Source organism: Macaca fascicularis, chromosome 7, assembly GCF_037993035.2.
Source record: "Macaca fascicularis isolate 582-1 chromosome 7, T2T-MFA8v1.1".
NCBI classification, from domain to species: domain Eukaryota; kingdom Metazoa; phylum Chordata; class Mammalia; order Primates; family Cercopithecidae; genus Macaca; species Macaca fascicularis.
Window position 1 is genome coordinate 19883129 of NC_088381.1, and position 982467 is coordinate 20865595.

Sequence of the window (982467 nt, forward strand, 5' to 3'; positions counted from 1 at the left end):
TTATCAAGCTCCATCATGTAGCAGGACAGGCCTGTGTAAGGTATTCTGGCCTTGCAAGGGTGAGACAAGTACTCTCCATCTTTCTCTCATCTTCGCAGATGATCTGCTCAACGACTTTGCACTGAATTGTAAATAACTGATACTGCAGAAAACACTGATGTTCTTTAAGGGTAGTCAGCAAAGCGGTAAGTCTACAATGATAACTGCTCAAGGATCTCTCAGTGAAGCATTTGGGAGCTGCTAGCTCTGCCTATGGGTGAGGTCAGCTACCTCACACCATCTACTTCCACTTGCCCCTCCGTGCCAGGCTCATCTCGAGCTGAGATGCCTGAGCTGGTGGCAGAAAGAAGCCATTGGGTTTCTGTTTCGGGACCACAAGCTGTCTATCCAGACGACAGTTATAATAGTCTGACCCATCAAGGATACTGTGACGTGATTGCCACAGGTCAACCCCCCTCTCACATAAATGCACAGGATCCCTTGGGACTGTATGGTGTGCTGGCTCAGGGCCTGGGTGCCCACCACCCCCAGCTGTGGGGCCATGGGCAAGCTACGGAACCTTTATGAGTCACAGTTAACTTCTCTGAAAATGAAGTTAATCACACCCCTAAGTGACTGATCTTTCGCTCACCGGTGCACATAACAGATGCGAAGACCCAGCACTGTCCGTACTTCACAGGCTGCCCGCCCCTGGCTGACCACTGCCGTAGGATGGCCACACTGCCGTTCCACTCCAGAGGACTGACCCCTTCGGAGTAGTCCTCGCTCCAGTTCCCCTGCAGCACGCCGTTGTCATCGTTGCTGTTGATCTGCAGAGGACAGATGGGTAAATTTCCACAGCTCCTGGGGAAGCTCAGACTGTCCTCAGATGGCGGGAAGCATCCATCCTTACCATGGCACTCATCACCCTGCACACGTACACCACGTCGTTCCGCTGGGAACAGTCTTTGGCCGGGTTCTTTAAGTAATGCAGGCTCTTGTTCAGGATCTCAAAGCAGATGTCTATGATGTCCTCTTCAAACTTCCCAGTGATTTTAAGGGAGAAAAAAGAGGAGCAAATGTCTAGACTTCTGAAACTTTAAGTCACTAACAGACTTTTGGGGATGGCAGGTGTATGGGGATGTGGGGACGGGGGAGGGCGCTAAATATAAGACAAGGTCCTACCTTTGAATAACTTATAAATCAAATTGGGAATGTATGAGGTTTGAAATTCTGAAAAACTAAACTGTGTGGCTCTGATGAAAAACGGAAACAGAATTCAGAGAGTGAGAGATCCCCGTTGGCTGAATAGATGAGAGAAGGCTTTGGTGCCAATGGGCTTTGACAGATTGGGTGGACAGGAAGAGGAGAGTGGGCACATTTACCTGAGGTCTTTGAGCATGGTGGGTACCAAGGATTTACACAGACTCCTGTCTGGAGGACTTGAAGGAGCAGGGAAGGGATCAGAGCAGAAAAAGTCTAGAGATCAATGTAGGGCCAGGCATGGCAGTCTTGAAATCAGGTAGAGGAGCTCAGAGCAGACATTGCGGCCCTGGAGGAGCCAGAGTGGGCTCATGGTAGACGCGCACAATGTTTGCCACAACCCTTTGGCTGCCAAATGCACAGGTATTTGTCTCAGTTTCAAAGAGGGTCACAGGTCGCCACGGTTGGAGAATGGGAAAAACGTGCTCTCCCTCAGCAAGGCTTCCCCCACCTCTTCCCTTTTGGAGTTTGTGGGCAGGACTGAGGTGGCAGTGGGAGGGAGAGAGAAACCACGCCTGCAGGGGTTGAGAGTGGAGACGTTGCCCAGAGCCAAGGTCCACCTCTGTACACTGACTGGATATTGGATGTTATTAAAGAATTACTGTCCTTTTTTTTTTTTTTTCAGTTACAATCATGTATTCTGATTAAGTTTTGCAGAAAGCTTTTACACGACTATATTCTGAAGTATTATTGGATTAAATATGCTGAAGTGTTACTGGATTAAGTGATATGGTATCTGTAATTTGCTTTAAAAAAAAGAAAAAATTGGCCGGGAGCTGTGGCTGTAATCCCAGTACTTTGGGAGGCTGAGGCGGGTGGATCACCCGAGGTCAGAAGGTCGAGACCAGCCTGGCCAACATGGTGAACCCCGTCCCTACTAAAAATGCAAAAATTAGCTGGGCATTATGGCTCACACCTGTAGTCCTAGCTACTCAGGAGGCTGAGGCGGGAGAATCGCTTGAACCCAGATAGTGGAGGTTGTAGTGAGCCAAGATCATGCCACTGCACTCCAGCCTGGGCAACAGAGCGAGACTCCACCTCAAAAAAAAAAAAAAATCTAGTGGTAGAGTGGGGAGCGAGGGTGGAGGCAGAGGAGTACAGACCAAAGAAGGACAAGCTTTTTCTGTAAAAAAACAAATAGTAAATATTTTAGCCTTTGCAGGCCATAAGGTCTCTGTTTTAATAACTCAGATCTGCCAATGCAGCATGCAAGCAGCCACAGACTACATCTAAATGAATAAACATGGCTATGTTGCAATAAAATGCTATTTGTGAACACTGAAATTTGAACTTCATATAATGTTCACATCACAAAAGATTATTCTTTTAAAATTCCTTTTCAACAATTAAAAAATATGAAAACTATTCTCAGCTCGTGGGTTAAACAGGCAGTAGGCCACATTTGGTCTATGGGCTGTAGTTTACAAACCCCCAGTGTTGATCAAACAGACTCATGATACATCGATCACTACTGAAGCCGAGAGGTGGGTGCAGGCAGATTCATTGTAGTAGCCTGTCTACTTTGATTATGTTTCAAGGTTTTCATAATAAAATGTTAAAAGCTAAAAAGGAAAGACATCCACCCCTTCCTTGCCCCTCTCACTGGATGTGAAGTTGGCCCAGCCCCTCACACCCTCACCTGTATTAGTGGCCCTCCATGAGGGCGGTGTAATGTAACAGCCTTACATAATAGGGCTGTGTAAGGACCAGCCTTAAGGAGCCCACCCCAGGCCCACATTGGGTGACAGTGTTACCTGCCCATAGTTCCAGGGCCAGGAGGTGATGAATCTTTCATGACCCTTGTAAACAAAGCCATAATCCTGCATGACATACTCCTGCAGCAGTATTTCACTTGGCAGGTAGACGTCGTCCTCTGGGCAGTTAAGAGTAGTGGAGGGGGCAAAACCCCAAACCCCAAACCGAAAAACAGAATAATAAAATTTAAAAACAGTAATGACAACGTGTTTCTGGAAAACAGGAGGAGCAGTTGATGGGTTGATAGCAACAGAAATTAAGACTGGACCCCCTTAAAGGTCTACTATATGCTTTTCTAGAAGCCAGAAATACAATGTGTACTTTAAAAAACAACGATCTTTTCTTGATTGTAAAAGTGACGGATTGTAGGGTTGGTTTCTTGTAGAGATTCAGAAAATCCAGACGGATGGAAAGAAGACAATGGAAACTGCTCATTCCCACTACTCAGAGACACCCACCATTATGTTCCCACTACTCAGAGACACCCGCCATTATGTTTTGGTGTGCTCTAGCCACTCTCTCTTTCTGTGCCTGCATACTTAATACAATTAGGACCGTATTAGGAAATGTTCCAGTGTTTTCACTTAACATCACACCATGAATACTTTCCTCATGCCATTAGAAATTCTTTGTAAGGATGATTTTTGTGAGAGCACATGGTACTACATTGCATAGCTATGTGGCGATTTATTTTCTGGGCTTTTTCCAAAGAACCTCGCGGGGCCTTCCCAATGGATCAGGTTAGCATTACAAGCTGTGAGCACATCCTACCTGGACTCCAAGGGTTAAAAAGTAGGATGAAAGTTCCCAGCGGGTAAGTCACACTGTGACCTTGGCCCTGAGAGATCTCTATCTTCAGAATGTAATGGCCAATAACTGCATTGGCTGGTGTGAAAAGGGAAACGTGGAGAGAGTTGGAGTCAATGGTGAAATCGGAAGCGCTCCAGACATTCCCGGGCCGGACCCGGGTGAGGAAGAATGTGGCTCGGGTCCCCAGCAGCTCTGAGGGCTTGGGTCCTGTGTGGGAGAGAATGACCCCAAAGTGAGGCTCCAAAAACCTGTGTGGTATGTGATTCCGGGGGGGTTGGAAGGACCCTCACCTTCTCCTACCACTTGCTAATGCTTTTGGCTTTTACTGCCCCTGAGTGTCCTCAGGCAAACCATTTAAGATCCCCAGGCCTCCGTTTTTTGTTTTGTTTTGTTTTGTTTTGTTTTTTGAGACGGAGTCTTGCTCTGTCGCCCAGGCTGCAGTGCAGTGGCGCTATCTCAGCTCGCTGCAAGCTCCACCTCCCGGGTTCACGCCATTCTCCTGCCTCAGCCTCCCGAGTAGCTGGGACTACAGGCGCCCGCCACCTCGCCCGGCTAGTTTTTTGTATTTTTAGTAGAGACGGGGTTTCACCGTGTTAGCCAGGATGGTCTCGATCTCCTGACCTCGTGATCCGCCCGTCTCGGCCTCCCAAAGTGCTGGGATTACAGGCTTGAGCCACCGCGCCCGGCCAGGCCTCCGTTTTAAAAATAATAGTACCACCTGAAAGTCTTGTCCTGGGGATTACATGAGCTGATGTGTGTAAAGTTTTAGCACAATGCTTGTTGTGTATCTACAGGTTGGTTGTGCACTGCCACAACCTCAGTTTGCGGAGTTGACTAAATCTCTTCTCAACGGCACTAACAGGATCCTGAGCGTGAGGGGCCTGGGGCTCCCAGGACAAGAGAGTGGCGGGCGGCTCAGGTGGGAAAGGCAGGGGCCCTGCAGGCAGACTCTGTTAATGCCCTCATTTTGAGGGAACCTGCGGGGCCCTGGGGCAGGGCAAACTCACCAGTCTCAGCCACAAAGGTGATGTGGTCGCTCTGGGACTGGAAGGGTCGGCTGAAGCTCAGCCGGAGGTAGAAGAGCTGGCCGCGGCGCACAGTGAGCCGCTTGACGCCCATCTCCTGCGTGTGGTGCTCCCGGTTGTTCCTGGAGCTCTGCAGGTCGACAGACTCAAGCTGCAAGGTTGCCACTAGGGGAGAGGAGGGGACAGGTCACGCCCACCTGCAACCGCCTGGGCTCAGGCGTCCCTTGTGGCTTCTCAGTCATTTCTGGGAGGTGCGGGGAGTGCGGGGGTGGGGGTTGGGTGGGGCGGGGCGGGGGGAAGTGTTGATCCTGGTGAGTTCCACGTCTGGACCTGGAGCCACAATGATCAAGGATTGGGGTCCCCAAACAGAAACCATTCCAGATAACCGAAACTTAACCCCTGAAGTGCTGCTGCATGCTCTTAACTATTTGTTAACAATCTTTCTAAAAGTCCCTCTATTATCCTACTGATACAAGAATAAACATACTAGGATTTTGTATGAACTAAGTCAGTGAGCTGACTGGAGGCTGGGACTTCAGTTGTAGGGCAAGTCCCTGCTTTGGGATTCTGGAGACTCTCTGGGTCATTTGTAACTTACGTCTGACTTCTCAGCCATTTTTAGGTCTATGAGGAGGGCACTGCCTGCTTCCTGTGTGTGCGCACCTGGTATATGGTTGTGAAACTCTCATTGCATAGTGGGCAGTGGGCAGGCTCTGGACTGACACAGCTTCAGGTCTATCACCTGGGCTGTGAGACCTCAAGCAAGTCACTTAATGTCCCTAGACATCAGTGTCCTCATCTGAAAAATGGAGACAACTATATTCCTACCTTATAGGTCATGTGGGCGTCAAGTGAGGATGCCTATGGAAGGACCTTGGCATTGTGCCAGGTACAGCGTGAGCAGTCATTATTAGTTACTCTTACTGGTAGGAATCATGCGTTCTTGGATTGCATTTCTTTTGCGACCTTTGCTGGCAATGTTTAGATTGCATTTACTGTCGACAAAAGTTCATTAGGTCTTTCCTCTAGTAGTACATCAGTTTACCTCAGTGGTTCTCAACAGGGGAAATTCTGTGCCCTGGAGGACATTTGGCAATGTCTGAAGACATTTTTTACTGGGAAAAGAGGCTGCTAAGCAGCATCCTAAAGGAAAAACTCATGTTTGTTCCCAGCCAGTTTTCGTGCATTTTGAACTTCCGCAGAGGTTCTTAATGTTTTTGCATCTTTCCTACCCATCTGGATCCCCCCCCTTTTTTTTTTTTTTTTTTTTTTGAGACAGGGTCTCACTCTGCATCCCAGGCTGGAGTGCAATGGCATGCTTCTGGCTCACTGCAGCCTCAGCCTTCATTCTGGGCTCAAGTGATCCTCCCATCTCAGCTTCCCAAGTAGGTTGGACCACACTTGTGCGCTACCATGCGTCACAATATATTTTTTTTATATTTTGTAGAGACGGCATCTCCCTATGTTGCCCAGGTGGATAGATTCTGATTTTTTGACCCAAATATTTTACTTTTCCATCTCTAGACTGGCTAAACTATCTTCCAGTCTTCATCTAAGTAATCAGTAATAAGATGTTTCTAAGTATTAGAGCCTAAGTTCGAGGCCAGTGGTGTATCATCAGCTCTTTCCTCCATGTTAACACTGAGCCATTAAGAAATACTCTTTGGGGCCAGGCACTGTGGCTCACTGTAATCCCAGCACTTTGGGAGGCCGAGGTGGGTGAATCACTTGAGATCAGGAGTTCGAGACCAGCCTGGCCAACATGGTGAAACCCTGCGTCTACTAAAATACAAAAATTAGCCAGGCCTGGTGGTGAGCGCCTGTAATCCCAGCTTCTTGGGAGGCTGAGACGGGAGAATTGCTTGAGCCCAGGAGGTAGAGGTTGCAGTGAGCCAAGATTGCGCCATTGCACTCCAGCCTGGGTGACAGAGCGAGACTCTGTCTCAAAAAAATAATAATAATAATTTTTGGGCATAGTTATTCAACTGCTTTAACCAAATCTAATCTTTGAATAAAGATGAAGTCAATGTTTTTAAATTTCCTTCACAATCTAAAATCAAATCCAGTTTTCATCTTTTCCATAAATGTGCCAAATGTCTGGCTACAAACAAAATATGCACAATGATCCCTTGATCCGTCTCTTAACAACAATCTTTGTAAGGTAGATTCAACAAAGGTGAATTACTGGATGAATTGGTACAAAGTTGTTAAGCCTTTTGATGTTTTGGGGCACTTAAATAGATATGTTATTGGAACCAGAAAATTCAGAGAAAGATCTAAGACAGATCCCTTTTGGTCATTCAACAGCAGTTTTTAAACTTCAGGTCCAACTCATTTAGTAGTTTGTGAAATCAATTTAGAGAGAGGAGCCGGTAATAAGAAAAATGGAATGGAATAGAAAACATACAATGCGTCACACATAGGAAGAACAAGGACAATTTTATGTGTAGCTGGGTCATGATATAAATCATGGATCATAGTTAAAAGTCAGAAAGCAGCCGGGCGCGGTGGCTCACGCTTGTAATCCCAGCACTTTGGGAGGCAGAGGCAGGCGGACCACGAGGTCAGGAGATCGAGACCATCTTGGCTAACACGGTGAAACCCCGTCTCTACTAAAAATATAAAAAATTAGCCAGGCGAGGTGGCGGCGCCTGTAATCCCAGCTACTCGGGAAGCTGAGGCAGGAGAATGGCGTGAACCCAGGAGGCAGTGGTTGTAGTGAGCCGAGATCGCGCCACTGCACCCCAGCCTGGGCGACAGAGCGAGACTCTGTCACACACACACACACACACACACACACACACACAAAGTCAGAAAGCAGCTGGCCTCAATCTGGTTGGAAACTGGTTGCCTCTTATTTGCTCCTAAGGGGCCTAAAGTTTTCATAGCAGGACCACTGAGCCTTCACAGAAAGCCTCTCCTTCCCATACACAGCTCCCACCCTGAATGATCGTAGATCCAAAAGAGACAGGAACACACAGGAGGAAACAGGACTCAGGGTAGCCTTTTCCTGGCTGCTGTTTGTAGCTCAAAGCATAGTTCCTAGGGACAGCCAACTCAATTTTCCCCTGAGCCAGGTTTATCTTAGTTTGGGAAAGAAAGGAGAGGAGGAGGAAGGAAGATGTCTTCTCCAGAGGCCCAAGGTTGCAGTGGCATGGAGAAAGCTCATTCTCCATTGGACACTCAGGTTTTCTTTTTTGTTGCACTCCACTGAAGTGCTTCTCATGTCAAAGAGACAATGACTTAAGAAAACAAAAGGAAGGCTTTCAAAAGCAGGAAAAGAAAGCCAAGAGGATCAGGAAGAGTCTCAACAAAGCAGGAAATCAAGCAGAAGCAGTTAGTCAGCACCCACAAGGCCTTCTTGACTTGGCCACAATCCCACTGGAGTTAATGACATGTGGAGTAAGAGGAGAGTTAAGCCCCAGCCACAAGACTCCTGGTACTTATTTGACTAATACAAAGACAAGGGTATAAAAGGATCAAAATTTATCCTAATGTATTATCAGCCTTTTAAGAAAAAGGAGACAGGCCGGGCGCAGTGGCTCACAGCTGTAATCCCAGCACTTTGGGAGGCCGAGGCGGGTGGATCACAACGTCAAGAGATCAAGACCAGGCCGGGCGCGGTGGCTCAAGCCTGTAATCCCAGCACTTTGGGAGGCCGAGACGGGCGGATCACGAGGTCAGGAGATCGAGACCATCCTGGCTGACACGGTGAAACCCCGTCTCTACTAAAAAATACAAGAAACTAGCCGGGCGAGGTGGCGGGCGCCTGTAGTCCCAGCTACTCGGGAGGCTGAGGCAGGAGAATGGCGTAAACCCTGGAGGCGGAGCTTGCAGTGAGCCGAGATCTGGCCACTGCACTCCAGCCTGGGCGGCAGAGCGAGACTCCGTCTCAAAAAAAAAAAAAAAAAAAAAAAAAAAAAAGAGATCAAGACCATCCTGGCCAACATGGTGAAACCTCATCTCTACTGAAAATACAAAAATTAGCTGGGCATGGTGGCAGGTGCCTGTAGTCCCAGCTACTTGGGAGGCTGAGGCAGAAAAATTGCTTGAACCTGGGAGGCAGAGGTTGCAGTAAGCCAAGATGGGGCCACTGCACTCCAGCCTGATGACAAAGCAAGATTCCATCATAAATAAATAAATAAATATAAAAGAAAGCCTTAAAACATAAATGCCTTTGACCCATGAACTTCTCGTCTAGGATTTTTTAAATTAAAAAATAATAATTTGTGTAGAAAAATTAAGCATAAAAATGTTCAGTGCAACCCACATATCTTACAGTAGGAGCTGGCTACATACACTTGATTCCTCTCATTTGATGATTCCAACTGGATTCCAACAAAGAGGGCACCAACAGCAGCCAAAAAAAGGAGCAAAGATTAGAGAGAGGTAATTCACAAGACATTAGAAAGGAAGATTTCTTTAAAAGACTAAAAATTAGTATGTACAGATTATGTTTAGGTGGTGAAATGATGGAAATTTTCTTTCCTTTAGGTTTTTTGGCGTTTCCCAAGCTTTTACTTTGAACAGGTATTCCTTTTGTGTTGAGGGGAAAGTGCTACTTTGATTAAAGGCAGGCTTTCGAGCAGGAGTGGCAGGATCAAAGCTGTACTTTAGGATTAATTCAACTGTGGCATTTAGCCCAGACCAAAGGGGAAGAAGACAAGGGTGGGAAGGGCAGCGAGAACCCTATCACAACGATCTAAGCCAAAGGCTCATGAGGACCTAAACACAAGTGTCGGTAAGAGGAAAAGAAGGACCACCGTATGTGTGCAAAGGGCTGGCATCCCTGGGCATATGGCAGGCTAATAAATACTTATTGAAATATTTTGAATTGCAGGGCTTCCTAAGGCCCCAGCTAGGGTGGATGAAGAACGGGGTCAGTTAAAGGAATCAACTGCCAACAAAGTCCCAGGTAGTCAGGTTAGTGGTGAGGCTGGAACGCTCTAGGTGGAGACAACAAAGGACAAATTCTATCCTGTGCAGCTGGCACAGAGCTGGCACCTGCCACAAAGCGCCAGGCGGACTCAGCTCCTTCCGTTCTTCTGTCTCTGTTTCTGCATTTATTCTAGCTTCTTTTCTCTTTCCACTTCGCATTATTATTGTCCATTTTTAGGACTTTTACATATACTTTATTCTTTTTATTTCTTCCCTTCTTACAAAATGTGAAAGAGTATAATCTGTGTGAGAGCATATGAAGAGATTCCTATAGGAGATTACTGCCATGTTCTGTGCCTCTTTTAGTGTGCAAGAATAAAAATGTCTTACTTAAAAGTTCCAGTCCAAACTCCTTAGCCAAGCATTCCAAGCCCTTCACAATGTGGTCCCAACATATCTCTCCAATCTTATCTCCCACTAGCCCATAAATAAACTGCTTCACTTGTACTATGGCCTCCAAATAGACCATACTCACATCTACCTCTGACAGCCCCTGCCCCTTCCCTAATGTCTTTGTGTCTCCATTGTACCCATTCTTCAAACAAAACCCAGCAGCCACTCCTCCACAAAATTCTTCCCAAGCATCTCAGAACATACGGGATGTTCTCACTTGCAACACCAGTTGAATATCTAGTTAATACTAAGTGTTATGGAACTTCAGTCTTTATATGCATCATCTCCTGCTATCCCTGTAAGTACCCAATTTGATATTATCAGCCCCATGTTACAGGTAAGTAGGAAGATGATCGGCAAAGTTAATTAACTTGCCCAGTGTCACCTACTTAATTAAGTGGCACAATTGGCATTTAAACCTAGACAGTTTGACTCCAGAACCTAGTTCTTAACTTCTGGCTTGTGGTATTGGTCTGAAGGTTTTCAAACTTTTTTTTTCCAAGTAAGTGAATATTGTGCTTTCTTCAAATGAAAACATAATAAAAGACTTAAGAGGAACTTCTCTAGTAGGAGAACCGGGCAGGGGTTCTCCCCACCCCCAGGCTTCTCTGCAGAGCCCTAAGGATCCAAAGAACACAACAAAAAGCACAGCTCCCTCTCAGCCTCCTCAGTCTAAGATGTCAAGGAGGGCACAAGCCCTCAGGCAGCTCAACAGGTCGGGACAGAACCAGCTCCAGGACCCACTCGATCTGTCGCCCTGTTCTGCAATTTCCCGGACTCTGAACCCCTTATTATTCAGTTAATCACTTACTACTACGGTATTTCCTTGAAACATTATTTTCATTTAGTGGTGTCTACATGATTAACTATATTGTTCGATTATTTACACCCAGTACCCAGCAATTCAAATAGCTGCTGGCCGGAGAAAGTGTTCTACAGCTGGCTGCACAAGTTAAAGTCTTAGGTCTTTTGCCTCTTAGGCAACAGAGCATTGCTACTCATAATATAGAAAAATGGCTATAAATGTTAAGAAGACAGTCTTGCTATAATAATAGCAAGAAATGCAAGCTAAAACAATCATGAGATTCGTCTTTGATCCATTCAAAAATATTTAAATGAATAACGATAACCTACTTTGCTGAGGGCCTATGGAAATGGACTGTCTCATATACTGATGGTGGGAGTGTAAATTCATATGGACATTTTAGAGACAATCAGTTGACATCCATCAAAACTTCAGGTGGATATTGCGTCACTCCAACAGTTGTTCTTTTAGAAATCTTACTTATAAAAAATATTTACACACATATACAAAGTTATATCAACAGGGAGATCATTGCAGCATTGTTTGTAAGAGTAAAATATTAGAAACAATCTAAATTGCCACCAATAGGAGATAGTAACAAACTAAGCAAATTAATAAATTCATTAAAGAAATTGTGCTTATATGCCCGGAATGGAAAATTACAATAATTACAAATTTTTGATAGACCGATATGCACTGACATGGAAAGATTTTTAAGATATGTGATTGTTTTTAAAAAGCAGGTCATCAAATAATATATATAATCTGTTTGTGCAAAACAAACCATTTTAGGTAATCTAGTGTTATTTGGAGGCAGTTGATCAAATTGCTAATGGGGCTTTCCTATGGGAAGGGAGCAGGAGTGAAAGTATATAGGTATGTAAAAGGAAACTCGAGCTTTTTAAAATACTGTGTGAACTTTCAGCTTTTTATAATAAGTATATATTTTGTGTATTCGTTGTTTAATTAAAGTATGCAGTTTTAAAAGATAATATAACTGTTTTAAACTTATTCTAGTTGAGGATAGCCAAGGAGAAAAGGTATGCTAAACTCTAGCACTAAAGTACCCTGGAATCTAGCACATGACGAGCTTCTTGAGCCTTCTCTATCAAACTCTGGCTTGCATTTAAAAACCATTTATCTCTCTGTTTTTATTTTTTGTTTGTTTGAGACAGAATCTCACCTTTTTCTCCCAGGCTGGAGTGCAGTGGTGCGATCTCAGATCACTGTAGCTTTGACCTCCCAGGCTCATGCAATCCTCCCGCCTCAGCCCTCCGAGTAGCTGGAACTACAGACGTGTGCCACCACACCCGGCTAAGTTTTGCATTTTTAGTAGAGACAGGTTCTCACCATGTTGGACAGGCTGGTCTAGAACTCCTGAGCTCAGGAGATCCACTTGCCTTGGCCTCCCAAAGTGCTGGGTAAGCCACCGTGCCCAGTGTGAGACACAGTGCCTGGCCATTAGAACATGATACATGCTTCAGAACATTATTTTAAGACATACATGGCCGGGTGCGGTGGCTCACGCCTGTAATCCCAGCACTTTGGGATGTCGAGGTGGGTGGGTCACCTGAGGTCAAGAGTTCAAGACCAGCCTGACCAACATGGCGAAACCCTGTCTCTACTAAAAATACAAAAATTAGCCATGTGTGGTGGCTGGCACCTATAATACCAGCTACTCAGGAGGCTGAGGCAGGAGAATCCCTTGAACCCAGGAGGCGGTGGATGCAGTGAACCAAGATCACGCCATTGCACACCAGCCTGGGCAACAAAGGGAGACTTCATCTCAAAAAAAAAGAAGAAAAGAAATACATGACCCATGTTTAGTGCCCTCCATGGCAGGCCCCGTGTGTCGGGCAGGGCAGGCCAGCCCAGCCTGCGGGGGCCTGTTCTTCTCACTCCCAGCAGAGGAGTGGGCAGGGTTCTGAAGGGATGGAAAAAGGGGCCTGAGCTCAGGGGTCGGGGCAGCAGCTCTCAGTGAGGCCCTGAGAGTCAGGGAGAAGCTGGACAAGGGAGAGGTCTAGGGTCTGAGCGGGGTCCTCCCACAGCTTCAGAGTTGGCCATAGAAATAGCCTCACAAGCACGCAAGGACACCTGGTGGCAGGGGCCAAGCTCTTTTTGAGGCTCCTCAGACTTCCCAAGGCCATTTCAACCCCTAAGGTTTTAAATAACAGGCTGTTCACAGCTTCAGAAAAGAAAATGAATGGCAGTAGGATTTGTGCCCCAAGGTCCAAATGCAGATGGAGAAGTGAGAAGGAGCCAAACTGCACAATGAGCCACCAAGCATCAATTCAGGCTCTCCTGCTGCTTCCCTACATCCTCTACCCTCTCCAAACTTTTCCCCTCTCTTGGCTTAGTGCCTCCAAAAAGGTAACTCGATTCCCAGTACTCACCCTGATCCATCTCCCTCCTTCTCCTGTCGGTCAAAGCCCTTCAACTAGTCAACAGTACGATTCGAGATCTAATTGCCTCTTGAGCATTTACAGTCACCCTACTAGAACCTTCCCTTCCATCCCTGAGTCAGGTGGGGCTGCCACTTCCTCCTCCTCCCACTCCTCTTAAATTTCCCGTTGTTCCAGGTGCATCTTAGTATAAGGAAAGGAGCTTCTGACTTAAGCCTTGTAAAAATGTGCTGAGGGATTTGTTTCTGTGGCCTCCTTTTTGAGCTGAGAAGACTCCCAGGTGATGTGGATGGCAAAGCTTGGCTTGAAGCTGTTCCCTTGTGCTTCTGTCACCTAAAGTCCTGGGATCCAATTCAATCTAAGCCAGCTCGGTCTGGCTTCCCCTGACCATTTGGGTGTTGGGTAAGAAAGAGCTATGAGGAAGGTCATAGAAAAAGAGTCATGAAGAAAGGTTTGCACAGCCCATCAGGACCCAGAGAGCTTTGCATCTTGAAGAAAAACAAGGCACACTGAAATGGTGAATTATTAATGCTGCTGATTAAAAATGAAGTTGACAAAGTTTCCAGTGACAAGAAAAACGCCCATAATGTGATATTAACTGGAGGGAAAAAGTAGGATAGGAAAACAGTGCAGTTGTTCTCACTCATATGTGGGACCTGAAGAAGTTGAGATCAGAGAAGCAGAGAGCAGAATTGTGGTGCTTAGAGGCTGGGAAGTGTGGGTGGGAGTGGGGATAAAGAGAGGTTGGTTAAGGGATACAAAATTACAACTAGATAGGAAAACTAGGTTCTACTGCTCTTTAACACTGCAGGGTGATTATATTTAATAAGAATTTATTGCATATTTTCAAATAGCTAGAAGAGAGGTTTTTGAGTATTCCCAACACAAAGAAATGATCAATATTTGAGATGATGGATATGCTGATTACCCTGATTTGATCATTATACATTGTATACATGTATCAATATACATCAGAATGTCACTCTGTACCTCATAAATATGTACAATATTACATGTCAATTAAAAATAAAATAATTTCTTAAAAAACAGTGTAGTTTTAACAGTGTAAAAAATGTTATTTATGCAGATAGATCCATTTTTAAAAGATGGAAGAAAATGTAACAAACTGGCTAAGAGCAGTGAGATTGTAAATGTGTGGTTTTTTAAAATATATTTTACTGAATTTTTTAAAAATTCCACAGTGGGAGTGTAAGATGTTTTTAATTAGGGAGAAAAAAACCCATTTTTTTTTTAAAGAGAAAGAAAGAAAAGGAATAGGAAGATCGTGGCAGGATATTTAGACATGTGTCTATGTGTTTCCCAGATTCAAAGTTTAAAGAGAGAAGTGCCCATTCAGCACTCCTGGAGGAGGAACTTAGTTTGGTCAAAGAAAAAGTGCTGCAGACAGAAAAAAATTAAAGCTACTTACACATTTACTAATTATTGTCAAACGTATGTAAGAGCTTCCTAATTCCCTGAGTTAATCTGTGTGATTCATTCATCACAAATTCCTACATCTATTGTAACCAAAGCTTTCGGTCACATCCTCTGCCTCTTTTAATATGTCGAGTGTTTTCACGAAATGATGGTCAGGTGAACACATTAAACTCACTAATTACCCGGTGTTCACTGGGCACCCTGTGGACTTTATTTTGTTAAAATTGCTGTGCCTTGGCTCAGAAAAATACCTGATTACTGGTGCCAAGAATCTTTTATAGTAGAAATATATGCTCTTTTGAGGAAGGCAGATGTTTTTAAAACAACTTTTTTTCATAGTAAGAGTTCTAATTCATAAATTAAAGATATTTTGAACATAGAATTGGTTTCGTTTTTGTTTTTGTTTTTGAGACAGAGTCTTGCTCTGTCACCCAGGCTGGAGTGTAGTGGTGCAATCTCTGCTCACTGTACCTCCGCCTCCCAGGTTCAACTGATTCTCCTGCCTCAGCCTCTCAAGTAGCTGGGACCACAGGCCTGCACCACCACACCCAGCTAATTTTTGTATTTTTAGTAGAGACGGGGTTTCACCATGTTGACCAGGCTGGTTTTGAACTCCTGACCTCAAGTGATCCATCCACCTCAGCCTCCCAAAGTGCTGGGGTTACAGGCGTGAGCCACCACACCTGGCCCCTGAACACAGAATTTTTTTTAATGATAGAGAAGGGTATACATTTTGATACATTTCATTCCTGTTTTCTGTCTGTGCACAGGTGGGTTTTTTCCCTAGCTACGGTCATACTATAACTCAAAGACAGGATTTTTTTTAAGTGAGAATTTCCATATAAAACAATTTGCCATTCTACTTAAAAATAGAGCTTTATTGATGTAATGAATTTTGCCTTATGAAAATAAGCTTTCACATCTCATGTATTATTTATTTATTTCAACCCTTCAGTTTTTATTTGAGGGCTTAGATGGGAAGATACTTCTCTATGTCAAAAATAAAAGTAACCACAATATTATTATCCAGGTTAACTGGAGAAATTCCATTTGGTCAATCCTAAGGACCTCACCATGGGACTGAGTATCTGAATTTCCACTTCTACTTTCATTCCTTCCTTTCTTCATTCAGTTTACAAGCCTTGAATGACTGTAATGTTGGAGGCACCATATTAGAAGTTTTAAGGCACACAAAGTATGAGCTGATCTTTAACCCCAAGGAGCTTAGACTCTATTGGTGGAGATAAGAAACACACAGAGACAGCCAGGTGCAGTGGCTCATGCCTGCAATCCCAGCACTTTGGGAGGCTGAGGCGGGCACATCACTTGAGGCCAGGAGTTTGAGACCAGCCTGGTCAATCTGGCGAAACTCCATCTCTACTAAAAATACAAAAATTAGCCAGGTGTGATGGTGGACGCTTGTAGTCCCAGCTACTTGGGAGACTGAGGCACGAGAATCACTTAAACCCGGGAGCCGTAGGTTGCTGTGAGCCGACATTGTGCCAGTGTACTCCAGCCTGGGTGACAGAGCGAGACTCCATCTCATAAAACACACACACACACACACACACACACACACACTCTCTCTCTCTCACACACACACACACACACTCTTGCTGTCTCTCACACACACACTCTCACACATACACTCACACACACTCTCTCTCTCACACACACGTACACACACACTCTACAAAGGAAACTGCCCTGAGTGGCTTGCTCAAAATGACAGAGGAGTTCTAGGGAGGAGCTCCAGAAAGGCATTGTGATCTGTGACGTTCCACTGGAGGATGAAGAGGATTTTAGAGAAGAGAGATGGAGTGAGAAAGGCATTCTCACTGCCAGGTCAAAGGCACACAGGAGCAACGTGGGGAAAACGGAGACGGCTAGGACTTCATCTGAAATTGGAACAGGACTGCCTGCAGCAACTCACTTTATAAAGCAAAAACTCACTTTATAAAGCAATTGTTTTCAATAGGGAGAAAAAGCATCAGAGGCTTGAGAGATTCAGACATGCAATATCAATGCTGTTTTTCCTACACTGCTTTCAGATATTAGAGTTTTATGGCTATGGGTAATTTGCTTGAAAACCTAAACATCACTGATCAAATTGATTTTTATTACCCCTAGCATTTTCATACCACCACCCTCCTTTGGCGTCTTATACATTACTGTCATTCCTATGTGGTATTCTAGTAATCAGCTCTGTTGGGCCACTCATTTTTAAATTAAGTAATGATCAATTGATTAATTTTTAATCAGTACCCCTCATGACATTATAAATCACGTTTTTAGTTGATCACATATATGCCATTTGCTCTAAATTTTCCCTATAAGAAAAATGCCTGATATAGACAAGTTTTAAATTTAGTTTCCAGAACAAAAAGGGTCTTGTACTAGAGAATCATCTCTGTGTTGATAACAGACCAAGCTCTGCTGGGTTCATGAATCCCCCAGATTTGTTCAGCAACAGGACAGTGTGCTCTGAGGACCTTTAACTCCAAAGTAAATATAGACATACTATAATCCTTTCCTGGTTCCACGCCCTCGTGTGTGTCTACTGGCTTCTCCACTTGAAGATCCAGCAGTCACTTTAAATTCAATACATTCACTCCACCCTTCCATTCCCAGTTGATTTTATGTTTTACTCATCCTTGTAAATATTACAAAACTGCCTTAGTTGTTTAGAACCTCTATTTGAAGGTTGTGTGGCCAAATGGACAGAGCACAGGTTTCTGAGTTAGAGAGCCTGGTTGAAGATTTCTCTGACTCTCTGAGTTTTAGTACTTTGATTTGACTTTAAGCAAGTTATTCTCACTGAGTCTCAATTTCCTCTCATGTAAAATGGGGCTAATAGCAAAGCTTACTTCACAGGCTTGCTTTTGAGAATCAAATAGATGTTTATGAGAGCATGTAGAAGCCTGAAAGTGGTAAAAAAAGCCACTTGCGGCCGGGTGCAGTAGCTCACGCCTGTAATCCCAGCACTTTGGGAGGCCGAGGTAGGCAGATCACGAGGTCAGGAGATCGAGACCATCCTGGCTAACATGGTGAAACCCCGTCTCTATTGAAAATACAAAAATTAGCAGGGCGTGGTGGTGGGCGCCTGTAGTCTCAGCTACTCGGGAGGCTGAGGCAGGAGAATGGCATGAACCCAGGAGGCGGAGCTTGCAGTGAGCTGAGATCGCACCACTGCACTCCAGCTTGAGCGACAGAGCGAGACTCCATCTCAAAAAAAAAAAAAAAAAAAAAAAAGAACTTATGTCAAGACTTGCTGCTAAGCTACCCAAAGAGGCATTCATAGCCAGGGAGAATTTGTCATAGTCCAGAGTCCAGCCTCATTCTCATCCATTCTTTTCAGTGCTCTTGGCTTGATTATTGTTAAGGCAGTGAAAACATATTTGGCCTAAACTGATTGGGTCACACCCCTGCCTAAAACTTACCAATAGCTTGCATTGCTCCAGAGTCCAAAATGTTAGCAGAGTCCACAGGTTGTGCCACCTTATTTTACCCTAACCATTTCCCCCAGCCACATCGCCTGCAACTCTCCCTCTCGTTAGCTTGCTGATCTTTTTTTTTTCCAGTTGCCAAATTCCCAAATTAACATCTTTCCCCACGCCATCCCCCTTCCTGGTCATTCTTTCTGCCCTCTCTTCAAACTCAACTGAAATGCCACTTCCTCACAGACACTTTCCCTAGCTAGCCAAAGTCCCCATATTTCCTCTCTTGGAGCACTGCAATTCTCCTTCACAAAACTCATCAGACTCCAAATAGTCATTTATATCATTTGTCTTCCCCACTAGATTCCCTGTCTTCTGTCTGTCACTCAGATGATCCCACCTGAACAGGCGGGGCCATCTACAAAATAAAGCTGACTTTCTAGGCTACCTGAATTACACCACCAACAATTCTTCCCCTATGAAATTAGCTGGAAGTTGAGTATTTCCCAGGGTCCCCTCCCCAGAAGTCCTAGAGAATCCCCATGGTAGCTTATTTTCCTCCACAAATCAGTTCTGCTTTCACACCAGCTGGTGCCTGCTTGGAGAATGAAAACTCACGAGCACTCTTCAAGGATAGGTGGACTGGCTCTACCAGGCTAGATGTCCTTGACTACAATCCTGGGAGGATTACAAAGGCCTTCAGCTATATAGCCAGGAGGGTGGTGCAGGAGGGGATAATGAGATCAGCCACAACCTCCACCTAGGATCAGCTCCTGAGCCCCTGCTGCTGAGCCTTAGGTTCCCATTCAGAAGACCCCTTCCTCGTGGTGAGCCATGCCCATCTTGCCCTCACCTGCCTGTCTGACCTCAGTCTGGACCATCCCAGGTCATCAAACTTCTTTTAATAACTAAATATCAAAGTGTATCAAAGAAGAGTAATCATGATTGATCCCCCAATCCCTTTTTTTCTAGGACACTTCTGCCCCTTGAATATGATGGAGGAAGAGTAATGGAAGAGTTCTGCCCAGCTTCTATACCCAAAACCTGGGGTAGAGGTTAATGCCTAATTCTGCTACCATGAATTTTGTCTGGCCAAACATGATTTCCTTCTTTCTTTAGATGTGTTAAACCTACCAATTATGCTATAATCAAACTCTGTTCATTCTTCAGGCTGCACATAATCTGATTCCCTCTCCTTTTTTCCATCTCCTTCCCACCCTCCAGCTGGCCAGGCCGCCATCGCCTCACCTGGTCTATGCCTCACAGTGCTGCATTTTGGTCCTATATGATTCATATACCACACAACAGCCAGAATGATCTTTTAAAAAAGCAAAGATTGTCAGATAAGTCACCTGCTTAAACTCTTCCATGTCTTCTTATTCTCCTTAAAATAAGATCCAAAAGGTACAGTATGACCCCCAAAGCTCTGCATGATCTGGCCTCTGCTTTCCTTTTCCTTATTCTCTCCCTGCCACAGCCATTCATTCATTCAATGTTTATCTGCTAAGCCTCTGTGCCAGGTGCTGAGGAAACAGTGGTAAACAAAACTAGTGGGGTCTCTGCCCTCGTGGAACTCACATTTTAGTCATGGGAGATAATCAATGGACAAGAAAATGGATAAATAGACAAGATATGCTCAGATGGAGATAACTGCTCTAAAAAAGAAAGAAGCCAGCAAGGGCATGAAAGAGAGAATACTTGGGGTGGCAAGATGCTACTTTAGATTGGGTGGTCGAGAAAGGTCTCCCTAGGGTGGTGATATTGATCTGAGGCTAAGTGACAAGAAAAAATAGTCTTTTGAAAATGGGGGAAAGGAAAGAGTAAGTTCAAAGGCCCTGAGGCAGGAAGTGGGGGTTGATCTGAAGGAGGAAAACGGCAGCAGTGTAAGTGGAATGAGGTTGTTGTGGGAGGAGAGAGGAGAGAGAAGCAGAGGAGAAGGAAAGGACCAGATGCCACCAGCTTTGTGGGGTTTCCTCTGAGTTCTTCTGGTTCCCTGGGCACCCCTGTTTTCTCCCGGTCTAAATCCTTCTCATGTGCCTCTCCTTAAGATGTTCTCCGCTGCTTTGTTCTCCTAGCTAACTACTCCTCTTTCTTCAGGGCTCTGGCTGACACGTCCCTCTCTCCTGGAAGATGTCCTTGATAAATACTCCCATAGTCTGCATACATTTCATTTATTCATTGCACCAAGATTTAAAGAGTACCTGTCATGTGTCACGCATTGTTCCAGGCTCTGCAGATAGAATTAAACAGATTTTTATCAAATTAGAAAGGTATGTTTAGGATGATAGTATGGTAGTATAAGAAATGTGGTTTTTGTGGGATACCCTATCCTAGCCTGTGGAATACTTTCTTGGAGAATTCCTTTGGAGAATATCTCAAAGACATAGCCATCCTCTGGAGCAGCAGAGGCACAGGTACAATGAGGAGCTGTGGGGCTTTGAGCTAAAAGAGATGCATCTTGTGAGATGCAGTGGGCCTAGAAAGCAGCAACTTCAAATTGGTCCTCATGCTAATGACAGGGCTGATGCGGGACCTCGCTGCTTATCACATGGTCAGCACTGTGCATTCTAAAGTTTATTTAGTGACAGAAGTGAGTTCCCTTAACAGCCCCAGAGAAGTACCCTCTCTGATCTCTTACAAGACAGAAAGCTGGGAAGTGTCCTTCCCTGGTTCACATTCCATGGTTCCGTGGCTTCCAAATTCCTAACACAGGCCCTAGGACTCCACCTGTGCCTGTTGTTTCGGGAAGGTTCAGCTCACATATGGAATGAGCCCGAGCAACTCCCTGAACAAGTTTTAAACCAAAGGAAGACTAATCAGGATGGGTGATGGAAAGTTTATTCAGAATCTGACAGGACACCAGGTTGAGATCATTCTGCGTCAGACTGTGGTATTGTTAATGATTATTCCGGCATGCACTCTCATTGGTTGGAATACACTTTGGGGAAAAATCATTAAAGCGGGGTGTGGTTGATGAAACCCTGCACCTAGGCAAGGGGCCAGACTGGGATTTAAGGATGGCTACATGGCTAAGCCATTGTTTCAACACTTTCACCAGAAGTCCTGAATGAGAGATGGTTTCGGCTCCTGACGGGTGTTGGCTTGGGGTCAGGGAAGAGCTTCACTACTTTTACATCTTGGTCTCCTTCTCTTGAGCCTCCATCTTTTCCCCTGACCCACCATTTATGACCCCATAAATAACTACAAACGAATCAGTAAAATAAAGTTCCTGTGAAGGCAGAAAGTTGGGATGTTCATCAGAGGGAGGGGAATGGGAAGCTCCATTTCCTTGCAAACACAATATCCTGAGAGAAAACATCTGGACAGTGTTTAAGAATGAGACGAGGGGTCCCAGAGTATTCTGTGGTTTCAGCAACATTTCAAGGCTGAGGTAGGTAAGGTGCTGAGTGTAACCATTAAGCAAGTTTCCAAGGTTCAAAACAGCAGCTATTTCCACTCAGCTGTAAGCCAGAGATTCATTCAGTCCCCCTGAAAATGACAAGTTCCTGTGGTCTCGAGAAGGGGTAAAGAAGATGCCTCCCATGCCAGGCATGGTGGCATGTGCCTGTAGTTCCAGCTACTTCGGAGGCTGGGTGGGAGGATCCCTTGAGCCCAGGAGTTGGAGGCTGCAGTGAGCAATGACCGCATCACTGCACTCCAACCTGGGCAACACGGTGAGACCCTGTCTCAAAAAAAAAAAAAAAAAAAAAAAAATGCCTCCCAGAAGAGTCTGATATCAGGACAGATGTCACTTCTTCCATGGGGGTGGTTATCCCAGGATCTAAAAGTTAGTGCTCACTCTTAACTTTTGACCTACAGCAAAAGAGATTATAAATATGAAATGAAATGCGAAAGGGAGTCTGGTTTGTAAGTCAGTTGGCAGAACAGTAGCAAAGTTTCTAGGTGACAGAATGACTTCCAGATTAATTTAATCTCTAGCAGTTTGTCCCCAGACTTCTCTTAAGTCACCCCATGGTGCATCCAGGCTCTAAAATGTGTTCTCTAGCTAGGCATGGTGGTTCGCATCTATAATCCCAGCACTTTGGGAGGCAGAGGCAGGAGGACCACTTGACCCCAGGAGTTCAAGACCAGCCTGGGCAACAAAATGAGATCCCATCTCTACAGAAAATCATCCCAGTTAGTTTTCCAGTTGAGCTGTGGACTGGGCACCTGGGGCGGCTGCCTGTACTACACCAGTCCCAGGAAAGAGCACACATTTCTTTCATAGTCTCATGCTTGGCTGGTTGTTCTGGACAAAAGGACAATGGTTCCCCTTAATGATTTGTGTTTAACTGCTGTGACAGAAACCAATGCCTTGATTATTTGATTTCAGTGTGGCGTGAAATCATGGGCCTGTAAAAGAAGTAGAGGCAGCAAAGGGTTATGTAAGGCTTCGTTCTCAAAGTCAACAGAAATTGGTCTCAGGTTGCAGGGTTGGCGATGTGGAGAAAGGAGTTTTGCCATTTCAGGGGCAGAGTCAACGCTGCCGGTATGGCCAGTCTGACCAGCAGCACATTCTCAGAGCTACTTCCTTCAAGCGCCATCTTGACTCTTCCAGTTAGGTCTATAAGATGTGATGGTGGCCGGGCACGGTGGCTCACCCCTGTAATCCCAGCACTTTGGGAGGCTGAGGCGGGTGGATCACCGGAGGTCAGGAGTTTGAGACCAGCCTGGCCAACATGATGAAACCCTGTCTCTACTAAAAATACAAAAATTAGCCAGGCGTGGTGTTGGGCGCCTATAATCCCAGCTACTCAGGAGGCCGAGGCAGGAGAATCACTTGAATCCGGTAGGCGGAGGTTGTAGTGTGCTGAGATGGCGCCACTGCACTCCAGCCTGGGCAACAAGAGTGAAACTCCAGTGGGAAAAAAAAAAAAAAAAAAAAAAAGATGTGGTGGTGTTTCTTACCAGGAAGATTAGTTTAGTGTGTCCTCTGGATTTGGTCCAAGCCTCCAAGCTGTCTTCACACTTGAATTACTACAGGATTCTCAATCCCGAGTTTGAATCCTGTCTTGCTTTGTCTGTGTCCAGGAACAAGTTATATCCCTCCTCTAAGCCTCGGTTTCCTCATCTTCAAAGAGGACATGATCATAGGACTTACACAATAAATAGCAACAAGTGTTTTTAACTGAACTGTAGGCTAACACATAGCAGGATGCAGAAACCCTGAGCTGCTATGTGTTCTAGCTGAATCCGTAGAGTTAAATTAACACTGGTGTGAGTCTAGGTGGTCAGCTGAAACCAAAATGGCCACAGGCATGTCTTACCAAAACTGAAAAAGTCTAGGCTAGAAAGTAGGATGCTGGTTGAAGTCATAATGGAGTAGATCTTAGTAGTTAAAATGCAATTTCTATACCAGTCTTCTACTAAAATGATAAAAACTTGCTGTCTATGTGGTTACTTGCCCCCACCACCCAGATGTCTCAGTGGGAGATGAAGGAAGCAGCAGGGCTGAGAATGGGGTTCCAGAAAGCAGTTGTGTACAATCACAGCTCTGTTCTAAAGGTGCTGGCTGATTCTCTGAGTTTATGACCAAGGGCACAGGTTTGCATGACAAAAGCTTGTGAGTTTTTTGGATGTCACTGTATTATTGCTCTCTGGTGCTACCTTATCTTTCCCTATCCTTCCCCAGGAAGCCAGTGGTACAGAATTGGTTACAGTGAAAGGGCATGAGAAAGGCCTGGCTTTAAGAAGGTAAACACCCATAAGGAGAGACTCTTGTTCAGTTAAAGTGTTTATAGAGTGCTGGGTACTAGGAATACAAAGATGAATTCCAAAGATACTATTCCTGCTACGAAGGAACTTTGGTCTGAAGTGAGAAGACAGACTAAAACACAGACGAAACAAAAATATGACAAACGCAGTCTGGATGATATTTATAAGGTGTTACAGCAATACAAAAGAAGGGCAACCTATCCCAGCCTGAAAGTGGGGAGGGTTCGAATCAGGAAATCCTTTCCAAAGGGAAACTTTGCTTTTTATTTTTGAGACAGGGTCTCGCTCTGTTGCCCAGGCTGGAGTGCAGTGGTGCCATCACAGCTCACTGTAGCCTTGACCTCCAGGGCTCAAGGGATCCTCCCAAGTAGCTGGGACTACAGTCAGGCACCACAGCTCTTGGCTAATTTTTTTATTCTTTGTAGAGACGGGGGTCTCCCTATGTTGCCCAGGCTGGTCTCAAACTTCTGAGCTCAAGGGAACCTACCTCATTGTGCTCCCAAAGTGCTAGAATTATAAGCACAAGCCACTGTTTCCAGGCCCCAAAAATAAGCTTTGAAAATCAAATAAGAATTGCATGAACAAGGTTGGGATGGCTTGGAAGTGGGATAGGAGAAGCAATATTAAGAATCCAGACAGTCCAGACAGGAAGAACACTGTGAGTAAAAGAATGGAGGCATGAAACAGCATCATGTACTTTGGGAACTGGGTATAGTACCAGCAACTAGGATGCCAAGTAAGGGGAGGTGGCATGAGGAGGCGTTTCAGGGGATAGGCTTATGAGATGAGGATTATCCGATTCTAGCTTTCTGAAAACACTGCTAATAAAGAATTACACAGTGTAATAAATATTAACATAGAAAGAAAGAAAAGTCATGAAAAAGAGAAAAGGGACAGTGGGTCTGAATGAAAGCAGCTTTGGAAGCCAGGACCAGCCAGGCTTGGGCCATCTCACGGGGGATTTGCTCCTATTCCTCAGCTACAATTTGTGTTTCCAATTTAACCATTTTTATTTGCTAGTCCCATTCCTGTGTTGGGTCTGGATATTCACAGAAGAAGAAAAAGAAAAAAGTGGGTGAATGTAGAGGATGAGGAAGAAGGTTATAAAATAAATATTTGAGTCAGTAGATCTTCATTTCGATATCTAACCAACATCCCAACGTCAACATATCCAACCTGAACTCCTAAACTCCCCCTAAAACTCTGTGCCACAGGGAGCCTCCTCCATCTCAGGTGATGGCAACTCCAACCTTCCAGTTACTGAGGTCTCAGGTCTTGGATCCCATCCTTCACTCATCTCTATCACACTCCATATCCAGTCCATTAGGATATTCTGTTGGATCTACCTTCAGAAGAGCCTCCAAATCTTCTCATTTCTCACAATCTCCAGCTGAATTCACATCATCTCTCATTTTGATTACTGCAAACCTTCCAGCAAGTCTCCCTGCTTTGACTCTTGAACTCCTACAACCAAATCTCCTCACTAGAGGGACCCTTTAGAAATGTAAGTCAAAGTGTGTTCCGGGCACAGTGGCTCACGCCTGTAATCCCGGCACTTTAGGAGGCCGAGGTGGGCAGACCACAAGGTCAGGAATTCAAGATCAGCCTGGCCAATATGGTGAAATCCCATCTCTACTAAAAATACAGGCCAGGTGCCGTGGCTCACGCCTGTAATCCCAGAACTTTAGGAGGCCAAGGTGGGTGGATCATGAGATCAGGAGATCAAGACCATCCTGGCCAATATGGAGAAACCCCGTCTCTACTAAAAAATACAAAAAAATTAGCTGGGTGTGGTGGTGGGCGCCTGTAATCCCGGCTACTAGGGAGGCTGAAGCAGGAGAATCGCTTGAACCCGGGAGGCAGAGGATACAGTGAGCCGAGATTGTGCCATTGCACTCTGGCCTGGGCAACAAGAGGAAAACTCCATCTCAAAAAAAAAAAAAAAAAAAAAAAAAGTAAGTCAAAGTGAAAGAAGCCAATCTGAAAAGGCTGTATGATTTCAACCATATCACATTCTGGAAAAGTCAAAATTATGAAGACAGTAAAAAAAAAAAAAAAAAAAAAAAGGCCGGGCGCGGTGGCTCAAACCTGTAATCCCAGCACTTTGGGAGGCCGAGACGGGCGGAACACGAGGTCAGGAGATCGAGACCATCCTGGCTAACACAGTGAAACCCCATCTCTACTAAAAAAAAAAAATACAAAAAACTAGCTGGGCGAGGTGGTGGGCGCCTGTAGTCCCAGCTACTCAGGAGGCTGAGGCAGGAGAATGGTGTAAACCCGGGAGGCGGAGCTTGCAGTGAGCTGAGATGGGGCCACTGCACTCCAGCCCAGGCGACAGAGCGAGACTCCGTCTCAAAAAAAAAAAAAAAAATGTAGTGAATGCCAGGCATCTGGTGGGGGGAGATGAATAAGCGGAGCACAGAGGATTTTTAGGACAGCAAAACTATTCTGTGTGATACTATAATACATGCGGATGCATACCATTATACACTTGTCCAAACCCATTGAACGTACCACTCCAAGAGCAAACCCTAATGTAAACTGTGGTGGTAATGATGTGTTGGCGTAAGTTCATCAGGTAGATAGGGGTGTTGATATAGGGGAAGCTATCCATAGGTGGGGGCAGGCTTTATATGGGAGATCTCTGTGCCTTTCTCTCAGTTTTGCTGTGAACCTTAAACTGCTTTAAAAGATAAGGTCTATTAAAAAAAAAAAAAAAAAAAAAAAAAGTAAGCCAAACGATATAATCCAGAGCCCTGTACAACTCCCTTTTTCACTAGATGAAAAGCCAAAGTTCTTAATGAGTAGCATTAGGAGCTTTGCTCTGGCTATTTCCTCTGTCTGAAACATTTTTTCCCCAGTAATCTACTTAGCTAATTCTTTTGCATCCTCAAGTCTTTGCTAAAGTTTCACCTCTCGGTGAGAGAGACCCTATCTGCCCTAGTTAGTACTGTAAACCACTACCTGCACCCCCATGCACTCCTGATCCTCCTGATCCTACTTAACTTTTTTCCAAGTCCTTCTTACTTACATAGTGTATTTATTATGTACTGTATTTATTATCCTGATAGTTTAATCTCTTGTCTCCTGCTAGGTTGTAAATTCCACAGTGGATTATTTGGTTTGCTGATGTATCTGCTTAGAACCATTAAATGCTGAATGGATGAAGGAATGAGTATCTGATTGAAAGCTCCATCTTCCATTCCTCAGATTTCCCATTCTTAATGTATCTCAGAAGCTAATATTGAGAAATTGAGGGATGAGTTCCGTGCATCTTAATTCAGGTACTGATTGAAAAAGAAAAACCAAAATCTCTCTAGGGCATGATGACTCTGGAGAAGGGAGGGACACCTTGTGAGCTATTTGTCTAAGGAAGAGAGGAATTACAAACTAAAATATTAGTTGACCACTAATATTTTAACATTTTAATGCATTTTCTTGCTGTCCAGAAGTTTTAAATGCCTATGTAGTTAAATTTATTGGCTTTTTCCCTCTATTCATTTTGTGTTTCTGCGTTCTTTAAGGACACTTTCCTACCAAGGTTGTAATCATATTCTTTTATACTTGTTCTAATGCTCATCCAATTTAGGTTGTGTGTGTGCTATTTAAAAATTTGTGTCTCGTCTTTAATCCCTTTGGAATTTAAGCTTGTGATTTGTGAGAACTAGGGTGCTAACATCATTTTCACAAATACAGGTCACCCCAAACCATATACTAAATAGTCCACCTTTCCTCATTGATTTGAAATGTCACCTTATCATACAGTCTGTTTTTAATTCTTTATTCCTTTGATTCATTTATTTATTGTGACATCAATATCAAACTATTTTTAATTATGACATTAAGCTATATTTTGATTTTCTGGTGGTAATCTCTGATTTCAGCATTACAATTTACTACTCATTTATTACTGATTTCAGCTTAAATCAGTCATCCATACATTCATGTGATAAATATTTTTGAGTATTTATATGTTATGCACTGAACATAAAACTATTGTTGACTAGGCCAGGCGCGGTGGCTCACGCCTGTAATCCCAGCACTTTGGGACGCTGAGGCAGGCAGATCACGAGGTCAAGAGATCGAGACCATCCTGGCCAACATGGTGAAACCCCGTCTTTACTAAAAATACAAAAATTAGCTGGGCGTGGTGGCACGTGCCTGTAATCCCAGCTACTCAGGAGGCTGAGGCAGGAGAATCGCTTGAACCCAGGAGGCTGAGACTGCAGTAAGCTGAGATTGCACCACTACACTCCAGCCTGGTGACAAAGTGAGACTCCATCTCAAAAAAAAAAAAAAAAAAAAAAAAAAAAAAAAAAAAAATTCTTGCTGACTGGACTGAACTGTCCAAATGTAAATTCAGTGAATTGGGGCCTAGACTCTACTTTTTAAACTAAGGTCTTTTTGGAGGGAGGAAAGGGAATGGCAACATTTATTTTCCTTAAATATTGCTGATGAATCCATAAAAAAGAAAGATCAGCCTTGCTAACTTTTTCTGAAGCAATACATATAAATATGAATCAGAGGCTGGGGCTCTAATGGAAAGCCTAAAAATGTGGACAAGGGCTGGGGAATGAGAAAAGCAGAATGCTATATAATATCCTAAAAGCCATTATTATTTCAATTTATTTCCTATCTTAGTCTGACAATTAGGTGGCAAATGACTTTTCACATAAAAATTAGGGCAAGGTCTTTCCTCTTCCTCTATTAAACTTCCTTTGAGAGTTACACACAAAGTCATGCCCAGTGAACCATCACAACATCCTAGGAAGATCCTGTGTATATGTGCTCACAAGTACATTTAATTGCATGTTCCTACTCCTTCCGATTAGCCTTCTGCAAAGTTAACTCATTTAATCTCCAAAGAATACGGTCATTATTGAGCAAAAGAGGATGAGGATCAGCTGAAAATTGCAATCAGGGAGAAGCTTCAGGTTTATTCCATAAAGATAGAAATGACACCAGAAACTCTACCACCTTTGCCCGGGTCAGAAAAGTTTAATTTATTTCCAAAGACTCTTAAACTGTGGGTTCTTTAAAATTTTAATGCTTACCACCCCCACCCCACACACATATACAATAATTACAGGAGTTATTGACATCTGTTTGTGCATGATAAGAACTATAGTAATATTCAAATATAATTTATTTGAGTACATGAGTGGACCTCTATCCAACAAGTATTTGTTAAGCATCTACTATATTGGGGATAGAACAGTGAACCAGACACAATTCCTTCCCTCAGTCAAGGAACTGCCCCTTCCCAATCGAGTGCCTTCTATCAATGTCCAAGACAGGTAAGTAAGCAGTCTTGGAACTAAACTGTGGGATGACAGACTCTTGTTTACTTGTAATTATTGACATCCAAGGAAATCTCAGCCTACTCTAAAGCTGATTATAAATTTCATAATTCCTGCTCTACACAGTCTCCTTCTCTCTTTAAACATCAAGTCTAATGTGATTAGCCAAGTTACACGACCTAACTCACCGGTTTAATGCTATTTTACACCCCCTTATTCATTACTGAAGTTAAAAGGCTTAGTCTTAAAGTCAAACTAGACATTACTGGATGGTCCTTACGATTAAAAACCCACCTAGGCCGGGCATGGTGGCTCATGCCTATAATCTCAGCACTATGGGAGGCCGAGGTGGGCGGATCACTTGAGGTCAGGAGTTGGATACCAGCCTGACCAACATGGTGAAACCCCATCTCTACTACAAATACAAAAAAATTAGCTGGGTGTGGTAGTGCGCACCTGTAATTCCAGCTACTCCGGAAGCTGAGGCAGGAGAATCACTTGAACCCAGGAGGTGGAGGTTGCAGTGAGCCAAGATTGAGCCACTGCACTCCAGACTGGGTGACAGAGCAAGACTCTGTCTCAAAAAAAACCAAACCAAACCAAAACAAACAAAAAAATACCCCACCTTATTAACTAGTTCTTTAATTCACCAAAACTCTTCAAAGAGCACAGGCTTCTCTTGCACAGGAAGAAAGCGGTTGGTTCCATTTGGGGCTGTCATACAAGGCTGTTTTCCAGGAGATGTCATGTGGGACAAGTCCCAGGGTAAGCATGGGCTGCTTGGGATTTGGGATCACAAAATACATATGGAATAAGCTAGGACTTCAAGGTCTGAGATCACTGAAAAAGACCAAGAAAATACCTGGGTCCTGGAACATACTGGATACATACCATCTCCCAAAGATCATTAAGAAGACTTAAAGCTCTAGAAAGACAAAAAATGGGTATTCAGTTTTAAAACTCAGAAAGTACAAAAAGAAGCAACAGCACTGGCCTTTGAAGAACATATCCTCCAACAGTTGTTCTTAACCTGTTTTCATGTTCACTATTATGATAAACTATTTTTGAAACCCTGACCCAGAGTGGAGATTCAAACTAAGAAATTATTTTCCTTCCTTAAGTAGTTTATCTGGTCTAGAAGTAACCCCTAAAAGAGGAAGAGACCTGTTTATTAACTCTCATAACTACTCCAGAGCTCCATATCAGAATTTTAGAACAAAAACTTCAAAAGTGAAATGGAGAAGCAAAAATTATTACCCAGCTTTAGTTCTCAATCTGGCTCACATCTCCAACTGTGCAGATTACTGTTAATGAAACTGTGATTCAGCACTAGTTTATACTGAGTGCTGCTCCAAAGACACAGGGTAAATATTGCTGACAATACTTCTAAGTGCTCTAATGAGTAGAGGTCAAGAGATGAATAATTCCTTAACTGAGCATGATGCTCAGTTAGAGGTGGAGGGCATGCTTAATCTGGTAATCACTTGTAGGAAATGTGGGTAATTTCTCTCCGGAGAATAAGCCCTGTTACTCATAAGGCGCCCTACTGGGCAGTCCTCAAGAGAACAGGCACTACAGAACTCCTCATTTAGGTCTGGCACACGTCCACATTCTCTAGATGACCTCCCTCCTCCCGTCTTTTCCCCACAAAAGCAATGAAATAATGGCTGATGGCATGATGTAAGCAGCATCATAGTGGAAGGTGTAACCTGGGCTTTGGAGTTAGATCTAGGTTTGAATTCTGGTATACTCTACTACATAGCTGAGAACACTCCTTTCATTACAGTGTTGTTATTATCAGAGACAGGGTCTCACTCTGCCACCCAAGCTGGAGTGCAGTGGCATGATCTCGGCTCAACCTCCCAGGCTCAAGTAATCCTTCCCCCTCAGCACCCCTGAGTAGCTGGGACTACAGGCATGCGCCACCATCCCTGGCTAATCTTTGTGTATATGTATATATGTGTGTGTATATACACGCATATATATGTATATATGTGCATGTATACACACACACACACACACACACACACACACACACATATATATATATATTTTTTTGGTAGAGACAGTTTCACCATATTGGCCAGGCTGGTCGCCAACTCCTGAGCTCAAGCGGTTTGCCAGCCTTGGCCTCTCAAAGTGCTGGGATTAACGTGTGTGCCACTGCACCTGGCCTCATCACAGTGTTCTGCTTTTATCCGCTCCTGAAAGCTGGGGTGTGCTGTAGTAAACTTAGAAACAGGAAATACAGAACAGCCATTTTCTCCTGCTGATCATATTCCCTGCCAATTTTCTACTACCTGGCCCACTGATCGCCTTGCCAGATGCCTTCCCAGCTGTAATAAGCCCTCTTTCCCAGGACTCAGTCATAGCCATAACCAATGTTTTCCCTAGAAATGGCTCTTACAAAGTCTCAGGAAAGCTCAAGTTAGACAACAACTTTTTTTTTCAAGAGACAGGGTCTCACTCTTGTCATCCAGGCGGGAGTGCAGTGGCACAATCACAGCTCATTACCGCCTCAGCCTCCAGAGTACCCGAGACTACAAGCACACACCACCGTGCCCACTTATTTTTTTTGTAGAGATGGGGATCTGACTTTGTTGCCCAGACTGGTCTTAAACTCCTGGCTTCAAGTGATCCTTCTGCCTTGGCCTCCCAAAGTGCTGGAATTACAGGCGTGAGCCACCATGCCCAGCCTAGACCACAACCCTTATTCAGCTGGTCTGCCCCGGGGAGCCTTCATCTAACAGAGCCAACATTGTCCTCTCCATACACTTAGGTTTGTGTTTGCTCCTTGGTTTTTATATTAATCACCTTTCACATCCATTTACATGCAAAGCTAATACAAATAAAGGATGCAATTTGTTATCAATGATGGTTCATAATAATCATTTAGGCACTTGTAGAATGAAAACTACTAAGGTTTCTAGGACTAAGAGAAGAAATACTAAAGTGATACACTTAGTACCACCAAAGCCACTACATTTTTTGAGGTGTAAATTTCACAAGGTCTGCATAATTTAGATGACAAATTAAGGCTCAAATTTTAAGGACGAATAGCTATTTCATTGATCTCACATGGCTCACTAGGCAACAGATTCCCATTTAAAAGGGGTAATTGAGTTTAATGGGATGCTAACTATAAGGGGCTGAGTAGGATTAAGGGAAACCAAGTCAAGATATCCAGTCAGCAGTGTCCAGTAGAAATTTCTGTAACGATGAATTGTATGAATCTACATTGTCTAATACAGTAGCCAAAGCCACACGTAGTTATTAAGCACTTAAAATGTGGCTAATGTGACTAGGCCACTGAATTTATTAATTTGTTTAAATAGTCACATGTTGCTAATAGCTACATTGGACAGTACAGTTCAGGTCTAGCAAAGAGCCATCACAACTCCTAGGCCTGAAGAGGTGAAGTAAACGAACATTTACTGAAACCTGGGGTGATGCAGAATTAGAACTCTATCTTACAGGAAAGGATTACATGACAGAAGCCGTAGCCTTTGACAGAAGAATGCTGCCACTGCCAACTTGCAAACCAGCAGGGGAGGAATTGTGAATAAATACCAACCCACTCTTCTTCTTGCCCCCGTTCCCCTCTGGTGCCTCTGACTGGTGGAATTCAATCAAAAAGTAAAGAGAGCTCCTTGATATAGTCCATAAAGGTCAGCCTCTTGGAGCACAGAACAGTGAAAGGTGGAGAGTATACCTGGAACAAAACATTATGGCCCGTGCAAAATGAATTGAGGCATCAAACATTTGCTTTATTGGCACTTATAAATCTAAATAAATATGGAACCAATAGCAAAACATTTAAAAAGTATGTTGTTAAAGAAAGTCCTACAAGTGTTTCCTGTTGTTAAAACTATTCAAGTTTTCTGTTGCAATAAACAGGACAATGTTTTAATCAAACTGTGACTGTGTTCATTTCAGGTTTCCTACATGAAGAATTAGGTCAATACTATGCTCCTTTAACTATATTCAACCAAGGATCTGAATGAAACTTTTCCTAAGGTACCATCTCAAATCACAAGGCCTGGGATTGGGACTTTTTTTTATTTTACTAAAGACCACTGTAACTCAATAAATAAACTTATATTAGAAAATTAGAGGAAGACCAATACTACTCTCGGACTGCATGGCCACTGTCTTCAGCTGTTTTCTGTAATGACTGTTTGTAGGTATTTTACCAACCTTTTTCACTTTTAGCACTGAATAGTGCTAAGGGGAAAAAAAGATGGGGAAGGGAGGAGTGGCAATATCTGTAGCTACAGGGTCCTATAGCTACAGGGTTGTCCTATTTGTGGAAAACTTTATTGTCTACTTTCGTGGGTCCTGAATATGAGTCCAGTCCTTCCTGCCCAGCACTTAAGGAAGAAAGGTCTAATGTGACTGTATGGGGGTTGAAGTAGGTACCAAAGGAAAAGCAGTTCCCCCCACCTCCAAGGAGCAGAAGCTGTTGCTCTTCAGGAAGGAGGATACTCGTATGGTTGTGTAACATTAATGGCCATGGCACATAGGTTGTGTCAATCTCATACTCAGAGCTCAATCCTGTAGTCAAATTGATAACAGTCACTCCAGGAAATGAGGAGGAATGAATCCAGACCCCTCCAACCAGTAACAGCTTTCCATTGAGCACATGAGCTGTGTGGGAGTACCTTGGGGTAATGGGAGGCTGGATATCTATTGACTCCCAGAGGAATCCCCAAGAGGTTGGTCTCAGAAAGAGCACAGAGTTCAATGGCTCCTCAGAAGCCCCGAGACCTCCAGCAATAAGGGCTCCCCCTTGCCAAGTGCAGGCACTGTGAGAATGCCGGGCTTCAGGCACTTCTCCCTCCACTGGGATCCTGACCCAAGCCATTGTCTCTACATGTAGGAAATGCCAGTCACTTAGTACAGGTTCCACCACACTTCGACCCCCATACACAAACAAATATTCCTGATTCTGATAGGACACTTCTGTTGTTGAATGCCGCCAACAAGACAAAGTGGAATCGTTCTTTGGGCCGGCCTTTGTTATTGTCACTTTCAGGTCCTGAGTGTTATTATCCTCACTATTACAAAAATGAAGCTGGAGAACCCCTAAGGCTGGACTTACTGGGGACAGTCTCCCTCCCAGAACCAGAACCCGACTCTCTGAGAGTCTTGTCATGGTGTGATAAAGGCGTCCATCCCACTGAACTCCAGTCCCACAATCGCCTATTTGGCTGCCTTTCCATTCCGAGTCACCATCTCTTGAGAGCAAGTGAAACTGGCTCACTCGGCAGTGCCGCCCCTCCTGCTCTCCAAATCCTCCTGCACTGAGAATTACGTCCGGGCTCAAGAGGACAGAGGCGTGGCCGTATCTCTTCAGATTTGGGACCTGGCCCTCGCTACTGACTACACTGGCAGGGAATACCCCCGAAGGCGAAGCAGGATTTAGGCGAGGAAATGCCTCTGAAGATGGAAACACTAGGGTGTGGGAGAGGATGTCTCCCCTAGAAGCTGCCAGAATGAAATAATGGGCGCACTTCAGATGCCACTCCTCAAATTCGTCAAAGGGTTCAATATTTTCCACCCGCCGGCGCTCTTCTGCGGGGAGAAAGCAGCGATAGAATTCATTCATGTCCACGGCACCACAGGCAGTCCAGCCAGCTTGAAGGAAGCGGCGCCGCTGCGCCTCCACGTCAGGAAAGCGCTCCAGGCCATGCAGGGGGGAGTTTAGCTGCCGAAAATGTTGCAGCATGAACTGGCCAAAGGCGTCTTGAGGCCTCATCTGCTCATAGACCACGAAAAGGGCATTAGGAAAACGCTGCGCTGCCCAGGCGATGAGGGCCGCGGCACTCTCCGTCTCGAGGTAGGTCAGCACCGCCTCGGCCAGGAGCAGAGTGGGTGAGGCTGCGTCGAGCCCCGCGGCGCCCAGGGCCTCGTCCACTCGCTGGAGCTGCCGCAGGTCCAGGCCCAGGATGCAGTAGTCTGCGCTCTCAAAGCACAGCGCTGACGCGGGCTCCCCACGCTGGAAAGGCCCGGTTAACGCGCACAGCTCTGGCGTCTCTCCAATCCTCTCTGCTTTGCGCCGCGCCACATTCGGAAAATCCACCTCCCAGACTGCAGCCCGGGCCAGGCGGCCCGCAGTTTTCAAGCGAAAATAGAGTGAGTCGAAGCCGGCGCCTAGAGACAAGATCTGCGCGCGACGCGCGGCGTGGAGCGCGCCAGTCTGCTCCAAGAAGGCGCGCACGCAGTGCCTCACGGCGCGTGCGCGGATGTAGTAGCCTCGGTGAATGAGCGGTGCGCGGCGCGCCGCGCCCGGAACCAGCAACGCGGCAAAGGGGTCCTGCACGTACCCGCGCGCGGCCAGGGAACGCTTGCTGAGGGCGCTGCTGTCGTTGGTGCTCTGTACCGCGCCTGCCCGACGTTCGCGGTTCCGGGGGCCCATAGCCAGAAAAGATCAGGAATGGCAGTCTGTCACTGTTGTGAGCCTCCCCTTGGTTAGCATAGTACACCCCTCATGCACCTCGGTAGGGAGAAAAATCACCCATGCTCCTGGACTTCCCCTTCCGCCGGCACTTGTGCGTCACTTCCGGGAAGAGTGCATCTCGCCAACCAGAATTGAGGAGGGTGTAGCCAGAGCTAAGTTCGCTTGCGGCTGACCTTTCTTTGATTGTCCTGCGTTCCGTTTGCCTCAGAAATGTGTGTTAGAGAAGGCGGGTTGTCACGTTTCTACAAGCCTTTCAGTCAGAAGGGAAACCTTGCCTAAGTCCTCGTAGTTGAGAAATCTCTAAGAGGTGAGTCTGTGGGGACTGACGACCTGGCTTCCTTGGACCGCTAAGGAAGGATCTGGTAGGAGCTAAGAAGGGTCGGCACCACGGACCTTCTGTGGGCAAGGATTAGTTAGCTTCCTTGGGTGCTAATAGTTGCTGATTTATTTAATGCTCTCACAGTTGCAAAAGAGAACCCATTTAAATCTGAAGTCACTAAGGCCAGGGTGCAAACTGAAGAAACCGACCTTTACAAATAATCTATAGACACTTAAAAAGAAAACGTCTCCCCACAGATATTAGACTGTTGATTCCCCGTCCTGTGTTAGACTGACAGTGAATAAGCCACTCAGCCTCTCTTTCTCATCACACCCCCTTCTACTTGAAGAATTCTGTGGATTTTAAAGTAGTGTTGAATATGTCCCCAGAAAGGGGAGTCACTGAAGAGAGGGGTAATTGTTCCCTGTGATATGTTCTGAGCTTTGTTTATAAGGAGTAAATCCAGATTGGACTTCAAAATAATCATAAAGTTTCTAAATTGGGTGTCTGGGAGTCATCCATAGGAAACCACTTCCAGAGACATTTAGGAAATTTATCATTTGTTCACTGGGATTTGGTGACTGGCTGAAATAGAAAAGGAAATCAGATAACTTTATGGTTAACTACAGATGGTACTGCATAATGGTTAAGAGCATGAGTTTTGGAGTCCAGCAGATTTGGATACTGGAGTCAAGAAAAAGTTTCATATTTTCCAATGTTTTCTTGTGGAATAAAATGAAGTAAGAAAGAAAAGGTTTGGATCAGGATAAAGATTTGGTAATTGAAAAGTGGCATTTAGATTTGGTGTTGAAAGACTCATTAATGACCTTAGGGAGAGCAGTTTCTGTGAGGCAATGAGGGCAGAATCCATGTTTCAGTGACTAGGAGTTAAGTTAAAGGAGGTATCCAGTCTAAATTATTATACTTTCGAGGAGCTTAACTCAGAAGGAAGAAAGGGTCAGGGCAGTGGCTACAGAAGAATGTGGGATAAGAGAGTCTTTTGTTCTGTTTTCAGGTGGAAGCAAGTACTGCACATGCATGTTGGTCCTGTGAGGGACATCAGCCAGTGGAGAGGGAGAGGTTGAAGGAACAGAAAAAGGAGAAGATTACTCACTGGTAGAGTAACTTGGAATAGATAGAAATGGGATCCTGGGCATGTATTAGTTGTGGGGATAGAAGAATGAATCCTTTGTCTGTGACTCCTGACGGGGTAAAAAAAAAAAAAAAAAAAAAAAAAAAAAGATTATGGATAATCATAAGCTCAGGTGTGAGGTAGGGCAGAGAGAAAAAGAAGGAATTTACACCTGATGCCTTCTGTTTTCTCTGTAAAGTTGGTGGCAGAGTTGTCAGTTTAGTGTAAGGTGGTTAGATCGGATGAAACATTTGAGGAGTTTGAGAATTGCTTCTGCAGGGATTAGAAGAAGGGGTCACTTATGCCTGCTGGATTATTGGATCCTCACCCCTAAAATGAGATTAAGTACTGCTTTGTGAGGTATCTCAGGGTTGATTGAGGGGCAAATAGAAAAAAAAAAGTTGAAGGACTTTGAAAAATACATAGCACTATAGAAACAAATTTATTTAATGACAAGTTCCTAAAATTTAGATGTTATGTCAAAAATACTGCTTGTTTTGCAAAGACCAGATCAAAAAAGTAATTCAAGAAGAAACAGAATGGAGCAAAATTTGTGATTTGGATGCCTTATGATTTATGGCTGGTGGGGGAGTGTTTAAATCTCAATTTATTCTTATATAAAATGGGGATAATAATACCTCATGGGTTGTTGTGAGGATTTAAACAAAATAACTAAGATACCACAGTGCCTGGCTCATGGTAAGTGCATAATAAACAGTAACAAATGTTTTTATTATTCTGAGTTCCCTTTTGGGGGAGTAGGTGGGAGCGTGAAAAAAGTTCCCTGGGAGACAGGATACTTGCTTCTGGCCCTGCTCTAATATTGATGAAGCATTACTAATGTGGATCTTATCCCAGTGTTTGTTGCCTTCTGTCCCAGACCAAAACCAGTCCAGAAAGGTTGGATTTGACATGGCATGCTATTGTTGGTAGTAGTGTTTTAGGCAAGGAACAAAAAATTTTTTAAATGTGTGAAGATTATGATTGCTTAGTTGCTTTTTAATTTCCGTCGGTTAACTTTGTAGCCAGTGGGTCAGTAATTTTACTCACAGCTAGTTAAAGGTCAGTCTGGAGGATGGTTTGAATGGGGCCCAAATTAAGGTCAGGATCCTGGAGTAAAACTGAAAATCTGGCCCAGCAGAGTGGCTCACTCCTGTAATCCCAGCTCAGGCTGGTGGATCACTTGAGCCCAGGAGTTTGAGACCAGCCTGGGCAACATGGTGAGACCTCATCTCTACAAAAAATTTTTTATATAAAATTAGCCGGGCATTGTGTACCTGCCTGTGGTCCCTGCTACAGAGGAGGCGGAAGTGGGAGGATCGCATGAGTCTGGAAGCTTGAGACTGCAGCAAGCTGTGATCATGACATTGCACTGCAGCCTGGGCAACAAAGTAAGATCCTGTCTCAAAAAAAAAACTATGTTTTTCTATTTTAATTAGGTCATTTATATTTTTCAGTGGAGATATTAAGTGCCATTGATTAAATAGTCCATCTTTTTCATTTTTTACTATTTATTAAATACTTTCTATGGCATTACTTTGAAATGCCATGTTTATCTCATAGTAAGTAGGCCTTTCTGTGGATTTCTATGGCTATGTTTAGTCCTGTACGGACTACTTTCTTTATTGTACATTTTAATATATTGGTAACTTATTTAACCCCACTCAGTATCAATTTATTGATTTTCAATACAGTAATATTTTGCAAAGTTGTTTCAAGGATTAAGATAATATTATTAAAAGTGCTTGTCACATACCTGGTAGGTTCTGAATACATGGAAACTGTTACTCTTAAATGTCATCATCATTAGTATGCGACAACTCAGAGAGTCAAGGTGGCTACTTTGAAAATCACTGAATTTCGTTTGGAATTTTATCTTCACTTATAAACCACTTTTGGGGGTGAAGGGAAATTATGATTGATTTATCACCTACAGTGTGCTAGGCACTGTGCTAGGTGCTAGAGTGGTAGAATAATTCATAGGACCTGTCCTCAAAGAACTTACAGTCTAGAGAGAGAGAAAGTATATCAGTGATTGAGAGATCAGTGTGATTAAAAGCTGAGTTAAAGGCAGTGACTGGCTCATATAGGAGCATAGATGAGGGGAATTTAAATTACTTACATTAATCATCACTGCCACTTTGCATTTTTAATCCCATTGTTGTAAATAAAGAAACTGAAGCCATGAAGGTAAGTGAGTAAGGCCACATAGCTTCTGACCTATAGAGCTGGCAAAAGGACAAACCTAGGTCCATCTGATGCCAGCACCTCTGTTCTTCCTTTATGTATTTCGAACAATTCAAAATTTAAAATTTTATTTTTGGCCGGGCATGTTGGCTCATGCAGGTAATCCTAGCACTTTGGGAGGCCGAGGCGGGGGATTCACTTGAGGTCAGGAGTTGGAGACCAGCCTGTCTCTACTAAAAATACAAAAATTAGTTAGGTGCGGTGGTGTGCACCTGTAATCCCAGCTACTTGGGAGGCTGAGGCAGGAGAATCGCTTGAACCCAGGAGGCACAGGCTGCAGTGAGCTGAGACCATACCAGTGTACTCCAGCCTGGGTGACAGAGGGAGACTCTGTCTAAAAAAAAAAAAAAAATATATATATATATATATATATATCTCTCTCTCCAAAGTAGGCCTTATAAAATTTCAAATTTTGAAGTCATTGTGTAGAAGGTGCCAATAGTTAAGGAATACACTCTACTAAATGTCAGGTTTTAGTACACCTCTTACAGGCTTGAGGTCTTTTCCTGTTTCTAGTTTATGTTGTTTACTAATTTTTTTCCCACCTTAGACACACTTAAGTTAGTTTTAGAGGGGCTTTTGCCTTTTAAAGAGAAAATTAGCAAAATCCTGTTCCTTTCCTTTTATGTTAACATCTGAAAATATTAACATTTGTTAAAATAGGTGAAGCTGAACCCAGATCTACACATACATCTAATCTTATCAAAATGTGTGAAAGTAAAGCAATCTGAAGGAAATTCAGTACCATGCAGTGTACTGACTGAAATACATCACATTGCTCATACCAAGAATAAGAGTGGAGAACGACCATTTTTTTCCTGCTAAAATGGTGGAGGCAGAAGAGCAACAGCCATGGAAGACGGACTTCTATTCTGAATTGCCAAAAGTGGTGAGAATTCAACTACAGAAATCTTGAGTGGTTGCTAATTGTAATGACTTTTATATTGCTTCTTTTCATCAAAGTAAATTTTGGCTGGGTACAGTGGCTCATGCCTGAAATTCCAGCACTTTGGGAGGCCAAGGCAGGTGGATCACCCGAGATCAGGAGTTTGAGACCAGCCTGGCCAACGTGGCAAAACCCCATCTCTACTAAAAATACAGAAATTCGCTGGGCTTGGTGGCATGCCTGAAGTCCCAGCTACTCAGGAGGCTGAGGCAGGAGAAACGCTTGAACCTGAGAGGCGGAGGTTGCAGTGAGCTGAGATCACACCAATGTACTCCAGCCTGGGTGACAGAGTGAGACTCCATCTCAAAAATAGAAAAAGTAAATTTTGTAGCAAAATTTGTAAACTTTGTTATGTAGCTAAATCTGGTAAGCAATTTGCCTAGTGCAAACTACAAAGATCAAGTATCTGGTATGATGCTATGAATCTATTGGATATTTGGTAAGTTTTACTGGTTGTATCTCTTGTCTTAGGAACTTCATGCCCACTTGAATGGATCCATTAGTTCTCATACCATGAAGAAATTAATAGCCCAGAAGCCAGATCTTAAAATCCACGATCAGATGACTGTGATTGACAAAGGAAAGAAAAGAACTTTAGAAGAGTAAGTGTGGGGAGGTTGTGGACATACTCCTTTTTTTCTCTATCAGTATTTTGAGATTGTAAGTAGTATGTAAGAATTCAGATTTTAGTAGTTAACAGAAATGGGGTTGGCATCTGGCATGGAGCAAATATCTTAACATACAACATTTTTTTTCCAGCTGTTAGACTGTTGACAGTATTTCTAGTGATTTCTGTTTGTGAAGTTATAATGTATTGGAATATGCTTGCCTTTTTTTTTTTTTTTGGAGACAGGATCTCACTTTGTTGCCTAGACTGGAGTGCAGTGGCATAACTGCAGATCACTGCAGCCTCGACCTCTGGGGCTCAAGCAGTCCTCCCACCTTGGCGTCCCAAGTAACTGGGACCACAGGTGCACGCCACCATGACTGGCTAATGTTTTTTGAATTTTTTTAGAGATGGGGGTCTCCCTATGTTGCCCAGGCTGGTCTCAGTCCACTTGCCTTGGCCTCCTAAAGTTCTGGGATTACAGGCATGAGCCATCATACCCAGCCTGGGGTAGTCTTTAGATTTGAAAATATAGGCATATTGAATTTCCCCGTGTCAGGGGTGGGTTGGAGAAGGGGTACTATTATTTCCCACTTAAAAATATCAGTAATGTTTTATTTTCAGTCATTTGATATCTTTCCAGATCAATATAATTTTTGAAAAATCTATTCTGTTGTTTGTAAATATAAATATATATTTACTATTAGCCTAAAATTTAATTCATTCAGTTAGTGAGTTTCTTTGATGATTAGAATATGTTAAAACTTTTCATTCACGTTGCAGATGTTTCCAGATGTTTCAAACTATTCATCAACTTACTAGTAGCCCTGAAGATATTCTAATGGTAAGACATGAACGAATTTTTAGAATGGTTTAAAAATTATGAAGTAATTTCCTTCCATGACTGCACATGACCTTTCATTTGTGCTCTCATTAAGAGTGATGAAAAATGTCTTCTCTATTAAGGCAACTCTTTTCAAAACCGATGTAAGACATTTGCCTAAGAGCTAGCACAGAAAGACTGTGTTTCTTGTAAAAGATATGAGGAAAGAACCAGGAAGAGCATCTTCTATAGGCTAGAGGACAATATGGAAGAGAAAATTTGGTCCTGTTTTTCATATATAACATACATATATGAAATACTAGACCACAGGTGGAGATATCCTTAATAAAGCATTGTCTGTGTTACATAGGAGACTTACTTCATGGGTGGACATTACAGAGAAGGAAGAAGTTCATGAAGAGCTTAGAGATTAAGTGATTAATCCCTAGGGAAATTGTGCCTTCCCTCTGAGGGCACAAAGGATACCACTGTGTTCTCTTATCTGAAGCTCCATTATACTAGAGTCTGACATGGAAGATTGTCTTCTGTATCGTTGATCTGATTAGGATGACATTTTAAAATGTTCTCTTTCTAAATGAAGAGAAGCAAAATTGTGTCAGTGATCCTAACCAGTAGAAAAAAAATGCAAAGAAAGTATAACCTGTGTTTCTGGACTGGTAACTTTTGACTGATCAAGCAAAAATTTTCCTCATTGGTAAAGACTGATCTTCATGATAAGTGGTAAGTAAATTAATCACCTTTTAGTTTCATTCAACAAAAGTTGACTGAGTGTCCACAGTGTTCCAGGCACTGTGGTAAAGTCTTAGAGAGATTGACACAGTTTCTGCCCCTGAGGAATTTATAATTATGTTGGAGAAACAGACAAATAAGCAGATATTGCAACATAGTGTAGTAAGCTCTGTGTTAGAGACACACGTAAGGATTTATAGGGAACCAAAAGGGCATTCTCTAAGCAGCGTCTCAAAAGATACCATTGAACATTGCTAAGAACGTCCACCACAGGGGCTCTGATCTCACTTTGTTGATGAGTGTTGTAGAGCAAAATGATGAAATTTAAATTTTGACAGTTTAATACTCTATGGGTATAATAATGGCATGCTCGTTGCTACATTCATTTCACAATGAAAGTTGAAAATCTTTATTAAATTAGGTGAGAAATAAGATTCTGTGCATTTGACCTAGTGCTATTAGGTGGTTCAGAGGGTGACAGTGGGGTGCCCTATATGATAAATGAAACGTCAATGAGAGTAAACTAAGAGATTGATTGTAAATGTAGAACTGAGTGTGAGGGAGATCACTGAAAACTCCAGTCAAGGTGACCTGGGTATAATCTCAAAGAGAGGATTGGAGTATGGCTGAAAAATGATACTCGTTATTACATGTACCAGACATTATTATTAGCACTACTTTCAGAAGTAGGTATTTTTATTGTTCCCTTTTTGTAGATGAAAAAATAGACTTAAAGAGGTTAAGTGTAACTTGCTTAAGATCACACACACAGAGTAAGTGGCGCACTATCTGGTCGCAGAGCTCGTGCTCTTTCCCATTTAAGCTTATACAGTCTTAGAGAGGTTTGAGTAAGTAGGAACTTAACTAATTGTGATGTACTTTGCCCGGAAAAAGAATTTGAATAGATACTGTCAGTCCAGCGCATAGGAGAGGAAAGCCCAAAGAGGTGTCCTCAGTACCTACTGCGCTACCTGCCACACATCACAGAAAGGGCTAAATCTGGCAAACGCAGATATGGACCCCAGGGAAATGTTCTTGGATGTGGGTTAGGGATGGTTCTGTAGGCTTCACTGTGGCCTAGATAAATCTTCCTCCCTTTGCTCTTGCTCTATACTTGTTAGTTTTTCATTGTTCATTTGGTTTTACAGGTACCTAGCCACTCAGAAAGAGGGAGCCTTGGATAGTAGTCACTTTAAAGGACTACTATTTCAAACCCTCACTTCTACCCTATTCCTCATTGTCAAACAGGTTTCTGCATTAGTCTCATGTGAGCCGGGGTAGGTGAGTGTGGGTCTGTTCTATTCTGGGGCAATGACAAGATCCAGGTTCCTCAACCTATTAATACAAAGGTGAGGCCACAATTTCGTAGTGTCAGTGACAGCAAGAGGGAGTTCCTGGAGTAGCAGTGCCATGGGGCCAGTGCCATGAATGATGGCATGGAGGTTGCAGTATCATGCTCTTTGGTGGAATAGCAGTAGTGTCTTGCTTGGTCCAGGAGTTCTATGGATTTAGAATGCTGATGTATTATCTTTGGCTGTATTCTCAGAATCTGGGTCTTTAGACCTCTTGATGAAACTGAGATACCCATTCCGCTTACATTATAATAAGTTCGTTTTTGTCTTTAGTGGAAAAAGAAAAAAGAAGAGGCCTACAACTTGGATTGCTATCAATTCACCAAGGTAGTGCCATACTGTTAGGCACTGTCTGTACAAACAGCCAGCCCCTCTTGCTTTGCCAGGATGCTGCACTCACATGCCTGTGTGCGTGTAGTCAAAGCAGATTAAGATTAGGATACCAACTGTGAGGACTAATTAGGGCAGTTTGTCACAGCTTCACCAACCTAGCCTTTTTTTCTTGTAGATTTTTTAGGATTGAAGGCGGAAAGGAAAAACATGACTTTAGGAACTTTTGGATTATTGAGATTTGCACTAAATTGGATACAGTTTTACTCATATTTATCACCTACTTTCTTTGCCCTAAGTAATTCTTGAGAAAATTTAACACTTCCAGAATTTATTGAAAAATGTAACTTATTCCTAAATAACTTGAATAAAAACCTTAAGCCATGACTTCAAATAGCACATCAGTAATACCTAATCATTTTAGCTGTTTATTTCCGTATGTGCATTTCCTAGCAGTCTACACATATAGATGGTTCCAGCTGGTTTTAGTTTCATGCCATTTCTCTATTTTATCATTCTGCTATTGTAAATACTAGGAAATAAATGTTTAAAAGGGGGGAAAGAAACAAAAGGTGTAGCTGATGTGCAGATTGGGATTGAACGTGGGAATGAGGGGTGATGGGAGTGATTGTAAATATTGCAGCCCTGCATAGTCTCCATCAGGGATGTGACAAAGTGGATAATCTCTACCACGTGAGAAACTTCCAACATTTCTTGCAAATCAAATTTAATGAATAAAATAAAGCTGTAGCACTTGGCACATTCATTGGGACCCTTACACAAACATTATCAATATTGTGTACGTTATCTTTATTATCAGGTCACAAAAGATGTCATAAAAGAATTTGCAGATGATGGTGTCAAGTACCTGGAACTAAGGAGCACACCCAGAAGAGAAAATGCTACCGGTAGAATTTATACTTCTCAGCAAATGTACTGTCCTTTTCCTATGTGCTTTGATCACTCACACGTTTGTGAGTGGGAATATGAAGCACTAACTTTTACACTATTGTGTTGTTCTGTATTTCATTGAACCTTTAGTCAACAGTCCAAGTCCTCTCTCTGATGTACGTTAATGATGTTCATTTTGTTTGTTTTAGAGACAGGGTCTTGCTGTCTTGCCCAGGCTGGAGTGCAGTGATGCAAACATAGCTCACTGTAACCACAAACTGCTTGGCCCAACGATCACCTCAGCCCCTATAAGTGCTGGGATTGCAGGTGTGAGCCACTGCACCCATCCTGATGTACATTATTAATGAGTGAGTTGTTCTTAAGTAAAAAGTAGTAAAATTCCAGTCAGGCATTATCTGTTTAAGGAAGGAAACAAAGGCCTGCAAGTTTCTTTTGTTCTTCCTTGTTTAGTTGTTTTCACTCTGAGAAAAGGATACCTGCTCCGTATGTTTGCCTTGGCACAAGCAGAGGCTGATTCTTGCTCCCTGCATCACAGGCACTTGTGAGACAATGCCGTTGAGTGGATGCAGAATCATGTTTTATGGTAGTTACTAAAATTATTCATTCATTTCTCAGGGAATAGTTTCTTTTTTTTTTTTTTTTGAGACGGAGTCTTGTGCTGTCACCCAGGCTGGAGTGCAGTGGCCGGATCTCAGCTTACTGCAAGCTCCGCCTCCCGGGTTTACACCATTCTCCTGCCTCAGCCTCCCGAGTAGGTGGGACTACAGGCGCCCGCCACCTCGCCCGGCTATTTTTTTGTATTTTTTTAGTAGAGACGGGGTTTCACTGTGTTAGCCAGGATGGTCTCGATCTCCTGACCTCGTGATCCGCCCGTCTCGGCCTCCCAAAGTGCTGGGATTACAGGCTTGAGCCACCGCGCCCGGCCTCAGGGAATAGTTTCTTAGGCCAGGAGCAAGCTGTGATGTGGTAAAACCTCTTTGGATAGAGATGAGATCTGGCTATGGTCTGGAGGAATTTCCTGAGATCCTCCTTCTGTAATCAGCATCAGGAGACATTGGGGCCCTCTTAGCACCTTGTTTATGACCCAAAGAGATGTAGGTCATCTTGTTTCCTGATATGTGTAGCTTAGTAATCATTTGGGGGTAAAATTTTTGAAACTATTATTGTAAAGTATAAGTGTTTACGTAAGATAAGGAGAAGGCTCTCATCTTGCATTTTTGAACCGTAGAATCGGTTCCACGTTGTACTGGTGAGAGTAGTGAAAGGGAAGGAGAGAAGAGCCAACTCGTAGGGCTCTTTCGATGGAGTTCCAAAAGAAGGATATTAACCTAAATATGCAACAGTAGAGGAATGGTTAAATAAAGGCTAATGGAATATTAGACAACTATTAAAAATACTGGTGAAGACACTTTAATGACATGGGGAAATACTCAGAATCATGTTAAATGACTGAACTGGGTACATATATACCTAGTAGTATCTCCTCTATTTACAGATGTGTATGTGGGCAGAGTGCAATGACTTATGCCTGTAATTCCACCGCTTTGGGAGGCTGAGGCAAGAGAATCACTTGACGCCAGAAGTTCGAGACCAGCCTGGGCAACATCGTGAGACCCTACCTCTGTGGGCTCCAAGGGCTGCAGTGAACCGTGATCATGCCACTGCCCTCCAGCCTGAGCAGCAGAGAGACCTTAAAAAAGGTCTCTTGAAATAAGACATAGAAATAAATGTGTATATGTGTATTTAACAAACAGTAGTTACCTCTCAGTGGTGAGGTTATTTTTATTTATTTATTTATTTATTTTGAGACAGAGTCTTGCTCTGTCACCCAGACTGGAGTGCAGTGGTAGGATCTTGGCTCACTGCAACCTCCGCCTCCCAGGTTCAAGTGATTCTCCTGCATCAGCCTCCCGAGTAGCTGGGATTATAGGCACGTGCCACCACACCTGCTCATTTTCATATTTTTAGTAGAGACAGGATTTCACCATGTTGGCCAGAGTGGTCTCGAACTCCTGACTTCAAGTGATCGGCCTCCCAAGTAAAGACGGGGTTTTGCCATGTTGCCCAAGCTGGTCTCAAACTCCTGGGCTGAAAGTGATACGCCCGCCTTGGCCTCCCAAAGTGCTGGGATTACAGGCATGCTACCACACCCTATTTTTATTTTTATTTATAACTTTATGTATTTTACCAGAGACTTTCCACCAAACATAAGCATTTTATAATCTGGGTAAAAGGGTATTTTATTTTTCCCAATGTAGCCTAAAGAAAAAGAAAAAAAGGTATTTGACAGGAGGTTGCTCTGGAGAGTGCCCTTGCAGATCGCCCCAGAGAGCAGAGTGTTCATACTTGGAAGAACATCCTGGTTCCCTGGATGAGAAACACTAAGCCCAAGCAGGATTGAGGGGAAAGGAATCCAAGTTAGGACTTTTTTTCTGGACCAGGAGAGAAAATGTCCCTTTAAAAAATAAAAAAAGCAGGACGGGTGTGGTGGCTCATGCCTGTAATCCCAGCACTTTGGGAGGCCAAGGCGGGCGTATCACTTTCAGCCCAGGAGTTTGAGACCAGCTTGGGCAACATGGCAAAACCCCGTCTTTACTAAAAATCCAAAAACTAGCTGGACGTGGTGGTACACGTCTGTAGTCTCAGCTACTCAGGAGGCTGAGGTCGCAGGATGGCTTGAGCTTGAGAGACAAAGGTTGCAGTGAGCCAAGATTGTACCACTGCACTCCAGCCTGGGTGACAGCCAGACCCTGTCTCGAAAAAAAAAAAAAAAAAAGTCTTTATTTTTTTCATTTCATTTCTGTAACACTTCATTTTCCCCCAGTTTTATTAAAATATAATTTACTTTTACTCAAATGTACCCATAAGGGCCATATTTTCACTCATCTTTAACCATGCCCTTGTCATAGCATAAAGTGAAAATGTACTTGTTCATATAGGATTGCTGAAGGTGAAGGATGAAATAGTTGATGATCTCTTTACATGTATTTTCTGTGTGTCCTTTCCAGGAATGACTAAAAAGACTTATGTGGAATCTATACTTGAAGGTATAAAACAATCCAAACAAGAAAACTTAGACATTGATGTTAGGTAAGAAGATTGTACCTTAGTAGTTAACATTTACAAAACCAGAATGTTAATTTTTACTGTTTTGATCGTGGGTGTAATGGATTTTTTAGAATTAATCATTCATTGATTTATACAATAGAAAAATAAAATCAAGAACCCTGTTGTTTAAAGTGAGAACACAATTCTGAATTTATTCATAAGGCAATATAATTCTGAGTATTTTTACATGGGTAAAGTATGGTGTTCCTTTGCCGTTAAGCTAAAATGAACTTCTTACTGTGGCCTACAAGGTCCCACATGATCTGGCTGCCTCTGTTAATTCAGCAGCTCATCTAGACCACTCCTCTTCCCTTACCGGGGGCGTGCTGTCTCTTCCTAAAATAAACAAGAAAACTGTCCCCCTTCAGCACCTTTGTTTAGTATTCCCCAGAACACATTTCTACGAGATTCCTGCCCAACTGGCTGGCTGCTTCTCATTATTCAGATCTCAATTTGGCTGTTACTTCCTCAGAGGGGCCTTCCTTTACGACTCTGTCTAAAGTGCCCCACTAATCCTCTAGTCACCCATCTATTTCCTTTATGGCATTATTTGTAACAAGATAAGGAATTATCTTGTGTTAGTTTGTATGTATGCCCACCCGCTAGAGTGTAAGTGTAGTGAAGCCAAGGACCTTGTTTTATGATTCACCACTTTGTTGAGCCCATACTATGTACCGACTTTATGGTAAGTACTAAAGATGTACTTGTGAATCTACATGTACATGATTCACAAGTACATCTTTAGTACTTACCATAAAGTCGGTACATAGTATGGGCTCAACAAAGCCCTAAATGAAGAAAGAAAAAAAGCTAGCTGTATAGTTTCAGGTTATAAGACTCTAAAAATTAAGCTTAACTAAACTAATAACCCCAATAAAAAACCAAGCAGAAGAATAGAATGCAGAGAAGAAGACATACAAAGAGCTGGTAAATGTATAGAAATACATAGAAAACTACTAAACTCATTAATCATATATTACAATGCTGTTTCCGTAGGCTAAAAAAAAGTAATAGCAAGGGTTTGTAAAGTTACACACTGCTGGTAAGCATATGTAATTAATAAAACCTCTTTAAATCCTGCACTGGTACACAAGTAAGGGGAGGAAAAAGCCTCTCTAAAGAGCAATGTATGTCAAAATTTATAAAAAAGTTTTTCCCTCTGACCCAGCAATTCTGTGCCAGAAATGCATCCTAGGAAATAGATTGATTTATGCATAAGATTCCTTATTATAATGTTATAACAAAAATTAGAAAATAGCCTAGAATGTCCAGCATTCAGAGGATAATTACATTGTGGTATGTTCACATGATTCATACTATTTTCTAACATTATTTTAATGGCATGGGAAGTTGCTAAGTGAAAAAAAAGATACAGCATTTTATATATTGTTGATCTAAATTTTGTAAATGAATAAATGAACAAATGCTGAAGGAATTTGTGAATAAATAGTAAGCTAATAACTGCTTTAGAAAAATTACAGGGGTTCTCTGGGTATTCAAGAAATATTAACAGGCCAAGCACGGTGACTCATGCCTGTAATCCCAGAACTTTGGGAAGCCAGTGCGGGCAGATCACCTGAGGTCAGGAGTTCAAGACCAGCCTGGGCAACATGGTGAAACCCTATCTCTACTAAAAATACAAAAATTAGCCAGGTGTGGTGGCAGGCACCTGTAATCCCAGCTACTTGGGAGGCTGAGGCAGAATCGCTTGAACCCGGGAGGTGGAGGTTGCAGTGAGCTAAGATCGTGCCATTTCATTCCAGCCTGGGTGAGAAGAATGAAACTCTGTCTCAAAAAAAAATAAAAAAAGAAATATTAGCTGGGTGCGGTGGGTCACGCCTATAATCCCAGCACTTTGGGAGGCCGAGGTGGTGGATCATGAGATCAAAGAGATCAAGACCATCCTGGCCAACATGGTGAAACCCCGTCTCTACTAAAAATACAAAAAAGCCAGGCGTGGTGGCAGACGCCTGTAGTCCCAGCTACTTAGGAGGTTGAGGCAGAGGTTGCAGTGAGCCAGTATCAAGCCACTGCACTCCAGCCTGGGCACAGAGCAAGACTCCGTCTCAAAAAAAAAAAAAAAAAAAAAAAAGGATTAACAGAGATTCTCTGGGTATTCAAGTCCTATAGAATTCCAGCTAATATTTGAAGAATGAACTTTTATCAGATATTTGATACATTTTCGAATGAGAATATTTCTAATTTTGTAACCCCTAATGAAATAATGGATCTCAGCCTCATAAGAGCACACCACCACCAGTTTACTCTTACCAAAAAATGGAACCTGATCTGCCTCTAGACTAGATAGGAAATATAAGAAATAGGACAACATGTTAACAACACAGGGATACAATCAACAAAATCCAGACCATGGAAAACTTTGTAGGACAAACAACTTGGTTTCTTCAACAAAGAAGTTACAAGAAAAGCAGGGTGGGAGGTGGGAGGAGAGGAAGGAATGGTTGTAGATTAAGACAGCCTTAAAAGACACATTGACTTACACAAAGTATGGACTTGTTTGGATCCTGAATCAAACAAACTGAAGAAACAAATACAGGAACAAAAAAACCTCAAAAGATAACTGTAGATCTGAACACTGACTAGATGCTTGATGCTATTCAGGAATTCATGTGTCAGTCCATATGGCAAAGTAAAATGTCAGGTTGTCTACATTCAGTCAGGCTATACTTTTCCTAGTGAGATGTATTACAGAGGCTGCCGTCTCTGTCTGTACTCAGAATTGTCTTTTTCATCTGTGTCATATTAGTTTTCAACTCTGTCTTTCTTATGTTAAAGGTATTTGATAACAGTTGACAGAAGAGGTGGCCCTTTAGTAGCCAAGGAGACTGTAAAACTTGCCGAGGAGTTCTTCCTTTCTACTGAGGGTATAGTTCTTGGCCTTGACCTCAGTGGAGACCCAACTGTAAGTTATTTTTCCTACATATATTTTAATTCTAAAAGGTAGAATCAGTTAGTGGGATAAGGACTAGCTTCGGGCATCTTGTGTTGCATTCTGCAGAGTGTCCAGCAGACACTCCATTGTGTGGATGAAGGCCTGTTCTGCCCTGGATGACCAGAATGCCTAGAGCAGCTCTCATCCAAGGTTCTGTGAAACAATTAAGTACACTAAAAAAAAAAAAAAAAAAAAAAAAAAAACAGTTGCCTGACTATATGACTGTTTTCTCCATTCTTCTAAAGATGGTGCACAGCTAGTACCAGACTATCTGCACTATAATGTAATTCATTACATACAATGGATAGATGTCTTAGGGTGTTGGGGCTTAACTATTTCATGGATAGTTGAGAAATGTTGACCTGAGCTTCTTGAATGTCAGATTCAAGCAGAAATCTTGATATTTGGGGCTGGATAATTTGTTGTGGGGCTGCCCCATGCATTGTAGGATGTTTAGCAGTATCCTTGGCCTCTACCCACTAGATGCCAGTAGCACTCTCCCAGATGTGACAACCAAAAATGTCTCCAGACATTGCCAAATAGCCCCTGGGGGGGCAGAATTGCTCCTGGTTGAAAACAACTGAATAAGAGAGTCCCATGAAACTGATTCTTACGGCTTTGTCCAAACCTAGAGTATTCTGCCCTTCTTTTTATCCACCTGTTTAACAGAAGTGTTTTGAGTAATCATGAGAGTTCCTGAGTCAAGTGAGTGAGTTCCCCTTAGCTCTGGATATCTAGGTGTCCTTCCAGGCATAAAGTTTGGTGACTACTATATCCAGCTTAGCTGACTGACCTCAGTTTACTGTTACTAGACAAGATTCTCAAGGTCAGGGACTGTGCCTTTGCCAGCTTTGTGTTCAGCAAAGTGGCTAGCACACTGTAGGTGCTTTATAAACAAGATGTGCAAATGAATTAATCTACCATAATTTTTTCTGCCATTATATTTATTGGAATGGAGTACTCAGTTCCTCGGTTTTCCCAGAATTCTCACGCATCCTCATTTTAACTTTTATCTTTAAGGTAGGACAAGCAAAAGACTTCATGGAACCTCTTTTAGAAGCTAAGAAAGCAGGTCTGAAGTTGGCATTGCATCTTTCAGAGGTAAATAATATTGTCTTAGGCTAAAAGGGACAGATTGTAATAGAAAATAATAGGGTCATTTGTAAGTGACTAGGAATAAACCTAGATTGGGAAAACATTTTTAAAAAAGGGGAAGTAGAAATATTTTTAAATACATGACTTGCTTTAGTCTCTAGTATTACTGTTTTTATCCTTTTGTGGTTCCTGGGAGTGGCTGTTGACTCAAATGCCAGCTGTGTCATTAAAAGCAGCTTAATGACATCTTGCTAGAGAAAATGCATGCATTTCCAACATCTGTCTTGTCATTGGCAAGCTGACTCTAAGAAAAGCACCAATTTATCTCACCTGTCCTCATAGTAGAAGGGACCTGATTTTTATCACATCCAATGGCAATAAAGGAAGCAGCTCATCATTTTACAAAGCCCAGCAAAGAGGTCCAGTTCCCTCATCAGCCCCAAGCTCACTGGTAGCATGAACGTAGTGACAGATAATTGCTGGGAAGTAGTCACTTTCATAAGCACATCCTTGTGAGGCAAACGCCTTGTGAGGGACTCTGCTGCAATTTTCCCCATTTTATAGATGGATTTACTTTTTACCTCAATACTTCTATCTATTTATTTCTTAAATGCAGAAAATAATACTTAGTCTACTTACCTCACAGAGTTATTGTATTAAAGGGGTAATGTATAAAGTTTAAGTAGCATCATGATTTAAAGATTAAGGAAAAAAATCAGAACCCCTTGCCAGTACTTGTATCTTTCATGTCTATAAGTAGAACATCAGTAATCTAGTGGCAGGACTTAAAATATAGAATCCATGTTTCCATACTCTAATTCGAAAGACCTTTCATCCACAGGACATCCTATGGCTGACCTACCTGATGCGTGATAGAAACCATTGGTCATTATAAGGGAATAGCACATGTGACAGTGACCAGTTATCTCTGGCCTTGTGTGCAACATCACAACTTGTTCTTTACCTTCGTTTCTGTTGCTTTTATCATCCAGTCCATTGGATATAAAACCTTTCATTAAAAATGTTCTAAGAATTTGTGTTTTGGGCAATCCAGGAGATAAAGAGCACAGCCAGACATTTTCATGGTGATTGTGGTATGTACATAGCCAGCCTTGTCAGAATCAAACATGATGAGCACACTATGTGAGGGAAGTAACTGGGCCCTGGAGTCAGACTGAGTTAGGTTTCACCCTTATCTCTGCCGTTCACTAGCTCTGTGACCTTGGACAACTTTTTAAAAAAAAATGCTTTACATTTTTAACTGTCAGAGTTATGTGTACCTGAAAAAAATCCAAGTGTCAAGAAGGAAAGTATTAAAAATTAAAAGCCCAATTTCTATTTGTTTTGCTCCCTAGAGTTAATATGTTAACAGTTTTGTGTTTATATTTTTTGAGAACTTTTTATAATATATATGAACACATGTATATTACAGAACACACATATAGGTATAGAGTTACGAAGTTTTATTTTTCGAAAATTACTTAATTTTTCTCAGCTTTAATTTCTTCATCTTAATACTTTTTAAGATTCTTGTGAGGCCTTAAATAATTTCTGTGAAAAAGCACAAAGTAGGTTCTTAATAAGTATTTATTATTATCATTGAAATGAATCTAGAAGAATATTGAGGAAAGAATGATAAAAGTCAAAGAGAGCTAGGAAGGCAGTAGTAGTTCAGTTTTCCAAAAGGTCTGCATTAAGTACTACTCAGAGGTGCAGAGTACCTAGCTATAGAAAAAAAATTCTCTTTAAGAACCACTGAAAGAGGCCATTGATCCCCTTTCCTCCCCTTTCTTTAGATTCCAAACCAAAAAAAAGAAACACAAATACTCCTGGATCTGCTTCCTGACAGAATCGGGCATGGGACATTTCTCAACTCCGGTGAGAGAGGATCCCTGGATCTGGTGGACTTTGTGAGGCAACATCGGATACCACTGGGTAAGGCTTGGAGTTTCAGGTCTTCCAGATGACTCTCTGTCCCTCCCCCAATCCCCAGGTTTTCTGGGGATTGTAGAGAAGTAGTGTTCTCAAAGTACGAATGTCATCTCGCTATTAAAAGATGCATGGAGTGTGTGCTTTCTGAGCCTTATTTAAGTAACAGAAAGCTTCAGCTTCCATTAGAATATAAGCTCTATAAGAGCAGGGCCCCTGCTTGTCTTATTCATTGCTACATTCTCCAGTGCTTGGAACTCAATAAGAATTTTTTAAAGGAATAAAGGGTCATCTAGAATTTTGAAATGACTTTAACAAAATTGACATGTGTTTTGAAAATATGTAACATTATTTAAAACTTAAACATGGAAAATCCCAAGTATATTTTCACATGTCTGTTGATCATTACACACTTGATTGTCTGTGTTTATGAAGTGCCTACTTTGTTGTCATTGCTGTCAATATAGCAGTACACAAAACAGGCAAGATTTCTTTCCCAAGAAACTCATTCTAGCAGAGGGAAGACGGTAAACAAATATACAAGAAAGTATCAGTGTTCTATGAAGAAAATTAAACAGGCTGATATAGTAGTGATTGTATAACCACTTTCGATTGGATGGTTAGGAAAGGCCTTTCTAAAGAAGGAAGAAGTGGTTGGCTGCAAACCATTTTACAGAATGATCAATTTGCTAAATTTACCAATTTATAAAAATGCTTGTGTGAGTATGTTTTAACTAGAGTTTTCAGCAATTCATAATGGGTGAGATTTGCTTTTTTTTTTTTTTTTTAAACAAAGGAAAATTTTAAATATCCACCAAAGTGGAGAGAATGGGAACCACTGGCATAGTGATCTTACTTGGTGTGGTGGCCCGGCTCTGCTCCCAACAGAGTGAGGGGGGGAGTTTGGGTTTGTCATCCCTTAAACTGAGGGAGCCTGTGTTGAGGCTGCCTTACTCAAGTGAGCAGATGCCATCGATCAAGTCAGTCAGGTATTTACTCTGGCTGAGGAAACTGGTAATATTTCCAGGAAGGAATTTGTTAGTAGTAGGAGTCAATTCTCTTTTTTTTTTTTTTTTTTTTTGGGAGATGGAGTCTCGCTCTGTTGCCCAGGCTGGAGTGCAGTGGCGCAATCTTGGCTCACTGCAAACTCTGCCTCCTGGGTTGACGCCATTCTCCTGCCTCAGCCTCCCTGGTAGCTGGGACTTACAGGCACCCGCCACCACACCTGGCTCATTTTGTTTTTTTGTGGTTTTTTTTTAGTAGAGATGGGGTTTCACTGTGTTAGCCAGGATGGTCTTGATCCCCTGACCTTATGATCCACCCACCTTGGCCTCCCAGATTGCTGGGATTATAGGCGTGAGCCACCGCACCCGGTCAATAGTAGGAGTCATTCTTAAGATGGGCTTAACTTACCTAGAAGCAGAAGGAGGTGAATGGATGATTGTCTGGGTGAAAGTGTTTAGGGGTTCTTAGAAGCCATGGCAAAGTCCCTGCTCATTCTTAGCTCTTCATAATGCTCTCACACGCAGTGCTACAGTTTTCTTACCTTTGTTTTGGCTTCCACTGTTAGACCAGGAGGGATTGCAGTAGCTTTTCAAAAAACCCTTCTGCTCCTATCATTGATAATTCTCTGCTTTTTTCATCATGACATTCCTCTGTCCTCTCTATTTTGGTCAAAGAAAGAGAAGTGCATGGCTGTGAAAGGGATATTAATTCTTTGCCTGGTACCGCTGTTGCCATAAGTTGCAGCACATATTTCCTATACAACTACACTAATTGAACTACAAATTTTCACACATAAGGAAAGGTCAGCTTTGTAAACTAATAAACTAAATTAGCAAATTTTGGAAAGATTTCTTATGTATCTACTTGGTGAACACAGTGAGTTCACTTATTTGCTTTTAATAAGAGATTTTTTTCCCCTCTTCATCTAGAACTCTGTTTGACCTCAAACGTCAAAAGTCAGACAGTTCCATCTTATGACCAGCACCATTTCGGATTCTGGTACAGCATTGCCCATCCTTCTGTGATCTGTGTAAGGTGTTCCGTGTGAAGTATTTTGCTCCTTTTTGCTCCCTGAGTTGCATTAAGTCAGATGTTCACTACCTAGCTGACTGCCTTGCATGTCTGAGGATAATGCCCAAGTAGAGGAGTTAGAAGGGACTGGGGTATGGCTGGGTATAGTGGCGCACAACTGTAATCCCAGCTACTTGGGAGACTAAGGCAGGAGAATCACCTGAACCCGGGAGGAGGGGGTTGCAGTGAGTGGAGATCATGTCATTGCGCTCCAGCTTGGGCAACAAGAGTGAAACTCCATCTCAAAAGAAAAAAAAAGAAAAGGGACTGGGACATGAGAGACTGCAGAGGGCCAGGGTGACTCTGGTTTGGCTCTATAGCAAAAGGTACTTGAGAGGACTTAAAAACAAAAACAAACAAACTGATGCTCCACACCCATCCCATGAGATTCTGTTTTATTTGATCTGGGGTGAGTCCTGGGCATAGATAGGCTTTAAAAACTCCTTAGATAATTTTAATATACAGCCAGAGTTGAAACACTGCTCTGGTATCTTAAGGTATAAATAAGTCTGTTTAGTTACAGCTATGTACAGATAAATTTGTAGGCCCTTGTTTAGACTCTTGAAAGAAGTATAGTAAATAGGAAAATAGACTCTAAACAAAAAGATGGTCGTTTTTGAAAAATCCTTCCTTTTTCATTTTGAAACATTCTTGTTTACATTGGCAGACTGATGATAAGGGTGTTTTTGCAACACACCTGTCTCAGGAGTACCAGCTGGCAGCTGAAACATTTAATTTGACCCAGTCTCAGGTGTGGGATCTGTCTTATGAATCCATCAACTACATCTTTGCTTCTGACAGCACCAGATCTGAACTGAGGAAGAAATGGAATCACCTGAAGCCCAGAGTGTTACATTTTTAAGCTGTAATGAGGTGAACTACTTCTGAGTATGTGTTGCAATCAAGGTCCTGCCATATCCCACTTAGTGACACAGTCCACCACTCCTTGGAAGCATAGCAGCCAAGTTCCTTGGGCTCTATCACCAGCACCTTACATGTGGCAGGTACTCAGTAAATATGTGTCTTCAACTGACTCACAAGCTCTCAGGTGCTTACTGGGTGGGATTTGACTGTTGTTGCTAATTAAATCCCCATTCCACCAGTGATTATTGTGACTCAGTAGTCCTTCCCCATTAGTGATCATAAAACTTCAGGGAAATCAAAGTTTCTCATCAGGAAATGTTTTGGAATTACTAGTATAAAGTTAGGAAAGTGGGGAAATTAGGTTACTGCCAAGACCTTTAAGCCTTCTAAACAGCTTTATATTTTATTGTGTTTACCTTCATCAGACTCCCTTCACTTGCTTTAAGTTTTTAAAAGTATTCCCCAGCCAGATGTGGTGGCTTATGCCTGTAATCCCAGCACTTTGGGAGGCCAAAGTGGGCAGATTGCTTGACCCCAGGAGTTCAGTACCAGCCTAGGCAACATGGAGAAACCCTGTCTCTACAAAAACAAACAAACAGAAATTAGCCAGGCACCTGTAGTCCTAGCCACCAGGGAGGCTGAGGTGGGAGGAGACCTGAGCCCAGGGATGTTCGAGGGTGCAGTGAGCTGTGATGCCACAGCACTCCAGCCTGGGTGACAGAGTAAGACCCTGTCTCGGAAAAAAAAAAAAAAAAAGTATTCTCCAAGATCCCAAGACCATTGACACCAGGTCACATTCTATACCAGGGATTGTGTGAATGCCTGGGGATGACCCTAGTGACAGACAAAGCTAGTTGCTGAGATCTGGTTTTGCCCTCTTTATGATTGTCCCATCAGTACTAGAAAGAGATTGAAGTCATTGCTCCAATTTTGGAAGAGGAGAGAATAACTGGCTGAGGGGTGAGAAAGACAGAAATAGCTGCAGCTTTCTTTCTTTTTTTTTTTTCCTTTTTCAGCAAAGGCTCTCACTCTGTTGCCCAGGCTGGAGTGCAGTGACTTGATCACAGATCACTGCAGCTTTCAGTTTTAAAACAGCTTCTATTACATTTTCTTTGTGGAAGCTGTATTTCCACCTTAGTACTCACTTTCTGGTGGGTCTAAAAGATACCTCTAGTAGTGACAACATTGTGTTAAGTAGAGTTCATTGGGCCTCTTGTAACCCTACCACTACAGGATGGACCACTGGTGCAGGCTTACATAAACACACATACTGTGACCATTTCAGCTGAAGACAAGGGACAAACGAAGACAGTTCTGAAAGGTAAAAAAAAAAACAAAAAAAAAAAACAAAAAACAAAAAACGAGCGTATTAGATACCAAGTTATGCTTGAATTGCTTTGCTCTTTAGAATGTGTGTTTTTCCCTGGTATCAGAAGAAGTTAAGGCTGATGACAACCCTAATAAAATTACTAAGGGTTTCTGATAGGTTTTCTGTGATATCGTAAAGTATTTATTTGGTCTTTGACCCTGTTTCCTGGCATACTGCTGCTAAAATCCTTAATGTCTCCAGAGTGATGCCTTTTTGTATCTGATGAGTTGACTGCTGGCTGGCAGCCCCTACTGGAAAGACCAAGGCATGATTAGAGTTGGGACTTTCAGTCCTCCCCCAAACTCTTGGGAGAAGGGCTGAAGGTTAAGTTGATCACCAGTGACCAGTGGTAATCATACCTTCATAATGAAACCTCCATAAAACTCCAAAAGAACAGATTTTGGAGCACTTCCAGGTAACTGAGCATGTGGCGGTCCCTAGAGGGTGCTATACCTGAAGAGGGTATAGAAGCTCCCTGTCCCTTCCCACATGCCTTGCTCTATCCATTTCTTCATCTCTATCCTTTGTACTGTCCTTTAGAATAAACCAGTGAACCTAAGTGTTTCCCTGAGTTCTGTGAGCTTTACTAGCAAATTAAACTCGAGGGGTCATGGGAACCCTGATTTGAAAACCACCTAGGGTTTGAACTTGGCATTGGAAGTGGGCAGCAGTCTTGTGGGACTGGGCCCTCAGTCTGTGGGATCAAATGCCATCTCTAGGGGATAGCATGGGAAATTGGAGGACACCTAGATGGTATCTGCTGCAAAATTGATTGCTTGCTTGGTGATGGGGAAAAAAGCACACATTTGGTCAGAGAAGTTTTCTGTCTTTATTGTGGTGTGAGAGCAGAGGGAAAAAGTTTGTTTTTTCCACTCAGACTTTGTTTTAAGGAACAGGGTAGAGGGAAGTTCTGTGGTTTTCGAAGTTCTTAGATATGTGTTTGTAACTTTGTGTGGCATTATATATAGCATTATATTATTTTCTACCCTCAATCTACTCATAGAGAAATTGTATAGTAAAAACATCAAAGTTTATTCATAAAATGTGGATCTATTGCAGTCACTAAAAATGATGTAGAATAGATTTTAATGACTGAAAGTGTTCATGATAATATATTCAATGAAAATATGGTTATAAAGTTTTATAGTCCTTTTTTTGTTTAGTATGTATACAAAAGCTATTGAAGTGTATAATTTTAATTTATTAGCCTTATGAAATTCTTTTCACACTATAAAAGTCATGCTACTCTTAAGGGAGGGAAGGGATGGCATAAGTTTTTTTGTTTGAGGTTCTAGAATTTATGTGGATTGGCTGATAAAGAGCATTTATGAAAAACTACAGCCAACATCAAATTTAACGGTGAAATATTGAATGTTTTTTAAAAAAATAAACATGTGGGCCAGGCACCATGGCTCACACTTGTAATCCTAGCACTTTGGGAGGCTGAGGCAAGAGGATCCTGGAGTTCGAGACCAGTCTGGGCAACATAGGGAAACCCCGTCTGCAAAAAAACATTTTTTAAAAAATTAGGCATGGTGGCCCATGCCTGTAGTCCCAGCTATTCAGGAGACTGAAGTGGAAGGATCACTTGAGCCTGGGAGTTCGAGGCTGCAGTGAGCTGAGATCACACCACTATATTCCAGTCTGAGCAACAGAGTGAGACCATCTCAAAAAAACAACAAAACAGACTGGAGAACATAGGGAGACCCCATCGCTACAAATAAAATAAAATAAAATAAAAAATCTTAGCCAGGCATGGTGGCACATGCCGGTATTCCTAGCTACTAAACAAGCTGAGGTAGGAGGATGGCTTGGGCCCAGGAAGTCAAGGCTGTAGTGAGCCATGATCAGATCACTGCATTCCAGTCTGGGTGACAGAGTGAGACCCTGTTTCAAAAAAAAAAAAAAAAAAGTGTATATACACACACATTCACAAACATGGAGAATGAAAAGCAAATAGGCAAAATATAAATAGTTGGTGAATCCAGGTATACAGGAGTTTCTTGTACTCTTGGAACTTTTTCTGTAAGTTTGAAATTATATCAAGATTAAAAGTTACAAAAACTGTATACAGTGTATGTAGATTGGAATAGACTCTCTGAAACCTTATTTCCTGGATTCCTTCAGTGATCTAGCATTTTGGAAAGTACGCCTGCCCCCTACTGTTAATACCAGGTAACCCTGTACATGCATACCATTTGCATCTTCAAAGCCCCATCCCAGACTTACCTGGTCACCACCATAGCTGCTATTTTCACTCTCTCTGTTGCTAAGACCATATATAGCTTGTGTCTTATCTGTACATAAATGAACCCAGAGGTGAAGTATTATGGGACTGACCTGGAATGCAGCTTCATTTTGCCTACACTAGTTCCACATCAAGAGCACTAAGTTCATTAGAATTTGGCCTAGCCTCTGTAAATGTTGCTCCTGCATTTATCTGTTAAAAATTCTTAAATGCCAACTTTGGGCAACCAGAAATATGTGAGGCATAAGAAATATTCAGGTGCTTGGTGACTCACAGCATAAGTTATTGGAATATAGACCTCACTGTGTACAATGATGTGAGTATCTTTGGTTTAAGTAAATATACTTAAATGTGAGTATATTTAAGAAAGATGTCAATAAAATATTTGTAAATTAAATTCTACTTAAATAATTTGAGGAACTCATTAATTATAGAGGACTTTAAAATTACTTCCCTGATTTATCTATTGGGTTATACAGGTTGAACTGAGTCAACTGGGAATCAATGTATTTTCTTTTTAATATTTTTACTTTACTCTTTGACCACAGTGAAGTTCTGCTCTCCAGAGCCTTTTTGAGCTCTGAGGTACATTGGACTTCTGTTTCTAGTGTTGAACCTGACTTCTAGTTGTTCCAAAGTTTTGTTTCTAAAAGAGCACCATGTTGGGTGTGGTAGGAAAGGAAGAATTTAAGCTCTTAAAAAATACACACACACACACCTGGTACTTTAAGCACCATGGTTTCAAAGAATTCTACATAACATTTTATATGTCAAAACTTTTGAGACATGCATGTCATTACATAGTTATTTGAGTGTATAGGAGTAAAGTCTTCGTTTTGGATTTTGAATTGAATAATGGGGAAAGAACTGATATATCTTTACAATCTTACCTCATCTTCCCGTTCTTACCTGGTCACCGTAAAAATAGTGCTATACTACGTTGACAAGACTCAAGAGTCTACATTCAGATTACAATAAATGAGAATGGCAAAAACATGTTACATTCTATGGCATTGGCCATAGAGAACAAACAATAAAAGGAAAAATGATAGTATGGGGGAAAAGAAAAGTAATGGCGCTAAGGAAACAACTGATGTGAACAGGATTGTCCAGCTTCTGCTAATACACATTTTTTGCGTCCTTTGCTGCACATGCCACCCCATCTCTCCCACAAAGGCTTTACTGATGTTAAAAAGTTAGAGGTGCAGAGATGCCCAACAGTGGGCTTGGTTTCTTTCTCAGAAAGTTTGAAGATATGTTTTGCTGCTTCCATCCAGAGGAATGGCAGGTTGGGCAGCATGTAATGGTTTGTGAGGTAGTTTGAGATGAACTGGGTTTTCACCTGGTAAGCAAGTTGGCCCTTGCCCTATTCCTTCTGCACATTCTTTTCATCTGGAGTTTGGAGTGTTGGTTCTGGGTCTTTTTTTTTTTTTTTTTTGAGACGGAGTCTTGCTCTGTCACCCAGGCTAGAGTGCTGTGGCATGATCTTGGCTCACTGTAGACTCTGTCTCCCGGGTTCAAGTGATTCTCCTGTCTCAGCCTCCTGAGTAGCAGGGATTACAGGCGCCCGCCACCACACCCAGCTAATTTTTGTATTTTTTAGTAGAGATGGGGTTTCACCATTTTGGCCAGGCTGGTCTCAAACTCCTGACCTCATGATCCACCTGCCTCGGCCTCCCAAAGTGCTGGGATTACAGGCATAAGCCACTGCGCCCAGCTGGTTCTGGGTCTTTTAAAGTAAGACTCAGCTGAGTTGGTTACTGTGGCTCGTGCCTGTAATCCCAGCACTTTGGGGGGCTGAGGCAGGAGGATCACTTGAAGCCAGGAGTTCAAGACCAGCCTGGACAACATAGAGAGACCCCTCATCAATACAAAACTTTAAAAAATGAGCTGAGTGTGGTGGCTCATGCAAGTAGTCCCATCTATTGGGGAGGCTGGGGATCGCTTGAGCCCAGGAATTTGAAGCTGCAGTAACCTATGATGGCACCACGGCACTCCAGCCTGGGCAACAGAGTGAGATCCTGTCTCTAAAAAATAAAATAAATAAAAATTTAAAAAATAAGTCTCTGCATGCCCAGTTATCTTGGGTCCTAATTTATTGTGGATATGGCTAGAGGTACAAAGGAAGGATTTGCATTCTAATTCCCCTTTTACCACAATCTGACTTACTCCTCTTTCTAGAATATAAAGATTCAGATAAGCATACTTCTAGTAAACCCACACAGGGAGCTAAAAAAAAGAAAGACTGATCTTTTCCTACCATCCACAACTTGATTGTAATTTGTGTGTGTGTGTGTGTATATATATACACATATATACACATATATACACACATATATACGTATATACACATATATATACACATATATACACACACATATATACATATATACACACACACACTTGAAGAAACACCAGGCACTTTATAGACATAATTTTTATTAATATGGTATCCCTGAGAGACAGATTAGGTGTAAACATTATTTTGCTTTACAGAAAGGGAAATGGAGGCAGGTTAACTTACACACAAGACATCTGGAACCAGAATATCTGTTGACACCCCAACCAGTGCTTTTCCCACAAGACTATACATAGATACACTAAAGACTATATATATATATATATATATATATATATTTTTTTTTTTTTTTTGACATTACAGCACACTTCCTAAATCATCTCAGATCCTGAGGCACTGCTTCAGACTGGTTTCTTATAGCTTCCTGTCTGCTTAGGCAACATAACAGAAATACCATCTTCCCTTAATTCCTAATAAATATTAGATTTTTTTTGTACTAAGATTCAACACTAGAATCCTAATTAATCTCTAATACAACAAGCTATTACAGAATACTGTATCTTCCTGCTGCTCTCCCCGATCTTATTCCAGCCACAGAATTCTAATTCAATGTGAAACGGCTATTTATCCCAGGCCTTGGCCATGTGGCCATGTTTATCTTTCTTCTCACCTGCTCATCAAAATATCTTCATCAGATACTACAATTTCTGACCTTTGTCTCCCATCGGAGCTAGTCCCCTTAAACTGCTTATTCTTCCAGTGTCAGTCAGCTGTTTCCTTATCAATAGTTATAGCATAGTACCTGGTTTACTATAGATGATGGGTCTGCCACCTCATGGTCTGCTCCTAACACCCATGTTTCAGCTAAGGTGATTCTCTCTGCCTGCTGCACACCCCATATCATACTATTCCTCAAGTTCTCATGCTACTCCAAGCTTTATCTGGCCTTCCTTACAGTATATCCTTTGCCTTTTGTTCCATCTACACAAAACACCTTGCTCCCCCATTTTCCCATTCCTCAACCCACCCAGCACTCACTTTTGCAACTAGTTACGGAAGGTTCTTCCTATCCTAATTTAACCAGTAACCTTCCCTCCTTTAAACACTTCCTGCTTCATGAAGCCTTCCTGAATAAAGAGAAAATACCTCCTGGATTTTTGTTAAAGCAAACTAATGCATTGGAACACAACATTTATGCATAGTGTTGCTACCTAGCTTTCTAGGTTTCTCTAAAACTGCTGCAACTATGCATGTGCACTTGTTTGTCCATGTCAGTGTCATCTGCTTTAGACTGTAAGGACAAGGAGAGGACCTGCTGACCTTGTGCTATACAGGGCTCATCATACTATGAATATATGGGCAGTTAATTCAATACTATTGTATCATAAAGATGAGTAATTACATTTGCATTTAAAGAACTGCTTTTAATTGTATTCAGCTGAATGTGTATGTCTAGATTGGCAGCTCCACTGGCCAAAGATAATCCATCTTCCCTGCTATTAGGGTGAAGGGCCTGTTCGCACACAGTAGTCCATTTTCCCAATACGTGGGAATGTGGCAGTGGCTTCTACTTATTGCAAGGAAGTGCCTGTGGACGGCATAACACTATACTAGGTGTGTGGAATATGGATGAGTTCCTGTTGGCAGCTTTAACTGCTTTACCTGTCACCACTTCCAGCTGCCTTGCTCTGTGGAACTTCTAGACCACAAGGGACAGATGAAATTCAGATGAGACTGGACAGAAAGAAAACCAAACTAAATCCTGTAAATGTAGTATTCTATTCCAACCCTTCTTCTAGGACTTGGAAGAAACTAAGAAATCCAGGGTTCACACTTCAGTATAAGGTTTTCATTGTTTCTGCATAAGAACACCTGTTCTTGACAATTCATAGGGCAGAATCAAAGATGGACATTAAACTCTCCTTCTTTAAGGTAAATGAAGAGGGTGCCTGACAAATGTCATTTTGAGCACAGGTTTAAGTGAGCAGGAAGAGTCATTCATGTTAGCATTTCAATTATTGTATAAACAAGAGCTGGGCCGGGCGCGGTGGCTCACGCCTGTAATCCCAGCACTTTGGGAGGCCTAGGCAGGCAGATCACAAGGTCAGTTCAAAACCAGCCTGGCCAACATGATGAAACCCCATCTCTACTGAAAATACAAACATTAGCCAGGTGTGGTGGCAGGCGGCTGTAATCCCAGCTACTCGGGAGGCTGAGGCAGAATTGTTTGAACCTAGAACGTAGAGGTTGCAGTGGGCTGAGATCACGCCACTGCACTCCAGCCTAGGTGACAGAGCAGGACTCCATCTCGAAAAAAAAAAGCCCTGTGCAGTGGCTCATGCCTGTAATCCCAGCACTTTGGGAGGCAGAGGCAGGCGGATCACCCGAGGTCGGGAGTTTGAGACCAGCCTGACCAACATGGAGAAACCCCGTCTCTACTAAAAATACAAAATGAGCCGGGCATGGTGGCGCATGCTTGTAATTCCAGCCACTTGGGAGGCTGAGGCAGGAGAATCACTTGAACTTGGGAGGCGGAGGTTGAGGTTGCAGTGAGCTGAGATCGTGCCATTGCAATCCAGCCTGGGCAACAAGCAAAACTCCGTCTCAAAAAAAAAAAAAACAACTAGATCCACCTAATGAGCAGTCTCACAGCTTCTTGAAATGTAATGGGTTTTTCCTGTCAAAATGCAGCTGAATGACAGAATAAGTAAAGAAGGATGCTTATCAAATTCATAGGATCTGCTACCATGTCCTCCCTGCTTATATTAAGGGAACACCATAGGCACTGAGAGGGAAAAGATGTTATCCATCAATTCAGATGCAGGCAAGGAGAGGGACTAAAATCTTCCTTTCGTTCTTTAGACTGTCCTGGGGATTCGACTCTAGATCAGGAAAAACAAGGAACGGTGGCATAAATCCTAGAGAATTTCCTAAGCTAGCTGGACACAGAACAGGAGATGGATCTCACTACTGGAAGACTTTCTAAACAATACATTTATTGAGCCTCTTTCCTTTATATATCCTTAGGGGCTTACTTAGGTGCTGACTGTGACAGAAGCTTTTCCCGTGCATGGATTTCTCGGTGCTTATTAAGGGCAGAGCTTTTACTGAAGCACTTGCCACAGTCATGACACCCATAGGGTTTCTCTCCTGTGTGGGTTCTATGATGTGCACGTAAGTCAGAACTCTTACTGAAACTCTTTCCACAGTCAGTACACACATGAGGTCTCTCTCCTGTGTGTATCCTCCGATGTGCACTAAAATGAGAACTGTTATTGAAGCTTTTTCCACACTCTTCACATTGATAGGGCTTTTCTCCTGTGTGGGTTCTCTGGTGAATGATAAGGCTTGAGCTCTGATTGAAGCGTTTCCCACACTCACCACATTGATAAGGTTTCTCTCCTGTGTGGATTCTCCTATGGGTGATGAAATTTGAACTGTCACGGAAACTTTTTCCACAGTCAAGACATTTATAAGGTTTCTCTCCAGTGTGGATTCTCCGGTGTCTAATGAGTCGTGCACTCCGACTGAAGCTTTTCCCACAATCAGCACATTTATATGGATTTTCCACCTGGTGGGATCCCTGATGCATGAGAAGGGAATTCGGACCAAAGCCTTTGCTGTATTTGAGATGTTTATATGGTCTCTCTCCCAAGCAAGGTCTCTGTTGACTTAAGACATCACTTAAGCTCTTCTCTGGGAGTGTCAGTTTTCCTCTTTTCTCCCCTGAGGTCTTTGCCCACTGTCTTCCTGATCTACAGTCACTCTCGTTGCCTTTACCTTGATTAAGATACCGGGGAATTTTCCTTTCAGACCTTGCAAGTAATGTCCTATGCAATTGTACTTCCTCAGAAATATCCCGTTTTGAATTATCTTCATTCTCAAATCCAGCTTCAAAACCTGATATAAAATAGAATTTTAGAAGTCATCTATTTTCTTAATCATATGTGCCACAGGAATGTAAAACTTGGGAAAAACAAGCATTACACCAGATGATTAAAGATAAAATTTAGGGAGCCCTAGATCCCAAATAACTACCATTATCTTATTAAAATCCCAATGTTTTACTTCTCTCCTTGTTAACCTATCATGTGGTTCTCATCTACATAGGGTCTGATTAATATATACTCTTAACTCCTCTTGGTCACCTAGGATCTTTGGAAAATCCTCTCAGTATAGCGCAGAAAATTCACCAGGTTTTAGATAAAATAATTTCCATGTTTCTACAGGAAAGACACTTTCTAATATGTATTTTTGCCACATCTCGGGTCTGTCATAGTATTCTTATTCATGTTCTTCACCAGTAACTAAAAGGTTTAGAAGAACATGCTCAGGAAAACATTTTTGGAAACTTTTATATCCAGAGAAGCTTCATGAGTCCCCTTCCCCTCACATTCCAATATACATTGGAAGTAAAAACAGGATATAAAAATATGTAGTGTCTTTCAAAGAACCAAAAGGTCTTAAGAACCAAATGCCTGGCTTATTTGGGCCTAGGCTATGCAAATTTGCATTTATTCAGATATTTCAGGTAAACTCTGAATCCCATATTCCCTATTCTAAATCTAGGAGTAAAAGCATGTTGAGTATCAACCCATGTTTGTACCTCCTGAGACAGTATTTCCACCCAGAAGCCTACTCTTATATTTCATGAAATATTCACTAGATTAAATAAATCTTAGACACTTAAATATGTGAATATGTATTGTGAGCCTCCAAGAGGGGTATTTACCATCTTCCCAAACCTAGAAGTTATTTTTTAGTAGAATATATTAGTACCCCATGGAATTGATATTCCAGGGAACACCATTAAAGACTGCTGATCTTAAAGGCTTATGAAAATGAAAACTATTATTTATTAAATGGCTACTATGTGCCAGGCACTGTGCACAGTACCTCATTTACATCAACCCTGTGAGGTACATCTTAATATATAAGCAAACTTGGGGGTTAAGTAACTTTTTTTTTTCCCACTGTTATTGCCCAGGCTGGAGTGCAATGGCGCAATCTCAGCTCACTGCAACCTCTGCCTCCCAGGTTCAAGCGATTCTCCTGCCTCAGCCTCCTGAGTAGCTGGGATTACAGGCGCGCACTACCACACCTGGTTAATTTTTTGTATTTTTAGTAGAGATGGGGTTTCGCCATGTTGGCCAGGCCGGCCTCCAACTCCTGACCTCAGGTGATCCGCCAGCCTTGGCCTCCCAAAATGCTGGGATTACAGGCGTGAGCCACTGTGCCCAGACTTAAGTAACTTTCTCTAAGTCACTTAGCTAATAAACAACAGAGCCCAGATTCACATACATACACATATATGACTCTGAAATCAGAATTCTTCTCACAAGGAGGGAAGCCCTTGTGAAGTATTTTTTTCTTATCTAGCAACTAAGATTCAAAGGGTCAGTTCTCTCAGGAACCTCAGATTCGTAAAAGTGAAGAAGAGTTACCAGGTTTTCATAAACGTGAATAAAGCAGACATACAGCTGATATATGAGCTGGAACTAGAAGAAAACATTACATAAAAGAGAATGAACTTTTAAAATCAACTTCATCCTACTATGGGGTACATGACATGCTACTTGAGAAATGTGAGCTTTCAGAATCCCTGCTTGGTAAACTGGCTGGAAACCTAGCGGTTCGTGAATAAATCACAGCAGATTTACAATGTGCAGCTATCTCAGATTGATGCTCTAGTAAGAGGCGGCAAGTCACATAAATAATTTATATCCCCTCAGTGAGCTGCTTTAATAGACAAATATGGGTGATCACAAGAAGAATCCTGAAAGCTGGGTGTAGAGACCAGTTCTCCTCAATCTGATATTTTTCCTAAGTCCCATTGTCTTCCCTTTGTTATTTATACAGTAACAGTGAAAGAATCTTACCACGGGGGCTCTGGAATAACACTGGAGCACGGGTTATGACAGCCCCTGGGAGTATCTCGGTATCTTCTTCATCATCAGAATCGTCCTCTGTGGTCTCGTCTGCCTCCTCGGCTTGCTTCTGAGCTTTGGCCTCACTGGTCCCCTGGATGGGGCAAGAAGCTGTTTCTTCCTGGCCATCATTGGATGGGACAGCAACCCGGACACTCACCAAAGCATCCATCTCTTCAAAGAAGGGACAGGTCTCTGGTGCCTGGCCATTCTTAACTTTACGATAGCTGGTTTGCAGGCTTTTAAACTTGGTCCGACACTGCTCCGGGGTCCTAAGAAAGCCATATTCCCGCAACCTCTTAGCCACTGCTCCATACAGCTGGCTGTTGCGGTGACAGTTCCGGAGGGTTTCATAAAACTGAGTCTCACTAAGAATTGCAAGGTAAGTCTTGGTCTCTTCATAGCCCCAGTGTACACCTGCCACCAGAAGAGAAATTTCAGCACCACTTAATCAAGAGCTTTACAGCCTGAATTCCTCAGTCCTATCATCTGCATCGAGAATTCACCTAAGCGGCCGGGCGCGATGGCTCACGCCTATAATCCCAGCATTTTGGGAGGCCGAGGCGGGCGGATCATGAGGTCAGGAGATCGAGACCATGTTGGCTAACACGGTGAAACCCCATCTCTACTAAAAATACAAAAAAACTAGCTGGGCATGGTGGCGGGCGCCTGTAGTCCCAGCTACTCGGGAGGCTGAGGCAGGAGAATGGCGTGAACCCGGGAGGCGGAGCTTGCAGTGAGCCGAGATCGTGCCACTGCAATCCAGCCTGGGCAACAGAGCAAGACTCCGTCTCAAAAAAAAAAAAAAAAAAAAAAAGAATTCACCTAAGCTCAGGCTCCTAGATGAAAAAGTAAAAATACTTCATGTTGCCAAAACCCACAAACTCAGTATAAAATGTTTTGCTTCTTTATCTCCTTTAGCAATTTCACAGAGACCTTTATTTATAAATTCTGTTTAGCCATATAAAAAAGAAGCTGGCCAGGCACAGTGGCTCATGTCTGTAATCCCTGTGGATCGCTTGGGGCCAGGAGTTTGAGACCAGCCTGGACAACATGGTGAAAGCCCGTCTCTACCAAAAACATAGAAAAATTAGCCAGGCATGGTGGTGTGCACCTATAGTCCCAGCTACTTGGGAGGCTGAGGCATGAGAATCAAGAATCACTTGAACTGGGGAGGCGGAGGTTGCAGTGAGATGAGATCACACCACTGCACTCCAGCCTGGACAACAGAGCAACTCTGTCTCAAAAAAAGAAAAAAAAGAAGTGAGAGAACAAAGATAATGAAAATAACATTTAGCACATGTGCCACGTTTAATTAACCTACATATATTTGTGTCCACAACAAAAAAGGAAAAAGAGAATGAAGAAGACAAGAAGAAAAATAGAAATGAAAAAGCAGAAGACACAAAGATCAGAAAGCTAGAACAGAACTAAAGTAAGATCATGCATGTCATAAAAAACAAGGAAAAGACCACTGCTTACAAAGGAACTGCAACTTTAGCGATGTAGTCCTCCTGCTTTGTCCCATTTTATGCTTGAGGAAATGGAAGCTTAGAATGGTTAGATAACTGTTCAAGGTCACCCAGTTGATTAGTGGTCATCAGGATAGAATCTAAGCCTCCTGAGTCATACTTTGGTGCTCTTTCCATAACAGCATAGTTGTACCAATTACATTAATGGTAGTAAGTGACACTTTTAAAAGGATTCCATAGGCAAGAATATTTACATAGAGTGTTAAACAAGCTTTCTCACTGTAGGACTTCTCAATCCTGTTAAAATGCCAATGTATACTATGAATCTCAGAGGAAACTTAGATGTTCCCAGCTGAGTGTGGTGGCTCACACCTGTAGTCCTAACTACTCAGAAGGCTGAGGTGGGAGGACTGCTTGAATCCAGTGAGACCAGCCTGAGCAACACAGCAAGACCCTGTCTCTGTTTTGAATATATTTTAAAATTTTTAAATTAAAAAATGTTTCCCCAACTTTGGACAATTCTTCACTGTGCTATTCTAAGTAAAAATGAATATAATAAACTGACTTTGAGCTCTGGGGAAGATAAAATATGTAAACTATCCAGTTCATATGACGTACTCAATAAATACTGGTTCTACTTAAAGATAGTATCGTGCCACATTTTTCTCAGTGAGCCTGCAATGATTTTAAAATCAGGGAAAAAATAGTTTAGTAAAGAAATGGAAGGAATGATACTCCTTCTCAGGACTGTGAATTTTCTGAGTGTATTTCTTTTAAAAATCTAAATTTATTCCCAATTATTTCACTGATTTTCCCATAAAATAGAATGAAATACACACAAAGAATTGAGAAGCACTTCTTTGTTCCCTAAGTGGCAAAGCTGGCATGTAACATTAAGCCTTCTGACCCTACATCCAGTCTCTTTGTTCCCCAAGTCGAATTCCAAAACTCCAAGAAGAAAAGCTTCTTACCACCTGGGTTTCTGAACACGACAGCTGCAGTTGAGTTGGGGTCCTGGGGGGTCGCCTCTAGATCCATGTCATCACTGTCAGACTCCTGAGCCACAGCCTCTTCTGCTCCCTCCTCATGCTGCCAGCCCCTCCGCCCTGGCTCCTCAGTCTTAGCATCATTGCTTACCAGGCAAGAGTGAGAGGCTGCTTCTTCCAGGCCATTACTGGGCAGGGCAATGACCTGTGCACTCATCAGGGCTTTCATTTCTTCAAAGAAGGGGCAGGTCTCAGGTGGGTGGCCGCTCTTGACTTTCCGATAGCTCTTCTGGAGACCTTTGAACTTGGTCCGACACTGTTCCAGGGTCCGGAGGAAGCCATATTCCCTGAGCCGCTCAGCCACAGCCCCATACACTTGGCTGTTCTTATGACAGCTTTTGAGAGCCTCATAAAACTCAGTCTGGCTGAGAATTGCGAGGAGCGTTCTGGTCTCTTCATAGCCCCAGTGCACACCTGCCACCTTCTCATCTTCAAAGCTCCAGTGATCCTGTTCCACCCAGCTTCTTCTATCTTTCTTGGATGGTAACAGATCAGCATGCACTCGTCTGTCTCCTGTGTGGCTGCCACTTGGAAGTTCTTTCTCCTTGGAGCCCAGCAGATCTGGGATCCATGGCTCTCCTTGCTCCAACCTGGAGACCACACTGGACTGAGGAAATGGAAATCCTGCTTGCAGGGAAGCAAACAAAAGGTGTCATAGTTTGGACTGATTATCACAAAAATCTTGAAATTCAGTCCTGCCTTTTTCATCCAAGAGGATTATAAACAAAGTCTCTAGGGCAATGTTTTCAGAAAGTTCAGTGGGTTGAAACAAGTGGGGAAAATACAGGAAACCTCAAAAGATGAGAAATGTTTTATTTTCCAGAGCAGGGTGACAAGAGAGGAAAGGATTCTGTTGTGTGTTCAGAGCAGGTAATTCTATTCCAAGTTGCTCCCTAGCTTCCTATTTGTAGGCAGGTCCTAGTACTGCTGGGAATAATTGTTCTTCACTTGGGGCTACAGAATTAAACTCGGAGTGATTTCAAGGGGGAGGCAAGAGAAGATTGTCTTTAACTTATCTGTTTCCTTCACAGTCAGTCACCAAGTTCTAAAGGTGGTTACCTTAGTAGTCGTTCCTCTCTATTCCTACTGCCACCATCCAAGTCCAGACTACTTATCCTCTCACACCCAGATAATTGCAGCAGTCACTGTTCTACCTAACTGCAGGCTCTTGCTTCCTCAGTGCACATGCTACCCTGGTGAACCTTAACCTTAATGCCTACCATACCCATTCCTGTCAGACTCTTCCCTCCAGAACACAGCACACTATTATTCACCACTCTGTGCCTTTAATTCCCTCCTATCCAATTTCAGCCCATCCTTCAAGAGGCTGTATTTCCCAGTGCCCTCAAGAAGGCTTACCTATAGCTCTCCCTCATCTTCCACTCTGCCAAACCCATACGGTACTCACACAATTGAGCAAGTCATTGTCTGGCACTGTTTCAGTACAGTTCAGTTCGGCCCATACTTAAAGAGTTAGCTGTTGTGTTTTCAATCATGTTTTTAAGTTGAGGATAGGCACATTTTCTTATTGCAGAGTACCCTGCAAGGTGTTGAGCACCTTGATAGGTGTTCAAAAACTGATGAACTCTGCAAGTCTGTGTGCAAGATTCAGGGATTTCATCTGGGTGACTAAACAGACCATTACCAAACTGGCTGGGAAGGCTGTTGTCTTGGATGATAAGATCAGAATTCAAAACAACCTCAACAAATTTTAAGTGAAATGGTAACAGAAAAAAAGCATAGAACATGGAGATCAATAGACTACAAAGAAGAAAAACAAGTTCTACAAAAATCAAGTACAAGAATAATCAACTAGGTATAAAGGCATTGGGGAAAGTTATCAGAGTCCTGGAAGTTACCCGGTGAACAAAAAAAATACCACAGGTTGGGCTATACTGATACAAGACATTGCAAGATTCTGAAGTAAAATTCTTACTTAGCTTCTAACAGACTTTCAGGAAAATAATACACATAATTTAGTTCCCCACAATTAACATGATATTTGGAGAACTTAAAGGTTCCAATAGAGAGCAACAAAAAGTTAGGTTTAAAGAATGGATCTTCTGGGGGGAAAGTTTAAGGTAACAAATATAGTTTAATTTGAAGATGGAAAACAGCCAAAAGGAAGATGTGCCTTCAAGTAAATAATTTTTATCTAGAAAATAATGACCTACTGTCATCATTACCAAGAGGAAATAAAATAATTCCAAGTTCTTTCTGATAAAAACTAGGCAGCCATTCTCTTGTGGACTTATCAGGAGGTGATATAAGAATACCACAGGGCTAAACTACATGTCAACAACCACATATTCTGCAATTTCCACTTACTCCTGAAATCCCTTACCCACTCACTATCCCCAACCCTACTTCCCAACTTGGAATGGCAGTCTATCTTCCCATGTGAATCTACTCCTCACCGCTCCTTTGAAAAGGTTTGAGCTTCTCCTTTGGGTTCATCTGCTCCTGTGGTCCCAGGTCTGGGCTTCTTGCCCTCTCTTTCTTGGGTACACCCCTGGGCTGGGGTTCCACTGACTCCTGCCGAACACTTAATAACTCTTGTGATGATTTCGGGGGTGTCATCTTCTCCAAGCGCACTTCCTGCCCCTTCACAGAGACTGTGACCTAGAAACAACCCCCATTAATTGTCACTGCAAGATCATAATGAGGGGCATTCCCAGAGGAGATTATTTAATACCCGTGGCCAGGGTTGTAGGGGTGGGGGAGGTTAAAGCGAACAAGGATCTTATTCCATTGCCATTAGCTTAAAGCAGCTGAAACTCCAGAAGGAAATGATCAAAAGAGTAAACCCACCTACAGGCTGAAAAAAACAAAACAAAATCCCCTTTCTTCTCTATTAAGAAACTATGAAACTAGGAAAAACTCATTATGACAGGGTAGGTGAAGGTACACCCAGGCAGCATCTCCAGACAAGCACTATCTGAAAAAGTTACCTATACCAGACCAGAAGTATAAGCATCACCAAGGGAGACTGTGTCCCTCTTAAAGCCTGTCTATATCTTAATTTAGCCCTCCACCCTTGCCCCTTCCCAGTATCACACTTTTGAATTCCCCCTCCCTTCTCACCAAAGATCCAGGTCTTCCAGGCTCTCTTTCTAAATCTTCCACGAGAGTCACTGCCTCCTCTCCATTTTCTGGACATTGTTCCTGTACCCAATTCTGGATCTCCCCAGGTAAGACGGTCAGGAACTGCTCTAGCACCAACAGTTCTACAATCTGCTCCTTGGTGCGCACCTCCGGCCTTAGCCACCGACAGCAAAGTTCCCAGAGTTGGCTGAAAGCCTCCCGCGGCCCAGCCACCTCCTGGTAATGGAATCTCCTGAAACGCTGTCGGAAGCTCTCAGAGTTAGTGCCATTCTCTCTCAGAGCGGATTTGGCCATCATTAACAGCAGAAAGCAGCTTCCCTCCACTTAAGAGTCTGGGTTCCAGGGCTTACATCTATCTTCCCATGTCCTTGGAGAGTCCCCTGCAGATGACTCTCTGTAAGAGGAGTTTCTTCCTAGGGCAGAGAAAGATGGCACTATCAGCAGAAGGAATACATTCATACGTCTAAAGTCTTGCCAGAGCTAGCCTGCCTTCCCATGTGCTCCGAGTGGCCTTCTGAGGTAGCACAATCTTCAGTAAATAGACTTTGCAAAAGCTGCTTTTCTGGTTGACTTCCAGGGCAGCCCCAGGAAGCAGCAGAGAATAAAACTACTTACTGTCTGCCCCCTCCCACCTCCTCCAAATCCAATCCCATTTAATTTCCTTGCCCAATGTTGCACGGTGAGTCCGAACCATATAGGAGAGCTGGTGCTCGAGAGGATCTAAAGACAAGTCGCCATCCTGCTCGAAGGCAACAAAAAGCCTCTGTCCAGCTGGTCGCAGCTCATCTCCCCCAGTACCTCCGCAGTCCTTCCGGAGGCCTTCAGTGTCCGCCCCGCCCCCTCGGGCTGCACAACTCCCAAAGCCCACTCCAGGCAAAAATCACGTCCAGAATCTCGGGTCTTTGTTTTCCCCGCGTAAAAGTAGAAGTTGCTCAGCAAGGATTAAGGAGCTACCTGTCGGAAAACCTCGCGCAAGGAGAGAAGCTGGTTTTGGCTCCAAAGCGCGGACCGAGTGTGCTTGGGGAGAGTCACACTGCGTTGGAGAGAGTCCGAGGGGCAGTAGTAACGGGCTTCCTGAGGACGAGCTCGGGAGTCGGCCAGAGGCTCCAGGTGCTGCCGGTTCGCGGACGCCGAGCTCTCAGCTCAAGGAGCGGCGGCTGCGGGATTCTGGCCTCTTTTGTCTCCGCTCCCTCAGGCCGGGTCACCCAGAGCCGTCGTGCGGTCCCTCCAGAGGCCTCTGACCCGGCTAAGGCGCCCTGAGGGCGCCCTCCAGCCCACCCCTGGGAGTGTCTCCCTCTCGAGCTGCCCCTCAGCCCCCTCGCATCCTTGCCTCCGGGCCAGTCTCATCCACTCGAGGTCCAACCCCGACCCCGGCCCGGGCTCTCCAGCCTCCCAAGTACAGCTCCCAAACCGGAAGTCCGAGCGGGCGGCTCGGGGCACCGAGGGCGCATGCGCGAGGGCTGCGACCGCGACTCAGTCTCCGCGGAGCCTGGGCGGGAGTAGCGGGTGGGCCCCGTGGAGCCGCCGAACTTCCGGAACTCAGCCGCGACCCCTTCCCAGCTTCCCGTCCGGTCCGCCGCAGCGATTGTCTCGGTGGGTTGATTCGGCACAAACCGCCCGACGCAGGGGCTGGTGCGCGTGTGGAAGGGGAAGCACTCCCCTCGTGGTCGCCTGGAGGTGCGCTGGAGGAGGGGGTGAAGTATCCAGGGACTCGAGGTCTGCTGTGGGAATGATCCACGAACTGCTCTTGGCTCTGAGCGGGTACCCTGGGTCTATTTTCACCTGGAACAAGCGGAGTGGCCTGCAGGTACTGTGCGGCGCAGAGCGCGGGAACCAGGGAGTGCAGAGCGGCGGACCTGAGTCAGCACCTGGGGGACTAGGCTGAGAGACCTAGCGGGCGGGGCTTCCAGGGCTGGGGACATGTGCCTGGACAGGTGACTGGAGGTCAGCCCCTTAGGGTCAAGGCTGATGTGACACCTAGAGAGGCTGGGCCTACGCTAGAAAACGGAGGGCAGACCTCGAAGAGCCCCGCCTGTGGCGGGGCGACGAAGGGCCTGAGGTCCAGGTGCCAGTTGCTGGGGAATGATTTAGAAGTGTGGGAGGTACTTTCTCCTGTTTATTTTCACACGTGCATTGTTTGAGTTTTCAAGGACTGGGCCAAATACACAGCTCCCAAACACTTGGTAAGCGCTCGGTAAAGTTTGTTGAATGAAAAAATGAAATCGAGAGCCTGCGGTGTTTCCCTCATTACTCCTTTACCAGGAAATTTCTGCACTAGGTAAAGCACTTAGTAGGGGGCCTTTGTGTAACCAGGAATGTATGATGTTCCGTATGCATTATCTTATTTAATCCTCACAGCCATCTGTATCCATTTTACAGATTAACCTAGGTTTAGAATGTTAAATAACTATCGGGGTCACATAGCTAGTAATTAACAGAGCTTAGTTTTGAACCCAGGTCTGTCTGGCTTCAGTATTTGAAGTACTCTTACCTGCTTCTGCTTCCAGTAATGTTATCTAATTTCTCAATAATTTAGTCATTTAGGTATTGTTTCTACCGGTTACCAAATGAGCAAACTGAAGCTCAGAGAACTTTATGCTGGCCAGTCCTGGTAGTGGCAAGATTGAAATCTAGGTCCGTCTGATCACCAAGACACGCCTATTCTTAGAAGAATTGGCAAATAGACTGTGGAAGAGCAGAAAAGGTACATTCTTAGTCTATAAAACCTATCAAACAGATTCATTTCGTTATTATTTATGAATGTGTATTTGGAGTTTGAGAGTTTAGGTGAATTTTTGAAAAAAATAGGTGAAGATTTGTGTGGTGGAGTTTCAATTATCTTTCACCTGTAGGTCTTTGAAGACTAATTCAATATTTCACTTTTCTCCATAGAGCTTAGTACAATGTCAGGCATATAGAAGGACAGTATTCAGGAAGTATGTGGGTGCCTGATGGTTCAAAATAAAAAGAGATAACACAGTACAGGAAAGATAGCTAGGGAGGGGGTGGGGGAGACAGCAACAAGTAATTCATCTTTTCCCTTCCTTTGTTTCTTATGAAAAATTCTCGATCAGGTATTTTCTACCTTTTCATCCTTAAGGTCTCAGCTTTAAAGTCACTTTATCAGAAAAACTTTCTCTGAGCACATCTTTAAATTAAGCATCCTCCCGATGCCATTATTCTCCATCAACTTGTTTATTTCTCTAATAGGATTTGTCACAATTCATAATGTATCGTTGTTACCTGTTTTTAGACTTTCTCCCACATAGATTGCCCCTGGGAGCGAAGACCACAGTGGTCTTCTTCATTCGTCTACCTGGAGCACCTAGCACAGTTTCTGCCACATAGCAGGTGTTTAGGTATTGATGGAAGAAAAGAAGACAAAGACAGCAAGAATTACATACTTTCTGCAGAGCAGTGTCTTTTACACTTGAATGAAGGGAAAAGTTGTCATGAGTGCCAAGTGTTGATGAAAATTATTTTATTATATTGAATATGTATATACGTAAGCTAGTTATAAACTCAAGCATAATGCTCTTAAACAACTATAAAATCAAATATTTTTATAAATTAAAAGTAAACAAAATGACTAAATCAATAAATTCAAATGACCATTATTTTAATACAGGATTTCTCAGCCTGTTCATATAACTATGTTGTATAGAATGGTATCAGTAACTTCAAGATGTTGTGTGCTGTTTCAGAATAATTAGATATTGAACTTTTCGAAAACTCTGCCGAAAAGAAACACTCAAATGCCAATTTTAATAGTAGTATCACTTGATAACTGGTAGAGCTGTCTTGTTAATAATATAAAATTGCTTATGTGTGTTGAGCACTGGCTGTGTGCTTGGGACATGTGCTTTACACATGTATTAACTTATTTAATCCTCACAGTTATTTTCTTTTTTTTTTTTTTTTTTTTTTTTGAGACGGAGTCTTGCTCTGTCGCCCCCAGTGGCGCGATCTCGGCTCACTGCAAGCTCCGCTTCCCAGGTTCACGCCATTTTCCCGCCTCAGCCTCCGGAGTAGCTGGGACTACAGGAGACCGCCACCACGCCTGGCTAATTTCTTTTTTTTGTATTTTTAGTAGAGACGGGGTTTCACCGTGTTAGCCAGGATGGTCTCGATCTCCTCACTTCGTGATCCGCCCGCCTCGGCCTCCCAAAGTGCTGGGATTACAGGCTTGAGCCACCACGCCCGGCCATTTAATCCTCACAGTTATTTTCTTCAGTTTATAGGTATGAAAACTGAGGTACCGACAGGTATAGTAACTTGCCTAAGCTTTCAAGCAAGTAAAGGCAACTCGGATTCAAACCCAGGCAGTCAGGCTCCAGAGACCAGGTTCTTAAGCACCGTGTTGTGCAACCTCTTAAGTTACTAACTTGAAGAAGTGATTAGCATTGTGTCATTAAAATCTACATTAATTGGATTCCTAATCAATTTTCTATGGACTCGGTAACAGAAAAATTTTTCTTTGCTTATTTGTTACCACATTTACTGTCATGTAAAAATGGCATCCACGTATAATCCATATTATATATCCATCCATTTATAATATGCTAAGTTCCTTTGGAGCAGTAATTGCATCTGATTTTGTTCACTCTTTTGTCTGAAAGTATTAGCATAGTACCTGGGATATAGTAATGGAAATGTAAAATGTTACAGCCATTGTGGAACATGGTATGGCAGTTCTTCAAAAAATTAAATAAAGGCCAGGCACAGTGGCTCACACTTGTGATCTCAGCACTTTGGGAGGGTGAGGCTAGAGGATCAGTTAATGCCAGGAGTTTGAGGCTAGCCTGCACAGCAGAGCAAGACTACATCTCTACAAAAAAAAGTTTTTTAATTAGCCGGGCATGGTGACACATGCCTGCAGTCGTAGCTATTCTGGAGGCTGAGGCGGGAGAATTGGTTGAACCTAGGGGTTTGAGGTTACAGTGAACTATGAACCCACCACTGTATTCCAGTCTGCGTGACAGAATGAAACTGTCTCTAAAAAAAAAAATATATATATATATAAAATTCCCATATAATCTAGCAGTTCCACTTCAGGGTATATCCCAAAACAAGTAAAAGCAGGGACCCAACAGATACTTGTACACCCATGTTCACCGAGCATTATTCACAATAGCTGAAAAGTGGAAGCAAGTGTCAGTGCAGGGACGAATAGGTAACTGAGATGCGGTATATACATACAAGGGAATATTGTTCAGCCTTAAAAAGGAAGGAAATTCTGGCACATGCTACAACATGGATGAACTGAAATAAGCCAGTCTCAAAAGGAGAAATAATGATTCCACTTTTTTTGAGACAGAGTCTCGCTTTGTTGCCCAGGCTGGAGTGCAGTGGTGCAATCTCGGCTCACTGCAATCTCTGCCTCCTGGGTTTAAGCAATTCTCGTGCCTCAGCCTCCCAAGTAGCTGGCATTACAGGCGCCCACCACTATGCCTGGCTAATTTTCGTATTTTTAGTAGAGGTGGGGTTTCATCATCTTGAACTCCTGACCTCAGGTGATCCACCCGCCTCGGCCTCCCAAAATGCTGGGATTACAGGCGTGAGCAACTGCTCCCGGCCTGAATGATTCCACTTGTATGAGGTAACTAGAGTAGTCAGAGTCTCAGGCAGCAGAGTGGTGTTTGGCAGGGGCTGGATATGGAGTTTCATTTGGGGCAAACAGAAAAGTTCTGGAGATGGATGGTGGTGATGGTTGTACAACAGTGTGAATGTTCTTCATACCACTGAACTATATACTTAAAATAACTAAAATGGTAGATTTTGTTATATGCATTTTACCACAGTGTTTTTAAAAAGTTGGTTGAAGGAATATATTTTCCTACTACTTTTTTCTACCTGAACTGCTGTGAAACCTTTATATATATAGCATATTAGGCTATCATTTGGGTTTCATTTAAATTAAAAATACAAATGCAAATATGGACACTAAATTTATATGGCCAGTTATAAGGTACATTTACAGATAATAGTATGTTTAATTTTAGATTTTTACTGGAATGAAAACTTTAATAGAGAATTTGTAAATCCTAAGAATATGTCTGAGAAACCCATAGAGTCTGCAGACCCCCGTTTGAGCAATATTGCTGAGACTTAGTGGCAACCAGGTCAAAACCCCCATATCCTTATAGACCATCCCTAGAAGATTGCTTAAGAAGTAGGTAATAGCGGCTGCTTCTGGGGTGGTTGACTTATTTTTAATGTACACTATTTGGTATTGTTTAAATTATTTAGCGTGTGTTACCTAATTTAAGAAGCAAATAATTGGGTCAGGGATAGGGAACCCCTTTGAAGTGGTTTGGAAATACATTGTTATCCAGAACTTAACACCTTTAAGTGGACATCTTGAGAAAGAAACGGTAAGTGTGCAGTATGAAGCATTTGAAGCGCCTGAGAGTTGAGGCAGTGTTCCTCTTCCCACAGGTATCGCAGGACTTCCCTTTCCTCCACCCCAGTGAGACCAGTGTCCTGAATCGACTCTGCCGGCTCGGCACAGACTATATTCGCTTCACTGAGTTCATTGAACAGTACACGGGCCATGTGCAACAACAGGTGGGTCCTGTTCTCAGTGGGTGTACACCTCTAGAGGGCAGGAGCTGTGTCCAGCTTTCAGTGAATTTATCGGTAATTCATGTGAAATAAGTAATGGATTTCTCATCACTGGAAATATTCAAGTGAAGGCAAGGCCTCTAATTGGTTTGTTTATAGAACTCTGAAAAGGAACAAGCCAGATAATGTCTTTCTCAAGTTTCAGGGCCTGAGCTGAGAAGTTGGCTTCTGTTTGTTTGATTTCAGGATCACCATCCATCTCAGCAGGGCCAAGGTGGGTTACATGGAATCTACCTGAGGGCCTTCTGCACAGGGCTGGATTCTGTTTTGCAGCCTTATCGCCAAGCACTGCTTGATTTGGAACAAGAGGTAAGAAGGAGGAGATACAGGAAACACCTCTGGGATAGTGGATTAGGGCATGTTCTTGAATCTGAAATGCCCTTTGATAAGGTCAGGTAGTTAAGAGTGAGCAATTTCCTGCATGGCTGGAAGGGACAGTGTTCTCTCAGTGATTGCCCAGCCTGTGATCAGAGTGGCTTACAGATCATGGCACAGACTCTTTGGTGAGTTTTAAGAGCCCTGGCTTGGTTTCTTTATGGCCTGAAAATCAGGATTAATAACCTGATTAAATTATCGGTTCTCAATAGCCTAAAATTAACACTAAGCCCATCATGAGATTCTCTTCTCATTTTTGTAGATCAAATAGATTTGAGATATTTTGTGTGGAGCCCTAATCACAGTGTGTTTTGTTGCAGTTCCTGGGTGATCCCCATCTCTCCATATCACATGTCAACTACTCCCTAGACCAGGTATGCTGACCAAATAACCAAATGCCTTGCAATCTGTTGATAGTGTTAGAATAATCTAATTTATGATACTATTTTTGAGAACTTTTTTCTTCTGGATTCAGCACCTAACATTTTATATTTTGTGCATTTTGTATGCTTTACTAGATCAAAACTGTTTAAAGATTTCCAAATATAGTTAAAACTTAATGTCTGATATTAATGCTAATATTACTGCTCTATATTGACATCAGTATTAACAAGTATGCCAGCCTCAGAAATAGAAACTGCTTCCCTACTGGGCATGGTGATACATGCCTGTAATCCCAGCACTTTGGGAGGCTGAGGCAGTTGGATCACTTGAGGTCAGGAGCTGGAGACCAGCCTGGCCAAAATGGTGAAACCCCATCTCTACTAAACATACAAAAATTAGTCGGTTGTGGTGGCGTGCACCTGTAGTCCCAGCTAGTCGGGAGGCTGACGCATGAGGATCTCCTGAATCCAGGGGCGGAGGTTGCAGTGAGCTGGGATCCCACCACTATACTCCAGCCTGGGTGACAGAGTGAGACCCTGTCTCAAAAAAAAAAAAAAAAAGAAAGAAAGAAAGAAACTGCTTCTCTCTGCCGTCCTCTTCCTATCTGCAGTGAACCTCCACATCCAGTTGCCTTAGGATACTGGATCTTGACTGTTCTTTGGTATTGCCATTTTATCTTAAGTTGAACTGTTCAGAAACAAAAGCATTTCCTGAGTTGATTTTTTTTCCCTTACATTTGATTACATACCCTTCTAATTATTCTCTACTTTGCAGTTTCAGCTTCTTTTTCCCTCTGTGATGGTTGTAGTGGAACAAATTAAAAGTCAAAAGGTGAGAACTTTCCTTATTCCTTTTGCTTTGCTAAGCACTGAGGAAATATTACTAATTAATCTTGCTGTACATTCTTTTTCGAAGACCCTAGTTTTTAGTAGTTTTTATTTATTCATTCATTCATTCATTCAATATCTACCTGGTTATCATGTTAAGTGTCAGGAATGCAAAAATATGACTCTGTCTTTAAACACCTCCTGGTCCAGAAGATAGAGGAAATGTTAGTAGATGTGCCCGAGAATGTTGTTGGGGTAAGAAAAAAAAATGCTGTGGATGTTTGCAGGTGAGAGGAACCTGCAGTAAGAGTTTAGAACTGTTGGGTGTGAAGCAGAAAGTTAATTCTTAGGAAGAAGGTAATAGGTTTACGGTTAGTGTGCTGGCAGCTTCCTGAGAATTTTGAGATCAGTGAGTGAAGGCCAGGTGTTTATTAAATAAGCCTATTCTTATCACAAGTTTTTATCAGGTGTATTGAGAAGTCAGGAGACTGCCTTTCTGGGCAGAGTTAATAATTCTGAGGAATAAATGCTTTGAGATTTCATATTAGAAGAATCTGCTGTCCTATTGAATTGGTCCACAACTGAATCAAGTGGACAAATGGATTAAACATCTTTAGTTCAAGTCTTCATTTTTTTAAGATTTTTATTTGTGCCTTAGCTTATTAGGCGTGTTCATTTTCATTAATATAACTAGTAAACCAATTAATCTGCCACATTGCTGCTTCGTTTTTAACTGTGTAAGTGTAGAAACAAGTGCTCTGCTACATTCATGCTGTGCCAGCAAAGCCAGTAGTGGGTGCTCATTGGCCCTTCAAAACTAATTGCCCTCATCAAATAACAACATCCAGCTTTTACTGTCACTTGTTGTGTACTAGACACTGTGCTAAGTGCTTTAAATACAATATCACACACAATCCACTAAAGGGCTAAGTAGGTTAAGGGATGTGCCCAGCGTCACACAGATAGTAGTAAATGGGTTTATATCCCAGCTCTATCTAGCTCCAAAGAGTGTGCTCTTAACCACTAGATTAAACTATCTCCCAGAATAAAAGGGGACCTTCTAGGCAAGTAGAGCTAAAGAGGACAGCATAAGGAAGCCAGGCCTAGCTGCACGTCTTGGTTGGCCTTCAGCTTCTGCTGGCTATGGGAAGGAGAGTGGAAAAGAGGGGGATTGCAGATGGGTGAATCTTCCTTCCTGCCAGGATGGTGGTAGAGAAACTAGTGTACCAAGGCTCTTCAGAGTTTTTACAAATCAGGCGGTCAAGATTCTAGGCTGGGGGTGAGAATGGAGATTGATTGCAAACAGGCACAAAGGGGCTTTTTGGAGCAATGGAAATGTTATAAACTGGATTGTGGTAATGGTTGCCCAGTGTTTGAAATTTATTAAAAATTGTTGATCAGCATGCTTAAAACGAGTGAATTTCATGGTAAATTATACCTCAAAGTGGTAAAATTAAAAGTCTGAAGAACATAGAGGCAGAGGATTTTTGAAAAAGTATATACTTCAGAAGTAGACTGAATTGGACCTTAATTTGAAATAAAGAGCTTTCCTTGGCTTTGGTGTTCCAACTCTAAATGATTCTGGTTGCTTTAAGTGCAGTGGTTCTCATACTTTACTGTGCATTAGAATCACCTGGAGGGCTTGTGGAACCACTGAGTGCTGGGTTTTAACCAAGAGTTTGCGTGTCTAATGAGCCCCCAGGTGATGCCGCTGATGGGAGAGTGGTCCCTCTTTGAGAACCACTATATGTAAATCTTAGAAGAAAGTTTATCCCCAATCTCTCCTAGATTGTGCCCTCTTGGTTGAATATGGAATAAGAATTTGTCTTGCATGGACTGTTAGAATGGAATCCAGTTTGACAAGGCCGTATTTTCCAGATTCATGGTTGTCAAATCCTGGAAACAGTCTACAAACACAGCTGTGGGGGGTTGCCTCCTGTTCGAAGTGCACTGGAAAAGTAAGTCATGGCTTAACTGGGAGTCGGTGGTGGAGGTGGGTGGTCAAATTATTTGAGTTCTCACATGTTTTATTTTCAGGTCATTTCAGGTTTCCCTCTTGGGAAGGTTATGACCAGGATAGAAAAAGCTCCATGAGCAGAAGAGCCCATGTAGCCTTTATTATGGCTCAGGCATTGCAAAGGGCTATAGAGTGTTGAGTGTCAAAACCAGGATTTAGCTGCCTGGATGACCTTGAGGCAATGTTTTTAAATGTTTAGATCTTGTTATCCTTGCAGGAATTCCATTACATGTGCCAGATGTTGCTTGCTATGTCTAAACATGTGTATTTGAGTAGCTGGTATTTTCAAATTGAAGGTCCTTAAAAATGTTTATGCTTTATAATCCCATGATGCCACTCTTAGGAATTTTATCCTAACAAAATTATTTAATAGAAGAAAATAACTATATACACAAACATGTTCATTGCAATGTTGTGTACTATATCAGGAAATTAGAAAATTACAGTAGAAGAAAATTTAAATAATGATATGTTCACTTGATAGACTATAAAGCCACTAAAAGTATATAGGTACTATCACATGCAAAATATTTTGTATAAATATATACTGACAAGTGATACAAAATTGTATTTATCTTGTGATTACAACTGCATAAAAATATGTGTAGAGTGTGATCAAAGACTGCCTGTTTGATCTTTCCATTTCTCCATTTTCCTTGTTTTAAAAAAATTGTGACATTCATTGAAAAATTGTAATAGATGGTTTCCTGAGGCCACTCACAGCTCTCTTTGTTTTTTCCTTTTTTCTTATTTTATTTTAATTTTTTATACAGATGAGGTTTTGCTGTGTTGCCCAGGCTGGTCTTGAACTCCTGGGCTCAACCGATCCTCCCATGTTGGCTCCCCAAAGTGTTGGGATTACAGGTGTGAGCCACCGCACCCGGCCAGGCCACTCACAGCTCTTAATCTCCGCTCTTACCACTGCATGAGTAAACCCTCATTACAGCGGGAAACTTTCCAGAACATGCCTTAGGGACTTAATTATTCTCTATTATACTTTTGTGTATAGAATATGAAATCTTATGTAGATGATATTGTATATACATGTTTGTTCTGTGTTTGTAGGGACCAAACTTTACAGATCACATACTCAGAAATGCATAAATGTAAATAGCTTCACATGTGATGTTTTTAAAGCGAGATTCCATTCAGTTAGCATACTACAAATAACATGCTCAAGCTCTTGTAATTTCTTTTTCTCCCAACCTTTTATTTTAAAAAATGTTAAACCTACAAAAAAGTTGAAAGAAACGTATAACAAAACACTTGTAGGCCGGGCGCGGTGGCTCACACTTACAATCCCAGCACTTTGGAAGGCTGAGGCAGAGGGATCACTTGAGCCCAGGAGTTCGAGACCAGCCTGGGCAACATAGCGAGACCCTGTCTGTACTAAAAATGAAAAAATTAGCCAGGTGTGGTGCCTGCCCGTAGTCCCAGCTATGGGAAGCTGAGGCAGAAGGATTGCTTTAGCCCAGGAGGTTGAGCTGAGATCTCGCCACTGTAATCCAGCCTGGATGATAGAACGAGACCCTGTCTCAAAACAAAAAACAAACCCAAACAAACGCTAGTATATCCTTTAGTTTCACCATTTGTTAACATTTCCCACATTTGATTTCTCTTTTTCTCCTTCTATACATATATGTGAAATACACAAACTTTTTTTGCAGAATCATTTGAAAGTAGTCACAGATATCCCAACACTTAACCCCTAAATATTTCATCTTATATCACTTTAGAAAAAAGGCATTCTTGGCTGGGCATGGTGGCACACACCTGTGTTCCTAGCACTTTGAGAGGCCAAGTTGGGTGGATAGCTTGAGCCTAGGAGACCAGCTCAGGCAACATAGTGAGACCCCATCTCTACAAATACAAAAAAAAAAAAAAAATAAGCATGGTATATGCCCCTGTGGGCCCAGCTACTTAGGAGGCTGAGGTGGGAGGATGGCTTGAGTCTAGGAGGTCGAAACTGCAGTGAGCCATGATCGTGCTACTGCACTCCAGCCTGGGCAACAGAGTGAGACCCTGTCTCAAAAAAAAAAAGAAAAAGAAAATAAAAAGGGATTTTCTTATAGAACGTCAATTCCATATTACACCCAAGAAAGCTAACATTAATTCAATAATACTATATCCAAATTTTTCTAGTTGTCCCCCAGAATTCCTTCATAGCTATTCTTCTTCTTTTTTTTTTTTTTTGCTGTCCAGGATCCAATCAGTGTTCACATACTACATTTTGTTCTCATGTCTTTTTAGTCTATTTTAATTTAGAACCATCCCCCTTGCCTTTTGTTGTTCTTGGTGTTGTGGATGACGTCAACATTTTAAGAGTCCTGACCAGCTGTCCTGTATAATGTTCCACAATCTGGATTTATTGTTTCCCTATGATTAGATCTGGATTAAACTTTTTTGGCAAGAATACTATGTAGGTGGTATTATTTCCCATTACATCATATTAGAAGGCACAGAAAGTAAGTTTACCCCATGACTGGTGTTGTGCCGTTGGATTGCTTGGCTTAGGTGTTTTCATCACATACTGCTCCATTGTAGAGGTACATGTTCCCCTTTTAATTAATACGCTATCTGGTGGATGATCCGTTGAGACCATCTGAATAGCCTGTTCCCCAAAAACCATTCTGCATTTTGTTTTAGTTTCTGAATTTTGCTAGATAATAGTTTCTCGTGTATACCTGGCCCTCACGCATGGATGCTCTCTCCCTATGTGATTCCAACAAAAATAAAACACATTTAATACTGTGGTAGCCAAAAAGAGACTCCATTAAGTCCATTTTTAAAATTTTTTATTATTTTTATTTTTTATTGCTATCAAACAGTTGTACATATTTAGGATCCATCAGTTTTGAAAATTACATAAAAGAAGGGAAGAAAATGTCTTCCCTAAAATAATATCAGCACATATACTGAACATTTTAGATTTCATTATGTAGGCTGCAAATATGGAAATTCAGTGAGTTAGTTCACCCACATTTAAATTAAAATAGCACAATTATTTTTAACTTAATTGGTTATTTCCCTTATGACTCATCAAACTCTCAGACCTCTGTTTATCGTGTAACAGTTTAAAGCATGACTTCTAAGCCTCTTACTTTCCGCTCTGCCCAGAATCCTGGCCGTTTGTCATGGGGTCATGTATAAACAACTGTCAGCCTGGATGCTCCACGGACTCCTCTTGGACCAGCATGAAGAATTCTTTATCAAACAGGGTCCATCTTCTGGTAATGTCAGTGCTCAGCCAGAAGAGGACGAGGAGGATCTGGGCATTGGGGGACTGACAGGAAAACAACTGAGAGAACTCCAGGACTTGGTGAGAGCCCAAAAAGCAGTACTCCTGGTACTCCCTCCTACCAGGAGTCAGAAAAGCGTGCAGCCAAATGATCTTCTGGTGATCCCTTCTTAGCTCATAGCTGAGCACCTTCCATCAATTCTTTGGATGTAAACATTTGGCTTTATCTTAACTGGTGTGAGACTATAAAATAGAAAATATGTTTGTGAGATTCTTTTTGTTTCCGCTTTCCCAATATATGCATTTAAGAGATTATAAGTCTTACTTATATAGATATAGCTACTCTAATGGAATAGCTAGCTACGTTTTAGATTTTAAATACAGTTTGGAGTTTTTTTCTTTTTTTTTTTTTTTTTGAGACAGATTCTCACCTGTCGCCCAGGCTGGAGTGTGATGGCGCAATCTTGGCTCACTGCAGCCGCTGCCTCCCAGGTTCAAGCAATTCTCCTGCCTCAGCCTCCCAAGTACCTGGGACCAGGTGTGTGCCACCACGCCTGGCTAATTTTCATATTTTTTATTTTTAGATTTTTAGTAGAGACGGAGTTTTGTCATGTTGGCCAGGCTGGTCTCAAACGCCTGACCTCAGGTGATCCACCCGCCTCGGACTCCCAAAGTGCTGGGATGACAGGCGTGAGCCACTGCACCTGGCCATTTGGTGTTTTGATTAGACTCCTCAAAGTTCTACAGTGTCCATATTCATCCATCCATCCATCCATTCATTCATTTATCCTGTGGCAGTATTTCATTGAATGCCTGTTATGTGCCAGGCATTGTTCTAGGTGATACAAATAAAAAGCAGTAGTCTCTGTCCCTAAGGAGCTCGTAGCTTAGGGGAAGATATGTAGAAAAGTAAACATTACAGAAAATGTAATGTTTAGAATATGTAGAAAAGTTACATTACAGTGTACTAAGTGCTCTGAAAAGACTAAATATGGGTATTCTTGGAACATGGTCATGGGATAGGGTCTTGGAGTGACTAGAGAAGGCTTCTCAGTGGAAGGTATGTCTACATGGCAAAGAGTTTGGGAGGAGTGATCAAGAGATATCCAGGCAGAAGGAATGATCTGTGTAAAGGTACAGGGGCCATTAAGGACATGGTTCATTTAGGGAAACAGTAGTAATTCAATTGAAATGGTCAAGTAAAGACTGAAGTAAAATATTATAAGAGATGGTGTGAGGGAGAGGTGGTACTTGAAACTTTTAAGTTGGTACTTGATGAAACTTGAGTTAAGCAGAGGCAAGATCACAAAGGTGCATGTAAACAGTAGAAATGAATTTGTACTTGAACCTGAACAGAGTTGGGGGCTATTGAATTTTAAGCAAGTGGGTACCACAGCCAGACTTCATGATAAATCACTCTGGATGCTGTATGGGGAATCATTTTTTTAAAAATCAAGATTAGAGGCCAGTCGACCAGTTAAGAGAGTGTTGGGGAGACTTAGGTGAAAATAATAGTCCCCTAAACCAAAGATACTAACATTGAATATGAAAAAAGAGTAAAGAGGTGTGAGAGATGTTTAGAAGGTGGAATCGATAGGCCTAGTGAGTGCTTGGAAATGAGTCAAGAGGGAAGAGTCATTGATGATACCCAGGTTTCTGCCTTCAGCAACTGGGCAAGTAGTCATGATAGGGGTGTATACTGCTGGTATGCGGGGAAGAAGATGGGTCTAATGGCGGGCATGTTGAGTTTGAGGAACTTGTGGGAAATGTTCAGTGGGCTGAACCTGGGGCTCATGAGAGCACTCCAGCTTGCTCCAAATCTACCTATGGAATCATCAGCATGGAGCTTGGAGATTTTTAATCTGGGGCCCTTGGGTGGCTTCAGAAGGTTCATGAAATGTGATATTTCTGTACATTTGTCTGGAAGGTCCATAGCTTTTATGATTGCAGAGAAGTCTGTGACCTAAAAATTAGAACTATCTGTTCCACTGATCAGTCACAGAAGATGATGTGATTGTATAAGAAGTGTAGGCTGAGAGGAAAAGACAGTCTGGGACAGTGCCCTGAGGAGGACCAGCAGAGCAGACAGAGAGAGAAGACCTGGAAAACAAAAAAGACCACCTCTTTCATTATATAAGTAAGGAAGCTGGTCAACTGTGCAAGTGTTTACTCAGTAGTAAAGGCAGAGTGAAGGCCCAAGTCGCAGTATTTAAAAAGCCACTCTTACTTCCACCATGCCACTCTGCTGCCTGAAGATGAAATACGTCTCTCCAAAACGGGTGGTTCGAGAACTGTGCAACACCAGATTTGAAGTCCCTGCATCTTTACTTTAAATCATGGGTTGGGAGAGTTACTAGATATTTTCTTGTTTTCCTTTTCTTGCTTCGTACTTCATCTTGATGTGTACTCTTTCCTTGACTAGCGCCTGATTGAGGAAGAGAACATGCTGGCACCATCTCTGAAGCAGTTTTCCCTACGAGTGGAGATTTTGCCATCCTACATTCCAGTGAGGGTTGCTGAAAAAATCCTATTTGTTGGAGAATCTGTCCAGATGTTTGAGAATCAAAATGTGAACCTGACTAGAAAAGGTAGAAATCTCCTTGTCCAATGTACCGCACCCTCAAAAGCTCTTCTTCCTTAACACTGTGTGGCCCCCCAGCATGCCTGGTCAGAGCTGAGTGGTCGATAATATTCCTATCCTGAGATTGTAGCAGAATCATGACATTTGTCTGAGAAGCAGGTGAAGTTGCTGCCCCACCGAGATCAGCCCTCCCTAGAAAACCCTGACTGTCCTGGGTATTCTCTGTCCTCCTTTGATGGTGCCTTCCTATTTTGCAGGATCCATTTTGAAAAACCAGGAAGACACTTTTGCTGCAGAGCTGCACCGTCTCAAGCAGCAGCCGCTCTTCAGCTTGGTGGACTTTGAACAGGTGGTGGATCGCATTCGCAGCACTGTGGCTGAGGTTTGTGTTTCGTCATATATGTGTGTGTATATATATAATATATATATATATTTTTCTTTTTTTAGAAAAAAATTAGACTAGTTCCCTAGAAATTGAGTTACTTGGTCAGGCACGGTGGCTCATGCCTGTAGTCTCAACACTTTGGGAGGCCAAGGCAAGTGGATCACCTGAGGTCAGGAGTTCAAGACCAGCCTGGCCAACATGGTGAAACCCCGTCTCTACTAAAAATACAAAAATTAGTCGGGTGTGGTGGCAGGCGCCTGTAATCCCAGCTACTTAGGAGGCTGAGGCAGGAGAATCGCTTGAACCTGGGAGGCAGAGGTTGCTGTCAGCTGAGATCACGCCATTGCACTCCAGCCTGTGCAACAGAGCAAGACTCTGTCTCAAAAAAAAAAAAAAAAAAAAAGAAAGAAAGAAATTGAGTTACTTGACTTTTGTTTTTTTCTTGATGTGGTAAGAACTGAGCTTGGAAAGAGCTGTTGCAGAGAGTTGAAGGCAGGAAGCAGAAAAAGAAAAGCCTCAGTTTTCATTAACAGAGGCAGAACTGCCTTCCCATTTTCCTATCTAACTAAAAAACAGGTGGTTTTTAGTTGGTTAGTTAGTTGAATAAAGGGGAGGTCTTGGTTTAAATTTTGAAAATCGCATTTTGGATCTGTCTCTATCGTTTGCAATAACTCCTAGGAATCAACTAATTCTGACTAAATTTAGTGTCTTTCTTGTAGTTTAGTATGGCTTATAACTTGTACTTTCATTTAAATACACAATCATGAGGAAAGCAGAACAAATATCATTTTCTCATTCTTATAAATGGAGCAAACACTCAGCACACTGACTTGTCTGGCTTGTCTGGTGTGGCACAGTGAGTTGCCATAGTGAAGTCAGTGCCAGGCCTCCAACTCCTGGAGCGCAGTCTTCCTCATTTTGAATTGTGCTGCTGCCACCGACTTAAATTGTGACCAGTAAGTTTTCAAAGGAGCATATATGTTCTGTGGCTTATATTAACATTTGTCTCATGGATGTGTGATAACATGAAATGAGACATTTAGTCAACTGCGTTGTTAACTATATTCATGGGTTTCAACATTGGCTAAGCATAGGATCGCATGAGAAAATTTTAGTTTTTATTTTTATTTTTTTTATGGAGTCTTGTTCTGTTGCCCAGGCTGGAGTGCAATGGCGTGATCTCGGCTCACTGAAACCTCCACCTCCCAGGTTCAAGCAATTCTCCTGCCTTAGCCCCCCAAGTAGCTGAGATTACAGGCACATATCACCACGCCCTACTAATTTTTGTATTTTTAGTAGAGATGGGGTTTCACCATGTTGGCCAGGCTGGTCTGAAACTTGTGAGCTCAAGTGATCCTCCCACCTCAGCCTCCCAAAGTTCTGGGATTACAGGCATGAGCCACCACGCCTGGCCCGCGTGAGGAAATTTTAAAACCTGCACTTGCACCAAGTCCTTACTTCCAGACCTTCTGATTCGTAGGTCAGTAGAGGGTCAGTACTTTTGTTTTGTTTTGTTTTCGAGACAGGGTCTTGCTTTGTCGCCCAGGCTGGAGTGCAGTGGAGTGATCATGGCTCACTACAACCTCCGCCTCCCAGGTTGAAGCAATTCATGTGCCTCAGCCTCCTGAGTAGCTGGGACTGCAGGCCTGCACCAGCATGCTTGGCAAACTTTTTTGTATTTTAATAGAGATGGGGGTTTCGCCATGTTGGCCAGGCTAGTCTTGAACTTTTGGGCTCGAGCGATCCTTCTGCCTTGGCCTCCTAAAGTGCTGAGACTACAGGTGTGAGCTACCACGCCCAGTAGGAACTTCTATTTAAGCAAGCCAGTCCATCCACCAAAGACAAACCTCTACAGGGGATTCTGAAAATAGAACTAAAAAGCAGTGCACTTCGCTCAGTGTCTGGAACTGCTAAGAGCATCAACTCTCCATGGGTTGGAAGCATAATAATCTATTATAAATATGGTTTCCCTTTCTAGTCACTGTCTCAAAAACTCCTGGTCATCACAGATAGAACTGTGTTGTAGACACAGAATGTTCAGTCTTAAAATGGCTGTGAAGTATTGTTTGATTTGATTCTTTCTGGGCAAGTAAATATCTAAATGACCCATGTTCCTGTCCTTTCAAAATTTTAAGACGTTGCCTCACCCCCGTCTATAGGCCAAGGCAGGTTCTAGTCTAGAGGGGTTGATATCAGTTCCTTTCATTTTTGAAAATTGTATATTTCTGTTGTCTTATCATTTTTATTACAAATCTTTGGAAAATATAATTAATGGAGAAAAGTAAAATTGTACTGAGTGAATTATAAACAATAGGAAAAATTGTTTTTTTCTTGTGAAAGTTTGCTAGAAATTATGTTCCAATTTGTAAAAATGATAAGCAAACTGAAGCACAGGCTCTTTGGAGTTTCTTAGAATTGTAGCTAATAGACTTTGGAAAGCATCATTGCAACAATAACAGCCTACAGCAATGAAAAGAAATGGTGTGCCCTGAAGGAAAAGGGGGGAGTGTTTTGTAAATATGTGTTATATTTATCCCTTTTGGAATTCTTTCTCTCCTGTAAAAAATTTTTCCTTTAAAGTGTGTGTACTATGTGAATCTATTTCTGTCAAGTTCAAACACAGGCGAAGTGAACCTGGCGCTAGAAGTCAGGACTGTATTTGCCTTTGAGTCAGTGGGAGGGGCATGAGCGGGGCCTCTAGGATGCTGGAACACTCAGTTGGTTCCATTTCTTGATCTGGGTGCTGGTAATACAGGTGTTCAATTTGTAAAAATCTTCAAGCTGTGAACTTATGACTTGTACTTTTCTGTATGTATTTTAGTACTTAAACAAAAAGGTTTTAAAAATTCTGAAGTACTTAATAGTTTTTATTTTAATTATGTCTTTTGTTAGCTTTTACTGCTTACATAGAGAAATGGTGGTATTACTTTTTGTAGGTTAATCTTATACCTTGCAACTCGTTGAACTCTTTTTGGTTCTAATAGTCTGATTATATCAGTTGTTCTAAGCAGATGACCATACCATCTGCAAATGAGAGAACTTTCCTTCTATTTTTATGATTACTTTTTGAGATGGGGTCTTGCTGTGTTGCCCAGGCTGGTCTTGAACTCCTCGGCTCAGGTGGTCCTTCTGTGAGCCACCATACCCAGTCCAGAGGTTTTTATCATAAGTAGATGTTGAATTTTATCAAGTGCTCTTTCTGTATCAATTAAGGTTCAGTTTCTTGCTCTGGGCTATTTTTCTCTTTTAGTCTATTTATATGATAAATTTCTGGTTAGATTTGGAGATGCTGGTTCTTCCTGAGATAAACACTACTTGATTGTGATGTTTTACATCTGTAATCACTAGTTGTATTAGTCTGTTCTCGTGCTGCTAATAAAGACATACCCAAGATTGGGGAATTTGTAAAGGAAAGTGGTTTAATGAACTCACAGTTCCACATAGATGGGGAGGCCTCACAGTCATGGCTGAAGATGAATGAGGAGCATAGTCAGGTCTTACATGGCAGCAGGCAAGAGAGCTTGTGTAGGGGGACTCCCCTTTATAAAATACTATAAAAAATATAAAAAATGTAATTTATTATAAAATAAATCACCCCTTTATAAGAGTGATTTATTCCCTCTCAGAAGAACAGCATGAGAAACACCACCCCCGTGATTCAATCACCTCCCACCGGGTTCCTCCCACGACACGTGGGAATTATGGAACCTACAATTCAAGATGAGGTTTGGGTGGGGACACAGCCACACCGTGTCACCAATGAAATAAGACTATACCCTTCTTTCCCTGTATTTTGCTTATGTGGATTTGGAATAAAGACTCTACGGTCCTCATAAAATGGGCTAGTTGGGTTTTGTTCTTTTTCTATTTTTTAAGAACAGTTTATATAAGATAGGAATTCTTACTGAAAGTTTGAATTTACCTGAAAAATAATCTAAGCTAGATATTTTTAGGAGGGAAAACTTAACTAGTTCAGTGTATTTAAAACCTGTTGACATAAACCAGTTATTTCTTGTATTAATTTTGGTATTTTCTAGGAATTTACCTATTTCATATAGATTTAATTTGTAAAAATCTGTAGTCATTTATGTTTTATTTATTTAGAATTTCTTTTTATTGTTTAGTCTTATTAGTCTTTTCAAAGAACAAGCTTTTGTTTTTATCCTTTTTTCTTTTTTTTTTTTTCTTTTTTTTTTTTTTTTGGAGACAGAGTCTCACTGTGGCCCAGGCTGGAGTGCATTGACGCAATCTTAGCTCACCTCAGCCTCCACCTCCCAGGTTCAAGGGATTCTCCCACCTCAGCTCCTGAGTAGCTGGGATTACAAGCGTGTGCCACAACATCCAGCTAATTTTTGTATTTTTAGTACAGATGGGGTTTCACCATGTTGGCCAGGCTGGTCTCGAACTCCTGACCTCAAGTGATCCACCCACCTCGGCGTCTCAAAGTGCTGGGATTACAGGCGTGAGCCACTGGGCCTGGCTTTTTCTTTAATTAAAAAAAAATTTTTAGAGACAGCTTCTCGCTGTGTCACCCAAGCTGGAGAGCAGTGGTGCAATCATGAGTCACTGCAGCTCAACCTCCAGGCTCAGTGGATTTCCCCTCTCAGCCTCCCAAGTAGCTGGGACTAGAGGAGCGTGCCACCATGCCTGGTTAATTTTTTTTTTTTTTTTTTTTTTTTTTGGCGATACAGTCTTACTCTTCTTACTCTGTTGCCCAGGCTAGAGTGCAGTGGTGTAATCCTAGCTCACTGCAGCCTCCAATTCCTGGGCTCAGGCGATCCTCCCTTCTGCCTCAGCCTTCCAAAGTGCAGGGATTAGACGCATGAGCCACAGCACCTGGCCTTTCATTCTCTTTTTTTTCCCAGAGACAGGGTCTTGTTCTGTCTCCCAGGCTGGAGTGCAGTGTTGTGATCATAGCTCACTGTAATCTTGAACTCTTATGGTAAAGCAATCCTCCTGCCTCAGCCTCCTGAGTAGCTAGGACTACAGGTGCAAATCACCATGCCCTGCTAACTTTTAAACTTTTTGTAGAGACGGAGTCTCAGTGTGTTGCCCAGGCTGGTCTAGAAGTCTTGGCTTCAAGCACTCATCCCACCTCAGTCTCCCAAAGTGCTGGGATTACAGGTCTGAGCCACCACGCCCCAGCACTACAGTTTTGACCTGTTTCATTTCTGACCTGGGCCAGTTCACCCATCCTTAGGCAACCTGGTGGTCCCCCACTCCCAAGTGGTCACGGTATTGATGCCGAATTTATTGTGGACACCTAATAGGTGTAGCACACTACGCCTAGAATTCCTAGACTCAAGTGAAGCTTCTGCCCCAGCCCCCCGAGTAACTGGGCCTATAGGCATGTGCCACTGTGCCCGCCAGGCTTTTTCTTTTTTTAATTTTATTTTTTAAATGTATATTTTGGGGTCAGGTGCAGTGGCTAACGCCTGTAATTCCAGCACTTTGGGAGGCCGAAGCAGGCAGATCACTTGAGGTCAGGAGTTTGAGACCAGCCTGGCCAATGTGGCAAAACCCTGTCCCTACTAAAATAAACTACAAAAATTAGCCGGGTGCGGTGGTGCGCGCCTCTAGTCCCAGCTACTCGGGAGGCTGAAGCAGGAGAATTGCTTGAACCTGAGAGGCAGAGGTTGCAGCGAGCTGAGATGGCGCCACTGCATTCCAGCCTGGGCAGTAGAGTGAGACTCCATCTCAAAATAAAATAAAATAAAAATAAAATAAAATAAGAGATATATACACACACATATATATGTATATTTTGTTTGAATTCTCTGTTTCATTGATATCTGCCTTTTTCTTTATTATTTTCTTCCTTCGTGTTTTTTTTTTTAGTTACTCTTAACCAGTTTGAAAGCTTGACTCCTTTATTTTTAACCTGTGTTTTCTGAGAAATATATATAAAACTTTGCATATTGTTTTTACTGTGTCTCACAAGTTTTTGGCATGTAGTGTTTTCATTATAGTCTATATAATTCTAATTAATTTTGTTTATGATTTTTTAACCAAGGAATTTATTGTTTTAATTTTATTGCATTATAGTTTGAGAGCATGGTCTGTATGATATTGTTTCTTTGGAATCTATTGCAGGTTTCTTTATGGACTAATACAGGGTCTGGTTTTTGTTTTTAGCTGTCCTACATGTGCCTGGAGAATGTATATTCTGTGTCGAGTGTAGACTTCTATGTATGTTCTAATTGTACATTTTGAGGATACCTGTGAAGCATGCGCATATTTATAATAAATGTTGTGCTTTTCCTTTTATTATACATATGTCCTCTGTATCACCTATGATATATATATATAAAATACTCTTTTTTTTTTTGAGACAAAGTCTCACTCTGTTGCCCAGGCTGGAGTGCAGTGGCGCAATCTCGTCTCACTGCAACCTCTGCCTCCCGGGTTCAGGCAATTCTCCTGCCTCAGCCTCCCGAGCAGCTGGGACTACAGGCGCCCGCCACCACATCTAGCCAATTTTTTGTGTTTTTAGTAGAGACGGGGTTTCACCATGTTAGCCAGGCTGGTCTCGATCTCCTGACCTCGTGATCCGCCCGCCTCGGCCTCCCAAAGTGCTGAGATTTCCCGTTGTCTTTTTCATTTGCATGCCTGTAATGACTAGTGAGGTTGAACATTTTTTCATGTGCCTCTTTGCCCATTTTGTATTGGGTTTTTGTTTTCTTGTTGTTGAATTTTGAGAGTCCTTCATGTATTCTGAATTTAAGTTCTTTAAGAGATATGTGACCTACAAATATTTTCTCACAATTTTTTTTTTTGAGATGGAGTCTTACCCTGTTGCCCAGGCTGGAGTGCAGTGGCATGGTCTCAGCTCACTGCAAGCTCTGCCTCCCATGTTCAAGTGATTCTTCTGCTTCTGCTTCCCAAGTAGCTGGGACTACAGGTGCCTGCCACCTCGCCTGGCTAATTTTTGTACTTTTAGTAGAGATGGGGTTTCACCGTGTTAGCCAGGATGGTCTCAGACTCCTAACCTTGTGATCCACCCGCCTCGGCCTCCCTAAGTGCTGGGATTACAGGCATGAGCCACCGTGCCCGGCCTATTTTCTCACAGTTTATGACTTGTCCCAGAAGTTGTTAATTTTGATGAAATCCAGTTTACCTTTTTTTTTTCTTTTATGGATCATGTTTTTGGTATTATATCTAAGAACTCTGCCTAACTCAAGGATATAAAGATTTTCTCTTCTGTTTTCTTCCAGAAATTTTATAGTTTTCATTTTTATACCCAGGTCTATGATTGATATGCTTGGATCTGTGTCCCCACCAAAATTTCTTGAGTTGTAATCCCCAGTGTTGGAGGCAGGGCGGGGTGGGGCATGGTGGGAGATGATTGGATCATGAGGCTGTTTCTCATGAATGGTTTAGCACCATTCCCCTTGGTACTGTCCTCACGATAGTAAGTTCTCGTGAGATCTGGTTGTTTAAATGTGTGCAGCACCTCCCCCTTGCTCTCTCTTGCTCCCACTCCTGCCATGTGAGATGCCTTTGCCTTCTGCCATGACTGTAAGTTTCCTGAGGCCTCCCTAGAAGCCAAGCAGAAGCCACTATGTTTCCTGTACAGCCTGCAGAGCTGTGAGCAACTAAACCTCTTTTCTTTATAATGACCCAGTCTAAGGTATTCTTTACAGCAGTGGGAGAACGGAATAATACATTGATCCTTTTGAGTGAATTTTTCTGTGTGGGGCAAGGTATAGTCTTCTTTTAATACATTGCTGGATTTGTATGGAACCATTCTTTGCAGGACTTCTCACTGTAATGAAATTTGTACCTGTTTTGTTGGTTGTTTTCATAGCATCTCTGGAAGTTGATGGTAGAAGAATCCGATTTACTGGGTCAGCTGAAGGTAATGGCTTAACTGTCGTTGTGATTCTTACAGTGATGCTGGTAGGCAGTGACTTGCATTCTCTGACATTTCCTGAGAGCACTGGTTGCCTATACCCAGACTTCCAGAGTCGACTCACTTGTTCTTATCCAAGTGAGCAAACTATACCTAATGCCAAAAATCTACTATAATACAAAGATTTGGGAGTATACTTTTTTCTGGTACATATATATATATAATTATGTTGCTATTGAATAAATAATGCCAAATACACACCAGTCATCCTGCTATGTGGAACTAAGAATGCCTCTTTGAAATGCCAAATGCCTGTATCTTTTGTAGCTTGGGCTCAAATTGATGAAATTTGAAATTACTGTATACGTGTAATTCCTCAGGACAGTGAAGAGCTCCTGCCTTGCTTTACTGAATTGTAAATTGAAATTCTTTCCTCAGATCATTAAAGACTTTTACCTTCTGGGACGTGGAGAACTGTTTCAGGCCTTCATTGACACAGCTCAACACATGTTAAAAACACCGCCCACTGCAGTAACTGAGCATGGTAATTGTCTGTGACCCTGAGAATGATCAACTGATTGACATCGTAGGGTATTTCTTGGCTGCTGCTGACCCTTTTAAGGCCTCCTCCACATAAGAGCAGCCTGGTCAGTTACAGAGCAGTGGCTTCCAGAGATGGAAGGCCCTTGCAGGTAGGCTTCACGCTGGGGTCATTGGGAACAGTGTCTTGGCCTATGACCCTTCCTGGAAGAGCTGGAGCAGGCCTTCACACCAGGTGTTTTTTCTCATTGGATTACAGCCATATATCCTTTATGGGTCATATTGGGACTTAGTGCTGCTTGTAGTGTTATAGTAGAATTCTTTTGGTGTGAATGACGGAAACTCACCCAAACTAGCCTAGTTGGGAAAGGGAAATGGATTTGTTATTGTATCTAAAACCCCAGTGGGACAACTTGGATTCATTCTCTCTCTCGCGCGCTCATTTGCTCATTCACCATATCTTGTCTGTGTCTCTTGTGAGCTCTTTGATGACCTTCTGGAAACATGATCACGAGCAGCTCCCAGGAATATGCCTCACAGTGTCCTCTACTGAAGGAAGTGAGCCTCGTCCCTCTTGTTGCAAGTTAGAGAATTCTAGGGAATTCTCTAGGTTTTGATTGGCCCAGCCCACATCACATGTATCAAAGAGGTCAGACATTAGGCTATGCCTAGTTCAGTGAAGTGTCCACCCCTTGACCAACTGATGGCCATTTCCATTCATACTGCATGAATAGAGTTGAGTAAAGATCCAAAAAAAGAAATGTGAGAAAATACATACACACAGGCTGATCATTTTTCTAACTCAGTAAAACCATAGATGTCCACTGTACTTACATAGTACAAATATAAGTACTTGTGGTTGCAAATATCAGAAAATCCAATTCAAACTCACTTAAGCAAAGCAAAAGGAAAGAAATAATGTATCGATTCTCATAACTGAAAAGCTCAGACGTATGATGGTTTTCGGCAAAGTTTGATCCAGTGACGCGGGTGGCACCTTTAGGACTTGGTCTCTTTCCATCTTTCACCTCTTTCTTCTCAGACAGGCCTGCTCTGTATGGTAGCAGATAGTCTCTAGCCAAGTTTACATCCTACTAAGGCCCTGTTTATCTTGAAAAAAGAGCTGGATTCTTTTAGAGTCTGAATAGAGCCTCTGGATTGGCCTGGCTTGGTCATGTTAATATCCCTAAACAATATAGCATAACAGAGTAGAGTATTATGTTCCATTTGATCATGCCTACATCACCCAGCTACCCCTAGAATCGGGTGTTGTCTAGCACTAACCCACTGGAAATATGTGAACTGTACTGAATAGGGATGATTCTCCAAGGAAAATCAGGAGGCAGTTTGTCAGCAAGAAGAGAAGAATGGATGGATGTTAGACAAATGCAACAGATGTCCACTGTGCCCTGCTGTTAGCACTGGGCATGTTGGGGGAGAAGTGGAAAGCTGGAGGAGTCTGGGTTTGTTACGGAGCCAAGCATCCTTGTCAGCCCCCGTGTTCTTTCTTGCAGATGTGAATGTGGCCTTTCAACAGTCAGCACACAAGGTTTTGCTAGATGATGACAACCTTCTCCCTCTGTTGCACTTGACAATTGAGTATCACGGAAAGGAGCACAAAGGTTTGCTGTTCCTCCCTGTCACCTTAGAGTTCCTGCTGGTCATCCATTTTCCCATCTCTGCTTCCATCCCCCACCATAGAAACCATATGATTTTGGATCTTAGAAATCAGGTAATGCAGTACTATAATTCTATAGAGAAGAAAAGGAAAGTCCAGAAGTCCGTAGAGGCTAAGTGCGATGCCCAGGCCATGTTTTTGGGGGGTTGGGTTTTTTTTTGTCATGCTGCTGGAATGGTCCCTGTTTATTTCCAGCCCCCAGATTTTAAGGCTGAGGAAAGAATCTCTAGAAGACCTCCCAAGAGAACCTCACGTAAAAGTGTCCTTGCCCTCTTCTTTGTGTCCGCTGTAAGCTTCTAACATCGCAGACTCCAGTGAGCTCTGTTTCTTTTCTTTTGGAGACAGAGTCTCATTCTGTTGCCCAGGCTGGAGTTCTGTGGCACAATCTTGGCTCACTACAACCTCTGCCTTCCAGGTTCAAATAATTCTCATGCCTCAGCCCCCTGAGTAGCTGGGACTACAGCCACCACGCCCAGCTAATTTTTGTATTTTTAGTAGAGACAGGGTTTCACTGTATTGCCCAGGCTGGTCTTGAACTCCTGTGAGCTCTAGTTTCATTAATGTTATTCACTTATTGAATCTCTGGTTCTAGATTAACCAAGTTGTTATCTTTTCTTTTTTTCTTTTCTTTTCTTTATCACAGCAGATGCTACTCAGGCAAGAGAAGGGCCTTCTCGGGAAACTTCTCCCCGGGAAGCCCCTGCATCTGGCTGGGCAGCCCTAGGTCTTTCCTACAAAGTACAGTGGCCACTACATATTCTCTTCACCCCAGCTGTCCTGGAAAAGTGAGTATTTCTGAGTTTCTCACAGGTAAATAATGACCCACCTTACTTGTAAGGGAAGAAACTAGCAGGACAGAATTAGCAAGGTGTGGTGGCACGTGCCTGAAATCCCAGCTACTCCAGAGCCTGAGGCAGGAGGATCCCTTAAACCGAGGATTTCAAATCCATCCTAGGCAGCGTAGTGAGACTCCATCTCGTAAAAAAAAAAAAAAACAAGAATTAATGGGAGCAAGATAGCCACCCAAGTAGTTTTTAACAATATGTAAATCAAAAGTTGTCAACCCCTCCAGGGACTAGACTGATCACATTCATAAGTGGAGCTGCAGATACGAGACACGGAGTGGCGGGTGTTAGAATCAATGGAGAGCATATCTACTTCAAACCATCGTTTTTTTAAATTGCCAAATCAGCAGCAGTTTGTAGGCCGCCAGTTTGTGAGCTCTGGAAAATAAGGTCTCAGGCACCATGTCGAGATAATGGCCCTTGATAATTCCATCACACCTGACAAGGTCTCTCCCTCACTTTTGTAATATTTTTTGTTGATTGACTTGGGAAAGTCCTCCAGCCTGCATGTTTGCTGTGGATGTTAGCCCCTGGGGAGAAGACTGCCTCTGTAAGGGAGAGCCGACAGGGGCAGCCAAGCTTGGGGGTGGAACAAAGGAGCTGACCAAGCTGGAGTCTCCTGCTGTCAGGTCAGCCTCGCTCTTTATCATGAGAGCCTGCCAAGTGCTGTTGCTTGCCTTGGTCAGGACCTAATGTCCCCAAACCAGAGATCTACAGAAAAGAGGTAAGAAGCAAATGTGGCTGGTGGTGGCTTTTGAAATCTATCCTCACACCGTATCTAGGAACTTCCCAAACCCAACTACTGGTCAGAGAACTGGCCCCTGGCCTGGATGGAGGATTGAAGCTGTCATACTCTGTGAAGCCAGAGGAATGAAGAAAAGGGAAACAAAAAGGCCATCTCTTCTTCTAGCCGCCACTCTTGATCCTTCCTATTCTTCTTCCTAGCCCTCTCTACTTGTTTCAGGTAGAGAAGCTTAGGGTAAAATAGACTGGGCATAAACTGGAAAAGATGAGGCTGGTTCAGGAAGAAGATTCTATGGCAAATTCAGAGCCCACGGCCCAGCTAAGCAAGTGGCATGGACCCTGTGCAAAGAACTTCCAAAGATCCTTAGCTCCCAGAATCCTACAGGCCCACAGTCCGCTTACCTCCTAACTTGATATGCTCTCAACACCCTTGAAGAAATCAAGTTTAGATGTATTTTTTCATTTTCATTATAAAAATTTCTAAATATAAACAAAAGTATAGACCATAACAAAATCGTGTGTCCTCATTATTCACCTTCAGTAACCATCAACATTATACTACTATTATCTGTCCCTCCCCCACTTTTTTGTTAGAGCTGTATAAAGCAAATCACAGTCATTTCATTCCGCCAATAAACAATTGATAAAGGCATATTTCAGCAGAACTACAATGCCATTATCACATCCAGTAAAATTAACAGTAATCCCTTATAATCTAGTATCCAGTCTACATTACAATTTCTCCAGTTATCTAAAAATTGTCTTTATGTTTGGGTTTGTTCAAATCAGTATCCAAACAAGGTCTATTATTTCATTATGTTTGTTCCTTTAGAAATAGATAATTTTAAAAACCAAACAGAATGGGACTGTCTTCTGCAAGCCTGCCTACAGACAGGTAAATCAATCCTGTTGTACCAAGAATCAGCTGTTCTTCCCATGTGTCTTTTCAGTACGGAGTCTCAGCATTAAGCAGTTAGCTCCTGAGTTTGCAGGGAGGCAGGAGTCTTATCTTAGAGGGAAGCTATTTTACTTCCTTTGGGCTCAGGGACAGAGAATCAGATTCCTCATAATCCTTGATTCATGATACACTATTTTTTTTGAGACAGGGTCTTGCTGTGTTGCCCAGGCAGCACATTGCAGCCTTGACCCCTGGGTTTGAGCGATCTTCCTGCCTCAGCTTCCCGAGTAGCTGGGACTATAGGTGGGCACCACCACACCTGGCTGATGTTTTAAATTGTTAGTAGAGATGGCATCTCACTATGTTGCTCAGGCTGGTCTTGAACTCCTGGGCTTAAGCAATTCTCCTGCCTTGGCCTCCCAAAGTGCCAGGATTACAGGTATGAGCCAACATCCCTGGCCTGCTTTAAGAATTATAAAAAAGGCTATCTGTAATCTTTTGTGATTTACGTTTTTCATTCAAAAATCGTATTTTTGAATATGAGAAGCAACATGAGTCAGCCATTCAAAAAGGCATATTTCAATAGAACTACAATGCCATTATCACAGCCAGTAAAATTAACAGTAGTCCCTTATAATCTAATATCCAGTCCACATTGAAATTTCCCAAGTTATCTAAAAAATGCAGAGATGGGGTCTCATCTTGTTGTGTAGCTGGAGTTCATTCATTTGACTGCTATATAATATTCCATTGTATAAATAAATTATAATTTATTTGTCTACATCTCTAGCCATTCTTTCCTTACTGCCTTTTTGTGAGAGGAGTGGGTGGCACAAAGTCCTAGAGCCTGTCACAGGGTGAAATTTTTATCTTGAATATCCTGTTGTTTCTGTCCTAGGTACAATGTTGTTTTCAAGTACTTACTGAGCGTACGCCGGGTGCAAGCTGAGCTGCAGCACTGCTGGGCCCTACAAATGCAGCGCAAGCACCTCAAGTCCAACCAGACTGATGCGATCAAGTGGCGCCTAAGAAATCACATGGCATTTTTGGTGGATAATCTTCAGTACTATCTCCAGGTCTGTGCTGAGAGATGAGTAGAAGGAAGGGGTATGGAAAAATGTCTAGCAGGTTGGCAGGGAGTATTGAATAGGGACTGTAAGTTTGTATTTGATAAAATGGTGGGGTTTGAGAAAATTCAGGAGTTATATCATTAAGCATGTTTCTTAAAATAAAAAAGCATTTTATTATTTTTTAGAGACAGGGTCTTTCTTTGTTTCCCAGGCTGGAGTGCAGTGGTACAGTGATAGCTCACTGAAGCCTCAAGCTCCTGGACTCAAGTGATCCCCCTGCCTCAGCCTCTCAAGTAGCTGTGACTACAGGTACATGCCACTGCACCCAGCTGGTTTTTAAAATTTTTTGTAGAGGTGGAGTCTCACTTTGTTGCCCAGGCTGGTGTCAAACTCCTGGCTTCAGCCAGGTGTGGTGGCTCACGTCTGTAATCTCAGCACTTTGGGAGGCTGAGGTGGGCGGATCACTTGAGGTCAGGAGTTTGAGACCAGCCTGGCTAGCATGGTGAAACGCCATCTCTACTAAAAATACAAAAAAATGAGCCGACCGTGGTGGCGCATGCCTGTAGTCCCAGCTACCTGGGAGGCTGAGGTAGAAGAATTGCTTGAACCTGGGAGGTGGAGGTTGCAGTGAGCCGAGATCACACCATTGCACTCCAGCCTAGGCGACAGAGCAAGACTCCATCTCAAAAAAAAAAAAAAGGAAGGAAAAGAGAAAAGGATGGGGCAGGGGAGAGTGGTCAGCCAGGACATTGGAGGGAGGGGTTTTAGAATTATGCAAATAACTTCCTACAAGGCTGGGCAATATAAGGGTGTCTTTGGTCAGCCTTAATGTGACTTAGAAGGAAGATGAGTGGGGGCAAAGCATTTTCATTTCAATCTGTCAGGCATCTTAATGTCTTTGAGTGCTTAGAATATTCAAGGTGCTAAACTTTTTGTGTAATGTCTATCAGGTAGATGTGTTGGAGTCTCAGTTCTCCCAGCTGCTTCATCAAATCAATTCTACCCGAGACTTTGAAAGCATCCGATTGGCTCATGACCACTTCCTGAGCAATTTGCTGGCTCAATCCTTTATCCTATTGAAACCTGTAAGTAAGGCGCATTGGTTTCCTCGCACTGCTTCTAGCACTGACCATTCCCTTAGGCGCTTTGAGTTGACAGGATATGAAACCATCATTAAGCAATTATTCAAGTCCATTTTAAAACATTTTTTAAGAATGTATAAAGCGGCCAGGCATGGTGGCTTATGCCTGTAATCCCAGCACTTTGGGAGGCCGAGGTGGGCGGATCACAAGGTCAGGAGTTCAAGACCAGCCTGGCCAACATGGTGGAACCCTGTCTCTACTAAAAATACAAAAAGAAAAAAATAGCCGGGTGTCGTGGCAGTCACCTGTAATCCCAACTACTTGGGAGGCTGAGGCAGGAGAATTGCTTGGACCCGGGAGGCGGAGGTTGCAGTGAGCCGAGATCATTCCACTGCACTCCAGCCTGGGCAACAGAGCAAGATTCTGTCTTTGGGGATGGGGTGGGGGGGGAAAGAATGTGTAAAGCAAAACTAAAAAGGCATGTTAAAACAGGACCTAAGATGTCTTTGAATTTTGGAAATATGGGGTGTGGTGAGCAGCTACAGATGAAAGAATTATGTGCTTAAACCCTCAGGAGTTAAAGAAACTCAAAATCCTTGCTGACAATACAGAAAAATCAATGAAAAGCATATAGAGTTCACCTTCTTAGAAATCTTTTGGACCAGGATGGATCAGTCATTTCAAAGTTTTCATAGACAGCTAGACTAGTGTTTCTCTCTCGATGTGTGTGTTTCTGTAAATACATGTATGTCTCCTTCGTGGCAGTCATTCTCAACTTTGGCTGCACATTGGAATCATCGGGACCCTTTAAAAAAATCCAGATGACAGAGCACTTAAATTAGAATCCCTAAAACAGTGGGACCCAGCTACCAATTTTTTTTAAAGCTCACAAGCTAGTTTCAATTCCAGGATAAAGAACAGGAAGATTGAAATGATCTCTGGTAGTTTCTAATGGAACGGTCATGCCTCCTCTCTGACATGAGCTGGTTGTTATTCCTCAGTGTGCTACAGCACAGCCGTTACAGACTTTTAAAAATGTTCTGGTGTTTAGGGCTATTTCTGCTGCCCAGGAAGAGGAAGATATATATTAATAAATGCCATTTCAGAGGGCTGGTTGAAAACAACCAAGAACTACTGTGATGGGTCGATGCTGTCCTTATGTGGCATAGATGTATCCATAGGGAAAAGCCGAGTATCAGAGCAGGTCATCATCATTAAATATTTATTGAGTGCTTACTGTATGCAAGGCACTGGGGATACAAAGAGGTATAATTCATGGCTCTGCCCTTAAGGAGCTCACAATCTAGTTGGAAAAACAAGACATATATATACATACAGAAATCATTAACAACACAGAGGCCTGAACAATTGCCAAGTGGACAACAGTACAGATAATAAAGAAGCAAGAAACGGGGTTCACTAAAGGCTACAGTGGGGAAGGGAGTGCTTCACTGAGAGAGTGGGACTTGAACTGGTATTAAAAAGAAGAGCATCCCAGGCAAAGAGAACAACACTCACAGCTCAGAGGCAGGAACACACTCTGCGGGTCTAAGAAATGAAGAGTTAAATGTGGCTAGAATGGAGGTTTGGTGCGGAGCTGAGAGAGTAATACTCGCGTACGCAGGAAAGGATGCGTTTGTTTTACACATATTGTATGTCTGAGGGGCTGGCAGGCCTTGCAAGTGACAGTGTCTATCCTCTCAGATTTGGGAGGTCAGCTATTAATCAGACTGTTCTCCCAAATCTTTAATTTCATGGACGTACCTTCCTTCTTTTCCTAATGCCAACTCTGTTTCCTGGGTAGGTGTTTCACTGCCTGAATGAAATCCTAGATCTCTGTCACAGTTTTTGTTCGCTGGTCAGTCAGAACCTAGGCCCACTGGATGAGCGTGGAGCCGCCCAGCTGAGCATTCTCGTGAAGGTGCGTCTGCCTGGAAGTATGCAGCCTTGCCGAAAGGACAGAGGTGGTTTTGTCAATGGAGAATTCATGATCTTTCCTCTGAGTCAGTAAAGCATTTCCTCAATACACACACGTACAGAAATAAGATATAAAGATAAAAATGTTGGTATCAGTTGATTTTGAATCAGGTAATTACTGTGCCACCTCAGAGTGCTCAAAAATAGTTCAGTCCTGAATAGTTTATTCAGCCCATCAAATAAGCATTGGCTTTGTTCTAACTTCCTCACATCCTACCCCTCCTTACTTCCTTGAACTAACCCCTATCTCACTGAGATAATTATCTGCTTGTAATCAAAACGGGTTCTCCCCAACCCCAGTACTTGACAAAATACATTAACTGGAAACCAGCTATTAAATTCCTACTGGTGAAAGAGTACTTTCATAGGAAGTCATGCATGTATGGATTTGGTACAAGTCATTTTAAGAACTAATAGAAATAGGAATGTGGGAAGGCCAGGTGGTTCTGTAGAATTTTGAGCAAGGCTTTTCCAAGAAACTCCTCCCTCCGCCCCCATCCTCCATATGGAGAGTTGGTGAGCTGAAGTGGAATGACAGCTGAGTCCTTCTCTCTGCAGGGCTTTAGCCGCCAGTCTTCACTCCTATTCAAGATTCTCTCCAGTGTTCGGAATCATCAGATCAACTCAGATTTGGCTCAACTACTGTTACGACTAGATTATAACAAATACTATACCCAGGCTGGTGGAACTCTGGGCAGGTAGGAGCAACCCTTGGGTAACTCAGTAGACTTTTGTGGGTGACTTTTTAATGAGTTGCAGAATTCTAGAGCTGGAAGAAGACTTTAGCCATCATATAGTCCAAATATGCTCATTTTATATAAATAAGGTTTAGAGATAGAGGTGTGACCATCTTTAATAATTTTAATGAAGATTATTTTCTAGTAGAAGTCATCATCATCATCATAAAATACTAAAAAACCTGACAGTGAGATAGGTGTTAAGTCCTTTGCTAGGTTATGTATTGCTATGCTGGGAGGCAGTGTGCCTTCCATTCCCAATTCTGATATGAACTAGCTGTGCAGCCGTGGGCACCCCGCCTTGCTGGTCCCTAGCTTCCACATTGGTGGAAGGAGGGGACCACCCCTTCTAACTCTAAACTTTAAGTGAGATTCAGTGGTAGCTGGCTTCCCAGAGCTCTGTCATTCCCATTCAGAAAATCACTTTATTGTCCTTTCTCTCTCTAAAATGTCTGCAAGTAGACTTTTTTCTAAGCTATTTTAGCAGAAGAGTCAAAAGAAACTCTTGTTTTAAGACGACATTATTTAGACCACAGGTTGTCCTGATTCATATTTCTTTGAAGGCAGTCTTGGGAAAGCATGATACTTAATAAGGCTCTTTTTCTCTTTTGTAGTTTCGGGATGTGAAAAGTTATGGCTCATAAACTGAAATAACAGCCACGTTCCCAAGTTTGTACCAGAAGATTCAAAACAAACATCCCATTCTAGCCAAACACAAATAAGTATCTGTGGCCTAGTGATAGGACTCTACCTTTTCTCCTGGAAGCAGTTACTGAACATCCAGGAGTACAAATCCTTCCCATCATTCCCATGTGGAAAGGCCTGTCCCATCAAGGAGAACATGTGGCATCTCTGATCCTTTACATTGAGAACATTTGTTGGATATGTTCGTTTATTCAGTAGTCATTTATTGAGCACCTACTGTACATGCCTTGGTACTGTTCAAGCTGTGGGAGATATAGCAGTAAACAAACAATATAGAGCAGAAAGTTAAATATTTTATGGTTCATATGTGAAAAAGTAATTATGTTTATAAATAGGCTAACTGCTGGATGTTACCATCAAGTAAGAAAGCAACAGGTAAGATAGGCTTTCTCTCTCCCTATACCAAGTAGTTTATACCTACACAGATTGGGCAATTCTAGCTAAAGAAAATATATTTAAAGTATTTCTTAGGCCAGGCACGGTGACTCACGCCTGTAATCCCAGCACTTTGGGAGGCCAAGGCGGGTGGATCACCTGAAGTCAGGAGTTCGAGACCAGCCTGACCAATATGATGAAACCCCGACCCTACTAGAAATACAAAAATTAGCCAGGTGTGGCGGCATGTGGCTATAATCTCAGCTACTCAGGGGGCTGAAACAGGAGAATCGCTTGAACCTGGGAGGTTGCAGTGAGCTGAGATTGTGCAGTTGCACTCCAACCTGGGCAACAAGAGCGAAATTCCGTCTTAAAAAAAAAAAAAAAAGTATTCTCCAATAAAAAGGTCTTTAAGAAAAAACTGAGATCAAGTTGTTAGATTTTTAAATAGTGAAGACTGCAGGCCCAATTACCCATCTTACACAAGCCATAGGGGTTGAAGTTATCTTAATATGGCCCAGCCATCACTGGTAATCAATATTCCTATCAGTGTGAGTAAAAATAAATATTCATTGAACAACGCCCTCCAAACTGAAAAAGAATGCAGTGTTCTGGCATCAGTTTATAGTCACTGAATCTGGTCTTCATCACTACATCTACACACACAGGGAAGCTCTGACAACCTTATTCCCTTCTATTATCAAGTAAAGATCACCCTTTCCACTGCTATCTCTAGAGCAGGAGTTGGCAAACGATGGCCTGCTGCCTGTTTTTGTAAATACAGTTTTACTGAAACACAGCCATGCCCATTTGTTTACCCATTGTCTATGGTTTTCATGCCCTCACAGCAAAGGTGAGTAGTTGTGATGGATCAAATGGCCCACAAAGCCTGAAATATTTACTCTTTGGCCCTTTACAGAAAAAAACTTGATCCCTGCTTTAGAGAATGAGAAGCCATGAACGGGGATCAGTGATGCCAGAGGAAGGGAAGGAACAGCTTCCAGCCATTGTGACAATAATAATAATATTGGGTCTTTGACTAGAACTTGTAACATTTCCAAGTGTTCTCCCTTGTGCTTCTCATGTGTATCTTCCGGAAGGTCATTCCATCAAGCTTATGGTCACTGTCCCTTCATGGCAGTTGGTCCTTTCGTTCTCCCTTTAGCTCTTAAGTGGGGGAATACCCACAGGTCAGCTGTTAGTGATCTCAGCTCTAAAGAGAGACAGCATGAGGTCTTTCTTAAACTGTCAGGAAACAGAGCTGTGCCCAATTCTGCTCAACTTTTGGCACAACTGTTAATCTGGGCCTTCACCTACTTTAAACTTTTTGCAAGCACAGCATTTTAGACACCCTGGAATAACCTTTTGGGAATGATGCCACAGAATAAAGTTCACTCTTAACTTTGCAATTTCCTTGACTAGCTGTCCTCCTAAAGTGAATAAGCCTATTGAAAACCTCGAGAAAGTACTATGTTTGTCTTGTCATTTGTTCTGAGATTAAGCTCAAAGAAACAGATGAAGAAATCCCAGTTACTACAACCAAAGAGATTCAACATTTATTTTATCATAAAAGTTCAGCAAATAAAACTATATACAAGATCCATGCAAGGAATCCAGTTACACACAAGACACATTTAAAACCTGGTTAAAACACAATCTCCACGATAGCAGGGAATAAAACCAGTAAGACCAAGTATCTTTAGTGAGAAACATAATCGTGTTTATATTTTGGATGCTGCTTGAATCCAATTCTCTCCCCAACAATGAGGCACTGGATCACCCACTCTTGTGACACGACAGGCAGCTGCAATGCTTCAGCACACTTCAGCACCGAGGCTGGGCAAGAGGGGTCTGTCACCACCACATCAAATACCCCTAAAGCAATATCTGCAAGGAGCAAGTGAAAGTGAAGAAGGAAAGTACACTCAATTTAGCCCTCCATTACAAAGAGAGATTTGATTCTAACCAATACATCCCACTCTGCACAAATCAAAGCCCTATGTCAAACACACTGCTGATCATGACCAAAAGTAGAGGTATAATCACTATGTGCTGACCTTGTAGAAATATTTAACAAATATATGCCCAGTGCTTCATTTATGTTGACTCACCTCTTGAAGGTGGTACTTTTCTTCTCTAAGAAACATGGATACGGTCAACCTATTAGGCCTGAGCCTTGGACCACAAGGCCTGACACCTAGAGGTCTAAGGCGATCTCTCGAACAAAGATACACACACACACACACACTCAGGTACCTTTGTTATGGGCACTTGAATGGTCTAAGGAGATCTCTCGAACAAAGATACACACACACACACACACACACACACACACTCAGGTACCTTTGTTATGGGCACTTGAATGGTGCTGCTTCACAGAGGCTGCCCCTCCAGTCATGAGGATCTCAGACCAGAGCTCCAGGAAGTTCTGCTGTTGGTCTGATACCAAGAGTACCTTCAGATTCTGGAAAGGATTTTCACGGGGTTGCCTAGGAAGGAGACAGAGAGAGAGCCCTATGTAACTGGAAAGGACCTTAGCATGACAAGTAATATCCAACAAACCGCCTTTCTGCAAAGGGACTCATGTATATCTGAATGCTTTCAAAACTAAGTGCCCCATCAGGCATAGTGTTTCAAGCCTGTAATCCCAGCACTTTGGGAAGCTGTGGTGGTTGGATCTCTTGGGCCCAGGAGTTCGAGACCAGCCTAGGCAATATGGCGACACCCCATCTCTACAAAAAATAACAAATTAGCTGGGTATGGTGGTGAGTGCCTGTAGTCCCAGCAGCTTGGGAGGCTGAGGTAGGAGGATCACTTCAGCCTGGGAGGTTGAGCCTGCAGTAAGTCATCATTGTGCCACTGTACCCCAGCCTAGGTGACAGAGCAAGACTTCATCTCAAAAAGCTAAGCCCTATATTAGGGTCCCCCTTCTCTTCCTTCTTTCTGTGAATGACCTGTATTCCTTGCAATCCTGGCTTTCTGATTTCCATGTTTGTTCTGGGGCTGAGAATAATCTGAATCATGCTCCTGAGCCTATATATTTTTAATGTTCGCTTAAAACTTAGTTCTCTAACTTTACAGGTTGAGAATATTGACCCTATATACAAATCTTCACACATTTTCAAAAGGTTCCTAGCCAATGTAACCTATGGAAATAAACTAAACTCCTGAAGGCATTTCAAACCCACTCAAATTTATCCTACAGACATTCCAATTTCTAGAAAGCTTTACTCTCTCACCTAGATTCTCTTCCCTCCAAAGCTTGCTGTCTTCCTGTCTATACAATTCTGGATGGGCTTTCAAATACTTACCAGTCCAGAATTCTTTGCTCCTCAAGGCTGTACCCAGCTGGCAACAGATAATTACGGTAGTTCTGGAGCTGGTTGGCATGGCAACTATCATGGACCCAGACATGAGACACACAAGGAATCCCACTGGCAAGGCACAGGAAGTACTTCCGGGTTCGACAATGCTGATCCGCAATTAGAAGACACTGGTAAGCTGTGTTACACTGGAAGACAAGAAGCAGAGCCAATGGGTTTGGTGACTTCTGTGGAAAGCTCCTAAGCAGCAGCCATAGTGAGCCATGAAGAGCAGATCTGAAGACTCCCAACTACTACCCAACGTGTGATTTAGTCTATCCTTCTGCCCAAGGCCACTCTTCTCACTGAAAGGCCCAAACGATTTCCACAGATGTTCTCTCTGCCTCACCTGCAGCATTCTAAGGACCTAAATCCTCAAGGGACAAACAAGACCTATGAACTCAGCCTTTCAGGCTAAGAATCAGCAACCCTAATAGGGGTTTCTACTACTAAACATAAATATCAATCTTCTTTTGTCCCAGCAACAGAACCAGAGCCATTAACTAACCCAAGGTCCTAACTTCTCTTCCCTATACACAACAAAAATTATATTTCATGCAACGACATTTTGGCAGTTTCTCAGTTCCTGAAATCTCTGGCTACTTTATCCAGGTTCCCCAACCCCTCTCAGGCCTCTTCTCACACAGCAAGTTGGCTCTTCTCATTGCCACTATATTAGGTTACACAAAGAAACTCCTCACCTGGGCTTCATTGAAATCTTCAAGGATATAGCCAGCCCCTGCTCGAAGCTGGGATTCTGTATACTGCTTGTTGAAAGGAGGAATTTCTAAAAATTCTACATTAAAAAAAATAAGAGAATAATTACTGAGTGGTTTTCTTACTTGCTACCTTATACCTGCTTCTTACTGCCCCCTTTTCACTCCCCAGCTATCTATCCACAGCAGTGTGTCCCCAAAGACAGGCCAAGGGCTTCCCCATGGGTCAGAAAGAGATCTGTCTTGAGGCCTTTAAAATGCTGCCAAAAGAAGGGACAAGAGCAGGAGGAATTGGGAAGATGAGGACTGGAGGTAGGTCCTAGACCTAAAAACATCCAAGGTTCCTGCACCGGACTGTTCACAGGGATGGGCGCACAACCATTTCCCACAGTGACATATTCCAACTTGAATAACCCTTACCATCAGGAAGTTCCCTTTGTGTCTATCCTAAATCTTTCCTGTTGAAAACTAAACCCCATTTCCTCTAGTTCTACCTTCTGTGGAGATGAATAGCTAATGAACACTTTATAATAAACCCTTCATATTCCCACTGCATCAGCCTTTTTACCCCGTTGTACACTAAAACTTTGATAAACCAGAATGGTCAATGAAATACGGGTTTAAAATTTTAACGGATTAAGTGAAGGTTAGAAAATCCTGTTTCAACCTTTTTATTGAAAACTATCTACCTTTGATGATCTTGAAGTACCTCAGGACACTGAACACCAATGACTGCTCTATAGTCTTGAGGGTGAAGTAGAAGATATGAGAGATGAGGCTGAAGCTGTAATGACCCTAGGCAATTAGAAATTGCTTCTTTTGACCAAATATCTAATTTGAGCTTGTTTTCTTGTCATCTGCTCCTCTCATATATAAATAACACATTAAAAAAAAAAGAAAAGAAAAGCAAGACATTAGAGATTTTAGTTAATTAGGAGTTTTGGGAAATTAAGTTCTAATTAACTGAAATTTTTATCACAAATTTTAAAACCCAACCCAATCCAATGCGTAAGGTTCAATGCCAGTACCACTCCCCTTCCCCTTCACACCCAGTGGTAAAACCTACAGCAGATCCCTTGTGGAGACGGCTCCCCCTTCAGTGCCCTCGCTGCCTGCTGGAGCAGCCCAGGCAGTGCTGAGGCCCCATGTCAGGGGTCTCCATCTCCACTTAGTTCTGACTAGCCAACCTATTCACTTTTATTCTCTTTTCTTGATTCAGCATTCTCCACATTCTTCTCAAACAGAAATCCCAAAACAGAAACTCTACATGGTTTTAAGAAACTCAGAATATAGCAGAGCTGTTTCTCAGCTTTGTCTCGATATAGCACGTCACAATCTTCGCACCAAGATTCTACTGCTGAGTCACTGCCGGCACCCCGCACAGTCCTGCATTTTTCTCAAGACTTCTACTTTATGTCTGCTTAATCCAGGACGGGTCTATTTAGATGTTAATCCTTAATTATATTTCCTTGCATTTGTCTAATGAAGTATTACCCTGTCTAGGCAGTGTGTTTCTCTAATTTTTCTCGAGTAGTCTGGGTTCCAATTTCTTCATTTTTGAGGTATGAGTGCCCTGCCCAGCCAGATGCTAAAATGAATAGATTGTTAATCCTGCCATCTAAATCAAGTATGAAGGTACTAAATAAACCCAACTCCAGGGTCAATCCCTGTGTCTGAAGGATCTCTGATGGTGTGCCACCCAACGAGATTAGGTACCAAACTCATTAATAAATACATCTCCTAAGATGGATTTAAATATTTTACTGAGCTTCGGTTATAAGCTGGTGTCTAAGAATTCCCATTTATCTCTAACACCTACCAAACAGTTTCTTAAAAACTATAATTCTGCAGAGGATTGTTTTAGTATTAGATGTCTTCCTCCTTCTTGAGATTGAGAAACCCCTAAGCATTCTCATACACTGAAAATATCAAGGATTCTGGTACTGTTGGGCGCCAACGTAAAGATACATTCACCGTAACCACACTTTCTATCAGAAACCTGGAGATCCCTTCAAAAACACTGTCCAAATGCTTCATTTTATTTTTATGAGTGGAGTTTATTACATCTCACATAGGCACACACATTTTAATGAAACTGGACAGCCTGCATCTCATACCAGTCAGCTTTCTTGACTATGCTGAACCAAGCAACAGACAAAACATCTATAGAGCTGCCTTGTGAAGTCCTGGTTTTGAGTCCAGCAATATTGTATAAGGTGGAAAAAAAAAAACAAAACCATGACCATGACCACTGTTTTAATGCCATGACATGCCTCTATGCAGAATCCTCAGAAGACTCCTAATTAGTCCTGTCCAGGAAACTCTTCAAATACCTTATTCCCACTGTGCCTATCTGACAGTTTGACAAGCTAGGTGTTGCACACACTTAACCTTGAAATCCCACCACACCACATCTACTCACTCCCACAGCCCAACTCTCCCACACCAGAGCCTGTCTACTCAACAACTCTCTGTGCACCTTCCTAATAGCATACACCTGAATTGCAACTCCCTGATCATCCTTTCCATGTCCTTGTACATATCTACACATGGCTGCAGGCAGTGAGATACAGTTTTGGTTAATTAGGAAAGAGTCATCCACGTACCTGAAATGCCAACCCTCACAGATCTCCAGCGGTGCTATTTTATGATAACCATGTTGCCTAATTCAATTCCCTCTTGCAAGACAACATTAGTCAGAACTCTAACTTGTATAACATCATTCCATCTGGACCTTTAGCCTTGACAGACACATTTAGATACTACTGTCAGTCACTTATTTATAGTGTATACATTTATATCTGCTCATTCCCTCTCCTAGATCACACATTTTTCAGACTTCTCCCCACTGCAGCCTTCACTCAAAAACAGACAACACAGAAATAAATGCAATGTACAGATTTAATTTAAGGTTAAAGAGAGGTACAAGAGTTGAAAAGGCCTGGAAGCTGTTTCTTTGCAATCACCCTGAGGAACCGGGCACCCCAAAGTCCCAGTCTCAGACCTCAGGAGAATGAACCTTACCCTCCACGTGGGTTTGCTCTAGCAGATGCCCAAAGAACACAAATGGGGAAAATGGCAGGGCATTCAGACCCGATTGACTTGGATGGCTGCAGTAGGCTAAAATGACAGAGCTCTAGTCCCAAATTTGTCACTATTGTGGACAAAAAAAAAAAAAAAAAAAAAAGTTATTTAACCTTTAACCTCTCCAAACTTGTTTCCTCATCCATAAAACAGATAAGATCTATCTCCCATCTGCCTCACAGGATTGTTTTCAGGAACCACTCACTGAGAGGAATTTTGTGAAAACAGTCTATAAACTGTTAAAAAGCAGGATACAGAGTAATTTCTATGACCAAGATCCCAGCTGCTACTTGCCTTGCCTCCTCTACATACAGCAGGGGGACCACCAGCTCATAAGTGACTGGAAAAGAAAGAAGTGCCTATATGTCAGAGCTCCCAGGGATTCCTAAGGCCTTACCCTCTTCTTCCTCACTGCTTCCTGTAGGACCATCTGACAGTTTGGAGCGGCTGGCCAACTTGTCACTGGTTGTGGCCATGGTAAGGAGGAATGCATAGCCCAGAAACAAGGTCTTGTTCAGAGGCAAAGGTCCTCTCTGCTCTTCCAGGGCAGAGGGTTCACCGGTGTTGTCGCCACTCTCACAGGGGCTCACAAACTCTCCTGCCCCCACTGCACCTGGGAAGGACAGGGGGCACAGTTACTAGGGGGATATACACCATTGCCTCGGCAAAAGCCTTAGCACCAAAAGGCCCCAGCACCAAGCATGACCTGATGGGTAGGCAATGTCCTGATGAACTTATCTGAGCCAGAAACCAAAGACCATTCCAATGGCCAACCATTCTAAATGACCAACAGCCTAGGATGAAATTTACAACAAACAAATTTACATATTTAAATTTTACAGAGTCATAATGTATACAGTGTTTTCATAAATGAAAATTAACCAAGTATTGTTTTCATATAGCCACACCAAATACTTCTGAGGTCATCTGAAGGAAGAGGTGGTTCTAATACAAAGAAATAGTAGTTGAGAGTGAAAAATGTTTGGAAATCTTCAGCCCACTTTCTCTGTCCCGTGCTCTGATTTCCCCCAGGGTATGAGATATTTTGAAGCAGCCTTTGGAAAAAAAAAAAAACCCAACACTTTTTTATTACCAAGAAATGCCCCTTGTAGATAGACCGTCCCACCCCATCGCTGACCTTCACCAGAATGGTGCAGAGAATACTTGGTAATAAAGTGTTTTTACACATAGATGGTGCCACATCAAAATAGCCTGCCTCAACTGAATTAGTTTTCAACACCTGGGTAAGTAAGTGAACCAGCCAGCCAGAACACCCATGCCAAGAGTGCCCCAATAAGTCCTTGAGAAAAAAAACAGATACCTGACCTGGAGAAGCTGAATCGTAGGTTCATTAGGAGGCTAAGATGACAGACAGGTCATGCATGCCTCCCTAAAATAAAACCAGGAGCAAGAAAACAGTCTCAGAGGCAATATGATGTTATATAAACGAGGCTGGAATTAGAAGTGAAGACCAACAAAGTTTGAATCCTGACTTACTACTTTGTCATCTTGGGAAAGTTAGCCAACTTTTCTGTGCCTCAGAGTCTTCAACTGGAAAACTCATTCTAGCACCTACACTTCATAGGGATTATATGTGAAGTAGTATGTGTGAAGCACTGAGCGCTATGCCTCATACAGTAAATATTCAGTAAAGATTATTGTTATTGTTTTTAAATACCTGAAACACAGCAGCAGTTGGGTAGATAAGGAGATGACACAATTCAAATACTTAGGAAATAAAAGAGCTCTGGTGCCAGGACAATGTAACAATCAATGGAGTTTCATCAGTTTGCTAACCTGAGAAAGTTCCAAGGGAATGGACTGATTTTACCTCTGTAATCTCCTGAACCCATAGCAGCTGGGCCTGGGTCACAGTAGGGACTCAATGAACAACAGATGAAATGAACTCCTTTCTTAATTATTGAATGCTAGGGACTGGAAAGTGGTTGTTTCGGGGATAATGGGAAGAAGGAAGAGCACATTGAGATATCATCTTTTTTCTTGTTGAGATGGAGTCTCACTCTGTCACCTAGGATGGAGTGCCGTGGCGTGATCTCGGCCCACTGCAACCTCCGCCTCCCAGGTTCAAGTGATTCTACTGCCTTAGCCTCCTGAGTAGCTGGGATTACAGGCATGTGCCACTACGCCCAGCTAATTTTTTTTGTATTTTTAGCAGAGACAGGGTTTTGCCATGTTAGCCAGGCTGGTCTTGAACTCCCGACCTCGTGATCCCCCAACCTTGGCCTCCCAAAGTGCTGGGACTACAGGCGGGAGCCACCGCGCCCAGCCATGACCTTTCAATAGGAAGTCTGAGAAAGCTAGAGGGCCCAAGCACAAGAGAGAGGAGAGCAGAATTTCCAGGAAGATGGTGGTGCAGGCAAAGAGAAATTACACCTATTTTGAATCTGCTTACATTTCAATACTTCTCCTTTCCCTCCTAGAACCCATATAGTAGTCAAAGAATGGTGTGATCAAGTCCTCGTTTTTTTTTTTTTTTCTGGAGACAGAGTTTCACCCCTGTTGCCCAGGCTGGAGTGCAATGGTGCAATTTCGGCTCACTGCAACCTCCACCTTCCTGAGTTCAAGCGATTCTCCTACCTCAGCCTCCCCAGTAGCTGGGATTACAGGCACCCACCACCACACTCGGCTAATTCTGGCCTTCCTATCTATCCGCACTAGAGTCTGCAGAGGATGGGGGAGGAGGGATACAGTGAGCTATCCCTGAATATCACCTGTGGGCTTGGGCAGGACCCCAACTTTATAACAGGACAGAAGGGCCACTGCCACATATTAAGCTCCATTTTTCCAGAAGCTGGCCCTGCATTCTGCCATGGTATGAAGGAAGAATGAGGCAAAAAGGAGCACTTACCAGGTTTTACGGTGGCAGACTTGCGACCTCGCTTGGCAGGGGACCGTTCCTCTTCAGAAGTGATAAGTTTTCTTTTGCCTGAGAGAACTCCCATGGAGGCACGAGGACTTTCTGTGATCTTTCGGGTAGGGGTTGTGCTGCTGCTACTGGAGGCAGTAGGGGTGGCTGGGGAGCTGACGTTACTGCGCCGTTTCCGCTTCCCTTCCACCAAATTGTCTATGGCAGGATAAGCCAAAGGTTGGTCAAATTCTATGGTATGAGGTCCTGAACTCCAAGAAGCTGGGCAGACCCTGATTCAGCTACCACAGTGTTCCTTCCCCCACTTCCCACGAGGCCAAGCAGCTTCTTTTTAAGGCCATAATATTTTTTGATCTAGTCTTTGCCATGACTGAAATGTGTTTAGTCCCCTATAGAACTGAGGAGGCCAGAAAAACCCTAAGGACTTTCTGTTCGGTACTAAGAAGGAAACAGATAAGGCAGTAGCTCTAGAAAATGACAGCTCATCACCATCTGATAAGCCACATACAGGAATAATAAAAGTTAGGGAAACATTACTGACAGGTTCAGAAACTCCCCCTCCCACTGTAAGCAGAACAGAAGCCCAAAAGCAGCTGTTCAGGAAGCAAAGGTCTTACCTAAGCTGATATCTGCTGCCTTTGTGAGAGGTGTTACTGCCTCATAGGGGCCAAGCCCATACTGCTCTCTCAGTCTGTTTCCTTGCTCCAAGGACAGGATGACAGCCATTCGCTTATACCACTTTCTTTGGCCTTCTTTTTCAATGCTGTAGTACAGTTCCCCAGACTCCTTCCTATGTCCTTTCACCACTCCTGGGGGGCAGAAAGCATAAAAGCAGCTTGCTGTTTTCTTAGGCTCCTCAGCACCCTCTCACAAGGGCTCTGCAAAGCAGGTCTGAGTCAGGGAATTGAGAGATCCAACAGTGGACTGAAGTTAGGACTTAACAAAATTCCACTTGTCAATCCCAATCAGTAACACTTAGGATATATGTAGCTACTACACTGGGATTAGGACAAGGAAAGTTTCTTGACAGAAGGTATCCTTTAGTTATAAAATAAAACTTCCCAAAGACAGCCATTATGGATTGCTGGTGGTTCAAATGATTTCCACGAAGTGAAATGGCATGCAATTCCATTACAACTTCTAAACCTTTCCTTCTTGGTTCCCTGGGAGGCTGAGTGGTAAGTCTTGAGTGAAGCTGTAGGTGAAAAATGACATCATTCTAAGAGAGACAGCATGTGTGTGTGTTTTGTCTGTGTGTGTAGCAAAATTAGAGATAGAGAGCAAAGAAAGGAAGAAACAGATCCTGCCTCTCCTACCTAATCTTCCTCTCTATTATCTACTTTCCTGCTCTGATTCAAAACCTGACGATAAGGCCTTTATGTTAGAAGGAACAAAATGTGGGATGTAAAAGGAAACTAAGCTAGAATTCAGGAGACCTGAGCTTAGGCCTAATTCTGCTGCCACCAAGCTGTGTGATCTTGGATAGGACCCATTACTAATCCTGTGAAAAAGAACACTTCTTCCTATTAATGAATAAACAATTTACAACACACACACATACTACAGCTATAGATACACACACACACACACACACACACACATAAACAAAAACAAGGCAGTACTATGAATAGTTTTTCATTCCTATACGGAAAGGTCCAATTTCTTCTCACCCATTAGCCTATGCTTGAATGACGAGCTAAAAGAAACCCAGAGCCTACCCCACCCAAGGAAAATAATACAGAGAAAGCAAGCCTTGGTTCTCTATCTATCCTGTGGAATCACTCCCTTTTCCCTTACTTGTTCATCTCCTCGCTTAAATCTCTATCCCCAAACTAAGTCACAAAGTCTCCCTCAAAAACACAAAGAAGCCCAAGGCCAACAATATACTTCACACTAATGAAGTTACTAGAACTAGAAGCAGTCTAGTGTTGACATTAGTAAACAGCCTCAAGAAATGGGACACAGAATCCCCACACCTTGACGCCACAGTTCACTCTTGTTACAGAACTTTGTCTTTAAAAGGCCAAATATGAACCCCTCAGAGTAGCTCTACACCTAAAAGAAGAAGGAATGCATTTGATACAATGAGTCACAGTGAAAGACCCCAATCCATGTGCTACTCCCAACTGATCCCATATATAGCTAACAGTGTTATCCAGAACTAGAAGGTGAAGTGGCCCATTTAATAATGAACAAAGGGGCAAACAACAATTACTCAGAGGATTCCAAATACAAGAGAAGCCTGGATGGACTCCATAGAAAGCCATTTTTCCGGCCGGGATCAGTGGCTCACTACTATAATCCCAGCACTTTGGGAGGCTGAGGCGGGTGGATCGCTTGAGGTCAGGAGTTCAAGACCAGCCTGACCAACATGATGAAACCCCTTCTCTACTAAAAATACAAAAATTAACCAGGTATTGTGTCAAGCACCTGTAATCGCAGCTACTTGGGAGGCTGAATCACTTGTACCCCAGAGGCGGAGGTTGCAGTGAGCCGAGATCGTGCCATTGCACTCCAGCCTGGGGGATAAGAGCAAGGCTCTGTTTAAAAAAAAAAAAAAAAGCCATTTTTTGGCCGGGCATGGTGGCTTATATCTGTAATCCCAGCACTTTGGGAGGCTGAGGCAGGCAGTTAAGTTGAGGTTGGGAGTTCAAGACCAGCCTGGCCAGTGTGGCAAAACCCCATCTCTACTAAAAACACACAAAAAAGTAGCCAGGTGGTGCTACTTTTACGTACCACCAGGTGGTGGTGCGTGCCTGTAATCCCAGCTACTCGGGAGGCTGAGGCACAAGAATCACTTGAACCCGGGAGGCAGAGGTTGCGGTGAGCCGAGATCACGCCACTGCACTCCAGCCTAGGAGGCGGGGTGAAACTGTGTCTCAAAAAAAAAAAAAAAGAAAGAAAGCCATTTTTCCCCATTATATCCCAATCCGTGTTCAAAAAGTCCTCAGAAAGATGTTTTTAAATGACAAATTCAACACAAATAGGTATCTTCAAATTATTTTAGAAAGCAGACAATATATTCAAAGAACTAGCACATGAAGCAATAACAACAAGCATAAACCTCTCACTATCACCAATATTACCCACTTCAAAAATAAAAAGGCGCCGTTCTTCAAACCAGAGAATAAGTGGTAGATGTGCAGGCATACAGACACAGCACTAAAAACTTCTCCCTAAGCAAAAATATCTCAATATATCAGCCATACTCACCTGCTGGGCTCCAATCAAAGCAGGTAGTTAAGCTTTAAAAAAGAAGAGAGTATGGAAAGGGAAAAACACTAACTTTAAAGTGGAGAAGACCAGGTGCAGTGGCTCACGCCTGCAAGCCCAGCACTTTGGGAGGCCAAGGCAGGTAGATCACCTGAGCTCAGGAGTTCGAGACCAGCCTGGCCAATATGGCAAAACCCTGTCTCTACTAAAAATACAAAAATTAGCCAGGTGTGGTGGGGCACACCTGTAATCCTAGCTACTCGGGAGACTGAGGCAGGAGAATCACTTGTACCCAGAAGTTAGAGGTCGCAGTGAGCCAAGATTGCGCTACTGCACTCTAGCCTGGGCAACAGAGTGAGAGAGACTGTCTCAAAAAAAGTGGAGAAATCTGGCAAATACAACTTTAACCAGTGATGAAGATTAACATCATCAGTGATGTCTGTCATGTGGATACATCATCATTATCACAAACCTTCCCAGTTCCTGATAACATGAGAAGGGCATTTCACCTCTATGGCATCTTTTTTTTAAGAGACAGGGTCTCACTCTGTTTCCCAGGCTGGAGTGCAGTGTCATGATCATAGCTCACTGTGGACTCAAACTCCTGAGCTTAAGCAATCCGCCTGCCTCATCCTGCTGAGTAGCTAGGACTACAAGCATGTGCCACCATGCCCAGCTAATTTATGTTCCTTTTTTTTTTTTTTTTTTTTTTTTTAGAGACAGGGTCTCACTATGTTTCAGGCTGGTCTCAAACTCCTGGCCTCAAGTGATCCCCCTGCTTTGGCCTCCCAAAGTGCTGGAATTACAGGCACGAGCTACCAGACCCAACCATCTATGTGGCATTCTTTTAAAAATATCCCATAACTCCAGTCTAATGAGAAAATATGAGACAAACCCAAATTGAAGGACATTCCACAAAATACCTGACCAGGACTCCCCAAAACTGTCATGAAAAACAAAGAAGTCATGAAAAACAAAAGACTGAGAAATTGCCACAAATCAGAGCAGACCAAAGGATATATAATGACTAAATGCAATGTTGGATGCTGAAGAGAAAAAGAACATTATGGAAAAGCTAGTGAAATCCAAATAAAGTCTAAAGTTTTGTTAACAGTAATAAACCAAGGTTGGATTTTTAGTTTTGACAAATGTCCCATGCTAACACCAGATGTCAACAATAGGGAAAGCTGGATGAGGGTTATACGGGAACTCCACTAGCAGTACTCTGTACTTCGCAAATTTTCTGTAAATCATCTAAAATATTCCAAAATAAGTTTATTCAAAAACAAATGAACAAACAGAAAAGTCAGTGGCAAGAGTAACCAATTTTGTAGGAATGAAATTTATGACTTTAGAGACCTCAGAAAAGAACCAAGTAATGTCTTGGTAATTACTAACATAACAGAGTATTGCCCCAAGGCACACAAAAATCTCTGCAAACTCTGCTTCTGTCATTACCTGCACTGAAATACTCATCCTCCGAGAGGGCCGTCACTTCAGTGTCCAGCGGAATAGGGTCACACAATAGAATGTCTTTGCCCAACACATCACATTCGTACCCATCATCAAAGAGCAATTTGTACTTCCCAGCTCCGACATCTCGCGTGATTTTCCCAGAGTAAAAGTAGCCATTGGATGACCACTTGGCTACAACACGGAGCCCTACAAAGCTGTTCCCTGGAGAGGAGGCATCTAAGCCATCAGAAGGGCCAGCAGCAGCCTGGAAAGGAATTTCTGGAGAGTCGCTACGACGCAAAGCACCAGCACCCACATCTGTTCGTCTGGTGGAGTCTGGCACTCGGGGCACGACACGGCTGAAGGATTTATCATCTGGTGACAAGTTAGGTGAAATGTCCTCTATGCCCAAGGGGCCAGGCACAGCTGTTTCTCTACAGAGAGATAAGGGATAGGAGAAGCCAGTGAGAACAAGAACACAGAAGTACATATCTACCAATTTTCCCACTCCTTTGTCCATGGGTCTCCTCAGCCCATTCTTTGAAAACCCCATCACAGGCACGAGCCTGGTCTCTCTGTGGCCTCGCTCTGATCCCTACCCACTCCCCAGTCACTATGGGCCCCTCTTCTCCCTCCTGATACCCCACAAACTCTCTACTCCCCTCTCTTCTCTCTATTCCCTTTTTTTCTGAACAAGTAATAGACTAAGTATATCTCACACTACCCAGGTACCTGGTTCCAGTGGTCCGAGAAGGTGGGCGGCCCCTTCGCCCGCGCCCACGAGGCGTGACTGGAGCCTTCCCTCCCTGTCTGATGCCAAGGCCTGCATCACCATCCTCCTCACACACTGGCGTCCCTGTCTGACTGACCCCTTTTCTAGGACTAGAGAATGAAGACAAGTTAGTCTGATAGCACCTGCTACTGAATCTTTTCTTCGCAAAGTCTCCCAGTGGCCCTCAGACTACATGACAGGCCTACATGTGCTGAGCCTTCGGGGCAGCAGGAAGCTGGTTCACACACCCACCACCAAATCTCATCCAGGGAGTGGGGCGCGTGGGATAACAAGTAAAGGACATTCTCCTTCATGTAAGTCTATTCCCTCTGACAAAGCTTCCTACTGCTGCTGCAAAAACAGCACACCCCATTTCTGCTATGCCTTCTCCTCTACTTTAGGCTCTGGACACCTGCAAAGAATAACAAAAAGCTAGGGGATATATTAAGTTGGGGCTATTATCCCAAACTTCCTGTACTCCCAGCTAAATCATAAAAAGGCTGTGGTAGGAGCATGTGCCCACCAGATGATAAATTCCCGAAAGTCCCCTCCCCTGTTACCTACATTTTCTCAGGGGCTGCTTTGCCACTGAAATCTACCTGCCACAAGGCTCCACCCTACTTCCCATGCAAACCCAAAACAGGAAGAGGGCCAACAGTGAGGAGGGGAAGTTGATTTATCTTTAATGGAGGATGGGGGATTTCCCATTACTCCCCTTTTCCTGTGATATTAAAATGTCAGCAACCCTGCCCCTGCTGTGGTTCTCTCTCTCTGGAGACCCTGTCTGCACCTCAGTTTTCCTGGGCCTCCTCGGGAGCTGGGTAAGGCAAAATCTGCGGGTTCTGTCCCGCTGGTTTTCCCTTTGAGTGGTCCGGCTCCTTTCCCTGAGCTGCCACTGCTGTGCATAGCTGAGAGACTTGTCCCACTTGATGTGCGGTGTAAGCTGGATGCCTTGGAGGAGAAGGAGCTGATATCCCCCAGGTCACCTGAGGAGCCCCCAGTCTGTGAAGGGGAAACTTCAGTTTCACACTCCTGACACTCTACAATTGGCTCTTCAGTCTCCTGCAAGGAAAAAATAGATACAGAAGATAAAAGATGCCATAATAACACAATGCTAGTATGATGGTTGGAAAATCTTACAGATGGCACAAAGTAATTCAAAAAGGTGAGAATCAGGAGGAGACTTTCTGGAATAATGGGAATGTTCTGTATCTGTTTTGAGCAGTGGTTACATAAAATTTTCAAAAGCCACTGAACGTTTAGAATCTGTTCTTTTTTTTTCTTTTTTTTTCTCCCCCAGGTGATTCTGAGAAGAATTGTTCATTCTAATGGAACTATATTGTATCTCAATAAAATATAAAGATGGTACTATATTGGTAAGAAAGAGTTTATCTTTTTATTGGATAAGTTCACAACCTCTGGCTACCAGCAAGCATTCTAACCGAGAAGACGGAGGTAAATTCTTATCTTAGAGAAGACAGGCAAGGAGGCAGGCAGGTGAGAAGAGAACACAAGTGGTCAGGAGCCCTTCTAGGTACTTCATTAACAGTGGACAGCATTACATGTTTTGACATTAGTTATTTCCCATTACCTTTCAATAACTGATCAAGGCAATAGAAAAGTATATGCAAAAATAGGCTAAAAGGGGTCAGGTGTGGTGGCTCACACCTGTAATCCCAGCACTTTGGGAGGCCACGGCGGAAGGATTGCTTGAGTCCAGGTGTTTGAGACCACCCTAGGCAACATAGTGAGAACCAGTCTCCATATGAAAATAAAACTATTAGCCAGGCGTGGGAGTGCACACCTGTAGTCCCAGCTACTCGGAAGTCTGAGGTGGGAGGATCGTTTAAGCTTGGAAGTCAAGGCTGCAGTGAGCCGGGATCATGCCACTGCACTCCAGCCTAGGCGATAGCATGAGACCCTGTCTCAAAAAAAAAAAAAAAAGGAAAAAAAAAGGCTTAAATAGTATTACCATTTGGAAAAATGAAGGACAAAAAGGTTGTAAGTATCTACAGATTACAAGAAAGTCAAACTGGCTTTATCTCAGATGCCTACTTTGATGAATTGGTAGTAGTTGCCTGGTGCTCAGTTTTAAGAAGTCTTCTGGAGGCTAAATCCCAGACTTAGTGGGAAAAGATTCTAAGACCAATCACCAGTGACCACCATGGGCACAGCACAGAGAAATTATAGCATGAGTATGACACATCTGCCTTCCTAGTCTAGAGTGTTTACACAATATTATGTTAATTGCCAGAGGGGATATGGAAACGGATAAGATAGATCCTTCCCTCATAGAGTTTAGAATTCCTTTTGGGAGGCCAGACACGGTGGCTCACGCCTGTAATCCAGGCATTTTGGGAGGCAGAAGCAGGTGGATCACCTGAGGTCAGGAGTTCAAGACCAGTCTGGCCATCATGGTGAAACCCCATCTCTACTAAAACAACACAAAAAAAATAGCCAGGCATGTTGGTACACTCCTGTAGTCCCCAGGTACTCAAAAGGCTGAGGCAGGAGAATCACTTGTGAACCTGGGAGGCAGAGCTTGCAGTGAGCAAAGATTGTGCCACTACACTCCAGCCTGGACAACAGAGTGAGACTCTACCCAAAAAAAAACAATCTCCATGGGGAGACAGTATATAATGACACACATACATATATATTTACATAATACTATAAAATGATTAAATAATTATCTCTGATCCCTCCTTCTTAGAAATCTCTCCTCCTCTAAAATCCACAGAAGCACTTTTCTCTTTCTTCTGGTCTACTTCTTTGGCTACTTCTATTTATGCTTCTCTGGGTTCCTCTTTCTCTGTGTGTTCCTTTAAAATCAGTATTTCCCAGGACTCTGTTTTTATTCCTTTCCTCACTCTCATATGCTTTCCCTCATCAGTCTCACCACACTCACCCTTCCTTATCTACCAAGAACACAATGACTCAGCTTATACAAATTTCTACTAAAGGCTTCCCCTTGGATTTACCACACACCTGAAATTCAACAGATACAAAACAATCTATGATCCTCCCTTCATTTCTCTGCCTTCAGTGAATGAATCCTAGATATCCCCAGTGCATCTCACATCTCCTACAGCTCTTTCTAGCAGAGGCTGGTTTCTTTCAGGCAAACCTCCATTCAAGAATTTTGAGATGAGATACCTCCTTGCTCCCCATTGCCATTTACAGACCATGTCTATTTCCCCACCTCCTCTCCTTCAAAACCACTATTTGCCATTTTCTTAAAACTATCTTCACCCCCTCCCTAGTTGTTATCCACTAACATTCTCCAAATCACCCTCTCTCATGCATGAAGACCTTAGCTTCATAGCCTATCTTCCCCATTTCTACTTCTGTCATCATTCTCAGTGGCCTATTTTAATTTGATATACTTCTGTTTCCACATCTGCAAAATGAGAATAATAACTGGATCTATCATAGAATAGTTGTTTAAGGATTAAATAAGTTAATTCACTAACGTGCTTAGAATAATGCTTGGCACATAGTATGTGCTCAATAAATGCTAGTCACTATCATTATTTAAGTATGGTAGTGCTTCCCAAACTATCTTCCATAGGGAAAAAACAGGTATTGCTTTAAAAAATAAGTTTGGGAAGTGCTGGGTTAACCAGAATAAAATAGGTATCCTTACTAGAGGACTTCTTAGAACTTTTAATATGGTAATACGTGATTTTTCATGTTAGTGGGGACAGGGATTAATGGCATGCTATGGTTTGAACGTTTGCCCCTACAAAACACATGCTGAAATTTAATACCCAATGTAACAGTATCAAGAAGTAGGACCTTTAAGAGATGATTGAGTCATAAGGGCTCTGCCCTCATGAATGGATTAGTCCATTCATGGATTAACGGAATTATGAGCTAATGGACTAATGAGTTATCACAGGAGTGGATTAGTTATCACGAGAGTGAGTCTGTTACAAAAACTAATTTGGTTCTCTTTTGTAAGGCCCCTGGCAATGTGATACCCTGTGATGCCTCGGGACTCTTCAGAGTCCCCTCCAACAAGAAGGCCCTCGCCAGATGTAACCCCTTGACCTTGGACTTCCCAGCCTCCTAGACCATAAGAAATATATTTCTTTTATTTATCAATTACCCAGTCTCAGGTGTTTAATAGCAACAGAAGACAGACTAAGAGAGTGTTTTGTGTTTCTCCAACTTATTTATGACCATGGAATCTTTTCCTTCCATCAAACTGTCTAAGAGGCCTGCTGTTTCCAGAAATATACTTTAGAAAGCACCATATAAAATATTAAATGGGCCTAGCACCGTAGCTCATGCCTGTAATCCCATTGCTTTGGGAGGCCAAGGCAGGAAGATTGCTTGAGAATAGTGTTCAAGACCAGTCTGGGCAACACAGTAAAACCTCATCTCTACAAAAGATACAAAAATTAGCAGGTGTGGTGGTGTGTGCCTATGGTCCCAGCTACTCAGGAGGCCGAGGGGGAGGCTCCCTTGAGCCAGGAGGTCAAGGCTGCAGTAAGCCGTGATTGCACCACTGCACTCCAGCCTGGGCAATCCAAACATAAAAATAAAAAATGTATTTTAAGAAATGAAATAATGTGTTTAACACTTAATGTAGTGTACTAGGCAGAGAGTTTAATATGGACTACAACAGTTACAAAAATTTTCATGAAGGCAAACTGCTTTTCATAATTTCTCCAGAATAGTAATAACATGAAAAAAGTTCCATGAACAAAAATCTTTTTAAAACATTTTTTAAATGGAGATAAAGCAGTATTTTAAAAGAATTATTTCTGGGATTTGGTATACACAAAGAATAAAAAACAGGCCAGGCGCAGTGGCTCACGCCTATAATCCCAGCACTTTGGGAGGCCAAGGCAGATCACTTGAGATCAGGAGTTTGAGACCAGCCTGGCCAACATGGTGAAATCCCCTCTCTACTACAAATACAAAAATTAGCTGTGCATGGTGGCACACACCTATAATCCTAGCTACTCAGCAGGCTGAGGCAGGAGAATCGCTTGAACCCAGGAGACAGGGGTTCCAGAAGGCTAAGATGGGGCCACTGCACTCCAACCTGGGCAACAGAATAAGACTCTGTGACAAAAAAAAAAAAAGGAATAAAAAACAATTTCTCAATGAGTGCCTGTAAAACCGATGAAATCTGAATAATCTCTGGATAGTAAAACAAACAAACAAACAATTCCTCAAACTAACATCAAATGTTATCCGACATGAAGGCCACAATAGCCCACTGAACAACAGCAATAATATATTCTATTTAATAAAACTATATACTAGAGTTTAACTCTCCCTGAGTTCAACCTCCTACATGGCCAGCAGATAGAATTAAAAGAAAGTATCTGGGTAAAGGAAGAAAACAGTTGTGCCTTACTGGGCGCGGTGGCTCACGCCTGTGATCCCAGCACTTTGGGAGGCCGAGGTGGATAAGAGCACAAGGTCAGGAGTTCAAGACCAGCCTGTTCAAGACCAGTTCAAGACCAGATGATGAAACTCTGTCTCTACTAAAAATACAAAAATTAGCCAGGCACAGTGGCTAGTACCTGTCATCCCAGCGACTCGGAAGGCTGAGCCAGGAGAATCGCTTGAACCCGGGAGGCAGAAGTTGCAGTGAGCTGAGATTGCGCCACTGCATTCTAGCCTGGGTGACAGAGCAAGACTCTGTCTCAAAAAAAGAAAAAAGAAAAGAAAAGAAAAAAAGAAAATAGCTGTGCCTCTTACCAACTAATAAAATGGTTCCCAGATCTTAACATATACCAACAAAGGTCCCAGATCTTTAATTCTAGAAAATTTGTCTAACCTCTCTCATTATTAGATGTAAACAAAGTCAGCATATTTTGCCATTCAATATAACAAATAGTCACTAAATGCCAATACTGAGTTGACATTTGTAACTAGTCTGTAATGAATCCCACTAAAAAACAAAGGTGCATTTCTTACCAACACGTCTATGACCACACACAGATAGTGACAAAGAACAGAATGAGTAGACATGAAAATATGTGAGAAAACACAGGTAGTTAAACACAGTGTGCTAAACTTCATTTGAGTTTCTAAGGATTTAAAATAATACATACAATCTTTATACATGAGAGAGATTTATCAATCTCTTCTTTACAGAAAAGGAAAGCATGATGGGACTCATTAACTAACCAATGGTCAAACAGCAAACCTACGGTTGGGGAAAGCTTTAGAAAGCAGGAAGTCTAATTTCTAACCCTGTTCTTCTATCTCTGGTAATAAAAAGATGAAGAAAAACAAAGTGTTGCACAGGAAAGGGGGTGGGGGTAGAGAGTCAAGAGGCCGGCGGATCACAAGGTCAGGAGATCGAGACCACGGTGAAACCCCGTCTCTACTAAAAATACAAAAAATTAGCCGGGCGCGGTGGCGGGCACCTGTAGTCCCAGCTACGTGGGAGGCTGAGGCAGGAGAATGGCAGGAACCCGGGAGGCGGAGCTTGCAGTGAGCAGAGATCGCGCCACTGCACTCCAGCCAGGGGGACAGAGCGAGACTCCGTCGCAAAAAAAAAAAAAAAAGAAATGTGGGGTCGGGGACAATGGCTCATACCTCTAATCCCAGCACTTTGGGAGGCCAAAGAAGGAGGATCACTTAAGCCTAGGAGTTCAAGACGAGTCTGGGAAACACAGTGGGACCTTCTCCCTCCAAAAAATAAAATTAGCCAGGCTTGGTGGTTCATGCCTGTAGAACCAACTACACGGGAGGCTGAGGCAGGAGGATCACTTGAGCCTGGGAGGCAGAGGCTGCAGTGAAACAAAATCATGCCACTGCATTCCAGCATAGGTGACAAAGTGAGACCCTGTCTCAAAAAAAAAAAAAAAAAAAAAATTTGCCACACAGACTCAAGAGTATATATTACCTCAGTTACTTTTCTTTCTACTTCTGTTCCATCCACATAATACACATCTGTAATGACACGAGTGACAAGTGTGCGTACTTCCCGGATTGTTCTCATGTGACGATGTAAGACATGGCCATGTGGAGGCTGAGGCATATCAAACTCTTCTTCTCCCTATGACAGAAGATAGAGAACATGAGCACAGGTCTCACTGCAAGCTGTCAAAATCACAAATCTTATGCTTCATGATGAGAACTGTTTAGAGGTTCCATGAATCTAGTGTGACAGAATCTTCCAACTGTTTTGTTTTATCCACCTATAGATAAGACCAGGGATGGATCAGTTGTATAGCCAGAGGCTAAGAGAAGTTTGTATGAGCATGACCTAAAATGACCTCTTTTTGTCGAAATCAAAATCATTACACCTAGTACTTATATCTATGGACATTCAGGTGAACCTTTGACCCCTAAAAGTTCATTATTTTTAAACCATATTTCTTCTAATTCTGATGCTACCTTGCAAATGAGTAAACAAGCTAACATTTAAATCAACAGCTCTCTTTTTTTTTTTTTTTTTTGAGACGGAGTCTCACTCTGTCACCCAGGCTGGAGTGCAGTGGCCGGATCTCAGCTCACTGCAAGCTCCGCCTCCTGGGTTCACGCCATTCTCCTGCCTCAGCCTCCCGAGTAGCTGGGACTACAGGCGCCTGCCACCTCGCCCGGCTAAGTTTTTGTATTTTTAGTAGAGACGGGGTTTCACTGTGTTAGCCAGGATGGTCTCAATCTCCTGACCTCGTGATCCGCCCATCTCGGCCTCCCAAAGTGCTGGGATTACAGGCTTGAGCCACCGTGCCCGGCAATCAACAGCTCTTTAGATAAAAGGAATGCACTCTTTAATCTTTTACATAAAACCAGAATGATGTATCTGTTAATCTCAGTTTATGTGTTTTCCCTGTATTAAAGTGAAAACCACAGTTCATTACCTAAAACAATGTACACTGATCTCTCCTAGAATTAAATATAAAATATTTCATCTATTCCAAAGAACAGATTATGACTAAAGAGTTGAGCTAGTGTCCAGAAATGGAAAAATTAGCAAATTAAGATTTTATATCGGCCGGGCGCGGTGGCTCAAGCCTGTAATCCCAGCACTTTGGGAGGCCGAGACGGGCGGATCACAAGGTCAGGAGATCGAGACCTCCTGGCTAACACGGTGAAACCCCGTCTCTACTAAAAAATACAAAAAAACTAGCCGGGCGAAGTGGCGGGCGCCTGTGGTCCCAGCTACTCGGGAGGCTGAGGCAGGAGAATGGTGTAAACCCGGGAGGCGGAGCTTGCAGTGAGCTGAGATCCGGCCACTGTACTCCAGCCTGGGCGACAGAGCCAGACTCAGTCTCAAAAAAAAAAAAAAAAAAGATTTTATATCTAGTTCTACTACAAGAATAATGTAGGGCTAAATAAGACCCTACATTTTTATGACAACTATATTAAATAATAATACTTAGGCGGACTGAGCTTCTTTCATTCAAAAAACATTAGGCAAATATTTATCAAACAACTTAAGGGTGCCAGGTACTATACTAGACAAATAACTGCGGAAAATTCAGGACAGGTAAAATTCATTCAACACTTCTGAAAAAATTCAAAGGCATTATTTCTTATTTACAAAAACAAAAAACTAATAACTACTGCTATTCAAAAGAATAACTGAGTTAACTTATATAGTATCCAGCTTCATTATTTCTTGTTCATAATTTTCTATTTACAGACAGCCCGAGTTCATACTTTACTCAGATCTGGATAATTTTTAGAGGATAACTTCTTAGCAAATTAGATCTTAAAGCCCTATTTACCACCTCTAATCATTAGTTAGTTTGAGACTTTCGGCCTTTATTATCTGGGACCTGCCTGTGGCTAATAAAAAGTGCTAGAATTTCAGTCCTGTATTTCTGAAAAAATACATGTTTTCTAATAACAACTGTATCACATTTTTTCACATCTTTATCCTCCCTCCTACACCCCACTGGCTCTGTAATTCTGAAGAGAAATTGCACACTTTTGCCTCTCACCTTATCTCCCCTCAGGTAGGCTGATTTTACTTTCAGCATTCACTATCAAAGTAGTCAAGTCTTTAAAAAGAATTATACATACAAATGCAATAATGGTAATTCTGCATGTTTTTCCTGACATGTGGTAGTAATTTACCAAAAGCTTTCAGTAATTTATTGGAATAATCCCCACTCCAGTTTCAACCTGGAAACTGGCAGAGGTGAAATATTTGCTAAAATGGAAATATGTAAATTATGTGAATAGTTATAAGTAATATCAAAGGCATGGAATGCTACTCATCAAATTATTCAAAATAGTTCTACATACACAACTCTGTCTAATGAATGGTTAAAGCACAGGTCAGTCCCACCTCAATCATCAGGGTACCCACGCATGGGAACTGTGACAGCCTGAACTTCCTGCCTGCACACACAATCAGACTATTCCCCACTACAGAGAAAGTCTAAAAGGTTTTAGGGCTTTACATATTCCTGAAACGCAGCCAAGAAGCTTCCCTGTATTCTTCCAATTACAACAGCCATACGAATGATCACTGCAAGACAGACATTTAAGCGTGTCTGAGAGAATAAGGAGAAAAGGTAAAGGGGGCAGGTAAAAAGAAAGCTATGCTTATTCTCTTCAAATACTTTTCTGAAAAGAGGTGTCTGTAAAATAAAAAAAATTGATGATCTTACCACCATTAAGGGAAGGAAACAAAATGAAAATAAAACCACACTTTCCCTTCCACCTGGTTCCATGTTCTTTTTGACATATAAATGAAAATTTCAGGAGTATCAAAGTAGGCTGCCTATGCTTTTCCACTAGCACTAGCCTATGTCCTATCTACAATGAAGAGGATTTTTAAAAAGCACTGACACTTGGAAAACTTGCATACAGCCTTTCTCATTTGCTAACCTCTCTTCAAAAGATGGCACACCAATTTCAATTTCTGTTATTCTATACACCATCTATATATTTTTAGTATGGTAAAATCTGCATAACATAAAATTTAGCACTGTCTTGAACACAATGCTCATATGCCATATGTACCATAGGTGTTCAATAAATAAGAACTGTATATTATGTTTACAAAACAAACAACTTGGACAATTGGAATGAGAGGCACATCAATAACGAAGATTTCCTAAGTAGATCCCAAATGAAGATAATCTACCATAGCAACTGAAAAGACAGTTTGACCACTACAATATCTCTGATTATCTGAGGGAGATATGTGCCAAGACCCCCAGTGGATGCCTGAAACTGCAGATAATATCAAACCCTATACACTACGTTTCTTCCTATACATACAGACCCATAATATTTATAAAACAGGCACAGAAAGAGATTAATAACTAATAATAAGATAAACTATAACAATATACTGTTCATAATTTCATGGACAGATTTGTTCTTACCATAGATTTTAGTAACTTCAGCATATGATTTTTTTTTCTTTCCTTATTAAGACCTTTTACCTTTTCACTTAGAGGAAGCACTTTATGACTTCTCTGGCATATTCAGATTGTCGGCATCACTACTCTCAAACTTTGGGGTGAGAGTAAAACAAGGGTTACTTGAGCACAAGCAATGCAATACCATGACAGCTGATCTGATAACCACGACAGCTACTAAGTCATTAACAGGCAGGGAGCATATATAGCACATGGATACGCTAGAAAAAGGGAGGATTCATATCCTAGCCAGGACTAAGAGGGGCAGCACTTGATTTTATCACGTTGCTCAGAACAGCACACAATTTGAACCTTATTATTTCTAGAATTTTCCATTTAATATTTTTGGACTGCAGCTGACCATGGACAACTAAAACCACCAAGAAAAAGAAACCACTGATGAGCGGAGACTACTGTTTACTAGTAAATTCCGAATTTTCTCTGCCATGGATCCCACTCTGCCACTCAATGAAATGTTGTGAACTTCTATGTATTTGTTAACACATACATTTCTACAACTTCTTTTTATCTACTCAATTTTTTTTTTTTTTTTTTTTTTTTTGAGACAGAGTCTTGCTCTGTCACCCAGGCTGGAGTACAGTGGCCAAATCTCAGCTCACTACAAGCTCTGCCTCCCAGGTTTACGCCATTCTCCTGCCTCAGCCTCCCAAATAGCTGGGACTATAGGCACCCGCCACCTCGCCCGGCTAGTTTTTTGTATTTTTAGTAGAGACGGGGTTTCACCGTGTTAGCCAGGCTGGTCTCGATCTCCTGACCTCGTGATCCGCCCGTCTCGGCCTCCCAAAGTGCTGGGATTACAGGCTTGAGCCACCGTGCCCGGCCTACTCAATTTTTTTTTTAAGAGACAAGGTCTCACTATGTTGCCCAGTCTAGTCTCAAACTCCTGGGCTCAAGTAATCATCCCACCTGGGCCTCCAAAAGTGCTGGGATTTCAGGCATGTGCCACCATGCACAGCCACCTACTTAATTTTTACTAGTACCAATACTTCCCCACTCTATTCCCTGGAACCTGGTATTCCTCCAGCCTCACTTTCATCAGCCCCAATCCTTTTCCTCACATTAGCTTCTAGTTTAGCTTCTCTTCTGCAGTTCCCAGTCACCTGGGGACTTTTCCCCATCTCTCTCTATTCCTGTTACCATTCTTTCTGTTTCATATACTGAAATACACTATTCTTCATGCTGCCTCTTTCCCCTTTACCTTCTACTCTCTGAATTCCTGAGAACCATGATGAAATAGACTTAACGGAGAAAAAATTAGATCTGATGGTTAGAAGGGAAGATAAAAAATTATGGAGAAGGAAATGAGTGAATGTAGAAGAGTATTACAGGAATAAACCCAGGCTAAATCTCTGGCTTTTTCCTCCAGTAAAGACCTACCTAAAAAACTGTAGCAATACTACATTTTCCCTAAAAGACTATCTAATGACTATAGCTACCCACAATTTCACTACCATATCTATATCTTGGAAAAGTTGTTTTTGTCTTTTAATCACTGTTCTGTCCAAAACGTTCAAGAATTGTCATTAAGTAGACATGCCACAACTTAAATTCTCTGAGAATCCTGAAAGTCAAAAACAGGGCCTCTGATGTACCCTAGTATGTTCTCTCACCTGGCTATGGAGCGACTCTGTATCATCCCCAGAAGCACTGACTGGTTTCTCACCACTCCCCCTCTCAGTCTGAACTGTGGCATCTTGCTTTCCACAGCTCTGGTCCACTGTACTGGTCCCCTGCTCACACACATTCTTTATAGTCTGGGTTGCTGCTGAAACAGTTTCTGGGACCCTCAGGGAACACTCCATGGTTTGGACTCCTATGTTATTTTGGCTGGGCCTTTCAATCAAGGCCTTACTAGGATTTTCCTGATTAGTATTCCGTCCTTCTTTCTGGTCTTCTAGCACATCTGTCACCATTGCCTCTCCTTGAGGACTGGATGGCCCTTGTATGACCATCTTCTGGGAAGCAGGAGAAACAGGGTCCTTGACAGGACTAATGGGCTTCATAGGCTGTTGACTCTGCCTGATTGTATGGTCACCCTCCAATTTTTCTTTCTCCTCTTCTTCTTGAGAACTTGGAAAGTGGAGCAAGTTCCCCCTGAAAATGCAACATATAAAGAAGCCATGTCAATTAAGCAAGTGTATGTGTGAAAGTGTGTGTGTGTGCGCGTGTGTGTGTAGTGGCAAGGGGGGAGCCATATTTTGACAATTTGAGAAATATAAGGAAGGGAGAAATTCAGGTAGTCAAGCATTATCACCTTTGGAGGCCTCTCATTATAATTTCACTCCTGTAAAAAACATAACGGTAGATTGGAATAATTCCACCATGATGATAAAAGAGTCATAAAATTTCTTCCCATCACTAGCTATGAACTCTGAAACTTGATGCAGGAAAATGAAGTAAACAAAAAGATGTAAACCCATTACTGAAGTCATAGACAATGAAGGGCAACTTAGAGATCTATTTTGAAAAAAGATCAATTAGGTCAAGATGTCTTATCTGGCCTTATGAATGGTTCTAACATTCCTTAACTGACTCCTAACATTCTAGATACTGTTTATCCCCCCGACCAATATTTTTAGGACAGAAAATCTGATTTATAAAGGATAAAGCTGTAGGTAGATTCTAGTTTTGTCAGCTATACTGATATATCTACAACTAAACATTTCAGAATGAATTGTTTCTCAAAGACAGTTCTCAAGATATAGCCAATTACTTTCCATAAGTCATCCCATTTGGGTATCAGTGATTTGTTCCTTTATTCCACAAGCATTTGCTGAATGTGTCCTACAAACCACATACCATGATTTCTGAAGTGACTACGAGCTTTCTTAAATATCCCTAACAGGCCAGGCGTGGTGGCTTACACCTGTAATCCCAGCACTTTGGGAGGCCAAGGTGGGTGGATCATGAGGTCAGGAGATCAAGATCATCCTGGCTAACACAGTGAAACCAAGTCTCTACCGAAAATACAAAAAATTAGCCGGGCGTGGTGGTGGGCGCCTGTGGTCCCAGCTACTCGGGAGGCTGAGGCAGAAGAATGGCATGAACCCACGAGGCGGAGCTTGCAGTGAGCCGAGATCGCGCCACTGCACTCCAGTCTGGGCGACAGACCGAGACTCCGTTTCAAAAAAAAAAAAAAAATCCCTAACAATTCTCCAGCACAAAAACATCCAGGCTAACTCCAAGTCAACAGAAATTTGATGTTCATGTCTTATTCATTTTTATATTTAAAACACCTAACTCACAGCTTAATATAAAATAGATGCTTAATACATGTACTTTGAACAGAAGACTAAATGTTCTCTGAATCAATTAATTGTAAAATCTACTCAGATTAAATCAACATAATGCAGTTTTAGGCTCCATTACATGTACAACAGCCAGAATAAAGATAAAAGGAATCCATTCTGAACTGACCAAGCTAAGACCACATCTGGAATATCTGTTTCAGTTCTGGGCATGACAGTTTACAAAGCATAAACTGTAGACAAACCCAGAAGGTAACACGAAGGATGATAAGGGGCCTAGAAACCATGTCATATGTTGATTTAAGTATGTGGCCAGAAAAAGAGTTGGGGCTGTCTCCTATTTGACAGAAGCTCTTATCCTTAGGATCTCAGCTTTCCTAGGTAGATACAGTAAAGGAAGCAGGAAGTGCTCTTCAGGGATTGCTCTGCTCTAGATCTTGAAGGAAAAGGAAAAAAGTTTCTGAGGTTTCTATATTGTTTATCTCAGCCTACCAGAACAGGAGCTCAAAGAGGGATTTGGAATAGAGTTCTAGCCAAGAAGAGCTTAGTATATATACATTTGGTCGTTATAGTTTGTGTCCTATCCCTCAGGAACCTCAACTGAATGAAAATATATGGTCCAATGAAGAAGAAGTAAGAACATGACCACCAGGAGACACCTACCATGAGTAGCACTTACCTTTTATGAGGTTTATAAATGTTCATATATGTAAGATATTGAGCACAGCAGATAATCAATATTAGATGTTTAAGACAATGCAATTAAAGAGACTTAGTTCACCTTCAGTATCAACTAAATATTCATATTTAAATCTTTAAGACATCTAACATACCAACAGCTGAGCAAGGAGGAAAGGATTCAAAAGCCAGAAGAGCCAGGACTCGATTTTAGGAATTCAATTATTGTTGTTTCCTATCCTAAACAAGCTTATAAATTTTATCTCATGCTACAGACTAAATGTCTATGGCCTCTTCACCCCAAGACTCATATATTAAATCCTAGCCCCCAAGGTGATGGTATTAAGAGGAAGAGCCCTCATGAAGTGTCAGTGCCCTTATAAAAGAGACCTCAGAGAGCTCTCTTGCCCCCAGCTGCCATGTGAGAACAGCTGTCTACGAACCAGGAAGCAGGCCCTCACCAGACACCAAATCTGCCACTGATTTGATCTAGAACTTCTCAGCCTCCAGAAATGAGAGAAATAAATTCTTTTGTTTATAAGCTACCTGGCCTGTGGCAGCTTGTTGTAGCAGCCCAAAGAGACTAAGATACCTCAGAAGCTATTTATTCAGGTTAGAATATCTGAATGGAATTTTACTTCTACAGCAATTCAATAAATTATAAGAAGTGCCATACCTCTGTCCCTCTCCATTAGTTCCAGCTATGCAATTCTACTCTGGTCACTATATACCAGACTTAGAAACTGATGCTAAGAAAGTAAATTTTAGGCTGGGCACAGTAGCTCACGCTAGTAATCCCAGCACTTTGGGAAGCCAAGACAGGTGGATCACCTGAGGTGAGGAGTTCGAGACCTGCCTGGCCAACATGGCAAAACCCCATCTCTACTAAAAATACAAAAAAATTAGCCAGGCATGGTGGCGTACACCTGTGGTCCCAGCTACTTGGGAGGCTGAGGCAGGAGAATCCCTTGAACCTGGGAGGTGGAGGTCGCAGTGAGCCAAGATCACTCAACTACACTTCCAGCCTGGATGACAGACCAAGACTCCATCTCAAAAAAAAAAAAAAAAAAAAAAAAAAATTAATCCAAATTGAAATAGGAAAGAATACATCTCCATATTTAACAAATGTCTAACTATTCTACTCTGAGTGTAGCTATGTTTATGAGGCATCTGGAATCAAATACAGCTAGATCCCCAGGTCTCTGCTCCACCAAGGTTAAACAGTATCACCAACATCTTGGCACCTCTATTTTAAAATGCTTTAATAAAAAAGCAAGGCAATTCAATGACATCAATAAATTCAGTAATAGATGGGTCATTACTACACCACTTTTAAAATCACATGATTTCAGATCATCTGATTCCCAAGAATATCAACAAGCTCACACTTATTCAGAATGCCCATTTAAAGCATTGACATATTTATTTTAAATATTTCTTTCAATAATGAACATAGAAATTTAGAAATTATGCTACCTATTACTTTTTTTTTTTTTTTGAGACAGAGTCTTGCTCTGTCACCCAGGCTGTAGTGCAGTGGCACCATCTTGGCTCACTGCAACCCCCACCTCCAGGGTTCAAGTGATTCTCATGCCTCAGACTCCAGAGTAGCTGGGACTACAAGTATGGACCACCCCACCTAGCTAATTTTTGTATTTTCAGGAGAGACGGGTTTTTACCATGTTGGCCAGGCTGGTCACTAACTCCTGGCCTCAAGTGATCACCCCTCCTCATCCTCCCAAAGTGCTGGGATTACAGGCGTGAGCCACCCCATCGAGTCTTTTTTTTTTTTTTTTTTTTTTTTTTTTTTTTTTTTTTTTTTTAAAGACAGAGTCTGGCTTTGTCACCCAGGCTGGAGTGCAGTAGCACACTCTTGGCTCACTATAACCTCCACCTCCTGGGCTCAAGCCATCCTCCCACCTCAGCATCCCAAGTAGCTGGGACTACAGGGATGCACCACCAAACCTGGCTAATTTTGTACTTTTGTAGAGACGAAGTTTCACCATGATGCCCAGGCTGGTCTCCAACTCTGGAGCTCAGGACATCCACCCATCTTGGTCTATCAAAGTGCCACCTGGCTAAATCATGCTACTTATATCACTATTAGTGATATACCTACTGACAAAATATTATCACATTGTCTAATTAGAAAATCACTGAATTTTAGAGGTGAAAGATACTCATTTCATAATGAAAATACAGGTTCTTTTCCATTGCCATTACTTATTTCTCTACACTAAATATAAAAATCATATATTCCATACAAGATACTTTTTTTTTTTTTTTTTAAAGACACGGTCTCACTCTGTTCCCCAGGCTAACGTGCAGTGGTGAGACCACAGCTCACTGCAGCCTTGACCTCCCAGGTTCAACTGATCATCCCACTTCAGTCTTCCAAGTAGCTGGGACCACAAGCGCATGCCACCACATCCAGCTTTTTTTTTTTTCTTTTTTTTCTTGGTACAAACAGGGTCTCACTATGTCACCCAGGCTCATCTCGAACTCCTGGCCTCAAGTAATCCTCATGCTTTGACCTCCAAGTGCTGGGATTACAGGGGTGAGCCATCGTGGCTGGCCGCCTCCTTAATTATTTATATAGAGAAAAAGGGCCTGTAACTCAAAACTTTTTTCCTGCCTCAGAACTGTTCTAAGAGATTATGGAGTAAATAAATTTTGGGGCTAAGCACAGTGGCTCGTATCTGTAATTCTAGCACATTGGGAAGACGAGGCAGGAGGATCACTTGAGCCCAGGAGTTTGAGACCAGCCTGGGCAACATACTGAGACCTTGTCTCTACAAAAAGTTTAAATAAAAAAAAAATTAGCCAGACACAGCAGCATATGCCTGCAGTCCTAGCTACTCAGGGGGTTGAGGCAGGAGGATTGCTTGAGCAAAATCGCTTGCACAAAAATTAGTTTGAGGCTGCTGTGAGCTACTACTGCACCACTGCACTTCAGTCTGGGTGACACAGTGAGATCCTGTCTCTAAAAAGAAAAAGAAATTACGGAAAAATTAATTCCATCAAGTCTGAAAAACTTTAAATTTGGGATGTTAAACATCTCATATTTTGCTCTGTGGGAGACTAAGGAGAAATAAAAAGTCTGTTAAAAGTAAACATGATTTCCAAAATAAGAAAAACTAATCTAAGAAATGCAGAATTACATAAATTATTTTCATAGGTAGGGCACGGTGGTTTACACTTGTATTCCTAACACTTTTGGATGCCAAGGTGGGAGGACTGCTTGATCCCAGGAGTTTGAAACCAGACTGGACAACACAGTGAGAAGCCATCTCTACAAAGAATAGAAAAATTAGCCTGTATGGTGGCATATGCTTGTGGTCCTAGCTAGTTGGGAGGCTGAAGCCCAGGAGGTAAAGGCTTCAGTGAGCCATGTTCACGCCACTTCACTCCAGCCTGGTGACAGAATGAGACCCTATCTCAAAATAAATAAATACATTTATGAAGACAGTAATTTCAAATTGATACAACTGGCAGATAAAGACAAAAATGTGTATCTATAAAATATTTAACAAAATTTCTCATGATAGCTCATGAATCCATCCAGAATACATCATAGTCCCACAAGGTATAAAAAAAAAAAAAGGTAAGCTAAGCTCACAAAATAGTAGCAGTACATCTTAGTCTGTTTTCTGCTGCTATAACAGAATTCCCACTAGACTGGGAAATTTATAAAGAAAAGAGATTTACAGGATTTGGCTCATGGTTCTGAATGCTGAAAAGTCCAAGGACATGGCACCAGCATCTAGATGGCCAGCTGGTGAGGGCCTTCTAGCTGCATCATAATACGATGGAAGGCATCACATGGTAAGGGTGCATGCAAGAAGGTGGAAAGAGGGCCAAACAGACCCTTCAGTCTTTTATAATTAACCCATGCTCACCGTAACGGCCTTGATGCATTCATATGGGCAGTGCCCCCATGGCCTAACCTCTTTTTAGTGTGCGTGTGGTCAACTTCTGTAGCTTTATACCACTAATTACCTCTCAACACTGTTGCACTGGGGGTTAAGCTTCCAACACATGCCACATTCAAACCATAGCACAGTACATATTAGGATTTGGGCACCAACCATTTTGTGAACCAACGGAGCCCAAAAGATTCTATAAAAATAATGCTTACCTGATGGGTGCAGTGGGGGGATCCTCACTTCCAGCCTCATTCTCTTGCCTGACTTCACAGATACAGCTAAACACAGACATGGTCTTCTGGGGACTAAGACAATATATTAAAGCAATATATTGTTAGTTTTGAAAAGAAAAGTACTTTTGGAGAGTATCCTTTTATGCACAGAGGAAATAAAATGCTTTCTCTGCATATCAAACTCCAAATCACCTTACACCAAAATGCAAATTCTCCATATTTGTTTTGAATTAGCATAATTTAAAATTCTCAAGGAAGATTTACTGGAAATAAGGCGGACAGAGAACTGTATTAAATACCATAAAGATGCAATCAGCAAAATCCAGAATGTAGAAAACTATACAACAATCTGTACCTTCAACAAATAATTTGCAAGCAAGAGGCAAAAAAAAAAAAGAAAAAAAAAAGACTGGAGGGGTACTCTATATTTTAAAAGACTTAAAGAGACACAATCAAATGCAATATGTGGACCTTATTTAGATCTTGAGTCAAACTGTAAAACACCATTTATGAGACAATCAGAGAAATCTGAACATTGAATATTTTATTATATTAAGGAACCACTGTCAATTTTTTAAAGTATGATAATAGTAATACGGTTAAGTTTAAAATAAGAATCCTTATCTTTTGGAGACAGCACTGAAGTATTTCAGATAAAATTATATAATGCTGAAATTATCTTCAAAATAATTCAGTAGGGAGGGGGGTGCTGGAAATATAAATGAATCAAGACTGGCCATAAGAAATTTTTGCAACTGGATGATGAATACACAGCAGTCCATTATACTACTCTCTCTACTTTCGTATATGCTTGAAACCTTCTATAGTAAAATAGAGAAAAAGAAATAAAATGAGAAATAAGGTGACAGCAAGTAATCTGAACAGAGTACAGTTACTAACAACACTTAAAAGCTTCACGTAGGCTGGGCACGGGGGCTTATACCTGTAATCCTACCACTTGGGGAGGCTGAGCCAGGCGGATCACTTGAGCTTCAGGACTTAAGAGACTAGCCTGGGCAACATGACGAAACCCCATCTCTATTAAAAATACAAAAATTAGCCAGGCTTGGTGGCAGATGCCTGTAGTCCCAGCTCCTTGTGGGGTTGAGGCAGGAGACTGCTCGAGCCTGGGGGGTCAAGGCTGCAGTGAACTGTGATCGCACCACTGCACTGCAGCCTGGTTGACAAAGTGAGACCCTGTCTCAAACAAACAAACAAAAAAGCTCCACCTAAATGCAGATGAACCAAGGACCACTTCCAATATTGTGACAGAGCTTACTTTAGATTATCTGTTAGAGTGAACCCAATGGCAAACAAGTCAAAATCTTTTTTTTTTTTTTTTTTTTTTTTGAGACGGAGTCTCGCTCTGTCGCCCAGGCTGGAGTACAGTGGCCGGATCTCAGCTCACTGCAAGCTCCGCCTCCCGGGTTCACGCCATTCTCCGGCCTCAGCCTCCCGAGTAGCTGGGACTACAGGCGCCCGCCACCTCGCCCGGCTAGTTTTTTGTATTTCTTAATAGAGACGGGGTTTCACCGTGTTAGCCAGGATGGTCTCGATCTCCTGACCTCGTGATCCGCCCGTCTCGGCCTCCCAAAGTGCTGGGATTACAGGCTTGAGCCACCGCGCCCGGCCGAAGTCAAAATCTTTTTAAATTCAGATTCTTACCTAGAAAATTTTCTTCACAACAATATCAAAAAATTCATCTCGTTCTAAGATCCACCATTCCAACCCTCTGCTCAAAGTTTTTCCTTATTTTCTCCTCTCTACTTTCTACCCTGAGGGTTCTAGAAGCTTTAGGAACATACTCTGTTCCCTCTGAATATGCATATGTACAGACTAATAACAACTTATTCCTGGCCAAAAATTCTGTTAAAGCCAAATGGACCAGATACACACTCCACTTTCTTCAGCTTCTAAGACTGCATATCATTAAAGGATTTTCAAATGAAAAAGGACTCTAAGGTACTTATCTTTCAGATTAAATATACAATAGCCTAGAGAGGAACTAATCTCCCTAAGACATAGCTAAGAACAGATCAAAAGACTTTGAAAAAGGTCAGAAACTCACAAGTGAGGAGTCACATTTAGTCCACAGGCCTCTTTTATTTGATATTTTATTTTTTAAAAATCCAGATTTCTTTTTAAAAACAAAGATGTGGCAACAATAAGTTTGCAGTCTCTCATGACGACTACTGGCTGGAGTTCAGTGGGGCACACCCCTTCACATGGACCATACATTCAGTTTGCCATTGTCCTCAACACTCTGTCTTGTACCTAGCCACTTTAGTCATTTACAGTACCCGCCTAGCCTCTAATTGAAGAATTCTTGGTGGGGCATGGTGGCTCACATCTGTAATCCTAGCACTTCGGGAAGTCAAGGCAGGCAGATCACTTGAGCCCAGGAGTTCAACACCAGCCTGGGCAACATAGTGAAATCCCCATCTCTACAAAAAATACAAAAATTAGCCAGATGAGGTGGTGCATGCCTGTAGCCCCAGCTACTCAGGTGGCTGAGGCAGGAGGATCGCTGGAGCTCAGGATGTTGAGGTCGCAGTGAGCCATGACCACACCACTGTCCTCTAGCCTTGGCAACACAGCAAGATTCTGTCTCAAAAAAGAAAATAAAAAAAGAATTCTTGCCTATATTTCACCAACTGCTGTTAGTGTTCTCGTGCTTGATGACATGCCAGACACAAATGAAACAATTGTACCCTCACAGCCACCAGATGGCAAAGCTTACCAACCAAAACCTCAGTATGGGGTCATACTCGTCCTCAAAGCATTACAACATTCATGACAAAGCAAAAATAACCACTCAACATAGTAGTTAATTTGGCAGGCAGAAGAGAAAATGACCTGAGGCTGCAGCTGAGTATGCGATTACAGAAGGAACAAGATCTGTAGCTATCTCGTTAATCCTTCTTTTTCTCATCAATTGGAACAACAATCCTGAGATTGTGGAGACTATTGTCTCAGCAACAGAAAAAAGTGGGGAGAGGAACTCTCACATCAACAAAAGAAAAGACATTTCAATTATCTTAGTTCTAGGTGTAGAAAAAAGCTTCACTGTACTTAAAAAAGTATTAATTAAAAAGTCTATGATCCCTTCAAAACACTGCTAAATCCTTTATGGAAGAGGCTCATTTTAACTTTCTTATTTTAACTTTTTCCCTTTGTTGATAAACCATCTACCCTCATTACCAGTAGCTGTGTATTAAACTCTAAATAGCATCCAGCTTTGGTTACCTGGCAACAGACTCAGCAACAGCAGTAGATCCATTTTTTCTTTCACCAGTTGCAGGCTCTGAATAAAGAAAAAAAACAAGGAGAGAAAGGAAAGAGAAACAGAATTTAGTTAGTATCACACCTAAAACCTTCACTCTGCTCTACTAGTATTTGCAACAAATAACAAAAATAAAAATAAGTAAAACTAGTAAGTGTAAACAAACAAACATTTCTTGTAATTTTGTTTATTTATTTTTTTGAGACAGTCTCGCTCTATCGCCCAAGCTGGAGTGCAGTGGCATGATCTCAGTTCACTGCAACCTCCGCCTCCCAGGTTCAAGCAGTTCTCGTGCCTCAGCCTCCCGAGTAGCTGGGACTACAGGCATGTGTCACCACGTCCAGCTAATTTTTTGTATTTTTTAGCAAAGACAGGGTTTTGCCATGTTTCCCAGGCTGGTCTCGAATTCCTGAAATCAAGTGATCTGCCAGATTCCTTGTTTTTTGCTTGTTTTAAGACGGAGTCTCACTCTGTCACCCAGGCTGCAGTGCAGGCCAGATTTCTTGTAATTTAATGGTATAAGTTTTTCTCACTTCCACCAATCACTTTTCTTTCAAACTTCCTATAAAAGAGTAATAAGTTTGGCAAGAAATACAATATAATGAATAACTTTTTTTTTTCTTTTTTTTTTTTTGGAGACAGGGTCTTACTCTGTTGCCCAAGCTAGAGTGCAGTGGTATAATCTTGACTTGCTGCAACCTGTGTCTCCTGGGTTCAAGCGATTCTCGTGCCTCACCCTCCCGAGTAACTGGGATCACAGGCATGCACCACCACACCCAGTTAATTTTTGTATTTTTAGTAGAGATAGGGTTTCACCATGTTGACCAGGCTGGTCTCAAACTTCCAACCTCAGGTGATCCACCTGCCTCAGGTTCCCAAAGTGCTGGGATTACACATATGAGCTACCACACCCAGCCCTTAGCAGTAACATTCTTTTTTTTTTTTTTGAGACACAGTCTCACTCTGTCTCTCAGGCTGGAGTGCAGTGGCATGATCTTGGCTCACTGCAACCTCCGCCTCTCAGGTTCAAGAGATTCTGCTGCCTTAGCCTCCCGAGTAGCTGGGATTACAGGTGCCCACCACCATGCCCGGCTAATTTTTATATTTTTGGTAGAGATGGGGTTTCACCATCTTGACCAGGCTGGTCTCAAACTCCTGACCTCATGTGATCCACCTGCCTTGGCCTCCCAAAGTGCTGGGATTACAGCCATGAGCCACTGCGCCTGGCCAGCAGTAACATTCTTAAATGAAAATTAAACTTATGAATCCCAATTCATCTCTGCCCATATAAGAAGTTAAAAAATTATGTAATAATATAAAATTAAAAACCAAAAAAATTTTTTTAAATTTATATATTAAAAACAAATTAAAAATGAAAGAACTTAATAAACTATGTAGAAAATATTTTAGGTTGATGAACTAATTTTAAATCGTTTTTAGAGCACCCACAAATAGAAGGTACCCAAGTTCTTCCCAAAGTGCTTTAGGACAGAAACTTGAAAAATAAAGGGTGGCCAGGCACCGTGGCTCATGTATGTAATCCCAATACTTTGAGAGGCCAAGGCAGAAGGATTGCTTGAGCCCAGGAGTTCAACACCAGGCTGGCTAACATGGCAAAATTCCACCTCTATAATAAACACAAAAATTAACCAGACATGGGTGGTGGCGTGCTTGTAGTCCCAGCTACTCAGGGGGCTAAGGTGGGAGGGTCGCTTGAGCCTGGGAGATGGAGGTTGCAGCGAGCCGAGGTCACCCCACTGCACTCCAGCCTGGGTGACAAAGAGAAGCCCTGTCTCAAAAAAAAAAAAAAAAAAAAAAAAAAAGAAACAAAAAGGACATTTTCAAGAATATATAGCAACAAATTAAAGGTTATACTGAAAAGAATCCCATATTCTTACAACAATGTCACTAATTTCAAGGGATTAAAATATGTTCATTTAAAATTTATACCAGCCTTAGAGAAAACAACCCTTAAATGTTTTTAACATATTTACAAAATATTCATGACCCAACATAATCTAAACAGTCATCGGGGAGGCAGCTGAAGTTCAGTTGGAGCCCTGGCTCTAAAACAGAAATCTGGCTCACACCCTGGCTACTGCACTTAATAGTCCAACCTAGGAGTAAACTACTTTGTCATTTTCAGTCTCAGTTTCCTCCTCTATAAGATAAAAACACAACAAATCTCAAAAGTTTGTTGTGAGGATGAAATGATGTAAGTAACACTGAATATAGTCCTTGATACTATGCTCCTGGTATTAGGAAAGGTAGTAAAATTTACTGATAATAATCATCCTTAACACTTAGCTAGTTATAATTTCAGATCCAAAGGTAAAGTAAGATTTAAGGCTATCAATACTCTCTCTTGACAAACCTTTTAAAAATTTTTATTTTTTGAGATGAGATCTCACTATGTTGCCCAGGCTGGTCTTGTACTTCTGGGTTTAAGCACACCTCCCACCTCAGCCTCTGGCATTGCTGGGATTATAGGAGCGCACCAACCACCATGCCTGGCAACAAGCTCTTATTTATTCCAGAGATGATGACAGTAAGAATGGAACCATGTAATACTTTAACTCAGTCTACTGAGTTGCTAAGATTCAAATCAGTAAGTACCACAACATTTAAGATTTGGAATCAGACTTCCTGGATTTGTGTCCAGGATACTCCATCTACTAGCTATGTCTAGCGAAGGTGCTCAACCGTCCTGTACCTCAGTTTCCTCATCTGTAAAAGGAGGATAATAATAGGATCTAGTTCATAGGCTTGTTATAAGATTTAATGAGCTATACATGTGAAGTGCCTGGCATACAGTAAGAGCTAAAAATGTATTAGCTAAAATTACCTTTCTCTGGTCTCAGGGAAGGAGAAGTCCTGCTTATCCAACCTATTCTGTGTAGTCTTCAATAGCCTCCCTTCCCAACTTCTTCAGGGCCTTAATTAATCAACTGTTTCTCCCAATTCCCTCGTCTTTAATCTATGCCTCCCTTTTTTGGGTCCTTCCTCAACCCATTTATGCTGGAGGTTGCAAATTTTTTTTGGTGAAAAATCAGACTTTGGTGATGACATTGAGCAGTAGGATATAAATAACTCCCACAAGCTTAACGTTCCAATAGTGGAACATTAGGCATAAGTGGGTTAAAATCTATAAACCTGCTCAGGCCTCTCCTAGCCTAAAAATAACAAATCTTCTCTCAACCCTGCATTTACCTCTAACTCACCATATTTTCTCTTCTTCTCTCACATAAACTTCTCAAAAGTAGAGAGTACATGTGCAGCCTCATCTCCTCTTCCTCATCCTTCCTCAATTACTTTCAGTATAGCTCCCACCCCAACTGCTACACTGAAATGGCTCTTGCTAGAGTCACCAAATGGATCCTAATTCCCAAAGTCAAAGTATATTTTCAGACACATCTTACTAAACTTGCTCCCGTGCCTGACATTATCTTCTTGTAATTCTCCTCTCCATAGGCTTCCATGGCTTCATACACCCTCCTAGTTCTCCTTCTCTCTGAACGTTCCTTTATAATCTCATTTATGAGATTTCTTCCTCTTCTAATCCTCCTTAAACAGCTTTTACAAACTACCTGAAATGAAAAAATTATAAGCCTCAGAGTTAGGTCTGACTCAAATTCCAACTAGCACCAATTATTGTGACCTTAGACATGGAACTTAAAAACCTCTCTTACTCTGTTTTCTCATCAATAAAATGAAAATGCAGATACCTACTTGGGAGTACTATTACGGAAATGAGATGATACAGTATATGTGAAGAGTCATTCTCTATTTTTTTCTCCCCCTTGCTTCCATATTCATCTGGAGCCATGGTTCTGCCTACTCACCCCTCAAATTCATCCCTCATCTCCAGTCCCACTACCAATGACCTCACTTGCTGGTTAAAGACTGGGTAGAATTTACCAGGTAGGAGAACAGAATATGGAAAATGCAAGGAAAGGAACCATCATGCACAAAGGCACAAGGTTTTGAAAGACTCAGCTGACGCTTCTTTTAAAGGCAAATCTGATCATATTACTCCCTTGCCTAAAATTCTTCGGCTTCTCAGCATGAAGTAAAAAGCCTTTCAGCATCTGGTCCCTACTTTGCATCCCTCCCTTGTATCTTCTCTTTATTCTAGCCCTACCAAACAACTTCTAATTCATGTGAGAAAGCATCAACATTAATCTGCAATGTGAATCCACAGTCCTAAAGTTTTCTACCCTATTCTGAAGTCTTTCTGAATAGGGAAACCAATTACATAGAAACAGACTTAATAGAAACAAGCTATAACATGGAGATTATAAAAGAGTATCTTTAGCAACATGACAGGCTGGCCAAAAGCAAAGAATTAAATCTATGGGTGTAATACTTTACGAATACATTTATAAATATAAAAGTATCAATTATTGTAACTAGATTATAATCAATATTCCCCATATGATCTGCAGGTACTAATTAACCAAGATTAACATAAAACTTACTTTCCAGGTTGAACTGCAAAGACTCTTCACTCGCCTCAGTCTCAGGACTAACCAGTTTCATTCTTAGACATAATTTATCATCCATGTCTGGGGCAGCCCCAGAATCCCCTTTATCACTCCCAAGTATGGGATCATGGGTCTCCACCATGCTTTCAGACATGACATCACTGGCTGCTATGGTGCTTTCTGGATAGTTGCTAATACCTGAAAGAAGGGAGGCAGGGAGGAAGAAAAAAAGAACACTAAAATACAAAAACAAAAAACAGCAATTCAAGGTCATCAATTTGCCTGTTTGGCTCCACAGCTCTGCAGGATTGAAGGAGGTTCCTAGGATAGATCCCTGTCATAAGTATCAACAACTACGAACTAGTATTGACACCTGGTCTTAAGAGGAGCAACAGGATTCAGTTCCACTTCTGCATCTGGACAAAGGATGCTGCATGAGCCCTCAGCCAACCCACATCTGCCAGCATCAGGCATAGGTAGCAGGAGACTCCAGACGGCATGATTGTTACCTCCCAGCACTGACTAGAGAAAACAAATAGGTTAATGTAGAAGACTACTGGCTGCTTCAGGGAAGGAGGATCTAAGTTTTCTTGCCCTGTCAAGCAGCAGACTGATTAATTAGCCAAGGTATTGAATAAATAGTACTTCTACCCTACTTCCTGTTCCTTCCTTGTAAAACAGCTTTATCACTACTTAGCAGTCAGATTCTACTGCTTTGCAAGTAATAAGAGAAAATCCTTTTAAGTATTCTCTTTCTTTCTTACTTCCCTCCACCCTTTCTTTCCTTCCTCTCTTTACCCCTCATCTCCTAATAGTAAAATCACAGAACCAGACTTCATAACCCTATTCTCCCTAAAACAAAAATCAACCTTACCAGCCAGGCCCAACTCCTCAGATCTAAAGTATCACTTGTGTAAAGAATGATATCTCAGAAATTCTGCCTTAAACATCGTTACTTTTTATTCACTCACCAATAGGAGTACTGTGTCTCTTGGGCTCCAATTTTAGGTGCCCAATAAGAGGTGGGGTTGCACCAGTCAATGGTGGGATGATATCACCTTCTTTAGGCAAAGTGAAATGAAATGGGGTTTCTGAAAGAAAAAAAAAAAAAGAAAAGAAAAAAGAAAGAAAAAATGATTTAAAAAAAAAAAACCAGAGGTATAAAATAAGCAAAAATAATGAGACCTGCAAGAAATATTTCAATTACTTTTTTCCTTTGCTCTCAAATTCTGTCTCATTCCCACCACCCTCACCAGGCCTCCTGACTAGCTCCCTTCTATTGTCTCTGCTCTCTTCACAGTCAACAACTATAGTACTGACACAAAGTAGACAACTAGAGGACAGGCAAATAAGGAAAGCCCAAAGTCTGCAGGACCTGAGGAACCTGGAGTCAAAAGGAACCCAAACATTTGAGCTCCAAGACAGTACATCAGGGGATATTTAGCAATACAAATTTGGACAGTTTCAAATCAGAACAACATAATTTTGTGCAATGCTAACCTAAGGAGTTTGTTTATATGCCTTAATGGTCTGTAGGATTCTCCAAAGCAAAGTCAGAAATTAATACTTACAATGTACAATCTAATCAAAGAGATGACAGAGGATCTCACAGGTTAAAGGACTTCAAGATACTGACTGGTTCTAGCATAGAAATCTAAGGGTTTCATGGTTCAGCAGTACTGACCAGCATTTGCTCTAGGCCAAAGTGTAATGTTCATACCTAAATCTCTGCACAACAGTAAATCCCTCATATATAAGCATCACCAGTGTACACATTTTAGTTATTAAATTATTATAAATAGAAAATATTTGTCAAGACATAAAGCTACTTTCTACCTACATCTCAGTTCCAAATTTTTGCTAATCAGAACTAGAAAACTGTCAAAAAATCACATTTTCTAAATTCCTAATTTATCTCTTTTAATAAAATGATACATTTGGGAGAAAGTAAGAACTGTGCCAGACTGCCCTCTTAAAACTAATGAAAATTTCTTCTTACTTTCCTGGGATGGCTCAAATTAACTATAATCTGGCATACTCAGACACTACTACTTATGAAAGTAGTTTGTTTCTTTCATCTTTTTCCACTCCTATCTTTAATAGCAAGCACCGTGATAATTTTTTCCTTTAAAACAAAACAAAACAAAAATCTCTTACATCTACATGTAAGAGAAAATGAATTAGTAATCTGAGGAGATAAACAGAGAAAAAGAAATGGTCTTTAGAAATAAAGGATTAAAGTACATATGCTCAGCTAAAGAAACTGTAAAGAGGGGCCAGGTACCATGGCTCACACCTGTAATCCCAGCACTTTGGGAGGCCAAGGCGGATGGATCACTTGAGGTCAGGAGTTCGAGACCAGCCTGGCCAAAATAAGGAAACCCCGTCTCCACTAAAAATACAAAAATTAGGCCGGGTGCGGTGGCTCAAGCCTGTAATCCCAGCACTTTGGGAGGCCGAGACGGGTGGATCACGAGGTCAGGAGATCGAGACCATCCTGGCGAACACAGTGAAACCCCGTCTCTACTAAAACTACAAAAAAAACTAGCCAGGCGAGGTGGTGGGCGCCTGTAGTCCCAGCTACTTGGGAGGCTGAGGCAGGAGAATGGCGGGAACCCGGGAGGCGGAGCTTGCAGTGAGCTGAGATCCGGCCACTGCACTCCAGCCTGGGCGACAGAGCGAGACTCCGTCTCAAAAAAAAAAAAAAAAAAAAAAAAAAAAAAAATTAGTTGGGCGTAGTGGCAGGTGCCTGTAATCCCAATTACTCGGGAGGCTGAGGCAGGAGAATTGCTTGAACCTGGGAGGCGAAGGTTGCAGTAAGCCAAGGTGGTGCCACTGCACTACAGCCTGGATGACAGAGTGAGACCCTGCCTCAAAACAAAAACAAAAACAAAAAACCTGTAAACAGTATGAATGAAGAATCTCAACATTACATCTAACTGGCAAAGACATCCACCATAGTTACAGAAAAAAGAGAAATGGGTCAGGTAGATAAGCATTCATTCTGCGGTAGCCCCTTATAAAGCAAGTTGTTCTAATAAAGAACTTAGAAGAGATACAGAAACTTAAAAAACACCTTGCAAAGCCTCATACATTCCAGACTTCTGAAAATGTGCGTGAAATCTTTAAGCAGACCTTTCTATGTGACATATATTATGCAAATACTATATGCAAGCATTAATTGCTGAAAATATATCCCTGTAACGAGGTTTCCTTTGCACAGTATTACATAAAACTTATGAAAAGTAATTGTAGCACCATTTATCTAACTGCATTACTATAACCTAATGGAAAACTGAGACTTTTACAGGCCCTAGGGACAGCACTGCCACTACTCTCCTCAGGTCTCCAATGCCTCATTCCTGGGTTATTACCATAGCCTATCAATCACTTCCTCTGCCTAAAGTCTCCCACTCTCCCTAACCCCCATTCTCTCTGCACACTGTAACCAAAGCAGCCTTCCTAGAAAACATGGCTTTGTTAGCTCCTGGTCAAAAACCTCCAAGGTTTTCACTAGAAGACAAATTCCTAACTCTACAGTCAGCATTCAACTAACTAGTAGCAGCCTATATCTCCAGTTTTTCTTTAATTATTCACGTTCATAAAGCTTCTATTCAATGTCCTCCAAACGTTTCCCATTTCTATGCTTTTGTTCCTTCATCTGGAAAACACCACCAATCTACTCAAATTATTGCCAAATCCTTAAAATTACATTTGCTGGCATAGTTTATCCTTTTAGATTTATGGAATTTTCCACATATTCCATTATTTCTCTAACATTTAGCACTCCTACATTATTTAAATTATCAAACCCTTCTTGTTTTTCCAGATAATCATGGGCTATCATGTTGTATGTCAGCATACCAAACAATGAAGAAGGATACAAAGGAGGAAAAAGGAAACTCAATACTAATTTTGAAACCACCTGAGTGGGAGTATGTCCTTTAAGGACTTTAGAGAATAACTCCAAAGCAGTATTTAAAACTCTAAATGTTAAGAAGGTCTCTCTTAATTTTCTGTTACAGTTTTAAACCCATTTTTCTTCTTTGTTCTTAAAAGAACTGGTTACATCTAAGAATTGATTAAAAGCCATCTAGTTAAAAATGTAAGAATTTATATATCAGGCGATATCATGCATGAACAGTCTACCCTAAAAGTCTGCCTCTGACATTAATAGCCAATTAAGATGGCATTTTATCAAGTAAGCCAATAAAGGTTATAACTAGAGCCTAAAACACATCTAGCTGCCCTGATCATTATTAACTATTACAGACTATTACTTATGGATTTAATTAAAGACTTACTGAACTCATTACAGTTTTTCACATCATCAACCCAGCAAATATTTGTTCTGTGTTGAATAAGATTGGGTTTCCAAGCACCATCTTGCTTTTTTTCGAGTTTAAGAGGAACTCTCCATAGACAGATACTTGAAGAAGTCTCCAAACTGCTAACAGTGATAAGTTATCTATAAATGGAGACATTTAAAGTAATTCTCTCTCTCCCTCTCTGTACTCACTCTCTCTTTTCCTTCCAACTCCCTCTCCCCACACCCTCCCCATTCACAATCTCTACTTTGTATTGTTTGAATGTTTTTCAAAATTAAGCATGCATTATTTATGTATTTATTTATTTACTTATTTATTTGAGACAGGGTCTCACTCTGTCGCGCAGGCTAAAGTGCAGGGGTGCAATCTCAGCTCACTGCAACCTCCGCCTCCCGGGTTCAAGTGATTCTCATGCCTCAGCCTCCTGAGTAGCTGGAATTACGCGTGCACACCACCATGCCTGGCCAAGCATCTATCTTTTTTAAAAATCAATAAATCTATTAACAAAAAAGTGCTCTTCTTAGTAGATGAACAAATGCAAAACTCTCCCAATTCATAGTTTTCATTCTGTCTTTTCAGACTGAAGAACCGTTACTTTTTAGATTACTATCATTTAAATTTGGCCAGGCCCAGTAGCTCATACCTGTAATCCCAGCACTTTGGGAGGCCAAGGCAGGTGGATTACTTGAGGCCAGGAGTTCGAGACCAGCCTGGCCAACATGGCAAAATCCTGTCTCTACTAAAAATACAAAAATTAGCCAGGCATGGTGGCACATGCCTGTAATTCCAGCTACTCAGGAGGCTGAGGCACAAGAATCATTTGAACCCGGGAGGTGGAGGTTGCAGTGAGCCGAGATCATGTCACTGCACTCCAGTCTGGGCAACAGAGCAAGACTCTGTTCCAAAAAAATAAAAATAAAAATAAAAATAAAAATAAAATTAGTCTCTCAACATTTAGCAACTAAACAACTATATTTTTAAGTATAAAATAATATTTTTCTGTTCTTTTTGCAATGCTCTTCTGAATGATTTATACAATTCTCTAAGTTAAAAACTATTATTCTCGGTTGAGCACGGTGGCTCATACCTGTAATCCTGGCACTCTGGGAGGCCAAGGTGGGTGGATTGCCTGAATCCAAGAATTTGAGATCAGCCTGGGCAACATGGCAAAACCCTGTCTCTACAAAAAATTAGCCAAGCATGCTGGTATACGCCTGTAGTCCCAGCTTCTTGGGGTGGGGGGCTGAGGTGAGAGGATCACTTGAGCCCGGGAGGTCAAGGCTGTAGTGAGCACTGATGGTGCCACTGCACTCCACCCTGGGCAACAGAGTAAGATAATGGCTCAAAAAAAAAAAAAAGACAAAAAGCTATTATTCTCCCTTCATGTTCTAATTTATAGTTAAAATTATTTTTATTTAACTTCTCCTCATAAATACTATTTTCCAGCCACTGTCTTCATTGCTTTTTGTTTGCCCAAGAACTAAAATCATGAAATAAACACAAAAGCACTAGCATTTTCAATAATCTGGATAGTAATAATATTAATAAAATAGTAAGTTTTACTATGGCAAAAAAAGCTGACTCTGCCAATTAACAATGTAAACAAGAATTCATGAAGGATAATATTAAAATAATAGAATATCTCAATGCTTTAGAAGCTTCTTTTGCATATAACTTAAAAGTACTCCAAAATAACTACATTAAAACAATCAACAAGACCTGATATTTTGTTGGCACAGGTCATTAGCAGCATTTAAATGTAATACAATTACCAAAATACTCTATTACAGAATTTTAGATTATTCACTTTATTCTTCACTACAGCTCTTCAAAATCAAATAAACTGTATTAAGTCTTAGTTTTTCAGGAAGAAAAAGCACAGCCAGGATCAGGAGACCTAGGTTCTAGTCCCACCTCTATCATTAACTAGCCAAAAGACGTTAAAAAGACACTAAATCCAATAACCCCTCATTTCCTTTTCAGCTCTAACATTTCTTATTCTCAAGATTTTAAAAAGTGCTAAATATAAAAGCTAATAAATAGGGACAACTTTTTTTTTGAGGCAGAGTCTCGCCCTGTCACCTAGGCTGGAATGCAGCGGTGCAATCTCGGCTTCTCGTGCCTCAGCCTCCAGAGTAGCTGGGATTACAGGCGCCCGTCATCATTCCAGGCTAATTTTTGTATTTTTAGTAGAGATGGGGTTTCACCATGTTAGCAAGAGAAGTACTAACCCCGTCTCTACTAAAAATACAAAAATTAGCTGGGCGTGGTAGCATGCACCTGCATGTTACTCAGGAGGCTGAGGCAGGAGAATCGCTTGAACCTGGCAGGCAGACGTTTCAGTGAGCCGAGATTGTGCCACTGCACTCTGGTCTGGCAACAGAGCAAGACTCCATCTCAAAAAAGAAAAAAGAAAAAAGGGACTGTTCTAGGCAAACCAAAAAATATGGTCACTATCATATATAAACTTGCCAAATACTGTTTTTTCATTTCATCCTAGAAACTTGTTTTCTTAAGTTTGTGTCTTGTTCTTACTTTGTTTTTGGAGCTTGTTTTGATTTTACATTATATTAACTCTTTTTTTTTTTTTTTGAGACAGAGTTTCACTCTGTTGCCCAGGCTGGAATGCAGTGGCTCAATCTCAGCTCACTGCAAGCTCCACCTCCCAGGTTCACGCCACTCTCCTGCCTCAGCCTCCGGAGTAGCTAGGACTACAGGTACCCGCCACAACACCCGGCTAATTTTTTGTATTTTTAGTAGAGACAGGGTTTCACCGTGTTAGCCAGGATGGTATCGATCTCCTGACCTCGTGATCCGCCCACCTGGGCTTCCCAACGTACTGGGATTATAGGCGTGAGCCACCGTGCCTGGCCCTTTTTTTTTTTTTTTTTTTGAGACAGAGTTTGCTCTTGTTGCCCAGGCTGGATGGAGTGCAATGGCGCGATCTCGGCTCATTGCAACCTCCACCTCTCGGGTTCAAGTGATTCTCCTGTCTCAGCCTCCCGAGTAGCTGGGATTACAGGTGCCTGCCAACACATCTGGCTAATTTTGTGTTTTTAGTAAAGACAGGGTTTATCCAAGTTGGTCAGGCTAGTCTCAAACTTCTGACCTTATGTGATCTGCCAGCCTCCGCCTCCCAAAGTGCTGGGATTACAGGTGTGAGCCACCACGCCTGGCCTACATTATACTAACTCTAAGGATTCACAAAGATTGAATTATTTTCAGCTAATGTCATACTCTACAAATTATTTTATTTTTGGGAAACAGAGTCTCACTCTGCCGCCCAGGTTCCAGCACAGTGGCATGATCTCGGCTCACTGCAACCTCTGCCTCTCAGGTTCAAGCGATTCTCGTGCCTCAGCCTCCCAAGTAGCTGGAACTACCGGTACACATGACACCACACCTGGCTAATTTTTTGTATTTTAGTAGAGATGGGTTTCACCATGTTACCCAAGATGGTCTCAAACTCCTGAGCTTAGGTAATCTGCCCACCTTGGCCTCCCAAAGTGTTAGGATTACAGGCGTGAGCCACTGCACCCAGCCTACAAATACTTAGAAAGTAATCTATGTTTTCATGCTAAATTTCATAAAATAAAGAACAAGAACTAATACATTTTCCAGTTTCAGGTTTAAGAGACTTGTATTTTTTGAACCAAGTTTAGAAACTTTACTTAATGCCCATAAAATGGAAATAACTAATTAACAGGATACTCATCAACAGTTCTTAATGTGATTTGACCACATACAGTTAATCAAAAAAGATCCTTCTATTTCAAGGCAACTGTCAAAATCTATACACACAGAGCAAGGATACAATCTAAGTCGAAAAAAACAGATTGGCACAATTTCTAAATATTTTTTACCAAGTAGTCCTAAGTTATAAAGCTGATAAACCTCAAATATCTCTAATTGCACAAATACTTACAGCTATTAAAAAAATACAATCCAGGCTGGGTGTGGTGGCTCATCCCTGTAATCCCAGCACTTTGAAAGGCCAAGGCAGGTGGATCACTTGAGTCAGGAGTTCGAGACTCGCCTGGCTAACATGGTGAAACCCCACCTCTACTAAAAATACACAAAAATTAGCCAGACAGTGGCATGCATCTATAGTCCCAGGTACTTGGGAGACTGAGGCACGAGAAATCACTTGAACCCGGGAGGTGGAGGTTGCAGGGAGCTGAGACCGCACCACTAGCGGTACTCTAGCCTGGGCAACAGAGCAGGACTCCATCTCAAAAAAAAAAAAAGCAATCCAAAAAATTTAATTTCCCAATTATTATTGGTTGTTCATAAACATAAAGATAATGTTCACTCCTGACATAAGCATGCAGTTCTCGCCAACTTTCCATTCCAAATTATAATGTAGGTGGAGACAGAATAATCTACAATCACACTCACCACTAGAACTTTCACAGAAGCTTTGTGAGGCATGGGCAGAGGGCTTCCCCAGCTTCTGGGCCTCTGCACCTGAGCTTAGCTGCTTTGCATTAGCCATTTTTAAGTCTTCTGTTAACAAATTATTTGTTTTCTCCTGAGTTTGGGGCTGCCGCAACTCCTGGTCAAGTCTCAGAGGATCATCTGCTCTAACTAAAGGTAAGGGAGGCTGTGAAGAGTCTTCCTCTACAGGTTCTGCTTCTGCAGTCCCTGATTTCAGAACTCCTTCATATTCTACACTCTTTTCTTCCTTGGTATCTAATCTATTCTCAGCACATGGTTCTATTTCTGGAGCAACATCCTCCCATGACTGGGAATCTGAGCACTTCTCCACTCCCTCCAAAGGTTCACAAGAAACATCAACTCTAGGAGATGGCTCTTTCACATCTACAATGACAACACTGGAGTCCTCTGAAGTAGCTTCTTCCCAAGCTTCCTGATCCTTATGTTCCAATTCTTGGTCAAGTATCGCCAACTTTTGAGGGGAATCAATACTAATCACACTGGTTTCAACTTCCATAGCTTCTGAGCATTCTTTTTTGGGGCTTTCCTTTTGAAGACACAACCCTTGGGACTGAGTTTCAGTCAGAGAAAGGTGCAATGGGACACTCTCCATATTTTCTTCTTTAAGTTCCTCTCCTTGACTTTCACAAGGTGTCTCAGGGATTTCTTCCACCTCAGACCCTGAAGACCCCTCCTCTGGATGGTGTTCTTTAATTTCCATAGCTTCCTCCTGATCTAACACACTGGAGAGTGCCTCAGATCGAGTAGCTGGTGAAGGAACTGCCTGACTCCCCGAATCACAAGTGAGATCAATACAAACATCTTCCGCTACCGTTTCTTCTCTGCCCTTGCAACCAGTGGCTAAAATACTAATGTCATCCCTGGTGTCTGTGTCATCTCCCTTTGTTTTGTCATCATTCTGACTCAGTTGTACTTCACCATCCTGTGCTGGATTCATCAAGATACTATCATTTTCAGCAGGAATAAATTTAGAATTGAGAACTGGAGACATGGGTTCCGTATCCTCAATCTGTGTGTTTTCTCCATCTTCATCGATCCTGTGAGAACTCAAGCTCTCCATCTTTGGGGACTGACTATATTCACTTGTAGAAAGCATCAATTTGCAAGAATCCCCTGTCAAAGATAGCCCAAGATCCTCAGGGGAATTCTTTGGTTCAATCTCCGAAGTTTTAGAACATTCAACTGTCAAAGATGAACTATGCAAATCTCCATCTTTCTTCCCATCGTTTGATTGTTCTTCCAGACTTGGGGAGGGAATAAAAATGTCCTAAGGAAGAATAAAAAGACACAAATCGTAATTTATACATGATCATACATCTTTTATATCTAATCCCTGGATTCATATAAAATTTCTAAATCAAGTCAAATTTCTAAAACAAATTTTTAAATTCATATAAAATTTCTACATCAAATTTAAGAATTAAAGAACTCTAGGATAGCCAAGAGCAGTGGCACATGCTCCAGCCCATTTCAATTCTCACAAAGTGGGAATACATACTCATTTTACTTCACGATTTCAAAATATGCTAGCATTCAACACAGTGAAACCCCATCTCTACTAAAAATACAAAAAATCAGCTAGGCGTGGCAGCGGGCACCTGTAATCCCAGCTACTTGGGAGGTTGAGGCAGGAGAATCACTTGAACCTGGGAGGCTGAGGTTGCAGTAAGCCGAGATTGCACCACTGCACTCCAGCCTGGGTGAGAGAGTAAGACTCCATCTCAAAAAAAAAAAAAAAAAAAAGCTAGCGTTCATAAAGCAGATATTAAAATCCAGTGGCCAGGTGCAGTAGCTCACGCCTATTATCCCAGCATTTTGGGAGGCCAAGGCAGGTAGATCCTGAGGTCAGGAGTTCGAGACCAGCCTGGCCAACATGGTGAAACCGTGTCTCTACCAAAAATACAAGAATTAGCTGGGTGGGGTGGTGCATGGCTGTAATCCCAGCTACTCAAGAAACTGAGGCAGAAGAATGGCTTGAACCAGGGAGGCAGAGGTTGCAGTGAGCCAAGATCATGTCATTGCACTCCAATCTGGACGACAGAGCAAGACTCCATCTCAAAAAATAATAATAATAATAATAATTAATAAATAAAATAAAATCCAAAGGTTACAATATCAATAGTCAACAGAGAAATACAAATTAAAATCACAATGAAATGCCACTACACGCAACAAAAGCAACTAACATAGGCCAGGCGTGGTGGCTCACGCCTGTAATCCCAGCAATTTGGAAGGCCAAGGCAGGCAGATCACCTGACGTCAGGAGTTCGAGACCAGCCTGGCCAACATGGTGAAACCCCATCTCTACTAAAAATACAAAAATTAGCCAGGCGTGGTGGCGAGCACCTGTAGTCCCAGCTACTCGCAAGGCTGAGGCAGGAGAATCACTTGAACCCAGGAGGCAGAAGTTGCAGTGAGCTGAGATCGTGACATTGCACTCCAGCCTGGGCGACAGAGCAAAACTCTGTCTCAAAAAAAAAAAAAGCAAACTAACGTTAAAATAGTTCACAAAACAGCCAGGCATCGTGGCTCAGCCAGGTGTGGTGGCTCACGCCTGTAATCCCAGCACTTTGGGAGGTTGAGGTGGGAAAACTGCTTGAGTCCAGGAGTTCAAGACCAGCCTGGGCAACGTGGCTTAGACCCCATGTCTACAGAAACTTTAAAAATTAGCCAGGCATGGTATTGTGCCCCTACAGTCCCAGCTACTTGGGAGGCTGAGGCAGAAGGATCACTTGAGCCACAGAAGTCCAGGCTGCAGTGAGCTATGATTGTGCCACTGCACACTAGCCTGGGAGACAGAGAAAGGCTCTGTCTCAAAAAAAGAGGAAAAAAAGGGCTCACAAAACCAAGGATTAGCAACGATGGCGAACAACTGCAACTCTCGTACATTGCTGCTGGGAATGCAAAATGTTACACTCACTTTGGAAAAACAGTACGGCAGTATCTTAGAAACATTCATTACTATATAACCTAGGCATTCTACTTGTAGGCATTTACCTAAGAAAAATAAAAATATGTGCCCACAGAAAAGATGGGCATCCAAATGATCATAGAACTATTATTCATAAGATGTGCATGCTGGCCAGGCACGGTGGCTCACATTTGTATTCTCAACACTTTGGGAGGTCAAGGCAGGCAGATCTCTTGAGGCCAGGAGTTTGAGGCCAGCCTGGCCAACATGGTGAAACCCCGTCCCTACTAAAAATATAAAAATTAGCTGGGCATAGTGGTGCACACCTATGATCCCAGCTACCCAGAGGCTGAGGCACGAGAATTGCTTGAACTCAGGAGGCAGAGGTTGCAGTGAGGCAAAATCACGCCACTACACTCCAGCCTAGGCAACAGAGCAAGATTCTGTCTCCAAAAAAAAGATGTGCAAAAGATCATAGGATTATTATTCATAAATTCATGGGGAATTATTCATATATTCACTCATATAATGGTCATATATTAATTATAATTGACTAGATTATTCAAAATAACCAAAAACTAGAACCAAATGTCCTATCAATTGGTGAATGAACAAACAAATTGTGGATACACATATTATGGAACACTATCCAACAATATAAATGCAATAAAATATGAATACGTATAATACAAGCAAATCTCAAAAATATGCTAAGTAAAAGAGCTCAAAAATAAAAGACCATACACACTTCCTGATTCCAATTACATGAAATTCTTTTCTTTTTTTTTTTTTTTAAAGACAAGGCTTCACTCTGTCGCCCAGGCTCTGGAGTGCAGTGGTGAGATCATAGCTCACTGCAGCCTCAATTTCCTAGGCTCAAGCAATCTCCCACCTCAGCCTCCCAAGTAGCTGGAAATACAGGTGGGCGCCACAACACCCAGATTATTTTAAAAACGTCTTTTAGAAATGGGATCTTGCTATATTGCCCAGACTTGAAACTACTGAAATACCAAAACTATACTGACAGAAAACTGATGTGTGATTGCCTAGGGCAGGAGAAGGGAGTATGTTGGGCAGCAGGGAGATCAACCACAAAAGGTTATAAGGAAACTTTTTAGGGTGAGGGAACTGTTCTCTACTTTGATGGTGGTGATGGTTACACAGCTGTACACATTTGCCAAAATTCATCAAAACATACATGTAAAATGACAATTTTATGTAACTAATACTTCAATATTTTTAAAGAGACATTAACATAAAACTTAGCTGCTTTTACATAAGAATTTACATTTAGTGTGTAATTTTGCCTAATGTAAATGATGTAAAACTCCAGACACAGATGGGTAGGCATTCATTTCCTACGTTTTGTTTTGTTTTGAGACAAGGTCTTGCTCTGTCACCCAGGCTGGAGTGCAGTGGCTTAATAATTGCTCATTGCAGCCTTGACGTCTTGGACTCAATTGATCCTCCCACCTCAGCCTCCCAAGTAGCTGGAACTACAAGTGTGCACCACCAAAGCAAGGTAATTTTTATATTTTTTGTGGAGAGGGTCTCGTTTTGTTGCCCAGGCTTGTTTCAAAATCCTGGGCTTGAGCAATCTGCCCACCTTAGCCTCCCAAACTGCTAGGATTACAGGTATGAGCCACCATGCCCAAGCTTTTTTTCCTATGATTTTTTAAGGGAATGAGGAATCAAATGGGTAGTCAAGCATTCTGTATATTCCATAACTTCTGGTATTTCAATGTCTGGTATTTTTGTTTATCCTATCAGATTGTAACAATGATCATAAGTTTGAATCTATTCATATACTCTCAGATATGACTGAGTATAAACCGGTTCAAGCCAGATGCAGTGGCTCTAACTTATAATCCTAACACTTTGGAAGGCCAAGGCAGAAGGATTACTTGAGCCCAGGAGTTTGAGATAAGCCTGCACAACAAAGTGAGACCCTGTCTCTACCAAAAAAAAGAAACATTAGCTGAGTGTGGTGGCACACGTCTGTGGTCACAGCTACTTGGGAGCCTGGATGGTCAAGGCTGCAGTGAGTAGTGATTGTGCCACTGCACTCCAGCCTGCACAACAGAATGAGACCCTGTCTCAAAAGGGGAAAAAAAAATGGTTCAACATTTCTGAATGGAAATTTAGGAAAACACAACAGCCCTGAAATCCTATATGCCATAATGCAATAATTCCATTTCTGGGAAATTAATCAATGAAAGCACACTAATATTTACCTACAAAATGGTTCACTGCTATATTATTATTTAGAATAGGTAACAATATGAAATACCTTAAATGGTTACAAATAGGAATTTTATTTATTTATTTTTTTTTTTTTGAGGCAGGGTCTTGTTCTGCTGCCCAGGCTGGAGTGCAGTAGTGCGATCATGGCTCACTGTAGTCTTGACCTCCTAGACTCAAGTGATTCTCTTACCTTAGCCTCCCGAGTAGCTAGGAATACAGGCACACACCACCACACCTTATTTTTTAGATCTTTTTGTAGAGATGAGATTTTGCCATGTTGCCCAGGCTGATCCTGAACTCCTAGGTTCAAGCAATCTGCCTGCCTCGAACTCCCAGAGTGCTGGAATTACGGGCATGAGCTACCTCGTCCGGCCAAGATAATAATTTTTAAACTGTGATCTATCACATGATAGAATGTTTTATGGTCTACATAAAAGTATACAGAAGAACACTAAAAGATCAAAAAACATTTGGGCTCTAGCAAGAAGTTTGTATTTTAGTAAAAAATTATGTAGATATACATTGTAGTCTTTTTTTTTTTTTTTTTTTTTTGAGACAGAGTCTTATTCCGTCACCCAGGCTGAAGTGCAGTGGCGCCATCTCCACTCACTGCAACCTCCACCTCCCAGGTTCAAGTAATTTTCCTGCCTCAGCCTCCAGAGTAACTGGGATTACAGGCACCCGCCACCACGCCCAGCTAATTTTTGTACTTTTTAGTAGAGATGGGGTTTCACCATGTTGGCCAGGCTGGTTTCAAACTCCTGACTTCAAGTGATCAGTCTGCCTCAGCCTGCCAAAGTGCTGGGATTACAAGCGTGAGCCACAGCACCTGGCCATTATACTCTTTTTACACATTTTATCATATATAATCTTCACGTAATTCTAGTTAATAAACATATAACAAAAAAAGCTAAGAGTTGGCCAGGTGTGACGGCTTATGCCTGTAATCCCAGCACTTTGGGAGGCTGAGACAGGTAGATCATTTGAAGTCAGGAGTTCGAGACCAGCCTGACCAACAAGGTGAAACCCCATCTCTACTAAAAACACAAAAATTTGTAGTCCCAGCTACTCGGGAGGCTGAGGCAGGAGAATGGCGTAAATCCACGAGGCGGAGCTTGCAGTGAGCTAAGATCCAGCCACTGCACTCCAGCCTGGGCGACAGGGCGAGACTCCGTCTCAAAAAAAAAAACACACAAAAATTTGCCAGGCGCATGGAGAGACTTCATTTCAAAAAAAAAAAAAAAAAAAGAGTTGTATTTCTTAGGTAGAATAACTAATGATCTTATTTTCTCTTTTTTCTTTTCTTCAAGATGGGGTCTTGCTTTGTCACCCAGGCCAGAGGGCCGTGGCACAATCATAGTTCACTGCAGCTTCAGACACCTGAACTCAAGCAATCTTCCCGCCCATACTCCTCCCCTGCGCCCGGAGCTGGGACTACAGGCACACGTTGCCACACCTGGCTAATCTTTTTTTTGGGGTGGGGGGTAGAGACGGGGGTCTCATTACGTTGCCCAGGCTGCTGTCGCACTCCTGACTCAAGCTATCCTCCCACCTTGGCCTCCCAAAGCACTGGGATTACAGGTGTAAGCCACCATGCATTACCACATCTTCTGCAAGAAATATGTATTTTTTCCCTTGTTGCAAAAAATAAGTCATTTTACAAAGGCTCATAGATAAAACATCACTAATGTAAAGCTATAAATACCTTTTTTTAAATGAAACTCACAACATAAAATTAAGCCATTTTAAACTAAACAATTGAGGCCAGGCGCAGTGGTTCACGCCTGTAATTCCAGCACTTTGGGAGGCCAAGGCAGGCAGATCACTTGAGGTCAGAAGTTTGAGACCAGCCTGGCCAACATGGTGAAACCCCATCTCTACTAAAAATACAAAAATGAGCTGGGCAAGGTGGTGTGCACTCGTTGTCCCAGCTACTTGGGGTGCTGAGGCACGAGAATCACTTGAACTCAGGAGGTACAGGCTGCAGCGAGCTGAGATTGTGCCACTGCACTCCAGCCTGGGCGACAGAGCAAGACTCCATCTCAAAAAAAAAAAAAAAATCACACACACACACACAAAAACAAAAATAAAATAATTGAGTGGCATTTGGTGCATTTACAATGTTGTGCCACCACCACCACTATTCTAGTTTGAAAACATTTAATTGTCTAATTTGTCCTCACCAAAATTAATACATATATCAAGAATGAGAAAATGTTAACTATCAAACCATGTTCTACTAATCCTCTCCCCATCCCTCATATCCTGGTAAAGGGTCAAAGAGGCTATGCGATTGACAAGTTTATTAGGAAAGAAAGAAAAAAAATTGACAAAATTACCTTTATCCCAATTTTCTCTTGAATAGTAATAATCTCTTTACACATATTTAAATCTTCTAACATCAAAATTAGGTTGCCTTGGACTCCAGTAACCAAGGTACAAAAGAAATAATAGATGTACAAGGGTTACCCATTAAGAATAACACGTACAAGTTTGACATATAATGAAAAAAGTAGGGAACTTAACAAAAATGGAGGACTGAACATACACATATTCAGAGTTTTCTGAAAATCCATTAAGTAATGGTAAAGTGATTTTCCTTAAGCACAAAATTTCAAGAAAAAGAGAACAAAAGCCGGGCGTGGTGGCTCATGCCTGTAATCCCAGCACTTTGGGAGGCCGAGGCGGGCGGATCACCTGAGGTCGGGAGTTCGAGACCAGCCTGACCAACATGGAGAAACCCTGTCTCTACTAAAAAAATACAAAATTAGCCGGGCATGGTGGTGCATGCCTGTAATCCTAGCTACTTGGGAGGCTGAGGCAGGAGAATCGCTTGAGCTGAGGAAGCGGAGGTTGCTGTGAGCTGAGATCGCGCCATTGCACTCCAGCCTGGGCAACAAAAGTGAAACTCCGTCTCAAAAAAAAAAGAGAAGAAAAGATAACTGCAAAAAAAAAAATCTGGAAAAGGTAATCTATTTAACAGAAGAGTGAAAGCTGAATTCCTAAGCCAGCAGTGGAGAAAGCCAAGAAACACCCAGAGTTATATCACAGTTCCAACTCCCATAATCTCACCCTGCCCCTCCTCTGCCCTGGAGAGCGTAAAATAGAGTGTCCCAGGACTGGCAGACAAGAGGCACAGTTATCAGGAAGTACAATGCTGAAAATAGGGAGATTAAATGAAAATCTACATATTGAATGAAACCTGCACCTGTCTCCCAACCCCTTCCCACCCAAAGCCCTCTTCCATTAATAGACTTCTAGTACAATGGCAGCCAAGCCTATACCCCACAAATAGGAGATGACAGATTTTCCTAAGGGATCTGACCAGGCCAAGATAAATCAAGATACTGACATTATGGGACTTCCAATAAAATGTCCCTGCGGATCACATTACAGCAAATCCCAAAAACAAGAAGACCCAACCACCAACTCAGAACTATTAATCATCTGTCTGATATTTCACTCTTGAACATCACCAAATAAACAAAGATTACCAGACATCTGAGGAAAGCCTCTAATTTGAAAGAGATCAAAACAAACAAAACTAAAGTCCATCTGGAAGAAACAGTGACTACTCCAGAGAGGAGAAAACTGTTATTAATACTGTTACAGAGATAAGACAGTATATCCATAAAATAAGAGAAATTGTATTTAAAAAATATATTCTGAAAAAAAATTTAGAAGTTAAAAACCCAAGAGTAGAAATTAATAACTAAGAGAAGAATTAAAAGATGGTTGAACTGGGCAATTGCACCTGTAAGTATACATAAGAGAAATAAAACCATGTTCACACACAAACCTGTCCGTAAATGTACACAGCAGCCTTATTCACAATAGCCAAAAGGGGAAACAACCCAAATGTCCATCAAATGATGAATCGATGAGTAACTGTGGCATATCCACACAATGGTATTATTCAGCAATAAAAAGGAATGAAGGCCAGGCACGGTGACACACACCTGTAATCCCAGCACTCTGGGAGGCCGAGATGGGTGGATCACCTGAGGTCGGGAGTTCAAGACCAGCCTGACCAACATAGAGAAACCCTATCTCTACTTAAAAAAAAAAAAAAAATACAAAATTTGCCAGGTGTGGTGGCGCATGCCTGTAATCCCAGCTACTCAGGAGGCTAAGGCAGGAGAATCGCTTGATCCTGGGAGGCAAAAGTTGCGGTGAGCCAAGATCACGCCATTGCACTCCAGCAAGGGCAACAAGTACAAAACTCCATCTCAAAAAGAAAAATAAACAAACAAACAAATAAAATAAATAAAGGAATGAAATTCTTTTTTCCTTTATATTTTTTATAGACAAGGATAGATCAACAGAAAAAAAAGGAATGAAAATCTGACACATGCTACAACATAGGTGAACCCTGAAAACATTATGCTAAAAAATGAAAGAAGCCATTCACAAAGGTTATGTAGTTTATAATTCCATTTATATGAAACGTCCAGAATGGGCAAATCTATAGAGACAGAAAGTAGACTGGTGGTCTCTAAGAGCCAGGGGTAGAAGAAAGGTTGAGTGAGTGCTAATGGGCATGGGTTTGGGGGAGGTGATGAAACTAATCTGAAATTAGAACATGGTGATGGTTGCACAACTCTATTAATATACTAAAAACCATTGGATTGTGTACTTTAAATGGGTAAACTGAATGGTATGTGAATTACATCTCAATATAGCCACTGTTTTTTTAATGACTGAAGAAATCACCCAGAAAGTTGAACAAAACGAGACAGAGATGATCAAAAGTAGGAGACAAAATAAAATTAGAAGACTTCTAGGAGTTTCAACATCCAAACAACAGATAGTCCATTAAAAAAAGAAAAGGAACAGAGAAAACAAAGGGAAAGAAATTAAAGAAATAAATTTCTGGCCCGGCGCGGTGGCTCAAGCCTGTAATCCCAGCACTTTGGGAGGCCGAGACGGGCGGATCACGAAGTCAGGAGATCGAGACCATCCTGGCTAACACGGTGAAACCCTGTCTCTACTAAAAATATACAAAAAAAAACTAGCCGGGCGAGGTGGCGGGCGCCTGTAGTCCCAGCTACTCGGGAGGCTGAGGCAGGAGAATGGCGTAAACCCGGGAGGCGGAGCTTGCAGTGAGCTGAGATCCGGCCACTGCGCTCCAGCCTGGGCGACAGAGCGAGACTCCGTCTCAAAAAAAAAAAAAAAAAAAAAAAAGAAATAAATTTCTTTGAACTGAAGGACCTGAGTTTCTAAACTTGAGAGGGCCTACCAAGTACCTAATACAATGAATGAAAATAGACCTATCCCAAAGGTCTGGAAATTTCAGAACACTGGGAACAAAGAGAAAATTCTACAGGATTCCAGTAAAGAAAAAACAGATCACCTACTAAAAGTCAAGATCAGATTGCCTTCACACTTTGTTTTTTGCTGCTGCTGCTGTTGTTTTGTTTTTTTGGTAGAGACAGGGTCTGGCCATGTTGCCCAGGCTGGTCTCAAACTCCTGGCCTCAAGTGGTCCCCCCACCTTAGACTCCCAAAGTGCTAAGATTACAGGCATGAGCCACCACGGCTGGCCTGGCCCTCATACCTAACAGCAGCACTGGAAGTTGGAAGACAAAAGAGCAATGCCTTCAAAATCTTTAAAGGAAAATTATTTCCCATCTAGAATTCTATACTCCTGCAAACTACAAATCAAGTGTGATAGCAGAATAAAAGCTACTAAACAATGTCCCCCACCAAAATGAGGGAGTAAACCAAGCAAGAAGATATGAAACCCAAGAGGTATCCAACACAAAGACAGGTAAGGAGAATCTCCAAGGATGACAGTGAAGGGAGGTAACAGTTATGCACCAGGAATAGAGGGCAACAGTACAGATTAGAAATCAGGAGGGTCCAAAAGAGGTTTCTCCAAAAAGATGAAACAGAAAGTCTAAGGCTCTTCAACATCCTGAAAGGAGTTTCTGACAATTGGTGGAGAGTCTAGGGTTGATTTAATGAGAGTCACAGAAAACTAAATAAAAAAGCCCAAGTACAATTTCAGAGAAAACAAATTACAGAAACATGAAAAAATAATCATAATATGTCATAGGCTCTGCAGTGAACTGTTTACATAGCGATAATGTAAACTCAGTAATAATCTAAACAAAATTATGATTTAACTATACTTGGAAAATGGCTAAAATTTTTTTACGAAAATAGGCTGGTCATGGTAGCTCACACCTGTAATCCCAGCATTTTGGGAGGCCAAGGCAGGAGGTCTGCTTGAGCCCAGGAGTTCAAGACCAGCCTGGGCAACATAGTGAGGTCCCACCTCTATAAAAAAAATTTTTTTTTTTTTTTTGAGATGGAGTCTCGCTCTGTCGCCCGGGCTGGAGTGCAGTGGCCGGATCTCAGTTCACTGCAAGCTCTGCCTCCCGCGTTCACGCCATTCTCCTGCCTCACCTCCTGAGTAGCTGGGGCTACAGGCGCCCGCCACCTAGCCTGGCTAGTTTTTTGTACTTTTTAGTAGAGACGAGGTTTCACCGTGTAAGCCAGGATGGTCTCGATCTCCTGACCTCGTGATCCGCCTGTCTCGGCCTCCCAAAGTGCTGGGATTACAGGCTTGAGCCACCGTGCCCGGCCCTATAAAAAAATTTTTAATTAGCCAGGTGTGGTAGTGTGTGCCAGTAGTCCCAGCTACTCAGGAGGCTGAGGTGGGAGGATGGCCTAAGCACAGAAGTTCGAGGTTACAGTGAGCTAGGACTGCTCCACTGCACTACAGCCTGAGCAATAGGTCAAGACCTTGTGCCTAAGAAAAAGAAAATATAATCATGCTATGTAGAATTACGGAGGTAAATACCAAAAGAAAAAGCATAAAGAATGAAAAGTGGTTATCTTTGGGTAGGAAGAGGAAGAGGTCTTGTTTTAACTATCTGACTTATTTTTGGGGTTTTACAAATGCTTATTAAGTAAAATCAAATCTTTAACTTAAAAGCTATGTTGTAAAGGTTTTTTGTTTTTTTTTTTTTGAGACAAGGTCTCACCCTGTTGCTCAAGCTGAGTGCTATGGCATGATCATGGCTCACTGCAGCCTCAACTTCCCGGACTCAAGCAATTCTCCTGTCTCAGTCTCCTGAGCAGCTGGGACTACAAGCGGGCACCACCACTCCTGGCTAGTTTTTGACCATTTGTAGAGATGGGGTCTCACTATGTTGCCCAGGCTGTTCTCAAACTCCTGGGCTCACGTGACCCTCCCGCCTCGGCCTCCCAAAGTGCTGGGATTATAGGTGTGGGCCACTGTGCCTGGCCTACTAAAGGTATTCTTGAGAGACTTTTTCGGAGGCAGGGACTGCACTGGCTGAGGCATTTGATAAAACATGAGGCTGGGCGTGGTGGCTCACGCCTGTAATCCCAGCACTTTGGGAGGCCGAGGCGGGCAGATCACAAGGTCAGGAGATCGAGACCATCCTGGCTGACATGGTGAACCCCGTTTCTACTTAAAATACAAAAAATTAGCCGGGCGTAGTGGCAGGCACCTGTAGTCCCAGCTGCTCGGGAGGCTGAGGCAGGAGAATGGTGTGAACCCGGAAGGCGGAGCTTGCAGTGAGATCACGCCACCGCACTCCAGTCTGGGCGACAAAACGAGACTCTGTCTCAAAAAAAAAACAAAAAACAAAACAAAACAAAAAACATGAGTTCAAAGAAACCTGATTAGAGTCATCTTAGGTTCCAAGAATCTCTGAACTATGTTCAGAATCACTCATTTGTCTGAAATTTTCATTGCTGATTTTTTGGCTAATTCTGAAGGTCTTTGGTAAATGTTGAAAACAGAGCAATTCCTTCAATAATGCCTTGTTTTTCAAAATGTCCGTTCTCCCTTTGTAGCCAGGAATTATCTCTGCCCCCACCAACTGGTATGAATACCTTTCCAAAGACCATAAATGTCTTGTTTGGTCACTGATAAACATCTATAACCATTTTCTTTAAATCAGTGTTGGAAAAATCTTAGTGCTCTCTGTCAGTGCTTATAGCTCATTCTTAAACTCTTTATTTTATTTCTTTTTAAGACAGGGTCTCACTCTGTCACCCAGGCTGCAGTGCAGTGGTGAGATCTTGGCTCACTGTAACCTCCACCTCCTGGGTTCAAGCGATTCTCCTGCCTCAGCCTTCCAAATAGTTGGGACTGTAGGTGCTTGCCACCATGCCAGGCTAATTTTTGTACTTTTTGGTAGAGACTGGGTTTCACTGTGCTGGCAATGCTGGTCTTGAACTCCTGGTCTCAAGTAATCCACCTGCCTTGGCCTCCCAAAGTGCTGGGATTACAGGTATGAGCCACTGCACCCGGTCAGATTTATAACTTTTTTTTTTTTTTTTGAGACGGGGTCTTGCTATTTTGCCCAAGCTGTTCTCAAATCCCTAGGTTCAAATGTTCCTCCCATCTCAATCTCCTGAGCAGCTGAGATTACAGGCATGCCCCACCACGCCCAGCTACCTTTACATATAACTTAGAAAAATAAAAGCTAAAGAAGGCCAGGCACAGTGGCCCACACCTGTAATCTCAACACATTGGGAGGCTGAGACAGGAGGATTACTTGAGCCTAAGAGTAAGAACAGCCCTGGCAACATAGTGATACCCTATCTCTATAAGAAAAATTAAGAAATTAGTTGGGCATGGTGCCACGTGCTTGTAGTTCCAGCTACTTGGGAGGCTGAGGTGGGACGATCGCTTGAGACTAGGAAGTCAAGGCTGCAGTGAGCCATTGTCGCACTACTGCACTCCAGCCTGGGCAACAGACCAAAATCCTGTCTCAAAAAAAAAAAAGCTAAAGAAAATGATGTACAGTTTGAACATCCATTTCACCTCCAGGTAACCTTGTTTTCAACCCTTTTACTGCCAGCAACAGCTATCCGTATATGCAGTATTTACCAAGTGTAAGGCACTAGTCTAGGCATTTTATATATATTAACTCAACCTTCATAAACATCCTATGAGGTAGACAGTATCAGTATCCCCACCATTTGACTGATGAGCAAACTAAGATTCAATTTCAATTGGTCACAAAGGTAGTAATGACAGAGCCAGGAGTGAGTCCAGGAAGTTCTGACTCTAGAGTCCTCATTTTTAATAATGCCACCAAATTGCTTCTAATGAACTGCGTAAAACGGAATCCTTTAACAATACAAGTTTTAAAACTCCAGAAAACAAACCAGTTTCTTTCTTCCTACTGTCCCCTCCTCACTAAATTTACAGTTCATTACTATTCATTTTCAAATTTTACTTTTAAATACAAACTCTTGTTATAACACCTGCAAACTGAAAGGTATAAAATAAGTTCTCCCAATAAAACTACAATAATTCCCCCACTTAAGGTCTTATAAGAATACGTATTTAGATTGAATATATAATATAGTCATTTAGATTTAAGGATTTTCAACTCACTATGAAACCTGAATTTCATTTCTTTAAATATTTAAATTTAAAATTATACAAATTAATCGTTTTCCCTTGCTTTTAGAAGAAAATACACATAGGAAAACTAAAAACCATATTGATACCCTAAGTATAGGAATGATCCTGTACTGAGATCACATCTACTTAAATAATACACAACTTTTGAAAGGATAAGTGAAGACAATATAACATTGAGAATTATTACGACACAATGTTAACTGGAAAAAGAAAATTTAAAAGTTGTGGTATATAAACAACTTTTTAAAAAAACATCAGCATGTGGGGGCACATATCGTCAGGACCTCCTGAGGCTGTGTCATGGGCAAAAAAATTTAGTTATTGAAAAAAACCATAAGCATGTGGAAAGACAAAAATTACAGTAACAGTTGTGTTAAGGTAGAATAATGATTTATATCCCTTTGCAATTTTGCAGTAACATTTTCAAAAAGTTTAAAGACACTGTAAAAAGTTTAAACATAAAAAAAAAAAAATCAAGATGTTAGGTGACTTTGAAACTGTTCTAAAACTACTTTGTGATGACAGCTTCACAACCCTGTAAATTTTCTTTTTTTTTTTTTGAGATGGAGTCTCCCTCTGTCGCCCAGGCTGGAATGCAGTGGCGCGATCTCAGCTCAGCTCACTGCACGCTCCGCCTCCCGGGTTCACGCCATTCTCCTGCCTCAGCCTCCTGAGTAGCTGGGACTACAGGCGCACACCACCACGCCCAGCTAATTTTTTGTATTTTTAGCAGAGACGAGGTTTCACTGTGTTAGCCAGGAGCAACTCTGTAAATGTACTAAAATATCACAAAATTGTACATTTAAAACGTGTGCGTTATGTGGTCTGTAAATTATACCCCAATAATGCTGCTTTAAAAAAAACAATTCTTTTTACAATACTCACATGAGAAAACTGAGGCTGGGATGGGATAGGAAGTGACCCAGAAGTGAAGACTGGTGTGCTCTGAGATATTGGTGTTGAGGCTTGTGGTGACACAGTGGGCTCAGGTGGGAGAGGGTGGTTTTCTAACTCTACTGGTTCATCACTTTGAAGTTTCTTCTGAAAAGGCTCTCCTCCTTCTTCAGATAACATTGACATGTCCATTGGCTTATCTGGTTTAAAACAGGAAAAACAAATTGAGAAATATCACTCATCAATATTACTCATGTTCCAACACCACTAAGAACAATTACATTACAGATATTTTCACTCTAAAAAAATAATGATGCAATTTTTCAGAAAAGCTGATGGAACAATAGTAGATTGGGTCCTAGCAATCTAGCAATACTTCCTTTGGTTGGTAGAGCTGCCCAAGCTTCTATTTTTAGGTATAGATCAAAACTGGATGCATCTGGGGCTACCCACCCATTCATAAGAAATATTAAATTAACTTGGCTCCTTTCCTGATTTTATAGCTCAGTTTTTCACTTCCCTGTAGAAAAGCCCAAGAAAAGCCCAAACTACTGTTACCTAATTTAACCATCATATATTCTACCACAGGCCTTGAAAGACAATGAACTTGTCACCACTTTAAGTAAATACAGCATCTATAATTCATATTTATGAACTCATTATATTTGCATTAACAATTGCTAAATGCAGAGAGATGGATGCCTGTACAAATATAGATGAAGAAAAAAAAATCTATCAATGCCAATCAGCACTGATCTATCAAAGAACTAGGAAAGAGAAGACACTAATCCTGACACAAATTAGGAGGGAACACACACACAAAACACGAAACACTGCTTTCCCATAGTATACTACCCACCTAGGATCTTGCTTGGAGTCAGTCTGGCTAGCTAAGTATTTGATTCATCATTTTTATCCCCTATCTTACAACTTGACCCTAAACAGGCCTCCTCTAGACCACTCACAAACTACTTGACAACATTTACCTTTTTCCCATAATCCACACTCATGCTACCAGTTACCCAAACTGCAACCTCAATACCCAGCCTTGCTGCTTAGCTTAGTCTTAACCTTACCTGTCTACACCTAATCTGGGATCCGGTGCTACCGGCCTTTAATATACTGCCATAGCTGTGCTAAGTATTTTTGTTGCACGTTTTGAACTTTCTTGCCATGACAAAGCACATTAAAAATCTGATGTTATAGGCACTACATATAAAAAAGGCTTTAGGTTAATAATCTAAGAGAAAAGCAAAAAAACAAATAAATACAAAAAGCACATATAGTTTCACAAACACTGATGCACATATTAAGCAAATGCATTAAATCTAAAATATAACTGACAAGTGAAAATATACTTACATAAAAAAAGAAAACTGAGTCATATACACGACATGATACCAATTATGTAAAAGTACTTTATGTACTGAAAACTGAAATATATCCAAATATACTAGTTGTAAATGTATCTGGCGTGTACTATCACAGGTGATTTTTATTTTCATTAATTTCCTATATACTTAACAAACTTTCTACAATAAATACTAACTGTTTACAATCAGGGAGAAAGCATTTTTTTTTTTTTTTTTGGAGACAGGGTCTCGCTCTGTTGTCCAGGCTGGGGTGCAGTGGTACAACCCTGGCTCACTGCAACCTCTGCCTCCCGGGTTCAAGTGATTCTCCTGCCCCAGCCTCCTGAGTAGCTGGGATTACAGGCACCTGCCACCACACCCAGCTAATTTTTTATATTTTTAGTAGAGATGGAGTTTCACCATGGTGGCCAGGCTGGTCTCAAACTCCTGACCTCAGGTGATCTGCCCGCCTTGGCCTCCCAAAGTGTTGGGATTACAGGCGTGAGCCACCGTGCCCAGCCTGAGAAAGCATATTTAATATAATTATTTTTATATTTTTTCAATGTTCACAGTACAGATAAAAGAAACTGTTCTAAGAATTAACCAGTCTTAACTTGTATTACCAGGGTTTTTGTAGAATTCATTCACCTAATCATGTTATGCTTAGATTGATATTAGTCACTAATCATGTTATGCTTAGACTGCTATTAGTCCATTTGGATACCTACAACTGATTTTAAGAGAAACAGCCAGAGACAAATTTTGTAGCAGAAGAAAGCCTAAGATCAAATTCTATCACTGATAAATTACATTTGAAAAACTGTTAAATGTCTACGTTTTATATTACTCAAGAGCAGAGAAAGGATATAATAGGAGGCATATATATGACAGATAAGGGCACAGGCTCTGGAGGCAGCTTCCTGAGTTCAAATTCTGCCTCTACATCTCATTAGTTGCAAAATCTCTCTATGCCTCCATTTTCTCATCTGTAAAATGGGGATAAAAGTAACATCTCCTTCTTAGGATGTTTGTGAGGATTCAGTGAGAAAAACCACAGAAATGCCTCTAGAATAATGCCTTGCCTATACTAGGTGCTCAATAAATAAAACCATTACTTGTATACGAAAGAGTAAAAAGATGAAAATCATAGAATTTATTAGAAAAAGCTTTGTAGAAATCATAGGAATTCAGAAACATCTTGAATGACTGGATAGGAGACTAGATCAGAGCAAAAGAAGCTTAAATAATGAGATAAATTAGGTAAGTGAAAAGGAAAGCTTTCTTATGAATAAAGTAATATAAAATCTCTAAGTCTTCAAAGGAGTAAATGAATGAAGTTAAAATGTTTACCACCTACTTTCAACCACTCTTATGCTAAAACTATTTTAATAATAGCAAAAATAACCTATAAGGACCACAAGAAACAAGCTGGTTCCTTCTCACCAGAAATGTGTTCACATGTTGCTAGAAACAACTAGGCCATTAGTAGTAAGCCCAGTTCTTCCCCATACTAATTCATTTACGTTCAACTTTAAAAACAAAAATTTTGGCCAGGCGCAGTGGCTCACGCCTGTAATCCCAGCACTTTGGGAGGCCGAGGTGGATGGATCAGGAGGTCAGGAGATCAAGACCATCCTGGCTAACACGGTGAAACCCCATCTCTACTAAAAAATACAAAAAATTAGCCGGGTGTGGTGGCGGGCACCTTAGTACCAGCTACTCAGGAGGCTAAGGCAGGAGAATGGCGTGAACCCGGAAGGCGGAGCTTGCAGTGAGCTGAGATCATGCCACTGCACTCCAGCCTGGGTGACAGAGCAAGACTCCATCTCAAAAAAAAATTTCCTTCAGAGTCTTTTTAAAAATTGAGCCAACAATACAGAAATCTCAATAGAATTAGCGCTAGAAAAGCAAAGAATGGGGGATGGGGTTAGATTAAAAAAAAAAAAAAAAGAACTGAGGACAGCACTTTACAGTAGGTCTTATCCCTAAAGGTTACACAAACATGAATCCTACAGAATTGTGTAGGTCACAAGCATTCTGAAGTACAAAGAAGCAGTACATTTTGCAAGGCAGAAGAAGTGTTGCTCCTCTTCTAATCTGAGATCAACAGAGAGATCAAGAGAGCTCACCTTGTCTCCCTTCTTGCTCTGTGGGACTGCTAGGAACGATAAAAGGAGTAGATCGGAAAGCATCAGGAGAAGGAGCAACAAGATCTGAGGAATTCCTTTATATAAAGAGAGAATCACAGGTTATTTTACCATAGCCACAGTTTTGCATTTCTGTATTTGTTTTTACTTTTTAACAGGAAAAAATATCTAAGGCATTCAGATAAATACTTATCAGCACTTCTCCCAAATAGCAACCTCAGGCTGGTGGAAGAACCAAAAATACTTCAATAACTATTTCCCATACCAGACATTTGTATTGTAAAATAAGAACTTTTTCTACAAGAGAGTAAGGGCAAAGTGAATGATCAGACACAAGGACATCATGATTGAAAAGCAAGATGAGGCCGGGCGCGGTGGCTCAAGCCTGTAATCCCAGCACTTTGGGAGGCCGAGATGGGCGGATCACGAGGTCAGGAGATCGAGACCATGCTGGCTAACACGGTGAAACCCCGTCTCTACTAAAAAATACAAAAAATTAGCCGGGCGAGGTGGCGGGCGCCTGTAGTCCCAGCTACTTGGGAGGCTGAGGCAGGAGAATGGCGTGAACCCAGGAGGCGGAGCTTGCAGTGAGCTGAGATCCGGCCACTGCACTCCAGCCTGGGCGACAGAGCGAGACTCCGTCTCAAAAAAAAAAAAAAAAAAAAGAAAAGCAAGATGAGCAGTGCTAGGAAATAAATTCATTTGCAGAATTGAGACATAAAACAAAATTATTCCATTCTTTTGCCTAACAATAGACAGACCATGCACATTTTCATTAGAAAACAAACCTAAAACTAAACAAAAAAAACCAACAAGCAAACCTCTTTGCCCTAACACAGAGATAAAGAAATCCAACTACTGCTAACAACGATTTGCCACCCTCTGCTATTGAACGAGAAGAATTGCAAGTAAAACAGAGGAGCAGAACGCGTGTTTTGGACGTGTAACATTTTCTAAATAACTGCGCATTTTCTTTTTTAGTGAAACCTTTGGGCCACTATTATAAAATTTTCAAATGGGAAAATAGATTTATCTGCCTTCAACACTTCTTCATCCCCAAAGCTCTAATGCATCCGTTCTACCATTTGGTTTCAAAAAGAATTCTAGACTCACAGGCAAGTTTAGCCTCTTTCAGTCTTAGCCTAAGACTCTCAGGCACATACTGCCTTGGTATAAGCTATTTTAGGCTTACTTACGTGGAAAGACTCTCCTGAACAAGGGACCTCTGACCAGAGAGCTGCAGGAGATGCAGAGTGGTGGCAGGTGTGGAAGCCAAAGAACATCCACCTTCTTCCCTTGAAGGAGTAGAGCAACCATCAGAAGATACTGAAAAAAAGAAATTCCAGTTGCACTTACTTCTCAGATTGACACTACTGAGTTGCCAAAAACCATTCAGTACTGCAAAGAGTAATATCCATATTTCCAACATATTTCCATATTTCCAAAAGGGCAGAAATTCCAAAAGGGCAGAAATTGTTTTCTATTTATAGTACAACGAATGGAATACCACAATAGCACAAATCTTGAGTAAACATTAACCACCCCTACAATGGGCTTCTTGAATAAAGAATAGATGAAGAGTTCCTTAGTCCCTTCTGTCATGACCTAAGCTTGGAGATTACAAGCCAGAATCCTAGATGGGGACGGTGGCTCACACCTGTAATCCCAGCACTTTGGGAGGCTGAGGTGGGCAGATCACCTGAGGTCAGGAGTTAAAGACTAGCCGGACCAACATGGTGAAATCCCATCTCTACTAAAAATACAAACATTAGCTGGGCATGGTGGTGGGCACGTGTAATCCTAGCTACTTGGGAAGCTAAGGCAGGAGAATCACTTGAACCTGGTAGGTGGAGGTTGCAGTGAGCTGAGATCGCGCCACTGCACTCCAGCCTAGAAGACAGAGCGAGACTCCATCTCAAAAAAATAAATAAATAAATAAAATAAAAGCCAGAATCCTTATACTTCTGCTTAGCTGCTCTTCTTTCTTGTGATGCTTCTATTAAAAAACAGCAAATAAGCCTTTTATTCCAATGTCTACCTTAGGTGAAGTCAAGCTTAGGCCATGATACAGATGGGAGAAGTCAAAACAATGCACATGATACCCAATGTTATAAATGCAGCAGTTTTCATGATTTGGGTCTGCTCAAAGGTGACAGAAAAGACTAATGCATTAGTAAAAGGATTTATGAGCAGCCATTACTGATTTATACTATCAAGAGTCTCCTGTTGGTCCCTTCCCCTTAGCAACAGATGGAGTATCAACTATATTAATCCCAGCGTAAAAGAATTTCTTAAATAAAACCTTACAACTTTAGTAAGAGGCCAACAAAGGTTCCTTGGTGACCCTCTGAATGTCTTGCACAGCAACCTGTATCACAGCATAGCAAAGGAATATACCCTTCTTCCCTTCCCTCCTTACAACCAACATAATATGTTTTGCTGGTAATTAACTCAAGTTTTCTAGCTCTCTGAGGCTGTGGAATAAGATTGGTGGAGGTTAAAGGGGTGTGAAACAAATTATATTCTTTTAAGTTTTATGTCCTTTCTGCTAGATTTCAAATTCCTATCTGTGTCAGATTAACTAATAAACAGATTAAGTTAGTAAACTGTTACCCAGATGAATATGAAAAACCTAAGCTTAATATCATATTTAAGATCTGAAGACATAATAGCCATGTAACAGAAAATGGCGGCCACGTGCAGTGGCTCACACCTGTAATCCCAGCACTTTGGGAGGCCAAGGCGGGCGGATCACGAGGTCAGGAGATCGAGAACATCCTGGCTAACACAGTGAAACCCCGTCTCTACTAAAAATAGAAACAATTAGCCAGGCATGATGGCGGGTGCCGGTAGTCCCAGCTACTAGGGAGGCTGAGGCAGGAGAATGGCATGATCCCGGGAGGCGGAGCTTGCAGTGAGCCAAGATTGCACCACTGCACTCCAGCCTGGGCAAGAGAGCAAGACTCTGTCTCAAAAAAAAAAAAACTAAAAGAAAATGGCTAGTATCCATAATACTAAATTTACTGTATTAGCTATTCTTCACTATCTCATTTCCAAAAGAGAGAAAATTATGTCAAAATATTAAATGGAAATTATTCCCAAAAAGCCCTTCTCACTAATTAACTAGAAACGTATTTTCCTTCCATATCACAAACAAGTCTGCAAACCTATAAAATGCTTTGTAACTTAACCAGTAGCCTCAGAACTAAAATAAAAGTTTGGATCTTTGGAGAAGAGCTGTAACAGCAAATCACTCTTGGTACCTGTTTTATTGCTCTGGTCAAACAAGTCTTCCTGAGTTGACAAAACCTCAGGCTCTGGTGACTTCTGAATCTGCAGTCCACATTCCGTAAGTTCTTGTGCAGACAACTGTTCTTTTACTTCCATAGCAGCAAGACACACTTTGGGGCTAAAACGCATGTCCTCTGACCTAGGAAATTCATATCACCAGGAGAAAAAGTTCCTAAGTTCACATGCTTTTACTAAAAAGCTTTTCCTGTTTTGTGTGTTTTTCTTTAATAATTTCAAAAATTCCAGTGGCTCTAATTTACATAATTATCTATTAAAAAGCAAATAAACTGTTCTTTATAGTGATAAAAGTCCTCAGCCCATTTTAAAACCTGTCTCACTCTCTCACACAGCCAATACCTGTATTCAACTCTGCTCAATACTGTGCTTCATGCTTTCTAAGATTTCTGATGAGTGACTTGGGGGATTTTTGTTACATATAATGTTATCTAGACCTGTATGAAGAATTCTGATCCAGACCCCAATAATGCCAGTAAGGAGAACAGTCCAAACTATGATATTCCATGGAATTTCGTATTTGATGAGAATTATCCTCTGTACTAGTGCCACACATATCTTCTGCTGACCTTTTCCATTTGATGTACCCAAACCCCAAACCAATTCTCCTTCAGACCAATACTAACACGTGGAAGACATTCATCCCTGGCCCCTTTCCAGAGACTTATGCGGTTCACCTGTTCTACCACTCCCCAGGGTAAACAGAATAGCATAACTAGATGGAAGGCAGCATCTAAAAGAAAAGCCTAAAAAGTCACTGTTATGCTGAGTGTTTTACATCAGAAAGACAATTTCTTTTGATATTCAACTTTGCTTAGGATACTCCCTCCCCACTCTTTCTATTGAAGGAAATAACAAAACAATACTGAATGTTTATCCCCTTCCCCAAACTGGAAGCATCCCGGTTTTCTTCTGCCGTATTCAAACTTCACCTGCTGGCCAGAGGCAATGAAGCTTTGGTTATAAAAATCACTAGAGACGAAGCAGAGGCACATTTCCCAATTCCTACCAAGTTAAGAGCCTAAAGAACCTGAGAATCCCTACATCTATTGATACCATAAAATACCAGATGCAAGATATCTGAGAACCCAAAGCAATCTGGGTGCTCCTCAAGTATAGAAACAGTAGGCTTTCAAATATAATATTCACGTTACTCTTCATAACACCAGAGAGGCTAAGTACACCTCCCCCAGACAGGCAGTGTCTCTGTAGACAAAGATCCCAAAGGAGGAGTGGCAACCAAAGATTACAGAGTCATGCTTATAGTTAGAGAAGCCTTAAAACATCATTGTAGGCTAGGCAGGGTGGCTCATGCCTATAATCCCAGCACTCCGGGAAGCTGAAGCAGCAGGATTACTTGAGCCCAGGAGTTCAAGATCAGTTTAAGCAACACAGCAAGACTCCATTTCTACAACAAAAATTTTTTTTAATCAACAAAAAAGTCTTTGTAGAATGCCTAAAGATAAGATTAGTAGTCAAGTGTGGCCCAAGTACTTGCGAGGCTAGGGCAGAGAATCACATGAGCCCAGGGCAACAGAGTGAGACTTTGTCTCAAACAGACAGACAAAAAACGATTCTTGAGACTTCATAAATAATCAGTGTTTCTAACAGACCACAAGTATGACCAGTACAAGTGGAAAATAATTTAAAAATCAACAATTTCTACAAATGTTTTCATCTGGTAAAATGAAATAAGTATAACCCTACAGCAAAACCCATAAATCCTTTTTAGAAAGAACACGGCTTACCTTGCAGGTGGTGGATTTTGCTCTTTTACAACATGTACATCCTTACTGGGCTGTGCCGTCACAGGGATGTCCTTGCTGGACCGTTCTGCTATGGGGATATCTTCATTGGACTGTTCTTCGTGCTTAATTGCTGAGAGTTTTATAAAATGACAGGAAGGGGATAATTAATTTTTCAAAATACTAGATATAGTCCCAGATGTTTTTTAAAAAGCAAAGATTTTAACAGAAGTCCAATTTACAAATATATACAAGCATCATTCTATAAAGTAACCAATAACTTAAAGAAAACCTCAGCCCACAAACCAACAATTGACAAGTATTTACCAGAAAACTCTTCAACCTTACTAAATGACTTAGATTATATTAATTTGGATAGCTACAAAACTTATCAAGGAAAAAACAACTACCTCTAGTATGGGAGAAAACACAACAACTCCAAATGCCAGAAAACATGTTTCATACCAGCATTAGCATCCACATCAGATGGCCTGGTATAACCAGAGTTGGTGGTTACTGACTGTAGATGCTCTTTGTCCACTTCATATGGCACAGTATTTTCCTCAACATCCTGGCTCTGGGAGAGTTCCAGAACCCCAAAGCCCAACTGTGATGAGGCAGTATCTAGGAACAAAACGCCAAGAAATTAGGCATCATCCCACAACATTATGCAATGTACAAGCTGTTTTCCTCAGCAAAGAAGGGTCCTGTTAAGTCCTTCACCTCAAAGCCCTGTGCACCCCCCAAATTTTTCAAAAATAAAAAATAAATGTGGCCGAGCATGGTGGCTCACACCTGTAATCCCAGCATTTGGAAGGCCGAGGTGGGCGAATCACTTAAGGTCAGGGGGTCAAGACCAGCCTGGCCAACAAGGTGAAACCTCATCTCTACTAAAAATACAAAGATTAGCCAGGTGTGGTGGCGCACACCTGTAATCCTGGCTACTTGGGAGACTGAAGCACAAGAATGGCTTGAACCTAGGAGACAGAGGTTGCAGTGAGCCAAGATCACACCACTGAACTCTAACCTGGGCAACTGAGCAAGACTCCGTCTCAAAATAATAAATAAACAACGAAAAAATAAATAAGTGTATTAAAGATGAAGGGGGAAAATGTGTAATAAAGTAAAAATACTTCATACTATAAAACCTTATAAGCACTTAATACGGTAGACTATGTCTGCTTTCTAAAGGTACATCATAAACTACACCCACAGTCACAGCAATTCAGATTGTACTTCCACCCCACAAAGTACACATTCCAAAAATATTTGAAAAATAAATGAATACAAAAGGAAGAAAACTCAATATGCAGAAAGGGGCTAACCAATGAACTTCAAATTCCTGAACACCAAATCAGGTGGAATATTTTACATTACTAGCAAATTTCTTAATGACTCTCAATTTCATTATGAGAAATCTGTAACCTAATAAAGAGGAGAAATTTAGACATCTGAACCATCATGTTAAAGGAAGTTAGAACAGTCTATTATTCTGCAAAAGGCACAAGGCTACCTTCAGCACCAAGGGAATGTGTAGTATTGCCCGAAGTATCTTCTTCCTTCTCTTTCTCCTTCTGTTTCAACTCTTCTCCCTTCTCTTCCTCCACAGCAGGAGCAGATTCCACTGACATTCCCAGAACACTACACAGCAGAAGGATATAATCATGTGTTCCCAGATAGTTTGGAACACTTTAATCAAAGCACTCTGACCCCCGACACATACCAACCACCTCTTAGCCAAACCTGAAAAAGTAAAATAACTCACCTTTATAGTGTTTCTTTGTACAAAAAGCACTTAAAAGATTAACAATTCAACATCCTATACAGAATTAAGTGAAGAAAAAATAAGGCATCAACACACTTGAATTTTATATTTTTAAGTAGAGGTAGAAAAATCTTGCCTTCAGAAGAATTACTGACAAGTGACGAGAAAAGATATGCATCGAATGAGCAGAGAAAGGGCTCAGAAAACTTTTTAAAAGTTCACAGAAATATTTTAGTAAAAAAATCTTAGAATACATATATAGAACCAGAGAGTCCAAACAAAATTCAGGTAAGGAGCTTATATATGTATATAAATACAAACACACACTTTTTATTTTTTACTTTTTTTTTTAAGAGACAGAGTCTGGGCCAGGTGCAGTGACTCACATCTGTAATCCCAGCACTTTGGGAGGCAAAGGCAGGCAGATCACGAGGTCAAGAGATCGAGACCAACCTGGTCAACATGGTGAAACCCCGTCTCTACTAAAAATACAAAAATTAGCTGGGTGTGGTGGCACGCACCTGTAGTCCCATCTACTCAGGGGGCTGAGGCAGGAAAATTGCTTGAACCCAGGAGGTGGGGGCTGCAGTGAGCCGAGATCGCGCCACTGCACTCCAGCCTGGCGACAGAGAAAGACTCCATCTCAAGATAAAAAAAAAGAGACAGAGTCTGTCTCCCAGGCTAAAGTGCAGTGGCACGATCACAGCTTACTGCAGGCTTGAACTACTGGGCACAAGCAAACCCCATATATTTTTAAAATAAGTTAACACCGGCTGGGCACAGTGGCTCACACCTGTAATTCCAGCACTTTGGGAGGCCAAGGCGGGCAGATCACGAGGTCAGGAGATCGAGACCATCCTGGCTAACATGGTGAAACCCCGTCTTTACTTAAAATACAAAAAATTAGCCAGGCGTGGTGGCGGGCGCCTATAGTCCCAGCTACTCGGGAGGCTGAGGCAGGACAATGGCGTGAACCCAGGAGGTGGAGCTTGCAGTGAGCCGAGATCGCGCCACGGCACTCCAGCCTGGGAGACAGAGCAAGACTCCATCTCAAAAAAAAAAAAAAAGTTAACGCCACAGGTCAAAATATATAATAAAATTAAAAGACAACTGGCTGGGCATGTTGGTTCACACCTGTAATCCCAGGACTTTGAAGACTGAGGCGGGTGGACCACGAGGCTCAGGAGTTCAAGGTTCTGGAGTTCGAGACCACCCTGGCCAACATGGCAAAATCCCGTCTCTACTAAAAATACAAAAATTAGCCAGGTGTGGTGGCACACACCTGTAATCAACGCTACTAGGGAGACTGAGGCACAAGAGTCCGCTTGAACGTGGGAGGGGGAGGTTGCAGTGAGCTGAGAGAGCACCACTGCACTCCAGCCTGGGTGACAGACTGAGAGCCTGTCTCAAAAAAATAAAAATGAAACAAATGTTTAGGCCAGGCGTAGCAGCCCGCACCTGTAATCCCAGCACTTTGGGAAGCCGAAGCGGCTGGATCACCTGAGGTCAGGAATTCAAGACCAGCCTGGCCAATATGGTAAAACACTGTCTCTACTAAAAATTCTAAAATTACCCAAGCAAGGTGGCACACGCCTATAGTCCCAGCTACTCGGGAGGCTGAGCCAGGAGAGTCGCTTCAACCTGGGAGGCACAGGTTGCCGTAAGCAGAGATCATACCACTGTACTCAAGCCCAGGCAACAAAGCAAAACTCTGCCTCAAAAAATTTACAATACAATACAATACAATGAATTTTTAAAAATCTAAAAGACAACTGATTAGGAAAAAATAACTGCAAGGAATACAACAAAAGATTAGTCTCCATTAAATATAAAGGATTCACACATACAAAGAACCTCAACATATAGACAAATGACATAATAGACAACTGATAAAAAAAGAAATACAAGGCCGGGCACGGTGGCTCAAGCCTGTAATCCCAGCACTTTGGGAGGCCGAGACGGGCGGATCACGAGGTCAGGAGATCGAGACCATCCTGGCTAACACGGTGAAACCTCGTCTCTACTAAAAAATAAAAAAAACTAGCTGGGCGAGGTGGCGGGCACCTGTAGTCCCAGCTACTCGGGAGGCTGAGGCAGGAAGATGGCGTGAACCCGGGAGGCGGAGCTTGCAGTGAGCTGAGATCCGGCCACTGCACTCCAGCCTGGGTGACAGAGCGAGACTCTGTCTCAAAAAAAAAAAAGAAATACAAGTATCTTTTTTCTTTCTTTTTTTTTTGAGATAGAGTCTCGCTCTGTCACCCAGGCTGAAGAGCAATGGTACAATCTTGGCTCACTGCAACCTCCACCTACCAGGTTCAAGCAATTCTCCTGCCTCAGCCTCCCGAGTAGCTGGGATTACAGGCGTGTACCACCACGCCCGGCTGATTTTGTATTTTTAGTAGAGACAGGGTTTCACCACGTTGGTCAGGCTGGTCTTGAACTCCTGACCTCAGGTGATCCGCCTGCCTCGGCCTCCCAAAGTGCTGTGATTATAGATGTGAGCCACTGCACCTGGCCAAGTATCTTTAAACATGTAAAGAAATCAGAGAAACCATCTGTTGCTAATTAAATTAGAAAAAACAGATTTTTAATACTGTATTACTATTCAGTGTTACTCAAACTAAGATGAAATAAGCATCACCATACACTTCTAATGAGTATAGATAAACACTTTCTGGAGAATCATTTGGAAATATGCATCAAACCTTTAAAAATACACATACCTAGTAATTCTAATAATTTCTATTGTAAGAAATAATTTGAAATATGGAACAATCCTTTGAAAGCTTATTTCTAAAAGTCTACTGTTATTGAGAAACAACCTATTAAGTTCAGCATTAAGGAAATGATTAAATTTATAATCTATTAATAAAATATTATATCACCATTAAAAATGTTTGAAACAGGGCCAGACGCAGTGGCTCATCCCTGTAATCCCAGCACTTCGGAAGGCCAAAGTGCATGGACCACTCAAGGTTAGGAGTTCAAAACCAGCATGGCCAACATGGTGCAACCCTGTCTCTACTAAAAATACGAAAATTAGGCTGGGCACGGTGGCTCACGCCTGTAATCCCAGCACTTTGGGAGACCAAGGCAGGTGGATCACAAGGTCAGGAGATCAAGACCATCCTGGCTAACATGGTGAAACCCCGTCTCTACAAAAATACAAAAAATTAGCTGGCCGTGGTGGCACGCCCCTGTAGTCTCAGCTACTGGGGAGGCTGACGCAGGAGAATCACTTGAACCCAGGAATCGGAGGTTGCAGTGAGCTGAGATCATACCACTGCACTCCAGCCTGGGCGATACAGCAAGACTCCGTCTCAAAAAAAAAAAAAATTAACCAGTGTGGTGGCACGTGCCTGCAGTCTCAGCTACCTGGGAGGCTGAAGCAGGAGAATCGCTTGAACCCAGGAGGTGGAGGTTGCAGTAAGCCGAGACTGCCCCACCTCACTCTAGCCTCGGCAACAGAGAAAGAGTCTATCTCCAAAAAAAGAAAAGCGTGAAACAATCAAATACAAAATGTGAACCTGAATTTGGATCTTAGATCCAATCAACCAACCAAACAATAAAACAAAATAAAAGACATCTTTGAGAGAACTGGGAAAATCTGAACCATATAATTAGATATTACGGAATTATTTAAGTGTGATAATGGTACTACGATTATACAGAATAATGTACTTATTCTCAGGGAATGAATGCTGAAGTATTTAAGGGGACATCATATTAAGGAGAAATCTGATGTCTGCAACACAGTTTTAAACAATTCATCCCCAACCAAAAAAGTACAACACACAGAACAAATGTATACTCTTTCATTTCTTCTGTGGGCTTAAACTTTTAAAATAAAAAATCTGTAGGCCGGGCGCGGTGGCTCAAGCCTGTAATCTCAGCACTTTGGGAGGCCGAGATGGGCGGATCACGAGGGCAGGAGATCGAGACCATCCTGGCTAACACGGTGAAACCCTGTCTCTACTAAAAAGTACAAAAACACTAGCCGGGTGAGGTGGCAGGCGCCTGTAGTCCCGGCTACTCGGGAGGCTGAGGCAGGAGAATGGCGTAAACCCGGGAGGCGGAGCTTGCAGTGAGCTGAGATCCGGCCACTGCACTCCTGCCTGGGCAACAGAGTGAGATTCGGTCTCAAAAAAATAAAAATAAAAATAAAAAATCTGTGGAATATGTTAAGTTTTAATTGTCATGGGAAAAATGTTCATGTTTTTAAGCAAAACATCAGCAAACATACACTTTTACTTTCCACATGATGTCAACCATATAAATCAAATGAACAAAAAAAGAGAGAAAAGATGCCAAAATGTTTACAGCAATTAGCCTCTGGGTGGCAGGATTACAGATGCCATCTTTGCTTCCCTGCAACCTTCTATGCAATTAATATTTCATAAAAAGAGCGTTAAGCATAACTTTAATAAACATAAAAGAGGTGAAAATATAAATTTGCAAAGTTGGGAACCGTGACCCAAGCAAGTGAAAGAAGACTAAGTAAAGATTTTTACAAGAACTAAATAGAACATTATCTATATAACTGGAAGGACCAAATAAACGACCTTGGGAAACACAGGGAAAGAAAGTTCAAGAGCAAATATTGCAAATGGTAGAAAAGCAGCAATGAAGGACGACAGCACAAAACAACACACACACTTTGAGCTCTTCTTAGTTTCTTTTGGTGTTTTTACCTCATGTCCCTGATCTCTAAATGCTGGTAGGCTCCATGAGACCTGGGACCTCTTTTCTAGCTGCATTCACCCACTTAATGACCTCATCCAGACTCATGGTTTAGAATACTATCTACCTGCTTATGAGTCTGCAACTTAAATCTCCGGCCTAGACTTTTCCCTCTGAGCTCCAGGCCTCCTTGTCCAATAACTTCTTCAACACATCCAACTGGCTGTTGAAAAGATAGCACAATGTTTCACATGTTTAAAACTGAACTTCCCCTCCTGCAGTCTTCTCCATCTTCATTGTCATTCCATTACTCTAGTTGCTCAAATCAAAAACTTGGAATCTGCCAGGCACAGTGGCATGTATCTGTAGTCCCAGCTACCCAAAGCAAAACAAACCTGGAATAATTATTACTTCCTTCTTGTCTCTCACACTCCACATCTGATCTATCTTTGAATCCTCTTTTCAAATACTCAGAATCTCACCATTCTTCATCTGCTTCAACCCTGGTCCAGCCACTATCACATTTTGCTAAATTATGTCAATAGTTTCCTGGTTGGTTTTCCTGCCTCCAGCCTTGTCCTCCTTTCAGTTTATTCTTAATTAAGCAGCCAGAGTGATTCTGTTAAAAATCTAAATCAGATCATGTCATTCCCTCGCTCAAAACCCTTAAATGTCCTTCTATCTCACTAAAAATGAGAGCCAAATTCCTCACAATGCCTTACATAATCTGGTTCCCTTTTGACTTCTCTGACCTCTTCTCTCACTTCTCTTCGTCACTCCACTACAACCACACTAACTTCCTTGCTATTTCTCACATATTCCAGGGACACTCATGCCTCAGGGTCTTTGCACTTGCCATTCTCCATGCACGGATCACACTTATCCCAGATAACAATAAATACACTTACTCACTTTAGACTTTTTTTTTTTTTTAAGATATGGTCTCACTCTGTCATCCAGGCTAAAGTGCAGTGAAGCAATCATGGCTCAACCTCCCAGGCTCAAGCGATCCTCCCACTTCAGCCTCCCATGTAGCTGGGATCACAGGCGCACACTACCATGCCTGGCTTACTCTGTATTTTTTGTAGAGACAGTGTCTCACTATGTTGTCCAGGCTGCTCTCAAACTCCTGGGCTCAAGAGATCCTCCTGCCTTGGCCTCACTTAGATTTTTAATCAAATGTCCTATCAATGAAGCACTCCCTAGACACCCTATATAAACTTGCAACTCTTTTGTTGCTTCCTCTCTCCTTCCCTGCTATATTAATCTCTTCAGCCCTTATCAGCATCTAACATACTACATATTTTACTTATTTATCATATATTGCTATACCCTACATAAGAATGTAAGCTACATTACGGTCTTGGATTTTTATTTCTTCTAATCACTTTGTATCCCCAAAATCCAAGAACACCTGGCACACACAAAATACTCAATAGAAAGCACTTTGGGAGGCCGAGATGGGCAGATCAATTGAGGTCAGGAGTTCAAGATCAGCCTGGCCAACATGGTGAAACCCCATCTCTACTAAAAATACAAAAATCAGCCAGGCCTGGTGGCACTCGCCTGTAATCCCAGCTACTAGGGAGGCTAAGGGACAAGAATCGCTTAAACCCAGGAGGTGGAGGTTGCAGTGAGCCGAGATGGTGCCACTACACTCCAGCCTGGGCAACAAAGCAAGACTCCATCTCAAAAAACAAAACAGAAAATACTCAAAAAAATTTTGTAGAACCATTAGATGAATCAGAAAAAGATGAAATAATCCAGATTAAGATAAAAAACAGTATTGAAGTTAAACTTTTCTCCACCGTCTAAAGTTGATGGAAAGAGAAAACAAAGGTTTAAATATATTATTTAGAGGTATAAACGGAGCCAGTAGAAGAATTAAAATAATTATCATCAAAAATTCAGAGGGTGAAAACAACAAAAAAAAAAATTGGGAGGGCGGGTGCGGTTGCTCACGCCTGTAATCCCAGCACTTTGGGAGGCCGAGCGGGGTGGATCACCTGAGGTCAGGAGTTCAAGACCCGCCTGACCAACATGGAGAAACCCCAGCTTTACTAAAAATACAAAATTAGCCGGACATGGTGGTGCACGCCTGTAATCCCAGCTACTTGGGAGGCTGAGGCAGAAGAATCGCTTGAACCTGGGAGGCGGAGGTTGCAGTGAGCCGAGATCATGCCATTGCACTCCTGCCTGGGCAACAAGAGCGAAACTCGGTCTTAAAACAAAACAAACCAAAACAAAAAAATTGGGAGGGTGTTGCTGAGTTATCCCATCTTTCATTATCAGAACTCAACTGTCTTAATCTGATAAAGCAAGAAACGACAATACAAAAGTATTACTTTACATATAAAACACATTTATAGTTTTATAATAGTATTAGAGGTAGGAAGATAACCTCCCAAAGAAGTAAAACCATAAACAGTTAAAGAGAGTTGCCTTTGTGAAAAGGGAGCAAGGGTGAGGAAGGACTCTCTGCTTTTCATTATAAGCCCTTTTTATTATACTTATTTATTCATTTATTTTTGAGGCAGGGTCTCACTATGCCACCCAGGCTAGAGTGCAGTGGTGCGATCACGGCTCACTGCAACCTCTGCTTCCCAAGCTTAAGCGATCCTCCCACCTCAGCCTCCTGAGTAGCTGGAACCACAGATGTGTGCCACCCTGCCCCAGCTAATTTTTTGTATTTTTGGTAAAGACAGGATTTCACCATATTGCCCAAGCTGGTCTCAAACTCCCGAGCTCAAGTGATCTACCTGCCTTGGCCTCCCAAAGTGCTGAAATTATAGGCCTGAGCCACTGCGCCCAGACTATAAGCCCTTTTTAAAGTAAATGACTTATATTATTCTGTTAAAAATATTTAACAGCTCTCACCAAAATTAAAAATTGCTCCATGAAAAACCCTATGAAAAGAAAGGATAGAGTGGGAGAAAATATTTGCAAAATACATATTCTACAAAAGAGTAGTATCTAGAATATATAAAGAACTCTCAAAACACAACAGTAAAAAAAAAATCCAATTTGCCCAAAATGGGCAAAAAATATGAACAGACATTTCCCTGAAGAAAATGACAGGCAGCAAGTAAGCACGTGAAAAGATCCTCACCATCATTAGCCATTAGGGAAATGCAAATTGAAACAACAATGAGGTATCACCACAGGCTTGTAATGGCTAAAATAAAAAATAGTGAAAACACCAAATGCCAGTGAGGATGAAAAAAAATTAGATCACTCATACATTGCTGGTGGGACTATAAAACAGTACGGCCACTCTAGAAAAGTTTGGCAGCTTCTTAAAAAAACAAACATGCAACTACCATGACCCAGCAATTGAAAATCTGGGCATTTATCCTAGTGAAATGAAGACTTACGTTCACAGAAAAACCTGTACATATGGCCAGGCGCAGTGACTCACACCTATAATCCCAGCACTTTGGGAGGCCGAGGCAGGCAGATCACCTGAGGTCAGGAGTTCAAGACCAGTCTGGTCAATATGGTAAAATCCCGTCTCTACTAAAAATACAAAAATTAGCCAGGCGTGGTAATGTGCAGCTGTAGTCCCAGCTACTCGGGATGCTGAGGCTGAAGAATCACTTAAACCCGGGAGTAGACGTTGCAGTGAGCTGAGATTGCATTCCAGCCTGGGTGACAGAGCAAGACTCCACCTCAAAAAAAAAAAAAAAAAAAAAAAGAAAGAAAAAAGAAAAGAAAAACCTGTTCATAAATGTTTATAACAGCTTCTTCATAGTAGTCAAAAACAAGAAAAAAAAAACCCAGATGTCCTTCAATTGACGAATGGTTAAACAAACTGTGGTACATCCATGGCATGGAAGACTACTCAGCAATAAAAATGAACTATTGATACATGCAAACACATGGATGGATCTCCAAAAGTTATGCTGATTGAAAAGCCAATCCCAGGGATGGGCATGGTGGCTCATGCCTGTAATCCCTGCACTCCGGGAGGATGAGACAGGAGGATCGTTTGAGCCCAGGCGTTGGAGACCAGCCTGGGCAATACAGCAAAACCCCATCTCTACAAAAAGTTAAAAAATTAGCTGGGTGTGGTGGCATGTGCCTGTCATCTCAGCTACTTGCGAGGCTGAGACGGGAGGATTGCTTGAGTCCAGGAGGTGGAGGCTGCACTAACCATGACCTTGCCACTGCACTCCAACCTGGGCAACAGAGTGAGGCTCTGCCTCAAAAAAAAAAAAAAAAAGCCCATCACTGAAGGTTACAGACTGTATGATCCCATTTTACATAATATTTTGAAATGACATTTATACATGAAGAATGGATTAATGGTTGCCAGGGGTTTGGGTGCAAAAGAGGGAGGTAGGTGTGGCTATAAAAGGGCAACAATAAGCATCCTTGCGGTGTTAGAACTGTATCTTGACTGTAGTGGTGCACACACAAACCTACACGGGTGATAAAACTATGTACAACTTAATACACACATGCGCGCGTGCGCACGCGCACACACACACACACACACACACACACACACACACAAGTAAAACAGGAAATGTGAATAAATTTGGTGGATTTGGCCAGGCAAGGTGGCTCACACCTGTAATCCCAGCACTTTGGAAGACTGAGGCAAGTGGATCACTTGAGGTCAAGAGTTCAAGACCAGCCTGGCCAACATGGGGAAACCCCATCTCTACTAAAAACACAAACATTAGCTGGCAGTGGTGGTGGGCACCTGTAATCCCAGCTACTCAGAAGACTGAGGCAAGAGAGTCACTTGAACCTGGGAGGCAGAGGTTGCAGTGACCCAAGGTCACACCATTGCACTCCAGCCTGGGGAACAAGAGTGGGACTCCGTCTCAAAAAAAAAAAGAGTTTTGAAGGGATTTTATTCTTTCGGAATCAACTCCAAATTCTTTCCAGCTTCATGGCCTATGCACACACAGTTCTTTCTGTCTGGAAAGCTCCTCCTTGCATACTGCACATAGAAATCTGCAGCCCTTCAACTATGCCCTCCCAAGCCCTTCAACTATGCCTATCAAATTCATATTTATTGTGTAGATTGTATTCCACAAAGAGGTGCTCCCTTATCCTTCAGATTAGGTTATATATATATTTTCTCCTCTTTGCAATGATCACAGTGGTAATGGAATAGCTATTGATGTAATGACTCATTTAACATGTCTCTCCTATTAAATTATAACCTCCTCAATGGCAAAAGCCCCTTTAAAGCACATGCTACAGTGCCTGCACATTTATTTAACATGAGAAGAAGTAGCATGAAACTTCTCAAATAGCACTGCTTCATTCACAATGAGGGATGTGCATACTTCCTGTCCCCACTGGCTCAAACCAGGATGCTGAGCCACAAAAACATAGATAAGCCTGGCACGTGTTCCTAAAGAGGTACCATAACCTTAAATGCCCACAGAAATCAAAGCAAGGTAACATAGATGAGTGAAGCAGCTGGGTGTAAGAACAAAAGCACAAGCACTATGATAAACAACAAAAGAACACCTGGCCTCAGTGTCCAAGTACAATAGTGAATTTAGTGACTATGGCAAATCATAGCACTAATGCTCCATATAAGCAGAGGTTGACTGCTACTCATAACTCCAGCCAACTGTTGCCAATAGAGACGAGAAATGCCAAAAGCTAGAACTCTAAGCTTTATGAGAAATTTCCCCATTTTAAAATTCTATCAATTAATTCAAATATATTAACATTTTACCACCTATGTAGCCCAAATAAAACACTTCTGCAGGCCACAATGAGCCCATCGGTTTGCAGGTTGTTCTACAGCATTTATTTTACTTGATTTGCAAGGAAAAAAAAATACGTACAAACAAACATAGACTGTAAAATAAAACACACCTCCAAAAAAGCTTTTCTTTTTGAGACAGGGTCTCATTCTGTCAACCAGGCTGGAGTGCAGTGGCACAATCATGGCTCACTGCAGCCTCAATCCTCCAGGCTCAAATGATCCTTCTATCTCAGCCTCCTGAATAGGTGGAGCTACAGGCATGCACCATCATGCCCTGCTAATTTTTTTTTTAGTATTTTATTTTATTTTATTTTGAGACAGAGTCTCGCTCTGTCGCCCAGGCTGGAGTGCAAAGGCGCGATCTTGGCTCACTGCAACCTCTGCTTCCCAGGTTCAAGTGATTCTCCTGCCTCAGCCTCCTGAGTGGCTGGTATTACAGGTACCCACCACCACACCTAGCTAATTTTTGTATTTTTAATAGAGACTGGGTTTCACCATGTTGTCCAGACTGGTATCAAACTCCTAACCTCAGGTGATCTGCCCACCTCAGCCTCCTGAAGTGCTGGGATTACAGGTGTGAGCTACCGCACCCAGCCCCTTTTTTTTTCCTTCTGTAGAGACAACGTCTCACTAGGCTGCCCAGGCTGATCTCAAACTCCTGGGCTCAAGTGATCCTCTTGCCTGAGCCTCCTAAAGTGCTGGGATTACAGGCATGAGCCACTGTGCCCAGCCAAAAACCATTTCGTTTTAAGAAACGACGATAGTCTTTAACCATCTCGAGCTAACATTCTCCTCTCTAACCACCTCCCCTTTCTACCACCCCAAAACTCCTGATGTTCTCTACTTTCTCCTTGGACCTTAGAAGTATTGGGACAGAAGACTGAGAAGCACTGACTAGTTAGAAAGAAAGAGGAAACATTAGAGTCATAAGGACCAGGTTCAAAGCCCAGCTCTGTCATTTACTAGCAATGTACTCTAGAGCAAGTTATCTAATTTCTATGCCCATCAATTTTCCCCTGTATAAGACGGAAGTAATAACAATGTCTTCATTGTACAGCTGCTTTAAGAATAGGATTAAATAACATCATACTATATGCCAAATGTCCAATATAGGACCTAACACAGAGGATAAACTCAAAAAATGGATACTATAAAGATATGCATAAGACACGGTAAAAATTGAATCCTGTTTAGGGTATGAATTAAACATTCTAGATCTAAAACTGGTGGGTTACTTCGGTTGATAGATGGAAAACGTGCCTGATAGTTCTGAAAATACTCCTAAATTTTTTTTTTTTTTTCTGAGACAGTCTCGCTCTGTCACTCAGGCTGAAGTACAGTGGCACAATCCCAGCTCACTGCAACCTCCACCTCCCAAGTTCAAGCGATTCTCCTGCCTCAGCCTCCTGAATAGCTGGGATTACAGGCATGCGCCACCAGGCCCAGCTAATTTTTGTGTTTTTAGTAGAGATGGGGTTTCACCATGTTGGCCAGGCTGGTCTCAAACTCCTGACCTCAAGTGATCCATTGGCCTTGGCCTCTCGAAGGGCTGGGATTATAGGCATGAGCCATAATCTTAAATACTTTTCAATAATTTTTTTTCTGGCCCCTAAATACTTTTCAGTAATTTTTTTCTACTAGAAGGAAAGTTTATTTTGTTTCACATGCACAAGACAGATCATGATTTGAATAATGTAAGTATAAAAATTGTTATTACCATCACAAAAGAGTTTCCAGCTATCAGTACTAATACAATACTGTCTAATACAACCCTCAAGTCCCACTTCCTAATCCACAAGAAAAAGATTAATCCTTTTATCCTTGGGATCAGGCAACAGGTACAGATAAAAGAATAAATTCGATAATACACTTAAATAAACCCCTTCAAACACTGTATACCTGCTTGTCCTGTTTGGCTGAGGTAACTGCTCAATGACCTGACTGATGGAACCACATGTGTCCAAGTTAGAAGAATCCACAGGGTCTGAAAAAAATTACTGGATATTAGCACAAAGACATTTACCACCAAACTTTAATACAAAATCAGGAATATAGACAATACCAATCTAATCAGTGACACCAGCACATCAACTTTTGAGTGACTACTATGCAGATACCCCAGTAGGCTTCCTTACATACATTCAACACAACCACATAAAGTTTAAATTCACCCAGCTCCAAAAAGAGCATCCAAAAAATGCAAAGGGGACCAATAGCTTTAAACATCTCACCTGCAACCTTGTTTTCTTTCAAATGTTCATTGAACCCACTATTACTGTCTCCTCGTTCTTCTCCAGCTGTTTGTTCAGGATTGGACACAACATCCTAGAAAATACACATACAAAATATCCCCATTATATATTAAATAGTTCAAAATGAAACCTACTGTGAACAATTTTTCCAATCAACTTTATTGAGAAGATAATGATCTTCTAAATACTTACGTTTGCTGGTTGTTTTTGGTTTTTTAAAAAAATCGGCTCAATCATTTTCAAACAAGGTATCACTCACCAATACAGGATTTTCTTTGTGCGTCTGAAGATTAGGAAGGTGTCGAGATAGCATACTGAAGTGAGAACCAGAATCATCTTCTAGAACCTGGCTTTCAGGCTGAGAATCTTCAATTATCAGGCAAGGAGTATCTTGCTGAGAGAAATCTGAATCCAACTGACTTCCAGTAGGGTCCATCTGCTCCCCTGGAATGGAATAACAAAAGATCAGTTCCGTGTAACCTACTAGCCTTGCTCACGCAGTCTAAACCTAAATAATGGGGCGGAAGTACAAGAGCTGGGAAACGGGACCAGTTCAGGACTCCTCCAATTAGAATATTATATTTATAATTGCTGCAAGCACTTTCCTATTATGCTTACCAAGTCCCCGTTCCTCGTTACTTACAGTAAGCCTTCCTATTCCTCCCTCTCTCTTTTTCATCACCTTCTCGTAGACACCCTTTCCCCTCCTTCCTAACCTCTTCTCTCCCCGCCCCTTTTTCCATCCCCCCCGCCGCGACGTCCTTCTGGCGCCTCTACCGCCCCCCAAAAGCCTGTTTTCTAAAATCTGTTCGCCAGAGGCCCCACAGCCTTTCAGCTTTCCTCACGACCACCAAGCCTTCTTAGCTACCATTTCCCCACCCCCTCCTTAAGGCCCTCCAACCCCTTCCCCGTCACCGCCGCCATGCTTGCCACCCCGCCCCCTCCGGTCAGCCATCCTTTCAGACCCGAAATCCAGGCCTTCAGAGCCCACTGCACTCCCATTTCTCTCCAAACAGTACCAGGCATCCCAGCGGGAGGTCCCTCGCGCTCGAGCTAGAGGTCTCTGCACGCTCCCCAAGTCCCTCCAGATCGATCCCCAGGTCGCCGCTGTCGCCACCGCCGCCACCGGCCGCGAACTCCCCCTTTCCCGTCACGTCATACAATATCGGATCGTCCATTCGCTGCCGCTGCCCGCCACTCAAGAACTCCCGTGGATGATAGGTAGCTGAGGCAGAGTGCCCCGCCCCACGTAAGAAAAAGGAACACGGCGGCGCGTTTCCATGGCAGCATGGACGTTGCAGGCCCTCCCCTTTAGTAGAGCCGGAGAATGACGGTATCCTTGAACCGAAGGGACCTTGAGAGGGCGTGAAATACCTTCCCCTGCTTCCAGGACGATTGCATTTACCACTACTCAGACATTTCAGAACCTCTACCTGCTTTTTCTCGTCCCATGCCCCTTAATCCGGTCCGTCACCCTCTTTCCTGCAAAAGGAGAGAGTTTCCCAGCTTTCTCATAACAGGGCAAAGAAGAAGCGGCTTGAGGATGGCCAGTATTTCAGAGCTGCTGAAACGAAGCGAAGAGACTCTTCTTTGACACGGGGTTAACCTGTGTCAATGAGGATCCCTTTTGTGGGCCTCTACCCTGAATCCAGGGGCCTGACATTACGTCTCTGCCAGGGCGTTTTTAGTTTTTGTTTGTTTTTACATTGTATGAGGGCTCCAGTAAGCCGTATTTCTTCCCATTGCCCTTTTCAGCCTAGGACGTATTTCAAGCTTCACATTTGTTTATCGTTGCCTTATCTTTTATGGGACTGCCTACAGAGACTACAGCCCCAGACATATTTTGCACCTCCCATTGAGAGAATTGAGCAGTGTCATTCTCAAACTCCATGGTAAAGAGAACAGCTGCCACTCCTTCTAACTAGATGCCCTCAAAGATAGCTCCAAGCCCAGAGATTCTATTATCGTAATTATGGTGCCAGGGTCTTAAAGAGGGTGTGGCAGCTGTGACGAGTCTTAATGAACTAAGCCCCATGAGGCATATGTGTTTGTTTTTTTGTTGTTGTTGTTGATGGGTGGGGGTATGTTATTTAAGTGGCAGTTGGACCCAGGATATAAGTCTAGCCAGAGCAGCTGTCAATAGGGAGAGCACCTAGCACAGTGCCAAACATATACACAGTAGGCATTCAATGGGAGGCAGTTTTCTCTTTCTACCCCAGGCTCAGATTTATTTCAGCACAGCCCAACCATGATTCTCCATTTCCATAAATGCCCTATTCAGTACTTGATATAGGCATAGCTGAAGTAGAGCTTCCTACCAATCTTCTCACTGCTGCTATAAATTACAGTGATCATATTCTCCAAACCAAAATCAAGGCATGTTGTCTGAATACATGTTACTTACGGGAACAAAAGACTGACTCCTTGAAACTGTCCTGAAAAATCTAGAATCTATTACTGCTATAACTGGAATATAATTATGGTCCCCAGAATGTTTTATTAGTGGAGCTAAAATGAAATGGACCACACAGAGACGCATCTCACTTCTTAATCTTAAAATCATTTATAATTGACTGTTTTCATACTCCACTCCTAAAGCTGCAGAAGACCAGTGACTAAACAAATCTAATACTTAAAGACCAGGTTAGATCAATACTAACTACACTAGATGGACAAAGTGAGTTCATCTGCTCTATTTGAGAAGGCACAACCAACCAGGTCCTGTTATGAGTAAATCATGACCTTGAGTCCCATAAAAATCCCCCAAAGTCACCATTTTTTTTGCTTTTTTTCTCTAGCCTGCTTCTGCTTCCTCCCCAAGTGAGACACAAACAGATCTCTTTGATTACTTGACAAGTTGGTTTGTCAGAACTCAAAATGGCTGGTGCAGTGGCTTACACCTGTAATCCCAGCCCTTTGGGAGGCAGAGGCAGGTGGATTGCTTGAGCCCAGGAATTTGAGACCAGCCTGGGCAACATGGCAAAACCCCATCTCTACAAAATATGCGGAAAAAAAAAATTAGCTGGGTGTGGTGGCATGTGCCTGTAGTCCCAGCTACTCAGGAGGCTGAGGTGAGAGCATCCCCTGAACTAGGAGGCAGAGGTAGCAATGAGCCAAGACTGGAACACTGTGCTCCAGCCTGAACAAGAGAGTGAGATCCTGTCTGAAACAAACAACAATAATAAAAACCTAAAAACCGCCAGGCACAGTGGCTCCCACCTGTAATCCCAGCACTTTGGGAGGACGAGGCGGGCAGATCACAAGGTCAGGAGATCCAGACCATCCTGGCTAACACGGTGAAACCCCGCCTCTACTAAAAATACAAAAAATCAGCTGGGCGTGGTGGTGGGCTCCTGTAGTCCCAGCTACTCAGGAGGCTGAGGCAGGAGAATTGCTTGAACCCTGGAGATGGAGGTTACAGTGAGCCAAGATCGCGCCACTGCACTCCAGCTGGGGCAACAGAGCGAGACTCCATCTCAAAAAAAAAAAAAAAAAGGCCAGGCGTGGTGGTTCACGCCTGTAATCCCAGCACTTTGGGAGGCCGAGGCGGGCAGATCACAAGGTCAGGAGTTCAAGACCACCCTGGCTAACAGGGTGAAACCCCATCTCTACTAAAAATACAAAAAATTAGTCATGCGTGGTGGTGGGTGCCTGTAGTCCCAGCTACTCAGGAGGCTGAAGCAGGAGAATGGCGTGAACCCAGGAGGCGGAGCTTGCAGTGAGCCAAGATCACGCCACTGCACTCCAGCCTGGGCAACACAGCAAGACCCCGTCTCAAAAAAATAATAATAATAAAATAAAGATAAAAACCTAAAAACCTCAACCTCACTAAAAATAAATAGATAAATACATGAGTGAGCCATTCGCATTACTAAACAAGAGCCTTAAAAAAAAACTGTTAAGAAAAACTATTAATTCCTTGTTAGGCAGTGTGGCAATTAACTTAATCATTAAATTATCCAGAAAAAACAGAAACTACAGGCAGAATGGTTGCCCATGGAAGCTGTGACTGAATGCAGCTAGATGAGTCAAAGGCCTTTATTGACTCCTAGACTGCAAAGGACCAACAGCACATTTACCTATCTACAGGTAACATCTTTTTCTAAACCACCTTAGACAGAGAAATCTAACCTACCTCTAAAACCCTCCCAGAGAAGAAGACTCAACAGATCTTATGTTAACTTGCTTTAAAGTTTAACAAACCTCATTGTCAGAAATTTTTCTTCTAATCCTAATCTTCTAACCTAAATCCTTTATTATATAATTTAAAGTCATTTCCTCTCATATTGTCTTTAACTGCTATCTTTAAAACCCAAATAGATGTCATTAAGTTGGGATCATCTCATTTGGTCCTATAATTCTGTAATAAATGTCAAACAATCAAACAACAAATCTAAATGCTATTTGACTTAGTTTGTATTTTTCTGAAGCCTCCTCAAAGACTTCTAGCAAAAGAACCCTAGCCACCTTATTCTTCCCTCACAGGTATTCCACCAACCTTTAAAGTTGCTTCATGATCTTATGGAAACTCATAGTTTTGGAGGTCAGTGACAGAGTACTCTACTGAGGAGACTTGACAAGTGCCAAATTTAATGATAGGAAAACAATCATATATTCCTTTTTTTTTTTTTTTTTTGAGACGGAGTTTCACTCTTCTTGCCCAGGCTGCAGTGCAATGGTGCAATCTCTGCTCACCGCAACCCCGCCTCCTGGGTTCAAGTGATTCTCCTGCCTCAGCCTCCTGAGTAGCTGGGATTACAGGCATGCACCACCACACCCAGCTAATTTTGTATTTTTAGTAGAGACAGGGTGTCTCCATGTTGGTCAAGCTGGTCTCAAACTCCTGGCCTCAGGTGATCTGCCCGCCACGGCCTCCCAAAGTGCTGGGATTACAGGCATGAGCCATGGCGCCCAGCCTCTCCCCTCTTTGTATAGGATAATCAAATCTTCACATCCAAGTAGCATCTCCTGTCCACTCTACTTCTCTCTGTTTGCAGTCTGGCTTCAACCTCCCTAAATCTAATGCCAGACACAAAGTAGTTACTCAAAACATGCTAATAACTGGTTCTAAAATTTTCTTGTCAAATTACCTCATTATCAGCCAGGCGCGGTAGCTCAAGTAATCCCAGTACTTTGGGAAGCCAAGGGAGGCTGATTGCTTGAGCTCAGGAGTTCAAGACTAGCCTGGCCAGCATGATGAACACCCCTGTCTCTACTAACAATACAACGGTGGTGTGCACCTGTATTCCCAGCTACTCAGGAGGCTGAAGTGGAAGAATCACTTGAACCTGGGAGGCGGAGGCTGCAGTGAGCCGAGATCGCGCCACTGCACTCCAGCCTGGGCTACAGAGCAAGACTGTGTCTCAAAAAACAACAACAACAAATTACCTCATTATCTTTGACGTCTGTAGTGTCTGATGCTGTTGCCATTCCCTCCTCAAAATTCATCCTGTGACTTGATAAATCCTGGCTCTCCTCCACCATCTCAGCTTTCTTTCCAATTCCTAACTTCCTGGAAGCCAGTACTATAGAATAAAAATTGAGAGTGATACAAACATGCTCAACACAGATGAACCTTGAAAACGTTATGCTAAGTGAAATAAGCCAGACACAAAAGAACAAATATTGTGCGATTCTATTTATATGAGGTACCTAGAGTAAGCAAATTCAGAAAGAGAGAAAGTAGAATGGTGGCTGCCAGGAGCTAGGAGGAGAGAGGAAAGGGAATTTATTGTTTAATGATTTACAGAGCTTTAGTTTGGGAAGATGAAAAAGTTCTGGAGATGGATGGTGGTAATTGTTGCACAACAATGTAAATGTACTTAATGCCATTGAACCATACACTTAAAAATGATTATAATGGTACATTTATGTGTATTTTACTACAGTAAACAAGTTTTTCAATGAGACTAAACTTTAATATTTAAAGACGCATACTTAGATCATAAAAAATTGTAATAACAGGATTGCAATAAAAGTCAGAATGTATGGTTAATTTTATAGGGAACAGTCGGGTTGTAATTCATTAAAAGGCATGTGAGGTGCTTGGAAATGTTCTATTTTTTATTACCAGAGGCATTACACAGGTATACCATTTATAATTCATAAATTTGTACATTTATATTTTATTTTATTCACTTTATATGTGCTATATTTCACAATAAAGATGATTCAAAATAAATATCATTAATCCTAAAACTCATAATATGGTGAAAGAGGGTATATACACGATCTCAAAGTATCTCCCTAAAATGTACTGAATTATTACAAAGAGAAAAGTGGTAAATTTGCAGTGAAGAACCCTGATATTCACCAACTCAACCAACTAATCTCAGTTAATATACCAGTAAGGGGACAAAAAGCTATCTGTGTCACTTGATATGATGCTGTGAGGATATATCACACTTTAATTGTATTCCTGCCAAAAACGTATAACCTGAATCTGATCATGAGAAAATATCAGATAAACCCACATTAATGTGTGCTCTACAGATAAACGGCCCCTATTCTCCAAAGAGAGAGAAAGAGAGAGAGAGAGAGAAGTGCTGCCAAGGTCAAGAATGACAATGAAAGTCTCAAGAAATGTTCTAGATTTGAGAAGACTACAAAGACAAAACCATTATATGCAACAGATGATGCAGAACTGAATCCTGGACAAGAACTTGGTTTCCCTTCTTCTATAAATAATTCTAATGGGAGCACTGTTGATATCTGAATAAAGTCTGTAGATTAGTAACAAATCAATGTTATTTTCCTGATCTTGATAATTATACTGTGGTTATTAAATAAAAAATAAAGAAAGAGAGTGGTACTAAATTATCCAAGATTGGAGCTGGGCAGTTTGGTACTAAGCAAAACTAAAGAAAAGTTAACCTGTACCTAACATAGGAACAGCATGAGGACAAGAGAAGGAATATATTTAGAGACTATGGAAACTGCCAGAAATCAGACCCAGGGTGGTAGGTGAGAAAAGTTCATTTTGCAAATTAAAAAACAACAACAAAAACAAACAAACAAACAAAAAGCAGTTATTCCTAAACTCTTAAGTTTCAATAGGAAGAAAGGAGTTTTTATGTTCTGGGGCTGAGAAATATAAAAAGAATATAAGAGAAGACTTCAGTGGTCAAGGACACCACTGTGTCCTAGTGGCTGAGCTATGAAATGGTTACTCATATTCTGAGGTAGTGTGTGTACATAAAGTAATGTCTACGTACAAAGAAGGGAACAACAGACTCTGGGGCCTACTTAAGGGGGGAGGGGGGAGGAGGGTGAGAATCAAAAACTATCTATCAGTTACTATGCTTGTTACCTGGGTGGCAAAATAATCTGTACACCAAACACCGTGATAACGCAACTTACCTATTTAACAAACCTGCACATGTACCCCTGAACCTAAAATAAAATTTAAAACAATAAATAAATAATAAAGTAAAAGTAGGCCGGGCGCGGTGGCTCAAGCCTGTAATCCCAGCACTTTGGGAGGCCGAGGCGGGCGGATCACAAGGTCAGGAGATCGAGACCACAGTGAAACCCCGTCTCTACTAAAAATACAAAAAATTAGCCGGGCGCGGTGGCGGGCGCCTGTAGTCCCGGCTACTCAGGAGGCTGAGGCAGGAGAATGGCGGGAACCCGGGAGGCGGAGCTTGCAGTGAGCCGAGATTGCGCCACTGCACTCCAGCCTGGGCAACAGCGTGAGACTCCGTCTCAAAAAAAAAATAAAAAAAAATAAAAAAAAAATAAAGTAAAAGTAACATTGCATGAACACAGTGCCTACTCTTGGATCCTACTTCCTGTGTCATGATTGCCCTTTCCCACTCTACTCTGAGCATATCCCTTCTGTAGTGTCTTCAGTAGAGCTAGGTCTCAAAGGCTGATCTGGGCTGTACAGAGCTAGTGTGCTAACTAACTAGTGGCAAGAATAACAGTAATGCATCTTGACTCTACTCACATATAAGCACATCACACAGAGTCTCAAGAACCCAAAGTCAGAGCAAGTCAGAAAACCCATAAAACTGACCAAAAGTGTCTTCACAAACTCAAGTGCATTTATTAATTTCAATTCACTTAAATGCAAGGTACCATTTTGGCTCCATGGTGGTGGTGGAGAGAGAGCAGTGTATAAGGATGAATAATATCTAGTTTCTAGCTTCAAAGAATTTACAATCTAGGAAGGAGATAAGACATACAAATAATGATAGTACAAGATACAATAAAAGTTCTGTAGGCATTGTGAGACAGAAATTGAAAGAATTTTAGTCGTGGTTATAATGAATACTTCTTGAGCACTTACTATGTTCTAAGTTCTATTTACTCTCACGCCTTTCTTGATTTTATCCAGTCACATTGCTATAAATACAATCTATATGCCAATGACTCCTAACTATATCTTTGACCCACACCTCTCTCTCAAATTACAAATTCATGTATCTAGCTGCCTATTCAATATCTTCATTTTGATGTCCAATTGACATCTCAAATTCAACATGCTTAAAATTGAACTCATCTCTTCCACCAAGCCTACTCCACCTGCAGCCTTCCCCATCTCAGTTGATGGCAACTTCGCCCTTCTGGTTGCTTATAACAAAAAGCTTGAAGAGACTATTTTTTTATTAATAGAGAAAAATTTAAAAGCTATGTACTTATATAATCCACCTTCAACAATTATCAACAAATGCTCAATCTTCTTTTGTTGTTTTTCTTTTATTTTTTCCAACAAATGCTCAATCTTATTTCATCTATATCCACCCACTTCCTCCAAACTGATTTCTAAACAAATCCCAGACATCATATAATTTTATTCATAAATACTTCTGTGTCTAAAATGTAGAGAATATTTTAGGCCAGGCTTGGTGGGTCACACTTATAATCCCAGCACTTTGGGAGGCTGAGGTGGGTGGACCACCTGAGGTCAGGAGTTTAAGACCAGCCTGGCCAACATCGTGAAACCTCATCTCTACTAAAAATACAAAAATTAGGCCCGGCGTGGTGGCTCACGCCTGTAATCCCAGCACTTTGGGAGGCCGAGGCAGGCATATCACGAGGTCAGGAGATCGAGACCATCCTGGCTAACATGGTGAGACCCAGTCTCTACTAAAAATACAAAAAAATTAGCCAGGCATGGTGGTGGGCTGAGGCAGGAGAATGGCGTGAACCCAGGGGGCGGAGCTTGCAGTGAGCTGAGATCGCGCCACTGCACTCCAGCCTGGGCGACAGAGCGAGACTCCGTCTCAAAAAAAAAAAAAACGCAAAAATTAGCCAGGCATGGTGGTGGGCACCAGTAGTCCCAGTTACTTGGGAGGCTGAGGCAAGAGAATCGCTTGAACCTGGGAGGCAGAGGTTGCAGTGAGCAGAGATCACGCCACTGCACTCCAGCCTGGGCAACAGAGTGAGACTCTTGTCTCAAAGAAATAAAATAAAATAAAATAAAATAAAAGAGAATATTGTAAACATAAGAACATCATCAACACACCCAACGAAAATGAACAGGCCAGGCATGGTGGCTCACATCCCAGAACTTTGGGAGGCCAATGCAGGAGGATCACTTGAGCTCAGGAGGTCAGGTCTGCAGTGAGCAGTAATCATGCCCCTGCACACCAGCCTGGGTGACAGTGACAGTCTGTCTAAAAAACATACATATGTATAAAGTTAAATTACTGTATTGTAAAATCATTTAAAACTATACTACCAATTCAATAGTTAGGCTTGTGTCTTTCATTTTGTTTTTTATTTTTAGTGACTGATTTTTTTGAGGAAAAATTTAAATACAGTGAAATCCATAGCTCTTAATTGTGTAATTTTTTTTTTTTTTTTAAGAGACAGGGTCTTGCTCTGTGGCCCAGGCTAGAGTGCAATGGCTCGATCACAGCTCACCACAGCCTTGAACTCCTGGGCTCAGCTCCTGGGCTGAAGTGATCTCCCAGCTGTCTCCCTGGGGCTGGAACTACAGGCATGCACCACCACACCTGGCTAATTTTTCTTTCTTTTGTAGAGATGGGGTTTCACTATGTTGCCCAGGCAGGTCTTGAACTTTTGGGCTCAAGCAATCCTCCCACCTTGACCTCCCAAAATGCTGGGATCACAGGCATAGGCCACTGTCCTTGGCCAGTAATTTGATGAGCTCTGACCAATGTATGCAGCCATGAAACCTACATATCAATCAATATATAGAACACTTTCATCACTCCAGAGAGTCACTCATGGTCCCTTCCAGTCAATCCCCATTCCACAAGGCATTCATATTGTAACTTCTATGACGATAGATTAATTTTGCCTGTGATACTATTTTATATAAATGGAATCACACAGTATGTGGTCTTTTGTGTCCAGCTTCCTTTGCTCAACATTTTGCATGTTGCTGCATGCATCAGTACTTCATTCTTTTTCACTGCTCAGCAACATTCAATTGTATGTACCACAATTTGTTTTATTAATTCTCCTATTACTGCATATTTGGGTTGTTTTAGACTATTATAAATAAAGCTGCTATGAACATTTATAAACAATTCATTTTGTGAATGTTTGTTTTCATTTATCTTGGGTAGATAACTAGCAGTGGAACTGCGGGTCATAGGATGTGTGCTCCTTTCACTTTATAAGAAACCGCCAAAAATAGTTCTCGAAAATGACTGTAGGCCATGTGCGGTAGCTCATGCCTGTAATCCCAACATTTTGGGAGGCTGAGGTGGGAGGCTCGCTTGACCCAGAAGTTCAAGACCAGCCTGGGCAATATAGGGAGGCCTTATCTCTCCAAAAAAATGTTTTAAAAATTAGTCAAGCATGGTGGCGCCAGCCTGTAGTACCAGCTACTAGGGAGGCTGAGGTGGGAAGATCACTTGAGCCCAGGAGTTCAAGGTTGCAGTGAGCTATGATCGCACCACTGCACTCCAGCCTGGGCAACAGAGCGAGACTCTGTCTCTAAAAAAATTAAAAATAAATAAATAAAATTATTGTATAATTTTATACTTCCACTAACAACATATTAGAGTTTCAGGTGCTCCACATTCTCACTAACATTTGGTTTGTCAGTGTGAAGTGATATCTCATGCTTGTTTTTTTCTTTTTTTTTTTTTTGAGACGGAGTCTCGCTCTGTCGCCCAGGCTGGAGTGCAGTGGTACGATCTTGGTTTACTGCAAGCTCCGCCTCCTGGGTTCACACCATTCTCCTGCCTCAGCCTCCCAAGTAGCTGGGACTACAGGTGCCCGCCACCACGCCCAGCTGTATTTTTGTGCGTGTAATTTTTAGTAGAGACGGGGTTTTACCATATTAGCCAGAATGGTCTTGATCTTCTGTCTTCCCAAAGTGTTGGGATTACAGGCGTGAGCCACCATGCCCAGCCGTTTGTTTTTTTCTTGAGGCAGAATCTCACTTTGTCACCCCAGTTGGAGTGCGATGGCACGATCTCAGCTAACTGCAACCTCTGTCTCCTGGGTTCAAGCGATTCTTGTACCTCAGCCTCCCGAGTAGCTGGGATTACAGGCACACACCACCACCCCCAGCTAGTTTTTGTGTTTTTAGTAGAGACGGGGTTTTGTCATGTTGGCCAGGCTGGTCTTGAACTCCTGGCCTCAAGCGATCTGCCCACCTTGGCCTCTAAAAGTGCTGGGATTACATGCATGAGCCACCATGCCCAGCCTATCTTGTGGTTTTTAGTCAACTTTATACATCATTTACGTACAATTAAAATTGGGCCCTTTTTTTTTTTTTTTTTTTTTTTTTTGGAGACGGAGTCTTGCTCTGTCGCCTAGGCTGGAGTGCAATGGCGCAATCTTGGCTCACTGCAACCTCTGCCTCCCAGGCTCAAGTGATTCTCCTGCCTCAGCCCCACGAGTAGCTGGGATTACAGGCATGTGCCACCGTACCCAGCTAATTTTTTTTGTATTTTTAGTAGAGATGGGGTTTCACCATGTTGGCCAGGATGGTCTTGAACTCCTGACTGCAGGTGATCCACCCGCCTTGGCCTCCCAAAGTGCTGAGATTACAGGCATAAGCAACACGCCCAGTCATAATTGGGCCCATTTTAAGTGTAGAGTTTGATGAGTTCAATAAATGGATGCATACACATGCATCCATTTGTGCACATGCATGTGCAGGTGTGTGTAGCTATGACCCCAATCAAATACAGAACATTTCAATCACCCGAAAAGTTCCCTTGTGCCCTTTGCAATCAATTACCAGCCCTAGGCAATCATCTATCTGCTTTCTGTCACTGTAGATTAGTCTTGCCCATTCTAGAATTTCAGATAAACTTATCCATGCAGTATATACTGTGGCAACCATAAAAATGCACCACTGGGCTGGGCACAGTGGCTCACGCCTGTAATCCCAACACTTCAGGAGCCCGAGGCAGGTGCATTACCTGAGGTCAGGATTTCAAGACCAGCCTGGCCAACATGGCAAAACCCTGTTTCTACTAAAAATACAAAAAAATTAGCCGGGCGTGGTGGCCAGCGCCTGTAATTCCAGCTACTTGGGAGGCTGAGGCAGGAGAATTGCTTGAACCCGGGAGGCAGAGGTTGCAGTGAGCCGAGATCACACCATTGCACTCCAGCCTGGGCAACAAGAGCAAAACTCCATTTCAAAAAAAAAAAAAAAGAAAGAAGGAAAGAAAGGGAAGAAAGGGAAGAAAGGGAAGAAAGGGAGAAAGGGAGGAAGGAAGGAAGGAAGGAAGAAAGGAAGAAAGGAAGAAAGGAAGAAAGGAAGGAAGAAAGGAAGAAAGGAAGAAAGGAGGAAAGAAAGAAAGAAAGAAAGAAAGAAAGAAAGAAAGAAAGAAAGAAAGAAAGGAAGGAAGGAAGGAAGGAAGGAAGGAAGGAAGGAAGGAAGGAAGGAAGGAAGGAAGGAAGGAAGGAAGGAAGAAAAGAAAGAGAAAGAAAGAAAATGCACCACTGATATGTGCTTACAGAGAGCATAATTAAATGATGGCTCCACCTGCTGCCCTTCTGGATCTACCATCACATTTGCATTAAGGGCATGTTTCCCACAGGCTGATCCTAGCCAATGGTTAAGCACAGCAGGAATACAATGGCAGGCCCGTTCCTGTTAAGATGCAAGATTTCTTTAACAGGTGCCTCTGGTTTAAGGTCTCTTCCTTGGCATAGCCAAAACTTTCTTAGATAATTTTCTTAGATAAGTAGGATAAGGTTCTTCCTTTCCAATCCTCCTTTCTTCCCTCTCTCCTTCCACAGATGTCAGGCTTACATCTTAGTCTGAAGTCTCGCCCTGCCTTCTCCTGATTCTTCTTTGTAGTGTTTTAAAATATAGTCAGCCTTCCCTATATGGGGATTCTGCATCTGTGGATTCAACCAACCATGAATTGAAAATATTCAGGAAAAAAAGGATGGTTGCATCTGTACCGAACATTCACAGACTTTTTTTTTCTTGTCATTATTTCCCAAACAATACAACAATTTACATAGCATTTACATTGTATTAGTTATTATAGGTAATCAAGAAACAATTTAATGTATACGGGAGGGCCAGGAATGGTGGCTAAAGCCTGTAATCTCATCGCTTTGGGAGACCAAGATGGGAGGATTGCTTGAGGCCAGGAGTTCAAGACCAGCCTGTGCAAAATAGCAAGACCTCCATCTCTACAAATCAATCAATAAATTAAAACAAATTTTTTTTGACGCGGAGTCTTGCTCTGCTGCCCAAGCTGGAGTGCAGTGGCATGATCACAGCTCACTGCAACCTCAAGTGATCCTTTTGACTCAAGTGATCCTCCTGCTTTGGCCTCCCAAAGTGCTGGGATTATAAGTGTGACCTACCGTGCCTGGCCATAAATATTATTGAATGAATGAATGAATGAATGAATGAATTCCAGGCATTGTGCTAAGCATATTTAAAATGTTGTTCCACTTAATTCTTAAAATAATCCCTATAAGGTGGGGTGCTGTTATTATTTTAATTTTATAGATGAAGAAACTAAAGCACAGAGAAGATAAGCAAGTTGCCAAAGTTCACATAGTTGGTAAATAAGAAAGTCAGTTTTGCAGAAGCAGTTGTGTTTGAGTTCGGTCATATCCCTTAAATCCTTTGTGGAATGAGATGAACCTTTATTCCACAAATAAGGTAAAGGTAAATAAATAAACCCTTAGATAAGAATTCAGGAAAACAGAGTATTCAAGGAAAAATGAAGAGCCTAAACAAAAAATACAAGAATGAGAAAAAGGCAAGTGGTTCAGACTGACTGAAAAAAGGGTTACTACAGGATATTTGCAGCCAGGAGCAGTGTCTCACTCCCGTAATCCCAGTACTTTGGGAGGCCAAGGCGGGCAGATCACCTGAGGTGAGGAGTTCAAGACCAGCCTGGCCAAATAGTGAAACCCTGTCTCTACTAAAAATACAAAAAATTAGCCAGGTATGTTGGTGCACTCCTGCAATTCCAGCTACTCGGGAAGGTGAGGCAAGGGAATTGCTTGAACCTGGAAGGCGGAGGTTGCAGTGAGCTGAGATCATGCCACTGCACTCCAGTCTGGGTGACAAAGCAAGACTCTGTTTCAAAAAATAAATAAATAAAATTGGAAAAATAAAAACAGGATATTTGCAGGAGGTAATGTTGGAAAGGGAAGTTAGGGCATATTATGAAGGATCTTCAAGAAGGAACTGATAAGAAAGACACAAAGTATTTGTGATTTTGTGATACTGTAAAGGGAATAACATTTCTTCAACCCAAGCATTCCTTGAAAGAAAATAACTCCATTCTATGAATACTTTGGGGAAAAAAATGCAAAATATAATTCACATGAAGGTATGGACTAAAAACTAAGTTATATAGTTGGGTTTCAATCCTCTTTACCACTATCATCTCTACCACCACAGAGAAAATCCTTAGAGATCCCCGCAGTAAGAGGTAGCTTTGCTCAGATTAAAAGAAAAGATGGTATCAGAGGTCACAGCCAAACACTACCTTCCATCTCACAGGCTAATGGAATGGATAAGGAAAGATGGTATTGATAGATTAATTTTTTCACTTTTGGGAATCACTTTCTTAAACAAAAGAACGTGGGAAGTGAGGGAAGAAAAAGGGGAAATTTCTTCATTGTCCTTTGCAATGCTCTGCAGGTGGAAGATAAACCCAGTCCCATTGCTCTGCCCATTTACTTAATGTTAACAAATAATAATTAGAAAAATATTTATTGTGGGCCTCCTCTGTGGCCCAGACATAGTAATAAATGCAGACTTCTTCCCCATCTCAACCTTTTTAGATATTATTTTACTCAGTGCCTTTTTAAAGGTTATTTTACTCCATGCCTTTGCAGACAAACCAGCTGTTCAGGCTGAGGTGACCCTATGGCTGCTGGTATGCATTATGATCATAGTATTTCCCCCAAAAGCCAAGGATAAGCCTCTGACACAGCACTTCTGTAATCCAACACGCCTCTCTCTGTGTAAGAATGCTTTATAGGCAGAACTGAGTGCAGGGAGGGAATCTGAGCTGTATGCAGCTCCCTTTGGATATTTTGGTGGATAAAACCATGCAATCCAAAGAGCAGGGCTGGAGTTCTGCCAAATGAGCTCAGACCCCCAGAAAAACTAATGACATTCATCAGGCTAGAAGGGCCAGCATCTTTTCTTTATGAATTGCCAGAGCTGTCTTAAATCTTACAGAGACTTTAAGCATTGAAAGAATTATGATGTTTAGGCCTGGCGCGGTGGCTCAAGCCTGTAATCCCAGCACTTTGGGAGGCCGAGATGGGCGGATCACGAGGTCAGGAGATCGAGACCATCCTGGCTAACACGGTGAAACCCCGTCTCTACTAAGAAATACAAAAAATAGGCCGGGCGCGGTGGCTCAAGCCTGTAATCCCAGCACTTTGGGAGGCCGAGGCGGGCGGATCACGAGGTCAGGAGATCGAGACCATCCTGGCTAACACGGTGAAACCCCGTCTCTACTAAAAATACAAAAAAACTAGCCGGGCGCGGTGGCGGGCGCCTGTAGTCCCAGCTACTCGGGAGGCTGAGGCAGGAGAATGGCGTAAACCCGGGAGGCGGAGCTTGCAGTGAGCTGAGATCCGGCCACTGCACTCCAGCCTGGGTGACAGAGCAAGACTCCGTCTCAAAAAAAAAAAAAAAAAAAAAAGAAATACAAAAAATAGCCGGGCGAGGTGGCAGCGCCTGTAGTCCCAGCTACTCGGGAGGCTGAGGCAGGAGAATGGCGTAAACCCGGGAGGCGGAGCTTGCAGTGAGCTGAGATCTGGCCACTGCACTCCAGCCTGGGCGACAGCGCGAGACTCCGTCTCAAAAAAAAAAAAAAAAAAGAAAGAATTATGATGTTCTTCTCTCCCATGAACACATAATTCAATACGAGTGTAACTGGTTGCAAGTAAAGCTCTGATTTTTCATGAGGACAACTTTAATACTTTATTTTAAATGCCAGATATGAAATTATTTCCAGAAAAACTTAAGAGATGCCCTTCCCACTTTGTTAAAAGTGTGCTTAATTTACCTATTGGATAATTTATCACTATACATTATGAAGGCCTGGGGGTTGAGAATTCCCTAACTGGTTTAAACTTAGCCAATACTTTTCAAACCATTTCAGATTTATATGATCTTTTGCCTTGTGCCCACTCCAGTGCATAACCAAGGAAAGAGCCTATAATACTGCCTTCCTCTTGCATCTCTTCTAACTTCCTCTTTCAGTGGTGGATCCTTAGACACCTTTGACAATTCAAGGGTGCTTCATCACAAATAGTTCAAAAGTATTGGTCTGCCACTATATCTGCCAATTTTGCTTGACAAGACTGTGGAAGAAGCTACAGAATTGGAGAGCTCCCAAAAGATCATACTTGGTCATTCCACGGGGTCAACAGTTAAATGAAACAAAACAGGAAGCTCCATAGCCATCAAACACTATTACCTGTGTCTGACAATCATGCATATCACAGGTCCCTAATAATCCCCTTGAGGCAGGAGAATAGGGTCTGGAGACAGGGAGCCTTCACTTCAGCCTCTGACTGGTGGGAGCCAAGTCTTCATTTGCATAGGGTGTAACTTCACTTCAGCCTCTGACTGGTCACGGGCCAAGCCACCACTTCAGCCTCCAATAGGTGGCAGGCCAAGTCTTCACTTACATAGGATGTAATTAATAGGAAACCTCTAAAGGGTACTTAAGCCCCAGAAGATTTTTGCAACTGGGGCTCTTGAGCCACTTACTAGAGCCCACTCCCACTCTGTAGAGTGTACTTTCACTTCAATAAATCTACGCTTTTGTCTTCCATTGGTTAGTTTGTGCATTTTGTCCAATTCTTCTTTTTTGAGACGAAGTCTCACTCTGTCACCCAGGCTGGAGCAGAGTGGCACGATCTCCACTCACTGCAACCTCCACCTCCTGGGTTCAAGCAATTCTCCCGCCTCAGCCTCCCGAGTAGCTGGGATTACAGGTGCCCACCACCATGCCCAGCTAATTTCTGTATTTTTAATAGAGGTGGGGTTTCACCATGTTGGCCAGGCTGGTCTCAAACTCCTGACCTCAGGTGATCCACCCACCTCAGCCTCCCAAAGTGTTGGGATTACAGGTGTGAGCCACTGCACCCGGCTAGTCCAATTCTTTGTTCAATATGCCAAGAACCTGGACAACTCATAGTCAAGACCCTCCACTGGTAACACCCTTGGAAGAGCCTTTGAATAGCATCGTTTTACTACCAGGCTTCTGCCATAGCGCACTTCCTAAATTCAAAATAGGTTTTTAAATTCTTCATAATTCATATATGTATTTAATTTTTTAATCAGCCTTCTATGTCTTATGCATATGTATCAGAGCATTTTCTGTCTTTGTTATAAAATTCTGGGACACAGATGCTAATGCTCCACAGTTTTCTCTTTTTTTTTTTTTTTCTGTTTGAGATAGAGGCTTGCCCTGTTGACCAGGCTAGAGTGCAGTGGCGAGATCTCGGCCCACTGCAGCCTCTGCCTCCTGGGCTCAATTGATCCTCCCATCTCAGCCTCCTGAGTAGCTGGGACTACAGGCACGCACCACCACACCTGGCTAATTTTTGTATTTTTTGTAAAGATGGGGTTCCATTATGTGCCCCAGGTTGGTCTTGAACTTCTGGGCTCAAGTGATCCACCCGCCTCAGTTTCCCAAACAGCTGGGATTACAGATGCGAGCCATCACTCCTGGCCACAGTTTTCTTTATAGAGCACTTTGGACAGTGCTATGTGCAATTTAACATTTAAAAATATTTTCTGGACAAGGCGCAGTGGCTCATGCCTGTAATTTCAGCACTTTGGGAGGCTGAGGTGGGTGGATCATGAGGTCAGGACTTCAAGACCAGCCTGGCCAACATGGTGAAACCCCATCTCTACTAAAACTACAAAAATTAGCTGGGCGTAGTGGCGCAGGCCTGTAGTCCCAGCTACTCAGGAGGCTGAGGCAGAAGAATCGCTTGAACCTGGGAGGCAGAGGTTGCAGTGAACTGAGATCATGCCACTGCACTCCAACCTAGGCAAGAGAGCAAGACTCCATCTTAAAAAAAAAAAAAATTCTGGGCTGGGCACAGTGGCTCACACTTGTAATCCCAGTCCTTTGGGAGGCCAAGGCAAGAGGATTGCTTGAGGCCAGGAGTTTGGGACCAACCTGTGCAACACACAAAGACCCTGTCTCTACAAAAAATTTTTACAAACTAGTCCAGTGTGATAGCATGCATCTATAGTCCTAGCTACTCCAGAGGCTGAGGTGCAAGGATCACTTGAGTGCAGGAGTTTGAGGTTACAGTGAGCTACAATCATGCCACCGTACACCAGCCTTGCTGACAGAGCAAGACTCTCTCTAAATATATATACATATTCTGACAACATAATCATACTGGAATCATCACCCAGTAGAATGGCTGGAATACTGTTAACCAAGGAAAGAGAAGGATAATTGACAGACACCTATAGCCAATCTTTCAGTGACATTGTCAGCCTTTGGCAATGAGCCTGCAAAATACTCATCCAGCACACATAAGCAGTTTTAGTACTACCATAATCTACATTTGCACTATAATTAATAAAACCCAATTTTAGCAGGGCCTGAGATCACAAGGCTGAGTTTCTGCCCCTACCATCTAATCAGTGTGTGATCCTTCCCTATACCATTCAGATCTATTGTCTACTCTCTTTGTCAGACTTGATGAAAGCAGAATCTTTGGTTAACTACTGCTGACCTTTATACTGAGACCCTGTGCTAGTTAGAGGCCTCATCTCTACAGTTGCTATGGAAACTGTCCCTTTCTCCCCACAACCTATTCTGGCTCTCTGCCTCCACATGGTACTCTTTTTCTGATTGCAGAAGAGGAGGCCTGCACATCTCTCCAAGCTCTTTTCCAGATTCAGATCCACAAATAGTGGGGGGTGGGGTGGGGCAGAGGTACAGCGGAACACTGTCTCATGTGTCATAGTCATGAGACTAGAGGGTGAGGCATCCCCACCACCTGACATTCTACCAGTACTCTTATTTTCGCCTTTCTGCTGCAAAAAGGATTTTCAGGGCCATGTCCAAATTGGTTGCAGAGTGGACTGGCTGTTTTCCTGTAACACATGCTCCCTGGTAGGGACCAGGATTGCTGTAAAGTTTTTGTTTTGTTTTGTTTTGTTTCGAGACAGAGTCTCACTCTGTCACCCAGGCTGGAGTGCAGTGGTGCAATCTTGGCTTACTGCAACCTCCGCCTCTGGGGCTCAAGTGATTCTCCTGCCTCAGCCTCCCGAGTAGCTGGGATTACAGGCGTCCAACACCACGCCCAGCTTATTTTTGTATTTTTAATAGAGGTGGGGTTTCCCCATGTTGGCCAGGCTGGTCTTGAACTCCTGACCTCAAGTGAACCGCCCACTTTGGCCTCCCAAAGTGCTGGGATTACAGGCGTGGGCCACTGAGCCCGGCCACTGTGAAGTATTTAACATGCAGACACTGCCCAATTAGAATGTGGCTCACAGGAAGCCTTGCTGAATCTGGTACTGTGCTCCTTTCTTCCCTGTACTACCTCCAAAGCGAAGGCAAACGACAAAAAAAAAAAGTACTGCTGGAGCCCTAGGGTGAAATATAGGCGGTCCCACACATACATGCACAGAATGATTAGCTATCCTGGGTAAAAGAAGACTGGCGTGTGGAGGAGGTAGAGGTACACTGAGGAATGGGGGAGGCTAGACTAACAGCACATTTTTACAAAGATGTTCCAGTCAGTCATAAAACAGTGCAAGGCCTCCTCAGTCCTTTCCCAACCTCTCTGGTTTTGATCTTAGAACTGTCCACCTCTTCTTTGGGGCAAACATTGCCCCTTCTGTTTTAAGAACTCCCGGGAGCGGGGAGGGGGGAGTAATACAACAGTCTCCTGAGGGAGACCCGTCTCACTGTCACATCACTTGGAGATGGGAAGGTCTTTCCTAGGTTTTACTCAAATCCCCCTTGCTGCAGTCTGAGCTCATTGCACTCGAGTCCTGCACTCAGCAGAGATGGAGACTAGCCAGCCAACTGCTATCTTCAGAATAACAACTCACCAGGGACTCAAGGCCGGAAGGTCATTCTGTCCCCTCCAAAACTGCGCAGCCTTCCAGAGCACTCCCAGGGCCTGGGGCAAGGACAGGGAAGCCGAGGATTGAGACCTCGGGCAGGACCCAGGCAGGAAGTGACAAAAAACAAAAACGCCAAACAACGATAATACAGACACACAGACACAGATGGAGGCAACGATACAAACTCTAAGACAGACAGGGACAAGATGGCTCCCCTCAGTTCGGGCGAGGCTGCGGAATTGCCAGACAATACTTATCAGGGACACATCTTAACTAGAAGCTTCTTCCGGCGCCGAGGCAACCGCCTCGCCCCTCCAGTGGGTCCCCCAGAGACCCCACCCCCGCTCAAGTCTAAGTGGAAGCTCCCGGGGGTACTGGGGAGGGCGTGGTGGGAGGGAGGAGGCGGCCACCACCCTCCGGCCTGGCGAGACCGCAGAGCAGGAGCTTCCATCTCCGGCCCTGGCCCGCCCCTGCGGCGCCTGTGCCCCGCCCCCTGACAGGCAGCAGCCAATGAACGGCACCTGCCGCCAGCCTTTAAGAACAGCGCGCACTCTCCCTGCAGCGGACGCTGCCGGCCTAACACTCCTCCGGCGTTTCCATGGAGACCGAGGCCGGGCCTGCGCGGCCTCACGGCGTTGCCATGGAGACGACTCCGGGGCTGGGGCTCCGAAGTCCCGGAGCACCGCTGGCTCAGAACCCCGCGGAGCCGCTGTTCGAGGCCGGAGCCGCGGTGGCGACTGCACGCTGGGACCTGCAGAAGCACTCTTTGCTAATTGTGATCGGCGATATCGGTACAGAGAGTCAGCTGAGGGCCGTGCGGGCCCACCTTGAACAAGGTGAGCCACTGTTCTGGCTGTGCTTCAGGCATCTCCACCCTGTGCTTCTCCGCCTTCTGCATTCAACTCCCAATGCATACGTCTGCATCTTCATCCCTAGTGTGCACTTCCTAAGATCTGCGCCCTTGTCACCTACATCTTCCATGCCATGTGTCCGTATCCTCTCTCTCTACTAACATCTCGCTTGCCCATCCTTCCCGCACACTCCGTGGCGTTCCGCAGTCTCCCTGAGGCAGCGAAGCTCTGTGCAGCCCCTGGGGCCCCTCTGGTCACACCTTCCTCCGCAGTGTTTTGGACCAGGTGTCCTGAAAGGCCTCACCATCCCCTGGAGAATCCACGTCCCTATCTTGCTGTATCTTCTTTATGGTCCCTGAGCCAGCACGGGGAGCTTTCTGAACGCCCCGTACAAATCTCAAATCTCTGAATGCCAGCAGCCAACAACGAAGTGACCTTCGTGGCTACCAGCTCCTAAGTCCTCACCTCCCTCCCCAGTGCTGTGCCTGTGGCTGTGGTGCAGTGCTGCGGAGCCACCTGCGGGTGGAAGCAAGCTGTGGAGGGCTGGAGACCAGGAAGGGAGCATAGAAGGCGAACCTAGAATCCTACTTAGCTGTAAATGTGGGGAAGGTAGCCCTCAGTATCTGGGAATAGGCCCTTAGGTGTCACTTCCACCACAACTGGGGAACCTTACAAGAAAATTCCTACCTGTAAACTCATTAATGACTGAGTTTAGTCTAAACTCTGTCCTTCTCCCTCTGGCTCAGGCAAAGCCTAGAAAAGGCGTAAACTGGGAGAAAGATACCACTACTAGCCACCTTTCTTTGAGACATCACTGAGGCTGATCATGGCAACTGTCCATATACCCTCCGTCTCCTTACCTATTCTATGAACTTGAAAGTGTTCGTGCAGTCTCACCACCCCACAACCCGCAGCCTTATCCAGAACCCTCTTTGTTTTTCTCCCACAGGGATTCTCTCCTGGAACATTGACCTGTCATCCTTTGACTTGAACCAACAATTGAGACTCTTCATTACCCGGCATCTAGCTCACTTCTCCTCAGAGGTCAAAGGTTAGGACTAATGTTTTATTTCAGTCGTTTGGGTAAGAGCTGGTCACAGAAGAGCAGTGGTCCAGTCTCCCTGGGAGAAGTTGCCTTGCGGGATGTTTGGGTGGAGGAGAAGGGAGGAACTTTATAGAGGAGGAAAGTCACGGAATTCCATAGCTGTCCCCACATACCAAATATACTTTGCAGACATGGTTTGATAGTGGAAGGAGCCTGGAGGACATAACTTCTCCCTGAGAAGAGGATTGTTTGTGGATAGCTGTTGACACGCACTAAAGAAACGAGGGATTCCTCTTAGTGATCAATCATCTCTCATGCAAAAATTCACTCTCTTCATTTGTGTTCCCCTTTCTGCATACCCCAGTCTCCCTGCTTCCCTTTACAGACACCCCAGAATCCCCCATTCATCTTCCTAGACCCTTGCTTAGCATTTTGCTTTAGGCTGTACAGGTTTCAGGGTTTCTGGTTCCTGCTTTGGCTTAGCCAACAGATCTCCAGGGCACAGCGGAATCCTGGTACTTACATGATGATGAGCACCATCAAATCCAGAGTGGAGGAAGGGGCTCCTGAACTTACTGCTACAAGATCAAGTTGTACTCTGAGATTTGGCCCAAATCAAAACTCACGTAATGCAGTTTCCCATTCTGCTGGGTGGGAAGACTGGGTGGGTTAGAGATTTGAGAAAATAAGATTTTAGGAACTACCATTCCATGACAGATATCTGTGAGGTGACTACGGAAAGCTCTACATGCTATTATAAAAGAGCTAAGGCCGGGCGCAGTGGCTCACGCCTGTAATCCCAATGCTTTGGGAGGCCAAGGCGGGGGGGGGGGATCACCTGAGGTCGGGAGTTCGAGGCCAGCCTGACCAATAGAGAAACCCCGTCTCTACTAAAAAATACAAAATTAGCTGAGCGTGGTGGTACATGCCTGTAATCCCAGCTACTCGGAAGGCTGAGGCAGGAGAATTGCTTGAATCTGGGAGGCGGAGGTTGCAGTGAGCCAAGATCATGCCATTGCACTCCAGCCTAGGCAACAAGAGAAAAACTCCACATCAGAAAAAAAAAAAAAAAAAAAGAGCTATGTATCTTGTTATGTTATTGGAAAATGTTGACACACCAATCCATGCAGCTTAATGGAATATAAAATCCATCCAGGTCAACAGTCACTGCAACTGAATGATTGAATTCATATCTTTTTTTTTTTTTTTTTTTTTTTTTTTTGAGACGGAGTCTTGCTCTGTCGCCCAGGCTGGAGTGCAGTGGCTGGATCTCAGCTCACTGCAAGCTCCGCCTCCCGGGTTTACGCCATTCTCCTGCCTCAGCCTCCCGAGTAGCTGGGACTACAGGCGCCCGCCACCTCGCCCGGCTAGTTTTTTGTATTTTTTCTTAGTAGAGACGGGGTTTCACCGTGTTAGCCAGGATGGTCTCGATCTCCTGACCTCGTGATCCACCCGTCTCGGCCTCCCAAAGTGCTGGAATTACAGGCTTGAGCCACCGCGCCCGGCCTGAATTCGTATCTTATACAGATAATTCTCAATTACCCAGTATAGTAGTCACCTTTCCTTAGTTACCTCTCCTCCTTTTCCACTGCTCCTAACTGCCAAATCTTTGATCATTTCCTGATCACTGATGCTTATAGATGCTGCTAGGAAGTTGGAGAAAATAAGGCTAATATGACTAAAGCTCCATTAGCCTAGGAATATATACAGCAATTTTATATTAGTATATGTGAGGCTGACATCTTCCTGATGTGACTGGCTTCCTGTAAAGAAGGCTATTCACTCTTTTGAGAATGCTTCTGTTTAGAATTACTCATGTCATGGCTTCCTCCATTATCGCTGATGATGAAAATCGGCAGTTTTACCACTTAGTACTCCTAGGAGCTTTAGTGCAAGGCCAGATACAGGGATGACAGAGGATGAAATTAATGACTGAACAGAAGTTTGGGGATGATCTGCTGATGTTAATAATTCACACTGAATTCTCTAACCTTGTCCTTTTGGCTACAGAGACTTGAGAGTAGGCTGCTTTCTGGAATAATGTAAGAAATGAAAATAATTGAAACCAAAGTACTTAGCCATTCTTCAGATTAAGATGCGGGGATACTTGGGAAGACACTTACAGGGAAATACATAGTTATTCTCAGGCACTTCTTAGAAACAAGCACTGATATATAAACACCTACTAGGCCCTTTCCATCAGAGAGTTTGGCTGTGGTGTCCTCCAGGGGCTTAGGGCCATGTACTCTAGATTAGAGCTTACTTTGGCATACTGAATATTTTTAGGTTTGGACATTTTTATCATGGTCTGTCTATGTCACAGGAGAATAGTAGAGAATTTCCTGGAAAAACCCACACAGCTCAAGACAGCCACAGCCCCACCCCTGCTGGCTCCTCTTTCAGCTGTCCCCACAAACAACAGTCAGCCCAGAGCAGCTGCAGACACTGCCCCTCCCTTCAGCCTTCTGTTAGTAAGGACGCAAAGGGGACCAGGCAGCTGGGATGAGATCAAGGGGATATGCTAGTGCGTTATGGCTTGACTACCCCACGGGCTGGGCCACCATTCCTATCACCTATCCTCAAGCCCTGGGCCAAAATGCTGAGAAAGCAGACAAAAATGTACCCTACAGTGACAAGGAGAGTGCAATTATTCCTAGGCACTGCACCCTCCACAATGACATACCCACACACAGAAGAGAAGGGACCCTCTGATAAAGAGTCAGTGGCCCAGCTCCTTCTAGTGGTCAAGTCTGGTAAAAGTTTTCAAAGGTGATTTTTGCACCAGGTAGTCTCTCCAGTGGTGACTTTCTAACCCCTACAAAAAATCTGGATCTTCCGAGCATTCTAATACAAATTCAGAAACAATTAGGACAATTAATCAGAGTTTCAATAACTCTCTGATTCTTTTACTATTGGATACCTATAGGAAATAGAAGGGGGTTCATAATTCATAACTAATATTCTAAGACTAAAAAACACAGGGCCAGGCATGGTGGCTTATGCCTGTATCCCAGCACTTTGGGAGGCCGAGGTGGGTGGATCACTTGAGGTTAGGAGTTTGAGACCAGCCTGGACAACATGGTGAAACGCTCTTTCTACTAAAAATACAAAAATTAGCCAAGGGTGGTAGCACACACCTGTAATCCCAGCTACTCGGGAGGCTGAGGCAGGAGAATTGCTTGAACCCAGGAGACAGAGGTTGCAGTGAGCCGAGATCGTGACATTGCACTCCAGCCTGGGCGACGAGCTAGACTCCGTCTCAAGAAATAAATTAAAAAAAAAATACAGGCTGAGGGACCAGTCTGGAGGCCTTGGTCTGACTCTCCATTTCCACTGATGGACTTAGGAAGTGATAGCTCTATTACTTCTACCAATACAAAAGTTATCCTGAATTAATACAGCAGCTCATTAACCCCTAGAACCGGGGTCTGCATTGCTCTCTGAAATGGGAAAGCAAGGACATGAATAGGATTTCAAGTCTCATACTGCTGGCATCTTTAGTTCTAGGTTTACCCGGGAGCTAAGAATTCTCCAGAGTTGATCTGGTCTGAGATCCTGATTTATGATTTCCTTGATCACCTAGATGACCTCTCAGAAATCTTCCACAAAAGGGAGAAAGACTTCCAGTGGCATTTGTACATTGCAGATTTGGAAGTCTAGGAATGAAGCAGCATTTTTTTTTTCATCTTTTATACAATTCAAACCTCACAACATTATTGGAGGATGGTACTAATATTATACTCATTTCATAGTTTATGAAGCAGGCTTTCAGAGAGGTTAAGTCGCTTGTTTAGCAGCATGATTAGTAAAATGGTGGATCAGGCCTCAAATCCGGGCTTTCGTATCTTACTTTGTATCTCAGCTCAAGCCTCTCTTTCTTCTTTGGCATCTCACCATTTCATTGCAGCAGAGCCTAGGAATACAGCAGGTGGAGAGTTGGTTGTGGTGGGTAGCTGTTCAGAGGGTGAAGGCTGAAGGAAAACTCCCCTGTGAGTTGGCACCATGCCCAGGGTGTGGCCCTTGGGGGTGGCAGCTGAGAATATGGGTGGGCTGTCTATTGGTCTGGGAAATGTTATTTTGTTCGTAAACTAAATGTCTACTCAAGTTTCCCTCCTAACACACTCAAGAAAGCCCTAGAAAGCAGAGAGGAGATAGAAGGCTTGAGGTGGGAGGAAATAAGAACGATGAAGTTGCAGAAGAGGGATATTTCCCTTTTGTGATGCTCGGAACTCAGCCTGTTCCCTGTGTATCTCTGCAGATGGCCGCCCAAATGGGGTTGTTGCCATTGTTGCAGATTTGCATCCCCGGATCTGAGCAAGGATTGCTCCTCTTTTGTCCCCTCAACCCCCAAGAGTACTATGACTCAGCTCCTCCTCTCCTGTGGCTGCAATTAAGGGGGATGCTGAGAGCACAGACTATTTTGGCTTCTCTGACCTTCAAAAGTAGCTCTTGGCAGCCTGGGGCAAGGGTGGGGCTAGTGTTGGGGTGTGAGTGTGCGGCTGTGATTGTGAGGAAGGCCTTTGGAGCTGGCCAGGACTGGGGAGGGTGGATGGGAAGAGGGCAGGGAAGGACTATGTAAGAGCATGGCATCCTCAGGTTGGAAGGAAGTGCCGTCGCTCTCCAGATCCTTCCTTTGAGTCCTAGAGCACTTTACTAAATCTGAATCGGAGGTAGAGACTAAGGGAAACAGGATCAACATTAGAAGGATCAAAATAATATAATACAGAGATGGCAAAGAGACAAGGAGAGAGCAGGAACCCAACTACCCTGCAAAGTCATTATAGGGTTTTGTTTGTTTTTTTTTTAATATAAAGAGTACTTCTGTTACACTTAATAATTGGCCTACAACCTTGATTGGTCCAGAGGCCCTGGTGATCCATTTTGGTGCTTGTTAACTCCTTCACTCTAAGGCAGAAAGCTCCCTGTCCCTTCAGGGACTTGTCTCTTCATATCCAATGACTCAAGAATCCCAGGAATCAGTGCCTGTGTGGTTACTGTGTTATGCTGCATTCCCACAGAACTTCTTGTAGCTCTCAGGGTCCCTGTGCCCCACCCCAGCAGGCTAGCGACCATGTGTCCACTCCAGAATTTCAAACTACCCTCTAACCCTAAAATAAGACTTATTTCTGCCCTCCTTGGTTTCTGTAGGGCTGAGGTTCAGAAGAAGGCAGCACATCTCCCCATCCCCAACCTTTCTCTTAAGCAGTTCCCCACTCCTACCTCATGCTTTTGGGCCCATAGCCTTTGTCTCCTGCTCCTCCAGGGACTGAAGGTCACTCCCTGGGTCCATCTGAGGAAGAGAGGCAGCAGATGGTTTCTAAGAGAAGGGGGAGAGCCCACGCAGCTCATGCCTCCTGTAGCCTCGCTCTGTGCCCTAGCATGGGGCTTTGGTCTTTTGGCTGATGCTAAAAGAGTATTTCCTAACCAAGCAGGGTTTGGAGAGAAAGGTCCTGTGGGCCATAGGACATTGTAGAAGCTCTTTGAGCTGCTAAACAATCCCTCAGCCCCACAGAGCCAAGCAAAAGCACTGGAGCACGGATGTCGTGAAGGCAAAGAAACAGTTAAGTCTCCAGTGCCTCGTCACGGACCAGCCCCTCTTCCCCGCCCTGGCACCGCCCTCCTCATCAAGCACCCCCCCCCCACTCCCACCCCAAGTGCTGCAGACTCTTCCCTGAAGCTGCCGGCTGAGGCCGGAGCTGCCGCCTCCATGAGAGGCTTCCTCCTACACCCCAGGGTAAGAACCGAACCAAAGGGCTTGGCATCTGGGGATACACTGTGATGGGGAGGTGGGATGGGGGTCATGGAAAGGGTGCTGGTTGGTACCTAATCTGATGCATCTGGAACTAGCCCAGTGGCAGAAGGCAGGCTGGAGAAATGGAGAGAGAAGATGAACATGACTGGCTGTGGGCCCAGCCTGGACCCAGAACCAGAGGCCACCAGGGGCTGTGACAGTCCACCTCTCCAGCTGGGCGGGGGTGGGAGACATCAGCCTGGGACAGCAGCAGAGGATGGTGCCACTGGCTCTGCCTGGCAGCCCAGGGTGCTGGAGGAATTTGGGGGCTATGTTTCTGGTCAGAGGCAGAAGAATCTGAGAGAAAGGGGGATGTTATGGGAATGTGCCTAATGGGAGGGCCCCTGGGTGTCAGCTGCTGGATTGCTCAGCTCCTCCTGTGCTGGGGGTGAGCAGGGCAGTGAGTTTTTGCCAAGTAAGGGAAGGTGGGGGACACTACGGAAAAGAAGGGAGGAAAGGGTCACTAAAACGTGGCGCGCGCCTCCTCACAGATCAACCGGTTTGCACTGGGCTCCCCCTACCCTATTCCCGGTGGCTAGCTTTAGACTGGGGCTCTAAACCCCCGCTTTCTGGCCCCGCTGAGGCCACTCTGGAGATGGAGAACTCCCTCCCCAGTGGCTGCCCTGCATTTCCCGTCGTGTCAACCTCACAGGTTCCCAGTCTCAGCCCTACCCCCACCCCATCTCTGCTTCTCTTCCCAAGATGGGGGCTCTTGAACAGAGGAGCCAGTTTCTTCTCTCTCTCTGCATCCCCCCAATCCCCACCCCCCATGCAGAAGCAGCCAAGAAAATGACTTGTCATGCTGGGGTGGGGGGTGGGGGCGGAGCTGGAGCCAGAGCTCAGCGCGCACACTCACACACTGCGGCAAACTGCAGCTGCCCAAACGGCCCCCCTCCCCTTCTGCCTCACTGCGGAGACACCTGCCCTCCTGCCTGCTCAGCCTCCGCACCGCTGCCCACCCCCCACTCCAGCACTGGCCTAGCACTGTGTGCCCCTGCCTCACAAGATCGTCCTCTCCAAAGAAAAACGAAAAAACGAGTCAGTCCCCTTCAGTGAGAGAGCCAGGGGAGCAGAAGAAACGGCTTTCTCCCAGGCCTGAAAAAGAGAGGCACAGGAAGGATATAAACCATGTAATTTCAAGTCAGTACCACTCCCAGGGATAGGGTGAGGAATAGGACCTTATGTCAAGACAGGAATTGGGATCATAGAAGTTTTGTGGTGATAAATGGGAACTGTGAGAAATGGTTGGGGGTGGGGAGTGGTAGATAGAAAGCAAATCAGTGTGTGCTATAGATATTTGTCTTTCTGACCCTCCTACCTCAAATCTGTGACCTTATTTGTGTGGAGGGAGCTCTTGCCCTTCTAAATCTGAACTACTTAAGGCTGGCAGCTTCCCGAACCTTGATATCCCTCACTTGCCCCAAGCCCTGCCCTTGCCTACATCTGAGGTGACTCTTGTCCTCTGAATTTATCTCAAATGTTCCCTCAATTCTCAAGTGTATAGAAGGGAACCCTTGAATTCCCCTTTGGCCCAACCCACCCTGTATGGGGTTTGGTCTTCTGACACCATCCATCGTTCATTTCCCCCACAGCTGCATCTGCAGCCCTGTGCTGCCAGATCTGCCTGATCCTGGCACCATGGCTCTTCCTCTTAACAAAGGCCCTGGCCCCAGGCTTCTCTTGTCCAAGCCCCAGAAAGAAGAGACAGCTGGGTCACAGAAGAGGGTCTAAGGGACAAATTATGAACCCTCCCACTAGTATCCTTCAGACAGCCCACTGCCATCTGTTGGATGCTCTGTTAGGTTAATGCCACCATGTACTGCAATTGCACAGGAGGTTGGGAGAGGAAGGGCAGGTGCAGGGGATGGCAGCATTTTTCTTCAGCATCTTCTGTCTGATTTGCCACTTTCTTTCTTTGCTGAATTGCTTGGTGTTTCATGTGAGGCTGGAGAAGGGAAATAGGGGATTTGGGGATGCCTTATCTACTCCATGGCCTGGGGAACACCCTGAATCGCTCCTTCCTTATTAATATGTTTCTTGTTCAAGAACCTTTCACTCCCCACGTCCGTGGCAGAGGCCCCTAGGAAAGGGGCAAAGATGAGAGAAGAAACTGTTCACAAGGAATAGGTTGTGGGGTAGTGAATCTGGCCTCTCTGAAACTTGGGACATGAAGATGAGGTAGAAGAGGGTGCTGTGAAAACTTTTGAGTGGGAACAATATGATTGTATGCATGTGTATTAGTGCAGGCTTGGCCTCTGAGGAACCAGAGGACAGAACAGGAAGTTATAGTCCTATGTTCATTCTTTGAATCATAAAACCCCAAAAGTTTACATAGCACAGGCTTCTCTGGGTCTTCTGGAACAGGAATTCTGGACTTGGATGGCAAGAAGGGTAGGGAGTCTATAGATACCATACAGAAGCTCCTATTTCCTTATTTCTAGACACTCTGCTGGCAGGAAACCCCAGGGCAGAGGCAAGCCAGGAAGGAGAAAGGGAAGTGAGGATCATCATCCCAGGGGCCCTCTTCTCCAGCTGAGCCCCCCATCCCCAGGCAGCACCAGGAGCTTAGTGCTCGAGAAGGACAAAAGCTTCTTGTCAACAGGACAGTCTGAGACCATAGTTCCAGGCAGAGGGGTGGGGGCACAGGCAGCAGAGGGTGTGGTAGATGAAGGGAAGGAGAGGACAGCCAATGTGGGAGAGGGGAGGTGGAAGCCCTCTACGGGAAGGGCTGGAGGAGCCAGTTCCTAGACCTTACTCAGCAGTATCCAAGGTGACAGAGCCTAAGGATACCCAAGTTTCTCTTTCCTCTAAGCCCCATTTCCTGATAGCATATTCTTTCCTCTCCTGCACCACAATTTCTATACCTATTCTCAATATAAATTCCTACATCTCTCCCTCAGGCCAGAGGACCCTTTGCCACCAGAGTGAGATCCTAGAGACCATCATCCTGGTAAATCCCAGTGCAGACAGCATCAGCTCTGAGGTAAGGCCAGGGCCTGTGCCTTGCCAAGCAGGCCTCGTGCAAGTGCTATACCCACCCTTGCCAGTGCTACCACTATTAGGCCAAGAATTCCTCTCTCTGCCATCTACGCTGACTTATTGTCCTCAGCCGACTCTGGAGGTGTTGTGACGGACACCAGTTGGGAGCATGTTCTTGAGGTACTGAGGAGCCATTCATTGCCTTCCCCTGGATTTCCTAGATCTGTGACCACTCCCCTTCTTCTATTCCAGGTTCACCGTCTTCTTAGCAGCTCATCAGCTCATAAACTACTAATCTTGAGTGGGCAAAGTTTGGAGCCCGGGGGAGACCTCGTCCTACAGAGTGGCACCTACTCGTATGAAAACTTTGCCCAGGTCCTTCACAACCCCGAGGTAAGTTCCATGCCAGAGTGTCCGGGAGAAAGGGCAGCACTAGAGCTGTGGGAGGGATCTAAGGGAAAGTCTCATGTTGCTTGACCATGGGGGTTCCTGGCAGAAAGGTAAGAGTTCACCTTGGAGAGAGGTGAAGGTTAGGGTACTGAATCTGAGTCAGACCAAAACAACTCTAGTGACCTGATCAGGTTTCTATCTCCTATCCTTCTAGATCTCCCAATTGCTCAGCAATAGAGACCCTGGGATCCAGGCCTTCCTCACCGTGTCGTGCTTAGGGGAAGGTGATTGGAGCCACCTGGGATTATCCAGTTCCCAAGAGACCCTGCACCTCCGGCTAAACCCTGAGCCCACGCTGCCCACCATGGATGGCGTGGCTGAGTTCTCCGAGTATGTCTCTGAGACTGTGGACGTGCCATCCCCATTTGACCTGCTAGAGCCCCCCACCTCAGGGGGCTTTCTCAAGCTCTCCAAGCCTTGTTGCTACATCTTCCCAGGTGGTCGTGGGGACTCTGCCCTCTTTGCTGTCAATGGTTTCAACATCCTGGTGGATGGTGGCTCTGATCGCAAGTCCTGCTTTTGGAAGCTGGTGCGGCATCTGGACCGCATTGACTCGGTGCTACTCACACACATTGGGGCAGACAACCTGCCAGGCATCAATGGACTACTGCAGCGCAAAGTGGCAGAGCTAGAGGAGGAGCAGTCCCAGGGCTCTAGCAGCTACAGCGACTGGGTGAAGAACCTTATCTCCCCTGAGCTTGGAGTTGTCTTTTTCAACGTGCCTGAAAAGCTGCGGCTTCCTGATGCCTCCCGGAAAGCCAAGCGCAGCATTGAGGAGGCCTGCCTCACTCTGCAGCACTTAAACCGCCTGGGCATCCAGGCTGAGCCTCTGTATCGTGTGGTCAGCAACACCATTGAGCCACTGACCCTCTTCCACAAAATGGGTGTGGGCCGGCTGGATATGTATGTCCTCAACCCTGTCAAGGACAGCAAGGAGATGCAGTTCCTCATGCAAAAGTGGGCAGGAAATAGTAAAGCCAAGACAGGCATTGTGCTGGCCAATGGGAAGGAGGCTGAGATCTCCGTGCCCTACCTTACCTCTATCACTGCTCTGGTGGTCTGGCTACCAGCCAACCCCACTGAGAAGATTGTGCGTGTGCTTTTTCCAGGAAATGCTCCCCAAAACAAGATCTTGGAGGGCCTGGAAAAGCTTCGGCATCTGGACTTCCTGCGTTACCCTGTGGCCACACAGAAGGACCTGGCTTCTGGGGCTGTGCCTACCAACCTCAAGCCCAGCAAAATCAAACAGCGGGCTGATAGCAAGGAGAGCCTCAAAGCCACTACCAAGACAGCCGTGAGCAAGTTGGCCAAACGGGAGGAGGTGGTGGAAGAGGGAGCCAAGGAGGCCCGCTCAGAGCTGGCCAAGGAGTTAGCCAAAACAGAGAAGAAGGCAAAAGAGTCATCTGAGAAGCCCCCAGAGAAGCCTGCCAAGCCTGAGAGGGTGAGGACAGAGTCAAGTGAGGCACTGAAGGCAGAGAAGCGAAAGCTGATCAAAGACAAGGTAGGGAAAAAGCACCTTAAAGAAAAGATATCAAAGCTGGAAGAAAAAAAAGACAAGGAGAAAAAAGAGATCAAAAAAGAGAGGAAAGAACTCAAGAAGGATGAAGGAAGGAAGGAGGAGAAGAAGGATGCCAAGAAGGAGGAGAAGAGGAAAGATACCAAACCTGAGGTCAAGAAGATTTCCAAGCCAGACCTAAAGCCCTTTACTCCTGAGGTACGTAAGACCCTCTACAAAGCCAAGGCCCCTGGAAGAGTCAAAGTAGACAGGAGCCGTGCTGTCCGTGGGGAGAAGGAGCTGTCTTCCGAGCCCCGGACACCCCCAGCCCAGAAGGGGGCTGTACCACTCCCAACCATCAGTGGGCACAGGGAGCTGGTCCTGTCCTCACCAGAGGACCTCACACAGGACTTTGAGGAGATGAAGCGTGAGGAGAGGGCTTTGCTGGCTGAACAAAGGGACATGGGACTAGGAGATAAGCCATTCCCTCTAGACACTGCAGAGGAGGGACCCCCAAGTACAGCTATCCAGGCAACACCACCCTGTGTTCCAGGGCTGGGACAAGAAGAACATGTGATGAAGGAGAAAGAGGTTGTCCCAGAGGTCCCTGAGGAACAAGGCAGCAAGGACAGAGGCCTAGACTCTGGGGCTGAAACAGAGGAAGAGAAAGATACCTGGGAGGAAAAGAAACAGAGGGAATCAGAGAGGCTCCCAGACAGAACAGAAGCCAGAGAGGAAAGTGAACCTGAAGTAAAGGAGGATGTGATAGAAAAGGCTGAGTTAGAAGAAATGGAGGAGGTACACCCTTCAGATGAGGAGGAAGAGGATGCGACAAAAGCTGAGGGTTTTTACCAAAAACATATGCAGGAAGCCTTGAAGGTAACTCCAAGGAGCAGGGAGGCTTTTGGGGGTCGGGAATTGGGACTCCAGGGCAAGGCCCCTGAGAAGGAGACCTCGTCATTCCTAAGCAGCCTGACCACACCTGCAGGAGCCACTGAGCATGTCTCTTACATCCAGGATGAGACAATCCCTGGCTACTCAGAGACTGAGCAGACCATCTCAGATGAGGAGATTCATGATGAGCCGGAGGAGCGCCCAGCTCCACCCAGATTTCACACAAGTACGTATGACCTCCCCGGGCCTGAAGGTGCTGGCCCATTCGAAGCCAGCCAACCTGCCGATAGTGCTGTTCCTGCTACCTCTGGCAAAGTCTATGGAGCGCCAGAGACTGAACTCACCTACCCCACTAACATAGTGGCTGCCCCTTTGGCTGAAGAGGAACATGTGTCCTCAGCCACTTCAATAACTGAGTGTGACAAACTTTCTTCCTTTGCCACATCAGTGGCTGAGGACCAATCTGTGGCCTCACTTACAGCTCCCCAGACAGAGGAGACAGGCAAGAGCTCCCTGCTGCTTGACACAGTCACAAGCATCCCTTCCTCCCGTACTGAAGCTACGCAGGGCTTGGACTATGTGCCATCAGCTGGTACCATCTCACCCACCTCCTCACTGGAAGAAGACAAGGGCTTCAAATCACCACCCTGTGAGGACTTCTCTGTGACTGGGGAGTCAGAGAAGAGAGGAGAGATCATAGGGAAAGGCTTGTCTGGAGAAAGAGCTGTGGAAGAGGAAGAGGAGGAGACAGCACATGTAGGGATGTCTGAGAAACTTTGCAGTCAATATGGAACTCCAGTGTTTAGTGCCCCTGGGCATGCCCTACATCCAGGGGAACCAGCCCTTGGAGAAGCGGAGGAGCGGTGCCTTAGCCCAGATGACAGCACAGTGAAGATGGCTTCTCCTCCACCATCTGGCCCACCCAGTGCCACCCACACACCCTTTCATCAGTCCCCAGTGGAAGAAAAGTCTGAGCCCCAAGACTTTCAGGAAGCAGACTCCTGGGGAGACACTAAGCGCACACCAGGTGTGGGCAAGGAAGATGCTGTGGAGGAGACAGTCAAGCCAGGGCCTGAAGAGGGCACACTAGAGAAGGAAGAGAAGCTTCCTCCTCCCAGGAGCCCCCAGGCCCAGGAAGCACCTGTCAGCATTGATGAGAGACTTACAGGCTGTACCATTCAACTGCTGCCAGAGCAGGATAAAGCAATAGTCTTTGAGACTATGGAGGCAGGAGAGCCCACAGGCCCCATTCTGGGAGCAGAAGCCCTTCCCGGAGGTTTGAGGACATTACCCCAAGAACCTGTCAAACCTCAGAAAGATGAGGTGCTCAGATATCCTGACAGAAGCCTCTCTCCTGACGATGCAGAATCCCTCTCTGTCCTCAGCGTGGCCTCCCCAGACACTGCCAACCAAGAGCCCACCCCCAAGTCTCCCTGTGGCCTGACAGAGCAGTACCTACACACAGACCGTTGGCCAGAGGTATCTCCAGAAGACACCCAGTCACTTTCTCTGTCAGAAGAGAGTCCCAGCAAGGAGACCTCCCTGGATGTCTCTTCTAAGCAACTCTCTCCAGAAAGCCTTGGCACCCTCCAGTTTGGGGAACTAAACCTTGGGAAGGAAGAAACGGGGCATCTGATGCAGGCCGAGGATACCTCTCACCACGCAGCTCCCATGTCTGTTCCAGAGCCCCATGCAGCCACAGTGTCACCTCCCACAGACGGGACGACTCGATACTCTGCACAGACAAACATCACAGATGAGAGCCTTGACAGGAAATCACCTGCCAGCTCATTCTCTCACTCTACACCTTCAGGAAATGGGAAGTACTTACCTGGGGCGATCACAAGCCCTGGTGAACACATTCTGACACCTGAGAGCTCCTTCTCCAAGAGTCCTGAGTCTTTGCCAAGCCCTGCCTTGGAGGACATTGCCATAGAGTGGGAAGATAAAGTTCCAGGGTTGAAGGACAGAACCTCAGAACAGAAGAAAAAGGAACCTGAGCCAAAGGATGAAGTTTTACAGCAGAAAGACAAAACTCTGGAGCACAAGGAGGTGGTAGAGCCGAAGGACACAGCCATCTATCAGAAAGATGAGGCTCTGGATATAAAGAATGAGGCTGTGAAACAGCAGGATAAGGCTTTAGAACAAAAAGGCAGAGACTTAGAACAAAAGGACACAGCCCTGGAACAGAAGGACAAGGCCCTGGAACCAAAAGACAAAGACTTAGAAGAAAAAGACAAGGCCCTGGAACAGAAGGGTAAGATCCCAGAAGAGAAAGACAAAGCCTTAGAACAAAAGGACACAGCCCTGGAACAGAAGGACAAGGCTCTGGAACCAAAAGATAAAGACTTAGAACAAAAGGACCGGGTCCTGGAAAAGAAGGATAAGATCCCAGAAGAGATAGACAAAGCCTTAGATCAAAAAGTCAGACGTGTTGAACATAAGGCTCCAGAGGACACGGTCACTGAAATGAAGGGCAGAGACCTAGAACAGACAGACAAAGCCCCTGAACAGAAACACCAGGCCCAGGAACAAAAGGATAAAATCTCAGAAAAGAAGGATCAGGCCTTAGAACAAAAGTACTGGGCTTTGGGACAGAAGGATGAAGCCCTGGAACAAAACATTAAGGCTCTGGAAGAGAAGGACCAAACTCAGGAGCAGGAGAGCCTACTGCAGGAGGATAAAACCAGGAAACCAAAGATGCTAGAGGAAAAATCCCCAGAAAAGGTCAAGGCCATGGAAGAGAAGTTAGAAGCTCTTCTGGAGAAGACCAAAGCTCTGGGCCTGGAAGAGAGCCTAGTGCAGGAGGGCAAGGCCAGAAAGCAGGAAGAGAAGTACTGGAGGGGGCAGGATGTGGTCCAGGAGTGGCGAGAAACATCTCCTACCAGAGAAGAGCCGGTTGGAGAACAGAAAGAGCTTGCCCCGGCATGGGAGGACACATCTCCTGAGCAGGACAATAGGTATTGGAGAGGCAGAGAGGATGTGGCCTTGGAACAGGACACATACTGGAGGGAGCTAAGCTGTGAGCGGAAAGTCTGGTTCCCTCACGAGCTGGATGGTCAGGGGGCCCGCCCACGCTACACTGAGGAACGGGAAAGTACTTTCCTAGATGAGGGCCCAGACGATGAGCAAGAAGTGCCCCCGCGGGAACACACAACCCGGAGCCCCTGGGCCTCAGACTTCAAGGATTTCCAGGAATCCTCCCCACAGAAGGGGCTGGAGGTGGAGCGCTGGCTTGCTGAATCCCCAGTTGGGTTGCCACCAGAGGAAGAGGACAAACTGACCCGCTCTCCCTTTGAGATCATCTCCCCTCCGGCTTCCCCACCTGAGATGGTTGGACAAAGGGTTCCTTCAGCCCCAGGACAAGAGAGTCCTATCCCAGACCCTAAGCTCATGCCACCCATGAAAAATGAACCCACTACCCCCTCATGGCTGGCTGACATCCCACCCTGGGTGCCCAAGGACAGACCCCTCCCCCCTCCACCCCTTTCCCCAGCTCCAGGTCCCCCCACCCCTGCCCCAGAGCCCCACACTCCTGCACCCTTCTCTTGGGGCACAGCTGAGTATGACAGTGTGGTGGCTGCAGTGCAGGAGGGGGCAGCTGAGTTGGAAGGTGGGCCATACTCCCCGCTGGGGAAGGACTACCGCAAGGCTGAAGGGGAAAGGGAAGAAGAAGGTAGGGCTGAGGCTCCTGACAAAAGCTCACACAGCTCAAAGGTACCAGAGGCCAGCAAAAGCCATGCCACCATGGAGCCTGAGCAGACTGAGCCGGAGCAGAGAGAGCCCACACCCTATCCTGATGAGAGAAGCTTTCAGTATGCAGACATCTATGAGCAGATGATGCTTACTGGGCTTGGCCCTGCATGCCCCACTAGAGAGCCTCCACTTGGAGCAGCTGGGGATTGGCCCCCACGCCTCTCAACCAAGGAGGAGGCTGCCGGCCGAAACACATCTGCAGAGAAGGAGCTTTCATCTCCTGTCTCACCCAAGAGCCTCCAATCTGACACTCCAACCTTCAGCTATGCAGCCCTGGCAGGACCCACTGTACCCCCAAGGCCAGAGCCAGGGCCAAGTGTGGAGCCCAGCCTCACCCCACCTGCAGTTCCCCCCCGTGCTCCTATCCTGAGCAAAGGCCCAAGCCCCCCTCTTAATGGTAACATCCTGAGCTGCAGCCCAGATAGGAGGTCCCCATCCCCCAAGGAATCAGGCCGGAGTCATTGGGATGACAGCACTAGTGACTCAGAACTGGAGAAGGGGGCTCGGGAACGGTCAGAAAAAGAGGCCCAATCCCCAAGTCCTCCTCACCCCGTTTCTATGGGGCCCCCCACATTATGGCCAGAAACTGAGGCACGAATTAGCCCTCCCTTGGACTCACACCTGGGGCCTGCCCGACCCAGTCTGGACTTCCCTGCTTCAGCCTTTGGCTTCTCCTCATTGCAGCCAGCTCCCCCACAGCTACCCTCTCCAGCTGAACCCCGCTCAGCACCCTGTGGCTCCCTTGCCTTCTCTGGGGACCGAGCTCTGGCTCTGGCTCCAGGACCCCCCACCAGAACCCGGCATGATGAATACCTGGAAGTGACCAAGGCCCCCAGCCTGGATTCCTCGCTGCCCCAGCTCCCATCACCCAGCTCTCCTGGGGCCCCTCTCCTCTCCAATCTGCCACGACCTGCTTCACCAGCCCTGTCTGATGGCTCCTCCTCTGAAGCTACCACACCTGTGATTTCGAGTGTGGCTGAGCGCTTCTCTCCAGGCCTTGAGGCTGCAGAACAGGAGTCTGGAGAGCTGGACCCAGGAACGGAACCAGCTGCCCACAGCCTCTGGGACCTCACTCCTCTGAGCCCAGCACCCCCAGCTTCACTGGACTTGGCCCTAGCTCCGGCTCCAAGCCTGCCTGGAGACATGGGTGATGGCGCCCTGCCGTGCCACCTGGAGTGCTCAGGGGCAGCCATGGAGAAGCCAAGCCCCTTCCAGGGTCCCTCTGAGGACTGTGCAGCCAATGGCCCAACTGAAAGCAGCCCTAACCCCCCAGGCCCTGCCCCAGCCAAGGCTGAAAACGAAGAGGCTGCGGCTTGTCCTGCCTGGGAACGTGGAGCCTGGCCTGAAGGAGCTGAGAGGAGCTCCCGGCCTGACACACTGCTCTCCCCTGAGCAGCCACTGTGTCCTACAGGGGGCTCCGGAGGTCCATCCAGCAGTGCCTCTCCCGAGGTCGAAGCTGGGCCCCAGGGATGTGCCACTGAGCCCCGGCCCCATCGTGGGGAGCTCTCCCCATCCTTCCTGAACCCACCTCTGCCCCCATCCACAGATGATAGCGACCTCTCAACTGAGGAAGCTCGACTAGTAGGAAGAGGGGGGCGGCGTCGGGCAGGAGGGCCAGGGACCACGGGGGGCCCATGCCCTGTGACTGATGAGACACCCCCCACATCAGCCAGTGACTCAGGCTCCTCACAGTCAGATTCTGATGTCCCGCCAGAAACTGAGGAGTGCCCATCCATCACAGCTGAGGCAGCCCTCGACTCAGATGAAGACGGGGACTTCCTGCCTGTGGACAAAGCTGGGGGTGTCAGTGGTACTCACCACCCCAGGCCTGGCCACGACCCACCCCCTCTCCCACAGCCAGACCCCCGCCCATCCCCTCCCCGCCCTGATGTGTGCATGGCTGACCCCGAGGGGCTCAGCTCAGAGTCTGGGAGAGTAGATAGGCTACGGGAGAAGGAGAAGGTTCAGGGGCGAGTAGGGCGCAGGGCCCCAGGCAAGGCCAAGCCAGCGTCCCCTGCACGGCGTCTGGATCTTCGGGGAAAACGCTCACCCACCCCTGGTAAAGGGCCTGCAGATCGAGCATCCCGGGCCCCACCCCGACCACGCAGCACTACAAGCCAGGTCACCCCAGCAGAGGAAAAGGATGGACACAGCCCCATGTCCAAAGGCCTAGTCAATGGACTCAAGGCAGGACCGAGTACGTATATCATGAAACGTGGCAGAGAGTGTGGGTTAGGGCTGGGTGTGGCTGGTCAGACTCCAGGAGTGGGAAAGAGGGGAAGGTTGCCAAAAGGGTTCCACTTTTCCTCTACAATGAATCCTGGCTTGTCTCTACAGTGGCCTTGAGTTCCAAGGGCGGCTCTGGTGCCCCTGTATATGTGGATCTCGCCTACATCCCGAATCATTGCAGTGGCAAGACTGCTGACCTTGACTTCTTCCGTCGAGTGCGTGCATCCTACTATGTGGTCAGTGGGAATGACCCTGCCAATGGAGAGCCAAGCCGGGCTGTGCTGGATGCCCTGCTGGAGGGCAAGGCCCAGTGGGGGGAGAATCTTCAGGTGAGTAGCAAAGGACACCAAGGAAGTAGTCTGGTCAAAGCTCACTCAAGAGGCAATAGTGGAACACAGTCCCTATTTATTAAAGGATGGGCCTTTTCTAAGGGCAGCAGGGCTGCTTCTGAGACAATCGGATGCCCCTTCCCCCTCACCTACCTTCCCTTCATGTTCTCACATCAGGCATGTCTTATCTCCCTCCTAGGTGACTCTGATCCCTACTCATGACACGGAGGTGACTCGTGAGTGGTACCAACAAACTCACGAGCAGCAGCAGCAACTGAACGTCCTGGTCCTGGCTAGCAGCAGCACCGTGGTCATGCAGGATGAGTCCTTCCCTGCCTGCAAGATTGAGTTCTGAAAGAGCCGCCCTCCCTTCCCCAAGGATCCACTCCCCCAGCTCCTTTAGAGAATAGCTACTGCTGAGTCCTCTGGGGTTGAGGGACATGGGAGCTAGGGGGAGGGGAGGGAGATGTCTTGTTGTGGGGACTTGGGCTGGGCTAAGTGGGAGGGGTTGTCCCTCCCCGTCATCCATTCCTGAGAGGGGTCTCAAACCAAAGTTAACAGGGAGAGGATGGGGGAGGGGAAAAATTAGAATAAGATAGCATCTGATGCCTGAGAACCCTCTCCTAGCACTGTCAAATGCTGGTATTGAATGGGGACTGAGGATGGGTCTCAGAGAGCAACCTCCTCCCTCGTAGAGGGAGATTATATCCCCAACTCCAGGGACCTCTTTATCTCAATCTATTTATTTGGCATCCCGGGAAGGATTTCCAATAGTAATTTATGTGACCTGGGGGCAGGATACTGTCAGTGAGGTGCCCAGAGCTGCATCCTTTTCTCCATTTCCCATCCCCCATCTCCTCACCCACCAGGGTCTGAATTCTAGCAGGGGCCTGGGGGTATCCCACTGCTACACTGTTCTGTTGCTTCCCTCAGTATCTGAATGTCTCAATTTAAAACTTGAAGCTCTTTAGACCAACAGACTGGTGAGAGGAGAAAGGAGCTTATCCCCCAGCCCCTGCTTTATACCATTCACATCCCAGGGCTGTGTCCAGACAGCACAAAAGGGCAAGGAGAGCCCAAGCCCCAATGCCAGAATTCTTTCAAACTCCCTGACTCTTTGAAGTTTTTACTCACCCCGTTTCAATTATCCTGATCCCTTCTCATCCCCTGCTTGGCTTCTGTGCATGTGGTCATCTGCTGTGGCCTGGTGTGTAATGGGTTAAAAATAAGCCACTGCCTGACATCCCAACATTTGACACCCCAGCAATGTGTGACTCCCCCAACATTCCACTATGCCATCCTGCAGCTGAAATGGGAACACTGGCTGCCTCTCCAAACCTGCTCTTGGACAGAGGATCTGGGAGGTGGAGGCCAGGCCAGAGGACTTAGGGAAAATGAGAGGGAGGAAGGAAAAAGGGAGAAGAAGCTGAGCCATAGCTTAACTCCTACAGAGTGAAATGAAAACGGGCTGAAAATACCACCCCAGGAGAGGACCTCACCCCAAGCAAGCCAGTGAGCAGTCCTGCCAGACTACTGCCAGACTGAGAAACCCAGAAGCTGGTAGTCATGTGGGCTTACCTTCTCTGCCAAGCGACTGGGAAACCAAAATGAGTCCACCTTGTGTTCTTAGCTCCACCCTCCCCGCGCTGCTGTGCTCTGCTCCTCCCCACACTTCCCTGCTATAGTTCCCAGCTGCTGTAACGGAGCCACCTCCAACTCTAACAATAAACCCAGTTCATTGCAGATGATGTAGTGCCGCTTAGGCTTTTTCTGACTCCATACATGCTTAGTTACTGGGCCCCGGTTTCCACCTCTCTGCTTCAACCAGTCTTGAATTTATCTTGGAAGACTCCAATGCTTTGGATTACTGGAAACACGTGTGCCTGAGTATGGAGAACAGGAGCCTAGGGTGGGTATATACGTCTGGTTTGGGGGAAGGGAAGAGGGGCAGGGGGCCTCCTGGGGAGGGGATATGCATTCCATGGGGTCAAGAGTTAAGGACCAAACAACCAGGATCAGATACCCTGGACAGCCTCTTGGGCTAAAGAGGTAAGAAGCTGAAGGACCCTAAGAGATCCAGAGCCTAATGAGGTTGGAAACGACTCTCCTTGTGCAGTCAGGATTTCCGTGGAGTAAAATGGTCGACTTTTCTCCTCCATGGAAACCCTTTATAGTCCTAAGTATGTCAGAAGTGGCCAGGCTGAATGTGTATATTTGGGGAGGGGCATATTCTAGCCCTCCCACTGTTCTGGGCTCTCTCATGGTAAAGATGTCAAGGGAGCAGAGAAAGGGCATAACCCCTTTATATAAACTCCTCCTGACACTCCAGAGTGAAAAATTAACAGGATGATTCCAAGAACGTGGTGAGAAGGCATGTACCCTCTGGCACTTCACAGAGAGGGAAACTCTTTCTGGTCCCCCATCCAACACTCTACTTACTCAATAAAGACCTTTTGGGGACCAGACATGGTGGCTCACACCTGTAATCCCAGCACTTTGGGAGGCCAAGGCAGGCAGATCATCTGAGGTCAGGAGTTCGAGACCAGCCTGGCCAACATGGCGAAACCCTGTCTCTACTAAAAATACAAAAAAATTAACTGGGTGTGGTGATGGGCACCTGTAATCCTAGCTACTCAAGAGGCTAAGGCAGGAGAATCACTTGAATCCAGAAGGCGGCAGTTGCAGTGAGCTGAGATTGCGCCACTGCACTCCAGCCTGGCGACAGAGCGAGACTCTGTCTCAAAAAAGAAAAAAAACAAACAAACCTTTTGAGATAGTGGGTTAACTGCTATAGGCACCTCTTGGGATGCCTGATCTCTGTTTTTTTTGTTTTTTGGGGGGTTTTTTTTTGTTGTTGTTGTTTTTTTTTTGAGACAGAGTCTCACTCTGTCGCCAGGCTGGAGTGCAGTGGTGCGATCTCAGCTCATTGCAACCTCTACCTCCTGGATTCAAGCAATTCCCCTGCCTCAGCCTCCTGAGTAGCTGGGATTACAGGCATGCGCCACCATGCCCGGCTAATTTTTATATGTTTAGTAGAGATGGAGTTTCACCACGTTGGCCAGGAAGGTCTCAATCTCTTGACCTCGTGATGCACCCACCTTGGCCTCCCAAAGTGCTGGAATTACAGGTGTGAGCCACCGTGCCCAGCTGACCTCTATGTTTTTATAGTCTATTTTTGGATGCTTGATCTCTGTATTTTTACAGCCCATTCCTGCTCAATTATAATGGCTTTTGACTGATTCAGATCAGTTATAGACACAATTGACTCACAGTCACACATATATATATATATATATACACACACACACACACACATATATATATATTTTTTTTTTTTTTTTTGAGACAGAGTCTTGCTTTGTTGCCCAGGTTGGAGTGCATTGGTGTGATTTCAGCTTACTGCAACCTCTGCCTCCAGGGTTCAAGTGATTCTCCTGCCTCAGCCTCCCAAATAGCTGGGATTACCGGTGTCCACCATCATGCCTGGCTAATTTTTGTGTTTTTAGTAGAGACAAGGTTTCACCATGTTGGCCAGGTTGGTCTCCAACTCCTGACCTCACATGATTTGCCCGCCTTGGTCTCCCAAAGTGCTGGGATTACAGATATAAGCCACTGTGCCCAGCCCATATTCATTCTTGAATTCACAAGGACATCACCATCATCCATCACCATCATTCTCATTATTTCATATTTATTGAGCACTCATAATGTTCCGGCCCCTGACTCCAATGACCGTATTACCCCTCCTACCCACTCCCATTCCCATCCCTGGATCTTTGGAAAAAGCTTCATAATCATATCTGGCCCTCAGATACAATGATATAAGGACAAATTTCTTGGGGACCCTGGAGTGTTTGGTCTTTGGCCAGTCTGTCCCTGGCACAACTACAGAAATATATATATATATATACACACACACACACACATCTATATGTGTATATATATATTTATTTATTAAACCTTTGCTTGTATCTGTACAATACTGATCTCTGCTCATTGCTTAAAATAGAACCTGATTATCTCTACTACTACAGCATCTCCTGAGCCAAACAGCCCACCACAGAGGGAGGCCCAGTTTCACAGACTGGCTAAGAATCCTCTAGAGCATTTTAAGTAGTTGCTTTGAATTTTGTACAGCAGTTTAATACCTACTTTTCCCTAGAGCTATTGCCCAGAGGAACAGGACTGAGGCAGAAGGGGCACTTGGGGATGATATGGAAAGATCTATAAGGCAAGTCTAAAGATTTAGTGGCCATGACAGATGTTTGGGGAGGGGACTGTATTTTCCATACATTTCAGATAGCCATCCCGGGCTCACCTGAGGAGTGCTGGCAAAGACAAGAGTCCCCCGAATGCACATATGGTCTAAGCATACCTTGAGAAGTCGTGACTATTTCCCCAGAAAAGTGAAGACCCTAGAGTCCCCTCTTTTGCATTTGCTGTCCCCAGATGAAGCAGCATTTCCTTTAACAATCTATGATTTCCTAGGATGCTCAGAGAAGGCTGGGTAATGAGAGACCAACCCACCCCAAGGAAATCCTATTCAAGTCTAATGGTTAGGTGAAGAGCCAATGGCTTCTTTGAACCTAAAACTGGCTCCTCCTTAAGCACAGCTCTGGCACAGGTATGCTTCATACCAAGAGAACTACTTCCCCAGACACTGCTGGTGAGAGCTGGCCAGTGAGTTAGCCAACAGAAAAGGTTGCTGGCTCAAATGGCTGGTATAGTGTGACACCACTAATGAGAAAATTAATCACATGTTGCTGGTGGAAGGGGTGAGTGCTGGTCATGGGCTAGAGACTGGCTCTGAGGGTTTGGATCACTAGATAGATGCTGGGCTTGAGGAATACCCTCTCCAGGCAGCTGATGGATCACCTCAGGGACCACCCAGGACTTCTAATTTATCTCCTCAGGGACCTCCTGGGCCTGCAGATCAATCTCCTCAGGGAACTCTTGGGATGGTTTATCAATCTCAGGGATGCCCTGAGATAACAGACTGATCGCAGAAGGCTCCTGGGCCAGCCTGCCAACCTCCACAGAGAACTCCTGGTATGGCTGGCTGACCTCCTCAGGGATCTCTTCAGCTGGGCTGCCAACTTCTACAGGGGTTTCCTGGACCAAGCCACCAACCCCTACGTGGGACCTATGGACCAGCTTGCCAGCCTCCACAGAGACCCCCTGGCATGGCTGGCTGACCTCCTCGGGGTTCTCCAGACATAGCTGGCAAACTTCCTCAGAGACTTTCTGGCACAGTTGGCTGGCCTTCTGGCACGGCTGGCTGATCTGAGGGACCTCCTGGCATGTGTGGTTACCATTGTCATGGTTCTCCTGGCATTGCTGGCTGATGTCAGGGACCTCCTGACATGGCTGGCTGAGCGCCTCAGAAATGTCCTGGCATGACTGGCTGATGTCAGGGACCTCCTGACATGGCTGGCTGACCTCCTCAGCCACCTCCTCGTATGGCTGGCTGGTTTCCACAGGTGGCACCTGTGGGGACTGATTTGGTTCAAAAATCTCTTGTTTCCCTTCTATGGAGAGCTCTTGTGCTCCATTCCCAGGGGTCTCCCGGAGCAGCCCAAGGCATTGATGTTCTTCAGTCACGTGTGAATTTAGGGAGGGTTGATCGCTGAAGCCAAATTGGGAGTTACCATCTACTGTAGTAGGGGAAGAAGGACCAGCACTGGACACAGTGCTAGAAGGGCCACTGCTGTCTGTAAAGCAAAGTCAAGAGATCAAGTCAGAGAAGCTGGAAGAGTAGGCTGTACCCTGTGCAGATAGTTCAAATGCTAGAATGGTTGGCCTATGCTACTTACGTCTTGAGGGAAGAGTGTCTGAATTCTTCCTAAGTTAAGCAGAGACTCCTAAGTTTGCTTAGCTCAAGAACTGTCACCCTGGCCTAATGTATACTTTGAGAGTAACAATAAGGTACGTATAAGACTTCAGGAAAGAGTGCTAAGACCCACTTCATCTGGTTCTTTCACAAATACACTCCCATCAGAATTCCAAGTTCCCAAGGCCTCTCATTCCTACTTTGGAAGAATATGAATACTTTAGCCCAGTGGTTCATAATCAAAATCATGAAAAATTTTTTTAAATGCTAATTTCCAGTTTTCAACTCCAGAGATTCTAATTCTATAGGTTTAGTGTAAAGGTGTAGCTTGGAGGAGGGAGGAGGATGAAGGCAATATAATTTTGTTGGAACACTCCCAGTTGATTCTGATGTATACCTTCTGTTAAGAATCATTCTTTAAAGCAATCAATGTATTTCTAGGGCAGAGGTAATCATTATTTATAGCCCAAATGATAAGTTGGCAGGAGAATGTAGAAAAACCATGTAAATCAGAACAACAGGAAAGAAAATGGTTTACCTGGCTGGGTGCGGTGGCTCACGCCTGTAATCCCAGCACTTTGGGAGGCTGAGGCAGGCAGATCACTTGAGGTCAGGAGTTCAAAACCAGCCTGGCCAACATGACGAAACCTTGTCTCTACTAAAAATACAAAAATTAGCCAGGCATAGTGGCGGCTGCCTGTAATCCCAACTACTCAGGAGGCTGAGGCAGGTGAATCACTTGAACCCCAGAGGTGGAGGTTGCAGTGAGCTGAAATCATGCCACTGTGCTCCAGCCTGGGTGATAAAGCAAGACTCCATCTCAGAAAAAAAAAAAAAAAGAAAATGGTTTACCCAAAAATGGAAGACGGCCATGGAATTTCTACATGGCAGTTCTTAACCTTTCTAGGGGTCAGTGGCCCCTTTGAGGTGCTAATGAAAGTCCAGGAAAAATGTATATAAGAATATTCACACTAATCTTTACGTGTGATTCCTGAAGCTCATAGACTCTACCCTGAAACCACATCTATGGATCCAGGGTTAAGACTCTTGTAAGTCTTGGGACATACAATGAATGTTACAGGCTTGTGCAAATTATATACACAGAAAACATTAAAAAACTGATTTCCTAGATCCTGACAGTAGTGTAATAAAGACCTCAGAGTCTTCAATTACACTGTGGGATGATTCCTACTCCATCTGCTACTGCTTCATTGACCTCTAGTATGGGACTAACCTACTTCTCCCTTGGTAAAAATCATTTTTATTGATAATATTATAACGATATATTAAAGCACTATGGTATCAATAATGACAGATTCTGGGAAAAGGGGACATCGGACCATATTGCCATTGAAGGAAACCTCGAAAAGTTGGTAAACCTGAGCCTACAAAGGCTCAATCCATCATTGAGTTGAAGGTGTGCTAGTTATCTCACTTCTGTAAAGAATCAAAGGAGGGGCCGGGGGCAGTGACTCACGCCTGTAATCCCAGCACTTTGAGAGGCCGAGGCAGGCAGATCACAAGGTCAGGAGTTCGAGACCAGCCTGACCAATATAGTAAAACTCTGTCTCTACTAAAACTACAAAAAAAAAAAAAAAAAAAAAATTAGCTGGGCGTGGTGGCACATGCCTGTAATCCCAGCTACTCAGGAGGCTGAGGCAGGAGAATCACTTGAACCCGGGAGGCAGAGGTTGTAGTGAGCTGAGATCACACCATTGCACTCCAGCCTGGATGACAGAGCAAGACTCCACCTCAAAAAAAAAAAAAAAAATAATCAAAGGAGGCATGCTTCAAGCAGAATAAGAGGCCAGGTGCGGTGGCTCACGCCTGTAATCCCAGCACTTTGAGCCGGTGGATCACTTGAGATCAGGAGTTCGAGACCATCCTGACCAACATGGCGAAACCCCGTCACTACTAAAAATATAAAAATTAACCAGGTGTGGTGTCATGTGCCTATAATCCCAGTTACTCGGGAGGCTGAGGCAAGAGAATCACTTGAGCCCGGGATGTGGAGGTTGCTGTGAGTCGAGATCACGCCACTGTACTCCAGCCTGGACCAAGACTCCGTCTCAAAAAAAAAAAAAAGAGAAGATCATGGTTTTGAACCAACAAGCCTTTAAGAGATGTGGAGCCTATTTCTGGTGCAGATATACAGACCCGAAAGAAGATGTTTACCAGTGAGGCTACACACCTGATACTGAGTCAAAAATCTGATACTAGATGGAAAAAAAGAAAAAGAAAAGATGTAAGCTGAGCTTTACCCAAGTAAAGAAGTAGCCTTAATATCCTGCTAGTGGTCTGATTCAGGCAAATCAAAAAGGTCAAACAGAAACAGAAGAGGGAGAAGGGTAAGATTTCCAGGGGCACAGAACTCATAAACCCTCCAGGAAACAGGTAAAAAGAGCAATGGCAAGGTGAGTGTAGGATAATGTGAAATTCAGGGGAGGAATTCTTGGTGTCAGAGAGGAAAGTTTCTTCTTCAAACAGGGTGCCAGAAAAAGGGCAAAATTCTACAACTGTTAAGTCCAATGCTGAATGAAGTAAGAATCTTTACTTTAGTCCTATCCAAGTAAAATAATGAAAGGCATGTTTGATTTCAGTTATTCCCCAGAGGCAGGATGATACTTCACCAGTGCCTCTGGCCCACATCCCCACCTCCAATTACCACCAGTAGCGCCTCCTCTCTATGGTCACTCTAACAATTCTGTGTGGCTCCACTGTTCACATTGTTACCAAAAACAACTAGTGATAGATTATAGATAATAAACAAGAGATGGGAAAAAGCAGCACCTCAACTTAAACTAAAAACTGAAAACAGACAACAGAGAGAAGGGTCATGTAAAAATAAGTAGCAGATTTTAGTCTCTCCTGCTCCCAGCTTTTTCTGTTTGTTTGTTTGTTTGTTTGTTGTTTTTGAAACAGAGTCTCACTCTGTCCCCCAGGCTGGAGTGCAGTGGCACCATCTCGGCTCACTGCAAGCTCTGCCTCCCGGGTTCACGCCATTCTCCTGTCTCAGCCTCCTGAGTAGCTGGGACTACAGGTGCCCACCACCACGCCCGGCTAATTTTTTGTATTTTTAGTAGAGATGGGGTTTCACCGTGTTAGCCAGGATGGTCTTGATCTCCTGACCTCGTGATCCACCTGCCTTGGCCTCCCAAAGTACTGGGATTACAGGCGTGAGCCACTGGGCCCGGCCTCCTGCTCCCAGCTTTTCTAAATATCTAAGTTGTCTGCTAGTCATCTTTACCAGAGAAAGCTGTAGAGATCAAATAGGGATCAAAGGAGAATGAAGTCTCCATTCTTTCTTCCCCAAAGGGCCCTTTGAGTAATCCCAGCTACTCAGGAGGCTGAGGCAGGAGACTCGCTTGAACCCGGGAAGCAGAGGTTGCGGAGAGCCAAGATCGTGCCTGGGCAACAAGAGCGAAATTCCATCTCTCAAAAAAAAAAAAAATTATTCCTAATACTGCAGAAAAGCTTCCCTCCAATGAAATAGAAGGAACATGGAGAACAGAGGTAAAGAGAGAATAAACAGATTCTCCTTTCATCTTAGAAATGGCAGATGAGACTGCTTCCCAGAATGGATACTCCTGGTCGTTCAACCCTCACCTTCTATTACCTCATGCAACAGGCCCCTCATTCACCAATCACTCCATTCTTCTTGACTTTTGTCTAGGCAGTTCCAAAAGGATTACTTACACCAAGGGGGCTTCTCAGAGCGCTGCTGGAGTTGCAGGGGAGGTGAATGAAGAGTACGTGGTGGAGAAAATGGGTTATCTGAGGCCTGGCTGCTGTGCATGGAATCAAAGAGGGCTGGAAAGGAGGTAGGGTGAAGGGAGAGGGAAGAAAAAAAGACATTTGAGGAAGAATCCAGGAGCCATAGGTTCTTAACATAAGTCAAAGCCAACTTACCCTTCCTTGGCTGAGAAATAGCATTTCCTGGGGACCCTTCAACCAAACCATTTTCAATTTTTTAAACTTTCTTTTTTTCTTTTTTTCTTTTTTTTTTTTTGAGACGGAGTCTAGCTCTGTTGCCCAGGCTGGAGTGCAGTGGCCGGATCTCAGCTCACTGCAAGCCCCGCCTCCCGGGTTCACGCCATTCTCCTGCCTCAGCCTCCCGAGTAGCTGGGAGTACAGGCGCCCGCCACCTCGCCCGGCTAATTTTTTTTTGTATTTTAGTAGAGACGGGGTTTCACCGTGTTAGCCAGGATGGTCTCGATCTCCTGAACTCGTGATCCGCCCGTCTCGGCCTCCCAAAGTGCTGGGATTACAGGCTTGAGCCACCGCGCCCGGCCTCAATTTTTTAAACTTTATATTATGAACATTTCAAACATATATTTTTAAAAAGTAGTTGAAAGACTGGTGCAGCCAATGCCCATATACCCGTCTCCTAGATTTAACACATTGACATTTTTGCCATACTTGTTTCATCTATTTCTGCATGCTAAAGTGTTTTAAAATAAATGATAGACATTATGAAACATGTCACCTCTAAATACTTCAAAATGCATCTCTAAAATATAAGAAATGGCTGGATGCAGTGGCTCATGCCTGTAATCCCAGCACTTTAGGAGGCTGAGGCAGGTGGATCACTTGAGGCCAGGAGTTCGAGACCAGCCTGGCCAACATGGCAAAACCCCATCTCTACTAAAAATACAAAAATGAGCCGGCATGGTGGCACATGCCTGTAATCCCAGCTATTCAGGAGGCTGAGGCTTAAGAATGGCTTGAACCTGGGAGGCAGAAGTTGCAGTGAGCTGAGATCTCACCACTGCACTCCAGCCTGGGGCACAGAATGAAACTCTGTCTCAAGAATAATAATAATAATAAAATATAAGAATTTTTTCCAGCTGGGTGTGGTGGCTCATGCCTGTAAACCAGCACTTTGGGAGGCCAAGGTGGATGGATCACTTGAAGCCAGGAGTTCAAGACCAGTCTGGTCAACATGGAGAAACCATGTTTAGGTCTCTACTAAAAATATAAAAATTAAGGCCAGGCGCAGTGGCTCACACCTGTAATCCCAGCACTTTAGGCAGCCGAGGCAGGCAGATCACGAGGTCAGGAGTTCAAAGACCAGCCTGACCAACATGGTGAAACCCTGTTTCTACTAAAAATAAAAAATTAGCTGGGTATAGTGGTGCATGCCTGTAATCCCAGCTATTTAGGAGGCTGAGGCAGGAGAATCGCTTGAACCCGGGAAGCAGAGATTGCAGTAAGCCAAGATCACATCATTGCACTCCAGCCTAGGCGATAGAGCAAGACTCTGTCTCAAAAAAAAAAAAAAAGAAAAAGAAAAAAAATTAGCTGGGTGTGGTGGTACATGACTGTAACCCCAGCTACTTGGGAGGCTGAGGCACAAGGATCACTTGAACCCAGGAGGCAGAAGTTGTACATGAGCAGAGATTGTGCCACTGCACTCCACCAAGGGCAACACAGAGAGACTCTGTCTCAAAAAAAAAAAAACAACAAGGAAAGATATACATAAAGAATTTTTTCCAACATAGCCAAACATCATTAACAAGCTAAACAAAATTAAAAATTATTCCCTAGTATTATTCAATATCCAGTCCATATTCAAAATTTCCCAATTATTCCCCCAAATGTCATTTATAAAAGCATCCAAACATGAACCATGCACTGCATCTTATGTCTTTGAAGCCTCTTTTAATCTAGAATAGTGCAGCCTCTCCTTTTTTTCTTTTTTTTTCTTTTTTCTTATGATTATTATTATTTTTTTGAGACGGAGTCTCACTCTGTCGCCCAGGCTGGAGTGCAGTGGCCGGATCTCAGCTCACTGCAAGCTCCGCCTCCCGGGTTCATTCCATTCTCCTGCCTCAGCCTCCCGAGTAGCTGAGACTACAGGCGCCCGCCACCTCGCCCGGCTAGCTTTTTGTATTTTTTAGTAGAGACAGGGTTTCACCCTGTTAGCCAGGATGGTCTCAATCTCCTGACCTCGTGATCTGCCCGTCTCGGCCTCCCAAAGTGCTGGGATTACAGGCTTGAGCCACCGCGCCCGGCCTCCTTTTCTTCATAGTAACTTTTTTGAGACAGGGTCTCACTGTCACCCAGGCTGGAGTGCAGTGGCGCGATCTCGGCTCACTGCAAGCTCCGCATCCCGGGTTCATGCCATTCTCCTGTCTCAGCCTCCTGAGTAGCTCGGACTACAGGCGCCCGCCACCACGCCTGGTTATTTTTTTTTTTGTATTTTTAGTAGAGACAGGGTTTCACCGTGTTAGCCAGGATGGTCTCGATCTCCTGACCTTGTGATCTGCACCGCGCCTGGCCAGCTCACTGCAGTCTTTACCTCTTGGCTCAAGCGATCATCACACCGCAGCCCCTTGAGTAGCTGGGACTCAGGCACATACCACCACTCCTGGCTAATTTTTTGTATTTTAGTAGAGATGAGATGGGTTTTACCATGTTGCCTAGGCTTATCTTGAACTCCTGGGCTCAAGCAATCTGCCCGCCTCAGCCTTCCAAAGTGTTAGGATTACAGGTGTGAGCCACCATCCCCAGCCCATAGTAACTTTTTGAAAAGAAGGCCAGGCATGGTGGCTCATGCCTGTAATCCCAGCACTTTGGGAGGCCGAGGTGGGTAGATTGCTTGAGGTCAGGAATTTGAGACCAGCCTGGCCAATATGGAGAAACCCCATTTCTATTAAAAATACAAAAATTAGCTGGGCGTGGTGGTGGGCACCTGTAATCCCAGCTACTCGGGAGGCTGACGCAGGAGAATCACTTGAACCTTGAACCTAGGAGGTGGAGGTTGCAGTGAGCCAAGATCATGCCACTGCACTCCAGCCTGGGCAACAAAGCAAGACTCCATCTCAAAAAAAAAAAAAAAAAAAAGAGAGAGAGAGAAAAGAGAAAAGAAGAAAGAACAGGCCAGTTGTCTTTGCAGAAGGTCATGTCCCACATTCTGGACTTGTCTGATTGTTTCCACATAAAATCATTTAACTTATTTTACTATCCCTTGTATTTCCTATTAACTGGAAATTAGATCTAACTTAGCTGATTTATTTTAAATAATTTTGTTAAGAATACTTTAAGAGGTGATCCCATGTACTGTATATTGCATCACAGTGGAGGCATATTGTCTCATTGTTCCATTATAAGTAAGGCTAAGTTTACTAACTAGGTTAAGGTGGCACCAACAAGATCTCACTGTGAAGTTTTCCCCTTCTGATCAGGAGTGATCCTTTGAGGAACGTCTAGTTCTCCACCATCAACTGGCATATTTTCCGTAAAGAACTTTCCTTCTGCAAATGGGACTATTTGATTATACTGAACTACAGTTCTCACTGAAAAGGCAGAATATTTATTTCCCTTTAATTGGTTTTCAGAGTAGAGAGTGTGAAAAATATTCTCCAATAGTGACGGATGAGTATTAATTTGTTTTATTTATTTAATTTTTTGGGGGGAGACAGAGTCTTCCTCTGTCACCCATGCTAGAGTGCAGTGGTACAATCACAGCTCACTGCAGCCTCAAACTCCCAGGTTCAAGTGATCCTCCAACCTCAGCTTCCTGTAGCTGGGACTACAGGTGCATAGCACAATGCCTAGCTCATCTTTGTATTTTTGTAGAGATGGGGTTTCACCATGTTGCCCAGGCTGGTCTTGAACTCCTGAACTCACTTAAGTGATTCCCCTGCCTCGGCCTCCCAAAGTGCTAGGATTACAGGTGCGTGAGCCACCTCACCCAGCACCCAGCTCTTGTTTTCATTCTTTATGAGCTTGTGGATTTTTATTATATATATTCAGTGTGTGTGTGTGTGTTTCTTTTTTCTTAGAGACAGGGTCTTACTCTGTCACTCAGGCTAGAATGCAGTGATGCAAGCATAGTTCACTGCAGCCACAAACTCCTGCGCTCAAGCAATCCTCCAACATCAGTCTACTGAGTAGCTAGGACTATAGGTGTGTGCCACCATGCCTGGCTACTTTTCTTAATTTTCTTGGAGATAAGATCTAGCTATGTTGCCCAGGCTGGTCTCAAACTCCTAGGCTCAAGCGATACTCCCACTTCAGCCTCCTGAGTAGCTACATTCAGCATACTTTAATCAACTATAGTAATTATTCTCTCAAATGCTCAAATTGTCCCAATTTTGGTCACTGGGAGCCTCTTTGGGGTTGACTGCTTCCTTACTTTCCTTTACAACATGCTGCAAGATCATCCTGGGCTTTCTTTGCCCTCAACCATGCATTCTAAACAAAACTGGTTTTTGGTGGGGGTAAAAAAATCTTAGCTATTCCAATGGTTTATGGTCCACCAAATGGTCACAATACATAAACAGATATATATCTGTGGTGTTAAATTTTCATGTGGTAGGAGGTAACCAGGGAAAAAAATTCTTAAAAAAACTCCTGGGATGGAGAGTAATTTTTAAAAAGTTTTAAAAAACCCTGCTCTAGACCAAAAATCAAGTTATTTCCCCATGGAATCCTGGTTACTTTTAGTGGAGAATGGTACATAGAGACCAAAATCTAGTTGCTAAAGGAGCTCATGTTACATTTGCCAATGCATAGTACTAGAAAAAGCACTTAAAAACCAGAAATCATATTGATATTTCCAATTCATATTTATCATTACAGTATTTTTAAATCTTTTGAATTTATACTTCTATCTAATTTATCTTACTTTGAAAATCCTGGTTCCTAACAACAGGAACATAATTCCTTATTTGCATTACTCTATAATGTGTATATATATAATATATGTATTCATACACTATATACATAGTATCAATATCACTGTAGTATCAATGTCACTATTAACAATTAAACTACTGAATAAGGATTACAATTATAGTTCTTTTTGTCCCACCAAAGAACTGATAAAATATTCTAAAGTTATCTGAAAAATTATTTTACCTGTGTGGTTATGTTACTGTTTTGATATACAGTTAGGGTCATTTCTTTCTCTTTTTTTTTTGCAATTTTAGGTTTTGCTTCTTTTATTTTTTGATTTAACTTTGTATTTCAAAAAACATTTACAGGCTCACAAGTCAAAGCTATATAAAAAGGCATATTCAGAGAAACTGTTTCCTTCATGCCCTTTAGCCCCATTCCCTGTTGTTAACTCTAGAGGTAATAAATTTTGTTTCTGGTTTATACTTTTAGCAAGTTTTTAAAATTTATTTTTATCTTTATTTTCATTTTTTTGTTTTTGAGACAGAGTCTTGCTCTGTCACCCAGGCTGGAGGGCAGTGGCGCCATCTTGGCTCACTGCCTCAGCTTCCTGAGTAGCTGGGACTACAGGTGCCCGCCACCACGCTAGGCTAATTTTTTGTATTTTTAGTAGAGACGGTGTTTCACTGTGTTAGCCAGGATGGTCTCAATCTCCTGACCTTGTGATCTGCCTGCCTCGGCCTCCCACAGTGCTGGGATTACAGGTGTGAGCTACCATGCCTGGCCTCTAGCAAGTATTTTTTTGTAAATACATATGTTTTTTTTCTTTATTTCCCCTCTCTACTTACAATATAGATAACATACTATTAACAGTCTTCTACATCTTGTTTTTTTCACTTAATAATATATCCTGGTGATTACTTCATATCAGATCATACAGAGCTTCCTCATTAGTTTTAACAGATGCATAGTATTCAATTGAGTGGACATACCACAGTTTTTCAACCACTCTTGCACTAAAGAACTTCTGAGTCATTTCCAATATTTTGCCACTTTAAATAATGTCACAATGAATAACTGTATATAAATGTTATTTCAGGCTGGGAGCAGTGGCCTACATCTATAATCCCAGCACTCTGGGAGGCTTAGGCGGGAGAGTCATTGAGGCCAGGGGTTCAAAACCAGCCTGGGCAATAAAGTGAGACTCTGTCTCTACAAAAATTTTTAAAAATTAGCTGGGTGGATCACGAGGTCAGGAGATCGAGGCCATCCTGGCTAACACAGTGAAACCCCGTCTCTACTAAAAAAAATACAAAAAACTAGCTGGGCGAGGTGGCGGGTGCCTGTAGTCCCAGCTACTCGGGAGGCTGAGGCAGGAGAATGGCGTAAACCCGGGAGGCGGAGCTTGCAGTGAGCTGAGATCCGGCCACTGTGTTCCAGCCTCGGTGACAGAGCGAGACTCTGTCTCAAAAAAAAAAAAAAAAAAAAAATTAGCTGGGTGTGGTGGCACATGTCTGTAGTTCCAGCTATTTGGGAGGCTGAGGCAGGAGGATTGCTTGAACACAGGATTTCCAGGCTTCAGTGATCATGCCACTGTTCTCCAAGCATGATCATACCACTGTAATCCAGCCTAGGTGACAGAGCAAGACCCTGTCTCTAAAAAAATACATAAATAATGTTATTTCAACGTTGCATAGAAATGGCTTCAGAATAGATTCTTAAAAGTGGATTATTGGGGCCAGGCGCGGTGGCTCACGCCTGTAATCCCAGCATTTTGGGAGGCCGAGGCAGGCAGATCACGAGGTCAGGAGATCAAGACCATCCTGGTTAACACGTTGAAACCCCGTCTGTACTAAAAATACAAAAAATTAGCCTAGTGTGGTGGTGGGCACCTGTAGTCCCAGCTACTCATGAGGCTGAGGCAGGAGAATGGCATGAACCCAGGAGGTGGAGCTTGCAGTGAGCCAAGATGGTGCTACTGCACTCCAGCCTGGGTGACAGAGCAAGACTCTGTCTCGAAAAAAAAAAAAGTGGATTATTGGATCAGAGGTTAACTATAATTCTGTGAGATACTACAAAATTTACCTCCATAGAGACTGTACCCTTGTTGCACACCCATCAACAATGTACAGGATTTCTAGTTTCACCAGACTTGCCAAAAGAGTGTATTATCAAACTTTTGGATTTTTTCCAATCTAACAGGTGAGAAATAATATCTCAGTGTAGTTTTAATTTGCATACCTCTTATAGAAGGTTAAGCATAATTTCGTATGTACAATGGCTATCTGCATTTCTTTCTCTGTACACTTTTTTTTTTTTTTTTTAATTGAGTGATGGGGTTGTTCAGGCTGGAATGTAGTAGCACAATTATAGCTCACTCCATCCTGGAACTCCTGGGCTCCAGTGATCCTTCTGCCTCGGCCTCCCAAAGTGCTGCTGTTATAGGCATGAGTCACCACATTTGGCCTAATTTATCAATCTTTTTTATTGATTCACAAATTTGACTTTGAGTCAGAGTTAGGCTTTCCTTACTTTCAGATGATAAAGGAATTTACCACTAACACCCTGCTTACTTTTAGCACTTGCATGGTTTAATTTTTTTTTATTGAGGTGAAATCCACATAACATAAAAGTTAACCATCTTAAAGTGTATAATTCTGTGGCATTTAGTACATCCCCAGTGTTGTGCAACCACCACCTCTATCTAGTTCCAAAACATTTTTGTCACCCCAAAAGAAACTCCACATCCATTAAGAAGTCAATCCCGGCTGCTCTGCCTATGGAGTAGCCATTCTTTTATTCCTTTACTTTCTTAATAAACTTGCTTTCACTTTATGGGGGGGGAAAAAAAAAGTCAATCCCATTCCATCCTACTCCCAAACCCTGGAAACCACCAATCTGCTTTCCGTCTCTATGGATTTACTTATTCTGGATATTTCATATAAATGAAATCATACAATATGTGACTTTTTGTGTTTGGTTTCCTTCATTTGGCATAATGTTTTTAAGGTTCATCCACATTTTAATACATATCAGTACTTTATTCCCTTTTATAGCTCAGTAATATTCCATTGTGTGTACATACTATATTTTATCTATTCATTGACATTTCAGTTGTTTCATTTCAGTTGTTTCTGCCTTTTGACTTTTTGAGAAAGGGTCTTGCTCTGTCATCAAGGCTGAAGTGCAGTGGTGTGATCATAGCTCACTGTGACCTTGAATTCCTGGGTTCAGGTGATCCTCCTGCCTCAGCCTCCAGAGTAGCTAAGACTACAGGTGCACACCACCGTGCCTGGCTAATTTTTTTATTTCCTATTTTGTAGAGATATGTTGTCCAGGTTGGTCTCAAGCAATCCTCCTTCCTTGGCCTAACAAAGAGCTGGGATTACAGGTGTGAGCCATCACCCTCAGCCTTGATTATTGTAAACAGTGTTGCCATGAACATCTGTGTGTATTTGTTTGCGTACCTGTTTTCAGGTTTTTTTTGTTTTGTTTTGTTTTTGAGATAGGATCTCATTCCGACACCCAGGCTGGAGTGCAGTGGCATGAACTTGGCTCATTACAGTCTCAACCTCTGGGGCTCAGGTGATTCTCCCACCTCAGTCTCCTGAGTAGCTGGGACTACAGGTGTGCACCACTATGCCTGGGTAATTTTCTGTATTTTTTTGTGGAGACAAGGTTTTACCATGTTGCCCAGGCTGTTCTTGAACTCCTGGGTTCAAGTGATCTGCCCACCTTGGCCTCCCAAAGAGCTGGGATTACAGGTGTGAGCCACCATGCCCAGCTCTGTTTTTTATTCTTTTGGGTATATATCTAGAAGTAGAAGTGCTGGGTCATGTGGTAATTCTATGTTTAATTTTTTTTTTTTTTTTTTTTGAGACAGACTCTAGCTGTTGTCACCCAGGCTGGAGTGCAATGGCACAATCTCAGCTCACTGAAACTTCCGTTTCCCGGGTTCCAGCAATTCTCCTGCCTCAGCCTCCCGAGTAGCTGAGATTACATGTGCCTGCCACCACAGCTGGCTAATTTTTGTATTTTTAGTAGACACAGGGTTTCACTATGTTGGCCAGGCTGGTCTCGAACTCCTGACCTCAAGTGATCCAACCACCTTGGTTTCCCAAAGTGCTGGGATTACAGGCGTGAGCCAGCCACTGTGCCTGGCCTATGTTTAATTTTTTGAGGAACAAACTGTTTCCACAGTAGCTGTACTATTTTATACTTCCATTAGCACTGTATGAGAGTTCCAGTTTGTCCACATTCTAACACTTTCTCTCTCTTTTTTTTTTTTGGAGACGGAGTCTCGCTCTGTCGCCCAGGCTGGAGTGCAGTGGCCGGATCTCAGCTCACTGCAAGCTCCGCCTCCCGGGTTTATGCCATTCTCCTGCCTCAGCCTCCTGAGTAGCTGGGACTACAGGCGCCCGCCACCTCGCCCGGCTAGTTTTTTTGTATTTTTTAGTAGAGACGGGGTTTCACTGTGTTAGCCAGGATGGTCTCGATCTCCTGACCTCGTGATCCGCCCGTCTCGGCCTCCCAAAGTGCTGGGATTACAGGCTTGAGCCACCGCGCCCAGCCCTCTCTCTTTTTTTTTTTAATGGCTATCCTGGTGGGTGTGAAGTGGTATCTCACTATGGTTTAGATTTGTATATCCCTAAACTAATGAGAGTTAGCATCTTTTCATGTGCTTCTCAGCTACTTACATGTCTTCTTTGGAGAATGTCAATTCAAGTCCTTTGCTCCTTTTTAAACTGTGTTGTCTTTTTGCTGTTATCTTCTGTACTCATCAGATATATCATTTGTAAATACTTTCCCTCTTTCTGTAGTTGTTATTTCACTTTTTGATAATATCCTTTGATGCACAAATATTTTAATTTTGGCGAAGTCTAATTATTTTTTCTTTTGTTGCGTATGCTTTTGTTCTACAAATCCATTGCCAAATTTAAGGTCATTAAGATTTACTCTATGATTTCTTCTAAGAGATTGATAGTTTTAACTCTTATATTTAGGTCATTGATCCATTTTGAGTTAATATTTTCATATGGTATGAGGTAGGGGCGAATGAGTTCTTTTGCAATGTGAATAGCCAGTGGTTTCAGTACCACTTATTGAAGAGACTATTCTTTCTCCATTGAATAGTTTTGACATCCTTGTTGAAAATCAACTGGCCATAGATGTTTAATTCTGGATTCTTGATTCTGTTCTACTGGTCTATATGTTTATACTTATGGCAATACCACAGTTTTGATTACTCTAACTTTGCAATACATTTGGAAATTAGGAAGTTTGAGTCCCCCAGTTTTGTTTTGCTTTTTCAAGATTCTTTTGGCTATTCAGGCCCTCTTACAGTTCCCTATGAATTAGAGGGGTCAGCTTTTCCATTTCTGAAGAAAGGCCATTAAAATTCTGATAGGGATTGCATTAAATCCATAGATCACTTTGGGGAATATTGCCGTCTTAACAATATCATGTCTTCAACATGAACATGAAATGCCTTTCTATTTATATAGGTCCTCTTTAATTTTTTTCTTCTTTTTTGAGACAGGGTCTCACCTTGTCACCCAGGCTAGAGTGCTGGTAGCTAGGCTACAAGCACGCATCACCACATCCAGCTTGTTTTTTTCAAGACAGAGTCTTGCTCTGTCACCCAGGCTGGAGTGTAGTGGTGTGATCTCAGCTCACTGCAACCTCCGCCTCCCGAGTTCAAGCAATTCTCTTGCCTCAGCCTCCTGAGTAGCTGGGATTACAGGCACCTGCCACTGTGCCTGGCTATTTTATTATTATTATTATTATTTAGTAGAGACAGGGTTTTACCATGTTGGCGAGGCTGGTCTCGAACTCCTGACCTTGTGATCTGACTGCCTCAGCTTCCCAAAGTGTTGGGATTACAGGCGTGAGCCACCACGCCGGCCCAGCTTTTTTTTGTTGTTGTTGTTCTTTTTTTAAAATTTTTTGTAGAGACAGGGTTTCTCCATGCTGATCAGGCTGGTCTTGAACTTGTGAGCTTAAGCAGTCTGCCTGCCTCAGCCTCCCAAAGTGTTGGGATGACAGGTGTGAGCCACCGCATCCGGCGCCGGCATTGTTTTATTTTTATTTTATTTTTTATTTTTTAACAAGACAGGATTTCACTCTGTCGCCCAGGCTGGAGTACAGTGGTGCAATCATGGCTCACTGCAGTCTTGGCCTTCCAGGTTCAGGTGATCCTCCTGCCTCAGCCTCCCAAGTAACTAGGAATAAGAGGCGCATGCGACCACACCCGGCTAAGTTTTCTCAAAAATTATTTGTAGACCCCGGGTGCAGCGGCTCATGCCTATAATCCCAACACTTTGGGGTGCCAAGGCGGGTGGATCACCTGAGGTCAGGAGTTCGAGAGTAGCCTGGCCAACATGGTGAAACCCCGTCTCCACTAAAATTACAAAAAAATTAGCTGGGCATGATGGCGAGCACCTGTATTCCCAGCTACTTGGGAGGCTGAGGCAGGAGAATCGCTTGAACCTGGGAGGCGGAGGTTCCGGTGAGCTGAGATTGCGCCACTGCACCCCAGCCTGGGTGACGGAGTGATAATCCATCTCAAAATATATATATTATTTGTAGAGACAGGGCCCTATGTTGCCTAGGCTGGTCTTGAACTTCTTGGTTTAAGCAATCCTTCTGCCTCAGCCTCCCAAAGTGCTGGAATTACAGGCATGAACTACCGCACCTGGCCTTCCTTAATTTCTTTCAGCAATGTTTTGTAGTTTTTGGTGTACAAATCTTTTAACTTCTTGGTTAAATTTGTTCCCAAGCATTTTATTCTTTTGAATGCTATGGAAAATAGAACTGTTTTTATGATTTCCTTTTTCAGTTGTTCATTGCTGGTGTATACAAACACAATCAGGCCAGACACCGTGGCTCATGCCTATAATCCCAGCACTTTGGAAGGCCGAGGTGACAGGATCACTTGAAGCCAGGAGTTCGAGAACAGCCTAGTCAATATGGCAATACCCTGTCTCTACAAAAAATTAGTCAGTTGTGGTGGCACATGCCTGTGGTCCTACCTACTTCGGAGGCTCAGGTGGGAGGATCACTCGAGCCTGGGAGGCAGAAGTTTCAATGAGCTGAGATCATGCCAGTGCACTCCAGCCTGGGCAACACAGCAAGACCTTGTCTTAAAAAAATCTTTAAACAAATTTTTTAAAAATTAATTTTAAAAGCCTGGGCAGTGGCTTATGCCTATAACCCCAGAACTTTGGGAGGCTGAGGTAGGAGGATCACTTGAGCCCAGGAATTCAAGACCAGCCTGGGCAACATGGCAAAACCCCATCTCTACAAAAAGTACAAAAAGTAGCTGGATGTGGTGGTATATGCCTATAGTCCCAGCTACTTGGGAGGATGAGGTGGAAGGATTGCTGCAGCACAGGAGGTCAAGGCTGCAGTGAGCCATGATGGCACAACTGCACTCAAGCCTGGGTGACAGAATAAGACCCTATCTCAGCAAAAAATTATTTTATAGAAATGAGGTCTTGCTATGTTGACCACACTGGTCTTGAACTCCTGGCCTCAAATCATCCTCCCGCCTCAGCCTCTCAAAGTGCCAGGATTATAGGTACAAGACACTGAGCCCGGCCCACAAGGTTTTTGTGAGTTGATCTTTCTTTTTTCTTTTTTTTTTTTTTTTGAGACAGGGTCTTGCTCTATAACCCAGGCTAAAGTACAGTGATGTGATCACCAGTCACTGCAACCTTGACCTCCTATACTCAAGCTATCATCCTCCCTCAGCCTCCCAATTAGCTGGGACTACAGGTGCGTGCCAACATGCCTGGCTACTTTAAAAATTTTTTTTTTGTAGAGACAGTATCTCCCTATGTTGTCCAGGCTTGTCTCAAACTCCAGGGCTCAAGTGATCCTGCCATCTCAGCTTCCCAAAATGCTGAGATTGGCCGGGCGCGGTGGCTCAAGCCTGTAATCCCAGCACTTTGGGAGGCCGAGACGGGCGGATCACGAGGTCAGGAGATCGAGACCATCCTGGCTAACATGGTGAAACCCCGTCTCTACTAAAAATACAAAAAACTAGCCGGGCGTGGTGGCGGGCGCCTGTAGTCCCAGCTACTCGGAGGCTGAGGCAGGAGAATGGCGTGAACCTGGGAGGCGGAGCTTGCAGTGAGCCGAGATCGCGCCACTGCACTCCAGCCTGGGTGACACAGCGCGAGACTCCGTCTCAAAAAAAAAAAAAAAAAAAAAAAAAATGCTGAGATTACAGGCATGAGCCACAGCGCCCAGTCTGAGTTCATCTTGTACCCTGCAACTCTGCTAAATTTGTTCATTAGTTTTAATAGCCGTTTCTTTTTTATTTTTTTATTTTTATTTTTTTTTTGAGACTTCTTTGTGATTTTATATATGGGACCATGTCCTCTGTGAACAGAGATACTTTTAATTCTTCCTTTTCGATATTTTTTTTTTTCTTGCCTAAAACTCCTGGTACGATATTGAATAGCAGTGGTTGAAGCCGGCATCTTTGTCTTGTTCCAAATCTTGGAGGGAAAGCCTTTAGTGTTTCACTACTGAGTATGATGTGTGCTTTGGCTTTCATAAATGCCCTTTATCATGTTCATGAAGTTCCCTTCCATTCCTAGTTTGCTGAGTGTTTTTATCATGAAAGGGTGTTGGATTTTGTCAAATGTTTTTCTGTGTCAACTTAGATGATCGTGGTTTTTTTTCTCTTTCTAATAATGTAGCGTATTACAATGACCAGTTTTCTTGTATTGAATCACTCTCGCATTCCTGAGATAAATCTCACTAGCCTTAGTGTATAATTCTTTTATTGTGCTGTCGGATTTGGTTTGCTAGCATTTTGTTCAAGACTTTTGCCTCTATAATTAAGGGATATTGGTTTCTTCTCCTACAGTGTCATTGTCTGAAATGTGGTATCTGGCCTCAAGAAAATGTTTCCTTCTCTTCAGTTTTTTTGGAAGAGCGTGAGTAGACTGGGTTACTTCTTTAAATATGTGGTAGAATTCACCAGTGAAGTCATCTGGTTTTAGACTTTTTGTTGTTTGAAGGTTTTTGTTACTAATCTTTTTTGGCTGGGCGCACTGGCTCACACCTATAACCCTAGCACTTTGGGAGGCCAAGGCAGGTGAATTACTTGAGGCCAGAAGTTCAAGACTAGCCTAGCCAACATGGTGAAACCCTGTCTCTACCAAAAATACAAAAATTAGCTGGGTGTGGTGGCGGGCGCCTGTAATCCCAGCTACTTGGAAGGCTGAGACAGGAGAATCGTTAGAATGTGGGAGGCAGAGGTTGCAGTGAGCTGAGATGATGCCACTGCACTCCACTCCAGCCTAGGCAACAGAGCAAGACTGTCTCAAAAAAAAAAAAAAAAAAAAAAAACCCACACTAATAACACTAATAATAATAATTTAATTTTTTCCTTGTTAAAGGTATGTTCAGACTTTCTACTTTTGATTCAGTTTTTGTAGATTTGTGTGTTTCTAGGAATTCATCCATTTCAACTAGCTTATCTAATTTGTTGGCATACAATTGTTCATAGTACTCTCTTATAATCCTTTTTATATCTTTAAAATCAATAGCAACGTCCCTGCTTTTATCCCTGATCTGAGTTATTTGCGTTTTCTCTCTCTTCTTCTCAGTCTAGCTAAAGGTTTGCCAATTTTGTTAATCTTTTCAAAGAACCAACTTTTAGTTTCATTGATTCTTCTATTGTTTTTCCTTTTTCTTTATCTCCACTCTAATTTTTATTTCCTTTTTTTTTTTTTTTTTTTTTTTTTGAGATGGTCTCTCTCTGTCACCCAGGCTGCAGTGCAATGGGTTGACATCGGCTCACTGCAACCTCCGCCTCCCAGGTTCAAGTGATTCTCCTGCCTCAGCCTCCTGAGTAGCTGGGACTATAGGCGCATGCCACCACGCCAGGCTAATTTTTTTTTTTTTTTTGTATCTTTAGTAGACATGGAGTTTCACCATGTTGGCCAGGCTGGTCTCGAACTCCTGACCTCATGATCCACCCGTCTCGACCTCCCAAAGTGCTGGGATTACAGGCATGAGCCACCACGCCTGGCTCCTTTTGCTTTTTGAGTTTAGTTTACTCTTCTTTTTCTAGTTCCATAAGGTATAAATTAGATTCTTGATTTCAGATTATTTTTTCTTTCTTTTCTTTTCTTTTTCTTTTTTTTCTTTTTTTTTGAGACAGGGGTCTCTCTCTACCACCCAGGCTAGAGTGCAATGGTACAATCTCAGCTCAATGCAACCTCTCCCTTCCAGGCATAAGCTCTCCTCCCACCTCAGCCTCCCAAGCACCCGGGATTACGGGTATGCACCACCACACTTGCCTAATTCTAACGTTTTTCTGTAGAGATGAAGTCTCACTATATTGCCCAGACTGGTCTTGAACTATTGGGCTCAAGCGATCCTCCCACTTTGGCCTCCCAAAGTGTTGGGATTACAAATGTGAGCCACTACACCTGGCCTTTTTTAAAAATTTAAATATTGGCCGGGCGCGGTGGCTCAAGCCTGTAATCCCAGCACTTTGGGAGGCCGAGACGGGCGGATCACGAGGTCAGGAGATCGAGACCATCCTGGCTAACACGGTGAAACCCCGTCTCTACTAAAAAATACAAAAAACTAGCCAGGCGCGGTGGTGGGCGCCTGTAGTCCCAGCTACTCGGGAGGCTGAGGCAGGAGAATGGCGTGAACCCGGGAGGCGGAGCTTGCAGTGAGCTGAGATCCGGCCACTGCACTCCAGCCTGGGCGGCAGAGCGAGACTCCATCTCAAAAAAAAAAAAAAAAAAAAAAAAAATTTAAATATTTATAGCTATAAAGTTCTCTCTGAGCACTAATTTTGCTGCATCCCATACCATCTGGTATGTTTTCATTTTCATTCATCTCAAAGTATAATCTAATTTCCCTTGTGATTTCTTCTTTGACTCATTCGTCATTTAAGAGTATGTTGTTGGCTGGGCACAGTGGCTCATGCCTGTAATCCTAGCACTTTGGGAGACCGAGGCCAGCAGATCTCTTGAGCTCAGCCTGGGCAACATGGTGAAACTCTGTCTCTACAAAAAAAAAAAAAAAAAGCAAAAAAAAAGCAAAAATTAGCTGGTTGTGGTGGTGTATGCCTGTAGTCCAGCTACTCAGGGGGTGAGTAGCTGGAGGTCGAGGTTGCAGTGAGCCATGACCGTACCACTGCACTCCAGCCTGGGTGACAGAGTGAGACGCTGTCTCAAAAAAAAGAACAACAACAAAAAAACTATGTTGTTTCACCCACAAAAATTAAAAATAAAAATGGAGGCCAGGCGTGGTAGCTCACACCTGTAATCCCAGAACTTTGGAAGGCCGAGGCAGGTGGATCACCTGAGGTCAGGAGTTTGAGACCAGCCTGGCCAACATGGTGAAACCTCGTCGCTATTAAAAATACAAAAATTACTTGGGCATGGTGGCACGCACCTGTAGTCCCAGCTACTCGGGAGGTTGAGGTGGGAGAATCACTTAAATGCAGGAGGTTGCAGTGAGCCGAGATCATGCCACTGCACTCCAGCCTGGACGACAGAGTGAGAATCTGTCTCAAAAAAATAAAAAGGAAAAAGAATATGTTGTTTAATTTCTATATTTGTGAATTTTCCAGTTTTCTGTTATTAATTCTAGCATCACTCCATTGTGGTTGGAGAAGATCTTTTGTATGATTTCAACTTTTTTAAATTTATGGAGACTTGTTTTGTGGCCTAACATATGGTCTATCCTGGAGGATATTTCATGTACCTGTGAGAAGCATCTGCATTCTGCAGTTGTTGGATGGAATGGTCTATATATGTCTGTTAGGTCTAGTTGTTTTGTAGTGTTCTAGTTCCTTACTAATTTTCTTCTTCTTCTTTTTTTTTTTTTTTAATAGAGACGGGATGTCACTCTGTCACCCAGGCTGGAGTACAGTGGCACAATCACAGCACACTACAACAGCCTTGACTTCCTGGGCTCAAGGAATCCTCTCACCCTAGCTCCATGGGTAGCTGGGACTACAGGCATGTGCCACCATGCCCAATTAATTTTTTAATTTTTTGTAGAAACAGGGTCTCACTATGTTACCCAGGCTGGTCTCAGATTCCTAGACTTAAGCGATATGCCTATTTGTCCTGTCTTGTCCTCCCAAAGTGCTGGGATTTCCTTACTAATTTCCTCTTTTTTTTTTCTTTTGAGATGGAGTCTCACTCTGTCGCCCAGGCTGGAGTGCAGTGGCACGATCTCGGCTCACTGCAAGCTTCACCTCCCAGATTCACGCCATTCTCCTGCCTTAGCCTCCTGAGTAGCTGGGACTACAGGAGCCTGCCACCACGTCTGGCTAATTTTTTTGTATTTTTAGTAGAGATAGGGTTTTACCATGTTAGCCAGGGTGGTCTCGATCTCCTGACCTCGTGATCCACCTGCCTCTGCCTTCCAAAGTGCTGGGATTACAGGTGTGAGCTACCACGCCCGGCCATTTTCTTACTAATTTTCTGATGAGTTGTTCTGTCCATTGTTAAAAGTGAGTATTGGCTGGGCACAGTGGCTCATGCCTGTAATAATAGCATTTTGGCTGAGGCAGGAGGATCACTTAAACCCAGGAGGTCAAGGCTGCAGTGAACTGTGATCACACCACTCCAGCCTGAGCAACAGAGTAAGACTCTGTCTCTAAAAATAAAATAAATAAAAGTAGGTATTGAAGTCTCCAATTACTATTGCAGAATTCTTCCTTCAATTCTGTCAGTGTTCGCGTCATGTATTTTGGGGCTCCGTTATTTGGTATGTATGTGTTTATAATTGTTTTATCTTCCAACAAATTCACCTCATTATCAATATATGACTTTCTCTTACCTGTAACAACTCTTTTTTAAAGAGACAGGGTCTTGCTATGTTCCCCAGTTGGAGTACTCCTGGGCTCAAGCAATCCTCCCACTTCAGCCTCCCAAGTAACTAAGACTGCAGGTAAGCACCTGTGCACCCAGCTTCCCTTGTAACAATTTTTTTACTTAAAGACTATTTTGTCTAATATTGGTATAGCTACTTCAACTCTCTTTTCGTTACTATTTGCATAAAATAGCTTTTTCTATCCTTTTACTTTCAACCTATTTGTGTCTTTGGACCTAATGTGAGACTCTTGTCAAATATAAGACACCTGGTATACACACACACGCGCAAGGAAAGGTGGAAATCTGTTAGAAAACAAAACAACATGAGAGAATATTACTAAAATTAGTTAAAGGTATAAGTTGGAAGTCTGTCTTATTAGACTTTTGTTTATAATTATAATTGATATTATAATTAAATATTGACATTGTTAGAGTAAATAATATATATATTTTTTTGAGACAGAGTTTCGCTCTTGTCACCTATGCTGGAGTGCAGTAGCACGATCTCAGCTCACTGCATCCTCCGCCTCCCAAGTTCAAGGGATTCTACTGCCTCAGCCTCCCGAGTAGCTGGGATTACAGGTGCCTGCCACCATGCCTGGCTAATTTTTGTATTTTTTAGTAGAGACAAGGTTTCACCATGTTGGCCAGGCTGGTCTTGAACTCCTGACCTCAAGTGATCCACCCTCCTCGGCCTCCCAAAGTACTGGGATTATAGGCGTGAGCCACCATGCCCAGGCGTTAAGAGTATAAACTATAAATTAATAAGTTAAAAACATAAAACACTACTATATTTTCCTAAATGTTGATTGCTTTTCTTCTGCTCACCTTATTACAATAGTCTTGCAATGAGAAAACTGTTGGAGTTTTCTATTTTTATTTTTTTATTTTTAAGACAAGGTATCAGTCTGTCACCCAGGCTGGAGTGCAGTGGCACAGTCTCGGTTCACTGCAACCTCCACCTCCCAGGCTCAGGTGATCCTCCCACTGCAGCCTTCCAAATAGCTGGCACCCCAGGTGCATGCCACCATACCTGGCTAATTTTTTTTTTTTTTTTTTTTTTTTTTTTTTTGAGACGGAGTCTCGCTCTGCCGCCCAGGCTGGAGTGCAGTGGCCCGATCTCAGCTCACTGCAAGCTCCGCCTCCCGGGTTCACGCCATTCTCCTGCCTCAGCCTCCCGAGTAGCTGGGACTACAGACGCCCGCCACCGCACCCGGCTAGTTTTTTGTATTTTTTAGTAGAGACGGGGTTTCACCGTGTTAGCCAGGATGGTCTCGATCTCCTGACCTCGTGATCCGCCCGTCTCGGCCTCCCAAAGTGCTGGGATTACAGGCTTGAGCCACCGCGCCTGGCCCTTTTTTTTTTTTTTGGTAGAGATGGGGTTCTGCCATGTTGCCCAGACTGATCCTGAACTCTTGAACTCAAGTGATCTGCCAGCCTCAGCCTCCCAAAGTGCTGGGATTACAGGTGTGAGCCACCAAGACTGGCTGAATTTTTGTTTGTTTAATTTTTATTTTTTTAGAGATAGAGTCTCACTGTGTCACCCAGGCTGGAGTGTAGTGGCACGATCTTGGCTCACTGCAACTTCCACCTCCCCAGTTCTAGCAATTCTCCTGCCTCAGCCTCCTGAGTAGCTGGGATTACAGATGTGCACCACCACACCCAGCTAACTTTTTTCTATTTTTAGTAGAGACGGATTTCACCATATTGGCCAGGCTGGTCTCGAACTCCTGAGCTCGGGCAATCCACCCGCCTTGGCTTCTCAAAGTGCTAGGATTGCAGGCGTTAGCCACCGCGCCTGGCCTTAAAATTTTGACTGTAAGTAATATTGCATTTTCTATAAAAACATTTAAGAATTGCAAATTAGAAAATAAACCAATTCAACTTTAAATAAATAAATAGAGTCTCTTGTAGACACTTTAAAAAGTGCATTGTGGGCCGGGCGCGGTGGCTCATGCCTGTAATCCCAGCACTTTGGGAGGCCGAGGCAGGCAGATCACAAGGTCAAGAGATTAAGACCATCCTGGCCAACATGGTGAAACCCCGTCTCTACTAAAAAATACAAAAATTGACTGGGTATGGTGGCACGCACCTGTAGTCCCAGCTATTCGGGAGGCTGAGGCAGGAGAACTGCCTGAAGCTGGGAAGTGGAGGTTGCAGTAAGCCAAGATTGTGCCATTGCACTCCAGCCTGGCAACAGAGCGAAACTCCATCTCAAAAAAAAGAAAAAAAGAAAAAAAAAAGTGCATTCTGGCCGGGTGTGGTGGCCCACACCTGTAACCCTAGCACCTCTGGGAGGCCAAGGTGGGTGGATCACCTGAGGTCAGGAGTTCGAGACCAGCCTGGCCAACATGGCGAAATCCCATCTCTACTAAAAATACAAAACTTAGCTGGACATGGTGGCACTCCAGCCTGGGTGACAGAGTGAAACTCCATCTCAAAAAAAAAAAAAAAAAAAAGTGCATTCTGAGACCAGGCACAGGTTGTTCATTTGCCTTACAATGTTTTTAAGGAATGCTCTCTGCACAGCCACTTTTCTGCCCTGAGTTAGAGTTAGACAAAACAAAGGTAGGCACTTTGTGTCAATCCTTCAAGTAGCCCACCAACAAATTAGAACAGACAAAATTCTTTGAGAATAAGGTCTTCTCTGCTCCCTCTGGAACCAGGAACCAGGGTCCTACATTGAGAACATGGGCTGCCATCTTCAAGAGTACAACCAAGCCAGGGAGGCGGGGTGGGGCAAGAGTGAGTAAAAATGCTGCAAAGCTTTTCTGCCATTTTTAGGTTGCCTCTTCCTGGATTCAGCATTCTCCTGGTTACTGCAAATCTTTTACTATTCTCCAGAGTTCTCAAAATGTTGGTTCTGACAGTTTCTTCTTACTTTTTGGTGTTTCTGTGGATGAACAAGCCCTTAGAGTTACCTACCACATGATTTAATTTTTACATTTAGATTTCTGATCCATATGGAGTTTATCCTAGTATACAGTGTGGGTTCAATTTTAATTGTTGTCAAATGGCTATTCAATTACCCCCAGTCTATTTACTAAAAAGTCTTTCTGGATGGGTGTGGTGGCTCACACCAGTAATCCCAGCACTTTGGGAGGCTGAGGCGGGTGGATCACCTGAGGTCAGGAGTTCAAGACCAGCCTGGGCAACATGGCAAAACCCCATCTTTACTAAAAATACAAAAATTAGCCAGGCGTGGTGGCTGGTGCCTGTAATCCCAGCTACTCAGGAGGCTGAGGCAGGGAGAACTGCTTGAACCCGAGAGACAGAGGTTGCAGTGAACTGAGATCCTGCCACTGCACTCCAGCTTGGGTGAGAGAGTGAGACTCTGTCTCAAAAAAAGTCTTTCTGTCATACTTGTAACGCCAGTGCTTTGAGAAGCCAAGGCAAGAGGATGGTTTGAGCCCAGGAGTTCCCGACTGCAGTGAACTATGATCACAAAAATCAAAACTAAAATGACGTTTTATAGAATGATTTAAAATGTGGTAGGGCTAGTATTTGCTTGTATTTGCTTGCTCTTCTTTTCAGGGTTTTCTTCACTTCTCTCTCTCTCTCTTTTTTCTGTGGTAGAATCTTACTCTGTCCACCCAGGATGGAGCACAGTGGTGTGATCATAGCTCACCGCAGCCTTGAACTCCTGGGTTCAAGTGATCCTCCCGCTTCAACATCCCAAGTAGATGAGACTACAGGCACACACCACCATGCATAGCTTTTTTTTTTTCCCGGAGAGATGGGGATCTCACTATGTTGCAGAGGCTAGTCCTTTTTTTTTTTTTTGAGATGGAGGCTCACTCTGTCACCCAGGCTGAAGTGCAGTGGCGAGATCTTGGCTCACTGTAAGCTCCGCCTCCCAGGTTCATGCCATTCTCCTGCCTCAGCCACCCAAGTAGCTGGGACTACAGGCACCCACCACCACGCCCGGCTAATTTTTTGTATTTTTAGTAGAGATGGGGTTTCAGCATGTTAGCCAGGATGGTCTCGATCTCCTGACCTTGTGATCTGCCCCTCTCGGCCTCCCAAAGTTCTGGGATTACAGGTGTGAGCCACTGCACCTGGCCTGCACAGGCTAGTCTTGAACTCCTGGCCTCAGCAATCCTCCTGCCTCAGCCTCAAGAGTTGCTGGGATTACAAACGTGAGCCACTGCACCCAACTCACTCTTCACTGTTCTTGCTTATTTTTCAATGAAAACTTCAGAAGTGATTTGATTTTAGAAAAACCGTATTTTTATTGGGATTATGTTGAATTAATTACCTTAGGAAGGAGTGATATTTCTATGATGTTTAGTTGGCCTACGCAATTATCCTTTTTTTTTTTCCTTTTTTTTTTTTGAGATGGAGTCTCACTCTGTCACCCAGGCTGGAGTGCAGTGGCGTGATCTTGGCTCACAGCAACCTCTGCCTCCCGGGCTCAAGTAATTCTCCTGCCTTAGACTCCCAAGTAGCTGGGACTACAGGCACATACCACCATGCTCGGCTAACGTTTGTTTTTTTTGTTTGTTTGTTTTTTGTTTTTTTGTTTTTTGTTTTTTGTTTTTTGAGATGGAGTCTCACTCTGTTGCCAGGCCGGAGTGTAGTGGCATGATCTTGGCTCACTGCAACGTCTGCCTCCCAGGTTCAAGCGATTCTCCTGCCTCTGCCTCCTAGGTAGCTGGGACTACAGGTGCACATCACCATGCCCATCTAATTTTGGTATTTTTAGTACAGACAGGGTTTCACCATGTTGGTCAGGATGGTCTCTATCTCTTGACCTTGTGATCCGCCCACCTAGCCCTGCCAAAGTGCTGGGATTACAGGCGTGAGCCACTGCACCCGGTCGTATTTTTTTTTTTTCAGTAGCGACAGGGTTTCGCCATGTTGGCCAGGCTTGTCTCAAACTCCTAACCTCAGGTGATCCACCTGCCACGGCCTCCCAAAGTGCTGGAATAACAGACACGACCCACCACGCCCAGCCACTAATTATACATTTTTAAGGGTACTTCTGTGTCTTTGTGGATTGCCTAACTAGCTTTTTAATTTACTACTTTCTTATATTCTAGGAAGCATGGGCATGGGGGCAGATAGAAGGGTAAAAAATAAGAGTATCCATACCTGCAGATGCCTGTGCCTGGGCATCAGTGTGGCGCTGGCAGACTCTACTCAAGAATTCACTCACTTGACGTAGGGAAAGGGCATTATGCAGTGTTTCCAGAGGGTAGATGGTGGGCACCATGGAACACCCTTCAAATCCTGTTTGAAAAGAGATGGGCAAAGTCAATGTTATTCCTGCCAGATATACCCCAACTGGCCAAGGAAGCATGGAGAGTCCCTGAGAAGCATCAGGAGAGTCCGTGGCTTTTGGAGTGTGGGGTATCCAAGACTCTTAGGAGAGGGAACTCTTTAGAGCCCCTAGGGGAGTCTCTTTTTCTCACTTTCAGATTTCCTAAAACATCTACCTGCTAAGGCCTCCAGGTAAATCAAATCACCTCTCATGCTACCTATGGAGAGCTTGCAATGTCCCATGGAAAAATAAACAGAATCCCAGTAGGGTAAGCACCAACATTGTCCTCACACTTTCTGGGGGAATAAAACAAGGATCCAGAGGTAAGGGGTGAAACTGCAGATCTAACATGAGATAGGGAGGTCAGGGAACTGGGAAGAAACAGCAGATTTCGGGTATCATGAATAAGAGAACCAGATTAAGGAGAAGGACATGGAATCTGAGAAGGGGTTCATGCAAATTTAGGATGTCGGTAGAAAGGCTAGAATACTTGGATGCAAACTGGAGGGCATGCAATACACATGAAGCTCAGCCCAGGAAAACCACATGCATGAACAGGATGGGGATGGAAGTTCTTTCTTGATAGTTTCCATCACATCAAAGCTTCACCCTTCTGATCTACTGGAAAACCCCAGACTTGCTAGGATCTTTGTACTTCATCAGAAAAATGAGGCAAATGCCCTAGAAAAAAGAAAAAGCACTGATTTTCTGCTCGAAACTCAAGAATTCCAATGCAGGTCTATCAGTATGGGTAGGGCCAAGGGTAAACATAAATATGTAACCCTAATACTAGGCACTGGTGATGGAAAAAATGTCCCCAATGGAGGATCAAGAAAAACACATCCCAACCACTTTCTCAGTCCCCAATCTTTCCTATGCCTCCTCAACATCTCCTTAAAGGGACTAAGGATATGCGGGACAATAATGTCTATACAAGACAGCTTCCCATTCACCAGTGACTAAAGCCCGTAACTCAAAAGGGTTATAACCTGACCACCTTCTAAGCTCTGTCCTTTGTTTGCCCCAAGGATACAATTGCGGCTTCTGTGCCTCAATTTCCCCCATGATCTTGTGGCAGGAGGGCAGGAAAGTTACTGTCTCTAGCTCCTCAGAGTGGCTAGAAAAACATTTGGATTTGAAGATGGTGGCAGTAGAGTGTTAGAGTGATAAGAACAGATTCCAAGGCAAGAGATTACTCCTGTATTGAACAGAACTGGGGAATGAGTAACATTAGGAGGTGGTGAGAAAGGAGAATAGGAAGGAATGAGCAGCCAATGCTACAGCTACCAGGCAGTCCGGCCCCAATCCCATCCAAGCCACTAAATGCAAGTTACATAACCTCAGGGCAAACAGGAGAAAGAAACAGGTGGGCTCTCCTGCCAGAAGTGCAATAAGCAAAGCAGTCAGTCCCAGCCAGGGTAGTGGCAGCAGCCAGCTTGGTGGCAGGGGGTACCGTAGAGGCACTCGGGATCATCCTGGCCTGAGCGCAGCCAGTTCCGGAAGAGGCGCAGGTGGTAGGAGCACTGGTGCAGGTGATGCGCCAGCGTGGCATCCAAGGAGACTGGCCGGCCCCCTGTACAGTCAGAGGAAAAACTGCGCAGCAACCGGACCACAGGGTGCTGGTCATCCAGCAGCTCTGGAGGGGGTGAGGGGACCACGGCAGGAAGCACAAAGATAGAGAAAGAGAAGAGGGAGAGACAATGAGGGGGGCACTGACTAGCACAAGCATTACTGGGAGGTGGGGACACTCAGATCCAAGGTGAGCTAAGAGAGAAGCAGAGATGGTCAGAGCCACTGGGCATCTCTTGCAGGGAAGAAGAGTGGTGTCATCACACAACGAGTCTGAAAGAAGGGATAAGTGAGACCTCATCATACAGCAATGTCCTCCCCTTCCTCCTTGAGCATAATTGAGTCGGTGCTTGTAGACAGCAGTCACATCGTTGTGAACAGGGGTGAGCTGGCAGTTTTGTGGCTGGGAGTCTTGACTACAGCTTCAAGATCCCTCATCATTGGATGAACCCTACTTAGGGCCTGCATTCTCAGGTGAATGGATTTATGAAGTAGGGATAAAAATGAAAAGCTCAAAGTCACTCAGAGTGTCAAGGATAGCATTGAGTATCAAGATAGTCAAGCTAAAAAGGCTGTTTTTTAGGGCAGGTCTTCTGGACCACACTCTAAGATAGCCAAAGACAGGGATGGTATTAGGCAGCTGGCACAGGAGACTGACAGGAAACCAGAATGTAGAACTCCTTTAAAATGATTTGTGTGGAAAATGGAATCAATATGTGAAAATACCAATATTGACTAACCATCCTTGACCTTACTGTTGTTTAAACAATCACTTAAAAAAAAAAAAGTACACATAAAACTCAGGACTCAGAGATACTGTATCCATTACGAAGCTGAAAGTTAGATAAAATTTTACATTTTCTTCCCACTGCTGGTGAGTCTAACTGCACGTTTTTCAGCTGGTGAGTAGAAAAGCTTTGATTCTGAACCCCTCATTTTAGCTACTTGGCAAACTTTGTGGATGCATGTAATTGAGCTACAAAAGGTTGAAGGCAGTCAAAGGCATGCGGAGCCGGGTGTAAGAGGAACAACAGGGAAAGATCTTAGAGAAAAGGTATGGGATCTTAAGACATGATGTGAGGATGGACAAGAACTTGAGTACAGGATGTTGGTATAGAGAAGGTAGAATCAAGGCAGCTGAGGATGACTGCTCAAAACTCCCAGACCAGAACTGACTCCACAAGGTGATCCCATGAGACTGTGGTCTTCAGAGACCTTAGCTTGGATGTCAGGACAGATTTCAGCTCTACCTAGGCTAGTCTTGTGAGCACTAACTGTATGTACCAACGGTCACATAGTTACATGGGTCCCTAGAAGATAATGGGCTTGACAAATCCAGTGGTCACACGCCGACATTAGGGATGAGCGTGAGCCACAGTCTTTCCCACTTTATTAATTTACTTTGGTGAGTTCAGTGTACAGTTTAGTAACAGGCTATACTTGTGTGCTGGATATAGTTACAGGATATAACAGCAGCTTATCACGGACAGAGGCAGGGATAGGCTGAGGGCTGCCCTCCCATCAAAGTGTGAAGACACACTGCCTTGCCTCTTTTCCAAAGCCAGGTCCAGTATGTCTAGCTGCTGTTTCAAAGCCAGATATCATGGCAAGGAGATGGTGATGACAGAGCTGCTGTGACTTATCTGCAACTACAGACAAAACATCCACTTTGTAATTGCTGGTCAGTCAAGCAAGATCTTGGCCATGGAGGAGAGCCTTCATATTTCTTGAGGGTCAAATTGAATCTACATAATCTTCCTCAGCAAGTGACATACAGTTCCAAATTTCTGCTGTTGTCAACAGGTAGAACCCAGATTCTGGCTTCTTAAGCATATTAGCCTCCAAGCTCCAGCACAAGAAAAACAAAGGAGGCCACAAGACCCCTGAGGAAGTGTGCAGGGTATTGGAGATCTTAAATTTGTTTTCCTGCACAATACCTGCATTATCCAGCTCTTTTTTCCTCACCTCCTTTTGGCAGAATTAAATCTTCTTCAATGGGTGAGGCTGCTAAACAGGGCTTCGGGGAGCTGGAGGTACATAGGTCTGAGGGTCTGTTTTATGGACTTGGTTCTTTTCTTATGGCACCTAAGAACTAGGAGATATGTGATTTAGTTCTGATTTGAGTAGCCCACGTTCCTCGTACTATACTGTGGACCCTAAGTCCAAGTCCCAGGCTGTGCTATTGATGCATCAGGTTCTATTCTGGAGATGGCTGTGGCACATGAAGGACAGAAGAGCTTGAAGCTCAATGAGCGGGCACACCCATGAGGCTCTGAATGGGAACTCCTGCCACAGGCACAATTGGGAGCCTGGGGGCAGGGATAAACTGAGCCAGCATAGGCTAGTCAACCTAGGGAGAGATTTCAGCAGTGCCTTGTGAAGATGTACAACCTGACTGGGCTAAAATCTAGCAGCTGTCACTTGCTAGGCAATAGGAGATTAGCACATAGAGGTTTTCTAGTCTAATTTTACTTCCCTCAGAGAGTCTTAGCTCTTGAATAGAAGAAAACCATACCTAAAAAACTAGATTTACCTTGAAGACAAAATATAATACAGAGAGAAAAATAAGGATACCAAGGATAAAACTTTGAAAGAGAGTGAGCCTCGGTTCTCCTGCTATACCCTACAAAGACACCATACCCCTCAATTTATGGTTTACAGAGATCTCCAAGCCCTCCCACCGCAGTGTGGGCAGACCCGGTTCTTCAATGTTCTTAAAATATTATTCATTCCTAAGCTCCCCCAGAATCCCCAGCAGACATCTCAACTCTTCAAACTTCTCTGCGATAGCTTTACCATAGGTAGGCTGGTGCCACATGGAAACTACACTTAAAAACTCAAGGTACGGTCCTTTTTCTTTTACCTACTACCTCCTACTCCTTTCTTTTTATTTTTTATCCCAAAGCAACCTGGGCTGTTGTTTTCTAGGCCCAAGCACTAGGTTAGTAGTAACATAAAGCAAATGTCAGGAGCACAAGAGCCACACAAAATACACATAATGGCAGGAGAAAGAAATATGGAGATGGGAAACTATATACTCAAGACTAACATCCATATAAGTAGGCTTAGGAGCTGGGAACTGCAGTGTTGCTCCAAAAGAGGAACAAACTAGTCATCCACATCCACCCCAACAAAAGAGTTGGAGAAAAAACAGAAAGATCAAAGTTATATAAGCTGAGGAATTGGGGGTATTGGGGAAGAGAAGAAATGGAATCAATCTAGGAAACACTATTCCCATTCTAAGAAGGGGAACCATCATATCTGTACACAGCCTGGCAGTCATGTGATAGGAAAGGGAGAGGTTTAATCAGTGTTTTGGTGGTGATGCTGACAGAAGTGACATAATGGTGATGACGGTGATTATGGAAGTAAGACCCTGAGTTGCCACAGGGATGGGGCAGTCAGGCTGCAACCAAGACTAAGGCTGTCACAAGGAAACCATCCCAGGAGGGACACTTAGTGAGTAGCTCATTCAGAGACAGCAGGGTGTCAACACAGTGGAAGGAGAGGCAAAGTCAGTGTCAAAACTCAGAGTCAAGTGTCTAGAGGTGACATGGTGAGGAGGAATGACATTGAGTCAGAAGCAAACGTACCGTTAGTCGGATGCTTTGCAAACGACACAGAAAATCGTTTTACGGCCGGGACAAACAAGAGCTCTGGGGAGAAAAGACATCATGGGGATTATACCCACCCTTGTCCCCACCCTCTGTTCTGGAGTTTGCCCACAAGATAGTCTGTTCTTTAAAGTTAGTTATCTTTCCTGCTCCCCTCCCCTTCCCTGGGATTTCTAACTAACACATGTCAATCTCTTTTCCTTTGGTAAATCTCTTAGGAATCTATGTGTCATCTCTACTACAATACACTCCTACAAACAACCCTAATTTTACCACTGTGTCCTCTTTCTGGTCATTTGGAAATAAAATCTTCACAGAAATTTTCATCCCTTACCCCAGTCTCTTTCCATATTATCTTTTCTGCCTTAGCTGAGCAACATTGCCTTCCCTAAACCCAATTTGCTGGATTTTATTTGAGGTTTCACTACATTCTTCCCAACCATGCATCATCCTCCTTGGTCCTTACCCCTACAGGCCAGAATCCAGGAAAGAGTACAGACTGATGCAGCAGGACTGTTATGTGGGAGATTATGAAGGGATAAGCATAAATAAGTAGTATTTTTATGGCAAGAGGGAATGCAAATGGAGGGGTGGAAGGGGTCCTGGTGCCTTCTCCTATCTATTACTGATGAAGAAAACTTGTTATAAGGCCAGTGTCATCTTAAGCATGAATAGTTCTTGAGCTATGTCCTTGCTGAGAGACAAGTGAAAAAAGGAGTTATCCCCCAAAACCCACCCACATACCATCTCGGTGCTTCAGACTGGCAGGTGGTAGCTTTTTGCCATGGCTGCGGGCGTAGTCCTGAAGATTCGGGGCGCTGGAGGAGCCACCCAGCACTGTGGTGCTGAACAGCCCTGTGCACTGTGAGCCTGCAAGGCCGGGAGTGTGTTAGTAGCCACGTAAAGCCACAACTATCACACAGAACTATACACAACTTCACATGATAACATCAAGACACACACAGCCATTCACAGCCACCACCATGTGGCCATTCCACATAACCACAAATGGCTTTACACTTCTGCATAGTCACAGTGGGCAAGCAAAAGGGGGATTCTTCTGAAGAGCTACATGGCAGAGACAAGAGGCCACTACAAATGCAGGGTTAGTCATATTAGGGGATTCAACACACTGAAAGGGATAGACTGTGCTCTCCAGGTGGCTCTCAGAAATGCTCAAATTATAGGTAGGTCCCTCTAGATTCCCCCTAGATTTAATTGGGCACCCCTTACCCTGGATATATAGCTTAAGAAACTCAGAAATCTAGTCCTTGTAGGTTTGAAAGGAAAAGCCTTTGACTGAAGCTAGAGACTGATTCTGAACACTCAGCTGGCACCCTTCCGATCCTTCCTAAGCTTTTCATCCAACATCCCCTCCCTTCAGGCCTTTTTACCTTTCCCAAGAATGAAAGTATGAGGCTCACAATTTTTTTTTAAGACAGGATCTAATTCTGTTGCCCAGGCTGGAGTGCAGTGGCACAATCATAGCTCACTGCAGCCTTGGTCTCCCAGGCTCAAGTGATCCTCCCATCTCAGCTTCCCAAGTAGATGGGATTGCAAGCATACACCATCATGCCTGGACAATTTTTTTTGTTTTCAGTAGGAACGAGGTCTCACTATGTTGCCCAGTTGGTCTCCCGAGCTCAAGTGACCCTCCCACCTTGGCCTCCCATAATGCTGGGATTATAGGTGTGAGCCACAGCCCCCTGTCTCATTGAATGTTTTAAGCTAGAAGGGACTCAGAGATCATCCAGTTCAACTTTCATATTTTAGAGATGAGGAAACCGAGATCCAAAAGGGACCTCCTTTGCTCAAGGTCACATAGTTTTTTAGAAGTTAAGCTGGACTAGAATACAGGTCTCCTGACTCTGAGGACCAACTGTATTGTTAGAAAATAAATAACTATTTTTCAGGTACCAGCACAGTTTCTGAGGTCAAGATGGACACAAATTGAAGGGCATGTGAAGAATCAATTGATTGTATGTAAAGCATGCCCATTATGTGATGAGCACCCTACTAAGAAGGAATACAGGAAATAACAACAAAAAGGTATGTTTTTTCTGCTCTCAAAAGTGTATTATCTCATAAGCCTATGCTCAAAGCCAGTTGCCCACACATATAAATTCAAAGAAAGCAAAGAGAACTCCATTGCCAATGAGAGGATTAAATAAAATTTGAATAATCTCTGAAGTATGGAATAAATCAGACCAGTCACTGTCTCCAACATTTGATCTAGAGGAGGGTTAGGACTCCACGGTCCCTTCTCCTACTACAGCCTATAAGGACAGAGTGGTCAAGAGGAAACAAGACTGACACCCAAGTTCTCAGGATTTGCCTCCCTATTTCCAAATCCATCTTAGCCAAGACCCTGGATTTGGCTTGTGACTTAACATTCATAGGGTTTCCCTATGGATGGAGTGGAAAGGAGTTCAATTCCCTTGAGGCCACCAAGAAGGGACCATGGTTTCAGAGGTCCCAGGATTTCGGGGTCACCAGAGCAATCAGGAAGTTCAGATGGCTGATGATTCCGACCCAGGAATTCAGGACCTCTCCTCTATACAGCAACTTCCTCCACCTTTCATGTTCAAACAGGCTCTGGAATGAGATTCCAGAGAGTAATAACAGTTGCTAAATGAGACTGCTTTTCTTCAGCAAAGCTAAAACTAGCTGGCTCTATCCCAGACCACCCCAAGCTTTGTCCTACATACACTTCCTCCACTGAATACTTTTCTAGTGCAGTCATGCCAACTCTGTTCTGCCCAGTCCTCAGATCATCTCAGAGGGTGGTCTCTACCTTACCACCACCATCTGCCAACCAGTTTCATGTCCATATTTCTGCCTTGTTCTTTAAAGCATTCCCATGGCCCACTTAACTGGGCTAGACACACCTATCCTCTTTTATAGTCTGTCTGGAACCTATTCTTTACTGGGACTTCTGGGAAGAGAGGCCCATGTCATAGATCTACACTATTGTTCTTTCGGTTTTTGTTTTGTTTTGTTTTTCTTTTTCTTTTTGTGTTTTTGAGATGGCGTGTCACTCTGTCACCCAGGCTGGAGTATAGTGGGCACAATCACAGCTCACTGCAACCTCCATCTTCTGGATTCAAGCAATTCTTGTGTCTCAACCTCCCAGTAGCTGGGATTACAGGCATGCGTCACCATGCTCAGCTAATTTTTGTATTTTAAGTAGAGATGGGGTTTCACTATGTTGGCCAGGCTAGTCTCAGAACTCCTGACCTCAAGTGATCTGCTTTCCTCGGCCTCCCAAAGTGCTGGAATTATAGGCATGAGCCACTGCGCCTGGCCAGATCTACATACTTGTCATTTATTTCTCCTGCCCCAAACCATCTTTCTCATTTCAGGAATGTAGAAGGCAACTTATTCTCATAAAATTAGCCTGGAAAGTTACCAAAACCTTTCTCCCTCTTGCTAGTCCAAAAGCTGACCATTTTGGGGTCAAGAAAATGGGTGCCAAGGACAAAAGCAACAGAAAAATTAGAGGCGCTAAAGAGAATGATAGGACAAGATAGAAAGAGCAAGGGGACCAAGTCCAGACCCCACACAATCATGTCTGACCTCCAGTTCTAGTTACTGGCTCACAAGGCACTGTGCTCAGAGATAGTTCCTCCCAAGGACCGCCCCCCACCCAAAGAATACAATACCCTCTGAGGCTTGGTCCTTCCTGCCGTCTGTGCTCTCACAAAAAGTTGAATGATGTTCTCTACCCCTTTCCAGGGATCCAAAAATCAAGAGACATTTCCTCAAAGTCCTGAGAGATGCCTCTGCCACTACACCAGTCTCAGACTTGTCAATTTTCCAGAAGGAAGGGGAAAAAGTTACAGGATTAGGAGATGATGGAGGAAAGGGCAAGGTGGTAGGAAGGGCAAGAGTGGGGATGTAAAAAACACTGGTTTCAGAGGAAGACATGGCACAATTCTTCAAATGAGGAATACGACATTTATGAGGGTTGCAAGTACCTCTATTTATAGCTCTGTCTCTGATAACTCTGAAGGTTCAGAGTCTCCATGGCCCCTTAAGGTCTGGGCTAGACTGGAGGGACAGATAAGGAATGAGAGGGAAAGCCAGAAAAATGCCCTTTGGCCAGGGAAATGTGATTGGTATAGAAAACCAAGAGATAAACACCTTTCTGGGATGGAACAATCATCTGAGATCCAAGTTCATATCTAACTATGGCTTCTCCCACTTCATCCTCCCTACCCCCACCTGATGATATTCCACTGACTGGATGGTTCCAAACCCCATGACAAAGGTTTCCCACAATACAACTCTGGAGAACAGACAGACAACTTTTCCAACAATAGGTGAGAAATGCTGGCGAAGCCATACCTAAGCCACTCTGCTTCATTTCTGTGGGTGGCCGTGAAGATGAAAAGAGCCGGTAGCCACCAGGCCTTGAGGATGAAGTCTCAGAAAGTACCTGCAGAAAAAGGACTCTATAATTAATCATTTTGCCACCTCAACCCAAAAGCATAAAACCCAGGTCCTGAATTCCTGTCCCTACAAAGCCAAGCAATGTTAGAAAGTTTGGAAGAACCAAAGGATTTATAGGAGAAGAGGGATGAAAAGGGAACAGAAAATGCACTTTATGGAGGGAACTGTCTGGGGCATCTTTCTATACTAGAAGCCACTTCTATTTTCAACATCCCTTTCCCCAGAGCCCTCCCATTCCCAATCTGAGTGGGAAATCATTATTCAACCCATTCCTAGTTCTCAGCAGAGCGGTTTCCTAATTGTATCCATCCCCCCACAAGACTCAGAAAGCCAATCACAATGGCTCAGCCACAAATAAGAAAGTCTGGCCACCCTCTCTTCTTTCCATGGAACAGCTGTGGCTACTGCAACCGTACTACATTTCTTGTTCGAACCAAGCAGCCCTCCCCTCCAACTATCTCACCCCTAGAAACATGAAACAGAATTCTTACAATGCCCACAAGGGCCCAATCACACAACCCCCAATACACACACATCCCAACTAGATAGTGTCTGAGTCCCTAGATCCCAAAAGGCAAAGACAGAAGGTAAAACAGGAAGGTGAGGTAGGGAGGGACACCTGTGTGCAGGATGCCAGGTGAGTGGTGGACACAGCCCGGGGCTGTAGGCCGATGGCTGGGGAAGGCCGGGGGAGGTCTCCCGACCTCCTGCGGCGCCGTCCCCGCAAGGGGATGAGGTCCAGGTTCCCCGTGCACTGCATGTTCATGACCTGCAATCAGACCGGGTGGAAAGCCGGTCACGGCTCCTTTAAACCCCAGGATCCCAAAAGTCCCAGTGCCCACAGGGCAGAGCCAGTTACAGGGCTAGAGAGGATGACCAGCTAGGGCATAGCTGCTATGAAGGTCATAAGTTTTATAATCTAAAATAGTTAAAAAGTATGAGATGACAAGAGGAGAAGAAGGGATGGAGGGAAGGACAAGTTGTATGCCTATATGTAAAGAGCAAGGAAGATAAACATTAATATTAGTATTATAAGGCTCTGTGACCAAGGAGCAGAGAGATGATTTCCTTGCAAAGCTGAGGAAAATATCCTGGACAACCATCACCCTGGATAAGCCAGGGTCTAAGCAGCACTAGTAATTGAAAAGAAGGAATGTGATTACAATAGGAAGCTTCCTATAGGCCTGAAAGAAAGAAGTCAATCTTATCAAGTCTGAGAGATGATACACAGAGAGCTTTCCTTTGCCTGTGTCTTTTTTTTTTAAATTTTTTAATTAAAATTTTTTTTTTGTAGAGACAGGATCTTGCCCTGCTGCCCAGGCTGCTTTTGAGCTCCTGGCCTCAAATGATTCTCCCACTTAGGCCTCCCAAAGTGTTTGGATTACAGGTGTGATTCACCACACCCAGCTGCCTATGTCTTATGACTGCATAAACCAGAAGAAAATGGTGGCGGGGGGCGGGGGGCGTGGTTCAAGCACAACAGCACCAGGAGAGGCTAGCAGACCATGTGAATAGGAAAGACATTTGGAGGAGCAGTTTATTGATGGAAGATTATGTGTCATTCTATCCATGTGATCTACTGCATGTGAGTATAAAGGGTAATAGAGTTCTACGGATACCAACTTACACTCAAAGAGAAAATAATGTATATCCTACCTAAAGAAACTCTGCATATTACCAATGTCAATTTCACCTTAAAATAATCAGGAAGCAAAGGATGAATCAAAAGAAGAGACTGCAGTTCGTCTTCTCAGCTTTCTCCAAAATCTGAATTGCAAACCTTTTGCTGAACCTAGGTCAGCTCATTATGGATTCTTCTGATAGATCCCTAAAATGGAAAAACCAATTCCTCTAAGATAGAGACCTGGCACTGAGCCAGGTGAACAGAGTCATCAGGACAGAGCAGAATCTAAATCAGACAGTCAAAGTCTCTGGGACAGGGATAAATTGTGGTGTCAAAATGAATGTAAGTGATACAGAAGGAGCTAGATAGGAAAAAAAAAAGTGGGGGGGATATAATTGGGCCAAAGACAGAAACAGTTTTTCCAGGAAAAAGACCAAAACAAAAAGCTCAGATGGTTAGCTGGGCATAATGTGAGATTAATAACACTTACTTCCTTTAGGCTAAAGAGCTAGAACCAGAACTAAGACAAACTTCAAGAATAGCAGAATACAGGCCCATGCTGATAAAGATCTTCATCAGAACAAGAGGAAGACAGACAAAGCTCTTGGCTGACCCACTTTCTGGAACGACAGTACAGAAAAAGTGCCAGGTATTTGTTCCTATCTGAGCTATAATTTTTACCCAAGGTGACCAAGAGCTGGAGAGGGCCGGACCTTAAATATCAATTGTATTGTTACTATATTACTGTCTGTTGAGCATCTATAAGGTGGATACTACTCACATTTTAGAGGTAAAAAAAAATTGAGGCTTAGAGAAGTTAAGGCCAGAGAAGTGTAGAGAAGTTACCCAGCGAGTCACACAGCTTCCAAGTATCAGACTGGGATTTTAGCCCAGAGTTCAAGATGTTTCTACTAGATTTCCTTTTAAAGAACACCTTTTCAAATTCATCCAGAGCCCTCCTCCTTAATCTTTTCTCTTTAAACCCTTATCTCTCAGGCACCCCTCAGTGGCAACTCTTTAATCTGAGAAGTAGCAACCAGGTTAAAGAAGCTCTATTGAGAGACCAGCTTGAAAGAGAGATTAAGTAAAACATCAATCAGAGCGGAAGACTCCGCTTCAAGTCCCAAGAGTACCCCCAAGGGGACCTAGAGGATCTGTGGATATAGTCCTATGAGTACTGCTACCCCTTCATTTTTTTCCCAAGGACCTCTCATTACCTCCATGGAACCAGCTTTTCGGTTACGAATGAGGGGTGATCTCCTTGGGAGGCCAGGGCCCTCAGGAGGCTGGGGTGAAGTCTGCAATGCCCGGTCTGGCTCATCTGATGCCTTTCCTGGACACAGGTTCTCCATACTGCCTTGGTTGGTTTTCATTTCCTCATTCTATACAAAACAAGGCAGATAAGAGAGGTGTTAATGGCCTCCAAGCTCCTAATCCCAGACTACCCAACCCTTTTACTTCTCCCTGTACCGTTTCCCACCACTTGGTTCCTTCAGTCCCAAATCCCAGCACTCTGACCCACCTCAGAAGAGGCTGGACGGAATCCACAGCCAGTTGGGGCACTGCCTTCTTCCTCACCACCTTTCACTCCAGGGCTGAAGTGTAGCTCCACATGGAACCGTTCCTCTGATAAGGGATCCTATGGGGCATCACCACAAGAGGGGGAAGTTGGGAGAAGCTGGATATTGTGGTGGAAGTAGAGAGGAACTCAAGAGGATTCATCCTCCTAGGAATTCAGGGTCTTGTCCCACTCCGGGGCTGACCTGTTATAGCTTCAACTATATATTGTCTCTTACAGGATCCTCATTCCCTCATCTCTACCATTTGTGATTTCGCCATTGCACGTGACTTTTGAATTTCCAGCTTTACAACCCTTCCCATCACCTTCCACAATAACTCAGTTTGGCTATGGTGCATATAGCACATTTAAAGGTATCTTCTGGGCCGGGAGCAGTGGCTCACACCTGTAATCCTAGCACTTGGGAGACTGGAGCAGGCAGATTACTTGAGTCCATGAGTTCGAGACCAGCCTGGGTGACATGTTGAGACCCTATCTCCACAAAAAATACAAAAAATTAGCCAGGCATGGTGGCACATGTCTGTCATCCCAGCTACTCGGGAGGTTGATGTGAGAGGATCACTTGAGCCCAGGAGGCAGAGGTTGCAAGGCTGCAGTGAGCTCAGATTGCAGCCCCGCACTCCAGCCTGGGTGACAGAGTGAGACCTTGTCTCAAAAAAAAAAAAAAAAAAGAAAAAAAAGTATCATTGTGGAGCCATATGCAGAAGGTATATGTATAACCATGTTTAAGGAAATAAGACTTATAACATTGTCCCAAATTCCATACTCTTCCTAATGCCAGAGCTGTGTTCTAGGTGATCTCTCTGGCTCAGCAACATCCCAGAACATATTTTCTGTTCCAGTAAGAACCTCCTGGATGCTCTGTGTCATGCTGTGCCTAAGTGCCACACCTAGCTGGATTCTCCAAATCGTAAGGATAAGCGAGTTTTTTTTTTAATAGAAGTCAAAAGAAGGGGCCTTCCTCTCATCCCCCACCTGCTAGCTCCTCACCTGTGTGTTGTCCTCATAAAGCATGATGACAATCTGGGTCATATAGTTAAGCTCTGAGATGGCACTAAGATAATCCAAAGCTCGCTGCCATTGTGCATCCTGGGTCTCCTACCAAATGCAAAAAGAGGTAAGCCATTGCTTAAGGAAAAGGGAGTCAGGGAATGAGCAGGGAGCTAATGAGAAGGGAGAAAGCTTTCATTTACAAAGCATGAGGAGAAGAGTGAAAGAATGCTGGGAAAAAATCTGTTCACAGGCTAAAGAAGAAGGAGGATTCTTACATCAAGAAGTCCTCCATAACGGAAGACACTGAGTAGGGAGTGGACGTGGCTCTCACTGGTGAAATAGAGACGTGTTCGAACGTGGCGACCTGGGGAGAGCACGCCTCGGGAGTACCTGAGATAACAGCTAAATCACTCACACAGTCAATTAATCCTCCTCCCACCCTTCTGCAAATTCTCTTCTCCCACCTCAAAGACTTCTCTCCTTTCCATCCCAAAATCTTGTCTATTCTTGCTTCCCCAGGCTGTCCCAGCCTTGATTCCCCCAAGACTCCCTGACATGCCCCTCCCTCCATCCAACACCCCTCCCAGCCCTCCCTCACAGGGGATGCAGCTTGTTGACAGACTCATCCTCGTGGGTTCTCTGCAGGTCAAGCAGTATCTTCCGCAACAGTGGAAGACAGAAGCCCACAGCAATTTCCAGTTTCTCCTCCCGGCTGATCCCGTACTCCTAGGGGCCACAGGCCAGGAATAAATACCTCAATAAATCTTGTTTTCTCATGCCTCATATTCCCAGGACAAAGATCATGCCTGTCTTCACCTCACGTCTAGCGCTTCTTTCATATCCACTACACTCCCCCTCTTCCAGGTGTCTCCTGAATTAGCCTCCTGTACTTACCAAGAGCCAGACTGGACCCTGAGAAATGCAGAAACTCAACTTATTCCTTCTCTAAGTGGCTTTCCTCTAGTCCCAAATCACCCTTCCTTTCCACCTTTTCTCTCTTTCCTTCCCAACACCCTCATCCCCAGGCTAGGTCCCTTATACAAGACACACCTGGGGAATGACCACATCAGCCAATGCCTTAGAGAGACGGAGCAACTCGGCTGTGCCTTGAAGTCCCAGACTCCCATTGTGCTGCACATCATACTTGACACAGTCATAGATGTCAGGGATCTTACTGATATCATAGCGCCCACTCTTCTGTCGAAAGTCACGCTCCAGCTTGCTCCAACGCTGTAGCATTAGCTCTAGTGTCTCACTGTGGTAGAGCTGCAGGTCTGGAAGAAAGGCAGAAATCAGACAAGAATCAAAGATTTTACCTCCAACCAAAGACCCTGATGACTCTGAAGTAGAACCAGAGGGAGGAGGCGGCCTGGTCTGTGACATTTAGCAGATGACACAAGAATGCCTGAGAAACCCATCCATACCTGAGACCTTGAAGGGAAGATAGTAGTATTCATACCCACCTACAGACCTGGGGTCCTGCATTCGTTCCCGGATCTGGTGGGTGAGGTTTTCGATCAGGGCAAATACCTGATCACAGACCTTCACAGGATTCTGGATGATAGTCATGGAGTTGAGCAGGGAAATACTTCTGGTGGGAGCCAGCTATGAAGAATTGAGAGAAGAAAAGCAAGATAAGCTCAGCACTAATTGCCCAGATTCCTGTGAGCTTATTACACAGAGACTACCCACAATACAGATCTGTATGCTGGTTCACTCCAGTGAGCATTCTTAGGTTACTGGGCATAGTAGCAGCTCTAGGCCTTCAGGTAAGGGCACTGCTCTACCATATAGTCATCTAAGAGGGATTGATTTTAAGAGTCTTAGAGTCCAGAGAAAATAAAACAGACCTAAGTTATTTTCTTGAAGGCTCTAGAATACACATGGAAAATACTGGAGAATAAGGATTAAACCAAAATCCCTCAAAATCTCCACAGAATGTTTTCATGAGTAGAGATCAGAGATAACATCATCTTCTTCCTCTAAACAAGATGCCAGCCTGAGCCTAGAGTAGAAATGCTGCCTCAGAACTGGGTTCCGACTCACGCTTTTAGGACAGTAACAGTCAATGAGAAATGGAGAGGGAGAATCAAGATTGTGGCTGAAAATGCACAATTCTATTCAGATCCTCACAAGTTTCATTCTTTTTTTTTTTTTTTTTTTTTTTTGAGACAGAGTCTCGCTCTGTCACCCAGGCTGGAGTGCAGTGGCCGGATCTCAGCTCACTGCAAGCTCCGCCTCCCGGGTTCACGCCATTCTCCTGCCTCCGCCTCCAGAGTAACTGGGACTACAGGCGCCCGCCACCTCGCCCGGCTGGTTTTTTGTATTTTTTTTGGTAGAGACGGGGTTTCACCGTGTTAGTCAGGCTGGTCTCGATCTCCTGACCTTGCGATCCGCCCGTCTCGGCCTTCCTAAGTGCTGGAATTACAGGCGTGAGCCACCGCGCCCGGCCACAAGTTTCATTCTTGCTTGCAAAAGAAGGCAAGGCAGAAAAGGAAAGCTGCCTTAGCTTTTTTGAGTTTGACAGTGAGCAATGGATTGGGAAATAAAGGAAAGGTCCTGTTCCTTATCAAGTCCTACTCAGAGAACACAGAAAATGCCATGGAATCATAGCAATGTGCTTACTTAGCTCATTTAAGAACCAATTAGAAATGTTACACAACAATGTAAATACATGTAATGCTACTGAACTGTACACTTAAAAATGGTTAAAGTAGCACCACAATTTTAAATTTTTAAACTTTTTTTAAAAGAACCTATCAGAAACGAGGAGTGGGAAGAGTAGAAAACCACTGCCTGGTAAATTGTGGCCTAGATATGCAGGAAAAAGAATAACCATATTGGGTAATGGCATATACTAGAATTAATACTATAAAGCAATGTAACAGCCTGGATTTTGGAGTTAGACTCCTTGGGTTTGTATTAGGTGGATGACATGAGGAAAATTGCTTAGATTCTTCTGAGCCTAGGTTTCCTCATCTGTAAAATGGGAAGAAAGTCCTTGTGATCTGCAGTCCTCGTAGTGCTTTAAAGATCACCATCAATTCTTTGTCTTCCTTCCCTTCCCTTAAATCTGGCTGGCCCGGTGACTGCTTAACCAATAAAAAATAACAAAGTTATGTTGTGCTAATTCTGAGCCTACACTTTAAGAAAGTTTCTAAGCTTCTGCTTTTGAATATCCCTACTGCTACCATTTAATACATCCAGCTATCATGCTACAGAAACCATATGAAGAACCATGTGGAGAAAAGAGGCACTGAGATTGCAGGGAGAGCATGCAGAGGGAGAGAGCCAGCCATCCCACAATCCCAGCTGAATTCCAGATGGTTCCAGCTCCAGTCAATATCTGACTGCAATTTCAAGACAGACTCCAAGCAAGATCAGATGAGCCCAGAACTGTGAGAGATAATAAAATGGTTGTTGTTTTAGGTTACTACATTTTGGGGTAGTTTATTATGCAACAATGGATAACTGAAACATTCTTTAGTTCAGGGTCCTTGGGATCTGAGCTGTGCTTTGGAAGGACAATGTGTGGGACTTTAGAAGTGAATACAGTATATATGCCATATGTATATAATACCTCCAACAGGGCCTATGGCGTAACCAAACACATTAATATTTCTGCCACAAAATGCATGACTATTTACACTAAGTGGGAAAACCAAGGATTATACAAATCTCATGACAGTTCATGTCAGGTTTAGCTGCCAAATGAATCTTAATGTCAAGAAAAAAATCTTTTTAACTTTCAAAATTACGCATAACATACTGTGGACCTGTACGTATCTCAAAGGGTTGCTGTAAGGATTAAATAATATGTGTAAAACAACTAAAACAGTGCCTAGCATGCAGTAAATACCGTTATTATTGATCCCTACTATTGAGAATTCTAGGAATTGGGGATCCAGGTTATTTTAGTGCCTGACCTGGTCGTAGTCCTCAGGGCCAAAGGGCGCATCCTGCTGTAAAATATGGTGCAGCCGAGCCTTCACCCGGTGCTGGCAGCTGCTCAAAGAATCCCCATCGCTGTCCAGTAGCCCATTCATGTTGGCACTCTTCACCATTTGCACCAAAATAGGTGTCAGCTCCCCTTCTAGAGCCAGAAGGCCCTAAAGAGAAAGCACAAGGTCTATTTGTTTCCCTTGCAGGTTAGTATCCCTAGGCCTAGATGGTCCCAGGGATCGAATGGGACCTGGTTGAAGAGATGGGGCCTACAATCACTGATTATTCTCAGCTCATTCTCAGTAGTACAAGATGGGTCCAATACATGCAGAAACTTCTGAGTTGGCCTACAAGCACCCTGAAATGCTCCAACTGGTTCTCCAAACTCTGCTTCTCTACCTAATGGAAACTGGGACTATAGAACTGTAGTATGCACCTTGGCGAAGGCAGCAGCAGTCATCTGAACACGACCCTCATCAGAGGCATAGATCTTGAGGTCGTGGCGGAAAGTGCTATGGAGACGAAGCAGCCCACAACCAGGGAAGCCAGCATAGTCACCTGGGGACAAAGCAGGGGACCAGGAATGGACTGCTATAAATACTCGTGGAAGAAAAAATATTCATTTCCCCACTGTCTCTGTCACTTCATTTTCCCCAACTTACTCTCTAATCATTTTTATCCCGGCCCTGTTGTGTTTACTCCCCAAAACACTCACCCTGTCCTCCAGGGTACATGCAGCGAAAAGCTCGCCCCAGCTCCTCAGCCTGAACACGGCCAGCAGGAGTGAGTTCTCCACCCCACTTCAGTACCAGCAACAGAGATGGGGCCAGAGCCTCCCTCTGTAGATCTGAGGGAATAAGGGGCAATGAATGCTCTAGATCTAAGAAAAGTAGTGGGAACGTCTAAATGCTAGGTCTTCTGAGGAGGCCAGAGAGGTAATTTGGGGTATAGGTCATCTACAGGCTCAAGTAAAAGACATCTGGTGGGGAGAGAAGATAGACAAAAATAAAAAGAACACAAGATCTGAGAGGTAATGGTAAGGGGGACTACATCTTACCTTGCCCCTCATTAGACGCTTTTACTCCATGAGGGTAGTAAGTCAATTGTACCTTCCGGTTTATACCTGAGAAGTGACCATACCTGCAGGATAAAGTCACAGTTTATTTTCTGTTCCAGCACCCCAACTCTGTTATTGACTCCCTTTTGCTATCCCCTTTCTCACATCTCCAATACAGACTTCAGCTGCTCTAGTTTTCCAGTCTTCTCCTCGATCTCACCACCTGGTTCTTTCTCCAGTTCAGCCAACAACAGCCTTGTGATATCCAGCACCTCCTAGAGGAAATAAGGTATCCATGCAGAAGGCCAAGTCCTAGACAGTTACCTTTTGATCCCAGTCTTTTATCGAGACTCCCAATGCCATATCCTCTCTCTCTCTCTCATAGCACTGCTCCTCCTGGCCAGATTCACTACCTTACCTGGAGCTGCTCAGGTCGCTTGAGTTTTAATTTCCCTGTCTTGTAGCCACCATGTTTTTCAAACAGAGCAAAAAACCTGAAGAAATAATGAGAAGCTTCAGTGTGGGATGAGACAGTCAAAGCCTCTAGGAGTTGCGCCCCATGCAGTCTTCCTCACGAAAACCTATTTGTGTAAATTAGGACACTCTTCCTACCTTGGGTGTTTCACTTCCATCTTCATCTTCTGCTTAGGAGTACGATCCCCATGACGAATAATTGCAATGACACAACGAAGTTCCATCCTAAGATCATAAATGTTATCAGAGCCTCTCCCACACCCCCATCCCACCTCCTGTCATCACATTACTTGACATGTCAAAAAATAGAGGGGCTGAGCAGGGCTCATGCCTGTGATCTCAGCACTTTGGGAGGCTGAGGTGGGAGGATCACTTAGGCCCAGGAGAAACATAGGGTGAACATAAGCAACATAGGGTCAGCCTGTCTATAAAAAAGTTAAAAGAAAAAAAATTATCCAGGCATGGTGGCATACGCCTGTGGTCCCAGCTATTTGGGAGGCTGAGATGGGAGGATCACTTGAGCCCAGGAGGTAGAGGCTGCAGCGAAACATTAGTGCACCACTGCACTCCAGCCTGGGAAACAGAGCCAGACCCTGTCACTAAAAAAAAAAAAAAGATAATGAAAAGGAAACTGTGATTAGGAATATAAATGGAGGCTGGGCATAGAGGCTCATGCCTATAATCCCAGCACACTGGAAGGCTGAGGTGGATGGATCACTTGAGCTCAGGAGTTCAGGATCAGCCTGGTCACATGGTGAAACCCTGTCTCTACTAAAAACACAAAAATGGCCGGGCGCAGTGGCTCAAGCCTGTAGTCCCAGCACTTTGGGAGGCCGAGACGGGCGCATCACGAGGTTAGGAGATCAAGACCATCCTGACTAACACGGTGAAACCCCATCTCTACTAAAAATACAAAAAACTAGCCAGGCGAGGTGGCGGGCGCCTGTAGTCCCAGCTACTTGGGAGGCTGAGGCAGGAGAATGGCATAAATCCGGGAGGTGGAGCTTGCAGTGAGCTGAGATCCGGCCACTGCACTCCAGCCTGGGCGACAGAGCCAGACTCCGTCTCAAAAAAAAAAAAAAACAAAAAAACCCAAAAAACACAAAAATTAGCCAGATGTGCTCACCTGAACCCAGGAGGTGGAGGTTGCTGTGGGCCAAGATCATGCCACTGCACTCCAGCCTGGGCAACACAGCAAGACTCTGTCTCAAAAAAAAAAAGGCAGAGAATATAAGTGGAGTTAAGAAGACTGTGTATAAGAGGCCCAGGCTCCGTTAGTCAGATAGTGTGGGGTCAGGAAGTAACCAGTAGCCTGGCTGAAGGAGTCCCATGGGTCTTAAGTAGGTTACTCCAGACCTTTTACTTTTGCTTACATAGTGCCAGATGTGGTAGGAACAATGGGAATGTCCTCAGCCTCTGTGGGGATGGACCATGGAATCTGGAACTGTGGGGCAAGCTCCCGCATTATGGTATTCCTAGAAAGAGAAACAAAGAAGCCATGTAAAAACGAATAAACCAGAACTACTCATATGAATGAAGCTCACAAAAACAAGCAGGCTGCAGGCAGAAGAATATGTTGATATGAAGTCTAAAAACATACAAACAAATACCCATACACAGACAGTAAAAATATAAATAAATATATGGGAATGACAAACACCAAATTATGGATTGTGGTTCCCTCTGGGGATGAGGAGGGGATGTTACCAGGGAGGAGTATATAGGGGCTTCAATTACATATATATATAAACATATATATACACATACACATACATGTATACATACACACATGTGTGTGTCTACACATATCTATACATGTATGTGTATATATACATATATATGTACATATATACATATATACACATATGTGTACCTATATATGTATGTGTGTGTGTATGTGTATATATCTGTATATATATATATTTTTTTTGAGACAGAGTTTCGCTGTTGTTGCCCAGGCTGGAGTGCAACGGCATGATCTCAGCTCACTGCAATCTCCACCTCCTGGGATCAAGCAATTCTACTGCCTCAGCCTCCTGAGCAGCTGAGATGACAGGGGCCCACCTGACCATGGCTAATTCTTTGTTTTTGTTTTGTTTTGTTTTGAGATGGAGTCTCACTCCTGTCACTCAGGCTGGAGTGCAGTGGCATGATCTCACCTCGCTGCAATCTCCGCCTCCCGGGTTCAAGTGATTCTCCTGTCTCAGCCTCCCAAGTAGCTGGGATTACCGGTACCCGCCATTATGCCAGCCAGTTTTTTTGTGTGTGTATTTTTAGTAGAGATGGGGTTTCACCATGCTGGCCAGGCTGGTCTCACCAGTCCTGACCTCAAGTGATCCATGCACCTCGGCCTCCCAAAGTGCTGGGATTACAGGCGGAAGCCACCGAGCCTGCCCAATTTTTGTATTTTTAGTAGAAATGAGGTTTCACCATGTTGGTCAGGCTGGTCTCAAACTCCTGACGGCAGATGATCCACCTGCCTCGGCCTCCCAAAGTGCTGGGATTACAGGCGTGAGCCACCATGCCCGGCCTATATTCCTAACATTTTATTTCATAAGCTAGGTGGTGAATACATAGATGCTCACTATAGTCATCATTCCTTATATATTTTCGAATGGTTTATACATTATGTGACAAATTTCTTGGAAAGTCAAGTTGCAGAGCAGTATTATAGTATGACCACATTTAGTAAAATAAATACAGCTTAGATATGGCAGAAAAAGATAAATTGTTATGTCTAAAACTTGTAACAACAATGGTCTCTGGAGGGGCAGTGATAGAAAGGCAAGGAGCCTGAGGAGCCCCTTCTTTCTTTCTTATTTTTATTTATTTAATTAATTTATTTATTTATTGAGACAGAGTTTCGCTCTTGTCGCCCAGGCTGGAGTACTATGGCACGATCTCAGCTCACTGCAACCTTCACCTCCTGCGTTCAAGTGATTCTCCTGCCACAGCCTCCCTGGTAGCTGGGATTACAGGCCTGCACCACCATGCCTGGCTAATTTTGTATCTTTAGTAGAAACAGGGTTTCACCATGTTGGCCAGGCTGGTCTCTAACTCCTGACCTCAGGTGACCCACCTGTCTCAGCCTCTCAAAATGCTGAATTTATAGGCATGAGCCACCGCACCTGGCCTGCTTTTTCACTTTTAAATCATCTTTATGATATTTAAAATAAAGCAAAAACTTTCAAATATTCTTCTGTAAGCCCATTTTCCCCAGCACAGACCACTGTGTCTCTTACCCCAGAATCTTGGCACAGTCATCATAGTATTTCATCGAGTTCTTGACAAAACTAAAACCATTGACATCACACACAAAGGAATGACCATTGGCACGAAGAAGGTCAAACCCACAAACTGTTTGCTGCAAGGAAAAGAAGAAAGATGAGAACAAGACAGTTACTCTTCCTGGACCCCTGTTCCTTCCTTTCTCCCTCATTTCGCAACCTCCCTGGGCCCTCCTCTACCTTGAAAGCTACGCAGACTTTCCTGGCCACCAGCTTTTCCATGGCAGTCAGCATGACTGGATATCGAATCTCTTTCCCCTCACTGTCTCGTTCAACCTTCCCATCCAAAGCTGGAGACTTTCTAGCTTCAGCATGGGCATAATCTGGCCCCACTGTATACACCTGCAGGTACATAGCATCACTGAGTATGCCCACAGCTCACCCTGTATATGAGAAGACAATATGAGCACTAGGTCTGTAGACTAGTTTCAGAGTAAAACAACAACAAAAACAAAACCAACAAATCCTGAGCATTAAGGGGACTGACCAACATTTTTCCTACTGAGCCCTACTCAAGTATCATTACGAATTTCTCCTCGGGACTCCACTACTGTCAGACAGTCCTTATTAAACAATAATTTACCAACATTATACCATTTTTCTAAGTCAGCCTTGCCCTTGCTCTGATAGTGAAAATGTGAATGTCTGAATCCTCCACTCATTAACTTCACCTGAATATGAAAGCCAATCACATTCACATCATGTTATTTTCTAGGACCTCCTCCCCATATACTTCCACCTGCTTCCCAAGTACCCCATCCCCACCCAGACATCTGTAACCTCTTAAATCCCTGTATCCACCATAACCTTGACATCTGTGCCATCTGTTGGCATAAATTCCTCATAGATGTACGACCCCGTCTTTCGGACGCTGCTCTCAGGAGAGTAAACACTGCTTCGGCTGCCAATCTTCAAGAGAAAAAAAAAGAAGAAAAAACAATGTTGCCTCAACTCTCTCTTCTGTCCCCAAATTCTCCATCTTCCTTCCCCACGACCTCATCCTTGCCCTTTTACCTCTCTGACTCTCCAGATGCTCAAATGTCTCCCCTACCTTACGAAAGAGACGCTGGCTTCCTCCTCCAGCTGAGCTGGGGTAGTAGATGTAAACATTGTGGTCTTCTGCACTCACTGGCTTCTCCACAAAGGGCTTGGGAAAGACAGCTCCATTGACCTCTACTTGGTCTTCACCTTCTATCAGGTTGCATTCTGAAAGGTGGGTGTGTGGTCATTCCTATGGCCTATGGTTATGGAATATTACTAATTCTCATTTCCCCAGGTTTTCATCTCTATAACCCTCAAATTTTTATGACCATATCTTTGTAATAGATGAGGTAAAATCTCTATATAACAGGTCCAAGACTCTGTCCGAAGACTTATGGCTCTAACCCCACCCATAATCCAATAACCAAAACCCCACATAGATAGGTGGTATATAGGAGATGTCTAGAAGATGGAAACGTGGCTAAGTCATAGAAAGCAAGGAAAGGCAGGACTAACCCTCCCTCAGGCCAGGTACTCACCATCAGGCTGGGCAGGATCACGGTTGAGCACAGCATATCGAGGCAGATCAATACCCTCTTCCTGCAGGATCCGGTACACCTCCCTCCTGTCACCCCCAAATAAAATAGCTGGGAGAGGTGGGAGTAACTAAGGGGAGAGCCTGGGGATTTCATTTGCACAGGATTAAAAGACACCAGGGCACAAAATTATGGTACAAAAATTAGGCATGTTTGTTTGACTCTGCCCTTCTCAGAGTGGGTTCCCTGAACATGCATGATCCCAAAGCCACCCATCTCACTGGTCAACAGGAATTTATACCTATCTTGGATGTAATACTGCATGGCCAGATCATTGATAAGAAAGGGGTTTCGAAGCTTGGAGTAAGCAACAGCTTTGTCCAGAGGGAAGCCTGGAATGGAGACACAAAATAAAGAGACAAAAGAAAGGGAGAGAAAGAGAATGAGAAAAGAGCAAGAGAGACAGAAAGACATATTAAAGCGACTAGCTGCCACTGAGCTCCTCTACCCACTCAATCCATCACTTATTCTTCTGCCCACCTCCCCAAGTCTAGGATATTTATCAAGAAAAAGTAAAACAGAAATTATTTTTACAGTCCTTCCAGAGACCCAACTCTGTCCAGAGATCCTAAGAGACTTAGAGTTGTCCTGAGGTTAGACTATAGGCTTTAAATCCCCAGCAACTCCTCCAAGATGCAGGGAAAGCAAACTCCTTGGCACCATTCTCTAGTGTGTCACAAGTAGCTGATGGCTCTTTACTAAGGAAATAAGACAATAAGAACCTCATGTCCCAAACCAGTATTCCCACCACCATTCCCTCCCATTTTCCTTCCCAGACCCCAACCTTTGGAGTGGAAAGAGATGAGACAGTGGCAGGATGGCCAGTTTTCCACAGGTTCATTAAGGATTACATCTTCTCCCAGAATGATAACAGTCAGGTAGTCAAATCTGCAGAGTCGCTCTAGGATTTGAGTCATTGGCTTGGACTTGGATTTCTTGGTCATGGCACAGATGCCAACAATGATCTGAGGTTCAGGAGGCTACAGAGAGGAAGTGCTATCAGAAACTCAAGAACTTTCCACCAATATCACCCCCTTCTGGGAACACTGTCTTATCTTCTTAGGGCACAGAGTTTCTTGCCAGGACTCTGGACCTATGGGATAAAGGGTGCCTCCTAACTTTGATCTAGGTTGGGGCACAGCTAGGGATTCCAACTGCCTACAGAATAGGAGCCTTTCCACAATAGGAAATACGTGCTCAAGCAGGAGAGCTAGAGAACCAACAACCATGAGACAACAGGAAGATCCTAAGGGCAGGGGTTTCTTTTTTTCTTTTTTTTGAGACGGAGTCTCACTCTGTCGCCCAGGCTGGAGTGCAGTGGCATGATTTCTGCTCACTGCAACCCCCAACTCTTGGGCTCAAGTGATTCTCCTGCCTCAGCCTCCCCAGTAGCTGGGATTACAGGCACTCACCACCATGCCCAGCTAATTTTTGTATTTTTAGTAGAGACAGGGTTTCACCATGTTGGACAGGCTGGTTTCGAACTCCTGACCTCAAATGATCCAGCTGCCTTGGCCTCCCAAAGTGTTGGGATTACCCACACCCGGCCAAGGCAGGGGTTTCTAAGAGAGGCAACCTAACCAATCTCTACTGCCCCTCCCCTAAACCAGGATAGGGCCTGTTTATGACAGGGAGTCTATGCATTTGGAAAGAACAGAGAGGTATCTCCAACCAATAGAATCTTAATTCTCGAGGACAGAGGCTCCAACACCAAGTTATATCATTTTCCCCATTCTTACCACTTCATCCTCCTCGTCCTCAAGGAGCTCGCTGTCACTCTCTTCTGGCCTCATGCCTATTCCACGGGTGCCCAGCCCCTCATCTCCAGCTCCAAGGAAGAAGTGGGCAGTGGTACTCTCGCCCTCACTGGCCGTCAATGACCACATCCCTGCCGGAACACCCACTCATCCCGCTCTGCAGAGGGGGGTACCCCATCAGCTCAGAACCCAAGCCCCCTGGCAGTGGGTGGGGATGGGGATGGAGATGAAAAGCATAAGAGGGAACTATAAGGGGAAACAAAACAAAGCTATAGGAAGAAGGATCAACAAGAAAGGAGGCATATGGGCTATGACTTGAGATGCTAAAAGAGCCATAAAAGAAAAACCAAGGTATCCCTTTTCCTCCCTGCTCACCCCACCCCAAGCAGTAAATTAGTAAGAGGATCAGATAATCAGCCCTTACAATGCCTGCATGTCCCTGATTTGGCCAGCAAGAAACATTAACTTCAGGCAGCAAATGGGAAAGGCAGGTCCTCAAGGAAGGCTACTGTTGAGTCCTACCAGAAGAGAAGGTTAGAGTGACATTTCAAACTTTGACTCATTCCACAATGTTCCTAGTCCTTTTCCACCTCCTCACAGTAGTGTTGAATTCAGTGATTTAATTCAAAGGCAGAGGAATGAGAGAGCTCAGCTGCCTTTCCCCTTAAACCTCATCTTCATTCTTCCCAAAGATTCACTCAAAAATATTTATTGAGGGTATCCTACATTCTAAGTATTATATCAGAACATTAAGGCCAGGCACACTGGCTTACACCTATAATTCCAGTGTTTTGGGAGGCTGAGGAGGATGGATCACTTGAGTCCAGGAGTTCGAGACCAGCCTGGGCAACATGTCGAAACCCAGTTTCTACAAAAAAATACAAAAATTAGGCAGGCATGGTGGTGCATGCCTGTAGTCCCAGCTACTTGGGAGGCTGAGGCAAGAGGATCATTTGAGCCCAGGATATGGACATTGCAGTGAGCCGAGATCACGCCATTGCACTCCAGCCTGGGTGACAGAGTGAGACCCTCTCTCAAACCAAAAATTAAAAAAATAATAAAACCCCCATGCTCTCTCTCTTTCATCTACTCCACCTTAAAAGACAGTTGCCCAGCCAGATGCCATGCTTCATCCCTATAATTCCAGTATTTTAGGAAACTGAGGCAGGAGGATTGCTTGGGCTCAGGAGTTTGAGACCAGCCAGGGCAACATAGCAAGACCCCATCTCTACAAAAAAAAATTAAGGCTGCACGCAGGGGCTCATGCCTGTAATCCCAGCACTTTGGGAGGCTGAAACAGGATGACTGCTTGAGCCTAAGAGTTCGAGACCAGCCTGGGCAATATAGGGAGACAGGACCTATACAAAAGCTTCTTAAATTAGCCGGGCATGGTGGCACGTGCCTGTGGTCCCAGCTACTTGGGAGGCTAAGCTGGGAGGATTGTTTAAGCCTAAAAGGTCGGGACTGCAGTGAGCGGTGATTGTACTACTGCACTCCAGCCTGGGTAACGGAAAAAGACCCTGCTTCAAAAGAAAAAAAATTTTTTTTCTTTTTTTCTTGAGACAGAGTCTCACTCTGTCACCCAGGCTGGAGTGCAGTGGTGTGACCTCAGCTCACTGCAACCTCTGCCTTCCGAGTTTAAGCAATTCTCCTGCCTCAGCCTCCCAAGTAGCTGAGACCACAGGCACACCACACCATGCCCGGCCAATTTTTTTGTATTTTACTTTATAGTAGAGATAGAGTTTCACCATGCTGACCAGGCTGGTCTTAAACTCCTGACCTCGTGATCCCCCCACCTCAGATTCCCAAAGTGCTGGGATTACAGGCGTGAACTACCATACCCAGGCAAAAAGTTTTTTAAAATTAGCCAGGCATAGTGAGTTGTACACACCAGTGGCCCCGGCTACTCAATAGGCTGAGGTGGAAGGATTGTTTAAGCACAAGAGGTCAAGTCTGCAGTGAGCCATGATCGTGCCACTGCACTCCAGTCTGGGTGACACAGCAAGACTCTGCCTCAAATAATGATGATAATAATAATAATAGTAATAATAATAATAATAATAAAAGACAGACGCCCAAACTCAGAAAATCTATTCAGGGAAAGAGGTCTAGTGTGGTTGGGAGGTTGAGGATACAGACATCCATACAGCAGTCTCCAACCCATTCTCAAACTGAAATCTCAATGTTCTCTCTAGTGTCTCCTGGTACTATAGAACCAGTGTTAGTCTAGGCCAAGGTCATTCACACCAGGAGCTACAGTTTAAAAAAAAAAAAAAAAAAAACCTGTCTAAAACTGTACAAGTAAGAATATCTTTTTTTTTTTTTTTGAGACGGAGTCTCGCTCTGCCGCCCAGGCTGGAGTGCAGTGGCCGGATCTCAGCTCACTGCAAGCTCCGCCTCCCGGGTTCACGCCATTTTCCTGCCTCAGCCTCCCGAGTAGCTGGGACTACAGGCGCCTGCCACCTCGCCCGGCTAGTTTTCTGTATTTTTTAGTAGAGACAGGGTTTCACCGTGTCAGCCAGGATGGTCTCAATCTCCTGACCTCGTGATCCGGCCGTCTCGGCCTCCCAAAGTGCTGGGATTACAGGCGTGAGCCACCGCGCCCAGCAAGTAAGAATATCTTAAGACTTTAACTTGAGGGCCGGGTGCGGTGGCCCATGCCTGTAATCCCAGCACTTTGGGAGGCCAAGGCGGGTGGATCACGAGGTCAGGAGATCAAGATCATCCTGGCTAACACGGCAAAACCCCGTCTCTACTAAAAATACAAAAAAAAAAAAAAAAAATCGGCCGGGCGTGGTGATGGGCACCCATAGTCCCAGCTACTCGGGAGGCTGAGGCAGGAGAATGGCATGAACCTGGGAGGCAGAGAAAGCAGTGAGCCGAGATCCACCACTGCACTCCAGCCTGGTCAACAGAGCAAGACTCTGTCTCAAAAAAAAAAAAAAAAAAAAAGAGACTTTAACTTTAACTTGAACCAGCAGTTCCACTTCTGTGTACACACAAGTAATGTAGTGGTTCTCAACCAGCTGTGATTTTGCTGCACAGAGGACGTTTGGCAGGAGACATTTTTGGTTGTCACAATTGGAAAGGTACTATTGGTGTCTAGTGAGTAGATGCCAGGGATACCGCTGAACATTCTAAAATGCATAAGATATCTCCTCACAACCAAGAATTATCCAGCCTTAAATCTCAGTAGTGCTGAGGTGGAGAAACCCTGCTGTAGAGAAATTCTCCTACATAAGAAGACTTTTGTGAGGAAGTTCTTAACCTTCTTCATCTCTCTGTTGGTAATGAGGAAAACAAAACAGTTCAGAGGTTACAAGTAGAATCGATAAATATAACGTTGTATACAGAAATGACAGACTAATAGCAATGCAAAAATAAAAGTTGTATGTAACAAATGGACAGTTTCCAAATACAAACTGCAGAGACATACCTGCAGCACAATTCTATTTGTATAAATAAAAATATTACATATGGTTTATGACTGTATATATAATTAGTAGAAGTAAAAAAACAGGGACTGGAAAGAAAGACATCAAATTCATGATAGGGGTTACTTTTGAGAAGGGAAAATGGAACTAAGGATTCAAATGGTACTTCATAACCTTATCTACAATGTTTATTTCAATTGTAAAAAAGATCTGAAGCAAATATACAAAAGGTTAACATTTGTTCATATGAATTGTAAGGATATGAATATCTGTTATTATTTTCCAAAAATAAAAATTGAGTCATACATCAGCAATTTTCCATGGTCTCCAAAAGCTCTCAGAAACACTGACCAGTGACTCTAGTAAAAGCCACTAACTCCTTAAGTAAATGAACTTGTCTTACAGAAGTGATATCTTATATATGTAATTAGTCTCATAGATTTTGAAAATAGCCTTGAATAATTATTTCCTCTATCCTTATTTTAAACTCTTTCACTACGACTGGGGTTTGCAATTTTGACTAGAAAGTTCTAGCTGACTGCCGGGCACGATGGCTCACGCCTGTAATCTCAGCACTTTGGGAGGCCAAGGCAGGCAGATCACTTGAAGTCAGGAGTTCAAGAACAGCCTGGCCAACATGGCGAAACCGCGTCCTCACTAAACATACAAAAAATTAGCCAGGTGGGGTGGCGCGCACCTGTAATCCCAGCTACTCAGAAGACTGAGGCTGGAGAATCGCTTCAACCCAGGAGGCGGAAGTTGCAGTGAGCTGAAATCGCGACACTGCACTCCAGCCTGGGCGACAAGAGTGAAAATCCTGAGGAAAGAAAGGAAAGAAAGGGAGGGAGGGAGGGAAGGAAGGAGGGAAGGAAGGGAGGGAGGGAGGGAGGGAGGGAAAGAAAAGAAAGAAAAAGAAGAAAGAAAGAAAAAAGAAAGAAAGAAAGAAAGAAAGAAAGAAAGAAAGAAAGAAAGAAAGAAAGAAAGAAGAGAGAGAGAGAGAAAGAAAGAAAGAGAGAGAAAGAAAGAAAGAAATCTAGCGGACCTTTATATAGACCTCGAACTCTCAACCTTTCCAGTCTTCATCATCTGCTGTCTTTACTTCTCAGCTGCCACGGGGGTGCGACATTCTCCTTAGACTTAATATTTCTAGTTGTGCACTGCAGGTCTTATACACACTCTTCCCCCTGATAAAAAGGCTATTTTTTGAATTCCTTTTCAGTGACCTGACCCAATTTCTCTGACTTGGGACATTCTCAAGGTCCCTGTATAGTTTGAGCAATTAGAATTTTGTTGCATTCTTCATCCTCGCTCTGAAGCAGGGACTTTCTCTCAAGCCTAAGATTCCTAACCCTTTGCCCTTTCTTCCATTGAGTCCTTTCCTCGTTTTCTACTGACTGTACAGTCTTGGTCTTGAAATTCTATTGCAACTACATAACGAGGCATGGTAAGTAATAGAACAGGGAAGAGACTGTTTACAAATAAGTGGCTGAAGAGAGACGAAAGGTCTAAATTCCCAGTTAACAAAGCAAAAATAGAAGCCTGACAGAAATAGCTATGAAATAAGCCAGGATTTATTTAGATGCACCTCTGGACTTTAATGTGGTGTTCCCAGAGCCGCTTCCCTGTTTTCCATGCTCTTCTCCCCATCCGCCTCTCTCCCAAACTGTGTTGGGAAATAAAAGAAAACTTCACACTCCACACTGGGATAAAGGGCAGTCTTAGACTGACAGGAATCAACGTGAATATAAGGAAAGAAGCAAGGAGATAGGCGAGTAAGGTAAGGAGGGAGGGGCAGGCAGGCAATCTTCTCAGGAACATCTATGTTAAATCAGATCTGGAGAAGGGGTAGAAGGGAGGGCACACGGTGTAACTTCTTTATACCTTTGACTTTAGGGCTGCTTGCATATATTTAATTTCCTAAATCACTATGCACTTGATGGTGGACTCCATTGGTAGTGAAGAGGAAATATCAATACAAATTCCAGGCAGGAATACTTCCAACACAGAAAAACTCCTCAGGCCACCAACACTATTTTCTGCCCACCTTGAACAGTGGACACCTCACTTCCTTCTTAATGCAATTTTTAATTCTTCAGACACACTCCTCCTTCCGACTCTGATCAACTGTGCTCCTCTCCCTGTTCTCAGTATCAGCTGCTTCGTTCCATCTTCTTTTCCCAACTTGCTACGACTCTTGCCCCAATACTGACTGCAGCCTCCCCATCCCGTCCCGCATCATTGGTCAACTAATTCCATTAATCCAACTAATCCTCTCACTCACTGATTCCCCAGTATTAAACTCCTTCACCCCCTCGCACGAGTCACCATACTGGGTAACATCTTTATATTGACCCCCAGTGACCCCCCACAAAGACGGCCTGCCATCCATTCTTTCCTCACACCACCCCTCTCTCAAGGCTGTCTTCTCTCCGTCGCAACCCATTCCTCAAGCTACCCCCTTCCCCCTGGACTCCAGCCCCACCCCTCCTGGCGCAGATCCCTTCCACCTTGATCCTCTCCCTTGTACGACTCCGCTCCTCCATCCTCCCGCAGGACCCCCTCTTCCTCACGCAGACCCCCACATACCCATCCACCTCCTCTCCCGCCGAGCCTCTCCTCGGTACTCTCCCCGCACAGCTCCGGGTCACGAATACCGCCCTCCCATCTCGACTCCACTAGCCTTTGCCCGCCCCCGCCTTGGCCGCCCCACTCTCCCTACGCTGACACTAAGGCCCCTCCGCTGGGCCTCCTCCCAAAGCGGAGCCCACTCAGAACGAACCGCTGCTCCGGGAATCCACCAAGCCCACCCTACCGCGCCCACCCCCTCCGATACCGCCCCCAGCCCCAGCCACTCCCCCACCGCCCCCGGCCCTCACTCACCCGCCTCCCTCAGCTCGCGCAGCCGAACCTGCCGGCAGCGACACCTGACAGCGGCCCAATCAAAGCGCGACTTCTTTGCCGTGCCACCAATCAGAGAAGGGCGCGCACCGGCAACAGAGTCAGGCTGCGTTGGCCGGCGCTTCTGCGCGGAGGAGCGTGACCCCTGGTGGCTCCGGGAGGGAATGCAACTTGATGCTCCCTTCCTTTGATTTCTTACTGCGTCGCCAAAGTCCAGATGCGTGGTCTAGACAGGGACGTTCCATGAGACGACGGTGGGGGTGGGAAGCCTGATGCTGAGAAAGTGGAAGAGGCAGAGTTTGTGCCATTGCTACTCCTTCAGAGCAAAACCAGGTCTTCCATTTGTCTTATGAGACAAAACAGGGTTTCATATATGTACAGATCCAATAAATAAAGGTTGAAAATATTAACAGATATAAAGAGGAGTGACAGGGAGACTGGAGACAAAAAAAAACACAAGGAGAGAAGCAGATAAGAAAGTTAAGGGAAGGAACAGAGAGACATTTACAGAGGAGGCAAGAAAATGGATGGACCTGGAACTCTAGACAAATTGATTCCTATCTTCACAGCCTGTTTTTCTCTACGCTCCAGACAAAGCTGGATTTGAATCCTGGCCTTACCTTTAATAGCTGTGCAGCCTTGAGCGACTCACATAACTTCTCTGAGCCTTTATTTTTCTCATCCATAACACTGGGATTAAAAACCTATGGCCGGGCTCTGCGGCTCACGCCTGTAATCGCAGCACTTTGGGAGGCCACATCACGCGGATCACGAGGTCAGGCGGTGGAGACTATTCTGGACAACATGGTGAAACCCCGTCTCTACTGAATATACAGAAATTAGCCGGATGTGGTGGTGCGCACCTGTAATCCCAGCTACTCGGGAGGCTGAGGTAGGAGAATTATTTAAACTCAAGAGGTGGAGATTGCAGTCAGCCGAAATGGAGCCACTGCACCCCAGCCTGGCAAGAAAGCCAGACTCCGTCTCAGAAAAAAAAAAAAAAAAACCTAATTAAGGCCGGTTGTGGTGGCTCAAGCCTACAATCCCAGCACCTTGGGAGGCCCAGGCGGCAGATTGCTGGAGTGCAATGGAGTGCAAGGAGTTCAAGATCAGCCTGGGCAACATGATGAAACCCTGTCTCTACAAGAAATACAAAAGCTAGCCAGGCGTTGTGGCCTATGCCTGTGGTCACAGCTACTTATGAGGCTGAGGCAGGAGGATCACTTGAGCCTGGGAGATGGAGTTTGCAGTGAGCAAAGATCACCTCACTACATTCCAACCTGGGTGACAGAGCGAGACCCTGTCTCAATAAACAACAACAACAAAACACCTCACTTAAAGGGTACTGATAATATGGAAGCATTTTGTATTGTATATGATATTGTTATTATTATCTTTGCATCTTCACTTGGGTTTCCCTGGTCAAGACAGTTGTTCCCTCTTTCTTCTCTGCAACATTAGAGGTCTTGCCACTTTTCCAGTCGTGCCACATTGTACTGACCCCACAAGGCCTCCTGAATGGACATAGAAATGATTCTAAGGGCTGCAATAGATTATTCTAAGAGGAATAGATGCCTTGCTAGTTCATGCTCAGGCTCATACCCCCTCCACCACTCTAGCCCTTCAAACTAGCTATTACAGCATCTTTCAGGTAGTTAACTTCCGTTACTGTCCCCCTGAAAATGTAGACTCTGTCCCTAGTAATCATTGGAACAATCCAATTCAACTCAATGAAATAATACATATAAAAGTTCCTTATAATTGTAAAGTGCTTTAAAAATATTAAATACCATTGACAAAAATAATTATTATTAAATAAAATACCATATATCAATACCATATATTGATTACTTCCATATGCTGTAAAATAACTTTTTAAATGAGCATATAATTTACTATATTAAATGACAGGCATATAATATATTACGTGCCTGTCAAAGGCACATGAGGGATAGGAAAAGTGCACAAGTGGCTGGGCGAGGTGGCTCACACCTGTAATCCCTGCACTTTGGGAGGCTGACGCAGGCGGATCACAAGGTCAGGAGATCGAGACCATCCTGGCTAACACAGTGAAACCCCGTCTCTACTAAAAATACAAAAAAAAAAAAAAAATAGCCGGATATGGTGGCAGGTGCCTGTAGTCCCAGCTACTTGGGAGGCTGAGGCAGGAGAATGGTGTGAACCTGGGAGGCACCTATTGCAGTGAGCCGAGATCGCGCCACCGTACTCCATCCGGGCGACAGAGCAGGACACCGTCTCAAAAAAAAAAAAAAAAAAAAGAAAGAAAGAAAACAAAACAAAAGTGCACAAGTACATGTGTTTTCTCAGTGGAATTATTGTTCACATTTGGGAAGCTACTCTCTAAACTTGGGTAATTTCTCTACTCCTCTGGCTGTCTTATTTCTCCTTCTGTAATTATCTCTTCCCATTCCCTATTCCTTAATCTTAGTAACCACCCTCTCAATCAAATAGCTATCCTACGGCTCTAGAAGATCATCTCCCTATTTATCTGGATAAATACACACTATTCTAAGAAGTTATATTTATTTACTCATGGCTACTTTTTAACCTAGGTAAAGAGACCCCACAACACAGGTAACATCTTCCACACTACAGCTGCATAACTCTGTTCTCTAACAATTGATGTCTTACCAGGAGAAGAAGGAATGGACCCAAAGGAGAGGTGGATACTTCTAAGAATACCCACAAATGAAGAAGGTGGAAAAAAAGAACACAAGGAAGGCCTAAGGGGAATGAAGGGAATGAGAGTAGTATGGGGGAGTTCTTGATGTAAAGGGAATTCTCTTTCCCAAATAGTCTCTCTTAAGATTTCTGAGTATCTTACTGTCTTGCGGGTACAACAGGATAGCAGAGGTAAGGGACTAATGCCACAGTGCTACTCCACCTTAACTGACCGTCTACGCTGAAGCCCCTCATCTCTATTTCAACTCTAGCATTCATTCTCCTTGCTACCAGGACAAAGGTCAAGTCATACCTGGAGCTAGGAAACAAAGCCCTCTCAAGTCTGAGTATGAGTTTTATGAGGAGAGAGGGCAGAAGAGGGGATCACAAGGAAGGCAGAGATGCCCTGACGACCTCATGCCCTGATACACCACTTGCCTCTGGATTAAACAGCATTAGGGAGCCAAGAAAGGAAACACATGTGGTGTCTGGAGACCTGTGCCTGCCTGTCCCAGTCCCACACCCAGTCATCTCACCACACCCTTCACCACCTCACTTTACTTTCACCTCCAGTCCAGGAACTAGGAACTACGGAGAGAGAAGCCAAGGGAGAGGAGGAAGAGGAAACTAACGATTCCCTGCCCAACCCCAGCCCCACACCCAGCACCACCAACAGGTGAGCAAGCTTGCCGAGGAAACGCAGAGGGCATCCTGTGAGCAGGAAACACGTCTGAGTCTGGAAAAGACGCAGAGAAGTAAAAGATCAAAGGCGAGGTAGGGGGCGGGGAGGAAAGTGGGAGAGACAAAAGGAAAACAAAAAGTGGGGGATCATGAGAAGTAGAGGCAGGAAATAACAGGGCTTCAGACATGGGTGCAGAGTGGAGGTGGAGGACACAGCACAGATGGCATAAGAATTAATATTTCCCTGGCTCCTCCCAGGGACTCCTTTCTCAGCCTTGTAAGGAGTGCACAGAGGTGGCAAGGAAGCACCTTGCTCCTCTTCCTGGTTCTAAGGAAAAGGTGACCTTGAGCCAATGGGTGTCTTTCCCAGTGCCTGCCTCTAACCCTGTGCTTTCTCCATATCCTCCTCTGGTATCTGTGTTTATTCCGCGGTTTCCCCGCGGCTGCCCCCGGGAGAAGGGAGAGGTGGCTGGGGCAGGCCAAAAGCAGAGAATAGGTTGGGCAATGTCACCCTTCCACACCTACAGGGTAGATGGATCGGGTTTCGGTTTAAACCGAGGGGTTTGGGGGAAGGGTGTTGGGGTTTAGCTAGTCCACGCGGGTGCTGTCCTCCACTTGGTGCTGAAATCTGGGCCGCCACATCCCGGGGGCGGGTGGGGGCTACATCCCCGGCTTTAGACGCGCGAGTCTCAGGTCCCGCTAATTACCTGGCGGGTGCTGCCCACCTCTGCCCCCGCGCACCTAGCGCGGTGGCAGGGGGGAAGGCGGGGCCTCGGGGAGCCCCACCCCTGGAGACTGCGGCTGGGGCCTCCCCCTCCTCCGCCAGCCTGCCACTAGCTCATTGCGCCTCTCCTGCAGTCTGGTTGGCACCGGCTCCCATTCCGGCTTCAGCCTCCAATCCGACCCCCATTTCGGCTGCAGCCTCGGACCTAGCTCCGGCCCTCAGTCATCCTCCCTCCCTGTTCCGGATCCTATCTTGCGCCAGCGCCTACTCCAGGATCCCGTAGCCAGACCTCAAGCCATGGCTGGTTCCTTCTCCCGTCTGCTGTCCGCCCGCCCGGGAATCAGGCTCCTGGCTTTGGCCGGAGCGGGGTCTCTAACCGCTGGGTTTCTGCTGCGACCGGAACCTGTACGAGCGGCCAGTGAACGACGGAGGCTGTATCCCCCGAGGTAACAGTGCCTGAGGCGCGGGAGGAGGCGGGGGCAGGTGGTGATTGAAGGTGCGGGTAGAAATGAGAATCCGAGCAACAGAAAAGGGCTATAATCACGAAGGGCCTGGAGCTGGAGGGCTGTACAGTCTGCAGACCTCAGCGGGGTGGGGGTGGGGGCCAAAACCATAAAGCAAGAACATTTCTGGGGACCTGCCAAGACCCCACCTCTGGCCCTGCGAGTTCCAGCTGCACTCGCTGCCCAAATCCCTAATTGTAAAGCCGGGAACTATCCTTTTCGCTTCCCTCCATCTCCTTCTCTCATTTCCTTAATTCCTGTCCTTAAGGCTTTTCCCCTCCTCCATCCCTAGTGTTGTGTCATAGGAGGAAAGAACTGAGCAGATCTGGAGGAACTGAGTTGGCCAGCCAGAGGCAACTAGAACTACTAGAAAAGCATAGACTCTGAAAGTCCCTAAAGAGATTACCAAGGTTTAGCCTCTTTCTAATTCCCCCTCCTCCCACGGAGCAAAGCCAGACATGGCCAACTGGACAGCTCCCAGGTAACTGCATTAGGTCTAGGGTCTGTGCCCTCCCTCCATGGTCACTGGGTACCCCCTCCCCAGCGCTGAGTACCCAGACCTCCGAAAGCACAACAACTGCATGGCCAGTCACCTGACCCCAGCAGTCTATGCACGGCTCTGCGACAAGACCACACCCACTGGTTGGACATTAGATCAGTGTATCCAGACTGGCGTGGACAACCCTGGCCACCCCTTCATCAAGACTGTGGGCATGGTGGCTGGAGATGAGGAGACCTATGAGGTAGGGGGTCCCCAGAGTCTCCCTGATGATCCAACTCATCTTCCCAGTCATTCCAGCTCCTTCCCCCTAAAGACCTCTCACTTTCCCCCAAGACTCTGAGCTCCCCCAAACTTAAGTTTTCTGATCCAGTGAAATCAATGCACAGTTGAAGTCTGGGGAAGGATTCCCTCTCCTTAACTATCTCTCCCTCTTAACTCCCCTTAGGTATTTGCTGACCTGTTTGACCCTGTGATCCAAGAGCGACACAATGGATATGACCCCCGGACAATGAAGCACACCACGGATCTGGATGCCAGTAAAGTGAGTTCAAATATCCCACTTCTGATTTGCATTGCTTGTGTACAACACTGTATCTCCCATCCCTTCACCTTATTTCCTGACTCATGGTCATTACACTGCTGAGCTTTTAATCTTAATGTAAGGAAAGAATCATATCTTAAGGGGCAGCATATATGGAGATGAAAGGATAGATAAGAATGACTATGGCCCGAGGTGGGCGGTTTGGGGAAGGGTCTGCAATGCCCCCTTCAATTGGAGTGCTTTCCCAACGGGCCTCTTCTTCCAATGCACGCAAGTAGAATGCACAAAGAGTCCTCTAATGCCTAAGGAAGATCTCTCCTTTCCCAGGGGCCCTCAGTTCCCACCGTGTTTCTGTGACTTATATTCATTTCCCTTATCTCCCAGATCCGTTCTGGCTACTTTGATGAGAGGTATGTATTGTCCTCTAGAGTCAGAACTGGCCGAAGCATCCGAGGACTCAGTCTGCCTCCAGCTTGCACTCGAGCAGAGCGACGGGAGGTGGAACGTGTTGTGGTGGATGCACTGAGTGGCCTGAAGGGTGACCTGGCTGGACGTTACTATAGGCTCAGTGAGATGACAGAGGCTGAACAGCAGCAGCTGATTGATGTGAGGGTCTTAAGAGGGTGCTGGTTGGTGGGAGCAGATGGAAAAAAGAGCCAGAGGGAAGGCTGGGCCAGATGAGACATGGGCTCTGAGAGGCCCAGGGGCCACCATGAAGATTCTTAACCCAAATCCCGTTACTTTTCCCAGGACCACTTTCTGTTTGATAAGCCTGTGTCCCCATTGCTGACTGCAGCAGGAATGGCTCGAGACTGGCCAGATGCTCGTGGAATTTGGTATGAGGCTGCTCCTTACCTCTTTTGTCTTCATGCCCTCATAAATGCTTTTTTTCCCCCTCTATCTCTTTTTTTTTTTTTTTTTTTTTTTTTTTTTTTTTGAGACGGAGTCTCGCTATGTCGCCCAGGGTGGAGTGCAGTGGCCGGATCTCAGCTCACTGCAAGCTCCGCCTCCCGGGTTTTTACGCCATTCTCCTGCCTCAGCCTCCCGAGTAGCCGGGACTACAGGCGCCCGCCACCTCGCCCGGCTAGTTTTTTGTATTTTTTAGTAGAGACGGGGTTTCACCGTGTTAGCCAGGATGGTCTCGATCTCCCGACCTCGTGATCCGCCCGTCTCGGCCTCCCAAAGTGCTGGGATTACAGGCTTGAGCCACCGCGCCCGGCCTTCCCCCTCTATCTCTACCAATTCTTGCCTTGCCTCTTGAACACTGTCCCTCTCCTGCCCTCAGGCACAACAATGAGAAGAGCTTCCTGATCTGGGTGAATGAGGAGGATCATACACGGGTCATCTCCATGGAGAAGGGTGGCAACATGAAGAGAGTGTTTGAAAGATTCTGCCGAGGCCTCAAAGAGGTTGGAAAAGATTGTGTAGGGGAACTAAGTGGGAGGACATAAAGAAAACCAAAGAGTAGCATAAATAGATTATGTAATTTATCAACCCACCCAGGACATGTCTGATAGTAAAAAGGACTATCTAGGACTCACTCTAGGAATAAAGGTATAAACCAGCTGGGACCATACCGGGAAAACCAGGACATGTGGTCACCCTAAGATTAGGAAAAGAAAGAGTGTCAGGAACCTTAGGAAGTGAATAGGGCAGTTGCCGGATAATGCAAAAAAGGAATAACTGAGATGTCAGGTCAGTGCCTGGAATGTGTGCAGTGGAATGGTGTGGTGTGCAGATAAGGAAAACATTTGAGCTTAGACTGATGTTGGCGGGGAGAGGTTGCTGTGTTCATGACTCCAATATAACCACCCAGTTCTGAGCCAAGGTACGCCTTGACTCTGGGTTCTATCATTCTTGTTAGAGTATCAGGTCGAGGCTTTAAGTTGAGAGTTGGGAGGGAGACTGGGGAAGGAGGAGGATCAAATGTTTCGAGTTCTAGAATATGTGGCTCTATATGAGAGGTTGAACTGAATCATCAATCCTACATAGATTGGGTCTCCATATTCAAGTCTACATTAGAAATCCCCATAAACTCAATTCAATCTTACTGTATGTTCTCAAACATACAGTTCTATTTTAGGTTTGCAAAGAAAAAGGGCTCCTCTTTTAGATTCTGAGAAGTTTCTACTATTTTAGGCAAGTAATAGATAACATATTCTGACTATGAGTGGGTCGGGAAGTACCTTTAAATTATATGCCTCAGTTTCCTCGTCTGTAAAATTGGGATAATGAGATTTTCTACATTTTAGGTTGTTGTGGGGATTAAATGAAATACAGGTAAAGTACTTGGTCCAACGTAAGTGCTTAATAAGTGTTAAAGTGTTAGCTGCATTATTATTCTAGATGGAAGGGTTTCCCCCATGTTCAGCATGTAAGATATGCCCTATGCCATGGTTCTTTCTGAACTATAAACAGGATCCTTTTACGCACGTTGGGTAGTGGTCTTTGTGACCGTCACTCTGGTAGATCCCTTGTCTCTTCAACTCCAATAGTCATCTTCATGACTACGTGGTTAATTGAAGCAAAACACCTTCCCCTGCCCCTATTCCTATGAATCTGGCTTTTCTGCTCTGTTTTCATCTTTCTCTGCATTGACACAGGTGCTCCGTTCACAGCTAACAGAACGTTATCTTACCTCTTCCTGGCAAAGCTTACACCTTCATCTTCTGTCTGAAAGGACCCTTCCAAGCTCTAGGCTCATTAGCAAAGCAAAGATAATTGATGCATGCAGAACTCATTGAATAATCAGTCCTCTCTCAGTTCAGTTTACCACCTCTGTTCATTTCCCTAGATCATCCCTAATACACCACTCCTTCGAGTTTTCTTCTTCCACATATTTTTTCACAATCTCATTATTATGCACATCATAATTTTGCATCATGCATGCATGAAAACAATAACAAGCCATTTTCATTAAAAAAGACCAGTGTCATCCATTCACAGCCAAGTTTCTGTTCTAGACATATTTCTAGTGTTCTTGTGTGTCTAGCTAAGGGAGGGTCCAGGGTTAATGAAATATCCCTGATTTTTCATTAACAAAACCTTTGTGGACTCAGGTGGAGCAACTTATCCAAGAACGTGGCTGGGAGTTCATGTGGAATGAGCGTTTGGGATACATCTTGACCTGTCCATCTAACCTGGGCACTGGACTTCGGGCAGGAGTGCACATCAAACTGCCCCTGCTAAGCAAAGTAAAGGAGTTGTGGGGTTACAGAGGGGTGTGAGTAAGGAAGGGTGAGTTGTGGATGGGGAGGGAGTGGACCCTTTGGAAAGGAGCCAAACATGTTGTGGCTAAAGGGTCAGGGGACAGGCCAGGCACAGCGGCTCATGCCTGTAATCCCAGCACTCGGGAGGCCAAGGCGGGCCGATTACCTGAGCCCAGGAGTTCAAGACCAACCTGGGCAACCTGTGGAAACCCCATCTCTACTATAAATGCAAAAGTTAGCTGGGTGTAATGGAGGCTGAGGTGAGAGGATCACTTAAGCCTGGAAAGTTGAGGCTTCAGTGACCTGTGAGCCATCCAGCCTGGGTGACAGAGAGAGATCCTGTCTGGAAAAAAAAAAAAAAGTCAGGAAACAGAGCTCTGAGCAGGTTCAGGGCTCTTTCAGGTAGGACTAGTCTCTGCCTCTATCGACCGTGCTCCCAATCCCTATCTCCTCTCTAGGATAGCCGCTTCCCAAAGATCCTGGAGAACCTAAGACTCCAAAAGCGTGGTACTGGAGGAGTGGACACTGCTGCCACAGGCGGTGTCTTTGATATTTCTAATTTGGACCGACTAGGCAAATCAGAGGTGAGATCCTAAGGGATTAGGGTGAGGAGAGCTATAGGTCTGTGGGGGCTGAAATATGGCAGTGAGTGAGCCTCCGGGATGTAACATAATCTGAAATGAAATTCAGGTCGAGTGGGGAGGCAACTGGAAATCAGCAGGCAAGTCAGTCAGTGCTAAAGAAAAGCTCAGATTGCAGGAAGCAGAGATCAAAGATTAGTGTCCTTCAGGTGGAGCTTGTGCAGCTGGTCATCGATGGAGTAAACTATTTGATTGATTGTGAACGGCGTCTGGAGAGAGGCCAGGATATCCGCATCCCCACACCTGTCATCCACACCAAGCATTAACTCCCCACCACCAACTGATGTCTCAAGATTCCCAGGAGTTCTGCTCATTCTAATGATGGCCCTTTCTACTTGCTCTGGACCTGCCCCCGCATCCCCTGCCTCCATCCTAGTAAAGACTCCTTGCTATGCTGCAGCTGTCTATGTTATTTCTAATGGTGGGGTGAGGAGGGGAGCAGGCTTCAGGAAATGAAAAGAGGCAGTGGGATTATTTATGATGGAAAGAGACTCCAGATATGGCATCCTGGGAACACTGATTCTCAGGTGGGTGGAAAGCATTAACATTTTACCCATATTCCTCATCAGCTTCTGAAAATAATCAGGATGCACTTCTGTTTGCACTTTATTCATTATGACTTAAGATTTCTCTCCCCACAATCTCCTTCTACTGTAGAGACAGGCTCAGAGCAGGTGGCCAAGGAAGCTGATAGTCAATACCAGGGACCAGGAAGGTCGTGACCAGTCCTGGAGGCCCCAGGCTGTACTTCGACCTATAATAGACAGGGAATGGGAGTCATATCACAACTCTGCTCTCCAGGAGCATTGATACTTGGAAATTAGCGCTCTGCCTGTAGACTCCTTCACTCCAGGGATCTCCCTGGGTGCACTCTAAGAGCCAGACAGCACCAGATTAGGGGTTTGATTCGGGGTCAGGAGATGGAGGCTCAAGCTGTGCAGCTGGGAACTCACCTTGCTGTTCCGGGCTCTCCTTGCCCTCATGCTGGGCCCATGCAACTGCTCGTCGCTGCTCAGGACTCAGAAAGGCCATTTGCTCAGGAGTGACAGCCACAGCCTGGGCACTGGTGAGACTAGATAGTTGGGTGGGACTAAACACCACCTGGGGGCAGGGGTAGGAATCAGTGCATGCCAGTTGGGCCCTGGCTCTCCTGTGGTCACCCCAGTCCATTAATACTTACAGCAAATTTAGGAGGAGGGATGACAGAAATGGCAAGAGGAGTAAGGCCCTGGATCTGTCCCTGCAGCAGTGCTGAAAGAGCCAGGTCTGGGATCCCAGCTGTTGAAGCAAGTGGCATCCAAACATTGTCTTAGACTCACCTTCCTTCTCTTCAAACAGATAGACCTTCTCTAACTACTCCCAAAGTGCCCTACCGTAGACCTTCCCCAGTATGTCTCTAGCCCCTTATTTAAACACCCTCTCAGGTCCCCACTTTAAGAATTGCAGGGCAGTCTTCCATCCAGTCCACCCATGGTATAGAAACCAAACCAACTTGCACCAGCAGTAGCCCAGCTCCCCACCTGCTATGGTGCCAATTTCAGTGAAGATCTCAGGCCCCCAGTTACTGACTGGGCCAAAGCCACCAGGCAGTACAAGGAGGTGGGCCAGAACCTCCAGTTGTTCTTCAGAGCACTGGAGATGCAGGGTGCCCAGGAAGAGAGCTGCTTGGCTGTAGAACAGTGGGAAGGAAGGAAGAAGAATTCAGCTTCAGCGAAAGGGGCTGTGGTCATGAGACAAAGGAAGAGATGGCTTCAGATGAGTTCCCTTCCTCCATGGGACCAGACCTTCATGATCCTTCTTTCCCCAGTAAGTCCACCTTTACCTCAGCACCACCACCCTCAGCCCCTTCACAAGTGACCTAAACTCCCAACTGCTGATGTGCTGGAGCTCCTCTGGCCGCAGTCCACAGAGCGTATAACCCAGCGCTGTCAGATGAATGAAGTCCAGGTGGCTCACATGCCGACCACTCTGCCGTAGGAAACTGGAGACCACAACGCGGAGCTGGGGTGGGGGTTGGGGGCAGAGGGGAAGGAGAAAAGTTATGGAGAATGAATGGACAGGGAAGTGATAGGTGTTGCTGGGTTACACTCTGTTACTATTAAGACCTAAAGAGTCACGGGGAAGGCTGAGGACTCAGAAAAGAAAAGGATAGAAAAAGAAGAGGCCTCCAGGAAAAGAGGTAGGAGACAGTATTATGTGTTCAGGGCCTCAGAGTGAATAAATCAGAGTCCTGAAGGTCACTAATAGGGGGTATCAACAAAAGATAGAAAGAATGACCAGGTAGGGTCACAGGAAAAAATTCCTTGGGCTTTAGATGATCTACAGGGCTGGGTCTGTGGGATGGGTGTTTGGGAAGTGGTAGGGAGGAGGAAAGGTGTTACCTGAGTGGAGCTCCAGCCATCTATCTGCCCCAGGGTGCTCAGCACTCCCCAGTCCACTAGGATCAGCTCCTGTAGTTCCCGATCTCCTAGACCTATTAAGAGCCGACCAAGCTGCAGGATCTGCTCAGGACGAAATCTCCGGGGGGGACCCCACAACTAGGAGAAAGAGAGGAACAATGTGAGTGGAAAAGCAGTGGATTGGGAGTCAGAATGCTGGGTTTTAAGTCTTGCCTCTGCCCTTAGCTGTATAACTCTAGGCAAGTCACCTGCCTTTTCTTTAGTTTCCTCCACTGTCAAATGAGACAGTTGCCTTACAGTTCCTCTAATGTGTTTTGAAAGACATTACAGTCAGTGGAAAAGAAGAGCAGACTAACTCTAGTCCATGAGTTCTACACCTTTATGTGCATCAGACACAGAGACACTTATTAAAACACAGATGCCTGAGGCCCAGCACAGTGGCTCGCAGCTGTAATCCCAGCATTTTGGGAGGCTGAGGTGGGAGGATTGCTTGAGTCCAGGAGTTCAAGACCATCCTGGGCAACATAGCAAAACCCCATCTCTACCAAAAATACAAAAGTTAGCCAGGTATGGTGGCGTGCACCTGTAGTCCCAGCTACTTGAGAGGCTGAGTCAGGAGGATCGCTTGAGCCCAGGATGTAGAGGTTACAGTGAGCCAAGATCACACCACTGCACTCCAGCCTGCATGCTGGGTGACAGAGTGAGACTCTGTCTCAAAAAAAAAAAAAACACAGATGCAGATGTCTGGATTCCTTCCCCCAGAGGCTTATTTTTTTATTTATGAGACAGGGTCTTGTTTTGACACCCAGGCTGGAGTGCAGTGGTGCGATTTTGGCTCATTGCACCCTCCACCTCCTGGGCTCAGAGGATTCTCCTACCCCAGCCTCCCGAGGAGCTGAGATTACAGGCATGCGCCACCACACCCAGCTAATTTTTTTATTTTTAGTGGAGACAGGGTTTCACCATGTTGCCCAGTCTGGTCTCAAACCCCTGGGTTCAAGCAATCCATCTGCCTCAGCCTCCCAAAGTGCTGGGATTACAGGCGTGAGTCACTGCGTCCAGCCTCCCCAAAGGTTTTTATTAAGTCAGTCTAGCATGGTAATCGGCACTGGCATTGTTCCTGTGCTCGGTTCAGCAGTACATACACATAAAAACATTGGAATGATACAAAGATTAGCACAGCGCCTATGCAAGGATAACATGCAAATTCATGAAGCATGCCATTATTATTATTATTTTGTTTATTTATTTATTTATTTTTATTTTTATTTTTTTCGAGGTGGAGTCTCGCTCTGTCGCCCAGGATGGAGTGCTTTCTTGACCTTGCCTCACTGCAAGCTCCACCTCCCGGGTTCACCCCATTCTCCTGCCTCAGCCTCCCAAGTAGCTGGGCTACAGGTGCCTGCCACCACGTCTGGCTAACTTTTTTGTATTTTTAGTGGAGATGGGGTTTCACCATGTTAGACATCATAGTCTTGATCTCCTGACCTCATTATCCGCCCACCTCAGCCTCCCAAAGTGCTGGGATTACAGGTATGAGCTACCGCGCCTGGCCGAAGCATGCCATTATTTTTTTAAGAAAGAAAGAAAAAAAGAATAAAGAAAAAAATCTGTTCCCTTGATGATTCCGATACACATTAAAATTTGGTAATCACTGCTTTAGTCCCTCTATTCATTATACTAGCTCTCTTTCCTCAATATTTATCCCCACTCACCTCCTACTTGTGACCCAAATCTTCTAATTCTTTTATCTCCTGCTTCCCCCACCTCTCATCCAACTCTATATTCTCTTTGTGTCCTACATCACACCCAAAGAGCTTCTTCATGGCCAACCCCAGTTGACTCTCCATCACTAACCTGTTTTGCTTTGCCCATGGCTGCTCGCAGTTCCTCAGGCCCAAGTCCTGGGTCCCCTGCAAATAGTGTCAGGCAGTCCTCAAAGTCTGAGAGCTCCATCTCTGCAATCTGGGTTGCAGACCAGGCTGCTGGGAATGTCCCTCGTACATCTGCACAATTTGGCACAGGTTCTGAAGGGGGAAGACAGGGTCAGGAGGTCAGTATGGTAATAAAATATGCCCAGAGATATCTGTAGATGGAATGACTCTTCCAACCTTTGGAGGATGGAGCACTGTGGCAAGTAGGGACCAAAGGATTATTACAAGGTAAGATGTATAGGGCTTAGAAGATAATAGAACAAGAAGTGATTGGAGATGCCAAGTCCCTTCTTTTATAGATGAAAGACTGAGGATGTTGGTCAGGGATTTAATGGCAGAGCTGAATTTGAACCCAGTTCTCTAGCCTCACAATGTCTCCTTCAAAGCTTCTAGGGATCTCCCCAGCAGAGAGCTCCACACTTAGCCGAGCTAGAGCTGAATCAGCTGTTTAAAGAGACAAGACAGCAGGAAAACGGAAATTCTGGGCTAAAAGAAAACTTAATAGTTTACAAACTCCCAAAGCTATAGAATTCTAGAACTAGAAGAGACTTGAAGATCATCCCTCTAACCTCTTCTTTATAATTAGAAAACCCAGTCCCAGAGAAAAGCATATGCAGAACCCAAACTATTTGATACTCCCTGTACATCCTGCTGGACATATGAGTATTTGGGTAGTTTCACCTGGAAGATCCTCAGCAGCTGGTCGCACAACCCCTGCTACCAGGGCTGCTTTCTTGGCAGCCAGCTGTGGCCCCCTACACAGCTGTCCAACTCTGCTCTGCTCCCAGCTCTGCTGCTTTTCTAGAAGCCGCTCCAGGGTCTCTGGACCCAAGGCCTCCTGCATGAGAAGGTAGAAGGAGAGTAGGGAGATCTGGACAGATCAGGGCCTGCTGCTGTAGCTGTAATTCCAAAGTCCAGTCTCTGTTTCGCAGTCTCCCCCTAGATCTAGGCTTCATATCCTTTGCCCTCTTTGGCCATGGGTCCCCATAACCAGCTCACCAGTCCCCTCTATGCATTTACTCCCTTCCCTTCTTCCTTCATCTCACCCTGGGGATCAAGGAAATTGCCTCAGTAGACAGAGTGAACACTAGGCGTCCAGCTTGCTCTACTTCATCCTGGCTCCACAACTCTGGTTTCCTGGGGACAGGAAGAAAATCGGGGGCTGGGGAGCTGAGAGAACTGTGAGGAAAAGGAAGGGGAAAAGAGGACATGCTAGGATTTGGGACACAGGGCTCCAAGGGACCTTAAGAATATAGAACAGGCTGCCACTGATGATGGTGGTTGAGGGATTGGGTACAGAATGAGTTAGAATCTGAAGTTCTCAAAGGTCCATACCCAAGAACAGACTCCTGCAATAGCAGCCATCCCAGCTCTGTGGCAAATGTCTCTCCTAGGCAGAAACCTTGCAGCTGACTGAGATGGGACAGCAGGATCTGTAGGGGGATCTGTCGTGTGCTCTCTATCCCCAGGAATCCAACCAAAGGGCCTAAAGTCTCCAGCACTTCCCCTGAGAGTGGAGTCTCCTTTGGAGCCTGGAGAAGAGCATCAGAACTTGGACAATGCACTTCTGACTCAGAGTACCAGAAACCTTGATCAAGACACCAAGCCCCTTGACCTTCTCTCCTGCTCCCAACTCAGCACCCTATGATGCTTACTACCTTCGTTCACTTTCTTAAGCAATGAGCCCACACAGGAGCAGGCAGAAAGTCTGAGAGGTGGACTGCAAGAGATTTCTTGGACTCCAAGAGGTTTGGACAATTAGCATGAAGCATATTATCAAGGAACGGAACCCAGAGGGAAAACGGGGGCCAGGCCTTGAAGACAGGAACCTGTTCAGCAGCAGGAAAGCAAGAAGTAGAGTATTGGGAGACAGTCAGAGAGCATTGTCTGAGGAGCAAGAATTGCCCAGGGCAGCAAATCTGAGTCTCGTAGGGTGGACTCTTACCAGGTTTTGTAGTGCCCTCTCTGCCAGGGCTGCCTGGTGGAGGGGGGTCAGTGCCAGCAGCTGCTCTGGAGCTCTTTGCACCAGCTCCACCACCAACATAATGGATTCATTGGATAGTCTGTCCATCAACTGGATTCTATTATAGCAATTTGACAACAACAGCATTCAGTTGGAACTGGGCCAATTCGAGAAGGGACCACAGAACCCCACAGTCCCCAGGTAAGATGTGACCCCAGGCCAAACTTAGTGAAGCTGGACAGGAACTGATAGTAAACAACTCCAGGGCCAATTCCCACCATCAAGCTTGAACGGGAGAGAAAAAGGGAGTGACATATTTCTAGTCTTCCTAAAAAAAAACAAAAAACAATCCTACCTGATCTAATGGACTCAAAAGCTCCAAATATTAACTACCATTAACATTTCCCCATTTTATAGATTAGAAAACTGAGGTTCACAGAGATCAAATGTTGAGGTTTCTCACTCCCAATTCCCATTTTTTTCCACAGGGCCACCCTTCCTCTACTTGTGAAGAGGTCTCATCTTGTTTGTATGTGCTACACAATTTACAAAGTTCTTTCAGGTGTTATCTCATTTGATCCTACAAGACCTGGCCTCACTTCATCACCCAGGCCGGAGCACAGTGGTGCTGGGATCTCAGCTCACTGCAACATCCACCTCCCAGGTTCAAGCAATTCTCATGCCTCAGCCTCCCGAATAGCTGGAATTACAGGCACGCGCCACCACGCCCAGCTAACTTTTGTATTTTTAGTAGAGAGAGGCATTTTGCCATGTTGGCCAGTCTGGTCTTGAACCCCTGATCTCAGTGATCCACCCACCCTGGCCTCCCAAAGTGCTGGGATTATAGGTGTGAGCCACTGAGCCTGGACAAAATAGGTGTTTCTTTTATCCCTCTTTCACAAATGAGGAATTCAAGTTTTTTGATGCATTGTCCAGGACCTTTCACCTCATCTATAACCTTAGAATTTTAAATTATCTCACAGAACCCATATATTTAAACAGATTTGAATGGCATTGAAAAAAGTAAAAACAGGCTGGACGTGGTGGCTCAAGCCTGTAATCCCAGCACTTTGGGAGGCCAAGGCAGGCAGATCACAAGGTCAGGAGTTCGAGACCAGCCTGACCAACATGGTGAAATCCCGTATCTACTAAAAATGCAAAAATTAGCCGGGTGTGGTGGACACACCTGTAATCCCAGCTACTCAGGAGGCTGAGGCAGGAGAATTGCTTGAACCCGGGAGGTGGAGATTGCAGCGAGCTGAGAAGGCACCATTGCACTCAAGCCTGGGTGACAGAGCAAGACTCTGTCTCAAAAACATAAATAAATAAATAAATAAATAAATCCCTTTTGCCCAGAAATCAGAGGTGATAACCTGTACCCTACCTAGGATTGCCAGTTCTGGAACTGGGCTAAGTCATACAAGAGCTAAAATACGTGGAAACGCCGATAAAAATGTAAGAAGGCTGGGAAGCTGAGGTAGGCAGATCACTTGAAGTCAGGAGTTCAAGACCAGCCTGGCCAACATGGTGAAAGCTTATCCCTACAAAAAATACAAAAATTAGCCTGGCATGGTGGTGCACACCTATAGTCCCAGCTACTCGGGAGACTGAGGCAGGAGAATTGCTTGAACCTGGAAGATGGAGGTTGCAGTGAGCCGAGATGACGTCACTGCACTCCAGCCTTGGTGACAGAGCAAAACTCTGTCTCAAAAAAACAAAACAAAACAAAAGTAAGAATGAAGTCAACTACTTTTACTCCATTTCATCTCCATATTCCCCAGCAAGACTGTAATACCAGCATTTTCTTATTCTGACTTACAGTGCAGATGGCAGTGGGGTGGTGGTAGGGGTAAAACGAGAAAAGCAGCATATGAGTAAGATACTAATAAACTTCTCTATGGGTAGGGAGAAGCCTTGGGTTCCTATAGCCTTTTCTTCCCACAACCTATATATGAACGTGCTCTACAACATTCCTACCATGGGGCCATCTGACCTAGGCTCAAACAGCTCCAAGGACCACGAACTCACTACCTTAGTTTTTCTTATACTATGTAAAAATCTGATCTCCATTAACGACTCTTAGTCTTGCCCAATGGGGCCGCTCGTAAATATGACAATCTAATTTCTACTTGATAGCCCCTCAGGTATTTGAAGGCATTTATCACATTTTTCATACATTTTCTCTCGATCTACTCCTCTGAACGCACTAAGAACACAGTGCCCTGAGCAAACTACAATCCTCTGGGGCAGCATTGGAGCATTGCCTCCCTCACTTCAGACACTATCTCAATCTCAATTAATGTGGACTAGGTTATTGTAAGATTACTCGGCAGGCCTCAATACAGTGTTGCCACCCTCTGCTGCCCCATGCTGGAGTATATTCTGGGAACCAGTCAACACATAGAGCAGCTTTGAATAAAATCCTCTGCTGTGGGCTATAAATGATGTCAGGGAACTACCAGACAGAAAAACTGCCTCCTCTAGGGCATTCCCTAAGGGCAGATCTTCACCCCAGATTGAGCTTTCTGAGGGGCCAATATTTCTAGCTGCAGTACTTACGGTAAGTCCAGGAGTAGCTTGCTATCCAGCCCATTCAGTTCTGGCCCTAGAGTTGTCCATTCTGGTTCTGGCATTGCCATCCTCCGCTGTAGCTCTGCCCAGATACAGGCCCTCTGTAGGGAAGCAGGGTGAGGCCAGAGCACAACATAGGAGCTAGCTTCTATACCTAGGGTCTCAGCCTCCCTGCTCCCACTAATGTCCAGGCACCCCCTCTCACCAGGCTCCCTCGAACTCTAGTGGGCAGCTGATAGATCATGTGCACCACTTCAAGGAAGTCTACCATGGAGTTGATCTGCTGCAGAAACTCACAGGACATGCCCCCTGCCAGGGTGCCCAGAGCTCTGTGGGTGTGAGAGTCGGGAGATGCTCATTCAACACATACAACAGCCTGTTTGCTCCTTGATATCAGTACTCTCAACATAAGTACAGATGTTCATTCATGGCAATTTATGGTTTGAGAAATTTTTTACATAGATATTCTCATCAGCTCCCCATAACATCACTGCTGTTTATCAGAGAAGAAAATAAGGATTTACAGAGGTCAGGTGACATTCCCAACATCATTCTACTAGAAATGTGGTAAACTGAAACTAGAGCCATGTCTTAGATTCTGAAGCCCTTGGGAGGCCAAGGTGGGTGGATCACATGAGGTCAGGAGTTTGAGACCAGCCTGGCCAAAATGGTAAAACCCCATCTCTACTAAAAATACAAAAATTAGCTGGGCATGGTGGCACGCACCTGTAATCCCAGCTACCCCAGAGGCTGAGACAGGAGAATCGCTTCAACCTGGCAGGCAGAGGTTGCAGTAAGCCGAAATCACACCACTGCACTCCAGCCTGGGCAACAGAGCAAGACTCTGTCTTGGAAAAAAAAAAAAAAAAAGATTCTGAAGCCCATTGTTCTTTTACTGTGGGTGTAAGTAAAGTGATACCTTCTTATTCCTATTTATTCTTGCTTGGACGGTGCCTCTAAAGTCACCCTGAAGTAAACTAATAGTAGCAAATGCCTACTGGGAGTTTACAATGGACCAGGCACTGTGTTACATATCTCACATGACTTACCTCATTTAATCTTCACGATAACTACCTATGAGGCTGGTGCCATTGTAATTCTCATTTAAAGAAGGGAAAACTGACACACGGAGGTTAAATGACTTGCCCAAGGGCACAAGTAGGTGACAGGACTGGAACCTGAATCCAGGTTTTCTGAGTCCTTTGGCTCTAGTCAGGATAGGCATGGCACTGTGGAAGGACAGGAGGCCAAAGGGAGGAGCTAGGAGAACGTCCATGAGGCAGGAACTATGCACCATTCATCCCTATATCTCCCATTCCATATCACACGGTGCCTGGCACATAGTAAGCATTCAAAAAAATGTTGGTCGAATTCAGCACACTGCTTAACACAAGTTACTCACTGTAGATTCCTGAGGGTCAGGTTGGTGGGTACTTGCATCTTCTTCCAGAGAAACTGTGCCTACAAGAGAAAGAAAGAGGAGCCACTTCCCAGAAGAGACACTGTCCAAGGATACTCCCTAGAGTAGAGAGGCAGGACTGCCTTGGACCCAGTCCTGCCTCTTCACTCTGTAGGACGCAGCAGCCTCTGACTTTCCCAGATGCTCACTCTTCTCTCGGAGAGTGAGAAAGAAATGAAAGAAAAGGGAAGGAGAAAGAAAAAGAATAGCAAGTCAAATTATAAGGGATACTAGGGGGCTGGGTGCAGTGACTCAGGTCTGTAATCCCAGCACTTTGGGAGGCCAAGACAGGAGGATTGCTTGAGGCCAGGAATTCAAGACCAATCTGGATAGCATAGTACCTTAAAATAATGTCTCCACAAAAATTTTAAAAATTGGCCAGGCATGGTGGCTCACACCTGGAATGCCAGCACTTTGGGAGACCGAGGCAGGTAGATCACAAGGTCAGTAGTTCGAGACCAGCCTGACCAATATGGTGAAACCCCCATCTCCACACACACACACACAAAATTAGCCAGGCACGGTGGCGGGCATCTGTAGTCCTAGCTACACCGGAGGCTGAGGCAGGAGAATCACTTGAACCAGGAGACAGAGGGTGCAGTGAGCCAAGATCGCGCCACTGCACCCCAGCCTGGGCAACAGAGCAAGACTCCATCTTAAAAAAAATTTTTTTTTAATTAGCCAGGCATGGTGGTAACCACCTGTAGTCCTAGCTATTCCATGAGGCTGAGGCAGAAAGATTGCCTTAGCTCAGGAGTTTGAGGCTACAGAGAACTCTGATCATGCCACTGCACTCCAGCCTGAGCAACAGAGTGAGACTCTGTCTCAATCAATCAATAAAGCATACTAGGGATAAGCTGACCAAATCGGGCTGAGGGATGGGTAAAGAAGGTAGACTATATTGAGGGAGGGAGTTCTGAAATTAAATGGGGAGAATTACCTGCTGCTCAGACCAGGGCAGCTCCCGGTAGTGTCTTCGGTTTGCCAGAAGAGCCAAGGAATCCAGTTGTAGCAGCTTTAATGGGAGCAGGGGAAGCAGGCAGTCTGGCCAGGTGGTGGGAACAGGCTGCTGGCAGCGATGGGTATAGCAGTGTAGTGATAGGTGAGAGTCTGGACTTGGCACTCAGAGAAAAGAAATCATGGGGGTGGAAAGGGACCAAAGCTGGGACAGAAGTGGAATGGCATTTGCCACTGTAGCAATAAACGCCTAAGAGCCTCACACTGCAGGCTGCTGTGGTCAGGTGTTGCTGCTAGTTAGGCACCAGGCGAACAAAGTCCCTTAGCTTCTCTGAGCCTTGGTCTTTTCAGCTGAAAGCAGGGTGGGTGGCCTGGAAGATTTCTCAGGCCCTCGCAGCTTTGACATTATTCTAGGACAATGTGGGCGGATCATGCTGTCCTGCATCTGGAACTGGGGAGGGCTGCTAATGGGTACAGAGCTAACCAGAACGCTCAGGGCCACTGCAGGGTAGTGGGGGAGGCAGCACCAGCCATATGAAATTGCCCCAAAATGGGGAGAGGAGCTCAGCTGGGAGATCTCACACTTACCTGACCAGGGACACACACAGCTGGACCAGCACCTGTTGTACCCATATTTTTCACGCCATCTTTAACCTGCATGAGAATTGGGTGTGTGTGTGTGTGTGTATGTGTGTAAGTGGGGAGGTATGAAGAAAGGCCTTCCCTGGCCTCAGGGAAGACGCCTTCCTCCCAACCAGAGAGAGCTCGTATCCCTGATTGTCTCATCCTCCTTGCTACTCTCATACCCGAAAGGTCTGCAGCAGTGCTGCGGTCTGGCAGGCTGAGAGGCGTGACAGTTCAGGGGCCAGGCAGGAACAAGCCCCAACCAGGACTCGCCTAGGGATGGCCTGGAGTGTCTGGGGGCTGAGGCCAGGCAGCAGAAGATGCAAGGAGCAGAGTTCCTCCAGGGATAGCTAAGGAGCAAGAGAAACAAGAGGCCTGAAGAGGAAGGGAAGGGTGGTGGGGAAGACAACAATCACAATGCAGCAAGGCAATAAGTATGAGGGGAGTGGAGAGAGAGGAGGGGCAGATGCAGAAGCCAGGGGAAAGGGGGATAGAGACCTCTGGAGAGAGGCTGAGGTTGCAGCTACTCACATCGTGCCTAGGAAGGAGCCGTCCAAGCAGCAGGACAGCCTGTGTTGGGATGGGACCAAAACCAACAGCTCTCAGGACCCAGCAGCCAGGTCCTAAGTGGGTTCCTAAGGCAAACCCTCCAAAACTTCCCACTCCCTCTTAAACATCCCCAGTAACCATCCTCAGTGACTCAGGTCCCTTCTTGATCTGAGGAAAAGGGAATGAAGGTGTCCTCGTGTGGACAGAGTTTACCTCTACTGTTCACCCAGGGAAAGGAGGGGCTGGTTTTATCCCTGAATGGGATTCTCTTGACAGGGCTCAAGCAGGGATGGAGGATGCATGCCAGGGAGTGAGAGAGGCAAACCTGAGCAGGTGTAACACTAGCTCCCTGCAGGACAGGAAGCATGGCTCTAAGCTGGGGCTCTGACAGCTCCTGCAGGAAGCGGAGGCCCAGCTGAGGGAAGAGCGGGGCCCAGACCTGCAGCTCCTGGGGGCTCAGCACCGCACCTCCAGATGAGCGCAACACCCCCAGAAGTTCATATGCCACCTGTAACCAAAGAAGGTTTAGGACTGGAGAGAAAAGACAGATGAACCTTGAACTTCCTCTCTAATCCCACATCTGAATTTCCCAGGGCTTGGGCTAGGGTTTGGAACTAGGGATTGGACTGGAGTAGATTAGGTTCAAAATGGCAAAGGGTGTGTTTGGGGTGCCACAGACCAGATAGGGAAGGGCCAGGAAGAGGTGGTAACAGGTAAGAATGGCCATGGAGTAAGGAATGGAGGTTGCAAAAGTGGGATGGGCGGCTGGCACCACTGTGCTCAAGTTGACACAATGGGAAAGCCATCCACACAGACCCAGGGGAAGCCCACAGTCTTCTAGGCTTGTGCTGAGGGGCTCACCCGTCCTTCTGGGCTGAGGGTCCCGTTGGCTGCACATTCCAGCAGCCCCCGTTCTACCGGCCCCATCGGATCACTCAGGGGCACTAGGCTCTGCAGCTCCTCAGGGCTCAGGAAACAGGCGAGGGGCCCAAGCCTGAGGAGGGCATGAAGCTGACCTTTGTGTGGTCCCTGAGGCTAGCACTAAGCAGGCCTGGCAGCAGACCGTGTGGGTAAATACACTGGGCACTCTGACCACTACACCACTACACAGGGGCACCATCTATAGACCTCTCCTGGAACTCTGTGCTGCCTGGGGCCACTGCCTACTCCCTTGCCCCTTCCTTCCTAGAACACCTACCCACCATGACACCTGTACCTTCCTCTCTCTACCTCTTCCACTCTGGCCTTGGTTACTGATCCCACAACTCACCTGCGTACCTGCTCCTCACCATCCTGGACACTCTGGTTTACCAGGCTGCGCAGCACATGGCGGGCATGCCCGGGCCCCAGACCTGCTGCTGGCCAGCTATCCTCCAGGGCCTGGATCTGAGATGGGGGAAGTTAGCTCGCACTGGGGTCACTGTGGGGTTCTTGCAGGGAGGGGCCACTGAGAGACATGCCATTGACTCTCGTCCCCACTAGCAGAAGATGGGCCAGTCAATAAAGAAGATGATTCTCATACCTGGTGAGGGCTGAGCTGCAGAAAGCTCTCCAGAGGGAGGTGAGGGAGGAGGGGCAGCACTGCCCACAGCAGCTCCTGGGGCCAGGCAGGCACTTCCCCAAACAGTTCAGGGGCTAGCAGACGCTTTGCCAGAGCCTCCTTCTGTTCAGGCCTCATTCCTGGGCTGTAATCCCGGATGGCAGCCAGGCTACGAGGAGTAATAGGTCTTAACCCTTTGTCTTCTTCCAAACTGTTTTCCCCTGACCCTCTGTAGCCCTGCTGTCTAGATAGGAAGGAGACTCTCTCTGTTTTTGTTTTGTTTTGTTGTTTTGTTTTTAAGATGGAGTCTCGCTCTGTTGCCCAGGCTGGAGTGCAGTGGCGCGATCTTGGCTCACTGCAACCTCTGCCTCCCGGGTTCAAGTTATGCTCCTGCCTCAGCCTCCCAAGTAGCTGGGACTACAGGCGCCCACCACCAAGCCAGGCTAATTTTTGTATTTTAGTAGAGACAGGGTTTCACTATATTGGCCAGAGAACTCCTGAACTAGTGATCTGCCTGCCTTGGCCTCCCAAAGTGCTGGGATTACAGGTGTGAGCCACCATGCCGGGCCTCTCCCTGGTTTTATAGAGAGGACCTCTCTGATCCTTTTGTAGTTCATTAGCATCATGACTGGGTTTTCACACTCATGTATGAGATGCGCCTCTCTCAAACCTTGTTACGATGTTGGCACATTACCTATCTGGCATGAAAGAAAAAAACAGGAGCTCCGGAAGGAGCTGCTCCAGCTGGATGGGGTTGGCCTGACCCTGACAGGAGCAGGAGGAGTGGTACAGGAACCTTACACACTGTCGTTGACTAACAGGGATGGTGGGAAGCGCATCAGGTCAGAGACAGCCAAGAAAGGGATGAGTGGTGACAGGTCAATGAAGAGCTGGGAGGTGAGGCGCGGGTACCGCTGGAGCAGCAGGGCTGTCAGGCGACCCAGGGCCTGCTCCTCGGATGGTGGTACCTGTGGGGACACAGGAATGGATTCTGCCTCTGGAGATGCTCAGTATCCCTGCCACTTCCTCTCTGGAGTTCCTCCTCCCACTAAGGCAAGCCCTCTGAACACTAGGCTCCAGGTGCCCTTGCTCCCCTCTTTCTCTATGCTCACCTGCAGCTTCCCCTGCAGCATGAGTGTCAGGAAGCCCTGTGCAGCCTCCCTCTCTGCTGAAAGCACCAGCTGCTGGAGGTTTTCTGGGGGCATATGCAGGTATGCCTGTGAATAGGAGGTCATGGTGGGTATGGCCTCACAGGGCAGGGACCTCTGGCCATGGCTGTCACCCAGTCCACCCATGGGCCCTCCACCTGTTACCTGCACTAGAATCTGCAGGGCCCAAACACTCTTTTCCCTCTGGAGCAGATCCCACAGCAAGGGCTGGTGGGAAGAAAGACAATATGCCAACAGAGCTGTCTTCTCTGTCTCTCCTGCAGCTCCCCCAGGCTTTCCAACTCCACTTGCTGGGATGCTCGTCCTTCATCTCAACTGTGATTCTTCAGATATTAAGCTCTTTTAGGTCCAGGATCATATCTCTAATTTCTCTTGTACCCTCTCCCATGCCAGGTCCATAGTTGGATCAATTAATACTTGCAGACCTGAACCAAATACTATGAGACTATCTAATTCCATTTTACTGGGCCCAGGGCTTGAAAAATGGAGCCCCAAAATGGAGTAAGGAATCTTTATATATCCGACAGAACCTAGCAAAGTGCCTTGCATATAATAGGCATTCAGTGAATGAATTATGGTGTTTAACATATTCCCACCCCTCCATTCTACAGAGTAAAAACTGAAGCCCAGAAAAACTAAATGAAATTGCTTGCCTAAGATCACACTAATTTGTGGCACAGTTGAACCTAGAACCAGAGTTTTCTGATTGGTAGTGTCCCTGAATCTTTCTCATTCCTGCCTTATCTTCCTGTATTCTGCCAGCCTCCAATTCTCAATCTCTAGGAAAAAAATCAAGAGTCCTCTAACTTGATCCTTTTTCTTTCAGGTGCAGAAAGCGGGAGAGTCAAAGAGCCCAAAAGAATAACAAGGTAATATTTATTGCACGTTTGTGTATCATGCACTGTGCTAAGCCCACAGCATGTATTATCTCATATACCAGTATCATCCCTAGTTTATAAATGAGACGAGAAAAATATTGCTCAGAGAATTTAAATAACTCATTCAAGGCTGGTCACAGAACCAAGATATAAATCCAAGCCTGTCTGACTCTAGAGCTGTGTGCTTCAACTACTACCCCACACTACCGCCACTGAGTACACGAGGAATTCCCCTGGAGGGCCTTCTCACTGTTCTAGGAGCTTTCCCTCTGGCAGAGCACTCACACTAAAGCAGGCCAGCAGCTCCATCTTGCTTATACCAGAGCTGGGGTTGACAGTGGGTTCCAAGCCTGGTGGGGTTGGCTGCTCCTCCTCTTGTTCCAGGTATTCCCCAATTGTCCGTAGCACACTGCGCCGGCCCTCTGGGCGAAAGGCATCCCAGAAGGAGCAGTTGTCCGGGAGACTGGAGAGCAGTAGGGCCCGACCCAGCATCCCCTGGGCCTCAGCGCCCCCAGCCCCTGGACCCAAGAGGAAGGTCAGCAGGCGGAGGAGATAGTGTAGGCGTGTGGGGTGAGCAATGGCTGGCACAGAGGACTGACAGCGTGGCAACTGGGATAGCATGCCAAGGAGGAAGGGGCCAGGGGTCAGACAGAGTGGGGATGGTCCCAGTGGTGGCAGAGAGGGCAGAAGGGGGCCCAGCAGCCCTTCTAGGAAGCAAGTGTCATTGCCCCCACGACTTATCCGGCACTGGCCTGCTAGCCAAGGCCAGAAGGGCACCAGGGCCTCATACATGGTGTCATTGGCACAGACCATCACCAGGAAGCTGCCCCCATCTGGGCAGCGTTCCCCACAGGGTCCAATGTGGCAGGGTGGGAAAGCAGTGACATCTGGGGTAGGGCCCTGGCACACATGCTGGACCCAAGCCTGGTTGCTGGGGGGCACAGCCTGTAGACTTGCCTCCCCACACAGTCGCTCAGCCCACAGAGTCTCGTTCTCCAAGAAGCAGCCCCAAAAGATGTCTGGGGTGAGGGGAACAGGGGGCAGGCCTTCAGGGCAGCTGGTAGGGGGTGGGAGCAGGCCAGCACAGAGCCGCTTCACCAGGCGGCGGTTGGAGCCAGACAGGGCTGAAAAGGAGAGGTTACTACAGATCGCATTCAAAAACTCATCAGGAAACTGGTCATGACAGGCCTGTAGCCAGCCTTGGGCACCTGGTGCCCATGAGACTGCATACCACACAGCGGTCTGGCAGATGGCAGCGGTGCTGGGAGGGGGCTGTGGAGTGACAGGCTTGGTGTGTTGGCAGAGCAAGTGGATGGAGAAGTTGGAAATGCTGTAGGGTGGTGCTGGGCCTGAGTGGTTCTCACAGAGGGCCTCCACAGTGATGGCTCGCCGTTGGCGTGGGCTGATGTGGGCTGAGGGCTGAGGAGCTCTGGGCAGAGGCACACCTGCGCTCAGGCAGTGAAGGAGGGCAGGGGGTGGGGGTGGTGATCCAGACAGAAAGCCCAGCGCCTGGACATCCCAGGAAAGGTTGTGCCGGACGCCCCTGGGTGCAGAGGGAGGAGCAGGCAGGATCTGGTCAGTTCACATTTCCTCTGGCTGAAGATTCTGACCCTGACCCAGAGCCCTCAAGGGGCATGGCAAGCATAGGCTTTTCTACAAGTGAGGTCCCTGAGAGTTTAGGCATTACTGGTTGAAATGCTGCGACAGGGCAAAAAGGAGAGAGCTGCCCCGCCAAGCTCCAAAATCACCTAGGAGAAGCCCCAGTTGGAATGCTTTCTGTCCACCTGGCTCCCTTCTGTTTCCTTTCTTCATATGCTTTCAGATAGCTTACACACAACCCTCAGCGGGCCTCCCGTTAAGAAATCTGCTCAGCAACCCAATATGTCTAACTATGCTCTGGCACTGTCGTACTGAAGTAGGAAGAGGGTAGAGGAATCCAGCTGTGTCCTTATTTTCCAAATCCCATCTTTACTAGCTAACATTATTAAGCACTATGTGCCAGCACTGTTTTAAGTTGTTTGCACACACAGTATCAACTCATTTAATCGGGTGCAACAACTCTGTGGTAACTAATATTATCATTCTCATTTTATAAATGGGGAAACTGAGGTATAGAAAGATTATGTAACCTGCCCAAGGTCATATGGCTAGGAAGACGTGGAGCTGGGACACCAACCCAGACAGTCACACTCCAAAACCACTAAACCACACTCCTCCCATCAGTTTTCCTCTCTAGAGGCTGATGTCGTCAGCTCTCCACCTCTAGATTTTCCAGGCCCAATCCCTCAGAACTGGTCCCCTCTTACTTACCATAAGAGCAGCTGTTGAAGGTTACCTAGGACGGAAAGAGTAAGGAAGAGAACTACCCCAATTTCACTTTCCTTGCCCTGCCACATCCCAGCCCCAGCCCTGGCCACACTCACCTCCCTGGCACTGCCCATTGGCATCAGGCTCTGGCTGCCCCAGAATGGAAAAGACCTCATCCTGCAGGGAGTGAGTGACACGGAGCAGCCCCTCCTGAAAGGCAGCATAGAGGGGGACCCCCACTGTGCGTAGCAGACCGCCCCAAAGCGCCTCCTCGGACCCTAGCTCCCCTGTTGGGGTAAGCAAACCCAACAGACCCTGCAAAAAGTGAGGAGCTGCCTCCCTCCCATCGAGGCCTGTGGCATTGGTGGGATCCACACTGGGCTGCACCTGCACCAGAGCTTGCCAGCGTGTGCCCTCTAACAACAGCAGCAGAGAAGGCAACCAGTCAGCAGCCAGGACACAGTCAGAGGGCCCATTACGGGTGCATGGGGGCCGAGTTGGGGTAGGGGGGCCCCCAGGAACTAAGGCTCCCAGCAACACCTCCACAAGTCCACCCAGCACCCCTGCCTGGTGCACCAGGAAATCTCGGGGAGTCTGCTCCTGTCCCAGCAGTGCCAGCAGATCCCCCAGCAGCCCTAGCATTGGCTCCCAGTCCGGGCTGCCTCTCAGTGTCACTAGAAAATCATGGAGCCGAAGAGCAGGTGGCTGGAGAGGTGGGGGCTCTCCTACTGGTCCTTCCCCCATTCTCCCAGGCTCAAAGGAAGAAGAAATGTTGGCCAGGAATGTAGAGAACTGTGAGCGGCTCAGGGAGCCCTGGGAAGCCTGGTGCAGAGTGGAGAGCAATGACTTCAGGAAGGAGAGACCAGGGCCCAGGGACTGAGGCCCAGTAGGTGCAAGAGTCACTGTAAGGAGAGAAACCAGAGGTCACTAAAGGGGAGGAACATAGAGCCCAAACTCAACCCTGCCTCTGAGCACAGTTCTCTACCTGGATCTAAAGATGAGGTGAGGGGATGGTCAGCTGAACCCCTTTCATTGGCCCATAGTAAGTCTTGGCCTGCTTTTCTTAGCCCTCATTTTTTCCTTTTGCATAAGTCTCTGCCTCTCTCCTTTGTCCTTCTATCTAACAGGTTAACCTCCACATTCTTAAAATCTTTTTCCAGCCACCCTCCTCCTCATCCCCAGTTCTGTTCACTGTTCTTCTCACCTGCAAAGGACAGCAGCAGCAGCAGTAGCAGCAGGGGCCAGAGGCTCAGAGCCATGTTTCCAGGTGAACACTGGTACCGGAGGGGAGTTCTGGTTAATCTCAACTGTGTGGGATAGCCAGGTGAGGGCAGGGCACTGCAGGCAGCCTGAGGCTCCACTGACACTGTAGTGTGGTCTTTCAGGAAACAATATCTGTAACCTGACAGCAGGTTTGTTACCTGAGCCACTGAATATCTGATCCTTTGGCTCTGGAGAAGGGTAGGCTTCTGTGAGAGGAACCAATGATAGGGGATCCCAGGGGCCCCTCAGAGGAACCCAAGGAGATTGCTTGAGTTAGGAGCCCATGATGCAGAAAGGAATAGGCAGACATGGAGATGGAGAACTGGAGAACAGGTGTGTAAGGGTGTAATCTGGGGTTCTGCAGAAATATAGAAAACAAAGAGGATATGAAGGAGCTAAGAAGCAAGTAGGATTTGAAGTAATTGAGGAAGAAAGGATGCCCAGGAGCAAGAAACTGGGCAGCAAGGTATAAACAGATGAGAAATGAAGACAGAGGTCTGGTCCAAGGATGGAGAATTCAGGAAGAGGAAAGCTGCTTTTGACTCACTACCCAGAACCACAGAGTGTCAAGAGCTGAGCAGTACCCCAGAGATCACATAGACCAAACTTTTCAACTTATGGATAAGGAAACAGACCCAGAGAAATGTGACTTGCTCATTAGGGCATTCAAATGTTTTGGTTTTCCCTTCCCCTCTGGGATGCCCTATTATTTGGTTCTTTCTCTGTGGCCTAAGTGAAAGCCCTCTCAAAAACTCTGAGCCAAGAAGAGAGAAACCAGATTCAATCACTACGCACAGGGACTGATCTCCCTACACACAGAACTGCTCATGGAACAGAGAGAAAGAGATGTCATTCAAAATAATCTGGTCTGGTCAGGGTTAGAAGTCTTTTTTGTTGTTTTTGTTTTTTGTTTTTTTGGGTTTTTGGTTTTGGTTTGAGATGGACTCTCTCTCTGTCGCCCAGGCTGGAGTGCAGTGGGGCTATCTCACCACTGCAACCTCTGCCTCCCTGGTTCAAGCAATTTTCCTGCCTCAGCCTCCCGAGTAGCTGGGATTATAGGTGTGAACCACTACTGCCTAATTTTTGTATTTTTAGTAGAGATGGGGTTTCACCATGTTGACCAGGCAGGTCTTGAACTCCTGACCTCAAGTGATCTGCCCACCTCAGCTTCCCAAAATGTTGGCGTTACAGGTGTGAGCCACGACGCCATTTTTATTTTTTTATTTTTTTATTTTTTTGAGATGAGTCTCACTCTGTTACCCAGGCTGGATTGCAGTGGTACTATCTTGGCTCACTGCAATTTCTGCCTCCTTGGTTCAATCAATTATCCTGCCTCAGCCTCCCAAGTAGCTGGGGACTACAGGCACGCACCACCACGCACAGCTAATTTTTGTATTTTTTGGTGGAGACAGGGTTTCACTATGTTGCCCAAGCTGGTCTTGAACTCCTGACCTCAAGTGATTTGTCCACCTCGGCCTCCCAAAGTGCTGAGATTACAGGCTTGAGCCACCGCCCTAGGCCAGGGTTAGAAGTCTTTTCCATTCTCCATTTATATCTCCCCAAAGGCCTTCACTTTGCACCAACTCTAAAAGCAATTCAACACTGAAGCTACACCCAAACTTTCATTCTGTCCTCCTTTCCCTAGAACCCTTCCCCATTCTCTCCCTCAAATTCACACATGGAACTTCATTATTAATGTGCTTCTGACCTAGAAGATTCACTTAGGATCACGGAGTTTTAGTTTTATATATTTATTTATTTAGAGACAGGGTCTTGGTCTGTGGCCCAGGGTGGAATATTGTGGTATTATCCTAGCTCACTGCACCCTCGAACTCGTGGACTCAAGCAGTCCTCCTGCCTCGGCCTCCCAGGATCACAGAAGAGACCTGAGGAATCCTCTGGTAAGAACTTCTCATTTTATAGACAGAGGAATTGAAGCCTAAAGAAATGGAATGACTTAACCCGGGTCACAAGACAGCTGGGAGCAATGATGGGATTTTCCAAGGCAAATCAAAAGTTGAGATGCGTGAAATGATCTGTTGTGTAATTTTACCAACATTCCCTTTGCCCATCAAGGATACCACATCTAGTCTAAAAAGCAGACAGATGAATCTGAGGGAGAATATGACCCGAGTTCCCAACAGCTTTCCGGTTCCAGCACATCCTGTAATCCTTCTGAATTTCTGCCCTTCATTCTGTAACAACCCTCTTATAATAAATTCTCTTTTTTCCTCATAGGGTAGCAAAAAATGAGATGGTCTAGGTTCAAACCCTGGTTCCAGCATTTACTAGCTGTGTGTCCTGGGGCAGCTTCTAAATCTCTGTTTTTGTTTTTTTGTTGTTGTGGTTGTTGTTGCTGTTGTTTTTACTGTAAAAAGGAAAAAATCCTAGTGTAGAGTTTTTGTGAGGATTAAATTAGATAATGCATTTAAAGTGCTTAGTGCAATGTCTAGCATTCATTCAACAAAGATTAAGCACTTATTACGTGCCAGACACCGGTACAGAATAAACATTCACTCAATGTTACTATTACTATATTAGAATAGCTCAAGATGATTTTTTCTACTTGAAACTAAAGGAGTTCTAATGAAGACATAAACGATTATCTGGAAGTTGTATCTTGAGTGAAAGACCTTCAGAACAAATATGGAACTAGTTGAGTCAACCAGAGAGAGAAACAATGAGGATTCCCTCAACTCAGCATGGAAAATTTCCTGGCAGTCCATGTTCTGCTGTTGTAAGCCGCTGATTAAGCAATTTTCTTGCTGCTAAGGATTCAGACTATGTGCAAACTGAGGGCGAAGTGCTTAGGGTTTATGGCAAATATACTAGGCTATTTGAGTGTATTGGTTATTGCTTATAATTTGATAAAGTTCAACAAGAGCGAGACAAGTTCCAACCTACAGATGACCAAATGGAAACAGAGAACAACCAGCAAATTTAAATTACAAGGGTCCAGAACAAGAAATTAATCATACGTCCTGCTAAAATGAAATGGATAAGACTGGTGATAACTAGAACACTCTGTGATTTGCCAGTTAGAATGGATATACCTGGGAAGAGCCACAGGAGTTGAGAACTCTGAAACATCCTCACTCCCCAAAACTCCCACGGGGCACTCTCTGCCTGACAAGAACAAATGCCTCCTTTAAAAAAAAAAATAAAAATGAAACTGAGTCTCACTCTGTCACCCAGGGTGCAGTGCAGTGGTGTGATCTCAGCTCACTGCAACCTCCACCTCCAGGGTTCAAACAATTCTCATGCTTCAGCCTCCTGAGTAGCTGGGATTATAGGTGCGCGCCACCAAGCCCAGCTGCTTTTTTTGTATTTTTAGTAGAGACAGGGTTTCGCCACATTGCCCAGGCTGGTCTCAAACTCCTGGGCTCAGGCAATTCGCCTGCCTCAGCCTCCCAAGTGCTAGGATTACAGGCGTGAGCCACTGTACCCAGCCAGATGCCTCCCTTTGTAAAGTACAATTATTTTTCTCTTTTTTTGTTTTGGCTTTTGTAACTGAAATATTAATTGCTTACTAGATATCTAGGTGTTCCTCACATTTTCCAGATCTCTTGCGGTTAGGTGGGCTCAGGTGATTAGTTCTGTTCAATGGACTGTGGTTGACCAAAGAATTTAAGAGCTAGCAAATGAGCCTCCAACAATCTCTTCGCTGTTGAGGCAACCTAGAAACTACATGTTGAGATGGCAGTGTCACAAGGTCAAAATAGCCCGAGGCTCCAAACTACCACAGCATTTACAGTCAGTCTTCGACACTTGTGAGTTCTGTATTAGTGGATTTGCCTCGTCACTAAATGTGTTTGTAACCCAAAATCAATACTTACAGTGCTACTGAGGTCATTCACAGACTTGTATTGAGAAGTGACAAGTTTGAGTCACCTGATACACATGTTCCCAGCTGAAGTGGAACAAGGCAGTGCTGTGCCTTCTTTTCTTGTTGCAGCTCTCGTGGTGTAAATATTAGTAAGTGTCTCTTTTTTTTTTTTTTTTTTTTTTTGAGACGGAGTCTTGCTGTGTCACCAGGTGGGAGTGCAGTGGCAATCTCAGCTCACTGCAACCTCTGACCCCCTCGTTCAAGTGATTCTCCTCCCTCAGCCTCCGGAGTAGCTGGGATTACAGACACGTGCCACCACTCCCAGCTATCTTTTGTATTTTTAGTAGAGACGGGGTTTCACCATGTTAGCCAGGATGGTCTCAATCTCCTGACCTCATGATCTGCCCACCTCAGCCTCCCAAAGTGCTGGGATTTCAGGCGTGACCACCGCGCCCGGCCGGTAAGTGTCTTTTTTAAGGTCTATCTAGTGATGCACTTTTTGCATTTTGGGGCTATTTGTTGGTGATTTCACTGTTTAAAATGGCTCTTACACTTAATGCCAAAGTGTTGTGCGGTGTTCTTAAGAGCAAGAAGGCTGTAATGTGCCTTATAAACTATGCTAGAAACGCTTCATTCATTGCCAGGCGAGGTGGCACACGCCTGTAATCCCAGCACTTTGGGAGGCTGAGGCAGGTGGATCACCTGAGGTCAAGAGTTCGAGACCAGCCTGGCCAACCTGGTGAAACTCCGTCTCCACTAAAAACACAAAAATTAGCTGGGCGCGATAGCGGGCACATGTAATCCCAGCTACTTAGGAGGCTGAGGCAGGAGAATCACTTGAACCCGAGAGGCAGATATTGCAGTGAGCCGAGATCGCTCCATTGCACTCCAGCCTGGGTGACAGAGCGAAACTCTGTCTCAAAAAAAAAAAAAAAAAAGAAAAGAAAAGCTTCATTCAGGCATGAGTCACAGTGTTGTTGGCCATGAGTTCAATGTTAATCAATCAACAACATATATTAAATAAGGTGTCTATAAACAGAAACACAAAGAAAACCAAGGTTATATATTTGATCAGTTGATGAAAATGTTGTGACCAGAGGCCCACAGGAACTTAACCCTGTATTTCTCCTGGGAGCAATGGTTCAGTAGTCACTAATTCAGTTGTTTGCTGCAACTTTATAAAACATAAGTATCACGAATAATAAAAATTTACTGTAGCTGCCTTGAACAGTTACCCAATCAGTATTGAAACCTCCACGAGTGAGTAATATGCCTTTCTTAATACTTAAATCACTGAGATGTAGGGGTTAATTTATTCTTGCAGCACAGCCTTTGACTCTCCTGATTAAGACAGTTAAGTCATATTTGCATTTTGATATCAGATCTCTGAATTCTAGGTCTTCGTTCCATATTTATTAGTCTGGTGACCCCAAGAAGTTTCTATAATTCACTCATCTGTAAAATAGAGATACTATTACTCACCCACCCAATTTTGCTCATTCACTTGTATTATAAAGTGTCTTGATGTGCCAGGTACTGGAACAGATCCACTAAATCTTATCACCACTATGAATAGACTAGCTCAAGATGAATTCTTCTTCTGCAACTTAATCTTTTCAGCCGGGTGCAGTGGCTCACGCCTGTAATCCCAGCACTTAGGGAGACCAAGGCGGGTAGATCACAAGATCAGCAGATCGAGACCATCCTGGCTAACACAGTGAAACCCCATCTCTACTAAAAATACAAAAAATTAGCTGGGCATGGTGGTGGGCGCCTGTAGTCCCAGCTACTTGGGAGGCTGAGGCAGGAGAATGGCATGAACCCAGGAGGAGGAGCTTGCAGTGAGCTGAGATTGCGCCACCACACTCCAGCCTGGGAGACAGAGCGAGACTCCGACTCAAAAAAAAAAAAAAGAACCTTCTTTTTTTAGAGATGGAGTTTCGCTGTTGATGCCCAGGGTGGAGTACAATGGCAAAATCTTGGCTCACTGCAACCTCTGCCTCCCGGGTTCAATAAATTCTCCTGCCTCAGCTTCAGTAGCTGGGATTACAGGTACAAGCCACCATGCCCAGATATTTTTTGTATTTTTTAGTAGAGACAGGGTTTTGCCATGTTGGCCAGACTGCTCTCAAACTCCTGACTTCAGGTGATCTGCCTGCCTCGGCCTCCCAAAGTGCTGGGATTACAGATGTGAACCACTATGCCTGGCCAACTTAAAGAATCTTAACACAAAAACTGGTACAAGAAATAGCATCTTGGCCGGGCGCGGTGGCTCAACCCTGTAATCCCAGCACTTTGGGAGGCCGAGACGGGTGGATTATGAGGTCAGGAGATCGAGACCATCCTGGCTAACACGGTGAAACCCCGTCTCTACTAAAAAATACAAAAAAAAATTAGCCAGGTGTGGTGGTGGGCGCCTGTAGTCCCAGCTACTCGGGAGGCTGAGGCAGGAGAATGGTGTGGACCCGGGAGGCGGAGCTTGCAGTGAGCTGAGATCCGGCCACTGCACTCCAGCCTGGGAGACAAAGCGAGACTCCGTCTCAAAAAAAAAAAAAAAAAAAAAAAGAAATAGCATCTTAAGTGAAAGACCTTCAGACAAAATACAGAAAAAGTTAAGCAGCAAGGAGATCTTTGAGGACTTTCCGAGCCCATAGAAATTGTTTGGCAGTTCTTGAGATTAGAATAGGAAGAACAGGTTTGAAGAAGTGGGAATAAGTTCAGTTTTGGACATATTACAACACAGTGAAACCCCCATCTCTACAAAAAATTTAAAAAATTAGCCAAGTGTGGTGGTATGCACCTGCAGTCCGCACTACTTAAGGGCCTGAGGCAGGAGGATCACTTGAGCCTAGAAGATCAAAGCTGCAGTGAGCTATGATTGCACCACTGCACTCTAGCCTGGGTGAAAGAGCAAGACCCTGTCTCAAAAACCAAACCAAACCAAACAAACAACAACCAGAAAACAGGGGAGGAGACAAAATTACTATCTTCATGGAAGTTTTATTATTTGATCATATGAGGAACTAGTTAGGATGGACAGGGATTTCTGTTTTGTTCATTCACTGATATATCCCAAGTATCTAGAACAATGTTTGGAACATACAAACTCAACAAATTTGTTGAATAAACTTCCACTCCTGTAGGATTAAACTCAGATTGTTTTCACTGAAGAAAGAGTTAAAGAATAAAATGCAGAATGCACAGACCACAGATCAGCTATAGAAAGTCAGGAGGGGGCCGGGCACAGTAGCTCACACCTGTAATCCCAGTACTTTGGGAGGCCAAGGAGGAGCGGATTACTTGAGGCCAAGAGGTCAAGACCAGCCTGGCCAACATGGCAAAAACCTGTCTCTACTAAAAATACAAAAATTAGCCAGGCGTGGTGGCGTGCGACTGTAGTCTCAGTTACTTGGGAGGCTGAGGCACGAGAATCGCTTAAACCCAGGAGGCGGAGGTTGCAATGAGCAGAGATTGTGCCACTACACTCCAGCTTGGGCGACAGAGTGATACTCCATCTGCCCACAGCCCAATTCAGTGTTTTTAAATATATTGTTGAACTATTCAAGACTATTGAATTCCAGAACATTTCCATCACCTGCCAAAGAAACCCTATACCTATTATCTGTCAGTCTCAATTCCTCCCTCCCCAACCCCCAAGAAACCACTAATCTACTTTCTGTCTTCATAGATTTGTTTATTCCGGACATTCAATTCATTTGCCTTCTCCCCATCTTGGCCTTTTTGCCAGACACACTCTTAGGTGAGGACTTTATAATTACCTCCTTATGGTCCCCTTTCATCTCCTCCCCATTTGGGTAGCAGCCCTTACTTCAGGTTGGGTGTTACTGACCTTACCTCCAGTTCAGGAGAAAGCCTTAATTAGTGATTCCATCACATTCACCTTACCTCAAAAATTCGTTCGAAGTACCTCAACAATTCGTTACGAATTACCTCAACAATTCATAAGCATATGATTTAACTTCTTGGTCCAATCAGTGGTGGTCAGGATGTGTCTGTAGAGGAGTGGAGATTGACTTACATACAGTTAATGCCCAAATTTTAAGTGTAAAGTTTGTTGAATTTTTACATCTATATATACCTGTGTGACCACCATGCAGATCAAGATATGGAACATATCTACAGCACTCCAGAGGCTTCATGCTTCCTCCCCATCAGTATCTTCACTCCAAGAATAACCATGATTGTGACCCAAAGCTCAAACATTTTGTTCATTGACTGAGAAAAGACTCACTGGCTTTCTTCCCCTGGATATGGGTAAATAGGTAAGCAAGCCTAGGTGCTTCAGAAAATTATCTGGCTACCCAAGTGAAGCCACTCTGAGAATAATAACAACATGTGGAGGAGAGCGCAGATAGCAAAATTCCAGAGAAACAAAACCACAGATTTAACAACAGTGAATTTTCACATTAAATCAATCCTGAAGCTATACTACCTATGAACTTCCCAGTCTCCGGTAAGCTATTTTGTTGTTTAAATGGCTTCAACTGATTTTTTTCTCAACTCAGAATTTTTAACCTGAGTTAGAACCTTAGCTCTACCTCTTACTTGGTATATGCTCTTGGGCAAGTTACTTAACTTACTTAATTTCTTTAGGCCTTAGTTTTCTGATCTCTAAAAATAGGAGGCTATCTTCCATATAAGATTATTCTATGAAATATACATACTCTATATACAGTATATATATACTAAATATACAAATATCCTCATACATGTTAAACACTCAATAAGTGATATAATTTTTAATCATAAACATGTCTAAAGACTTAAGTCTTCTAACAATGGAATGGGATCCCTTCTACATAATGAATCCCAAATAACTAGAAACATTAAGCATTACCTGGATAATCCTCCTTTCAGTGATGTTCTAAAAGGTGTTCCTGCTTTGATGGGAGATAGATTAACTCTGAAATCCCTTCTAACACTAAAAACCTGTACAACACTTACTGATTTACATTGCCCTGAGCAATGGCCAAATGAAATAAAGAGACTTATGGTCCAGTAACAGGTAAAAATAATATCCAGTTAAAGTTAATGGTTCACAAGAGAAGCAACATTAGTAGAACAGGCAATGGAAACAATACTTCTCAATTAGTTATACTAACAGCTCTGAAGATCTCCTTACTCCAGAGAGGCCTTTACCTATGCATCAGGGAGGGAGAGGGTAAAATTAGGACCATAATCAGGCAGCAGAGGTTGCAGGAAGGGTGGAAGCTATAATGACAAAGTCAAGAAATGAGTCGGATTCAGGAGCCGTGGAAAGGGTAGAAAGCTAAGGAGCACAGTCTCCACTGGCATCTGAGCTAACTTGTTTTGTTCTTTTTTAGAGACAGGGTCTTGCTATGTTGCCAAGGCTGGAATGCAGTGGTATGATCCTACTTTGCTGCAGCCTCAACCTCCTGGCCTCAAACAATCCTGCCTCAGCTCATAGCTGGGACTAGAGGTACACATCACCACACTCAGCTTGAACTAACTCTTTTTCTTGACCTTATGCCTTTCAATATGCCTTATCTTACTGAGCAGCTATCAGCAGTATATATTAGACACTTATACTTTTATTTATTTATGTATTTTGAGACAGAGTCTCACTCTGTTGCTTAGGCTGGAGTGCAGTGGCGTGATCTTGGCTCACTGCAACCTCTGCCTCCCAGCTTCAAGTGATTCTCCTGCCTCACACTCCCGAGTAGCTGGGATTACAGGCATCCGCCACCACACCCAGCTAATTTTTTTTTTTTTTTTTTTTGTATTTTTAGTAGAGACGGGGTTTCACCACGCCTGGCCTACACACTTATACTTTTTAATTTTAATGAACAGACATTGTTCTATCTGAACAGACATTTATATTTTCAATTCTCCATTTTCAACAATTCCCTTCATTATCTTTTGCTGAGCCCAAGGATATTGAAGCCATCCATTGCTTTACTTGTCTTCCAAGTTCATCAGTGCCTGCACTGCAAAGGAAACAGATTGTCAGGCTGGAGAACTAAGAATATTCTACATACGTAAATGTTTGGCGAAGACCTTGCTTTTCTGGGTTCTAGGTTCCCACAAAAGTCTTTTACTAATCTTTAAATTAAGCTTTATGATTCTGTGTACTCTTTGCCATAGACAAGTTTATCAGGATTAAAGAAACCACCTTGCTGCATTTTCCTCCTTTTCACCCTGTCCTCCCTAGAGAATAAGTGGGAAGGCAGGGCTAAGAATGACTAGCAGGAACAGGATTAAATTTAGGCAACGTTTTGAAGTAAGCAAAGCCTGTCTTTCACATCTTGCCCTAAATTCCGTGTTCTAATGTTATAAATTCCTCATTGCCCACCTGTGCCCACCACACACAAACACACAGTCCTCCTCTCTAATTTCTTATTTTCACGCTGAGTTGATTTCAACTAGGTATGAGGGGAAAAACCCAGATAACACACATTAAATTATAAAAATCCGCCCCTAACTCTTCTGTTTTAGCTTTGTTTTGAGATGGAGTGTCGTTCTGTTGCCAGGCTGGAGTTCAGTGGTGTGATCTCCGCTCACTGCAACCTCTGCCTCCCAGGTTCAAGCAATTCTCCTGCTTCAGCCTCCGGAGTAGCTGGGACTACAGGCATGTGCCACCATGCCCAGCTGCTTTATTGTATTTTAGTAGAGACAGGGTCTCACCATGTTGGCCAGGATGATCCTGATCTCCTGAACTCGTGATCTGCCCACCTCAACCTTCCAAAGTGCTAGGATTACAGGTGTGAGCCACCATGCCCAGCCTTTTTTTTTTTTTTTTTTGCTTTTAGAGGGAAACTGTATTAATCAAAATTAGTCATGAAGTAATGAAATTTAGGAAAAATAACTTTGAAAAGATAGTGCTCAGTTTACATCAAACTCTACTATTTAAATCACATATTTATCTTTATAGAGGCTGACACTAGAAGGGGCAGATACAAACAGAAGTTTAGAATTCATAAACTTCTTTAGGGAGTTAGGACAGTGAGCACTTGTGGGCCTCCTGCTCATTGTCTGATCCCCCATAGCTCTCCAGATTGAGCCTTAGGCCCTGCTGCTCAAGTCTGAAATGCAATCTTCAGAGAGAACAAACATGCAGAAACCGGTGGGCTGCCCAAATCAAGCAAGAGCCTACCTTGTCCTAATTCCCAACAACTGAGATTAGACTTTCTCTTCTTGGGAAATAAGCTCTCATACCTCATAGGATTTGGGCGTCCCATGCTACAGAAGCAGAGTTTCTAGGTTCTCTCTCAGTTAGGGAAAAGTGGGACACATGCCCAGAATGTGACAAACCAAACCAAGAATTTGCCTATTTTAGGTATAGGCAGAAATTTAGAAGCTGAGATGCCAGAATAGCGGACACCCTCCTCCTCCTCCACAGTTATAAACGCTATATATATATTCCCATGGTCCCCATGACTGCCCTAACTCCATACCTGCAAACTCTTGTAACTTCTTACGCTCCTCTAGGTTATACTGAAGCTTTTCTAGCAACTCAAAATATCGGAAGAGTGAGTCTCTGGGCCAAACACGGTCATCCTGATCCATTTCCAATAGCCCGGGCAGATTTTCATGCACAAGAGTCTCCCAGTCCAAATGACCTGTTGGGAGGAATGCTTCAGAAAAGCATGGCTAGGTTTGTAAAAGTTGGATAAAAGCTGGTAAATCCTATGGTGTGGGTGGAAAGGTGGGGTGGGAAGAGGTAACAGGAAGCAAGGAGGGAAAGGGTGCATCAGCAAGAAATCACTTTTTACAGTGAGCAAAGAGGGCCACAGCCACACTTACCCAAAGTGAAGAAGGAGGACAGGGGAAATTAGAAGCAAAAAGAAAGTCATTAAGACCAGAAAATTGGCCGGGCGCGGTGGCTCAAGCCTGTAATCCCAGCACTTTGGGAGGCCGAGACGGGTGGATCACGAGGTCAGGAGATCGAGACCATCCTGGCTAACATGGTGAAACCCCGTCTCTACTAAAAAAAAATACAAAAAACTAGCCGGGGGCGGTGGCGGGCGCCTGTAGTCCCAGCTACTCTGGAGGCTGAGGCAGGAGAATGGCGTGAACCTGGGAGGCGGAGCTTGCAGTGAGCTGAGATCCGGCCACTGCACTCCAGCTTGGGTGACAGAGCGAGACTCCGTCTCAAAAAAAAAAAAAAAAAAAAAAAAAACCAGAAAATTGGAGAGGAGATACAGTAGGAGAGCTCCTGTTAAGAGTAAGATGTCTTATAGAGTAGTCTGAATTCAAATGGAAAAAACTCATTATTATAGTTCTTTGGCTCACCAATAGATTCAGAAAATCTGGATTCAGAAGAGGAAGAATAGGAAGAGGATGTGGAGGAAACAGAGGAGGAAGACTGGTACTCTCTCTTTTTTGACAAGGTCTCTTTTGTTTTTGATGCAGATGTTTTTAAATCCTCTTCAGTGGCACCATAATTAGACCCTACTTCAGACACTTCTGATAAGTCCGAACTTTCCCTTTGTTGACCAGCTCCTCTTGTACTGAAAGGAGAAAATCATGACTTCACAAACATTTACAAGACATGACTAGGGCCGGGCGCGGTGGCTCACGCCTGTAATCCCAGCACTTTGGGAGGCCGAGGCGGGCGGATCACAAGGTCAGGAGATCGAGACCACGGTGAAACCCCATCTCTACTAAAAATACAAAAAATTAGCCGGGCGCGGTTGTGGGCACCTGTAGTCCCAGCTACTCGGGAGGCTGAGGCAGGAGAATGGCGTGAACCCGGGAGGCGGAGCTTGCAGTGAGCCGAGATCGCGCCACTGCACTCCAGCCTGGGCTGGGCGACAGAGCGAGACTCCGTCTCAAAAAAAAAAAAAAAAAAAAAGACATGACTAGTCCACTCATTATTCTGGTTCTGGTCCTGGCCACCTCCTAAAGCTGGGGCATAAGACAATGAGAGCCAAAATACTCCCAAACTCTAAACTCAGGCACTTCCAAACTCAATCATTCATGTGTCATCCTTAACTCTTCTCTTCCCTACCATATCCAGTCCATCAAGAAATCATGCTGACTCTATACCTTCGAAATAAATCTTTTCTCACTAACTCACTGCTACCACTCTGGCCTAAGCTGTCACCATTTCTTGCCTAGGCAGCAGTATAGCCTCCCAACTGATCTCTCTGCTCCTTCCCTTGTTCTTCTACCAACACAGCAAGTAATCCTTCTTAAATGTAAGTCACCTCATGTCACTCCTCTGTTCTGCTTTCCATTTCAAAGTCCCTACAATGGCACCCCTAACCCTACAGGATCATGTCACCATTATCTCTCTGACTTCATTTCCCAGCACTCTTCCCCCTGCTCACTCTACTCCATTCACAATGGCCTCCTTGCTGTTTCTCAAACACACCAAGCATGCTTCCAGCTTAGGACCTTTGCACTAGCTGTTTCATCTGCCTATTAACACTCTTCTTATAGATACCCACATGGTGATCCCCTTACCTCCTTCAAGTCTTTGCTCATATTACCTTTTCAATGAGGTCACCCTGACTACCCTGTTTAAAACTATAACCCATCTGTGGCTGGGCACCGGGGCTCACGCCTGTAATCCTAACACTTTGGGAGGCTGAGGCGGACGGAGTGCCTGAGCTCAGGAGTTTGAGACAGCCTGGGCAATATGGTGAAACCTCGTCTCTACAGGAAAAAAAGAAAAAAAAAAAAAATTAGCCGGGTGTGGTGGCAGGCACCTGTAGTCTCAACTACTTGGGAGGCTGAGGCAGGAGAATCACCTGAACCCAGAGGCAGAGGTTGCAGTGAGCCGATATCGTGCCACTGCACTCCAGCCTGGTAACAGAGCAAGACTCTGTCTCAAAAAAAAAAAACCAAAAAAATAAAACTACAACACATCTGCAATCCCACCTTCTACTCCCAATCTCCTTTAACCTGTTCTACTTTTAATTTTCCCATAATGCTGATCATATTTTAACAGATTAATTTACTTAATATGTTCACTGCTTATTATCTCTTTATCACTACTAATAGGTAAGCTCCATGAAGAAGGCATTATTGTCTATTTTGTTCACCGATACATCCCAAGCACCTACTAAGTATTCAATAATTATTTGTTCTTTATAGTTTTTTGTTTGTTTTTTTGAGACAGGGTCTTGCTCTGTCACCCAGGCTGCAGAGCAGTGGCACAATCACGGCTCACCACAGCCTCAGCCTCCCAGGCTCAAGTGATCCTCCTACCTCAGCCTCCTAAGTAGCTGGGACCACAGGAGCACACCACCACATCCAGCTAATTTTTGTTTGTAGAGGCAGAATTTTGCCATATTGCCTAGGTTAGTCTTGAACTCCTGAGCTCAAGTGACCTGACCACCTCAGTTTTCCAAAATGCTGGTATTAAAGGCATGAGCCACTGCGCCCACCCTGCTAAATTTTTGAGATGGGATCTTGCTCTGTTGCCCACGCTGGACTACAGTGGTGCAATCATGTCTCAATGCAGCTTTGAACTTCTGGCTTGAACTTCAAGCAATCCTCTTGCCTTGGCCTCTCACAGTGTTGGGATTACAAGTATAAGCCACCACATCTAGCCAGTAATTATTTGTTAATGAGTGAATGAGTTCATTTCTGCTTCTGCTTTCTTTGTCCACTGCTGAACACTTGGGGTCTAGATTCATATTTGTTTCATTGAAGGTATCTGTATTAGTGTCCTGAGGCTGCCATAACAAATTACTATAAACTTGGTATCTTAAAATGACAGAAATATATTCCCTCACAATTCTAGAGGCCAGAGTCTGAAATGAAGGTGTTGGCAGGGCCATACACCCTCCGGAGACTTTAGGGGAGAAGTTCCTTGCCTCTTCTACCTTCTGGCAGCTGCCTGGCATTCCTCGGCCTCCCTTGGCTTGTGGGGGCTTTAGCCCCAACCTCTATCTCCATCTTCACATAGCCTTCTCCTATTCTCTGTGTCTTCTCCTCTCTCATCTCTTATAAGTACCCTTGCCATTGGATTTAGGACCTACCCGGATAATCTAGGATGATCTCATCTCAAGATCCTTAACCTAGGATCTTTTTTTTTCCAAGTAAGGTCACATTCACAGGTTCCAGGGAGTAAGCACATGGACATATTATTTTGGGTGCCACTAGTCAACCTACTACAATATGCAGTTATTAAATGAATGAATTCTCTCTCAAAGCCAATCTTCATCTTTAGTTTTCCACCCTCTCTTCCTTCATGTGTTTCTATCCCAGTTCACGTACATACTCCTAACCTGTCATCTGTTTTGCTATGGCTTGACTTCAGTCCCTCCTGTGACACGTTTTTTCTCCTGCAAAGCAGAAAAAAAAAAAAAAAAAGAGCAAAGACAGTTACATTCAAGTAAAAGTGTGGTAAGAAAAAAAGAGTTCATATCAGAAAGTGAAGAAAACTAACTGGGGAGAACAAATTGTAGTCAAGAGGTGAAAATAAATGGAGGGCTCCCCACAGTGGATGAAAAATCAGGCAATATTCTAGAGCCAGAGAATTCTTATCCTTGAGGGCAAATCTTCTGTCACAAAGGGAAAAGTGGGGTTGAGTAGAAACAAGAAATGAGCTCAGGAAACACTTGAGAAGGAAAGTTGGGGTTGAAAAGGGAGAAGCAGACCTCTGGATGATCTGCCGCTTGAACATGTCAGCTTTCAGCTGAACCTCCTGACGTGCCATCTCCTCATTCATCTCTTTCCTGATATTCTGAAAGTTAGTAACTGCCCCAAAGGGCCATTAGGAGTTGGGAGATGTTAATGACTAGACCTGGGAAGAGGGCTTGGGTGAGGAGAATCCAAGTGAAATATCCCATCCAGAACCCAAGCCTTCCTGCTACACTAGGTTCTTTATACCCATAAGCCACCAATCCCTGCTTTCAGACTAATTTCTTCCCAACCACCCTTCCCAAACAAGTTTCACCTCCTCTATGCTTACCCATCATGGCTACTATGATACTCCGAAAGATAATGGAGCCAAGCAACAACCAAAGGATGAAATAGATGCTGCTGAAGAGGCGACTGACTTCACGCACCTTCCAGACATCCTGAAGCAGTGCATACCAATGATCCAAGGTGAAGAGAATGAACACTGTTACCAGGGAATTTGGGAGGTCCCTAAAGAAAAAGGCATGTGAATAGACAGAAACAGAGGCCTAAACCTTTCAAAAATGGTACCATTCTTACTTTTAAAGAAACATAAAGCATTTCTTTGTAGTTTGTTCTGATTTTGGCTCCTTTTCTACCATACTCAGTTTTTAGCTAATCATTCTTCAGTTTGAAGTTGTTTTTTTTGTTTGTTTTTTTTACACGGAGTCTCACTCTGTTGCCCAGGCTGGAGTGCAGTGGCGCAATCTAGGGTCACTGCAACCTCCACCTCCTGGGTTCAAGAGATTCTCCTGTCTCAGCCTCCCGAGTAGCTGGGATTACAGGCATGTACCACCATGCCCAGCTAATTTGTGTATTTTTAGTAGAGATGGTGTTTTGCCATGTTGGCCAGGCTGGTGGCGAACTCCTGACCTAAGGTGATCCGCCAGTCTCAGCCTCCCAAAGTACAGGATTACAGGTGTAAGCATTGCACCCAGCCTAAATTCTCCTTTATCATAAATAATCTATGACTACCTCTCACTATCCCATTAGTCCTGGGGTATAATAAATACTCAATAAATAGGCATTAACTGAATTTTTAAAAGATGAATGAATCACCAACTAGTTCTTTTTTTTTTTTTTTTTTTGAGACAGAGTCTCAGTCTATCATCCAGGCTAGAGTGGCGCGATCTCAGCTCACTTCAACCTCTGCCCTCCAGGCTCAAGTGATTCTCTCACCTCAGCCTCCCGAGTAGTCAAGATTACAGGCATGCGCCACCATGCCCAGCTAATTTTTGTAATTTTAGTAGACAGGGTTTCACCACGTTGGCCAGGCTGGTCTTGAACTCCTGACCTCAAGTGATCTGCCTGCCTCAGCCTCCCTAAGTGCTGGGATTACAGGTGTGAGCCACCATGCCTGGTCTTTTTTTCTAATTTTATTCTCCACTGCTCTATGGACTCCACTTAATAGAAGATCACTCGCAAATTTAGCAAAATTAGCAAATTTAGCGAAATAGAAGATCATTCACAAAATTATTCCTATTAGTTTGCTGGTATGAAATGATATGCAGGTAAATGGGTATGCTACATAAACATATGTGATCCTAAATAATGAATATATACAGATTATAAAATTATTAATATTTTAAAATTACTAAAAAAGTAAAAAGTTTCTGGGAAGGTATCTAAATTTTCCTACCTTTATTTTTAGTCCTCCATATACAATTTATTGAAAACATCAAAGCTTGTATAGGATAAATTCTAGGACTTTCCTAACTCAATACTCTTACAAAACTATCTGTTAAGAGTTTAACAGAGTCCTGAGAAGCGCAGACAAGATTGAATTCTAATTCATAAACGGGATTATCTACTCAAAATTCAAGTTGATTTCCTTCTAGAAAACAGTGATGTTTTCTTTTTTAATATTTAAAAAACTGGCCAGGCGCGGTGGCTCAAGCCTGTAATCCCAGCACTTTGGGAGGCCGAGACGGGCGGATCACGAGGCCAGGAGATCGAGACCATCCTGGCTAACACAGTGAAACCCCGTCTCTACTAAAAAAATACAAAAAACTAGCCGGGCAAGGTGGCGGGCGCCTGTAGTCCCAGCTACTCGGGAGGCTGAGGCAGGAGAATGACGTAAACCCGGGAGGCGGAGCTTGCAGTGAGCTGAGATCCAGCCACTGTACTCCAGCCCGGGCGACAGAGTGAGACTCCGTCTCAAAAAAAAAAAAAAAAAACTATGTAACACTTCATAAATTTGTGTGTCGTCCTTGCACAATGGCCATGCTAATATTCTCTATATCATTCCAATTTTAGTACATGCGCTGCCGAAGTGAGCACTGATTAGTGTTTTCTCAGGAATAGGCACACGCACGTGTAATATGTAGAGATTGGGATAAAACCAGTGATCATATTTGAGAATCAGAGTAACATTCATTGATCACTTACAATATATCACATACTGTGCTAAGTGCCTAAATGCATTACCATATTTATCCCCACACTCTTATGCAGTAGCACTGCTATTATTCTTTTTTTTTTTTTTTTTTTTTTTTTTGAGATGGAGACAGAGTTTCACTCTTTGTTGCTCAGGCTGGAGTGCAGTGGCTCAATCTCAGCTCACTGTAACCTCCGCCTCTGGGGTTCAAGTGATTCTCCTGTGTCAGCCTCCCGAGTAGCTGGGATTACAGGTGCCCATCACCACACCTGGCTAATTTTTGTATTTTTAGTAGAGACAGGGTTTCACCATGTTGGTCAGGCTGGTCTCGAACTCCTGACCTCGGGTGATCCACCCGCCTTGGCTTCTCAAAGTACTGGAATTACAGGCATAGGCCACTGCACCCAGCCTATTCCCATTTTTCTTTTTATCTTTTTTTTTTTTTTTTTTTTTTTGAGATGGAGTCTCACTCTGTCGCCAGGCTGGAGTGCAGTGGCACGATCTCGGCTCACTGCAATCTCTGCCTCCCAGATTCAAGCAATTCTCCTGCCTCAGCCTCCAGAGTAGCTGGGACTACAGGCACCCACCACAACGCCTGGCTAATTTTTGTGTTTTTAGTAGACACAGGGTTTCACCACGTTGACTAGGATGGTCTCAATCTCTTGACCTCATGATCCACCTGCCTCAGCCTCCAAAAGTCCTGGGATTTCAGGGGTGAGCCACCGCGCCTGGCCCCCATTTTTCAAAAGAGGTAACTGACTCACAGAAACCAAGCCTAACCACTGGAGTGTACTGCTATTTAAAGATGCCTGATGACAGTGTGGTTTGAATTTCCAAACCCAGAATAAACATGGAACTAGCTGCCCCACTCTCAAGAGCAGAGCTAAAACCACTCACTATTCTTTTGCTTTCTCTTTCCCTCTCCCTATTGTGTTCTATTTGTTTCTTGGAATAGACTGTATTTATATTACTATACTTTGGACAAGCTTCCCGGTCTCTTAGTCAACTTCTCTCCCCTCACCCAGCTGTCCCCCAGCTCTGCTTACGAGAAGAACACATGGTACTCCAGGTCCTGACGAGGTGAACGGGTGTAGTCTGAGAAGAAGTAGACACCAGTCACAGCAAAAATGTAGAAGAAGATGAGCAGCAACATCAAGAGGAAGGTCATGCTCTAGAGGCCATAACCTCAAGTCAAATGTGGGCCAGACTAGGCTGATTTCCACCAACAGCCCAGTCAAGCCTACCTGGCAATCCCACACCAAACCCTCCCTTGTATCCCGAACCCAGTCATCTCTGAATCACAGCACCTGTCCCCAGCCCCTTCTCATCCAATAACATATCACAGGACGTTTCATTGCCTTCTTTGACCCATCAAGATTTGTTTCATACATATATATATATTTTTTTAGACGGAGTCTCACTCTGTCGCCTAGGCTGGAGTGCAGTGGCACAATCTTGGCTCACTGCAACCTCCACCTCCTGGGTTCAAGCTATTCTTCTGCCTCAGCCTCCTGAGTAGCTGGGATTACAGACAAACACCACCAAGCCCGGCTTATTTTTATTTTTATTTTTGTATTTTTAGTAGAGACGGGGTTTCACCATGTTGGTCAGGCTGGTCTAGAACTCCTGACCTCGTGATCTGTCCCCCTCGGCCTCCCAAAGTGCTGGGATTACAGGCGTGAGCCACTGCACCCGGCCGACTTGTTTCACATTCTAGGTTAAGCCCTCACATTTATCTACCATGCCCCCTGCTTTAGCTTGCAACAGTCAAATCACCTTGAGGGCCCTGACCAGGACCAAAATAATAACTCGAATTTGACGGAATTGTGCAAGGAGTTTGAGAGACCTCAGCACCCGGCAGATCCTCAGAAGCTGAAGCCACACCGATTGGCCTGTTACCCCTACCAATACCACAACCTCGGGAAGCAGGGACTGTGGAAAACACACAGATTATGAGTAAAACACACCCCAAGGCACGCAGGCACAGTTGCACCTTCTTCATCTCATCCTCTTCATTGTTCCCTGGGCATTATCCCTTGAACAGCATTCTCTGAGAATTGTTTCCTATTCAGCCTTTCTATATTAAGTTGCTTAAACGCTGTACTTCAACTTGTTCAGATATAAAAAGGAGGATAAAATTCATGGTTATTTAATTGGGTTGTCATGGAGCATAAATGAGGTAATGTAAGGAAAATACTTAAAATAGTGCCTGGCACTTAATAAGTGCTCAGTAATAGGCAGATGTTCTTGTTGGCGTTGACGTTGTGGTCTACCTTGCTCCTAATACCAACAACTCCTGCAATGACTGATGTTTAGTTTTAGGAAAAAAAATCAAAAGAAGGAAGTTAAGTCAATTTTTGTTTCCTCCTATTACCATGTTAACTTTTCTTGTCCTTTCGATTCACCTAGGCACATTCCTCATCCCACTAAAGGAACCCTCAGGATCTCTATCCTTACCAACATGGTAACAACAAAGTCAAAGACATTCCAGCCACTCTTCCAGAAAAGGGAAAAGTTGGATAGCCACTTAAGAAGGATCTCCAGGATGAAAATAAGCAAGATAAACCAAGCTGCCACCTCCAAAGTCAGCTTCAATGGCCATAGTTTGGTATTTGTGGATTCCAGCAATTCTGTGAGGATAGAGCAAAGGAGGAATAAAAGTTAAGGAAGCTGGAAACCGAATGATGGAGAATGATCACACTTAATAAACCACAGTTTTGCCCACTACTGTTCCATTTTTCTTTGAGTTTCTCTTCTTAACATTGTTGCTTCAACCTGTGAAATACAGGGAAGGACAGAATTGACCATAAAACATAGCCACAACTAATCTGTTGATATAGTTATGTCTCCCCAGCTACAAGTCACTTCCTATCTACTGTGGGGGTCACACAGCCACTAAGAGAATACTCTCTTTAATTACCCCTACCTCCAACCCCCCACCCCCATCTACTGCACTGTTATCTCAGTTCCAAAGTTCACATGAAAACAATGGGTCTTGAGAACAGAATGAAAATACAGGGCCATGAGATCTGAAGTACTTTATAACGAATGCAGAAACAAGCCAGAATCATTGGGGTATATCAAACTATAACAATAAATCACTTGGTTCTGTTAGCTTCCTTTGAAAACTTTCCCTTTCTTCCCTGCCTAAAATTGGTTTTGTTCTGCAGAGCAAATTGAATGCATACTTCCTCTCTAGAACCCTATTATTTACTAATTGCTATTCCTTAATTCATTGCCTTTCTCTTTCAACCTCTTTCATCTCTTTTATTTATTTATTTATTTATTTATTTATTTATTTTTTTTGAGACGGAGTCTCGCTCTGTCGCCCAGGCTGGAGTGCAGTGGCGCGATCTCGGCTCACTGCAAGCTCTACCTCCCAGGTTCACGCCATTCTCCCACCTCAGCCTCCGAGTAGCTGGGACTACAGGCGCCCGCCACCACGCCCGGCTAGTTTTTTGTATTTTTAGTAGAGACGGGGTTTCACCATGTTAGCCAGGATGGTCTCGATCTCCTGACCTCGTGATCCACCCGCCTCGGCCTCCCAAAGTGCTGGGATTACAGGCTTGAGCCACCGCGCCTGGCCTCATCTCTTTTATACAATTGATGTATGCCATACTCTGGAAAAAAACACTGAGATTAAAATAGGCTTAAGAGCTAAATAGAAATCAACATTGTGGTGCTCTGGCTTTAAAGTCATCCTGATGCTAAACTGGATCCAGACAAAAAGAACAGAGTCATACTTCAATCATCCCTAGAATTTTACAGAGGTTGGCCCCTTCTAAAAACCAATGGAGTTATGTTATACTTATTCCTATGCTTGTTTTGAGACAGTCTCACTCTGTCACCCAGGCTGGAGGAGCGCAGTGGCATAATCATGGTTCGCTGAAGCCTCGATCTTCCAGGCTCAAGAGCCTCTGGGTAACTGGAACCACAGGCACATGTCACCATGCCCAGCTGATTTTCTCTTTAAATTACTTGTAGAGATGGGGTCTCCCTGTGCTGCCCAGGTTGGCCTCAAACTCCTGGGCTCAAGTGATCCTCCCGCCTGGTCGCCCAAAGTGCTGGGGTTATAGGCATGAGCCACTGCGCCCAGCACTCCTATGCTTATTTAGGCTCTGTGCTGCTTTCGAAAGTTTTTCTTTCACACACATTTCTCCAAAATGGACAATTGTTCACATTTTATCATCCATGAAGTTAGGATGCTTTTTTTTTTTTTTTTTTTTTTTTTGAGACAGAGTCTCTGTTGCCAGGCTGGAGTGCAGTGGGATCTTGGTTCACTGCAACCTCTGCCTCCTGGGTTCAAGCAATTCTCCTGCCTCAGCCTCCCGAGTAGCTGGGACTAAAGGCGTGTGTCACCATGCCCAGCTAAAATTTGTATTTTTGGTAGAGATGGGTTTCACCATGTTGGCCAGGATGGTCTCCATCTCTGGACCTCGTGATCTGCCTGCCTCGGTCTCCCAAAGCGAGGATGCATTTTACAATCAGCGATGTGTCCCAGTTTAATTGGGCATGATTTTTATTTCTTAGTGGTAAATAGTGAATTTCTCCATTGATGACAGCTTAGATTCAATAAAATACAAAACTTTTTCACTTAACAATAAATTCTAGCTCTCAGGAGTATGGAATTATGTAATTAGAAAGAGGTAAGGACCACATTTGTGGCTGGAAAATAGAATGCTATCATTTTTATTCAGTTTTTGCCCTTGCAAAACAGGAACCCAAAGAAAGAAATGAAGTAAAATAAGGCTCTTGTGAAGCAGAAGATAGTTTTAAGTACCTTAAAATAGTTTAAGTAGGGAAGTCCAAATTACAGAGGCAGTAGCACTTTTACTCTCTGGAAAAAGGAATACTTTCATAGAAGCTCAACGAACCCAAGGAAGGTCAGAGGAACGAATAGCAGAAATTGCCTCAGCAGCACAGAATATGCAAAAGTGACTGCCTCCACTCTACATCAAGTAATGTGTCCTCTCTGAAGATGAAAAACAACTTTCTAAAATTCTTGGAATTTTTCAGGCTGCTATAGCAAGGCAAAGGAGTCTTAATGGAAATAAACACCAGGAGCCCAGTGAAGTCTACCCAGGAATCTTAGCCAGTGTAGTGAAGTAGCAGTGAACATCTATGCTTGAATATTCTTCTCAGGGTGACAGACAGTAGTCATTGGATCAAGCAAGTCAGCTAAATATGTAATTCTGCTTTACAGGGTAGAGTTCACCATGAACAGTCATCTATTTCTACTCCCTACTCTAGAAAAACAACAGTAGGTCACCTCACAGAATACCAGGTAAATTCACATTGGTATCAAGGAGTCCAATATTATAGGTGAGGAGAATAGTACACTATAACAACAAACTGATATGTAGATTTTGACATTTACACAGTTTTAATATTTTTAGTAATGTTTTGGCTAGCTATACCCATCATGAAGCAAGAAACACTGATGTTGAAACATAGTTTCTTTTTTTTTTTTTGAGATGGATTGTCACTCACTCTGTCGCCCAGTTGCCATCTCAGCTCACTACAAACTCCACCTCCCGGGTTCAAGAGATTCTCCTGCCTCAGTCTCCTAAGAAACTGGGACCATAGGGACATATCACGATACCCACTGATTCTTGTATTTTTAGTAGAGACAGGGTTTCACCATGTTGGCCAGATTGGTCTTGAACTCCTGACCTCAAGTGATCCGCCGGACTAGGCCTCCTAACCTGCTGGGATTACAAGGTGTGAGCCACACGCCCAGCCAGAAATACAATTTCATGAAGAGCATTAAGAATGATAACTCTGCAAGTTTAATCTCAAGATGATCTTCAACAGATTCTACAAATTCCATTCATTTGACCAAAAACTTTAGATAGCACATCAAGCCATCTTTAGGACTTTAAAAGTCAATGTAAAAAATGGTCATCTTCAGGAATATGCCCACCTTTGGGAAAAAATTGTAATGATATTATACTTAGGTTTTATTTTATTTTATTTTTGAAACAGGGTCTTGCTCTGTCACCCAGGCTACAGTACACTGGTGAGATCATAGCTCACTGCAGCCTCAATCTCCTGGGCTCAAGTGATCCTCCCACCTCAGCCTCCCAATATACTCAGTTTTTAATTTTAAGCAAGGATTGTCTATACTTGCGATGTGTTATTTTCTGACAAAGGCTTGCAAAGAGTCAAAACTTTTCTTCTTTCTCATTATTTAGAACCAAAATATGAGATTTTAAAAATACGCCAATTGATGTTTAAAGTACAAAACAGAATTACCAATATCCAGTTGTGGAAGTAGATTTGTTAAAGCCCTAATGGTTTAGATCACTTTGTGATCTGGAAAAAAAAGTTTAAGCCTAAAAAACATATTAATGCTTATCACATCAATTAGTCTGTTCAAAGAAATCTGTTAATCACAAATCATTTCCCTTTGCAAAATCCCTCCTCCTTCTCTACCACAAGAATAAGCTTAATAAGATAAAATTTCCATGAGCTTGACAGGTAATTTCCAGTCTGGCAATCTACTTATCCTCTGGCACAGTGATCATGTTGCATATTCAGTTAACTGTTTTACCAAATAGAATGGTTAGTGCTATTCTATTTTGATTTGTCTATTAGATCTAGGGCAGGGGTCCCAAGCCCCAGGCTACTGACTGGTACCAGTCTATGGTCTGTCAGGAACTCGGCCATGTAGCAGGAAGTGAGTGGTGGGTGAGTGAGCATTACCGCCTGAGCTCCATCTCCTGTCAGATCAGCTACGGCATTAGATTCTCATAGGAGTGCGAGCCCTATTGTGAACTGCAGGTGCGTGACCCTTAGCAGAATCTAATGCCTGATGATCTGAGGGGGAACGGCTTCATCCTGAAATCATCCCTCCTACCCCATCCATGGAAAAACTGTCTTCCAAGAAACCAGTCCCTGATGCCAAAAAGGCTGGGGACCACTGATCTAGGGAATCCTGTATATTTACTACTATTTACTTCATTCCAAGGCTTAGGACTATAATCCTAATACAAGGCAAATACATGGCAGCAATCATACAATAAAAGGGAATTATAAGTAACTTAGTTCAAAATCTTCAATATTACGAGGAGGAAATAAAACACCTCAAAGTATATAGTATACTGTACTGGGTCAGTGACATCAATTGTTGTATATTTAAATATCTTGGACCTCACTACACTAAAGGACTATCTTATTTTTTTTGAGACAGGGTCTCACTTTGTCACCTAGGCTGGAATCCAGTTGCATGATGTCTCACTGCAACCTCCGCCTCCCAGGCTCAAGCAATCCTCCCACCTCAGCCTGCTGAGTAGCTGGGACTAGAGGATGTGTCACCATACCTAGCTAATTTTTGTATTTTCTGTACAGATGAGGTTTCTCCACATTAGCCAGGCTGGTCTCAAACTCCTGAGCTCAAGCGATCCTCCTGCCTCAGCCTCCCAAAGTGTTGGGATTACAGGCATGAATCGCCATGCCTGGGCCCCAGAGATGAGCTTGTAGGGGATTTGGACCTAGAGGCAGAGTTCTGAACTGGCTACAGGCACTGGACATTTCTGTTGAGGAAATATCTCTGTGACATAAACAGCCAAGAGCTTCATAACTATGCCCTTCTCTTTTTTATTTAAGACGGAGTCTCGCTGTGTCTCCCAGACTGAAGTGCAGTGGCGCAATCTCGTCTCATTGCAAGCTCCACCTCCCTGCTTCACACCATTCTCCTGCCTCAGCCTCCTGAGTAGCTGGGACTACAGGCGCCCGCCACCACGCCCAGCTAATTTTTTGTATTTTTAGTAGAGACAGGGTTTCACCGTGTTAGCCAGGAGGGTCTCAATCTCCGGACCTCGTGATCCACCCGCCTCGGCCTCCCAAAGTGCTGGGATTACAGGCGTGAGCCACCACGCCCGGCCTGCCCTTCTCTTAAAAATTCCTCCTAGACTGGACACGGTGGTTCACGCCTGTAATCCCAGCACTTTGGGAGACTGAGGCATGAGGGTCTTTTGAACCTAGGAGTTCAAGACAGCCTGGGCAACATAGTGAGATCCTGTCTTTACAAAAAAATATATATATATATCAACATAATTAGCCTGGTGTAGTGGCATGCACCTGTAGTCCAAGCTACTCAGGAGGCTGAGTGGGGAGGATCAATTGAGCTCTGGAGGTCGAGGTTGCAACGAACCACGATCACACCACTGCACTCCAACCTAAGCAACAAAGTGAGACTCTGTCTCTAAAAAATACAGTGGGAGCCTTCCCCACAACAGTGAGAATTAAACAAGTGAGTAGTTTTACTGTCCTTTTATCATTTCTGAGCAGTTTGAGATTATCAACAAATGAGCTCGCTGATTTTGCAGACATCCTTATATTTTGAATATGCTTCATATAATTTATTATTGGTTTCAGAATCATTTCCTTTTTAAGTAATTTTTTTGGCTCAGCTAATATCTTAGTTGTACCTACCTTTCCATACTTTGTAAGCTTTCTTATTTGTACTTAATCTTTCTAAATACACTTGTAAAAATGTAAATGTCACATCATTCAGTGATAGGCACCAATATCCTTAACAGAAAAGGTTAATTCAAACAAATGTCAGCCTAAACTGACAACAGAAATACAACTGGTCTTCCCAAGTTCAGTTCCGTGTGGATTTGTTACATTGCTACATATTAAACCTAGTATTAATGTGTCTAGATATTCTGTATCTAGTATACTCTTGAGAGCCCTCCAAATACTAATATTTCTTTTTTTTTTTTTTTTGAGATGGGGTGTAGTGGCATGATTTCAGCTCACTGCAACCTCCGCCTCCCAGGATCAAGCGTTCTCCTGCCTTAGCCTACTGAGTAGCTGGGATTACAGGTGCCCACCACCATGCCCAGCTAATTTTTTGTATTTTTAGTAGAGACAGGATTTCAGCATGTTGACCAGGCTAGTCTTGAACTCCTGACCTCAATGATCCAATCACCTCAGCTGCCAAAGTACTGGGATTACAGGCATGAGCTATCACGCCCAGCCAATATTTCTAGATTTTAGCAGTTGAATAAATCCTACTCCAGGAAGCTTAATATAACTGTCCCTATCACAATTCATATGACATTCAAAAATGTAAAATGATCAATTTAGGAAAAAAAAATTACTTCTATCCACTTCCTTTTTTTTTTTTTTTCTTTTTTGATAGAGTTGCACTCTGTCACCCAGGCTGAAATGCAGTGGCACAATCTCGGCTCACTGAAACCTCCGCCTCCTGGGTTCAAGCGATTCTCCTGCCTCAGCCTCCCAAGTAGCTGGGACTACAGGTGCGTGCCACCACGCCTGGCTAATTTTTTGTATTTTTTAGTAGAGACGGGGTTTCACCATGTTGCCCAGGCTGGTCTCGAACTCCTGAGCTCAGGCAATCCACCTGCCTTGGCCTCCCAAAGGGCTAGCTAGGATTACACGCATGAGCCACCACGCCTGGCCTCACTTCTTTCACACAATGTCAGTTCTCACCTATTTCAACCATCAATACGATCGTATTCAAAAAGATCAGGAAGATGATGAAGTTTTTGAAGAGAGGACCTGTTGTCTCTTAAGGAAATGTACAGAGTGGAGTTCTTTCTGATTTATGCAGCTGAAATAATAAGGGTAATAACATAAGCGGTGAGAATGAGAAAATGGAGTTTGGGGAGCAAAAATAAGTCATTAAGCAGATCATCAACAGCCAGGACAAAAATGAGTGACATAAAAGGATACACTCAAGGACCCATCCGGCCCACAAAGAAAGAGGTGGCCTCTGACTGCAGCGCACATGAAGCTTGCTCAACAGCCTCTGGGCATGTGAAATCTGTCCTACACGTTGAGGCTTTATAGAGAAGCGCACTAGCTGGTGTTGATCTCCCAACATAAGTTTCTTCTGGCGGGAAGGATCTACAACAAAAATTAAAAAGGGATAGTGGATAAAGACAAAGAAAATAGAGCAGGTAGGGTTGGGGGCAGGGATATTGGTCAGATAACGGGTCCCCCTAATGCCTTACTGCTGGTCCTTCTCTTCTCACAGCAACTAAGAATTCTGTTTGGAGTGAGAGAAAATGTACTGCTTATGATCAACACTGTCCATGCCCACAAAAGCAACAGGTTCACAAAGTCTTAAGTGTCTTTGACAGAAACTTTTCCGAATCATCCATGGCTAGTGGCTATCCTAGGCCTAAAAGTGAAAGACATGGATTCTATCTCCTCAGTTTTATTTACAAACCCTTGATTTATCAAGTGTGGTAAACCAGCAACTAAACCGACCTCCCTAGAATTTTCCACTCTTAAATGTAGAGGATGTGCATAGGAGTCTTAAATTTAAATTAGTGAAGAAATAGGCTGCTGACCAAGTAACTCCCTGATAGTGTGCCGCGGCACAGCTTGGCTCAAGCCTTGCAAATGCTCGATGAGAGAGAAAGTATCGATGAGACGTGAACGAATGGCATCAGCTCGGGGCAGCTGCATCTGCCCTTCTTGGTGGTAAGTGGTCATGTCTGCTAAGAAAATGTAAGCATCAAGGGTCATTTCATTCTTGGAGTTGCACCAAAGATTACAGGTTTTCTGTCCCCTCCACCCCACCTTCTTTGCCCTTAAGATTCCTTAATGTACCCACATTTAGGAACCAGGAGCAGTTGGGAAGAACAAACATTGCACTAAGACTCGGGGTTTGTTGAAACAAAAGGGGCTAAGAGTGGTAAAGACATTGTGCAGTCGACCAAGTGGCCAGGCATCTTCACTTTGCGACGGCATTTCTAATTAAAAACAAAACAAAACAAACAAAAACACCTCAATAAAAAAGCAGTAGCCACAAGGGTAGGGGACCGGGGCAGGACAAAGAAGAATCTGGGCCCCACCTGGGCCTGAGAGAATCGGGCAACGAGGTGGAGTTCAGGGAGGGCTTGGCCTGCCCACGAAAGAAACCAAGTGAAGATAAATTGCACAAAATGCAAAAGCCTGACATTTTGAAAATGGGTCCGGTCCCAGGTGTGTCCACCCCAACACTCCTTCGGGGGCTAGCTCCTTCTCTCCTCCATTATCACTTCTGGGCCTCACCTCAGCCCAGGTTCTCTTCGCCCACTCAGTCCCGACTTCACGCTTCCGCCTCCAGCTCAGGCGCCCCCTGGGCCCGGCTACCCCTGCGCAGGACGAGCTCAGGACCGGCTCCCAGCCTCACTGCGCCCCATTCCCCGCCCCGCCCGACCCCCAGGTTTCGGCTCACCCCGGGACCCGGCCCTAGCCCCTGACCCCTGCCTAGGACCGGGCCCAGCCACGCTCTCCCAGCCCCTCGCCGCCTCAGCCCCTCGCCGCCTCGGCCCCGCCCCGCACTCCGGTCACTCGGCGGTTATCGGCTGGTTCCACCCGCCCGACGCAGGCGCCGCGCAGCCAATCGGCGGCTGCCACACAGCGGCCCGAGCCGGGCTTGGGGGTTGGGACCTCCGGCTGCAGGTCCGCCTGGGCCAGACGCGCGAGCGCAGGCAGCCGGAGTGTGGTCGCGCGCCCGACCTCCGCAGTCCCAGCTCAGCCGCGACCCTTCCGGCCGCCTCCACCCCACCTCGCCGCCATGCGCCTTCGCCGCCTTGCGCTATTCCCGGGCGTGGCGCTGCTTCTCGCCGCGGCCCGCCTCGCCGCTGCCTCCGATGTGTTAGAACTCACGGACGACAACTTCGAGAGTCGCGTCTCCGACACGGGCTCTGCGGGCCTCATGCTCGTGGAGTTCTTCGCCCCCTGATGAGGCCACTCTGCCGGGACGGGGGAAGAAGGGCCGGGCTGGGCCGGGGGCGAGGGCGCGGGGAACTGTTGGGCCTACGCAGCGCCGGCGCCCTTCATTCCTGTGGGCCCCTGCTGCGGCGGGCACATTTCTCATTACCGGGGGCTGGAGGCGCCTCGCCGAGAGCGGGGGAGTCGGTGCTGATCGGGAGAAGGAAAACCCGAAGGCTGCGCGCACGCAGGGCCTCATCCTCACCCTAGTGCTCTTGCGGCACTTCCTATTTGCAGAGGGTTTAGCCACCCCTTCCCCCAGTTCAGTGTGTAGCTATATCGTTTCTGCGTGAGTCAGTATTAACGTTCCTCCAGTCTACAGACTAGACATCCCAAAGCCTTGTAGTGGAAGCGGACGTTTCACCAAATGCACAAGTCCTGGATCCCTAGGGTATTTACTTTCCTCTTACCTCACACTGCACAGCCATTGGTTTCCAGCCAAGGTCACTGAGTGGCTGCAGAATGGTCATAACTACTTTTTGAGTCAGATAATTTGTCCATCACATGGTGTACAATTTCTCCCTTCAGCTGATCACTTACATCTCAGTCCCGGCAGACACCTCTGTCCAAAAGAAAAGAGTAGGTGAACAAGAATAATTCCATCAGAATCTGTCCATATTGTCCGTTTTAATTAGAATTTCTTTAAAATGTCAGGACTCCAATGAGAAAGTAACCAATATTGATTAAATATTCCACTTTAGGCCGGGCGCGGTGGCTCAAGCCTGTAATCCCAGCACTTTGGGAGGCCGAGGCGGGCGGATCACAAGGTCAGGAGATCGAGACCACAGTGAAACCCCGTCTCTACTAAAAATACAAAAAATTAGCCGGGCGCGGTGGCGGGCGCCTGTAGTCCCAGCTACTCAGGAGGCTGAGGCAGGAGAATGGCGGGAACCCGGGAGGCGGAGCTTGCAGTGAGCCGAGATCGCGCCACTGCACTCCAGCCTGGGCAACAGCGTGAGACTCCGTCTCAAAAAAAAAAAAAAAAAAAAAAAAAAAAAAAAATTCCACTTTAGGGTGACTTAAATGAACACAGGTGTAAATTCCTTATATAGAACTCGAAATAAAAATATGTTGAGGAGAAGGAAGAGCAAATAAGATTTCTGGCCCAGTCAGCTTGAGTGGTTTTCTTTGTTTTGTGTGTGTGTGGTTTTTTTTTCTTTTTTAAACCTCCAGATCATTATCATAGTAAACAGTGATTCCTTTATCCTTGGGATAGCTCTATATATTCAATATATATAATTACACTACTTAATTTTTCCCCTCCTGGGGACCCTTGGTTTAAAACTATCCATGTTCAGAAATGTCAGTAAATGTTGTATATAACTTTTATTTGCTTCAGACTTGAGTTTTCACTTCTTAGCCTCAACCAACTTGCTGAGGGTTACACGGAAAAAGTCCTGTAGTAAAGACCACCTGAATCAGAATGATGTGTTAGAGATGGCAAATTTTGTGTTTAGCTTGGATAGATTTTGTGTCCAGGGCATTTCTGGGGCTAACTGGCAGTACAGATTACATATATAGATAATTCTTATACATCTCTGGAACTCATGTTTTCTCTTAGGAACAACTCTTCCCAATTATATAATCATGCTGTTAGCTTTGAGGGGGTGTCACTGAGTTTGTCAGGTCTGAGTGATGCTTTTTACTACAGGGGTCATGCAACAATTTAAAGTAGGAATTAGGCCGGGCGCGGTGGCTCACGCCTGTAATCCCAGTACTTTGGGAGGCTGAGGCGGGCGTATCACGAGGTCAGGAGATCAAGACCATAATGGCGAACACGGTGAAACCCCATCTCTACTAAAAATACAAAAAAAATTAGCCGGGCGTGGTGGCGGGCGCCTGTAGTCCCAGCTTCTAGGGAGGCTGAGGCAGGAGAATGGCGTGAACCTGGGAGGCAGCGGAGCTTGCAGTGAGCCGAGATCTCGCCACTGCACTCCAGCCTGGGCGACAGAGCGAGACTCCGTCTCAAAAAAAATAAATTAAATAAAATAAAAAAATAAAGTAGGAATTGTTGGAGAATAGCGGGCCACTAGAATATTAGTTTAAAAAAGGAATTTTGGGGCCAGGCACGGTGGCTCCCGCCTGTAATCCCAGCACTTTGGAAGGTCAAGGCGGGCGGATCACCTGAGGTTGGGAGTTTGAGATCAGCCTGACCATCATGGAGAAACCCCGTCTTTATTAAAAATACAAAATTAGCCGGGCATAGTGGCACATGCCTGTAATCCCAGCTACTCAGGAGGCTGAGGCAGGAGAATAGCTTGAACCCAGGAGGCAGAGGCTGCAGTGAGCCAAGATCATACCATTGTACTCCAGCCTCGCAATAAGAGTGACACTCTCAAAAAAACAAAAACCAAAACCAATTTTTTGTTTGAATTGAAGGGGGTCTTTCCTACTTGAAGTTGTTGCACGTGCTACCCTAAAAACTACATATCCCATCAGGCACTGACTATCCCAAGAATTGGGTAGATCTCTGCTGTGGTGTCTGCTTTTTTTTTTTTTTTTTTTGAGACGGAGTCTCGCTCTGTCGCCCAGGCTGGAGTGCAGTGGCCTGATCTCAGCTCACTGCAAGCTCCGCCTCCCGGGTTCACGCCATTCTCCTGCCTCAGCCTCCCGAGTAGCTGGGACTACAGGCGCCCGCCACCTCGCCCGGCTAGTTTTTTGTAGTTTTAGTAGAGACGGGGTTTCACTGTGTTCACCAGGATGGTCTCGATCTCCTGACCTCGTGATCCACCCGTCTCGGCCTCCCAAAGTGCTGGGATTACAGGCTTGAGCCACCGCGCCCGGCCTGTGTCTGCTTTTAATTGGTTTAAAAGAAAAAGTCATCCTCCATGATGTCAGCAAGGAAGATGAGTTTTCTGAATGAGCAATTTGGAGTTAAAGAAGTCTCCTGCTGATGTCTTTATTTCTTCACATTCCACTACGGTTTTTTTGTTTTTGTTTTTGTTTTTGAGATGGAGTCTCACTTTGTTGCCCAGGCTAGAGTGCAATGGCCCCATCTCGACTCTCTACAACCTCTGCCTCTTGGGTTCAAGTGATTTTCCTGCCTCAGCCTCCCGAGTCGCTGAGATTACAGGTGCCCAGCTAATTTTTTTGTATTTTTAGTAGAGATGGGGTTTCACCATTTGGGCCAGACTTGTCTTGAACTCCTGACCTCAGTAGTCCACCTGCCTCGGCCTCCCAAAGAGCTGGGATTACAGGAGTGAGCCACCGCACCCGGCCTTTTTTAAAATTTTATTTAAGACAGAGTCTTGCTCTGTTGCCCAGGCGGGAGTGCAGTGGCATGATCTGGGCTCACTGCAACCTCCACCTCCCAGGTTCAAGCGATTCTCCTGCCTCAGCCTCCTAAGTAGCTGGGATTACAGACACACACCACCAAGCCCGGCTAATTTTTGGATTTTAGTAGAGACAGGGTTTCACCATGTTAGGGTGGTGGCAAACTCCTGACCTCAGGTGATCCACCCTCCTCGGCCTCCCAAAGTGCTGGGATTACAGACATGCGCCACCTAGCCCAGCCTCGGTATTTTTATTTATTAACATTTCAGCTGGAAATGTTTTCTGACTGCTATATTCCTTTCTACAGTTCAGGAGTACTATCTTACAAGAAACAGTTAAAGAATCTTTAGTAAGAGTAAAACGGGCTGGGCTCCGTGGCTCACGCCTGTAATCCCAGCACTTTGGGAGGCCGAGTCGGGCGGATCATGAGGTCGAAAGATCGAGACCATCCTGGCTAACACGGTGAAACCCTGTCTCTACTAAAAATATAAAAAATTACCTGGGCGTGGTGGTGGGCACCTATAGTCCCAGCTACTCGGGAGGCTGAGGCAGGAGAATGTCATGAACCTGGGAGACAGAGGTTGCAGTGAGCTGAAATCGCACCACTGCACTCCAGTCTGGGTGACAGAGCGAGACTCCATCTCAAAAAAAAAAAAAAAAAAAAAAGAGTAAAATGGGGTCTGGCCCTGTGGTGCATGAAAAGAGATGGGCAAAGTCAATGTTATTCCTGCCAGATATACCCCAACTGGCCAAGGAAGCATGGAGAGTCCCTGAGAAGCATCAGGAGAGTCCGTGGCTTTTGGAGTGTGGGGTATCCAAGACTCTTAGGAGACACAACTCTTTAGAGCCCTTAGGGGAGTCTGTTTCTCTCACCTTCAGATTTCCTAAAACATCTACCTGCGAGGGCCTCAAGGTGAATCAAATCACCTCTCATGCTACCTATGGAGAGCTTGCAATGTCCCATGGAAAAATAAACAGAATCCCAGTAGGGTAAGCACCAACATTGTCCTCACACTTTCTGGGGGAATAAAACAAGGATCCAGAGGTAAGGGGTGAAACTGCAGATCTAACATGAGATAGGGAGGTCAGGGAACTGGGAAGAAACAGCAGATTTCGGGTATCATGAATAAGAGAACCAGATTAAGGAGAAGGACATGGAATCTGAGAAGGGGTTCATGCAAATTTAGGATGTCGGTAGAAAGGCTAGAATACTTGGATGCAAACTGGAGGGCATGCAATACACATGAAGCTCAGCCCAGGAAAACCACATGCATGAACAGGATGGGGATGGAAGTTCTTTCTTGATAGTTTCCATCACATCAAAGCTTCACCCTTCTGATCTACTGGAAAACCCCAGACTTGCTAGGATCTTTGTACTTCATCAGAAAAATGAGGCAAATGCCCTAGAAAAAAGAAAAAGCACTGATTTTCTGCTCGAAACTCAAGAATTCCAATGTAGGTCTATCAGTATGGGTAGGGCCAAGGGTAAACATAAATATGTAACCCTAATACTAGGCACTGGTGATGGAAAAAATGTCCCCAATGGAGGATCAAGAAAAACACATCCCAACCACTTTCTCAGTCCCCAATCTTTCCTATGCCTCCTCAACATCTCCTTAAAGGGACTAAGGATATGCGGGACAATAATGTCTATGCAAGACAGCTTCCCATTCACCAGTGACTAAAGCCCGTAACTCAAAAGGGTTATAACCTGACCACCTTCTAAGCTCTGTCCTTTGTTTGCCCCAAGGATACAATTGAGGCTTCTGTGCCTCAATTTCCCCCGTGATCTTGTGGCAGGAGGGCAGGAAAGTTACTGTGTCTAGCTCCTTAGAGTGGCTAGAAAAACATTTGGATTTGAAGATGGTGGTAGTAGAGGGTTAGAGTGATAAGAACAGATTCCAAGGCAAGAGATTACTCCTGTATTGAACAGAATTGGGGAATGAGTAACATTAGGAGGTGGTGAGAAAGGAGAACAGGAAGGGATGAGCAGCCAATGCTACAGCTACCAGGCAGTCCGGCCCCAATCCCATCCAAGCCACTAAATGCAAGTTACATAACCTCAGGGCAAACAGGAGAAAGAAACAGGTGGGCTCTCCTACCAGAAGTGCAATAAGCAAAGCAGTCAGTCCCAGCCAGGGTAGTGGCAGCAGCCAGCTTGGTGCCAGGGGGTACCGTAGAGGCACTCGGGATCATCCTGGCCTGAGCGCAGCCAGTTCCGGAAGAGGCGCAGGTGGTAGGAGCACTGGTGCAGGTGATGCGCCAGCGTGGCATCCAAGGAGACTGGCCGGCCCCCTGTACAGTCAGAGGAAAAACTGCGCAGCAACCGGACCACAGGGTGCTGGTCATCCAGCAGCTCTGGAGGGGGTGAGGGGACCACAGCAGGAAGCACAAAGATAGAGAAAGAGAAGAAGGAGAGACAATGAGGGGGGTACTGACTAGCACAAGCCTTACTGGGAGGTGGGGACACTCAGAGCCAAGGTGAGCTAAGAGAGAAGCAGAGATGGTCAGAGCCACTGGGCATCTCTTGCAGGGAAGAAGAGTGGTGTCATCACACAACGAGTCTGAAAGAAGGGATAAGTGAGACCTCATCATACAGCAATGTCCTCCCCTTCCTCCTTGAGCATAATTGAGTCGGTGCTTGTAGACAGCAGTCACATCGTTGTGAACAGGGGTGAGCTGGCAGTTTTGTGGCTGGGAGTCTTGACTACAGCTTCAAGATCCCTCATCATTGGATGAACCCTACTTAGGGCCTGCATTCTCAGGTGAATGGATTTATGAAGTAGGGATAAAAATGAAAAGTTCAAAGTCACTCAGAGAAGAGTGTCAAGGATGGTACTGATATCAAGACAGTCAAGCTAAAAAGGCTCTTTTTTAGGGCAGGCCTTCTGGACCACACTCTAAGATAGCCAAAGACAGGGATGGTATTAGGCAGCTGGCACAGGAGACTGACAGGAAACCAGATGTAGAACTCGTTTAAAACGGTATGTGTGGAAAATGGAATCAATATGTGAAAATAGCAATATTGACTAACTATCCTTCACCTTACTGTTGTTTAAACAATCACTTAAAAAAAAAAATTACACATAAAACTCAGGACTCAGAGATACTGTATCCATTACGAAGCCGAAAGTTAGATAAAATTTTACATTTTCTTCCCACTGCTGGTGAGTCTAACTGCACGTTTTTCAGCTGGTGAGTAGAAAAGCTTTGATTCTGAACCCCTCATTTTAGCTACTTGGCAAACTTTGTGGATGCATGTAATTGAACTACAAAAGGTTGAAGGCAGTCAAAGGCATGTGGAGAGGGGTGTAAGAGGAATAACAGGGAAAGATCTTAGAGAAAAGGTATGGGATCTTAAGACATGATGTGAGGATGGACAAGAACTTGAGTACAGGATGTTGGTATAGAGAAGGTAGAATCAAGGCAGCTGAGGATGACTGCTCAAAACTCCCAGACCAGGACTGACTCCACAAGGTGATCCCATGAGACTGTGGTCTTCAGAGACCTTAGCTTGGATGTCAGGACAGATTTCAGCTCTACCTAGGCTAGTCTTGTGAGCACTAACTGTATGTACCAACGGTCACATAGTTACATGGGTCCCTAGAAGATAACGGGCTTGACAAATCCAGTGGTCACACGCTGACATTCGGGATGAGCGTGAGCCACAGTCTTTCCCACTTTATTTATTTATTTATTTATTTTTTTTGAGACGGAGTCTCGCTGTGTCGCCCAGGCTGGAGTGCAGTGGCCGGATCTCAGCTCACTGCAAGCTCTGCCTCCCGGGTTTTTACGCCATTCTCCTGCCTCAGCCTCCCGAGTAGCCGGGACTACAGGCGCCCGCCACCTCGCCTGGCTAGTTTTTTTATATTTTTTTAGTAGAGACGGGGTTTCACCGTGTTAGCCAGGATGGTCTCGAACTCCTGACCTCGTGATCCGCCCGTCTCGGCCTCCCAAAGTGCTGGGATTACAGGCTTGAGCCACCGCGCCCGGCCCTTTCCCACTTTATTAATTTACTTTGGTGAGTTCAGTGTACAGTTTAGTAACAGGCTATACTTGTGTGCTGGATATAGTTACAGGATATAACAGCAGCTTATCAGGGACAGAGGCAGGGATAGGCTGAGGGCTGCTCTCCCATCAAAGTGTGAAGACACACTGCCTTGCCTCTTTTCCAAAGCCAGGTCCAGTATGTCTAGCTGCTGTTTCAAAGCCAGATATCATGGCAAGGAGATGGTGATGACAGAGCTGCTGTGACTTATCTGCAACTACAGACAGAACATCCACTTTGTAATTGCTGGTCAGTCAAGCAAGATCTTGGCCACGGAGGAGAGCCCTCATATTTCTTGAGGGTCAAATTGAATCTACATAATCTTCCTCAGCAAGTGACATACAGTTCCAAATTTCTGCTGTTGTCAACAGGTAGAACCCAGATTCTGGCTTCTTAAGCATATTAGCCTCAAGCTCCAGCACAAGAAAAACAAAGGAGGCCACAAGACCCCTGAGGAAGTGTGCAGGGTATTGGAGATCTTAAATTTGTTTTCCTGCACAATACCTGCATTATCCAGCTCTTTTTTCCTCACCTCCTTTTGGCAGAATTAAATCTTCTTCAATGGGTGAGGCTGCTAAACAGGGCCTCAGGGAACTGGAGGTACATAGGTCTGAGGGTCTGTTTTATGGACTTGGGTCTTTTCTTATGGCACCTAAGAACTAGGAGATATGTGATTTAGCTCTGATTTGAGTAGCCCACGTTCCTCGTACTATACTGTGGACCCTAAGTCCAAGTCCCAGGCTGTGCTATTGATGCATCAGGTTCTATTCTGGAGATGGCTGTGGCACATGAAGGACAGAAGAGCTTGAAGCTCAATGAGCAGGCACACCCATGAGGCTCTGAATGGGAACTCCTGCCACAGGCACAATTGGGAGCCTGGGGGCGGGGATAAACTGAGCCAGCATAGGCTAGTCAACCTAGGGAGAGATTTCAGCAGTGCCTTGTGAAGATGTACAACCTGACTGGGCTAAAATCTAGCAGCTGTCACTTGCTAGGCAATAGGAGATTAGCACATAGAGGTTTTCTAGTCTAATTTTACTTCCCTCAGAGAGTCTTAGCTCTTGAATAGAAGAAAACCATACCTAAAAAACTAGATTTACCTTGAAGATAAAATATAATACAGAGAGAAAAATAAGGATACCAAGGATAAAACTTTGAAAGAGAGTGAGCCTCGGTTCTCCTGCTATACCCTACAAAGACACCATACCCCTCAATTTATGGTTTACAGAGATCTCCAAGCCCTCCCACCGCAGTGTGGGCAGACCCGGTTCTTCAATGTTCTTAAAATATTATTCATTCCTAAGCTCCCCCAGAATCCCCAGCAGACATCTCAACTCTTCAAACTTCTCTGCGATAGCTTTACCATAGGTAGGCTGGTGCCACATGGAAACTACACTTAAAAACTCAAGGTACGGTCCTTTTTCTTTTACCTACTACCTCCTACTCCTTTCTTTTTATTTTTTATCCCAAAGCAACCTGGGCTGTTGTTTTCTAGGCCCAAGCACTAGGTTAGTAGTAACATAAAGCAAATGTCAGGAGCACAAGAGCCATACAAAATACATATAATGGCAGGAGAAAGAAATATGAAGATGGGAAACTATATACTCAAGACTAACATCCATATAAGTAGGCTTAGGAGCTGGGAACTGCAGCACTGCTCTAAAAGAGGAACAAACTAGTTATCCACATCCACCCCAACAAAAGAGTTGGAGAAAAAACAGAAAGATCAAAGTTATATAAGCTGAGGAATTGGGGGTATTGGGGAAGAGAAGAAATGGAATCAATCTAGGAAACACTATTCCCATTCTAAGAAGGGGAACCATCATATCTGTACACAGCCTGGCAATCATGTAATAGGAAAAGGAGAGGTTTTGATGGTGTTTTGGTGGTGATGCTGACAAAAGTGATGACGGTGATTATGGAAGTAAGACCCTGAGTTGCCACAGGGATGGGGAAGCCAAGCTGCAGCCAAGACTAAGGCTGTCACAAGGAAACCATCCCAGGAGGGACACTTAGTGAGTGGCTCAGAGACAGCAGGGTGTCAACTCAGTGGAAGGAGAGGCAAAGTCAGTGTCAAAACTCAGAGTCAAGTGTCTAGAGGTGACATGATGAGGAGGAATGACACTGAGTCAGAAGCAAACGTACTGTTAGTCGGATGCTTTGCAAACGATACAGAAAATTGTTTTATGGTCGGGACAAACAAGAGTTCTGGGAAGAAAAGACATCATGGGGATTATACCCACCCTTGTCCCCACGCTCTGCTCTGGAGTTTGCCCACAAGATAGTCTGTCATTTTATTTTATTTTATTTGTTTATTTATTTTGAGACGGAGTCTCACTCTGTCGCCCAGGCTGGAGTGCAGTGGTGCAATCTCGGCTCACTGCAAGCTTCGCCTCCCAGGTTCATGCCATTCTCCTGCCTAAGCCTCCTGAGGAGCTGGGACTACAGGCACCCGCCACCACGCTCAGCTAATTTTTTGTATTTTTAGTAGAGACGGGATTTCACCGTGACAGCCAGAATGGTCTCGATCTCCTGACCTCGTGATCCACCCACCTCGGCCTACCAAACTGCTGGGATTACAGGCATAAGCCACCGCGCCTGGCCAGATATTCTTTACTTTAAAGTTAGTTATCTGACCTGCTCCCCCCATCTCTTGGATTTCTAACTAACACATGTCAATCTCTTTTCCTTTGGTAAATCTCTTAGGAATCTATGTGTCATCTCTACTACAATACACCCCTAAAAACAACCCTAATTTTACCACTGTGTCCTCTTTCTGGTCATTTGGAAATAAAATCTTCATAGAAATATTATCCCTTCCCACAGTCTCTTTCCATATTACCATTTCTGCCTTAGCTGAGCAACATTCCCTTCCCTAAACCCAATTTGCTAGATTTTAATTGAGGTTCCACTACATTCTTCCCAACCATGCATCATCCTCCTTGGTCCTTACCCCTACAGGCCAGAATCCAGGAAAGAGTACAAACTGATGCAGCAGGACTGTATGTGGGAGATTATGAAGGGATAAGCATAAAAAAGTAGTATTTTTATGGCAAGAGGGAATGCAAATGGAGGGGTAGAAGGGGTCCTGGTTCTTTCTCCCATCTATTACTGATGAAGAAAACTTGTTATAAGTTATAAGGCCAGTGTCATCTTTTTTTTTTCTTTTTTGAGACGGAGTCTCGCTCTGTCGCCCAGGCTGGAGTGCAGTGGCCGGATCTCAGCTCATTGCAAGCTCCGCCTCCCGGGTTCCCGCCATTCTCCTGGCTCAGCCTCCCGAGTAGCTGGGACTACAGGCGCCCGCCACCTCGCCCGGCTAGTTTTTTTGTATTTTTTTTTTTTTTTTTTTTTGAGACGGAGTCTCGCTCTGTCACCCAGGCTGGAGTGCAGTGGCCGGATCTCAGCTCACTGCAAGCTCCGCCTCCCGGGTTCACGCCATTCTCCTGCCTCAGCCTCCCGAGTAGCTGGGACTACAGGCGCCTGCCACCTCGCCCGGCTAAGTTTTTGTATTTTTAGTAGAGACGGGGTTTCACTGTGTTACCCAGGATGGTCTCGATCTCCTGACCTCGTGATCCGCCCGTCTCGGCCTCCCAAAGTGCTGGGATTACAGGCTTGAGCCACCGCGCCCGGCCTGTTTTTTTGTATTTTTTTTTAGTGGAGACAGGGTTTCACCATATTAGCCAGGATGGTCTCAATCTCCCGACCTCGTGATCCGCCCGTCTCGGCCTCCCAAAGTGCTGGGATTACAGGCTTGAGCCACCGCGCCCGGCCTTTTTTTTTTTTTTTTTTGAGACTGAGTCTCCCTCTGTCACCCAGGCTGGAGAGTGCAGTGACACAATCTCAGCTCACTGCAGCCTCCGCCTCCCAGGTTCAAGCGATTCTGCTGCCTCAGCCTCCCAAGTAGCTGGGATTACAGGTGCACGCCAGCACACCCAGCTAATTTTTCTATTTTTAGTAGAGACGGGGTTTCACCATGTTGGCCAGGCTGGTCTTGAACTCCTGACCTAGTGATCCGCCTGCCTTGGCCTCCCAAAGTGCTGGGATTACAGGCATGAGCCACCGTGCCCGCAGGCCAGTGTCTTCTTAAGCATGAATAGGTCTTGAGCTATGTCCTTGCTGAGAGACAAGTGAAAAAAGGAGTTATCCCCCAAAACCCACCCACATACCATCTCGGTGCTTCAGACTGGCAGGTGGTAGCTTTTTGCCATGGCTGTGGGCGTAGTCCTGAAGATTCGGGGTGCTGGAGGAGCCACCCAGCACTGTGTGCTGAACAGCCCTGTGCACTGTGAGCCTGCAAGGCTGGGAGTGTGTTAGTAGTCACGTAAAGCCACAACTATCACACAGAACTATACACAACTTCACATGATAACATCAAGACACACACAGCCATTCAGAGCCACCACCATGTGGCCATTCCACATAACCACAAATGGCTTTACACTTCTGCATAGTCACAGTGGGCAAGCAAAAGGGGGATTCTTCTGAAGAGCTACATGGCAGAGACAAGAGGCCACTACAAATGCAGGGTTAGTCATGTTAGGGGATTCAACACACTGAAAGGGATAGACTGTGCTCTCCAGGTGGCTCTCAGAAATGCTCAAATTATAGGTAGGTCCCTCTAGATTCCCCCTAGATTTAATTGGGCACCCCTTACCCTGGATATATAGCTTAAGAAACTCAGAAATCTAGTCCTTGTAGGTTTGAAAGGAAAAGCCTTTGACTGAAGCTAGAGACTGATTCTGAACACTCAGCTGGCACCCTTCCAATCCTTCCTAAGCTTTTCATCCAACATCCCCTCCCTTCAGGCCTTTTTACCTTTCCCAAGAATGAAAGTATGAGGCTCATAATTTTTTTCTTTTTTTAAGACAGGATCTAACTCTGTTGCCCAGGCTAGAGTGCAGTGGCACAATCATAGCACGCTGCAGCCTTTGTCTCCCAGGCTCAAGTGATCCTCCCACCTCAGCTTCCCAAGTAGATGAGATTTCCAGCACATGCCACCTTGCCTGGACAATTTTTTTATTTTTCGTAGAAACGAGGTCTCACTATGTTGCCCAGTTGGTCTCTAACTCCTGAGCTCAAGTGACCCTCCCACCTTGGCCGCCCATAATGCTGGGATTAAAGGTGTGAGCAACAACCCCCCACCTCAATGAATGTTTTAAGCTAGAAGGGACTCAGAGATCATCCAGTTCAACTTTCTTATTTTAGAGATGAAGAAACTGAGATCCAAAAGGGACCTCCTTTGCTCAAAATCACACAGTTCTTTAGCAGCTAAGCTGGACTAGAATCCAGGTCTCCTGACTCTGAGGACCAACTGTATTGTTAGAAAATAAATAACTATTTTTCAGGAACCAGCACAGTTTCTGAAAATAACATGGACAGAAATTGAAGGGCATGTGAAGAATCAGTTGATTATATGTAAAGCATGCCCATTATGTGATGAGCACCCTACTAAGAAGGAATACAGGAAATAACAACAAAAAGGTTTGTTTTTTCTGCTCTCAAAAGTGTATTATCTCATAAGCCTATGCTCAAAGCCAGTTGCCCACACATATAAATTCAAAGAAAGCAAAGAGAACTCCATTGCCAATGAGAGGATTAAATAAAATTTGAATATTCTCTGAAGTATGGAATAAATCAGACCAGTCACTGTCTCCAACAGCTGATCTAGAGGAGGGTTAGGATTCGATGGTTCCTTCTCCTACTATAGCCTATAAAGACAGAGTGGTCAAGAAGAAACAAGACTGACACCCAAGTTCTCAGGATTTGCCTCCCTATTTCCAAATCCATCTTAGCCAAGACCCTGGATTTGGCTTGTGACTTAACATTCATAGGGTTTCTCTATGGATGGAGTGGAAAGAAGTTCAATTCCCTTGAGGCCACCAAGAAGGGACCATGGTTTCAGGGGTCCCAGGATTTTGGGGTCACCAGAGCAATCAGGAAGTTCAGATGGCTGATGATTCCGACCCAGGAATTCAGGACCTCTCCTCTATACAGCAACTTCCTCCACCTTTCATGTTCAAACAGGCTCTGGAATGAGATTCCAGAGAGTAATAACAGTTGCTAAATATGACTGCTTTTCTTCAGCAAAGCTAAAACTAGCTGGCTCTATCCCAGACCACCCTAAGTTTTTTTTTTTTTTTTTTTTGAGACGGAGTCTCGCTCTGTCGCCCAGGCTGGAGTGCACTGGCCGGATCTCAGCTCACTGCAAGCTCCGCCTCCCGGGTTTACACCATTCTCCTGCCTCAGCCTCCCGAGTAGCTGGGACTACAGGCGCCCGCCACCTCGCCCGGCTAAGTTTTTGTATTTTTTTTAGTAGAGACGGGGTTTCACCGTGTCAGCCAGGATGGTCTCGATCTCCTGACCTCGTGATCCGCCCGTCTCGGCCTCCCAAAGTGCTGGGATTACAGGCTTGAGCCACCGCGCCCGGCCTGACCACCCTAAGTTTTGTCCTACAAACATTTCCTCCACTGAATACTTTTCTGGTACAGTCGTGCCAACTCTGTTCTGCCCAGTCCTCAGATCATCTTAGAGGGTGGTCTCTACCTTACCACCACCATCTGCCAACCAGTTCCATACTTCTGCCTTGTTCTTTAAAGCATTCCCATGGCCCACTTAACTGGGCCAGACACACCTATCCTCTTTTCTAGTCTGTCTGGAACCTATTCTTTACTGGGACTTCTGGGAAGAGAGGCCCATGTCATAGATCTACACTATTGTTGTTTTCTTTTTTGGTTTTTGGTTTTTTCTTTTTCTTTTTTTTTTTTTTTTTGAGACAGAGTGTCACTCTGGCACCCAGGCTAGAGTACGCTGGCACAATCTCAGCTCACTGCAACTTCCATCTTCTGGGTTCAAGAAATTCTCGTGTCTCAACCTCCCAGTAGCTGGGATTACAGGCATGAGTCACCATGCTCAGCTAATTTTTGTATTTTAAGTAGAGATGGGGTTTCACTATGTTGGCCAGGCCAGCCTCGGAACTCCTGACCTCAAGTGATCTGCCTTCCTCGGCCTCCCAAAGTGCTGGAATTATAGGCATGAGCCACTGTGCCTGGCCAGATCTACATACTTATCATTTATTTCTCCTGCCCCAAACCATCTTTCTCATTTCAGGAATGTAGAAGGCAACTTATTCTCATAAAATTAGCCTGGAAAGTTACCAAAACCTTTCTCCCTCTTGCTAGTCCAAAAGCTGACCATTTTGGGGCCAAGAAAATGGGTGCCAAGGACGAAAGCAACAGAAAAATTAGAGGCGCTAAAGAGAATGATAGGACAAGATAGAAAGAGCAAGGGGACCAAGTCCAGACCCCACACAATCATGTCTGACCTCCAGTTCTAGTTACTGGCTCACAAGGCACTGTGCTCAGAGATAGTTCCTCCCAAGGACCGCCCCCCACCCAAAGAATACAATACCCTCTGAGGCTTGGTCCTTCCTGCCGTCTGTGCTCTCACAAAAAGTTGAATGATGTTCTCTACCCCTTTCCAGGGATCCAAAAATCAAGAGACATTTCCTCAAAGTCCTGAGAGATGCCTCTGCCACTACACCAGTCTCAGACTTGTCAATTTTCCAGAAGGAAGGGGAAAAAGTTACAGGATTAGGTGATGATGGAGGAAAGGGCATGGCGGTAGGAAGGGTAACAGCGGGGATGTGAAAAACACAGGTTTCAGAGGAAGACATGGCACAATTCTTCAAATGAGGAATACATTTACGAGGGTTGCAAGTACCTCTATTTATAGCTCTGTCTCTGATAACTCTGAAGGTTCAGAGTCTCCATGGCCCCTTAAGGTCTGGGCTAGACTGGAGGGACAGATAAGGAATGAGAGGGAAAGCCAGAAAAATGTCCTTTGGCCAGGGAAATGTGATTGGTATAGAAAACCAAGAGATAAACACCTTTCTGGGATGGAACAATCATCTGAGATCCAAGTTCACATCTAACTATGGCTTTACCCACTTCATCCTCCCTACCCCCACCTGATGATATTCCACTGACTGGATGGCTCGAAACCCCATGACAAAAGTTTCCCACAATAAAACTCTGAAGAACAGACAGACAGCTTTTCCAACAATAGGTGAGAAATGCTGGTGAAGCCATACCTAAGCCACTCTGCTTCATTTCTGTGGGTGGCCGTGAAGATGAAAAGAGCCGGTAGCCACCAGGCCTTGAGGATGAAGTCTCAGAAAGTACCTGCAGAAAAAGGACTCTATAATTAATCATTTTGCCACCTCAACCCTAAAGTTTTATACTTATCCTGGATTCCTGTCCCTACAAAGCTAATCAATATTAGAAAGTTTGCAAGAACCAAAGGATTTATAGGAGAAGAGGGATGAAAAGGGAAAAGAAAATGCACTTTATGGAGGGAACTGTCTGAGGCATCTTTCTATACTAGAAGCCACTTCTATTTTCAACATCCCTTTCCCCAGAGCCCTCCCATTCCCAATCTGAGTTTGAGAAATCATTATTCGACCCATTCCTAGTTCTCAGCAGAGCGGTTTCCTAATCGTATCCATCCCCCCACAAGACTCAGAAAGCCAATCACAATGGCTCAGCCACAAATAAGAAAGTCTGGCCACCCTCTCTTCTTTCCATGGAACAGCTGTGGCTACTGAAACCGTACTACATTTCTTGTTCGAACCAAGCAGCCCTCCCCTCCAACTATCTCACCCCTAGAAACATGAAACAGAATTCTTACAATGCCCACAAGGGCCCAATCACACAAACCCCAATACACACACATCCCACCTAGATAGTGTCTGAGTCCCTAGATCCCAAAAGGCAAAGACAGAAGGTAAAACAGGAAGGTGAGGTAGGGAGGGACACCTGTGTGCAGGATGCCAGGTGAGTGGTGGACACAGCCCAGGGCTGTAGGCCGATGGCTGGGGAAGGCCAGGGGAGGTCTCCCGACCTCCTGCAGCACCGTCCCCGAGAGGGGATGAGGTCCAGGTTCCCCGTGCACTGCATGTTCATGACCTGCAATCAGACCGGGTGGAAAGCCAGTCATGGCTCCTTTAAACCCCAGGATCCCAAAAGTCCCAGTGCCCATAGGGCAGAGCTAATTACAGGGCTAGAGAGGATGACCAGCTAGGGCATAGCTGCTATGAAGGTCATAAGTTTTATAATCTAAAATAGTTAAAAAGTATGAGATGACAAGAGGAGAAGAAGGGATGGAGGGAAGGACAAGTTGTATGCCTATATTTATAGAGCAAGGAAGATAAACATTAATATTAGTATTATAAGACTTTGTGACCAAGAAGCAGAGAGATGATTTTCTTGCAAAGCTGAGGAAAATATCCTGGACAACCATCACCCTGGATAAGCCAGGGTCTAAGCAGCACTAGTAATTGGAATGTGATTACAATAGGAAGCTTCCTATAGGCCTGAAAGAAAGAAGTCAATTTTATCAAGTCTGAGAGATGATATACTGATTGCTTTCCTTTGCCTGTGCCTGGTTTTTTTTTTAATTTTTTTTTTTTTTAATTTTTTTTGTAGAGACAGGATCTTGCCCTGTTGCCCAGGCTGGTTTTGAACTCCTGACCTCAAATGATTATCCCTCTTAGGCCTCCCAAAGTGTTGGGATTCATCCTCCCAGGAATTCAGGGTCTTGTCCCACTCCGGGGCTGACCTGTTATAGCTTCCTTTCAACTATATATTGTCTCTTACAGGATCCTCATTCCCTCATCTCTACCATTTGTGATTTCACCATTGCACGTGACTTTTGAATTTCCAGCTTTACAACCCTTCCCATCACCTTCCACAATAACTCAGTTTGGCTATGGTGCATATAGCACAACATTTAAAGGTATCTTCAAGGCCAGGAGCAGTAGCTCACACCTGTAATCCTAGCACTTTGGGAGACTGGAGCAGGCAGATGACTTGAGTCCATGAGTTCGAGACCAGCCTGGGTGACATGTTGAGACCCTATCTCCACAAAAAATACAAAAAATTAGCCAGGCATGGTGGCACATGTCTGTCATCCCAGCTACTCGGGAGGTTGATGTGAGAGGATCACATGAGCCCAGGAGGCAGAGGTTGCAAGGCTGCAGTGAGCTCAGATTGCAGCCCCGCACTCCAGCCTGGGTGACAGAGTGAGACCTTGTCTCAAAAAAAAAAAAAAAAAAAAAAAAGGATCATTGTGGAGCCATATGCAGAAGGTATATGTATAACCATGTTTAAGGAAATAAGACTTATAACATTGTCCCAAATTCCATACTCTTCCTAATGCCAGAGCTGTGTTCTAGGTGATCTCTCTGGCTCAGCAACATCCCAGAACATATTTTCTGTTCCAGTAAGAACCTCCTGGATGCTCTGTGTCATGCTGTGCCTAAGTGCCACACCTAGCTGGATTCTCCAAATCGTAAGGATAAGCGAGTTTTTTTTTTTTTTTTGAGACAGAGTCTTGCTCTGTCGCCCAGGCTGGAGCGCAGTGGCCGGATCTCGGCTCACTGCAAGCTCCGCCTCCCGGGTTTACGCCATTCTCCTGCCTCAGCCTCCCGAGTAGCTGGGACTACAGGCGCCCGCCACCTCGCCCGGCTAGTTTTTTGTATTTTTTAGTAGAGACGGGGTTTCACTGTGTTAGCCAGGATGGTCTCGATCTCCTGACCTCGTGATCCGCCCGTCTCGGCCTCCCAAAGTGCTGGGATTACAGGCTTGAGCCACCGCGCCTGGCCGCGAGTTTTTTTTTTTAATAGAAGTCAAAAGAAGGGGCCTTCCTCTCATCCCCCACCTGCTGGCTCCTCACCTGTGTGTGTCCTCATAAAGCATGATGACAATCTGGGCCATGTAGTTAAGCTCTGAGATGGCACTAAGATAATCCAAAGCTCGCTGCCATTGTGCATCCTGGGTCTCCTACCAAATGCAAAAAGAGGTAAGCCATTGCTTAAGGAAAAGGGAGTCAGGGAATAAGCAGGGAGCTAATGAGAAGGGAGAAAGCTTTCATTTACAAAGCATGAGGAGAAGAGTGAAAGAATGTTGGGAAAAATTTGTTCACAGGCTAAAGAAGAAGGAGGATCCTTACATCAAGAAGTCCTCCATAACGGAAGACACTGAGTAGGGAGTGGACGTGGCTCTCACTGGTGAAACAGAGACGTGTTCGAACGTGGCGACCTGGGGAGAGCACGCCTCGAGAGTACCTGAGATAACAGCTAAATCACTCACACAGTCAGTTAATCCTCCTCCCACCCTTCTGCAAACTCTCTTCTCCCACCTCAAAGACTTCTCTCCTTTCCATCCCAAAATCTTGTCTATTCTTGCTTCCCCAGGCTGTCCCAGCCTTGATTCCCCCAAGACTCCCCGACATGCCCCTCCCTCCATCCAACACCCCTCCCAGCCCTCCCTCACAGGGGATGCAGCTTGTTGACAGACTCATCCTCGTGGGTTCTCTGCAGGTCAAGCAGTATCTTCCGCAACAGTGGAAGACAGAAGCCCACAGCAATTTCCAGTTTCTCCTCCCGGCTGATCCCGTACTCCTAGGGGCCACAGGCCAGGAATAAATACCTCAATAAATCTTGTTTTCTCATGCCTCATATTCCCAGGACCAAGATCACGCCTGTCTTCACCTCACGTCTAGCGCTTCTTTCATATCCACTACACTCCCCCTCTTCCAGGTGTCTCCTGAATTAGCCTCCTGTACTTACCAAGAGCCAGACTGGACCCTGAGAAATGTAGAAACTCAACTTATTCCTTCTCTAAGTGGCTTTCCTCTAGTCCCAAATCACCCTTCCTTTCCACCTTTTCTCTCTTTCCTTCCCAACACCCTCATCCCCAGGCTAGGTCCCTTATACAAGACACACCTGGGGAATGACCATATCAGCCATTGCCTTAGAGAGACAGAGCAACTCGGCTGTGCCTTGAAGTCCCAGACTCCCATTGTGCTGCACATCATACTTGACACAGTCATAGATGTCAGGGATCTTACTGATATCATAGCGCCCACTCTTCTGTCGAAAGTCACGCTCCAGCTTGCTCCAACGCTGTAGCATTAGCTCTAGTGTCTCACTGTGGTAGAGCTGCAGGTCTGGAAGAAAGGCAGAAATCAGACAAGAATCAAAGATTTTACCTCCAACCAAAGACCCTGATGACTCTGAAGTAGAACCAGAGGGAGGAGGCGGCCTGGTCTGTGACATTTAGCAGATGACACAAGAATGCCTGAGAAACCCATCCATACCTGAGACCTTGAAGGGAAGATAGTAGTATTCATACCCACCTACAGACCTGGGGTCCTGCATTCGTTCCCGGATCTGGTGGGTGAGGTTTTCGATCAGGGCAAATACCTGATCACAGACCTTCACAGGATTCTGGATGATAGTCATGGAGTTGAGCAGGGAAATACTTCTGGTGGGAGCCAGCTATGAAGAATTGAGAGAAGAAAAGCAAGATAAGCTCAGCACTAATTGCCCAGATTCCTGTGAGCTTATTACACAGAGACTACCCACAATACAGATCTGTATGCTGGTTCACTCCAGTGAGCATTCTTAGGTTACTGGGAATAGTAGCAGCTCTAGGCCTTCAGGTAAGGGCACTGCTCTACCATATAGTCATCTAAGAGGGATTGATTTTAAGAGTCTTAGAGTCCAGAGAAAATAAAACAGACCTAAGTTATTTTCTTGAAGGCTCTAGAATACACATGGAAAATACTGGAGAATAAGGATTAAACCAAAATCCCTCAAAATCTCCACAGAATGTTTTCATGAGTAGAGATCAGAGATAACATCATCTTCTTCCTCTAAACAAGATGCCAGCCTGAGCCTAGAGTAGAAATGCTGCCTCAGAACTGGGTTCCGACTCAGGCTTTTAGGACAGTAACAGTCAATGAGAAATGGGGAGGGAGAATCAAGATTGTGGCTGAAAATGCACAATTCTATTCAGATCCTCACAAGTTTCATTCTTGCTTGCAAAAGAAGGCAAGGCAGAAAAGGAAAGCTGCCTTAGCTTTTTTGAGTTTGACAGTGAGCAATGGATTGGGAAATAAAGGAGCAACATCCTCTTCCTTATCAAGTGCTACTCAGAGAACACAGAAAATGCCATGGAATCATAGCAATGTGCTTACTTAGCTCATTTAAGAACCAATCAGAAATGTTATACAACAATGTAAATTCATGTAATGCTACTGAACTGTACAGTTAAAAATGGTTAAAGTGGTACCACAATTTTACATTTTTAAACTTTTTAAAAAAATAACATATCAGAAGTGAGGAGTGGGAAGAGTAGAAAACCACTGCCTGGTAAATTGTGGCCTAGATATGCAGGAAAAAGAATGACCATATTGGGTAACGGCATATAGTGGAATTAACACTATAAAGCATTGTAACAGCCTGGGCTTTGGAGTTAGACTCCTTGGGTTTGTATTAGCTGGATGACATGGGGAAAATTGCTTAGATTCTTCTGAGCCTAGGTTTCCTCATCTGTAAAATGGGAAGAAAGTCCTTGTGATCTGCAGTCCTCGTAGTGCTTTAAAGATCACCATCAATTCTTTGTCTTCCTTCCCTTTCCTTAAATCTGGCTGGCCCGGTGACTGCTTAACCAATAAAAAGTAACAAAGTTATGTTGTGCTAATTCTGAGCCTACACTTTAAGAAAGTTTCTAAGCTTCTGCTTTTGAATATCCCTACTGCTACCATTTAATACATCCAGCTATCATGCTACAGAAACCATATGAAGAACCAAGTGGAGAGGAGAGGCACTGAGATTACTGGGAGAGCATGCAGAGGGAGAGAGCCAGCCATCCCACAATCCCAGCTGAATTCCAGATGGTTCCAGCTCCAGTCAATATCTGACGCAATTTCAGGAGAGACTCCAAGCAAGATCAGATGGGTCCGGAACTGTGACAGATAATAAAATGTTGTTGTTTTAGGTTACTATGTTTTGGGGTAGTTTATTATGCAACAATGGATAACTGAAACATTCTTTTGTTCAGGGTCCTTGGGATCAGAGCTGTGCTTTGGAATTGAGAATGTGTGGGAGTTTAGAACTGAATACAGTATATATGCCATATGTATATAATACCTCCAACAGGGCCTATGGCATAACCAAACACATTAATATTTCTGCCACAAAATGCATGACTATAAAGTGGGAAAACTAAGGAGTATAAAAGTCTTACGACAGTTCGTGTCAGGTTTGGCTGCCAAATGAATCTTAGTGTCAAGAAAAAAATCTTTTTAATTTTCAAAATTATGGACAAGAGATTGTAGACCTGTACTTATCTCAAAGGGTTGCTGTAAGGATTAAACAATATGTGTAAAACAACTAAAACAGTGCCTAGCATGCAGTAAATACCGTTATTATTGATCCCTACTATTGAGAATTCTAGGAATTGGGGATCCAGGTTATTTTAGTGCCTGACCTGGTCGTAGTCCTCAGGGCCAAAGGGCGCATCCTGCTGTAAAATATGGTGCAGCTGAGCCTTCACCCGGTGCTGGCAGCTGCTCAAGGAATCCCCATCGCTGTCCAGTAGCCCATTCATGTTGGCACTCTTCACCATTTACACTAAAATGGGTGTCAGCTCCTCTTCTACAGCCAGAAGGCCCTAAAGAGAAAGCACAAGGTCTATTTGTTTCCCTTGCAGGTTAGCAGGTTAGTATCCCTAGGCCTAGATGGTCCGAGGGATCGAATGGGACCTGGTTGAAGAGATGGGGCCTACAATCACTGATTATTCTCAGCTCATTCTCAGTAGTACAAAATGGGTCCAATACATGCAGAAACTTCTGAGTTGGCCTACAAGCACCCTGAAATGCTCCAACTGGTTCTCCAAACTCTGCTTCTCTACCTAATGGAAACTGGGACTATAGAACTGTAGTATGCACCTTGGCGAAGGCAGCAGCAGTCATCTGAACACGACCCTCATCAGAGGCATAGATCTTGAGGTCGTGGCGGAAAGTGCTATGGAGATGAAGCAGTCCACAACCAGGGAAGCCAGCATAGTCACCTGGAGACAAAGCAGGGGACCAGGAATGGACTGCTATAAATACTCGTGGAAGAAAAAATATTCATTTCCCCACTGTCTCTGTCACTTCATTTTCCCCAACTTACTCTCTAATCATTTTTATCCCGGCCCTATTGTGTTTACTCCCCAAAACACTCACCCTGTCCTCCAGGGTACATGCAGCGAAAAGCTCGCCCCAGCTTCTCAGTCTGAACAGGGCCAGCTAGAGTCAGTTCTCCATTCCACTTCAGCACCAGCAACAGGGATGAGGCCAGAGCCTCACTCTGTGGATCTGAGGGAATAAGCGGCAGTGAATGGTCTAGATCTAAGAAAAGTAGTGGGAACATCTAAATGTTAGGTCTTCTGAAGAGGCCAGAGAGGTAATTTGAGGTATAGGTCATCTACAGGCTCAAGTAAAAGACATCTGGTGGGGAGAGAAGATAGACAAAAATAAAAATAAAAAGAACACAAGATCTGAGAGGTAATGGTAAGGGGGACTACATCTTACCTTGCCCCTCATTAGACGCTTTTACTCCATGAGGGTAGTAAGTCAATTGTACCTTCCGGTTTATACCTGAGAAGTGACCATACCTGCAGGATAAAGTCACAGTTTATTTTCTGTTCCAGCACCCCAACTCTCACTGTTATTGGCTCCCTTTTGCTATCCCCTTTCTCACATCTCCAATACAGACTTCAGCTGCTCTAGTTTTCCAGTCTTCTCCTCGATCTCACCACCTGGTTCTTTCTCCAGTTCAGCCAACAACAGCCTTGTGATATCCAGCACCTCCTAGAGGAAATAATAAGGTATCCATGCAGAAGGCCAAGTCCTAGACAGTTACCTTTTGATCCTAGTCTTTTATCGAGACTCCCAATGCCATATCCTCTCTCTCTCTCTCATAGCACTGCTCCTCCTGGCCAGATTCACTACCTTACCTGGAGCTGCTCAGGTCGCTTGAGTTTTAATTTCCCTGTCTTGTAGCCACCATGTTTTTCAAACAGAGCAAAAAACCTGAAGAAATAATGAGAAGCTTCAGTGTGGGATAAGACAGTCAAAGCCTCTAGGAGTTGCACCCCATACAGTCTTCCTCACAAAAACCTATTTGTGTAAATTAGGACACTCTTCCTACCTTGGGTGTTTCACTTCCATCTTCATCTTCTGCTTGGGAGTACGATCCCCATGACGAATAATTGCAATGACATGACGAAGTTCCATCCTAAGATCATAAATGTTATCAGAGCCTCTCCCACACCCCCATCCCACCTCCTGTCATCACATTACTTGACATGTCAAAAAATAGAGGGGCTGAGCAGGGCTCATGCCTGTCATCTCAGCACTTTGGGAGGCTGAGGTGGGAGGATCACTTAGACCCAGCAGAAACATAGGGTGAGCATAAGCAACATAGGGTCAGCCTGTCTATAAAAAAGTTAAAAGAAAAAAAATTATCCAGGCATGGTGGCATACGTCTGTGGTCCCAGCTATTTGGGAGGCTGAGGTGGGAGGATCACTTGAGCCCAGGAGGTAGAGGCTGCAGTGAACCATGCGTGCACCACTGCACTCCAGCCTGGGAGACAGAGCCAGACCCTGTCACAAAAAAAAAAAAGAAAAAGAAAAAAGAAAAAGAATAGGAAACTGTGATTAGGAATATAAATGGAGGCTGGGCATAGGGGCTCATGCCTGTAATCCCAGCACACTGGAAGGCCGAGGCGGATGGATCACTTGAGCTCAGGAGTTCAGGATCAGCCTGGTCACATGGTGAAACCCTGTCTCTACTAAAAACACAAAAATTAGCCAGATGTGCTCACCTGAACCCAGGAGGTGGAGGTTGCTGTGGGCCGAGATCATGCCACTGCACTCCAGCCTGGGCAACACAGTGAGACTCTGTCTCAAAAAAAAAGGGCGGGGAATATAAGTGGAGTTAAGAAGACTGTGTATAAGAGGCCCAGGCTCCGTTAGTCAGATAGTGTGGGGTCAGGAAGTAACCAGTAGCCTGGCTGAAGGAGTCCCATGGGTCTTAAGTAATATTTATTGAGGGCACCCTACATTCTAAGTATTATATCAGAACATTAAGGCCAGGCACACTGGTTTACACCTATAATTCCAGCGTTTTGGGAGGCTGAGGAGGATGGATCACTTGAGTCCAGGAGTTCGAGACCAGCTTGGGCAACATGTCAAAACCCAGTTTCTACAAAAAAATACAAAAATTAGGCAGGCATGGTGGTGCATGCCTGTAGTCCCAGCTATTTGGGAGGCTGAGGCAAGAGGATCATTTGAGCCCGGGATGTGGACATTGCAATGAGCTGAGATCATGCCACTGCACTCCAGCCTGGGTGACAGAGTGAGACCCTCTCTCAAACCAAAAATAAAAAACATAATAAAACCCCCATGCTCTCTCTCTCCTTCATCTACTCCACCTTAAAAGACAGATGCCCAGTCAGATGCCATGGTTTATCCCTATAATTCCAGTATTTTGGGAGGCTGAGGTATGAGGATCACTTGAGCTCAGGAGTTTGAGACCAGCTAGAGCAACATAGCAAGACCCCATCTCTACAAAAAGAAATTTAAGGCTGCGCACAGGGGCTCATGCCTGTAATCCCAGCACTTTGGGAGGCTGAAACAGGATGACTGCTTGAGCCTCAGAGTTTGAGACCAGCCTGGGCAATACAGGGAGACGATGCCTTTACAAAAGCTTCTTCTTCTTTTTTTTTTTTATTGAGACGGAGTCTCGCTCTGTCGCCCAGGCTGGAGTGCAGTAGCGCCATCTCGGTTCACTGCAAGCTCCGACTCCTGGGTTCACGCCATTCTCCTGCCTCAGCCTCCTGAGTGGCTGGGACTACAGGCGCCCGCCACCATGTCCGGCTAATTTTTTTTTTTCTTTGTATTTTTAGTAGAGACGGGGTTTCACCGTGCTAGCCAGGATGGTCTCGATCTCCTGACCTCATGATCTGCCCGCCTCGGCCTCCCAAAGTGCTGGGATTACAGGCGTGAGCCACCGCACCCGGCCAACAAAAGCTTTTTCTTAAATTAGCCAGAGATGGTAGCATATTCCTGTGGTCCCAGCTACTTGGGCGGCTAACCTGGGAGGATTGTTTAAGCCCAAGAGGTCAGGACTACAGTGATCCGTGACTGTACCACTGCACTCCAGCCTGGGTGACAGAAGACTGAAAAAAAAAAAAAATTAGTTTTTTTTTTCTTGAGATGGAGTCTCGTTCTGTCACCCAGGCTGGAGTGCAGTGGCGCTACCTCAGCTCACTGCAACCTCCGCCTCCCGGGTTCAAGCAATTCTCCTGCCTTAGCTTCCCGAGCAGCTGGGATCACAGGCACACTCTACCATGCCCGGCCAATATTTTGCATTATTTTTCAGTAGAGACGGGGTTTCACCATGCTGGCCAGGCTGGTCTTGAACCCCAGACCTCATGAACTGCCCGCTTCGGCCTCCCAAAGTGCTGGGATTACAGGCATGAACTGCCATACCCGGCCAAAAAGTTTTTAAAAATTAGTAAGGCATAGTGAGTGGTACTTGCCAGTGGTCCCATCTACTCAATAGGCTGAGGTGGAAGGATTGTTTAAGCCCAAAAGGTCAAGGATGCAGTGAGCCGTGATCGTGCCACTGCACTCCAGCCTGGATGACAGAGTAAGACCCAGCCTCAAATAATAATAATAACAATAATAATAATAAAAGACAGATGCCCAAGTTCAGAAAATCTGTTCAGGCAAAGAAGTCTAGTACGGTTGGGAGGTTGAGGATACAGGCATCCATACAGCAGTCTCCAATCCATTCTCAAACTGAAATCTCAATGTTCTCTCTAGTGTCCCCTGGTACTATAGAAGCAGTGTTAGTCTAGGCCAAGGTCCCTCATACCAGGAGCAACAGTGGGGAAAAAAAAAAAAAATCCTGCCTAAAACTGCACAAGTAAGAATATCTTAAGACTTTAACTTGAGGGCCGGGTGCAGTGGCTCATGCCTATAATCCCAGCACTTTGGGAGGCCGAGGCGGGTGGATCACGAGGTCAGGAGATCGAGACCATCCTGGCTAACACGGCAAAACCCCGTCTCTACTAAAAATACAAAAAAAAAAAAAAATCGGCCGGGCGTGGTGATGGGCACCCATAGTCCCAGCTACTCGGGAGGCTGAGGCAGGAGAATGGCATGAACCTGGGAGGCAGAGAAAGCAGTGAGCCGAGATCCACCACTGCACTCCAGCCTGGTCAACAGAGCAAGACTCTGTCTCAAAAAAAAAAAAAAAAAAAGAGACTTTAACTTTGACTTGAACCAGCAGTTCCACTTCTGTGTACACACAAGTAATGTAGTGGTTCTCAACCAGCTGTGATTTTGCTGCACAGAGGACGTTTGGCAGGAGACATTTTTGGTTGTCACAATTGGAAAGGTACTATTGGTGTCTAGTGAGTAGATGCCAGGGATACCGCTGAACATTCTAAAATGCATAAGATAAGATATCTCCTCACAACCAAGAATTATCCAGCCTTAAATCTCAGTAGTGCTGAGGTGGAGAAACCCTGCTGTAGAGAAATTCTCCTACATAAGAAGACTTTTGTGAGGAAGTTCTTAACCTTCTTCATCTCTCTGTTGGTAATGAGAAAAACTGAAAACAGTTCAGAGGTTACAAGTAGAATCAATAAATATAATGTCTTATACAGAAATGACAGACTAATCACAATGTAAAAATAAAAGCTATATGTAATAAATGGACAGTTTCCAAATACAAACTGCAGAAATACACCTGCAGCACAATTCTATTTGTATAAATACAAATGTTACATATGGTTTATGACTGCATATATAATTAGCAGAAGTATAAAACAGGGACTGGAAAGAAAGACATCAAATTCATGATAGTGGTTACCTTTGAGGAGAAGGGAGAATGGAACTGAGGATTCAAATGGTACTTCATAACCTTATCTACAATGTTTATTTCAATTGTAAAAAAAGATCTGAAGCAAATACACAAAAGGTTAACATTTGTTCATATGAATTGTAAGGATATGAATATCTGTTATTATTTTCCAAAAATAAAAATTGAGTCACACATCAGCAATTTTCCATGGTCTCCAAAAGCTCTCAGAAACACTGACCAGTGACTCTAGTAAAAGCCACAAACTCCTTAAGTAAATGAACTTGTCTTAAGAAATGATATCTTATATATGTAATTAGTCTCATAGATTTTGAAAATAATCTTGAATTATTTTCTCTATCTTTATTTTAAACTCTTTCATTACAACTGGGGCTTGCAATTTTGACTAGAAAGTTCTAGCTGACTGCCGGGCACGGTGGCTCATGCCCATAATCTCAGCACTTTGGGAGGCCAAGGCAGGCAGATCACTTGAGGTCAGGAGTTCAATAACAGTCTGGCCATCGTGGTGAAACCCCGTCTCTACTAAAAATACAAAAAATTAGCCTGGTGGGGTGGCGCGCACCTGTAATCCCAACAACTCAGGAGGCTGAAGCTGGAGAGTCATTTGAACCCAGGAGGCGGCGGTTGCAGTGAGCTGAGATCATGCCACTGCACTCCAGCCTGGGTGACAAGAGTTAAAATCCTGTCTCAAACGAACAAAAAAAAAAAAGTTCTAGCGGACCTTTATATAGACCTCGAACTCTCGATCTTTCCAGTCTTCATCATCTGCTGTCTTTACTTCTCAACTGCCACGGGGGTGCGACATTCCCCTTAGACTTAATATTTCTAGTTGTGTACTGTATGTCATACACACACTCTTCTCCCTGATAAAAAGGCTATTTTTTAAATTCCTTTTCAGTGACCTGACCCAATTTCCCTGACTTGGGACATTCCCAAGGTCCCTGTATAGTTTGAGCAATTAGAATTTTCCTGCATTCTTCATCCTCGCTCTGAAGCAGGGACTTTCTCTCAAGTCTAAGATTCCTAACCCTTTGCCCTTTCTTCCATTGAGTCCTTCCTCGTTTTCTACCGAATGTACAGTCATGGTCTTGAAATTCTATTGCAACTACATAACGAGGCATGGTAAGTAATAGAACAGGGAAGAGCCTGTTTAAAAATAAGTGGCTGAAGAGAGACGAAAGGTCTAAATTCCCAGTTAACAAAGCAAAAATAGAAACCTGACAGAAATAGCTATGAAATAAGCCAGGATTTATTTAGATGCACCTCTGGGAGAAGCTAGACTTTAATGTGGTGTTCCCAGAGCCGCTTCCCTGTTTTCCATGCTCTTCTCCCCATCCGCCTCTCTCCCAAACTGTGTTGCAAAAGAAAAAACTTCACACTCCACACTGGGCTAAAGAGCAGTCTTAGGCCAACAGGAATCAACGTGAATAGACGGAAAGAAGCAAGGAGATAGGCGAGTAAGGTAAGGAGGGAGGGGCAGGCAGGCAATCTTCTCAGGAACATCTATGTTAAATCAGATCTGGAGAAGGGGTAGAAGGGAGGGTACACGGTATAACTTCTTTATACCTTTGACTTTAGGGCTGCTTGCATATATTTAATTTCCTAAATCACTATGCACTTGATGGTGGACTCCATTGGTAGTGAAGAGGAAATATCAATACAAATTCCAGGCAGGAATACTTCCAACACAGAAAAACTCCTCAGGCCACCAACACTATTTTCTGCCCACCTTGAACAGTGGACACCTCACTTCCTTCTTAATGCAATTTTTAATTCTTCAGACACACTCCTCCTTCCGACTCTGATCAACTGTGCTCCTCTCCCTGTTCTCAGTATCAGCTGCTTCGTTCCATCTTCTTTTCCCAACTTGCTACGACTCTTGCCCCAATACTGACTGCAGCCTCCCCATCCCGTCCCGCATCATTGGTCAACTAATTCCGTTAATCCAACTAATCCTCTCACTCACTGATTCCCCAGTATTAAACTCCTTCACCCCCTCGCACGAGTCACCATACTGGGTAACATCTTTATATTGACCCCCAGTGACCCCCCACAAAGACGGCCTGCCATCCATTCTTTCCTCACACCACCCCTCTCTCGAGGCTGTCTTCTCTCCGTCGCAACCCATTCCTCAAGCTACCCCCTTCCCCCTGGACTCCAGCCCCACCCCTCCTGGCGCAGATCCCTTCCACCTTGGAGAGGACTCCCTTGTACGACTCCGCTCCTCCATCCTCCCGCAGGACCCCCTCTTCCTCACGCAGACCCCCACATACCCATCCACCTCCTCTCCCGCCGACCCTCTCCTCGGTACTCTCCCCGCACAGCTCCGGGTCACGAATACCGCCCTCCCATCTCGACTCCACTAGCCTTTGCCCGCCCCCACCTTGGCCGCCCCACTCTCCCTGCGCTGACACTAAGGCCCCTCCGCTGGGCCTCCTCCCAAAGCGGAGCCCACTCAGAACGAACCGCTGCTCCGGGAATCCACCAAGCCCACTCTACCGCGCCCACCCCCTCCGATACCGCCCCCAGCCCCAGCCACTCCCCCACCGCCCCCGGCCCTCACTCACCCGCCTCCCTCAGCTCGCGCAGCCGAACCTGCCGGCAGCGACACCTGACAGCGGCCCAATCAAAGCGCGACTTCTTTGCAGTGCCACCAATTAGCGAAGGGCGCGCACCGGCAACAGAGTCAGGCTGCGTTGGCCGGCGCTTCTGCGCGGAGGAGCGTGACCCCTGGTGGCTCCGGGAGGGAATGCAACTTAATGCTCCCTTCCTTTGATTTCTTACTGCGTCGCCAAAGTCCAGATGCATGGTCTAGACAGAGACGTTCCATGAGACGACGGGGTGGGTGGGTGGGAAGCCTGATGCTGAGAAAGAGGAAGAGGCAGAGTTTGTGCCATTGCTGCTCCTTCAGAGCAAAACCAGGTCTTCCAAAGGCGGGTCGCGGTGGCTCACGCCTGTAATCCCAGCACTTTGGGAGGCCGAGGCGGGCGGATCCAGAGGTCAAGACATCGAGACCATCCTGGCTAACACGGTGAAACCCTGTCACTACTAAAAATACAAAAAATTAGCCGGGCGTAGTGGCGGGCGCCTGTAGTCCCAGCTACTCGGGAGGCTGAGGCAGGAGAATGAGGTGAACCCGGCAGGCGGAGCTTGCAGTGAGCCGAGATCGCGCCACTGCACTCCGGCCTGGGCGACAGAGGGACACTCCGTCTCAAAACAAACAAACAAACAAACAAAACCGGGTCTTCCGTTTGTCTTATGAGACAAAACAGGGTCTCATATATGTACAGATCCAATAAATAAAGGTTGAAAATATTAACAGATGTAAAGAGGAGTGACAGGGAGACTGGAGACAAAAAGAGACAAGGAGAGAAGCAGACAAGAAAGTTAAGAGAAGGAACAGAGAGATATTTACAGAGGAGGCAAGAAAATGGATGGACCTGGAATTCTAGACAAATTGATTCCTATCTCCACAGCCTGCTTTTTCTCTACGCTCCAGACAAAGCTGGATTTGAATCCTGGCCTTACCTTTAATATCTGTGCAGCCTTGAGTGACTCACTTAACTTTTCTGAGCCTTTTTTTTTCTCATCCATAAAACTGGGATTAAAAACCTATGGCCAGGCTCGGCGGCTCACGCCTGTAATCCCAACACTTTGGGAGGCCGAGTCATGCGAATCACGAGGTCAGAAGGGTGAGACCATCCTGGCCAACGTGGTGAAACCCCGTCTCTACTAAAAATGCAGAAATTAGCTGGATGTAGTGGTGCGCACCTGTAATCCCAGCTACTCGGGAGGCTGAGGTAGGAGAATTATTTAAACCCAGAGGTGGAGATTGCAGTGAGCCGAAATAGCGCCAGTGCACCTCAGCCTGGCGAGAAAGCCAGACTCCGTCTCAAACAACAACAACAACAACAACAACAACAACAACAACAACAAAACTAATTAAGGCCTGTTGTGGTGACTCATGCCTATAATGCCAGCACGTTGGAAGGCCGAGGCGGCAGATTGGTGGAGTGCAAGGAGTTCAAGACCAGCCTGGGCAACATGATGAAACCCTGTCTCTACAAGAAATACAAAAGCTAGCCAGGCATTGTGGCCTATGCCTGTGGTCACAGCTACTTATGAGGCTGAGGCAGGAGGATCACTTGAGCCTGGGAGATGGAGTTTGCAGTGAGCAAAGATCACCTCACTACATTCCAACCTGGGTGACAGAGCAAGACCCTGTCTCAATAAACAACAACAAAACACCTCACTTAAAGGGTACTGATAATATGGAAGCATTTTGTATTGTATATGTTATTGTTCTTATTATCTTTGCATCTGCACTTGGGTTTCCCTGGTCAAGACAGTTGTTCCCTCTTTCTTCTCTGCAACATTAGAGGTCTTGCCACTTTTCCAGTCGTGCCACATTGTACTGACCCCACAAGGCCTCCTGAATGGACATAGAAATGATTCTAAGGGCTGCAATAGATTATTCTAAGAGGAATAGATGCCTCACTAGTTCATGCCCAGGCTCATACCTCCTCCACCACTCTAGCCCTTCAAACTAGCTATTACAGCATCTTTCAGGTAGTTAACTTCCGTTACTGTCCCCCTGAAAATGTAGACTCTGTCCCTAGTAATCATTGGAACAATCCATTTCAACTCAATGAAATAATACATATAAAAGTTCCTTGTAATTGTAAAGTGCTTTAAAAATATTAAATACTATTTACAATAATAATTCTTATTAAATAAATAAAATACCATATATCAATACCATATATTGATTACTTCCATATGCTGTAAAATAACTTTTTAAATGAGCATTAATATATGATGTGCCTGTCAAAGGCACATGAGGGATAAGAAAAGTGCACAAGTGGCTGGGCGTGGTGGCTTACGCCTGTAATCTCTGCACTTTGGGAGGGTGAGGCAGGCAGATCATGAGGTCAGGAGATCGAAACCATCCTGCTAACACAGTGAAACCCCGTCTCTACTAAAAATACAAAAAAAAAAAAAAAAAAATTAGCCGGACGTGGTGGCAGGTGACTGTAGTCCTAGCTACTCGGGAGGCTGAGGCAGGAGAATGGTGTGAACCTGGGAGGCAGAGATTGCAGTGAGCAGACATCACGCCACTGCACTCCATCCTGGGTGACAGAGCAGGATACTGTCTCAAAAAAAAAAAAAAAAAAAAGAAAAGAAAAGTGCACAAGTACATGTGTTTTCTCAGTGGAATTATTGTTCACATTTGGGAAGCTACTCTCTAAACTTGGGTAATTTCTCTACTCCTCTGGCTGTCTTATTTCTCCTTCTGTAATTATCTCTTCCCACTCCCTATTCCTTAATCTTAGTAACCACCCTCTCAATCAAATAGCTACCCTATGGCTCTGGAAGATTATCTCCCTATTAATCTGGATAAATACACGCTATTCTAAGAAGTTATATTTATTTACTCATGGCTACTTTTTAACCTAGGTAAAGAGACCCCACAACACAGGTAACATTTTCCACACTACAGCTGCATAACTCTGTTCTCTAACAATTGATGTCTTACCAAGAGAAGAAGGAATGGACCCAAAGGAGAGGTGGATACTTCTAAGAATACCCACAAATGAAGAAGGTGGAAAAAAAGAACACAAGGAAGGCCTAAGGGGAATGAAGGGAATGAGAGTAGTATGGGGGAGTTCTTGATGTAAAGGGAATTCTCTTTCCCAAATACTCTCTCTTAAGATTTCTGAGTATCTTACTGTCTTGCGGGTACAACAGGATAGCAGAGGTAAGGGACTAATGCCACAGTGCTACTCCACCTTAACTGACCATCTACGCTGAAGCCCCTCATCTCTATTTCAACTCTAGCATTCATTCTCCTTGCTACCAGGACAAAGGTCAAGTCATACCTGGAGCTAGGAAACAAAGCCCTCTCAAGTCTGAATATGAGTTTTATGAGGAGAGAGGGCAGAAGAGGGGATCACGAGGAAGGCAGAGATGCCCTGACGACCTCATGCCCTGGTACACCACTTGCCTCTGGATTAAACAGCATTAGGGAGCCAAGAAAGGAAACACATGTGGTGTCTGGAGACCTGTGCCTGCCTGTCCCAGTCCCACACCCAGTCATCTCACCACACCCTTCACCACCTCACTTTACGTTGTCCTCCAGCCCAGGAACTAGGAACTACGGAGAGAGAAGCCAAGGGAGAGGAGGAAGAGGAAACTAACGATTCCCTGCCCAACCCCAGCCCCACACCCAGCACCACCAACAGGTGAGCAAGCTTGCCGAGGAAACGCAGAGGGCATCCTGTGAGCAGGAAACACGTCTGAGCCTGGAAAAGAGGCAGAGAAGTAAAAGATCAAAGGCGAGGTAGGGGGCGGGGAGGAAAGTGGGAGAGACAAAAGGAAAACAAAAAGTGGGGGATCATGAGAAGTAGAGGCAGGAAATAACAGGGCTTCAGACATGGGTGCAGAGTGGAGGTGGAGGACACAGCACAGATGGCATAAGAATTAATATTTCCCTGGCTCCTCCCAGGGACTCCTTTCTCAGCCTTGTAAGGAGTGCACAGAGGTGGCAAGGAAGCACCTTGCTCCTCTTCCTGGTTCTAAGGAAAAGGTGACCTTGAGCCAATGGGTGTCTTTCCCAGTGCCTGCCTCTAACCCTGTGCTTTCTCCATATCCTCCTCTGGTATCTGTGTTTATTCCGCGGTTTCCCCGCGGCTGCCCCCGGGAGAAGGGAGAGGTGGCTGGGGCAGGCCGAAAGCAGAGGATAGGTTGGGCAATGTCACCCTTCCACACCTACAGGGTAGATGGATCGGGTTTCGGTTTAAACCGAGGGGTTTGGGGGAAGGGTGTTGGGGTTTAGCTAGTCCACGCGGGTGCTGTCCTCCACTTGGTGCTGAAATCTGGGCCGCCACATCCCGGGGGTGGGTGGGGGCTACATCCCCGGCTTTAGACGCGCGAATCTCAGGTCCCGCTAATTACCTGGCGGGTGCTGCCCACCCCTGCCCCCGCGCACCTAGCGCGGTGCCAGGGGGGAAGGCGGGGCCTCGGGGAGCCCCACCCCTGGAGACTGCGGCTGGGGCCTCCCCCTCCTCCGCCAGCCTGCCACTAGCTCATTGCGCCTCTCCTGCAGTCTGGTTGGCACCGGCTCCCATTCCGGCTTCAGCCTCCAATCCGACCCCCATTTCGGCTGCAGCCTCGGACCTAGCTCCGGCCCTCAGTCTATCGGGTTGCATCCTCCCTCCCTGTTCCGGATCCTATCTTGCGCCAGCGCCTACTCCAGGATCCCGTAGCCAGACCTCAAGCCATGGCTGGTCCCTTCTCCCGTCTGCTGTCCGCCCGCCCGGGAATCAGGCTCCTGGCTTTGGCAGGAGCGGGTTCTCTAGCCGCTGGGTTTCTGCTGCGACCGGAACCTGTACGAGCGGCCAGTGAACGACGGAGGCTGTATCCCCCGAGGTAACAGTGCCTGAGGCGCGGGAGGAGGCGGGGGCAGGTGGTGATTGAAGGTGCGGGTAGAAATGAGAATCCGAGCAACAGAAAAGGGCTATAATCACGAAGGCCCTGGAGCTGGAGGGCTGTACAGTCTGCAGACCTCAGCGGGGTGGGGGTGGGGGCCAAAACCATAAAGCAAGAACATTTCTGGGGACCTGCCAAGACCACCTCTGGCCCTGCGAGTTCCAGCTGCACTCGCTGCCCAAATCCCTAATTATAAAGCCTGGAACTATCCTTTTCACTCCCCTCCATCTCCTTCCCTCATTTCCTCAATTCCTGTCCTTAAGGCTTTTCCCCTCCTCCATCCCTAGTGTTGTGTCATGGGAGGAAAGAACTGAGCAGATCTGGAGGAACTGAGTTGGCCAGCCAGAGGCAACTAGAACTACTAGAAAAGCATAGACTCTGAAAGTCCCTAAAGAGATTACCAAGGTTTAGCCTCTTTCTAATTCCCCCTCCTCCCACGGAGCAAAGCCAGACATGGCCAACTGGACAGCTCCCAGGTAACTGCATTAGGTCTAGGGTCTGTGCCCTCCCTCCATGGTCACTGGGTACCCCCTCCCCAGCGCTGAGTACCCAGACCTCCGAAAGCACAACAACTGCATGGCCAGTCACCTGACCCCAGCAGTCTATGCACGGCTCTGCGACAAGACCACACCCACTGGTTGGACATTAGATCAGTGTATCCAGACTGGCGTGGACAACCCTGGCCACCCCTTCATCAAGACTGTGGGCATGGTGGCTGGAGATGAGGAGACCTATGAGGTAGGGGGTCCCCAGAGTCTCCCTGATGATCCAACTCATCTTCCCAGTCATCCCAGCTCCTTCCCCCTAAAGACCTCTCACTTTCCCCCAAGACTCTGAGCCCCCCCATTCTTAAGTGTTCTGACCCAGTGAAATCAATGCACAGTTGAAGTCTGGGGAAGGATTCCCTCTCCTTAACTATCTCTCCCTCTTAACTCCCCTTAGGTATTTGCTGACCTGTTTGACCCTGTGATCCAAGAGCGACACAATGGATATGACCCCCGGACAATGAAGCACACCACGGATCTGGATGCCAGTAAAGTGAGTTCAAATATCCCACTTCTGATTTGCATTGCTTGTGTACAACACTGTATCTCCCATCCCTTCACCTTATTTCCTGACTCATGGTCATTACACTGCTGAGCTTTTAATCTTAATGTAAGGAAAGAATCATATCTTAAGGGGCAGCATATATGGAGATGAAAGGATAGATAAGAATGACTATGGCCCGAGGTGGGCGGTTTGGGGAAGGGTCTGCAATGCCCCCTTCAATTGGAGTGCTTTCCCAACGGGCCTCTTCTTCCAATGCACGCAAGTAGAATGCACAAAGAGTCCTCTAATGCCTAAGGAAGATCTCTCCTTTCCCAGGGGCCCTCAGTTCCCACCGTGTTTCTGTGACTTATATTCATTTCCCTTATCTCCCAGATCCGTTCTGGCTACTTTGATGAGAGGTATGTATTGTCCTCTAGAGTCAGAACTGGCCGAAGCATCCGAGGACTCAGTCTGCCTCCAGCTTGCACTCGAGCAGAGCGACGGGAGGTGGAACGTGTTGTGGTGGATGCACTGAGTGGCCTGAAGGGTGACCTGGCTGGACGTTACTATAGGCTCAGTGAGATGACAGAGGCTGAACAGCAGCAGCTGATTGATGTGAGGGTCTTAAGAGGGCGCTGGTTGGTGGGAGCAGATGGAAAAAAGAGCCAGAGGGAAGGCTGGGCCAGATGAGACATGGGCTCTGAGAGGCCCAGGGGCCACCATGAAGATTCTTAACCCAAGTCCCGTTACTCTTCCCAGGACCACTTTCTGTTTGATAAGCCTGTGTCCCCATTGCTGACTGCAGCAGGAATGGCTCGAGACTGGCCAGATGCTCGTGGAATTTGGTATGAGGCTGCTCCTTACCTCTTTTGTCTTCATGCCCTCATAAATGCTTTTTTTTTTTCCCTCTATCTCTCCCAATTCTTGCCTTGCCTCTTGAACACTGTCCCTCTCCTGCCCTCAGGCACAACAATGAGAAGAGCTTCCTGATCTGGGTGAATGAGGAGGATCATACACGGGTCATCTCCATGGAGAAGGGTGGCAACATGAAGAGAGTGTTTGAAAGATTCTGCCGAGGCCTCAAAGAGGTTGGAAAAGATTGTGTAGGGGAACTAGGTGGGAGGACATAAAGAAAACCAAAGAGTAGCATAAATAGATTATGTAATTTATCAACCCACCCAGGACATGTCTGATAGTAAAAAGGACTATCTAGGACTCACTCTAGGAATAAAGGTATAAACCAGCTGGGACCATACTGGGAAAACCAGGACATGTGGTCACCCTAAAATTAGGAAAAGAAAGAGTGTCAGGAACCTTAGGAAGTGAATAAGGCAGTTGCCAGATAATGCAAGAAAGGAATAATTGAGATGTCAGGTCAGTGCCTGGGATGTATGCGGTGGAATGGTGAGGTGTGCAGATAAGGAAAACATTTGAGCTTAGACTGATGTTGGCAGGGAGAGGTTGCTGCGTTCACGACTTTAATATAACCATCCAGGTCTGAGCCAATGTAGGCCTAGACTCCAGGTTCTATCATTCTTGTTAAAGTATCAGGTCGAGGCTTTAAGTTGAGAGTTGGGAGAGAGACTGGGGAAGGTGGAGTATAGAATGGTTCGAGTTCTAGAATATGTGGCTCTATATGAGAGGTTGAACTGAATCATCAATCCTACATAGACTGGGTCTCCATATTCAAGTCTACATTAGAAATCCCCATAAACTCAATTCAATTCTTACTGTATGTTCTCAAACATACAGTTCTATTTTAGATTTGCAAAGAAAAAGGGCTCCTCTTTTAGATTCTGAGAAGTTTCTACTATTTTAGGCAAGTAATAGATAACATATTCTGACTATGAGTGGGTCGGGAAGTACCTTTAAAATATATGCCTCAGTTTCCTCGTCTATAAATTGGGATAATGAGATTTTCTACATTTTAGGTTGTTGTGGGGATTAAATGAAATACAGATAAAGTACTTAGTCCAAAGTAAGTGCTTAGTAAGTGTTAAAGTGTTAGCTGCATTATTATTCTAGATGGAAGGGTTTCCCCCATGTTCAGCATGTAAGATATGCCCTATGCCATGGTTCTTTCTGAACTATAAACAGGATCCTTTTACTCACGTTGGGTAGTGGTCTTTGTGACCGTCACTCTGGTAGATCCCTTGTCTCTTCAACTCTAATAATCATCTTCATGACTACGTGGTTAAGTGAAGCAAAACGCCTTCCCCCTGCCCCTATTCCTATGAATCTGGCTTTTCTGCTCTGTTTTCATCTTTCTCTGCATTGACACAGGTGCTCCATTCACAGCTAACAGAACGTTATCTTACCTCTTCCTGTCAAAGCTTACACCTTCATCTTCTGTCTGAAAGGACCCTTCCAAGCTCTAGGCTCATTAGCAAAGCAAAGATAATTGATGCATGCAGAACTCATTGAATAATCAGTCCTCTCTCAGTTCAGTTTACCACCTCTGTTCATTTCCCTAGATCATCCCTAATACACCACTCCTTCGAGTTTTCTTCTTTCACATATTATTTCACAATCTCATTATTATGCACATCATAATTTTGCATCATGCATGCATGAAAACAATAACAAGCCATTTTCATTAAAAAAGACCAGTGTCATCCATTCACAGCCAAGTTTCTGTTCTAGACATATTTCTAGTGTTCTTGTGTGTCTAGCTAAGGGAGGGTCCAGGGTTAATGAAATATCCCTGATTTTTCATTAACAAAACCTTTGTGGACTCAGGTGGAGCGACTTATCCAAGAACGTGGCTGGGAGTTCATGTGGAATGAGCGTTTGGGATACATCTTGACCTGTCCATCTAACCTGGGCACTGGACTTCGGGCAGGAGTGCACATCAAACTGCCCCTGCTAAGCAAAGTAAAGGAGTTGTGGGGTTACAGAGGGGTGTGAGTAAGGAAGGGTGAGTTGTGGATGGGGAGGGAGTGGACCCTTTGGAAAGGAGCCAAACATGTTGTAGCTAAAGGGTCAGGGGACAGGCCAGGCACAGCGGCTCATGCCTGTAATCCCAGTACTCGGGAGGCCAAGGCGGGCTGATTACTTGAGCCCAGGAGTTCAAGACCAGCCTGGGCAACCTGTGGAAACCCCATCTCTACTACAAATGCAAAAGTTAGCTGGGTGTAGTGGAGGCTGAGGTGAGAGGATCACTTAAGCCTGTGATCACTCCAGCCTGGGTGACAGAGAGAGATCCTGTCTGGAAAAAAAAAAAAAGTCAGGAAACAGAGCTCTGAGCAGGTTCAGGGCTCTTTCAGGTAGGACTAGTCTCTGCCTCTATCGACCGTGCTCCCAATCCCTATCTCCTCTCTAGGATAGCCGCTTCCCAAAGATCCTGGAGAACCTAAGACTCCAAAAGCGTGGTACTGGAGGAGTGGACACTGCTGCCACAGGCGGTGTCTTTGATATTTCTAATTTGGACCGACTAGGCAAATCAGAGGTGAGATCCTAAGGGATTAGGGTGAGGAGAGCTATAGGTCTGTGGGGGCTGAAATATGGCAGTGAGTGAGCCTCCGGGATGTAACATAATCTGAAATGAAATTCAGGTCGAGTGGGGAGGCAACTGGAAATCAGCAGGCAAGTCAGTCAGTGCTAAAGAAAAGCTCAGATTGCAGGAAGCAGAGATCAAAGATTAGTGTCCTTCAGGTGGAGCTTGTGCAGCTGGTCATCGATGGAGTAAACTATTTGATTGATTGTGAACGGCGTCTGGAGAGAGGCCAGGATATCCGCATCCCCACACCTGTCATCCACACCAAGCATTAACTCCCCACCACCAACTGATGTCTCAAGATTCCCAGGAGTTCTGCTCATTCTAATGATGGCCCATTCTACTTGCTCTGGACCTGCCCCCGCATCCCCTGCCTCCATCCTAGTAAAGACTCCTTGCTATGCTGCAGCTGTCTATGTTATTTCTAATGGTGGGGTGAGGAGGGGAGCAGGCTTCAGGAAATGAAAAGAGGCAGTGGGATTATTTATGATGGAAAGAGACTCCAGATATGGCATCCTGGGAACACTGATTCTCAGGTGGGTGGAAAGCATTAACATTTTACCCATATTCCTCATCAGCTTCTGAAAATAATCAGGATGCACTTCTGTTTGCACTTTATTCATTATGACTTAAGATTTCTCTCCCCACAATCTCCTTCTACTGTAGAGACAGGCTCAGAGCAGGTGGCCAAGGAAGCTGATAGTCAATACCAGGGACCAGGAAGGTCGTGACCAGTCCTGGAGGCCCCAGGCTGTACTTCGACCTATAATAGACAGGGAATGGGAGTCGTATCACAACTCTGCTCTCCAGGAGCATTGATACTTGGAAATTAGCGCTCTGCCTGTAGACTCCTTCACTCCAGGGATCTCCCTGGGTGCACTCTAAGAGCCAGACAGCACCAGATTAGGGGTTTGATTCGGGGTCAGGGGATGGAGGCTCAAGCTGTGCAGCTGGGAACTCACCTTGCTGTTCCGGGCTCTCCTTGCCCTCATGCTGGGCCCATGCAACTGCTCGTCGCTGCTCAGGACTCAGAAAGGCCATTTGCTCAGGAGTGACAGCCACAGCCTGAGCACTGGTGAGACTAGATAGTTGGGTGGGACTAAACACCACCTGGGGGCAGGGGTAGGAATCAGTGCATGCCAGTTGGGCCCTGGCTCTCCTGTGGTCACCCCAGTCCATTAATACTTACAGCAAATTTAGGAGGAGGGATGACAGAAATGGCAAGAGGAGTAAGGCCCTGGATCTGTCCCTGCAGCAGTGCTGAAAGAGCCAGGTCTGGGATCCCAGCTGTTGAAGCAAGTGGCATCCAAACATTGTCTTAGACTCACCTTCCTTCTCTTCAAACAGATAGACCTTCTCTAACTACTCCCAAAGTGCCCTACCGTAGACCTTCCCCAGTATGTCTCTAGCCCCTTATTTAAACACCCTCTCAGGTCCCCACTTTAAGAATTGCAGGGCAGTCTTCCATCCAGTCCACCCATGGTATAGAAACCAAACCAACTTGCACCAGCAGTAGCCCAGCTCCCCACCTGCTATGGTGCCAATTTCAGTGAAGATCTCAGGCCCCCAGTTACTGACTGGGCCAAAGCCACCAGGCAGTACAAGGAGGTGGGCCAGAACCTCCAGTTGTTCTTCAGAGCACTGGAGATGCAGGGTGCCCAGGAAGAGAGCTGCTTGGCTGTAGAACAGTGGGAAGGAAGGAAGAAGAATTCAGCTTCAGCGAAAGGGGCTGTGGTCATGAGACAAAGGAAGAGATGGCTTCAGATGAGTTCCCTTCCTCCATGGGACCAGACCTTCATGATCCTTCTTTCCCCAGTAAGTCCACCTTTACCTCAGCACCACCACCCTCAGCCCCTTCACAAGTGACCTAAACTCCCTTTTTTTTTTTTTTTTTTTTTTTTTTTTTTTTTTTTTGAGGCGGAGTCTCGCTCTGTCGCCCAGGCTGGAGTGCAGTGGCGCGATCTCGGCTCACTGCAAGCTCCGCCTCCCGGGTTCCCGCCATTCTCCTGCCTCAGCCTCCCGAGTAGCTGGGACTACAGGCGCCGCCACCACGCCCGGCTAATTTTTTTGTATTTTTAGTGGAGACGGGGTTTCATTGTGTTAGCCAGGATGGTCTCGATCTCCTGACCTCGTGATCCGCCCGTCTCGGCCTCCCAAAGTGCTGGGATTACAGGCTTGAGCCACCGCGCCCGGCCAAGTGACCTAAACTCCCAACTGCTGATGTGCTGGAGCTCCTCTGGCCGCAGTCCACAGAGCGTATAACCCAGCGCTGTCAGATGAATGAAGTCCAGGTGGCTCACATGCCGACCACTCTGCCGTAGGAAACTGGAGACCACAACGCGGAGCTGGGGTGGGGGTTGGGGGCAGAGGGGAAGGAGAAAAGTTATGGAGAATGAATGGACAGGGAAGTGATAGGTGTTGCTGGGTTACACTCTGTTACTATTAAGACCTAAAGAGTCACGGGGAAGGCTGAGGACTCAGAAAAGAAAAGGATAGAAAAAGAAGAGGCCTCCAGGAAAAGAGGTAGGAGACAGTATTATGTGTTCAAGGCCTCAGAGTGAATAAATCAGAGTCCTGAAGGTCACTAATAGGGGGTATCAACAAAAGATAGAAAGAATGACCAGGTAGGGTCACAGGAAAAAATTCCTTGGGCTTTAGATGATCTACAGGGCTGGGTCTGTGGGATGGGTGTTTGGGAAGTGGTAGGGAGGAGGAAAGGTGTTACCTGAGTGGAGCTCCAGCCATCTATCTGCCCCAGGGTGCTCAGCACTCCCCAGTCCACTAGGATCAGCTCCTGTAGTTCCCGATCTCCTAGACCTATTAAGAGCCGACCAAGCTGCAGGATCTGCTCAGGACGAAATCTCCGGGGGGGACCCCACAACTAGGAGAAAGAGAGGAACAATGTGAGTGGAAAAGCAGTGGATTGGGAGTCAGAATGCTGGGTTTTAAGTCTTGCCTCTGCCCTTAGCTGTATAACTCTAGGCAAGTCACCTGCCTTTTCTTTAGTTTCCTCCACTGTCAAATGAGACAGTTGCCTTACAGTTCCTCTAACGTGTTTTGAAAGACAATGCAGGCCGGGCGCGGTGGCTCACGCCTGTAATCCCAGCTCTCAGGGAGGCAGAGGCGGGAGGATAGCTTGAGCCCAGGAGTTCAAGACCTGCCTGGGCAATATAGTGAGACCCCGTTTTCCACAAAAAGGGAGACAAAAAAAAGACAAAAAAAAAAAGCAAAAGACATTACAGTCAGTGGAAAAGAAGAGCAAACTAACTCTAGTCCATGAGTTCTACACTTCTTTGTGCATCAGACATAGAGACGCTTATTAAAACACAGATGCCTGAGGCCCAGCACAGTGGCTCACAGCTGTAATCCCAGCACTTTGGGAGGCTGAGGTGGGAGCCCAGGATTGCTTGAGCCCAGGAGTTCAAGACCATCCTGGGCAACATAGCGAAACCCCATCTCTACCAAAAATACAAAAATTAACCAGGTGTGGTGGTGTGCACCTGTAGTCCCAGCTACTTGAGAGGCTGAGGCAGGAGGATCATTTGAGCCCAGGATGTAGAGGTTACAGTGAGCCAAGATCACACCACTGCACTCCAGTGTGGGTGCTGGGTGACAGAGTGAGACTCTGTCTCAAAAAAAAAAAAAAAAAAAAAAAAAGCAGATGCAGATGTCTGGACTCTTTCCCCCAGAGGCTTATTTATTTACTTATGAGACTGGGTCTTGCTCTAACACTCAGGCTGGAGTGCAGTGGTGCGATCTCGGCTCATTGCATCCTCTACCTCCTGGGCTCAGGGGATTCTCCTACCCCAGCCTCCGGAGTAGCTGGGATTACAGGCATGCGCCACCACACCCAGCTAATTTTTTTTTCTATTTTTAGTACAGACAGGGTTTCACCATGTTGCCCAGTCTGGTCTCAAACTCCTGGGCTCAAGCAATCCACCTGCCTCAGCCTCCCAAAGTGCTGGGATTACAGGCATGAGCCACTGCGTCCAGCCTCCCCAAAGGTTTTTATTAAGTCAATCTAGCATGGTAATCTGGCACTGACATTGTTCCCGTGCTCGGTTCAACAGCACATACACAAAATAAATTGGAATGATACAGAGATCAGGATGGCGCCTGCGCAAGGATAACACACAAATTCATGAGGCATGCCATTATTTTTTAAGAAAGAAAAAAAAAAGAATAAAGGAAAAAATCTGTTCTCTTAATGATTGTGATACACATTAAAATTTGGTAACCACTGCTATATTCCCTCTATTCATTATACTAGCTCTCTTTCCTCAATATTTATTCCCCCTCACCTCCTACTTGTGACCCAAATCTTCTAACTCTTTTATCTCCTGCTTCCCCCACCTCTCATCCAACTCTCCATTCTCTTCTTCTCCTACATCACACTCAAAGAGCTTCCTCATGGCCGACCTTACTTGGCTCTCCATCACTAACCTGTTTTGCTTTCCCCATGCTGCCCACAATTCCTTGGGCCCAAGTCCTGCATCTCCTACAAATAGTGTCAGGCAGTCCTCAAAGTCTGAGAGGTTCATCTCTGCAATCTGGGTTGCAGACCAGGCTGCTGGGAATGTCCCTCGTACATCTGCACAATTTGGCACAGGTTCTGAAGGGGGAAGGCAGGGCCAGGAGGTATCTGTAGATGGAATGACTCTTCCAACCTTTGGAGGATGGAGCACTGTGGCAAGTAGGGATCGAGGGAATATTACAGAGTAAGATGAACAGGGCTTAGAAGTTAATAGAACAAAAAGTGATTGGAGATGCCAAGTCCCTTGTTTTATAGATGGAAGACTGAGGACGTTGGTCAGGGATTTAATGGCAGAGCTGAATTTGAACCCAGTTCTTGAGCCTCACAATGTCTCCTTCAAAGCTGCTAGGGATCTCCCCAGCAGAGAGCTCCACACTTAGCCGAGCTAGAGCTTTGTCAGCTGTTTAAAGAGACAAGAGAGCAGGAAAATGGAAGTTCTAGGCTAAAAGAAAACTTAATAGTTTACAAACTCCCAAAGCTATAGAATTCTAGAACTAGAAGAGATCTGAAGATCATCCCTCTAACCTCTTTGCTTTATAAATTAGAAAACCCAGTCCCAGAGAAGAGCACATGTAGAACCCAGACTGTTTGACACTCGCTGTACATCCTGCTGGACATATGAGTATTTGGGTAGTTTCACCTGGAAGATCCTCAGCAGCTGGTCGCACAACCCCTGCTACCAGGGCTGCTTTCTTGGCAGCCAGCTATGGCCCCCTAAACAGCGGTCCAACTCTGCTCTGCTCCCAGCTCTGCTGCTTTTCTAGAAGCCGCTCCAGGGTCTCTGGACCCAAGGCCTCCTGCATGAGAAGGTAGAAGGAGAGTAGGGAGATCTGGACAGATCAGGGCCTGCTGCTGTAGCTGTAATTCCAAAGTCCGGTCTGTTTCGCAGTCTCCCCCTAGATCTAGGCTTCATATCCTTTGCCCTCTTTGGCCATGGGTCCCCATAACCAGCTCACCAGTCCCCTCTATGCATTTACTCCCTTCCTTTCTTCCTTCATCTCATCCTGGAGATCAAGGAAATTGCCTCAGTAGACAGAGTGAACACTAGGCGTCCAGCTTGCTCTACTTCATCCTGGCTCCACAACTCTGGTTTCCTGGGGACAGGAAGAAAATCAGGGGCTGGGGAGCTGAGAGAACTGTGAGGAAAAGGAAGGGGAAAAGAGAACATGCTAGGATTTGGGACACAGGGCTCCAAGGGACCTTAAGAATATAGAACAGGCTGCCACTGATGATGGTGGTTGAAGGATTGGGTACAGAATGAGTTAGAATCTGAAGTTCTCGAAGGTCCATACCCAAGAACAGACTCCTGCAATAGCAGCCATCCCAGCTCTGTGGCAAATGTCTCTCCTAGGCAGAAACCTTGCAGCTGACTGAGATGGGACAGCAGGATCTGTAGGGGGATCTGTCGTGTGCTCTCTATCCCCAGGAATCCAACCAAAGGGCCTAAGGTCTCCAGCACTTCCCCTGAGAGAGGAAGACTCCTTTGGAGTTGTAGCAGCTCTAATGGGAGCAGGGGAAGCAGGCAGTCTGGCCAGGTGGTGGGAATAGTCTGCTGGCAGCAATGGGTATAGCAGTGTAGTGATAGGTGAGAGTCTGGACTTGGCACTCAGAGAAAAGAAACCATGGGGGCGGAAAGGGACCAAAGCTGGGACAGAAGTGGAATGGCATTTGCCACTGTAGCAATAAACGCCTAAGAGCCTCACACTGCAGGCTGCTGTGGTCAGGTGTTGCTGCTAGTTAGGCACCAGGCGAACAAAGTCCCTTAGCTTCTCTGAGCCTTGGTCTTTTCAGCTGAAAGCAGGGTGGGTGGCCTGGAAGATTTCTCAGGCCCTCGCAGCTTTGACATTAGTCTAGGACAATGTGGGCGGATCATGCTGTCCTGCATCTGGAACTGGGGAGGGCTGCTAATGGGTACAGAGCTAACCAGAACGCTCAGGGCCACTGCAGGGTAGTGGGGGAGGCAGCACCAGCCATATGAAACTGCCCCAAAATGGGGAGAGGAGCTCAGCTGGGAGATCTCACACTTACCTGACCAGGGACACACACAGCTGGACCAGCACCTGTTGTACCCATATTTTTAACGCCATCTTTAACCTGCATGAGAATTGGGTGTGTGTGTGTGTGTATGTGTGTAAGTGGGGAGGTATGAAAGGCCTTCCCTGGCCTCAGGGAAGACGCCTTCCTCCCAACCAGAGAGAGCTCGTATCCCTGATTGTCTCATCCTCCTTGCTACTCTTATACCCGAAAGGTCTGCAGCAGTGCTGCGGTCTGGCAGGCTGAGAGGCGTGACAGTTCAGGGGCCAGGCAGGAACAAGCCCCAACCAGGACTCGCCTGGGGATGGTCTGGAGTGTCTGGGGGCTGAGGCCAGGCAGCAGAAGATGCAAGGAGCAGAGTTCCTCCAGGGATAGCTAAGGAGCAAGAGAAACAAGAGGCCTGAAGAGGAAGGGAAGGGTGGTGGGGAAGACAACAATCACAATGCAGCAAGGCAATAAGTATGAGGGGAGTGGAGAGAGAGGAGGGGCAGATGCAGAAGCCAGGGGAAAGGGGGATAGAGACCTCTGGAGAGAGGCTGAGGTTGCAGCTACTCACATCGTGCCTAGGAAGGAGCCGTCCAAGCAGCAGGACAGCCTGTGTTGGGATGGGACCAAAACCAACAGCTCTCAGGACCCAGCAGCCAGGTCCTAAGTGGGTTCCTAAGGCAAACCCTCCAAAACTTCCCACTCCCTCTTAAACATCCCCAGTAACCATCCTCAGTGACTCAGGTCCCTTCTTGATCTGAGGAAAGGGAATGAAGGTGTCCTCGTGTGGACAGAGTTTACGTCTATTGTTCACCCAGGGAAAGGAGGGGCTGGTTTTATCCCTGAATGGGATTCTCTTGACAGGGCTCAAGCATGGATGGAGGGTGCATGCCAGGGAGTGAGAGAGGCAAACCTGAGCAAGTGTAACACTAGCTCCCTGAGGGCAGGAAGCATGGCTCTAAGCTGGGGCTCTGACAGCTCCTGCAGGAAGCGGAGGCCCAGCTGAGGGAAGAGAGGGGCCCAGACCTGCAGCTCCCGGGGGCTCAGCACCGCACCTCCAGATGAGCGCAACACCCCCAGAAGTTCATATGCCACCTGTAACCAAAGAAGGTTTAGGACTGGAGAGAAAAGACAGATGAACCTTGAACTTCCTCTCTAATCCCACATCTGAATTTCCCAGGGCTGGGGCTAGGGTTTGGAACTAGGGATTGGACTGGAGTAGATTAGGTTCAAAATGGCAAAGGGTGTGTTTGGGGTGCCACAGACCAGATAGGGAAGGGCCAGGAAGAGGTGGTAACAGGTAAGAATGGCCATGGAGTAAGGAATGGAGGTTGCAAAAGTGGGATGGGGGGCTGGCACCACTATGCTCAAGTTGACACAATGGGAAAGCCATCCACACAGACCCAGGGGAAGCCTAGAGTCTTCTAGGCTTGTGCTGAGGGGCTCACCCATCCTTCCGGGCTGAGGGTCCCGTTGGCTGCACATTCCAGCAGCCCCCGTTCTACCGGCCCCATCGGATCACTCAGGGGCACTAGGCTCTGCAGCTCCTCAGGGCTCAGGAAACAGGCGAGGGGCCCAAGCCTGAGGAGGGCATGAAGCTGACCTTTGTGTGGTCCCTGAGGCTAGCACTAAGCAGGCCTGGCAGCAGACCGTGTGGGTACATACACTGGGCACTCTGACCACTACACCACTACACAGGGGCACCATCTATAGACCTCTCCTGGAACTCTGTGCTGCCTGGGGCCACTGCCTACTCCCTTGCCCCTTCCTTCCTAGAACACCTACCCACCATGACACCTGTACCTTCCTCTCTCTACCTCTTCCACTCTGGCCTTGGTTACTGATCCCACAACTCACCTGCGTACCTGCTCCTCACCATCCTGGACACTCTGGTTTACCAGGCTGGGCAGCATATGGCGGGCATGCCCGGGCCCCAGACCTGCTGCTGGCCAGCTATCCTCCAGGGCTTGGATCTGAGATGGGGAAGGTTAGCTCACACTGGGGTCACTGTGGGGTTCTTGCAGGGAGGGGCCACTGAGAGACATGCCATTGACTCTCGTCCCCACTAGCAGAAGATGGGCCAGTCAAATAAAGAAGATGATTCTCATACCTGGTGAGGGCTGAGCTGCAGAAAGTTCTCCAGAGGGAGGTGGGGGAGGAGGGGCAGCACTGCCCACAGCAGCTCCTGGGGCCAGGCAGGCACTTCCCCAAACAGTTCAGGGGCCAGCAGACGCTTTGCCAGAGCCTCCTTCTGTTCAGGCCTCATTCCTGGGCTGTAATCCCGGATGGCAGCCAGGCTACGAGGAGTAATGGGTCTTAACCCTTTGTCTTCTTCCAAACTGTTTTCCCCTGACCCTCTGTAGTCCTGCTGTCTAGATAGGAAGGAGACTCTCCCTGTCTTTGTTTTGTTATTTTGTTAAGATGGAGTCTCGCTCTGTTGCCCAGGCTGGAGTGCAGTGGCGCGATCTTGGCTCACTGCAACCTCTGCCTCCCAGGTTCAAGTTATCTTCCTGCCTCAGCCTCCCAAGTAGCTGGGACTACAGGCGCCCACCACCAAGCCTGGCTAATTTTTGTATTTTAGTAGAGACAAGGTTTCACCACATTGGCCAGAGAACTCCTGAACTAGTGATCTGCCTGCCTCGGCCTCCCAAAGTGCTGGGATTACAGGTGTGAGCCACCACGCCCGGCCTCTCCCTGGTTTTATAGAGAGGACCTCTCTGATCCTTTTGTAGTTCATTAGCATCATGACTGGGTTTTCACACTCAGGTATGAGATGCGCCTCTCTCAAACCTTGTTACGATGTTGGCACATTACCTATCTGGCATGAAAGAAAAAAACAGGAGCTCCGGAAGGAGCTGCTCCAGCTGGATGGGGTTGGCCTGACCCTGACAGGAGCAGGAGGAGTGGTACAGGAACCTTACACACTGTCGTTGACTAACAGGGATGGTGGGAAGCGCATCAGGTCAGAGACAGCCAAGAAAGGGATGAGTGGTGACAGGTCAATGAAGAGCTGGGAGGTGAGGCGCGGGTACCGCTGGATCAGCAGGGCTGTCAGGCGACCCAGGGCCTGCTCCTCGGATGGTGGTACCTGTGGGGACACAGGAATGGATTCTGCCTCTGGAGATGCTCAGTATCCCTGTCACTTCCTCTCTGGAGTTCCTCCTCCCACTAAGGCAAGCCCTCTGAACACTAGGCTCCAGGTGCCCTTGCTCCCCTCTTTCTCTATGCTCACCTGCAGCTTCCCCTGCAGCATGAGTGTCAGGAAGCCCTGTGCAGCCTCCCTCTCTGCTGAAAGCACCAGCTGCTGGAGGTTTTCTGGGGGCATATGCAGGTATGCCTGTGAATAGGAGGTCATGGTGGGTATGGCCTCACAGGGCAGGGACCTCTGGCCCGGTTGTCACCCAGCCCACCCATGGGCCCTCCACCTGTTACCTGCACTAGAATCTGCAGGGCCCAAACACTCTTTTCCCTCTGAAGCAGATCCCACAGCAAGGGCTGGTGGGAAGAAAGACAATATGCCAACAGAGCTGTCTTCTCTGTCTCTCCTGCAGCTCCCCCAGGCTTTCCAACTCCACTTGCTGGGATGCTCGTCCTTCATCTCAACTGTGATTCTTCAGATATTAAGCTCTTTTAGGTCCAGGATCATATCTCTAATTTCTCTTGTACCCTCTCCCATGCCAGGTCCATAGTTGGATCAATTAATACTTGCAGACCTGAACCAAATACTATGAGACTATCTAATTCCATTTTACTGGGCCCAGGGCTTGAAAAATGGAGCCCCAAAATGGAGTAAGGAATCTTTATATATCCTACAGAACCTAGCAAAGTGCCTTGCATATAATAGGCATTCAGTGAATGAATTATGGTGTTTAACATATTCCCACCCCTCCATTCTACAGAGTAAAAACTGAAGCCCAGAAAAACTAAATGAAATTGCTTGCCTAAGATCACACTAATTTGTGGCACAGTTGAACCTAGAACCAAAGTTTTCTGATTGGTAGTGTCCCTGAATCTTTCTCATTCCTGCCTTATCTTCCTGTATTCTGCCAGCCTCCAATTCTCAATCTCTAGGAAAAAATCAAGAGTCCTCTAACTTGATCCTTTTTCTTTCTGGTGCAGAAAGCAAAGAGCCTAAAAGAATAACAAGGTAATATTTATTGCACGCTTGTGTATCATGCACTGTGCTAAGCCCACAGCATGTATTATCCCATGTACCAGTATCATCCCTAGTTTATAAATGAGACGAGAAAAATATTGCTCAGAGAAGTTAAATAACTCATTCAAGGCTGGTCACAGAACCAAGATATAAATCCAAGCCTGTGTGACTCTAGAGCTGTGTGCTTCAACTACTACCCCACACTACTGCCTCTGAGTACACGAGGAATTCCCCTGGAGGGCCTTCTCACTGTTCTAGGAGCTTTCCCTCTGGCAGAGCACTCACACTAAAGCAGGCCAGCAGTTCCATCTTGCTTATACCAGAGCTGGGGTTGACAGTGGGTTCCAAGCCTGGTGGGGTTGGCTGCTCCTCCTCTTGTTCCAGGTATTCCCCAATTGTCCGTAGCACACTGCGCCGGCCCTCTGGGCGAAAGGCATCCCAGAAGGAGCAGTTGTCTGGGAGACTGGAGAGCAGTAGGGCCCGACCCAGCATCCCCTGGGCCTCAGCGCCCCCAGTCCCTGGACCCAAGAGGAAGGTCAGCAGGCGGAGGAGATAGTGTAGGCGTGTGGGGTGAGCAATGGCTGGCACAGAGGACTGACAGCATGGCAACTGGGATAGCATGCCAAGGAGGAAGGGGCCAGGGGTCAGACAGAGTGGGGATGGTCCCAGTGGTGGCAGAGAGGGCAGAAGGGGGCCCAGCAGCCCTTCTAGGAAGCAAGTGTCATTGCCCCCACGACTTGTCCGGCACTGGCCTGCTAGCCAAGGCCAGAAGGGCACCAGGGCCTCATACATGGTGTCATTGGCACAGACCATCACCAGGAAGCTGCGCCCATCTGGGCAGCATTCCCCACAGGGTCCAATGTGGCAGGGTGGGAAAGCAGTGACATCTGGGGAGGGGCCCTGGCACACATGCTGGACCCAAGCCTGGTTGCTGGGGGGCACAGCCTGTAGACTTGCCTCCCCACACAGTCGCTCAGCCCACAGAGTCTCGTTCTCCAAGAAGCAGCCCCAAAAGATGTCTGGGGTGAGCGGAACAGGGGGCAGGCCTTCAGGGCAGCTGGTAGGGGGTGGGAGCAGGCCAGCACAGAGCCGCTTCACCAGGCGGCGGTTGGAGCCAGACAGGGCTGAAAAGGAGAGGTTACTACAGATCGCATTCAAAAACTCATCAGGAAACTGGTCATGACAGGCCTGTAGCCAGCCTTGGGCACCTGGTGCCCATGAGACTGCATACCACACAGCGGTCTGGCAGATGGCAGTGGTGCTGGGAGGGGGCTGTGGAGTGACAGGCTTGGTGTGTTGGCAGAGCAAGTGGATGGAGAAGTTGGAAATGCTGTAGGGTGGTGCTGGGCCTGAGTGGTTCTCACAGAGGGCCTCCACAGTGATGGCTCGCCGTTGGCGTGGGCTGATGTGGGCTGAGGGCTGAGGAGCTCTGGGCAGAGGCACACCTGCACTCAGGCAGTGAAGGAGGGCAGGGGGTGGGGGTGGTGATCCAGACAGAAAGCCCAGCGCCTGGACATCCCAGGAAAGGTTGTGCCGGACGCCCCTGGGTGCAGAGGGAGGAGCAGGCAGGATCTGGTCAGTTCACATTTCCTCTGGCTGAAGATTCTGACCCTGACCCAGAGCCCTCAAGGGGCATGGCAAGCATAGGCTTTTCTACAAGTGAGGTCCCTGAGAGTTTAGGCATTACTGGTTGAAATGCTGCGACAGGGCAAAAAGGAGAGAGCTGCCCCGCCAAGCTCCAAAATCACCTAGGAGAAGCCCCAGTTGGAATGCTTTCTGTCCACCTGGCTCCCTTCTGTTTCCTTTCTTCATATGCTTTCAGATAGCTTACACACAACCCTCAGCGGGCCTCCCGTTAAGAAATCTGCTCAGCAACTCAATATGTCTAACTATGCTCTGGCACTGTCGTACTGAAGTAGGAAGAGGGTAGAGGAATCCAGCTGTGTCCTTATTTTCCAAATCCCATCTTTACTAGCTAACATTATTAAGCACTATGTGCCAGCACTGTTTTAAGTTGTTTGCACACACAGTATCAACTCATTTAATCGGGTGCAACAACTCTGCGGTAACTAATATTATCATTCTCATTTTATAAATGGGGAAACTGAGGTATAGAAAGATTATGTAACCTGCCCAGGGTCATATGGCTAGGAAGACGTGGAGCTGGGACACCAACCCAGACAGTCACACTCCAAAACCACTAAACCACACTCCTCCCATCAGTTTTCCTCTCTAGAGGCTGATGTCATCAGCTCTCCACCTCTAGATTTTCCAGGCCCAATCCCTCAGAACTGGTCCCCTCTTACTTACCATAAGAGCAGCTGTTGAAGGTTACCTAGGAGGGAAGGAGTAAGGAAGAGAACTACTCCAATTTCACTTTCCTTGCCCTGCCACATCCCAGCCCCAGCCCTGGCCACACTCACCTCCCTGGCACTGCCCATTGGCATCAGGCTCTGGCTGCCCCAGAATGGAAAAGACCTCATCCTGCAGGGAGTGAGTGACACGGAGCAGCCCCTCCTGAAAGGCAGCATAGAGGGGGGCCCCCACTGTGCGTAGCAGACCGCCCCAAAGCGCCTCCTCGGACCCGAGCTCCCCTGTTGGGGTAAGCAAACCCAACAGACCCTGCAAAAAGTGAGGAGCTGCCTCCCTCCCATCGAGGCCTGTGGCATTGGTGGGATCCACACTGGGCTGCACCTGCACCAGAGCTTGCCAGCGTGTGCCCTCTAACAACAGCAGCAGAGAAGGCAACCAGTCAGCAGCCAGGACACAGTCAGAGGGCCCATTACGGGTGCATGGGGGCCGAGTTGGGGTAGGGGGGCCCCCAGGAACTAAGGCTCCCAGCAGCACCTCCACAAGTCCACCCAGCACCCCTGCCTGGTGCACCAGGAAATCTCGGGGAGTCTGCTCCTGTCCCAGCAGTGCCAGCAGATCCCCCAGCAGCCCTAGCATTGGCTCCCAGTCGGGGCTGCCTGTCAGTGTCACTAAAAAATCATGGAGCTGGAACGCAGGTGGCTGGAGAGGTGGGGGCTCTCCTACTGGTCCTTCCCCCATTCTCCCAGGCTCAAAGGAAGAAGAAATGTTGGCCAGGAATGTAGAGAACCGTGAGTGGCTCAGGGAGCCCTGGGAAGCCTGGTCCAGAGTGGAGAGCAATGACTTCAGGAAGGAGAGACCAGGGTCCGGGGACTGAGGCCCATAGGGGCCAGAGTCACTGTAAGGAGAGAAACCAGAGGTTACTAAAGGGGAGGTAGAGCCCAAACTCAACACTGCCTCTGAGCACAGTTCTCTACCTGGATCTAAAGATGAGGTGAGGGGATAGTCAGCTGAACCCCTTTCATTGGCCCATAGTAAGTCTTGGCCTGCTTTTCTTAGCCTCATTTTTTCCTTTTGCATAAGTCTCTGCCTCTCTCCTTTGTCCTTCTATCTAACAGGTTAACCTCCACATTCTTAAAATCTTTTTCCAGCCACCCTCCTCCTCATCCCCAGTTCTGTTCACTGTTCTTCTCACCTGCAAAGGACAGCAGCAGCAGCAGTAGCAGCAGGGGCCAGAGGCTCAGAGCCATGTTTCCAGGTGAACACTGGTACCGGAGGGGAGTTCTGGTTAATCTCAACTGTGTGGGATAGCCAGGTGAGGGCAGGGCACTGCAGGCAGCCTGAGGCTCCACTGACACTGTAGTGTGGTCTTTCAGGAAACAATATCTGTAACCTGACAGCAGGTTTGTTACCTGAGCCACTGAATATCTGATCCTTTGGCTCTGGAGAAGGGTATGCTTCTGTGAGAGGAACCAATGATAGGGGATCCCAGGGGCCCCTCAGAGGAACCCAAGGAGATTGCTTGAGTTAGGAGCCCCTGATGCAGAAAGGAATAGGCAGACATGGAGATGGAGAACTGGAGAACAGGTGTGTAAGGGTGTAATCTGGGGTTCTGCAGAAACATAGAAAACAAAGAGGATAGAAAGGAGCTAAGAAGCAAGTAGGATTTGAAGAAATTGAGGAAGAAAGGATGCCCAGGAGCAAGAAACTGGGCAGCAAGGTATAAATAGATGAGAAATGAAGACAGAGGTCTGGTCCAAGGATGGAGAATTCAGGAAGAGGAAAGCTGCTTTCGACTCACTATCCAGAACCACAGAGTGTCAAGAGCTGAGCAGCACCCCAGAGATCACATAGACCAAACTTTTCAACTTATGGATAAGGAAGCAGACCCAGAGAAATGTGATTTATTTATTAGGCCATTCAAATGTTTGGGTCTTCCCTTCCCCTCTGGGATGCCCTATTATTTGGTTCTTTCTCTGTGGTCTAGGTGAAAGCCCTCTCAAAAACTCTGAGCCAGGAGAGAAACCAGATTCAATCACTACGCACAGGGACTGATCTCCCTACACACAGAACTGCTCATGGAACAGAGAGAAAGAGATGTCATTCAAAATAATCTGGTCTGGTCAGGGTTAGAAGTCTTTTTTGTTGTTTTCGTGTTTTTTTTTGGGGGGGGGGGTTTGATTTTGTTTTTTTTGAGATGGAATCTCTCTCTGTTGCCCAGGCTGGAGTACAGTAGGGCTATCTCACCACTGCAACCTCTGCCTTCCAAGTTCAAGCGATTTTCCTGCCTCAGCCTCCTGAGTAGCTGGAATTACAGGCATGCGCCACCACGCCCAGCTAATTTCCGTATTTTAGTAGAGATGGGGTTTCACCATGTTGGCCAGGCAGGTCTTGAACCCCTGACCTCAAGTGATTCGTCCACCTCAGCCTCCCAAAGTGCTGAGATTACAGGCTTAAGCCACTGCCACAGGCCAGGGTTAGAAGTCTTTTCCATTCTCCATTTATATTTTCCCAAAGGCCTTCACTTTACACCAACTCTAAATAGCAATTCAACACTGAAGCTATACCCAAACTTTTATTCTGTCTTTCTTTCCCTAGAACCCTTCCCCATTCTCTCCCTCAAATCCACACATGGAACTTCATTATTAATGTGCTTCTGACCTAGAAGATTCACTTAGGATCACGGAGTTTTACTTTTATGTATTTATTTAGAGACAGGGTGTTGGTCTGTGGCCCAGGCTGGAATACTCTGTATGATCCTAGCTCACTGCACCCTCGAACTCCTGGACTCAAGCAGTCCTCCTGCCTCGGCCTCCCAGGATCACAGAAGAGACCTGAGGAATCTTCAGGTAAGAACTTCTCATTTTATAGACAGGGGAATTGAAGCCCAAAGAAATGGAATGACTTAACCTGGGTCACAAAGACAGCTGGGAGCAATGATGGGATTTTCCAAGGCAAATCAAAAGTTGAGATGCGTGAAATGATCTGTTGTGCAATTCTACCAACATTCCCTTTGCCCATCAAGGATACCACATCTAGTCTAAAAAGCAGACAGATGAATCTGAGGGAGAATATGACCCGAATTCCCAACAGCTTTCCGGTTCCAGCACATCCTGTAATCCTTCTGAATTTCTGCCCTTCATTCTGTAACAACCCTCTTATAATAAATTCTCCTTTTTTCCTCATAGGGTAGCAAAAAATGAGATGGTCTAGGTTCAAACCCTGGTTCCAGCATTTACTAGCTGTGTGTCCTGGGGCAGCTTCTAAATCTCTGTTTTTGGTTTTTTGTTGTTGTGGTTGTTGTTGCTGTTGTTGTTTTTACTGTAAAAAGGAAAAAATCCTAGTGTAGAGTTTTTGTGAGGATTAAATTAGATAATGCATTTAAAGTGCTTAGTGCAATGTCTAGCATTCATTCAACAAAGATTAAGCACTTATTACGTGCCAGACACTGGTACAGAATAAACATTCACTCAATGTTACTATTACTTTATTAGAATAGCTCAAGATGATTTTTTCTACTTGAAACTAAAGGAGTTCTAATGAAGACATAAATGATTATCTGGAAGTTGTATCTTGAGTGAAAGAGCTTCAGAACAAATATGGAACTAGTTGAGTCAACCAGAGAGAGAAACAATGAGGATTCCCTCAACTCAGCATGGAAAATTTCCTGGCAGTCCATGTTCTGCTGTTGTAAGCCGTTGATTAAGCAATTCTCTTGCTGCTAAGGATTCAGACTATGTGCAAACTGAGGGCGAAGTGCTTAGGGTTTATGGCAAATATACCAGGCTATTTGAGTGTATTGGTTATTGCTTATAATTTGATAAAGTTCAACAAGAGCGAGACAAGTTCCAACCTACAGATGACCAAATGGAAACAGAGAACAACCAGCAAATTTAAATTACAAGGGTCCAGAACAAGAAATTAATCATACGTCCTGCTAAAATGAAATGGATAAGACTGGTGATAACTAGAACACTCTGTGATTTGCCAGTTAGAATGGATATACCTGGGAAGAGCCACAGGAGTTGAGAACTCTGAAACATCCTCACTCCCCAAAACTCCCACAGGGCACTCTCTGCCTGACAAGAACAGATGCCTGCCTAGCCGGTAGCAGTGGCTCACGCTTGTAATCCCAGCACTTTGGGAGGCCAAGGCGGGCGGATCATGAGGTCAAGAGATTGAGACCATCTTGGCCAACATAGTGAAACCCTGTCTCTACTAAAAAATACAAAAAAATCAGCTGGGCGTGGTGGCATGTGCCTGTAGTCCCAGCTACTTGGGAGGCTGAGGCAGGAGAATCGCTTGAAACTGGTAGGCGGAGGTTGCAGTGAGCCGAGATCGCACCACTGCACTCCAGCCTGGGAAACAAGAGTGAAACTCTGTCTCAAAAAACAAAAAACAACAAAAAAAAACCCAGATGCCTTTTTCTTTTTTTTTTTTTTTTTTTTTTTTTTTTGAGACGGAGTCTCGCTCTGTCTCCCAGGCTGGAGTGCAGTGGCCGGATCTCAGCTCACTGCAAGCTCCGCCTCCCGGGTCCACGCCATTCTCCTGCCTCAGCCTCCCGAGTAGCTGGGACTACAGGCACCCGCCACCTCGCCCGGCTAGTTTTTTTTTGTATTTTTTAGTAGAGACGGGGTTTCACCGTGTTAGCCAGGATGGTCTCGATCTCCTGACCTCATGATCCACCCGTCTTGGCCTCCCAAAGTGCTGGGATTACAGGCTTGAGCCACCGCGCCCGGCCATTTTTTTTTTTTTTTTTTTTTTTTAACTGAGTCTCACTCTGTCACCCAGGCCGCAGTGCAGTGGTGTCATCTCAGCTCACTGCAAACTCCATCTCCCGGGTTCAAGCAATTCTCATGCTTCAGCCTCCTGAGTAGCTGGGATTATTGGTGTGCACCACCATGCGCAACTGCTTGTTTTGTATTTTTAGTAGAGACAGGGTTTCGCCACATTGCCCAGGCTGGTCTCAAACTCCTGGGCTCAGGCAATTTGCGTGCCTCAGCCTCCCAAGTGCTAGGATTACAGGCGTGAGCCACTGTACCCAGCCAGATGCCTCCCTTTGTAAAGTACAATTATTTTTCTCTTTTTTTGTTTTGGCTTTTGTAACTGAAATATTAATTGCTTACTAGATATCTAGGTGTTCCTCACATTTCCCAGATCTCTTGCAGTTAGGTGGGCTCAGGTGATTAGTTCTGTTCAATGGACTGTGGTTGACCAAAGAATTTAAGAGCTAGCAAATGAGCCTCCAACAATCTCTTCGCTGTTGAGGCAACCTAGAAACTACATGTTGAGATGGCAGTGTCACAAGGTCAAAATAGCCCGAGGCTCCAAACTACCACAGCATTTACAGTCAGTCTTCGACACTTGTGAGTTCTGTATTATTGGATTTGCCTAGTCACTAAATGTGTTTGTAACCCAAAATCAATACCTACAGTGCTACTGAGGTCATTCACAGACTTGTATTGAGAGGTGACAAGTTTGAGTCACCTGATACACATGTTCCCAGCTAAGGTGGAACAAGGCAGTGCTCTGCCTTCTTGTTGCAGCTCTCATGGTGTAAATATTAGTAAGTGTCTTTTTTTTTTGAGAAGGAGTCTTGCTGTGTCACCAGGCGGGAGTGCAGTGGCGATCTCAGCTCACTGCAACCTCTGGCCCCCTTGTTCAAGTGATTCTCCTCCCTCAGCCTCCCGAGTAGCTGGGATTACAGACACGTGCCACCACCCCAGCTATTTTTTGTATTTTTAGTAGAGTCAGGGTTTCACCATGTTGGCCAGGATGGTATCAATCTCCTGACCTCGTGATCTGCCCGCCTCAGCCTCCCAAAGTGCTGGGATTACAGGGGTTAGCCACCGTGCCCAGCCAGTGTCTTTTTTAAGGTCTATCTAGTGATGCACCTTTTGTGTTGTGGGGCTATTTGTTGGTGATTTCAATGTTTAAAACGGCTCTTAAGCTTAATGCCAAAGTGTTGTGTGGTGGTTTTAGAACAAGAAGGCTGTAATGTGCCTTATAGAGAAAATGTACGCTAGAAAAGCTTCTTTCAGGTTGGGCACGGTGGCTTACGCCTGTAATCATAGCACTTTGGGAGGCCAAGGGGGCGGATTACTTGAGGCCAGGAGTTCAAGACAAGCCTGGCCAACATGGCAAAAAAACCCATCTCTACTAAAAATACAGAAATTAGCCAGGCGTGGTGGTGTGTGACTGTAGTCGCGGTTACTTGAGGCACGAGAATCGCTTAAACTCAGGAGGCGGAGGTTGTAATGAGCAGAGACTGTGCCACTGCACTACAGCTTGGGCGACAGAGTGATACTCCATCTCGAAACGTCAGGAGACAAGACTAATTTGAGTAATAATAATAAAACTCCAGTCTCCTGCACAGCCAGCTCTGTGTGGCAAAAAGAAAGAAAGAGAGAAGGGGCAGGGGAGACAGGCAGAGGCAGAGGCAGGAAGGAAAGGAGGGAAAGTAACAAGGAAGAAAAGAAAAAAAGAAGGAAAAGTGAAGAAAAGAAAAAAAAAAGTCAGGAGGGTACATCTGTGTAGTGTTGGGGGAAAAAGGGAAGGAGGGAATATTCATCAAATACCTATAAAGGAGGGCCTTTGAATCTTTTTTTTTTTTTTTTTTGCAACCTCTGCCAGCCAGGTTCAAGCGATTTTCCTGCCTCAACCTCCTGAGTAGCTGGGATTACAGGCACGTGCCACTGCACCTGGCTAATTTATGTAGTTTTAGTAGAGACAGGGTTTCACCAAGTTGGCCAGGCTGGTCTTGAACTCCTGACCTCATGATTCACCTGCCTTGGCCTCCCAAAGTGCTAGGATTACAGGCATGAGTCACCACGCCTAACCATTCTGAATCTTTTATGTGCAGCTACGTTACCTGATTTAATAGGCCAGGGGGATGGGGCCTCAGATCCTTTTTTTTTTTTTTTTTTGAGACACAGTTTCATTCTGTTGTCTAGGTTGAAGAGCAGTGGCGTGATCTCGGCTCACTGCAACCTCCGCCTCCCAGGTTCAAGTGATGCTATTGCCTCAGCCTCCTGAGTAGCTGGGATTACAGGTGTGTGCCACCACACCTTGCTAATTTTTGTATTCTTAGTAGAGACGGGGTTTCACCATGTTGGTCAGGCTGGTCTCGAACTCCTGACCTCGTGATCCGCCCACCTCTGCCTCCCAAAGTGCTGGGTTTACAGGTATAAGCCACCGTGCCCAGCCTCTACACTTATTTTTTAAATTATTTATTTTTTAGTGTTGTGATAGTGAAAGAGATTCTACGCTTCTAACAAATGACCAGATGAAGCCAATTCTGCTCGTCTTCAGATCACACTTTGAGCAAAGCTACTCAAGAGCATCTCCTTTGTGGATAACATATGTAAGATTTATGAAATAATGCTTCCTTATTATGTCTTATGATGTTTATTATATTCTGATTGCCAAGTTCAATGGATGATGCTCCAGTCTAGCTCTTTTTTTATTTTTTATTTTTTATTTTATTGAGATGGAGTTTCACTCCTGTTGCCCAGGTTGGAGTGCAATGGTGCACTCTTGGCTCACCACAAACTGCACCTCTCGGGTTCAAGCAATTCTCCTGCCTCAGCCTCCCAAGTAGCTGGGATTACAGGCACCCGCCACCACGCCTGGCTAATTTTGTATTTTTAGTAGAGACAGGGTTTCACTATGTTGGCTAGTCTGATCTCGAACTCCTGACGTAAGGTGATCTGCCTGCCTTGGCCTCCCAAACTGCTGGGATTACAAGCGTGAGCCACTGCACCTGGCCCAATTCAGTGTTTTTAAAAACATATCATATTGTTGAACTATTCAAGGCTATCTAATTCCAGAACATTTCCATCACTTGCCAAAGAAACCCTATACCTATCAGTCTCAATTCCTCCCTCCCCAACCCCCAAGAAACCACTAATCTACTTTCTGTCTTCATAGATTTGTTTATTCTGGACATTCAATTCATTTGCCTTCTCCCCATCTTGGCCTTTTTGCCAGACACACTCCTAGGTGAGGACTTTATAATTACCTCCTTATTGCCCCCTTTTATTTCTTCCCCATTTGGGTAGCAGCCCTTACTTTAGGTTGGGTGTTACTGACCTTACCTCCAGCTCAGGAGAAAGCCTTAATTAGTGATTCCATCACATTCACCTTACCTCAACAATTCGTTCAGATGTAAGCATATGACCTAACTTCTTGGTCCAATCAGAGTGGTGGTCAGGATGTGTCTGTAGAGGAGTGGAGGTTGAAGTCAATTGTTGACTTTTTTCAAAAATTGTTGAATTTTGCCGGGCGCGGTGGCTCAAGCCTGTCATCCCAGCACTTTGGGAGGCCAAGATGGGCGGATCACGAGGTCAGGAGATCGAGACCATCCTGGCTAACATGGTGAAACCCCGTCTCTACTAAAAAATACAAAAAACTAGCCGGGCGAGGTGGCGGGCGCCTGTAGTCCCAGCTACTCGGGAGGCTGAGGCAGGAGAATGGCAGGAACCCGGGAGGCGGAGCTTGCAGTGAGCTGAGATCCGGCCACTGCACTCCAGCCTGGGCGAGAGAGCGAGACTCTGTCTCAAAAAAAAAAAAAATTGTTGAATTTTTACATCTATATATACCTGTGTAACCACCATGCAGATCAAGATATGGAACATATCTACAGCACTCCAGAGGCTTCATGTTTCCTCCCCATCAGTATCTTCACTCCAAGAATAACCATGATTCAAAAGCTCAAACCCAAAGCTCAAACATTTTGTTCATTGACTGAGAAAGGAGTCACTGGCTCTCTTCCCCTGGATATGGGAAAATAGGTATGCAAGCCTAGGCGCTTCAGAAAATTATCTGGCTACCCAAGTGAAGCCAGTCTGAGAATAATAACAACACGTGGAGGAGAGCGCAGATAGCAAAATTCCAGAGAAACAAAACCACAGATCTAACAACAGTGAATTTTTACATTAAATCAATCCTGAAGCTATACTACCTATGAACTTCTCAGTCTCCAGTAAGCTATTTTGTTGTTTAAATGGCTTCAACTGATTTTTTTCTCAACTCGGAATTTTTAACCTGAGTTAGAACCTTAGCTCTACCTCTTACTTGGTATATGCTCTTGGGCAAGTTACTTAACTTACTTAATTTCTTTAGGCCTTAGATTTCTGATCTCTAAAAATAGGAGGCTATCTTCCATATAAGATTATTTTATGAAATATGCATACTCTATATACAGTATATACATACTAAATATATAAATATCCTCATACATGTTAAACACTCAATAAGTGATACAATTTTTAATTATAAACATGTCTAAAGACTTAAGTCTTCTAACAATGGAATGGGATCCCTTCTACATAATGAATCCCAAATAACTAGAAACACTAAGCATTACCTGGATAATCCTCCTTTCAGTGATGTTCTAAAAGGTGTTCCTGCTTTGGTGGGAGACAGATTAACTCTGAAATCCCTTTTAACACTAAAAACCTGTACAACACTTACTGATTTGAACACTGCCCCGAGCAATGGCAAAATGAAATAGAGACTTTTGGTCCAGTAACAGGTAAAAATAATATCCAATTAAAGTTAATGGTTCACAAGAGAAGCAACATGAGTAAAACAGGCAATGGAAACAACACTTCTCAATTAGTTAAACTAACAGCTCTGAAGATCTCCTTACTCCACAGAGAGGCCTTTACCTATGCATCAGAGAGGGAGAAGGTAAAATTAGGACCATAATCAGGCAGTAGAGGTTGCAGGAAGGGTGGAAGCTATAATAATAAAGTCAAGAAATCAATCGGATTCAGGAGCTGTGGAAAGGGTAGAAAGCTAAGGAACACAGTCTCCACTGGCATCTGAACTAACTTGTTTTGTTCTTTTTTAGAGACAGGGTCTTGCTATGTTGCCCAGGCTGGAATGCAGTGGTATGATCCTAACTTGCTGCAGCCTCGAACTCCCAGACTCAAACAATCCTGCCTCAGTTCATAGCTGGGACTAGAGGCACACATCACCACACTCAGCTTGAACTAACTCTTTTTCTCGACCTTATGCCTTTCAATATCCCTTATTTCACAGACAGACTACTGAGCAGCTACTAGGAATATCTATTAGACACCTACACACTTTTTTTTTTGAGACAGAGTCTCACTCTGTTGCCAAGGGTGGAGCGCAGTGGCGCGATTTTGGCTCACTGCAACCTCTGCCTCCCAGCTTCAAGTGATTCTCCTGCCTCAGGTTCCCGAGTAGCTGAGATTACAAGCATCTGCCACCACATCCAGCTAAAATTTTTTTTTAACTTTATTTTTTAGTAGGGACAGTGTTTCACCATTTTGGCCAGGCTGGTCTTGAACTCCTGACCTCAGGTGATCCATCCACCTCGGCATCACAAAGTGCTGGGATCACAGGCGTGAGCCACCACTCGGCCTAGAAACTTATACTTTTTAATTTTAATGAACAGACATTGTTCTATCTGAATGTTTATATTTTCAATTCTCTATTTCCAACAGTTCCCTTTATTATCTTTTGCTGGGCTCAAGGATATTGAAGCCATCCATTGGTTTACTTGTCTTCCAAGTTCATCAGTGCCTGCACTGCAAAGGAAACAGATTGTTATGCTGGAGAACTAAGAATATTCTACATATATAAATGTTTGGTGAAGACATTGCTTTTCTGGGTTCTAGGTTCCCACAAAAGTCTTTTACTAATCTTTAAGCCTTATGATTCTGTGTACTGTTTGCCATAGACAAGTTTATCAGGATTAAAGAAACCACCTTGCTGCATTTTCCTCCTTTTCACCCTGTCCTCCCTAGAGAATAAGTGGGAAGGCAGGGCTAAGAAGGACTAGCAGGAACAGGATTAAATTTAGGCAACATTTTGAAGTAAGCAAAGCCTGTCTTTCACATCTTGCCCTAAATTCCGTGTTCCAATGTTATAAATTCCTCTTGTTGCCCACCTGTACCCACCACACACAAACACACAGTCCTCCTCTCTAATTTCTTATTTTCACACTGAGTTGATTTCAACTAGGTATGAGGGGAAAAACCCAGATAACACATATTAAATTATAAAAATCCGCCCCTAACTCTTCTGTTTTAGCTTTGTTTTGAGATGGAGTGTTATTCTGTTGCCAGGCTGGAGTTCAGTGGCGTGATCTCCGCTCACTGCAACCTCTGCCTCCCAGGTTCAAGCAATTCTCCTGCCTCAGCCTCCGGAGTAGCTGGAACTACAGGCATGCGCCACAACGCCTGGCTAATTTTTTGTATCTTAGTAGAGATGGGGTTTCACCATGTTGGCCAGGATGATCTTGATCTCCTGACCTCGTGATCTTTCTGCCTCCGCCTCCCAAAGTGCTGGGATTACAGGAGTGAGCCACCACGCCCAGCATTTTTTTTTAACTTTTAGAGGGAAATTTTATTAATTCAAATTAGTCATAGAGTCATGAAATTTAGGAAAAATAACTGAATAGTTCTCAGTTTACATCAGACTCTACTATTTAAATCACGTATTTGTCTTTATAGAGGCTGACACTAGAAGGGGCAGATACAAACAGAAGTTTAGAATTCATAAACCTCTTTAGGGAGTTAGGACAGTGAGCACTTGTGGGCCTCCTGCTCATTGTCTGATCCCCATAGCTCTCCAGATTGAGCCTTAGGCCCTGCTGCTCAAGTCTGAAATGCAATCTTCAGAGAGAACAAACGTGCAGAAACCGGTGGGCTGCCCAAATCAAGCAAGAGCCTACCTTGTCCTAATTCCCAACAACTGGGATTAGACTTTCTCTTCTTGGGAAATAAGCTCTCATACCTCATAGGATTTGGGCGTCCCGTGCTACAGAAGCAGAGTTTCTAGGTTCTCTCTCAGTTAGGGAAAAGTGGGACACATGCCCAGAATGTGACAAACCAAACCAAGAATTTGCCTATTTTAGGTATAGGCAGAAATTTAGAAGCTGAGATGCCAGAATAGCGGACACCCTCCTCCTCCTCCACAGTTATAAACGCTATATATATATTCCCATGGTCCCCATGACTGCCCTAACTCCATACCTGCAAACTCTTGTAACTTCTTACGCTCCTCTAGGTTATACTGAAGCTTTTCTAGCAACTCAAAATATCGGAAGAGTGAGTCTCTGGGCCAAACACGGTCATCCTGATCCATTTCCAATAGCCCGGGCAGATTTTCATGCACAAGAGTCTCCCAGTCCAAATGACCTGTTGGGAGGAATGCTTCAGAAAAGCATGGCTAGGTTTGTAAAAGTTGGGTAAAAGCTGGTAAATCCTATGGTGTGGGTGGAAAGGTGGGGTGGGAAGAGGTAACAGGAAGCAAGGAGGGAAAGGGTGCATCAGCAAGAAATCACTTTTTACAGTGAGCAAAGAGGGCCACAGCCACACTTACCCAAAGTGAAGAAGGAGGACAGGGGAAATTAGAAGCAAAAAGAAAGTTATTAAGACCAGAAAATTGGAAAGGAGATACAGTAGGAGAGCTCCTGTTAAGAGTAAGATGTCTTATAGAGTAGTGTGAATTCAAATGGAAAAAACTCATTATTATAGTTCTTTGGCTCACCAATAGATTCAGAAAATCTGGATTCAGAAGAGGAAGAATAGGAAGAGGATGTGGAGGAAACAGAGGAGGAAAACTGGTACTCTCTTTTTTTTGACAAGGTCTCTTCTGTTTTTGATGCAGATGTTTTTAAATCCTCTTCAGTGGCACCATAATTAGACTCTACTTCAGACACTTCTGGTAAGTCCAAACTTTCCCTTTGTTGACCAGCTCCTCTTGTACTGAAAGGAGAAAATCATGACTTCACAAACATTTACAAGACATGACTAGTCCACTCATTATTCTGGTTCTGGTCCTGGCCACCCCCTAAAGCTGGGGCATAAGACAATGAGAGCCAAAATACTCCCAAACTCTAAACTCAGGCACTTCCAAACTCAATCATTCATGTGTCATCCTTAACTCTTCTCTTCCCTACCATATCCAGTCCATCAAGAAATCATGCTGACTCTATACCTTCGAAATAAATCTTTTCTCACTAACTCACTGCTACCACTCTGGCCTAAGCTGTCATCATTTCTTGCCTAGGCAGCAGCATAGCCTCCCAACTGATCTCTCTGCTCCTTCCCTTGTTCTTCTACCAACACAGCAAGTAATCCTTCTTAAATGTAAGTCACCTCATGTCACTCCTCTGTTCTGCTTTCCATTTCAAAGTCCCTACAATGGCACCCCTAACCCTACAGGATCATGTCACCATTATCTCTCTGACTTCATTTCCCAGCACTCTTCCCCCTGCTCACTCTACTCCATTCACAATGGCCTCCCTGCTGCTTCTTAAACACACCAAGCATGCTTCCAGCTTAGGACCTTTGCACTAGCTGTTTCATCTGCCTATTAACACTCTTCTTATAGATACCCACATGGTGATCCCCTTACCTCCTTCAAGTCTTTGCTCATATTACCTTTTCAATGAGGTCACCCTGACTACCCTGTTTAAAACTATAACCCATCTGTGGCTGGGCACGGGGGCTCACGCCTGTAATCCTAACACTTTGGGAGGCTGAGGCGGATGGAGTGCCTGAGCTCAGGAGTTTAAGACCAGCCTAAGCAACATGGTGAAACCTCGTCTCTATTAAAATACAAAAAAAAAGAAAAGAAAAATTAGCCTGGCATGCTGGCATGCACCTGTAGTCCCAGCTATTTGGGAGGCTGAGGCAGAAGAATCGCTTGCACCTCGGAAGTGAAGGTTGCACTGAGCCAAGATCGTGCCACTGCACTCCAGCCTAGCGACAGAGCAAGACTCTGTCTCAAAACAAAACAAACAAAAACACTACAACACATCTGCAATCCCACTTTCTACTCCCAATCTCCCTTAACCTATTCTACTTTTAATTTTCCCTTAATGCTTATCATATTTTAACATATTAATCTATTTAATATGTTCACTGCTTATTATCTCTTTGCCACTACTAATATGTAAGTTTCATGAAGCAAGCATTATTGTCTATTTTGTTCATTGATACATCCCAAGCACCTACTAAGTATTCAATAATTATTTGTTCTTTATAGTTTTTTGTTTGTTTTTTTGAGACAGGGTCTTGCTCTGTCACCCAGGCTGCAGAGCAGTGGCACAATCATGGCTCACCACAGCCTCAGCCTCCCAGGCTCAAGTGATCCTCCCACCTCAGCCTCCTAAGTAGCTGGGACCACAAGAGCACAACACCACATCCAGCTGATTTTTGTTTGCAGAGGCAGAATTTTGCCACATTGCCTAGGTTAGTCTTGAACTCCTGAGCTCAAGTGATCTACCCACCTCAGTTTTCTAAAATGCTGGTATTACAGGCATGAGCCACTGTGCCCACCCTGCTAAATTTTTGAGATGGGATCTTGCTCTGTTGCCCATGCTGGACTACAGTGGTGCAATCATGTCTCAATGCAGCCTTGAACTTCTGGCTTGAACTTCAAGCAATCCTCTTGCCTTGGCCTCTCACAGTGTTGGGATTACAAGTATAAGCCACCACATCTAGCCAGTAATTATTTGTTAATGAGTGAATGAGTTCATTTTTGCTTCTGCTCTCTTTGTCCACTGCTAAACGCTTAGGGTCTAGAATCATATCTGTTTCATTGAAGGTATGTGTATTAGTGTCCTGTGGCAGCCATAACAAATTACTATCAACTTGGTAGCTTAAAATGACAGAAATATATTCCCTCACAATTCTAGAGGCCAGAGTGTGAAATGAAGTTGACAGGGCCATACTCCCTCTGGAGGCTTTGGGGGAGAAGTTCCTTGCGTCTTCTACCTTCTGGCAGCTGCCTGGCATTCCTCAGCTTTCCTTGGCTTGTGGCGGCATTAGCCCCAACCTCTATTTCCATCTTCACATAGCCTTCTCCTATTCTCTGTGTCTTCTCCTCTTTCATCTCTTATAAGTATCCTTGCCAATGGATTTAGGACCTACCTGGATAATCTAGGATGATCTCATTCTAGATTATCCTTAGGATTATCCTTAACTTAGGATCTTTTTCTTTCCAAATAAGGTCACATTCACAGGTTCCAGGGAGTAAGGACATGGACATATTATTTTGGGTGCCACTAGTCAACCTACTACAATATGCAGTTATTAAATGAATGAATTCTCTCTCAAAGCCAATCTTCATCTTTAGTTTTCCACCTTCTCCTCCTTCATGTGTTTCTATTCCAGTTCACATACATACTCCTAACCTGTCATCTATTTTGCTATGGCTTGATCTCAGTGCCTCCTGTGACACGTTTTTTCTCCTGCGAAGCAAATTAAAAAAAAAAAAAAAATGAGCGAAGACAGTTATATTCAAGCAAAAGTGTGGTAAGAAAAAAAGAGCTCATATCAGAAAGTGAAGAAAACTAACTGGGGAGAACAAATTGTAGTCAAGGGGTGAAAAAAAATGGAGGACTCCCCACAGTGGATGAAGAATCAGGCAATATTCTAGAGCTAGAGAATTCTTATCCTTGGGGGCAAATCTTCTGTCACAAAGGGAAAAGTGGGGTCAAGGAGCAGAAACAAGAAATGAGCTCAGGAAACCCTTGAGAAGGAAAGTTGGGGTTGAAAAGGGAGAAGCAGACCTCTGGATGATCTGCCACTTGAACATGTCAGCTTTGAGCTGAACCTCCTGAAGTGCCATCTCCTCATTCATCTCTTTCCTGATACTCTGAAAGTTAGTAACTGCCCCAAAGGGCCATTAGGAGTTGGGAGATGGTAATGACTAGACCTGGGAAGAGGGCTTGGGTGAGGAGAATCCAAGTGAAATATCCCATCCAGAACCCAAGCCTTCCTGCTACACTAGGTTCTTTATACCCATAAGCCACCAATCCCAGCTTTCAGACTAATTTCTTCCCAACCACCCTTCCCAAACAAGTTTCACCTCCTCTATGCTTACCCATCACGGCTACTATGATACTCCGAAAGATAATGGAGCCAAGCAACAACCAAAGGATGAAATAGATGCTGCTGAAGAGGCGACTGACTTCACGCACCTTCCAGACGTCCTGAAGCAGTGCATACCAATGATCCAAGATGAAGAGAATGAACACTGTTACCAGGGAATTCGGGAGGTCCCTAAAGAAAAAGGCATGTGAATAGACAGAAACAGAGACCTAAACCTTTCAAAAATGGTACCATTCTTACTTTTAAAGAAACATAACGCATTTCTTTACAGTTTGTTCTGATTTTGGTTCCTTTTGTACCATACTCAGTTTTTAGCTAATCACTCTTTGGTTTGAAGTTGTTTTATTTTATTTATTTATTTATTTATTTATTTATTTATTTATTTATTTTGAGATGGATTCTCGCTCTGTCGCCCAGGCTGGAGTGCAGTGGCCTGATCTCAGCTCGCTGCAAGCTCCACCTCCCGGGTTCATGCCATTCTCCTGCCTCAGCCTCCCGAGTAGCTGGGACTACAGGTGCCCACCACCTCGCCCGGCTAGTTTTTTGTATTTTTTAGTAGAGACGGGGTTTCACCATGTTAGCCAGGATGGTCTCGATCTCCTGACCTTGTGATCCGCCCGTCTCGGCCTCCCAAAGTGCTGAGATTACAGGCTTGAGCCACCGCGCCCAGCCTATTTATTTATTTTGAGACGGAGTCTCGCTCTGTTGTCCAGGCTGGAGTGCAGTGGCGCGATCTCAGCTCACTGCAACCTCTACTTGCTGGGTTCAAGAAATTCTCCTGTCTCAGTCCCCCAAGTAGCTGGAATTACAGGCAAGCACCACCATGCCCAGCTAATTTGTGTAGTTTTAGTAGAGATGGAGTTTTGTTATGTTGGCCAGGCTGGTCTTGAATTCCTGACCTAAGGTGATCTGCCAGTCTCAGCCTCCCAAAATGCTAGGATTATAGGCGTGAGCCACCACACCCAGCCTAAATTCTCCTTTATCATGAATAATCTATGACTACCTCTCACTATTCCATTAGTCCTGGGGTATAACAAATACTCAATAAATAGGTATTGACTGAATTTTCAAAGATGAATGAATCACCAACTAGATAGTTTTTTCTTTTTTTCTTTTTTTTTTTTTTTTTAGACAGAGTCTTACTTTATCATCCAGGCTAGAGTGGCGCAATCTCAGCTCACTTCAACCTCTGACCCCCAGGCTCAAGTGATTATCTCACCTCAGCCTCCCAAGTAGTCAGGATTACAGGCGTGCGCCACCATGCCCAGCTAATTTTCGTATTTTTAGTAGAGATAGGGTTTCACCACGTTGGCCAGGCTGGTCTTGAACTCCTGACCTCAAGTGATCTGTCTGCCTGCCTCGGCCTCCCAAAGTGCTGGGATTACAGGTGTGAGCCACCATGTCTGGCCGTTTTTTCTAATTTTATTCTCCACTGCTCTATGGACTCCACTTAATAGAAAATCACTCGCAAATTTAGCAAAATTTAGCAAAATTAGCAAATTTAGCAAAATAGAAGATAATTCACAAAATTATTCCTATTAGTTTGCTGGTATGAAATGATATGCAGGTAAATGGGCATGTTACATAAATATATGTGATCCTAAATAACGAAATATACAGATTATAAAATTAATAATATTTAAAAATTGCTAAAAAAGTAAAACGTTTCCGGGAAGGTACCTAAATTTTACTTCCTTTCCTTCTAGTCCCCCATACACAATTTATTGAAAACATCAGAGCTTGTATAGGATAAATTCTAGGATTTTCCTAACTCAATACTCTTACAAAACTATCTGTTAGAGTCTAACAGAGTCCTGAGAGTTGACAAGATTGAATTCTAATTCATAAACAGGATTATCTACTCTAAATTCAAGTTGATTTTCTTCTAGAAAACAGATTAGTCGGGTTTTGCTAATATTTAAAAAATATATAACATTTCATAAATTTGTGTGTCATCCTTGCACAAGGGCCATGCTAATATTCTCTATATCGTTCCAATTTTAGTACATGCGCTGCCAAAGTGAGCATTGATTAGTGTTTTCTAGACAGAGACCAGCAATAGGCACGTGCACGTGTAATAGGTAGAGATTGGGATAAAACCAGCGATCATATTTGGGAATCACAGTAACATTCATTGATCACTTATAATGTGTTACATACTGTGCTAAGGGCTTAAATGCATTACCACATTTATCCCCACACTCTTATGAAATAGCACTGCTATTATTCTCCCCCACCGCCTTTTCTTTTTTTTTGAAACAGAATTTCACTCTTTGTAGCCCAGGATGGAGTGCATTGGCTCAATCTCGGCTCAATGCAACCTCCGCCTCCCATATTCAAGCAATTCTCCTGTCTCAGCCTCCCGAATAGCTGAGATTACAGGTGCCCACCACCACGCCTGGCTAATTTTTGTATTTTTAGTAGAGACAGGGTTTCACCATGTTGGTCAGGCTGATCTTGAGCTCCTGACCTCAGGTGATCCACCCGCCTTGGCTTCTCAAAGTGCTGGGATTACAGGCGTGAGACACCATGCCTGGCCTCCATTTTTCAAAAGAGGTAACTGAGTCACAGAAACCAAGCTTAACCACTGGAGTGTACTGCTATTTAAAGATGCCTGGCCGGGCGCGGTGGCTCAAGCCTGTAATCCCAGCACTTTGGGAGGCCGAGACGGGCGGATCACGAGGTCAGGAGATCAAGACCATCCTGGCTAACATGGTGAAACCCCGTCTTTACTAAAAAATACAAAAAAAAACCTAGTCGGGCGAGGTGGTGGGCGCCTGTAGTCCCAGCTACTCGGGAGGCTGAGGCAGGAGAATAGCGTGAACCCGGGAGGCAGAGCTTGCAGTGAGCCGAGATCCGGCCACTGCACTCCAGCCTGGGGCAACAGAGCGAGACTCCGTCTCAAAAACAAAACAAAACAAAACAAAAACAAAAAAGATGCCTGATGACAGTGTGGTTTGAATTTGCAAAACCCAGAATAAACATGGAACTAGCTGCCCTACTCTCAAGATCAGAGCTAAAACCACTCACTATTCTTTTGCTTTCTCTTTCCCTCTCTCTATTGTGTTCTATTTCAGTTTCTTGGAATAGACTGTACTTTTTATATTACTATACTTTGGACAAGCTTCCTGGTCTCTTAGCCAAATTTTTTCCCCTCACCCAGCTGTTCGCCAGCTCTGCTTACAAGAAGAACACATGGTACTCCAGGTCCTGACGAGGTGAAGGGGTATACTCTAGGAAGACGTAGACACCAGTCACAACAAAAATGTAGACGAAGATAAGCAGCAACATCAAGAGGAAGGTCATGCTCTACAGGCCATAACCTCAAGTCAGACGTGGGCCAAACTAGGCTAATCTCCACCAACAGCCCAGTCAAGGCCACCTGGCAATCCCCCACCAAACCCTCCCTTGCACTCCTGAACCCAGTCATCTCTGAACCATGGCACCTGTCCCCAGCCCCTTCTCATCCAATAACATATCACAAGATGTTTCATTGCCTTCTTTGACCCACCAAGATTTGTTTCATATTCTTTTTTTTTTTTTAGACGGAGTCTCACTCTGTCGCCTAGGCTAGAGTGCAGTGGTGCAGTCTCCACTCACTGCAACCTCTGCCTCCCAGGGTCAGGCAATTCTCCTGCCTCAACCTCCTGAGTAGTTGGGACTACAGGCACACAGCACCACACCTGGCTAATTTTTTTTTTTTTTTTTTTTTTTGTATTTTTAGTAGAGACCAGGTTTCACCACTTTGGTCAGGCTGGTCTTGAACTCCTGACCTCATGATCTGTCCCCCTCGGCCTCCCAAAATGCTGGGATTACAGGCGTGAGCCACCGTGCCTGGCCGATTTGTTTCATATTCTGTGTTAAGTTCTCATATTTATCTACCTTGCCCCCTGCTTTAGCTTGCAACAGTCAAATCACCTTGAGGGCCCTGACCAGGACCAAAATAATAACTCAAATTTGACGGAATTGTGCAAGGAGTTTGAGAGACCTCAGCACCCGGCAGATCCTCAGAAGCTGAAGCCACACCGATTGGCCTGTTACCCCTACCAATACCACAACCTCGGGAAGCAGGGACTGTGGAAAACACACAGATTATGAGTAAAACACACCCCAAGGCACACTGACACAGTTGCACCTTCTTCATCTCATCCTCTTCATTGTTCCCTGGGCATTATTCCTTGAACAGCATTCTCTGAGAATTGTTTCCTATTCCGCCTTTTTATACTAAGTTGCTTAAACACTGTACTTCAACTTGTTCAGATATAAAAAGGGGGATAAATTCATGGTTATTTAATTGGGTTGTCGTGGAGCATAAATGAGGTAATGTAAGGAAAACACTTAAAATAGTGCCTGGCACTTAATAAGTGCTCAGTAACAGGCAGATGTTCTTGTTGGCGTTGACGTTGTGATCTACCTTGCTCCCAATACCAACGACTCCTGCAATGACTGATGTTTAGTTTTAGGGAAAAAAAATCAAAAGAAGGAAGTAAATTTTTGTTTCTTCCTATTATTATGTTAACTTTTCTTGTCCTTTTGATTCACCTAGGCACATTCTTCATCCCACTAAAGGAACCCTCAGGATCTCTATCCTTACCAACATGGTAACAACAAAGTCAAAGACATTCCAGCCACTCTTCCAGAAAAGGGAAAAGTTGGATAGCCACTTACGAAGGATCTCCAGGAAGAAAATAAACAAGATAAACAAAGTTGCCACCTCCAAAGTCAGCTTCAATGGCCATAGTTTGGTATTTGTGGATTCCAGCAATTCTGTGAGGATAGAGCAAAGGAGGAATAAAAGTTAAGGAAGCTGGAAACCGAATGATGGAGAATGATCACACTTAATAAACCACAGTTTTGCCCACTACTGTTCCATTTTTCTTTGAGTTTCTCTTCTTAACATTGTTGCTTCAACCTGTGAAATACAGGGAAGGACAGAATTGACCATAAAACATAGCCACAACTAATCTGTTGATATAGTTATGTCTGCCCAGCTACAAGTCACTTCCTATCCACTGTGGGGGTCACACAGCCACTAAGAGAATACTCTCCTTAATTATCCCTACCTCCAACCCCCCACCCCCATCTACTGCACTGTTATCTCAGTTCCAAAGTTCACAAGAAAACAATGGGTCTTGAGAACAGAATGAAAACACAGGGCCATGAGATCTGAAGTACTTTATAACGAATCCAGAAACAAGCCAGAATCATTGGGGAATATCGAATTATAACAATAAATCACCTGGTTCTGTTAGCTTCCTTTGAAAACTTTTCCTTTCTTCCCTGTCTAAAATTGGTTTGTTCTGCAAAGCAAATTGAATGCATACTTCCTCTCTAGAACCCTATTATTTACTAATTGCTATTCCTTAATTCATTGCCTTTCTCTTTCAACCTCCTTCATCTCTTTTATATAATTAATGGATGTATGCCATGTTCTAGGAAAAAAAAACACTGATATTAAAATAGGCTTAAGAGCTAAATAGAAATCAACATTGTGGTGCTCTGGCTTTAAAGTCATCCTGATGCTGAACTGGATCCAGACAAAAAGAACAGAGTCATACTTCAATCATCCCTAGAATTTTACAGAGGCTGGCCCCTTCTAAAAACCAATGGAGTTATGTTATACTTATTCCTATGCTTGTTTTGAGACAGAGTCTCACTCTGTCACCCAGGCTGGAGGAGTGCAGTGGCATAATTACGGTTCATTGAAGCCTCGATCTTCCAGGCTCAAAGGCCTCTGGGTAACTGGAACCACAGACACATGTCACCATGCCTAGCTAATTTTTTCTTTACATTACTTGTAGAGATGGGGTCTCCCTATGCTGCCCAGGTTGGCCTCAAACTCCTGGGCTCCAGCGATCCTCCCACCTTGGTCTCTCAAAGTGCTGGAGTTATAGGCATGAACCACTGCACCCAGCACTCCTATGCTTATTTAGGCTCTGTGATTCTTCCATAAATTTTCCTTTCTCCCACGTTTCTCTAAGATGGACAATTTTTCACATTTTAACATATATGAAATTGGGATGCTTTTTTTTTTTTTTTTTTGAGATGGAGTCTTGCTCTGTTGCCAGGCTGGAGTGCAGTGGCGTAATCTCAGCTCACTGCAACCTCCGCCTCCCAGTTCAAGTGATTCTCCTGCCTCAGCCTCCCGAGTAGCTGGGACTACAGGCATGCGCCACCATGCGCAGCTAATTTTTGTATTTTTGGTAGAGACGGGGTTTCACCATGTTGGCCAGGATGGTCTCCATCTCTGCACTTCGTGATCTGCCCGCCTTGGCCTCCCAAAGTAAGGATGCATTTTACAACCAGCGATGTGTCCCAGTTTAATTGGGCATGATTTTTATTTCTTAGTGGTAAATAGTGAATTTCACCATTGATGACAGCTTAGATTCAATAATATACAAAATTTTTTCACTTAATAAATTCTAGCTCTCAGGAACATAGGATTATATAATTAGAAAGAGCTGAGAACCACATTTGTGGCTGGAAAATAGAATGCTATCATTTTTATTCAGTTTTTGCCCTTGCAAAACAGGAACCCAAAGAAAGAAATGAAGTAAAATAAGGCTTTTGTGAAGCAGAAGATAGTTTTAAGTACCTTAAAATAGTTTAAGTAGGGAAGTCCAAATTACAGAGGCAGTAGCACTTTTACTCTCTGGAAAAAGGAATACTTTCATAGAAGCTCAACGAACCCAAGGAAGGTCAGAGGAACGAATAGCAGAAATTGCCTCAGCAGCACAGAATATGCAAAAGTGACTGCCTCCACTCTACATCAAGTAATGTGTCCTCTCTGAAGATGAAAAACAACTTTCTAAAATTCTTGGAATTTTTCAGGCTGCTATAGCAAGGCAAAGGAGTCTTAATGGAAATAGACACCAGGAGCCCAGTGAAGTGTACCCAGGAATCTTAGCCAGTGTAGTGAAGCAGCAGTGAACATCTATGCTTGAATATTCTTCTCAGGGTGACAGACAGTAGCCATTGGATGAAGCAAGTCAGCTAAATATGTAATTCTGCTTTACAGGGTAGAGTTCACCATGAACAGTCATCTATTTCTACTCCCTACTCTAGAAAAACAACAGTAGGTCACCTCACAGAATACCAGGTAAATTCACATTGGTTTCAAGGAGTCCAATATTATAGGTGAGGAGAATAGTATACTGTAACAACAAACTGATATGTAGATTTTGACATTTACACAGTTTTAATATTTTTAGTAATGTTTTGGCCAGTTATATCTATCATGAAGCAAGGAACACTGATGTTGAAACATAATTTCTTTTTTTATTTTGAAATGGATTCTCACTCACTCTGTTGCCCAGCTGTTATCTCGGCTCACTACAGACTCCGCCTCCTGGATTCAAGCGATTCTCCTGCCTCAGCCTCCTGAGAAACTGGGACCATAGGTGCACATCATGATACCCACTGATTCTTGTATTTTTAGTAGAGATGGGGTTTCACCATGTTGGCCAGGTTGGTCTTGAACTCCTGACCTCAAGTGATCCGCAGGACTAGGCTTCCCAAATTGTTGGGATTACAGGTGTGAGCCACACGCCCAGCCAGAAATACAATTTCACGGAGAGCATTAAAAATGATAATTCTGGCCCGGCGCGGTGGCTCATGCCTATAATCCCAGCACTTTGGGAGGCCGAGGCAGGCAGATCACGAAGTCAGGAGATCGAGACCATCCTGGCTAACATGGTGAAACCCCGTCTCTACTAAAAATATAAAAACTTAGCAAGGCATGGTGGCAGGCGCCTGTAGTCCCAGCTACTCGGGAGGCTGTGGCAAGAGAATGGCGTGAACCCGGGGGTGGAGCTTGCAGTGAGCGGAGATTGTACCACTGTACTCCAGCCTGGGAGAGAGAGCAAGACTCCGTCTCAAAAAAACAAACAGAAATACAAAAAAAGAATGATAATTCTGCAAGTTTAATCTCAAGATGATCTTCATCAGATTCTATATGTTCCATTCATTTGACCAAAAACTTTATATAGCACATCAAGCCATCTCTAGGACTTTAAAAGTCAATGTAAAAAATGGTCACCTTCAGGAATATGCCCACCTTTGGGAAAAAATTGTAATGATATTATACTTAGGTTTTATTTTATTTTTGAGACAGGGTCTTGCTCTGTCAACCTGGCTGTAGTGCACTGGTGAGATCATAGCTCACTGCAGCCTCAATCTCCTGGGCTCAAGTGATCCTTCCACCTCAGCCTCCCAATACACTCAGTTTTTAATTTTAAGCAAGGATTGTCTACACTTGTGATGTGTTATTTTCTGACAAAGGCTTGCAAATGAGTCAAATCTTTTTTTCTTTCTCATTATTTAGAAACAAAATATGAGATTTTAAAAATACGCCAATTGATGCTTAAAGTACAAAACAGAATTACCAATATCCAGCTGTGGAAGTAGATTTTTTAAAGCCCTAACAGTTTAGATCACTTTACGATCTGGAAAAAAAAATTCTAAGCCTAAAAAAAGTGTTAATGTTTATCATATGAATTAGTCTGTTCAAAGAAATCTGTTAATCACAAATCATTTCCCTTTGCAAAATCCCTCCTCCCTCTCTACCACAAGAATAAGCTTAATAAGATAAAATTTCCATGAACTTGACAGGTAATTTCCAGTCTGGCAATCTACTTATCCTCTGGCACCATGATCATGTTGCATATTCAGTTAACAGTTTTACCAAATAGAATGGTTAGTGCTATTCTATTTTGATTTGTCTATTAGATCTAGGGCAGGGGTCCCAAGCCCCAGGCTACTGACTTGTACCAGTCCATGGTCTGTTAGGAACTCGGCCATGCAGCAGGAAGTGAGTGGTGGGTGAGTGAGCATTACCGCCTGAGCTCCATCTCCTGTCAGATCAGCTGCGGCATTTAATTCTCACAGGAGTGCAAGCCCTATTGTGAACTGCATGCGCGTTAGAAGAATCTAATGCCTGATGATCTGAGGGGGAACAGCTTCATCCTGAAATCATCCCTCCTACCCCATCCATGGAAAAACTGTCTTCCAAGAAACCAGTCCCTCATGCCAAAAAGGCTGGGGACCACTGATTTAGGGAATCCTGTATATTTACTATTATTTACTTCATTCCAAGGCTTAGGACTATAATCCTAGCCATACAAGGCAAATACATGGCAGCAATCATACAATAAAAGGCAATTATAAGTGACTTAGTTCAGAATCTTCAACATTATGAGGAAGAAATAAAACACCTCAAAGTATATAGTATACTGTACTGGGTCAGTGACATCAATTATTGTTGTATATTTAAATATCTTGGACCTCACTACACTAAAGGACTATCTTATTTTTTTGAGACAGGGTATCACTTTGTCACCTAGGCTGGAGTTCAGTTGCACGATGGCTCACTGCAACCTCCGCCTCCCAGGCTCAAGCAATCCTCCCACCTCAGCCTGCTGAGTAGCTGGGACTATAGGCATGTGTCACCATGCCTAGCTAATTTTTGTATTTTTTGTAGAGACGAGGTTTCTCCACATTAGCCAGGCTGGTCTCAAACTCCTGAGCTCAAGCGATCCTCCTGCCTCAGCCTCCCAAAGTGCTGGGATTACAGGCATGAACCACCATGCCTGGGCCCCAGAGATAAACTTGTAGGGGACTTGGACCTAGAGGCAGAGTTCTGAACTGGCTACAGGCACTGGACATTTCTGTTGAGGAAAGTATCTATGTGACATAAACAGCCAAGAGCTTCATAACTAAGCCCTTCTCTTAAATATTCCCCCTAGGCTGGACGTGGTGACTCATGCCTGTAATCCCAGCACTTTGGGAGGCTGAGGCATGAGGATCTTTTGAGCCCAGGAGATCATGACCAGCCTATGCAACATAGTGAGATCCTGTCTCTACAAAAAAAAAAAAAAAAAAAATCAACATAATTAGCCTGGTGTAGTGGCAGGCACCTGTACTCCAAGCTACTCAGAAGGCTGAGGTGGAAGGATCAATTGAGCCCTGAGGGGCGAGGCTGCAAGGAGCCATGATCACACCACTGCACTCCAACCTAAGCAACAAAATGAGACTCTGCCTCTAAAAAATAAAGTGGGAGACTTCCCCACAAGAGTGAAAATGATACAAATGAGTAGTTCTACTGTCCTTTCATCATTTCTGAGCAGTTTGAGATTATCAACAAATGAGCTCACTGATTTTGCAGACATCCTTATGTTTTGAATAATTTTCATATAATTTATTATTGGTTTAAGAATCATTTCCTTTTAAGTAATTTTTTTTGGCTCAGCTAATATCTTAGTAGTACCTATCTTTTCATACTTTGTGAGCTTTCTTATTTGTACTTAAATAATCTTCTAAATATACTTGTAAAAATGTAAATGTTAGGCCGGGTGCGGTGGCTCACGTCTGTAATCCCAGCACTCTGGGTGGCCGAGGCGGACGGATCACGAGGTCAGAAGATTGAGACCATCTTAACTAACACAGTGAAACCCCGTCTGTGGCCGGGCGCAGTGGCTCAAGCCTGTAATCCCAGCACTTTGGGAGGCTGAGACGGCGGATCATGAGGTCAGGAGATCGAGACCATCCTGGCTAACACGGTGAAACCCCGTCTCTACTAAAAAATACAAAAAAAAACTAGCCGGGCGAGGTGGGGGGCCCTGTAGTTCCAGCTACTCGGGAGGCTGAGGCAGGAGAATGGCGTAAACCTGGGAGGCGGAGCTTGCGGTGAGTTGAGATATGGCCACTGCACCCCAGCCTGGGCGACAGAGCCAGACTCCGTCTCAAAAAAAAAAAAAAAAGAAACCCCGTCTGTACTAAAAAATACAAAAAATTAGCTGGGTGTGGTGGCGGGTGCCTGTAGTCCCAGCTACTAGGGAGGCTGAGGCAGAAGAATGGCATGAACCCAGGAGGTGGACCCTGCAGTGAGCTGAGATCACGCCACTGCACTCCAGCCTGGGCAACAGAGCAAGACTCCGTCTCAAAAAAAAAAAAAAAGAAATGTAAATGTTAGATCGTTCACCAATAGGCACCAGTATCTTTAACAGAAAACATTAATTCAAACAAGTGTCAGGCTAAACTCACAACAGAAATAAAAGTGGTCTTCCTAAGTTCAGTTCCTTGTGGATTTGTTACATTGCTACATATTACAGCTAGTTTTATGTGTCTAGATGCTCCGTATCTAGTATACTCTTGAAAGCCCTCCAAATATTAATATTTCTTTTTTTTTTTTTTTGAGATGGGGTGCAGTGGCATGATTTCAGCTCACTGCAACCTCCGCCTCCCAGGATCAAGTGTTCTCCTGCCTCAGCCTCCTGAGTAGCTGGGATTACAGTTGCCTGCCACCACACCCAGCTAATTTTTTGTATTTTTAGTAGAGATGGGGTTTCGCCATGTTGACCAGGCTGGTCTTGAACTCCTGACCTCAAGTTATCCAACCACCTCGGCCTCACAAAATGCTGAGATTACAGGTGTGAGCTACCGTGCCCAGCCAATATTTCTACATTTTAGCAGTTGTATAAATCCTACTCTAGGAGGGTTTTAATATAATTGTCCTTAATATAAATGTCACAATTCAAATGACATTCAAAAATGTAAAATGATCAATTTAGAAAAAAAAATTATTCCTACCCACTTCCTTTTCCTTTTTTTTTTTTCTTGAGACAGAGTTGTACTCTGTCGCCCAGGCTGGAATGCAGTGGCATTATCTCCGCTCACTGAAACCTCCGCCTCCTGGGGTGAAGGGATTCTCCTGACTCAGACAAGTCTTGAATAGGTGGGACTATAGGCCGTGCCACCACGCCCGGCTAATTTTTTGTAATTTTTTAGTAGAGACAGGGTTTCACCATGTTGCCAGGCTGGTCTTGAACTCCTGAGCTCAGGCAATCTGCCTGCCTTCCGCCTCCCAAAGTGCTAGCTAGGATTACACGTGTGAGCTGTCGTGCCTGGCCTCACTTCCTCTTTCATACAATGTCAGTTCTCACCTATTTCAACCATCAATACGATCTTATGCAAAAAGATCAGGAAGATGATGAAGTTTTTGAAGAGAGGACCTGTTGTCTCTTAAGGAAACGTATAGAGTGGAGTTCTTTCTGATTTATGCAGCTGAAATAATAAGGGTAATAACATAAGCGGTGAGAATGAGAAAATGGAGTTTGGGGAGCAAAAATAAGTCATTAGGCAGATCATCAACAGCCAGGACAAAAATGAGTGATGTGAAAGGATACACTCAAGGACCCATCTGGCCCACAAAGAAAGAGGTGGCCTCTGACTGCAGCGCACATGAAGCCTGCTCAACAGCCTCTGGGCATGTGAAATCCGTCCTATACATTGAGGCTTTATAGAGAAGCGCACTAGCTGGTGTTGATCTCCCAACGTAAGTTTCTTCTGGTGGGAAGGATCTACAACAAAAATTAAAAAGGGATAGTGGATAAAGACAAAGAAAATAGAGCAGGTAGGGTTGGGGGCAGGGATATTGGTCAGATTACGGGTCCCCCTAATGCCTTACTGCTGGTCCTTCTCTTCTCACAGCAACTAAGAATTCTGTTTGGAGTGAGAGAAAATGTACTGCTTATGATCAACACTGTCCATGCCCACAAAAGCAACAGGTTCACAAAGTCTTAAGTGTCTTTGACAGAAACTTTTCCGAATCACCCATGGCTAGTGGCTATCCTAGGCCTAAAAGTGAAAGACATGGATTCTATCTCCTCAGTTTTATTTACAAGCCCTTGATTTATCAAGTTTGGTAAACCAGCAACTAAACCGACCTCCCCAGAATTTTCCACTCTTTTTTTTTTCTTTTTTTTTGAGATGGAGTCTAGCTCTGTCGCCTAGGCTGGAGTGCAGTGGCCGGATCTCACCTCACTGCAAGCTCCGCCTCCCGGGTCTACGCCATTCTCCTGCCTCAGCCTCCCGAGTAGCTGGGACTACAGGCGCCCGCCACCTAGCCCGGCTAGTTTTTTGTATTTTTTTAGTAGAGACGGGGTTTCACCGTGTTAGCCAGGCTGGTCTCGATCTCCTGACCTCGTGATCCGCCCGTCTCGGCCTCCCAAAGTGCTGGGATTACAGGCTTGAGCCACCGCGCCCGGCAATTTTCCACTCTTAAATGTAGAGGATGTGCATAGGAGTCTTAAATTTAAATTAGTGAAGAAATATGCTGCTGACCAAGTAACTCCCTGATAGTGTGCCGCGGCACAGCTTGGCTCAAGCCTTGCAAATGCTCGATGAGAGAGAAAGTATCGATGAGACGTGAACGAATGGCATCAGCTCGGGGCAGCTGCATCTGCCCTTCTTGGTGGTAAGTGGTCATGTCTGCTAAGAAAATGTAAGCATCAAGGGTCATTTCATTCTTGGAGTTGCACCAAGGATCACAGGTTTTCTGTCCCCTCCACCCCACCCTCTTTGCCCTTAAGATTCCTTAATGTACCCACATTTAGGCACTAGGAGCAGTTGGGAAGAACAAACATTGTACTCAGGGTTTTTTTTTTAAAATAAAAGGGGCTAAGAGGCGTAAAGACATTGCGCAGTTGATCAAGTGGTCTGGCATCTTCACTTTGTGACGGCATTTCTAATTAAAAGCTTATTAAAAAAAAAAAAAAAAGTCCGGGCGCGGTGGCTAACGCCTGTAATCCCAACACTTTGGGAGGACAAGGCGGGCGGATCACGAGGTCAGGAGATCGAGACCATTCTGGTTAACACGGTGAAACCCCGTCTCTACTAAAAATACAAAAAAATAACCTGGCGTGGTGGCGGCCGCCTATAGTCCCAGTTACTCTGAACTACAGGAGGCTGAGGCAGGAGAATGGCGTGAACCCAGGAGGCGGAGCTTGCAGTGAGCCGAGATCGCGCCACTGCACTTCAGCCTGGGGTACAGAGCAAGACTCCATCTCAAAAAAAAAAAAAAAAAAAAAAAAAAAAAAAGGAGCAGCCACAAGGGCAGGGGCCCGGGGCTGGACAAGAATCTGGGCCCCACCTGGGCCTGAGAGAATCGGGCAATGAGGTGGAGTTCGGGGAGGACTTGGCCTGCCCACGAAAGAGAAACCAAGTGAAAAGAAATTGGGCAAAATGCAAAAGCCTGACATTTTGAAAATGGGTCCCGTCCCAGGTGTGTCCACCCCAACACTCCTTCGGGGGCTAGCTCCTTCTCTCCTCCATTATCGCTTCTGGGCCTCACCTCAGCCCAGGTTCTCTTCGCCCACTCAGTCCCGACTTCACGCTTCCGCCTCCAGCTCAGGTGCCCCCTGGGCCCGGCTACCCCTACGCAGGACGAGCTCAGGACCGGCTCCCGGCCTCACTGCGCCCCATTCCCCGCCCCGCCCGACCCCCAGGTTGCGGCTCACCCCGGGACCCGGCCCTAGCCCCTGACCCCTGCCTAGGACCGGGCACAGCCACGCTCTCCCAGCCACTCGCCGCCTCGGCCCCGCCCCGCACTCCGGCCACTCGGCGGTTACCAGCTGGTCCCGCCCGCCCGACGCAGGCGCCGCGCAGCCAATCGGCGGCTGCCACACAGCGGCCCGAGCCGGGCTTGGGGGTTGGGACCTCCGGCTGCAGGTCCGCCTAGGCCAGACGCGCGAGCGCAGGCAGCCGGTGTGTGGTCGCGCGCCCGACCTCCGCAGTACCAGCTCAGCCGCGACCCTTCCGGCCGCCTCCACCCCACCTCGCCGCCATGCGCCTTCGCCGCCTTGCGCTATTCCCGGGCGTGGCGCTGCTTCTCGCCGCGGCCCGCCTCGCCGCTGCCTCCGATGTGTTAGAACTCACGGACGACAACTTCGAGAGTCGCGTCTCCGACACGGGCTCTGCGGGCCTCATGCTCGTGGAGTTCTTCGCCCCCTGGTGAGTCCACTCTGCCGGGACGGGGGAAGAAGGGCCGGGCTGGGCCGGGGGCGAGGGCGCGGGGAACTGTTGGGCCTACGCAGCGCCGGCGCCCTTCATTCCTGTGGGCCCTTGCTGCGGCGGGCACATTTCTCATTACCGGGGGCTGGAGGCGCCTCGCCGAGAGCGGGGGAGTCGGTGCTGATCGGGAGAAGGAAAACCCGAAGGCTGCGCGCACGCAGGGCCTCATCCTCACCCTAGTGCTCTTGCGGCACTTCCTATTTGCAGAGGGTTTAGCCACCCCTTCCCCCAGTTCAGTGTGTAGCTATATCGTTTCTGCGTGAGTCAGTATTAACGTTCCTCCAGTCTACAGACTAGACATCCCAAAGCCTTGTAGTGGAAGCGGACGTTTCACCAAATGCACAAGTCCTGGATCCCTAGGGTATTTACTTTCCTCTTACCTCACACTGCACAGCCATTGGTTTCTAGCCAAGGTCACTGAGTGGCTGCAGAATGGTCGTAAGTGCTTTCTTGAGTCAGATAATTTGTCCATCACATGGTGTACAATTTCTCCCTTCAGCTGATCACTTACATCTCAGTCCCGGCAGACACCTCTGTCCAAAAGAAAAGAGTAGGTGAACAAGAATAATTCCATCAGAATCTGTCCATATTGTCCGTTTTAATTAGAATTTCTTTAAAATGTCAGGATTCCAATGAGAAAGTAACCAATATTGATTAAATACTCCACTTTAGGGTGACTTAAATGAACAAGGGTGTAAATTCCTTAGATAGAACTAATTCGAAATAAAAATCTGTTGGGGAGAAGGAAGAGCAAATAAGATTTCTGGCCCAGTCAACTTGAGTGGTTTTTTTAGGGGGGTGTGTGTGTGTGTGTGTGTGTGTGTGTGTGTGTGTGTGTTTAAAACCTCCAGATCATTACCAGGGTAAACAGTGATTCCTTTATCCTTGGGATAGCTTTCTATATATAATTCAATATATATAATTACAGTACTTAATTTTTCCCCTCCTGGCACAGTGACCCTTGGTTTAAAACTATCTGTGTTCAAAAATGTCGGTAAAAGTTGTATATAACTTTTATTTGCTTCAGACTCAGGTCTTCTCTTCTTAGCCTCAATCAACTAGCTAAGAGTTGCACGAAAAAAAGTCCTGTAGTAAAGACCACCTGAATCAAAGTGATGTACTAGAGTTGGCAAATTTTGTTTTCAGCTTGGACAGATTTTGTGTCCAGGGCATTTCTGGGGCTGACAGTACAGATTACACATATGGAGAGTTCTTATACATCTCTGGAACTCATGTTCTCTCTTAGGAACAACTCTTCCCAATTATATAATCATGCTGTTAGCTTTGAGGGGGTGTCACTAAATTTGTAAAAGCTGGGGGTGTCACTGAGTTTGTCAGATCTGAGTGATGCTTTTTACTACAGGGGTCATGCAACAATTTAAAGTAGGAATTTTTGGAGAATAGTGGGCCACTAGAATATTAATTTAAAAAAGGAATTTTGAGGCCGGGCGCGGTGGCTCAAGCCTGTAATCCCAGCACTTTGGGAGGCCGAGGCGGGCGGATCACAAGGTCAGGAGATCGAGACCACAGTGAAACCCCGTCTCTACTAAAAATACAAAAAATTAGCCGGGCGCGGTGGCGGGCGCCTGTAGTCCCAGCTACTCAGGAGGCTGAGGCAGGAGAATGGCCGGAACCCGGGAGGCGGAGCTTGCAGTGAGCCGAGATCGCGCCACTGCACTCCAGCCTGGGCAATAGCGTAAGACTCCGTCTCAAAAAAAAAAAAAAAAAAAAAGGAATTTTGGGGCTGGGCGCAGTGGCTCCTGCCTGTAATCCCAGCACTTTGGGAGGCCAAGGTGGGCAGATCACCTGAGGTTGGGAGTTCGTGGAGAAACCCCGTCTCTACTAGAAATACAAAATTAGCCGGGCATAGTGGCACATGCCTGTAATCCCAGCTACTCAGGAGACTGAGGAGGAGAATAGCTTGAACCCAAGAGGCAGAGGCTGCAGTGAGCCACGATTGTGCCATTGCACTCCAGCCTGGGCAACAAGAGTGAAACTCCATCTCAAAAAAATCAAAAAAACAAAAAAAAAACCACAGAATTTTTTGTTTGAATTGAAAGGGGTCTTTCCTACTTGAAGTTGTTACACGTGCTACCCTAAGAACTACATATCCCATCAGGCACTGACTATCCCAAGAATTGGGTGGATCTCTGCTGTGGTGTCTGCTTTTAATTGGTTTAAAAGAAAAAGTCATCCTCCGCGATGTCAGCAAGGAAGATGAGTTTTCTGAATGAGCAATTTGGAGTTAAAGAAGTCTCCTCTTGAGGTCTTTATTTCTTCACATTCCATTACAGTTTTGTTTGTTTTTTTTTTTTTTTGAGATGGAGTTTTGCTTTGTTGCCCAGGCTAGAGTGCAATGGCACGATCTCGACTCACTGCAACCTCCGCCTCTTGGGTTCAAGTGATTCTCCTGCCTCAACCTCCTGAGTAGCTGGGATTACAGGTGCCTGCCACAATGCCCAGCTAATTTTTTTGTATTTTTAGTAGAGATGCGATTTCACCATGTTGGCCAGGCTGGTCTCAAACTCCTTACTTCAGGTGATCTGCCCACCTCGACCTCCCAAGGTGCTGGGATTACAGGCGTGAGCCACTGCGCCCAGAGTTTTTGTTTGTTTGTTTGTTTGTTTGTTTTGAGACAGAGTCTCCCTCTGTTTCCCAGGCTGGAGTGCAGTGGCATGATCTGGGCTCACTGCAACCTCCACCTCCCGTGTTCAAGCGATTCTTCTGCCTCAGCCTCCTGAGTAGCTGGGATTACAGGCATGCAACACCAAGCCCGGCTAATTTTTGCATTTTAGTAGAGATGGGGTTTCACCATGTTAGGCTGGTGTTGAACTTCTGACTTCAGGTGATCCACCCTCCTCGGCCTCCCAAAGTGCTGGGATTACAGGCCTGCGTCACCTAGCCTGGCCTTGGTATTTTTATTTATTAACATTTCAGCTGGAAATGTTTTCTGACTGCTATATTCCTTTGTACAGTTCAGGAGTACTATCTTACAAGAAATAGTTAAAGAATCCTTAGTAAGAGTAAAATGGGGTCTGGTCCTGTTGTGCATGCCTGTAATCCCAGCAGTTTGGGAGGCCAAGGCAGGCAGATCACTTGAGATCAGGAGTTCAAGACCAGCCTGGCCAACATAGTGAAACCCCATCTCTACTAAAAATACAAAAATTAGCTGGGCGTGGTGGCGCACATCTGTAATCCCAGCTACTTTGGAGGCTGAGTCAGGATTAGAGACCAGCCTGGGCAGCATGGCCAGACCCCATCTCTACCAAAAAAGGACAAAAATTAACCGGGCGTGGTAGCACACGCCTGTAGTCCCAGCTACTCAGGAGGCTGAGGTGGGAGGAGCGGATCACTTGAGCCTGGGAGGTGGAGGTTGCAGGGAGCTGAGATTGCACCGCTGCACTCCAGCCTCAAGGACAGTGTGAGACCCTGTCTCAAAAAAGAAAGTAAAATGGACTTTTTAAAAAAATCTTATTCTCATCACAAAATAGACCTATTAAAGCAAGTTCTTTTTCCACTTTCATGTTTCAAGTGAAAGTGAAAGGTGAAAACTTGCTTGCTTGCTTTTTTTTGAGACAGAGTCTCTGTTGCCCAGGCTAAAGTGCAGTGGCACGATCTTGGCTCTGCAACCTCTGCCTCCAAGGTTCAAGTGATTCTCCTGCCTCAGCCTCCCTAGTAGCTGGGATTACAGGCATGCACCACCACATCTGGCTAATTTTTGTTTTTTGTGTGTGCGTGTGTTTTGTTTGTTTTTTTTAGTAGAGATGGGGTTTCACCATGTTAGCCAGGCTGGTCTTGAACTCCTGACTTCACCTGATTCACCTGCGTCGGCCTCCCAAAGTGCTGGGATTTCAGGCGTGAGCCACTGTGCCTGGCGTAGTGAAAGCTTTCTTTGCAGTTGATTTTGTAGACTAATATTTCCATTATGGAGTTAATCTTCTATATATTTCTAAGGATAAGAATATCTCAATTTCTGTGGGGAAATAACACTATTTAAATGTTTGAAAATATCTGAAAATTTATTGATCAGTGTTAATATTTAAAATTAAGTCCTCAACATCTATTTATGCTATAGATGTGTATGCTACCCTCTAGGGCAGTAGTAATCAATAATGGCCAGGTGCCGAGGCTCACGCCTGTAATCCCAACACTTTGGGAGGCTGAGGCAGGCAGATCATGAGGTTCAGGAGTTTGAGGCCAGCCTGGCCAATATGGTGAAACCTTGTCTCTACTAAAAATACAAAAATTAGCCAGGCATGGTGGCAGGAGCCTGTAATCCCAGCTACTCAGGAGGCTGAGGCAGGAGAATTGCTTGAACCCGGGAGGTGCAGGTTGCAGTGAGCCGAGCTATGCCACTGGACTCCAGCCTGGGTGACAGAGCAAGACTCTGTCTCAAAAAAGTATATATATATATGTGCTAATTTCTTTACTTGTAATTCCCACCCCCAGTTGATCTTTTCAACATCAGCATTTAGCTCAAATTTTTTTTTTCCCTTCCCTGGACAACTAACTGATTGATCCTGCCTCTCTGTTGGCATCTAATAATACTCTGTCACCCCTGCCAGACTGGTGTTCCTATAAGGAAAGGACTATATCAATTTTCTTATCAAAGACACTTGATAAGGCACTTATCAAAAAGCACTTGACACATGGCACACATGATGAAGTGATGATTATTGGGTGAATATATGTTAGAATTCATTATCAACTGCCAGGTGCCATCCCTGAGGATAGGTAGAATTAATTATGTTTTAATATTTTCTAGGGGTGGGTGAAAGAAGTAGTGGTTAATCTTGAAGGATGTATGTTAACTGACTCGGATTTCCCTTAAATACCACCTGAGTTCCATTCCTGGTGGATTTGAAGAGGGGAGTTTCCTCCCGCCTCGTTGAAACTCTTTTTCTGGATTTGATGAGCTTATGGATATTGCCAGAGTTTAAGGCAGTGGATTTTAGTCCCAGCCTTGCAGCTTACACACACACCTGGTTGCTCCCCAGATTTCTAGAGATTCTCAATCTGTAAGCCATGCATACTTTTTTTGTTTTAATGCTCCATGGGTATTTTTGATAAGCATCTAGAGTTGACACCCACTAGCTTGACCTAGTAACTATTGTATGTGATTTTTTTATCTTGAAGTGTTTGAAGATAGTTGAAACGATTAACGCATAAATCTGTTGCCTCAGCCTTGACAACTACTATATATTCAACAGAAATCTCTCTTCTCTCTCTTTATTCTCATTGCTGCCACTCTGGTACAAGCTTTTATTGTCTGCCATATGAAATATACTATCTTCTAGATGGCTTTATTCTTGTCTCTGTTTTCTCCCTTTCTGTCAGTCTTTGACATTGCTAATTGATGTAGTGTTAGTACACATGCACACACATTTATTATCTCAGAAGAGCCCTTTACAGTTCTCTGAATGCATCACGATTACTGGTATTCTTTTATGTTTGCTCTGCTGTCTCCCTCATCTTAAATACCCTGCCCTCTCCTCTCGGAAGCGCTAAATCCTTCAAGACCCAGATCCAGTTGTTACTCCCTTTAAAATACATTTACTATGCAATATTAAAGGAATACAGAGGATATAATGAGTAATACCCTATTTCACACACATAAGATCTTATATCACTGATTTTGAGAGGAACTATCTTGTGTCTCACTGAGAAAGAAATACTACCATTGAAACTATAACATGACTGCAAAACATATCTTAATTTCAGAAAAAAAAATGAATCTGTGAAATACAGCATAAGGAATACCATTTGTTTGCACTCTGTCTGAAAAACATTGCCAGTACTTTGAAGTTCCCTATGTGCCCCTTTACCATCTTATACACTCCTTTATCCTGAATTTTATATTTGTCATTTGGTTCTTTTATACTTTAATAGGCCTCTTGAAGACCTTGGAGAATAAGCTCTTATAGTCCTTTATTTTAAACAAGTTTTGGATGTACAATATCTCCAAGTCATCCATCACTTAATAAAATTACATAATTGACTACTGAAATATATCTGCTCAAGTTTCTTCTCTATTATATTATCTTTCTATTTTTGCTGTCTGTGGGGAGGTTATAGAACTCACCTTCTTAACGTGGTCCCTCTGCAACCCATTGGCTTTTGAAGACGTGATGTACAGCTGGTGCTGGCTGTATATACACTGATTAGGACTTTCTGGGCAGAGGAGCAGGTGCTTCTGATGGCCCTCTGGGAAAGGTATTCTAGTTTACATGTTTTGTTATCAGTTCTCATGGCCAGGTGAGCTGTGTAGCTGTAAAAATCAGGCCTGCCATCTAAAAGACAATATCATACTTGAGACATTACAGGGTTTCAGTCACAATTTTGTCACCTCCGAGACGGAGTCTTGCTCTGTCGCCCAGGATGGAGTGCAGTGGCACCATGTCAGCTCCCTGCAACCTCCACCTCCCAGGTTCAAGCGATTCTACTGCCTCAGCCTCATGATTAGCTGGGATTACAGGTGCCCACCACCACGCCTGGCTAATTTTTGTATTGTTAGTAGAGATGGGATTTCACCATGTTGGCCAGGCTGGTCTTGAACTCCTGACCTCAAGTGATCTACTCGCCTTGGCCTCCCAAAGTGCTGGGATTACAGGTGTGAGCTTCAGTCACAATTTTTAACAACCACAATGCTGGTTTTCCAGGGAATTGTATTTTCCTCTGGGGAGTTCTATCAGAAATGGGATTATTTCTATCTTGTCCTTCATTCAGCCTCATTAATTGGTCAAAAGAGCATTAACCCATTCAACCCTCTTTAATAATGTGGCGTACACTTTTGACTACAGCTTTCATGACTTACTTATACTTTGTATTGAAAAAATAAAGCTGCCCTGGGTTGAGCCAGTACTAGAGTCAACCTCAGTCTAGAGGTAGGACCTTTACCTTCTGAGAGTTCTGGTTTACTGTAACAATAATGAATGTTCATGTGATGATTTTGCTTTTGGAAGTGTCTACTAGCTCAAAGGTAATATTATAGTTTGAGATTCTTCCTAGTGAGACAACATTAAGAAATTCACAGGATTAAACTGAGAATTTGGCTTTTTTAATATGTATATAGGTGTGGACACTGCAAGAGACTTGCTCCTGAATATGAAGCTGCAGCTACCAGATTAAAAGGAATAGTCCCATTAGCAAAGGTAAGTACAGGTGGGTTCTTCACTAACGAATGTGAAGTATTTTAAAAAGTAGTTTGTTGTCTCAGCTTTGTTACTTGGAAAAAAATAACAGTAATAAATTGTAAGATTAACATTCATTTTCTATACTCTTATTCTGCTAAGAAGAGTGAATACTAGTTTCTGGGCAAATACTCAGCTGACTTAGTTTCAAAAGATTAAAAGTAGTGGCTGGGCACAATGGCTCATGCCTGCAATCCCAGCACTTTGGGAGGCCGAGGTGGGTGGATCACGAAGTCAAGAGATCGAGACCATCTTGGCCAACATGGGGAAACCCTGTCTCCACTAAAAATACAAAAATTAGCTGGGCGTGATGGCACATGCCTGTAGTCCCAGCTACTCAGGAGGCTGAGGCAGGAGAATTGCTTAAACCCAGGAGATGAAGGTTGCAGTGAGCTGAGATCGGGCCATTGTACTCCAGCCTGGTGAAACAGCAAGACTCCGTCTCAAAAAAAAAAAAAAAATTAAAAGTAGTGAGACTAAGGAAATTACTGGCATAAGAAGTAAAATAAAATAGACCAGGTGTGGTGGCTCACAGCTGTAATTCCAGCACTTTGGGATGATCACTTGAAGCCAGGAGTTTGTTGCCTGGGCAACAAAGCAAGACCTCATCTCTACAAAAAATTTAAAAAGCTGGGTGTGGTGGCTCACCTGTAGTCCCACCTTCTCAGAAGGCTGAAGCAGGAGGATTGCTTGAGGCTGCAGTGAACTATGACCATACTACTGGACTCCAGCCTAGGTGACGGAGTAAGACCCTGTCTCTTAAAAAAAACAATCCCAGTACATTGGGAGGCCAAGGCAAGCAGATCACTTGAGCCCGGGAGTTTGAGACCAACCTGGGCAACATGGCAAAATTTCCATCTCTACTAAAGATACAGGCAGTCTCCCATAGTACCAGCTAATCAGAGGCTGAGGTGGAAGAATTGCTTAAGCCAGAGAGGTTGAGGCTGCAGTGAGCTGTGATTGAGCCATTGCACTCTAGCCTAGGCAATAGAGCGAAACCCTGTCTCAAAAAAAAAAAAAAAAACAACCAAAAAAAAAAAAAACAGAGTAGTAAAGTATATGGTAAATAAGAATTAAAGGTCAAATATGGAAGGCAGAAGTACAGCTGTAAAGGCTAAAATAATCATTGAGGCTGGGCACGGTCGCTCACGCCTGTAATCCCAGCACTTTGGGAGGCTAAGGAGGGCGGATCACTTGAGGTCAGGAGTTCGAGACCAGCCTGGCCAACATGGTGAAACCCCGTCTCTACTAAAAAAAATACAAAAATTAGCCATGTGTGGTGGCAGGTGCCTGTAATCCCAGCTACTTGGAAGGCTGAGACAGGACAATCACTTGTACCCAGGAGGGCGGGGGTTGCAGTGAGCTGAGATCATGCCACTGCACTCCAGCCTGGGTTAAAGAGCAAGACTCCATCTCAAAAAATAATAATAATAATAATCTATGAGTAAATGAGCTCCCTAAACTGCCATATGATAATCACAATGATGGGAATATGAAAATGATATGAGGATATTGATGAAAATGTAACCAAATGGTCAACTGTAAACTTGTATTTGTTTTTACAATTAAAGTAATGCTTCCAGAATGTTGCCATTCTGTAGTAAACCCGTAGTTGTTCTAGTCTAAAAGTTCATACCTCTGCCAGCCTCAAATAGTTCATATATAAGGCTATTTTTGGAAACTACTTTTAATCCTATCAAGCAGCTTGCCATAGGAAAAGAAATATTAATCACAGCCGGGCACTGTTGTGGCTCATTCCTGTAATCCCAGCACTTTGGGAGGCCAAGGTGGGTGGATCTCCTGAGGTCTGGAGTTCAAGACCAGCCTGGCCAACATTGTGAAACCCCATCTCTACTAAATTTACAAAAATTAGCCAGGCATGGTGGCGGGTGCCTGTAATCCCAGGTACTCGGGAGGCTGAGGCAGGAGAATGGCTTTAAACCTTGGGGCGGAGGTTGCAGTGAGCCGAATTCGCGCCGTTGCACTCCAGCCCGGGCAACAAGAGTGAAACTCTGTCTCAAAAAAAAAAAAAAAGACAGATGCAATCACAATTCCTACCTGTGTGACTATAGACACGTTAATTTTCTGGATCTCAGTTTACGCATCTTAGAGCATAAGGATCATACTTCAGAATCTTGTGGAGATTCAATGAGATAATATATGCAAAGTACTCGTACCTGGGTTGGAGTAAGTGACTCATTCCAGGAAATTATTTTCCTTCTTCCTGATAGGTCTCACTAGATCTGTTATGTTATGGTATAGCCCAGATTCCAACTAGCTCAGGGAACATGTACAAGTATTGGTACCTTTGATACTAGCTCTAGGTGATTTACAAAATCAAATTATATTCCACCTAAAGGATATGTACCTCTATCTATATATCCCCTTGGTGATAGTCGTAATCAAAGTAAGCCACTGTTAATAATTTAAGTGATTTATCCCTCATGTGTTCTGAGGCAGAAAAAAGATGAAGACCACTGCTTTAGCTAATAGAGACTCCAAGAGCAGAATTTAAACGTAACTTTTGCATATTATGTGAGGCCCAGGAATCTCAGTTTTAAAGAATTCCTTAGGCAGTTCTGATGTAGTTAGGCAAGCTCCAGTGTGCCTTTAAAATCTAATGTTCTATGGCATGTATGTCAAGAATTCCTTGATCCCCTTAGGATTTGACCGATCCTATTATTTTGAGAATATAGGAGGAACCTGCAGCAGATACTTGGCTAAGAAAATAGTTTGTGTATTTTGATCTTTAGGTTGATTGCACTGCCAACACTAACACCTGTAATAAATACGGCGTCAGTGGATATCCAACCCTGAAGATATTTAGAGATGGTGAAGAAGCAGGTGCTTATGATGGACCTAGGACTGCTGGTAAGGATCCTGAATTACATTCTGGAAACTAATGTTAAGTACCTTATTCTTTGTAGTGGAAACATAAAAATGTGTTTTTCTACACAGTGTACTTTCAGTCTTAAAAATTCCTCATCTAAAAGGTCAGTTAGTTTGGTGGTAACAAAAGACCTCTCTAAATGAACAGATTATATAAGTAATATAGAAAATACACAAACTTGATTTATAAGGTCAGCTCGACATTTTTTCATTTTACAAATATTTATTGAGTATTTGTAATGGCATATTTAGAATATGCCAGATAGGCCGGGCACGGTGGCTGAAGCCTGTAATCCCAGCACTTTGGGAGGCCAAGACGGGCGGATCACGAGGTCAGGAGATCGAGACCATCCTGGCTAACACGGTAAAACCCCGTCTCTACTAAAAAATACAAAAAACTAGCCAGGCGAGGTGGCGGGCGCCTGTAGTCCCAGCTACTTGGGAGGCTGAGGCAGGAGAATGGCGTAAACCCAGGAGGCGGAGCTTGCAGTGAGCTGAGATCCGGCCACTGCACTGCAGCCTGGGCTACAGAGCGAGACTCCGTCTCAAAAAAAAAAAAGAATATGCCAGATATTCTAAATATACTAGGTGGTTGGTATTTATTGATAAAACAGACAAGGTCCCTACTCTTGTGAAGCTTACATTCTGGGGGATGAGGGAAAGAAGGCAACAAACAAGTTTTAAAAATACAGATGAGCTGGGTGCAGTGGCACGTACGTACCTATAGTCTTAGCTATTCAGGAGGCTGAAATGAGAGGCTCTCTTGAGCACAGCCTGGGCAATATAAGTCAGTCCCCATCTCTAATAAACAGTGTGGGCCGGGCCCGGCCCACACCTGTAATCCCAGCACTTTGGGAGGCTGAGGTGGGCAGATCACAAGGTCAGGAATTTGAGACTGGCCTGGCCAGCGTGGTGAAACCCCATTTCTACTAAAAATACAAAAATTGGCGCTGGGCATGGTGGCACACGCCTGTAATCCCAGCTACTTGGGAGGCTGAGGCAGGAGAATCGCTTGAACCCGGCATGCGGAGGTTGCAGTGGGCCGAGATCGTGCCACAGCCCTCCAGCCTGGGCAACAGAGTGAGACTCCCATCTCCATAAAAAAAAAAAAAAAGCGTATGTGTCTCCATATATATATATATGGATAACCATCTCATACCCATTAGGATGGCTACTATTAAAAAAAATAATAAAATAGGCTGGGCGCGGTGGCTCACACCTGTAATCCCAGCACTTTGGGAGGCCAAGGCTGGCGGATCACCTGAGGTCGTGAGTTCGAGACCAGCCGACCAACATGGGGAAACCCTATCTCTACTAAAAATACAAAATTAGCCAGGCGTGGTGGCACATGCCTGTAATCCCAGCTACTTGGGAGGCTGAGGCAGGAGAATCGTTTGAACCTGAGAGGCGGAGGTTGTGGTGAGCCGAGATTGTGCCATTGCACTCCAGCCTGGGCAACAAGAGCGAAACTCCATCTCACTCACACACACAAAAAACAACAAAATAGCCAGTGTTGGTGTGGATGTAGAGAAATTGGAAACTTTGTGCACTATTAGGAATGTAAACTGGGACAACCGCTATGGAAAACACAGTATGGTAGTTCCTTTAAAAATTAAAAATAGTGCCGGGCATGGTGGCTCATGCGTATGATCCCAGGACTTTGGGAGGCCAAGGCAGGCGGATCATTTGAGGTCAGGGGTTTGAGACCAGCCGGGACAACATGATGAAACCCCTTCTCTACTAAAAATACAAAAATTAGCTGGGTGTGATGGCGTATACCTGTAATTCCAGCTACTTGGGAGGCTGAGGCAGAAGGATCGCTTGAACCCGGGAGGCGGAGATTGTAGTGAGTCGAGATCAGGCCACTGCGCTCCAGCCTGGGGAACAAAGCAAGACTCCGTCTCCAAAAATAAAAAAATAAATAAAAATAAAAATGGAAGGCCAGGTGCGGTAGCTCATGACTGTAATCCCAGCTCTTTGGGAAGCCAAGGTAGGTAGATCACTTGAGGTCAGGAGTTTGAGACCAGCCTGGCCAACATGGTGAAACCCCATCTCCACCAAAAAATACAAAAATTAGCTGGGTGTGGTGGTGCACACGTGTAGTCCTAGCTACTTGAGAGGCTAAGGCAGGAGAATTCTGCTTGAACCTGGGAGGTGGAGGTTGCAGTGAGCTGAGATCACACACCACTGCACTCCAGCCTGGGTGACAGAGTGAGACCCTGTCTCAAAAAAAAATAATAATGAAATTACCATATATATGATCCAGCTTCTGTATACCCACTTCTGAGTATACATTAAGTCCTCACTTAATGTTATCAATAGATTCTTGGAAGCTGTAACTTTTAAGTGAAACAACCTATAACAAAACTTGGTGTTTTTTTTTCCTCATCAATGTTATAGGAAACAGTGTTATTCTAGGACTTGCTGTGCATTCTTTCTCTTGAAGTTGCAGTTTCTGAGAACGTATGAATAATGTTAAGTGAGGACTTACTGTATACCCAAAAGAAGATAGTTGTATACCTATATCCACAGCAGCATTATTCATAGTAGCCAAAAGTTAGAAGAAATCCAAGTGTCTATCAGTGAATGAATAGTAAACAAAATACGGTATATGCATCCAATGGAAGATTATTCAGCCTTAAAGAAAATTCTGACTACATGCTGCTATATGATTCCACTTACATGAGGTAGCACAAATAGTATACAGAATTGTATGTTTAAAAATGGTTAACTAGGGCCGGGCACGGTGGCTCATGTGTGTAATCCCAGCACTTTGGGAGGTCAAGGTGGGCAGATCACGAGGTCAGGAGTTCAAGACCAGCCTGGCCAGCCAACATAGTGAAACCCCGTCTCTACTAAAAATACAAAAAATCAGCCGGGTGTGGTGGCAGGCGCCTGTAATTCCAGCTACTTGGGAGGCTGAGGCAGGAGAATCACTTGAACCCAGGAGGCGGATGTTGCAGTGAGCCAATGTTGCAGTCGCGCCATTGCATTGCAACCTGGGTGACAAGGGTGAAACTGCGTCTCAAACAATCAAACAAACAAAAAAAATGGTTTAACAAGGCTCATGCCTGAATCCTAGCACTTTGGGAAGCTGAGGCAGGTGGATCGCTTGAGCCTAGTAGTTGGAGGCCATCCTGGGCAACATAGTGAGACCCCGTCTCTATAAAAATACAAAAAGCTAGCCAGGTGTGATAGTGCGTGCCTGTAGGCCCAGCTACTCAGGAGACTGAGGAGAGAGATCTGATTGACCCTCCTGGGAGGTCGAGGCTGCAGTGAGCAATGATCATGCCACTGGACTCCAGCCTGGGTGACAAAAGGAGACCCTATCTCAGGAAAAAAAAAAAAAAAATTGGAAACAAATGTCCATCAATTTTGTAGTTGTGTCTGGTTAAACTGTGGCACTTTTATAGTGAAACACTATGCATTGTAAACAATGTTTCTGTTAAAAAGAAAACAAAACTTTTTAAAACAATAATAACGCTATGCCACTGTAATAAAAGGTTAAAGTAGCTCTTTATATATAATTGCCTGTTTATGCATAAAATGTCTGGAAGGATATACAAGAAACTGAAATCTTGGCTGGGCGCAGTGGCTCATGCCTGTAATCCCACCCAGCACTTTGGGAGGCCAAGGCGGGTGGATCACGAGGTCAGGAGATCGAGAACATCCTGGCTAACACGGTGAAACCCCGTCTCTCTAAAAAAAATACAAAAAAGGCTGGGCGCGGTGGCTCAAGCCTGTAATCCCAGCACTTTGGGAGGCCGAGACGGGCAGATCGCGAGGTCAGGAGATCGAGACCATCCTGGCGAACACGGTGAAACCCCGTCTCTACTAAAAAATACAAAAAAACTAGCTGGGCGAGGTGGCGGGTGCCTGTAGTCCCAGCTACTCGGGAGGCTGAGGCAGGAGAATGGCGTAAACCCAGGAGGTGGAGCTTGCAGTGAGCTGAGATCCGGCCACCGCACCCCAGCCTGGGCGACAGAGCAAGACTCCGTCTCAAAAAAAAAAAAAAACCAAAAAAAATTAGCTGGGCGTGGTGACGGGCGCCTGTAGTCCCAGCTACTTGGGCGGCTGAGGCAGGAGAATGGCATGAACATGGGAGGCAGAGCTTGCAGTGAGCTGAGATTGCACCACTGCATTCCAGCCTGGGCAACAGAGTAAGACTCCGTCTCAAAAAAAAAAAAAAAGAAACTGAAATCTTATATGGAGGAAACTGGGTGACTAGGGACAAGGGTGGCAAGAAAATTTCGTCATATACCCTTTTGTACCTTCTGAATTTTGAATCATGAATAATTGCCTTCTCAAAAATTATAAATAAGTTGTGTTGTTACAACTTTTATTTTGACTTCTAAGATGGAATTGTCAGCCACCTGAAGAAGCAGGCAGGACCAGCTTCAGTGCCTCTCAGGACTGAGGAAGAATTTAAGAAATTCATTAGTGATAAAGATGCGTCTGTAGTAGGTAAGTAGCAAATATTAAACCGTGCCACAGAATCATCAACTTGATTTCCAAAACCCTCCATGTCTGGGAAAGCCACAGAATTAAAGCAGTTAAGGAAACCTTGGGGCAGTTGAAAAGGCAACTGACAGAATTGGGTTAGCAATTAATATAATGTACTATAGTGCATTATATAATTAGTATATAATGTAATTATAATGTGGGGGCAATTGGTGTTTTATTTGGGTGGGTTTGTGTTCTTATAGATGTGAAGGTTTAATTTCAATTAAAGGACTAGGAGGGGTGGGCATGGGAGAAAAAATAAAGGACTAGGATAGGAATATCTTCAGCATTTTCTAATGCTTCTTAAACTGAGATTTAACTCATATAATAAGGTAGTTATGACTGAAAATAAGGTTTTAAGGTCGGAAGATACAAGTAAATAATACAACTCTGCTATTTTCACAATAATTAGGGAACTTAAAAGTTAAAATCAGATTGCTAGGATTTGTCTTGTTTTTGCAGCATTCATTGCTTTCTCATGTGTTGCAATATCTCATTTTTAAATGACATGAGCAAGTTAAACACTTTCTGCATCTTAGATGTTCATTGTTTTGTTTTTTAAATGTGATATAATACATTTGACTAAAAAATAAATATAAACATAAAAGCTATGTTTGCACTTCTCTTAGTCTCCTAATTACTGTAATAAAACTGACTTTTGCTGGGCGCGGAGGCTCACGCCTGTAATCCCAGCACTTTGGGAGGCTGAAGCGGGCAAATCACCTGAGGTCAGGAGTTCTAAACCAGCCTGACCAACATGGAGAAACCTTAGTCAGGCGTGGTGGCACATGCCTGTAATCCCAGCTACTTGGGAGGCTAAGGCAGGAGAATCGCTTGAACCCAGGAGGCAGAGGTTGGGGTGAGCCAAGATCGCACCATTGCACTCCAGCCTGGGCAACAAGAGCAAAACTCTGTCGCAAAAACAAAAAACAAACAAAAAATACTGACTTTCTGGCAGCAGAATATGGTTTACTGTTTAAATTTGGCCAAAAGCCACTTTTTATCACCTAAATTTTACTGATTCTTTTTATTTTACAAGGAGTTAGCATGTATTCATTAAACATTTATGTTTTAGTCACTTTAGTCACTTTAGAAATGAGTAGTTCTAAAGACAAATACAGAGAAAGAAAAAAATTGGGTGAAGTGGTTTACAGTTTATTTTGAGGTATCATCTTAATCCTTCTGATACCTGAAACTCTTAAGTTAAGCAATTTGCCCGAATTTGTTCAATTATGGGAAAATAGAATGAAGACTTGAACACTGACAAATTTTCTCCCTTGGCTCTCTCAAGAAATGTGTCCGTAAAGGGTAGAGGGAAAATTCTCATCCTAAATATTGTGCCTGTCTGAGGTAGTCATGACAAAGCAGACCCAGTCCTCAAAATAGAACGAAACCCTTGAAAAATAGACGTTTACGGTTTGGAATATCTATCTGTTAGCACTTATTGCTTCTTCCTTGTGTTTAATATTTTCTGTATAGGTTTTTTCGATGATTTATTCAGTGAAGCTCACTCTGAGTTCCTAAAAGCAGCCAGCAACTTGAGGGATAACTACCGATTTGCACATACGAATGTTAAGTCTCTGGTGAACGAGTATGATGATAATGGAGAGTAAGTGATTGAGTTGAATCTCCGGACGAAGTATTATTGTGTGAACTGGTGTGATTGATTGACTGATTGATTGATTGGGACAGGGTTTCACTCTGTCACCCAGCACTTTGGGAGGCTGAAGCGGGCAAATCACCTGAGGTCAGGAGTTCTAAACCAGCCTGACCAACATGGAGTGCAGTGGTGTGATCTCTGCTCACTGCAACCTCCGCCTCCCAGGTTCAAATGATTCTCATGCCTCAATCTCCTGAGTAGCTAGGAGTACAGGCACGTGCCACCATACCTGGCTAATTTTTGTATTTTTAGTAGAGACAGGGTTTCATCATATTGCCCAGGCTGGTCTCAGATTCCTCTGCCTCCCAAAGTGCTGAGATTGCAGGCATGAGCCACCGTACCCATCTGAATTGGTCATTTTTATACCTAATTTTTCCCAAGGGTTTATTGAGTACTTTCGAGGCATTATGCTACATGCCAGAAACTATTGCTGCCTTCAGGGAACAACCCTCTATCTAGTAAAGGGAGATTGTATACATGAACATATGTAAAAATGAAAGTATAAGTATATATAGAACTATATGCAGAGTGGTTAGAAGTACAAAAGAGGGAGTGATTGTTTTTCTTCTTTTGGGGTAGGTGGGTAATATCAGAAAAATTCATAGAGGGGGTGACTCTTGAAGGATGAGGTTTTTTCTGGAAGGTTATAGCCTTTGAAATAAAAATTATTCCAGATAGAGCACCAGGAGTGAAGGCCTTGAAATGTAAGATAGCCTAGGCATGTTGGGGCCCATAGTACTGCTGGAGTATTGTTTGTGATTGAGATAATGAAAGATAAGATTGGAGTATTAAGCAAAGACCAAATTATAAATTTTAAGTGCCATACAAAAGAGCTTAGATTTTATCTTTTAGACATTTGAGAGCCATTGAAAGACTCTGGGCTGGGGAGTAATGCCTAGTGTTCTATTATTGGAATACTAAGCTTGTGGGAGTGGTAGCCTCCTGCTCAAGGTCATTGCCAAGGTCTGATCTTTCACAAAAACAATTTACAACCTCCCACATAAATGGGTTAAATTTGTGAAGAAGTCACTGGCAACCACATGATAATGGTTTGAAGGGGGAATGGTGAAAGGCATTCAAAGGATTCTAAGGAGAATTCCAAGGATTCTAAGGAGAATCTAAACTGAGGATGACTTGTGAGAGTCTAAACTCGGTCAACAGCATTGGTGGCAATGGATAGGAAGGAGTGAGTCACTAACCATGTGTGAAAAGGAGAAGATTTAGAGTAAGTTTGAGTTTTTTGTTTTTATTTTTTTCAGACGGAGCCTCACCCTTGTTGCCCAGGCTGGAGTGCAGTGGTATGATCTCGGCTCACTACAACCTCTGCCTCCTGGGTTCAAGTGATTCTCCTGCCTCAGCCTCCTGAGTAGCTGGGATTACAGGTGTGCACCACCACACCTGCCTAATTTTTGTGTTTTTAGTAGAGACAGGGTTTCATCATATTGGCCAGGCTGGTCTCAAACTCCTGACCTTTGGTGATCTGTCTGCCTCAGGCTCCCAAAGTGTTGAGATTACAGGCGTGAGCCACCACACCCAGCCTGCTATTGTTTCTAAAGGTTTGAAAATCTACTCTAACCCCCTTTTGAGATAATGAAAAAGCTGAAGACCAGAAGGATAAATTGAGACCTGGTCCAATGTGTTTGGAATTAGTTGGGGAACTATGATTAGAACCATGTTCTCTTAATTTTCCAACCCAAAATGTATTAAACCCTATACCCAATTATTGCACTTAAGATTAAGGTGGTTAGCATCTTAGTGTTAATGAGAATGTCATGTTGCTGAATCTGTGGTACTAGAAAAGAGTCCTTGTGTGCTTAGATATTGCTAGTTAAAAGTGGCAGCAAAAGTAGATAGTCTGAGCATTATATGAAACATGGGGGCTCCGCCTGTAATCCCAGCATTTTTGGAAGCCGAGATGGGAGAATCACTTGAGCCTGGGAGTTCAAGACCAGCCTTGGTAACATGGTGAGACCCCCATCTCTATAAAAATTTTTTTTTTTTTTTTTTTTTTTTTTTTTTTTTTTTTTTTTTTTTTTGAGACGGAGTCTCGCTCTGTCGCCCAGGCTGGAGTGCAGTGGCGCGATCTCGGCTCACTGCAAGCTCCGCCTCCTGGGTTTACGCCATTCTCCTGCCTCAGCCTCCTGAGTAGCTGGGACTACAGGCGCCCGCCACCGCGCCCGGCTAATTTTTTGTATTTTTAGTAGAGACGGGGTTTCACTGTGGTCTCGATCTCCTGACCTTGTGATCCGCCCGCCTCGGCCTCCCAAAGTGCTGGGATTACAGGCGTGAGCCACCGCGCCCGGCCCTAAAAATTTTAAAAAATAAAAAATTAGTTGTGCATGGTGGTGCACACCTGTGTTCTCAGCTATTTGGGCAGCTGAGGTGGGAGGATCACTTGAGCCTGGGAGTTCAAGGCTACAGTGAGCTATGATCATACCACTGCACTCCAGTCTGAGCAACAGAGTGAAACCCGATCTCAAAAAAAAAAAAAAAAAAAAAAGGATGGGAGACAGTTCTACTGTTATCTGCCTACTGAGACTTTTTTTTTTTTTAAGGGGTATCATCTTATTTCGTCCTTCACATCTGACTAACAAGTTTGAGGACAAGACTGTGGCATATACAGAGCAAAAAATGACCAGTGGCAAAATTAAAAAGTTCATCCAGGAAAACATGTGAGTACTTCTTTGTATCTTGTCTGGGATTTATTTGCTTTTTAGTTTGTTTACCTCAGTTATTAAGCAGAGCTATATTTTGGCTTAAACGGTCTATTCGGGGGGATTGTAATAATAATAGTTTGAGTTTACATTAAAGCAGTAATGTATGGGTGTTAGAACTCCTGTTGTCATCCTGTAAGGTATATATTGCTCAGTACTTGTCCTAAATGTTGAAAATCTCTTTCCTTCATAAATGCTATCAGTTACTTTGTGGCAACTTTATGATATAGCTAAAAACTTGCCAAGCCAGTTGATAATGGATTATTTCATTTCAGTTTTGGTATCTGCCCTCACATGACAGAAGACAATAAAGATTTGATACAGGGCAAGGACTTACTTATTGCTTACTATGATGTGGACTATGAAAAGAATGCTAAAGGTTCCAACTACTGGAGAAACAGGTAATAAGAATTATGTTTTTCCCACATGGACAAGTTTACCCAATGTATAAACAGTCCCTTCTAACTATCTTGTTGTTTCCTTAAGAATCTGTAAAACAATAAATGGTTCCTTAAGAAGCTGTAAAAAAAAAAAAAAAAATTAAAATTACTGTCCTGTTACCATGTGTGGTATAAGAGCAGGAAAGAATGGGAACATTTGGCTTCCAAAAACTACATTTGAAGCCATAGGACAAATAACATAAACTGTTTTCAAAATCTGTTGGGCATGTATTTCATAGGTGTTTCTTTGCTTTGTGACACAGTGACTCTAAGTAGAAGGTGGAAATTTGATATAAAATGCACTTAAACATTGTGCTTACTTGCACATTTAGACTCTCAGTGCATTTTACCTTTACAAATTTTCTTTTCAGATCAGTCATTATGCCTAAAACAGATTTCAGTTGTATATTACAGCAAGATTTAGCAGGAATGCACCAGTTGATTGGGCATCACCAATTTGCCAGTGAAGTTCAGTAAGGCATTGAAGTATATCATAACCCTGTGTCAGGGCCCAGAAGCTCAGACTGTTCAGACTGATTCCAGAAGGCTAGAACTATAGAAGTTAGTCTTTGCTTTCCAGTCACTTGCTGCTTAGTTTCAAAAGTGCTTGACCACCCTGTATAGTCTTGGCACAAATGTCTCTTGTTTCCCACAGGGTAATGATGGTGGCAAAGAAATTTCTGGATGCTGGGCACAAACTCAACTTTGCTGTAGCTAGCCGCAAAACCTTTAGCCATGAACTTTCTGATTTTGGCTTGGAGAGCACTGCTGGAGAGATTCCTGTTGTTGCTATCAGAACTGCTAAAGGAGAGAAGTTTGTCATGCAGGAGGAGTTCTCGTGAGTTGCTAGTTGGGCTTTGATTCTCCAAGGCATTTATTAAAGCCTTTTATACTACAAAGGATTTCTAAAGAACAATAACCCTGGAATGTGAAGATAGGTCTTTTAATCAAGACCTATGACTGTCGTTTTTCTCAATTTAAATATAGATACTTTAGGCCAGGCACAGTGGCTCACACTTGTAATCCCAGCACTTTGGGAGGCCAAGGCGGCGGATCACCTAAGGTCGGGAGTTCGAGACCAGCCTGACCAACATAGAGAAACCCCGTCTCTACTAAAAATACAAAAATTAGCCAGACACAGTGGTGCATGCCTGTAATCCCAGCTACTTGGGAGGCTGAGACAGGAGAATCGCTTGAACCTGGGAGGCGGAGTTTTCAGTGAGCCAAGATCGTGCCATTGCACTCCAGCCTGGGCAACAAGAGTGAAACTCTGTCTCAAAAAAAATAAATAAATATAAATAAATACATATCGATACTTTAAGGATTATGATCCTTAATGAATTCTGAAAACTAATGAAAGGATGGCAGGTTGGAATTCTTACATAATTCCACTTGGTCATTAATTGCAGATAAAGGCTGAGTACAGTGACTCACACCTGTAATCCCAGCAATTTGGGAGGCCAAGATATGTGGATCACTTGAGGTCAGGAGTTCGAGACCAGCCTGGCCCACATGGTGAAACCCCGTCTCTATTAAAAATACAAAAATTAGCTGGGTGTGATGGTGTGCACCTGTAATTCCAGCTACTAGGGAGGCTGAGGCACCAGAATCACTTGAACCCAGGAGGCAGAGGTTGCAGTGAGCCGAGATCACGCCACTGTTCTCCAGCCTGGGTGACAGAGCAAGACTGTGTCTCAAAAAAACAAAAAAAGATAAGATTGGACAACCTCCTTTGGGCCAGATGTGGTTGCTCACACCTATAATCCCAGCACTTTGGGAGGCTGAAGCAGGAAGATCACTTGAGCCCATGAGTTTGAGGCCAGCCTGGGCAACATAGCCAGACCCTGTCTCTAAAAAATGGAAAAATCCAAAAAAAGATTGAACAGCCTCATTGATACGGATGTCATTTCAAACCAAACCATTCCCCCCTCATCCCTACAGAATGTATTTTCTTTTTGAAATACCACATGAGTCTAAAGTAAACTCAGAATCAGGAAGATCTTAAGACCCCAGAAACAATTTTTATCCTCACTTTCTGAGATTTTGGGAGATTGAGACAAGAGAAAATATTCCTTGTGAGACAATCAATAAAATGAAATACTGTAAACACACACTATCCTCCAGAGCAATAAGACCTGGTTCTTTTACAAAAATGAATCTCTAGCAGACCAATGATTCTTTCTCTGAACTTTGAAATCCACAAAGAACACACTAGAAATAAAAAACGGTTTGTTTCTTCAGTCTGTAGTTCTGCATATTGAGAGATAAGAATTCCCCTTTTTTTTAGCCTTGAAAAGCTAAAATACATAGTAACTGTTCAAAGCAATTGCTATAATTTTCTCAGTGGTGGGAACAGATTAACAAGCCTTACCCTTGTTTTCCAATTGTAGGCGTGATGGGAAGGCTCTGGAGAGGTTTCTGCAGGATTACTTTGATGGCAATCTGAAGAGATACCTGAAGTCTGAACCTATCCCAGAAAGCAATGATGGGCCTGTAAAGGTGAGGTACTGACAGCCTCATCAAGCTATGAGCAATTGCCTCTCCTCGTTTCTTTGTTCCAAAACTGTGGGGTCTAAATGAAGACTTCATTGGCCATCTCTTTTTTTTTTTTGTCCTTACTCCCTGAGTCATAAAATAAGCATTGGCAGGCCAAGCGGTGGCTCATGCCTGTAATCCCAGCACTTTGGGAGGCCAAGGCAGGCAGATCATGAGGTTGAGAGTTCGAGATCAGCCTGCCCAACATGGTGAAACCCCATCTCTACTAAAAATACAAAAAAATCAGCCAAGTGTGGTGGCGGGTGCCTGTGTTCCCAGCTACTTGGGAGGCTGAGGCAGGAGAATCACTTGAACCCGGGAAGCAGAGGTTGCAGTGAGTCGAGATTATGCCACTGCACTCCAGCCGGGGTGACAAGAGTGAAACTCCATCTCAAAAAAAAAAAAAAGCATCGGCAGGGCTCATAATGCTTGGTAGGGGCAAGAGTATAAAGCCTGCATAGAATTTTCTGATGAAATTTATATTGGGCTAAGTTACTCTTGAGGATAGAGCAACCCCTAAGAACAGTGTGTTACTTTGAATTTTTTTATAGAGATATGGTCTTACTCAGTTGCCTCAGCCTTCTGAGTAGCTTGGACTGCAGGCATGTGCCACCAAGCCTGGCTTGAAATTACTTTAAGGAACGGTTGGGTAGCACTTCTATATCCTGTAACTTCCTGAACATAGTTTGATAGGTGACAGACAAAGGAACGAGTTGGTATCTAGTGAATGACAACATCTTTAATCTGTAAATGTGATTTGGGTTTCTATGACTTACTTTCCTTGGTAACACATCAAATTAGAGAGGGATTGGGTCTAGAAACAAATACAGCTTGTGAATTTATTTTCTTATGTTACCTTACCAACTAGAGATTCTTCTGTGTTTTCCAGGTAGTGGTAGCAGAGAATTTTGATGAAATAGTGAATAATGAAAATAAAGATGTACTGATTGAATTTTATGCTCCTTGGTGTGGTCACTGTAAGAATCTGGAGCCCAAGTATAAAGAACTTGGAGAGAAGGTAAGTATGAACCCTATTCTGAGGATAACATTTGAGCGGGAGCAAAGTTTATAAATGTATTCAGCATTGGCTCATTTGCTTGGTTCCTAAGTACTTGTAGATTTTTTTTCCCAATTACTTGCTGTTTACTCACTTTCTCTTGACTGCCCCCTAGTGCTCCAGCCTGTGCAGTGCCTGAGATACCCACTTTTAACATTCCATTCCTCAGGCTCAATCTAGATAATAGTTCAAAATATCTAAGAACTTCTGAATTTTGGTAATGGCTTACATGAATCCATATGGTTCTTCATCTTAAAACATTTGACTTAGCCCCTGTAATGTCTTATTTAGACCAGGTAAATTTGAAGGTGGCAATATGTAGTCTTAATACAAGAGAAAAAAGGGAAGCTTGTGGAAAGTGAGGTACTACCATCTGCAAAGCACTCTTCCCACCTGAACAGCAGTTTATCTGCTGGACTTACAGGTGCGCACCACCACACCCAGCTAATTTTTGTATTTTTAGTGTTTGAAGAATGAGATTGTTTTAAGTCTTGAATTGACTTAAGTGTCCCTCTGTCACTGAAAATTTGAAATGTAAACATTTAACCTGTTTTATTAACAGCTCAGCAAAGACCCAAATATCGTCATAGCCAAGATGGATGCCACAGCCAATGATGTGCCTTCTCCATATGAAGTCAGAGGGTAAGTGGATTAAAAATTAACAAAAGTGTCTAGGCAATTGATTGGAATAAAGCTTGTAACCACCAGGAAATCATTACTAGACACAGTCTTCATATTCCAGTTGAAGGAAGAACCACTGATTCCTTCTTGGCTTAAGAGTTCTGCACATGAGCCCACATAACTGCTTCAAATTAATAAATGTTTCTTTCCCCAGTTTTCCTACCATATACTTCTCTCCAGCCAACAAGAAGCTAAATCCAAAGAAATATGAAGTAAGTGAATTGTCCCATATCCCCACAAATACATACACAGACATAAACACACACTCTTAAACATAGTTCTTTAATTGGGTTGGTTTATTTACTTATTTAATTTTATTTATTTTTGAGACGGAGTTTCGCTCTTGTTGCCTAGGCTGGAGTGTAATGGCGTGATCTCGGCTCACCGCAACCTCCACCTCCCAGGTTCAAGCGATTCTCCTGCCTCAGCCTCCCAAGTAGCTGGGATTACAGGCATGTGCCACCACCCTGGCTAATTTGTATTTTTTTTTTTTTTTTTTTTTTTTGAGACGGAGTCTCGCTGTGTCGCCCAGGCTGGAGTGCAGTGGCCGGATCTCAGCTCACTGCAAGCTCTGCCTCCCGGGTTTTTACGCCATTCTCCTGCCTCAGCCTCCCGAGTAGCCGGGACTACAGGCGCCCGCCACCTCGCCCGGCTAGTTTTTTGTATTTTTTAGTAGAGACGGGGTTTCACCGTGTTAGCCAGGATGGTCTCGAACTCCTGACCTCGTGATCCGCCCGTCTCGGCCTCCCAAAGTGCTGGGATTACAGGCTTGAGCCACCGCGCCCGGCCGTATTTTTTTTTTATTATTATTATACTTTAAGTTCTAGGGTACATGTGCATAACGTGCAGGTTTGTTACATATGTATACTTGTGCCATGTTGGTGTGCTGCACCCATCAACTCTTCATTTACATCAGGTATAACTCCCAATGCAATCCCTCCCCCCGCTAATTTGTATTTTTAGTAGAGATCGGGTTTCTCCATGTTGGTCAGGCTGGTCTTGAACTCCTGACCTCAGGTGATCTGCCCACCTTGGCCTCCCAAAGTGCTGGGATTACAGGCGTGAGCCACCACGCCAGGCTAATTGGGTTTATTTAACTAAAAACTGTTTAAACTCTCATGGTCAGTATATGTGGCTGCTAATGTGCTTTTACAAACTCAAAAGTCTTCCTTTTTGGAGCAGATCAGGGTTATTTAAAAAGTTACATTTTTAAGGTAATCTTTCTGTTTTCAGGGTGGCCGTGAATTAAGTGATTTTATTAGCTATCTACAACGAGAAGCTACAAACCCCCCTGTAATTCAAGAAGAAAAACCCAAGAAGAAGAAGAAGGCACAGGAGGATCTCTAAAGCAGTAGCCAAACGCCACTTTGTAAAAGGACTCTTCCACCAGAGATGGGAAAACCATTAGGGAGGACTGGGACCCATATGGGAATTATTACCTCTCAGGGCTGAGAGGACAGAATGGATATAATCTGAATCCTGTTAAATTTTCTCTAAACTGTTTCTTAGCTGCACTGTTTATGGAAATACCAGGACCAGTTTATGTTTGTGGTTTTGGGAAAAATTATTTGTGTTGGGGGGAATGTTTTGGGGGTGGGGTTGAGTTGGGGGTATTTTCTAATTTTTTTTGTACATTTGGAACAGTGACAATAAATGAGACCCCTTTAAACTGTCTTACTTTCCACAAGATTGAGAACCAGGTGTTCTCTGCACACTATCACTGTTCAATAGAGCTTTCCTCAGTGATGGAAATGCTCTGTAATCTACACTGTTCAGTACAGGTAGCTATGGAGCATCTGAAATATGGCTAGAAACTACATTTTTAGTCTTCATTAATTTAAATAGCAATACAGTTGCTACCATACTGATCACTGCAGCTGTAGACTGACTGACTGGGTCCATAATCACCTCAAAATTCTTTCACAATTTATTATCTCTTTCTCTCCTTACATGTTATTGCCCAGGCCTACCCTGGTGATTAGAGAACAGGTGAAGGGCTTTTCTTGTTAGGCTGTCCATGCCCTAAGGATGGGTTCCTGTTTATCCTTGCCACGCAGCTAAGCTTACTGCATATTTATACCTCCCAAGGACTGTTCTCTGCCCAGAAATGCCCTGTCAAGGGTGTGGCATCACAAGGTTTCATCCAAGTTGTTTCAGGAATTGCTGACACTGCTGGGTGCAGTTCTATCTCCCAAAGCCTAGGGTGTGGCCCTTTAACCTCCCCCTTCAGTAGAACTGGGAAAGGCGGTATCATTCCTAGTTATGAGTAAAGCATCCACTTTCTTTTGTAACAATGAGGAACAGAAAGGACTGAAGAGTGATCTTTTGTCCAACTAAACCATTTATCTCCTTTTGTAGGTAAATTCAAATCCTGCCCAGTTATAGTTTTCAGTCACTGGATAATTTGAGGTAGGAGCGCTACTTTAGGTGATCCTAGGAATTCCTATGTTCAGAAAAGAATTTTCTTCCTACTATATAAATACAGTATGTAGCTGTCAATTTTAAGATGAATTTGTCAAGCCTGTAATCCCAGCACTTTGGGAGGCCGAGACGGGCGGATCACGACGTCAGGAGATCGAGACCATCCTGGGTAACACAGTGAAACCCCGTCTCTACTAAAAATACAAAAACTTAGCCGGGCGAGGTGGCAGGCGCCTGTAGTCCCAGCTACTCGGGAGGCTGAGGCAGGAGAATGGCATGAACCCGGGAGGCGGAGCTTGCAGTGAGCTGAGATCCGGCCACTGCACTCCAGCCTGGGTGACAGAGCGAGACTCCGTCTCAAAAAAAAAAGATGAATTTGGTAGAGCCTTACAGCAAAGTATGTATCTTGGTCACACACAGAGCTTGGAAAAAGTAAAAGATGTCTAAACCATAATCTTGGAGATTCTAACTCATAACATCTGGGCTGGGGTCCAGGGATCTAATTGTTTAGAGAGCCCCAAAAGTGTCTCAGATGTGAAGGCAGGGTTAAGAACCACCTGCCTTGGAAGATTTAAGGAAAACATATGAACTTGTACAAAGGACACAGAAGCAGTCAGTTTTAATTTTTTAGCCATGTTGGTAAAAAAGTTCATTTTCAGTACATGGGTAACACCCAGGCCCTTTCCCATTATATCTAGGTATGCTACAAGTTATTTTAGCTCTTACCAAAAGTTATTATTACTGTTTCCTTAGGGAGGCTAGTAGACTAAATTCACTTAGTTTGGTTTGTCTAATGTCCTCATTATCTTATCCTGAAGATGATGTCATTTCTCAGGACTTGAAAATGACTTGGCTGAACTAAAGGTAAAAAAGCCAAGCCTCTGTCACTTTTCCTAAACTCCTAGGCATAGCTATGGAGTCTTTGCACAGTGCCCACACCCTAAAAATTAACAATGAAAACCAAACCTCAGGAAGCTAGAGCAACTCTCTACTTGCCACCACGGACTCCAGTGGTCAGCAAAAGAAAAGCAGATAGTTGCATTCTATTTAGTTTACAGCTGCTTTGTTCCTTCGTGTTTCACTAAGCAGAGGCTCAAGAATTCCCTTGATAACTTCAGCTGCCCCTGTTCTTTTCCTCAAACTCCAGGATGAGACCTTTAATGTGGGACAATTTCTGGTGAAGGTACTCACAGCGACGCTTTTCTTCTCTGTAACCTGGGTACCGCTGCAGAGAAAAAGCATCCATGTCAAAAAGTAAAAATTCCCATTTCTACCTTGCTTGCTTCCATTCCCCAACCTTGTCTTACCTTCCTGAACTTTTTATATTCCTGGACTATCTTGTCTTCCAGCACCTGAAACAGAAAATACTAGCACTGAGTTCAACATTAAGAAATAAAGAGAGGGGTGGCCAGGCACGGTGGCTCACGCCTGTAATCCTAGCACTTTGGGTGGCCAAGGTGGGCAGATCATGAGGTCAGGAGATAGAGACCATCCTGGCTAAGACAGTGAAACCCATCTCTACTAAAAACAAAAAAATTAGCCAGGCGTGGTGGCAGGCGCCTGTAGTCCCAGCTACTTGGGAGGCTGAGGCTGGAGAATGGCGTGAACCCAGGAGGCGTAGCTTGCAGTGAGCCGAGATCGCGCCACTGCACTCCAGCCTGGGCGAAGTGACTCCATCTCAAAAAGAAAAAAGAGAGAGGGGCCAGGCGCAGTGGCTCACACCTGTAATCCCAGCACTTTGGGAGGCTGAGGTGGGTGGATCACTTGAGGTCAGGAGTTCAAGACCAGCCTGGCCAACATGTTGAAACCCTGTCTCTACTAAAAATACAAAAATTAGCTGGGCATGGTGGCACATACCTATAATCCCAGCTATTCGGAAAGCTGAGGCACGAGAATTGCTTTAGCCTAAGGGGTGGAGGTTGCAGTGAGCCAAGACTGTGCCTGAGAGAGCTAGACTGTCTCAAAAAAGAGAAGTAACTTCCCTTCTCATTCTACTGAATGATACAATGATACAGACTAATTTTTCCCTTCAAACAGGTTTCCTTGTCATTGCTTAGTCACTTTATGAACACAGGCATATGGGTGGTTAGCAGGGGGTTAATGGCCAGTAGAGTTGGAAAGCTAGGCTGGGTCCTGTCCTTACCTTATATTCCGGAGTTCCTCGCTGAACTCTTTTAATCTCTGCTCCCAGCTCTATGAACCTTTGGCTTGCAGTCCCAACACGGGCATGCAGGATGCGGTATTCAGCATAATCTGTCTCAAAGTCCCGCTCATAGGCATGTTGCTGTTCTGCACTGCGGATGGCCCTGTATTGCCTGCCAGGAGCAGAGAGCTGTCACCTTCAATTTCATTGCCCCTGAAAAGCCCTCAGCTTCCAGGAAGTATATCTTAATATATGCACAAGGCTTCATGAAATTGGAAAAAGCAAGGGAACTCACAGGAGATAGTCTGGTACATCTTCAGGGCTTGGGGATTCAGAATCTAGGAAGGAATCAAGAAAACACAAGTGATTATAAGTCTTTTCCACTGGCGTTTTTACCCTCCTTTCATTAACTCACCTTCTTGAACTGAAGAACTGCATTCTAATCTGGGGTCCATGTCTTCATCCTTATCTTCTTGCTCCCAATCTTCTCCCTCTTGTAAATCCTGATTGGTCAGGCCTTGTAGGGGGCTTGGCGCTAAAGGCAGAGTTCTGAACCTCTTTTCTTCTAGTTCTACAGTGGCCACAGGCACTGAACGTTTCTGTTGAGGAAAATATCTGTGTGACATAAACAGCCAAGAGCTTCCTAAATATGTTCTTTTCTCAAGAATTCCTCCTAGGCTGGGCACAGTGACTCATACCTGTAATCCCAACCATTTCAGAGGCTGAGGTGGGGGAATCGCTTGAACGCAAGATTTCAAGACTAGTCTGGGTAACATAGTGAGACCCTATCTCTGCAAAAAAATCAGAAAATGAGCCTGGTGTGGTGGCACACACCACCTGAGGAGGGAGAATCACTTGAGCCCAGGAGTTCAAGGCTGTGGTGAGCTGTGGTCATACCACAACACCCTAGCCTGGGTGACAAGAGTGAGACTAAGAAAAAAAAAAGGATGGTTTGAACCCAGGAGTCTCCAGCCTGGGGAACAGAGAGACTTTGTCTCTAAAAAAATTCCTCCTATATAATGAGCTTCCAATTTCTTTCTTTCTTTCTTTTTTTTTTTTTTTTTGAGACAGAGTTTCACTCTTTTTGCCCAAGCTGGAGTGCAATGGCGCGATCTCGGCTCACCGCAACCTCAGCCTCCTGGGTTCAAGCGATTCTCCTGCCTCAGCCTCCCGAGTAGCGGGGATTACAGGCATGTGCCACCACCCCGGCTAATTTTGTATTTTTAGTAGAGACGGGGTTTCTCCATGTTGGTCAGGCTGGTCTTGAACTCCCGACCTCAGGTGGTCCACCTGCCTCGGCCTCCCAAAGTGCTGGGATTACAAGCGTGAGCCACCGCGCCCGGCCTGAGCTTCCAATTTCTAAGTTTTCACTTGACTAAAAGTGCTCTTCAAAATAGTCTTTGCCACTGTTTCATTATACCAATGTTACAAAAAAAAAAAGAAATGCCCTTGCCATTATAACTTACCTTGTCCAGACGTTTCCGGCTGGCAGAGGAAGGCAGCGCTTGAACAGGTTCTCTGTTTGGAAGATGGGTCTGGTTTCTAGGATATTTTCAGGGAATGGGACAGATGAAGACCAGGGTAGGAGGTGGAACTGGATCTTTTATTACAACATTTAAGAGTGGAGATTAGAAAGGAAGACAATGCCAAAGCTTCCCATGTTAGTCCCACCCCGTCCCAAGTACCTCACTTCCCACTGTGCCATGTGCTCCCTTGAGGATCCTGGGAGTGACTGTCCTTGGTTGCTTGCCAGTGGATCTGACACTGACACCTGGTGGGGAAAGTGGCAGGAGCACTTGGTTCCCTGGAGTACTGGGATACCTTGGACTTCAGCCTTTGCCCCACCTTATCACAACTCCCTGCAGTTTCTGGCCTCACCTCCTCTAGTGCTATCTGTGGCTGTGATACTACATCTCCTTCAGAATAGTTTCCTGTGTTCTGCCAGCTCTCAGGATGTCTGGCATCTTCAGGCAGGTTGTGTCCCTGAACTGATAATGGGGCTGGGATAGAATCCATGGCTGCCCAAATAATGAGGCGCTCCCTGAGTGAGCCCAGGCAGTGGAGGCGGTTAGACCCAGACCTGGAAAGGCGTGGTGGAAAAAATAGGGGGGTGAGCTCTTAAGCACCTCTCCACATTTCCCTCCCCCACTTTCCACAAACCCTTTCTTGCCTGCTACCTGTTCCCCCTTACCTGACGAAGCGTTGGCACACAAGGTCTAGGCTACCACCAGCGCCCTCCTGGCAACACTGGGACACTATGAAGGAGAAGAGGCAGGACCAGCCAGGGCCTGGGAGCCTCAGATACTGGAGGTGGAAGGAGACGGTAAGCCCCATGAAGTCAGCCCCTCCCCCTCCTGCCGCCGCCACTCCTCCGGGAGCCAGCCTAAGTAAGACTAAGACGGGTCCCACAGGGCTCGTTAGCACACCAGGTGCAGCTGGGCCTGAGTTCCCCAGGAGGCTGAAACAGCACAGTCCCCTCAACCACAGCCCCCTGGGACAACCCCAGCAGCCTCCTCGCCCCATTTGGAGTTCAGTTCTCGGAAATACCTCAGACCGTGACCACTCGCAGCCTCCGGCCCCGACCGCACCTTCCACCTCCAGCCCACGTTTATGCTCCCTCGCCCTAACCTCACTCACACACCCTGAGCTCGCACTTACCCCTCGGTGGCCTTGGAAGGCAATCACCGGCCGTACCTGCGGGGAGAGCGAAGATGTGACCATTGAGCGCAGGTGAAGCGGTATCCCCAGGATCCGGGGTCCGGAGCCCGGGATCACCTGCCTAGCCGGCTTCACTTGGAGAGGTGGGGAGGCCAGAGCTTCCGGATGCCGTTCCCTCTCCCCTGCACCTTCTCCAGGGTCGCCGGCTGAGGCCCAAGGTTCCCAGGGGCAGGGACTAGAGAAGAAGGGGGCCGGCCGTACCTGTTGCCGCTGACACTCTTGCAGCGCCCGCAGCGCAGCGTCGTTGAGCCTGAGCAGTAAGAGGCTGGTCCGGGCAGCTGGCGTGAAACAGAGCCGGCGCTGTCCACTCAGAGGCTCCTGGAGCTCCTCCATGGCGAAGAGTTCGAGTGCAAGCAGCACGGGGGCCACAGGCGAGGGCCACCACCGCCACCTCCTCTGTGCAAGGTTTGGCTGGCACACCCGGTAACCCACGTCTGCCCCACCCTCCGCCCGGAACCCGCCCCTGGCTCCACCTCCGGCCAGCACCACCCTGAGGTTTCCCAGCCGCGTGGGCGGCGCTTCGCTTTCCCGGGCCAACCCCCCGGACCTCGGCGCTCTCTTCTAGGATCTGCGTGAGTCGCTTTGGGCTATCGGAAGAGCTATCCCCATTTCTCGGGAGAAAGAGTCCGCGACCACTGTCTGACCTCTCACCCAGAGTCCCCAGTCCTGCCTCAGTTTCCCCAGCGACCCTGAATTTGGAGTTGCTGTCTCTAAGTGAAAGCTGAAACTGCAACCCTTTGAGGGTTTCAGCCGCAGAGGGGCGGGAGAAAGGGCCTGATTGGTAGGCGGGCTCAGCGGTTCGCGCCCAGTTAGCCCCGAGCCTCGGAGACCAGAGGATGGCTGACCCGAAGGGGCACCCGAGACAGCGCTTGGGCTTTTTCCCGCCCGCCGTTCCACCGCGCATCTGAAACCGGTTTCTAATAGACTGGAGAGGTAATCGGGCCCTGCGGTTGTGGTGGCAGCAGCGAAAGTTGGCTGTCACCGACTGGAGCGCCCCCCACTGGTGGGCAGGGATGCGGGCGCGGGTAGTGGCAGGAAAGTTGCAGGGCAGAGAGCCAGAACCCAGTCCTAGGTCTCATCTCGTGGCCTAAACACACGTCAGAGTGGTGAGACCGCTCCCTGAGGAGGGCCAGGAGCTGCCATGAAGTCGCCAGGCATTCCAGAGGGCCAGATCCTGGTGCAGTGAGACCCCAGGACCAACCTCTGGCCAGCTCTTGGTGTTTCCACTTGTTCCTGTTTGATTATATTTCCCAAGAGCCTTAATGTTGTCCTGTTTCCTAACCAGGATCCGTCTGTTAAATCCCTGGACCTGCACAATCCCAGGGAACCTTAATGTCCTCCACCACAAATAAAATTACCTATACGTTTGTCAAAACTCATTAAAAAAATACCCATAATTTTTGTTTTGTTTTGTTTTGTTTTGTTTTTGAGACGGAGTCTCGCTCTGTCACCCAGGCTGGAGTGCAGTGGCGCGATCTCGGCTCACTGCAAGTTTCGCCTCCCAGGTTCACGCCATTCTCCTGCCTCAGCCTCCCGAGTAGCTGGGACCACGGGCACCCGCCACCACGCCCCACGCCCGGCTAATTTTTTGCATTTTTAGTAGAAACGGGGTTTCACCGTGTTAGCCAGGATGGTCTCGATTTCCTGACCTCGTGATCCGCCCGCCTCGCCCTCCCAAAGTCCTGGGATTAGAGGCGTGAGTCACCGTACCAGGCCAATACACATAAAATTTGTATGTAAATTGTACTTCAATAAAGTTGATCTTTAAAATCTGTGCTATCTCTGTTTCTCTGTGACAATATCCTAATTTGATAAACAGTTGTGGTAATGGATAAAGCTGGTCTCTTAGCTGGGCATAGCAGTGCATGCCTGTAGTCCCAGCTACTCAGGAGGCTGAAGCAGGAGGATCGCTTGAATCCACGTTCAGGCCATGTTTTTGTCACTGCACTTCAGCCTGAGCGACAGAGAGAGACCCTGTCTCAAAAAGAGAGAGAAAAAAAAAAAAGGCCGGGCACACCAGCTCCTGCCTGTAATCCCGGCACTTTGGGAGGCTGAGGCAGGTGGATCACCTGAGGTCAGGAGTTTGAGACCAGCCTGGCCAACATGGTGAAACCCCGTCTGTACTAAAAATACAAAATTAACCGGGTGTGGTGGCACACGCTTGTAGTCCCAGCTACTTGGGAGGCTGAGACAGGAGAATCACTTGAACCCAGGAAGGCAGAAGCTGCAGTGAGCCAAGATCATGTCTCTGCACTCCAGCCTGAGTGAGACAGAGCAAGACTCCATCTCAAAAAAAAAAAAAAAAGAGGCTGAGTGCGGTGGCTCATGCCTGTAATCCCAGCAGTTTAGGAGGCCGAGGCAGATGGATCACTGAGCTCAGGAGTTCGAGACCTCCCAGGGCAACATAGTGAAACCCTGTCTCTACTCAAACTACAAAAAAAAATAACCAGGTATGGTGGCACACACCTGTGGTCCCAGCTACTTGGGAGGCTGAGGCAGGAGAATTGCTTGAGCCCAGAGATGAATGTTACAGTGAGCCGAGATCACACCACTCCACTCCAGCTTAGGCTGGAGTGAGACTCCATCTCAAAAAAAAAAAAAAAAAAAAAAGAGGCTGGGCGCAGTGGCTCATGCCTGTAATCCCAGCACTTTGGGAGGCGGAGACAGGTGGATCACCTGAGCTTAGGAGTTCGAGACCACCCAGGGCAACTTGGTGAAACCCCATCTCTACTAAAACTGCAAAAAAATTAACCAGGTGTGGTGGTGCACACCTGTAGTCCCAGATACTTGGGAGACTGAGGCAGGAGAATCGCTTGAGCCCCAGAGGCGAATGTTGCAGTGAGCCGAGATCACGCCACTCCACTCCAGCTTAGGCTGGAGAGATACTCTATCTAAAAAAAAAAAGAAACCTGAGTTTTGCTCAATATGGGGACAGAGAGATAGGAGTCATGGTAGGGGAAATAGATTCAAGAAAAAGTTTTAAGATGGAAGAAATAGCATGTTCTATGTTGACGGAAATAACTTTTAGAACATCTCCAAAATTTTGATGGTGTAGGAGATTTACTGCAGTAGTGCACTTGAATAGGTTTGAGGTCATGAGATCTATTCAGGATTGGCTTTAGGTAGGAGTGTGGGCAGTTCGTTTATGGTAACGGGCCACAAGCAGAGAAGGTGGGTGCAAGTGTAGAGGTTAGGCAGATGTGGTGGGAGTCTGAAAATTTTTTTCTGATTGCTTCCATTTTTCTCAGTGAAGTAGGAAGCAACTGAGAGAGAGGATGAGGGAGGAGTGATTGGGGTTGAGGTGTGAACATAGTGTGAAACAGTTGCCTGTAAGTGTGAGTGAATAAGTTAGGAATGTGTCAAACACTAAGGACTGATGATAAATCTGAGGCTTAGAGAAGCAGAGCTTCTAAACCTGGGCCTACAGATCATAGAATTCAGGGAATTTGTGAACTTGGAAGGGAAAAAAATTACTTATTTATTTATTTTTGAGGCAGGTGTCCCTCTGTTGCCCAGGCTGGAGTGCAGTGACACAATCATAGTTCACTGCATCCTTGAACTCCTGGGCTCAAGCAGTCCACCCGCCTCAGCCTCCTTCACAGCTGTAACTACCGGAGTGTGCCACCATACCTAGCAAATTTTTTAAATTTTTTGTAGAGACAGGATCTTGCCATGTTGCCCAGGCTGGTCTCAAACTCCTGGCCTCAAGCGATCCTCCCACCTCAGCCTCCCAAAGTGCTGAGATTACATGCATGAGTCAGCATGCCCAGCCAAAATTACATCTGTATTTTCACTAACCTTTAACAGAAATTTAGCATCTCCTTTAATTATGAATGTAGGCAACAGATCACTGGTACTGGCAGTAACTGCAATGTTCTTACTAATAGAAATAACAGATATTTTCATTTTACATTACAAGTGTTGAAGATACATCTAAATATTGTTTGCATTCAGCACACTTTGTAATTATAATTGCTATTAGACTTACTGTTAGATCTTTAATGCATTGATAAAAATCAGTTACTACACCATAAACATTTTAATATTTTGATAATTATATGTGAATATGATTGTTTTCCTTTATGAACCCATGTGTTTTTTGCAAATTAAAAAAAAATGTTTATTTTCTTTTTTTGGAGACGGAGTTTGGCTCTTGTCAACCAGGTTGGAGTGCAATGGCGCGATCTCGGCTCACTGCAACTTCCAAATCCCTGGTTCAAGGGATTCTCCTGCCTCAGCCTCCCAAGTAGCTAGGACTACAGGCACGCGCCACCACACCCAGCTAATTTTTGTATTTTTAGTAGAGATGTATTTTAGTATTTTATTTTTATTTTTTATATGTATTTATTTTTATATGTATTTTTATATGTATTTATTTTTATTATTTTAGTTTCACCATGTTGGCCAGGATGGTCTCAATCTCCTGACCTTGTGATCCGCCCACCTTGGCCTCCCAAAGTGCTGGGATTAAAGGTGTGAGCCACTGTAGCTGGTGATCTTAACTGGTTTTTTTTTTTTTTTTGAGACGGAGTCTTGCTCTGTTACCCAGGCTGGAGTGCAGTAGAGCGATCTCAGCTCACTGCAAGCTCCGCCTCCTGGGTTCACGACATTCTCCTGCCTCAGCCTCCCAAGTAGCTGGGACTACAGGTGCCTGCCACCATGCCTGGCTAATGTTTTGTATTTTTTTTTTTTAGTAGAGACAGGGTTTCACCGTGTTAGCCAGGATGGTCTTGATCTCCTGATCTCATAATCCGCCCACCTCAGCCTCCCAAAGTGCTGGGATTACAGGGGTGAGCCACCGCACTCGGCGATCTTAACTGTTTTTAAGTGTATGGTTCAGTAGTGTTAAGTACATTCATATCGCCCTGCAGCCAATCTCCAAAGCTCTTCATCTTGGAAAACTGAAACTCTATACCCATTTAACAATTCCCCATTTCCCCCTCCTCCCAGCTGCTAGCAACAACCACCCTTCTGCTTTCTGTTTCTGTGAATTTGACTACTGTAGATACCTCATACAGTAGTCTACCCTTATCTTCAGGGAAATTCCAAGGCCCTCAGTGGATGCCTGAAACTGCAGAAAATACTGAACCCGAATGCTGACAATCAGAACATGTTACTGTTCATGTCTCCCATCCACAAATGTAATGCCTTTTCCATCTTAATTAAGCACTTATGATGCACTGTGGCCATAACTTTCGCAGTTTGAGTGGCAACAGCAAAACTGGCATGAGTTTTTTTCTCTTTTTGTTTCACAATTTCATGAATAGAGGAGATTTATTCTTACCTTAAATCTTAGCAACCTCAGCATAAGTTTTTTTTTTTTACTTATTGAGAACTTCCACCTTTTCATTTAAAGGAAGCACTTTATGGCTTCTCTTTGGCAAAGCCAAATTGGCAGCACCACTACTCTTGCATTTTGGGCTCATTATTAAGTAAAATAAGGGTTGCTTACATACAAACACTGTGATACGCTCTGATAACTGAGATGGCTACTAAGTGATTAGTGGGTGAGTGTTGCCTACAGTGTGGATACACTGGACAAAGGGAGGATTGCCATCCTGGGTGGGATGGAGAGGGAGGATATTTTATCACACTATTCAGAACAGCACTTAATTTAAAAGCTTATAAGTTGTTGGCTAGCCACAGTGGCTCACTCCTGTGATCCCAGCACTTTGGGAGGCCGAGGCAGGTGGATCATTTGAGGTCAGGAGTTCGAGACCAGCCTGGCCAACATAGTGATATCCCATGTCTACTAAAAACACAAAAATTAGCTGGGTGCGGTGACTAATTTTAGTCCCAGCTACTCAGGAGGCTGAGGCAGGAGAATCACTTCAACCCAGGAGGCAGAGGTTTCAGTGAGCCGAGATTGAGCGAGGTTCTGTCTCAACAACAACAACAAAAAACTTATTGTTTATGTCTGCATTTTTCCTTCTTTTTTTTTTTTTTTGAGAAAAAGTCTCACTATGTTACCACCAGGCTGGAGTGCAGTGGTACAATTCCAGCTCACTGAAACCTCCGCCTCCTGGGTTCAAACGATTCTCCTGCCTTAGCCTCCTGGGACTACAGGCATGCCACCATGCCTGGCTGATTTTTGCATTTTCAATAGAGATGGGGTTTCACCATGTTGCCCAGGCTGGTCTCGAACTCCTGGACTTAAGTGATTCACCTGCCTCAGCCTTCCCAAGTGCTGAGATTACAGGTGTGAGCCACTGCACCTGGCTCTTCTTCTTCTTCCTCTTCCTCTTCTTCTTCTTCCTTTTTTGAGACACAGTTCGCTTTCTCACACTGGCTGGAGTGCAGTGGCGCGATCTCAGCTCACTGCAACCTCTGCCTCCCGGGTTCAAGCGATTCTGGTGCCTCAGCCTCCCGAGTACCTGGGATTACAGGCACACGCCACTGTACCCTGCTAATTTTTGTATTTTTAGTAGAGACGGGGTTTCACCATGTTGTCCAGGCTGGTCTTGAACTCCTGACCTCAGGTGATGCCCACCTCGGCCTCCTGTAGTGGTAGGATTACAAGTGTGAGCCACCACGCTTGGCCCTACTTCTCTTTTTAAAATGAGGATTTAACTCTCATCTGCCCCCAAAATATGCATGTACTTTCTCTCTCCATCTTCCTAATGTAGTAACGTTATTTTTGTTATATCAATATTGAATGTTTCTATTATTAGGAGTATGTAAATGTTACTTGCAAGCTGTGACACTTAGAGTATTATGTTCACATTTTCTTTCTTGCATGCTCCTCTACACGAATTAATAATTATGCATTTTTTTTGTTTACTTTGTTACCTATGTACTTATTACCAATTGATTCTCATGCCCTCTTCTAGGAGTATAACTCTCCTCTCAGTATAACCAAATACAATCAGATAATTTATCAATTTTATCAGGTTCCATTTTTTCTTAGGTATATGGCTCCAAAGCCCTCCATACTCCTGCTCCAATCTGAAATGATTGTTCTCCAGGTCGGATGCAAAGCTATTATCCTGGGATCTTCCTTCAACCTCAGCCAGAGGATTTCCTTCACTTACTGTGTCAGATACACTTTTTCCTGGATCCTGTAACTTTTTGCCTCAAAGGATTTATCCACCATGCATTCTTTTCAGGAAGCTTTTGGACAAATCCTTTGAGACTTTGCATATCTTTATTTTATTCTCATAACTTTTTTTTTTTTTTTTTTTTTTTTTAGATGGAGTCTTCACTCTGTCATCGGGCTGGAGTACAGTGGCGTGATCTTGGCTCACTGCAAACTCTGCCTCCTGGGTTCAAGCCATTCTCGTGCCTCAGCCTCCTGAGTAGCTGGGATTACAGGCATGCACCACCACACCTGGCTTTGTTTTTTTGTTTTTTTTGTTTTTTTGTTTTTTTTTTTTGAGAAGGAGTCTCACTCTGTCACCAGGCTGGAGTGCAGTGGCATGATCTCGGCTCACTGCAATCTCCGCCTCCCAGGTTCAAGTCATTCTCCTGCCTCAGCCTCCTGAGTATGTGGGATTACAGGCATGCGCCACCACACCCAGCTAATTTTTGTATTTTTTTTAGTAGAGACAGGGTTTCACCACATTGGCCAGGATGGTCTCAATCTCCTGACCTCATGATCTGCCCACCTTGGCATCCCAAAGTGCTGGGATTACAGACATGAGCCACCATGCCTGGCCAACTTTTTTTTTTTTTTTGAGACAGTCTCACTCTGTTGCCCAGGCTGGAGTGCAGTGGCACAATCTTGGCTCACTGCAACCTCTGTCTTCTGGGTTCAAGCAATTCTTGTGCCTCAGCCTCCTGAGTAGCTGGGACCACAGGCATGCGCCACCATGCTTTGCTAATTTTTGTATATTCTTTTAGTAGAGATGGGGCTTCATTATGTTGGCGAGGCTGGTCTCAAACTCCTGGCCTCAAGTGATCCACTGGCCTCGGCCTCCTAAAGTGGTGGGATTACAGGCATGAGCCACCATGCCTGGCTTCATAATTTTTTTTAAGAGACAGAATTTTGTCCTGTTGCTCAGGGTGGAGTGCAGTGGCACAATCATAGCTCACTGCAGCCTCAATCTCCTTGGCTCAAGCAATCCTCCCACCTTAGCCTCCCAAGCAGCTGGGACTACAGGCACCCACCACCACATCTAGCTAAGTTTTTTTTTTTTTTTTGAAATGGAGTCTTCCTCTGTTGCCCAGGCTGGAGTGTGGTGATGTGATCTTGGCTCACTGAAACCTCCACCTCCTGGGTTCAAGTGATTCTCCTGTCTCAGCCTTCCTGAGTAGGTGGGACTACAGGCGCGTGCTACCACGCCCAGCTATATATATATATATATATATATATATTTATTTATTTATTTGTATTTTTAGTAGAGACGAGGTTTCATCGTGTTGACCAGGCTGGTCTCGAACTCCTGACCTTGTGATCCGCCCACCTCGGCCTCCCAAAGTGCTGGGATTACAGGCGTGAGCCACTGCACCCAGCCACATCCGGCTAATTTTTAAAAGTTTTGTAGAGATGGGTCTCCCTGTGTTGCCCAAGCTGGTCTCAAAGTCTTGGCCTCAAGTGATTCTCTTGACTTGGCTTCTCAAAGTGTTGGGATTTCAGGCATAAACAACTGAGTCCAGCCTATTCTCATACTTAATTGATAGCTTGGCTGGGTGAAAAAGTGTAGGTTAATTAGTTTTCTACGGGTATTTGATAACATTGCCCCATTGTCTTTTCGTTTTCAGTGTTGCTGCTGACAAGTCTGTAGCCATTCTGACTCTTCATCCTTTGTATATGAACTATTTTTTATGTCAGAAGCCATTAGGATCTTTTTGGTTCCGATACTCTGATGTGTGGTGATATAGAGCTTTTCTCATTTCTTGGGCTAGGCACTCTGTGATCTCCCTCTATTTTTGTTTTATTTATTTACTTATTTATTTTTTATTTATTTACTTTTTTGAGACAGAATCTCACTCTGTCGACCAAGTTGGAGTGCAATGACGTAATCTTGGCTCACTGCAACCTCCACCGACCGGGTTCAAGTGATTTTCCCGCCTCAGCCACCCAAGTAGCTGGGACTACAGGTGTGCACCACCACGCCCAGCTAATTTTTGTATTTTTAATAGAGACGAGGGTTTGCCATGTTGGCCAGGCTGGTCTTGAACTCATGACCTCAGGTGATCCGCCCACCTCGGCCTCCCAAAGTGCTGGGATTCCAGGCATGAGCCACCATGCCCAGCCCTTATTTATATATATATATATATATATATAATTTTGAGACAGAGTCTCACTCTGCTGCCCAGGCTGGAGTGCGGTGGCGCAATCTTGGCTCACTGAAACCTCCATCTCCTAGGTTCAAGCTATTCTCCTGCCTCAGCCTCCCAAGTAGTTGGGATTACAGGTGCCTGCCACCATACTCAGCTAATTTTTGTATTTTTAGTAGAGACGAGGTTTCACCATGTTGACCACTCCTGGCCTCAAATGATCCGCCCGCCTCGGCCTCCCAAAGTGCTGGGATTACAGGCATGATACACCGTGCCCAGCCTGAATGTTTCTTTCTTTCTTTTATTTTTTCCTCTTTTTTAGAGACATAGTCTGCTCTGTTACCCATGCTGGAGTACGGTGGGGAGATCACGACTCACTGCAACTTCGAATTCCTGGGTTCAGGCAATCCTCCCATCTCAGCCTCCTGAGTAGCTAGGACTACAGGTGCATACCACCACTCCTGGCTGTTTTTTGAATATCTGTTTTTATAAATTCCCTGTTGTTGTTCAATATCCTCTCTCTCAAATAATACTGTTAATAGTCCTGTGTCTCTGATTTTCTTGTGGTCTTGAAATTGAATTGTTTCTGTATCCTCAGGCTACAGTGCAGTGGCTTGATCTCGGCTCACTGCAACCTCTGCCTCCCGGGTTCAAGCAATTCTTGCACCTCAGCCTCCCAAGTAGCTGGAACTACAGGTGCACGCCACCACACCCCACTAAAACAATTTTAGTATTTTTAGTAGGGACTGGGTTTCACTATGTTGGCCAGGCTGGTCTTATACTCCTGACCTCAAGTAATCTGCCCGTCTCGGCCTCCCAAAGTGCCTGGATTATAGGCATGAGCCACCATGCCCAGCTGTGAGACTGAATTTTCTGTTTGTGTTTTTTTGGGGTCTATTTTTATGTTAGGACTGTTTTCTCCAATGCTTGGTGATCCTTGGCTCTATATTCATCTCTACAAGCAAGGCACTAAAAAGCTGGTTGACGTTTGGTATGCATGGAAAGAGCTGGTTGCACTTCAAGGTAATCTGACTGGACCATTTCATTATGTAAGGTCTAAATTCATCTAATTATCCAAGCTTATCCCCCTCTCAGGGACTTGGCATATGCTGTTTCTCTTGTCTGTGTTTGATTAAAATGTATTTGGCTGAAGTAACAGAAACCTGACTTAAGGTAGCTTAAACCAACAAAACAATGTGGTAGTTCCCATACCAGGAAACTCAGTGTAGAACAAATGTTACAGTTGAGGTATCCAGTGGTCCAACAGCATGACTAAGTACCAAGAGTCTTTCTGCTACTCATTTGCTTCAACCTAAGGCTGGCTCTCTTCTACGTGATAGACTAGAGCTGCTAGGAGCAGTATGGGCTATGTGTTTCCTCATTCATGTCAATGGGAAACAGCATCGTCACCACCCTAGCAATGGAAAAAAAGTCCTTCTCTTTTGTCTGATCAGGCTAATTTAGGCCACATGCTCACTCCTGAGCCAATAACTGTTACCAGGTGAATACCACAAAATAATGTGATTAGGCCAAGTTCCTAAACCAATCAATATTAAAAGGGATTAGTTTACTTTGATTGACTTAGCCATTCAGTACCACACTTGGAGTATAGGCTGAAGGGGAAGAATTTTGTTTTGTTTTGTTTTGTTTCAAGACAGAGTTTCATTCTTGTTGCCCCGGCTGGAGTGCAACGGTGCGATCTTGGCTCACTGCAACCTCTGCCTCCCAGGCTCAAGTGATTCTCCTGCCTCAGCCTCCGGAGTAGCTGGGATTACAGGCATGCACCACCACGCCCGGCTAATTTTGTATTTTTAGTAGAGATGGGGGTTTCACCATGTTGGTCAGGCTGGTCTTGAACCCCTGACCTCAGGTGGTCTGCCCACCTCAGCCTCCCAAAATGCTGAGATTACAGGCCTGAGCCACCTTGCCCAGGAAGAATTTTTTTTTTTTTTTTTTTTTTTTGAGACAGGCTCTTGCTCTGTTGCCCAGGCTGGAGTGCCGTGGTAATGATGACAGCTCACTGCAGCCTCAACCTCCTGGGCTCAAGCCATCCTCCCACCTTAGACCCTCGAGTAGCTGGGACTATAGGCGCACAACACCACACCTGGCTAGATTTTTAGTTTTTTAAAAATTATTTTTATTTTATTTATTTATTTTTTTGAGATGGTATCTCACTCTATTGCCCAGGCTGGAGTGCAGTGGTGCGATCTTGGCTTACTGCAACCTCCTCTTCCCAGGTGCAAGCAATTCTCTAGCCTCAGCCTCCTGAGTAGCTGGGATTATGGGTATGTGCACCATGCCTGGCTAATTTTTGTATTTTTAGTAGAGATGGGTTTTCACCGTGTTGGCCAAGCTGGTCTTGAACTCCTGACCTCAAGTGATCTGCCTGCCTAGACCTCCCAAAGTGCTGGGATTACAGGCACGAGCCACCATGCCCAGCCTAATTTTTTAATTTTTTGTAGAGACAGGGTCTCACTATATTGCCCAAGCTTGTCTCAGACTCCTGGAGCCTCAAGGGATCCTCCCGCTTGGCCTCCCAAAGTGCTGAGATTACAGGTGTGAGCCACCGTGTCCAGCAGAGAATTTCTCAAAATTGCATTGCTCTTCAGTGATGGAATGGTAGGAATATTAGGGGTTCAGCTGCACAAACCAATAATACATAGTTTACAGTTATTATTGTTTTTTTGTTTGTTTTTGGTTTTGGTTTTTATGAGATGGAGTCTTGCTCTGTCGCCCAGGCTGGAGTTCAGTGGCACAATCTCAGCTCACTGCAACCTCTGCCTCCCGGGTTCAAGCTATTCTCCTGCCTCAGCCTCCCGAGTAGCCGGGATTACAGGCGTGTGCCACCATGCACAGCTAATTTTTTTTGTATTTTTAGTAGATGTGGGGTTTTTCTTTTTTTTTTTTTTTTTTTGAGACGGAGTCTCGCTCTGTCACTCAGGCTGGAGTGCAGTGGCCGGATCTCAGCTCCCTGCAAGCTCCGCCTCCCGGGTTTAGGCCATTCTCCTGCCTCAGCCTCCCGAGTAGCGGGGACTACAGGCGCCCGCCACCTTGCCCGGCTAGTTTTTTGTATTTTTTTAGTAGAGACGGGGTTTCACCGTGTTAGCCAGGATGTTCTCGATCTCCTGACCTCGTGATCCGCCCGTCTCGGCCTCCCAAAGTGCTGGAATTACAGGCCTGAGCCACCGCGCCCGGCCGAATGACTGGTTAATTTTTCTATTTTTAAAGTAGAGATGGGGTTTTGCCATGTTAGCCAGGCTGGTCTCATATTTCTGACCTCAGGTGATCCACCTGCCTCGGCCTCCCAAAGTGTTGGGATTACAGGCGTGAGCCACTGCGCCAGCCTGTGTTGTCAAAGAGAAACAAAGGTGTAAGGAAAAAGAATAATAGGAGATAACCACTTCTCAGGTAATGTTTATTTATTTGTTTGTTTTTTGAGATAGGGTCTCACTCTATCACCCAGGCTGGAGTGCAGTGGCGTGATCATAGCTCACTGCAGCCTCCATGAGGTAACATTTAAACTGAGATCTAAAGCCTGTTGCCTGTGATAGTCTCCTGACTGGTCTCCTCATTTCTATTCATCTGCTGTAATCCATTATCTACTGGTAAAGTGATCTTTTCAAAACTTACACTCTGCAAATGAAGAGCACAGGCTAGGTTAGACTCTCAGCTCCACCCCTTATTATCTCAGTTTCGCTGAGAAAGTTATTTAACCTGCCAGGGCCGAGGTTTCTAAATCGGTAGGAGGGGGATAATAACACCTCAAAAGGTCATCGTAAGGCTCAAATAAGAAAAGTACACTAAATGTACCAAATAAAAACCACCTGATATTAGCTAGTAGTTGTATTAGCAGTAGTAACTTGGATCTTGTCACAACCCTACCTCCCCATCTGACCTGGTTTCACACCACTCTGCTCATTAGGCATTAGTGACTTGCCCTTTACCTACACAATAATCCTGTGGCTCTTGATGGGATGACCTGAGGGAGGAGGGCCTTAGGGCCTTCACACATGCTGTTCCCTCCTGAAATGTTCTCCCTGCCCTTCCCTCCTGGGCTTGGCTAACTCCTCATCTTTTTGTTTTAGCTCAAATATCACTTACTTCACCTCCCTAATCAAAATTAAAGTCTACAGTGTCCACAGGTGTACTCCCTTCATAGCACCAGCAGAACTATTTAGTTACTTCATACCAGGTGGAATTGTTCACAGAGTCTTCATTCAAATTACACTGACATCTGTTTTTATGGGTCAGTGCTTAAGCTGTGTGTACTGTGAAACATTTTGAATCTCATCCTTGCGTGGAATCTGTTATTTTCCTTTAAAGCTATTGTCACAATCAGTTTTCATATATAGGTGGGGCATGGTGGCTCACGCCTATAATCCCAACACTTTGGGAGGCTGGGGTGGGTGGATCACTTGAGGTCAGGAGTTCGAGACCTGCCTGGCCAACATTGTGAAACCCTGTCTCTATTAAAAAAAAAAATACAGTCCGGGCATGGTGGCTTGTGCCTGTAATCCCAGCACTGTGGGAGGCTGAGGCAGGTGGATCACCTCAGGTCAGGAGTTTGAGACCAGCCTGACCAACATGGTGAAACACCATCTCTACTAAAGAATACAAAAATTAGCCGGGCGTGGTGGCATGCGCCTGTAATCCCAGCTACTCAAGAGGCTGAGGCATGATAATGGCTTGAACCTGGGAGGTGGAGGTTGCCGTGAGTCGAGATCATGCCACTGCACTCCAGCCTGGGTGACAGAGTGAGACTCTGTCTCAAAAAAACCCAAAAATTCATATAAATAGACACACAGACATACAAATACATACATGGATATTAGAGAGAGAGAGGCAGACAGGGAGAGGGAGAGAGAGAAAGTGTATGAGAGAGCTTTCTTCTCTTGGTATCTTTCATGATAATAGGAATATGTTCTGCTCATCAAGATATACCCAATGCTGGCTGTGCACTGTGGATCACGCCTGTAATCCTAGCACTTTGGGAGGCCGAGGCAGGCAGATCACCTCAGGAACACCTGAGGTTAGGAGTTCCAGACCAGCCTGGCCAACGTGATGGAACCCCATCTCCAGAAAAACAAAAATACAAAAATTAGCTCAGCATGATGGTGGGTGCCTGTAATCCCAGCTACTCGAGAGGCTGAGGTGGGAGAATAGCTTGAACATAGGAGGCAGAGATTGCAGTGAGCCGAGATCACACTATTGCACTCCAGCTTGGGTATCTTTTATTAACTCTTTTTTTTGGGGGGGGGATGGAGTCTCGCTGTGTCGTCCAGGTTGGAGTGCAGTAGTGTGATCTCGGCTCACTGCAAGCTCTGCCTCCTGGGTTCACGCCGTTCTCCTGCCTCAGCCTCTCAAGTAGCTGGGACTATAGGTGCCCACCACCACACCCAGCAATTTATTTATTTATTTTTGTATTTTTAGTAGAGATAGGGTTTCACCGTGTTAGCCAGAATGGTCTCGATCTCCTGACCTCGTGATCCACCCGTCTCGGCCTCCCAAAGTGCTGGGATTACAGGCGTGAGTCACCGCACCCAGTCTCTCTTTTTTTTTTTTTTCTTTTTTTTTTTTCTTTTTTTTTTTTTGCGACAGAGCCTAGCTCTGTCGCCAGGCTGGAGTACAGTGGTACGATCTCGGCTCACTGCAACCTCCGCCGCCTGGGTTACAGCGATTCTCCCGCCTCAGTCTCCCAAGTAGCTGCGACTACAGATGCGCGCCACCATGCCCAGCTAATTTTCGTATTTTTAGGAGAGATGGGGTTTCACCCATGTTGGCCTGGCCTGGGGTTGGCCAGGATGATCTCAAACTCCTGACCTCAGGTGATCTGCCTGACTCGGCCTCCCAAAGTGCTGAAATTATAAGTGTGAGCCATCGCGCCTGGCCATTTTTTAATTTTTTTTTTTTTTTTTTTTTTGAGACGGAGTCTCGCTCTGTCGCCCAGGCTGGAGTGCAGTGGCCGGATCTCAGCTCACTGCAAGCTCCGCCTCCCGGGTTCACGCCATTCTCCTGCCTCAGCCTCCCGAGTGGCTGGGACTACAGGCGCCCACCACCTCGCCCCGCTAGTTTTTTGTATTTTTTAGTAGAGATGGGGTTTCACCGTATTAGCCAGGATGGTCTCGATCTCCTGACCTCGTGATCCACCCGTCTCGGCCTCCCAAAGTGCTGAGATTACAGGCTTGAGCCACCGCACCCGGCCACCATTTTTTAATTTTTTAATTTTTATTTATTTGTTTTGAGATGGAGTCTCACTGCATCTCCCAGGCTGGAGTGCAGTGGCACGATATTGGCTCACTGCAACCTCCGCGTCCTGGGTTCAAGCAGTTCTCCTGCTTCAGCCTCCTAAGTAGCTGTGATTCCAGGAGCCCACCACCATGCCTGGCTAATTTTGTATTTTTGGTAGAGACGGGGTTTCACCATGTTGGCCAGTCTGGTCTCCAAATCCTGACCTCAGGTGATCCACCTGCCTTGGCCTCCCAAAGTGCTGGGATTACAGGCGTGAGCCATCTTGCCCAGCCTTTCTTATTAACCCTTTTTTTTTTTCTTTGAGAAGGAGTCTGGCTGTGTTGCCCAGGCTGGAGTGCAGTGGTCCCATGGTGGCTCACTACAAGCTCCGCCTCCCAGGTTCACGCCATTGTCCTGCCTTGAGGAAAGAGACCCTCTCATATTATTTTATATTGTTTTATACTCAGTACCTGTTTTAACAAAAAAGCAATGAAGGAAAACCAAAGACAGGCAGCCCGGTGCCAGGCCCAGAACCAGGCCTGGGTCTGCCTGGCCTAAACCGGGTAGTTAAAAATCAACTCATGACTTAGAAATCAATGTTCCTGACATTGTATAGAAGAACATTGTGAAACTCCCTGCCCTGTTCTGTTTCTCTCTGACCACCGGTGCATGAAACCCCTGTCACATACCCCCTGCTTGCTCAAATGAATCACAGCCCTTTCATATGAAATCTTTAGTGTTGTGAGCCCTTAAAAGGGACAGAAATTGTGCACTTGGGGAGTTTGGATTTTAAGGCAGTAGCTTGCCGATGCTCCCAGCTGAATAAAGCCATTCCTTCTACAACTCGGTGTCTGAGAGGTTTTGTCTGCAGCTCATCCTGCTACACCCTCAGCCTCCCGAGTAGCTGGGACTAGAGGCGCCTGCCACCACGCCCAGCTAAAGTGTTTTAGTAGAGACGGGGTTTCAGTAGAGACGGGGTTTCACCGTGTTAGCCAGGATGGTCTCTGCTGACCTCGTGATTCACCTGCCTCGGCCTCCCAAAGTGCTGGGATTACAGGCATGAGCCACCGCATCCAGCTTCTTATTAACTCTTTAACACTTGTTACTTTCTCTTTTTAAGAGTGGTCAGAGGCCAGGTGCATCGCCTAAGCTCTGGAGTTCGAGACCAGCCTGAGCAACGTGGTGAAACCCATCCCTTCAAGAAATACAAACAATAAAAAAATAAAAAATTATCTGGGTGTGGTGGCATGCACCTGTAGTCCCAGCTACTCCGGAGAATGAGCTAGGAGAATCACTTGAGCCTGGGAGTTGGTGGTTGTAGTGATCTGAGATTTTACCACTGCACTCCAATATGGGTTAGTGAGACCCTGCCAAAAAATAAAAAGGTTAGGTTCCAGGCTTAACACTCTGAAATAAGACATAATTTGGGTATTATTTATTTAATTTTATTACTTTTTTTTTTTTGTAGAGAAGTGGGGGTTCTATGTGGCTCAAGCTAGTTTCAAACTCCTGGGCTCAAGCAATCCTCCTGCCTTTGCCTCCCAAAGTGCTATGATTACTAGTGTAAGCCATCATGCCCCACCTATTTTGGTATACTTTAATTACGTATTTCATTTTATACTTACTTTCTGTTGGCAAGTGATATTGATTTTAGACGTACTATAGGAATATGAAGTTTGATTTATATCTTTTATTTAAGACTGATACAAAAATATTTAGTAATAGTCATTCAGATACTTTGGTATGGAAGAAATTGTGAGGATGGTTCTGATTGAGATTTATTACTTTCCATCAGCTCTATGTTGAGGTGAAGCCAGTTTGAAGTTTGAACCTCAACTTGGTTGTGCTGTGGGCACTAGCTGAAGAGAGTCACAAGTTAACATTTACAACCAATAATTTCCTGTGCTATTTCATAAGCATTTCTCCTTTATCCAGCTAATTCCTCAGGTCTGGTGGAGGGTCTTGTAGACAGATTAATGGAACTGGCAATGAGAATGAGTTTAATTTTTGCTTCTGGCCTTATTCCAGGGTCTTTTTTTTTTTGAGACGGGATTTCGCACTGTCGCCCAGGCTGGAGTGCAATGGTGCGATCTCGGCTCACTGCAACCTCCGCCTCCCGGGTTCTAGCGATTCTCCTGCCTCAGCCTCCTAAGTAGCTGGGATAACAGGAGCGCGCCACCATGCCAGGCGAATTTTTTTGTATATTTAGTAGAGAGGGGGTTTCACCATGTTGGCCAGGCTGCTGGTCTCGAACTCCTGACCTCCTGATCTGCCCACCTTGGCCTCCCAAAGTGCTGGGATTACAGGCGTGAGCCACCGCGCCCAGCCTTCCAGGGTCTTAATACAAAACCGGGTGTGGCTGGTGGCGATGGTCAGTGAGGAAAAATCCAGAGGGGAAAAGCAGACATACTATGTGCATTATCTAATCTCAGCCACTGATCCAGCTCCATAGTCTGTGACTTTTAGAGTCCTACAATACTTCCAAGCTGCATCTGCACATTTAAACTTTCTGGGGGAAAACGAGCAGGGACGAGTTTTAGGAAATACCAGATGTGGCTGCGATTTTCTACAGTGAAGGGGCGTGGAAGGGGACAATGGCAATAGAAGCGGGTTTCTGAAGTTGTGTTTGTACTTGATTTTAAGCGAGCTGTGAACAACCCGTGACCAAATAAGTGGCTGAGAGGTGATCCTAAGAACAAGTTAAGTCGTAGAGTACTCGTAACACAGAACTGGTTGAAACCCCGCCCTCCGTCTCCGGGCTTTCTTTCAGGGCGACTTTGTCAGTACCCCAAACTGTCCCCGCATGAGGTCACTCTGCACGGTCACGTGCTCGAGCCCACAGGAGCGCCACATCGCCAGCCGCACCCCTCCACCCCCACCCTGCCCACGTGACCCGGCCTAGTTTCTCCAGGCCCATCCCTACGCCTCACTCGTGAGGCCCCGCCCCACGCTGAGCGCTCCGCCCGCGACCCTCCGCCACTTACCCACCCCGGCTCAAGCACGACCCGTGGACCCACGTGCTTTTTCTTGTCCAATGGGAGCCGGCTCCCGGGACGAAGGGGCGGGGAGGAAAGGAACGACTGCGCTACGTTGCGAGAAGGGGCGGGACCTGCAACGTCGGACAGAACGAGGGGACGTAACGGAGGCAGGTCGGAGCCGCTGCCGTCGCCATGACCCGTGAGCACCGAGCCCTCTTCTCCTTGCCCTTTTCTTTCCGTTCACCCTAAACACCACCGCCGAGTCGCCTGCTTTGACCTTCGGTAGCTTCCCTAGCGAGGCCTTTTCTCTGGGCGCGCTCTGTAGCCACCCTCACACTCGGTGCCCGGAAATCGAGCCCTTTGCCTACGGCCACTTCACGGGACCACCCCTCCGCGTTAGGCATAGGCCCTCCCGGATCTTCCGCGGTGTGAGGAGAAGGCTAGCGCCCCGGTGATAGGCCCAGAGCCCCCTACTCTACAAGTCAACCCATCCCCCATAGAGACCCAAACCGTCCACACACACCCCGCCAGCTGTTTGGGGCCCACGCTGCCCCAAAACATGCCTCCAGCTGGCCCCTTGGACCCTTTTTCTCCGCTCCTCATTTTGACCTGGCCCGTGGCAGATTCGCCACTCCCCCCTACCCCAAGCAGCCTGGGCCTCGAAGTGGGCCGTTGTCGGGGCCCGGGGATTGAAGTGGTGTTGGATCCTGCTGCTGGCCGTGCTGGGGTAGAAGGGTCGCCGGTGTGTGGGCAGAGCGGCCCCCGCATCTCACCTTTAATCTTCTTTCCTTAGGCGGTAACCAGCGTGAGCTCGCCCGCCAGAAGAATATGAAAAAGCAGAGCGACTCGGTTAAGGGAAAGCGCCGAGATGACGGGCTTTCTGCTGCCGCCCGCAAGCAGAGGTAGCCCCAGGGAGGGGAGGGAAAGGGACGGTGGAGACCTGGGTTAGACCAAGGGTTATAGCAGGAGAGACCTACCTCAGGGCTTGAATCTGGACTAGTCGTGAGGAGCAGAGTGCATTGCTTCCTCTAGGGTTTTATTTCCTCCCCACCCTCCAAATTGTCAGCTCACAGCCTTACAGGAAAGGACGGGGGCGGGCGCCTGCCCTCAGTCTGATTTCTGAGCGTCCCTGGGTCTGACCTTAAGGGCAAGGGCAGGGAGCTTCACATTTCAAATACAGTTGTGGTTATGGCAGCCCAGTACTTTTGGCCCTCCTTGCTGTTCGGTTTTCCTCCCTTCTCCCAACCTACTCACTGGTGTTGCTGGGTGTGGTACTTAACACAGAATAGAGAGCCTTGGGCCTGTGTCGCCAGACTTCTGACCCCTTGGGCAACAGCCAGATGGAGACTGGTTGCCTTTTGAGCCTCAGCTCTCTTCCTCTTGTTCTCCTAGGGTGGGAGTACAGCAGCCAAACGCTGAACTTAGTCCCATCCACTTCCATCTTATCCTTTGTGCCCTTCATCCCCCTGCATCTTGTCCTTTTTGCCCTCTGGTACCTCCCAGTGCCCCATCATCTCTACCCCCAGGGACTCGGAGATCATGCAGCAGAAGCAGAAAAAGGCAAACGAGAAGAAGGAGGAACCCAAGTAGCTTTGTGGCTTCGTGTCCAACCCTCTTGCCCTTCGCCTGTGTGCCTGGAGCCAGTCCCACCACGCTCGCGTTTCCTCCTGTAGTGCTCACAGGTCCCAGCACCGATGGCATTCCCTTTGCCCTGAGTCTGCAGCGGGTCCCTTTTGTGCTTCCTTCCCCTCAGGTAGCCTCTCTCCCCCTGGGCCACTCCCGGGGGTGAGGGGGTTACCCCTTCCCAGTGTTTTTTATTCCTGTGGGGCTCACCCCAAAGTATTAAAAGTAGCTTTGTAATTCCTTGAGCGCCTGGTTTGACTGGGGACTTGGGGGGATGGGGTTGGAGGAATGACTGCCCTTTCCCACCAAAAAGGGAGAACTCTTTAGACTCAGATTGTGGATACAGGCTTAATAAGTGAAACATCACAGAAGCCTTTTATTATGCAATGACAACCAAACAAGTACTCCGGATATGCGGTAGAGGAGTCCTCCAAGAACCATAGAGACTTCTTTTCTGTGATTTTTGTTCCCCACCCTTGAACACCATCTCTAGGATGGAGTTGGCCTAAGAGTGAAGGCTGCAAGATCTGTGTTTATGCCTCTCTTCCTCATTCTTCCTCAGTTTGTTCGTCTACTTGAATGTTGGCCAAAAAATCCTGCTGCTCACCAACTTCCCGTGGTCAGCTGCTGTCAAGTGTTCACATTCTCTTCTGTCATTCCTCATGGAATGAGGGTGGTTTTGTCTTCCCGCTTCCCTTGACCTCAAGATCAGGATTAAAACCTGGGGTAGCTCTGTGCTCCTTTCTTCCTATGCCCTGGTTTGTTCTGTGGTTCTGGGCTTCTTATATCCGTGTGCCCAGGGCTGAACTGCTTATTTTCCTTTCTCCAAGGGCAATGCCGAGTCTTCAGTCCCTGTTGGTCTTTCCCCACCCCCACTTCCAGCCCAAGAGCCAGGAAAGGGCTGGTGCCACACTGTCTGCTGGGATCAGCAGTGGTTCCTGAGCTGCTGATTTGGGTGTTAGGCTCTTGAGGTGGGATGCAGAAACAGTAGGTCCAGTGAGTCAGACACTGCCCAGCGCATTAGACTCTATTTGACCACTTCTTCGAGTTCATAGTATTGACTTCAGCCCAAAGATAACTCCCCATGTGTCCTTGAGGTAGTGAGCTGGGCTGCACAGTTCCCCTTGAGCCAACTCTAGGAGTACAATGTCAGGGGAACCCCAGTTTGTGAAAAGAACTTAGACTGGAGGATATTTGTTATCTGGGGATATGATGCGGTGGTGGCGGCGGCGCCTCAAGAGAAGGGGCTGGGGTTTCTGGGTGGGGGACCGACAGAGTGGTGCCAGTAACAGCCCCAGATAGAGGAGTACGCAGGCCCAGCATGAGGCAACTTTGACCCAGAAGGTGGCCCAGCTACCCTTGATGAAGGTCTTTTCCAGTTCTGCTCCCTCATAGCTGTGTAACCAAAGGCTCTGGTTAGAGAGTATGAAGGGCCTTAGCTTTTAGACGTGTTCTACCTCCTCACCAATTATGGCGGACCCATGTGTGTCTGTAATGCCCTTGAATTGCTCTTTCTGTAAAATAGCTCTTCAGGAGAGTATCTAAGGCCCACCTCCATCTTACCTGAACCAGTTGGTAAGGGTAACCATGACATAGAGTGAGGCAAGGAAGAAGACGAAATGGAAGGCAGAATAGTTGTAGGAAAGATGCTGGACTTGGACTGAAGGAGCTGGAGGGGTCTCTTGGTCAGCTGGCCTAGCAGCACCACCCCTTTGCCCTGGAGAGATGAAATGGCTGCTGGGAGCAGTGCTGCTGAAACACCTCTTCTCCTCTCCCCCAGCTACCTTTGTTAAGGCTCTTGAGGGTTCTTACGGCACTCCACAGAGATCTACCACTTCTTCGGTTTCTCACTTGGTACTCACCTTCGTCTGCCTCCACTATTTCAGGGCAGCAGAAACACAGTGAGGGCTTCTGCAAAACATAACGCAGGTTTTGGAATGGTCTTAAAAGATGTGAGGGTGTTAATCTAGGAAACTTCCCTCGTGAAAAGATTGGTCTGGTATTAAAAAGTGGAGGCACACCTGGGTTCAAATTCTAGCTCCAGCATATAACTGGCTGTGCGGACTTTGGTAAGATGTTTAATCTTTTGTGCCTCGATTTCTCCATTTGTAAAATGGAGCAAATACCTACCTCACAGGGTTGTTGTGAGGGTTAAATTAAATGAGATTATGTAAAAGTATCTAGCACAGTTGCCTAGCACATTGTGGGTACTCAATAAAAGGTAATAGCTATAATCAGCATTCTGGGTAGAGGTTGGTAGGATGTGTGTGTGTCTTTGTGTGGGGGAGGGAGGGTGTTGGGATATTGAGCTCTTTATCCTCACCTGAAACTCATAGCGGTAAACCTTGACAATCCACAAGGGTCCAAATACCTCAGCCAGGTAGGAGGCCTCATTGCTGAGAAAGAATAGAGTTCTTAAGCTGGTCTAGTTAAATAGGTATTATCTGGGGGCATTTACTACCAATTGGTCCATACTGGTAATTCTCAAGAGGGTACCATACTCCCTGTGCCCTTTTCCACCAAAGATTTGGAATTCTATTCATGGGAGAGCCCTAAGATCTTCGGACATACTTTAAATTCTCAAATCATTCCCCCCACCCCCTTCATCTCATACAGATCATCTAACAAAGTACTATTCTTAGAATTTGTCCCTGTTTGTGGAGAGCTTTTCTCACTCTAGTCTTGCTCTAAACTCTATGGTCCCAGACATTCTCCTGACCATCCTTCCCTGTCTTGGGCACCCTCCTTTCATACCTCCACCCTTGATACTTTTACGCACCAAGCAAAAAGCACACAAGCATACATGATGCCAGCACTCAGCATTGCTAGAGAGGTATCTGGTGTTTGGGGTTCCATTTTACTCAGGCCAGGGAGGCACAGGGTGTGATTCTGTCCTTGAAGGATTACTGGGAAGGGACAACAGAAGAGATGGGTATTAACAACAATGAGCTAGGTATTTGGCAGGGGCAAAAAAAGGTCTTAGCATGGAGAATCCAGGTCCTGTCCCTTACCTCTCTCTGGAGGACGGCTGGACAGCGCAGAGAAAGTCAGATACATGATGTAGCAGCTGATGACAGAAGCTTGTAGAAGGCCAGAGCGGGGTTGCTCTGGGGAGTTAGTATCATTGCTTTAGTCTACAAGCTGGCGATTTCCTCTATTTCTACCCCCACTTGTACTTCTGTCTCCCCATCCCTTGGTGGGGGTAGGGAAGCAGAGATTCTTTTATGAACTAATTGAGATTAGGGAGGTAATGAAACTTGCTACGCTTTTAAGGCCCCCAAAACCTGGAATGTTGTAGGGCATGTACCCACTGAGGCGGATGCAAGGAGCGATGGAGAGGAAGGAGATGAGGCCACAGAAGCAAAGGTGCAGACTGAGGAGCATCTTGTTGAGCAGGCAGCCAGCTGGGTGTGTATAGTAGCGGAATAGGAGCACAGCTCCCACACCTGCCATGCTGTAGAATCCTAGGGTGGCCAGCAGGACAGCCAGGAACCAGCTGCAGTCTTGAGCTGCACCTGTCTGCCTAAGGGTGGAAAGTCGGCAATGGCTTGGAGCTCCAACCTTTTTTTTTTTTTTTTTTGAGATGGAAGTCTTGTTCTGTCACCCAGGCTGGAGTGCAGTGGTGCGGTTACGGCTCACTGCAATCTCTACCTCCTGGGTTCAAGTGATTCTCCTACTTCAGCCTCCTGAGTAGCTGGGATTATAGGTGCCTACCACCATGTCTGGCTAATTTTTGTTTTTACTAGAGATGGGGTTTCACCATGTTGGCTAGGCTGGTCTCGAACTCCTGACCTCATGATCCACCCACCTCAGCCTCCCAAAGTGCTGGGATTTGACAGGCGAGAGCCACTGGGCCCAGCCAGAGCTCCCAACTCTTTTACCCATTACCAACTATTCCCCTGTTCCCAGAAGACTGCTGTGACTCTCCATCCTACTTGGCTCACACAGTCGTCACATTCCTAAGCTTTTTTTGATACTGCTCAGTGGGAAGCTGTGGGACCAGTGTTCTGCCGTGCCTTTTGCCCACCCCTCTCCCTGTAGTAATACTAGAAACCTCCCCAGGGAGAGGCTTTAGGGTTATGTGCCCCTTACCAGTTCTTGTTCCAAGAATGGGCAAAAGCTGTAATAAGCACCAACTGCAGTAGGATGAATGCAAAGCCTCCACAGATGCCAATGTAATGCCATGCTGCAAGATGGGCACCGGTGGAAAAATGTGGTCAAGTCGTTACTTTTTTTTTTTTTTTTTTTTTGAGAGGGAGTCTTGCTCTGTCACCCAGGCTAGAGTGCAGTGGCGTGATCTCAGCTCACTGCAACCTCTGCCTCCTGGGTTCAAGTGATTCTCCTGCCTCCACCTCCTGAGTAGCTGGGATTACAGGTGCGTGCCACCATGCCCGGCTAATATGTTGAATTTTTAGTAGAGATGGGGTTTCACCATGTTAGCCAGGACGGTCTCAATCTCCTGACCTCATGATCTGCCCGCCTCAGCCTCCCAAAGTGCTGGGATTACAGGCGTGAGCCACCGCACCCGGCCGTTACTCCTCTTGTTACCCACTTGTTATCTTAGAAAACTTAGCCTACTACTGCCAAGAGTATGGGAGGGAGAGTACCTGGGAAGAGATGCTCATCAGGAATGCAGAAGGCAAGAGCACAGAGACCTAACAGGAACAGCAGCTTGAGGAGCCAGAAGCTGCTTAGGAGGGAGAAAGAAAACCAGACTCAGAAGAAAAGGCAAAGGACAGTGAAGAGTGCCTATGGGCAAAGGCAAAAGAGAAACCAAAAATATAGGAAAGAGGACAGAAGAGACAACTAAGGAGGAACCAATCCCAAATGAGAGGGGGCTGGGACAGGCCTACTGCCCCTTATTCCAAATTCTAACTCAAAGATACTTAAATAATAGCATCTGGGCAATGTTTTACAGTTTATAAAGGATTATGTTACCAAGATAACCCCACTGTTATCTCCATTTTAGATGCTAGCAGCACAAAGAGGATAAGTGTCTGGCTCAAGGGTTATACAGCAAGTACACCAGAAGCAGGGACTTAAACCTGTTTTCTTTTTACAGTGCTATTACTTCATTCCGGAATTTCCTTTACCCAGCTTGTGTCTACTTTCCCTCCTCTGTCCCCTCCCCACCCAGAAAGTACACACAAACCTATTATGCAGCTGTGCCCGCGGGCTGGTGGGGGAGTGGAGGTGGACCAGCAACACAGCCTGCAGCAGGTGGAAGGTGGCGGTTCCTGCACATACTCGGTACACAGCCCCAGAGCCACTGAGCACTGGACAGTCAGAGAGGCCAAACAGGTGGGCACACAACCCCGAGGGCATCTGGATCTGGGAGTGTGTGTGTGAGAAATGGCAGGACAAGTCATAATGCATGGAAAGGTACCTCCTTATATGGGTATGACCACTCATTTGTCTCCTGCCCCCAACCAAAATCTCTTCTATCTTAGGGTTTTTCCTTTTATCTCTTTCCACTTGACAACCCGACCCCCTCTCACTTACCCTGTGTGTTTTGCCCCACACCCTTTCCACTACTGTCCTTGACAGCAGGAGGCAGCAGATTGCTGAGGCCCCCACATGGAGGAGGATGTAGAACAGGCGGCTGCAAGTGGATGCGGTGAGAGAGGGCCACCTAGAGTGGCAGCAGCTGGCACAAGGAGCAGGCCCACAGCAGCACACCTGGGGGTAGAGCAGATGCAAGGCAGCGAGGTGGATACTTGCTGAGGAAAGGCATATGTTAAATGTATGTGTGAGGTTAACCCAGGAGGCTGAATTCCAAAATTTCCTTCCCCTTTCTTCCTTTTACTCAGGTTCTGTTTCAAGCTGATTCCAGCCATTTGGGATTGCCTTCCACTGACAACTTAGTAGGGGTTTCATTATAAGCAGGCTTGAGATATCTGACCTTTCTCTAGACCTAAACCCCTGGGGCTGGGACCATGGCGGGAGACATTTACAGATACCCGGGGGCAAAGTACCAGAATGACATTAGAGAAAAGAAGCCTGACGTTTTTACTGGCTTCTGCGTTTTCCTCCCCAGCTTCTGCCACTCTACCTTTCGCACCCTCTCACCTGACAGAAGGGGCTTTTCACTAGGACACTGCTGCCTCCGCTGCGCTGCTGTGCCAGGCCCAGGGAGGTGCTGGGGCTGAGGCCGGCCTTGGCACCCACCATCCTTGTCCCAGGGATTAGGCTTAGGTCCACCAGATGGAAGGCAGATGAGAGTAGCAGCTGCTTCTGTCCTCAGCCCATTGGACTGCCACTGTGTTGGGGCTGAGCACCCGGTCCCGGGCAGAATGCGGACGTCTGGAAGAGAACACTGACCTCTAGGATGTGGTAAATGCAAATACCCTGTGAAGGAGCTTTGTCCTCAGGGCCTCAACACTGCGGCCACTCAGGCTGTTCTCTCCAGATTATGGGGCAGTTTGTCTATCTGGCCCCCTGTGGATTAGCATTCTTAATTGGTTTAGGATTAGACGTCATCCATTCAGGTTGAACGGAGTTCCCTGAGGTGGCTGCGTGTCTATGTGTTGAGGGAACTATTCCTAGTTTATGAGGTGGTAAGGATGTCGGTGGGGTGGGCTGGAGCGGTGACGGGTTAGGTCTGAGAGAAAGCCCTTGCACAAAAGACTGTGCAAACCCGAAAGGAAGTCTGAGACGAACCACCTTCCTCGCTGAAGCTTCTAGAACTGGAGCAGAAAGAAGGTGTGGCCCAGGGCCAGCTCCGCCTCCTCCCCGGGCGGAAGCTGTGTGTTAGTTGCCGGAAGTCGCCGTGAGGTGGGGCTTATGCGGCGGCGTGGTGAGATAGATATGGCGACTGAGGGGGATGTGGAGCTGGAGTTAGAGACTGAGACCAGTGGACCAGAGCGGCCTCCCGAGAAGCCACGGAAGCATGACAGCGGTGCTGCGGACTTGGAGCGGGTCACCGACTATGCGGAGGAGAAGGAGATCCAGAGTTCCAATCTGGAGACGGTAAGGTTGGCCAAGAGCATGTTGGGGCGGGCTGAGAGCAGAGGGGGTCTCTGAGGCTGTAGCTGGAAGCCCGCGCTCCAAGACGGGGTTCTGATCCCGATGGCAGGAGGAGGCAGTAGGGTAGAGCCGAGGGAAACAAGGGTCACCGGAGCCCGCCGCTTGCCTAAAGGAGCTTGATAGGGGGCTTAAGGGGACCTCAGATGCATAGAATGGAATTAAACATGGTCCTTGCTACCTGGTAACACTTGTCATCGTGAATCCATACATGAACCGCTTGTTTTATTGGCCTTGTAGATTATTGGGAATTGTGGGTAGCGGTGCACTAACTAGACCTGCCTTTGCCATAGGCCATGTCTGTGATTGGAGACAGAAGGTCCCGGGAGCAGAAAGCCAAACAGGAGCGGTAAGTCTTCAGGGGCAGCCAACTTTAACAGTTCTTCCCTCCCCGCTCCCCAGACAAAAATAGAAACCATTATTAAGCCTTTATACCGCTCTTCAACTTTATCACCAATTCCTGCAGATCTAGGCCCCACAACTTTGTTAGCAGAAGGCCTCCTGGCAACTCCTGCTGCGAAGACTCCAGGGGAAAGGAGTATTAGTGGGAGTTTTTATTTTTTTCTGAGACGGAGTTTCGCTCTTGTTGCCCAGGCTGGAGTGCAACGGCACGATCTCAGCTCACCGCAACCTCCGCCTCCCAGGTTCAAGCGATTGTCCTACCTCAGCGTCCCTAGTAGCTGGGATTACAGGCATGTGCCACCACGCCCGGCTAATTTTGTATTTTTAGTAGAGACGGGATTTCTCTGTGTTGGTCAGGCAGGTCTCAAACTCCCGACCTCAGGTAATCCGCCCGCCTCCGCCTCTCACAGTGCTGGGATTATAGGCGTGAGCCCTCGCGCCCGGCCCTGAAGTTTTTACTTTCAATCAAGGGTTTATCAAGATGATTTTACAGGGCACATCTGGGAATGACCCTTCCTGGGAGTTTATGGTGTTGGTTGAGAATGAGGCCTAATATATTTAAACATTTGCAGGGAGAAAGAACTGGCAAAAGTCACTATCAAGAAGGAAGATCTGGAGCTGATAGTGAGTAGTAGTGCCTAACTACTGTATGGGGAGAGGAGGCTATTCTGCTTAATTTGGGTTGTTTCCTGAAACAAGCGGAGTCAGAATATTTGGTGGCACATTAATGCCTGGGAATCTATGTAACATGGTTTTTTTCTGCAGATGACCGAGATGGAGATATCTCGAGCAGCAGCAGAACGCAGCTTACGGGAACACATGGGCAACGTGGTAGAGGCGCTTATTGCCCTAACCAACTGACGCGTGCTTCCACAAATATACCTACTGGATTAATTTATGGCAATAAAATTTTTTTTTGTCTTTCTCAGTTTTATCATCTTGGGTCAAGTGGAGTATATACTATATATATTCTATTTTGTGGGGAATTTATATGTTGGAGAATAACTGAATTTAAGTGACCCATTAAAATCTAGCACACCTGTATGAAAAATTAGTGTAGAATAATACCTCATGTGCAGATGCAGATGCTAGGTGGCAGGACAGTCTCATTCATCTGACTAGCTCTCAACAGTAAATAAGGTACATCTGGCGTCTCAGCAGAGTTACTGTACTCAAATGGCACGTGTCTCCAGGACAGCTTATGAATATCTAAAATGTCAGCTACCTGCCTAGGAGCCACTATATGTATAGATAGCTGTAAGTTATGAACCCAGTTCATAGGCCACCTTGAGTTAGAATTTTGGTACCTACAACATGCTTGATTTCGAGTGATAAAACAAAAAGAATTTGGCTGGGCGCCATGGCTGACGTCTCTGATCCCGGCACTTTGGGAGGCCGAGGCAGGCAGATCACGAGCTCAGGAGTTCGACCAGCCTGGCCAACACGTGAAACCCCATCTCTACTAAAAAGAGAAAAATTAGCCAGGCATGGTGGCGGGCACCTGTAATCCCAGCTACTCGGGAGGCTAAGGCAGGAGAATCGCTTGAAACTGGAAAGCCAGAGGTTCCAGTGAGCTGAGATTACACCACTGTACTCCAGCCTGGGTGAAAGAGTGAAACTCCATCTCAAAAAAAAAAAGGCCGGGCGCGGTGGCTCACACCTGTAATCCCAGCACTTTGGGAGGCTAAGGTGGATCATGAGGTCAGGAGTTCAAGACAAGCCCGGCCAACATGGTGAAACCCTGTCTCTACTAAAAATACAAAAAAAAAAAATTAGCCAGGTGTGGTGGCGCATGCCTGTAGTCCCAGCTACTCAGGAAGCTGAGGCAGAAGAATCACTTGAACCAGGGAGGTGGAGGTTGCGGTGAGTTGAGATTGTGCCACTGTACTCCAGCCTGGGTGACGGAATGAGGCTCTGTGTCAAAAACAAAAACCAAACCAAAGTAATCCCAACACCTTGGAAAGCTGAGGCAAGAGGATCACTTGAGACCAGCTTGGGCAACACAGTGAGACTTCGTCTCTACTGCCCCCCCCCCCCCCCCCGCCCCGCCAAAAAAAAAGAATTTAGATGCCTGAGGGTTAGAACATGGTAAGACTAGAAGATATCAAAGGTTGGGCCAGGTGTGGTGACTCATGCCTGTAACCCCAGCACTTTGGGGAGGCTGAGCTGGGAGGACTGCATGAAGTCAGGATTTCCAGACCAGCCTGGGCAACATAGCATAATGCTGTCTCTACTAAAATTAAAAAAAAAAAAAAGCCAGGCATAGTGGCATGTGCCCACCTATGGTCCCAGCTCCTCTGGAGGCTGAGATGGATTTGCTTGAGCCTGGGAGTTGAGGCTGCAGTGAGCTGAGATGGTGCTACTGCACTCCAGCCTGGGTGACAGAGCAAGACTGTCTCAAAACAAAAATTGATTGGTATTCAAATTCTGAGCCATAATACATTCTACCTGCCATTTCCTATCCTAGAGAGAAGGTAATTTTACTTTAAAGGTTAATCAGGGCCAGGTGTGGTGGCTCACGCCTGTAATCCCAGCACTCTGGGAGGCCGAGGCGGGTGGATCACCTGAGGTTAGGAGTTTTGAGACCAGCCTGGCCAAAATGGTGAAACCCCAGCTCTACTAAAAATACAAAAAAAAAATTAGCTGGGCATAGTGGTGGTGGTGGATGTCTGTAATTCCAGCTTCTCGGGAGGCTGAGGCAGGAGAATCTCTTGAACCCAGGAGGTGGAGGTTGCAGTGAGCAGAGATTGCGCCACTACACTCCAGACTAGGCAACAAGAGTGAAAATCCGTCTCAAAAAAAAAAAAAAAAGTTAATCAGCTTGAACGTCTCAAAAAAAAAAAAAAGTTAATCAGCTTGGACCAAGTCACACTTGTTGAACTAGTTTCCTCAACTATAAAACTAACAGCCCCGGCCAGGCATGGTGGCTCATGCCTATAATCCCAGCACTTTGGGAGGCCGAGGTGGGCGGATCACGAGGTCAGGAGATCGAGACCATCTTGGCTAACACGGTGAAACTCTGTCTCTACTGAAAATACAAAAATTAGCCGGGCGTGGTGGCGGGCGCCTGTAGTCCCAGCTACTCAGGAGGCTGAGGTACTCCAGCCTGGGTGAGAGCTGTCTCTTTAAAAACAAAACAAAACAAAACAAAAAACCAAAAAAAAAAAAAACCTATAACGGCCCCTGAGTCTGCTGTATGGACACTCAAATGGCAGTTACAGACATTTCACCAAAAGAATTTGAAGGCCTTACCCTCATTCTGACTCTAGGATAATTTTTAGATTGTATCCCACACAACAGTGACTTGTACCTATGTTCATCTTTATGTATTTACCACCTCATAGTAATTATTTCCATTCATTTTTATCATACGACACTAAACTATTTGATTCTTCCAGTGGGACATTTAAAGGATGTGAAAGGCCTTGGTCTTCTCAAACACATCTGTATTTGCTCATGGAATAAATCCAGATGCAACCTAAAGCCCAGCTAGTACCTGAGCTTGTTTCTGACATCAAAGGGAATTATCAAAATGTGAAACACCTTCTGCCTGACAATTCTGTTATCTTTTACTTCAATAGGCAATTAATACTTGTCAGCCTGGACAATTTATTTCCAGTATCATGCTAAAAATCTCCTTGTTGTGTGATTCTTTTATTTCTTGACATGCACACATACGTGGATAAAAAAGTATGTACACATAGGAAAATGGACTCCAAGCAAAAATGGAAAACATGTTTCCATAAGCTTAGATTTCCTAGTATATTACTCCTAAACCTAAGGTAGAAGTAATGCATTGTTCAGTTACATGCCCACTTTTCTAACCCAAGCTAAGGGCTGGAAAAAGAAACTCAGAACAGTCCCAAGTAAATATGGGAAACCATAGTAGTGATAAAACCTAAGATTTCTCAGAAATAGTCTTAAGTGGGAAGCCTCTAATCCTACCTGGACAGTGCTTTCCTGTGGGTTTCTCAGCATGAGTCCAAACCTCACAAAGCACCTTCAAAGTCTGGGCTACCCAGTATCACAAGTATAGCAGTAGGTCCAATAGCTGGATACAGGGGCCAAGGAAATAATGAAAAAAACAAATCAGGGACCAGATGCTGAGACTTCCCCTTGTGTTCCACAGTTGGAAGAACATGCAGCTGGACCCTAGGTAGTTTTCCGCTTCTTGGCAGATGGCCGCTCAAATACATCGCGTACCCCAGCTGCCTTTTGTTTGAAGAACTTTGTGTTCTGGGCACTCTCTTGGCCCCAAGCTGAGTCAAAGGAGGTGGTATCTTGATCCACAAGGTGAGTGTATTTGGTGCGACCTGAGCGTCCAAAGTTCTTGACCTGAGGGAAGGACGGATCATAAGTTACACCACCAAACAAACCATGCCTCAGCTATCAATACATTACTTTTCTCTGTCATGTTATTAAAGTTCCCCATACCTGCATGACCTTAGGAAGAATGGTTTTATTGAAATGATCCTCCAGGGTAGGAGCGCTGAAATCTCTCTTGTATACTTCTTCATCCTCATCCTGTATAAAAAAAATCTTATCAATCTTGTGGTTTTATTTCCTATATATTCAAACCACAAATTTATTAAACTCTACAATGAGGGATACAAAGAAAGCAGAGGGTATTGAGCCTTTCTTCAAGAGCTTACATCTAACTGAAGAGACGATATTGTTTTTTTTTTTTTTTTTTTTTTCCTAAGACAGATTCTCGGCCTGTTGCCCAGGCTGGAGTGCACTGGTGCAGTCTTGGCTTACTGCAACCTCCGCCTCCCGGGTTCAAGCAATTCTCCTGCCTTGGCCTCCTGAGTAGCTGAGACTACAGGTCCATGCCACCACACCCAGCTAATTTTTTGTATTTTTAGTAGAGACGGGGTTTCACCGTGTTAGCCCAGATGGTCTCGATATCCTGACCTTGTGATCTGCCCGACTTGGCCTCTCAAAGTGCTGGGATTACAGGCATGAGCCACCACGCCCAGCCAAGATGATATTCTTTTTCCTTTGTTGTATTGTCTTTCTCTCTTTTTTTTTTTTCCCTGAGGCAGGGTCTCATTCTGATGTCCAGGCTAGAGTGCAGTGGTGTCATCACTGCATACTGCAGCCTTGACCTCCCAGCATCAAGCGATGCTCTCACCTTAGCCTCCTGAGTAGCTGGGACTACAGGCACATGCAACTATGCCTCATTTTCTCCTTGAGTGTAGATGTGTCTTGAGGGTTGGCTTATTCTCTCTGCACTCAGTGTGTTAGTTTACTCATGTGACTTCAACTCTGCATAGGCCTCTCAAATCTCCAATCCTGGATTTTCTACTGGCTTTCATATATCATAAGTTGGATATTTTATTGGGACTTGAAACTCATGTCTAAAGTGAAAACCATTTATTAATACCTAACCTTTCCACATCAACCTCCTCTCTTTTACTTTTCTGTTAGTAGGACCAGCATACTCTTTGATTACCTAGATTCAAAACTGAATAAGTGTGCATTCGATCAGTTGCCACATCTTACAAACTCTTATCACCTGGGTTATTAGTTTTCCCTACTATCAGTCTTACATACTGTCATTGCACTGATGTTTCTAAACTGTAACTCATAATCTTTGCCTGGCCCAAAAAACTTCAGTGGTTCTCTATTAAATGAACGCAACTCCTAGGCTGGGCGCAGTGGCTCATGCCTGTAATCCCAGCGCTTTGGGAGGCCAAGGCAGGTGGATCACGAGGTCACGAGTTCAAGACCAGCCTGACCAACATGGTGAAACTCTGTCTCTACTAAAAATACAAAATACTAGACCTGGTGGCGCACACCTGTAATCCCAGCTACACAGGAGGCTGGGGCAGGAGAATCGCTTGAACCCAGGAGGTGGAGGTTGCAGTGAGCTGACATCGCACCACTGCACTCCAGCCTGGGCGACAGAGTGAGATTTCATCTCAAAAATAAATAAATAAATGAATACAACTCCTCTGTGTAGTAATCAAGGCCAAATATTATACAGCCTTAATCCACCTTTTCAGTTCTCTTTGCCACTTCCCTTCACAGCTGATGCTTTCTGCCTCCACTCCTGCTGGTCTCCACCTGGAATGTCTTCCCAGCACTGAATGTCAAAAAGTCTATACATCTTGGCCGGGCACAGTAGCTTACGCCTGTAATCCCAGCACTTTGGGACACTGAGGTGGGCAGATCACCTAAGGTCAGGAGTTCAAGACCAGCCTGGCCAACATGGAGAAACCCCGTCTCTACTAAAAATACAAAAACTAGCGGGGTGTGGTGGTACACGCCTGTATTACCAGCTACTTGGGGCACTGAGGCAGGAGAACTGCTTGAACCCAGGAGGTGGAGGTTGCAGTGAGCTGAAATCACGCCACTGCACTCAAGCCTAGGTGACAAAAAACCAAAAAACAAAAAAAACTATACATTTTAAATGCTTAAATGTTACAACCTTTATGTCAACCCTTTCAATCTTCTTTTTTTTTTTTTTTTTTTTTTGAGACGGAGTCTCGCTCTGTCGCCCAGGCTGGAGTGCAGTGGCGCAATCTCGGCTCACTGCAAGCTCCGCCTCCCGGGTTCACGCCATTCTCCTGCCTCAGCCTCCCGAGTAGCTGGGACTACAGGCGCCCGCCCCTGCGCCCGGCTAATTTTTTCTATTTTTAGTAGAGACGGGGTTTCACCATGGTCTCGATCTCCTGACCTTGTGATCCGCCCACGTCGGCCTCCCAAAGTGCTGGGATTACAGGCGTGAGCCACCACGCCCGGCCCCCTTTCAATCTTCTACCAAATATAATATCTCTCTCGTCAGAACTCCTATAGTACTTTACTCTTACTTTTGTTACAGTGATTATGTATTCTCGCTAACAGTGCTAAACAGTTAACCTTTGCATAGTATATGCACTAAAGGTTACCTACTCAATGAAATAAACAACATTAGTAAGGCTGGATCCAGTTGCTCTTGCCTGTAATCCCAGCACTTTGGGAGGCCAAGGTGGGAGGATAGTTTGAGCTCAGGAGTTTGAAACCAGCCTGGGCTACATAGCAAAACCCCATCTGTACAAAATAAAAAAAAATAATTAGGTGTGGTGGCACACACCTGTAGTCCCAACTACTCAGGAGGCTGAGGCAGGAGGATTGCTTGAGCCCAGGAGAATGAGGCAGTAGTGAGCCATGACTGCACCACTGTACTCTAGCCTGAGTGATAGTAATATTACAATGCTGTGATACAGATTTATAAACCCATATGCTGAAGGAATTAAAAATACCACTATCTTGTTTAAGAAAGACTTTTAAAAAAAATTTCTTTTGAGACAAAGTCTTGGTCAGCCACCCAGGCTGCAGTGCAGTGGCACGATCACAGATGACTGCAGCCTCAACCTCCCGGGCTGAAGCAATCCTTCCACCTCAGCCCCTCGATAGGTGGCACTATAGGCATGCACCACCACGCCTGGCTAATTTTTGTATTTTTTGTAGAGATGGGGTTTTGCCACATTGCCCAGGCTGAACTCCTGGGCTCAAGTGATCTGCCGGCCTTGGCCTCTCAAAATGTTAAGATTACAGGCATTAGCTAATGTACCCGGCCCACCAAAGGACTTTCACATACACTTTTCTCATGTATCTTAACTAGCAATGAACTGCTTCTCTAAGAAGCTTAATTATTAAAGCCGTGAATTGCTTAAGCAAAGAAACTTTATGACCGAAGCAGTACAAGAATTCATAATCTCCACTGAATAGAAAGCCACATCTGCTGGAAAACTACGTAAGCAGACAGTTCCTGCTAATCAGATAGACCTGAAACTGATTTTGGAGGGTGGTAGGGAAGCTACCACTGAAGTTTTAACAGCATCTCCAGTGAAAGGCAGGAATTCAGTTGCAGTGGGGATATTTAGAATTTGCCACACAGCACTTGAAAAAGCTAGCCTAGTTTTTGGTACAAACTGCTTTAACACTAGGAAATTATAATAAACCATACAGGATTAACAGATTGCTATTTTGATCTTAAGTCTTTATATGAAAAACAAAGATGATGGCCCTCCACCTAATGGTTACAGAATAAACCATTCTTTTGTTTAGTTACTCTTGGGTACTGTCAGTTCAGAATGAAGTGAACTTTCTACCACACAAAAGTGAATTAATGTAAAGCTATTTGCAGAGTTTGGTTTTCACAAAGTGGAGGACCTAATTCGTCCCCTATCTATACAGATCACTTCTCTATTTCATTTCATCAATTTATCTAAGGCTGAGGACAATGGCTCATGCCTGTATTCCTAATACTTTGGGAGGCTGAGGTGGAAGGATTGCTTGAGGTCAGAAGGCTAAGACTAGCCTGGGCAACATAGTGAGACCTGGTCTCTACGAAAAATTTTAAAAAATAGCAAAAAAAAAAAAAGTGCCAGGCATGGTTGTGCATGTTTATAGTCCCAGCTACTCTGGAGGCTGAAGCAGGTGTATCCCTTGAGCCCAGGAGGTCAAGGTTGCAGTGAATTATAATCGCACTACCGTACCCCAGCCTGGGTGACAGCAAGACTCCGTCTCTCAAAACAAACAAACAAAAAAAGGCTATTGCATCATTTCCTCTTTTTGAGAGTTGGAGCCAAAAGAGAGAACAGTTGATGCTACTTCTATAATCCAATTGCTGATGCTTTTCTCTGAGTTTATATTGTTCAGAAGGAAAAAACAAATGAGAAAGCTGACCATTGGCAAGTGGAAATAACATTCCAGAACATTCTTGAAGAGAAAAAAGAATTCAAAGTTTCTGAGTTATTCCTACTGCCCAATTTTCTGACTCTCTTTTCACTTCTTACCATGAAGAAGGCACCCCGGTGATAATACTTCTGTAAGAACTTATATTTGCCCTTAACGGCTTTGTTGGTAATGACTTTGCCATTTGCCCGAAGTTCAGCTCTCCTCTCTTCCTCAGTCAGGTTTCGCATGCGTTCAATTTCTGCTTTCTCCTTCTCAAGCCTGTCCAGGGAGCAAAACAATTTATTGGTACTGTTACAGCTTTAGAAAGACCAAATTATCAAAAATAACAGTCCCATGTTATTTCAAGTATTAGTCACCTTCTTTAATTCTAGTCATTGCCTATTAGGAATCAAGATCAAGAGCTCAATAAACAAAAGGGTGAGTTAGTCTTCATTATGTTTGCCAGACTAGGTATTGCCAACTTCCAGAAGTTGATTCTAGCTCTTTTGACATTCAGACATACTATTATTGCTGGGTTTTGCAACATTACGAATTCTCTTTCCCTAAAAGGTCTTCTTAGCTTAAAAAAAAAAAAAAAAATCAGTGAATTTAAAATAACTGTCCAAGGCTTTGCTGGTATTCCTTTATGTAAGTGTATCATAATCATATAGGTGCTTGCATGTCACAAACCAAAGATTACCATCATTAATTAGATTGCAGTAACTTTTTTTTTTTTTTTTTTTTTGGTGACGGAGTCTTGCTCTGTTGCCCAGGCTGGAGTGCAGTGGCGCCATCTTGGCTCACTGCAAGCTCCGCCTCCCGGGTTCACGCCATTCTCCTGCCTCAGCCTCCCAAGTAGCTGGGACTACAGGCGCCTGCTACCACACCCGGCTAATCTTTTTGTATTTTTAGTAGAGACAGGGTTTCACTGTGTTCACTAGGATGGTCTTGATCTCCTGACCTCATGATCCGCCCACCTGTGCCTCCCAAAGTGCTGGGATTACAGGCGTGAGCCACTGCGCCCGGCCAGATTGCAGTAACTTTTTAGCCAGTGTTGGGGAGAGAGGGGGTGATATCCCTTTTCTCCAAAAAAATGCATATACACACATAATTTTGTGTACAATTTTATTTTATTTTTTATTTTTTTGAGATGGAATCTCATTCTGTTGCCCAGGCTGGAATGCAGTGGCACAATCTCGGCTCACTGCAACCTCTGCCTCCCAGGTTCAGGCGATTCTCCTGCTTCAGCCTCCTGAGTAGCTGGGATTTACAGGCGTGTACCACCATGCCTGGCTAATTTTTGTATTTTTAGTACAGACGGGGTTTCACCATATTGGACAGGCTGGTGTCAAACTCCTGACCTTGTGATCTGCCCACCTCGGCCTCCTAAATTGTTGGGATTATAGGCATGAGCCACCATGCCCAGCCTTGTGTACAATTTTAAAGGGCACTTGGACTCCTACTCCTTCAGGTCCAGGATAAAAACCTTAGAAACTACAGGCTGAGGGCCAGGCGTGGTGGCTCATGCCTGTATTCCCAGCACGTTGGGAGGCCGAGGTGGGTGGATCACCTGAGGTCAGGAGTTCAAGGCCAGCCTGGCCAACATGGTGAAACCACGCCTCTATTAAAAATACAAAAATTAGCTGTGTGGTGGCATATGCCTGTAGTCCCAGCTACTTGGAAGGCTGAGGCAGAACTGCTTGACCCCCAGGGGGTGGAGGCCAAGATTGCGCCACTGCACTCCAGCTTGGGCGACAGAGTGAGACTCCGTCTCAAAAAAAAAAAAAAAAAAAAAAAGAAACTACAGGCTGAGGATGGAGTTATCTATTTATTGTGTGTAGCTCATATTGAGGCAAGTTTTCTTTTTTTCTTTTTTCCAGATAAGAGTGTCACTCTGTCACCCAGGCTGGAGTGCAGTGGCGCTATCTCAGCTCACTGCAACCTCTGCCTCCTGGGTTCAAGCGATTCTCTTGCCTCCACCTTCCAAGTAGCCGGGAATAACATGCAAACACCACCACACCCGGCTAATTTTTGTATTTTAGTAGAGAGAGGTTTTCACCATGTTGGCCAGGCTGGTCTCGAACTCCCAGCCTAAAGTGATTCGCCTGCCTCAGCCTCCCAAAGTGCTCGGATTACGGCGTGAGCCACCACGCCCAGCCTAGAGTTATCTATTGATGGTTTCCTTTGTAATCCGGGATTACCCTCTTATACCTAATAATTTATAGGAATGAGTGATGCAGCTCAGAAATGATTCTGCTTGGGCCGGGCGTGGTGGCTCACGCCGTAATCCAAGCACTTTGAGAGGCCGAGGCAGGTGGATAACCTGAGGTCATGAGTTCGAGACCAGCCTGACCAACATGGTGAAACCCTGTCTCTACTAAAAATACAAAAATTAGCCAGGTGTGGTGGCACATGCCTGTAATCCCAGCTACTTGGGAGGCTGAGGCAGGAGAATCGCTTGAACCCAGGAGGCGGAGGCCACAGTGAGCTGAGATTGTGACACTTCACTCTAGCCTGAGTGAAAAGCAAAACTCCATCTCAAAAAAAAAAAAAAAAAAGATTCTGCTCTAACATAGTGTAGGTTACTTAAGTGCCACAAATGCTTCCCCTCACAGTATGCATGCCCCTTTTCAAAAAGTATGACTTTGCTGCTTCTCCTATCCAGAGGTGGAGTCTGTTTCTCCACCTGCTTAAAGCTAGGTCGGCCTTGTGACTTGCTTTGACCAATATGTGGCAGGATTGATGTATGAGTTCTGGAACCTAAGTGTCAGAAGACCTTGCCCTCTTAGAATGGTACCGAGACTACTATGTAAGGAAGGCAGTCTAACCCAATGAAGGATAAGTGAGGCATCCTAACTGATAGCCACCACCTACTACTAGACATGTGAGTGAAGCCCTTTTAAGTTTCTAGCCCAGTCAACTGTCTAGCTGGATACAACATAAGTGAGCCCACGTGAAATCAGTAGAGGAACTGTTCAGCCAACCTCCAAAATTGTGAAAAGTAATTGTTTTTTCAAGTCACTCAATTGTGGGTTGGGTTGTACACAGTAAGAGATAACTGCTAACAGTTACTAATTTTTGTGTCTACTAGGAAACTAAAGGGAGCACTGGCTGGCACTCTATTATGGACACACATCGACAAAGTGTGTTTCTCTTCCCTGATTTCACTGTAACAAGTGAAACTCACATTCCAATTATAGGAAACTCACCCAGCAGCAAGAACTCTGAAGATGGCCAGAATGGAACTCACAGTAGGTAATGAGTCTCAGAGCTATCCTACTAGAAACCTGTTCCACTAGCAGCATTAACTCTAGGCTCATCTTTTTACTCACGCTTCTCGATCTTCTCTGTCCCTCTTGATTCTTTTTAGCTCCCGAACTTTCCATGCCTCATATTCCTCCTCGTCATTTTCATCATCAGTATTGAGTGCATCCAGTGCAGCCAAGGATCGCTTGTTCTCTTCCAGCTCTTTCTTGGTTTCCTCTTCGACAATCTGGATAGGGAGAACAATTCGGCTTGGACTTCCTTACTCTCCTCAGACAAACCTGATTACACTATTTTCTTGTACTCAATCCTTGGAACCACTCCCCAGTACCTTTTTTTTTTTTTTTTTTTGAGACGGAGTCTCGCTGTGTCTCCCAGGCTGGAGTGCAGTGGCGTGATCTCGGCTCACTGCAAGCTCCGCCTCCCGGGTTCATGCCATTCTCCCGCCTCAGCCTCCCGAGTAGCTGAGACTACAGGCGCCCGCCACCACGCCCGACTAGTTTTTTTTTTTGTATTTTTAGTAGAGACGGGGTTTCACCGTGTTAGCCAGGATAGTCTCGATCTCCTGACCTCGTGATCCACCCGCCTCAGCCTCCCAAAGTGCTGGGATTACAGGCTTGAGCCACCGCGCCCGGCCAACTCCCCAGTACCTTGAGTGTGTACTTGCGCCTCTCCTCTGCCAGGCGTTTTGCTTCCTGCTCCAGCTCCTTCTGTTTCAATGCTTCAGCTTCACGTTCTTGAACTGTCACTCGGTCCTTCCTGCATCACAGAGGTCCTGTTAATTGCCTAAAGTCCTTAGAGTGGAGTGCTTTGTTCCCCTAGACCTAGTCCCATCCAAATGAGACGAAACCAAACTCTTTGGCTCTATTATTTTCAAAGAGCAAAAAACGTTGAGTCATCCCAGGTCTTTTTTTTTTTTTTTTTGAGATGGAGTCTCACTCTGTCTCCTGTGCAGTGGTGTGATCTCAGCTCACTGCAACCTCTGCCTCCTGGGTTCAAGCAATTCTTTGCCTCAGCCTCCCGAGTAGCTGGGATTACAGGCGCCTGCCACCACACCTGGTTAATTTCTTTGTATTTTTAGTAGAGATGGGGTTTCACCATCTTGGCCAGGCTGGTCTTGAACTCCTGACCTCGTGATCCACCTGCCTCAGCCTCCCAAAGTGCTGGAATTACAGGCATGAGCCACTGTGCCCAGCCATCATCCCAGGTCTTTGGAGCACTAAAATCATGTTCATCTTTGAGAACTGCCTGGACAGCAAAGAACCTGCTGGCCTGTAAGTAGGAGGATTTCTAGCCATCAAGAAAGGAATAGGAATCTGCTTGCTGAGTTTAATTTTGTGTTTAAAAATATATGGCCTTGGCTGGGCGCGGGGGCTCATGCCTGTAATCCCAGCACTTTGGGAGGCTGAGGAGGGCGGATCACCTGAGGTCGGGAGTTCGAGACCAGCCTGACCAACATGGTGAAACCCCCTCTATACTAAAAATACAAAATTAGCCAGACGTTGTGGTGCATGCCTGTAATCCCAGCTACTAGGGAGGCTGAGGCAGGTGAATCGCTTGAAATCGGGAGTTGGAGGTTGTGGTGAGCAGACATGACGCCATTGCACTCCAGCCTGGGCAACAAGAGCAACACTCCGTCTCAGAAAGAAAGAAAGAAAAAAAAAAGGCCTTGGACAGATATATGCTCTATAACTGAAAAAAAGAGATGTGAAAACAAACTCAGGTTCTCTGCTAACACCAAGATACTCCTCAGCAGCTCGTCTGGCAAGGCTACAGCACTAGCAAAAGCACTTTCACTCAGTGCTTAGATTTCAGAATAGCACAACAGAAAACAGACTTTTGTTTCCACGCCTGGAAAGTGGTAATTAAGTGGATTCAGATCTGGCTCGTGAGATACTTACTTTCGAATGAAGACTGGCTTAAGGCGAGGCTCCATCTCATCTTCACTGTCTGTGTACTCTTCATACTCAGACTCTGATTCTGACTCCTCTCCAGAACGTCCCTCATCTTCCACTTCCATGACTTCCATCTCTTCATTTTTTCTCTCCTGTGCTCGCTGACGCATCATGCCACGCCGCCGTTCTATTTCCTGTGAAGTCATATATGTAAGCCGGTCAGTCAAATGGCCTATGGCTTTTTGTTTTAGTCTCATCAAACCCAACAAATTCAAATGTAAAAAAATACAACTTAGTACCATTCTATTTTTAGTTCTATCCCAACAAACAAGGAACATGATCAGAGTCCTGCCAAAAGCAGTGATCTCATGTTTTTAAGGCTTCAACAAATGAGCACAGGCGTCAACTTTTTCTTATATCCAGAAAAAAACTTCCCATGTTCCTTTATCATACCTCATCATCAATCTCCTCTTCCTCTTCTTCACTGCTATCTTCTCGTTCCATGCGCCAAGCATCTCCTTCTACTTCTGAGTCACTCTCTCCTACCACTTCAGGTTCCACTATTTTCCGATGTCGAGCCAATCTGATAAACAGTATCTCCAAATGTAACACCAATGTCATAAAAATGAACTAGCATCAACCGCATTTCCACAGCCACACAGTACATTATGTTTGCCTTCATTAATACTGAAGTCTTTTTTTTTGAGGCAGGGTCTTGCTCTGTCACCCAGGCTGCAGTGCAGTGGTGCGATCTTGGCTCACTGCAACCTCTGCCTCCCAGGCTCAAGTGATCCTCCCACCTCAGCCTCCTGAGTAGCTGGGACTATAGGCATGCCAGCACACATGACTAATTTTTGTATTTTTTGTAGAGACGGGGTTTTACCATGTTGCCCAGGCTGGTCTTCAACTCCTGGACTTAGGCAATCTGCCCGCCTTAGCCTCTCAAAGTGCTGGGATTACAGATGTGAGCCACCATGTCCATCCAATATTAAAGTATTGAGGTGGGGGAAACTGAGGTGCAGATTAAAGGAACTAGACTAGGATGTCAGAGCAAATAGCCAAGTTTGGCCTGAAATACTAAACGTATGTTGAGGCATCCTAAGGCACCACAGCAAGCCAGCAAACTCATAGGGATGCATTGGGATTTTTTTTTGAGACAGAATCTCACTCTGTTACCCAGGCTGGAGAGCAATGGCGTGATCTCGGCTCACCACAACCTCCCCCTCCCAGGTTCAAGCGATTCTCCCTGCCTCAGCCTCTTGAGTAGCTGGGATTACAGGCGTGCACCACCACACCCGGCTAATTTTTGTATTTTTACTAGAGAGGGGGTTTCGTCATGTTGGCCAGGCTAGTCTTGAACTCCTGACCTCAGGTGATCGCCTGCCTTGGCCTCCCAAAGTGCTGGGATTACAGGCGTGAGCCACCGAGCGTGGCCTGCATTGGGATATTTTCAATAGCTCAAGGTAATTCAGTTTCAACATTAAGTCATATTACATTCCTTTTGAGAATATCGTATCTTCGTGAAATTGGGTTTTGGTGGCTGCTGTGGTAAAAAGTACAGTGTGAATATCAATATAAAACAAGACATGAAAAAGTGACAGTGCTGATTCCAAGGTCTGCAAGGCTGTCAGTGTCCAATAGGCACACAAATTCCACTAGTAACTGTGGTTATGTGAGAATGAATAAAAGTGTTTTTTTCCCCATGGGCACTGTAATTTTATTTATTTTTTCTTTTTTCTTTTTTGAGACGGAGTCTCACTCTGTCACTCAGGCTGGAGTGCAGTGGCATGATCTCGGCTCACTGCAACCTCCGCCTGCCAAGTTCAAGCAATTCTCTGCCTCAGTCTCCCAAAGTAGCTGGGATTACAGGTGCCCACTGCCATGCCTGGCTAATTTTTTTGTATTTTTAGTTGAGATGGGGTTTCACCAAGTTGGCCAGGCTGGTCTTGAACTCCTGACCTCGTGATCCACCTGCCTCGGCCTCCCAAAGTGCTACGATTACAGGTGTGAGCCACTGCGCCCGGCCATGGGCACTGTAATTTTCAAGTGGCAAAGTTATTAGGACATAAATACTTATTAAGTTACTTGGCTCTAACTACTTACTAACTAAAATAAACAGAACTGTTTTGGCCCAGGAGCTCTGTGAAAAAACCCCTGGGACAATTATGAACGGTGAAAGTTCAGGACCCCTGGTCTGCTCTATTAAGGTAATGTCTCAATCAGTATATAACATACAAAATCCCTCACTGGGAGACTTTCTACAATGAGACCTTTATGAGGTCTTTTCTCCTGCTTCAGTGTCATTTCCCCTTATTAGCATTTAGAATAAGCAGATGTATAAAATCAATTTACCAAAGTTTATAAAACATCTTTGTGCTAAAAAGACTCCCCTCAACAGCCAACGAATGGTCTGTGTTTTCTATTCCCGTAAGGAGTTGAGTAGGTCCTTTAGGCCAGAAGTAACCTGCTGTTTTCTGAAGCTGCCACTTTGTAACTTTGGTCATGTAACTTTCTTAGCCCCTTTGTGCTCTTAGTTTCCTCTTTTGTGAAATGGGGATAATAGCACCTATTTCATAAAGCTATTGTATGGATTACAACAATTAGCAAATGTCAGCTACTTGGCAGTACTATTCAAGTATTAGCTATTATTATTAAGCTGTAGAGGTTCATGTTCAAGTAAAACACAATCACAGACATTACCTCTCTTCCACATCTTCACTAATACGGTTCTGTAAACGCCGTAGCCGGGGGTCACTAGATGAATCCTCCTCCTGTTCCTCAGGCTCTGCTTCTTGTTCTTTGGCTTTCTTAATGAACTGAAATTCTTCATCTTCCTCATCTGAGGACTCCATAGGGGCATAGTCTGGCCTCTTTCCGGACACATAACGCTTTACCTTCACTTTTTCCATTGAAATCTCACCTGGGTGAGAAAAATAACTATGTTTCAGTAGCCTGTTTCTCAATGTGCTTCATCCCATTATGGCCTTTGCAAATAGAGCCCTTTATTCATAGTAGACAAGAGTCTAAGCAGGAGAAGAAAGAGCCACTACCCAACCATCTATTCATCTAATAGTGTTTTCCTACAAAGGCCAAGTCACGAGACTGCCTCCTTGTGAAAGCCAACACTGATGATAATGAGGCTTACCTTGAGTACAATGAAGTGGAGGAAGGCAGGCAGTGAAACAGTAGAAAAAAGTCCCCCGCAAAAAGGCAGACTGCATCCATCACAAATTCATGGCATCCCACCTCAACTATACCCTTAAACAAATTATTTGTAACAGTGCCCACCACATAGTAAGGATGATTTCTGCAGGAACATAAAACTAAAATGCTGCTCAGGCATTCTTGTAGTTCCCTCTGGGATTTCCACGGCAGCCTTTATAACATATTACCACATGACTCAATATTCTAATCTTACTTATTTCTACCTTCTTTTCCTTTACCTTATGTGTTATCAAACCTGCAAGAGTAGGTAATCTGTTATAAATACAATTCTTTTTTTTTTTTTTTTTTTGAGACGGAGTCTCACTCTGTCGCCTAGGCTGGAGTGCAGTGGTATGATCTCGGCTCACTGCAACCTCCGCCTCCTGGGTTCAAGTAATTCTCCTGCCTCAGCCTCCTGAGTAGCTCGGACTAAAGGCATGCGCTACACCATGCCCAGCTAATTATTTGTATTTTTAGTAGAGATGGAGTTTCATCGTGTTAGCCAGGATGGTTTCCATCTCCTGACCTCAAGATCCGCCCACCTCGGCCTCCCAAAGTGCTGGGATTACAGGCGTGAGTCATAGCACCCAGCCTACAAATATAAACAATTCTAGTGAACAAAGAGAGACAGTGAAAACTAACCAACTTATTTTATGAGTATAACCTTGATAACCAAATTGGACAGTTCAAAGGAAAACTTTAGGTGGATTTCACTTACAAACACAAATACAAAAATATTAAATAACATAAGAGCAAATTTATCCCAGCGATATAAAAACTACCAAAAAAAAAAAAACCCGAAACAAAAAACCCCTAAGCCAACACAACTTATTAGAATTTAGCTCAAGACTACAAGAATAGTTTAACCTTAGAAAATTAATGAGGGGGCCAGGTGCGGTGGCTCATGCCTGTAATCCCAGCATTTTGGAAGGTTGAGGCAGGAGGACTGCTTAAACCCAGGAGTTCGAGACCAGCCTGGGCAACAAAGTTAGACCTTGTCTTTACTAAAAATAAAAAAATTAGCTGGGCATGGTGGTGTATGCCTGTGGTCCCAAGCTACATGGGAGGCTGAGGTGGGAGAATCACTAGAGTCCAGGAGGTTAAGGCTGTGGCGAGCCGTGACCACAGCAAGGCACTCACTTCAGCCTGAGTGATACAGTGAGAACCTGTGTCAAACACAAAAATATATATAGCTGGGCACAGTGGCTCATGCTTGTAATCCCAGCACTTTGGAAAGCCAAGATGGGCAGATCAGTTGAGGCTACGAGTTCGAGACCAGCCAGGCCAACATGGCGAAACCCCGTCTCTACTAAAAATACAAAAATTAGGCTGGGCGCGGTGGCTCAAGCCTGTAATCCCAGCACTTTGGGAGGCCAAGATGGGCAGATCACGAGGTCAGGAGATTGAGACCATCCTGGCTAACACGGTGAAACTCCGTCTCTACTAAAAAATACAAAAAACTAGCCAGGCGACGTGGCGGGTGCCTGTAGTCCCAGCTACTCGGGAGGCTGAGGCAGGAGAATGGCGTAAACCCAGGAGGCGGAGCTTGCAGTGAGCTGAGATTGCGCCACTGCACTCCAGCCTGGGCGGCAGAGTGAGACTCTGTCTCAAAAAAAAAAAAAAAAAAAAAAAAAAATTAGCCAGGATGGTGGCACACACTTGTTAATCCCAGCTACTCAGGTGGCTGAGGCAGGAGAATCACTTGAACCTGGGAGGTGGAGGCTGCAGTGAGCTGAGATCATGCTGCTGCACTCCAGCCTGGGCAACACAATAAGACTCTGTCTTTAAAAACAAACAAAAAAAAACTCAAAAATATATATGTAGATATAGACAATGGGAGGGAAGCGATATACTATTTTTACTTTTGTAAATTTCATTTTTATTTGTTATTTTTTAAAAGGTAGAGAAAGGGTCTTGCTATGTTGCCCAGGCTGGCCTTGAACTCCTGGCCTCAAGTGATCCTCCAGCCTCAGTCTCCCAAAGTGCTGGGATTGATAATGTGAGCCATCTCTCCCAGCCTACTATTTTTTAAAGTCACATTTAGTTTTTTTTTTTTTTTTTTTTTTTTTTTGAGACGGAGTCTCGCTGTGTCTCCCAGGCTGGAGTGCAGTGGCGTGATCTCGGCTCACTGCAAGCTCCGCCTCCCGGGTTCACGCCATTCTCCAGCCTCAGCCTCCCAAGTAGCTGAGACTACAGGCGCCCGCCACCACACCCGGCTAGTTTTTTGTATTTTTAGTAGAGACGGGGTTTCACCATGTTAGCCAGGATAGTCTCGATCTCCTGACCTCGTGATCCACCCGCCTCGGCCTCCCAAAGTGCTGGGATTACAGGCTTGAGCCACCGCGCCCGGCCTAAAGTCACATTTAAAAAAAAATACATACAGCAGACTTTATAGTTAATGATAAAACAATAGAACCATTCTATTTATGTATTTATGTATTTATTTATTTATTGAGATGAAGTCTCGCTCTGTTGCCCAGGCTGCAGTGCAGTGGCACGATCTTGGCTCAAAACTGCAACCTCCGTCCCCCGGGTTCAAGCAATTCTCCCTGCCTCAGGCTCCTGAGTAGCTGGAATTACAGGCGCCCACCATATGCCTGGCTAATTTGTGTATTTTTTAGTAAAGACAGGGTTTCACCATGTAGGCCAGGCTGGTCTTGAACTCCTGACCTGAGGTGATCTGCCAGCCTCAGCCTCCTAAAGTGCTGGGATTACAGGTGTGAGCCACCACGACTGGCCAGAAGCATTCTCTATAAAAATCAGTGGGCATCCAGCTGGGCGTGGTGGCTTACGCCTGTAATCCCAGCGCTTTGGGAGGCCGAGGCGGGCGGATCACAAGGTCAGGAAATCGAGACCATCCTGGCTAACACAGTGAAACCCCGTCTCCACTAAAAATACAAAACAATTAGCCCGGCGTGGTGGTAGGTGCCTGTAGTCCCAGCTACTTGGGAGGCTGAGGCAGGAGAATGACGCGAACCCGGGACCTGGAGCTTGCAGTGAGCTGAGACAGCACCACTGCACTTCAGCCTGGGCGACAGAGCAAGACTCCGTCTCCAAAAAAACAAAAACAGGCCGGGCGCGGTGGCTCAAGCCTGTAATCCCAGCACTTTGGGAGGCCGAGGCGGGTGGATTACGAGGTCAGGAGATCGAGACTATCCTGGCTAACATGGTGAAACCCCGTCTCTACTAAAAATACAGAAAACTAGCCGGGCGTGGTGGCGGGCACCTGTAGTCTCAGCTACTTGGGAGGCTGAGGCGGGAGAATGGCGTGAACCCGGGAGGCGGAGCTTGCAGTGAGCCGAGATCACGCCACTGCACTCCAGCCTGGGAGACACAGCGAGACTCCGTCTCAAAAAAAAACAAAAACAAAAACAAAAACAAAAACAAAAAATTAGCCAGGCATGGTGGCACACACCTGTAGTCCCAGCTACTCGGGAGGCTGAGGCAGAAGAATGGCATGAACCTGGGAGGCGAAGCTTGCAGTGAGCCGAGATCACACCACGGCACTCCAGCCTGGGCGATAGGGCAAGACTCTGTCTCAAAAAAAAAAAAAAAAAAAAAAACCCAAAAAAACAAAAAACAAAAACAAAAACCCAGTGGGCATCCTAATGTTGTCCCTATCACACCTTCTAGTCAGCACTGTATTATGGTTCTAATTTGGGCAATAAGGAAAAGTTATAAGGATGTTAAAGGAAGAAACTGTCATAATTTGCAGATTATATGGTTGTCTTTGTAGAAAACACAAGATAACAAATAGATTAAGCTAAGAGTTCAGAAAAAATGCTAGATAAAAAACTTATTTCTAAAAATAAGCATACCTGTACATTAGCGACATATAATCAGAAAGTACAATTTTATTTATTTTTATTTATTTTCTTGAGACAGGGTCTCACTCTGTTGCCTAGGGTGGAGTGCAGTGGCGCAATCATGGCTCACTGCAGCCTCAACCTCCTAGGCTCAAACCGTTCTCCTGCCTCAGCCTCTGAGCTACTCTGAAGTAGCTGGGACTACAGGCGGGCAACAACATGAAGGTCTAATTTAAAAAAATTTTTTGTATAGACAAGGTCTCACTATGTTGCCCAGGCTGGTCTTGAACTCCTGGACTCAAGCGATCCTCTTGCCTAGGGTCTCCCAAAGTGCTGGGATTACAGGCATGAGCCACCATGCCTGACATATTTTCTGCTTTTTGAGAAAGGGTCTCACTCTGTTACCCAGGCTGGTGTGCAGTGGCATGATCACAGCTCACTGCAGTCTCAATGTCCTGGGCTAAAGTGATCCTCCCTCTTCAGCCTCCCAGTAGCTGGGACTACAGGCAGGTACTGCCCAGGTAATTTTATTTTTTTGTAGAGCATTGTATTTTTTGGGGTCTCGCTATGTTGCCTAGGCTGGAGAGAATACAGTGTTAAAATACCATTAACAGTCACAAGTAATCTATAAGATACTGAGGAATAAATCCAACAAACAATGTACAAGGATTTTAGGAGGAAAAATATATAATTTTATTGAAAGATAAAAAAGATCTAAATAAACGGAGAAATATTTCATGTTCAAGGATGAGAAGATGGCAACTGCACCTGAATTAACCTATAAATGTATAATCTATCATTTTAATGCAATTCCATTAAAAGTTGTCTCCAGGCTTATTCCAAAATCATATGGAAGAATAGGAGGCCCCAAAACACCAAGACAATGCTGAAGAAGAATAAAACTGATGGGGGCTGGGAAGGAGGGGTGGGGCGTAGTTTACCAGATATGTCACTGACCCAGGAAGTACACAGAGATCAATGGAACAGAGTAGAGAGAAGAAAAACAAACTTATATGAGAACTTGAGTATACTATAGGAATGGCATTAAAAGTCAGTAGAGAATGGCTGGGCTAATCCGTCAACTGAGAAGGGACAACTGGCCAACCATATAGTAAAATTAGACCTCTAACTTCCACTACAGACACAAAGATTCCAGATGGATTAAAGACCCAACTATGAAAAACATATCTTAAATATTTACACTCCTTACTGGACTGTAAGCTTCCTAACTTATAATCTGTCTTGTATAAGTGTGTATTGAATTCAATTTAATATATACAAACACTCAGAAGATAGAAAACCTTTACAATACGAGTATCTGTGATCTCAGTGCAGGGAAGGATTATTTTTTAAACGATATACCAAAAAACAAGCTAAAACTATAAAAGATCAAGTTGATAAATCTCACGCCTGTAACCCCAGCACTTTGTGAGGCCCAGGCGGGCGGATCACCTGAGGTCAGGAGTTTGAGACCACCCTGACCAACATGGAGAAGTCCCATCTGTACTAAAAATATAAAATCAGCTGGGTATGGTGGCCCATGCCTGTAATCCCAGCTACTCAGGAGGCTGAGGCAGGAGAATCGCTTGAACTCGGGAGGAGGAGGTTACAGTGAGCCGAGATGGTGCCATTGCACTCCAGCCTGGGCAACAAGAGTGAAAAAAAAAAAAAACAAAAAAGCCCAGCATCACTAGTAATCAGGGGAATGCAAATTAGAATAATGACATACCATTTCAACACCTGTCAGATTGGGCAAAAAATGTAAAAATTTGGTATAACCAAGTCTGTAGATGATGAATATATGGGAAATAAAGCTCTTAGGTTCTCTTTTTTTTTTTTTTTTTTTGAGACGGAGTCTCGCTGTGTCTCCCAGGCTGGAGTGCAGTGGCCTGATCTTGGCTCACTGCAAGCTCCGCCTCCCGGGTTCACGCCATTCTCCCGCCTCAGCCTCCCAAGTAGCTGAGACTACAGGCGCCCGCCACCACGCCCGGCTAGTTTTTTGTATTTTTAGTAGAGACGGGGTTTCACCATGTTAGCCAGGATAGTCTCGATCTCCTGACCTCGTGATCCACCCGCCTCGGCCTCCCAAAGTGCTGGGATTACAGGCTTGAGCCACCGCGCCCGGCCAAGCTCTTAGGTTCTCGAAGTTTGTTTTCCTTCTTTTCTTTTTTGAGATGGAGTCTTGCTGTGTTGGTCAGGCTGGAGTGCAGTGGCGTGATCTTAGCTCATTGCAACTTCTGCCTCCCAGGTTCAAGTGATTCTCCTGTCTCAGCCTTCCAAGCAGCTGGAATTACAGGCGTGTGCCATCACACCCGGCTAATTTTTGTATTTTTAGTAGAGACAGGGTTTCACCATGTTGGCCAGGCTAATCTTGAACTCCTGACCTCAGGTGATCCACCTGCCTCAGCCTCCCAAAGTGCTGGGATTACAGGCGTGAGCCACCAAGCTGGGCCTTAATTTTTAATTTTTTCTGTAGAGATGGGGGGGGCTTGCTATGTTGCTCAAGCTGGTCTTGAACTCCTGGCCTCAAGTGAGCCTCCTGCCTCAGCCTCCCAAAGTGCTGGGATTACAGGTGTGAGCCACTGTGCTCCACAAATTCTTATGTTCTTACAACTTACTTTGAGGAGCAATTGGCAGCAGGTACTAAATAATGCTAGTATTGGCTACAGAATGACAAATGCAGAACTGTTTTTTTTTTTCCTTTTTTGACACAGAGTCTCACACTGTGGCCCAGGCGGGAGGGCAATGGTGTGATCTCTGCTCACTGCGACCTCCACCTCCCGGGTTCAAGCAATTCTCCTGTCTCAGATTCCTAAGTAGTTGGGATTACAGGCACCCACCATCATACATGGCTAATTTTTTATATTTTTATTAGAGACGGGGTTTCACCATGTTGACCAGGCTGGTCTCGAACTCCTGACCTCAGGTGTTCTGCCCGCCTCAGCCTCCCAAAGTGCTGGGTTTACGGGCAGGAGACACCATGCCTGGCCGCAGCACTTTTTTAAACAACCGGACAACCACCTGCCCCTCAATAGGGAATAAACTGTGGATTACACTTTATTTTATACAATGGAATTCATAAGCTGTTAAGATGAATGAATTAGATGTATAGGGATTAAAAGATAATTCTTAAAAGCCATGTTGAGACTAGACACGGTGGCGTCTACTTGGGAGGCTGAGGCAGGAGGATAGCCTGAGCCCCAGGAGTTCGAGTCCAGCCTGGGCAGCATAAGTAGACTTCTACGGACAGCAAAAAAGGGACCGTATCCCGCACAAAGCCCTGCCAACAAGCAGTCTCTATCTATCTATCTAGTCTGATATTATGTATATATTCTGCTATATTCTGCTATATACTTAAGTTCCTAATTATTAGATTTATATATACTTAGTTCCTTAGTAATTATTAGACTAACAATACATATATTCTAGTATTTATATGTAATTAGTGATATTATATTCTAATCATTATATATATTAGAACAAAATCATATTCTAGAATACATGTATTAAACATATATATTCTGATATATACTTAATTTCCTAAGTAACGAATATTTTAATATATGTAATATACATTATATATATGTAACACAAGTCTAAGGAATTTGTGGAGGCTAAGAGAGGTGCTTGCTGAATATGAAAGCAGGCCACAGGAACAAGATTGGATGCAAGGGGATGGGGGTGGAAAGGTCCAAGAATCTGGGAGCCAGATCTTAAGAGCTGGAGGGGTTGGAGTGGTGTGTCCCAGAGGTCTGGAGGTTGCTGGGGCCGAAAGGGGTTAAAATTCGACTGGGAAGAGGGTGTCAGCACCGTACCTTTCTCATTGCGAACTGGGACGGCCCCAGCCGTAGACTGAATGGGCGGTTGCTTCATGAGAGCGCTTGGGACCGACATGTTGATGGCAGCGACGGTGATTCCCGAAACTTGACTAATTCCAAACAGTGAACACCAACAACGTCAACGAAGAGAAGAAATTCCTTCCACCTAAATCCACGAACACAGCGGCGCGACTGATAGAGAAACTACTTACGGCTGAGCTAGATAAACCGGAAATACGTGACGAGAGGATTGTGGGATGGTGGAGGACGTTTGGGCGCCCACAGCTAGGACGTTGAGTGTGTTTCTGCGCATGCTCATCGGCTGCCCGCGTGTTCTCTACGTTGCAGAATTTGGAAGCTGCTTTTGGAGGGAAATTTTGCTTCCTTTGGGCTTTGCTGTTAGGACCCTGCGGTGAGGAAGGTTCGAATGAAAGATTTTACGTGTTAGCTTGGTTTGAAGCCAAGAACGGTATAGTGAATAAGAAACTCAGGCGACAGTGAGTTACTGTTTGTCTGGCTTGTTGAAAGCTCAGAAGAAGTAGAGTTTGATGGAATAAAAATCTTGCCAGTAGTATCCGATTAGCTCAGTTCAAGAGGCCAGGGTGGGCTGTGGTGCAGTATTTGGTGTCACAGGGCGGGTGGTGCTGATTTAGGCCAGTGACCAAAAAAAAAAAAAAAAAAAAAAAAAATCTCTTAAGGTGCCTGGGACATTACCTGCCTGAAATCCCAAAACTCCACTTCTAGGCTTTCAGGTTTTTCCAGTTTCTGGAAAATACCTATTAGAATATATTCCTGATTGGAAAACGTTTGTATTTAAATATCTAAGTAATTATTATTATTTTGAGACAGGGTCTTCTTCTGTCACCCAGGCTGGAGTGTGGTGGCTCGATGTTGGCCTACTGCAGTCTCCACCTCCCGGGTTTAAGCGATTCTCGTGCCTCAGCCTTCTGAGTAGCTGGGATTACAGGTGCCCACCACCACGCCCTGCTGATTTTTGTATTTTTAGTAGAGATGAGGTTTGACCATGTTGGCCAGGCCCAAGAGATCATCCCACTCCGGCCTCCCACAGTGCTGAGTGGTGGCGTGTGCCACCACTCCCGGCTAATTTTTGTATTTTTAGTAGAGGTGGGGTTTCACCATGTTGCCCAGGCTGGTCTTGAACTCCTGACCTCAGATGATCCACCTACCTTGGCCTCCCCAAAGTGCTGGGACTACAGATGTAAGCCACGGCGGCCGGCCTATTTAAGAACTCTTTAAGGACTTACAGGATAATAACAGAAGCAGCGCCAATTTACAAGCTGGGTTGTGTTAAAAAAAAAAAAAATATATATATATATATGTATATATGCTAATTGGAAAGTCAGAGCACATTTCACATTAGAAAGGACTTTATAACTGCGGAGGAGACAAGGGACAGCAGGAACAAAGTTCTGAAGTCCAGAAACAGTATACATTATACAGGACACCATGAAAAGTTTGGTTTTATCAGTAATTTTTGAGTCATGGAGGGCCTTGAAGTTGCTGTTAATGTGATTAACCCAAATTACTTCACCTGTGTTCTACAACTGGGCCTTGAGTGGGAGAAGAAATGAAACTGGACAAGTCTCAGGCAAGAACAGTGTGGGACCCAATTAAGAAACTAAGGAAACAGTTTTGGGTAGAAGGAAACTTAAAGAGAAGAATAGCCAGAATCTTATTTTATTTTTATTTATAAAAGAGACAGGGTCTTGCCCTGTCGCTCAGGCTGGAGTGCTGCACGACCACGGCTCACTGGCCTCGTCCTTCTAGGTTCAAGCCATTTTCCCACCCCTGCCTTCCGAGTAGCGGGGACTACAGACGTATAACACCACGCCAGGCTAATTTTTGTATTTTTTGTAGAGATGGGGTCTCACTATGTTGCCCAGGCTGGTTTGGAACTCCTGGGCCCAAGTGATCCACTCCTCTCGGCCTCTCAAAGTGTTGGGATTACAGGTGTTAGTCACCGCTCCCGGCCTGCCAATGTTTTTCAGAGCGAGATCCCAGTACCACCTGAATCAAAATCAGCAGTCTGAGGTAAAAATGTCAGTTCAGCCCCAGGACTTCCCTAAAGAATTTGAGTCCTTCTGCAAGTTTTCTTTATTTTAGTCTTCTTACATGCAACTTCATTGTTAGAATTCTTTTCTAATAGGGATCTGGGGCACATAAGCTGGTCTAGCTGGTAATTACTGAGTGAAAAGGGGGCAAGATAGGCCTTAGCTGTTTTTATTAAAACTGTAGTCTGTACTGGTCTCAAAGACACATAAGCGATTTTTTTTTTTTTTTTTTTTTTTTTTGAGACGGAGTCTCACTCTTGTTGCCCAGGCTGGAGTGCAATGGCACGATCTCGGCTCACTGCAACCTCTGCCTCCTGGGTTCAAGCAATTCTGCCTCAGCCTCCTGAGTAACTGGGATTACAGGCATGTGCTACCGCGCCCGGCTGATTTTTTACTTTTAGTAAAGACGGGGTTTCATCATGTTGGCCAGGCTGGTCTTAAACTTCTGACCTCAGGTAATCCGCCCGCTTCAGCCTCCCAAAGTGCTGGGATTACAGGCGTGAGCCACCGCGCCCGGCCAAAGCGGCCTTCTTTAAGAAGCGCGGGTAACCCGGACTTCCCGCTCTGGCGCTGCGGCCGCTGAGGATCTGAGTGGGCTCCGCCCCGTCCCGGCCCCGCCCCTCTCGGCCTCCCGCCGCAATCTTGGCGGGAAGGAGCCGGCCACCGAGAAGCCGAAAGATGTCCAGGTCGGGCGCGGCGGCTGAGAAGGCGGACTCCAGACAGCGACCCCAGATGAAGGTGAGAAACGGATCGGTGCTTCCAGGTGTGCGCCTGCTTCGGTTTTTGTGAGGGTTATGCGGGACACAGGCCCGGAAGGTCGAGGGCGCCTGGTACCGGGGGTTGGCGGCGATCCCTGCCCTGAGGCCTTCGGCTTTGACGAAAGGTTCTCATCAATAACCCTAGAAATAGTGGGAGAGTCACATCTGGGATTCCCTTTCTTCAACCTTCTGCGTTTGCTTTTGCCACAGTTATGATCAGCTTCACACTCTTTAAATAATTCCAGACAATCCGCAGCTGACAGTGGGGTATTTGCTTCAGTCCAAATGCTAGTCATTATTATTGGTCTGGGAAACTCTGATGGGCACATGTGCCTAGTAAGTGAATTCTGTTGAGGTTAAGGTTAATGAATTACATATCTAGATTTTGGAGGGGGAAAAAAGTTTTCTTACAGGGTGTCAATTTGGATTTATTTATTTTTTTGAGCTTGAGTCTCGCTCTGTTGCCCAGGCTGGAGTGCAGTGGCATGATCTTGGCTCACTGCAACCTCCGCCTCCCGGGTTTAAGCGATTCTCCTGCCTCAGCCTCCTGAGTAGCTAGAATTACAGGCAGGTACCACCACACCCAATTTTTGTATTTTTAGTAGAGACGGCGGGGGGCGGGGGGTGGAGTGGGGGTGGGGGGGGGCGGCGGGTTTCATCATGTTGGCCAGGCTAATCTTGAACTCCTGACCTCAGGCCCTGCCTCAGCCTCCCAAAGTGCTGGGATTACAGGGGTAAGCCACCGCACCTGGCATCAATTTGGATTTATATTGTCATTGTGAAATGGGAATTATTAGATCTGCTGGGGATCCTGTAAGAAAAGGCACAGGACTTGGAATTCTAATACTCTCTTTTCTTTTATTGATCTGAATAGGTAAATGAATATAAAGAAAATCAAAACATCGCTTATGTGTCTCTGAGACCAGTACAGACTACAGTTTTAATAAAAACAGCTAAGGTCTATCTAGCCCCCTTTTCACTCAGTAATTACCAGCTAGACCAGCTTATGTGCCCCAAATCCCTATTAGAAAAGAATTCTAACAATGAAGTTGCGTGTAAGAAGACTAAAATAAAGAAAACTTGCAGAAGGATTATACCTCCAAAGAAGAAAACCACATCTAAGTCTGAATCCGTGCTGCAAAATTCAGCCTCAGCTGTTCATACTGAAAGTAACAAGCTACAATCCAAGAGAACGGCAGATGCGATGAATCTCAGTGTTGATGTGGAAAGTAGTCAGGATGGAGACAGTGATGAAGATATCACACCAGGCGTGGTAAGGACTTAATTAGTAGCTTGTTCTAGTATCTCTTTTTTTAAATGTGAAGTTCTGATAAATTGAAGTTTTTCAAGGCTCTCTCTGGTACAAACAAATTATTTTATCTAATAATGTAAGAATAAATGTAATAATACATTATTATTTTTAAGGTTTAACAAATAACTTCCTTGGGTTATTTTTGCTTTTGCTGTTGATGTGTCAATGAAAGGATTGACTTAATCTTTACTCTGCTTCCCTTTTTCTTTCTTTAAACTTCATATATTTTTGGGTTTACTCATACTTTATGGTGCCTTGCTCACCTTTACATATTTATGTACAGTATATCAGAAGTCATCAGTTTGTGGGATATATGGTATTGACTGACCCTTGATATCAGGGTAGGGAAACTGATTATATGGATGTGTTGAATAATATTTCCTTTAAATGCAAAAGGAGACAAATGACAGAGTAGATAAGATACATGAGAAATGCATTAATTAGTTCTATATAATTCCAATCAACTTAAGGAATTTGGTGTGTAATTTTTTTTTTTGGAGACCGAGTGTCGCTCTGTTGCTCATGCCGGAGTGCAGTGACACTATATTGGCTCTCTGCAACCTTGGCCTCCTGGATTCAATAGATTCTCCTCCCTCAGCCTCCTGAGTAGCTGGGATTACAGGTGCCCCACCATGCCTGGCTAGTTTTGTGTTTTTAGTAGAGACGGGTTTTCACCATGTTGGTCAGGCTGGTCTCTAACTCCTGACCTCCTGATCCACCCGCCTCAGCCTCCCAAGGTGCTGGGATTACAGTGGTGAGCCACTGCGCCCAGCCTGGTCTGTAATTCTTTTGGCTTCTACTGCCTACCAGGAGGGCTGTGCTCCATTCAAACTGACAACTTTTAACAGGATAAGATAAAATATAAAGCACATGACACAATGTTGCTGGAACTCAGGGAACAGAAAATGATAGTAGGGAAAGGGAGATACTATAATTGAAGGGTTATTGTTATGAAATAGAAGTTTGGTTTATGCTTTCTTACCCCAGAGTTAAGAACCAGGACTCATAGTGGGACAGCATAGGATAAGTATTAGATGAATTGGACTTGGGGTTGATAGCCTAGCATGGCCACTTCTTTTTTTTTTTTTTTTGAGACGGAGTCTTGCTCTGTTGCCCAGGCTGGAGTGCAGTGGCGCGATCTCGGCTTACTACAAGCTCCTCCTGCCGGGTTCACGCCATTCTCCTGCCTCAGTCTCCTGAGTAGCTGGGATTACAGGCGCCTGCCACCACCCCCAGCTAATTTTTTGTATTTTTAGTAGAGGGTTCCGCTTTGTTCGCCAGGATGGTCTCGATCTCCTGGACTTGTGATCCGCCCACCTCGGCCTCTCAAAGTGCTGGAATTACAGGCGTGAGCCACCGCACCCGGCCTAGCATGGTCACTTCTAAGAAACCTTGTTCCTTTAAGCAAATCACCTTAGTGAGGGGTTTGGATAAAATCTGTGGTTCTCAAACTTTAGGCTATATCAGAATTACCTGGATAGTGTGTTAAAACTCCATTGCAGGGCCCCACCAACAGAGTTTCTGATTCAGAAGTTTTGGAGTTGGAGCATACAATTGCATACCTTTTTTCTTTTTCTTTCTTTCTTTTTTTTTTTTTTTTAAATAGAGATGTTGGTGGGGTTGGGGGTGGGAGGTGTTGCCCAGGCTGGTCTTGAGCTCCTGAGCTTAACCAGTCCTCCCACCTCAGTCTCCCAAAGTGCTAGGATTATAGGCTTGAGTCACCACACCCAGCCCAATTTGCATATTTAACAGTTTCCTAGTGACACTGATGTTGTTAGTCCAGGACTGCACTTTGAGAACCACTGGATTAGATTATCCCTTTGGCCTCTTAGACTGTAAGATTCTGAAGAATACAAGGTAAACATAAAGCAGATTTTAGTTTGATGTAATGAAATAGGTCCGTTAATAGAGTTGCTCCTAAAGAAAAAAAAATTAAAAATTAACAAAAGGAGGTGAACAGATCACCTGAGGTCAGGAGTTCCAGACCAACCTGCCCAAAATGGTGAAACCCCATTTCTAATAAAAATACAAAAATTAGGCCGGTCATGGTTGTTCATGCATGTACTCCCAGCACTTTGGGAGGCTGAGGTGGGTGGATCACTTGAGGTCAGGAGTCCGAGACCAGCCTGGCCAACATGGTGAAACCCCGTCTCTCCTAAATATACAAAAATTAGCCAGGCGTGGTGGCGGGCACCCGTAGTCCCAGCTACTCGGGAGGCTGAGTCAGGATAATTGCTTGAACTCAGGAGGTGGAGGTTGCAGTGAGCCATCATACCACTGCACTCTAGCCTGGGCGACACAGCCAGACTGTCCCCACCTCCCTCCACCAAAAGAAAAAAAAGAAGATATAAAAATTAGCCAGGCGTGGTGGCAGGTGCCTGTAATCTGAGCTACTTGGGAGGCTGAGATGGGAGAATCGCTTGAACCTGGGTGGTGGAGGGTGCAGTGAGCCAAGATCAAGTCACTGCACTCCAGGCTGGGTGACAGAGCAAGACTCTTGTTTTTTTAAAAAAAAAATATATATATATATAAAGCCTTCCAAATAGCTGAGACTACAGGCATGTGCCACCTTGTCCGGCTAATTTTGACTTTTTTTTTTTTTTTTTTTAGAGATGTTGGTGTGCCATGTTTATTGCCCAGGCTGGTCTCAAACTCCTGGGCTCCAGCAATCTGCCCACCTCAGCCTCCCAAAGTGCTGGGATTACAGGTGTGAGCCACCGTGCCCAGCCAAGATACTTTTTTAAAAAAAATTTTTTGAGATGGGGTCTTGCTCTGTCACCCAGGATGGAGTGCAGTGGCATGATCTCAGCTCACTGCAACCTTCACCTCCCAGGTTCAAGCAGTTCTCCCAAATCAGCGTCCCGAGTAGCTGGGATTACAGGCGTGCGCCAACATGCCTGGCTAATTTTTGTATTTTTAGTGGAGAAGGGGTTTCTCAATGTTGGCCAGGCTGGTTTTGAACTCCTGACCTCAAGTGATCCGCCTGCCTCAGCCTCTCACAGTGCTGGGATTACAGGCGTGAGCCACCGTGCATGCCATGTCTTTCTTTCTTGGTTTATTCTTTCATTTTGGTGAAGTGCAGCTTTCTGAGAAAAAGTATATAAGAGGCAAATATTTTGCATGTCAGAAAAAGTCTTTATTTTTTTTTTTGAGATGGAGTCTCATTCTGTCACCCAGGCTGGAATGTAGTGGTGCGATCTCGGCTCATTGTAGCTTTTTGTATTTTTAATGGAGACGGGGGTGTCACCATGTTGGCCGGGCTGGTCTCGAACTCCTGACCTCGTGATCTGCCCGCTTCAGTCTCCCAAAGTGCTAGGATTATAGGCGTGAGCCACTGCGCTCAGCCCAGAAAAAGTCTTTAGCTTTATGTTTGATTGATGACCTAATTGGATTTAGAATTGTAAGTTGAAAATAATCTTTCCTTAGAATTTTTAACGCATTGTTCCATTGTCTTCCCACTTCCTTCAATGTTGAAAGTTTGTGCCATTCTGATTCTGGATTCTTTGTGATCTTTTTTTCCCTCTGCATGCTTTTAAGATCTTTTCTGGCTGGGTGTAGTAACGCAGGCCTGTAGTTTCAGCTACTTGGGAGGCTAAGGCTGGAGCCCAGGAGTGCAAGGCTGCAGTAAGTTTTAATCAAGCCAATGCACTTTAGCCTGGGTGACAGAGTGAGAGTCCATCTCTTTAAAAAAAAAAAAAAAAAATTGTGATGATATACCGAGGCCTGGGTTCTTCTTTGTTTTGTTTTGTTTTCTTGAGACGGGGTCTCACCCAGTCGCCTAGGCTGGAGTGCAGTGGCACAATCTTGCCTCATTGCAACCTCTGCCTTCTAGGTTCAAGCGATTCTCCTGTCTCAGCTTCCTGAGTAGCTTGGACTACAGGCACATGCCACCACGGCCAGCTAATTTTTGTATTTTTAGTAGAGATGAGGTTTCACCATGTGGGCTAGGGTGTCTCGAACTCCTGACCTCAGGTGATCTGCCCACTTCAGCCTCCCAAAGTGCTGGGATTACAGGCATGAGCCATCGTACCCGGCCTGCTTTTTTTTTTTTTTTTTTTTTTTTTTTGAGGCAGTCTTGCTCTTGCCCTGGCAGCTAGAATGCAGTGGTGTGATCTCGGTTTTGCAACCACTGCCTCCTAGGTTCAAGCAATTCTCGTGCCTCAGCCTCCTAAGTAGCTGGGATTACAGGTGTGCACTACCACGCCCAGCTAGTTTTTTTTTGTATTTTTAATAGAGACGGGTTTCACCATGTTGGCCAGGCTGGTCTCCCATTCCTGGCCTCTAGTGATCTGCCTGGTGGCCTCCCAAAGTGCTGGGATTACACGCGTGAGCCACTGAGCCTGCTTGCCTGAGTCCTTTTTCATTCATTATGCTGTATACTCATTGGGCTTTTTGTAACTGGAAGCTCATGTCTTTAGTTTTGAGAAACTTTAAAATAATATTTTTGTTTTCAGACTATTATTTTTTAGAGATGGGGGTCTCGCTCTGTTGCCCAGGCTAGAATATCGTGGTGTCATCATAGCTTACTGAAACCTTGAACTTCTGGGCTCAAGTGATCCTTCTGCTTCAGTCTCCCACTTACATTATTTTTCTTTCTGTCTTTTCTTTTTCTTTTTTTTTTTTTTTTTGAGACAGAGTCTTGCTCTGTCGCTGCCCGGGCTGGAGTCCTGTGGCATAACCTCCGTTCACTGCAACCTCCATCTCCCGGGTTCAAGCAATTCTCCTGTCTCAGCCTCCCGAGTAGCTGGTACCACAGGCGCGTGCCGCCATGCCCGGCCAATTTTTGTATTTTTAGTAGAGATGGAGTTTTGCCATGTTGGCCAGGATGGTCCTGATCTCCTGACCTGGTGATCTGCCCGCCTCGGCCTCTCAAAGTGCTAGGATTACAGGCTTGAGCCACTATACCCGGCCTCCCATTTATATTATTATTATTATTTATTTTTTTTGAGACGGAGTCTTGCTCTGTCATTCAGGCAGGAGTACAATGGAGCCATCTCGGCTCACTGCAAGCTCCACCTTCCAGGTTCACGCCATTCTCCTGCTTCAGCCTCCTGAGTAGCTGGGACTACAGGCGCCCGCCACCACTCCCAGCTAATTTTTTGTATTTTTAGTAGACAGGGTTTCACCTTGTTAGCCAGGGTGGTCTCGAACTCCTAACCTTGTGATCCGCCCACCTCGGGCTCCCAAAGTGCTGGGATTACAGGCGTGAGCCACCGCGCCCGGCCTTTATTATTTTTTAATGATTGATTCTCTTCCAATTTCTCTGCAGTTTCTCAAACAATGAATTGGATATTGGACCTCTAAGATTGAGTCTGTTTTTTGTCTTTTCTGTCCATGTGTTTATCTTTTTGTTCTACTTTCTAAATTTAAGGCTTTTAATGGATTTAAAAACTTCTGTTCTTATTTTTTGAATTTTCTTATAGTATTTTGCTATTTCCTGAATATACTGTCTTATATCTCAGGGTTTAAAAAAACATTAGCTTACTGTTACATTAGTGGCTCTTTAGGAGAAAGTAGAGACATGTACTTACTCTACTGCATTTAAAGAAAGTTTTTTTGTTTGATAAAAATAACTTTTTTTTTTTTTTTTGGAGACGGCGTTTTCGCTTTTGTTGTCCAGGCTAGAGTGCGATGGCATGATCTCGGCTCACTGCAACCCCCGCCGCCTGGGTTCAAGTGATTCTCCTGCCCCTGCCTCCAGAGTAGCTGGGATTACAGGCACCTGCCACTACACCTGGCTAATTTTTTTTTTTTTTTTTTTTTGCATTTTTAGTAGAGACAGGATTTCACCATGTTGGCCAGGCTGGTCTTGAACTCCTGACTTCGGGTAATCTGCCTGCCTTGGCTTCCCAAAGTGCTGGGATTACAGATATGAGCCGCCACATCTGACCAATTTTTATATTTTTAGTAGAGACGGGATTTCACCATTTTGGCCAGGCTGGTGTTGACCTCCTGACCTCAGGTGATCCACCTGCTTCAGCCTCCCAAATTGGTGGGATTACAGGCGTGAGCCACCATGCCTGGCCAAAAATAACTTTTGAGTAATAGTACAATTAATTGCCACTAGGAAATAATTTGCTACTAGATTATACTACTTGATTTCTAATAACAGATCACTTCTTAACTGGGAAGCCATACAGATACTCTGTGAGTATCCCAAATTCAGATTTACTGAAATATCCAATTCAGCAAACGTCTGTTTTGGTTAGATGGCATGAAATGAATAGAGGTAGTACAATTTGAAGTAAAGTATTCATGTAGAAAATGAAACACATAGTTTTGTGAAGTGCTTTTCCTATAGATTATATAAAGTAATGGAATCTTTTTGGTAAATTTTATAGGATGATTTTTCGGGATTGTCACCCTACGAAAGGAAGAGACTGAAGAACATATCAGAAAATGCAGACTTTTTTGCTTCTCTTCAGTTGTCTGAGGTTTGTGTGGAGTCTGTATTTAAAACCAAGATGCTGGGCCAGGAGCAGTGGTTCACGCCTGTAATCCTGTCACTTGGGGAGGTGGAGGTGGGAGATCAACCTGGGTAACATACGGAGACCATCCCCCACCTCTATAAAAAGTAAATTAGTTGAGCATAGTGATGCATGCCTGGAGTCGTAGCTACTGGGGTGGCTGAGGTGGAAGTATGGCTTGAGCTTAGAAAGTCGAGGCTGCTGTGAGCTACGATCGTGCCACTGCATTCCAGCCTAGGCAACAGAGCAAGACCCTGTCTCAAAACAACAACAAGAGCAATAAAACCCAAGATGTCATAACTCCCACCAGAAGGTCAATAACATACCAGGTTTCATAGTGTCAGATGAGGAAGGCTAAAATAGGAGCAGGTTTTGCACTTAATAGGAAGAGGTTACTGTATTCCATTGATTCGAAGGCATTTTTTTTTGTCCTTTTTTTTTTTTTTTTTTTTTGGAGGCAAAGTTTTGCTCTTGTTGCCCAGGCTGGAGTGCAGTGACGTGATCTCGGCTCACTGCAACCTCCGCCTCCCGGGTTCAAGCGATTCTCATGCCTCAGCTTCCTGAGTAGCTGGGATTACAGGCGCCTGCCACCATGCCTGGGTAATTTTTGTATTTTTAGTAGGGATGGGGTTTCACCATGTTGGTCAGTCTGGTCTTGAACTGCTGACCTCCAGTGATCTACTCGCCTTGGCCTCCCAAAGTGCTGGGATTACAGGTGTGATCCACCACGCCTGGCCTTTTTTTTTTTTAATTTTTATTTTTTGAGATGGAGTCTCGCTCTGTCGCCCAGGTTGGAGTGCAGTGGCCAGATCTCAGCTCACTGCAAGCTCCGCCTCCCGGGTTTACGCCGTTCTCCTCCCTCAGCCTCCCAAGTAGTTGGGACTACAGACGCCCACCACCTTGCCCGGCTAGTTTTTTGTATTTTTTTTTTTTTTTTTTTGAGGCGGAGTCTCGCTCTGTCGCCCAGGCTGGAGTGCAGTGGCGCGATCTCGGCTTCACTGCAAGCTCCGCCTCCCGGGTTCCCGCCATTCTCCTGCCTCAGCCTCCCGAGTAGCTGGGACTACAGGCGCCGCCACCATGCCCGGCTAATTTTTTTGTATTTTTAGTGGAGACGGGGTTTCATTGTGTTAGCCAGGATGGTCTCGATCTCCTGACCTCGTGATCCGCCCGTCTCGGCCTCCCAAAGTGCTGGGATTACAGGCTTGAGCCACCGCGCCCGGCCGTTTTTTGTATTTTTTAGTAGAGACGGGGTTTCACCATGGTAGCCAGGATGGTCTCGATCTCCTGACCTCGTGATCCGCTCGTCTCGGCCTCCCAAAGTGCTAGGATTACAGGCTTGAGCCACTGCGCCTGGCCTTTTTTTTTTTTTTTTTTTTGAGACAGGGTCTCGCTGTGTTGCCCAGGCTGGAGTACAGAAACGCTGATCATGACTTATGGCCTATCTTTAGGATCTTTAGTTCCTGAATAGACCTTAGTTTAACGTGGGTATAGTAGCAGATACCTAATATTTTTAAAGGTAAGATATGTAGTTAAAACATTTTTACATGATTTTTATACTTTACAGTCTGCTGCAAGACTCCGTGAAATCATAGAGAAGAGACAGCCTCCTAAATCCAAGAGGTAAAATACCTGGTTTGCAATGCCTGAACCATGATACATTGCTCAACTGTTTTATAATTTGAAAAAAATGGTTTGGCATAGTAAGCTTAACAGATCGTCAAGTGCTGTTTAACTTCAGTCCCTCTAGGATCTCTGAGGTAATGCTACCCTTTAATAACTTTACAATTCTCATCTTCATCAAAATAATATGGAGCAAATACAATTGAGAGCTGAAATTTGTTTATATTTGTTGTTGCTATAATGGAGGGAAATCTTTTTTTCCACTAAATTATTGTTACTTAGAAAACTATTATTCTTAAAGACTCTTCTACTTACTTTTAATTTTTCTAGCTGTCTTTTTGCGTCTCAATTTGTTTTTGCTTTCTTAGTCCTAGAATAAAGGAAAGGAATTAACATTTATTGAACATCTATGAAACATACTGCAGTGATCTAGCAATTTTGTCATGTATTATCTCATTTAACTCTGACAACCACTGTATCCATCCATGTATGTGGTAGGTAATATATTCATTTTGTGAGTTAGAAATCTGGCTCAAAATATAAGATTGTTGGCTGGGTGCGGTGGCTCATGCCTGTAATCCCAGCACTTTGGGAGGTTGAGGCAGGGGGATCACCTGAGGTCGGGAGTTAGAGACTGGCCTGACCAATATGGAGAAAACCCATCTCTACTAAAAAAAAAAAAGTTAAAATATTAGCCAGGCATGGTGGCAAATGTCTGAATCCCAGCTACTCAAGAGGCTAAGGCAGGAAAATCACTTGAACCTGGCAGGCGGAGGTCGTGGTGAGCCAAGATCACACCATTGCACTCCAGCCTGGGCAGTAAGAGTGAGACTCTATCTCAAAAAAAAAAAAAAAAATTATTTGCTGAAAGTCAAAACAGCTTATAAGTGGTTTGAACTCCAGGGTTTTTAAATTTTGAATTATCTCCATTGCATTTTGGTAGTGCTTACATGTAAATGAAGAAACTAAAAATCTTGGTATCATTAGCTCATTTGTTTAGTGCCAGATGCTAATGAAATGTAGCTTCATTTACTTGGTTTGATTCTGTTACAGGACAATTAGCTTGAGAAAAGCTAGACCTTTAATCATGGCCAGGTATTTTCAAGTATGAAAAGTTACTGTAAGAGGAACATCATTAACACTGGAAAAACAGTAGCACTGGTCCTGTTGCCAGCTGATTAGTACCTTTACATTTGAATGTTTTTTATTAGCCAAGATAGGTGATTTCTTCCTAAATCACAAAATTCCAGCCCTTAATAGTTGCATAGGTAGTAGCAAGTTGATAGTATGGAAGTTGCTTAATGTAGAGGAAGAAGCATAGGCTTTGAGATGTAGCAAATTTGGGTTCAAGTTTTGATTCAGTCACTTACAGCTATGATATTAACCTTGGATACTTTATATAATTTTTCTTTCCTTTTCTGTAAAACTGGTGTTATGCTAATTCAGAAGGATTTAAATTTTTTTGAAAATTATTAAATATACATATAAAAAGGTACATATAATGTATTTGTGTAGTTGAAAAATTATACAGGTCCCAACCATGTACCTGCCATCCAGGTTAATAGAAATTATGAGTACCCCCGAAGGCCCATATATACAGCTCCCTCCAGATACTACCACTATGCTGACTTTTGTGATAATATTTCCTTGCATTTATTTATAGTTTCTTTTTTTTTTGAGACAGAGTCTCACTTTGTTGCCCAGGCTGGAGTGCAGTGGCGTGATCTCAGCTCACTGCAAGTTCTGCCTCCCGGGTTCACACCATTCTCCTGCCTCAGCCTGCCGAGTAGCTGGGACTACAGGCACCCGCCACCATGCCCAGCTAATTTTTTATATTTTTAGTAGAGACGAGGTTTCACCGTGTTAGCCAGGATGGTCTCCATCTCCTGACCTTGTGACCAACCTGTCTCGGCCTCCCAAAGTGCTGGGACTACAGGCGTGAGCCACCGTGCCCAGCCTATAGTTTCATTTTTATTTATTTATTTATTTTTGAGACAGTATCGCTCTGTTGCTCAGACTGGAGTACAGTGGCGCCATCTTGGCTCACTGCAGCCTCTGCCTCCCAGGTTCAAGCAATTCTCATGGCTCAGCCTCCTGAGTAGCTGGGATTACAGGTGCTCATGACCATGCTTGGCTAATTTTTGTATTTTTAGTAGATACGGGGTTTTGCCATGTTTGCCAGGCTGATCTGGAACTCCGGACCTCAAGTGATCCGCCTGCCTCAGCCTCCCAAAGTGCTGGGATTACAGGTGTGAGCCACTGCGCCTGGCTATTGATTTATAGTTTTACTACCAGTGAGTGTATCCTTAAACACTCTATTGTTTAGCTTTGTCTTTTTTTGGTGTTCACATACAATATGCCATTTTTATATTCTGAGATTTTCTTATTTTGCTCATCTTTACATATTTATGCTTTTAAATTTACCCATGTTGATGTGCACAGCTTTATTTCATTCTTTTTTTCTGCTATATGATATTCCACTGGATAAATGTACTACATTTTATTCCACTGTTGATGAACAATTGAGTTGTTTCCAGGTTTTTATTATGAAAAGTGCTGCTCTAAACATTCTTAAGTCTCTTAGTGCTTATGTATGGGAGTTTCTCTAGGAGTAGATTTCTAGGAGGATTGTATGACAGCCCATATTATTCCATATACTCAGGCGTATTTTTTGAGGATTAAATATGAGATGGAATGTGGAGTACAGTTTTTAGTATATAGTATACTTTCAATCAATAATAGTTTTTAGGCCGGGCGCGGTGGCTCAAGCCTGTAATCCCAGCACTTTGGGAGGCCGAGACGGGCGGATCACAAGGTCAGGAGATCGAGACCATCCTGGCTAACACAGTGAAACCCCGTCTCTACTAAAAAATACAAAAAAAAACTAGCTGGGCGAGGTGGCGGGCGCCTGTAGTCCCAGCTACTCAGGAGGCTGAGGCAGGAGAATGGCGTAAACTCGGGAGGCGGAGCTTGCAGTGAGCCGAGATCCAGCCACTGCACTCCAGCCTGGGTGACAGAGCCAGACTCCATCTCAAAAAAAAAAAAAAAAAAAAAGTTTTTACTAATTCTCGAACTAATGTGGACTATAGCTGATAATTTTTTGTGAATTTTTGGAAATAATTTCAGAGGCTTCTCTTTCCCTGACATTTTAAAATGAATTTTTTTAAAATGAAAAAATAGTGCATAAAAAATAGGGACTGTATATTATTTGAAAAGTAAACTGCCAGGCGCGGTGGCTCACGCCTGTAATCCCAACACTTTAGGAGGCCGAGGCGGGCGGATCATAAGGTCAGGAGATCGAGACCATCCTGGCAAACACGGTGAAACCGCGTCTCTACTAAAAATACAAAAAAATGGGCTGGGCGTGGTGGCGGGCGCATGTAGTCCCAGCTCTCGGGAGGCTGAGGAAGGAGATTGGCGTGAACCCGGGAGGTGGAGCTTGCAGTGAGCCGAGATCGCGCCACTGCACTCCAGCCCGGGCGACAGTGCGAGACTCTGTCTCAAAAAAAAAAAAGTAAACTACAGTGTATGGAAGGGAATGCAGTGAAACGTTTACGTTTCCTTCCTATTTTAGACCTTAGTTCTCCAGGCCTTTTCCCTAGAAGTAGTAGTTTTATGTGTATTCCTCCATAGGTAACCTCAGCATGTACAAATGTATGTGTATATGTAACCTTTTTGTAAACCTGTACTGGACTTTCTTTTTGCTTTTTATAAGCTAGGGTTCCTTTCAGCAGTGCATTAAGATCTATATCATTCTTTTTATGGCAGCATATTATTCTATTAGATATGTACACCATGATTTAACAGACCTCACCTCCTTTTGATGAACATTTAGGTTTAAGTTTTTTCCATACTTATTAAAATAATTGTGGCCATGTATATATATGCAATGTATAAATATATCTGTGGGATATATTCCTAGAAGTTATCTCTTTAATGTTAGTAAATTTTATTGTTTTGTGAGTATAACATGAATTTTCCCCCACTCTTGTAGAAAGAAGCCTAAGAGAGAAAATGGGGTTGGATGTAGAAGGTCAATGCGATTACTAAAAGTTGATCCTTCGGGAGTTTCATTACCAGCAACTCCAACACCGCCGACATTAGTTGCAGATGAAACTGTAAGAAAATGTGCAAATACAATATTTTAATGTAATAAAATACTGAAAAATTTGAAGTGTTGAAACTAGACTAAAAGTTCATTAAATTATGTTTAATTTTATATTTCATTCTTGAATGTTGTATGGTTTTGTTTTTTGTTTTTGTTTTTTTTTTTAAGACGGAGTCTTGCTCTGTCACCCAGGCTGGAATGCAGTGGCATGCTCTTGCCTCACTGCAACCCACTCCTGGTGTTCAAGCGATTCTCCTGCCTCAGCCTCCCGAATAGCTGGGATTACAGGCACATGCCACGATACCTGGCTGATTTTTTATATTTTTGGTAAAGACGGGGTTTCACCATGCTGGCCAGGCTGGTCTTGAACTCCTGACTTCAAGTGATCTGCCTGCCTTGGCCTCCCAAAGTGCTAGGATTGCAGGTGTGAGCCACTGCAATGGCTGCGCCTGGTCTGTTCTATGGTTTAATGAGTAAGATTTCAAAGTCGTAAAGACTAGATTAAATTCTGTATTTCTGCAGGACTTACCTGCTATAGGATTGTGGGTGAGTTAATTAACCTTTCTGATCGTTTCCCCATTAAAAAAATGTCAGCAATAATAGAACCCTCAGTAAATATGTGCAATTTTATGTCAGTTTTAAAAAAAAGAAACCTGAAAGAGATACTGTGAAGATAAATTGTATCTATCAGGTTTCTCACATTATATTAAGGGCTTAGTAATCAATAAAATATTAATGTTAATATGTGATAATGTGTAGTTTAATTTTAGTGAGTAGAGTTTTATTTAGCAAACATCGTCTAAATAATATTTTTCAAGAACACCTATTTTTAATACTTTATATCAGTGTTTAATTGTAAATAGGAAGATAGCACTAATTAGGAAGGTGCTCTGGGAGCAAATTGCAAATCCAGGTGTTACGGGAAGCAGCATGGAAGAGTAGCTTCCAAATTTTTTTGAAGCCTCAGCCCACAAATATATTTATGGCCAGGTGTAGTGGCTCATGCCTGTAATCCCAGCACTTTGGGAGGCTGAGGCAAGAGGATCACTTGAACCCAGGAGTTTGAGACCAGCCTAGGCAACATCAAGTGACCCTGTCCTCACAAAAAAAATACGAAAATTAGCTGGGTGTGGTGGCATGTGCCTGTAGTCCCAGCTCCTCAGGAGGCTGAGGTGGGAGCATCACTTGAGACATTAAATTAAAAAAAAAAAAAAGATATTTACATTGTAACCATTACACATATATGCAACTGAAACCACAGTTTGTCAAGTGACACTACATGTGCACTTTGGTATTTCTTTTTTTTTTTTTGAGACACAGTCTCCCTCTGTCGCCCAGCCTGGATTGCAATGGCATGATCTTGGTTCACCGCAACCTCCGCCTCCCTGGTTCCAGTGATTCTCGTGCCTCAGCCTCCATAGTAGCTGGGACTACAGGCGTGTGTCACCGTGCCTGGCTAATTTTTGTATTTTTAGTAGAAATGGGGTTTCGCCATGTTGGCCAGGCTGGTCTCGAACTTCTGGCCTCAAGCTATTTGCCTGCCTCGGCCTCCCAAAGTGCTGGGATTACGGGTGTGAGCCATGTTCCTGGCCTGATACTTCTATTCTAGTCTCATTCACTAAAACAAATTGCTAGTTGTGACATATTAACATGATTTCTCATCCATTGGTTGGTTACAAACTGTTTAAAAAATTAGTAATGTAGGTATGATACTGAGTAATGAGTTAAGATAATCTGAGTCAGTTCTCAGCTTCTCTGGTTAATGGCTGTGTGACTTCGGGCAAGTTAACTCCTCTAAGTTTCTGGTTTTTTTTTTTTGGGACGGAGTCTTGCCCTGTTGCCCAGGCTGGAGTGCAATAGTGCAATCTTGGCTCACTGCAACCTCCACCTCCTGGGTTCACACGATTCTCCTGCCTCAGCCTCCCGAGTAGCTGGGATTACAGGCACCTGCCACCATGCCCAGCTAATTTTTGTATTTTTAGTAGAGATGGGATTTCACCATGTTGGGCAGGCTGGTCTTGAACTCCTGACCTCGTGATCCGCCTGCCTCGGCTTCCCAAAGTGCTGGGATTACAGGCTCTAAGTTTCAATCCACTGTCTTTAAAATGTAATACCTCATTCACTAGGTGCTTGAGAGGATTAAATGAGATAATACATGTTATTGATTTATAGGGTACCTGGCATTCATTTATTGAACAATTATTTTGAGTGTCCATGATATGCCACCGTTACTGTTAATGTTGAAAGTGAAGTTGTGGGAAAACAGACAAATACCCTTGCCCTCCTTGTGTTTACATTCTAGGTAAATGTAAACCAACAAATTTACGAGACTAACAAATAACTTTTTATTTTTTATAACAGCCTTTGTTACCTCCTGGGCCTTTAGAAATGACTTCTGAAAATCAAGAAGACAATGAACGATTTAAAGGATTTCTGCACACATGGGCAGGAATGAACAAGGTATTGGGAAGGCTAATAGCCTTTAGAATCATCTGTTAAGGAAATATATACTATATATATATGTGTGTGTGTGTTAATGTAGTTCTTTGATCTCTCCCAATGTTTCAGCCAAGTAGTAAGAACACTGAGAAAGGATTATCTAGCATTAAAAGGTAAGTTGCAATTCCTTGTGTTTTTTTTATATTTTTTGAGATGTTTGAGTTATAAAGACTATACACCATTTTACGGAATTTTGAAAGTGAGATGAAATGTTTCCACCCTAACAACCGTTGTTTTTGTGTATTTCCTCTCAAGTGTTGCCATATACAATACTACTAGGATATAAGCTTCATGAGGGCAAGAATTTTATTTCAATAACCAGAACAGTGCCTGGCACATAATATATGTTCAGTGTTGAATAAATGTTCAGTGTTGAATAAATGAGTGAATCCACATACATTTTTACTGTATGTTGTAATGTATATACAATTTTGCATTATACTTTTTTCTTTTTTTTTTTTTTGAGACAAGGTCTCCCTCTGTTGCTTAGGCTGCAGTACAGTGGCGCAATCTTGGCTCACTGCAACCTCTGCTTCCTGAGCTCAAATGATCCTCCCACCTCAGCTTCCCAAGTAGCTTGGACTACAGGCATGCACCATCATACCTCACTAATTTTTGTATTTGTAGAGATGAGATTTTGCTGTGTTGCCCAGGTTGGTCTTGAACACCTGAGCTCAAGTGAGCCATCTGCCTTGGTCTCCCAAAGCGCTGGGATTACAGGTGTGAGCCACTGTGGCTGGCCTGCATTATGCTTTTTTCATTTGTGGTTACATGTTATTAGAGTCTTTAAAATTATTGAATAATTATAAAATATTCCATTGAGTAGAAGGAATTCACTTCTCCTCCTACCTGCTTGGTATTTGCGGTTGTTTTCCATTTAGTTTTGTGTGTTTGTTGAAGTATATGGATATGATAGTGGATTATTTCTTTAGGTTAGATTTCCAGAAGTGAGATTAATGCATCAAATATTGTGAACATTTTTATTGCTTTTAGTACACATTGCCGAATTGTTTCTCAAAAGTCTTTTTTTCTTCTGAAAATTTTATATGAACTTACTCTTCCACTAGCTGTATGTGTGATTATGTGTATTTAACTGCAGCCTACCAGTTTTTGGTGGTGGTAAAATTATCAAGGGTAATTTAAAAAGTGAAAGAGTATTGCTTAATTTGATTTCCTTGGTTACCAGGAGATTGAATAGTTTCCAATATTTGTTTACTGATTGTAATTTTTCTTTTTGAATAATCTTTTACTTATTTTGACTATTGAGATTGGTTTTACTTACAAAATTTAACTTTCTAATTTTCTTAGCTACAGAGCCAATTTAAATGGCATGGTCATTAGTGAAGATACTGTTTACAAAGTTACCACAGGCCCAATATTCTCTATGGCTCTCCACCCATCAGAGACTAGAACTTTGGTAGCAGTTGGGGCCAAATTTGGGCAAGTTGGACTCTGTGATTTGGTAAGTTGTTATTCTTGAATATATTATAGTTTGTCTAAAGCAAATAGTCTGGAAGATAATAGGCTAGAGCCATGTGTTTATAAATGTTGCGTGAGACTTATAATTTTGGGCTTTATGATGCTTTATGATTCCAAATTTTAGAAATCTGGAGGAATTTAAATTTGCTTTATAGAACTTTAATATTTTTAGCTTGAATATCATTAACCATCTGGGCATAAATTAACTGCCAGAAAACTTTGTTACACTTTAAACATGTATGTGAAAAGATCACACAAAGTGGCCGGGTGTGGTGGCTCATGCTTGTAATCCCAGCACTTTGGGAGGCTGAGGCAGGTGGATCACCTGAGGTCAGGAGTTTGAGACCAGCTTGGCCAACATGTTGAAACCCTGTCTCTACTTAAAAAAAGCAAAAATTAGCTGGGTGTGGTGGTAGGCGCCTGTGATCCTAGCTACTTGGGAGGCTGAGGCAGGAGAATTGTCTGAACCCAGGAAATAGAGGTTGGAGTGAGTCGACATGGTGCCATCCAGCCTGGGCGACAGAGTGAGACTCTGTCTCAAAAAAAAAAAAGTTTAGTGTTGTTTTTTTTTTTTTGAGGTGGAGTCTCGCTCTGTCGCCCAGGCTGGAGTGCAATGATGCGATCTCGGCGCACTGCAAGCTTCATCTCCTGGTTCACGCCATTCTCCTGCCTCAGCCTCATGAGTAGGTGGGATTACAGGCGCCCGCCACCGCACCCAGCTTATTTTTTGTGTTTTTAGTAGAGACGGAGTTTCACCATGGTCTCAATCTCCTGACCTCGTGATTCACCTGCCTTGGCCTCCCAAAGTGCTGGGATTACAGACGTGAGCCACCACACCTGGCCCAAAGTTTAGTTTTCTAGTTGTGTTTACAATATGGTCTGCTATGGTCTGAATGTTTTTGTCACCCCCAAAAATTCATATGTTGAAATACTAATTTCTATGGTATTAGGAGGTAGGACCTTTGGGAGGTGATTAGGTCATGAATAAGGTTAGTGAATAAGATTCTTATAAAAGAAACCTAAGAGAGACCACTGTCCCTTCTACCATGTGAGGACTCAGCTAGAAGGCACCAACTATGAACCAGAAAGTAAGCCTTTAACAGACACTCAATAAACTGGAACCTTGATCTTGGTATTCCTAGTCACCAGGACTGTGAGAAATAAAATGCTGCTGTTTATAAGCCACTCAGTTTATCGTATGTTGTTTTAGCAGCCCAAATGGACTAAGAAACAGTTTCTAAGCTGTATCAAAATATCTTCCCCAGGGACCTGCTTTGGAACGATTCTAGTCATCTTTGATGAGTCAGAAATAGATACTGAATTCCATTCATTGTGCATATAATTCTGCATGAAATGCTGTCTGTTGTTACAAAATTGAGAAAAGTCAAGTTAATATTCTCTGAATTTATTTTCTTATTGGGGAAGAAGACCAAAGACATGAAAAATGCCGTAAGGACAATTAATGAAGATGAAGAAACAGTGGTGACTTGAAGTTGGTTGGGGTTTATAAACAAAATTTGCAAGTCTGGAGACAGATAGAAACCAAGTTCTTTCTTATTTTGGGATCATAGCTTCTCCCTTATTTTGATAAGATGTGAGTTGGGGGTAGGAGGTGATAGGATTTAGCAAAGAAAACTGAAGCAAAAAAGTGGGAAGAAGATCAGAATAGTATGTTTTAGAAGCCAAGAGATAAGTTTTAAGGATGGGAGGTTGGCAGAGCCTTTTGCGGAGAAGTTAAAAGAATGGAGAAAAGGCCATGGATTTTGAAAATAGGGTACCATTCGTGAGTTGAGAGAATAGCTTTGACAATGAGGTAAGTAAGGAACAAAGGCTTTAGGAGATTAAGAAAGTATGAGGGTAATGAAAGAACTGGAAGAAATGGGGATAGAGACTACTGTTCTCTCCCCCGCCCCCCACCACTGAGACACAGTCCCGCTCTGTTGCCCAGGCTGGAGGGCAATGGCATGATCATAGCTCACTGCAGCCTCAACTTCCCAGGCTCAAGTGATTCTCCACCTCAGCTTCCTGAGTAGCTGGGACTACGGTCGTGTGCCACCACACCTGGCTAATTTTTTAATTTTTTGTAGAGATGGGGGTCTCACTCTGTTGTGTAGGCTCATCTCAAATTCCTGAGCTCAAGCGCTCCACCTGCTTCAGCCTCCCAAAGTGCTGGGATTACAGGTGTGAGCCACCACACTCATCTGAGACTACCTTTCGAATAATTTTGAAAAGGAAATATTGAAAATTAGCATGATTAAGTGAAGATATTTTTGGATGGTTGATCTGTATATAATTTAAGACATACATAAAAATTCTTTTTTCATATCTTTCCTGGTGACTCCAAAAATCTGTATTATGGCCGGGCGTGGTGGCTCACACCTGTAATCCCAGCACTTTGGGAGGCCGAAGTTTGCCGGATCACCTGAGGTCTGGAGTTCGAGACCAGCCTGACCAACATGATGAAATCCCATCTCTACTAAAGATACAAAATTAGTCGGGCGTGGTGGCACATACCTGTAATCCCAGCTACTTGGGAGGCTGAGGCAGGAGAATTGCTTGAATATGGGAGATGGAGGTTGCAGTGAGCCGAGATGGCGCCATTGCACTCCAGCCTGGACAACAAGAGCAAAACTCCGTTTCAAAAAAAAAATCTGTTACTAGATCTCCATAGTCCAGTATCTCCATCAACCTAATTTTCCAGGACATTTGGCAATCTCATTAACAGATTTAGCAAGTCTAAAAGCAATATTACCTTGCCTATCCTGTGCTCACAATTTCCCCAGTTTTTTAAAAAAGTAATTTTATTGAGGTAATAATTTACCTATCATAAAATCCTACTTAAAAATGTAAAATTCAATGCTTTTCCTTTTTTTGAGGTGGGAGTCTCGCTCTGTCACCCAGGCTGGAATGCTGTGGTGCGATCCCGGCTCACTGCAGTCTCTACCTCCTGGGTTCGGGTGATTCTTGTGCCTCAGCCTCCTGAGTAGCTGGGATTACAGGTGCTCGCCACCACACCTGGCTAATTTTTTTCTTTTTGTTTTGTTTGTTTGTTTGTGACGAGTCTCGCTCTGTCGCCCAGGCTGGAGTGCAGTAACGTGATCTCTGCTCACTGCAACCTGCGCCTCCTGGGTTCAAGCAGTTCTCTGCCTCAGCCTCCCAAGTGACTGGGATTACAGGTGCCCATTACCACGCTCGGCTGATTTTTTTTTTTTTTTTTAAGTAGAGATGGGGTTTCACCATCTTGACCAGGCTGGTCATGAACTCCAGACCTTGGCCTCCCAAAGTGCTGGGTTTACAGGCATGAGCCACTGTGCCCAGCCTAATTTTTGTATTTTTTGTAGAGATGTTGGCCAGGCTGATCTCGAACTCCTGACCTCAGGTGATCCACCTGCCTCTGCCTTGCAGAGCTGGAATTACAGACATGAGCCACTGTGCCTGGCCTAAGTGGTTTTTAATAAGTTTACTTGGTTGTTTAACTATCATAGTCTGGTTTTAGAACATTTTCATCATCCCTACAAGATCCCTCATGCTGGCTGAATGCAGTGGCTCATACCTGTAATTCCAGCGCTTTGGGAAGTTGCGGCTGGAGGATCGCTTAAGCCCACTAATTCGAGACCTGCCTAGGTGACATAGTGAGTTGCCTGTCTCTACAAAAAAAAAAAAAAAAAATAGCTGGGTGTGGTGGTGTGTGCCAGTAGTTCCAGCTACTCAGGAAGCTGAGCTGGGAAGATCACCTGAGCCCAAGGAGGTTGAGGCTGCAGTGAGCCATGATTGTGCCACTGCACTCCAGGCTGAATTGACAGAGTGAGACCCTATCTCAAAAAAAAAAAAATTACTGCAATAAAAAAGAAGCAGAACCTAATGTAGTATACTTCAAAAACTAGCTACCAAGGAGAGAAACGAATCCTGTAGCAGAGCTAGGAGACAGCATAATTTAGCTTCTGCCCTGACCCATGTGCAGAATCCATACTGGTAAATCGACCAAATCCTGAGAATTTTCTCCTATATTATCAAAAGTGGAGAGAAGCACATTGGGTATTCTGATTTTCCCTCTTTAGAATGAGAAATAGGGAAATGGTTGCTGGAGGAAAAATAGAGGAAGTAGGGAAAGTGAATAGTAGAACTGATTGTCTTCAAAGGAAGTTTTCTTGACCCATGGGAGTGGTAACACCTACCCCATACAAGTAGGTGGTATGAATCCTAGTATAAAATAATGAACAAGGCCAGGCGCAGTGGCTCACGCCTGTAATCTGAGCACTTTGGTAGGCCGAGGCAGGCGAATCACCTGAGGTCAGGAGTTGGAGATCAGCCTGGCTAACTAACATGGCGAAGCTCTGTCTCTACTAAAAATACAAAATTAGCTGCATATGGTGGCGGGTGCCTGTAATCCTAGCTACTCGGGAGGCTAAGGCATGAGAATTGCTTGAACCCAAGAGGCAGAGGTTGCAGTGAGCCGGCATTGCGCCACTTCACTCCAGCCTGGGGGACAGAGTTGAGACTGTCTCAAAAAAAAAAAAATCTGCGTTTCAGATTACCTGCTGTCTCAACATGGTGAAACCCCATCTCCACTAAAAATACAAAAATTAGCTAAGTGTGGTGGTGGGTGCCTGTAATTCCAGCGACTCAGGAGGCTGAGACAGGAGAATCGCTTGAACCTGGGAGGTAGAGATTGCAGTGAGCTGAGATTGTGCCACTGCACTCCAGCCTGGGTGACAGAGTGAGACTCCATCTCAAAAAAAAAAAAAAAAGAAAAAAAAGAGAAGACTGTTGGAGGAAGGGTGAGAATAATATTCTCAAATCAATATAAATTGTCTAAAATTAACAGTTTAAAAAATAAAAAGCATAATGACTACAATTGCTTTTTGTTTTATACTTTTGCCATTGTAGGAGATAATGTCTCTGTAAATACTTGAAGTTCAAAAATTCCTTTAGCTTCCTTTTCTTATATTATTTTGACATATTTATATGTACCTATACAGATAGAATGATAGAGAAGAAATTTTAAAAAAGGACCATGCTATATATGCCATTTTGAATCACATTAAATTGAACTATAAAGATGTCTGTAATCTCAGTATTTTAATGATAATTTTGGTTAATTTTAAATTTGGAATTTTTTTTTTTTTTTTTTTTTTGAGACGGAATCTTGCTCTGTCGCCCAGACTGGAGTTCAGTGGCATGATCTCAACTCACTGCAAACTCTGCCTCCCCGGTTCAAGCAATTTTCTGCCTCAGCCTACCGAGTAGCTGGGATTACAGGCATCTGCCACCATGCCCGGCTAATTTTTGTATTTTTAGTAGAGACAGTGTTTCACCATCTTGCCCAGGCTGGTCTTGAATTCCTGACCTCGTGATCCACCCGCCTTGGCCTCCCAAAGTGCTGGGATTATAGGTGTGAGCCACCGTGCCTGGCCGGGAGTGATTTTTTAAAACTTTCATCTTTGTACATTTCTGCATTGTTTGAGTTCTTTATAACAAGAGAAAGTTTTATTTTTCTAGAAAACAAATGCTATAAACAAATGTCTGTCAGTAGTTTCTAACTTGTAACAGGAAGAATATGTGTGATTATAATAATTTTTTCTCATTTTTTTTCCTGTTAAAAAATACTTTTCCATTTTAAAATTTAAAATAATAAAACAAAAATGCTTGACGATTTCAGAGTAGACTAAGCCAGATTTAGAGGTGATGCTTTGTGTGTTTCATAATGTGCCATATGGCATAGAAACAACTTACCTTGATCTGAAAAGTGACTTCTCAGGAGTTGGCAATGCAGTTGTGGAAAGGATAGTCCTTAGGAGTAGGTATATTAATATGGAAATTCAAATACATGCATTTTTATGGTGTATTTAGAGAACAAAGTATGTTTAAAACTATCATCTTTGTCCCAGGACCAAATACCTTATGAAAATTATGCTGAGAATGAGTAAGTTAATATTAATACAGAAGCCTGCTGCAGAAGTAAAGTGGTAAGGTACTGATACTGTTTTAGTTAGCGATTATACCATGTGTGAAATAGAGTAGATTTCTCATTTCCTGAGGATTTTATAAACTGACAGTAATATATAAACTAGTTTGTTAGTTACAGAAAGCTGGTCACTGTTAAAATTAATGTGACTTGGTATTGTTGGATTGAAAACTACAAAAAGTTAATGACAAGATTAAGTTTCTCATTCTGACTTTCTGATGGGGAGAGTGGTTACAATTATAGACTAAGAAAAGACTGAATATAATCCAGTGTAAATTCTTTAATGACATAATAGCATAACAAAAATCACTACTTTTCACTAGCTTTTTTTCTCTCCCCTTACCTCCAACTCTCTTCCAGACCCAGCAACCTAAAGAAGATGGAGTTTATGTTTTTCATCCCCATAGTCAACCAGTTAGCTGTCTTTACTTCTCACCCGCCAATCCGGCCCACATACTGTCACTGAGCTATGATGGCACGTTACGCTGTGGGGATTTTTCCAGGGCTATTTTTGAAGAGGTAAATGTTAATGTGTTTACATGCTGACTTCAGATGATATTCTAGATTCTCTATGAAATGCCACATGAATAATTATTATACCAATTGGGAGAAGTGATATAGCAGAAGGACTTTGAGAACTACACTGCCTAAGTGCAAATCCCAGATCATCTATTACTAGTTATGTGAACTTGACAAGTTGCTTAACCTCATTGTGCCTTACTTTCCTTAGTTGTGAAATGGGATTTAACAGTACTGACCTTATGGTTGTCATGAGAATTTGATGAGTTTATGCAGATAAAGTACTTAAAACAGAGCCTGGCACATAGTATGTGTTTGCACTTGTTAAATTTCTTTTTTTTTTTTCCCCAAAGCTTTTAAATAAAATAACTTACTCTTCCATTTTTAGGCAGAAGACTTGTATTTAGCTGGGTGTGGTAGCTTATGCTTGTAATCTCAGCACTTTGGGAAGCCAAGGTGGGAGGCTCACTTCAGGCCAGGAGTTCCAGACTAGCCTGGGCAACATGGCGAGACCTTGTCTCTACAAAAAATAAAAAATACTAGCTGGGCGTGGTGGTGTGTGCCTGTAGTCTGAGCTACTCACAACGCTGAGGTGGGAGGATCACTTGAGCCCAGGAGTTAGAGATCAGCCTGGGCAACATAGTAAGACCTTGCCTCTAAAAAAAAATTAGCTTGGTGTGGTGGCACGTGCCTGTAGTCATAGCTACTCAGGAGGCTGAGGTGTGAGGATTGCTTGAGCCCAGGAGATTGAGGCTGTAGTAAAGCCATGATTACATACGTAATTGGACTTCAGCCCAGGCAACAGAGTGAGACCCTCTCTTAAATAAGACATCTTCTACTTAATGCTTAAAACAAACATGTCATTTGAGATGAACTTTCAGATTTGCTTAACTGTATCAGATTGTCTCAATAAGAGAAGTCTTATAAGTTGAACTTTATTTTTTATTTTATTATTTTTTTGAGACAGAGTTTCACTCTCATCACCTAGGCTGGTATGCAGTGGCGCGAGCTTGGCTCACTGCAACTTCTGCCTCCCAGGTTCGAGCGATTCTCCTGCCCCAGCCTTCCTAGTAGCTGGGATTACAGGCACCCACCACCATGCCCGGGGAATTTTTGTTGTTGTTGTTGTTGTTGTTGTAGAGATGGAGTCTCACTTTGTCGCCCAGGCTGGAGTGCAGTGGCGTGATCTCGGCTCACTGTAACCTCCGCCTCCCAGGTTCAAGCGATTCTCCTGCCTCAGCCTCCTGAGTAGCTGGGACTACAGGCGCATGCCACCACGCCAAGCTAATTTTTGTATTTTTAGTAGAGATGGGGTTTCTTTTTTTTTTTTTTTTTTTTTGAGACAGAGCCTGTATCTGTCGCCTAGGCTGGAGTGCAGTGGTGCGATCTCGACTCACTGCAACCTCCACCTCCTGGGTTCACTCCATTCTCCTGCCGAGTAGCTGGAACTACAGGCGCCCGCCACAACGCCCGGCTAATTTTTTGTGTTTTTGATAGAGACAGGGTTTCACCGGGTTAGCCAGGATGGTCTCCATCTCCTGATCTCGTGATCCGCCCGCCTCAGCCTCCCAAAGTGCTGGGATTACAGGCGTGAGCCACTGCGTCCGGCCGAGATGGGGTTTCATCATATTGGCCAGGCTGGTTTGGAACTCCTGACCTTGTGATCCACCTGCCTCAGCCTCCCAAAGTGCTGGGATTACAGCATGAGCCGCTGCGTCTGGCCAGATTTTCCTATTCTGAACATTTCACATAAATGAAATCATACAATTTGTGGTCGTTTGTGACTGATTTCTTTAACAAAATGTATTCAAAGTTCATCCATGTTGTAGCCATGTATCAGTACTTCATTCCTTTTTATGGCTGCATAATATGCCATTGTATGGGTATTCCACATTTTATTCATCTGTTCATCAGTTGATGAACATTTGTATTCCTTCTTTTTTTTTTGAGACGGAGTCTTGCTCTGTCGCCTAGGCTGGAGTGCAGTGGCGTGATCTCTGCTCACTGCAAGCTCTGCCGCCTCCTGGGTTCGTGCCATTCTCCTGCCTCAGCTTCCCGAGAAGCTGGGACTACAGGCGCCCGCCACCACGCCCGGCTAATTTTTTTTTGTATTTTTAGTAGAGACAGGGTTTCACCGTGTTAGCTAGGATGGTCTCAATCTCCTGACCTTGTGATCCGCCCACCTCAGTCTCCCAAAATGCTGGGATTACAGGCATGAGCCACCACACCCAGCCGAACATTTGTGTTTAAATTATTTATTTATATATTTATTTCTGAAGCAGAGTCTTGCTCTTGTTGCCCAGGTGGCAGTGCGGTGGTGCAGTCTTGGCTCACTGCAACCTCTGCCTCCTGGGTTCAAGCAATTCTCCTGCCTCAGCCTCCCGAGTAGCTGGGATTATAGGCACGTGCCACCGCGCCTGGCTAATTTTTGTATTTTTAGTAGAGATGGGGTTTCACCATGTTGGCCAGGCTGGTCTTGAACTCTTGACCTCAGGTGATCCACCCACTTTGGCCTCCCAAAGTATTGGGATTACGGGTGTGAGCCACCCTGCCTGGCCTTATTTATTTTTATTTTTTTGAGATGTGAGTCTTACTCTGTCACTCCAGCTGGAGTGAAGTGGCTTGATCTCGGCTCACCGCAGCCTTTGCCTCCTGGGCTCAAGTGATCCTCCCCGCTAAGCCTCCTGAGTAGCTGGAACTATAGGCATGTGTCACCATGCTTGGCTAATTTTTGTATTTTTAGTAGAGATGGTGTTTTGCCATGTTGCCCAGGCTGGTCTCCAAACTCCTGAGCTCAAGTGATCTGCCCACCTTGACCTTCCAAAGTGCTGGAATTACAGGCGTGAGCTACCACGCATGGCTGTAACTTATATTTCAATAAGCCTGACTTGAAAATAATAGGTGGAGAACTCCTACAGCTTCATTAAAAAAGCTAACCCGATTAAAAAATGGGCAAAGGATCTCAATAGACATTTCTCTAAAGAAACAGAAATGGCACTGGGCGTAGTGGCTCACACCTGTAATCCCAGCACTTTGGGAGGCTGAGGCAGGTGGATCACCTGAGGTCAGGAGTTTGAGACCAGCCTGGCCAACATGGTGGAACCCCATCTCTACTAAAAATACAAAAATTAGCCAGGTGTGGTGGCAGGCACCTGTAGTCCCAGCTACTTGGGAGGCTGAGGCAGGAGAATCGCTTGAACCCAGGAGGTGGGGTTTTCAGTGAGCTGAGATCATGCCACTGCACGTTAGCCTGGGCGACAGAGCAAGACTCTGTCTTAAAAAAAAAAAACAAAAACACCACAAATGGCAAATAAGCACGTGAAAAGATTCTAAGCATTAGGGAAATGCAAATCACAATGCGATACCACTTTACACTCACTAGGATAACTACACTTGCCAGTAATAACAAGTGTTGGCAATGATGTGGAAAAATTGAAACTCTTATCCATTGAGAATTGGTATGTAAAATGGTATAGTTGGTTGGGGAAAGTTTGACAGTTCCGTAAATGTTAAACAGAGTTACCATATGACCTAGCAATATCCCTCCTAGGTATACACCCAAGAGAAATGAAAGCAGAAGTCCACACAAAAACTTGTACAGGAATGTTCATACCAGCATTATTTGCAATAATACAAAGAATAGGTCAGGCACGGTAGTTCACACCTGTAATCTCAGCACTTTGGGAGGCTAAGGAGGGTGGATCACTTGAGCTCAGGAGTTCAAGACCAGCCTGGCCAACATAGTGAAACTGCACCTCTACTAAGAATACAAAAACTAGCCTGGCATGGTAGTGTGCACCTGTGGTCCCAGCTACTCGGAAGGCCTGAGGCATGAGAATCACTTGAATCTGGGAGGCAGAGGCTGCAGTAAGCTGAGATTGTGTCACTGCACTCCAGTCTGGGTGACAGAGGGAGACTCTCAAAAAAAAAAAAAAAAAAGGTACATATGGTACAATTTACCATTTTAGGTGTACAATTCTGTGAGTTTTGGTGAATTGTGTACACCTGTGTAACTATCATAATCAAGCTATAGAGCCGGGCGTGGTGGCTCATGCCTGTAATCCCGGCGCTTTGGGAGGCTGAGGCAGTGGATCACTTGAGATGAGGAGTTCGAGACCGACAGGGCCAACATGGCGAAACCCTGTCTCTACTAAAAATACAAAAAATTAGACGGGCATGGTGGCTCACGCCTGTAATCCCAGCTACTCAGGAGGCTGGGCCAGGGAGAATCACTTGAACCCAGGAGGCGGAGGTTACAGTGAGCCAAGATTGCACCATTGCATTCCAGCCTGTGTGACAGAGTGAGACTCCATCTCAGGAAAAAAAAAAAAAAGAAAATTTCCATTTCCCTCTAAACTACATCATAACCTTTTGTAGTCATTCTCCCACTGTCTGCAATCCCTGGTAACCACTGATGTGATTACTGTCCCTATAATTTTGCCTTTTCCTGAATGTCAAGCATTTGGAATTAAATGATATGTAGCCTTTTGTTTCTGGCTTCTTTTACCTGGTGTAACACTTAAGATTCATTCATGCTATTGCACGTATTTGTAATTTGTTTCAGTTACCACTGACTGAACAGGTACCTTATACTAGGCACTATCTTGAGTGTGCTTTATATACATCATTAAGCCTTATAACAGCCTAGAAAATGAGTAATGTTATTGCGTTTAACAGGTGAAAAAACTGAGGCAAAGAGAGGTTTATGATGTTGCTCAAGGACATAGATGGCAGAACAAGAATTTACACCAGGATTTGTCTGACTCCAAAGCCCCTGCTCTTAATCATTTAAATATATTGAGTATGCCAGGTTTCATTTGTATATATTGGTCTTTTTGTGGGGTGTGAAGGTTGTGATGCCTTTAGTATATTAATTTATTATTAGTTTATAATACTTGTTTTTAAAACTAAAAATCAGCAATTCATGATTCAACAGTTAGAATTGTGGTTATCCCCTCTTAGTTGACAGGAAGATTTATTTTTTATTCTTTATATGCATGAGTCCTAAACCCAAAGTGATTGCATTGTGGATTACATGTGATTAAAAACTTAATAACATGCTCACGATATAGCTGGGCGTGGTGGTGCGCACCTGTAATCTTAGCTACTTGGGAGGCTGAGGCAGGAGAATCACTTGAAGCTGGGAGGAGGAGATTGCAGTGAGCCGAGATTGTGCCATTGCACTCCAGACTGGGCAACAGAGTGAGACTTCGTCCCAAAAAAAAAAAAAAAATGCTCATGATAAAATATTTACAGTAACTCAGATATAAAAGTAAATCTGTCTGTCCTTCATTTGCATTATCCACAAGTAACCATTGTTGCGTATCTTGAGTATGCTTCCACAAAGTATACCTGTGCTTACAAAGCATATAGTTACACATTTTTTTCTCCTCTTCTTTATACTAATGGCTTCATACTAATATACATAGCCTTTTGCAACTCTTTTCACTTAATAGTATATCTTGGACAGTTAATGCTATAAAACTACCTTATCGGTATTTCAAAGTAGAGGTGGACCATCATTTATTTAACCAGATCTCTCTTGGTGGATATTTATGTTGCTTCTTATTGCTATTATAAGCAGTCTTGCAGCAGACATTGTTACGGATCTCTTAGTGAAATTCTGGGTCCAAAAGTATAAGCATTAATGATTTTGATAGATGTAGCCTGATTAACTGTCAAAAAATGTATATATTTACTCCTCTACTAAGAGTAGGTGAGCATTCAGCTGTGTATCTTGGACTTGGTTGGCAAAGTTACTTTGCATATTAAAATATAATTTCAATTGGGTAGAATTCAGATTCAGTTCTTTTCCTGTTAAGTTTCACAGGGTCGATCTGGAACTGAGGTTTATTGGGTTTGAGAGATTTGGGATGTAGCCCTGACATGGGTAGATGGGCCATTTAGTTGTAGACACAGCTGATCAGTGCCTTTGTTTCCTTTTTTTTTTTTTTTTAAATTTTCAGTTGGATAGAAAGAATAAGTTCTAATGTTCAGTAGCAGAATAGGGTAACTATAGTTAACAATAGTGTATTGTATATTTTAAAATACCCAGAAGAGAGGACTTGAAATGTTCCCAGCACATAGAAATGATAAATATTCAAGGCAATGGACACCCCAAATACCCTGACTGTGTTTCCATTATGTCTTGTGCATCTGATGGGGATGATGAGAGGATAAATGAGGTTATTTGGGTAAAGTGTTTTATAACCCTTTTACCAAAGAATTTATGTTTTGGCTTTCTTTTTTTTTTTGAGACGGAGTCTCACTCTGTCGCCCAGGCTGGAGTGCAGTGGCGCGGATCTCCACTCACTACAAGCTCCGCCTCCCAAGTTTATGCCATTCTCCTGCCTCAGCCTCCCATGTAGCTGGGACTACAGGCGCCTGCCACCATGCCCGGCTAATTTTTGTATTTTTTGTAGAGACGGGGTTTCACTGTGTTAGCTAGGATGGTCTCGATCTCCTGACCTCATGATCCACCCGTCTCGGCCTCCCAAAGTGCTGGGATTACAGGCTTGAGCCACCGCGCCTGGCTGTTTTGGCTTTCTTTGCAAGAAGAGTGTGATACAAGCTGATTGTTACTTATATTCTTAGGTGTATAGAAATGAAAGAAGTAGCTTTTCCTCCTTCGACTTCTTGTCAGAAGATGCCTCCACTTTGATAGTAGGACACTGGGATGGAAATATGTCACTGGTGGATAGACGGACACCTGGAACTTCTTATGAGAAACTTACCAGTTCTTCTATGGGAAAAATAAGAACTGTTCATGTCCACCCAGTGCATAAACAGTATTTTATCACTGCCGGATTGAGGTATGGTCTTTATAAGACTTTATGACTTAGACCTTTTAATGTCAAAATTACATGGGTTAGTTTGGTTGTCAAAGATACTGTAATAAAATATTACAAAAGGTATTACTTTCATAATACCCAAAGGCCAGGTAATTTTCCTTTCTACACTGATTGAGACTTGAGTGATTTTTTTTTTAAATAAATACTTTTAGATTTAATAAATAGTGAAAATGCTGAAAGAAATTTTTTTTCTTGGTGTTATATGTATTTGCTTCTGATCTTACGAGAAGAAAGTTTCAATTTTAAGGAAAAAAAGTTATATGTGACCTATAACTTGTTGGCCTGTGTTAGCTTTTTTCTTCGAAGGATTGAAAAACCAACTAGAAACTTGAGAGCCGGGCGTGGTGGCTCATGCCTGTAATCCCAGCACTTTGGGAGGCTGAGGCAGGCAGATCACTTGAGGTCAGGAGTTTGAGACCAGCCTGGCCAATATGGTGAGACCCTGTCTCTACTAAAAATACAAAAAATTGCCAGGTGTGGTGGCATGCACATGTAATCCCAGCTACTTTGGAGGCTGAGGCAGGAGAATCACTTGAACACAGGAGGCAGAAGTTGCAGTGAGCCAAGATTGCACCACTGCACTCCAGCCTGGATGACAGAGTGAGACTCCATCTCAAAAAAGACAAAACAAAACAAAATAAAAAACTTGTCTTTCTATATGCACTGGATCCATGTATCTGCTATAGTTTTGGAACATGTCTAGTATTGTACTTGTTATCTATACCAGTTTTGGGAAAACTAATAGAGTATTAGAGGGTGCTGTCTTTTTTTTTTTTTTTTTTTGAGATGGAGTCTTGCTCTTTTGCCCAGGCTGGAGTGAAGTGGTGCAATCTCACCTGACTGCAACTGCCGCCTCCCATGTTCAAGCGATTCTTCTGCCTCACCTTCCCGAGTAGAGTTCTGTCTTTTTTTTTTTTTTGAGACGGAGTTTTGCTCTCGTTGCCCAGGCTGGAGTGCAATGGCGTGATCTTGGCTCACTGCAACCTCTGCCTCCCAGGTTCAAGCAATTCTCCTGCCTCAGCCTCCTGAGTAGCTGGGATTACAGGCATGCACCACCATGCCCAGCTAATTTTGTATTTTTAGTAGAGACGGGGTTTCTCCATGTTGAGGCTGGTCTCGAACTCCTGACTTCAGGTGATCCGCTTGCCTCGGCCTTCCAAAGTGCTGGGATTACAAACGACCCACCGCGCCCAGCCGAGAGTTGTGTCTTAAATGTTCCTCAGTATAGCAAGTATGTGAGTGTCTAACTTATGTTTAGCCCTGTTGTAGAGGCTCATTACATGTACTATGGCAACATTGATCATTGTTTCTCCCATTACAGGGATACTCATATTTATGATGCAAGGCAACTGAAGTCCAGGGGAAGTCAGCCTTTGATTTCTTTGACTGAACATACAAAGAGCATTGCTTCTGCCTATTTTTCACCTCTTACTGGTAACAGAGTGGTGACCACATGTGCCGATTGTAATCTGAGGTAAATTGGGAAGGCAGAAATGTTTTTAAGGAATGTAAAGATTCTATAGCTATTGTGTCAGTAAACCAAAAGCTTTGTTTACTGCTGTTCCCTATTAAATTGCTAACGTTATTGTTTAGTAGTGATATCTAGGTTCCTAAAGACTGATGACCTGTATTTAATGGCTTTTCAGCAGTTTTTGGGTCCTGGAAATTTCCTTGAGACTGGCAAAGGTCCGTAGGTACCCTGAGGGGTTTATGGTCCAGCTTTCCTTTAAACACTGAAGAATCCCCGAAACCAGGCTGTGAGAAGGAGATAATTTTAGCATACTTTGGGGTCACTGTGATCTATACTGCAAGTGAAGTGCTGAATGGAAATTGCAGAGCCCCAGACCGTGAGCAGACAGAAAATAGCAAAAACTGGGGTTCTATACAAGCTATTGGATATGGTTTTATAGTTCTAGGGTTTTAGCTTTAGTACTTTTCTATAGCTACTTCCCAAAAATGGATTTAAAGTGTAATATAAACCAATTGAACAAAAAACAAAACTGTGTCAATAAAGATGTCGGGAACATTAGTGTAATCACAAAGGAAAATTATTTTGTTCTCTTTTAGAATCCCTGATTTTGCTTAAAATTGCAAGCCCTTTTCAGTTTCTAAGAGTTTTACCTTAAGCGATTTTGGAATTCCTACATTATTCAGTTGAGTGTATACTGTGCACCAGGCTCCAGAATGGCACCCAGTTTCTGTTTAAACCCACCTGTTGGGAAGAGTGTGGTCTGCAGTGTGTGACAGTTGTCCAGTTAGTTTCTAGCCAAGTCTGTGAGTATTACCAGATGGTGCAGAAAGAGAGTCACCAGGGAATGGTAGGCCAGCATCCCCTTTCCACTCATTCAGTTTCCTTTGTCTCGAAAGCTACCTGTTCTGTTCCTGTTCATTTACACTGCAGTTTAGTCTTGTTACATTAACTATTAGTGGTTTGGCTTTCTACTAATCTATTTAGGCAATAAGCTCTAGTGCCAACCAACCATACTAGAAAAGCTAGGCACAAGGAGAAGAGAAGAAGGAGGTGGTGATGCTGTTAGTTTCCTTCTGCTGAAGTGCTCAGTGGAGGCTTCTAGACTGTTCTCTAACTGCTGTATAAAATCTCCTCTCTTTGGCCAGGTGTAGTGGCTTATGCCTATAATCCCAGCGTTTCGGGAGGCTGAGGTGGGAGGATCACTTGAGCCCAGGAGTTCGAGACCAGCCTGGGCAACAGAAAGAGACCCTGTCTTTACATAAAAAATTAGCCAGACATGGTATTGTGTGCTTATAGTCCCAGCTACTTGGGAGGCTGAGGTGGAAGGATCACTTGAACCTGGGAGGTTGAGGGTTCAGTGACCTGTGACAGTGCCATTGCACTTCAGCCTGGGCATCAACTGAGATGCTGTCTCTTGAAAACCAAAACACAACTCCTCCTTGGTTGCTGGTTGATCTTAGTCTGGAAATGACAGTATCAGGCCTTCAACTGATGAGTCTCAGGGAAACTGCTCTTGATACACAGATGTACTTTTAGGTGATTTGTACATTTTCAGAACATATCCTTTATGTCCCATATTATTGTGAATTGTGGATATAATTTTACAGTTCAGATTATCACTTTAGAATGTGCATTTTATTTCTATTCATTTATCATTATTAATGTTTTTTTTTAGAGACAAGATCTCTTTGTTGCCCAGGCTAGAGTGCAGTGGCATGATCATGGCTCACTGCAACCCTGACTGGCTGGGCTCCAGCAATCTTACTGCCTTAGCTTCCAAGTAGCTGGGACTAGAGGTATGCGCCACCATACCTAGCTATTATTATTATTTTTTATTTTTTTTTGTAGAGATAGGGTCTCACTATATTGCCCAGGCTGGTCTGAAACTCCTGGCCTCAAGTGATCCTCCCACCTTGGCCTCAAAGTGCTGAGATTACAGGCATGAGCCACAACAGCCAGCCAAATGATTTCTACACTAAACTGTAAGCACTGACTTATTTTATAAAACATCTTGCAACTTTTGTTTAGTATTTTAGCCAAGATTTGTTGGAGCCGGATCCTACCCCCTATGTTTTTTTTTGTAGACAGGGTCTTGCTCTGTTGCTCATGCTGGAGTGCAGTAGTGTGATCATAGCTCAGTGTAATCTCAAACTCCTGGGCTTAAGTGATCTTTTCACCTCAGCCTCCTGAGTAGCTTGGACTACAGGCATGTGCCCCATGCCCAGCTAATTTTTAAATTTTTTGCACAGATGGGTCTCACTGTATTGCCCAGGCTGGTCTCATACTCTTGGCCTCAGGTGATCCGCCTGTGGATTACAGGCATAGGCCTCTAAACCTGGCCTGATCCTACATATTTTTAAATGACAATTATGTATTTCATACCGTGAATTAATGAGAAGCTTGTTAAATACACTGATATTTATTTCAGAAAGTTTTTAAGAAACAAAATAATGTCTTACTCTCTCTATTTTGCAGAATTTTTGACAGCAGCTGTGTATCTTCTAAGATTCCTCTCCTCACCACCATCAGGTAGGCTTCTATATGCCAAATAATGTAGATGTGGATTACATGAACCGTTTGTTGCAGTGCATACATTAGACATCTGATTGTCAAAGATATGTAGTAGTCCTGATTTTTGAATACAAAAATTATAAGTGTCCCAGTTTGCTAGTTCCTATCCGGAAGGGTTCTTGCTTCTAGGTTCTCTGTGTCTGTAGAGGTTCAGTCTCTTGTAGTCAGTAGCTGTTCTCTGCAGGTGGGAGGTTATTGTTGGTTAAGGTTAATGACTTTATTCTGAACTAAATTACTCATGTTATCTTATTGAAGAAGACTGTAATTATTCACTTGCTGATGAGGCTGTCTGAAGCTCTGTTTATTTGTGTCTGTTTATTCTGGGCCTAGAGGGTTTCCCCGTCTTCCCACTTCATTTCTTTGATTATACTCTTATATCAACTACTTTGAATGTGTGTATATATATATATATATATATATATTTTTTTTTTTTTTTGGAGACTGAGTCTCTGTTGCCCAGGCTGGAGTGCAGTGGTGTGATCTCTGCTCACTGCAATCTCCACCTCTTAGGTTCAGGTGATTTTCTTGCCTCAACCTCCTGAGTAGCTGGGATTACAGGCACGTACCACTACGCCCGGCTAATTTTTTGTATTTTTAGTAGAGATGGGGTTTCACCATGTTGGTCAGGCTGGTCTCAAACTCCTGACCTTGTGATTCACCCACCTCGGCCTCCCAAAATGCTGGGATTACAGGCGTGAGCCACAGTGCTCGGCCTTGTATGTGTGTATTTAACATCAAACTTTACTCAATGCCTTCTCCTGATATCTCTCTTTGTCAGTATTTATGAAGTTGGGAATAGTGTGTGATATATATTGATTGTTGCTTCATACATTTTGTTCCATTTTATCAGTTTCTTTTTTTTTCAGGTCCACAATTTTTATTTATTTATTTATTTTTATTTTTTTATTTTTGAGACGGAGTCTCGCTGTGTCGCCCAGGCTGGAGTGCAGTAGCCGGATCTCAGCTCACTGCAAGCTCCGCCTCCTGGGTTTATGCCATTCTCCTGCCTTAGCCTCCCGAGTAGCTGGGACTACGGGCACCCGCCACCTTGCCCGGCTAGTTTTTTGTATTTTTTAGTGGAGACGGGGTTTCACCATGTTAGCCCATGTTGGGATGGTCTCGATCTCCTGACCTCATGATCCGCCCGTCTCGGCCTCCCAAAGTGCTGGGATTACAGGCTTGAGCCACCGCGCCCGGCCTATTTATTTTTATTTTTTTTAAAGACAGAGTCTCACTTTGTAGCCTAGGCTGGAGTGCAGTGTCATGATCTCGGATCACTGCAACCTCCACCTCCTGGGTTCAAGCAATTCTGCCTCAGCCTTCCAAGAAGCTGGGATTACAGGTTCACACCACTCTGGCTAATTTCTGCATTTTTAGTAGAGATGAGGTTTCTCCACGTTGGTCAGACTGGTCTCGGACTTTTGACCTCAAGCGACCACCCACCTTGGCCTCCCAAAGTGCTGGGATTACAAGTGTGAGCCCCCATGCCCAACCTATGTTATGTTATGTTATGTTATGTTATGTTATTTTTTATTTTTTATTTTTGTTTTATTTTATTTTGAGACAGAGTCTCGCTCTGTTGCCCAGGCTGGAGTGCATTGGCATGATCTCGGCTCATTGCAGCCTCTGCTTCCTGGGTTCAAGCAATTCTCCTGCCTCAGCCTCTTGAGTAGCTGGGACTACAGGCACGCGCCACTATGCCCAGCTAATTTTTGTACTTTTTTTTTAGTAGAGATGGGGTTTCCCATGTTGGCCAGGCTGGTTTTGAACTTCTGGACTCAAGTGATCCACCTGCCTCGGCCTCCTAAAGTGCTGAGATTACGGGCATGAGCCACTGCACCCAGTCTTATTTTTTAATTGACTAATACAATTGTATATATTTATCATGTACAACATGTTTTGAAATATATACATTGTGGAATGGCTAAATCAAGCTGATTAACGTATGTATTACCTCACGTACTTACCATTTTTTTGTGGTGAGAACACTTAAAATCTGTCAGCAATCTTCAAGAATATAAATATTGTTATTGACTATGGTCATCCTGATATACAATTGACCTCTTGAATGTATTTCTCCTATTAACTGAAATTTCATAGTTTTTGACCAACATCTCCCCAACCCTTTCCCTCTCTGCCCAGCAGTTTCTTAAGTTCTCTCTCTTTTTTTTTTTCTTTTTTTTTGAAAAAGAAACAGGGTCTCACTCTCTTGCCCAGTATGGAGTGCAGTGGCATGATCATGGCTCACTTCAGCCTCAATCTCTTGGACTTGAGCAGTTTTCTTGCCTCAGCCTCCCAAGTAGCTGGGACTACAGACACACAGAACCATGTCCCTCTAATTTTAAAAATTTTTTGTAGAGATGGGGACTTGCTGTTGCCCAGGCTGGTCTGGAACCCCTGGCCTCAACTGATCCTCCTATGTGGGCCTCCTGAAGTGTTGGCATTATAGGCATGAGACATCATGCCCGGCCTTACAACTTTGTTATTTTTTATTTATTATTATTTTTTAGACTAGTCAAGTGCAGTAGTGAGAAGGTGGGAAAGAGTAGAACAAAGAGTATTATCTGTAACTGACTGTGAACAATCAATTAAAATAAGTCACTACCTTTGAACTAGCCTCAGCTTTTTAAAATTCCCCATATGAGTGAGATCATGTGGTATTTGTCTTTCTGTGCCTGGCTTATTTTACTTAACATAATGTCTCCAGGTTCATCCATGATAGGGTTTTCTTAAGTGGAATAGTATTCCATTATGTGTATATACTATGTTTTCTTTATTCATTTATCCATTGATTGATTGATTCCATATCTTAGATGTGACAGTGAATGTGGGAGTACAGGTATCTCACAGATAGTTCATTTCCTTTGGATATATTCCCGGTAGTGGGATTGCTGGATCATATGGTAGTTCTATTGTTAATTTTTTGAGGAACCTCCATACTGTTTTCCATTATGGGTGCACCAATTTACATTTCCACCAACAACATACTAGGGGTCCTCCTTCTCTGTATTCTATATCTTTACCAATACTTGCTATCTCTTCTTGTTTTGATAATGGCCATTCTACTAGATGTAAGGTGATATCTCATTGTGGTTTTAACTTGCATTTCACTGATGATTAGTGATATTGAACATATTTTCATATAATTGGCCATTTGTATGTCATCTTTTGAGAAGTGTGTATTCAGATTCTTTGCCCATTTTTTAATTGGGTAATTTGTTTTCTTTTCTTTTTTTTTTTTTGAGAAGGAGTCTCGCTCTGTTGCCCAGGCTGGAGTACAGTGGCACATCTCAGCTCACTGCAAGCTCCACCTCCCGGGTTCACGCCATTCTCCTGCTTCAGCCTCCCCAGTAGCTGAGACTACAGGCACCTGCCACCACACCCAGCTAATTTTTTTTGTATTTTTTTTTTTTTTTTTTAGTAGAGACGGGGTTTCACCGTGTTAGCCAGGATGGTCTCGATCTCCTGACCTCGTGATCTGCCCGCCTCGGCCTCCCAAAGTGCTGGGATTACAGGCGTGAGCCACCACGCCTGGCCTTTTGTTTTTTTAACGGAGTCTTGCTCTTGTTGCCCAAGCTGAACTGCAATGGCACGATCTCAGGTCACTGCAACCTCTGCCTCCCAGGTTCAAGCAATTCTCGTGCCTCAGTCTCCTGAGTAGCTGGGATTACAGGCCTGAGCCACAATGCCTGGCTAACTTTCCTATTTTTAGTAGAGATGGGGTTTTACCATGTTGGTCAGGCTGGTCTCGAACTCCTGACCTCAGGTGATCCGCCTGCCTCGGCCCCCCAAAGTGCTCGGATTATAGGCATGAGCCACTGTGCCCAGCCAGTATTTTGTTTTTTAATTTTTTAATTTTTATTTTTTGAAATGGAGTCTCCCTCTGTCACCCAGGCTGGAGTGCAGTGGCGTGATCTCAGCTCACTGCAACCTCCACCTCCTGGGTTCAAGCAATTCTCCTGCCTCAGCCTCCCCAGTAGCTGGGATTACAGGCACGCGCCACCATGCCTGGCTAATTTTTGTATTTTTATTTTTTTTGAGACAGAGTCTCACTCTGTTGCCCAGGCTGGAATGCAGTGGTGCAGTCTTGGCTCACTGTAGCCTCCATCTCCTGGGTTCAAGCGATTCTCCAGCCTTAGCCTCCCTAGGAGCGGGGATTACAGGCGCCCGCCACCATGCCCAGCTAATTTTCCTATTTTTAGTAGAGACAGGGTTTCACCATGTTGGCCAGGCTGGTCTCAAACTCCTGATCTTGAATGATCCACACCCTTGGCCTCCCAAAGTGCTGGGATTACAGGGGTGAGCCACTGTGCCCAGCCAATTTTTGTATTTTTAGTAGACTGGGTTTCGCCATGTTGGCCAGGCTGGTCTCGAACTCCTGACCTCAGGTGACCAACCTGCCTCAGCCTCCCAAAGTGCTGGGATTACAGGCATGGGCCACTGTGCCCACCTATATTTTGTATATGTTTAAAAAATTTATGTAGGGTGATTATTCTAGGGGCTAAGAATTTTCATTAATGATAGGATCATTTAAGTAGCAGTGGGAAATGTGTTTCTCTATAGTCCATACTTTAATGAAAAAGGATTGTTAGTGATATTAAGGCAAAGAGACTAAAAGGGCAGTACTTGTGTTTCCGCTTTTGAGTACTATAAAGGACTCCATATGTTTTATTTTGGGAGATTTTTGGATGAGGAGGATATCGTCTCTGTCCAGAGGTTCAGTCCTGTAGAGAGGATGAGATAAGGTTGGTGGTAACTCAGTAACTTAATGAGAAGAAACTTAGCAGAAAAAACTAGCATTTAGGAGCAATGCCATCTTTACCCTCTCTGCCCAGTGCTACCTTATTTAACCTTACTTCATTTAAAAAATATATTGTTTTCCTCACTAGGCACAACACTTTCACTGGGCGATGGCTGACCAGGTTCCAAGCCATGTGGGATCCTAAACAAGAAGACTGTGTCATAGTTGGCAGCATGGCCCATCCACGACGGGTAGAAATCTTCCATGAGACAGGAAAGAGGGTGCATTCGTTTGGTGGAGAATGCCTTGTCTCTGTGTGTTCCATCAATGCCATGCACCCAACTCGGTATATTTTGGCTGGAGGTAATTCCAGCGGGAAGATACATGTTTTTATGAATGAAAAAAGCTGCTGAGTTTTTGGTTCAAGAACATCAATTTGTTCAAATAGACCACTGTCCAAGGAACCTAGTAATTGGCGTGCCTTAGTGTGTTTACTTGGTAATGTGTTACATTTAGCAAATATTAACAGTGTTTTATTAATAAGACTATAAGAAGAGTGTAATTTTAGTAAGGGAGAAGTCTTGGAGGGTTGCTTCTGCAGGATGGGGAGGGAATTTGAGGGGAGGCTCAGGTGCCTTCAGGACTTTTTAAAAAATTTTTTTTTTTTTTGAGACGGAGTCTTGCTCTGTCGCCCGGGCTGGAGTGCAGTGGCCGGATCTCAGCTCGCTGCAAGCTCCGCCTCCCAGGTTCAAGCGATTCTCCTGCTTCAGCCTCCCAAGTAGCTGAGATTACAGGCACCTGCCACCATGCCTGGCTATTTTTTGTAGTTTTAGTAGACATGGGGTTTCATCATGTTGGCCAGGCTGGTCTCAAACTCCTGACCTCAGGTGATCTGCCTGCCTCGGCCTCCCAAAGTGCTGGGATTACAGGCATGAGCCACTGCACCTGGCCATGAGCACTTTTAATTGAGACAGTATGCTGAGAAATTCTAACATTATAACTTATAAAGCTTTGACTATTAAAGTTTTTGTGATCTAATGATATGGTTTTGATTCTATAGTGATTTGTGGTTTATTTTATAGTTTGGAATGAATGCTTATCTCTAGGCTCACACATTGGAAGGGGACCCGGAAAGGTAATCTAACTCAGTGATTTGAAACTTGATTTTTTTTAACTGAGAACTTTTTTTGCCCCCTGCCTGTAGGTTAAATCTTATGTGAAATGCCAAGATAATTGCCGAGCAGCTTTGGTTTACCCAGGGCAGGGTCTGGGTCTGTCTGTATTTTCCTTTCCCCTTCCTCTAGATGACTCCTGAGACACAGGCAGGACTCCCAAGCACAGGGTTTGGATCTGCCCCGGTCCCGGCATTCCAGGATAAGATTGCCTCAGACCTGTGTTTTTCAGACTGGGTTTTGCTCTTCACATGAAATCAGTTAAATGACAATGACTGGTGTTGAAAAAAATGAAAAGGAAAGAATTTGTAAAGAACAGAAAACATATTTGAGTAAGTATTATTTGGTAAAACTTAGTTACATATGCATATATATTGGTAGGTATATATGTTTATGTATATTTTGATGTCAAATAAATTATATATATATATTTTATCACTGTAGTACCATGGGTAATGGATAAAGAAGTGAAAGCTACTGCTTAGAATGAAGAATGCCCCAGTCTTACCTGTCCCGATCTTTAAACTGTCCAAAGGAAATTCAATAGCCTGTTAAGTGAATACTTTCATTCTTACTCATATTTAGGTGAAATATTATGAAATACTCACCACTTTTGGTATTTTATCAAAAATGTTTTCTTTTCAGAAGTTATGGTAATTTCAATGTGTTTATTGTTGGGAGGGGAGCTGCCAAATCAGTTATTCATATTACTGTGTGACATCTATCCAACTTTTTTCATTCTTCATTGCCAAATACTGAAAGACTTGTAAACAGCTTTGGCAATATGTTTGAATTCTAAGAGGAAATATTTTCGCATAATTCTATATCAGAGAAATATAGTGATATATAATTTCCTTGAAAACAAATTTCTAAATAATTTTCTTCTCTGTAATCTAAGTGTAAAAAGTTTTTCAATAGGTTTAGGTGTTTATGAACAATAGTTCTCTATTTTCTAGTTGGTATAAACAGAGGAATTGACAAGTGAGATGGAAATGTTAATTTATAAAGGGAAAGTAAAGCTAGGTGAGGTTGAGTTATAATTAAACTGTTCAGGAAACATTGTAAAGGCTTTAGGCTCCCTTTTTCATTTCTACACCAATTAATCTCATGGGTTCTAGAGTGGTTAGTTCTATGGGAATTGTTTTTGTTTTTGTTTTTAAAGATGCTGAAAACTACTCTCAATCAAATTAGTACTATCATTTAAGCTTTGAATACTTGGCGATAATTGCCTGGCCTCTTCAATAAATGTTAGCAAATTCTTGATGTTCCTCACTTTTGTGGTTTCTTTTGCCATAGTAGCTTCATAAACAGTGCTATTTATATTCACTTACACTTAATAGAGTTGTATCTGGAGGCAATGCAGGAAGAAAGTAAAATAATTAGGGACTTTTTTTTTTTTTTTTTGGTGATAAGCTTTCTAATGGAGTAATTGTTTAAATCTACACAGCACATAAAAGAAAATTGTCCCCCTTGGGACCTTCTTACACTGTAATCTGTAGTGAAAGGTACTTCTCCCACAGACTTGCCTACAGCCGGCTTCAGTAATTATGTGTGTATTATTGCTTCCTTCAGGATAAGCCTTTTCTGTAAGTTTGGCCTTTATGATATCTCTTAAGCTCTGAATTCCACTTTTTATTTATTTATTTTTTTTTTAAACATACCCAGCCTTTTGTTATGTAACTTTTAAGTAAGGAGCAGACAATTCTCATTTTCGGTTGTCAGAGACTTGGTCAGACTAGGAGAGACCACAAATGATTAGGAATTAATCGAATCTGAGTTGCTCAAGTCCTATTTTAGTATTCTCGCCTTTTTTTTTTTTTTTTTTTTTTTTTGAGACGGAGTCTTGCTCTGTTGCCCAGGCTGGAGTGCAGTGGCCGGATCTCAGCTCACTGCAAGCTCCGCCTCCCGGGTTTACGCCATTCTCCTGCCTCAGCCTCCCGAGTAGCTGGGACTACAGGCGCCCGCCACCTCGCCCAGCTAGTTTTTTACGTATTTTTAGTAGAGACGGGGTTTCACCGTGTTCGCCAGGATGGTCTCGATCTCCTGACCTTGTGATCCACCCGTCTCGGCCTCCCAAAGTGCTGGGATTACAGGCTTGAGCCACCGCGCCCGGCCTATTCTGGCCTTTTGAAAAGCTTCCTTTTCACCAAGATTTTAGAAAGGGAGTTCTCTAGGAAAGCAGGGATCCTTAGGGCTGTGGATACAAGGATTTAAATCCTTTCAGCCAATGTACAGTAAATGGGGTAGAGTTGGGGAGAAGACACACATGCCTTCTGTATCAAACTGAGAAGAGGAAATCTATGCCCTGTAACTTCAGATTCCAAAAACTTCCATGTCCCATTGGGTTGTCCTTTCTGACTTAGTACATTTCCCCCTGCTTTTTAGTAGGGTGTTGATGGCTAGAAATACCAAGATAGCAGATTGTATTTTGACTCATTTGGCTGTAAATATTTGGATTTCAAATGAAAAAGTGGAATTTATGAGGAAGATAACATTTAGTACAATTACACAGAGCTGAAGAACAAAACATTTTATGATACGTTTTCCCCAAAATGGAAGCTGAGCAAGAGGAAATTTATTAAAAGTGTGCTTTGCTTGTTTTACTCCATTCCATCAGCAGGTTGTAGGGGTCTGAAGAGGAAGCCTGTTCATGAGCTAAAACTAAGTGTGTTCAGGTGCAGAGGAGCTAGATTGTGCTAGAGGAATCCAAAGCAGAGGGAGTAGGGACTAGAGTCCCACCAGGGTGTGTGCACAGGCTGTTCTTGATAAGCTGTCAGCAGAAGGGAGGCTGCTGTGAATCGGCAGGGCCATGGGAAGCCACCCAGGTCCAGTGTTTCTTGTGCTTTTTACTCTTTGGATCACTTCAAGCAAAATCTTATGTCATAAAAACATACAAAAAATTCCACTGGGAATAGTGTGCTGGATAGCATTTTATAGGTAGTGGGTACCTCTGAAATTTGGAGGTAACATAGCCTGATTGGTGTTTAGGAAGATGATCTGGAAACAGAAATGGGAGAGTGGAGGGCAGGCAGAATTGAGAAGACAAAGATTAGGTAAGAAGCTAGCACAGTGGACCAAGCCCCCAGTGTCACCTCTTATCCTCATAGAATTTGGAAGACCATTTCCAATTCTGTAGCCACAGAGTGATGGTTACATAATCAGATAAGATAATGCTATAGGGATGTATTTTGTAAATATGTGGTGGTGGTATCATTGTAGTTCCTTTTTAGAAAGTATTTTCTGTGCTCCCACTTACTCCAGGCTTGAGTAAGAACACCAGACCAGAAGCTGGACCATCTGGGTTCTAGTTTGGGCTCTACCACTATGTAATCTTGGGAAAATCACTTAGCCTTCTTGGTTTTCCTCATCAGAAAAATGATGTCCAATTCACTTTAAAATTATTACATTTTATAGCTTCTCAGTTTCTCTTTTTTTTTTTTTTTTGAGATAGTCTTGCTCTGTCACCCAGGCTGGAGTGTAGTGGTGCGATCTCGGCTCACTGCAACCTCCGCCTCCCAGGTTCAAGTGATTCTCTCCTGCCTCAGCCTTCTGAGTAGCTGGGATTATGGGCATGCGCTGCCATGCTCGGCTAATTTTTGTATTTTTAGTAGAGATGGGGGTTTCACCATGTTGGTCAGGCTGGTCTTGAACTCCTAACCTCGTGATCTGCCCGACTCGGCCTCCCAAAGTGCTGGGATTACAGGCGTGAGCCACTGCGCCTGGCCACTTCTCAGTTTCTAACAGTATGTATTTGGGGGTATGGGACAAGGATAATAGGTGGATACAAGCAAAATGATTATTTTATATGATCCAAGTGAATAGTAGTCAGCTGTGTAAATCCCACCGGTATTCTTTTATCTATGTGTAACTTTAAGGGAGGAAAATAAGACAGGCTGTTATTAAAGAAAAAGCCCACTCTTCCATGATATTTAAATATTTATTTAAGTTTAAAAATAATCTTCATGGCACCAATGATTTTATGCTAACTACATACTGCATATGTAGAAAAAAGTACATTGCTTTGAAGGAAAATGTAACTTAAGAGTTTTTGGCACACGGAAGGTTAACAACTATATATATTTTAAATGAAACTAAGAAATTCACATTTGCAGGTAGTTTACCCTCTACTGCTTAAAGATGCAGTACACTATTCTTTAGTAAGAGTTTTATTTCCTCTGATAGATGAAGCTATGAAAACCAGTGCTTTTTCTACAATGAGATAAAATAATTTTGAGAGAAAATGAGACATGTTAGAACACAGTATAACCAGGTTAAAAACTTGAACAATTTTTAATGGTGGAGATATACCAAAAAAGACTAATCACCAAAGGAGGTTTATTATTCAAGCACTATTTGAAAAGCAAACTGAAGGAAACTTTTCTATCCATATTTTCTGGGATGAGCCCTGGAAAAAAACAACCCTAAAGTTTCTGTTTAGAGAGCAAAATTTAGCTGTTAGAAATGGCATAGACTACTGTACTGTTAGAACTCTAGACACAAGGAACATACTAGGATATGGAATTGCATCTGTCTCTAATGTGAATATGAAAGGTCGGAGTTGAGGCTATCACTCACTGCATAGAAACACCAGATTCTACAAACTGAGGTAGGAGCACTACACTAAAAGGTAATCTTCTATGTTGCATAAGACAGTAGATATCCAGGTTGACACCAGCCCCCTGTCTCCTGACAGCCTTTTAATCTCTGGGTCTACTTTTCACATTAGTCCTGTGCTAAATAAAGCCTTTGCTATGTAGATGACAAGTGGCAGTGGCTAGTTGGTTTTAACTGACCCCTAATCTCTACTAGGATCTCTTTCGGTTTATATTGTCACTCGATAAACAGATGTTTATAATTCTGCCTAAATTGTTGCTGGTATGAAAATGGTCAGAGAGGCCCTCTTCCCTTCTTAGATTCCAGCTGTGTTTTAGCATTCCAGTACTTGGCCATTTGGCATCAGACATCTTTTTGCTGGTTAGTTGTTCAAGCACCCTTTAAACAAGCAACCCTGGTGCCTCCACTGGGAAGAGGTCCCAGATCTTTAATACATGTCAGGCATGGAAACAGAGCTGACTGACCCTCTTCTGCTAACATATTGGTAAGGATCAGTTTTACTGTCTAGATCAGGATTGGCATATTATGGCCTGTAGGCCAAATTCAGCTCACTGTTTTCATAAAGTTTTATTGGAACACAGCCATGTTCCTTCATTTACAAATTATGGCTGTTTTTGTGCTGTGATGGCAGACTTGAGTGGTTGTGACAGAGCAAGGCGTGCTAAGCCAAAATAATTACTGTGTTGCACTTTACAGAAGTTTATTGACCTCTGGTCCAGATGAAAGGATGTCTTTAAAATTATGCAAATCTCTCCCTAAGAGCCCCGATTATTCCACAGTTGTTGTATTCTAAACATGGACATGGTTCTACCATCTCAGGGGACAAAATAGGGGAGGTCAAATCTACAAGTGACTCATTCTGTTGTGTTTGGGGCTGTCCAATTAGGGAATCAGCAGCTGCTCTACTTTTGTGTGGGTCCAGGAATATGTCCATTGACCATCCTTAAATAAGCCCTCAAGCCCCAGATGACTTAGAAATCTCTCCCTGAGATGAAAACAGGATCTTGTGTGTGATTGGTTTTAGAGTTGAAGAGCTTGGGCCTAGGACCCCACACTCACCCTTCCTATGCCTGTGCTTCTGTGTGCTTCCAGGACTTCCCTCTGCAAGGATGGTGATGCTTTCCTAGAACTTATGCAGAGGATGACCCTAGGGGGCAGCATTTCTACATCTAAGTGTTGGTCTCTGCTACGGTCACCTTCTGTGTTTTGTAGGCATCTCTTAGAAATCCTATTTTAAAAGATTCTTTTCCTGGTCCCTTCTAAGGCTGTTGATCTTGGAATTCTATTTTCTGAAGCTTTTCATTCTCAGGATCAGTTTCTTTCTTGCATCGTTTAGTTCATCAGGGTCTATTTTCTTAATCCATAAAGTAAAAACAAAATATGAATTGTTAAGAAAATAACATTTTGTTGTTAAAATATAAATTGAAATAGTCTTTGGGTCGGGGGGTGTATATAAAATAAGGACTGCTCTCCAAATCTCAACAGTCTCTCAGGTAACTTAACTCTTTCTCTTAACCACACTTCGTCCAACATTTCTGACAGAACTCTCTCTGGCACCACTGAATTCATTTAACGCCCCGGAGCACTATAAAAGTCTTGAGGTTCTTCAGAAAAAAAAATCACGTTAAGTCTAGTTTCATTATACAAAACTGTGGTGATGCCCACTAGGCTCTAGACTAAGGGGACAGACTTACCCCACCCCTGCTGCTGCTGCTGCTGTAGCGGTGGTCCCTTCAGATGCCCACTCTGCTCAGATTTGAAAAAACAAAAGGAAAAGAAAATCCAACTCAGACCATCATAAGAAGCAACCTTCCATTTAATCATTCTACATGGATGTTTACCTTTTTAAAAGTTCTGTCTGGCAAAAAAAACTAAACAGTCCTCATTGTCCAGATCCCTGGCCTGCCCTGCTGAGGCTGCAGTGACTAATCTACTGGAACCCAGTGGCACCAGCAGGAAAGCTCCTGCAGAATACAGAGGACAGCAGCTCTCTAGTCTTCAACTAGTGTCCCCTCTGCTAGGTGACACTACTGCAATAATCAGTAATAGTAAAATAAATTATTTTTATTTGATACTTCAAAATAATACACATCTATGAAAAATCAAAATTCATAAACCAAAAATTATCCTGCAAATTGGAAAGATGAGAAACAGAGTCGCTGAGCCTTTCTTGAAATAACTTCTGAAGAAAATGAGTTTTCCCAGTTTGTTTAGACAGGGCGTGAGCCTATCCCTTTCTTCTTCTGGGAAACACCCTCCTAGGCTGCAGTGGACTTTGAGTCATGAGAGGAGGACTTGGTATATGTGCCGATGGTTCCGCGATGGGTCCCATTGCTGGGAATGGGTAGCCGGGCTCCTTGGTCCACCTGGCTAGTTTTTGGGAGGAGTCATGCCTTCTCAGGTGTCAATGAGCAGGCTCACCACTGAGCGGATTTTGCAGGCAAACCATCGCCTGAGGGGACAAAAGTATTGATAGTGGAATTGTTCAAACTCGGGGGTCTGGCGGATATCGCGGAAAAAGGCAATGTCAAGGTCAGACTCGGTAAGGATGATCAGGAGGAGGAGCAAAACAAAGAGGAGTCCCATGGTCACAAGGAGCAAACGGAGGACACTTAGAACAAACTTATTCACCTGTTCCTCCTCGGGCCCGCCGTGCCCCTGACACAGGGCCCTCAGCTCTCCCCCAAGGGCCTCCACCTCTGTAGCAGTTGGGGTGCTGGCTTCAGATTCCTTCTCCTCCTCGATGCTGCAGGTGGCTCCATTGATCTGCCGGGAAAGCAACATCAGCTCCAGGCTGTGCTCAGCCACAGGGGTGGGCAGCACGCTGTCTGCAGGGCTGTAGGCCTCGTCTGCAATCACAGCTACTCGCTCATTGCTATCTGTCCGGCTGCTTCTCACGTGAGGCAGGAAGGTGTCCCCATGGGAAGAGGAACGCACTGGCGTGGAATGGGCACTGTCCCGTAGGGACTCTAGGCCTAGAAAGGCAAAAGGAACATGACTAGGCTGTGTCCCAATGCACCCTTTGCTTTCCAGTGGCACCCACTGTGTTTTATTGGGTACCATTCTGCACACCCACATGACCAGCAGCAGTAGCCGCTGCACTCTATTTCGATATATCAAGAAGATGACAGCCTGGGCGTGATGGCTCACGCCTGTAATCTCAGCACTTTGGGAGGCCAAGGTGGGTGGACTGCTTGAGATCAGGAGTTCCAGACCAGCCTGGCCAACGTGGTGAAACCCCATCTCAAGTAAAAATACAAAATTAGGTGTGGTGGCACATGCCTGTAATCCCAGCTACTTGGGAGGCTGAGGCAGGAGAATCGCTTGAACCTGGGAGGCGGAGGTTGCAGCAGTGAGCTGAGATTGCACCATTACACTCCATCCTCGGCAACAGAGTGAGACTCCATGTTTAAAAAAAAAAAAAAAAAAAAAAAAAAAGGCTGGGCACCGTGGCTCACGCCTGTAATCCCAGCACTTTAGGAGGCCGAGGCAGGCGGATCACGAGGTAAGGAGTTCGAGACCAGCCTGGCCAACATGGTGAAACCCCATCTCTACTAAAAATACAAAACTTTGTATTTGTGTGGTGGTGGGCGCCTGTAATCCCAGCTACTCGGGAGGCTGAGGCAGAAGAACTTCTTGAACTCGGGAGGCAGAGGTTGCAGTGAGCAGAGATCGTGCCACTGCACTCCAGCCTGGGCAACAGAGCAAGATTCTGCCTTGGGGTGGGGAGGAAGCCAGGTGTGGTAGTGCATGCCTGTTGTCCCAGTTACTTTGTAGGTGGGTGGGTTGCTTGAGGCTGGGAGGTCAAAGCTGCAGTGAACCAAGATCACACCACTGCATTCCAGCCTAAGCAACAGAGCAAGACTGTCTCATATATATATATATTATATATATAATATATAATATATATATTACTATATATAGCACATATAAAATATATATCATGTATATATGATATATATGATATATATAAAATATATGTATGAAACAAGAGGAGCCATAGAAATCACAGTGGCCATTTTAGAAAAGTATTTCTTTGCTTTTTGCTTATGGTTTTGGCCTAATTTGTGTGTGCGTGGTTTTTTTTTGAGACGGAGTCTTACTCTGTCGCCCAGGTTGGAATGCAGTGGTGCAATCTTGGCTCACTACAGCCTCTGCCTCCTGGGTTCAAGCGATTCTCGTGTTTCAGCCTTCTGAGTGGCTGGGATTACAGGTGTCTGCCACCACGCCTGGCTAATTTTTTGTATTTTGAGTAGAGATGGGGTTTGGCATTTTGGCCATGCTGGTCTAGAATGCCTGGCCTCCAAAAGTGCTAGGATTATAGGCGTGAGCCACCACACCCAGCCCCTAATTTCTTAAAGATTCTGCCTTCCTTGCCTTTAGTGTCCTAGGCCTGGTTTTTACCCCAATTTGAAAGAATCTGAATTCCAAACTACCCGATGCAGAGCTGGCACCACGGTTTGAGTCTCAAGTCTGCCTATTGGGTGGAAGGCTTTAAGAGGCAGGAATGGGCCAGACGCGATGGCTCCCATCTGTAATCCCAGCACTTTGGGAGGCCAAGGCGGGTGGATCACTTGAGCCAAAGGGTTCAAGACCAGGCTGGGCAACATAGCGAGACACTAAAATCTTAAATTTGTATAATGCTTTCAACTTTTTAAAGCACTTTCATTTTATCTTTCAGTAACTCCACAAGGTAGTGTGGGCAAGGGGTTACCTGAAGTCATGTGGTTAGACACTGTAACTATAAACTTTTTAACAAAAGAGAAGTAGGAATGGGGAGAAGGAGAATGTCTTGCCTAACTGGGTTCCATCAAATACTGAGTATCCTTGTAAAAATCCAGCATCAGCATACAGCATCTTGAGCTCATAAGGTCAAAATTTTTGGATTTCTGCAGCTGCTCTCAGTCTCTTCAGCCTCCGTTCTAGCTGTTCTGACCTTGTGGAATGATGGGGTAGAAACTCTCTCTGCTCTTCTTGAGGGGGCGTGGGAGTAGTCCCTGGCCAGCTCCCTCTTTTCCCCTGAGAAGGAGCTGGGTCTAGGATAGGCTGAAAAGCTCCCCTATCTTTAGGCCCTTCAGAGCACAAAACGGTTTCTGAGAAGATCTTGTTGGGTCGGTGAGGGGTGGGTGGGTGGATTTCTCTTACATTTGGTAGGAGAAAGGGGTATTCTATCCCCTAAAACTACCCATTATCTCTTCTCTCTTTCCAAGGTTCTCACAGGACTCAAGCCCTGGCAGGGAAAACTAGCTGGTTACACTCTCAACTGAACAGCAGCTACCCAGGCCAGAGGCTTTGGGCATACAGTGAGTGAGTGTGGCCCACATCACAGTGCTCCCAAGGACATGGCTTCTTGTTTTAGGCTCAACGTCTACATTTTCCACTCCTGGCCATCTTGGTAGTGCTGGTGTGGTTCTCTCTGCCTTTGTGACCTATGACAAGAAAAGCCAGTCCCTTTCTGTTGCCCTGAAATAGTCCCTGACAATCCCAGACTGAACCAGATTCCTAGCTCAGTAAAGGTTTTACCTAAGTCAGGCTGATTAGGGAGTTTTTTGGTTCAGGGCTAGCTCCAGATGCCCAAAGCTGTCTTTTTTCCCCTTCTCCCAGGACACAAAGCAGTCCAAAGGTCTCTCTTAAAAAGGTGTTAGTAACCTTTCAGAAGCAGTGTGTCCATCTTCCTTGGCTCCCTCATGGCTTGACCATTTGCACCCAGGCAGCCTGCTTGACCAGCCTGGTGGAGCCTGTCTTGGCACAGGCACAGTTAAGGATTCTCCAGAGGAATAAGCCCTGGAATCTGGGCTATGAATGAGTAGGACAAGGGAGAGAGGGCGTGGGGGCAAAGGCAGGGCACCTGCCATCCAGTTACGCCTTCCATTGCCTCACGGCTCATACATTTGCCACAGTTCTCAATCTCTGCTTTCAGAAGCTCCTCATAGTCCTAGCTGTCCCTGTGCTAAAATCTTAAATTTGTATAATGCTTTCAACTTTTTAAAGCACTTTCATTTTATCTTTCAGTAACTCCACAAGGTAGTGTGGGCAAGGGGTTACCTGAAGTCATGTGGTTGGTGGTTAATGGCAAAACCAAGGATAGAATCCAAGGCACTTTCTAGTTCATGATCCTGCTGATCATGTCCATTAAGTCCTCACGTTGTCAACAGGCTCCTGGAAACCATGACTTTAAGTCAAATGTTACAGCAGGTCCTCCAATGTTTTCTTCAGCATCATTTTGTTATAATTTTGAAAAAGTTTTTTAGTTTTTTGACAGTCTTACTCCATTGCCTAGACTGGAGTGCAGTAGTGCAATCATAGCTCACTGCAGCCTCGACCTCCCAGGCTCAGGTGATCCTCCCACCTCAGCCTCCTGAGTAGCTGGGACTACAGGCATGTGCCACCATGCCTAGCTAATTTTTGTATCTTTTTGTAGAGACAGGTTTTTGTGCTGGGATTATAGATGTGAGCCACCACGCCCAGCCCCATTTTGTTATAATGTTGATGAGGAAAACAGAAGTTTCATTGTACATCATTTTGCTTAAAGTTGCAGTTTCTAAGACCCTATCAACGATGTTAAGTGACGACTTAACTGTAGTCGGATTCCATGGAATGGAACCATGGGCCAGGATGGATTAAATCAACAGCCAGCATCTACCTTAGATTTAGGTCTTAATTGCCCAAGAAACTTTTTTGAAATAACCTGAAATTAGGAGCCTCTGTCCCTTGTTCTAGAGCTCTTGCTGTTCCTTTGACCTCTCTCTTACCCAGTATTCCTCCCTGATGTCCCCATTTGCACATGCAGCTTGAGGAAGAGGTACCTTGGAACAGGTTATGGGTCGCTGATAAGGCAGAAACCTTAAGGCCCTGGTTGCAGCATATTGCTGGCTTGGCTCCTTTCCCAGGCAGTCCTCTGCCCCCCTTTTCCTGGAACCTCGGCCCCATTGCACAGGGCACCTGCCACCCTTTCAAAGGCCTGCCCCTTCACGAGGACAGGTCTGACTGCAAGATCTTTCAAAGTAGAAAAGCTTAGCTTAACCTACGATTACGTGCCCTCAGCTTGTGGGGAAGGAGAGAGGCGGATGCTGTGACATCAGAAGAGAAAAAGTCAGAGGACCACCTGGAGCCACATCATACTGGGAGCTGTTGGTGCTCTCATTAAACAAGGTAATGGATAGATAGGCATTTCTTTTTCTTTTTTTTGAGATGGAATCTCACTCCATCGTCCAGGCTGGAGTGCAATGGCGCAATCTCCGCTCACTGCAGCCTCCACCTCCTGGGTTCAAGCGATTCTCCCACCTCAGCCCCGCGAATATCTGGGATTACAGGCACCCGCCACCACGCCCGGCTGATTTTTGTATTTTTAGTAGAGACGGGGTTTCACCACGTTGGCCAGGCTGGTCTCATCTCCTGACCTCAAGTGATCTGCCCACCTCGGCCTCCCAAAGTGCTGGGATTACAGGCATGAGCCACTGCATCCAATTAAATATGCATTTCTAGTAGAAATGTCTGACAAATACAGTTGCTCAGTAAATATCAGTTGGTCTCCTCCCTCAATAGATCTCACCTGTAAGGTGACCCTCCCACATCAGGTTAGTCCTATATTAGAAACTGTTTTCACTGCTGTAAAAGCCACCGCCTGTCCTGCCGTTTCGCCGGCGCTGTGATTTTGGGACAGATGGGATGGGCGCTGTGGGAAGGGTCTGTGCTAAGTGGCACAGCAAAGCAGGAGAGTCTTTTTTACCTTGGAAGTGCTCCAGCTGGTTCCCTTGCCCGGGGGTCACAGCAGTCAGGACCCTACCCTGGAGCCGGGGCCCCATCCTCAGGATGCGCACACGTAGGGGCCGAAAGCAGTGATTAGTCAGCCGGAGCTGAACCCGGACTCTGGTGTGAATCTTAATCAGACTCTTCCCCATGGCGGCCCAGGAAGGCAAATACTTCTTCAGTGGAAACCAGCTGATTACTTCAGAGAAACCAGCCAGGCAGGGAAAGATACAGAGGGAAAGACGGAACGCCAACTAGGAACAAAGGATTTCCGCAGATCCCACACCATAGCAGCCCCTTAGCAGTGCCTCGCGTGCTGCAGGAAGAAGGTCACCTCCCCAAGCTTCAGATCAGGCTGAACTGCAGGGAAAGAGCAGCTCTGAGAGGCCACCGTTATCAGGGGACTGGATTTAGTCAGAAGCACTTACAGCCATAAAAAGTAATGCTTCCTTGGCCTGCAGCTCTTTCCCTGAGGCCTGGATAAGGGCTCCAACCTCTCAGAGGGCCAGGGACAGAGGGGGCAGAGAACAATCCCAGAGGGTAAGGGGAATCAAGACTGTCCCAGAAAATCCAGGATGTAAAGTTACAACACCATTGGGCTTTATCCAGGCCATATATAATCCAGGCCTGCCCTGGTGCCAGCCAAGTTGCATGGTCAGCGCTACCTTTGGGGCTGGGTGGCTCTGAAGTGGGAGGACGTGGTCTCTGTGATACTAAATGGGCCAAATGGACTATAGAAAAGACAGTCTTTGGTGGAGCATGAACCAATTTCAAATGCCCATAAATTCCTTGGGGTTTTTGTTGGTTGTGCCCTTCTTCTGAGGCCCTCATCACATTCCTCGCAGCCCCTTCCTCCCTGGTTGGGGTGGGCAGTTAGGGTCAGCTGTGCTTGTCAGGACCTTTAAAGGCAAGCCCTCTTGAAAGATGTTGCATCTGAACTCTTGCCTCCTAGAAACTAATCCATTCTTCCACAGGCTTGGTAACCCCTGTACTGATAAAGCCATTTAATTGCTACAATCTTTTATTTCCACATCCAAACCGGATGTCATCTCCCTCTCCTCACTCTGAGCGTGTAAGGTTCATTTGGGCCAGGTCAGTTGTACTTGCCCTGTCCTGCATCAAATGGGTCCTGGGCTGGGGGCCATGACCAGGGCCACAGGCTGTGTTTGTCCACTGGCAGCCTTGGGCACAGGGTGTGAGAAGCACCTGGAAGTCTGCTAAGCTATAACCTACCAAGTGTGCCATTCTATGAGGCTGGTTTCGAGGAAGTGCCCCGGCCCTAGAGGGCCTATACTCCTCAGCAGCCTCTCCCCACTGTACCTCTCCTTGCATTTGACAACAAGGGGGAATAGTTTGGACAAGGAACCTGCTCCTGCAATGGGAGAAGAGAGGCTCTGGGAGGAGGAGGAGGCTGGAGGTAAAGCCAGAGCTGAATGGGGAACTTAGGCAGCCTCAGCATGTCTCAGGATCACAAGGACTGTTTTCCCTGCCTCTTGAGTTGTTCTACTAACCCTACTTGGCAGCAGCTCTCAATGAGTTTTGTCTACACAGAGAGCCTCCGCCCTCCCTCTTTTGGGAATGCTGGTTTCCTGGACATTCTTCCCTGTTCTGGGAAGTCGGCTTGCACAAGGCTCCTCCTGTTTTAATCCTGCATGGTGCTGGCTTCCCTAGGGTAAGCCTTCTGTTCGGGAGGACAGCTGTCCCAGCTCTGTGGAAGACTTGGGATGGACCGTCTAGCTTCAGCCTCAGGAGGGATGGAAAGAAAGGCCACAGAGGGGAGAAAGTTATGTTTCCTCAAAGAGAAGTTCATTCTACTTCCTGAGATGTACACCCCAAAAGAGGGACAGTGAGAGCCAAGCTCAGTTCTCCGGGTCAGCCTAAGATGGGAGGAAACACCAGGAGGCTGTGTCTGATGATGGTCATGCATCCATAATTCCATTCTTTGCATAATGATTCTACTTGGTAGTCCACACTCTCCCGCACTCAGCTCTGTTCTGCAGTGGGGGCACTAGGCTCAGAGAGAAAACAACCTGTTTCAGAAGGTGCATGGCAGAGCTCCTAGTCACACCTTGGCTTCCTGACCAGGATTCTGCACTGTGCTTGCTGCCTGCCTGTAAACGCTTTAGTCTCTTTAAAGTACTTCTGCACATATTAGCTTCCTTGCAACCAATGGAGTGGGCAAGGAAGATGTCCCTGTTTTACAAATGGAGCATTGAAGATACTCAAGTAACTTGACAGTGTTTGTCTAGCCGGGGTTCTCAACCTCTAGACCGTAGGGAGTTACATACCAGACTCTGGTAACATGGAATCTCACACAGTGACACGTCCTAAAATCCTAAACACAAATTAGATCTCAGGGAAACAGCAGAGTGATATCCTTCCTAACCTGAGCATTTTCATTCCCAAGCAGCATTCTTACAGAAAAGGCAAAGGGCTGTCCCCACCAGCTTCTACACCGTTAATCCCAGGAGAGAGACAGGTATGAACCAATCCTTCTGTCTCCTGTGTGAGATCTTCTGAGGTCCCCAAAAAACACCATCTTTGGGAATGAAAGCACTCAACTTTACACCTGTATCCAGCCTGCGGGTGACCTGGGCCAGTGACAACAGCTAGAGGGCAGTATTCTGGGAGCACCTCCTAACAGCATTAACTACCCAGAGAACAGATTGTTGGCCTCAGCTACTGGGGTATCTAGTTCAGTGGAGAGACATAGAATTTCTCTCTCTCCCCACCTCTGCTGCCTCCAAAGGAAGGGAGTCTGGAGGGAGATGGGTCATATTGGATTTCCTGAGACAGTGGTAAGATATGCAGATAGCAACAGGACAAATTGCTTTTTTTTTTTTTTTGAGATGGAGTCTTAACTCTGTTGCCCAGGCTGGAGTGCAGTGGCACAATCTTGGCTCACTGCAACCTCTGCCTCCTGGGTTCAAGCGATCCTCTTGCCTCAACCTCCCAAGTAGCTGGGATTACAGGCGTGCATCACCACACCCAATTTTTGTATTTTTAGTAGAGACGGGGTTTCACCATGTTGGCCAGGCTGGTCTCAAACTACTGACCTCAGGTGATCCACCTGTCTCGGCCTCCCAGAATGCTGGGATTACGGGCATGAACCACTGTGCCCAGCCAACAGGACAGATTTCTATAGCTGAAGCAAAACATGGTGGGTGACAGCTACTAGAAATGCTTCAGATTCAAGAATTTTCACTTACTGGTTAATAGTCTCAGCCATCCTGATAATTTAAGCTGTGGAGATTGGTCAGATTTAGCAAACAAGTGAAAACCCTCTTTTTTTTTTTTTTTCTTGAGACGGAGTCTCTGTCACCCAGGCTGGAGTGCAGTGGTGCAATCTGGGCTCACTGCAGCCTCCACCTCTGCCTTCTGGGTTCAAGCAATTCTCCCACCTCAGCCTCCCTAGTAGCTGGGATTACAGGCTTGTACTACCACGCCCAACTAATTTTTTGTATTTTTAGTAGAGAAGGGGTTTCACTATGTTGGCCAGGCTGTTCTCAAACTCCTGACCTGAAGTGAGCCTCCCAAAGTGCTGGGATTACAGGTGTGAGCCACTGCGCCAGCCCCTTTTTAAAACTTTTTTTTTTTTTTTTTGACAGTCTCCTTTACCCAGGCTGGAGAGCAGTGGCGTGAACTCAGCTCACTGTAACCTCTGCCTCCCAGGCTCAAGCGAGTCTCCTACCTCAGCCTCACGAGTAGCTGGGATTACAGTCATGCGCCAGCATACCCAGCTAATTTTTGTATTTTTAGTAGACAGGGTTTCACCATTTGGGCCAGGCTAGTCTTGAACTCCGGACCTCAAGTGATCCACCCATCTAGGCCTCCCAAAAGTACTGAGACTACAGGCATGAGCCACCATGCCAGGCGTGAAAAGCCTCTTGATGGAAAGCAATTTCATAACTGCATGGAACCTTTAGATCCCACATATGCAGGTCCTCCAAAGGGCTAACCCAGCACCCTCAAATCCACAACCCCCCTGCCTAGATACCCACACCCCTTCACCCTGTACCCAGCTAGTATTCCCATCCGCTGGATAAAACCTCCTACTTGCCACTGGAGACCCTTCTCCCCAAGAGACATGCTGCTATCACTAATGTAAATTAGCCTCTTTTCAAAGTCCTTTTCAAGGTCCCAGATCACAATTTGGAGGACCCCAGTGGTCACCTCAAGGAGCTCATGCTCACCTTCCATGATGGAGATGTGAACAGCTCTCCTGCGGGTCCTGGGGACGCTGCTCAGCCTTGGGCCATGGGTTATGGAGGGACAGCTCCGGCTGGGAACCATCCCTGCTCTGAGATTAAAGAACCTTGTTAATTCAATGCATGGACACATTTAGTAGGCACTTAAGAGCTGAGTACTGGCTACTAGAATTGCCTGGCTGTATTAAGTTTTAGTCTCTTTTTAAAAATCTTTAATACCTTCTCTTTGCCTTTGGTCCCTGGATTTCAGTCAGAGATAGTGCTTCAAACTCCTCCACTTCCTTGTAAGCCTAGACCAATCTGAACCTTTTTCTTTTAGTGTGGCAGCGGTGCCACTGGTCTCAGGGGTGGGGGCAAGACGGTCAGAGAGTAGAGCCCCAGGATGAGCAGTACTCCTGAAAATATGCCTGGACCAATACTGGCAGCCTCCCCTGACTTCCAGTACAGGCTGCGGATGGCAGGGCTCCATGTGAAGGGGTAGGCAGTCATGCTCCCATGCCCAGAGGCAAAGGCTGGTTGGCAAGTCCTACCCTTCTTGGTCAGTCATATTCTTTCTGGGTCTTAGATTCCAGGAAATAGGCTTCTGGAAACATGATTTGTGGATCTACATGAAGCATGGATCCTGAAACTATTTTAGAGCCAGTGTGGCAGGGCTGTGGGACTATCCTTGGCTTCATGTAATCGACTGGTTCCAGAACCACTGAAATTGTGTGACACATCTATCATCAATGTCAAGACTTGGGAGGGCAGAAGAGAACTGCCAAGTGAAGTGGCACCTGGATCTGATGTACTATCTGCAGTAGCCCTCCCTCCCTGCTCTCTTATTAAGGGTCAAAGACTTTTCCCCATCCCTTCTGAGAAGTTTCTTCAGCCTTCTGCCTTATTTTGGACCTTTTGGTAGCCACTGGAGCCAGGGGCTTCACAGTACTCAAACTGCTGGATTGAGATTCTGGGATCTGAGATAGAATTGTTTTGGGGGAAGCCCCTGGCAGCCTACCTGTGTATTTCCGGTGGCTCCCGTTTGATCTTAGCACTTGACTCCATGACTTCCTTTGCAACTCGGCCGCTGTAAGTAGTATAATAAAAACAAGTGGCAAGAAATGAGACTGTGTTCCAGGACAGCTCCTCTCCAAGATCTCAGGTGCTTTCCCTGAATCAGGAAATGGCATCTGTGGCCCACCCTTTCCGTGATGTTTTGGTCACGGAGAAAGGCTTGCTTGCTGGGGTACAGAGTTCCTAAGTGTCATGACAGCCTATCTGAGAGAGAGCTCTCTCCATCTCTAGAGTCTTTAGGATCTTCCATTCTATTTAGGAATAATTCCTCAATTTCCAGCATGTTCCAATTACATTACAAAAAATACATAAGAACAATCTTTAGACAGTGAGACATGAAAAGAATCACTGTTACAGTTCTTATTTTGCTGCTATTGTAAGGGAAAGAGAAGATACACATTTATTTTTCATTTTCTTGGAGACAAGGTCTTGTTCTGTCTCCCAGGCTGGTGTGCGGTGGTGCAATCATGGCTCACTGCAGCCTCGACCTCCTGAGCTCAAGCGATTCTCCCACCTCAGCCTCCCAAGTAGCTGGGACTATAGGCACATGCCACCACACCCAGCTAATTTTTTTTTTTTTTTTTGGTATTTTTAGTAGAGATAGGGTTTCATCATGTTGCCCAGGCTGGTTTCAAACTCCTGGCCTCAAGTAATCCACCTGCCTCAGCCTCCCAAAGTGCTGGGATTATAGGCGTGAGCCACTGTGGCCGGCCGATATACATTTAAAACCCTATAGACAAATAGCTGTAGAGAAGGAAGGAAATAAAGGGTCATAAGACAGGAGAATTGGATGGAGACCTCAGACTTTTCTGAGTCCTCCCCAGTTTCTCTGTTCTAAAGGATAAGGACTACTGAGTGTTCTCCAGAGAAGGGTCTGAAAATAGATCCATAATGGTTACTTACTGTCACTATTTACCTGTATCGGAACCGGCTCCCTTTAAAGAATAAATTGCTGCTGGACACTGTGCGGACTTGGCTTGACTTCTCCAGCCTGCAGCAAGGCAAAGTCCAGTGTGATAGACAGCCTGAACTGCCTCACACAGGCTAAGGCAGCACATCCCCAGCTTCTTCCAAAGGCTACTTGAAACTTCAGGAAAAAAGCCCTTCATAGTCCACACTTGTCTCTGACTGTCACCATCCTAGGATCTGGGGGCTGTGCTCACAGCCAGCTGCCTTCCTGCCTCAGTGCCCAGGACTGTTGCATGGAAACCCATTTTTGTGTCAGGAGAGTGAAGGCTCCCCCAAAATGCTTCATAGGTTTTACCAGGGGGACTGAGAGAATACATGCTAGGGTGGATGGTCTGGGGGAATAATAGAATGCCACCCGTCTAATCTCAGCCAGGTCACTTATTAGCAGTGTGACCTCGGGCAAATTTCCTTCTCTCTTAGCCTCACCCTTCTTATAAAATGATAGAGCTGGGACTACTGGACCTTAGGGGTCTCCTTTCTAGTCCCAGTATTTGATTTTGTGTCCATGTCTGGGTAATTGTGGGTAGAGAAGAGGATGGGGGCTGTCCTTCCTGTCCCATCTCCCTTTTGGAGGGTCCTAAAATACATGACCATGGTAAAGACTGAGAAATCCTGCGATGAAGAAACTAGCTTAACTTTCATAAAAGTTCTGTCATGTATTTGAATGTGGAGCCTTCCTCCCTCCCCCGGGATGTCTATTTAATATCTCGTTTGAAGCTGCAGACAGCTGATGTGGAGCTCTGTACTACTTTCACCTGGGTGACTTCACTGAGCCCATTAGCTCTCTCAGCCTGGGCACAGCAGCTCAGAGAATAGCCTCCTAAGATGGGATTCACCTGTAAGATGCCCAGGTGCCTATGATACTGATCCAACCAGGAACCCATGTGGGTCTGAAACCTGTGCTATGAGCAGTGAGTAGGAGCTGTCTCCACAATCCATGAACAGTTCTTGGGAGACACCATCTCTGCCCGTCTCAGGGCTCCAGGACATCTGAGCTGCTTACTCTCCTGCCTGGGCATGCTGTTGTATCTGACTGGGCGCCCGCCAAGGCACTAGGCCAAAGGCAGGACTAGGGATCTGTATGTGAGAGACACTGAGGGCAAGGCCAAAGCGCTGCTGCCAGAGACTTGGCATACCTGGGGATCTGACCCAGGCTAGAGGCTTTTATCATTTAACGAGAACATCAAGGAGGCAATGGAAAACTGAAAAATGACCTCCGTTTCCAGTGTGGGTGCAGGCAGGGCTGGGTGGGTATGGAGATCTACTCGTGGGAAGACTCAGAAACCGGCTGTGGTCACAGGTTCAGAAGCACACGTCTGTTTCCATGACACAGATGGGAAAACCAAGCCCTTTAGAAATGGTGCTGAAGGCATGAAAAGACAAGAGGCAAGGAGACTGCTTCCATTTGCATTAGACCCTTTGGCAGAGAGAAAGGGAACGCTTCCACATACGCCATTCCCAGGGCAGGGATCGCTCAGTGTGGAGTAGGCCCCTGTCTGCTAGTGCCTTCCTCTCTCTGCTGGGGAGACCCATGGAACCCCCATCCTTCCTGGGCTGCTCCTCAGTCCCACAAGCAGGAGCTTGCATCTCAGATTGCTTCTCTCCAGGTTCAGGTAGCTGGCCAAACCTGGATTACATCCTCACAGGCAAAGGGATAGTGGTAGCAAAAGAAAATAAATGTTTTCTTGACTTTCTATGGATAGTAGGGACTGAACAGGAGGGAAGTGTGACCATGCCAAAGTCTTCCCTGAGTGTATTCAGGAGAAGAACTCACTGCCGATTCAGTGAATCCTTGATTCTGGTATAAACACATAACGAGTATTAAGCAATTCAGAATGCCTGTCTAAGAAACAGCCTCTGGGGCTGTGGCCCTGGCAACTGGGAGGACCCAGTTCTGCCAACCAGCATCCCATAGCAGCCAGCAGGCAGCAGAATCTTCCCTGGAGAGGAGCATGGTGCCACTCAGCCCAGAGCAGTTCTCATCTCTCCAGGATCCTTCAGGTTATTGGAACCGAGACCTGGCCCGTCAGGGGCATTTGATGAGAGCAGGGCTCACCCCAGGTAGAATATACCACACTCTGTCTTGCCTTGACCTCATTCAGATACGTCTTAGTAAAGCATAAATTATTATGGTATATTTTAAAAACAAGACCAAGGGGTTTAGTGAGACATACTTTACCTGGCATCACTCCCTCGATAGGCCATTTCTTCACTATCTCATGCTTTTATAACCACTTTCTTAATCGAATCGAAGAAAACAATACACAAGCCCCACATTCTTTACAAAATCCCTTTGGTAGGCAAAGCTCTGGCCTTTGGCCTCAACCTGGCTTCTCGGTAACTGTCAAGCTCTTGACCACTTCCAGCTACGCTGCCCCAGGCTCCTGGGCACTTGGCCTCCTGTCACTGACTCTCTGTGACTCTGGCTTTAAGAAAGACAGTCCCCATCACATGTATCCACTCACTTGTAGAAGGCTTGGTTCTCGATTCCACATTTCCAGAGGTGCTTACATGCTTCAGGAGTTGGAGCAAAATATGTAAGAATAATCTTCTTTTCCTGCAAAAAATTCCACATTGATATGGCTGAGTGTAGATGGAGAAGCAAAGGGTGAAGTAGGCAAGGACCCTGACCCCAGAGCTGTTAGAGGCTCTGGCAGCTGGCTAGTTAGAGGGGAGGGCCCGCAGGACCCACTGAGGCAGAGCTCAGTTCAGTGCATCACATCATACTTAGCAAGTCCAATCAGGGTAAGTCTCAGCTGGCACAAAAGTGGCACAAATTGAACCAGGAGAGCTCTTGGTGAGAAAGTAGCCCTTGCCTCTGGAATTCCCATATACATGAAAGAAAAAGAGCTTTCCTTTGCACTTCCTGGAGGTAAAGATCTCTTGAGTGAAAGCTCTGGGTGTCAACAGCATCCCCGAGGAAGTCCTGTGCTCCAGGGCCTTCCCACTCCTTCATATTGTACCTGCAGGCCCTGACCTTGCTCTTGGCTTAGCATGTGGGTGGCTTGGCTCTACTGGGGTCCCTCAAGCTTGGCTCTGGCCACCAGGAAGCATCCCATCACCCCAGCCCTCCCTGAAGAGAAGGAAGCCAGCACTCACCTCTTTCTGACTTACGTATAAATAGAAAGTCTTTCCTTCAAATTTCAGCTTGGTCACCTCATTCCTAGAAGTACAAAGATAGTGCCTGTCACCTCATTGCGGGCTGCCTGTTCACAGCTAAATCTTGTAGATGCACAGCCCACCCCAACTGGAAGGGGCTCCAGGCACAGACACAATTTTAGCCAAAATCAGAACTGAAACAAGACAGCAGCGCAGTGGCCTTAGAGAACGTTGTTGAAACAGTTCAATCCACAGTTTTCTGGTCAATCACACTATAGTAATAGGGTGACAGGAGGATTTCGGGCTTATCAACAGTGGCTGTAAAAGGGAAACATTTGCATGGAAAGTGAGTCTAGGCAGAGTATCCGGGGCCATTTCAGGATTGGGTTCATAACACAGGTGCATTATCTGGATGGGACTGTTAAACGTAAGATGCCACAGGTAGCTGATGAGGCCAAAGTTCAAGATACAGCAAATAATGAGAAACAATGCAACCAGGTTCTGAGGGAGTTGAGTCTTTCAGGTGACTGTGCCACTGGATGGAAAATGCAGTTTAATGCAGACAAATGTCAAACAATCTCAGGGAGCGGGGCAGGGCAACATACCAAAGAGAGAGAACAGATTACATGGAACAGTCATGCAGCGTACTGACCAGGAAAGGGGCTTAGGGGTTATTGTAGAAAAATCCTTGAAGCCACCAGCCCAGTGAATGGCTGCAGTAAAAGAGGCAAACAGGATACTGGGGTACATCACCCGTGGGACAGACACAAATCAGAAGAAGTGACATGGTTACTGTACATGGCACGGCCTAGATCTCACCTCCACATCCACCTCCTGCTCTCAGCCTTGGTTACATTTGCAAAATGGAAAAACTACCAGGTCTTAGGCGAATGTCCCTGAGAGCCATGGAATTAGGCCTCCAGTACTGGTTGCTCCTCGCTTCCCTTGTACCTGCCCAACATAGCTGCCCTCTGGAGCCTCTCAGCCCTCTCCATGTCACTGCCCCATTTTTCTACCCAACTGGGACCCCCAAGGTGGTCTTGTCATGCACATTCACCTCCACTGGCTGCTGCTTTTTTTGTGACTTCTAAGGAGATTTCCTTAATCTCCTAGGAAATAGTAGAAAGGTAGTGAGAATCATGTACCCAACTTACTGCTGGAAAAAGTTCAGGGGACAGAGGAAAATCACTTGTTCTCTGTGCTCCTGAAATCATGGCTGGTTCAGGATGAGATTTCACAACTTCTGACCACCAGTTCTGAGCTAACACAAGCCACACGGTAATCCTTCCCTTCTGATTCCCTCTCAGACTCCCTCTCAATCAACCATCAATCTCACACACACACAATACAATCAATGCCAATTGGCTAATATATAGACAAGCACACAGATCACCTAGGTTCCAACAAGCAGGCTAGGAAAGGAAGGAGTTTTATTTTGAGAGTGAGATTGGGCTTACATCTATTATTACAGAGTTGACACATGGTGACGAGGAGACTTCCAGAAGAAGTGGTGCATGAGAGAAGCCGTGGAAAGAAAAGCGTCTGTGAGAACCAAGAGCCATTATGGTTTCTGGAGGGGTGGGCATAATTTAGGGACTGCAGGTGTCTGTGACAGGTGTGTCCTACTTGTTTCTAGCCAAACACTTCCCCTGACAGGGACCTCACCCAGCAGCTACTCTGGTTGGAATGTGGATCTGGGCCCTGTAAGGAACATCAATAGCCCAGACGTATCCAGGCAGCAGAGACCCCACACTAAGAGGGCTGTGGCCTGATCCTGCTCATTGTCTTTTTCTGAAAAGCATTTTGTTGGACAGGAGATTCCAAATCCTCACATCTTCACCCAGAGAGCACAGTGAAGTGAGCCGACTTGAGGATGCCTAGGAAACAGCTATGTTGGGGTGTATTCTGCCAACTCCAGGGCAGCAGCTGCCTTGTGGCGCGGCTGTTGTCCTGGGGAGTCAAGGCCCCCCTGCATGTGTGACGAGCAGTTTCACCAGCACTCTGGCTGACGACTGTAATGCCCTCCCCTTCACAAAATCAAGATGGGCTGGAAAGGCGGTATCTGTCCTCAAGCTCAAGCTCAGTGGCCCAGCTGAAGAGGGCACAGTGGGATAGATGGCCTGCAGTGTCCCCAGCAGAACGCTGACTAGGAAGCAACTGTACCCAAGATTCCTCATGAGCTCTCCTGGAGAAAACAAACCAAACAGACTTCCCCCCACTGAGCTCTGCTGGACCAAGGGAAGCCACTTATCTAAGCCCCTCGGAGGAGCTGGTCAGCTTAGACTTGGCAGTCTGAGGCCCAGGAAGGTACAGAAATCACAGGAGCTTAGTAGAATATGCAAAATGTTTTGATGACGCTGACAGATGTTTGTATGGACTGGCCAGCTAAAGGGTCTCCAGGAGAACCAAACGTCAATCAACAAACCAGAGTCTGCCCAGAGGCATGCAGCAGAACAGACCCCAAACAAAACAGAGAGGGGCAGGAGAGGAAGCAGTTCAGAGTAGCTGCAGCTGAGGCAGTGGCTCTTGCCTGTTAGATGGGAATGGAGAGGGGAGGGAAGGAAGGAAGAGTGGGAATGTGACTCCTGGAGGCTGAGGACACTTAAATGCCCAAGAGGGATAGGAGTGAGACAGCAGCAACTAAGCTTTTGCAGACACAATGCCCGCAGTGAGGGCTGGTCTGAGGAGGGTGTTTTGCCAAAGTAACAGGGGACTTATATCTGCCCCAGAGGTCACTGTCTGTGAGCCCCTCCCTTGTTAGTAGAGCAGGTAAGGGCACTAAGCCAACCACAGAGATGCTCCAGAACAGCCGGCTCAACAGGGCTGATTACGACCCTTAGTGGGTGACGGCCCCAAGGACTCAGTTCTCACAGGAACTTGGCTCCACTTACACTGGCTCCAGCCCCAGGCCTCTCACCCTCCCCAGAAATCAAACCATTGTATCCCTTTTCCTTTCTGGAGAGGCTGCTGGCTCTCAGGGACACCCCTTTAGAAGAACAGGATCCCTAGGAAGAGGCCACTCCCTGCATCAGTTACCACACTATCAACACAAGGCTTTGGGGAGGGCTCCGAACCAGAACTGCCCAATCACGGACAAAGGACATGGGAACCATCGCCCCTCCCCAGCTGGTGAGATACAAAGAGCCTGTTTTGGAAATGAAGACGCTCACCATTTAATGAAGTGGACCCTCTTGTTTCCTTGAAGAACAACAAACCCAAAAGGAGTGAAGGCCAGAAATGCAGCATTTCCTGACACGTCCTGCAACACAGAAAGACTTCTCATCGGGTGATGCAGGCACAGAGGTCAAAGGGTAAGAAACACAGCTGTTCACAGGTGATGCAGGGTTCATACTTGGCAGTAGGTCACAGAGGGAAAAGCATGTCCTCTGGAATCACAAGACCATAGTCTGAGTCTCAGCCTTGCCACTTGCCAGTCCCACGACTACAAGCAAGTTACCTGCTGAGCCTCAGTGTCCTGATCTGTAAGTTGTAGATTATAATGATACCAACCTTAGAAGGCTGCTGTGAACATCCAAAGAGAATGGCAACACCTCATGCATTGCTGATGGGGTTGTAAAATGGTACAGTCACTTTGAGAGAGTTTGAAAGTCATTTAAATTGTTAAAAATCGAGTTACCACATGACCCAGCAATTCCACTCCTCAGTGTGTGCTCAGAGAATTAAAACTGTATGTCCACACAGAAATTGGTGCATGGATGTTAATAGCAGCAATATGTGTTAAGAGCTAAATAGTAGAAACAATCCGATCCATCTTTCAGTGTAAAGTTTCCATTAACTGATACATGAATAAACAAGTAGTATATTGTGATACAGTAGAATCTCATTCACCAGTAAAAAGGAATGAAGTACGGACAGATGCTACAACACAGGCGAACCTTGAAAACACTGTGCCAAGTGAAAGAAGCCAGTCACAAAAAATCAGGTGATCTTTTAACTCTGAATATACTAAAAACCACTGAATTGTACACTTTAAAAGGGCACATCTGGCCGGGTGCGGTGGCTCACGCCTATAATCCCAGCACTTTGGGAGGCTGAGGCGGGTGGATCACCTGAGGTCAGGAGTTTGAGATCAGCCTGGCCAGCATGGTGAAACTCCATCTCTACTAAAAAGACAAAAATTAGCCAGGCGTGGTGGCGGGCACCTGTAATCCCAGCTACTCAGGAGGCTGAGACAGGAGAATTGCTTGAACCCAGGAGGTGGAGGTTGCAGTGAGCCAAGATTGCAGCAGTACACTCCAGCCTGGGCGACAGAGTGAGACTCCATCTGAAAAGAACAAAACAAACAAACAAAAACGTTTTATGATATGTGAATTGTATCTTAAAAGGCTGTTATTAAAGAGTCGGGGAGTTGTTATCTACATTCATAACAGTCCCATAACACTGGGCCCCTCAGGAAAGTTTAGCTGAAGAAAAAAATAAGAAGCAACTGGCAAAATAGAACAGTCGCCATCAGCCCTGAGGTGCCTGAACCAACAGAGAGGGCCTCCTGGTCACTGGCACCATCAGTCGGTAAACACCAGGCTTGAGGCTCTGTTGAGCACAGTGGGGAGGGGATGGAGCAGAAGCTGCGGGTCTCACTTCCTCACGGGGGAGTGACTCTGTGAGGACTAGGCTGGGTGGAGGATTTTGCCCTCCCAGAGGGGCTTCCTTTGTGACAGGGGCGTCAGGTGACATTTGGCGCTGTCAAGCTGCATGAATGGCAATGGAGAGAGTGTAAGTGTGTGGAGGTGACCAGAAACTTATGCCGTGATGCTGGTCAAATATGCCTGTGGGAGAGTCTTCTGGGCCACAGCTCAAGTGGTGCCATGGAGTCAGGGCACGAGTCACCGAGCGTGAGGCATGGGTGTCGGGGCTGAGGCTGCCAGGCCAGGTCGGCCTGGGGTTTGGCTCTCCTGGCCTCTCCACGTTCAGGGCTCACCTCTCCGGCACAGATTCTCTGCCTGATTGGTCCTAAGAACAGTGGGGCCTCTGCAGGGCCTCATGAGTCCTGTCTCAAGAAGCAGTCCAGTTCTGCCTTAAAACTCTCTCTCAGAGTCAGGGTTACAAGTATGAGCATCTGGGTCCAGGGAATAAACTAAGTATATGTTTGGCAAACACTTGCAATTAATGTAATGTTGTTATTGTCCTTTCCTTAGGGTCTGTCATGATCCAGACACTTGGCTACAAGCACAATGTCATGGGCACAACAAAAAGCTGTTTAAAAATAACTGGAATGCAGACACTGTGAAGCCACAGGGCTAGATTTCCTCCTGCTTGTCATCAGTGCCTGGTGGTGGTTATTAATATCTGAGTACCAGGCACTGCACACAAACACTGTTCCTACCAGGAGGCACCAGGGCTAACCTGGCAGGCTTGGCAGAGGTATGGGTCAGGGAAGGGTGGCCTTGAGGGGAGAATGACTGGGAGAAGTCGGGGAGGGAGGCAGCCTGCCTGCTCTGCCTCTTCTGCTCCCTGTGGAAGCGGGACCCAGGGAAGTCCTACAACTGCAGGCTTCGAAAGACGAGACGGGGAGTGGAGACCTTATTGTGTGAATGGTGGTGGAGAAAGGGCCTGCAGAAAATTTTGAGCAGATGAAGGTGTGAGACAGTGGGGTGGGTCAGAGGGGCCAGTCTGGCTGCAGTGGGGAATGTCTGTATGTGCGTAAAAATGAGAGGGGGGCAGAGGTGGGGCAGAGGCACGGAGGGGGTCATAATGCTTGCTGAGATAGAGGAAAGACCTACAAAGGAGAGGTGGAGGGATGGAAATGAAGCCTTGGGCCTGCAGGAGGCTACTGGACAGTTTGAAATAACAGGGAAAGAAGTAGGGAAGGGAGGTGGGGGGAAGGCAGGGGAGGGAGGCAGCAGAGGGCCCCCCTCTGCTTCTTTCACTCTGGCTCATATGGGCAGTGACAGGCGGAAGAGCACCCCCACTAGAACCAGTGGTGCGGGCTCTGGGTCAAACCGCTTGGGTCCAGGTCCGGCTCTGCCACTCACTGTGTGACTGTGGCCAGGTCCTTAGTTTCTCCATGGTCAGACTCCTTGTCTTAGAATGAGGGTTGATCATATTACCTACCTCATAGGTTATGTTTAGGAGGTACCCCACAAATGCTAGTGGCCATGTCTTTTGTTTGTTTTAGAGACAAGGTCTCACCATGTTGCCCAGGTGAGTCTTGAACTCCTGGGCTCAAGTGATCCGCCCACCTCAGCCTCCCAAAGTGCTGGCATTACAGACATGAGCCACCACGCCCGGCATGTGTTTGTTATTATTATTATTATACCTGCTACTAGTTAGCTGAGTTTGTTGAACTTAATACAAATCCTTTTTAAAAAGAAATCTAACATTTTACCATTTTTCCTGATGTTGACAGATTTAAATTTTGCTAGTTAGGAAACAAAAAGTGGGAAGTTAGAATGAAAAAAGTAGAAGTAATTCACTGTTAGGGGACCATGGAGGAGTGGGGTGATCCATGAATCTGAAGTGAGAATGGGAAGGGAACAGAGGCCACGACACAGTCAGAGATCCACCAGAGTCCTCTCAGTGACCTGTGTCCCTCTGGCCAGAGCAAAGGGAAGATGCAGTCCCACAAGATGGGCGGTGCTGGCCAGGTTGCCCTGCATCCTGCAGATACCTCAGAGCTGGCCTCTGAGTGAAGGCAGGTATTAGAGTTAGAGAAGCACAGCCTCTCCTAACCAGACTGGCTGCTTTGGAGCAGAGAGCTGGGAATAAACCGCAATGAGATGCCACATCATTTCATAAGCAATAATAGCACCTTGAACAATCCCAATTGTTCCCAATCTCATATGAAGAGAGCAGTTCTCCAAACTGCTTCAAATGCAATAGATGCAGATGAAGGCCAGTGCAAGACCCTGGCACCTGGTGTCCGCAGGGGCAGGTGACAGCTGGGATGTTTGCAACTTGCCTCTGGTACATGAGGCTCAGCAATCAGCGTGGAAGGGACTTGAATTACAGGGAGAAATCTCACATCTGTGCTGGCATAAAAATACAAGCAGGCAGCCACTCTGACACCTTCCCTGGAACTTCTCCAGTTTCTTCTATCTGACTTGTCATTCTTGTTGTGAGCCTGTCCTTGGAGTTTGTGTGTAAAATAACAAGTTGCATGATAAAAACAGGAGGGAATGTGGACAAGGTGAGAAGTGGAGTCAACAGTCGCCTGTTCTTCAGATCTCCCATTTTATCAAGCTGAACTCTCTTTCTTCCCTGTCCCCTTCCCATCCCTATGAAATCAGTGCCCACAGGACTGAGCCATTAACAGAGTCGGGAGGTGGAATACGAACTAGGGTCCTGATAGCTCTGCTGTGGATATTGCCAGCTACACTCTGCAGCAGGTAATAGTCGAAATAATCTAGTTCACTTCTTCAGTTGTGTGGTTAAAAAATTGTTTTCAATTTCTCATCCTTGTGAAAAAAGCATCTGTCTCAGTTTAGGATCCCAGCTCTGCTTCTTCTTTGCTGTGACTTTACTTCTCCAAACCTCAGTTTCCTCATTTGTAAAATGAGGACAATAATATATACCTGGAGAAATACTACTTCCATCTGATTTTAGGGAGATAGATCAAATATCTTACTGCTAGGACGTGGCCAACGGTATTCTCCTTGGAGAGGGGATGAACATGCATGCCTTGTCATTCATGTGTTTACATGGCCCTCGCCATCAAACTTGACCTGTGTCAGTCAACACCAGCAAAGTTCACCCTAAGATGATCACTCTGCCCAGGAAAGGATTTTTGGAAATCAAAGCACTGACTGGTTCAGAAGCAGGAACATCTGGCCACCATTTCTAGTCCCCACCAGTTCCACTTCCGGATTAAAAGTAGCCATCTGTCTCCTGCCACCCTAGAGGACACACTAGGTATGACTGAGTAGGCAAAACCTTCTTGGTTTTTAGGCCTCTAGGGTCATCCTGTCCCCTCTCTGGGGCGTGACTCAAACTAATGCAATTTTGATGAATGAAGCCACTGTTTCTTATAAAACCCTCTGGAAGATGATTCCACATGCTCTACCAGATACCTATGCCCATTTCTGAAAAAGCTCACAGGTGGGACGCTGAAGTCAGTCATGAAAATCACCTAGTCTGAATATACTACACTTAAACTTGGCCACAGGAAACTAGAACGGAAATGAAGAGGAGGAGGAGGAGGCACCCTGTAAGAGACTTGGGGTTACTCCATGACAGCTCAGAAATGGAATTCCTGGTGGAAACTGCACCAGGTGCCTTTGGTGAAGTTCTTCAGTTCAGCAGTAAATCTAACATCCTACCTGCCGCACAGCCAAGAGGGGCCCACCCAAGGGTGGGAGAGCCATCATTGATCCTTCTTGTTCTGTTTCTCAGAAGTGAGGGGTGCTGGGCATGGTGGCTCATTCCTGTAATCCCAGCACTTTGGGAGGCCGAGGCGGGCAGATCACCTGAGATCAGGAGTTTGAGACAAGCCTGGCCAACATGGTAAAATCCCATTTCTACTAAAAATACAAAATTAGCTGGGCGTGGTAGCACGCACCTGTAATCTCAGTTACTTGGGAGGCTGAGGCAGGAGAATCACTTGAACCTGGGAGGCAGAGGTTGCAGTGAGCCGAGATCGGGCCATTGCACTCCAGCCTGGGCAATAAGAGTGACACTCCATCTCAAAAAAAAAAAAAAAAAAAGAAAAAAAAAGTGAGGAGAAACTCGTCAAGATGAGGGAAGGGGTTCTTCTTTAGACAGCTGGCTCGGTGGCTGGATTATGAAAGTAATGATTCCACTTTAAGGGCAGAGGGACAGTGTAATTTTATTTTTGTGGTTGATCTAACCTAGATCCTGTTGAAATCAATTTTATCCTGGTCTATACAAAGCAGACATAAAGACACTGGTGAACTTACATTAAATTTTTATAGGATGATGATATGGTTTGGCTCTGTGTCCCTACCCAAATCTGATGTGGAATTTTAATCCCCACGTGACAGGAGAGGGGCCTGGTGGGAGGTGACTGGACCATGGGGGCAGTTTCCCCATGCTGTTCTCGTGATAGTGAGGGAGTTCTCACAAGATCTGATGGTTTAAAAGTGTGGCATTTCCCCGGCGTCCTCTCTTTCCTGCTGCCATGCAAGACATGCCTTGCTTCCCCTTCCGCTATGACTGTAAGTTTCCTGAGGCCTCCCCAGCCATGCGGAGCTATGAGTCAATTAAACCTCTTTTCTTTATGAATTACTCAGTCTGAGGTAGTTCTTTATAGCAGAGTGAAAATGGACTAAGACAGAGGATATCAATATTCTTGTAGATCAGTGTCCTTTCTGTGTCAGAATTGGCAATGAGTTGTGCTTAGTTCCTAAATTCCATCTCTCCAGAAGGAAGACCATGAATAGTAATTGAAAAAGCCCAGCATTGAGACTCAGATAACCCTGGGTTCCAGTCTCAGTACTGTATTACCCAGTACCTTTGGACATGTTAGTTGGCCCCTTAGAGGGGACTTATCTCCCTCATACCACTTCTCGTCTGCATCTTCAGAGGCTCAGTATTCTTATCCTCAAATAAGGACAAGAATATCTTCTTGGCAGTGATGTTGTAAAGATTCAATGAGATAATGTATGAGCCTGGTACAGACAGACTCTCAATAAATGGTACCTTCAAGACTCTTAACAACAAGGCTGGGTATCTGTAACAGGCCTAACTACTCCATGAGCCTTAACAGGACATCTCCATAAGTTGGGCCCAGGAGGCCAAAGTACAGTGCTGCAGGAGACCCAGGCCAAACCAGCAGTCTCAGGGCTACCTGGATGGAGCAAGATGGTGGCTCCTGAAGTTGGAGTGCTGTCAGGGCCAGGGAACAGATGAAGGAATGGACTGCCAGTGGTTTGCTTCATTCTCTTCCTCCAGCAGCTGTAGGCTTGGGCTGCTGGGGCTCTTGCCAGGAGTTGGGGGCTGAGGATCAGGGCAGAGAATGCAGGATGGCCTTGTCCTGCACTTTTGGAATTTGGGTGTTAGCTAATAGGGCTCTCTGGCTGTCCTATTCAGCATTTGTAGAATCTCCTCTTCCTGGTCCCAGGGCCAGACAAGGACATTCTGGGCAGAAAGAAACCATCAGTGTGCATAGGAAGAACAGCAGCTTTTTAATCAGTCCAGGGGACAGAGCCTAAGCTAGAGCGTTATTCTGCTCTCATTTAATTATCAAAATGATTCCTCTTCTTCTGTCCTCCCTGGGGCTGCATGCCCCAGATTCCCTGGGCCCAGTAATTGCCTCTCTGTTAATAGAAATCATCAGTATTTATTACACCAAGTGTGCCAGGTTTTTTCAGCTCTTCTTGTAGCAGCATTAAGGCGAACACTTGATAGCATATCACTCAAGCGACTCTACTTAATAACAAGAGTAAAGGCCCCTGAACCGTTCTCTTTGCTGGGAGAGCTGAGGAGTCATGGTCAGAGCCTAATGAGAGGAGCTGAGGGGCTTTGTGTGGGGTCTGCAACAGGGCCCTGGCATGGCCCTGGGTGAGGAACAGGCACAGGGCTCAGGAACAAGAGACCTGAGCACTCCCACCTTCCCCCAGCGGAAGTCTCCTGGGGGTTTCTGTTCTTCCGTAGGGTACATGACAATGGGTAGTGACTTGAGTTCAAATTCTTGCTCTACCGCTCAGGGCTTGTGAACTTTGGCCTCCTGGAATGCCAGTCTTCTTATCTACAAAACAAGGAGAATAACATCTACCTCCCAGAGCTGGTGTGAGAATTAAATGAGAAAATGATGTGAAAAGACTCCACTGAGGCTGCCATGGGAGGCATGCTACAAGCATCTCTTCTTCCCTCCCTCCCTCTTTCTTTCCAGGAGTTGCTGCTGTGGGATTGAGAGGGCACGACATAAGTAACTGGGCCGCAACAGTGCCTGGTACGAATGCTGGTTCCTCCCTGCAGCCTCTTCAGCCTCTCTGCATCCAATGATGGACGAACTCACCCAAGACAAGGCTGAGACAGGAGTCTCACAGTCCTGGGGTGCTTGTATTTGGGTTGGAAACCAGGCTGGCTGCCACTACAGCTTCCAGACTCCCATGGGCAACGGTGGAGAATCCCTTTTCCCCCTTTAGTCAGTGTAGTGCTCGGGCTCGCTGTTTGCCCATCTCTGTGTCTTTTCAACCCTGCTCAGGGACCCATCTCTGAAGAGGTGGATGCTATGTGTGGCCTCAAGGGGACTGGGCAGGTTTGGAGTCAAATGCAGAGGTAACCTGGCCCCTTCTGATGACCATATCTTCAGGCAGCTGTCTTTAAGGTCCTGGAGTGACTCAGCAGTTCAGGGAGCACAGTTATTGAACACATACTGTGTACTTTCAAGTGAGGCTCAGAGAAGCTCCCAAAGGCCCCAGTCAACATGGGATGGGAACTGGAGCCCAGGGCCAGCTTATCCAAAGCTCTCTTCACTCCTGTGTGGGTGCCCCGCGAACAGTATCGGAGCAATTTATGGAGGGGTTTAAACTGCATCTGTTACACAGAGGGCATTGTTTAGGAAGTTTTGCTAATGTGTAAATATCCAAATGTCGATTCTCTGGTATAACAGGCATGAATGTGTTTTCTGACAGTGTGGCCCCAAGAACACAGGGGTTACTTTGCAGCAGGCTGTGCTAGTGGATAGGGAACTGTGGGGTAGGGAAGATGACCAGGGTTTCTGAATGTCAGGATGTTCTCAAGGTTCATAACTCCTAGGCAAGACTAAATCACCATCTTCTCACCAAGGGACCAAAGGACACTGCTCTGTCCCTGTGTCACTGTGCCTGTTCATTCCTGTTTTGTTTTTTTTGATACAGACTCTCGCTCTGTCACCCAGGCTGGAGTGCAATGGTGCAGTCTCAGCTCACTGCAACCTCTACTTCCCGAGTTCATGCGATTCTCCTGCCTCAGCCTCCTGAGTAGCTGGGATTACAGTCATGTGCCACCATGCCCGGCTAATTTTTATATTTTTAGTAGAGACAGGGTTTCACCATGTTGTCCAGGCTGGTCTTGAACTCCTGACCTCGTGATCCACCCACCTTGGCTTCCCAAAGTGCTGGGATTATAGGCGTGAGCCACCGTGCTCGGCATTCCTGTTTGTTATGGGCTATTCACTGTGCCCTCAAAAATTCATATGTTGACATCGTAACCCCCAGTACCTCAGAATGTGACCTTCTTTGGAGACAGGATCTTTATAGAGGTAATTAAGTTAAACTGAGGTCGTCAGCGTGGGCCCTAATCCAATATGACTGGTGTCTTTGGAGAAATCTGGACAGAGACATGTACAGAGGGAAGACAGCGTGAAGACACAGGCCGATGACAGCCATCCACAGGCCAAGGAGAGGGGCCTGGAAAGGATCCTTCTCTCAAAGCCCACAGGAGGAACCCACCCTGCCGACACCTTATCTCAGACCTGCAGCCTCCAGAACTGTGAGACAAGAAACTTCTGTTCTTTAAGCCACCCAGTCTGTGATACTTGTTACAGCAGCCCTAGGAAACTAACAGACTATTCTTTTAATTTTTGCTTGAAACTTAGTATCCCCTCTTCAGTTAGGAAGAAAACGTTGATGTCTTCCTATTCCTGACTGATACTGTTTCCTTCAGATCAGCTTGACAGTTGGTTTTACTGGTGATACTGGACACCCTCCAGTAATGGAAAGAGAGAGGCAGAAATGTGGAGAAACTGAGGTAGAGACCAGCAGTGTCAAAGCAACAGGGACAGGAGGTGACATGAAGGGCCACAGCCGCAGAGACCGGAAGGGGCCATGGGTCTGCACAGGCCTTGGCAGCCACTGGCTGCCCCCGCTCATCTCCAAAATGCCAGATGTGTGTGAGTAATTACAGAGGTTTCCTCTGGGCAGCCTCCCTGGTTGGTTCCCGTCTATCCCTCACAGGCGCATAATGGAATCAAATGTGACTCCACTGCAGTTCTGTGCAGTGACTTATGCCACTGCAGTCAATAAAACCCACTCTTGGAAAGAAACTAGATTACAGGTCAGGAAAGGGTGGGCAGTCGCTGAGCCGCCTCTGATCGTTCCCTGTGGGGGGCCTTCCACATCCCTTCTCTCTTCATTTCTACCAAATTACCCACTAGCTTTGGATTTGTTATTTAGATTGACTTTGCCTCGGTTCCTCTGACATTGATGTGGCACCACAAAATTATGCAGTATGGGATCCAGAGGAGTTTTCAAAGGAGGCATTTTCTCTGACATCTCACTGAAAGTGCCAGCCATGTAAACGTTGAAGGGGGCCTCTGAGCGCAGGCATGGGGGCCCTTGCTCCTGACACCTTCACGGAGTCTTCAACCAGGGGGTCTTACCTTACATGGGTGAGGATCCACTCCATATGTTTCCAATGTCTGTGCTTTTCTTAAGAAGTTCAGCTCTGATGTTGCTGGTGTCTGACCACTGGAATAAAGAAAATGAGATGGTTTCAAGGTGTCTTGTTCCCACAGGTTCCCCTGAGGTAACTCTCTATGAAGACGTGCTCAGGGTGAGCCACATATCTCAATGTTTCTAGGGTGTGCTCCCTGCTTGGTTCTAGGACCAACTTCAGAGACTCCTGCTAGAGTCTCTGACTGTCTTCAAACATTTTCAGAGTGAGGCAGGCTACATAATGAGTTACTTGGGCTGAGTGTGAACAATGGGGAGTGGTGGGGACTGTGCCAGCAGCACCTTAGCTCTGAGATTCCCATTACTGAGAATGCAGGGCCCACTACTTGGGAGGCTGAGGTGGGAGGTGGGAGGATCGCTTGAGCCCAGGAGTGCAAGGTTGCAGTGAGCTATGGTCATAGCCCTGCACTCCACCCTGAGTGACAGAATGAGACTCTGTCTCAAAAAAAACAAAAACAAAAACAAAACAAAACAAAAAACTGATTTTTATGTGGTATTTCACAATTTAAAATACTATGGGGTAAAACAAAATACATCTGTAGGCTGGAGGCAGGTCATAGGCTTCTCATATGTGATCTGATCTAGACTGAAATATAAAGAAGGGGCTCATAAAGCTGGCTGGTGCCACCCAGCCCTCTTCCTTTGCCAAAAGGAAACACAGGAAAGTAGGGTGAGGAGAGGCAGAAGGAGACAGTACTGAGGTCCCATGCTTCACAACAGCTGTCTGTCCATAGGGTGATGACCATGAAAAGGAAAGACACTGAAAAAGGCAGAGATCAGCTCCGGCTCCAGACCATCTGAAGGGGCCTTTGGCATCACCCCTTCCCACTGCCTCTTTAGCAGGTGTGTTGATGGGCTCATTGCAGACCCAGTGGCAGAATCACCATCAGGCTCTTGCCTGGGTCCAGAGCCCTGCAAAGCAGATGTACTTCTACAGATCCAGGGTTGGCTCTGGTGAGGAGGGGCGGGCAGCTTGTGAAGTCAACATCTCTGATGGCTGGTGGGCAGGACTGCATGTTGCTCGTTTCTAAGCTTATCATTTGCCTCAGGTGATACGGCCAGGCAGGAAGATAAGCTGGCCCCAAGGAGAAGCAGGCCGGATTCCCCTAGCATCCCTCTGGAGAGGCATCAGTCAGGCAGCATCTTTATGCGCCAGTCTCGTGCTACTTGCTGGAAAATATACGAAGAAACACAGTATACAGTTTGTGCCCTCAAGAGCCCCTATCACATTGCATAAAGGAAGCATGGATGTGTTTTTACATTATGCAGACGAGGCAGGACCTGTGGAAGAAGTACCTGTGGAAGGGGGTATTACTATGAATAAAGACTTCTGCATACACTAGCGTACCTGAGGCACAGGGAAGGTAAGTTTGGAACATATTTGTGTGGCAAGCAAAGGGCTGGCTAGAGCACCGCTTCCCTTTCCAGGGAGTGTCCTTGTTTGCAGGGGAGTGGGCCCTGGGGGCTCCATTTACCCCTGGAGTTGGCCCAAACCTTCAGGGTCCTCAAAGCGGGCATCATTTCCTGGGGGATCCCCTGCTTTGAACAGCTTTCTGGAAGGCTGTCCCTACTATTCTGATGTCTCCTAAAGCCCTCCAGGCAGTTCCAGCACATCCCTGATCTCTTTGAAGGAACCTTGAGGACACGGCCCCCAACACCACAAGCCCGTGTTTATTCTGATTTTTACCACAAGGGGTCGCTATTCCCTAACAGAGTGACTCGAGGAGCCGCGGGGTCCTGCACCCGGGAAGGCACACCCAGGGAGAGGGGCGGAAAGCATGCAAGATTCCATTTGTTTGGTGTTGCCATTCCGCTGGGAGGGTCAGGAACCCCTCCTGTCACAGAGCGTGGGCAGAGGGGTCTGTTTACAAAGGCGAAGGAGGCTTTGGGTTATATTTGTTGGTAAAATCATTGAGTGAAGGGTTTCTAGGGGCCTGTGGTTAGGGAAGGAACAAGTTGAAGCTTAGTATTAGCATTAGAAATGTCCGGCTCTGCTCCCTGTTGCCAGGCATACTCTTTCCTCAGAACAGTAGATACACAAACCTTCTAAAATATTTTTTTAAAGCTGTAATGTATTATAATGACAACATAACTTTATTTTTATTTTTATTTTTTTGAGACAGGGTCTCGCTCTGTGGCCCAAGCTGGCATGCAGTGGCACGATTCCAGCTCACTGCAACCTCCGCCTCCTGGTTCAAGCGATTCTCATGCCTTAGCCTCCTGAGTAGCTGGTATTACAAGCGTGTGCCACCACATCTGGCTTTATTTATTTACTTTCATTTTTAGCAAAGACAGGGTTTCTGCCATGTTGCCCAGGCTGGTCTCTCGAACTTCTGGCCTCAGGTGATCTGCCCTCCTCCACCTCCCAAAGTGCTGGGATTACAGGTGTGAGCCACTGTGCTTGGCCAACACTGCATTCTATATCCCTTTTTTTCCTCAGTTTGTCAGTTTGGGGAATCTGTGTTGTACACCAAGTGGAGCCCAGACACCCTATTGCTGCTTTTAAAAATCAGGCTTTGTAGAAAATCCTACTTCATGTGTGTGAAAGGCTGCATTAATGCTGTTTTATGGTATTCAGCATATTCTGGGCAAGGTGAGAGATGCTGAGAAAGATGAGGCACCACACTTGAAGCCACGTCTCCTCCACTTCCCTCTGTGCAAAGTCTGGGACTCCAGGTAGGGTATGGTGGGGGGCCTGAGTTAGGCGGGGCTGAGGACATAGTCCTGAACCAGAGTGCTCCCAAGGCACCCTCAGCATTTATGAATCAGTCCTGTGCACTCCATCCTCTGCTGAGAAGCCACCTGTCACACTGTCACAGACTGAGAGCAGAGGCCTGCCCTTTTTCACATTCTCACTCAACCTCTCCTTTTCCTTTCTTTTTTTTTTTTGAGATGGAGTCTCACTCTGTCACCCAGGCTGGAGTGCAGTGGCGCAACCTCTGCCTCCCGGGTTCAAGCTATTCTCCCGCCTCAGCCTCCGGAGTAGCTGGGATTACAGGCACCTGCCATCATGCCCAACTAATTTTTGTATTTTTAGCAGAGATGGGTTTTCACCATGTTGGCCAGGCTGGTCTTGAACTCCCGGCCTCAGGTGATCCACCTGCCTCAACCTCTCAAAGTGCTGGGATTACAGACATGAGGATATATGATAAAGCACCTGGCCTTTTTCTTTCATCTTTTTTCTCTTATGCAGTTTCCTTTGTGTTTATCTTTTCCTTTTCCCCAGTTCATGCTTTCCTCTGTATCTTCATTAAACATCTTAGTGAGGTAAATGCCTTTCAAAGGCCAATCCCTCTCTGTTTCCCCTATAACACAATTCTCCCTTATCTTTAAAGCTTCAGCCTATATCGCTCTTCTTGGAGTGGCAGCCCACAGGGCTTGTGGCTGTGACTTGTGCTGTCAGTGTATCACTGACAATGGTACATCCTGGGGTCAGGAAGGCTGGGGAGCATCACTCTGTGTCAGTAAACAGTCTGCGAGAGCAGAGGACACGTCGTGGAGCCTGTGCGCTCAGGCTGTGGAGAAGCCACAGTGTTCTGGGCCTAAGTGCCACGTACCTGAGTTCTGTCTTGTGAATCTCGGCAATTTTCCTTTCCAGCTTCTCTGAATGTTTAGGGAAAAACTGGAACTTGGAGCTGTAGCCTTCAGGGTGTTTCCCTGAGTCATAATCCCCAATCTCCGCTTTCAAAAGGAAGGTGGAAGAAAACAATTACGGAGACAGGTAAATCATCATTGACAAAGCAACAAGAGATTAGCACACAGAGCAAAAGCCAAAACACACATCAGATTTACAGGAAACAGTGGATTCTGAGCATGGCTGTCAGCTGGGCAGAGGGCAGGCCCTTCAGGAGCATGTCCACCTTTGTTTTCCCAGGTGCACACATTGGGTTGGCATTCAAGTCTATGCAGAGAGACAGAGAGCTGGCCTTGTGTTCTGAGGTCACAAGTAAATTTACAATGAAAGAGCAGAGGCCTGCACTATGGTCCTCATCCATTCCGCCATGAGAAGAGGGTCTAGGAACAACGTTCTTTGTGGCAGCCCAGGAAATGGTGAGCTTGATCAGAAAGGGAGATCCTCTTGGGCCTCAGCCAGATCAGAGGTCTACATCCTAGTTTGAGGATGTTAGCAGGGACACAGTAAATTGATGAATGAGTTGCGATCCAAATTCAGAACTCAACCCTCAGTTCAAATCAAATCAAATGAATAAATTTGAATAAATATTCATTAAGGGCTGACCAGGTGCCAGGTTCCTTCGAGCGGCCTGCAGAGTGGGAAGCCTGGCTGTAACCAGAAAGTGTCGTTGAGTTCAGAAGCAGCAAGTTCTAAGGCTCATTTCTCAAGTCCCTGCCAGGTGTGAGCCTTTCTCCTCCAGCTGTTCACAGAGAGAGTTTATCTAAACCTGATGAGATCTCAGAGCAGTAAACTTTAGGAGGGCAGAAGACCCACGGTACTTTCCACACCCAGGTCAGAATCCAGCTTTTTCCACGTGAAGCTCTCCACAGGGAGGATGGTGGCTATGACAAAAGAAAGAGGAGGGGCCAGCTACTCTGTGGGTGCCCTTTTTCCTTCCCAGGTGAGAGCCACAACCACTTCAGATGTGAAGTCTTGAGAGAGAAGTAAATATTAAGAGGAAAACGTACCCTCCTCCCATGGCTGAATATTATACTTGTGGCTTGTACTTTCTCACTACAAACCTACTCACTGTGTCTTCCAAATTACTTGGGAACTTCTACTGTTAGCAAGAGACCCAAATCTGAAGTCTGGGGTGACCTTGAGCCTTGGAGTCTTTTTTCTTTTGAGACAGAGTCTCATGGCACCCAGACTGGAGTGCAGTGGCATGATCATAGCTCACTGCAGCCTCAACCTCCTGGGCTCAAGTGATCCGCCCACCTCAGCCTATAGCTGAGACTACAGGTGCCCACCCCAGGCATGGCTAATTTTTTTTTTTTTGGAGACAGAGTCTCGTTCTGTCACCAGGCTGGAGTGCAGTGGCGTGATCTCAGGTTGAAGCGATTCTCCTGCCTCAGCCTCCCGAGTAGCTGGGACTACAGGTGCGCGCCACCACACCCAGCTAACTTTTGTATTTTTAGTAGAGACGGGGTTTCACCATGATGGCCAGGATGGTTTCGATCTCTTGACCTCGTGATCTGCCTGCCTCAGCCTCCCAAAGTTCTGGGGTTACAGGTGTGAGCCACTGCGCCAGGCCTAATTTTTAAATTTTTTGTAGAGATGGGGTTTCACTCTGTTGCCCAGGCTGGTCTCAAACTCCTGGGCTCAAGTGATCTTCCCACCTCAGCCTTCCAAAGTGCTGGAGTAACAGTTGTGAGGCACTGTGCCTGGCCCAGAGTCATTTATATTGATTTTATTTAGAAAGTTCCAAGTGGAAAACATCAATGTTGGACATCAAGTACTTTTTTGAAGAAAAACGAATGATTGGGTAAAACTATAGAAAAGACTAGAGTTTAAGACTCGACTTAGGTCAGGCTAGGCTTTCTCTTTAAAAACAAAAGGGGCATTCAGGAGTTTGAGATCAGCCTGGGCAATGTGGCGAAACCCTATCTCTACAAAAAAATAAAAAATTTAGTTGAGTGTGATGGTGCACACTTGTGGTTCCAGCTACTTGGGAGGTTGAGGTGGGAGGATCACTTGAGCCCAGGAGGTGGAGGTAAGCCAAGATTACGCCACTGCACTCTGGCCTAGGGGACAGAGCCAGATCCTGTCAAAAAAAAAAAAAAATATATATATATATATATCTCTCTCTCTCTCAAAGGGGCATCTTTGGGTATCTTAAGATTATTAAGTACCTGCTGGATTCCCCATGTAGATGATTTTAAAAACAGGAGTCTCAGAAGTCAAAGTGGCAATGGGCTAAATTTTACATTCTTTTTTTTTTCTTTTTTTTTTTTTGAGACAGAGTCTCGCTCTGTCACCCAGGCTGGAGTGCAGTGGCGTGACCTCAGCTCACTGCAAGCTCCGCCTCCCGGGTTCCCGCCATTCTCCTGCCTCAGCCTCCCGAGTAGCTGGGACTACAGGCGCTGCCACCACGCCCAGCTAATTTTTTGTATTTTTTAGTAGAGACGGAGTTTCACCGTGTTCGCCAGGATGGTCTCGATCTCCTGACCTCATGATCCTCCCGTCTTGGCCTCCCAAAGTGCTGGGATAAATTTTACATTCTTAACACAGGCAACCAGCCATGATATTTCTAGTGCCAGAAGGACTTTAGTTGCTTATTGGCAAGCACTTTCCAAGTTCTCTTCACAAAGTTGCTTCTGGGATTTCCAATTAAGAGTTCAGATTCTTTGGGGGAAACTTCATCATTTTAGTGCTATGGTCCAAAATGATCCAGTAGTAATGGCAGTTTCAGGCCTAGGGTCTAAGAGAAATCTAGGAAGTGGCACTTAAGTGTCTGCATCTCAGAAGGGGATGTGTGTGAAGAGTGTGTATGTCTCCTACTGTTTTGCAAAAAAAGCCAATCTGGGCATCAGCTGGGTAAGCCTCAACTCTTACTTATTAGCCTGTTAGGAAATGTGCTTGTTACTTGGAAACACTTTCAACTTTGAGCACACTGAACTAAAAGGTTTCTGAAATAGATACTAGAATTCTAAGATGCTTCTTATCTTGGAGATTTGCCTGAGAGGATGGGACAAAAAATCAAGCCTAATTACGCTCCAGAGTCTCAGGGACTTTCTCAACCAGGGGCCCAAGGCAAATCCCTAAAACAGAGTCAGAATGACTTTAAGGGACTGGTAGTAAGATCTTAGGCACACTTTAGGGTTGAGCGTTCAGTGTTTTCTGGCTCTAGGAAATCCAAGCAAAATCCTCTAACTTGACTGGGTGTGGCAGCTCACACCTGTAATACCAGCACTTCAGGAGGCTTAGGCAGCTGGATCACCTGAGGTCAGGGGTTCGAGACCAGCCTGGCCAACATGGTGCTACTCCGTTTCTACTAAAAACAAAAAAACAATTAGCCAGGCATGGTGGCATGCACCTGTAGTCCCAGCTACTCAGGAGGCTGAGACAGGAGAACAGCTTGAACCTGGGGGGTGGAGGTTGCAGTGAGCCGAGATTGCACCTCTGCACTCCAGACTAGGCGACACAGCGAGACTCTGTCTCAAAAAACAAAACAAAACAAAACAAAAAACAACAACAAAAAACCCCTCTAACTTGAACTCTGTTTCAAGTTAGATGTTTGTTTGTTTATGTATTTATTTATTTGGAGATGGAGTCTTGGTCTGTTGCGCAGGCTGGAGTGCAGTGGTGTGATCTCGGCTCACTGCAACCGCCACCTCCTGGGTTCAAGCAATTCTTGCACCTCGGCCTCCCAAGTAGCTGGGACTACAGGTGTGTGCCACCACACTGGCTAACTTTTGTATTTTTAGTAGAGACGGGGTTTCACCATGTTGGCCAGGCTGGTCTCGAACTCCTAACCTCAGGTGATCTGCCCACCTCAGCCTCCCAAAGTGCTACGATTACAAGCGTGAGCCATAGCACCTGGCCTAGATACTGTTTAGATTCAAGAAGGAGTCATCAGTGGTAACTGAAAATAATGTAATCAGTACTTGGCATGAAAAGCAAAATTATCCTGTCAAAAGTCATTACCTTGAAGGATGTAAGCTGCTAACAAGGCAGCATCTGATGTTTTACAGAGGAGACGGCCGTGGTAGAGATCCCTTTTGATCTGGAGGAAGACTAAATACCTGGAGAGAAAACAGAGAATAAACTATAAAAAGATTTCTTTGATTGCTTTAAAGATAAAAATACGTGATGTAAGCCTATCAAAATCTTTGTCAGAATACTTTTACTACATTAAAAAAAAATCTTAAAACATATTGTAGAACAAATACATTCTCCATTTCCCTGGAAACTCTTTCAAGTACTTTGCCCTAAACTGACTTGAGGTTCAGTTCAAAATATGTCAGTTTCCTCCTGTAGCTCAAAACAGAAATGGCTGTTTCCTGGTAAAACCATCACCCCCCAGTGCTGGGCTTTGGAAGGAGCCAGCCCCAGTTGGTCCGGTGCCAAAAAAGAAAACTATGCCATCAGAGACTGGCGAACTGGGCCCTTCTCTGCCTTGGATGCTGGCTGATGTTCCTTCTTAAGTAGAAAGGCTGGTGAAGGAACTAGCCCAGGAAGAGTTCAGTCCCAACTTGCCAAGAGAATCTGTCCATATGTGGAAACAGCCTGCAGTTACCAAGGTCAACCAGACCTTTGAAATGGAATAAAGTGTAAAAAGACTAAGTCGGCCAGGCGCTGTGGGTCACGCCTGTAATCCCAGCACCTTGGGAGGCCGAGGCGGGCAGATCACGAGGTCAGGAAATCAAGGCCGTCCTGGCTAACCAGTGAAACCCAGTCTCTACTAAAATATATAAAAAATTAGCCGGGCGTGGTGGCAGGTGCCTATAGTCCCAGCTACTCGGGAGGCTGAGGCAGGAGAATGGCCTGAACCCAGAAGGTGGAGCTTGCAGTGAGCCGAGATCGCACCACTGCACTCCAGCCTGGAGGACAGAGTGAGATTGTCTCAAAAAACAAAACAAAACAAAACAGTAAAAAAAAAAAAAAAAAAAGACTGAGCCAAGATTGTGCCACTGCACTCTAGCTTGAGCAATTGGAGAGACCCGGTCTCAAAAAAGATGCAACAAGGGGCACTGGTGAAGGAAGCATACAAATGAAGCAGAAACCTGGGACCAGCACCTCTTTAAATACAGAAAGCTGTTGCCTCAGGTGGAAGCAGGATATCAAAAACAAGAGCAAACAGTAGCTGACATGTATTGAGGGCTTACGATCTGCCAGTCTGGGTGTTACACACTTTACATGCAATATCTTATTTAATGCTCACATAACACTTTGAGATAGGTATATTATCCCCATTATTCCAGATAGAGAAGCTGAGGCTTTAGTGATTTTCTCATGGATATACAACTAAGTGGAAGAGCCAGGATTCAACTTCAGCACTGTGAGACCCCTGAACTTGGCTCTTCATCACTATGATATTCTGCCCTCCTTGTGTGTCCGGAATTGGTGGGTTCTTGGTCTCGCTGACTTCAAGAATGAAGCCGCGGACTCTCACGGTGAGCGTTACAGTTCTTAAAGATGGTCTGTCCCCAGTTTGTTCCTTCAGACCTTCAGATGTGTCTGGAGCTTCTTCCTTCTGATGGGTTGGTGGTCTCGGTGGCTTCAGGAGTGAAGCTGCAGACCTTCGTGGTGAGTGTTACAACTCATAAAGGCAGCGTGGACCCAAAGAGTGAGCAGCAGCACGATTTAGTGCAAAGAGCGAAAGAACAAAGCTTCCCCGGTGTGGAAGGGGACCGAGCCAGTTGCCGCTGCGGGCTCAGGCAGCCTGCTTTTATTCCCTTATCTGACCCCACCCACATCCTGCTGATTGGTCCATTTTACAGGAGCTGATTGATCTATTTTACAGAGAGCTGATTGGTCCGTTTTGACAGTGTGCTGATTGGTGCGTTTACAATCCTTGAGCTAGACACAGAGTGCTAGAGGGAAAAGTTCTCCAAGTCCCCACTAGGTTAGCTAGACACAGAGTGTTGATTGGTGTATTTACAAACCCTAAGCTAGACAGAGTGCTAATTGGTGTATTTACGATCCTCTAGCTAGACATAGAAGTTCTCCAAGTCCCCACCAGATTAGCTAGATACAGAGTGCTGATTGGTGCACATACAATCCTCTGGCTAGATATAAAAGTTCTCCAAGTCCCCATGTGCTCAGGAGCCCAGCTGGCTTCACCTAGTGGATCCTGCACCCGGGCTGCAGGTGGAGCTGCCCGCCAGTCCCAAGCTGCACTTGCACTCCTCACCTCTTGGGCTGTTGATGGGACCGGGCACCACGGAGCAGGGGGTGGTGCTTGTCGGGGAGGCTTGGTCCGCTCAGGAGCCCACCGCAGTGGGGGAGCTGGGACATGGCCGGCTGCAGGTCCCCAGCCCTGCCCCGAGGGGAGGCAGCTAAGAATTTGAGTGCAGCGCCAGTGGGCCAGCACTGCTGGGGGACCCGGCCCAACCTCTGCAGCTGCTGGCCCGGGTGCTAAGCCCCTCACTGCCCTAGGCCGGCAGTGTCGGCCGGCCACTCCTTGTGTGGGGGCCCGCTGCGCTGGAGCCCGTGCCCGCCGGAACTCGCAATGGCCCAGGAGCACCGCGTGGAGCCCCGGTTCCTGCCCGCGCCTCTGCCTCCACACCTCCCCGCAAGCAGAGGGAGGCAGCTCCGGCCTCAGCCAGCCCAGAGAGGGGCTCCCACAGTGCCGTGGCAGGCTGAAGGGCTTGTCAAGTGCCGCCAGAGTGGAGGCCGAGGCCGAGGCGGCGCTGAGAGTGAGGGCTGTTAGCACATTGTCATCTCTCACTTGCACTATAAATGCTTTGCAGTTTCACTAGTTGGATGGACCCTGTCACAGTGGAATGGAATTGATGCCTTTCCATTTTGAAATGTCTTCACAAGGAATGTGGTCTTCATTGCTCTTCTTAGAAGACCTGTAAGATTATTAGGAGCATCAATCCCTTGAGTGGGTCACCTACCATGGTGGTTCCTTGGCCAGGGAGCATTTCTGGTGATTTAAAAATATTTCCACAGATTCTTTGATAATCCTAATTTCATGAGGTAGAGCTTAATTCCTTCTCTTTGAGTGTGGCTTAGACTTGGTGACTCACTTCTATCAACAGAATAAAGCATGAGTGAGTGTCTGACTTCTAAGGTCATAAAGTCATTGCAGCTTCCTCCTTGTTCTCTTGCCCTTGGATCACTCGTTCTTCTTGAGGTTGCTTCAGCATTCCTATAGAAAGGTCCATGTGGTGAGGAACTGGGGCCTTTGCCAACAGCCAGCAAGGAACTGAGGCTTTCGGCCAACAGCCATTTGAGTGCCCCATCGTGGAAATGAAGTCCCCAGCTCCAGTCAAGCCTGTGGATCACTGTAGCCCCAGCCAACCTCCTGACTGCAACCTCGTGACTGACCCTGAGCCAGAACCACCCAGCTAAGCTGCTCTTGAATTCCTGACCCACAGACAATACTCTGAGACACTTAAATGCTTGCTATTTTAAGTTAACTTTTATGATGCAACATCCCTAGGGGAGTAATGAAAATGTAGTAAAATTCCTTTAAATTCTAACAGTCTGAACCAAAAAGAAATTGACCCCTCCCTGGATAATTGGAGGTTTCCATTGTTTCCGTTTTCAGGCTGAAGAATAAAATAGAGGATTCCGTGTCCACTTGACCATGTAAAAATGCTCAAGAGGAAGAGGGCTGTTGATGGTGCAACTTCCAGGAGGTGGTAGGAAGGGGTCCTAGCAGGTAACTCTGAGAGGCTCAGGCTTGGAGATTCACGCAGTTAACAGAAATGAGGGAGCAACCAAGCCTTCTTCTCTCTTCAGGGCTTACTACTCAAAGTGTAGCCCAGATATCAGGGGTATCAGCATCACTTGAGAGCTTATTGGAGATGAAGAATATAGGCCCATCCTACACTTACACCTACACCTTTTAACAAGATCCCCAGGTGATTTGTGTATAGATTAAAATTTAAGAAGCTGTCCTAAGAAAATTCAAAAGCAACCTTCTAACCACAGCAGGATGGACTGCCTTCCTCAGACCAAAGGGAAGGTGAGTCTTAGTCTGGAAGTTAATAAGAACCCATCCTCTCACTCCCATCAACCCTACTCTGCCCAAATGTTTGCCAAGAAAAACTAAAGGAAAAAAGACATGTAGAGTGAATAATTAAGATGGATCTACCAAATCAAGCTCATCTTCACTCTGCTTCCCACAGTGAAATGCCACACGGTGTGTGGGAGACAGTGAGTGAGCACTTCTCTGCCTCTCACTGTTCCAACTCCCACCTTCCACAGGCTTCAGCAGGATGTGGATGCAAACCTTTTGCCCCTTACTGATCACTCCCTGGACCTGGATTCATGCATCATGTCTTCCATGTTTCTGCTTGTCTGTGTCCAAAATTCAGGGACTGTACATATTGGACTAAAGGAGATATTGCAAAGGGATAATATGGATAATATGGCTCTGGGCAGTGATTCTCAACGTGGCAGAGAGGGGAACATCTTCCAGGGGGAGCCCGTCAGAATCCATATTCTGGGGTGCTCCTGTGGTTTGAAAAGGCCCCTTTGGGCCGGGCGCGGTGGCTCACACCTGTAATCCCAGCACTTTGGGAGGTCGAGGTGGGTGGATCACCTGAGGTCAGGAATTCGAGACCACCGTGGCCAACATGGTGAAACCCTATCTCTACTTAAAAAAAAAAAAAAAAAAAAAAAATTAGCCAGGCATGGTGGTGTAGGCCTGTAATCCCAATTACTTGGGAGAGGCTGAGGCTATAGAATCACTTGAACCCGGGAGGCAGAGGTGGCAGTGAGCCAAAATCGCACCACTGCACTCCAGCCTGGGCGACAAGAGCAAAACTCCATCTCAAATAAAAAAAAAAAAGAAAGAAAAAAGAAAAGTCCTGTTTAAAGTTTCTGATTTGCTCCCCTTCTCCTCCCACCCAAAGGAACATGATCCTGCTCACAGTGAGAACCACTGTCTTTCCAAGGCATCATTATCGATGGCAGGTAATGGCCTCAGGTGAACTGGAATGGACACAAGGCTTTCCACTGCTGGGCCGGGTTCCTTTTGATTTCTGGTGATAAAAACAGCTGCAGGGAGGTTAAAGGCAAGGCCACGGGGCATTCTCAGACAATGTCATAGAACTAGATGGGAAGAGGGAAAAGGGTACACCAGCATCCTTAAGAAACAAACCATAGTTGAGGACAAGAGGAGATGAGCTCATGAAAGAATCAACTGACAGCTTCAAGAGAGCGAGCGAGCTGCACCGGGGCTCCCCCTCCCCTTTCTGCCACAGTGGCTTCCATCAAGCTTTGTGTTTGGTTCATTTAAGGAGATAACCAGTGACTCAGTGTTGTTGGTGGAAATATATTCCACATGACTCATAGCATCTTTAGACCCATTCACAAGAGACCCTGGTATGTTCTCCCCGGCCACACAAGGGGCCTAAGGAAGACTATCTTGTTGCCTGAGGCACTATCTCCAGGGCCACTGTGTGTTGCCAGGCAAGGGATCAGCCTGCTGGAGCTGCCCAGTGCAGCCCTCCTGAATCTCTGAACCTCAGAACATTTCATAGCCAAGGAAATAGAAGTCTAGAGATGGAGAGTGACTTATTTGAGGTAACACAGCAATCAGAATCCAGGCCTTCTGCCTCAGCCCAGTGCCTTTTCTAGCCCCATGGTAATTCACTCAGTTATCAGATTAGTCCTCATCCAAGTCAGGAGAACCCTTTGTCATCAGAGAGAAATTCTTACTGGGACCAAGGGAGAAATCAGTTCTAGACCAGATTTAGGAGAACAAGCTTGCTTCTGAGGAAACTGGGTTTTTGGTTGTTAAACTCTGCTGATCTCTTTCTGGCCTCAGAGAGGCTTTACCTCACCTCCATTTTTGTTTGAATGCTAGTGTTGTCCTAAATTGATTGGAGTGTGAATCAGGACAGAAGGAGCAAAAGCCTGCAAGATGCCAGGGAAAACCTGAGCTTCTGTGTAACGCGAACATCTCTCCAGGGTGTTGGCTTTGGCGTAAGGCTGTCTGATCTCCCAGGGTGGGGATGAGCCCACAGGTATTTCCAGAGTTTAAGGCTGTGAACTGTGGAAAGCACTGGAGGCTCCTGGAGAGTTTTTTCCAGAAGATCTTTGGCCTCACCTTCCCTTCAAATAGATTCTTTTTCAAAGGGATTCTTTCCTTCAAATAGCTTCCTCTATTTACTGTTTCCTTTTTCCTGACTATAATTATAGTCAGGTTTTAGTATGTCTTCCTCCCCCATATTAGACTATAAGCTCCTTGAAGTCAGAGACTATGTTGTATTTACTTTTAATATTCTTCAAGACAGCCTAAACATCCTGTGCCTAGCTTATCCATCCGTCCATCCATCCATCCATCTGTCCATCATCCATCCATCTGACACTTACTATATGTGCCAGGCACTGTCACAGGTGCTGGGAATGCAGTAGGGAACAACCCAGAGTCCTGTTAATGGAGCTTACATTTCAATGGGGGAGATGACAAAATAATAACACAACAAAATAACAATAAAGACTCACATTTACTGAGTGCATGCTGTGTGCCCTGTTTCACATGCCCTCTTTCATTCAGTCCTCCCAGCAACTCTATGAGGTGACTACCTTTTTTTTTTTTTTTTTGAGACGGAATCTTGCTTTGTTGCCAAGCTGGAATACAGTGGTGCGATCTTGGCTCACCGCAACCTCCACCTCCTGGGTTCAAGTGATTCTCCTGCTTCAGCCTCCTAAGTAGCAGGGATTACAGGCACGTGCCACCACGCCCGGCCAATTTTTTTTTGGTTTTAGTAGAGACAGGGTTTCACCATTTTGGCCAGGCTGGTCTTGAACTCCTGATCTCAGGTGATCTGCCCACCTCGGCCTCCCAAAGTGCTGGGATTACAGGTGTGAGCCACTACGCCTGGCTGGTGACTACCATTTTAATCCCTGTTTAATGGATGAGGAGACTGAGTGCTTAGAGATACTGCTGCTTGCCTTGTCACAGAGCTAGTTAAAGAACAACCTAGGATTTGAAGCCAGCTCTTTCTGATTTCTTAGCCCAGGGGTTGGCAAACTACAGCCTGCTGTCATAGTTTCCAATGAAATAAAATTTTACTGGAACACAGCCTTGCTCATTCATTTATGTATCGTCTATGGCTGCTTTCACACTACAATGACAGAATTGAGTAGTTGCGACAGAGACCATATGGCCCGACAAGCCAAAAATACTTACTATTTGGCCCTTTACAGAAAAAGTTTGCCAATCCATCTTAGCCTAAGCTAGGCTCAAATGATGTTCATTGAAGGAATAAGTGACCTGATGACTCCATTCATTCATGTATGTATTTATTCATTCTATTAACATTTTTTGGAGCACCTGTTGCGTGTCAGACATTTTGCTTCCTTGGACAGTGGGGTCCCATTTGTAGTCAGTTTGTTCTCTTACTTGATCTTTCCAAAGAGTTCATACACCTGCAATCCCTGTTAAAAGCCAAATCTGTTACCTGATTTCCCATTTTCTTTGCCTTGTCTCTAGCCTAGACAAGAAAATCTGTCTATTACTTTAAAAATGACAAAAGAAATTAATCAGGATTTGGCAACTAAATTTATCATCTGGGAAGAAGCCAAGAGATAAATTGAAGCAAATTCTGTACTTCCTACTTCATCCCCTTCTCTCAGCCTGGCTTTATGGGAATGGCTGAGACGGCAGTGAAATTTAGGACCTATATTGCCTGGAAAAAACACACTGACAGCTAAATTAGTTTGGCAGTAAGGTGGGATGGAGGGCTGTAAGCCAGGGATGAATTACGGGTGTTGAGTGAGGCTGGGGCCAGTATCTACTCTCTTAAGATTAGTTAGGATGTGAATGAGGAGAAAAATGCAGCTAATTCCACAGCCTCACAGAATGCCCCAGGGAGGGAGAGGCACAAAGACTGCAAATCAGGCCCAGGCACCTGTGGTTCACACTCCTGACAATGCTGGAAAATTGCATACTAGGTAAAGAACGCTGCTGAGGTTGAGAGAGAGGGGAAAATTGCCCAAGATGGATAACACACATGCATGCAGATGGAGAGGAGCTCATTATCTTGCCAGTGTCCTTGAAGTCTGCTGACTTGGTGAGAGGCCTGGCCATGGTCCTAATGCTCTGCTTACCAGGACTTGGATGATTACCTGGGATAGCTTTCTCTTTCAGGACTCAGAAATTAGCTGCTTAAGTTTTAGGATTCTAGCTCGTGGGGAAAGGGGACAGAGGAGGAGTGGAGATTGTTAGAAAAGAAGTGCCTTTCACATAAACAAGGGAGAAAAGCCAGTACTAACTGTACTTGTGCATGATGCAGAGCCCCTGGGCCTATGGACTGTGTAATGAATCTGGCAATGAAATATTGAGCCTTTGCTCAGTGTAAGGCTCACTGTGGGTGTATTAAGAAGTATAAGAGGCCGGGATAGTGGTTAATCCTCCCAACAATTCTATGAGGTAGATATTATTATCCCCATTTTATAAATGAGTAATCTAAGGTCAGAGAGGTTAAGCATCTTATTTCCAAGGCTATACAGCGAACAAGTGACATAAGTAAGATCTGAGCTCCCAAGTCTATGCTGCTTCTTAGGTAGGAAGGTCTGTCCATTCATATAAGATAGTGACACTGGATTTAGAAAATTGTATTTTTTTTTTTTTTTGAGACGGAGTTTCACCCTTGTTGCCCAGGCTGGAGTGCAGTGCCATGATCTTGGCTCACTGCAACCTCCGCCTCATGGGTTCAAGTGATTCTCCTGCCTCAGCCTCTCAAGTAGCTGGGATTACAGGCGCCTGCCACCACGCCCAGCTAATTTTTGTATTTTTAGTAGAGATGGGCTTCACCAAGTTGGCGAGACTGGTCTCGAACTCCTGACCTCAGGTGATCCACCCACCTCGGCCTCCCAAAGTTCTGGGATTACAGGCGTGAGCCACCACGCCTGGCCTGAAATTTTAAACATAGTGGTTCTACCCTTACCTACCTAAAGCCTTAGGTAGGGTGTCTATGATTTGGATAGATTTGGTTTTCTGAAGCAAAGCAAGAGCCACCTCTACTTTCATGTAGATGAGCAGAGCCTGGAGCTTCTATGCCTCGTAAGAGACATGAGATTTGGTTCTAGCTATACTCACTGTCTTCAGCGCTTCAGAATAGGTGGGTGCACACTGCCCTATGCATCTGCAGGAACAAGCCTTCCTGATCCTTCTGACTCCATCAGAAGATTTCCCTCAACTCCCATGTGAAGGGCCCATGAAGAAGCCACTTTTCTCCCCGTCCCACTTCCTTGTTGCCTTTGCACTACTAATTCCTGCTTTTGCCTGCTCCTCTCCCCATTTCCTGATTTCCCCTCTTAGAGAAATTTTTGCTCCTTTCACCTGGCCTGCGCTTTAGATCGGGAAATGAAAATAATTCTGGCCTGGCACGGTGGCTCACGCCTGTAATCCCAGCACTTTGGGAGGCCGAGGCGGGCAGGTCACGAGGTCAGGAGTTCGAGACCAGCCTGGCCAACATGGTGAAACCCCATCTCTATTAAAAATACAAAAAAAATAACAGGTGGCAGGCACCTGTAATCCCAGTTACTCAGGAGGCTGAGGCAGGAGAATCGCTTGAAACCAGAAGGCAGATGTTGCAGTGAGCCGAGATCACACCACTGCACCCAGCCTGGGCAACAAGAGCGAAACTCTGTCTCAAAAAAAAAAAAAAAAGAAAAGAATTCCATATTCTTTCCTCCTTCTTCCTCCTCCTTTTCTGTCTTTGGAATTTTCCCAAGCAGTTCAGGATCTAGGAGTGGATCTCAAAGCCTTATAGGATAAATGGTCTATATGGCTGGCAATATCCTCATTCCCACGTTTGCTGTCTCCAAGGTCTTAGGGAAGGGGTTAGGGCTGACAGTGCTGTCTCTTCCTCAGCTCTAGGATTCCCTGGCATCACACCCTCACCTATGGTCCTGCCTTCTACAAAGTAACATCAAGGTTTTGCTTATGTCGAAATTAGGTCTTTCTAATATAAAAATTAGGGATCCCTGTTGTAGAGTTCTTGAATCTCTGAGGTGAGGCTTTCAGAGTAAATTTGGCTCAGATACACAAAATCCTGGGGAAGCTTAGAAGCTCTCACTCACTGACTCTCGTTTAGGATGGCTATAGGCAGAGAGATTCTTTCTCATCCTCAAGTGGTGCTGGATAGATAGGATGCATTCCACGCAGCTGTCTGCCTGCCACAGAACATGATTCCCACAGTAAAGAGCTGATCATGAACCTGATCCAATGGCACACCAGAGTTTACCCATTTTGATTTAAAATCTTCAGTATCTCCTAGCTTATCTTTCGGTGTGATGCCTTAGCATTTTCCAAGTATATCCATTAGACCACCTGAAACTGTTTTCAACCCCCAAAATAAGCAGCAACATAGCTCTCTCCAAAAATGTCCACAGTGGCCTCATGATAGGTAAAAGAAAAGATGCTTCTGATTAGTTACTGCAGATCCCTTTGAGAGTGACCAGTTCCAGATGTAGTCTTCACACTTCTTGAAGGAAAGAAGTCTGCTCTGTTCCAACTGCACTGAGGGGTACACAAAGAAAGCATGTGGAAATGAAATACAGAAGTCATTATATTTAGGAAGAGTTCCTTGCCTCTAAGAGTTAGGCGCTTCCAAACGAGAGGCTCTAAGAGGTCACCATCCCCCTTTCCTATGCTCTCCAACAGGTCCTAATGGCTGCGGGAAGCATGTTCACCTCACCTGGTTATTTCTTCTTTCAGAGCAGCAGGGTCTGCAGGATAAAACTTCACACGGAAGCACATGGTGAATGGAGGCTGGGCTGCAGAGAAAAAGAGGTGCCCATCAGGGAAGACCCTCACCCAGAAGAGACAGGGCTGTACTGCCCACTAGCATGAAGCATCAGAAGAGAACCCTCATATATTTATGGCCACCTTATACTGAGAACAGTGGGAAATTATATACGTAGACCAAAACTTGCGGCAAGTGGGAGGTTTCATGCCACCCTCCCCAGGGGTGTGGCTTGAGTCTTTTCATGGAGAATACTTACATCTCAATTGCTTCACCACAGACTTCGTAAATTCCAGCCAATGCTGAAACAGAGAACACAGAACATGAAAACCCTAATGAGAAGGGCTGTAAAATATAACTTGTTTTCTCCAACTTAAAAAACTAGACAGATTGTAGCCTAGGGTGAAAGCAGCCCAAAAGCTTGGAGAGAAGTTTGGAGAGTAAAGAGTGATATGATTTTCTGAAATGAGCTCCCATGAAGCCAGCTGTGAAGGGGGGAATAGTTCCAGCTTCAGATGCCATTTCTGGGCTTCCGTGGAAATGCTGTCTTCTAAAGCAGGGTGCCAAAGTTCTCAGCCATGTTTTTGGCATGCGATTAGGCACAAGCAACTGCATGTATGTGTGGCGGGGACAGAGCCCCACCTGGGTTGAGTTGGGAAATACTGACTTTAATGGGTGGTGTGTGTGTGTGTTATGCACCAGCTTTTTTTCTCTTTTTTTGGCAGCAGAGCGGGGATAGAAGATATTGGTAGCAACTCTAGAAAGCAGCGATAAGTGGAAATTTCCTAAGTCAGGGATGGCTGGTATATATTCCATCTTTCTTTGAGTAACATAAATTGCCAACCCTTAGTGTTAGAAAACACATACTCAAGATTCCTTGGCATCCAGCAATGTTTTAAAATCTAAATCTCAAATGATAACTAACCACAACCAACGTGTAGGATAGTACCCTTTTCCCCTTGGATTTTCAAGGAGGCAGGACATAGAGGCAAAATACATTTTCCCATGGTACTTAAATGTTTGGGGGAAGCAATGAAACCATTCTATATGTGTTTGTTAATTCTACATGGGTCCTTTATAAAATTTATTATTGATGTTTGTTGCTTTTTGCTAACAGGATTAGGTAGGACTGCTATTAATTGGGGTTTGATTATCCAGAGGTAACTTAACATTGCCAGATATAAGCTCCATGAAGGCCCAGAACTGTTCATCTTGTTTACAACTGTATCACCAGTGCCTAGCACAGTGTTCAATAGGTAGCTGCTGAATGGCAAAGGGACTGGGCCCATACTTCCTTCTTTTCTGGCTACTTCCATTTAGTGTAATGTCTTGGCAGAGTCCTCCCTCTGGCAGGAGAGCAGCCAGGGCCCTGCAGTCAGCATCCTGGCCTCCCTTAATTCCCAGTGATCACCTTCTGGGCTGGGTCATGGGTCATGCAGTTAATGGACCCACTAAGAGCCAGTTCTTCCGTCAGCTCCACACGGATAATCTGGGCTGACATTCTGCTCTCCTGCTTCTGCTGATCTGAGTTCCCATGAGGCTGGCAACTCATTATAGCCACTCAATGTGGTTAAGAGGTCCTTCTCACATTACACGGCCCACCACGGCTCAGCTTCACAGGGAGGCAAAGGCAAGAGATGAAATTGCTCAGAAACAACTGGGGTTCCAGGGTATGCCTGTGAAGAGGGAGGAGGCCTATCTGTTCAGAGCACACCGGGGTTGTGGACAGTTAGGAGAACGTAGTCAGTGCCAGGGACTCAGTACACAGAACACCAACACCTCTAGACATTAGACTGATAGATTAAAAGAAATAAACAAAGGAAGGTAGAAATTAATGACTGTGAGATGCATTATCAGCAGAGGGCAGAGAAAGCTGAATGACAAAAGGCTATTCCCCTTGGCAATAGCTGGAAAGAAGATTTTAGTTTTATTGTAGTGAGAGCTCAAGAAAGGACTGAGGCTGGAAGAGAGTAGCAAGGGGTGAGAAGGGACTGGAGAGCTGTCACAGTCGATCCATACGATTTGGCGTCTGGCAGAGAAATCTTGAGAGGAACCCAAGAATATGGTGATGGCTAGAGTGGCTTTTTGTAAATGCCTGACCAAATCAGTCCCAGATTCACTAGCAAACAGACAACACGGGCTTAGGGAGGAGGGATTAAAAGAAGAGGAAAAGAAGATTCAGAGAGGAGGGTTTCCTCCTCTATTTGAGTGAATGGGCCAATGTGGCACAATCTTCAGACTCTAGGGACTTGAAAGGGTACAAAGCAGAGGCCAAGAGAAGGTGGAGGCCCTGGGCCTGAGTCAGGAATCCTGGGGAAGGAGAGTGAGGACAGCTCCTCCAGGAGAGACCAGGAGAGCTTCCAGATGCATGGAGGCTCCTGCAGAGCAAGCAGTGACATGGGGATGGATGTGAGTGCTGGGTTCGGACTGTCTCGAGACCCAGGGAAGGAGGTTTATTTTAGGCCCTTACACCCTGAGGGAGCAGGGGAGCTCAGCTCCTCCATCCTACCATGAATCAGTGGACTAAGGACAACTCTTTACAGGTCCCCATTTCCCTACAAACCCTCAGATACTCTCTCAAGTCTCTCTGCTCTCCTTAACCCCTCCCACAAGGCACAGAATTACACAACTTTCAGAGGCTATCAGTTATGCATTCAGCATGGAATCTCAGAAACCACATTGTCCCTGGAGTCAAACAGGTCTGAGCTTGAGGCTGGCTTTGCCACTTACCTTTGGGAAGTTACTTAACTTATCTGAGATTTTATTTACTCATCTGGAGAACAGATATTATCATTAGGGATACTCATCTCATTTCGTCAAGGATGAGATGGAATAACATACGTGAAGCTCTTAGCTTAGTGCCTGGCACAACTCAGTGAGCAGTATACATCAGCTGGAAGAACTAGGTTTGTGTGCAGTGCAGAGCCTGGCAAGCAGTAGGAACTCCATAAATGTTTATTTCTCCTCTTTCACATGTTCTTATCTCTCTCTAGCTCCTTCTCATTTTAACCTTGACCACATCCACATATTCTCTTACTCTCCTCAAGCACATTCTGACCTAACTAAAAAACCAATGAACAGGATACAATTTGACTTTTTTTCTTCATATACCACTACTCTAGGGGATGAAGAGACCTTGGAGTAACTGGCCCTCCTTTTATTTTATTTTATTATTTTTTTAAGACAGAGTATTGCTCTGTCTCGCAGGCTAGAGTGCAGTGGTGTGATCTTGGCTCACTGCAACCTCCATCTCCTGGGTTCAAGTGATTCTCATGTCTCAGCCTCCCAAGTAGCTGGGACTACAGGCACACGCCACCATTTCCAGCTAATTTTTGTATTTTTAGTGGAGACAGGGTTTTGCCATGTTGCCCAGGCTGGTCATGATCTCATGGGCTGAAACAATCTGCCTGTCTTAGCCTCCCAAAGTACCAGTATTACAGGCATGAGCCACTGCACACAGCCAGCCTTCCTTTTTAAGGATAAAAGTTTAGACCAAACAAAGAAACAACATTTGTAAAAAATAGTCCACCATTACCTCTCCACTTCAGTGGGGATGCCAGAGAGTACATCTCTACAAAGAGCAAAGGGTAGATGAAGGGAAGTTATTGAAACTGCAGGTGGGAGGCTAAGCAAATGGACGTAAGAAATACAACACTATAAGCCATTAACTCACTCACGCGTTCATTTCTTCAGAAAACGTTTATTGAACACCAACTACATTGTAGGCCTGTGCTAGTTACATGGGAGATAGTGATGAATGAGGTAAAGTCCAGGCCCTCATGGAACTTATTGTTTTGCAGGGAACACAGGTAATCACAGAATGCTGTAATAAGTGCTATACAGGGTAGCAGAGGGCACATGGGGGCCCATAGGAGGATCCCTAATACCGAGTGGGGTTAGGGAAGACTTCCCAGAGGAAGCGAAAGTCTAAGCTAAGATCTTAAGTGTGAAAAGGAGTTAGCTGGAACAAGGGTGTGGAGTGTGGAGCGGTGAGGAAAAGGAGAAGATTCTAGGCAGGGGAACTCTCTAGATGAAGGCTCTGCAAAGAAAGAAGGTAGGATGTATCTGGAGAGCAAAAATATTACTGTCTGGTGGCACCACAGCAGGGAGAAGACAGGTCAGGGAGATGAAGGTGGAGAAATAGGCAGGGGCCTGAGATAATGGACTTGTTCCTGTGTCTGTCTGGAATATCAGAACCCTTGTCTGTCAGAATGCCCTGTGTCTGCAGAGCTGCCTATGCTGTGTAGAGCAGAGCAAGAACTGCAAGATCTGCAAGGCCCATGCGGGTTTGGCTCTGTCTCTGTCCTGTCTAAATTGGGTTGGTATGGCACTTTTGGTGAGGCCTTTCTTAACCGGTACAATGTGGTTCAGCTGCTTACTAGAAAGGGGGCAGGAGAGGCCCACCTGTGACCTGGGCTCCGAGACCACAACTCCAGCCCAGCTGCTCTGCCTCCAACTTTGTGCAAATCACTCAAGCTTCCTAGCCTGCCATTTCAGCAACTGTAAAATGACAAGCTTCTCCAGGTGAGCTCTACCCAAGGTGCCTTCCAGGTCTAATGCTATGATTTGAAGAGACGACATCCAACTGCAGGGTCTGGTTGGTCCCTGATTCCTGAAGCTTGACTTTGAATATGAATGACAGTTCAAGACCTCAGGCTTACTGACTAGCTCTGTCCTCCTTTTGTGTTTTGAATATTGACTTACCCGCTGCTTATCTGGGTCTACAAAGCGGATACCAAAATAGTCTTTCTCAAGTAGGTTCAGGTGGTGGCAAAGAAGGTCAAACAGGTACTGGCCTTTGGCATCTCTCTGCAAAGAAAGAAAGTTCCATTGAGAAATAAGTGGGCTTCTTCAGTGTAACTTTGTTTTGTTTCTTTTTGTTTTTTGTAGCCATTAAAAGTTGTTTGCAACTGTTGCATGTGTCTATGAAAGGGGTGAGTGTCCATAACTATGTCCTCCACATTGTGATACATCACTGTCTGGAATCCAGAGGTTTTTAGCACCTGGAAGGAGCCCAAGAACCCTTCCCACCACAAAGATGTCAGAGGAGTCAAGGTAGAGTCAGGTAAGCCCAGTTCCCATCTCAAATGCACAAAGTTTTCTTAAACTGTGGGTGTAGGGAATGTCAGTGTGGAATACAACAGTAATTACACCAGGCCCAGCTGGCTGAGCCTCTAAAGTAAATCGTGAATCCATCCACATCTCTTCCTCTCCATTTACCAACACCACAGGTCAAGCCACCACCATCCCTCAACAGGACCACTGCCAGAGCCTTCTAACTGACCCTCTGTCTCTGCTCTTGCCCTCTCCAGTCCATTCTCTGCACAGCAATGAGGGTGTCCGCAATTCAGACACCATGTCTTTCTTGCTGAATAAGTGATCAGGCACATTGTAGGATATTTAAACACACAAAAGGATATACTATGAACAGTAAGTCTCCCTTCCACCCTGGCCACCCTGTGCCCCAGTTCCTCTCCCCAGAAGCAACTGTTATCAGCTTCTTGTATATCCTTTTTTTTTTTTTTTTTTTTTGAGAAGGAGTCTCGTTCTGTCGCCGAGGCTGGAGTGCAGTGGTGCAGTTTCGGCTCACTGCAACCTCCGCCTCCTGGGTTCAAGCGATTCTCCTGTCTCAGCCTCCCAAGTAGCTGGGATTACATGCATGTGCCACCACGTCCAGCTAATTTTTGTATTTTTAGTAGACACAGGGTTTCACCATGTTGGTCAGGCTGGTCTCTAACTTCTGACCTTAGGTGATCTGCCTGCCTCAGCCTCCCAAAGTGCTAGGATGATAGGCGTGAGCCACCATGCCCAGCCCTCTTGTATATCCTTTATGTGATGTTTTATACACAGGCAAACCTACATACATATACATCTCCTCTTTTAAAAATACATTTTGTAACATATTTTTAAGCTCTTTTCTCCCACTTAGGGTATCTTGCAAATCCTTCTATAGCAATATATATAGATATGCCTCACCGTTTTTAACTGCTGCATGTCACTGCAATGAATCTAAAATTATTTACCCAGTTCCATATTGATGACATTTGTTTCTAATTTGCTATTACAAACAATGTGGCAGTGAACATACAATGATCTTTATGTTACTCACTTCTCTTAATACTTGTTGCTCTCAGAATAAAATGAAAACTCTGATCATGGCGTCCCAGGCCCTGTATAGCCTGGCTCCTGACTTCTCTCTGCACTCACCCAAAATCATTCTCCTCACTGTACTCCAGCCATGGCCTTTCCGTTCTGAACTCCCCAAGGCTTTTCTGCCTCTCTGTCTTTGCAATCCCTCTGCCGGGAATGTTCTTCTTGCAGCTCTTTGCAGCCACTCCTGTTTTTTGAGGACTCAGCTCAAATGTCCCCTCTTCAGAGAGGCCTTTCCTTATAGTACAGCCCTTCCCAGTTACTTTCCATCTCATTTTGCCATTTATGTCCTTCATAGCACTTATACCAATCTGTAATTATCTTGTTGATTTGTTTACTTATTTATTTACTATCTGCTTCCTTTCTAGACTGTAATTTTCATGAAGTCAGAAGCCTTCCCCCAGAACTTAGCACAAGGCCTGAGGCATGGCAGGCAGGTCCTCAATAATTCTTTGTGGAATAAATTACTGAACGAATAGAAGGGAAAAGGTTGGCTGAAAGATTTCACAAAATGGTGAAAAGCTAGGCTGTTTATAACCCATAACCTTCTACTTCAGAGACCTGCCTGGGTGCCAAGGATGAAGTGGGAGGAGAATGACTTGCAGGAAACTGTCAAAACACCTGGAGCCTGCACAGCATCCATCACTGGCCTCCCTGCAGTGGTCTCTGCAGCTTAGTTCAGATGATCATCTCTGGCGGGTCTATGTCTAATTTTGCATACAATTTGAGGTTGTATGAGGAATTTCTGTAGTGTAGTGGTTATCACGTTTGCCTCACAAATTGAGGTTGTAAGATAAGATCCAAAGATCTCTCCCATGCCAAGGCCCAAGGCTGTGGGTAATTATCAAAGGGCCTGGCCCTGCCCCAAGAATGAGCATATTTTTAAGACCTTCACAAAAGGTTTACACCTCCCCTCTTCCCCTTCTGCTAGCTCACCCCATACTATCCAAGGAGAACTAGGGTAGGATGCTAATCTCGTAGCAGTTATGTTAAGAAGTTTGTCCTTGCAGGAGCTGGAAGAATGGGTGAGTAGACAGCTCAACTACAGAAGGAGGCAACATGTGGGCACACGTCCCTCCTCGTCTGAGACAGGAATAATATAGGGTGGTCACAAGAGAATAAAAATTCCAGACAGCAGTTTCACATGACTAGAGGCTATGGGCTGATAAGACCCTAAAAAACAGGGCATGGACCAAGCTAGCTAATACCTACTGAACCCAGTATGTGGCTGGATTTGACCTAGGTTTCTCCTAGGACCTCATTATAAACTCATTAACATACTAGATCACACACCTACCAGCGCCAGGACTGTTCCAAGACCACCCATATTTGCTGTAAAAATAGGTGCCACTGCGGTTATGAGAAATCTCTACCCTTTCCCAAGAATTTTCATGAATATTCCACCCCTTGGTTAAAGAAACTCATAAAGACAGAAATCCCAAACCCCACTGTGTGACTCTCTTGAGTGCGCCTACGCTCCCTTTTCTTGAATGTGTACTTTGCCCTTTGCAATAAATCTCTGTACTTTTACTATTTTCTGACTCTTCCTTGAATTCCTTGACAGAATTATTATCTTCTCAATGGTGTCAAGAGCCTGGACACCAGCTGGGGTGGAGGTCTCACCGACGTTTGGGGAGCTCCCCCAGCCCACTGGTATCACTTCTGCTGGCCTCACACTCCCTCTCACAACATAAGCCTGAACTCGCAGGCCCTATTCCCCCTGTCTTTGGTCCCCCACAGGAAAGAGTAACTCTCAGGACAGAGACTCATTATGAATCACGCTGGGACTTCTGGGTGGTGGGCCACAAACCAGGTCTTTCAAAGGACTCCGTCAGAACTTTCTTTGTGCAGGGCCTATTAACTACTTCTTCACTGATGCCCTGAGAGTGAGAAGAGCTTAAAGAGGTATTTCAGGTTCTCTGGGAGCAGAGGAAACATGTTCAACTCTATTCGTGCAGCATGTCCTACACTATTATCTCTCTCAGAGCAACTGAAATGAAACAGTGAAAGACAGTAGCATATTTTCATTGTTTTTCTCTACAAATTTTACTTTGCACAAAGCTGGCTATTGCATTATGATCAGCTGGTTTTTTTTGTTTGTTTGTTTGTTTGTTTTTAAATGAAAAAATGTTTTTCACAAACACTACTACAGTATGATGTGAGTTTTACGGGCTGAAGAAGTTTGCTTCCATACATACAACAACCAGATTAGCAATGGGATAGAGATAGCTATAGGGAAAACATGCTTCTGTGATGGAGATCATATGGACTTTTAATAAGAATCCTGCCTTCCATAAAACAACTCATTCTCATGGGCTGCGAGCTCAGATGCACTTGTAAGGCTCTTAGCTGGTGGGAACCCTGAACTTAGTAGATTCAACTTCAGATTTCTTCCACTTCACAGGAAGAAAAAGGAAGTATGGCTTTTCTCTTGGAGTAGTTAGGAAATAAGGACATATCCCATTACCCATTCCCTACAGCTACATAAAAAAAGACCTTTTTCTGGTTACTTTTCAGCACCTGGTGAATCCCCCTGCTCCCAGCTGTGAAGACATAGTTCCCTCAAGTTCCCATTTACCAGTTACCAGTATTAGACACATTGTTTTGAGCTGCAGGTATAGACTAATGAAGAGAAGCATCTTCCTTTGCTATTTCTCCAAGGCTGGGGTGGGGGTGAGGGGAATGAGGAAAGAGGTAGAAGACAGACTTCCTTCTCGTAGCAGAATTCCATGAAATTTAAATCCCCAGCAGGTATGCAAAGGTAGAATCAACTTAGAGCACTGCTGCGAAGGCACCTTTCACAGAGGGTTGGACAAAGCCTTTCCTTTGAGGTACTCACACCTGTGGCTGGTGGAGTGGCCTGAGGCAGCATTGGGTGAAATCACAGGAGCTGAACCATCAGGATGGGCTCCCTATAAGCCAATGGCAGGGGCAAGATTTTAGGAATTTTACCACTTCCTGGGCTTGTGGATCCCCTTGCACTTCCTGATGCCAGCTGTGTCCTAGGATACCCTCTCCATGGTCTCCCAGTCCTAAGTCCAGGGGTTTCTGGAATATTCTCTGACAGCCAGTCATTTCTTTTGATGAGGTGGCAAGGCCGTCCTCCCTTCCCTTTGCCTGCAGTTGCCCTGGCACTGTGGCTAAACCGTGCATTGAATGTTGTGCCACTGATTATACTGGAGAAACAGGCACTTGCACTGACAGGTGATTACTGTTTAGTCACAAAGTCAGAGCTCCATGCCTGAGGACATTTATCTTCAGGACAAGTGAGCTGAGGCAGAGCACCCAAATCCTCACCCTGCAGCTAAACTTCTGAGGTTATTCTCTTCCCAAAGACATTATTGGATCAAAATAACTTATTAAGCACTTGTTTAAAAAATAAATTTATATTTTATGAACCACAACAGTACCTATACATCTTTGAAAATACCAGTGCATATAGGTACAACCCATTTATTCTCTCTATATGGTGCACAGAATGATTCATGAGCCTCTTGGAATCACTGTGCAGCTCTGAGGGTGGGATAATTCCTATTTTTGCTCCTTCCTGGAACTCCTGGTTCTGGTTCTCTATGGTTTGCCTATTCTTTAGGGAAGGGACTGAGGCAGCAAGCAGTAAGCAAGCTCGGGCCAGTGACCTAAAGTATTCAAGGTTAATTGCATGTTCTCTCTCATCATCAATATCCATGGGCAGGAGAGAAACTTTATTTTAACCCATCATGGATGAGGTTATTCCCAGGCTCTCTGGCATGCAGTATCCTGATGAGAGAAGCCAATATGCAGAAAGCCCCACTCATTAGGCTCCACTTTATTTAATCCTGCTTACTTGTGAGGCACACAAGTACCTCACAAGCAAGTGCAAACAAAGTGAGTCTAGCAGAGGGTAAGAGTGATTCCAACTTCCTCCTGGCCACATGCTATGATCTTGGTTCAAAATCTGTTAAAGGGTAGCTGGCCTTGGTTTCACGGGCCCTTAGAGAAGGCAGAGTAAAATGGAGGGATTACAGAAAGTGGGCACCCATAGCCCAAAGTACAAGAGTCCAGAGGTGGAAGAAAGACACACTGAGACTAGGCACCCTGGAGGAAGGGCAAGAGTTGAACGAGTTGTCCTTGGAGACCTGCCAGGGAAGAAACAGGCACCAGGGATGGGATGGCATCTTAGCCTGCATCCTAGCTTAACTTTATATTTAAATTTCTTGTAGGCCAAATACTTCCTTGCTTTCTTTATCAGTGGTGTGAGGGCATGAGTGGCATGCCGACGTCCTTCAGGTTCCATAGCAGATGCTGTGTAGAAGCACTTTAATGTTACAGAGGAACAGCCACAGTAGGTCATCTTCTCAGGGCCATGGCATTAGTGAGCTGAGCAGAAAAGTGTGAATCAATTTCTGGGGTGCAGTCCCTGCCTCTGTGGTCACATGCTACACCCAGCCCAGGTTTCTGAGGCAGAGGGAGGGTGTGGAGCACAAGTGCTAACAGCAGAGCCCCAGATTCCCTAACTTCAGCACCTTCTTTACACTTTCTTTGAAGGGAGGGAACCCCTGCTGAGCTCTTGGCCCAGGAGCTCACTTTTCCTGCTTTTCCTGCTTAGTCGTAAACCAACAAAATCTGTCCAGAAACTGCTGAGGCTGCAGCTAGAAGAGCAGCCAGCTCACTCTGGGAGAAGATTAAGAAAGCTCATTCCAGGGGGGAAATGCAAAGACGTCCATCTGCAAGCAATACTGTCTTGAGTAGCAGGTCACCACAAATGCGGCAGGGCCATAGTTCACCCAGGTACTCCAGTACCCAGGTACTCCCTTCTGTTTCCTACTCTCAGAACTCAGCCATCAGGCTGGAAAGAATGGGGCCCAAGCAGGCTCTTGGTATCCAAACTACAGTGCCAGGAGGCTGCTGTGGGGCCAGGTAACCATGTGGCTCCTGGAGGAGTGGCCAGGACCCAAAGTGGAGGGAAATCAGAGCTCAGAAGGAGAGAGGATCAGTGCTTCTTAGCCACTGTTATCACCAAATCCTTAAATACAGCAACTTCTTTGCCCCAACAACCCCCTTCTACATGCAAATTGAGAGCTGGGGTGATTTTCGTGACGTCACACAGATATCTGTAGGTTCAGATGCCAGGTGCAGTGCTGCAGGGAGCCCTGTTGGCAGTCCTCACTTGGGTCAGAGAACTGGCTTTGCTCATCGCCACATGGTGTGACACGCACGACGTGCACATGGGGCGGGGAAATCACATTCAATCTGGAACATGGAGGTCACTGTGTGCAAGGAAATGTCATGGGAGGGAGGACTAAGTGTTCTGTCAGCACAGATGGCCCAAAGCAGACTCAACAAGGGCAATTAAGACCCTCTGAGCAGAACTTCAAACCTGCTGTTGTACAGCTTGTAAGAGCCCGGCTAACGAGAGGGCTAGTCTTATTGAGATATCAATGGTGATGCTTCAAGAGACAAGGTGTCTCATTTCTATATGAAATCTTTGTACCCTGTGAAGTGTCTAGAAAGAAAAACAGAGCCAGGTCTGAAGAAAAGCAGACAACTCGTTCATCTTTCCTATCTTTGGTGAAGCCACTTTTACAAGTCAGGTGACTCTTAAAAGCATCACTGCATCTTGCTATTGATTGAATAAACTTTAGTTGTATTTTTCCAACCAGTGCTGAATATCTCAGTGGACTAGTCATGTCACAGCTGCAGAATTACTGGAAACTCAGCCAGGCTTGTTAGAAAAAAACTCATTGCTTTGTATTTGTGAAGCTCATATTCTCTTTCTCTATTCTCTGTCTCTCTCTCTCTTCTCTATCTCTCACACTTACACCTCCCCCCACCCCCAACAGACACACACACACATTCTCTAATACAGCTGCACTTCTCATACAATGCTGCTTCAAATAACTTGTAAAGAAAATCCAGAATTTGGGGAAAGATTGACTTCCCATTGCTCCAACCCTAACGACAGTTTGACAGCTCATTTTATTGCTTTTTTATTTTTGCAAAGGACAAATGCATGTTTGGCAAATCTGGGAATTTCTGGGGTTTTAGGGAGTATCCTGGGTGACCAGGGTCAGGAGAAATATGATAAACTCATTGTTCCTCATAACTCTTTGGCTATTTCCCTCCTCTTCACAAAAAATTGTTTACTGGCCAGCACCAACATATGTGATGTATCCCGAGGTAGACATATTTCATTAGTAAACGGGTCAGGATCTTTGAGTCCTGAGTGCAGTCTGAGTGCAGTTTCCTTTTCAACTCCCCTATCAGGTTACTCATGTTCCTTAGAAGATGAGGCACAGGGAGCAGAAAGGGGAAGAGCTCTGGGAAGGCAAAGGCTTTGAGAACGAGCACTAAGTAGACTTAGAATCAAGGCCCTGATCTGCCACTTCTCAGCTTGTGATTTCAGACCCATCCCTTAATCTACCTGAACTTCAGCTTCCTTATCTATAAAACAGAGTTAATCCTACATCTCTCTAAGGATGTCTGTAGGGCTCAAATCAAGACACAAAATATACATAAAAACCCTGTGAGTTTTCCTGCCAACTTTCTCAGCCTCTTGTGACCTATTCTTCCTCCAGGATGGATGGACTTGAACACACAAGGCCTCAGCAATGAGTCAATGCACTCAAGGAACAGAAGCCTGTCCCCCCTGGATAAGAATGCATGAATGGATCATGGCTACATGTCCACCTTGTAGTGTCCCCAAGATTTGGGAGTGGCTACCATTTTGGAAATATGCCCAAAGCGGCTCTTAAAGTACACATCTGCATCTTCTTCTTACCCAAGGCTATTTTTTTCCCTGATCAGATCAGAAGAATAGAAAATATCAAATATATGTAATCAAACCAAATCCCCTCAGAAGCCTGGCAGCTTCTAGTCAGTGCCACAGAGACAAAGGCAAAGCTTCTGTGACAGGCTCCAGACATGCTCCCTAGAAAGGAGGAGTTGAGTAAGGGGAATAAGATATGACACAATTCCAATAGACACCATACCTTTTAATGCCTTGGCTTTAATTAGAATAAAAAGAAAAAAGCATTTGGCAAAATATATTTCAAGAAATTAACCCAGTGCCCTGATCTCTCTCAAAAAACAGAACAGGTTCCCTCTGTAGTTAAAGCTACAGGAGCTACCTGTAGCATTAGTGTCTTCCCCCGGGATTCCCCAGGGCACTGCACAACAGGATATGGACAGATAAATGAGAGAGGGATGGGCAAGCAGGGCCCACAGCTCTCTGACTGAAGCCCCAACCTCCCCAGAGCATGCCCAGTCACACACAGCTGCTGGCATCCTATCCCAGGACCAGACAAGTCATTTTCACTGCTTCTCGGGAGAAGGACTGCCAGGGCCTCCCTTGAAAGCCCCTTGTCACAGCAAGCAGAACTCTGAAGAAAATTCCATGGTCTGCCTTGATCTGTGATCTCACTAGAGGAGCAGAAGCCAGGTTTATGCCTCCCTTCCCAGCACTAAGTAGAAACAACCTCACTGGAACAACAGTAGTGAGAGTCCCAGGAGAGGAGTGAGACAGCTGGGGCCCGGAGCCAGAGAGATGGGTGGAGAGACAGTTTCCTGTACAAATACAGGACAAACCCCAAATCTTCCACTAGTGGCTGTCCCAGTGGTGGAGAAGAGGAGAAGGAGGCAAGACAGGAGGAAGCTAGCTAGCTCACTCAGAAGGCAGACTTTCCTTAATAAACAGCAAATTAGGAGCCATACCATATTCCGGACCATTGGTTCTCACACCTGAGTCTGCCTCAGAATCACCTGGAGGGCTTGTTAAAATACAGATTTCTGGGCTCCACCCCTAGAGTTTCTAGTTCATAGGTCTGCTGTGGGGCCTGATAATTTGCATTTCTAACAAGTTCCCAGGTGATGCTGCTGTTGCTGGTCTGGGGATCACTGGCATCTGTTGGTCTTGCAGCTCTGGAAGCCAAGACTACACGGATAAGGGAAAGAGAAGCAGATATTTGACTTCTGTCACAATCCAACTGTGTCAGCACAAACCCCACTTTCATTAACCTTCCACGTTTTCATATACCAAGAGTACCAACCTCAGAGCATTAGGCTGTGAGTTAAATACTACAGAGAAACACTGCTCCTTCCTGCCAGGTTTTAAAATTCTGCCTTTCATGACAGTGGGCAGCTACCCAACTCTGTCTTGCAAGTTCGAGTCCCCAGTTACCATTTATTTTCAATGGCTAACTAGCTCAAAACTCACTGCACTTTTGCTATGAACTAGATCATCAGAAAGTAAAGCCAGCAGTTATCATCAAACTCAATCTGGGGAAAGAACTCCCCTTCTCACCCCAGATCTGCTGTCAGTGACAGGGAGTCTGTTCCAGAACATGTCCTATCCTGGCCTTTGGGTTCTCTTACCTAGGAGGTGGGGCTGGAAGGTGCCCCAGAACCTCAACCTGCTGTTTCCTCTCTACATCTGTGATCCTTGAGGCTCCTTAGTCAGAATTCTGTCTTGGCTGTCAAGACCAGCCTTCTCCTTTCTCTCCTTTTCCTGGGAGAGGATCCAGCTGCCCCTCCATGGAGGGTTGGGGTGGGTATAGGAAATATGCTGAGCATGTAGTTCCATGCCAAGGAGGCAAGTCCTCCACGTTCAACTTTGGCAGGGAGTTTGGGGCAGGAGGGAAGTGATGGGAGTAAGAAAAGGCACATTCTGATTGTGATCTCTTGGGCAGGTCATTTTCCCTTTCTGTGCCTCAGTTTCTCTATCCACAAATAATCTCATGTCCCCTTATGTGCTCAAAATCCTCTGTTATTAGTCGATCAAAGTTATGACATCCCAGGTTCATCTTCTCCTAAACAAGGATTTAGTTTTTTTTTTTTTCCTTTAAAAAGGGTAATCGAGTAGATTTAACAAGTTAGATGTTTATTGCTAGTGAAATTAATCTAAAAAACTCAGGGCCATTGCTCAAAGTAAATGGAAAGAGTAACTAAACAGAATCCATTCAATTTTAGAAACTGCCTCTAGCAGGCCTGACACAGTGAACACCATTATGTGAAACTACTTTCCTGCTACAAGTCTGGTCATTTTATATTCCACTGTGAGCGACGGAAAAGTCCCATTAGATCATCTAATGCACGCCTCCAGCCTCATAAAATGAGGATCGTTGCGAGATCTTCTCAGAGTGGATCCTGAGGCTAATACCAGCCTCTGTCCTTCCCAGGCCCGCTATTTCCTAGACTATAACCCAGGCAGTAGTGGGACTGCTGGATTTCTATATGCGAGGGCTTTAGGGGTGACAGTCTGGTTGGGGTGAGGGTGGGGAATAAAGATTTATTTGTATGATCTTGTATATAAGACTGAGAACTCTTCAACTGTCCAGAAGAAGGGATAGGAACTGACAGAGATGGAAAGGGGCTAATAAAGTGTCCCCTGCAACGTCATCTCACTTAACCAGAGGCAGAGCCTCTGAAACTTGGCTGAGGCAGAAGCTGTGGATGTGCTTTGAGACAAGTACCATTGGGTCCCTCAACTCAGTTTCCTGAGGGTTCTCCCAGATGTGGTATTTCAGTGGCTGAGCAGCAACAGATGTCTCTTGGTCTATAAATAATTCTTAAGGGTCGGGCGTGGTGGCTCCCGCCTGTAATCCCAGCCCTTTGGGAGGCCAAGGAGGGCAGATCCTCTGAGGTCATGAGTTTGAGACTAGCCTGGCCAAAATGGTGAAACCCCATTTCTACTAAAAATACTAAAAGAAATTAGCCAGGCATGGTGGCACATGCCTGTAATCCCAGCTACTTGGGAGGCTGAGGCAGGAGAACTGCTTGAACCCGAGAGGCAGAGGTTGCAGTGAGCCGAGATCGTGCCATTGCACTCCAGTCTGGGCAGCAAGAGCGAAACTCTGTCTCAAATAATAAATAAATAAATAATTCTTGGGCTTGGAAATGTATGTCTTAATGTGCACTGGGGGTAGGGTGGGAATGACCAGGTCCCCAGTGCATCAGGAAGAATCATGGTCCAGGCTTTGCAGTGTGATGGAGACAGCAGACAGAGGAGGCAAGTTTTCCGGAAGTGTGTGACTGCTCCCTCTTCAGTTTTTGGTCAAGAAGAGTAGGGGTGAGTGGAGGGGAGGCAGGAACCTTGAGCCCAGCAGGCTCCCTGAGGCCTCTGGCACATCCCTGTCATCCTCTGTGCCTCTGCACAGCAAGGTTACAAACATGAGACCTAGAGTCCACTGAGGGCTGCACAGCAACACTGGTTGGGATATTACTGCTGAAAAAATCTTAACATCTGCTGCCAACTGAATATTGTGTTATTTGAAGGCCAAAAAGTGAATGGAAAACCACTGGGAAAAACACTCAATTCAATGTGTATCTACCGAGGGTCTCATCTGAGCAAGGCACTACCTGAGCTATCTCAAGTTTGCAGAGACACGCGGTTTAGAGATATCTGAAGAAGTGACTTGGAAAAAGCCATCTTTTCTCTGATCTCATAGTATTCACCGCCTGCACAGCTTAGCTGTCCTAATGCTAACCTTTCCATGTTTAAGTCCACTCTCCTCTCCATTACTGGGAGAGATAGAAGCATGGTGTCCAGTGTTTGCATTCATGGTTCACAGCCCAGTGCTATACATGATCCTCAAGAAGTATTTGTGGGTTTTTGTTTCTCTTTTGAGACAGGGTCTTGCTCTGTTGCAGAGGCTCAGGCTGGAGTGCAGTGGCACAATCACTGCTCACTGCTGCCTTGACCTCCTGGGCTCAAGCGATCCTCCTACCTCAGCCTCGGAATAGCTGGAACCACAGGCATGCGCCACCACATCCAGTTAATTTTTAAAGTTTCTGAAGGGGGGGGGTGTCTCCCTATGTTGCCCAGGCTGGTCTTGAACTCCTGGGCTCAAGGGATCCTTCTGCCTCGGCCTCCCAATGTGATGGGATTACAGCCATGAGCCACCACACCTGGCCAAGAAGTATTTGTTGATTAATTACTAAATGACTATGACCAGGCTAATTACCTGATGAGCTCCTCCTTCCCGAGTCTTCAACTCCTAATACCCAGTGAGATCAGTGTAGGAAAGAACAGAGGATCAAACTGGCGTAAGGGTATTCCTGGAGATGGTATCCCTATCCAAATGAGAGTCTAGCTTAACTCTAGACATTCACTTCAGAATTGGTCTGCTGGGTACAGCCTTTTATCTAGTTTGCTGATTCCAACTACATAGGCTGTACCTGGGAGAGGAGGGAAGGGGAAGAAGCTGAGTGAGACAAGGGGCTCCCAGCCTCAACTCCAGAAAGATGTCGACAATGCAGCCCGGCTCTAAAGTAACTTCTTATACAACCGACACAGTCACGGGCAAGTAAAACGGCTTTGCTTCCAGGAAGGTCACTAACTGGGTCCTTGCCATTGGAAAGGGAATTAAAAGTTCAATACTGGAAAAGACTAATCATTACATTTGCTTAATTATACTGATGTGAACCTCATAGTCAAGTTATTTTCAGGAAATTGAGGCTAAAAAATACTTCCATGCTCTTGGGGTCCTGTGGAGCAGGATTTAGGATATTTTTAACTTTTGGAAATTATCAAATGCCTTTCTATAGGAAAGTGCTACATTTCTAAGATTTTTCTTTTTACAGTTTTTCTGGTGCTTTGCCTGTCTTTCTAAAATATATCCTGACACCTCGCCAAGATGTCACAGGATCGTTGGGCTTCAGATCCATGAGTGATAAATGATAACATAGAATTGGCTACCGGCCTTATCATCTGTCACAGGTCAGATTCCTTAGGAAATAAACTCTGGGACAGAGTTCAGCATGCAGGATGTTTATTCAGGAGTGCTCTTTGGCCAGGCGTGGAGGTTCACGCCTGTAATCCCAGCACTTTGGGAGGCCAAAGCGGGGGGATCACTTGAAGCCAGGAGTTCGAGACCAGCCTGGCCAACATGGCAAAACCCCATCTCTACTAAAAATACAAAAATTAGCTGGGCGTGGTGGAACATGCCTGTTAATTCCAGCTACTAGGGAGTCCGAGGCAAGAGAATCACTTGAACCTGGGAGGCTGAGGTTGCAGTGAGCTGAGATTGTGCCACTGCATTCTGCACTCCAGCTTGGGTGACAGAGTAAGACACTGTCTTAAAAAACAAAAAAAAAGTTCATGGAAGAGAGGGGGAAAAAGCTGGAGTGAGCAGAGGGAGAAGCTGAGCTGCCATGTGGGCCTAGTGTTGACTTGGTTGGACCATGGGGCGATCTGGAGCCAGAATGGCCTTTAGAGTTGTTTCAAGTTAAGCCAAGATAACCAAGTCTTTTATAAGCTTGTCTCAAGCAGTAACTGAATGTTGACCACTGCCAACAGGACCCCTAGTGGGGACCTGGGTGGAGCATTAGCATCCATCACACCACTCTTGACAGAAACCCCAAATCATAACTACCATTTCTTAAGAGCCTACCATGTGCAAAGCATTCTACAAACATTATCTCTAATGCTAACAACTTTCTATTAACCCCATTTTATAAAGAGAAACAAAGGTTTAGTGAAGTTAAGTGATATGCCTAAGATAACACAACTAGTACATGGGACTCAAATCCACGCTGCCTTGCTCCAAAGCTCACATTCTTTCTAAACGCTAGACTCTCACTTTTTGATTTTCTCATGTAGCTGCTGCAGAAGCAACCTATAGCTCCATCCTTCTATGCAGCTTTGGGTTGCCTTGATAGTCCTCTGACTAGATTTACAAATTGGTAGCTATGCACACATATACAGCCCATTGCTTGAATTCTTTTCTGAACTCTTTGGATTCCTTAGACCTGGGCACTATTGGCCTGCTTCAACCAGAACACTACTCCTGTTGAAAACAGTATAGAGGCTGGACTTCTCCAAGAAGGCACACAAAGAGGGAAACCCTCAAAATTTAACAGAAACCAGTAACTTAGCCAACAATATTTGAAGATTATGAAGTAAAAAATGACCAGCATTTAAAGCCAGATTTTAGATTTCTTTTTCGTAATGACACCACACTCATCCTTAATAGATTTATTTATTTGTTTTATTTTTGGAGACAGAATCTTGCCCTTCATCCAGGATGGAGTGCAGCGGCATGATCTCAGCTCAGCGCAACCTCTGCCTCCTAGGTTGAAGGAATTCTCCAGCCTCAGCCTCTCAAGTAGCTGGGACTACAAATGTGCGTCACCACGCCCGGCTTTTTTTTTTTTTTTTTTTTTTTTTTTTTTTTTTGATTTTCAGTAGAGATAAGGTTTTCTCATGTTGGCCAGGCAGGTCTTGAACCCCTGACCTCAAATGATCCACCTGCCTCGGCCTCCCAAAGTGCTAGGATTATGGGTGTGAGCCACTGCGCCCAGCCAATAGATTTTTGATTAGAACATTTCCAAATTTCTATATCCTGGAGATTAAATATCAGTGGATAACCAATCCCAAATCCCCCAGATGGGGAAGCTGATGAGGCAGGTGCCAGGGATAACATGAGAGGTTATATACACCTTCTCTGCATTCCCAAAGGCGGTTACTAATCTTGTTCTTCCTTTCCACACTCCAGATCTCCCTAATCTTCAGCATGACATGTATGGGCCAAAAGACGTCATCAGTTCAAGACAAGAAAAGCTGCTGCATCAGTAAAAAGATGCATCATTGGGAGGCCGAGATGGGCAAATCACAAGGTCAGGAGATCAAGACCATCCTGGCTAACCTGGTGAAACCCCGTCTCTACTAAAAAATACAAAAAACTAGCCGGGCGAGGTGGCAGGCGCCTGTAGTCCCAGCTACTCGGGAGGCTGAGGCAGGAGAATGGCGTGAACCTGGGAGGCGGAGCTTGCATTGAGCTGAGATTGGGCCACTGCACTCCAGCCTGGGCGACAGAGCGAGACTCCGTTTCAAAAAAAAAAAAAAAGAAAAAGAAAAAGATGCATCATTGACAAGTTTATTTGGCTCTGTAGGTTTTTCTCCCCAGGTAGAGTGTCTTATAGTTGTTCTCTGGGGTGCTCTTTTTAATTAATTAATGTATTTATTTATTTTTATCTTTTTGAGATAGGATCTTGCTCTGTCACCCAGGCTGGAGTGTGGTGGCGCAATCATGGCTCCCTGTAGCCTTGAACACCTGACCTCAATTGATCGTCCTACCTCAGCCCCCTGGGTAGCTGCGACTACAGGTATGTGCCACCAGGCCCAGCTAATGTTTGTCTGTCTGTTCGTAGAGATGGGTTCTCAGCATGTTGTCCAGGCTGGTCTCAAAATCCTGGGCGCAAGTGATCCACCTAACTCAGCCTCCCAAAGTGCTGGGATTACAGGTGTGAGCCACTGGGCCAGGCTGGGGTGCTCTTTTTAATTTGTCAAAGATGTTTAGAAAAGTGCCGGGCATGGTGGCTCATGCCTGTAATCCCAGCACTTTGGGAGGCAAGGCAGGTGGATCACCTTAGGTCGGGAGTTTGAGACCAGCCTGGCCAACAGGGTGAAACCCTGTCTCTATTTTTAAACCCTGTCTCTATTTTTAAATACAACAATTAGCTGGGCGTGGTAGCGGGTGCCTGTAATTCCAGCCACCCGTGGGGCTGCAGAAGGAGAATTGCTTGAACCTGGGAGGTAGAAGTTGCGGTGAGCCCAGATCACTGCAGTTCAGAGCCTGGGCGACAGGGAGAAACTCCATCTCAAAACAAAAAATGACGACAAAAAAAGATGCTTAAAAAAGCGTGTGGCATCAGATTGTGCAAGATGCAGAGCCAATGAACAGTTTCTGGGGCAGCCTTCTCAGTGCATTCAAGTCATCCCCGTGCTCCAAGAAAGTAATGGGGCCCTATTTCTTGTGCCCATTCTTCCCACCCAGGGAGACTCTAGAGATGAGGAATGATAGAATGATTCCTTTGACTATCTATTAATTAGAAAGTGAACCTTATTTTTGGGTAGGGGAGAATATCTCCCAAATTACAATGGGATGATAGCTGTCATAACAGAGGTATGTACAAGGTACAGGGGTAGTCTGGTGGGAGTGAGACCATCATGTCTAGGGCATGTTCTAGGAATTTCAAGTAACTGCCCTGGTACAAGGACATCTGTTGCAGGAGATCAATATGGAGAGGTAAACAAGGGCCAGATGGTGAAGGGCTGTGTATACCATGCTAAGAACTAGTTGGGAAATCACTGTAACAATCCAGGTGAGCTATAATAGGCAATAAGGGCAATGAGGATAAAAATTAAATAAATATTTAGGTGGCAGAATAAATAGTATTTAAGTGACCAATTTGAAGAGCGGCGTGAATGAGAATTAGGAATGCAGGACAGTTTCCACAATTTCAGTTCAGCCAGGAGTCTGGGAGAACAGGTTGAAAGCTATCTTTAAATTGAGTATTATCACAATGACTTTGGGGAATGGGCCATTAATTCTTACAGGGCTCTGACTGCTGAATTAATTAAGGAAATAATTAAGATTTCTTAGATCAGCCATTGCATTGATTTCTTTTTAGAGCGCACTGTTTTAGCAAATCCTGTTTTAAAAAAAATGTTTGCTAGAATACATTATCTTCTTGTAGGTACCAAGGTTGAAGTCAATATCAAAGCACAGAAATCGTGTTTGGGCCGGGCAGAGTGACTCACACCTGTAATCTCAGCACTTTGGGAGGCCAAGAAGCAGACTGCTTGAGCCCAGCAGTTGGAGACCAGCCTGAGCAACATGGTGAAACCCTATCTTTACAAAAAATACAAAAAATTAGCCAGGTGTGGTAATGTGTGCCTGTAGTCCCAGCTACCCAGGAGGCTGAGGTGGGAGGATCGCTCTGTTGCCCACGTTGGGGTGTAGTGACTGATCATAGCTTACTGCAGCCACAAATTCCTGGGCTCATGTGATCCTGCCACTCAGCCTCTTGAGTAGCTAGGACTACAGGTGCCTGGCTACTTGTACATTTCTTTAAAGCAAGTTTTAGATGCTCTTTTCTGAGCTTCCACAGCATTCTGGGCATAACCCTGTCAATATGTTGTATCTGCTTCTCAATATGTTGTAATTATCTGTAAGTTGTCATGGAGAGCTGGGTGGGTGGAATAGGGACTTTGTCTTACTTCTCCTGGTATGCTCACTTCTTGAAATATGGCAGGCACTTAAAAAATAAATCTTGACAGCATAAGAGCTGTAAAAATAAAAGTAGTAAATTATGTCATACAAATACCATTTAAGTGCTCTTTTCTCAGACTGGCCAGCAGAACTGAAACTAATTCTGCACAGAAAACTACGGTGGGGGTGCTCCTGTGAGCTCAGCTGAGCCTAAACACTAACTTCAAGTTGTATATTGGTGATCATTTTCATAAGAAAGTGGGTCAATTCCAGACATGAAATACATCTGAAGATGTAGTGCATCAGCAGGAGCCTTTGGAGGCAATATTTTCTTGCCTCTAAGATTCTTATTCAAGAAATATATTAAGAGAATTACTGATGCTCATATTTATTGTCAAATTAGCCATGACAGCTGCAAAATGTTTTCATTTTAAGTTGAATCCCCAAAGCTTCATTTGCATTTTCTCTAACTTAAGGATATTGTTAGAAAAAGTCAGGCTTGCTGGTATAGGGGTAGAGGGAGAGGAAGGAGAAGATATTCCATCTTTGGCTCTTCTGAATTGAATTAAATATTTTAAGTTAATCATCTCTGATCTGTCATTAGGGGATTTGTTCATATGCTTTTTACAAATTATGACTGCTAGGAATTCATAATTAAAGAATGTATGAAGGTCAAGAATATAGTATTTCAATTAATGTCTGAAATGATGGTCTCAAAGACAAGAGTCCCTCAGACATCTGCCCTCTCCCACTCCTAGAGCAGTCTAGTACAAGGGCTGCTGCTGAGAGGCAAGCATTTCCAAATGCAGCAACACCGAAACTCATTATAAGTTTTTAACAACTTGTTTTTCAGAGTCTATGGGACTTTGACAATCCAAATTTAGGGTTGCTTAATGGAATGGCTTTGCTTTAGAAAACAGATTTTGTGGAGGGTTTTATAACCCTCTTCTCTCCAAAAATGCATTTAACCTTACTCATCTGGAACAATGGAAGGGAGCAAAAGACAGGGAGAAGGCTGGAATTAGTATTTAGTGATATCTTAATTTTAAATGTTTACAGTGAAATGAAATTCTTGTTACTACCAATGACAACATATAAGAGTCAAAATATGAATGAGTCATGAATAATTAGGTATTAATCATAACACATAATACACTGTCATGAATAATAATGTTCCATAAAAGATAATACTTTTTTTTTTTTTTTTGAGACAGGGTCTCGCTCTGTCACCCAGGCTGCAGTGCAGTGGTACTATCTTGGCTCACTGCAATCTCCGCCTCCCGGGCTCAAGACAGCCTCCTATCTCAGCCTCCAAAGTAACCAGGACTTCAGGCATGTGCCACCAGGCCCAGCTAATTATTGTATTTTTTTTTAGAGATGGGGTTTTGCCGGTTGGGTGTGGTGGCTCACTCCTGTAATCCCAGCACTTTGGGAGGCCGAGGTGGGTGGATCACCTGAGGTCAGGAGTTCAAGACCAGCCTGACCAACATGGAGAAACCCCTTCTCTACTAAAAATACAAAATTAGCCGGGTGTGGTGGCGTGTGCCTGTAATCCCAGCTACTTGGGAGGCTGAGGCAGAGAGAATTGCTTGAACCCGGGAGGTGGAGGTTGCAGTGAGCCGAGATCACACCATTGCACTCCAACCTGGGCAACAAGAGCGAAACTCTATCTCAAAAAAAAAAAAAAAAAAAAAAAAAAAAGAAAAAAAAGAGAAAGAAAAGAAAAAAGAGACAGGGTTTTGCCATGTTGCCCAGACTGGTCTCAAACTCCTTGACTCGAGTGATCCTCCTGCCTTGGTCTACTAAAGTGTTGGGATTACAGGCGAGAGCCATTGCTCCTGGCCATAAGAGAGTACTTTAATATTAAGGATTAAGTAGGCCCAGAACTGTAAGACCTTGGATATTCCATGATACTTTTAATTCACCTCTGTACTGGGTAGAATAGTGTCCCCCAAAATTCATGTTCACATAGAACCTTAGAATGTGACCTTATTTGGAAATAAGGTCTTTGCAGATGTAATTAGTTAAGATGAGGCCATACTGGATTAGGGTAGACCTAAATCCAATTATTGGTTCCTTATAAGAAGACCATGAAAAGACGTAGACACACATAGAGGGAAGACAGAGGCAGAGATCAGAATGATGTAGTAACAAGCAAGGAATGGCAAGGATTGCCAGCAACCACTAGCAGCTGGGAAGAAGCAAGGACGAATTCTTCCCTAGAGTCTCCAGAGGGAGAATATCTCTGCTGACACCTTGATTTCAAACTTCTAGTTTTCATAACTGTGACAGAATAAATTTGTTGTTTCAAGCCAGTCTGTGATTGCTATGGTAGCCCTAGAAAATGAATACAACCTCTCCTTCAGGGCAAAAGTTCCACATTGTCCATGAAATCTTTCCTTTTACCAAATCTGGCCTCTGTGACCCCTCTTTCTACTTACATCAAAGCACAGACTTTGTTATTTTGCACTTGGGGCTCTCCATGATTGATCATTTACTTTTCAGTGCTGTATCCCATCGGCCACTGCCTTAGTCCTTTTCTGTTGCTTATAACAGAATACCTGAAACTGGGTAATTTATAAACAAAGGAAATTTATTTCTTACAATTGTGGAGGCTGAGAAGTCCAAGGTTAAGGCACTGCATCTGGCAAGAGCCTTCTTGCTGGTGAGGACTCTATAGACTCCTGAGGTGCCACAGGGCATCACATGATAATGGGGTGGCGTGTGCTAATGTGCTAGGCTCAGCTCTGTCTTCCTCTTCTAAGAAAGCCACCAGTCCCATTCCCATGATAACCCATTAATCCATTAACCTTTTAATCTATTAATGTATTAAGCCATTCAGGAGGGCAAAGCCCTTACAAATCCCAACACCACTTAAAGGCCCCACCTCTTTTTTTTTGTTTTTGAGACAGAGTTTTTGCTCTTGTTGCCCAGGCTGGAGTGCAGTGGCGCAATCTCTGCTCACTGCAACCTCCGCGCCTCCCGGGTTCAAGTGATTCTCTTGCCTCAGCTTCCTGAGTAGCTGAGATTACAGGTGTGAGCCACCATGCCCAGCTAATTTTGTTTTTTTGAGATGGAGTCTCATTTGTGTTGCCCAGGCTGGAGTGCAGTAGCATGATCTCGGCTCACGGCAACTTCCACCTCCTTCCACTTCTGGGTTCAAGCAATTCTCCTGCTTCAGCCTCCTGAGTAGCTGGGACTACAGGTACCCGCTACCACGCCCGGCTAATTTTTGTATTTTTAGTAGAGACAAAGTTTCACCACGTTGGTCAGGCCAGTCTCGAACTCCTGACCTCAAGTGGTCTACCCACTTTGGCCTCCTAAAGTGCTGGTGTTACATGTGTGAGCCACTGCGCCCATCCCACCTCTTTTTTAACTATATATTTTTATTTTTAGTAGAGACGAGTTCTCAATATGCTGCTCAGGCTGGTCTCAAACTCCTGGGCTCAAGCGATCCTCCCATTCCAGCCTCCCAAAGTGCCTCCCATCTTGGCCACCACGCCCAGCTGCCACCTCTCAATAATGCCACATTTGGGACTACATTTAATTTTTTTTTTTTTTTTTTTTTTTAAAGACAGGGTCTCGCTCTGTAACCCAAGCTGGAGTGCAGTGGTGTGATCACAGCTCATTGTAGCCTTGAGCTCCTGGGCTCAAGAGAGCCTCTGGCTGCTGTTTCCTAAATAGTTGAGATTTCAGGGTTGTGCCACCACACCCAGCTAATGTTTAAATTTTTTGTAGAGTTGCATCTCGCTGTGTCGCTCAGGCTGGTCTTGAACTCCTGAGCTCAAGTGATCCTCCTGCCTCAGCCTCCCAAAGTGCTGGGATTATAGGCATAAGCCACTGCATCTGGCTCAGTACTAAATTTCAACATGAGTTTTGGAGGGGACAAATAGTCAAACATATAACTTCCCTCCCCATTTCCAAGCTGGCATACACTCACTGTTTTAGGCAAGTCTGGCTACATGACATTCCCCAAACAATCTCTATTTCCCACCTCTGTGCCTTTGGTCATGCTGTTTCCACTGCTTAAAATATTCTCTTTTGTTTCTATCTGTCAAAATTCTAGACAGCCTTCCACACTTAGACCACATGGTACTGAGTCCATGAAAAAGTCTTCTATTTCCCACCAGAAGTAATTTTTCCTTTATTTGTATATTATTTCATCATTTATAATCTTCTGTTACTGTGTTGCTATATAAACTAAGCTCCACAAACTCCTTAAGCACAAGGGCTATCTTATATATCTGAGTAGTCCGTGAGCATACAGCTGATTTTTCTTAATTCCTATGGCATGAACAATGTATAGAGATCTTTTGACACTGTGTTGTTTAATTTCATATGTGTATGTGTTAACCTCCTGAAGATAATTTCAATTCCCCAGCATACACAGCTGGGCACCAAGAAGGCATTCAACAAACTAGCTCTGAAATGGTACCCTCAAAGATTGGAGTTCTTGAGGGCTCTTGGCTGACAAATTCTAAAGTCCCAGGTACTTATGAAAATAATATTTTTCCAAACTAAATGCTCAATAAACCAAAAATTAATTTTCATCATTTAAAAAATGAGATGCAGCCAGGACCAGCGGTTCTTGCCTGCAGGCCAGGAGTTCCTGACCAGCCTGGGCAACATAGTGAGACCCTGTCTCTAAAAAAAAAAAAAAAAAAAATTTGCCAGGTGTGCTGGGACATGCCTGTAGTTCCAGCTGTTCAGGAGTCTGAGGTAGGAGGGTCGCTAGAGCTTAGGAGTTCAAGTTTACAGTGAAGTACAATTGCGCCACTGTACTCCATCCTGGGCAACAGAGTAAGGCTCTGTCTCTTAATTTAAAAAAAAAAAAAAAGAAAAAGGAAAAAAAAGAACTGCTATTCAGAAGTCGTAGTTCTTTTAGGCTTAGCTGGGTTCCTTGGAGTCTGTCCCATGCATATGTAGTTAACGGGTGAGCCAGATATTTGGGCAGGATTTATGCACAGAATTTAGGCTTCCCATTTGCCTCTCTCCTTTCTGGAATTTTCCTCCTCATTTTCCAGCTGCTGTGGTTATCCCAAGCTGTGGCCTCTGTGGGTTTGATAGAAACTGTGGGTTTCTATAAGTTTATTTATTTACTTATCTTTTTTTTTTTTTTTTTGGTAGAGGGTGGGTTTCACCATGCTGCCCAGGCTGGTCTCCTCCTGAGCTCAAGTGATCCACCCACCTCGGCCTTCCAAAGTGCTGGGATTACAGGCGTGTGCCATAGCACCTGGCAGGTTTCTATGAGTTTATATGACACCAGATAGGACATCCCTTAATCTAAAAGCCATTAAAAAATGGGAAACTTACCCACTGCCATTTCCTTCTTCCAAGGGTAGACCCTACCCTATCCTGCCTACTTTTTATTATGCTCCAGTGGCATTAGGTGACTGCTTTTTATATTTTATTCAACATTTACACTAACCTGCTGGAGAGTTGGTTCAACAGGAAGTGCTTGGTCATTATAGGAAGTAAAGACTCCCTTCATTAAAAATGTCATTTTTTTTTTAAATAAAAAATTTTCCTGAACCCAAAGAACTAGAAAGAATACTAAACAAAAGCCAAAGTCATGGTCAGTTGTGGGCAGAGAAGAACTGATTTAAATTACTACTGAGGACATTTCAATTTATTTATTTATTTTTTTACATATGAAAGTACTTTTACTTGTTACAGTGGAATATCATTATGAACGAAGTGGGCCTTTTATATGCCTGCCATGTCCCCATCCTATGCCAACATAGGACACTCATACACAAAACACCACATGGAACTTCTTGGACACACATTGCATGCATCCCACTCTAAATGCACTCAAGTGTAACATAACCTTCGTGAAGATTTCTTAGGCATATGGACGGGAGGGCACACTGTACCACAGAAAGCAAAACTCTCCCCTCTGCCCCCCAGATCTTTTAAAAATATCTTCTCCAGGCCGGGTGCAGTGGCTCATGCCTGTAATCCTAGCACTTTGGGAGGCTGAGGCAGGTGGATCACGAGGTCAGGAGTTCAAGACCAGCCTGGCCAAGATGGTGAAACCTGTCTCTACTAAAAATGCAAGAATTAGCCGGGCATGGTGGCACGTGCCTGTAATCCCAGCTACTTGGGAGGCTGAGACAGAGAATTGCTTAAACCTGGGAGGCGGAGGTTGTAGTGACCTGAGATCGCATCACTGCACTCCAGCCTGGGCAACAGAGCGAGACTCCGTCTCAAAAAAAAAAAAAAAAAATTCTCCAAAGTCTCACTTCCTCTGACAGCACCCAAATCTCTCCTCCTCTTGGCTTCCCTCTTCCAGTCCTATCCAGGCCCCTTGCTCTCTTATCTCTCTCTCTTCTTTTAAAGGCAAAGATCTTGACTGTTCTAAATCTGCAGCTATATCTATTTCTCTGCTCATCGCAACAAAGGCAGCATGGTTAGCCATGCAATTACAGGATTCTTCTTCCTCAGTGTGTTTGTGTGTGCGCATATATAGCATGACTGTAAATACTTATAAGTTAATAGTTTTCTCCTGTTATATTTATATATGCATATACATGAGGAAATAACAGGCCGCAAAGGGATGTGGTTCAGGCTGGCAGAGTCTCGCACTATGTGCCATGCACTTTATTTACACGCATTATTTCTAATTTTATTTTTCAGATGAGAAAATTCAGCCTCAGAGCTACTGTTCATTCTCTTTCCACTCCAACACACAGCCTCTGGGGTATCTCTAACATAATAATGTAAAATGCATTAGAAAACATGAAGGATATGTCTGGGAGTCTTAGGGGAGGGAAAAGGAAGTGGAGGATTGGGTTGTCTTATGTTCAGAAGAGAAGGTTTAGGATCTGGGTGGTTGAGGGAAGAAGTTTAATAAAAGAGTTCTGCTAGATGGGGCAGCGGGCTCCCGGGATGGAAGGGGGTCTCCACCTTCACCTTGCTCTCTTCTGTCCCCCTCCTCCCTACATGGTGGTCACATGGCCTCCTCTGTGCTCCTCAAACACTTCAAGCTCATTTTAAAAGACAGACACATGGCCGGGCGCGGTGGCTCAAGCCTGTAATCCCAGCACTTTGGGAGGCCGAGACGGGCGGATCACAAGGTCAGGAGATCGAGACCATCCTGGCTAACACGGCGAAATCCCATCTCTACTAAAAACACAAAAAATTAGCCGGGCGAGGTGGCGGCGCCTGTAGTCCCAGCTACTCGGGAGGCTGAGGCAGGAGAATGGCGGGAACCCGGGAGGCGGAGCTTGCAGTGAGCTGAGATCTGGCCACTGCACTCCAGCCTGGGCGACAGAGCGAGACTCCGTCTAAAAAAAAAAAAAAAAAAAAAAAAAGAAAAAGACAGACACATTCCAAATGATGTCCTGGTTAATTTATTTACTAATGTTAGTTAAAGTAGATACCTTGGAAGTCTGGTAGGCAATTTCAGTCTTTAGAACACCAGGTAACCCCATTTCTGGCATTAAACTACTTCTCTCAGTTTACTCATAAGCTGGGAAAGTACAAGCTTTTAAATTCCCATGTACCATGTCGATTTGAGGTGAACTGGTTCAAAAGAAAAAGGAACCTATAGAAATGTCTACTTTTAAAGTTATCACTTGAGTAGAATTTAATGAGCACTGGTGCTTAAGCAACTTCTGTTTCATTGTATAATATCCTTTAAAATCTAAATTTCCTGGCATAAATGTCTTGAATGGTTCACTTTTAGCCAACATTACACAGTGATGACTGCTGGATATTTACCTTGAGTGTGAGAATATGTGTGAAGAATATTAGCTAGGAAATAGACTTATTGGTAGATTACAAAAAGCTGTGCATGGCTATACAATGTCCATTTATTCTGTTTTCCAAACTCCATATATTTAAAAGCTATCATCTCTCAATTTCATGCTGATAACTTCGAGTCTGGCAAAAGTTGACAGTTAAAACTATCTTTCTACAGTGTATGGGTATGGCTTTATAAAAAGCAATTTACAAAAGAAAATCCATTTGAAATTCTAAATTTAATTTCAAAATGATGGTTTTCAAAATCCCTGGTTTTAAGGAGGTTTCAAGGAACGGAAAGGCATGAGAAACAAAAAGAAGAATGAACAAAGAAAGAAAGATAGAGAGGGCAAGGGGATGAATAGTTGCATCATGAACCGAGGTGACGACAATCAGAAAGGCAGGGAGGAACGCCACCCCCAGGGAGACAACACAGGTGCACTTTCTATCAGACAGTGTGTGTAGAGGCCTGGGAAAGCTTTAGTTTTCATAAATTCAATCTCCCTCATTGCTGAAGCAGAGGCAGCTGGGATACAGGAAGATTAACAGATAAACCCCACTACATTTCAAACCCCTCCAGTACTTAAACCGTTTACTCCAGATGTTAGTAAAAGCTAACAAGTAGCCAAGCTGGCGATTTTTAATAACTATCCTTGGGCTTATTCTCCCACAGGTGGAGATCCTGAATAGGAGGGGTAAGGAGGGAAGGATAAAGAAAGCTGATGGTGGCTGAGTGCTAAATCTGTGTCAGGTACTGTGTTAAGAATTGTACATGTATTCTTTAATCATCACAACAACCTTATGAGGCAGATACCACAATCCCACCCATTTAAAAAAGGGAAAATGAAAGTACAGAGAAAGCAGGCAAACTTGCTTAGTAAGTGACTGAGACGGGAATTGAACCCAAACAGTTTAATTATAGAACCTGAATATATAATCATTGTGCCATATGGCATTTTCCAAAATAACAAAAAATAACCAAGTTGACAGGATAAAAGGGATTGAAAGTGTATTGTACTCTAATATATGGCTGCTGCCTGGGAAACTGTTAGGACATAGTGGTAGAAGTCTGGAGTCCTCTTCAGTGTCCATCTCTGCCACCCACCATTATTCGTAAGCAAGAGGGAAGAAAAAACCTACCTGAAACCATCCTTTCTTCTAAATTCAAATTTGAATAAGTTAAAGAATTAAAAATCTGTTTGGATTTTTCACATATTCACTCCATTATATTAAAATTTCTATTAAATGTCAAATCCTCCTTGCAGGGAACATTTCAGTAATTTGGTGGTTGAATCATGTAGCAATTATGAGCCTAACTTGTAAAGCGGTTTCCATAAAGAGGGCGTATTTTTTCCAAAGTATGTATAAATACACACACATACCAATACTCCCTCACTCTATATAAGATACCTTAAAGCCAAGTTCCCATTTTTCAGGTTCTATTTATATGCAACCAGTTCTAGCAATTCTCCGAAAAGGACAGGCCTGTACTGTCCCCTAACTAACATCTGTCAGAGGAAAACTCCTCATCCATTTTTCAGGCATGACCCACTTTGAGGGTTCAGATTCTGTGATGAGTCACATGCAAATCTTCTAAGAACCTTGATGGGTTGCAAATGAGATGAAAATGCAAATTACCAAAATGTTCGGAGTCAACCACCTTAGTTTCTCTTTCCTATTTGCCATCTGTCCACAGCTCATTAGGTTCAAATCATATTTTTTGTGAATAAGAATCTAGAATTTGGGGACCTCTTCATGGGACACTTCTCCTGCTTCACAGACATACAGACCAAAAGAAGCGCTAAGTAGGCTGCAGGGCTTCATGGTTAGTAGGCAAAGCCTGCAGGGAAAGAGCTCAGCAAGGGTCACCAATGGGGACACCTCAGGCACCCAAACTTACCACTTTGGTGGCCTGTGTGGATGACCGGGAAAGGCCCTGCGAAGCCCCTGCAAGGTTCCCTGACATCCCTAGCAGTAACTGTAGGCTTCTTACTCCTTCCCTTCCCCTCAGTCCCATCCACTACCATCTATACTCACTGTTCACATGGGTTCCCCTTCACAATGGGATGGGCTTTCCATCCCCTTTAAAACTCAGTCTTAGGGCCCTCATAACTTTCCACCCAGTGATACAATTATTCACAAACATATTCTACTTCCTACTACACTGTAAGCTCAGGTAGGACCTACCTCCAGTTCCCCTTTCTGGAACTCATGGAGTCTTGCCAGATAGATGCTCAAAAAAATACTGAATTAAACAAATTGTCCTAGAAGCCAGTCTCTGAAAGTCCTGCTCTGTAGAAATTACAGGATGAGATGGGCACACCACTTGAGCCTCAAAATGTTCATTCCTTGTACGACACTAGAGTTGTTGGATCATTCCACATAGCCAATGGTGTTTTTCGTAAGTCGGCTTTGTGTACTCCCCAGTGTCCTCCAGGTGAAGCAGTCCGATTAGGCAATGACTGTTTAAACACACATTAATCATGCATTAGGAGTCTTAAATTGAATAGCACAATACCCAGGAAAATACTCTGGACACAAGGCATCCATTACAGACAGAAGTGATCTCTCACATCATGCTGTGTACATATTTGGAGAGTAAGGGCACTTCAGGGAGTTCTGCTAACTTAAAAAAAAAAGGATGAAAGAAGAAGACATTTGCATGCTGCATGGAGATTCCATGGCTTGGGAAGGGCACACGTGTCAGGTAGCCAGGAGCTCTGGAACTTGCATTGGTCATCACAATTATGCCTCAGTTTCTCGAACTGCTTCCTTCTTCCTTCTTGGAGAACAGGAAGGCTAGGGGTTGTCCTACACTGCATCTGGGCAGGCTCTGGTTACAAATTCAGGCCCACTGCTCAGTGGTCTCAGCCCTCGTTACTGGTGGAATGGTGCAGCCTTTGAAGAAACCCATTCAGACCTCTGTCCTAGAGGCCATGTGTATTAGATGTGCTTCTGTACAACAGGAAGGTGAATGGGTGAAGGAAGGAGTAGGGTGTGACCAAGGAGAGACATGTGCCTCCTTTAATGAGATCCTAAAATCAATCCGATTTTCCTCAATAAAAAGGGGAGCAGGCCATTGTCTGGGAAGGAAAACTGGCTTCATGCTTTAAAACACGCATTCACATATACAAACAACCATGCTTAAACTACACTAGAGTGAAAGCTGATGACAAGTCCTGGGGGGTGAAGATTCTATAGTCTCTCTTCAGCTACCTCAGGCATACTTGGAAATACATATGCATTCACACCCATTTCTGTGGGCAGGGATGCATTAAGAGAGACATCAACTGAGCCTCTCTTAACCTCAGTTTCACCTGCAGCTCCTAAATAACGTGGGCAGAGGCCAAGCATTCCCATTCAATGGATCTGAGTCCCCCGAGTGAGCTCAGCTTGGGACCTGGCATCCTGAGATGATTAAGAGAATTTTGACAATAAGGCACAGCTGGGACATCCTTACCAGCGACAGCAAACCCCGGATTCTAAAATGGTTTACTCCAGCTGCCTTGCTCAGTGCTATTTTAATAACCGGAGAGGCTGGCTGTTTAACAGTTGAATGCTTCCCCTGCCATCATTTTGGTACTTTGATTACAGACAAAGTGACACTGACTTTTAACAACAGGGATATATAGTCTTCAATATAATGCCCCTCATATCAATGGAGGATGATTAATCTTGGTTTCTTTCCTCTAAATGTGGTGTGAGACCAGATAACAAAATTCAGGTGGGCCAGTCAGAAGATCTACAGAGGAAAAGCACTTTAAATATATATAGCACTATGATGAATGTACAAGAATGCACAAGAAAGAAAGACTGGAAGAAAATAAGAGCAAATGATAATATCAGTGTACTAAGGTGCTAAAGTTAGGTCAAGAGGGTTTTTCTCTTACTTTCTAAATGTTTTGTGATGTGATTTGTTTTATAATAAAACCTATTTTCACATTCATACAATTCATCCCTTTTGCTTTTATTTTGAATTAACTCATAATGTCCATATTTATGAATACAGTGTGATATTTCAACACAGTATACAATGTGGAATGATCAAATCAGGTAATTAGCATATGCATCACCTCAAACATTTATCATTTCTTTGTTTTGAGAACATAAAATCTGTTCTTCTACCATTAGAAAATATACAATAAATAGGGCCGGGCGCAGTGGCTCACACCTGTAATCCCAGCACTTTGGGAGGCTGAGGTGGGAGGATCACGAGGTCAAGAGATCGAGACCATCCTGGCTAACATGGTGAAACCCTGTCTTTACTAAAAATACAAAAAAAAATTAGCCAGGTGTGGTGGCATTAGCCAGGTGTGGTGGCGGGCGCCTGTAGTCCCAGCTACTCGGGAGGCTGAGGCAGCAGAATGGTGTGAACCCGGGAGGCAGAGCTTGCAGTGAGCCAAGATTGCGCCACTGCACTCCAGCCTGGGTGACAGAGTGAGACTCCATCTCAAAAAAAAAAAAAAAAATATATATATATATATATATATATATATACACACACACACACACACACACACACACACACACACACACCCCTACACACACACACAATAAATTGCTGTTGATTGTAGTTACTCTATAATACTATAGAACACTATAAGTATAATGAAAAATATTTTAGAAAGAAAATAATTCATGGTGCTCTTAGACTTCAAATACTAAACATTATGCTCTGGATAATTAAGAATGGATTGCTGAATTCCCCACACACCAGATAATATGTTGAAAGTATGTCATGCACAGTACAGTGGTATAACTGTATTAGATGTTATTGTCCTTTAATGCTTTTGAGCCTCAGACTGCTGTATTAGCAAACTACTTAGGATGGCTCTTGTTTGTTGTGATGAGTGATGGTCACTAAGGCTGAAGGGACAATTCACATGCCATCAACCAAAAACATCCTTATATTAAACAAGGACTCGCCCACTACGTTTCTGAAAATAGAGGAACAACAACACAGGACAAATTCTACCCTGACCAGGCCTCTCTTACATCTTGGGTGGAAGGCTCAACCTGCTAAGGGGACACATTCTTTTGGGCCCGAGTTTGTATGTGCATCTGTGTGTGTGTGTGTGTGTTTCAGAGTTGCCATGTGGTCAAACTGCCATAGAGTGTCCCATCCAAGCTGAACAAGTAGCTCTCCCAAGAGGGGTAAAAAACAAACAACAATCTGCTCAGCACAGTGAGCAATTTCCTCACCAGGTGGGAAAATCTGGACTTACCTCATAATGACTTTTTGTCATGTCCCACATAAGCAAATGCTGCACTAAATATACATCCTAAATACATTCTATCAGGGAGCTGGAGCAACACCAGTATTTATGCTCAGGCTAATGTTCTATTATATGGATTATACTCAACTGGAATAAAATGAATATTCTCTAGCACAACTCAATTGTTCTTTATACAGTTTTTAATGAGATTCCGCCTAGTGTCACAGCAGTACTTATGTAATTACTCTATATAACTCTGCCAGCGAGGAGGGAATGAAATCTCCTTATCGGGGTACTGCAAACCAATAACACCTCAGCATCCTGTCTCTTTCCATGCGCTGCTGCATTTTGGATAGTCTGGGAGCACAGCCATCATGCAGAGGGAACGCTAGGGTGACCAAGGCTTCAGCACTGCAGACTCGCTTCCAGGAATGAGCACTGCACTTTCTTGAGATTTCCCAAGAAAACATATGAAAAGAAAGCACGCCTGCAGCTTCTGAACTGGGTCCTCTTTACTTGGGATGGTCAAAGGGGTATGTGTGGCCAGTGTGCAGCCATGCGGAGAGCATGCAGCTTTCGTCAGAGGCTGCTGAAGGCAGCTTTGCTGGAACTCTGGAATAATCCACCCAGGAAGGGAAGTGAATAGGAGAAGAGACAGATGGAGATGAAAAATTATTTGTTTGGCTCCTTGAGGAAAACTGTAAGTCAGCAGAAAGCAGAATTAAGAAAAAAAGTGCAGCTGAGAAACAGGCTAATCTGGTCCCGATAAATTATCTAAATTAGGAAGATAGTCTCTGCCCTCCACTGCTGGAGGACCCCAGAAGCCAGGGGCAAGACCTCAAGAAGTTCCACTAAGGCTTTGCCCTGTGGTCCTAAGAATGACTTTTCCTCTACTGGCAATTCTGCTTTAGATGTGAGAGGAGCCCGGAGCTGCCCCAGGGGTTATGAAATCAAGAGCACAGCCCAGGGACTTTTCCACTACCACAATGTCCAGTGAAGGAATTCAATCAGGAGGACTTAGCAGCATAGTCTTGGTATCTGCTAAAGAGTTCTCAGGGCTTTCCCAGGGAAGCAAAACTGCACAGATTCTGCAATCACAAAGTCCTTGCTGGCTGCTCTCTGGGCTTTTCTCTAGTAGCATCCCCATCCCTCATGCAAGGCTCAGTCCTTGGTGGTGGAGATGGGTAGCAGAGGGAGCAGAATTAGGAAGAAAGCATCACTCCTACTCCACAACCAAAGAAAATCAACAATGAGAAGAAGGCTTGGTCAGATAGCAATAGGAAAACATAAATGAAGAATCACTACTCTTATGGCCTATGTTGTAGACATTGTTCTTTATGGTCAGAGCATATCACTCACTAAGCCTTGTTGTAGAACTAGGAGAACTAGGGTAGATCCTTCTTTGCTCTTTATTCACAGCTATCCCTCACAACCACTTCCCTCACAACAGTAAAAACTTCACACCTTAGCTATAATTTACACTCCTGTGCCAACAGAAAGAGTGATAACAGGTTTCCACAAGGTACTTGTCATTTGTTACCTCCATGGGTGGTATTATTTGCACTTAATTGTGTTAATAGTTAAGACTCTAGTAATAAAAACAACCCTTCAATAGGTATTCTCAGCTATTATGTGACTTTATAGTCTTAGACACAATATTCAGGGAGACCAGTAGGATGGGTGGTATTCTTCCTACTTTATAAATGAAGAAAAAAGTAACTCACAGATGTTAAATGACTTGCCTAACGTTTATGGCACAGCTGAAACCGGTTCCCAGGTTTCTTGATCCTTACCCAAGGCCTCATTCTATGAAAAAGTTCTGGGCTACCTGAGTAGAATGATCATTACAAGAGAAATCTGGCAGAGCTAAGCTGCACGTGAGGGAAAGAAAGCTACTTGGCCAAGCCTTGTCGATGCCCAGATTCAATTAAATATCATTAGGAAAGGGCTATTCAGTTTGTGCACTTCTCATCTCTTCTGCTCTCACGCTGTCCCTGGGGGCTGGCACAGAACGGCAGACTGTGATTTAGGGCGTTCTTCTGGGCCAGAGATGCTTCTGCCTGTTTTCTTACCCAGGAGACGAAGGCCTGCTGGAGGACTGAGGCCCAAAGCAGATGGGCAAGCTCATCACTGCACTGGGTACTGTCCTGGCCCACAAAGGCACCATGTGATAGTGACTCAAAGGTTATATTTACAGACCCCAAATTATTCAGTTGCCTGCTTCCCTACTTCAAATGCAGGGGATGAGTGATAGGACAAAGTGACAGCTGGGTGGCCAAAGTAAGATGAGTAATAGTGAAGGGCAGGCATAAGGATGACTCTCACCCAACACCATCCCAAAATGTGTAGGTGATAATGTGTGCAAGGGGAAAGGGGTTGACTCATCCTGGTTTGCCGTATCTGAACAACTATGGCATTTTACTTAGCATTTCCATAGCATCTCTTTCTACAGAGCTTGGCACTTGCCGCATCCACCTTCTCTTGGCCTGATGAAATAGCCTTGTCTAACAGGGGATCAGAGGGAGCAATCCATGCCCTTTATAATAAGACTGTCCCTATCATCCTGCAAAGCCTCAGATGAAGTCTACCTTTCTTCATGAAGTATTTTCTGATTCCTTCCAACTAGCTATGATATTTCCTTCCTTTAAATGTCCCAAGAATTCATATCTATACTTGTGTCATTTTTTGTACATTTGTGTAGTCTACTCAATCCCTCACAGCCTTTTAGATTTTGTTCCTTGGGAGCAGGGACTGTGTCTCACTCATTGTTTACCCACCCCAATCCCTGGCAATAATGTCCTCACTGTGGTGAGTACTCCATAAATACTAGTTAATTAGACGCAAGTTATTTTCTTCCTATACTCTGGGTCAGGAGCTTTTGCAGTACTCCCCAGTATTATTCTAGAAGTCTTGATCACAGTGTGTGCCCATCTTAATGGAGAGGTACAGCCTTCATCTCTTGGGGGTGTGGTATAAGGGAAGTTGGACAAACTGGCTGGGAGGTCAGATTGCTGAGGTTTCTCCTAGTTCTACAACTCTGTAATTCTTTTTGACTAATTGAAAATAAGAGGTTAGTAAATTTGGAGAGAAAATAATAAATACTGAAATAATGAAAAAATGAAAAGGGAGTTGGGTATACCGTAGGCCCCAGGAAAATACCAAATATTTCGAGAAGGCTTTCTGGGCTTGATTTAAGATGCTCTATGAATAGTGGGAAGAACATTTCCTAAATAAAGTAGGGTATCTCTGTTATAAGGTTAGGTTTAGGAAATGTCTTGAAATGAAATCAAACAGATATACTGTTGAGTAAATCTGACAAGAAGAGCAAGGACAGTCTAGTAAGGACAATGAGATAGTCTAAAACAAGTGAAAATCTGAAGAGATAGCTCAAAGAATCTCTCTCTCTGTGTGTGTATGTGTGTGGTGGGGGAGGGGTGGATGTGATATATTAAATATAGACATTGGAATTAAATTAGTATGGAGTCTTGTCTGCCATGGTTACTAGCTGTGTGACATTAAACAAGCTATTTAACCTTTCTAAGTTTCAGTTTCTTCATCAGAGGGAGCAATCCATGCCCTTTAAGACTGTCCCTATCATTCTGCAAAGCCTCAGATGAAATCTACTTTACATGAGCTAAGTGATATAAAGTGCTATACAGTGCCTAGTACAGCACCTAGCACTCTTCATTTAACAGCTATTTCTCTTATGTGCTAGATGATATGCTGAGCATTTTACACAGTAAATAATCAGAAAATGGAAGCTACCATCATTATCTAAAGGGACTATCCTCCTGTTCCTACACTCTCCCATTGCAAATCAACCTCCTTTTGATTGTGGAACACAGAAGAAAAAAGTGTCATTTTACTGTTTATACGAGTAAATCTATTTGCCTTTGATGTATCTTGCTAAATCAAAATTTGGCCTCGGCTTTAGGTCCACTGTAAATGTAAATGAAGTAACAAGAATTTTTCAAAGTCTCGACTCTTTAACACTGTCTCTCCTTTGTGCACAGGGATGAAATCAAAAAGCTAAACACAAGGCACTCCGCACCCTTGGAAAGTCGCTTCCCAACACGGTACCCAAAGAGACGTCTTGAAAGAGACATGCACAGTTACGTGTTCCCTCTCCAGGGACAGTCTTCTCCAGTGGATGTGAAACGGGCCATGGCAGCTGCTTAGTATCATTAGACCCAGGGCAAGTCAACTGCTCTCTCAGGCTTAAAATCAAGTTATCATCTCAAACCAAAAATACTCAGCATTTGGCCAACAAAAGAAAGCCAATGAAGACCCAGTTATCATGAGGGATTTCTTATTGATCTTACGAGATTTCTGCAGTGAATAACTGAAAGTGCGATTTGTATGCATGTACGGCATTATGGAGAAGTTGATGAAAGGCAACTGCTTTGTGAAAAGGGCCATTTTGTGTGCGTGTGTAGATCAGCAAACCATCAAACCTGAATAAGTTTGTTTTTGTTAAGCACACAATTTCTTTCTTTCTTTTTTTTTAGCCACTGTTTTTGTTTTTTATTATTAGTATGTGGGAATCAAACATTTCAGAGCACATCAATTTAGATTGGATGGAAGTTGAGCAATAACTAAGGGTTCAACCCCCTTTTCCCTCAGATGAGGATACTGAAACTAAGTGGCTTGCCCAATGTCATATCTTTAGAGTTCCTAAAAAGAAAACAGTTTAATACAAAGAGAAAAAACCAGCTAAAAAAATTTAAACAAAATAGTTCAAAAATTGAACTAGTATTTGACTAAAGTATGTTGTTTCTAAAAAGGGATCTAAAAGAGCGCCTTTTTAAAATTATTATTATACTTTAAGTTCTAGGGTACATGTGCACAACGTGCAGGTTTGTTACATACGTATACATGTGCCATGATGGTGAAGCACACAATTTCTTAATACATTTCATAAGCAATCAACCTCTGGGTGAAGAACATTAGGCTCCAATAAAGGAACAAATTATTCTTCTATACATTCCATGTTTTCCAATGAACTGTTTCTATTCTGGTTATAATCAAGTAAAAGGCACCAATTTCAGAGACTTTTTTTTTTAGGGCATGGTCCTTGGCTATACAAGAGAACCAACATGTTTTCAGAGTTTCAGATGATAACTGAGGATCCATTTGGGGTTCTGGTTCTTGGTGGAAGTTTACCACAGGTAACACAAAAACATAAAAGGCTAAGTAGTACATGCAAACAAGGACCACTTATAAAATTACTCATAGCTGTACTTATTCAAGCCCTGGATAAAAAGGGAAGGCTCATACTATTTCAACTAATAATTTGAATATGATTTCATCACACTTAGAGTAGATCCATTTCCAGTCTAATGCTTGGTTTTCTCTAATTTTGTTTATTCTTAATTGACACAATAATCTCTAGGCAGGATAAGGTATTTTCTCTCATAAATTTATAAACCTTTATAAAAGAAATTACTTTGCAGAAATTACTTCAAATGTCAAGTAAGTCAAGGGACTTAATCTTGGAATTATGTTTCTATTTTTAATGTTTTAATCCAGACACGTTTTTTTTCCCTAAGTCTCCTCAAGTATTGAAGGTACTAAATCAGCTCTTATACAAACACCTCTTCAGAAGGGAAATAATCAGAATTTTCTTCCTCATTTAGTTGTTTTAAATTCAACTACTTTGAATTCAACTACTTTGAGGGAAGATATGAAAATAAATAAATAAAATCAAACTGATTTTAATACACATGATGTGAGATGACATTTTTTTTTGCTCTAGTGTTCAACATCTTAATTAGAAACATCTGCTCAATTAAGAAAACTAGATTGAATGGAGAAATCTCAAAAAGTCAGTCAGTCTCTGACCCTGCTCTTGGGTAACAGGTTAACTAAAGCATCCCTAAAATGTAATTGCCTTTATTAGTGTTTCTTAACCAACTTTGCAACACTCCAAGGCATTAATCAAAATGAATTTTAAAGTAATTTTTACTTGTTAAAGCTGCTCATATGTACGTGTGTCTGTTCAGAAAGGCTGGAAATGATAAGTTCACGAATTTCAGAAGAAGTAAAGCAACGAGGGGATTACTTATGTTCATTAATAGCTGGCCACTGTTTAGACAACTTAATGATTGGGCCTTTTCTCTTTTGTCTCTACAAAGTTGACTGTACTGCATTTCTGTTTCTTCCAATTCTATCATCTATGAAAATGAAGATTTACCATCATCTACCTTTCATTTATTCTTTTATAGATAATATCTAGAGGCAGTTAAGTCAGCTTTTTTAAAGGGAGTATCTTCCCCTATCATCCCTTTAAAACACTGATTTATATAATGTTTTATACTTTGCAAAGTACCTATTCCCAAAAATCCTCAGAAATTTAAAAATTATTTTTAACCTGGTTTACAGATGTGAGAACTGAGTGAGGTCATGTGTTACCTATTAAAGTATTTGTGATAATTTCTTTCTTTCTTCTTTCTTTTTGAGATGGAGTCTGGCTCTGTCACCCAGGCTGGAGTACAGTGGTGAGATCTTGGCTCCCTGCAACCTCTATCTCCCAAGTTCAAACGGCTCTGCTGCCTAAGCCTCCCAAGTAACTGGGATTACAGGTGCCTGCCACCACGCCTGGCTAATTTTTTGTAATTTTAGTAGAAATAGGATTTCACCACGTTGGCCAGGCTGGTATTGAACTCCTGACCTCAAGTGATACACCTGTTTTGGTCTCCCAAAGTGCTGGGATTACAGGTGTGAGCCACCAAGCCCAGACTGTGATAATTTCTAGTTAGTTAGGTGGCTAGAAAATGTTGAGCCAGGGGCTCAAGCCCAGGCTTTCAATTTCTAATCTTTGGTTCTCTCCACTGTTCTTTATTAGCCTCTCAGAAGGTATTCTGTCATTTGTATTACTTAATTTAGTTTTTAAGCCATGCAGCCCCAAACTAAAGTAACACTCCAGTAATGTGCAGTGAAATCTTCATCACTTTTATTTTGAATGTTGTGCTCTTGACAAACAGCCTTTTAAAAGAGCCTCTTTCATTGATCATTAATTCAACTACCAGTCTGCTTTTATTCTTAATCATTTTTCCTGTGTTTCCTTGTTGCTAGCAAGCAAGTCAGCATCCTTGCTTACTTACTTACTTTACTTTTTCTCCTTAACACAGAGACCACTTACTGAGTCTTTACTGTGGGCAAGACACTATGCGTATTTCATTTTCACGTAACTCCACAAGGCATATATCATTAACCTATTTTGCAGATGAAGAATTGAGGCCTTCAGAAAGATCAAGTGTGTGTAACCTATTATTTTTTTGAATATATCGAAGAGAATCTGAATTTTGTCTTTCAGGTTTCTCTTGGTCTTATTTATGATATAGTGTATATTCCCCTTTTCTTAATTAAAGAAGCACTAAATATCATTCCAAATAATGACTCATTTGTGCATACACTAGGACCCAGAATATAAGATAAGCTGCCCATGTAGTTTCAGGGCTAACATGGTGGTCAGCACACAGGTGCTAAATAATGTACTGAGAGCTGCTCATGCCTTTGAGGACCATGGCTTAGAGTACCATTGATGGACTGAAAATATAAGAAAAAACAATCTAGAAAGAAAAAAAAAATGAAAAAGGCAAAATACAGAGGAGAAAGAAGGGGGAGATGGTTCTGTAGCCTCTTAAGTAAAAAAATTTTTTTTTTTTTGAAACAAAGTCTCACACTGTCACCCAGGAGTGCAGTGGTGACATCACAATCAGGATCATGGCTCACTGCAGCCTCTACCTCCGGGGCTCAGGTGATCTGCCCACCTCAGCCTCCTGAGTAACTGGGACTACAGGTGTGTGTCACTATGTCTGGCTAATTTTTTGTAATTTTTTTTCGAGACAGGGTTTTGCCATGTTGTCCAAGTTGGTCTCGAACTCCTGGACTCAAGCGATCTGCTCACCTCCTAAAGTCCTGGGGTTACAGGCGTGAGCCACCCTGCCTGGCTAGTAAACGCTTTTTAAAAGGAAGATTCATTGCTTTACATTCTATACTCAAGTTCTTATTAGTACTCCTATTGCTTGAGTTCCTCTTCCTTCCTGTGTGGTGGTCTCTGTGGCTATGTCACCAAGGTGGCAGACTCCTTAGAAACAGAAACGAGCAAGTATTCAACTTTGTGCGTCTCTGCTGGCCATTTGTATCATTCCAGCTCACACCTGGCATACAAACAACACTGACATCAACTCTCTTATGCATCCTCTGAAGGGAGCTGGAAAAAAGCCTTCTCTAGCCTTACCACAAAGGCCAACCTTCCCTCCCCCACAGACTACTGTGCTTTCTTACAAATTCAAACAACCTCTAGTGACTAATTATGTAAGAAGTCTCTCTCCTTGGACTTCATAGCTCACTGCCTCAATTCCTCTAAACAGAGCCATCTGTTAGCCAAGGACTCAACATCAAAACATTCTTTGATGAGTCACAATTAATGACAAGTACAATGTGAGTACTGCCAGAATGATAAATTTAACACTACTCAAATATTCATCATGGACTAAATAAAGAGCCTTTTAGGTTTCGAAGACGAAATATTTTAAGGTTTATAAAGCTGCTTGGCTTTAAAAATAAACCCAATACAGTCCTGGTAGTTCCCAAGAAATCAAATGGATCTGAGGTAGTGTTAGCAAAGCTGACATTATGTGCCTGAAAATAATCATAATTTAGATTTTAATAGTTGATATGAATATTTTAATAGTTGATTTAGATTTTAACAGTTGCAAGTACAGAAGTCAGGTGAGCACAATGAACTGACTGGGAGATGAGACACAAGAACTCTGACTCTAGCTGGGACACCAACTACTTTATGTCCCTAGACCAGATGATTACCAAAGTCCCTTCCAGGGCTAAATACTGAATCACTCTGTGAATACATGATTTAGACACATGCCTACCTTTTAGATTCAAAGAGGACTCCACTGACAATATTTTTTGTGTTTAGATTACTGTCATCTGAGATTTTTTTTTTTCTAGACATTTTTGCTTGTTAAAAGACAAGCAAATTCAATGAGTGAATTTAGTCAATATTTCTTTTCCCTTTTAACAGACCTATTGCATGATACTACTGAAAGGGCAAGTTATTTGCATCCACACACTAAATTTTCTCAGTAAAATGATGATGATGATGATGATGATTTTTTTAGACCCTTGTTGCCCAGGCTGGAGTACAATGACACGATCTTGGCTCACCACAACCTCCGTCTCCTGGTTCAAGCAATTCTCCTGCCTCAGCCTCCCGAGTAGCTGGGATTACAGGCATGTGCCACCACGCCCGGCTAATTTTGTATTTTTAGTAGAGACAGGGTTTCTCCATGTTGTTCAGGCTGGTCTGGAACTCCTGACCTCAGGTGATCTGCCTGCCTTGGCTTCCCAAAGTGCTGGGATTACAGGCATGCGCCACCATGCCCAGCTAATTTTGTTTTGTTTTGTTTTTGAGACGGAGTCTTGCTCTGTCACCCAGGCTGGAGTGCAGAGGCGCAATCTTGGCTCACTGCAAGCTCCGCCTCCCTGGTTCATTCTCCTGCCTCAGCCTCCCGAGTGGCTGGGACTACAGGCACCCGCCACCACGCCTGGCTAATTTTTTGTAATTTTTAGTAGAGGTGGGGTTTCACTGTGTTAGTCAGGATGGTCTCGATCTCCTGACCTCATGATCTGCCTGCCCTGGCCTCCCAAAGTGCTGGGATTACAGGCGTGAGCCACCACGCCCGGCCTAATTTTGTGTTTTTAGTAGAGATGGGGCTTCTCCATGTTGGTCAGGCTGGCCTCAAACTCCCAACCTCAGGTGATCTGCCTGCCTCAGCCTCCCAAAGTGCTGGGATTATAGGCGTGAGCCACAACACCCAGTCTAAAATGATTATTTTTAAAAAATGAGATCCGTATAATGAAAACCAACAGTTCTCCTTAGGTCTGTTTTGCAGTAGAAAAACAAATGTAATTTAAAGTCTGAGTCCCATTTTATGGCTTAAAACTGAGTAGCAAAAGTAGACAAATTGAAGTCTAATCTTGTATTTGAAAAAAACCTAAACTACATAGAATTGTGGCTTTAAAATCATTTGTGAATGCAACTTTTGTTATAACCATAGATTAAGGTGATGATTCACTGGGTATAGATCAACTTTAAGAAGATCAATCACAAGGGATCTAAGAAATGGCACCCAAAGTCCTTATAAATATAATAATCTAGTGATTCCTTTTTCCATATTCATTTCTGTGATAACTAATCCTTTGTGGCTATTTTCCTGAACTTTTTTTCAAGCATGAAAACAGCATAGCATAAAATAAGTGAAGCCAGGCACAGTGGGTCATGCCTGTAATCCCAGCCCTTTGAGCCATGATTGTGCCACTGCACTCCAGCCTGGGCAACAGAGTGAGACCCTGTCTCAAAAAAAAAAAAAAAAAAGAAAGAAAAGAAAAAGAAAAATGAGTGCTCATAAGGACAGAATCCTGATATAACAAGGTTCTTTTTTTTTTTCTTTTTAATTTTGGCATATTAGATTTTGGCCTCTTTCACATGCTAATGCTTTTTCTTATGTGTAAGTAAGCACATATTCAGAATCTTGTCCTCAATGGAGAAAAGATACTACCTAAAAGCCAATTCCAGATGATGACAATTCTCTTGTGACCTCGCATTCTGCTTATATTCTCAAGTATTGACAACATTGTGCTTTATGACTGAAGTCCTTCTATACCATTGCTTTGGGTCTTGTCTAGAAGAGGCAACCTTGGATCACTAAATAAATGAAAACACAATGACTTATAGACCACAGTTCAGAAGACTTAGAGCTGGCAAACTCACCATGACTGTAGGCAGAAGACCCAGGAGAGCTAAGTACAATTAGGGTTGCCATGAAATAAAGAGCAAGCAAAGAAAGAGGATATGACTGAGCTATGGTTTAGATTGAGGGGAAGTCTCCAAAAAAGTATAGTGAGGGAACTCACCTAGTATGGAAAGGGATAGAGCATGGCCTGGGGACTCAGTACTTTTTAAATTGACAGGGATTCCAGCTATATTTAGCTTATAACCCTTACTGACAAAAGATGCACAAAAGCAAATACAGAGCACAGAGATAGGGCTTGGAGAAATGGGCAGAGACTTTTTCTGATTCTTCTCTATATTTACTGCATTCCATCTCCTGAGAATTAAAAACAACCATGATCATTCACTTTGATGACCTGTCAAAACCATCTGATGTGCACTAGGATAATGATATCTGCCTTTTACTGATGACATGTCAGGGACTATACATACACTGTGCCTAATGGTGCAAAGCAAGTCCTATTACTGTATTTCCAGTTTATGATTGAGGAAACTAAGAAATAAAGAGGTCAAGTAAATTACCAGGATTTCACATAGCTAACGTGTCTAGGTTGGGATTTGAATCCAGGTATGTGTAACAAATAAGACTGAACCTAATTTCTCACTATGCCACCAATATGCTATGCAAAATTAATGTTATATATATATATATATATTTTTTTTTGCGATGGAGTTTCGCTCTTTTTGCCCAGGCTGGAGTGCAATGGCACAATCTCGGCTCACCGCAACCTCCGCCTCCGGGGTTCAAGTGATTCTCCTGCCTCGGCCTCCTAAGTAGCTGGGATTACAGGCATGAGCCACCACACCCAGCTAATTTTGTATTTTTAGTAGAGACGGGGTTTCTCCATGTTGGTCAGGCTGGTCTCAAACTCCTGACCTCAGGTGATCCGCCTGCCTCGGCCTCCCAAAGTGATGGGATTACAGGCGTGAGTCACCGCACCTGACCTATAAAGTAATTTTTTAAGATCCAAAGAAGCACATATGAGAGTAGTATTAATATGCTAAGTATAGCTATCAGGAACTATATAATCCCAGCTCAGTTTAGGTAATATTTTTCCACAAATGTTAATGAAAGTGCCTGCTGCGTGCAAAGCACTGGGCCTTGAGGCAGAAAGATATAAAAGTCACAATTCTTGCCTTTTAAGAGTTTATCATCTGGGGTGGGTGCGGTGAATCATGCCTGTCATCCCAGCACTTTGGGAGGCCAAGGTGAGCGGATCACTTGTCAAGAGTTCAAGACCAGCCTGGCCAACATGGTGAAACCCCATCTCTAACAAAAATACAAAAGTTAGCCAGGGCATAGTGGCGCGTGCCTGTAGTCCCAGCTACTTGGGAGGCTGAGGTGGGAGAACCACTTGAACCTGGGAGGCGAAGGTTGCAGTGAGCGGAGATCGCATGCCACTGCACTTCAGCCTGGGTGACAGAGTGAGACCCTGTCTCTAAAAAAGCAAAACAAACAAACAAACAAAGTTTATCATCTAACTGTGCAGGATAGGAAAAAAGTAACAATGGGGATAATTAACTGCTTAAAACAAGAATAAATATAATATCACAAAGGAATACATGATTAATTGCCAAACCAATCATATTTAAGACTAAGAAAAGGGAGAGATTACATGGTCTAAAAGGGTTTAGGAAGACTCCATAAAGGAGAAGGAGGGATGAGGTTGATTTTTAGGGACTGATAGAATCTAGACAGGGAGAAAAGTAGTACTGGATTCCAAGGAAATGGGGAACAAAACACCAGAGAGAAAGCCTTTTGCTTAGAACTGAAGGTTTAGAACATGAGTGGTTGTGAGGTAGCTGGAAAGGCAGGTTACAGACCAAGCACTGGAGACTTTGAAGGGCAGGTTAAGTAAATTAGATTTAATTCCATGGGCAATGGTGATCCAGAAATGTTTCTGAGCAAGGGAGTCACATGATCCAAGTGGTGTTCTAGGATGATTTCTCCAGCAGGTTGCAGAAAGTTTGCAGTGGGTCAGGAAGACCACTTAGGAGTTGCCTATAGGAGCATCCCAGAAGCAGAGAAACAGAAGCAGAGAGAAAGAAGAGGAACATATTTCAGTTTCATTCTGATGCTATAGATTTAGAAAGATATGGATTGGCTTCTGGCTAGAACTGGTTTAATTAAATGTAAATTTGGAAAATAAAGCACAAATAACTTTGGATAGATGTATAGTTCAATTTAAAATTATTTGGATTTATAGTTTTGTGTCATTTTACAGATTATATAGCACTTTCAGAAATATATATATATTTGAGACGGAGTCTCGCTTTGTTGCCCAGGCTGGAGTACAGTGGCACAATCTCAGCTCACTGCAACCTCCACCTCCCAGGTTCAAGCAATTCTTCTGCCTCAGCCTCCCGAGTAGCCGGGACTACAGGCATGCACCACCATGCCCAGCTAATTTTTGTATTTTTAGTAGAGACGGGGTTTCACCGTACTGGCCAGGCTGGTCTCGAACTCCTGATCTCATGATCTGCCCACCTCAACCTCCCAAAGTGCTGGGATTATAGGTGTGAGCCACCGCACCCAACCCACTTCCAGAAATATTAATTCATTTATCTGCATAACATCCTATAAGGTAAAGTTTGGCATTATTTCCATTTTTCAAATGTTGAAACTGAGGTTTAAAGACTTGTGGTAACTAACACGATGCTGCACTGTTAGTACATTTTAAGATTGAGACCTGTATATAATGGGCTTCTGGTTCTATATTTCATGCATTTCCTTTTTTTTTTGGTCTGAGAAATATCTTTAAATCTTTGTTTTTAAATTTTACTTTAAGTTCTGGGATACATGTGCAGAATGTGCAGGTTTGCTATATAGGTATACATATGCCATGGTGGTTTGCTGCACCTATTAACCCGTCATCTAGATTTTAAGCCCCGCATGTATTAGATATTTGTCCTAACGTTCTCCCTCCCCTTGCCCCCAACCCCTCGACAGGCCCCGGTGTGTGATGTTCCCCTCCCTGTGTCCACGTGTTGTCATTGTTCAGCTCCCACTTATGAGTGAGAACAATGTATTTTCTATTTAACACATTAATCTAAAAAAAAAAAAAGGGAGTTTTTTTTCCATTTTAGGAAATCATCATTTTTAGTTTTTTTCATGGAATATTTTAAACATACACAAAAGCAGAGAGAATAGCACAATGAACTCCCACTACCTATCATCCAGCTTCAACAAGGATAAACTCACAACCAGTCTTATCTTTATCTCATCTGTACCCCAACCACTCCCAATTACTTGACGCAAATCCCCCAAATCATGTCATAATCCTTTAAAATAGAAGGCCTAGGTGATATTTTTAAGAAGAATTCAAACTCAGTTGTATTCCTTGCCAATGGAGTATTTCCTATCTTTAGCTTCAATTGAAAAGCTGAGGTAGATGTATGCTGTCCAGCAGAGCATTCCTATTCTTACCAAGATGTGAGAAGGTGAGGAGCAAAATAATTGACCCCTTTTCTCAGAAGAATTTCCTGGGCATTTCATTTTTTTCAAGCTACCTCTGAAATGAAAAGTGAAATATATTTCTTTTGTTCTCTGGACTCCTATTCTGTGCGTTTCTTTTTTCCAAGCTGGAAAGATGACAGTCATTAATTGTACATAAGGGGCTTGTAGCTTTCCTAAAGGTGGTTTAAATAGAATGCCTTGTATCTATCTACTTTATTCTACTATGTATGAACGTGTATGGAGTATATGCAGGGTGTTTTATTGGCTAATCTAAAGGAAATTGTTTTTCTTTCTGTAATTTGAGGGCAAAACACATTCTTAATGTTTAACAAGCTTTTCCTTCATTGCAAAATGACTGCTTTTGCTAAGGACACTATCATTTCACAATCATTTATTCTCACATTGCTTAGGAAAAAAAAACCTACCTAGAATTTTAAAGTTAGTAATAGACACTGAAAAAAACTATACTTTCACAAAAATCCTATGTTGTTATTTTATTCTGAATTTGTGCCTAATTCAGAGAATATGTTTCCTAGAGTTAGGACTGTGGGTGAATGTAGACTGATTATATCTAGAGACCTTAATACTGATTTAGAGGGAAGAAAATAGTTTGTTATTGGCATCCTAAAAAGATGTTTAAATTGCCTTCATTCTTTTTTTTTTTTTTTGAGACAGAATCTTGCTCTGTCATCCAGGCTGGAGTGCAGTGGCACAATCATGGCTCATTGCACCCTCTAACTCCTGGGCTCAACTCCTGCCTCAATCTCCTGAGTAGCTGGGACTACAGGCATACACCACTACATCCAGCTAATTTTTAAATTTTTTGTAGGAATGGGGTCTTACTATGTGGCCCAGGCTTGTTTCACACTCCTGGGCTCAAAGCGATCCTCCCGCCTCAGCCTCCCAAAGTTTTGCTGGGATTACAGGCATGAGCCATTATGGTCCAGCCACCTTTATTTTTCAATCATTGAGAATTTTACAGTCATGCACATCCATTCATTCATTTGGTCATTTATTTAACAAATATTTACTCAACACCCACTATGCCCAGTTCTATGTGTGCTTCTGAGGATATAATAATGAATAAGAGAGATATGGTCCCTCTCCTGTGGGTGGAACTTCTTCATATAAATTAGTGGAATTTCTATATATAAATATTGCAATCTTTTGGTTCCCAAAAATTGTCATATACACTCAAAAAGACTGGAAGTTCTTATAAGGGACTCCTTTTAAACATGTTAGCCAATAAATAACAGCCCTAAGAGGACTGTACATTGCCTATAACCAAATTCATAAGACTTGCCAGACAGAACATATGCCATTGAGGGCCTATACTAGTTAACTGGATAGTTTCCTCGTTAAGAAGAGATGAATGATACTATTCCTCTGTCCTAAGACTTTCTGGAGATAAGAACTATATTGGTTATAAATGTACTTTTGTTGGAGTTATAGAATTTTATTTCTTCTGTGTTCTAATATAAGCATCCTCTTCCTTCAGCACCCTGCCTTTCATTATGAAACCTGCCAACTGGCCACACAGAAAGTCAGCCACATGGGAGTGTCCTAGCTGAGACACAAACTGCGCTTGACAAAATGCAAATCATAAAAGGGAGGATAGAAGAAAAAGTGGGAATTGGATTTTGTGCTTAATTTTCTGCAACTACTGTATTGTAATGTGATTGATGAACTAGATAGAGAGAGCTCTAAAATTAAAACTAGAACCAGGTGGAGATTTCTTTTAAGATAAATCTCTATTCTCAGAAACATCAGAAGACAACCCAGGCTGCTGGCCTGACACTCATGGCCTAGCTACTGCCAGCCTTTCTTGACAATTTACTCTTGTTAACTGCTCTGCGCTTCTATTCTTTGTCTTTGAAATGTTCCTCTCCCAGCATTCTTTGGATTGGAGGCAGAAAAGGCTTAGAAGTTGAAAGCACTGCATCAAATGTTTTTTTAGCTTATGCCCTCTCTTGCTTCAACATATATGGTATCTAGGGTAACATACTCTTCTTGGATATAGCATTTTACCTCACTATTTCTTTGTTGTTGTTGTTGTCGTTGTTGAGACAGAGTCTGGCTCTGTCACTCAGTCTGGAGTGCAGAGGTATGATCTTGGCTCACTGCAATCTCTGCCTCCTGGGTTCAAGTGATTCTCCTGCCTCAGCCTCCTGAGGAGCTGGGATTACAGGTGCGTGACACCACACTTGGCTAATTCTTTTGTATTTTTAGTAGAGGCAAGGTTTTGCCATGTTGGCCAGACTGGTCTTAAAGTCCTGGCCTCGAGTGATATGCCTTGGCCTCCCAAAGTGCTGGGATTATAGGTGTGAGCCACTGTGCCTGCCATACCCCATCTATTTCTGAAGTTCATTTCCAAGAGCATTTCTTTAGTTAATGAGGTGTCTTTTTCCCCAGCAGATTTTAATTGCACTCTATTTGGGTAGTATATTATAGTAATGTGATAAAAGAAATGAGAATGTAAAAAATGAAAATTTAATTGGTGAGTAAGCTGATGACAAGGTGGGAGGATAAAATTCAGGCCCTTTAGAAATCTAAATTCTCACCAGGCGTGGTGGTTCACGCCTATGATCCCGTCGCTTTGGGAGGCTGAGGCAGGCGAATCACCTGAGGTCAGGAGTTTGAGACCAGCCTGCCCAATATGGTGAAACCTCATCTCTACTTTAAAAAAAAAATATAGCTGGGCACGGTGGCAGGACTGTAATCCCAACTACTCAGGAGGCTGAGGCAGGAGAATCACTTGAACCCGGGAGGCGGAGGTTGCAATGAGCTGAGATCGCGTCACTGCACTCTAGCCTGGCGACAGAGTGCAACTCCATCTCAAAAAACAAAAAACAAAAAAACCAAAAAAACAAAAAATTTTCAAGGTGAAGAGAAGATCATTTAAAAATATTTGTTTTCTGTTATAAAAGTAACACTATCCATACTCCTGTTCCTCAGAGAGTACATCTGTTACTATTTTTTTCTTTTGTTCAGAAAAATTTCTGCCGGGTGCGGTGGCTCATGCCTGTAATCCCACCTTCGGGAGGCCAAGGTGGGCGGATCACGAGGTCAGGCGTTCAAGACCAGCCTGACCAACATGGTGAAACCCTTCCTCTACTAAAAATACAAACATTAGCCAGGCATGGTGGTGCGCATCTGTAATCCCAGCTACTCAGGAGGCTGATTCTGGAGAATTGCGTGAACCTGGGAAGTGGAGGTTGCACTGAGCTGAGATCATGCCACTGCACTCCAGCCTGGGTGACAGAGTGAGACTCCATCTAAAAAAAAATAAAGTTTCTATGCAATAGGGTTGAAATGACATTAGAGGCATAATTTTATATACCGTTTTTAAAACTTCATTTTTTTTTCTTTTTTTGAGACGGAGTTTCACTCTTGTTGCCCAGGCTGGAGTGCAATGGCGAAACCTAAGCTCACGGCAACCTCCGCGTTCCGGGTTGAAGTGATTCTCCTGCCTCAGTCTCCCAAGTAGCTGGGATTACACATGCCCGCCACCATGCCTGGCTAATTTTTTGTATTTTTAGTAGAGACAGGGTTTAAAACTTCACATTTAAATATAAGGATTTTTCAGTCCAGGCATGGTGGCTCATATAATCCCAGCACTTTGCCTGAGGTCAGGAGTTTGAGACCAACCTGGCCAACACAGCAAGACCTCATCTCTACTAAATATATATATATATATATATATATATATATATATATATATATATACACACACACACACACACACACACACACACACACACACACTCTCTATATATATAGTATGTATATAAAGATTTTCAGTAGAAAACATTTTGATGGTGCTTCATCTCCAAAGAAAGATATGACAGGCATTGAATATGCCTCAGATGTAGCAGAGCTCACACCTTGTTACTAAGAGAGTTCATAGAGCATGGAAGTCCAACCAACTCCATCTCTCTCTCAACCCCTTCTGCAGCACATCACACAACATCATGTGGAATGGGGTTAGGGAGGCCTTTAAATGCATCAATATATTAAAAAGCATATATGAGTTATTCGCCTTTGGGTTAAATGGAATTTGTTTACTTAGATTTTCTTCACCTTATTTCCTTGAGTTTTAATTAAATATAGCTGTGACCATAGACTAATGGACAATAAGATTTGGCAGGGGTTAGCAGTTACTGATCTGATCTCTCACCTGATAAGAAAACTTTTCTGGCCGGGCGCGGTGGCTCAAGCCTGTAATCCCAGCACTTTGGGAGGCCGAGACGGGCGGATCACGAGGTCAGGAGATCAAGACCATCCTGGCGAACACGGTGAAACCCCATCCCTACTAAAAAACACAAAAAAACTAGCCGGGCGAGGTGGCAGGCGCCTGTAGTCCCAGCTACTCGGGAGGCTGAGGTAGGAGAATGGTGTAAACCCAGGAGGCGGAGCTTGCAGTGAGCTGAGATCCGGCCACTGCACTCCAGCCTGGGTGACAGAGCAAGACTCCGTCTCAAAAAAAAAAAAAAAGAAAAAGAAAACTTTTCTATATCCAGTAGACCTGGGGCATCTTTGGGTGAACTATAAAAAGGTACCTCTTCCTCTGGGTAACCAATGCCAGGATACATGATATAGTTACTGCAGCACTGGCTGGATTTCAGCCCTAGTTGCCCCCTTGGCCAGGTGCCCTTGTACAATAACTAACCTATACAACTGTACAGTCCTAATCTCAGGGCTATGGTTTTCCAGCCTCCACGTGAATAACAGAGAGCTCACCACCTCATACAGGTAATCCTATTCACCTTTGAACAGTTCTGTGGCAAGTTCTTAATAATAAGAAAACTCTCCTAGGTAACTTCTAGTGTGCAACTTCTACCCCCTGACCCTAGCTCTGCTTTCTGAAGGAAAAGAGATCATCTCCACTCAGGCTTCTACATAATAGCTTTTCAGATATTTGATATGATCCTATCCCATGTCTTCCAAGTCTTCCCTTCCCCAGGCTGAATATCTAATTCTTACAACTGGATCGTCATATGACTTCTTTTTAGATTTTGGTTAATATCCTATGTTATTTTGTTTGCTAATGCTAATTATTATTATTATTATTTTTTGAGACAGTCTTGCTCTGTCTCACAGGCTGGAGTACAATGGCACGATATCTTGGCTCACTGGAACCTCCACCTTTTGGGTTCAAGCAATTCTCCTGCTTCAGCCTCCTGAGTAGCTGGGATTACAGGTGCCCACCACCATGCCCAGCTAAGTTTTGTACTTTTTAGTAGAGATGGGGTTTCACCATGTTGGTCAGGCTGGTCTCGAACTCCTAACCTCAGGTTATCCACCTGCCTTGGCCTCCCAAAGAGCTGGGATTACAGGTGTGACCAGGTATGAGCCTGGTCACTAACATTCTTTAAGTCAGAAGATCATATTGAGCATGATACTCCAAATATACTGCAGCATTATAATATAATACAGTGATTAAATCTTAATCTAAATGCTATATTTTCCTTAATACAACCCAAACCTCTATTTGTTTCCTTAATACAACCCAAACCTCTATGTAAGTTTAGAGAAACTTATACACCATTGGCTTATATCCTATTTGTGGATATCTGGAACCCCATTTCAAACATTCTCCTCTAAGTCAGGCCTCCTCAATCTTCTACTTGTACAGTTTAACTGCTGGAACTAGATGCAGGATTTATGCCTAGTAAATTTCTTCTTGTTGATTTTGGCCCACTGTTTCAGTATGTTAGGATCCCATTGAACATATCGAATTAACTTTTTTTTTTTTTTTTTTTTGAGGTTACTCCAAAAGGGATCAGCTTGATCTTGAAGTTACTTGAAGAGGCACTTTCAATGCAAAGTGCTAAGTGGAACAGTTGGAGTAAGCAGTAGGGTGCTATGAAAGCACATAAAGCATCCTCTAGTGAAAGTGAGAGGCAAGGAAGAAAACTTTCCCATGGGAATAAAAATCTCAGGTGACTCCTTAAGGGTGAATGAGAGTTAGTCAAATGAAAAGGGTCACGGAAAGCAATCTAGGAGGAGAACGGCATGAGCAAGGATTCGGGATTACAGATATCTTTGACTGCCAACATCTTTTAGTGTCTTTCTCTTTTTGGACTCCTATGCAGTTGTCCAGAAATTATATGCTGCAGGTGCTCATTTAATTCTCTACTTATACTCTTCCTGGACAAGTTTCTATAGGTTAAGGCTGCTTGCTTTTTATGCCTTAGGACGGTCCCATTCCTGCATCTACCCTCCCTTTTCTTTCTTTGAGAAAGCACTAGAGTTAGTTAACTCCTACCCACACTCTGGCTTCTGTAAGCTTTTCTAAGAGAGGGCCATGCCTTATTCATTTTGGTGATTCTGGTTCCTAACACAGTGCTTGGCACGCCATAGGCATTTGACAAATGTTTAAAGTGTTGAAAAGCAAAACAACTATTCACAAATTCTAATATGCATAAACAATATGCTGCAAGATACAACCAGATTCATGTAGCTCTCTGACTTATCATAGAAAGCCTACTTTGTAGCCAGCAGAAATCAAAGGCTTTCTTTTTAATAAAAATGAAACAATAAGTTTTTGAGAATTTGTTATATGCAGATCCTTTTAATTGTTCAAAGCAGGTTCACAGAACAATGACTGGGGCTCTTGTGCCTTCTGACAATCATCTCCCAGAGTTGTTGAGCAATTTGCCAAGTTGCCTGCTGGCTCAAAGGTGAGAACCCCAGGCTACCTAAGCTCTGCCCAGTGATGCGGAATTGTCTCTCTCTTCTAATGTGCTCAGCTGGAACAGAATCGCAGAATGTCCAGAGCAGTGAACCATGAGGAATGAGAGCAGATTAGCTTAGCAAAAAGATAAACTAGGCATCGCCCAAGGGACATTGACAAGTGAGGTGACCTCATGCTTTGCTCTCAAATCAGAGTTCTCAAAAGTCATCTAAGCTAGAACATGCCAGGGAATACCAGAACTTCCTATTGGCAGAAAGTAGGAGAGATAAAACTAATAAGGAATGAAAGATGTAAAGAGGTATTTGCCTCAATATCTAAATTACGATTTCAGAATTCAAGAGCCAAAAAAGAGAAACATCTCCACTATCAATAAAACAAACAAACACAAAATAGATGAAAAACAAGAGACCATAAGATCACCCAACAGAGATATTCTTGGCAAATAAAATGCAGGGCCAATATAAAAGCAATAGAGAAGAGGAAAGCTGAAGGGCCAATAAACACTTGAAAGATGCTGGATTTCACTGGTGATCAGCAGTGAAACCACAATGAGACACCACTTTACACACAGTTATTAGCAAATATTTAAAACTCTAACAACAAGGAAAACCATAAAACGTTGCTGAGAGAAACGAAAGAAAACCTAAACAAACGGAGGGATATATCGTGTTTATAGATTTTAAGATTCAAAACTGTTAACATGTCAATTCTCCCCAAATTGGTCTATAGAGTCAATGCAATCTCAATTAAGATCCCAGGAGACTTTTTTGTAGAAACTAGCAAATGAATTCTAAAATTCATGGGGCAATAAAAGGATTTAGAATATGCAAAACAACTTTGCAAAAGAAGAACAAATTTGGAGGACTAATATGATCTAGATTCAAGATTATAAATCTACAATAACCAAGACAGTGTGGTACTGACACAAAGAAAGACAAATAGATCAACAGAACAGAATAAAGAGCCTATAAATAGACCCACACATGTTCATTTTCAACAAGGTGTAAAAGGGAATTCAGTAGAGAAAGGAAAGCCTTTTAAAGAAGTGGTGCTGGAACGGCAGGATATCTATGTGCTTAAAAAAAAAAGGAGAGGGAGACTTCAATTCATACCTTGTTCCATATTAAAAAAAAAAAGCCAACTTAAAGTGGATCATAGACCATAATGTACAACATAAAACTATAAAATTTATAGAAGAAAACATTTATAACCTTGGATTAAGCAAATACTTCTTAAATATAACACCAAAAACACAACCATAAAAAACAAATAGATAAATCTACTCATAAAATAAATTGATATGTTGGTCTTTATCAAAATTTAAAACTGTTTTTCAAAAGAAACTTGAGAGAATGACATGACATGCCAAGAACTAGGAGAAAATCTTTGCAAAGCATTTATCTGATGAAGGACTTGTGTGTAGAATAAAAAGAACCCTTAAAATTCCATAAAAAAACAAGCAATGCAATTTTTTTAAAAAGGCAAAAGATATGAACAGACACTTTACCAAAGGTATCTATGGATGGTGTCAGGGAGAGTTTTAAAAGGAAGAAAGTGAGAGAGAAGGCAACTCAACGGCCAAGCAGGTATATTTACAAGAATAAGCCTGTGAGGGGTCCCAGTCAGGAATCTGGCTGAGACCCCTTGACTGCTTACACGCTGAGGTTTTTATACTAAAGTTTCTTTTTTTATTTTTGAGACAAAGTTTTGCTCTTGTTGCTCAAGCTGGAGTGCAATGGCGTGATCTCGGCTCACTGCAACCTCTGCCTTCTGGGTTCAAGTGATTCTCCTGCCTCAGCCTACTGAGTAGCTGGGATTACAGGTGTGCACTACCACACCCAGCTAATTTCTCTGTATTTTTAGTAGAAACAGGGTTTCAACATGTTAGCCAGTCTGGTCTCGAACTCCTGACCTCAGATTATACAGCTGCCTTGGCCTCCCAAAGTGCTGGGATTACAGGCGTGAGCCACTGTACCTGGCCTTATACTAAAGTTTCTATAAGGGAGGGGTTGGCAAAGTGCTAGCAGGTTGGAACTGTAGGGGGCTGGGGAATGATGTGGTAAGGGCCAGGCTTTGTTGTGGTCAGGGTTGTTACTCCCTGTTAAGGTATGGGTGAGGTTGACCTTTGCTTTGTTTTTGAAAACACTGTCACCAAGGTAGGAAACACAGTCACCAAGGTAGAAAAATGGCATCACTATTGTTAATTCTCACATTCCCACCTCCTTGTATTATTATTATTTAGGAATAGGGATGTAGGTTGTCTTTGACTACTTCCTGCTGACTGGGGGTGGTGCATGGGAGAGGTGGCCTTCCTCTGGTGATGAAGTCATTCATTGTTGCTGTAGCAGGAATGCCTCCTTGATGTGTTATGTTATGGTGGTCTGAGCAATTGAGGTTACTCTTTCCAAAATAAACGTTTGAAAACAATTTATCAAGCAGGGTAAAAACATTAATATTAAGCAGATGACAATGAAAGGACCAATTAAAGGGAGTGCCCAATGGAGGAAAGAACTGAAGAAGTCAGCAGGTTGTTTGTGTAGGCGTTCCGCGATTTTTCTAAGTTTGGCTATTCCTTCTTGTACCAATCCAGATTTATTTGTAAAGAAACAGCATTCTTCTTGCAGGAAGAGGCATAGGCCTCCCTTTTCTGCAGCGAGGATATCTAGTCCCCTGCGATTTTGGAGTACTACTGTTGCTAGGGAGTTTATCTGGTCAGCAAAGGTCAACCTCTCCCATACCTTTAGCAGACAGTAACAACTCTGACTACAACAAAGACTGACTGGCCCTTACCACATCCTTCCCCTGCCCCTACAGTTCCAACCTGCCAGCACATCCCCAACCCCTCCCTATAGAAACTTTATTATAAAAACCTCAGCTTATAAGCAATCAGGGTCTCAGCCAGATTCCTGACTGGGACCGCTTGCAGGCCTATTCTTGTAAATAAACCTGTTTGGCCATGAAGTTGCCTTCTCTCTCACTTCCTTCCTTTTAAAAATCTTCCTAATAGATGGCAAATAAGCAGATGAGAAGCTCAATATCATTAGTCATTAGCAAAATACAAATGAGATACCATCACAAATACATACCATTACAAATACAAAAGAGATACAGCTACTAGAATGGCTAAAGTGAAAAAGATTGACCCTACCAAGGGTTGGCAAGCACATGTGCAGGTACTAGAACTCTCATACGTTGCTGGTAAGAATGTAAACATCATAATAATGTTTACTAATCAGGGAAAGAAGGGGCTGCGATTGAGTTGGGGTACATGGGCAGGGCTTCTAGAGTAGGTGGCAATGTTCTATTTCATGATCTAGGTGATGTTCACTTTATAATGATTAAGACAAACTTCTGGTTAACATGATTTTCTGAATCTCCATGTGTTTTTGTAATCAAAAAGTTTCACCCAGGCTGGAGTGCAGTGGCGCAATATCGGCTCACTGCAACCTTCACCTCCCGGGTTCAAACAATTCTCCTGCCTCAGCCTCCCAAGTAGCTGGGATTACAGGTACCTGCCACCACACCCAGCTAGTTTTTGTATTTTTAGTAGAGATGGGATTTCACCATGTTGGCCAGGTGGTCTCGAACTTCTGACCTCAGGTGATTCACCCTCCTTGGCCTCCCAAAGTTCTGGGATGATAGGCATGAACCATCATACCCGACCAAGTTTTCTTTTAAAACAAAAAGTTATTTAGCCTTTACTCTACTGGATAAATATAGGTTTTTTGCATGTTAAGTTTGCTTAAAGGAAGATGGAATTCTACTGGCAAAATGCTGTCTCCTAAATCTCCAGTAAGTAAGCTTGTACTTTTGAGGACAACACTATTTTTGGCAATGTATAAAATGCTTATAGAAAGGGTTCAATTTGTGGCTGGGTGCAGTGGCTCACGCCTGTAATCCCAGCACTTTGGGAGGCCGAGGTGGGCGGATCACCTGAGGTCAGGAGTTCAAGACCAGCCTGGCCAACATGGCAAAACCCTGTCTCTACTAAAAAAAAATACAAAATTAGCCGAGCATCATGGCAGGTGCCTGTAATCCCAGCTACTCGGGAGGCTGAGGCAGGAGAATTGCTTGAACCTGGGAGGTGGAGGCTGCAGTGAGCCGAGATCGCGATATTGCACTCTAGCCTGGGTTATAAGAGTGAAACTGTCTCAAAAAAAAAAAAAAAAAAAAGGGTTCAATTTGCTTCCCGTAGCATGTTCATCTAGCTCCTACACCTCCACACTCTTATAGGCAGATACTGATCTATGGTTATTTAGATGCAGGGAAATGCCACTAGAGTCCATTGTTGAGGCAAGGGACTGGGACCTGAACTCAGTATTATAAGGCTTAAAAATGGTAGTCTTTTCTGAGATTCAAAATAGGTTATTCCTCATGAATTGGATGAGGGTAGTGGAGGAAGGGCATTTGGAAATAACACGTACATTATTGACCAAAAAGAAACATAGATAGCAGTACATAAAACTATTGGACGATTTCTTTCTCTCCAGTTCAAAAGTCCAAATGAATTGTCATCAGGCATTAGTGGAGATATTCTGAATATTTTTAAAATCTTCCTTTTCATGAAGAATTTCCAGAGTGATTGTACTTTACTTTTATCCACTGTTCTTCACAAATCATAGAAAAGCCTGGGAAGTGTCCCAGAATGGTTAAATAAGCGATAAAGCAGAATGTTTCTTACTTAAAAAAAAATTAAAGCAGCAGCAACATAGAAGTTGGGCGATGCTGTGAAAATAAAGACTTGAAGAACAAAACCAACTCTAATTGGAGAACAGAGTATTTAGGGTAAAGGAACCAGGACATATTAGATTATAGTTGAATTCCAAGACCAATGTGCTGCTCAGAATCCTAGATGTTCCATTTGAATTCCTCCTGTCTTTGCTTTGAAATACTAGTCTATAAATCTAATTGATTATAAGTGTGATTTCCCTAGATGCTTGTTTACTCATTTAATGTAGTACTGTACTGCTTTTAATAAGGTATTCAGGCCCTATAAAGTATGCTTCCAAAAAAATCAAAAGCTACACTTAAGTGTTTCTCTAATAAAATCTACCTCCGCTTAAGTATAAGTAGGACCTCAACTATGCCAGCTTTTCTAATAGGGGACTGTCCCACTCCTGCAGGAGTCCTTCAGAAAACTGAGAATGCTGGCGGAGTGTGGGAGATATCCTTAATATCATTGCTATTAGAAAATTAGTACTGGGGAAAATAACTCAGCATTTCGAATACAATATCCCCCATTAAGCCTTCAAACAAACATTTCCTTATTTACCTCCTAAAGACTTTTCTGCTACCATTTAAGTCATTGGATCTTTAGATGCTTTCTTGCCTCTGATTTTAATGAGAAGCTGGCCCCTGTTTCTCTTTCAATAACCCCCTGGCTTGTGGTGCTAGATCTTTCTACTCTTGACACCATTCTTGTCTCTTGACAATTTTCCCTCAATTGAAAGATATGAAACTGAGTATCACTGAAAATGTCAACACCCAAACCACACATCTGAAATCTGAGTATTTTTTTTTATCTTAAAGCTGGTCCCAGTTGGAGGTAGCCTAGAAGACCGAAAATACATGTTATTTAATGAAGGAGAATATTTCAGTAAAGTTAAAGCTGGGCTTATTTTGGCTAGACACAATGGGTTGTGGGTGCTGCTCATTTTCGTATATTCATTATACAATTGACTCTTGAACAATGCAGGAGTTAGGGGTACTGACCCCCTCCCACCTGGTACAGTAAAAAAAATCTACCTATAAAATTTGACTCCCCCAAAACTTAACTACTGACAGCTTACTGTGGACCAGAAGGCTTACTGAAAACATAGTCAATTTCTCACACACACACACACACACACACACACACACACACACACACACACACACAATTTTGAGACAGAATTTCACTCTGTTTCCCAAGCTGGAGTGCAGTGATGTGATCGTGGCTCACTGCAGCCTCTGTCTACTGGGTTCAAGTGATCTTCATGCCTCAGCCTCCCAAGTAGCTGGGATTACAGGAATACACCACCAGGCTTGGCTAATTTTTGTATTTTTAGTAGACCTGGGGTTTCACCATGTTGGCCAGGCTGGTCTCAACCTCCTGTCCTCAAGTGATCCATCCACCTCAGCCTCCCAAAGTGCTGGGATTACAGGCATGAACCACCTGGCCTTAACACATATTTTGTATGTTATATGTGTTATCTACTGTATTCTTACAATAAATTAGAGAAAAAGACATTATTAAGAAAATCACAAGGAAGAGGAAATATATTTACTATTCATTTAGTGTAAGTGGATTATCATAAAGGTCTTCATCCTCGTCTTCATGTTGAGTAGGCTGAAGAGGAGGAGGAAAAGAGGTTGGTCTTATTGTCTTGGGAGTAGCAGAGGTGGAAGAGGTTGAGGAGGTGGAAAGAGAGGCAGGAGAAGCCAACACGGTGGTGTAACTTTATGGAAATACATTGTAATTTCTGATTTTTTTGCTTTTTCATTTCTCTAAAAATGTTTCTATCTGGTACCAATTCTTCTTCCACTTTCTGCTTTAGTTTTAGTGTTCGTATCATAGAAGGATTCATGTCATACAAGAAGTCAAAAACAGTCTTGAATAATTAGAACCCTTCTGCTAGCCTGTCTCATGTCAATTTGCTTTCTGGTCCTGCTTCTTCTACATCTTCTTCCTCATTGTTTAGCACTGATTCAGAAGCACTCATCTCTATCAAGTTGTCTTCTGTGAATTTCTCTGGTGTGGTGTCTATTAACTCTTGCAGTTCTTCAAGATCCATATTTTAATCCGTTAACCCTCTCCCCTCTCCCCGACTTTTCTGCCATTATCTACAATCTCTTTCATGATTTGATTAGCTCTGTCATAAACCCTGTGAAGTCATGTACAACATCTGAATACAGTTTTCTCCAGCAGGAATTTATTATTTTGAGCTTGATGGCTTTCATGGCTTTTTCTATAACGATGGCGTCTCCAATGGTGTAATCCTTCTAGACTTTCATGACGTTCTCTCTATTGGGGTTCTCGTCCATAGGGTTGACATCCTTCTGTACAGTTCCATGTGAAATGGGTCTTAAAGGTCCTTATGATTCCCTGACCTAGAGGCTGAAGCTGAATTAGAGATGTTGTGTTTCGGGGCAAGTAGACCACGTCGATGTCTTTGGTGTTGAACTCATGGGGTTCTGGGTGCCCAGGGGCATTGTTTGATATCAAAAGAACTTTAAAAGGCAGTCCTTTACTGGCAAGGTGCTTCTTGACATCAAGGACAAAACATCAATGGAATCAATCCAGTAAAAGGATTCTTGTTGTCCAGGTGTTCTTTTTGTACAACCCAAAGCCTAGCAGCTGGTGTTTATCTTTTCACTTTAATGCTTGAGGGTTAGCAGCTATACAGATAAAGGCAGTCCTGATTAGAAACTCAACTGCATTTGTACAAAACAGTAGAGTTAGCTTATCCCTTCCTGCCTGAAATCTTGGCGCTCACTTCCTTACTAATAAGTGTCCTTTGTGACATTTTTTTCCCCCCAGAATAGGGCACTTTCATCTGCATTAAGAATTCAATTTTTATACTTCATTAGGGGAGAAATGGAACTTTAGCAATCCTACCAAGAAGTTTTTAAAGAACACACTGAGTCTTTATTAGTTGTATTTTTAGGCTGGATGCAGTGGCTCACACCTGTAATCCCAGCACTTTGGGAGGCCAAGGCGGGTGGATCATGAGGTCAGGAGATCGAAACCATCCTGGTTAACACGGTGAAACCCTGTCTTTACTAAAAATACAAAAAATTAGCCGGGCGTGGTGGTGGTCGCCTGTAGTCCCAGCTACTCGGGAGGCTGAGGCAGGAGAATGGTGTGAACCCGGGAGGTGGAGCTTGCAGCGAGCCAAGATCGCGCCACTGCATTCCAGCACTCCAGCCTGGGTGACAGAGCGAGACTCCATCTAAAAAAAAAAAAAAAAAAAAAAACCTGTATTTTTAAGTATTTTTTTTTTGGAAAGGAAAGACAGAAAATGAAAATAATTACCTAAAAACAGACCTCTGATACGGTTTCCAAAAAACATAAGGTTTTATTTTTAAAATCAGGGTATGAGATTTACTGTAAAATATTTATTGAGGCTAATGTGAGCCTTCAGTTGGAAAGAAAAAACTAGATAGTCACTTGCAAACTAAATTTCCCCAGGTGTCTTTTTTGATTTTTTTTTTTTTTTTTTTTTTGGCGATGGAGTTTTACTCTGTCACCCAGACTGGAGTGCAGTGGTGTGATCTCAGCTCACTGCAATCTCCACTTCCCAGGGTCAAGTGATTCTCCTGCCTCAGTCTCCTAAGAAGTAGCTGGGATTACAGGCATGCACCACCACACCTGGCTAATTTTTGTATTTTTAGTAGAGACAGGGTTTCACCGTGTTGGTCAGGCTGGTCTCAAACTCCTGACCTCAAATGATCCACCTGCCTCAGCCTCCCAAAGTTTGGGGATTACAGGTGTGAGCCACCGTGCCTGGCCCCAATCTTCTAATTTTTAAAGATACTCTTTCCCTTCTTTTTATTCTGAGATCTAATGTATCTATACATAAGCAAACTAGGTACTTTACATTTTTGTACCAGCCTTCAATGTAAACCTTAACGTAAATCATTAATGGAGCCTTTTCTGGCACCCCAAGTTGAAAAGTTATAATAGGGAGGCTGTGAGGATTTTTTTTTTTTAGCCTATGGACCAGTATTTACACTAGTTTCCTTGATCTGGTTTCCTCAGCTATAAAAATACAGTCCTAGCTCCTCCAAAAGTCTGTTACAGCCAGCAAGATTCACAACTGCCAAATCACCCAGGATTTTGTATTTCATTTAAGAAGTCTGACAATGTTTTTATGCACAATATGATACAGCCAAAACCACATTTGCCTGGGAATCAGAAAACCTGAGTTCTAGTCTAAATCTAGCCGTAAACAAACTGTGCAACATATCTAAGTTTGTTGACCATTTGGGGTCTCAGCAGAGAAAACAAAAATTTTGGAATCAGAATTGAAGCAGAAGAGTACTAAGGTACCCCCCCGCCCCCACCACCGTCTCCACCTCTGGCTCTAAAATGTCATGTTGTTGTGAAATGCTATCTTTCATCTTCTGGGGCCTAGTGAGAGGCCAGGGTCCCAGGCAGCAAGTGCTAGAGAAAAGGTAAGGATAATTTATAATGAAGTCCCTTGATCTCAGTTTCCCTGAACTATGCACCTCTTCAGACTTTAAAATGGCTACAAGACACACTAGCATTTCAAACACTGCTGTTGCCTATGACAGGTGAACTCAGGGAGATTAGGAAGTAGCAAAATTCTGTTTTTGTTTTTCTTCAAGACAGAATAGGTATGTAAGCATTAACTGTTACTATTATACATACTATTCAACATTCCCCATTCATTTTTCATGAACTCACACAACATATCAAAGGGATGATGCTCTACTCCTTAGTGCGTCTCTCAGAACTACAGACAGACTCATTTCTCTCTGTCAGCAAACGTGAAGGCCAGAGTCTTCAGTTGTGAAAATATCTTACGGAAATAGAAAAAGCTATACAGAATAGTATATTCAACCCCCACACAACCCCACATTCCCATCTTCTCTATACACTGCCTCCAGAAACAAGCACTGTGTGCACAAGTCAAACAGATACCTAAGCCCCCAGTGGACAGCAGCTTAGGCACCAGTGGGCAGGCACAGAGCAGGCAGAGGGTAAGCACTGGAGCAGGACTGGATTAAGGCCTCCAGAGCTGCTCCAGGCCTCCATAGCTCCTACTACCTCAACAATCCTTGCCACAACTGCTTTCCCATTCACTACAGAGAAACCCACTTGAGCATCTCTCTTCAGATGTTATTCCACAGATACACATAGAAAAAAATCACCACAGGAGAGTTTGAAAAAGATGATGATCAATGACTTTGACTGTGTCCCACAGGATGGAAATTAGGGTGAAAGACTGGGAGTTTGGGGTGGGCGCAGTGGCTCACGCCTGTAATCCCAACACCTTGGGAGGCTGAGGTGGGCAGATCACTTGAGGTCAGGAGTTCAAGACTAGCCTGGCCAATACGCTGAAATCCTGTCTCTACCAAAAATACACAAATTAGCCGGGCATGGTGGCATACACCTGTAATCCCAGCTACTTGGGAGGCTGAGGTAGGAGAATCGCTTGAACCTGGGAGGCGAAGGCTGCAGTGAGCCGAGATCGCGCCATTGCACCCCAACCTGGGTGACAGAACAACTCTGTCTAGAAAAAAAAAAAAAAAAAAAGGTCAGTCGCAGTGGCTCACACCTATAATCCCAGCACTTTGGGAGGCCGAGGCGGGCAGATCATGAGGTCAGGAGATTTCATCCTGGCTAACACGGTGAAACCCCGTCTCTACTAAAAATACAAAAAATTGGCCGGGCGTGGTGGCGGCTGCCTATAGTCCCAGCTACTCGGGAGGCTGAGGCAGGAGAATGGCGTGAACCCAGGAGGTGGAGCTTGCAGTGAGCCAAGATCGTGCCACTGCACTCCAGCCTGGGTGACAGAGTGAGACTCCGTCTCAAAAAAAAAAAAAAAAAAAAAAAAAGAAGAAGAAAAAGATTTGGCATTTGGAACCATCAGTTCTAGTTCCTACTCTGCCTGTAACCCCGGTTACTTGCCATGGGCAAGTCATCTGGCAACTCTGGCCTTAGTTCTCTCACTTATAAAATGAGTAGATTTGACAAAACAATCTCTAGTATATTTGTCAGATATAAACTTCTATCAGTCTATAGTAAAATTACTAAGAACTAGGAAAGCATAGTTTATATTATAAATCAAACTTAGCTATAATATGGAAAGCATTTAAATATATAGATTCTGAGGCCCCACCCAGGACCTTTACAGAGTTCCTTACACAACTGACTGGGCAGTATGACCAAAGGATAAGGATGAGCTGGCTGGCTGAACCTGTGCTAGTATTCAGGAACTGACATTCTGTGGGGTAATCAGTATTCACATTAATGAATGGAAAAATGTCTATTTAATTTGCCAATGATCACAAGCTAGCAGGGCAAATCAGTATTTCAAACAAATTTAGAGATTGAAGGAGAGTGGTCAGAAGCCAAGAGCATAAATGTCAGAGAGGAAAGATCAAATGTACTGCCCTGGAGAAGAAAGAAAAAGTTCACTAAGATGAAGTTAGTAAGGCTATATATATCAGCAAAAGATCTGAATGTCAGAGTAGATAACTGACCAGGAATCAGAACATTAGCAGTGGGCCTGAAGGAATGTAGGAATTGACTGAGGTTGTCCTTGCTTTGCATGGTTCTAAAATGAAAGAATGTCAGTCCCCAAACCATAGGGTTGAAATTTCAGTTGCCATGGTTTATTAACTGTGAGTAATTAAATGAAGTACAAACTTGATTGCTAGCTCTTCAGTTCACAACATAAATAACAGATGTGTATCATGATCAGTGACAAATCACGTCACTTCTTTCACAGTCTGTCGGTGACTAGTAACTGTGCATCTGTTATTCAGTTAATGCACAAACAACAAAGTGTGCAGTGGGGTTGCCTCCTTGTCTTCCAATGATGAAACCCAAAAACAGATAACTGAAAGAGGGAACTGGCTAACAAAGATGAAAATGCAGCAAAGTAACAAAAAGTGGTAACGGTAATGTACATAGGGTTATAGAAGAAATAGCTAACTGTGAGATTATTGACATTGCTGCTATATAAGGGACTCTAGATATGCACCAGAGGAACTTAGTGAAGGAAAACTGATCTATGTAAATGAGGAAAGTGGTTGGGACAAAAGGTATGAAGATGTCCCAGAGGAAGTGATGCTGGCAAAAACTTCACATTAAAGAAACTCTTGCAGATATTTCATGACACTGAAAGCACAAAGTGTAAAATATTGGAAGCTCATTCAAACTTAGAAGGGAGTATGATGACAACTCACCAAGGCACAGAAAAGGTGTTTTCTCAGTATCATAAACCATATGACAAAAAGGAGGCAAGTACGATTCAAATTACTTGGGATTTTTTTTTTTTTTTATAAATACGGACACACCTGGTTTTATTGTGCTTCGCTTTATTGTGCTTTGTAGATATTGTGGGTTTTTTTTTTTAAATAAATCGAAGGTTTGTGGCAACCCTGCACTGAGTCTTTCAGCACCATTTTTCCAACAGCACGTGCTCATTTTGTGTGTCTGTCACATTTTGTTAATTCTCACAATATTTCCAACTTTTTCATGATATCTGTTATGTTAATCTGTGATCAGTGATCTTTGATGTTACTATTCCAATTGTTTTGGGGTGCCATGAACCACACGCATAGAAGACAGTGAACATAACCCATAAATGTGTGTGTCCTAACAGCTCCACTGACAGGGTATTCCTCCATTTTCCTCCCTCTCTTCAGGTTTTCCTATTCCTCCAGATACCACAATATGGAAATTAGGCCAATTAATAACCCTAAAATGGCCTCTTTAAGTGTTTAAGTGAAAGGAAGTCACATGTCTCTTAACTTTAAAGCAAAACCTAGAAATGATTAAGCTTAATGAGAAAAACACGTTGAAAGGCCAAAAGCTAGGCATCTTGTGCCAGTTAGCCAAGTTGTGAATGCAGAGAAAAAATTCTTGATGGATATTCAAAGTGCTACTCCAGTGAACACATGAATGGAAAAGTGAGAGAGCCTTCTTGCCAACATGAAGAAAGTTTTAATGGTCTAGATAGAACAGCGGTCCTCAACCTTTTTGGCACCAGGGACCAGTTTTGTGGAAGACAATTTTTCCACGGACCAGGTTGCAGGGGGGTTTGGGATGATTCCAGCACATTACAGTTATTGGGCACTTTATTTCTATTATTACATTTTTTTCTTTTTTTGAGACGGAGTCTTGCTCTGTTGCCCAAGCTAGAGTGCAGTGGTGTGATCTTGGCTCACTGTAACCTCAGCCTCCCGGGTTCAAGCAATTCTCCTGCCTCAGCCTCCCAAGTAGCTGGGACTATAGGCATACACCACCATGCCTGGCTAATCTTTGTATTTTTAGTAGCCATGGGGTTTCACCGTGTTGGCAAGGCTAGTCTCAAACTCCTGACCTCAAGCGATCCCACCTGCCTTGGCCTCCCAACGTGCTGGGATTACAGGTGTGAACCACCATGCCCAGCCTATTATTACATTGTAATATATAATGAAATAATTATAAATTCACCATAATGTAGAATCAGTGGGAGCCCTGAGCTTGTTTTCCTACAATTACACAGTCCCATCTGGGGGTGATGGGAGACAGTGACAGATCATCAAGCATTATTCTCATAAGGAGCATGCAATCCAGATCCCTCATGTGCACAGTTCACAGTGGGGTTCGTGCTCCTATGAGAATCTAATGCTGCCAGTGATCTGACAGGAGGCGTAGCTCAGATGGCAATACAAGTGATGGGGAGCAGTTGTAAATACAGATGAAGCTTGTCTTGCTCACCCATCACTCACCTCCTGCTGTGCGGCTTGGTCTGTGGCCTGGGGGTTGAGGATCCCTGAGACAGAAGATCAAACTAGCCACAACATTCCCTTAAGCCAAAACCTAATGCAGAGCAAGGTCCCCAGCATTGAGGCAAGACCCTTTTACAGCAAAAAGATTACTACTCACTGAAAGCTCAGATGGTCATTAGCATTTTTTTTTAAGCAACAAAGCATTTTTTAAGGAAGGTATGTGTGTTGTTTTTTAAGACATATGCTACTGCACACTGAACAGACTACAATATAGTGGAAACATAAGTGTTTTTTTTTTAAGGCATGCACTTTTATTCAACTGGTCTCAAGTCAGTGTACGGGTATGCCCTGGCTACCTCCACCCACTCCCAGGGAGACCAAAAGCCTTCATACATCTCAAGTTGGGGGACAAAAAAGGAGGGCCACGAAGGCCGAGCATTCAAAATAAAACAAAATAACGAAGTATTAAGGCGAAGATTTAAAAAATGTTGCATTACATAATTTACACGAAAGCAGTGCTATCACCTCCCCTGTGTGGACATGGGAGAGGATTGGGCCATTCTCCTTAGAGAGAAGTGGGGTGGCTTTTAGGAGGGCAAGGGACTTCCTGTAACAATGCATCTCACCATATTTGGAATGACTATTAAAAAAAATGTACAATCAAAGTCTCTCGCCACATTGTAGAACTTTGGGGGATGCTTGCTCCAACCAACTGCTGTCACCTTCACCATTCCAGTTTTTAAATCCTGAGTCAAGCCAAACAAAACAAAACAAAATTTAAAAAGTCATGCCAATCTCATCTTGTTTTCTGCACATCTTGTTTTCTGCGCAAGTTAGGTTTTGTCAAGAAAGGGTGTAATGCAACTACATCACAGTCTACCTAGAAGCATTTGCGGTGGACGATGGAGGTGCCTGACTTGTTGTATTCCTGCTTCCTGAGCCACATCTGCCGGACAGTGGACAGCTGGGCCAGGACGGAGCTGCCAATTCACATGGAGTACCTGCGCTTGGCAGGAGCAATACTCTTGATCTACATCATGCTGGGCGCCAGGGCGGTGATCTTCTGCATCCTATCAGCGATGCCAGGGTACATGGTGGTGCTGCCAGACAGCACTGTGTTGGCATACAGGTCCTTGAGAATGTCCACATCACACTTCATGATGGAGTTGAAGGTAGTTTCATGGATGCCACAGGATTCCATGCCCAGGAAGGAAGGCTGGAAGAGCACCTCGGGGCAGCGGAACTGCTTGTTGCCGATGGTGATGACCTGGCCATCGGGCAGCTTGTAGCTATCTCCAGGGAGGAGCTGGAGGCCACCATGGCCCTCTCCTGCTCGAAGTCCAGGGTGACATAGCACAGCCTCTCCTTGATGTCATGCACCATTTCTCACTTGGCTGTGGCGGTGAAGATGTAGCTGTGCTAGGTGAGGCTCTTCATAAGGTAGTCAATCAGGTCCGGGCCAGCCAGGTCCACATGCAGGATGGCGTAGGGGAGGGCATACTCCTTGTAGATGGGCACAGTGTGGGTGACCCCGTCACTGGAGTCCATCACGATGTCAATGGTATGGCCAGAGGTGTACAGGGGCAGCACGGCCTGGCTGGCTACGTACATGACTGGTGTGTTGAAGATCTCAAACATGATCTGGGTCATCTTCTTGCGGTTGGCCTTAGGGTTCAGGGGGCCTTGGTCAGCAGCATGGGGTGCTCCTTGGCAGCCACACACAGCTCGTTGTAGAAGGTGTGGTGCCAGATCTTCTCCATGTCGTCCCAGGTGGTGATGATGTCCTGCTCGAATGGGGTACTTCAGGGTCAGGATGCCTCTCTTGCTCTGGGCCTCATCGCCCACATGAGTCCTTCTGACCCATGCCCACAATCACACCCTGGTGCCTGGGGTGCCCCACGATGGAGGGGAAGGTGGCCCAGGATGGGCATCGTCACTTGCAAAGCCGGCCTTGCACATGCTGGAGCCGTTGTCAACAAGCACGGTGATATCATCATCAGTGGTGAGCTGGCGGCAGGTGTGGATGGGAGGCGGAGCGGCGAGGGCGAGGCTCTGTGCTCGCAGGGTGGACACGGTCTCAGCAGAAACATAAGTTTGATATGCACTGGGAAACCAAAATATTTGTCTGACTTTGCTTTTTTGTGATACTTGCTTTATTGCAATGGTCTGGAATCAAACCTGCAATGTCTCTGAGGTATGCCTATAAATAAAACTTCATTCCTCATTATTTATAATGTTTTAAATTACAGCTTACTAACATTAGTTTTACTGTTTTTTTCATTTCTCTATACATATATAACCAATAGTAATAGAGTTTCAAATGTTTTGACACACATTTATGTATCATAAATTTTCTCATTGATTATTAAGATCATATAGAGTCAGTTAGCATGGTAATTTTTGGTCTCACACTAGTGTGCAAAGCAAAAACTACAAGTATTTAGGAAACACGAGGTGAGTTTTTCACTCTACTAAGTACTCATCAGATATTTCTACAGCACTGGGTCCAGTTTAAGCTTTACAACCAAAGATGGGCATGGAAAATGAAGGAGAAGGTAATAATAACAGGTAAGATACTAAAAAAAACTGGCCATAGAAAAACTGTTTAAGGAATTTGATAGATTTTAGCCACTGAAAAGACAGTTGAAGTGGTAATTTAACTATGGCTGATCTTCAATGACCTTTCCATAAAGGACACTGACTAGTCATTATACATCTCTATAGATGACTGAACAAACAAAAACCAGTTTTAAGTGGAACATGATGGATTTGGGTTAACTTAAAAATGAACTTACAGTGAAAGAGGTACTATATATCTGGAACAGATTTCAAAGACAGCTCTGCAATTTTATTTCTGGAAGTCCTAAAATGAACAATTAGTTCTTATCCAATTGGAATGGTTTAAGTTTTGAAAACAGGCAAGGGAAGATGGACTGTATGACCTGTAAAGGTCTCTGCCAGAGTTAAGATGCTGTGATTTTTACCATTGTAGAACTTTATTTTACCCGAAGCTGCCAATTATTTTTGAGCACTGTACTCAAATTGTTCTTTGCTTTGCACATTCAGCTCCCTTTCTCCCAGACCCTCTTCAGCTAAAGGGCATTAGATTATGGAGTGGAACTCCGACGGGAAAGAAAAGCTGCAGAACAATCCTTTTCTCAGTGAGGCTCTGTGATGGGGACTGCAGTGGCTTTGATGTACACAGCTCCCACAGCATCGGTGCATCCATACAAATGAGCCCTGAGTGACTGGGACAGGTCTTTGCTGCTGCTACTGCTGCTGCTGCTGCTGTTGCATTCTGTGCACTCAGACAGTACTGCTCCAGAGCACCTGCTTGGGTTGGAAATATGGATATTCATCATAAAAATCCATAAATTCATTGCCAAATTAGGCATATTAACACCCTCCCAGGACAAGGCATTTACAGGGAGGACAAATATGGACCTTTTGATCTGTCTTCGGTGCTGATAATTCTTGAACATTAAACTAGACAATTCTTGCCACAAAAAATCCACAATCTCGTCTCCATTAAAAATCATCAGGCCTACCAGGTAAGGGATTGATATTTTCAAACAGGGCACTGATGTGTTCTCCATTCTCCTGTTTGCTCAACTCCATTTATGTATTAGCTCTGCTAAACTTGAATCTTGGTCCAACATTCTTTGGAGATGGCTCAATAATAAAATCTCTAACACAGTGCAGTGTCCTAGCCCTGCATCCTTTTTTTAATTAGTAGGTTTCCAGAAGAAAATCGTGTCAGAAAAAATCCAAACCCTGAACACTGATAGCTCCCAACAAGATGAAGTATGAGAGAAACAGAAACTCTTTAAACTATAAGTTATTTGAGGATAAGGTATCTTCTACTAAAAAACTACTACTAGGAATATTTGTTTTCTACTATAATTCTGGCTTTGAAAATAATAAAGTTGGCTTCAGAAATAGAGACTACAAATATTCTCCAATAATGAGTCTCACAGAAGAAATGAAATTTGTTCTTAAATCAAATTTCCAGTTGGAGATTGTTCTGAGTTTGTTTTTGTTTTGTTTTAATCTGACATAGAGTTTTAGACTTGAGAATTGTCTCTACAGCAAAAATATCCAGTATTGGTTGGACATCCCTGAATATGTCCAAATATTTACTTGATGAGAAGGTTGTAAATTCTTTTTTTTTTTTGCAAGGGACTGGAGTTTTATTTTTTATTTATTTTTATTTTTTGAGATGGAGTCTTACTCTGTTGCACAGGCTGGAGAGCAGTGATGCGATATCATCTCACTGCAACCTCTGCCTCCGGGTTAAAGTAATTCTCCTGCCTCAGCCTCCTGAGTAGCTGGGATTACAGGTGCATGCTACCATGCCCAGCTAATTTTTGTATTTTTAGTAGAGACAGGGTTTCACCACATTGGCCAGGCTGGTCTCAAACTCCTGATCTCAGGTGATCCACCTGCCTTGGCTGCCCAAAATTCTGGGATTACAGGTGTGAGCTGCTGCACCCGGCTGGACTGGAGTTTTATTATTACTCACATCAGTCTCCAATTTTTATTTTATTTTTAGAGATGGGATATTTTTCTCTCCAGGCTGGAGCACAATGGCATGATGATAGCTCATTGTAACCTCAAACTCAGGCTCAAGTGGTCCTCCTGTCTAAGCCTACCAAAGCACTGAGATTACAGGCATGAGCCAATGGGCCTTTTTTCTTTTTTTGACATAGATGTTTATTGCTACAAACTCACCTCTTAGCACTGCTTTTGGTGCATTCCATAAGTTTTGGTATTTTGTATTCTATTTTTGTCTCAAGATATTTTAAAAGTTCCCTTTTAACTTCTTGACCTATTGTTTAGAAGCACGTTGTTTAATTTCCATGTATTTGGAAATTTTCTTTTTTTTTTTTTTTTTTTTTTTTTTTTTTTTTTGAGACGGAGTCTCGCTCTATCGCCCAGGCTGGAGTGCAGTGGCGCAATCTCGGCTCACTGCAAGCTCTGCCTCCCGGGTTCACGCCATTCTCCTGCCTCAGCCTCCCGAGTAGCTGGGACTACAGGCGCCGCCACCTCGCCCGGCTAATTTTTTTTTTTTTTGTATTTTTAGTAGAGACGGGGTTTCATTGTGTTAGCCAGGATGGTCTTGATCTCCTGACCTCGTGATCCGCCCGTCTCGGCCTCCCAAAGTGCTGGGATTACAGGCTTGAGCCACCGCGCCCGGCCTGGAAATTTTCTAAAATTCCTTCAGTTCTTAACTTCTAGTTTCGTACTTTGGTGGGTAGAAAAGATATTTGATATGATTTCGATCTTCTTAAACTCATTTAAATTTATTTAGACTTGTTTTGTGCCTAAACATATATATATATTTTTTTGAGATGGAGTCTCATTCTGTTGCCAGGTTGGAGTGCAGTGGCACGATCTTGGCTCACGGCAACCTCCAACTCCCAGGCTCACTGCAACCTCCAACTCCCAGGTTCAAGCGAGTCTCCTGCCTCAGCCTCCCGAGTAACTGGGACTACAGGTGGGTGCCACCACGCCTGGCTTATTTTTTTGTATTTTTAGTAGAGATGGGGTTTCACCTTGTTGGCCAGCTTGGTCTCGATCTTTTGACCTTGTGATCCACCTGCCTTGACCTCCCAAAGTGCTGGGATTACAGGCGTGAGCCACCGCACCTGGCCCTAACATGATTTATCCTGGAGAATGTTCCATGTGTGCTAGAGAAGAATGTATATGATGTTGTTGCTGGATGCAATGTTCTGTATATGTTTATTAGGTCCATTTGATGTAAAGTATAGTTTAAGTCCAATGCTTCCTTATTGATTTTTTTTTGTCTGGATGAAATGTCCATTGCTTAAAGTTGGGTATCAAAGTCCCCTACTATTATTGTGTTGCAATCTATCTCTCCCTTCAGGTCCTTTCATATTTGTTTAATATACTTAGGTGTTCCAGTGTTGGTGCATGTATATGTATAATTGCTATAGTCTCTTGATGAACTGACCTCTTTATCTTTATATAATGACCTTGTCTCATTTTACAGCTTTCGACTTAAAGTCTATTTTATCTGATATAAGAATAGTTACCCCTGCTTTCTTTTGATTTCTATTTGCATGGAATATGTTTTGCCATCCTTTTACTTTCAATCTATGCGTGTCCTTAATGGTGAAGTGAGTGTCTTGTAGGCAACATATAGTTGGGTCTTGTTTTTTAAATTCATTCAACCATTCTATGCCTTCTGATTAGAGAATTTAATCCATTTACATTCAAAGTAATTATTGATAGGTAATGACTTACTACCGCCATTTTGTTAGTTTTCTGATTGTTTTGTGGATCCTTTTTTCCTTCTTCTCTTGCTATCTTCCTTTGTGATTTATTTTCTCTAGTGTTAGGTTTTCATTCCTTACTTTTTGTTTTTTGTGAATCTACTATAGGCTTCTGTTTTGTGGTTACCATAAGGCTTACACAGAACATCTTATAGTTATAACAGGCCATTTTAAACTGATAACAACTTTGAGTGCATAAAAAATCTCAGTACTTTTACTCTACTCGCCCCTCATATTTTGTTTTTACTATCAACATTTACATCTTTTTATATTGTGTATCCTTAAGCAACTATTATAGCTATTATTATTATTATTATTTTATTTTTTTCCAAGACAAGGTCTCATTCTGTTGCCCAGCCTGGAGTTCAGTGGCACAATACTGGCTCACTGCAACCTCTGCCTCCCAGGTTCAAGTGATTCTCCTACCTCAGCCTTCTGAATAGCTGGGACTACAGGCATGTGCCACCACACCCAGCTAATTTTTGTACTTTTTGGTAGAGACGGGGTTTTACCATGTTGGCCAGGCTGGTCTCGAACTCCTGACCTCAAGTGATCCACCTGCCTCAGCCTTCCAAAGTGCTAGGATGACAGGCGTGAGCCACTGCACCCAGCACTATTAGTATTTTTAAATAGTTTTGCCTAACCTTCATGCTAAAGATATAAGTAACTTGCCACCATTACAATATTATTCTGAATTTGACTGTGTACACTTTTACCAGTGAGTTTTATACTTTTATATGTTTTAATGTTTACTAATTAGCATCCTCTTCTCTCAGCTTGAAGAACTCTGTTCAGCCTTTTTCATAAGACAAGTTTGGTGGTGATGAACTCCCTCAGCTTTTGCTTATCTGAGAAAGCCTTTATTGCTCCTTCATTTCTGAAGGATGGCTTCCAGGCATTCTTGTTTTCTCCTTCAGCACTTTGAATATGGTCATCCCTCAGCATCTGTGGGGAATTGGTTCCAGGACCCTTTGAGAATACCAAAATCCACAGATGCTCAAGTCTTTTATATAAAACAATATAGTATTTGCATATAACAACATATGCATATCCTCCCACACATTTTAAATAATATCCAGATTACCAGTAGTACCTAATACAAAGTAAATGCTATGTAAATAACGGTTATACTATACTGTTTAGGGAATAATGACAAGAAAAAAAAGTCTGTACATGTTTAGTACAGATGGAACCATTGTAGGCTTAACTACATATTTGATCTATGATTGGTTAAATCCATGGATGAAGACCCTGCAGCTACAAAGGGCTGAAGCTTGATTTCAAAGAGGCTGGTCTGGTGCTGGGGTGTGCCTGGAGCCTGAGTTTGTGGGAGCAGGCTGGGTCCTGGGTCCACAGGAGCTGGCCTGGATCATGGGTCTCCAGGGGTGGTCCTGGAGACATGGTTCATGGAGACTGTCCTGGCACTGGTGTCTACAGGAGTGGGTCTGGACCCTGGGTCTGTTGGAGCAGGTTTGGATTCTGAGTCCACTGGAGGTTGGGTCTATGGGGACTGGCCTGGAGCCTGGGGCCAGCCTGGTGTTAGGGCAGGAACGAAGCTTGGATCTGTAGGGGATAGTCTGGGGCCAGGGATCATAGGTACTGGCATGGTACCTGGAGTCCTGGGGGCTGGCCTGAAGACTGGGTCTATGGGGATGTGCGTGGAGGTGAGGTGTGCAGGTGCTGGTCTGGAAGCTAGGTTTTTGAGGGCTGACCTAGGTCCTGGAGCCATGAGAGCCAGCCTGGAACCTGGGTCCACAAGGATATTCCTAGAGCCTGGGTCCATGGGTTCTAGCCCAGTGCTGGGTCTACTAGTATAAGCCTGGACCCTGGATCTGCTAGAAAAGCGCTGAACCCTGGAGCTGCTGGAGCGTGGGGCTGCAGAGGCTCGCCTACAGGGTGGGGTCGCGAGGATCAGCCTGGCCTAGAGCCCGTGTCTGAAGGTGATGGCTTGGTGCCTGAGGCCTAGGGTGCTGCCTTGGCACTGGGGCAGGCTTAAAGCCTGGGGTTATGTGGGCTGACCTGCCTCTGGGCTGTTCTGGAACCTGGGGTAGGCCTGGAGACTAGGTCTGCAGGGGCTGGCCTGGAGGCAGGGTCCACTGAGCAGGCCTGGAGCCTGGTGCTGCACGATCTAGCTTGGCACTGCGGTGGACTTGGAAGCCTAGTCTGTAGGTACACGCCTGGAGTCAGGGAACATGGGGGCCTACCTAGTGATGGGTTTTACTGGGACAGGACCAGTGTTGAGGAATGAGGCAATGTCCGGTACCCACTCCTCCTTCCCTCACACAGAGGGTATCTTTCTCCATGCTGTGCTGTCTGAGGTTTGGGGAAGTGTGACGAGGGTAACGTAAAACTGTCTCTCCTGCCCTCTTCAATGTATCTTTTCTTATTTCTACATGATACCTCATTGCTGCAATCTCTCATCTGATCTCCCTAGCTCTTGTGAAGGTATTTTCATGCATGGATAGTTGTTTACATTGATATTTCTGTGAGGTGATGAGTGCTATAAAGTTCAGTTTCACCGTCTAGCTGACGTTCAAACCCTCAGTTTCTCTCCTATAGATTCTTACTGTAGAGTAAAGAATGAGTAAAATGAGTAAAGAAATCATTTCCAGGGCACAGCGAAAGTTTTAAAGGACAGATTTGAGTAGGGATTGCCTTTTTTTTTAAGCTCCTCAGCTGATTTTTTTTTTTTTTAATTGTATACCAGTTTGAGAACCATTGCTCTGGAATTTGCTGCTCAAAGTGTTCTACATGTTGAAAATGCAGAATTTTAGGCTCTATCCTCTTTAACAAGATCCCCGGATGATTCATTTATACGTTAAAGTTTGATAAACACTGCTCTTGAAAAGGGTCAACCTTGGCTATACATTAGAATCATGTGGGGGGCTTTTAAAAAATGATACATGCATTGATATTTCTTTAAAGCTTTCCAATGATTAAAACATGAATACCACTGAACTACAATGTACAAACACAAATATCTGCTCAGGTATACTCTAGTCATGATAAGTAGATGGAAAAAAGAGAAAGTTTGAACTCCCACTTTCAAGAAGAGACACCGGGGAACTACCTCAACAGAAGAATGCTGCTAGCACCAGAAAGAAAATGACTCTTATGATGATAAAGGCCTGAAGGGTAACTCCCAAATTTCATTTCACAATACTCTAACTGCTATGCTTGTTTATGGCATCTCTGCTCTACCTCTCTAAAACCAGCCTTTGTTGTTGTCCTGTTCTCTGCCCACTCCTCTCCCCAACCCACACCCAAAGATTCTACTCTTGAGATTCCTCAAGAAAACATGTTTTTGACTCTAAGGAATAAAAACGGATCAAGCTCAAAAGAAATTCCCCATTCTGCACTAAGGTTGCAAAGGATATATTCTTACCAACACGTTGTCTTGTGGTTCATCTCATTGCCTTCAGAGTGCCTGCTGGCAATGACGCAGGATACCAGGATTGCTGATAGAACCTAGTCTGTCTCCATAGGAGAAACTGTCTCCTTGCCTGTTGTCTCCTTGCCCCTGAGCTTTCTTAATGTAGTTCTGCTGCCAAAGTGAGTGGATTTTTTCCCCTGGGCCTGATTTCTATTGTTAAGTTTTTATATTATTGAAATCTAACAGTGACAGTTGCTGCCCTATAATCTAGACGATGCTTGCAAATGATGAAAAGGAAACATGTCTATCTCTCTCTACTCTTTACAGAAAAACCAGAATGATCATACACGCTGTAAGAAACAATAGTTTCAGTCCATATGACTTCTGTTGTTTCCAAACAACCACAACAAAACCATAACAACGACAAAAAGATATGTTCTTCAACGTTCATGACATTGAGATCTCCCGTCTACTTCCAGTAGGCCTTTTAAAGGACTCTTTTCCTGTCTTACAAAAATATTATATATATTTAAGGTATACAACATGATGTTATACTATATATAGTAAAATGGTCTTTTGTGTGAGGTATTTCCTACATCACACTAAAGAGACTTTGTTAGATAATATAATTAACAAAGCTACATTTCTTCATCTGGTTCAATGTGGAACTAAGGTATTATCATCAGGGATATAAGGATCACAGCTGCTTACAGGTAGTATATGATCTAGAGCTATGATTCCTTGTCCACAAAACAGGGATAAGACTCTCTCCTTTTTAGTTCTGCTATCAAGATGAAATGAGATAATACATATATAACTTTGTAAATTGCAAAGTGGTCTACAAGATTTAGATATGCTTATTATTAGTTGGTAGGAGTGAGTGATGTATGCTGGAAGACGAGTAAAGAAATCATTTCCAGGGCACAGCAAAAGTATTAAAGGACAGATGAAGTTCTCTGATGGCAAATCTCTGCACAGGGGAACAAGGGTTCTATTTCTAGTTTCCTATTAAAGGTAAGAGGCAACACTAGACATTGCCTTTGACATTAGTTTCAAGCAAGCAGACTGATCAGAGGCAATGCATATGTGATTCAACACTCCATGGAGAGGGTGTCTGTCAATTCTGTCATGACCATTAGGCTCTCTGCCTCATTCAGTTTAAGTACATACAAATCCCTAAACTCCACTGCCATTCAAACTGGCAGATACTAAAGCTTGAGCACTAAAGGGAAAACAAGGGGTGCTTTTTCAGATCTAATAATGGCTGGCCAGAGGATTCTATCCCTGGCAGCACAGCTGCTTCTACCAGGAAATTGATGAGATGAGCTTGTGAGATGATGGCTGATTTCACATCAGGAAGTTCGGTGTGATTTGAATGAAAGACTGCATTCCAAGGCTCTGCCCTGCCGCGAGACAGGCAGGCCTATTTCTATTCAGCTGCTCTCTACCATGCAAAATGACGTCACTTTCTAGAACACAGACAATCTCTGGGAACAACCTGCCGGCAAGCAAGCACCAAAACTTCTGGAAAAAGAAAATAAGCTGTAGTCATTATATGCTAGGGATATGAAACAAACAGACGATAATTTCATTCCTCAGCTGTTAACACTGTTTCTTCTCTCTTCACAAGTTGCTTTCATTTTTATTTTTGTGTTTTTTTCGGATGGAGTCTCCATCTATTGCCCAGGTTGGAGTGCGGTGGCGTGATCTTGGCTCACTGCAACCTCCACCTCCCAGGTTCAAGCGATTCTCCTGCCTCAGCTTCCTGAGTAGCTGGGATTACGGGTGTGTGCCACCACGCCTGACTAATTTTTGTAATTTTAGTAGAGACAAGAATTTGACATATTGGCCAGGTTGGTCTTGAACTCCTGAACTCAGGTGATCTGCCCACCTTGGCCTTCCAAAGTGCTGGGATTACAGGCGTGAGCCACTGCGCCCGGGCTCCTCACAAGTTGCTTTGAAATAAATCGCTCAAGTTCTTCTAGGATGACTAACAGGATGACTAACAGTGAAGTTATAAATATTATTGAGGGAAATATAATGAAATATTTAATGTTAGAATGTTGGATTGTTCCAAAGCCCAGTGCTTGGTTCTATTCCACATAAGATCATGCCCTTGGTGACGTTACCAACTCTCATAGCATTGAATGTCATTTATATGTAGACCCCAAATTTGATAACTTCAGCCCAAATCTTTGTCTCAAACTTCACAATGTGTGTACAACTGCCTATCTGAGATCTCTATTTAGATGTCTGATAGACACCTTGAACTTCATGTGTTCAAGATCAAACTCCTTTTTGCAATTTTTTGTTTTGAAATAATTTCAGATTTATAAAAAGTTACAAGAATGGTACAAAAAATTCATATTCTCTTTATCCAGATTCCCTGATGATTAACATTTTCCAATATTTAATCATTCTCTTAATCCATATATCATATATAAAGATATCATTATTTTCTGAGCCACTTGAAATTGTAGACATGATGACCCTTTATTTCCAAAATACGTCTATGTATTTCCTAAGAACAAGAACATCCTCTAACATAACCATAGTATAATTATCCAATTCGAGAAGTTGACGCAGTACTGTTAACTGATCCACAGGTCTTACTCATATTTAAGTCAATTGCTCCAGTGTGTTACTGCAAAGCAAAATATATATATTTTTTTCTGATTCAGGGTCCATCCAACCCAGAATCACAAATTATATTCAGTTGTCACGTCATATTAGTCTTCTTTAATCTTCAACAGTTCTTCTCTGATGACTTCAATATATTTTGTACAAGGTTCCCTAATTTTTGTTTTTTAGATTTTTTAAAAATTGTGGCAAAATACACATAACATACCATCTTGTTTTTTTTAATTTTTTAATTTTTTTTTTTGAGACTGAATCTAGGTCTGTTGCTCAGGCTGGACTGCAGTGGCAAGTTCTTGGCTTGCTGCAGCCTCTACCTCCTGGGTTCCAGTGATTCTCCTGCCTCAGCCTCCCAGGTAGCTGGAATTACAGGAATGCATCACTGTGCCTGGCTAAGTTTTGTATTTTTAGGAGAGATGGGGTTTTACCATGTTGGCCAGGCTGGTCTTGAACTCCTGATCTCAGGTATCTGCCTGCTTTGGCCTCCCAAAGCGCTAGGATTACAGATGTGAGCCACCGCGTCCAGCCTTTAATTATTTTTTTAAGTCTGCAGTTCAGTAGTGTCAAGTACATTCACACTGTTGTGCAACCAATCTCCAGAACTCTTCATCTAGCAAAATTAAAACTCTACATCACAGATATATGTGTGATATACAGATACACACACATACATGACATAACATTTTATATTTGTGAGCATATATATATATACACACACACACATACACACATATAGGCCATGATTCTTTCTTTTTTTTTTTTTTGGGGGGGAGACAGCATTTCACTCTGCCACCCTGGCTGGAGTGCTCGTTGCAGCCAACTCCCTGGGCTCAAGCCATGCCCCTGCCTCAGCTTCCCTAGTAGCTAGGACTATATGCACCATGTCCAGCTATTTTTTATTTTTTGTAGAGACAGGGTCTTGCTATATTGCCCAGGGTGGCCTTGAATTCCTGAGCTCAAGTGATCCTCCTGCTCGGCCTCCCAAAATGCTGAGATTACAGGTGTGAGCCACTGCACCTCACCTTACCACAATTTCTTTGTCCATTCTTTTATGAATGAACACTTAAAGATTGTTTCCATTTCTTGGCTATTGTGAATAATGCTGCAATGAACATGAGAGTGCAGAAATCTCTTCGACTCATTTCCTTTGGACATATGCCCAGAAATGGGATTGCTGGATCACATGGTAGTTCTATTTTTTTTTTTTCCTTAAGACAGTCTCGCTGTATCCCCCAGGCTGGAGTACAGTGGCACTATCTTGGCTCTCTTCAACCTCTGCCTCCTGGGTTCAAGTGATTCTCATGCATCAGTCTCCCGAGTAGCCGGGATTATAGGCACGTGCCACAACACCCTGCTAATTTTTGTATTTTTAGTAGAGATGGGGTTTCGCCATGTTGGCCAAGCTGTTCTTGAACTCCTGACCTCAGGTGATCCACCCGCCTTGGCTTCCCAAAGTGCTGGGAGGTGTGAGCCACTGAACCCTGTGGTGGTTCTATTTAAAAATTTTTGAGGAACCTCCATACTGATTTTCAAAATGGCTATACTTTTTAATTGTTTGGAGATAGGGTCTCGCTATGTTGCCCAGGCTGGAGTGAAGTGGTATGAACACAGCTCAGTGCAGCCTCAACCTCCTGGGCTCAAGCAATCCTCCCACCTCAGCCATCCATGTAGCTGAAACCATAGGTGCGAGCCACTATGCCCAGCCTCAAAATGGCTGTACTAATTTACATTCCCATTAATAGTGTATAAACGTTCCCTTTCCTCACCAGTAACAAGTATTCTCACCAATACTTGTTATCTTTTGTCTTTCTAACGTGTTTGAAGTGCTATCTCATTGTGGTTTTGATTTGTATTTCCCTGATGATCAGTGATGTTGAACACCTTTTCATATACTTGTTGACCATTTTTATGTCTTCCTTGGAAAAATGTCTATTCAGCTCCTATGCCCATTTTTAAATCAGGTTATTTGTTTTTCTGTTATTGAGTTGTATGAGTCTCATATATTTTGGATTTAATCCCTTATCAGATAGATATATGGACTATAAATATTTTGTTCCATTCCGTGGGACACTTTTTCATTTCATTGATGGTTCCCTCTGCTGTGCAGAAACATTTTAATCTGATGTAGCCCTACTTGTTATTTTTGCTTTTGTTGCCTGTTTTTAGTGTCGTATTAAAAAAAATCATTGCCAAGACTAATGTCATGGAGCTTTTCCCCTATATTTTCTTCTACGATTTTTATGGTTTCAGGTCTTATGTTTAAATCTTAAATCCATTTTGAGTTTATTTTTGTGTATGGCATAAGATAAAAATCCAATTTTATTCTGTTTTTGTTTTTGTTTTGAGACAGGGTCTCACTTTGTCATTTAGGCTGGAGTCCAGTGGCATGAACACAGCTCACTGCAGCCTCCGCTTCCCACACTCAAGTGATCCTCCTGCCTCAGCCCCACAAGTAGCTGGGACTACAGGCACGTGTCACCATGTCCAGCTAATTTATTTTTATTTTTATTTTTTTGTAAAAACGGGGTTTCAAAATGTTGTCTAGGCTAGTCTTGAACCCCTGAGCTCAAGGGATTCCTGCCTCAGCCTCCTGAGTAGCTGGCTAATTAGTGCCCGGATAATTTTTGTAATTTTAGTAGAGACAGGGTTTCACCATGTTGGCCAGGCTGATCTCAAACTCCTGGCCTCAAGTGATCCACCTGCCTCAGCCTCCCAAAGTGCTGGGATTACAGGTGTAAGCCACCATGACTGGCAAGCCACTGCACCCAGCTCATTCTTTGTTTTGATGCTAAAAGACTGCTAGGTTTGGCCAAAGTGAGCCCCTTCAAGTTGTTTCCTGTCCTTTTGACATGTCATCATTACTTGAGCACTTTTAAAGTTTCTGGCACAATAAGATGCCCCAGGCTCATCTTACCCTTTCTCTGCCCTGGCCCAGAATAGGCTAGTTCTCAAAGGCACCTGATTTTTTTACTGGAGAGTGGCATTTAAAAACCTACATCTGGGTGTTGTGTGATCATTGTTATTGGAGGGTCATTTGTCACAGGCCATCTCGGTAATGAAGTTAAGAAAGTATGTTTGAGGGTGTATATTTATATCCATCTCTGTATCTCAATATTAAAAACCATGGGTTTACACTAATATCTCTAATTCTATTCCAATATCAAAGGGTTCATTCTGTAGCAGGATGAGCCACAGACAAGAACCCCTCAGACACTGAGTTGTGGAAGGAAAGGGCTTTATTCAGCTGGGAGCATCGGCAGACTCATGTCTCCAAAAACTGAGCTCCCCGAGTGAGCAATTCCTGTCCCTCTTAAGGGCTTTCAACTCTAAGGGGGTCCACACGAGAGGGTCGTGATTGATTGAGCAAGCAGCGGGTACGTGACTGGGGGCTGCATGCACCGGTAATTAGAACAGAACAGAACAGGGATTTTCACAGTGCTTTTCCATACAATGTCTGGAATCTATAGATAGCATAACCGGTTAGGTCAGGGGTCAATCTTTAACTACCAGGCCCAGAGTGCAGCAGTGGGCTGTCTGCCCGTGGATTTCATTTTTGCCTTTTAATTTTTCCTTCTTCTTTCTTTGGAGCCAGAAATTGGGCATAAGACAATATGAGGGGTGGTCTCCTCCCTTAATTCTAGTCTCCTCCCTTTCCATATTTGTAACTCCCTTTTCTAACAATGAGAGACCTACCTCCTATTATCCTCACTTTACTTATGTACTCAGTCCCAGGATACATAGAAAGTAGTTTCAGAATTTCCAAGTCATACCACAGCAGAAGACTGAACTCTTGATCTTTTGTTCCAAATGGGGTCCGCCCACAGCCTTTCCCATTTCAGTTGATGGCAACTCCATCCTTCTAGTTGCTCAGATCAAAAACCCTGGAATCATCCTGGAGTCTTTACTCTGTCTTTCATACTACACATCTATCTAATCTGTCAGAAAATCCTATCAGTTCTATCTTCAAAATGTATTCAGAATCTAACCACATCCCACCACCTCCACCGCTATCAATCACCCTGGTCCAGGCCACCACCATCGTCTTGGGCCTAGATTGCTCCCAGCTAGTCTCCCTGCCTCTACACTTACCCCTTAATCAGTCTGTCATCAACATAGCAGTCAGGGTAGTGTTTTTAAAAATGTAAGTCTCTTTCAATCACTCCTCTGAACATTCCAGTGATCACAAAACACTCAGATGTAGGTTGTTAAAACTCTGTTTCACTCAAGAGTAAAACCCAGAGTCTTAAAAATGCCCCTATAACTTTCTGGCCTCACCTCCTATTACTGCCTCCATCATCCTACTCTACTCCAAACACACTAGCTTCCTTGCTATTTGTCACACACTACAGCTATAATCTTATTTATGCCCTTGGCTATGATTCCTCTACCAGAAACGAGTATTTTACTTCCTTCAAGGGTTCAATCTCACTTCAACAAGGCCCACACCGACTACTGTATTTGATATGTATACTTGATATTACAACCACCCTCCCAACTCTAGCAGTCCCCATTCTCCTTACCCTACTCTATGTTTTCGTCTTCTACAGCACTTATCACTTTCTAATATACCATATATTATATCATTTACTAATTTTTTATGTTTATTATTCATTGCTTATTCTCCACCCCTGGATCACTGCTAGAATTTATGAGGACATGAATTTTTGTCTCTTTCGTTCACTGATGAACAAAGGGGCCTAGAACAGTATCCAGCAAGCTGTAGACACTCAACAAATATTTGCTGATGTTGAATGAATAAATTATTAGAAACCCAGAATTATGAATTGTTTCCCCCCTATTTTGGCAGCATGGTTTGACTAACAATTTTCTGTAAAACAATTTGATTTTTAATCTATAATAGTAATTTGGACCAATAGCTCTCATATTTATTTTTCAAACCAGCATTCTCTCAAAGAGGAATGTGTCCTTACAAGAAATTTAGTAACACACTCACACCAGTGAGCCAAGGTACTTCAAATGAATGTTAAACTTCCAGAGAAAATGCCATAGTTTTTATTTAACATGTATGCATACTTATGTGTGTACATATCAGTACAAGCATATCTCATTTTATTGTGCTTCACTTAATTGTGACTCAGATACTATGCTTTTTTTTTTTTTTTTTTTTTAAATAAATTGAAGGTTTGTGGCAACCTGGCATCCAGCAAGTCTGTTAGCACCATTTTTCCAATAGCACATGCACACTTCATGTCTCTGTGTCACATTTTGTTAAATCTTGCAATATTTCAAAATTTTCCATTATTATTTTTTTTCTTATGGTGATGTGTGGTCCTTAATGTTACTACTATAATTGTTTTGGGGCACCATAAACCATGCCCATAGAAGATGGCGAACTTAATAAATGTTGTATGTATCCTCACACTCCAACAACCAGCTGTTCCCCCAACTCAGTCCCTCTCTTTGGGCCTCCCTGTATCCTGAGACACAACAATATTGAAATTAGCCAGTTAATAACCTTTCAAAGGCCTGTAAGTGTTCAAGTAAGAGGAAAAGTCACACGTCTTTAACTTTAAATCAAAAGCTAAAAATGATTATGCATAGTGAGAAAAGCAGGTTGAAAGCCGAGACAGGCTGAAAGCTAGGCTTCTTGAGCCAAATAGTGAGGCAAATTTGTAAATGCAAAGGAAGAGTTCTTCAAGGAAATTTAAAGTGCTACTCCAGTGATCACATGAATAACAGGAAAGTTAAACAGTCGTCATGCTGATACGCAGAAAGTTTTAGTGGTCTGGATAGAAGATCACACAAGACACAACATTCCCTTTAACCAAAGCCTAATCCAGAACAAGGCCTTAACTCTCCTCAATTCTGTGAAGGCTGAGAGAGATAAGAGAGCTGCACAAGACAAGTTTGAAGCTGGCAGAGGTTGGTTCATGAGGTTTAAGGAAAGAAACCATCTGTATTAAGTCTACTCATATTGCTATAAAGAAATGCCTGAGGCTGGGTGTGGTGGCTCATGCCTGTAATCCAGCACTTTGTGAGGCCGAGGCAGGCAGATCATCTGAGGTCAGCAGTTCGAGACCAGCCTGACCAACATGGTAAAACCCTGTCTCTACTAAAAATACAAAATCAGCCGGCATGGTGGCGTGTGCCTGTAATCCCAGGCATTTGGGAGGCTGAGGCAGGAGAATCACTTGAACCCAGGCGGTGGAGGTTGCAGTGAGCCAAGATCACACCATTGCACTCCAGCCTGGGCAAAAAGAGTGAAACTCCATCTTGAAAGAAAGAAAAGAAAAGGAGAAGAGAAGAGAAGAGAAGGAAAAGAAAAGAAGGAAAGGAAGGAAAGGAAGGAAGGAAGGAATAAAGGAAGGAAGGAATAAAGGAAGGAAGGAAGGAAACGAAAGGAAAGGAAAGGAAAGGAAAGGAAGAAAGGAAGAATTAAAAGGAAATATCTGAGACTGGGTAATTTACAAATAAAAGAGGTTTAATTGGCTCACAGTTCTGCAGGCTACAAAGGAAGTATAGCGGCTTCTGTTTCTTGGGAGGCCTCAGGAAACTTACAATCATGGTGGAAGGCAAAGGGGAAGCAAGGCATCTCACATGGCTGGAGCAGGAGGAAAAGAGTGAGGGGGAAGGTGCTACACACTTTTAAACAACCAGATCTCGGGAAAACTCTATCACAAGAACAGCACTAGGGGGATGGTGCTAAACCATTCATGAGAAGCCACCCCCATGTCCAATCACCTCCCACCAGGCCTACCTCCAGCACTGGGGATTATCTTTCAACATGAGATTTGGGCAGGGACACAGATTCAAACCACATCACCAACTCCATAACATAAAAGTGCGAGATGAAGTAGCAAGTGCTGATATAGAAGCTGCAGCAAGTTATCCAGGAGATCTAGGTGAGATCACTTATTAAGGTGGCTACAACAACAGATTTTCAATGTAGATTAAACAGCCTTCTACTGGAAGAAGATGCCATCTAGGACTTTCATAGATGGAGTAAGGTCAACGTCTGGCTTCAAGGCTTCAAAGGACAGGCTGACTCAGATTAAGGGATAATGCAGCTGGTGACTTTAAGTTGAGGCCAATGCTCATTTACCATTGTGAAAATCCCAGGATCTTTAAGAATTATGCTAAATCTATTGTGCCTGTGCTCTGTAATTCAAACAGCAAAGCCTGGGTGACAGTACATCTGTTTACAGCATGGTTTACAGAATATTTTAAGTTCATTGTTGAGACCTGCTGCTCAAAAAGAAAAAAAATTCCTTTCAAAATATTACTGCTCACTGACAATCTACCTGATTACCAAAGAGGTCTGATGGAGATGTACAGGAGATTAATGCTGTTTTCATGCTTACTAACATCCAACTGGTAGCCCATGGATCAAGCAGTAATTTTGACTTTCAAGTCTTATTTTAAGAAATACATTTCATAAGACTATAGCTGCACAAATAGTGATTCCTCTGATGGATCTAGGCAAAGTAAATTGAAAAAATGAAAAGGATTCATCATTCTAGATGCCATTAAGACCATCTGTGGCTCATGGGAGGAAGTCAAATTATCAACATTAACAGGAGTTTGGAAAAAGTTGATTCCAACCCTCATGGTTTCAAGGTGTCAGTGGAGGAAGTAACTGCAGATGTGGTAGAAATAGCAAGAAAATTAGAAGTTGAACCTGAAGATGTGACTGAATTGCTGCAATCTTAAGATCAAACTTGAAGGTATGAGAAGTTGCTTCTTATGGATGAGCAGAGAAAGTGGTTCCTTGAGATGGAAACTACTCCTGGTGAAGATGCTGTGAACATTGTTGAAATGACAACAAAGGATTTAGAATATTCCATAAACTTAGTTGATAAAGCAGTGGCAGGATTGGAGAAGATTGACTCTAATTTTGAAATAAATTCTACTGTGGGTAAAATGCAGTCAGACGGCATTGCGTGCTACAGAGAAATCTTTCATAAAAGGAAGAGTCCATTGATGTGCCAAACTTCATGGTTAATCTTATTATAAGAAATTGTCACAGCCACCCCCACCTTCAGTAGCCACCACCCTGACCAGTCAGCAGCTGTCAACATCAAGGCAAGACCCTCCACCAGTCAAAAGATTTTAACTTGCTGAAGGCTCAGGTAATTGTTAGCATTTTTCAGCAAAAAGGTATTTTTAAATTAAAGTACATAGGCTGGGCGCGGTGGCTCATGCCTGTAATCCCAGCACTTTGGGAGGCCGAGGCGGGCGGATCACAAGGTCAGGAGTTCGAGACCACGGTGAAACCCCGTCTCTACAAAAAAAAAAAAAATTAGCTGGGCGCTGTGGCAGGTACCTGTAGTCCCAGCTACTCAGGAGGCTGAGGCAGGAGAATGGCGTGAACCCAGGAGGCAGAGCTTGCAGTAAGCCAAGATTGCGCCACTGCACTCCAGCCTGGGTGACAGAGCGAGACTCCGTCTCAAAAAAAAAAAAAAAAAAAATTAAAGTATATAAATGTCTTTTTCTAGACATAATGCTATTGCACACTTAACAGACTTAACAGACTACAGTATAGTGAAACATTACTTTTATATGCACTGGGAAACCAAAAAATCTGACTTGCTTTATTGCAATATCCATTTTATTGCAATGGTCTGGAACTGATTCTGCAATATCTCCAAGATGTGCCTATATATATATATATATATATATATACACACACACACACACACACACACACACACACACACACACATATATACCTCTGCTTTTAATGATACTGTGAGGGCCTAGAATTTCATTTGGAGTTAATGCACACATTTGACAAACTTGACTATTTTGAGAACAATGTTTTTAAACCCTCAAGTTCTCTGTCTGCTGATCAAAATGGACATTAACATCCTAACATACTTTGCATTTTCCTAGTATCTACAAAGCCAGATATTTTTATCTTTTAATTTTTCTAATTTTTAAAAATTTATTTATTTTTTTTAAAGAGATGGGGTCTTGCTCTATTGCTCTGGCTAGAGTGCAGTGGGATGATCATGGTTCACTGCAGCCTTGACATCCTGGGCTCTGGTGATTCTCTCACTTCAGCCTACTGAGTAGCTGGGGACAATTGGCAATTTTTTTTTTGGTGGGGTAGAGATGAGGTCTCCCTATGTTGCCCAGGCTGGTCTCAAACTCCTAGGCTCAGGTGACCCTCCTGCCTCATTTTTCTGATGTGCTGGGATTGCAGGCATGAGCCTGTAAGGCTTTATTTCTGGAAGCCTTTATTTTATTTGGAAGGTTTTATTTTTTATTTTTTTGAGACAGAGTCTTGCTCTGTCGCCCAGGCTGGAGTATAGTGGCACTATCTCAGCTCGCTGCAATCTCTGCCTCCCGGGTTCAAGAGATTCTTGTGCCTAGCCTCCCAAGTAGCTGGGACTATAGTCGTGCGCCATCACACCTGGCTAATTTTTTTTGTATTTTTAGTAGAGACGTGGTTTCTTCATGTTGGCCAGGCTGGTCTTGAACTCCTGACCTCAAGTGATCTGCCTGCCCTCAGCCTCTCAAAGTGCTGGGATTACAGGCATGAACCACTGTGCCCGGCCACAGGCTTGATTTTTAACATGTGGTGTACCAAGGGTTTTTGTATGTAAAATTTTGTGTAAACGTATTTTCATTGTGGAACCTAACACTTGCATCAAAATTTCAAAGGAGTCTCTGACCTAAAATAAGTTAAGAATCACAGCATTAAACTTGTAGAGTTCCTCCATTAAAAATTAGCTTCCCAGGCTGGGCGTGGGGGCTCAGGCCTGTAATCCCAGCACTTTGGGAGGCTGAGACAGGTAGATCACAAGGTCAGGAGATCGAGACCATCCTGGCTAACACGATGAAACCCCATCTCTACTAAAAATACAAAAAAATTAGCCATGTGTGGTGGTGGGTGCTTGTAGTCCCAGCCACTTGGGAGGAGGCTGAGGCAGGAGAATGGCGTGAACCCGGGAGGCGGAGCTTGCAGTGAGCAGAGATAGCGCCACTGCACTCCAGCCTGGGCAACAGTGAGAGACTCCGTCTCAAAAAAAAAAAAAAAAATTAGCTTCCCGAGGACTGAGACCATGTCTGTCCCATCATCAAATCCTAGTTCCTAGCAAGTAGTAAATAATAAATGTTGAACAAATAAAAATAAGGAAATGAATAAACAATGAATGAACAAATCACTAATATACTACCTCAGCTCACACTATCTCTTCTTTGCCCAGCTTTCTAAGGGTTGGGTCACAGTAGCCCACATGACTGATAATGAGTCAGAGAGGGAATAAGACTTGCTCAATGAAGTTACCACTAAACTTGCCTGGGGGCAACCTTTGTAGGAGTGAAAAAGAAATTTTGAAGATGCAAAACACATTTGTCTTTCTGTACATTTTTAAAGTAAAATGTGGCTGGGTGCGGTGGCTCATGCCTCTAATCCCAGCACTTTGGGAGGCTGAGGCAGGAGGATTGCTTGATCCCAGGAGTTGAGACCAGCATGGGCAACATGAGAGACTCTGCCTCTACAAAATACAAAAACTTAGCTAGGCACGGTGGCACATACCTGTAGTCCCAAGCTACTCAGGTGGCTGAGGTGGGAGAATTGCTTGAGCCTGGGAAGTTGAGACTGCAGTGAGCTGTGATTGTGCCACTGCACTCTAGCCTAAGTGACAGAGTGAGACTCTGTCTGAAAAAAAAGCTACTTTTATGGCGTTTTTGAGGCACGGGTTTCCGGGAGCTTTGGGGATGCTGTGTACTTCTAGGTACTAAGAGGAAAGGCCCAGAGTGCTGGCTGCTACGAGCTTGCTCCAAGTCCCAGGCTTAAGGGGAGAAGGTAATATTTATTACCTTTAAAGTTTCCTGTTTGGCTGTCCAACTCAGCTTATAAAAGAAAGAAAGGAGACAGAAATTCAAATAAGAATTCTGCCTAGGAGTAAACACTGTGGATCTCTACTGCATCTTTTTGGAACCTGAGTATATTAGACACAGCACAGAGGCTACTCTTCCCTAACATCGTACCCTGACCTTCAAAGGGAGTTTGAAATTTTTATTATCCAATTTCTGCACTATGCTGGCCATAAAGAATCATTTCTATTTATAAGGGAATTATCCACTAAGGTTGATCAGGCTATTGTTCAGGACAGATTCTATCTCTGGAATGGCTGCATCTATTCTGCTGAGGAAACTTTCTGCCATGGATGGCTTGGCAATGAATTACCAGAAATACTCAAGAGGACAGCAAGTTGCCTTCTGTCTCTGCTTTACACACAGCAGAAAATCCAAGTGGTTATGGAATACAGTGAGATACCCACAAACAATCAGTTACCAGAAGCTCTCTAAGATTACAGTGATGACTAACGTCAGAGATGAAGCCTTCCAAGAACCTCTTCTCAATTTTTTTTTTTTTTTTGACAGAGTCTTGCTCTGTCACCCAAGCTGGAGTGCAGTGGCACAATCTCAGCTCACTGCAAGCTCCATCTCCTGAGTTCAAGCCATTTTCCTGCCTCAGCTTCCTAAGTAGCTGCCTAATTAGTACCTGGCTAATTTTTGTATTTTTAGCAGAAACAGTTTCACCATGTTGGCCAGACTGGTATCAAACTCCTGACCTCAAGTGATCCACCTGCCTCGGCCTCCCAAAGTGCTGGAATTATAGGCATGAGCTACTACGCCTGGCCTCAAGAAGCTCTTCTCTAAACCAGACCTACGAGTGATATTCTTGACAATGGAATGGATTATTCGAAGCACAGAAAACAGAAGGGAAAACAAACAAACATGAATACAGCAGGGAACTCTTCCACATAGCTTTTATGCTGGGCAAAAGAGCTCTAACTGTGGGCAGGAGTTGTTCGAACTTCATTACTCAACGTTAAAAAAAAATGCTTCAGTGGGTACCTACTGTGTGTTAAAGCATAGCGCTAATCACAATGAGAGAACTAGGGTGAATAAGATGAGAAGAGTTCATGATCTCTAATACTAGAGACAAAATATGAACACTAATAACTGGAATGCAGGTGAAAAAGAGATACAAATACATTTAGAAGAGACAGAACATTTAGCTAGTGGCAGTAGAGTCTTGTTGCTTCTGCTTGGTGGATTAAAGAAAGAAGGAAAGAAGGTTAGGGCCTTGGATGCCCAGCTAAGTAGGCTTCTTTTCTTTTTATTTTCCCTTCCTTCTTTTCTTCCTCCCTCCCTCCCTTTCTTCCTGCCTAATACTTTACATCCTTAAAAGTTTTAAGTAGAGAACTGAAGATAAGAACTGCTCTCTGGAGAAATTAATACAGTAGTAGTGAGGTTTGTAGCAATGGGAATTGAGAGACAGAGCCAACAGATATAAATTTAGGATATAAATCAACAGGTCCAGTCAACTAACTGTTGTGGGGATCACTAAGTGGTAAGAATCAAAGGTGACTTGGAGAATGCTGATGTCATTCAAGAACAGGTGCCCAGGAGAGAAATAGAAGGCTGGACAGATGATGTGTGGTTCTAGACACACTCAAGTGTTAGTGAAGCTACCTGACAGGCTGTTGGAAATGTGCGAGTGAAGCCCTGAGGAGAGGTCTGGGCTGCTGAAGCTATAGATGTGAGACTATTCTGCATACAAATGAGCTGTTACCATGAAAGTGGATGAGATCAACAAGGGAGACAGCAAAGGAGGAGGAAAGAGAAGGGTAAAGGGCAGAACCATAGGGAAAACTTGCATTTAGGATAAGAAAAAGACCCTCATGGTGCTACGAAAGAAGGAATCATCAGAGCAGTAATCTGAGAATCAGCAGACTGTCACAAAGCAAGAAAGAGGCTCAAGAGGACACAGGAGGTCACAATAGAAAATACTACCCAGAGGTCAAAAAGGATGGGGCTTGAGAAAAATGCCAGCCAGACATCGAGGAGCATTTTTCACTAGACTTTTGGTGGGATCAGAAGTCAGAGGTTTCAAGTGCAAAGGTTAAAGAGGGAACAAATGGGCTATTCAATTCATATTTGTTGGTGTCCATCTGTCTTTACTGCTTGCCTCTTCTTTTTCCTTCCTGAACTCACCATCTGTTCACTTTCACTGCTATGTGCAAGTTTCTAAAGACTCCTCAATTTAAGGATTCAATAGATACTGACAAATACTGACAAAAGTAATTAATAAATCCCCCTAAGAAATCCTAGGTTCCTAGAAGGGTCACTGCTTATTCACATTTTGTTTCCCAAGCAAAGATATCCTGAAGACAAGTGAAATGGTCTGCGGATAGAGAAGGCTGACTGTAACTGCACCACTGAGTAAATGACACTTCCAAAGTCTTTCCGACTATCACAGAGACTCTAAACTTTTCTAAACACTCTGAAGATATTCTTTTGACACCTCACATTTAGTGAGAAGCTTTCTTAGAACTTAAGTGTATTTAGCCATTTCAAGTCTATAGCAGAATACGGCATTAAATGATAAAGTTCCCCTACCAAATTTAATAAGGCTAACTGTTCCATTCATAGATGAAAGAAAAACATAACAAATTTTGGTATATGCCTCTTTCAAAATCAGCCAATAACTTCCCAAACATCTTCACTGAACACATACGATGTGGAGAAGTGTTGTGGGGGGGACAAAATTATAGGATATGACTACTAATGTTATGCACCAATCTCAATTAATAGGGGGTACACTTGCAGGGTACATAAGTATAATCTGGATTTAACATAATCTTTTGGGTTTACCTAAAACATTACTGGTTACTGGCAAGTTACTGTATCTTTTTTTTTGAGATGGAGTTTCGCTCTTGTTGCCCAGGCTGGAATGCAATGGCACAATCTCGGCTCACTGCAACCTCTGCCTCCCCAGTTCAAGTGATTCTCCTGCCTCAGCCTCCCAAGTAGCTAGGATTACAGGCATGCGCCACCACGCCCAGCTAATTTTGTATTTTTAGTAGAGACGGGGTTTCACCATGTTGGTCAGGCTGGTCTCGAACTCCTGACCTCAGGTGATCCGCCCTCCTTGGCCTCCCAAAGTGCTGGGATTACAGGTGTGAGCCATCGCACTCCACCTATTGTATCTTAAAAAGTAGATTATCATTATGAAAAGCACACATTGATTTCTAAAAGTCAGTATTTTATCCCAGTACTTTGAGAAGCTGAGGCAGGATGACTGCTTGAGGCGAGGAGTTTAAGACCAGCCTGGGCAACATAGCAAGACCCTGTCTCTACAAAAATATTTTGAAAAAATTAGCTGGGCATGGTGGCATGCCCCTATCATCTCAGCTACATAGGAGGCTAAGGTGGGAGGCTCACTGGAGCCCAGGAGTTTGAGGTTAATTAAGTCCCTAAGTTATACAAAAAGATATATTTCCAAAGTTCTTCAGTAACTTAGGTACTTAGAAATTCATGAGTATTTTCTCACTGATTCAATGATATTAATAATGGTTAGGTCAAACCATGGACTTAACCATGGTGGTGATTTGTATCCCTAGAGCCTGGTACAGTATGTCGCATGTGGTGTTCCAAAAGGTTGCTGAACAAATGATTGAATGAGTCAACAAATAAAGAAAGTGTAGGCCTATACTATTCTGAAGGTAAGTAATAAAAATTATTACATATAAAAATGTTTCCTTTGAAAAATACTTTCTGAATTCTAGCTTAGTTGTAAAGAACAATCTCTCCTATGGTTCATTCTCTAATTTTTGTGGTTGAATGAGAATTTCTTTCCCAGCTATGATATTAATTACATATTACATTTCAGTTATCCTCGACATTTTCTTACGTCCATTGGGAAGGCCCTATAAGGAAACTTAGAGGAATGAAAGGAAATAGATGATGATGAGGAGGAGTGATGCAAGTATCTGGAGACACTTTCTTTCTTTTTTTTTTTTTTTTGAGATGGAGTCTCGCTGTGTCACCCAGGCTGGAGTACAGTGGCACGATCTCAGCTCACTGCAAGCTCCGCCTCCTGGGTTCACACCATTCTCCTGCCTCAGCCTCCTGAGTAGCTGGGACTACAGGTGCCTACCACCATGCCTGGCTAATTTTTTGTATTTTTAGTAAAGACGGGGTTTCACCGTGTGTTAGGCAGGCTGGTCTCGACCTCTGGAGACGCTTTCTACAGAGACAATCATCAGGGTTGGTTGAACCAATCCTGTCATCATTTGTTCAACATTAGCCTAACTGGAACAAGGTGAGAACAGAGGGGTGAGAGGGGGTGTGAGAGGGGGTCTTGGTCACAACAGATTGCAGCTGTGATGGGGGAAAAGCAGTCTGAGGAAAGGAGTCTTTCTGTGCAAGCTTATCTAAGGCTGGTATTCATCCAAACAAAAGTAGTATAGTAGAATTGTTAAGTGTAAGGACTTGGGCCAAACTTTCTGGGTTCAAGTCTCAGCCCCCTACTTGTTAGCTATGAGATGTCAGACTAGGTACTTAATCTTTCTATATCCCACTAAAATGAGTATAATAAGAATACCTACCTCGGCTGGGTGCGGTGGCTCACGCCTGTAATCCCAGCACTTTGGGAGGCCGAGGCGGGCGGATCACCTGAGGTCAGGAGTTTGAGACCAGCCTGGCCAACATGGTGAAACCCCATCTGTACTAAAAATACAAAAATTAGCCGGGTGTGGTGGCGGGTTCCTGTAATCCCAGCTACTCAGGAGGCTGAGGCAGGAGAATCACTTGAACCCGGGAGATGGAGGTTGCCGTGAGCCAAGATTGCGCCAATGCACTCCAGCCTGGGCAACAAGAGCGAAACTTCGTCTCAAAAAAAAAAAAAAAAAAGAAAAAAGAAAAAGAATACCTACCTTAAGGGTTGTTAGGAGGATTAAATAATTTAACAGTATCTAAGATATCCTGAAAGCTATATAAGCATTAACTAAACAAGCACATCAGGCATGTGTAAGTTGCTGATTTCATGTTATGTCAATTATAAACTTGGTTAACTTTGAAAACTATAGGTTTCCTAGGGATGAAAGCACAAGAGGAAATTAAGGTGGGTACTGTTTATTAAATATCAGTAAAAACCACAGTACTATCTTCAATCATATGTGATCTCTGTTTTTCACCTCAAAAGGAAAAGAAAAAAACTGTGCTTAACCTTGTGCCAAATCACCACTTAGGACTACGAATTTTTAAATGGTACCATGAGACCCAAGCAAGCCTTACTGAAACCTTTTTTTTTTTCAAGACAGGGTCTCACTCTGTTGCTTAGGCTGGAGTATAATGGTGTGATCATAACTCACTGCAGCCTTGAATTCCTGGGCTCAAGTGATCCTCCTGTCTCAGCCTCTTGAGTAGCTAGGACTACAGGCAAGCATCACCATGCCTGGCTAAATTTTTACCTTTTGCTTTTTGTAGAGCTGGGGTCTCATCATGTTGCCCAGATGGGTCTCAAACTCCTGGTCGCAAGTAACTCTTCTGTCTTGGCCTCCCAAAGTGCTGGAATTATAGGTGTGGGCAACCGTGCCTGGCCCTGAGAGTATTTTACGAGTGTATTTTCTTCTGATGATGGGAAGAGTATAAAATATATCTTCTTTTTTGACAGTGTTGCTCTAAGACAAACTATTCAAAACAGACTCTATTTAAGAGTACAACTAATTTCACTAAGTGAAATAAGGTCATTCTTTTTAATTTCAGAAAAGTCTTTGTCCAAACAAATGTCATTTGGACCCTTGGTACAGAAATTGCAGTAATTTTTGAGACAAAAATTTCAGGGTTGGGCTGCCAAGTCCACATGCTTTCTTTCATGGTTTGCCAGCACAAAGAGTTACTAGGGGAAAATGTTCATTAAATGAGAAAGGTTACGTCATATTGAAGGACTATGCACTTACGGATGGCTTGCCTTTGCCCAGTATTCAAGGATCAGAGTAGCTGCTGTTTCTTCCTTTACTGCAGGATTATTATTTTAAGTAAATGAAAGGTTGATTTATATCTGCATTACACTTATCATCCTGCTAGAGTACAGAGTAATGTTCAGAATACAATATTCAGATATAGGGAGCGCCTAGATGTGGAGAAGTTCCCGGTTTACAGATAGTCTCTAATAGAAAAAGACCTGGCCTTCCCACCAGTTCATAGGACCCAAAGAAGCATTATCTCTTGCTTCAAAACCCAGCCACTTATCAGCTATGCGAATGAACCTCCTGGTTCTCTCATCCTCTACAGAGCAATCTAATTGAACAGCAACATCTGCAAACCCAGAGTGCTGACAAAATGTGGCAGATCTGGTCAGAAAGGGAAAACCTACCAAAACTACTCATACTATTTGACTAACAGAACTGAGCAATCTAGTGGGAATTATACCACTGAAGTGTTTTAGTAAGAAATCATCATAATCCTTATAAGGTAGTTAATATTTGTACATACAAATAAAATGTATTTCTTCATGATATCCTGAAATAGGCCACAGGGATGCAGTAATGACATTGTGGAAACTATAGTTTCTGGCAAATGAAGACTTGGAAGTCGGGCGTGGTGGCTCATGCCTGTAATCCCAGCACTTTGGGAGGCCAAGGCAGGTGGATCACCTGAGGTCAGCAGTTTGAGACCAGCCTGGCCAACATGGTGAAACCCTGTCTCTACTAAAAATACAAAAAACTAGCCAGGCATGTTGGCATGCACCTGTAGTCCCAGCTACCTGGGAGGCTAAGACAGGAGAATTGCTTGAACCCGGGAGGTGGAGGTTGCAGTGAGCCGAGACTACACCACTGCACTACAGCCTGGGCAAAATAGTGAGACTCCATCTCAAAAACAAAACAAAAAAAAAATGAAGATTTGCATTCCAGTCTAGCTACTAGAATTTCATAAATAGAGTGGCCTTGGATACTAAGAGATAATAATAATACCTGCTGGAGTTCACAGAATTTTTTTTTTTTTTTTTGAGACAGGGTCTCACTCTGTTGTGCAGGTTGGAATGCAGTGATCAGCCTCCTGAGTAGCTAGGACTACAGGTGTGTGCCACCACACTGGGCTAATTTTTTGCAGAAACAGGGTTTTTGTTTTTTGTTGCAGGCTTGTCTTGAACTCCTGGGCTCAAGTGATCTGCCCACCTCAGCCTCCCAAAGTGCTGAGATTAAAGGCATGAACCATGGCACCCGGCCTCTAATAGAATTTTTGAGATCAAATGAGATCATGTATCTGCCAGTATTTTGTAAACGGTTAAGGCCTTTCGAATTCTATTTTTTATTATTGTGATTACATTTATTTAGTACCTTAGTCAGTATGGATTTTAAACACAATACACTGTGTACACTGATAAATAAGTTGCCATGTATTGAGCTCATTTTGGGCAAGTCATTGATCTAACAGCATGAATCCCCAAAATTTCTTTCTTTTTTTTTCTTTTTTTCTTTTTTTTTTGAGACTTGCGCTGTGGCCCAGGCTGGAGTGCAGTGTTGCAATCTTGACTCACTGCAAGCTCCGGACCTCCCAGATTCACGCCATTCTCCTGCCTCAGTCTCTCAAGTAGCTGGGACTACAGGCGCCTGCCACCATGACCAGCCAATTTTTTTTTTTTTTTTTTTTGTATTTTTAGTAGAGACGGGATTTCACTGTGTTAGCCAGGATGGTCTCGATCTCCTGACCTCATGATCCGCCTGCCTCGTCCTCCCAAAGTGCTGGGATTACAGGCGTGAGTCACCGCGCCCGACCAAACATGGCTTTCAAACCCTGCTGCAGTCCCACTGCACAAGGGCTAATTTTTTGTATTAGCCTAAGTCCCACTGCCTAGGAAAGGATAAATGTTTATCCATTTTTGCTTATAAGGAAAGAGAAAGTGGAACTCTGCACATCTATATTAGCATTTAAATCAATATTTTATCTGAGAATATGTTAGGCAGCAGGATTATTTAAGTTAATGTTATCTACTTGAAATATTTGTTCAAAGCACAGGCTGGCATCAAAGTATTTAATATGGTTTAGATCAAGGGATTAGACTTTGTGACTTAATGGAAATAAACTTCAAAAGGCACTTTTGACAAAAGTTAATATAAATGGAATATATAAACATAAAATATCATTTTGTCCTCAAAGGAATAGTTAAGCAGTATTCACCAATCTGTTTGTTTCATGCCTCAGTGGAATTTAGGTATTATAAAAAAGGGAGCGGTAACTCCTTTAGTAAAGTGTGGAGCTACTCTTAAAGGCTATCTGCATAAAGTGATGAGGAAAATTTGATTAAGTTTGGGCATGTGAGTAATTAATTCTCAGCAAGGAAATCTGATAGGGGCCTTTGCAAATAGAACACTGAAAAAAATATCACTTTGGGGCATAATCATTAAAAATGTCCTGTCACTAAGTTCTCAATCTCTTCACTTGTTTAATACTCAGTCCACAGGCACAGGTCTGTGGCTGCACCCATAAGAATTCTAGTCTGACTCAAGGAGTGAGACAAAGTGTACAGGGCAGGAGGAGAAAGCCCTGGCTTCCACAGCCCTAATCCTTTCTTTTTCTATTCTTCTTTCTCATCTGGTCAAATAGACTTTTGCACTGTAAATCCCAAGCCAGCACTGTCTCCTTGTCATCCACGTTTTGATCTTACTGATATAGACAGTTTATTTCCAGAGAAATAATTTTTGGCATATTAAGATAGTTAAGAGGGAGAGAGATGGCTAACAGTTGAGGTAGTTGAGGTGGGTATATATTTCTTTTCTTTCTTTCTTTTTTTTTTTTTTTTTGAGATGCAGTCTTGCTCTGTTGCCCAGGCTGGAGTGCAGTGGCTGATCTCAGTTCACTGAAACCTCTGCCTCCCAGGTTCAAGCGGTTCTCCTACCCTAGACTCCCGAGTAGCTGGGACTACAGGTGTATGCCAGCACACCCAGCTAATTTTTGTATTTTTAGTAGAGATGGAGTTTCACCATGTTAGCCAGACTGGTCTTGAACTCTTGACCTCAGGTGACCCACCCACTTCGGCCTCCAAAAGTTCTGGATTACAGGTGTGAGCCATCATGCCCGGCCGATGGGGGTATATATTTCTAATGCATTTATGATTGCCTATTTGTTTTCCATGGACCACATTTCACCAATTTTGTAAATCCTAGAGTTTATATTTTTATTAGCACAGGTACATACAGTGACCATCTATTAAATGCTTACTGATGATGATCTAACACCACCATCCAAGATGCCCTGGAAAATAATATCCAAGAAGGATTTTTAATAATCAGAAAGGCTAGTCAAAATATCTTTGGCATCCTATTAAGAAAAAAAGAAAGGGCCAGGCATGATTCCTCATTCCTATAATCCCAACACTTTGAGGGGCCAAGGCGGGTGGATCACCTGAGGTCAGGAGTTCGAGACCAGCCTGGCCAACATGGTGAAACCCCATCTCCACTAAAAATACAAAGAATTAGCTGGGTGTGGTGGTGGGCACCTGTAATCCCAGCTACTTGGGAGGCTGAGGCAGGAGAATTGCCTGAACCCGGAAGGCGGAGGATGCAGTGAGCTGAGATTTAGCCACTGTACTCTAGCCTGGGCAACAAAAGCAAGACTGTCTCAAGAAAAAAAAAAAGAACAAGCACTAAAATTCTTGGCACAGTGTCTAATACCAAACATTTCCCACTTAATTTTTTCTGTTCTCTAAATGTTGTATTTGTTATCATTATGAGCATATATGCATCTTTTGAGTGCAAGAAATCTATTCCTGTATTTTCCAGAACATCTAGCATTGAACCAGGCAAGTGAGACTGCAAAATATTTATAAAGAAATAAATATATTTTCTTTGAGTGAAACAAATTATCTATATACAAATACTTATCTCTGTTAGAGTCCTTTAACCAACCAACATCTGAGGTAAATACATTCAATATATGGTATGATATCCTATCATAATATATCTTTTTTTCTTTCTTTTTTTGAGACAGGGTTTTGCTCTGTTGCCCAGGCTGGAGTGCAGTGGTGCGATCTTGGCTCACCATATCACAATATATCTTAATAAGACCATCTTACATCTGCTTAATGCTGCTTGTTCATAGAGTGGTTTCAGCTTTGTTACCATGTTTGCTCTTCCCTCACCCCAGCACTGTAGCAGCATAGGTCTATTGTCTTCAATTTACAGATAAGAAATTGAGACACTCAGAAGTTATATGTCTTCATTTATTCAACAGCTAGGCACTTTTGTAGGTGCCAGATTTACAGTGATCAACAAGACAGAGTTCCTGCTCCTAGGATGCTTACTCAGTAGTGTGTTTGTAAATTTTTAAAAACTAGCTCTTCAAATGTGGGTCACCATGAATATATGAGTTAGTATTTTTTTAACAACTAAGACAAAAGTAAAGCAAAAAGCTGTATGTTGGAATTTTATTAATTTATCAATTGTATGAGTGACTTCTTTGCTAAGTCAATGAATAATTTTCCCACACTGGAAGAATATTTCTCAATCGTTTGTGCTATTCACAAGTAATAGCTATAGACAATGAATTATTAACACTTTCATCACTTTCTTGAGTTTAGACAATCAACAAAACAGTAAATCAAGTCCTGATTTGTAGTGTTTGTTGATTTCAGTGGTGTAAGTACTTCTATCACAGGTAATTTCAAGCTATCAATATGAAACCACTGAACTCAGAGTTGGGGAAAAAATGCACAGTGGTACACCATTACATAATATTTCCATCACTTAGATATAATAGATGTAAATATCTCAAGAGCACAAATGACCATAAAATGATTAGCTTTGAGTGTTTATTTTGTTTTTAATATAACTTGGCCTGGGGCAGTGGCTCACACCTATAATCCCAGCACTTTAGGAGGCCAAGGCAGGCAGCTCACTTGAGTCCAGGAGTTTGAGACCAGCCTGACCAACACAGCTAAACCCAGTCTCTACAAAAAATACAAAAATTAGCCAGGTGTGATGGTGTGCATCTGTGGTCCCAGCTACTCGGGAGGCTGAGATAGGAGGAGTGCCTGAGCCTGGGAGGCAGATGTTGCAGTGAGCTGAGAGCGCAACATTGCACACCAGCCTGGGCAAGACCCTGTCTCAAATATACATAAGTTTTTATTTTATATAGTTTAATTTTTAATAATTTCTGTGCTTTAAAACCAGTTCATAAGAGGTAAGTAACTCATAGCATGGGAGGAAATATTTGCAATGCATATATCTGATAAGGGATTAACATATATAACATATAAGGAACACCTACAACTCAACAACCCAAAAAGCCAAACAATTTTATTTTAAAAATAGGCAAAGGGCTTGAACATTTTCCCAAAGAAGATATACAAATTGCCAGCCAGTGAGCACATGAAAGGATGATCAACATTACCGATCATTAGGGAAATGCAAATCAAAACCATAATAAAGTACTACTTTGCATCTACTAGGATGGCTATTACCAAGAAAAGAAAAAGAATAAAAATGTTGCTGAAAATGTGGAGAAACTAGAACTCTTATACATGTAAAATGGTGCAGCTGCTATGTAAAATGTTATGGTTGCTCATCAAAAAGTAAATATGGAATTACCATACAATCCAGCAATTCCACTTCTAGGTATATATTTAAAAGAATTGAAAACCAAGATTCAAACAGGTATTTGTACACCAATGTTCACAGAAGCATTCTTCACAAGAGCCAAAAGGTGGAAACAACCCAAATATCCATCAACAAATAAACAGAATATGGTATGTACGTACAATGGAATAGTATTTAGCCTTAAAAGGAATACAATTCTGGTACATGCTACAAGATAGACGGACCTTGAAAACATCATGCTAAGTGAAATAAGCCAGACACAAAAGGAAAAATAATGAATAGTATCTACTTACATGAGGTACACACAGGAAATTCATAGGGACAGAAAATAGAAGAGTGGTTCCTTGGGTCTGCGAGGAGAGAGTAATAGTTTCTGCTTGGGATGATTAAAAAGCTCTGAAAATGGATAATAGTGATGGCTTCATGACCATGTGTATGTACTTTAAAAACAGCTAAAATTATAAAGTTTATGTTATGTATATTTTAACATAATACAAAAGAGGGCAGGCGGCTGGGTGGCTCATGCCTGTAATCCAGCACTTTGGCAGGATGAGGTGGGGGGATCACTTGAGGCCAGAAATTTGAGATCAGCCTGGCCAACATGGCGAAAACCCGTCTCTACTTACAAAAATTAGTTGGGCGTGATGGCATGTACCTGTAATATCAGCTACGTGGGAGGCTGAGGCAGGAGAATCACTTGAACCTGGGAGGCAGAGGTTGCAGTGAGCTGAGATTGCACCACTGTACTCCAGCCTGGGCAACAGAGCAAGACTCTGTCCCCTCTCCACACACACACAAAAGAGGGCAGGGAATCATGAATATTCGTATGCTTGAATAATTTTAAAAGAAAAAAAGCTCAGAAGATTACCAAAAATTTAACAATCGTATTTTGTGGGCCAGGACAGGCTGGCTCCAGGATTCCAACGAGCTTACTTTCCTTCTAATGGAATGGAGGGAAGAGAGACTTGCTCAGGGACACATGTGAAATGGAAGAGCCAGCCCTGACTCTAGATCATCTGAGTAGTATAGCACTATTTCCACAGCTGCATATCGTTTTTCATATAGTCAAGTAACTATCAGATTAATGTGACAAAGTTCTGGGTTATATGCATTTGTTACAGAATGGCTTCAGGCAGATAAGAAAAATGACCCTGGAGGTTAAGCTTCATGAACATGGTGGTTTGGAAAAAAGTAATGGGGCAAATTTTAAGGAGAATAAATGTTGGGGAGAGGAGTGAGAAGAGCTCAGAGGTCCAGTAGCTTATCTGTTAGATATGTATTTATGCAAAAATAGGGGCGGAGGGACACAAAAAGCCCCAGTCTTTGGGCCTCACCAATTATGTACACTCCTGGGTTGAGGTCAGGGGTCTACAAGAGATGTTCTTGCCCCTAAATGTAGTTACCATCTAGATGATACCTGAAGACACTCCCATCTCCCCTAAATTTCCCCAGCTCCCCCAGTATCTCCCATCTGGAGGTTGTCACAGGAGTTGCTTGCAAATGAGGCAGTGAGAGTTATAGCCTGACATAGAGGTCTTAAGCTATAATGTTGAAAAAACATTTTACTCAGAGGAAATGATATGTACAAAGGCTCAGAGGCCAGACAAGAAAGCCAAGGGGCTGTGGACAGAAAACAGGGAGGTGGCAACAGGCAGAACACTACAAAACACCTTGAGCTTTATAATATGGTACTTTCTTTGTGGGAAAGAGCCTGTTTTAGTACAAAACCTTTTCATTTATTTCTTTTAAAGAAATAAGCTCCTCTCAACTTAAACGTCTGGACTTAAAAACTGTAGAGTGTATTTTTTTTTTTTTTTTTTTTTTTGAGACGGAGTCTCGCTCTGTCACCCAGGCTGGAGTGCAGTGGCCGGATCTCAGCTCACTGCAAGCTCCGCCTGCCGGGTTCACGCCATTCTCCTGCCTCAGCCTCCCGAGTAGCTAGGACTATAGGCGCCCGCCACCTCGCCCGGCTAGTTTTTTTTGTATTTTTTAGTAGAGACGGGGTTTCACCGTGTTAGCCAGGATGGTCTCGATCTCCTGACCTCGTGATCCGCCCATCTCGGCCTCCCAAAGTGCTGGGATTACAGGCGTGAGCCACGGCGCCCGGCCTTGTAGAGTGTATTTTTAAAGCCTCTTTGAAAGTAAATTAGATTTGTTTGCAGTGCATACACATTCCCACCAGTGATCCCTCCAGTAGTCTAAAAATAAAATTACAAGGAGAATTGGCAAATATGAAAGTCTTTAATAATATAAAATTTACAGTATTTGAATGTCACTTTTTACTATATTAAAATGGATCATTTTTAAGCTCAGGTTATTAACTGATTATAAATTATGGAACACTAATGCTTTCAGGACACAAGGGCAATACTTTGCGAATTTTCTGAGAATCAGCATGATATCAAGAAAGAAGATACACTTTCTTTACCTTCCTGGGTCTCATTTTCCACATCTAGTGGCTGATCTAACAAGACCTGCCTTGCAAGGTTGTTGGACGTGAAGGATATGAAGTATATGTAGCACCTACCAATAAGTAAGCATTCAGTAAATTGTGACTGCTATTACCATTGTGAACATAAATGAAATTTTAATTCAATAAACATTTGTTAAATGTTACAATGTACAAGACACAGTTGGAATCTAGGTTTACTTTGTTTCATCTTTTATTTTGTTTTGTATTATTAATATTTTAATCATAGAGAAAAGTACAGAAAATAAACACCAGATGCATGGCAGATCATTTAACTCCCTGTGATTTTTGCCTGTATGAAAATATCACAATTTGTCCACCCCCTCGTAATACTGGCACTAAACATGTCTCTTGAGAGAACTTAAGATGTATATTAAGAAGTGGAATTGCTGGGTCACAGGGTATGATAACCTTCACATCACCAGAGTGTTCTCCAGAATAGCATACCATTTTCTTTTGTACCTAGCATTGTGTCTCTTAGGTGCATTCTCATTTACCAAAACTAGATGTCAGGCATTTTAATTTTTGCCAACATTACAGGTTTGAAATGGTATCTCATCTTTTAACTTATATTTCCCTAATTGCTAATAAAGTTATCATTTCATATGTTTTTTCCTATTACAGGTTACCTTTAAGTAAACTTCCTGTTCATTTATTTTGATCATTTCTTAAATTAGGGAATTGGTCCATTTTTAAAAATTAATTTGTGGAATTTTAAAAACATATTCTGGCTCTGAATTCTTTGCCAGTTAAATAAAATACAAATACCTTCTCAAAGTCTATTATTTTTCTTTTTATCTTTGTTTATAGTGAACATGGGTTTTCTCATCTGTAAAATGTAAATAAAAACATCTACTTCATATGATAAAATACCTGAAAGTTCTTAGTCAAGTGTCAGGCACAGATTATACATTCAGTAAAAGTGAGTTTCCTCCATTTGCCCTCAACCTACTTCCTTAGTCAATTCATAAGTGAGTAATAGGGGAATGGTTATAGGTATGAGATCTGGAGAATAACAGATTTGCTTTTAAATCTCAACTTTACCACAAGTAACTGTATGAACTTGGCCCACCTAGCTCAAGCTCTTTCAGCCTCAACTTCCTTATTTGTAGAAGTGGGGTAATAATACTTAACTCACAGTGGTATTGTAAGGAATAAAGAGTTTAGTCCAGTGGCTGACCAACAGAAAGTTCTCAATATATGGTAGTTTCTATCACCATCATCATTAGGGGGGATACAAATATATACAAATAACTATAATGTAGAACAAAATATCATTAAAACTCCCTGTGAAAAAAATAATTAAATGCTATTGGAATGTAGAGATGGGAAGAGGTAACATCTAGCTAGGGGCTGAGAGAGTGAATGGAGGCTTCACAGAGAAAATACCATTTAAATGGACATTAAAGGAAGTTAGAAATTGAGAAGAAGGACATTCTAGCAAACCAAAGAGATGCACAGGAGAATATACACACACACATATATATACAAACATATGTGATTATACGTATTACATCTAATATATTATTAGATATTATATATCCATGCAGTCTGCCAAAGTATAGGAACAACTAAGTCAAAATCAGAAGCAAGCATTCATTTTTCAGGTTATTAGCGTACTCTATGCATTAAATGGTAACTCATAATTTAATTAGTATTCTAAGTATAAATGTGAAATATTGTTGGTTTTGGAGTAAAATTTGGCATAGTAGGATCCATGGAAGAATTAGAGCTGGGAATGTTAAGAAAATTGAGGGTATTAAATATGACTGGTATAGAGAAAGCAAACAGATATAGATGCTCAATGAATGACAGGTGAGGAGCCTACCACTCTTCAGAGTCAGGCTTGGTGGCTGCTCACTTGCTGCCTTTCTGGGAATCAGCCACACATGATTTTCTTTGTTAAACAGGGTAAGTTCTGAAACCCGATCCAGGAAAATCACACCTTTTCTCATTCACTTTACTTATACAGGTTTTGGCAATTATGGTCAGCCTAATTTCCTTCCTCCCTCCTTAAAAAATTCCTTTTCTTTGGGGGGGACAGGGTAGGGCAGAGTCTCGCTCTGTCACCCAGGCTAGAGGGCAGTGGCACCATCTTGGCTTACTGCAACCTCTACCTCCTGGGTTCAAGTGATTCTTGTGTCTCAGCCTCCCGAGTAGCTGGGACTACCTGCGCACCACCAAGCCTGGCTCATTTTTTTTTTTGTATTTTTAGTAGAGACAGGATTTCGCCATGTTGGCCAGGCTGGTCTCAAACTCAACCTCAAGTGATCCACCCACCTTGGCCTCCCAAAGTGCTGAGATTACAGGTGTGACCCACCCTGCCTGGTCTCTCTGTTTCTTTCTTGAGAGAAACAAATTTCATTCAGTATGTTTTGTCTTAAGTAAAAAGTTCCACTCATTACCTGCTTTTGTCATACTTATTCTACGATTCTTTTTATTTTTATTTATTTATTTTTTTTGGAGACAGAGTCTCGCTCTGTCACCTAGGCTGGAGTGCAGTGGTGTGATCTCAGCTCACTGCAACCTCCGCCTCCTGGGTTCAAGTGATTCTCCTGCCTCAGCCTCCTGAGTAGCTGGGACTACAGATGCGTGCCAACACACCCAGCTAATTTTTCGTATTTTTAGTAGACATGGGGTTTCACCATGTTAGTCAGGATGGTCTCGATCTCCTGACCTCGTGATCCACCTACTTCGGCCTCCCAAAGTGCTGGGATTACAGGCATGAGCCACGGCGCCCAGCCCTGTGCTGACTTCCAAAACTTCTGCCCAGATGTGGTCTATATCATATCTGTTCACATGTCATTGGCCAAAGAAAGTCACACATTTAAGCCTAACATCAATGGGGCAAGGATGTGTACTCCTCTCATAGGAGGTGCTGCATATCACACGGAAAAGGGAGAATGAACAAGCAGAGAAAAATATAATCTATGATATGCAGGAAGACAGTAGTTTATAAGTGAAAAGTCATCTTAAAGACTTTTCCAAAATACTTTTTCTCCCTTTTCTAAATCAACCAACATGCCCATACAAAAGGGAGTATAGAGAAGATATTCCATCCAACTATAACTGCCATGCTATGTCTATGGCAAGAGAAGGATATAATGTAGGAAAAAGCCCAGCCCTTCCAGACTATGCAAGATGGAAGTGCAGCAAAGCAGCCCTGACTTCCTCAGTCTGGAGAGATAAATCAGTTTGTTAAATAAGTGAGGATAAAACCAAAGGCCAAGTGCCACTCCTTCTTCATGTCTGGGAATCTAGATAAGATCAAGTCTCAAGCAGCCTCCACCACAACATGGTGCACAGAAACAGTGACTCAGGGTTGTAGCAGGTCTGGTAGAGACGCATCTGAGGTTCAGGTTTCCTGGGCTCCCATAGTTTCCACAAGGCACAGACACTGAGAGATTATAAGGGGGTGAACTGGATGGCAGACACACCAGAGGCTCAGTGGGGTGCAACCAGAAGTCATGGGGAGGCCCAGGTAGCCAGAGTGCTACTGGGTTCTGAGCAAGCAGCCTACAGCCACATATTTCAGCCATAAATGACAGCAGAACAAGCAGCACTCATGTGGATGAGGAACCTTGCCCCTGAGACCAGGAGACACCTATGGCCATCATTTATGATACTACCCCAAGGGATGGTCTGAATTATTGGATCAGTTTAAGCTTTAAACCAGACTGGATATTTAGATAATTTTTCTCTCCTGGGGCTCACAGGGTAGGAGCTCAGGATAAAGGTTGTTAAGACACTGACAAAGAAGTGACATTTTCTTTGAGGAAGGCTCAAAGAAATAGACTAAACCACTTCTATTTATTTACCACTACATCCACTGCTTTAACAGTGCCTGACATAAGTAGGTATTCAACTAATATTTGCTGAATGAAGGAACGAGTAAGAGGCCATCGTGAGAGGAAACTGATGAACTAGCAAAGCTATGATAGAAATACCAGGCAGGCTGAACTGAAAAAACAATGCCAGTTCCATTTTGGCACCAAGTCAAAAAAGTCCCCACTTCACTCTTAAAACAAGCTTGTAACCTTTATAGAGTGGCTCCTGCCACTATATTTAACTTACATTTAGTTCACTGTTTTAAAGCTCTTTGGATAACATTGCTGCATCCTTTTGCTTCAAGGAAAAAAGAAACCAGAACCATGCATAGCTGTGCAGGATTTCGACCTTGCAGTCACAATAAGAAAGCAGCAATAGGAACCAGAATGGGTGATGTCTGAACCAATAAACTAACTCTGGTGTTTAGTAGCAACTTTATTTTACCTGCTCCAGGACAATTTCAGTGTTAAAGCTGTTAAACCTGTAGGTATTCTAGTGGCCAGGATTAGTAAACAAGGTAATGGGGAACAGTACAGAGAACATATAGTAACTAAAATATAAGGTTTATACAGGATTGAGGTGGAGGCATAGGCTGACATATGCTGACATGGTAACTAAAACACAAGGCTATATAGGATTGAAGTGCAGACATATTCAATCACTGTACTTTCCACAGTAAATTTGTTTCTCAACACTCTAGCAGTAACATTAGAATCACCTGTCAGGCTTTAAAACAGAACAGATACTTAGAGATTCCAATTCAGTAGGTCTGGGGTGGGGCATACGCAATGCTAATTTTTAGTAATTTCTCAGGTGATTCTGATGCATGGCCACAGCTTTCTGCAAGTGAGAACACCGGAAGAACATCATCAGTAAACACTGAAAGAACTTATGAATGAAAAGCCTCTTTGGATTATAAATGTTTTAAGAGTATGGACTATGTTTTATTCATTTTTATACTCTAGCCTCCAGTGTTTCTTGTAATTAATGAATAAGTGAACAAACAAATCACGAATTCTCTGCCTTGGTAGCTAGACACTCTCAAAGAGACTGGAACATGGGAAACAAAAAAGTTGACAGCTGATGTAAATCTACTTCCTTAATAGAATTCCTTTAGACAGACTAAATGAGAATGAACATGTGTGATCATTACGACACAGACTTTTTTACAAAATTAATTTTTGTTGAACTGGGGTGAGGGGTGGGGGAAGGAGGAGAAATTGGTGCTCTAATAAGATTTACGTATGGAAATCCCATACCCAGAGTCAGAGTATGAAGAGCAGAATCACAAAGCCACTCCATTTATAAATCCTGATTCTGCCCTCTACTGTTTGTTTATTTTCATATTTACTTCTCCTTGAGCAACAGTATAATGTACAACTGAAAATACTTAGTGTTACTGACAAGATTTATAATTCAGCACTACTTTACGTGTTAATGACTTCAAAGCTCTGGATGAATAAGGCAAATAGGGATTGATTCAGTGAAATTTCTAGCTTCCTGTAAACTTCATTCATTCTCAAGCTTAATGGAAACAAAATCCTATGCTTCCCTTTCTGAGTCTCCCTAGTTAAACACTATAATCAATGGCAACTCCACCTTGCAGCGAAGCTCAGTGATACCATGGATCCCATTGCAATCCCCAAAAAAGAGAAGGTAAAGGAGGAGGAAGATGAAAGTTTGGCATGGTTTGACTCTCTCCACAAAATCTGCAGTCTTTCTGTCACCCTCACACTTTAAGTTACATGGAAATGAGGAAGAGGGAAGTGCTGGATGAGAGACACTTAAGAGTGCAAAGTCTGAAAAAGGTAGGAGAGAGAATAATGGTCTGAACTAAATAGGCAGAAGAAATCTATTCTTTATTAAAACAGCAAGAATTCGCTGAAGCAGGTTTTCCAAGAGAGACCAGAAAAAGAAAAAGAAAAAAAAGGAGAAGCCCTAAAGTGATGCAGGAGGAGTGTCAGTCTGACTGAGTCTCCTAGTCAAAAGTTCTGACCATGTGACTAGACACTCACATGCTCTACAACCCTAGTGAGGAGTGCTCTGGGCTCCCATCTGCCTGGATAGATGGGTGCTGCACACTCAACTACCTGCTTGGGTGATAAAAATAATTAGAATAGGTGGTGTAGATGAAGGCTGAAGTCCTTGAAAAGTGTAAGAATATAAACTTCTGCCCAGGGCCCCTCTTCCACAGGGGCGAAAAAAAAGTCACACACAACTGGATATTACAGTTATCCCATCATTTCTCTATGAAAATATAAAAACAAAATTAATGTTTGTCTTAGTTCATTTGGGCTTCTATAACAAAATACCATAACCTGGGTGGCTTATAAACAACAGAAATTTATTTCTTATCGTTCTGGAGGCTGAGACTCTAAGATTAAGGTGCCAGCCATTCATGGTGTCTGGTAAGGGCCCTCTTCTTGGTTCATAGATGGTGCTTTCTTGATCTGTCCTCACATGGTGGAAGGGGAGAAATCTGGTATCTTTAATGGCTTATAAGGTCATTAATCCCAATCATGAGTGCTCTATCCTCATGACCTAACCACCTCCCGAAGGCCCCATCTTCTAATACCATCAGACTGGGGATTAGGTTTCAACATATGAATTCTGCAGGAGACATAAATGTTCAGTCCATGGCAATGTTAACCCCTTTTGGTCCTATTTCATGTACTCCAGTATTTGGTGGCTATTTTCCTGATATTCCCCAATCATCTTATCCTTACATCTGCCTTAACTTTAAGATTACTAGAAACTAAAAACGGGGACATCTTTCATTTTTATCAAATGATTATTCTGTTCCAACTCTACAGATTATAGATGCAAATCTTTATGGATCAGGTCCCTTGAGAGCTATTTAAAAATTCAAGCAGGCTAGAAAATAATTACTGCAAGTCTACAGTATCCAAAACAGCATAGTACTGGTACTAAAACAGGCACACAGACCAATGGAACAGAATAGAGAGCCCAGAAATAAGGCTGCACATCTACGACCATGTGATCTTCAACAAAGCTGACAAAAACAAGCAATGGGGAAAAGACTCCATATTCAATAATGGTGGTGGGAAAACTGGCTAGCCATATGCAGAAGACAGAAACTGGACCCCTTCCTTACATCATACACAAAAATCAACTCAAGATGGATAAAGACTTAACTGTAAAACCCAAAACTATGAAAACCCTGGAAGACAAACCTAGGCAATACCATCCTGGACATAGGAACAACCGAAGATTTCATGATGAAGATGCTGAAAGCAATTGCTATGAAAGCAAAAATTGACAAGTGGGATCTAATTAAACTTAAGAGCTTCTTCAGACACAACAAAAGAAACTGTCAACAGAGTAAACAGACAACCTACAGAATAGGAGAAAATATTTGCAAAGTATGCATCTGACAAAGGTGTAATATCCAGCATCTATAAGGAACTTAAATTTACAAGAAAAAACAAACAACCCCATTAAAAAGTGGGCAAAGGACACAAACAGACACTTCTCAAAAGACATACATGCAGCCAACAAGCATATGGAAAAAAAGCTCAACATCACTGATCATTAGAGAAATGCAAATCAGAACCACAAGGAGATACCATCTCACACCAGTCAGAAAGGCTATTATTAAAAAGTCAAAATATAACAGATGCTTGTGAGGTTGTAGAGAAAAGGGAACACTTATACCCTGTTGGTGGGAGTGTAAATAAGTTCAACCATTGTGGAAAGCAGTACGGCAATTCCTCACTACAAAGAGCTAAAAAGCAGAACTGCCATTGGACCCAGCAATCCCATTACTGGGTATATACCCAGAGGAAGATAAATGATTTTGCCATAAAGACACATGCATGCGGATGTTTACTGCAGCACTATTCACAATAGCAAAGACAAGGAATCAACCTAAATGCCCATCAATGACAGATTACATAAAGAAAATATGGTACGTATACACCATGTAATACTATGCAGCCATAAAAAAGAACAAGATCATGTCTTTTGCAGGAACATGGATGGAGCTGGAGGCTATTAGTCTTAGCAAACTAACATAGTTACAGAAAACCAAATACCTTGCATGTTCTCACTTACAAGTGGGAGCTAAATGATAAAATATAATTTTTCTAATTACAGCTAAATTGTAAGAACCTATAAACACAAAGAAGGAAATAACAGACACTGGGGTCTATGTGAAGGAGGAGGATGGGAAAAAGGGGAAGATGTAAGGTGAGAGAGGAGCAGAAAAGATAACTATTGGGTATTGGGCTTAATACCTGGGTGATGAAATAATATTTACAACAAATCCCTGTAACACGTTTACATTTGTAAAAAACCTTCACATGTACCTCCAAACCTAAAAGTCAAAAAAAAAAAAAAAAGTTTTTCAAACTGATAAGAGGCAAATTCTCTCTTAAGAGGAGTTTCAATAAATATCCCAAATAATAGTTTTTGTTCAATCCTCTTTTTTGATACAGCATAAATGAACTTAATATTTTCATATATAATTTTCATTGCATATATTCAATTGAAGCTTTCATTTTTGTGCAGAGGACTACACCAGTAAACAATTCTAATATTTCAGAAATGGTTTTAGTTCTGAGCTAATTTCAAAAATGGGAAGAGAAAAGGCAGTAGAATATCATGATTAAAATCATGGGCATAATAAACGTCAAACTCGAGTTCAAATTCTGGTTCTGAAACTTAGTAACTGGGTGAGTTGGGGTAAGCTGTTCGAACTCTCTTAGGCTAGCTTCCTCTATAAAATGGGTGAAAAGAGTTTGTCCCTAAAGATTCGTAAGAATTAAATAAGATCATTTCTGTTTGAGGCTTGGCACACTGATATTTAGTAAGTGTTCAATAAAAGGTGATTAGGATTCATTCTTATTTGATCTAGAGTATAAATTTTCCCATGAAAACACAATGGGCCACAGACAAGGCATCTCCGATACTGGTCATCAGAAAGACTCCAGGAGTTTGCCTGGTCACATGGGGTTCTGGAATTTAGCCAGGCTGCTGAGTGGAAACTGTTACCCTTGTTTCCTTGGCAATAGTCTGGGCATGAGAAAGATCTCAATTTTTGATAGTCAAAAGTCAATGAAAAATATGCTCCTCAGGCAGATGTCTAATTGAATGCTGTCTACTTGAAAAGTACAGTGATATAATTCACCATAACAGGGTCTTAAAAGTTTACTAATCACACAGGGATGATTACTGCTCATTCAACCTCCTTTTTCAGCGATTTAATTTTTCAGGTTTTCTAGTTAGAATTATTTGACTACCTACTTATATGGTCTATTACCCTGACCAAGTAATACCCATGTGTTGTCTTTAAAGGTTCACTTGGTCCATACTTGGGTTCACAGACTTCTAAATGCTGGGAAACAAAGTTACATTCCTCTCACTTGCCACCTGCATTAGTGTCTGTTTCTGCATCAGTAAATTTTGCAATAAAAGATTATTGTGAAATAAGCACATGTTCCCTTTCATACTCCTTTGGGAGTTAATGGGGTTATGTGCCCATCTATCTTAGGAAAATATTTCCCCCTTACTTAGCACTGCCTGGAGCAGGAAGACGTAGGGCTTGCCTAAGTCCATGCCCCAACCTCCAAGTTGCATCCTCAGCAACTTCAGCTAATTTTAGATTTAGCTCTTTTTCCAGGCTTTGGGCAGTCTGAAACTTGGGAACTGAGGGGAAAGAGAGGATTTAAGAAGGAAAGAGAGGATTTAAGAAGTCAAATACTGATGAGTTCTATATCAGGCTCAGTCTAGCCCTAACCTAACAACTGGGTGCTTGTAACTATTTTCCCTCTACCCAGGTTAGAGATCTTTCCATCCTGTCCACTTGTATATCTAATCCCTTCTTTTTGTTAACCTCAGTCCCTAAAGCTGGTTCCCTGAAACAGTGAATGTTGCTTGCTCCCCATTTCCACTGGCCTATCAGAACACTTAATTCTTGTTAGAATTCTGCTGTTATCAATTTCCATATTTGCTTAAGACCTGGTACTGTATTTAAAATTTCTGATGTAGCATATGCAGCAGTTTCCAGACTTCAGTCCAAGCCCCAAAGAGCCTGCAATCATGGTGTCACAGGTGACTCTTCTGGGGCTGGCTAAGTCACAAGATATGGTATCTATACCCAGAAAACACTCTACATAACCAGTGCTTTTAAAATTTTTGTTGTCTTGCCATGCCATGCTGACAAAAGGCCATAAAGACTTTAAGGAACACAAAATTGCTAGCAATTATATCAACCTTGAACAGGCTGTATACCACTTAGGTCTGGTCTGAGCTCAAGTTTTGAACATTTACACATCCAGAACACTGTCCTAAGTGTTACTCTGGTGGTGTAAAGAAGCAACCGTCAGATTTTGCCTGTGCCTGACTGGCTGTGAGTCAAACACACAGTATCCTGGATGACTGCTATTTTGGCATTTGCTAGAATGTCTTTTGCCAAATTCCTCCAGCATTCATTTGAAGGCATCAAAATCCGTTTTATCTCCCAAAGAGTATTTGATTTTTCCTGTCCAAAAAATGCCTGTTATGGTGTACTTATTAGTGTTGTTAGGGTACAACAGAAGTAATAAAATTTAGAGGCCCTTTTGGATCTGTCAGGGATGTGCCATTATGCAAATGTTTCTCTTACTAGAGGCTGGTACCTGACTATTTTTTCTTGGGACCAACTGCCACCTCAGCAGTGCTGATCCCATTTTAAAAATCTATAATGTTTTATATTTTCTGTTTATATATCATAAAACTTGAGTAGCCCTATGCTATTTTGAGGCATTTAAGAAGGTGACATCAGGCACTTTTTATTCATCAGCAGGGAGGCTTCTATTTTGTCCTAAAGCCAACTAGCTAGAATGGCTAAACAATGTTATACATGTGCTCCTGACAGATCTTCTGCGTAGTAAACTCTCTCTGAAGGCACCGCTTGGATGAACTAAATGAGAAATGTATGCTGACCTAAGAGAAGCCTCTGGCCAGAGAAACTGCGTCATATGTCACAAAAATTAAAGGAACAATTCCTAACACAGCATTGCCCATAATATGTACTGAGAGAGCACTTGTCAACAGGATCAAAACAAGACCAGAAATGCCTACTCCAAACTCTGTGGTTTGTTTCAGACATAAAAACCCTTAAGCTAGTGTCAGAGGATGAGGGCACATTTCTCCTGATCAAGGTTGAACTTCTCTCAAGTTCTTCTATTATTATTTTTAATCTCTTCCAGAACTAAGTTCCTTCAATTTGTCCCTCTCTTCACCCTCACTCACGCAACTGCTCAACATTCTCTTATCTTCAAATTAAAACAAAACAAAACAAAAAACCCTCCTGGGTCCTTCTAATTACTATTTCTATCTCTGTCTTTGACAATAGAGGAGAGAAGTTGTTTAGAGAGTGTGGGGCCCGGCAGCTGGGCCCTTGCAGCTGATTGCTTGGACTCAAATTCTTATACTGCTATTCGCATGGCCATGTGACTGCACAAGTTACTTAACCTTTCTGCACCACAATTTCATCAATAAAATGGGGCTGAAAATTGTAGTTGATCATAGTTATTAAGAGGATTAAATAAAATTGTAAGTGTCAAACACTTAGAACAAAAATCAAACTCTGAGTTTTACATATTCTTGTACTCACTAGCTTGTAGATTTTCTTGGATTTTTCTAATACAAAATAGTATGTCATCTATAAGTAATGACACTTTTGTTTCTTTCTAATCCTTATACTTTTTCGTTTTGTGCATGGGCTTTCAGTACAGTGGTAAAGCAGCAGTGCCGGGGAGCATCCTCATTATATTCCTGACCCTGCCATTTCCTTTGGGTCTTCTTCCCCACTCGGTCACTAAAAGGTTCTGGCAAAGGCCACTAATGAAATTCTTGTCGTTAAATCCAACAGGTACTTTTCAATAATCATTTCACCTGTTAGGCAGCATTCAACGTTACAACTACAGGTGATTTTTTTTTTAAATACTTTAAGTTGTGGGATACATGTGCAGAATGTGCATGTTTGTTACATAGGTATACACGTGCCATGGTGGTTTGCTGCACCCATCAACCTGTCGTCTACATTAGGTATTTCTCCTAATGCTATTCCTCCCCTGACCCCGTAACCCCCAGCAGGCCCCAGTGTGTGATGTTTCCCTCCCTGTGTTCATGTGTTCCCATTGTTCACCTCCCACTTATAAGTGAGACTATGCAGTGTTTGGTTTTCTGTTCCTGTGATAGTTTGCTTAGAATGATGGTTTCCAGCTTCATCCATGTCCCTGCAAAGGGCATGAACTCATCCTTTTTTATGGCTGCACAGTATTCCATGGTATATATGTACCACATTTTCTCCATCTAGTCTATCATTGATGGGCATTTCGGTTAGTTCTAAGTCTTTGCTATTGTGAACAGTGCCGCAATAAACATACGTGTGCATGTGTCTTTTTTCTTTCTTCTTCTTTTTTTTGATACAGAGTCTTGCTCTGTCGCCAGTCTGGAGTGCAGTGGCACAATCTTGGCTCACTGCAACCTCCGCCTCCCAGGTTCAAGCAATTCTCCTGCCTCAGCCTCCCAAGTAGCTGGGACTAGAGGCGCATGCTGCCACACCCAGTTTTTTTTTTTTTTTTGTATTTTTAGTAGAGTTGGGGTTTCACCATGTTGGCCAGGAAATGGTCTTGATCTCTTGACCTGATGATCCACCTGCCTTGGCCTCCCAAAGTGTTGGAATTACAGACGTGAGTCACCGTGCCCAACCGCATGTGTCTTTATAGAATGATTTATAATCCTTTGGGTATATGCCTAGTAATGGGATTGCTGGGTCAAATGGTATTTCTAGTTCTAGATCCTTGAGGAATCACCGCACTGTCTTCCATAATGGTTGAACTAATTTACACTCCCACTAACAGTGTAAAAGTGTTCCTATTTCTCCACATCCTCTCCTACATCTGTTGTTTCCTGACTTTTTAATGATTGCTATTCTAACTGGTGTGAGATGGTATCTCATTGAGGTTTTGATTTGCATTTCTCTAATGACCAATGATGATGAGCTTTTTTTCACATGTTTGTTGGCTGCATAAATATCTTCTTTTGAGAAGTGTCCATTCATATCCTTCATCCACTTTTTGATAGGGTTGTTTTTTTCTTGTAAATTTAAGTTTTTGTAGATTCTGGATATTAGCCCTTTGTCAGATGGATAGATTGCAAAAATTTTCTCCCACACTGTAGGTCGCCCGTTCACTCTGATGATAGTTTCTTTCGCTGCGCAGAAGCTCTTTAGTTTAATTAGATCCATTTGTCAATTTTGGCTTTTGTTGCCATTGCTTTTGGTGTTTTAGTCATAAAGGCTTTGCCCATGTGTATGTCCTGAATGGTATTGCCTAGGTTTTCTTCTAGGATATTTATGGTTTTAGGTCTTATGTTTGTCTTTAAACCATCTTGGGTTAATTTTTGTATCAGGTGTAAGGAAGGGGTCCAGTTTCAGCTTTCTGCATATGGCTAGCCAGAGCTTTTTTTTTTTTTTTAAACAATTCTCAGTGGCTGTCAAGATGGCTGAATAGCAACAGCTCCGGTCTGCAGCTCCCAGCAAGACTGATGTAGAAGACGGGTGATTTCTGCATTTCCAACTGAGGTACCCAGTTCATCTCACTGGGATTGGTTGGACAGTGGGTGCAGCCCACAGAGGGCGAGCCGAAGCAGGGTGGGGCATCATCTCACCCGGGAAGCACAAGGGGTCAGGTGATTTCCCGTTCCTAGCCAAGGGTAGCCTTGAGAGACTGTACCGGGAGGAACAGTGCACTGTGGCCCAGATATTACACTTTTCCCATGGTCTTCACAAACGGCAGACCAGGAAATTCTCTCCAGTTCCTGGCTCGGCAGGTACCACCCAAACAGAGCCCAGCAAGCTAAGATCCACTGGCTTGAAATTCTTGCTGCTAGCACAGCAGTCTGAGGCTGACCTGGGATGCTCAAGCTTGGTGTGGGGAGGGGCATCCACCATTGCTGAGGCTTAAGTAGGAGGTTTCACCCTCACAGTGTAAACAAAACCTCCCATAAGTTTGAACTGGGTAGAGCCCACCGCAGCTCAGCAAGGCTGCTGTGGCCAGACTGCCTCTCTAGGCATGGCATCTCTGAAAAAAAGACAACAGCCCCAGTCAGGGACTTTTAGATAAAACCCTCATCTCCCTCGGACAGAGCACCTGGGGGAAGGGTCAGCTGCAGGTGCAGCTTCAGCAGACTGAAACATCCCTGCCTGACAGCTCTTAAGAGAGGAGCAGATTTCCCAGCACAACATTCAAGCTCTGATAAGGGACAGGCTGCCTCCTCAAGTGGGTCCCTGACCCCCATGTATCCTGACTGGAAGACACCTCCCAGTAGGGGCCAACAGACACCTCATACAGGAGAGCTCTCGCTGGCAACTGGCAGGTGCCCCTCTGGGACAAAGCTTCCAGAGGAAAAAACAGGCAGCAATCTTTGCTGTTCTGTAGCCTCTGCTGGTAATATGCAGGCAAACAGGGTCTTGGGTGGACCTCCAGCAAACTCCAGCAGGCCTGAAGAAGAGCGACCTGTTAGAAGGAAAACCAACAAACAGAAAGGAATAGTAGCAACATCAACAAAAAGGACCTCCACTCAGAGACCCCTTCCGAAGGGCACCGACTTCAAAGACCAAAGGTAGATAAATCCACAAAGATGGGGAGAAACCAGCACAAAAAGGCTGAAAATTCCAAAACCCAGAACGCCTCTTCTCCTCCAGAGGATCACAACTCCTCGCCAGCAACGGAACAAAACTAGACGGGGAATGAGTTTGACGAATTGACAGAAAAGGATTCAGAAGGCGGGTAATAACAAACTCCTCCGAGCTAAAGGAGCACATTCTAACCCAATGCAAGGAAGCTAAGAACCTTGAAAAAAGGTTAGATGAATTGCTAACTAGAATAACCAGTTTAGAGAAGAACATAAATGACCTGATGGAGCTGAAAAACACAGCACAAGAACTGCATGAAGCACAAAAGTATCAACAGCCGAATCGATCAAGCAGAAGAAAGGATATCAGAGACTGAAGATGAACTAAATGAAATAAGCAAGAGACAAGATTAGAGAAAAAAAGAGTGAAAAGAAACAAAGCCTCCAAAATATGGGACTATGTGGGAAGACCAAATCTACATCTGATTGGTGTACCTGAAAGTAACAAGGAGAATGGAACCAAGCTGGAAAATACTCTTCAGGATATTACTCAGGAGAACTTCCCCAACCTAACAAGGCAGGCCAACATTCAAATTCAGGAAATACAGAGAATGCCACAAAGATACTCCTCGAGAAGAGCAACCCCAAGACACATAATCGTCAGATTCACCAAAGTTGAAATGAAGGAAAAAAATGTTAAGGGCAGCCAGAGAGAAAGGTCGGGTTACCCACAAAAGGAAGCCCATCAGACTAACACAGATCTCTCGGCAGAAACCCTACAAGCCAGAAGAGAGTGGGGGCCAATATTCAACGTTCTTAAAGAAAATAATTTTCAACCCAGAATTTCATATCCAGCCAAACTAAGCTTCAAAAGCAAAGGAGAAAGAAAATCTTTTACAAACAAGCAAATACTGAGAGATTTTGTCACTACCAGGCCTGCCCTACAAGAGCTCCTGTAGGAAACACTAAACATAGAAAGGAACAACCAGTACCAGCCACTGCAAAAACATACCAAATTGTAAAGACCATCAACACTATGAAGAAACTGCATCAACTAACAGGCAAAATAACCAGCTAGCATCATAATGACAGGATCAAATTCACACATAACAATATTAACCTTAAATGTAAATGGGCTAAATGCCCCAATTAAAAGACACAGACTGGCAAACTGGATAGAGTCAAGACCCATCAATGTGCTGTATTTAGGAGACCCATCTCACACGCAAAGACACACACAGGCTCAAAATAAAGGGATGGAGGAATATTTACCAAGCAAATGGAAAACAAACAAACAAAAAAAAGCAGGGGTTGCAATCCTAGCCTCTGATAAAACAGACGTTAAACCAGCAAAGACCAAAAGTGACAAAGAAGGGCATTACATAAAGGCAAAGGGATCAATGCAACAAGAAGAGCTAACTATCCTAAATATATATGTACCCAATACAGGAGCAGCCAGGTACATAAAGCAAGTTCTTAGAGACCTACAAAGAGACTTAGACTTCCCCACTGAAAACACAGACAGATCAACAAGACAGAAAATTAACAAGGATATCTAGGACTTGAACTCAGCTCTGCACTAAGCAGACCTAATAGACATCGACAGAACTCTCCACCCCAAATCAACAGAATATACATTATTCTCAGCACCACATCACACTTATTCCAAAATTGACCACATAATTGGAAGTAAAACACTCCTCAGCAAATGCAAAAGAACGGAAATCATAACACACAGTCTCTCAGACTACAGTGCAATCAAATTAGAACTCAGGATTAAGAAACTCACGCAAAACCACACAATTACATGGAAACTGAACAACCTGTTCCTGAATGACTACTGGGTAAATAATGAAATGAAGGCAGAAATAAAGATGTTCTTTGAAGCCAATGAGAACAAAGACACAACGTACCAGAATCTCTGGGACACATTTAAAGCAGTGTGTAGAAGGAAATTTACAGCACTAAATGCCCACAAGAGAAAGCAGGAAAGATCTAAAATTGGCACCCTAACATCACATTTAAAAGAACTAGAGAAGCAAGAGCAAACACATTCAAAAGCTAGCAGAAGGCAAGAAATAACTAAGATCAGAGCAGAACTGAAGGAAACAGAGACACAAAAAACCCTTCAAAAAAATCAATGAATCCAGGAGCTAGTTTCTTGAAAAGATCAACAAAATAGACTGTTAGCCAGACTAATGAAGAAGAAAAGAGAGAAGAATCAAATAGATACAAACACAATTATAAAGGGGATATCACTGCTGATCCCAAAGAAATACAAACTACCATCAGAGAATACTATAAACACCTCTAAGCAAATAAACTAGAAAATCTAGAAGAAATGGATAAGTTCCTGGATGCATACACCCTCCCAAGACTAAACCAGGGAGAAGTCAAATCCCTGAACAGACCAATAACAAGTTCTGAAATTGAGGCAGTAATTAATAGCCTCCAACCAAAAAAAGTCCAGGACCAGACAGATTCACAGCCGAATTCTACAAGAGGTACAAAGAGGAACTGGTACTATTCCTTCTGAAATGATTCCAAACAATAGAAAAAGTTAGGGATTCCTCCCTAACTCATTTTATGAGGCCAGCATCATCCTGATACCAAAGCCTGGCAGAGACACAACCAAAAAAGAAAAATTTAGGCCAATATCCCTGATGAACATCAGTGCGAAAATCCTCAAAAAATACTGGCAAACCGAATCCAGCAGCACATCAAAAAGCTTATCCACCACGATCAAGTCAGTTTCATCCCTGGGATGCAAGGCTGGTTCAACATATGCAAATCAGTAAATGCAATCCATCACATAAACAGAAACAATAACAAAAAGCACATGATTATCTCAATAGATGCAGAAAAGGCATTTGACAAAATTCAACAACCTTCATGCTAAAAACTCTCAATACATTAGCTACTGATGGAACATATCTCAAAATAATAAGTGCTATTTCTGACAAGCCCACAGCCAATATAATACTGAATGGGCAAAAACTGGAAGCATTCCCTTTGAAAACTGGCACAAGACAAGGATGGCCTCTCTCACCACTCCTATTCAACATAGTATTGAAAGTTCTGGCCAGTGCAATCAGGCAAGACAAAGAAATAAAGGGTATTCAATTAGGAAAAGAGGAAGTCAAATTGTCCCTGTTTGCAGATGACATGATTGTATATTTAGAAAACCCCATAGTCTCAGCCCAAAATCTCCTTAGGCTGATAAGCAACTTCAGCAAAGTCTCAGCATACAAACTCAATGTGCAAAAATCACAACCATTCCTATACACCAATAACAGACAGAGAGCCAAATCATGAGTGAACTCCCATTCACTATTGCTACAAAGTGAATAAAATATCGAGGAATCCAACTTACAAGGGATGTGAAGGACCTCTTCAAGGAGAACTACAAACCACTGCTCAAGGAAATAAGAGAGGACACAAACAAATGGAAAAACATTACATGCTCATGAATAGGAAGAATCAATATCATGAAAATCACCATACTGCCCAAAGTAATTTACAGATTGAATGCTATCCCCATCAAGCTACCATTGACTTGCTTCACAGAATTGGAAAAAAAAAATACTTTAACTTTCATTTGGAACCAAAAAAGAGCCCGCATAGCCAAGACAATCCTAATAAAAAAGAACAAAGTTGGAGGCATCACACTACCTGACTTCAAACTATACTACAAGGCTACAGTAACAAAAACAGCATGGTACTGGTACCAAAACAGAGATAAAGACCAATGGAACAGAACAGAGGCCTCTGAAATAACACCACACATCTACAACCATCTGATCTTTGACAAACCTGACAAAAACAAGCAATGGGGAAAGGATTCCCTATTTAATAAATAGTGTTGGGAAAACTGGCTAGCCATATGCAGAAAGTTGAAACTGGATCCCTTCCTTACACTTTATACAAAAATTAACTCAAGATAGATTAGAGACTTAAATGTTAGACCTAAAACCATAAAAAACCATAGAAGAAAACCTACGCACTACCATTCAGGACATATGCATAGGCAAAGACTTCATGACTAAAACAACAAAAGCAATGGCAACAAAAGCCAAAATTGACAAATGGGATCTAATTAAACTAAAGAGCTTCTGCACAGCAAAAGAAACTACCATTGGAGTGAACAGGCAGCCTACAGAACGGGAGAAGATTTTTGCAATCTATCCATCTGACAAAGGGCTAATATCCAGAATCTGCAAAGAACTTAAACAAATTTACAAGAAAGAAACAACCCCATCAAAAAGTGGATGAAGGATATGAACAGACACTTTTCAAAAGAAGACATTTATGCAGCCAACAAACATGACAAAAAGCTCATCATTACTGGTCATTAGAGAAATGCAAATCAAAACCACAATGGGATACCATCTCATGCCAGTTAGAATGGCAATCATTAAAAAGTCAGAAAACAACAGGTGCTGGAGAGGATGTGGAGAAATAGGAACACTTTTACACTGTTGGTGGGAGTGTAAATTAGTTGAACCATTGTGGAAGACAGTGTGGCGATTCCTCAAGGATCTAGAACTAGAAATAGTATTTGACCTAGCAATCCCATTAACTGGGTATATACCCAAAGAATTATAAAGTTCTTCTAGTATGAAGACACATGCATACATATGTTTATTGTGGCACTATTCACAATAACAAAGACTTGGAAACAACCAAAATGCCCAACAATGACAGACTGGATAAAGAATATGTGGCACATATACACCATGGAATACTATGCAGCCATAAAAAGGATGAGTTCATGTTCTTCGCAGGGACATGAATGAAGCTGGAAACCATCATTCTCAGCAAACTAACACAAGAACAGAAAATCAAACACCCTACATTCTCACTTATAAGTGGGAGCTGAACAATGAGAACACATGGACACAGGGGATGGGAACATCACACACCAGGGCCTGTTGGGGAGTTGGGGGCTAGGGGAGAGATAGCATTAGGAGAAACATCTAATGTAAATGACTGGTTGATGGGTGCAGCAAACCACCATGGCACATGTATACCTATGTAACAAGCCTCCACGTTCTACACATGTACCCCGGAACTTAAAGTATTAAAAAAAAATTCTCATTCCCTCTGTTTCCCTAATACGACATGTTCTATGTTCATTTCCTCTCTAAGTTTTCTGTCCCAGACTGCTTTAAAGACTATACATCCTCTCAGTTCCCCATAAATAAAACTGTGACACATAACTCACACTATAACTCAGATGTGGAGAAAAAAATAAAATTTCTTCATTTCATTTAGAACTAATCTGACTCTCCTTCCTACACTCATGAGTTAGTGGGGAAAAAAAACAACTAAATGTTCAGTTCAGTGTAAAGTATAGTCTTATTCAATCATTTAGAAAATTCAATTAGGTCAAGTTCAGTTTATCTTGGATTATCCAGTCAGATGTGTCCAGGAAGTAAATAATTAGCAAATTCCATCATTTATCCCAGATATTTTCCAATTTAACCTTAGATTTTTGAACATGGCATTTATGGCAAGGACTCATTTTCCTGTCATGCTGTCTTTTCTAACAAAAGAGAAATAGCTAGTAAGTTCTGACATTCACTTTCCCTCTCTGGAGTATCTTGACTACGCTTAAATGATTCATACCAAAAGGCTGATCAACCCACATCAATGATAATCAATGAAAAAAAGCAAAAACAGGGGAAAGTGGAAAAGTTTACTACGCTTATGTACATATTTGTATATGCATGTATATCCTTTAAATTCAACATGGAAGATCAGATGATTTATTAAGAAATATCAGTGACAATAAAACTAGTAATAAAGACTATTCTTCAACAGACAGTACAGTAATATAGGAGGAGGAGAAACAAAATGATAGGCGTGGTTAGAAACGGCATTCAGAGTGTAAGGAAAGGTCAGAAGGAGAAGAGTAGAAAGAAGAAATGTAGGATTTGTCACCCATTCTCTTTGATAAGTGAATACAATGCTGTTGTACCCTAAATATGAGAACAGATGACTTTAATATCAGGTCAAAGCACTATCTGACTAATAGGAAATGCAGTTGTTCCTTCAGCTCATGATCAAGGCTTAAACAAGGTCTGTTGTCATTTGTCACTCTGTCACAGATAGTTCAGTGGAATTATTTTGTTTCTTCTGACCTACAATTGCATAGTCTCTTTGCTGCTATCATTATGCATAGCACCGAAATGTTACTTTAAACAGTACCTCAGAACTCAGTTCTGCAGTCATCTCCTTGATTAATTTAGAAACACCCAACACCTAGCATAATACCTTGCATAGAGTACATAATAATTCATTCCAGAATGAATGAATGAATGAGGTTCTCCTTTCATTGAAGAAGATGGAGTGATGTCACAGTCTTCTGTTCTTAAATATTCCCCAAAGAAAAAGATTGGAACATTTTAAATTTAACCCTGAGTAAGGAACAAGTAGGAGAGAACTCAAGAAAAAATAAAAACGGGAATTAATAAGTAGCTACAAATACCTCACAGCAAGAATGGAAGTAGACAAGCCACACATAGTGAAAAAATAATTTTGATGACAAATGACAGAAAATGCATTATGAGCTTTATTGCACCAAGGACACTTCCATATCCTTACACATTTCCATACCCATATGCACGTTCATTTATGTCTTTAAGGTTTATTCAGTGTCTAATTACCAATGCCAACTCAAGGCAAATAGAAAAGTACAATGGGCCATGCACAAAAATACTGGCTCAAGAGGCTAATATGAATTTAAATTTCCAATCTTCCTTAATAGCAGCTTTCCTGGTGTTTGCTAGCTGACTCTGACACACATTTTTTTGGCTCTGGAATTAAAATACAATGTTGGTGTAATTACTTTTCCAAGAATAGCAATGGGCACTATAGTTTTTCTAAGCAGTTCCTAACCTTTTAACATTTTAGTGTTTGCAAATTCTTGGAAACACTACAATACATAATGTAATACATTTAGAAGTTATATAAGGCTAGCCAAGTTCAATTTCCCTTAATTTGAAAATATCAAAAACTAGACATCCATGTAGCCTAAGAAAAGATTATCCTATAACCTTTCTACACTGAATACCAACTGGAACCATTTTTAGAAGATATTAATTCAGATTTTGCTATAGATGTCTAGCATGCCAGTGTCGTCTTTACTGTGAGGATATCCTCTTAGGAAACAATCCAACTGTTAGTCAATGAAACATCTGTTTAAGGCCGGACACAGTGGCTCATGCCTGCAATCCTAGCACTTCGGGAGGCTGAGGCAGGCGGATCACTTGAAGTCAGGAGTTCAAAACCACCCTGGCCAACATGGTGAAACCCCGTCTACTAAAAATACAAAAAAATTAGCCAGGCGTGGTGGTAGGCTCCTGTAATCCCAGCTATGTGGGAGGCTGAGGCAGGAGAATCACTTAAACCCAGGAGGCAGAGATTGCAGTGAGCCGAGATTGCGCCACTGCACTCCAGCCTGGACGACAGAGCAAGACCCTGTCTCAAAAAAAAAAAAAAAAAAAAAAAAAAAGGCAAAGAAAAACTGCTTAAACTTCCTCTGACCAATTACTAGGCCAGACATGGGTGCCCTCTGGCCTGCTGTCTGATTTGTCCTTTAGCTTAATGTTCCTAGGCCCGTGGAAAGTTTTAAATGTTATGTGTTGATGGGGTGACCCTTTCCCTATCATAAAGATCAATAAATTTTATAATACAAACATCTATGACAATTCTTTTTTAAAAATGGATTTATTGAGATAGACTTTACCTATCATAAAATTCACCATTTAAAGTACACGATTCCCTGATTTTTGATGTTTACAGCAATCTAATTTTAGAATATTTTTGTCCCTCCTAAAAGAAACCCCGTATCCATTAGCAGCTAATTCTCATTCCTGCCAACACATTTCCTAATCCCTACCAGAGCCTGGCAACCACTAATCTATTTTTTGTCTCTAATGGTTTGCCTATTCTGGACATTTTATAAAAAGGGAATCATATGACTTGTGGCCCTTTGGGTTTTACCATAACTTTTTCAAGTTTCATCTATGTTGTAGTATATATCAGTACTTTCTTTTTATTGCAAAGTCATATTCTATTACATGGATATACCATGTTTTGTTTATCCTTTTCTCAGTGGATAGCCATTTGGGTTGTTTCCACTTTCAAGCTACTATGAAAAATGTTGCTATGAACATTCATTAGCAAATTTGTGTGTGGACATCTATTTTCAATTCTCTCGGTTGCCAACTTAGGAGTGGTATTGCTGGGTCACATGGTAACTCTATAAACACAGAGTTTAACTTATTGAGAAATTGCCAAACTGTTTTCCAAAGTGGCTATACCATTTTCTATTCTTACCAGCAGTATAGGAGAGTTCTACTTTCTCCACATCCTCCCAAGCAAGGTTTGTCTATCCATTTAATTACAGCCATCCTAATGGGTATGAGGTGATATCTCACTGTCATTTTGATTTTATTTTAATTTTCCCTATGACTAATGATGTGGAGCATCTTTTCATGAGCTTATTGGCCATTTTTGTATCTTGTTTGGAGAAACGTCTATTCATATCCTTTGTCCTTTTGTTATTGCGCTATATTTTCATTATTGAGTTGTAAGAGTTCTTCATATATTCTGGATATGAGTCCCTTATCAGTTACATGATTTGCAAATATTTTCTCCCATTTTGTGGGTTGTCTTTTTACTTTCTAGGTGACATTTGCAGCACAAAGTTTTTTATTTTGATGAAGTCCAACTTATCTATTTTGGGGTTTTTTTGAGACAGAATCTCACTCTGTTTCCCAGGCTGGAGTGCAGTGGTGTGATCTCGGCTCACGGCAACCTCCATCTCCCAGGTTCAAGTGATTCTTGCGCCTCAACCTCCCAAGCAGCTGGGATTACAGGTGTTCACTACCTTTCCTGGCTAATTTTTGTATTTTTAGTAGAGACAGAGTTTCGCCAGGTTGGCCAGGCTGGTCTTGAACTCCTAGGCTCAAGTAATCTGCTGCCTCAGCCTCCCAAAGTGCTGGAATTACAGGTGTGAGCCACCATGCCCAGGCTCACTATGATTTTGATCTCATATCTACACTAATTTTGAATATAATCATATACCTAGAAATTCACTGCTAAGCCACTTTGTAGTTCTTGGGGGAAAGGCAGCATGCATTGTTGTTATTGCCTATAGATTTAAAAGTTGGGTCAATTTAAAAACAAATTACAATAGTGCAACCAACAGGGAAACCCTCCTAAAAATGGCTGGCATGTGCTATCAGCCATGTCTTAATTATCCATAGAAATGAGGGAGATAGCCTATACAACTGAAATCCACAGATGATATGCAATCTTTATTTCAAACATAGTTTTAAGCTCCCAAACCAGAACTCTAACCAGTTGTTAAGAAGTAGACCACTCATTTGATTGAGTTTTACTTCTCCTGGAATCTGTACCATCACCTGACAGATACTTCCACAAGCCTCAAAGTAGCTTAAAGAAATAAGGCACACAAAAGTATAAGTAACCCAGCGGCCGGGCGCGGTGGCTCAAGCCTGTAATCCCAGCACTTTGGGAGGCCGAGACGGGCGGATCACGAGGTCAGGAGATCGAGACCATCCTGGCTAATACGGTGAAACCCCGTCTCTACTAAAAATACAAAAAACTAGCCGGGCGAGGTGGCGGGCGCCTGTGGTCCCAGCTACTCGGGAGGCTGAGGCAGGAGAATGGCGGGAACCCGGGAGGCGGAGCTTGCAGTGAGCTGAGGTCCGGCCACTGCACTCCAGCCCGGCGACAGAGCGAGACTCCGTCTCAAAAAAAAAAAAAAAAAAAAAAAAAAAAAAAAAGTATAAGTAACCCAAATAAACCTTAAGCTGGACAGTGGGCTTCTTAAAAAACAGAGTAACCCTAGTGAATAAAGGGCTGGCTTTGCTCCTTCATTCCATATTCCAGCCATAAAAAAAGTAACCATAAAAAGCCTTTGCAAACAATATATTTATAAATAATGTATTTGTTGAGATATAAAAACTGAAAGTGACATAATCAAATTAACTCATTTATCAAATGAGGAATCAATAAGAAGAAAAGAATAGATGTTTGTTTTATACAACATTGTTAGAAGCAATAGGTAGAACTAGAATATCTTTCCTTGTCCTTTCTCTCATCTCCATTTGCATTTAAAATCCTTCAGTCATTCAACAAATGTTATTTAATACCTACTATGTGCTGGAAGTACATATATCAGTAATATATAACTCTTGACTTAGAGGAATCTGAAATTATTCAAGTCTAGGTCAACCTACTAATTCCTCTATGAAACCTTCCCAGAGCTCTCCAATTGGGAATAATCTCTTCCATTACTGATTTCGGATAGTATTTTATCAACATCTTCATTGGAAAGTTATAGACCTCTACTTTATGACTTAGTTGCTTATAAACATGTCTTGTCTCCAGCACTAAACAATAATCTTCTTGTGGGCAGGATCTGTGTACAAGTAACCTTCCTGACCCCTATATCACCCTGAATATGACCACAGTAAATTTTAGTTTAGTGAATAAACTTAAAAAAAATCAAATTTAGGAACACCAGAAGATTAGAATAAACCATATCTTTCACAAAAATTACATCTATGAATTATTAATGCAGAAGCTTATTACTTTAGTCTGGAATATCAGCTATTCTAGTTTCCATATAAATGATTTCTTCTCATCTTAAGCAGTGTGCAAAAAAGAGAGTGGTTACATCTTTAGAATATTTCAGCTCAAGTAATAAAATTCAAAACACTAGAAAGAAAAAAATGATAGAGAAGTTATACTTGAGGAGTATCTGATAACTAAAGAGTATTTTTCTTTTTCTTTTTTGTTTTGAGATAAAGTCTCACTCTGCCGGCCAGGCAGGAGTGCAGTGGTGTGACCACGGCTCTTTGCAGCCTCAACTTCCTGAGCTCAAGCTATCCTCCTACCTCGGCCTCCTGAGTAGCTGGGGACTACAGGCACATGCCACCATGCCTGGCTGCTAGTTTTTTTTTTTTTTTTTTTTGGTAGAGATGTGTTGCTATGTTGTCCAGCCTGGTTTTGAACTCCCGGGTTCAAGTGATCCTCATGCTTCAGCCTCCCAAATTACAGGTGTGAGGCACACTGGCCTTTTTTTCTTTTTTGAGACAGTCTCGCTCTGTCGCCCAGGCTGGAGTGCAGTGGCGTAATCTCAGCTCACTGCAACCTCTGCCTCACAGATTTAGGTGACTCTCCTGCCTCCAACACCCTGGTAGCTGGGATTACAGGTGTGTACCACCACACTCAGCTAATTTTTGTATTTTTAGTAGAGACAGGGTTTTGCCATGTTGGCTAGGCTGGTCTTCAACTCCTGACCTCATGTGATCTGCCCCCCTCAGTCTCCCAAAGTGCTAGGATTACAGGCATGAGCCACCGCACCCAGCCATTTTTTAAAAAAACATTTAAATAATTTTTACTTAAGAACAGTTTTAAAGATATTACAGTTTTAAAGATTGACAGTTGTAAACATAGTACAGACTTCCAATATATCTGATATCCAGTTTCCTTTCCTATTAACATCTTACATTAGTACAGCACATTTGTGACAATAACCAATAATGTCCATACTTTATTCACATTTCCTTAGTTCTAACCTAATGCTCTTTTTCTATTCTAGGATCTCACAATATATTTTATAGTCATATCTCCTTAGGCTCCTCTTGGCTGTTACTGTTTTTTAGATTTTCCTTGTTTTTTTTAATGATCTTGACAGTTTCGAGGAGTATTAGTCAAGTATTTCGTAGAATGTCTCTCAGTGGGGATTTGTCTGATGTTTTCCTCATGATTAACTGAGCTTATAGGTTTTTACGAGGAGCAAGAACTTACAGGGAGGAAGAACTACAGAGATAAAGTGCCATTTTTATCACATCATATCAAGGGTAATACTATGAACATTTATCACTGTTAATGCTGATCTTCATTGCCTGGCTAAGGCAGTGTCTGTCAGAATTTTCCACTGTAAAGTTAACTCTTTTTTTTCTTTTGCCTCTTTACATACTCTATTCTTTGGAAGTAAGTCACTACATACAGTCTACACTAAAGGAGTGAGGAGTTGTGCTCCACCTCCTTGAGAACAAAGTAGTTACATATATGATTTTGAATTTTTCTTCATGGGAGATTTGTCTATTCTCCCTATTATTATAGCTTTTTCTATTCTCTCCAATTTATTCAGGCTTTTATTTATATCAGTATGGACTTACATATATCAATTTTATACTTTGGGTTACAATGCAATACTACTTTATTTTGTTGCTCAAATTTTTCTAGCATTGACCATTGGGAGCTCTTTCAGTTGGATCCTGTGTCCCTTTAACATACGCAACCATTGTGTTTCTTTTGAGCACTTACTGTCTGGCACTACAAGATGCTTCAGGCCTATATTGTATATTTCCTGTCCCCATCCTAGAATCAGCCATTTCTCTAAGGGTCCTTCATTCCTTTACCTGAGAATGGTATTCGAATCTAAGAGCTGAGTGCAAGGTATACTTGTTACTAGTTGGGTATTATTGCTTCCGCAGCCACTTCTTTTTACATAGCATTTGTTTCCATTTCCAGGATCAAAATATTGCTCAGGACACCCTGAAATAGTGCCTAGGAACAATATTAGAGTCCTTCCACTGATTTTGGGAAGCCCCACTCTAATGTATCAGTTTTAGTCCCAACAAAAGACACCATGACCATTTCTTTTTTTCTTTTCTTTTCTTTTCTTTTTTAGACGGGGTCTCACTCTGTTGCCCAGGCTGGAATGCAGTGGCGCAATCTATGCTCACTGCAAGCTCTGCCTCCCGGGTTCACGCCATTCTCCTGCCTCAGCCTCCCTAGTAGCTGGGACTACAGGCACCCGCCACCACGCCCGGCTAATTTTTTTGTATTTTTAGTAGAGATGGGGTTTCACTGTGTTAGCCAGGATGGTCTCGATCTCCTGACCTCGTGATCTGCCCGTCTCGGCCTCCCAAAGTGCTGGGATTACAGGCGTGAGCCACTGCGCCCGGCTGACCATTTCTTAAACACAGTGAACAATTACACTCCATTTAATACTTATCTAGTGGTATAATTCTCTGTCCCTTATAGAATCATAGAATGTTAGAGGCAGAAAGGGCCTTAGAGAATATTGAATTCATTCGTTCATTCATTCACAAATGTATACTGAGGGTCTAGTATGTGCTGGGTAGTATCCTAGGTGATGGGGACATAACAGGACATAAAATGAGACACTCCCTGCCATGAGGGAATTCATGGTCTGGTAAGAGAGATGCATGCTATTTTTAAAATATCACACAAATAATTACAACAGTGTAACTGTGCTAAGTGTTACAAAGAAGAGGTAGATGGTATTATGAGAGACTACTGCAGGGAGACTAGATCTGTCATGGATTAGGAGTCAGGGAAAGCTTCCCAGAGGAAGCTAAAATCAGATGGAATAGGAGGTAACTAACTTTGAGCAGGAAAACAACTTCAAATAAGGGGAAGGGAAAAGTTTGTAGCAGGAGAGAACGTGGTACATTAAAAAGCTGAGAAAGTTAGGGGGATACTGGCAAAAGATGAACATGGAAGGAAAGCAACCACAGTAGTCCTTGCCAGTCATGGTAAAGATTTGGTCTTTATTTTAAGAGCAATGGGAAGTTCTTGAAGTAAAGTTCATTAGAGTTTTAAGGAGGGTGGGATGGGTAGTGACATCCTGAAATTAGTGTTTTGCAAGGATCATTCTGGTTGCTGTGTGGAGAATGAATGTGAGTGGGTGAAAAGCCCAAATACTAGTATTTTTATTGGAATAGCAGAAAAAGATGATGCTAGAGAGCTTGGATGGGAGTAGTGACAGTAGAGATGGGCAAAAGCAGACAGATTTGAGTTATGTAGGAAGCAAAATTGAGAAGACTCTGTGACATACTGGATATGAGACAAGAATAAGGATGGCTTAAGGCAAGACCTAGGTTTCTAGTTTTGCACAATCAGATGGATGATGGATGATGTCATTCATTAATAAAGAAAACATTGGAAGAGGACCAGGTTTGATAGGGAAGTCCACAAGCTCAGTTTGTTCTGAAATATCCAAATGGAGAGGCTAAAAAGACCATTAGATATAAAAATCTGAAGCTCAGGGTGAGAAATATAGATTTGATATACTTACTAATTTTATAGATGATAACTGAAGTCATAGGCACTGATAAGATAGTTTAGGAAAGAATTCAGAATATGAAAAGAAGGGGCACTGAGTAAGTCAAGTTATTCACAAAATGAGATTAATAATTTCCATTTTGTAGAATTATAGTCAGGATTAAACATCATCATATGTGTGAAAGCAAATAGCAAACTGTAAGCACCCAACCTTTAAAGCATTAAAATTGTGCATTTTATAAAAAACACTCCCATGGAGTATATCTATGGTTGTTTGCCTTCTCATGTTCAACTACTTGACATAATGTATACATGATCATTTATGTCTTTTAAAACACAATCTCTGGCAGTTATAGTAAAAGATTAACAGCTACTAATAACATGAAAAACAGTGTTGTTTTAATGTTATTTCATTTTCCTAATCATTGACTCACAGGTGAAAATGAGGCATTGAGGGAAGAAAGCACCAGGGTGTGGGAGCAGCTTTTATCCCAACCTCTTATCTTCCCTGCAATTGTCTGCTCTCCAGAGCCATTTGGAACAACTCTTTACAACCATAAAAATCCCCAGCCTGCCAGATTTTACCACAGTCCCTTCAAATATACATTAACTAATTCCATGACAAATAACATCTTCATTATAGAAACTGACTCTTGAGTGAATGCAAAAACATCTAATACAAATAATTGTTTAACAGATTGTAACCATCAACTGAATGCTATTTTCATAGGGGTTGTCCGCCAAAGAATAGAATTATTCTAGCTATAATAATTCTATAGAATTATAACTGATTTCTATTCTTTGGAGAATATATTAATAATCCTCTAATTAGATTCTACCCATATTTTAATCATATGTAAACTCTTTAGGATAAAACTGTGAGTGATATGTCAGTTTTCAAAAGGGTAATACCAGAATCACAAGGATGAAAGGTACACAAGGATCTGCTTCCAAAAGAGTGGAGCTGGCTGGGCACGGTGGCTCACACCTGTAATCCCAGCACTTTGGGAGACCGAGGTGGGCAGATTACAAGGTCAGGAGTTTGAGACCAGCCTGACCAACATGGTGAAACCCCGTCTCTACTAAAAATACGAAAATTAGTCGGGTGTGGTGGCGCACGCCTGTGATCCCAGCTACTCAGGAGACTGAGGCAGAAGAATTTCTTGAACCCGGGATACGGGGGTTGCAGTGAGCTGAGATCTCACCATTGCACTCCAGCCTGGGTGATAGAGCAAGACTCTGTCTCAAAACAAAATTGCACAGTTTGTGCACTGCTCAAAGGCACCTGGCTATGGGATCTGAAATGCAGCCCTGCTTCTCTCACAAAGCTTTGTGACCAGGAGCTAGGGTGGGTAGCTGGGGTGGAAGTTGTTTGTGTCTTATTTTATTTTTTTACTTGGCCCAGGAGTAAAGACTCTGGCACCTTATAGACTAGTAGTAGCACTGTAGAAAGATCAAACACGAAAACAATTATTTGGACTCCAGAAAAACACTGGAGTCTTTTATAACTTGATTTGGGTTTAGATAGTGGTCTATGTTTTTATGACAAAAGCAACCACTAAAGTGCTTTTATTAAATGATTAGCACTATCCTCAGCTACTAAGAGGATCTCATTTGCTTGCTGAAGCCCTGTAACTGACACTATACTGTCAACGTAAAGTCATTATACACGCTACAAGCTTTAATATGCAATGCATTTTAAAACATTAAAAATAAATTAAAAATCAAGTCCTTTAAATTTTACCAAATATGGCTAAGAAAAAGCCACCAAATAGCAAAAACAATTCTTCAGGAAAGGAAATACGAAACATTCTTAAAGTAGCTGTGATACTCTGTGGTACAGTGGAACAACCATCTGCAATCCAAAGGCCTCAGTTCAAATCTTGGGCTCTGATCTTAGCTATTGTGTGACCTTAAGTCACTTAACCTCTTTCAGCCTCAGTTTCTTCAGCTATACATTAACTGGATTAAGCTAAATTATTTCTAAGGCCTCCTCAAGCTCTGACGATTCTCTAATTCTATAAATGTCATGATTATAAATCTTCCTTTCTTTGCCTGATCTTCTTCATTTTCTATACCAGGTATTTTCTAACCACCATTTTACCTCCTTATCCTGGTATTTCTTCCCATTTGTCCCCAAATTGAAATAACCTCCTCTCTTATTCATTAATCAACATATGATTCTCTCTCATCTCCAAACATTTCGAAACAACTAACTTTAACATTTTCATTTGCAGTTATTCGCTGAAGAACTTAAAGCTTTAATTACTTCTTTGTCCACTACCCAAATTCTTTCTGACAACTTGGCCTAGAACAAATACTCCAGCTTATATTTAGGTAGTCAACAAGCATTTAAAATTCAAGGCAGTGGGGGGATTCCCAAAAATTACAGATCTCCAGGAGGAAAACTAGCATATAATCAAATCAGGATAGAAAAATCCGAAGTAATATTTAAATGAAAGAGGGTAGAGCAAATATAGTGACAATAAACTCTAAGTAGTCAGACCAGGAGAAATCTCAATATAGGCTAGTCAGTTCATCTGGAAAGAAGAATAAGAATTGAATTGACTGAGGAAATCTCCACATGTGGGGTAACCTACACAGAAACCCAGGTACCAAGCAATTATTATTCTGCAAAGCCTTTCCAGGTGCTTTCTTTTTTCTAGAAAAGAGAGATGGCCAAGAGAACAAGTTTCCTAATGACAGTTTTAGTTACATGTTTCAATACTCTAAAGAGCGTCAGCCATGGCAGTGTGAAAAAATGTCTCCTTAGAAAAAAAACATGATTGCCAATTTAAGTAATTCCTTCAATCACACTAGCTAAAGGGGTCATCTTGCTCATAAAAGATGACTTCAGAAACCTAGGCTAGGAAGAACACTCTCTTGGGAAGTGTATCAGACACTACCTCGGTTCTCCTCCACAACATTGTCTCACTGTCCCTTAAACACCTTCTCAGTTTCCCTCCACACCATTGCCTCAGCATCCCTGAGGACAACCAGGGACATTATAGGGGGTGGAGGAGATCCTCCCTATTGACTACAAATTAACTACATACCCGGAGCTTCTGGATTCTCCTACTACTTCCAAACTTGGATGAAATCCTTCACCAGGGCATGGAATCTGACTTTCCAAGTGGAAGGGCAGGATGACACCGCTCAGAACTGTGAGTTAACTCTCCAAAGACTGACCTTTGATAATGGGAAACAGCAGCCAGAGAGGAGATGGGCAGATAAATTCCCTCTCCCTCTTTGCTCTCATGAACTGTTCTATCTATTCTATCTGGAGATATTGCACATGGTCAAGCACATGTACTTGCTGAATAACCAGCTGTGTCTCTTTGAGGATCATCATGACACAATTACTAACATGGCAATCTAATCACCTTGCTTTGCTTCTCAGAGCTTCTCGCTTCTCATGTCTTTTCCTTCACTCTTACTGTTTTGAAATTGTACCGCCAAATAAATCGTCACTTAATTTCCAGTCAGTCTCTTGTTTCTGGAGAACCCAGGATACAATAGCAACAAAATCCAAAAAGAAGTAAAGAACCTTGGATTACGAATTGACACACATTAGTTCTAATCTGGCTATAATTGGTTCTGTTATTAATTAGCTATTTGATCTTGAACAACGAACATTCTGAATTCTGTAAAATGGGACAGGAGTTAGAGAAGAGGGACTAAGCTTCATGACTGCTGGGTCCCTTCCAGTTCCAGTGCTTTATGATCCTTAGGAATTAAAAACCTCAAAGCCTCAAACAACCCATTGGAAAATGGGTCAGTGTGAAAACCATGGAGTCCTATATATCCCAATTCATTTGACCATATCCATAGTTTGGATCAGCTTTATGAAATACATCTATAACCTAATCTTAGCTCTGAAACAGGGCCATTTTCATTATCATCAGCAGCCAATGTTATCTGATGTGTAACAGTATATTCTGCAACTTAACCAAATCTCACAAATCCAATAAAACCAGGCCACAGAAGTATAAGACCACATCTGTTCTGAGGAGAAGTTATAAATACAAGAATATTTTTAAAAACCGAATATCAAGCAGTATCAAGTGAAGGAAGCCAGTCACAAAAGACCACACATGGTAGGTATAACTTTGTTTATATGAAATGTCCAGCACTGGCAAGTCTATAGAGACAGAAAGTAGATTTGTGGTTTGCCTCAGATCGGAAGCTGGGGAACTGTGGACAGACTGCTAAGGGGCATGAGGTTTCTTTTGGGGGTCATGAAAATATTCTAAAATTATATTGTGGTAATGGTTGTACAACTCTGTCAATAAACTTAAAGCCACTGAATTATGTACTTTAAATAGATAAATTATATGATGTGTAAATTATATCTCAATAAAGCTCTTTTTAAAAGTAATGGGGCTGTTTTATTGTGGGGAGTGAACTGGCTCAGAGGCAAAAATATGTGAGGAACAAATAGACATTTTTCTGTAAGAACAGAGCATTTTTAAAGATTTTATCTTTTAAATGACTCTGGAAGGGGAAGCATACAGTAACTTTATTTATTTCTGTTTGACACTAAATTTCCCCAAGCAGCAAAGAGCCAGGATCTTTGGGGACAGACAACAGGAAAAACTTAGAAACCTGTGCAACTGGCAGAGAAGTTTTAATGTGAGCAAATGCAAGATGACACATTTGGTGGGAAGAACCCTCAACTAGCATCAATCACAAACTACAGAAGGGACCTGGGAGTGAGCAGATTATCCAACTCAACAGAACATTTTGGAGAAAGCTATTATATACAAGGTATTGTCTTAAGAGCTGTAGTAAAGAGGGAAATATAAGATGATACAAATAGATTCCCACTCCCTCCTCGATTTCAAAGAGTCTTTAAGGGAGAGAACATGCACATTTCAAGGCCAGGTGAATAAATGCTATGATAGAGTCTGCATAGGTTCTAGAAGGGTAAAGAAAGCCTTCATAGAAAAACTGGAATTTTTCTGGACCTTAAACATCTGAGAATATCAAGCCAATAGGCCGGATAATAAATACAAAAACTAAATTATTCTACTCTTATTTAAAACGAGATATTCTTAGTATGGGTTTCTCTCTCTCTCTCTCTCTCTCTCTCTCTCTCTCTCTCTCTCTCTCTCTCTCTCTCGGAGTTTTGTTCTTTTACCCAGACTGGAGTGCAGTGGTGCGATCTTGGTTCACTGCAACCTCTGCCTCCTGGGTTCAAATGATTCTCCTGCCTCAGCCTCCTCAGTAGCTGGGACTACAGGCACACGTCACCATGCCCAGCTAACTTTTTTTTTTTTTGTATTTTTAGTAGAGATGGGGTTTCACCATGTTAGCCAGAATGGTCTCGATCTCCTGACCTCGTGATCCACCTGCCTCGGCCTCCCAAAGTGCTGGGATTACAGGTGTGAGCCACTGTGCCCAACCAGGATCACTGTATTTTATAAGAGGTAAAGGGAAACTTCATTTATGTAGAGACAGGTTTCTGGACAAATCCCTGGTTTCAAATTCAGAAACACCTTTAAAAAAATAGTATTTAAGTTTCAGATCAAGTCCCTGAACACCTGGCAACAAAAATAGCTGAAAGTGCTAAAGAGCTGCACTGGCTATTTGTAGGAAAAGCCTTCTTCCAATTTGCTGACAATGTCTACGACACAAAGGAGAAAAAGAAGACAAGAAGGAGAGAGCTGTCAGATAGAACAGAGACTAGAAGCAGAAGCAGAGGTTCGAAATGATGACAGAGTAGGCAGCAAGGTTGCAAGTAGCAGACACTGGCACATAAGAAAGCCAGTTACAAAAGAGGGAGAAAAGAAACTCATTCTACAGCCTAATCCGACAAAGAGTTACCAGCTCATAAGCAGCCCTTGAAGGCAGCGAGGGAAGACAGCATGCAAAGAGTGCCTAAGGACATGCTCCTTAGTATCTACTCTAGGAGGATACCCAGAAGCCTGACAACCAAGGCAGTTCAAGGGCCCAGGGGAGAAGAGGCTGTGACAGTGCCGAGCTCTACAGTGACAAATTAAATCATTCAGCTTCATGCCCTGCACCATATATATCTACAACACAGAACACTGACATTCCTAAACATGACCTTGAATCAAGAATAAAGTAAGATAAACATTCTCTGTTTAAAAAGGTACATCTTAGAAATATTCCCTTCAAAATTAAAGTCAAAATATTTGGGGCAGAAATAATAAAATCCTCAACTATATAGCACACTTTTTTTAAGTCCCCAAATGGCTTATGCACTGATGACCTAGGACAACAGAAATTTCATTCCATAATGGAACAAGAGGGCAGCTAAAAGACAGAAATGATAATTCTATGAGGACTACCTACAAAAAAGAAAAGGTGAGAAGCCACTTAATTACATAAAATAATGAAAAAGGAAAAAATCCCTGACACACTCTTATTCTTCAAATCTGAATCTGAGAGTAGTTGGATTAAGGGCTTGAGCTCTAACAGAGGAACTCAGACAGGCCCCTGTCTGCAAACATTTTATATTCCTTAAAAATATATAGGCTCAGTGAACAGGAAGAAACTGTTTCATATTTTTCTATCCTCCACAGTACTTAGACATAATGTCTAGTACACAACATAAACTTTCAAACTATAACACTCTTCCCTACCACTTAACAACTAAATCTTATTTCACTGTGTACTTGCTGCTGCTTTTGATTAGCTCAGAAGAGTAAGGCAGTATCCTCTCACATTTTTCAGCTCTTGACACAAAGATACATCAATGGGGAAATCCTATGTCCTTCCTGACTCCCTATTCCATGGGATTTACAATGCAATTTTATCATTATATTCTCTTTTCTCTCACTTCCCACAACTTAGACATTCCAGCTTTTCTCAATATCATAGTGACTTAACTCTGACTCCTTCACAGTCAAAATCTAGTGGCAGATTTCTGGGACAAGTCTCAATGCATTTGAAAGAGATTGTGGTTTCAGTCTGGGCTTAAAGTAGACAAACTGTAATGCCCATGGATGCTCTCACAGCCTCAGTCCTAAAGAAAAGCGTGGGGTTCTCCCAAGCTTCACCAAGATTACTGCTTTTTAGCAGTAAAGGGTGGCCAGTGGTCTCTCACTATTAGTCTGGCCCTTTGGCTGGACTATTATTATTACCCTTTATACTTTGAATTGTTTAGAGCTTCTGATATAGGCCATAAATGTGTAACTACTCATTCCAGCCTTTATGCCAGTCCAATTTACCTGCTGCTGTCAGGGAAGTCCATAAAGTTTGACATTTGAGATTTGAATCAGAATGTTAAATTTTCAAAAATTATTATTACTCGTTGCATTAAAATAAGCTGGGGCGGGTGGTTATGAATGTTGCAGGATCTCTGCTTTAAATTTCCAGCCTTTGTCACGGTCTTATCTAATGGTGAGATGCATTAACATCTTCCATATGGTGGTACATCTGAAATACTGCCAGCAGTCACTTTCCCCCACCATTTTCTGATACCGGACGTAATACCTCTCTTTCAAAGATGGCATGCACATGCTTGCTGAACAAATGAATTGTACAGATACACGAGTGGCTAGGGACAGTTCATTCTTCCTGACCATGTCTTTTGTGAGATGCACAAAGCTGCTAGGCTGCCAGATAGTGAGGTCAGTGGGAAATATGACAAATCACAGGTTAGATACATGTGCAGGAAATACAATCTGAGTAGCCTTGCTGCAACACATTTAGACAGTAGTCTATATGCTCTTTCAGAGTGATTTTATCATTTATTTTCCTGATGTAAATAAAGACTTTATTTTCTTGTTTGGTGATGCCTTTTTACTTTGCAACAAACATTTCTGGCAGCAATAAACTTTAAAAAGTTCATGTTTAATAAAAATTTAAGTCCCAAATTTCCTTCTCAAGTAAGTTGATTATGAATATGTACACCACACACAAAATATTGTATCCACCATAGGGACCACAGAGATGCTACTTTCAATATTAAAACTAGAAGACACAGTCTTTCTGAAGAAGTATCAGTATTACTTCAAAAGTTAGTACCTACAGGCTGGGCGCTGTGGCTCATGCCTGTAATCCCAGCACATTGGGAGACCAAGACAGGCAGATCACTTGAGTCCAAGAGTTCGAAACCAGCCTGGCCAACATGGTGAAACCCTGTCTCTACTAAAAATACAAAAATTAGCCAGGCATGGTGGTGGGCGCCTATAATCCCAGCTACTCGGGAGGCTGAGGCAGAGAACTGCTTGAACCCAGGAGGTAGAGGGTGCAGTGAGCCAAGATTGCACCACTGTACCCCAGCCTGGGCAACACAGTGAGACTCTGTCTCAAAAAAAAAAAAAAAAAGTATATGGTTACATGCAAATACTTTACCATTTATATAAGGGATTTTGGTACCCTCAAGGGGTCCTGGAATCCGCCCATATACAGAGGGACTACTGTAATTTTTTTTTAATATAAGGAGTATGGTGAAGTATGGTAAAGGTTGAGGTTATTGTACACGGATATCTAATTTTTCCTTGGTACCTTTGTTAAAAAAAAAAAATCAATTGACTGTATACATGTGAGTCCATTTCTGGACTCTATTCTGTTTCACTGATGAATATATCTATCCTTAAGCCTAAACCATATGATTTTGATTACTGGTGCTTTATATTAAGTCTCAAAATCAATGAGAGTGAAATCTCTAGCCTTTTCTTTTTCAAAATTGTTTTGGCTATCTACGTTCTTTCCATTTCCACGTGATTTCAGTTTGTCAGCTTCTTTTTTTAAAAAAAGCCAGCTAGGAAGAGTTTGTATAGAACTAGTAAAATGTGTAAGTAAATCTATCTAGGAATACAGTTTTATTTTTGGTTTTGAGATTTTAAACCATTAATTAAATTTCTTTAAAAGACATAGGGCTACTCCAGTTATCTTTTTCTTCCTGGGTGAGCTTTGGTTGTTTATGTCTCTCAAGAAATGTCACTTCGGTTGTCAAATTTATTGGCATAAATTTATTCATGTATTTATGTATTTTAATATAAAACAGTCTAAAGTCCACCAATGTATAAAACAATTTTTCAGTCAAGAATTAAATATTTTGAAAATTAGGCTTTCTGCTCCTCCCGTTTGACAACAGCATCTTCTTGTGCAGGGCCAGCTGCACCCCTGGGACACCATGGTGAGGGTGAAGGCCAGAGTAAAGCAATTTAGTTGTACTGGGCACCTGGTCACCAGGGCTGCTTTTAACTCTGGCAAAGTGGATATTGTTGCCATCAATGATCCCTTTATTGACCTCAACTACATGTTCTAGTATGATTCCACCCATAGCAAGTTCCACAGCATCATCAAGCCTGAGAATGGGAAACTTGTCATCAATGGAAATCCCATCACCACCTTCCAGGAGAGAGATCCCACCAAAATCAAATGGGGTGACACTGGCACTAATTATGTCGTGGAGTCCACTGGTATCTTCACTACCATGAAGAAGGCTGGGACTCATTTAGATGGGGGAGCCAAAAAGGTCATCATCTCTGCCCCCTCTGCCGATGTCCCCATGTTTGTAATGGGTGTGAACCATGAGAAGTACAAAAACGGCCTCAAGATTGTCAGTAAAGCCTCCTGTACCACCAATTGCTTAATTCCCCTGGCCAAGATCATTCACGACAATTTTGGCATCATAGAACAATTCATGACCACAGTCCATGCCATTACTGACACCCAGAAGACCATGGATGGCCCCTCTGGGAAACTATGGCAACGATGGCTGTGGGACTTTTAAGAACATCATCCTTGCATCTACTGGCACTGACAAGCCTGTGGGTAAGGTCATCCCAGAGCTGAACAGGAAGGTCACTGGCATGGCCTTCCATGTCCCCACCACCACTGTGTCAGTCATGCATCTGATCTGCTGTCTGGAGAAACCTGCCAAATGTGACGACATCAAGAAGGTAGTGAAACAGGCTAGGTGCAGTAAAACTCATGCCTGTAATTCCAGCACTTTGGGAAGACGAGGTGGGTGGATCGCTTGAGGTCAGGAGTTCAAGACCAGCCTGGACACATGGCGAAACCCCGTCTCTACTAAAAATATAAAAATTAGCTGGGCGTGGTGGTGCATGCTGGTGATCCCAGCTACTCAGGAGGCTGAGGCAAGAGAATCACTTGAATCTGGGAGGCGGCGAGGTTGCAGTGAGCTGAGGTTGCACCACTGCACTTCAGCCTGGGACTCCTCTCGGGACCGTGGGCGGAGGTAGGGGAGGTAACGAAGCAGGCATCAGAGCGCCCCCTAAAGGGCATCCTGGGCTACACTGAGAACAAAGTTGTCTCCGACTTTAACAGTTGACACTCACTCTTATATCTTCGATGCTGGGGCTGGCATTGCTCTCAATCACCACTTTATCAAGCTCATTTCCTGGTATGACAATGAATTTGGCTACAGCAACAGGGTGGTTAACCTCATGGCCCACATGGTCTCCAAAGAGTAAGACTCCCAGACCAACAGCCCCAGTGAGAGTACAAGAGGAAGAAAGAGGACCTCAGCTGCTGGGGAGTCCCTGCCATACTCAGTCCCCCATCACACTGAGAATCTCCCCTCCTAACAATTTCTATGCAGATTCCCTGAAGAGGGAGGGGCCTAGGGAGCCCTGCTTTGTTACATACCATCAATAGAGTCCCTGTACTCAAAAAAATTATATAATAATTTTTTAAATCCTCTTTTACTCTCGAAAGTGAATGGATGATAAATTACACTTGTCAACTTAGGCATAATCCACTGCCAGTATCAATATCAGTATGACTTTTTAAGATTTTCCTATAACTTTAATGACTTTGAAAGTCATTTTAGCTGGGCATAGTGTTCACACCTGTAATCCCAGCACTGTGGGAGGCCGGGACGGGAGGACTGTTTGAGCTCAAGAGTTTAAGACCAGTCTGGGCAACATGGTGAGACCTGTCTCCACAAAAAATTTTTTTAAAAAAATCAAAAAATTAGCCAGGTGTGGTGGCATGCACCTGTGGTCCCAGCGCCTCTGGGGGCTGAGGCACAAAGATCACTTGATCCCAGGAGGCTGTGGCTGCAGTTAGCTGTGATCACATCACTGCACTCCAGCCTGGGCAACAGAGGGCGACGCTGTCTCAAAACCAAAGAAATCTTCAGAAATCTGATGTGTATTTTACACCTACAGCATATCTCAACTCAGACCAGTCTCATTTTAAATGCTCAATAGCCATGTGTGGCTAGTGGTTATCGCATTGGGCAGCACAGAGCTAGAGCCTTGCTACTTAAAGGATCGGCATCACGTGGGAACTTATATTAGAAACACTGCATCTCAGGCCCATCCCCAGACCTACAGAGTCAAAATCTTCATTTTAACAAGATGACCAGGTGATTCATATAAACATTAAAGTTTATAAGACAAAACCTGCAGCAGAGTTTCCTAGCATGTATGATACGGCAAGGTGTTACAAGTGGGCTTAAATAACAATCCCTTCAGCTCTCAAGATGGCTGGGGGGCCCTGCCATTTACCTCTTCTCTGTTTACTACAGTATGTCATGCAAAAATCCTTTTCTTTCTCTTGAAACACAGGAACACAATAAGATATGTACAGGGATGACCGCTGAAGAATCATCTATGAAAGAAAAAATATGGAAATCATCCAAACATCCAGCAATGGTAGGTGGGACAAATTGTGATATATTCAAACTATGGAATACAATGTTTGAACTAGATCTGAAGATTAGATATGAAAGCAATATTTTAAAAGTTGCTTAATATTCAATATAACATTTGTATATGCTGTTTAAGTTTCTGTTAAGTAATCATTTCTCATTCCAAAGACAATGCAAAAAACTTCAGTACTGCTTGAGAGTCGTATTTCAACCACAGATATTTTCCCCATTGGAAAGCTGTTTTCATTTTAGAAAAATGGGTTGTTTGAAGATGAAAGTCTTTTATCTTTTTTCACAATTTGTTTTGGTTATATGTTCATATATTCTTATTAAATATTTCATACACTTTATTGCAACTACTTTGTTATTTCTACATCTTAGATAAATGCTGAAAAGGAAAACTATTTCATTGTTCAACTAATTAAATAAATTAAGAAAAGAGCAGTTTGTGTAGAAATTGGAGAGAACTATGTTTTATATGAATCACAAGAGTGTTCACTGTGGAATGTAATTAAATGCTTTGCCCTCTGAAACTTGATTTTTGTGTATCTGAGACTTATTAACAGTGCTAACTGCTAAGGGTACTGTTTATCTTGTTCTGGGCATTGCAGTTTCAGTTTTTAAAAAATTCTTGAAAATGTATTCTGTGAAACTATTCATACCTCTCTTCCTGCAAATTTTCTCTTAAGAACTAGGTTTGGGGCAGAAATGAATTGACATTATTTTTTCATTTGTTTTGTATGGTATGAAAGATTTGTAAAGCTTTGCTCAAAGTTGTGTGTATTTGTAAACACTCTCATGACATTTTCAATTTTATGTGTAAATTTTATTGTCTGTGTTTGGTGATTCTGACATTAATGAAAGAGAATATTTTCCATTAGATTTAATTGTTTTCCTCTCAAAAACAGTTGCTTAATATTAATATAGTATATTACAATGTATGTAAAATTTAAAATATGCAAAATACTGTACATTGTTTATGGATTTATATCTTTGTAATATATGCATAAAACATGGAATGACTACCAACCAAATTTATGACAGTCATTGCCTTCAGGGAGGAAAGAATGAAAATAGAATTGGGAAGAGAAAACAGGAAACTTTAACTTTATAATTTTAGCAATTTTCTAAAGCAAATATGAAAAAAGGTTTACATTTCTTTATTTTGAGTAACTGGTGTTTGGAAGTATATTTTGTTATCTTTGTTCGTTTTGTATTTGGGGAGTTATTTTTCAAGAAATATAAACACAACCCAACAAATATGGAAATTAACATAAAATTTCAAACAAAACAGAAATATACTGGCCAGGTGCAGTGGCTCACACCTATAATCTCAACACTTTGGGAGGCTGAGGCGGGCAGATCACCTGAGGTCGGGAGTTCGAAACCAGCCTGACCAACATGGAGAAACCCTGTCTCTACTAAAAATACAAAATTAGCTGGCTGTGGTGGTGCATGCCTGTAATCCAGGTACTCGGGAGGCTGAGGCAGGAGAATCGCTTGAACCCGGGACACGGAGTGTGCGGTGAGCCAAGATCTCGCCATTGCACTCCAGCCTGGGTGACAAGAGCGAACTCTGTCTCAAAAAACAAAAAACAAAACACGTTGCCTCTACCTCTCCCTTTAGAGAAGCTTAGAAAAAATAAAAGTGAAAAAATCCTACTGAAATAATATCAGAAAGCACACTGTAGTCTTATATTACCTCCATTTCAAATCCAACTTTCAGAAAAAGAAGAAAACCATTTTGGGTAACCAAATAACAAGACGCTTTTAAGCCCCAGAATTTGAAGATCACTGAAAAATGAAAATTATGTAATGTCTTGTACTCAAGATGCTCTGAAAATTATTTTTGAATTCCCACACCATTATCATTAATGGACACCAGCTGCGGGCTTACAGTATCCTGGGTATATTACACAATAAAAACATAGACAGGATGTCACTGCACATATGCCATGCGCACAGCTTGGTTCTAATTAGCATCACTGAGAATAGACATTTATTAAAGAAGATGGTGTAGTGGTTAAGAGCATAGGCTCTGGAGTCAGACCACCTGGCTCAGTCACCTATGCAATGTGTGACTTCAGGCAAATTATTTAAGTCTCATTTCTTCCTTTGAAATAACTCACAAAGTTGCTATGAGAATTAAACAAAATAATGAATATACAGTACTTAGTATAGTGTCTATCTCTTAGTAAGCACTCAACAAATATTAAGGACTATCATTATTGGTACTACTGAATAATTATAATGCTAAAGAGGTCCTGGTAGGACTAGGGTTTACAAAAATATATGGCACAGTTTCTCAGCTTTCAAGAACTTACAATTTAGAAATCAATTCAAAGAGCCCAAAAGGAAGGATAAAATAACGAAGAGTATCATTTTCCTATTAAGACCTAAAAAATAATAAAACAAAAGCACCTTTAGTCACCCAACCCAAACAGGTAAATATTTAATCGATTTAGTCTCATTTGAATACCCAACAGAGTTAATAACACTATGCATATGATGGAGGTTGATTACAATCTAGTACACAGGTTGACTTAAAACTTTTTAACTGGGTTTATCCTTGAGAATGTATTGATTTTGGTCGTGATACTGATTTCATGACCCACTCATCCTTAAAGAGCCAGCTGAGAGACCGCTACCACCTACCAAGCAGGTAACAGTAGTCTGTAAGCATATAAATTGACCTACATTTTGTAAGAAATATTTTTCATCTTTAAAGGTCAACTTATATGCAGTGCTTTAGAGTTTGCAAAGTTCCTGCAACTCATTACTTTTTATCTCCATAATTGGGAGATGAACATGACATCTTTCACAACAATTGTAGGGCCTTCATTCAAAACAGATGATACAGTTTGTCAGATAAGGTGACTTTATATCATTTTACTCAACCAGTTCCACTTTTTTTTTTCTTAACTCTTAGTGTTTTGAGATTAAAGAGTAAATATGCTATGCACTGATTGTTTTTCAAAAACAAAACTGACACTCAGAAAAATGAGGTTTTGAACTCCAGGTGCTCTGATTTGCTGTAAAGCTAACGCATAAATTACGTTCTCAGCTTCACCTCCCACTGTCTACCCCATGTTTTCTGCTTTATCTTTTCAAGATTTTTCATCATGGATGTAGGTGTCCAGGTTCTTGTTTTCAATTTAAATCAAAATAATTCAAGAAATACTCGATTTGGCCGGGGGCAGTGGCTCACGCCTGTAATCCCAGCACTTTGGGAGGCTGAGGCAGGCGGATCACAAGATCAGGAGATCGAGACCATCCTGGCTAACCCGGTGAAACCCCGTCTCTACCAAAAACACAAAAAATTAGCTGGGCGTTGTGGCAGGTGCCTGTAGTCCCAGCTACTCGGCAGGAGAATGGAGTGAACCCGGGAGGCCGAGGTTGCAGTGAGTCGAGATCGCACCACTGCACTCCAGCCTGGGCGACAGATATAGGCTCTGTCTCAAAAAAAAAAAAAAAAAAAGTAAAAAAAAGAGAAATACTCAACTTAATAAATCAATTCAAGCAATACCTACTAGCTCTACCAGCTCTGGATGGCTGCTGGAGAGGTCCACAGATAGGTAAGTCTCTGCCTTCAGAGAATTCACAATCTACTTTCAAAAGCTATAATACGAGGTCAAATAATAAGGGCCACATAGTCGTTCACGATGTGATAGGGATTCAAAGATTGGAGAGTGCCCTCTGGTGGAAGGGGAAGAGATGATCAACAGAGACTTCAAGGCATTTAGTAAGTTTTACACAGAATTTCCATAGTAAGAACTGAAGGAAGACAGGCATTCTGCGGAACAGGCATTATGCAGGAAACTAGTGGCAAGGGGGTGTTCAGGGAAAAATGAGTTGTTCAGATCTATCAGAGTTGAGAGAACATGTTATGAAGGGCTTTGAATATTAGGCTGGAAAGTCCTATAGATAACTTGATATTAAATGAGTCATCGAAGTTTTTAGGCAGGAGGGTTAGGTGATAAGAACTTTACTTTGGGAAGATTCATCTGATGGCAAGTGTGTAAGAGGAGCCCAAGTGGGAGACTTTGGACTTGGAGGCCACTGAGAGGGTTACTACAATATTTTAGAAGAAGTGAAACTGCTCTTTCAAGATTGTAAGTAAAGGGAAGGAGACAAAGAAGTTGGTAGCTTAAAGGAAAAATAAAATTGGGCAAAGCTCCCCCTCCATTCTTTTCCTTAAAGGGGCAACAAAGACCTGAGATTGTATGAAGGCAGAAAAGAAAGATTAATAGAGAACAAAATATTATTGATGCTGGGGGAAGAAAAAGATCAATCACTGAATTAAAGTCCAAGAAGAAGAGGGATGGAATGGACCAGGTGGACGTATTCATTTTGAAAAGGAAAATTCCTGTACTTCAAAAGAGAGAGAGAGAGTATAAAAGGGAAAAGAGTAAAAATACATGGAAACTTATTAAGTCGAGACAGAGGAAGTTGAAGAATTTATGGCAAATAATCTCAACTTTCTCAGAGAATAGGAGGTAAGCTCATTTGCATTGAGAACTGGAGAGAGTCTGGGTATGTGCCATGAATTGGTTGTACCTGGAAAAGATATTGAGAGGGATAGAATCATGAGCAAAAAAGTACTGATTAAAATATTGCTAAGACATCAAAGTAAATGCAACAAATAAAAAACAGTTAAAATGGTCATATTCAAAATGTAAAGACTTTTGTGCTTCAAAGGACACTGACTTAAACAGTGTTAGGCTGCTATAACAAAATAGCATCAACTGAGTAGTTTATAAACAGTATAATTTATTGCTTACAGTTCTGGAGGCTGGGAAGTCCAAGATCAAGGCACCACCAGATTTGGTGTATGGTGAGGGCCTGTTCCTCATGGATCATGCCTTGTTGCATCCTCAGAGGGTGGAGGGCAGAGACAAGCTCCTTGAGCCTCTTTTATAAGCATACTAATCCCATTCATGATGGTGGAGCCCTCATGACCTAATCACCCCCCAAAGGCTCCAACTCTTAATACTATAGCATTGGGGATTATTTCCAATATATAAATTTGAGGGAAATATCAACATTCAGACCATAGCAAACACTACCAAAAAAGTGAAAACACAACCCACAAAATGAGAGAAAATATTTGCAAATTTGGTACCTGATAATCATCTGGCACCCAGAATATACAAGGAACTCTTAAAACTCAGCAATGAAAAACCAAATAATGCAATTTAAAAACAGGAAAAGATTGAAATAGATATTTCTTCGAGTAAATACAAATGGCCAATAAACACATGTAAAGATGCTCAACATCATTTATCATTAAAGAAATGCAAATCAAAACCACAGTGAACTATTCCTTAACTGCCAGGATGGTCATAATAAAAAACACAAATGGACACAATAAAAAATAACAAGTGTTGCTAAGGGTGCAAAGAAACTGGAACTCTCACATATTGCTGGTGGTAATATAAAATGGTTCAGTCATTTTGGGAAACAATTTGGCAGTTTCTCAAACAGTTAAATATAGAGTTACCATATAACCCAGCAATTAATTTCATTCCTAGATATATACCCAAGAGAAATGAAAACATATAGCCACACAAAAACTCACACACAAATGTTCATAGCAGCATTATACATGATAGCCAAAAAGTGGAAGCAACTTAAATGTCTATCACTTGATGAATGAGTAAACAAAGTGTGGGATATCTGTATAATGGAATATTATTTAGCCATAAAAATGAAGTACTAATATTAATACATGCTACAGTATGGATGAATCTTTCAAACATTATGCTAAGTGAAAGAAGCCAGGCACAAAAGGCCACATATTGCAGAATTCTGTTTATATGAAATGTCCAGAATAGGCAATTTGGTAGAGAAAGTAGATTAGTGGTTTCCAGGGGCTGAGGGAATGGGAAAATGGGAGTGCAGAGTGACTGCAAATGGGTATGAGATTTCATTTTTGCAGTGATAAAAATGTTCTGAAATTACATACTGGTGATGTTTGTACAATTTTGTGAATGCTAAAACACAATGATTTGTATACTTTAAAGAGGTGAATTTTATGACATGTGAATCTTATGTTTAAAAGATTGCTAGCAAGTTTAGATGACCTGTATTTTGCTCCAGATCTATTCAGAATGGAATCATGATTTTCTCAGGCTACAATATATCATACAAGTCAGATGTGAGGGTTACTGTGAATAAGGTATTGGGAAGGCAGGAAGGCAGAGTCAAGGAATGAATAGCACATTGCTGAAATTGATATCTATAAAGCCCAGGCTCTTTCAAAACCCAGTAATAAAAATACAAACAATCCAATTAGAAAATAGGCAAAAGACATACACAGACATTTTACCAAAGAGGATATACGGATGGCAAATAAGTACATGAAAAGATGTTCAATAACATTAGCATTAGGGAAATGCAACTTAAAACCATGAAATATCACTGTACACCTATCAGGATGGCTAAAATAAAAAATAGTGACAACACCAAATGCTGGCAAGGATGCAAAGAAACTGGATTATTTACACACTGTCAGTGGGAATGTAAAATGGTACAGCCACTCTGGGAAACAGTTTGGCAGTTTCTTATAAATCTAAACATGAAACTACCATATAACCTAGCATTATTTTCCTGGGAATTTATCCCAAAGAAATGAAAACCTGTGCTCACACAAAAACCTTTACACAAATGTTCATAACAGCTTTATTCATAATAGCTGAAAACTGGAAGCAATCCAGATGTACTTTACCAGGTAAAGGTTAAACAAACTGTTATACCATGGAATACTACTCAGCAATAAAAAGAAACAAACTGTTGATACACTCAACAACCTACATTAATCTTCAGGTAATTATGTGGAGTGAAAAAAACCCCAAAAAGTTATAAAAGGTATCATTCAATTTATATGATATTCTTAAGATGACTAAATTATACAAATGGGAAAAGGATTGGTGGTTGCCAAGTGTCAAGGATGGGAAGGTGAGAGGTGTCTATAAAAGGGCAATAGGAGGGATCCTCGTGGTGACTAACACGTTCTATATCCTGACTGCATCAATGTCAGTATCTTGACTATGATATTGTACTGCAGTTTTGCAAGATGCTACCATAGGGAAAAACTGGGTAAAAGATACACAGGCTCTCCTCTTTGTATTACTTCTTACAACTGCATGTAAATCTACAATTATCTCAAAAAGTTTAATTTTTAAAAAACAGCTCAGGTTAAGGGAGAGGCAAGACAAACCAAAATCTGACATGCAGTTTTCATATTCATAATATGAGGATTATAACTACTAAGGAAATTGTTTAAATGTATACGAAGTAAGGAGATTTGGGAACACAAGGTCTCTTAATGACACATGGTGATTTAATATTACTTCTACCATTATTGAAATGGCTTAGGAACTACAAATGACTAACCATTTCCAGAGGATTTATTCTCAAGGACTATGATGGCATAAGTGCCTCCAAGGGTAAATTAATGATACCTGAAACCCATAGGAAACCAGGGCTGGGTGCAGTGGCTCATGCCTGTAATCCCAGCTCTTTGGGAGGCCAAGGTGGGAAGATTGCTTGAGTCTAGGAGTTCAAGAGCAGCCTTGGTGACAGACCAAAATCTTATTTCTAAAATAAAAGTAAGAAAAAGAAAGAAAGAAAGAAAAGAAAAGAAAAGAAAAGAAAGAAAGCAGATCCCCTAATGCAAGCTAGTCCCTCTCATTGAGAGTCTGCTTCTGTTCCAGAATGCTTGAATAAATAATGCTTGAACAAAAGCTTAAAGAATAAATCACAAAAGAATGGATCTAACTAATAGTTATGTGAATTAGAGATCTGCAGCTGTAACACATAAGTTAGCAAAACTATCTCCAGATTTGAATCTCACCTCACCAATACTGTGTGACCTCAGACAAATAATCTGTGGAGCCTCAGCTATTCAGCTTCCTCAAATATTATAAGAATCAAAGAGATTTTTATATATGCCACACTTGACATGGTAGCTCCATAAACTCAATAAATGTTTGCTATTATTAATAATCAAAAGGGGCCATAATTAAGTTGTGTAGTCCAACCTTTCCTGCATGAAAAGAACCACTCAACAGCATTCCTAACATCCTATCCAACCTTTACCTGAACATAGCTAGTGATAGGTAACTCACTGCTTTTCAAGGCAATCCATTCCAACGTTAGGCAGCCATACAATAGCTAGAAAGTTGTTCCTTCTATTTTTGTCCCAAATCATCTCTGTAACTTTCAAACGCTAGTGTTGGTTCTGCCTTTTTAAGCTACTGAAAAGGTCTGGCCCCTCTTCTGCACAGCATATCACCTGTTTGGCACCTGCTATCCCATTGTCTGGTATGTTTGGAAACTAGTCTGTAGTCTGTTCCTGTCTCATCATGTGACCCAGGACACATCTCTCTGAGCCTGTTTCCTCAACTTGAAAGTCAGGATTTCAGATCAAATAATTTCTCAGGCTTTCTTCCCCCAGAAGCAAGAGCTATACTTTTACTTATGTCTTCACCCAGTTATTCTGATTCATCCTCCCAGGCCAGTTTTCAGTCCCCACATCCACTTGGTGCCTTCCTCTGAGTACACCCTAGCTGGTTAGCATCTTTCTTAAAATTTGATCCCCAGAATAGAACACAAAACTAAGGTTCTCACACCTGTAATCTCAGCACTCAGGGAGGCTGAGGCAGGAAGATCACTGGATCCCAGAAGGTCAAGGATGCAGTGAGCCATGATTGTGCCACTGCACTCCAGCCTGGGTGACAAAGCAAGACCCTGTCTAAACTAAACAAAACAAACTAAAATTCTGGCAACAATAGTCAAGTGTACTATAAAACTCTCTCCTCTATACTTAATACAGTTTAAGCGTTTGTAACTAACATTCTACCACCTTGCTTTACAGTGAGCTCACAGCTAGTTATAAACTTGGGGTCTCTTCCCATAACATACTATCTTCTCCATCATGGGTATCCAGAGTTGATTTCTGGAACCTAAGTTCACGATTTTATGTTTATTTATGGTTAATGTACTCTTTTCCATCTGTTCCATTATTTCAGCCTATCAAGCTACATTGGACTCTTGTGTTATTCATTGTATTAGTCAAAGTACATTGACTGTATTCTTAATAATTACAAAAATACTTCTAAAACCTTTTAATATTCCACTATATACACAAGTGCTTGTATACAAAAAATGTTTCCTTACTATTGATGCTGAGATGGAATCTTGCTCTGTTGCCCAGGCTGGAGTAGAGTGATGTGATCTCAGCTTACTGCATCCTCTGCCTCCTGGGTTCAAGCGATTCTCCTGCCTCAGCCTCTTGAGTAGCTGGGATTACAGGCGCCCGCCACCATGCCTGGCTAATTTTTGTATTTTTAGTAGAGACGGGGTTTCACCATGTTGGCCAGGCTGGTCTTGAACTCTTGACCTCTGGTGATCCACCCACCTTGGCCTCCCAAAGTGCTGGGATTACAGGCATGAGCCACCGCACCCAGCCAAGTTCTTAAAACTTTAAAAATTTTCTTAAGGGTTCTGATTGTACAGACAGACAAAACATGCTTTAGACCTATTGACCTCATACGTTCTCTTTTAAAGATTCTAAAACTTAATAGTTCTAAGTATGACATAAAACAGTCAAAATAAAGAACAGGGTATGCCTCTCAGTGTTTTGGGACTGCCTGATAGAAAAGAACTCACTCCACACTACCATATAAATGTTTGCCCCTTTTTGCTACTGGTTATAGTAGCAAGTAATTCTCCCTCGTTAATACAGTAAGAGATTTTGAAACACAGCTAGACTACCTTGCCCTCTCAAGGTGGAAAAAAAAGATTATAATAAAAGTTTGCTGTTACAGACAATTTAACCAGCTTTAAAATGCTTTAGAATTGGTTACTGCTTACCTCCATTATAAAGCTTTGCAGTGGAAAGCTCTGGATGTTTTTGCTTTTGTAGGACACCAGAACATACCATGCTGTATTCCTTTATGTCATACTAATAATCATAAGAAGACTGTGTTCAGATTGAAAGAACCTCATTCAACTAATTGGATTATGATTTGAGATGGCAGATATTGTCCCTTTCAAAGACAAAATTGTCCCAAATTTGTGCTAGCAAAAAAAAACCCAAAAAACCAAAAAAAACTGTGCTTTTATTATCTATGTTTTATACCTGAATAAAATAAAAGATCAAGGGTGGACACAGGGCTCACACCTATAATGCCAGCACTTTGGGAGGCCAAGGTGGGACAATGTCTCGAGGTCAGGAGTTCAAGATCAACCTGGGCAACATAGTAAGACTCCATCTCAATTTAAAAAAATTTTTTTAATAGTTGGGTATGGTGGCACACACTGGAAGTTCCTGCTACTTGGGAGGCTGAAGCAGGAGGGTTGCCAGAGCCTGGGAGTTAAAGGATAGAGTGAGCTATTGATCACGCCACTGCACTCCAGCCTGGGTAACAAAGCAAGACTGTCTCTAAAGAAACAAAACTAAAAATTTTAAGATAAGAAATAGTAAAAGTTCATCTTTCAGGTAAACCTTAAGTATTCCTCTCCTTATTGCATGATTTCCTGTATATTTGCCTGTTCCAGAGTTTCAAATTCCTTTTCTTGACCCTTCCACACATTCTGCACACAAAAACATATATGTATAAGAGCAAACTTAATATTCAGCCCAAACACCTTGAAGTTTATTACTAATGTTTATAACGATATGGGTGTTTGCATACAATTATTGTCCATAAATGCTGTAGAAAATGTCCATAAATTAATGTAGCAAAATAATATATTAATTTGAAGACTGCTAAATGGATAAGGACTTGTGATTAATTTTTTTGGAACAATCAAATTATATTGACTACCTATTACATTCTGACATGTTAATAATAGCAGAAATGCAAAACATCATGGACATAGGAATCTTGATCCACTTCAAATCCTTGACCTTGCCCTGACTGCATAGTTTCATCCTTGGTTTTCTTTATAGGCCTTACAAAGGCTGATCCCACTGTCCAAAAGGGTCACTCTCTAATGGATGCCTAGTCCTGATCTCAAGTTAATAACATGCACTCTCAAGCCATTCCCTCTCCTGGGGCCATAAGGAGGGTGTTCCCACATTCTTTCCAGACAAAAACAAGTCCTCTATGACACCTATTCATATGAAATTTTAAAAATCTAATAGAATTTTGCAACTTACAACAATAAAACATTGGTATGAACTGTGAGCTAGATCATAAGGATATGTAATGATACTATTTATAACTAGATATGAGATAATACAGTATTTGTTAAATGGGATTCTATCCATAAATTCTGTCCAAATTTATGTTAACAATACTCCAACGCCATCTATTCTTAAAAAGGAGCCAGGAACTTAAGGCCTCATTCTGGAATACCCTCTCCAAGCCCTATCCTATATATCCACCCTAAATAAGACTCTGAACTGGGAAATGGGAATCAATTAGTTTGGCCTTGCACAAGTAATTTCTCCCTAACTCCTTAAGCATTATTACCATGTTTATCTATAAAATGAATAGTTTAGACAATATTACTGAATTTTAGTCTGCTTGCTCAGAATCATAGAAGCCCCCTAAAAGTAATAATTGGGCCTGGAAGTTATTTTTATTTCAAAAGGCTTGTTACACAACCCAAATAAAATACTCATTTTTTTTTTTTTTTCTGAGCTGAAATTATGGTACTAACCAACTGTGATTTTCTCATATTGACCAGAAGTCCTGGTTGGCTTTGGTCAGTAAAATTAGGAAACAATGAATTATTATTTAATCAAAGCAGAATAAATAAATATTTCAAAATATGGAGGCCATGAGAAACAGAAATAATTAACATGATCTTTGGCAGGAGAAAAAATGGAAATCACTGAGCTGAATTTTTTTTTTTATTTTATTTTTTCTTGAGACGGAGTCTTGCTCTGTTGCCCAGGCTGGAGTGCAGTGGCGCCATCTCAGCTCACTGCAACCTCCGTCCCCCCGGGGTTCAAGTGATTCTGCTGCCTATTCTTTCATCTAATATTTACTGTATACTTTTTCCTGTGCCAGGTTTTTCACTAGGTCTTAGGGTTACAGGGACACCATTGAGAAGTCCATGGCCACAGTTCAGTAAAGGGGGTAAGGTACCTTCTAGCTGCTATGGAAGGTCTATTTATTTGTTAATAGGGAAGCTAGTTGCTACAAGGAACTTTTAAAACTTCCTCACAAGGGGTGCAATACCTCCTGCCTGCTTTTCACAGTGATGTCAGCTTTAGTGCCATCACCAGGCATTTCTTAGGTCTGCATTTCAGAGGTCTAGTACTAAAACCCTAAGCACTAAGGAAAAGACCATTGGGGTCCCTCTGAGCTATAGCGTGAAGCTAGTGCTTGGGCAGCTCTGGGTGATAAGCAGCCATTACAGCGCCTTTCCCTGTCCAGGCCAGCTCTTAGTACAAGTAACTCCTGAGGGAAATGGCTGATTACTTGGCTGTGAATAGTATAAAATAGAACATGTTTGCTTCTTCATTCCACATAATAAATTCTTTTTTAAAAAATCACATAGGCCTTGGAGGGTTTCTAAACATAGTTGGTTAGACACAGAGCCATCATAAGTAGACCCAGAAAATATCCTCTCCTTGGCTTGAACATCAATGATTTTAATGAATTGGATGGGAAATGAAGTCTCAGCCAAGTAGATCTCAACTGGAAATTCTAAAGTGGTGCCAATTTTGAAGGAAAACAAATAAATTGCTTCAAACAAGAGACTGCTCAACTCTTGAACAGTCATAGTTTATTATAGATATTAAAGGAGTTAAAGGAGATGTAGGTTTATTAAGTCATTATTTCCGTCATTTAAAAAAGTTTCCCCTCTTAAAGTGAGTCCTGTCTCAACCTTTTTGACATTTATAATACAAAACACTTCATTGTAAATACTCAGATGATGGTATAAATATAGGGAATATCTCCCTATTTTAGACAGTAGTTTCCTTTTAACTTAGGGTTTAGCAAATCAAGGAAAACAGATATGTATATAGCCATGGAAGCTTTCAGAGTTGCCTCCCCTGCACGTTCTCTGTTTGACTCATTTTCTCTATAGACGTTCCATAGGAAAAGGAGTGTTCCAATTCAAAAACCAAAAAACTATCCAAATTCCATTATTCACTCCCCTGATATGAGAGCAGGAGCTCGTGAAAGCACAAGTCCTGACAAGCAGAGGAAAATACTCAGATAAATGAAAAGCTCTATGAACAAGTATAGAGGTTTTCTGGTCTCCAGACTTAAAATGATACCTCTCACAGTCATCTCTCAGTCTGAGATGTTCAGAAATGGGTATCTTAGAGTGACCACAGTTGTTACCAAAAATCTCAATTCAACCATCACATGTATTCTCAGAAATGCCAGATTCATCTGCTTGGCTAGCACAGATTTATTCTTGGATATAGACTGCTATAAGGAAATGTTGTGATGTCTGAAATAACAACACTCTCGCCTTGATACTTTCCCCAGAAAACATTTCTTTTCCTCACTCTCTTGGAACATTTTCCCTGAGGAGATCTATAAGCCAAGGACAACAGGTTATGACATATCCATGTCAATGGGTAACTGAATACATTTTAGGAAAAAACTGTCATTACCTATCATGGCTTAATGTTCATGCAAATCAAAGAAACTACTTTCCACTTAAAACACACAGAAACAATTATTTTTCCTTTTCTTCTCAAGAACTATGATGTACTACTCTGGAATAGGAATATTACTAGAGTAGCTTGAGGATTTGTTTGTTTCTGAGAAAAATCATTACAAAGAAATGGGCACTTATTTAAAATATTCTTAAATACATGGGGAATATATTCAATTGCATTGTCAAAAAACTAAACCAAAACTGTAAGAGATTACAGAAAGAAATTATAAATAACTGCAAGATTAAAAAAGAAGACAACAAGGACTGCAGCATGCTTAGGTTCAAAGCAAAAGAAATTTGATAATTCAAATAAATACAAATATTGATGGGAAAATACTAACTTTTTACCTTTTAATCAAAATGAGTGAGTCTAGAAAATTCAAAAAAATGTGATCACTAACAAATTTAGTAAGTACCTTTCCTTCAGATAGACAGGGGAGAAAACTAAGTGACTGGATGTATGAAGTAACTAAGCCAGAAAAGTTCCTTCAAATACTGCCTATTACTGAACAGGAAAAAACAGACATAAAATTATTATTATTAAATTTCACTAAAAAACAATTATCAAACATCTGCTATGGAAAGTAACTGTGCTAGATTTCATAAAGCTCATGAAGATGAGAAGGACTTACCTAAAAGTTACCATGATTTATGCATCCTTAAATAACAAAAGGTAGCCTCTGAAGATTTGGATTTTTACAGCTTGCTAAAGTGGTTAAACTATGTGTATTTTTTATGTCTATATTACATACATATGTTATACACTGCAGTATAAAATCCCCCAAGCTTATTCATTTATAAAACAAAAAATAAGATTATTGAGAATGGGTGGGAGGGGAGTCAATCTAAAACCTTTGCTAAAGGCAAATGCTGAATAGCTGAGTATTTTCCAATCAAACTTTTAAAAAATTCAAAAGGCATGACAACTGTTTTTTCGAATGTGGTTTCCTCCTTTTTCTCTAGAAAGAAAATATCTTTTCAAATCCTTTATCCTGTAATCTTTTATTCCCCCTAAGGGTTTAAATAATACCATGTAGCCCTATACTGGCTTAAATTATCAGACCCTCCCATTTATCCTAAACTTAGATGAACGAGAGGGGATTACCTCAAAAGGAGTTTTTATATAAAAATGTCATAGAGGACTTCCTATAATATACTTCAAAGACCACAAGTAAAAGTATGTCACTGTGCTATAATTCACATAGAATCTCAAGAATCCCAGAGTCAAAACAATCTTATAGAAGAAGAGCAAATTTATGTCTCACATTTCCTGATTTCAAAACTCACTACAAAGCTACCATAATCAAAATAGTGTGGTACTGTACTGGCATAAGAACAGACATATAGACCAAAGGAATAAAATAGAGCCCAGAAATAAAACATTATGCTATGTGAAATAAGCCCATGGCCAAATGATTTTTCAACAAGAATGCCAAGACCATTTAATGGGTAAAGGAAGTCTTTTCAACAAATGGCTTTGGGATATCCACATGCAAATGAATAAACTTGGATCCTTACATTATACAATATACAAAAATTAATTCAAAGTGCATCAAAGATCTACATATAGGAGCCAAAACTATACAACTCTTAGAAGAAAACAGGGGAAAAAATTTCAAGCCATTAGATTTGGAAGTTTCTTAGATATGAAACCGAAAGCAGAGACCACCAAAGCAAAAACAGATAAATTGGACTTCATCAAAATTAACAAAGGGCACTATCAAAGTACGCCAATGGACATAATCAACAGAGTAAAAGGCAATCCACAGAATGGGAGAAAATATTTGTAAAGCACATATCTAATAAGCAATTGATATTCACCTATACAGAGAACTCCTATAATCCAATAACAAAAAATATCCCAATTAAAAAATAGGTAAAGGACTTGAATAGATATTTCTCCATCAAAGATAAACAGATGGCCAATAAGCATATGAAAAGATACTCAAAATCACTAATCCATTAGGAAAATGCATATCAAAATTACAATAAGATACCACTTCACACCTATGTGGATGACTATTGTTTAAAAAAAAAAAACAAAAAACCCCAAACAATGTAACAAATGTTGTTAAGGATATGGAGAAATTAGAATGCCTGCACATTCCTCGTGGGAATGTAAAATGGTGCAGCCATTGTGGAAAATAGTATAGTGGTTCCTCAAAAAAGTAAACATAAAATTATCATATGATCCAGCAATTGAGCTGGGAGCTGGCCTAGCTGGCCTATAGTCCCAACTAATTGGAAGGCTGAAGCAAGATGATCCATTGGAGCCAAGGAGTTCAAGGCCAGCCTGAGTAACATTGAACTTGTCTATAAAACAAAGCCCATCTGGGTAAGTATACCCATATGATAACTATACCCATATGATCCAGCAATTGCACTTCTGAGTATATACCCAAAGAACTGAAAGCAGGGACTTCAATGGATATTTGTACACCCATGTTCATAGCAGTATTATTCACAACAGGCAAATAGTGGAAAAAACCCAAGTGTCCACTGAGAGATGGATAAACAAAATGTGGTATATACACAAAATGGAATATTGCTCAGCCTTGAAAGGAAATGGAATATTATTCAGTCTTAAAAAGGAAGGTGGAGGGGCACACCCAAGATGGCCGAATAGGAACAGCTCCAGCCTCCAGCTCCCAGTGTGAGTGACACACACAGGTGATTTCTGCATTTTCAACTGAGGTACCGGGTTCATCTCACTGGGGAGTGCCGGACAATCGGTGCTGGTCAGCTGGTGCAGCCCAACCAGCAAGAGGCGAAGCAGGGCGAGGCATCGCATCACCTGGGAAGCGCAAGGGGGAAGGCAATCCCTTTTCCTAGCAAAGGGAAACTGAGACACACAACACCTGGAAAATCGAGTAACTCCCACCCTAATACTGCACTTTACCAAGGGTCTTAGCAAACGGCACACCAGGAGATTATATCCCACACCTGGCCCGGAGGGTCTCACGCCCACAGAGCCTCCCTCATTGCTAGCACAGCAGTCGGAGATCTAACTGCAAGGCAGCAGCGAGGCTGGGGGAGGGGCGCCCGCCATTGCTGAGGCTTAAGTGGGTAAACAAAGCCACCGGGAAGCTCAAACTGGGTGGAGCCCACCGCAGCTCAAGGAGGCCGGCCTGCCTCTGTAGACTCCTCCTCTGGGGACAGGGCATAGCTAAACAAAAAGCAGCAGAAACCTCGGCAGAGGTAAATGCCCCTGTCTGATAGCTTTGAAGAGAGCAGTGGATCTCCCAGCACAGAGGCTGAGATCTGACAATGGACAGACTGCCTGCTCAAGTGGGTCCCTGACCCCTGAGTAGCCTAACTGGGAGACATCCCCCACTAGGTGCAGACTGACACCTCACACCTCACACGGCAGGGTACACCCCTGAGACGAAGCTTCCAGAGCAAGAATCAGACAGCAACACTCGCTGTTCAGCAATATTCTATCTTCTGCAGCCTCCGCTGATACCCAGGCAAACAGGGTCTGGAGTGGACCTCAAGCAAACTCCAACAGACCTACAGCTGAGGGTCCTGACTGTTAGAAGGAAAGCTAACAAACAGAAAGGACACCCACACCAAAACCCCATCAGTACGTCACCATGATCAAAGACCAAAGGCAGATAAAACCACAAAGATGGGGGAAAAGCAGTGCAGAAAAGCTGGAAATTCAAAAAATCAGAGCATATCTCCCCCTCCAAAGAAACGCAGCTCATCGCCAGCAACAGAACAAAGATGGACGGAGAATGACTTTGACGAGTTGAGAGAAGAAGGCTTCAGTTGATCAAACTTCTCAGAGCTAAAGGAGGAACTACGTAACCAGAGCAAAGAAACTAAAAACCTTGAAAAAAGAATGGATGAATGGATAACTAGAATAATCAATGCAGAGAAGACCTTAAAAGAACTGATAGAGATGAAAATCATAACACGAGAAATATGTGACAAATGCACAAGCTTCAGTAACTGACTTGATCAACTGGAAGAAAGAGTATCAGCGATTGAAGATCAAATGAATGAAATGAAGTGAGAAAAGAACTGTGGAGAAAAAAGAGTGAAAAGAAACGAACAAAGCCTCCAAGAAGTATGGGATTATGTGAAAAGACCAAATCTACGTCTGATTGGTGTGCCTGAAAGTGACGGGGAAAATGGAACCAAGTTGGAAAACACTGCAGGATATCATCCAGGAGAACTTCCCCAACCTAGTAAGGCAGGCCAACATCCAAATTCAGGAAATACAGAGAACGCCACAAAGATACTCCTCGAGAAGAGTAACTCCAAGACACATAATTGTCAGATTCACCAAAGTTGAAATGAAGGAAAAAATGTTAAGGGCAGCCAGAGAGAAAGGTCAGGTTACACACAAAGGGAAGCCCATCAGACTAACAGCAGATCTCTCAGCAGAAACTCTCCAAGCCAGAAGAGAGTGGAGGCCAATATTCAACATTCTTAAAGAAAAGAATTTTCAACCCAGAATTTCATATTCAACCAAACTAAGTTTCATAAGTGAAGGAGAAATGAAATCCTTTACAGACAAGCAAATGCTGACAGATTTTGTCACCACCAGGCCTGCCCTACAAGAGATCCTGAAGGAAGCACTCAACATGGAAAGGAACAACAGGTACCAGCCATTGCAAAAACATGTCAAAATGTAAAGTCCATTGATGCTAGGAAGAAACTGCATCAACTAGTGAGCAAAATAACCAGCTAATATCATAATGACAGGATCAAGTTCACACATAACAATATTAACCTTAAATGTAAATGGACTAAATGGTCCAATTAAAAGACACAGACTGGCAAACTGGATAAAGAGTCAAGACTTACCAGTGTGCTGTATTCAGGAGACCCATCTCACATGCAGAGACACACACAGGCTCAAAATAAAGGGATGGAGGAAGATCTACCAAGCAAATGGAAAACAAAAAAAAGCAGGGGTTGCAATCCTAGTCTCTGATAAAACAGACTTTAAACCATCAAAGATCAAAAGAGACAAAGAAGGCCATTACATAATGGTAAAAGGATCAATTCAACAGGAACAGCTAACTATCTTAAATATATTATGCACCCAATACAGGAGCACCCAGATTCATAAAGCAAGTCCTCAGAGACTTACAAAGAGACTTAGACTCCCACACAATAATAACAGGAGACTTTAACACCCCACTGTCAACATTAGACAGATCAACGAGACAGAAAGTTAACAAGGATATCCAGAAATTGAACTCAGCTCTGCACCAAGCGGACCTAATAGACATTTACAGAACTATCCATCCCAAATAAATGAATATACATTCTTCTCAGCACCACATCGCACTTATTCCAAAATTGACCACATAGTTGGAAGTAAAGTACTCCTCAGCAAATGTAAAAGAATAGAAATTATAACAAACTGTCTCTCAGACCACAGTGCAATTAAACTAGAACTCAGGACCAAGAAACTCAATCAAAACCGCTCAACTACATGGAAACTGAACAACCTGCTCCCAAATGACAACTGGGTACATAACAAAATGAAGGCAGAAATAAAGATGTTCTTTGAAACCAATGAGAACAAAGATACAACATACCAGAATCTCTGGGACACATTTAAAGCAGTGTGTAGAGGGAAATTTATAGCACTAAATGCCCACAAGAGAAAGCAGGAAAGATCTAAAATTGACACCCTAACATCACAATTAAAAGAACTAGAGAAGCAAGAGCAAACACATTCAAAAGCTAGCAGAAGGCAAAAATAACTAAGATCAGAGCAGAACTGAAGGAGATAGAGACACAAAAAACCCTCCAAAAAATCAATGAATCCAGGACTCAGTTTTTTGAAAAGATCAACAAAATTGATAGACTGCTAGCAAGACTAATAAAGAAGAAAAGAGAAAAGAATCAAATAGACGCAATAAAAAATGATAAAGGGGATATCACCACCGACCCCACAGAAATACAAACTACCATCAGAGAATACTATAAACACCTCTACACAAATAAACTAGAAAACCTAGAAGAAATGGATAATTTCCTGGACACTTACACTCTCCCAAGACTAAACCAGGAAGAAGCTGAATCCCTGAATAGACCAATAGCAGGCTCTGAAATTGAGGCAATAATTAATAGCCTACCAACCAAAAAAAGTCCAGGACCAGACAGATTCACAGCCAAATTCTACCAGAGTACAAGGAGGAGCTGGTACCATTCCTTCTGAAACTATTCCAATCAATAGAAAAAGAGGGAATTCTCCTTAACTCATTTTACGAGGCCAACATCATCCTGATACCAAAGCCTGGCAGGGACACAACAAAAAAAGAGAATTTTAGACCAATATCTCTGATGAACATCAATGGAAAAAGCCTCAAAAATATTGGCAAACTGAAGCCAGCAGCACATCAAAAAGCTTATCCACCATGATCAAGTGGGCTTCATCCCTGGGATGCAAGGCTGGTTCAACATATGCAAATCAATAAATGTAATCCAGCATATAAACAGAACCAAAGACAAAAACCACATGATTATCTCAATAGATGCAGAAAAGGCCTTTGACAAAATTCAACAGCCCTTCATGCTAAAAACTCTCAATAAATTCGGTATTGATGGAATGTGTCTCAAAATAATAAGAGCTGTTTCTGACAAGCCCACAGCCAATATAATACTAAATGGGCAAAAACTGGAAGCATTCCCTTTGAAAACTGGCACAAGACAAGGATGCCCTCTCTCACCACTCCTATTCAACATAGTGTTGGAAGTTCTGGCTAGGGCAATCAGGCAAGAGAAAGAAATAAAGGGTATTCAGTTAGGAAAAGAAGAAGTCAAATTGTCCCTGTTTGCAGATGACACGATTGTATATTTAGAAAACCCCATCATCTCAGCTCAAAATCTCCTTAAGCTGATAAGCAACTTCAGCAAAGTCTCAGCATACAAAATCAATGTGCAAAAATCACAGCATTCTTATACACCAGTAACAGACAAACAGCCAAATCATGAATGAACTCCCATTCACAATTGCTTCAAAGAGAATAAAATACCTAGGAATCCAACTTACAAGGGATGTAAAGGACCTCTTCAAGGAGAACTACAAACCACTGCTCAGTGAAATAAAAGAGGACACAAACAAATGGAAGAACATGCCATGCTCATGGATAGGAAGAATCAATATCGTGAAAATGGCCATACTGCCCAAGGTAATTTATAGATTCAATGCCATCCCTATTAAGCTACCAATGACTTTCTTCACAGAATTGGAAAAAACTGCTTTAAAGTTCATATGGAACCAAAAAAGACCCCACATTGCCAAGACAATCCTAAGCAAAGAGCAAAGCTGGAGGCATCACGCTACCTGACTTCAAACTATACTACAAGGCTACAGTAACCAATACAGCATGGTACATTTGGTACTTGTACCAAAACAGAGATATAGACCAATGGAATAGAACAGAGCCCTCAGAAATAATACCACACATCTACAGCCATCTGATCTTTGACAAACCTGACAAAAACAAGAAATGGGGAAAGGATTCCCTATTTAATAAATGGTGCTGGGAAAATTGGCTAGCCATAAGTAGAAAGCTGAAACTGGATCCTTTCCTCACTCATTATACGAAAATTAATTCAAGTTGGATTAGAGACTTAAATGTTAGACCTAAAACCATAAAAACACTAGAAGAAAACCTAGGTGATACCATTCAGGACATAGGCATGGGCAAGGACTTCATGTCTAAAACACCAAAAGCAATGGCAACAAAGGCCAAAATTGACAAATGGGATCTAATTAAACTAAAGAGCTTCTGCACAGCAAAAGAAACTACCATCAGAGTGAAGAGGCAACCTACAGAATGGGAGAAAATTTTTGCAATCTACCCATCTGACAAAGGGCTAATATCCAGAACCTATAAAGAATTCAATCAAATTTACAAGAAAAAAACAAACAACTCCATCAAAAAGTGGGCAAAGGATATGAATAGACACTTCAAAAGAAGACATTTATACAGCCAACAGACACATGAAAAAATGCTTATCATCACTTGCTATCAGAGAAATGCAAATCAAAACCACAATGAGATACCATCTCACACCAGTTAGAAAGGCAATCATTAAAAAATCAGGAAACAACAGGTGCTGGAGAGGATGTGGAGAAATAGGAACACTTTTACACTGTTGGTGGGATTGTAAACTAGTTCAACCATTGTGGAAGACAGTGTGGCGATTCCTCAAGGATCTAGAACTAGAAATACCATTTGACCCAGCCATCCCATTACTGGGGATATACCCAAAAGGATTATAAGTCATGCTGCTATAAAGACACATGGACACGTATGTTTAATGCAGCACTATTCACAATAGCAAAGACTTGGAATCAACCCAAATGTCCATCAGTGACAGACTGGATTAAGAAAATGTGGCACATATACACCATGGAATACTATGCAGCCATAAAAAAGGATGAGTTCGTGTCCTTTGTAGGGACATGGGTGCAGCTGGAAACCATCATTCTCAGCAAACTATCTCAAGAACAAAAAACCAAATACCACATGTTCTCACTCATAGATGAGAATTGAACAATGAGATCACTTGGACACAGGAAGGGGAGCATCACACACCGGGTCCTATTGTGGGGAGGGGGTAGTGGGGAGGGATAGCATTAGGAGATATACCTAATGTAAATGATGAGTTAATGGGTGCAGCACACCAACGTGGCACATGTATACATATGTAACAAACCTGCATGTTGTGCACATGTACCCTAGAACTTAAAGTATAATAATAAAAATAAAAATTAAAAAAAAAGGGGAAGGCAATTCTAACACATGCTACAACATGAATGGACCTTGACAACACTATTCTTGGTGGAATAAGCCAGACACAAAAGGATGAATATTGTATGATTACACTTATATGCGGTACCTAGAATAGTTAAATTCACAGAGACAGAAAACAGAATGGGGAGCTACTATTTAATGTGTACAGAGTTTCAGTTTGGGAAGATTTAAAAGTGCTGGGGATGAATGGCAGTGATGTTAGCTCAATAATGTGAATGTTCTTAATGCCACTGTACTGTATACCTAAAAATGGTTAAAATGCTTATGTTTTATATATATATATATATAACCACAACTAAAAAAAACTAAAGCATATGACTGAGGCTATAAAGGAATAACAAAATAAAACTTTTTATCTCCTTTAGTTAATTTTGTTTGAATTTCCAAACCCAATTTTAAATGAAGAATTCATATATGCATTCTTTGTCTTCCAAAATTTGACAGTACTGTGTTTTACAATCTGTCCTTGTCATAAAGGGTTTGTAGGTATATGGGATTGTGTACGTATATATAACAATTATCACTTCTCATGTGTGCCGAGAAAACCTGAATTCTATATTTGCAACCCAAATGACAGCTTTGAGAAAACACTCCATTTTTGTACGTGTGTCTACATTTCTAAATCTACTTGAAGTTATCAGAAATGGAAAGTTTACATTTCTCTATTCAAAAGTTGATGGGAGAGGTCCAAAAGGCAGCTGACTACTCAGATCTGGGGCTTACAAGAGAAAACGAGACTAGGAAAAAACATTTAGGAGTCTTCAGACATAGGAGTATTATTTTGTACCACTTCCTGGTATGCTTATTGTTTGTGTACTTGTCTCTTTGTCCATAATAGATTATAAGCTCTTAAAAGGCAATGAAATGCCTCACTCAGCTATTTGTTCCATGCAGCATTAGCACATCATTTTTAACAGAACAGGTAGGTGTTTGATAAATTTTTTAAAAATTGAACTGAATTGAGTCCTAGACAGAGAACCCTCAAGTCCTTCTCCAGCTGGTCTACCTAGATGTGAAATTTATGAGCTTCCTCTAAATCTTGGCTAATTGTTTTGTTTCATTTGCAAATGGAAGGTCAGAGGTTTGCAGCTCAGCCATAATGCCTATATTTCAGTCTCCATTTTACTATATGAGAATCATTCAATAAATAATACAAATGAGATCTATTTTTTTTTTTTTTTTTTTGGTTCATTTGGCACCATACTCACCTACCCCACTGAGGATCACGGCATAGAGATTCACAGCCAGAAATAAGGCAGGAGGTCAAGCAAGGCTCCTTATGCAGGAAGGATATTCCCTCCTTCCCTTTTGGGAACACTTCAACTAACCCTATTTTAGTTTGGCTGCTTTGCCTCATTTCTAAAAAAATTTCATTACACTCCGTAGACCTTCCCTTGATGCCCTAGTTAATTAAGTTTACATAATTTCCTACTGATTAGTTTTGAACAGCTTGTTCTGGATTTTCTCTCCTTTAATTTTCTGTCTTTACTGACTGCTTAAAATCCTCAACTATTGTTACCACAAAGTTCTCTGTTATACATACAGAAAGAAAAGCAAATCAGCATTGTGATTCATAAAGAGATCTGGGATCAACTATTTCAGGAAACAGAAACTTTTAGGTGGAATCCAGTAACAAGCCAGAATTAATAAACAACAGGAAGACGCTTGTTATATTCTTTCACACACAAAAATGAACTATGGTCCAATCGTTTACTTATATTTTACATTTACTGAGATCCTTTTCTCTGTGCTTTGGAACTCAGAGCATTAATAAAAAGAATTATTAACATGTATTTAAAATTATTGTTCAAACTGTTTTATATCCTCCTCAAATAAAATTTTGAACTGACATTTTGTCTGTGTTTTGGGGCCATAAATGAATAGCTTACAAGGTAATTTAAAAATCCATTCATTTTGGCCATTTTTGTGGCTAATGTAAATTGCAACATAACCAGTGAAAGTTTCTAATAATGGAAATAGTGAAAATTAACAGGTCAGCCGTGCCACAATCTGGTCCATCTGCTACATATAGACAGCCTCAGAGGACAATGAAGAAGAAAAGTGAACCCAAAATGTCAACACCAATATCCTAAGGCCTTTCATGATCCAAGAAATGACAATTGGCTGTGAAATCATTCTGAAACCTGCTTTTCCCAAAAATTCTTTCATTTTCTTGGTACTTTAGGGACAGTAGAACAATTTATTTTCAAAAATAAATTAAATTTTTATAAATATCAAAATTCTTAGGACTGTTCAAAATTTCACACAGATTCTTTCTTGCTGACATTAACTCTACAAAGGTAAGGGTCCCCATATGCCACTAGCTCATATCAGAACACAGAGGGGAAAAGTTGACTTTAAAGGTTGCAGCAAATCTCCTTCAAAAACACTCTGCTTGCACAGCAACAAGGCACAAGTATACATATGTAACAAACCTGCACGTTATGCACATGTACCCTACAACTTAAAGTATAATAATAATAAATAAATTAAAAAAAAAAAAAAAAAAAAAAAAAAAAAAAAACACTCTGCTAATCGAGAATAAGTCTGCACTGGCAAAACCAAACTAATATATTTTTAAATGTATTCTCAAATGACTTTTCTGTGGTGAGATACTCTCCACCCCATATATTGAACTATGCTAGGTCAGCCAGTATTCTTGCTATGTGACAATCAGTCCTCTTCCCTGGAGAGACCAGGTGTTTGATTTCTGGTGATTTTGTCCATAATTGACGGCCAAAGGTGCTGTTTTGTACAAATCGCATTCAGTATTCTTTCACTTCTATTGAAGACTCCCTTGTTTTATATGCCAAGAAATTCTATGAGACAGGAAGTTCCTTTAAAATTTGTTTTAAAAAATCAGTTTCCACAAACAGTCTGAAGATTTTTTTTTAATTCAGACATACATAATCACTTCCTAAAAGCATAGCTGAAGGTCATATTACACAGTGATGAGATGTCAAGCAAAGGAATACATACATTTCAATTTGCAAGCTCACAAATAAGTGTTGGTACTTAGAGGAAAAAAAAATCACAGGCTTGGGAATGAAAGATAAGATATGAAACACTAGCTAATTGGCTAATTCACAAGGATAGCTTCTCCTTGGAACAAGCATAATTCCCATTATGATAAGCACTTTGCAGGTGTACTGGAGGAAGAAGAGATAAAGTTTGCCAATTAAGTTAGTGTTTTCCCAAGTGAATTCTGACTCCAACAATGGTACCAAAGGAGTGTGATGCAATTATGAACCTAAATTTCACAGGATTTTGTGCTGAAAATACTCTGTAAGCAATTCACTGAAAGTGCTCGTAATTCATGACAAGCTTCTCAAACCCTTTCTGATTATACGCCTTAAAAGACAGATTAAAATGTCCTTCTTTTACCTTTGGACCTTAGTGGTCATATATAAATATCACAGGACATTTCATGTGATTTTTAAAAAGTGAAAAGATAACTGGAAATATGCAAATATCCTACTCTCTTTGGTATGCTAGGAGGAAGATTAAGACGTGTAATCTCACAGGGCAAATCTATATGGTCCCATTACTTCTAAATGCATCCACTTAAGCAAGAAAATTTATTTGATAAACTCCTCTTAAAATATTTAAAACGAGGATCAAGATTAGATTTCATTTTCTCATGCCAATCTTGCTTGGTTACTAACTGTAATATTTTAATGCTATGTGTTTAAATTTGAAGGACAGAATTGGTGTCCATCCATAGTCTGGCACAATTGTTTCTAACCTCAGTGATCCTGCTCAAGCTTCACTACTGGCTGATATACTCCTAGCCGAGCTTCATCTGAGCCCAGGATTTTTTTTCCCCACTGCTTTTATTTCATTGTTCTTGAATGCCTTACTGCTTTTACTGTTATTGATGTTAGAAGTTACAATGCCTTGCTGTTTAATGCATTTGTTGTTTGTGTTGAACATTCAAAATGCTGAGATAAAAGTGGACTTGGAATAAAATGGGATACATGGGATCAAACTATGGAAATAATAAAACATTCAAAAACAATGATAAAAGCAAAGAGAGAAAAAACATAAAGACACACACAGTTTAAAAGCCATTCTGTGTTAAATAAGTGGTTCATTCAGTTCAATATCTTCTTTCTGTCAGCAGCACCAGGGTAAGTTTTGTAGTAAAGCTTGTCATTCATACTCTTTGATCTTATCCTCAAAAGGTTTGAAAGGTATCCTGAACATACCTACCTTTCATTAATAATACATTAAGGATGTGGCCATAACCTAGTCTTGGACCTGTCAGTTTTTCCATCCAGTAAATTATTTTTATCTTAATTATTAAAATGAATAATTCCTTTATTTGTCTTAAAACAATAGGGAGTCTAGTTCCAACTCTGCCATTGACTGGCTATTTGACCTTGGGCAATGTTTAATAACCTCTGTATCTCAATGTCCCATCTATATAATGAGGAGACTAACCTCAAATTTTATGTTTTGAGTACCAAATTTCAAGAAGATGATAACACACCTATCTTTACATTATACAAACCCCCTGTTTTGCAAGCTGTAAACTTCTTCTCCCTTTGTTTTCTCTAGCCTTCAAAGAATCGATCTCTCATGGTAGAAAGAGACCACAGAAATCATCTAATACAACCCACGGGATGCCTGAATCACCATTACAGAATTCCCCACTACCAGTCATCTTGTTCCTGTTTGGATACTATTATTGATGGAGTTTTATAAACTCCCGAGAGAGCCCACTTTATTTTCAACTAATGCCAACTGTCAGAAATTCTTCTGATATGAATTCAGATATAAATGTTGATATAAATCTATCTCCTTGCAACTTCCTGGTTCTTCCCGTTGGGGCAACACAGCACAGACTTAAACCTTTTTTCTACATGATCCACATGATAGACCTTCTAATACTGGAGGAAGCTGTCACATTCTTATAAGTTTTCTCTCTTCTCCAGGCTAATCATCCTTTAGCTTTTATTCCATCAAATTGTACACTTTAAATGCGTGAACTGTATGGTATGTGCTGCATCTCAAATTTATTTTCTAAAAAGAACTATAGAAATGTAAGACACTTCAATTGTTAAATCTCTAGTGAAAAACTGACAGCAGCTCCAACAATACATCCCTGAGCTATGAAACTCAGAGACCACCATTCCCCATGGGCAATTATAATTCTGCCAAAAGATCGTGACTTTGATATATAATCTGGGGAAGCAATCTGGGGATGTGGTATAAACCACATCTAGATATCATTACACATAAATGATTGTGATCTGAGCACCAAGAGATTTACTTATGGAAATCTAATACGGCTACCAGGAAATGTTCCCCTATGTACAAACTTCACTCAGCAGCTGTCATTTATATAGATTCTTATTTGGCAATTGCAGCAATCAGTTTGTTGTGAATTTTAGAAGGTAAACAAGTATTCCAAATAAACACTGTGGTTTGGAGAATATTCATTAAATAGATATTATATAAACACTATGTTCTAGAGCCTAGGAATATAAAGACATATGGAACCCACTTCTAGACCTAAGTTCTATATGAGAAGCAAAGTGGAAAGACAGGAAATGAGACAAGAAATATAAAAAAGACATTTCTGTCAATAGGGTAGACCAGATAACCTAAATAGCCTCCCCCAACAAAACTCAAAGAAACTTCAGAATAAAATATAGCAAACATTTTTTTTAAATACATAGCTAAGTTTTCAAGAAGATAAGGGAACTACTTAGAGGTCAAAGTAGAAAAATTAAGTAAGAAAACAGAAGAGAAAGCAAATGACCCGATACTATGGCAGCCCTGTGGTTGGGATGCCGATACTGGTCTTGACAAGGAGCCACATAGGCCAAGAGAAGCCAAAGAGGAGCATCTCAAATCAAGCTAAAAAGTTTGGGCATTATCTTATAGGCATAGAGAGTTATAAGAAAATACAAAATAGGGAAGTAATGGTTAATTTCACAATTAAGAAAAATTACTCTGCCAGCAGTATGGCTAATAAATTTTGAAGTAGACCTGAGGAAGAGAGACAGGTTAAAAGACTATTAATAATCGTAAACATTTATCGAGCCCTACTATGCCATCAGAAGGCTAAGAGCTTTATATGTATTATCTCAATTATGACAACCCTATATATACATTATCCTCTCTTATCAATAATGAAATGGAGACTCGAAGACATTAAATAATTTGCCCAAATCAGTTAGCAACTGGTTAGGTAAAATATACTAACAGTCTGATGGTTTGAATGGAAATGGAAGCTTTTAATTATCTCCTGTCATATTCAGGAGATAATTTTAAAAGGTAGAACCAAGAGGGCCTGAAGACTCCAGGAATGAGAAAAAGAGAGGTATTTAATAATGATACAAGCAATGATATCCATATGTGTTATAACATATCTATAAAATTATACAAGGGATATTAGAGTTTTCTCAATAAGCTAAACAGAATTACCATACAATATAGCAATTCCACTTCTAGGCATATACTCGAAAGAATTTAAATCAGGTGTTCAAATACTTACATATGAATGTTTATAGCAGCTCCATTCATAACACCCAAAAGATGGAAACAACCCAAACATCCATCAACAGATGAATGGATAAACAAAATGTGGTATATTCATGCAATGAAATATTATTCAGTTGTAAAAAGGAATGAAGTATTAATACTTGATACAACACGGATGAACCTTGAAAATGCAGTATGTTAAGTGAAAGATGCCAAAGGCCACATATTAGATAATTCTATTTATATAAAGTATCCAGAATAGGCAAATCTACAGAGACAGGAAGCAGATTAGTGGTTGCCAGGGCCTGCAGGTAGGAGAGAAATAGGAGTGACTGCTAAGTGGGTTTCCTTTTGGGGTAATGAAAGTCTTCTGGAACTAGTGAGTGATGAGGTTACATAACACTGTAAATGTACTTAATGCCACTGAATGATACACTAAAAATGGTTACAGTGATAGATTTTATATTATGTGTATTTACCACAATTTTTAAAAGGTGAATATTGGCCTATTGATAGAGCATTTCCATGGAGATGTTTAAAGGGTAGGACTGATGGGGTGAGGCAGAAAGATTAGTCTGTCATTAAAAAGCAATAATCATGGCTTTTATGAAGCACTTGTATTATAAAAGGGACACTGACCTTAAAATAAAGCAGTACTATGGAGAGGATTTCCATTCACTGTAAAAATCATCATCATTCATGATCTTGATAATATAAAGGGCAACAGAGGACAACAATGGCCAGGGTTAGAAACAGATAAAGAGGTAGTCTCTGCCCTTACCTGTGTTTTTTTGTTTGTTTGTTTGTTTGTTTGTTTGAGACAGAGTCTCATTCTATCACCCAGGCTAGAGTGCAGCGGCGCAATCTTGGCTCACTGCAACGTCCCTGCCTTGGCCTCCCTAAGCGTTGGGATTCCAGGTGTGAGCAACCGAGCCTGCCCAAGTTTTAAAAAAGAGTAAGTAGGACTCACAAAAGCCCTACAATATAACAAGTAATAATATAAAAACTTAAGAGTAATGCAGTCAACATATGCAATGAATTCAGAGAAGAAAGTAATCAAGGCAGGTTCCTTTGAAATATATGAACCAAAATGTTATGGCACATTCTAGTGCAGTAGTTAAAAGTACAGCTTTTGGTGCCATATTGAACTTTGGCTCCACCACTTACTACCTGCCTGAACCTGTGCAAGTTACTTTTCCTCAATGTCCTTATCTGGAATGTGAGAATAATAACAGAATCCATCCCCAAATTGTCGTGAGGATTAAATGAGCTATATAAACACATATTTATTCATTTATTTTAAATGCTTAGAATAGTGCCTGAAGCATAGAAAGTGCTCAGTAAATATCAGCTGCTATCATCATCATCATCATCATCATCATCATCATCATCATCATCCCAGGCACTGAAGAAAGAGTAAATTGCATTTAGGAATAAAATTTGGTATTCCAGCCCAGCAATCTTCAAACTTTTGGGGGAATGCAAATAAAATAAAAATTGAAAGTCCAATAGTTACACTGAGTTGAAGTAAAACTACTCTAGCTGAAGTAATTCCTGTATGGTGAGTCACACTGTTTGGGAATTCTGTCCTAGACTTACTCAAGGAGTTATTCATTATACAACATTTCGTGAACATCTACTATGTGCTAGTTTTTATGCTAGGCTGAGTGTTTAGAGAGGAAAGATATAGGTCCTGTTCTCCAAGAAAGTTACATTCTAGTTGATGAGATAGGCAAAAACTCCCTCAATTTTAAACATCTTTATTGAGATATAATTGACAATCCCACCCATTTAACATATACAATTCAATGGTTTTTAGTGTATTCACAGTTATGTAACCATCATCACAATCAGTTTTAGAGCATTTTCACCATTCCCAAAAGAAATCCTGTGCCCATTAGCAGTCACTCCTCACTTTCCATTAACTCTGTCCCCAACAGCTCTACGCAACCCCTAATCGACTTTATGTCTCTATAGATTTGCCTATTCTGAACATTTAATATAAACAGATTCATAAATATATGGTAAAAATCCAACAATTTTAAGATCACTCTACAATAATTATAATATTTCTTTATTTAAGTATTTAAGCGATATCAGGACTTAGAAAAGAGAAATGATGCTCTGATTCTTGTTCCACAGGTTTTCATTCCATGTGTGCACCTCTAACAGATATCAACTGTTTCAGGTTATCCCTCCTCACGTTTTTTCCCCTTCCTTCCCCAAAACCTTGGGTGTACAGAGAGGTACTCAGGATTGAAGTTAAGAGGAGAGAAAACAATACTGGAGGCTATCAGTTATTCATTCCATACCATATGCCAGGCACTATGATATACATTATATACGTGCCCTCCTTTAATTGTCACAATAACTCTGGGAGACAAAAACTACTAGTATCTTCATTTTATAAAGGAGGAAGCCGAGGTTTAGAAAGGTTAACTAGCTTGCCCAAAGGCACACAGCCAGTGACATCAGAGGTGGGATCCAAACCCCTGTTCAGTCTGACTACAAAACCACCAGCTCTAAGCCCCTAAACTGTTAAGCTCTTTCACTCAGCAGTGGTTTTCTCCTGACCAAGTCAAAGTGGCTTATTCTTCAAGGAACTCTTTAATGTATAATATAAATGGATTCTTAATACTACTGATAACTTTCATATTTATTCTATATTTTACAGACTTATATTAAAAACTCAGGTTTCAAGAGAAAATAAAAGTTGGCTAGCGGACTGATATAATAGAAAGAATTTATCAGCACAGGAGGGGACAGAAAGATGGTGACTCTGGGTCTCACATTTGTTTGCCCTCCCTTTTCCCATTGTACAGCATGAATGTACTTTACAACTTCAGACATGCTTTTAAATCTTTCTTGTGAGTCCATTTTTATATATAGAACAAGAAAAGAAATACCACATAAAACTATTAACAATGGCTTTAAGTATATGTGTAATGTGGAACTGACCACTCCTTGTCAGTACCAGAGTTTCCAGTAGATAAACAGGCATGTCTGCTTGTCCTTTAAAAAGTTTATCAGGGCTGGGCATGGTGGTGCCCACCTGTAATCCCAGCACTTTGGGAGTCCACATGGGAGAATCACTTGAGCTCAAGAGTTCGAGACCAGCCTGGTTAGCATGGCAAAACCCAGTCTCTACAAAAAATACAAAAATTGGCCGGGTGTGGTGGCATGTGCCCATAGTCCCAGGTATTTGGGAGGCTGAGGTGGGAGGACGACTTGAGCCCAGGATGCGTAGCTTGCAGTGAGCCAAAGTCACGCCACTACACTCCAGCCTGGGCAATAGAGCCAGATCCCATGTCAAAAAAAAAAAAAAAAGGTTGATCACTTCCAAACAGGAGGCATTTTATTTGGGTGGTTTTCTGCAGTCAGAGCAAGCAGAAGCAAAGCAACTGGGACATAAAGAACAGAAAGAATTTCAGTGGAAGATGTTTGTAGTGCATGTAGCCAGGTAAGTCAAGACATCAGAAGTGCCTATTATAAAGCAGGAACAAAGAGAAAGTGGCTGATTAGGCCTAAGGGCCTAATGAAATTTTGCCTTCCACGTCTCTATTTATCATAAAGAAAGAACACAGCAAAGACCTCCATCACACTAACCCTTAGCAGTGTACACCCTGCATGCACGCACACATGCATGCATGCTCACCTCCGTCCCTCACTTCACTTGAACTTAATCTGTGTTTACGGAGCTCCTACTTGAATTCCCATTTTAAACTTGTCTATCCTGAAGTTGGGGCCAAGAATCCGAAAATATGTGGTATAGGGTACAATTTTAGATCCCATTTATAAGCTGCAAGGTCATAAGCGAGTTATTTAATCTCCTAGATCCTCAGCATGCTTGCCCATAAAATTACTGAGATGATGTAAATAAAATCCCTAGTGAGTACTGCTCTCTTTAGATGTCCCATTTCATTTGTAACTATATCTCAGCATATACAATATTTAGCCACAATAGCTAGCTCAATATGTTAAAATTAAAGATAAAATGTTATGGAAGCCCTGCCTGTCTAAATTACCAAAGAGATGAATAACTGCTTTTTTTTTTTTTGAGATAGAATTTCATTCTTGTCGTCCAGGCTGGAGAAGAGCAATGGAGCAATCTTGGCTCACTACAACCTCTACCTCCTGGGCTCAAGTGATTCTCCCGCCTCAGTCTTTTGAGTAGCTGGGATTATAGGTGCCCACCACCACGCCCAGCTAATTTTTATATTTTTAGTAGAGACGGGGTTTCACCATGTTGGCCAGGCTGGTCTCAAACTCCTGACCTCAGGTGATCCACCCACCTCACCCTCCCAAAGTGCTGGGATTACAGGCGTAAGCCACTGTGCCTGGGTGAATAACTGCAATTTTCTTCTGACAATGTGCATTTTAAAATTAAGTCTTATAGTACTTATTTCCAGAGAAAGTGCTGTATTTTAATCACTCTACATCCCATGTTTTGAATTTTTTAAAAGACTACTATGAATCCTTACCATGACAACTAAATTCTTTCCATTATGAAAGCCTGCAAATACATAATCTGAGAAAATGGGCAATTTGAGACAACCTAACACAACCAGCTTGGGGACCCTGCACAAAGAGCACCGTAACTATGGAAACACCTAGCAATGAACTTACACTATAAATCACAGAACCTGTTCCATTATTCAAGCACCAAGCATTTGAGATCAATTTATAGCAACTGTAAGCTATTAATAATGGTATTCTATTAAATTTGTCAAATGCAATTTTCTCTCTCAATGAAATCTTTAGGAAATACTGAAGTATTTTTCTTCAGGAAAAGAAAATGTTAAATCCACCTAAGTGGTACAGTATACCTGACTGGTGGTACGGTATACTTGACTGATGGTTTTTAACCTCTTTGTGAAACAAATATTATGAAATCAAGCTTATTTAGCACTTGGCATATGTTTATGATATTATTTACATTTTACATATATAGCCGGATATAGATATAAGCGCGCACACACACACACAAACACATGCACACACACACCTATATACCCTGTTTCTTCAACCAGGTCAATAAATTCCTTAAGAACAGAAAACATAACTTAGAAGTCTCCTTATTACCAGTGCTTAGTGGAATGCCCATGATCCAGTCTTTAATGAATGCTTTCCTGACTAATTTTAGCTCTTCTTTTCTAAGCACAGGAGACTTTGGAAGAAGATAAATCACAGCATATTAATGTGAACAAGATTTTGTGATGGGGGAAAAATGGGAATCAGTAACTGAATGAATCTTACAGTGCTAAGTTCCAGAAGGAGGTGTATAAGAAATACCCTTATATACATGATATCTGGTTAATTAAACACTCATCTTTTTTCCACAAACTTTTTTTTATTGAGAAAACAAACTCTAGGCCAGTGCTAACTCTTAATTTTCTTCCACCCATGGGAATTTTTTTTTAACTGGTAGGTTTTGCTTTTTCTCTAGAATTGTGTGCTGCTGAGCCTCTACTCTCCTCTCTCCCTGCTTCCCTCAGTCAAGAGAGGAAGGAAAAATACATAGTGCCTATGTACAAATGTTAGGATAGAGCTGAGGCCTGACATCCTACATGAAATATAAACAGAGCACACCTCACTGTATGATGACACAGAATGTAAGAGAAGCAGACTTTGAAGTATTTAAGTTTAATGTTCCCATTTTTTAATTTAAAAAGCAAGGGAAATAAACTGCTTCATATTTTTCTCTCATAAAACAGTAACGTGTAGGTATTTTTCTTTTGGTCATCAGTCTCTTTTGGGAATCTAGTCCCTTAATTCAAAGGGTCTCTTCCCTCTTCTGTATGTCTGGTCCTTCAGATTCCATTTCCACAATGTTCTACAAGTCAGCCTCCATCCTTTCTGTTCTAGCTCAAAGGTCTTCATTAATTCTCAGCCAAGCTACCATATTCACCTCCAAATTGGTCTCACAGCTCCCAGTCTTCCCCTATAACTCATTCTATTTGGTGCTGCCAAATTAACGTTGCTAAGATACAGCTGTGATTCACGAAGTCACAAATATTTCTTAAGCACACACTCTCTATGCCAGACAGTGTGCTAGACTCTAAAGATTCAGAGAAAAAGACACACAGTTGCTGTTGTCATCTTATCTCATGAAGCTTACATTCTAATGATGTATTCTGCACAAAATTCATCAACTCATTGCCAAAGGAATTAAGTGTAATTTCCTTACTCTGTTCATCATAGGATATGAGCTAAGTGATCCTTTCTAGATTCATCTCCTACTGCACCCTTGCCCTCTGTTCTAGTGAAATGGGTTTTGCTCATCTATAATTTTGCTACAACCATGCTCCTATTTCTTTCTGACTTCTGCACCTAGAATCCTCTCCCTCCTCTCTCCACATCAGTCTCTAGAAACATAATCTAAATTTCAAGGCCTAATGTTTCTCTCCCTATAATGTCCTCTGAAACTTTTATTTTACTTCACATTATAGTAATTGTGTATTTATTCTATCCTCTGCCTTACTTTTTTTTTTTTTTTTTTGAGACAGTCTCACTGTCACCAGGCTGGAGTTCTGTGGCACAATCTCAGCTCACTGCAACCTCCACCTCCCGGGTTCCAGTGAATCTCCTGCCTCAGCTTCCCGAGTAGCTGGGACTACAGGCGTGCACCACCACTCCCAGCTATTTTTGTATTTTTAGTAGAGACAGGGTTTCACCATGTTGGTCAGGATGGTCTCGATCTCTTAACCTCGTGATCCACCCACCTCAGCCTTCCAAAGTGCTGGGATTACAGGTGTGAGCCACTGCACCCGGCCATTACTCCCTTTTTATTACTCACAAAAATTAGCACAGAAACTTGTATACATTAGATAGCGAGTATTTTTAGGAATGTACATATTTTCTAAACTCTCTTCCATTCCTTCCTTCAGGACGAAAAGAAACTTGATCTTATCAGGGTAGGGAAAGGGAAAGGCATGAAGCAACAAGGAAGACTGACCGACGAGCACTTCTCCTGAAGTTATCTAATCTGAAACTTGAACATGAATGAGGCTAGTCAGGTGAAGAAGGGTAGAAATGACTACATCTATTAGATTATGCAAAAGCATGGATGAGAGACAATACTCTGTTGACAAAACACTGCAACCATGCTAATATCTTAATGGAGCAATACAACCCAGCCCCACTGAAAAAAATAATCATAAAAGTCTTCACCATTATATATCATAATAGTTGCATTTTGGGGTGAATCAGCTTGCAAGAACCCTCTTTCTCAAAGACCATACTTCCATATTGCATTCCATATCTCCAGAAACATATGGACTCTGGCATATGTGCTTACCATGAACCCAAGATACACACTGACCCAAGCCAGGTCAGCCAGATTCCTTCTCCTGGGAGTTTGGAACTGGAACCATGAGAACAAATCAAGGCAGTGTCTTCATGAGTTACTCAGGTACTGCAGCTTGGTCGTTTTTCTACCAAGTAGACTGTGGAGCAAAGGAATCTTGTCTGTATATAGATAAGAAGCAGATATGCAAACAAAAGCAGAGGGAGAGGGAGCATGGGCACCTCCTAGGTCCAGGCCAGCTTTCCATTTGTTCCCTAATTCCAGTCTCCCTCTGAGGCCCAGCTGCTCCCATTCTTAGGTCTGGCAAGCTCTACATCCTTATAATAAACCCCTCTTTCTGCTAAGGCTAGCTCAAGTTCTTCTCAGATACCTATAACCCATTAGTCCTAACTAGGACATAAACGTTTTATTGAGCCACCAAACTCGCACTTAACAGTGTGTTGGAATTCCTCTAGTATTTATCAAGCTCCTACCATGCTCAACTTATTCATCACCAGTACAGACATCTAAGAGTTTTATTTTCCATTTTATTTAACATTTTCTTTTGATTGTAGCACAAATTATTTTAGGTCACACATACTTAAAAGTTTTGTGTCATAATGTAAACCCAAAGCCTATGATTCGTGTTTTATTTTGCAGCTAATATTCACTCTGAGTTACTGATATATGCATATCAATATTCTGAAAGACACTTTGGGAGATAAAGGGGCAATGAGTTCAAAAGCCATTTTTCATCTCTTTAATCAGACCAAGTTCATCCAACAAATTTCAATTGTGCTGATAAACAGTTTTAAGAAAATTCATCAAGGAACACATTGAAACGGCCTCTCTAGAAAGCTCTGATAGAATTATTATATCCATAGATATAACATTACCATGATCCAGTGATTCACTGTGCATTACTCACTGGACCCCTAGGGAGCCAGCCAATATACAGTCCCACCCAACAAGATTAATATAATCCAGCAGCAGAGTATTTCTCAAAAATTACCCAAGCATAAGACTCATCTAGAGCATTTGAAAACATACAGATTCCACGAGTCCACCTGAGACCTCATCAGAATCTCTAAGAGACAGGACTTAGACTCCATTCATCTAATGAGCACCTCCAGGGGATTCACACTTCCTTTTTTTTTTTTCTTTGAGTCAGAGTCTTGCTCTGTTGCCCAGGCTGGAGTGCAGTGGTACAAACATGGCTCACTGCACCCTCAACCTCCTGGGCTCAAGAGATCCTCCTGCCCCAGTCTCCTGAGTAGCTGGGACCAGAGACATGCACCACGACACTTGGCTAATTTTAAAAAAAAAATTTTGTAGAGCTAAGGTCTCACTATGTTGCCCAGGGTGGTCTCAAACTCTTGGGTTACAGCGATCCTCCCACCTTGGCCTCCCAAAGTAATGGGATTACAGGTGTGAGCCAACTCGCCTGGCTTGAATTCACAGTTTCTGTTTAGCATGACTTTAAAAATGAACCCCGAGCTTCATGCCCAAAAGGGAGCCCCTGTCAGATGTTGCTGAAGGAGCTCTGATTCACCTGTGCCTCTTCTTCTTTCTTGCATTTTCTTACCTTCATTTAATTTCCTGGCTTCTCCTCAAATGTACCCCCTGCAGCAAGATTCTGTAGCTTTCCCAGAGTTCAGTTACTTTATTCCCTCCTGGCAAGGCCAAGTGGAAACCCACTGAGATAAAGGAACTGCTCCTATACCTTCTCCCCATTCTTGCCCCAGTCCTTCTAACTGTATGCTGCACTCAAAAGGACGCCTGACTGGATATGGCCTGGCCTTGAAAGCCCACTTCCATCCTAAACAGACTCCAGGAAGGCTGACCTACTCTTACTACATAAGAGTAAATTGGCTGGGTGCGGTGGCTCACCTGGTGGTGAGGGTGATTATAGGGTGGGCCTATAATCCCAACACTTTGGGAGGCCAAGGTGAGCGGATCACCTGAGGTCAGGAGATTGAGACCAGCCTGACCAACACGGAGAAAGCCTGTCTCTCCCAAAAATACAAAATGAGCCAGGCCAGGTGGTAAATGCCTCAAATCCCCGCTACTCAGGAGGCTGAGGCAGGAGAATCGCTTGAAGCCGGGAGGCAGAGGTTGCGGTGAGCCAAGATCACGCCATTGTACTCCAGCCTGGGCAACATGAGTGAAACTCCATCACAAAAAAAAAAAGAAAAAGAGTAAATTAAATTATGTCCATCATTCCAACTCAGGGTGATCCATTTAATCACAATGCCGCACTTTTGCTATATAAACACTAAAGCAATTGTAGTAGCATAAGCCCACTCATTTAACAACCTGAAACAAATACTCCAGTGTATTACTGAAGGATCAATCTAGTACAGTGTTTTGTTTTGTTTTTTTTTTTTTTAGACAGAGTCTTGCTCTGTTACCCAGGCTGGAGTACAATGGTGTGATCTTGGTTCACTGTAACCTCCGCCTCCTGGGTTCAAGCAATTCTCCTGCCTCAGCCTCCTGGGTAGCTGGGACTACAGGCACGAGCCACCACACCCAGCTAATTTTTGTATCTTTAGTAGAGACAGGGTTTCACTGTGTTGGCCAGGCTGGTCTTTTACTCCTGACCTCAAGTGATCCACCTGCCTCAGCCTCCCAAAGTGCTGGGATTACAGCACTCTGTAAGTGAGGCCACCACACCCGGCCTAGTAGTGTGTATCTTTAAATTTTGTAGAAGGGAACTTGCAGGAGGGCACTCCTTGGCCAGTCCATTTCATACACCACACATGTGTTCTTAAGGTCAATGTGCAGACAGTCACCACTCTGTATTCCAGCTATTCCAGCTGTCATGCAGGGGAACTACTCACTGAAAAATGTCGGGAGCAAGAAAGGAGGCAGTGAGAAGCAGGGATGATGGTGAGTGACCCTTGCCATATCTCACCCTTACTGATGCTTCATACAAAAAATGTGGGGTCTGCTTTGGAAAGTACAAAAAGCACGATAATGAATCAACAGACAAAATAGAGAATGGATGTCTAGAATAGTTTATTTGTAGATTTACTGATAACAGTTAATCAAATAACGTAATGATGCAAAATTATAATGCTATCATTTTAGTACGGAACATACAGGATTTTTTTCCTTCACAAAAGCTAGTGAGAGAACAAGAAGTTCAATAAAACCACTTTGTTCTCTGAAATAAAGAATACTTCTGATGGTTAAATCCACTTTGCCAGAGTTGATGAGTGTGAGTAAAGTAAACCTAAGGGGAGAAAAAAAAACAGCTACCCTCACCTGTAGGAACAGCAAACTTTGTAGAAAAATTCTGAAGTGCCTTTAGCAAAGCCTCACTTTGCCTCTGCAAAACTCTGCTCTTGGGAGACTTCAGACAAGCAGCCTGGGTCATAAGGCTTATCTGGGTCAGACTTGAACCCTTAGAATGACATGGCTATGAAAGTGTCCAGGTCAAACAGACAAGAAGAGGGGCTCCTATACTAACCTTAAAAGGAGTAGAAGGTGCTACCAGAGCAGACTATAGGGAAGCTCTTTGAAGAAAGCAATGTATCTCAGGGGAGGGCTCTGCCTTTAATATTGTATATAGAATAATATGTTACAGTGCATAAACACAAATACATACACACACAGAGCCGTCTATCTGTGTCTTGGAGATTCAGACTAGTAACTTGTCTAATGTGTGCAAACTCCTGTAGGCAGAAGGACTGCTACTGTGTGCTCAGATGGGTACACAGGACAAATTAGGTTTACTCAACTTCAGAGAAACCATGCCAAAATATTCTTCCCAAACAACTGATTTCAACTTGTTCTTGTTTTCCTCCAATACCGGCCTGACAAACTGTTTTATACGTGCATTTGACTTTTCAAAAATGTGCATGCAATCATGGCAAACTCAGCAAGTCTTTGTGCTCCAGGAGCTGCAGAACGGCCTTTGAATGACATGTGTACTGCATCCTAACATAAAATGTCATCTTCTTAAAGTCTAGGAGAAAGGACCTGCAGCAGCATGAACCTGGTGTGACCCTGTGTTATGTGCATCAGCAAGAGCCAAATGCCTAAAGCAGCCAGAAAACAATGCCATGCTCCCGAAAGGTCAGAGTGACAAAAAACAAAACTAAACAAACAAACAAAAAAACGAAATAAAAAGTCCAAGCTTCAATGATTATGTTACTCTCTGTCACCTGACTCTTCACTGAACAGGAAGCATATTCTCTACAAAAAGAGACACAAGGCCAGGCGCGGTGGCTCACGCCTGAAATTCCAGCACTTTGGGAGACCGAGATGGGCGGATCACGAGGTCAAGAGATTGAAACCATCCTAGCCAACATGGTGAAACTCTGTCTCTACTAAAAATACAAAAATTAGCTGGGTGTGGTGGTGCGCGCCTGTAGTCCCAGCTACTTGGGAGGCTGAGGCAGGAGAATCACTTGAACTCGAGATCGTGCCACTGCACTCCAGCCTGGCAACAAAGCAAGACTCTGTCTCGGGAAAAAAAAAAAAAAAAAGAGAGAGACACAAGCAGAAAAGCAATCTACGAGTTAGCTTCTGTCAGAGCCTTGGGTCTTTCTTTAACCACAGAGTTAGAAAATTATGAACCAGAACTGTAAAGGTACCATTTCCTCACCAATGGTCATTTGACACTTCTGATGCCTCTCGAAGAGACCCTGTCACAGTTGTGACTTAAAGAAGGCTCTATGTTTTACTGCCTCCATTTTTTACATTCTCTTGATTCCTTTAAACTTCACATATTAGAATAATTAGACAAAGTCACCTTTTTCCAACATCTACAAACTTCATGCAAAACAAATCCTCATTTAAAAATTATCTTTTGAGCTTTAAAATAGACTATTTGCTACTTATAGTAAAGATGCTTGTTTTGCAAATGAAGACTAGTAAACTGCTCCCCACCTACTAGAAATGTTTATAAACTCGAGCAGGACAGTAGTCAAATATCAAAAACAAGACATTATCTTTCAGTTTCCTAGGTTAAAGACAACCTCATCAGAAACTGTTTAGGCTGGGTGTTACATGGTTTCTGCATGGAAGCCAACCACCTTCACATATAAACACCTCCCTCACACCAATATGTTGTAGTTCTAGTAAGTTCACAGTCATTTTAATAATTAAGAGAGGTCACGAAATTAGTGCACACATGACCAATAAAATAAATAGCCACAGTTCCCTCTACCAATGCTCCTCAAACTTTAACATGCATGCAAATCACCTAAGGATCTTGTTAAAATACAGATTCTGATTCAGTAGGTCTAGAGTGGGGCCTGAGATTATGAATCCTAACAAACTCCCAGGTAATGCTGCTGCTGCTTCTGCTGATCCATGGACCACATTTTCAACAGTAAGGCCATCTACCATGACCTCTCTTAGAGGTGGTAATGTCCAAGAAATCTCTTTGACACACATGAATTCCCATCGTATGATTATGAAAAAGGAGACGCTGTTAAAACTGAAAAAAAAAAAAAATGTGGAAACTGCAATCCGTGGTTCTGGAGAATGGAAGGAAGAAGCAAATTTGGGATTCTTGGCCCCTATTTTGATTCATATCATCATTCTATTATCTGTTCCTCAAAATTTGCTTGGCATCCTGACTCCCTCAAGAGAGATGGAGATTGTTGCCAAGGGTCACTAGTATCCAAGATACAAAAAGATACATCTTTTATCCTCTACTTGCAAGTACCATAAAGAGGCCAGCCCTGGGGTACTTTCAGGCTTGCTATGGAGGCAGCCACAACACTATCTCTGGCATTGGAAACACATCTGAACAATCTGGAATTAATTATAGAGTTGCAAAGAATTTCACAACATCTAAAAAGATAAGCTTGTGTGAGTTCAACCAAACTATTCTGATTAAACAATTTTTGCTAGCTTTCCCTCTTCCTGATTTAACCTAGAGCATTTAACAAGCACTCTGAAAGCACCCTACACTCTGAGTCTAGCCACACAAAAGCTGAAATCCAGTCATCCTAACTGTATCTAATAGCTTTTTTTTTTTAGATGGAGTTTTGCTCTTGTGTTACCTAGGATGGAGTGCAGTGGTGTGATCTTGGCTCACTGCAGCCTCCACCTCCCAGGTTCAAGTAATTCTCCTGTCTCAGCCTCTCAAGTAGCTGGGACTACAGGCATATGCCACCACACCTGGCTTTTTTTTTTTTTTAAGTAGAGAGGGGGTTTCACCATGTTGTCCAGGCTGGTCTTGAACTCCTGACCTCAGGTGATCTACCTGCCTCGGCCTCCCAAAGTGCTGGGATTACAGGCATGAGCCACCATGCCGGGCCAACTAATAGCTTCTTAATCACAGTTTTGCGTCCCAACTATCCACATTGTCACTTAGCAGCAAATGGAATCCATAGCACTAGAAATAATTAGGGTATGTCGAACTGCTCATAGGTGCATTAAGATCACTAATAAAGAAGCACATACCCGATGAATACAGTATACTTCCTCCCAGTATAACATTTAAAAATACAAGCTGTTGACAAGCTGCTCCTCTGAACTAAAAACCACTTCTACATTATAATACTAGTGACCTCACATGGGACCCAAGCTCTCTCGTAACAACAGAAAGTGACAACCATCAATGAGACACAGTGCAAGGAGGTGTTAACTCCCAAAGCAGATGTGAACCACAGATAGCTTGACTTCTGAGCCTAAGATTCTTTTTCTTTACCTCCCAAAGAAGTTGCTGTATGGAAACAAGCCTGTTTTTTCTGAATTCTTTTTACTCATTAGACTAAATGGCCTAAACAAGAGAACTAGTTCCTGCAGCTAGAAATAAACTAGTCTTGGGGCCGGGTGTGGTGACTCACGCCTGTAATCCCAGCACTTTCGGAGGCCGAGGCAGGAGGATCACGAAGTCAAGAGATTGAGACTATCCTGGCCAACACGGTGAAACCCCATCTCTACTAAAAATACAAAAATTAGCTGGGCGTGGTGGTGCTCGTCTGTAGTCCCAGGTACTCGGGAGGCTGAGGCAGGAGAATCCCTTGGACTTAGGAGGTGAAGGTTGCAGTGAGCCGAGATTGTGCCACTGCACTCCAGCCTGAGCAACCAAGTGAGACTCTGTCTCAAAAAAAAAAAAAAAAAAAAAAGAAAACAAAAAAAGAAAAGAAATAAGCTAGTCTTTCCCACCCTGTGATGCCAAGGTGGAGAAGTCAGCTTTGTGGCCTGGCAGTTACTCACATGATTCTGAGGGGATTTCACCCCAGAAAGAATATAAAGCAAGCTTGTGGATAGCAGGCAGGGTATGAAATCAAACCAAACCAAGTACAAATGTCACAAGATACACATTTTCCCCAAAATGTGGGCAGAGTAGAGTGTCTTAAACAATGTAAAACAATACTAACACCATAGCCTCATTAACTAACCTACTTACTATGTATTTCTTGTTGCTAATTCCCTTGGGTGCCTCTGGATTCCAGGCCTCTTACAGATAATTCTGAAACGCCTATGAAGGTGAAAATAGACTGATCGTGAAAGCTGGTATCCCTGCTTCTTTTGGATCTTTTCTGTAAAGAATGATAATGAATGTACTTGTTCCCAAGGTGAGGATGAACAAACATAAGATGATGAGTAGTGTTTTTACTTCACAAGTAAATATATTGTGGCAACTTATACACATTTTGCAAATTACTCTTAGTTCTAAATCTCTAGGGATGGAGCCTATTACTAAAGGAAAGGTCGTTATGACATTGTTTCCTCCGAGAATGATGCCTGAACCAACTCTATCAGAAACACTTGGGTGCTTTTCAAAAATGCAGATTCCTGGGCCCAACTTCAAGACAGTTTAAATCACAGATTTGGAGGGGTTCCAGAAATCTATTTTAAACCGCTACCCTTAGTGATTCTGAGCTCTCTAAAGTCTAGAAACTCTGGCTTAAGGTACTGAACGACTGAAAAACTGGACTACTGACTAGTTGAAAGCCATGTAATTGATTCTTATGGTGACTGCCATATCACACTCAATGGCAGAAGCAGTCCACTTGGCACCATTATCCATTCTTTGCATACCTTTAACTTCTTGGACATATCCACTCCCCTGGACCAAAAGGTCTAAATACAAACAAGATGTAGTGCATGTAGAGCCTTCAGAGAATACTCTGATTAGAGAATGTGAGGAATGTGTAGTTCAATGCAAGAAACAAAGATGAATCAGCTGAAAGGTAAGAGTTAGCCTGGATGCTACACTGTGAAAAATATAGTCAAATCCAATAAGCATCAGTTGAGTTCCACTCAAGAAAAGATTGAGTTCTGAGAAGGAAGGAGTTGTCAGGAATATTATCACATAAAATTAAGTCAAAAGAGGACAGAAGGTTTTGGCATGAAGGAGGTTCTCAATCTAAGAACGTACTTCTGGTAAACAGATCTGACAAATCAATGGAAATAAAAGCTAATTGACACAGGGCTGTGGAGAAATCAGGGTATGGAAATGAAGATCTCGCAAACAGACTACTCTTCAATAGGAAAAGGAAAGAAAGAAATTGTCCTAGCTTGGAATTAAATATAGTGTTTGTTTGAAGATGGGAGTCTTTTCAGGAGTTTCCAAGCAGACTTTCATTCTGTCCTGCAGAACAAAAGGGTAAGGGTTCAAAAGCTACTATGTAAGAGTTCAAAAAGCCTCCCAGTCCACAGCCTACCCAAACCACTAACCAAATGGATGGTCAGAGTTGGACCTAAGGTCTCACTGACTCACTTGGGAATCACTTAGACAAGCAACAGTATAACAAAACTGGCTGGACTCCCAGCTGTTCACTGTGTGTGCCTGAATGAGTAAACAAATCAGAAAGGCTCACTAGTCACAACCTTCTGCTCTGAGGCTTGGAGACCTAAAAGGAATGAAAAGGGGAAATTGATAAAAGGAGATGACAGCTTTGGAACAAAAGCCTTGCCTACGTTCATAACCTTGGGTACTAGGAGAGGGAAAGGAAGGAATTCCAGAAGTCATGGTTGGGAGATTTTCCTCCTATTATTCAAAGAAAAAAGGACACACATGGTCAATTAGGAAGAAAAACCTCTTTGTGCCTGATACATTGAATGCATTGTCCTCATGCCATTTGCCCTAATGTAAGAATAGTCTTGGGAACTCAGCCAGCATGAGTGTCCACTTGACTCATTAGCTGCAACAGTACTAGTCTCTGAGACCTTGTCAGGTCAATATAGAATGAGCTCTGTCTGAATCCAAAGTTTCTCCAGAGAGAAAGAAGTAGGAATTAAATATTAATCAAATGGTAAAAGATATAGAGGATTTTTACCTTCAAAGGAAAAAAATCACTCTATTCAAATTAGGAAGGAGTTTTAGAGAATAGTTTTGATTAGACATATACTGGTAAAATGTAGTCTTTGGCGTTTTACCTTCCCTCACAACATGTATTTTCAAACTTTTCAATATTCAAGTTATCACTCTAACTGTTGAAATACAGATAGATCAAACAGCTTTATAGAGGGGTAACTCATATACCATACAATTCACCTATTTAAAGTGCACAATTCGGTGGTTTTTGGTACATATATAAGGTTGTGCAACCTTTGCCACAATCAACTTTAGAACATTTTCATCATCCCCCAAAAGAAATCCTCCCATATCCATTAGCAAGCAATCATTCCCCATTTCCCAACTTCCTTCTTCCCCAGTCTTGAACAACCATTAATCTACTTTCTGTCTCCATGGATTTGCCTATGCAGTTATGCAGCTCATACAACGTTTTGGTCAACAACGGATCTCATATATGATAGTGGTCCCAAAAGACTATAATGAAACTGAAAAATTCTTATTGCCCAGTGATGTCACAGTCATCATAATGTAATATATTACTCAAATGTTTGTGATGATGCTGGTGTAAACAAACCTACTGCAATGCCAATCATATAAAAGCACAGCACATACAATTATGTACAGTAAATAACACTTGAGAATAGTAATGACTATGTTACTGTTTTATGTATTATTATACTATACTTTTTATCATTATCCATGTGTGTTATTGCCCCTGAAGACCTTCCAGTGGGACAAGATACAGAGGTTAAAGACAGTGATAATGATGATCCTGACCTTGTGTACGCCTAGGTTAATGTGTGTTTGCCTTAGTTTTTAACAACAAAGTTTAAAAAGTAAAAATAAATTTTAAATAGCAAAAAGCTTATAGGATTTTTTAAATGTTTTTGTACAACTGTACAATGTGTTTATATTTTAAGCTAGGTGTTATTACAAAAGAATCAAAAAGTTTAAAAATTCTAAAAGTTCATGAAGTTACAGTAAGCTGAGCTTAATTTGTTATTGAATAAAAATTTTTAAAATAAATTTAGTGTAGCTTAAGTGTACAGTGTTTATTAAATCCATAGTAGTGTACATCAATGTCTGAGACCTTCGTATTCATTCACCACTCACCCACTGACTCATCCAGAGAAACTTCTAGTCCTGCAAGCTCTATTCATAGTAAGTGTCCCATACAGGTGTACCATTTTTAATGTTTCATACATTAAAGATGTTTGATGTTTTACTGTACTTTTTTATGTTTAGATACCCAAACACTTATCATTTTGTCACAACTGCCTATAGTATTCAGTACAGTAACATGCTATACAGGTTTGTAGCCTAAGAGCAACAGGCTAGCCCATATAACCTAGGTAGTATATATAGTAGGCTATACCATCTAGGGTTGTGTACAGTCTATGATGTTCACACAACAAAATCACCCTATTCTCAGAACATACCCTGTTGCTAAGTAATGACACATGACTGTAACTGGAATCATACAATATAATATATAGTCTTCTTTGATTGGTTTCTTTCATTTAACATAACATTTTCAAGGCTCATCCATGTAGAAAACATATATTTCTTTTCATTGGCAAATACTGCATTACATGGATATACCACACTTTATTTATTCGTTTCTCAGCTGATAGATATTTGGGTTACTTCCACTTTTTGGCTATGGTGAATAATGCTGATAAAACTTTCATAACAGTACCATATGTGGCAATAAAGAGCCTATATCACTCAAATTCTTTTTTTTTTTTTTTTTTTTTTTGAGACAGGGTCTCACCCAGACTGGAGTGCAGTGGCACGATTACAACTCACTGCAGCCTTGATGTTCCAGGCTCAAGTGATCTTCTTCCCTCAGCCTCTTGAGTAGCTGGAACCACAAACGCACAACACCATGCCCAGCTAATTTTTGTATTTTTTGTAGAAACAGCATTTTGCCATGTTGCCCACGCTGGTGTCTGAGCACTTTTGCCTCAGCCTCCCAAAGTGCTGAGATTACAAGTGTGAGCCACTGTGCCCAGCTCAAATTATTTCAAAAGTGTGAAAGGCAAAATTTCTTAAAAACACCTGTGCTATTCAAGGTACCATCCTAGAAGCAGAGTGACCAAGGTGCTAACTTACTGACCTTGAACTTCCCAGACTGCGGGAAATACATTTCTGTTCTTCATTTTTTTTTTTTTTTTTTTATAGTGTGCTAGTTGTAAGAAACCATCAGTGAAATTTAAATGGTGGCAATAAAAATGATGCAGATTTGATAACATGTGTTGTCATTTATACTAAGTTGAGAATTTAAAGGTTTAGGGTTCACTTTACTACTATTTATTTGTAGCTTGTCATTTTTGCTTTCATGCCTGTATTGCTTTTAGCGCTAGTAGTTCTCAACTTAGTCTTTAAAAAAAGGACATATTTTTTTACCTTCATTAGCTTCAACAAGAAAACCCATAATTACTACTGCCCATTAGAACTAAATGGATGGTGAATATTTACCACACAATTTCTTCCTATTAAGCCTACTACAGCTGTCCCTTGAGGACTGGTTCCAGGAACCTCCATAGATACCACAATCCAAAAGCTTAAGTCTCTTATATAAAATAGAGTAGTATTTGCACGTAAGCTAGCACATCCTCCTATATACTTTATCTTTCTGGGTTACTTATAACACCTAATACAATGTAAATGTACGTAAATGGTTGTTTTACTGTTTTTTCCCCAAACATTTTCCATTCACAGTTGGTTGAATCCATAGCTGTATAATGTTTTAGTACGGTTACATTCCGTTTCCTAAGAAAACACTTAACTTTATTTTTCTGTTTACAGATGGGTCTGATACCCAATAATTAATATTATTTTAATAAGTCAAATTCTTCACATATAGAAAGATGAACACCACATATGTGCTCAAAAATAAAGAAAGGTGGGGTTTCCCTTTAAGGATAGAGTCTGAACTCCTAAAAGGCTAAAATTAGCTCTCTAAGATCTGTTCCCTGCCATATATCCAGCCTCATCACCACTACTCTTTAAACCCATCCTGCATGCAGTAACAGAGGCCTGCTTGTGTTTGCCTGTACATAGTGCACTCTTTGCTTCCCTATCTTTGCTCCTGCTGCTTCGTCTAGAAGGCCTCCTACAACAATCCTTCACCTGCCTCATTCTGATTTTTAAAATAATTGGTTCAGTGGTCACCTCCTAGGAAGGCTTAATAAATGTGGTTCCAGCCTCTCATTGACCCCTCCCCTATCAGCAGTAACATAATCACAAGTTAAGTATAGTTTCCTCTGGACTCCCGTGATGTGTACGATCTCTGCACTTACTGACTCCAACTGTACTTATCCATTGAGAAGTATGTTTTCACCTCTAAACTGTGAGGGAAAGTTCTGCCACAGATTCTATACAACCAGTACTGGGACTGAAAATGCAAAGCTGCTTAAGAAATGTTTTTAGTTTGCTGATGAAATACATTAGCCATTCTCAAACTTTTTGGTCTCAGGACGCCTTTACACTGCTAAAAATGATTGAGAACATCAATGAGCTTTTGTTTATGTGGATGATATATATGGCATATTTTTACCATTTTAGAAGTTTAAACTGAGTAATTTTTTAAAATGTGCATCAATTCATGAAAAGAAAAGTTAATAAATAACCCTTAGCATTTTTTGAAAATATCTGTGACTCCAGGGACTCTCTGAAAGGGTGTCAGGGACCACCCAGGGCCCCAGACCACAGCATAATGGTATTGTGGGTTGTTTCCTAAATTACAAAATATATTTTCATTCACAAACAAAATATTTGAGAAGGTTGACAGGCAAATGAAAAGATATAAAAGAAGGGAAGGGGGATACAACCTTAACCATAGCTAGAGAAAATAGCTGCGGACAGGGAGGCAAAGCTAAGGAAGAGTGGTGATAAAGTACAAACATCACCAGTCTTAAGAAAAATAATAAAGAAACTAAAAGTAATTCGGCACCAACAAAACCAAAAACAGGAATGGCACAGAAGGCCAAAAGTTTGAACGAAACTTTAAGTAAAAATTGATCTTTTGGGTAGGAAATGTACCACTGTAACAATTCTGTTCCACACTACTCCCATCTTTTCATCTTTCTCAATCCTCATATGCTCTTTATTACACACCTCTTCTCCCTCTTTTGGATCTCTATTCTCTCTTGATTTGTAGTTATCAGCTGAAAAATGCTGCTCAAATGCTATGTGATTAGAGGGGGGAAAGCAACAGCTCTCATGAAGCTGCATGATTGGAATTCAACCGATAAATTTTTTAACATTCTATTAAAATATGAAAAATGTTAATGAGATTTTAAAATTAGAAATGCTGAAGTTATTTTTACATGCTGAAAATACATTAAAAATTACTGTTCTTAAAATATGCTGCATAAAGGCCAGGATTGGAAAGTAATTTGGATTTGGCTATTGTGCTAGGGTGGTAGAATTATAGATGACTTAAATTACTTCTTTAATTTTGTTATATCATTGTTCCTACAGCAACAAAAGCCACGGAAATATGACAATTAATTCTCAATTTCCATATGCCTTTGGTCTTTTGTACAGACTTTTCAGGGATGTGCAAGTGGTTTGGATTTTGTTAAGTAGTCATGTGCACTGAGGTCAAAAGCTTAAACTCTACACCAGGGGTAAACAAATTATAGACTAAACCAAATTGAGCTCACATACAGCTTCTGTATAGCCTCAAGCTAAGAATGGCTTCTTACATTTTTAAAAGGTATAAAAACAAAACAAAATGAAAAAAGAATAATAGACAAAAGAAATTGTAAAAGGTCTGCTAAACTGAAAATATTTACTGTCTGGACTTTTATTTTTAAAAGTCTCCCTTGCCAGGTACAGTGATGCATGCCTGTAGTCACAGCTACTGGCGAGGCTGAGGCGGAAGGATCAGAGATCATCTGAGCCCCTGAGTCCAAGGCCAGAGACTCTGAGATCTCTTTGGGAAAGAAAAAAAAAAAAGAAAAACAAACAAGCCCAGGTGTGGTGGCTCATGCCTGTAATCCCAGCACTTTGGGAGGCGAAGGCAGGTGAATCACCTGAGGTCTGGAGTTCGAGACTAGCCTGACCAACATGGAGAAACCCCATCTCTACTAAAAATACAAAATTAGCTGAGCGTGGTGGTGCACGCCTGGAATCCCAAATACTCAGGAGGCTGAGGCAGGAGAATTGCTTGAACTCGGGAGGCAGAGGCTGCGGTGAGCCAAGATCGTGCCATTGCACTCCAGCCTGGGCAACAAGAGCGAAACTCTGTCTCAAAAACAACAATAACAGCAACAAAAAACAAACAAAAAAAACCTCTGGACACAGTGGCTCATGCCTGTAATCCCAACACTTTGGCTGGTGGCCAAGACAGGAGGATCTCTGAAGTTAGGAGTTGGAGACCAGCCTGACCAACACAGTGAGACACCTCTACCAGTAATTTAAAAATTAGCCAGGCATGGTGACACAAGCCTGTAGTCCCAGCTACTTGGAAGGCTAAGATGGGTGGATCCCTTGAGCCCAGGAATTCAAGGCTGCAGTGAACTATGATGGTACTACTGCACTCCAGCCTAGGCAACAGAGTGAGACTTCTCTCTAAATAAAAATAAAAATAAATAAAATAAAATAAAATAAAATAAGTTTGCCAGTGCCAGATATAAAGCATTTCAGCTTAGTGCCTGGCCCATAATATGTACTCAATAAAATGTTAGATACTATTGTGATATTATTGCTGTCTTCTATTATCATTAATGGTTATGTTCCTCGAATAATTTTTAAATTTCTAAACTGGTCTCATCACATTAACTATGAAGTGTCAGTGCCATTGTTTGCTCTTTGCATTCTTTTCATCCAGCTTTTTCATATATATCTTGATCTCTCCTTTCTTTTACTGTGGTAAAATACATGTAACATAAAATTTACCATTTTTCTCCTTCATTTTTGAAAGACATTTTCACTGGTTATAGAATTCTGGGTTGACAGAATGTTTTCCCATTTAAATATGTCACCCATTATCTTCTGGCTTGCAAGGTTTCTTTCTTTTCCTTCTTTCTTGGCTTTTTAATTTCTTTTTAGTTAACAAAAAAATTTTTTTATTTTTTGAGATGCAGTCTCACTCTGTCGCCCAGGCTGGAGTGCAGTGGCTCTGTCTTGGCTCACTGCATGCTCTGCCTTCCAGGTTCACGCCATTCTCCTGCCTCAGCCTCCTGAGTAGCTGGGACTACAGGTGCCCGCCACCACGCCCAGCTAATTTTTTTTTTATTTTTTAGTAGAGATGGGGTTTCACCGTGTTAGCCAGGATGGTCTTGATCTCCTGACCTCGTGATCCACCCACCTCGGCCTCCCAAAGTGCTGGGATTACAGGCATGAGCCACCGTGCCCAGCCAATTTTTTTTTTTTAAGAGAAGTTTTGGGTTCACAGCAGAATTGAGCAGAAAGTACAGAGCTCCCATATACTCCCCTACCCCCTACATGAAACTGATCCCCCAACTATTGGCATCCCACCCTACAGTGGTACATTTGTTATAATCAATACATTGATTATGAACCTACATTGACATATCATTATCACCCAAAGTCCATAGTTCACATTAGGGTTCACTCTTGATAGTGTACTTTCTCTGGGTTTTGAAAAGTGTACAATGACGTATATCCATCACTTTCATATTATATAGAATAGTTTTACTGCCCTAAAAATTCTCTTTGCTCTACGTAAGTTCCCTCCTTCTTTCCTAACCCTTGGAAACCACTGATCATTACTATCTCAATAGTTTTGCCTTTTCCAGAACGTCATATAGTTGAAATTATACAGTATATAACCTGATTGGTTTCTTTCACTTTGTAAAATGCCTTTAAGTTTCCTCCATGTCTTTTCATGGCTTGATAACATAGTTATTTTTAGTGCTAAGTGGACTATGGTTTATTTATTTATTCACCTTCTTGTAATTATTTATTGTAAATTTTTTGTAAGTAATTTTTTGTATTTATTCACCTTCTTGTAAATAACCTTCTTTCTTCTGAAGAATATTTTGGTTGTTTCCAAGTTTTGACAATTATGGATAAAGCTGTTATAAACATCCACATGCAGTTTTTGTTTTTTTAGAGACAGGGTCTTGCTATGTTGCCCAGGCTGCAGCACAGTAGCTATTCACAGGCATTTATAGCATACTACAGCCTCAAACTCCTGGGCTGAAGCAATCGGTCTGCCACAGCCTCCTGAGTAGCTGGGACTGCAGGACCACATCACCATGACCAGCTATGTACAGGCTTTTGTGCGGATATAAGTTTTCAGTTCATTTGGGTAAATACCAAGGAGTGTGACTGCTAGATTATATAGTAAGAGTATGTCCAGTTTTATAAGAAACTGCTTGCAAGCTTTCTGAGAAGTCTACTTTTCGTAGGACTTCATATATTTCACAACTGCAGTACAGACAGTCCTCAATTTACTACCATTCAAAACAGTAAATCACTGATATAATCCTCTGGCAACTACTTTCCATTACCTCTCTTAACACAGAAAAAGCGTGGACCATCTCTACTTTTCCATTATAATCCATCTCTAGCTTCAATATTTTTTCATCGTTCTAGCTACTGCTAACCTTGAAACTCTCAAGGGTTAGCATTTTCGAATCCCTTTAATGAAGCCATGCTCTAGCACTTCCTTGCCCTATGATCTTCCTCAGATTACTGAATCTCTCCAAACTTGTTTCCTCATTTGCAAAATAAAGATAATAGTGTGAGAAATTAAATAAGAAAATGTATTATCTTTGAAAAGTGCTTGCCTATTATTGTACTTTTCTTTTTTTTTTTTTTTTTGAGGCGGAGTCTCGCTCTGTCGCCCAGGCTGGAGTGCAGTGGCCGGATCTCAGCTCACTGCAAGCTCCGCCTCCCGGGTTCCCGCCATTCTCCTGCCTCAGCCTCCCGTGTAGCTGGGACTACAGGCGCCGCCACCACGCCCGGCTAATTTTTTTTTTTTTTGTATTTTTAGTAGACACGGGGTTTCACTGTGTTAGCCAGGATGGTCTCGATCTCCTGACCTCGTGATCCGCCCGTCTCGGCCTCCCAAAGTGCTGGGATTACAGGCTTGAGCCACCGCGCCCGGCCTATTATTGTACTTTTCTATCACTAAGAGCTGATTAAATATTACATTTATAACCAATTTTATAAAGACTCGGATATCTCTCCCCCAGTTAAGCATATAACTATTATAATGCTACTTCCAAATGAAAACCAAATTAAACTTAAGAAAACCACTTCCATTTAATTAAAATGCCTTTTCCAGAAATTCAACCTGCTGTAAATATGTTCTCTTATGAACTACAAAATCTTTCCTTTCTTAACTCTCATGTATACATATATATGTAACATACATATGTGTGTGCTTCTATATATATGAGCCTGATGACTCGTGACTGCCACTGCACATCTGGCCTTCCATCTGCAACAGGGACAGTGGCAGATACAATGCTTAGCTAATTTTTTATTGAACAGGCTCCATTACTCACTCATATATTTCACTGACTCTGAAAGAACCAAGCAAATGATCTGATGGTTTTGGTAATTAAAACACTTCCTGCCAGCATGCATTTTCAGCAATTGTCAAAGGTATTCCAGGGTGATAAATTGCTCCTGCAAGGGCCTGATCAATTTATTTCCCCTGATCATCAGGTTCAAGGGACTTCTTGTCTATAAAACAACGTCCCTAAGAATAGTTTAATGCAGCTGCTAGCAGTATCCTTGGAAGGCTGACTGGGTATGCATTCCTTCATAACAGTAAGTCTCAGGCTGAAAAAGAACTCATAACTTTCTCTCAATTCCAAAAATATTTAAAGTTGTTCTTAATCACCCATTCGGAATCCTTTGAAGAAGTACAGCAATCAGCGTCTTGTTTCTAATCTCTACAAAAGAAATAGATGCTAATTCTAGTACTCTCTCCATTCTTAGTCATTTGAGGTGCACAAAGGAGCTAGGGAATATTGGTTGGTGACAGTCACCAATCAAAAGTCAACACGAGGAAAACCATACGCCAAAGCGTTCATTCTCACGCCTCAGCCTCCTGAGTAGCTGGGACTACAGGTGCCCGCCACCACGTCCAGCTAATTTTTTGTATTTTTAGTAGAGACAGGGTTTCACCGTGTTAGCCAGGATGGTCTCGATCTCCTGACCTTGTAATCTGCCCGCCTCAGCCTCCTAAAGTGCTGGGATTACAGGAGTGAGCCACTGCACCTGGCCGAATACTTCTCTCTTTCCATATAAAAATGTCAGAAGTCCCTGGAGATAGAAGTATATCTTATTTTGTATTTCAAAGTTGTGCTATAATGCTTATTTTAAGTGCACAGGAATTATAATGAACTTATACTATAAGTTTTATTTTAAAACTCCTGTTATATGGTTTTAGAAATCATTTTAAGAGAATAAAAGCCTGAAGGGACTATTAAGAACTCCGTATATTATTTATGTACTATTTTAAAATTCATAATTTAGTCTTTCTAATTTTTAAAAAATATTGATCCCAGCACTTTGGGAGGCCGAGACGGGCGGATCATGAGGTCAGGAGATCGAGACCATCCTGGCTAACATGGTGAAACCCCGTCTCTACTAAAATATACAAAAAACTAGCCGGGCGCGGTGGCGGGCGCCTGTAGTCCCAGCTACTCGGGAGGCTGAGGCAGGAGAATGGCGTGAACCCGGGAGGCGGGGCTTGCAGTGAGCTGAGATCCGGCCACTGCACTCCAGCCTGGGCGGCAGAGCGAGACTCCGTCTCAAAAAAAAAAAAAAAAAAAAAAAAAAAAAAATACTGAAACAAAAATATAATAAAAAAGGAATCCCTTATCTGGCACTGTACCTTCACTGATTTTTTTTTCTTTTTTTTTAAGACGGAGTCTCGCTCTGTCGCCCAGGCTGGAGTGCAGTGGCGCGATCTCGGCTCACTGCAACCTCTGCCTACCGGGTTCACGCCATTCTCCTGTCTCCGCCTCCCAAATAGGTGGGACTACAGGCGGCCGCCACCATGCCCAGCTAATTTTTTGTATTTTTAATAGAGACGGGGTTTCACCGTGTCAGCCAGGATGGTCACAATCTCCTGAACTTGTGGTCTGCCCACCTCGGCCTCCCAAAGTGCTAGGATTACAGACGTGAGCGACCGCGCCTGGCCTGTATTTTTAGTAGAGATGGGGTTTCACCATATTGGCCAGGCTGGTCTTGAACTCCTGACCTTGTGATCCACCCGCCTCGGCCTCCCAAAGTGCTAGGATTACAGGCATGAGGCACCGCGCTCGGCCACCTTCACTGATTTTTCCCTTTCATATTTTTATTTATAAGTTGTCTATTAAAATGAAAATGTTTCAGAGATAAGCTTCATTAGTGAATACCTTTGTATTTAGCCAGATGAAAAGGGGGTCTTATAGGAATGGTTCTATATAAAACCTCTTTTTAACTTTTGCCCTTCTATCTGCAGCTGTCCCAGAGAAGATCAAAGGGTACCAAATTTGCAGGATTCTCCCTCACAAACAGGGTATGACTATATCCCCAAGAACAGCTCTTGACAAGATCTATGCCACTTACACCAAATAGGGTGACCCTGCTTTCCCGATAGTAACAAAAAATGAACTTCCAAAAGAAACAATCTGCATCGTACAGTTATGCTCCCTTCTCATTTCGCATCACTAAGTCCACTGCCTGATTCTACCGCTTATCTTGGAAACATGGACTTTGAAGTCAGAAAATCTCACTTTAATTCCCAATCCTGTTACTTACCAGCTTTGTTTTTCAAGTTTTCATTTTTGTGGGTACACAGTAGTGTATATATTTATGGGGTACATAAGATACTTGATACCTCTCATGAGGTACATGATACGAGCATGAAATGTGTAATAATCATATTATGGTAAATGGGGTATTTATCCCCTCTGGCATTTATCCTTTGTGTTACAAACAATCCCATTACATACTCCTTTAGTTATTTTTAAATGTACAGTTAAATTATTATTGACTATAGCCACTCTGTTGTGCTATCAAATACTAGGTCTTATTCATTCTTTCTAACAAGCCCATTAACCATTCCCACTTCCCCTCCTCCCCACTACTACCTTTCCCAGCTTCTGGTAATCATCTTACTAGCTTTTTGACCTTGAATAAGTCACTTACATTCTCTGATTATCAATTTCTTTGTTTTTAAAAATGGGAATCATGATACCCTTGCAGATAACTGACACAGGGCCTGAACTGGATAAAACGACATGATATATGTGAACTTTATTTGTGTAACCATGAAATATTAAACAAACGCCAGATTAATCAACATATAAGAACAAAGTATACTGAGAATTTAGAAGACAAAATTAAACATGAATCTAGAAAGGGTAAATATATAATGGATGGCATCTCTGTCTATAAGTCATCCACCATAAAAAGACCATTTGAGTTCCTCTATCCCAAGTCCCATAAGGTAATTAGGTATTTCAGAAAAAAAATGATATACATAAAGACATAACCTAATGGTACTAAAATTCATATCAAGAATGTATTAACAGAAGACAGTAGTATAGATAGATTTTTTAGAAAGAAGGAGGGGGTTGCAAGAAGAATTTGGCAGTATTCACCCAACGGTGTCCAAGGAAAATGGATACTGACTCAGCAGGCATTACAATTTTGAGACAAATATTCTGTACTATAAAGCAAACTTAATGTATCAGTCCTCACTAAGGTATAATGAAACCTCCTTCAAAACTACTGCTTTCTTTATTCTGAGTCTGTGTTCACCATGCCACTTTTTGATTACTAATTGGATCAGCAAGAATAAAAACCAGACCTAAACTGATATGATCTCCACAAGGACACCATGAGGTCCTGTAGGTAGAAGGCCAGCATTTCTTCTGACTTCGCTATTGACACCTCTTTCTAGCTTCAACATTAGCTATTTTTATTGTGAAGGCACTTTGCAAATTTATCAAGGGCCATACAGTTGTTCTCATTTTTTTGACTCTATACTTCTGCTTCCAGGTTATAATGTCAATGTGAAAGAATATGTTTACAAAGTTGAAAAACACAGAATTATATATACTTTAAAAAAGAAAGAAACCTGATAATTGTAGTACCCTTACTCCATGAATATTTCCTAATACTTTAAAACAATGATTTATATAGTAGGGGCCACAAACTCAAACACCTACAGGATCAGGAAAGAAGCAATAAAGAGAAAAGTAGACTCGCTTAAGAGATAATAGAGAATGACGAAGACTGTGGCCAACTACTAGCTAACAGGGGCAGCCACTACTCAGCTCTGGTCATTTATTGCCACAGAGGAATGTGCACCCAAAGTTGTTAAATCTTCTGATTATTCAAGAGAAGCTACAAGTCGGGAACTCTTCCTGAAATACCTTTACTTTCAAACATTGGCAATTCATTCACTCTTTTAAAAAAACTGAGTGAGCTAATATTATGAAGACCAAACAAAACATTGCTATAGCCTGATTTGGCCTGGAGTCTACCAGTTTGAACTCTGTTCTGCAACTCTGAAAGATGCTTATGAGTCAAATTATATAAATACAATATACTCTTCTCATAAACAGATACATAAAAACTATCTACATGTGTTACATGTAATACATGTAATAAGCCAGTAATAAATTCTGTTAACATCAACTTTTATCTCCATAAAAACAGTAGTTACCTGCACTACTCGGACACATATGTCACATTGCATTTTATTCTTTTAATCTGGGATTGACTTGCAAAATAAACATAACATATTCTATACTTTTAAATATACTTGAGCTGGAAATGTGCTTCCTTCTAGTAAAGAAAACTATAAATAATGTTCAGATCTTTAATAACATTTTGAGTCAATCATACATAGGGGTGATATTATATGAAACTACAGATACCTGTATATAAAATAATAAAAACTAAGACTGGGTTGAGATGATAGACTTTATGCACATATCTGAACCCCTTTCCCTCCTAAATCCAGTAAAATGAAATACTTAAAAGAATAAATTCAAAATTTCAGTGAAAGCAAGGAAGAGTGCTAAGCAGCTCACAGATTTTGAGGATTTCTCAAAGGAAAGAAAGCATGTGGAATCAGATCAGAGAAACAAGATCAGAGGAAATCTGAGTTCTAAACATTTGTAGGAAAAAACGGCTAGGTGCAGTTTTTACCTAGAAAAAACTGCTAGGTAGGTGCAGTTTCAGGCAGCTGCAAACTTAGAGTCAATTGAATAAGGAGCAGATGCAAATTCTGAGGCAATCATCAGGATAAGAAAGCATCCCTGGTACAACAAGGCAGGTCCTTTCTTTCTCTGGATTATGCTAATAAGCAGCTGACTGATCAAAGTCGCTAATGTGAGCACTGGAGTCCAACCTATTGCTTGTTAATAATTCAGGCCCTGTCCTATCACCCCTATTTGATTGCCAGCCTTCCTTAAAATGACAGCTGCTCAGATGTATGCTAACCAGGGGAAGGAGTGCAATAAGGAAGAAGAGGAAGGATGATTTATTAGGGGAGATGGAATAATGTTTCAGAATATATATACACACAAGTATATATATAATATATATATTACATATAATATATATTACATATAATATATATTATATATATTACATATAATATATATTACATATAATATATATTATATATATTACATATAATATATATTACATATAATATATATTATATATATTACATATAATATATATTACATATAATATATATTATATATATTACATATAATATATATTACATATAATATATATTATATATATTACATATAATATATATTACATATAATATATATTATATATATTACATATAATATATAATATATATACAACTATATATAATATATACAACTATATATATTATATCTATATATAGGGGTTTTTTTGGTTTTTTTTTTTTGTTTTTCAAAGAGACAAGGTCTGGTTGTCTCACTCTTTGCCCAGGCCGGAAGGCAGTGATACAATCATAGCTCACTGTAACTTTGAAATCCTGGGCTCAAGTGATCCCCCTACCTCAGCCTCTGGGGCAGCTGAGACTAAGGATGCCACCACACCCAGCTCCAAATATATTTCTTTGACTTTAACAATTGGCAGAGCCTGCACCCTGACTACAGGGCTACAACAGCCAGAGAAAGGGTACATTTTGAAAACTGTCACAAAAGCATCTGAAGATGTCAAGTAGACATGTTGTTGCCAGCATAATACACTTTCATGAACTGGCTAAAGGGTTAAAGAAGGAACCGGTTGCCTGCAACAGGTTAGGGTTGGGAGAGAGGGAGAAGGGTCAGCACTATCTCCTTTATGCCTCTCCCTCCCCAGCGCTGGTTACCAATATTTTCTGTCTGCATCATTCCTCCCTTGGGCTCAGAAAACAGAATTCTTGGATCCTCAAAGCAACTTTATGTAACCTTACAAAATTTATTAAAGTGTGAATGTACAGGCTGGGTGCAGTGGCTCACACCTTTAATCCCAGCACTTAGGGAGTCTGAGGCAGGTGGATTACCTGAGGTCAGGAGTTCGAGACCAGCCTGGCCAACATGGTAAAACACCGTCTCTACTAAAAACACAAAAAGTAGCCGGGCATGGTGGCATGTGCCTGTAATCCCAGCTACTCAAGGGGCGGGGGGTGGGCAGGGGCTGAGGCAGGAGAATCACTTGAACCCAGGAGGCAGAGGTTGCAGTAAGCCAAGATCGCACCCCTGCACTCTACCTTGGGCAACAGAACAAGACTCTGTCATTAAAAAAAAAAGAAAAAAGAAAAAAAGTGTGAATGCACCCATCCAGGAGGAAGAGATAGCTAAAATGTATTTTGTCTTTACCCAGTCAATTTGCCTTCACTGCCCTTTAATGAAAGTTCTCTTTGGACTGTCCAGTTTCCCAGGACTTTCGTGATGCCGAAGCGAGAGAACGAGTAGTAGGGAAAGGCAGGACTGAAGAGCTGAGAAGAAAGAAGAAAAGATTCCTGCTTGCTCAGTTTCTGAACTCACCTTTGTAGAGAATCTGAATAATGGGCAAGGAATTGAGAAAAATGAGAGAATAAGTCAAAAAGACTAAGTCTGCCCATCTAATAAAGAGTTGGGGAGGAAAAGATGAACGGGAAAAAAATCAGATTGGGGTAGCACAAAGACCTCAGGCTGAGCATTTTCAGGGTTTCTGAGCTGTGCTACAATGAAAGAATCGGAGGGAGGATAGAGAGATTGTGAGAAGCATTGCTATGGGTTACAACTTAGATGTTATTTAACAATCTGAGAAAAGCACATCAAGACTGAGATTCCTTTTAAATTCCTTCTGGATGCTGGACTATGCTGCTTTGTATGCAATTCTGCAGAGATGGCCCACCTGGCCCTTAGCATTTATGAAGGCTAAGGCCTTAGAGGAGCCAAAGGAGGTTGAAGGGAAAGTGATATAAATAGAATCAGGGGACCTAGCAGCAGTGCGTATTTCCTTTGTCCAAAATACTTATAACCTAAATTAAAAAGAATTTCTAAATAAAACAGCAGTTTTCAATCACTAATAAATCTTCTTCCCTTGCTCTCAAAAACACACAGCCTTTAAAGGTTTGCTTTGAGGAATTAGAGCAAGGAAAAAAACTAGTCAATCTGGATTACATTTCTTTCTTTCTTTTTTTTTTTTTTTTTTTTTTTTTTTTGCCAATGTTCTTTACAGGGAGAAACATTTCAAAAACTAATGAAGCTTGCTAGGGGAAGTGATTGAAGAGGATACATATATTCCAGTAGTTCTCTTCTAATTTAAAATCAAACTATGAGGAAGAAATTAAGGAAGTAATTATGAAAACTTCTGTACTTAAACTTCTTTAATAGCCCCCAGGTAACTCCATGGCAAGGCCTACCTGAGCCAAATTTCAAAGCAGACCAAGTTAGTCCGTAAAGGCTATAAAGTGTTTTCCCTTTTGGGTATATTGTATTATACAAGGACAAAGACATCTTTAAAAGAATGTTCAGCCTTCACTAGTAAATGGAAAATATATTCTAAGGCAGATTTTAAGGGTCTTTCTGGGGCTCTAAAAATCCAGAACATAACTGTGGTCTCTTCCTCTGACCACTACAAGGCCAACTTTAGTTAATACTCTGTATTATTTCAGCATAGATTTCCCATTTACCACTTCTACATCATTTTGCCTCTATATTCAATCACTTTCTTGGCCCCTATACTCACTTTTCTATGAACCTGTCTTTTTTTAATTTCCTATCCTACCATTTCACTGTACAGAATATTACATCAATTTATCACAGCATTTACTTCTCTTTTTAAAATTCCAATTCAAACTCAAGCCTAAAGCAGGAAATCTTCATAAACTAGGCAGTCAAAATCTTAGATTCAACCAGATCCCCCAATGGGATTCAAAAGGTATAATACAGAGCTTTGTATTGCATCCGTCCTCTAAGATTTTCCCTTTTTTTTTTTTTTTTTTTTTTTTTTTTTTAAATAAAGGCAGGGTCTTGCTGTATCACCCAGGCTGGAGTGCAGTGGCACAATCACTGCTCACTGCAGCTTCGACCTCCTGTGCTCAAATGATCCACCCACCTCAGCCTCCTAAGGAACTGGGATTACAGGTTCATCCCACCATGCTAATTTTTTTAAACTTTTTATTTTATTAAATTTAACTTTTATGTTTTAGACAGGGTCTTGCTCTGTCACCCAGATCAGAGTGCAATGGTGTGATCACAGCTCACTGCAGCCTCGATCTCCTGGGTTCAAGCAATCCTCCCACCTCAGCCTCCTAAGTAGCTGGGGGACTACAGGTATGCACCACCACACCAAGTTAATTTTTTTTTATTTTTTGTAGAGGTGGGGTCTTACCATGCTGCCCAGCTGGTGTCAAACTCCTGCTGGGCTCAAGCAATCCTCCCACCTCGGCCTTCCAAAGTACTGGGATTACAGGTGTGTGCCACTGCACCTGGCCACTAAGAATATTTTTAAAATCACACTCATTAATTAATTACCATTTATAAGATAACAGCACCTTTCCTCTAAAATGGCTTACCAATCTTCCCAAGATCCATGTAACAGGAGGTAAACAAGGCTACTGACTTCGGGACATACAGCGACACTACCCACCATAACTTAACTGGTTCCATTCTAGGTTGTTTTTTCTTTCTTGTTTCCAAATTTTAAACTTTATTTTAGGCAATCTGGTGCTTAAAATTCCCCAAGCTTAAAGTTTCTCTGGCCTTCTGGAATAAAATATCCCTGGGAGGGATATTTTAAACCCTTATTTTTATTTGCCATGAATAAGTTTCGGATCCTTTCATCAGAGCAGGTTCTGATAATAAAGGAGAGAGAAGGCAGTTTATTCATTAGCTGTGGTTCCATCTCCTAGAAGGATTCAGAAAGGTGCATGATAGAAAAGCTGAAATCATAGAGACTGTCTACTTTTTTTTTTTTTTCTTTTAAGTTTAAGGCACTGTGTGAGGACAAAAGCACCTAACCCAGTCCTGGGTTCTGCCAGAACACAAAGCTCCATGAGCATAGGGATCTTTGCCTCTTTTATTCATTACTATCTCCAGCACCTAGAACAGTACCTAACATATAGTAAGTGGTAAAAAATACATACAGAATAAACGACTGAGCATCTCAGAGGAAGTAACCAACTAAAGAAGACAGAATATATTTCAAGGGAATAGAATGTGCAAAAGCATAATAAGCAATAAACAGCATGGTCCCAGAGATGTACAGATAGTTCAATATGACTGGAGCATAGAACACCTGTCAGGGAATGTCAAGACCTACAATTCTGAACAGGCACAGAGGAGAAAGTTCACAGGGGGACCTACACACCATACTAAGGAGTTTGGGCTTTATCCTGACAATAATGGAACATTAAAGGATCCCAAGAAGAATGGCAGGGGCATACTGAGTTTTAGAAAGATCTCTCTGGAATCACTTTGCCAGAAATAGGAATGAATAGGAAAGAACTGTCTAGAGGCAGGAAGATTAGGTAAGAGGCCACTGGAGCTCAGGCAAAAATAATGAGGGCCTGAAATAAGACAGTGGCACAGGAAATGGAGAAAGGCCAGATTTAAGAGAGATTTCGAAGACAGAGCTGACAAAACATGATAAGAGATTAATGTACAGGTGGGATAGAAGAAGAATTACTAGATTTGGCTTGGGTAACTAGAAGGATAAGGAAGAATTCTCCAAAAGTAGGGATTATTGGGAAGAGTGGCTTTAGAAGATGGGCTGATGAGTTCCATTTGAACATGCTGAATTAGAGGTGCTGAATTGAATCCAAGTAGAGATATGTAGCAGGAAATTGGATATACATATCTTGTGCTTAGGAACACAGCCTGAACTCAATCAACTTATAAATTTAGTAGTCATCAGTGTTTAAGTGGTAGTAGAAATTGAGGCCACAGGTAAAATCAATCAGAAAGAAAACACAGAGTGAGAAATGAGAAGTTCAAGTATAACCCCCTGAAGGAAGGAAAAAAGAACCTGCAAATAATTCAAAGATGCAGGAAAAGAATGAAAGGGAAAAGAGTAGTAATTACGCTGATTTAGAGGAAACTATCAAAAAGAAGTGCTTGTCGAATATTGCAAAAAGCTCTATTAGTATAAGGGCTGATGAAGTATCACTAAGGACATTAACTAGGATATTTGGGGCAGGGGGTGGGAGGGGGAGTCAGCTTTCAGTGGATGTGAAGTGAATAAATGCCAAGGAGGTGAAAACAGCAAGATATCTTTCAAGGAGATTGGCTATGGAAGAAAAGAGGGAGAAAAGAATTAAAGGATTTTTATGAAGTGGGAAAGGCCATTTAAAAAGTATTGCCATATTAGTGCTGAAATCTTGATCTGCTTTCAGTCTTCAATCCAATGATCACTGGTCTAAATGTAGCAAGATTTAAGACCTGTAGTCCCCAATAAGTAGACAGAGTCTAATCACCATGTCTCTCAAGCTCAAGTTTTCTCTCAAGCTTGACCCTTTCTCTCTAGTTTTCTAGATCTTTCATGGGTATCTCCAGGCTTTAAAAAGGAAACAAAAAAAACCTCCTTATATGACAGTTGAAATAGTCTATTCAGGCCGGGGCGGTGGCTCACACCTTTAATCCCAGCACTTTGGGAGGCTGAGGCAAATGGATCACGTGAGGTTAAGAGTTCAAGACCAGCCTGGCCAACATGGCGAAACTCTGTCTCTACTAAAATACAAAAATTAGTTGGGCATGGTAGCGTGTGCCTGTAGTCCCAGCTACCTGGGAGGGTGAGGCAGGAGAATCGCTTGAACCCAAGAGGCGGAGGCTGCAGTGAGCCAAGATCGCACCACTGCACTCCAGCCTGGGTGACAAAGGGAGACTTAAAAAAAAAAAAAAGAAAAGAAAGAAATAGTATAGTCATACTTTTCACTTTAACACATAAAATATATTTATTCAAATCACATTCCTAAATTATAGTGACATGTAAGTAAAAGCTTTAGTAAAAAATAAAAATTTCATTAACAAAATGTAAAAATACTCAGACATTATTTTAACCAAATGTAAGGTATTTACTTAAGGAAAGAGACAAACTGTTAATGGTAAAAGAAGGCATAAATAAATTAAAAGCTATACTTCAAGTAGATAAGACTAAGTATTGAAAAGATAATAGGCTGGGCATGGTGGTTCACATCTGTAATCCCAGCACTTTGGGAGGCCAAGGCAGGCAGATCACTTGAGGTCAGGAGTTTGAGACCAGCCTGGGCAACGTGGCAAAACCTTGTCTCTACGAAAAATACAAAAAAAATTAGCCAGACATGGTGGTGCACGCCTATAGTCCCAGGTGCACTTGTGGGGCTGTACTGTGGGGGCTGAGGCAGGAGGATTGCTTGAACCTGGGAGGCAGAGGTTGCAGTAAGCAGAGACCACGCCAGCCTGAGCAACAGAGACCCTGCTTCAAATAAAACAAAACAAAAACAAAAGATAATGGCCAAGCATGGTGGCTCACACCTGTAATTCCAGCACTTTGGGAGGCCGAGGTGGGCGGATCACGAGGTCAGAAGATTGAGACCATCCTGTCTAACACGGTGAAATCCCGTCTCTACTAAAAATACAAAAACAAAATCAGCCAGGTGTGGTGGCAAGTGCCTGTAGTCCCAGCTACTCGGGACGCTGAGACAGGAGAATGGCGTGAACCTGGGAGGCAGAGCTTGCAGTGAGCTGAGATCACGCCACTGCACTCCAGCCTGGGCGACAGAGCAAGACTCCATCTCAAAAAAAAAGAAAAAAAAAAAGATAAAACCTCTAATTTAATAATAAGTTTAATTCAATAACAATTAAAAGCCTTTCATATTTTCAGTGATTACAAGCCTGATAAATACAGAAAATAAGACAGCAAGAATCATTTTATGGCTATCATCATGTGAACATTAATCAAAATGATATGGCAGGCTGGGCACAGTGGCTCACGTCTGTAATGTCAGCACTTTGGGAGGCCGAGGTGGGTGATCACCTGAGGTCAGGAGTTTGAGACCAGCCTGGCCAACATGGTGAAACCTCATCTCTACTAAAAATACAAAAATTAGCCAGGCGTAGTGGCAGGCACCAGTAATCCCAGCTACTCTGGAGGCTGAGACAGGAGAATCACTTGAGTCTGGGAGGCAGAGGTTGTGGTGAGTCAAGATCACGCCATTGTATTCCAGGCAGGTGACAAGAGTGAAACTCCATCTCAAAAAAAAAAAGTGATATGGCATAGGGTTAAAGAAAAGTGACCCTCAAGGAATATGACAGACAAGTGTATTTGGTACTATTTTAGTATATAAACAAGCTGGAAATCAACAGCAACTCAATGTTGGGTAAAGAAATGACCACTTGGGGATTGTTGGGATAACTGAATATTAGTATAGAAAATTTATTTGTATACCTATCTTGCTTCATATACCTATGTATATGTAGGATTAAATAGTTTTTTAAAATAAAGAAACCAGAAAATCATCTTTTATAAAAAGCAACACGTTGAGAAAACTGACCAAAGTTTCGTGTCCAAAAATGTAAAAGAAAACAAACATGCAATTATATAAGGGCAACACCTAAAATTCCCTCATAAGTGATGAAAGAGAGAAAAAGATAAATTTTGGAAAAGAAAATACAAATGGGAATCATCTGAGAAAATACAATGTTAGAAATTAAAGAAATGCTAACTAAAATAGCTTTAAAGTACTACTGCTTAACTAGCAAGATGTAAATTACAAAATCTGAGGTTGACAAGGCTATATTTCTACTTAGTGATATTATTTTTTTGATACAATCTTCCTGAAAAATAATCAAGATTATGCAATAAGTACTATAAAATTGTTCATATCTTTTGTTTGTTTGTTTTTTGAGACAGAGTTTTGCTGGAGTGCAGTGGCATAATCTTGGCTCACTACAACCTCTTCCTCCTGGGTTCTAGCAATTCTCCTGCTTCAGCCTCCCAAGCAGCTGGGATTACAAGCGCTCACCACTATGCCTGGCTATTTTTTGTATTTTTACTAGAGACAGGGTTTCACCATGTTAGTCAGACTGGTCCCGAACTCCTGACTTCAGGTGAACCGCTGGCCTCGGCCTCCCAAAGTGCTGGGATTACAGACGTGAGCCACCGTGCCCAGCTGTTCATTATCTTTTGACCCAATAATTCTACCTGGTATTATAAGGAATGTAAGGAAATATTCAGTACCCTCAAAATAAAAGAAGGAAGGAAAAAAAGAGGTAGGAAAGGAAGGAGGAGGAAGAAAAATAAAGATGTTCTTGTCGTTGGTGGCTCACACCTGTAATCCCAGCACATTAAGAGGCCTAGGCGGGCGGATCACGAGGTCAGGAGATTGAGACCATCCTGGCTAACACGGTGAAACCCTCTCTCAACTAAAAATAAAAAAAATTAGCCGGGCGTGGTGGCAGGCACCTGTAATCCCAGCTACTCAGGAGGCTGAGGCAGGAGAATGGCTTGAACCCAGGAGGCGGAGTTTGCAGTACACCGAGATTGCGGCATTGCACTCCAGCCTGGGTGATGGACCGAGACTCTGTTCTTAGACATGCTATTTGAAACAGTGAAAAACTAGAAATCATCCAAGTATCCCTCAGAAACAGAATGGTTATAAAAATTAGGATATGTGAATAAGACAGACTTCAAAACAATTAAGAACATATCCAGAAGCCAGGTGTGGTGGATTGAGGAGAAGGGGATGGAGAGATCACGTGAGCCCAGAAGTTCCAGACCAGCCTGGGCAACATAGTGAGATCTCATCTCAAACAACAAAAATCCAGTGACAAACAAGAACAATTAATTTGGAAAAATGTAAATAAAGTTTTGTTTTTATTGTATTATAGTCCTTTTTTCTTTGAAGTTACTTAAGTTTGTGAAAAGGGTGTTTTCTTAGGTTGTCAATAAGAATGTTGTGTGAGTCAAAATCAAAACCTTACTAAAATTAGTAAAGAATAACTAGCTGGCCATTGTGGTTCATGCCTATAATCCCAGCTACTCAGGACACTGAGGCGGGAACATTGCTTGAGCCCTGGCGTTCGAGGCTGCAATGGGCTAGGACCATGCCACAGCACTCCAGCCTGGGCAACAGGGTGAGACCCCATCTCTTAAAAATAATAGCAACAACAATTTACTATTTCATCCTCGTCTATGGGGCTTTCATTCTATCAGAGAAGAACAGGAAATAGATCTGACATGACTGATTTTCAGAGTCATTCTGATTATTACTATAGTACCTTTTGCTCTTACATGTAATACCAAGCTAAATGTTAGATGATTTATTCCACTTTCTTTCTAAATGCTGAGGTTAAGCTGATTTTAAAATTCCTTTGCTTTACCTCGGGGCCTATGGAATTGAGGCTAAAGCCTCAGATACAATTTCTGAGATCATGAAATTCTTAGGCACGAGAAGAGTGGCCTGATGAATACTAACTACTGTGATTTGACATTCAGACAAAATAAAAACTCTGATTTCTGAAGAAGAAAAGAAGACTAAGAAGATAATAAAAATCAGTTTTTTCTCATCAGTCTTCCAAATTCCAACATCATTGTTATGACGTCTTGTGGCATTTTTCATGTGTCAATGATCACTGAATACAGCACTCATCACCAATCTTGCCACAGTAGTCCTCCTTTTACTGTCATGTAGAATTCACTCTGCTACCCTGCCACCACTGACTGCAGGGAAGCACATTAACAGGGAAGCCCAGGACATCTTAGCCTTTTCTGAGTCTATCTAAAAGCAAGAAAAAGCTTTTTAAAACGTAAGTAGTCTTATCGGTAAATTCTATAAATTACCTTCCACTTGAAGAAATTCCCACGATGGTATCAAAAAGAACAATATAAGTGAAATCAGCTACTGCAATGATTCTGCTGGACAAATGTATCATGAGTACACCAAAGTCTCATTAAAAATTCACTTCTTTGAGGCCAGGTGCGGTGGCTCACGCCTGCAATTCCAGCACTTTGGGAGGCCAAGGCAGGCGGATCACGAGGTCAGGAAATTGAGACCTTCCTGGCTAACGGTGAAACCCTGTCTCTACTAAAAATATAAAAAATTAGCCGGGCGTGGTGGCGGGAGCCTGTAGTCCCAGTTACTCGGGAGGCTGAGGCAGGAGAATGGCGTGAACCCGGGAGGCGGAGGTTGCGGTGAGTCGAGATCGCGCTACTGCACTCCAGCTTGAGAAACAGAGCAAGACTCCATCTCAAAAAAAAAAAAAAAAAAAAAAAAATTCACCTCTCCAAACCTCCTCCCAAGAAATAATCAGTACCAGCATCATTTTCTCCTTTTCTCTTATATATGTTACCGCATTAAAATCACACAATCCAGCTTGGTGAATAAAAAAAGATTCAAGAAATATGGCTCCAACTGACAGCTTTGAAATCCAGGCACTTCAAAGTGTTTGAGATAATGGCATTTCCCTATGACAGGTGCTACTTTCCACAGATTTAACCTTCTTCTTTGCCACAGGAATTACTTGAGATCAAACATTTTTAGAAAAAGCTAAAATGCATGAATCTTTACAAAATACAATAAATCTTTAAAATAATCTAAGTTTGTATGTGATCTGTTACGCCAGTTTTACAGACTATGAGTATCATGCAGTTCCTAATAAAATGTGGGCATCTAAAAACCACTGAGTTTCTCTTCCATCCACAATGACATGATCCTGCCATAAGCCTTTGCAGAAACATCACACCATCCTATTGACTAGGAGCCAAATTCCAATCTGAGTTTCACATTCTTATTGCCACACTCCAAGGACCCTCTACTCTTCATACTCTCCCATATAGGCCCTAGACTCTTCCCTCATTAGAATGTATCTAGTCCTCATTCTCTTTACCAGCCCGTTGTTCCACCCTTCCTTTTGGCTCTCATACATTATGTCCCTCCCACTCTCAGTTGACCAATCTTCCAACCTGTCATTGCCTAATAACTTTGGAAATTAGTCTCCGTCATAAAAACTTTCCCAAGTAACTAGAAGGTGAATAGTCCAGTCAAGAGAATGTTAAGCTAATTAAACTAATGTACTTCCCGCATACCAATCACTGGGCACTACTACGTTCATGAACTATAAGTACTTTTTTGAGTACTTTGATCCTAATGAGTGTTCATTCTGTAATTGGTCACTTTAAATAACAAACACCTAGAGAGGAACAATCTTTCTGTATAGTATAGAACAGAACATGTTTCACAGTCATTTAATAAATGCTTTTTTTTTTTTTTTTTTGAAATGGAGTCTCACTCTGTCACCTAAGCTTGAGTGCAGTGGTGCAATATTGGCTCACTGCAGCCTCCACCTCCCAGGCTCAAGGAGGTTCACGCAATTCTCATGCCTCAGCCTCCCAAGCAGCTGAGATTACAGACGTTCACCACCACGCCGACTAATTTTTGTATTTTTGGTGGAGACAGGGTTTTGCCATGTTGGCCAGCCTGGTCTCAGACTGCTGACCTCAAGTGATCTGCCCAGCTCGGTGTCCCAAAGTGCTGCGATTACAGGTGTGAGCCACCACACCCAGATAACCACTAAATATAAGAACTAGTATTGGCCGGGCGCGGTGGCTCACGCCTGTAATCCCAGCACTTTGGGAGGCCGAGGCGGGAGGATCACAAGGTCAGGAGATCGAGACCACGGTGAAACCCCGTCTCTACTAAAAATACAAAAAATTAGCCGGGCGCGGTGGCGGGCGCCTGTAGTCCCAGCTACTCAGGAGGCTGAGGCAGGAGAATGGCGTAAACCCAGGAGGCGGAGCTTGCAGTGAGCCGAGATCGCGCCACTGCACTCCAGCCTGGGCGACAGAGCGAGACTCCATCTCAAAAAACAAAAACAAACAAACAAAAAAAAAAGAGACTTATACCCAGATCTCAATCTGGAGTCTTCAGTGTTCATTTCAGAAACTGAAAAGCAATGACTAACCATCACCACTCCCCATTTCCATGACTACTCTACAATCTCAACTTCATTGCTCTTGGCTCTCCTTTCCCTCAATGATATTTATTAATAAAAATAACCAGGGCGGGTGCAATGGCTCACAACCTGTAATGCCAGCACTTTGGGAGATTGAAGCGAGAGGATCACTTGAGCTCAGGAGTTTGAAATCAGCCTGGGCAACATGGCAAAACCCCATCTCTACAAAAAAAATACAAAAATTAGCTGGGCATGGGGCACACCTGTAGCCCCAGCTACTTGGGAGGCTCAAGTGGGAGGATTGCTTGAGCCTGGGAGGTTGAGGCTGCAGTGAGCTGTGATCTCACCACCACACTCCAGCCTGGGCAATAAAGTGAGACTCTGTCTCCTAAATAAATAAATAAATAAATAACCCAGCAGATGTCAATAAACAACATTCTAAGATAACAAACTTTTAGTAATATGAAGGAGGCAGCTGTAGCAATCAGGCTTTTCCACATTTTCCCATTTTTTTGCTTATGCTTCCATTTTTAATTATTTTAATTATTATTTAGCAGCTATGCCAAGAGACAGGAAGGTAAAATTTCGCCCCCACCATACAGATAGAATCATGGCAGTTACATTTCAATGATGATTCTGAGAAAAAAAAGCAATCTTCAAAAAATGCCCAAAAAAGCAACTATTTTTATATCCATACTATTTAGCACTCATGAGTTAAGAAATTAAGTTTCGCTGGGTGCAGGGGCTCAGGCCTGTAATCTCAGCACTTTGGGAGGCCAAGGCAGCTGGATCACATAAGGTCAGGAGTTCAAGACCAGCCTGGTCAACATGGTGAAACCCTGTCTCTACCAAAAATACAAAAATTAGCTGGACGTGGTGATGCAGGCCTATAACCCCAGCTGCTGGGGAGACTGAAGCAGAATCACTTGAACTCGGGAGGCAGAAGTTGCAGTGAGTGGAGATCATGCCATTGCACTCCAGCCTGGGTGACAAGAGCAAAACTCCATCTCAAAAAAATAAAGAAATAAAAAGAAATTAAGTTTCACAAAGTAGTATCATTGAGAAAGAAATGGGATTATGAAGCTGATTAAGATATATGCTTGGCATAAATCACTAGGATTTCAATATTGGCATTCATCAATGAGTAGGTTAGGGTATTCCTAGATATGTGCTTACCTAAGCAAACTGGTACCATTATTCAAAAATAAAATAGTCATACAATAAATAATATGACAACTTTCAGGATCTCTTCTACCATCCCCTCAACATCATTCTTCCTTTAAACTGAAGATGATAGGAAACAGACTGAATTAAGACTGAATTTTTAAGATTTGAACAAGGATAGAAATAGGGAAATTAAAGGAACTTAAAAAAAGAAAAAAGAAAAAAAAAACCCAAAATGATGTGGTACGAAGACTCTAAGCATGAGTGGGGAGAGAAGGCATATATAATGAGTTACTTTTGGAGAAGGTAGGCAGTGTTAACCAAACAGCAGCTAGGAGTACAACATTAGTGGAGGTCTGAAGCTCTTCACACAGTCAACAACACTGGGCATAAAACATTTCCACATTATAAAATCTCAGGCAACTCCTACTTTGAAAGAGATAATACAAAAACTGAGACTACAGGCTAACCTTAATCCAAATAGCCCTTAAGGATCAATGTCAATTATATCGGAAAAATGTACAGAAAGCTCTTATGATTCCCCAACTTAAATTGAAAAAACAAATCCCTTGCTTACGTGCTATTTTTAAAAGTCAATTCAAGAAACTCCATCTAGTAAAAAATAATTGTGTCTCTAAAGCCAAAACCCAACTTTTGTATACTTAGTAAACATTTCATAAACCTGAAACCTGACCATGTTGATTATAAGTCTGATTCTAGAATTGCAAGAAGCATTGTTCCAAAAATGTAATAAGCAAAGGAATCACAGACTTTATCCCAGGGCTATGGAACTATAACAACAACTTTGTCCTGTTTCTGAAGAATCCAGTGAGGAGTGACGGCAGTTCCTCTGATTATGTCTTTATCCTGTCATCCATAACTCAGAGGCACTCGTTTTTGATTTAAAATAAACAAAAAGTTAAAGTAATCTTTAGAGATCTCCTGCAGGCCCCAGATATTAGAACTCAGTTTCTGCTTCAATATCCCGTTAACTCCAAACCGGAAAAGACAGCTTAAAGTCATTTCCAAGGGCATCAAGAGACACTGTAGAGTAAGCTTTTAGAGTGAAGTTTCTAACTTCAGTCCGAACAGCAGTCCGCATCATAAAAATGACCTAACTAGAGCCCAAAACAGAAGGAAGTCTTTTCCTCTCCAATTTTCACAGCCATTTTGTTTCTTCCAACAGAAAGATCATTCTAGATGCTTTCACTTGCAGCAGTTCCTCAGGTCAGTAACTAGGACCCTTCCCATGATTGACTTCTGGCAAGGAACAAATGAGCCACAGGCAAAGCACATGGGTCAGCAAACTTTTATAACCACTGCTCCCCAGAGAACATCAGCTTGGGGAAGACCAACCAATAACCTCAATGTCCACATTTACGATATCAACTCTCCCTAACTCAGTGTCCCCTCCCTTCTCTTAAAAGATGCTGAGATAGTTTGCACTTTGCTTGGTGATTCCTGTAGTCAATGGTGCTCCCTCCAGGTGGGCTGCAATAATACTGTAACTACCCTCTCCCCTCTAAACCTATCATGCTTCAGCAAGTTGCTAATACTCGTCACCATTGCCACAACTATTACCCTGTGCAAGGTGAGGACCATGAGAGACTGATATCCCCGCCAATCCTTGGAGGCAAGAGGATTTGCCCACTAGACTGGGACAGCTCTGTCTCGCCTTCATGGCCTTTTCCCCACGCTGGCAATGTGTATTAGATTCCTTCCCCAGGACCCTGATGGCATTCCTTCCCACCTCTTTTTCCAAAGATTACACTTCAGTTCCACTATTCCAGGGAACTTCCAAGTGAGACACCTGGCTCACTAGTAAAGCTTAGTTTTAGGTGACCCTGGATAACTAACAAGAAAAAGGATAAATCTATTGCACTCCAGGCAAAGTGAACCTTGTTCAAAGTTCTAAAAAATGACTCTGGAGCAAGTCTTTCCATAACATGTTATTACCTACTAGAACTATAAAACCTGTTTAAGAATTTGTATGCTTAGCACTTCAGAAGCTACATATTTCTTCCAAACTTGAATAGCTACAAATTATAGGGCAGCACCTGTTTACAGTTGTATGGACCAACTGGAAATAAGTAAAAGGGAGAAAGCATAGCATCTCTTGGGGAACTTTCATTCAGTAGAACTTCAAAGCACAAAATGCATAGATTTATAGATTTACTTACAACCCTGACACTGGCAAGCAAAAACCAGCTTAGCATAAACTAGTTGGTGTTTACATTAAAAGAAATTATTATTTCAATACTAGTAATTTCACAGTAAAAGCAGTAGCAAAAAATAAATAAACAATTTGTTTTCTCTGACACAGATGACCTCTACTGACCAAAGGATGAAGCCAAGCCAGGATTCAGCCTTATAGTTATCCAAACTTTATCTCAAAGGCCTAACCAAAAAGCTATCCAGTCTAATAGTTTTTAATCCTTCAATTGCATTTATAAAATCTCCAAATCTTACTGTGTTGCCAAGGTTAGTGCTATCCACTTTCATTCAAATGAGTATCAAAAAGTAATTCTTTAGACATTTCTCCAAAGAAGATATACAAATAACCAATAAGCACATGAAAATATGCTCAGTATTAGGAAAATGCAAATAAAAAATACAATTAAATACTACCTCACACCCATTAAGATGTCTATTATCAAAAAAACAAAAAATAACAAGCGTTGGTGAGGATATGGAGAAAATGAAACCCCTATAAACTGTTGATAGGAATGTAAAATGATACAGCTACTGTGGAAAACAATACGGCAATTCCTAAAAAAAAAAAATCAAAATATAATTACTATATAATCCAAAGATTCCACTCTGGGTTTATACTCGAAACAACTGGGTCTCAGAGAGATATCTGTATATCCATGTTCATAAGCAGCATTATACACAACAGCTAAAACATGAAAGCAACCCATGTCTATCAAAAGATGAATGAATATGCAAAATGCGGGATACACATACAATGGAATACTATTCAGTCTTTAAAAGGAAGGAAATTCTGACATATGCTCTAATATGAACGAACCTTGAAAACATTAGGCTAAGTTAAAATAACCCAGTCACAAAAAGAGAAATGCTGAATAAATCCACCTATATCAGGTACTTACAATAGTCAAAATCATAGACAGACAGTAGAATGGTAGTTGCCAGAGTGTGGTGGAAGAATAAAATGGAGAAGAATTGTATAATGCAGTGGTCCTCAACATTTTTGGCACCAGGGACTGATTTCATGGAAGTCAATTTTTCCACGGGTGGGCGGGAGATGGTTTTGGGATGATTCAAGTGCTTTACATTTATTGTGCACTTTATTTCTATTATTATTACATTGTAATATATAATGAAATAATTACACAACTCACCATATGTAGAAGCAGTAGAAGCCCTGAGCTTGTTTTCATACAACTAGATGGTCCCATCTGGGAGTAATGGGAGACAGTGACAGATCATCAGGCATTGGATTCTCACAAGCAGCATGCAGCCTAGATCCCTTGCATGGGCAGTTCACAATACGGTTCATGCTCTATGAGAATCTAATGCCACTGCTGATCTGACAGGAGGCGGAGCTCAGGCAGTAATGTGAATGATGGGGAGTGGCTGTAAACACAGATGAAGCTTCACCTGCTCGGCCACCGCTCACCTCCTGCTGTGCGGCCTGGTTCCTAACAGGCCATAGATCAGCACTAATCCATGGCCTGTGGGTTGGGGAACCCCTTATGTAATGGGTATAGAGATTCAGTTTTATAAGATGAGAAGAATTTCTGGAGACAGATAGTGATGACAGTAGTACATTATGAATGTGTATATATGTGTGTGTGTGTGTGTGTGTGTGTGTGTATTTGTTTAGAGAAAGAAACTTGCTCTGTCACCTAGGCTGGGGTGCAGTGGCATGATCTCTGCTCACTGCAGCCTAGACATCCTGGACTCAAGTGATCCTCCCACCTCAGCCTCCCAAGTAGTTGGGACTACAGATATGTGCTATCATGCCCAGCTAATTTTTCTATTTTTTGTAGAGACAGGGTTTTGCCACATTGCCCAGGCTGGTCTCGAACTGCTGGACTCAAGTGATCCTCCTGCCTCAGCCTCCCAAAGTGCTGGGATTATAGGCGTGAACCATCATGTCTGGCCATCACAAATGTCTGTGTTTATTTATTTATATTTTTTTGAGACAGAGTCTCGCCCTGTTGCCCAGGCTGGAGTACAGTGACGCGACCTTGGCTCACTGCAACCTCCGTCTCCTGGGTTCAAGTGATTCTCCTGCCTCAGCTTCCCAAGTAGCTGGGACTACAGGCACCTGCCACCATGCCTAGCTAATTTTTGTACTTTTAGTAGAGATGGGGTTTCACCATGTTAGCCAGGATGGTCTCAAACTCCTGACCTTGTGATCCGCCCACCTCGGCCTCCCTAAGTGCTGGGATTACAGGCATGAGCCACCGTGCCCAGCCACATGAATGTATTTAATACCACAGTACTTAAAAAATGATGATACCTAAAAATGATTAGGCAGGAAAATCCCTTGAACCAGGGAGTCGGAAGTTGCAGTGAGCCGAGATCGCACCACTACACTCCAGCCTGGCGACAGAGCGAGACTGTCTCAAAAATAAATCAAAACAAAACAAAAAAATGATTATAATGGCAAATTTTGTATGTATTTTAGCACTATAAAAAACTAAAAAGGCGAGGCATGGTGGCTCACACCTGTAATTCCAGCACTTTGGGAGGCTAAGGCGGGCAGATCACAAGGTCAGGAGATCCAGACCATCTTGGCTAACACGGGGAAACCCCATCTCTACTAAAAATACAAAAAATTAGCCAGGTGTAGTGGCAGTAGCCTGTAGTCCCAGCTACTTGGGAAACTGAGGCAGGAGAATGGCATGAACCCAGGAGGTGGAGCTTGCAGTGAGCCGAGATCACGCCACTGCACTCCAAGCCTGGGCAACAGAGTGAGACTCTGTTTCAAAAAAGAAAAAAAAAAAAACAAAAAAAGATATAATTATTAACTACTTCTGAGAGGAATCTTTAAAACTACTTATTAAAAAAGAAAAAATAAAGAAAAGATGCTAAATAGAACTTAATTCTGACAAACCAAAAAGAATAGGTCGATGTCGTGAAAACAACAAAAATCTAGGAAGAAGAAGAAGCCTATATAAAATTCAAGTATTTAATCGCATACGAAAAATTAACTCTGGTCATATCAGGCATACATATTAAAGTTTAAGAGTTTCAAAGTTTTTTATAATAGATTACAAAAAGTTCAGAGAAGAATCAGATATAAGCCAATGTCCAGAGATTGTAAATAATAATTTAAGCCCTAGAAGGCTGAAAAAAATCAAAACTTTATATATACAATCACTGAAAGAAAAGGAATAAAAGGGAGAGAACTCTAAATAAGCTAATATGGATGGTCAAGGAACTCTCTGAAGCACCCAAACTTTAAAAGATGTGTTCAAAAGATAGATGGAAAATAATCAGATGACCAAAGCAAAATATACAAAAGACTGGCAAATACTTTTCTTTCCTTTTTTCTTTTTTTTTGGAGACAGGGTCTCACTCTGTTGCCCAGCCTGGAGAGTGCAGTGGCACATTCATAGCTCGAACTCCTTGGCTCAAACTATCCTCCTGCCTCAGCCTCTTGAACAGCTAGAACTACAGGTGTGCACCACCACGTCCAGCTTCACAGATATTTACAAAAGAATATCTGGAAGGTGAAGGCCGAAAATGAGCTAAGGCTCATGAAAAATATGGAGGGCAATAGTAATAGTTTGTCTTAGAGGCATAGAAAGTAAGGAGAATAAGGGTGTGGTAATTCTTTAAAAAATAAAGCTAGGTAGGATGACAGAGAGGTATACTTTATTTTTATTCTTTTGAGACAGGGTCTCGCTCTGTCACCCAGACTGGAGTGCGGTGGCATGATCTCGGCTCACTGCAACCTCCGCCTCCCAAGCTCAAGAGATTCTCCTGCCTCAACCTCCCGAGTAGCTGGGATTATAGGCGTGTGCCATTATTGTCTGGCTAATTTTTGTATTTTTAGTAGAGACAGGGTTTCACCATGCTGGTCAGGCTGGTCTTGTACTCCCGACCTCAAATGATCCATCCTCCTCGGCCTCCCAAAGTGCTGGGATCACAGGCATGAGCCAACGCACCTGGCCCCAAGAGGTATACTTTAGCTAGTCAGTGACAGCCTGTCTGAGAAGGTAGCATTTGAATACAGAGCTGAATTAAATGAGGCTGCAAGCCATGGGACAAAGACCCTGCAAGCTGAGGCGACAGCAAATGCAAAGGCCCTGAGTTGGCAAGATGCCTATGTGAAAAACAGCAAGAAGACTGGGGCTAGAATGGAGGGAACAAGGGAAATAGCAACAAGAAACAGGTGGAAAGATCTGACTTATACTTTGAAAGTGTTACTCTGGCTACTGTAGAAAAGAGACTATTGAGGGATAAGCACGAAAGGAGACAGACCTGCTAGGAGGCTACAAGTTCAGGACAGGAATGAACCCTCGTTTCTAAATAAGTGTGAATCCCCAAGTCTATACAAACTATACTCAGAGTACTGAAATAATGTAAAGATGTGTGGTTCATACAACCATCTTCGATAATTTTTTACAACTTACAAAAAACAAGAGTGGTGCCAGAAGCCTAGAGTTAAATGTTTTTCTAGGTTTTCACAAATGGAGAAAAGAAAAGGCAGATTTCAGAAACTAGGAGTCAAAACAAGCCTACTATGAACAAAACAAGCCCTACTGGCTTTATTTCCTCTAAGAAAGCATCAACTGTTTCCAATTTTTTATTTCCTTACAGTCCCTATTCCTATGCATACCTGATTTTTCAGTTACAATTATAACATAGACATGTATTGCCTAATTATTTTAGATTTTACTATATTATAGACATTTCTCTGTGCTGTAACTCTGACATCATTTTTAAAATAACTACAAATTAGGCCAGGCAGGGTGGCTCACACCTGTAATTCCAGCACTTTGGAAGGCCAAGGCAAGGAGTGGGTGGGGGGTGATCAAGAGGTCAGAAGTTCGAAACTAGCCTGGCCAATATGGTGAAACCCCGTCTCTACTAAAAATACAAAACTTAGCCGGGTGTGGTAGCACACACCTGTAGTCCCAGCTACTCCGGAGGCTGAGGCAGGAGAATTGCTTGAACCTGGAAGATAGAGGTTGCAGTGAGCTGAGATCATCCCACAGTCTCCAGCCTGGGAGACAGAGTGAGACTCCGTCTCAAAAAAACAAAACAAAACAAAACTGCAAATCAAAGGCAACAAGGAGACTAGTAGATGCATTAAATTTTCAGGATATTTTTGCTCATTTCCTGAACTACATTCATAATATTATTTAAAATACACATCTTAACACCAGTTAAGTTTTGGGTCACAATACGTAATGCCAGGAAAACTGTAAAATAGAACATTTCCCTTTTTTTCTTTTTTTCTTGAGACAAGGTCTAGCTCTGTTACCCAGGCTGGAGTATAGTGGCGCCATCTTGGCTCACTGCAACCTTCACCTCTCAGATCCTCCCACCACTGTCTCTCGAGTAGCTGGGACTACAGAGGTGCACCACCACACCTGGCTATTTTTTGTTTTGTTGTTTCGTTTGGTAGAGACGGGGTTTCACTATGTTGCCCAGGCTGATCTCAAAACTCCTGGGCTCAAGCAATCCACCCACCTCAGCCTCCCAAAGTGCTAAGATTACAGGCGTGAGCCACGGTGCCCAGCCTGAAATAAAACTTTTCTTATCAGGTGCAAATAACATTTTAATACAAATGGAATGTCAGAAATCCCAGAACCCTTTCACAAAGATGGCTAGAGTTAATATTTATTTTTATTCTATAAATTCTAGAGAAGGGCTTTATATCTCTAGGCACATAACTCACAAACTGGCTATGATAAAATATAAAAGTAGAAAGAAAAGAGGGAGAGTAAGATTTATTTGTAGCTAGTTGATATTTTCTACTTTTGATTATATGAATTCATCATAGTCAAGGAACACAACCCTTTATTACCTTGCAGTGGTAGAAAAATGTGTTACATCTTCCAAATTTCCTTAGGCCAATCACTTTGTATTAAACTCCTAAATAAACACTGCCTTCTTTCTCCTCTTCTAGGGTAACAGATGCCATTATAGTTCAGTTTTGTAATGTTATGGTTGAGACAACCTTGCAATCAATAACGGTTTTACATACCAAGGAACTAAAAGAAATCATTTGAAATTGAAAAACAATATAAGTAACAGATAATTCTTGTTAAAATGACTGTGTAGGTTCATACTTTTTGAGGTCACACACCCCAACACATACACACTCCTGCACCATTCACACAACAGTGATAGATAAAAAATTTTAAAAAAATTCTTAAAAAAGGAAAATTATAGCTGCCATATTAGTTAGGGTTCAATTGCAGGTATAAAAAAAAACCTCTAATATTTTAAATAGGATCAGATTTAATATTTAGGTGCTAACACTTAGATGCTAACAAAGTAAGTGGAAGAGTTGGAGGAGGAGGTTATAAGCTAGACCTTAAGGAATGTAATTCGGAATCCACACAGAACTGGCCTGCCAAAGAAACTGCCACCTCTGCCACCATCAGAAAGCTGAGGAAGCAAGGCACTGCTGTGCCAAGTGCTGGCTACAGGATCACACCTCCTTAGCCACAGTCCAGGAATTCGGTAGCCACCAGTGTGATTGCCGTCTCCAAGAACATACTGCCTTAGCTTCAGTTAGATCAATAAGCTCCAACCAGAATTGCTGGCTCTGAGGAACACAGCCCATGGCTGCAATTTGGGGATTAGAAACACTGTAAACGCCAAACCACTGGATCTGCATCAGCAAAATGAATGCTATGTGCCCTACCACCCTCTCCCCACTGACTCAATTCTCAATTCAAATCTCATGCAAGTAAATAGGATTAATGGAATCGGAATCACATCAGGAACTCTAGATGTAAGGAAGCCTAACTAGTAGCTTTTACTTTCCAGTCCCTGTAGTACAGGAAGGCATACCAGAAGGAGGTTGAAACAGATGCTAAATTAGCCCATCTACCATATATGCCAGATCCATCAAAATGACAATAAATTATATGATACGACAGTAATTATTTATAATACATATTTCCAAGGACTATAAGTGGAACAGAAACAGAAAGCAGTCAGTGGAGCCTAACGGGTTCCATATCTGGAAGCAAGCAAAGATGGTCAGGAGTTCAACTTCTGTAGGTTAATAAGAACTTAAGGTGTCTCAACTAAGGCAGGAGACTGAGGCCAGGCACATTGCTTAAAACCAGGAAGTGGGCAGCACTCCAGAAATGAGACTGGAAAAAGCAGTTATGTCATACTGTACAATAAAAGAGGCAGGAGGCACCAAAATCTAAGCCAGCCACTTGCTAGCTCAATGGCTCGATATGTACTATTTACCATTATCACAATGATCAGAAATCTGAGTTACCTATAGGAATCAGATGGAGGCAACCACAAAACTGATAGGCTGGGTAGGATATGATGATATTGGTTAACAACTGTCATTCAAGTTAAACTTTCAAACCAAAATTCCAAATACATGAAAAAAAAATAACACCATGATTACCAATAAAATCAACTCTTTGGTAGATGAATTCACTCAAGACAAAATGAAAATAATAAAACAATCTGAAAATGACCTTAAAATAAGTATTTAGAATCCTCAAAGATATAAAGGAAAAATAGCCATTAAACATAAAGATTCAAAGTGCAATCTCAGTACCAATCAGGATAAACATAAATAAATCACACCTAGACATATTATAGTGAAACTGCATAACATCAAAGTGCCATAAAGAAACATTACCTACCAAAAAAACAACAATTAGACTGACAGCAAACACTTCATCAGCAATAATGGATGCCTTGAAGATAATGGAGTTATAAGTTCAAAATGTTAGGAGAAAAGAACTGTCAAGCTAGGATTCCATGCCCAGCTAAGCAATCATAAAGGATGAAGGCAAAATAAAAACATTTTAAAACCTACAATGACTATGTTCCACTAACAGACTCTTAGTAAAGAACTGATATCTCACAGAATGTACTTCAGAAAGAAGAGTCCAAAGAAGGAAGCAAGACAGGTTGGTGGTCACAGAAATTGATAAAATATATTATCAAATGCAGCCAATTACAGATTATAAATAAATTATGATTAAAAGTGATTATGATGAAAAGAAAAGTGGCAACATGGATGAACCTTGAAAACATTATGCTAAGTGAAAGAAGCCAGGAACAAAACCACACATTATATAACTCCATTTACATAAAATGTTCAGAATAGACAAATCTAAAGAGACAGAAAGTAGATTAGTGGCTGCCTATGACTGGAGCGACAGAGAAAAAAGTGGGGAGTAGGCCAGCACTGTTGGTGAGCACAGGATTTGTTTTAAAGGGGACAAAAGTGTTGTAAAATTAGATTGTGGCAATGGTTGCACAATTCTGAATATACTAAAAAAATGACTTGTACACTTTAAACAGGTGAATTGTATAGTATGTGTATTGTATCTCAATAAAGCCATTTAAAAAAGTGGAACTAGAAAGGAAAAGGGGATGTTCAAATATACCAAGATCCTTTTAAATTTTGATAGAAATTTTTATAATTATTTATGAATGTTAAAAACTTAGAAATAACCATTACAAGAACAGAAACACCATCTATAGCTCTCCCTCTCTCTATACACATACACACACACACACACACATACTCACACACTTTCTCTCATCTACTAAAAGACAGAGTCTATGAGACTAGGTTAAAAAAAATCTTACTGAGAAGCCAGAACAGAAAAAGAAAAAAAATCATAAAATAATTTTTTTAATCCAACTATACACTGCTTATGAGACATGTCTAAGCCAAAATGATGCATTAAGTTTGAAAATAGACAGTGAAAAATATATCAGGAAGGTGCAAAAGAAAGCTGGTACAACAACATTAACAGACAAAATAGAACTTAAGATAAAAAACGAAATTGGAATTAAAAAAAGACATTACAGGCCAGGCATGGTGGCTCATGCTGTAATTCCAGCACTTTGGGAGGCTGAGGGAGGAAGATCACTTAAGCCCAGGACTTGCAGACCAACCTGAGCAACAAAGTAAGACCCTGTCTCTACAAAAAAAAAAAAAAAAAAAAAAGACATTACATAATGATAAAAAAGAATACTCTTCAAAGAAGCTATAATGAATGAATGTATACAATTACTATAAGCTCTCAAATGCACATGAAACAATGGCAGATACAATTAATAAGGAGAAACTGACAAAACTACAGTCATGATGGGAGACTTTAATACTTTATTACCAGAAACTCACAGACTAAATGGACAAAAATTCCCCAAGGATACAGCAAATCTGAACACAACAGTAAGTCTGATCTTATACATATAACACATAAATATATATACATATGCAATACATGTCTGTGTTTGTGTATATATCCATACATATGTCTATATATATACACACATATAGATATAAAACTCTGTGTTAAACAGAAAAAGAATATACAGTGTTTTAAGCACATGAGACATTTATAAAACTTTACTATTGTCTCAAAGGTAGTATCAACTAACTTCTAAGAATAATAGATTAATCACATTATGCACAATGCAAATTAGAAATCAATAATAAAAAGTAAACAGAAATAATCATAGAGATAACGTACTAAAAAAACTCATAGGGAGGAAATCTAAATAGATACTATGAAATACTAAAACTAAACAACAATGAAATTCCCATATAAAAAACTTTGTAAAAATACAACTAAAAGTGTAAAGAGGGGTAGTCAAGAAGATAATAAAGATATCCATTATCACCACTTCTAAACAACATTGTTTTGGAGGTCCCAGACAATAAAATAAAGCAAGAAGAAAAATACAAGGCACAAGAATTAAAAAAGAAATATCAAAAATGTCATTATTTGTACGTTATCGTTGCTCTCATAAAAAATCCAAGAAAGGCCAGGCACAGTGACTCATTCCTGCAATCCCAGCAGTTTAGGAGGCCGAGGCAGGTGGATCACTTGAGCTCAACAGTTGGGGACCAGACCAGGCAACATGGCGAAACCCCAACTCTACAAAAAATACAAAAAAATTTAGGTGGGCATGGTGGCACATGTCTGTGGTCCCAGCTACTCAGAAGGCTGAGGTGGGAGGGTCGCTTGGGCCCAGGAGGTCAAGGCTGCAATGATCCAAGATTACATCACTGCACTCTAGCCTGGGTGACAGAGTGAGACTCTGTCTCAAAAAAAAAAAAAAAATTCCAAGAGAATTTGCAATAAAAATTAATAAAGAGGATTCAGCAAGGTTGCTGGATATAAGATCAACTTGTAAAAACTGACAGTGTTCTCTTATATACCAGTAATAACCAACTTAGCCACCAGGACCTATTATGGGGTGGGGGAGGGATGGCATTGGGAGTTACACCTCATGTAAATGACAAGTTGATGGGTGCTGACGAGTTGATGGGTGCAGCACACCAACATGGCACATGTATACATATGTAACAAACCTGCACATTGTGCACATGTACCCTAGAACTTAAAGTATAGTTTAAAAAAAACCAAAAAACAAAAAACAAAAAAACAAAAACAAAACAAAACAAATGTAATTTTTTAAGAAAAACCAATTACAATAGCAATAAACATTAGAGGGTAACTGTAGAAAAAATCCTACAAAATGTGTAAAACTCTGTCAGATGAAAGTATACAATTATATTTAAAAACCCCCAAAAATAACGTGGAGAAATATATTATGTTCACAAATATGAATACCTGATGGAATAACATCAATTCTCCTCAAATTATGCCCTAAAAAAATCAACATTCTACAGGGAATTTTTATAGAATTTGACAAGTTCATTCTAAAGTTGACATAGAAGAATAAATAGCCAAGACAATTTGAAAGAAAATGACAAAATAATTAAAAGAGTGTGATACTAGCCCAGGGGTAGACAAACAGACCAATGGACAGGACAGAGAATTCAGAAACAGTCAAGTACAGACACAGAAATTTGGTTCTAGACAATGGTGGCACTACAAATTAAGGGGGAAATTAGACTATTCAATAAAAGGAGCTAGGATTAGCTATGCACAAGGCAAATTAGATCACTACCATGCAACAAAATAAAACTAATGGAAGAAAAAAGAACCCTAAATGTGAAAAGCAAAACTGCAGAACATTCCACAGGAATTATAACATTGTGGTTCCTTTGACTTTCTTACTTGATACAATTTCTAGGCTCTAAACTATCCTACTTGCTCTCCTGAAGGACACTCTGTATCCAGAACTGAATTCTCCTTGTAAATGGAAGCTGCAGAGTTAGAGTGTGAGCATCACTTTCCAAGTGCTGTTATTAGACTTCTGGTGACACAAACCACCTCAGACCACACTAGCTTTACTTATTCACTACAAAATTGGAATGATGAACACTGCACTTGCCATCTATTTAACAGCTAAGTTAACAGCTACCTAACCTCTCACATCCTGGGTTCATTTGTATAGGGTTTTTTGTCTCCTCCAAGTGTAAGGCCTCATTCTTACATCTACTTATTGCTATCATTAAATTAGGCTTGTTGTTCTTGTCTGCGGCCTTTTCCATAATCTCTTTATGTCATCAAATGTATTCATTATCCCATCCTGCACTATGTCATTCACGAAATCAATAATCCTGCCTTCTATAGAAGGCTTCATCCAAAGAACTGATTTAAAATGTGGATCAAGAAGTTTTACACAGAGAACCCTAGAGACATAACAGAAAATTTCCTCTTAATTAATACGAATCCACTTAATTATATTAGCAATCAGTCCATATTTTCCTATCTGGCCATCAAAACCCTTATAAGACAAGGTAAAATGTCCTGCTCAGTTTTGGTTTAGCTTTGCTGGTTGTATTTCCATGATCTGCCAATCTACTAAGCTTTTCAAAGAAGTGAGATAGGAGTGAGATAGTCTGACATCACTTGATTTTAGTGAACACATGGTAGCATCAAACAACTTGTACATCTTCTCTCAGATCCACTCAAAAATTTTTAAGTAAATTCTGAAAAATTAGCACAAATTACAGAAGAGACCAAATTATAGAGACTCCACACATTCATAACATCATTATTATAGTCTCTATGGGGAATATATAATTATTTAAAAAACATGTCCACAATATGCAGGCCAGAAAATTTCTTTAAAATCTATCATTCACAGAAAAAGAACTGGTAACTCTAAGAAATGGAGTCCCTTGGGGTGGAGAGGAATATGGGGAGAGTGATAAATGTAAAAGGATAATGGAGTTCAAAAACATTACTTTGAAAGTTTAAATTAAGAGAAGGCAGACAGGTATACAACTGGGCAAATGCTGTACTTCCTCACAAAAGAAGAGTAAACGTAGGCCGGCCGCGATGGCTCACGCCTGTAATCCCAGCACTTTGGGAGGCCAAGGTGGGTGGATCATGAGGTCAGGAGTTCGAGACCAGTCTGGCCAATATGGTGAAACCCTGTCTCTACTAAAATATACACAAATTAGTTGGGCGTGGTGGCACGCATCTGTAGTCTCAGCTACTCAGGAGGCTGAGGCAGGAGAATCACTGGAACCTGGGAGGCAGAGGCTGCAATGAGCCGAGATTGCACCACTGCACTCCAGCCTGGGCGACAGAGCAAGACTCCGTCTCAAAAAACATAAATAAATAAATAAACGTGTTCAAAATCCATAAGTTATAAAACTCAGTTCCCAAGAAAACATGGGGCACCTATCCCACCTAATCACAAAGGATGTATCAGACACAGTACACCCTGAACACTAAAACTAGAGAGTAGAAAATATTCTGCTACCTTCATGCAGCCTGCTTTGAAACTGTTCCTCATTTGATCTTCCTGGTGAATTCACACATGAGCACCTAAGAGACTTACTTCTATCTGGTTCTCTCAGTGTTCCTCACAAACTTTTTACTTGGGGACTAAGAAACCAGCTATCTACAAAGACATTGTGTATAAGGAGATGGGCATATAGCCAAAAATTTTCACTGGCCATAAAGAACTATGATATGGAATAAATAATTTGCTACTTAAGGCACATTTCCAAGGGTTCCATTAATAAGCAAGATATTATGAGCATTTAATTGCAAAAACCCATTCTTTTACATTTCCCAACAAACTATGATAGAGGTATCAGAACGCATTACTAGATGGTAGAAAGTATTATCTTTTATTATCTTTTGGCTGGGTGCGATGGTTCATGCCTGTTATCCCAGCATTTTGGGAGGCCGTGGCAGGGTGATCATGAGGTCAGGAGATTGAGACCATCCTGGCTAACGTGGTGAAACCCCATCTCTACTAAAAACACAAAAATTAGCTGGGTGTGGAAGCATGAGCCTGTAGTCCCAGCTACTCGGGAGGCTGAGGCAGGAGAATCGCTTCAACCCAGGAGGCGGAGGTTGCAGTGAGCCGAGATCATGCCACTGCACACCAGCCTGGGCGACAGAGTGAGACTCTGTCTCAAAAAAAAAAAAAAAAAAAAAAAAAAAGAAAGAAAGAAAGTGTTATCTTTTCTTGAAGCTCCATTTCTTGACTGTAAAAGAGAAATGTAAACATATGACACTTAAAAGCTAAAAACAGGCCAGATGTTCTGCATAACTATGAAGTCCCTGAGAACCTCTCAGTGTCCAAAAAAGTGGTATTCAATAATTTTTAAATTTTATCTGCTCCATCTGCCAGTGTTCTTCATACTTCGTTATAGGATTTCCTTCTCTTGTCTTCTACTTTTTTTCTAGCATAGCTTCTGCTTAAAAACAAAAGCTTTGTAAGTTGAGGATATCTATAGAGTAGGTATTATTTTATAAACATTTCTTCATCTTTTCAGTTAAAGGCTCATCTGGAAAAGGAACTTGTAAGTAAATAAGGCCAACTCAGCCTCCAATTCTGTATCAGCTTGTGGTCTGAATGTTCCCTCTTATCTCTTATCAACTGGGTGACACCTAGGCATGGATAGTGGGTAGAGCCAAGGACACAGTAAATCAGTGAGTAGAAAAGGGAGTGTGCTCAGGAGTTTCCACCTATTTCATTCAAAGGACTCCATGTGATACAAGAGTTTAAGCTACAGAGGGTCTTGGGCCCAGAGGACTTTGTGGTTCAGGGGCCCCAAAGGATCCTAGAATCCACAACTTCTCTTTCCAGGGGCACCCTGAGCTAAATGGTTTCTGTGAACTAGCTTGAAAGCCTCATCACCATTTAGAGTATTGTATTTATTTAAAACACATCTTCCCATAATAAACTGACATTCGAACACTTGCATAATTCATAAATATCCACTGTTATATTTAAGACTTTCCATTCATTTTCTCAAAAACAAAATTCTTCCAGAAGGGGGAAACTGCAACAGGGTGAGTCAAGTCCATCTAAGCGTTTTAAAATGTGAGAAGACTGAGGAAACCTGTGCTTCTTCCCTTTCTGTAGCAGGCTGCAAAGAAAGCTGGTCCTAAGTGCAGGGTTGGTATGCAGGATAGGAGAAGAAAGGGTCCTGAATGAAACCTGGCCAGTGCCCAGTATCACAGAGTTACTAATGAATTTGTCCTGATAAAGTGTTCTGGAAGCAGAAAGCTCTTATCCTTTTCAGTTTACTAAAATTTAAAAATAAAATTTTACACTGAAGTAGAATCCCAGAGGGATATATAAACTACAGCAGACTATTTCTCTGTTTTTGCTCCTGATGCTGCTTGACAGCCCTACCTATAAAGGCCTGCAAACATTTGTCCTGAGGTCCCAATGCTCCAGGCCATCAGGGAGCTGGCAGATAGTAAAACTGCACAGAACTGAATGCACGAGCTACTCATTTCAGTCCAAAATGGGAACGGAAAATGTCTTTTATGACACCATCAACTTAGTGTGCCCATTAATACAACCACTTAAGAAATCCTGCATTTCTTTAAAAACTCACTATTTCAAGTATTACTTTTTACTATTATATTTGCTTGAACAGTTGTTTCATAAATGCAGTGTTCTTATACCAGTGAAACTGACAGGGATTAATTGCTGGTATCACTAAGAAAGTTTAGAGAAAGAGGATTTTGGGTTCTCAAATAAGGTTTGACAGGAAAAATTAATGGAAACTTAGATTAAACATACATTTCAAAACACAAAATTTGGGAGTAAAATCCATTTTGATGTAAAACTCATTTTGAACAGGACCCCAACTCTAAGAAACCTAACCTTAGAAGTTGCTTTCGGAGTCTGGAATTTGCTAGCATATTACTCACAGTTACAATTCTGATTGCACACTAGCAGTCCAATTTTGTTTGATAAGCAGCAGGGACACATGACTACCAAGGATAATTCTGCCCAACTGAATGAAAGTTTAAGATTTAACACAAGTAATTTAGTGGGCATTATTTGGCCACTAATAAAATATAACTGACCCTTTGTATTTCATTTTAATCAACCTTATTAGAAGAAAAACACATCATACTAAGGGAGCTTACCAAACGGAAATGGCAACTTAAACTTGTATGCTCTATTAACATGCAGAAATTTAATACATTACATTTTTGCATAGTAAGAATGGAACTGAACTTTCACTTTAAACTTTTAAGTTCCAGGATACATGTGCAGGACGTGCAGGTTACATAGGCAAACAAGTGCCATGGTGGTTTGCCGCACCAATCAACCCATCATCTAGGTATTAAGCCCCACGTGCATTAGCTATTTATCCTGATGTTCTCCCTCCCCTTACCATCCCCCAGCAGGCCCCAGTGTGTGTTGTTCCCCTTCCATGTCTATGTGTTCTCACTGTTTGGCTCTCACTTGTGAGAACATGTGGTGTTTGGTTTTCTGTTCCCGTATTAGTTTGCTGAGGATAATGTCTTCCAGTTCCATCCATGTCCCTGCAAAGGGCATGATCTCATTCCTTTTTATGGCTACATAGTATTCCACAATGTATATATACCACATTTTATCCAGTCTATCATTGATAGGCATTTGGGTTGATTCTATGTCTTCGCTATTGTGACTAGTGCTGCAATGAACATACGTGTGCATGTATCTTTATAATAGAATGATTTATATTCATTGGGTATATACCCAGTAATGGGATTGCTGGGTCAAATGGTATTTCTGGCTCAAGGTCTTTGAGGAATCGCCACACTGTCTTCCACAATGGTTGAACTAATTTACATTCCCACCAAGAGTATAAAAGCATTCCTATTTCTTCACAGCCTTGCCAGCATCTATTGTTTCTTGACTTTTTAATAATTGCCATCCTGAATGGCGTGAGATGATATCTCATTGTGGTTTTGATTTGCATTTGTCTAACGATCAGTGATGTTGAGCTTTTTTTCATATGTTTGTTGGGTGCATAAATGTCTTCTTTTAAGAAGTATCTGTTCGTGTCCTTTGGCCACTTTTTAACGGAGTTGATTTTTCTTGTACATTTGTTTAAGTTCGTTGTAGATTCTGGATATTAGACCTTTGTCAGATGAACAGATTGCAAAAACTTTCTCCCACTCTGTAGGTTGCCTGTTCACTCTGATGGATAGTTTCTTTTGCTGTGTAGAAGCTCCTTAGTTCAATTAGATCCCATTTGTCAATCTTTGCTTTTGATACTTTTGTCATGAAATCTTTGTCTGTGCTTATGTCCTGAATGGTATTGCCTAGATTTTCTTCTAGGGTTTTAATAGTTTTGAGTTTTACATTTAAGTCTTTAATTCATCTTGAGTTAATTTTTGTATAAGGTGTAAGGACGGGGTCCGGTTTCGATTTTCTGCATATGGCTAGCTAGTTTTCCCAGCACCATTTATTAAATAGGGAATCCTTTCTCCGTTACTTGTTTTTGTCAGGTTGGTCAAAGATCAGATGGTTATGGATGATGTGCAGTCTTATTTCTGAGATCTCTATTCTGTTCCATCGGTATACATGTCTGTTTTCATAACAGTACCATGCCTTGTAGTATAGTTTGAAGTCGGGTATCGTGATGCCTCCAGCTTTGTTCTTTTTGCTTAGGATGTTATTGGCTGCAGGGGCTCTTTTTTGGTTTCATATGAATTTTAGAGTTTTTTCTAATTCTCTGAGGAATGTCAATGGTAGTTTAATGGGAATAGCACTGAGTCTGTAAATGACTTTGGACAGTATGGCCATTAAGTTGAAAGCATTTTGTCTTTTAACATGACTTAGAAAACAGGTGTTAGACCAGTACAGGAAAGGATTTTGGTAAGATGGCAGAGTAAGAAGTACCAGGAATCTGTTGCCCCACCTAGACAACAAATCTGTCTGATGTAACTATTTTGGAATTTTGGAGTCTATTGAAGGCTTCCAACTTCCAGGGGAAGGCTTGGATGGTAAAGTGTGGTTAATTTTTATCAATTTCAGCTGTTAGCACAGTAGCAGCTGCCCACTCCCCACCCCTAGCCCTGTGGCAGACAGCTATGCACCTACTCCCGGAGCAGCTTGCACACAGCTTGCAGGAGCCAGGGTGGGCAAAAAAGACTTCGTCCTCCAAATGTCAGTGATCTGTGTTTTGACTGCTGATTGCTGCTTCTGACCACAATATCTGTTATGACATTATCAATTTAGTGTTCCCATTAACACCTAACCACTTAAAATCTAGCATTTCTTTAATCCAGCATTTCTTCACCAGCTGAAGTGACTTCCAGGGTACTTAATGGGCCCACATCCTTTTTGTTTCTCTCCCTTAATTTTTCTCTTTTTCCCCTTTTGGAATTTGGATAATAAAGACTAAGATATTCAAAAGTAACTGCACATACAGGAAAAATTAGAAAATGACCATACATGTCAATGGAAAGGTAAAGGCCCAGAAAAGACCTGAGAACACTTTAAGTTTACACCTCAGGCTGATTTTTGGCACAAAGACAGCCTACAACAATCAAAACAAAACAATAACAATAAAATACCAAATCATGGGGAAGGGGCTGATTTCCCAAGTTATTACATTATGAATTCAAGTGTTCAGTTTTCAACAAAAAATCATAAGGCATACAAAAAATCAGGAAAGTATGGGGCATTCAAAGGAAAAAAATAAACAAACAGAAATTGGCCAGGAGTGGTGGCTCACGCCTGTAATCCCAGCACTTAGAGAGGCCAAGGCAGGCAGATTGCCTGAGTCTAGGAGTTTGAGATCAACCTGGGCAATATGGCAAAACCCCATCTTTACAAAAAATATAAAAATTAGCAAGGTACACAACTGTAGTCCCAGCTACTTGGGAGGCTGAGGTGGGAGAATCACCTAAGCCTGGGAGGACAGGGCTGCAGTGAACCGAGATCGTGCCACTGCACCCCAGCCTGGGTAACCAGAGTGAGATCCTGTCAAAAAGAAAAAAAAAGAAATTGTCCCTGAAAAAGACCTGATGGCATATCTACTAGACAAAGACTTTAAAACAACCGTCTCATAGATGCTCAAAGCACTAAAGGAAGATGTGGAGAAAGGCAAGAAAATGAGGCCAAGGTGGACGGATCCTGAGGTCAAAAGATGGAGAATATCCTGGCCAACATGGTGAAACCCCATCTCTACTAAAAATACAAAAATTAGCTGGGCATGGTAGTGCACACCTATAGTCCCAGCTCCTCGGGAGGCTGAGGCAGGTAAATTGCTTGAACCCGAGAGGCGGAGGTTGCAGTGAGCCAAGATCACACCACTGCACTCCAGCCTGGCGACAGAGTAAGACTCCATTTCAAAATAAAAAATAAAATAAAATAAATAGGAAATAGAAAGAGACATTTTTTAAAGTTCTGGAGCTGAAAAGTACAAAGTACAACTGAATTTTTAACGTTCACTAGAGAGATTCAAAGGCAGATTTGAACAAACAGAAAAAAATAAGCAGTCAACATGAAGATAAGAGAATAGAAATTATGGAGCCTAAGGAAGAGAAAGAAAAGCGCCTGAAGAAAAATGAACAGGGACATGTGGACATGTGTGACACCATCAAGCCAACTAACTTAGGCATTATGGGAGTCCTATAAAGAGATGAGAGAGAGAAAGGAACAGAGAGACTATTAGAAGAAATAATGACTGAAATTTTTCCACATTTGATGTAAGACATGAATATAAACATGCAAGAAGCTCAATGATCTCCAAGTAAGATGAACTCAGAGACATATCATAAACTTTCAAAAGTTAAAGACAGAGAAAATCTTAAAGTCAGGAAACAACAGGTGCTGGAGAGGATGTGGAGAAATAGGAACACTTTTACACTGTTGGTGGGACTGTAAACTAGTTCAACCATTATGGAAAACAGTATGGCGATTCCTCAAGGATCTAGAACTAGATGTACCATATGACCCAGCCATCCCATTACTGGGTATATACCCAAAGGATTATAAATCATGCTGCTATAAAGACACATGCACACCTATGTTTATTGCGGCACTATTCACAATAGCAAAGACTTGGAATCAACCCAAATGTCCATCAGTGACAGACTGGATTAAGAAAATGTGGCACATATACACCATGGAATACTATGCAGCCATAAAAAAGGATGAGTTTGTGTCCTTTGTAGGGACATGGATGCAGCTGGAAACCATCATTCTTTGCAAACTATCACAAGAACAGAAAACCAAACACCGCATGTTCTCACTCATAGGTGGGAACTGAACAATGAGATCACTTGGACTCGGGAAGGGGAACATCACACACCGGGGCCTATCATGGGGAGGGGGAGGGGGAGGGGGAAGGGATTGCATTGGGAGTTATACCTGATGTAAATGACGAGTTGATGGGTGCTGACGAGTTGATGGGTGCAGCACAGCAACATGGCACAAGTATACATATGTAACAAACCTGCACGTTATGCACATGTACCCTAGAACTTAAAGTATAATAATAATAAAAAATAAATTAATTAATTAATTAAAAAAAAAAAAAAGCAGCAAGAGAAGCGACTTGTCACAAACAAGGAATCCTCAATAAGATTATCAGCAAGCTTCTCATCAGAAACTTTGCAAGCCAGAGGCCGGCGCTGTAGCTCACACCTGTAACCCCAGCACTTTGGGAGGCCAAGGTGGGTGGATAACCTGAGGTCAGGAGTTCAAGACCAGCCTGACCAACATGGCAAAACCCCGTCTCTACTAAATACAAAAAATTAGTCAGGCTTGGTGTTGCATGCTACTCGGGAGGCTGAAACAGGAGAATCACTTGAACCCGGGAGGTGGAGGTTGCAGGGAGCCAAGATCATGCCACTGCACTCCAGCCTGGGCAACAAGAGCAAAACTCCATCTCAAAAAATAAAAATAAAAAAAAAGAATTTGCAAGCCAGAAGGCAGTGAGCTGATATATTCAAAGGCATTGGGCTGATATATTCAAAGTGCTATAAGAAAAAAAATAACTGTCAATCAAGAATTCTATATTCTGGCAAACCTATCATTCAAAAGTGAGGAAAACAATAGTATAGCATTGTACTATTACAATAATAATATTATGTTAATCTGGAAATTAAGACAAACAAAGTAAGATAAACAAAAGGTGAGGATGTTACTATTAAGACTTGCCCTGAAACAAATGCTCAAGAGAGTCCTATGAGGAAATGCAAGGGCACTAGATAGTAACTCAAAAAAACAGTAATAAAGTTCCAATAAAGTTCTAAACAAAGGTAAAGAGCTGGGCGGAGTTGCTTACGCCTATAATACCAGCACTTCAGGAGGCCGAGGCAGGCAGATCACTTGAGGTCAGGAGTTCAAGACCAGCCTGGTCAACATGGCAAAAGCCTGTCTCTACTGAAAATACAAAAATTAGCCGGATGTGGTGGTGCACGCCTGTAAATCCCTTGGGCTGAGGTGCAAGTATCACTTGAACCCAGGAGGCAGAGGTTGCAGTGAGCTGAGATCACACCACTGCACTCCATCCTGGATGACGGAGTGAGGCTCTGCCTCAAAAAAATAAGAAAATAAGTAAATAAATGAAGGTGCAGGCATACCTTGTTTTACTATGCTTTGCTTTATTGTGCTTCACAAACATTACTTTTTTTTTTTTTTGAGACAGAGTCTCACTCTGTCCCCCAGGTTGGAGTGCAGTGGCGCAATCTCGGCTTACTGCAAGCTCCGCCTCCCCGGTTCATGCCATTCTCCTGCCTCAGCCTCCCGAGTAGCTGGGACTACAGGTGCCCGCCACCATGCCCAGCTAATTTTTTGTATTTTTAGTAGAAACAGGGTTTCACCGTATTAGTCAGGATGGTCTTGATCTCCTGACCTCGCGAGCCGCCCGCCTTGGCCTCCCAAAGTGCTGAGATTACAGGCGTGAGCCACTGCGCCCAGCCTACTTTTTTTGTTTTTTTTCTTAACAAATTGAAGGTCTGTGGCAACCCTGTGTCAAGCAAGTCCATCAGTGCCATTTTTCCAACAGCTGTACTTTGTGTCTCTGTGTAAGCATTTTTAGCAATAAAATATTTTAATTACAGTATGTACATTTTAAAAGACATAATGCTATCGCACACTTAGTAGACTATAGTATAGCATAAACATAACTCTTTTACGCACGGGGATACAAAAAAATTGTGACTCACTTTATTCCATTTATTCGCTTTATTTCAGTGGTTTAGAACCAAATCCACAATATCTTGAAGGTGTACCTGTAAATACCTGGGCAATTAGAAAAGCTAGTATTATTGTAACAATGATTTATAACTCCAGTTTTTGTTTTCTCCATGACTTAAGAGACTTATACATTTAAAAAAATCATTAGTCTAAAAGCTAACATTAATATAACTTTGGTTTGTAACTCCACATTTTGTTTTCTACATAATTTAAGAGACTCATGTATTAAAAAGAATTATTAGTTTATCTTTTGGCACACACAATGTATAAGGATGTAATTTTGTGATATCAACAACCAGAAGGAATAGGGACAGAGCTGTAAAGAAGGATAGTTTTTATATGATTAAAGTTGAAATTGTAAAAACTCAAATGAAAGCATTATAACCTTAGAATATTAGATGTAATCCTTATGGTAACCACAAAGAAAAATACCTATAGAAAACACACAAAAGGAAATAAGAAAGGAATGTAAATAATTCACTACAAAAAGTCAACTAAACACAAAAGAAGAAAGTAATACAGAAACAAGAGATTTTTTAAACAATAATATATATAGAAAACAAACAGCAAAATGACAAAAGTGCTTCCTCATCAATAATTACTTTTAATATGAATGGGTGAAATGCGCCAATCAAAAGACAGATTAGCAGAATCAATAAAAAACACATGATCCAACTATATTCTATCTATAGAAGACTCACTTTAGATCCAAAGATACAAGTAGGTTGAAAGTGAAAGGACGTAAAATATATAGTCACCATAAGAGAGCAGGAGTGGCAATATTAATCAGACTAAACAGACTTTAAATCAAAAAAGTTAACAAGAGACAATATATATTAATTAAAGATTCAATATAGCAAGAAGATGTAACAATTACATTTATGCACCTAATAACAGACCATCAAAATATATAAAGCAAAAACTGAAAGAAATGAAAGGAGATAGAGACATTTCTCATTCTCATTCTAGGAGGGCAGCACTACCCTAATAGCAAAACAAAGACAGTACAAAAAAATTACAGAACAATACCCCATATGAACACTGATGCAAAAATCCTCAACAAAATACTAACAAACCAAATTTAGCAGCATAGCAAAAGGATTATGCAACATAACCAAGTTAGATTTTTTTTCCTGCAATGCAAGGATGGTTCAACATATGAAAATCAATCAATGCAATATATCACACTAACAGAATGGAGGAAGGAAAAAAATAATCATTTCAACTAATGCATAAAATTATTTGACAAAAATCAACAGCTTTTCATGGTAAAAACATTCATTCAACAAACTAGGAATAGAAGAAATTACCAATATAAGAAAAGTCATATATGAAAAATCCACAGCAAACATCATACTCAATAGTGAAAGACTGAAATGTTTTCCTTTAAGATCAGGAAAGTATGCCTACTCTTACCACTGCCATTTAATATAGAACTGGAAGTTCTTAGCAAAGAGATTATGCAAGAATAAGAAATAAAACTCACAGAAGTCAGAAAGGGCCAGGAGCAGTGGCTTAAGCCTGTAATCCCAGCACTGTGGGAGGCCGAGACGGGCAGATCACGAGGTCAGGAGATCAAGACCATCCTGGCTAACACGGCGAAACCCCGTCTCTACTAAAAAATACAAAAAACTACCCAGGCGAGGTGGCGGGCACCTGTAGTCCCAGCTACTCCGGAGGCTGAGGCAGGAGAATGGTGTAAACCCGGGAGGCGGAGCTTGCAGTGAGCTGAGATCCGGCCACTGCACTCCAGCCTGGGCAACAGAGCCAGACTCCGTCTCAAAAAAAAAAAAAAAAAAAAAAAAGAAGTCAGAAAGGAAGATATAAAATTGTTTGTTTGCTGATGATATGTGTAAAAAAATCCCGAAGATTCCACCCCCCTCAAAAAAAAAAAAACCAAAAAAACCTGTTACAACTAATAAATGAATCCATCAAAGTCTCAGGATACAAAGTCAACACACAGGCTGGGTGTGATGGCTCACTCCTGTAATCTCAGTGCTTTAGAGGCCAAAGCAGGAAGATCGTTTAAGCCCAAGAATTTGAGACCACACTGGGCAATACAGTGACAGACCCTGTCTCTACAAAATTCTTTTTTTTTTTTTTTAATTAGCCAGAAGTGGTGCTATATGCCTGCAGTCCCAGCTACTCAGGAAGCTGAAGTAGGATTGTTTGAGTCCAGGAACTCAAGGCTGCAGTGAGCCATGATCACACCACTGTACTTCAGCCTGGGCAACAGAGCAGACCCTGTCTCAGAAAATAAATAAATAAAGAGGCCAGTTGCTGTGGCCCACGCCTGTAATCCCAGCATTTTGTGAGGCCAAGGCAGATGGATCACTTGAGACCAAGAGTTCAAGACCAGCCTGGACAACATGGCAAAACCTCATCTCTACTAAAAATACAAAAATTAGCCAGGTGTGGTGGTATGCACCTGTAGTCCCAGATACCTGGGAGGCTGAGGCAGGAGAATCACTTCAACTTGGGAGGCAGAGGCTGCAGTGAGCCGAGATCGCATCACTGTACTCTAGCCTGGGCAAAAGAGCAAGACTCCGTCGAAAGAAAGGAAAGAAAGAAAGAAAACACAAAAATCAGTTAGGTACTATATATTAACAAATAATAATCCGAAAAGAAAAGTACAAAAACAATTCAATATATAATAGCATCAAAAAGAATATAATACATAGGAATTAACCAGGGAGGTAAACGATTCATTGGATGAAAACTACAAAACAGTGCTAAAATAAAGCGCAGTGCTAAAAGACCTAGATGTAAAACCTAAAACTGTAAGACTCTTAGAACAAGCAGAAGCTTCCCGACACTGGATTTGGCAATGATTTTCTGGATATGAGACCAAAGGCCCAAGCAAGGAAAGAAAAAAAATTTGGACTTCATGAAAATTATAAAAATTTGTGCATCAAAATCAACAGAGTAAAAAGGCATCCTACAGAATGGGAGAAAACCTTTGTAAATCATGTATCTGATAAGGGATTAATGTCCAGAATATATAGTAAACTCCTAAAACAAACAAACAAAAATCCCAATTAGTTAAGTGGGCAAAGGCCAGGCCAGGTGCCATGGATCACGCCTGTAATCTCAGCACTTTGGGAGGCCGAGGTGGGAGGGTCACTTGAGGTCAGGAGTTCAAGATCAGCCTGGCCAACATGGCAAAATCCCCTCTCTACTAAAAATACAAAAATTAGCCAGGCATCCTGGCGCATCCCTGTAGTCCCAGCTACTCAGAAGGCTGAGGCATGAGAATCGCTTGAACCCAAGAGGCACAGGTGCAGTGAGTTGAGATTGCGCCACTGTAATCCAGCCTGGGCAATAGAGGGAGACTGTCTCAAAAGAAAGAAAAATTCTATTTTCCCCTTTTCCAGTCAAAAACCTGCAGCAGTAAACACTATTATACATCTTTTGTGCCTCCCTTCTTTTGCTCAATTTTTTAAGATAAATCTAGGTTGTCGTATGTATCAATATGTCATTCTTTAACCTTGTTGTGTAGTATTACTCCAATGTGCAAATATATAAATAAGCCATAATCTGTTTATTCATATTCCTACTGAACATTTGGATTGTTCCAGTTTGGGACAATTATAAAGTTGCTACATTCTTGTACAAGCCTTGCAGAAGAGGCGTATGTTTAATTTTATTAGAAACCACCAAACAGCTTTCTTGAGTTACCTCAGTAAATGGGAAAAAGCTCCACCAGATTTGGTTGTGAGCTAAATTACTCTAATCTCTGTTAACACTTGGCCTTAATTTTTTTTAACTTTTTAAAGTTAAAGGTGGATGTCTACTGATATTGCACATCAATTTTTACTTGCATTTCCCTGATGAACAATAATGGAACATACATTTACTGACCATCTGGAGATATTCTTTTGTGAAGTGCTTGATGACATATTTTGCCTGTTAAATTGGCTGCTTATCTTTTTCTTATTGATTTGCAGGAGCTCTTTATGTATTGTGGATCTGACTTCTTTATTAAACTATACTGCAAATATTTTCTAAAAAAAAAAAAAAGTAAATGGGCAAAGATCTTGAATAGACATTTCTTCAAAGAAGATATACAAATGGCCAATATGCACATTAAAAATTGCTCAACATTACTAATCACTAAGGAAATGCAAATCAAAATTATAATTAGGTAACTCCTCACACCATTAAGATGGCTACCATCAAGAAAAGAGAAGACAAATGCTGGACAGGATGTGGAGAAATTGGAACTCTTATGCACTATTGGTGGGACTATAAAATGGTACAGCCACTACAGAAAATAGTATGGCACTGCCTCAAAAAATTCAAAATATAATTACCATATGGTCCAGCAATTCTACCTCTGGGTGGGTATATACTCAAAATAATTGAACACAAGGTCTCAAAGAGATACTTGTATATTCATGTTCATAGCAGGATTATTCACAATAGCTAAAATGTAGAGGCAACCTAAATGTCCATTGAAAGATGAATAAGCAAAATGCGGTATATACATATAATGAAAGATTATTCAGGCTTTAAAGGGAAGGAAACTCTGACATAAGCTTTAACATAAATAAACCTTTAAAAAACTATGCTAAGTTAAATAAGCCAGTCACAAAAAGACAAATACTATATGATTCCATTTATATGAGGTATAGACAAATACTAGAATGGTGGTTACCAGGGGTTGAGGGGATAGGAAAATGAGAAGTTATTGTTTAAAGGGTATAGAGTTTCAGTTTTACAAGATGAAAAAGACTGTGGAGGTGGATGGTGGTAATGGTTGCACATTATGAATGTATTTCATTTGACTGGACTGTACATTTTAAAATGGTTAAGGCCGAGCATGGTGGCTCACGCCTGTAATCCCAGCACTTTGGGAGGCTGAGGTGGGCAAATCACCTGAGGTCAGGAGTTCAAGACCAGCCTGGCCAACATGGTGAAGCCCTGTCTCTCCAAAAATTCAAAAATTAGCTGGGCATGATGGCAGGTGCCTGTTATCCCAGCTACCCAGGAGGCTGAGGCAGGAGAATTGCTTGAACCCAGGAGGTGGAGGTTGCAGTGAGCCAAGATGATGCCACTGCACTCCAGCCTGGGTGACAGGGCAAGACTCCGTATTAAAAAAAAATGGCTAAGATGGTACATTTTATATGAGTTTTAAGTACAATTAAAACTTGGGAAAAAATGTTGGCGGGTGCAATGGCTCATACCTGTAGTCCTAGCACTTTGGGAGGCCAAGGTCGGCAAATCACTTGAGCCCAGGAGTTGGAGTCCAGCCTGGGCAACATGGCAATTACTCCATTTCTACATAAAATACAAAAATTAGCTGGGTTTGGTGGTGCATGGTTGTCATCTCAGCTATTCAGGAGGCTGAAGTGGGAGGATCAATTGAGCCTGGGGGGTTGAGGCTGCAGTGAGCCATGATTGCACAACTTCACTCCAGCCTGGGTGAGAGTGAGTCTCAAAAAACAAAAACAAAGAAAAAAATCCTTGGGGAAAAAAACTTTAAAAAAAATAGACCAATAGAGTACACAAGTTTTTAGCTTTCCCTAATCAACATGTTAACTTTATCTGCTTACATACTTGATTATTGAGGCCACCAAAGCTTTTACTTTGGGATTAATTTGGTTTTTAATCCTATGCAACGGTATAAAATAGTTATTTATGATTTATAATCAATGCATACTTAGAAGATGCTTAGAGTGAAAACTGCTTGGTAGATATTTTTAAGCAAGCTTTAGTGAATTGTTTTCCCTGCAAAGCAGGCAACACTTTATGTGTAAAGCCTTTATTGCAACCATTGTATCTGGACAGTCACAAAGCACCTCATGTTGTATGATTCCATTTACATAAAATATCCAGAATAGGCAAGTTTATAGACACAAAAAGTAGATTAGTCATGGGGAAGGGCTGAAAGGGAGAAGTTACATGGTGACAGCTAAAGGGTGTAGGTTTTCATTTTGGTATAATAAAAATTCTCCAAAAATTGTGGTGATAGATGCACAACTCTGAATACCTTAAAAGCCACTTAATTGTACACTTTAAATGGGTGAATTGTAGGATATGTGAATTATGTCTCAAGAAAGTTATTTTTAAGAGAAAAAGAAAAATAGATACTTCACTAAAAAAGCTAATGAAACTATGAAAAGATACTCAGTATCATTAGGCATCAGATTAGCACCAAAGTGAGATACCATTATACATCTATCAGACAGCTAAAATATAAAAGATGGATAATAACATGTGTTGGTGAGGAGACAGTACAGCATACATACACTGTTGATAAAAAGAAAAGCTGGTCAGGCACGGTAGCTCATGCCTGTAATTCCAACACTTTGGGAGGCCAAGGCAGGCAGATCACAAGGTCAGGAGATCGAGACCATCCTGGCCAACATGGTGAAACACCATCTCTACTAAAAATACAAAAATTATTTAATTGTATTTTACATGGTGGCACGTGCCTGTAGTCCCAGCTACTCAGGAGGCTGAGGCACGAGAATCACTTGAACCCAGGAGGCGGAGGTTGCAGTGGGCTGAGATCGTACCACTGCATTCCAGCCTGGTGACAGAGTGAGACTGTCTCAAAAAAAAAAAAAAAAAAGAAAAGCTGTATAGTCACTCCGGAAAGTTATTTGTTAGTATCTATTAAAGCTGAATATAAGCATACAGTATGATATAGAAACTCCATTCCTTTATCAAGAAAAGGGGTTGAATTCTTTTATTCACAAATTTAATTCCCATACATTTTTTTTTTGAGACAAAGTCTCACTCTGTTACCTAGGCTAGAATGCAGTGGCACCATCTTGGCTCACTGCAACCTCTGCCTCCCAGGTTCAAACGATTCTCCTGCCTCAGCCTCCCGAGTAGCTGGGAATACAGGCACCCACGACCTCATCTGTTTATCTTTTTTGTAGATAAATACATCTGTCTAATTTTTGTATTTTTAATAGAGACGGCATTTCACCATTTTGGCCAGGCTGGTCTTGAACTCCTGACCTCAAGTGATCCACCTGCCACAGCCTTCCAAAGTGCTGGGATTACAGGTGTAAGCCACCACACCTGGCTCCTCCCCAGACGTATTTTTTGAGTGGCCACTAACTAGGTGCAATAAGGAGTATAATGAATATGCAAGAAGTTCTCCAGAGGAAAGCAGGAAAAAAAGAGCTGATAGTCATGAAAAACAGCAGTGTCACAAAAGTAGAACCACTGAGGCAAGGTTCAAAGCCTTAAGTGTATTGAAAAAGACTAATATTTAGTCTCAGTGAACTGAGGCCAGTCAACTACTTGCCCAATTGTGAAAAATAAAAAATGACATATAATTTTTTTTTTTTTTGAGACAGAGTCTTGCTCTGTCACCCTGACAGGAGTGCAGTGGCATGATCTCGGCTCATTGCAACCTCTGCTTCCCAGGTTCAGGCGATTCTCCTGCCTCAGCCTTCCAAGGAGCTAGGACTACAAGCAGGCGCCACCATGCCTGACTAACTGTTTTATTTTTAGTAGAGACAGGGTTTCACCATGTTGGCCAGGCTGGCCTCAAACTCCTGATCTCAAGTGATCCACCCACCTCGGCCTCGCAAAGTGCTGGGATTACAGGCATGAGCCACCTCGCCCAGCCCATATAAATAATTTTAACTGTAAATAGAGGTCAAAGATTGTGCTTTAAAAAGTAAGGCAAAGTTGAGGATTTTTTAGTAGCTTTTAGTACTCTAAACTTCCCTTAAAACATGTGAGTCCAATGTTTGAGGTTCACACATTTGACTTTTTTAGGTGTTTCCAGAAACATATATATGATCTAAGTTGAGGAATACCTATTAGACCCAGATAGGCTTCTGTTGCTTATGAACCTAAATCTCATCTCTACCCTGTCATTTGGAAGTATGAAAATAGGATTTGATATGCATCTTGACTTACACCCACTATATGTTTGGCATTGTAATAAACATCAGGAATATATCTTTTTAATTGCCTCTTCTACTCTAGTACCAGCTACTCGGGAAGCTGAGGCAGGAGGATTGCTCTAGCTCAACAGTTCATGACCTGCCTGGGCAACATAGAGATTTTGTCTCAAAAAATATATATATATATATAAAAATGCAAAAATAAACTGCCCCTTCTAGATACATAAGAAACTAGTTAACAGTAGTTTTGCTGAACAGGCAAGCTGGGAATTGGAGGTCAGGGATGAGACAAAGATCAATTTTTCATACTACATTCTTTCTCTCTGTTATTAAGTCAAGCTTCTCCAATAAAAAAGGCATTATGATTACAAGTTACATATCATATTAAATACAAACAATAATTTTTACCTGTATTATTTTGAGAGCTAAAATACAGACACTGTCAGATATGTTTAATTCCTACATCTGTAGATGAAGCCTCCTTTCTTCATGAAAAGTAAAGCATACTTTATGTCAACAAACAGTTATCTTCAAAAGTTTTCTCTAATGTCCAAGTACTCAAGAGTAATCAATCAGTATCAATGCAGGCAATATTCTATATTTATAATCTACCTATGCGGTCCTCTCACATTAGGAGCTGGGCCTTCAGACTCCTCTTTAAATAACTGTGGGTCATGTGATTATATGAAAAGTCTAATAGATGTCTAAATTATTAGTACCACTGTAGTATCCTGCAGGTAGCAGTATTCACATAATACTTCACATAATTCACAGTGATGACTTAAAAAGTCCTAAGCAGGTAAATCACACTATCAAGCAATTAATTGTACAATGTGTTAAAACAGAAATTTCTAAATGTGCTGTGTGAAAAACTACTGCTAAGTCATTTATATCATAAAGTGTAAACAAAAAATACCACTAGCTCTATGGTATGCAAATGTACAATCTGATTTCACTTTGTCTCACTTCCTTTCTTCACTAGACTCCAAATAAAAAAATGAAAGAGTACAATTCAGGAGCTGAAAGAAAAGGAAAATCCAGGAAATTCAATCAGATCTACATGACTCATGTTGTGTCAATTGCAAATTTCTGATTTCAAACTTAAAAAAAAAAGAAACTTCAAGGACCCTTCAAATTATGTCCAAGTCATATGCCTGATTAGACAATTGAATCACATTACTGGACTACATTTTTTCCCCTTAATTCAATCTCTTCTCTTGCTGCCACAAATATGTTTGTTCAGTGTAAATGGAGTGATAAAGATTGACCTTTCTAGTTGAGCATCTGGCGGAACTGGATTTTAAATAGTATGCTTAGGATTTTACTTTACTTGATTTAAGGCAAAAGAAGTGACATAAAAGTCCATAGATAATAGATCCATGTATCTAATTTTAATTCTAGGAATTTTAGAGCCTCTATCTCACCCTCTTTGACAAATTCAGCATCTCACACCAGGATGAAGTATAACCAGAGGAGAAACGTTAAACTACTACTGTGAGAACTTAGTAGCAGTTCTACTTTTAAGAATTGTTCCCATCTATTTTCTGCTCTAAAGAAAGGGGAAAAAATAGAACAGAAAGGAGAAAAAAATTGTTGTGACCTTAAGCCCTGCCTAGTACCTTGACTCATTCCAATGTCTTTTCACTGATTTTCTATCCAACAACACCAAAATAATAAGACTTCCATTCCTTCTTTCTTTTATACCTCATAACCTGACAAATAAAACGGTCTTGGAAAATGTTCTGGATATTTAAGACCACATATATTTTCAGCTTTTTGTAAAATTTTTACTCTTCCTAATATTTGTCACCTTATCCTAGTTACTGTATACTCCTGACCCAACCCATTACTAAAATGATAAACATAGAAGATTATGTGCAACTGCAGAGAAATTACATACTCAAAGCAGCCCTCAAAAACAAATTCCCATGAATACCTAATGTAAAGAAGAAAGAGCCTACATTTATGAAATTTCTTTTAGACCTGCTACCTGATTTTCATTCAATGCTAGCATGTGATCAAGAGCTAATTTGCATAGCTGATAGGAAGCTGAGTCCAATCATTTATTCACAGCAGGCATAGTGCTAGAAGCTAAGGATGCAGAGATAAAAGACTCAGTCAGACTCTTCATTCAAAGACCTCAAAGTCTAGTAGAAGAAAGAGCCACATATACCTACAATCACAGTATCATGGGCAAGTGTCATGGCAAGAGTATGCCCAGCGTGGCATAGGACAAAAAAAAATGAGCACCTAACTCAAGTCTGAAAAGACTGGGAAAATCTTCTCAGACAATATAGCACTAGAACCAAATCTAGAGAGATCCTTAGGAGGAACGGATGGAAGTAGAGGAATAGGGCATTCTATTCAGAGGGAAAAGACACACATGTTCTGTTTGGGATGATGAAAACATTCTGGAAATAGAGAGTGGTGTTTGTTACACCAATCTCTATTGGTGTACCTAATGTCACTGAATTATACACTTAAAAATGATAAATTTTATGTGTATTTTACCATACACACACATTTGGGAGGACCATATAAGGTATCTGCGGAGAAGACTGAGTGGCAAGAGAAAGGACTGAGATACAACAGGGCTAGACCATAAAGGGCTTTGTATTCCATGATAAAGAAGTATGGAGGCTAAATCGGGGTGGAAGACTGGAAGGTGCAGGAATGATTAGGAGGCTACTGATCTCTCCAGATGAGAAATTAAGGTCTAAATTCTGAGACGCAGTGAGACAAAAAGAATGAATTGACTTCCAAGACAGCAAGAAAGAAGAATGAAGGGATCTTGGAGCCTAAAGTTAAGGAACAAGAGGAGTTTAAGATGCCTCTCAGATTGTGTGCTTGAGCAATCAAGCAGATGACACTGCTAAGTCACCTAGAGAATGAAAACAGGAGAAGCATCAGGTTGGATCAGGAAGCATTGGTAATTTTTGCTTTGATCTACCAAGTTTGAATGCTTGTGGACAAAAGATAAAGATTAGCAGTTAGAGGAGTTGCTTCATTTCTTAAGTGGATCTGTGGACTTTGTGCTGCTTCAAGGCCCAGGCAACAAATAGCAGCTGAGATTTAAGGAGGAAGCCATTTTTCCTACCTTTAAATAGAATCCAGCACTACCACCCAGAAAATCAGAGGCTTTGACAGGCTCAAGGGGTAGCTTCTCTGGCAAGGTTCTGAGGTTCTCAGTAGTACCTTCAGTGAGTCTCCTCAAGGGGCAGCATCTATCATCAAGGGTGAGCAAAAGATGAATAAGTAGCATGGCTGACCCTTCATGGTAGCCACTGCTGACATTTAGTTCTCATAGAAATAACTGGGGAAGCGCCAGGCACAGTGGCTCATGCCCGTAATCCCAGCACTTTGGGAGGCTGAGGTGGGCAGATCACTCGAGGTCAGGAGTTTAAGACCAGCCTGGCCAACGTGGTGAAACCCTGTCTCTACTAAAAATACAAAAATTAGCTAAGCGTGGTGCCACTTGCACCTGTAGTCCCAGCTACTTAGAAGGCTGAGGCAGGAAAATCACTTGAACCCAGGAAGCAGAGGTTGCAGTGAGCCGAGATGGCACCACTGCACCCAGCCTCGGCGACAGAGCGAGACTCCATCTCAAAAAATAAATAAATAACTGGGAAAGTTTCGCAGGATAGAACAGAACCTGAAAGTTGGGGAGGAGAGGGAAGGATAAGCTGTAATCATTTTGAAATGCAAATGGAATCTCTTGTATTATTCCAGATTACTAAAGCCTACAGCTTACCAGTTTATAAACATTTTAGCAAAAGCAAAACCTTGTTCATATTGTTTGTATTAGCTTTTTTGTAATTAACAATATGGTGAGCATCTTCCTATATAACATTCTTCTATAACTTCATGTTTAAAGCTAAATAGTATCTGATTATATATCATGATTTATTCAACCACCTACTGTTGGAAGCTTAAGTTTGAAGAAAGCTTTTCAAGCTAATTTTAAAAATTAAGCCCATCATTCTAAGTAATCCAATTCCATTTTTATGGTGACATCTAGCAATATCTTAGTATTTTATTTGAAGATTCCTTGTCTATAAAATTCCCTTCAGATTTTTGTTTAAATCATTTTTAAAACCAGCTAAAAGAATGCATAGCAACTTACTAGCTCTTCTATAAGAAGGAAGTAAATTGCTCACTTGTTGCAGGTGCATTAATTTTATCAAGCCACTAGTGTACCATATTGTACAAGAGAGGAGGCAGGTAATTCGCTAAATAGCACCCTCATGGCACAAAAGAGTAAATGCATCTCCAGTAAGTGAACCATGTGCTCTCTGTCAGCAGGATCAGCATATTATTTTATATCTCCTTTCCCATCCCATGGATGCTTATTGGTCCCTCCTTGAGTTAACAATAAATGCAGAGATGCCTCCATCTGTGCTCATGTTGTTCCTTCCACCTATGTCCCACAGCTCCCTCAATTTCTATGCCCAACCAACCCTCCTACTTATAATTCAAAAAAGTTCAACTGTTACTTCCTCCAGAAAGTCTTCTCCAACCATGTCCATCTTGAGCCAAGTAGTCCCAAAGTGTCCTGCCTGCATCTCTGAGTATAAAATATAGTTTGCTAAAATGGTAATTTTATATTCACCCACCAAATCATAAGCCCCTTTAGGATACCACATAGCTTCATTAAATAATTGCTGAGAAGGAAAGCTGTGATTCAAAGAGTGCCACAAAGTTATCTGCCTTCTTCTTCACCTGTAATATTAATACTGTCTATTGCAAGCAACTGGACAACATGCTTTTAAGGTTATGTATAGTTTTCCAATAAAATACAACAATAATTTGACATACGCTCAATGTGTAATCACTGTTGTGATGCATGGTTTGTATAAATTACAAACCATGTTTTGTATAAAACATGATTTGTATAAATTACTACCATTGGTAATTTTCAGGAATGTAGTGGGATGGCATATGGTAACCAACTTCTCCCTCCAACAGAGATACAGCTGACCTCATCTACCTCTGTTCTACATCTTTCTAAATGTTCCAAGTTCCCAAACAGCCCCTTACTATACTGTATCTTCCTCTCCCTCCACAAACTCTCCACTAAAATGACTATTTTCACAGTAAATTGAATTCCGCTGAGACTTCTATCTCTGCTTTTGTACTGAACTGCCATCTTTATGAGCCTTATGTTCCGCCATCCCTTCTTGGCATTTTTAGGTAGAGGTATTTCCTTGAAAGGTTATAATAACCTCAGACTTCCCTCTTTTCCTTGTCTCTCCTAGTGCTTTTTTTTTTTTTTTTTTTTTTTTTGAGAGGAAGTCTCGCTCTGTTGCCCAGGCTGGAGTACAACAGCATGATCTCGGCTCACTGCAACCTCCACCTCCCGGGTTCCAGTGATTCTCCTGCCTCAGCCTCCTGAGTTAGCTGGGATTACAGGCACGTGTCACCAGACCAGACTAATTTTTGTATTTTTAGTACAGATGGGGTTTCACCATGTTGGTCAGGCTGGTCTCGAACTCCTGACTTTGTGATCCACCCACCTCAGCCTCCCAAAGTGCTGGGATTACAGGCATGAGCCACCATGCCTGGCCTCTCCTGGTGCTTTTTTAAGAAATGAATAGATACAGTAGTCTGGATGGTATGAATTTTTTTTTTTTTTTTTGAGACGGAGTCTGGCTCTGTCGCCCGGGCTGGAGTGCAGTGGCCGGATCTCAGCTCACTGCAAGCTCCGCCCCCCGGGTTTACGCCATTCTCCTGCCTCAGCCTCCCGAGTAGCTGGGACTACAGGCGCCCGCCGCCTCGCCCGGCTAGTATTTTGTATTTTTTAGTAGAGACGGGGTTTCACCGTGTTCGCCAGGATGGTCTCGGTCTCCTGACCTAGTGATCCGCCCGTCTCGGCCTCCCAAAGTGCTGGGATTACAGGCTTGAGCCACCGCGCCCGGCCGATGGTATGAATTTTTAAAAGCCTTTCCTGACTCAAAATCCCTCTCCCAGATTACTAGCTATTTCATCATTTACAGATTCATTTGGGTTAATAAACAAATACTTTCCTCTCCTCCTGCTGACAAAAAAGCAAACAAACTAAGCAGCATAGGTTTACTGGTGGGGCAAAACAGGCTGATAATTATAATTTTTGAGAGAAAGTGGGAAAGGGAAGGAGTAAAGGTATAAGTTCCACTGAGCTAGTTAGTGGAACTGCTATAGTGGGGTAGCAAGAAAGCTCTAGCTCTGAAAGAACAAGGGGATGCAATAGAAAGGAGAAGGAAACAGGGTAAAGCCCAAAGATTGACTTCAAATTTCCACACAAAGCTCCCCAAATATCCACCCTTTTTCCCTTTCTCTTTGAAAGTTGACTTCTATCTTCAATACCCACCACACAAAAAGATTGGTTTAACTCTTGTTGCTCTTAACTGTTACATACTCATTTACTTTATACAATACTTTGACCTATATGGAGTTTTCTCATCTTGAAAATGGAGATAGCACCTGCTCGTAGACCAGAAGTAGATGATTACTCAGGAACACACTGACATTATTTCATTACATTAAGAAGAGATGCACTTAAAAATAAAAGTGTAAAGTTCTTTCCTCCACACATCATTGAGCATTGAGGTATTTCAGATTAAAAGAAAATGCTGGTACACAAATGTTCATAGCAGAATTATTCATAATAGACAAAAAGTGGAAACAATCCAATGTCCACCATATGACGAGTAGGTAAACAAAAGATGATATATCCATACAATGGAATATCATTTGGCAATTAAAAAAATGGAGCACAATAATGCGAATGTACTTAATGTCATAGAACTGTACACTTAAAAATTGCTAAAATAAGAAAATGTTATGTTATAGTTTGTCTTTTTTGTTTGTTTGTTTGTTTGTTTGTTTGTTTTGAGACGGAGTCTTGCTCTGTCGCCTGTCGCCCAGGCTGGAGTGGAGTGGCAGGATCTCGGCTCACTGCAAGCTCCACCTCCCAAGTTCAAGCAATTCTCCTGCCTCAGCCTCCCAAGTAGATGGGACTAGTTTCACACCACCATGCCAGTTAATTTTTGTATTTTTAGTAGAGACAGGGTTTCACCATGTTGGCCAGGATGGTCTTAATCTCTTGACCTCATGATCTGTCCACCTTGGCCTCCCAAACTACTGGGATTACAGGCATGAGCCACCATGCCTGGTCTTTTAAGAGAGATCAGGTCTCACTATTTTTCCCAGGCTGGTCTCAAAGTCCTAAGCTCAAGCAATTCTCCCACATCAGTTTCCCCAGTGGATGCAACTACAGGTCCACACCACCACCCCTGGCTTATTTAACTCTTTGTCTTTATATTAATATTTATATTACTTTGCCTAATACTGCATTTCCTCCCTTTGCTAGCTTTTATTATAATTTGCCAATTTTGTATTTCTATTGTCTCTAAAGTCATGTTTTTTCCTGCCTCCAGGCTGAAAATTTAATGTCTGTTTATCTTAAAACTCCTATGTCGGCAGGGAGCCGTGACTCACGCCTGTGATCCCAGCACTTTGGGAGGCCAAGGCAGGCGGATCACCTGAGGTCGGGAGTTCGAGACCAGCCTGACCCACACGGAGAAACTCCGACTCTACTAAAAATACAAAACTATCCAGGCATGGTGGCGCATGCCTGCAATCCCAGCTAATCAGGAGGCTGAGGCAAGAGAATCGCTTGAACCTGGGAGGTGGAGGTTGCAGTGAGCCAAGATCGCGCCATGGCACTCCAGCCTGGCAAGACCAAAACTACATTTCAAAAAAAAAAAAAAAGGCCTGGTGCAGTGGCTCATGCCTGTAATCCCAGCACTATGGGAGGCCGAGAAGGGCAGATCACGAGGTCAGGAGATAGAGACCATCCTGGTTAACACGGTGAAACCTCGTCTCTACTAAAAATACAAAAAAATTAGCCTGGCGTGGTGGCGGGTGCCTGTAGTCCCAGCTACTCGGGAGGCTGAGGCAGGAGAATGGCTTAAACGCGGGAGGTGGAGCTTGCACTGAGCCGAGATCGTGCCACTGCACTCCAGTCTGGGCGACAGAGCGAGACTCTGTCTGAAAAAAATAAAAAATAAAAAAAATAAAAAAAAAACTCCTATGTCTCCCCCAAATCTGCATCTTTCAGAGCTTATATTATGTTTGACTCTCTCAGGATTTTAAGGAAGTGTTAAACATGCTCATAACACTTCTTAATTATACTCAATGTGTCTACTTCTTCAGTGGACTCTTCTTGTGAACTCTTCAAGGGCAGAAAATAGGTCTGTCTGCCTTCTCTGCTGTACTCCCGTGTATATAACTAGTGCCTGGAATAGAGGGGTTGGGCATTCTAATACTTTTTGAATGATTGAGTGGATAAATAATGAATGTGGTCATGGTACACTTCCTTAGCTTTAACAGATTCATTACATTGTTTTGATCACTTCATATCAAATTTCCCTACCACTTGCATCAATTTGTTAACTGCTCTGGAGTCCTATTATTCATTATCCTCATATGACTAACAAAAGCTGAGTTACTGAGAATTTGGCTTCAGTGCATACAGATATTCTACCATTTGATAACTGAGTTGCTAACTAAATCTGCATGAAACGAAACATTCAAGTATTCATTCTTTACCAGATTTAAAAGGGAATAAAGTGAACATCTAATGCATAACAACTTCTGCAGGGTCTCAGGCAAAGGTAAAAATTGCTATCTCCCTCTCTTCTCTCTGTTTTAAGATTTTTAATAAGGCCACTTCTCTTGCTACATGGGGAGAATGTGCAGCTGATTAGAGGCCCTGAATGTTGCCTAGTCAAGTCCCTACACTTCGTTCCGTATGAGCCAAATTAAATGTTGACAGACATCATCATCCATCTTTAACTTTACATTCTCTGTCTCTGCCTTGCTTCCAGCAAGGGGAAGCCTTTCAAACCTGAGATCCATTTTATGCTGCTCCTTAACCTCCACGCCAGTTCCTAAGAATGCAAACAAAATGCTTCTCTCCTCCAGTCCTCATCTGTCCTTTCCTGCTTCTCACTGTCCTCCCTGCCTTTCATTTCTGCAGCCCCACTCCCTTCCAGACAATGTCAATCCCCTATCATGTTTTCTTTGGCTTCCCTGAAAGCCCTTACTTACTTAATGATAGCTTAACCTGAAGTTCCCCCTAGTTGATGATGGTACATTCTGGTAGTGTACTATTTTTGTATTTTAAGCACCTTTTTTTGCATTGTAAGAAAAATACACTATTTCCAACTTTTTATGGATTCACTTAACAACACTGACTACTTACCATGTTCACAGCACATATTATTGGTCATTTTTTTGGCAGATGCAGACCTATTCTGCAAATTAAAATCAGCCTAAGGATTAGGGACCACAAAGAAGATAGACTGTGACATACTCATAAATAGCACCATACAATAACAGAAATTAATGATGTTAGCCTATTCACTAGCAAGATAAGAGGCAACAGACAGTAAATTTTAAAACTTTGTTCATATTTTGATGAAATAACATAAATATAATGGATTTTTTCCTGTCCAACATGTAGACTACTTTCTATACAAGTCTTAATGGGAGACACTTTAGAAACTGAAAATACCAGATACTTACTTTCCCAGTCTCTCCTACAGCTAGGATAGAGTACATGACTTGGGCTTGGCCAATCAGACACTCCTACCTTGGTCTTTGACAATGAAACTGTCACAGTGAAGAAGCAGGAACCATGGAGAATACATTTTGGTAGTCAGCAGAAGCAGCTAAGACAGCTGCACCACCAGTACGAAGTGCACAGGGGCAGATGTGGTAGCACTGTGGCACTGGTGCCTAGTGTTCAGTGTCCCAGACGACAGTAGAGGAAGCTGGAGCATCCAGATACATGTTCGGAGGTGGAGGCAGCAGTGTCCTCTCGGACTGGCTCTGTAGTAGTATTCTGGGTCCTGGGTGCTCCCTAGCCTCCCTTTTTGTTGTCCACTTTCTAAGCCCATTTCTGCCTGCACCCTTCTTACCAAATTTCTGAGCTACCCAATGTCCTTGCAATAAAGTTCCCTTCTGTTAAAATCAACCAAAGTCAGCCAGGAGCGGTGGCTCACACCTGTAATTCCAGCACTTTGGGAGGCCAAGGCAGGCGGATCACCTGAGGTCAGGAATTCGAGACAAGCCTGGCCAACATGGCAAAACCCCATCTCTACTAAAAATACAAAAATTAGCTGGGCATGGTGGTGGCGCACGCCTGTAATCCCAGCTACTGGAGAGGCTGAGGCAGGAGGATTGCTTGAAACTAAGGGTGGAGGTTGAAGTGAGCCAAGATCACGCCACTGCACTCTAATCTAGGCGACAGAGCGAGACTCCATCTCAATCAATCAATCAATAAAATCAACCAAAGTTGGTTGCGACTGCTTGCAACTAAGAACTCCAACACAGTAAGTAGTAACTAGAAGGTAGTAGATGTTAAATTAATCTAAATCTATTAAATTGGCAGCTGGGCATGGTGGCTCATACCTGCAGTCCCAGAACTTTGGGAGGCCAAGGTGGGCAGATCTCTTGAGCTCAGGAGTTTGAAACCAGCCTGGGCAACATGGTGAAACCCAATCTCTACAAAAAGTACAAAAATTAGCCAGGTGGGTGGCGTGTGACTGTAGTCCCAGGTACTTGGGAGGCTGAGGTGAAAGGATCGCTTGAGCTGGGGAGGTTGGGGCTGCAGTGAGCCATATGCCACTGTACTTCAGCCTAGGCGACAGAGACCCTGTCTCAAAAAAATAAAAATAAAATAAATCTATCAAATTAATATTTCCCACTTAGCCTCTGGGTACTAAAAGAGGTATAATTAACATACATGTTTCAATATGTAAAAGAAATTTTTTCACTATTATAAATAATGTTCTAATGAACATCTTGGTATAAAAATTATTTTCTTGTATTTTAAATCATTTCCTTAGGGGAGATTCCCAGGAGTTAACTTGCAAATCTTTTAATAAAGACTGTACTGACTTAAACTTGTACTCAGTATATTCTTATCATTATTTTCCAGTTCCTGCTAATTTACATAATAAATTTGGAACTTATTTAACTTACAGTTTTTGCTTACTAGTGAGGTTGAAATAAACATTTTTCACATGTTTATTAGCTAACTGTAATTCCTCATTGCATTAATTGTCCACTTTGTGGCATTCTCTCCATCAAGCTAGAGTTCTTTTTAGTGTTCATATAATGGATGATGATGGTGGTGGTGGTGATTATTATTATTATTAAGGATAGTAACCCTTTGGCATATTGGCTGCAAATTTTTCTCCTAAATTTTTACTCACTTTCTAGCTTTTGGCTTTAATGTTTCTGACATAAAAAGATTTATGTGGTATATCTTTGGATCTTTTTTTTAATTTATCTCATTATCTTTATACTTAGATAATTCTCATGTACGCCAGGTGCGATGGCTCATGCCTGTAATCCTAGCAATTTGGGAGGCTGAGGAGGGTGGATCACTTGAGGTCAGGAGTTCAAGACAACCTGGTCAATGTGGCAAAACCCCATCTCTACTAAAAATACAAAAATTAGCTGGGCATGGTGGTGGGCATCTGTAATCCCAGCTACTCAGGAGGCTGAGGCAGGAGAATGGTTTGAAGCCAGGAGGCAGAGGTTGCAGTGAGCCAAGATCGTATCACTGCACTCTAGCCTGGGTGACAAAGTGAGACCCTATTTCAAAAAAAAAAAAAAAAAAAGAAAGAAGGAAAGAAAAGTTCTTGTGCAAAGATTAAAAAATACTCACTTCTATTTTCTTCCAGTAACTCCGAATACTGCTTATTAAGGTTTATCCAAAGTGAGAAATCAAGTTTACTGAGCTTGTTTTTATCTAGTCAGTATGTCCGAAAGTCAGTGAATCATTGAATCATTCCAAGTAAATCAAATGAAAATAGATTTAGCATCTTTCAATTCAACTAACTCCTTAATTAGCAATTTTTTTCTAAGACATCTATTTCTACCAATTAGACTTTTCAATATAAAAATAACACTAGATGGTACAGCCAACAGTTTCACCTCCAAGCAATTGGTTGATACTGGCTGCCTCGAGCACTGGATTAAGAAAAATATTCAAGGCTGGGCAATGTAATGAGACCTCGTCTCCATGAAAAAATTTTTTAAATTTTTAAATTAGCCAAGCGTGGTTGGACATCCCTGTAGTCCCAGCTACTCAGGAGGCTGAAGTGAGAGGATCATGTGAGCCTGGGAAGTGGAGGTTGCAATGAGCTAAGATCGTACCACTGCACACCAACCTGGGCAACAGAGTGAGACCCTGCCTGTCTCAAAAAAAAAAAAGTATTCAGCAGAGAACATTACTGATTGTGGTTCAGGAAGGAGAGTGCAGTAACAAATACTCTCTGTGCCTAGACACCTGGATCCTGGAGGACTTTATTCTTTATCTTCTATATTTGGCCTACTACCTTTTGAGTGACCAAATGATGTCCAATCCAAGGACCTCTCTCTGAGGCATCCTAAACACTTTAGTGAGGCATTTCATTATTACAATTTTTTTTTTTTTTTGAGACAGAGTATTGCTCTGTTGCCCTAGGCTGGAGTGCAATGGCACAATCTTGGCTCACTGCAACCTCCGCCTCCCAGGTTCAAGTGATTCTCTGGCCTCAGTCTCCCAAGTAGCTGGGATTACAGGCATGCGCCATGATGCCCGTCTAATTTCTGTATTTTTTAGTAGAGATGGGGTTTCGTCATGTTGGCCAGGCTGGTCTTGAACTTCTGACCTTAGATGATCCACCCACCTCGGCCTCCCAGAATACTGGGATTACAGGCGTGAGCCACTGTGCCCAGCCATTGCAATTTAACTTCAAATTTGTTATAGAGTCACTGAGACAAAGTTCCTATTCAACAAAGCAGAACATCGCTCCTATTTATTCTGTTCTAAGATACACTGATACTAATATACGTTAACACTACAAACAATCTTCAAATTAGGTAAAGTGAGTAGAAACTCCATTACCAATCAATCAATAAATGGATAACCAATCCTTCATTAAACAGGGGGGATAATTTATTTAACTGTTAGGACAACCGTTAGAGGGAATAATTTATTTAACTGTTAGGACAACCGTTAGAATAAATCAAATTGTTTGCATTGAAAAAACGCACCTCTTATGGCAACAGAGTGAATACACCAAACAGAATGGACCATTGCATAGTTTATGTGGCTGTTTAAACACAAGTCTCATGATCTTTGAGTGACTTCCCAAGCAAGAGGGAATAATTTTATAATGCAGTAAATACTGGCATTTTAAAAACTGCTCTTACTTTAAAGTCAGACTTGACTGTGACTAAGGGCCTTTATGAATTTAGGACCCTTTCACATACAGATCATCTATTTGATTAAGTTCTCACAAGGATTAGTGGAAGAATCATGCATATAGACTTGCTCAGTGCCAAATTTAAGTGAATTTTAAGATTCTTGTGTGTCATTGCCAATTTTATTTTGGGTGGCGAACACAATTGTAACTATAATAGTAATGACAAGAACAGTTACTTGATGTAAAAACTTTTTTTAACAACTCCACTTTCTGAAAGTGAAAATAATAAACTGTATCCTCGTTGTCCAATCAGAGTTCAGGAATTAATTTAAATGTATGTTAGCGTTAAGAGTTAAAACTGTAGGTACATCTATATTTAGGGGCTAGGACAATTCAAATAATTCGCCAATTTCCCCAACGTACTTCATTTTTGATTGACCAGATTTTGTTTATTTCATTTCTACCCAATCTTTCTCTTCAGATTCTCTCCTAGGTGCTGATCTCAATGAGCTAGGTTCCTCTTCTGCCAAGCTGACTAAACGCTATTTCATCCTACCACCCACCTGCCGCTACAAGTCTCCTTTACTTCAAATGTTTCTTCTCTCCCTGTTGTTCCTTGATCAATATCATTTCAAGATCGCCTAGGTTACTCCTCCCCATCACTTATTACTTCAGATTGCTTTATTTATTCTCTCCTGTGCTCATGTGCAATCACTGGTCACAGGCCCTGATGAACCAACTTCAATTTTATTCAGTAGAAGCTGGTAAATATAAAATTTATGCATCTAATAAAATACTTTCTTTTGGCTTCTGTGTTATACTCAGATTTACTCGATTCACCTCCCCAATTATTCCTGTCACCTTTTCTCACCTTGCACGTAAAGGCTTTCGTCGCCTTTTCTTCTCACCTTGCATGTAATTCTTCAGAGTATGCTATGCCCTACCTTCCGTAAGGAAAATGTAAAACAGTTCCCTAGATTCTCCTCCATTCCTCCAGAACTTACATGAAGGTGACCTTTAACCAAATGATTCTTTTGGAATTAGAATCCCTCCAAAAAAAAAAAAAAAATTAAGAGAAGATAGTTATTTTAAAAAAACCTCTGAGACCTAAGATCACCAGATGGAGAGAGAAGTGAAGCTCCTAAGAAACCAGAGTTGAAAGCACAGAGAACTGCCCAATTTGCTAGTTATGAATCTTTCTCGTCTACTGAGTATTCAACACTATAGGCTTTTGGTTATAATTTCAAGGCTGTATAAGGAATCCAGTATTTTTGTTTTGGGTTTTGTTTTTAATATATTTTGAAGCATATAATAATACACACTGAGAATGCTGCCCCTATAGTTTCTTTAGAAATTGTTTTCTTCTGGGTTAAGGTATGATTTTCCCTAAATATGAATGACTGAAGTATATGACAACCTCTGAATTCCCTATGAGGTTGGGAATTGAACTCACCTGGCATTGATACTTCACCTACCCCATTCCAGCCTCTGTCTTTCTACCCCTCCACGAATGACTGCTATGAACAAAATGACCCTAGAATGTCATTATGAGAGACAGTACACTTTTGGTCAGTATCTGCTGGCTTTTGAGACAGAGTCTCGCTCTGTCACCCAGGCTGGGGTGCAGTGGCGTGATCTCGGCTCACTGTAACTTCTGTCCCCTGGGTTCAAATGATTCTGGTGCCTCAGCCTCCCGAGTAGCTGGCCTACAGGCGTGCACCAACATGCCCCGGTTAATTTTTACATTTTTAGTAGAGACATGGTTTCACCATGTTGGCCAGGCTGGTCTCAGACTCCTGACCTCAAGAGATCCACCCACCTCGGCCTCCCAAAGTGCTGGGATTACAGGCATGAGTCACCATACCCAGCCTCTGCTGGCTTTTAACACAACATTACTACACTTTTTTTTTTTTTTTTTTTTTTTTTTTTTTGAGGCAGGGCCTTGTTCTGTCGCCTAGACTGGAGTGCAATGGCACAATCATGGCTCACTGTAGCCTCGACCTCCTGGGCTCAAGTGATCTTCCCACCTTAGTCTCCTGAGTAGCTGGGACCACAGGTGTGCACCACCATATTTGGCTTTCTGGTTTTTTGGGTTTTTTGTTTTGTTTTGTTTTTCCTGCAGGGACAGGATCTTGTCATGTTGCCCAGGCTGGTCTCAAACTCCTGGACTCAAGCCATCCTCCTGCCTCGGCCTCCCAACCAAAGTGCTGGGGGTTCAGGTATGAGCCACCATACCCAGCCCATTTTTATTTCAGAAAACATACATTAAGAGTGTGGTTTCTGAAATACAAAGTATAAATAACCCAGAGGTAATTCTAGACAAATTATAAACACATCAATCAGTTTCTATTTCCTTTGCTTTAATTTAGAATTCAGTGACTTTTTGAAAACTAGCCTCTAGTTTCAAAAATGGGACATGCTATTATTTTAAAAATATTACTCGAAATGATGAAAGTAGATCTAGCAAGCATATGAAACTCCCAAGAACGAAACAGTATTTGATGCTAGATATGATGGTTCTATTCATCTCAGAACTACTTAAAATATACAATTTTATTTTTTAGTTAATTTAAATAAAAATAAGTTGATTAGATAGTAACCACCGAAAATAAAAACCCTCAGGGAAAAGTTTCCCTTCTCTTAACCAGGAAGAAAAGGAAATACACTAAAATTGACAGCCTTACCAGCTTTAGCTATCAAAAGGGAAGACACTTCCATTTCACCACATTGTTTCCAACATTGTCTCCTGGTCTATAGTTACTGAGGACTGGCAAATAACTTTTAACTCCATCTAAGACAAAGGAGTCAAATCAACAAATGAAATCTCTTTTCATCATTATTGGAGACGTTGAAATATATGACCCCACCATTCATGTCTACAAAATATACCATGATAAAGTATCATAACTCTATTATAGACCAACAAATGGGCTTGACCAAGGTAAAGGCATATTAGGTTTCAAACACATCTAAAGGAAACAGAAATCCCAGAGGAAAGGCAGGCAGAAGTACAAGAAACTTAACAACCACAAGGAAGGGAAATTCAATGCCAAATAAGAAAACTTACATGCAGCTTATAGGTTTGATACTTTAGCCAGGGTTGTTAGGCTAAATACATGTAGAAAATAAAAACTATTTTTTTCTTTCCATAGGAAAAAACTAATACAGTAGTGCTCCTAATGGACAAAAGTGAGAAAATATCATCTATTTGAAAGAGGATGAGGGGGACTAAGAACAGAGCAGTTTCCAAAAACTCCAAAAATGACAGACATAGGACAGAGACAAAAAGAATACAAGTAAATTATAGCCAAAAATAAGGAAGAAAAATATATATGTATTTTCTTGAGACACAGTCTCCCTCCGTCACCTAGGCTGGAGTGCAGTGGCACAATCTCGGCTCATTGTAACCTCTAGGTTTGAGTGATTCTCCCACTTCAGCCTCCTGAGTAGCTGAGACTACTGGCATGTGCCACCATGCCTGGCAAATTTTTTATGTATTTGTAGCAGAGACAGGGTTTCACCATGTTGCCCAGGCTGGTCTCGAACTCCTGAGCTCAAGCGATCCTCCCATCTCGGCCTCCCAAAGTGCTGGGATTATAGGCATGAGCCACCGCACCTGGCTGAAAAATCATTTTTTAAAAATCCTGTATGTTCTAAGTTCAAAGACAATTATTAGTAATAAAACTATAGCTAAATAGCACTAAAATGTATAAAGTACTTTCAGATACATTTTCTCTTTTTTTTCCCTCATCCTCACACAACTCTGGGAAATATGCTGATCACAGAAGTTAGGTGACTCATTCAAGGTCATATAGGTAGTATGAAGTAGAGCCAAGGCTGACCTCAAGTTTCCTGAGTTCATTATGCTCCTTTCACTATATTATTATTAAATAAAATTTCTACTCAAATCCACCAAAGGCATTCTAATAAAATTCTGCTCAATGTAACCATGCAATGCTCACTCATCAGTCCTAAAGCCAATCTCAGAATTGCCAACACTGTATAGAACTGCTTTCACACTCCGGTAATTTCCAGAAAAACCTCAATAAAGGAAAGATTTCAGAACTGAATCTTTCTTATTTAAAAAAAAAAAAAAAAAAAAAAAAAACCTTACTCTAACCATTATGATTGCATCTAATGAATTCAATTTTACTCTTTCAACATTGATGAACCACTGTCAGTGTTCATCAAAACTGGTAACAAAATATAATGTCTGCTTCCCCATGGCAAATCCCTGCTTGTTCCCTCACCTATTTCTATAATGTATTGTCATTTATAACCTCTGACAGTTGTGCCACATTTCCCACATTACACAGAAACCAAGCACAGTAATTTTGGAAGGTTTTGTACTTGAAATTGGATTCCTGAAGAAAACCTCCATTTTTTAGTCAGTACAGCTAATTCATGAAAGATGATTTAGTTTCCATATACTACTTTTCAATATAAAAGAAAATTTTTTTAATATTTATGACTTCAACAAATCTTGGTCAGTAGACTTTTTATCATAATTCTTGAGTCAACAAACAGTAGAATCTGAAACTCATGACAAGATATACACTGCAGAATAAAGAACCCTATTGTATGAATCCATTTCAGACTACAGGATCTTGGGTAAGTCTCTCTGGGTCTCAGTTTTGTCCTTTGAAAAAATTCAGTTCAAATGAGAACACACAAACACAGGGAGGGAACATCACACACCGGGGCCTGTTGGGGTGCTAAGGAGAAGGAGAGGGAGAGGGAGAGCATTAGAACAAATACCTAATGCATGCAGGGCTTAAAACCTAGATGACAGGTTGATAGGTGCAGCAAACCACCATGGCACATGTATAACTATGAAACAAACCTGTACATTCTGCACATGTATCCCAGAACTTAAAGTAAAATAAAATTTATTTTAAAAAATTCAGTTCAGTAGCTTTCATTTTTGTTTAACAGAGGCACCTTTTTTCTAACAATTTATCACCTGGAAGTTCAATATTTTTAAAACTGATAAAAAGTAGAGCCCTTCTGGGCAGGTTGCTCAGATCCCACCCACTCAGCACTCAGCACTCAGCACTCAGCATGCTCCTCAGTCCCCAAATCCCCACCTCAGACACCTCATGAAATATGTCTGAGGAACTGAATATAAAAACCAGGAATGAACTCTTTCAAGTCTCTTCCAGCTCCAAAAGTCTAGGATTTCATGAATTTTACACTCCATATCATTAGTCATTAGAGAAATATAAATTAAAACCTCAATGAAATATCACCATACACCTATCAAAATAACTTTTTTAAAAAATGTTAATAACACCATGTGCTGGTAAGAACACAAAGTATCTAGAATTCTCATATATTGCTGGTAGGAATGCAAAATGACATAGCCACTTTGGAAAACAGTTTGGCAGTTTCTTATAAAGTTAAACAGACACACATATACAACCAGTAACTCTACTTCTAGGTATATACCTACGTAAAATGAAAACCTATGTTTATATAAAAACTTGTATGTGAATGTCTTTTTTGCAGCCTTATTCATAACTGCCAAAAAATGAAAACTCCAATGTCCATCAATGGGTTAATAGATGAAAAAATTGTGATATATCCATAAAATAGTACTCACAAATGAAACGAAAGAACTGCTAATAAACACACTAACATGAATGAATCTCAAAAGCATTATTCTACACTGAAAACCACGAAGCGTTTTTTAAAAAATTAAAGATCTAAATAAATGGAAATACACCCTACATTCATGAATCAGAAGATTTAATACTGTTAAGATGGCAACAATCCCTGAATTGCTGAATTGATCAACAGATTCAATACACTTCCTATCAAAATTCCACCTGGAATTTTTACAGAAATTCACAAGTTCACCCTAAAATTCATATGGAAATGCAATAAACCAAGAATAGCCAAAATAATCTTGAAAAAGAACAAAGTTGGTGAACTCATACTTTCCAACCTCAAAAGTTACTACAAAGCTATTAAGATACTGTGGTAGTGGAATAAAGGTAAATAGATAGATCAATGGAATATAATTTAGAGTCCAGAAATAAACCCATGTATTTATGGTCTATTCATCTTCAACAAAAGGGCTAAGACAATTTAATGAGGAAAAGAACAGCCTTTTCAATTGATGGTGCTGGACAACTGGATATCCACATGTAATAGTAAAACTTTGGACGCCTATCTCACATCATACACAAAAACTAACTCGAAGTGGATCATAGATCTAAATGTATGAGCTAACACTATACAACTCCTAGAAGAAAATACAGGTATAAATCTTCTTGACATTGGGTTAGGCAATGATTTCTTAGATATGCCACCAAAAGCACAAGCAATAAAAGGTAAGATTAATAAATTGGACTCCATCAAAATTAAAACCTTTTGTGCTTCAAAAGATACCATCAAGAAAATGAAAAGACAACTCACACACTAGGAGAAAATACTTGTAAATCATCTATCTGATAAAGGACTCGTATTCAGAATATATAATAAACTCTTATAACTCAACAAAAAGACAAATAACCCAATTTTTAAATGGCCAAAGACTTGAATAGACATGTCTCCCAGAAAGATATACAAATGGCCAATAAACACACGAAAAGATGCCCAACATATTCAGTCATTTGGGAAATGCAAATCAAAACCACAATAAGATACTCCTTCACACCCGTTAGAATGGCTGTAATAAAAATAAAAAAATTTAAAAAAATAAAAAAATAAAAGGCAGACAATAGTGAGGATTGGCCAGGAGAAACTGGAACCCTTGAACCACTGTGGAAAAGGGTTTGACAGTTCCAAATGGTTTGAGCACTGTGGAAAAGGGTTTGAAAAAGGGTTTGGCAGTTTGCTGCCACACAGAGTTACCACACAGCCCAGCAATTTCACTCTCAGGTATCCATCCAAGAGAAATAAAAACATACTTCCACACAAAAACTTGTACAAAAATGTTCATAACATATTCAAGAGAAATGAAAACATGTCTACACAAAAACTTGTACAAAAATGTTCATAGCATTATCCATAATAGGCAAAAAGTTTAAATGTCCATCAACTGATGAATAAACAAAATGTGGTATATCTATGACCTATACAATGGAAAATTACTTGGCAATTAAAAAAATAAAGTATTCATTCATGTTACTACATGAATGAACCCGAAAAACATTATATTAAGTGAAAGAAGTTACAAAAGACCACATATTGTATGATACCATTAGTTAATATATCTAGAATATTTGTCTGGAGAGACAAAAAGTAAGTATTTGCCTAGAATAGGGAGCTATGTGGGGGGAGTCAGAATTGGGGAATAACTGCTAATTAGTACAACGTTTATTTTGGGGTGATAAAAATGTTTAAAATTAGGTATCTTGATGGTTGCACAACTCTGAAAAGATACTAAAAGCTGTTGAAATGTACACCTTAAACAGATGAACTTTATGGTATGTAAATTGTATCTCAAAAAAGCATTATGCTAAGTGAAAGAAGCCAGACTCAAAAGATTACATATTGTATGATTCCATTTATAACACTGTGGAAAAGGCAAAACTGTAAGGACAGAAATCAGATTTGTGGCTGCCAGAAACTGGAGAAAGAGAAGAGGACTGATCATAAAGGGGCATAAGAGAAATTTACAGGGTGCTGAAAATATTCCATATAAGGTAGTTATACAACTTGCATATATTTATCAATATTCATAGAACTGTACAGCTAAAACAGTTCATTTTAATCTATGTAAATTGTACCCCAATAAATCTGACTTATAAAAGGCAAGTTTTGCCAGGCACAGTGGCTCATGCCTGTAATCCACTGTGGGAGGCCAAGGCAGGCAGATCACAAGGTCAGGAGTTCGAGACCAGCCTGGCCAACATAGTGAAATTCCATCTCTACTAAAAACACACAAAAATTAGCCAGGCATGGTGGTGGGTGCCTGTAATCCCAGCTATTTGGAAGGCTGAGGCAAGGAGAATCGCCTGAACCTGGGAGGCGGAAGTTGCAGTGAGCAGAGATCACACCCCTGCACTCCAGCCTGGGTGACAGGGTGAGACTCTGTCTCAAAAATAAATAAATAAATAAATAAATAAATAAATAAAAAGGCAAGTTTACATTGAGGAGATATAGAAAACTATATTTGGAAACCTGGGGTCAAAAGAATAGTGGAAACCTTTGAAATATACCAGAACTCACCCTTACTGAGTTCTATAACATATGAGGAGCATGCCTCCTATGGATACCATCAAGTTTATATATTGCCTATGACAGACTGACAATATAGTCAAAAACATACGGACCATGGCAGAATTCCTCTTGGAATTCAGGATCAGTGTTAGAAAAAGTCCTCCCTCTGAAAGGCGAACTAGTGAAAGTCAACATAAAATTAAAGTTGTCTGGCCAAGTCCTCTAAATTACAGGGAAAATGACATTTAGAGTTGAGTCTCAAGAAATATCCAAGTCTAGGCGGGGCGCGGTGGCTCACACCTATAATCCCAGCACTTTGGGAGGCCAAGGCGGGTGGATCACCTAAGGCCAGGAGTTCGAGACCAGCCTGACCAACATGGTGAACTCTATCTTTACTAAAAATACAAAATTAGCCAGGTGTGGTGGCACGTGCCTATATTCCCAGCTACTTGGAAGGCTGAGGGAGGAGAATCGCTTGAACCCAGAAGGCAGAGGTTGCAGTGAGCCAAGATTGCACCATTGTACTCCAGCCTGGGCAACAAAACCGAAACTCTGTCTCAAAATAAATAAATAAATAAATACCCAAGTTTAATCAAAGTAAACAGTATCCTGTAGACTGGGATGTACCTTTAAAAAAAAGTAAGAAAAGGAAAAATTAACCTGTCTGAAAAAAAGTCATATTAGCATAGGTACAATAATCTGCATGAAGTAGGAGAAGAGAAGACTACCAGCCATTAGTAACTACTACTTAAAGGAGAAAGAAAACTGATTCTGGTAGATACATAATTACTAGAACTCTACTATAGAACAGAGATCATTTATAAGACTTTAAACCTGAAAGAATATCCCTCAAACTCATTTGATTCCCTTTGCCTTCCAAATAGCTTTCTAATCTGGTTTTCCAAAGTCTCTGATGCTAAAAGAAGTGCCTACAATGGCAGAAACTAGTATTCACTATTCCATTATAATTGACAAGCTAAGATTCTGGATTACATATAAAAAACAAAAGCTCTTATGATTTTGGTTAGCATGATTCAATCCCCTAGAACCTGAAATCTGTTGAACGAGGATATAAAGCTGTATTTTGTGTTCTGCAAAACCAAGGACCAGATCATAGATGGAAGCAGTCACCAAGCTCTTCCTTTGACACTTCTTTCTTTAAAAGGAGTATCTGTATTTATAAAGAATATCCTTCACAGAAGGAACACACACATTAAACAAACAACTTATAGAGCCAAGGATAAATTTCTTGAACTACAGAACGTCTGTGCTAAAAGGGGCTGGAGGGATCATCTATTTGTGCCTCCTCATTTGGCAGACAAGAGGGTTACATTGCAATTTTAGAGATTAAGTTACCTAACCAAGGTCTCAAAGTTAATCAGTGCCAGGCATTTAACACAGTTCTCCCAATTCACTCCAAGTTATCATAGAGAGAAGGAAAACAACTGTAGCCAGGCACAGTGGTGTGTGCCTACGATCCCAGCCACTTGGGAAGCTGGAGTGGGAGGATCACTCGAGGCCAGGAGTTCAAGGCTGCAGTGTACTGTGCTCCACACCTGTATAGCCACTGCATTCCAGCCTGGGCAAGATAGTGAGACTCCATCTCTTAAAAAAAAAAAAAAGAAAAAGAAAAGAAAAAAGGCAAAGACGACAACTCTGTAGTCACAAAGACCTAAGTTCAAATCCTAGCTCCCCGACTTACTACTGCTGGGACATTAAGTTATTTCACTTCTCTAAGCCTCATTGTACTCATCTGTAATTAGAGATATCATTTTTTATCTTATAGATAAGATTAAATGAAAGAATGCATATAAAGTACTTAGCACAGAGACTGGAACAAAGAACCCAATAATTTTTTAATCAATTAACATATATTATAAATTAAAGATATATAATATGGACATTACAGCAAATAACTATGACACAAAAATGACATGTTGTAATATTCATAACTTATCAGTACCTTCATTTTAATTGTAATTATGTCAGAAATATGATTTTAAAAGGAACAAAGAATTACAGAGAAAGGATGTAAAAAAAGAAAACTGGCCGGGCGTGGTTGCTCACACCTGTATTCCCGGCACTTTGGGAGGCCAATGCAGGCGGATAACTTGAGGTCAGGAGTTCGTGACCAGTCTGGCCAACATGGTGAAACCCTGTCTCCACTAAAAATACAAAAATTAGCCAGGCATGGTGGTGGGCACCTGTAATCCCAGCTACTCAGGAGGCTGAGGCAGGAGAATCATTCGAACGTGGAAGGCAGAAGTTGCAGTGAGCCGAGATCATGCTACTGCACTCCAGCCTAGATGACAGTGAGACTCCATCTCAAAAAAAAAAAAAAAAAAAAAAATACTGCCAAGATACCATTTCTAAATCCTTAATTTTTCTTTTTATTAGAACATAATTGATAATTATATTGGATTATTTGTAAGTAGATAGGTTTTGACATATGATACTTGAGAATAAAATACTGACACATAATTTTGAAAAGTAACTGGATCCTAATCAAGTGAGAAAACATTCTATAGCAATTCTAAACCACAAACACAAACTTAATAATAAACACATTTGGTTAGAAAAGCTACTTTAATCACTTTTTTATTTTTAAGACCAGGTCTTGGTCTGTTACCCAAGCTAGAGTATAGTGGCTTGATGACAACTCACTGCAGCCTCCAACTTTGCGGCTCAAGTAATTTCTCCACCTTAGCCTCCCAAGTAGCTGGAACTACAGGAGCATGCCACCATGCCTAATTCTTTTTATTATTTTTTATAGAGACAGTGGTCTCACTATGTTGCCCAGGCTGGTCTCAAACTCCTGGACTCAAGCAATCTTCCTGCCTCAGCCTCCCAAAGTGTTGGAGGCATGAGCTACTGTGCCCATCCTAACCTTTTTACATTTTTTTATTATGCAATAGTTATAGACACACAAAAAGTTGCAAAAAATAGTATGGAGATGTCCCATGTGCCCTTCCCCCAATGGTAAAGTCTTACATAACTACAGTATGTTATCAAAACCAGGAAATTCACATTGGCACTGAAATATAATTCACATATCATATAATTCACCATTTTATAGTATACAATTAAGAGGTTTTTAGTAAATGTTCCCAGAGTTCTGCAACCCTCACCACTAACCACCTTTTAAAGTCATCATAGGCTGGGCACAGTGGCTCACACCCATAATCCCAGTACTTTGGGATGTTGACGTGGGAGGATTACTCGAGCCCAGAGTTTGAAACCAGCCTGGTCAACAAAGCAGGACTCTGTCTCTACAAAAGAATTTTAAAAATTAGCTGGGCTTGGTGGCATGCACCTGTAGTCCCAGCTACTGGGGAGGCTGAGACAGGAGGATTGCTTGAACTCAGGAGTTCGAGGGTGCAGTGAGCCAAGATCATGCCACTGTACTCCAGCCTCAGCAACAGGGCAAGACCCTATCTCAAAACAAAACAAAACAAATAATACCACCATAGCATAATTGTGAAGAATAGAAAACATGATAGGTTCATTTTTTCACCTATTTAGCTCAAGCTATAGGTAACTTTACATTTGCTTTTGCTGTGGTTTTTTTTTTTTTTCGAGATGGAGTCTCACTCTGCCGCCCAGGCTGAAGTGTAGTGGCGCGATCTTGGCTCACTGCAACCTCCATCTCCCAGGTTCAGGCGAGTCTCCTGCCTCAGTCCCTGAGTAGCTGAGATTACAGGCGTGCAACACCGTGCCCAGCTAAGTTTTATATTTTTAGTAAAGACAGGGTTTCACCATGTTGGCCAGGGTGGTCTTGAATGCCTGACCTCATGTGATCTGCCTTCCCTCAGACTCCCAAAGTGCTGGGATTACAGGTGTGAGCCACCACGGCTGGCCCTACATTTGCTTTTTTTCTTTTTTGAGACAGAGTCTTGCTCTGTCACCCAGGCTGGAGTGCAGTGACATGATCTCAGCTTACTGCAACCTCCACCTCCCAGGTTCAAGCGATTCTCCTGCCTCAGCATCCTGAGTAGTTGGGACTACAAGCGCATGCCACCACACTCAGCTAATTTTTTGTAATTTTAGTAGAGACGGGGTTTCATTGTGTTAGCTAGGATGGTCTCGATCTGACCTTGTGATCTGCCCGCCTCAGCCTCCCAAAGTGCTGGGATTACAGGTGTGAGCCACCACATCAGGCCTATTTGCATTATTTAATAATCATTTTTTTAGAGCTAATACTTTTATTCATACACATTTACAATCAACATATGTTAAGCCCCTTGGTGACACCTTAGTTACTAGCTGTACAAAGATATCTCTGCTCTTCAAACAGTTCACAGTACACTGAGAGGCAGACACGTGAGAAAATATTCATTTCTTTTTTTGAGATGGAGTCTCACTCTGTCGCCCAGGCTGGAGTGCAGTGGCACGATCTCAACTCACTGCAAGTTCTGCCTCCTGGGTTCACACCATTCTCTTGCCTCAGCCTCCTGAGTAGCTGGGACTACAGGGGCCCGCCACCACACACGGCTAAATTTTTTTTACATATTTTTAGTAGAAATGGGGCTTCACCATGTTAGCCAGGATGGTCTCTATCTCCTGACCTTGTGATCCGCCTGCCTCGGCCTCCCAAAGTGCTGGGATTACAGGCGTGAGCCACCATGCCAGGAGAAAATATTCACATTTCAATATGGTAAGTGCTATAAGTCCCCCAAGGCACTGCCCAGCAACAATGGGGAGGGAGTCTACCCTGGAACAAGAAGGTTGGTGATCCATGCAGTGAGAAAAGGTGCATACATAAGATGAGACAAGACAATGCTGGAAAGGGAGGTAGCAGAGAGATTATGGAAGGCCTTCTATGCCATGCTAAAAGGCTCCTGTTATCCTGTAGGCAATGGGAAAACCATGCAGGATTTTTAAAAGAAAAAATAATTAGAGTTGCATTTGGGAAACATGTGAAAGATGTGAATGGGCCCACCACTCCACAGGAAGGTAAAACCTACACAATTTGGTCCCCACATCTGGCAAGGGCAAATGCGGAGCCAGGGAATGGAATGTGGTCAGCACTAAATAGTTAGTGGCCCGTCCAGCAGAGGGTTCTATACCCAGCACCAGTGCACTGTGGCAGAGTATTGTGCAGTGAGGTGTTCACTATGACTCACTGATTGTTGAATATTTTAAATGTCACCCCCGCATGGAGGCCAGGCCCAGAGGGCTCCTTTAAACCATTAAGCCTCTATCATCACACACAGCTACAACAAAAAATAGATCTCAGCCGGCACAGTGGCTCACGCCTGTAATCCCTGTACTTTGGAAAGCTGAGGCAGGTGGATCACCTTAGGTCAGGAGTTCGAGATCAGCCTGGCCAACATGGTGAAACCCCGTCTCTACTAAAAATACAAAAATTTGCCAGGTGTGGTGACTTGAGCCTGTAGTCTCAGCTACTGGGGAGGCTGAGGCAGAAGAATTGCTTGAACCCGGGATGTGGAGGTTGCAGTGAGCCAAGATTGCGCCACTGCAGCCTGGGCGACAGAGCAAGTCTCCGTCTCAAAAAAAAAAAAAAAAAAAATCTCCAATGTTCTTTCATTATCCTCAACCTGCTTCTCCAGATTCTCCCTCCAGATTCTGACCAGGTATTTCTGCTTAAGGCTCCACTTAAGCTCTCACTTAAGGCTCTCACTCCAATCCCTCTGTTTCTCTGGTTTTGATCTTTTGTTTCTCCATTTAGCCAATTATTTTAATTCTCCCTCCACTCTAACTTCGGCTCTCCAGTGTAAAGACTTTACTGGCCATGGAAAGTCCACCTCCTGCCACCATGTCTACCCATTCCTGAAGCACCAGACCTGAACACATAGTAGACACAGAGTCACATTGGTTCCATTAATCCATTACGAAACTATTATCAAGAAAAGTTAATAGAAAACTCTAAACATATAATACAAATCCAGCTAAAGCCCACGGCTTTCAGGAATCTTTAGGTTGGAGCTCCAAGATGTCATTTTATACAATACAGATTTCCATTTGTTTGTACTGCCTCAATTAACTAAATACACAACACTCTTATGTTTAAAAATGAACTTAAAGTACACATATCACATTACGCCTTAGTGTACATTTACATACACTATGATTGCACCTATTTAATGTCTCTTACCACCAAGAGAAGGTGTGACCATCACACAAAGAATCTGACCAACAAAGGTATAACTAGGCAGTGATGGCAATTAGAAATGGTGATAAAAGACTCTATTAAACGAGAGGCTAAAAGTATAAATTAGCATAAAGCAAAGGAAATAATAAAAGATGAACAGAAGGGCTATCTTGTTCAGGAAAGATGGCAAAGAATAAAATTGTGAAATTCAGAAAGTGAAGAAAAAGTAAAATTCTTCCACTTCTTTTGTCATTGTCTTTCAGTCAGAAAGTAGCTTAAGTGAGATAAATCATTAGTAAAAATAGTCCATAATATTTTATAATGACACACTGAAAGATCTCATTTGCAGCAAGATAGTATATCATTATATCTGTCTCTTTAAAAATAATCAGACTGACTAGTATACCCAATATTACAAATTAGAATATGGGTAATATCTCCTTTACCATAAAATTAGAAAGCAGTTCATAGATGTACATTTTATGTGGCTATTCATTTAAACAAACTTTTTAAAATTACATAAGATAGATTAAAAAGTAAGCAAAGAAAGTATTACATTTTCAGATTAGCTGTGCTGCCTAGTTGGTTCAGTATTTTATGTCCTGTAGCTACATCAAGCAAACTCCTCTCCCAGTTTTTTTAAAACCTATTTCACATGTGCTAGAATCTGAAGCTGGGCATAGTTTGAAGAAGTTCCATTCTAGTACTGGGACTTCCTTATGTTTTTATCAGAGTTTCACTGCTCAACAGCCAAATTTCTTTTGATAGTATAACTTCCAAATGGCCTCCCAAAGAGCTGATGGGCTATTCTGTTAGACAGACAAGTGTATACCGAGAAATTGTAGGTTTAATATGCCTTATAACATTCCAGGCATCATTGCCAATCCATGGAGTCCTTCTGACCTACAAACCTCCAATTCCATATAACTTTGGGCCTTTTAGAGTCTTCTAGAGGCAAGGTCAGGCATGGTGGCTCACGCTTGTAATCCTAGCACTTTGGGAGGTTGAGGCGGGTGGATTGCTTAATGTCAGGAGTTAGAAACCAGCCTGGCCAACATGGTGAAACCCCTTCTGTACTAAAAATACAAAAATTAGCCGAGTGTGGTGGCGCATGCCTGTAACCCCAGCTACTCAGGAGACTGAGACACAAGAATTGCTTGAACCCAAGAGGAAGAGGTTGCAATGAGCCGACATCATACCACTGAACTCCAGCTTGGGCAACAGAGTGAGACTCTGTTTAAAAAAAAAAAAAAAAAAAAAAAAATGCTTCTAGAGGCTAAAAATCTAAAAGACGGCAGGCTGGATCTTAAATTACCTCTGGAAGTACATGAGATCCTTATGTGAATTGACTAATTCCGCTTTCTTGTGTTTTTTTGTTTGTTTTGTGTTTTTTTGTTTGTTTTTGAGATGGAGTTTCGCTCTTGTTGCCCAGGGTGGAATACAATGGCACGATCTCGGCTCACCACAACCTTCGCCTCCCTAGTTCAAGCAATTCTCCTGCCTCAGCCTCCAGAGTAGCTGGGATTACAGGCATGCGCCACCACACCCAGCTAATTGTTTTATTTTTAGTAGAGACAGGATTTCTCCATGTTGGTCAGGCTGGTCTCAACCTCCAGACCTCAGGGGATCCACCCACCTCGGCCTCCCTAAGTGTTGGGATTACAGGCGTGAGCCACCATGCCCAGCCGTTCTTGTGTTCTGATCAATGTTCTTACCTGCTTGGTTCAAGTCTAACAAAACAAAAATCTTAGTGGCACCTCCTGCCTAGAGTATTTGGAATCCTTTGGAAATCCTGAAGCCAACTTTTCCACTCTATCCTCAAAATTAGACTGAGGCCCAGACTAGAGGTCCTTGGGTTAAGTTGGGGTATAGAGAAAAAAGGCTCTGCACCTGTCTGGAGGTGAAGGATAATTTGCCTAAGGAGTGCCTGGATGGAGTGCCAGACTATGAGGGTTCCTAATGATTTGGCTTTTTCCTACTACAAGTTCACTGAAAGTGGCCAGACATTTGAGTGTGCCCTAGGGCATGCGGATTTGATGTACCACTATTTATTTCAGGTCTTGGGCCTGTGGGCCTTTGCTAATTTTTCTGGCTCCCACAATACCACTTCACAGCAAGCCCCCTTAATCTCTCCAATAAAGTGGAGTGTCTGTATTGTCAGTCATCCCCTATTCATCAGTCTTTAGACTATCCCTTCTTTTTCTCCTTTTCCAGAGCAAAATAACCTATTAGCATTGGCATTCTGCCGAACACTGATTGCCCAGTGCTTTCTTGGAGGTTCCCATCCCCAAAGCTCTAGCCTGGCATTGTGTTGAGTGCTCAAAGTACACCCTGTATAGGGCTGGGAACTTCGAAGCTGTCAGGGGTTCACTGGGGAATTCAGAGACGCAATCTTCAGTCCTCAAGAGAAGCTATTTTTGGTGGCCGCTTAGGTTTAGGAACAGAGATGCTGAAATGTGCCTTTTAGGACTCCATGGGTCACGTTTCTTAACTGTTAATGCACAATTGGGGCTGCACTATATTCGTCAAAGGATTTTCAAACATCAGCTTAATGTTGCAATTTGATACTCTCTTTTTTGTCAGATGATTAAACTGATCCCGAAGAGAAGAGTCCTCTTGGAAATAAAATTCACATGTAGTTACTGCAGCCACAGAATGAAGATTGAAATCTGAATCCACCTTTTCTTGACATAATGCCATTGCTTTGTGAAGAATCTTAATTTGTGTTATACAGTTTTAGAATTAGATTTAATTCATCACTAGCTTTATGCATTATTAGTTTAGATTGATTCCTCTCTGCATGTCAAGTATGATTGAAATTTACTGACAGTAATTTTCCCTAAGCAGATTTCTGTTGTTTGACTCAACTGTACCAGAGTAAGTCAGATAAACACACTAATGAAAAAAACTAAAGACTTTACATTTTTAACTTTTCCACTTAGAAGTAGTCTGCTGTTAACTCAATCTGGAATGCTCTTTACACATCCCCACACCATTTTATGCTTTTGCCAATTTTTTTTTTTTTTTTTTTTAAGAGACAGGGTTTCCATCTGTAGCCCAGGCTGGAGTACAATAGCACAATCATAGCTCACTGTAACCTCGAACTCCTGGGCTTATGAAATCCTCCCACTTCAGCCCCCTCATGTAGCTAGAACTATAGGCATATACCAACATGCCAGCCTAAATTTTAAATTTTTTGTAGAGACAAGGTCTTGCTATGTTGCCCAGGATAGACTCAAACTCCTGGCCTCAAGGGATCCTCCTATGTTGGTCCCCGCCAAAGCACTGAGATTACAGGCATAAACCACAGCACCCGGCCCTGCTGTTGGCAATTTTTCACAGCCTGGTTCAAATTTCGTCTCCTTTGAAAAACAATTATTTTTTAATCCCTCCCCATCTCCCAAACTCCAACCCAAATTTACATTGCCACAACATATCCCCTTGTCTTAGCTCCAAATTCTATGATGCTTTATAGTTTGTTATTTATGTGTTTGCAATCCCTAAATTGTAAGCCCTTCCAACAGGGGCCTTGACTCTTCCTTTCCCCCAGTGCGTCAAGTTGTGAACAAAATTTGTTTGAAATAACAATATACAAATATACAATAATCATACTGTTTTTAGGTCAGGAGAGACAAAAAATACTAACCAATAAATACAACAGCATCAAACTGGTATAATGACGCACTGCAGAATCTTTAGACTCCTACCCACTTGAAAATAGGTATGCGTATCTGTAGACAACCTAGCATTCACCTTGCAAAGGAAGAGAATCTACTAAGACAATTCAGGAATAAATCAAAAGTTAGAAATGTGAGATTCATCATTCGCCTCTTCTTCTCCCTCACCTTTTATATCCAGTCAATCAACACTTGTCCATTTTACCTACTAAATCTCTCTCTAACCCAGTAGTAGCAATTCTCAAACCTCATTAAGCCTAAGAATCACCTGGAAGACTTGTTAAACAGACTGCTGAACTCCATCCCCAGAGTTTTTGATTCACTAGGTCTGGGATGGAGTCAAGAATTTGTAGTTCTAACCAGTACCCAGGTGATATGGATAATACCTATCTAGGGGCCATACTTTGAAAACCACTGCTTTATCCAATCCCTTATTTCACTTTCCATGCTTTTGAGAGGCCTCACAATTTCTACTGAAGGAAAAGGGTTCCTGAGTTGTGACATAGTAAAATGACTCAAATGAGGCATAAGAATAGCTAGTTTTGGTCCTGATTTTGAATGGTTTCTCTTGGTGGGCAGTGGTTGTCTGAGGCTTTGAACTGATCTTTAACACACAGGAATGAGTTCTAGGCGTTTCTGGAGTGGTCCAGAGCACCTCTAAATACAAAGCAGCAGATGAGGTCATGGTAATTCAGGGAGTCAGAAGTGGAAGGGTGGGGGGTTGAAAGCTATAATCACTGTCAAAGGGGTGTTTTCTGTAGACAAGTGAATGGAGCTATTGTACACAAACTCAGTGGTTGCCAAGCATGTGGCCCAATTATTTTGCCTTCATGAGCATGGCACGGAAGGATCTCTTTAGAGAACTTGATTCACACAAGTTTGTGTTTAGTCTAACGGTAGCAGGCAAAAGCCTGGGGAATTTGAACCTAAGAGTCTTTACAAGTTCCTGCCTCCCAAATCTAGGATATGGTACTAGAAAGTTGGTAAGATCACGAAAGTAAAACACAATCCTTAAAAATAATACAACAATTACAACTGTTGAAAGACCAATATAGGGGCCTATCTTGGGTCAAAATGTTGACACCAATAATGAAGATCACATGTTGACCTTGGGAGGCAAAAGGTTCATAATTTAAATTTCTCTGAGACGGTTTTAGCTCATGGAGAAACTGGAGGTTAGGAATATGTGAACTTAGACCCTCTGCTCTCCCTGGTTTATCTTTGGCTCTACCTGTATTTAAAGTGCTTGTAAAAATCCAGACTTTTTTTTTTTTTTTTTTTTTTTGAGACAGAGTCTTGCTCTGCTGCCCAGGCTGGAGTGCAATGGCGCTATCTCGGCTCACCGCAACCTCCGCCTTCCAGGTTCAAGCGATTCTCCTGCCTCAGCCTCCCGAGCAGCTGGGATTACAGGCATGTAACACCATACACCTGGTTAATTTTTGTATTTTTAGTAGAGACAGGGGTTTTACCATGTTGGCCAGGCTGGTCTTGAACTCCTGATCTCAAGTGATCCTCCCACCTCAGTCTCCCAAATTGCCAGGATTACAGGCACGAGCCACCATGTCTAGCCAAAAGTCCAAAAAGTTTTATTGGTCACCAGGGTCTAGGGTCTTAAAAGGAATGGAAGACCTGCTTCAATTGCCAGGACAGACATATGAATTGGCGATTTGCTGTCTTAGGTGAAACACCATTCTCCCTGCAACATGGGAATGGAAATGCTTTAGTATCCTTCAAATTTCCTAGCTGCATAAGAAAACCACTGAGGTGGTTGGCCTAAGCCCAAAAGGGTCAAGGCCAGAAAACAGAGGGGCAACAAGCATCACCTGGCCTCCAGGAAAGCAGCACTGTCCTTTCTGGGCACTACAGAAGTCAGAAACAGAAGCTATAAGGTTGCTGCCAAATCCTCCATGATATTCACTTCTTTAGTACAAGCCCTAACTAGGCACATTTGGGGGACGAGCAACTCACAGTAGGCTACTCCATGAAACAGGGTCTGCAGAGTCAAACAGGATGTTATAGATGAGGCTATCAAAGGTGAATTCAGCTTAAAATAGATATAACTAGAAACAGGATGGGACGCACAGTTCGCTTCCTCTTGGAGCAAGAGGTGAGAAAATGAAGCTGTGAGGAGGTCTGTCTCCTGTTTTATGGGGTACTAAGGGGGAAAATGTGAGGGAAACTTCTGTAGCTATGGTGATCTCTACACTCAAAATCCTAATTCTGGCAGAACTCTAGCACTCCATGAAGTACTGCATCACACAGTATTCATTTGATCTAAGCCCTCCAAACTTGCACAGATGGAGGCGGGGGGACCCGAAAGTTTTGAAATCCTAAAAGACAAACCAAAAAGTCATAGGAGCTATACCAACTGGCACTCCACTAATTCAACAAAGGATAATTGCAGAAATTGACTTCATAAATACCTCAAAGACCTCATAAATACCACACTAACGTACTGTACTTCTCACCAAGGAGAGGGGTCACACAGCAAAATGGTTTGCAATGGAATGGATTAAAACTATAAAGGGTTATACAATTGTTAGAACTGTTTATTGTTTTCAGGAATAAGAAATTTTGAAGTGAAGTTAACATAGTAATCATGTAGCACAAACAAATTAGAACAAATATTTATTGAACTAAAACTATGTAAGGCATCAGACTAGATGTGATAATTCTTAGGGTTTATGATTTATAGCTTTCTCTTAATCTATTATAAATACTAGAGTGCCTGGCAAGCACAGGGCTCAATATATTTGTTCTCTCCCTCCCTCTCTCACCCTAGCTACCACAGCTACTAAGTGTTTGAGCCACAATCCAATCCAAATATTGGTTATACTATGGAAATGCCCCTGCACACACATTCTATTTATGGTAGTATCTTATTTAACTGCACAATTTAACCTGGCTGCTTAATCCATTATTTTAATGTGTCTCCCAGTAAAATCAAATTCATTTCTAAAGTAGCTCACCTTTCAGTAACCACAAAAAACTGATTAACATTTCTGACTTGAAAATAGGTATTTTTCAACACATACTTCTACTAGAAATTTTGCAATATATATTCTTTTAATTTATAAACTATTACAAGCTGAAAGACAATTAAAAATCTATTCCTAGCCGGGCGCGGTGGCTCACGCCTGTAATCCCAGCGCTTTGGGAGGCCGAGGCGGGCGGATCACAAGGTCAGGAGATCGAGACCACGGTGAAACCCCGTCTCTACTAAAAATACAAAAAATTAGCCGGGCGCGGTTGTGGGCGCCTGTAGTCCCAGCTACTCGGGAGGCTGAGGCAGGAGAATGGCGTGAACCCGGGAGGCGGAGCTTGCAGTGAGCCGAGATCGCGCCACTGTACTCCAGCCTGGGCCACAGAGTGAGACTCCGTCTCAAAAAAAAAAAAAAAAAAATCTATTCCTGGCCGGGTGCAGTGACTCACACCTGTAATTCCAGCACTTTGGGAGGTGAGGCGGGTGGATCACGAGGTCAAAAGATAGGGACCATCCTGGCCAACATGGTGAAACCCCGTCTCTACTAAAAATACGAAAATTGGCCAGGGGTGGTGGTGGATGCCTGTAATACCATCTACTTGGGAGGCTGAGGCAGGAGAATCACTTGAACCGGGGAGGTAGAGGTTGCAGTGAGCTGAGATCGCACCATTGCACACCAGCCTGGGCAACAGAGCGAGACTCCAACTCAAAATAATAATAATAAAAATAATCTATTCCTTATAAGCAGGGCATAGTGGTGCACTTCTGTAGTCCCAACTACTTGGGAGGATGAGGCGAGAGAATCACTTCAGCCCAGGAATTCAAGTCCAGCCTGGGCAACATAGCAAGATCCCGTTTCTTAAAAACATAAAAATCTATTCCTTAGGATATTACATGCTTAAGCATGTAAATGACTCCTTCAGTACACTGAGTTCAAAGATATTAGGTATCTTTTCATTTTTTAATTTTCCCTATTTTCTCCCAAATAACAAAGGAAGGTGATACATGTGGTAAATAAATATATATATATATATCCATAAATGAAACAGATGAGTGAAGAACAGATGAGTAGACCAGATCTGCATTTACGAGGCAATGACCTTCAAAACGGGCAGGGAGCTGTTAACAATGTTCTTCACAGGGGAGCAATTATACTACAAACCTCCCATGTATACTTTCATTTCTCATGGTCTACAAATACATTTGCATACCAGAAAGAGTGAAAGAATAGTCTGGTAACTGTGGCAACCCTCACTGAAAACATACAAGGCATTTTCATTACCTTAATAATTACATCCTAAATGCCAGATCAGAATAAATGCTGCATTACGAAAGGACAAATACCTTGATGGAATTTCCTACAACTGAAATTTACCAAATGTAACTATCATAACTCCAACCCAGTGATACATTTCTGATTCTGTAATACCCTAAGTAGTCTCTGATTATGCTGAGGCAGTAAAATCATTCTAAAATAGATACCTTATTTAAACAAAAATATGGCATACAACACTTTAAGGAAAATGAGTTCAAATTATCACCCTAAAAATTAAAATATACAGTGCTACAATGCCTAAAATGTTGGGAATATTGCTTAACCTAATAAGAAGCTCACAGATCCTTTCCATACTGATTTAAAAGATCCTGTGCCCAGTATTTAACAAACAGTATTTAACAAATAATCACGTGCACACATACACACACACACACACTACAGAAATGCATGAGGAAAAGTTGATAAGAAAAGCTCAATTACTAAATGTTCAAAAAAGCTACATGAAGAAAATATTATTTTCATATAAGATACTGTCTTTTTGCTACATTTCCTCACATGAGTAAAAACAAAAGCAATTTACAAAAGTGGTGCCAAAGAATGACAACATCACATATACTTTACAATCCCTGTTTTTTAGATTCCACGCAAAAATCACAATGCACAATCATTAACATGTCTAGACAGTGGACACTTACTACAGTGTGGCCATATTACACCACGCTTAATTTTTTAAGTGGCCTAGATATTTTATAAAATTAAATTGCAAAATGTAAAATGAGAGCAGTAGGAAAATAAGTACAACCATAGTAGGATATAGCAAGCACAAACCCAATAAGTCCTCTTTAACTCAAAAATATTCTTTTTCTAAATGGTAATAAAAACTATCCACAATTATAATACCAATCAAACAACCTCAAAGGTTCCACTAACTGGGAAAAAAATAACTAGTTGACTCATTGCAATACTTTAAAACCACAAGGTTAACAATCATTTCTAGCGAAATGGTGATGTGAATTGTGTTTTATTTGTATTCTACACCTTGGCAAAAGTTAGTGACCTGCCTCAGAAATTATTTCACATACCCCAAAAGTATTCTTAGGACTCATGAAGTATAAATCTCACACTGCCCTTGATATGCTATTGGATAAATGTTTTAAATTTTAAAGCAAAGGATAAAGACTTTTAAAAAGCTCTAGACAATATACTCAAATGGTGAAGATGTCAACTCAATGTATTCTCCTACCCCAGCAAAAGAAAAAAAACAAACAAAAAAAAATTGGACATGGCACAACGATACAATAGGAACAAAAAGTAGTATTCCACTCATTCAGCAAGGAAATAATACAGAGCATCTCTCTATCATATTCAACTACAAAAATCCTTTCACTTGATGGCTAGCATCTTTATGACTGCTTAGTCTGTATTTAAGTGGCCTTAAAAAGAGATTCTGTGCTCTTTCTCTACCCTCACGGATCTTTGACAACAGTCAGCACTTATACCCAGAGCTGGTTTCGAGGGGAGGGAGAAAAGGGAAAGTGAGGAGAAGGCTGAACTGAGCACGGAGTCAGCAGGGAGCAGCTGCTCTCATACACTACCCAGTGTCTTTCTCACACACCGCTATTTTCCGCTATTGAGCACTGTCAGCAAAAATAAATAAATAAGGAGGCGGGGGGGACAAGGAGACACTGAGGGTAGGACCCAGGCCGACAGTTTTTGTCTGTCACATCTGAGCCAGAAGCCTCCTGTTTTCCTGCTGCAAAGGCAAAGGATCAGGTGAGACCCCTCCGGGTCCAGCTCAATTCGCTTCTCCACAAAGAGCCGCTTCCGGCGATGAGCGCAGGATCCTCCTGGCTGATGAACTGAACACCGGAGCATTGTCAATGTTTTCAATCTCTGACTTTTTCATAAGGGAGGAGAGAGGGCTGTGACTGCATTCCCGGGAAAGACTACTACTCCTGACGTGCACACAGCAGTAGTGAAGGAACATGAGCAAGAGGTTGTAAAAATCCCTTCAAAAATACCAGGTTCTGAAAGAAATGCTGTTCAGCATTACCGTATTGTTGGCGTTTTTCGTAAGTCGCCGATTCTTCCTGGCCACCGCCAAGCCCCAAATCGCTGGGACTTGTTGCTAAATCTTTACCTCACGTCCCCCAGAACCGCCCAACACAATAAGATTTGGGGGTCGAAAGGCAAGAGGGGGCCTAAATCTCTAAAGCCCAGAGGACTGGGCTTCCTTCAATAGGCCACTCCGCATGGGCTGCGCGTTCAGTTCTACCTTCTGAAAGCTCTGACTCACAAATGGGGTGAGGGGGGAGGAATTATGACATAAACCATTATCCTTCCAACCCAAGAGAGATAAGAAAAGCCAGCCATACGTCCTTGCCCGGCCAGAGAGCCAAAGCCTGAGCCCCCGACGGGGCGGCCGGGCTAGGAGCCTACAGCCCTACCCGCCTCCCTCCGGGCGCCCCGGAAAGGTGCACCCTACCCGGGCGGGCTCGAGGAACCAGGACGGGGCGCCCTCACCCAAGGAGAGCAGGGGAGGACTTGGGGGTGTGGGACGCGGAGACTAGCCCCGCGGCGGCGGTGACACACCGGGTGCCAGGGCTCCGGCAGGGGCTCCGGTGAAGGCGCCCTGCAGCACTAGGGTGGTCCGCCGCAACCAGGAACGGACAAAGCACGGCGCTGGGGCTGGGGCGACCCCCGGGCGGCGGCCGCCGCCGGTCAAGTTGACCGGACTTGGGGGACTAGGGGGTCCCGCGGGCGGGGCGGGGCGGCGCGGCGCTGACCTGGATGGTGCAGGTGTACTCGCTATCGTCCAGCAGCCGCACGGTGCAGCTGTACTCGCGCTCCAGGCTCCTGCTGCTGCCGCTCATCAACCTGCTCAGCATCTTCCCGCCCGCCCGCCCGGGAGCGACGCGGCGACGCTGCGGACCCTGGACCAGGCGTCCCTCAGCCCGGCAGCTCCGCGCCGACCCCGGGCACCTGCAACATCACCCCGGCCCCGTCGCTGCCGGTGCCTCCTGCTGGCCTCGTTCCTCCTCCTTGTCCTCCTCCTTCCCTCAGCCGCCACCGCCTCCCCCCAGCCCAGATCAAGCGCCGGGCTCTGTCTCCTCCGCGCCCGAGTGCCCGTGCCCAGCTCGCTGGGCGGGGCCTCAACCGGAGGGGGCCAATGGGGATCAGCGCGGCGGAACCGAGTGGCAGACCGAAAAGCCAATCGGAATAGATTACTGGAATGATGGGCGGGGTAAAGAAGCAATCACAGAAAAGCAGTGGGACCTAGTCAAGCTGGAGCAGCCCTCTAGCGTCCCAAATGAGGGGCTCCTCTCCGCCCTGTGGTTCCTATGGATGCTGTTTCCCCTCCCCCGGGCCAGGTGTGAGCACCCAACTGGATTGATGTCTGCCGCCTGAAATACACTTGATCTGTGTTTCTGAAGCCAAGCCCCGCACCCTTCAACGCCGCGGTTCCCGCCCTCTTGGGAGCCGGAGCGAGGAGGCGGCGGGATGCTGGATCACAGTCCCTGCACCTGCAGAATGCGGGTACCTCTCGCTCCAGATCAGGCGACTGCCCCCGACCTGTGCTGTACCCTAAGTTGGCCGGTCTGGCCTCTGTGCTCCAGCCCTCTTATTTTGGGAAACAGGAGCTACTTAAATAAAAGCTAAAGGGACCTCAGAGGTTCTTAAGTACTCGGGTTTAATCCCCTAAAAAATCCTCCACTCTAACACCCTTTGCCTCCTTCTTTTTATTTCAGAAGACAAAAGGAGACCGCTCCTTCAGCTGGTAGGGAGCAGAGGAAGCAATGAATCTTCTTGCACTTTTAGAACTGGAAATTATGTATTCAGACTTTCTCAACAGAACAACATAGTATGTCAGGAGGTGTACATCACAAAGAATTGTCTCCTTCTCTTTGTCACCCGAAATTTACAGACTTCAAGGATTTTTACCAAAACTTCACTAAGAGACATTCTCCCTCAAAGATTTTTGATGGGAGGAAATGTTATAAAATAATTGTGTCGGCCGGCGCAGTGGCTCATGCCTGTAATCTCAGGACTTTGGGAGGCCGAGGTGGGCGGATCACCTGAGGTCAGGAGTTCGAAACCAGCCTGACCAACATGGTGAAACCCCGACTCTAGTAAAAACAAAAAAAAAAATTAGCCGGGCGTGGTAGCACGCGCCTGTGATCCCAACTACTCGGGAGGCTGAGGCAAGAGAATCTCTTCAACCCAGGAGGCGGAGGTTGCAATGACCCAAGATGGTGGCCATTGCACTCCAGCCTGGGGAACAAGAGCAAGACTCTGTCTCAAAAAAATAAATAAATAAATAAATAAATAAATAATCATGTCAACATAGAACATTAATGCTGTAATAAATATATTAATTTAAAATAATGAAATAGGCATAATTTCCTATTATTTTCATTTACACTGTTCTTGTTTATAGGTATAACGTATAACAAAAATGAAACTCTACATTAACCTAGAAAACTATTCCGCCTTTAAAGTATGCTTCTTCCCTAGTCTTTGGATTCCAATATTTTTCCCAATTTTTTTTTTTTTTGCATGGGGAGATTCATTCTCATTCATTCTCTCTCTTTCTCTCTCTCTCTATCTCTTCCTCCCCCTCTCCCTCCCCCTCTTCCTCTTTATCACCTTAGTAACCTGGACTGCTCTCATTGGTTGCATTCTCCTTCGTGGCATTTAATAGCCATAGGAGCGGGTTTCTCTTTCCAGTGCAATTCCGATGGAGTTAGTTATGAGTCCAGAACTAGTAACTCAAGTGTTCCAGGCATAAAACCAAGCATGAACTCCACTACTTTGTAGCTTCGGCAGGTAGTCTGATGCCTGAAACATAATAGGTATTCAATAAATGTGGAACTGAATACAAAAATTAGCCGGTTGTGGTGGCGAGCACCTGTAGTCCCAGCTACTGGGGAGGCTGAGGCAGGAGAATCGCTGGAACCTGGGAGGCAGAGATTGCAGTGAGCCGAGACCGTGCCACTGCACTCCAGCCTGGGCGACAGAGCGAGACTCGGTCTAAAAAAAAAAAAAATGTTGAACTGAGTAAAGGGAATTGATAGGTATTCTACAGCACTTAAATCCCAGAGGAAGAAGACCTGTGAAGAAACTCAAAATTTCAGGAAGATCTTGGAGACAAGTAAAATTATTAATATGCCAAAGTGATATTCTACAAAGCTCAGCTTTGTTATGTAGCTGGAAGAAGATAATGAAATATTTCAGGCTGGGCGTGGTGGCTCACACCTGTAATCCCAGTACTTTAGGAGGCCGAGGTGGGTAGATCACGAGGTCAGGAGTTCGAGACCAGCCTGGCCATCATGGTGAAACCCTGTCTCTACTGAAAATACAAAAATGAGCTGGGCATGGTGGCACGTGTCTGTGGTCTCAGCTACTCAGGAGGTTGAGGCAGGAGATTTGCTTGAACCTGGGAGGCGGAGGTTGCAGTGAGCTGACATTGGGCCACTGCACTCCAGCCTGGGAGACAGAGCAAGACTCCGTCGAAAGAAAGAAAGGAAAGAAAGAAAAGAAAGGAAAGAAAGGAAAGAAAGGAAGAAAGGAAGAAAGGAAGAAAGAAAGAAAGAAAGAAAGAAAGAAAGAAAGAAAGAAAGAAAGAAAGAAAGAAAAAGAAAGAAAGATTGATTTCAAAGAAAGAAAGAAAGAAAGATTTCAAACAGGAAGAGGTTTTGTTGAAGGCAAAAGTTACTGTCTGTTATAGAATCAACAGAAGCAAGAAAAAATGTCCAAGCTAGAGGAAGCCCATTAGTGTGATGGTAGGAAAGTGTTTTTAACAGGTTATCCAAATAAGCAGCTGCTGGAATAAAAAGGCAAAGCACTATGAATCCAGAAAAGCTCTAAGGAACTGAATGCAGTCTTCTTTCAAAGTATGGCCATAGTTGCAAGCAACAGGGGTGAAATTGTATCTGCTCTGTCAATGTGTTAAGTAGCATCCTTGCTCAGTCTGAGAAAATCATGGCTGAGGCTGGGTGCAGTGGCTCATGCCTATAATCCTAACATTTGGGAGGCCAAGGCAGGCAGATCGCTTGAGCTCAGGAGTTCAAGACCCACCTGGGCAACATGGTGAAACCCCATAGCTATAATAATAATAATAGTAATAACAATAATAATAATAATACAAAGATTAGCTGGGTGTGGTGGCATATGCCTGTAGTACCAGCTACTGGGGAGGCTGAGGTGGGAGGATTGCTTGAGCCTAGGGGGAGGGGAAGGTTGCTGTGAGCCAAGATCACACCACTGCACTCCAGCCTGGGTGACAGAGCCAGATCCTGTCTCAAAAAAAATAATAATAATAATTTTAAAAAATCACATCTGCTGAGATTCTCACCTCACTGAAAGACCAGTTAGATACTCATTCATGCTTAGGTGTAATATCCAGAGAGAACTTCAAACTCTCCCTTCTTCTCTGATATAAAACACTTTGTGAGGAAAACAGAGAATGAAAAAATAATGGAAGAAAAGCAAGAATCTAGAAAAAATAATGGAAGAAAAGCCTCCACAACAAAGTTCATGAGAAGCATAAGGGGAGAGGGCTCATATAAAACTAAACTGAATTTTGGGAGGCTGTGCAGAAGAATCAATTGAGCCAGGAGCTATGACTGTACCACTGCACTCCAACCTGGACAACAGAGCAAGACTTTATCTCTAAATAAAATAAAAAGTAAAACCAAACAGAAATATTTTGTTTATCTTTGTTTTCCTCAAATCTCTTAACCAGGATGCCCAGAATGGAAAGGGTTTACTTAATAAAAGGCCTTATTTGCCCTTGAGAACCAGCGTGCTACAGCTTTCACGTGTCTTTGAGTATAACGGAGGACACATTTAAAAATAAGAATCCAAATTATAATGGCTCTGAACCCCCACCTTGCAAATTATCAGAATATCAGCCCTCTCTTGAATTTCTTTTCCTTCTCTACTATGAGGGAGTCCCCAGGGGAGGTATCCCCCACATATGCCTAAAATAATTGAACAAAGCATTCATCAGTTTCATTCGTGTCTCTACTTCAGATATTCTTCAGTCCCTGCTGTTCTGGGACACTGGTCTCTCTCTTTAGCCAATTCAACCTTCACCATTGCTTTAGATTTTGGCAGGAAGAAGCACTGCCCTCTCTTCACCAGGACATGACAAACACAGGTCCTTCCCATCAAAGTTTTCCCCAACACAGCTAAGAACAGGTTGTAACTCCTAACAATATTTAGAAAAAAAAGAAAAATCCAAAGTGTAACTTGCAAGTATGATATAGCTACTCTCAAAGTCTCATGGACTATGGAATAGACACAGACCTGGCCTTACTGTCAGGCTTCCATTCTGGTTCATGTGGCTGAAGATAGTTTCACCTCTCCAGCAAGAGTTCCCCTGACTGTGTCTTAGGCATTTACTCCCATTCACTGTGAAGAAAACAACTCTCCTTACCCAGGTTAGGGTCCACTTTCCAAGTCCCATTTTCTGTCCCAGGTGCTATCTCTTCCTAGAATGACTAACCATGGAAATATCTACTTTTCTGGAGGAAACCCCACCCTGCATGCCCAAGGGTATGATCTTGACCTCTGATTCAACAGGGCCATCATTATCAGAACACAATAGTCAACATCAGCACATTTCTCACAAAGGTTGAATTATTCAGTCTTTACACATGGGTCAAGGTAAAGCCTTGTCAAAGCCAGTCCAGTCCCTGTGCATAATTATCTCTCCAGTAGAGCAGTGAAAATCGTGCCTGTCCTTGCTTTCCTATATTCATTAGGTCTTAGTTTCTGCTCTCCAAAGAGCAGGGGCTCAAAAGGACATTCACATCTCCACAGAAATAATAATGCATTGACACATATATGCTCTAAATCTGCAGAGAGGAAACAGATTTTCTGTTCTTCTCTTCAATGTCTGCAGAAGCGGTACTTCTACTCCACACACAAAGATTTGCATATTCAAATGAAGCACTCTGTTTCTCAGTCTAAAGCATTTATATTCAGGTTAATGGTTGCTTTATAGTTTTCTAAGAGTAATACATGTCTACTTGCTTGAATATGAGTAATTAAACAATTCATGTAGTTTTCCCAGAGTAGTCTGCTCTTGAAGAAATGCTCTAGTTTTCCCATTTATCAGGACAGAAAACCACATTCAGTTTAAGAGATAGTTTTTCTACCTAACCTTTAGACCTGTGGTTAGCCCCCATTACATTTAGAAGAGGTGTTTTTTATATGGAAATATAAGCAGTGCACGTGCTTTTTAAAATTCGAAACTACAAACATCTATTGAGCATTTACTATGTGTTAGGCACTGTGACAATGTTCTAGAATATGTAAGGCATAGCCCAGATATGGGAAAAGGAAATAAATCAAGAAGTTTATTTAAAAAAATTCTTCACAATGTAAGAGAGAGTGTTAGATGTATGTAAATAAGCTATAATACAATACACGGAGCAGGAGAAAAGTACTATAAGAGCACAACAAATGGTATAATTATGTAGGCTTAGTTAGGAGAGACAGTGAAGCCTTACAGAGAAAGCATTTGTGTTGGGCCTTGAGGACTAGAGTAGGGTCTTGATTGTGAAGAAGGCAGCAAAGATGGGTATGGGATGAGGAGTGACATTTAAGTAGAGGAAATTGTATAAGCAAAGACACAGAGGTCCAAATAAGCATGAGTATAGCATGCTCTAGAAACTGCAAGTATCCCTGAATGGATAGCATGTGAGGTGCCTTGGCCAGAAAGAGATGGACAAAAGCCAAATCATCTAGGACCTTCATTGTCATGCTTAGGAGTTTGAACTCTGTTGCATAGTCAGTAGGCAGTCATTGGAGATTTTTAAATAGAGAAGTGACAAGATCAGATCTGTGTTTAAAAATGATAATTTTGATAGCAGTGTAAAGGATTAAATTAGAATACAAAGAAATTATTTGCTGGGGGAAAATGGATTCTGAAAACAATAGAATATCTTTAATGAAGCATCAGAAGCATTTATAATAGGTGTCTCAGATTTGGGTGACAGGCTTTATTACATTCTCCAATTACGACTCATTTTTCTTATATTCCCAGCTAGTTTTCAGCCATTATTCTAGCAACAAACATAAATGAAACAAAGCAAATTAATTAATTTATTCAAAAAAAAAGTATTGGTGGTCCAATATGTGCAAGTCCCTAGGCCATATGCTGACAGAATTCCAGAATTCAAAGATGAATAAAACATATCTCCAATCTTCATAGAACTTACAGTCTCATGCAACTGGAAAAATTACTTCAACATTTATTAAATCATCAGTTTATGTAGATTGATATTCAATATACGTTGGCTAAAAAAAGATATAAAGGGGAAAGGCAGGAAATATATGAGAAATAGCCCAAAAAATGTGAGCAAAGAAAATATATAAAGAAGAAATCAGAATAGCTCATTTTTCTTGGCCAAGCGCCATGGCTCACACCAGTAATCTCAGAACTTTGGGAGGCTGAGGCAGGTGGACTGCTTGAGACCAGGAGTTCGAGACCAACCTGGCCAACATGGCAAAACCCCGTCTCTACTAAAAATACAAGAATTAGTTGGGCATGATGGTGCGTGCCTGTAGTCCCAAATACTTGGGAGGCTGAGGCAGGAGAATCACTTGAACCCAGAAGGCAGAGGTTGCAGTGAGCCAAAATCACGCCACTGCACTCTAGCATAGGCAAGAGAGTGAGACCCTATATTAAAAGAAAAAAAAAAAACAAAACAGAAAATAGTGTCAGTTGACCACTTGCTCTGTGAAATGAGATATTTAGAATTTGTATACTTCCTCCTACCTCCGTATTCCAACTCCCAATTTTATTGTTTCTATTATTTCTATTTTGTCAGGGTTTATAATATTTATAGCTTTTGGCAGTTATACAAGGTGACTTCAAAAAGTTTATGACAAAAGGGAATTAAAAGATAAACATAAAAATATAAACTTTCTCAATATAAGCTCCATCAAGTTCAAGGCACTTTTGTAAGTGATGATATCAGCCATTTAGTCCATCCCTAAATGAGCATCTTGGGAATTTAACCATGTCAATGCAGTCTTTTACATTAAAATGTGTGCCCTTTAAAGATAATTTAATATTAGGAAACAAAAAGAAGTTAGAAGGATGGCAAGGTGGATGCCTAGTGATTTCCCGTCAAAACTCTGACAAAATTGCCCTTGTCTGATGAGAGGAATGAGCAGCAGGAATACTGTCATGGTGGAGGAGGAATCTCTGGTGAAGCTTTCCCAGTCTTTTTTTTTTTTTTTTTTTTTTTTTGCTAAAGCTTTGGCTAACTTTCTCAAAACATTCTCATAATAAGTAGATGTTTTGTTTCTTTGGCCCTTCAGAAAATCAACAAGCAAAATGCCTTGAGAATCCCAAAAAACTGTCGCCATGACCTTTGCTCTTGACTGGTCCACTTTTGTTTAGACTGAACCGTTTCCAATTCTTGGCAGTCATTGCTTTGATTGTGTTTTTGTCTTCAGCACAATCTCGTAAAGCCATGGTAAACTGTTAGAGCCATGTTTCATCTTCTGATACAATTCTTTGAAGAAATCCTTCAGGATCTTGATCCCACTTATTTAAAATTTCCTTTGAAAGTTCTGCTCTTTTCTTCGGTTGATCTGGATGCAATGGTTTTGGGAATCCTCAAGCGGAGAGTTTGCTCAGGTTTAATTTTTCAGTCAGAATTGTATAAACTAAACGAGCTGAGAGGTCTGTGGCATTGGCGATTGTTTCTACTGTTAATCACTGGTCCTCTTCAATTAGGGCATGAACAAGATTAATTTTTTCCTCACAAATTGATGTGCATGGCCTGCCTCTGTGGGCTCTGTTGTCGACATCATCTTGTCCCTTCTTAAAACGAGTTATCCCGTTGCAAATTGCTGATTTCTCTGGGACATTTTCCCCATAAACTTTTCATAAAGCTTCAGTGATTTCACCATTCCTCCACTCAAGCTTCCACCATAAGTTTGATGTTTGTTCTTAGTTCAATTTTAGCAGAATTCATGTTCCTCTGATAGGAGCTCTTCTCAAACTGATGTCTTATCCTTTTTAGTGCTTCAAACTAGATCCTGTTCAACATGTTATAAAAGTTATTATAAGTTTATTTTCATGCAAGAAACTTTTGAAATCAAGGCATAGTTTTTTGGGGGTTTTGCTGTTGTTGTTGCTATTGTTTGTTGTTTTTTGAGACAGGGTCTTGTTCTGTTGCTCAGGCTGGAGTGCAGTGGTGCAAGCATGGCTCAACCTCCTGGGCTCAAGTGATCCTCCCACTTCAGCCTCCCAAGTACCTGGGACTACAGTGCATGTCACCACACTCAGCTAATTTTTAAATTTGTTTTTTTTTTTTTTTTTTGTAGAGTTGAGGGGTCTCGCTTTGTTGACCCAGGCTGGTCTTGAACTCTGGGCCTTAAACAATCCTCCCACCTCAGCCTCCCAAGTAGCAAGGACTACAGGCTTCTAAAGAATAGAGGCAAGGTGAGGAGCCACACCTTACTGCACCAGAATATTCTGTTTCTTTTATTGTCTCCCCCACTTTTTTGTTGAGACAGAGTCTCACTCCGTCATCCAGGCTAGAGTGCAGTGGCAGTCTTGGCTCACTGCAACCTCTGCCTCCCGGGCTCAAGCGAGTCTCATGCCTCAGCCTCCCTAGTAGCTGAGATTACAGCATGTGCCACCATGCTCAGCTAATTTTTGTATTTTTAATAGAGATAGGGTTTCACCCTGTTGGCCAGGTTGGTCTCAAACTCTTGGCCTCATGTGGTCTACTTGCTTAGGCCTCCCAAAGTGTTGGAATTACAGGTGTGAGCCACCCTGGTTTTCTTGGTTTATTTATTTATTTATTTATTTATTTATTTATTTATTTTTAACATTTCACTTATGTGTAAGGTTTTCTCCTTTACTTTGTTGTAGCTGCTGTTTGAACTTTGTCAATGTATTTTTGTTGTTCATTTCATTAGCTATTGGTACACAGAAAAATCTGTGACTTTATCTAATTCTTCTATCCTTACCCAGAAGTTACTTAGCTGAGCTCAACTGGGCTTGAAGCAGTTGCAAATCAAAGATATTTTCATAAAGAGGTTCAAACAGAAGAGAAAGGAAGAATAAACATTCCACAATGCACATGCTAATTATTCAGTAAATGCCTGCAGAATTAATTTCAAAGGTTGCCTGGGCATAGTTCAATTAATTAAAATTGCAAATCATGATTACACCTTATCATTTCACTTTTTCCATTATAGTAATAAGGGAGTATTCACTATATGCCAGAGACTATGGTAAGTACTTTACATATATTATCTAATTGAATTCTCACAATAGTGTGGTTAGATTGTGCTACTGTTATCATCCCCATTTTATAGATGAGGAACTTTCAGTGCAATGAGACTAAATAACTTGTTGAAAGAACACAGCTATCAAGAGGCAAGACCTGGACTCATGTCCAAGTGTCTGGTGCCAAACACTGTGTTTTTAACAACTACATTACACAGCCTTCATTTTCAGGAATTTAGTGGAAAGAGCATTGAATGTGGAGTCAGAATACCTGAATACAAGCCCCAGCTCTAACATTCTATGCTATGTAATCTTGGCAAGTCATTTAAATTCTGTTTCTCATTTGTAAAATGGGGATTATAATGCCTTCTCTGGTTGTTCTGAGAATCATAAGACTTTTGCTTAAAAATGGCAGGTTGAACGCACGCATTTACCTCTGCTGTCATACTGAACCACTGAAGCAACAGTAAAGTGATGTTTAAAAGGCTTTAGCCAGGTCAGGTGAGGTGGCTCATGCCTATAATCCTAGCACTAGGGAAGGCTGAAGCAGGTGGATCCCTTGAGCTCAGGAGTTTGAGACCAGATTGGGCGATGTGGTGAAATCCAATTTCTACAAAAATTACAAAAATAAGCACCTGGTGGTGCACAGCTGTAGTCCCAACTACTTGAGGGGCTGAGGCAGGAGGATCCCTTGAGCCTGGGAGGTGGAGGTTGCAAAGAGCCAAGATCATGCCACTGCATTCCAGCCTGGGCGACAAAGAGAGACTCTGTCTCAAAAAAAAAAAGAAAAGAGAAAGAAAAAGAAAATAAATAAATAAATAAATAAAAGGCATAAACCTAAAAGACCAATTTAATGGAAAGGAGCCACAACAACAACATTTTGCAATCCAGAAAGCTTATGGATGAGTAATAATGGACTGAGCAAACCCAAGAAAGCTGAATCCAAAACTAGCAGGGGAAAGCTGAGAAGCAACCTGATCTGCACTGTAGAATGCACAAAATATTTAGAAATTGATTCACCCAGTTCTTTTGGAAATGAAGGTAGAATTGAAAACAGGAGGACTGTTAGAAAGTCAATTTAAGAAGCAATTCCCTTCTCTGACCCTGGGCAGCCAAGAGACTTCTTTTCTTCACCCCATCAGAAAACTGAAGGGTAATTCTCTGGAGAGACTAAAACAGAATTTCTGAACCAGAATGGGGTCGCCAGAAATTTAAGAAATATCTCTAACATAAAATATAGAGACTAAAACAAAAGGAAAAGAGGCAACTTGGAGAAGAGAAAAACTAAGTAGGCAAAAGAAAAATTTCAAAATGGAAATTACTAGTAAATATCCTAATAGTGATAGAAGATCTTGCATCCAGTAAATAAGTCTGGGATGCCATTTAGAAAAATAGGGGAAAAATGCATTCTGAGAATTAAAAATAACATTTGCAAATGGAAAATAAAATAGGATAAGTGAAAAATAAAACTAAATAGAAATAGGATGAGAGTGCCAGACATGGTGGCTCACATCTATAATCCCAGTCAGCACTTTGAGAGGCTAAGATGGGAGGATGGCTTGAACTCAGGAATTTGAAACCAGCCTGGGCAACATAGTGAGACCCTGTCTCTACAAAATAAAAATTTTAAAATTAGCCAGGTGTGGTGGGACGTGCCTGAGCACAGGAGGTCAAGGCTGCAGTGAGCTGGGATCATGTCACTGCACTCAAGCATGTGGGCGATAGAGCAAGATCCTGCGTTAAAAAAAAAAAAAAAAAGGCTGGGTGTGGTGGCTCATGCCTGTAATCCCAGTACTTTGGGAGGCCGAGGCAGGTGGATCACCTGAGGTCAGGAGTTCCAAGACCAGCCTGGTCAACCTAGTGAAACCCCGTCTCCACTAAAAATACAAACAATTAGCTGGGTGTGGTGGCAGGTGCCTGTAATCCCAGCTACTCGGGAGGCTGAGGCAGGAGAATCACTTGAACCTGGGAAGGCAGAGGTTGCAGTGAGCCAAGATCGCGCCACTGCACTCCAGCCTGGGCAATAAGAGTGAAACTCCGTCTCAAAAAAAAAAAAAAAAAAGGGAAAAATGGAGGGCAAAAAATTATCAAAGGCATAATTCAAGAAAATTTCCCATCATTAAGGGCATGAATTTCCAAATTTAGAGTGACTACCACGTGTCCAGCACAATGGATAGAAACAAATCCACACCATAACATACCACTGTGAAATTTTAGAACACTAGGAACAAAAATAAGCTTCCAGAAAAGGAAAAAAAAAAAAGTTACAAAAAGCATTAGAGTTACATTGAACTTCTCAACAGCAACGTTGGAATCAAGAAAATAGTAGAACAGCACTTACAGATTCTGAGGAAAATTATTTCCAATCTAGAATTCTATACCCAAATACACTACTCTTGAGTAAAAAGACACTTTTAGGCATGTAAGAACTCAATATCTAATATCTTTTTTTTTTTTTTTTTTTTTTTTTTTTTGAGACGGAGTCTCGCTCTGTCGCCCAGGCTGGAGTGCAGTGGCCGGGTCTCAGCTCACTGCAAGCTCCGCCTCCCGGGTTCACGCCATTCTCCTGCCTCAGCCTCCGGAGTAGCTGGGACTACAGGCGCCCGCCACCTCGCCCGGCTAGTTTTTTGTATTTTTAGTAGAGACGGGGTTTCACCATGTTAGCCAGGATGGTCTCGATCTCCTGACCTTGTGATCCGCCCGTCTCGGCCTCCCAAAGTGCTGGGATTACAGGCTTGAGCCACCGCGCCCGGCCCTAATATCTTATACTCATATATACCCTTCTTCAGGAAGCTTTTGAGGAATGGGCTCCCCAAAAATGTCAGAGCAAACAAAGACAAAAGAAATAAGAATACATGGTAGATTGTGTATTATGTCGCCTGTAATCCCAACATTTTGGGAGGACAAAGTGGAAGGATCACTTGAGCTCCAGAGTTCAAGACCAGCCAGGGCAATATTGTGTGGTGTGGCACACACCTATAGTCCCAGTTACTCGGGAGGCTGAAGTGGGAGGATCACTTGAGCTGAGGAGCTCAAGGCTGCAGTGAGCCAAGATGATGCCACCGTACTCTACCCTAGGTGACAGGGCAAGACCCTATCTCACAAAAAAATAAAAATAAAAGATTGTGTTATGTCTTCAAATATTGACTGCCGTCTCTATTTCTACCTACCCTACTGACATTAAACTTGACCACTGATTTGGTTTGAACAATAGAATGTTTAAGTGAAAACATGTATATTATTGACCTTTTTTTTCCCAAAAGACTGGCATGGCCCAGATGAAGCTTGCTCCTGGGTCCTGGGAAGAAGCCAACATGGAGTAGAGGATGCAGCCAACCCACAGAGGATGTCTAATGAAAGTGAGAAATAAATCTTTTTTGTTGTAAGCCACTCACATTTTGGAGTCATTCTTGAAAAAAAAAAGTATCAAAATCTGACTAATACACATAGCATCCTAGAAACAGGATCTAACACAGAAAGAGGTAATGTAAATTCTCAGAATAATGGTGAGGTTTGATCCCAGAATAACAGCTGTGAAGGTAGTCTAGAAAATAATCAAGGTCAGAATGGAGACAATCAGATTGCTCCCAGGTGTTTCCGAGAAGACGAAATTCATAGACTACCTAATATGCCCGACTATGTAGTAATGAGAAAAAATACACTTTTCGGGGAGAATTTGGTTATACGTTAGTGATAATTGTATTAAAACAAAGTAAGAGAAAATAAAAACAAAGCTTGTATTAACTTTAGGAAAAACAAAAAGTTGTATAAGAAAGGAAAAGTAATCATAGCACATGTATAAGAATTTACATAATCATCATAATATACTTATTACTAATTTAACTGACATTACTATATTGGGATAATGGATAGAAAAGTATGTGTGATTGGGGTATGCTGGGGGTTGGAGTAGTTGAAAGAAATAATATATCTTTCATAGATGACACTTCAATTTTAAAAAATCAAGAAATAGCAGTACATGCCAGGCACAATGACTCATGTCTGTAATCCCAGCATTTTGGGAGACCAAGACAGGAGGATTGCTTGAGCTCAGGAGTTCAAGACCAGCCTGGGCAACATAGCAAGACCTCATCTTTACTAAAAATTAAAAAAAGAAAATTAGCCAGGTGTGGTGGTGTGTACCTGTAGTCCCAGGTACCCGGGAGGTTGAGGTAGGAGAATCACTTAAGCCTGGGACGTCGAAGCAGCAGTGAGCCATGATCATGCCACTACACTCCAGCCTGGGCTACAGAGTGAGATCCCATCTCAAAAAAACACAAAAAAACGAAAAACAGAAATAACAGTAAAAGCATATTATTTAGAAGTATTGAGACAAATACAAAATAAATAGCTAAAATAGCTAAAAGTTATTATGGGGGTGGAGGAGGGGGTATAGGAGGCAGAAATTGAAGCCTAGGGAATTGATTTTTTTGTTTTGTCTTGTTTTGTTTTGTTTCGAGGCAGGGTTTCACTCTGTTGCCCAGGCTGGAGTGCAGTGACCCAATCCCAGCTCATTGGAACCTCTGTTTCCCAGAATTAAGTGATCCTCCCACCTCAGCCTCCCAAGTAACTGGGATTATAGGCATGAGCCACCATGCCCAGCCCTGATTTTTTCTTTTTTTGTAATAGGCCTTGTAGAACTATTTGACTCCTAAACTATGTACATGCTTAGTTTTGACTAAAACAAACAAACATTCCAGCACAGAGGCACCTTGAGGCTTAAGAATTCGAAAGACACAAAAGAAACAATTTGATAAATCAATACGACACACATTTACAAACCAGCCAAAAAAAAAAAAAAAAAAAAAAAAGGAAGAAGAAAAGAAAAAGGAAAAGGAGAGAGTTTGAAAGTACTTTGTAAACTCTAAAACACAAGGAACAAGTTAGAAGACTCGGTAGCATGGAAGCAAGAGAACATTGATAAGAGTATGGACTCTAGGTTCCAATAATCCAAGTTTACACTCTAGTTCTGCTATATAACAGCTGTGTGACCTTGCAAATGCTGCTAAGTCTCAGTTTCCTTATTTGTAAAACAGGTATAATAATAGTCCCTCTCTATGAGAAACTGTGAGAGTAAAATGAGATAAGCCTTTGCACAAAGAAAACATTGGAAAGTTTTAGCTACTATTAATCTCTTGTCCCTTCATCTTCTCTGTAGATTAATAGACATTAAATGGAGGACTAAAATAGTTTAAGGGAAAATCTAAACCAAAAATCTGAGATGATACACAAACTGGAGAACCAGCATCTGAGCACCTGAAAACAGTGATTGTTATTTTATCACTTCAGGAGTGTAATTGGTGAGCCAATTGCCTTAGAGCTACAGCTATTCATGCCTTCTTCTGTCCCCTTTCCTTTCCTTTTCCTTCTTCATCCTGACCATTGTCATTATCATCATCTTTTAATGCTTACTGAGCATTTCATTCATTCAGCAAATATTTATTGAATGCCTAATGAGCTTCTTTTAGTCTCTGATTCCCATATGCTCAGCTGATTTAGCTACATTATTTAGACAACAGGTTAAGACTATAGCTATGGAAAGGAACGTTTTTTCTGCAACAAGAAGTAGGTGTGATCAGTAACAAGTAAGGAGGCAAATTAATCTAAGAGCAACCACAGGGCATCCAACTCTCACAGAAGGTCATTTTCCTTTATAACTAGTGCAATTCTCCTTCCAAACACCATTCCATTTCCCTAATCTGGTAATCACAAAATGTGATTTTTCCAATTAAGTTTTTATGTTATTTTAAATACACTTGGTTCTTCCTTGAATTCTAGGGAGCAAGTTTTTTTGTTTGTTTGTTTTGAGACTCTGTCACCTAGGCTGGAGTGCAGTGATGAGACCTCGGCTCACTGCAACCTCCGCCTTCCGGGTTCAAGCAATTCTCCTGCTTCAGCCTCCGAGTAGCTGGGATTGCAAGCATGTGCCATCATGCCCAGCTAATTTTTGTATTTTTAGTAGAGATGGGATTTCATCATGTTGCCCAGGCTGGTCTCAAACTCCTGGGCTCAAGCGATCCACAGCCTTGGCCTTCCAAAGTGCTGGGATTACAAGCATGAGCCACCGCACCCACCAGAATGTAGTTATTTTTGATGTTGCTGTTGTTGTTTTTTCTACCCATCACTCAGAGATGTTGCCAGGGCTGAGGCATTCTTTTTTTTTTTTTTTTTTTTTTGAGACGGAGTCTTGCTCTGTCACCAGGCTAGAGTGCGTTGGCGCGATCTTGGCTCACTGCAACCTCCACCTCCTGTGCTCAAGTGATTCTCCTATGTCAGCCTCCTGAGTAGCTGGGACTACAGGCACACGCCACCACACCCAGCTAATTTTTGTATTTTTAGTAGAGACGGGGTTTCACAATATTGGCCAGGCTGGTCTCGAACTCCTGATCTTGTGATCCACCCACCTCAGCCTCCCAAAGTGCTGGGATTACAGGCATGCGCCACTGCACCCAGCCCGGGCCGAGGCATTCTTGAGGACCATGAGGCATTCTTAAGGACCACCATTCCTTCACTGAGAGAGTACCCAGAGTTAAATGGTACTTTCTGTGACTCAAAGTTTAAAAGACAAAAGAATGCTTGAAGAACTGCCTCAGTGTCCTTTACACACATCCAGTTGTTCTTTTCTACCCCCCACTCCCCGCCTCTTTTATCCTTCTTATCCATACAGCTGAGCCCTTTGGACCTGAAGTTTCCACCCAACCCATCCCTAGGACCATCCTGACTAGTCTTTATCCCAACACCCAGTGTAAACTTGCCATTGCTGCTCTGGTTCTGGTCTTATGCTACAATTTCAACAGAGTTCAGATTTCTGAGATCTAGCCCCTGCTTCTGGTATCTGAGCTCCTTTTTGATTCCTTTAATTGGCTCTCTTGTCTTAATACACCATGAAATCACAGTCCCTCAGAGATGGAGTCCAATATGCTCCTACTACTCTCCCATTGCAGATTCTGCTATTTGCAACATCCCTTACTTAAATAACAGGCTGTTTATCAGGATCTCTGAATATTCCTTCTTCTTGGTTACCCATCACTGTGCTATCCATTTTAGAAAAATTCTCTAGCTCCAAGTTATTCCTCCTTCTTGTCAACAACTTCCCAGGCTACCCTCCCTTTTGATGTGTACCACTGAGGCTGAACTTCCTTCTAGAACCTGCAGCTGGGTTCATCTTATACTTGTCTTGACCCAGTGTACCTTGTCCACCTATAGTTAATCAGAACATACTGTCCCTGTCCTAAGATAAGACAGTCATTCAACCAACCTACTGGGCAGAACGTAATTCTCATAAGGAAGTAGGAGGTCTGAATTCTGAGATCAAGGCTACTTGTACATACATAGCTCTTATATACATATATACACATAACCCATATATACACCATACCATTCCTTACCTACATTGCTATCTGCTTGTGAAAAGCCAGACATATTTCTATTTCCCTAATTTTGAGTCACTGACTGGATTTGAAAGGATATTGCACTAATAAAATAATTAGTTCCATTGGCAGAGATTTCAAGGAAATACAAGGTTTTGCAAATGGGGTATAATAATGACTAATGCAACTTACTATAAGCTAGGCCCTGTTTTAAGTGCTTCATATAAACTAACTCATTTAATCCTCATAACTATCCAGTGAAGTAGGTACTGTTATTATCCGCATTTCACAAATAAGAAAATTAAAGTAAGGGAGGAGACCACCCCTCATATCATCTTATGCCCAATTTCTGCCTCCAAAGAAAGAAGTAAAAACTAAAAGCCAGAAATGAAACCAAAGGCAGACAGCCCGGGCGCCGCACCCTGGGCCCGGCAGTTAAAGATCGACCCCTGACCTAATTGGTTCTGTTATCTATAGATTACAGACATTGTATAGAAACGCACTGTGAAAATCCCTATCTTGTTTTGTTCCGATTTAATTACCGATGCATGCAGCCCCCAGTCTAGTACCCCCTGCTTGCTCAATCAATCACGACCCTCTCACACGCACCCCCTTAGAGTTGCGAACCCTTAAAAGGGACAGGAATTGCCCACTTAGGGAGCTCGGCTCTTGAGACAGAAGTGTTGCCCATGCCCCCGGCTGAATAAACCCCTTCCTTCTTTAACTCAGTGTCTGAGGAGTTTTGTCTGAGGCTTGTCCTGCTATAAAAGCACAGAGGCTGGGTATGGTGGCTCACGCCTGTAGTTCTAGCACTTCGAGAGGCTGAGGCAGGAGGATCACTTGAGGCCAAGAGTTCAAGACCAGCCTGGGAAACATAGCGAGACCTCATCTCTAAAAAGTAATAACAATTTTTTTTTTAAATTTGAGACAGAGTCTCATCCTGTCGCCTAGGCTGGAGTGTAATGGCACAATCTCAGCTCAGTGCAACTTCCACCTCCTGGGCTCAAGCGATTCTCCTGTCTCAGCCTCCCCAGTAGCTGGGATTACAGGCACCTGTCACCACGCCCAGCTAATTTTTATATTTTTAGTAGAGAGGTTCACCATGTTGGCCAGGCTGGTCTTGAACTCCTGACCTCAGGCGATCCATCCACCTTGGCATCCCAAAGTGCTGGGATTACAGGTGTGAGCCACTGGGCCCAGACGAAAAAATAATAATAACAATAATTTTTTTTGAACGCTTAAAGCACAGAGAGCTCGAGTAATTTACCAAAGGTCATACAGTTAGAAGAACTGGGTATTGAACCTAAGCAATCCTAGAGGACTACTGTGCTCTACTGCTTCTGATCTTTACATCCTCCTTCAAACTGGATTTTGTAGTCCTTAAAGTTCAAACTGATTACTCTCAGTGAATCAAGGAACTCCTAGTGCATTTGGCACTGTCTTCATAATACATTTGCTGATGTAAACAGGAAAGCAACCAATTACCAGTAAAGTGTGTTTTGTTTTTATTATTATTATTATTATTATTTTGAGATGGAGTTTTGTTCTTGTCGCCCAAGCTGGAGTACAACGGCATGATCTCAGCTCACTGCAATCTTCACCTCCTGGGTTCAAGCTATTCTTCTGCCTCAGTCTCCCTAGTAGCTGGGATTACAGGTGTCTGTCACCATGCCTGGCTAATTTTTGTATTTTTAGTAGAAACAGGGTTTCATCATGTTGGCCAGGCTGGTCTCGAACTCCTGACCTTGGGTGATCTGCCCGCCTTGGCCCCCCAAAGTGCTGGGATTGCAGGCATGAGTCACTGTGCCCAGCTGTTTTGTATTTATTAAACAATACTATAAAATTCTGATGAAATCCCTATTGTAATTCGGACTTGATGTTTCTTTTTTTGATCTTCAGAAACTGGTCCAGCTGTTTCTCCAGCTGCCTGGTAATTCAACGGGAACAAAATCAGTGAATCAGTTCAAATTCTTAATTCTGAAAAGAATGCATTTCCTTTTGTCTTCATAAGACACCTACATTTAAATTACAGTGCAAAAGCAATCAGGCGCTGTGCGGTCAAATTTACATAATCAGTGTCAGGGGTCTAAAGCAGAAGCAAAAGGGGGCTAGAAATGGATGGAGCTGATAGAGCTGATTATTCCATCCATCTTAGAATCTATTCAAATCTTTTATAATGGAGACATTAAATTGCTGTGCATGTCTCCTTTGTCTCTCTATATTAACGGGGTTTAATTAAGTTAAAGAAAGCTAATTTAACCATAAGTGTTGCATGTTTAGATCTATACTTTTTGGTTTAGAACATGCATGGTAAAACATGTGCCCATGTTGCAAAAGATTTCGTGCCAGTCAGCATTTCTTTGTGACCCATTTGCTCACAGAGCCTGCCACATCTGTCATACTAAACAGCCAGTTCATCTACTGGAAGGCTAATCTTAATAATTTAAGCAAAATTTTCAGAGGCCAAATACCTGCAGTGAATGTGGCATGTGTTCTTCATAGAATTTAGCCATTCTATGTATAGAGACATAGACATATTTCTTAAGACAGCAATAATTGTAGGCTACTGAATCCCACTCAAATTAGTTCAAGTATCAGGGGATGATGTGTATTGAAAAGATACACAAATAACTTATAAAACCAAAACTATGAGGACAGTCGGGTTTCATAAGGGATTTGACGTGGAACTTGAAAGTCACAAACTGAAGATATTATTTTCATCTCCTCTAGGCTACATAATGTCTTCTCTCCTTTCTTTGAAGATTGGCTTTTTCTGCTTCGGCATCCCCTTTTGGTAGAAAATGGCAGTCAGCCCCAGCTCTTCATTATCTAACAGTTCCAGTGCCCAATATAAACAAACCAAGGACTCTGTATCCCAATTCCAAACTCCCAGGAGAAAGAATGTAATTAAGTCAGGTGTCTACCTCTTATTCAATCAGCTGTGGGTAGAGGAGCAACATCATACAGTCACTGGGTTGCTTTCTCCACATGAGGAATTGTAGTGAGCCAGCATTCTAAAAAGGATTCACAACACATTGTTGCCATTCTTTGAAATGAGAGATAAGGAGGTAATGCATATGTTAATTAGCTCAATTGGGCCATTCCATAATATTTCAAAACACCATGTTGTATATGATAAATAAATACAATTTTGTTTTGTTTCTGAGATGGTGGTCTCAGGCTGGCCTTGAACTTTTGGGCTCAAAGGATCCTCCCACCTCAGCCTCCTAAGTAGCTGGGACTACAGGCATGCATCTCTACATCTGGCTGATACATAACATTTTTGTCAATTAAAAAATTAAAAAGAAATTTTAAAAATTAGAGATAATGAATTGCAGATACTTAGCGTTTAAGCTCTTTAGGATCCACATTTTGTCCATCTTCACATCTCAAATCCATTCTGGTCTCTACTAATAACCCGCAACACTTGATTTTTTTCACTTCTGGATCTGCCAAAATCATCAACCAAGTGTTGACAAGATAGTTGTGAGCATTTGTCAACTTGTACAACTGATGCTGACTCTCCTTGTGGAGAATTTCCTGGAAATTTTATGCTTATGCTTCAAGAAATTTCACAAGTAATGCCTGCAAATATCTCCACCTTGCCCTTGAGTTAGGTGCTCAGTGACCAAAATTAACATCAGGAAAGCCAGTCCACGTCTTTTAGTTTTAACCTCCAAATAAATGAGACCAATGTGAATACCATCTGAGTGTGAAAATGTGTAAAAGAAAAAATCAAGGTGATACCCTTATTAACACATTATAATTTTGACTTCCAACCTGAAAATGAGCCACTTCATTAAAATATAGCCATAACCAGAGGTTGCAGTGAGCCGAGATTGCGCCATTGCATTCCAGTCTAGGCGACAAGAGTGAAACTCCATCTTAAAAAATATATATAGCCATACCATTGTCAATTCCAAGTGACATTTCAGGGAAGAATAAGTGGTGACCCATCTAATGACCAAATTCAGTCACAATAATCCCATGTTACTGTAATTTAGCCCAAGCCTCTTTCCATGCAAAGAAAGAGAAAGTGCCCTCCTAATTGTTTTTAATTTTCTTTAATTTTTAACTTTTACATGCTATATGAAAGTTCCCTTCTGGCATCTAGAGTTTCCTAGGTATAGGAGATAAAGATCTCATGCTGAATGGCTTTTTTAACTCACTCAATAAGAACTTAGAATTTTAGGAGTTGAGCTAGAGATGATTTCCAAATGCATCTGTGCAGAAAACGCTGATTATGGATACTAGTCCAGGAATAACCACAGCCATTTTTTGGCCTTCCTAGGTTTTCCAAATGACTCATAAAGGACCTTCTAAATTCAAATAGTGTGTCATGAAATGGGAATGATAAAATACAGAAAGTGGACATTGCTGTCTCTTCTTGATGAATGCAGCTTTTTGTTACCTGATATGAGGCCAGAACAGCCCGTCTAAAACAGGAGTGAGTTGTACTCCCTGCCAGCCACTTCCTGTGCTCCCTGCTGTTTCTCCGCTATTTGTGTGACTTCTCCCTGGGGGAAGCAATGCTGCTTTGTCTTTGAGAATGTCTGGTCTAGTGGTTCTTAATCCTGTCTGCAAATTAGAATTACCTGGGAACCGTTAAAAAAAAAAAAATATATATATATATATATATATATATATACATATATATATACACACACATATAAACTGGGAACTGTTAAAAAATATATATATGTTAATTGCACCAATTAAATTAGAATTTCTGGGAACTAGAGTTGGATATCAGTGTTTTTAAAAAGCTCTCCAAAAGTTTTAAATGTGCCACTAGAGCTGAGAACCCCCTCAATTAGATTTGATGAAGATAACCTGACCATTATAGACCAATGTTATGCAACCTTTATTTCATTATCACCTCTCAAGGAGCCTTTTTAGACATTTTCCCTAATCATTCCCCCCTAAATTTTTAATATATAGTATATCTATTTGTGTACTGTATATACAATAACATCTGTGTGTTTTGTTTTCGTTTTTTTTTTTATTTGGGGGGCTCAAAAATCCTCCTGTGTCAGTCTCTCAAGTAGCTGGGATTACAGGTGCAGGCCACTACACCTGCCTAATTGTCTTATTTTTTGTTAAGGGATAAGTGCTCACTATGTTGCATGAGCCACCACACCCAGCACATCTGACTTTTATAACATTAAAAAAAAAAAAAAAAAGGCCTGGCATGGTGGCTCATGCCTCTATCCCAGCGCTTTGGGAGGCCAAGGCAGGTGGATCATTTGAGGTCAGGAGTTCGAGACCAGCCTGGCCAACATGGTGTAAACCTGTCTCTACTAAAAATACCAAAAAAGAAAAAGAAAAAAGAAAAAATTAGCTGGGCATGGTGGCACTCGCCTGTAATCCCAGCTACTCAGGAGGCTGAGACAGGAGAATTGCTTGAATTCAGGAGGCAGAGTTGCAGTGTGCTGACATCATGCCACTGCACTCCAGCCTGGATGACAGTGAGACTCTGTCTCAAAAAACAAAAAACAAAAAACAAACAAACAAAAAAAACCAGTATGAAGCCTGGGCAACAAAATGAGACCCCCATCTCTACAAAAAGTCAAAAAAAAAATTAGATGGGCATGGTAGTACACACCTGTGGTCTCAGCAACAGGACAGGCCAAGGCAGGAGGATTGCTTGAGCCTAGGAGGTCAAGGCTGCAGTGAACAGTGTTCACACCACTGCCCTCCAGCCTGGGCGACAGAGAAAGACCCTGTCCCAAAAAATTTAAAACAAAGAGTATGACTTTTTTGCCTTCAAGAACCAATTTTTGGCTAGGCATGGTGGCTCATTCCTGTAATCCAGCACTTTGGGAGGCCAAGGTGGGCAGATCACCTGAGGTCAATTGTTCAATACCAGCCTGGCCATCATGGTGAAACCCCATTGCTACTAAAAATACAAAAAAAAAAAAAAAAAATCAGCTGACGCGGTGACGGGCACTGGTAATCCCAGCTTCTTGGGAGGCTGAGGCAGGAGAATTGTTTGAACCCAGGAGGTGGAGGTTGCAGTGAGCCAAGACCATGCCATTGCACTCCAGCCTGGGCAACAAGAACAAAACTCCGTCTCAAAAAAAAAAAAAAAAAAAAAAAAAAGAGAGCGAGAGAGAGAACACAGTGGGCATTTCTTTGTTATGGTTCTTCTAACACTGTGACAATGAGCCCAACACTTGCATTATTAACAAGAATGCTTTTAGTAGATTCTCCTAATTATCTCTGGGATCACATCAGGTTTTCTTTATTGGCTTTTAACTGGGTTTCATATTTCCAGTCTGAAGTTTGGGTGTACCCATTGACTAAATTATATAGCCTGAGCAAAACTTGTTTTAGCTTCAAACCTAGAAAATGCAGGTCAATTCAACATCCCTGGGTTTTTGTTGTTGTTTTTGTTTATCAATAAAAGTTCTGCCAGGACTATATAAGATGTCTAAGCCTTATGAAGGCAATAGTCAGGATTTTTCCCGTTACAAACCATGATCATTGGATATATTGCCAAGTACTGTAATCTAGAATGAAATTTGGATACAGTATGCAAAAAAAAAAAGTGGAACTTCATAGTTGAAATCAGGCACATCATTTAGAAGTAGCCAGGGGTCACTAAAAGAAATAATGCTAGGCCGGGTGCAATGGCTCACACCTGTAATCCCAGCACATTGGGAGGCCAAGGCGGGCAGATCTCGAGGTCAGGAGATCAAGACCATCCCGGCTAACACGGTGAAACCCTGTCTCTATTAAAAACACAAAAAAATTAGCCGGGCATGGTGGCGGGCACCTGTAGTCCCAGCTAACTCTGGAGGCTGAGGCTGGAGAATGGTGTGAACCCAAGAGGCAGAGCTTGCAGTGAGCCGAGATTGTGCCACTGCACTCCAGCCTGGGTGACAGAGCGAGATTCCATCTCAAAAAATAAAATAAAATAAAATAAAATAATGCTTGTGGAAAGTAAAGATTTAACTTAAACTGATTGACATTATGATTCAAAGTATTTAATATGATATTTCTCTCAATTGTTGTTGTAATTAGGTACAGCAATTCCCATTAGTTACCAAAAGACTGTCTAAACTACAAAGTTGGTCTAAGAGCTTGGCAGCTTTTAGAAAGGCTCTTGATTAGAAAAAAAAAGCTGGTTCTTGGTCCTGTGTTCTAGGCTCTATACCAATTACTTTGAAGGACCCCAAACAGTAGATCACATCACAATAGATCCATAATAATTAGAGATGTATCTTGCATTTTAGATAAAATACATTTAGAGATGTAAATTCTATCATGTGTTTCCCACATACTTCTTTCTCTGTGATTTGTTTAGGTTTACCCTGGGAACAAACCTTCACTCTTAGTAACTGTCCCTCACACAACCCTTTTCTGTCATAGTCCATTCCTTGCCTCTGCTTCTGCCCCTGCCCCTATCCCTGCTGCAATGATCTCAAGGATTTGAGGAGACTAAGAGGTTTTCTTTCTACAATTCCATCACTTACTACTTTCCTCAGTTCTGTCCTCTCCTAGGTCATGGAGAAGCAAATTCCTGAGTGTCACAGAGAAGGGTCATTCTCTCAGGATCCTAAAGATGTCACCAGTAACAAACGTTTTATTCTAGTAGATATATGATCTCACATAGAAAGTCTAAAAAGCATTCTCCTCACCATATGTTGCTAGAATTTAATGACCAAAACAGGAGCATCTGTGCTTTTTATCACCTGTTCCTGCTGGAAATCTACAAGGTTGGGAAACTCAAACATGATCTCCCCAACTCTTTTTGGGGAAGGGCATTATTGAAAGATCCAGGTCTTTTCTAGTAGCCTAGAGACTTCTGGAGCCATGAGGGATACTGTAGAAACCCTTGAATTGACTGGGTCCAGTTTATTGTGGAGAGAAGATTTTCTGCATGACCCAATTGGATGCACACTTTCTCAAAACTGGACCCTAGCTCTTCCAGTTCCTCCATGGAGATAGGAAATTGATAGACGGTTTCTAGGCGGCAACCCGCTGCCCTGTGCTTCCTTTAGTTCTCTCTGTCCCTAACCTATTTCCTACTGTTTATCCACACAGTTACAGCACTATCTGGTGCAGTTCTTTGCTCACTTTTGGTTTTTCTCGTGAATCGGGAAGCTGGCTTTGACCTGGCATTTCAGTACCAGGACTAATTGAGTCACTGGGAGGATGATTTGAATATTCATAGTCGACTCTGGGCAATCACTGTCTGGCCATGGGGAGATTGTTGAAGAGTAAGCAATACTGCCGCCTTCTGGAAGACAATAGTTATATTCTTGTGGCAGAAATGGCAACAAAGGAAAGAAACCTCTGCTTTTTTTTTTTTTTTTTTTTAATTATACTTTAAGTTCTAGGGTACATGTGCATAACGTGCAGGTTTGTTACATATGTATACTTGTGCCATGTTGGTGTGCTGCACCCATCAACTCGTCAGCACCCATCAACTCGTCATTTACATCAGGTATAACTCCCAATGCAATCCCTCCCCCCTACCCCCTCCCCGTGATAGGACCCGGTGTGTGATGTTCCCCTTCCCGAGTCCAAGTGATCTCATTGTTCAGTTCCCACCTATGAGTGAGAACATGCGGTGTTTGGTTTTCTGTTCTTGCGATAGTTTGCTGAGAATGATGGTTTCCAGCTGCATCCACGTCCCTACAAAGGACACAAACTCATCCTTTTTGATGGCTGCATAGTATTCCATGGTGTATATGTGCCACATTTTCTTAATCTAGTCTGTCACTGATGGACATTTGGGTTGATTCCAAGTCTTTGCTATTGTGAATAGTGCCGCAATAAACATACGTGTGCTGCTTTTTTTTTTTTTTTTTTTTTTTTTGAGAGGAAGTCTCGCTCTTGTCCCCCAGGCTGGAGTGCAATGGCGCGGTCTCAACTCACTGCAACCTCCACCTCCCAAGTTCAAGCAATTCTCCTGCCTCAGCCTCCTGAGTAGCTGGGATTACAGGCGCCTGCCACCATGCCTGGCTAATTTTTCTATTTTTAGTAGAGACGGGCTTTCACCATGTTGGCCAGGCTGGTCTCGAACTCCTGACCTCAGGTGATCTGCCTGCCTCGGCCTCCCAAAGTGCTGGGATTACAGGCGTAAGCCACTGTGCCCGGCCTTAATCTGTGCTTTTCTACTTTGTACTTTTTTGAATTGTTTGAATTTTGCTATTTGCATGAATGAATCTTGTTTTAAAATAAATTTAGCCCATTAGAAAATTAATTAAATTAAATTAAATTTCAAAAAGTGAAAAAAAATATAGGATATTTTAAGATATCCTAAAAAATATTCTGTTGTTTAAGTCATTTAAAGTTTGCCCTGGCTCCACCTCTATCTCTGTAAGTTTAACCATTTGAAATATTTTCTTCATTAGTAAAATGTGGGAGGTGAATTTGATGACACTTAAATTACAATTATTGCTCTATATTGTCCAACTAAACTTTTCCCAACCTTCTTTTATCAGATATAGTAATCAATGTGTATGTAACCCACATAACAGAAAAATGAAAACCTTTTAGTAATGAGGTTAAATCAAAACAGGGTCATTCTAACCTGATGGTTCTTAGACATAGCTGCACATTAGAATCCATCTGTGGAGATTTAAAAATTCCACTTTCTGATCCTCACCCCAGACCAATTATATTAGACTCTCTGGTGTGGGTCTCGGCAATAGGCATCTTTTAAAAGCTTCTCAAATGATTCCAAAGTGCAACTAAGATTGAGAATTACGCCAGTTAAATTGTTGCCTGATCTAAAAAACATCTCCTTTACAGAGCTTAAAATTACACTACAAAATCATTGTCACTTGAGTTAATGACTGTCCTTTTCTCAACTGTAAATATGCATAAAGATTAAACAAATGCTTTGATTCAAATTAGCTTAGTAAGAGCACTTTCTTCCTAACGCCTAGCTAAGGTGAGCTTCTTGAAGAAGTTGAAAGTTTAAACAGAGTTAGAAACGACTGAGTGCGGTGGCTCACACCTGTAATTCCAGCACTTTGGGAGGCCAAGGTGGGCAAATCACTTGAGGTCAGGAGTTCAAGACAAGCCTGGCCAACATGGTGAAACCCCGTCTCTACCAAAAATACAAAAAAATTAGCCAGACATGGTGGTGTGTGCCTGTAGTACCAGCTACTAAGGAGGCTGAGGAAGAAGAATTGCTTGAACCTGAAAGGTGGAGGTTGCAGTGAGCCAAGGTCACACCATTGCACTCCAGCCTGGGCAACAAAAGCAAAACTCTTCCTCAAAAAAAAAGAACGGAGTTAGAAAAAAAGACACCTCATTTTGGAGTACACTATATCATGAAATACTTTCAGAGAAATAAGGTCTGAAAGACTGCAAGAAGGAAAGCAACAAGCAATTAGAAACCATCATGTGGACACCAGGAATGTGAATACAGAAGAGGATGAACCTGAACAGAAAGGGGCTGTAAGGTGAACTGAAGACTAATTGCAACTACTTCAAGTTTGTCTAAAAATGTCCCTTAATCCAATTCATAATGTAAATATTCCTAATAATATCAAGTCTTTAAGGTTGTGTAGAGAAGGCATCTAGATATGTATAGTATCCACTGTCAATATTAGACAGATCAACGAGACAGAAAATTAACAAGGATATCCAGGAATTGAACTCAGCTCTGCACCAAGCGGACCTAATAGACATCTACAGAACTCTCCACCCCAAATCAACAGAATATACATTCTTCTCAGCACCACATCTCACTTATTCCAAAATTGACCACATAGTGGGAAGTAAAGTACTCCTCAGCAAATGTAAAAGAACAAAAATTATAACAAACTGTCTCTCAGACCACAGTGCAATCAAACTAGAACTCAGGATTAAGAAACTCACTCAAAACTGCTCAACTATATGGAAACTGAACAACCTGCTCCCGAATGACAACTGGGTACATAACAAAATGAAGACAGAAATAAAGATGTTCTTTGAAGCCAATGAGAACAAAGACACAACATACCAGAATCTCTGGGACACATTTAAAGCAGTGTGTAGAGGGAAATTTATAGCACTAAATGCCCACAAGAGAAGGCAGGAAATATCTAAAATTGACACCCTAACATCACAATTAAAAGAACTAGAGAAGCAAGAGCAAACACATTCAAAAGCTAGCAGAAGGCAAGAAATAACTAAGATCAGAGCAGAACTGAAGGAAACAGAGACACAAAAAACCCTTCAAAAAATCAATGAATCCAGGAGCTGATTTTTTGAAAAGATCAACAAAATTGATAGATCGCTAGCAAGACTAATAAAGAAGAAAAGAGAGAAGAATAAAATAGCTGCAATAAAAAATGATAAAGGGGATATCACCACCGATCCCACAGAAATACAAACTATCATCAGAGAATAATATAAACATCTCTATACAAATAAACTAGAAAAAAAAACACCCTCCCAAGACTAAACCAGGAAGAAGTTGAATCCCTGAATAGACCAATAACAGGGTCTGAAATTGAGGCAATACTTAATAGCCTACCAACCAAAAAAAGTCCAGGACCAGACAGATTCACAGCCGAATTCTACCAGAGGTACAAGGAGGAGCTGGTACCATTCCTTCTGAAACTATTCCAATCAGTGGAAAAAAAGGGAACCCTCCCTAACTCATTTTATGAGGCCAACATCATCCTGATACCAAAGCCTGGCAGAGACACAACAAAAAAAGAGAATTTTAGACCAATATCCCTGATGAACATTGATGCAAAAATCCTCAACAAAATACTGGCAAACCAAATCCAGTAGCACATCAAAAAGCTTATCCACCATGATCAAGTGGGTTTCATCCCTGAGACTCAAGGCTGGTTCAATATACACAAATCAATAAATGTAATCCAGCATATAAACAGAACCAAAGACAAAAACCACATGATTATCTCAATAGATGCAGAAAAGGCCTTTGACAAAATTCAATAGCCTCCATGCTAAAAACTCTCAATAAATTAGGTATTGATGGGACGTATCTCAAAATAATAAGAGCTGTTTATGACAAACCCACAGCCAATATCATACTGAATGGGCAAAAACTGGAAGCATTCCCTTTGAAAACTGGCACAAGACAGGGATGCCCTCTCTCACCACTCCTATTTAACATAGTGTTGTAAGTTCTGGCCAGGGCAATCAGGCAGGAGAAAGAAATAAAGGGTATTCAATTAGGAAAAGAGGGCCAGGCGCAGTGGCTCAAGCCTGTAATCCCAGCATTTTGGGAGGCCGAGACGGGTGGATCACGAGGTCAGGAGATCGAGACCATCCTAGCTAACACGGTGAAACCCCATCTCTACTAAAAAATACAAAAAACTAGCCAGGCGAGGTGGCGGGCACCTGTAGTCCCAGCTGCTCCGGAGGCTGAGGCAGGAGAATGGCATAAACTTGGGAGGCGGAGCTTGCAGTGAGTTGAGATCCAGCCACTGCACTCCAGCCTGGGCGACAGAGCGAGACTCCATCTCAAAAAAAAAAAAAAAAAAAAAATTAGGAAAAGAGGAAGTCAAATTGTCCCTGTTTGCAGATGACATGATTGTATATTTAGAAAACCCCATCGTCTCAGCCCAAAATCTCCTTAACCTGATAAGAAACTTCAGCAAAGTCTCAGCATACAAAATCAATGTGCAAAACTCACAAGCATTCCTATACACCAATAACATACAAATAGCCAAATCATGAGTGAACTCCCATTCACAATTGCTTCAAAGAGAACAAAATACCTAGGAATCCAACTTAAAAGGGATGTGAAGAACTTGTTCAAGGAGAACTACAAATCACTGCTCAGTGAAATAAAAGAGGACACAAACAAATGGAAGAACATTCCATGCTCATGGATAGGAAGAAAAAATATCGTGAAAATGACCATACTGCCCAAGGTGATTTATAGATTCAATGCCATCCCCATCAAGCTACCAATGACTTTCTTCACAGAATTGGAAGAAACTACTTTAAAGTTCATATGGAACCAAAAAAGAGCCCGCATTGCCAACACAATCCTAAGCCAAAAGAACAAAGCTGGAGGCATCATGCTACCTAACTTCAAACTATACTACAAGGCTACAGTACCCAAAACAGCATGGTACTTGTACCAAAACAGAGATATAGACCAATGGAATAGAACAGAGCCCTCAGAAATAATGCCACACATCTACAACCATCTGATCTTTGACAAACCTGACAAAAACAAGAAATAGGGAAAGGATTCCCTATTTAATAAATAGCGCTGGGAAAACTGGCTAGCCATATGTAGAAAGTTGAACCTGGATCCCTTCCTTATACCTCATACAAAAACTAATTCAAGATGGATTAAAGACTTAAATGTTAGACCTAAAACCATAAAAACCCTAGAAGAAAACCTAGGCAATACCATTCAGGACATAGGCATGGGCAAGGACTTCATGACTAAAACACCAAAAGCAATGGCAACAAAAGCCAAAATTGACAAATGGGATCTAATTAAACTAAAGAGCTTCTGCACAGCAAAAGAAACTACCATGAGAATGAACAGGCAACCTACAGAATAGGAGAAAATTTTTGCAATCTACTCATCTGACAAAGGGCTAATATCCAGAATCTACAAAGAACTCAGACAAGTTTATGAGAAAAAAACAACCCCATCAAAAAGTGGGTGAAGGATATGAACAGACACTTCTCAAAAGAAGACATTTATGCAGCCAACAGACATATGAAAAAATGCTCATCATCACTGGCCATCACAGAAATGCAAATCAAAACCACAATGAGATACCATCTCACACCAGTTAGAATAGCAATCATTAAAAAGTCAGGAAACAGATGCTGGAGAGGATGTGGAGAAATAGGAACACTTTTACACTGTTGGTGAGACTATAAACTAGTTCAACCATTGTGGAAGACAGTGTGGCGATTCCTCAAGCATCTAGAACTAGAAATACCATTTGATCCAGCCATCCCATTACTGGGTATATACCCAAAGGATTATAAATCATGCTGCTATAAAGACACATGCACACATATGTTTATTGCAGCACTATTAACAATAACAAAGACTTGGAACCAACTCACACGTCCATCAGTGATAGACTGGATTAAGAAAATGTGGCACATATACACCACGGAATACTATGCAGCCATAAAAAAGGATGAGTTCATGTCCTTTGTGGGGACATGGATGAAGCTGGAAACCATCATTCTGAGCAAACTATCGCAAGGACAAAAAACCAAACACCACATTTTCTCACTTACAGGTGGGAATTGAACAGTGAGAACACTTGGATACAGGAAGGGGAACATCACACACGGGGGGGCCTGTTGTGGGGTTGGGGGAGGGATAGCATTAGGAGATATACCTAATGTAAATGACGAGTTAATGGGTACAGCACACCAACACGGCACATATACATGTGTAATAAACCTGCATGTTGTGCACTTGTACCCTAGAACTTAAAGTAAAATAAAAAAATAAAAAATAAAAAATTTTAAAAAGAAACTTAATCATGTCTCTATTTGGCATCTGAAAGAAGAGGTGTGTGTCTGTGTGTGTATCTCACAACTATCCTGAATAATTATGCCTCATAACTAGCTAAATACCTCCTTATCTATTATTTTCTTTTCTTTTTTGAGATCAAGTTCCACTCTTGTTGCCCAGGCTGAAGGGCAATGGCGCAATCTTGGTTCACTGCAACCTCCCCCTCCTGGGTTCAAACGATTCTCCTGCCTCAGCCTCCTGAGTAGCTGGGACTACAAGCACGCTCCACTATGCCCGGCTAATTTTTTATATATTTTTTAGTAGAGATGGGGTTTCACCATGTTGGCCAGACTGGTCTGGAAATCCTGGCCTCAAGTGATCCACCCACCTCGGCCTCTCAAAGTGCTGGGATTACAGGCATGAGCCATTGTATCTGGCCATGGCCTGTTTTCTTTAATCATGCTTAATCATACCCACACACACTTCCCATTTTGATAATAAATGGCTATCTTGAAATTTTTAAAAATTACTAAGCATAAAAAATAACCTGACACAATATTATCAAATATTACACCTAGACTGATTTTCTAACCTCACAAAAAATTAAAAGCATAACCTGTTGTTTTTATGAAGTAAGCTAAGGGAGAAACTTTATTTGCATACATTGAAACATTAGCAACCAAAGCAGGAGACAACTAATGAGAAAGAATGAGCTTCCTTTCTTGAACTGAAAGGAATGTCATTTCCACCAATACTCAACAAGTGACCTTTATAGAGAAGTTTCTTATAAAATGAGGCTGGCAGTAGTTTTAGTTACAGTGTTTTCTTCCTGATACAGGATCTTCAGGGACCACCAGAGAAGAAATTATTTGCTCTGGACTTAGGGAAACCTGGAATCACAGACCTGAGGTCACTTGGAGAAGAATGTCCAAGTATTTAAAAATGTTTGTTCCCCCAGCTACTCGGAGGCTGGGGCAGGAGAATCGCTTGAACCTGGGAGGTGGAGGCTGCAATGAGCTGAGATCACGCCACTGCACTCCAGCCTGGGCGACAGAGAGAGACTCTGTCAAAAAAAAAAAAAAAAGAAAGTGTTTGTTCCATGACTGGGCACGGTGGCTCACGCCTGTAATCCTAGCACTTTGGGAGGCTGAGGTGGGTGTATCACCTGAGATCAGGAGTTTGAGACCAGCATGGCCAAGATGGCAAAACCCTGTCTCTACTAAAAATACAAAAATTAGCCAGGCATGGTGGCACGTGCCTGTAATCCCAGCTACTTGGGAGGCTGAGGCAGGAGAATTGCTTGAATCCAGGAGGCGGAGGTTGCAGTGAGCCGAGATCACGCCATTGCACTCCAGCTTGGGTGACAGAGCGAGACTCTATCTCAAAAAAAAAAAAAAAAAATGTTCCTAATGACTGTAGTGTCTTAGAGTTTACACATAATGAGCCAATTAATTTACTTTAGTTCAAAAAACATTTATTAATGACACTGGAAACAAACACTTGTACTCAACTTTGTAGGGGATGCAAATATCTAAGGGTCTAAGCCACTGTCTCTTGCCTAAATAATTGCAAACGACAAATAAAACCACCTCCCACCAAAACAAACAACTAACAAACTTTTGTGTCTCAGATCTATTCATACTGCAGCAAACATGTGCTTTTATTTTTTTATTTTTATTTTATTTTTATTTTTTTGAGACGGAGTCTCGTGCTGTCGCCCAGGCTGGAGTGCAGTGGGGCGATTTCAGCTCACTGCAACCTTCGCCTCCCGGGTTCAAGTGATTCTCCTGCCTATTCTGTTGGCCAGAATGGTCTCTATCTCTTGACCTCGTGATCCACCCGCCTCCGTCTCCCAAAGTGCTGGGATTACAGACGCGAGCCACCGAGCCCAGCCAAAGTGTGCTTTTACAAACATAATTCTGACCTCCTCTTTTCCCTTATTAAAACCTCCAATTACTTCCTACTGCCCCTACGATAAAATAAAAAATTCTTAGGACAGCGTGATTCAGCCCTTGTCTGCTTCTACAGGCTCACATGGTGCCACGTTCCTCCTCATTTATTAAATTTCCACAATCTTGAGTTTCTTCAGTAATAAGAACATGTATTATTTCTAAAGTATTAGATTTCTTAGACACTGTTCCTGTCCTCTTTCAATTCCCTTCCCATTTTCATCTTGCTAGTTCCTACTTTTTTTTTTTTTTTTTTTTTTTTTTTGAGACAGGGTCTTGCTGTGTACCCCAGGTAGGATTACAGTCGTGCAATGACGGCTCACTGCAGCCTCCAGGGTCAAGCTATCTTTCCACCTCAGCCTTCCTGGTAGCTGGGACTATAGGCACACACCACCATGCCCAACTAATTTTTTATTATTTTTTAATTTTTTAAGTAAAGACAAGGTTTTGCTATGTTGCCCAGTCTGTTCTCGAACTTCTGAGCTCAAGCAGTTCTCCCACCCCAGCCTCCCGAAACGCTGGGATTACAGGCAGGAACCAAAGCACCAGGCTGGTATTATCCTTTAAAACTCAGTTTAGGTCGTGCGCGGCGGCTCACGCCTGTAATCCCGGCTCACGGCTGTAATCCCAGCACTTTGGGAAGCCAAGGTGGGCGGATCACGAGGTCAGGAGATCAAGACCATCCTGGCTAACACGGTGAAACCCCGTCTCTACTAAAAATACAAAAAAATTAGCCGGGTGTGGTGGCGGGTGCCTGTGGTCCCAGCTACTCGGGAGGCTGAGGCAGGAGAATGGCGTGAACCCTGGAGGCGGAGCCTGCAGTGAGCCGAGATTGTGCCACTGCACTCCAGCCTGGGCAACACAGCGAGACTCTGTCTCAAAAACAACAACAACAACAACAACAACAACAACAACAACAACAACTCAGTTTAAATGTTACTTCTTCCAGGAAGCTTTCCCCAGTTACTCAGACTAAATTATATTCCCTTCTGATATGCTCCTATTAAAACTTACATTTCTGTCATCATATTCAACACACTTGTAATTATTCATTAATGTCTGGCTTTCCTTATTGACTAGAAGCTTCATGAGAGTATTTAACACAGTCACTAGCTCCATTAATTATCAAATGACTAAAATTAGTGAAAAATTTGGTCACTGCTCTTAGGAGCCCAAGTCCAGTAGAGCAAACATATTTACAAATCACTCTTAATTTGAATACAAGATAAACCAAGTGTAGTAGTGACACAACATGCAATGAAAATAATAGGAAAATAAGAGAGACAGGCATTAACCCTCAATAAGGAGATGTAAAACAGCACTACTTGAGCTGGGCCACAAAGCATGGGAGGTACTCCAAAAGGAAGAGATAGATGATAGAAAAGGATTTCACAAGGAGAAACCAGCATAAGGAAAGATATGGAGATAAGAGACTATAAGTAGGTTTGGGCAAAGGCAAGTCCTCCAATGCGATTGAGGTATAGAATATGTGAAAGAGTATGGTACAAAATAAAATTAGAAATGTAGACTGACATTATCAAACTGAATATCAGACTGAGGAGTCCATATGCTATTCTTCAGGCAGTAGAATCAAATCAGGCTTTAGAAAGGACATTTTGCATCATACAGAATTAAGTGCAAGACAAGGAAAGAGGCAGAGAGATCATTTAGGGACTGTTTAGGGAAGCAGATCTATTTACAGACAGCAGTCTCTCTACACTCTAAATATGTCTATAAACATTTAAAACACACAAGAGATTAAGAAACTTCTATCCTGCTGCATGCAAGCATTTCCAGAAAAATGTGGATTATGCTATGGATATTACAGATGCTAACTGCAGAAGTATATACTATCCATACAGATAAGTTTATTCCAAAGGTGCAAGTTCCAAAGTTAGAGTGGTTTTCTTCTTTCTTTTTTCTTTATTTGAGAGATGGCATCTCACTATGTTGCCCAAACTGGAGTGCAGTGGCTATTCACAAGTACTATCATTGTGTACTACAGCCTCAAACTTCTAGGCTCAAGCAACCCTCCTGTCTCATCCTCCTAAGTAGCTGGAATTACAGGTATGCACCATTACACGTGGCTAGAGTGGTTATCTTTTTGAAACAGGTTTTTACCAGGGCTAAATAACAGTATCTCCAATAGTGCTGGTAATTTCACTTAAAGAGCAAAATGTCTTTGGAAAAAAACTACTTTAAAGTTCATATGGAACTAAAAAAGAACCCACATTGCCAAGACAATCCTAAGCCAAAAGAACAAAGCTGGAGGCATCATGCTACCTGACTTCAAACTATACTACAAGGCTACAATACCCAAAACAGCATGGTACTGGTACCAAAACAGATATATAGACCAATGGAACAGAACAGAGGCCTCACAAATAACACCACACATCTACAACCTCAGAAATAATACCACACATCTACAACCATCTGATCTTTGACAAACCTGACAAAAACAAGAAATAGGGAAAGGATTCCCTATTTAATAAATAGCACTGGGAAAACTGGCTAGCCATATGTAGAAAGTTGAACCTGGATCCCTTCCTTACACCTCATACAAAAACTAATTCAAGATGGATTAAAGACTTAAATGTTAGACCTAAAACCATAAAAACCCTAGAAGAAAACCTAGGCAATACCATTCAGGACATAGGCATGGGCAAGGACTTCACGACTAAAACACCAAAAGCAATGGCAACAAAAGCCAAAATTGACAAATGGGATCTAATTAAACTAAAGAGCTTCTGCACAGTAAAAGAAACTACCATCAGAGTGAGCAGGCAACCTACAGAATGGGAGAAAATTTTTGCAATCTACTCATCTGACAAAGGGCTAATATCCAGAATCTATAAAGAACTCTAAGGCCGGGCGCGGTGGCTCAAGCCTGTAATCCCAGCACTTTGGGAGGCCGAGGCGGGCGGATCACAAGGTCAGGAGATCGAGACCACAGTGAAACCCCGTCTCTACTAAAAATACAAAAAATTAGCCGGGCGCGGTGGCGGGCGCCTGTAGTCCCAGCTACTCAGGAGGCTGAGGCAGGAGAATGGCGGGAACCCGGGAGGCGGAGCTTGCAGTGAGCCGAGATCGCGCCACTGCACTCCAGCCTGGGCAACAGCGTGAGACTCCGTCTCAAAAAAAAAAAAAAAAAAAAAAAAGAACTCTAACAAATTTACAAGAAAAAAAACAAACAACCCCATCAAAAAGTGGGTGAAGGATATGAACAGACACTTCTCAAAAGAAGACATTTATGCAGCCAACAGACATATGAAAAAATGCTCATCATCACTGGCCATCACAGAAATGCAAATCAAAACCACAATGAGATACCATCTCACACCAGTTAGAATAGCAATCATTAAAAAGTCAGGAAACAACAGATGCTGGAGAGGATGTGGAGAAACAGGAACACTTTTACACTGTTGGTGGGAGTGTAAATTAGTTTAACCATTATGGAAGACAGTGTGATGATTCCTCAAGGATCTAGAACTAGAATTACCATTTGACCCAGCCATCCCATTACTGGGTATATACCCAAAGGATTATAAATCATGCTACTATAAAGACACATGCACATGTATGTTTATTGTGGTACTATTCACAATAGTGAAGACTTGGAACCAACTCACATGTCCATCAATGATAGACTGGATTAAGAAAATGTGGCACATATACACCATGGAATACTATGCAGCCATAAAAAAGGATGAGTTCATGTCCTTTGTGGGGACATGGATGAAGCTGGAAACCATCATTCTGAGCAAACTATTACAAGGACAGAAAACAAAACACCACCTGTTCTCACTCATAGGTGGGAACTGAACAGTGAGATCACTTGGACACAGGGTAGGGAACATCACACACCGGGGCCTGTCGGGGGGGTGGGGGCTGGGAGAGGGATAGCATTAGGAGAAATACCTAATGTAAATGATGAGTTGATAGGGGCAGCAAAACAACATGGCACATGTATACCTATGTATCAAACCTGCACGTTGTGTACATGTACCCTAGAACTTAAGAGTATAATAATTTTTTTAAAAAAGAGCAAAATTCCTCAATTATTCAAGGAAAAGAAGCTGATCTGGCCTTCAAAAATAAAAACAATAAGATCAAATTATTTAAAACTCTTCTTCTAGTTCAGGAAAATAAATTCTCATAGACAACTGGTGTGACCACATCTACCTAAAAGACCAACTTGGCAATTAATTTCCTATAAGCAAAAGGCAACTGATAATGTTTCCACTTTCTATTTCTCAATGATTTAATGACAGTCCTGTGTGATGCAATAACACAAACCTATCAGACCTTGACATTTCTTACATGTATTCTGAGGGATTTGGCATTTTTTTTTCTTGCTTTCAGGTGCATTGTTTGACGTGTGATAGGCATTCCTTCTGCATGCATCTCAGTAACAGAATATAACACAGTCCCATATACTTGTGGATGTCTTCTTTTTCTAGTTCTTGTATAAAGTATTTGCAAGAAACTATGGAATTGTACTAATTCCTCCAAGGATGAATATTTCCTACACTTACATCAATGTATGTTTCACTGCTGTTTCTGTGCTTTTCTGAAGACAGAATAAACTTGCATTTCAATTCTGAATCATGATACAATCATGATTAATTTTAAATGGCAGTTAAGCTTAATACCTGTATTTCAAACAGTGCCTATAACTTAAAGCAATATCAACTGAACAGTATGACCAAGGTCATGCACACATGCATAGGCATTGACAACTATGAAAAGGCTGCTGCTTGAGGCGTGGTGGCTCACGCCTGTAATCCCAGCACTTTGGGAGGCCGAGGCAGGCAAATCACCTGAGGTCAAGAGTTCAAGACCAGCCTGGCCAACATGGTGAAACCCCGTCTCTACTAAAAATACAAAAATTAGCCAGGCGTGGTGGCAGGTGCCTGTAATCCCAGCTATTTGGGAGGCTGAGGTCTGGGTGAGAGAGTGAGGCTCCGCCTCCAAAAAAAGAAAAAAAAAAAGAAAAGAAAAGCTGCTGGCTGAATAAGGAGTCAGAATAATTTTATGGTTTTATACTCTGATTTCAGAGACACACCCTGATCTCACAGATGCTAAAAAAAAAATATGGAGAAAAGGAAGTACATCAGAGAGCCAGTGAAATATGGTGATCCTGCCTCCCCAACCAGATTATGTCTTTGAAAGTTAGAACCTACCTTCAGGTAGGATGCTCTCTGCGAATAACATCAATACTGATTCAAACTGTCCTAAATAAAAAGTATATTGACTCACAAAAGCTTCAGCGTTAGTTAACTCAGAGGAAAAATTACATGATCAAGAACTCAGAGCCCAGCGTGGTAACACATACATGTAGTCATAGCTACTCAGGAGGCTGAAGCAAGAGGATTGCTGCAAGAGTCAAGGCTGCATTGTGTCGTGATTGTGCCACTTGCACTGCAGCCTGGGTGACAGAATGATACCTTTTTTTGTCAAAAAAAAAAAAAAAAAACCCTCAGTTTTTTCCATCTTTCTGCTCTGCTGTCTGTAATAGAAGCTTTTTTTTTTTTTTTTTTTTTTTTTTTGAGACGGAGTCTCGCTCTGTCGCCCAGGCTGGAACGCAGTGACCGGATCTCAGCTCACTGCAAGCTCCGCCTCCCGGGTTTACACCATTCTCCTGCCTCAGCCTCCCGAGTAGCTGGGACTACAGGCACCCGCCACCTTGCCCAGCTAGTTTTTTGTATTTTTTTAGTAGAGACGGGGTTTCACCGTGTTAGCCAGGATGGTCTCGATCTCCTGACCTCGTGATCCGCCCATCTCGGCCTCCCAAAGTGCTGAGATTACAGGCTTGAGCCACCGTGCCCGGCCTTGTAATATAAACTTAATTCTAGGCCTCTCCTGCCATAATCTCAAGATGATTGTCAGTAACTATCAGGCTATATAGGCTACATTCTACTCCTTAACACCCAGCAAGATCGATGAAGTTCCTTTCCCAGAGGCTTCCAACAAACCTCCTATGATTTGTTGGTCAGAATTGGTTTCTAGGTCTCTTAAGTCAATTACATGACAATGGAAAGGAGGGTTTTGTTTTTGTTTTTGTTTTTTTGAGACAGAGTCTTGCTCTGTCACCCAGGCTGGAGTGCAGTGGCTCAATCTTGGCTCACTGCAACCTCCACCTCCCAGGTTCAAGCGATTCTCCTGCCTCAGCCTCCCAAGTGTCTGGGACTACAGGCGCCTGCCACCATGCCTGGCTAATTTTTGTAATTTTTCGTAGAGATCGTCTTTTGCTATGTTGGCCAGGCTGGTCTCCTGACCTCAAGTGATCCACCCACCTCAGCCTCTCAAAGTGCTGGGATTACAGGTGTGAGCCGCCACACCTAGCCCAGAACCCTCTTGAATACTTCTTTTGCATCTCTGCTAGTACCTAGCACCTGACATACTAAATGATCTTTTTTTTTTTAAGGCCAAGGACTATGGCCTTATCTATTCTCTAATTTCCTGCACTTAACTGATGCTCAATAAATGTCTGCTTTTTTTTTTTTTTTTTTTTTTTTTGAGACAGAGTCTTACTCTGCAATGCAGGCTGGAGTGCAGTGGCCCAGTCACAACTCACTGCAGCCTCGACCTCATAAACTCAGGTGATTCTCCCACCACAGCCTCCCAAGTAACTGGGACTACAGGCAAATGTCACTATGCCCAGATAATTTTTTTATTTTTATATTTTGTAGAAACAGGATTTTATCATGTTGTCCAGGCTTGTCTCCAACTCCTGGGCTCAAGCAATCCACCTGCCTCATCTTCCCAAAGTGTTGGCATTACAGGCATGAGGCACTGCACCTGGACTATTATTTTAATAGTATCAGTATTGTTTTTGTTTTGTTTTGCTTTGTTTTGAGACGGAGTCTCACTCCGTTGCCCAGGCTGGAGTGCAGTGGTACGATCTTGGCTCACTGCAGCCTCTGCCTCTGGGGCTCGATCGATTCTTGCGGCTCAGCCTCCCGAGTAGCTGGAACTATAGGTACGTGCCACCATGCCCAGCTAATTTTTCATATTTTAGTAGAGACGGGGTTTGACCGTGTTGCCCAGGGTGATCTCGAATTCCTGAACTCAGGAGATCCGCCCAGCCTGGCAGTATTGTTTATAATATTGATTGCTTTTCTTGCCAAAAGAATTTTTAAATTACCTATAGTTTCCTTTTTTTTTATTCACAGGACTCTGTACCAATAGAAAGAAAACAAAGATTGGGCCAGGTGCGGTGGCTCACGCCTGTAATCCCAGCACTTTGGGAAGCCAAGACAGGCGGATCACGAGGTCAGGAGATCGAGACCATTCTAGGTAACACGGTGAAACCCCGTCTCTACTAAAAATACAAAAATTAGCTGGGCGCAATGGCAGGCGCCTGTAATCCCAGCTACTCAGGAGGCTGAGGCAGGAGAAAGGCGTGAACCCGGGCAGCAGAGGTTGCAGTGAGCTGAGAAAGTGCCACTGCACTACAGCCTGGGTGACAGACTGAGACTCCGTCTCAAAAAAAAAAAAAGAAAGAAAGAAAGAAAGAAAGAAAGAAAGAAAGAAAGAAAGAAAGAAAGAAAGAAAGAAAGAGAGAGAGAGAGAGAGAAAGCAAGCAAGCAAGCAAGCAAGCAAAGATTTTGCTTAAAAAATCTGGTCCAGTTGGATTCTTGGGCTAAATTTTTGTATTCCCAAGAATTTCATTGGCATGGCAACTTATCCATGAAAGTAAAGTCAGAAAGTACATAATAGCTAAAGAGTGAACCAATGTCATTAAAAGAAACAGGATTATATTAACCAAAGCTGTTTACCAAAAGCTTTAATAAGGATTCAGGGAAAGGAGGAAGTAACCCCACATCTGTATCAAAAGATTTATTTTGTGGGACTCTGCTCCAAGGAAGACAAACAGAGATTATAGCTTTTTGTTTTTTTCTTATTCTGGTTGTATTCCAGTATGACTTATTTCTTGTTCTAAACTATTCTACTTTCCTTTTATTTGATCCCCAAAGTCTGAAAACTAAAGATAGACAAGATCTGCTTGGCTAGCTAATCTTTTTCTCCTGAGTAGTCAGAGCTTCATGCCTTGGATACTTTTTTTTTCTAGTTGATATTCATTTTAAATATCTCAAAGGCACCAACCAGAAATTTGAGCCCTATGTAGGTAGGGGCATGGTCTGTCTTATTCCTGAATCCCCAGTTCCTAGCAGAGTGTTCAGTCCAAAGAAAGTAACTCAATAATTTTTTGAATAGCGCTTGCTTAGGCAGCACATATACTAAAATTGGAACAATAACTGTTTTGAATAGTGCAATACATAAATGAGAAGAATGCATTAAGAAGAAATGATGTGGCTGGGAGCGGTGGCTCACACCTATAATCCCAGCACTTTGGGAGGCCGAGTCAGGCGGATTGCCTGAGCCCAGGAGTTTGCGACCAGCCTGGGCAACTTGGTGAAACCCTGTCTCTACTAAAATACAAAAAATTAGCCGGGCATGGCGGCGTGTGCCTGTAGTCCCAGCTATTCGGGAGGCCGAGGCAGGAGAATTGCTGGAACCCGGGAGGCAGAGGTTGCAGTGAGCCAAGATGACGCCACTGCACTCCAGCCTGGGTGACAGAGGGAGACACTGTCTCAAAAAAAAGAAGAAGAAGAAGAAGAAATGATGTTACTACATGGTGAATTGTGAGATATTAGTACTGTGGGGATTTTGTTATTTTATTCATTTTTTGTTTATTTTATTTTACTTTTGTGTGTACTGTGACTTTTTTTTTTCTTTTTTTAAGATGGAGTCTCGCTCTATTGCCCAGGCTGGAGTGCAGTGGCGTGATCTCAGCTCACCACAACCTCTACCTCCTGGGTCCAAGAGATTCTCCTGCCTCAGCCTCCTGAATAGCTGGGACTACAGGCACACGCCACCATGCCCAGCTAATTTTTGTATTTTTAGTAGAGATGGGGTTTCACCATGTTGGCCAGGATAGTCTTGATCTCCTGACCTCATGATCTGCCTGCCTCGGCCTCCCAAAGTGTTGGGATTACAGGCGTGAGCCACCGTGCCTGGCCCTGTGTTGTATTTTACACCTAGAAAGTGCTGTTAGAGCCTTAAGTGAGGAGTACTAGGAATATGCACAATGAAACATTTCATGGTAATGGTTTCCCTTACAGAAAATTGAAATCTTCAAGGTGTGAATTTGGAAAAATCCCAAATCTTGATTTTCTTTTCTTTTCTTTATTTTTTTCTTTTTGAGACAGAGTCTCGCTCTGCCGCCCAGGCTGGAGTGCAGTGGCACGATCTTGGCTCACTGCAAGCTCTACCTCCCGGGTTCACACCATTCGATTTTCAATAAGGTAGAAGTATATAATTGTAGAAGTGTATAATTTTATACATGATTTGTAAGAGGAGCTTAGAATTAAATTAGCAAAGTATCTTGCACGGAGAAGGCATTTCAGAGACTGATTATCAAATTTAATTACATTATCTTATAAATCAAGTGGTAGGGATGGAAGAGACAAGTAGATGATCTGTGGAAAAAAACACTGGCATGCTGAACTGGAGGATTTTCATATTCAGATGCCTTTGGTTACTTAATATCTTCAACCATTTACAGATAATGCCCCAGCATCCCTAGAAGGATTACTATGTGAGTGTCACTGAGCACTTAGATGGTTAATAGCAAGTAGAGGCTGGGCGCAGTGGCTCACGCCTGTAATCCCAGCACTTTGGGAGGCCGAGGCTGGCAGATCATGAGGTCAGGAGATCAAGACTATCCTGGCCAACATGGTGAAACTCCATCTCTACTAAAATACAAAAAAGTAGCCGGGTGTGGTGGCGCACGCCTGTAGTCCTAGCTACTCAGGAGGCTGAGGCAGGGGAATCGCTTGAGCCTGGGAGGCGGAGGTTGCAGTGAGCTGAGATGACACCACTGCACTCCAGCCTGGTGACAGAGCAAGACTCCGTCTCAAAAAACAGGCAAGTAGAAGAGATATTGGAAAAATATGTTTGATGCTGGTCCTTATTCCATTTCAGGTAATTAGTCAATAAAATTGAATTGTAATTTTAGGAAAAAGCTTTGACACTTAATAGTATCCCCAAAGTGATTTCTATGCATGGCAAATTTATCAGATGCTCTGTAGACATAACTTCATACACCCTCCAACACCCTACAGGAGGAAAAGTTCTACTTCTGTACTGCTTAATATGTATGTTTGAAGGTAACTTTCTTTCTTTTTTTTTTTTTTTTTTTTTGAGACTGAGTTTCGCTCTGTTGCCCAGGCTGAAGTGCAGTGGCATGATCTTGGCTCACTGCAACCTCTGCCTCCAGGGTTCAAGTGATTCTCCTGCCTCAGCCTCCCAAGTAGCTGGGATTACAGGTGTGTGACACCACACCCGGATAATTTTTGTATTTTTAGTAGGGACAGTGTTTCACCACGTTGACCAGGCTGGTCTTGAGCTCCTAACCTCAGGTAATCCATGCACCTCAGCCTCCCAATGTGCTGAGGTGGGATTATAGGGGTGAGCCACCGCACCTGGCCTGAAGGAAGCTTTCGAATTAGAGTGACCAACTGGTCCTGATTTGCCAGGACTTTCTCAATTTTTTAAAAAGTTCTGTATCCTAGGAAATTCACCCATCCCAGGAAAACCAAGATGGTTGATCATCCTACTTTGAAAATTTCTTTCAAAAAAGCATGGAAAACTTACTTGAACCTATCCGGATTTCTTAATGTACCTCTTCTCTCCTTCTTATCTTTTTCAAACTTACAGTTTTTCTATTGAAATTCTAAAATATTTTTCCTTGTACCTCTGTTGATTTGTTTCCCTTAGCTTATTGTAGCTTCATACGCAAAGGTTTTTGTTTTATAGCTGAATGCTAATTATATTTGTTAAGCTCTAAATAGGTAGATGGTCTCCATGAATTTTATTTGAGTGAATAAATAATGCATCAGATAAGGTGATACAGATGCATTGACAAGTTTTCTTTTGTTAGCTTGAACCTTTATTTATTTATTTATTTATTTATTTATTTATTTGAGACTGAGTCTTGCTCTGTCACCCAGGCTGGAGTGCAATGGCACGATCTTGGCTCACCGCAACTTCTGCCTCCCAGGTTCAAGTGATTCTCCTGCCTCAGCCTCTCAAGTAGCTGGGACTACAGACACACGCCACCATGCCTGGCTAATTTTTTTTTTTTTTTGTAGAGACAGCGTTTTACCATGTTGGCCAGACTGGTCTCAAACTCCTGACCTCAGGTGATCCGCCCGCCTCGGTCTCCCAAAGTGCTGGGATTACAGACGTGAGCCACTGCGCCCGGCCTGCTTGAGCCTTTATAATGAGGGATCTTAGAATGAAAATGAACACTAACAAAACTGTGCTTTACAGACTTGAAAATACAAGAGTATGATAATCTTTGGTGGCATAAAGGTTAGTCCTTTTTGGAATGATCCCTCAGTTTTTAAAAATGATTCAATCCCCTTTTCTCTTGGTTTACTATATCCCAAAGTGGGCACACATACCTCTAAGATACAGGAAATAATTTTAGGTGATAGGCACAACATCAATTAACTTGGGCAGCACATATAATATTTTCCTTTTAATTTTCTTTTAATAACACTGATTATGTCAACAAGAAAGTTTCACTTTAATGCTAATATGTCTTAACATCTCTTTAACATCTACTAATCTTCCTTTATAACAAAGAGTGAGGCCGGGTGCGGTGGCTCATGCCTGTAATCCCAGCACTTTGGGAGGCCGAGGCGGGCAGATCACAAGGTCAGGAGATCGAGACCACGGTGAAACCCTGTCTCTACTAAAAATACAAAAAATTAGCCGGGTGCGGTGGCGGGCACCTGTAGTCCCAGCTACTCAGGAGGCTGAGGCAGGACAATGGCGGCAACCTGGGATGCGGAGCTTGCAGTGAGCCGGGATCGCACCACTGCACTCCAGCCTGGGTGACAGAGCCAGACTCCGTCTCAAAAAAAAAAAAAAAAAAAAAAAAGAGTGAGTCCGGCCTTAGGCTGAGAGTCCAAGAGTATCTAGCTGGAATTTAATGACAAAGTTTTATTTTTGTTGTATTTCTTTTCATGGTTACATTCTGCTTATGATAACAGAAATTGGTTTTTTAACTTATGACAGTGATACAAATACACTTTTTAAAAATAAATGTATATAAATAAAAATAGTTAATTTAAAGAAAAATATTTGGCAAAAACCATGAAAGTAAGACAAAGAGTACTGAAGCACAGGAGCCCTTGTCTAGTTAGTTTTCCACATACCCAAAGGACGATAGGGGATAGCCTGAAAGAGAATGCCATCGAAAGCTTCCTATGCCTCCACACACATATATATATGTATTTCCCTGAGGCAGTACTGATCCATTCAGAAAGGTGTAGCATACCATGTGAAATAGAACACCATAGAATCTTAGATTCATAGCAGTATTTTAAAGAAAAACACATCTATCTCCCTTTTTTCATGGCACACTGTACTTCTTAGCTTCCAACAACTATAACCAGCTAGCCCTGCAGCTGGACTTAACAGATTGCTCTAAATTCCCAGGTCTTGGCATGTCCAGAAATTGGATTTGTCTTGTGGGAGGAAAGCTATGAGCTATCCATGGTATTAATGTTGGAAGGACTGAAATGAGTAAGTTTTACTTGTTGAGTTAATGTTTAAGAGCAAACAGACACTATATTATTGTTGTTATTATTTTAGACAGAGTCTCACTCTCGCCCAGGCTAGAGTGTCTTGGCACGATCTTGGCTCACTACACTTTCCACCTCCTGGGTTCAAGTGATTCTCCTGCCTCAGTCTCCCAAGTAGCTGGGATTACAGGCGTGTGAGACCAAGCCTAGCTAATTTTTGTATTTTTAGTAGAGACGGGGTTTCACCATGTTGCTCAGGCTGGTCTTGAACTCCTGACCTCAGGTGATCTGCCTGCCTTGGCCTCCAAAACTGCTAGGATTACAGGTGTAAGTCATTGTGCCTGGCCCAAACAGAAACTTTAGATGGGGTTTATTTTCATAATTTTTATTCCTTTTTATGAAATGGTTTTTATGGATCAAATTCATATAAAAAAGATAAACCTAGGAGTTAGGTTTCATCAATAGCAAACTTTTTGTTTTTATTAAAATAAATGGTAGAGTAACATTTACCTTCTATTCAATATGAGACAGGCAGCATAATATGATATTCAATCAAATTATCTGGAAATATCACATATCTTATCTTGGGTTGAAATTTGAGAAAACTCTGTTTCCCAAAACATCACTTTCATCATAGTAATTTCCACTATATCGATCAATCATTTCTTTTTCCTTTTTCTTTTTTGAGACAGAGTCTCACTCTGTTGGCCAGGCTGGAGTCCAGTGGCACAATCTCGGCTCGCTGCAACCTCTGCCTCCCTGGCATAAGCAATTCTCCTGCCTCAGTCTCCCAAGTAGCTGGGGATTACAGGTGTGTGCCACCACGCCCAGCTAATTTTTGTATTTTTAGTAGAGATGGGGTTTCACCACGTTGGCCAGGCTGGTCTCGAACTCCTGACGTCAGGTAATCTGCCTGCCTCGGCCTCCCAAAATGCTGGGATTACAGGCGTGAGCCACTGTGCCTGGCCATCAGTCAATCATTTCCAAGCTTCTCCTATGGACTCAGCTCACTTAGATACTGAATAGCATATAAAGACTGATAAATCATGGACTCGTCTCTTAATTGATTTGTGATACAAGTAGGGAGAGAGGCTATACTAACTAACCCATGTGAAATAAGTAGACATAATAAGTTGGAATCAATACGTGCTAAATAGAACCATAAAGATTTTATACATAAAGGGAATTACATAAAGTTATGTAAAGAAAATAGCAGGTTACACTAGTCTAAGAACTTTTCACTTTGAAGTGAAATAAAGATAGTGCAATAAAGCAAGATCTCCATGACTGAGAACATGATTAAAGCATGAGTTGGGATGATGTCAGGACTGGGTGTGAAGGAAAATGTGTAGGACTAGTGGAACCACCTTGGGCAGGCATGGAATTTGTGAGAGGTACTGATGAGATGAAATACTGGGTAAACGGAGTGAGACCAAACTGTGTAAGACCTTAACAACTAGCCTTAGAAGATTAGCTAATTATTTAAGCAGTAGAGAGATAATTCTCATAGAGTTGCTGTGAGGGTTAAAAAAGGTCATGTTATGTTGTATTTGTCTGTTTCCATGCTGCTGACAAAGACATAACTGAGAGTGGGCAATTTACAAGAGAAAGAGGCTTAATGGACTTACAGTTCCACATGACTGGGGAGGCATCACAATCATGGTAGAAGGCAAAGAGGAGCAAGTCACATCTTACGTGGATGGCAGCAGGCAAAGACAGAGAGCTTGTGCAGGGAAACCCCCCATATAAAACCGTCAGATCTCGTGAGACTTATTCACTATCATGAGAACAGCATGGGAAAGACCTGCCCCTGTGATTCAATTATCTCCCACCGGGTCCCTCCCACATGTGGGAATTCAAGATGAGATTTGGGTGGGGACACAGCCAAACCATATCATATGTGAATTGAAATGGAATTTTCAGAATATGTGTCTAACAGTAATAGGCAAGAAAGATTAAAATGAAAGAAGAAAATGAGGGAGCCAGGGCCGGCGTGGTGGCTCACGCCTGTAATTTCCGCACTTTGGGAAGCCAAGGTGGACGGATCACGAGGTCAGGAGATTGAAACCATCCTGCTAACGCAGTGAAACCCCGTCTCTACTAAAAATACGAAAAATTGGCCGGGTGTGGTGGCAGGCGCCTGTAGTTCCAGCTACCCAAGAGGCTGAGGCAGGAGAATGGCGTGAACCTGGGAAGCGGAGCTTGCAGTGAGCCGAGATCGTGCCACTGCACTCCAACCTGGGTGACAGAGCGAGACTGTCTCAAAAAAAAAGAAAGAAAGAAAAGAAAAGAAAAGAAAGGAAAAGGAGGGAGCCAGATAGAAAGCTATTTCAATATTCTAAATATGAGGCTATTAGTATCTGGACTATGTTGGTGGAAATAGGGATAAAGAAAAGAGGCAAATCTGAAACATTTTAAAATAAGAATCTAGTTATTTATATTCTGATTTGTTTCTCATTTAACATTTATTGAGCAACTGTTATGTCCGAGGCATACGAATTGAGCCAGGCACATGAATTGATAGAACTCAGTACATAAGAAATTCATGAGAGATGTCAAAGATTTCTGAACAAAGAGATTAGAAATAGCTTCATCAGATTAACTTCCAAAGAAAGGTGGCATCTTAACAGAGAGAGCCAAGAGAGTTGAGAAGTATGCTTCATGGGGAAAGCTTCAATTCGTATATTTGATATTTGAGGAGAAAGCATTTATTTGTCAAACACTAGGCTAGATGCTGAAGCTACAAGGTGGTGTAAGACAAGCTCCCTACCTTCAAAGAGCTGACATTTACACCAGGGAAAGAAGAAATATTAATAAAATGGTAAATGACTACACACAGTGACATATGCTTACTGTCAAATGAGTGGTACAGATAACAAGTGCAAGAGAAGCTCAGGAAGGGGGCACTGTGATAGGAGCAGTCTGAGGAAGTTTTATAAAAGATATTGTACTTGTGCTGAATATAGAAGACAGGGGTAATAACAGTGGAATCACTACTATTTGTTAACTGTTTACCTTGTGCTTATCATATCATTTCATCACATAGTTTAATCCTCAAAAATGATATAGATACAGAAGAGGAGATGAAGGCTTGGAGAGATGAAATGTGTTACACAAAGTTATGCGGTTGGGAAGAAATAGAACTGAAATACCAACCCAGGTTTAACTCAAAAGATCATACTTTTAATAACTTCTCTACAGGGAGGTACAAGACGTTATAGGAATTGAAAGTAAGGAATAAATTCTAAGGGCATGCAAGTGAAGATATAGTAACAGCAGATTTAAAAACTAATCTAGAGCCTAATAAAAAAAATAGTAATACTGACATAGAGTTACCATGTAGTAGGCATTATTCCACGCATTTTACATAAATATATTTAATTCTCCAACAATCCAACCAAGTAAGTACTATTATTATCCCCGTTTTACAGATGGGGAAATTAGGTGACACTACTAGTGAGTGGCAGAGCTGAGATTTGAACTCAGGCATTCTGACACCACAATCCATGCTCTTAAGCTGTATATCACTTCACCTTTTTTTTTTTTTTTTGAGATAGAGTCTCACTCTGTCGCCTAAGCTGGAGTGTAGTGGCACATCTCGGCTCGCTACAAGCTCCACCTCCCGGGTTCACGCCACTCTCCTGCCTCAGCCTCTCGAGTAGCTGGGACTACAGGCACCCACCACCACGCCCAGCTAATTTTTTGTACTTTTTTTTAGTAGAGATGGGGTTTCACTGTGTTAGCCAGGATGGTCTCAATCTCCTGACCTCGTGATCTGCCCGCCTTGACGTCCCAAAGTGCTGGAATTACAGGCATGAGCCACTGCACCCAGCCAAAGGTTAAGTCTTAGGAGAGGAATATGTATAAAGAAATAGGAAGGTGTTAAAATGAGGAAGAGAATGAATGAGACAAAGCCAGGCCAAGGAACCAGCTTTAGGGGCACACACAATTGGATATAAAAGAGCGGAGAGGCCAGGTGCAGTGGCTCACGCTGGTAATCTTAGCAATTTGGGAAGTCAAGGCGGGCGAATCACCTGAGGTCAGGAGTTCAAGACCAGCCTGGCCAACGGGGTGAAACCTGTCTCTATTAAAAATACAAAAATTAGCTGGGCGTGGTGGTGCATGCCTGTAATCCCAGCTACTTGGGAGGCTGAGGCAGGAGAATCACTTAAACCTGGGCGGCAGGGGTTGCAGTGAGCTGAGATCGCACCACTGCACTACTGTCTGGGCAACCCTGTCTCAAAAATAAAAATAAAAATAAAAAAGAGGAGAAATGTTGGCAAAGGAAATGTAGTGGTGGGCCACCGAAAGGCACTACACAGAGATTCTTCCATCAGCAGAACAAACATTGCTAAGAAGAAAATATGAAGTCAATAAAACTGAAAGAATATTGGTTGTCTTGGAGAGAGCAGTCTTAGGGATGGAAGTCAAAGCTCAAGATGTTAAGAAGAGAATGGGAGAAGAAGATGTGGGCACAGTGAGTGTGAACCACACATTTTAGGAGATTGACAGTGAAAGGAGAAAAAGAAAGGACATGAGCTAACAGTGTCAGCAAGGTCCAATAAGGCCAGTCTCTCAGTTCTCCTTCCTGCCCTCAGGGACTTGGACATAGAAAGATATTCCACACCTTTCTTCCGTAATTTGAGCCCCAGGGTCCCAGAGAAGTCTCTCCTTGTAGGTGGATGAACAGAAGCTGGAGTTGTGCAGTGGTGCAATCACAACTTACTGTAGCTTTGATTTTCTGGGCTCAACTGATCCTCCCTTCTCAGCCTCCTGAGTAGCTGGGACTATACATGTGCCAGCTAATTTTTTTTTTTTTTTTTTGTAGAGATGGGCCCTCACTATGTTGCCCAGGCTGGTCTTGAACTCTTGGCCTCAAGCAATCTTCCTGCCTCAGTCTCCCAAAACACTGGGATTATAGGCATGAGCCACCGTGTCCAGCTATCCTTCTTTTTTGTTGTCGTTGTTTTTTTCTTAAGACAGAGTCTTGCTCTGTCGCCCAGGCTGGAGTGCAACGGCATGATCTCGGCTCTGCAAACTCCCCCTCCCAGGTTCAAGCGATTCTCCTGCCTCAGCCTCCTGAGTAGCTGGGATTACAGGCATGCGCCACCACACCCGGCCAATTTTTGTATTTTTAGCAGAGATGGAGTTTCACCATGTTGGTCAGGCTGGTCTTGAACTCCTGACCTCGTGATCCGCCCGCCTCGGCCTCCCAAAGTGCTGGGATTACAGGCATGAGCCACTGCACCCGGCCCCAGCTGTCCTTCTTTATGTATTGTTGCAAATTGTAGTTTATTACTAGATAGTGCTACAGGTATGCTGTTTCATGCTGCTGAGCTTTTCCATTTGTTTATCTCTTCATATTCTCCAAGGTTCCATTCAAATTCCCCCTCTTTTGAGGCCTTCTCTGGCCCCAGTCTGAGACTCTGCTCTGTGTCCCCACAAACCTCACTCCCACCCTATCATAGCACCTACTGCACTCTCCTGTAATCGCTAGCATTTTTATCATTCTCACATAGACCACGTGCTCTTGTGGGAAGAGGGCAGGGCTTTCATTGCTGGCTTCCCAATGCCAAACACAGTGCCTGACATAGAGTAAGCACCTGTAAATGTTTATTGAATAAAGAAGTAAATAAAAGAAAGTAGGATTATAAGGCATCAAGCTGTACTTTATTTATCCATTCAGTTCATCTGTCATCCTATAAGAACAAGCTCAGAACTGGGCTTCCAGTAGCACTTAACTTTAAGGGTGCATATCACGTCAAGTTCCTTACCTGCAAGGTACAGTTTTGTTAGTCTTTAAAATAGCGATTTTAAACTTTCAACATATGCTTTGAAAGAGAAGTGGAAGTAGAAATAAGCATTTTTATCACTTTTCACAGATACAGAAATAAGTCAGCAGTGGAATAATCGTAAGAACCTCATCTCTCTTGCTCGTTCTCTTTTTTTTTTTTTTTTTTAAGACAGAGTCACTCTCTCGCACAGACTGGAGTGCAATGGCATGATCTCAGCTCACTGCAACCTCTGTCTCCCCAGTTCAAGCAATTCTCCTGCCTGAGTCTCTCCAGTAACTGGGAGTACAAGTGCATGCCACCATACCCAGCTAATTTTTCTACTTTTAGTAGGGACGGGGCTTCACCATGTTGGCCAGGCTGGTCTCGAACTCCTGATCTCAGGTGATCGACCTGCCTCGGTCTCCCAAAGTGCTGGGATTACAGGCGTGAGCCACCACACCGGGCCAGGCTCATCTCTTATACTTAGGATCTCAGGGTCTCCCAAGTTGAATAGTTTGCTCAGTCTGTGCTGAGTTTCTAGGTAAGAATGATCTGTGACTCTTTGTTTTTTGGAAAAAATTTATTTATTTATGGCCAGGCGCGGTGGCTCATGCTTGTAATCCCAGCGGTGGCTCATGCTTGTAATCCCAGCACTTTGGGAGGCCAAGGTGGGTGGATCACGAAGTCAGGAGTTCAAGACCAACCTGGCCAAGATGGTGAAACCATCTCTACTAAAAATACAAAAATTAGCCAGGCGTGATGGCAGATGCCTGTAATCCCGGCTAATTGGGAGGCTGAGGCAGGGAATTGCTTGAACCTGGGAGGCGGAGGTTGCAGTGAGCTGAGATCGAGCCACTGCACTCTAGCCTAGGTGGACAGAGTGAGACTCCATCTCAAAAAAAACAAAAACATAAACAAAAAAACCCCAACATTTATGTATTTATATAAGTTTATGGGGTATGAGTGTAATTTCAGTACATGCATAGACTTTGTAATGGTCAGAATTTTCAGGGTATTCACCACCCAAGTAATGTATATTATACTCATTAAGTAATTTCTTTTTATTTTTCCCTAGGGCATAGATCCTGACTATTAAGTAATTTCTTATCCTCTACCCCACTGCCATGATCTGTGACTCTGTTAACCCCTCCATCGGCCTTCTGCACATATGTACACCATAACTGGCTCCTATTCTCAGAATTCAATACTCTGCCCTGGGCAAAACTGTCCCCATGCCAAACACATATATTTGCCTGCAAAAACATCACCCAAATACTATCACAAATCTTCTGTTAGGCTGGGCTCTTTCCCAAATTGGCTCATTCTCATCTGCAGATCAGAATCCGAACCACCAGAGGCTACATGTCTTTCTTATAGAAGCTTGCAACAAAGAGCAGAGGGGTTGGGAATCACGATATAGAAAGTAATTTGGGGTCAGGCACAGTGGCTCACACCTGTAATCCCAGCACTTTAGGAGGCTGAGGCAAGTAGATCACTTGAGTTCAGGAGTTTGAGACTAGCCTGGGTAACATAGTGAAATCTTGTCTCTACAAAAAATACAAAAATTAGCTGGGCATGGTGGCGTGCACCTGTGGTCCCAGCTACTCGGGAGGCTGAGGTGGGAGGATCGCTTGAGCCACAGGTGGAGGTTGCAGTGAGCCAAGATTGCGTCATTGCACTCCAGCCTGGACAACGGAGAGAGACCCTGTCTCAAAAACAAACAAACAACCCCTCCACCAAGAAAACCCCAACTTTGTTAGTTTGTGTTTATTTGTTCTGTTTTCTTTAACCATGTGAAATTAGCTAAAATAATTATTTCTATGGTATCTATTCCCTGATTCTTGGGCATTCAAATATATGTGAGGTACCACATAACTCCAGTTCTGTCCATCTGTAAACACAATGGCCAAGTCAGGTTTTCCAGGTAACTAGGCCGTACTTTTCTGCCGATTTGTAAATTTTAAGGTAGTTGGGCATCTGGCTCCACTTAGTGCTGAAATGTCATAGTGCAGCCGGGTTACAGTTCTATAGCCATAGAAATTAAGGAAAGGGTGAACTATAGGTCACTTTTTAAAAAACTATTTTTAGAGATAGGATCTCACTCTATTGCCCAGGCTGGAGTGCAGTGGCAGCCCTGAACTCCTGGGCTTAAGTGATCCTCCCGTTTTAGCTTCCCAAGTAGCTAGGACTACAAGCATGTGTCACCACATCCAGCTAAGTTTTGTATTTTTTGTAGAGATAGGATCTCGCTATGTTACCCAGGCTGATCTTGAACTCTTGGCCTCAAGAGATCCTCTCACCTCAGCCTCCCAAAGTGCTTGAATTATAAGCATGAGCCACTGCACCCAGCCTACAGGTCACTTTTCTAAGACAGATAGGTGACAATTACAGACAATCTGAGAAGTTGATCAAATCATATAGTGTTTGTGCTGAAAATAATAAAAACTAGGGGCAAGGCCTATGAGAACAGAACTGAGTCAAGAGAGAGAGGAGAAGCTCTGGCCTTCTCTGATAAATCAGTTTGAGTTCCTGGTCTGTATTCTTTGCTTTCTAGATAGTATTACAGATCCTTTTAAAATCAAGTGTCCTAATACCACTGCAAGACTGTATGGAGAAGGGAAGAGGGCCCAGAGAGAGTCTAGAATCAGAAGCTGGAGGTTTTAGGTGGTATCATTATGTTAGCCCAAATTTTGAGTTTACTATACACAAAAAATTTAATGATAAATTATTGGACTAGTTTAAATTTGCTCAACCATGAAGGGGCCCTGTCTGTCATTAACAGACATTTTTTTAAAAGGACTGATATACTATGTTCAATTTCTTTCAAACATTGCACCACAAAACACATATTTGGTCTCCATTGCTGTTCTTTATCCATCAAGAATTGGGTCAAGTCAAACACTAAAGTTTGGGTACATAATGAGACATCAGACTCTCAAAAAGAAAGAGAGAGAGAAACAAGGAAACAGGCCATTCAAAAAAGAGGAAAACCACTTCTCCGTGGATCTTGGTTTTCAATTCACTCTGCCCTTTCCTGGCTCCTACATAAATATCTCTGTATTCACAATTTTTTTTTTGAGACGGAGTCTCACTCTATCACCCAGGCTGTAGTGCAGTGGTGCGACCTTATCTCACTGTAATCTCCGCCTTGTGGGTTCAAGCAATTCTCTGCCTCAGCCTCCTCAGTAGCTGGGAATACAGGTGCCCACCCGGCTAATTCTTTTGTGTTTTTAGTAGAAATGGGGTTTCATCCTCTTGGCCAGGTTGGTATTGAACTCCTGACCTCGTGGTCCACCCGCCTCGGCCTCCCAAAGTGCTGGGATTACAGGCATGAGCCACCACGCCTGGCCTTGTATTCATATTATTTATTTATTTAATTTTTATTTTTTTGAGACGCAGTCTCGCTCTGTCACCCAGGCTGGACTGCAGTGGCACGATCTCGGCTCACTGCAAGCTCTGTCTCCCAGGTTCATGCCGTTCTCCTGCCTCAGCCTCCCGAGTAGCTGGGACTACAGGTGCCCGCCACCAGGCCTGGCTAATATTTTGTATTTTTAGTAGAGACGGGGTTTCACCATGTTAGCCAGGATGGTCTTGATCTCCTGACCTCGTGATCTGCCCGCCTCGGCCTCCCAAACATTATTACACTCACTTAAATCTTAGATTCCAGTTTGATTTGAGAAAGTCTTTTTTTCCTTTCCTTTCTTTTTTTTTTTTTTTTTTTTTTTTTTTTTGAGGCAGTCTCTCGCTCTGTCGCCCATGCTGGAGTGCAATGGCGCGATCTTGGTTCACTGCAACCTCCGCCTCCCGGGTTCAAGTGATTCTCCTGCCTCAGCCTCCCGAGTAGGTGGGACTACAGGTGTGTGCCACCAAGCCCGGCTAATTTTTTCTTGTGTATTTTTAGTAGAGACAGGGCTTCACCATGTCTCAATCTCCTGACCTTGTGATCTACCTGCCTCGGTCTCCCAAATTGCTGGGATTACAGGTGTGAGCCACCATGCCCGGCCAAGAAAATCTTTTTTTTTTTTTTTTTCAGGTAGGGTCTCACCCTGTTGCCCAGGCTGGAGTGTAGCAGTGTGGCCCATGTTACTGCAACCTCCGCCTCCTGGGCTCAAGGAATCCTCCCACCTCAGCCTCCCAAGTAACTGGGACTACAGGCGCACAGCACCATGCTTGGCTAATTGTTGTATTTTTTGTGGAGACAGGGTTTTGCCATGTTGCCCAGGCTGGTTTCAAACTCCTCGGGCTCAAGCGATCCTCTAGCTTCTGCCTCCTAAAGTGTCGGGATCACAGGCATGAGCCACGGTGCTCAGCCTGAGATGGTCATTTTAAAATTATTTTTTTCTTTAGCTGCAGGTTCCATAAATGATAGGGTAGGTATCATTCTCCTCAAGAGCTGGTACTAAATCTGTTACTTCCCAAGTAGAGCTTGCAGCATGTATTCTTTGTATGTAATGGGTACTCCATTAATCTCCTGACTGATGAACAGGAGGACGACACTGAGCAAATCAGCAGACTCTTCAACTTGAATTGTTTCTACATAATAGTTTGTGTTGATTCAGGAAACATTACATGGCTTTGGAGAAAAAAATAATTTGATCCTGGCATATTTTTATTTTAATAGACACAAAGCTTTCATTTTATGTCTGAAAGAGAGAGGGGTCATGCTTATTACCAGTATAATTTTTGGGTTTTCTGAATGAATGGAGTTATAGAAATGAGGCCGCATCTGAGTAAATACATTAATCCAGTTCCAGGCTCAGTGTTTTGGCTAGTACAATTTCAATTGTTCATTGTGATTCCTTAAATAGGCCTCCCTGTGTAATCACAAAAACATTTTCTTAACAACCACTACCAAATAATTAAAGGGATAGGATACAGTGCCCTTGTGCTATGATACAAAGATAACACTATTACATTTATACAAAATTTTATAGTTAACAAAATACTTTTCCATCTTATGACACCTTAATCATCTAATCTTTGTGACTCCATGATATAAATATTACTACTATTATCACCCATTTTACAGATGAGTAAACTGAGACTTAGAGAGGTCAGGTAACTCGTGCAAAAAAAAACCAAAAAACAAAAAAACAAAAAACAATCCCTGTCCACTTAAGTCCCATCCTTTCCCCCTTGTTGGTATATTTGTCATGCCTTGATCCTTCAGTGTAATTTGGGAGAATTATAATGTTTAGATAATAAAAATAAGGAAAAAAAAGTTAAAATGCCAACTGAGGAAGAAAATTAAATAAAAATATAATTTTAATTAATTTAAAGAATTTAATTAATAAACAGCTTCCTAGATGACAGTGTCTATGTAGACTTATAAAAATGATCTAAAAAGAAAAGAAAGAGATGTAAGTGTATCGAAAGGACACAGAGCTAACCTGAACAAGCTCCTAATAGCAAAAGCTGGAATAATTTGATCAACAAAACCATATAATTGGCTGGGCATGGTGGCAGCTCATGCCTGTAATCCCAGCACTTTGGGAGGTCGAGGTGGGCAAATCACTTGAGGCCAGGAGTTTGAGACCAGCCTGGTCAACATGGAGAAACCCCATCTCTACTAGAAAACAACAACAACAACAACAACAACAACAACAAATTAGCCAGGCATGGTGGCACACGCCTGTAATTCCAGCCACTGGGGAGGCTGAAGCATGACAATCACTTGAATCCAGGAAGCAGACGTTGCAGTAAGCTGAGATTGCACCACTGCACTCCAGCCTAGGCAACACAGCTAAACTCTTATTAAAAAATATATACATAATGATAGTATTATATTATAAGCCAAAGAATATAATAAATATCCATGAGTCCATACAGATATAGATAAAGGACTAAATAAATAAATAGGAGAAAAGGAACAATTGTTCCTTGCAGAAGAATTCCAATTAACGGTGTAGAAAAAATGAGGGAAACAGAAAATTACAGTTAGAAAACCACGGTAGTGGCTGGGTACGGTGGCTCATGCCTATAATTCCAGCATTTTGGGAGGCCAAGGCAGGTGGGTCACCTGAGGTTAGGAGTTCAAGACCAGCCTGGCCAACCCTGGCCAGGTGAAACCCTGTCTCTACTAAAAATACAAAAATTAGCCAGGCATGGTGGTGGCTGCCTGTAATCCCAGCTACTCATGAGGCTGAGGCAGGAGAATTGGTAGAACCCAGGAGGCAGAGGTTGCAGTGAGCTGAGGTTGCACCGTTGTACTCTGGCTTGGGCAACAAGAGCGACAACTCCATCTCAAAAAAAAAAAAAGAAAGAAAGAAAACCACGATAGTAATTGCTACAGGCAAGATCAATTGAATGTTAAAATGAGTGGATGTAGTGAAATCTAAATAAAGTACAGTTTATAATTTAATGTATCAATGTTGGTTTAATAGTTGTGACAAATGTACATGGAAGATATTAACAATGGGGAAAATGGCTACAATGTACTATTTTTGCAACCTTTCTGTAAATCTAAAACCATTCTAAAATGAAAAGTTTATTTAGGCCAGGCCAACTTTTCTCTAAATCTAAAACTATTCTAAAACAAAAGTTTAATTAGGATGGGCGTGGTGGCTCATACCTGTAATCCTAGTACTGTGGGAGGCCAAGGCAAGAGAATCACTTGAGCCCAGGAGTTCAAGACCAGATTGGGTAACACAGCAAGACCCTGTCTCTAGGAGAAAGAAAAGAAAATAAATGAAAAAAGAAAAGAAAAGAAAAGATCATTTAAAGGCCGGACACAGTGGCTCACACCTGTAATCCCAGCACTTTGGGAGGCCAAGGCGGGTGGATCACTAGGTCAAGAGCTCGAGACCATCCTGGCCAACATGGTGAAACCCTGTCTCTACTAAAAATACAAAAATTAGCTGGGCGTTGTGGCACACACCTGTAGTCCCAGCTACTTGGGAGGCTGAGGCAGGAGAACTGCTTGAACCCGCGAGGCGGAGGTTGCAGTGAGCTGAGATTGTACCGCTGCACTCCAGCCTGGGTGACAGAGCAAGATTCCTTCTCAAAAAAAAAAAAAAAAAAAAAAAAGGAAAGGAAAAGTTGGTTTAAAAAACAAAAAATTAGTGGGTAAAGTTTTAAGGAGAAACTGGATGTTTGCATAGCCCCAAAATATCTTCTGAAAAATATTTGTTAGTTACAAAGAAAAAATAGTAACCGTACAGGGGAGAAACCTGGCACATACCACCTTATCCAAATGATTGACGTTAACACCAGTAATTAGACACGTCAACATCATGTACTCCTGACAGGATGCATTGAGAAGGGCACATTGCCTCTGTGATATTTTTTCTCCCAAATTTATAATCTTAATCTAATAATGAGAAAATATCCAGACCAGCCCAAATTGAGGAAAATTCTACCAAATTCCTGATTGCTACTATTCAAAAGTGTCAAGGTAGTTGAAGACAAGGAAAGACTGAGGAACGTCAGAAATTGAAGGAAACTATGGAGATATGACAACTAAATGCAATGTGGGATCCTAGATCAGATCCTGGAACAGAAAAAGAGCGTTAGTGAAAATTGGTTATATTCAAATAAAGTCTATTTTTTAGTTAATAGTATTGTACCAATGTTAATCTCCTAGTTTTGATAAATGTACTATGGTTCGGCAAGAGGTTAACGTCTGAGATGAAGAGTATATGAGAACTCTTTATTCTATCTTTGCAATTCTTCTGTAAGCCTAAAATTATTTCAGAAATTAAAAAAATTCGGCCAGATGCGGTGGCTCACACCTGTAATCCCAGCACTTTGGGAGGCTGAGGCAGGTGGATCACCTGAGGTCAGGAGTTCGAGACCAGTCTTGCCAACTTGGCGAAACGCTGTCTCTACTAAAAATACAAAAAATTAGCTGGGTGTGGTAGTGGGCACCTGTAATCCCAGCTACTTGGGAGGCTGAGGAGGAGAATTGCTTGAACCCGGGAGGTGGAGGTTGCAGTGAGCTGAGATCATGCCATTGTACTCCAGCCTGGGTGACAGAGCAAGACTCTGTCAAAAAAATAAATAACAAATTTAAATTGTATGTAAATGATACACAAATTAAGTCTGCTTCCTATGGCTGATCTGTGCCTTCTGGAAAGTCCTATTAGGTTTTAATACTTTATGTAGTAAAACTGAAATATGGTCCATATGTATACAATCATCTCTTTGGAAAGATAAATACCAGTAGACTGCAAGCTCCTCGAGAGCAGAATCCACATTTTTAAAAACAGATACGGGATCTCGCTCTATTGCTCAGGCTAGTCTTGAACTCCTGGCTTCAAGTGATTCTCCCACCTCAGCCTCCTGAGTAGCTGGGATTATAGGCAGGAGCCACCATGCCCGGCAGAATCCATATCTTATTCATCTTTGTGTCCTTGATGCATGAGACATAATAACTTAATAAATGCCTATTAAACTGAACTATGCTATATAGATGTATATTTTATATATACATATTCACACAGATATATACATATGCATCTATAGAAAGGATGGGGGATGCAAAAGATTACAACCATAAAGGCATAAGTGTTACTAAAATTGAAGAGCAAAATACAAAAAATGAAATGTCTCATGAATTAAATGAGCATGTTCTATAAGCTCAGATGCTGTAAACCCTTGAGTCTTTCCCTCCCTGATAAGCTTTTGGGCCATTTGACAGAGCACTTTGCCTTTGCCCCCTGGTGACAGAATTGCAGAAACAATGAATAGGCTGACAGACTATTCACTCTTCCCCTGTGGGGCACCTTCTACAAAGTGTTCAATCAGAGTTCCCCCCATATCCATAAAAGAGCATCTCTATGATGGCTCCTGTGAGCTGACAGCAGCTATGGAGTCACTGAAAAGGGAAATCGTGGCGCAGAAAATAGCGGACTGCCTTTTTGCACACCCACTTTGTCTCCAAACCAGCATGAATAAGGGAATAGGGAGCAAAATGAATACAAGAGAGAGCATTTTGCCCAAGTTTGCAGAGTGATGGATAGGAAAGTACAGATGGTAGATGGATCAGATTGGGAGCTGTTTTCATGTTTTCTTTTTCTATATCCTTTTCTTTCTGTGTGTGTTTGAATATGTATGTGTGTTTGAGAGACAGAATGAGAAAGAAAGAGATACAGAGATACATAGAGAAGAATTCATTGCTGAGTGTGTGTAAGAGGTCATATGCAGTCACAGTTATACACAGACACTTAGAGGTGTAGATAGAATTGGAGACAAAACTCCCTGCTTGCCAATTTTACTAAATAAACATGTTCACAGATTTCATAGCATCAATGAGCTGCAAAATAACCACATATTGAAGCTGTATGCGGCTGTCTGTACTGTTTGAGGATATTTTAAGTGAATATTAAGCCAATAAGATAAATTAAAGAGGCCAAGTTCTCAAAGAGCCTTAAATAAGAAGCCAGTTAGCATGAATAGAGAAAGAGCACATGTTTGGATGACAGATGTTAGATTCATGGGTATTCATTATAACTTTATGATTTACATTATACGATATGCATTCTGCGAGTTAAAAAAATATATAAATTCTGGGTCAGGCTCGGTGGCTCACGCCTGTAATCCCAGCACTTTGGGAGGCTGAGGCATGCGGATCACCTGAGGTCAGGAGTTTGAGACCAGTCTGGCCAACATGGTGAAACCTTGCCTCTACTAAAAATAGCAAAAATTAGCCGGGCATGGTGGCGGACACCTGTAATCCCAGCTACTCAGGAGGCTGAGACAGGAGAATCACTTGAATCCGGAAGGCAGAGGTTGCACTGAGCTGAGATCACCCCATTGCACTCCAGCCTGGGCCACAAGAGCCAAACTCCGTCTCAAAATAAATAAATAAATAAATAAATAAATAAATAAATAAATAAATAAATATATATTCTGGGGGCATGGTAAGAAGATAATAAGAAAAACATTCTAAATTGGTTTCTAGGTGAGTACAAATGTTTAAAGTTAAAAAGATGAGGCACAAGTTACAGTTATGATAAGTGGGTAATGATTCTGAGAGCTGACTGATACATTGTCTGCTGCATTGTCATGATAGCTTTGACACATTTCTGAACTGGACTAAGAAATATTTATCATGATGCCAACAAACCCGTGCAGTGCTGAATGTTAACAATCCAGTCACAAGCCTGACTTTTTATTGCATTGAGCATTATAGAAACAAAACCTAGACTCTGTATGATTTATAACCAATATTAGAGGAGGGAGAAGAGAAGAATAATGGTGAAATTTAAAACATGCATCATAGTTTATAAAACATTTATAAAGAATGTATTCACATACATAATTTTTACCCCAATCTCTCCCAGTTTAGATAATATGTATCTAATGTACCCCTAATCTCTCATAGTTTAGATAATATGAATTTCTGAAAGTTAGGCTCTTATTATGCAAAAACTCCTAGCATCCCAGAGCCACTGCTCTCAGTCAACTGAGAAGGGTACAGGAAAACATACTAGACAAGCCAAGAGAGAACAGATATAAGGACCACCATTATCAAGTTCCTTTTCTGTGCTAAGCACATTTACATAGGTTCATTCCTCATAAAGTAATTATTTTTATCCCCATTTTACAAACAAGTCTGAATTTAGGGAAGCTAATTAACTTGTGCTTATAAAAGTGATTATCTCAATGGGAAGAAGATATTCTCATATTTGCAATAACAAAGTTATTTTTTTCCCTAATTTCAGCAATAAAGATGTTTCTATTATTGTGGCCTAAAAATTGATCAAAATAGATAAAAACAAACCTTTACCATTTTCATGTCCCACACTAATAGGGAATTACATAAATTCAAACTCAAGTCTAATAGCATGGCCCATGTTTTTCCCACTATATCATGTCCTTTCAAAGTGCTATTGTCGTTAAAGTTGTAAGTAACTATAGTCCCACAGAAATTTAGCGGCTGAAAGTCAGAACTAGGACAGAAAAATGAAGTGCCACTTGACACGTTAATTCAAAAAATTACACAGAAATGCAAAGTAACAAATAGCCAAGACCCAACTGAAGAACTGGAATGGAGTGCCTGTTCTCTTGGGTATAAAGATATGGTCTAAAGCTATAGCAATTAAGACAGTGTGATGTTGGTACAAGGACAGACAAACAGAATGAAATAGCTCATGTATTGATCAACATTTGGTTCTTAACAAAGGTCGTACTGCAGAGCAGGGGAGAAAGAACAGTCTTTTCAATAAATGACGCTATGATATTTGAAAAAGAATCTTGGGAAGAAAAAAAGAAACAACCTTTAACTCACATCATATATAAAAGACAATCCAATGTAGATTGTAGATCTAAATTTGAAAGGAAAAAATACAATTTCTAGAGGATAACACAGAATACCTGTATGATCTTGGTGTAGGGAAAGCGTTCTAAAACAAGCAACATATTTAAAAAGTTGATGAATTTGACTGTGTTATAATCAAGAATTTCTCTTCTTCAAAAGACTATTTAGAGAATGAGAAGACAAGCCACAAAAAGGAGAGGAAATTTACAACATATACAACTGACAAAGGGCTTGTATCCAGAGTATACTGTATATGAAGAACTACTGGAAATCGATAACAAAAAGATGAACAACTCAATTGAAAAACAGGCAAGAGACTTGAACAGGCATTTCACAAGAGGATATCAAACAGCCAATAAACATATGAAAATTGCCCAGTCTCATTAGTAATCAGGAAAATGTAAATTAAAACCACAACTGGGGCTGAGCATGGTGGTTCATGCCTATAATCCCAGCCCTGTGGGAGGCCGAGGCTGAAGGGTCGCTTCAGCCCAGGAGTTCAAAACCAAACCCAGCCTGGGCAACATGGTGAAAACCCATCTCTAAAAATAAAAAATAAATAAATAAATAAAAATTAAAAAAAAAAACGAACCTGGGCAACATACGGAGACTCTGTCTCTACAGAAAAAAAAAAAAAAAAAAATAGCCAGGTATGGTGGCATGTACCTATAGTGCCAGTTACTTGGGAGGCTGATGTGGGAAGCTCACTTCCACCCAGGAGTTTGAAGCTGCAGTGAGCTGTGATCCTGCTACTGCACTCCAACCTGGGTGACAGAGCAAGACTCTGTCTCTAAAAAACAAAACAAAACAAACAAAAACCCACAATTGGATAATACTGTATATCCCCAGAAAAGCTAAAATTAAACAGACTCACAATAATAACTGTTGGCAAGGGTGTGAAGCACTGGGAACTCTCATATACTGCCGGCAGGAGTGATACAACAACAGTCTGACTTTCTCTACTAAGGTTGAAGGTGCATACTCAGTGATCCAGCACTTCCAGCAATTCCACCCTCACGTACCCAGTACAAAAGTGAACACATATATGTCAAGAGGCATATATATAAATGTTCATGGAGGTGCTATTTGTAATCATTCCAAACTGGAAATAACCCAAATATGGCATCAACAGTAGAATGAGTAAATATGAGGCCAGGTGCAGTGGCTCACTCCTGTAATCCCAGCACTTTGCGAGGCCAAGGCGGGCAGATCACGAGGTCAGGAGATCGAGACCATCCTGGCTAACACGGTGAAACCCTGTCTCTACTAAAAATACAAAAAATTAGCCGGGTGTGGTGGCAGGAGTCTGTAGTCCCAGCTACTCGGGAGGCTGAGGCAGAAGAATAACATGAACCCAGGAGGCGGAGTTTGCAGTGAGCCAAGATCATGCCACTGCACTCCAGCCTGGGTCGACAGAGCGAGACTCCATCTAAAAAAAAAAAAAGAATGAGTAAATACGTAGTGTGATGTATTCATACAATGGAATGACATACAGCACTGGAAATGAGCAGGCTAAATCTATGTACACCATTATGGATGATTATGGATGAATTTTAGGTACAAATCTATATACAACATTATGGATTCATTATGGGTGAATCTTAGATACAAAAGAACACATTCGCAATTAGTGTCCTTGGATGGAGTTTCCTGATGGATCCCTGTCAACTGGAGTCAGTAGCAGCAGGGCAGCTCCTCGCACTGCAGTGTGTTGGGCGGGATGCTCCAGCAGGCGGCTGCTCTAGGGTAACTGTCTCTTGGATGAGAAGGTTTAGAGAACTAAGGAATTAGGGTTTACTTTTTCTGGGGCATGTAGGGAGGGAGAGAAGATGGTGGGGGCAGGCATCTAAAAACTACTCACCTTAATCATTCAGCTCTGAATATTTCAAAGTTTTCTCCTCCTGTTCAGTATTATTCCATTTGTAGTAAGTTTTAAAAACCAGTCAAGACTAACTTACAGTGTTTAAGTTTATGTGTTTACAAAAGTCAAGATAATAGTTACCTTTGGGAGAACAAAGGGGATAGTGATTGAGAGAGGGTTGCTGGTAATGTTTTTATTGAGCTGAGTAATAGCTACATGGATGTTTGCTTTGTGGATAATTCATCGAGCTATACATTTTTGTATTGTGCTCTTTTCTGCCTTTCTGATTGAGAATTATAGTTCACAATAAAAAAAGTTTGAAAAAGATCATAATTTTAAAATTCCCATTCAATTGCACTGAGGAAAAAAAAGTATACAGTGCCTATGTGTTAGGCATGGTACTCTTTTTCTGAAGCCAAGGGAGAAATGAAATATAAAGATGAATGGTATGGTTCCTGTCTTCAATGAGCTTACAATCTGAGAGATACAGTATTACAAGGTAGAATTCAATAAGCAGCAAATAAAGGCACTGTTGTGTTATTTGCATTACTTGGGTTTAAAACATGACATTATTGGCTGGGCGCAGTGGCTCATGCCTGTAATCCCAGCACTTTGGGAGGATGAGGCGGGTGGATCATGAGGTCAGGAGTTCAAGACCAGCCTGGCCAAGATGGTGAAACCCCGTCTCTACTAAAACTACAAAAATTAGCCAGGCGCGGTGGCAGGCTCCTGTAATCCCAGCTACTAGGGAGGCTGAGGCAGGAGAATCACTTGAACCCGGGTAGCAGAGGTTGCAGTGAGCCAAGATCACGCCACTGCACTCCAGCCTGGGTGAGACAGAGTGAGACTCTGCCTCAAAAAAAAAAAAAAAAAAAAATCACATTATCTAAAAATTGCATTTAAAAGTTGATGGTCTCAATGGGAAGAATTGAGATATAAGAAAAAAATAATAAAAATAAGTTCTTTTTTCAGTAATGGCAGCAATAAAGATGCTTTTGTTATTGTGGCTTAATAAAGAATACAATAAAGATGTATTTGTTATTGAGGCAGGAGAATGGCGTGAACCCGGGAGGCAGAGTTTGCAGTGAGCCGAGATCATGCCATTCTGCTCCAGCCTAGGTGACAGAGCAAGACTCCATCTCAAAAAAATAAAAATTAAAAAAGTTGTTACTTAAAAAAAAAAAAGTTGTTACTTTTTAAAAAAGTTGTTACTTTTATTGAGACTGGATACGGTGGGTCACGCCTCTAATCCTAGCACTTTGGGAGGCCGAGGAGGGAGGATCACAAGGTCAGGAGTTTGAGACCAGCCTGGCCAGCATGATGAAACCCCATCTCTACTAAAAATACAAAAATTAGCTGGGCATTGTTGCACGCACCTGTAATCCCAGCTACTCAGAGAGCTGAGGCAGGAGAATCGCTTGAACCCAGGAGGCAGAGGTTGCAGTGAGCCAAGATCGCACCACTGCACTCCAGCCTGGGAGACAGAGCGAGACTTCATCTCAAATAATAATAATAATAATAATAACAGATTGGTTGATCAAAATGAACAATAACAAGCCTGAACCCTTCTCGTGGCCCTTTAACTTCACACTCTGGAGCTTTTCCATTACTGTTATCATTTCTGGACTTTAAGTTTCCAAGCGTTTACATTCCAAAAAAATAATTTTTAAAACCTTATTGACTTATTTTTCTTTTTATTTTTTGAGATGGAGTCTTGCTCTGTCACCCAGGCTGGAGTGCAGTAGCGTGAGCTAGGCTAACTGCAACCTCTATTTCCTGTGTTCAAGTGACCCTCCTGCCTCAGCCTCTTGAGTAGCTGGGATTACAAGAGCCTGCCACCACGCCCGGCTAAATTTTTTTTTTTTAGTAGATACAGGGTTGCACTATGTTGGCCAGGCTGGTCTCAAACTCCTGACCTTGTGATCCGCCCTCCTTGGCCTCCCAAAGTGCTGGGATTACAGGCGTGAGCTACCGTGCCTGGCCAACATTGACTTTAATAATATGAAATCCAGGCTGCATTATTCTTTATTGCCAAATAATATTCCAATATATAGATATGCCACATTTTGTTAAGTATTCAGTTAGAAAACATTTAATTTGTTTCCACCTTTTGGCTATTACGAATAATGCTGCCATGAATATTCATGTATAAGGAAACCTATTAACTTTGTAGGTGTTGAATAGCAGGGTGAGACTGTGGCCACATGCCTGTGAATATGTGAACATGATTAACTATCACTTGGAGAGCTAAGCAGTCACTGGGAAAATAATGTATCAGGTAAACCTTAAGTTGTTCTTTTTCCACAAAATAAAGCATATAAATTATATCAGAGGAAAGGAAAGAGCATATCAAATACACTACCATATTACAAAAATGCTTACCACTTTATAATATTTCTAGTGGAGACGAGAAGATGCTTACCTTTTAGTGCTCCAAATGAGAAGGAAAAGTTATAATTTATAATTGGATGTCTTCACTATCAATCTTGTGTTTTTTGTTACTTTTTTGAGACGGGGTCTGGCTCTGTTGCCCAGGCTGCAGTGCAGCAGCAGCTCAATCTCAGCTCATTGCAACCTCCGCCTCCCGGTTCAAGTAATCCTCCCACCTCTGCCACCCAAGTAGGTGAGACTACAGGCACCTGCCACCAAGCCCAGCTAAGTTTTTGTATTTTTAATAGACATTGCCCAGTCTGGTCTCACTCGTGAGCTCAAGTACTTCGCCTGCCTCAGCCTCCCCAAATTCTGGGATTACAGATGTGAGCCACCACGCCCGGCCTATCAATCTTCTTGATTAAACGAGAAGAAGGCAGATAACCTGGGGAGCAGGGAGCAGAAATCAGGTCGGGTCTTACTGAGAAGGGCAGGGTCAATCTCTAATTCTGGTTGGAACTTTGACAAAATTCTAGGAGCAAGATTACCAGGAGCAGATGGCTGATAAGCCACTGCGGGAAATACTCAGCAATTACTGAATGTTACCTTGAGTGAGAAATAAGGAAACTATGTTGAAAAAGCATTCTAATTAAGGTCTACTTCTTGGAGCACTGACATTTTCACTTAGGGAACCTAATAATTAGTTTGCATCCTGGTTTTAACCTCCCCCACTCCCCCATTTTTGTCTTAACACTTGCTGACTTTCTAGGCATTATTGTCCCATGGAGCACAATTTGGGAACTGCCGGTGTAGTTACCTCTGTTCTTTTGTTGGGAGGGGAGGGAGGAAAGGCAGGCTGCATCCCGGGAACCTCCCCACTCTGTTACCTCTGTTCCTCATTCTATGAGCAAATTATTTCTCATTGGATCAAAAGTTAGGATCCTCTCTTAGCAGCAATCATTTGAGACTTCATGAAACATTAAGTACGGAACTTCACAACCTGGCCATTTCCCCATGTTTAGGTCTTAGGACAATTCAGCTCATTTCTAATATAGGTCTGGGTCAAAATGACTTATAGTCTTAAAATGAGGAGTCAAAGTCTTGAAATTTAAAAACTGGTCTAATTGGCCAGGTGTGGTGGCTCATGCATGAAAAAAAAAAAAAAAAAAAAAAACTACCAAAACAAACAAAAAACTCCACCCGGGGCTTAAGTGATCCTTCCACCTCTGCCTCCCAAGTAGCTGGGACCACAGTCATACACCACCACACCCAGCTAATTTTTGTATTTTTAGTAGAGACAGGATTTTGCCATGTTGCCCAGGCTGGTCTCCTGAGATCAAGTAATCCTCCCGCCTTGGCCTCCCGAAGTCCTGAGATTACAGGCGTGAGCCACCACACCCAGCCAAGAGTGAACTTGTAAGAGGAATTACTGCTTTTTTTTTTTTTTTTCTGGTAGGGAGTTCCACTGAGACTACTAACCAAACTAATATTCCTCTTGGAAAAAGATTGCAAACAAGTCACAATCAGGACCAGACATATTACTAGCATATCCAGGAAACTGAGGGTCAGATGCCAATGATCAAGGTACAATAGAAGTCAAATTTCAAGAGGAGACTGCTTCTTAGAAA

At 43.3% G+C, this 982467-nt stretch overlaps 22 protein-coding genes, 4 long non-coding RNA genes, 6 other non-coding genes and 3 pseudogenes across 236 annotated transcripts in view; 17 read left to right on the forward strand and 18 right to left on the reverse strand.

Annotated features, from left to right (window-relative positions):
• TGM7 (transglutaminase 7) overlaps positions 1-10239 on the reverse strand; it is a 21190-nt gene extending 10951 nt beyond the window's left edge. Inside the window, exons 1-6 of the mRNA XM_065547580.2 lie at positions 10101-10239; positions 4815-4997; positions 3769-4014; positions 2997-3115; positions 893-1021; positions 632-809 (exon numbers count right to left, since the gene is read on the reverse strand). Coding sequence (XP_065403652.1) covers positions 632-809; positions 893-1021; positions 2997-3115; positions 3769-4014; positions 4815-4997; positions 10101-10239 — 994 coding nt within the window. The remainder of the gene's footprint in view (positions 1-631; positions 810-892; positions 1022-2996; positions 3116-3768; positions 4015-4814; positions 4998-10100) is intronic.
• A 22766-nt stretch (positions 10240-33005) lies between these two features.
• LCMT2 (leucine carboxyl methyltransferase 2) lies at positions 33006-35780 on the reverse strand. Its single transcript, XM_005559357.4, has one exon. The coding sequence runs from the start codon at positions 35675-35677 to the stop codon at positions 33560-33562; it is 2118 nt and encodes a 705-aa protein (XP_005559414.2). The 5' UTR covers positions 35678-35780; the 3' UTR covers positions 33006-33559.
• An 83-nt stretch (positions 35781-35863) lies between these two features.
• Positions 35864-70095, forward strand: MAPDA (N6-Methyl-AMP deaminase). 19 transcript variants are annotated; one of them, XM_065547854.2, is made up of 13 exons: positions 35864-36026; positions 37054-37154; positions 38433-38561; positions 40081-40306; positions 40835-40965; positions 41754-41814; positions 45046-45133; positions 48146-48227; positions 51042-51168; positions 52219-52299; positions 54090-54228; positions 56157-56257; positions 56966-59669. In XM_065547854.2, the coding sequence occupies exons 4-13, from the start codon at positions 40244-40246 to the stop codon at positions 57158-57160; spliced, it is 1068 nt and encodes a 355-aa protein (XP_065403926.1). In that variant the 5' UTR covers positions 35864-36026; positions 37054-37154; positions 38433-38561; positions 40081-40243; the 3' UTR covers positions 57161-59669. The 19 variants fall into 19 exon arrangements, with proteins under 19 accessions (XP_065403926.1, XP_073851816.1, XP_005559407.3 ...); XM_073995715.1 differs by lacking the exons at positions 37054-37154; positions 38433-38561 and adding exons at positions 45326-45484; positions 46633-46837; XM_005559350.5 differs by lacking the exons at positions 38433-38561; positions 56966-59669 and adding an exon at positions 68938-70095.
• ZSCAN29 (zinc finger and SCAN domain containing 29) lies at positions 66055-76069 on the reverse strand. 3 transcript variants are annotated; one of them, XM_005559343.5, is made up of 6 exons: positions 75583-76069; positions 74608-75041; positions 73941-74145; positions 71449-72147; positions 68958-69422; positions 66055-66978 (listed from the first exon to the last, which is right to left on the reverse strand). In XM_005559343.5, the coding sequence occupies exons 2-6, from the start codon at positions 74923-74925 to the stop codon at positions 66110-66112; spliced, it is 2556 nt and encodes an 851-aa protein (XP_005559400.3). In that variant the 5' UTR covers positions 74926-75041; positions 75583-76069; the 3' UTR covers positions 66055-66109. The 3 variants fall into 3 exon arrangements, with proteins under 3 accessions (XP_005559400.3, XP_045251284.2, XP_073851768.1); XM_045395349.3 differs by having other exon boundaries at positions 75320-76069; XM_073995667.1 differs by lacking the exon at positions 73941-74145.
• Positions 76070-76103: 34 nt separating this feature from the next.
• On the forward strand, positions 76104-109983 carry TUBGCP4 (tubulin gamma complex component 4). Of its 26 annotated transcripts, none has more exons than XM_073995675.1 (19): positions 76104-76435; positions 77165-77332; positions 81067-81195; positions 81439-81561; positions 81948-82001; positions 82786-82842; positions 84717-84796; positions 87973-88174; positions 90516-90681; positions 90932-91056; positions 98867-98917; positions 99350-99455; positions 100966-101073; positions 101773-101914; positions 104515-104692; positions 105637-105771; positions 107573-107689; positions 108304-108443; positions 109097-109983. In XM_073995675.1, the coding sequence occupies exons 6-19, from the start codon at positions 82810-82812 to the stop codon at positions 109107-109109; spliced, it is 1596 nt and encodes a 531-aa protein (XP_073851776.1). In that variant the 5' UTR covers positions 76104-76435; positions 77165-77332; positions 81067-81195; positions 81439-81561; positions 81948-82001; positions 82786-82809; the 3' UTR covers positions 109110-109983. The 26 variants fall into 26 exon arrangements, with proteins under 26 accessions (XP_073851776.1, XP_073851779.1, XP_073851777.1 ...); XM_073995678.1 differs by having other exon boundaries at positions 101776-101914; XM_073995676.1 differs by having other exon boundaries at positions 76104-76221.
• Positions 87634-219464, reverse strand: TP53BP1 (tumor protein p53 binding protein 1). Of its 11 annotated transcripts, XM_015452725.4 has the most exons (29): positions 218995-219464; positions 203907-204043; positions 198778-198962; positions 198498-198591; positions 198166-198250; positions 185598-185725; positions 184550-184708; positions 184088-184217; positions 182297-182463; positions 180230-180359; positions 179016-179110; positions 175526-175734; positions 160009-161335; positions 152254-152373; positions 151277-151480; positions 146762-146819; positions 143495-143587; positions 137041-137524; positions 131929-132081; positions 125842-126113; positions 125012-125161; positions 124283-124713; positions 120229-120420; positions 119594-119809; positions 117122-117337; positions 113626-113720; positions 112874-113073; positions 111906-112051; positions 106977-111449 (listed from the first exon to the last, which is right to left on the reverse strand). In XM_015452725.4, exons 3-29 carry the CDS (start codon positions 198952-198954, stop codon positions 111262-111264), a joined length of 5919 nt encoding a protein of 1972 aa, XP_015308211.3. In that variant the 5' UTR covers positions 198955-198962; positions 203907-204043; positions 218995-219464; the 3' UTR covers positions 106977-111261. The 11 variants fall into 11 exon arrangements, 10 of the variants coding, with proteins under 10 accessions (XP_065403922.1, XP_015308211.3, XP_005559393.3 ...); XM_065547850.1 differs by lacking the exons at positions 106977-111449; positions 203907-204043; positions 218995-219464 and adding exons at positions 87634-88336; positions 199538-199657; XM_005559336.5 differs by lacking the exon at positions 203907-204043.
• A 108-nt stretch (positions 219465-219572) lies between these two features.
• Positions 219573-240571, forward strand: MAP1A (microtubule associated protein 1A). 4 transcript variants are annotated; one of them, XM_005559358.4, is made up of 7 exons: positions 219573-219845; positions 220810-220911; positions 229597-229679; positions 229928-230068; positions 230280-238467; positions 238608-238828; positions 239028-240571. In XM_005559358.4, the coding sequence occupies exons 1-7, from the start codon at positions 219608-219610 to the stop codon at positions 239181-239183; spliced, it is 9129 nt and encodes a 3042-aa protein (XP_005559415.3). In that variant the 5' UTR covers positions 219573-219607; the 3' UTR covers positions 239184-240571. The 4 variants fall into 4 exon arrangements, with proteins under 4 accessions (XP_005559415.3, XP_005559416.3, XP_065403920.1 ...); XM_005559359.4 differs by lacking the exons at positions 219573-219845; positions 220810-220911 and adding an exon at positions 226565-226639; XM_065547849.2 differs by lacking the exons at positions 219573-219845; positions 220810-220911 and adding an exon at positions 227551-227836.
• A 1931-nt stretch (positions 240572-242502) lies between these two features.
• LOC101867431 (inositol hexakisphosphate and diphosphoinositol-pentakisphosphate kinase 1) lies at positions 242503-303684 on the reverse strand. Of its 50 annotated transcripts, none has more exons than XR_010587796.1 (33): positions 303649-303684; positions 297759-297852; positions 297317-297465; positions 296362-296557; positions 295819-295909; positions 295521-295606; positions 295052-295206; positions 294808-294909; positions 294181-294342; positions 293956-294077; positions 292087-292188; positions 290852-290938; positions 290658-290733; positions 290405-290514; positions 290240-290322; positions 289898-290029; positions 289619-289740; positions 289167-289349; positions 286704-286845; positions 286291-286514; positions 285839-285966; positions 285516-285630; positions 285238-285345; positions 284191-284307; positions 283886-284050; positions 281664-281813; positions 280940-281030; positions 277337-277462; positions 276572-276634; positions 272863-273045; positions 271241-271378; positions 248355-248468; positions 242503-244539 (listed from the first exon to the last, which is right to left on the reverse strand). It is a non-coding gene; the product is annotated as an inositol hexakisphosphate and diphosphoinositol-pentakisphosphate kinase 1 (transcript). The 50 variants fall into 50 exon arrangements; XR_010587792.1 differs by having other exon boundaries at positions 297317-297491; XR_010587795.1 differs by lacking the exon at positions 297759-297852 and having other exon boundaries at positions 297317-297491.
• A 3111-nt stretch (positions 303685-306795) lies between these two features.
• Positions 306796-313548, forward strand: LOC101864785 (creatine kinase U-type, mitochondrial). 13 transcript variants are annotated; one of them, XR_012414903.1, is made up of 11 exons: positions 306796-307024; positions 307888-308199; positions 308801-308999; positions 309204-309299; positions 309684-309905; positions 310050-310135; positions 310585-310708; positions 311552-311579; positions 312359-312493; positions 312967-313092; positions 313299-313548. XR_012414903.1 is itself a non-coding variant. In XM_005559361.5 (10 exons), the coding sequence occupies exons 1-10, from the start codon at positions 306828-306830 to the stop codon at positions 313413-313415; spliced, it is 1614 nt and encodes a 537-aa protein (XP_005559418.3). In that variant the 5' UTR covers positions 306796-306827; the 3' UTR covers positions 313416-313548. The 13 variants fall into 13 exon arrangements, 7 of the variants coding, with proteins under 7 accessions (XP_005559418.3, XP_045253189.2, XP_015308243.2 ...); XR_012414906.1 differs by having other exon boundaries at positions 309728-309905; XR_012414902.1 differs by having other exon boundaries at positions 311552-312493.
• Positions 313549-313742: 194 nt separating this feature from the next.
• Positions 313743-362773, reverse strand: LOC102143168 (stereocilin). 47 transcript variants are annotated; one of them, XM_073995647.1, is made up of 41 exons: positions 362731-362773; positions 360910-361056; positions 360287-360460; positions 360044-360112; positions 353039-353211; positions 352358-352513; positions 351628-351752; positions 348497-348675; positions 348183-348282; positions 347811-347867; positions 344863-345080; positions 344025-344189; positions 332704-332901; positions 331616-332401; positions 331503-331554; positions 329478-330735; positions 328459-328521; positions 328258-328362; positions 327947-328113; positions 327128-327314; positions 326876-326991; positions 326467-326599; positions 325931-326113; positions 325588-325626; positions 325239-325406; positions 325021-325086; positions 324416-324544; positions 323419-323477; positions 322222-322345; positions 322005-322117; positions 319428-319563; positions 318818-319014; positions 318529-318619; positions 318164-318320; positions 317406-317575; positions 315531-315686; positions 315008-315150; positions 314670-314818; positions 314330-314427; positions 314103-314250; positions 313743-313903 (listed from the first exon to the last, which is right to left on the reverse strand). In XM_073995647.1, exons 2-41 carry the CDS (start codon positions 361052-361054, stop codon positions 313815-313817), a joined length of 7041 nt encoding a protein of 2346 aa, XP_073851748.1. In that variant the 5' UTR covers positions 361055-361056; positions 362731-362773; the 3' UTR covers positions 313743-313814. The 47 variants fall into 47 exon arrangements, 35 of the variants coding, with proteins under 35 accessions (XP_073851748.1, XP_073851747.1, XP_015308225.3 ...); XM_073995646.1 differs by having other exon boundaries at positions 360910-361059; XM_015452739.3 differs by lacking the exon at positions 362731-362773 and adding an exon at positions 361616-361873.
• Positions 316686-316778, forward strand: LOC123574800 (U6 spliceosomal RNA; annotated as a pseudogene).
• On the forward strand, positions 318952-329351 carry LOC135971587 (uncharacterized). The gene is made up of 2 exons (XR_010587805.2): positions 318952-319646; positions 329141-329351. It is a non-coding gene; the product is annotated as an uncharacterized lncRNA (long non-coding RNA).
• LOC123575023 (small nucleolar RNA U13) lies at positions 327746-327849 on the forward strand. The gene has a single exon (XR_006700193.2). It is a non-coding gene; the product is annotated as a small nucleolar RNA U13 (small nucleolar RNA).
• Positions 350378-350484, reverse strand: LOC123574752 (U6 spliceosomal RNA). Its single transcript, XR_006699954.1, has one exon. It is a non-coding gene; the product is annotated as a U6 spliceosomal RNA (small nuclear RNA).
• Positions 361507-363649, forward strand: LOC141407367 (uncharacterized). Its single transcript, XM_073998445.1, has 3 exons — positions 361507-361546; positions 361671-363021; positions 363334-363649. Exons 1-2 carry the CDS (start codon positions 361507-361509, stop codon positions 362528-362530), a joined length of 900 nt encoding a protein of 299 aa, XP_073854546.1. The 3' UTR covers positions 362531-363021; positions 363334-363649.
• A 16580-nt stretch (positions 363650-380229) lies between these two features.
• Positions 380230-392027, reverse strand: LOC102136482 (inositol hexakisphosphate and diphosphoinositol-pentakisphosphate kinase 1-like). Its single transcript, XM_045397244.3, is given in 13 exon segments — positions 380230-380479; positions 380649-380763; positions 380972-381099; positions 381424-381647; positions 381837-381978; positions 383975-384157; positions 384435-384556; positions 384714-384845; positions 385062-385144; positions 385231-385340; positions 385487-385562; positions 385681-385767; positions 391992-392027. Coding segments are annotated over 12 exon segments (1512 nt in total). The 5' UTR covers position 385767; positions 391992-392027; the 3' UTR covers positions 380230-380368.
• Positions 392028-395573: 3546 nt separating this feature from the next.
• LOC123574668 (creatine kinase U-type, mitochondrial) lies at positions 395574-401845 on the forward strand. Of its 11 annotated transcripts, none has more exons than XM_045397248.3 (10): positions 395574-395764; positions 396530-396852; positions 397452-397650; positions 397855-397950; positions 398335-398556; positions 398701-398786; positions 398906-399029; positions 400681-400815; positions 401264-401389; positions 401596-401845. In XM_045397248.3, exons 2-10 carry the CDS (start codon positions 396704-396706, stop codon positions 401710-401712), a joined length of 1254 nt encoding a protein of 417 aa, XP_045253183.1. In that variant the 5' UTR covers positions 395574-395764; positions 396530-396703; the 3' UTR covers positions 401713-401845. The 11 variants fall into 11 exon arrangements, with proteins under 11 accessions (XP_045253183.1, XP_073851803.1, XP_045253180.1 ...); XM_073995702.1 differs by having other exon boundaries at positions 398379-398556; XM_045397245.3 differs by having other exon boundaries at positions 395574-395666.
• Positions 401846-402039: 194 nt separating this feature from the next.
• On the reverse strand, positions 402040-415843 carry LOC102146584 (stereocilin-like). The gene is given in 20 exon segments (XM_073998446.1): positions 402040-402200; positions 402400-402547; positions 402627-402724; positions 402967-403115; positions 403640-403782; positions 404163-404318; positions 408213-408380; positions 408562-408600; positions 408904-408932; positions 408935-409085; positions 409439-409571; positions 409848-409963; positions 410101-410287; positions 410912-411078; positions 411223-411327; positions 411423-411485; positions 412432-413689; positions 414457-414481; positions 414570-415354; positions 415652-415843. Coding segments are annotated over 19 exon segments (3852 nt in total). The 5' UTR covers positions 415198-415354; positions 415652-415843; the 3' UTR covers positions 402040-402111.
• LOC123574780 (U6 spliceosomal RNA) lies at positions 405492-405598 on the forward strand. Its single transcript, XR_006699975.1, has one exon. It is a non-coding gene; the product is annotated as a U6 spliceosomal RNA (small nuclear RNA).
• LOC141407191 (uncharacterized) lies at positions 406612-407435 on the reverse strand. The gene is made up of 3 exons (XR_012414910.1): positions 407264-407435; positions 406928-407065; positions 406612-406768 (listed from the first exon to the last, which is right to left on the reverse strand). It is a non-coding gene; the product is annotated as an uncharacterized lncRNA (long non-coding RNA).
• On the forward strand, positions 410711-410814 carry LOC123575024 (small nucleolar RNA U13). Its single transcript, XR_006700194.1, has one exon. It is a non-coding gene; the product is annotated as a small nucleolar RNA U13 (small nucleolar RNA).
• Positions 415599-444713, reverse strand: LOC102115029 (cation channel sperm-associated protein 2-like). Of its 5 annotated transcripts, XR_012414909.1 has the most exons (8): positions 444466-444713; positions 442520-442693; positions 442277-442345; positions 435006-435104; positions 430330-430508; positions 429638-429694; positions 426985-427202; positions 426468-426632 (listed from the first exon to the last, which is right to left on the reverse strand). XR_012414909.1 is itself a non-coding variant. In XM_073995721.1 (6 exons), the coding sequence occupies exons 4-6, from the start codon at positions 435074-435076 to the stop codon at positions 429666-429668; spliced, it is 279 nt and encodes a 92-aa protein (XP_073851822.1). In that variant the 5' UTR covers positions 435077-435104; positions 442277-442345; positions 442520-442693; positions 444466-444713; the 3' UTR covers positions 429436-429665. The 5 variants fall into 5 exon arrangements, 3 of the variants coding, with proteins under 3 accessions (XP_073851821.1, XP_065403396.1, XP_073851822.1); XR_012414908.1 differs by lacking the exons at positions 429638-429694; positions 442277-442345; positions 442520-442693 and adding an exon at positions 424708-425018; XM_073995721.1 differs by lacking the exons at positions 426468-426632; positions 426985-427202 and having other exon boundaries at positions 429436-429694.
• LOC123574739 (U6 spliceosomal RNA) lies at positions 432259-432363 on the reverse strand. The gene has a single exon (XR_006699943.1). It is a non-coding gene; the product is annotated as a U6 spliceosomal RNA (small nuclear RNA).
• Positions 444714-444855: 142 nt separating the features above from the next.
• PDIA3 (protein disulfide isomerase family A member 3) lies at positions 444856-470522 on the forward strand. 2 transcript variants are annotated; one of them, XM_005559378.5, is made up of 13 exons: positions 444856-445124; positions 452257-452335; positions 455128-455245; positions 459620-459727; positions 461246-461375; positions 463982-464098; positions 464416-464541; positions 465236-465418; positions 466971-467079; positions 468005-468133; positions 468735-468814; positions 469008-469065; positions 470087-470522. In XM_005559378.5, the coding sequence occupies exons 1-13, from the start codon at positions 444958-444960 to the stop codon at positions 470198-470200; spliced, it is 1518 nt and encodes a 505-aa protein (XP_005559435.1). In that variant the 5' UTR covers positions 444856-444957; the 3' UTR covers positions 470201-470522. The 2 variants fall into 2 exon arrangements, with proteins under 2 accessions (XP_005559435.1, XP_005559436.1); XM_005559379.5 differs by lacking the exon at positions 469008-469065.
• Positions 470523-471891: 1369 nt separating this feature from the next.
• On the reverse strand, positions 471892-476535 carry ELL3 (elongation factor for RNA polymerase II 3). 4 transcript variants are annotated; one of them, XM_073995699.1, is made up of 11 exons: positions 476337-476535; positions 476076-476111; positions 475609-475721; positions 475296-475497; positions 475103-475188; positions 474884-474935; positions 473833-474016; positions 473713-473755; positions 473418-473589; positions 472582-472626; positions 471892-472499 (listed from the first exon to the last, which is right to left on the reverse strand). In XM_073995699.1, exons 1-11 carry the CDS (start codon positions 476466-476468, stop codon positions 472389-472391), a joined length of 1176 nt encoding a protein of 391 aa, XP_073851800.1. In that variant the 5' UTR covers positions 476469-476535; the 3' UTR covers positions 471892-472388. The 4 variants fall into 4 exon arrangements, with proteins under 4 accessions (XP_073851800.1, XP_005559439.3, XP_005559438.3 ...); XM_005559382.5 differs by having other exon boundaries at positions 474884-474959; XM_005559381.5 differs by having other exon boundaries at positions 475609-476111.
• An 18166-nt stretch (positions 476536-494701) lies between these two features.
• SERF2 (small EDRK-rich factor 2) lies at positions 494702-498423 on the forward strand. 3 transcript variants are annotated; one of them, XM_015452420.4, is made up of 3 exons: positions 494702-494759; positions 495354-495462; positions 496064-498423. In XM_015452420.4, the coding sequence occupies exons 1-3, from the start codon at positions 494753-494755 to the stop codon at positions 496347-496349; spliced, it is 402 nt and encodes a 133-aa protein (XP_015307906.1). In that variant the 5' UTR covers positions 494702-494752; the 3' UTR covers positions 496350-498423. The 3 variants fall into 3 exon arrangements, with proteins under 3 accessions (XP_015307906.1, XP_045253199.1, XP_015307909.1); XM_045397264.3 differs by having other exon boundaries at positions 496087-498423; XM_015452423.4 differs by having other exon boundaries at positions 494735-494842; positions 496087-498423.
• SERINC4 (serine incorporator 4) lies at positions 496518-502871 on the reverse strand. Of its 2 annotated transcripts, XM_015452760.3 has the most exons (12): positions 502253-502871; positions 501686-501862; positions 501336-501514; positions 500791-500870; positions 500276-500369; positions 499495-499706; positions 499195-499290; positions 498963-499089; positions 498507-498579; positions 498046-498094; positions 497747-497900; positions 496518-497578 (listed from the first exon to the last, which is right to left on the reverse strand). In XM_015452760.3, exons 1-12 carry the CDS (start codon positions 502352-502354, stop codon positions 497362-497364), a joined length of 1560 nt encoding a protein of 519 aa, XP_015308246.1. In that variant the 5' UTR covers positions 502355-502871; the 3' UTR covers positions 496518-497361. The 2 variants fall into 2 exon arrangements, with proteins under 2 accessions (XP_015308246.1, XP_073851825.1); XM_073995724.1 differs by lacking the exons at positions 499495-499706; positions 501336-501514; positions 501686-501862; positions 502253-502871 and having other exon boundaries at positions 500791-500952.
• An 88-nt stretch (positions 502872-502959) lies between these two features.
• HYPK (huntingtin interacting protein K) lies at positions 502960-504536 on the forward strand. 2 transcript variants are annotated; one of them, XM_045397262.2, is made up of 4 exons: positions 502960-503152; positions 503500-503555; positions 504181-504232; positions 504374-504536. In XM_045397262.2, the coding sequence occupies exons 1-4, from the start codon at positions 502967-502969 to the stop codon at positions 504467-504469; spliced, it is 390 nt and encodes a 129-aa protein (XP_045253197.1). In that variant the 5' UTR covers positions 502960-502966; the 3' UTR covers positions 504470-504536. The 2 variants fall into 2 exon arrangements, with proteins under 2 accessions (XP_045253197.1, XP_045253198.1); XM_045397263.2 differs by lacking the exons at positions 503500-503555; positions 504374-504536 and having other exon boundaries at positions 504181-504240.
• A 2710-nt stretch (positions 504537-507246) lies between these two features.
• MFAP1 (microfibril associated protein 1) lies at positions 507247-528456 on the reverse strand. Its single transcript, XM_005559389.3, has 9 exons — positions 528260-528456; positions 520135-520354; positions 517888-518017; positions 517441-517628; positions 516190-516298; positions 515608-515768; positions 512395-512554; positions 508043-508132; positions 507247-507943 (listed from the first exon to the last, which is right to left on the reverse strand). Exons 1-9 carry the CDS (start codon positions 528336-528338, stop codon positions 507761-507763), a joined length of 1320 nt encoding a protein of 439 aa, XP_005559446.1. The 5' UTR covers positions 528339-528456; the 3' UTR covers positions 507247-507760.
• Positions 528457-528519: 63 nt separating this feature from the next.
• On the forward strand, positions 528520-571733 carry WDR76 (WD repeat domain 76). Of its 5 annotated transcripts, none has more exons than XM_005559388.5 (13): positions 528520-528674; positions 532179-532365; positions 538746-538838; positions 540436-540491; positions 544486-544609; positions 546961-547059; positions 547168-547211; positions 548407-548560; positions 554903-555061; positions 561656-561873; positions 563234-563386; positions 565859-565912; positions 570844-571733. In XM_005559388.5, exons 1-13 carry the CDS (start codon positions 528520-528522, stop codon positions 571106-571108), a joined length of 1761 nt encoding a protein of 586 aa, XP_005559445.2. In that variant the 3' UTR covers positions 571109-571733. The 5 variants fall into 5 exon arrangements, with proteins under 5 accessions (XP_005559445.2, XP_073851791.1, XP_005559444.2 ...); XM_073995690.1 differs by having other exon boundaries at positions 528572-528683; XM_005559387.5 differs by lacking the exon at positions 528520-528674 and adding an exon at positions 530960-531072 and having other exon boundaries at positions 531967-532365.
• Positions 571734-572067: 334 nt separating this feature from the next.
• Positions 572068-572361, forward strand: LOC141407193 (uncharacterized). Its single transcript, XR_012414912.1, has 2 exons — positions 572068-572199; positions 572312-572361. It is a non-coding gene; the product is annotated as an uncharacterized lncRNA (long non-coding RNA).
• A 3429-nt stretch (positions 572362-575790) lies between these two features.
• On the reverse strand, positions 575791-914062 carry FRMD5 (FERM domain containing 5). Of its 14 annotated transcripts, XM_045395355.2 has the most exons (17): positions 913744-914062; positions 629949-630053; positions 625504-625546; positions 625197-625275; positions 614512-614609; positions 610469-610592; positions 606839-606926; positions 596730-596818; positions 594212-594298; positions 593560-593623; positions 592926-593017; positions 590408-590482; positions 589436-589504; positions 588424-588530; positions 579113-579456; positions 578176-578227; positions 575791-577835 (listed from the first exon to the last, which is right to left on the reverse strand). In XM_045395355.2, exons 1-17 carry the CDS (start codon positions 913843-913845, stop codon positions 577822-577824), a joined length of 1632 nt encoding a protein of 543 aa, XP_045251290.1. In that variant the 5' UTR covers positions 913846-914062; the 3' UTR covers positions 575791-577821. The 14 variants fall into 14 exon arrangements, 11 of the variants coding, with proteins under 11 accessions (XP_045251290.1, XP_015308250.1, XP_045251289.1 ...); XM_015452764.3 differs by lacking the exon at positions 594212-594298; XM_045395354.2 differs by having other exon boundaries at positions 575791-578227.
• LOC141407190 (actin, cytoplasmic 2-like) lies at positions 695498-696918 on the reverse strand (annotated as a pseudogene).
• On the forward strand, positions 769604-770909 carry LOC102119125 (glyceraldehyde-3-phosphate dehydrogenase pseudogene; annotated as a pseudogene).
• LOC141407192 (uncharacterized) lies at positions 771989-774512 on the reverse strand. Its single transcript, XR_012414911.1, has 2 exons — positions 774418-774512; positions 771989-772053 (listed from the first exon to the last, which is right to left on the reverse strand). It is a non-coding gene; the product is annotated as an uncharacterized lncRNA (long non-coding RNA).
• Positions 914063-982467: the final 68405 nt, after the last annotated feature.

Excerpts from the sequence above, each read along its gene's own strand:
- MFAP1 (XM_005559389.3), bottom strand. The coding sequence starts at position 528,338 with ATGTCGGTCCCAAGCGCTCTCATGAAGCAACCGCCCATTCAGTCTACG. Across the intron at positions 518,018-520,134 it reads AGTGAAGATGTGGAAGAGAG|ATTGGCTCGACATCGGAAAA; the intron begins GTAATGTCTGTG and ends ACTGTTTATCAG. Across the intron at positions 516,299-517,440 it reads AAGCCAGTCTTCATTCGAAA|GAAGGACCGAGTGACAGTTC; the intron begins GTAAGTATCTCA and ends TCTGTGATGCAG.
- LOC102115029 (XM_073995720.1), bottom strand. The coding sequence starts at position 435,076 with ATGGCCATTGAAGCTGACTTTGGAGGTGGCAACTTTGTTTATCTTGTT. Across the intron at positions 426,633-426,984 it reads CAGATTTTCTGAATCTATTG|GTCATTTGGACTGGGAGACT; the intron begins GTGAGCCAAAGA and ends TCCTCCCAACAG. Across the intron at positions 415,850-426,467 it reads GAAGTTACAAGAGTTTGCAG|GTTACAGATATTGTTTCCTG; the intron begins GTATGGAGTTAG and ends ACCTGCTGTCAG.
- LOC101864785 (XM_005559361.5), top strand. The coding sequence starts at position 306,828 with ATGTGGTGTCTGGAGACCTGTGCCTGCCTGTCCCAGTCCCACACCCAG. Across the intron at positions 309,906-310,049 it reads AACAGCAGCAGCTGATTGAT|GACCACTTTCTGTTTGATAA; the intron begins GTGAGGGTCTTA and ends TACTTTTCCCAG. Across the intron at positions 312,494-312,966 it reads AACTGCCCCTGCTAAGCAAA|GATAGCCGCTTCCCAAAGAT; the intron begins GTAAAGGAGTTG and ends TCTCCTCTCTAG.
- WDR76 (XM_005559387.5), top strand. The coding sequence starts at position 531,013 with ATGTCCAGGTCGGGCGCGGCGGCTGAGAAGGCGGACTCCAGACAGCGA. Across the intron at positions 544,610-546,960 it reads CATTAGTTGCAGATGAAACT|CCTTTGTTACCTCCTGGGCC; the intron begins GTAAGAAAATGT and ends TTTTTATAACAG. Across the intron at positions 565,913-570,843 it reads CCTCTCCTCACCACCATCAG|GCACAACACTTTCACTGGGC; the intron begins GTAGGCTTCTAT and ends TTTCCTCACTAG.
- MAP1A (XM_005559358.4), top strand. The coding sequence starts at position 219,608 with ATGGAGACCGAGGCCGGGCCTGCGCGGCCTCACGGCGTTGCCATGGAG. Across the intron at positions 230,069-230,279 it reads AGGTCCTTCACAACCCCGAG|ATCTCCCAATTGCTCAGCAA; the intron begins GTAAGTTCCATG and ends CTATCCTTCTAG. Across the intron at positions 238,468-238,607 it reads TGGACTCAAGGCAGGACCGA|TGGCCTTGAGTTCCAAGGGC; the intron begins GTACGTATATCA and ends TTGTCTCTACAG.
- HYPK (XM_045397262.2), top strand. The coding sequence starts at position 502,967 with ATGCGGCGGCGTGGTGAGATAGATATGGCGACTGAGGGGGATGTGGAG. Across the intron at positions 503,153-503,499 it reads AGAGTTCCAATCTGGAGACG|GCCATGTCTGTGATTGGAGA; the intron begins GTAAGGTTGGCC and ends CCTTTGCCATAG. Across the intron at positions 503,556-504,180 it reads CAGAAAGCCAAACAGGAGCG|GGAGAAAGAACTGGCAAAAG; the intron begins GTAAGTCTTCAG and ends AAACATTTGCAG.
- MAPDA (XM_065547854.2), top strand. The coding sequence starts at position 40,244 with ATGGTGGAGGCAGAAGAGCAACAGCCATGGAAGACGGACTTCTATTCT. Across the intron at positions 40,966-41,753 it reads AAGAAAAGAACTTTAGAAGA|ATGTTTCCAGATGTTTCAAA; the intron begins GTAAGTGTGGGG and ends TTCACGTTGCAG. Across the intron at positions 56,258-56,965 it reads CCCATCCTTCTGTGATCTGT|ACTGATGATAAGGGTGTTTT; the intron begins GTAAGGTGTTCC and ends TTACATTGGCAG.
- LCMT2 (XM_005559357.4), bottom strand. The coding sequence starts at position 35,677 with ATGGGCCCCCGGAACCGCGAACGTCGGGCAGGCGCGGTACAGAGCACC.
- TP53BP1 (XM_005559333.5), bottom strand. Across the intron at positions 124,714-125,011 it reads TCTCGGACCACTGGAACCAG|AGAAACAGCTGTGCCTGGCC; the intron begins GTACCTGGGTAG and ends ATCTCTCTGTAG. Across the intron at positions 112,052-112,873 it reads GAGCAAAGAATTCTGGACTG|GCAACCCCGTGAAAATCCTT; the intron begins GTAAGTATTTGA and ends TCTCCTTCCTAG.
- TUBGCP4 (XM_005559340.5), top strand. The coding sequence starts at position 76,358 with ATGATCCACGAACTGCTCTTGGCTCTGAGCGGGTACCCTGGGTCTATT. Across the intron at positions 101,074-101,772 it reads TCACGGAAAGGAGCACAAAG|CAGATGCTACTCAGGCAAGA; the intron begins GTTTGCTGTTCC and ends TCTTTATCACAG. Across the intron at positions 101,915-104,514 it reads ACCCCAGCTGTCCTGGAAAA|GTACAATGTTGTTTTCAAGT; the intron begins GTGAGTATTTCT and ends TTTCTGTCCTAG.
- SERINC4 (XM_015452760.3), bottom strand. The coding sequence starts at position 502,354 with ATGGTGGGTGCCAAGGCCGGCCTCAGCCCCAGCACCTCCCTGGGCCTG. Across the intron at positions 501,863-502,252 it reads TGAAAAGCCCCTTCTGTCAG|GTGTGCTGCTGTGGGCCTGC; the intron begins GTGAGAGGGTGC and ends CTCTACCCCCAG. Across the intron at positions 500,871-501,335 it reads CGGGCACAGCTGCATAATAG|CTTCTGGCTCCTCAAGCTGC; the intron begins GTTTGTGTGTAC and ends CCTCCTAAGCAG.
- PDIA3 (XM_005559378.5), top strand. The coding sequence starts at position 444,958 with ATGCGCCTTCGCCGCCTTGCGCTATTCCCGGGCGTGGCGCTGCTTCTC. Across the intron at positions 452,336-455,127 it reads GAATAGTCCCATTAGCAAAG|GTTGATTGCACTGCCAACAC; the intron begins GTAAGTACAGGT and ends TTTGATCTTTAG. Across the intron at positions 467,080-468,004 it reads GCAATGATGGGCCTGTAAAG|GTAGTGGTAGCAGAGAATTT; the intron begins GTGAGGTACTGA and ends TGTGTTTTCCAG.
- LOC102143168 (XM_073995645.1), bottom strand. The coding sequence starts at position 361,087 with ATGACCCTTGATGCTTACATTTTCTTAGCAGACATGACCACTTACCAC. Across the intron at positions 352,514-353,038 it reads ACTTTGTTGTTACCATGTTG|TCCCTGCTTCCCGAGGTTGT; the intron begins GTAAGGATAGAG and ends TGTTTTCCACAG. Across the intron at positions 324,545-325,020 it reads CTGTGTGTGTCCCTGGTCAG|CAGCCTGTTCCCACCACCTG; the intron begins GTAAGTGTGAGA and ends CATCGCTGCCAG.
- FRMD5 (XM_015452767.4), bottom strand. The coding sequence starts at position 913,845 with ATGCTGAGCAGGTTGATGAGCGGCAGCAGCAGGAGCCTGGAGCGCGAG. Across the intron at positions 596,819-606,838 it reads TGGATCCTCACCCATGTAAG|GACGTGTCAGGAAATGCTGC; the intron begins GTAAGACCCCCT and ends TCTGTGTTGCAG. Across the intron at positions 588,531-589,435 it reads GAGCCACCGGAAATACACAG|AGCAGGGATGGTTCCCAGCC; the intron begins GTAGGCTGCCAG and ends CTTTAATCTCAG.
- ELL3 (XM_005559380.5), bottom strand. The coding sequence starts at position 476,468 with ATGGAGGAGCTCCAGGAGCCTCTGAGTGGACAGCGCCGGCTCTGTTTC. Across the intron at positions 474,960-475,102 it reads ATGGCACAGTGGGAAGTGAG|AAACCAGACCCATCTTCCAA; the intron begins GTACTTGGGACG and ends AAAATATCCTAG. Across the intron at positions 473,756-473,832 it reads CAGTTCTTCAGTTCAAGAAG|ATTCTGAATCCCCAAGCCCT; the intron begins GTGAGTTAATGA and ends ATTCCTTCCTAG.
- LOC123574668 (XM_045397248.3), top strand. The coding sequence starts at position 396,704 with ATGGCTGGTCCCTTCTCCCGTCTGCTGTCCGCCCGCCCGGGAATCAGG. Across the intron at positions 399,030-400,680 it reads TCTGCCGAGGCCTCAAAGAG|GTGGAGCGACTTATCCAAGA; the intron begins GTTGGAAAAGAT and ends TTGTGGACTCAG. Across the intron at positions 400,816-401,263 it reads AACTGCCCCTGCTAAGCAAA|GATAGCCGCTTCCCAAAGAT; the intron begins GTAAAGGAGTTG and ends TCTCCTCTCTAG.
- ZSCAN29 (XM_005559343.5), bottom strand. The coding sequence starts at position 74,925 with ATGATGGCCAAATCCGCTCTGAGAGAGAATGGCACTAACTCTGAGAGC. Across the intron at positions 69,423-71,448 it reads CGTGTTCAGAAACCCAGGTG|GTGTACACTGGGGCTATGAA; the intron begins GTAAGAAGCTTT and ends TTCTGGTGGCAG. Across the intron at positions 66,979-68,957 it reads GTTATTCCAGAGCCCCCGTG|GTTTTGAAGCTGGATTTGAG; the intron begins GTAAGATTCTTT and ends ATTTTATATCAG.
- LOC141407367 (XM_073998445.1), top strand. The coding sequence starts at position 361,507 with ATGCAAAAGCCTGACATTTTGAAAATGGGTCCGGTCCCAG. Across the intron at positions 361,547-361,670 it reads GAAAATGGGTCCGGTCCCAG|CTCAGGCGCCCCCTGGGCCC; the intron begins GTGTGTCCACCC and ends TTCCGCCTCCAG.
- SERF2 (XM_015452420.4), top strand. Across the intron at positions 495,463-496,063 it reads GCTGCCGCCCGCAAGCAGAG|TGCCCCATCATCTCTACCCC; the intron begins GTAGCCCCAGGG and ends GGTACCTCCCAG.